Source organism: Manis javanica, chromosome 14 (genome assembly GCF_040802235.1).
Source record: "Manis javanica isolate MJ-LG chromosome 14, MJ_LKY, whole genome shotgun sequence".
In the NCBI taxonomy this organism is placed as follows: domain Eukaryota; kingdom Metazoa; phylum Chordata; class Mammalia; order Pholidota; family Manidae; genus Manis; species Manis javanica.
In genome coordinates, this window is record NC_133169.1 from 16,568,791 (window position 1) to 17,722,223 (window position 1,153,433).

The 1,153,433-nt window shown below is 38.1% G+C and overlaps 3 protein-coding genes, 1 long non-coding RNA gene and 1 other non-coding gene across 21 annotated transcripts in view; 3 read left to right on the forward strand and 2 right to left on the reverse strand.

The window, feature by feature from the left end:
• Window positions 1–49,773, forward strand: part of GPATCH2 (G-patch domain containing 2) — a 178,324-nt gene extending 128,551 nt beyond the window's left edge. For both annotated transcript variants that reach the window (XM_037014341.2, XM_037014342.2), the window contains 3 exons: window positions 2,807–2,877; window positions 35,904–35,992; window positions 49,282–49,773. In XM_037014341.2, coding sequence (XP_036870236.2) covers window positions 2,807–2,877; window positions 35,904–35,992; window positions 49,282–49,502 — 381 coding nt within the window. In that variant the 3' untranslated portion in view covers window positions 49,503–49,773. The remainder of the gene's footprint in view (window positions 1–2,806; window positions 2,878–35,903; window positions 35,993–49,281) is intronic.
• A 210,385-nt stretch (window positions 49,774–260,158) lies between these two features.
• LOC118971715 (U1 spliceosomal RNA) lies at window positions 260,159–260,329 on the reverse strand. The gene has a single exon (XR_005060305.1). It is a non-coding gene; the product is annotated as a U1 spliceosomal RNA (small nuclear RNA).
• A 23,993-nt stretch (window positions 260,330–284,322) lies between these two features.
• Window positions 284,323–865,358, forward strand: ESRRG (estrogen related receptor gamma). Of its 16 annotated transcripts, none has more exons than XM_073221279.1 (9): window positions 284,323–284,474; window positions 456,891–456,983; window positions 538,484–538,551; window positions 692,659–693,074; window positions 716,250–716,366; window positions 805,801–805,911; window positions 809,505–809,687; window positions 851,031–851,300; window positions 861,420–865,358. In XM_073221279.1, exons 4-9 carry the CDS (start codon window positions 692,672–692,674, stop codon window positions 861,662–861,664), a joined length of 1,329 nt encoding a protein of 442 aa, XP_073077380.1. In that variant the 5' UTR covers window positions 284,323–284,474; window positions 456,891–456,983; window positions 538,484–538,551; window positions 692,659–692,671; the 3' UTR covers window positions 861,665–865,358. The 16 variants fall into 16 exon arrangements, with proteins under 16 accessions (XP_073077380.1, XP_073077374.1, XP_073077378.1 ...); XM_073221277.1 differs by lacking the exon at window positions 284,323–284,474 and adding an exon at window positions 285,955–286,314; XM_073221280.1 differs by lacking the exon at window positions 284,323–284,474 and adding an exon at window positions 329,795–329,965.
• LOC140846143 (uncharacterized) lies at window positions 560,266–567,405 on the reverse strand. Its single transcript, XR_012125061.1, has 2 exons — window positions 567,335–567,405; window positions 560,266–561,794 (listed from the first exon to the last, which is right to left on the reverse strand). It is a non-coding gene; the product is annotated as an uncharacterized lncRNA (long non-coding RNA).
• Window positions 865,359–937,917: 72,559 nt separating the features above from the next.
• USH2A (usherin) overlaps window positions 937,918–1,153,433 on the forward strand; it is a 721,517-nt gene continuing 506,001 nt past the window's right edge. Inside the window, exons 1-20 of the mRNA XM_073222145.1 lie at window positions 937,918–938,167; window positions 938,790–939,477; window positions 942,941–943,106; window positions 991,886–992,018; window positions 1,007,641–1,007,704; window positions 1,009,658–1,009,952; window positions 1,010,834–1,011,018; window positions 1,011,493–1,011,714; window positions 1,012,791–1,012,884; window positions 1,048,238–1,048,433; window positions 1,051,158–1,051,288; window positions 1,078,437–1,078,632; window positions 1,082,119–1,082,760; window positions 1,095,093–1,095,276; window positions 1,109,766–1,109,929; window positions 1,126,669–1,126,827; window positions 1,131,509–1,132,003; window positions 1,133,013–1,133,282; window positions 1,134,850–1,135,019; window positions 1,140,358–1,140,502. Of these exons, the coding sequence (XP_073078246.1) occupies window positions 938,993–939,477; window positions 942,941–943,106; window positions 991,886–992,018; window positions 1,007,641–1,007,704; window positions 1,009,658–1,009,952; window positions 1,010,834–1,011,018; window positions 1,011,493–1,011,714; window positions 1,012,791–1,012,884; window positions 1,048,238–1,048,433; window positions 1,051,158–1,051,288; window positions 1,078,437–1,078,632; window positions 1,082,119–1,082,760; window positions 1,095,093–1,095,276; window positions 1,109,766–1,109,929; window positions 1,126,669–1,126,827; window positions 1,131,509–1,132,003; window positions 1,133,013–1,133,282; window positions 1,134,850–1,135,019; window positions 1,140,358–1,140,502 (4,396 nt within the window). The 5' untranslated portion in view covers window positions 937,918–938,167; window positions 938,790–938,992. The remainder of the gene's footprint in view (window positions 938,168–938,789; window positions 939,478–942,940; window positions 943,107–991,885; window positions 992,019–1,007,640; window positions 1,007,705–1,009,657; window positions 1,009,953–1,010,833; window positions 1,011,019–1,011,492; window positions 1,011,715–1,012,790; window positions 1,012,885–1,048,237; window positions 1,048,434–1,051,157; window positions 1,051,289–1,078,436; window positions 1,078,633–1,082,118; window positions 1,082,761–1,095,092; window positions 1,095,277–1,109,765; window positions 1,109,930–1,126,668; window positions 1,126,828–1,131,508; window positions 1,132,004–1,133,012; window positions 1,133,283–1,134,849; window positions 1,135,020–1,140,357; window positions 1,140,503–1,153,433) is intronic.

Below are 1,153,433 nucleotides of genomic sequence, written 5' to 3' on the forward strand. Positions count from 1 at the left end.
CACTTGTGACATTGATGGTAGTCCAATGAAACAGACAAGTTGTCAGGAAGAAGAATCAAAAAATTCCCAAAACCTGATGAGTGATGCTTGCTCATCAGAGCAGAGCTCAAGGATTTTTGTGTTGTTGATCGTGAATTCATGACCCGATTCCATCCCCACGTTACCCCCACATGCCACCTTTTTTTCGTTCTTTGGGGCATAGGAGAAACATATTGGGAATATTTCAAATATACATACATGTTCTCTATCTGAATAACATTCTAGATTATTTTGCCTTTGCCCTTTAACAGACCCAGGTTCCCATATTAACTTATTAGACTCATGACCCAGAGATCTAAGTGTGTATTTTTCATCTGTGCTTGATCTTAGATTTGCAAAGCTGTACCCAGATTTATAGTTTTACTGATAAAGTGACATAATCATAATGTTGTGATGACTTTTGAATATAGGAACATTTTATTTAATTCCAGTATTTGTCTCTCTTTGTATACAAAGCCCATCAAAACTATAAATTGAGGAAGAAAAGAAAATTCCCTTATGAATCTAACAGAAGGAGCTCAAACATAAGAGCAGAGAAAGTACTATCTCATTTAAATTTATCCAGGTGGTAGCCTTTCTGAGAACTGTCCTGGCTGGGTAGATCCAGCCTAATATTTATTTTCATCCCTGTAGTTGCATTTTTCAAAACTAAACAATAGAATCCTTTTCTTATTTCAGAACATTATGTTTGGGATTTTGAGTTCTTTATTTTAAACTGTTTTAACACAAACCTCAGGCACAGTGTTCACATCTGGCTTTTATCTTAAAATTAGAAAAGTTAGTTAACTACTACTATTATTTAAGGTGGAGGTAGAGATTTTATCATGTCACCTCTAGCTATCTGTGTCACAAATGTTGGTTAGTATACATATATTTTTTTAAAGGCACTACATTCAGAAATGCCAAAGTAATTAATTCTTTTTATTTTCAGAAACAATTTAGTTTTCATGGTACAAAGTGTTTCTAAATGGAAACACTTTCAGATTAATGGATTTAAGATAAATGGTTGCTGTTTTCTATAAGTAGTTATAATGAGATACCGCTTTAACTCCCTATCAGATGCTTGATCTTACTCCATATTTCTTTATCTCATTTATTCATTATTTCATTCATTCAACAAATATTTATTGGGCATTAAAAATGTTCCAGACACTGTGCTGGATCTAGGAGATGTAGGCAGACTGAATAACTGAAGAAAAAGGCCAAAGGTGAGCAAAAACCCACCCCAAACTAAAAACTTCAGTATGGCTGGGATATATAATTCATAAGGAAGTTAGGTTGGAGATAGAAAGAAGCATAATAAATTATGAGGCCAGAAATGCAATCCTATGATGAAGGGCCATGAAAGCCTGTACAGGATTCAGGGAGTTGTCTGAAGACAGTAATGTTACCAGATCTTAGTTTAGAATTACTGGCTGCAGTGTGGAGAATGGATTAGATGGGATGGAGGGACGGAGGTAGGAAGACCATTTGAGATGTTGTTGAAGGTGAGAGAAAATGATGGTCTGGCAGGATGGTGGCAGTGGGCATGGAAAGAAGTAGATATTTAGGAGAAATTTTAAGATATACTTAATTAGTTAAGACATTCCTGAAAGAATGAATGCTCTAACCACGTTCTTGGTGATCTAATTATGCTCTGTTCTTTCTCAAAGATGGCTCAGTGTTGCTAATAAATGATTCTAAATGCTGTTATTAAGTAGGGGAAAACAGTTACTTCATTACAAGTCATTGATACTAGTCAGACAATCCCCAGGGACAAGCAGGCTCAATCATTGTAATCACAGTTGTAGAATTTGAACGATTTTCTCTGCACTTCTTGTGTTCTAGTCATAGTGTCTACCCTTTTACATGGTATTTCTTATTTAATGCTCACAGCATCCCCAGTAGTAGATACTACGATTGTTACCTCCATTTTATAGATGGAGGGTAGAACTTAGAAGGGTTAAGTACTTTGCTCAAAGTTACACTGTTTGTAAATGCTACATGTGTAATTAAACTCTAGCTACTTGTTAAGTTACTGACAAAGCTGGAATTAGAACCCACATCTATCCTGTATTATTACTTATAAGATTTCTATACTTGTTAGGATTCATTTCTAATATGCTCTACAACTCCTTGCTATCCCATTCTTGCATATAATCATTTTCCTGCATAAATAAGATAAGCCATAGTTTGAGTGAACACATAGTACAGAGTATTGACTATTTTATAGCAAAGCAAGTGTGAAAGGAAGTGAATGGTGGGACATTTTGAGGAGACAAATATATATTGTTTCTAATTGTATGTTTCCAAGCCAATAATTTATTTGAAAAATAATTTTTTAAGTGTGTCTCTTTACCATATTAGGTCAGTAGGTACAGAGAAAATTATATATTTTATGTCAGCATCGGAGACAAAGCCTCACAGCTGAATGCAATAGTAGAGGCTGTTGGCAAAAGAGGTTACATTACTTTAACCAGGACCACACCAGAGCATCAGGATGAGAACTGAGTTCTAGGCCTCCAGCTCTAGGCTGTGCATGAGCTGTCAGGGCCCTACAGTGGTCAAGGAAGCACTGGATTGCCAAGTCTTACGTACAATTTTACAAAAATGGCATTGGCATCATCAGCAAAAATCATAGTCTTTGTTTTGAGACAAACTGGTAGAAAATAAGTAATGCAAGTGACCCAATAGTGTCCATTTGGATGCCAAGAATACTTTCCTACTTACAAAAGAATACGATGAAAATATTTTTGTTTCTACAACTTTGTCTTAACAATTTGTACAGCATCAGCTTCTGAGAGATAACCGGGCTGAAAGAGGACACAAGAAAAACTGTTCTGTGAAAACAGCCAGCAGGTAAGCAATTCAGAAGCACTTTTAATTCTGATCAGTAAGTCATGGGCCATTTTTTTTTCTCATTTTATATTAGTGAATCGATGTTTTGATTGTTTTCTTTTTCTTTAATAGAAAGAATTTTCAGGTTATTGTTTTGGACACTGTGTTTTCAAATTTTGCATGTGATATTTCTGAAGACCTAATTTTTATTTAGATGAAGATGGCTATCAGAATATCGATTGGAACTACTGACTGAAATTTACACTTAGTTTTTAACAAGGTACCTGACCTCAGCAGCTGCCACCTCATACCATGGCTTCCCCTTGCTAGGATGCTACCCACTGTGTTTGACATCCCCTAGCAAGCCACACAGCTTTAAGGTACTGAGTGTACAATAACCCCAACCGAGAACCAACTAGGTAGCTGAAAAACCTAACGTAAATCCTACCTAACCTGTCTAATTTCATCAACAATCAGAAATTGTCAAACATATAATAAGTTGGCCATCAGTGATGCTTAATAGAAAACCAATATATTTACCCCTAATAATATCAGATCCTGAAATTATAAAATACAGATTAGAGGTATAGTCTGTACGAAATTCATACTGATTATAAATAACTATGGAGGAGGTATCTACAGAAATAAAATGAGTGGGCAGCAGATCACTGTTAGAATAAATCAGGCAGAATTGCATAAAAAACTTACGATTGTAGAAATGAGCAATGTGATTGTTAAAGAGGTAACTAGAGAAACAGAGATACATCTGAAGAAATAGGCCAGAACATAGCATAAAAATGCAATGAGATGGAAAAATAGAAGCATGGTTAAGAGACACAGAAAAGGTCTAAGACATAATCAGTGTCTTGATGGAGGGTATAGTAGGGCTGGAAAAAAATATGGTATTAGAAGATATTGGCTAAGAATTACCCAAACTGATGAAAGATAAATCCATACATCCAGATGCGGAAAGCACAGTGAATACCAAGTAAAATAAATACAAAGAAACCCACACGTAGCAGTGTACAATAATATACCCAAAACAAAAAGAATCCAGAGATAAAGGTTAAATTGTTACAAAGGAATGATAACTATTTGTCAGATTTCTCAGTAATAACAATAAAACCACAAGACACTGGACTCATCTTTAGAGTAGTAAGTGAAAATGCATTGCCAGCCTCGAACTATGTACTAGAAAAACATCTTTCGTGTATGAAGATGCAGTGAAGACATTTTAAGGTTTTTCCAAAACTGAGTTTACTACCAAAGATTACAATTTTTAAACAGTGTTTAAAAAAAAAATCATCTCTCAAGGAAAGTCTGATATGCAAGAATAATGGGAACCAATAAACTGATAAAATTTAGGTAAATTCAGACAACCATTGTTTATATTAAGTGACAATAATAACTGTGTAATTTGTAGTATTTTGCAAAAGACAATCTAAAATAATGGGCAGCAATAGCCTGTGATGGTGATTATAGATAGAGTCCAGTCTATGGTTCTTCAATTGTTCAGGATTTTGACTTCACTGGTGGTTTAAAAACTTGGTACTTGATAAGATTATATTAAGTATTCATGGTAAAAAAACAAGAATAACTAATATATTAATAGAAATGGAGTATTTAACTTACAAACCATCTGGGAGGGAGAAGGAAATAGAATTTAAAATATTACCGAAAAAAGCAATTTTTTTAAAAGTCAAGGAAGAAAAAAAAGGAGCATAAGGAAAAAAGGGTCACATGGAAAACAGTTACATAATTAAATTAAATTCATTTATCAGTAGTCAAAATAAACACTTGTGGATTAAATTTGTCAGTTAAAAGTAAAACTAAGCAGATTTGGTTTTCCTTTTAAAATCCATCTATATGTTCTTAATAAGAAACATGCCTAAAATGCAATGACTAAAAAAGCTGGAAAACTGAAGGATGGGATAGGATATACCAGATATACTGTAAAAGAAGTTCTCACACCAGACGAATTTACTTAAGAACAAAAGCCTTAATAAGCTTTTGTTAGGAAGTCAATATTTAATGATAAAAGACTCAATTTACCCAAAAAAAAGTTTAATCATTGTAAACACTCAGTAAATTAGCCTCAAAATACATAAAGCAAATATCAACAGCAGTACATGGAGAAACTCACTAACCCACTATTACGGTGTTCCCACTTCAATGTAACTATCATATTATCGAAAGCTTAAGTCATCTGAAAATGTATAAACAGAAAATTTGTATCGCACAAAATTCAAATTAATTTACTGACATTATATAAACCCTTTCACCCAAACTAAGAAAACACATTCTTCTCAAAGACACATTTATAAAAACTAGCCACTTACCAGGCCATAAAGCTAGTATCATTAAATTTTAATAATTATATATCATAAAGATCATATTGCCTGACTTGAATATAGTTAGAAATCAGTGACAAAAAGATAATTTTTTTTAAGTTTGGAGTTGAGTTAAAAAAGTTCATTTCTAAATAACACGTGTCAAAAAATCATAATCATAGTATCTAAACTTGTGGGTTGCAATTAAATGGGACTTATTATTAGATGAAATGAGAGAAAAATTATTACTTTAAATATTTATGTTGGAAATTTGATCTAGTTCCAGTCAAGATTCTAATTTATAAGATAACTGATTTTGAATCTTAAGATTACTGCTTCTCTCTGCTAAGATCAACCCAGGAGGAATTCAGAAACAAAAAATATATACAGAAAACTACAAGAAGTCCCTGCTTTATTGGGGGAACGGAGAGAGGTATTTGAACTTGTGCTTGCGAGGCGGGGTGGCTTTGACCTAATGCAGGAGGGAATCCAGCCGGGGAAAGGCAGAATAAGATGTGAGGAGAACCTTCGGAGTTCTGTACCTGCTTATCCCTGGCCATTGCCTTAGGACAAATGATGTCTGCCCCATTTGAAAGACTCAGACTTGTGGTCCAGGTGTCTTTAGGAATCAACTCAGAGTAGCTTAAGCGCAGCTTGCAGTGCTGTACTTGTGAGGAGCTGGGAAAGCCTGGTGGGACTAGGTGACAGATTATCATGTCTTAACCCTTTCACCTACAAACCACAGAGCTGGAGAATCACAGTTCTAATTTTCTGATGGTGAGACAGGGAGAGAGTGTTTTCCTGACCAGACTCAATAATAAGAAATCAGCTCAGCAGAAAATTCCACTCCACATATTTTGTGGAGCGGAATCTGATGACTGTGGTTTTCTGGGGCCAGAGCCTCTGTCCTTTAAGTAATGTTCATTCAACTCCAATTGCTCAACTACTTGAGGCTGACACAGAAGACTTGCCTTTCCCCGTAGCATTACCGGTAGGATAAGATAAGACGTTTGAAGAGAACAGCCTTTTCAAAAGAAAGACAATATATTTGACTAGAGATTTTTACAACAAAAGCAGAAATGTTAGAATAAACAAGTCAAAAAAATTTAAATTACTGGAATAAATATTAACTAAATGAAGGATGGGAAGATAACAATATGAATCAAGCAATAGGGCACATAATTGATAACCAAATATTTAGGTCTTTTGCACTTTTTCTAAGCAGTTATCATTGTATAGGTCTGACACATATTTTATCAGGTTTATTCCTAAGCATATCATATTTATTGATATATGAACACATTTCTGAGAGAAATTAAAGATATAATATAACAGGAAAGATATACCTTGCTCCTGAGTCATGAGACTCAATATTTTTGAGATGTCAGTTCTCCCAGAATTCATGTATAGGTGAAATACAATCCAAAGAAAAATGCCAGCAGGTTATTTTGTACAAATTGACAAGCTAATACTAGAATTCAAATGGAAAAGCAAAGGACTTAAATAGACAAACTAAAAAAAACAATTGAAAAGCCTAACACTACCTGATTTCAAGACTTATTATAAAGCTATTGTAATCAAGAAAGTATAGTATTCATGTGAAGACAGAAAAATAGATCAATGGGCTAGACCACAGAGTCAAGAAATACACCCACACATACAAAGTCTGTATCTTGATTTTTGACAAAGTACAAGGGCAATTCAGTGGAGGAAAAAAACAGTGTTTTCAACAAATGATACTGGAACAACTGGATCATTTGCAAAAAAAAAATGAATTTAGATAAGTACCTTATACCATACAGCAAATTTAACTAAGTACAAAACCTGAAAGTATGAACTTAAAGAAAATACAGGATAAAATCCTGTGACCTTGGATTAGGCAAAGACTTAGGTAGAACCCAAAACACAATCCATGGAAGAACTAATTGATAAATTGGACTTAATCAGAATTGAAAACTTGAGCTCTTTAAGGCACAGTTAAGAGAATAAAAAGATGAGCCACAAACTGGAAGAAAATATTTGCAAATCACATGTCTCATAAAAGGCTCATGCCAAGAATATGTAAAGAACACTAAAAACTCAATAATAAGAAATCAGCTCAGCAGAAAATAAGCAAAATTTTGAACAGACATCTCACCAAAGAAGATATGTGGATGCAATTATGCATGTAAAAAGATCATTATTCACTAAATAAATGCAAAATAAAACCACAATAAGGTACCACTCACAACTATCAGAATGGCTAAAATAAAAAGAGCTGACCATAAAGAATGTAGGAAAAATGGAATTGTTATGGGGGAATGTAAAATAGAACAGACATTCTCATAAACAACTTGAAAGTTTCTTAAAATGTGAAACATAGGCCTACTATACAATCCATGTGAATACTTAAAAGACTTGCACACAACTATTCTTAGCTTATTCATAGTAATTAAAAAAAGAAAGAAACAAGTGAAATGTTCATGAATAAGTAAATAAACGATCTGTGGTATATTCATACAGTGGAATACAACTCAGAAATAAAATGGAATGAATAATCGATACACTTAACACATTTATATAAAATCCTGGGAAATGTAAACTAGCGCAGAGTGACGGGAAGCAGCTCACTTGTTGCATGGGCGGGAATGAGGGCCAGGGAGGTCTTGAGGGGAAGGGTTGCAAAGGGGCATAAAGAATCCATTGGGGTGATGGGTAGCTTTCCTATCTTGACAGTGGTGATAGTTTCACGTGTGGATACATACGTCAACACTTACCAAATTGTACACTTCAAACATGTGCATTTGCTCATGTCAACTGTACCTCCATAAAGGTCTATAAAAATATTTTTTAAATAAAATACTCAGCGGCTTTCTGTTTCATTCCAAGTAAAAGCCAAATCCTTGTCTTGGCCAACAAGGCTGTACATGATCTGGCCCTGCCCTTCTTTGCTTCCTCCCTGACTCCAGCTCCTCCCAATTCTACTCTTGTTCACCTGCTGCAGACCAAGTGGCCATTTCCTGCCCCTCCAGCACACCCATCCCACTCACATCGCAGGGCCCTTGCCCTTGCTTTCCCTCTAGAACTCTCTCTCTGCAACTGTCCACATGGTTCGCTCCCCATTTCCTTCAAGCCTCTGCTCAGTGTAAGAAAGTCCCGCTCTCCACCAATACCATCGGACTCTACGTTACATGTCTTCCTTATTGTCTGTTAGCCCACTCTTCAAGCTTCAGGAAGGCAAGATCTTTGCTTTACCCCACTAGTGTATCCCAGCACCAAAAACTATGCCTGATACATAGGCAATAAATATTTGTTGCATAAACTATTTGTAAAATGAATTTTAAATTCTCTGGCACTAGAGTGTACTAATTATGTCCTTATCTTGGCCTCTGTGTGGAGGCTGTTCAGGTAGAATACCTGACTTCTCATCCTCGTTTCTCCCCTTACTAGCTGAGTGACCCTGAAATACTTAACCTCTGTCCCCCAGTTTACTTCTCTGTGAAATAAAGAATATTGCCTACCTCATAGCATTGTTGTAAGGAATATATGAGTTCATATCTATAAGCATTTAAAACGTAAGAGCTCAAATGTAAGCTGTTACTTCAATTACGGTATTATTCCCATCTGTGGGTTTACTAAACACTTGTTTAATTTTATTTTTGTTGTATTTTTCTTGTGCATAATCTAGAATGTCAAGTCTTTCTGTATGACTCTTAACCAAGTACAGCAGGCCCAGCCCCATCCTTCCCCATTCCCTGGTTTCACCCTCCCAAGGAAACCACTTCCAACTCTTTCAGCTGTTTCTGCTAGTATTGCCCTAAATTATGTATTATTTCTGGAACTTTTCAGTCAAGGATTACCTGCTGACTTCCTGCTGTGTGACCTCCACACATGCCCACACCCTTATCCCATATCTGCATTTCTTTCCCTCTTTCTCCCTAATATTTATGTCCTAATGTTCAGACCAACTCAATATTCATTGATTTGCATTAATACAATTATGTATGTAGATATTATTCATAGATGTAGAACTTGCCTGGTTGTGGTGGAGATAAATGTCTTGTTTCTCATTTGCTTCGTTTTCTCTGTGTCTAGTCCCAGTTCATCACCCACCTCTACCAGAAGTGTTAACTCCTCTCAATTTTTTCTCTTGGTGGCATTCCCCTGGGAGCCCTGCATTTTCTGGACTGCTCGCTGTCTGGACCTACTATGTATCTGTCCCAGTCTCTTCTTCCCTGTCATTCTGGGGCTTTCCTTCATTTCTCTCCTCTGTGGGAATTCCTGTGCCCTGGATCCCATGCCATTTTCCCTGAGCTCTCAGAGAGTGAGAACCGGCATAAATTTGTGAGACTTTGCATGTCTGAAAATACCTGTATTCTAGTCTCACATTGACTGATTTAGCTGGAAATGAATGCAGGTTTGGCACTGACTTTGCCTCAGGATTTTGAAGGTGTTGCTCCAGTACCTTTGGTTTTCGGTGGTCTCCATGTTCACTGTCCTGTTATATGTCGGAGAGCCCTCAAAAGGATCCTCTAGTTTCTTTTTAATTTTTATATATTGTTGTCTTCGAAGATTTCTGGGCAATTCTATCAATATTATGTCCCAAATCTTGTAGTGATTAAAATAATTATTTTTATTTAAAAAAATGTCATACTTCTTATTTCCAAGAGCCCACTTTGTTTCTTCCGTATATCCTCACTGTCTTCTTTTGTGGATAGAATGTATTTTTTTGTCTCTCTGAGGGTATCAGTTGTGTTAGGCAAGGGGCAATTTGTAAAGATGCAGTAATAAACACAAGGAGAGAAAGATTTACTTAAGTTTAATTTTTGTTGCAAGGTTTATTAAATGCAAGATAAAAATTCTTCACTGTTCTTATGTGCATTCTTCTGCGCTCCTCCCTTGAAAGCCATTTTCTTTCTTGGTATTTTTTATATTGTCTTGACTTTTCTTACCCCTTTTGGATGAGTGCCTGCACTTCCCTTTCTCAACTTGTGGAAAAATATAAAGGTTAGAGAAGAGAACTACTATGCATTAAATCAATAAATTTTAGGATCATTTACTCCTGAAACATACCGGGCAGGTAAAAAAAGATAAATGCACAAGTGGTCTGCTGTTAATGACTCAAAGCTGAGCTTTCAAAGTGCATGACTACAGCATACTTTTCAGGTGGGCATTCCTCCCTGAATCAGAGGCTGCACGGTTAAGGCTTTAGCTTGTGAAGTGTAGCACATCTCATGCTCAGCAACGTGGTGGAATTTTCAGGATGTTCATAGAAGGCTTTTAGGGTCATATTTACCAATGCCACTAACTGTAATGTAATTTGATATTTTGGGTGTCCAGTTTGTAATATTTCTCCTTTTTTGCAACATCCACTTTAGTGTCCATCTAAGCTCTAAATTAGCTGATGGGTGCAGGGGTGTGTCTAACAGCACCAAAGAGGTGACAGCCTGTTAAGGGCTCCTTCAAACATAGAACCCACTTTAATCATTTGAATGGGTTCTCTCAAGAAATTCTACACTATCAGTAACACACTCTGCTTTTCAAGGTGCCCTATACTTCCTTCCCTAAAAGGACAGCGTCATAGCATCAATAGTGCTATCATAACATACCATCCCGTCACATCTGAATTATTAATGAAAAATGAATGCATTTTATTTACTGATATGTTGATTGGAAACAGGATAGACCGTCTCATTCTTCCCATATATGATACTTCATGAATCCTAAAGTCAAACTTTTGACTGATTCTTAATGTATGTATAATGTAAACTAATTGAAACACTAATTATTAACAGGTATAATTTAATCTAATGATTTAAGTAGTATTAGTCTTAACATCTTTTTTTTCATTTTTATTCCCTCATGGGGAGGTCTCACCATCGATTAGTTGCATCAGATATTGAGTGGTGTGAAAAATTTTCATCATGACATTTTTCTCATATTAATTTGATGTGCTCTCCCAATATTCTGCATCACAGTGCTTGAAGTTTCCTGTCTTACAATCTTCCATGTTGCTTCTGTCTTCTTGATTATTCCCATCTGATATTTCTGCCTGATTAGTCTATGGGATTTTATTTTCCCAGAGTTCTTCCATTTCTTCAATGTTCTCTGTTTTCCTTCTGTGGAGTTTCATTTTAGTTCTGCTATATATTATGTCTCATCTAATAGTGAATGAGTATCTCAGAGTTCATGTCGTTCTCTTAATTTTACCTACATTATGTAGGTTGAAAGCCTTTGAAAACATACATAACTCAGGAAAACACAGAGTTCTTTCAATAAAGAAATGTACAAAAACCTATTTAAGTGTTATTGTTATAAACCACTACCTATTACCTGTAACTGTTAATATTTAATAATTTACAAGCATGGTTTTTGAGTGATTACCGCATGTAATAGATTAACTGAAGCCACACACACACACACACACACACACACACACAGCTGAATGCTGGAGCAGTGCACCTAAGTGCTTAAAGAAATACTAGTGACATCCAGATTTATACAATCCTTCTCTCTCTTTTAAATTCCAGACTTGATATCCAAACCTTTCATTTTACATATCAGTAATCAAATATAATTTTATGCTTCTCAGAATTAAAGATCTTTCCCTCTGCTTTCACATTTTTAAAAATTACAGTTGAATTATTTCACATTGTTTCTCCCGTTATAACCTCAGATTAGCAGCAGAAAGTTCAATATAGCTTTCTCAACTTGAAAATCAGTAGAATATGCATCGGGCAACACCCAATACTAAGTGATGTACCATTCTTGAAAATATCTTGCTTTTTTTTAAACCCTTTTTTATGTTTATGGTTAGTCTTTATTGTTCCACAATTCAATAAAAAATTTGATAGTTTGCAGCATTTTTGTTGAGTTGTTTAGACCACATCAGGGCCTCTCCCTTTACATGTGTCATCTTTTGTTGGTTTCTTTGGGGGGAGGGAGGAATTTATCCTGTTTCTTTAGTAACATGATACTTGTCATTTACTCTTGTGAGGCACAAAAGCTAGAATCATCTAGCAGTCGGATATATCATTTGAAATTAAGTAAAATAGTTTTATTGCCAGTATTATCAAGTTCTGCTTAATATTTTTAAATGTCTTAGAAACACATCTTTTTTAATTCACTTTTACTTAATTCTTCGAAGCATTCCATTTTTCATCTACTTAGTGTTGAATTATTTGATAAACCTTGGATACTTTGTAATTTTTTAATGTTATCAATTAATAGTGAGGAGTAAAAAATAAAACAAATTTTTTGCTGTCATCTTGCCTGATTAGTAAAGAGTCTACTAAAATGAATAAATGATAATAGATTTAATCAGAGAATCAGAACAAATCCCATCTCATTCATGCACGCACACACACACACTCATATCAACTATCTTCCATCAAATTAGAAAGAACATTCCTATTTATGTTAATACAGAACACATTTTCATATGATGATAAACATCACTGTATTTTGTTGCAGATGTAACAAATAGAATTACAGCTGTTCTTTATTTGATCTTCTAAACATTCAAAGATGTTCAAGGATTCGGTTTCCTTAATCTTCCCCGTAGTGTCGTGTGTTATTTGGGAAGGAGACCTAATTTGCAACAGATACACAACTATTTGTCATTTTGTGGGTTTGCCAAAAAAAAATGAAACTATTAATTACTACATTTTTGAGCAGCTGTTAATAAATGGGAATAGGATAACTGTTCATTAGAGTACTGGTTAATGACATGGACTGTTCGTTTAGTGTTGCTCTTCACAGAAATGCATCAACAAAAGTAAGTGATGCTTTATTTTAATTACTTAAAATGAGAAGTCACCTATTCTATGTCAGTAAATTTAGGATTTTAAAACAAACCCTACTTTGTCATATTGAAACTAATGACTCAACCATATTTTAAAGCAAGGTGTATCACTCAACATTTTATATTTTATGTGCTTTTATAAGCCCAAATTATAGCTTTAAACTGCTTTTAAATTCTAATTTTAAAAAATAAAATTTCTAGAATTTAATCATTTTCTTTCAAACCTAAAATTAATATTAAATTCATTGTTCTAAAAAGAAGTTTACCCAGTCTTGCAAATACAGGGGTCTTTTGGGTTATTGTAATTCACTCATATGTATGCTAAAGTGAACACATAGAAAGTATTCACATATTCCCTATAATTAGAATATATACATTCTATGTATGTTTAATTGGAATACATTTGAGTACATGTGTTAAAATTTTTTCAAATGTGAAAGCTTTTATTTATAGAGATATTTAGAGTAGAATGATTGGAAACACAGCACACATACAGCATAAATTTAAGTAGTATGTTTTACTCTCTATGGCCAAATTCTTGTATTTTAAAACAAAGCAGTTTTCTCATGTTGCCAGTTCTCATGCCTCCTGTCCTTTTGGCATCCCGAAATTCTAACTTTCCTTGCCAAAATTTTAAACTAAAGATAATGGAAACTTATTTTAAATTGTGATTATACTAAATAAAATTAGAGATCTGCCAACTGGAATTTTAAGAGGTTTTGCTTTTCAGTTTATTATGAATGACCCACACAGACAAAAATAGAGATTTCCCATTTGGAAATGTGCAGTGTGTCTAATGTGTGGTTAATAAAAAAGCTATCAAGTACTCCCCGGTGAAATGTTCATTACTACGTCCCGTCTTCCTTGAAATCTGGTAGGTGAACTAGATATTTTCAATGACTAAAAGTATTTACAGCCTCTCACCTCTGGCACAGCAGTCGAATTTGGCCACGGTCACTAATAATGGAAAATAGCAGGTGAAAGCTGCTCTCCGTTACCTAGAGCTGAAATAAATTCGTCATCTGAAGTCGATTTCCTTAAGGACAGGTGTCCGTTTCACAGCTGGCACTCTCCAAATTGGTCCTATGATTGAATGGGCATGGACAAAGATCTAGCCTTTACCACCCAGAGATGGCGCCCCCAGGAACTGATGACGATTCACCTCCAGGGCCGTATCACAACAGCTTATACCACTACTGCTGCCTGGGTTATGACTTCATTACAGGTACATTTGAGGATCGGTTCAGCCAATAGGTATATATGCCAGAATACTTCCCCATACAACAAGCATTCCTAATTTATTAGTAGAAGAATTTCTGTAAAAATTAATATTTAAGTCCACTATACAATAAACAACACCTGCTACTTGATCATTTGGACCTTACAGTCCCCAGAATAAGCCTAATTCATCTGCCATTTTGAAAACACTTTAAATTTAAAAATACTACTTAATGTCAATAGAACAGAAATTACATGGACTCTTGAATTTTGAGGTACGTAACTCCTCATCACAACAAATCATTCTGCAATATAAAAATTTAATGTATGTATGCATAATTAGGATGTTTGAATGTTTTACTTAACAATTAATAAAAATATTCAAATAGTAAACATTTAACTATTACTTGTTTTATCTAATTTTAATTATCTTTCAATTATGAAACAATTTAGAAATAAATGTAGAAATCACAAAATAATGTCCCAGGGAGTTATAACTATGTTTATAAAATAACCCATTTCTTTATAGTCAGTATTTTTCTTTGCCCTTTCTCTTTAGAAATATTTTTTCATCACTCTGTAGTGACTTGTTTGTATACCAAGATACTGTTGGAAATTTACCTCTGTTTATTTCATATACTTCTTATCAATTGCAACTCATGCCCAATTATATTACACTAAATTTACATAATTCAACAGATGTTGATATTTAAATGTTTTCTGGCATTCAAATCTTGGACAGCTGTCTTCGAGCTTGGGGAAAAGGCAAACATTTAGAGTTAAATGCTGAACATATGCTTAAATTACTAATTAGAAAGATGGAATAAAAACTCTGCATTATCCTTTCTAAGGACAATAAACCTCAGATAGGGATTTCGGTAATCTTTTTACATCATGTTATAGTCCAGGGGTGTATACAGACTAAATGACAGACTTTATGGATAAGTTAATTTAATTTCAAATTTGATCACTTAAAAATTATGGAGAGTCTCACTAAGATTTGAAAAACCTATAGTGACCAACCACACTGGAAATCTTAGGGTTGAAAAGATGCCTTTTCACTTGGTATTGCAGGATGATTTAACAATATTTTATTGTGGAAAATTTCAGCATATGTAGAAATACAGAGAAAAATATAAAACTCAAGATAACTATCAACTGACAGATAATTATCAGTGTGCCGCCAACCTTTTTCATTTATATCCCTACCCTCTCCTTCCTCTGTCCCCCAAGCCATCTATCATTTATCCACTGACATACATCAGTTTGTTTTTCTAAAAAATATCCTCTTTTTAAAGAGTCACAGTACCTTCAGCTATTAAAAAATAGCTATTAGTAGCTATTAAGCAATAATTCCTTAATGTATGAGTATATGTGTGTGTGTGTGTGCACAGTTGATAGTCACATATCCCTGATTATTTTATGATTGTATCTTACACATTGTTTAAATTGGGATCCAGATGAGATCTATCTATTATTATGGGCTGATATATGTTGTCTTAAGTCCCCTTTGATTTGTAAATCTTCTCCCTAGCCCCACCCACCTTCACCAGCTTTGTTTTTTCCTTGAAATTTGAAATTGTTTGCTCAAAGAAGTCACATTGATAATTATATAAAGTTTCCCACATCTGAGGAATGTTGCTGATTTTATCCACTTGGGGCCATTTAACATATTTCTCTGTCCCCTGTGTTCCCTATTCCCTGTAATTTGTATTTAGATCTAGCAATTGATTAGGTCAGGTTCAGTTTTATTTGGTTTGTTTCACTTTGGCAAGACTGTTTCAGAGGTGATATTGTATATTCTCTTTGTTTCCATGTCCCTTTCTGTGATTTATTAGTGATAATGAACACTGCCCACATTCATTCATTAAGGGTTACAGAATGTTAATTCTGTCATTTCACTTCTGTTAGTTGAATTACTTCTGTTAAAAACTTCCCCTCTTCAACTGCTTAAGAATAGATCAGGGATTAAAGATGGTAGTGTGAGAGGAGAGACAGAGGCTTCCTCCAAAAACTGGATACAATTAGAAAATTTAATTGGCGCAACTAATCCTGAGAGAGCAACAGGAAAGAGGAGGGCATCAGACTGCACACACCTGGAGAAAACAGCAGACCTCAGCAAACGGGATAATGTACTGGAGCTGTGGCTCTACGGGACCTGAGCCCCTCCCCCACCCCAGCTCACCAGCGTGAGGAAGAGAAACGGAGCAGGGAGGGAGTGGAAGGCTTGGGACTGCTGAATACCTAGCTCCGGAGATCTGCTCTGGGAGCACAAACCTACATTTCATGGTGCTTTCATGAGACTCGCATGACTACCGGGTTGGAAAGTTAATACAGGCAGAGTTCCTGGGGAGACTGGGATTCCAGCCGCTTGTGGAAAACAGGGATTCATATCCGGCTGCTCTGGGACAAAAACTTATACCTGTGTGACTGGCCCACTGGCTCAGGCAGTAGAGACAGGCACAGCAGCCAGGAGGTGGGGAACAGCTCTTTCCTACCCCCAGGCACCAATACTGCTCCCCTGCAACCCCTGACATTGCTTCAGGGGCTGAGCAGCTCCAGAATAGAGCTTCTGGACACTAGAGGGCACCATATACAAACATGAAACGCCAAAGGAACCTTGTCCAGAGTAAAATTATTAATACAACTCACGAGAAAGATTTAAATGATATGGACCTCGTGACTCTTCCTGAAAGGGAGTTCAAAATAAAAATCATTAATATTCTAATGGAGGTACGGAAAGACATCCAAGAACACAGGAATGAATTCAGGTCGGAGATCCAATCGTTGAAGAGCACAATGGAGGGTATTAAAAGCAGGTTGGATACAGTGGAAGAGACAATAAATGAAATAGAAACTAGAGAACAGGAATACAAAGAAGCTGAGGCACAGAGAGAAAAAAGAATCTCTAAAAATGAAAGAATATTAAGAGAACTGTGTGACCAATCCAAGCGGAACAATATTCGCATTATAGGGATACCAGAAGAAGAGGAGAGAGAGAAAGGGATAGAAAGTGTCTTTGAGGAGGTAGTTGCTGAAAACTTCCCCAGTCTGGGGAAGGAGATAGTCTCTCAGGCCATGGAGATCCACAGATCTCCCAACACAAGGGATCCAAGGAAGACAACACCAAGACACATAGAAATTAAAATGGGAAAGATCAAGGATAAGGACAGACTGCTAAAAGCAGCCAGAGAGAGAAATAAGATCACATACAAAGGAAAGCCCATCAGGCTAACATCAGACTTCTCAGCAGAAACCTTACAGGGCAGAAGGGGGTGGCATGATGTATTTAATGCCATGAAGCAGAAGGGCCTGGAACCAAGATTACTTTATCTGGGAAGATTATCATTTAAATTTGAAGGAGGGATTAAACGATTTCCAGATAAGCAAAAGCTGAGAGAATTTACCTCCCACAAACCATCTCTACAGTCTGTTTTGGAGGGACTGCTATAGAAGGAAGTGTTCCTAAGGTTGAATAGCTGTCACCAGAGGTAATAAAACCACAGTGAAGAAAGTAGAAGAGCTAATTACGAAGCAAATGCACAATTAAATTAACTGTCCTCAAAGTCAATCAAGGGATAGACAAAAAGTACAGAAGTTGATACGTAATATATGAAAGGTGAAGGAGAAAGAAAAAGGAGGAGAAATAAAAAAGAACCTTTAGATTGTGTTGGTAACAGCATACTAAGTGAGTTAAGTTAGACTGTTAGATAGTAAGGAAAGTAACCTGGAACCTTTGATAACCACGAATCTAAAGCCTGAAATGGCAATAAGTACATACCTATCGAAAGTCACCCTAAATGTAAATGGACTGAATGCACCAATCAAAGGACATAGAGTCACTGAGTGGATAAAAAAACAAGACCCATCTATATGCTGCTTACAAGAGACTCACCTTAAACCCAAAGACATGCACAGATTAAAAGTCAAGGTATGGAAAAAGATATTTCATGCAAACAATAGGGAGAAAAAAGCAGGTGTTGCAATACTAGTATCAGACAAAACAGACCTCAAAATAAAGAAAGTAACAAGAGATAAAGAAGGACACTACATAATGATAAAGGGCTCAGTCCAATAAGAGGATATAATCATTATAAATATATATGCACCCAACACAGGAGCACCAGCATATGTGAAAAAAACACTAACAGAACTAAAGGAGGAAAAAGAATACAATGCATTCATTTTAGGAGACTTCAACACACCATTCACTCCAAAGGACAGATCCACGAGGCAGAAAATAAGTAAGGACACAGAGGCATTGAACAACACACTAGAACAGATGGACCTAATAGACATCTATAGAACTCTACACCCAAAAGCAACAGGATACACATTCTTCTCAAGTGCACATGGAACATTCTCCAGAATAGACCACATACTAGGCCACAAAAAGAGCCTCAGGAAATTCAAAAACATTGAAATTCTACCAACCAACTTTTCAGACCACAAAGGCATAAAACTAGAAATAAATTGTACAAAGAAAGCAAAAAGGCTCACAAACACATGAAGGCCTAACAACACACTCCTAAATAGTCAATGGATCAATGACCAAATTAAAATGGAGATCCAGCAATATATGGAAATAAATGACAACAACAACACAAAGCCCCAACTTCTGTGGGACGCAGCGAAAGCAGTCTTAAGAGGAAAGTATATAGCAATCCAGGAATATTTAAAGAAGGAAGAACAAACCCAAATAAATAGTCTAACATCACAATTATCAAAATTGGAAAAAGAACAAATGAGGCCTAAAGTCAGCAGAAGGAGGTACATAATAAAGATCAGAGAAGAAATAAACAAAATTGAGAAGAATAAAACAATAGAAAAAATCAATGAAACCAAGAGCTGGTTCTTTGAGAAAATAAACAAAATAGATAAGCCTCTATCCAGACTTATTAAGAGAAAAAGAGAGTCAACACACATCAACAGAATCAGAAACGAGAAAGGAAAAATCATGACGGACCCAACAGAAATACAAAGAATTATTAGAGACTACTATAAAAACCTATATGCTAAGAAGCTGGAAAACCTAGAAGAAATGGACAACTCCCTAGAAAAATACAACCTTCCAAGACTGACCAAGGAAGAAACACAAAATCTAAACAAACCAATTACAAGCAAAGAAATTGAAGCGGTAATCAAAAAACTACCCAAGAACAAAACCCCTGGGCTAGATGGATTTACCTTGGAATTTTATCAGACATACAGAGAAGATAAAATTCCCATTCTCCTTAAAGTTTTCCAAAAAATAGAGAGGAGGGAATACTCCCATAGCCGTTCTATGAAGCCAACATCACCCTAATACCAAAACCAGGCAAAGACCCCACCAAAAAAGAAAATTACAGACCAATATCCCTGATGAACGTAGATGCAAAAATACTCAACAAAATATTAGCAAACCGAATTCAAAAATACATCAAAAGGATCATACAGCATGACCAAGTGGGTTTCATCCCAGGGAATGCAAGGACGGTACAACATCCGAAAATCCATCAACATCATCCACCACATCAACAAAAAGAAGGACAAAAACCACATGATCATCTCCATAGCTGCTGAAAAAGCATTCAACAAGATTCAACATCCATTTATGATAAAAACTCTCAACAAAATGGGTATAGAGGGCAGGTACCTCAACATAATAAAGGCCATATATGATAAACCCACAGCCAACATCATGCTAAACAGTGAAAAACTGAAAGCTTTTTCTTTGAGATTGGGAACAAGACAGGGATGCCCACTCTCCCCACTGTTATTTAACATGGTACTGGAGGTCCTAGCCTCGGCAATTAGACAAAACAAAGAAATACAAGGAATCCAAACTGGTAAAGAAGAAGTCAAACTGTCACTATTTACAGATGACATGATATTGTACATAAAAAACCCGAAAGACTCCACTCCAAAACTACTAGAACTAATATTGGAATACAGCAAAGTTGCAGGATACAAAATTAACACACAGAAATATGTGGCTTTCCTATACACTAACAATGAGCTAATAGAGAAATCAGGAAAATAATTCCATTCACAATTGCATCAAAAAGAATAAAATACTTAGGAATAAACTTTACCAAGGAAGTGAAAGACCTATACGCTGAAAACTATAAGACACTCTTAAGAGAAATTAAAGAAGACAATAACAAATGGAAACTCATCCCATGCTCTTGGCTAGGAAGAATTAATATCATCAAAATGGCCATCCTGCCCAAGGCAATATACAGATTTGATGCAATCCCTATCAAATTACCAACAACATTCTTCAACAAACTAGAACAAATAGTTCAAAAATTCATATGGAAACACCAAAGACCCCAAATAGCCAAAGCTATCCTGAGAAGGAAGAATAAAATTGGGGGGATCTTGCTCCTCAACTTCAAGCTCTACTACAAAGCCACAGTAATCTAGACAGTTTGGTACTGGCACAAGAACAGAGCCACAGACCAGTGGAACAGAATAGAGATCCCAGATATTAACCCAAACATTTATGGTCAATTAATTAATATATGATAAAGGAGCCATGGACATCCAATGGGGAAATGGCAGTCTCTTCAATAGATGGTGCTGGCAAAACTGGACAGCTACATGTAAGAGAATGAAACTGGATCACTGTGTAACCCCATACACAAAAGTAAATTCAAAATGGATCAAAGACCTGAATGTAAGTCATGAAACCATAAAACTCTTAGAAAAAAAATCAGCAAAAATCTGCTGGTGGAAATGCAAATTAGTTCAACCATTGTGGAAATCAGTATGGAGGTTCCTCAAAATGCTCAAAATGAAATACCATTTGACCCAAGAATTCCACTTCTAGTAATTTACCCTAAGAATGCAGTACTCCAGTTTGAAAAAGACAGGTGCACCCCTATGTTTATTGCAGCACTATTTATAATAGCCAAGAAATGGAAGCAACCTATATGTCCATCAGTAGATGAATGGATAAAGAAGATGTGGTACATATACACAATGGAATATTACTCAGCCATAAGAAAAAAACAGATCCTACCATTTACAACAACACGGATGGAGCTAGAGGGTATTATGCTCAGTGAAATAAGCCAGGTGGAGAAAGACAAGTACCATATGATTTTACTCATCTGTGGAGTATAAGAACAAAGAAAAACTGAAGGAACAAAACAGCAGCAGAATCACAGAACCCAAGAAAGGACTAACAGTTACCAAAGGGAAAGGGACTGGGCAGGAGGGGTGGGAAGGGAGGGATAATGGCAGGGAAAAAGAAAGGGGGCATTACGATTAGCATGTATAGTGTGAGGGGGGGCACGGGGAGGGCTGTGCAACACAGAGAAGACAAGTCGTGATTCTACAGCATCTTACTAAGCTGATGGACAGTAATGGGGTTTGTGGGGGGGACTTGGTGAAGGAGGGAGTCTAGTAACTATAATGTTCTTCATGTAATTGTAGATTAATGATAATAAAATAAATTTTAAAAAAAGAAAAAATAGATCATATAGGAAAAACAAAAATACTTTACCCTTTCTTTTCATGATCAGTTTTCAAAATTAATTGGTTCCTTACATTTTCCAAAGATGACCAGTGAAATTTATTCCACTTTGCTTTTTAACTCATTTATTTAAACATATTTGATGTCTTTCAATCCATTCACTTTTATCCTAATCGATGTTAAAATTGGCCCATCCTTGGGCAGTGGAGATTATTTCAATTGGCTCCTTGGTCTCTGCTTCCTTCCTTGCCTTCTCGCTTCTTTACATTTTCAAGCTATATTGGACCTTTCTTAGCCCACACCAAGAATCTGCTGCTTCTTTAAAAAAACGCTAATTAATTTCCTGAGAAGTAGTTTTGGGCACTGCAATCTGTATGTTGGGGATGTCATTATTTCTAGGCCTTTACAGTGAAATGAGTTAGGACTTATAGGGTACCTTTTAGTTCTATTGATGGTATCCTTTGCTGTACAGAAGCTTTTTAGCTTGATATAGTCCCATTTGTTCATTTTTGCTTTTGTTTCCCTTACCCAGGGAGATATGTTCATGAAGCAGTTGCTCGTGTTTATGTCCAAGAGATTTTTGCCTATATTTTTTTCTAAGAGTTTTATGGTTTCATGACTTACATTCAGTTCTAGTTTCAGTTTTAGTTCAGTTCATTGTTTTAATTCTACAAATAAATGTATATGTAATGAGCCCCGTCAGATCTGAAGTTAATACTTCTCTGTTCTTTTTGTTTGAAGTTTATTCTGTACTTGATTCCTCAAGTAAGGACTGATGGGAACAATATACCCTGAATTCCTGCATATTATTAAAAGTTTGTCCATGGCCTGTACATTTAAAGATCGATTTGGCCAGATACACAATCTGTTTTCTTTCCTGAACTGTCTTAACTATGTTACTCTATTGTCAATGTAATAATCACTTTCAATGTCTGATATGGCCTGATTTTCTTTTATGTATAAGTGACTTGCTTTTGCTTAGATCCTTGTATATTATAAAAGACTTTTGGTCAAAGATCTTGATGGCAAAACTGATCCTGAATAAAAGCTGATGCACTCCAACTTTGCAAGTATTTCAACTGAATTGAGTTAGGAGAATCCTAAAGTATTCTGCCTCCTCATTATTGAACATTAGTGTTCATGTTGTCATCACAAGCCTCCTGATACCTTCCCTAGTAACTAAGCAACTAGTAAACTTTTTTACAAACTTGCTAACAAGTCTGTAAATTTATGTACATAATGTTCATTCATCTGCAAAAACTATCATAGGAAAGGAGGAACTGAGAGCTTTCTTTTCATAATAGTGAAATGCAAAATTATGTAGAAAGGAAAACATTTTGGTATCAGATTCCTACATATACTTAAAGGATGTCTTATGTGTAGAAGCTTGATTTTGCAGATATTTATATCCAAAAGCCCAAGATATGGACCAGTTGAGTCTTGTGGTTTTCTGTTTCCATGAGTAAGCATTTATTCATTATTGAAATTGGACCTCAAAAATAAATTACTATAAGAACTCTGGCATGCCTTATTAAATTTTATTCAATAACTATTTAATAAGTACCTGATATTGGCAAGGATTATAAGTGCTAAGGGGAATTTACTTAAAAAAAATATATTTCATGTGGGCTCCATGGCATTCAAGGAATATTCAGTCTAGCTGCAGTATTGTGTTATATACACACAGATGTATTTTAAGGTAGAAAACATTGTTTTCTCCAACAAGTAAAAGATTATTCTGGCAATGGCAATCAGAAAATGTTGCTAAAGGAGGTGGCATTTCAACTGGGTCATATATTCCCAAATGAATTCTACCAATAAACAATAATGTAAGCTAAATTTAAGTAAGTTTGTATTAAATATTAACATTGTCTGACATATTCCAGGTAGAAATAATTTCTTACATCTTTCAGAAATTTGAGATATTTAGCCTGGTATTAAAATCTCCAGGCTTTATTACCTCCTCAATATGGAGATAAAAGTGGCAGCCCCATTTCCCTTTTCTCTTTAGTAGTCAAACCTAACAAATGTACATTACAACATGTAGAACTATGACATTACCATTAAGTCCCCTCTCAACATGTAGTCATGGGACACATTGCAGAAAATGAAAGCTGAGCTCAGTCTTAAGCCTGCAGATTGCAAGTAAATTGTAGACTCTAGTGAATGAGCAAAACCTCTCAACGTCAAGAGCTACCTTGGAGATGGATCTCCATTTGATCCTGTCTCTTCATTAGAGCAGTAGCTTTCTGGCTACAGCTACGGTAAAATCCAAAACTGTGTACAAAGAACAGTGGACAGGCTTCTTTCCACTGAATTTAACTATCAGTTTCCACTGAATTACTAACATGATTAATTCAGCCAAACAAACATCTTCATTGTATTTTTTTCTGGAGAACTTAAAATGATTGTGAATGGAGACGTTCATTGAATTTATTAAAACACTGTGTGTGCAATATCTGTCATTTCCTCCCATTCCCCCATATACTGCAGCTCCTGTCATAATGAATTGTTTACAGAGCCCCAAACATGCATATCATGTGCACTTCAGATCATTTGTGCCTCATCAGATGTGTTCTCTCACTTAGGGGCCTAGAATGCCTTACATTCTGGTTTAGAATTCTCTCTGAATATTGAGTTGAAATCATTTTCCCACATGATCAGTAGACTTTAACCCCTAGAAAATGAAAGCCGTATCTTTTTTATTTCTCAATCCTGTTTTATGGCATAGGGCATGGCATGCATTACATTTTCAGTAGTTGTTTATTAAATGGAGTATAATAAACTAAGTTGAATGAAGTAGTAGGGTTTGGGGAAAATTGATTCTTTTGATGCAAGCATTCCTTGGTTCAAATAAGTTCATTTTCTGTTCGTGTGATCTTTGACAAGTAACAGTGTCTCTGGACCTCAGGATCCTCAGACCTATGATGGGTTTTCTGAGGATTAAACAAGATAAAATATGTGGAAACATTCAGTGTAGTGCCCCACATATAGTGTCACTCACTAAGTTTGGATGTTCCTGGTAATTCAGTCATAAATTCTAAGACTCAAGAAACCAAAATGTATTCAAACTAATAAGAATATACAAAATATATTCTCTACCATGCCCTTTTAACTCCATCATTCCCTAAAGCTGGTGAAAGAAAGAAACTCGGCACATCTCTTCCAAAAGGCTGCCTCAGAACTCCAACTTAAAGATTGGTTCAGATTTGAAAATACCATATAGGAGAATATAGTGAAAAGTCAGTTCAACAAACATACTCAAATATTATATACTGAACTAGATATGAAAATGAGTAATGCATGGACTTCACTCAATAAAGTTAATATTAGGAATACCCCATAATTTTATTAGTAGATATAAGTGACAACTGTACCAACCTAGCAAACATCTCATAATATCTTTATCAGAGAGAATGTGGGATTATATCTGAATATATAGTCTGATTTGACAGTTCTTTATTATGTAAGATGCAAGATGTTACAGGATCAGCATTCCTATTATTTAAGTATAGATACATACCTGCTTGCATTTAATGAGGATATCCAAAAGAATCACATTTACTTGGAGTAACTTTTAATCTCTCCTGGGCATTATCTTTCTTTAAAAGGAAATTAGAATAAACTTATTATTGAAACTTTATACTAAATATCAATGATAAACAGAGTCCAGAAGTGTATACAGCTAGGAATCAAGTAAATTAATTCAATATTGTTGGCAACTAAAGTGCCTACTATTTCCCAGGTACTGTGGTGTGAAGAATAAAAGAATACTCCAAGATGCCTCTAAGCATATTAATAATCTAATATTTTAGATTCTGCTGGGAGAGATAATACCCAAATCTGAAACCAGGGAAAATGAATTTTCTTCAATTCCCCAAAGAGATGCTCTACTATTATAGCCCTGTGGATTTATTACACTGTATAGTAATTTCTTGCTCATGTTCCCTGCATTAGGCTATGAGCCCCTTGATGATAGGAGCTGTCTTACTCTAACCTTGTATTTTGTCTAGTTATCTAGTAGAACAACTGACTCAAAGTCAAGTTTGGTTAATTGTTAAATGATGTTTTTGAATGAACGTAAGTAACAGTTCAAGAAAGAGAAGTATTATCATAAAAAAATGCATGATTGACAAATGAAATGTTGAGACAACAGCTGTTACATAGTTTGATTTACTTTGGCTTAGTAAACATTTATTGTGCTTCTTATATATGACAGAAACAAAGCTGGGTTCTGAGAATTAGACATGGTTCTTGGCCTCAAATTGCTCCCAATACAGATTTCACTGATAGTCCTCTAATCTGAAAGCAACTTGAGGCCATACTACATGATAAGTGTAAGGACAGAGATAAGCACAGGTTGATATGAAATATAGAGAAAAAGCACTTGGGAGAATAGTATGGTTTGGAAAGTTTAAAGGAGAGAAAAGTTCAATTGAATGTGCTGGGAGAACTTTGAAAAGAGACAGAGCAGGCATTTGAAGATAGGCAAAATTAGGAAACATGGAAAGGAAGTTCTTTCAGGTGAGTAGAATACATCACTCTAGTGTTAGCACATATACGTGGTTGGCGGCTAGCAGTTTCTTAAAATATTGTGAAGGAATTGGACAAATATGGGCAGCATGGTGTCAGCACCATGGAAGCTAAGATGTAACAGCTGTTCTCCCAAATACAATTTAGAAACCTTACTGAATAATTTGCTCTATGAAAGTTAATACTTCTCTCCAAATGTAAGACTGTCCTCTTCACATGCGCAGAATGTTCTGAGATCTACCTGAATTGCATAAAACAATCACCGCCACCTTTCAGATCCCATTTGTTTAGAATAATGAAAAGGTACAAAAAGAAACATTTAGATAAGCTGTTTATGGACATAGAAGTTGTGTTTTATTAACATGCACAAGGAATGATATCATTAGAATAGCAGACCCTCGGGGCTTTAGGTAAAGCATGGACACACCACATAGACATCTTTAAACTAGGAAGTACCCAGTGGTGGCAAAGAGAAAATTTGTGGCAGTGGCATGACATGAGAAAGTTAGTAGGTTTAAGACTTGGAAGATTCTCATGGGTTTTCATGGAACTTGTCAGATGAGTATGAGTGCTTTATTCTTACATGGCTATGCCACATTTAGAACAAGCAGAATCAAACACTAAAGAAAAGTTGAACTTTCTATTAACTATCAAAAAATATTTACTTGTTATTTAGAAATGACCCTAATTATATATATTTTTTATTTTGTATTAAGGTATGATTGATATACACTCTAATGAAGGTTTCACATGAAAAAACAATGTGGTTACTACATTTACCCACATTATCAAGTCCCCACTCACACCCCAATGCAGTCACTGTCCATCAGTGCAGCAAGATGCCACAGATCCACTATGTCCCTTCTTTGTGATACACTGTTCTCCCCGTGATCCCCCACACCATGTGTACTAAACATAATACCCCTCAAACCTTCTACCTCCCTCCCCACCTGCCCCCCCCACACACCTCTCCCCTTTGGTAACCACTAGTTCCTTCTTGGAGTCTCTGAGTCTGCTGCCATTTTGTTCCTTCAGTTTTGCCTCGCTGTTATACTCCACAAATGAGGGAAATCATTTGGCACTTGTCTTTCTCCGCCTGGCTTATTTTACTGAGCGTAATGTCCTCCAGCTCCATCCATGTTGTGGCAAATGGTAGGATTTGTTTCTTTCTTAAGGCTGAATAGTATTCCATTGTATATATGTACCACATCCTCTTTATCCATTCATTTACTAATGGACACTTAAGTTGCTTCCATGTCTTGGCTACTGTAAAAAGTGCTGCAATGAACATAGGGGTGCATATGTCTTTTTGAATCCGAGAAGTTGTATCCTTTGGGTATAAGGAGTGGGATTCCAGGGTCAAATGGTATTTCTATTTTTAGTTTTTTGAGGAACCTCCGTATTGCTTTCCACAATGGTTGAACTAGCTTACATTCCCACCAGCAGTGTAGGAGGGTTCCCCTTTCTCCGCATCCTCGCCAACATTTGTTGTTCTTAGTCTTTTCAATGTTGGCCATCCTTACTGGTGCGAGGTGATATCTCATTGTGGTTTTAATTTGCATTTCCCTGATGATTAACGATGTGGAGCATCTTTTCATGTGTCTGTTGACCATCTGAATTTCTTCTTTGGAGAACTGTCTCTTCATATCCTCTGCCCATTTGTTAATTGCGTTATTTGCCTTTTGGGTGTTGAGCCATGTCAGTTCTTTATATATTTTGAATGTTAACCCCTTGTTGGGTATGTCATTTACAAATATATTCTCCCATACTGTAGGATGCCTTTTTGTTTTGTTGATGATGTCCTTTGCCATACAAAAACTTTTTCGTTTGATATAGTCCCATGAGTTCATTTTTGCTTTTGTTTCCCTTTCCCAAGGAGATGGGTTCAGGAAGAAGTTGCTCATGTTTATATTTAAGAGGTGTTTGCCTATGTTGTCTTCTAAGAGTTTTATGGTTTCATGACTTACATTCAAGTCTTTAATCCATTTCGAGTTTACTTTTGTGTATCGGGTTAAACAATAATCCAGTTTCATTCTCTTGCATGTAGCTGTCCAACCCTAATTATATCTTAACAGTAGCATATTTATAGTGTTCAGATGTAACGAGTATATAGGGCATGTATTTATCTGGTATTAGTTTAGTGACCCTCTACAGGAGGCATTCTTCTAACTGGATTTCACAAAATGCATACCATCAGTTCCCCTTACCTTTGTGATCCTGGGTAAATTATTTAACATCTCTGTGCCCTGGACTTCTCATCCATAAAGTGGAGATGATATTAACAGTCAATTTAATAGCTACCAGTTACCATTGTTTATGGCATGCAGGCACTGTGCCAGATGTATACACAAATTATTTCTAAATAAAATCTTCAAAACACCGTTGAGTTAAGTACTAGTCTAATCACAGCTCTTGAAGGGAAAGCAATTGAGGCAAATGGAGTTTAAGTAACATACCAAAGATGGGCAGAAATCCTTCCGCACATTGACCGATACAGTGACAAGTAGGCTTTTTCAGAGAATTAGTTGGGAAAACAGAAAGCAGGGCATCAGAGGGAACAGGTTCTGACCCCCAGACTCACCCTCCATGCAGATTGGGCCACCAGAATCTATAGCTTGAACCACCACCACCACAGTGTGAAAAGTTTGACTACATGTTTGACAAAGAAATTCCCTAAAAGCCACTTACATTTATTAATTCCATCATTTGCTGTTTTCCATCTAGTTATAATTTGTATCTTTTTTTATTGCCTGCTCATAAAGATAAATCCAGTAATCATGAGAGGCATAAAGAAGAAAATCCCCACAAAATGCCATCACAGAGATAACCATCCTCATTATTTTGTTGCACAGCTTTCCATACCTTTCCGCAAACACCTGTGCATGTTCATTGCTTGAAAATATTAGAGTACCATTAAGAAAAATAAAGCAGGATAAGGAGACGGAGAATGAATGGGGTTGCTTCTTTTACGTAGAGCATATGACCATGTAGATATTTCAAAGAGACTGTTTTTAGTTTATATTATTAAATGCTATTGTTTGTGGTATAATTAGAAAAGGTGGCTTATGTGTATGGAATATTTTAAATAAAAAATTTAAGCAAGGTATTTTCTGATTTAGATGATGAATAGCTGGTATAAAGGTACTTTGTCTAGTGTTAAAGGCTCTTAATGATCCAGAATCAGATAAGAACTACAGACCCTCTTGCTAAAAAAGTATGCATGCACACAATTTTGCACATGATTTCATGAGGCTCCTGGACCTCCTGTAGGCTCCCGCCACCTTCTCATCTCTCCCTCTTGCTCACTACAGTTCAGCCATGCTGGCACTGCCCTGAGAAGCCAGGATGGTCCTTGATCAGCAGGACAGTGCGCCTGGTCCCTGAGCCCCCTCCAGAAGCCTCCTGACACGGCTGTCCCTGCCTCACGCAGTGAGCACCGGGCACTACAGGAGGGGCATGCTGATTAGCACACAGCCTGTCATGTAAGAAACAGAGTGAACATTAGCTCCAGCAGCAGCCGCCTGTTTCATCCACAGAATAAAGCAAATTGGGAAGTAGGAACTCTCTGATGGGGTGAAAGAGGCACTGACTGGACAGGTCCCCTGGTAGCCGTGGAGGACTGCACACCAGCAGGCAGATCGCTGTGTCCGGTGGTAGGGCCTCAGACAACAGGCAATCGAGATTAATGGACCCAGAAGGAAGAACGGTCCCGGCAGGTAGGCGGGGCACAGAGATGGGGACCAGGAGCCGCCGATGTTTGGACACGGTCGGCCAGCAGCGTTACAGCCTCCGTCACCAGCTTGCACTTCAAGGACAGATTTTAGCATTTGGGGAGGGCCGAGCAATGGCCTAAATCTAAAAAACTAAGCTACCAGGTTTATGGTAAGATAGGGTAAGTCCAGCATAAAGCCAGGGCCAGTTAACGGGACACACATACTGAGTTCAGTGAGCTGACTTAAAACTCAAACTCTTGTGGGTTGTGTTTGTTCTCCTTGGTCCTTGTCTCCACTGTAACAAAAAACTGAAAGGCAGAGACACAATAGCAAAACAGGACAAAAGTTTTATTTGAATACACTCCAAGGGAGGAGCAGGCCAGACTCAAGGTACACAAAGGCCCCTATCCATTAGGCAGGAGGCCTTTATATTACATTCTAGGGAGGAGGGTCTTTGATTGACAAAGTGGGGTCATCTGATGGACGGGCCCACCTGCATAGCCTCCCTCTCAGTGCGCATGCCCTGTCCCATGAGGAGGCGTGGTCTGGGCGGTTCTTAGCTTTGCTTGAGCCCATGCGGGATCTTGTTGGGACCACTGGCCTGATCTCCTTAGGCAAGAAATTTCTCTCCCTGCAAAGCCTTTGTTTTCTTCACATGGGACCCCCTACCTGGGCAGAGTTGGGGCAGTATTTCCCATGAACCTTATCTTCCCCATCCCCGAATGCTCATGTCTATCTTTCTACCTAACAAAACTGTCCTGTGCGGAAGTCAGGGTTGTTCCAAAAGAGGGGTGATGGGTTTAAGAATGTGAAGTCAAATGACTCAAACCCTAAAGAAGGTGCCAGAACCAAGAACTGGTCAGCGTGTGATCGACAATACCAAACGCAAGGGGTTCTTCACGCACAAGAAGAGCCTGTGAAAGAAAACACCATTAAAAGCACGGATTTAGTGCAATCCTGGTAGTTAAGAAAGATACATGGTTGATGGTACTTGATACTTGATGTGCATTTTGATACAAAAGGGAAAGAGCTAAATACTGATGTCTACTTGTTCAGTTTAATATGTTGAGACATATTGACACCCGAATAAAGGGAAGGGGAGGGTAATTTGGATCTAGAGAAGGAAATCCGCACAGGGCTGAATTTCACAGCCCCGTTGCTGTCCCTGCCACTGGATTGCTCCTCTAGTAACACCACAGACCTGCTTCATCTCTGTGCAGCTGATGCCCTGTCCAGGCTCATATTTTTCTATCTGACAGTGAGTGTTCTTGCCAAATGCCAGGGTCCATAGTCACATCTGTTTGTCTCTCCTCTGCAGCTTGTCGAGGCTACTTGGGAACACATTTTATCCAGGGGGAAGCTTTAACTAGGCCTAATGCTCTGAAAAAGCTCTGTTTGTAAACGCATACAATGAAGAGACAAGTTCCTGTTGTCTTCTCTTTCATGTGATTGTGTTTGACACTTGCCTGCCTCAGTCCTTGTCAGCTCATGTCAAAAGCCAAGGTTTTAAGCAAGGTGGTTCTCACCAGGATTTTTTTATGTTGTTTTTGTTTTCTTCTTGAGGATTTTTATTTTTACTTTCTGTTTTTAACTTTTTTCCCTCCAGATAAAATGCCCAGCTTCCTACAGTCACACCATTTAAAAGGATAATGAAATAAACCAAATGAAGTATGTTTCAAAATCAAAATAAAATGAAGACTTCTGCTTTTCCAATATTTAACAGGAAAATATTCAGAGTTAGTTCATGGGAAATATTTCAAATCATAACTAACTGACAATGCTTACTAATCCATAACAAAACAACATTTTTTTAATCTTTTCCACTTAAATATATATTATTGTTTACCCCTAATACTAAAAGTGGTTTCAGTAGTTATAAAGTTATCAGGATTAGATTTGTCTCTCCTTTTCTCCCCTGTAGGCAACTATTCTAACAGAAGCAAATAGACTGATGTAGTTGACTGGTAATTTCCTTACAGTGCTTTAAATAACTCTGGTTCCATTCATAGGACAATGTATTTCATTCTTCAAAATACCACTGCTAAATAAACAAAAAAAATGCCAACTATCACCTTGAATCCAAGTGTTCTGCTTTGCAGAGACAAATGATTCATTTAGACCTAAACATCAAGGCTGCCTTTGAGACACTCATTGATTTTAAATTAAAAAATAACTACTATGTTTTACATTAAGAGCAACAACTAAATAACAGAGTAGATGTTACTTAGTGTTATTTGTACCGATTCCACTGCACCTGTCTGAAGGAAAAGGGGGGAGGACCAGCTTAAATGGGATCATTTTACTGATCAATAATCCAGATCTCTCAATGTGCTCTAGCAGATAGTCAATTCTTGATAGAATTACTGAAATACAGCTAGCTGTTTTTCTTACAGCTCAGGCCTTCGGGTTCAATGTACTGACTTTATTAACTTTAACTTTATTCTCCTTGAATGTGTGTCTCTTTTCCTTTGTGCAGCTATGTTGGATGTGGGGGAAGGGAGTTGAATGAAAATGTTACAATACGTTTGTTCTGTAAAGATATCCAAAAGGGATTTTTTGGTCTAGCAGATGAGAAAAAGATTTAGAGAAGAGAGTTTGTTCTGGGGTTCATTTTTCACCATCTTGGTAAACAGGCCTTCCTGATAAATTTTGTTAGTGTAAAAAATAATAACAGTTTTAAAGACTGTATGGGAGAATGATTTTCAAACAGTCAGAATATTCCAATTACATATACCTAATGCAAGAGGATTAAGCAAAAACCAGCAATATTAATAGTCACAATGAGCAAATACTATGTCTCATACCCTCATGTATTTTCGTATTCATTTCAAAAAAGTGTGTTTCTTAACAAGGACGCTTCTGAATAGGTTGTTGTTTGTTTGTTTGTTTGTTTAGCTTAATTGGAGCTTTAAATGTGTCTGAAAGTAATAAAACCATGTTTAGTTTTCTAAATAATCTAGAAATAGGGCTTTGCATTGACTTCCTCCCTGCCCCTCCCCACCTCCTCCCTCAGATATGGGAGCACAAAGAAGTTTGGTTGTGCAGCAATTTTGTATTCTTCTTAATTATAACAGGGATGAATAACCTGGATGGAAATGTCTAGACTATGGCAACCTAGTTACTTTCCCTCTCCCCAGCCTCAACCCTGCCCAACCCCAGCTCGCTATCAGCATCCCATGAACTGGGCAACGTTCTCCTCCACTAAGTCACTTTTAGAGTATAAAAGTCATATCATATCATGTACTCACATTAGCAATAAATCCCAAATGCCTTCACGAGGCACATATGGCATATATGGTCTATGATCCAGCCCTAGCGTTCTTCTTCCGCCATATTCTATAGTCCCTTCCCTAAATACTGCCCTCCAGACATCCTGAACAAATCATAATTCTTCGAACAGAACAAACTCTTTATCATTTAGAAATTCTATCAGCAGCAGGTATAGAAAATGATCGGCAGTGGCTTAAACTAAGAGTATTTATTATGTTTGAACATGAGGATCAGAAGTGGATAGTCCACGGGTTGGTGTTCACAGCCATCTAACAGAAGGGCCAACCTCCAGAATTCAGATTCCTGCTTTATTCGCCTTTCAGAACGTTGTTGCCTTCCCTTCCCCCTCAGCTATTCCTGATCCTTCATCCTGTCTGGTATATGCTCTGCAGAAAAGAAACATCACTCCAGTCTTTTGCTAAGGGGACTTTTGAGAGAGATCAGAGATGTTAAATGATAATTCTGTACAAAAGGTAAAATCATGACTTTTTTACAGATATAAAATGAGTATGTATATGAGACTTTATTTGATTCATTTATTAATGAGGGAACCAGGCAGATGTTATAGGGGTTCAAAAGAGAAGTCAAAGAAGCACCAATTTATATGGAGTAAGGAACGTTGAAACGAATGTGCAAGTGAGTGCAAACTTGGTTTTTCCACAGGAGGGAGGCCTTCCTCCCTCGGGACAGAATTAATTTGCATTTCTATAGACAAGAATTATTTCCCACTGCTTTCAGTTGTCTATAATTTAAAAGTTATAAAATAGTTCATGTGGACTCAGAATCAGATTATTGAAGGGTCTGCTATGAAAGCATAGTTTTGCATTGAAGCACAAATTTTTCCTACAAAGGAAAAGAGGTATATTCAATACACATGTTTAGAATTGTTATAAAGCCTAAATAATACAATCCCTAGAAATAATTGATAAAGTTGGGTGTGCCTGCCACTACCACCCTTGTCCCCAATTATTTCATATACTTATGACTTAATCTCCTCACTTGGACTGTAAACTCCGCCAATAATAGGGACTGAACGGTTTATTCACTTTGCGTTATCCATCTCCTCTGCCTACTCCTGTTTCAACCCCGTGGGATCTTATGCAGCAGATAATAAATGCTTGCTGAATAAGTGAATTGATTAAATTTGTATAAAAAGAGGGTGTCTCTTCGGCTACTTTAATTTTTTTAAGTTTCTATATAGCTCCATAAGGTAGATATGATCAATTATGCATGTTAATAAACATTCTGTCATGTGTGTGTGCTGTGGGAAGACTCACCCACAGGCCTTCAGGAGGGACTGGGGAAGATCATTTCCTACTTCAACAGGGCCCTCGAGCCACCCTCTCTTCCCCCTCCCCCACTGGTACTTGCAGCTGTGCAGCACACACGCACCCCTGTGCATGTGCACACACACACACACACACACACACAGAGCTATTTCTGCATAATTTTTAAAAATTATTTTATTATAAATGTTTATAATAGAGAAACAGTGTGCACTCAACACAAAGGCAAGAGAAAACTAGACAAATATCTATTTTCTATTACCTATATTGATAGATGGTATATTTGTGCATACCCCTGGCATCAGCCAGATCATTAATTATACTTTGCTTTGCGCCCTACAGATAGACCCCGCATTTAAGGTAATTTGACTCCCAGTTCCAATTTTTCATTAGATTTAAATACATGAGTATATGTCTGTTTAAATCTAATAAGTATATGTCATGGTTTTTACCTGAATTAACTTTTTTCTTTTAAATATTGCCCTAATAATCCGTTTTAAGTTATTAGGGTCCTGTTAAACTTGGGGATAATACCAGTATCTCTCTGAGTTACTGAAGAACATGTGGTATAATAAACACCCTTCATTTACTTCTGCTTCATGATCCCCAGACACAACTCCTAAAATGCACATCAAAGAATATGATCCAGGAAATGAACAGAGTCCTTCAATAACTGGAAAAATTTGAATTTCTCAGTCCTTTCCATCTTTGTATTCATTTTTCTTAACTTCCAGTCACATCATTTGTACTTCCTTCAAAACTAATTTAGGAGTCCATGATTAGGCAAAATAATCTAAGTAGTTCTGAGTAGCTGAACTTCTCTGTTCTTTTACATCATGTCTTTACAAATAAGATCCAGTGTCTTGTTAACCTGTTTAATAGTAGACCAGCCTTACCACATTCAAACTGTTTCCTCACCTAACTAATCAACAATTAGCTAAAGAATTATAAGCGTGTGAGTTATAAGGGGAAACATAACTATTTCCTCCTATTTAAAATGTTTTAAAAGAATTCACTGCTGCATATATCCTAAAATAAATTAATCATACTTTTCCTGTAATAAATGTTGTTCTGACAGTAAAGCATTAGTAACCAATTGATAACCTAGCAACAATATTGTGATCTGTTTAGATAATTAATCTTAGCTATTTTCCTGTCAGAAGCAACAGTGCTTGATTTTACGCTGAGCCAGAAAGATTGCCAGTTTTGAAAATTAAAAAGCATTCCTTTTATATTATTCATTCCAGTAACAATTTATGATGGCGCATTTAGCTGCTGAATGCTTGTCAACAAATGTAATTATGTTTCGATATAAACAAGATTGGTGGTTTTACTATGCTGCTCCATCTTTGTTGAGAATGTTTTGATTTAGGTTCAGATTATACAAGCTGTGTATTTATGTGTCATTTTTTTCTTCCTTTGTTAATAGTTTTTTCTGATAATTACTTGTAGGCAAACAAGCATGCATTTAGGATCCTTGTGCACAGGAGATATCAAGCGGAGAAGAAAAGCTGCCCCTTTGCCTGGACCTACTACAACAGGTAAAACAAGAAGGGGTTGGGGCAGATATAAAGTTCATAAATCATCAAGAATAAAAAAAACAGATACTTCTTAATCATTTGCCCTGAAGAAGAGACACAGTTATAAGAAACTGTTATAACAAATCTTTTGCATTTGGTGTGAGGATGTATTACATGTTCCTTGCATAGGTTTTTCAGGCAGGCAATCGATAAAATATTTGCTACACACCTGATCAAGTGCAAGACTTTGTGTGAGGTATTAAAGGATACTGAAACTTCAAAGGGTGTGTCTTTAGCCTCAAAAAATTTACAGACTTGTTGAGATAACAAGGCATAAATAGACGCAAAGGCAAATAACTCCAAAGAGATTAGCAGTAAGAAATTCAAAAGTTTAGAAGCTGCCTCAAAACACAAGGCCCCCCCATTATAGTAGATGGAAACCTAGCCAAGGATGTGGCATGGCAGTTGGGTTTTTAGTCCCACATCTGCAACAATGCTAGATTTGTCTTTCCTTTTAGACAAATGTTAGCATGCGAATAAAAACAATCTCATCATTTCCACCTCAAAAATTTTGTCATTCTAGTGAACGTGGCATAGGCATAGGGGAAACCACACATGTTGAGAAGTCACTAGACCAGAGGGAACAGGAAGCCTTCCTGGGAGAGCAGAAGCTCAGCTTGTGAGTGAAGGATATTAATAAGTTTAGTATGTTTTGCAAGAGCAGTGGGAACAGAGGCCGAGATAAAAACCACTGAGAGGAGGAAGCCAACTGGGCATTTAACCCACATAGGAATAAACAACGATAAACCACAATAGATTTGTGAGGTGTGGGTAAAATTGCAACTTTTCCAAAATCTCTCTCCTGGCGTTAGTGCATCTCCATATCAGTAGGTAATTAGAAGCGGGAGCGAGGGCATATCTGGACCAGAGAAGCTGGGTGGGGCCCCTTTTTCTGCAGCCAGGGTGTGAGACACACAGGCGAGCAGAAGTGGATGACTGCTTGTAGGCAATAAATGGGTTTCTCCCACTTTATTTCTCCCTTTGACTGATTTCGGTTTCAAAGGTATTTTGACCCATGATTTTCCCCCAGAGTTACATGAGGCATCAAACTAACTATGAGAAAATGTTTTCAGTGTAGATACTTGATCAGTTATAAAGAATAATAGTCTTAGACAATTGCCTGGGATCCTTAGACATGCTGATTTATAAACTTCCTCTTAACTTCATTTTGGGAAACCTTTTAAAGGGAAAGTTATTTTTTTTGTATGATTAGTTATAGTATATGAAGATAAGATTCATGTCAACAGTAGAATAAGCACTGAAAAGACAATAAACATATATATGTATATTACATATGTATATATCTTGACATGGTGATTGCAAAGGAAATAAAAGATGTGAAGCTTAAATTATTTAAGGGACCTATCCCATTGTCCAGCACTAAGAAACTGAAGAATGACTTACAACTGGAGTACTCATAACACAGGTGTTCCAGCCACATAAAGGGCTATATTATAAAATTATGCAGGTAGTTATAATACCTGATCTTCATCGTCTACTGTATTAAATTTTCAAAATTTGGAAGTAGGGAATGTTTATCTACAGAATGTGTTTGTATTTATGTAGAAAAATATTTACCACTTATTAGGTATCTGTTATGTATCACAGACTTTTATTCTTTCTTTCTGTCTTTGCAACAGCTTTATGAGTTAAGTGTTGTTATCATCACTTTAAGCATAAAATTAAAATTCAGAGAACGATCAGGGTCGATGAAGAAGACATAATTATTGACTGGCCGAGGAAAATGTCAAGCCTACATCTGCATGACTCCTAAATCCATGTTCTTTCCATGACAATATACTTAGGACTTTTTTATAAGAGTATGTAGATAAAGGCTGTCTCATTGCATATGTTTACTTGAGCCCCCTATTACACATCTTAAGTTTCATAGATTTATGTAGATATTGCTAGGTAGAAAAACAGAAGATTCATTAGACTACTTCTAAGATAATCTCTTTATGCAAAAGCACATAGCCACTTTTAGATCAAATGCATGTCCTAAACTCTTCAGTTCAAATCTTTCATAAAGCAGGAGTAGGATTCTTTAATATCCCCATTCCAGTTGAATGGGCCTCTGAATTCTCTTATCTTTCAGTGATTGAAACATTAGTGGCAAAAATAGTACAAGAGCAATCTCAGGACTGTGACTAAAGCACCTTGTGCCAGCAATAAGGAAGAGAGAGTATCAGGGTCAGATCCTAACACTTGGAACATATGTGAAGTGAGAAGGAAAATGCATAATGGTTGAGGAGAGGATAATATAATTATTTCTACAAGGTGATTTTGATGTTACAACTCAGTAGCATCAGAGAAAATCAGTTATACGGACTATAGGTATAAACATTAAACTTTAGCCTAAAACCTTCATAAGCTTATACCAGCATAATCCAGATGTCATATTTCAAAACTGTTGTGATTCTCTTAAGATCCAGGATCTTGATCATATCACTAGATTTTTCTACTTAATAAAACTCATAGAAACTTGACACATTTTTTTAAATTACTCAAGAAGTAGTGGAGTAGGAAAATTATGTTACTCATTTTCAATGAATTTTTAAAACCCTCTCAGAGAGGAAGAGAAAAGGTTATTTGAAAGTCCTCAGTTTTAAAAAGAATATCTTCTAATACTAAAGAGTCAACTCTAAGGTGAAGATTGCTATCCAAATTCAAGAAAGAAATGCTTTTGCATAAATATACTTGGATAATGAAGTTATGAGTCCTACATTATCTTGTCTCTAAAAATTATGACTTTCAAATTTTGAAATACAGTCACTCACACAGTAAAGAGCCAGTTGTATATGTAAGCTTCCAAAGTTGCATTAGCATGTAGAACTATTTCAAAGACTATATTCTTGCCATTTTATAGGCCCTTGCAGACCTCCCATTAAAAACACACTGAATTGAGATATATTTTCACAGCTCTTTCTGCCTTTAGTCAACATTCAGTCTAAGCTGGAGAAATGCAGGTGAAGATAACTCTCTCATGTGAAATAGCGGGAATGAGTTAAAAGGCTGATAGCTTGATTATTGTTTAATGATCCCCTCTGACTTACATGTGAAACATTGTGCTGTCAAATAGCAGGTTTAGAGAAAATTTACCAAAAAATTGTCAGAAAACTATAAGCAGGCACTTTATAATCCCAAACTGTGTTCATATCACAATTTAAGACTGTAAAAATAAACAGCTATATATTGCATACATAATAAATACCTTTTTAAAAGATTTAAAGTCACCTCTGAAATTAATAACCCCAAAATGGATCATCTTTACATGCTAGTGTACTGAGAATTTTACTCACCCAGCTTTAACAATAGCATTGAAGCATAATTTCAGTGGCTTTATAAGGCTATAGACTAGCCAGCAGCGTTACTGGTCAAACATTTATTAATTGTGACAGTAACACCAAATTTATTTCAGTGCTTTTGCTTATTTACTGCTCTTTCACCTTTCTATTTTGTATTGACAAAGCAAAATGAATATTGATAAGGTTAGGTATTGATTTTTAAATGTATGGCTTGTTCTCTGCCTCATTCAAAGTCACATACCCAAAGATAGTGGATGTCTCGGTAGCAAAGGATGTAGATTTACTATTATAAAATTGAGAACTGTTGAAGCAAAAAGGTTTGCCAGCAGAATGCATTTTATAGTTTGAAAAATGTCATCTGTAAAGGTGAAGAAAAGCTGTTAACAAAATAGGAGGAATATTATTAACACATTTTAAAAAGGCAGTCAGCAATGTTGGTTATGGTCTGTGTTTTTGGTGGAAGTCATAGCTTATTGAGGATTTGATAGTAAAATGAGATATTGTGACTACCACATTAAAAAAAATGCTTTGTCCACTAAATCATATTTATTTATAATTTATAATTTAGATTACTTAGATCATTATACAGAGTTAGTATTTGCTGTTGCTATTTTGCTTTCCATTGAAATAACATCATAGGGAAGCTATTTATCAGAAGTCAACCTCTTCTCTACACACTTTAAATTATACAAATAAATGCCTATTAATAGTTAGTATTTTGGTATAGATATTGCCCCAGGGTAACTGCTGCAAGTTCTTGGCGAGGTTGTGTTACAGATTCTCATACGACTTTACACCTTTTTCCTCTGTATCCTTTTGTTTTAGTAGAGGCTTAAACAGCTCTCCATTACAATTTGCAAGAAACCCTTAAGGAGAAGGTAAACACACATATTCTATAGAAAATAATTGCTGTTCCTGACAATATGAAAGACTAAGTAATGAAAAAATACTGCAACTAGAGAATACTTGCACAGCTGAACAAAATGTAAAGCCATCTTTTTAGATGCACAGCTGGGACTGCAGAAGAAATGCAAAATGTTCAAGACCAGAAATGGTCCTTAGCAGCCCGCATGCCCACACCCATTTTGCCATCCTCAGCAACCTTGAAGCACATTGGTCAATGCCCTCATAGGAAGGGGGCAATGTAGGGAGCTGGTGTGAGACTTCTTATTAGAGCAGAACCTCTGAAAAGCTCAATCATCAGGAAAGGGCAGACAGGAAAAAAAAAAACTCGCCTGCAAGCACAGGACAGAAAGGATCTTGTTTTCACCTAGGCTCCAGGTAGAGAATTCTCTGAAGAACTGTAACCAAGAGCATATCCTCACATGAGTTTCTCGTTTAAAATTACTTGAAGGCAAACTGGTCTTTGGAGCAAATGCAGAACCACTCTAGAGGTACATGCCTTCAACCACGAGCCTCAAGAATCCCCATGGATGAAAGACTACTGGAGATGATTTCATAAACCAAAACTACAAAAGTAGGGGAGGACATACAAACAGATTCAAAATGAAAGGGAATAACTGTGGAAAGAAATAGTACAGATGTGGTCAAGAACCAAGTAGAAGTTTGAGAATATTTTATTTTTTATTAAAAGATCTTGAAAACTATAAACTCACTGGATGGGTTCAACAGTGAATTAGATACAGCTGAAAAAGCAGCAAATTTTAAAACAGTTTGAAGAAGCTTCCTGAAAGAGCACAGAGGGATAAAAATATGGAAAATATAAAAGAATAGCTGGGGGGACAGAGAGAGAATGGAATTCAACACACATCTGATAGAATTTACAGAAGGTGTGGAGAGAGTAGGAAGGACCAATATTGCAAGAGAATATTGACAGAATTCAATGATAATGACATCATTTTTACAACCGAAAAAATGTGAATCTTTGTATTCAAAAAGTACAAGTCTTTATCAGGAAATAGTAAATATAAATAAAATCATATCTAGACACTGCTGAAAGGTGAAATTTATGTCAAAATGTTTTAAAATGGAGCCAGAAGCTATTATGTCCTAATGCATGTCCTCACCAGGGGGATCCATGAACTTTTTTTTTTTGAAATACTTTAATAATGTTAATATACCATATATACCATAGCATATTGATTTCAGGTATATAACAGTAATTTGACAATTATATATATGCTGAAATGCTTATCATAGTAAGTGTAGTTACTGCCATTATACAAAGTTGTCACAATGTTATTGACTATATTCCCTATGCTGTACTTTTCATCCCCAGGACCTATTTATTTTATAATTGTAAGTTTGTACCTCTTTATCCCCTTCACCTATTTTTAACAGAGCTAAATCACAAAATTTCTAAGGATCTGTAAGAACACCTGCCACATGTTATAATGATGGACTTTTTCTTAGTAATAGCAACAAATTATATGTTGCAGAGATTACCTTTCTGCTACCAACACCAATTAAAATTCTTCGTAAACAACCTATACAGGCATTCCCTTTTTTCTTTAGAATCCCTGACTTGTACTCTCCAATGGGACACTATTTGAATTGCTGCCTAAATCTGTGTACCCCAAATTGTAATTCTTTGATCCCAAATAAATGCTTTTGCTCCATTTTGCCTCCTGACAATTTTAGGTTGACAACAGCTAGTAAAACTTAGAAATGCCACAGCAAAGAAAAGAACTTAAAATAGCCAAGGAGAAAAGATATAAACTACAGAGGAATGAAATTATACTGGTAGCAAACTTAAAAATAGTATGGACCAGAGGATAAGACATAATATTTTCAGATTGTGGAGATAAAAATTTGAATTGACCTAGAGTTTTAGATCCAGTTAAACTATTTCCCAGAAATGAGGAATAAGGACATTATGAGGTAAAGACCAATTATTACAAAATTTAATAACCTCATGTTGAAAAACAAGTGGAATCCTTAAAAAAAGGTAGAAAATCAGGAAGGAATTGTGAGCAAATTGTTAAACATGTGCATAAAGCTTAACGAATGTTGAATGTATAAAAAAAAGAACAATGATAGTGACAGTGACCATGACAGTAATTAATTTGAATATTTAAAAATAATATGGAACTAAAATTTTGAATAAGAATATGTAAAATGTAAGGGAATAATAAGTAAGGTATGCATGTTGGCATGCAGTCACTAAAAGAACTGCAGTAAATGATTTTCAAGCTAGTATAAGAAAACAATAGATGCCAGAAAGGAGGAAACAAAAATGTAGAGAAGTCCACAAACATGTACAGAAATGCAAGGTAAATAACATTAAGTAATTTAGTAAAAATAAATCCAACATATGAGTAATCACAATAAATATAAATGGAGTAAATGCAACAGTTAAATTCAGGGATTATCATAATGGATAAAAGAATGAAGCCCAGCATATACTCTTTATAAAAAATACAACTAAAGCCTAAATTGTGATTTAAATACTATTCAGAAAAAGCTAACCTAGCTAGATTTATAACAAACAAAATGAATCTTTAAGTATTTCAGAGGAGTTGAAATATTCTATCAAATATACGTGCTATGCTAGCTTAAACAAGTAATTTTTCCAGGAGTTTGAAATTCATGAATAGAAATAAACCCCAGTCACTTGGGAAAATGTGGCAGAAGAAATTACATAGTAGAAAATATTGGTGTTATAATATTTTAAGTTCAATGTTAAGACAGCAAAAGCGTAGCATTTGAACTCAAATGACCTAAGTTCAAGTTCTAACGGAACACTTTCTAATTAGTTGACTTTGAGAAAGTGTGTTACCTCTTTGAACGTAAATTTCATCTGTAAAATGGAGTCAATACCTACCTTACAGATTAATAAGGAAGATCAAAAGAAATAATGGATATAGGCACATTTGTCATCTATAACCTGCTGATATCTTTATATATTGTTACCCAAGTATGTCAGTGTATGTTGCATATTGTCCGTATGTGAAATGAGAAAATATAATATTGCAATTTATCTATAACCCAATTATTTTTAATTGTTTGAAACATCCTCTCCACTAAAATTATTTTTTTGCCGTTAATTCTTTTAGGGAGGCAGTGTAGGTAATGGAAAGTATGTAGGCTTTTAGAGTAAGCTTAACCAAAGTTTGAATCTTAGCTTCTTCACTGTGTGGGACTGGTCACATTATTTCATTTGTCTGAGGCCCATTAAAATCCCCCCTTGTATAGTTATGATGAATTGGAGATAATGAATGTCGTATGTGTAACAACTAAACTGCATGCCTGGTACATAGAAGGCAGACCATAAATGGTCCTGATCATATTTTATCAAGTGAACATCCCTGTGTGCCTTCAGAACCAAAACAGTTTTAAGACTTTTTTCAGTTTTTTTGAAAACACTATTCTTTGATAAATTCTGTAAGAAATGTATTTCTATAACCAAAATATGTTAATAAAAACACTCCCTTCCCCAAACACATCAATACAAATTATATCTTTGATTCTGCACAAAGTCTTCATCACCTAAGATAAAAAAATATCTTACATTAAAATTTCATCATTTAAAAAGTAGGTGCTTTGTAATTTTAAGCAGTTAACTATTTGAACAGATTTTATTTAACAAAACTGACATGAAACGCATTTGCAGTATTACAGACAAAATATAAAATCGTCTGAACTATTCAAGCTTTTCCATATAAAGAAATGAAATTGTTTGAGCATTTGACAAAGAGTTAGTAATACCTACCACTTTCTCACATCTCAAACTGCTTTAAGGCCCTTTCTTAACAGTACTCAAAAACCCATGCCCCTTAATTAGCTACTGAGCACAGAGCACAGTATTATAACTTGTGATTTTAGTGATGATAATTATCATTGCTAATAATAATAATAATAAGAGCCTTGCCCCCTCAGCTGGCGAGTAAACTAATGGGGAAAAGAGATTGAGAAGAAAGAGGAAGGATGAACCACTGAATGCCTTCTGAACGCAGGGCCGGGCCTGGAGCGGAGGGCACTGCCTGCTATGTGGAAGCAGCATGTGCCGCCTCCCCTTCCATTGGCTGTTTATCCAACATCAATACAACACTTTAGGAGCCAAATTACTAAACAAGCTGCCAATTAGGCTCGCAGTCAGCTGGATAGATTAGCAGCTAAGAGAGGCCGATACAAGATTTTCATCTCTTGAGCCAATTACGCAAGTGAATTACCATCCACAATACTCCTTGGAAGATCTGAGGGGAAAGGACCTAGTCAGCTATAATAGATATGAGCGCTCCCACAGAAAGGGCGCTAGGTAAGGGAGCACACGGAAGGGTTGGCAGGCGATGTATTGCTTAAATTGCCCAAGCAGGAGGGGAGCCTTCGAGGAAAGGACTTAAAGGATTTATCTCTGCCAGGAGCAAAAGAAAAGGAAATTATGGTTGTAGGATACTGTGCTGAGACTGAGTTGTTCCGTTAGTCTTAATCTCATAAAAAAAGGATGAGAGACAAACAGTAGATCTCACTCTAGAATCATTTTCCATGGAAAATGAAGTATCTGTTATCTTTTTTTTTAAGGTCCTGTAGAAATCTTTTTTTTTTCTCCCCAGGAATTTGTGTTTCTATGGAAAGACATGTGAGAAATTAAATGATCCTCCTTTCTTTTTCTTCTTCAAAGTAAATATAATGCCTTCTTTTGTTTTCATTAAAAAGAGAAAGGAAACCACCATTTTCAAAAAAGAGAGAGAATGGATTCCTTTACATCTATATATAAAAACACAAGTAGGGCGTTAGTAGGGTGGTGTCTTGCCAATGGGTTTCAGCCCTGGTCAAGCTCACTATGGATTCAGTGTACCAAAGAAAGGACAGTAGAATGTTTCTGGGGTGAAGGGGTTATGCCCAACTGTATTCCCCCAGTAGCAGGTCAGTCACTAGAATCCCATCCATTCAGAGCAAGTCTGTAGGCAGCAAGCCAGTCTCTGCCTCTGGGCCTCTCTGCCCACCTAGCCATCCTCTGGCCATTTGTCCTTGGCACTGCCACCACCCCAGCCTCTGCTCTGCTCTCCTGCAGCCTTACAGCCATGCCACCACGTCGCCCAGAGCACTGGGCAGATGATTTATATAGAGTTAATAGCAACGTATTGCCCACACGTGTACAGTGAGCCAGCCAACCAGGGCCAGGTGAGAACCCTGACCACAGGAACTTTCATTTTATCCACTCTCCACCCCTCCAGGATTCTTTCGTCTCAATCTATGTGTCCTCAGTCCTCTGCAATGGTCCCTGCGTGAGAATGCTGGAGCATTGTAACCAAATTCCATAATAACAACAGAGGCTCCGACAATATACAAATAAATAACAAAAATTACAACAAATTATAATAACCCTCAAACCTGAGGAGATCCATTGCCACCAAGTGGTCATCCTGGCTGTATTCAAACCAGTTCTACTCAAGTGAGTTAACCAAAAGGACCACGGGCGGACCTTACAGTACCCACCTTCTCCAGCCTCCAGCAAGAAGTCGCGCAGACACACAGGCCGATCCTATTGCTCTATTTCTGCCTCTGCTTCATCCTCAGCAGCCGGAACCGCTGCTCCAGTCTCAGTTGCCACAGCTCCAGTCCGATTTCTTTCTCTCTGCTCCAACCAGGTGGGGTCTCAATCGAGGAGGGCACCAACAGGGCCTCCACCCCCATCTGTTTATCAAACCTCCGCTCCTCCATTTCTGGGGCTGACGACTCCACCCCCTCCTTCACCTGCCCCAGGGCACCTGGCAGCCTGCGTGCTGCTGCTTCTCCTACTGCTCCTTCTCGGCCCCCCCTTCACCTGCCCCACAAGCACCCGGCAGCCTGCACTCCCGCACTGCTCCTTCCCCTGCTGCTTCCTCTCGGGCCACAGCACTTCATAGTGATGCCATTTCAATTAGCTGTCCCTTGGGGTGGACCCCAGTCCTCCACCCCTTCACAGTACATGTCCACAGGGGACACTCGAATGTCTCTCTGTCCATAGGTGCAGCTGCTGAAACACTCCTCCATGAGGGCGGCCTGTTCTTTTTCCTTGGTCACCAGTGAACCCTGCCAACTACAACGATGGCCAATGGGTTTCAGCCCCGGGCAAGTTAACTATGGATTCAGTGTGACCAAAGAAATGATAGCTTGGGGTGAAAGGGTTATACCCAACTTTATTTCCAGGTGGTTTGATCACTAAAATCTGGTTCACTCAGAGTGAGTCTGCATGCAGCAGGCCAGTCTCTGCCCCCGGGCCTCTCTGCCCACACAGCTGTCCTCTGGGCCTCTCTGCACAGTCATCCCGCACAACCATCCTCTGGGCCTCTGTCCTTGGCACTGCTACCACTCCAGCCTCTGCTCTGCTCCCCTGCAGCCTTGCAGCCCTGCCACCATCTCTCCCAGAGCACTGGGTGGAGCTCTTTATATAGAGTCAATAGCAGCATACTGCCCACACATGTGTAGTGAGTGAGCTAGCTGACCAGAGCCAGGTGAGAATCCTGGCCACAGGAACTTTGATTTTATCCACAGGTAGCCACTGCTGGACCACCAACCATCATACTTGAAATATCAACATTTTTGTATATAGGTGTGTGTATACACACATGTATTATATGTATTTATATATATATATATATACACATGTAGGTGTGTGTGTTTATATGTATGTATTATATGTATTTGTGTGTGTGTATGCACATATTTTGCCCTAATCAAGCAGTAAATAATGTTAATCAAGAATTTTTCTTTGACCTCAGTCATTGCCATTCAGGCTGAAGGTTTTTTCCTATGTTAGTGTATTTGTTTCAATGAGCTAAGACCCAATTCGACAAGTCCAAAACCAGCTCTTTATTGTGTCAACCTAATTCTTACTCCCTTTAATGAATTTAGCAAAAGGCAACAATGTATTCTATCCTCAGTCCCAAAGTGCCTTGAAGATTGAGACTATCACAATATTCCATAAAGGGTTTTGAGATCAAGTGCTGATTACTCTATAGTAAATAAGAATTTCAGTTACTAAAACCCATGTCTAACACTTTGCAGTTTCCTTCTTATGCAAGGCTGAATCCTGAGGAGCAACATACTTGCTGTTCCTCAGAATACCAGATACAGATTTCCAGACAAGCAGACTCTTGCTTCAGCCCTGACATTTCTTTAATGGTTAGTTTTTTTTTTTTGCTGTGAAATACATATACCAAATAATACATATATGTATGGGTACAATTTAAAGAACAATAATAAAATTGACCATTTGTTTAACCACCACCCAGACCAAGAAATAGAACACTATAACTCTGCGTTCCCACAGGTAGTATTTTTGTTAATGTTACTGGTACTTGAGGATCCTTCTGTGCCAGTTGTCTCACCATCCTAAACTTACAGAAGTAGAACAGAGAGTCCCACTTTTTTGGGGGTGGGGGTGGGTGGGAGTAGAGTAGCAGGTGCCAGGGAGGAAAAATTAATGATGAGTGGGTTGGGGCCGAAGAGACATTTGACTCACAAGCCTTTGAGAGCAGTGAGTGATCTTGTCACCACCTGCCCATTTCAACCCTCAAACGATCTAGGAAGACATAGTCCACATTTCAGAGCAGAAATATGCTGGACCCCCAGGACTGAGCTGGTATAACACCGATCTTGCAGATCTTTGAAAAGTACGACATCTTTATCCCTAGAGAACTTAAGAGGGAGTGGTGGGCCAACACACTACATCCCCCTAAGCTCGTGACCTCGGACTTCTACAACAGCCTTCTTAGAAAGTCCTGGTCTAAGAGATTGGGGTGAATACATGTTCTCACTAAAATCACAGGTTGTTTTAAGATGCCCTCATCCCTTTTCCTGCACAATCTTCAAAATTAGTTTGATAGTCACTTTCTTAGGGGGAGTAACCACAAGAAATGCTCTGGCAATTAAGAGTTTTGATCATTTCTGTCTAGTTATCTCCAGATTTGGTATATTCCCCTTTCATACACGAGCTGCTGCAGAGAATGAGTAGACCTGGATTGGTCAGCAGAGTGAGCCTGTGCCACACCCGGGGCCCCCCCGACAAGGCCATGCCTGCAGGTGAAGGGAGGAGTTCAGGTGCATGTGATTTCTTGACTTTTGCAACATTTGCTGATTTCTCGGTCCTTTAACTTTATATATTTTGCACTTCTGTTTCCCCCTAGAATCAAATGTGCAGCCTATATGCTCAACTTTTTCTAAAGGAGCCTACAAGAAAGTTTGAATTAAAAGTCAGTCTTTGAAAATACCATCAATGAGAAAATGCCTGAAATTTTCTCAGGTATCTTTTTGCTAAGACAACAGTAGAAACAACAGCTATTTCTAAATCTATGATAAGCACTAGCCAGGCTGTTTTTCCAAACTAAGGAATTAAGGTAGGTAGGAGGGCAGAGGGGGAAGAAAACAGGAAGGGCCTAATTTTATATAGTGCTATATATAACTTTAATATCCTACTCCTCCTTACCTGCTTTTCTAGTCTTTAAAACAGAAATGAGAGGAAAGGAATTAAAGAACCACATGTAACAACAGACTGAATAGTAAATAACAAGAAGAGGATTCTAACAATTCCTAGGAATGAAGGATGCCATCCATTGCACTTTTTGTTTGGTCTGGTCTTGGCCTGGGTCTCACTGAATGTCAGTGATCTTCAGCATTATTAACCATGAGGCTAACGTGGTAATGAAAATAAATCTCTTTGTACTTTAATATTTACTGGCAATTTTCTTTCCATTCGTGATCTCTCTGGTTTTCCCAACTTCCTAGCAGTAGGCAGTGGACACTGTGTTATGCCTGTTTTACAGATGAGAAAACAAAAGCCCAAAAGTGGTTGAATAACAATCAGCTTCTAAGTGATAGAGCTGAAACGCTAACCAAATCATTTTTTCGTTGATTCCTCTACTACAAGCTACTTAGCCCAAGTGAATAAGCAACCATTCCTGGATACCTTATTGTAAGAAAAACAGGAGAACCGGGTTTTCTGGCCTGAGAGGATCTTCACCTGTGTCTGTACTAAGGCTTTTTGTCATTTTATAATTTCAGGAATTGTGGGAGAAAACGCCCAGCCAATCCTAGAAAACAACATTGGAAACAGAATGCTCCAGAATATGGGCTGGACCCCTGGGTCAGGCCTTGGACGAGATGGCAAAGGGCTCGCTGAGCCAGTGCAAGCTGTGCAAAGGCCAAAAGGACTGGGGCTTGGATTCCCTCTACCAAAAAGCACTCTGGCAACCACTACCCCCAGTTCAGGAAAGTCGGCCTAAGAAGAAAAGCAAAGAGGAAATGTTTTACAGTGTTTATACGCTGTGTATAATCCCATTGTTCTAACATTACAACAGAGCTTCTGTTTTTGAAGAAGAAATCTACACTGCCTCACCCTGGTCACTCTAGCTTCCTACCTGCATACAGTCCTGCCACGTGAAAGAGTTGGGATTTTATCACAATTCACGGTGCTAAAGTCAAAGCCTTTACCTTGTTAATTTTGTCAGCAATTTTCAACCATTTCTTGGTATAAAGAACGGCTTGTTTCTCTTATTTATTTTGACCTCATGTCAGTGATTTCTAATGCTTTAGCTTGATTCTTCCGTGTGTATGTGTGCAGTGTCCAGACAAATGTGAACACACCCACAGGTTTCTAAATTGGAATAGGCTGGAAAGGGTCATGTTTCATGTTATCCCTCTCCACTGTGACTCAAAAGATCTATCATCACATCAGTGAAGTGCGCAAATCTCTGTGTGAAAGGCTCGCCAATTTCATATTCTTTGAATTTGGCTTTTTTCTGAGGATTCTCTTAACAGGGAGTACCAATTAACCTTCTATCCTTGGACAAGGCAGTATGAAGTTCACCGTTGACAAATAGCAATTAATGTTTCCCTTTGACATTTTCAGAAAAATAAACCTCATCCTTGTTACCACCACAGTGCCCTCAACATTATTCTAATGCAGATTTTACAAATTTTACCTCATGTAAAACAGAAAATAATTATGGAAAGAAAAATGTCTTCTTTAAATTAACCAGACTGAACTGTAAATTCTGTTAATCTAGACTGACTTCTACCTCTCTCGTCCCAAAAGTTGATAGTATTTAAGAGCAACTCAACTGTAGTGAACCCATTTTAAATTTTGACCATTGAAGTGTAAGTTATTAGAATATCAAATCAATTTATTTGATGATTTTAAATGGCTCGCCCAAGAATTCAGATTTCTGGCAATGATCCAATCAATTTACAAGATGAAGGAGCAAATGAATGGTAAAGATTTGCCCCATCTAACATCTGAGTAGTTACTCTAAAACCAAACAAAACAAGTCATTTTTATTATGTGCCTAGTATTGTTATTTCTGAATCATCTGCTTCAAAGTGTCAGATTCTAAACTGTTGTAAGTTTAGAAGATGTTGATTTGTTAACATCTTCATTATTAGAGACTAATAATAATATTCTATTTAAGATGGCCTTTTTTGGTTGAGTAAAGGTCAAGATAACACATGTGCAATCATGTTTCTAATGGGCTTTTTTTAAGGCTTTTTTTTTTAGACCAGTTTTAGGTTCATAGCAAAATTAAAGGAAGGGTACTGAGATTTCCCATATAACTCTTGCCCCCACACATGCACAGCCTCCCCCATTATCAAATTCCCAGGAGTCGTTCATCTGTTAGAATTGATAAACCTACACTGATACATTATAATCACTCAAAATCCACAGTTTACCATCCGTGGTGTATATTCCATGGGCTTGGACAAAGGTATATTTGTATCCACCATTATGGTCACATACAGAGTGTATTCACTGCCCTAAAATTCATATGTGCTCTACTGAAGTGGGTTTTTGAAAATTTATAAATTCCTAAGAGGTTTTTGCATGTCAAAGACCTTTCCACGGTGATCCCCTAAAGAAGATCCTGTTCATTAGGGAGAGGAAGTTCAGCCTACCATTTGAAAGCTTTGATGGCTTGTCAGATGTGCACGTGCCTTCAAGAATTGTCTTCCTGAGGGTGTTGTGGTAAGAGGACAGGATGGTTAGGGGATTACACCAGGTGAGTCTCTTTCATGCTTTCTTATTGGGCAAAGAAACCCTGTCATACGATTATTTTCTGCAAGTGTGCCACTTAGGAATTTGCCATTTATTAAAACTGCTTTTTTGTTCAATATTCATACTGTATGTATCTCTGTGAGGGGCAAAAGTGTCTAGATACCAGTTTAAAACTTCTTTAGGACAGTGTATAGTGCTCTAGGATCTATTCAAACAAATTTTTTATTCCATTGCCTGAAAATCTACAGTCACAGAATTTTGAACAAGGCAATTTGCATCCACTGATAACACCCAATAAGCCCGTTGTGAGACTGATCCCGCACTCCCGTGGACTGGGCTGCTCTTTTTCCCTTCGCCGTGGTCTGACTCTCGTGAGGAAGAGCAGAACATACATCAGCTGGCAGGCGGGGGCTCCTTCATTGAATACAGCAGTCTGTATGAATACTTTTACTGTTGCCCTGCTGGAAGTGTGCTGAACTTCTGAAGCACCTCCTTGAAGACGCTCATTTAACTTGGGTGGTGTTCTCCAACACCCTCCCCACAAAATAGTGTTTGTATTTTAAGCTGATAGAAGAAAGGTCTCCATCTGGCCATCTAGAGCCCTCTATGTGGCTCAAAGAGGACTTAAGTTCTTATTCTATGGAAGTATTTGTACTAAATACATAAATCCATATTCAAATAGATTAGTGGCTACATCCCAAACTTCCCCCACATTCCTTTTGCACACACATATAGCACAAGTGCGTGCCGCCTGTCTCTTTTCCATCCTTAAGAAAAACCTGTGCAGACCTGACGTTCTGTTTGTACCTGAACTTAATGAGAGAAATAAGCACACGATTTAAATAATGGATTTTTAATGTTAAGTATGAAGCCCTCTACTTTATGTTTGCAGTTAGTTTTAGTTTTTACGTTGTTATGACCATAGATCGATCCTGAAGCAGCCAAAGGAGTTCATGATGTAGAATGTATCACCCATATCTCCTTAAAAAGGTGGTAGGATTTTCTTTGCTCCTCTGTGAAGCCACTCATGTGTTCTAAGGTATATAAAGCCTCGTTACCAAATTAATTGGCTGTGCTAAAAATTTTAGAAAGTGCATAGGTCTCTTCCCTATTTTTTATCTGTTCCGCAGAAACAGCAAAGAGAAGCTGAGCATGACTACATTAGCAATTCAGCTTTTTTTCTTTACATGCTGTTTTATTGTTGATATCGACCAGACTGTGTGCTGGGGTCATTTCCTTCCTTCCCTCTTTCCTTTCTTCTCCCCAGGTAGAATTTTTAAGACTCAGTTCCCCTCTGATTTGGTTGCCTTCATTTTTAAATTATATGGTACCCTTTACAAGAAAATCTATTTCTAACTAAAATTTACCAATGACTTGGTCTCAGCATTTGAATACAAAGATTGTATAACTCATCCTGTGGCTATCAAATACAAGACAGTAGGTTAACAATATGCATAATGTATACATAAAGGTGTGTTTACAGGGCACATACGTGTGCAATAGAAATGATTACAAAATGTTGCATTTTATTAATATGTTTAGTTTAACATTGTGAATTGATGTTCTTGTAATTAATTGAACTGACAGTTGCTTCTCTTCAGTACTTCATTTTGAGCAGATCTTTCATGGAAGAAAATAATCACTGTTGACATGCCTTTTAAAATCATTTCCTGCTATATTTCATCTTTCTGAAAAAGATCTTACTGCGATTATAAAATGAAGTTGGTTAGCAAAGAATATTTTGAACTTTTTTTAGTTCTTTTTTTCTTTTGGTAGAAAGCTCTATTACTGATACAACAAAGAGTGAGAATAAAACAATGTTTAAAATGTTATTTATAAGCAGTCATTGTCTTTGTGCTTTAAATGTTTCCCTCTTAAAGTAATAAAAAATTAAGTTGAAAGTACTTTAAGAAAAAAATTTTTTTTTAATTACTACCCACTGAAAGTTAACATCTCACAGTGCAGTTCATTGTTAATCTTTAATTCCTGAAAGATTTCAATATTTTCCAAAAAAGTTAGAGAAAAAATCTGTTTGTTTTTTTACTCACACATTTATTTATTCCTAGCTGTTTTCCCACATTGTCCTGTGGTTTGTTTTCTCTGAAACTGGGCTAGACTAACAGATTTAAGGTCTCTTTCCACTCACAGATTCTATAATTCTAAAGGAGCAAGGTCAAGTTCTCTTTCTTACCACTTGAAATCAGAATCATAGGTGCTGTAATCACTCCACTTCCTTCTGGAACCGTACCTTTCATAAATGGGCTTGGGTTTTTAAGTATTTTGTAATTCTCATTAAGTGTTGAATTCTGCTTGCTGTAAGAATCATCTCACTGTGTTGCTAAAATGTTATCTTTTCTCCCAAAAACTAAGTATAGTTGTTAGAGTAAGTGGATTTCTTTTCTTTTTTTTCATCGAGTAGGTATTAAATACTCATTTATTTAACAGGCTTGCAGTAATATATCCTCACCTGACAGGTGGACCGTGAAGGCGCCTTCTGCTGGGTTCCTCCTAAGCAAAGACCCATTACTTTACACACCTGACATTTTAAGTAGATCCAGATTTGTCTCTAGCGAGTCAGTGCCATTAACTGCCAGGAGTATGATCTACTATTGCCACTTTTAGTTTTATCTGTACATTAGAGTTGTCTTCTGTCTTTGAATTGTCAGACAGTTTAAATCATTCTCAGATCCACGGACCTCACTCCTGTTGCATTATCAGAACGTCCTGTGTTTATTCCTTAATCTTTCAAGGATGAAGTGAGGTAACAGTTGAAGGCTATTTTTTGTGTCTTTCTCTTTTTTCTTTTTCTTACTTCGAATTTTCAAAAAAAATCACTAGTATTTTAAATGTGTGTATTTTAAATACAACTTGATTTTCCAGCTGTAAGATGATAGACTATTGTAATTGTTAGGCAGAAAGACAGAAAGGAATGGGATGAAAAGGAGAGAGGGCCTCCCCAAAATGAGTCAGAGAGTGGATCAGACAGAGCCAGAGAGCCAGAAATGACTCAGAGACTTAATCAGATAAAGCCACAGGGCCCAAGGGTGACTCAGGAAATGTCCAGGGTCCCCCCAGGTAAACATCAGAGAAGCACAAGCACAACACAGCCCCTGTCCTCATTTCACCAAACAGAACAAGCCTAGAGGGCTAAGAGCTGTCAATCTAGGACCTCTCTGCCCTGCCAAAACCACATAAAAGAAGCCTCAGAATGAGCATCCGGGCCTCTCTCACCTTAGGCAGGCCCGCTCTGATTCTCTGTGCACAGTGCATTAAAACTTACTCTGCGTTCTTGACTTTGGTTTCTCGTCTCACTGCATCTGACGTCCCTGTGACACTGAGCCGAGTTCCTTCCTTCCCAACATTAGTAGCCCAAGAAAAAACAAAAACACCCAAAACTGTTTTCATCTTCCTATTAAATTTCTGAGAAATGTTTATTTCTTCCTGAAGGCAGAATTCTTTATTAAAAACCAGATGAGGAATAATATATGAACTCAATATATATTTAAAATATGCTTACTAAAAGCAAACTAATTCTTACATCCCTTATTGGGGTGAATTTCTTCAAATGTCAGAACTTTATAGTTACAAGCAAATGAGTTGGGGGGAGGCGTGGATTAAGGTTCTGTTTGAGGGCTGTATGGCTAATCTGCAATTCTAAAACTCTTCATTGATGTCTATAGTTCATTATGGAAACTGTAGATAATCTACATACGTGTACCAAGTATAGAATTCACAAATAACTTTTTAAATGGATGTGAAGCACTTAGGAGCCCATGTTAAAGATGAGAAACTTAAAATGCAAAACCCCAGTATTTCTAATACAAAGGCTATAGTGTCGTTAGGTTCTCAACAGTGAAGTCCAGTGGTCCATAATTGTAAGGCTTGGTGCTTGATAATCCCACATTTTTATATGCTTCACCCTTTATCACTTCTAATTCCTTTCCACTAAAGGATTTTAGTCTACTTGACGTGGATTACTATCACAGGACAGCCTTCCGAAATGAGGAAACAGTCACCAAGCACCCAAGAAACCAGCGTGTTCTGACTCTCACACCATTGTATTTCTCCATTAGGTCCCTTAACAACTCAGCTAGAAACAGGCAGCAGATTTTTCTCCCCCATTCAGTGAGTAATTGTCTGAGCTGCAGTGACAGATGTGCAATATAGCAGCTTCTTCAGGAAAAAATTAACAGTTTGTCCAGCATGTCAGATCGCTCTTTTTAGTGCTTGGGAGGTCTTGGCCCCATTATGGATGATTTAGAAATTGGGGCAAGTGAAGACCAGCTGCCTGTGCTGAAAGCCTGTGTCCATGGCCCTCATCTGCATTCCAGGACTCACTCACACCCAGAAATTGGTGGAGCCCCTCTGGCCGCGAGATGAGCATGGCTGACAAAGCCTTGATTTGTTGAGAGAGAGAATAAATGGGTTTTTCAGAAGATGAGGAAATATCACCATTACTGGCCAATTTACAGCATTTTATCTGTTCTTCAAACATGTCACTTTTGTTATTGTTGCCTGGTAATTACATAGCAAAACGGAAAGGAAACAAATTCTGGTTACATATTCAGATGGATTGCAAAATCATATAATCCTGATAAATGCCCATTTATGATACACATGGATGAAAGGTTCATTTTAATTTTGAATGGCTAGCTCAACCAGAAATGGGATATAGGATTAAATTCCAAAGAATCTGATTACATAAACCGAATAGTCTTTCTCTCCAGTGTTTCAGATCAAGGAAACTCAGGGAGGTACAAGAAGGCATTTTCACAAATAGGACTATTCTGAAAAGAATAAACTTTCAGTGAAGCTAGAGAATTACCTTATTCTGAGGATCAGTCAATCCTAAAGGCTTCGCAAGAAGCAAGTTGGGCCTGTGCCAAAATATTTCTGGCTTGGAGGAACAGCCCTATATTCTTAAACTCAAGTTCCTGGTCACCTCTGCAATCTCACCAAAGGTTTGGATACCAGAAATCAAATGCTTTTTCTTATGTCCCTGTTGCTAAGATTATTTCTCCTCCCATCCACAGACTCCCAATACTGTAAAGGCATGTTGCCTCTGGAAATTTAGTTGAGCACAGAGATCATGAAGAGCTCAGAGGTGAACAGGAAAAAAAGGGACTGACACCAAGGATTGCTACTGAAAGTGCCAGGTCGGTAAAGAAGGCATCTTTGCTTAATAAGAACCCAACAGAAGGAGCCCTCATGGCCCACTTGTCAGATGAACATGTATTACTGTAAACCCTGTTAAATAAATAAGAATTTTATATCTCTTAGCACCCAGTTTGCTGTGACAGGGAAGAAAGAGGCACACCAACACTTAACGGCCTTGGTCCAGGGGTGACACGTGTCAGTGCTGTTTGGGAACATTGGCCAGAACTGGTCACATGGGCCCAGATGGATCATAGGGGAGCTGCAAAAAGGTAGGAGAGCACATGGATTTTGTGAGCACCGTTTCTTCCAGTGTCTTAATATGACATGTCCAGACTGCTAGGTACCAAAGCAGCATCTACCGTGTTGCAGTGAATCTAAGTAGCCATTCATTTTAAGATGTACCTTGATTTTATGTACCATTAAGAAAGAACAACATTAAGACAACAACAACAAAAAACACTGACAAACGGTGATCCACTGCCCCCAGCAAGAGGCATCCCAATTCTACAAATACTAAACTGTGAAAAAATGAGAAAGCATGCTCATAAGTACCGAACAAATGGCGCAGAGAAACATATTCTAAGGAACGTCAGGGAATGCTGCATGGATAGGTGGGAATGCAGCCACTCCTTGCAGAATGATAAGGTGTAAGCGGAAATGAAGGCTCATTTTTACCAATAGTTGCTACACATATGTTGACCTTATGTGAGGTGACACAGACATTGGGGTTCTTCCAAGCTGGATTCAATGACTTCATTGAATTCCTTAGGGTTCATTAGGCCCTGCCCTAACACCTTCTGTATTACTTGTGGCTAATCTCACGAGTTTTAGGCTCCTTTGCTGAAGTTAGGAATAATAGCTGCCTCCTTGAGTTATGAAGGTTATATGTAAGAATTGATACATACAAAACACCTTCACACAGTGTCTGGCACACAGTAGGTGCTTTAAAGTTGGTTTCTTTTCTTTTCCTGTTTCTAATGAAGTGATCATTTGTTTTTATTTGTTTACTTTCCTAGATGGGGAAAAAATGTTGGAGGAAAGTGTTAACCTATTCTTATTTTGATAACAGTTCCCAGTAATACTAAACAACCTTCCTAATTTCATAGCCACTAAAGGACATACCCTTAATAATAAACTGCTATGGCTCCAAGTGTTAGGTTTTTAAAAATCCATTCAACTAAAACCTATAAATAATAAAAATAGAGAATTCAACCACCTACACTCCATAATTTCCTACTAGCTGTCTGGAAATCATTCAGGAACCATTGGCCATGCCCATCAAGGCCTTGAGAACCTGCCTCAGCTCTCCGTTATATAGACCAAGGGGGCACAGAACCTACTGCAAATGTAGTTGGGCCAGGATTCTAAGAAAAGCTAATGCTCTGAAAAATTCCTCAGATGGGCTGCCTGCTTAAGATTCTAAGGTTGACATTCTGTATTCACAGAATGTTTTTGAGATTATATTCTAGAACTGTGCCTACCGAACTTCAGAATCAACAAGGGAGCATTTTTAAAACCTGAGATTCTTCAACACCACTCTCCAAGAGGCACCTGAGGATGAGTATGCAATTGAGAAAGACTGTCCTAGAGGAACTACTGTGGTTATCTCCAAACCTCTGCCCACATCCAGGACCAGCCTTCTAGAGTGGACCCTCCTGGGTCACCTGCCCCAGCTCTCTTTTTCTGGGAATTGTTCTTGTTGCCACCACCCTTCTACCCATTCTCAGGAAGTTAGACTCAGGAGTAAGAGATTTCACCTTGCTTTGGTGTGACTGGTATTGGGAATGTAGCAGCCACTGGGACAGAGAAGCAGAGGGGGTCAGTATGTACCTGAGGGGAAGGATGGAGCCAAGGAGTGGAGAATGGTGGAAAGGAAAATGTCTTCGTTTTCGATGGTCCTAGAGCCTGGTTTAAGATTGCTACATGTTCTCTTCAAAAAATACCAGAGGACCATTATTGGAAAGGTAGAAAAAGCATCCCTTTTGTTTCAGAGAGTATGACATCTCTTTCCATGGGACTGGCCTTTTACATTAGTAGGCAGAATACTTACCACATTAGCCTAAACATTTCATTAACAAACAGGTAAACCAGAGAGTGAATCATTCACTTTACATGAAGATTTTTCATGTTGTAAAAGAGCACAAGGTTCCTTTAGGTAGCATTTTCTCAAGTGCTTATTTACAGATCATTAAATACTTAACAGAGGGAAAAAGCAAAAGTTGAAGTGCCTAAGCCACTATTTATTAAAGATCCATCATGGATTCAGATAAAGCAAATCTAAAATAATAATGACAGTTAATTGTCCAGATTTTAGATTTTTGTGTTAACAGACAGGAAGCTAAAATAACAGTCTGTCTATCCAGCTAAATACAGGACTCATGAACACTCTGCCATGGTTATAATTCTTTTCTGAGGACCTTATCCCTAGTCCCATAAACCGCTCTTATCTTACAGAAAGTGTCCTTTTTTTATACACTTTACCTTAAGCTTTCTGTTATTTCCATATAGTACTAATTTTCTGCTAGATGTTGGCTAATTAAATTCATTATAAAACATTGAAAACTACTACCATAACTTGATCAACTGAGAATTTATAAAGAAGGTATTACACCTTATAATGCTTCGATACAGTTCCACCTTGTAGTAACGGAGTACTTTACATGACTTGGCCTCATTTTTCTTATTTCTTTTTAAACTGAGCCCAGCTCCATCAAATTCCAGTGATTCTTAGCCAGAGAGGATGCCTGTTACTTCGTAAGATTGAACAAGAATCCTTACTATTAGTTACTTTACTATTTTAGTATGTTAACGGATATATGACATATACTTGTCCTGAGCTGTTTTACAGTTTTTATGTGTCACAAAGTAGAGGAAAGCATGGCAAATCTGTAAAGTCTGATGAGAAGCCACTTCCTTCCGTCGGTTCCGTCTTGCAGCTGCTTGCTGATAGCGCTCTCAGGCTATTGAGTTCCGCGGTGGGTGGCCGAGGGGAGATGGCCCTCACTGCTAAGACGGTTTCCTTTGAAATCAACAGCTTCCGTGTTCATCCTTCCAGCCATGCCTCTAGCCTATCAGACACCTCTCTACCTCTATAGAGAGGAAGCAATTCAAAAAAAGAAAAAGGTAGAGAACACACAGAGCAACACTTTACTTCCTATAGCTTGCTTTTTCTTCCATCCCTGATTCCACAGGCAATGAACTGCAACAGGAGGAACACTGGACTGGAAGTTGGAAACCATGGATTCAAATTTGGGATATCCCTTATGGGTTCAGGACACTCCCCGAACTGCTCCGGTTCTGTATCCAGATTTATAAAATGAAGACACTGGACAGGAAAAGGAATTGGTATTTATGGGTGCCCACCCTGCACTGGGGGTCTTCATACATAATTTCCGTGTGAACTTCACAGAAATCCCTTACTAGCTCTTGTTGGTGGTTCTCAGTTATACAGATTATATGACTTCATTACATGTAATTAAGTAATTACATCACTTAACAGTAATGCAAATTGGGAAATAATTTTTTCCTAAACTAGCAAGAAGTCCAAATACTTAAAGACATGCAATGTTATTGTTTACAGGTGAATTACTTACAATTTAAATTAACATTGAATTAAAATGTATTTCAACGAATTAATATTCAAATTAGTTTGTATGCCAATAGCATTTGTATATTATCAAGAGTTTTGAAATGTTTATTTTCCCTAAGTATTTTTTCCCCCTGTAACTTGTTTCTGCTCTCTTTATACAAACATAGAAATCCAACCTAAGTCTCAATTACCACAAATTCAAAATGCGTGGAGTCCATATAACTAACACTTGACAGTAAGTCCTAGTATATATCTCATAACACGTCAGGCTACTGATCACAGATACAGGATAACACTAGCTTGACAATATGAGCTTGGCCCACAGACCATGCGTGATTTCCCAGAACATTGAAGAAGAAAGCGGTGGTTTTTCTTTCACAGAACTGGGGTCCAGGAGAGCGCCCTTAACTTCATATGCAGTTTGAAGAATTGGAACTGGTTCAGAAAAAAATCAACGCAAATGATTAAAGTCTGATGGGACTGACTTTAAGAAAAATAGAGGCAATGAATAATGTAGAGTCTGCGAAATAATGACCACAGAGTGGGTTTAATAATCCCAAGAATATTTTAAAGACTTAAACCCCAGGCAGAATAGAATTATTTCGAGAATTATCCTTTCGCTCTAGAACGGGAAAAGTATGGACTGGTTGGTTTAACATTTTTTAATAAAGGAAAATGGTGTTTGAGTAAAAGGAAACAGAATGGCAGCTATTTGAATGGAAAACATTAAACTAATCAAAGGAGGAACTCAGAAAATCTCAGTTTGATTTAATTGAAGCCCTTTGTCAATCTGTTGAAGGAAACAATTCAGCACAGCTCAGGGTGATGGGCAGAGATGTTCTAACGTACCTGAGAGTCTAAACTCCTCACTCCACTTCCAAATCACCATGGCAGTAGGTTGGCAGGAAAGATTTTGGTGCATCTTCATACCGGGCACAGGCATTCTGTCCATTCTTTTGTTGATGAGTAGCATAGGGTTTTGCTGAGACCCTTTCTGGGTCTATTCTTTAAGAAGCTGACTTTTGCAGCTGTGAAAATAACTGAACTACCTCACAGGTCATTAGGCTAGATAAACTGCTCATTACAGAGTGAAATGAGACCAATGATAGTCATATTCTGCCAATGCAGAATGTATCTACTTCCTACCATCTAATTAAATGACACTTGCTAAGTATTTATGGAGCATCTACCATATGCTTATGACTGAGCTGGTCACTGTGATGAGTCTGAAGCATTTCATGGGGTGCTCACTGCCCACCAGGGACTTAGAATGTTTTTGGAGACATCCAACAAATATTCAGGAAAATGATATGTAAGTATTTCATAAGAAGACTGGCATAGGCACTGGCAATGAGGGTAGATACCTGTCTTATCTGAATGGATGCTAGCTATAAATGATTGATGCAGTGTAATGCTACGTGTTGGTGAACACCAGCCCTGTTGGCATCTGTTGTTGTTTTTTTAAGGTTGGAGGAAAAAAGTATGTCTAAAATGTTACATCGAATATAATCAAATCCAGTATATATGATGAAACATAAGTAGTGTATACGCTGCCCTTTGCTGGCCATAGCAGACAGCATTGATCAATAACTGTGCTCTTTCATGATGAACCCAGGTGTAGTCCTTGGCAGTCAAAGATGATCTAAGTTAACTCTTGTGATGAAATCCATTTTCAAACCCCTACAGACATGGTAAATGTTGATTAGGGAAGGGTTATAATATCAAATCTCTCTAATGATACTTGATACTTTTCAAGAATCTCTTCTTATCCTTCAATCAAGTGACTCTCCCTTCTTTCAAATGTGCATGTATTGGTTTTTCCCATTTCCATTCCTTTGCCTATAGCTTTCCTCTTGTCGAGCTAAAACAATTCTCCAATAATCAGTGTCCAATTAGAATCAGGTTAGATCTCATCTCTTTCCAGTAATGTTTTCCTTGTAACTTTTTAAATACACAATTTCTGAGCATGTATTAACAAAGTAAAAACAATATTGAGGTAGGGATTTCTTTTCTGTAGTTCTCTCATCATTTACTTTGTAGCTGTCTTCTATCCTTATTTTTATTTTAAGCTTTTCAGCACAAAAAAACATATGTCTGCTTTTAGTTCTACCACCCAGAATGGTAACTGACCCATCCCTGAAATTACACTAAGTAAATGAATGAATGAAAAAAAAGAAGCTCTATAGGTCCACAGGCCATATGAAAAATTAAGGGTGCTTAAAATTGCTTCAAATGTTTGAGAATGCCCAAATCAGAATAGATGTTTGCCCAGTTTTATTTAAGGGAAAGTGATTTTTTTCAAGCAAATGCAGTAGAAAGGAGTGTAAATATTTCACACAGGGCTGCTGCCTCCGGCCGAATTTCTTAACTGAGAAGAAAAGTTCGGACAAATCTGTAAGCCAAGTATCTGCCAGAGGTGACAAGAAAGCATTAACTCACATTGCCTCCAGTGCGTGTAATTTCTTAGTGAGGCCAGCCGGCATTTTACAGAAGTTTACCTGGTGTCAAGCCTGCTGGTCACTGTGTTGTTCTGATTTGGAAATGAAGGATTGACACAGAGGTGTCTATAAAATCATTCTGCAAGATGATAAATCCCAACTTTAACACCAAAATAAGAGGTAAGCCATTAGCCCTGACTGCTGTTTGGACCTCGTGCTTAACTCAGCCATCAAGTTGTCAGTGTGGCTGGGCAAGCAGGTCACTGGGCAGGCTCAGCGATGGCTTAGCAAACACAGGGCGATACTCATTCTCTGCTTGCTGCCTGCGGAGGATGCCCCCATCTCGGGCCCAGTGTGAATGAACAGTCTGTAAGTCCACAAAGTGGTTTTTGAAATCTGAATAAGAGCTCAGCTATCATCTACAAAATTGTGGCTCGTGGAGTTGAAATTATGAAGAGATCCTGTTTTTCGCTTTGTTTTATTGGCAAGCATCCATAGTGAAACACTTTCCATAATAAGCTGTCATTGGATACAATTGTTTTGGAATATGGTCTCCAGTGTTTGATTGCAGGGTCTTGCAGGCTTCAGACAGTAGGAATGCAATGCTTAAGCTTCTTCACTTATTGCCTGCTGGTGTACAAATACAGGATTTGGTAATTTAGCCTAACGCCTTAGTCTCTGCTGCTACCTACACCCACTCTGGGAGGTACTGGAAAGGCGACTTTCCACAGGCTCTGAGACAAGAGGAGGCCCGTGAAGCTGAAATCAAAGCCAAGGTATGGCCTGCCTCCCGCATGATCGACCCACCAGATACAGTCTGATGGACCCCTTGCTACAGTTGAACTTTGGACTCCCCACCACCGAAATAAAAATAAATAAATAACAGCCAAATCCTCATAAATACTGAACAGAAGCAGCTGGTAGCCAAAAGACCACTTTAATAATAGGAATAAAAACAAAGCCAATGCTGAGTGCAGAAAGGCTTATATCTGGGGGGAAAAAGAATTAATATAAAAAAAGGAATTGAACCCACTTGGATTCAGGCATTCCTGTAGCAAAGGGAGGCAGGAGGAAGGAAGAGATTTCAAAGTCAGAAACCATTCTGACACTGCCCCCAAATAACAGCAAATGAGGTATTTTAAAAATCCCTATGTTAGTATACTCTGCCAAGATAGGCTTAGAGTTATTTCAATTTCCTCTGGCAGTAGAGGAATCTCCATATAACAATGTTGATGGAATAGCATTCTTTATATAGGCACATCCATGCTGACCCTGCTTGGCAGCTGAGTCTTCTCCTCATTGAATTTTGTTAACAAAAATGCTTTGCTATTAACCGCATTCCCAAGTCCTTTATAATGTAGCATTCCATCTATTTAGTGAGACCAGGCCACTTCTATTTTAATATTGACTACCCATGACAGGATCTGAGTACATGTATAATGTAAACAGTGATTGATAAAATTTGATATGTTTATCAAACTGTATTGGTAAAAATTGGAGGCTGTATATCAGCATTCAACCTGCCAGAGTCTGGAAATTTTGCGAGCAGTTAACTTTTCTTTCTTTCACATGATATGCAACCTAATAAGAAAAGATAAAAGTAGGGTTTTGAGATGCAACATGATATACTAGAAAAAGCATCGGTTCACAGGCAGCCCTGGCCTCAGCGCACACTGACTGTTTTCAAAGCCTCTTTTCTCCTGCAATTTTTGCTTTCCCAAAGGGTTGTAAGGAACAGCAAATGAAATAACCTCACATAAAAACATCTTGAAGATTGAGATGCTAGGTAACTGTACAGAAGAGTTTATAACAAGTACCCAGAAAATGTATATGAAGCTACAGATGTGCAAAAAATAAAGACACCTGCCTGCAGACTTGACTAAAGTAGATCAGTTTTTCCGCTGAACCTTAAAGAAAATTAAGCCTTCCATGCACAGAGATGGAGGCAAACATTGCAGGTGAGGGAACAGAGTATAAACCGAGGTGGGCAAATATATATATATGCCATTTTAGAAATCAAGGAAGTGGTCTCATATATCAAGAGCATGGGATATACAGTATTAAGAAAACTGTTAGTTTGGGTGTCTATATTTTAAATGGCAGAATTCCCCATTCTTTTATTTCATTATTAGTTACAGCAATACCAACAACTCCTATACCACACAGCACATCTAAGTGGGTAAATATTTACAGCTCAGTCTGTATTTTCGTGTGTTTACACAAGATTCCCCACTGTAGACCACATTAGCCTCAACCACCAAAAACACAAAATTTGCTTTGCTGTTCTTTGCTATAATGGGTGATTTTTTTATGGTAATGTTTCTATTGTTTTAATGTTCTTGGTTTTCTCGTTCATCTTCTAAGAGATTATTGTTCATGCCAACTCATTTCATTTATCATTTAGAGAAAGCACTTGTTCAAAAACTGAGCACTGAATGTTAAATGATGATTGCCTGCAATGAATTTCTTCTCAACATCTGGAAGGACAATTTTGCCTTTTCTTCATCCAGTTAACTCTAAATGAGAGATCTTAAATATACTTAGACAGGCTTCATATTGGCTCTAGAGCATCTTCTTAAAATCTAGGAAAATTATATATAAAGTTAAATACTAATTTACAGTAGTTAAAACCAGTACAAAGTTTCTAATGCTTACTTTTCTTGGTTAAACTATGTACATGTGTACCAGGTAACACTGAAGTATAACACATATTGTCTTTCCCTGAAATCTTAGTTAATACTACATAATTAAAATATTTATCTTCCTTTTTATAGTACTTTTATTTTCTATAAAGAGAAGGCTCTGTAATTTATCCATTGCTCTTAATTTCAGAGAATATTTATTTTTCCTGGACCATTGAATCATGTGTATACAAGCAGGAATCTATTTTTTTTTATTGCTTTTATTAAGGTATGATTGATATACACTCTAATGAAGGTTTCACATGAAAAAACAATGTGGTTACTACATTTACCTATATTATCAAGTCCCCATCCAAACCCCAAAGCAGTCACTGTCCATCAGTGCAGCAAGATGCCACAGATCCATTATGTGCCTTCTCTGGGATACACTGTCCTCCCCGTGATCGTCACACCATGTGTACTAAACATAATACCTCTCAGTCCCCTTCTCCCTCCCTCCCCACCCGCCTTCCCACAACCCTCCCCTTGGTAACCGCTAGTTCATTCTTGGAGTCTCTGAGTCTCAAGCAGGAAGCTACTTTAAAAGAAATTTCTGAGTTTGTTAAGCCCTCCTCCAAATTGCAATACTCAATAGAAGTGCCATGTGACAATTCCAAATGTATATTTAATGTGTATATTGCAGAATTAATTCCTTAACATTTGACTGGAGGCTTCCTAACATGAAGATTATAGCAAATAGGATAATCCTAAATTAAAATAGCATCTCAAAAGAAAAGGTGGTATCAACAAAAAATATTTTTTTATTTTGTCTTTAGAAGAGACAATATTATGACCAGCAGACAGTTCAAAATGGTATATTCGTTGTTGTTTGTCACCTTTGTGACAGGACACACTATTTTATTTGAGGCCAACACGACATTTATTTATCCAATCAGTAAACATTTCTCAACTATTACTAGGTGACAGCTACAATACCAGGAGCTGAGAAGAGGCAGAAATATAAAACTAAGTAAGTTACATTCCTTGCCTTGGGCAATCTTAAATAATAACAGAAAAACCAAGTACATAAACAAATAATTATAGTAGCATTTGATCCAAACTGTAATGCAGGTCCACACAAAGCGTTACATTAAGTAAATGGGACCAGCCCACTCTGTCTTCATATGAGAGAACATTTTAGATGGATCATAAAGAATGAGTGAGAACATGGCAAATAAAGAAGAAGATAAAGAATCCTTCAAGGAAAAAGTAACCACTCAGATGGAGCCGTGAGCATGGTCTATTTTTAAGGAAGGATAAATTGTTCAGTAGGAGTGGAATGAAGGGATTTAGAGGGTCATGGCATAAGATGGTGATGGGGCTGAAGTGAGACCAGAGAGAGAGAAGGACCATGACTTCCATCCTGAGAAAACTGGATTTCACCCCTAATTTAGATAACAGGGAGTGGGAGTCAACAGGACTCTCCGTTTCCCAAGCAGAGAGATGACAGGCTGATCGTGAGCGTGATCGTGACTCTCTGGGCAACTAACATTTACAAAGCACACACTCTATTCCAGGCATCATTCTACATGCTCACATGTTATAATTTGATTCATCCCTATGATGACTCCCCATAACAATCCTATAAGATTACTACTAAATATCTCTATTTTGCAGGTATGAAATTGGGGCAAAGAAAACTGAAATAAATGTCCAAAGGTCACTCTAAGTAGTAGAGCTGCAATTTAATTTCAAAGTTAGTGTCCACACTCCTAACCATTAGACAATAATGCATCATCACTCTCTTGTTTTAGAACAAACCTGGCAGTGGTCTGGATTATTCTAAAGGTGGACTAAGTGGGGGAAAGAATAAGCACATTTTGGGGAGTGAGAAAGAGCAGGTTTCAGCGACTCTGCCTTCACTGAATAAATATACAAGTGTCTAGTCTCTCAGTCTCTAATTTAGATGCTGGAGATAACAGCAGTAGGTCAAATAATGTTCCTCTTTCCCTGGAGCTATATTTTATAAAATAGACTAAAAATGATGAGTGTCTGAATGAAGTGATAATGTTAAGTCAAGAATAGGGAACCAAATCAAGAGGTATTTAAGACCATGAGTGGACAGGCCTTGGTGATATAGAAAAAATGAGCAGGGACCGAGAGGTGGAAATACATGAAGACTCCTAAATTTTTGGAATTGAACCCCTGCCTGGGTAGTAATCCCATTTAGGGCAAGATCAGTTTGGAAAGAAGACAGAGAACTTCATGTTAAAATGAATATACCTTTCAGACATCCAAACGGGAATGCAGATCCAGAGAGACTTTTCAAATATTTGAGGGTAAATATTTAAATTTCTTTTCATATTATTTTATACACTCCCTTGCCAATTAAAGAGTTCTAAAATAATAGGGCAAAAATTAGCTCTCCATTAATAACTCAACATAGGCTTTTGAAGTGTTTGGTAAGGTCAAGAACAGGGTCAGGCACTGAGGATGCAATAGTGAGCAGAAGAGACATGCATGCTCCCTGGCTTGCAGCTCTGCACTAAGGATCTGCCTCACGTCTTATTTAAGTGAATCAAAGAGATTTTTATAAAAGAAGAATGAAAATCAAAACAGTGCAAGAGAACAGGAAAGGCAGCCCTCCCTGAACCAAAACCTTTGAGGACTACCTATAATGTTGACAGTAAATGGGATCAGACGGACAGAAGAATTTCAGAAGAAACAGTAGCCCCGTCATCGGGAAGGAGCACGGTCTTGCCCAGACAGCACTAACGAAGCACTAAGACCTGAATCAACAGACATCAAGAGCAAGATAGAGTTATGGGAAACAGGCAGGGTAAGTTATTTTCAAACTGTGTTTCAGACTACCAGATTGCTTGCTCCCTACCACCTGAACGGCAGCAGGTTGCTGTGAACGAGAGAGAATGAAGCAGTTCACCCGAGGACTCCCTACCTCAGGGGCTTGGGACACTGAAGCCCTCCACCCAGGAGAGAAGCCGGAGAAGCCCCCTTACCTGGGCAGCCTCCACTCGCCTGCTCACTCCTGCCCATACAATGGAAAATGTCCTGTCTCAGTAACCACGGGCCCAGAGCTCCAATGCTGTACACACCTGTGAGCAGGCCCCTGCCAGCTGCTTACCTTAACCAACACGGTTCTTCACGTGTAAACAAGCAGCCAAGAAGCACTGACAAGAGAGAGAAGAGCAGAGCATGAAAGAAAAGCCAAGAGGGAATTAAGTATGGTTTGCTGGTAAACAGCATGAATTCTAGGAACAGAGTGCCCGGATTTAAACCCCAGCTTGGTCATTTGCTAGCTATGTGGCTTTAGATTAGGTAAATTACTTACACTCTCTATGTCTCAGTGTCCTCACATAAATTGGAAATATGATTGGGTCTACTTAGAGGGTTTTTATGAGAAATAAATGAGTTAATATTTATAACTTTTTTTAGAATGGCAGCTGACATATTATTAAGAACTATATAACTACTAGTTAAATAAAGCAAACAGTGCAGATGACCCCAAATGGTACAGAGATATTTCAGGGAACTAAAGAGAACTTTAAAATATTTTAATTGTATCTTCAGAGACATTTGTAAGGCAGTTGCTACTATAAAACATGAATAACTTGCCATGAAAAGGACCAAGGAAAGAATAAGAAATTAACCTCAGAAATGATAAAACAGCTGCCAAAATAAAAAATTATATAGTGAGGATGAATAATAAATTGCTCAGGGCTGAAAGGAGAGAGATTGGAAAATGTGAGAAAACTTAAGGATAGTAGAGAGTAGATTCATATTTGACATTAATTTACTGAGGGTTCCAGGAAGAGAGAATTGAAGCAATGAAAGGAAGAGAAAGTCCAAGAAATAAAAGATAATTTATCTGGCTGGAAACAAAACAAAACAATATAAATCTTCACATAGAAAGGACTCACTGAGTGCCAGTCAGGACAAATACAGAGAAAACACCCCTACAGAAAAGGGGTGAGGGAGGTGTATATGTGGAACACATTATCTACAAAGAAAATAAATCAAATGGACATGGGACATTTTATAACAACTAACGGATGTTAGAAGACACTGGTGTAGTGTTTTCAAAGTTATTAGAGAAAAAGTTTTGAACTTAGACTTCTTCTAGCCAATAAAACTATCAGAGAAAAATAAGGGCAAAATAAAGACATTTTTAAACATGTCAGAGTTCAGAAAAAGCATACTGCTTTTGAACTCAAAACGAATAAAACTCTTTGAAACCCTATAGGAAAAAGTATTACTCAAGTAAGTTGTCTAGCAGAACAAAAGGAGACATCATGACACAGAGAATTAGAGAAAGAAGGGGATGGGGTCAGAAAGACTGAAACCCAATCTTCTACACTGAAAGATTTGCCTTAGCAAAGTTTAAATGATGTATGACTGCATGATTCCATCTCTTCTGAATGACTCCATCTATGCTAATTGGTTCTGAAATGAAAACCATTTATATAACCATAATATTTTCAAAGCTATTTCTTGTTTTCAATTTTTAATCAACCTTTAGACAAAACTTGGAAGGTCTACTAATAGTTATTGAAGAAAAAATAAATGTTATAAATCTTGACAATGAAAATAGTAATAATAAGAAACATACTTGGGGAGGAGAAAAATGCCAATGCCCTCATTTTTCTAATGGCAAATTGGTAAATTTAGAAATAAGCAGTGAATATAAAACTAGTAAAAATAACAATAATAAAATACAGGCCATGGAGATGAGAGCCAATTGTAGGAGATTGGGTTAATTAATATAGATAAACACATAATAACTGTGGGTTATTTTTTTCCTACATTTTGGGAGGTTTTATGTGAATGAGGAGACTAATACAAATAAGGACAGCTCCACCTCTTACCCTATCAATGACTTCTTTCTCATTCTTCAGCTCAAATATCTTCCATAGAAGATCTTCTCAGATTATGCCATCTGAAGTGTCTTGCTATTCTACAAATGCCTCGTCTTAGATAAATTGATATATGATGCTTCTTATATAAATCAGACTTCCAGAGAAAATGTCATGATGACATAGTCACATAAGTTAAAGCAGGTGTTGATTGGTCCAATAATACTTCAACAGCAATGAATGGAGCTTAATTGTGATTCATTTTAGTCAACTGATTTTCACCTCCATGGTTAAAGAATTACTTCCATAATCTGAGAATATTTTCTAGGTGGTGAGTGTCTACTAAACTCCTCATAATTGTTACTTAGGGATTGTTATATACCCATGATAACTCAAGAAACACACATAGAAGCAGACATGTAAGATAATACTAATTCCTGTCTAAAGATTGCATATTAGAAATTAACTTTATGGAGACAGATCACATATTCTAACATATAAATGCATAGAGGAAGTACACCGTTTATGTGTCAGGTTGTAAGTTTATAGATCTATAATCATACTGGAAAGAAATACAAATTAATCAAAACAGAGTTTAAACACATTTGCCAATGACAATGCCAAAAACAATTACTAAAAAACCAGAATATAGTTTCAAGGATTCAGCTGAATGTAGACATCAGTCAGTATGTTTTTCAGAGAAAATGCTGAGGTCTGGTTAATTTAGAAACTTAATTTTGAGAGCTTTTACTATATATATTATTCTCTCTGTATAAACTATATATGTATTTTGTTTTCTATATATATAAAATCTACACATATACTGTATGCCTTACTGTATATAACCTATAAATTTATAATGACTTCAAAGAGGACAACTTTGCTCAATCTCTTGAAGCCCCCATGAGCAAACGGCCTGCAAACTAGACAGGCTCTATTTCTCTCTCAGTTTTAGCACAGGAGCCTATAAGAAAAATCAGAGGCAAAAAGATAACAATCTTCTTCAAGAATCGTTTTCATTGATGGGAACCATAGCCTCTCAAACCTTCTCTCTCACTTCTCTGATCAGGGAATTTACTTACCCGAAGCTGAAATATCTTGACGAAAGTGCCATGTACTTCATCTCTGTGTAGATAAAAACACTTGTGAGAGGGAATACAGCAGTACCTCTTCACTGACCATTGATGCCCTAAAATACAGTAGTTTGTCAGAGAAGTCATTCATGAATGGCAGAAGGATGACTTTGGAGGATTAAAACAAAAAACAGGTAAGCATGGTGTGCATACCTAAGAGGAATGATGCACATGTAAGGTTAGAACAATGTCCAAAAAGCAAGAATGTACGAGAATCTACAAGAAGGAAAAAATTTTAAGGGTGAGATTTGAGGGAAAAGAATGAAAGAGAATGGACAAAACCTGCTTTGAAACATTTTCTATTTGTGGACCTACCATGCAGGAAGATAAGTACAGTATTTACAAACAGGTGACGTAGTTTTAAGTTCCAACTCTGCCATTTTCTATTCCAAGGTCTTTAGGGAAATCCTTCACCTCTTTCAGCCTAATTTAGACTTCCTTTGACTACCAATATGGTGTAAACAATAAATAAAAAGTGTTGACATAAGAACAGGGTGTGCTGTTGTTTAGAAGACAGAAGCTTTTTAAATTAAATAGAGCTCTACGATCAAGATATCCTCACAGGCAGCCATGAAAATGCAAATCAAAACAAGAAGTACCATTATTCATCCATCAGATTAATTGGACTGGAAAGTACTCATAATGCCAAGTGCTGGCAGGTATAAGGGAAAACAGGTGTTCTCATACATTGCAGGTGAGTGGCTATAACAATTTTGGAAGGCATTTATGGGACTATCTTCTATAACTTAAAATGAGCATATCCATTGACTTACCAAATTCACATCTGGGATACAAAGGCAGTGGTACACATTAATATAAATACAAAGAATATATTACAAAATTGTTTGTAAAAGCATAGACTGGTAGGAACTTGAATGTCCATGGATTGAATAAATTATCATTAGGGTTTATCACTGAATACTAAGTATCTCTTAAAAGTAATATAATTCGAAGGTTGTGCATGATATATGGAGTGAATGAGGCACTTACACAGAATAATATTCCTATGAGAAGCTCATTTTAGTTTTGTGAAAGAAGACCTTATATCTCTCTATATATATTTGAACAAACATGGGGAAAAATGGGAAAGGTGGCTGGTAACCTCTGTTATCTTAGGTGGGCACAACCAGAGTGAGGGAGACGCACTGTTAATTTGTTCAACATTTCATAAAAGTTTTATTAACTTGAGTAATCTAAAACACATTTTAAAAAGAGAAATAAAAGAAAATCCATCATATTTTTAAAATTACAGTTAGTTTGATGGTTTAAATTAAAAAACCTGAATGATTGAAAGTGGATCAAAGAACCAGTCTTAACATAATTAGCAAAAATAGTCTTTAGTATATATATATATCTGGAGTCCTCATGAAAGTATTTATGTATTATACAGTAAAAAAACAAAAATAAAAGGCAACTTTAGGCTTTTCATTTGTGATGTTTCATACTATATTGTTTAATGGCATTACATTCTGCCTATCACAGATATCTAACAGCAAATGAAAAAGTGTAACAATTCACTAGCTGGGAAAATTCCATCCTTTAAATGTGCATCTCTACAATTGGCAGCTTTTTATTTCAGTAGCATGTTCCCCCTACTAGATCCACATCACCATAGAGAAGCATCTCAGAAATACAGAAAAGCACAAAGAAGAACACAAAAATTTCTGGCATCCTACTTCCTATATGTGTATTTTGAGTATAGGATTTTTGGTGCAGTATATATCCTTCCAGCCATCCAACATTCCTCTAACTATCTATTTCAATAATTGTACAAAATTTGTTTAAAACCATCAAAAGTTCACATATAGTTTTGTAAGCTGCTTTTTTGTTTCACCTGAGAATATGAGGACTGTTTCCCACAATACCACTTTTCAGGGTCCTTGAAGCATTCCTTTGCATAGTTAATTCTTTTGTATAATAACTAATTCCACTACTTATAGATGATGAGATGTTTGGGCTTATAAGTTTTAGCAGAAATGAAATATGTCCAGTACTTCTACCTGAACTGTTACAAATGCTAACATAGTTTTGTTACGACTTTTTCATTTTTTTTAGGTAAACATAAATATTCTTAGCCAAGTACAGATTGTATTTGATAAGGATGCGTCAGACTTAAAAGGACACTGGCATCTCCTGATGCTCCTTACACATATGTCAAAACAAATGGATACAGATGGCGTGTGGGGCCTAGGTCTCCAGGAATGATCAAGGGCAAAGTCCTTGGAACCCTACTAAGACCTACACCACCGCATTGCAACCTGGGGCAAGGACTCTAGAAGACCCCTGTGCCAGTGCATTTTGCAGTGCACTTGAATGAAATGATGATAATTATTGATCCAACAAACTATAATAGCTTTCCCTAAATCCTTAGGGACTGTTGTGCAAATGTGTACTTAGGGACTCTTAAATACTGCTTATTAATGGCTTGACAGGCTTAACAGCTCTGAAGGAGCCATTGAAGACCATAGTGTAAATCCTTCTGAGTTCTCACTTCTTAGACCCAACCTGTCAGAGACTGCCAGGTGTATGCTGAAATAGGGCTGCTCAGAGGAGTAAGTGATGGTCTAACTCCTCAACAGTAATATGCTCGGGAGCCAAAGCAGATTGGCAATTTTCTCTGAAATTCATTGTTTCTCCCACTTTTCTCCCTTTAACATAATGCATTCAGTCTGTTCTCTTAAACATTTAAAAATAGCATGTACAGTTACTCAGGCACATTATTTCTAATTTTTCTAATGCACTTCTGTAGATTTTGGAATTTGAGTAAAAAATGTGGAGACTTAGTAAAGTCTTTACAAGGACTAGCATAAAGTCTGAAAAATACATTCTATGACTCTTGCCGCAGTGCTCAATACTTCATTACTGTCAACCATGTTAATGTGTTTCAACTAATGAAAACAAAAACTCTTAAACCTCCTCATTTTAAGCCTCATAATTTTAGAGGCTCTTTGAGGCACGGTATAATTTCGCCGGCACATATTCAACCACCCCCAAAATAACACTGCCAGAGCGGACACTCGTACAAGCTTTGCACCCAGCCTCGCTCCCAGTGTCCGAGTCAAGCACATTTCTTTTTCTTTCATAACGAAGTTCCAGTGAGACACTTATGGAGACTAAATCACAATGTTTGCCCGCGACGATCTCATTTGGAGTTATCTTCTTTGTTTTACAAACCTAATCTGGAGGACAGAACTTCCAAGGCCTGTGATATGTTGCCCGAGGAGCACACAAAGGTTTAAATTGCATCTTTTCAATGTGTTCTGGCACTGCAGCCTGAAGCCAATACTTGCTTTTTAACTGGCAACCTGCCTCCCCACCTCCCCGAGTGGAGGAAGCAGATTGCCTCTTTGCTGGCTCCTTAGACAAGGCACTGATATAACAACAGTGGACAAGCAGCTGGGAGCTGGGCTGTCAGCCTGTCACCCGCTGACAAATCTGCTGTTCATATTCAGGCGGGACGTGTGTGTGCGCTGGCCATCAGTATTATCCAGCCAGCCAGGCAGCGCTGGGTGGCCCCTCCCCGGCGTGCCTGCGGACCAAACACTGTTATTACATCCATCTGAAGGATCTCGGCTAAACAATTCATTTGCCTTTTTATGATGGGGCCTGGCAAATGAGACAAGGGCCCGCCCAATTTTTGTTTCTTTTTCTGCCTTCAGCATAACGAGACAGCCTGTATTTTGCCATTTCATGTCACACACATAAAATCATAACTCCAAATGGCTCCAAACTGCTTTTCTGGAAATCCATAAGGCAGAAAGAAGGGCAAATGTGAGAAATACTGAAGTGTTGCTGTTTGGGGGAAAAATAAAATATCATTTGACCACGATGTAGGGTTTTGTTTTTGTTTTCGTGGGAGGTGTTGTTGTTTTGGGGATCTTTTATTTTTTGGCCAGTGCTGACTTTCAGGACGATCTCTAACAGATTTCCCCTTGAGCCACTGAGTTTGCAGCGCTCAGACTTGCTCCTTCTGCAGATTCATTTCAGGCTTGAACGTGGAGCCCACCTGAGACTGAATTTACAATTCCCCGGCCAAACCGTATCTATATTTATATGGGTCTTTGTAAATCAATGGAATATGTTCTCTTTTTTTAATGTAGGCGTTTGGGGAGAATTTAAAGGTGACTGAAGCTACATCCCAGAGTTTCTGATAGGAGGCCATTTACCGTCTGTTGGTTCTTACCTGGAAAATTTTAAAATAAAATTCTGCCTGTGGATTATTGATTTGTATCAGTTAAACAATGCATACATATTTATGTATCTCTTTGTCTCTTTCCTTCTCTAACTACAGCTCACTTTCCTACTCCGGGAGAACAGGGACTAAGCCCATCAGAAGTAGGATTGCAGTGCGGAGGACATAGTGGACTGTTTTGTGGTTTTGATTCACATTTATTGATTTTTCTTTTTCTTCTATTCCCACGGTCAGCCAAAGAGCTCTTTCTTCCAAGGAAATATTTTGTGCATTAATGCAGGGAACCTGATCTAGAAGATGTGCTAAAATGCGCACTAACTCGAGGAGGCACAACAGCGTGTTACGTTAAAGGCACAAGTGATACTGAAATGCCGTATGAACATTTTAGTTTTCCACATGTTCATAGAGCTAATGTGATCGGCAGCGCAACAGTGCGCTTTGTAATTGTAAAATACCTGTTTGGTTAGGGATAATTTTGTCAGTAAAAGTAGTTCGGATAATAATTACATTCAGCGTTTATTGAATTATCACTATTTACTAGACTTTTTTGTTTTTTGCTGTATTGGTATTTGTTGGGAGAAATCAATCTACTAATTCTGTAATCGGTAGAGTCGTAGAAAAAGGAAAACAGCTAACATGCAAATGAAAAGCCTCAAAGAATAGTTTTCTTATTTTGTTCAACTACTTAGAGTGCCTGTTACGTAATTACTCATTATAAACACAGAAATTAAGCAGTGATATTTACTACCAATTTTCCTAAAATTCTTCAAGTGACATGAACCTTCAAGGATTATAAAAGAATCAATATTATTGTAGTAGTATGTTATTTAAAAGGAGTAAGTAATTATACATACATATTGTGAGGAAAAAATATATATCAAGCAATGATTTGTCATTTAGGAAATGCAATTCATAAGTCTGTTTCCAGAAGAGCATAATGTGAACGTCGTCTTAACTGGGGAAATAGCTTTAGTTCCTAGAAATATTATCCCCTCGATTTACCTTGGTTTAAGGTATAACATAGCTTTAAGCAAGTATTTCACTCTGTTACAATATGTTTCCTATGTTTTTATGGGTCTGAATGAGAAGAAAAGTGAAAATTGTCTCTGTTTAAATCAGTAGTGCAGAAAAACATATGAAGGATTGATGCATACTTAGGAAATGAATATGTCCTGATAAGAGACAAACCAGAAATAGTCTGGAGGGCCAGATACCTCTTGTCATCTTTAATAATATCCACCTTAATTGTATTCTCAAACTTTAAGATTTTGCCTATTTTTAAGTACAATAATGATGCAAATTCTCCATTCTTACAAAATTTCTGGGTGCTTTTTATTCTGTCCTGTGACTCTCTAGTGATTTTTGATTGACAGAAAAATCACCTAATAAACCTTCACTACAAACTAATTAATCACTTTGAATACAACACTAAATTGGCAAGGATGAAAAAGCAAATGAGATGGGTGTTAAGACCATTTTCAAATGACCTTTGTTAAAAGCTCTGTACAGACTTAATTCTCCCTTTCCTGTGTTTTCCTCACATTCACCAGAGCTGGTTCAAGTGTACGCTTGCACCTCCCTCCCTCCACAACACCCCTAACAAACATTTAGTTTCTGTGAATGAAAAGCACCAAGAATCAACAAGTATTTGCTGAGCTCGAATGTCAAGTTTTCATGTCGTGCCCTGGACCTCCCACCTCCCTCAGCCTCGGCAGAGCTCTGTGCATATGACTGACTGCAAGAGCACAATGACTTTTCATGTCTGTACACTCCTTGCATAACATCTTTTCTTCATCCCTGTGTCCTCCATACCTGGCCTAAGATCTGGCACTCAGTACGTGTGTGATAAATGCATGCCATCCTCAGCAAAAGATGGTGGTTCTCAGTCATCTCTGCTACTTGAAATGATGATTTCTCGGCGATTTCATGCCAACCTGAAAAGTGCACTGTCTGTTTTGGCAAGAAAGACAATGTTCCTCAATAGAATTAAGATCCTTCGTCCATTGTTTTAAAAAAGAAAGAAGAAAGGAAGGAGAAGAAAGAAATGTCTTGGTCAGCCCTGACCAGTAGGCAACTGAGTGTTATACACATGACCCTGCAAGTGGACTGAAGTTTGAAATAGTTAATTACACCCGAGTCCTGTCAGTTTCATTTGTGTCTGCCGATTTGGTGACATAGGATCCTCTTGGGCTCTTCCTTCCCTGTATATGTGTCACCACTAACATCTTCCATCACTTTGGCCTCACCAGTCTCTGGGGTTAACAGCTCAGTTAAAGGGGAAAGGATTTTTCAGTATAAAGCAGGGATGTCTTAAATCCATTCAAGGCATATAGTTGGCAAGTCCCTGGTCCCCTTTTCCTTTGCTGTTTATCTCAAAAGGAACAGACAGTGTCCTCTAGAAATCTATCTGATTTGCCACCGTTCTCCACTTCCCACTCAGACACATAAAGAATGCCTCCCCCTCGTGTGCTGTGTGCGTCTTATGATCAAAGTACTAAAGGGGGTGGTATAGGCCTGCAGGAACAAGAAAACATTTTATGGATTCTTTCTCTCCCTCTTGCAACAAGTAGACGCTCCAGGTTTATCTGATACTCACTTTCTAATCTCAGGCCTAAAAATAAAGAAAAAAAAAGAAAAAAACAAACAAACACCGGACAATCTAAAGAAACACAGCACTAATAATTTCTTACTTTGGAAGGGCTCTACCGACCCCCAGATCGAGCCTGGGCGGCCCCTCTGCCTCCCCGTGTTGCCCATGGTAGCTTCTGTCTGTTCTCACTCACGGCTGGCAGCCTGGGATGGATGAGTCCCCAGGATCTGTCTGTTGAACTCCAAACACAGACAGCCTTCCAACCAGACAAGTCACAGCTTCCCGGGGTACTAATGAGCCCCCAGCTATTTACTGGGTCTCCCTTTCTCCGTTCCCCCCTCTCTCCTGCCTGCCTTCCTGCCCCCACCCTCAGCCCAGCCCTGCGCCTTCAGCTCCTTCACCTCCCTGCTTTCACCCAATCTGCTCAGAGACAGAGAGAGAGAGAGAGAGGAATTATTTATTGTGCGTCTGTTTAAAATGAAAGGCTTTTACATTTTAATGAGCACTAAATAGGTGCGAGGAAATATTGTTCATTAGCTGTAATCTGCGGAATTGCTTGAGTGAACTTCCTTCGCAGGCTGCTTTAAACGGTTCACTCAAGTAAAGCAGTTTGTATGGTAATTAAGGGAGCATTTTTCTGTCAACATCTGTGCTGCTATTTATAACAGGGAAGGTAGCTTCCAGCAACACCGGAAGAGCAGGCAGGGGTAGGTGCGCAAAACGCAGGTGGGGTGGGCTGACACTGGTTGGCGGTGGCACAACTATTTCTTCTTGGCATCTTTATAGCCACGACAAGCTTCCCTCTTTTGCCTTCCTTCCACTCAGCTTCTAATAATTCAAAAAAAAAAATCCTTTACCAGTCTTTCTGGCTAGAAAGAATTCTCTCTCTGACATCTCTTCATTAATCACATCCTTTCCCCTGGCAGCCCAGGCAGGGAGATTGGAGCTGCTTTGTAGAAGAAAGTGGTCTTCAGTTTTGTCAGATGGTTTTCTGTCTGTCATCCTTTTTTTTTGCTCCATCACCCTTCCACCCACATATGGAGATTCCTGGGAAACAGAGAACTAAATTGGATACTTCTAATTCCTGCTCTGCTAACGGAACACCGGGCATCTCTCTGTAACACATGACGTACAGTCTTAGCCACACCAGCAGCCAGAATGATCTGGTATTTACCTGGACTGATTTGTAGGACTATCTGCCTTCCACCCAACTGAAGGAAGGCCTGCACCTGCATAGCCTCAGACCAGAGAGACGAAGGACAGGTTGCTGATCTGGAAACTTCCAGAAACAGGAAATGAGTGCAAAAGAGGCTGATTAGGAAAGTGGCCTGACTACAATAAAGCCAGGATCAGGAAAAACAAGAGCAGACAAGTAACAGAGGCAAACAGCTTATAGGAGAGCTGACAGTGAGAGCTGGTGATCTTGTAGTCAAGGCTGGGGTTGGGCGATGCTCCCAACACTTGGAGGGACCACAGAAGGGCGAGTCAGAAACACCACCGTGGGCAAGGTGGGAATTAGCAATTAAAGCAGGAATTTTTGCATGGGGGGCTAAGACAAGGACCTGCTCCTGGATACTGTTAAGCTATAATGTGTGAGCAAAACAGGAGCCATTCCAAAGGAATATGTCACCCTTGAACACCTGGTTGTTCTCTTAAAATCTTCTCTTTCTAAAGAACTATTATCAAAATCTCAGAAACAGCAGTTATTTCCCCCTGTGAAGGTTACAGCAATACAGGGACAAGGAATCAAGCAGATCTTACCTATTATAGGAAGACTAAAGATTATTTACCAACTAGACTGGGATTTTTAAATGCAAGAAAAATACCCTATTCACATCTTTCTCTCTCTTTCTTTCTTGAGTAGGTACTCAAAAAAAAATCTTTTGATGAAATAATACATGATTGAGGATTCTGCCAATAAAAGGAATGACATAATAATGGAACAGTAAAAAAAAAAGAGAGAGAGTTATAATTGCCAACTTTGACTCACCTGGGGATCTCCTATTTAATCGCCAAATTATAAAAATCAACAGCTTTAAAATTAAATACTCTTGTTTATCTCATTCAAAAACATTGATTTGTAAAACACTGAGAAACTCACATCAAGAGGCTACTGAAAGCAGTTATATGATGCACCAGAGACTACATTTCTGACCAATTTTATGGTAACTCTGAACATCACAAATGAAGTCTCTTAGATATCATCTCCCCTATCAGCACTTATTATTTAGCACAGTCTTTTATCCCTGTGCTATTTTTGTCTTGACTATATTTATATTTGATTATTAATTGATGTTTGGATTCTGTATTTTGTCTGAGGCAATTTCATTTAATGGCTGATTTTAAAGAGGCAAAGACATAAACAAATGTGGTAAACTTCAAATGAGTAAAGATAATTCACACTTGGAGACAACATGAGCAACCAAAATCTGCAGGTGACCCCCCCCACACACAAATTACTATCACTTTAAAATAACTGCCTTTCCACACAGTCCGTGTAATTAAGCTGCAAAAACCCTCTCACCTGAACATTGTTCTCCTCCCCCCGGTATAGTTCCTTCTCTCTAAGGGAAGGATTGTAATAAAGTACTGAAGAGGAAGAAACAGAGGAAGAGAAAAGTGAAAGTAATTAGCCTTCCAAGTGTTTATTCAAGTGTTATTTATAAACCAATAACATAATATACTCTTGCAGAATATGCTACAAGATTTAAACTGCCGAACTAGTGGAATCACAGAGCCATCTCTAAGTATTTTGATTTAATTTTTCCTCAGTATACACCATGGACCTGTAGACAAACCTGATCCCAGGCCTTTAAGGGGCACTAAGTGTAGCCATGGAGACAGATTTTTAAATAAGTACAATGGAGCCTCTGAATGCCACCACAGGTGGTGGTACTGGATGGTGGGGAGCTTAAGGAGGTAATTGTCAATATTACCTAGAGGAAAGGGGTACCTGGAAAAGGTCATGAAGATGGGTTGGGGGTGGAGGTACAATGAGCTGTAAGGGTCAAGGCTAAAGGTCATATAAGCATCCTGAGGAATTTCACTTGTACTTTTTGGAGACAATGGAAAAATCACTGAAAAGTTTAAGTAGGAAACAAACACGATTTTATTTCACTCTTAGAATCCTAGGGCACCAGTGGAGAAGGGATTAGAAGAGTAGAAGGCTCTCCAGCTAAGAGAAGCCAATTGGAAGCCTATTTTGAATAAAATTATTTTAAGTTTCATAATACTACAAATTTGGAGAAAAGTGCATGGAGAAAAGTTATAGAGAAATACAGGGAGTGAGGACTGTATTTGGAAGGAAGGCAGCAGCGCTGATGATGAGCAGGGGGGAAAAGTCAGATTTTCTCCAAATGCAGCAGGCCTGGTGACTTACGTGAAGGGTGAAGAAAGGAGTAAGTTTAGCATGCATTGTAAGATTGATTTAGCAAAGAGTTACTAATTGTCCACTGCTATTGTTTGGACTCTCATTATTATCATTGTCATTAATTAGACAGAGAGCCAGACCCTGAGAATGTAATGAGCATCAGACTTGGTACTGGCCCCAAGAAGCCCGCTTGGGGAGTTAGTGGTGGCACTGCTCCTCATAAAAGGGAATTTTGACATAGAATCAGGTTGAGACATGCTATTTCCTGTTAACAGAGATTTATTTCACACGCCATAAAACCCACGTTAAACTGCGCAATTTGGTGGCGTTTAGGATATTCACCTATTTGTACAACCATCACCATTTATTCCAAAACATTTTTATCATCCCCCAAAAAGTTGTACCCATTAGCTGTCACTCCCCAACCTCCCTTCGTAGTGAACACAGCACCTGAAATTAAATTTGTTTTAGAAAATTAGAGGTATCGGTGGGGTATCCAAGTGGAGGCAGCTAAGAGGTGTTTGAATCTGGAGCTCAAGAAGATGCCATTGGCACACACAGGGAACTTGCCATCTAAAGAAAGTCATATGTCTATGATTATTATTTTTCCAGCTTTATCAGAGTGAATACATCCAGAGGGTAGTCATTATTCATGCTCTTTTGAGCATCATATCTCTGCAAATTATCTGCTATACTCACCTAAAGAAATTCTAAGAATATCAAATCTTTGCATTTTTCTTACTAATGAGATTCTAAATTCCTTAAGAAGGGATCGGGTCCCACAATTCTTTCTGTTCTCAATCAGACATTGTGCTAATCTATAGGGCATGCAAAATAAATATCTGTTGAAAGAAAAAAAGATTCTATGGGTACTTAGAGCTAATGAGACGATCTTCATTTTCATTCATCTAATCATTTATTCATTTAACAAATATTTACTGAGTTCTTATTATGTACTGCTGCAATATTATGGATACAGGTTAAAATGTGAAAAATGTCTTAGCTATTTTCTTATTTTTCATTTGTATTGTATAATCCCATTTTAATTCCATTTGTTACTAAAGTGAACTATTGAATTAGCTAAAGGAATAAAGATTTTAAAATACCTGTTGATTTTTAATGAAACCAGTCATTGTATCTTTTAAACTATTTCTCTTCATGCTTGGCTTCCAGTTGCTTCTTACATAGTTTTCACCCACTTAAGCAAGCTAGAGTCGAATATTTAAAAGTTCTCTCTTCAAAACTGAGAGCAGAAATTTCCCTTAGGCTCATTTTCAGTGTAGTTATTTAGCACTTCTTAGGGAGTCATTATATTGGATGCTACCAGATTATTTTAAGCTTGAGCCGATTTTTATTACTATATGTGAAAAAAGTATATTTTGATATGGAATGGGACATACACAAGCAACAAATTGCAAGGTTTTGCAAACTTCTAGGTCTAACCTTATTTCTGTGTCTTTGCAGATATCATCACATTGACATTCCGCATGAGGACCCAGTAGGGCATATTTTGGTGCTACATTTCACATTTGCCTTGGAATTAAAACTTGATGCATTCAACCACTTGCTGCATATATTGATGGGCCACTAAAACATGCCCCAGAGTGACATGTTTTAGTACACACACAGAACGGTTCTTTAATTTTCCACTTAATTTTAATTGTTCTTCCCCAAATATTTTCTAGAAAGTGCTTTACTCAGCCTAAAACACATTTTTAAAAAATTCACAACCGGAGTATAAAAGATAATTAAAATAAATTTATTAGGCTGTTTTTCTCTGTTGTTTATAAAGCATTTCAATAAAATTGTAGCTGGAGAAATTAAAAACCACCACGGGATAGAAACTGAGGAAGAAAATTTCGCCTAGACAAGTTAGAAGAGATGACTAACAAATGAATTTTCAAAGCTTCAGCCAAGACGTTGTCTGTGAAATGTGTAAAATTAGGGTAAATTACTTCGCATAAGTGGCAAATAAAATGATTAAAAAAACAGAGGTGAGAAGAAATGAGTGAAGGCCAATCATGGCGAGTTACCATGACTCAAGAGTCTATTCATAGTAGGGATTTGTCATATTCAAGTTCTAGTTCATTGTCCTGTTGCAATAGAAATCCCTCCCTACCGTTAAATTTGTGCGAAGCCCATGAATGCCTCATGTGACTGCAGTGTTGAATTGAGGATAATATTTTTAATTCCTCAAATTTCATATTGGAGTTGATGTGATCCAGGAGAGAGCCAGCCCCTGTGGGATAACTTTGTGCACCAAGCTGTGCCCGGAGCCAGTCTAAGAACAGAGCTTCCTGGGAGAGCTTTGGGTAGGAACCTCACAGGCCTCATAGATTCTAACTGGTCACCTTTCGGGAATCACTTACCTATTTTATTTATACCCTGTCTCGATTCACAAAAGATTTTAGCCAAGGTGAATGATTTAATCTCTGACAGCCTCAACGTCCTCATTGGTAAATGGCAATAATCACTCCCAGACCAAAGCACTGTTTCAAATTCCATTCCTCTTTTCATATTGAGCCTCCAAATAGATGGCTGGACGACAGCCCTCCCTCTCTGAATCCACCGATTTAGGTATATTACTCAGAAAAATTCTAATAATAGATTTTGCATTAGAATGGACTGTAAGGAATTATCAGGTTTTGGAGCCCCTTGGTTTTACTCTGTGGAGATAACTCAGTTATGCTTAACATCACCATTGCTAAAAAAAATTATCAGTGAACCTAATAATTGAGTAAAAATATCTGAACACACCTTACTCTACCAACACACTCCTCAAAATTGTCACAGCTCCCTGCTTTTGGGGCAAGTGAGCAAGCATCAGATGTAATTTTGTAGTTGTTTGGATTTTGCTATATAGAAAATGAAGTCAAGCATTTCTAATTCCTAACACTCAGTCTCAAAATGCATAAAAAAATCTAACATTGAGAAAAGAAGTTTTATAATATTCTGTGCACAGCAAAGCATTAGATTTTATGAGGGATGCAAGAGAAAAGCATACGGTTTCTGTTTACAAAGAACCTACAATATGCTTGAGAATAGGAATATCGATTGACTGATTCTTATTATATTTACACCCACAGAAACTATAGGGAAAAGATTATAGAGTGATCCATGTTCCCCTCTGTCTTTCCTCTCCACCAATTCGATTCCTGCTCATCCTTCAACACTGTTCCCAACACTGAAGTTTATAGAGACCATATCAGAATCCTCTCAATGATCTCCATATTCAGAATTCCTTGAAAAGAAAGTCCACACTATGCTACATTTTAGCTACTTAAATTACTTTAAAAATATTGCATACTTAAAAAATTCCGTTAAGTCTAATTTCATTTAATTGTACTAAAATGCAGAGCAAATTGCAAGTCCTAAGAGACCACCTAGGAATCCCCCTGGAGTGCTTTTCCACGTTGCTTTCTCTGGCTACCACATATCCTTCCTTCTGCTCTCACTTCCCCATGGCAAACAGGTGTTACTTCTCTGTGCAATACAATTTTCCTTCATTGTATTGTAATAGATTATTTGTCTTTTCTAGTAAGATTTATAGTCCTTAGGGATTGGGACTCTGGTTTATTTTCCGATTTATATCCAACAGTTACTAGAGTACTGAAGGCAAAGTTGGTGCTCCAGAAATTTTTGATAAATTAACAAATAGAACTTGAGTCAGCATTTTACTGGGGATTCAGTTGAGATGGCGGAAGTTGAAGGAATGGCTGCCAGCCATTTTCTGGAACACTTCAATTCCTTTCTTCTCACACACCATAACTGTTCTTTCAAAAATCTGGTTACCCCTGCATTTTATCAAGAATCTAGCCTTTGCTCAGCAACCCCACCTATAAATACTCTCTTCTGTTCAACAGATGCTGTAACTATTTCCCTAGTAAATACAGAAAAAGAGGTGGAAAATATGCATACAAGTCATCAAAAAACTGTGCCCTCAAAAATAAGCAACTCTTTTCTCTGAAGTCTGCTGAATATACGATGAAAATAGTCCTCAAGACCATGTGAGATGAGACTTCAGTTTTAATTTTGTTGTTTGGGATTACCTATCTTTCTATAGGTTATATTGTTTATTCCATGTCAACATTTGATGGCGTTCATTGTAGTACAACACCATGAAGTAATGCCTATGAAGTATTAAATATTAATAATATATTCTCTCCACCATGTTCATACAGGCAACTGAATTTTTTTTTTTCTGTACCTCCAAGGAAATTACAAAGAAGTTTAAAAAGTAGTCAGAAGTGTGCAGGGCTGGTGATGAAAATGAAAAAAGCCTGCAGTTCACAGGCTCACTGGTGATGTATATGCTTGTGCAAAGCTAATCCCTCTGGTGCAGGCTTTCAGCTCGTAGGTGCTTGTTCTGTGCTGTGTGCTCTTCCAAGGAAGGGTGTGGCCCTCTGCCATCTTTGTCAGAGCTCATTGAGTGGCAAGGAACGGAAATTCACTTACAGACGCTCAAGAGCAAGAAAGTGGAGGAGGTAATTTTGAAGGTGGAGAACCCCATGGAAGCATATACTACTGGGGGCAGGGACACTGCCTGACTTCATGGGACTGAAAAATTGCACCAGAGCTGCTAGAGCCATCTTTTCCTCTAGATTTACATGGTTTATTATCTCTGCTTCTTTCTGCTGATCTTTACCATTATTATCTTTACCAATATCTTTGCATTATTTTATCTTATCAGTATTTTCTCTACTCACTAACTTCTGCAAGGCTTTGGTTTCTGCTTAGTTAACAACTACTATGTCCTGGTTTGTCGTGACTCCAATTGTAACCTCAACTCTAAATGACATTTTAGTCCCAATTTCTCTGTATCTCAGTTGGAGAGAGGGATAGAGAAGCAAGTGAAAAAGGAAACAGACAGCAAAGTCCTATTGGGTCAGTCTAGGCTAGATACTAGTTCCCCTCAGGGTCATGCATCTGCCTCTAGTCCAATCAGCTGAAGCCAGAGAGGGGCATAAGCAGGGCTGTCTAAGCCGACCCGTCGGGGCTATAAGCGGTGAAGGAAGTAAGTCTAAAGAAGGAAGTAGCAGCTGAAGGTAATGATGATCATTTCTAGTACGTCTCTTTAAGTCACTCCATAGAGCGCCTTCTGTATGCATTGTGGATGACAAGTCTTGAGTAGGATGAAAGAGAAACAGAGAAATTTGTTTCTGTCTCTGTCTGTCTCTCTCACACCTCAACATAAAGGTTTTAAATTACCTTCTGCCTCCTTTTTCGAACTATTTTCCAAAGATTTCACCTTGCCTTAATAAGTATTATTCCATATGCTTCTAGTTTTATGGTAATGATAAGGAAAGGAAAGGAGAAAAAGGAGATATGAAGTCAGATTATTATTACAGTTGAATGTTGGAAAACCAGCTGGCAAGTTATAATTTACTGCTGTTCATTAATCAGGTACCGCTTAGATCTCAAATACAAGATTTCCTACATGCATATTCTTGTACAAGGTTAGGAAAAGAGTATAATAAAGGTAAACATTCAATGATAATATTACTTTTTGCATTGTCTAGTAAATTATTCTGTGAATATGTTTCAAAACTTAATTTTTTTTTGCTTTTGTTTCTCTCTGTGGAGAGCTATTATGGTAAATTTATGTGTATAAATTTACATAATGGGGTTTGTGGGGGGGACTTGGGGTAGGGGAGAGCCTAGTAAACATAATGTTCTTCCTGTAATTGTAGATTAATGATAACAAAAGTTTTAAAAAAGTAAAATAAATAAACCAAAAACAAAAAATTTACCACAAAAGGCAAACAAATACCATAAAAAAATAGTATTTTGATCTCATCAACCTTGGAAAGTTGATGCAGCAAAAGAGCTTTACATTTGGGGAGCCCAAAGTAAGAAATAGAAGGATAGAATAAAAGCTGGCAAGAGAGTGTTTTAGGCTCGGGGAGGGAAACCAACAATCAGAGCAGAATCAGGGATGTAGCATCCTGGCACAGTAGGACAGGTAGCCAGGCTGAGGGTCCGTACTGGTAAGCATGAGCTTGGCAGGCATTTGCTGCTTGAAGAGGGGACACCCTCCCAGATCACACATGAGTCATAGATCTGGACTATAGGCGCCTACAGAGCAGACACCGGAAATCTAGCCAAGGAGAAACTGAATAAAGAGAGACTAGGGGACCCAAGCAAAGAATCTGGTCAGCAAGTAGAAGGCACTAGTGCAAAGCAAAGGATTTCTGGAGGGTTTCTGAAGAATGGCTATTACTGCTCTTGGCATGAAGAATAAGAAACCCAGAGAGGAGGATTTCTGGGTGAGGGGAATGGGAGAAGAGATAAACCCAACACCATTTTATTAGGAAAGACTTACCTTGTTTACATCTTGGCATAGATCTTATAGAGACAGCTAAGAATATAATCTACCATCTGATCTCAACAGACAATTACACATGGCACAAATACAGAAATATTCAGGGTGCAACATATATATATATAGTTATAAATTTTCTATAGTTTGACTCTAATATATTTTATGACACCAACTTTGGGAAAATCTTGTTCATTTGAGGAAAGTTATGTAAATGCTTGTTGAAGTTAACAGAGCAAACATTGTGGAGCACAGCCTTTCTTCGTATATTCAGATGTTTGACTAACTTGTTAAAAATACTGCTGTCTACATTTTGGTACTGAGATGTATTTCTTGCCTTCAAAGAGATTAGAATTCAATGAACCCATCTGATTTTGCTCAACATTAAGTTATTAATATATATATTTTTATGTAGTGGTGAAATTCAATAAAAATTCAGTATTTTAGTTTTGGAAAGAACATTATCAGGAGAAAAGAAATATTTTATATTTACTAAGCCACTATAGCATGTACTAAATCAGATAAATGTCCACATTTTAAAATGTCTAAGCATCATGTTTTATAATACCAAATGTAATCATATTAATATAAAATATATTGATATACTAATTTTAAAGCAATGTCATTCAATGTGTATATTACTGGGTTTATAATAGAGATGGTTTTTTAGGGCAAAGGGATTTTTAGAAAAATGTTAACTACTTTATGATTATAGAATCAATGCATCTTCATTAACAAAAGCCATAAGCAACCTGTTTATTTTGCTTATATGTAGGACCATTTGGGTTTAAAACATGCAAAGCACCTTAATGGAGTGATAAAATACCTTCATTTTGCAGAACCTTGATTAATTTGCTATCTCAAACTGTTAAATACTTACAATCATATCTTGCAATGGAACTTCATTTCATTAAAAAGAACAAACACTAGGTAAAGTGAATTTAGGCTGTGGAATTAAAAAAAAAAAGAATGTAACGTGGTGTCTACCAAACAATATATATAAAATATGCTCTTTTTTCAAATGGCATGCTCCAAGCCAGTGAGATTGTGATACAAAACAGATATGAAAGAAATAAAACCTAAAGGAAGCACAATCATTGTGCCAGTTATAAAGCTCTTTTCAAACACGGTTGCGTCGAGTATTATACTGTTAGCATTAACTACTCTGCTAAATGTAATTTCAGAGCAGCTTGGCTATGCTGGGACCAATAATGTTTCAGCAGATGTTAACAGTGAGGGAATTTAAAGATTACAGAGTTTCATGGGTGTAGTAAAGCTGCAGTGGGAACAGAAATATTACCGTAGCTGTTATGTTCTGAGTGCATCGCATTTACTGACAAGTAATACATGAGTGATAGTGAGGACCAGGGGAATGGAACTTTATACTTACTGGTCAGCAGCATATAAATTCCATAAATTAAACAAAGTTTTATGTATTCTTCATTCCTTTTCCAACTGATCTTCCTCAGAGGGCTTTTGTTTCATGTTAATTCCATCATCAAAGCTTTGTTCAACCATACTGTTCTCTTTAGGAAAGGTTGATCCTCATTTCGGGGTGCGCTTCTGCATGTTCATCCCCACTGTGTTTAACTCTTAAAGTGATCTCCATGCAGAACTTCAGACAGCCTCAACGTTTTCATCACAGGCTCTATCAGTCTACCACTCTCTATGTAAATTCAATCCTTGTCCATTTAAAAGAGATAATATTCAGTGTATTTCTCCCCTTCGTGATCTAAAAGGAAAAATACTGTGATCTCTGGAAGTGTGAATGGAAGAAAACTTGGTCAAGGGCATTATCTTTACTTATACATGATCTGGGGGTGAGGGCAGTGGAGAAGGGGGGAGGATTCATTCTATTTACTTGGGGACAAATGGGAAATGGGTGCAATGGTTCATATATTCCATGGTGTGACCTCCAGGTTTTTTCTGATTGGGCCAGGTCATCACTCACTACACGATGCAACATTCTTGGTGTGCTGAAAAAACTGGATGCTCATAACCCCGTTGGCTCTCAGGACAAAGCCAAAGTTAGATTATGAGATTGTGCGAAGCAAGACTGAAGTTTTACTTTCATAATACAAGCAAGTCAGTAACGGTTATAAAAGGTTTAGATTGTATTAATGTTGGAAGTTCTAAGTCATACTGATCGTGCTTGGTGACTTGCAATAGCACAAAAGATAGCATGTAAAATCCACTTTTTATAATTAATTCTTTTCAGACCGATCTTCCTCACAGGGCCTTTGTTTACAGTTATTTACTGGACTTTACAAAAATCCAGTCATCTAGACAATAAAGAAATAACTACATATGTCTCGGACCTCATCCTACCACACTGACCAGACACTGGAGCAGAATTTTCAAGTTATGTTCCACATAGATATTCCCTTTTAAAATCCAGAGGCCAGCCTTGCTTGTATTGAGCCCTCACCTGGCATGTCTACCCTCTTTTTTGTCTTCCGCTCATTTAACTCACATGTGTTTGCCTCTTTCTTGTGACTAGACAGTCAGCTAAACTGACACCACCAACTGGTTTATTTCTTATTGTTCCTCCACCCACTAGCACGTCAACAGTGCCTTCAGTAAGTAAGCAGGCACAGAAATAACAGCCTTCAGTAAGTAAGCACAGAAATAACAGCAAAAGGAAGACATCATCAAAGAGCTTAGCCCTAGCTAGCCAAAACATCCATAAATTTCAAGAAGTTGGGCTAAAAGTATTCTTGAATTATATGTTACTGTGTAAAGATGCATTTCTAAATTGTTATATATAGCAGTCTGTTAATGTTTCTATTTACCAGAAATATTTCTTAATATTTCAGTGAACTTGTGAATTGAAAAGCTGTAGGGGACATTAATTGGTCACCTGATCATTTAGTTTATCTTGATTTTTGCCAGAAGGCTGAGGATTTTCCCCTAGAAATTCAAGACAAGAAGAGTTCCTTCAACAAGTCTCCCCACTAACCATCAGAGACAGCTTCACATTGGTTATGGCCAAAGGAAAATTGTGCTCTCTCTGATTGGAAATTTGGGGGAATAGTGAGTGCCATACTATAATTTAAGGTAGGTGCCAGTCTCCTTTTTACTTGAAAACTTAGACAAATAGCTTCTCTGGGTCCACATTTCTGGTGGCTTTTGCAACCTGAAGGGTCTGAGATTTAACCTGTTTGTAAGCTGGAAAGTTAGGCTGCTCATGGGTGCTAGCAGAAGCCGTGAGACTCTAGGACAGAGACAAAGGTGTATTACCTGTGGCAAAAGCTGCAGCCAGAACATCAGCACCTGCAAAGGTCCCCAGGACCCAATTCTCATAAAGCAATACAGAGAGGGCCAGGTGGCACCTATGCACATAGTGGGTCACGTTATGTGTAAAGAATTGAAATGGGAGCTTTAAATCTTCCCTCGGCCCCTGAAGGAGACCCTGTTTCCCTATCTCAAGGCTGCTCACTGTACAGTGTGATAAGTCTGGAGTGAAGACGGTGTGCCTCTGCTCACAGGATATGTAGACATGTACAAGACCCATGGAGAATGCCTCCTAACAGTGGTCATCTCCAAGTGTTGAGTTGTTGATCTTTCACCTAGAGAACAGTTTTACTGAAACGTTCTGAGCCTCGTGGGTAGGCCTGCTGTAGGACTGGGCTGTCCGTGAGGCAGGTGGTAGCAGGCTTCTCTGGTATTTAATGCCTCCTGCATAGGCTCTAAGATCTTCTTTCAAAGAAAGTCTTAGTCCATCGCAGGGTGTATAAAGGGTAGAAGTTATGCACTATTGAAATATAAGTGGTGAAAGCAGTTTTAATTTTCTTGCTGGAGCTATTATCTTTTAAGTCCTAATAATCTCTCTCATGCACAGGCCTTGAGCCTATAAATCTGTGCAAGTTCAATTAGCAGTGTGGTAGAACTTTTCCTCAGCAGTGTAAGGCACTGATAAAAGGAAACAATACAGTTCTAGCATGCTGCTTATTAAGAAGGGAGACACCCACACAGCCGACTACAGACTGAAAGCCTTTTTATTTTGATGGTACTATTTCACTGTCTATCATAAACTTAGCGGAGCAGGCTTTCTCTATCCTGCTCTCCTTTTATTGGATATAAATCACCCCTGACAGGAAGTTTTATGCCTAAATCCGTTTGCTGTCCTTGTTGGTAGTCTTTAAATTAATATTTATAAGCTGAAAGAGGCCTAAAAGGATGCAGCAGTAAAATAGCTAAATGCTTCAGTTGGGCTTGTACTGATTTCCACCTCCTTGACCATTGACATTTTTTAATTACTCCTGACCCAGGCATTCAGTGTCGATGCCATCCCTGTGCCTACAAATCACTGGCTTTGGTGAAATTGTGGTGCACAAAATAGAAGCTCAGAAGGGTTTAGCCTCTGTGCTACATGTGATGTTTGAAAAGCTTTAATAGGCAAGAATAGAGGCAGAGAAAAAAGGAAAAAATTACAAATGGGTTAAGCCGTGGCTGGAGAACAATGGCTTAAGAATTATTCAGATTGAAATTGTGTAATGATGTATCTTTTCAAATCCCATAGAAATGCACAGTATACCCAAAAACTACCTCCAAATCAAACATTAAGCAAAATTAATTGTTGTCTTTTCATGTACAGTGTTAGCCTCACACCACAGAGCAAGGTGGGTTCCATGACGTCATGCTACACCCCTGCCTTGGGTCAGCAGCTCCTATGGCGCTGGCCCCATTGGCTCACCCCTCTGTCAAGGGCCCACCCCGTTCTTCCTCTGCCTAGCCGTGTGCTGCAGGCAGGCTGGCCCCAGCCCTACGGGGCGACTTGAATGGTCTAAGTCAGTCACGGTATAGGCATGAGAATGTGACTCAATTCTAGCCAACGTGACCTGAGGAGACGTAGAGTAGGGGGCTTTGAGAAAGTACGTCCTCACTTGCAAGAGACAAAGTGAAGACTGGCCCTTTTTTACTCGTTGTCACATCTATTATGTGACTGTCTTCTTGCCTCTTTGCAGGGAGCCAGCTGGAGGTCAGACCAGCCCACAGAGGAGAACAGACCCAATAGGATCTCGGAGAAGCAGGGCTGAAGCCCTGACATACCCCTCCTGGCTTTTGCCCTAACTGTGGACTTGTCTTAACATCATAAAGTCCATTATTGTTTAAGCCCATTAGAGTCACTGTTTTCTGGTACTTGCTTCCAAAGTTATCCACTTTCTTTACCTCGCGACATGATATTACCTAGGACACTGAGACCTTACAAGAAGTTCAGCATTTGTATTTTAAACACGAAGCATTAAAACAAAGTAAGCATCTATAGATTCAGTTCTCTATGAGTCCTTACTTTTTTCTTCATAAAATAAATATATTTGGGATGTATTGCATCTCTCTAGAAAGGCTTATATCTTCAAATTCTACTTTTCCTGCTCTATACTTTCCCTGCCAACAATATTACATCTGTTCTTAAAATGTTGCATTTGCTTCCAAGGGTACCTGTTCAACCCTGTATCTTGCTACTCTGCAGTCCTCTTTTTCCAGCTGTTCAAACACCTTAGGCCTGACAGATACCAAAATATTATCTTTCTCCAAACAAATTCTGCTTCTTTGTTTTTTCCATCTCTGCTGATGGCAACAGACATCCACTTCCTACTTCCCGTAGGAGGTGTCCTTGCCCTGTCCCATCTAGTCAGTTACCTAGTCCTACCAATTCTTCCTTTTCTGGTGTCTCCTGATGTATCAGTCAGGGATTTGGGCTGCAAGAGAAAAGGAATCTAGTAATATCTTCCAAAATGGGGATCAGTTAAAAAGATATAGGGGACTCTAAGAACTGACAGATGGCTTACAAAACAAGTAAAGGGGGTTCTGGAAGCCCGGGTGTCTCACCTTCACTCCACTACCATGGCAATAATCTCAGCTTAAACTCACTGCACATTCTTTGATCACTACTGGTGGTTCAAAATTTCAAGAGAGAAATTTCCATTTGTCAAACTGAAATCCCATGATGCATCCTCTCCTCCCAATGCTACTATCCAGTGGAAAAGGGGGGAATCTGTACCCTTCAGATTCCACAGTGGAAGATGGGATAGACACTGACTCACAGAAACTGCAAACAGTAGGAGATTCCCTCAAAACAGAAATCAAAAACTCATAGAGAGGAGTGAGCGAGCATAAAGTATTGGTCGCTCAATAACCAAAACCAACTAATGTCTACTAACCATAAATGTTATCTTTCTCTCAATTTACACAGCACAACCTTACCCAGATTCCTGCCACCTTGTATCTTGTTGCTGAGTCAGCCACATCTGTGGTCTTTTTTTTGCTTAATAGAACTACTGTTCACTCTCCATGTCCTTTTTGACCATTTTCAGCTCCTAAACTTAGTAGCCTCAATTTTCAGATTTTCCTGCTCAATGAGCAGCTCATCACCACTTCTCAAGTCTTTCTTATTTTATCTTCAACATGACTGTCTTGCCTGAAGATTTCAGCCCTGGGAAAAGTGGCTATGGATTCAGTGAGACCAAAAAAATGACAACAGAACATTCTTGGGGTAAAAGGGTTTATACCTGGCTTTATTCTCCCAGAGGTAGGTTGAGCACTAGAATCATGTCTGCATCCAGCTGTCTGCAGCTCTATAAACCACCTCCTTCTCTGCCTCTGCCCAGAGAACTGGGAAGAGCTCTTTATGTAGTGACTAGTCACTCATAGCTCATTGCCCACAGGTGTGGGAGTGTTCGCCTAGCAGCAGGCCAGTTACATCAAGTAGTTTAGGGTCAGGTGAGGATCCTGGCCATAGGAACTTCCATTTTCTGTATAATCACCCCTCAATATTTTCTTTAATTTCCTTATTGCTTCCATATCTGCATTATGTCCTCTCAAACAGAAATGATGTCCTACCTCCTGTTAAGAGCTAAGCATATGGCAGAAACTGGCAGACCAAAAACAGTCAGTCAATGTTTGCTCTCCCATCTATCACCACTTTCAATGCCAGTCTCTCTGAGGCAATCACTTTTCAACACTTCTGAGTGTTTCTTCTTTTTCTTCCCTCTTTGTAAATAATATAGTTTTCTTGATTTTCCAGTTTTAGGTCTTTATGCCCTTTATGGAAAGAGTGAACTGGCCTTTCCTATACCCCATTTGCCCCTTAACCCTACCTCCCCTGACCCCAATACACCCATATACCAACTCTCTTTCTGACTTTCCAGAATAGTTATACTACTATTTTTGGCTAAGGCATTACTGAGTATTTGCCTTATTGGGTCTGTGGAAGTGGTATATACAATTTACTCACATAATATACTGTAGTTTTATTTCTTTTCTTCCACAGTCTTTTTTTTCCCTGGAGTTAATTACGTAGTTTTTGTCATTGCTGTAGGCTTTTATATACCACCATTAATTCATGCCCAATCTCCCCAACAAATTTCTACAAGTTATTTCAATATAGTCAACCATACAAGAAAATAACTAGTTTCATGTTCCCCTTGATAATTTCCCTCCTGGAGCTGTGCGACTTCTTCCTCTAGCCTTTACTGTTTGCTCTCCAGGCTACCACTCAGATGGTACTTCACAATGCCCTTTGAATCATCCTGGAATCCTTCTCATCTCTCTTCTACATTGGATCTCTTGTCTTCTAAATCCCATGCTTTCCTCTTTCTTCCTTTATTCTTTGTTTTTGTTTTTCTGTTGTTTGTTAGGTTTTAAGGTATTATTGTTATACAATCTTCAGAATGTTTCACATGAACAACATTGTGGTTGCTACATTTACCTATAGTATCAAGTCCCCCCCACCCACATATCCCATTGGAGTCACTGTCCATCAATGTAGTAAGACGTTATAGAGTCACTACTTGTCTTCTCTGTGCTATGCTGTCTTCCCCATGCCCCCACTACATGATGTGTATTAATAATACTACACCTTAAGCCCCTTCTCCCACCCTTCCCACCCACCCTCTCCAACCCCTTTTGCTTTAGTAACTGCTAATTCCTTTTTTGGAGTCTGTGAGTCTGCTGCTATTTTGTTCTTTCAGTTTTGCTTTGTTGTTATATTCCACAAATGAGTGAAATCATTTGATACTGGTCTTTCTCCACCTAGATTATTTCACTGAGCATGATACCCTCCAGCTCCATCCATGTTGTTGCAAATGGTAGAATTTGTTTTCTTCTTATGGCTGAATAATATTCCATTGTGTATATGTACCACCTCTTCTTTATCCATTCATCTATTGATGGACACTTAGGTTGCTTCCGTATCTTGGCTATTGTAAATAGTGCCACGAAAAACAGGGGTGCATATGTCTTTTTGAATCTGGGATCTTTTTTTCTTCTGGTAAATTCCTAGGAGTGGAATTCCTGGATCAAATGGTATTTCTAGTTTTAGTGTTTTGAGGAACCTCCGTACCACTTTCCACTATGGTTGAACTAATTTACATTCCCACCAGCAGTGTAGGAGGGTTCCCCTTTGTCTGCATCCTCACCAGAATTTGTTGTTTCTTGTCTTTTGGAAACTGACCATCCTAACTGGTGTGAGGTGACATCTCATTGTGGTTTAATTTGCATTTCCCTGATGATTAGCAATGTGGAACATCTTTTCATGGGCCTGTTGGCCATCTGAATTTCTTATTTGGAGAATTGTCTGTACAGATCCTCTGCCCATTTTTTAATTGGGTTATTTGCTTTTTGGGTGTTGAAGTGTGTGAGTTATTTATATATTTTGAATGTTAACCCCTTATCATATATGTCATTTATAAATATATTCTCCAATACTTTAGGATGCCTTTTTGTTCTACTGATGGTGCCCTTTGCTGTACAGAGCTTTTTAGTTTGATGTAGTCCCATTTGTTCATTTTGCCTGTGCTTCCCTTGCCTAAGGAGATGTGTTCAGGAAAAAGTTGCTAATGTTTATATTCAAGAGAGTTTTGTGTATTTTTTTTCTAAGAGTTTTATGGTTTCATGATTTACATTCAGGTCTTTGATCCATTTCAAGTTTACTTTTGTATATGGGGTTAGGCAATAATCCAGTCTCATTATCTTACATGTAACTATCCAGTTTAGCCAACACCAGTTCTTGAAGAGACTCTGATTTCCCCATTATATATCCATGGCTCCTTTATTGTATATTAATTGGCCAAATATGTGTGGGTTTAAATCTGGGCCCTCTATTCTATTCCATTGATCTATGGTTCTGTTCTTGTGCCAGTACCAAATTTTCTGATAACTGTGGCTTCATAGCACAGTTTGAAATTGGGGGCATAATCCCCCCAGTTTTATTTTTCTTTTTCAGGATTGCTTTGGCTATTTGGGGTCTTCTGTGGTTTCATATGAGTTTTAGAACTATTTGTTCTAGTTCCTTGAAGAATGTTGTTGGTAATTTGATAGGGATTGCATCAAATCTGTATATTGCTTTGGGCAGGATGGCCATTTTGATGATATTAATTCTTCCTATCCATGAACATGGGATGTATTTCCATTTATTGGCATCTTCTTTAATTTCTGTCAAGAGTGTCTTGTAGTTTTCAGTGTATAGGTCTTTCACCTCCTTGGTTAGGTTTATTTCTAGGTATTTTAATTCTTTTTGATGCAATTGTGAATGCAGCTGTTTTCTTGATTTCTCTTTCTGCTAGTTCATTGTTAATCTATAGGAAAGCAACAGATTTCTCTGTATTAATTTTGTATCTTGCAACTACTGAATTCAGTTATTAGTTATAGTAGTTTTGGAGTAGATTCTTTAGGGTTTTTATGTACAGTATCATGTCATCTGCAAATAGGGACAATTTAAATTCTTCCTTATCAATCTGGATGCCTTTTATTTCTTTGTGTAATTTGATTGCCACAGGTAGGACCTCCAGAACTGTGTTGAATAAAAATGGGGAGAGTCTTGTTCCTGATATTAGAGGAAAAGCTTTCAGCTTTTTGCTGTTAAGTATGATGTTGGCTGTGGGTTTGTCATATATGGCCTTTATTATGTTGAGGTTCTTGCCCTCTATATCCATTTTGTTGAAAGTTTTTATCATGAATGGTTGCTGAATTTTGTCGAATGCTTTTTCAGCATCTATGGAGATGATCATGTGGTTTTGTTCTTCTTTTTGTTGATGTGGTGGATGATGTTGATGGATTTTAGAATGTTGTACCATCCTTGCATCCCTGGAATAAATTTTATGTGATCATGATGGTTGATCCTTTTGATGTATGTTTGAATTTGATTTGCTAATATTTTGTTGAGTATTTTTGCATCTATGTTCATCAGGGATATTGGTCTGTAATTTTTTTGTGTGTGTGGTGTGTTTGCCTGGTTTTGGTATTAGAGTGATCCTGGCCTCATGGAATGAGTTTGGAAGTATTCCTTCCTTTTCTACTTTTCAGAAAACTTTAAGGAGGGTGGGTATTAAGTCTTCCCTAAATGTTTGATAAAATTCAGCAGTGAAGCCACCATCTGGTCCAGGGATTTTGTTCTTAGGTAGTTTTTTAATTACCAATTCAATTTCATTGTTGGTAATTGGTTTGTTCAGATTTTCTCTTTCTTCCTCGGTCAGTCTTGGAAGGTTGGATTTTTCTAGAAAGCTGTCTATTTCTTCTAGGTTATCCATTTTGTTAGCATATAATTTTTCATAGTATTCTCTAGTAATTCCTTGTATTTCTGTGGTGTCTGTAGTGATTTTTCCATTCTCACTTCATATTCTGTTTATGTATGTAGACTCTCTTTTTTTTTCTTAATAAGTCTGGCTAGGGGCTTATCTATTTTATCTACTTTCTCAAAGAACTAGCTCCTGCTTTCATTGATTGTTTCTATTGTTTTATTCTCTATTTTATTTATTTATGCTCTAATCTTTATTATGTCCCTCCTTCTTCTGGCTTTGGGCTTCATTTGTTCTTCTTTTTCCAATTTTGTTAATTTTGAGTTTAGACTGTTCATGTGGGATTGTTCTTCTTTCCTGAGGTAGGCCTGTATTGCAATATACTTCCCTCTTAGAATGGCCTTCGCTGCATCCCATAGATTCTGCAGTGTTGAATTATTGTTGCCTGTTGTCTCCATATGTTGCTTGATCTCTGTTTTTATTTGGTCATTGATCCATTGATTATTTAGGAGCATGTTGTAAAGCCTCCATGTGTTTGTGGGGTTTTTTTGTTGTTGTCTTTTCATAATGTATTTCTAGTTTCATACCTTTGTGTCCTAAGAAGCTGGTTGGTACAATTTCAATCTTTTTTAATTTGCTGAGGCTCTTTTTGTTGCCTAGTATATGATCTATTCTTGAAATGTTCCATGTGCACTTGAGAAGAATGTGTATCCTGCTACCTTTGGGTAGAGTGTTCTGTAGATGTCTATTAGGTCCATCTGTTCTAATGTGTTGTTCAAAGCCTCTGTCTCCTTACTTACTTTCTTTCTGGTTGATCTGTCCTTTGGAGTGAGTGGAGTGTTGAAGTCTCCTGAAATGAATGCATTGCATTCTATTTCTCCCTTTAATTCTGTTAGTATTTGTTTCACATATGTAGGTGCTCCTGTGTTGGGTGCATAGATATTTATAATGGTTATATCCTCTTGTTAGAGTGACCCCTTTATCAATATGTAATGTCCTTCTTTGTCTCTTGTGACTTTCTTTGTTTTAAAGTCTATTTTGTCTGATACAAGTACTGCAACTCCTGCTTTTTCCCCATATTATTTGCATGAAATATCTTTTTCTATGCCTTCACTTTTAGTCTGTTTATGTCTTTGGGTTTGAAGTGAGACTCTTATAGGCAGCATATATATGGGTCTTGCTTTTTTATCCATTTTGCAACTCTGTGTATTTTGGTTGGTCTGTTCAGTTCATTTACATTTAGTGTGATTATCAGTAGATATGTACTTAATGCCATTGCAGGCTTTACATTCATGGTTACCAATGGTTCAAGTGCAGCTTCTTTACTACCTAACAGTCTAACTTAACATGCTTATTACACTATTACACAATCTAATGGTTCTTTTCTTTTTCTCTTCTTTTTCTTCCTCTTCCACTCTTTATATGTTAGGTGTTATATGCTGTACTCTTTGTGTATCCCTTGACTGACTGTGGGTAGCTGATTTAATTTTCCATTTGCTTAGTAATTAATTGGTCTATTTCCTTTATTGTGGTTTTATTTTCTCTGGTAACAGCTATTTAGCCTGAGGAGCACTTCCATCTAGAGAAGTCCCTTTATATTATACTGTAAAGATGGCTTATGGGTATTAAATTCCATCAACTTTTACTTATCTGGAAATTGCTTAATTTCTGCTTCAAATTTTAATGATAATCTTGCTGGGTAGAGTATTCTTGGTTCGAGGCCCTTCTGTTTCATTGCATTAAATATTTCATGCCACTCCCTTCTGGTCTGTAAGGTTTCTTCTGAGAAGTCTGATGATAGCCTGATGGGTTATCCTTTGTATGTGATATTTTTTCTCTCTCTGGCTGCTTTTAGTACTCTGTCCTTGTCCTTGATCTTTGCCATTTTAATTATTATATGTCTTGTTGTTGTCTTCCTTGGGTCTCTTATATTGGGAGATCTGTGCACTTCCATGACCTGAGAGACTATTTCCTTCCCCAGGCTGGGGAAGTTTTCAGCAATTATTTCCTCAAAGAGACTTTCTATCCCTTTTTCTCTTCTTCTTGTATCCCTATAATGTGAATATTTTTCCATTTGGATTGGTCACAGAGTTGTCTTATTATTCTTTCATTCCTAGAGATCCTTTTTTCTCTCTCTGCCTCAGCTTCTTTGTATCCCTGTTATGTAATTTCCAGTCAACTTATATCCTCTACCTCTTCTAATCTGCTTTTAAATCCTTCCATTGTATGTTTCATTTCAGATAGTGCATTTTTCAAAGTTTTTATGTCTTATTTGAAGTCATCCCTGAGATCTTGAATATTTTTGTGTTGCTCTGTGAGCATGTTTATTATTTTTATTCTGAAATCTTTATGAAGAAGATTGATGATTTCAGTTTCACTGAGCCCTCTTTCTGGTGTTTAGGGATTTTGGTCTGAACAAGGTTCTTTGGCAACTTCATATTTCTAATGAATACATAATTGAGCTCCATTATTCCAGGAATAAATCTAAAAAAAAAAAACTTGTGTAGGTGGTACTGTATAGTTCCTTGGAGCTCTACTCCCTGGAGCTTCCCAGCCACTGGAGCGATAGTGGGGGGTCGCAGGTGAACAGTACATATACCTGCTGGGAGGAAAGAGCTCTTTTCTGCTTCCTGGCCACAGTGCCTACCCCCCTGCCAGGGCCAGTGGGCCAAATACACAGGGAGGAGCCTTTGCATTATGCCCCTGTAGCTGCAGTAGATGGGGCTGTCCTCCGGCTGGACTGGCACATTAGCGGTGTATGATCTAGTGCCAGCTGGGAGGAAGGAGTGGCAGGTTGCATATCACAGTGGGGGCCTTGGCATGCATTGACAGCCAGGGCAATGGATTGCCTGAAGCTCCTGAAAGTTCCCAACCTGCTGGGCTGAGTATGCCAGGACTATTTTGTCCACCTGTCCTTTCTCCTGAGCAGCAAACTCTGTGTAATCTTTGCCACTTGAGCAGCTCTCTCATTGTTGGTAAGTCTTTCAAACTGCCTATTTTTCTTTTGTCCCAGAGAGGTAGGTTGTGGGTATCTGTTCTCCACAAATGGCTGAAATCTCAGTCTCTCCTAGCATTCTGCCTGTCTGTGCTTTCCAAGCCCACTAATCTCCAGAGAACCATGAAATGTAGGTTAGTGCTCCCAGAGTAGATCTCCAGTGGTGGGTATTTAGCAGTCCTGGGCTTCCACTCCTTCCTAGCTCCATTTCTCTTCCTCCTGTCAGTGAGCTGGGGTGGAGGGAGGGCTTGGGTCCCATCAGATTGCACATTTGCTACTTTTCCCTTTTTTGTGAGGTCTTCTCTTTTCCCCAGACATAAGCCATCTCTTACAGTCTTCTTTATGGTCACTCTTTAAGGATTAGTTGTGTTTTCTGTATTTTCATATTATATTTGATTTTGGAAGATTTCTGCCTCACTTCTTCTGCCGCCATCTTTTTTTCCTCCTATTCTCTGTTTTTATAGAGCACATATTTCAATGCTTTTATTGAAAATGGGAGGTAAATTTTCTTTTCAGGCCCTGCATATCTAAAATGTCCTTCTTTATGCTCACACTTGAGTGACAGCTTAGCTAGAAGCAAAATTCCAGTCTGGAAATCATCACCTCTTAGAATTGTGAAGACATTTGTCCTCTGTTTTCTAGTTTCCAACTTTGTTGAGAAGACTTGTGACATTGTGACTCCCAGTCTTCTGCATTTCATTTGTTTTCTATTTTAGCTTTTTTATTTGTCTTTCTGGAAGGCCAAAAGATCTCTTTACCCAAAAGTACTGAAAATAAATGATGGCATGCCTTGGTGTGGATCTTTTAAAAAATCTGCTGTGCTATGCATCTGCAGGATCTCCAGAATTCAAATTGTTAAATTCAATGGTCAGTTCCTAATTTTCATTGGACTTGGATACCAGCTACATCTGACATAATGGTTCACTAACCTTTCTTCATTTGGCTTCCAGGATACTCTTTTGCCCTCTTACCTCACCAGTCACTTATTTGCAGAGTCCTTTACTAGTTCTTCATTTCATTTCCCAGGACTGTTAAAATTGGTATATTCCAGAACTTAGTCCTTGGATCCCTTTTCTATATCTACTAACTCTTTTGGTGATCCTCTCTGTGCCACCTATCTTTGATTGCCACCCATAACCCCCAGACTAACAGATTCAGCAGCTTCCTTGACATCTCTACTTGCATGAAAAAGAGACAACTTAAGTCTCAAGTACACTCCTGTCTTTGGGCACACTCCTGAAGTATGCTACCTGGAAGATTTGCTCAACTTTATCTTAAATTTTTCTATCAGATTTTTTAATTCTCTGATGTTTGCAGGAGTTTTCTTTTCCTTTGATAGCATCCTGCTTTTGTTTGTGTGTTTTTCCAATATTTTCACTAATCTTTATTAGAATATTAAATATAGGATCTTAAAAAGGTTTTATCCATTTTACAGTTTTATCAGTCCCCTGCATTGCTTCTCTCCTTTCCACTTTCCTTGTTATTTGTCTTCGCCTTTCCCTTGAGACTTTTCCTCATGTATCTAGTGATCCCTTAGCTGTCTGTTTATATTCTAGAATGAATCACTAGGAAGATCATTGGAAGCTTCATAGGTCTTACCATAGGGTGACCCAGTGGGGACCAGGCCATTTCACTGGGGGATCCTCAATTACAGAAATTTTTTTTTTTGTCTTTTCACTTGGATTGCTTTTATTCCTCAATCTCCTGCCTGGTGGGTCTGTCAGCATTTTGGTTATCAGACAGAAGGGAACTGGGGTGTCGGTGTTTAGCACTTTTTAAATTAATGGCCTAATTTTAGTAAGGTTTTCCATCCTTCCCTTGCAGGCTGGTGTTCCAAAATGCAGTTTCCTGGATTTTGGATTCCAGAAAACAGCCTTTATATCTTTCTCTGGGATTGGGAAAGGGTTGCTGCCTGGTGGGGGAAAGAGATCTAGGAGTCTAATTGCTCCTTAAGCATGTTTGCAACGAATCCTTTTTTTTATTACCCCCTCCTGGCGCTCATAACTCTGAGTAATTTGTGAGGAATGATTCTCGGGTAAAACCAGCCTTGCTCTTGGCTGTCCTCCCTATGGGCTCAGGTTTCAGCTTTCTTGGATCTGACAAGTCAGTAGCCACTTCCCCATCCATTTTCCATTTTCCATAATATTGATTCCTGTTTCTTCCCAAAACCTCTCTCTCTCACTTTCTCTGTCTTTGCAGATTTATGCCCTTTTTCTTTCTTCATTGTCACTTTAGTATAGTTTTAGAAGGAGGCTGAAATAAACAGGTGTGCTCATATAATAGATCTTCTTTTATTACATATTTGACTTGGAAAACATAGGAACTAAATCTGCTAAGTAATATACATCATCCTTCCGGGTAATCTATTTTTTGTCAAATGCAAACTGTGAGGTGAAATAATGAGATTGGCTTTCTGATGTGCCTCATAATCCACCTCCAAAGGCAATTTTAAAAAATCAGTATCAAAATGTTTTGAGCAATCGCTGCCTGCTTAGGATAAGTGTCTGACCTCCAAGGGGACTACTTTGTAAGGCACAACACTCCTTTAGATATTTTAATTCTGGTTTTATATAAAAGTTGATCTTTTACTTTGCTCAGGTAATGCTTCAGAATTGCTCTTCAGCAGTTTTTCTTGGGGGTATTTTGTCAGTGAAGTCATTAACTCCACTTGAACTCTGTGATTCTCCAAGAATGGTTGTTGAATCATCTTTGTCAAAACCACTTGAGAAGTTGGCGTAAATGCATTTTCCTGAGCCCCAAATCAGACCAATGGAACCTGAATAGTAGGAGGATTTTGGCCTGAAGTTGACAAGCATTCCAGGTGATTTGCATGCACAGTAAAGTCCAAAAGTCACTGCTTTAAATTTTTATATATTTTGTAGTACCTTCCCTGACATTTGTTGGGCCAGAAGCAAGGATACAAAGGCTCATATACCTTATGTCTAAATATTTTTAAATCAATCAATGAAGTTGTAAAACATCTACAAATTGTTAAAACTCATGCATTCCATTCTCGCTTACTTTCGAAAGTATCCTTTCATAACAATTTGGAAGTACAATTTCAAATGTAGCATTCCCAGGCTTCTTGAAGGTCTAGCCAGATTATGGAAATATGGAGAAAGATGGCCCTAGTGCCTGTCCCCAGCCTGTGGCCTTTCCCTCTTCTTGTTCCACTCCAGCTCAGATTCTCACTGTGAGTGACCTCAGGGGCATATGTAGGGACAGCCCTCCTTCCAAGCTCTATGCACAGCTCTTCCACAGACAGCCTCCCTTGGGCCCAGGGGTGGGTGTATCAGAGGTACACTTCACCCTCAGGAGGCTGGACCTTTGGAGAAAGCCTGTGCAGGTCCTGAAAGTTGCTCAGAAACATTTGGGTGCACAATTCAGGGGTCAGCACAGCAAGTATGATCTGGAGGGAACAGCATGGATGCAGGATGCCACCACAGACTCCAGGGTTGGGGTGTGGGCAGGGCAGGAGCTTTTACCTAAATCTAAGGATGTTACTACTCCTGCATGCCTGGTGTAATGTGTGATAGTAATAAGCACTTAATTGGGTGCAGTAAAAGTGAAATACAATCTGTGGTCATCTGTCTTAATCTCCTCCTCTGGCCATCATTCCCTACCTCAAATTTCCCATTATCTTAGCAAAGGCAATTTGAAATGTTTTTAATGGTAAGTGGTTTTGAGGAATGTATTCCATTTCTCTCTTGTACAAACCCATTTCTATTCCTGTTTGTCCATTATTTTAAATGACAAGGAACCTGTATTGTTCACAATGTTCTCTCTTTTGGTGCAAGTTTGGTCATTATATTTTATTGTCAGTTATATATTATACTTAGCAGGGCCAAAAATGCACAAAGACCAGTGCCAGACTTGTGACACCCATTAGCATTAATACTAACACTGGACAAATAAGAGAGTCAGTAAATGAATGTCAGTGAGCTATAAAACGATAGTGAAAAAGTTCTTTCTGCCACCTTTTCTAGACAGAAGGTGGCCATCAGAAGATGTATAGGCCTAATAAATCAATGGGAAGGAATTCCAAAATGGATAAATCTATATGGAAACAGAGAATCCTACAGGTGTATGACAATGACCCATTGGGACCTTTAAACCTCAACCACCAGGTTTAGCCAAAGTAGTCAATAATGATAGATGGGTTGAAGTGATAAATATCTCTGTGGAGGAAGTCTTGTAGTGTATGCATTTGTCTCCAAACCACACTTCATACAAAATGAACTGACGTTTTAAATCGTAGAGAACACTTTCCTAAGGGGTTCCAGTTGTAAATCTACACAACTGGGGTGGTTCTCCCAGGAATTAGGTCATTTGCATAAGCAATTTCAGGTGTGACCAGTTCTTACATAAATATGCACATTTTTGCAAACACACACACATGTAACATAATTAGGCTGTTACCATTTGTATTTTACAGATGTGCAGTTGTGCACTGGCTGTTGGTAAGAGAATATATTAATCCAACCTTTCTGGAATATAATGCAGCAATATCTGTAAAAATATTAATAGCCTTTCACTGGTTATTTTACCTCTAAGAATTTAAGAAAATAATGTTATGTTGATAAAGATGTTCATTTCATTGTTATTTATTATTTAAAAAATAAAAACATTTTCCTAAATGTCCATAGCTGGTGAAATTTGGAATGATACAGCCACAAAAAATATTTATTATTCATATAGAAACAAATACTATTCAGTAAATTTAAAATATGAGAATGCTTACAATGTGAAGTTAGATTTAAAAACAGGCTCCAAAACTATATATATACAATATGATGGTATTTATGTTTTAAAATGAAAAATTATTTTAAAACACACCAACTAAAATATTATCCTTGGCTTGTCTTTCCTCATATTTTTCTATATTTTTCCACATTTTTATGAGGATCTGAATTATTTTTAAAATCAGACAAAACCTTTTAGTTCTTTTCCAATGAACTCTTAATTCCACTTCAGAGAATTTATCTTAAAAAAATACTCCAAATTCTTCAATAAAAAAGATACTTAAGGCCAACCTTACATTCCTTTGAGGAGTCCTAAATGAGCCAACCTCAGGGCAATGTGGAAAGCCCACTATTTTTATACCTTGGGAGGCTATGTGTGATATAGTATTAGTCTCTTTCTTAAGGAAGAAATTAATAGGTCTACTTTATCAAGAGTAAATAGCTAAGAAGATTTTGAATTTCTGGGCTTTCTGGAAAGTTGGGTATGATCAGTTAACTATTGACTAAATAAAGGCAAAAAGTTACAGATTTACCAATAGGCTGGCTTAAAACTCCACTGTTACTAAAGGAAATTTAATTTTGCCAGTATTTTAACTGTTTTTTTAAATTTAAAAGTGTAATTACTGGAGTAACCCTAAATATATTCTCGCTGCAAAAAAAATGCAAATACTAACATCTCTCTTTGACCTAATTCAACTAAAACTCATTTGCAGAGGATACCATTGTTAGCAGTTAACTGTGTTTCATTCTAGATTGCCCTCTGCATTTTCAACAATATGTTTGTATCTGTCTGTACTTTATTACTTAATATATATGCACTTTTAAACTTCTCTTTATGTAACTATATACATTTTTACAAACACATGCACATGTAAATCTGGTGTTTATTTCTTTTAATATCAATAATGTTGACCTGGGTGCATTGTTACCAATATGCTTTTTACTTGTTGAGAATGTAGCATGGACATATTTCTGTCACATATATAGATTTCTCCCATTCTTTTTAACTGTGTATAGTATATGTTACATATTGTATGTTTATTATAGTGTGGATAATACTATAGTTTTTATTTGTAAGTGACTAGTGTCATTTGAAAAACTAGTACAGGCGACCCTTGAACAATGAAGAAGTTAGAAGCATCTACCCTCTATGTAGTCGGAAATCTGCAAACAGCTTTTGACTACCCAGAAACTCAAGTATTAACAGCCTACTGTTGACCAGAAGCATTACTGATAACATAGTCAAGTAACACAAATTTTATATGCTACATGTACTATATACTACACTCTTATAAAAAGTAAGCTAGAGAAAAGAAAATATTTTTCAAATTCTTGCAAATCTGCAAACAATTTTCCAATGTATTTATTTAAAAGAAATCCATGTAAAAGTGGACCCACACAGTTCAAACCTGTGTTGTGCAAGGTTCAACTATATATGATTATGACAAAAAAATTTCAAACAGCACAAAAATATATAATGGAAAGAAAATCTTCCTCTCACTGGAGACCCCTGCTTGCTTTATAGTCTTCCTATCATTCTTTGTGAAGACTTTCCAAGGCATCCTATGAATATATAACAAAAAGTACATATGAACACACACAAACACATATATGCCTATATGGATATGATATGCTTTATATATATATAGTGTAATATCTGTGGTATACTCCCTTTTGTATTAAAAATACTTGTGTATATATGTATGTATAGGTATATCATATATAACATCATATAGCTTTTTATATAATAATGATTATATAGTATCTTTTTGAGAACTGGAAGTATACACTATACCCTCTGAATTTTGCTTCTTTCATTAACAATGCATTTTGTAACTTGTTCTGTATTAGTGTACATGGATACAGCTCACTCTTTTGTACAACTGCATAATATTTTCACATGGATATATTAAGATCTATTATTCTACTATCTCCCAATGAATAGACATATATGTGTTTCTGGTATTCTTCTACAAGTTACATTTCAATGTATTGTTTCAAAATTACAATGTTGCATATGTTAATACAAATTCCTAAAGGGGCCGTAATTTATGTACCCATTCTTCTACTGACATTTAGTTAATTCCAATATCTTATTATTATAAAAGTGCTCCAACAGACATCCTTCCACATAGTTCTTAGTGTGTATGTATGACTATTGGTCTACGGAAAATAGAGTTGGAATTGTTATTAAGTATACATAATTTTAATGTATACTTTCAATTTGTCCTTCAAAAAACCCTCTATTGTTCACACTAACTGGAAATAAACTTTACCCATACACTTACTACCATGTAAAGTTTTTTTTTACAGTTTGATGAGTGAACAAAATGGTATTTAATGATTGTTTTCATTTTAATTTCCCTGACTCCTGGGTAGGTTTATATCTTCATGTGGTTGCAGTATTTGTAATGTTGTCTTCTATAACTTGCCTATTCCTATCTTTGACTTTTATTGAGTTTTTTTATTCTTTCATAGACATTCTTTACACATTTTGGAGATTATTACTTTTATTCTATATTCATTGTAAATTTATTTTCCCAGTCTTGGTTTTTTGCTATGATTTCTCTTCACACAGAGGTTTTAAATTTTGATTTAATCAAATCTATTCTTCCCTTTACTGCCTTTACATTTTAGGTCCTGTTTAAGATCATCTTCTATACATTCCCATCCTATATTTACTTGTAACTTCTTTTATTTTTAACCTTTAGCTCTTTGAGTCATTTGTGATTCATTTTTGTAAATCGTGTGAGGTAGTTATCTTATTTTTTAAATGGATGGCTAATCTTCCAACACCATTTGTTGATATACTCTTTCTGCAACAATCTAAAATTCTACCATTATTATATAAGAAATTCCATGCATACATGGGTTCATTTCTGAATTTGCCCTGCTGTTTCATTGTTCTATTCTTTTCCTCAACTAATGCCATTGTGTTTTAATTGCTAATTTTTATAAATATAAACATTTGGTAGGAGAAGCTGCTGATCTTATCCTCAAAGTATTTTGCTTTAAAAAAATCCTTGGTTTTTCTTTTACATTTTCTTTCTTTCAAATCAGATGTGTTATAGTTAATTTATTAAGTATCATTTTACAAACTCTGTTGTACATTAATTAGGGTTGCCTTGACTTTAAGGAATAATTTGGAGAGTACTGTCAGCATTTAAACAGAAAATCATTCCATGCAATCATAATATTTTAGAGTATGAATATAGAATGTCCATACTAGTTGAGGAAAATATATAACCAGGTTTGTCTTTGCATTATTCCTTTTTTTATGCCATCTTTCAGTAAACTTTTCAACTCAGTTCTACAGCTCTGCCCCGTAATATCCATTAAGTAGGAATCATTAGAACGGAATTTATTTTCAATTAGAAATGTTTTCAATGAGGAAAACAGGTATTTTTAACTAAAGGAGGGCCATTTCAGCTTCAAACCTGAAATACTTTTCCCTGTTGCCCAATGCCTAACAAAATATCTGTAATATCAGTTCACTGGGAGTTAACTTCACAGGCATGTTTTACCGCCCTGGTATAGGAAAAGTATATTAATCTAGGCTTCACTCATTTGGGGATTTTGTGATAATTCAAGTATAGCTGGATTGATAATTCATTTTTTCCCTACTTAAAAAGAAAGGTTTACTTAGCAAATGAATAGCGTAAACAGGCAGTGAGCCTGTTTAAGCCACTTTGAACACTATTTTTAAAGGCTTTAGCAAGTTAATTTTATGCAAATGGTGTTGCTAATGCTAGTCCTGCTAATCTATTCATTAAAGCCAGAGGGAGCAAACTTTATTTTGGCAATTAGTTGAAGTTACTCCATGTATTAAAAAGCACTTAACTGCATTTCTTTTAAAGTGTACCATAAATTCAGACTTTTCCCTAATTCAGACTTTTCCCCCTCACGTAGTATGTATGAAACGATGAGCATAGCCCTCTGCTCATGTTAGTTGTGGAGAGGTTACATGGCTGGGAGCCACTAACAGAAAGTATTACAAGTACTTCGACATCAGGGAAAATGTACTTGGCCAGCTCAAACCTGTACCCAAAAGACTCACCTGGCAGGGCAGGGGATTGCTGCCCCGCCCTCTGACCGAGAGCAGCAGGGATACTCTCGTTCAAAGAGAGAACTGTCGTTACTAATAGGACAATGATGTGTCCCGATCCATTATCCAATGTCAGGCTGCTGTTGCATTCGACTTCTCTCCCTGCTCCAGAAACGCCACGTTGTCTGATAGTGTTTGGAATGAGAGACATAGCAGGTGGCAACTATCGAAGTGACCTTTCAGGTTATCTACAGGACACCAAGTGCATTAAAGGGATAAAGTTGACATTTGTGGTTATGATCATTCATATTCTCATCATCTGTCCATTGATCTAAGGCACTGTTCACATCAATGTCTAGAAGCCAGTGACAAATGTGACATATGACTGATAGGCAAAAGCTCAAGTGAAATTTGCCATTTATTATTATAATTATTGTTGAGTCAATTTTCCTTTCCCCAGTTATGGGGACATAGGGTAGTGAGCTGTCAAAAGTAAAGATACGGCTGCCTAATATCATGGCAAGCTATTGGAAATATTTTGATGTGGGAAAAGGTTGCTGTTCGGCACCCACATATGTTTCTTTTCCTACTATTTCCCCCGTAAAATAATTTTTAAATGATTGAAACAATTGTTTTTTGAGGAGGGTCCCCATTGTACCAGATGCTTTATATACTTTATTTCTTTTTTCCTCATGTTATTCATTATCTATTTTTTATTGAGATAAATTGACATATGACATTATGTTAGTTTCAGGTATAGGACATAATGATTTGATATTCATAAATATTGCAAGATGATCACCACACTAGTTAACATGTCACTTTACCTAGTTACAAAAAAATTTTTTTCTTGTGATGAGAAACTTAAAGATCCACTCTATTAGCTACTTTCCAGCATGCAATAGAGTATCATTAACTATGGTCACCATGCTGTACAGTAGATTTCCATGACTTATTCATTGTGTAACTGGAAGTTAATACCTTTTCACCCCTTTTATCCACTTCCCTCACCTCCTAACCCCTGCCAGAGGCCCCCACTAATCTGTTCTCTCTATTGATGATTCATATTTGTTTGTCTGTTTCTTAGATTCCACATGTAAGTGAGATCACACAGTATTTACCTTTCTCTGCCTGATATTTTATTTAGCATGACGTGTTCAAGCCCATCCATGTTGTCTCAAATGACAAGATGGCATTTTTTATGGCTGAATAATATTCCATTGTGTGTATATACCACCTTTTCTTGATCCATTCATCCACTAATGGACATTTGGGTTGTCTCCATATCTTGAATATTGTTAGCAATACTGCAGTGAACACAGAGATGAAGATATCTTCTCAATTTAGTGCTTTCTTTTCTCCAGAAAAATACCCACAAGTGGAATTGTTGGATCATATAGTAGTTCTATTTTCATTTTTCTGAGGAAACTCCATATTGTTTTATTGTGGTTTTGATTTTCATTTCCCTGATGATTAGTGAGATTGAACATTTTTTCATGTGTCTGTTGTCCATCTGTATGTCTTTTTTGGAAAATGCCTGTTCAGATACTCGGCCCATTTTAAGTCTCTTATTTATTTTTTTATTTATTTGGTATTGAGCTGTGTGAGTTCTTTATATATTTTGGATATAAACCTCTTATCAGATAAATGATTTGCAAATATTTTCTTCTGTTTGGTAGATTACCTTTCATTTTATTGACAGTGTCCTTTGCTGTGCAGAAACATTTAGTTTGATGTCATCCCACTTATTTATTTTTGCTTTAGTTGCCTTTGCTTTTGGTGTTAGATCCAAAAAATGTCCTTATTTATTGCTGTGTGACAAATTATCCTTGATTTAGCAGATTTAACCAAATAGGTATTACTAACCAGTTTCTGTGGTCAGGAATTCTTATGTGGTTTGCTTGACACCTCTGCCTGAGATTTCTCAAAAGGTTGCAATCAAATTTCTGACCAGCGTCTCTCACAAGGCTTTACCCAAGGGGACACTTGGGGACAGATTTGCTTCCAAGCTCACTCACATGACTGTTGGAAAGTCTCAGATCCTTACTGACTGTTGGTGGAGAAATCAGGTTTTCTCCATCTGGGTCTCTTAGTAGGGCAGCTCACAACTCGACAGCTGGTTTGCCTTAGAATATGTGAGCTGGCGAGAGAATGAGAGTCAGTGCTTGAGAGAGAAGTCACAGCCTTTGTAACTTAATTTTAGGAATTACATCCCTAACTTTTGTTAGAAGTGAATCATTAGGTCCAGATCATACTGAGGAGGAGGGGATTATAGTAAAGTTGAATACCAGGAGGTAAGGATCATTGAAGGCCAGTTCAGAGGCTGTCTGCTACACTTGGGTAAATTGATAAAATAGGTGTCACCTTCCTTATGTATTTAACAGATAAAGCAACTAAGATGTACAGAGTCACTGTATAAGAACTTAGTTAATACTCTAGAACAGAGATTTGAATCAGATCATTTTGCTGTTCTCCATGTCTTTAATTCCTACATAATAATGCCTCTCTGAGGTAGGGAGTGTGCCAGAAAACATGTTCTGCTCTCTCAGGAAAATGAGTACATTCTGGCTTCTAAAATTTACTCCCAAGAAGAAAGCACTCAAGTTTTAAAATAAAACATTTTGGGGTGTGATGTAGCTGGCTATATTCAACTACTAGTTATTGCTGACTAGCTCTGTGATTTTATTCATGATTTCTGATCTTTTTTCTTATTTGTCAAATAGTAAAAAATCACCTATTTTATAGAAGTCTTTTAATACCAAAAAAGATATGTGTAAAGATACCTAACCTATATCTAGGCATAGGTATATACACCTAATGTATAATTGGTGCTCAACTAGTCTCTTTTCTTTGCATATCCCACCAACTGTGGAAATTTGGCAGACAGAATCATAAGTATTTTCATTAAAGGAAAGGAGCTTTCTTTCATCTCCAAAAGTCACTTAGATAACTTTCTTATGCTTACAGTCAAATCTTTGAATATATCCCATTCTTAATTGGTGAGAATTTTAAACTTCTTTACCCAGAGCCTCATTCTGTTATAGACATAAGCTCTGGTACCAGGCCAGGAGAGAGTTAAGAGTCTGTGCTCAGAACAGCTGGGTCATGTTTAAGAGTTGGTATCTGTAGAGGAGGAAGGTGTTTTGAAGGGAAATTAACCTGAATTTTAGTTTAGTTTTTGTCTCCCTCTCTCCCCCATGTATGTCTCTGCACTGAATACCAGAGGTTGAATACTACTGCAGTCAAGACAGAATCACATGTCCAATACTACCATTACTTTTCTCTGATCTATCCTTGACTACTCTTGCCCTGAATTAGATTCTTCTGATCCTTTTGGAACCCATTAATCCAGTTCTTCATGGTGTAATTTTGCTGTCCCCGGTGTCATAAATCATTCCAAAGGCCAGACTCACAAAATACCAAAAGGGGTGAAAATGAATCAGTATAAAGGGCAATTTCGTTTCCTCTCTGTATATGCTTTTTGCAGGACAAATGTACAGACATTTCTTGGAGATATTTTGTTTTCAGAAAAATCTCAACCAAACTTTTGATAAAATGAATTTCGTTCAGCATCTTATCTGAAAATAAGAATGGTGTTTGCTTGTGTTGGGTGGTTTCATGCACTGAAATGTTCAGAGATTACTTGTAATGTTTCCTTGGGGAGCTTGTGATCATTGATTTTCTTTTTAAGCTGGTTTGTCAAGAGGAATGGTGGTCAGTTCCTTTGCCCCCACAGACTTATGGACAAAAGAAACTGTACATTTTTAAATGGGACTTGAGTAGTAACTCCTATCTTCTTCAAAGTATCATGAATGCAAGACTAATTAAATTAGATTAATTTACATTTATAAATCAACTACTATGCGAAAAGCACTGGGCTATTTTCATCTCTATTATTTGATACTCATATCAACCCTAAGAATTATTGTTGTTATCATTTTTTAATTTCAGGGGCTAAGCTTAAGGATATTAAATGATTTTCCCAAGGTTATATTGATAGTAATTTACAGAGCCAAGATTAGAATTTGTTTCTTCTGAATCCAAGTAAAAATCTCTTTCAGTTCTAACTCAAATATGGATAGAAAGTGTGGTCATATTTTTAAATAAGTTTGCCATTGACAGAAAAAATATATTTCTGATGACATTGATCTTGAATTCCTATTCCACAGAAGTACTTTTAAGGGTCTTACTGTTTTAGAGGAAAGCAATAAGAACTTCTGTTTTAAATTTCAAATATTCTGCCAATTTTCTCGCCCTAATTGCCTGCCATTATAACCACAGGATTAGCATTCAAAGGTGAGGTGTTCTTTAGGATGGAAACCAGTCATGGCTGAGAAAAATAAAACATAGCCAACTCTTGACTAACTGAGATAATAGGGGACAGGAATAGTGTGCATAAATGAGATCTGTGGTGAATGATAATTTTTTATTTTATCAAGTCATTTCAAGCATTTCCTCAAAAAATCAATTTTAATTTTTGCTGAGTTCTAAAAAGAAGCAAAATTAATATTACATCAGCTAGAATTATGTTCAGTTATGGTAAAGGATACTTCCTAAATTGTGAGTTAAACAGTTAGATAAAACAATCTGAGATGGCCAGCCCAGGTCGTGGAATGGCAGCTTCAAGTCGTCAGGACCCAGCCTTCTTTAGAAGCTGTATGGTAGCATCCCTAGGGTATGGCCTTGTCCTCCTGCCCACGACTACCATACCAACAACCATTAGAGATACATTTCAAGCAGCAGGAGTTCTAGAATTTTACCCTCCTTCTAACGAGGCTTCCCAGAACCTCACATGACCTTGTCCCTTATTCCACAGTGAGCAAACAGTGTTAATCCCATGTGAAGCTGGGAGATGCAGTTTTAAACGAAGGCACCAATATGTCTGACTGAAAATAAAGGTTCTGTTCATTCGCGAGCGAAATTGAAGTTATTATGCTGTTGGTTGCAAGAAGGAATACCTACCTCAGACACGTACTACTTTTAATTTTTAGGGATATGCAAAAATAATAATGTCTGATGAAATGATCAAAAAGGTGGTGATCAGGAGATGTCTCTAAAACAATGCATGTATCTTTTCCTGGATAGCCAAAAGTAAGATGTAAGTTCTTTATATTTAATAGTTTCTCTTATTGGAAAATTGAGACAAAATTTTTCATGGAATGAGAACAGCAGAGTATGGCTGGGCCTGTGATCAGATAAACTCTGATTGTGGCAATAAAAGATGTTTGTAAAAGAGAGGGAGTATTTCTTTGATGAAAACCTGAGAAGGCTTTCCCTGAACACCTTAGCTTTCAATACTAATCTATGTGGCCTGGACAGACATTCATTCATGGAAGCTAGGTTTGAACCTACTCAATCTTCAATCTAACCATTGGTGTTATGGAAATTTATTACCCACTCCATAAATTAGTATCTGCTTTAGTTGTCCATAATATATTTCTGTCAAGTTTCGAGTGCCTCTCCTTCGAGCTACCTGGTGTTCAAGGCTGTGGTGAATAAGATTCGACTCATTCTAGTTTGTGATGGAAAAGTCGCCTAGTACCTCTGCCCCACCGTGATATTCCATCTATTCCTAGTGGATTCTGGCATTCCCTTTCCAAAAGGGAAACAGTAGAGGTGCCTATTGCTTAAAAAAAATGCCCTCCCACTATCCACCAATCCCTCTTGGCTTCTTTATCCATGCTTCCTTTCTGCCCTGACCATGTGCCCGGACTACCACAGAAACTACTGGTAATAGCAAAACTGATGGAATATAAACATTCAAGATTTAACGCTGATTTTTCTTGTCTTGGCTCAGTAGTTACTACGTGATGTTTTATATGCCTGGGCTTCAGTTAGCACAACTGTGAAATGAATGAGCGTGGGCTAGATGGTTCCTAAGATGCCTTGCAGCCCAGGAAAAGTCAATGAACCTGTGACTACTGGCATAGGATCTGATAAAAATGTTTCAGGGCCTCCCATTCTTCTAACCACACAGTGCTGAATGGGCATGCCTCTTCCTAAAAAACAAGGACACTACCTGACCTCTGCCAACCGCTAATGGCAACCCAGTTGTTGAGTCACCTTGCTGCTCTGAAGGAATTACATTCTGTACACCTCTCAAGAGTAAAGAGAAATTACTCCAGGATTTGACTTGCACATAGTCAATCCTCAGTTAGCTAAGTCAGGGAAGTATAATGGCATGGATAAATACAAACTACAATTAATTAAAAATGACTCACATTTAGTTTTGGCACCATTGCACACTTCGCGTAGTGCCAATTTCTGCATAATTATGTATTCATGTGTTGAAAAAATTACACATCTCTACATTCTGTTAATTCACATTGGACCCAGAAAAGAACTCACGATGCAGAAACTAGCCAAGAAATGGTGGTAGGTAATCTACATGCAGATAATCGGTAACAGAATTCTACCTACCATCTTTTATCAATAAGGACTTGAAACAGTTTGCAAAACTGCACACGACACCATGTAATTGAGAATTTAGTATACTCTGTTCAATCAAAACCACATACCAGGGCGACTTCCACATTCAGTTGCATGCATTTGTCTTTGGAAAGTTTGCAACTAGTCAAGACAGACTCTTAGAATGTGTAAAACTTTGACAAATAAGGATAACAGCTCCCCTGCTGTATCAATAAATCACCACAGTTCCTATGTGAGAGACTGACAGCAGCTGTCAGAATACAGTTTCTTTGAAATGCTTTATAAATACCATCAAAAGAGCCAGATTGTTCTTTAACAGCCTTGTTATCCTAATGAAATCACTCTGCTTCCTAATCTTTGCTCCAGACACCACCAAGGTTGGGCAAAGGAAACCCCATCTCCCCAAATGACTCTAAACACCAAGTTTGGATGACAGATTAATGATTGGATCTGCCTCCCTATTAATTTATTTGCAGGAGACACCTGTGCCAATAACCTCGTTAGGGTTTGGAGCTTGTCCCTAGAAAGGCATGCCTTCCCTCTCACTGAATCCGCTTCCCATAATTCTTAATTACTTTCTATTGCCTAGTGGGGGAAAAGGCACATGACATGGAAAATTTTATAGGGTTTAATCATTAACCAACTCTGTTCTTGAGTGAGAGTATCAGAGAAAATGGTCTGTCTCAATCCCCCTAGCTACTTTCAAAATCATTGGCCAAAGGAATTTTCCATGTGCATTTTCTGCTTGAGAGCCGTTCCCTCAAAGAGAGTGGCAAACACTTGCAGAACACTTGCTTGGTGGAAGGTACTGCTCTAACCCCTTTATGTAAAATTAATTTAGTTCCTCAGAGTTTTTGTTACTCTGGTTTGCAGAGGAGGAAACTGAGTCACAGAGAAGCATCCATTGTCCCAGTGGTGAAGTCAGGATTCACAGCCAGTTTGTCTGGCTCCAGAGGTCTTGCTCTCACAACCACTTTCTTTTTCCTCTAGGACAGGGACTTCATGAAAGAGAAAAACAACTTCTGAACCTGGCCTTCTCTGCTTTTGAACATTTATTCAAACTACCATAGAGAATAAGGGAGTTCTGAGATATCCCTTCAGTATCACAAAGCCAAATTGGTCAGCAGTACAGTAAATATTCTAAGTTCATTCTAGCAGCTGAAAGTCTATTTTGTGTATTTATCTCTCACCCTCTAGGCTTGTGATTCTTAACCTTGGCTGCACACTGCAGTCACCTGGGAGCTTTGAAGAATGCTGATGTCCAGCAATCTCTCTCTTTTATATCACATCATATTATATCATATCATATATCATCTATACTTATTTAACCTATCAATCATCTATCTGTATCTTTCTGTCATTTATTTCTATTATCTATTTATTTATATCTATCTACCTATATCTATATATCATATATCTATAACCTATCTCTACATATCATCTCTCTTTCTAAAAATTTCTATTTATTATGATAAATATTAGATAATAATAACACTGTGAAGAAAACTAAAGACAAGAACAAAAATAGAGGTTGCTGGAGGGGGCTATTATTTTACAGAGTGTCACTTCTGAGAGGCATTTGAGCAAAATTTTGATTGAAATAAGGGAGCAAGACTTGCTGACATCTGGAAGAGTGTATGCTACAAATGGAATTGTAAGTGCAAAGGTCCTGAGGTAGCAGGAAGCATGTTAGTTTGAAGAACAGCAAGGAGCTCAGGGAGGCCAGAGTGCAGATTACTGAAACAGGGACTGGTAGGGGATGAGGTAAAGAGGTGGCCAGGCACCAGGTGTGTGAGGCCTTGCAGATCATGGTGAGGAGGCTGAATTTTATTCTGAGTTTATAGAAAAGCCCTTGGAATTTATCGAGCAGGAGAGTGGTATGATGTCATTCACATTTTAGAAGGATCATTCTGGCCATGTGAAGAAAATGACTTGGGAAGAGCAAGTAGAGAAGATAGGGACTAGTTAGGAGGTACAGGCCATCATCCGCGAGACGGGTACTGTTGACTTAGGCTATCAGTTCAGGGGTGAACAGTGGAAGACGGAGAAGGGGCCTGGGACCATTGACAGATAGGGCATAGGGTAAGAGGATGAATGATGGGTCAAGGATGACTCCTACATTTTCTGCCTGAAAAACTGGGTAAAAGTATTTACAGAAGTTAGAAAAAAAAGAAGACAGCGGAAGAGTAGAGTGATTATGGAGAAAACTGGGAACAAGAGTCAAGAGTTCTGTTTGAGACGTAGTAAGTTTGATTTTCCTTTTAGATATCCAAGTGGGACTGTCAGGTAGAGAGCTTAATAATCAAGCCTGGAGCTCATGAAAGAAGTCAAGCAAGGAGAAATAAATCTGGAATTCATCAGCATACAAATAGGTGATTTCTAAATGCTTTATAAGCCTCCTAAGCCATATTTTAAAAAATATATTCACTGCTTAACTATTTTGCTAATGTATATTTCTAGGTGCTTTAATAAAACTTAAATTTGACCAAAACATTATGAATCACTTGCAGATACCTGGACTCTCCTTGTCCCATCCCAACATTGAAGTAAATATATTTATTTTTCATTCAACTTTCAGCTCTTTTTCTTAAATTCATTTCAACTTTAATTCTCTTCCTTATCTCCTCTTATCTTTACTAGATCATTCCCATTTCTTACAGGCCAAATAATTTCAGAAGGGGATTTTTCCTTTACAAAGACACTAAAATCCTTCAGTGTGAGCTGAGCTATGAATGCCTAGGGATTGGGGTGGTTCAGTGAACTAATAACTGCCTTCTCACCTCTGGGATCCATGTTCTAATATAGCCTTTGATTAAAGTGGTTCTAAATCATCCTGATTATCATTGCCCTTATTATAAAGTGGGCACCACTCTAATTTGTGTCAAGATACTTTAAGAAGTTTTTTATCATTCATGTAACTGCTTGCCCATGAAACTCTCATTAGATTTGCTCTCTTACATCTTCTACATTTGAGTGCATAAGTGTGAATAGACTGGTGAGAAATAGACGTTTGACAATCATTCATTTAATGTAAGGCCTGCAGGTAGAAATGCACCTGCTTCTCAAAATATTCAAGAACCATCTCTGCTTTACTACTTTATCCTCCTTCTCTTTGCATTAAGTATACTAGTCTTTGTTTTATTGCTAAAAAGAGAGCTCAAGAAGCATACTCTGACAACTCTCTATACCACCAATTCATTTCTAGACTATTTTCATATTTGACCCAAACATCGATATGAAGCAAATATGTTGATGATAGATAAATGATTAAAAGTAATTCTAACTGAAATTTAATTTATAGATATAAAGATAAAGTCTTACAATGTAATTCAGAGATTAATGCAGGAATGCAGCAAATGGGTGGGGTTTTGCCGTGATAACAATTCACTCAGAAAATATTTGATGAGGGAGATGAACTGGCCTGAAGTCTAAATGGGTTAATAGCATTGGAAAATGGACAGTGCCAAGAAACAAGCTCCATTAGCGTGAGCACAGTATCTAGATCGAGGGGAGTAAGTGTCCCTTTGGCCAAACCATTGGATTTTACATGCATATTGGCACCAAAAAATATCAACCAAATATAATCCATTTAATGAAAAATGGTGAGTTTAGTTAAAATGCAGAGAGTCACATCATATAAAGACTGTTTAAAGCAAGTGGATGCCTTCAGCTTGTGGACAAGGTAACAACAAGAGTGGAGGAGGTTTGGGGAAGCTGAGCATGAGGGTTGTCTAAATATTTGAAGGACTCTGAGTAAAAGATGGATTAGCCTCAATTTAATGTAATTAAAAAGGACAGAATAAAAACAACAATAAGAAGATATATGACAGCCATTCTGAACCCAGCTGATTTCTCCCCCAAATCTTCTGTAGAGATTTTAAGATTAAGATTCCTGGTTCTCATCCCTATTCATTCTGATTCAGTGGCTTTTAGGTGGGGCCTGGTAACCTGCAGTTCTGAAAATGTTTCATGGAGAATTGTGCCCACCTTGGTTTGAGAACAACTGTAAGGAGCAAACCTCACTTTAATAGAAGAACTAACCTCTATTGGTTTCTACTATGTCAAAGCAGAAACCGAAATCAGTCCGCCCTGCGAGGGAAGTAGGCCCCTGACTAGTAGAAATGTCCAAGCAGTGGCTAAATATTGAAAGGAAGATGTATCCTTTAAGAGCAGGTTGTGTTCAGTGACTCCAGAGGCCACCAGGTACCATAAGGACCTCTAAGGTCTCAGAGGGCAGGAAGGGTATCTGGCTGAATTTCTCTCAGTGTTAGGAACTTTGTAGGCACTCAAATATCTGCGAACTACTGGATGAGGGCAGGCAAGCACCTTTCATCCAGCAGGTAACAAGGACACTTGCTAAGACACTTTCAAACCCATCTCACACCCAAACACTACGCCCTCTCTGCAGCATGTTTTTCCTGTTCCCTTCACATTGGCACAAGAAAGAGTTCCAACATTCACATCCAATGATGCAGAATGTCAAAATCAGCCAAAACATAATATAAATGGTAACATATAACATCAAAGTGGCTTTCAAAGATAGAAAGTAAACACAAACACAGACAGTTGATGACATTTTATGTCTATTACATATGATGCCTATTACATCCTTGTACCCCACACCTCATGGCCATTCTCACCCTCCACACCCCCATCTGCTCTAAGCCAACCTCCTACTTTAGTTTCTCCATTTGCCTGCTCTTTGAGTCACCAGGATTCGCAGTATCTGTCCTCTTCAAAAGAATTACCATATAGGGTATTTAAATTTTTTAGCCTTAAGATTCTTTGATTCTAGCAAGAGGAAAGCATATCACTCTTTAGTATACTTTTCTCTCAGCTCAGAACCAGAAAGATTTCCTCACCATCCACTGTACCCAACATGTGATTTTCTACTTCTGTAATTTTGCAACTGTTCTGTCTCTGTTCCTCAAATTAAAATCCCATTCATCTTTTAAGATCCAATTCTGGCTACACTTCCCTTGTGGGATTTTTCTGTATAACTCCAGAATTTGCTAATCTCTCCTGTCTCAGACCTCCTATAATATGTTTATTCTAATTCAATCATTTGTGGCTTAACTAATTCCTCTCTTGAAATATTGCCTGACAGCATTTGTCTCTGAGAATGTGGGATATATTACATTTCTTGGCTTTTCCAGTGTTTTGGTCTGGATTGCATACAACATATTTTTTCAGAAGATGCATGCTTATTGATTACATGTAAGATTAAATGCATCTATCTGGTTGTGTTGGATAAACACCTGACATGGGAATTTCTTTGATAATTTCTACATGAAAAGAACCAAAAATCCAACTTTCTGAATTACACATAGCTTCAGAGAGCTCTGCATGAGTGTTATGTGTGGGTGGGTGGGTGCATGCGTGTTTATATAAATTCTGTGGTTATGCCCAGACTTCCCTGCCTTCCAGAAAGTTCTATGTCCAACTCTGACTCATCTCCATTCTCACCACAGGCTTCTCTCACCCAAGGCTGCAGAGGATGATGAAGTCCAACTTGTCAGGATCTGTTACTGATTAGCAAAATAGTCACACTTGACAGAGCTGTCAGATTTTGTCCCCAAACCAACTGAGCACAGAAACTGATTTTCCTCTCTCTAGACTGGAGGGCAGTGCCTTAAATCAACTCTTAGAAATAGTTCATATAAGTGGCTTTGGACCAGCAAAAGTCAAAAGAGGGTAACTCTTCATCCATAGTTCATCAGACTCCTAACAAAGGTATTGGCACATTGTTAAAAATAATTAAATGTCCTTCCCTAGAGAATCCAGTGGTAAAAGGAGGCTGGAAATCAGATCATGTGGAAGCTTAACACCTTAATAAGTTACAATCATCTCAGTTTTTACAAAGAATGAAAAGATCAGTAGATATGCTTAACAAGCATTCTCGGAAACTGAGAAACAGATCAACTCTGTTAAAGAATAAGAAAATAGCAGTAGTAATTAATGATTTATAAAGTGATTAGCTCAAAATATGACATTTTGAGTTGATAATGATAGATGGTAAAATGTACCCAAAGCTAAGAGATAAAGAGGTATAGGAAAATGAGCTCCAGTGTAGATACAGGCTCATATTAGGACTTTTAACTTTTAAAACACCATATAAAACATTAACTATAATGATGTTTATTACTAGTAGCTACAGAGGAAACAATCACAGGACAATCTCATGTGATTCAAGAAGGATTTTGTCTGGGTAATTCTGGGAATAGAGAGTATCTGTGATATGCTCACCCTCTCCAGCTACCTTCATGGGCTGCGTGTGTGTTCTGTAAGAGACACTGGGGCTGCCAAACAAGTAGGCTGAGTCCTAAACCCCAAAAGATGGGTAAGCACAAGCTTTTGAAGTTGAGAAGTCAGGAATCATTTCTCAACAAGGAGCAGGCCACTTTCCACCTGGTATATCACCGACTCAGAGGGCAGTACCAGCTGTTTCTCCAGCCTGTAAGGAGTTACTAATGCCTAAACTACTCCTGCAGCAAGAGCCGAGCCCCAAGGATGAACCCAGCTGTGACATGGCCAAGGCAACTGTATCTCATTTATGGAGTTCACTACCCAGAGACTGGAAAAATAAGCAGAATATCCACAACAAGAACTAGAATTTTGGAGGGGAGACAGATGGCAACTTGAATGGCAAAATAAAAACATAAAAAGACTAAATTATAGCATAAACACTTTCTGTAAAATTACTTAGCAAATTAAAAATATTCAGTAGCTCCAGGATTCCTAATATACAATTAACAGGAGTTCTAGAGGGTGAGAAAAGGTGTAGGTGGGCAAGAAGCAAAAATTAAGTGCATAATAGAAAGGAAAAAATCTTGGGTCTGCATATTGAAAGTGTTCATGAAATTCTCAGCAGGCTTGGTGATCAAGCACATGTTTAGTGTGCAGTAAAATTCCTGAAGCCTGAGAGAAACTTCTAAATATTCTAGAGTGAATAAAACAAGTTATTACAAATAAGGAGAAAGAGGAAGCGCAGGAAGAGGAGGAAAACCACAAAGGCGAAAGACCTCCAGCCACAACACTGGAAACTCGATTTTTGGAATAATAGCTATGGACTGCCGGATGTAATAAGTGTGGCCCAAGAAAGTTATCCCCAGATGGGAGACTATTTACCTATCAGTATAAAAGAAAGAAATTTGTAGATATGCAAGAGTTCAGAGAATTTTTTCTCCATGTATTCTTTCTGAAGACAGTACTCAGAAAAATGCTCTTGTCAAATAGCAAATGAATCAGAACAGAGATTTTAAGATAGGAGATGAAAAGAAAGCAAGTGATGAACAATAAATACTGCAATGGAGTTAAATTTACATGACTAATGACAGAGTAACAATCTGTGATATAAATGCTAAATAATGATTTCTAAATTATAAATGACCTTCTATAAAGGAAAATCCAATAATTATCTAAAACAAGAAGAATTAAACTATTGAAGCAAAACAGAAGTGGGAAATAAAGGCATCCCAAATGTAATGTGTATGGTGGAAGGTGGTATATGTTCTGTGGACTCAGTAATTAAAAGCCTACAAGTCTCATTTTATTGGGATGGGCAGGAGCAGTGGAAGAAAAAAATGAAGGGTGCATTGATAGGTATCTTGTTTCCATAAGAGTATATAAATGTGTGTTTGAATACAATAGTTAGGAAGGGAAAGGTGACCACTAGTGGAATTTAAAAAACTGAAAGTAAAAGAACTAACTTAAAATGGTGGAAAGAAGAATGAGCAGCAAGTTGATAAAATCAGAAAAAGAAAGATAGTGGAAAAAAAGAAATGAAGTAAATAAAGAAAAGAAATATAATGTAAGAATAATATCAAAGATATTAGTTGTCACACTAAAGATGAATGGGCTAAATTCTTCTAATGAAAGAGCACTGTGTTGTGTTAGAAAGCAAAACTCAGTCGTATCATTTACAAGAAATGCATGCTAAAAAAATGATTGAACTTTTAAAAAAATAACAGAATACAGAATGAAATGCCTGGTACGTGTAGAAGAAGGAGGCACAGGAGAGGAAGATAGAGAGGAGGGCAGGAGCACAAGGAGGAAGCAGAAATGATATACGTAGCAGAAAAGAAGGAAAATAAGATTCAAAGAACTAAGCTGCATAAAGAGGAACAGGATGTTTAAAAAAAAAGCAAATTGCACACATAATGTGATTAAGAAACCTGTGGGTATTAAACAAAAGAACAGCTAAATATATAAAGCAAAAATCTCTAAAGATATGCAACAGTTTGAGCTAAAATTTAACCACTGTGGGAAGTTTAAGTATACATCTTTTAGAATTAGATTACTATGGTAGACAAAAACATAAGGACATACATTAGCAATTGGAAATTACAATCAATCAACTATGTGCTATGAATAGAAAATATATATTGCTTTTATATTTCCATGAACTACACCAAAATCAGTCAATGTATTTGAACACAAAGAAAATCTTTAAAGTAGTGACTTTAGGGTCATTTCCTCTAATTATAATCCCATGAAATATAAATAAATAATAAAAGGTGATTTAGAAAACCTTCCCTTGAGGATTGGAAATTAAGAAACAGTCTCCTGACTGAAAGAAGAGTATTTAGAAAGTGAAAAGGCCTATTTCAAATAATACAATTGTATGACTAAGATAGCTTATAGCTTTAACAGCATTCAGTATTTAAATCCAAGGACTAGAAATTAATTTATTCACTATTACTTTGAGATATTTTTTTAAATCCCTTAAAATAAAAATAATGACAAATAGAAAGAAGAAAATAATAAAGATAAATTTGTAATAAATGAAACAAAATAATTAGTAGAGTTTCAAAAATAGAAGAAAAATTCCTGTTTCTTTAGGAAAATAAAAGAAGAGAACTGATAAAATAGATGAACATCCTGGAGCCTAATTCATGAAAAGGATAAAGAGCAAAAATAATTAAAATTAGAAAGAGAAAGAAGTCATAATCACAGAAACAGGAGACATTGGGAAAGAGATAACGCTAGATTTAAATCCATTGAGAGAAAAAATAAATGGTTTCCTATTTTTGAAATTATCAAAATTGTTTCAAGAGGAAGCAGAAAACTTGAAGTAGCTTACAAAATACTGAAAACATTATTAAGATCTACCATTAAAAAGGAAAAGAAAAAGACATGTCATGTTCTTGGACAGGGTAACTTACAATCATAAAAACAGTAATTATCCCAATATTTATCTACCTCAATAAAAATTAAATTATAAAAAAGCTATATTTTTGAGGACCTCAAAAACATATCTTAAATTTTAATCAATAATTTATTTTTAAAAATCTAGAAAATTTCAATTTAACAGAAGGAAAAACAAAGGTCTACTAAAAGTTAAGTAACTTCTGGAAAAATGAAAATGGAGGCTTAGCTTACAGGATACGAACATAGCTGAAAAACCATGTTAGTTCATTACAGTACAACTCAAAAATGGACAAATAGCCCAACAGACAGAATACAATTCTTAGAATCAAACCATTACGAGCTTAACTTTTGACAATAGTGTCTCACAAATTCATCATAAAAGAATTATTTAGAGGTGGTGTTGACTTACTTGACAGAGGAAAATAAAATATGGTTGCTATTTAACATCAGACAAACTGGTAGACTCTGACGAAAAGAACTATGTATGGAAGATCAAACTATAAAGGTAAAAGAAGATAATGTAGGAGAAAATCTTCATTACTTAGAGGTCAACCCATTTTCATAAAATCACGAACAAGATTGGGTGCTTGACATTGCCACTGTTAGTAACCATTCTTTTTTTGAGGTTTCAGTGTATACAAAAAAATAAGAAATGAAATAGTCACTATACATTTTTGAAAAAAGGAACTTACATTTTTTCTCTTTTGCCAATATGGTTCTTTGTATCTAGAAAATCTAAGAGTTTCAAGTAAGACCAAAAAAAAAACAAAAAAAAGCCTTCCAGATTTAACAAGAGATTTCTAGGTGAGACGGCCTGAGGCAAGAAAAGTATTTTAAAAATTCAACTTTTTCCTTATCCTAACAATAATTAAGTAGAAATAAAAATGAGGAAAGGATGTTTCATTTGTTAATTAAAAGATGACTATCAAATGCTTAAAAATTAATAAGAAAGGACCAGAACTTCTACTAGAAAAACAAATTTATTTGAAGGACATAAGATCTAAACAAATTGAAAGATACTCATTATATTTTGGATGGTGCTGTACACTGAATATTTGTAACCCCTCAAAAAATCATACGCTGAAACCTCATTTCTAATGTGATGATATTTGAAGATAGGGTTTTTGGGAGGTGCTTAGGTTATGAGGATGGAGCTCCTCTGTGTGGAATTAGTGCCCTTGTAGTAGAAACTCCAGTGAGCTCCAGTGTGAGGAGCTCTTCCACCACATGAGGACTCTGCAAAAAGATGGCTGTCTAGGAACCAGAAAGCAAGCTATCATTGGACACTGAATTTGTAATCACCTCAGTTTTGGACAGCCCCATCTCTGAAACTGTGAGAAATAAACTTGTGATGTTTATACACTACTCAGTTTGTTAGAGCAGCCCAGACTAAGGCATATAGGAAAATATAAGAGTAATGTATCAACTTAAAGAAACTTAACATATAAAATTAATGCAGATCTAATTAGAATTTCAACAGAAACTATGCTTTCTAAACTCATAATATTCCAAAGGTAAAATCAGAATAGGTTAGAAAATGAAGAATGAGAAGATTGACAATGGGTAATTTGCCTTAGAAGTTAAACTATGTTACAGATCTTTTGTAATCAAAACAGTGGTTTTGTAATCAAAACAATGGTTTGGCAGAGGAATAGACCAAAGGACCAGTGAAAAAAATAGAAGGTTCATAAATAGATCCTGGGAAATAATGAATTTAATATATGAAAAAGGTAACATTTCAACTCAGTAAGAAAAGACAGTGTTTCACAAAAAGTACCGGCACACTGACCATCCATCGAAAAGTAAAGAAATAAGACCCTTTCTTCACACCCTATAAAGATTTCAAAATTGTTTCATCATCATTTTTTTACAAATAAAACAGTAACAGATTTTCAAGCAACTGTAGGAAGCTATAAAAATAATCTGGGGTATGTGAACAGAAATAAAACTGAAAAGATATATACATTTGATTACATAAAATTTTATTTAATTTGGCAATAGCAAAACATACGAAAGAAGTAATACTAATATTATCTAACATTTTATTGAGTACTTTATATCCCTGTTGAAAAAGGCATTGTTAAATGTTTTTACAAATATTTTACAAATATCTGTTTTAGATATTACTTCCTTTTTATTGAGGAAGAAAATCAGGCAAAGAAAAATAACTTGTCAAGATCATATAGTTTGTATATATTTAGCTGAGAGTCAAATCTAAGGAATCAACTTTATTTTCTAGCCACACAAACACTGAGTTTTCATGCTTAATCTCATTATGAGACAAATGATAATTTCTGAAGAAATCTCTTCAATACTTCTAACAGATAAACAAATCTATTGCAAACAAAGATAATTTATGATTTGAGAATAAGAAATTCAAACAATATTGTAGAAGAATGGGCAAAGTTATGAATAGAAAATTTCTAGACATTCAAATCTGAATTGCCAATGAACATTTGAAAATGTATTCACATTCAGTTAGAGAAATATAAAAGAAAGTAACAAGGAAATGACAGTTCTCTGGCTGGAAAAGATTAAAGAACAGTAACACTTATTACTGGTGGGGTTGTAAGAAACTGCTCTCATACTGTATTAGTTAGGGCAACACAGCTGCTGTTGAGATAAACCTAACTTCAGAGGCTTCATATATAAAGCCTTAGTTGTCATTCATATAAGGTCCTAAAGGTGTGGGGGTGTTGCTGATGGGTAGGTGCATCTCTTATAGACAGTGATTTAGGAAACCTCTTACCTTTTCATTATTTTTATTCTGTTATCTTCAACATAAGACTCCCAAGACACTATACTCACCTGCATCAAATCCAAAGGGGAAGGAGCAGGAAGATGAATTAAAGGAAGATTTCTTACACCTAGAATTGGTACATGTCACTTCTCATACTTTATTGGCTGGAAATCTGAAACATGACTCCCTAACGGCACGGGAGTCTGGCCAGTGCAAGTTTATCAGGGTACCCAGGAAGAAAAGAAAGAGAAAAGGGTGTGGTTAGAAATAAATTAATTCTCTGCCACACATATATTGTCAGTCATGCATTTTCAGAAACTAAAATGAAAAGATCAAGGAAAAAAGTTTGGGTTAAAAAAAAGTGGCCCAGATGAATGATCTTATTTGTTTATATGTACACATGCACACACAAACACATTTATAATTATATGCACGAAAAGATGGTTCCTAATATTTTTAATGTTTTTAATTCTAAAAATGTACTTTATTTTCCAGCTTCATTGAGATATATTGGACATGTAACATAGTATAAATTTAAGGTGGACAACATTATGATTTGATACACTTACATATTGCAAAATGATTACCACAATAGGGTTAATTACCACCTCCATTACCTCACATATTATCATTGCTTTTTTGTGGTGAGAACATTTAAGAACACTCTCAACAATTTACAAGTATATAAAGCAGTGTGGTTAACTATAGCCACCATGCTGTTTATTAGATACCCAGAACTTACTCATCCTTGTAACTGAAAGTATGTACCCTTTGACCAACATCTCCTCATTTGCCCCTACCTCCAGCCCCTGGCAACCAATATTCTGCTCTTTATTTTTATGAGTTTGGCCTCTTTAGATTTCACATCTAAGTGATATCATTATTTGTCTTTCTCTGTCTGACATATTTAATTTAGCTTGATGCCCTCCAATGGCAGGGCTTCCTTCTTTCTCATGTCTGAATATATATATATCCATGCATCCATAGAGAGAGGTTGTTTCTCTATCTTGGTTATTGTGAATAATGCTGCAGTGAGCATGGGGATGCAGATACCTCTTGAGATCCTGACTTCACTTCCTTGGGACATATAACCAGAAGAGGGATTGCTGGATCAAATCATAGTTCTGTCTTCAATTGTTTGTGGAATCTCCATACTGCTTTCCACAGTGGCTGAATCAGTTTACATTCTCACTAACAGTGTACAAGTATTCTCTTTTCTCTACATCATCACCAGCAGATCAGGAACTTTTTACCTGTGTTTTCTTAAAGGAATTTTATGGTTTCAGGTCTTATGTCTAAGTTTTTAATCCATTTGGAGTTAACTTTTGTGTACAGTTTGAGAAAGAGATCCAATTTCATTCTTCTACATGTGATTATCCAGTTTTTCTGACACCATTTACTGAAGAGACTATTCTTTTTCCATTGAGTTTTCTTGGCTCTTTTGTCAAATATTAGTTGACTACATATGTGAGGATTTATTTCTGGGTTTTTTGTTTTGTTCCATTGGTCTATGTGTATATTTTTATGCCAGTACTATACTGTTCTGATCATTATAGCTTTGTAGTACAGTTTGAAATCAGGACGTGTGGTGTATCCAGCTGTGTTCTTTTTCTCAGGATTGCTTTGGCCATTGGGTCTTTTGTAGTCCATATGAATTTTAGGAATTTTTTAAATCTGTTTCTGTGAAAAATACCATTGGCATTTAGATAGGCATTGAACCTATACATGTCTTTGAGAGATATGATATTTTAGAAATATTAATTCATCTGATCAGTGAACACAGGCTATCTTGCCACTTATTTGTGTCTTTTTCAATTTCTTTTCATCAGTGTCTTTCAGTTTTCAATGTACAGACCTTTCGCCTCCTTCTTTAAATGTGTTCTTAAGTATCTGTTTTGATGTTATTGTGAATGGGACCATTCTCTTCCTTTCTTTTTCAGATATTTTACTGTTAGTCTATAGATACTCAATTGATTTCTGGATATTGAGCACTCCAGGAACTATGTGGGGGACTGAGATCTCAATGCCTATTTCCCAATGCACCTGAAGGTGAGATTACTCCTGAATCCCTTGGGTTTGTTACTGGACCCCACAATTCCCAAATGACACTTTTTTCCATGAATCAATGCCAAATGTTGTTATTGAAGAAAGAATCTGTGTGAGGAACATCTCGTTTGGCCATCTTGTTTACTTCACTGTGCTGGGTACTATATATTAATGATAATTATCATAGGATGGTAGAATTTCAGGTGATTTCTGTTTTCTTCTCTCTATGGATTGGTTCTTTTTTTATATAGTTTCATGAGCAGATGTTGTTTACATAATCAGAGAAAAATTAAACTAGTTTCATTATGGAGAAAAGTGTTTCTATGATAATGAAATGAAATTTCCTTGCTCCCATCCTTTGTTCTTGTTTTTTTCCTGAGAAAATAATAAGATACACAGTTTATGTCAAATTGTAAACCAACGACTGTATACCTGCCATGGATGGTTTGAATCTCAGTATCATAAACTTATTTCTGGGTTTTGCTCTGCATATATGTGTTAGGAGCTGGGAGCTAGGAGCTACTATCATTTATTGAACATTTATTGTATGTCAGATCTCTTAACATATCACAACTATTTCTCAGATAAGAATGCTTATATCCATTTTTAAGATGAGAAAATTAGCAGAAGATTAAGCAGCTAGTTACTAACAGAGTCAGAATCCAAATCTAGTCCTAATTTCAGAACTTGTACTGTTTACCGTTGTGCCTTATCAGTAAGTTTACAAAACTAAATAGGCCACACATCCTTGTTCTTACTATGCCTGCAGTTTGTCTATTTATCTGCAGAGGAAGCTCATAAGTAGGCATCAGCTCATTTAATCCTCATAGCATCCCCATGAGGTAGAAATGTCTATTTTTAGAGATAAGGCAATTCAAAGCCCAGAGAGAAGTTAAGCTCTTCCCAACACTTCACAGGATGTAGACAAGCGATAGGTCTTCTGCAGAAAGGGGCTCCTAAACTCAACTGCACTATTTTCTTCTATCTGAAACTTCTGTGCTTGAGGTTTCCCACTGATTTGTGCCCTGAAGCAACCTACGTGGGGGTCTAACACTCCAGAGAAGTTCTAGACTCATCCCACACTCAAAACGAACAATTAAGCTACAAAAGGATTGATGAATTCCTTCCAAATTATCAATGTCACAGATTTAATAAACCATCTTCTCTCCTGGGGCCACAGGAGTTGTTCTTGTCATTGAAATAAGTAGAAACATGTGTGGACAGAAAGAAGAGGTTTGTAAACGACTGAGCAGGCAGAAATAGTAACGTCCTTTGCTGTTCAAGTGTAATTCAAATTTCTCTATCTAGCTTCAAGCATGTGCTCAAATATAATCGACCAAACAGGAGATTCGCCTGTTGACAATCTTCACACCCCCGGTCACAGACGTCCTACCCATTTGCATGGTGTGTCCTAGTTTTATTTGTTCTCCTCTCGAGGAAGCAAACGTGCTGCATACTCATGGAAACGAAGTAAGGGATCGAAGCTGGCTATGATGTTTCTATTTCTAAGAAATGCTGCCCAGCCAGTGGGTTATTTGAGTACCATCCGCTTGTGTCCATGAGGGGTTTCTCCAGCCCAGCCTCCCCCATCTCCGGCCGATTTCTCTCCCGTGGTCCAAAGCCCACGCTCATCACCTGGAGTGAAAACTGACAAGAATGAGCACAGGCAGGAAGCAGTGCAACAGGCACGCACTGTCATGCATGACTGGCCAGCAGCCATCAACGGCAATTAAATATGGAGAGCTCGCGATCTTTTTGGACAGGTTCAAGTTCCCTGGCAGTGCTGTGATGAGATGTTTTGCACTGGTTCCCTGCAGTCAGGACGTGACATACTCCCTTTCTCTTGCTCTTTTCCCATCTCTTTTGTGCTGTCCTAGTGCTGCGTGTTCATCTAGCACAGACATTTAGATAACTTCATTACCAAAGAGTTTGGTCAAAGCAGAACCCAATCAGAAGTGGCCCTAATTCAAGGGAAATTAGTGTTTTAAAAAAAAGCTCTATTATTTTCCAGATGCATGAATTTTAGCTGAGTAGGTTATAACCTTCCAAGGAAGAATTCCTGCCTATTTCCTTTTCTTTATGGTAATTTACACCCTGAATTGGACTGCAATTTGCCTTGATTAGTACTCCGCTGTTTTTAAGGGAACTGAAAGAATGCTAAGTTGTGCTTTCTTTAGTGTTTTTGGTCACTTAATTCTCACAAAGTTGGAGATAGTCAGGTTGCCATGATTCTTTAAGTGGCTGGTAAATAAGTTAGCAGAATTTTATTTACGAAAATGGTTTTGTAGGGGAAAAAAAGTGGCCCATTTTAACAGGGTTAAGTACCTAGCTTGGGTCATGGGCAAAAAAACTTGAAGGAAAGGAGCACTATCTGTCTAAATATAAATGAAAATAGAGGGAGGAAATTGTCATTGATCTCCTGCCCCTAAGAGCTGTCTACAATCATGATTAACTGCCCTTTGTATGCTCATTCCCATGGTTCCTCCGTTAACTGAGTAATTTCCAAATATTTAGAGAATTCCTTCCTTGGGGAAAGTAGGGAAGTGCATAGAGTAGGGATACCAAAAGGTATAATTCAATGGCAGGTTACTTGCTAAGCCCCGTATATATCAGGAACTGTTCTAAGCGTTGAGAGACAATGACTAAGGTCAGGTGCCAGCTTCAAGGAGGGGATGCAAACATGTGTAAACACAACTGTCCTCATTTATATGAGGACCTGAAAAGTGAAGTCCAGGAAGTGAGAATCTGAAGTCATGTAATTATAAGGGCATTTGGATGTGGAGCAGATGGAAAATAAATACCTATTGGATACAAGAAAGTGGAATGATTTTATAAGCCTTCAACTGAGGGATGAGAGATATACTAAAATATAATTAGCACATAAAAGATGATTAATTAAATTAAAATGAAAGCACAGTGTCCATTTTTACCACTTTAAGAAGTGTGAGATGTCATTAATGGAGATGAGTGTGTTGTGGTTTGTTTTGTTATTGAGACCATAAACATATTTATAAAGTCTTAGGTCTCCTTTGGTGGTGTTTAGGAATTTAATTCAGAAGTTTAGGAAAGTACTATTTGCTCTATTTGGCTCTGAGTTAGGAAGACGTGTATCTAGTTCATGATTTAACTTAGGCCCTTTTGCCTCCTCAAAACTTGGTGTGGGTAAAATTGCAATATTTTCAGAATTTCTCGCCTGACCTTAGTGCATCTCCATATCAATAAGTGTTTCCAAGGGGTGAAAAGAAGTAGTTCATTTCCATATCAATAGGTGGTTACTAGGTGGGGCAAGAGAATATCTGGTCCAGGGAGGTTGGGTGGGGTCCCTTTTTGCAGACACGGTTGAGCAGAAGTAGACGACTGCTTATAAGCAATAAACGGCTTTCTCCTACTTTGTTTCTCCCTTTGACTGATTTTGGTTTCAAAGGTAATTTGCCCCAAGCTGGGAGACAGATTCTTCCCTGTACCACCCAACCAGAGTTACACTTGGGTTGAAAAGCAAATGCTACAGACAAATAGCAAGCTTCTCTAAGGGTATACCAAGGATAAAAGACTAAAGCTGCTTGAAAGTGAAATCACTTACATTTTGAAACATGACAAAGACTCAGCTTTCTTGCTGAGAAATAGTCCCAGAAGTTATCTTTGGCTGTGGGGTTCATGATCTGCATCTTTAATATGTGAGAAGAAACAGGAACTGCATTGCAGTCAATCCAAAGCAGAAAAGCCATAGATGAGGAGGTGCCTAGGTTAACCCCGGCTTGAATTTAAGTTCTCTACCTTATTAGTTGTGTGATTTGGGGCTAGTTTCTTAACTTCTCTAGAACTTAATTTCCTCTTCTATAAAGGGAAATTATACCTATTATTATTGTGGCATCAGAGTTAATGGGTGTTAAAAGTGCCTAAATCTTAGAAGATGATCAAGAAGTATTGTTGATAAATATTGATTATCATTGTACGGGTTCTAGTGACTGCAGCCTTAGTACATCCTAGATGTCTTGTGCACAGTGGGTAGCTGCTGGTTAGAAAATGAGAGGTAAGTAAACAAAATTGGAGTCTGGATTTATGAATCTTATAAATCCTACTGAAGCTCATGCTTATAGTTTTGGTGTCTAGATTTCAAGAAATGTCTGCACGTTGTCAACTACCTAATTCCTTTCTAAACATTTTTAGTGGTGTTGATTTTGTTCTCTTGAAAATTTTCTAAGGAGGACTTATCTGTCATGTATGGGATCTAGAGAATTGAGCATGTCAGGCATCAATGCTAGAAAAGCCTCTTGACATTGATTTTTCCTTCAGTGAAATGGGACAAAGTGGATCATTTGCTAGTGATGTGCATCTGAGAGGCTGAAAGTAAAGGTGACTATAAAGCAATGAAGGAACCACAGTGAGTGCATTAGTTAGCTTTGTTGTGTAACTAACTGCCCACAACTTCTTAGTGAATTAAAACAAACAGACATTTGTTAGCTCATAATTCCATGACCTGGCAGTTTGGGCTGGGTTTATTCAGGCAGTTCTTCTGATGTTCTTGCATGGGCTCACTCATATGTCTGTGGCCAGCCATCAGCTAGACGGAGGGATGGGTGGTCTAGGACTGCCCCAATCGCAGGCATCCAGCCAAAGCACCTAGGTTTTCTTTTATGTGGGCTCTCCAGAAGACTAGCTTTTCATATGATGGCTTCAGGATTCCACTTGCAACCCTAGAGAAGGTGAACCCTAACACCATAAACATCTTTTGAGCCTCTGTTTGCAACATGTTTGTTAGTGTTCCATTGCTTAAAGCAAGTCCTATGACTAAGCCCAGATTCAAGAAATAGAATCTGGAAGGGAAACAGACTCCACCTCTTCCTGGGAGACTGCAAAATATCATGGCTATTTTTTCTTAATTTACCACAGGGAAAAAATGAAAATGAAATAGTAGTCCCAGATCCACCATCTAGGCTGAAAGACAGGAGTAAAGAGCCAAGCAATTTGCATAGCACCTGATAAGAGTAGAGTTGATCATAGTTACTCAAGTAAAACTTCAAAAAGGTAAGATCTTTTGAGCAGGACTTCAGGGAGTAGGGGTGGATTGAAGGAGACTCTGCCTAGCACAGTAGAGATAGTTGGGATTTCCTATTGCTTTTGTTGGAAACAAGCTATGGGTGTTTGGTTGACTGGAGTATATAATTCAAGTAGGGCAATTATGGGGCAGTTGGACAACCAAGTTGATAAGTGCCAGTGGAAAGAGGACCGTCAATGACTACAGGCGTATCTCATTTTGTTGCACTTTGCTTTATAGCACCTCACAGATACTGCGTTCTTTACAACTTTAAGACGGGGGCAACCCTGCATCGAGCAAGTGTGTCAGCACCACTTCTCCAACAGCATTTGCTTACTTAGTGTCTCTGTGTCCCATATTGGTAATTCTCACAATATTCAAAACTTTTTCATTGTCATCATATTTGAATTGCTGCAATCTCATGATAAGAAAGCGGTCTCTTGAAACAAAACCTACTTTGGGTGAGGATGCTGTGAAGATTGTTGGAATGACAACTGAGGATTTAGCATATTCCTTGCACTTAGTTGATGAAGCAGTGGGAGAGTTTGAGAAGATGATTCCAATTTTGAAAGATCTGCTGTGAGTAAAATGCTATCAAATAGCATTGCAAGGTACAGAGAAATCGTTGGTGAATGGAAGTCAGTTGATGCAGAAAACTTCATTGCTGTCTTATTTCAAGTTGCCAAAGCCACCCCAACCTTCAGCACCCACCACCTGATCAGTCAGCAGCCATCAGCAGCAAGGCAAGACCTTCCACCAGCAAAAAATTGTGACTCACTAAAAGTGTAGATTGCATTTTTTTGAAATAATGTATTTTTTAATTAAGGTGGGTATATTTTTTAGACAAAATTCTGTTACATACTTAATAGGCTACATACAGTACAGTGTAAAGATAACTTTAGTATGCACTGGGGAACCAAAAAATTCATTTGACTCATTTTATTGAGATATTTGCTTTATTGGGGTGCTCTGGAACCAGACCTGCCATATATCCAAGGTAAGCCTGTACTTCTGTGGAAGTCAAAAAACAGATTCTATTCCCAGCTTTACTGCTCCCTAGAAAGTAAAATTGTACAAATCATTTCACTTCCTTGAACACCTACCTACAAAACAGAAATTATGCAATAAATAATCTCTTAATTCTCTTTGCACTCTAAAAAAAATAATTTTACTTTTAATACATGTTCACCCAGTAATAATTCTCCTTCTTCAACACCTTTATCGATTGTATGGTGCTCTGGCCCACAATGCATTTAGGCCCTCCCTGCTTATAGCTTACAGAATAATGTAGAAATAGGCCATTCATTCTTCCAGTGCAGAGTTATTGTGTTACAGAGCCTATGTTAGGAATTGGGAAACATCAGTGGACAAGATCCCAGTCCTAGATGGTGGGAGAGAGGGAAGAGGAGGATAACTCACAGGGAACAAGTTAGTCGGCCTCATAATTATCATTCAAGTTAAATGTCATGAGAGCAATAAATGGAGAGAGGAGATAGAGCAAATGTGGGTGTGGGTGTATATCAAGGGTTACTTAATTATCATAAACATGGAGGTCCTCTCTGAGAAGATGACATTTAGACTAAGACCTATAATTGGGAAGGAGCCTGACATGTAAAGAACAGGTATGAAAGAATGTTCCAGACAGAGGGAATAGAGAGTTTAAAAGCCCTAAGTCATACAGAAAATTCTTAAGGAAAACAGAATTGTGTGGAAAATATAGGGTGCTGCTATGCAATTTGGTAATGTCAAAGAGGAAAGCCACAAACATAAACAGGATTCTCCATGAGCCAAGCTCTTAAGTGCTATATAGTCTTAAGAACAAAGACTAAAAGAAATCCTAAAAGATGCTCAGGCAGTAGGGGGACACTAAGAATTCAATTCTCCCTTAATCACAAGCAGTGCCATCAACAAAAAAGTGTTGGGAGGTGAGTCCACAGAAACCAATGTAACTGCCTAGATAATAAACTCTCTGGTGAGCTCCAATATAAAACTGCAAATGACAAGACCAGGACAACTGCCGTCAGGGGTGGGCAAAGCCCACCAGACTGAACTCCGGGAGAGAACAGTGGAAGGCGGAGCTAATGCATTTGGAGACAGGAGGACAAAGGTGAAAGAGATACGTCTTTTGGGATGACTTGTATGAGATTTAGCAGATAGGTTACAGAAAGAAATCCAAGTTGCTCAACTCCTATTTGACCTCCATCTTATTCATCAAGTAGAATCCTACTCAAAGATAAAACACGCAAAACAACAATGTTGAAAAAGATGTTGAACTCCAAGATAGGCAACAGTGAGGGAGATCGTGTTGCAGAAGCAGCCGGCACAGGAAAAGAGTATGCTGAGGTGGTGGGATACGCACGTTCTGGTGGGAAGCTTTGCCATCTACGGGGCAGCTCTTGTCGGTAATACAACCTTATTTGTGTTACGAGCCTGTGTTATTGTGGTGTGGAGTTTGTCTAAAAATCAAGGGCAAATAAATATATTCTGTTTAACAGTGTGTTTAATGGCACTATGGAATTATTTCTATTATGATAAATGTGTACATTCTTGTGGAACTTTCTCAAAAAACTGTCTTTTCATTTCTACATTTAACACAAAGTTTAGTTGTTTTTCTTTCAAGGCAAAGGTAACTGCCTTGACCTAATAATAATATTAGTAATATATGATAATAATAATAATTCTCCTTCTTCGACCACACCTTTGCTGGCAGTGTAGTGCTCCAGCGCACTGTGTTGCACTGTATATGATGTTTACATCTACTCTGTGAGGCAGGCACAGCAGGTATGATTTTACCTCCATACACAGAGAGAAAGAGAGAACTCAGAAAGTTAACCACTTTTTGTTCATTAATTTAAGTGCACTTCCCTTCTCCCCACCCAAAATGTGGAATAATTCAGAATTTTTAACTTATGATTTGTCTAGGTGATTTCAATTCCAATGCAAACAAGCTAATTCCCTGATTTTTCTCATTCCCATGCTTTTAACATTTATACTGTTTCTCTGAAGAAAATTTATTTCTCAGTTCTGGTTTTGCCTCAAGGTTGAAAGGCTCAGTGAGGTCCAACACACTGGGTTAGTAGGGTCCGGTGGCCATGTTTTTTGCGATGTTGGGACCATCGCTTCAGTCAGTCCCTATGACCACAGTTTACAGGACCTTCTGAAGATAAAAATCTTAATAGAACAGACATGGAAGTCTCCATTATCAAGCCAAAAGAACCAGTTCCTGGCTACTCCTCAGTGTTTGGCCCATCCCACCAATTCCCTCTTAAAACACAAGACTGATCTCATATGGTGAGATAATCTGTAGGGGGACAACTCACAATTCAAGGAGGGAAATGGAGGAAAGTCTGCCATTTCTTGTTAATTTGATAGTTATTTCTTAAACAAACAACTCACAGGCATTTGAAATGAGTTATTTATTTTGCCTCTGATACCCCTGTCTCAGAACAAAAGCAAATGTACTATTAATTCTCATTTGCAACTCTAGTTTGATTTCGATTTCCATCTCGATTTACTTTCATGTTTTGTGGTGTGGGGGTGGGGTATGTGTTTAGGATCTAGAGATGTTGCATCTGGATTGTATTAAAACAAATGCTCATGAGGTTTATGTTTTGTTTCTTGATTTTACCTGCCTTTTGGTAAGTCCCTCCCTCCCACCAACCCCAATTTGCAATATCACTTAATTTGGTAACACCCATTCTTTTGAAAAGTGACCCCCTCTTTTTTTTTTTTTTTAACCTCTGAGTATTCCATTTACTGCAAGATTGGTTGCACGATGTCTTTGTAATGGCTTTTTGCCTCCTGGGAGATTTCACTCGATCTTATATCCTTAATTAATAAGTTCTTTACTACTTGCCAACGCAATAATAGAGTATTCTTCTAAGCTGAACAAATGTGTTGGTGCTTGTTAACTCATTCTAGGTTTCTATCCCAGAAAAGGTCTTGATACCACTGATGGGGTTTCTGTGCACGTAACTGTAGGTGTTCCAGTCCTAAGTGGCACAACTGATTCCCCAGCCTTCAAATGAACTTCAGCCGATAACCACTTGTGGATAGGAAAGTCCGTGTAGCAAATAACAGCAGTAGCTGCAGGAGACAATGGTTAAAATAATTTTTATTCTTAAGTGTTCTGGAGGAAAGAAAAAAACAAAAGCTAATGGTTTGTCCCCAGTTATAATGCATCTGACTAGAACTTCCCAGTGGCCAGTGAGATGGACTCCAAGGGATGTCTCCCCATCATCACCTCATTCACTCATTCACTCATTCATTCTTTCATTCATTCATCCTGCCTTCATATTTTTCAGCAGTTATTATATGCCAGGCTTGGATTGATGAAAGGGAATAAGACACAATTCTTACTCAGAAGATCTTAATTGGTCTATATCAGGTGTCCGTCTAGAACACAAAATGAATAGGAGATACATGGAAGAAGAAATTACCAGTTGAATATTCTTCAGATACAGTAGGGAAGACACTCCATCCTGTGCCCTAAGGATTTATGTGCTATCCTTTAATGAAATGTGAACTTGATTTTTGTCAAAGAACTAAAGGAATCCAGAGCAAGAAGCTGAAATGCCACCACCAACTGAGGTGTAGGAAAGGTGGGGGTGAGGAAGGGATATCTTGTTAATTCATTAAAATTTTGATAAGATTAGAGAATTTTAAAATACTAGAAATAAATGGGACTGAAGGAGTGGTCCAGATATCTCATTTTTATAGATGAGAAAACAGGCAGGGAGAGGTTAAGTACTCTGTCTAAGGTGAAATAGCCAGTTAGCGGTAACTGTGACTTGGCTTTTTCCATTCACTCCAGTGAAGTCCTACCGAACATTCTGAACTCAAGGATCAAATTCATCTCCTTCCTTCACATTCCTTGTGCCTACTTCAGTGCCTGCCAGCCAGACAGTACAAATGCCGTCTTCTTTATTTCCTTCTCTCAGTGTTCTTTTATTACATCCTTTACACAGTCCCTGCTCAGAATGTCTTCCTTACTAACAGATCTCTTTTCCAAAATCTTTAAGGGTTTCCATACCCTCTGAATAACGGCAAACTTAGCAGAGCATTCAAAAGCCTCCTGGACCTGTCTTTCTAGATTCTTTGTACATTTCCTCATGAATCTTATGCTTCAATGGTCCCAAACATGCCTTCTCCATACTAATTTGAAGTATTTGCTCATCTTTTCCCTTTGTTCCCATTCAACTAATACATACCAAGTATTATCCTAGGTGTTGGGGATAGAAAAAAGTTGACCAAGTTCTCTACTCTCTTGAGGATACTGTTCCAGCATAAGCTTTTGACTAGTGTCTTGAGGAAATATTTTCATTTTCTTCTGGGTTATGATAAAAACAAATTGGGAAACACTTTTCCAGTAAATTGCCTTTCACTTCTTTCACTGTCAAATCATATCTATTCTTCAAGATGCAGATCAAATACAAACTTCTCTATGAAGCGGTCCTCAATTGCCCCATTGGTAATTTCCTTCTATATGTTCATATTTAAGGTCTTCATACATTAATTCCATCAACAAATATTTATTGGCCACCCATTAGAAGTGTCAGGCATGGAACTTGGTGTTAGGAGTGTAACAAAGAAGCGCACATGACCCCTTCTTAGACTATAAGCATATTGAGGTCATAGACCATTGCTTCAATATCTTTGTATCCTCATCTTATTCAAAAGATTTTTTTAAGTATTTCATCATCTTCTAGATTAATTCCATGATATGTTTGCTTTATATAATATTTTATAATAATCGTAACCATAATAATGGCTTTCCATCTCATTTAATTGTTGCAACAATCTTATGAAGTAGTTATTCTTATCATCCTCAATTTACAAATGAGAAAACTGGAGCACAAAATTGTTAGCTAAATTCCTCAAGGTCAGAGAGATGGGAAGTGGCATGGGTATTTAATGAATGCTTCATGAGTTGCAGTGTGTCACATGATTGGTATCATCTTGAAGGCCAGGTGAAAATTTTAAATAAAATTAATGAGAGATCACATAGTTTTAGTGATTTTTTAAAATCCAAATAACCAAAAATGTCTGCAACCCCCTTATCCCAAAGCAAAATCTGGATCATAACTCTGGGGAACTGAGCAATAAACCATTTGCCAACCCAACAGGACAAACATTGAGTAGATTCACAACACCGGAGAAGTAGGGGCTTTGCTTGAATAAGTTGGCTAAGTTAAAAACACTTGGCAAAAGGGCGGTGAACTAACTCTAGAAGGCTGTGGAGGCTTCTTACCGAGAAGTCAATAAGTAACATCAGTAGCTGAGTCATGCACCACCTCACGGAGAGAGGGCAGGAGATTAAGGACTTGCCACAGTTTCTCATCTTCTAGGGTTTGTTCTGGTTAACGCTGCTCCACCACATTTATTTCTTCCTACAAGTCTTCTGTAGATTCACATTCACATTCACACAGTGTGAGTGAACCCACCCAACCTGCCCTCTCACTGCAAGGCAAAACCTCTTCAGAGAAAATGCAGTGTCAAGAGCAACATGCCACAAAAATTAAAAATTGCAAGAAAGCTACAAAAGGACTAAAACTGCAGGGGGTATTTGGGTAAGGGAGACTGTAATGAGCTCAGTTGGAGCTTGGCCAGCAAACAAGAATTAATGCATAAACAGGAAGGCTTCCACCCTGTGAGAAGTTCCAAGCAAGCTGTTGGGACCAGCGGGGCTCAGGGACTATTTTATGTGTCACTTGATTTCTGCTGTCCAGGGGATCATGGTGGCCCCTTGCTGAAACATTAGTTCCAAACTGACTTGAAGAACAGGATTGCTTACTAAAGCATCAGCATTATCAATTACTCTGGACAGTCTAGGAAGCAAAAGGGATTTAAGTGTTGGCAGGATTATGAAACACTGTCCAGTGTGTGCAGAGGGGAGAGGAAGGGGTAAGTGCTATTTCAGAAGCTGGGACAGGTTGTACTTAGAAACTCCCTTGCGGTTCTCAAATCTTGTCTCTCCCTTCCCTTCCCACGTCCACCAACAGTTCAAGGTTTTTGAGGTATTTTTGCCCAGAATTGTTGCAACAGGGACACAAAACTCTAGGGGGAGCTCAAGCTTCCCTGGAGGGATCTGTATTCTACGCTGAAAGGAGAAATTGATGCTGCTTTCAAGTGCAGTTAAATGAGCATTCTGGTGAGCACCAAAACGCTGAGGACTGCCCGCCATGGGGGTCCCTGGGTCAGGAGCTGTCATCCTTCTGGAATGTTCCATCCATTGCATGCTGTGGCAAAGCGGCCTTTCTTACATGAAAGGCTAAACAGTTCAATCAAATAAAACAAAGGCCAGGTAGGCAGGGGTGGGTGGATGGGGAGTTCAGTGGGTTCAGAGTTTCAGTTTGGGATGACAGAAAGCTCTCGAAGTGGGTAACGGTGATGGGAGCATAGAAATGTGAATTTACTTAATGGAACTAGTTGTAAGCTTAGAAATGGCTAATGGCAAATTTTATGTTATGCCTATTTTACCACAACTGAAAAAAATGGATTTTGATAGATTCAAAATTTAAATTTTCGTGTCTTTTAATGTTAGCACCTTTACATACACCATGATAGCACTCTTGGACACTAACAAATGGCTTTGGAGGAATACAGACCTGGATGAAACTCTCAGGTAACTCACCCCTCCGAGTTTACCCTCTTCATGGGCAATGTGCTCACAGGAAGCCAAGGCAGAAGTCCAGCCGCTGTTTGGCAGGGCAGGAAACCAGGACCTGGGGCAACCCATGGAAATCGCAGTCCACTGTCCCGTCCTCCTGAACTTCATCTCTGCACCGAGGATGCTGTTATCCATCCCCACACTTTGTTCATTCAGGCTGTTACCCAGGCCTTTACATCCTAGGGCAAGCTTATCCCCTCAAGACTCAACTCAGGTGACCCCTCTCCTGGTGGGATGGATTAGACACCTCTTCTCTGTGCTGCCCTGTGTTTATCGTCTTTCTCACTAAGTTAGCAAACTTCACAAGTGTCAGGATTATGTAAATCCTCAGTCCATAGTACACAGTAGGTGCCCACAGCATTTGCTGAACTCAGCTTCGTAATATGAATCCCCTTAACATACCCTATTTCCCAATTCCTGCAAAGATACCAGAAGGACTAAGTTGAGAAGGTGATTCTAAGTTCTGCAAAGAGAACTCAAATGCCCATAGAAGGCATAAAAGGAGAAATGTGCAGGTGAGAGAACAAGGGCCCAGAGCAAAACCAAACGCCCAGACCCTAAATAAGACTCCACACTGGGAACGTGCTTTCTAGTGATAATTCTCTACCACCGCACTGAGTTAACCTGGCTGTTTCATTCACTCCTACAACTCACTGCCCAGTACAAAGAACTGTGTGTCAAAGGCCTGTGGTCACAGAGCTCTCACACTAATAACTTTTGGAAAAACACAGCTAACTCAGATTTGGGAGGCGTCAGGTTTCCCTGATGACAGAGGGAGAGCTACCCGTGGGGTCCTGCCCGGACTCCCTCCTCCTGACTCCAAGAACGAGAAACCTCTCCTTGTTTCATTTCCAAGTGCTTTGTCCTGAAGACGACCCAGGAAGAGATCTAGTGCTTGCGGTGCTTGGCGCTGAGCCAGGAGCGAGAGGGCAGCTGCTGCTGCCTGCCTGAGATGGGACAGTGGGGTGGGGATTAAGGTCCAGGAGCTTTTATCTTTCTTTTCTCTATCGGGGCTTTTGTTTCTGCGGTGAATTGTTCAGCTTATGAGTTGACCAATTACATTTTTCCCCAAGATGTAAGTTTACTGTAGGCTAATTTGTAGTTCCTGAGAAGGCAAAAATAAATTAAGAAACTTAGCCTGGCCCATTACAAAGAGCAAAAGAGTCACACCATCCAAGCCCCCTTCCCGACCCAGGGACTCACTGGCTGGGTACCCCCGGAATGGGTCGCTTGAGCAGGGTGCCTTTTAAATGTGCTTTTTAAAGGTCACCTATGTGGATAGCATTAGGGTCATGATGAGAAAGATGTGACGATCTTTCTAGAGGTCTTTTGAGACAAATGCACAATAGAGAGCCTGGCTCATATTATTCTCTGTTCTGAACACCATCAGTAACTTACACCTTTGGGAATTCACAACCCTAAGTAGGTGAGAGCTGAAATCACGAATGCCTGTTCCTCCCTCCTCTTTGTTACACTGTAGCAGTCTCATCCAAGTGTGGTGTGACCGAGGACAAAACACTTAGCTTTTTTAAGCCTGGATTTAAACAATTGCTCACAGTGAAACCCAGCTCTCCCTGGTGAGCCCCTCATCGCCGAAGCCCCGTGGCCGGGACGAAGGGCTTCGGGGACAGCCGCCGGCTGCTGCGAGGCCCCCGGATCCTCTCACTGCTGCCTGCTTGCAGCCTGAGCAACACACACCTGTCGGTTCACGGTTCTCTCCAGGGTCACAGTCCAGATCAGAACTGACACCCTCGAGAATGGTGGTTTCATTCCTCTCCACCCCTGGCGTGAATGCTTTATTTTTCTTGGCTGTTCCTTCCTAATCAGTCAGTTCTCTTGAGACCTCAGATGGCTCTGAAGAGGGTCTAAGGAATTCGACCAGCAACGTGTGGTGACTCAGCAATGCCTCTCATTCCCATGGGTGCCTGAAACTGCCTGTGGCCCTAGGTGATACCCAGACAAATGTCAACCAGAATGTGCCCAATCAAAGAGACAACAGTTTTGTTAACCGCATACATAAATGATCACGATAGCCACAGACAAGTTCAAGCTACTTAGGAAAATGAAATGTTTTCCAAACACTTTTTCATTCAAAACACTTCCCATGGGTAATACATAGTTATGCATTTTGCTCCTTGGTTTCAAACTGTTTCCCACATAGCTGGTGACTTCCATGAGAGCAGGGGCCATGCACATCTTGTCCTTGTCATGACTGAACCCCAGAGCCAAGGATACTGTACAGCTCATGGTGGTACTCACCAGGACACAATTTGGTGAGAAACATCAAACCTTTCAGAAATCTTTATTTCATAGAACTTAAGGAGTTAGTGCTGACAAAAGTTCAGTGATTCTCTTCTTCAGCTTCTGTCTTTTACAGATCAAGAAACTGAGTCCAAAAAAGTGAAGTGACCTACCTAAGGTTACATTACTGCAGAAGAGTACACTTCTCAAAGTTCATTCGTGTCTGTTCTGCTGCGTTCTCTCTGGGTCCCCGGGCTCAAACAGTTTCTGATACTTAGTAGAAGTCAAGATATAGGTCCAGGGATTATAGTTTGAGATCCACTGGCCTAATAACACCAAACTCCTGTACTTAGCTGAGATATCATATACTCAACCAAAGCAACATCTGGGGCTCACCTTGTCTTCACCCCTCCACACCTTTCACATGGCCCTTTTTTCAAGGTCACCTACTGTACATGCGTCTATGACAGCACTTACTGTATTCAAATGAAGCTTGCTCTGCCTGCCAGTCTCCCCCACTGTAGACAAAGTGAAGGTTCCTGTGGCCAGGATTCTCACCTGGCCCTGGTCGGCTAGCTGACTACACAGGTGTGGGCAATACGTCATTATTGGCTCTATATAAAGAGCTCTGCCCAGTGCTCAGGGCGACATGGTGGCAGGGCTTCAGGAGAGCAAAGCAGAGGCTGGAGTGGTGGCAGCACTGAGGACAGAGACTGAGACAACTGTGGGGGTAGAGAGGACCAGAAGCAGAGACTGGCTTGCTGAATGCAAACTCACGGGATTCTAGAGATTGGCCTGCCACTATGGAAATAAAATTGGGTATAACCCTCTCACCCCAAGAATGTCCTACTGTCATTTCTTTGGTCACACTGAATCCATGGTGAACTTGCCCAGGGCTGAAACCCATTGTCAGAACACCCACACAACTGCAGGCTCCTTGAGGAAAGGCCCCATGCTCCTCCTCATCTCACTCTCAGCCGAGCCCTGAACCTGGCACAAGATGGGAGCTCCATCCATGTGTGTCACGGGGAGAACCGTGAAGACAGCTGTGAACAGTCACTGTACACGTTCTTTCAGACAGGTGCGCCAAAGCTGTAGTTTTATCACACATGGTCTTCCAACCTCCGCAGCCACCAGAGAGTAGTTGATTAAAATCATGGGGAACAGTTCCAAGTGCGGCTCTACCCTAGCCACATGATGCGTATTCAGTGATGGAAGGAGCAGGGAAAATGTTGAAGAAGCAAGGCCATGTCTGTTCGCAGAAGTAGGGATGAAGATAAATAAGGCTATTTCCTGGCATGGATCGCCTACTTTCTGAAGGTGGTGGTTTACTGTGACTACTGGATGCACCAGGTGCATTATCCAACTTTCAGAATGAATAATTGACAGTGGTGTTTCTGCCTGGGGTTTCAATGCCATAGCAGAATCTGGGCAAACAGGCTGAGGACTCATGCCCAGGCCTCTGAAGCTGGGTGGTGAGTGCAAAGCCACTGTGAAACCCCTGTACAAGTCTCCATGCAGGTTGTGACTGCGAATGTTCTAGATGTCAGGAGTCCTGGCAGGGGCGTGGATGTGGAAGTCTGAGCCCACTTACAGAATCATGCCTCTGCTACATTCGAACTATGTGACCGGAGCAAACTGCTTAAACTTTGAGTTTTAGTTCCTTCGTCAGTAAAATGGAGCTAAAATCTTGACCAGTCTTAGGATAAGGTGGGGTAGTGGATGGAAAGTGCCCAGCACAGGCCAAATCATGTGGTAGATGATGAGCAAACATAGCCATTATTATTCTACAAGCAAATCCATAATACTCTGTATAATCATGATTTTTTTCTACATATGCTAAATGGATTATCTTAATATTTTTAATAAAAAATGAGAAGAATGTTGATCAAATGATGACAACACAATTCTACTTTCACGTGGCAGGAACCACTACCCCAGGGCTCAAGGGGGCCTCTGGTGCATCTATTAGGATGTTGTCATGATTGTCCCAATATGGGAATAAAAATTGTCACTCAAAATAAGTGCCAAGTTGAAGTGGAAATTGAAAATGACAGGGTTCTTATTGTTATTAGCACCTCTCATTCATTGAGTGCTTAATAGGTGCCACAAACTCTGCTAAGAGTTAAATAGCTATGATTTCCATGTAATACTCCCAAGGGTTAGAGTTTACTCTTAAGATGAAATAGGTTCTTTGAAGTGGGCACTGTTTCCATTTTATGCAGTACGTCCTGTTCTCACCCGCATTTTAGAGACGAGGAAGCTGAGGCTTGGAGAGAGCAGCTCAGGGATGAGCCCAGAGATGAACACATTTGGCAAAAGTCACTCCCCAAGGTCACATGTCAAAGTACTTGGGCTCGGGTTCAAACCCAGGTCAGCCTGATTCAAAAGGTTATGGCCTGTTCCCCAGTGCTATATGGCTTCCCATATAATCTGGAAGAGTTCCATCATACCTAAAGTCAGGAGTCCTGGGTTCTCAAATCCCTAAGCACTGCCGGTTGTACTGACCACTTAAAGAAATATTTAGTGGGAATCGCACTATGTTCAGAGCTCTGTGCTGGCCACAGTGGGGACTTTAATAGTGGGCACATCCTGATTTTGTCTTCAGAGCAATTTAGGAATAATAAAAGGCATAAAAAGAAATCAAAATCGGGTACAAATTCAGGGGTGGGCAGGAGGCAGAAGGGCTGAGTAAGGATCCAGGCTGCCTCTAGCTTCCAAACTGGAACTTTTTGTTCTAGGCTAGGTCCCTCCTAACTTAATGTCTGACTGGCACAGTTCAAGACAGACTTTCACCAAGGTCTGGGCAGACAGGGCTGCTTTTAAATCCACAAACTCCCCTATGTCTAGCCCATCAGCCCAGGCTGTTTCTTCCCAAGATATCTCAGGCACAGCTATCTGGGCAATTAAGTTGTATATCTAAGTTAGAATCATAGGTTCAACTTTGCTGATATCTTCCCAGTAGGCTGGCTTCTCGCCCTTTCCCCTCTCTGTCTTTTAAAAATGTCAGCCTCTCATCTTAGCTGCTAACAGGTTATCTAAGGAAACTCTCTCCTCACACTTCTCGGCTCACTTCCTTAGTGAAGTGATTTTAGGGCATCCTAAAATGGATTTCTGATTTCAGGGCATCCTCGGCTAAGGCTGGCTTGTTAGAAGTGAGAGTGGATCAGACTAATTTGCAAAGTTGGATTAACTGGTGAGAATGGTTCCTTACAATGCCTTTAAAAAAAAGGAAAAAAAATTACTTCATTATATAAAACTATGTCAAAGGTATACAATAGTAAAGAAAACAAAGACATTTGCTTATATAACAGCATGCCATTATCATAGTATCAAAATCAACAGTAATTTCCTTGGCTTTATCTCAAACCCAGTTCATGTTTGTTTTTATCTCACTTGTCTCAAAAAAATGTCATAGAAAGTGGGTTTGCTTAAATCAGGATCCATCAAGGTCCAATTATTTCACTTGGTCACTAAGTCTTCTTGAATCTGAATCTATCTATACTGCATTTTCACATGCGTAGACTCTACAGTGCTTTTTCAACAGGCCTGTGGTGTATATGTGGAGAACTCACACCTTCGTGTTGTTGTTTTCTGAAAGTAGTGTGTGATGGACTTTTTTGTGTTTGACTTGCTTTTCATTCAAACACCGGTTTCTGTTAGAAATGAAGGCAAAAGCTTCACTTCAGTGAAATGAATTGAAGCCATTATATAAATATCATGAGCCCTGGGTGTAAGTAGGTACAGATTGTAACAGCACAGCCCTTGCCTGGGAGCAGTGGTCCATGAGCACAGAGCACTATGAAACGTAGGAAGCAAACCTATAAAGATAAGAAATATTCAAGGGAAGTTGCAGTGTTCTAAGGGGGACCTGGGACAAGAGCAAGAGAAAATGGTAATGAGGACTTTGAAGACAGTAGTTCAAGAACAATGGAGGTAAGAGGATATGCACTGACTCCTTTGTTTCTCACAATGACCTGATGAAGTACTGCTATGATTGCCATTAAAGATGGAGTAACTGAGGCACAAAGAGGTTAAGTAACTTGCTCAGAGGTACACAGCACAGAGAGGCTAAGTAACTTGCTCAGAGCTACATAGCTGTTGAGTGACAGAGCCAGAGTTTGAACCCAGACCAGAGCCTGACTTTTCACCATTGCGCCTTTCCTGCTGTTCCCAGTTCCACTGCTATCAAAATGGAAATCAGCTTGCCTATTCGAGTTGTGGGTGGGTGGCTAGGGAGCTCCAGGAGGCTTTTAGGAATTTTCCAGATGCTGACCGTGGTTCATTTACACGATGTTTATAGTTTTCCTGAGGGCCACAGCAATGCCAGCAGGTGAAGTTAACATGCCTAAAAAATGTTGTCCAGTGCCTCATGACTCCAGCTTTCCCACCACCCTTAGGAATCCCTGCCAACCTTGTGACAGTTGCTCACTGAAGGTGCCCCTAATTGAGAACTGAACTCCTTCCACTTTGAATAATTTCTAACCTGCCTTGATGAAGAGCCAGAGACACCTGCTCAGAGGCTTCTCTGCATAAACAGATTGCAGTTTGGAGTTGTAAGAGACCAATATCCCTAAGAACTTAGTATTACTCAATACTTTATGCTAAGGATTTTCAAGAGACATCATGTCACGTAATAACCACAACTACCAGAGACAAAAATCACTATCTCTGTTTCACCTGGGAACCTGAGGTTAACTGACTTGTCCAAAATAATAAATGATAGAGCTGGAACTTGGAACTCAGTCCTGTCTAAAACAAACCCCTTGCTCTTTGCAAGTTACAGTGTTTGATAGATAATTTTACTTGCTCACCCAGAACATTTCCATCCTGTGTCCTTGCTGACAGAATCCAGTTTTCTTCAGGGTAACACAGTCGCAGGTATTCATGTAACAATGGTTAATCATGACAGTCTTGACGCTGGATTTCCCAGCCTCTCTTGCAGCTAGAGGTGGTCATGTGCTGCAGCCAGAAGTCTAAAGGGAAAGATTTCTGGGAAAGTTTTGTTTCCTTCATAAAAAGAGACAGCTATGACTGGCATGGATCCCTCCACCTAGTTCCCTTCATCCTATCTTGGATGCTGACATCTGTCTGGGTCTAAAGAAGCCATCTTGGAACAATGAGGAAAAGCAAAGGAAATTGGAGAGAATCGAGCCTCAACATGGTTGAGATGCTGAACCAACACCAGAAACCATTTACTTCTTGACTTTCTTTCTCAATTATTTTTACTGAGATATCATTGGCATCACATTATGTAAATTTAAGGTATGTACCATAGATTTGATACATTTATATTTTGTCATAATAGCTAACACTTCTATCACCTCACTTAAGGATCATTTCCTTTTTATGGTGGGATCAATGAAGACCGTGACTCTTAACAACTTTGAAGTTTGCTCTGTTGAATACAGTGTTGCCCATAATAACTATGCTGTGCACTACGTCTCCAGGATTTATTTAGCTGTGAGCTGCAGGTTTGTATCCTTAAACAACATCTCCCCAGATCTCTCCTCCCCAGCTGCTGGTACCCACCATTCTAGTCTCTGTTTTCATGAGTTTGACTTTTTAGATTCTACATGTAGGTGACACCATACAGTATTTGTCTCTCACTTCTTATGTCAGAAAAATATACTACTATAAGACAACATTTCAATGCTTCTTTCCTTGCAAACAAATACACTCTCACTGAATAAGCTCCACTATGTCACTGAGATCTCTCTTCCTGGATCCCAAACATGCATCCTGCAAATTATGATGATCCCTTTAGACTCCCAACATAAAGGGGAATGATTGGTTCTGCATAATATTATGGCTCACACAATATAGAGGTAAATATCTTCCCATTTTGTTCCAAAATTTGGCTTCATAAAGAAATTGTTTATCTAAAGGAAGCTTGAGGTTTCTTTCTGCAAAAAATAAACACCATGCATCTGCTTTCTTATTACATTCTCCTTTTTTCCTTAATTCCAGGTAAAATGTGTGTCAGTGCAACCAGGAAATTCAACACTTAGGAAGCAGAAGAAACTGCATGATGTTTGGAGGCATGTGAGCATGCGGCTCCCCTCCTGAGATGCTCTGTGGAAGGAGCAACAGGGACGTCCATCCTGTTGTAACTTGACCTGTGCTCTGAGTTCCCAAACTCTACGAAGGCCAGGGAATCCAGCTATCCCAGTTCTCCCCAGTTCTCACACGAAAGGGGCTGTGCCTTCACGGAAGGAAAGAGTCCCCCTTTTCAATCCCTGGAATTCTTTTAAAAGGACTCTTGCTTTCTTAGAATTACAAAATGTGGATTTGGAAACAGTCTTGGGAGTCATTTGGTTCAATCTCTCATATCAAATAAATTAACACGAAAAGCAGACTACCTTTTTAAAAACATTTTTCGAGGAAACAGATATTATTGTCATATTTGGCAGAATTTGATCATATTGGTGTCAAGGATTTCTTCCTTTGGCTTAATTGAACCGCCTTTCTTCAATGAAAAATTTAAAAAGAAAGAAAAGAAAAAGAAAATAAACCAGAATACCAGAATATTACTTTCAAAATATTTTATTTATAGATTTGCAAATAGTTACTAATTTGCCTACTTTCCTTTTCCAAGAATGAGCAAGGCCAGATGAGAATCTTACTGGACTCTCTCCATTTCCATCTTTCAGAGTTACGTTCAAGTACTATGGCAAAACGGAGGCGTGTAGACGTCCCAGCCTTGCAGCCTCGTTCTGCTCACACCCCAACTCCTTTTCCGGGTCCTTCTCTTCTGCTCTGCAGCCCTCATCCCTCCTTCCTCCCCGGTACACAGACAGACCTCCCACAGTCTTCGGCATCCCCAGCTCCTTCTGCGTCTGGATGGAGAGGGAATCTGCTTCTCTGAGGCTCTCAGAATGTTCCCCAGCGGCCAACACACACCCTCCTTAGCCTTCAGCTATAGGTGTGGCTGTTTTCCTTGAATGCTTTCTTGGCTGTTCTGCTCATCATCTCCAGGATAGATATCCACATTATTTGTTTGTAATGTAGCGATTCAAACTGGCGACGTGGGGCTTTACCCTCAAAAAGATGTAAGCCTGTGTTTTCCTCCTTCATTTTATTGCTCTCCATGCCCTTTTCCTATGTGAGAAAATGCATTTTGTCTACTGCCCGAGACCACCAGCGCAAGTGGCCCCATCCATCAGGCTCGGTGTAGTCAACAAGGTAGTCAGGGCAGAAGAAAAGGAATCTAAAAGTAGGACTCATTTCAGAATTAAGTGCAGGGTGAGCCACTGTTATCGACAGAAACTCTCTCCCTCAAATTACTCTCAGATATACTCAGAGACTTGGAAGGCCTCAGGCCTTGAAGGGGAGCCACAGAGTAAACCTGTGTCGTGGCCTCATCATCCATCGCTTTCTGAGTGACGGGTGGCGCCACCATCCCCTCAGCCCTAATGTTTCTGTCATCCCTAGAGACAAAAGACAAAAGCTAAGAAAACCACCGGCTCAAAAGCAAATGGAGTCACTCTCAAGGTTCTCTAAGTGGATTCTTCCTCAGAACGTAGGCAATTTTCCTTTGCATCTCAGAGAAGGGTCCAGTGCATATTTGTCTCGAAAAGTATTATCTATTTCTAATTTTACACACTTTTCCAAACTGTCTATTACCTGTGGAAAAAAAAAACCGAACATTTTTCTTCTTTTTATTTACTTTCCCCCCAAATACAACATGCACAGTGCATTGCAGTGAAGTAGATTCCTGTTTTCTATTTTCTGTCTTTCTTCCTTTCCTGGTGCTACTTTATCACAGTATCCATGAGGATTTCCACAATCTTATTAATATTTAACATTTATTGTTAGTCTCTTGAGCCACCACAGAGACATATATTATCTCTTCGCAAGATTTAATGTCACCCGTAGTGATTCATATTCTCAATGGTATGCTCTCTACTTAGAATAAAAAAACCTTCTTCATCTCCAACTGAAAGCATTCTGTGCCCAGCTGAAGTTCCAAATCTCAGGCAGGAGTGCATCATAGACAACAAGATTATTTATACTTTGTCCACCAGGATCAGAAGTCAGAAGTTTTTCACAGAAACTTCTGGAATTATTCAGTTCACATCCTGTGTTTATATTTCCTTTGAAGTGCCTTAAAATACAGACTTTCATTAAATGAAAAACTCAGGCCAGACTTATTTAACTTTGTACTGTCTTATAAACCAAGTTTGCTCAGCAAGGAAATATTACAAACTCAATATTGTGAGATTGATCTATCTATCAATGGGAACACATTGTTTTTTAATGTGTTAGCAGTGCCTATCCACATGCCAGCTAATGTGCTGATTGAAAATGATTCTTATCTATTCAAAAAATGCAATCTGCCGATCTCACCTCAAAATGGTGTGTTGGTTTCCTTTGAGTGAACTCCCAAGACATAAGCCTGATTTATTTTTTTTTAATATTCTCCAGTGCTGATTCATCTATTCCAAAGAAGTCATTCACCTAACTAATATTTCGGCTCCAACACCACAATAAGAATTTGAATTTACTTTATAGTATATGTATTTTAAGCATCTAGGATTGGAGGGTGACAGAACTCATTCTAATACTGACTCCATGTTTCTCTTGCTGTGTGACCTATAGAGCAAGCATTTAATCTCTTTAAAATATTAATGAGCATAATAGCAGGAATAACAACTATACTTATAGAGCTGTAAGTATGGTTTAGTACTTTCAAAGGTGCATCTGCCAGTCATTTCTGATTGATGGGAAAGTTCATACATGAAATGAGTCAAGTGACCATGGCCCAATCCCAGAGCTCTATTTCCAGACACATCAGTATTGCAGCAGTTTCTCCCATCTCACGGAAACCAGGCACAAAGCTCGGCGAATTTAATAAAAGATCAATGTATCCATGATGGTGCAGGTAAGCATTTTCTTGCTTTTATAGGGATGTCATCACCTGTGCCTGCAGGTGAGCCTAACCAGGGAGGGTGTTTCACCTCTAAATATTCAGCTTATGATTCAGGAGTATCTCTAAAATGTCTTTTTAAAAATTTACTTACTACTCTGTTTTGATCTGGTTGAGTTGATTGCTGTATTTGCACCTCTTTTTAAAGACCTTTAAGATGAACTCTCTTATTAAGCTTGGGGTTGATTAATGATTGTGCATTGAGTCCCCTATACAGAATTTTATTGTTGTTAACAACCATATGACCAGTAAATATGAGAGATGCCCTCTCAAAAAAAAAAAAAAGATGAACTCTCCTAACCGCAAGAATGAAGCAGACAGGACAGATCTTGTCTGGAGTTTGAAACACAAGCTGGGAACAAAAGAAGCAATCAGCTTTCTTGGATATTCTCTTTGTTTTAATAACCAATGCTTTTAAGTACTAACTGATATTATAATTCCCAACTCCCCTGAGGTGGAGTGACTTGTCCCAGCCGGACAGCTCGTAAGCAAAGCAACAAGACGCACGCAGGGCACGTTGCCTCTTGAGCTTTGTGTTTGTAAACGGCAGCTTGACTTGCCTCCCTCTCTAAGCCAAAAAACTGACTTCGACCCTGTTGGTTCTATTTTCTCACTTGAGATTCTGTCTCTATTTCTTCAATGTGCCTCATATATGAACAAATTAATAGGTTCCTGCCAATCTGTCCCACCTCTTTGCAATAAGCATCTTGGTTAGTTTCAGCTCACTACAGGTTACTAATGAGTTTCCTGAGAACTCCACTTCTCCAAACATCTTCATAAAATTGTTTTATCAGGGTTTTTTGTTTGTTGGGAAGGGTTGTATAATGACACGAGTCCTTATTTTTCCAAGTTAATAACCAACTGTTGTATGCATACAGGAGGCAGACAGATACGGATTTTAATTGGATTGTGTCTTTTTTATTGTCGAATTTAAAGAGTGCTTGTAATTCTGGACACTACTCATTTAACAAATATTTTTTTACAGTGCTTTACAAATATCTTCTCCTAGTCTATGGTGTGTTTTCTCATTTTCTTAACAGTGTCTTTTGCAGGGCAGAAGATTTTAATTTTAAAGAAGTCCAATTCATCAATTTTTTTCTTTCATGGATCATGTTTTCGATGTTGTATCTCGGAAGTCATTGCTAAGCTCAAGGTCACTTAGATTTTCCCCTATGTTATCTTCTAGGAATTTTATACTTTCACATTTTAAATTTAGGTCTATGATCCATTTTGTGTTAATTTTTATGAAGGGTGGGTGTAAGATTTGGAACTAGATTCATGTGAATGTCCAGGTGTTCCAGCCTGTGGATGTTCCAGCACCATTTGTTGAAAAGACTATTTTTGTTCCATTGTATTGTTTTTGCTTCTTGTCTAAGATCGGTTGACTACATTTATGTAGATCTATTTCTGATCTCTCTGTTCTATTCTATTGACCTATTTGTCTATTCTTTGTCTAGTACGACAGTCTTGATTGCTGTAGTTTTATCCTAAGTCTTGAAGTCAGATAGTGTCAGTTCTCTGACTTTAGTCTTCTCCTTCAGTATTGTGTGGGCTATTGTGGGTCTTTCACCTTTCCATGTAAAATCAGTTTGTCAATATCCACAAAATTACTTGCTAAGCTTTTGATTGTGAATCTATAGATCAAGTTGAGAAGAATTGACATTTTGGCCATGTTGGGTCTTCTCAACCGCAGACATGGAATATCTCTCCATTTATTGGGATCTTCTTTCATTTCTTTTCTACCAGAATTTTCTACTTTGCTTCATATAGACCTTGTACATATTTTATTAGATATACACATAAGTATTTCTTTTTATTTATGGTGCTAATACGAATGGTGTTGTGTTTTTAATTTCAAATTCTGATTTTTCATTGTTAGCGTATAAGAAAGCAGTTACTTCTGCACATCAGATAATATTTTAAAGTTCAGATTTAGTTATTAAGTAAAGTTGGTTGAGGGTATGGAGTCAACTGTGGCTCTCTACTGGTTGTCCAGTGGATTAGACTCTTTTGCCTACCCACTCAGACACAGGTGAACAGACACAGTGCCCTGCTGTGCCCCACGGAATGACCGCAGAGAGGAGCGGAGACTGTGTGCTGAGGACAGGACCCTCCGCAAAGAGAGAGAGGAGGCAGAGGCAGCCTTACTATCAGATTGTCACTCTCTCAGGAAGAAGAACAAGGCCAGGGGCTGAGAGAATCAGGGCAGCATGAGAATGCAGAAGGGAAATATTCTCCAAAATTCCACACTAGACCCTCCTAATGGAAAAGTTTTGAAAAATCAAGCCAGAAAGCAAACCCTGAAAGTGATGTCAAAAAGTAATTTGCTGTGTGTTTGTGTTCATGTGTGTGTATTTGTACATCCCTTACATAATGCATATCAAACTTCCATGTAATCACTCATATTTAAAACATTGTCTCCTGAGATCTGGGTCTTTTACCTATATGGTTACCTCACCAGGAATTCTGCTTTCCTTTTTTTAAGGTAATGTTCCAATTAGTAATAAATTATTCATCATAAAATGTGGACCAGAAACCACACATCAGAATATAAAAGCCACTTGTTATGACACTACTCCAAGTTCAGTATTTTCCTCTATACAGCTATATATCTATATATATTCATATATATTTAAAGAGAGGACTGATTTTAACATAGATATATTTTTATAATCTGTTTTTTTAACTTCATATATCTTGAAAATTTCTACATCATTACATAGTCTTCTACAAGATGACTTTTAATGTTGGCGTAGGACTCCATTATATGACTATGTCTAGGTACCATAATTTATTGTCACCCCTGTATTGCTAGACTATCAGTGTGTTCATAGGTTTATCTCTATCTTGAACAATTCCATAATGAACATCCATGTTCATAAATCCACACCATTGTCTGATTATTTCCTAAAGTTAACAACTCTACAAATAAATTTCCTTCATTACTAGCTGTGTCCATTCTTTAGTCTTTTGAAACATTTTGTCCAACTCTGCTCTCACCTGCAACTCCTGATGAGTTGATTCTTCTAGTTTCTCAGTTATCACTGATAGCAGATTTTCCACTTCTGAAAAATTTTTTTACAGCCCTTTAGGTCATGCTTAGACCAGGACCTTGGGATTAATTGAAATCATTCTGGGAAAATAATCGAATTAACGTAGAGCCTAAAGTTAGGCAAGTAGCTGAGACAAACAGTTAATGTGCTGAAGACTCTACACATACACGGCTGTGCTTCTCTCCGACTTCCTAAACTTCCCAGAGAAATTGAGACTGCTTTTCTGAATAAAATGCTGTATGGAGAGAAACTTCTTAAGCTCTGAAACACCTTTTCACCTAGATCCTGATAGACAGCAAAATCTGTGGTGTGACAAATGGCATCTGACATCCAGGAAAGAACATACCCTGAAAAATAAATCCATATCTCTCATCCATCACTAATTTCAGAGGACAGGCTCTCGTGCAAGATCCATATCTGCCTCTGCCTTCCATGAACACCAAGTCTTACTTTCTTGGCCCTGTAACCGACTTGGCTGAAACACAGCTACAACCCAATCTTAGTTAAATGTTGTTCTCATAAAGAGCCCTGACATACTGCTGGTCTCAAACTGATTTCTAATGAGAAAAATGTAAGTAACTCATCATTTAAAAACACATATTTTACCTGGGTTTTAAAAAATCGGTGTAAAGAATCCATATTTTTGTGCATATATATATTTATTTATTTACCAGTGTGTTTGGGCTATTTGAAAAGGGTATTTTTAACAGGTACTTAGGACCTTATGGGTAATTCAAAGCATGGTACTCTTTAAAAATTCTTTTTGTAAACATTAATTGAGTTCCTACTATGTGCTAGTTTGTATCTGATATACAGATAGTAAAATAAATAGTATCTTGATTCCAAACTTGAGAATTTCCTAGTATAGGTGAAGAAATGCTCAGCATCATTTGTCACATTCAGGCACTCTTCATTAGTCAGGAAAATCAAATCAAAATCACCATCAAATGGCACTTCTTACTCACTGGGATGACCATAATGAAAAAGATGGAAAATAACAAGTGACACCAGGGATGTAGAGAAATGAGAACCTTCATGCAATTTCTGGTGGGATTGCAAAATGGCACAACTACTTTTGGCAACAGTTTAGCGCTTCCTTAAATTGTTAATCATGGAGTAACCATATGGTCCAAGAATTCCACTCCTAAGTATATACCCAAGGGAACTGAGAACATATTTCCAAAGTTTCTACATGAGCGTTCATGGAAGGATTATTCATAAAAGCCAAAGAGTGGAAATAATCCAAGCACCATCAACTGATAAGTGAATAAACAAAATGTGATATATTCATACAATTAAATATTTTTCTGCAATAAAAAGGCATGACATGCCATAATGTGGATGACCCTTAAAAACATTATGCTAAGTCAAAGAAATCAGGCATGAAAGGCCACATGTTGTGATTCCTTTATATGAAATGTACAGAATAAGCAAATCTAGACACAGAAAGTAGATTTGTGGTTGCCAGGAACTAGGTGAGGGGGGAACAAGGGTGAGTAATAATGGTATGAAATTTGTCTGGGGGTGATAAAAATGACCTGGAATTAGAAAGTGGTGATCATTGCACCACCTTATGAATATGTGAAATACCACCGACTTGTACTCTTTAGAATGAAATTTCTTATATGTGAATTGCTTCTCAATAAAGATATTTTTAAAAAAATAAAGGAACTCCCAGGATAATGGGATTCATTCCACCACTAAGTAGGTTAAAAAAAGGGTAAGGAAAGGCTCCTTGAAAGATTAATATCTGCCCTAAAAATATCAAGGATGAGTAGGAGTAAAATTGATGAAAGGTACAGAAAAAGACATCCAGATAACAGAAATGATACAAGCATATAGTAGATATTAAATAAATATTTTTGAATGAATTAATGATTTTGGAGAATTATGTGATTTGAACATGTCATAAGAACTCCCTCTCCAGGTGCTAAGACAATTGTTGGCTCAACAATACGACCAAACCAGGTCGGGAACCCCTGTAGCACAATGACAAATAATGACCTTACTGGTTTCCTCTGACAGAAAATACTTACAAATGTATCTATCTTTCTGACCACATTGATCTCTGATGAGCTCTTAGAAGATATTATTGCTGTTCCTTTCACGCTAGACTGTGTCTGCAAATACAGACATAAAGTCTGGTGAAATACTAAGGAAATGCTACTCATCTATCATATAAGTAGGCAAAGTTAGGTTGAATATTTTCTTTTCTAGCTTTCAACCAACTTTGTTGGAATAAAGGACTGTAGACTCATGTGTATAAATCCCATACATTTTCTGAGTTTATGAGTAATGTTTATGGAATCTGCAACTAATCTCTTCTCTTCCTAGATTTCAAGGACATTTAAACAAACTAGATGCTTAAATATTAAAATTCAAATTTAAACTACAATTTGAATATGAGTAATGATTCTGTTATGAAAAATTTAGTTAGACCAGTGAAGGTAGGAAATGGCAATTAAAGGGAGTTGGGTGCTGCATAATTTAACTTTAAGAATATATCATTCTATACAATTGATTATTTTTAAGAAGATTTTGGGATGGTATGATAATAAGAACCAGCCTGAGTAAAAAGCATTTTACTAGGAGAAACTGTCAGTGGTTGCAAATATAAAGAGAAGAGAAAAAATGTGTGAGAGGTAGGCTAGAGGGTAATAGGATTTTGCCCTACTATGGAAACTTCAGCTACAGATCAGAAAGCTTTTATGTGATATCGCCTTTTGAGTGACAGCTGCCAATAGGAGTTGGACAGTGGTGAGGTCAGTATGGATTTTTTTTCTAGGTCTCCCTGATGGCGACTGCCTGTCATGAGAGTTGTCATTTTCAAATTACTTACGTATATTCAGCTATTGTACTGCAGTCATATTAGCAAAACCACTGGGATAGTAACAAATATTTGTTTTAAAATTTCTTCATCTCAGTGCACACCAGGTTGAGAGATGGTCTGGACACTGTTTAAGGCTTCTTGCTTTAAAAATAGGTTAATAACCTGCAAGTAATTTTTTTCAAAGTTTCAGATAATTCAGTCTTCTGATGTATTTTATGTTACCTTTAATGAACAGAAAATTACTTTTGTTTAAAAGACTTATGTTTACTCTATGGTACATTTTTCATCTGATATAGAGAAAAATCAATTATTTTAAGAGTTAAGTTCTTTCTGGCAGTTCATTTAAGTAAATCCTACTAAGTTAAATGACTGTCAGTATTTTTTCCTTATTTATCAAACCTAAGAAAAGTGCTATAGTGTACAGAATGGAATATAATTTGCTGTTGAGGAAATGGAATTGATTTTCCTGTCAGCTAGCGACTGCTAGTTGGAATACAAGAATAATATGTTAACTTCTACTTGACCAAATTTACTTGATAATAATCATTCTAGATTTGGAAAAGGAGGTGGATATTCTCACATCCTGTATAACCAGCTTATGCCTGATGTAATAAATGCACAGGTGGGAATAGGGAAAGGGTGTTAAGTTTGGAATAATTATCACCAAAATGATAGCTTACAATGTATATGTGCATAATATTCTTAAATATATAAAACACTTTTACATACATTACAAAATTTAATTACTGACACATGAATTTTATGGTGTCAGGCAACTGGATGGCTAGAAGGAGAGACTTTCATACAGTAAATTACATAAAACATCTTTGGGCTTATCTGCATTTGATCAAAACACATAACGTCCTTATGTCTGTTTCATTTCATGAGGTACTAACATTTGCTACAGAACTGCCAAGATATATGAACTATTGAAATACAATAACTAGCAAAATACATAAACTTCTCAGAGGTAGAGTATATCTTTCTACTTGTTGATTTTTCTGCACAGGTCCAGATATTGAAGTGACTCAGTCAGTAACCATTTTGTGTGCTATTTTTCCCCAAAGGCATTAAATAGTGAGGACACGTTTGTTGGAAATTTAGGGGGCTCCCAAATAGCTCCCCTCACCTACTCCCAATTCAGGACCAACTGAGAGATAGGAAGGGGGTGAGGCCGGTGCTCTGGGAAAGCACGGTCAGCAGTGCAGCAGCTATGGGGCTGCTGACAGCCTCAGCCAGCCCTTAGTATCCAGAGGATGCACGTGTCCTTCACAGGGACAGAGTCTGCTGAGGTAAAAGCCATGGCACCCTGAGCAGAGATCAAAGAGAATGGGTGGCGGAATGAACTGAGCTCTCAAGCCCAGTTTCTCCTCCCAGACTCACTGATACTATACTTGGAAGGTGTTAATCAGGTAGGAGAGGGACTCAAACGGATGTCTGGCTGCATTAAAGTCCACCCACCTGAAAATAAGGGACATGAAGGTAGAAGGGTGCTTCTAACTACTATAAAAGAATAACTGAAATCAATATATAACACTTCTTTAATATTTTCCATGTCTTCAAAAATATTTGTTTAGACTGATTTTGGTGAATACTTGTAAAACAAATGATTATGCTTCTATGTTAAGAAAAAAGGGGGGATTCTATTAAGAATTCAGCATCTTAAATACCAAAACTACTTAAGAGAAACAATTCTTGGTTATTTCTTGCACTGTAAATTGTTTCAAGAGAGTTTGAAATAGTTTGAAAATGTGTGTCAAATGTTCATAGAACTGAAATCTACACTATTGCCAATAAATGTATAATGTAAGAGCTGTAAGCTTTAAAATATAAATCAGATGGTAGGTAATGAACTAATACCTATCAAAAGAATATTCCCAGTTTTATTGAGTATATACTATGTTCCAGGTATTGCATTAAGCATTCATTATGTATGCACAGTGTCATTAAAAGTTGACAACTATCTTATGAGGTATTATTATCATTTTCACTTAAGAAATGTGTACTTGACTTGAAAATTCCATTGACAACATTTGAATTGGACTTTCTGTACTAATTGTGTCTTCCTTTTAATTAATGGAAGATACAAACATAAGCCTGTCTTCCATAGCAGTAAACAGAATCCAACATCAGTGTTCTATGTGCTGGCTCTTAAAATTATTCTAGTCGAGGGCTTGAGAGTCATTATGCTATATGCCTACTGAGACATAGGCATTGAATAACATAAGTAATTAGTTCTGGGAAGCAACATGTGTTTTAGGATTTACTAGTAAGAAAATAATCAGAAAGACCTGGATTCAAGTCCCTAGAGTACTTTTTTGTAGCTGTGTATCTTAATCGCCTGAAGATTTGGTTTTATCATTGCAGAACTGGGAATAATAAGCGCTAATTACCTCACAGGGTTATTTGGAGAATCAAAAATATTAAATGAAAGAAGCAGTGTTATGTGAATTGAATCAAAGATGCAGCCTTTTCTCCCAGGTATTTGTCTGGACCGCCCTCTCCTACTCCTGTTCTTTGTGCCCTCTTGTACCCTGCTTCTCAAAGTTTGCTCCCTCCTTGGAAAGGGTGCGGGGCTTGGCTTTTGCCCAGCCCTGGGTCTGTTCCATTTCCACCATCTCTGTGGTCACATCATGCTGATCGTGGGTTTCTGTCTAGAGCTTGATGACAAAAAAACTTTATTTTGTTACAACAAACACACATACAAACAAAACAGTTGAAAGATACCTGTTCAATTTTGGGATCAGGCTTAGAAAAAAATACTTTTCTCTTGAAAAAGTTAAAAGCCTTGGAAGGGACTTCGTTTATCAAAATGAGATGAATTCCCTTAGAAAGATTTTGTTTTAAAACTCAAATATACATGTTAAGTAAAGGACATGACATTCAGATCCTTAAGACATGAGGGTTGAGATTTTGCTGTTAAAATGTCTTCCAGAGGTATGCCTTTGACCAAGCTTGCTTCAACCCAGTTCCTATCCCCTTCAGTAGATTTTGAATTTTACTTGGAAATGAAACCGAAAAAACCCACTTGGATAATTGGAGACTACCATCTGAGCACCAGACATGAGCTGGAATTAGCTTTTATCAAGCCACTGACACAGGTTTTGCCCTGCTGTCCTATCCTCTACCCTCCTTGAATCATAGTGTTGGGACTGAAGGAAAACTAGAAGTTAGGTAGCTCAGAGGTTCCCCTTGCCACTGGAATATTAGGATATCTTGAGCGATTTAAATGCACAGACATTACTTGGTCCTAGAACAGATAAACAGGTAGGAGAAGCAGATACTAATTTCTAGAAAGGAAGGACTGGAAGAGAGTTGGGGAACCAGTTACGTTATATAAAATGCAAATCCTGTACAGATTTTTTAGCCTGTCTCCCCCTGCTGGAGGGCTTGAAAAAAAATGTCACTGGGGTTGAAGGTTCTGGTTGTCCCCTTTCTTTCCAAGATGATGCATCGTCTCCTCTTTGACATCAATGTTCCCCAAACTCACTTCATTGTAGCAAGATGAACCTCAGTGCTCAAATGTATGGAAACAGTCAACTTTATGATTGAACTTAATCTCTCTTCCAAGCTTCCATTCTACCAGGGCTTGGGAACCCAATCTCAGGTGACTCAGAAATGCTTCAGGGGCCTTATGAAACATCAAGGTGTCAAGGTGAGGATGAACATAGAGGCGGCTGAGTTAATGTCATAGGCCCTGTTGGCATTCTTCATTGCTGCTGTCTTTTAGCACCCCTGACTTCCACCCACCACAGTACACAGTACAAGGTCACCAATGTTCTCCATATTGCTCAATTCAAAGACATTTTCCATTCCCATCTTAGTAAGATACTTATCAGCTTTTGACCTTGTTGACCATTTCTCCTTAAACTATTTCTTTCCCTCAGCTTCCATATACCACGCCCACCCAGTTTCCCTATGGTCTTTATTGCCAGTTATTTTTAAAGCTCGTCACCATATCTTTCAGAAATGCTTCTGGTTTGCAGATCTTCACTTCTCTGTTGTCATCTCTCCCTGGATTATGTCTTTTATTCCCATTGCTTCAAATGCAGTCTAATTCCAATGACTTAGAATACGTGTCTTCAGGCCAGAGAGTGTCTAAACTTTATACCTATTTATTTGATGACTAACATAGCATCTCTACTTATATGTCTCAAAGACACATCAAAGAACAAATCCAAAAGTAAATTCGGGGTCACTGTCTCCACCAAACACATTCCTCTTCTAGTTATTCTTCCCAGCACATAGTATATCCATACCCATTTCCTCTCCTTCCTTTAATCATCAAGTCCTATGACTTCTTCCCCCAAAACCCATCCACACCTCTCAGTCCCCAGTTCCGTGACCTGAGACCAGGCTACCATTGACTCCTCCCTGAACCACTGGCAATGGCCTCTGACCTGGGGACCCACACTCATTCTTGCCTTCCTCCAACTGTCACTACAAAATAACCAGAGTGATCTCTTAAAAATGACTCTAGTCACATTACAACCTACCAAAAATTCTTCAGAAAACTTATAATCACTCTTAGAATAATGTCTCTAGTCTTTAACAAAACCTGCAAGTCCTATCGGATGTCATCCCGACTGAAACTCCTGCATCATTTTGTGTCCCTGACCACTCTGCTCCTGACACTATTTCCCAGCTGAGCTCCTACGTATCTCAGTGTTGGTACTTTCTTTAGTTTTTAGCTTTTCTCTAGTGTAATGGTTACCATCATCTTCCCTGTTTACCTAGACAACCCTACACACCTGGACAGCCCTACCCCTTGGCCTTATTTGAGGCAAAGTCTTCCCCAAATCTTTAAACTATACCTCTAATTTTTAACTCTCGCAGCAGTACAAGTACTGCATTTAACATCTCTCTTCTTCATTTACTGTATACCCTAGATATTCATTCATATGGTCGTATTTTTTGTATATTCGTTCATATATTCATTACTGTGCGCCTAGCACAAAACCTGGCAAACAGTAGGAATTTAGTAACCAATCATTGGATACACAGATATACAGCCTGTATTAATTTTTTGTGAATGCTATAATAAATGACCAGAAGTTTGGTGGCTTAAAACAGTAGAAATTTATTCTCCTACAGTTCTGGAGGCTAGAAGTCCAAAATCAAGGTGTCTGCAAGAATACACTCCTTATGAAGGCTCTAGGGAAGTATCCCTCCATGCATCACCCAAGTTCTGCGGGTCCCAGACATTCCTTGGCTCGTGGCTGCAGAACTCCAGTCTCTGCCTCCATCTTCATGTGGTTATCCTATCCCTGGGTCTCTTGTAAGGTACTAATTATTGGATTTAAGGCCCACACTATATCCAGGATGATTTCATCTACAGATCCTCTATTTCCAAATAAGGTCATATTCAGAGGTTCCAGTAGGACATGAGTTTCAGAGTTGGTCACTATTCAACTCACTGCAAAGCCCATCCCCTAATACTTCCTGCTTTCCTTCCTCCTGCCCCGTCATCAGTTGGAGTTCATTAGAAAAGCTGGCTTCATCATTAACATTTATAGCAGGATCTTTCTCAGCTGCTCGATTAGAGCTTAATTCCTGAAATCAAAATACCACCTTAGGAGGGAAAGTCCCCTGTGATTATTCTTATTGGTATAACAGGGAATATCTTTAGAAAATATACTCTTCAGAAGGGAGAGAATTACTTAGCCTTCCTGAAGGTTGTGCGTAAAAATGTCACATGGTTGCCTTATTTTATATGCTTTGTTTCCAGACATATAAGACTTACAAAGTAAACTTAAACATAACATTGACTTCAATTATATGTGTGAATATGAAAAAAAGGAGTGTAGGATTGCTGAAATACATAGTCATGTAATCAGCTGTGAATAATGAAAGGGAGAAAAACTCTCACTTGGCTCAAAATAAGCATTAGCACAGCAAACTTCTCACTTTTCATTCTGCAAATGTGTTTTGGGGTGAACACTCTTTGACATGGATCTTCCCATTGATAAAAACTAGACAGAAACACTCAGGGCACCAAATTCATTAAGCAACCCCAACTCTGTCCACACCCTACTACCTGAAAAATATTAAGTAATGGTGTTCCCCTTTCTAGTATAGGTTATTGTTTCCAGTATATTCCATGGCCCCTATATCCCTAGTCCCTGCCTTGCCAGACTCCCTCCATTGGTGATTATGTGTAATTGTCACAAGAAACAAATGCCCAATCCTGGCAAGCACATGATAAGGCTCTTCCACTCTTACATTCTGTTTGCAGTATAAGTGAATGCAAAATTCTTTTCAAGTGATTTCAGGATATATATTTTTTAAATATAAAATTCTTCTTGGCTTCCACATCTAAGAGATTTACAAACATTAACTAAGCATGGACCAGTCTAGGTGCCAGGCAGGAGATGCGCAGAGGTTAACAAGGAATGATTCCAGACATCAAGGAGCTCAAGTTTCACAGGGGAGACAGACATGAAAATAAATAATTATGACACAGAGGGAAATGATAAATAATAGAACTCTGGTCTTGGTTCAGAAATAGTACCTCCCTGCACCGCCCCCCACCCCCACCAAAAAAAGCCACAAAACAACAACAAAAAAGGAATATATTGAATCTATTTGTGGACAGGAAAAGCTTCTAGGAGGAGGTATCTCAACAGAGTTTTAAACAGATTTTAAAACTTAATAGAGTTTCCGGGGGAGTCTTCCAGATAGGCATTCATGGGGAGTGTATAGGGAGGCAAGAAGCAGCAGTGTTGGGGAAGGGCTTCCACGTGTAGAAGCAGGAGACAGGATGACAAGGATGTCCTGGGAGCCATGATTGCTCTGATGATACTGGGACGTAAGGTGAGTTTGGTGGTCAGAGGATTGTCTCTACAGGCAGATAAGGCAGATAAGGCAGGTGTGAGAGTCTTGTGTATCATGCTGAGGACCATGGACTTAGACTAGTGAGGATTCATTGAGATTTAAGTGGCAAGTGAGCATGTGTGTGTGTGTGTGTGTGTGTGTGTAGTGGTGGTGGTGTGGGTAGTCAGGGACAGACATGGTCATATTTAACCAATTAATCTCATCCCTGTTCTATTGAAATAACCCTAAAGAGGTGAAAACACTTTCATTCATAATAATATAATGGCAGTCCAGGAACAAAAAGAGTATTATTTTCTTGCACATTAAATTAAGGAAAAAATTATGTCATATTTAAAGCATAATAAAAGACTTTGTTGCCACATTGTAAAAATTATATATTATTAAGCACACCTTAATATAAATAAAATGAGGTACAGTGCTTATAAACTGTGAAGTTATTGTTTTATCCAGTTCTTTGATTTTCTATTGAATTTTAGATGACCTGTAAATAATGTTATAGGGAGTATAAAATGTTTAATAAAAATTAAAATAGCTGATGTTTATGGATACCATTTGTTGACAGTGTATTTTTAAACACAAAATTTACTTTTTCGGAGAAAATTCTCAGTTGTTACTACATTCTCATCCAGTAAAATGTATTCAAATGTTGTCTCTTGCTGTTGGTGCCAATGAATGATCATTGTTCTCTAAGTAATTGACTGAACATATCTGTCCAGGAAAAATGAGCCAGTATAAATCACAATGTCCAGCTTCTTTCATTTGTAGACTTCTCTGGGATTTGTAAAGGACTTTAACATACATTATTAAAGCATGCGTCTGATGGACAGGTATTGTCACACGAGTGGATTGTTTATTAAACAAGTTTCGTTTTTGACTGGGAAATTACGAGTTTGTGGTGGTTATTGAAGAACAGAACTTAATTTGTCTGGGTTCAACCTTCAAAGCAGTCTGAGGTGTGGAAACTATTGGCTCTCCAGCCCTTCTCAGGATGAAGATGCAGTATCTGAACTCTCCATGCAAGGGCGATGACACGTTCTGCCCTCCTTTATGTCCTAAGACAGGAGACCCCAGTGCTCAGGCCAGCAGGAAGTCTCATGTTATGATGCGTTTGGTTTTTGAGCAATAATTCAAGTGAACCAATTACAGTAAGAAGCCTAGTAAGGTACTTTAAAATCCATAATTATTCTATTTGTACTTTCTAAGGGTTTAGTGGCTGCCTAGTAATGCCCAGCATTGTGGTTGAGGCTAGAAAGGAAACAAAAGATATGTAAAAAACTTTTACATTTACCAAAGATTATTGACTGCTACACTCACAATGGGTGAATTTCACTGTACTTAAATTATATTCAAATAAAGCTGTTGTAGGAGTGGAAAGTGAGGGAGAGAAGGGCATAAGGAGGGAAAAAGGCGAGTCAAATTACCCAACCATTGCAATGGGAGTTCCAAAAAAGGAGAAGGCAGGATGAAATAGAGTCACTTTTCCCAAATTTTATTCATTCGTTGGTAATTTTCCAATGTTTTCCTTATCATGTAATACCTACATTTCTATGTATTTAATAGCTCTCTATTTCTGGCTATTATTTTTGGAAAGTCTGATAGCTTTATCACTAATAGTTCTTTTTAAACCAACTTGTCTTTTTTTGAACCTAAATAAATTCATATAAACAGGAAAAAGATATAAGAGACACTCTTGCCCTCTAGGAACTGACAATGTAGTTAAGGGAGATGATACATGTAAATATGTAATATATGGAAATACAATTAGGAAAGTAAATAAGCAGAAACATTTTAAAAATTATACAAACTAAAAGAACAGTGAGGTTAGTGTAGGCTAAATTTGTGAGAAGAGTAAATCATAGAAATATTGGGATTTGAGATGGACATTCAGAATGGGTACGATTTGGAAGGATGATGGAAAAACTAATTTTATCCAAAACTATCAATTGTACCTCTATTACATGCTGGACATAGTATAAGCAATTAACACAGTAGCATATATTATCTTTTTAAATGTCATAGTAACTATGTAAAAGAGGACCTATTGCCTACATTTCACATATGAGGAAATTAGGGCTCAGAGAAGTGAATAGACACACTCAAGATCACACACTCTGTAAGTGGTATAGCCAGATGTCAAATGCACATGAGTTTGATGGCAATGGGAATATTTCTTCTGGAGAGAAGGACATCCTAGGTAGGTGGGAACAATAATATGAGGGGGGGGCATGAAATCATGTGTTTGATGTTTTGGGAACATGTTCTGCTGGAAATAGAAGGTTCTGGAAAAATAACTCATCATCTGTGTTCATGGAATTATAGTCTATTGTGATGGTATGTCTTTCTACAGAAAAAAAGGGATGTTTACTATCAGGAGAGGAAAGAGACCTGAATCCCAGAGAGTTCTATGCCCAGTTAATAGGATTATTTAAGGCTATGTGGTTCTTTTCAGTAGTAAGTTATATTCTTCAACACAACTGCATTTTTTTTCCTTTCCACTGTGCAGCTCTTCTTCAGTGTAATGATTATATGAGTCTAGTACAATCTTTTATTATTTCATGTCAACTGTGGCTAAATAAGGAAGATACAGTCAAGGAAGAGGTGAAAATTCCCCACCCTTTTCCCTTAAAACCATGCACTTTTAAACACAGCCATTTAAAAGCATGCAAAAAAGAACCAGAGCATCTTTTGTTTCTTCGCAGTGAAAACTTGCATAAATTATAGCATGAGAAAATAGAATCTGATTTTGCTTTAAGAGTCAACAATGTAATCCTGCCAACCTAGTTCTCATCATCCAGTCTTAGAGATAATATGTAGAAATGGAAATACATGGGCTTAACTTTTTAGATTTTTTTACAGGATTTTCAAATAATATTTTTCCATTTACCTCTGAGTTCAAAATCATACACAATTTATTATTCAACTTAAAAAAGAAAAGAAAGGCATGAAGAAAATAAAAATTGTCCCAAATGTTATTACTAATTCTATTCTATTCTAATAGATAACCAAAATTATCCAAAATTCTGTTGCTAATTCTAGTCTGTTCTATTCTAATAGATAACCACTATTAAGGTTAATCAAATAGTTGGATGTACTTGGAAGGTTTCTCCAAATATTCTATGATTTCTATTTGTACCTCTTCTTCCTATATTTTCTCAGTTTTTCCTTTCTTGGAATTTTTTATTTATTGGTATTTTGGGTTTATTTTTTTATCCATTATTTTCCTATATTAGGAAATTCTACACTTTACCTTTTAAAAAATGTTAATCCTACAAAACATATATGTATATTTTCTTGTTCCATACAAGAATCTTAGAACACTTAGGTCCAACCTCTCCCTCTGACTGATCATATTGCAGGACAGTATTTTAGTTCTGCTCTTAATTTATCTGTACAAATTAAATCTTATTGCTATTGTTTTTTGTACTGTTTGTATTTACATCTTTTGGTTGCTATTTTATATCACCATTTCTTTTTGTATGTCAGATGACCTTTTTGTAAGTCATTTTCCATCTTCCTGAAATTTTCTTAAAAGTTCTGTTGACATAGGCTTACTGACGGGAAATGTGTTCCTTATAATATTAAAAGATAAAATGCTTGTGTTATAAACTAAAATGTTTTTATTTTACCCTCATTCTTGAAAGATAATTTTTCTGGGTACACAGTTCCAAGTTGACATTTTCTGTCAACACCCTGAAAGTATTGCTGCCTTTTTGTCTTGCGTTGCTGTTGAGAAGTTTGCTGTAGGCTAATGGTCCTTCCTTTTGTAGGTGACCTCCCTTTTCTTTGCAGTTACTTTGTCAGCCTTTGTCTTGGGTATTCTGCAGAGTTCCTGTGCTGTGCCCAGGCATAGATTTCTTTTTATTTATTCTTCTTGAGAAATGTTAAACTTCCTGAATGTGGGTTTATGTTTTTCACAGAAAATTCTCAGTCATTATGACTTCAAATTACTTTTATCATCCATCTCTTTTGGGGATTCTGATTACCTGGGTATGAAACCTTGTATTATCTTCTATTTTTCTGAATTTCTATTTTATGTTTTAGCTTCTTCAAGTCTGTGCTGCATGCTCAACTTTTCAGATATGGCTTCTAGGGAACTATTTATCACCTCAATTGTACTTAATCTACTGTTTAACCCACTCACTGAGGTTTTTGTTCCACAGCTGTGTCTTCAAGTCCAGAGCTCCATTTTGTTCTTTTTCTGATCCGTGTGGTCAGTTTCGGAGATCTCTTGTAGCTTGCTTATATTCTTGGGATTCCATCTTGTTCTTCAATGGGCTCAGAATTCATGAGGGCAAGAGGAATGTTATTTATCATTTTCTTTTCTCGCCAGTAACTGAGTTGCTGAGCTATTTTTTTTTTGATTTCTTTCTCTTGTGGGATCAGAAACCAAAATGCCACTTGTAAAATTCCTTAAGAAATGTGTTACTAAGAAATGTGCTGCACTATGGCAACATCTGCAGAGCCCAACTGCCAGAGTTGACATTTGTGCAGGATAATAAACACTTCTTAGTTCGCCTCATCCCCTGTGCACTTATCCAGCATTATCCACATTGCTGCTTTAGCATGTCACACTTGATGCATTATATTGCTCTAGGACAGACTTAAAGTTTGTCTGCCAAATTCACTTCGCAGCAAGAGCTTTCCTTGGTGCCTCTCTAGCTGCAGCCATTGCCAGAGAGAATGTTTTGAGAGAGGCTGCAATTGTCATTTCTGCTGTCATAATTTGAGATAGTTTCCTGAATTTATTCTCTCTCAAGACAGGGTTTAGGGAAGAGCAGGGGGAAAAAAATTAAACTTTATAGTAATGAATGTAGGGAAAGATCTAGATAATCAGACCACAAGAACACTTCGTTCACTGCTTAGGGTAGTTTGTTCCATTTCACAGGCCGCAAAGAACTACTTGGCAGTCATAGAAATATATTTCCTGTGGCTACAAAGTTTGAATGTATTCTGAATGCCAATGCTGATGCTCCGCAAGTCAGGACTGGGAACCTATTTCCATGTATAGAGGTTGATATCACCTTTAGCTTTGTTTTGCTCTCCACTTCCTTCCCTGGATTGCTCGGACACAGTAACAGTGTTTCTGTTGATTACGGCAGAAAAACTTTCTTTGCTTTGTGAGTTGTCATCTGGGGGTTCTGATGGATGTTTTATACAGATATTGATTCAGCTAGTTGATTTTAAAAATCAAGTTCTGAATGGGATTACTGTACAACTGACCCTATTTTGCAGGGTCAAATGATTAAATAGCCACCATGTTGCCAGTGCTAAAACTGATTCACCCTGGCTACAGTTCAGTTCAACAGACATTACTGAGTGTTATTATGTGTCATTCACAGTGCCAGGCCAGAAACCAGGGCACATTCTCAATGACGTCAATCAAGTAAAATAGTGACTTTTAAATCAGTTTCATGGGTTGGCATCCTAAAAATAGTTTTGTTTCTTTAGGGTTTCCCTTTTCGATTCTGTGCAAATGATAGCTAATTGTCACGTTCCTTGTTGTTTATTTGAAGAATTTTTTCATTATGCACCAGGGAGAGATCAGTTCCTAAGGCTGCCTGGAGGCCCAGTGAGAAGGAACACCACGGGTGGGCAATCTGGGGATTCCATGTTTTAGTAAATGACAAAATTTTTGAACATTCACGTTTTCTTTATTTCAAACAAACTAGCCTGACTTAGAATACAGATGTCTTTGATTATGCTCTAATTCCTATTGGACTTCCAGGGTGTGAAGTGGTCCTACTTTAGAATCTAGCAAGTAGTGCATATATACATTCAGGTCTCAGTCAAAGACCTGGTCTAAGGCAGCTGGACAGTAACCATAAGAAACCAGGAAGGAAAGAAGCGAATTCAAACCCTCCTGCTTTTGTGCCACACACATACATGCACACAGCACAAAATCATTATGAAGAAAATAAATTATAAAAAAGGTAAGAAACTATTAATACAAGGACAAAGTCAATAAGTATTGCTTTTTAAAAGACCCTTTACAGCTCTAAATACCATATAAATTTCCCAAATGCCTGAATTTAAACACAATACAATTAACTGATAAGAAATTCAAACCATTCTACTCATCATGTAACAAAAGTTGTCACTTTTTTTAGCTCTTTTTACTGTTTTCAAAAAACCAGTCAGGAGAAAGTGATCATTGTGAACCTTCTTAATTCTAGCATTCCACAGAATCTTCTCAATGAGGAGATTGTTCCTCCTTAGTTCTGTGTCCTCCAAGAATCCCTAAAGTGGTGGATATTGTATAAATATCCTATTTGTGCTCCTCTCTATGGGATCTTTGGGGGGCTATGGCTCCCCAAATAATTTTGCACTCTTTTTATTTTATTTTACACTCATTTTTACTACTGAAATAGCTTGCATTTATTGAGCAATTATTATGGGTAAGCTTCTGTACATGCATTATCTTATTTAAGCTTCAGAGAAATCCTAAAGAGTAGGATTGTACACATGGGATGCCTGAGGCTTGAAGAAGTGGAGTAACTTTCCCAGGATTTTACTACTAATAAATGGCGGAACCAGTGTTTGAAACAAGGTCTGTGTTAGCCTACTGAGTAGCCTAATCTTTTCTTAACCTGTAGACTTATTGCCTCCCATTTTGCATAGAAGTTTCCATCAGCTTTTGTGCATTTCTAAGAAATGAATAGAAAAACCCAAATAAAAGGAATGAAGCACACAGGTTCTGTGGGTAATTTGTAAGTTAGAAGCTCCCTCAATTGTAGGGAACTGTAACAAAAATACAAGAAGGGAGTCCCAATTAGTATGCAGCTTTCTGGTGAAGGATGTTTTATTGAAATATACTTTCTGGCAATAAAACAAGAGTTGGACCTGTGGTTCCTCCCTATTCTGGGGACAACGTCTTTCCACTCTTGTTTGAGGAGTGCAGGGAGGGCAAAGGCTTAAAAAATCTTGGTTCAGAGTGAGAAGTCTGATGGGAAAATTCAGTTCTCTGAAACAGATTGTTTCTTATAATACCCAAGACAGTGTACAGGATGCACTCAGAGTTCTGCTTTAAGACCTGAAAATGAGTCTGGCTGGTGGGTCTATTTATAAAGTAAAGATTTGATAAAAATGCATCTGGTTTGATCTGGTTTGATTTAGCAAAGCCCATAGAAAGAGTGTGTTTGCCTTAGAAGCTTCGTCCCTAGGGGTCTGGGGATACTGAATTATCCATGAACATTATCTAGACATGAATAATACAAGGTTCTTGCCTTTATTAGCTACCTAAATCATAGTCATGAGCATTTATTTCTGATGTGTCATGTTACTTTTCTGATGAGTCATGTTACATTATGTACTCTTTGGCAGGGAAGAGGCATGTCATTTTGCTGAAATGAGTTACAGCCGGACACTGACACAGTGCATAAAATAAAGAACCTGGTCAGAAGTATCACCTGATCAATAGGCCTAAAATATCAAACTGCTACAATGAAAAGTACAGAATGCTCACACTGTAAGCAAGCGAACAGCCCTCATCCAGTATGCTTCTCATTCTGCTGTGTCTTCAAAGACAGGAAAGGAGCGCCAAGTTTTCCGTTTCTGACACTCTTTCAAAAGATCCTTCTATTTTGAAACAATATATCACTTGCTTCTCTCCAAATGCCAAATAACACGTTATACTGACAAGAACCCAGCTTGGAGTCAGAAAGAATTGGGTTTAAAATTCAGACGGGCTGTTTACTAGTTCTGACTTCAGCCAGGTTGGCTAAGTTCTCCCAGCTTTCTGTAGCCTTCCTTATATGTTAAACTTTACAGAGTTACTGTGTGTTTTGAAAAAGATAACAGATGTGAGCTGCCTGGCCCAATGCCTGTTGAGTCAATGCCTACGTGGGAGCTTCTTTGTGCTGGTTTATTGTTACCCTGCCTTTTATAGATAAATAAACAAGGATGCCTCTCTCCAGGCATTGTATTTATTCCATTCAATCAATGTTGTCTCTTTTTCAAGCATTAATCATGGAATTGTGTGAAAAAGTGGCACAGGATAAAAACTATGAGTTAGAACTACTAATCATGTATGTCCACGAATGAGTCATTTGATCTCTCTGGAATTCCATTTTCTCTCTAGTATGTGGGACTTGGAGATCATCCTGAAGTTCTTTCCAGCCCTGACTTACTGTAATTTTAAGACTCAAACCTTTAAGAGAGGTAAAACCATACCAAGGAAATGTTGGTCACTCCTTTAAACACTAATACAAGCTGGTTAATGTCCAGTCAGTGCAACAAACCTATTTGATGGGAGATTCCTGTAGTCACAGAGAAAAGCAGACAGAACACAAGCTGGACAGAACACAAAAAGGTACAGTGACTAGTGGTCAGAGAGAATGAAAATTGTTTCAGATCTGATTGTGACAGCTTGTCAGTAGGGAGAATCTTACGGACATGTTGAAAAGAAAAGACAACTTCCTTCGTTGACAAAAAGAAATTATCTATAGTGATGGCTCATTGGTGTGTATAACAAAGGCTTGCTATAAATGACATGGAATGCTAAAAATCAAAACTACTGTTAGTCTTAGTCTCTATTCCTTCTTCATTATAATAAACAGTAATCATAGTCATTTGATAAACATCAACAGTATTCAATACTGAGCATAGTTTATGACTGGCAGCCTCACCAAACAGCATGTTTATTCTTTAAGGCAAAGCATTTCACAAAGTGAACATTGATAGTCACTGGCTGAAGACTTTATCTTTAAGAGGCACCATATTTCTGAAACATTAGGTACACACAGGATTGGGAACCATGAGGGAAAATGCTGCACTATTTAAAAGCCATGTGGGTGGTGAACTCTGAAATTCTGGAAGACCTATTAAGGTTTCAGCATTCGGGAGATGTGATGACTTACTAATGGGTACTTACAGTCTTGGTAATAATCTACTTAGCACCAAACTGGGAGCCTACTTTTATCTGTAAAATGAGGGATAGTAAAAGTATCTCCTTTATAGGATTGCTATAAGGATTAAATAAGATACAGCTCTGCACCTAATAAGTACTCAATAAGTGTAGGCTATTATCAGTAGTAATAATAATATACTATCAAGGAGTACTTGGAAACTTCCTAGAAATCAAGGTTCACAAAGGATCTCATAGCCAGAAGCCTAAACAGGGTATTTGTAAATGTCAACCATACTAGGGTTTTTTGGTAAACATTAAAAGAAGGATATAGAGCAATTGCCTCCTGAGAAGATTGTATGTATACTCTAGAATAAAGAATATTCTTAATGAATATAAGTTCTGACAATTCTTTTTTGAGATCTCCTCAACTGGAAAGGAGAAGGGCAGACTGTGGTACTTGAAACTGCTGGAGAATTAAATAGCATGCCTAAATCTCTGAGGATCCACTGCAAGATTGCAATGCAGGGAAGAGCAGTCCTGGTGCTGACTAACCTCTTAAGTTTAGGCGAAGAGCTGAGTCAAATCATAACAAAGGACTTAACCTAAAGAAGGGAGATTCTTTGTCTTTTTATGTGATTCCACCAAGGAACCAACTCGGATTAAGAAATGGAAATCCATTCACGTTATCATTGATTATGGCGGGGATTGAAGTCATGGAACACTTTTTCTTTTTCTTATATAAGCTTTCTGAATGGTTAATTTACCCCATCGGCATAGCTTCTGGACAATTTACCCCATAGGGGTTGCTTCTGGACATTCAGGTAAAACTAAAAATCTGTTAGGAAATTTTCAAGCTGCAGAATAAAAAGTTGTTTTATATCTGTCTTGAGAAGGGGAAACACATGTTTATCAGGTGCTTGCTTCCTGAACACCTACTTAAGAAATTCCATGTCATTTGGTTATAATAGAGAGAAAACCATTACTTGCAGTCTGAATCAGAATCAAGCAGCAGAAAAAAGTTCCTGAAATCTCAGTAGTGTATACATGCCACAGTGATTGAGTAAAGAACACAATCTGAATCAACTCAGACTGAATTTGAAAATGAGAGTGGTTTCTTGAAGTTAGTTTTTTAAAACGCAAATTATATTAAAATCTGTTTTTTCTCATTTTTTTTCAGGGTCAAACTAAGCCTCTGACAAGAGATCAGAAAAGACACCCACAAACACTTCTTTATTTTGTTATACGTGGTTTTTCTGCTTCAATACAACATCCTCTCTCTCTCTTTGTCTCCTCTGGACATAATGAAGCTTCTCCTGCAGCCACAGAAGCACAGATTTTCTCACCACTGCCCTAGAAGAGAGAAGTAAATCTCTCTCCTCCAGATGCTCAGGACCGGGTCCCTTCAGGGGCCACCCAAATGTCGTCTCCGTGAAGTGCCTCATGGACAGACACACTCTTTTCCTCCTTTAAGTGTCAATAGACAAACGGATGCGTGCGGTCAGTTCCATGTTGGTCAGGGACACTACCTTGTATAAACTCTACATCCACCCTAAATATTCTATCTTTGTGGAGTACAAGCTGGTTTTTACTAGAAGAGTTTCTTCACAGTCATGAAATCACTGGGATTTTTATGGATAGTTTTTCCTTGTTTTGAAATGATTCAGTGGTTTCCCAGGGAGTCAGATATCCTAGACCAGAACCTGATGTTTTCCTGATAAGATCCTATAGTAGAAAAAGAATAATCTTAAAACACTGCTTGATGTCCTTTTAAATTTCTGGTAGCTCGTGGAGTTTCCTAGCCGGCCTGTAGAATTAATACCACTCATTTCCCTTAAACAGAAGTCGGAGCTAGGCTTTCACACAGAAACTAAGCTCTGAGTTTCAAAATGACTTTTTCAGGACCCATAAGAGAGATTATGGTCTGAAAGCTCCAGGGGCTTTTGCTTTGTAAGAATCAAGCTTCTGAGAAAGACATATTTTGGGGGGGTCTAAAAATATGGTTTGCCTGGGTGTATCTAAGAAACGATCTATAAAACTAAGGCTAGCAATCTTTGGTCGTTTCTGGGCTTAATGTTGAAGCCCAGTTCAGTAAATGGCTAAGGGAAGCAGGTGGATGGTGAGGAATGCGAATGTTTCCTTTAGCTCCAAGCAGTGGACCATGAATATGCATGAGCGTAGGGCTTTAGGAGAAAATGAAGCTAAATAAGGTGACAGGGGTCAGGTGATGAAGTGTCCCTCATGCCATCTTAAGGAATACATATTTGATTTCAAGAAAATATAGGGATCCATTGAACAACTTAATGCTGGAGAGTAATATAGCAGGTTTTCTTTTAGGAAGAGTTCTCTGGCAGTAGTGAGGATACTTTACTAAGAGAGATGTGTGTTACTTGAGTTATGGCATTAGAAAGTTAGGAAATGCAGTCATTTAGAGAAGACATAAAGAGGGCCTCAGTTAAGGCAATGGACCTGGGGGATGAAGATAGTACAGATTATTTAGGCATAAAATTTGTGGGACCCCTTGACTGAGGATATAGGAGAAAGACAGAAAGGGAGGTCCATGAAATGACTTCTAATGTTTCCATCTCAAATACTGGTTGTCCACTCATGGAACAATGGGACTGAGGGAAGGAAAGAAGTTGGCCTGGTGGGGCAAAGCTGAAGATGGTGTGCACTTTGGACATCCTAAGGTTGAGGTGGCTGTTGGAAGAAGGTAAATATTTAGATTTGAGACTGTAGATTTGGTGGCAGATGATGCCAAGCATCTAGGAGAGATTTTTACCCATATACTCTCTCCTACTTTGACTCAATATTGCTCTGTCTCTCTTTGAGATAAGAAATTACCTTAATCCGTCTAGTCCAGAAAAGCATACATTTGGTAAAGTACTTCTTTTTTAGGAGAGATTTCTTCAGGACACAGAAACCAGGTAAATATGCCCATTATTTTCCAAAACAGTTTCATTATATGTCTGTGATTCACTGGAAGCCCTCTTAAGTTAGGAAAAATAGATCTGTGTGCCTTCCAACATACAAACTACCTTTGCATGTCTAGCCTTTCAATTTCTTGATTGACTTCTTGGGGATGAGTTTTGAATTGGACCCCAAATCTAGTTTAAATCTCTTTAAAGGTGAGGAAATTGGGACCTAACCTCAGAGCCCCACTACAAGATCATCCTCCAGCTAGGATTTCATATTTTCTTTTCTTTACTTATCTACATCATAGCTATTTCCACCTCTAGTTCCTACACAATTATCTATCTTCTCTATCTTTTTATTTTCCTCTTCTTCTATACTTCTTTCAAGCATTCTGTAGAATAGTATCTCACCCAATGAAAAATGACAGTATGCATCAATAACATTTGATATCTTTACATTGAAAAGATGTGTACATTTGGGGTGATTATAAGTAAACACCATACCCAATATCCTTTAAAAATTACAAAAGCATTTTTTTTTTAATTTGTCATGTCATGGCTCCATATATGAGTTCTTGGATGCTGAAAGAGTCTGATAGGTGTTGTTTCTCCAACATGGTGTTGAAGTTGGTCCGGGTGATGTACTGTGGTACTGGTATATTTTTTTATGCTTCATGTAGTAAATTTTTAAAAAGTTACACCTGCAGATTTTTATCTGTGTTCCATCAGCATAAACACCCCGGATCAGCACTTTTCAGTTCTCCCAGTCTTGCAAGGGCTGGGGTCATATGATCTGTCTCAGTGCTGTCTTAAATGGTGCCAGAAGCCAGGGCATAAAGTGAGTGCTGTTTTGGCCACACTTTACTCAATTCCCTCTCCAGATGCTCTACATAATTCACAGCAGAATTAGCAACAGCAATCACGGTGGAAGATCATAAATGTCCCAACTCCTCTCTCAATCCCCAAACCGGTTCATGGCTGTGAGTAGTTGGAGATGATAGCAAACTTATTCCATCCACCTGACAATGCAAAAAAGGCCTTGTGCTTGAGGGCTATGGGGCTCCAAGAGGGATAGGAGGGCGGCTAGGGGAAGCATTGTGGGAATGCAAAAAGTTTGGCTTTGAAGTCCAGGGCTTTTCCTTGCTCGACATTCTGTATTTTTTATAGGGCCTAAGAGGATAGCCAATAACCCTCAACCACACTTCATACCCTGAGCCCCAAGCTGGACCTGTCATTTTCATTACAAACTCACATAATCCTCCTGCAGGCTTTTGCATCCAAATCCATTTTAGCAGGTAATTTGCATAGTCAAGCATTTCTTGAAAACTCTCTCTGGGGTGAGCTTACCTGGGAATCTCTATGGTGTCATCTGAAATAAAGTGACCAAGATTTTAGTTTTCATTTAAAACTGCAATCTAGCTCAGCAGTTCTGTCAAAGTGATGTTATTGCACAATAACATTCATAAGGGCCCAGGTCTTGTGGGAAGGTATATTTAGACATTTTTCTTTCTATGCAGCTATTTAAGGCCTGTGGATCAGTCTCCTTAGCATGGCATCCCCTCAAATATAGTAAATGACTCTCAGCAAATAAGTGCCAAAGTCAAACTGAATCTTCATTTTTATGCTACAAGATGGGAATGAAGCACACACCTGAACCTCACAATTCTGTAGTGGTCTTTATTATCGGTTATCTATATGGCCAGCATGACCTGGTGATAGTTTTCAGATACGCTTCTCAAATATTTATTTTCCTGATCCAACTCGATGAAAACACTGAGTGGAGCCCCTTCCTAACACCATGTCCATCAATAATTTTATACCTTCAGTACATGACTTGTTTCTCTAACATCTGCAATCTAAAGAATTAGAAATACCATAAGACTCATTTAGGTGAATGATACTAATTTTATGATATGTATTATTTTAATCCTGTGCCTCTTTAATTATTAGTGTCTTGGTGCTTAGACTTGTGGAATCAGACTATAACTTTAGGCCCAAAAATGTCAGATTATCTCATTATTCCAAGTAGTATCCACTAATTTCCACCAGTTTTTCAGTCATTTAATGACCATCAACTGTTAGACTATAACCCTGATGAAAAGTGTCACGTGGAAAAATAGTTTGTAGTTTAAACAAATTCATCTCACTGCATGCCTGATCCAGTTTAAACTGTTTAAGGTGCTGATAGAAATGAACTGATGGAGGAATAGCCACTTTTGTGGCTTCAAGTTGATTGGAATCACATTACATCTTATTTTGGCTTTTTTATTAAAAACTTCAACTCACAGCCTGTTTAATTATAGGAAAACATATTCTGCCACCCTTAAATCTGTAAAAAAAAGATCATAGATTCATTAGCCTGGAAGTTTATCTTGAGAAACTTACCAGACCATAAATTGCCTTCAAGTAGAAACATACCTTTATCAGTCTACATGTTTTTATTTTAAGCCTCAAGAAAGGACAATTTCACAGCAGCACCGAATGCCCATTCCATGTTCCCTTTTCTGCATTAAGAGTGTTATATCTTCTTTACTTTAAGCCTTTTGCTACCCATCTAGTACCTACAAATGTGTGTGTGTGTGTGTGTGCGTGCATACACACACACACACACACACACACTGCATGCATGACCCTCCACAGTTGAAGTCCATTTCCTGCAGTTTCATCCTTTACAGAAATCTCAGTACATAACACTGACTTTACAGCAGTTCAAAACACATCCTAGGTTTCTTATCCAGCTTTCTCCCTGGGCTGGGGTTGTGAGGATGTTAATGGTGAATGGTGAGAGTGCAGTGAGGCCCCTGTTACCATGCAAGCAATTGATAACTGTGGACCTCTGACTTTGTAATTTGTTCTTTATGGACTTGCCTGCAGCCAATAAGCAAAATCAATAGTCTTTTGCTGAAAAGTAAGCAAGTGCCAGTGTGTTATGTGACAGGTGAAGATACATGCGCTTACCACGGGTCAGGGGGCCACATCAAATTTCCCTCTGACTTCTTTTCAAAAAGCTCGATCCCATTTAGGGAGCATTCGTCATTGGAAAATGTTGCAGCAGGGAATAAGAAAGGCTGCTCTCTTCTTTTCTCATTTAACGATGTTTGTTTTCAACAGCCTGTTCAATAATGTCACTGAAAAGAAATTATGTGAGAAGAATAAAGTGCTTAGAGTCTATTTATTTATTCATTCATTCATTTCTGTAGAATAACACTAGCTGTTGCTTTCTCATGTATATTAATACGGCTGCAGTTGTCCAAACATTTGTTTGTTCTATTCCTTTCCAAGAAATAGGTAAGTCTCTTTCCATTGCCACGGAATTGATTACCGGTAGTTTAAGTCAGAGAGAAGATTATATGAGCTTGATGGGAGTCACACATATCTCTAAGCCAACATTATGGTAGGCTGTAAATCTACTCAATAATTCGGCTTCTGATAAGATGCCAAGAACCTTTTCTGCTTTTTCCTCGGAACCATCAGACATCAGGCAATTTTGGAGAAGGATGTAAAATGAAAGACAAATGAGTAAAAGTGGATTCAAAAGAACTAAAACAAAACGGGGTTTTAATCTTCAATATTTTATCACTGCCTTTCTCCACTGGGCTTCTCATACTCCAACTTGTTTCAATAATCAGCTCAGAAAACAGGGCTTGACTCTCAAGCAGGATTTCTTAGCCTGGTTTTAAATTGAAACAAGTAAGTGAACAGGGGATTTTCTTTTCCTTTTCTTATTTGGGGAATTTTTCAGAACTTGCAAAAGACCATGAATCCATACATCTGGTGGTAACCGGGTGGGGTTGTCAAAGTAAGAGACAGCTAAGCAATAACCCTGTGGCTGCCCACTGGGGGGATCTGAGAACATGGTTTCATGGGGCTTGCCTTCTGCTGCTTTGACTTGGAAACTCTGCTTAAGAAAAAATTAAATTTAGGACATGTTTATGTAGAATGTATCTTGACTTTAGTGGTTTCTGTGGTTTATGGTAGTAAACTTGATTTTGCTTAATTTTACAATCATAATCAGTCTTTAGTTTTGCAGTTGTGCACCTTTAAGGGCAAACATGCTTTGTTCAGAACTAATATAAAAACTAAGACGATCTCAAAAAAAAACAAAAAACAAACTGTGATGATAACCACTATGAACTGTTTTAGTTATGCCACGGGTTGCTTTGAAATCTTGGGATAATCAAAAATCTATGGCTTCAGACTTGATGCTTGGTAAGATTACAGGTCATCTGGTTACGCGAACTCATTACAGTGAGAAATCAAAAAGATATGTAAAGCCCAGCTAATATCTTGCTTACTTTATGTTATATTTAACATCACAGAATTTCAGTGTGCAAAAGGACTTGGCACAATATCTTAGAATTTATCTGGCCTCATGCATTTCTTCCTAAATATAGTGTAAATTCCTAGTGTATAAAGACTGTGTCTTACATTTCTTTGTATCCCCTACATTTCAGCTATCAATTCAATCTTATATGAGCAAAACCAAGTTTGAGACTTACATATATACACAAATTATCTGCTATGTCTATTTGTAAAATATATATATGAGATACATAAAGCTACATTGAAGTAAGAGCATTTGTTTTTTAATTTGATAAAACTATATATGCAAGTCTCATTTTCATTAGCACACTATCATATTTATTTTGTATTTATGTTTATAATAACTATGATAATGGGAAGGAATAGGTTTCCCCAAAGAAATTCAACACCCATTCCCGTAAGTTTCCCCATTACGCTGTTATGAATTATAGACAAACACTCTCCTAATTTAGAGACACATGAATTGCTGACAGAATGTAAAGATACACTGTCCATGTGGTACCTACAAGTGGCTGTTGAGCAAATGTGGCTAGTCAAAAGTGATACACAATTGAAGCATAAAATACACACTAGAGTTGGAAGACAGGATGCAAACCATGATGTGAGATACCTCATTCATTTTATTTTATTGAATAGATGTTGAAATGACAATATTTTAGGCATGCTGCTTTAAATAAAATGTGTTATGAAAATTCATCTGTTTTAACTTTTTTAAAATTAATATACCTTTTGAAAGGTGGCTACTAGAAAATTTAAAGTTTCATTTGGGGGGGGTCACATTATTATTTCTGCTGGTCAGAGCTGATAAAGAATGACTATCCAACTTGACACAGGTTGTCAGAACTAAATCATTAAACCAGATCCTCTTGACCCTTTATATAAACATTTCCTACTCATACAGGTTCTAATTATAAGACTGTCATATTTGTGTACATTTTTCCCTTCAAAGAAGACATCCAAATAAATGACTGCCTATGACGAAGTAGTTCATTTTCATCATGCTTTTTACAAAATGATTTTATAAACCAAACCAAAAGCTTTGTTTGACCTAGTGGTCTGCATTTTGAAGTATAAAAAAGTAGATACACACTAGCAATTTGCAGTCATATATCCATTGACAGATCGGCAGGTTTTTCCCCAGATTCATAGCATACATACACCTTGTTGCTACCTATCCTCTTCTCCTCTGGTCTTTTTTGCTCTTCTTTCATGGTTAAACCTCCACATCACTGCGCCCTTAGGTTCACTCCAAGTGCTCTAAAGCAGGCTTTTCATGTTTGCACATTTTCACAACTCTTAAAATCAGGCTGTAATTTATGATCAAAGATGTCTTTAAGTACTATGGCACAGTTTGATTAACAACTTTTTTTTTCTTTCTCAGAGATGGCAAAATAATTCTCCCATCTATAATTGACGGTAATGTGGTGAACCATGTAGAGAAGCTTTATGAAATACAGCTTGTAAAGCCCCATCCACACACAATGCGCCATAACAGTTGGGTCATGCAATTTGATAATCCGCTTCTGCTTAACACCCTCTTGGTGATTCTGAAGAAGTCTGAGGACCAGTAGCTCAAGCAACCACAAATATCAAGCATCATTTATCACAGTGCGGGCACCCTAACCAATGTTGTCAATGCGGTCCATCCCCAAAACAACCAGTTAGCCAAGAACAATTTTTATCTAGTACCAACAATTGCTAGGCACTGAGCAGGCCCCAAGAAATGGGCAAGATAGTACTTTTTACAAGGAATTTATCATTCACCTTTCACAGTACATCAGGATTTTTTCAGTTCTAACATTTTCCTGAGGACTCCATTTTTTATCTTTTCTGTCCATCTAGATAGTCAGAAGGGAAGCATTGTTCTCTGAGGAGTTGATTTCTTCCTTTGTGAAGAGCACACAGCACACTGGCCATTCTGGAGGCAAAGAGCCTTTCGGTTAGAAGCAGAGACTGCAGGCCCACAGCAACGGCAGTGATGTAATTTGAAAACTAGATCACAAGCTAGGCGGGAGGTAATGAGCTCCATTTTTGAGTTAATTAAGACTTTAATGGTTATAAGGACCATAGTCTGTCCTTAATGCCATACCAACTGAGGACAGCCATTTCAGTCACTTTTATAATGTTGACCCAAAGGTACAAAAAAGGGGAAAAAAAACCCTGACATTACAAAGGATCCCTTGTTATCCAGGTCACTTGGAGCCCTAGGCCAGGAGAACATTTCTACCCCATTGCTTAAGTGACCTCCTCCGTCTGACCTAGCTGCTTGATGTAGGCCCATCAACCTGCCGAGGCCCTTGAGGGGCCATCTGGAGGAACAGGAGAGTTCACATTCACAGAAGTGGAGCTGGCATTTGAATTCTGGGAATGCAGCAGCTATCTTAGATATCCTACTGAGAGAACAAGAGGGCCCCTTCCACAGCATCCATCAAAGACTGAGAAGCTTCACTCCCTTCCCAGGAGAAGATTTCTTTGTCTTTTGACAGATGATTGAAATTTTCCATTGGTGAATCCTTTGGATTATGTAGCCTGCAAATGTAAATATGCCATTAGCAAAAATTAGTAAATATGCATAGCAAACTGTCATTAATCACTATGCATACCTGGAAGTCAAATACCTAGTATTTCATTCAAGCATTGCTTATTGAGCCACATGTGTAAGTCACATACTGTCCTAGGCACCAGGAAGATACTATGAAGCAAAAGCAGATACAGCTCCTAATCTCATGGAGTCTATAGTCTAGTTGTAGAAACAGAGATTAATAGAAAAAAATTGCCACAATAAATGCATGAGTGTAAATGGAAGAAAATACTAGAGAAGAGCATCAGTTTAGGCACTAGTCACCAATAACCAGGAACAAAAAGACCCGAAACTGATCTAGGAGGCCAAGGAAGGAAAGCTTTGAGGAAATGACCCTGGAACTTTTTCTGAAGTAAGAATGAAGATGGTGTTTGAGCCTAACTAGAGTAGATTTCAGCACTTTACTTAAGGACTGATTTTGTTGGATAGGATTTCTTATTGACAAATTAGGGAGGATGGTATATCTGCTGGAACACGAAAATATCTTTGATTAAGAGATTATTTCTGATCATAATACCTCTCAGTCTCCCCCATGGTCTGTGTGGGGATGATGGGTAAGACAGTGTAGTGCAGAAAAGACACGTAGTGACTGCGGCATCTTAACACTGATGGGCAGTGACTGCAATGGGATGTGGGGGGATCTCGAGGATGTGGGTGAATGTAGCAACCACATTGTTTTTCATGTGAAACCTTCATAAGAGTGTATATAAATAATACCTTAATAAAAAATTGTAATAAAAAAGAGATTATTTCTGGTGTGCTGGTGAAATGAAACTGCAAATTTATAAAACTTAATGACTTAATTATAGGTAATGAATAGAATGTATTTAAGGGGATGGAGAGTAAAGACCATTAAAATCTACAGGTAATGCATATATTTATTTTAGAAAAACACTTCTGTTTCTTCTCTGAACCAGAATTTTTCTGGAGCATAAAAAAATGTGTGTGTGTGTTCTATTTCGAGTAGAGAAGCTGATAAAACAAGAGCTGGCTAACCATGACAAAGAAGGATAAAAGTCCAGAAGAGAAAGGACTTACGGGTTTAAATAATCCATTCTCAATGGTGGTAGAAGTCAAGGTTGAGAGGACAAGGAAACATGAGATTCCAAGGCACTAATGTTGGACAGTGTGAGACTTCCCAAATGATGGACATTGAAACCGTCGAGACGGTGCTGCTATACCTCTTCTCAAAGGGTAGCATGCAAAGAGACTTGTTTTTTTTCCAAAAGAGTTTATCTGAATTATGTATAACAAGGATGCTCAGCCTTACATGCCTAGCCCTATATATCAAAAGCACACACTGAAGAGTTGAGTTTAGGATACAGCAAACATTTTGGAGCTTAGCAGAAAAGAAGACCCTGGTGAGCAAAGCCTACCGTACGCAAAGGAGTCGTCATGTAATGACTTGCCTGTCACATTTGTGCTGCCTCTGCTCTCAATGGTGTCATTCACCTGCGTATATGTTTTTCTCTTTCCTTTGGCCAAGTAGAGCGATTGCGAGAGTCAATGAAAAGGAAACCATTTTTTAGACCTTTAAGAGTCGTTATTATTATAGATGCAATAGGAGCACATTAGTATTTTTTCTTTGAATGATTTTAGAGAAGAAATAAAATCAGCAAATAACAAAGACAATTTCCTTAACATAAAGTTAGAAGTTCTAAAGAAATTTGCATTTCTGGTGCTGGAAAGGGGCAGGTCTTTTTTGAAACCAAATCCCCTTATGTCACGCCAGAGCGAAAAGGGTAATGTTTATAACATCTGAATCTCTGAACCAGTGAATAAAAGATTATCAGTGTTACTTAGCTGAGACATGAATAAATATTCATAACAATGGCACATGCATAGCTAATTGAATGACTTTTGTTAATATTAAACTAGATATTCATGGACATGTGCCTTTTTCTATAATGAAAATACTGCCTTGGGCTAGTTTTGTTTTTCTTGTCTAGAACAATTTATGTGCTTTCACTGAAATGAATATAAACTCCGATTCTCATGACAAAAGAATTCACCATTCATTTGAGGAAAGAATTTCTTTATTCCCTTTGTGGAACACTTTATTGAAAGAGCAAACCCTAAACCTATGTTGAAATTTTTTGTTCATGCATGATGTTTAATTTCAACAATGCATTCAAGGTCTATGAATAGAGATTTCTAGGATTATTTGGACCAGACATTTTGTTATCAAGTCCTTAAGAGATTTTCTTTTGATTAATGTAAAAAGTAATAGAAACAAAGCAAGACAAAATAAAATTCCTATGTGGCTATTGGCATGAAGTTTGAACCTAATATTTTGTTTCCCTGACGTTTTTCTTTCTCCCCTCCTTTTCTCCTTATGTGTAGGGCAACGGGTATTCATTTATATTGGCTGCTTTAGCATTTATGCTCTCTTCTTTGTGGCATCCTGTATTCCTTTTGGAAAATGAGCTCTTCTTTATAGTGACTAGTCCTAGCTGTGCTTCCCACTAAGAAGTCTGGGGACCTGTACCCACCCTCTTCCTGGCACTGGCACCATCAAGGGGTCTGGCAATAACCTGAGTTTGGCTGGATATTCTTTCTGAGATCTTTGAATGTTAAACAAGGTAGACAAAGCCAAAATGAGCTCATTGGGGTCTTTCATCTGGCAGTTTTGGTGGCAGTGTCTTGACCAGCTTTTACCTGCTAATGAGATAGCTTTTTAGTTCCCTGCCTTCTTAGACCTCTGCACTCCCTTGGTTTTTGCTCATTGACTAGACCTTCTGTCTCCAGCCAGCTTGACGAGATCCCCAATATCCTTCCAAGAAATTCGCTTTAAAATAAGGTGGCCAATCTAAGAACTTAAGGAATGCTGATACATACTCATCTGTTTCTCACCTATTTACTCTGCTCTCTTTTATTAAGTGGTAGCATTCATAACTCAGCAACTGGGGTAATTCGGTTGCCCCCGGTTAGATCCCAGTTTGCCAACACATTGATTCATCCCCCAACATTTGCCTGGTATGATCTGATGGAAAATGTCTGTGACCCGACTAATACACTGAACATAAGCAGTGCATAAATTCCACAGCATAACCCAAGGATTTCTCCAACTCACAATCACTCTATAATAATGGCAATTTAATTGAACTTGAAGCTGTTGAACTAACCAGCCTTAGCAGAGACTCAATGTCACTCGTTTGTTGTTTCTAGGGCTTAGAAAACCAAGGGATGATCTATAAAGACCTGAAAATATATGAACATGGATTGTTTGCTATGTGATTTGCTGCTTGGAACTTGATCACAGGACTTATTCTAGGACAGTGATTTCCAAAGTTGGCTGGTAATCAAAATTACCTAGGATTTTCTGTACAAACTCAGGTGGACATCCTGACGTAATTCAGCATGTTCTGAGACACTAGGTCTGGGATGGAATCAGTATTAGCAAATATGTGTAATCTAAGGACTATATATGTAGTAGGTGATCCAAAATGAGATGATTTCAGCAATCCAGAGGAGAATTTTTGGAATTTTTAAAGTTCCAAATTAAGTCAATAATAATACAAATGAATAGGAAGCAATGGATTTAAAACACATTTAAGAGGCCAAATAAGTCAGCCATGCTTATGATTAATTCAATGGGGTTGAAATAAATCTGGTCAAGCATGAACTCTAGGTTTTAGCTTACAGAATTGGGTAGATAGTATCTCATTGTTAAGGTAGAAAATAAAATACTGGAGGAAGAGCAAATTTAGGAAGCAGTATGTTTAGATTTAATGCATTAAGGGTTTTCTGTAATATCTAGGAAAAGCATTCAGCATGGAAGCATGGTCTGGTGCTCAAGCTAAAGGAAATGTCTAGAGACACAAATTTAAGCACTAACTGCATACAAGTGGTGCTTCTATTTATGGAAGGATAAGGTCATTCAAGGAAGGTTTGGAAAAGGAAGACTGTTGAACCAGGATTACCTTTTCAGGAACATTCACATTTAAGGAGCATTAACAGAAGAAACCTGGGAAGAAGTCTGAGATGAAAAGTCCAGAAGAGGTGAGAGAAGAGGCGAGTGTACACAAAGGAGAAGAGGATACTATGAAAGAGGGAGCAGTCGCCAGTGTTTGCTCCAGTTAAAGGCTGAAAACCACAAGCTGAATCTGCAGAAGAGCTCAAAATATATTTTTTACCAAGACGGTCAGGTGAAATTTTGAGAATAAACTTGGGTAGAAGTGGGCAGAAGAATCAAAGACAAGTAGGCAACATATGTAGGTAATTCTTTCAAAAACCATTAGGTATTTTATTCGATTAGATCTTCCATCCCATGTAGGCTAATGCTGGGTTCACAAAATGCAAAGCATCTAAGTTCAGGGTAATTATAAGTGAGACACTGTCCCGCAATGTTCAAGTCTATAGCAGAGTTATTTAGCTATTCACCAAAAATTCATGCATCCCCTTCCATGGTGTAGGATTATTTCTGGGTGACAGCTGTGGACCTGTAGACACTTCCAGCAGCATTGTGCTTAAGTGGGGCTGTAGTATGAGATGTCATCCAATGTCATGAGAGTAGAAGTGATATTTGTCACTTCCTGTCTGAGGCTTTAAGAGGCAGGATTCCCTACCATTTCCTTCCTTTAGTGTCAGCTATATGCAGCGGAGTCCAAATCCCAATGCCATGGCAGAACACAGATGGAAAGTGCCTGTGCATCTCAATGATTCAAGAGGAAAACCACCAACCGACCCGCAACAACCTAGTGGGGCTATTACATATTATATTACTGAAGTGTTGGTGTTTATTTGTCTTAACAGTTTTAGTACAAATCCTCTCTGGCTGTAACATAGACCAAACTTGGAAATAATTGACTTATTTTTTCATTTTTTTACATATATGGATGTAATGGCATCACAGAAGTATGAATTATAACATTTACTTGCTGTGTATCTGAGACATTGTGGTCCATCTTCCAATTCATTGTTTACAAACTTTAAAGTTTAGTGATGCTATTCGAAGGTAACAAGTATTGTTAAGCACTAAATGAACTAATCAATTAATTCAATTCAGAAAGCAAATTAAGATCCTCTGGTAAATAAAATGCGACTCTTTCCACTAGATGATTAACCCTTCATGATCCACCAATTATCATTTGCCTGTGGGTTACACTGAAAATATCTGCCCTCCATTGTTTCTGCTCAGATAATTACCTGATAGTATGCATATGCACCGAAGAATGGAAATAAAGATGCAATATTCTTTTTTTTTAATGCCATATTAAAAAGTAATGCAGGTCTTTGCTCTGAAGCCAGGACAACCACATATTCTCTGTCCTCCATAAGGGTGTATGATTGAGGGGAAAAGTGGAGCTAAAATTCCTCTTTTGCTCCACTTAAAAACCATTGGCCCAGCAAAGACTGTGTCCATGCAGGAGAAGGGGGGTGTCTTTTTCTAATTGGCACAAAAGCGACATGGAAATGACCTTCCATAGGGACACTTTCTTTCCCCTTTAGTGTGGATCTCACTTTATACAAATATATAGAAAGCTACATTTTTATTTTTAATAGCTTCATATGATTGATAATGGACATATTGAATGACTTTCAAATATTTGCTCTTAGAGACAATACTGCATTGAATATCCTTGTGCATGTGTGAAGATTGCTCTAGGATATATTCACCAAACTGGGACTCCTGCATCAAAGAGCAGACGTACCATAATTTCAATAGGTCCCATCAAGTTACACCCCATAACTGTCAGGTTAACTTGCAGGTCCCTCTAGCAATGTATACATGTGACTGTTTACTCTCACCTCTTACTTTCGGTCAATATGTTATCCCACTTTTGATCTTTGCCAATTTGGTAAGTAAACAGTCCCCTCTAGAGCAGTTTTATTTTTAATTACTCTTGTTATGAGGGTAGAATCTTCTCACATGTTTGAAAACCAATTTATGTCCTTTTCAGTGAGCTATCTTTTTTATTTGTATGGTAGCATTTGTACATTTTTTCATATTCAACCTTTCTTTGTCAATGTGCTGTAAGTGTATGTTGATTGTATATGTCACAGGATTAGATTTTTACGTTTAAATATGAGAGCCTTAATCTTTTAATAGGAAAGCATATACCATTTATATTTATTTACATGAAATATAACTTTCAGTTATATGTTACTTTTTTGTTATTCTTATTTTTATTCTTTTGCCAACCTTCCATTGTATCGTATATGTATTCTTTGCTCTTTTTAAATAAAGTTCCTTTCTGCATTCTTGTATTCTATTTTTAATCTTCTAGTGATATAATTTACAGGTAGAATTTTTAAGTAAATCCTGTTTCTTTAGGCAGTATCTACTATCTCCCCACTCCAAGTAATGCAAAATTAGTACATTTGTATTTCTTCCTAATTCTCATCCTTTCCCACTGAATTTTAGTTAATCATCTTATTGCTTTTTCATTTTCTGGAACTTCCCTGTATTACTTTAAATATGTTTAAATATGTAGTACTTAATTTGCCAGATTAATATCTTTCGACACCCATCCTTGCCCTTTCTTCACCATAAAAAGTGAGAAAATTAAGCTATATACACAGACGTCCTCCTTCTCATTCCCTTTGCCCAACTCACCATTATTTATTGTATTACGAAGTTTTCAGGAGTAATTTCAGAGAGAAGAGAGAAAAGTCACGTTTACTCTGCTGTCTATAAGTGAAGCCCCAATTCATCTTTGTCTACCATGCAATACCAGGCACTATTCTGCAGATAGTAGTCACTTCAATATACCTAAAATTCTGGGCTTGACCTGTCTGTGGCTGAACTGGCCTGGGAGAGTGATTTAATCCATCTGAGCATATGCGCTCTGCAAAGGCAGCGCCCAGGAATGACAGGGCTTCCCTGGCAAAGGCAGAGCGTTTACCCTGTGCTTACCGTGTGGCAAGACCAGACCAGCACTCATGCCCCCTGCAGGCTCCCTGCAGGCTCCCAACAGGGGCCGATCCAGGCAATCCCGGTTCCTCCCCCCAAAGTCATCAGTCTCGTCATGGTGGGGAGGAACAGGGAGCGTGGAAGGGACACCAAGAGTTTTTGCTGGAGAATCTCTCTCTGTGTAAAAGGAAACGTCAGGAAACGAATGTTTCTCCCTCCCCCTCCATACCAACCACTACTCCATTCCAATCATCCCAGCTTCACAGAGTCCATGTAACACTTCCTAGGTAAACCAGGCAGTAACTAACAGTCAGTCACAATATGTAATTCTAGAAGGAAGGTAACTACATAAGGATGCTTTTATCCCATAATTAGTCATCTTTTGGCGTTTGAGACCATGGTAGGCAGAATAATAGCTCCCAAGATTTTTCCACACCATGCCTTCAATCTCCAGATTTTGTGAATATGTTACGGCAAGAGGTCGCACACAAGGACTGGAGAGGCGCCTGGGAGCTAAGGGCAGCCCGCAGCAGACAGACAGCAAGGACACAAAACTGTGGTTTTATGATTGCATGGAGATGAATTCTGCCAACAACCAGTGGGATCTTTGAGTTTCCAGAAAGGACTGCAACCCTGCCCACGCCTTCATTTCAGCCTGGTGATACTCTGTTACAGATCGTCAGCCCATCACTCCTGTACTTCCAACCTACTAAACTGTGAGAAAATAAATTTGTACTGTTTTAGACTGCTTAAGCTTGTGGTAATTTGTTATGGCAACAATAGAAAACTGTTACATGGATAATTCAAGAAAACACAAAATCCACGTTGGACTATGGTAGTCGAGAATGGTTGTCCTCAAGATCCATGTAGCCCAGCCTGCAATACGCAGACATTTGACAGACAGGTGACTACAGGGAAGAGTGCATAAGTATGAATAGATTTGAAGATCAGGCACATTGAAGTATCTCTGTGCTACTAGGAAACAACAGAAATAAAAGCGACTGATAATTACCTCCATTCACTTAATATATTCAAACATTCAGTCAGTTGCAGGCTTGGTTTTCCTAATTAGACTGTGTGCAAAGTTTAAATTCACGAAGTAACTTCCAACATTCCTTCCTTCCCCATTTACCACCACACCAACTGAGTCAGGAAGAGAGGCTCTGTGAGTCAAGAGGAAGTAAGGGCCAGGAGCTGACCCTACCTTGTGTCTTCACTTGATATCCTGCATTTCTACAACAGCGTGTTAACAGTGAAACTGGTTCTATCTATAGGGTGAACTGACTTGGCCTTAGAGAATAAACTAAACCAATAGATACCTTGTTCAGATAGCTAAACAGTAGTGACCCTCTGCAAGTAAATCAAAAGGAATACAAAAACCTTGCTTACCAGCTTAATCTCTCATGTTTGTATTATTATTAACTATATTACTGAATATCGAATTATCCAAATGCTTTTGTGTTAGACACTTATCTCACATTGTCCTCACAGTACTCCTGGATTTGATGATAGATAACCATGGAAGCACAGAGATGTTAAGTGAATTGACCAAAGTGCCAGAGCAAGTTCCTGGTCAAACAAGGGTTAGTACACAGGGTTTCTTATTCCCATTCATTGTTCTCTTCACTTTGATACTGCTTTTTTCCAAATGAGTACAACCTTCATTGTCCTTTAAAGGTCCAGCCAGATGGATGGCTCTAGAGTCCAACCACTGCCTTTTATTATAATCTAAAAATACAATTAAAAATAAAAGAAGTCAAGCAAAGAAAAAGCAAGCAAACAGACAAAAAGGGGAATACAGCTCTAGCACACAATGTCAGTGGAGTGCCCAGGGCCCCAGGATCCCTTTTCATCCTTTCCGTGCCTGCCCCCCACCACACCTGCTTCTCCGTGCTTGCTCTCTGAGGGGCAAGGTACCCACAGCTGTCCTGGAGGACTGCCCTTGGGCTACTGGAGCCATTCCTCCAAACTCTACAGAGAACTGGCAGCACCTGTGAGTTACATCCCAGCCGGGTGGCCCTCATCCAAAGACTGATGGGTACAGAGGTACCAAAGTTTGGCGCCCTTGCTTCAGATCGGGGTGGCTTAGAGGGATCGCTTAGACCCAGAGCTCTCCCCGGTGATCTGCCTTCCTAGGGGCTTTGGACAGAGATCCCTCCAGGGCTGGGCTTCCCTCCTGTCTTATCCTGCCTTCCGCACTCCTTTACCAGTCTTCCTGGGAGCCTTTTCTGCGTAGTTTCTCAAGTTATTTGCATACAAATCTTTATCTTGGGGATTGCTTTTATAGAACTCCCCTAAGGTAGGTGGTGCCAGCAGCCATCCCAGGAAGCAGACTTGGGGGCCAGATTCTGGAATTGGCTGTTTAGCGGCCACCTGAAAGCAAAGGCCCCTTTTATTGGTGCTATGTGGGATTGTGACTGTCCCTGTTATTAGCACCCAGTTCCTAAAACTTGCGCCTGTGTCAAAGGGGGCTGCCATACAGATGGAAAGGGTGCTCTGACTCATACAACATCACTTGCATTTAGAAGATAAGGCAAAAACCATAATTTCAAGAACTGTGAAACTGATTGGGTGTTACTGTTATCAATGTGTCAAGGAGAGAAAAACACAGGCGTAGGTCCGTCAGTTACCAACTTGAGGCACAATGTGAAAGCCAGCAAGCCTGACAGGATTTAAAGAGAACTTCATATTCTTTGGGCAGAGGAAAGACCCTTCTGAAGACCAAGCCCTGAACTTGATTGTGAGGATACCAAAACTTCAGAGAAGACTGAACTTAACCCTGACAAATGTCCTACATCAAAATCAGGGCCCAAGGAAAGGAGGGGAGACAGTGAGACTCAAGATATGTGTATCTGAGTGGATGGGCTATGCAACACTGGATCTCTAGTCTACTGAACCCTCTGGGCCTGAAAAATTGCCGACTCTGTTTTCTAGAGGACAGTAGCCTCCTTTATGCTTGGAGACTTTTCAGAAGTGTCAATGAAGGCAGGTACATTGAAGGATATTCCTTGCTCTTCTCATGATCTGTCCCTACCTTTCTTCTATCATTTCACTGGGGAAATTTTGGCATTATGAAAAGAGGAAGAACTTTTTGGCTGAAAGTTCTGTAGGACTTGGGTAACATGTATTCTCCTGTCCTGGGAGAGCATGCCTGGAAGTAGATACCAAGGATGCCGGACCAAGAGGGTGGGTAAGGGAGAGTTTATTAACATAGGGCCATTCTCCTGTGACTCAGTATTTGACACTCTGGCAGGGGCATCTGAGCTGGTCTGACCATGCCTTTAGAATAGCTCCTGGAAACTTGGAACAACTACTAACCTGGCAGAGTGTTGAGAAAAGGATCCAAAGATTTAGAGATAATAAGCATGACTATGTTCCTCCTGAAGGCCCAGAGGGAAGCTCTTTCAGCAGGCCAGTGAAGAATGTGCTAGGTGAGAGGGTGCAGCATCATTGTTTAACTCAATAATGATTGTGAGGAATAGAGAATGGGTGGTGGAAGAGAGAGATGATAAAATAATCATCAATTCAGAACCAAGACCGTAATCTGTTTGACTAAATCTGAAACATATGATTTTTCCCCAGAAATTCTGAACAACTATCACTGCAAGAATTTTGAAGAGAAGGGATTGAATTTAACATGAAATGTGAAAGAGTTTGAGTGGGGCAAGGGATGGATTACAGTGAAGGTATCAGTGCTTTGGCCATATCCTCTCAGCTTTCTTGTGATATTTACTGTGCACAACCTACCTACCCATACTACTGACTTCTGTGTGTTTCCAATGTCTGTAACTTGACCCTCTTCTTTGCAGGACTGCCCTAGACTACTGGAGCTGCTTTACTGCATACCTGGAGAGCAAAATGTGCATGCCTGGGGTTTACCTCTCCCCCGGCTGGTCCCTGACCAATGAGTATCAGCAACAGAACATAAAAGTCCACTCACTTACCTCTTCTTGGGGCAATTCTAAGGTTTACTGTATTTTCTAGAGTTCTCTGGAGGGACCAGGTTGAAACCTCAGCTCTGTTGCCCTTTGTATAAAAGCACACATTTGCCTGGCTTCCTTTCTTTCCACATCTTGTTTCCTACTTCCTGGAAGCACCTCCTAAATAAATCACTTACATAAGGATCTTCATACCACAGTTTGCCTCTGGAGAACTCAATCGAAGACCTCAACCTTTAATGTCCTATATTGTTGATGGAAGTCAATCTTAGTAGGTCTTTTTGCAGAGTCATTTGGCAACATTACCGAAGACAGTCAAAAGGCTTTAACAATCTGTCTAACTTTTGAACTATCCACCCCCTATAAATATTTATGCACAGTTAGGTTTAATGCAATGTAGTTTATAGCAGCAGTGAAACAGAATGAAAACAATCTAAATATACAGTAATAGGAGATTTTGGAAGCTAGGATACCTTCATATCATACAACATTAGTGATTGAAAATCAAATTATTTAAGAAACAAAAAACTGACAAAACACAAAAATCCTTCCCATTTGTTCAGGCTGGTTGTCACCAGTCAACTTGCCTCCTTGATACCTTGTATTATATCTAGTTTCTACTAGTTTATTTGTAAATCTTAACAGTGTTTTAGGAGGCACTTCTAAATCATCTGGTGGTTAAGTGGCAACTAAACTACACTCAGAATGCTAAACTCTTGATTCATATCCCAGTTATTCTATTTACGACCTACATGAAAGCCCTTTGAACAAGTCAGTTTACATTCACGGCTATGAGAAAAATGTGTCTACCATTATAAGGACAATAACCAGCTAGTGTTACTCAACAGTAGGATATGCTGGCCTCATGCTGTAGGAGTTAGTAGCCAAGATATAGAAAATATAAGCTCCAACTAAGTGGCAACATAATCCAATGGTTCAATCAGAACATCTAGGTTGAAACATAACAGCACAGGTGTAAACACTAAATATTTTATTCAAGAATGTCTGGGTCCATTTGAGGGTGTGGATGTAGGAGAGATTGACTGTTGTCCCTCATTGGGCATTCTGTCCTCCTTTGATAGTAATAGAATTTCTGATATGAACTAAAAAAATAAAGATTACATTTCTCAGCTTCCCTTGTGTGTAATTAATGGTTGCTATGCAAGTAAGTTCTTCCAAAAGGATGCAAGCAAATAGAATGTGCCATTTCTGGGTGGTGCCTGAAAGGGAAGGGATGTTCCCTCTTCTTTACTCATCTTGGCAATAAAATGTGGACATAGGGGAAGCCATCTTCAAGTGTGCAAGAGCAGGTAATTCTCTAAGAATATTTTTCTTTCTAATTATTTAGCAAATACTGACTGTTACTATGATGCACAGATTCTGGCACATAGGTATTCAATAAATATTAGTCAATTTTTGTATTAGTCTAGTTGGGTTGCCATAACACAATACCACAGGCTGGGTGCTAAAACAATAGAAATTTGCTTTCTTTCAGCCTTGGAGCCAAAAATCTGAAATCGAGGTGTCAGCCAATTTGGTTCCTAGTGAAGCTCCCTTCTTGGCTTTTGGACAGCCACCTCTTCCTGTGTCTTCATTCAACCTTTCCTCTGTGCTCACAGAGAGACACTGGTGTCCCTTCCACTTATAGAGAACCCAGTCCTACTGGATTAGGAGCCCACCCTTATAGCCTCTAATTACCTTTAATTAATTAACTTTAAGTACCTCCTTTAAGGTCCTCGCTCTAAATATAGTCCCATTAGGGTTAAGACTTCAGCATATGAATTTTGGAAGGACACAGTTCAGTCTATAACAATTTTGCTTATCCATCAGTACATGTCTTCATATATAATTACTGTCAAGAAGAGACATATTAGTAGACAGGGAGATTCCTGATACTAGAACACAGGAATTTCTTAAACGTTGGTATGTACTTGTTAAGATACATTTGTTGGATGTTCTAACAATCATATCCCGGTTATATAACTACATCTAAATGTTTGACATGAGTACATTGTGAGGGGTTTGATTTTAAAGATTCAGTTGATAATTTGTCCTCATAGGGGCGAACACTACATAGTTGCAATACTACTGTTTTTGTTTCTCTGCTAACATAAAAGTGCTCAAGTTGAGTAAAAATCACGTTTGAAAGTTTAGTCTTTTTCTCTTTTGAATGTATAGCTTTGGCTAGATTCCAATCTCTGCAAATGCTGGGATGATGTTTTTCTAGTTCATCACTGACACATAATAGGTGCTCAACAATATTTACGAATAAATGAGTCTTGAGTTTTCTTCTTTGCCTATAAACCCTCAGATTCTGTCTTGTTTCTTATTTTTTTGATACTGATCTTTTTCTCAATGTGCAGCACGCTGGCGTCTGTGACCTCCTCAATGTCTAGCATGGAGATGGTGCCTTTGCGAGGTAATTAGATTTAGATGAGGTCCTGAGTATGGGGCCTCCATGATGGGATTCCTGTTCTTGTAAGAAAAGGAGGAGACCAGGGCCCTCTCGTTCTGGGCCACGTGAAGTTACGGCAAGACGACTGTCGGCAAGCCGGAGAGAGAGCCCTCTCTCAGAACTGCATCTCTCTGCACCTCAATCCTGGACTTCACAGCCTCCAGAACTGTGATCCATAAACGTCTGTTCTTTAAGCTGCCCAGTCTGTGGTATTCTGTTGCAGCAGCCTGAGTTGACTAAAACTATTATTATTATTTCTATTTCCCAGCTACTAGCACTTAACTGGTGAAAAACGTGGCACTAGGGATGAGGAACTATAAAAATCTGAGACAGGCCCAGTCCCTGAACATCTCCTGTATGTCACATGAAAGTAATTATTCCAAATAATTAGGCTTTTCCCTGCCTTGTTGTCCTCTAGCACTCGTTAGGGTTGGCACCCAGCATGACTGTGGCTTTCTCTTCTTACGTACCTACAGCTCTTTGATTTGCCATGTGCTGGGAGCGCTTCTCTCTGTGCTGAGCGCTGCCTTAGACAGCCTAGTTTTCATGAGGCCCAGATGGGTTGTGGTCACGGCAAAGGGACTGAGTCTTACTGACTTTCCTCCATGTGGGCTGCCCCGGGTGACAACGCTCCTTCCATGCCCAGGTGAGAAGCTGTCATCAGTCTACTTTAGGCTGAACCTGGGCATTATTTCTATTGTGAATCTCTTTTCCAAGGATAGCTTAGCTGAACCGATTATGCACTTGCAGGTCTCTTACATGCAGGCTGCTCACCAGGCCAAACTGTCTGCTGGGGAATTTGAGAGCAATGTTAACTGGGGCTGAGTACGAGCTTGCCAAGTTCACAGTTCACCCTGAGATTTAGTGCACTTGGCCCGGTATCCCAGTCCCCCTGCTTTATTTAGTACAATAATTAATTCCTTCCTTGCAGGGCAGAGCTCATTGAACCCAAGTACATGCTCATGGCTCACATCTGGCCAAGGGACAGAGTTCCCCTGGAAATATGTCTAGAGCCTGGGTGGTCACTCTCATAGAGCCTGAGACCTTCTTGGTGTTCAGATCTCTTATTTGACTATTTGCCCTGTATGTGGATGCCGTCGACCCTCCTTTCAGAAAAATGCAGGGGCATTTTGGAGTTTGCCATTAATTGCCAGGCAGCCCTGGCCTCCCCTGGGGCTCAGAGCATATACCTCTGGTGAGAACAATTTAAATGCACCATTAATCCCCTGATGGTCACGAGTAGTTGTGCCCTCTGGGGCTTCAGTGGGAGTCCAACCAGCACTCACATTCTCATGACTTAGCAATGAGGCCAGCAAGCTTGGGCTCTGCATCTCACTTCTTCTCCCCAGTTTTCTCCCTGATTCACTTTACTTTTTTTTTTTCACAAGAACATTTTTTTTGCCTTCACCTACTTCGATGCCAATTCTTGGGCACAAGCAAAATGTTTTTGCCTTCATTAGAAGGTGAGTGCCTAAAAGTAAATGACAAGGTCTTACATTTTATAGTCCTAAGACCTAATGCGAGGAAAATTGTGGGTGCCCAATCCATATGTACAACTGAACAAAATTCTTCTAAGTCTTCTTGAATCAAGGCTCTGTATTTACCTACTGTATTATTTTGATCTCTTTAAAAGGGAGTTAGGTACCAATTTCCAACATCATGATAAGCATTTGCCCAGATACTGTGCTGGTCATTATGGAAAAAAATTTTTATAAATGTAGTTTTGCTGCTATGGAAATATAGTTCAAGGCACGTAGCATTGCCCTGAGTCTATGTTACCAGAAGCACAAGAAAACAGAAGCATTAAATAAAAATGTGAATAGTTTGAAGTGGAGACTCAGATCCCAAGTATATACATGGGACTCAAGAAGAGGATCAGCCAGGAGAGTGTTTTTTGTTTTTTGTGGGTTTTTTTGCCAACACAGACCATAGGGAAGGGAAGCACACTACCTGTCTCCAGGAGGCACTATTACTTTTGTGAACAGAGCATCCCCTGCACCCCCTTCCACACAGAGGGTCTGTCCTCTATCTAGAATCATTAAAGTTAAGACCTGGAACAAATAACAAAGAGCATCTAACCAGTCCCAAGGAAACAACACCCAGAGGTAAATGACCTGTCCAAGGTGACACAGCTGGCTGGTGGCAGAGCATTGCACAGGATACAGACTTCTGAAATTCTAAGTTAAGATGATATGTATAAAACACATAGAAGAAAACCTGACATATGGGAAATACAGTCAGCTTAATGGTGGCCCCCAAAGATGGGTCCATGTCCACATTTCTTGAGCCTGTAAATTTTACCTTTTGATCAAAGGCATGTTCAGGATCTTGAAATGAGATCATCCTAAGCTACCTGGGTGGGCCCTAAATCCAGGGAGAAGCATCCTTCTATGAGACAGAAGTGGAGAAGATATGGATAACAGAAGAGGAGGCTCTGTGTCCAGAGGCAGGAAACAGATTCTCTCCTAGATGCTCCAGAAAAGAGGGTGGTCCTGCCAACATCCTGATTTCAGACTTCTGGACTCCAGATCCCTGAGAGAATAAATTTCTATTTCTTTAAGCCTCCAGGTGTGTGGTAATTTGTTAGAGCAGCTACAGAAAATTAATACAGTGGGCATTAAAGAGGTAAATCTTATTCCTTAATTCTGTCACCTACTCCTTGCCTCCGCACCAGGATGTTTCCAGATCGCTTGTTTATTTTAAGCACATGGCAGTGAGCGCTGCCAGGACCCCACTCAGCACCCTGGCCTCCCTGGGATGCAGGGCGATGTGGCGAAGAGAGAAACCAGTTCGGCTCATTGCATCTTAGGGCACTTTATTGATCTCGTGATGCCTACTGACGTCTTGGGAGCAGACCATGAAATATTTCAAGTCCAGTTTCCAGGAAGAAATTTTCATAACGACTTACACAGTTCTGTCCCTGTTCATGTTATATAATTTCCCCCACCTCAGCCTACCCTCCAGTTACCCTATCAATCCTCGTCGCACAACATGCTACAGGTGATTTGTTAGGAGATCTGGAATGAACCTGGAATTAGGATCTTAACTTCCAATTCAGAGAAGATTGTGAACCGCAGTCTCATTCTTGGCTGCTACTTAGGAACACTGGGCATCACATGAAAAATGCACTAGCTCCTAAACACAGGAAAAGTCACCAGGTGGATCTGGGTAATCTCAACATCTTGACACAAAGATATATGTGCGTCCTCCCCAGTGCCCAGCCCCAGCAATAGATAAGACAAATACAAAAAAATACAAAACCAAATAAGGGAAAAAGAAAGGGCACTACTCCTATTGGAGAAGTTCTAAGACAAAAGGGAATGCCAGCTACTCCCAGATAGTCCTACAAGAAAATCCCATGTCAAATCTTAGAGAACAGTAAAAGCATTATCCAGAGAGATCTGAGTGCAGAATAATCCAAGGCAGGCTGTCTGTGTCTCCTTAGCCAAGACAGTTTGCAGCTTAACGTTTTGAAAGAGTACATTCCCTCCCTGGCTAATACCAACTGCTGGTGGAGGGCTTCTGAAGGGGAAAGCAGAGATGCTAATATCTGAGAGGTCACGAGGGCTGCCTGAACAGTGACACACGGCCCCTGACTGAGGCCTGCTCTGTGAGCCCTGTGGCTGCCATTATTGTGAAAATCAAGATATTCCAGCAAATACTAGTTGTTTTACATTTTCTTGGTTTAGCCTGGTGGAATGCAATTCTTTATAAAGGGCTCTGTGAGAGGACCATCTGATGAGCATGTTCAATACCCCAGGAATGAATAAATTAATTAATTACTCAATGAATCTAATATTTTTCCTTTTGTGATTATGCACAGGAGTTTCATTCCTTAGAGCTGGTATATCTTGAGGTGACCTTAAGATACAAAGACAGAAGTAAGTTGTCTGGGAGAAGAGCAAGGAACTAATGTATAGATGACTGTTGCCCCTTCCTTCAACATTGAAGGGATAATCTTGGCTAATAGATTCAATTTTGAGAGAATTCTTGAGTTGTTTGGTCAAGTATTCTAGGAACTTAAATTGCAGCCTAAATAAAAAGCTGCCTCATTAATTGGCGCCATTCATTTTCTGGCTTTCCCAAAAGCCTCTTTCATTGCCCAACGGGCTCGACAAAGTGGAGATGTTCATTAAATTAGGATTACTATTTGGTTCTGACAGATGAATGTGTTTCTTGGAGCAATGTTCCCTGTACATTTAGAGTGTTATATTACTTTGTTTTATAAGATATGGGACTGTTTTTTGGTGCATTACCAAGAAAGCAACATGAATCCTTATGGCCTCAAGTTAGGAATACTTTTTCTGTGAACATCGCAGTGGGCTTACATCATTTAGGGATATAGATCTGCACATCTTGTTGCCATAAATCTAGGTTTTCACAAATTTTTATACTTTAACCAGTGAGTAGCAAAATTCTCTAAGACTTAATGATTCATTCATTCATTCAGAAAATTTTTTATTCAACACTCAGCACATATTATCCTTCTGAGTACCTGATCTTTGTCCTTTAGTTTTAAATTCAAGTTCCTTGAACTCTTTAATGGTAAAAGCCTGAGTAGTTTTCTTTTATTCATAACTTCAGTTTACCATAATTTGCCTTCCTCATCTGACCTGGCTCTTTATTTCTCTTAGAACTACTCTTCCCATCATCAAACTTCTGAAAACTGCTTATGAAATACCATTAAAACATCCCCCTAAACCAAAAAGAGAAAACTCCATTTTCCTCTCAGATTTCCTAGAATAATTTCTAGGGTGGCCTTGGTAAGTATTCGTAGGAGCTGAATTTCTCTTCCTGTTCAGTAAGAGAAGAAAAGAAACACAAACCCCTTGAAGTCTGAGTTGATGTTGCTCTAATGTCCTATGCAGAGTCACTAACATATCAGATGCTTGCGGGCTAAGGAAAGAAAAGTTCTAGAAATAAATGACCTTTGTAGCTTCTTCTGCTCTAATGCCACTAAGAACAGCAGAGTTCCTTCTGGAGCTTCCTTTAACTACTGATCCCCCAAAGAGGAGAAAAGCTCCTGGTCTTACACGAATCAGTGAATCAGCTCAAGGGGAATAATGGGTTGTATGCAGGATATGATCTGTGAACTGAGTCCTGCTTCAACCCTCAGGAGCCTGGAGACAAAGTTTTGGGAGTAGGAAAGTAAGATTTATTTTCTTGAGTTATTAGTTTTCAAAACCAAGATAAATAAATAATCTTAAAGTGCATGAATTTCTTGGATTCAAAAAATTAAAGCTAAAGCAGGGAAAATTTATACCAGTGCTGAGAAGCTAAGACAGCACAAATAAGAGCTGAAACCAGGATAAAAGAGCACAATTGATGAGGTTGATTTAAATGGGCTTTTGTCAAATAGTCACAGTGAGAAAATACTCAAATAAATCAACTGGCTTCATTTTTTATCAAAGGCTGACACCAAATGAGGACATTGGACTGGACATCAGTCAGTCCCTGACAAACAGAATCCGTCTTGTTCTTCCCTTCCTAAAGTAGTATATAGATACAATTCAACTCCTGAATCAAGTGTTCCTTATTTCACTTAAACCAATCAATATTTATTCATCTCAATGTAACAGAGCTCAAAATATAACAGAGCTCTTTAAGTATTAATTCAACCTTTTCTCTTAGATGACTTTTTCTGTATGTACATGTGTCATGTAGACAAAATAGTAGGACAAATTGCTACTTGGAGGTTTTAATGGGTTGCTTCCTTGTACACCAATATTCAGCACTGGTCAAGTCAGGAGATGGGTAACCAAATCAATACTCTATCTGTTACCCCCTATATCAAACCAATGTTCATGGTTGCAATTAAATCCTACCTTTCCCAGAAATCTCTGCTCCAATGTACTGTGTTCTCTTTGATCTCTTAAAACACTTATCAAATATAATATATCACCAATTTGACATATATCACATACTAAAGTGTGGTGTATTTGTTTAGGTATTGTGTGTGCATGTGCTTTATCACTCAATGGAACTGCAAGCTGCTCGAAAGTTCTAAGTTGATCTTAAACTTCGTGGTCTTTCTACCTAGCAGAGAAATAGACACATGCAGGGTCTCCAATTGATCATTATTAAATTTAGAATTAAATTCCCATCACTTAATTATAAGGAATTAAATTAATCAACAGTTAATAATAATCAATTATTCATTTACTCTATAAATATTCATAAGGGATCTACCAAGTGCTTGGCACTATAATAAGCTCTGGAGACTCAAAATTGGTAATACCTGTCTTCAAGGAGTATGTAAGCTAGTTTAGAAGATGGGCAATAAACAATGAAACATGGAAATAAAATAATGCCAAGTTGTACTAAGAATTATAAAGAGAAATATATCTGGGTAAGTAAATAAAGAAAGCTGGAATATTCTAGGTGGGACAAGCTCAGACAATCTTGCTAAGGATGTGATATTTGAGCTGCACTGTATATAATTGAGGGGAAAAAATCTGTATGAACAACTGGGCATTGATTCTATGAGGCCCTTAAGGCGGAATGAAGTTGGTTTATTTAAGAAAGAACAAGAAGACCCCAGTGGCTAGAACAGAGTAAGTGTAAAAGAAAATGGTAGGTTAATATATATGGAATTAAATATATATGGAATTAAATATATAAATACATGTTTTAGAGAAACATTTAGAAAACTTTGCTTTCCAGGCAGTTTTTCATTCTTTCATTCTTTATTAAATATGCTTTTCACCCTTAACTATACCTGTGGTATATACTGGTTCTCACGCCCCAGGCCTTGTTTATTTTTAAATCCAGGCCAGCCATCTCAACTAGAGAAATACAGAAGCCCAGAATATAGAAGCCCCTTCATTTATCCAGAGCTGAGTAAGTCCTGCCAATCATTTTCTTCACTCTTGCTCCCAAGCTGGCCTATGGCAGCCAGAGAAAGTTTCCATAGCGTGTGCATGAATTCCATAACATCCTGTGTTTACAAATGCCTGAACTCCTTTCACTCACCTACATTTAATCCTGTCTCGGTTTGGGTTTCCTAGTAAACAGAGCCTGCAGCTGAGACTCGATGCTGATGGTTTATTTGGAAAGCGATACACAATGCAGTAAGAGTAGAGGAAAAGCAGAGAAAAGGTGGGTGGCCGTGCATGGTGATTCATTATAGTTACACTCACTGCTTCATGACGATCGTTGAAGAGACACAGCAAGTCATCCAGCAGCTATTCCCATTAGGCTCCCTGGTGTGCAGAGTAAACACTGAACAAGCAGCTCTCTGAGGAGGAAAAGCCCTGATTTCTAGTGTTTGCACTAGAATTTCTAGTGTTGCACAGTTTCTACAGTGTAAATACTCTTCCTTCCATGGATGAGCTCAAGCTACCAATGTGCCATCACTGCCTGCAGATTTGGGAAGAAATGCATTCTAGTGGCTCTTGAAAAATTTAACAGACAGCTCCGTTATACTGCTCACAAGGCTTCATAGGACCTATTCCCATAAGCTATCGAGAAACCACACTTAGAATAAACTCCGTTGAGAGAGGAGGAATCCGTGTACTTGGTTCCTTCTCAAGTCCTTTTTACACTGGTCACATTTCTCCTTTAAGTAGAAAACTCCCTTTCACTTCTGGGCATATAACTGGGGCCCTTTGGCAGTTACTTGATAATCCAGATTCCTCCTTCTGGGGAGTATTTCATCTGATCTGGAAATAAAAGGGAAAGTCAATAACTCTGGATGTGTGGTTGATAGAGCTCAGTTGACAGAACCACAGATTTTGGCCAAAGAGGTGGCTGAGAGTGTCTAGGAAGCAGGTAAACATGCTTAGCACAGTCACACCTGTACCAATTCATATCTAGTTTCGATACTGCAATATGTGGTCTCAAATGTGTGTGTGTGTGTGTGTGTGTGTGTGTGTGTGTGTGTGTGTGTGTGTGAATAAGTTGCCTTTATTTCTTTCTGAGAGGAAAATCACAAGCCCAGTGTCTTAGTCCCCTTCAAGGATATAACCCATTGCAAACTTCTAAAAGACCTAAAGCCTGATGGAGGGACCTGGACCTTTATCTCCAAAGAGTCTGAGACATTAGTTGCCCTTTTTTATTGGGATATAATTTCTGTAATTGTCCATTAGCAGTATTAGTGGGCCTAGAAATTTTAAAAAATGATTCCCCTGGGATCCAAACATGCTCCTCCCTGTCTAATAATGTATAGTAGCAAGCAAAACTCATGGTGCTCAGGGTCAATTGCTCTTCAGGATAATCAGCTACAATTATTCTAGCAACTCTGTCTGGTGTGCTGGCATGAGAAGTCTGAAGTGGCCAACTGCTAGTCAAAGCTCCCAGTGCAAAGGAATTCTTCCTGTTTTCTCCGGAGGAAGTCTTCCACCCCTGGCAACCAGGTATCTATCCTGGTAGAGCCTTCAGCTGCAGATATGTGAAGTACAAATTTTATAAGTGAGTCATTGGGTGTGATAATAAGAGGCTCCATTCAAAATTTCATTCTTTGGTTCCCAGACCCATGTATTCTAATTATTAGACAAAAGTCCATATTATCACCCTTTGGTTTAATGACTACAACACATGCTCTAGACCACATCCCAAATCAACAAGGTACCCCCAGCTATACCTTAGCTAATCCCTCAACAGCTGTCTGCCTTTTGATAATGGGATATAAGGTAAAACCAGTGAATTTCATAATCACATCTTTGTAACAAAAGCAGTCCTTGTAAAGGAGTGTAGGCTGCCAGGTTGATGGCTAAGGCATTCTGTAAGCCTTCAGATTCTACAGATACATTTACATGGTATATCAATTTGAGTAATGAAGTACAGAGCTATCCTGCCCTCCTACCAGGTGGCTGGGTAGCCAGAGAGACCATCCCAGGGGCTCAGCCTTGTCATCTGCTGTCAGCAGGTTGGGAGCTCAGCACTTTCAACAACTAGAGCAATCTTGGTGGAAGGGAACCAGAGCTCAGCTCAGGAATGTCTCCATCCTGGCCATCACTGCCACTCCATTCATAGGCCCATTGAGCTGAAGTGACCAAGAAGACAGGCTGGCCAACATCCCTAGGAAAGATCATTCTGTCTACTTGGCACAATGATGAGAACCTCCACAGCAGAAGAAATGTTCTTTCATGGGCATCAAACTGAGTCACAGAGATCTTCACGTTTGGGGCGCACTTCCATGCATCCAATCACACAGCTCTTTACTAGACCTCCTTGTCACTGATCTTCCAGTATTACTCTTCTCAGTCCCCTGACCAACCAGGTAAACCATCTGTTCTTGCCTAGGAATCAATACATACCTGCATTTTGGTCTTCAGACCACATCCTTCCCTTCATACAAAGTGTACAACTAAGTGGAGTAGGTCTCGAAGTTCTGCCCACTGGGAGCATTTCCCTTAACTGCTGTCCTCCGAGACTTCAAGCCTCCATGGGGCCGTGAGACAGCAGCAGTCTCTTTCTAGATACAGGCAACATTGTACCAACCCATCTATAAACTAGGCCTATGTCCTTTTCTCTTCTGCTGGTTGATCATTGGGAAACCACGCTCTATCCCTCAACACCCATGCATACTCACCTCCAGCGAGACCATGGTCTGGACTGAAGGAAGTGCCTCTGTAGAACTGTACAGGTGCATGATAAGGGAGTCTGGACTGTCTCTGGGTAGTTGTGTTTTCTAAATCTGTTTGAGCTTGGTCCTGAATGCATCGCTTCATCCATAATGAATAGCTGCTATGTCAGCCCAGATTTATAACTAGGTGAATTCAGTAATACTGAGTTCATGATGGGTAATTCAGGCTGAAGGGCTCCAAGGTCAGGTGCTCAGTGTCTACTATGGCCAAGCAGTAAATCAGGGGCTGTTTTACAAATGTAGAATGGTACTCTCCTCACACAGTGTGGTCTTATCCTGAACACCTTAAGGTTCTAAACTTTGACTCTTTTATAGGGGCTTCCCAGGGATGCCAAACTGCTGTCTTATCTATCACAGGATTTGCCGATACAGCCCAAGCATCAGAGAAGCTCTTACCACAGCCTGGGCCACATGGAACTCGCTCTTGCTCTGAGCTTTTTTCAAAACCAGAAAACTTCATAAATAAATTATTGCAGTATTCAAAAAGGCAGTAAAATACTACTCCTAGAATTCAAAGGATTCCACCAAATATTGAGCTTCATTCTTAGTGGTACAAAGAACAAGGCATAGCAATTTTATCTCAGAGGAGATATCCCAGCATGTCCAAGACTATTAAACTCAAAATCTTCACCAAGGCGGTAGGCCCATGAATCTTCATGGTTTTCTCTTACTCCGTGGTATGCAGATATCTTACCAGGACTATAGCATATATGCCATTTCCTGTTCCTCAAGGCCAGGTAACATAATATCCAGAGAGTGAACTTCTGTGATATTTTATGCAGTTTAAAGATTATTGAGGTCCCCATGGATTATGCATTGGCAGAAACAGGAGAGTTAACATAGGTCAGGAACAAGATAATGGTGTACTTCTGCCCCTGCCATGTACATGCAAACGGGTTTTGATCCTCCTTTCTGCAGCATTGAGAAGAGAAGAATTTGTCAAATCAGTACCTACATACTAAGTGTAAGAGGCTGTGTTCATCTTCTTCAGTGATGATCCCATATCCAGACAATAGTTGCAACTGCATTCTACCAACTATTTAAGTTTACAGAAATTTTCTATCATCTGCTAAGATCCATTGAGTTTTGCTGACCAAACAGGTGAATTAAATGGGTAGGTGAGCAATCACCATGCCTGTAGCCTTCTGGCTTTTAATTACATTACTGATCTTTGTCATTGCTTCAGGAACATGCTTTGCTTTTGATTTACTATCTTGACTTGGGTGAGGGGTTAAGGGAGCAGTTTTAGGGTCTTGGTCATTTTCTTATAATGATGACCCTTATTTCTATGTGAGAGAGCAAATGCAGTTACCCACTGTCCCACTGTATTGTATTGCTGGTACTACCGTAACAAAACACCGCAGACTGAGCGACTGAACAACGGATAGTTATTTCCTCACATTTCTGAAGGATAGAAATCTAAGATCAAAGGATCAGCAGGTTTGCTTTCTTCTGAGGCCTCTCTCCTTGGCCTGCAGATGGCCACCTTCTCGCTGTGTCCTACACAGCTTTTCTTCTGTGTGTGCATATATCTGTGTTCAAATCTCTTCTTCTTCTAAGGACACCAGTCATATTGAATTAGGTCCATCCTAACGACCTAACTTAACTTAATTATCTTCTTAAAGATTTATCTCCAAATATCATTACTTTCTGAATACTGGGGATTAGAGCTTCAACATATGAATTTGCATGGGGATACAATTTAGCCCAAACAATGTCTTGGTTATAGTCTCAAACCTCATTATTATGAAATAGTGTTAGAAAATTCCATTTAAGAGAAACTTTGGAGCTAGATCATTTATTTTGGGGTTAGGCATCTCCTGTTTCTCTCAAAATAAACCCATTTATAAATAGCCTAAAAGTAAATTCCTAATTGGGCTTATGGTATATATTTTTAAGACACCAGATGGTGAATGCTGCCTAGATCTTATTCATGCTCCACGGCATTCTCTGGGTGCACATTTGTTAAATGCTGTGAGCCTGGGTCAGTGTCTGCAAATGGTTTGTCTAACATCTGGGTGTTAGAAAATCATTACTGAGGGATTCCACAAATGATGGTCCCCAGGGGCTCCTGAAGAATTCATTCCCTGTGCAGTTTCCCAGGAGAGTTAAGCATTGCTGTTGATGTTCATACATGGTAAGCAAAGAGGTGAATTGTATCAATTACCTGAATAATTACAGCTTGAGTGAGCCCTTCTTTTCCTTACCTATCTCAGGAAAATTTGAAGACAGGGACTAAATATGATATACTGGGAAATCTGTTCTACCCTCCACTTTGCTTAGGGTATATACAAGCTCTTGATATCAACAGTTCTCAGTCAGAGGTGATTTCTCTCCATCACACCCTTACCCCCAGATGACATCTGGCAGTGTCTGGAGATATTTTTGATTGTCACAACTTGAGAGTGCTGCTGGAATCTAGCAGATAAGAGCAACGAATGCTGATAATCAGCCTACGCACTTTCACAGGATAGCCCCCACAACAAAACTGTGCCAGTCCAAAATGTCAGTAATACTGACATTGAGAACCAAAGCATGCTCTCTACGAATTATCTACATCTATGGTGTATTATACCCAAAGATTTGTGTGGAAGAGTTGAGGCAATTAATACAGTTAGTTTTTCTCTTTGATCATATTTCTTGAAGTTATAAACAAAAGTATTCATTCAAAAAAGAAAAAAAAGACAACTTTACCCAGGATGCTATACAACTCACTAATCTGGACTAGGACAGGAACCCAGAAAGCATGTAGGAAACTCACGTTAAAATTGCAATTATAATTTTCTTTAACAAATAAACCACATATTTGAAATCCTAGCACAGCATCACAGATAGGATCCACCTTTGGTTGAAGTTTGGTGGGATTTAAGTGTTTCTGCTTTAAACCTGGTTTTATGCTATGTATCTCAATACTGTATCTTCAAAATCTTAATCTTACAAAGCAACTATATATTTTAAAAATTACACATTGTGCAGAAGAGTAATTAGGGTCACTGCATCCTTTAAACCAAGTGGGTAAAGTCCAGAAGTTTTCCTAGGGACATTAATTTTTCTTTTATGAAATGGGAAAGTGGTCATTTTACACATCATTTGTCTTTCCTACTGTAAGAAATTTAGCTGTGTATTTATGAGAAACATATAGGCAGTCCTTAAATGGAGCATATGTCCTCGCAAATTCATAGAAATCTTAGTCACCAAGAAATGTGATTATGATTCCTGCCTTAATTCTCTCCTCTCACATCTTATAGTAGAAAGCATCCCCTGGCACAAAAGAAATAGTATGCTTGATTATTTTCCCCAGGTTTTCCAAATTTATCAGATGACAAACAACACCAGAGGTGCTTGTTTTAAACACATTTGCAGGTGGATGTATATATTTTAACACAAGATCTCCAGGGAGTTCCTATGATGTGGTAGTGTTGGGGAAACAGCATTCTAGGGTGTGTGTCCTCAAACTACAGCCCATGGGCCAAAACTCTTCTGCCACCTGTTTTTGTAAATAAGGTTCCATTGGAACACAGCCACATCAATTCATTTACTATTGCCTGTCACTGCCATCATATTATAAAACAAAGCTGAGTAGTTGCATATGACCCACATAAAAAGTGTTTACTCTCTGGCCCTTAACAGTAACAGTTTGCTGACCCCTGCTCTCAACAGAGATAAAGTGGAAAGTGATGGATATGGTCGAAACAGAATGCTCTTCATCTAACACTATAACACAGCACTTGCTCCAAAACAAACAGAGCCATTTATTTAATTTCTCTGGGAGTCAAAAAATTTGAAGGAACCCATTTGCTCCTTCAATAAATTAAGACCTACTGAGTCCAGAAGTGCATTCATAAGTATTTTGAAATATGAACCCCTGCCTTTTGGGAAGCTGGCCAAATATAACATATACAAGTCAATTAAAGCAAAATTATGTGCTCAATTCTATGGTACTAAGAAAATCACCAGAAGTGTAAGGACAGCAAGATGAGATAAGGAAGGTGCTGAAGTGAAATACGTCATTATGCTGAGCATGGAAGGAATGAGTAGTAAATACATGCTCACTTGTTTGATTGCTTGACTAATTTATTGGTTGATCCATGTCAGGAGAGTTTGCATCTTGATGAGCAATGAGAAGAAAGATCGAGTATTGAATTAGTTATCTATTGCTGCATAACCAATTATCACCAAACTTAGTGACTTGAAAGAACAAATGTTTATTATCTCAGATATTTTCTGAAGGTAATGAATCTGGGAAGAGTTCAGCTAAGTGGTTCTGGTTCACAGTTTCTCATAAGGTTGAGTACAGGATATGGGCTGAGGCTGCAGTCAAAGGAAAACTTGACTGGGACCAGAGTACCCATTTCCCCAATGGCTCCCTCACATGGCTGTAGGCTGGAAGCCGCAGTCCCATGCTGGCAGTAGGGGGAGCAGGGAATGGGGACTGGGTGGGGAGGTCCTTGGTTCCTGAACATGCGGACCTCTTCACAGGGCTGCTGAAGGGGCTTCGCCATATGGCCACTGCCTTCCAGCACAATGAATGGTCCAAAGGACAAAGAAAGATCAAGGAGGAAGCTCCAATGCCTTTAATGACCTACGACACAAATGCCATCACTTTGGTCATATTCTGTGTGTTCAAAGTGAGTCAGTAAGGCCAACGCATATGCAAGAGGACGGACATGAGGCTCCAACATTCAGAGGGAGAAGCGACAAACACTTTGTGGACATTGTAAAACCATCACAAATACGAACAGATGTGAGTCAAAGCAAGACTCTGGGACTAGAAAAAGCACTGATGCTGTTTCGCTAGGCTCAGGAAGACATGCAGTTTGTTTCCAAACCCCAAAACCATCAACAATCATTAATCAACTGAATTATCTCACTTGTGGATTTTTCAACTGGCCTTGTCATAAGTCAGCAGAAGAGAGTTTTCCCTTGATTTACACAAGATAAAGAGAGGCCAGGCCTGCAGGTTTTCTCTCTGCACACCCTAGCTCTTTTGCAAGAAAAAAACAAAGGGTGTGTAAAACCTAAGTTTTTTCCATCTCATGGCTCCAATCTGTAGATTGTTAAGTCATGCAGAAAAATCAGAAGTTTAATCATAAAATACTATAAAGAAAAAGGAAACTAAATCTCTGGAGTCATGTACAACAAGAAGTATAAAATTTTATTTTTCACAGGCATTAAACAATTTATTGGTAAGTAAAACAATCAGTTTTGTTTATGGTATTGGATTAGTTTTATATATACTGGTATCTTTATTCTTCCATCTTCTTAAAGTGTCATCATCCATTAACGTGTGTGCTTAATATATGGGCTACTGGTGATGAATTACGGGTACAGCTCAATTTATCATGACAATTTTAAAGATGATTCTAATAGTATCATTATTCAATTAATTTATTTGAACATTGCTCAAATCTGTTTTACCTGTCTCTCTCTGTGAGTTTGGTCAGATGGTACTCTCTCACCACTCTTTTGGTGAAATATTATCTTAGATTTCTTCTGAGACACCACCTCTGGCAAACATTTCAAGATTTCCCTGGGATTGATACTAAATTAATCAGTATATCCTATCCCTCTGGCCGCAGAGAGAGGAATAAGCATGTGACCCTATTCAGGTCCATGAGAGACAAGACCTGGGTTCTTTTTCAAACACTGTGTGATAAAAAGCTTAATTCCCTTTGTTGGAAACTATTTTGCTGTCAGGTGGGAGGGCCTTGTTTTGAAGTCAACACCACAGAAAGAAGAAAAGAGAAAATCAAAGAGCAAGCCTTAGCCACGCCACATGAACCCGTGGATCAAGACCTTACCCAAGCCAGAGGTGAGTTTTCTGTCACTTGAAATGCAAAACATCCTATATTTACTCATTTGATTTCATTGAGGTCTTTTTTGTTTGTCTGAATATTTGCTTTCAAAACTCTTTGTGTACAGACAGCACAAACTATATCACCAGGCATTCACCGGGCCATTTCTCAAGACTGGTTCAAGCAGATGTTATTAGAGTTGAGTTGCCTCATCGTTCTGTGGGCTTGGAATGGGAGGGTGTGATGATTGTTGAAAACGTTAAGTCTCCCTGTGGGGCACGTCATTTGAGGCTTGTGTTTGTCATGCGTGTAGTGCATTCAAAAACACTCACTAAATTCAATCTTTGAATTAAGCTGTAACCAAGCTTGTATATTCATTAGAGAAGAAAAATTCTTCTCGAAGAAGTTCAAATTGTTTATTGATTTTCATTTCTGTGTTGAAAGGAAGCCTGGGTAAGTCTGTCTCAGCTCAGTCCCCGTGGGATTAAAGAGCCAACAAGTGCATCACATTTAAACCCAACGGAGCAGCTACCAACCAAAATGGGAGGATTCTTCTAAAACTATATTAATAAATAGTAAGACGGTGAGATCTCCAGTTCAATACAGTTGATTCTTAACAAGGAATAACAAATTTGCCACCTCTGGTGATAAATGACAATGACGAGGAAAGCTTGATGCTAAAATGAAAACAAAGTAAGTGAAATGGAAAATGGGTAGCCACCTTTTTGCCTGTGGCTAGGGCTAGGAAGAGAAATTTTTTAAAAATCACTTCTTTGTTAACTTAATAACATAACTATCTCCGTGGTAACTCCATTACATAACCAATTGGGAGAGAGTCTGAAGTGGTTCATGAAGAACAGAATGTGGGTGTTTAGAATAGGGGTGCCCCATCTGCTAATGTTCACATGTTGCTACAGTAATACCCTCTTGGGCATCTCTGAAGGAGGGGGCTACCAGTTTATGAAAAAGAGTATAGGATCAAGGAATGGTAATATTTTGTAATATTTTGGTATGGTAATGGTGTACTTACACTTATCATGGCAAGCATCTAGTAATGTATATAATTATTGAGTCACTATATTATACATCTGAAACCCATGTAATATTGTACATCAAATGCAGCCCAATAAAAATATATTTAAGAAAGGAAAAGAGTATAAATATGAGGCATATTTTATATGTCTTGAAGAAAAATCCAAATATTAGCTTTAAAAATGAATGGGAGGAATTCTAATTTTTCATGACCCTTTGATAGATGTTTATTATCAAAAAAAGTCACCACACCCTTTTATAGAGGGGCTGTAAAATTTTCTTTAATTGCCTTCATTTTGAAATAAATATGAAATAAAATAAAACATGTTTCATTTCACTAAGTATAAAAATAAGCTTAGGAAGGTACAGCTTCTCTCCCAGATTCAAGATTATTGTGGAAGAGCTTTTTAAAAACATCTACATTTTAGTATTTTATTGGTCCTGAAAGACTCAACAAGATAATGGACAAAAATCAGTTTTAAAATCAACCAGATTTTATATTAGAAAATTATGTGGACTACATCTTTACCTTTGTTGTATAAAAGGGAAGCAGAAGTCCCTTGCCTATTCTATTCCTCAAAGACTTAGTTTTTAGCCTCAGTTCCACCAGCGCTGTTTGTAGGCTTGGAGAAAATTACTTCATCTCTCGTCCAACAGTTTCCTCATCTGAAAACAAGGAGAAAAGCATGGTTCTGCCTCAGAGGGATGTTGTGAGGATGAAATATGATAGTATTAGCAATAATATTTTGTACAAATACAAGCATGTAGAACTATGAAGTTTAGTAGCAGGAGGGACACTGACGTTCTATGAGGCCACATAAGGTAAAGCCACATGGCAGGAAGAGCAGCTGCTCAGAGCTGATAGAGGACTGTGCAATAAGCACTGTTAGATGACATGTTAAGGCCAATCAGTGCCTTCCACAAAAAGCAAGACTAGGAGGAGAAACCTATGAGGAGATAGTTGAGTCCCTTCCAATTACACCAGGAAGCAGAAGGAGTTCCAGGAAAGCTACCTGACATATCTAAGTCACAATGGTTCTCAGAAACTTCCCACACTATGGGAATAGATCAATTTGGAAAGACTGATAAATGAGAATATGTAATTACAGGATATCAAGGCATTTAAATAAACAAAAAATCAATTAGCCAACAAAGATCACCAGCCAATATTTGGAAACTTGCAGCAGATTGAACGTTTTGGCTGCTTTTATCCAAACTGAAGAAAGAATTTGTTCAGGACACAGACGTCAGTGCTACAACTGAGCAAGATATCCACCCAATAAAGGTATCAAAATAACCTTTATCAAATTTAAGGAAAGAAAATCAGGCTGCATCCAAAAAAAAACAAAAAAGAAACAATTTGGGATGAACTGGTTGCAGTAGGAGCAATGTTGAAGGCAATGACCGCTCTCGGCATTATGACGTCAGTATGAGAAGTCTGGGAAAACAGTAGACCGACATAGTTCTTACATTTGTTGGCAAGGCTTCTTTTAGTGGCGTAACTGTAACTCTAAGAAAATAATAGTCACCAGCACTTTTGTATTAAAAAGAATCATTTACTGAAAAACGTTGAACAAGAAATCTAATTTTTAAAAAATGTGTGAAGTGTACTGCAACAAAGTACACACAAAAACTCATCATTCTGGTCCTGGGTCAACCACTGGTTTACTGTGCAGGCTTAAGTAATTCATTCATGCTTCTAGTATCTGTGTGGACGTAGCAAACCATTAGATGAGACTGAAGAGCATAAAGTCCTTGACCCCAGCATCTGTGGCAGCTTCAGGAGTGCATTTTCTCCAGTGACTGGGAGGCGCCCAGCATGATTCCAGGGACATTGGGTGCCTCTGGGTCCTGAGCTCTGGACAAAAACTCTCCTAAGCAGTCCTTTGGTTTTAAGGCCCATAACATCTAGCTAAGCCAAATCTCCTTCCCTCATATAACTATAATCAACTGAGTTCCAGGTTATTATTTCATATTTGTTGACTAGTTTGAAATCCTGCTTACATGTTTCTTATTTATTCCGCTTTCTGACATCATTCCTAGTCATCACAGTATGGGCGGTCAGTCGCTGAGGTTTTGGATTTCCTCAGCTAAAACGACCCTTCCTTCCAGCGCCTTTAAGCCCTTTGCACTCGGGTTCACATTCTGCCCCTGCTCTGCACCTAGAGCAACTCCACACCAGACTTCAACTCAAATATCTCACCCTCAAACTGTTACTTGATTTCCCTGCAACTCCCTCATGATTCCTTCTTTTCTATCCCATAAAGAGACCAGTTCTTCGATCCTCTAGGAGTTTTCCAGTCTATCAGAGCCCTTCTGTCTTCATGGCCTTTGTTATCCAGCTCAGACCCCATAATGGGTCACCTGCTCTATTTTCTTAGCAGTGCCTGCCATCAATACTTTCCATGTTCTCTTTGCTCCTCCTCCAGCCCCCTCAGCAGGCACTGTCTGCCTCATCCTCTACACGGAAAGAGCATCAAGTCCCAGTTCTCTGCAAACATCACACAAGGCTATTTTATGGTCTTGCGGCCTTGCCGTGCTGCCTGAAGTTTTGGCTCAGGCATCCACTTAAATTCATTCCCTGACACTTTCTTTCCCCAACCCTTCCCCAGACTGAGCTAAGGACCTTTGCCCCGGTGCATGCCTCTCTCATGGACATCCTGACACAGACTACATGCTAGTGACAAGATCTGCTAACTTTTTGTGTCTTTCCTAGTAAACTGTAAGCTCTTCTGGAAGAGTCACTATTTATTTAGTCCTGTCCAACACCTGCCAGAGTAGCTGGGGTATTATAGGTAGGTGCTCAGTAAATACTTGTTGTGATGAAATGAACTGAACCCCCTGCTTTCTTCCACATTTGCTTCTCATTCTCTGGTCCACAGCAATGAAGTAACCTGCTTTCTTTATTCTTTCACCACAGTAACTCACACAACCATTTTCCCTCCAGAACACAAACTCTGTGAGAATTTGGCTGAATCACCAGTGCCTAGAACAACCAAGCATGTATTAGGTGTTTTAAATTATGGGATTTCAGTATTGCTTCTGAATTTATAGTTTTCCAATATTAGGTGAGCTTAAAATATACTGAATCGTCTTCTTGGAAGTTGAACAGGTTTTTTTCTTATTTTCATCAGGGGCTATTCCAAAATCCTTTCAGCCCCCTCAAGATTTCTAACATTTCTCCAGCCTACCCACAGCCTTCCCCTTCCTTGGATAGAATGAAACTACGAAGTGTGTACTTGTCCCTCACCATGATGTGCTAGCGGCTCTCTCTACACCAACCTAAGAAATGGTGAATTCATCTCATGGGAAAAACTCACTCTGCTAAATACCACTAGTGTCATCAATTTGATCATTGTTTAATATGAGGACTTGAACTGTATACTTTCATATAAACACAGGTTATATAACTAGGTCTAATGGAAAAATTATTTTGCATTATTGTTACTAATTATTTGTCTTATGAAATCATCTTATAATAACCAACAAGCCATATTTCACCACTGTTATCAAGAGATTAGTCATATAGTTTATACACAGGGATGTCTGATCATATGACCCACGATAGAAAAACTTGGGTGATCCCGAGGCTCAGTATCTGCTATCAAATGAGTCTCTTAACCTGTAAGAGCAGAGGTATAGAGATTTCTATCATTCAACACTCTTCTCACTGAAGATTGGGATCCTAGAAGCAGTGGTTGGTATGGTAGTTCAAGACAATTGCAGAGCTCACAAAACGTAATCCATCTAAAACATTTCCAGCAAGCCTATTTATTTACAAAACAAAATCCAAACAAAAACAAAAAGACTAAATATCTGGTTAATACTTTATCTATATTCCACATAAATCACAAGTCCAAGTATTTTATACTTTCTTGATTTTTGGTTTTAATTTATTATTTTCCATATACACACCATGCCTTTAACTCAAGATCCATTCTTACTATAGCTTTCAGAAAAACTACACAAAAAAATGCAAGAAAGCTAGTTTTTCAAAGTCTTAAAGGGATCAGTCAAACTTTCCTTGTATTTTGATTTTGTTGCAGCAAATATTATTTAGAACAGGGGAAAATAAGAGTTAAAAGTCTCTGACTCCAAAGAGAGTTTTCATTGCAATGAGATTTGTTGCAGTGTAATTTAACCTGGATATAAGCTCTAATCAAAAGGCAGAAAACAACTCATTTGCAAATTAAGAGAAATGACCTATCGAAGTACAGAAGCCTCATTTATTGCTTAAAAACACAGAAGATTTATTTATGACTTAAAAATTACGAAGTTAATTTTTTCAAAGTATTGAGTTCAGAAATAATGGGTTTAGAACCAATTAAATTAATATCATTGATTTGAAACTAAATAGCATTTTTATTATTGTCGTTATTTTTGAACTTACTCTGTCAACTCAGTGTTTGTTAAGTTAATTATTTTGACTAAAGAAAAATAGACTTTACATTAATGTCATCATTTATTTCAATCCTTGAATCAGATTTTTTTCCCATACTTGGAAAGCTTTCTGCTGATTTGTAAACTATTCTTCCAATTTCCAGGCAAGCTGATTTCATTATAAGGACCATTATATATACTCAAGGTCTTAAGGACTCTTAGAATGAATGGAAAGATCAAATGTGATTCATGCTGGCCAATGTATACTTTCTAGACTAGAGTATCCTTATTACCAGAAATGATTATTGAGTAGAATTTTTAAGACAACGAATATGAACTAGAATGTATTTCTAGAAGGAGAAAAATGTGTGTAAAGAAATATGGGCAGCTGCACAAAAGGGGATAAGAGAGTAGAAAATACGTTTGCCAGGAGGTAATACAACCTACTATAGTCTTTCACGAGAAGAACACATTTTTACTCCTAATAATCTATTGTTAAAACCCCCATATTTTACATCATAACCTTTTTAAAAATATCATTTCCTATGAGGAAAATCATCTCAGAAAACACGTATTCATTTAAGTTTCTGGAAGAAAAGGGTTTTTGCACATACTCAGAAAGTGTTTGGGTCCAGCCTGCTTGTGTAGTGATGCCCTGTTGATCCAAGTCATTGAGAATTGGCCAGGTTGGGTCTATGTCACTTGCTTATAATACAATAAATGAAACTTGGTTTTCCTATCTTGAGACGAAAGCACTACATTAAGGCATTTTACTCCTTACTTAAGGCAGCCATTTACTCACAGACAGTCAAAATCCAGCTATGTGGACAAAGAAAGGGAAAACCATTTTTGGAGGACAGCTATTGGTTTTTATCACACGGAAGGAGTGTGGGCTACCATGAACTGGAAATGTGAAGGTAGTTCCCGAAAGGAATTCAGAATCTGTTATGGAGACAGACACAATACCAGATAATTATAAAACAATATGGAGATGCCATGTTTAAGATGTGCTTTGATAACCCATATTGCACTGGGTGTTCCTTGCACTTTGGGGTAGAAAGCATTTATCTCTTTTTAACTGTGATACAAAGAAGTTGTCTGTAAAACAAACAGGCTTGACAATGTTATGAACATGGCCCAATTATCTTGGCCAAGATTGTTATGGCAATTTTAGTGTGTTGCTTTGTATCTGTGGAGCATGTTGGATCATGGACAATGCAACAGTTGATGCTTTAAAGCTGGCCTCATTTTTAGATGGCTAAGAAAATGACTTCATTTCAATTCAATATGCTGTGCTGTTCAGAAACTATCTGTGAGGAAGGTTGGAGAGATTTAAAAAAAAGCAGCAATGGAAAGAGTGAGCCCAACTAAAGAAGATGGTAGCAGGGAGGACTCTGGTAGCAAGTTCTCAGACACCAAACTGAAATTGAGGACAGGATGGAAATCAGAAAGAAACTGGTGCCCAATCTGATTAGGAGAATCAAGGGTCCGATCCAGACTTGGCAGCAAGATTGACGATGGTGAACCTCAGACACTGGGTTTCTTGACCTTTAAGCCAGCCTAACATATCCATCTGCCATGTGCCCTTAAAAATGAAACAATCGTCGAAGACCTCCTCAACTCTTCTCACCATTCAAGCTCCCCCAGTGCCTACTCCTGTATCTATACCTTATTACCCTGTGCATTTCAGCCCTGTGCATTTCTTCCTGTGCATTTCAGCCCTGTATTCGAGGCTAGAACTCCTTGACACTTGGCTCATTGGGTATTCTTGCCACGGTCAGCCCATCGTGAGCCAACCCCCAACTCCAGCCCAGCATCTGGAACCCTATCTGAGAATTCCCACTTTCAGAGGTGGGCCACTGAGACATTAGGTTTGCCCTGAAAACCTGAGACAGGATTGAATTTACAGGTGAAGGAATCAAGTAGCCCATGCTTTAGGAAAAGGATATCAACGGCTTGGCAACTACTAGACACACCTTTAAATACAAATGGCTTCTCAGACAACATGCAGTGCCTCTCACAGTCAAAATACAACATTTTGAACAGACTTCCAAACACGGATTTATTCTGTTTTTATCACATCATTAAAGTCATGACCTCCATATTTGCTTAATAGGGACAATCTTTCTCTTTTCAGCCCTGTGTGGATATTTTCCTCTCTGTGTGCTATCACCGTACTTGCTCTCAATTTTACACCTCTAAGCTTTCAGTTCGCTCATGCTGTTCCTGCCCATGATCGCTGAATTGACTACAATATGTAGATACACATCTTAACATTTCAGGGTTTTTCAGGACAAAGGCAACATGATCATACTGCAATCTAATTCAAACATTAAAACAGTCTGTTCCAAACCTGATTTCCTGTTATTTTTAACAATTACGACCTGCAATTTTGAACTTCGGTTACTTTTCCATAATATTCAAGAGCATGCTTCATTCTCCAAGTCAATGATGCAAACCTTCAAAAAGAAACAATGGTTGCAAGACTCACTTTTGAAGACCTCCTGTCTCTCACTCAACAGTCAGCTCACATTTGTATATTTCCATTAGTGAGAAACATCTCCATTGCCATGAAGGTTCTAATCTGAAAAGCTGGTTTTATAGTATGTCATTGGCAAGTTGGCTCGCTGAAGAGCATTCTAATCAGTAATGTTAAAAGCCTTCCATAAACTAGATGACTTGTCACCAATGGTCTTTTTTTTTTTTTGTCTTGGGTGGCAATAAAAAAGAACAAATAAAAAGAGAAAATTATAATTGGTCTGGTAATTGAGCCATGAAAATGGACTAAAACGAATGGAAACTGAAAGGAAAGCCATAGCAATGATGGCATTTCAAATAATTCAACTAGTGCTCCAAGTAAATCTCCAGTTCCTCCTGGCTGACATGCCTGAAAATGGCTGCCTTTTTTTTTTTTTAACTTTTTAACATCAAAAGAATGTCGGCTACACTTTGGAGAGTGACAGGATTCACTTCAGGATTTCCTCACTTCACTAGTGGAATGTGAAGACTTATCCAAAAAGCTGTCATTTTATTCAGAGCTCCATTAGTTTGACCCTTTGTCTGCCCATCAAGAGAATAAAGGAAAACTTTTATTATAGCTGGCTGAAATATGATAACCTCCAATGTCTCCTACCCTGCCCTGTCCCCAATTCTTTGTTAATCTACTTATCAAATATCAAAGAAAATTTATTAATGATTTACATTGTGGTATCATTCTGCAATGATGACATATGAAAAAGTGTGTCTCTGCTGTACACTGCAAAATAACCCACCAGACTGGATCATTGATCCAGTCTCTGTTGAGACAACTGGGCAGAAAAGAGGACCAAAGTAGCTTGCAAAAGCAGAAAATGTGGTTTAATTCCAAGGCCTAAATTGTCTTGGGGAAAGAGGTGTATCTCTGGGCCTAGTATGTCACTATGGCTAGTATACTGTCTTAATCCAGCAGATAAAGCAATGTGGATACACTTTTGAATTAAATAATGTGAGTATAAGCAAGATTGGGAACTCTGGTACACAGGTGGATAGGGATTATCACAGCTGAAAATAACATTCAAGTTAATAACCTTGTTTTACTACTACTACTTCCTCCCTACTACACACACACACACACACACACACACACACACACAGATGCACATACTGCACTATTACCGCTGGACAGCTAAGATATTGTAACAACAGTGGGTGGGGATGACTGGAACACAGAACCACTTATTTTAAAAAATCACACTGTCTGGTTGTGACGTCAGATTATCCAGTTATTCCCTCTACCTTTCTACAGGTATTTGGAAGTCAGGACTGGCTCTTTGTGTGAAGTTGTAGCTATAAAATAGTAGTGGTGATTATAATTATTCACAACATATCAGTCCACAAAATATGTCAAAACCTTTACTGAACACTACTCGGTTCCAAACACTAGAGGCTTGGATATGGCATTGAAGAAGATAGAGCTTCTGCCTTGAAGCAGCTTATATTCTAGGGGAAAGATATACCTCTCCCCCAAAAATACATATAAATAACCATATAATCCACCTGCATTTCAAAAATGATAAAATAGGGTAATATAAAGAGAATATGTGGGTATGGAGGCGATTGCTCTAGTTAAGTGTCAGGGGAATCCTCTCTGAGAAAGTAAGAGTTAATATTTGAGTTGTATGACATTGGAAAGGAGGCTGCCACGATGAGATCTGGAAGAAAATGTTTTAAGCAGGAGATCAGTTAAATGCAAAGCCCTGATATTGGAATAGAATTGAAATGTTAAATATGCAAGAATGAGGGCAGAGTGGCTGGAGCAGGCTAAGAGGAACGGTGGCAGGTGGCAAAAGATGAAGTCAGAGAGGAAGAGTGAGGTCAGGCCTTATAGGGCTTGATAGTCATGGTGGGGGTTGGACTTTATTCTAAGCATGTTGATGAGTATTTTTAGAAGGGAGTGCAGCAAGAATAGTGATGACAAGCAAGTCTGGATTTCTCTTCTGTGGCTGTTCTGTGGCATGGCATTACTGCGATCTAATAACCTACAGGAAAGCAGCTAGCCATTGGTGATGGGATGTTTTTTATCTAAGTTCATTGTGGATATTAAATTCTCACCTTAGAGGTGAGCTATTGGGACTCAGTTATGTGAGACATACTGTAGGATGGGATTATCCCAGCCTGAGTGACCAGGGAGAAGGATAGGAGATTCTTTGATGACAAGACTGTAGTGAAAGTCATATTTTTTAACATTTTACTGGTAAAGTTCAAATACAGTAAAGTAGGTACAGCACGCTAATCTTTAGTACACCATTCACTGACTTTTTACTTAGGTATATACTGTGTAATCACCATTCATATCAAGATATAAAATATTTGATATTTTATATCCAGAAGGATATTTCATGCCCTTTCCCAATCAATATCACTCTCTCTCTCCAATTATGGTGGTCTTTTTTTAATTACATTATTTAATTTTAATTTAACTATTAAAATAAATATGACTTTGGCTACAAGTTTTGTGCCAAAAGTATATACATAATTTTTAAATAAAACTTACCTCAAATTCTTCATCTACTGTATCATGACTATTTTTCATGTATATTAGACATCTTTTACGATTGATGGCTGAATAATATTCCATTGAGTGGATATAGTAGATTTTATATAACCAATTCTCAATAGCTCTGCATTAAGATTATGATCAATTTGGAGTTACTTTCTAACAAAACAGCCACGAAAATCCTTGAATTAATATTACAAGCATGTATTAGTTTGCCAGGGCTGCCATAATAAAATATCATAGAGTGAAGCTTAAACAACAGAAATTTATTTCTTAGAGTTCTAGAGTCTAGAAGTCTAAGATCTAGGTATTGGCATATTTGTTTTCTCCTGAGGCCTGTCTCATTGGTTTGCAGATAGCTGACTTCTTTCTATGTCTGCACATGCCTTTTGTCTGTACGTATGATTCACTGGCATATCTCCCTCTTCTTAAAGGGACACCAGACATGTAGGATTAGGATATACCATATAACCTTATTTAATTTAATTATCTCTTTAAAGTCCCTATCTCCAAATATAGTCATACTCTAAGGTACTACGGTATAGACTTCAACATAATAATTTGTGGGGGAGCGGAGGGGACTATAATATAACAAAGGCCATATTTAAGACTGAAGAATCAGTCATTGATTATATCTATTTAAATAAGTACTTTCTTTTTCTCATGGGTGAGGTCATAGAACCTAATACTGTAATCTTTGGCTATGTTCTCTAATAAGTAGACTGAACTTCTCAGTCTGTAGAGGGCTGGATATTAGGGAAAAAATGTTTCTACCTTAGTATATATTTATAGGTATTCTAAAATACCCAGAAAAAGTAATTCATTACATTACATCTATTTTAAAAATAGAACTGGACTCTGCTTCCAGTAATGACATAATAACTAGTTCTGTACCTTTTCTTCTGCCAAAAAATAACTATAAAATGGATAAAATTTATGAAGCAACTGTTTTCAGGCATTAAATAACAAGCAGAGCAAGTGATCCTTGGGAGAATGAAAGCACACAAGGTAAACCCCATGGAGGTCCAGAATTTTTGCTCATATCATTTTTCTGTCATATGATGAGAACACCCAAGAGTCTAGCGTCCAAGCTAGAGTTTGCATTCTAGCTAAGATGACGAGGCAGAGCTTAGGATTCCAGGATTCTAAAGTAGCTGGAATTTGAGGACAGGTTATCAGAGAGAATGGAGTTACACAGATTGTGGAACCCAGAGGGATAGGTAGAGAATCCATGCAGGTCATTTGCTGACTCTAGGACACACGTCAACAAGGAAATACTCCGGGAGCCCTAGCAGGGGCTGTTTTCTATGGAACTGGTGTTGAAGAATAATACTAGAGGTCACGCTATTCTGAGAAATCTTAAACTTCTGGGCAAGCCTAAGTGAAAAGACCTCACTGACCATGTTAGACATTCAGTTAAAATCCCAAAAGACCACGCTTTCGGAGTACAGGTCATGCCTGAGAATAAGAGCTTCATCAGGGTACTATGCCCAAAACAATTAAACCTGTTCTAACAAAGATTAAAGCCTGCTATGACAAGACCAAAAGGATCTCACACGACAGTATATAACCACATTAAAGAAAGATGACATGATCCACATTCTATACAATGTATCATTTACACTGTCCAGCACACAACAAAAATTATGAGGTAGGTGAAGAAGCAGGAAAATGTGACAACATTCAAGAAAAAAGAAAACACTGAAATTAAGCCGATATTAGAATTAAAAGACAAGACATATACAGAAAACATCATAAATATGATCTAGGACATAAAAGAAGAGATGGCTATAATGAATAGAAAATGAAGAATCCCAAAGAAATTGAGATTATGAGAAAGCAAGGGCAGGGAAAAAGAAAGGGGGCCTTACGATTAGCATGTATAGTGGGGGGGGGCGCATGGGGAGGGCTGTGCAACACAGAGAAGACAAGTAGTGATCCTACAGCATCTTACTACACTGATGAACAGTGACTGTAATGGGGTTTGTGGGGGAGATTTGGTGAAGGGGGGAGCCTAATAAACATAATGTTCTTCATGTAATTATAGATTAATGATGCCAAAATATAAAAAAAATTTTTTTAAAAGAAAGCTTGGACAAATCAAATGGACTTGATTTTTTCTACTTCTCATTACTATTCTAGAACTGAAAAAAATAATAATGTAAAAGAAAATTTTACTGTATGGACTGAAGAGAAGATTGAAAATTTAAAAACTAACATGTTAATGAAGTTGGAGATAGAACAATAAAAATGACCTAGACTGAAGAAAACAGAGAAATGAAATTGAGAATAAATTGTCAAAGGCTTAGAGACCTATGGAACCGTATCAGACAGGCTAGTGTTCAGATGTGGTATATATACATACAATGAAATACTATTCAATCTTACCAAGGAAGGAAATTTTGACATATGCTACAAAATTGATGAAACCTGAGAATATAATGCTAAGTGAAATAAGTCAGTCACAAAAAGATAAATACTGTATATGTCCACTTATTTTTTTACTAGTCATTCATTCATTTATCCCCGATTCATTCAAAGATATTTATTGAGCATACACTATTTGCCATGCCCTGATTTTTGATCCTTCAGGTATAGCAGTGAACAAAACATAAGTGGTTTCTGCCCTTCTGGAGCTCAGACTCTTCTGTGGGGAGACAGACATTAAACAAGGAGTCAAACTTAAAAGAGAGGTGATAGTACCAAGCACTGTGAAGGAAATAAAATACGGTTTTAGGCATCAAGAGTGACTGGGGAAGAGGGTGGTTGGGGGCTCTTTCTTATTAGGGGTCAGAGAGGGCTTCTCTGAGGAGGTGACATGGAGCTGAGACCTGAAGGAAGAGGACCCAGTCATGTGGAAGAATCGGACAGAAAGCATCAGGCAGAGGGAACAGCAAGTGCTAAGGTCCTGGGGCCTGTTGTGTTTAGCAGCACTGCTCATAATAGTAATTATTGGATCTGGAATGGAGAGAATGAAGAACAAGGTACTTGGCAGGGGTCAGATCACACCAGGTCTTGCTGGCCACTCTAAAGAGGCTGGTTTTAGGGTAAGTACAGCTACTCTGGTGAGGGCAGAGGAAGGAGGTATCATAGCATTTGGAGAAATTCAGAACCATGTCAGAGCCACACTCAATAGAAGAAGGAATTAGCCAAGAGGAAGGGAATAAGGTGTGGGGGGGGTGTGGCATGTAAGTGAGTTAATATCTCTATGCCTTGGTTTCCCTGTCTATAAAATGGGGATAGTAATAGAGCCTACTTGTTAGAAATATAGTGAGGTTAGATGACTTAATGTATGTCAGGCACTATGAACAGTGCCCTACACCTAGTAGATGTCACTTCATAAGTGTTTGCTGTTATTACTATGACTCCATACATTGAGTGGATGAACATTATTCCGTTATCCCACTTAATCCTCACAAACCCCAGGAAATGGGTATACACTGTCTCCAAGTTGCAGATAAGGAAACTGAGGCCTGTGCCTTTATGAGACTTGTGGAGTGCCATTTCCTGGCACTTTTTCCCAAGGTGACATCACTGTATCCCGAGCTGCTAGGAAGATGCCCATTTTAGAAATGCTGAACCTGAGGGTCAAAGAGGGTAGGTGACCGGCCCAAGGACACAGCAAAGAAACACCTGGACTGATTCCTGGCCTGTGGACACATCTCCTGGAACTCAGGAAGGACAGGGTGTATAAGTCCACTTATATAAGGTGTGTAGAGTAATCAAATTCATAGATAGAGATAGAACATAGAATAATGGTTGCCAGGGCTGAGGTGAGTGGAGAGTGGGGAGTTGTTATTTAATGGGTACAGAATTTCAGTTTTGCAAGAGTTCTGGAGTTTGATTGCACAGCAATGTGAATGTGCCTAATACTATTGAACTGTATACTCAAGAACGGTTAAGATGATAAATTTTGTGTTATGTGCATTTTACCAAAATTTTTAAAAATAAGAAAAAAATAAGATACAGTTAAAAAATTATGAAAAGGAACATTATAGCTTTAAATATTTTTCAAATAAAAGCAGAAAAGTTTATAATTAATAAACTAGGCTTCCACAGTACAAAGGTAGAAAACGAAGAACCATTTAAAGCCAAAGTAAGTAAAGGAAGTAAATAATACACATAATAGGGGAAAGAGGTAAAAGTACTAAACAACAAAAAAAATGTAAAAATTCATTCATTAAAAAGATAATTAAATTGATAAAACCCTAGCAACACTGATCAAGAATAAAAGAGAAAAACAAAAAGAAAGACAAAAACCACATGATCATCTCCATAGATGCTGAAAAAGCATTCAACAAAATTCAACATCCATTCATGATAAAAACTCTCAACAAAATGGGCATAGAGGGCAAGTACCTCAACATAATAAAGGCCATATATGATAAACCCACAGCCAACATCATAGTGAGCAGTGAGAAGCTGAAAGCTTTTCCTCTGCGATCGGGAACAAGACAAGGATGCCCACTCTCCCCACTGTTATTCAACATAGTACTGGAGGTCCTAGCCATGGCAATTAGACAAAACAAAGAAATACAAGGAATCCATATTGGTAAAGAAGAAGTTAAACTGTCACTATTTGCAGATGACATGATATTGTACATAAAAAACCCTAAATACTCCATTCCAAAACTACTAGAGCTAATATCGGAGTTCAGCAAAGTTGCAGGATACAAAATTAACACACAGAAATCTGTGGCTTACCTAAACACTAACAATAAACTAATAGAAAGAGAAATCAGGAAGACAATTCCATTCACAATGGCATCAAAAAGAATAAAATACCTAGGAATAAACCTAACCAAGGAAGTGAAAGACCTATACTCTGAAAACAATAAGACACTCTTAAGAGAAATTAAAGAGGTCACTAACAAATGGAAACTCATCCCATGCTCCTGGCTAGGAAGAATTAATATCATCAAAATGGCCATCCTGCCCAAAGCAATACAGATTCGATGCAATCCCTATCAAATTAACAACAGCATTCTTCAATGAACTGGAACAAATAGTTCAAGAATTCATATGGAAACACCAAAGACCCCGAATACCTAAAGCAATCCTGAGAAGGAAGAATAAAGTGGGGGGATCTCACTCCCCAACTTCAAGCTCTACTACAAAGCCACAGTAATCAAGACAATTTGGTACTGGCACAAGAACAGAGCTACAGACCAATGGAACAGAATAGAGACTCCAAACATTAACCCAAACATATGGTCAACTAATATTTGATAAAGGGGCCATGGACATACAATGGGGAAATCCCTTCAACAGATGGTGCTGGCAAAACTGGACAGCTACATGTAAGAGAATGAAACTGGATCACTGTCTAAGCCCATTCACAAAAGTATATTCGAAATGGATCAAAGACTTGAATGTAAGTCATGAAACCATAAAACTCTTAGAAAAAACAGGCAAAAATCTCTTAGACATAAACATGAGTGACCTCTTCTTGAACATATCTCCCCGGGCAAGGGAAACAAATGCAAAAATGAACAAATGGGACTATATCAAGCTGAAAAGCTTCTGTACAGCAAAGGACACCATCAATAGAACAAAAAGGTATCCTACAGTATGGGAGAATATATTCATAAATGACAGATCCGACAAAGGGTTGACATCCAAAATATATAAAGAGCTCACACAACTCAACAAATAAAAAGCAAATAATCCAATTAAAAAATGGGCAGAGGAACTGAATAGACAGTTCTCTAAAGAAGAAATTCAGATGGCCAACAGACACATGAAAAGATACTCCACATTGCTTGTCATCAGAGAAATGCAAATTAAAACCACAATGAGATATCATCGCACACCAGTAAGGATGGCTACTATCCAAAAGACAAACAACAACAAATGTTGGCGAGGTTGTGAAGAAAGAGGAACCCTCCTACACTGCTGGTGGGAATGTAATTTAGTTCAACCATTGTGGAAAGCAGTATGGAGGTTCCTCAAAATGCTCAAAATAGAAATACCATTTGACCCAGGAATTTTACTTCTAGGAATTTACCCTAAGAATGCAGCACTCCAGTTTGAAAAAGACAGATGCACCCCTATATTTATCACTGCACTATTTACAATAGCCAAGATATGGAAGCACCCTCAATGTCCATCAGTAGATGAATGGATAAAGATGTGGTACATACACACAATGGAATATCACTCAGCTATAAGAAAAAAACAGATCCTAGCATTTGCAACAACATGGATGGAGCCAGAGGGTATTATGCTCAGTGAAATAAGCCAGGAGGAGAAAGACAAGTACCAAATGATTTCACTCATATGTGGAGTATAAGAACAAAAGAAAACTGAAGGAACAAAACAGCAGCAGAAGCACAGAACCCAAGAATGGACTAACAGTTACCAAAGGGAAGGGGACTGGGGAGGATGGGTGGGAAGGGAGGGATAAGTGCAGGAAAAAAGAAAGGGGGCATTACGATTAACATGTATAGTGTGGGGGTGGGGCACGGGGAGGGCTGTGCAACACAGAGAAGACAAGTAGTGATTTTACAGCATCTTACTATGTTGATGGACAGTGATGGTGAATGGGTATGTGGGGGGGACTTGGTTAGGGGGGGAGCCTAGTGAACATAATGTACTTCATGTAATTGTAGATTAATGATACCAAAATAAAATTTAAAAAAAAAGAATAAAAGGGAAAACACAAATACCAATAACAAAAGCAAAATAAATGATATATATGTATGTGTATATGTATATAACATATATATGTATATAAGTGGGAAAATTCCTGGAAAAAAACATACCAAATTCTGAATACACCAATATCAATTAAAAAATTTTAATATGTCAAAAAGATCCTTTCCAAAAAGAAAACTCTAAACCCATGTTGTTTCTCTTGTGAATTGTATAAAACATTTAAGAAAGAAAGAATACATTCTTACATAAGTGTTTTGAGAAAATAGAAAAGAGAACACTTTCCAACATATTTTACCTGATCAGCATAACCCTGACATCCAATTTGACAAAGGTATTACAAGAAAAGATGATTATAGGCCAATATGTGTCATGAACATAAACATAAAAGTACTTAGAAAAACATGAGTAAATTGAATCCAGAATTACGTGAAAAGATTATATATAATATCCAGCTTGGATTTATTCCAGAATTACAAAATTAGTTTAACATTTGAAAATCAAAAAATATAATTTAGCTCATCAATTGAAAAAGTAGGATAATACATGATCTATATGATCATCTCACCAGATGCAGAAAAAAGCACTTGAAAAGGTTAAACACATAGTCATGATTTAAAACAAGCAAATAAATTCTGAGAAATCTAAAAATAGAAAGAAATTTTCTCAGGGTGATAAAGAGCAGTTGTGAAAACACTTTGGCTAACAATAAGTAATGATAAAATATTAAACACTGTCCCTATAAAGATACAGACTAAGAAAGAATGTCACTACTGCTTTTCATTACTGAATTGATGTTTGTAGCCCATGCAATAAAGCAAGAAAAAAATGAAGGTCACCCAGACTAAAAAGGGAGAAATAAAAGTCTTTATTTGCAGACAACATAACTAACCACATCTGCAGAAAGTTCTAAGATCCTTCCCAAAAAACTGTATTTTATTAAACTAATAATGAATTCAGCAAGGTTGTAGTATACAAAGTCAATATACACAATGGCATTTCTATACACTAACAGGCCACCACTGAAAAATGAAATTTTAAGTTTTTGTCTATAGCATTAGAAAATGTAAAATATTTAGAAATAATTTTTTTAAGATGTATATAGTTCCTCTCCAGTTGAAGCTACAAAATAAAACTGAGGGAAATTAAGGAAAGCCTTAATAAACAGAGAAACATATCATATCCATAACTTGAAAGAATCAGCATTATTGAAATTTCAACTCTTTGCAATTTGATCTATTGCTTTGAAGCAATACCAATCAAAATCCAATCATGCATTTTTTTAAAGTAAAAATTGAAAGTTGTTTCTAAAAGTTGTGTGAGAATGCAAAGAGCTTGGAATAGTCAAAATAATCTTGAAAAATAACAAATTTCAAACATAACACTCCCAGATGTTAAACTATGTTATAAAACTATAGTAATTAAAATAGTATGCTATTGACATAAAAGCAGACACACAGAGCAATGGAACAGAATAGAAAGCACACAAATAAACCTTTACATATATGGTCAATTTATTTACAAAAAGAAGCCTAGAATATACAGTAGGGAAAGGATGGTCTCTTCAATAAATGGTGCAGAGAAATCTGGACAGTCACATGCAAAAGAATGAAATGGAGAACTGTCTTAAACCATACATAAAAATTACTTTAAAATGGGTTAAAGAATTGAATCTAAGCCTGAAACCATAAAACTCCTAGAAGAAAACATAAGTGATAAACTCCTTCATGTAGGTCTTGGAAATGATTTTTTTAAATCTGATACCAAAAGCAAAAGCAACAAAAGCAAAAATAAACAAATGAGACTACATCAAACTGAAAAGCTTCTCCACAGCCAAGGAAACCATCAACAAAATGAAATGGTGACCTACTGAATATGAGAAAGTGATTGCAAATCACATATCTAATAAGAGATTAATATCCAAAAAACTCACACAACTCAATAACAAAACAAACAAACAAACAATCCAACTAAACAATAGGCAGAAGATGTGAACAGACATTTTTCCAGAGAACTACAGATGGCCAACAGGCAAATGACAAGATGCTCCACATCAATAACATAACCAGGGAAATGCAAATCAAAATGACAATGAGATATCAGCCCACACTGGTCAGAATGGCCACTATCCAAAAGACAATAAATATCAACCACTGGCAAGGATGTGGAGAAAAGGGGCCCCTACACTGTTGGTGGAAATATCAACTGGTACAGCCACTATGGAAAACAGTATGGAGTTTCATCAAAAAACTGACAATAGAAACACTGTATGACCTAGCAGTTCCATTTCTAGGTATTTACCCAAAGCAAACAAAATCTGTGATTTGAAAAGATATATGCACCCCTATGTTTATTGCCACATTATTTACAATAGCAAAGATATGGAAGCAATCAAAGTGTCAATCAGTAGATGAATGGATAAAGAAGAGATGGTCCATATATACAATAGAATATTATTCAGCTGTAAAAATAAAGAAATACTGCCATTTGCAACAACATAGATGAAACTGGAGGGTATCATGCTAAGTGAAATAAGCCAGGTTGACAAAGACAAATACCATATGATTTCACTTACATGTGTAATCTAAAAAGCAAAACAAAGTGAACAAAATATCAGTAGACTCAGAGACACTGAGAAGTGACCAGAGGTTACTGTGGGGGAAAGATTGGGGTAGGTGGGTGGGGTAGGTGAGGGGGATATAGAGGCATACTATCTCAGTCATAATATCAGTCGTTCACAGGGATGGAAGTGCAGCATGGAGAATAGAGTCAGTGGTCTTGTAACATCTTTCTATGTTGACAGATAGTAACTGCAGTAGTTGGGGTGATGATTTAATGTGTGTAACTGTTGAATCCCGTGTTGTATACTTGAAACCAATATAATATTATGTATCAATTATACTTCAATAAAAAAATTTTTAAACAATCTACACACTTCACATACAAAATATTACCTCAATTATTAAAAAATTAATTTTAAAAGAGAAACAAAATACAGCCATAATTAAACCTTCCACCCAAATAACTCTTATGGTGGCTGTTAGTCCTAGAAAATAAGAGAATACTCCAGATTGAGCCCAAGTGCAACATGTTTTCCAAATATATTAAAATAGAGAGGCTCTCTTTAGTGCTCAGAATCTGATCTCATGTCTTCAAATGCAACAGTGTAGGTACACATTAAAGGTAAGAGGATTAAAAATCAAACCTTCTAAATTTCCCTAGAAACAAATCTGCCCCTGAGGTGGCCACCACAGCAACAGCAGCTGCAGGAACAGCGAGCGCCCAGGGTGGATCTCTGTCTCTGCCTCCCCTCAGCCTTGCTTTGAGGACAGAAATGGGTCATTGGGTCCCCATGGCTTTCACAGAGTCTGCCAGTATGTGGTTTAGTCAGGTCACTGGCTCCCTGAAATATCCCCCCAAAAAGCACTCAGATTTCCTCTCCCTGAATGAACCTGATGGTATGCGATTGTCAACACGAGTATTCAAGGGGCAAGTGTACCCAAATTCACCCAATAAATCGTAACAGTGATGATGTATGTTTGTTCTTTGACCCCACTTGCCCAGGTCCCCAAACAGACTAATTGGGAATTGTGTGGTCTTAATATAGGATGCTGATTGCCTCACTCCTTAGGCTCGCAGTAGGTAGTAAGCGAACACTCTAGAAGAGGAGTAGGTTCCAGGCTTGCCAAAATGGAAGCAGGGACTGGCTACGATGGTCATAAGCTACAGCTTTCTCTATTCCCTCTATAAGCACACAATAGAAAACACATACTTAAATTATCCAGCTGTCACCCTAGATTACATAGAATCTAAATGATAGCCATGTGCACAAACAGGAGTCAATAGATGGGGAATTTTGTTTTAATTTTGAACCAAGAAACTGAGACAACAGACATATCAGGCCATTTTGGCAATATTGGCCTGTACCACAGAGATAACAGGTCTTGATGACTGTCAGAAAATTTGATTACTTTTCTATTGGCTGTGTCTACAATTTTAAAACCATTTTTAAATTAACTAATATCTGAGCATTTGTTGATCTGAATTCCACAACTGAAACCACTCCTAGCTATTTAGCCAAAGAATGACAGTTAAAATACCAGATTCTAGATATATTGCAGTGACACTCAAGGCTGTGGTTAATGAAGAGATCATTTACAATTGCTGATACAGAGAACACCCGATTTTTTATTTACGTTGTGAGTCTTGCTTATCACCTTTTTTTTTTTTTTTTAATTAGCCCATTTCTCACTCCAAAGTGAACTACCCAAACCTGGTGTCTGGCTTTTTAAAGAGGGCTTCATGGGGCTAGTTCAGTGGCAGGGCGCCCCCTTCACAAGCACACGTACGTATGCACAACCACCCAGCAAGACCCTTTATCATTTCTTCATGATCCTATAAAAGGGACAAAGGGGAAGACAAACATTTATGGAGAAGGAGATTTTCCTCATAATGGCCCCAATAAATATGTTTGTTGTAGAGAAATAAATGTGGAGGAAAGACATGCAAGCCTGGTGTTGAAGAAAGGCTTGTTCATGCTTAATACATTGGAGAAATTCTCAAGAGCTGTTCAACCATGTTAAAAAATATTACCCCTGTGATTCTGCCAAGGACAGGGAGACCTATAGTGGTCAGCTGAGTAAGTGCTGGCCGTTCAAGTTAAAGTGCCTGGGGGCGGACATAATTTACGTACCCAATTTTTCCAGCATGTCAACAACTGAAATTTCAGGGAGGAATACATGTATCATGAGCACATGGGCTCCTTGTTTGTATATACACACACACGTGCACACACACATATATACATGCCCAGGAGAGTCCCTGAAATTTATCTTTTTTTCAGACAGAAAAAAAATAGAGCAGAGAAAATGTGTTGTCTACTTCCATTGACAAGAACTCTCCCAAACCCCTCTCCCAGGGTTATCTGTGGGCTAGGAATACAATCTGGAAAATAATCTAAGGATACAGGATAATTTCAGAAAGTGGAACTAAAGTTGGTCACAAATAATAATAATAATAATAAAGCTGCATGTCTGTAAGCTACACCAAACTTTGTCCTCTAAAACAAATTACTCCAATCATTAAAGCCAGAAGCTAAAACAAATTACTCCAATCATTAAAGCCAGAAGACAGCTATGGTTCTTTCTTCAAAATGATACTGTTCACCAGTAATAATATAGTTAAAAATTCAGATTTCACAGTGGAATCGGGTTGGTACAAAATCCCTTTCTGCCTGTGGCAAAATTTATTGCAACTCTGAAAGCTCTCTGCCAATCACAATTATAATCATGAAACTGAACTAGTACTGCAGGTCATATAACCCAGTCTTCAAGGAGAGGATGACAAGATGGATAGGAATTTAATGGATTTATGGTATTAGACAATGAAGAAAAATACCTGTCTGAACTAATCATAAACTTTTCTTTAGCTTCAATTAACCTCATGTTGAAATACTATGTGGAGGCTATGTAACTGATAGCACTTAAGGAAAGCAATGAATGTGTAATTGTCTGGAGCTTTTTAGAAAAAAGAGCTCTTGAAAGTGAATGTTTTCACCAAATATTGTCACATTGTGCTTATATTTAGAATGTGCTCACAAGAAGATTTTAGAGCTGTGACTTACAGTGAGAAATACTCAGCACTAAAGACAGGACCCAAAATACGTCTGTTGCTCAAAAAATTTTTCTAAATAATTAAATGAACATGTAAATCATAAGAAGGGGATCATATCTATTCAACTAGCATAGTAACATTTGAAATGAATATAGTAGCAGAATGAAACCTCTAATTAAAGAATGAGGTTATACACTCCTTCACAGCAGCGATCTTACTTCTGCTGTCGCTACTGTAGGTTTTATTTTTTTCCTCCCCATTTTACATCCAACATTTAACACAAAGTCTGGAATATAATGGGCACTCAAATATTTGTTAAAAGTATGTTCAACAAATAAAATTATTTCCAGACACTGTCTTTGGTCCCTCATGCTATATTCAAACCATGTCATCTATCTTCACTTACCTCTCCTAGCAAGTGTTGAGTCTTATAACAATCAGGAATTGTCTTTTGCCAGAGTGGAAGGGAAATAATCAGTTAAACTTGGGCAAAATCATGTTTTAGCTATTAGATATTCTCGGTTTTACTTGATTTCTATGATACTTCTACATTCTTAGTCCCTGATTCTTTACCTGATATTTTACTTCAGTAGTTTGAGTGACCTTTCCATGCAGATAATTTTAAAGATATCACCTCTTACTTATCTGTGTACCATACTGAGAACCACAGTTTTCTTTGACCTAGAAATCCCCACGTCCTTTGACCTAGATAGGCACATGGACTTATTCATCAGTATGCTCTCCAACCATCTCACCCTCTCTCTTCCCCTCATACCCTCTACCTTTCTCTCTGAATCTTATTTTGATTCTTCTTTATATTTACAATCCCAGACCATGGAACAGAATTTCTGGTCTTGTACTGCATAATAGAATTGGAGAATGGGGCTCCATTAAAATATATTATTGATACATTCTTTGGTTCAGAATATATTACTTGATGATCATGATTTGGATCCACAGAAATACTTATTGGTAGGCTTGAAATTTTTTTATTTAAAACATTTACTGTTAACTATGAGAATTAAACCCACACAATACACAATGGAAGACAGCAAGCAAGGAGTGATTATTTAATCATTGTCAAATAATTTGAATTTTTGCAATGTAAACTAGATTTGCTTTTACTAATAAATACCAAAAAGTTTTTCTGTTTTTGAGGATGTGTGTACAAGTTCTGCTTTAATTAGGAAAGTGTTCTGCAAAACGTCATAGAGTGATCATATAACTTCTCATCCAAACTGAGACACTTTTGAAAGTGAAACGATGCACAATGAATAATCATACCAGAACAGCAGGCATAAACTGAGACTGTTCTGAGAAAACTGGGATGTATGGTCCCTTCCAGAGAAGTGACTGAGATTCATTTTAACAAAACTGACAGACACCTGAAGGTAACCTGCATGGGAACCTGCACCTGAGAAGCTCTGGTCAGCAGGTGCCTGCATCCAGCCAGATTGTGAGTAATCATTCTGAAAGAAATTGGGTTTTCAGTTTGGACTTAAGCAGTGTTTTATAATGTTTCCTAGAGATCTGCCAAGTTCTTGGTTGAACACATGGACTCTCAGAAATCATCCATTTTGAATGGTTTAGGAACAAAAATAGATTTCAGAAGTCTCAGGGACAACATTGCAAGATTTCTATGAAACAGAAATGAGGAATAGAAGAATACAAGTACAGGAACAGTAGGACAAGGGGGCCAATGGATGTTGTAAATTTGGAGGGAGAGGGAAACATTTTTAGAGGTAGTTAATGGCTCTATGTACGTAAATATGAAAATAGATTACATTGGGAAGTTAAACTCCAAAAGAAGTCTTTTATTACTCTTAAGATATGTAAGTTTTTGCTTATTTCCAAAATCAGTAGTTGACATGGGGTCTAATTTACCATGGGGTCCTTAAAAGTATTTGGTATCTGTTCTAATGCACCTAAAATCCCCTTTACATGTACCTTCCTGTCCTGGATACAGATAATTTCATATTCTCAATGTATAAGGAACTGAGGTAGGCAGAATTCTAAGAAGGCCCCATGACTCCCATTCTCAGGTCTACCTACCCTGTATAATCTCCTTCCCTTGAGTGTAGTTGGGATCTGTGAATATGATAGAATAGTCATTCCTATTGTTATAAGACAAAGTAATAACATTATATGACAAAGATAATGGGATCATTATTCTTGTGATTACTTGACTTGGAAATCTGATTTTCCATAAACTATAGTGTGAGGATCAGACAGGCTTGTTAGAATCCTCTAATTGAATGAAGCCTCTCATTCACAGGCAGTGGCTAGAAACCCACAGGCTTTGGCACTTCTACAATGGGGAGGAGCAGAAAAGGCACACTGTGTACATAACAAATCCCAGAGCACCAGGGGACTTAACTGGGCAAGGTCATAACTGCTCCCAAACTCACTGATCAGATAGCTCGCTCTTCCCACCCTCCTAGTGAGGGGGTAAGGGGGCAAGAGGCAGACAGATAACTCTGTAGGAACAGCCTCCATAGGAAACTATGAAGACAGACGGCAATAAGTTTTTCCTCTAACAGAGAACTAGGGATATGTAATCAGCTTCGTGTTACTTTTTCTTGGCTCTAAATGGCTTAAATATGCCCCTTCCCCATCAATTGACAGAATGATATAGGAATATAGAAAGAGCTTTCTCAACTCAGTAATAGAAAGACAAACAAGCTGGGACAAAGATCTGAACAAACACTTCACCAAAGATGACATATACCCAATAAGTCACTAAAATATGCCCAAATCATTAAACATGGGACTAATTTTCTTAGGACCAGGGAAACAAAAATCAAAATCAGTGAAATATTAATACCTACCCACTAGAATGGCTAAAATTTTAAAGTCTGATAATTCCAAGTGTTGCCCCAGATGTGGAGTAAGTAGAGCTCTCCTACATAAAACTAGTAGAAAACTAGGAATACTGAAGTTCTCAAATGGGCATTCTGCATTCACCTGTGCAGGTTTCACATGTAACTTGCATGACCATGTGCAGCAGCCCTGATCATCACTCTCCAGGATCCTGAGGTTACATAACCTTAGGACTGAAATTACAATCATTATGGAAAACAAAACCCACTCATTGTAAGTGTCAGTCTCATGAATTTCATGCATATATTCACATAACAGCCATGTAATTTCAGTCCTAGGGCTATTTAACCTCAGGTAAACTGCCTGTATCTCACCCAAATAAGGGCAGAGACCGTCCTAAACCTGAGTAGGTCATTAAATTTCCTTCTAAAGCTTTAGTTAGGAAATCTTAACCACTTAAGTATAAGAAACCTCAACTAAGCATAAGACTTTACTGCATTTAGTAGAATGGGGACTGAATACATACTAATGCACATAGTGGACACATCTTATTTGTCTACTAAGTAGCCTTTGACTTGGACACCATGCCCCCCCATGCTATAATTACCCAGTTGACTCAGCATAAATGATGTGAGGCTGATATTGCCCTTCCTTTGCCCCAGCTCCCAGGGTGGCTCATAACCCTGATTCAGCAAGAGCATTTCATCCCTTTAGCTACAGTAGTTGAGTCATAGAAGGTCATGTGACCCAGGTAGGACATCAGGAGCTATATTCCTAAGGACAGTAAGGTAAAAAGACCATGTAAAACTAAAGCTCTTGGTAGCTCTCTTTATGCCTCATAGAAAGAGCCTGCCTGGGAGTGTAGCCAAAAGCTAAAAACAAAACTGAGAGATGAAAACAAACAGAGCCTTGCCAGTACTTCCCGGGCATTTGAATCCTGCCAGGCATGGGTTTTGCAGGTACTAGAGCCTATACATCACCTATGTTTAAGGTCATGTGAGTTGAGTTTTTGTCACATGCAACCAAAAAAGTGCCAACTATTACAAAACATAGACTATGGGGTATTTTATATGACAGAACAAAAACTAAAACATAGAGAAGTTTCTTCTTTTCTCAAGAAATTATAAGCAGATGACAGATTGACTACTGGAGTCAAAACCCTCACCTTAAGCCTAAAATTACCAACCTACTTTGTAACATTGAATCAATATCTCAACTTTTCTAGAAGCATTTTTCTCATATCTAAAATGAGAACATCAAACTATCTACTTGGAGCTCTAAGTGTTGCAGGATCTCCATGGCTGGCATAATTAGAGTCCTACAAGTATTAGTGCAAACAATCTTCCTACAAGACTTCCTAGTATATGTTATTAGCTACTGATAAGCCTAGAGATCTTATTTCATAACTAGTAGAGAAGGTTTGAGTCTGGGTGGGATGACAAAGGGCATGGCAGTAGTATCACTGGGACTTCATGGGCGTTCACAGGCATTGTGAGAAGGCAGGAAGGGCAGCTAGGGAGTTTGCTGACTATAGGGCAGTAGGCCCTCTTTTCCTTAGGGAACTCCAAAAGTCAACCAAGCCATATTTAATGAGGACTGGGGAGGGGAGACATATATAGTCAGCAGACCAGTGGTACTTAAACTTTTCATATATGGTCATTAAAAATAACTGAAATATGAAAACATGCTCAACTCTATTCATAATAAAAATGAGAAGTAAAATCATGCCAATGTAATATTTTTAAGCTATTAATTTTTCCATTTAAAAATCAATCTAAAACTTAGTGGCTTAAAGTAACAATCGTTTACTACCACTCATGATTCTGTGGGTTGACTGGTTTTGGAAGGGTAGTTCATCTGGAGGTCTGACTGAGCTGTAATAGCCAAGAGGCTGATTCACATGGTCTGGCTCTTTGGTAGCTCATCTGGGGCTATTGACCAGAGGATCTTAGTTCTCCTCTGTATGGCTGGTGCTTCTATTGTCTGGATTCTACAAGGAGCATCTCAAGTTTGATAAAGCAGAAGCTGCAGATCTCTTAAGACCCAGCTTCAGAAGTTACACAGTGTTACTTTCACAGCATTCAAGAGGTCAAAAAACAATTCACAGGACCAGCCCACATTCAAAGGCAGGAGATACTGACTCTGTCTCTTGATGGTAAAAATGACAAATAATTTGCAGCCATCTTTAACCAAACAAAACTTATGTAGAAGAAAATTTGGTCATATCTATAAAAATACATAAATGCACATATACTTTGACTCAGTAGTTTATTCATTAAGTATTTTTTCTAAGAGTAAAATATTGGGTAAAAGCTACATGACCATCAATAGGGACCATCATTAAGCAAATTATGGTACATACAGTGAAGTAATATGCATCTATCACAACCACTGAGGTTGCATTTTATAATTATATATGAAAATATATCTAAGATGAATTATGTGTAAAACAGTGTATAGAAATATGAAAATATCTCTAAAATATATTATCTGATAAGCAACAAAAAGCAGTTTATTACAATTTCTGGGATTAAAGGGTTGAAAGGATTAAAAAGAATAGATCCAGGTCTGTAATCTTTTCTGCAATCCTTGAGCCTAGGACATTTTAGAATTTTGGATTTTAGAAATGCATTATTGGGCTTATGCCTGTAGTGCAGCCTGAGGCAGCACCCCTTAATCAAACATACTGATATTTTGGTGGTAAGATATTTGAAAATTCATGTCAAGTGAGATAATAGAGATATTTCAGAAAGATAGATAAGGAGTTACAGACTTTCCTATACACACATACCTTTGCTTACATAATATTTACATAAATGTAAATGCATTTATTTAATTATTTGCTTGAATATAGATAAAATATCTCTTAATGGGCATATGACAAAATGGTAACATTGGATGTTTCCTGGAAGGGAGCTATGTGACTAGATAATAGGCATTATAAGGTAAACACTCCTTTATAATGTCTGAATTTTATACCCTAGGATTGCATTCTTATTTGTTAAATAATTGGATAAAATTACTTTTTTCCAAGCCTAAACACTATATAACACAGCAATTCCACTTCTCAGTATCTATTCCCGGAGACATGTAGATGTATGTACACAAGGAGATATGTAGAGGGTGTTACACAACACTGGTTCTAACAGTGTAGAAATGGAAATAACCTAAATATTTATCATGAGAAGAATGGTTAATAAATTATAGTATAGCTATGGAATACTATGCAAAATTTAAACATTAAGACATATATATTGACATGGATAGCTCTCCAAGACATTGTTGAGTATTAAAAACTCAACCCTCAGAAGAGAATTATGAACTCAGTATAAAAACATTATTAAAAACATATGTACATACACATTCATATATACATGCTCAAATATACCATAGAGAAGGCCTAGTTAGCTGTAGTTCCTGTGCAGTGGCTTTCATACAATGAGAATGCTTTACTATGTGTGCGATTATATACTAATGAGATTAAATTAAATAAAAAATAAATGTCAACTTTGTCTCAAGGTGATGGGTTAGACACTTTCAAACAGTGGCTACTGTGTCTGCCTCCAAGGCTCACTTTCATCTTCTGTCGGACCACATCCCACTTGACTGAGGCAGAAGACACAAAGGGAAAAGGATGGCTAACGCACACAGGGGTGCTGAAATGAAGTAATAAGTAATAGGAAGGAAGATCAGAGCAGATGACAAAATAAAAACAAAATTATGCCATCACTTCTACTACCAAGATACTAGGTAATTTGCTAAAATGTGTCATAAAAATATTTATTTCACAGAATGCAGTGGATGTGATTCAAATCAGTGAAACAGGCTCATTCGCTTTCACATATTCTTGAAAAATAAAGTAAGCTCATTTTCCAACAAAAGTGAGATTGCTAATGTGCTATAAATTTTCATATAGAATACTCCCTGAGTTGAAATGGTGTGAAAAAATGATATCTTATTCTACATTTATAGGGGGCAGGAGAGTAGAGGTTTCCACTTCCTCATTAATTCTTTCAAAGGCAGGTCCTGAACCATCTGTATGAGATACACAGATCCTGAAGAAGTCAATAGAAAAGACATTCACTCAAATAATTACAGCAAGCAAGTGTTAAGGAATGTGGCTGATAGACTATTCCTTTGGACTTGAGGAAGGCATGGAAGGATGGTTAAAAACTACTGCCTGTAAAATTTTAACAACTAATACTTTGAGTCCTTCCTAAGTTCCAGGCACAGTGTTAGAAGCTTTACATACATTCACTCTTTAATTCTTTCAACATCCCTGTGATGTAGATATGATCATTACCCTACTTTCCTGGTGAAAACTCTGATGGTTAGAGATTTCAGTTACTCCTTCAAGGTCATACAGCCAGTTAGTAGTGGAGGCTAGATTCAAGCCCACATCTGCCTGACCCCCATGCCCTGAGAATCACTGGCCTCAGGGGATGAACCTTTAGCTCGTTTTTGATGGATCGGTAGGCTAGCACTGCGTCAGCCATGAGCAGGGATAGGAGAGGTGATATTTTTGAAGACTGACAAGTTGTATAACTTGTCTGGAATTCAGGGATTATGAAGGAAAGTGTTAGGACATGAAGCTAGATACATAGCCTTCAGATAAACTAGAAATGGGTTATATGCCAGTAAATGAATTTGGATTTTACAAGGGACACATTGAAATGTGAGGACAAGTCGGGATCATAATTCTTGCACAAAGTGCAAGGTATTCTCAAGGTATTACAGAAGTAAGGACATCAGTTAGGAAGACGTTTAAAGAGTCCAATCAAGACAATAAAGTGGATTGAACCAGTAAGAGTGGATAGAGGGTCAGTGTGAAAACGGTTTGACCCCTCAAATTTTTTTGTTGCCATCCTTCTGGGAGAAATGTAATAGAACTGGGCTAAATAAAACTTTCATATCAAAGCACCAAATGTACTGTTTTATTAACATGCACCTTCCAACACTATGGCTACAGCTATTTGTTGCAGTTTCCTACTGGATTTTAATTCTTGGACCATTGAACCCAGATCTCTAAGCAATTCCTTTATTAATATAGGGCTGAGAGAATGTTGACTTGAGTAGTTGGGTTTCATAGCTCAAAAGAAGGTTGAAAGGTATACTGCAGAGCTAACTTACTTGTTAGCAACTCATTCAATGCAATGTATGGTCTTTGCTAAATCTCATATTGCTTGCTAATATGCAAGGTCTTCGTGTTTCATATTTCCTAGCGTCGCAAGGGGAAATTCTCAATGGGTCTTGATATGGGAAAAAGATCAAATTCTAACAGGTTAATTTTGCTGCCTGGTTGCAGCTCTGGGAAAAGGTTTGGTACATGAAGAGATTAAAAATAGTTAAAGCAAGACTTGGAATTATTTGTTTTTCGCAATTATCCAATCACCATGGAAAAATCAAGAGTCAGTCACCCTGTCAATCTTCTTGTGAGTGGAAAGCATCTCATGTAAACAAGGGCTGTAAGTGGATTACTTTGGGCTACCTTTCCAAGTTGAAGGGTGTTGATATTTTAAATGTGTCCATTTTTAAATAGTATTCTGGCTACTAGTCACTATTTAGGCAAATAGTTAAGAATTTAAACAAATTTTAAGTATAAGGACAATCCCTTTCCTTAAGGAAAGCCCTCTATTATAATTCTTATGTTATCAGAGAAAAGAATTTAAATAATTTTAAAACTGAGTGCTAATAACAACAATACCAATACTATCTGAAAAGAATCACTTTAACTCTGCCACAGAGGAGGCAGGCTAGGGAGATCACGTAAGTGGGTTCCTGGGAGAGCCGGCTTCTTCCTCTGCACCCACCATCATTCTGGAACATCACCCCATATTCCAAGGTTTCCATGTCTCCAGCTACAAAGTGGAGGTAATAATGACTTTCTTTATCTTTCACTGGCTTCTGGAGAAGATAACTGTTGATGAGAACCACACCAACCACTTGGTGAGAAATGATTTCAGTTTACCAGCTTTTTTGATTTTTTGAGATCACTGTAGAAAAGAAAGTCCCTAATTGAATTTTTTTCCACTAAATTAACTGATTTTTAGTTCCACGGAATTGATAGAGTTGGTCAGCACTTCGGTCCAGACAGTGCCCTTCTTAGATTGATCCCACATTCAGCCAAGCCCATGCCCTGATAGTTACACCCTGCTAACATTTCTCATAACTGCCTCCTCTCAACACCCCTGTCATTTTCCTGGTTCAGAGACATACTATCTTTCAACAAATATTGCAGAAGCTTCTCAATCAATCTCCCTGTCTCCATTTTTGTCCTAGGGTCATTTCTCTAAAAATCTGACCTGTCTGTGGCTTCCCATTTCTGGTGGGATCAAGTTTATGCTCCTTAACCCTATTTGTAAAAATTTTCATGGACTGGATCCCCTTTATGTCTTCAAACATTTTTGCTCCGGGTACCACCGATCTTTTATTTTGTGCCCTAGTAATTGCAAACCTCGTGCAGGTTCTTGTATACACGGGGCTACTTCATCCCTCTAAGACTTCCCTCTTTCTAGGACATTGTTCCCACCTCTCTTCAAGCAGGTCACATTGCATTGCTCATTCCTAAAAGGCTTTGCTAGGCATCATCTCTCCCTGGAAACCTTCACTAAATAATTCATTTTAAAGAGCTTCCTGCTCTGTCTTCCTTGCCCCAGTGATTGCCACTCCCAGTGCTCTTATGCCTTATCCCAAATGGCGTTCTCCCAGAAGACTACAAGTTCCTTCATAGCAGGCCCTGTATTTCGATCATCTGTGTGTCCCAGGACAGTGGATGGCTCGCGGTAACCTTCAGTAAAGTCCCTTGCTCTGACTATCCTTCACTCTTCTATCCTCATTCTTTTCTAAGATGGAATTAAAGGCCATCTGGTCAAGTTCTTTTCTCTCCCACCCCATTTACAGAAGAGAAAAGTGAGATCAGAGTTATGTGTCCAAGATCATACACCCAAATAGTTGGCCGAGTCAGAAATAGGGCCTGGTTCTCCAGAGAACGAGAATCAAACTACATGAAATAAAAGTGATGGTGAAGTATGGTAAAGCAGAATGCCCCGCACAGGGCAGGCACTTAGCAAGAGATGGTCCGTTTCTGTCCTTAGCCGGGTTGTCTTTCCTCCATGCTCCACTGCCTTTCTGCAGCAGAAACTCTTCCAATTGCTTTCTCTCTGCTCTTCAGTCTCTTGGGTGGATACAGCTACAGAGATAATAGCTTTGAAAGTACTTGAGAAGAACAGTATTTTATAAATTCAAATTATAGATTGCTGATTACTGCAGGTATGCCATTAAAAATGTTAACTCACTAGGACTAGAAACACCCCAATGAGGGTGCAGGGTTTTCCTGCTACATTTAATTAAAATATCATTTTTATGACAACATCGTATTAGGGGTGATAAAATGATCGTAAATTGCTTCATGAGGTCACCAAGAAAGTTCCAATGCCCCATTAGTTTTCATTGTCCAGTCCCTAGATATCAACACTCACTTTTATAACAAAGTACATAAAACATATGACCTTTCTGGTTTCAGTATACAAATGTTCCCCAAAATCACATTGAGCTTCTTTCACATCTTAAACTTACTACTGCAAAGGGCAGATGTAAAATGTGACTAATATTTTACATGCTATAAAATGATGAAGTTCTGGAAAATTACGGATGCAAATGTGTTTCATTCTGTTAATATCACAACTCCATCCTCCTATTTTTGATTATAGAATTACAACCTAAGCATAGGATTGGAAACTGTATGTAAGCCAAAATACTGCTAAGCAGGGATAATAACTATTTTACCAAAGCATGTGAGTTCGATGTTAAGAATTGGATGGAAGATTATTTTAGTTTGGTTACTTATGGAAAATAAATATTATTTTGCGAAGATGTATTTTATCATAGTCATTAAGAAATGGTTTCATATAAAGTCAAAAAAGCTAAATTATTACCCACGATTTTATGAAGAACCCATCAATTTCTGCAGAAGTGACTGAATCTTCTGTGTCTTTGTTACTTTGGTTTGTACATCCCTGCTTAATTATTTGAAAAATCATAGTGCAAAAGAATTTCCAGAAGTCATGTTCTCCAAAGTGGCTTTACAAAGGACTAATATCTAAAGCCTTTATAAAATGATTTCATTAAGACCTTCACTGAAAACCTTGATTTTTTTATCACCTGGTTTGCCCCTCTTTCCAAAGGAAGTGACCAGCCAAAACTGTCTGTATGCAACAAAAAGATAAAAATTTCAATTAGGCTCAGTGCTGTCATAAGCAGACCACATGAGAAAGCTTGAGATAATCCACATTACATATTGATGTCTATCAACGCCGAGACCACAGCCGTGTTTCATTCCAGACCCCTTTTGTCGGTTTGGCAGCCACTGTACCCAATAAAGGCCTAATCATATTAATTTATGCCCCTATCAATTATACATTCAGATTCCCCAGATAGCTTGTCAGTTTTTATTCACTGTTTTCCAAAAAATGCGCCTATTACAGTTACTGTGCAAATAGTAGGACTGTCAGAAATGGAGATTTAAAGAATATTACTTAAAAGAGGTGGGCTTCCTTAATTTATAAATGTTGTATTATATGTCATACATGTGCTAGTTTTAAAATCAGGTGTAGCGTGAAGATGGATGTCACGTGAAGGACTTTCAGGAAAGGTTGGGGGAGTCTTTTCAATCCCTTTGTCATGTTCTAATAGCTCTTTAAACCAGCACTCTTTGGCTTCTCTCTGTTAAATATCTCAGGTATTTTTATTTAAAGCAATGATTTATTTTTTGTCTCTCAAACAAGAAACATTAATTAAGAAAACTTTAAAGGCTCTATCCTTATGCCCTCCTTTGCTCTGTGGTCAAAGGTCTTCTGAAGGTCATTCTCAGAGTACGTGTGTGTGTGTGTGTGTGTGTGTGTACTGTCTTTGGAGAGTCTATCTAAAACCTGTGTCTAGGCAGGTTCAGGGTGCCTCAGCTTGGTGGGAGAATTCCTGTCTATAAGCAAAGGATAAGAGAGTACCAGGATCCCAGGAACCAGGAACACGGGGGACAAGTCCACATCAAAGAGTAACTCAAATCATAAGATTCTGGGGGTGGGGCAGTGACTTAGCCAGAGCAGGTGGGGAGGAAGCAAATCAAGACTAGCTCTGTGGCCTTCTGTTCTTCCTTTTCGTCTCCATTTCCCTAGTCATCTGCCCACTCATGCCCATGCTTACATTTTGCTAGCTGACAACTAGTTTTTGGTAATATAATTCCAAGCTGGCTCAAAGCTGAGTAGAGGTGCAAAAAAGGGTCTCTATGTGGGCAACCTCAGAGGTCACCTCACCACCATACAGAAGGAGAGGGGGGTTAGATGTGTTTAGGACACACTGAGCAGGGAAAGGTCCTTCACTCATTGAACAAAAACATATAGATATCTATAAAAGATATGCAAGTGCTTCATGGAGCTTAGGTTCTACTGGGAGAGGATTAAACCAATATTTAAAAATATGATTATAAATTGTAGGAAGTACCAAAAGGACAAATGTAGGATTAATAGGTGAGAAAGCAAAACAGGGGAATTCTTCTTGATGGGAAGGTCCAGGAAGGCTTCTCAAAGGAAGTGACATTGAAGCTGAGGGTTGAGTAGGAGTCAGCAGGAAGAAGAGCAATTTGAAGACACCTATTATCTCCACATACTTCCTAACTCCACAGAAATGACAATAGTGAATTTAAAACTATAAATCAAAAGGACAAAAAGAATGACAGAAGCAATTCCAGGAGATGTGTTAACATGGTGTTAGAAGGTGGAAAATCTACTCTTACTTTTGGGTTCCCCCAAAAGCAGGGGGTAAGAAATGCCTTTTTAATGAGAGGGGAACCAAGACAGCAGAAATGAGGAGCTGGGCAATGTCAGACAGGAAAAGGGGGTTCATGATCTGGTTACTGCTGTGCACAAGTGGGTCTCAGATCCTTTGGGAGCTTTCTGAGAACCAGCTTAGCGCAGGTGAAAACATTTAGTCATGCCTCCCTCCCCAGGCCGTGAAGGGCTGCCTCCAGTAGTACTAAAACTTTTATAGTTCTGGGATGCTGAGGGGCAAGGTCTTCAAAGAGCCCCAGGGCAGCAAAGCCCAGAGAGGCTGAGGCCATGCTACATGTGGGACACAGACAATGCACATGGAATTGTGTACTGCTGCCCTGAAATTAACTGGGCCGAGGGTCTGTGGCTTCAGTGTCCCCCAAGTGGCTGCCACAGGACTCTGTAGAGGAAATAGGTTTCTGACTGCCTGCAGGAGGAACACCAGAAATGGAGCTTCTTCCCATCACAAAGCCTAATGCCTCTGAAGCCTAGGATGTGAGTTGGAGTTGACAGCAGGAGGAATGGCTTCAAAGTCTGTGAAAGGGTATTACTAACAAGAGCACCCCTTCCCCAGTCCTAGCGACCAGACAGCTTCTCCTCCCTCTGTAAGAAAGATGGAGGCTCTTCTCTAGGGAGCCCCATGGGGACTGCCTCTGAAAAGCAACCTTTAATAGTAATTGCTCCCTCTGCCTGGCTATCTGTGCTGTTTATCTTTTCTTTCAGTTCTCTGCAAAGCTGAAGTTATTTTCCCTACTTTTCTCCCTATTTCTTATTATGTGGTTCTGTTAGTTTTTAATAGGATCTTCCTCTATGTACTGTGAGTCTCAAATAAACATTGTGTGCTTGTGCGTGTGTGTGTGTGTGTGTGTGTGTGCACGCACGCACTACTGTGAATCATATGAATGCTTCCTAAATTCTGCTCTCCCCCATGGGAAGGAACGTCTGCTTGGTTGCCCTTCAGCCAGATACCTATGCCCATTGCTTTCATCTTGATGGATAATCTTCAGAGAATTCCATTTCTCAAGCTCCTTCTCACCCTTTCCCACAACCCCACTGCCCATTGCCACCTTGGCTCCAGGCCCCGAGGTGGTGTGGGTACCTCCACAAACATAACATTGAAGAGAACTAGGTATAGAGCCCACTTAGATGCAAAGGAGGCTGGGAATGAAGGCTTCCTGTGCCAGAAGGAGAGCAAAAATAACAAGTAAACACACTGCCATGTCTCTGCATAGTGGCCTGGGCCAATGGCCAATTCCGGTATTCCAGGATCCCAGGGATGTTGGTAGAATAGAACAGAGCCAAGAGTTGCTTTATTTAAGAAAAGTGAATGGTGCTGGAGCAGACAAATGAATCTGATTCAAGGATTAATCAGAATGTGCAAATGAAACAAGCTACAAACATCCCCTTGGAAAGTAGAGCCACTAGAACTGTTTGAGATAAACTCAATGAGATGGAGAAAATAAATTAGAAAAGAAGGAAAAGGAGAGGTTTTATTATCAGCTTGGGCTACCATAACAAAATACCACAGACTGGATGCCTACACTGCAGAAGTCTATTTCTCACAGTTCTGGAGGCTGGAAGTCCAAGGTCAGGGCCACTATGGTCCTGTTCTGGTACAAACCCTCTTTCTGGCATGCAGATGGCTGCCTTCTCTCTACGTCTTCACATGGCAGAGAAAGGAAACCCTGGCATCTCTTGCCCTTCTTACAGGGGCACTAATCTCATCATGGGGGCTCCACTCATGACCTCATATAAATCTGATTACCTTCCATAGGTCCCCACATCCTAATACCATTAGATTGAGGGTTAAGACTTCAATATACAAATTTGGAGCCATGGTGCTGGACAGGGTACAAACATTAAGTCCACAACAGGGAGTCTGTTGAGAAATAAAATTTTGGAATGAGTGGTTTTTTGGAAAACATATCAGAAAGCACAGGAAGTAAGCATTCAGGACTTTCTTATTTATTATAAGATATTTGATTACACAGAACACAGATGTTTAGCATAAGCTGCTGCCTGGATAGTAACCTAGTGATCTGGGTACCATTGTTGCATCTTAAATCACTGAGAAGGAAATCTTTTAAAAAGAAATTTGACATCAAATTCCTTAAAGATGGTAAATTTTACTTGAGTAAAATTTTGTCTCCTCTTTTAAAAAGGAATTGTTTTCTATTGCTTTATCAACTTTGGTTATACAGACAAATTTGTCTGCTCTTCTAAAAAGGAATAGCTTTCTATTGCTTTATCAACTGAAGTTATACAGATTTCATATAATATGTAGCTGAACTAGAGTCATTGTATTGTAGTCAGCTCTGAATTTTCCATGATAGGATAACACTCTTTACTTGGCATTTGAGAATTTTGTTTAACAGTTGCTGTTTATGTGTCCACTATATGCAAGATACTGTCCTGAGCATGAGCAAAGTCCCTGCTGTCACATGGCTTACGTGCTTTGGGAGAAGACATGTGCATGAGCAGGTAAATGAGCCATAAAGAAGACTGGATGGTAGTAAGTGGTATGAAGAGAATTCAACCAGAGAGGGAGTAAGATAGAGGGTGACTAAGAGGTGAGAGAAAGCCTCTCAGGAAACCACATTTAAGCTGAGGTCTCAATGAAAGGGAAGATCCCACTTGCCAAGATCAGGGGAAGAATATTCTGGACAGTGGGGGAAGCAGATTCTTTGAACCAAGAACAAGTTTGTTAAATGAAATTACAGAAGAGGAGCATTTTGGCTCAAGAGTTGGGTTAGAAAAGAAGGAGCAGATGGCAGAGGATGTTGATACTCAGGGAGGCTATGTATGTTTGGGGACAGAGGATACATGGAAAATCTCTGTACCTTCCGATCAATTTTGCTGTGAACCTATAACTGCTCTAAAATTGTCTATTAAAAAAAGAGCAAGAGAGAGAAGAATGAGATGATGTTGAAGATGTAGACAAGGGTCAGACCATTCAGAATTATGAAGGCCAGAGCACAGGTCTAGAATTGTCTTCTGAGTGTTATTATGGTTGTTCCCACCTGTTTTTTTGCACATCCCTGTTTTCAGTGGGCCTTTGCAGTGGCTCCCATAAAAGAAGGAGTCTTCTTCTGTGCTTCTAGAATCTTGGAAAACCCTGTGGCTTGTTTTGGCCAATGCAACATTAACAAACATGTCATAAATAAAGGTCATAAAAGGGCTGGTGCAATGGGGCTTGCTCTCCCTTGCTGCTCTTTGGAATCTGAGTTCACCTTGGGAAGAAGTCTGGGCTAGTCTGCTAGAGGGGAAGAGACCACATGGAGGACAGGAACTATCCCAGCTTACTCCTATTCCTTGACCAACTAGCCAACCCCAAGACCTAGGACTGTACAGCCCGAGCTGAGCCTTCTAGGCCAGAAGAACCATTCAGCAGATTCACAGAATCAAGAATAAATACAGGTTGCTTTAAGCCACTAAATTTTAGGGTGGTTTGAAGTACAACAGAAGCTAACTAATGCAGTGTGATAGGCATCTTCCGGAGGGCATCAGACAGAGAAGTGACCTGATCTGATGGTATGTACATTTTCTGAATCACTCCTATAGCAGTGCAGAGGATGGATAATAAAAGGGCACGGGGAAGAGGGAGATCGTCACATGGTTAATGCAGAAGTACAAGTAAGAGATGAAGGGGTCTTGGACAAGTCTGAAAACGGTTATAATAATTGCTGTGATCTCATCCAGTTTTATGGTTTTGAATGTCATGTATTTGCTGATGACTCCAAACTTACATGTGCAGCCTGGGCTTCATTCATGATTCCTGAGTCATCCTTCCAATTGTGCCTTCTGGACATCTCCATTTCGGTGTCCAATTGGCATTTCAGATCAGACAGAATCCATGATTCCTACTGATTCCACCTGCCAAAGGGACATCAGACCTGCCCTTCCCATAGTCTTCCAGTTCTCCGTAGTTGACCATCCTGACCATCACAAACTTCCAGTCGCTAAGACCAGACACCTTGTGTTTCCCTCATAGTCCACACCCACTCCACCAGCCAATCCTGTTGGCTTGACCATCACAATATGTAGCACTGATCCAGCATATACTGTGATTTAAGCCACCATCATGTCCCACACGGATTATTGCTGTTTACTCCCAACATGTCTTTATTGCTTCCTTCTACTATTGCCAACTGTATTAGTTTCCTATTGCTGCATAATGAATTACAAACATAGTAGCTTGACATAACACAAATTTATTATGTATGATATTTATTATTCATTATTAAAACAACAAAGTATTATCTCACAGTGGCTGGGTACAGATTAGCTGGGTCTTCTGCTCAGGGTTTCATCAGGCTGAATTCAGGGTGTCAGCAATCTCTTGTGAGGTTCTTTCAAGTGTATAGGATATTGACAGTATTCAGTTCCTTGTGGTTGCATGACTGAGGTCCTTGTTTCGCAGTTGGCCAGGGATCCCTCAGCTCCTGGATGCTGCCTGCGGCTCCTTATCATGTGGCCCCCAGATGTCTCACAGCTCGACTCTCTGTTTCCTCCTAGGCCAGCAGGAGTACACCGGCTTCTTGTCTTCTTAAGGGTCTACCTGATTAGGTCAGGCAGCACATTCTCTCTTGTGATCAGTTTATAGTCAATTGATTAGGAACTGAATCACAGGGATCATACCCCATTGTACACACAGTGTATTCACAGGTTCAACCCACATTCAAGGAATGGGAATTATATAGGATATGCACAAAATAGGGAGGGTCCTCAGGGACTATCTAGAATGCTGTCTGCCCTTAGCACTTTTAACATTGGTCTCCAAGCAGCAGATAGAATAATCCCACTTAAAAAAAAAAATGTCAGACCATCTGAATCTCCTGCTGAAAACACTCCAGTGACATCCCATCTCAGTGAAATGAAAAATCCAGTCTTTATCTGGGTTGGAAGGCCCTGTGTGATCTGGCTCTCCACTGCTTATCTGAGCTTTTCTCCTCTCACTCATTCATTTGCTTGAGTCATTTCAGATATCTTGGCTCCTAACAAATCCTTAAACACACCATGCATGCTGCCGTCTCAGGGTTTTTGCACTAGCTACTGCTTCTAGCTAGAACACACTCTCTCCAGATATTTGTACACCTCATTCACTCATGAATTAACAGATTCTACCCATCTAATTAGAAAGGCATTCAAAAATATTTGATATATTTCCGGGTCCCTTTCTATCTCCCTGACCTCATTTTATTTTTCCCACTAAGTCAGTGTGCATCCTCCAAAAAGCCAGTGCCAGGAGGTATTTAGATGTGCAAGAGACTGACTGGCAAAGATGCCTTAGAAGGGTAAGAGGAGAGGAAGAGTAGGAGAGTAGAGCCTTCAGAAAGCAACACAGGTCCAACGCCTCTGGAAGAAGAGAGGCAAGGGAGAAAGAGGCGTGGGGTAGGAAGGGCCAGCAGGGAGGGCCTCAGACTGCAGGGCAGCTCCGAGAAAGTCTTGGCCAGGCTAATGGGGAGCCCTTGAGTACAGATGGCCTGTTAGAGGAGTCCCACGTCAAGGAGACGTGACCCAGCTCTGGTCTTCCTGCTCAGCCACTGCTTCGGATCAGTCTGGGGGAAGAGAGAGACTCTAGTGAAATGAGGTCTGAAGGTATGACAGGTAGAGGCCACTAGCCACCTATGTTCCCCGTAGGTGGTTCTCTTAAAGGAAGAGCAGTATCACTGGCTTCTGTCACGACCACAGCTGTTTTGCGTATTTACTCATTTCTATCACCACTTCTTGGACCCCATTAAAATGTAGGCTCCCTAAGCCCAGATCTCCGCTCTGGTTACTGCTGTATCCCCAAGAACCACAATAGTGCCTATAGAATAATAGCCACTCCATAGCATTTGTGTACAAATGACTAACAACAGTTAATATTTTTCAGTGTTTACCATGGATTGTTAAAAGTGCACATGGTTTTTTTTTACTTTCTCAAAAATTGAAATACAGTTCACTTACTATATTATTTTCAGGAGTAGAACACGGTGGTTCAACAATTATATATAGTAAAAAATACTAACCACAATAAGTATAGTCACCAAAAGTGCTCATACTTTAACTTGAATTCTCTCACCCACTCCGTGGGGTAGGTGCTATTTTGTCCCCATTTTACAAACAGGGAGAACTAATGTTTCATATCTAGCAAGAAGCTCAGGGTTTGAACCCAGAAAGCAGGCTCTTAATCTCTGCTCCCAAGGAGAATAAATACATTCAAACTCAGATTGTAAGTGGAATCAACAGAAGTACTAATTAATTTAATTTTAAAAAGTAAAGGAAACAGAAAAATCAAAGAGGGCTGTTCAATATTTGTCTTCAGAAAGTTGGCAAATAGTGAACTGAAAAAACTTGCAGTTTCTCTAATCTTTTGTAGGTTTGAGGGAAAAATGTTTTAGCCAGGTTACTTCTGAGAAATGTATTAAACATACATGAAGTCATAAAGCAGTCATCTAAATGTCCAAGACTGGATTTCTAAGAACCCAGAAATACAGATGCAGAAGCCATCATCATTGATTTTTAGCCATTTAAAGCCATGGAACCAGAAGAAATCATCTAGAGAAGCCAGGGAGACGAACATGGGAAAGCAACTCAGGGCAGCACTGTGGATGGATCTTGAGGGAATTATGCGGAGTGGAAAGAAAAGCCAATCACAAAACATAGCCTATGTGTAATCCCATTTATGTAACATTCGTAGAGTGACAAAATTGTACAGAACAGATAAAAAGGTTACCAGAGGTTAGACATGGACAGGGTATGGAAGGGGAAGGGAGAGGAGATCCTGTGATCACATGAGGGAATTTCTTTGCAGTGATGGAACAGTTCTGTGTTCTGATTGTAATGAAGGTCACACAAAACTACACCTGGGATAAAATATCTTAGAACTGTAAACAAGCAAACAAAATGTTTGCAAAAACTGGTAAATCCCAATAAGGATAGTTCTGTAGTTGAGTTTATCAGTAGAGTACCAAAGTCAGTTTCCTGCCATGGACAAACACACTCTATGATGTCAGATGTTATCAGTGGGGGGAGCTGGACAAAGGGTATACAGGAACTCCCTGTGTAATTTTGGAAGGTTCTTGTGGTCTTAAACCCTTTCAAAATCAAAAATACTAACAATATAAATAATTCTTTCTGTAAATGTGATATATGAACATTTATTTAGATTTCCTGAAATGTTTATCAGTAACATTTTATATTTTACAGCCAAAAAAAAAGAAATGGGGGAGAATAGAGTCTAACTCAGTTCCTTTGTCCCTAGATTGAAGTATTTTAATGAAGGAGACTGAAGTGAAGAATGATTTAGAAACCTGGGGGCCATTTAATTCATTCTATTATTCAACTAAACCTGAGTACCCATGATGTGTTATGTAAGATGCTAGACAGAGGATGATGCACATGCAAATCAATGGTCCACAGTCCTGGCCTCAGGCAGATCCCATTCTAGTGTGGCACAGGCAACTACTCTAATGGTGCAATGTAATATTTTACAGATGATTTAAAGTTCTCATTGCATAGAATATTACTCAGCCATAAAACAAGAAGGGAATCTTGCCATTTGTGACATCGTGGATGGACCTAGAGAGTATCACACTAAGCAAAATAATTCAGATAGAGAAAGACAAATGCCATATGATTTCACTTACATGTGGAATCTAAAAAAAAAGAAAAAAGAAACAAAAAAAGGAAACAGACCCATAAATACTAGCAACAGACTATTGGTTACTATAAGGAGGGTGGGTTAGTGGGATGGGTGCAGTAGGTGAAGAGTATGAAGAAGGACAAACCTCAAAGTAAAAAATAAATTAGTCATAAGAATAGAAATGCAACATAAAGAATGTAACCCATAATCTTCTAATACCTTGATATGGTAACAGGAAGTAACTACACTTACTGTGGTGAGCATTTAATGTGTATGTAATTATCAAGTCACTGTGTTGTATGTTTGAAACTAATGTAATATTCTATATCATCTCTATTATAACAAAAACCTAAGAAAAATAAAAATTTAGAGAATAAAGTTCTCATTGTGATTATCTTATTATGAGACATATAGAAAGGAAAACAGTTACCAGTTTAAAACCCTAAAAATATACTTTTTTTTTTAAGGCAGAAACATTAACCTTGTATTAGTCTTCAAGGTCTGAGGATAAGATTATTTTGGTTTCCAATTTTACCAGACTTCAGCTCCTAATGCTATTAAATCGTTTCCTAAGCAAGAAAAATGACTTGGGTCAATAATAATTAGGCTACGCTTCTACCGCTCAGGCCTTTGAAGTAAATAAGCCAGCGCAAAGGCTGCCCAGTTTTGATGGACACTCAGTTACTAAGTAGGAACAGAAAGGAAGGGACCCCTGCTTCTGATGATGAAGAAGGAAGGAGACAGGGGGATTATAGAAGTCTGAGCCCTGATCCCAAGGAGGCGCTGCTGAGGCTGGTTTGTTACTTTTATTGAGATTCGAATCAGCCCCTTCAATTTTCTCTTAAGAAGCCTTACAGGAACCCAGCAGAGACAGGCTGTCATTCAACAGCGAGAACCCTAGGCGGTGAGGGTGATCTGCCTTGACACTAGTAGCAGGAGATTAGGAGTAACCGAAGGTTAGTGTCGCTTCCTTTTTTTGCCCACCATACCCAGTAAATTGTCCTCGTTACCTGTTTTAAAAATGGTTGGAATTGGATGAGGAACAGGTTATTTAGATAATCTCAGAGACTTCCACAAATTATTTGAGAATATAAAAGAGTAACTTTTAATAATGGAGACACCTGGTGTTGGCACCTTAGCCAATGACTGGCGTTAACATCACCACCATCCAGACAGACTGACATCACTCAGTGAGACATTGAGAAGGACACGACATTTCTGTGGTCTGCCTGCCGAAAATGAAGACACTGGACTGAATCATATGAAAACATCAGATAAAGCCATATTGCAGGACATTCTACAAAATTAGTGTCCCATACTCTTCAAAAATATAAAAATCAAGACACAGAAAGGCGGAGGAAGTGTTCAAATTAAAGGAAACTAAAGATATACAACGATTAACTGCAATGCATGATCCCTTATTGGATTCTGGACAGGGGGAGGGGAGAGGGGATAGTTATGAAGGACAAGTTTGGCACAACTGACAAAATTTAAAAATGGACTGTGGACTAGATCATAGTATTGTATCAATATTACATTTCCTGATTTTGATTATTGTGTTCCGAGTATGTAAGAGAATGCCTGTGTGCTTAGAAAATACACAGTGAAGTATTTAGGGGTAAAGGATATAATTGTTCCAACTTTCTAACAATAAAGAGAAATTCATATATATATATATATGTTTTTATAGAGAGAGATAGAAGAGAGAGAATGCAAATAGGCAAAAGGTTAATTGGTAAATCTGGGGAAAAAAACAAGGGAGTTCCTTATATTATTTTGGCACCTTTTCTCTATGTTTGAAGTTAAATGAAAATCAAAACTTTGGGAAATATGCGCTTGTCATTGAGTGCTCGATTTGATCAGCTGCCTTGTGTGCATTAGGGTGAATTAGGGTAGTGATTTCGTCAGCCCCAATGCCTCTGGCTTGCTCAGGGTCCAACCAACAACACGACAGGGCTGAGAATAAAGTAGGCACAGAGGCCGTGAGAGCACAGAGGAGAAGCTCCTAACTCAGGCTGTGGGTTGTAAATGGCTGCCCAGTGTCCATGATCCTTGGATTAATCATAAAGGATGGAGAGGAGTCAGCCAGGCAATGGAGGGCTCTCTGGGGCAGCAGTGTTGGCAAAGGGAGATTGTCGTATCTCTTTTTGCCTTAAGATCTATCCCCTACTCTTCCCTTCTCTGCGACGGCGAGGCTGACGTCTATGGACCACATCACTTGGACTCTCTAGTCCTCTGTCTTCCAGAAGTTTGACCAATGGTCAACACTAGTAGGAGATGCAAGGACAGGTGGAGAGAGAGGCCAGGGTATTTATTCTCACTTTAGTTTTGGCAGTGCCTGTGGAAAGCTACTGCTTCCGGCACCTGACCCCGTTCAGAGTCCCAGCATTCTCCAGGCTTCAGTATTTCCATTTTATTCCCCTTGCCGCTTCAGTCAGCAATGGCTTCCTGCTCTTGCTAGTTCCTGGATGCTTCATGAGCTTTGTTGTTCCCCCAGTGGCCTACTTTTTGAAAATAATTCCTCATTAAGTTATTTTTAGTTACATTCTTTTATCTGGGTCATGTGTTTCCTGCTAGGACCCTTCCTAAAACACGAGGTGTGGTTGAAACAGAGGGCACATGGAGGAAAGTTGGGTGATGAGACCTGTGTGGGGCAGGGGCTAGAGCAGACGAGGCCAGCTTTGGCGGTTTCCCTACTGTAGGAATGACCAGACTTTACCGAAGACAGTGCTGTGGGGTGAGACCTCCGCAGTTAGGTAGACCTCAACTGTTTGACCTTCCTAAGTGACTTCATCTGCCTGAGCAGTTTCCTCATTTATGAAAAGAGATTAACCTCACAGGGTCAATGCGAGGAACAGATGGGACAGAGCCAGTTTTCATCTTAAAGCTCAGTTCCAGGACTATCTCCTTCAGGAGGCCTCTCTGACCGTGTCAGTCCCTCGTGATTGCTCCCTTCTCTGATGTCTGTTTCTTGAATAGTAATAATGTAGAGTTTATAGCTATCACTATCATGTGTAATAATTTCATGTATGTACATGTATATTTGCTCTAATTCTCCAACTAGGTTTTAAACTGTTTTAATAAGAGGCCTTTTTTTTTTCCAAATGCAGTCCCCCACCTCCATAAATTATGCAGTTAAGTTTCCCACTTTTGGGGAAATCACAGGGGTAGCACATCCAGAGTGCAATGGATAAAGCCTCGCCCTGAGGGAAGCACCTTCATGATCATGGAATCTGCCCAGTTGGGTAAGTATAAAGGGCCATGTTTTAAAACCTGTCTCTGACTCTCCCTGTGTTGGACACAGTGGGGGCTTAATAACACTTGTTGGTTGATAAATAGAAATTATTTTGAGCATTGTAGCATTTAAAGGCACATTCTTAATCTTCCTCCATTATTTCTGACCTCTCTACCTCTACTGGAATATCATTCTAAAACCAAACAAATGAAAATTCTTCTCTTCCGTCCTTCTTTCCTTCCAGCATATGTGCAACACCTACTATATGTACATAGCCATAGACATTTTAGATCTGTTTCATTAACTATAATCATCTAGGAAAAGGGAATTTGGAATGGATCTACATTTCCAACAATAAGCTATATTCATGCTCTAAAAACAGGGCTGGGTGAAATGATAAAGAAATGGTACTTCAGAAGTGGGCATAATAGGGTCCACTGTGTGGCTGTGTAAATTTGCTATTCTCACTGCTAAAGTTATTTTGATAACATTATTTTTTCTGTTCCATCCTCTGTAGTACTAGGTCTTTCCATTTGACAGATTTTTCCTTAAAGAGAAATGAGAAGCTTCAAATAAGTACACCTGGGACTAACCTTACCACGACACTTCCTTGACAGTTTTTTCACATTGTCTCATTAATAATGCTCATGGCACCCATGAGGTCACCAAATATGATGATCATCATGTTTGGCCAAATCAAAATACTGAGGAACAGAGAGGTTAACTGAGTTCCCCACTCCCTGCACACAGAGTTATCGTTGGAGCTTGTAGATGGAATTCACTCTAAGATTCAGCCTGATTACCGTGGTTTCTTTGCCCCTCTAACTGCTTTATCTAGTAAAGAAAACAGGAAGAGATCCTAAACCAGAGAGAACCAGAGGTGGTTTCTCTACGTCTGGAGGATGTCTACCTCTTCCTCATGCTCAGGAATAAAATGAACACCGCCCTGGCCTGGCCATGCACCGCAATGGAACTCATCTAAAGCCTGAGCCTGGTGCCAGGCCAGTGTGGGCCCCACTTCCATACACCTTCAATTCCGAGACCTCTCAGAAAGTGGGGCTTCCCACTGGTCATGCAGCCCTGGCACCAGGAATGAAGCTTCTGAGCTTTCCTCATGTCTGTGCTGAGAATGGGGCAGCTGCTCATTGCCCCATATTTATCAGGGACAAACCTGTTGGGCCATGCCCATTACTGACCCAGTGTCTACAGAGACCTGGCAGGTTGTGTGCATGAAGAAGGGGACCAGAGTAGTATCCACACACCTGCATTCCTAAAACAAGTGGTCAGGGCGGGGCCAGCTGCAGAGTGCAGGACCAGTCTGAAGAGACAGCAGGCCCGGTGGCAGAAGTGGCCCCAGTGGAGTAAATGCAGCAACATTTTAAAACAAGCAAGAAATCTAAAATTTCACCACCCCTGCCCAAGCCTCCTTCCCCCCAAAATGTTTCTCTTCAACTCAGCCTCTTGTGAGCACCATTCCTTGCTTTCCTTAGACTTGCCCTTTTTGTGTATTCTTAAATATTTATTGGTGTTTCCTCAAGACACAGAAACTGAGACTGAGTCGCGAAGATACCAAACAACTCATCACTTGAGTGGGAAAAAATTTAGTCAAACTCTCTTAACTGAGTAATGTCTGCTTGACAGCACAACTTCTGCCACTTCATTTACCTCCTCCTCCAAGAAGGCACATCACTACCATCTATACCCATTAGGGGCGCTACAAGAATCAGAAACAGACTATTTCTATGCTACAGAAAGCTAGCTGGTTGCAGAGTGAAATTTTCCATCTGTGTGAAATTTTCAGTAAATTCCACATGACTGAATTTACTTTTTTAAAAAACTGAAACAATCATGTTTTGATCTGAATTTGCAGGCTTGATTGAATTACTGGTAGTGAAAGGACCATCTGATTATTTGTGGGGAGTGGGCAGTAGAGAAAGAATTGCTTTTATCTCAGAAATGTATAGATATTCATTATTCACATGCATTCTACACATGATGAGATTTTACATTGGTCTAGTGAAATAACGGAATTTCTTCAGTGTAGAGTATCTTCTCTAATCAGTATATCTTAAATGGTATTGCTACCAAGGGTCACTCCTACAGACATACACACAGAACACAACTTCATAAATAAACCCACTGATTGTAAGCAAAAAAATAAGTAAAATTGATAATATAGCACACATTTTCAGGACTTTATCACATCAAAATTTTATATTAGGACCAATTACCACTGCAATTTGTTGTTGTTTTTTTTTTTTTGAGAGGGCATCTCTCATATTTATTGATCATACAGTTGTTAACAACAATAAAATTCTGTATACGGGACTCAATGCACAATCATTAATCAACCCAAGCCTAATTCTCAACAGTCTCCAATCTTCTGAAGCATAACGAACAAGTTTTTACATGGTGAACAAGTTCTTACATAGTGAATAAGTTCTTACATGGTGAACTGGCCATGCACTGCAATGGAACTCAGTGCAAGGGCAGTCATCACAGAAACTTTCAGTTTTGATCACGCATCATGAACTATAAACAGTCAGGTCAATTATGATTATTCGTTTGATTTTTATCCTTGATTTATATGTGAATCCCACATTCCTCCCTTATTATTATTATTTTTTAATAAAATGCTGAAGTGGTAGGTAGATGCAAGATAAAGGTAGAAAACATAGTTTAGTGCTGTAAGAGGGCAAATGTAGATGATCAGGTGTGTGCCTATAAGCTAAGTATTAATCCAAGCTAGACAACGGCAACAAAACATCCACGGATGCAGAAGATTTCTCTCAAAACAGGGGGGATGAGGTTCTAAGCCTCACCTCTGTTGATACCCAATTTCTCACCTGATGGCCGCCCTGAGACTGCGCCTATCTTAGGTTGTTCCTTCCTTGAGGGATCTTACCCGTCTCTAGCTAACCAGTCATCTTCCGGGGCCATACAGGGAAATGTAAAGTTGGTAAGTGAGAGAGAAGCAATATTCTTTGAAAAGGTTAGCTTTTTACTTCTTTGCAGATTTATGCCCTGTGGCTTCTATGCCCAGCATTTGTCTTGAGGTATCTTTACAACTTGGAAGAATTATGATACTCGGTAATTTCGATATGAGGCACGAATTCTACTTAGGGGTTGTAATTATGAAGGAAGAAGAGAAGCTATAGAAGTAGCAAATGGAAGAAAACATGGGAAGATTGATTATTTCTTTGACATATCTTCTTGTAGTGTAACATAAGTGTGTATAGGTTTTAAATTACTAATTAAATTGCGTGCACACATTAACGTAATAGCAATACAGCTACATAACCAAAGCAGACGTACAATTACCAGACATATCCAGTGAAACCAAGAAAACCAGTTAGGCACCCTAGGCATTTGTGAAAACTTATCAATGATATGATGGATATTGTCTAACTGAATTTGAATATTTTGAGAAAAATCAGACAAATTAAAACAACACATTCCTGGGAAACCAATTTGTTTTTTATAATCAACCAAGGAATGGATCGTTGCCTGCTGATAGATATGCAGTTTCAGTCAGGTAAAATCAAACCAAACAGCAACTTTCACTGTGTAGAAAACAAAAGGAACACAGTTACACTCATTGTGGTCCCTGCCACAGTCACCTGGGGCCAGCTAGCAAGACGGAGCACTAAGATCAAGATCTCCCAGGTTGAATGATGTTTCTGTTGAAACCATTTGAAGCAGTGTTTCCCTCAAGTGTGCTCTGGGGAACATTTGTCAAGTGAGATGCTCCACAAGAACAGGATTCCGTGTCCAAGCAAGTTTGGGCAACACTGACCACTGTGTCTCCCTCTAGGATATTCCTAACGTACTTCAGCCTATTATAAGCACCGTAGAGCTCCAAAGTAAAACATCCTATTTAAAGTTGCTTAAAATAGTATTTCCTAAATATAGGTAGCATCAAATTTTTTTCTCCTAACATTTCTTTAGGGAATGTTGATCCATTCAATTTTAGTTTGGTCTTGGACTAGCAAACTGATCTAACTCTTCAGTGAGAGGAAAATATGCAGAGTACTTTTTGTTTCACAGTTAATTTATACAAGGGAATCCATACAGCTCTTCCAAAATTCCAAGCGAAAGCAATTATGACAAAGAGCCCATTCTATTCCTCAAAAAAATAAACACAATTAATGCCACTATACAAAATATCTAATACTGTCTTAGTTTGTCTCATGGCCATCAAGCTGGTTTTTCAGCTGATGCAAGCCCTGTGCTGCCCCAGCTAACCCGGTGGGATCACCACAGGTCATTTCATATGAATTTACCGATTTAAAAGAGAAGATCCACTCTATACACTCACTTGCCAAGATTCTGGACTGAAGAGAAATGCATATTGTACTTCATCTGAGTAATGACCCTTTGGAAGCTCTTACTTTGTGTTTTTTTGGGTTACGTTTACTGTCCATTCATCTTAGAGATGATGCTTTATCTCTGCAAATGGTGTGTGCATGTGTGTGTGTCTGTGTGTGTACACCTCTGATAGCAATACCATCTGAGAAATACAAGAAAAGCTAATGCACCAGACCAGTAGTTCTTTCCAAACCTACATTTTATGTGTGCTTTGCTGTACCAAGAATGACGGAATGAGTAAGTGTTTGCCCCGTCCTTTGCTTTCTTCTAGGCAGTATGTTTTCTTGGCTTTACTGTCATCTTGAGCCTTGTTTTGGAGGGCAGAAGAATGCTTAGGTCATGTTTAGTTTTTATAGCCTCATTTAGTGGAAATGGATCCTCTGGGCCCAGTCTATGCCCATTGCCTAAATTTAAAGTTCTTTTTCTTTCAGGGAGCTTAATTTATATTTGTTGATGGTGCAATGAATGCAAATAACTGCATGGGTGACCTTTAGGAGTCTGTAAAAAGCCACACCAGTTATGTGAATGACTTGAATTCAAGAAAAAAAAAAAGATTTTGATATATTTTCAGCATTTCAACAGTTTTTTCTTGAGGAAGGAAAAGGATTAATCACCCAGTAGGTATTTTGGAAACATATAGAGAGCTAATCTGTGGTAAATGATCGGGTGTTTCAGTAACACATCACTACATGAGTGATATGGTAAAAGGAAACCTAAGCAGAATTATAGAATCACTAGAATGGATTATCTGCTCAGTTCATTTTATCACATTCCTTTATATCCTGGTAGGTCTACACCTATACCTAAAATAAGATCATAATTAAGACTGAGTCATGACCTAATATGAAGTGATATGTGAGAAAAAAAATTATTTTCATGAGATGAAAGCTCTTGTTAGGGAAATTCTGTCCAAGAATCTGTCCAAAATGATGCAACATGAAATACCTGTTTTTTTACAACAGATCGGCTCTCTGTTTGTTTCCAAAATACCTGCTGAGTGATAAACAATTTCCTTTCTCAAGATAGAGTTCTTTGTAGAAATGCTAATTATGACAGAAACCCCGTGTTTAGAAGGAACACTGCAGGAGCTGCTCAATTCTAAAATGTTTTACTCTGTTTGATCAATAGAACTAATGCAATAAATCTACGTATTTGACACACATAAAAATTATTTCACATGTAAACATCTTTAACTTAAAAATTGATTTTGATATAAGAAGAGAAAAATGACACTGTACTACCAGGGGAAAAAGGAAGAAGTGAACATGCCTGGAACTTTCACTCATGTTTTGTGCTATCAAAATCTGGAAGTTTCATAACCAATTATTCCTGCTTGTCTTCAAAATAGAGGTCACTTCCCTCACCCACCACCACTAAGTCCTGCTTCAGTATTTGAGGGACAGTTGCCTAAGGCCTTGGAATCCATTATTACCCCTGGAGTGATTCTGAGTACTGGTGCTCCAATCCCAGAGATTCATGTTACAGCTTACTCTACTGTACCCAGGTCTCTGTCTCAGTAATCCACCTTTCCATCACCTTTCCATTATATGCACCTACCTTTACACTACCTTAATGAATGAGTGCTTTCGGCTTTTTCACAATTGGAGGCTAGAATTTGGTCTATAAAGTCCGCCCTGGTTGCTTAACTCTTAGACTCGCACATGGACTTTCTCTGTACTTCCTGTCTGCCACCTTGAGGCCCTGATGGTCTCCTGATGGTGGTTTCCCTATATTGTGCTTTGCTTGGGAGGGATTCAATTAATTTAACCATTCCAGCACTCTTCTGTGACATAGGTGTTTCATCTGTAAGAAAATGGAAGATAAAGTAATATCTTTATCTAGACTTCTTAGAAGATAAAGTAACATCTTCATTAGAGAATTGCCAAACTAATTGGAATTTTAGAATCCTTGTTGACTTATCAGGATCATCTGTGTTTATTGAAGGGATTTTAGCATGGCTTCAGTATTTAGGGGAAGTAGGACCATTTAAAAGGTTAAAGCTAAAAAAGAATGAACAGAGTTTTAGCTACTATCTTCTGGTGCCTCCCTGGTTGGAAGCCAAAAAAGAAAACCTCTATTAAAGGAGAAAAGGTAAAATCTCATATGATGGAACCTATAAGAAACAGTTTGGAAATCTATGAGAACCGACACCATACATCATACTGGGCCAAAAAAAAATGGACATTAAAACTTTGCTGAGGCTACTGGAAGTCCTTACCTATGCATTAAAACAAGAAAAAGAAATAAAAAACATATAGGTTAGAAATAAATACATAAAAATATTTGCAGGCAACAGAATTGTCTATATGTGAAATTGCAAGGAATCTAATTTTTAAAATCTAAAGCCAATAAGTGAACAGAGTAAACTTGCAGGATGCAAAGATAAAACACAAAATCAATCCTATTTCTATATACTACCAATCAAAACTGAAACTAGTAAGACGGAAAAAGCTCAAAAAAAAAGAAGAAATGGTCAAGCATAAATCTAATGAAACTTATATAGGATCATTATGCTAAAAACCACAAAAAGATGATGAAAGAATCAAAGAAAACTCAAACAAATATAAAGATGTGGTGTGTTCACAGATCTGAGGACTCAACATAGGAAAGATGTTAATAGGAAAGATGTTAATTCCCCTCAAATTGATCTGTAGGTTTAATGTAATACCTATAAAAGCACCAGGATTTTATAGAGATGACTTGTTTCTAAAATTATATGGAAAGGAAAGGTATAGACTAGCAAAAAGAATTTTGAAAAACAAGAATAAAGTTGGAAGAATCACACCTCTGATTTTTAGACTTATTATAGAGCTACAGTAACCAAGACAGTGGGGAATTGACTGAGAGATAGACACGTGGATTAATGGAAGAGAATAGAGAATTCAGAAAGGGACCCACACAAATTGGGCCAATTGTTTTGGATAAAGATGTAAAGCCAGTTCAACAGAGAAAACATAGTCCTTTCAAAAATGGCATTAGAGCAATTGGACATGCTAGGCCAAAAAAATGAAATTTAACCTAAATCTTAGGCAGTTTCTTATAAAGTTAGACATTCATTATTCACTCCAGTAATCCCACTCTGATGATTTACTCTAGAGAAACCATCATACAAAAAAATGCATGCAAATGTTTATAGCAACTCTATTCATAACTGCACAAAAATGGGAATCAACCCAAATGTTCTCTAACAAGTGAATGCCTAACAAACTGTAGTATTTCCAGACAGTGGAATACTAACTACTCAGCAGTAATAAGAAACTATTGATACAGGCAAAGACTTGGATGAATCTCAGCAGCATTATCCTGAGTGAAAGAGACCAGTCTCAAAAAAAAATACATACTTATGATTCCATTTTGGTAACATTCTTGAAAAATGAGGCTATAATGACAGAGATCAGATCAGTGACTATTTGATGGTACAGATGGGTGTGGTTGAAAAGGAATAGCACAGGGGAAGTTAAGAGGTTGAGGGAACTGTTCTGGAACAAGAAAATGAACTCATCCCCTCAAAAAATGAATTTCGAGTTATGGCATTTATATCCACACAGAAAGTACAAAAATGTTTGTATTAATATGTAAAGATGAGCTGCAGGTGAAGAGGCCTGTAGGATGCACAGATATGATTATTTTTAACTGTTTATTTTGAAATAATTATAGACCCCAAATAAATTGTAAAAACAGTAGAGTGGTCACGTCACCCAGCTTTTCCCTAGGTAACATCTGTTATAACTGTAGCACATTATCCAGTCAGGAAACTGACATTGTCATATTTGACCAGACTATAGAAAGAAACCCAAGGACACATATTTGCCGAACAGCAGGACATAGTCCTCTGGAGAAGTAAAGAGAAATTCTAGGGAATTAAAGGAAACTTTGCTGTCCTGTATCTTGATTGTATTGGTGGTTACACAAGTCTGCATTTGTGTCAATATCCATAGAACTTTACCAGAAAAGGGTTATTTTTACTGTATGTCAATTTAGTCAAAAAAACAAAAAGCCATAGCACCGAAATTTAACGTTAAAAGGAATATGCACATATTTGATATTGCATGTATTTTTATGATTCTCTCCTAATTGGAGGATAACTTTCTAAATCCTATTTACAGTGTGAAAGTGAGTAATTGATTTAGATCTGTGAATATAAGGTGTTAGCTTATAAAATGTATGCATTTTTTTGGAATATACACACACGGCATATATATATATACATATATATATATATATATGTCTTACATATGCAGAAGTTATTTTATTTATTATTGTAGGTACAAAGAAGTGAATTTAAAAACAAAACTAGAATAAATACATTTTTAATCTATTTAAATGCTTGAAGCTATTCAATTAAGTCTGTAAAAAGGAACAATTTCGAAAAGCTTCTTCTAAGTGACTGATCACATCTGCAGATTTAAAAATAACATGATATGGGTAAGCTGATCTTGAAAGCTCAAGGAAATAAACTGAAATTTTGACTTTGTAATTTTGTGTTATATTGGGTATCAGTTTTAAAACCCAAAATAAACTTTCTGGGAAAAAGAAAACATTATTGATTAGCAAGTTGTAGAATGGTCATAGAATCCAGGATTGCCCCCTCCTCCACCCACCCCACCCCACGGAAAAAGAACACAAAGCTAAAAAGGGACACTTTGGAAAGTTCAATAATTTAGTTTAAAAAAGAGAAACTGAAAAATATTCTACAGAGTCTCTTTCTAAATTAAGAAGAGTGACTACAAATTCTATTTAATAATTAAAATAAAATGTAAAACACTCTTAGTTTCTAAATTAAACCAAAGCAAAGGAAAATAACCAAAGCGGAGGGAAAGAGAGGCCGGACAAGCCGACCTGGAGAGCTGCACCACCAGAAAGTCGCCAAAGTGACAGGAAAAGGCGGAAAAGTTCACGAAGCACCATTCACAGTCTGTGCTTTTTCAGGATTTTTTTTACTATTTAAAATAGTTCTTTTTTCCCAAGTAAAGATCAAAGCAAAGTCAACAGCTTTGGTGGCCCTTGCTCCATAGTCAGATAAAAGTCAAGTCCAAACTGGATATTCTACTAATACATAGTGAACTAGGAACAGCACCCAAGAAGGAATTGGAAAATACGTTGTCTTAATTTCTCCTAAGAAAGTACACTCACCTCTGATCTGTGATCATATTCAAATGGGGATACTAATCACTGCTTTTTCTGTCATCAAATTTTTATGAAGATCAAAGAGATAATAAATGTGAATTTTGGAAAGTGTGAATCACTATATACATGAAGTATTATTATCATATTTAACTGATGCAAATGAAGCATTCCAAGAGATTATAGTTCTATTTGAATACATGTCATTGTGAAAAGGCAGGACTTTATTGTATGTGAATATTCAAGGTATTTGTGCTTTTGATGATCACCTTCCAGCCTATTTCCAAAGCAATCATTTTCTTATTCTTTTGTTTAAAGTCTGTTTTTCCTCCTATCCCCTCATGCTTTACCACCCTGCCCCCAAAAGCTCCTCTGTAGGAATAGTTAGAACTATAGACTAGGAGACAACTCCTTGGTACCCCTCCCCACAAAAAGAAAAATTGTTAGGTAGAGGATGCGACCCAGAGAATGCAGAAATATTTGTGCCAACATGTAAATATGAGCTGTAAGTGAGATTGGCTTCTAGCATGCATAGATGGGATTTTAAAAAATCTTTTCACTTAGAAATAATTATAGACTCAAAAGAAGTTGTGAAACAGTACAGAGAGGTCCCACATACTCAAAACCTAGCTTTCGCCCAATGGTAACACCTGACATAACCATACCACATCACTAAAACCAGGAAGTTGACATTGGCACTATTAACCAGAGAGCAGGAAGAAAGCTAAAGACACAAGTTTAAGGGGTGGCGGGGAATTAAAGGGAACTTTCAGACAAAGAAAGATACAAATCAGAAGTCAGGGGCTTTCGGAAGGTCCTGATCAAGTGGAAAGGGGAGGGATGTGGTTCTTTAGAGGAGAGAAAACAAGAGTGCACAGGCCAGATGTGTAAAGAAGGTATTTGAGGTGGAGTCCAAAGAAATGTTTGCTTGTTTCTCAGTGACTTAAGGTGTTATAAGAACCATCACTAAGTTTATACTGGAGGTTTTAGTGAAGAGGGAAGAAACAATGGTTAAAATGTATGCTGTGCATGAGTTTGTCAAATTGAACTGAATGGCATTGAGGTCTTCTGTCTGTAACTTGTCTAATTCCCATTCTCCTAGGGTCAGAACCCACAGTGGGAATAAATACCATGTTTGGGGAGGGTAATACTACAGAGTAGGGTGGCATATGGGAAGAGGTAGAGGAAAAATCATAAGATGAAAAGCCCAGCCTGAGGAAGAGAAGATCCCAATCCCTTTGGCAGGCAGTGAAGTAAAATCCATTTTCCCAAAGGAACATTTTCTCTGTGCCAGAGGCCATAATTCCTCGTAACTTCAATGAGAATTCCTAGCACAGCCTGGATCAAATTCTCTCACACCAAACCAGTCACAACCAAAATGTGTGAAAAGGAAAAACACTTTCAGTACTCCAGTACGATAAAATAATCTGAGTTTCATTTATATATATATTTTTCTCTTTAGGAAGAATCATTGATTCAACTGATGAGTAATTTCAAAATTCCTCTGCTCTCCTTAGAATCATTCTGCGCAAGAGTCATACAGAGTTGGAGAAATTGATGCCTGTGCTGCTCTTTATGTGAGTTGACCTTGTTTACATTTTTAGAAGCCAGGTGTAGAATTGTGGAGTTAGTCAATAATGTAATCCGATCATCAATAGGATACAAACTTCTTGTTTATTAATACATGATTAAAAATGTATATGAAAAAAAGATATCGACTGTAGCCAAGTGTGTGGATGACAAGAACAATTATTGCTCAGACTCCTAATGACTACGTGAGCTGTGCACACCAGCAAAAGTCAATAGCCTGTTTAAAAGTCACAATGCATCCTTTTCTTTTCTTCTTCTTTTTTTTTTTAATTCAAAGTCCAGCGATAAGATCTGTTATATTTTATTTTATGTATGGGCTTATTTTTGAAACTTTAATTCACTGAAGGAACATTTCTTGCACAACTACTTAACTCTGGCCCCACATCAGGGTCTAAGAATACAGAAAAAATAAATTCCTGCTCGCAAGGGGCCATGCTGACTAGACACCTACCTAAATCTTCAAACTAAAACAAAGCTCAGGAGACCAGATATATCAATGCTTTACCATCCCCATCTGAAGATCAGTCGTCAATAAGCTGATTGTTTTAGCAATGGTAGAGATAGTTTCTGCTCTCTCTGTTTTCTCCTCATATAAACCCATTTTCCAGAGGCTGGGGAGACTTGGGGGTCACTCTGTGACCAGGGAACTCCAGTGAAAAGGACTGGCCATGCCAGCTTTTACCCCAATAACCAGCTAAACTAGCCAGACCAGCAAAGTATCATAAGAAACACAGTTATGATTTTATAAGCATAGACAGGTATATGCATGTGTGTGCAGTTTCCTTCCCAGTTAGTCTGAAATAGTTACACAGTTTCCAGATGGATGCAGCCCAGAAGGACAGTTACTGTTTATATCGGATACAAGAAAGAAGCTATATTTCCTCAAGATGGAAAAAGAGAGGAGAACAACCTGGAAAACACTTTTCCCAGCAGATTATACACTATGCCTCCATTCGTCCAGCCTCTGCACCCCCAAAACATAGAACACAGGGAGGAGAGACAGAGAGAGAGAAGAGAGAATTGCAATGCTTCACAGACCAATTAATTATTCCTAGTAATAAATAGCTGGTGGCAGTCACTTTGCAGAGCCCACTGAAGGAAAGCAATCCTCTTAAATGCCAACTTTAAACAGATCTGGAAAGTAGCTATAGTTTAACCATGTGGTTGATAAAGCCCTTGTGGGAAGAGTGAACTTCAAAGACCTAACACTAAGTGGGCATTCTTTGCAATCGTTATCAAGAGCCCTTATACAAGAAAATCATTTCAATCCAGCATGACATGTCAGTTGGACACACAGGAAAAGAGGATGAAAGAAGAAGAATTTAAAGGCATTTCCTAAAGCCAACCATAGAGATGAATTTCAAAGTTTGTTTAAAAATTAGATAAGAAAGCGTGGATGCTAACATCCTCTTTATGTCACTTGTAATTGCTTATATTATCTCTTTGCTGATATTAAATCACCTTATCCATGACATAAATCCAGTCATTCTCAAATAATCCTTTGGTAGCCATTATGAAGTTCCTGCTTTGGTTTGAAAAAGTACATAGAAAGAGAATGGCATCTCCAGGGAAGGTCAGCCAGCTGCCTACTGAAGAGAACCTCCCCACATAGTGTTCATAGCTCCTAAGCACTCACCAGGTTCAGAATATGGTCCTTAAATTCAGAAACTTGATTTTGATGCCATGACAAAACAGTATCCACTTCTGAGGGCTAGACTCATGTCACCACAACAAAAGAAAGATTGATGTATAAAACCAGGATAGTGCTGAAGAGAGCAGGTTTGGAATGAAACAGACAAGTGCTTGAATCCTGGCTCTGCCATGTTGTTAGCTGTATGATCGAAACAAGCTTTTTTTTTTAACCTGCAAAGTAGAGAAAACAGCTTGCTTTAAAGAGGTGCTTTGCGTTTGTTTTTTAAGCTTATCTGGGAAATGTATGTAAACTGCCTGACATACAGTATGCACTTAATAAACGGCTACAAAAACTTGGATTTGCAATGATGTAGCTTCTGGGATCCAGGTCTCTGGGCATACATGTCCAATTTCTGAATCATTAGCCCTCTTACCTGGCTGTCCCCTTTTGTTCAGAAGGCATCTCCTAGGAAAGGATACAAAGTAATTGGTTAGGCTTGTACATAGGAAGTTAAAGATTACATTCCATTCTTGTCTTTCTGAGATTATACTTTTACCACCCTATTTGGAGTCTTGAGTGTTATTTCCCTAACTTGACACATTTACAGACAACTCCTTGGTAGACACTAACAGTGTTTAATCACATTGTCACATATTAGCTGCTCAGCAGTCAACAAATTTTTTAAGAGAACTTCACTCCTACCCCAAGTGCTGCTGACAGTTCCCAGCTAAGGACTTTTGCTACGTATACTTGCAGATATCTGGCCTAGATGGCCCCGCCTGATAGTGGTGATTATTTTTGTGATAGAATGGATAGACTGATACAAAGTGTATTTGATGACTATATATAAAGGCTTTCCCTAACCTAATATGCTCAGATACATTTTTAGAAAATAGGTATTATTTTCCCATGCACACGTGTACACAAAGATCTGTTAAAAAACAAACAAACCCTAATTGTACCCGCAGATTCTTACTGGTAACTGGGGTGTCCAGGAGTAGAGCATTTCTCTGTACCTCAGTTTCCTCACCAGTAAAACAGTACTATCAGAACCCATCTCATTGGGCTGTGTGAGAATTAACTGAGAGAACATAGAAAGCACCAGCAAAGCCTCTGGTACACAATGAGTAACTCAGTAAATGATAGCGATGATGGTGCTGGTGGAGACCATGAGAATAGAGAAAAATTAAGCAAATTGTCCCTCTTCCCAAGCAAGGCAATTTACGTTTCCTGGTTGTTTAGCATATTGTTGTTAATACTCAAATACTTCAAAATATGTTTGTTGTCTGACTTGGAAACATTTCTTGGAGTTGATTTTCTAGTACCAATTCGTGCTACTCACAAGGGTGTTTTAACATTTCGTGCTGTATGCCCATCTCTAGATTGTTAATGGATAGAAATAAAAAATATGTATGGAAAGAGTTTGCAAAGTATCAAGACCTAGAGCCTAAGAGTTGAAATGTGCTATGAATAATTTATTAGCATCATGGCAAATGGTTGATTTTTCGTTATTAATTTCTTTATTTTATAGAATAGTTTTAGGTTCGCAGCAAAATTGAGTGAGAAGTATGGAGATTTCCCATCTATCCCTTTCCTCACGTATGTACAGCCTCATCCACTATCAACAGCCTGCTCCAGAGTGATACATTTGTTACAACTGATAAACTTACATTAACATATCACCAAACGTCCACATTACATTAGGGCTGACTCTTGGTGTTGTGCATTCTATGAGTTTTGACTAGTGTATAATGACATATACCCATGATTGTAATATCACACAGAATAATTTCCCAACCTGAAAAATCCTCTAAGCTCTACCTAGTCATCCCACCCTTCCCCAAACCCCTGGCAAACACTGTCGCTATAGTTTGCCTTTACCAGCATGTTACAGTATGTAACCTTTTCAGGTGGCTTTTTTTACTTCCTAATGTGCAGTTAAGGTTCCTCCAGGCCTTTTCATAACTTGCTAACTCATTTCTTTTTTAGCCATGAATAATATTCCTTTGTCTGAATGAACCACGGTTTATTTCTCTATTAATCTAGGTTAATGTTGGATAACAGTCCTTCATCAGATGTGTCATTTATCTTCTCATTCTCTTGATGTTGTCTTTCACAGAATAGAAGTTTTAAAATTTAATGAGTTCCAGTTTATCAGTTATTTCTTTCATGGATTATGTCCTTGGTGTTATATGTAAAAAGTCATCTCCATTTCCAAAGTCATTTAAGTTTTCTCCTGTGTTATCTTATTGGGGCTTTTAGCTTTGTGTTTTACATTTAGTTCTATAATCCAATTTCAATCAATTTTTGTGAAGTGTGGAAGATCTGTGTCTATGGATGATTTTTCTTTCATGTGGATGTCCAGTTGTTCCAGCACCATTGGTTGAAAGATTATCTTTTCTCCACTGTATTGCTTTTACTTTTCTATCAGAGATCAGTTGACTATATTGATGTTGGTCTAATTCTGGATTCTCTATTCTGTTCCACTGATCTATTTACTCTTCACCAATACAACCCTGTCATGATTACCATAGCTTTACAATAAGTCTTAAATTCAGATAGTATTGATCTTCCAACTTTGTTCTCCTTCAATACTGAGTTGGTAACTTGTGAATCTTAGTCCTTTTCATATAAACTTTAGAACCAGTTTGTCAATATCCACAAAATAACCACTTGGGATTTTGACTGGAATTGCACTGAATCTATGGAAAAAGTTGGGAAGAACTGACATCTTCACAATAGTGAGTCTTTCTATCCATGAACATGGAGTTTCTCTCCATTTATTTAGTCTTTCTTTGCTTTCTACTTATCAGAGTTTTGAAATTTTCCTCATTTAGATCTTATATGTTTTTTGCTATATTTATACATAAGTATTCCATTTTTTGGTGTAATGTAAATGCTAATATGCTTTTAATTTTAAGTCCCTTTGTTCATTGCTGGTATATGGTAAAGCAATTGACTAAAAAACTGTGTATCCTGCAACCTTACTATAATTATTAGTTCCAGGAATTTTTTCATTGATTTGTATGGATTTGCTATATGAAGAGTCATGTTGTCTATGAACAAAGGCATTTTTATTTCTTTCTTTCCAATCATCATACCTCTTCTTTCCTTTTATTATCTTACAATAGTAAGACTTTCAGTATGATGTTGAAAAGCACTGGTGAGAGGGAACATTCTTAACTTGCACCTGATGTTAGTGGAAAAGGTTTTAGTTTCTCATTAAGTTAGCTATAGTTTTTTTTGGTAGATATTCTTTATCAAGCTGAGAAAATTCTCTATTCCTAGTTTGCTGAAGATTTGTATCTTGAGTTGGTGTTATATTTTTTCAAATGCTTTTTATGCATCAGTTGGTATGATTATGTGATTTTTCTTCTTTAGCCTGTTAATGTGATGGATTACATTAATTGATTTTTTGAGTGCTTAGCCGGTCTTGCATATCTGGGATAAATAGTCCCTTGCTCATTGTGTATAAATCTTTTTGTACTTTGTTGGATTAGACTTACTAATACTTTTTCTAGAGGACTTTTGCATTTCTGTTAATGACTGATTTATGTGTAGCTTTCTTTTTTTGTAATGTCTTTGGTTTTGATATGAGGGTAATGTTGGCCTCATAGAATAAGTAAGGAAGTATTTCCTCTGGTTCTATTTTGGAACAGATTATAGATAATTGCATAATTTCTTCCTTAAATAATTGACGGAATTCACCAGTGATTCTTCTGGCCTTGGTGCTTTCTGTTTTAGAAGGCTATTAATTATTGATTCAATTTATTTAATATATATATGCTTACTCAAATTGTTTATTTCTCCTTGTGTGAGTTTTGGCAGAATTTAGTCTTTTAAAGAATTTTTCCATTTCAACTAGTTCTCAAATTTGTGAGCATAGAGTTGTTTATAATATTTCTTTATTAACCTTTAAATGTCCATGGGATATGTAATGATACCCCTTTTATTTATTTCTGATATTAGTAATTTGTATGTCTTCAACCTCTATTTCTCTTTCCTTTTTTTTTTGTTAGTTTTGGCAAAGGCTTACCAATTTTATTCAATTAAAAAAATTTTTTTTCTGTTGATTTCCTGTTTTCAATTTCATTGATTCCTGCTTTAATCTCTATTATTTCTTTTTCTTCTGCTCACTCTGGACTTAATTTGTTCTTCTTTTTCTAGTTTCCTAAGGTGAAATCTTAGATTATTGACTTTAGGTCTTTCTTCTTTTTCTTATATAAGCACTCAATGTTATAAATTTCCCTTTAAGCTCTGCTTTTGCTGCAACCTACAAAAATTGATAAACTTTATTTTCATTTTTATTTAGTCCAAAATCTCTTTTAACTTCTCTTGAGATTTCTTCTTTGACTCCTGTTATTTAGAATTTGTGTTGTTTAAATCTCTAGGATTTGGGAATTCTCCAGTTACCTTTCTGTTACTGATTTCTAATTTGATCCATTGTGTTCTGAGAACAAACATTGTATCTTTTCTATTCTTTTAAATTTATCAAGGTGTGTTTTATGGCACAGAATGTGGAGTACCTTGATGAATTTTCCATGTGATCTTGAGAAGAGTATGTGAGCTGCTATTGCTGCATGAAATAATTTATTGATGTCAATCATATCTAGTTGATTGATGGTGCTGTTGAATTCAACTATATCCTAGCTGATTTTCTGCCTGCTGGATCTGTCCAATTTTTGACAGAAGAGTGTTAATGTCTCCAACTATAAAAGCTGGATTCGTGTATTTTTCCTTGCAGTTCTATCTTGTTTTGCTTCACATATTTTGATGCTCTGATAAATGCATACACATTAGGGATCATTATGTCTTCTTAACCCCTTTATCATTATGTAATGACCTTCTTTATCCCTGATAATTTTCCTTGTTCTGAAATATGCTTTGTCCCAGATTAATATAGCACATACCTATTCCCACTTTCTTTTGTTTAGTGTTAGCGTGGTATATTTTCTTCCATCCCTTTATTTTTAATATATGTGTGTCTTTATATTCATAGTGGGTTACTTGAAGACAACATATAGTTGGATCTTGTTTTTTCTGGTCTACTCTGACAAATTTCATCTTTTAATTGGTGTATTTAGACCATTGATGTTTAAAGAGATTATTGATATAGTTATTTATCGTTGTTTTCTATTAGTAGCGCTTGTTCTTCGTTCATATTTTAGTCTTGCATACTTTTGTGGTTTTAATTGAGCATTTTATATTATTTGATTTCTTCTCCCTTCTTAGAATATCAATTATATGTGTTGTATCCTAAAGTCTACTGACATTGTCAATACATCCAGAAATGTTTAACATCAAAATCCAATGTGAAAACAAATTCTTTATTTCCCTTAAAGATAAAGAGAGTACACGTTGAAGCACTAGCATCTGATTTGTGAAAGTTTTAAATAATATACCAATACCCAGGCAGGTATAATAGTGTTCTTCATCATGCCTAAGCTCTTTGTGGAGCTATTATTAGGTATTTTTCTCCCAGCCCTCACTGTCTGATAAACATGGCCAGAGAGATGTCATTTGGATTGCAGACGCATACACCATCTCCTTTGTGCTTAATGTTGCAAATAAGCTGTGCACTTTTAGAAATAAATCTTTTTCTTTGGTTTGTACAAATTGATCCACATTCTCCTTTTTTCCTCTTGTCACCTCTGGCACATAATTGCCCAGGGCCAGTTAGGGTTGGGGTATGTAATGTGTAGTTCTTGAGCACAGACACAATTAACCATAAAATCAATTCGGGGCCATCTTCTAAACTGAACAACTAAGTTAACCAGCCTTAATAAGTGGCTGTTCTATTTTTCACCAAAATAATTAATTGAGCAAAATAATGCAGCTAGTAAATTTTTTCACTCTATAATACCAAGCAGCTGTTTTTACTTTCATCCACATGATCCTGAATTACTGTTATAAAGTTGAAGAGTTCAACAAACAACTTTTTGCAATGGAGAGCAGCAGAAATTTGTTCTCTTATACCTAAAACTCCTAGAATTCAACTGAATGGCAGAGATCGTAGCTACCTTTTGGTTAGGTCAGCCCAATGCACTGGTATTATTTGCAAACATCTGGAAACAAGACATAAAAATAGATGATTTAGGCTTATGCATATTTATATGTCATTTTCAAGCCCATTTGTATAACAATGCATATTAGTTCCAAGTATTTTAGGGAAAAAATAGATGGCACCATTTTACTAATTATTGTCATCTTATTTTCTCCTCTAAATTTCTTCTCTGGTGACCGAAAATGCTATAAAAAAATGGAGAGAAGGCAATAAAAGCTCTACTAGGAGATCTTTGGTCATCACAAATACTGATGAGGATTATTATCATTCTGTTTGCTTTCTTGTGTGTGTGTCTAAGATTTTTGTTGCACCTTGTAATACACCTGTACTTTGAAAATCTGAGCATGATGATTGTCAAACAATTCCACACAACCCTAAGTGTAAGCAGAAATGAGATGTGATTTTTAAAAGTGTGCTTATGTTAGTCACTTAGTTTGGGGTCCATATGCTTCCTAGTTACCCTGCCTGGATGGCTACAATTTAAATGTACAGGATTTTAAAAGATATACAGCCTGAGTACTGAACAGAATCAGACCAAATAAGGACCCAGCTTCCTTCTGATTTCAGTTTGACATTGTGGTTTCTGCTGTTTACAGACCACCAGGATTCAGAATCAGATACGTGAAGTAAAGTTTAGGTAGGGTTAGATGGAGACAATCACTGTGGATATTAGACAATGGCCTTTGCACAACTTCTACATGTCTGAAGAGGCACACATCTAGAACTGCTCTTGCAGTCTCTGACACCATCATTACATGCCAGTGTGGCAAGGCATTAGTGATCTTGACTCAAAAGTATTACCTCTATCAAAAATCAAGAAATTAAGATTGATGACATAAAGGAGAATTTATCTAATGACAAGTTTCTATGTTACATCACTAAGCAAATTAGCAAAAAAATGTTGATGACACTTTTTTCCAGAATATAGAGTTCAATTGCCTTGGTCCCTTTATTTGGATAATTCTTATTATATTTTATACATAGTTAATCCATTATTATAATTAAAAAAATTTAACGAGGAAAGCTAGCTACTTCAAATATTCCAAAATCCTCAAAAGAAACAGGCTGTTACAGGCCAATTTGAAGGACACAGAAAAATTCATGTGTCTTTAAAGTCTATATGGTTCCCCTATAAGCCACTTACCTACTTCCTCTGGGAAAGACAGAAGGGGGAGAAAAGATAAATGCTCACAGGAACTGATATAACACCGTGCAGCTGCTAATGCATATGGATGTGTCATGCAAATGTCCCCAGCAGAAACACATTCTTTAGTTTAAACCTGAAGCCACATTCAGCGATAAAAGAGTTTCCAAATCAAACTGCTGACTCTGGTTTTTTTCTTATCAAAACACCCCAACATATATCTTACCAGGCAGAGTAAATCAAAAGAACCAGCTGGAGTTACCAACTCTTGTTTTCCCCTGGATATCAGGTGTGTGCTGCAATTTTGCAGATCAATTTGTGAGCTGAAATAAGTAGCTGTGGTCCACTAAAACTCAAAATAAAGCTATTTGGGCAATGCTGGTGCTAACTTTCCAAAAGGCCTTGGCTTTTCAAAGGCATTTTTGCCAGTAATTTACCAACTGATTGGTTTTTCCTGACCAAAGATGTGTGTTGATTATACCTTTATCTGAATATGAAAAGATCTGGAGGAACTCAGGGAAATACTGAGAAAAAGAACTTTGGTCGTCTTTATCTTTTCCATTCTTTCAGTTTCGGATTTTGCAGATTCTCTAATAAATTGATAGGGAAGAAGATTCAAGGGAAGAATAAAAAAAAGAAAAAGAAGACTAAGAATAAGAAAAAAAAGAGGCGAGAGGAATTTGGGGAGCAATCTTGTCACATTAAATTTTTCAAAGCATCCACGTAGGTAGAGCATATAGCCATGAATTTATTGCGACATATACTTCTCATGCTGGTACTGAATATTTATTGAAAAGTTCTGTGTTGCAGAATGAAAAATGTCAAACAAGAAACTTCAGCTGTTACCTGGAGGGGACGTTAAATCGTAACTTGGGAGTGATTCACTACAACTTTTTTATGGCTGGGAGAAGGAATACCACTCTGACATTTTTTTTTATAGGGATGCATGCTGAAGCTAAGCACTTAGAAGAGCGAGGTAGTTGGGATTAGATGAGAAAGAGAAAATGAGTACGTATCTGGGGATTAACCTGTATTTGTGCTCTACAGGGAAGCAGGCTAGGCACTCACTCTGAAGGCACCACTCCAGTGAAACGCCATCAATTCTGAATGAAATTACTTAGGGTGAAATTGCATATCTGCAGGTGGCACCGTCTGTGCTGCGCTCCGGGTTTCTGCCTCCCTCCAGCCGGGATTTGACTGGTCTACCTAGACCACCACTCCTGAATAGCCTAGATTCTTGCAAGGGCCTAGAGTGCTAAAAAGAGCGGCTAGTTTCCTCTGCCCTGGCTGACAGCTGCGCGTTCCAAGTATAGGAGGGGCGCCTATTCCTCTTTTTCACACCTGAGGCCTTGGAGTTTGTGACTTAGCCTCGGAGAGCCCGGAGCAAAGGGGAGGAGGCTGGGAGGAAGAAGGCCAAATCCGCAGAAGGCAGCCGGTGGCTGACTCTGTCCTTCCACCAGGATTCTTGGCCACCGCTTCCATTCATTAACAGGGAGCTCGGGCCATTCATTAATAGAGAGCTCCGTCCATTCAAAGAGCCAGGCTAGAGAAAGCTCAGGCCCAAGTCTGGCGGGTTAGAAATAGCTTTGGGGGTTTTCCCTCCCATCCCCTCAACTTCCTCTCCTAGGGTCAAGTTGCCTTAAGGAATGTAAGAAGTCTGCTCCAGCAGTAGGTCGTTTACTCTTTTTTTCTTTGTTGTTTTACTAGAGGTGAGCGAGAAAAACGTTCGCAGAAAGAGAGCGAGCGCTTGCAATTTGCACCCCCTCCAGCCCCTAGACTCTGGCAATTCCTCGCACGCACCTGGCAGCGGGGCCGAACGGCTTCCGCGCGGCTAATATACATATTTTGAGGGGGAGGCCGGCGGCTGCTTCTTCGCCGGGTCAATGTGTTAATTAAAAGTTGGTCCGAGTTGGTCAGCACGCAGTCCCAGATGTGCTTAACAGCATGCAATTAACACATAAGGCAAATCTTTTTGAAGATACCAGAATTGAAAACCCCCAAAGAAACTCCACCCCGCCCCCGCCCTCAACGTGAAATAGCAATGGCAAATATAGAAAAGTCATTAAAAGACGTAATTAAATGTGGGCTGCAGTTCTTGAAGGGGGTCTGGCTGGAAAAATTCTCTAAATCTATATATTCCAAAAATAAATAGCAAATTGATTTTTTTTTTTCTGCAGGACGTGCAGGCACGAGATCCGTTTCCCTCCGTTCCCACCCCATGTATATTAAACAGCCGGCGAGCGGCGGCCGCGCGGCGCGGTGACCTAGCCATCGCCGGGAGTCCCGGGCCTCCGCGCGGGTTCGCGCGCCGCCGCTGCCGCCGGCGATTACAGACCGGCCTCTGGCAGCCAGATTGGTTTCTGCACTCAGGGATAATTACCGCATGCTCACTTGCCTAGCGTCCTTTATATTTTCAAAAAGTGCAGGGGAAGTGTGTGTATGTGTGTGCGTCTATGTTGTGATAGAGTCATTCTAGGTAAAATATATTTATCTGAAAAGTAAAAAGTATTGGTGGATCACTTAATATTATCATCGCCCCCAGAGCAGCCGGTCCGGATTCCACTGGCCCCAGGCTGCTGCTGCCAGCAGGCGCCTGCTCGCAGCTTCCTACCTTATTTAGCCCCTTGCGCTAGGTTCTCAGGCCACCCACAAGTCAGTTAGTTTCTAGTTGTTTTTTAATTCGGGTTTACTCAGTGTTTGGCCTGCCACTTCTCCGAGCCAAACAAAGACCCCGATCTGTTAGCCCCCGCCCCCCCCCACACTTTCACACGGGTGCGCGCGTACACACACACACATGAACACACACACAAGCGCGCTGCAACGTCCCCACTTTCCGGGGACTTGCGGAAGCCAGAGGAGCACCTGGTGCCCATTTGGGCACCTTGACCCCGCACGGAGCCTCTAGTCAACGTCTTGGTTATGAGCCTCGACTTGTGTCTTAGGATGGTTCTAGGGATGACATGGGATCCCATTACCAACACCACCCAAAAGGGGGGTAGCCATACTAACCAATTAATTGTATGTGTGGTACCTATAGGGCGTGCCTTATTGATGACATCTAGTGAAGCAAATAATAGATTTGCAGTATCTTGGCTATTCATCAGATCCTTCTAGAAACGTGGGTGTTAAGAAGAGATGGATAGTGATGGACGGAAAGGGAGAAAGTGGGAAAGGAGGGGAGAGAGCTGGGAAGCAAGAGGTCGGCTCCGGATCCTTGGGAACGCATCAGATTTCCGTTTTGTTGAGCGTCAGCTTGAAGAAGGCAGTCTGAGCCATGATTTAAACACGGGCAGTATCATTATTAACTAGTGCCCAACGACTGCCCCCACCCCCACTCTGCCTTCCTGCCGCTCCCTTCTTTTCTCCCTGTTGTAGGATACAGAAGGTGAATAATGAAACCATTTTGCTAATAGTTTATGAGCCATGAGATTGGAAATGTATATGGATAGACCGGTGCACCAGACTAAAATCGTTTGAGAGAAGCGTGAGGCTTGGTAGAGAAAGAAACCCTCCGTGTCCTCTCTCCCCAGCCCGGAGCGGAGAGGGACGGATGAGGGGGCCTCCTGCCCCTCGCTCCGTCCGAGGGCAGCAGCTTGGCCCGTCCTCCCGCCGGCCCCTTGCCCTCCTCGTCTCCCCGAGGGGCTGGAGAGAGAGATGAATTGGGGCGATGGCGAGATAGAGCGAGCAGGAGATAATCTTTATCACCAGGATTTTTCTTCCAGTGATGGGCTCTAAAAAGATCTATCACTGGGCAGCTTTCCCCGAGGCAGAAAACAATAGACGTGAACTTCGCGCTGAAGACAGCCATGGGGACGTTGTCTGTGCGTCTGTCATTTCTGTCCCCATGGGGCCTGTTCCTATAGTATGAACACCCAGAACCTTCCAGAAACGCCGCAAGCACCCATCCGACCGCCACACTCGGCCCGCAAGGAGATTCCCACCCTCTTTCTTTGCCGATCAAAGTCCGAACTCTGGGGGCGGGATGAGCGGGAACCTGAGGGAATCGCGGGAGGTGTGGTGGGATGAAAGGTGAGCCCACAGAGGGGTCGAAAAGTGTGGGGAAGCGAGCCTGTAACAGTGGCCCAAGCCAAAGGCCCGCGAGAGACCGCCCCACCCCGGGCAGGGCGTCCGGGAAAGAGAGGGCGCGCGGGAGAGGGCGGGGACGGGCCCCGCGGGCGGCTGCTGGCTCCGGGCCGGGCTCCCCGCCCGGTCAGCACCTGGAGAGGCACGGCCGGGACAGGTATGTAGACGCCGCGGCTCCATCCAACTCCGTCGGCGAGCACCATTAGGCTCACTTCGGGCCGGGCTGAAGGGCCGCCCGGAGGGCTCAAGGCCTTCCGGGGGTAAGAGAGGGGTGGGGAACAGCAGCGCACCCATCCAGCCCCAGATCCTGGGCACCGGCTTCCCGCCGGCTTAAAGTGACTAGAGGGTTTGCGTACGTGGAGTCAGGGGGTGGGGGGCGTATCCCGCAGCGAGAGCGGCCGCTGTAACCCCCTTAGCACCTTGCCGTTTTCTTCTCCTTCCAAACTCGTCTGGATTCTGGGGAAAACAAAATAACTTCTCCGCTTACGGGGAGGTAACTGGCGTGATGCAAAGTTGGAAGAAGCGCGAATGCAGCAACGTCCCCATACTAATAGGGTATGGGATTCTTTTCGGTTCTTTCGGGTTTACGGGCAGAGGTTAGGCGTTTGACATTTCCGTTTAGACGGCGCGGGGTGGTGATGGGTAGGGGTAAGCAAGGGAAAGAAAAATCCTCGCCGTTCTGGGGCTCCTCCTCCCTCCTCCCAGCTAGAGGCCGCCCTAAGGCCCATAGGGCGGGCTTGGCACCCGCTCCGCCGGCCTTGCGTGGAGAATGGAGGCTGCAAAGGGGAGCAGTGCAACCTCCTGTCACCCACGGACCGTCACCTGCGGCGCCCTCAATTTTTTCAACCCCCGTACCCTATCGACTATCCTGTAGACTCCAGTTCCTGTGAGACATCCCGGATAAATTTAATGAACACCACCCAAACTGGGAAGTTGGGAGCGGACAGCGAGTGCCCGTCGTCCTGGGGGAGGGGAGTTATTTTTAAGGAATCACTTTGTAGGGAAATGAAAATCGAAGTACAATCACCATTCTCAATCCGTCCCTGGCCAAAGGAAAGGGGGAGGGCGGGCAGCGTGTGGGGTTCGGGACTTCCAGTCAAATAGATCTTTTGGTCATCAGGTGTGCACGGGCTCAGCGAAAAGGCGTCGGGCTCGGGGGGCTACCGCGGAAGCCCCCAGTACGCGCCCCGCAGGACGCGCTTCCCAGAGAGCTTGCGGGCCCCAGGCAAGCGTGGACGTAATCCCGAAGTGCGCCTTCGCTTTCCCGGCCGAAATCCGGCCGAGGGTTCAAGTAGAGATGATGCACTGTTGCCCCTGGGAAAGGAAACCCAAACTCTAGAAGCTCCTTTGTGTCCTGTGCATTCACCCCACATTCCCGTCCTGGTACTCGAAGACAGCCCTAAATCCTGGTAGTTTCTCGCTTTCCCTCGGTTGCCCCTGTAATCCCCGGCGAAAACTGACTCCCCTTCTTGCCTCCCCCGCCAGCCCCGCGCCCCCGGGCCTTTGCTCCCTCTACCAAGTGCCGGCAGTGCCGAGCTGGGGGGAGGGGAGCGGTGAAGGCAAGCGCACAGGGTCAAGGAGGCGGAGAGGTTCCCCTTGCAAAAATAACCAAACTACTTAAATTCTAATAAAATTAAATTCCACCTCCCTCCCCCGATGTCCCCTCCCAAATCCTGCCTGGAGAGTGGCGGGAGGGGCGGTCAGGTCGTCCCCGGAAAGGGGGGGATCCCGAGCTCGCTGCTCTCATTTGTTAGTTGATTCCGTCTAAAGTTCGCTATTTATAGGCTACACCCGGCGGCCCGAATCCTCGCGCCCGCTTCCCCGTGCGAAGTGAGAGAGGCCCCCGCGCCGCCGATCGGCCCCGTCTGGGCCGTGTCCCGTGATTTGTTTTGTTTTGTTTCTGTCCTCACACCGCAAGCAGCCGGGGAGAAGCCCGCCGGGAGCCCCGAAACCACCCACTCGCTGTCGTAGAGGGAGCGGCTCTGCAGCCCCAGCATGTGAGTCCGCGCCTGACCCTGCTCGGCGCACGCCGGCCGGCGGAGCCGGGGGGAGGCGCTGCCGCCGCGCCCGCGCCCCTCGGGGCCGTCCTCCGCCTCCGCCTCCGCCTCTGCCCCTTCGACCTGCAGTTCCTTTCTTTTCCCGCCCACCCCTTTGAGTTCTCCCTTCTTGTCCTTTATTTCCCCGCATCTGACTGTCCACTGCTCTCAACTTCCGGCTGAGTTTGCGTCTGGGCACCAAAAGAGACAAGACTGGCCTTTACGTGGGAGGCGGGGTGGGCTGCGCATCTGCGTTTCTTGAAGATGAAAACTGGGGGGCGCTGGGGGCGGGGGAGGCGCTTGGCGGAGCGGGCCTGGAGCGCGGGCCTGCGCGCTGGGGGAGGGGACGAGGCACGTTCCCGTCAAGACCTTGCCTTCCGCCGCCGCACGGCCCGCTGGAGAGGTAATAGGAGCGCAGTGTGCACGAAGCCTCGCCATTTCGGACCATGTCTTTGCTATGCAGGGACAGATAACTTAATCAAAATCTCCGAGCAGAAAGAGGGCAGGACGTTGGCAGCCGGGAAACAGGGTCAGGGACGGGTCCCTAAATTCCAGGTAGAAATGGGCTCTGCGACTCCTTTTGCTCCCAGCGCCGGCGGACAGCACTCGCTTGCGGAGACAGCAAAGGAGCAAACGGATGGCGAGGCCCGTGGGCCTTGACCTTGTCTTCTTTTCTCAAATGCTAGAGCCTCCGGCGACGCTCCTGTGTTTTAGAAGGGAGACGTCAAGGGGAGCGGGGAGCAGAACGGGCTTGGGACGTTCCCGGCGCCCCGGGCGCGCGTCGGCGGCGCGGGGAAAGGGGGCGCGCGCCGAGCTCCCGCCAAGCCGGCTGTCCCGCAGACGCGCGGCGGCGGCGGGCGTGAGGCCGGCGCACCGCTGGTCAAAGTACCCTTTTCCGCTAGAGCCGAAGTGGGACATTTGGGGGGCCGGGGCGGAAAAGGTTGTGACTGCAAATAACCCGGAGCTCAGGTCCGTTCCGCCAAAGAGAAGAGCCTCGGGGCGGAGGTGGGGGGCGGAGTCGGGAACAGTGAGAGGAGAACTGCGGCGTCGCCGTCCCCGCGCGCGGGACCCTGTGTCCTCGCCAGGTAACTTCTTAGCCGCCACCGGTTTCTCTTCAGGCAGTGGATGTCGCCGTTAGCATCGCCCTATGGTCGTTTCGCCAGCGCGCTCACACCGCCGCTGTGCATAGACTGGTGGGGAGCGAAGGCCCGGCCCCGGCCTGTCGCGGTGCCACAGAGAGGGGCCCTTACTTTTCGGGGTGTGCGCGCCCAGAGGTCCGGGCACCGCGGCGGGGGCGGGGGCGGCTTCCCCCTGCAGAGACAGTCTGGTTCCGACAGGTGGGGGCCGTGCGTACCCGGCCTGGAGCTGGCCCGCCCCGAGCAGCTTTCCAAAGCTCACCTGACCAGTGAAGGGCAGAAGCCAAGTTTCTGCCACTATCCCTGGGCCACATGCTAGGTTATGGGTAGATTATAAACTTGTGCAACTTGATAGCCAGAAATAAAGTTGGCAGGGACTCGTAAAATTAGGAATTCGGGGATTAGGGGGCGCGAAGTCGCAGCCTGTCTCCCCACCGCGTTCCCCGATAGTAAATGCCGCTCAGCTCTCCCGTCCAGGATTTGTATGAGCCCCTAAACCTTGTCCTAAATCCTAAGGGAAAGAAAAGGAAGAGAACGAGATCAAAGAGAGAAGAGATGCCCTAAAAAGAAAGGTGTGGTCAAAAAGAACGACCATAGCTAGGAAGTATGTAGTAGTATATGGTAGCTAGTGGTTTTCCCTCCTGGTTTCCGTGAACAGAGCGCGATGTTTGGAGAGCGGTGGAGGCTGCCTGAGAACACCAGCCTCCCACCTCGAGTTCTCTGGCAGGGCTGGCTATGTGGATGCGCGTTCGCTGGCGCATTGACTAACGCGCTTCTCAGCCTCCCCAGCTTCCACCCTCAGCCACATTCAAGTACCCAGTGCCCAGTGTTCCACCACACTTGTCGCTAAGGATGTGGTCAAAGACAGAGAGGGCAGAGTGAGCCCTCTCCTCAACCACAGCCATTTTACTTCGGCATTGAATCTGGGGCCTGAATGTGGGCGATGCGCCCCAGACTCCGGACTGCTGTGCGAACAATGCTTGCCCAAATCACTGTGCCTGTAGGGTGGGAACTGTGCTTGCTTAAATCATTCTGCTTTTAGTAATTTTGGGAACCAGTGTGGCTTTTTCCCGTTCCTGATAGGGTTTTAGGATTTGGGAGCTTCCTGGGGTCTGTGCAGTCAAATAAACTCTCCCTCAAGTCTGGTTTAGCTGTCTGTGTTGCCAGATCCTTCTAGGTCTCTCCTGGTTGCAGATTATTTTCTGACAGTGACTTTCTGTGCTCTGCCTCTACTGCATGACCCCCAGGCCCCTGGGGGTTTACCTGCAGGCCTGCTCTGGATAGAAAGGACCCCAAGTTCTCTTACTCTGTGAGTCAAAATGATATTTCATCATCCAGACAAAACTAGAGAATAAACATCGTGCGTATGGATGCAAGTGAGGGCAGAGAACGGGGAGGCTTATTTGTGCCCAAATGACCTAGTGAACAGAAGAAAGGCCTTGGCCTCCAAGGTAGCTCCTGTTATTAAGGAACCCTAGAATGTGGCGGAGAAGGGATTGCCCTCTTCCAAATTCTTAAGGCCTGTGACTTCTTAAGTCCTGAGTAGAGGGGCTGAAAGGGAAACAATGCAAGGGAGTCTAAGGGAGGCGGCCACCTGTGCCTGCCTATAAGCAGGCCTCGTCCTTCTAGGATAGCCTTAGGTCGTGGTTACAAAAAGTGATCATATTATGAATAATCAGAGCAAAAACACCTGACAGCCTCTAAATTGTGCTTTTCCTGGTGCTGTGACTTGCTGTGTCACAGTAGGGGGAGCGCTCAGCCTGATAGTCCCAGACCAAGAGAGGTTTACAAGCCCTAAAAATTTTGACTGCAATACACCAGCCTTCTTTAGTCTCACCTTCAATCCTTGGGTCTCCATTCTGTCCTCTCTGCAGCACCGCTGGGTCATCTGGGGGCTCAAATGTTGTTCGAAGAAGTCATCCTCTCTCCCTTTCCCCAGCTAGGCCCTTGACTGGGGAAAAAAAAATTACTCTGCTGGCTGTGTGTGGATGTGTGAGGACAGTGGCCCCTTTTCTGCAAGTTGGAGCAATTCCTTTTCCCTATTCCCAGGAACCACCTTTCCTGGGTCAGTGACTCCAGGTCTCCAGCGGTGGGGAAAGTCCTAAGCTTTGTGGTCTCCCTGATGGAGCCTTTTCTTACTAAGAAGTGAGAGCTTGGAGGAGCCCAGTACAGTCTCCTTCCAGGATTTCTTTTGATCCTTAAATTTGCACATACCTGGGAAAGGAGCTAAGCCTGAAAGGGAAATGGAGGAAGAGAATTAGGGAGAACCCAGAGAAGAACTGAGTGACTCTGACAAGGAATTTCCATTGTTCTTGTGTCTCACCAGTTTAACTTATTTTCCCCCCTTAAGGGTAGAAATAGAGTCCACAGCTTGACTGTTTTTGCCACATGCTCAGGCGTATATCCTGCCTGAGTGGTGTTAGACCATTGAATGCATATGCTCCCCCTGGAAAGTCTTCTGTGCATTCTGTTATCTTGATTTTGACATAAAAGGTGGGCATTTATTTTCATCAAGTTCTTGTTCACCTTCAACAGGTTGGTTTCAATTTCTGTATTTCTCAGATTTCCTTATAATAACAGTACATAAGCCAGATATGTTTAGCTTCAATGAGACAAGATTATTTTCATTGCAATTCTCCATGTAGTTCTGGCTAAAACTGTCTTTGCTGAATGGGACACATACTTTAGATGAAAGTGAGGGTCTTTTTGAAACCTGAATTATGCAAATACTTGGTCCTTTTTTTTCCTTCTGCCTGTTTGGAATAAACCTGGTCATATTAACTACAGACGTGTCGCAAAAGATAAACATGATTTTTTATGTAGAAATTTTCTTTGGGATTTTAAAAAATCACAGCTCAGGTGTGTAACATAATTTTAGTAAATTGTATCTTTGAAATTCAATGGCAAACTGATTTGTTTTGGGAACTTTCCATGTAACTTTATCATGCTTCATCCTCTTATCTGACTGAATCTGCTGTCAACTGCTTAGCAAATACATATTCAAATGAAATTATTTTTGTTCAATATTTCCCGTTATATAAACTAGGTGACAAGAAAGTTTGTAGATCAGCATAATTAAGTTTGGAGCATAAAGTATATTCTACAGATTCATTTGTATTATCTGTATTTCATTAACATTTAAATAGTAAAAAATACATTTCTTCTCGGGAGAAAATATGTGTCTTCTTTTAGGGAGTGGCTTATTGGGTAGTTTTTCTCCAATGTTCTTAGTTTTTTTCTATCAGATATATCATTGTTTTCTATTCATTTATAGCATGTAAATTAAGGAAAGATTTAGATTGCTGATTTATAATAAATCATATCCCTCTTACTGGAGTCATCAATATTCTACTATTTCAAATTAAATGTCTTAATGTAAGGTAGAAAAGAGAAGGCTCCCGCATATAGTCATTAATCAGTGTTGGCCATCGCGGCTAAACTATTGATAAGAAACAGTTGAAAGTGGCGATATGACATCTGAAAAGTTCAAGTGTCTACTGGCAAACTGACAAACCAAAAAATTCCATTCAAGAGCAAAAGGCTAGTGTAAATGGCACAGTGAAATACAGGGAATAAGGACAACTTGTCAGCCACTGGTCTAGGTGCAGTGATTTCACTCAAAATTTGCGGTTCTGATATATTGTGTAAAATTATTTTGTATGGGAAGAAGCAGTTTCTTGCTTTTCCTTCTGTATTTCAAGCCAGGATTTTTTTAGTGAGCTACAAATTAAGGTATGGTATGATTCAACATTCAAGTCATATTGAAACATATGGTGTAATGACTTTTCACTACATTCATGATGTGTTGCAACCATCCCCATTATTTAAAAGTCTAGAACATTCCATCATCTCCAAAGGAAAACTTGTACTGATTAAGTATGCACTGCCCATTCGTCTCTCCTCTCTACCTCTGGCAACCACTGGTCTGCATTCCGTTTCTATGGATTTATCTGCTCTGAACATTCTATAGCTGAAATCATTTAACATTTGGTATTTTGTATCTGGCTTCTTTTTTATAGTACAGCATAATCAAGGTTCATCCATGTTGTTTCATGTGTCAGTATTTCATTCCTCTTTACAACTGAATAATACTTAATTTGTGGATATACCACATTTTGTGTATACACTCCTCAGTTGATGGACAGCTGGTTTGTTTCTACTTTTTGAGTAATGTTGTTCTGATCACCTGTGTACCAGGTTTTGTTTGAGTATAGTTCTCAGATCTGTGGGGTCTATACCAAGGAGTCAGATTGCCAGGTCATATCAATATACTATGTTAAACTTTCTGAGGAATCACTTTGCTGCTTTCTATAGTGGCTGCACAGTATTACAGTCCTACCAAAAATGTCTGAGGGCTCCAATTTCTCCATATCTTTGCCGACATTTGTTTTATTTTCCATTAAAAAAAATTAATAGCCACATGAGTGGGTATAAATGGTACCTCACTGTGGTTTTGATTTGCATTGCCCTAATGCCTAGTGATGGCAGAGGATCTTTTCATGTACTTATTGGCCATTTGAATATCTTCTTTGAAAAAATGTCTGTTCACTGTTCTGGCTCATTTTTAAACTGGGTTGTCCTTTTTTGTTGAATTGTAGGAGTTCTTTATATAGTCTGAGTATTGGATTCATATCAGATATATGATTTGCAAATATATTTTCTCCCATTTTCTGGGTTGTTTTTTACTGTCTTGATAATGCTGTGCAATTCATAATTTAAAATTTTTTTTGATAAAGCCCAATTTAGCAGTAGTTTTATTTAATAACAGGTGCATTGTTCATCCATGAGAAGACTCCTCAGTTGACCCAACACAAAACAAACATTTAGAACTCCAAACCCTAAACGAAGAGAACCCTCCTCTGCAATGTCCTAGCAGTGACTCTATCAAATGCACATTGTCAGGGCATATGCAAAGTCATTGCTGCTGTTCAAGAAAAGGAAAAAGCTACAGCAATATTGACCTTTCTCTTCAAAGAAGTCCTGAGTTATTCATGTAAGGTGTCTACTTTGCTGAATGAGATCTTTTATCTCAAGATGACAGTAGGTGTTTTTAAAAATAATTATCATTATCAAATTCAAATTCAACTGCCAAGAAATTTCAAAGTGTGTCTTCTGTTTAAATAATATTAAAGATCTTCCTTAAACCACCAACAACCAGGAAACCAAAGAAAAGTTGGACAGGGTGTTTCTAACTTAGCAGTCTCTAATACACAGGCCTATGCAGTCGGGGTATACTGGTAACATTCTTGGAAGAAAGATCTTAGAATCAGAGAAGAACTAAATTCTTGCAAAACATTTTAGAAAAATAAAATAAAAGAGGAAAAATATAAATGGGCATTATTAAATATAAAAACTTTGCTTATTCTCCCAAATCAGCTGCTTTTGGGTGACTACTTTATGGATTAAAAATAATAAGTGATTTGAATCAGATCTTCATTTTATTTCATTATTTAGTTACTAAATAAGAAGGCTTATGGTGAACCCTGATTTAGACATCTCTGATTCTGTTCAGCAGAACTCTTAGACCAGATCCTTAACATCTGTCATTTATTAGATGGCACTGGGAGTCACCCAACTCTTTCTGGGTATCCTGTGGGGAGTGCCTGCACGAGCCACATGCATGGCTGCTGTCCTGTACAGCCCTGAAGGATCCTGACGGAAACTCAGTTTCCTCATCTGAAGAGTAACACCTTCTTCCCCAGTTATGGTGGGGGAAAAAATGGAATAATACATGTGAAAACTGTAAGGTATTTTAAAGTTTGTATGTTCATTTCTTTGTTTATGTGGCACTTGCAATGTACCAGGTATTGTCCTGTGATTTAATAAATGTTAAAAATTAAGTTCACCAACAACCCTGTGAGGGTAGGTGCTGTTATTTTTCCCCATTTTATGGATGAGAAAACTGAAGCACAGAGTTTTATGTAACTTGGCTAAGGTCATATAGCTACATTGCCGAGTTAGATTTTGAACCCAGGCAGCCTGGCTCCAGCATCTGTATTCTTACTACTATATTATGCTGCTTACATTTAAAATATAGAGATTTCAGATGAAAATTGGAATATTCATTGATTCAACAAGTACTTACCTATTATGTGCCAGACTTCTCTTGAAACATTGGAAGGTCTAGGAATGCTGGGACTGCATTACTACATTCTCTCATGGCAATACATGTGGAGCTGAGTGATTACTCTCATCATTTGAAAGGGTCCCCAAATCTGGCTTGATTCATTCACTTGTTTACCTGCACGAGCCTGATAATCAGTCATGTTTGTTACTGCTAATATGGGTCACAGGCAAGGAAAATAGATCATAACCAAAAGCAGAAAAGCACTAATAAACATGAAAAATAAATATTATTATGTGAATTTAGCTCTGCAAGATTCTCTTGCTGCTACTGTTAACCACACATCAATGAGCCAGTGAGATTTGTTGGGTACCCACTGAGCTGTGGGACAAGCACTTCAAATATACAAGTTGAAAATCAGAAGGAAAAGGAAAATCAACACAAAAATGACTATAAACTAATATATAGGTAATGTAATAAACATCTCACTGATTAGAAATCTTTAATAATTAGTTTTTCAGGCAGAGATCTTTCAGTCATAGAGTTCATTTTCTTGATTTATGCACAAAAGGTTAGTAACAAACAATATCAGATCTGTTTCAAAAGGCCAGCTTCAGATTATACTACAAAGTTGGGGAATGACCTGATCTTTGATTTTTTCAAAGTGTCCATGCAGTGCGCTTGAGCAGTGTTCAAAGCAATTACCGTGAGTGCTATGGGATCCCAAAGAATCTTCTGAATAAAGAGACAGTTAAATACACTGAGTACTATATTATTGTTACGTATATTATGTATATTACTAATGAACATACTTGATAAGCAAGAACCTTCCTTTTGAAAGTGTGTAGGTGCCAACCAAAGGATTAACTCTAGCTGTGTGCCACCTTCAGAGTGAAGAGTCCATTTCTTGAAGGTCTGGTACCAAGCAGAGAAAGTAGTTTACCATTCTCTGTTGTGGCCAATGTCATGTAGGTTCACCCTCACCATGATTTGGCCAGTACCGGGTCCATAAGCATGAGCCAAATCTGTGGCCAGTTTGCCAGGCTGACCGACATGGATGTGTACAGGACTATTGGTCCAGCCCTGTCTTTAAATAATCAGTAGAAATCCTTCCTTTGTTGAATACTTGCTGTGCTGTGGTTTGTTTTGTACTACTAAATGTTAAAATAACTGCGAACTTATTGATTCATTGAACAGTGTGTGTTGAATACCTGCTATGCTTCAGGGTAGAGTTGTATAAATGCTGCCTCCTTATATAAATGCTATGAGGTAGATAGACAGGGAGCTAGGTGAATGAAGAGACATGTTATAGGTCCTACAGGGAGGAAATGAAGCTTTGAGGTGGCTTCCTGGGACCATACAAGCGGAGAAGGAACCGGGCTGGGCCTCAAACCCAGGCTTCTGATACCAAGTCCGGGGCTCCTCTCACAGGAACAAGCTCAGTGTTTCTGAGAGTTCCACCTGAGCACCTATGTCAGAATGACCTGAAATATTTGTGGAAATGTAGAGTCCTTGCCCTGCTCTAGAAACTGAATCCCCACAACTCAGCATTCTTGAGTCTTCTCAGTAGGTTTTTATGCATAGTAAATTTTAAGCATTGCTGTTCTAGATACTAAAAATCTTGAAATACTCAGTTTGACACTAAGACAAGATAGTTTGAGAGGAAAGGATAAATTTTCTGACCACAAACAGTAAATGCCAGGGTACGCTTAAGAGCTGTCTCACAAATTGGGATTCAAGGAAGAGATTCAAAGTGATCTCCCTGTTGGGGAGGTTGTCCTTATTAGAGGTATTCCATAGAGGTGTGACTTTTTTATAATATAGTTTCTAAAGTATGTACTGTGGGCCCCTGTTTTCATGGGATTTTCATTCATTTATCAAACGTTTATTGAAGTTTCAAGTACTATGTTAAGCACTTGAAGAAAACAGCATGCACCCTGACTTCGTAGAGCACAGAGTCTCTTGAGTAAAGATGTTAATAGGTGTTTTGTCTCAAAAGCTTTCTTGTACACAAACACATTTGTGAAATAACTGGTTTCAGTAGGTTTCTTCCCTGCAGGATGTCTCAGAGCCTTCTGTGTACTTATATGTGCTGCAAATATCTGGGAGAGGACTATCCTGTGTATTGTTCTCCAGACTTATAGTATCCTTCACATAAAGAAGAGCTCCTAGGTCTGGTGCCCTGCAGAACACCTTTCGGATTACAGTCTGCTTACACATTTCAGTGAAGTCCTGTCTCCCCTGGAAGATCCAAATCTGTGGCACAGGAATGGATATGGAGTGCTTTATAAAAATGGAATGTCATCGCACCCCTGACCCTCCAGGGTAGTTTTGTTCTGTTATCCTCAAATAAGCGATCAGCAGACTTTTGTCAAAGAACTAATGTTCAAGGACATAGATCAACTTCAGGCTGTCTCCAGAGGTTGGATCAGGATGGATTTGAACATGGAGTGGATACCTGGATATGTCTCTGGTCTCTCTAGCTGGGCAGTGATTAAGACAGAAGAATCGTTTCAGGGTCCTCCAGGGATTGTGAGGCCATCTGGGAGCATTTGGTCAGGAAGCGTAGTGTTAATGAGGATCACAGGCCAGTCTGTCTGCATGGAAGCTGCAGCTTATTTGATGAACACCCAGCCTTTGGCTAGGTGCTTAAGATCAGATTATTTGCTGAAAAATACTTCCTGTCTATGCATTGCCTAATTTTATCAGTATAGGTGTTGGGAAAAGGAAAATACAGGCATTTCCAGTGGGCTCCCTAAATCCAATTACACCCAGTTTTTCTCTTTTTTCTTCTTTTCTTGAGGCAATGACTCAGATAGCTCAGTGGTGTGTTCACCTGATGGATGGATTTAAATAGCTTGGTTGTTGACTTTGATCAGATTACCCAGAGAACTGCCACATCACCACTGCAGCTTATGCACGTGGAGAGTTCTTCAAGAAGCCTCTTACAGAATTGTTTGTTTTTCTTACTTATCATAATATTTGAAGTTATGTTGCTTTATTGTTGACTAAGTACTATTTCAATAGCAGATCATATCACACATGCTTCCTCATGGATATACAAAATAAAGAAATGTAGCAGTATCCCAGTAATTCAGGTGGTCATCACTTGGGTATATAAATACCTGAAACAAACTTCTATTTTCCTCCTTCTCTAAAGTTATTGAATAATTGTTCACGTTTCATTTGGAAACCCCAGATCTCTAAGTATTGATCTCTTAAGTCCAACATCTAAGCTCAGTTTACTCTTAATTACCTTAAACAAGAGGAGTTATAAGCAATGGCTGTCTTCAGATTGCTTACATCTCAGACTTGGAGGCAGTCAGGAAGCATGAGTATAGGTATTGCTATAATACCAGATGGATATCTGGTGAATGCTAAATGATGAGGTTATAAGGATGGTGATGGTGGTTCAAAGGAGTTTAATCTGGCCATGAAGAATCAGAAAATACTTACTCTAGGAGGTTACTTTGAAACTGGTCTTTAGAAATGGTTGGAGGTGGAATTGGTGGAGCAGAAAAGAAATAGGCTTAGAGCTTTGTATATAAAAGCAAGAATGTGAATAAAGTCACAGAAATGGGGAAAATATGAGGCCTATTTGGCACACAGCTGGAGAGCATTTAGGGTGCAGGATGAAGAAATAACAGGGGAGAAGGTATTTCACACTCATGACAAGCAGGGCTGATTACTTTTGAGGCTGCTGTTCATTAAGATTTGTGTTCCATCTCCATTACATAGTGTTTCTGCTGGGAAGTGACTGTCAAGGGGGGCATTTTCCAGGCCCCTTTGCATCTAGTTCAGGCAAATGATTGTCCTCAATAGTGAAATGTGTGTGTAACTTACAGGCTAAAGTGGTAAGGAAGCGTGTGTGCCTTTCCACTATCTACCGTGGGAGGGAAAATGTTGTGAACAAAGGACTTCAAGATCGTAGGGGAGAAAGAGCTCTGGATAGAGGAGTCCAGGTCCTACTTAGTGTGTGGCTGGGTTTCACAGAAGTGAGAAATACATTTCTTTGTGTTAATCTCCTTAGATGTGGAGATTTATCCTTTCAGCAGCCAGTGGTACCTTAATTAATACAGATGTTTTTATGGATTTATAGAATACAAGGTCATAGGTATAACTTACTCAAAATCATGTAAACAATAATAAGTGAAGCCAGGATATGAATCTAGGTCTGTATCCAGAGTGCTTCTTTTTTTTTATTCTATCACCATGGTCTAACTACCATTTATATGTTAATAGGTATCAGTTCTCCATTGTTGGTCCAGATCCTCTGTTTTGGAGGTCCAGACTGTTGTATGCAGTTGCCTACTGGATTTTCCTATTGAACGTCAATATTATTTAGGGCATAAAATTAACTCTTTTAAATAAGACTTCAGTATACAATGGATTAAGTAAGTTAAGCTTTTTTTCTCTCCAGAATGAGTGGTCCCAGTGGAACACTTGGTTGGGCCTGTCTGCTTCATTGATCCTTTGGTTCTTTGCATAGTTTTCTCCTGCCATCCCCCCAAAATGTTGTCTGGTTTGCAGAAAGCTAACCCAAGAAATCCAGGACAAGAAATGTCTTTTAAACAAATGACACAGAGTTACACATTTCAGCTCCCAGTCCGTTGTGAAGAACTTAATCATACAGACAGCAGGGTAGGAGAGTGGTCACTAATAGGTGGCTATGTGCTCAGCTGAAACTGTTCAAAGAAAGACAGAAGAAAGACTTCAGAGGACACCATCATTCTGACACAAAGGCCCTCAGATAACAAACTTCAGTGGGATTAGAAACATACTCAGCCAGCTACCCAACCTGACGTCTTATTTTATACTCCCTGACTTGGTCAATGACCACACCACCCTCCGAAATGCCCAGAGGCCGGAATGATATACTTGGACATTTTCTAGTACTTTACTCTCCATTGCCAGTCATTTTCATCTCTCAAATATCTTTTGAAACAGGCTGCTCCACTTAACCCCCCAGTTCTTTCCTGGTGTGTGCCTTCATCACATAGATGATTGTAGGCTGGCCTCCTAACTGGTCACCCCGTCTCCAATATCAAACTATCAAGGACATCCTTCACACTACCATGAGAGTGATTTTTCTAAAATGCAAATCTGATGATCATTTTACTCCCTTTTTACAACCCTTCAGTGATTTCCCATGGCAAAAGTCCAAATTGCTTTGCAGAGCACAAAGGCCCTCTGTGGTTTAGTCCCTGAATCTCTTCAGCCTCATTTCTGACACTTGACTGTTCCCTTCCCCCAAACAGATCACACCCACAGCTTCAGTTATTCTGAGGTACATCAGGCTGTTGCATTTCTTTGTGTCTTTGCTCATGTGTTCCTTCTGCCTAATGAATGATGATATATATTTTCCAGACCCAACACAGCTGACACCCTCTTTTGACATTATCCCAGCTCCTTTCCAGGCAGGGCTCAGCAGTCTTTCCCTCCTTATATGTCTCGTTTGTTCCACAAAGCTTATTGCATATGTGTCCCTCATAAAGCATGGGATGTGATGGGCAGAAATAGTTGTGGTTCCTGCCCTTGTGGGGCTTATAGTCTAATACAGAGCTGACAACTGATCAGATAGTCCCACAGATGAAAAATTACAACTGTGGTAGATATGATGAAGAATTAAAAACTGGCACAATGTTTAGCCCATGGTAAGAGTATTTGACCTAGGAAGGGAGTTGAGGGGAGACTTTCTTTCCAAGGGGGAGAGCATGCTTAAGCTTAACTGTGAAAGGTGAAATTAACCAGGTAAGAAAAATGAATTACAGGCAGAGGTAACAGTGTGTATGAAAACCTTATGTTTGGAGGGAATTTGGGACTGTAGGGGAGGAAGAAGTTTCCCTTGACTCTCTTAGGGTCCCTGAATGGGTCTGCAAATTAAACGGACAAAGACGGATTAACAGAAAAAAACATACAAATGTATTTAGTGTAAGTTTTATGTGACATGAGAACCTTCATAAGGAAATGAAGACCCAAAGAAATGGTCAGACCTGAATGTTTTTATGGCGGGTTGGATGAGGAGCGGAAGGTCCTGCCCTGTGATAGAGCAGAGAGTATGAGCTAAGTGTAGTCAACTCGGGGGAACTTAGGGCCTGTCGGTTTGGGTTTCTTCTTGGCGTCCCTCCATCCTGAGACAAGAATGTGCCTTTTTTGGTGTCCTTCAGGTATAGAGAGGGCACTTGGCACATAAAGGTCTTAGGACGTGCTTCAGGGGAGATGGATAGGGGAAGGTCAGAGAGACTGGCTGACTTCTGCCATTTTCCTCAAACTCCTTCAGTTTAAAATGTTCAGTGTGCTAAGGTGCTATGTTCAGGGGTAGCATGTCCTGAACCCCATCAGGAAATGTGAAAAGACTGAATAAAGACTAGGTTAGTGGGAGCATGGGTCTGGAAATGAGGTACAGGATGAGGCAGGACAAGTAAGTAGGGACTAGATACTGAAGAACGTCAAAAGCCATGTTCAGGAAATTAGATTCCTCTTTCTTCCGATAGAAATAGAAAGCCATTTAAAGTGAGATAGAGAAGGCTTAATCAGGTTTTTGTTGTTTTTTTTGCTTTGTGTTAAGAATTAATTCTGGCTACTGTGTGAAGAACACATTTATTAGCATTATTGGGGTTATTATTAGGGTTATTAAGCTGAGTGGACAATGATACACTTGCTAGTTCAGGAAGAGATACTGATATTGAATTAGGGTTGTCATGGAGATGACTAATTCCTATTTAGGATTAAATACGGTAGATGAGGGGGAAGGAGGTGTCAAGGATGTTCCCTGTGCCACTGGATGGATGATAAGTGAGTCGGGATAAGGAACACTAGAAAAAAACTGTTTTGGAGAGATTTTGAATGTGGTCATTCCACTGTGTATAGGGCACACTTCTATTACTTCACATACACTGTATCATAATTACTTTTGTATATGCTTCTCTTTATTAGACAATAAGCTCTTTAAAATAATGGAGCAACATATACTCATTATTGTTTTTATTAACCTTATTCATTTTTGTATCCCAAGTATCTATTACTGTAATTTAGACATAAGATTTGCCCCATGAACAAAACCACACAGTTTCTCCCACACCAGTAATTAGAGCCATGAAAACACTGGAGACGCAAGTTGGGCCTCGGTTGTAGCGTGTTTTAAATCCCTGGCTAAGAAGTTACATTATGACACAAAATATAACTAAACCTTGAGTTTACATTTACTGCCCAATCCAACCTTTGTTTCAAGTAGTGCTTCTGTTATTTTTAAAACTATGTAATGTTTATTCAAGGGGCATTTCCTCCTAAGTATATCAAAGCCAGCCAAGCTAGGAGAAGAACACAGAGATCACAGTCTAAAAATGAAACCATGCGTTTATGTTGCAGGACTAAATGAAATTAGGATGAGCCTATAGGAAAAGGGGTGGCAGATACAAAAGGAAAGGAACCAAGCCTATTTATTTTTTCACTCTCTTTTCATCTTGTATTAGAGGCTAGGGTTCAGTCATTAGGTCAAATCTAGAGGAGGATTCTCATGGTCCATTGCTGGGTTATTTTCACAGAATGGATCTGAAGGGATTAATGTTCAAGGGCTACCGCTGTTCCCTGGAGTCAGGGTGAGAGAGCAATATTTTGAATCTGTTGAATTTAGTATAACCACCCAAACAGCCTCTATCTTTGGGGAAACAGAGCTAGTCTATAAATGCCCCAAGAAGGTTTTGGGATGGGATTGTGTAAGACCTCATTTGGACTCTGTTTGTTGCACAGTAATGAATGGCGCTGTTTCAGTTTCATTTAACCCAGACTGGAATGAGGATTTTTTCTACTCTAATCTTGAAATTAGATAAATTGTCCCTTATTGTTTCCTTAACAGTCCATATTTTTAAGGTTCCATACCTATCTTACCACCACATGAAATATGTAGATAATTGAGGCGAAAGTGTGTATTTTTCCCACTTAGTATGCATATTTGTGTGATCCCCTTTCTTCCTTTGTAAGACTGTATAATCCCTATCTGATGTGAGCAGAGGGGATAGTAGTTGGCTTAAATGAAACCAGAGTTTCTTGTTGTAGGTCTTAATGATGAGAATCAGAATTGAGTATCATGTGACTGATGGCCCAATCATATTGATTTTAATGACTGGCTGTCGCAAACGTGATTAAGTATAGGCTGGGTCTATTCAGTGCAAAGTGTAGATCTGGCAGTTTTCCAGTAACTTCAGGCCACGAAGATAGCCAAGCTGAATGTAGGGCTCAGAACTGTTGGTGTTTGATTTAAGAAGGTTCGTAGAGTGCTTAAGAGCCCAGAATCCCAAATCAGACTATCTGGGTTCATTTCTTCCCTTAGCCACTTACTAGTGGTAAAATCTTGGTCTGGTGGTATTCTGTGTTTCTCAGTTTCCCCACATTTTAGATGATGTTAGTAACGTCCTTAATGCACAGGGTTGTTAGGAGAATTAAAATCATCAATATTGGTAAATCTCTTTGAACAGGATCTGGTGCATTGTAAGTGCTGAATAATCTGGCTACTATTATTATGTTTGGAAGATGCTTAAAATGTGGGTTTTCTGGAGACACAGATTTGTGAAAGCAAGGTCAAGTATGACTTTTGGTGAAGTGTAAGGAATTTTGAACTTTGTGATGAAGCATAAATCTACATCATCTGCTTGATCTGAATGGAATCATTTTAGAGACGGCTTTCTGTAAATACTCTCTAAAAGTATTGTATCAAAAATTATTCCAGAGAAGTTGAAGAAACAGGTGTCGTTTAGTTAGGGTTAAAGACCTCAAAACAAGTTATTTTAGTGAAGAAAAAGGCAAAGACAGCTGATGAGGCTGGACTTGGAAATGGGTTTATTAATAATTGTAATAATACTATCTGTTTATTGAATGCTTATGATGTTGCAGGAACTTTACTGATATCATTTAATTGCTTAATTTCATTTAATGTTTTAATCATTTAACTTAATTTAACTCTCACAAAATCCCATGAATTATTGTTATGTCTCTTTCTCACATATAACTAAACTCAGGTTCAGAGGGGTGATGTGGCTTTTTGAGGTTCCAAAGCTGTTTAGTACAAGAATCAGGATTTGAACTCAGCTGTGACAAACTGCAAAGCCAGTATTTGTAAACTCTCTGATGTATTTCTCGATATATGGTGTTATTTACATTAATAGCTCTCATTAATATGGCATTTAAAGCATCTTAAAAGCCCTGTAAGTGAAGCATTTTTTAAGTCCCAATCCTATATAGATAAGAAAATTGAGGCCTGGTGGAGTTGATTCAGTTGCCCAGGATTATGCATTTACTGCCTATCCCATTTGTAAGGCACCAAATTTTCTAATTATCCACAGCCATCTAATAGTAGAGATTCTTGGCAAGTCCAAGTTTAGCACAACCCAGTGGGTTGTTGTAGGGAGCAGAAATACCAATGGGAAAGGGATGCAAAGAGGAGGGTCATCAGTAAAGATGTGGGGAGAAAGCAGAACCCTAACTCTCTTGTATTGTCCGCAAGCTCGAAAATATCTAACTTGGTTGTCATATTCTCAGTGAATGGTGACTGACTCCTTTATTTTCTGTTTTTCATTAGTGATGTCAAAATTATAACAGAAAATGTTTAAGTTAGATGTTGGGAAGAATATTCTGACAGTATGGGCATTAACATACTAAGGCGTTGTCGGAATTCCTTTCCCTATCAGTTTGTAAAACGTGGTATTCATTGTATTACCATATCATCATTCAAGTAAGCATCATTAGGGTCAAAACGTTCAGCGCTGTGATAAAATATTGTCAGTAAGTCCAGTAGAAGCTTCAGGAGCCAACTCACTTCTTTGAACACGTCAGACAAATCATGGGTTATTATTAGTTTGGTTTGAATTAGTAGCGAATCATTATACTCTTTTTGGGAACTTGCCAATGAGATGACAGCCAGAGTTAAGACCTGCCAGTGATCACTGTTACCTGTGCCGATGGTTTTATGCCTACATTCCTCTCAAGGTAATTAATATATTTATATCCATAACATGGAAAAGTGCCTATCTTAATCTATTTTATCTGTAACACCTACATAGAATGCAGACATTTTAACAGGGTGAGTATGAGATGGATCAGGGGGGAAAAAACATTAATAAATCTTCCTTTCGGTCTTTCCTTCCCTTCTGTATCCACTTATACCAAAAAATTACCATTAAGAGGTAGTTCATGGATTAGAAATGAGCCTGCTATAAACTAATTCTTTCATTCATTTATTCATTACCTTTATATCAAGCAGCTGTCAAATAATAGACACTGTCCCAGGTGCTAGGTAGTGAATGAAACACACAAAAGTCCCTGGGCTGCTGCTGGAGCTTACTAGTGGAGAGACAGTGGACAATGTGAGTAGGTAAATATATAGGATGTGAGATAGTGATAAATGCTATGAAGAAAAGAAAAAGGAAGGGAAGGGTATCGAAATGTTTGGGAGGATGAGATTCAGTTCAGGTGGCCAGAGAAGGCATCTATGAGAAAGTGAGTTTTGAGTGCAGACCTGTAGGAAAGGAGGAAGCCAACCTTGTGGATATGTTGGGGGAAGAGCATTTCAGGCAGAGGGAATAGCAAGTGTAGAGTATCTGTGGGAGGAACATGCCTGGCATGTCTGAGCAAGGACAGTGAAGCTGGGGCACAGTGAACAAGAGAGCGAGTGTGGGAGAAGCAGCAGAGAGAGGTTATGGGGCTGGGCAGTACAGATCCTGCGGGGCCTGCAGGTCCGCATTTGTAGACTTGACCTCCTCTGGGTGGGGGCAGGTGGGGAGGAGCTGCTCTGAAGCATGCGTGGGTGAGACTTCTTTGCTTCAGCTGACATTTATTGACGACCAGCCGCATGGCATTCGCTGTGCAATACTCTGGAGGCCCAAAGAAGAAAGGTAAATGTATTTCCCTCACGTTATTCAGTCTGATAGAGGAATAGAAAAGTAGACACTTAAATGCTGCACTCTACACTTCCTGCTCACACGTGGAGAGTTTTACACAGGTGTGAACAAATGCCCAGCTATATTTTCCTAAAAGCTGAAGGAGAGCTCACAATGACACTCAGAGATACGTCTTGCTCAGCAGCATAGAGTGACTGCCTACTTCCGCACTTCCTCACATTCAACACATTTCTCCGAGAAGAAACGTGGTTAAGACAAAACCTTTTACATTGCCACCCACAGGTAACAGTGTGCCCAATTTTCTGGAATAACATTGTTCTTGAAAAGTTAAAGATACATAGAATTTGGGTCCGGTGAGTTATATTCATAATTAATTCTAAGACATTAGTCATGTCAGTAAATCTATGACTCTTGTGAAATGAAAAAGCACCTCATGTTGTTTTTTCTTTAGTAAGGCCAAATTTTCTCACTGTGCTGAAATAAAATAATAGCTGTAATTAGACACCTCAATTGGGGAGGACTAATTTTTTTCAGCCTTGCTCAGATTGTTGCATAGCAAGAGTGTCAGATCTTTCTGGATGACAGACCAGTACTGCCTTCTGTATCCACATCAAGGGATTATTGGTTATTTTCTTCCTGGTTATTCTTGGTTATTTTCTTCTGCCTCACACTCACTTATACTTTATATACTTCAGATTTAACAATTTTTGTTTTTCATGGTGCAATGTAAGAAAAGGTCCTAATCTGTGTTGTGAGCTTTATTTTTAAATAATGTTAGAGGTCCCATTCATTCTCTCCTGGTCCAAATTCGTAAAGGAAGTAGCAGCAAAGAATTTGCAGGCATCTTTAATCAACCACAGTTTGCCCTCTGGCAACAAATTAATTACATTCTTTCCAAATGAAAGGCACTCTCTCTCTCTCTCTCCCCAAACCCCCAGAGTCACTTCCCATTATGTCATTGGTTTTAAAGGTCAGGATTTTGTCATATACATCAGGTCTACATGTGGATGGGCCTCCCAGGAAGGCAGTCCCTTGAAAATGGGTTCTCTTAATCTGAGGGCCCCTGGACCAAAAAGATAAGTTTCAGGCCCATCTGCACTCCTCACTCAATGTGTAGTGTCATACCACTGTCAACTGCTGTAAACACTCCTGTTCCAAAAGGAGGAGGCGGCACAGGAGGCACACAGCAGTGCCTGATTCCTAGCAATTCTGAAATTGATCCAGTCACATGTCACCAGTTCCTTAATTAAGGGCCCGTCTTGCTGCTTCAGAATGCTTCTCTGAGGCTCTCAGTCTCTACCCTTTGATATCTTAGTTCCAGCCTCATTAAAAAAAAAAAAAAGACCCATGTTTGCAACTGAGTAGTTTTCTCAGCCTGTTTCCTACTGGTTGAAAGTTGGGACTCTAAAGATCTCTTTTCATTTTGTACTGTTTCAGTTCAGTTTGGTCCCAGCCGGTAGCCCCTCTACCAATACAATTCTCTTAAAAACAAAGGGGTTTCCCATGACTTACTGGCATGTATGCTATTAGGCAACAGTCTCACCTATGTGTCACTTCAAGATACATTCTTCTCAGAACAGAACAGCAGCAGACTCACAGAACTCAAGAATGGCCTAACAGTTACCAAAGGGAAAGGGACTGGGGAGGATGGGTGGGAAGGGAGGGATAAGGGGAAAGAGAGGCAGTATGATTAGGGGCAGGGCATGGGGAAGGCAGTATAGCACAGAGAAGACAAGTAGTGATTCTATAGCATCTTACTACACTGATGGACAGTGACTGTAATGGGGTATGTGGTGGGGACTTGAAAATGGGGGGAATCTAGTAACCACAGTGTTGTTCATGTAAGTGTACATTAATGATACCAAAAAAAAAGACACATCCTTCTCTGTCTTGCATCCTGTGTGAGGTTGCCGTACAATAACACTTAAGATACTTAGAAACTCTGGTGCTAATGGAAAGGGTCTATGAAGTTTGCTCTTTGAACTGTAGATGCCCTTTGTTTGGCTGAGAGTTTCTGTGGGGAACCATTTCAGATTTTTCTGAGGTCTTAACAGAGACTCCAGATTTGATCTTTATTTTGAAGCAGTTAATCATTTCTTACTTTAAGAATCCTTTTTGAGACAGACTAGACACGAGAAACAGTTTGTTTTGAAACCCAGCAAATCCTAGATCTAAATTCTGCTAAAAAAAATTGAACAGTCTTTCCTTTAACCCCTTTCTCTCTTCTCCCGTTTTATTACGGACAGTTACTAGAAGGCAGATAGCATTTTCAACATTGTACCTGGAAATCTTAATCGTATCTTTAAGCTCATTAGGATCCCTGTCTTTTCTATTTTCCGCATTACTATAGGCAATAATTTGCTAACTGTTCTGCCCATATGTAATTCAGGGCTTCTTTTTCTGCAGCCTCCCATATCTTTTGCCCTCTGTCCTTCAAGTTCTTATCTCTCTGAGTCCCTTCCCACTTTCATTAACCATCTCCTCAAGGCCCTAACAGCTAGTGCCTGCCACTTGGTCCCGAAGCCAATGAATGCTACATATTTTAGTTTTTTTAGACAGAGTCCCATGTTTGGAAACAAATTCTATCAAGTTATATGTCTGTGTAAAAATTTACCCTAGAACTTGGTGGCTTAAAATAGCCACTTAATTTTGCTCGTGATTGTGTGGATCTGAAACTGGGAAGAAGATAGTTGGTGCTGGGGTCTCGCCTGCAGTTGTAGTTGTATGTTGGGCTGGGCAGTGTTTACCTGAAGTGGCTGGATGTCCAAATGGGTCATTCACATGGCCTGCAGGTGATAACTGGCTGTGGTCTGAGAGCTCAGGTGTGGCTGTCAACCTGTGTGTCTCTATGTAGCTTCTTCTTGTGGTGTGGGCTTCTCACAACATAGTGGCTAGATTCTAGGAGGGAACATCTTGATAGAGAACATTTCAAGAGACTTGGATAGAATCTGGAAAGTTTCTTATGTCTCAGCTTTGGAAATCCCACAATGTTTTTTTTGTTTTATTCTGTTATCTCTCGTTCATTGAGTAGTTACTGTTATCTCAACAAGAAGAACAAATAATTTGTGGTTACCTTTAATTTCCACATTGATTATCAGAGCCCTCCCAAATGATCCTGTTTTGGGGGGGATCTTAGTGACGTACATACTTCCTGAGAGCCAGCAGGTGCTTATTTGGGAGGTCGTTCAGGGGATTCTGTGGTCCAGGAGAAGTACATAAGGAATTCCAATCCAGAGAACTCTTTATGCTAGAAGCTTTCTGCCTTGAAAAATTTATGAAGTTTGTGAAATCTCACAAACCTTTAGCAGATGACTTTCTTCTTTCTTCTTTGGCTTGTTCATATTGTTTCCTTAGTTTTGAATGCCATGGAATAATCTGTACAAAAGTTTTGAAATTGTATGAATCTGTGTCAGAATGGTCTATTGTTAACTTCAGCTGCACAGTCCGCCCTATTTTATACTTCCTAGCATGACTCAGTGACCTTTTAACAGTAGCGTATCAAAATCTCAACCTTCTGTTTTGGAGAGCTGGGTGCTAAGAAGACTGGACTGGCAAAGCAGCGGGGTCATATCCATGTATGGCAGGTTCCTGAGAATATGCCAGCCGTGGAGGCTTAATGACTGTCAAGGTATGTGTTGGAGGGAATAGAAGGAGGGGAACCAGGGCCGTTTCGGTGAGCCCTTGTCTCTGTCAGTCCTTGTCCTACTCCTCAGATGCTTTCTAGTGTGGCTACAGACTTGGAGAATACAAACAAACAAAAGTCAGGACTCCTCTTGAACAACTCTGACCTTTGGCCTCTGACCCTGAGTGGCATTCATGAAAAGAGGGGAGTGAAAGGAGGACTGACTGAGGGGAGGAAATGAGAGACAGGGGTCACAGGTAAAATGCAAGATCAGATGCTTGCCATAGCTTGGAAACAGAAATCACAGCAAAAATCGACGTCAGTGATTCCCTGTGGTCACCAGTAAGCTAGGTTTGGAGGCTGAGATCCAGAAAGAGGCAAATGGGAAAGAAAAGATTGGCTATGGTTATAAGCACACTGAAGTTCTGTGAATCAGGAGGACAAAGTTGTGAAAAGTGATCACATTCTGGGAGCCCAAACAGACAAGGTGAGGTGATTTGAAAGGATTTATTTAACACAGGGATTGGTATAATGGTTTCAACTCACTCTGGTCAATTATAGTTGTTTTTCAGAGTGCTATGTTGGGAATAACTCTGAGGCCATATTTGAGATGTGCATGAAAGGGTGCCATGATTTCCTAGCAGTGTCCACTGTGGATGCCCAGGCTGGGTGGGGGTGGCAGCCTCTGTGCTGTGTGGTTCTCATCTGTGGCCAAGCTGATGAAGAGGAGGCTGGCACATAGATGCCAGGAAGTGGCTCTGAAAAGTGTTGTAGTGAGCCTCAGAGTAGGCTAGAGAAGTGACCTACTAGAAACTAATCGAACAGTGATAATTTACCCCCTAGAAAGGTCGGACTTCAGCTACTTCAATTTAAAGACACTTTAAAGATATGGTGTGTTCTGATAGCTAGAAATTAAAACCTCTCAAAGTTACTAACACCAGAGCTATTCATGAACTATAACCATTTTGCTACTAGTCTCTTTGATTTTATTTTTTGGCCTCTTTTCTACTCTTGTTTTTTGACTTTGCTAATAACTTCATTTGTGTCAGTCCCCCAGTTTTTTTTCTTGAACACTGGATGACTATAGACTTCCTTCCACGTAGAGTCCTTGGCTGCCATGGCTGTCAAGGCAGGTGGAGTAGATGAAGGCAGCTTCCCAAACCCCCAGGGCAGCAGTGTGTCTGGAGATATGGGCAAACACATAGTTTAGAAGAGCACTTTCGTAGATTTTCGTCTGGCATGTGGCAAGAGTTATCACCCTCCACACCAATAAAAATGGAGAATGAAAAAAAAAAAAGGATTTTTTCTATTTTCCAGGCTTCTCTGATGATCCATCCAGAACTTCTGGGTGCTTCGTTTGGTTGAGTTAAGAACATAAGCAAGCAGACACATCTGAGTGCAGCTGATTTAAGGAAAAGGAAAAGGGCCTTGGCCTCGTATTTCTTGCCTAGGCTTAGGAAGGCCTCTGGATCTGGACCTGAGGTGTGAAAAGGAGTATATGGAATAGAGTGTGGAGTTTGTAGCCAATTTCCTTTGTATTTTTGCCCAATGCCAGTGTTAGGCAGTCTTGAATAGCATCTAAATGGAAGGAAACAGTCGTTCCCAATCTCTGCCATGAAGTTCTCTTGGTATGTTCTCCTCCTTGATTTATACAGACTCATTCTTGAGCACCTTGGTGGGAAAACCAAGCTGGTGTTTGCTCTTGTGCATTTGGTTTTGTGCAAAATATGTCTGAAGGGTGAAGTCCTTGCCTTTTAGACTATCCCATTGCATTTTTAGGTAGGGGCTACCAGGTATCAAAATTTCACATACACAGCCATGAAATCTGTTATGAATATGTTATTGTAATGATTAAAAAATAAAAGACTTATTAGACTTAATTAAACAGAGTTGGCAAACACCGTCAAAGAGCTGTGATGAACTACGGAGGTCTAATTGGTGGAGAAATGATGTAGAATGACTACAAGGAAGTAACATTTGGGAAGATATTTGAGGAATGACTGAGATTTTGACTAATGGAAGTGGTAGAATTTGGGAGAAAATCAAAGGTTTGGACACAGTAGCAACTATACGTGGTTCTGTTTGAATAGGTTAAGAGTTTTTATGGCAAAAATGAGAAAAACAAGGACAGTTTTTTTTTTTAATTGTAGGGAGACTTAAGTGCTAGTTTGGGTTATTTGTTTTTACTTTGGTCAGTTATGGGGAAGTACTGAAATTTTTTAAGCATAACAGTAATATCAGAGTTGGAACAGCATGCTTTAAATAGACTTCATCTCATATGGGCCACTCTGTTTATGAAGATTTTTATATATAAGCACATAAATATGTACATATAAATTTCCACAGCCAAAGGAAAAGGTTATATTTTATGGCATAAAATTATATTTTTTGGCTCTGACTCAGCAGTCATAAAATCTATTTCTAAGCATAAGAAAGATGGAAAACACTCTTTATAACATCTTAAATAATTATATGGAGGCCAGTCCCCTGGCCCTTGTGCATAAGTAGCTCACACTGAATTTTAGGGGATTTTTTTTTCAGTACATTTCAGTATTAAATTTGAGCATAGAAACAGGCCATATATCTAATAGGTAATTTCTTTGGGAACTTTGAGTCCCACTATCTACAATGAAATGTTCATATATGCATTTAAATGCAACTATTAAGAAGAACTTGAACCTTTTCCTCTGTCTGCTGCCTCATAAAACAAACTTTCCAAACTAAGCCCAGAGGGAAAAAAGAAGCCCAGTATCTATGTATAAGTTTCAGCTTCAAGTAAAAGGCGATGTCTAGAAATCACACAGGATCCTCTGTCAAGGAAGCATTCGCATTTGGCTTAGTCATGAATAAGTTATGGTTGTAGTTTGAATGTTGGGTAATGCCATCACCAATAGAAATGAATGTGACCTAAGCTGTTAATCCCAGGCAGAAGAGTTGGAGTCATGGAATATGGTGAATATTATTAGCAAGAGGAATCTTAGGATGTTCTTAGGTGTTAGGATGAGGACACTTGAGGTACAGCAGTCACCCCTCAGCCACAGTTTTACTTCCCATGGTTTCAGTTACCCATGCCAATTGAGGTCTGCAAGTAGATGATGCTCCTCCAGACATACAGTCAGAAGGTTGATAGTGGCTTCACGCTGCGTCACAATGCCTACGTCATTCACCTCGCTCCATCTCATCATGTAGGCACTTGATATCTCACATCGTCATCATAAGGGTAAGTACAGTACCAAAAGAGATCTTGAGAGAGACCGCATTCACATAACTTTTACTACAGCATATTATCATTGTTCTATTTTATTATTATTTATTATTGTCCATCTTTCACTGTGCCTAGTTTATAATTAAGCCTTATCATAGGGATATAAGTATATAAAAAAACATAGTATATATACAGATTGGTACTATCTGCAGTTTCAGTCATTCACTGGGAAGTCTTGGAACATATCCCCTGCAGATAAGGGGGATACTGTACTGTTACTCATATAACATGACAGAGGGCAATTTTTTCTTTTCTTTTCTTTACTTTTTAAAAATCTGAGTTCTAAGATTAAGCCAGGCTATGAATATCAGCCTGAAGATATGGAGATTATCAATGTTTGGGTTCTGCTATAATATCTCTGCTTAGCTTGCAAAACAGATTGATCAGTTTCCATGTATTAGGCTAATCAATACATCCAGGTCTATTAAAGCTGTCTTAATTGGTCCAGGTTTTTAAATTTCTCAGTTCCAGATAGGTGGTAAACTGAGGTAGTGGGAAAGGAGGCCAATTTTTAAATCATGATAGGCATATAGAGCATAGTAAAAACACAAAATTAGGCTAAAGTCAGTTGTGTGCCAAAAAGAATTTTCAAGTATGTCCACTTTAGAATGATAGGAGTGAGTTTGGTACAATTTGAAGTCAGGCCAAGGAAGTTGTCAAGGTTAAGGCAGTAAGGCCGGAGATGGGATTATAGTCACAGATGAAAGGTGACAAAATTCAAACTCAAGTGTCTCGTGTCAGCAAAATTTAGGGCTTGGCCTACAACAAACAGCTTGTAACAGGATAGTTGATGTTACCAAGACGACTGCTGAGGAAATTTTTGTCTCCAAAAGCCCCCTCTCCTGATAAGTGAGGCTCTTTACCCCAAACAATTCAGGGCTTTTCCTCTTTCATTATATCCTGTACCTGAAGTAAAGCCATCAATGTCCTTTGTAATCCTGTCATTTCAGTTCACACTTAACTAAATACTTTTAGGAACTAGTCACAGAAGTACTTAAGAACAACCCCCAGAACCCCCAGGAAACCCACTGAGACCAGACGGTGTGCATGTGAGTGTGAGTGTGTACAGTGTTAGGTGAGGGTGATGGTAGCATGACCTCTGGTGACACAGAGGGGACATTAGCGAGGAGATCTGGCCTTCCTACTGCCATGCACTTCCATTTCAAAGAAGTTCCCCTTTGATCTTACATATTGACACATCAAATACATTAACTTTCAAAAAATAGTGGTTCCTTTGCTTGAAAATTGCTTGAAATCTATTGCTTAGAGACTATGGCACTTAAAGACTTTTCCCTGATCTTAGTTTTTTTTTTTTTTATCTTTGGAAGAAAACTTTTTTTTTTCATTCTTTAGCATTTAAGTCTACCACTGTGATTGCCCATCTGGAGATGTTGTGTACTATTTAATTTTCCATACAGACAAATGAACCCACCACGATCTGATTCAGTCACTGATTTAGTTTTAAGAGGATGATTATATGGTCTCAAGGATGATTTTCTTTATCCAGAAAGTGAAATAAGGTGATGGTGAGCAGTTTTACTAGCTTCTACTTCATAGAATCTCTAACTTTTCCCTTTAGGAGACTCCAAGGTCACAGAGCCCATCAACTTCACATGCCTGCAAATCACAGGCCAGAAACAGAGACTTGAGACTAGATGGGGCAGGTGCTGGGCTGATCATCCATGGGCAGGTTGGGGGAGGAAGCTGACACAGGAGAATAGTGTGCAGAATCTGTTAACATGGAGACAGGCAGGAACTCCTGTAGGAGTCAGCCTCAGGAACCCCAGTGAGTGCCAGGTGGTGGCCGTCCCAGCCAGCCAGGTTGTCCATGGGAGACCAGTCAGCAGAGAGACCCAGAGACTCTGGCTTTAGACAGAACCATGCACACAGCCAGCATTCAGAAGCCATGTTAGAATACCCAGACCATTCTGATTAAATTAAATCTTGGGAGATGAAGAGCTCGATTCAAACTCTGGCCCCACCACTTACTAACTCATGGACCTGAACAAGTTGTTAATCTCTCTAAACTCTTAACTTCCGTAAAGTCTGAGAAAATCAGATAGTGCCTACCTTGTAGGGTTATTGTGATGTTAAAAATAATAAAGCACTTAGCATATGCCTGAACCACATTAAGAGTACAACATATGGTAGTGTATTTTTTTTTAATTGGTTACTAGCGTTATGCCTAGAGCAAAGTGGGGATTTGATTATAGGAGCCGGGAGTTCGGTTCCTGGAGCAAGGATACCTGTCAGCAGAAGATCAGAAGGCAGAAGATTATAATATGATATTTAGTTTTCCTGGAGTTCCCCTGACTAGAGGGCAGGATGGGTATCATGCTAGAATGGGGAGGAATTGTGGGTCTGATTGTGTCTCTGTGGGAATAAAAGGGTCACAGGGACTAGGAACTAGATGGGATACTGCACCCACTTAGTTATACAGCTGAATTCACATAGAACCATGCTTAACCCTTGATCCTGCAAAAGCTCTTCCCTAGAGACCAACCCATCATGTGAACTTCCCCCCAGACTTTTTTACTCATTGTACAAGTCTCGTCTATAAGGAAGATGATGAATCTCAAGTCATAGCATTCATTAAATTATTTTTTATTGCAAAATTCAAGATATCAGATAGGAAATGTATTACGAATGGGCAAACTGCCTTTTCATCACATGATGACATCACTAATTTCTCCCAGTTCTTCTTGCCCTCAAACCCAGTGCCCTGTGCTATCCAACACCTGCTGCTCCAGACGCTTACCTCTGTCTCCACTTAAAGACACTCTAGTTCTTAGGCTTGAACACCTTGCTCGGGGACCAGTCAGCTGATAAGATAATGTCTTGCTCTCATATAGCCTCTCATCCTTTACAAAGTGCCTTGCCCCTCTGATCTCATTTATATCTCCCTCCTCAACTCGGAGAGGTAGGAATCATGTCCATTAAGCAGATGAGGTGATGGGACTCAGATAGTAGTTGAGTTGCTCAAGGCCACTCAGCTGGTAAATGATACAGCCGTGTCTAGAAGCCAGGTTTGCTGGAAACAAGCTCTGAGACTTTCTCCACTTGACCATGTTGCCTCAAAGCTGATGGTAGCTTACTCTTAGATGCCCTCCCATTTCATTTGTATTTTAAACAGTGGTTTCCAGACTTTCTTGAGCTGACTAAGCACTCAGTAGGTCCCAGCACCCTGCAGCTCGGCTCTCAGAAGACACCGTCCACACCAATGCTGTCCCCAGGGACTACCACGGACAAAAAAACCCTACCTTTGACTTTGTTTTCTTCTGAAGTCAAAGATAAGTATGTGATAGATGTAAGAATTTTCAAAGCTTAAGATGGAATAGGCACTGAAGGAAGACCAGTGTCTGAAAATGTTCGGGTGCAATGCCCTGTTCTAGGAACAATTGTCATGCAATATTATGTGATAGCACAAGGATCAGAGCAAGCAGTCAGTTTTTTCAAAATAGGTCAGATCAGGCTGCTCCTCTGCCCAGGAGCCTGGGTGGCTCCCACCTCTAATCCCTTCCCCCATCATTTTTCAGGGCCCCGCCCTGACCCACCTCTGATTCGGCTTTGGAGACCTCGGTCGGCTTGCTGTGTCTGGTGCAGAGCAAATACACAGGCACCTTACAGCCTTTCTTTACACTTGATGCTTCCTGGAATGCTGAAGAGATTACACTTCTTTCTTTGGGCATGAAGAAGCCACTTTAGGACTCTGAGGCAGGGAGTGACATTAGTCACCTGCATAATCCATTTTCTGACATGAATACAATCATGTCATTCATTCCCCTTTTAAAATCCTTTAACTGCCGCCTATCTCAGCATGACGTGCAGACTCCATAAACTGGCCGAGGGGCTCTCTACTTCCCTACCTCGCTTTCAGTGCTCATATTCTAGCCATACCAGTGGAAGGAGGTTGACTGAGGGAAGGCTCATTAGCCCAGCAGCTCCCTACCTCCTCCAGGTAAGTCCAAGTAAACATATAATAAACTTAAAAAATTGTTTGCTCATATATAAACCAAGGTCCAAGACAAACTCCAAAGCTTTCAGATTGAGTCCTTAAGCCTCTTCTGCACAGAATGGCGGGAGCTACGCTGACCAACACAGAATTGTTCGGAGTCTCCTACTCACAGCATATTTTCCCTTTAGCGAAAAAAGCCCTTTCTTCTTTTTAGTTTATTTTTCCCCCCAGCTTTATTGAGATGTAACTGACATAAAACACTGTATAAGTTTAAAGTATGCAACATAAAGATTTGTTGTATTGCAAAATGATTACCACAGTAAGGTTAGTTAAATATATCCATCACCTCACATAGTTACAATTTTTTTTTTTGATGGTGAGAACTTTAAAGATCTCTCTTGGCAACTTTCAAATGTACAATACTGTATTGTTAATTATAGTCACCCTGCTGTACATTACATCACCAGGATTTATTCACCCTATAAACTGGAATTCTGTACACTTTGACCACCTGTGCTGTTCCCCCCAACTCTTGGTAACCACCAATATGTTTGCTGTTTCTTTAAGTTCCCTGTTTTTAGATTTTACTGAAAGTGAGATAATGCAGTATATGTCTCTCTCAGTCTAACTTATTTCTCTTAATGTATTGCCCTCAAGTTTCATCTGTGTTGTTGCAAATGGCAAGATTTCCTCATTTTTTATGGATAAATAATAATATGTGTGTGTGTGTGTGTGTGTGTGTGTGTGTGTGTGGTACATGTTCTTTATCTATTCATCCACTGATGGACACTTAAGATTGTCTCCATGTCTTGGCTAGCGTAAATAATGCTGCAGTGAAAATGGGGATACAGATACCTCTTCAAGATGGAGATTTCACTTCTTTAGGATTTATACCCAAAAGTGGAATTACTGGATCATATTGTGGTTCTTCTTGAACCTCTATACTGTTTTCCGTAGTGGCTGCACCAACTTACATTCCTGTCAACAGTACACAGGCCTTCCTTTTCTCCTCATCCTCACCAGCATTTGTTATCTTGTCTTTTTGATAACAGGCATTCTCACACTTGTGAAGTGATCTCTCACTGTGGTTTCCATTTACGTTTCCCTTACGATTAGTGATGCTGAATACCTTTAGATATACCTGTTGACCATCTGAATTTCTTCTTTGGAAAAATGTCTATTCAGGTCCTTTGCCAATTTTTAACTTGGATTTTTTTTCTGTTGAAATTTGAATAAATTTCTTAAGTATTTTGGAATACTTGAGGTGTCATATTCACAGAATCATTGCCAAGATGGATGTCAAGGGAGCTTTTTCCCTATGTTTTCTTCTAGGAGTTTTATGGTCAGGTCTTACATTTAAGTCTTGAGTTAAATTTTGTGAGTGGTGTAAGGCAGGGATCCAACTTCATTCTTTATATGTGAATGTCCAATTTTCTCAGCACCATTTATTTATTTATTTATTTTTTGAGAGGGCATCTCATATTTATTGATCAAATGGTTGTTAACAGTTAACAACAATAAAATTCTGTACAGGGGACTCAATGCACAATCATTAATCCACCCCAAGTCTAATTCTCATCAGTTTCGTATCTTCTGAAGCACAATGAACAAGTTCTTACATGGTGTACAAATTCTTACATAGTGAATAAGTTCTTATATGGTGAACAGTACAAGGGCAGTCGTCACAGAAACTTTCGGTTTTGATCACGCATTATGAACTATAAACAATCAGGTCAAATATGAATATTCATTTGATTTTTATACTTGATTTATATGTGAATCCCACATTTCTCCCTTATTGTTATTATTATTATTGTTATTTTTAATAAAATGATGAAGTGGTAGGTAGATGCAAGATAAAGGTAGAAAACATAGTTTAGTGCTGTAAGAAAGCAAATGTAGATGATCAGGTGTGTGCCTATAAGCTAAGTATTAATCCAAGCTAGACAAGGGCAACAAAACATCCACGGATGCAGAAGATTTCTCTCAAAACAGGGGGTTGAGGTTCTAAGCCTCATCTCTGTTGATCCCCAATTTCTCACCTGATGGCCCCCCTGCGACTGTGCCTGTCTTAGGTTGTTCCTCCCTTGAGGCATCTTACCGGTCTCTGGCTAGCCAGTCATCTTCTGGGGCCATACAGGGAAATGTAAAATTGGTAAGTGAGAGAGAAGCCATATTGTTTGAAGAGGTTAGCTTTTTACTTCTTTGCAGATTTATGCCCTGTGGTTTTATGCCCAGCATTTCTCTTGAGGTATCTTTACCAATTGGAGGAATTATGATACTCGGTAAATTCGATATGAGGCACGAATTCTATTTAAGGGTTGTAATTAGGAAGGAAGAAAAAAAGCTATAGAAGTAGCAGATGGAAGAATACATGGGAAGATTGGTTATTTCTTTGACATATCTTCTTGTAGAGTAACTTAAGCATGTATAGGTTTTAAACTACTAATTAAATTGCGCACAACATTAACATAATAGGAATACAGTTACATAACCAAAGCTGACCTACAATTACCAGCCATCTCCAGTGAAACCAAGAAAACCAGTTAGGTACCCTAAGCATTTGTGAAAACATATCTATGATATGATGGATATTGTCTAACTGAATTTGAATAGTTTGAGAAAAATCAGACAATTTAAAAGAACATATTCCTGGGAACTGTTCACCTCCCATATATTCTTTTAACAGTAGATAGTCTGTAGTCTCAAGATTTTGGAGCGCTGCAACTTGCACTTCTCCTAATTCTTGGTTGAGTTCCAACAGTATAGATCCAGTCAAATTTGTTATTTTACTGTATGCACAGGCCAGCTTAGATAACTCCTTCTTCATTCCAATGGCATGAACCAGTGGGATGAATGCAGCTATGACTGCAACAGTGCCAGGATCTTTGTTGATGTTTTTTGATGATCATCTTCTGGAATGACTCTTCCAGAGTATGTTGATGTTGGAACTTCTTCTTCATATCGTATCTTAGTTCGTTTTCTGGGTAGCCAAGTTAGGCTTTGATCCTCCTTATAAACACAAACAGACCCTTTGCCCACACTTTGATATGCCCTTTACCATTGTGAAGAACTTATTAGAGATCACCACACAGGAACTGCTTTTTTTTTTAAGAGAAAGGAATATTACCAGAAAAATGTACTTCCATAGCTGATCATCTGACACCCTTTAAATGATCAAAATTAAGGATATTTAAAGCATGCATTAATCATTGATTTACACTTAGTTTTATCCTATCAGGGAGTAATCCCCCTTTCTTTTTTTTTTAATTAAAAAAATTTTTTTTTGCTTTTTTTTGTTATCATTAATCTACAATTACATGAAGAATATTATGTTTACTAGGCTCTCCCCTATACCAGGTCCCCCCTATAAGCCCCTTTACAGTCACTGTCCATCAGCATAGCAAAATGCTGTAGAATCACTACTTGTCTTCTCTGTGTTATACAGCCCTTCCCTTTCTCCCATCCCCCCTTTATGCATGCTAATCTTAATACCCCCCTTATCCCTCCTTACCCACCCATCCTCCTCAGTCCCTTTCCCTTTGGTACCTGTTAGTCCATTCTTGGGTTCTGTGATTCTGCTGCTGTTTTGTTCCTTCAGTTTTTCCTTTGTTCTTATACTCCACAGATGAGTGATATCATTTGGTATTTCTCTTTCTCTGCTTGGCTTATTTCACTGAGCATAATACCCTCTAGCTCCATCCATGTTGTTGCAAATTGTAGGATTTATTTTCTTCTTATGACTGAGTAATATTCCACTGTGTATATGTACCACATCTTCTTTATCCAATCATCTACTGATGGACACTTAGTTTGCTTCCATATCTTGGCTATTGTAAATAGTGCTGTGATAAACATAGGGGTACATCTGTCTTTTTCAAACTTGAGTGCTGCATTTTTAGGGTAAATTCCTAGGAGTGGAATTCCTGGGTCAAATGGTAAGTTTATTTTGAGAATTTTGATGAACCTCCATACTGCTTTCCACAATGGTTGAACTAATTTACATTCCCACCAGCAGTATAGGAGGGTTCCCCTTTCTCCACAGCCTCGCCAACATTTGTTGTTGTTTTTCTTTTGGATGGTAGCCATCCTTACTGGTGTGAGGTGATATCTCATTGTAGTTTTAATTTGCATTTCTCTGATAATTAGCGATGTGGAACATCTTTTCATGTGTCTGTTGGCCATCTGTATTTCTTTTTTGGAGAACTGTCTGTTCGGTTCCTCTGCCCATTTTTTAAGTGGATTGTTTGTTTTTTGTTTGTTGAGGTGGGTTCAGCACCATACCATACTCTTTTGATTACTATAGTTTTGTGATATAGTTTAACATTGGGAGCTGTAATGTCTCTAGCTTTGCTGTTCTTTCTCATCATTGCTTTGGCTTCTTGGAGACTTTTGTGGTTCCATATGAATTTAAGATTTTTTTTTTGATTTCTGTAAAAATTGCTGTTGGGATCTTGATAAGGATTGTGTTGAATCTGGAAAGCATGGACATTTTAACAATACTAATTCTTCCAATCACTTGATTAAGTGGTCAATAAGGGTTTGAGTCTAGGCACTTTTATTCTGGAGTTTATACTCTTTTTTCTTTTTTGGACTATCTCCAAGACAAAGATTGAAGTACAAGGTTGGCCAAGAGAGCATGGAGAGAAGGAGGGTGTGTCCCACAGGGATGTTGTGGACTTACCCATCTTGGAGCCTTCTCATTACCAACTAGTTAGTCTATGTAAAACAAAATAGTAAGGTTTTATTGGATGTTGGGTAAATGAATGAATAATTGGATGTTAGAGGTTTAGGCTTTGTGGTTGTAGAGTAGAGGAAGGTTAACTGGCTCAGGCTACATTCAGATGCCAAATCCTGTTTTAGCAGCGAGTCACTCAAACCCACAATTCACCAAGAAATTTGGGTGTACTAAAATCACCTGGGGTGTTGGCTCAAAATTAGACTCCCATTTCCCAGTCCTGACCTACTGCACAGCAAATCAGGGTCAGCTTGGTGCTCTGGGTCTTTAATAAGTGCCTGGAACATTCTGATGGGCAGCTAGTTTGTTACCTACTACACTAACTAACCAGGATCACTTGGGATTGAAATGTGGTATTAAAGTGCGGCCATAAAGGAATGATACTGGTTTTCTTGTGTGAGTCCTAAACCAGCTATGAAGGCGAACTGAAAAGAGGAATTGCCAAAATGTTTGGAGCAACCACAGGATTGCTGAGGTAATTACATAGCCTCCCCAAGTGACTATTTTGTAGGGAAATGCTCATTTGGATTTGTAGTTTCTGGTGTGTTTAATAAATACCAATTTCATTTCTAAAAGAGCCCCACTTCATAAAAGTGTTTTTTCTGGATAAAAAGGAAAACACAGAGCAGAGCATTCATCTGACGTTATTACCATGTATGCTCCACTTCATTGTTACTCTCTGTGTTTAGAGAGAATTCGGTCAGTTGGGTCGTTTTCTGTGCTCCACGGACCATCATCATCCCTTTTTATATTTGCATTGTTCATAGCACTTTGACCTTTAGAGAGAACAGTTCTACACTGGAGGCCAGGTATTGTTTTTATATTGTGAAGCACTTGTGAAATGGTGGAGGAGGATGCAACCAACACCTGAGATGCAGGCTGATTTCCATTAGAAGTCTGTAGTTTTGTGAGATAGTTTGACATTGGGAACTGTCAACCATCTGAATATCATCTTTGGAAAAATGTCTATTCAGGCCCTATGCCAATTTTGAATTTCTCACAACATGATTTAATCTATGGAGAATCGGAATCCAGGCAATGATTAACATTGTTATGTCAGAGGTCTTCTGAATTTTCATATCTCAGCTTGATTTGATTTTGGTAGATGGAAAATAGTTTCATGGCTTGATACCTTAGGCCTTGGTGCAATTAATTCATGGCTGAGTTTATATTAGGTTTCACAGATACTGTTAGAAACATCCACCATATATACTTTATCCCACAATAATTACACAGAAAATTAAAGAGAATCAATTCCAGTTTAGCAATCTTTTCGCTCAACCAATTTTTTGCTCTGCTTGCAGGTCTAATTGCTTTAATTCTCATTTTATTTTTCAATAAGGTGGGGATCATATTCACTTCATTAGAACATTATAAGGAATAGCTAGAATTAGAAAAGATATGCTTAAAGGGACCCTGACTGTGGAGAAGATACCTTCATTCGAATTTCTTCCATGACATGATTCTCTTTGCCCTCCATTCATTCCTTTAATCCATATTTACTGAACCCCTTCTTTGGGCCAGATATGTTTCTAGGTTCTGGAGATAACACTGTGAGAAAATAACATAGCTAGAAAATGCCCTGCCTTCATGGGGCATACAGACGGCGGGTGAGGCAGATCGCTATACAACAAAAGAAAGAAGTAAATCGTGAAGTATATTAGGAGGTGTCAGGGGCTATGGGAAAAATGAAGCAGGAAAGGAAGCAGAAGGAATGGGCTGGGGAGAAGTTGGTGTTTCAATTTCACATAAGGTGCTGGGGGCGGGGGTGGTTTCTCTGAGAGGTTAACACTTGAACAAAATCCTGAGAGAGGTGAGAAAAGCTATGGCAGCTTTTTCTGAAGGGCGTTCCGTGGGGACATTAGTGCTACGAACTGCTGAAGGTTTCATTGTTCAGTAAGTTTGGAAATAATAATTTTTAGATATTTACAATGCTTGTTAGCAAGTGAAATAATTTGAAAAGGCCTCCTGGAAAGAAACCTAATTAACTCAAACATATTTAAAAACATTTCCTCCCTCTCTGTCTCCCTCCTTCTTTCTCTCCCTTCTTTCCTAACATGCCAGAGCAGCCAGGCCATAGCTTTGAACCAGCCTTCAAATGTGGATATGAGCCTGCTGTTTATGATCAGCATGGCTTCTGAGGCAGCATGTCCAGGAAAAGTACATTCATTCTGGAACCCTGGACCTACGTGTGGGACCTCAATGTACCACTTTGTCCTTAAGTATGTCGAACTTTCCTTATTTTTGGTTTTATCATTTGCAAATTGGCATAATAATAACATGCAGGGTTATTGTGCGGATGAAATAAGGTGGTCAACCACTTTCTAAATTTTAAAGTACTACAAATATACGTGTCTCATGTACTTTTTTATTTGCTTTTTTGGTACCTGGGATGAGTCAGTCCACTCTTATTACCTGCCTAGGGATTATTTATGAAGAGGTCATCAAAGGAGGGTTGAAAGAGGAGGAATAAGCATTCTGGATCCATGAAAGGCAGAAGAGCCGCCCTCCTGGACCAGAATTAAAAACTTGGGCATTATTAGCATCAGGCGGCAACTGGCTAAGTTAACTGGCCACAGGCTGGTTTCTCTACATTAGCCAGCGGTTCCCCCACTTTAGTGGACACTGGAACCACTTTAGGGTGTAAAACATGCTATTGCCTGGCTCCAACCCCCAGACTTTCTGACTTAATTGCAGTGAGGTGTGATTTGAGCATCAGGATTTTTAAAAGCTTTTGAGTGATTCTAGTGGGTGGCAAAGTTTGGAGATCACCAACATAAGCCAATCCCTGTGATCCTCTTTGTTAGCATCCTGGCCTATAAGTTGACTGTGGTTACAAATCAATGAATTAGATCCTTTTTTCTTCGGGGAAGGTAAACAGTTAAGAAGGAAGGAAGGGACTGAGGGAGGAGAATCTGCTTTCATTGGCTGCCAGTTTGACAAGGCATTATGCCTCTGTGTGCATTATATCATTCAATCCTTCCAATAACTCTTGATACTTAAATATTATTACTCCATTTTAAAGATGGAATGACTGATCAGAGACAGTTGAAGAGCATACCTCGGGAATTTGAAACAGGATGTTCAGTTCTGTTTTCTGGGTCCTTTCCAGCACACTGACAGCCATCCAACCCTCCTTTGGGTTCACAGTGCCCTCTCATTTTCCTCTCTATAGCTTTCTGGCAAAACCTGGCATCCAGCATTTATATATCAGTGTCAAATGAAGTCAGTGTGAACATTTTTGTAGAGGGAGGGGCAGTTTTGCATTTTAAGTTTAAATTGGGGAAATTATATACTGCATCCCCTTATAATAACTATACTCATTAGGTAGCATAATAAGCAGTAAATGTAGGAGTTTTTCAAGACAGGTCCCTTCTGAGCAAAACCCTTACAGCATATAGCTTACAGCCTCTCAGTAAGGCTGGGCTTGCTTTTTCCATTTCCCAGATTAGCTAAAGAATGTCTATGGACTAGGAACAGATGCAGGCTAATGCTCTCCCCTGAAAATAGTTTATTCAGTGAACATTTATGGAGCACCTACTGTGTGCTGGGCACTAGGAGTAAAAAAATAAGTAAAACATCTGTTATACTAGAGGCATTTACCACTGAGCAGCAAAGACAGACCTATTAACAGAAATTAAAGAATGGTGAGTACAGCCACCGAAATGCATGACTGGAGGTAGAGAGGATGGAGTGGTGGACCACACTGGGCTGTCACAGAGTGGGAGGTGGTATTCCAGGGGGATTTATCAAGAAGTGACTTTGGAAGCATGTGGTTTGGCTCAATCATACTACCCCTTTGGTGATCGCCTAAACACCAGTGCTGGAAGGACCATCCCATGTGGACAGTAGGGCAGGTTTTAAAGAGGAAATCCAGGTTGTAAGACTTGCCCAGGGTCATGAAAGCAGCAAGAGATAGAAATTAGATTCACACTCAAGGGTTCTGACTCCAAGTTTAGTATTCTTTCCATGACACTGAGTTTCCTCTTCTGATTCAGCTACTGGCCAGGCCACAGAGCTGAGGACATAGTTGCTAACTTACGGCATCAGGTGACATCTTGATTATTTTTTCCAGTTGAACCTGGCTGCTAAGGAAAATTCTGTCTCTCTTCTGAACCCACGCAGTGAATGTGCTATTGCAAATGGACAAGAGAGACTTGAAATGAAAGAACTCTAGAAAACCTCAGGTGTAAAATAAAATCTAAGATGTATAGCTTTTTACTCAGAAATTTATGGTACAAATACAGGTATATATAAATACTTAAAATCACCAGTACTATTTTGCTCTGGGTGTTACATAATTTCATATTTTACAAATTAGATTTTATTCAAATAAATTTTATTTTATTTCAGATGCATTTACATTCATGATCCCCCATTTTTATTACCCCTGCCAATTTACTAATGATTCCAGTCACAGATCTCTTCTAAGAAATCTTTCCCAGGGCCAGTGGAATCTGGCAGTTCCACAGGCCTTGAAACTTATCATAGCTCAAACGAAATTCATCATTTTCCTAGCATAGCCTTTATTTGTACCTCTTTAATATCCTACCATTGATTCAGTTCCCCAAGCCAGACACTTCGGTCTGTTGATTCCACTGCCTTTCCAGATATCCCTCCAACCATTTCATCCCATCTCACTGCTGCAGTTGTGCTTCAGGCTCCCATTCTTTGCCACCTAACAGATGCCGTGGACCTTAACTACTGCCTTGAAACAATGAGTATTTTCCTACGTGAATTCATCTTTCTTAGCACACATGGAATTGTCCAGTCAGCCTAAAGAAAACCAAAAACCTCTTCTTACTTTAATTCAATATTCAAATATTCCTAAAAGGCTGGCACATTTTCCCATGTCAGTTAAGTAAAATACCTTGAAAAAAAATTTCTCTGATGATTGATGCTTTTACTGTGTCTCAAGGCCATCATTCTGAATGCTGGTGATTACTATACCCTATCCATGTTGCAGCCAGCATGATATTTAGCTTCAATGAATGTGTTATTCTCTTTAAGTTGAGTTTTAAAATAAACTAATCTTACATCAGTGATTCTTAACCTTTCTGAAGTCATGAACCCTAAGTGTGTGGCTTCTCTTGAGAGCCATGCACACATACATTTTTCCTTCAGCTTCAAGACTTTCCTAATTCATCCATGGGTCCCTAGAGCCATCAGGAAATCTGGGTTGGGGACTCCTGACTTACATGAATTGTTTTTATTCTTTCACATTAGAGGCATGGTATAAATTTCTATTTTAAAGTGTTCTAATGAACTTGATTCTAGTTGATGAATTAGCTGTAATCCTTTTCCACAGTCTGTACTATTTCTCTGAGTATGGGCTGGGACAAGGCAATTGATCTGCCTGGTCATCTTGATTCTGTCCCTAACCAGCTCTAGGACTTTGTGAAGTCTTATGACTAGCAAGATGTCATAGAAACCCACTTATAATCTCAGCCAGGGAACTTGAGTTCTTGTCCCCATAAACTCTGCTAACTTTGTGAAATGTTTTAGAAACACAGCTGTGGTGTAAAATGAGGCACACCTGCCATGATAATAATTTGGTTGTACCAGTGGAGTGTTTTCACTTCTGCAATCTCATGTTATCCGAGTTAAAAGCATTCAATGTGTAAGGATAACTAGGGAAAGGTATATGGACAGGGGCTTGCTCAAATTTAGTTACAATCAGGAAATATGAAAGAGGGCCCGTTCTGGTTCTAGATCCCCAGTCTCCTCACTGTAAACCTGTGCTCTTCAACTAATTTCATGATCTATTTAATTCAAGCTAAGCATGAGTCTAGGGCACCCAGGCAGATACGGTTGGATCCATTCAAATGAGGTCTGTACAACAGTTTGATGTTATTAAAAGAAAGTTGTTAGGCAAGCATGAGTGCTGACCATTTACATTTCGGAAGATACAGTGGGCTACCGATAAACACTGTTATTAATCATTATATCTCATAGAAAAGGGACCATCTTGGAAAATATGTTTGGACATATTTTTGTGTGTGGATTATTTCCTGAGCTACCCTTAACTGTACTCAGGAATTGGAAATATGATCTTTGCCAATGTTACCTGAGCCTCCCAAGGATAAATTTGTATTCTCTGAAAAACCAGTCTTACTAGGCTGAAGGCTCTCTCTCTCTCTCTCTCTCTCTCTGACACACACACACACACACACACACACACACACACACACACACACACACACACACACACACACCGTTTTAGGCTTGTATCCTCTGAAAAACCAGTCTTACTAGGCTGAAGGCTCTCTCTCTCTCTCTCTCTCTCTGACACACACACACACACACACACACACACACCTGTTTCAGGCTTGTAGAAGCTTAGAGTTGGAGGCACCTTGGAGATGGGTTAAATTTCTTCTTGTGGAAGAAGGGAACTGAGGCCCAAAAGGATTAAATCATTTGCCAGAGGTCACACACACAGCTGATCAGTAGCAGACTTAAGATGAGATCACAGGTCTCCTAACTCCTGGTCCTCATTTATTTTCCTATCTTTTTAAGCAGAACAATTAATTTCTTGACACGCAGAAAATTCAAAATATAGCAGAGAAAGGCTTGCAACAGTTGAAAAGTCATAATGATTAAGTTTACAAGGGCTTTCCAAATACATTATATATGTGTCCACCCCCCTCTCCCAGCACACACAATCGTTATTATTAATATTTAATCTCTAATCATATAATTTTACCTTTGGTTGTATTCTGGGGATTATCTGAAATATGGAGAAACAAGCTTGCAATTTCTTCAGCTGAAAGCGTAAAACTTTTGCTCTGTAGAACTTTAAATTTCTATCAAATTGAAACGTGGCATCCTAGGTCTCCAGAGGACAGTTTTGTGTCCATTAGTGCATCAGAAGCTGTTTAATGAGAGGCAGTGTTGTGTTTCGCACTACCCAGGCAAACCAGAAGAGGCAAGGAAAAAAAAAAACATTACCCTGTGAGAAAGGAATTCAGAGGTGAGGAAGAGATGACAAAATAAATCCTGGAAACAGAGAACAGTGATGTCATTTGTAGAGGTGAATGTTGTGGGACAGAGAGAATCATCAATACACCCAATAATAGCTTTGTGGGCAATGTAGGACTTGCACTTGGTCGTGACCAATGGATAGAATTGAAAAGCAAAGAGGCAGATGAGGGCATTGAATGCCTGGGCAACAACATGACATTGAAGTAGGAGTTAACAAAGGGTATAAGATGAGCAGTGGGTGACCATCATGAGCCATGGGTGTGGATGTGAGTAGACAAAGTGAAGTTGAATAGGTAGGTAGATAAGCAGGGAGCTTGATGAGAAGGCCTCAAGGCCCTGGAATTTGAAACCCAACTGTGTAACTTTGGGCAAATGACTTAACTTCTCTGTACCTAAATTCCTTGGGTAAAATGGGAATACCAGTAACTCACTATCTCATACTGCTGAGATTTAATTAGATTTACAGTTCTAAGAACAGATAAAGTTTAAAACAGAGCTGCCTATGCATTCCATTCACCTTAGTAAGCAGTTTAATTGGTTTAATTGGGAAGTTAAACTGAACATGCTACAACAATATTAACTATTACATTTAAGGTGGAGCCAGAAAATAAAGACTTGAAAGTGATGTGGGGGGTCTGAACTTGAATAAATAGCAGAGAGAGCCGTTCTTAGGCAGAGTTGGGTTTAGAGAATCTGGCCTGAAGGATCTATTTAAAGCCTCCAGAGAACTTGTGTTCTCTGCCCCTACCCTTTGCTGGTTACTCAAACATCTTACCACTTGGCTGTCTGCACTGGCATGTGGATTGTTGAGAAACAGTGTGGAAAGCATTTGCCTGGGGAAAAAAAATGGATTTCAAGGGATTAAAATTAGTTAAATTTTCATGGTTCTTTTCCTTTGTAGTGGATCTTTAAGGGTCTGGTTCTTTAAAAAATGCTGGATAACCAGGTGGGTAGATTAAATATTAATGAACCCCTCTTGGATAGTTACTGAAAAGTAACCAGTCATATTGACAGACAGTGCCTCCTCAGGTTCCGAACAGGCCCTTGCCTTTTTTAGAATCATCTTTGACATGGACAACCTCTAGGCACCAACCAGATCAGACTGCACCAATTTGGCATTCCAAGGAGACTGATATGCAGATCCAGAAAGTTCTGTCCAGTTCTTAAGGGTGGCAAACTACCATTCAGGTTTCGGGATCTTTTCACTAGTCAATAGTCCTCAGACCCTCTTATCTTCTCTCCAATTCCTATCGTTGGGTCTTTGCAGAATTACAACGCCTTCCCTATGGAATTTGCCAGTGATTCTCGGTCTATGACTCTAGAGGGAGAAGACCTGACAGATTACTTGTTATTTTCATTCAATTTAGGCAAACTCTCAAATAGGTAAACTATTTTTAAACTTAGCAGCTGCGGATTATTTTGGAGGAGTTCAAAAGTTCTCCTCCCAATTGGCTTTGCTTTTCAGATTTGACACTCTCCTGCAGGCTTGTTTTTTGGTGACCTTGGCTTCTGCTGTCATCTTTCAGGAATTTGGAGTCAGTAGGAACAGTGACTTGTACCAATACATGATGGTGACCAAGGTTAACAAAAATCCCTAAGCCCATTCTTCTACTACAAATGGGAAATCAGTTCTGAAGGGCAAAGGAGTTGCTGAATCTGTCACTTACTCACATTTCAGTAATGCATATGTGGTGACAAGTATTTACAGTATTATAAGTAATAGAAGCTACATAAGACATATCAGTGTACAAATAACACAAACTAAATATTATAAGAGGACATGCTCTCTGCTTGACCTGGCATGTGGCCACACTATGTAAAAGACATTCTCATGTTTGCAGAAATAAATATTAAGGGTTATCCTTGAGACCTTTCCTAGTGATCTTAGAGAACATAATCATAGAAATGACAAATCCAGTGAATAGCTGGCAATAATATCTTCGTATTACAAAAAGAAAGTTTTCCTGCTGTTGCACAAAAATTCAAATAAAAGCTAGTTATCCTTTCTTCCCTTTCAAACTCTCCTGGTGGGCCAGATGCTAAGACACTCCCCCCCCCCAAATTTCCTGATGTGCCCATAGAGCCCCTCTGTTTCTCAGTCTTTTTCTCCTGTCCCCTCCCCACTTGTAAAAGGCTTTAAAGAACATCTCCGGGAGACAAAAATAGCTCCAGTTGTGAGAGGCCTACACTCTGGGAATGCAACCGAGAGATGCAAGTCAGCCAAGGCGAGCCGCGAACATGGGTGTCTGGCCCTGTGTGGGTGCGCCTCTCTGTCTTGCTGCCCATTCTCTGCCTGGGCCCGGTGGGTAGAAGGGGAAATGGTTTTTCAGGGGCGGGAGGTGGGCCGTGTAGGTTTGGGGTTCGGTAGTCGAAGGCATCAAAACCCCAGCTTTCGGGCTGAGGGCTCTTTCTTCCCCTCCCCCTACGTTTTTAAAATTTATTTTGCCCAGGCGGGGACTGGCGACGGTTAAAAGGGAGCAGTTGGCACTGAATGTCACCCTGAAGGTAAAATGAAAGACAAAAGATGAACGCATGCCTGCCTTCCGTTTGCAGCGGCTGCGGCGGCAGCAGTAGCGGCAGGATTTAAAGGGGAAAAAAAACCCCATACGCACAGACACACAAATACACACACCCAGAGGCGTCAATTATGCAAACGCAATAATGCAATCAAATCATGATAGTGCCGGAAAATTTTTTTTTAAAAAAATAGATATTTATTTTTAAAAAGAGAGAGAGAGAAACGCATGCAAACAGAAACGTGCACATACCACGTAACCACCCGAGGAGAACCTGGCAGCGTCTCTCCTCTTCTGCCAAGTTATCATTGAGAAAACAGACAGGCATCATGACGTCCTGGGTCACAGGGAGTGCGGACCGACGCTACCAAGAGAAAAGGGAGGCGCCTGGGCGCTCAGGCTAGCCGCGGGCGCCCCTCTGCCCCTCGCAGCCCGGCTCGGTGAGTGCACAGCCGCTCGGGACGCGGACCCCGGGGGCCAGGCCGGCCCCGCGCCCGCGGGGGCAGAGCGGGTGGCGGCGCCCTTGCCACCGGCGGGCCGGCCAGCACCCCCTCGCCTGTCGAGGTCGCGGAAGCCCAGTGAAAGGAGGCGTGTGTAATATGTGCAATGTTCCTGCATGGGGGTTTTGTAGACTTTCATAGCCCAAGAAACCGGCTTCGGCTTCTTTAAAATCCCCGACGACTCACCTGATTAACCTGCTGCAGTTCTGACCCTGCCAAGGTAACTGGTCCAAATCCTTATCATCAACATCTGGAGACAGACATTTGCATCGGGGGCATTCTTGATTTGCAGTCCTGGTGGAAATCCCTATTGCTACCCCCTTCCCCCCTCACTTGTTTAGAGTCTCTTGAAAAAAAAAAAAAGCAGCCCCTCCGTCACTAACACAACCCTGAGTACTGTCCACCGCTTGTAGACTTGCCTTACCATGACTGCAAAACTGTCAGCGTGTGTGCTGGAGACACAGATAAATTCTGTTTCAGTGAGATTTGTTCTTTAAACACCTCTCCCATCCCCCCTTCTGGATAGAGACTTCAGTGCTTGGTAAAGTGGCGAAGAGTGAGGGAGAGTTAGGGCACCGGACTGGGAGGGGTCGGGGGCGTCCTCTGGGCTCCCGGGGCGAGGGGACGTGGGGAGGAGGCTGGGGAGAGGGTGGTATCCGGAGTCGAGGGCTGCTGTCAGGGGCCGGAAAATCCTTCTGGCCCTTGCAGCTGCTGTCTCCCTAGGTGTCTCCCTCCTGCCCTCTACGCCTCATTCCCTCCCGTCTCCCCAACCCGTTCACCTTCCCGAGGGACTCTCCAAAGTTGCACGGAGGTCACCCGACCACCGTGTAAGTATTCCCAACCTCCCACCCCCTGCTACCCCTCAAGTCGGTGAGAAGCATCAGCAGGATAGAAAGCCCCCTCCCCAGCCCCCTCCCCGCCACCTTGCTGGGTGACAGAGAGATTCTCAGAGAAAGACAGAGGGCAGAGCTCCCCTCCTCCCCTCTTCCTTTCCTGCAACCTTTTCCTAACTGCACCCCCTCCCCCTTTCAGAATCTTAATGAGCAATTCTGGAAGAGTCCGGAAGGGCCTGGAGAAACCCCCGCATGCCTCAGTACTGTGGAATGATTATGTATGTGTTTATTTATTGTGCTTGCTTCAGTTATGTTGTGAATTGCCACATGGGTCTGCTTAAGCTAGGGAAGCACGTTTGCTGTGTTTGTGTTGTAGTACCAGAAACAGTGGCTGTACAATAAGACACAGACACACACAGAAAGCAAATGATTTTGCTAATGTAAACCAGAAGGCAATGTTGAAAACAGCACCTTCTCTCTCTCTTTAAAAAAGAAAAGTGGGGGGAGGGGGGAGGAAAAAAGGGGGAAATTCTCAGCATGTGAGTTAAAGAGAAGCTGTTAGGTCCACATAGGACCTCCTACTACTTTCACAACACTCAGGCTTAATACTTTAAGTCAAGATCAAGAGAACTGGGGATGTTTTGAAGTGTTTTGGAGCAGTTGAGTGACTTGGTCTAGTTTTGAAGAGAAACTCGCCTTTGTTTCTCACGCTGCCCAAAGACCAAATAGGGGAGTGTGTTTGGAAAATGCCCAAATTCAGAAGCTGCAGACAAGAGAAGAGAGGAAGAAAGGGGAAGGCTGGGGGATGAGGTTGGGGCGTGGTGTCAGCATTCTTTTTGTTTCTTTTTTTTTCCTGTCCAGTAGAGTTGATATTATCAAAATGACTTAACCAACCTGAGAAACAGTTTTGTCACTGTGGGAAAGAGAGGGAAATTTAAACAGTTCTCAAACCTGAGCTGAGGAATAGCTGACAGGAAGAAGGTATGTGAAAACATTGATGGAGAGGAAGTGACATTGATAAGGCTTCTTTTTCTTCAAATATGAAAAGAGTAAAATATATCATGGAACAGGCCAAAACCATCTTTCAAACATGTATTTGTCTGTTATGCATGGCTTTGTTTTCTCTACTAAAACAGTTCCGGTAACTCTTCAGACTCACGTTATATAGAATTAATATATTGAGAATGGTATCCTAGCACATTAGACTTTCTACTGACTGGGGTGATGAGTGTAGGTATAAGGTCATTTATTTTCTTTAATAAATCAAAATGGCATTTAAATCTTTGTTTGTGGTATGCACTGAAACCTGCTGGTCTTCTTAACGGGAACTGCAAACGGAGCAGACCCTTCTGATGGGTGGTGCTCTAACCAAATAGAGCAGATCAATCGATTAGATTTCCATGTGTGTGCCGCTCAATTTATTCTATACAATTTTTCCAGAAATTAAAAGGTTACCAAGAGAGTACCATATTCCCATCTCCAACTGAGCACCACTTATTACTGCAATAGTATTTCAATATTAAGTGATCTTCAAGATATTTTATCTTTCATTTTGAGTTCTGAATTTGAATCAGCATGAGAATGTCAGTGCAGAGAGATAAGGTATAACTATGCAGATAGCTGAAGGGCTGGTAGGGGGTTGGGGAAGGTGTTGCTGAAAAGAATATCTGGGGCTGTTCTCAGTAACCTTGTTTACAGGGACATTTCTGTTGCAACTAGAATTTTAGCAAGAGCCTCCCAGAGGGCTTATGTTTGCAGGTGATCCGAACTGTCTATTTGGTCTCCTTTATGGGCATGCTAGGCACTTTAGCTGAATACTCAAGGCAGAACTTTCCTGGTGCCCCATGACATATTCTAATATAGACAAATCCCTGGATTAGTGTGTCACAGGAAAGGGGGTTATTTATGAGGATCTCCTTTTGTTTACAGATGTTGCGATACAAGTAGCTTCAGTCCTGTTTCAGTTATGTTTAAATGTCTTGCGTGCTTGACGGTGTTAAATGCAAAATAAATTGTATCTGAGGAAGTTAAAGTATGCCTTACGGATTGACTTATGCAATTGGTTTCAATTAGACATTGAAGATCTCATTATTCTGCTGAGGGGAATTTATGATATAATGTAGGAATTTTGTACTTGCTTCAAAAGTGTTGGAAAACTGCGGGAACAGAAGGATTTTGAGGGAAATGCCAAAAGCTACATTAATGAAGAAAAACACTGTTGAGATACTTTTGAATAATAGATAGGATATGTTATATGGTCAACCACAAGATAAAATTTTTACACAGTGTTTTTATGGCTTTAAATTGGCTGCATTGTAAACTAAGCTTACTACTCTATTAAGTCATTATACTTCTCAATTATTTAACATTTCTGGCCAACCTGTCTTCTGTGATCGTTTTCTGTACACACCAGAAATGATATGTACAGTAGTAATTGCTTGTTGTTAGTATGGGGACTTTGCAAAGGAGCAAGGTTTAATTTTAACTTCCTGGTATGAATATTACAAAGAATGCTCAGAGGAACAAGAATGTGATGGAAACAGAGTGAGCCCTCTGAAATGGAGATAGCTACAGAATCAAAATGTACCTAATACAATATGAGTTATTCTCACTAAGAAACCTTGACAGTATCTGCCTTCTAGGTATTGTGCATTTGGAAATACTATATCTCCATTTAAATGCAGATATTCTGTTTTCTCCAGGGAGCAGTTGGTGAATCTTTCAATTGAACTACTGGTATGAGAAAACCAACTGAAAATTTCTCCATGAACAATAGAACCTGTGGTTCTGAAGTAATGATTACCAGGTTTCTTCATACTATGATTAAAAAAAAAATCATTTAAAATATCTTTGTAAAGTCAAAATAGTGTACCGGGACTTCTCGTGCAAACAAAGAAATTTTCTCTTGTCACTTTGTTTTTAGTTTTCTAAAGCTGTGAAATAATTTGGCTCTGCAATCCAGCGTAGGTTAGCATTGCCATCCCAGTAGAGTAAGTGGGCCCCAGGAATCCGAGCAAGGAATTATGAGTAAGTTCTATAGGTACCTCACCCTCTCATGCTAGCAGATGGGGGTGGGGTGCTGTAGGAGACTTTAAGGGGATTTCTGTGGGCTTATTTTCTTTTAATTGTTTATAACCTAATTAATAGTGCTTTGTATTGGAACTAATGGTGGAGGTAGCCAAAAAAGGAGAGCCAGATCCTATGGGGCCTTCTTTTAAGAAATGATTGCAGAAAGTAAGAGGTTTTTGAAATAGAATGTAGACACACAGCCTATGGTTTTTGAATCTTCAGATTTAGATTACATGAAAAATCTTTGCAAACCTTTAAATTCCTGAGGACCTCATTGTGATAATATTAAGACTCTCAGTGTTTTATCAAATAGCTAGGAAAGATTTCTTTCTCTTGGAGATTAGATACCATTCATGTACTCCACCTTGATGATTTCCAGTGGTAAAAGACCACTATTCCCTAAGATTTACCTCTTCCATTGTGCTGGGTGTAAATCCCACCTCCCATAATTCCTCTGACTTTTGTACCGCATACAGATATTTACTAGTGTATTGATACCATTAAGCTCTATAATACCTGTAGTCGTGAGGAAGAATCACTGACAGTTTTAAATCAAGCTTCTGTTTATATGTCTATTATGAAGGGTACTTAGTTCATTTCAACCAGGAAATGATCATAGTTACCACAAGAGAGGGCTCAGTGTGTTTGGAATCCCTGTGATAAAATGCAAGACTCTGGAGAATCTAAGACATTTTATTTACTTATGGACATTTATGGCGGTTTCAGATGGCAATCTGCAAAAGTAAGTGACCTGGATAGGACTCTCCAAAGGATAAGAATTAATGAATAAGATTATTTCAGTTCTCCTTTACAAATGATTTTTTTTTTTCACATGGCAACCATGCATATTTGACGGTGATTTCGTGCTTGTTTGGGAGATTCAAAATCAGGATGCTAAATTAACATTATATGAAGCATAGCAAAAACTTTTGTTTTCCTGTTCTGATACTTATGCATAAGATAGTGTTTCCACATATCTGTGTTACCAGAGTGGCCCATTTAAATTCGATCTCACTCTAAGATATATTAGATTAATAAGACTGATTTTATGACCACTATAATTTATATTCACAAATACCTGTTTTTATTAGCATAATTATAGATTGTGAAGCAAATTTCCATATATGTTAAATACTAAGAACAAGAATAACTAACATTTGTATATTGTTACAGTTTATATCCGTACATTCGTAAGCGGTTCTTTGGAAGAATATTTATTGCACTTTCTTACTCAAGAAGGCAATCAGTTTCTACAATGTAGACATTATGTGGAAATAGATTCTTTTATCAGAGTTTCCTCCCTCCCTTCCTTCCTTTTTACCTCCTTCTCTTTCTTTTTTCTTCTTTTCTCTACCTAATGGGTGAAAAAAATCTAAAGACTTTTTTTTTGGTGGAGCATGTATAATTGCTTATCCCATATTTCTTTTAAAAAAGGAGCTGTAACAAGCAATCCAACGTGATTTTTGGAATACATCTTCTGCCTAACAGTGTTCTTGAGGAAAATGTAAGGTTGCAGAAATCATTTCATGCCCTGTATGTTTTCAAACATAAATCAGGAAAATTGTTAGCGAGTTATAGCTCTTCTTAGAGACTATGGCTATAGTGCTACAGTAAACACAGGCTATATATTTTTTCCAAGTTATTATGTGAAGAGAGAAATCCAAAGTTGGCTATTTAGATGAATAGTTTAATTCAGTTATTAGAAATTCATTTTCTATTTAGTATGAACATTTATTTTCCAAGGGCTGCAGAAATGGGACATAATACCTGATGATCCTTTGGATCAATCACCTTCAGAGTAGAAATTTGCTCTTTTTAGCTAACGTGTGTACGCCTGAACATCTATCTTCAGCTAAGGATGGGTTGAATGGTCCTAAGCAGAGTTTATAGCATGATCTGGTTGCCCTCTTCATCAGAGAACAGTGAACCTTCGTTTCTTCATTTCTAAAATAAAGGTGCTTGTCTTGGTGGTCTCCAACTTACTTTGCCCCTGTGGTTCTGCATTAAGTGATTGATTAATAATGAATCAACCAATTATAAGCCTGCTTATTTCAATTCTATAAACTAATTATTTACCTAAGCATGGCCTGATGCCTGACCAGAAATGTTAGTCTTCAGAGTAGTAAATGAGCTCAGATTCAGAGGTTTGAAATGAAAGCCTCATGAAATTTAGACTCTTAAGTTTACATTAATGTTTTTCATTTATAGATTTTATAGATCAATTACTAGATACTCAAACTGTACTTTTTTTCATAGAAAAACAGTCTTAAGTGTTGATGACTTTCCTGGGTTAGACCATTAAAGCCTATGTTACTTACTGGAGTGAAATACTGTATATATCAGAGATGAAAAGAATGTGAAAAACAGTTCTCGTATGACACAAGTGATAAACATAACATAAAGGCAATAAAACTGAATGATAGTTGATCATTTATCTAGACTTTAGAGGGTTGATGTTTAAGAGGATGCCCATTTAACTGGAAGTTGAAAAGATAGATATAAACGATTGTAGAATATCTGAAAGGGATATTAGAAACTTTTGATATTTTTAGAGTCTAGTGGCAAAGTATATGGCTTTTCTTTCCCTTGGAATAGTGTAACATTAGCACAAATTCTTAAGTTTCTCACCTGTGATAAGATTTGTTTTTTTGACACCCAACTGCATTGAAAAGTGGGGGAGCAAGGACAAATGGAGAGAAAAAATTATTCTCTGAAATAATTGGCCAAAATGAGAAAGAAAAGATGGTAGGAATTTGAAGGTAAAAGAGAGACGCATTTGAGTATGGGTGTGTGTGTGTGTGTGTGTGTGTGTGTGTGTTTGTGTGTGTGTGTTTGTGTGTGTGTGTGTGTGTGAAAGCCTTGTCTGCATTTAACTGGTCTGTGGGATGGGAAGCCAAAAAAGAAGAAAGGGAGAAACTAATGTGGGCACATTCTTCCGGAAGTAAAAGTACAGGTTGTTAGTTATGTGGAAGCCTAAGAAGTAGATGGAGTGAGAGCATCCATTTTGAAACTTTTGCTCTGCCCCTTATTGTTTATATGATCTCATGAAAGCATTAAAGTCTCTGCATTTGCCTTATCTGTGAAGATGTGAATAATAAAAGCACTGCTTCCAAGATGGTTGTTGAGAGTTGAGAGAGTTTAATGGGTATAAAAGTGCTTGGAAACTACACTGAGTTTCAGGTGGTGGGAAAGTCATTGGGTCAACCAGTTCTCTGTGCCCACGTGGTCTGACCAAGACCTAGGCTGATTTGTTTAGCTCCAGAGTGGTCCTTGGTAGGCATGCTTCCTGTCCACTGGGATCCAAGAACTGTGGAAGTGTTCTACATATTACTTTATTTAGGGAGGAAGCAGGAAATAGTATGCAGCTGGCCAGTTGAATGTAGCAAGCCTGATAATTTTAATGTTTGCAATACCAGTAGTGAGTAGCATATTTACTTTCCCTCACAGATGGCCACAGCTTGTTTAAAGAAACAAGTGAATGACTTTGGAAACAAAGTCTTTTTGTTTCCAAAAATGATGTATTTAATAATTGCTTTCTTGTCTTACACATTGCTTGTCATTTGCACTTTTGCCATGACATTGATAGTAATCTAAATTTCCTGGATTTTTGTTAAGTCTGAAGAAATCATTGTTTGGCAGTAAATACTTATAAATAATAATATAAATTCCATTTAAAAAAAAGATTTCCAGAATATAACATAACTAATTAATGTAATAGATCAGTTGAACTCCAAGTTCTAGATACCATACAGGCTCTCTTTCAAGAATATTTTTATTTTTATGTATGATTCACTGATAAATGTCTAGCCAGTTCTTTCATGAGAAATGGACTACATTTTAAAGCATAAAATAAAGCAGTAGATTCACAGTTACTCAAGAAATTTGGGCTGTTTGTAGGCAACATCTTTTAAAAATGCAGATCCATAAATCTGCTTGAATTCTACCTGAGACTGGCCCTGTGCTCTGCTCTGATTCCCAACATAATGATCAACGGAATTCTGCACTTTGTGATCTGTTAACCTAGAAACTGAAGAGTGGGCCTGGCAATCCAGAGATGTCTTGAGATCAAGTTCTGAATTCAAAGTAGATATTTAATCTCTCTTACCAAAATTCATTAGGCCCTCAGTGTACAGAATAGATGCTTAAAAAAATGAAGAAAACAATCTTAGGGTAGTTTAATTATGAGTCAATGTTAAAAGCTTTGACAGGTATGTCATTCTTTGGAAGTAGCTGAAGACATAGCGTGAGCATTGAAAGGGCACAGATAACCTCCAATCATTGTTTGCTGGGGAACTCAAGCTTCCTTTGAAGTGATTATAGTGGTAAAATTCACCCAACTTGAGTCTCTTTTAAATACAGGACAATTTATTAAATAATATGCTGAACATCATGCTAGCACCTTTTGAGAAGTATAATATATACACATGAAACTGGTAAGCGAATGGGACAATATAGAATGGCGCAAAAAATGAATGCTACTTGGTGAATTCTCATGTACATTCTAAAGAGTACTTGACAGAATCCGAGCTCGGGTTGGTATTCAGGCTGCCATTTACCAGCTGTGTGAGCCTTACCTTTTTACGCTGTAGTTTTCTCATTTGCAAACTGGGCATCTATCTCATAGGATTTTTATGATGATCAGATGAGACACAGTATTTGGAAATGTTTTTGTGCTTTACGATAGAGACTACACAAATCACAGGAGGGAAGGAGAAGACATGAGCTCATGGTACTGCACTTGAGAGAGGGGCCATAGCTGGTTGACTTTGTACCCCCAGAGTCTGGCACTGTGCCTGGCTCCAAGAGGAGGCTCAGTAAGTGTTTGTAAGTGTGTCCACGCCAGGCACTGTGGTAAGCCCTTGGCATATGTTATCCTTTAAATCCTAATGATAATCTTATATAGTAGATATATTATCTCCATTTCATAGATGAGGAAACAGACGTTCAGTGATTTTAAGCAACTCCCAGCCTCGTGCAGGTAGAAAGTAGTAGGGTCAGGATAGGAAGCTCTGTCTGTCTGGCACCAGCACCCAGACTCTTTTTCATTACAAATTATGTGGACTTTCAAATGTTCTGAACAGTAGTGAGGCCAAAATGAAAAGCAAACGCCTTGGGTAATTCACCAGTTGCCCAGGCAGCTCCTGGACCAGCTTTCAGATAAGTGGAACGCTTCCCTCTGCTGCCTGACACATTTAACATGGCCTTTTGTTAAACTGTCAGTTCTGATTTCTGCCCTTTGAAGCAAAATGAACAATAGTGAGAAAAATACCATATAATATACCATAACCTAGACTTGTCACAGGGACAGAAGGGAGTTGGAGGGGCAGTGAGGAACGCACTGATAGTGAAGTGGTTAACCAGTGATTTGGGTTAAGTTTGTTCCAGCAGCCAGCAGGCAGCCCCTCTCCTTTTTTCTGTCTTTCTGTCCCTCTTGCTGTCTCTGATGCCCTCTTACCTTTCCCTCTTAGACTCAGCAAGGTCTAGAATTTCCATCCTTTTCCATAGTAAGGGTGGTAAATAAGGTAATTCCAATACTGAGCAGCATATTCCATGTTCTACATTGCTTGCCTGCTCTTAATATGCCTACAGCCTCATTTTATCAGCAGGCTCTAGGCGACTGAAGTTTTGCAGTTGTGCCTGGTTTACAGTGAACAATAATAAAATAGCCCTCCACCCCTGTGCACAAACAGTAATTTAAAAACTCTAGCCTCTGAATTAGGAAGCAGAATGCAGATCAAAGCCCTGCACCACCCAGTCCTATCTTGTTTCCTGCATTCATTTATGAGGAGTATCAGAGGAGTCTTCATCAACACAGGCTTAGCAACACACTGTGGATCTGACGTCTTACCTAAGAAACAAAGGGAAATACATTTGAAAAATTGGGATTCACTTTCTAAAAATTGCGTGACACGTACAGCACATGGTAAGTCAGGACAGCAGATAGAGACAGCAGTTAAGGTAAGTCCAGGGAAAGCCTTCCGCCACTGTCAAGAGTCCAGTGCGTACCAGTGACTGGGTGCCCGGGAACTGCGCGAACATACCGAGATGAGAGCCAGTAGGGAGACTCTGCCCACGCTCCTCCCCGACCTGTGGGGAGTCTGCCGGCTTGAATTGTGTGAAGTGGTCAGAGGTTGCTTGGCTGTCCAGCCCTTGGCACCGGCTCTGCTGAAATGTGATACCACTGGTTTTCAGCGAAGGTTCCTTCCTGCAGGGCTGCAAATACAGATCAGCTGCTACTGTGTATACACAACCAGGGAGCAAACCACCCAGCGCAGTTAAAGCAGCCTTTTTAACCCTGAGACTTTTCAAGAGCTCCTCTGCACGCAGGACATTTCCTTCTCTGCTGTCAGATGGAACCCTGCGCTCGTGTCATCAGATCCGAGCTGGGCTCCCTGCTGCACAGTAGAGAGGCTTCCTTAAGACATGTGTCCTTGAAACTGCAGCAAACTCTTGGAAGAACCCAGAACGTGTAAGTATGTATGATTTAGGCAGCAATAAGACAGGGCAAAGCTGCAACCATTATACAATATCCGATTAGCAGTGCAGGAGGGATTTTTCCGACGTTATGTTACATTCCTTTTCAATTCGTTCTGAGGAAACAAATCAATTCTAGCTTCTGATACAGTGACTTTGCAGTAGATGGGGTTGAAATATGTTAGCTTTCACTATTTGCTGCTCTCATTTTGCATTTAGATGTGTGACGGTGGGACAATTATTGTGGGCATTAAACTAGACAACTTCTCAATTTTTATTAGGAATTATAATTGCTGGTCATGTCCATCTTGAGAAACAAGTTCGCTTTGGGGAACGTTTTTCAAGAATTAACCACATAAAGTCACAGACAATGGAATGAATTTGTATCGTTCTCATTCTCAATAAAACATACTAGTTTGCAGTTTTAATTTACTCGTAAAGAGCATTCCACTGAGGTTTTGTCTTAATTGAATCCTACCAGTGCTGTCTGTTTGGTGTTTTACTGTCTTGTATGTATCTGCTTAAGTTACTTTGCTGGGATTGCAGTCTGGTTAAACCTTTAGATCCAGAGAACATAATGTGAACACTTATGTAAAACAAATGCTCACAAAATGTTGAGGGGGGTGGTGGATTTGTTTTAAAGAGTGGTCCTACTACCTTTGAAAGCTTTTTAGATGCACAACATGAATGGCTGTCAGATGGAGACCACAGACTGGGTAGTCTGAGGCTCTAAGTCAAATCTCAGCTTGTCCACTTTTGCAACTCCAACCAATAACACCCGGGACCCCTTTCTATCAATTTTTAATATGCACCAATACTTAAGTTTATAGGATTAATTTCTCTCAGATTAGTCTGATTGATAGCTGGGTTGTGGTTTCTTAAGAGCTTGCTCTCTGAAGCCCACAACAGAGCTGCATTCCATTTAACTAGTGAACGTAAAAGCGGGTAACCATGGATTCAGCCACCACTAACTGCCAGGGCAATGACTTGTTGTAAACAATACAAATGAGCCAGGAGAGCAGAGGCAACCAGACATGAAATGATTTTAATAGAAATTACGGTAAAAGGTCATGTGATGTGGTATCAGCTTCTGTTCAGTTTTAAAGGGAAAGCCTTTCTTTTCTCCCCATCACCCCCCAACCCCCCACCACTGATTTCCAATCAACTCAAGTAAGTATCTCCACCAAGTTGGCAGGTCCCACTCACTGCTTCCGTGGAGAAGGGTGGCCTGTGTAATTCTCTGCAAAGTGTGGTGACTGATGGGTTTTCCCTGGTAAATACCTTCCTTGGAGAAACTGAAAGGAAATCTGTGTTTTCCTGGCCTCCCTTCGTGGAAGGTCATGCTAATTGTGTGCTAGGAGTCCTTAAACACTGACGTCATTGTGGGTTCCTTCGCTTTTACGTAACCCAATTGTCTTTTCTTTCCCTTCCTAAATCTCTGGCTTATTTTGTAACCTTCATCTTTCTGAAAACAGTTATTGGCTTTAAAAGCAACTTCTGCAGTATGGTAATGAGCGCATGCAGACCTGGAGAAGTGCCATGCCTAAACTTCAGGGTTTGCATCCACACACACCTCTCCTGAGTTCTAAAAGGATCAGGTTTTACAATACATTTTTAAGGCGTTGGAGTGCCTCACTCCACACTTAGACTAAAGAGTTCCTCAGAAGGTCATGGTCAGCTGGGGCCTCAGTTTATTTGCTATTCTAATACTAGCTTTGCTTGTCAAAGATAATTGAAAGAAGAGACTAGTAACTGGGGAGGGGCGGGAAGGAGCAATTTGAAGCAGGTGTGAGAACACCAAGACCAAAGAAGGTTTTGGGTAAACTATAATAAAAATACATTGTTTTTGCTTTTCCTTGCCTTGATTCTCCAAGTTGAAAGATAGGAATACAGTGTAGGCTATGGGATGGTTAGGACCATAATCTTTGGAGTCAGACACACGTTGGAGTCTTTCTCTGGACCTCCCTATGCTTAAGATTTGGGCCAAAGTGATTCCCCTCTCTGAGGTTCTACATCCTCATCCATAGATTGGGGATAACAATGCACACCAGTGGGCAGGTGGAAGGATTAAATGAGACGGTGCACAGAGAGTATTTCACACCATGTCTGGCACATAGTAAGTGCTCAGTAAACTGTTGCCAGCTTCATTATTATTTTTGATTGAGGAAACATATAGTTAAGTAGAATCCTGCGCTAACTATTGGGTCAGAAAAAGACAATATTCACATCGTCTTTCCTAGTGACATCTGTGCATTGCCGTACTTTGTCCTCACTTGAGAGATGGTGATACAGTTTGTACTATAGTGTAGTGCTTCATATAACATTTACTGAAAGCCAAAAGTAATAACTTACTACAATGTAGTTTTTCATTTTCATGAAAATTATTTAGGAAAATTAAGTAGGATTTTTTTTTAAGGAGGTTTTTTTTTGTATTTAAGATTTCAGATACTTTGGATATTGAGGCAACATGCACATGTTATCTGTGATCTTGTAGCTAGAGTTCAGAGCAGAAGGACTTTAGTAAGACATTCATAGCTACATCAATCCTGAAAGCTTAACAATAGTGGTTACTAGTTACTCTCCAAGATAATATGTACTAAAGAGCAGTAATAACTAACAGGCTGGTAAACATGGGGGTTATATGCTACCAAAGACATGTCTCTTGAGTGGATTCCTTTGATCTTTCTGGAATCTATGGTCCTGATTCTCTCTTTCCTACTTCCTCCCTTTTAGCTCTTATATATCCTCTCAGGTATATAGTATTTCCTTTTTCTCTGTGAACAAGAAAGATTCATGGAAGAGAAAAAACAGGGACAGGAGACCCACAGTCTTTTCTTGCTCACTCTGGCTGTATAAATGGGAACTTTAAGAGAAGTCAGAAAAATCTGTTTTTCTTTCTACTGCTATTGAAGTGGGGAGGCACATCTAAAGTGACCTGCAGACTCCAGGGAAGCCTTGCTCAGTAATTCTTTGTTGATTCATTGATTAAAAGGCATGGAGAGAAGGGACATCAAGCATGGAGATTCCCTTAGTAGTGAAAGCTTTGGACCCCCAAGCTGCAATGTGCAGTAGGATGGCTTCTCCGTGACCTTCCAACAACTAATCTCCTCTAAGAACTGAATCAAAGCAGTTAAGGGCTTTTGTCAGATGGACTTTGCCTACAGTTGGGTTTTTGGCAGTTGCATGTAGAAGGAAATAAATTCTTCACAAGGATATAAACTTTTTTTTCAGAAAGGAATGAAGACAAGATGCCAGCAGAGATCTCTAGAGAGGGACTCTTGTTTATCCACGGCACTGTTCAGGCAGGGACAGCTGCAAGGTGGGTGACTTTCTCACACTTCCCAGCCAACCTTCTCCTTTGTCACCCTGTCTGATGGTCTGATCAACAAGCACATTAATGCAGTGGGCCCCTCTCCATACTCTTCTCTTCCAAGGGCAGAGAAAAAGCCTGTGATTAGCGTTGGTACCATATGAGTGACAATGGGTATCTGCTATCTATTTCTCGGGAGATCATAGATTGTAGAAGTTAGAACTGGAAACTATTCATTTTAATGGATGAACAACTTGTTCAGAGTGACACAACTTGTGAGTTGTAAACTGGGACTAGAACTGGGGATTTCTGATTCCAAGCAAGTGCTTGTTTTGAGAGCTCCTACCTTTTAGTGTTTAGACTAGTGAAGAGAGAGCTTGCATCATAGCGAAAAAAATCCATCTTAGGAAATGGTAAGACTATCCTAAAGGGATTGCTCGAAAGAATCATATAGGTCTGGCTCTAATCCTGAAGCTACAATTTTAAACTCTGTGATTCTTGGGAAAGATAATCATTCTGAACTGTGGTTTCCTTCATTGTAAAACTGAAGTTGCAATAATTATTATGCTCGTATTTTAGGTGTGTTGTAAGGATTAAATAAGATTACACATGTAAAGCACCTTGTCCAAAGTGAGATAGTTATCAGGAAATATTATTGCTGTTCCTCTTCCCTCCTCAAGGTCAGTGCTGGAGTCATGCTTGGTAGAATCATGAGGAAAGGCTTTTTCTTAAGTATGCCTCTAGAATGATGTAGCCTGATAGTTTTCAACATTTTCGTCGGCTGTAACACAGACAGGAATTGTCTGGGAAGAAAATATATGCCATTTGCCTGGCATAGACTAATCAAAGAATAATAATCCAGTGGTGGTGATGGTAATAGTGATGGTGGAGATGATGGAGATGCTGATGGGCAGTGTGCACACACCTCGGGTAAGTCCAAGGTAAAAGCAATTCTCAAGGCTTTGACTTGGATCTCACTGCCTTCTTTTCTACTAGACAGGAAATCAGAATGCTGGTGTGCAAGGGCAGGTGCCATTCTAAGTGCAGCTACATTCATTTCAATTAAAAGGCAAATAACCAGCAGAGCTCAGGGCTTTATTGCTGGTGACAAATTACTGGCAACATACCACTTGGTCCAAAAGATGCCACCTTTCCTGGAGGAACATGATTTTGAAAGATGCTTTATGTTGCAGCTCTAGAACTAGGCTACATGCGTTTGAATTCTGGATCAGGAAATAACTGAACCTTTCTTATAAGTCTCTATTCCCTCATCTTTCATTGGAATACTAATGAAAGATGATTGTTCATATGATTGTGGTGAGGATTATGATGTGTTGACACATGTAAGGTACCAAGAAAAGTGTCTGGCACACAGTAAGTCTTCAGTGTTAGCAATTTTTAGAGGATTTTTGTCTCTGGGCTATTTTATGGGACAGTGTCCTAGCTTGAGATTCTCTTCCCAAACTCCCATTAATAATCCTAGCCATGGTGTCACTAATACATAAAATTGATGTTTAGTTTTAACATAATAAGAGCTCCTCCTCTTTATTGTGCACTTACCATTTAACCAGGCATTAGGCTATGTGTTTTATATGGTATCTTAATTGATTTAACTCTTCCATTATTCTTAGGAGATAGTGTTACCCCCATCTTAAAAATGAGAAAATTGAGCCTCTGAGAGGGGATAGAACTTCCCAGCTAGCAGGGACAGAGCCAAGCCTCAAATTTATAATCTTTACCCCGTATCTGCCCTGCACTGCCTCATTAAGTTGGGGACATTTAGCAGAGGCGGTAGGATAGGAATATTTTCTGGAATGAAAAAGAGACTCAAAAGTCATGAAATAAGTTTATTCTAGGGCATTCAGAAAACTCAAACCAGAAACATGGAAGACGATCACAGTGAAAGCAACTTAATTTAGGTACTCAGTAATCAGAACACCTGGAAATATAGCTTAATTCCATCTTCTGGTAGAAAAAAGTAACAGAGGTGGAAAAGGATAATGGAATAATGAAGAGGATGAGGGAGAGGCAGCCGATAAAGAAGGTGGGAGAGAGAGAGAGACATACATAGCATCTCTCTATTAAACTCAAGAAATTCCAGTGGTTGATGGTTCTGGGATCATCCTCCTTATTTTAGATATCATTTTGTCCAAGGCAACACAACTGGAAATAATGGATTTTGAATCTATGCTGTGGTATTTTACCTTTAAGTCCAGTGCACTTTTCTAGTACCTTATGCTACCTTTTGAGACCTAGAGATTCATACAAAGATACAGACACATGGAGAGAAAGAAGTACCGGTACATTGACCTGGGGAGAAATAATGTTTGAACCATCTTTTTCAAATATTAACACTGGAGATTTTCTAAAGTTCTCTAATGCTTTTGCAACTATAGGCATAAATTAAGAGTCATCTATATGTAGCAGACTATATGTTTAATGATTCCCCCTAACTTTACGGAAGAAGGAACTGAGTTATGCAGAGATTAAATTATCTCCCTAAAATTATAGCAATTTAGAGCAGATATTAAAGTCATTCTCTCTTTGGCTTTTGACCCTTCAGGAAAAGATTTTCTCTTTACTGTAATGATCTCTGCTAATTGGCATGGTTATCAATTGGGGGCCTATGGATAGAGGAGCATTACACCCATGTCCGTAATGAGGGCCTTGCTGGGAAATAAAAATAGAGGATGATCGTCTTATGCAGGTTTTCCTGTTGCCATCAGCTGATCTTTAAGGAATGATATAGGGCTTTCCTCCTAAAATTCAGGCTTGGCACTGGAGAGAATCTGGTGCCTTCTTGTGCTTTAACCTCCTGGGGTCCACCAGACGCAGTGACATCTTCCCCAGACAGTTGCTTGTGCCTCCCACGTTATGTCCCACTGGCACTGTTTGTAGAGCGAATGGAGTTCCCTTACTGGAGATGCCTCTTGCTCTGCATGCTTGCTTTGAAGATGTGAGTTTGGTAAGTACAGGAGACCAGGAAAGAGGGAGGTACCAAACTGTTGTGTGAGAAATGAGATGTAATCTAAGGAAAAAGGAAAATGGGAAATCCTTGTGATTTCCAAGGTGCATGCCACACCAGACCACCTTCTCTAGTCAGTTGAAGCAGAATCCCTGAAGTTAGGCCACTAGGAGAAGGCCCCAAATGTCCTCCCCGGGGATTGGGGGGAAGATAGCTGCCTAATATTACCCTTTTTAAGTGTTTAAATGATGGGAGTGGAGAGGAGGGATTGAAAGAGGAAACTGGTGGCTTTCCACTTTTTCCTTGAGAAGATCATGAAATCGTGTAAGTAGCTTTGAGCAAAGCTCTCTGAGAATAATTGTGCTTGTTGACAAATAATTGTTTTTTTACTGCTTCCGCTGAAATTACATCCAGAATGACTTCACTGTTTCTCTAAATTCAAGTACTTCTTCTAATAATGCATGATATTTGTGTAGTGAAAGTTTATAAAGTCACAAATGATCATCTCCCATTTACAGCTGAGTTAACTTGGCAAGATTAAGTGGCATGTTTAGAGTAACACAGCTTATTAGAAAGAGGGCAGAAGACTAGCAACTGGGTCTTCTGACGTCTGGGTTTGGATTGATTCTACCTCTTAGACACTGCAATCTTGGAAGAGGACTGGAACAGGGTAGAACTAAAGACTGAATGTGAAAAAAGGAAGGGGGAAACACAGCCCTGAGATTGTTAAAGAACTTGCAGTATCTTTTTGTGTGTTGGGTGTGCTATCTATGCCTCCAAGAGGAAGCAAAGATTCTGATTTTGTCCTTGACTGAAAAATGAAGGAGAGGGGACAGGGACAGAGGATATGCCCTTTGGAGGCTTGCAGGATGCAGAGATTACCTCTTTCCATCCTATCCTCATGCTTTCTTCTCTTTCTTAGGTCAGGTAGTAGAGTGGAAATATGCTCTCTGGTTCTCAGAAGATGGAATTGAGGCAGCTTTAAGCCAAAGAAAAATGACCTTGTTTGTGCAAACTTAGTTCCCATGTTTACATGTAGCTCCACCCACTTTACCATGTAGTAGGAGAGTAATTCCTGTTAATAACATCATCTTAACAGTGTGTGGGCAGAGGTGCAACATTCTTTCATCCATGCAATTAATACCCTTAGGATAAAACTATGTTGGCCTGATATTTAAAATACGGGTGCCATTTTTTTCCTTCAGAATGCAAGTTGCTAAGTCATATGGATATTAGAAGATAAAATTTGAATGTGTGCTTACTCTCATATGAGCTCTGTTTTATTAATATCAGGTAAATAAAATCCTAATACAGCTCTGTGTAGCAGGGTGAATTTCTTGACTTGGCTTAATTCTAAGACCATGACAGAGAAATTGTATAATTGTATATTTGATAATGGCTCTGATATCTTCAGGTTGATCTGGCATTAGTCAGCATTTGACCATAGATTCCGGTAGGTTGTCCATTCAAGCTATTGCTAATGCTTCAAAAGTTCTGTATGTGACTGGCAGAATGAACAAATTGGTGCCATGCAGATGTCAGTGTTTTGCCCTCAAACCGTCATTTACCAGTAGCTGCTACCAGCTAATATTTCAACATTACTTTCAGAATGTCAAATTATTGATCACCATATGGACAACAAGTATATCCAGTTAAAGAATGCATGCCTCAAAGCAAAATGGGTCTTTGATCTACTTCCATGTTGTTTTGTACGCTAGAGATTTGTTCTGTATTTTCCTCCATTGGATTATTTTAGGATCATTTTAATTTAGCAAAGTTTCACTTTAATACACCTAGAAATTAGAGGAAAATATTGCCTACAATCATTTGCTAAGTTAGCACAGACACAGTACACAGCAAAGGTAAAAAGATAAAAGATCAATTCTTATGGATCTCATAGTTCCAAGTTTTTGAGGCTGTATTATAGAAACTTTGTAATTATTGTGGGTAATCTTGCAGAAAATTGAATGTTGAGTTTGCATATGTGAAGAAGTTTGGACTATTTTGCTCACCATAGCTTGCTAGTGGGAAGTATCTCACTGTCCCTGTCAGGATCTGGGTTTCACTTCACTGCTAGTAAAATGCGATTTGTGGCATCAGTGAAATCCTCGGCAGACCGTCTTAGGTTTGAGGCATATTTTAGAGAACTTGTGTCTGGAATTTATTTGTCTGTTTCAAAATGACTCTAGATCAGTGGTTCTCAGTTAGGGGCGGTTTTGCCCCCCCAGAGGACATTTGGCAATTTTGGAGACACTTTTGATTATTCTGACTAGGAAGAGGGTGTTACTGGTATCTATTCAGTAGAGACCAGGACTGCTTCTGAGCACCACGCAATGCATAGGGCAGCCCCCCCACCACCCAAAACAAAGAATTACCCAGCCTAAGTGTCAGCAGTGTTGAGCTGGAAACACAAGCTCTAGACTCTTCCAAAGTTTAAAACATAAGGGAGAAAGGAGGTAGCTTAAATATTTTCAGATCTCTTAAATGGCTGATTTCACACTTAGAATTTTCCCTGTGGCATGTAGAATAAAGTTGAAAAGCACAAACAAGTGACACATTTAGCTTTAAAAATCTTTGGAATGTAGTATGTGTTGTGGCTTAAGTGAGCTACTTGTAACAACCGCTCTCCCAACAATATCAATAGCTGTGACTTATTTAGAGCTTATTATGTACCAGACACTGTCCGAGGTGTCTGTCTATATACCGGTTCAGTTAATCTTCAAAGCAGCTCTTTTGAAGAGGTGCCACGACTGTGCCCTTTGATACTCAGACACTTTAACTCTCAAGTCTGTAGAAAGAGGGTGAACACCTGGCAGGAAGTTTAGGGAACAGAGCAATGGCAGCATTGACAATAGTATATTTGGAAGGAGGAAGGCTTTATTTTTCTAAATGCCCCTGGTTGCTCAAGCTTTTTTATTCTATGGTGCTATTATTGCAAAAGCGCTTCTCTGGGAAACTAAGATTGACAGCATAAGGAAGGTGTATATTTGCTTCTAGGGGGAGAAAAAGAAAAAGCTTTTCTAACTCTCTCCTTGGCAGATCTGCACTTGGTGCCATGCCTGTCTGTCTATTGCTGTCCAGGAGCCAATTTCAACTATCCTGGTCTTCCAGTTGCATGTCAATGCAGAGAGTGGGCATCCACGGCAGCTCAGCCTTGCAAATACCGATGTGGTCTCTCCCACCTGGGGCTGCCACCGTCTAATCGGCTGTCCTCTGAGTCTCATTTCCAGAGTTTGCAAAAGGGGCATGAGGCTCTCCCTTTCAAATTTCATAGTCAGGATGGTTAGGTCCACTAAAACCTTATGTTTGAAAGAAAAATAGGTAAAATTTCTCTAAGCAAGCCTCCTGGGAGATTATCCAAGGACACATTTAACAGTGGAATTCTCCCTGGAGATACCATGTTGAAAGTCATATTCCTAGTGGGGATTTCTGTGGGAATTAGGAGTTAGCTAGATTTGCTGCCTTCACACCTACTGAGGGGTTTTGAGTTCAGGGAGTTAAGTGAGTCATAGCGCGACATCTTACCTTTGCCAAACGGGTTCTATTGTATTAAACCTCAATTGCCAACAAAAAACCAGGAGGGGAAGCATCACAGATCACTACAAATACATGAGCATTCCGAGCAATGTAATTTATGAGGTACTAATGGATATCCCAGGCTATTTATCTTGGTAGCAGCAGTTGAAACACCCCGCCTTTTCCATACTGTGAACGGCCTTTCCGTCAAGGAGCTATAGTCCCCCCGCCTGGCACTGGGCTGGGAAGAAGCGGCCCTCTGGTCCTGGTTTCCTTCAAGTTCTTGCTTTCTTTGCCTTTTTGCCTCTTCCTCTTCCTCACTGAAAATCCAAAATAGAACTCAGTAAGGATATTTTCACATTTGGGGGGTTCTGTACAGACACTGGCATGACTAGTGTATAGAGTGGGATAGAAAGAGGCCCAATTCATATGTTCTTTATCTCCTTCTGTTTCAAAGGATAGTCATCTCTCATTCATTCACAGCAGGCTTCTCTGTGCCTGATGGCTGATTCCTACATGCCGTTCATATAGGGCTATTTTGTTCATCAAATTTCAGTAAAATTGATAAGGAATGCCCGTGCTTTGGAAAACTTGTGATCTTTTTGCGTTTAGCCGTTTCTCGAGCTCCTGGCCTCACCCAGTCTGGTCTTCTGTGGAGGAGGGGCCTGACGTGCAGGTGGATTGTACCCACACCAGGAGCAAGTGTGGCTGCCTTCAGATGTCTCCCCATGGTAATCTGCTGTTCCATTTGGTCGGGGCAGATTTGAGTTGGGCGCTTGGCTTTGCCACTTAGTAGCTTGTGGCCTGGGATCAACGGACTTGAGATTGCTCAGCCTCCATGACTGTAAAATAAATCCTCTCAATTCATTTTAGTCCTTTTAAACGAAGAACTAAAGAACTTAGTCCTCTCTTGACCTTGGATTAAATATAAAAATGACCATGTAAAGCATATCAACCCTCTTTGCCCTGTCTGCTAAACACACACACACACACACACACACACACACAGTGAAGATTAACTGATGTAAAATATACAAAGTCCAAAATGTAATGGGTAGAGGATTTGGTGATTTCTGGAGTAATACTACTGTACATACCACTAGGGTCTTAAGAAACTTCTAAGAAACTTGAGAAGTTCATTGAGTCTTAAGAAATGTGATTCGGTACTTAACCTTTGTAAGAAATGTAGTCGGAAGGCTACAAGCTTAGAATCACCTCCGTACTCACTAAAGTGCAGATTCCATGCCTCTGACACGTGGGTTTGAATGAGACTGTGTAGAGGGCAGGATCCAGTCCCAGGTGCTGTTAGAAAGACCCGTGATTCTCTTGCACCCCAGAGTTGAAGGTGGGCGAGCCCATCTCCCTTCCCTCTCGGTGGCACTCCTTACCCTCCACAGCAGGGTGGCTGATGGTGGAGGGTTACAGCCCCTCCAGTTGGAGGTTCTGCCCACCCTGACAGAGTCCCTCTTGGAGCCTGGTAACTCTCCCAGGGTATAAGCAGCCCTCTTTGTGGTAGGCCCCACATGTTTGGGTGACCCTAACAATGTGGCAATGAAGGTGCAGCAAAGGTCACAAGATTGTGAACATGTGTGAAGAGATTGTAGGCTTAGCCTCTCAGGTGAGGGAAAGGTTAGTGCACCGACTGTATCCACACTTCAAAGCACAGCGCTAGTTTGCTGCACTGACTTAATTATCTGTGCTGTTGATATCTTTGACGAGGGTATCTGTACTCCGGGTACAGTTACTTCACAGGAGGTGGCTTGTTCAGTTGCCAACTTCCTAAAATGCTTTTGAGAGTCAGCTGGGTTGCTTAGTCCTCTCTTGCTCATGGATTAAATATAAAAATAACTGTGTAAAACATATCAACCTTCTTTTTTTCCCTGTCTGCTGAAACTGCAATGTCCTATGCTTTTTCGAGAACCCATTAAAGAGGGAGGAAAGGAGGGGAGACAGTGTGTAAAACCCCACGTCAGATATCCTCCTAGAGCGGATCCTGCTCCTAGATCTCAGCTGTGGGAGAAAAGGGGCACGAGGCTCTCTCCCTTTCAAATTTCACAGTCAGGATGGGGCAGGTCCACTAAAACCTCCTGTTTTAAAGAAAACATGCTCTGCCCACATAGGTACCGACTATTCCTTTTTGCTCAGTTAGGGGATAAAGTAGCGTGGACTTTGTCCTTATTCTCTTTGTGCTTCTCTCTAAAACCGTATTGGTTTAATTGACGTCTCTACCAGAAGCCAGGAAAGGGAATAAATACAACCCAAACCAGGTGATGTTTTCATTTCTAAGCCATCAAAGTGTTTGATGTTGAGAAACATCTGAAATCATAGACTGAAGGGCGGTATTTGTCTCCACCTCGTTTTTGCTGATCCAAACCAGCCTGTCCCTGTTACCACAAAAACAGTAGCCCTGGTTTCCAGAAGGTTTCCAAAGAGAAGGACTTCAGTCTCTGACATTCCCCTTTGACCGCGGCCCTTGAGAACAGATTTTCTCTGCCAGGTGGTGCTTTAAGTTTTTACCTCCTTACAAGGAGAATTTTGTGTTCCAGTACCTGAGTGGTGGGCATTATATTGAAGCATGTTGTCTTACCTGCAAGTGGTGTGATCTAAATGGAAAGAGACGGGATTACTCCAACCTCCCAGTGCCCCGAGATGGAACACAGTGCCCTGTTCTTTGACTCCAAACTGCGGCCTGCTGTTGAAAAGCTAGGATGTTTAATAGGCCGAGACCCGGGGAGAAATGTCCGGCTTTTCATCTTTTTTACTCTTGTGAAGTCCCTCACACAGCATGCCACAGCTTTCACAACGTGGCCATTTTAATGATAAAAATGCTGCGGAGAGGGTGCCAGAGCGTCACGCAAAACCAGCTGCGGCATTCTGCATGACATTCCAAATACTAATACAAATAGAATTAATTCACATGCCAGGGGGGTCTCGGGAATCCATTTTAAGTTGGCGCTTAACGTGGGCTTGAGATTTCCCCATGACTACTCATGTTAAAAAGTGTTTGCTAAACAAGGCAAGGCTGGGCTGCCCTCAATCTGTACATTCACTTGAACTAATTCATTAACTAATACTTGATTTTAACTAAAGGCAAACATAGGTTAAAAAATAGATGATTGTTTCATGTCCTTGATGAGCAGGAAGGTTGCTACAGATGTTCTACCTGGCATATCGCTCTTAATTTATTTGGGGGAAAGAAGAAAGAGGATACGTTTGTCTTCAGTGGATTATTTAGTGACATAATTTCTTTGTTCATTAAGGATTTACTCTAGGTTTCAAAATATATCTGGTCTGTAGATTCGTTCTGAAGAAGATGCTGATACCTTGTCTCTTGCATTTAATTCCGTTAGTGGCTAGACAAGTAAGACTTTCTGGGTCATTCTCGTTCTCCCAGGCCTTGTCTTTCTATTTCTCCACTGTGAATTTAATAAAGAAACTATCTTGGAGTAATAATTACGACAAGCCCTGGACATTCCTTTGGGGGAAGAGGACTGACCTCTTCCTGTTTTAATAAAACCTCTGTGAATTTGGGCAGTCTGTGGCGACTGTCTTTTTATTCCATATTTAAAGGTGGGATGAGCCCATTTCTTTCCTTTGAATTGGAAGCATGAAAGCGGTCCTGGGGTAGATGACTCTTGTGAGATTTGTTTTACTCATGCCTGTTAAATTTGGGACTTTATTTCCATGCAGTTAGCTATTTTGATTTATATTATCGCTTTTTTGTTTAGTTGTTAGATTTTTGTTCTTTATTTGTGATTTAATACTCTGCCTGTATCTAAGAGAACTGGGAAGTAGTGCTTTTATAATGTGGGGTTGAGTTATGCTCTGGTGATTGGCAGGCCATTGTATCCTAACTGTGACCCTGGCAATTTTTAAAAGCTTTATTTTTGTTTTTGTCTTGAACGAAGAGCATTTTACACATTATTAACTCCTGAAAATCCCACTGGATGGATGATTTGGAATGGAAGAACTGAAGACCTTTTGGGGACAAAAGAACAAATCTTTATGGTCACTAAAAATATTTAGCATGCTGAATAAAATAGCCTATCTATGGAAGTTTGAAATATTTTAAAATAGAATAATGGGTATAAAATAATCACTTCTAAGGGATGTTTTCTCTGGAGAGAGATATCTCAAGACACCTGTAAACTTGTTTTGATTGTTCAGACATATGCAGAGGCATTTATTCCCTTGTGTCTGTCAGTCTCTCTATCTGGCATTTAATGTTTTGATTTTATAACTCAAAAGTTGACTCTCTTCTCATGAGTCCTAGCATATTCCCTGAGAAACAGAGTAATTTAGATGCTTGAAGAGGCAAAAAGCTCTGGGTACATTTAATTTAGTATATGTGACACAATGAGCAGATTTCTATTAAATCTCAATAAACAGGGTTAGGGGGCTGTTCCCGTGACAATAACACTGGTCCGTCCCTTTCATTCATGTAAGACTGCAGTTTTATGGCCAGGGTTTATTTTGCATCATCTTTCTTTAGTCTTTTAGCTTAATTATACAAATATGAGAGTCAAGTCAATGATGGAGACATTAAGAAGCTCAGAGGAAAGGGGAAATCACTGGACTCATGAAAACCTTTAAGTGGACCTACATTATCTTCCAAATTAAATATAACTCTGTAAAGACTTTTGTTGACCTTCACAGATGACCTCAGCCCTCATTTTGCCTAGCATTCTTTTTCACTTCAGCCATGGGCTTTGCATTGCCTTCTCAGGAAGAGATTACAAGACAGAAACTCATAGTCCTCTAACAACAAAAAAAAAAAGTTCCTGTGAATAGAACACAAGTAGGAAAAACTACATGAATGAAATGCATATCCTGATGTATTGTGTATTTCTATATTGTACATATTGTATAAAATATTATTACATAGATGCATATGTTTATTGTATATGTATTATATACTAGCCCAGAGAAGAATACAATTCTGCCACCCCCAGACTCCTGCCCGTGCCTTACCCAATCCCAGCTCTTTGTGCCCTCCATAAGTAATCATTATTCTATTACAATAATCACCTCATTGTATTTTTAGAAATGCATTTATCATCTGGTGTGCATCCCCAAACGCTGTAGTTTAGTCTTGCCCACGTAAAGAAAAACTGACTTGCCTTTTATATCTCTAAATCTGTAAATTCCTCCTTAATCCTTTTCATTTTCTTATAATTTATCTGTTGAAGAACCTGGGGTATTTGACCTCTAGAATTTCCCTGAGCCTGAGTTTTACTGACTATATCCTGATAAGTGCAGTTGAGCACAGAGTTCTTCTGCTCTCTGCTATGTCTTCTGCAAATGGACAGTGGCATCCAGAGATTGGATTACACTCGGGTGTGATCTCTTTGATGGAACTATAAGTGGTAGTGCAAGGCTGCAGTCATTACTGAAGCTCAGATTGTCCCAGTTTAGCCAACAGGAACTTATATCTTCAGGTTGTTTATTGAGTCCTTTTTCTGTCATCTTAAAAGCTTTTGATGACTTTCCTGCTATCTGGGCATACAAGATGTTCTAGGTTTATCTTGTACATTTCCTGCACTAGATCTGGAATCAGCCAAGTATCTAAGAAGCCCTCATTTCTTTAATTGAGATATGTTATTTCAAGACTATGGTCTGGGTACTAGGGATTTTCATTGCTACTGGGTGGGACATTGTTTCCTAACCCTTAGGACAGGACAGGATTGGGGATCTGTAGGTCTCTTGATTTACCTATCTACGACCCGTCAATCAAATAAACTCATAAAAAATATAGATCAATAGGTAGATCTATATTTTTTATGGGTTTATTTTATTACATATTTTATGAACTTATGAGTTTGTATTGATACTGCAATTAAAATTTGAGGTTAGAGAATTTTATTTAACCTCTTCAGCATTACATTTATATACCCTTCATTCCCCAAGAATCTTGATTCTCATGGACACAGGGGACAATAGAATTAGAATATCCATGATTACTCATTTGTTTTATCCACACAATACTTTGGGAAATCAATACTAATGCTAATACCAATGCAGTTATTGGAAACATTAACACATTTTTTTTTGCATATGGTTCCCCCATCCTTTCCTCATTTCTAAATAGTTGTGTTTTATCTACTTTGTCAGAGCATATGGCCATTAGATATGCTGTTCTCTACTTCTAAGCCTCTTTTTAATCTTAATTCTATAGGTCATTATGTATTTTAATATTCACCAGTCCTTGTGTTGATGGTCTCTCTAATGGTTTTAATTGCCTGAAGCTCATTCTCTAGTATGTTTTTCAGAAAGGATTCAGGGGAACAATATTCTCTAAATTCTTGTCTATATCCATAATAGTTTGTTTGCAAGTCAGTTTTGCTGGATATAAAATTATTTTCTTTCCTCTAGTTTATCGAATAGGCAACACTGTTTTCTTCTGGCCTGACCACTGCTTTAGAAAGTCTGATGAAAATTTAATTTTCTTTACGCTACAGGTCATGTATGCTTTTTGCCTAGAAATCCAAAGTATTTTATTAGAACATATCCTGTTTTTTGGGGGTCAGTATTGTCCGGTACATGGTATACTTTTTCAATGTCATTTCAAGGTTTTTAAAAAATATTTCAGGAAAATTTTCTTGAATTATGGTTATTGGTGTTTATTATATTTCCCTGCCTTGGTTACTTCTTCAGAATCTCTTCCTATCCATATGTTTTGGTTTCCTTAGCTTACCTCTATTAATCTCTCTCTCTTCAACTCTTTTTATATTTTTCATTTATTTTTAATTTTTAATTTATCCTCCTTTTTAATTTTTATATTTATTATGGGATTATCTGTTGAGTTTGTTTCTGGTTTAGTTGGCATTTATGAAATGATTTTTTCCTTGTATTTCTAATTCTTTTCTGAATCTTGTCACCGTATTTATGGGTTCTGCTGGTCCAATTGTGTTCTTTAATATTTTGCATCATTTTTTAGTGTTTTTAAGCTTCTTTTGAAATGATAAGTTATAGTTTTGATCTGTTTTGTGAGAATGTCTTTCCAGAATGCTTTAGTTGTCTCTAGGCATATTTTTCTGCTCCCTATTCTTTTTTGTAATTACAGTATCTTTGCATGGGATTCGACCTCAGTACTTTTCCATTGTTCATTTTTATGTGAAATTGATTTTCTTGATCTTTCAGAATGAGGTAGGTTCAGGAATTCAGGACATCTCAACAACTTTGCAGAGTTTTCTCTTCTGTGTGTGTGTGTGTGTGTGTGTGTGTGAGAGAGAGAGCGAGAGAGAGAGAGAAAGAGAGAAAGAGAGAGAGAGAGAATGTAATATAGTATTGAAAAGTACAGTAGATTCTTTCTGGGCTTTCTGGCTGCTGTTCCCTCCACCACTTTGATTCAGACCTTCTCTTACTCTGTATTGCACAAGTCTGATGTCACTCCCAGCAGTTCCTCATATGTTGGGGCTTATTTTGCAAGGGAGCCCTGGAGGCCTGATGGTTTATGGGGACTAAAGTGCTCTATCTCTTTCAGTCCTACTCATAATAGCCCCTTGTACCTAGGTGTTAAAAAGGACAAATCCTCTCCCAGTTACAGTTATTGTTCAAAATTGGTCCACTGAACTTTCCAGTGAGTGCTGCTGACTATTTTAGGGTTCTCCTGTTCTTAGGTCCACTCAGTGCCACTCCCATTATTTCCTTCTTCTTCCTCCCATCCAGATGATGATTCCATATACGATTTGTGGCTATTGATGATTTGCCCCATAAACTTGTTTAGGATTCATGAGGAAATTCTCATGAATTTTATTTTAAGTTTTATTTTAAGTGTCTGTGAGTTTCAGGTTTTATTGCCCAGATGTTGTTTTTATTGTACCTAAAGAACTGAAAACCTGTGCTGCTATTTTTGCCAGTATCTTCTGGAATTCTCTCCCCTCATAGTCTTTTAAGCAGTGACCTATATGATTAGAGGCATGCATCTGAGAAACAACATCCCAGAAAAAGGGATGCAGCCTGGTTTTCCAGAAAGATTTTCTTTTTATACAAGCTAACTATTCTCAATTGAGTGGAATTCATGAATGCAATTCAGCTAACTCAGCTAGCCAGCCCAGAAATGGAAAAACAGTCTTGTGTGGTTTTGTTTTTGTTTTGGTATAAGTTCACCTTTCCTTCCCTTCAGTGAACATGAGTTTCCTTTATACCTAGGCTTCTGCCAAAAATACACACAATAAACATATAGTGACCTATAAAAATAACTATAATAACAAAGGATAAAATATAATTAATAATATCTGGTTGGGTGCATTAGTCAAAGTAGGTTAACTGCTGAAATAAGCACCTAAAACATCTTGGTGTCTTAAGGGTATTTCTCACTTAGGCTGTAGTCTAACTTGGACGGGAGGGTATGGAGAGCATGCTCTGCTCCATATAGTTATTCAGGGACCCAGGGCCATCCCCAGGGCCTCAGGGGCTGAAGCACTGCAAGGGAGAGGACATACAGTATTCCAAGGGAGGCTTTTAGGGACTAGTGTCATACATCACTTCTGCTCACATACCACTGGCCACAGGTTCAGTCATAGAGAACTCTCTGACAGCTGGGAAGACAGGAATGATAGTGTAATTGTGTACCCAAGAAGAAAAGAAGATGGGGTTTGGTGAGCCCAGTATCTGTCATGGCAAAGAAATGGAAAAAGAGATGAATAAGGAATAGTTCACTAGGATAGAAAGGATGTTTCAGCAAGAAAATAATTGTATGAAGACCTGGATATAGGTAAGAGTACATTGGCTTTAGAAAACTGAAAGAATTTCGGTACAGTTGGAGCATCAGCTGAAGTCCGAAAAGGAGGCTGTGGTGACCTCATAAGAAGAGGCTTGCATGTTGTCTAAGGATTGTAAACCATATCCTATCAGTGGTTTATAAGTAAGGGAATGCTATAATCCAAGCTGTGTTTTTGAGAGATAATTCTGGCCCCCAACTATAACCAGCAGTGTCTCTGAAACTGAAGAAGAAACCTATTCCAAACCTTTCTCAATCATGACCCTAGGTATATAAGCCCAGGAAAAACTGAATTCACCTCTGCCTGTGCCCACCTAAATCATTCTTACTTGGTAGGCTTCCATTAATGTGCTACAACCACCACCAGAGTCTGTAGTGAGTTCTATAAATTCAGACTGGAAATGTAATTTCAGATCTCACAGGGCCTGTGTTGTTTCAGTGATATTGTAATCAATGACTGTAGCTCCATTTGAAGCTCATAAAGTGACCTCTTTTGACATTGATTTCTCATCTGTTTTTTTCCCTGACCTTTCTTCACCTTCTATGTCTCTTTATTTGCTAAGGCATAGTATTTTATTGCCAGGCACCCTTATAATAACCACAGTAGCCATACATTTAGCTTTGTTCAGGTCATTACTACCTAAATAGATGCTGTGGTGGCAAGATCTAGTCCTAGGAACTGGGGTTGCAGTGCTTTCAGAGGGAGACTGTTGTTCTTCCATTGCAAGATGCCCAAGGGCGCTGTTGAATAATCTTCCTTGCTTAGGCTGGAGTCTAGGAAGATTGCCACACCTGTTTTGTCCTTTCTTTTGAGTAGAGCATTAGACTGAGACAACCTCAGAAAGTGATCACAACATGGTATCAAAACTCACACGGGAATTTCCAAGACAATTCCATGTTTGACTAAAAGCCCAGGGGAAGTTAAATAGGAAGGTAAATGCAGTGTGCATCCTCCTCAGAGAAGTGTGTGGTTTTCCTGGCATTTATGCTCCCCTCAGTGTGACCTTTAGAAAAGAATGAGATCGAGGGCCTGTTGGACTGTCTCTAGTCTGGCTGTCAAGGTCCAGGAGGGGGAAGTTGAGGGTTTTTGATGAAAGGTACCTGAGAGGACTAAATGCAAACTTAGAAAAATACTCATGTTTTTTCGGTGGTTTTGAGAAGGTTCCTAAGCACCCTGATGTATGATGGGCTTTTTCATTTTGGGCATCTGCTATCTTTGCCTAGCTCAACATTCCAGCGATTGCTTTTTTTTCAGAGTTTAAAACTGAACATGTCAGCAGTGAGCAGCCACCCAGCTCTGTAAAGAACGCCACGGCTGACAACTTCACAGATGCTGAGGGATCGGCTGAGCCTTCCTTGTAAAGCGGTGCCATGCACAAGGGCCTTTGTGCCACTGGGACCCACCGCGGAGTTGCCAAATGCCCTGAGCCCTGGAAAAATGCGCCAGCCCCTCCTGACCATGCCGCCCCCATGTCTGGTGATAGTAACCGTGTCGTTAAACAGCCCTTCAGCACCTCCTCAAAGAACACAGAGACCCTTCTGTACTATCAGGATGACAAAACAGAACAAAACGGCCACATTTCAGGGGCAAGACCATTCATTTATTTGTCACTCATATTATTTGAAGCGGAAGAAATACTTTTGGGAACACATACAGGTGTTTTATTTTAATATTTATTCTTGAGTAATTCCTTAAAGGTCTAATGACTAGGACAAGAATCATATAATTTTTCTACAGCATTTTGAGGTGTGTTTTTGCAGCCACTTGAAGACTTGTAATTTTGGTATTATTAATGAAGAATGAATGAAAGAAGATGAAAGAAAAGTGCCTCTTGATCTCCATGTTCTTCTCCAGGTGGCCTATTTATTTTCATCAGAAGTCCCATAATATGCAAAAGCCCTCTTAGTCATTAAGGGTGATTAGTCCACGGACCCTCGTTGGAAGGCATAAAGTTCCTGAATCAACTGCCCCCATTGCCTCTGAGAAACCATTTAAGCAATGCCCTGCTGTTGTTAGCTATCATCATCAACCTGCTTACAGGCCCCATTTTCCCCCAGGAAGAAGGTAGAAGCTATCTTCTCAAAGTGCTCATTTGTTCATTGACTAGAGGTTGCCCTTTAGTAAGTCTAGAAATGTTCAGTCATGTTGAGGTGGCCTAATGGTTTGTTTGGACTACTCTTAGAAAAAATCTCAGAAATATTATTAACCACTTGGTTCTGAGCACATAGATTTCGTTTAGATGATTTTAGAAAAATGGAGGGTAGAGGAGAGAAGGGAAGGGAGACAGAATAACATTGTAACACAAATGTAAGATTTGATTATTACTCTCAAATAGTAACAAGGAATTCATTTGGCATAATTTACAGATGGAGATGCCTTTGATGTTGATGCTTTCAGTTGCTATGAAACTTGCCCTGGCATCTGCTTCAGGGTTACCCAATGTGCCTTTGGATAATGTGCAGATTATTTTTTGTACCAAATCTTAAATTTGATCTGTTTCAAATCACCCCAGTTCACTCTGTGGCACTTCCTCAAAAATTGCATAAATACTTTTCTTCATGGTTTTAAAAATTCAATCTCAAAATCCAAGGTGTATTTCCATTTTACATTCTTAGTATATCTTTCTGTACTCCTTAAAGTGATGCTAATGGGGTACTTCATTCAAAATTATTTCTCTGCTCTTGCCAGTTTTATTTTCACAGAACTTTTGAGTATTTTATAAGCGGGATGTAGGACTCCTGATGGGTTAAGTTGCTTTTGCATAATACCACTCAGTTGTTTCAAAGCGTGGTCCCTGTGTGACCTGGCTGTCTTGTCCCTTAGGCCGGCTCCTATTCTGTATGACTCTTTACTCTCTCACCTGTTAATGCAGAAAATTTCATAGTGACTGTTTGAGAAACAAAAGTGAAGGATGGCCCATGCCAGTGAGCATGCGTGAACTCATAGTCATTGCCCTTTTAATCCGAGGCTTCAGCAGATGGAAAACTATTTGGATGTTGCAGTAACAGCAAAAATAATGTTGGCTTCCTCTCAACTTTTACCTGAAGAAGTCCAAGAAGCCTGTTTTTCATAATTAGAAGGTGCGTGTGAATTTGAACAGTAGCACGGAATCAGCCATTGCAGGCATGAACTGATTCACCTTTTAAAAGTGACAGGTGAAGAATCAGCCTGAGGTTGCCTGGAGCTTTCTTCAGGATAATACCCTAAGGGAAACCCTCATAGGTCCAAGCCAAGAGTTATCAAATGACCCAGTCTTACCCACTCCTCCCCCCACCCCCCACCCTTTATCCACTCCTTTCTGTCTTGTCTCAGAACCACTCGAGGACATGAACCTGCTGACTTCAGCTTCTTGGCCAGTGCTTAGGCCTTAGATCCTGGATGTGAAAGAAAGAGGAAAAGACTCTTTCACAAAATCTTTCTTCCATAATTTAATTTTTCCCTTTGTCAGCCTATATTCACACCTTAAAAAAATTTTCTCTTTCTACCCTGGGGTCTCTTCCATTCACTGACTCTTTCCCCTACCTGGCTACTTATAACACAATGGCTAATGTTCCTGGACTGCAGCAGTCATTTTAAAGGGCACTGTTTTTGTCATTTGGAGCCCCAGAAAGGCTTTCTAATAGTGAACCCAGACACTCCCATCCTAGTGACACAGTGAGTTAGGCCATGACTGTCTCTAGATTTCCTGATTATTTAACTATTTTTAAACTATTGTTAGTGCAGTGACTGATTTATTTTGGTGGGGGTCCCATCTGCTGTGAATTTTTGTAAATAAGCAGGTTGAGGAAAAGGCAGTGGCTACCAGGCCCGAGGAGGAGATGTGACTGATTAATCCACTTTCAGGTTTGGGCACTGGATAGCCTGGACCTCCTCCTTCTGCCCCAAAGATCCTGCCATTTCAGCCATCAGGCTATTGGAAGTTGCATTTCTCCAACTCATCAGTCATTACCTGACCCTCTGTGAGCTTCTTTTGACCTGGAGGAGAAGCTTGACTTCCCAACCAGCAACCTTCAGATGAGGACTCATTCACAGGCAGAATGTCTGTTATTCTAACTTGAATTGTCCCCAGATGACCTGTGACCTCAGCTGATAAAGTTGCACGGGTTATGTGGTCTGTCCCTTCTAATAGGAAATGATGTGGCTTTTCTGGGATAGGGCTGTATTTTATCCAGAACTTTCTCACGTGTCATCTAATTTTTGTTGCACTACATCTAGTTTTACCACTTCCAGAAAAGGCAACTTCCCTGGATCAAAGAATCCATCTATGAAGCTGTGTTGCCGCAGTTCTTTTTCACTCCCTTGGCTCAGATATCTTGCTACATTACTGTAGATGATCCTCGAGGTCCAGGTCAGAGGTCCACATAGGTAAGATTGCCTCCTAATAAGGTTCTGTGACATCTCAGTTATTAATCCTCTTGAGTGGGGTTCAAGCACATCTGACTTCCAGTGATATTTGCTCTGTGCAGATAATGCTATGTGTCTTCCTATGGGAAGTTTTCTCCTGTCTCTGCTGTTGTCTGTCTGCTCACGTATCCAGAACGATGCAGTCTCTTTCCCAGAGCATATAGTCTTCCCACATGGGAGCAGAGAACACCGGCTTTCCCTTGCCTCTCTTCCCCATTTTGGCTTGCTCTCTTTCCTTGTGGCCTCCTTCTTCTGGCTGCCAGAATAGCTGCTGTTGACTTCTCACAAGTGACACTGGCTGGTCTCCCTGGACTTCAGCCAAATCTAGTACAGCCTGTGGCAGGAGAAGAAGGTGCTCAGAACTTAGGTTGTAGCCATGGGCCTAGGAATTGGGTGGAGGGTGCTGGTCAGCAGGGTAACATGATGAATGCCCAACACAGGGCCAAATCCTTAATGCACCTACAGATCTGTTCTATTCAGCTCTGTCAGGGCCTAGGAATCCTCTTCACGGTTTTATTTGCACCTGAGCTCTCTCTGGCATTTATGCACCGGGATCACCTGAGTTCTGGCTCTATGAGCCATCTGGGTTCTAGTATAGAGTCTAGGTACTCCCCACCTCCCAGCTGCGGGCTCCTTGTAAACTCCCCAGCCAGCACCCTCAGTGACTGGCCATGTCCCTCCACGGAGCACACAGGACCTTCAGTGTCCTTCCCTACCACACTAAGCCAAGGGAGGAGCTAAGGAGCCAGGCTCAGGCTCTCTTTCTGCTTATCTGTATTTCCCTCTAGCTTTACTCTGCTTGCTTGTTCCAGGCTGGGAGTTGGGGAGTAGTGGCTCAGATGGTCCCAAGCAGGAAGTGGAGAAAACTCTTTACGTGCCCACCTGCTCCAACACTTCATTCTGGAGAAGTGAGTCAATACCTGTATTTCATGATCTGTTTCTGCTATTTCTGCTTATCTTCTTCCTCTCAACACCCTGGGCTGGAAAGCTGGGCTAGTTCTTTTCTCTAGTCCCATTTTATGTTCTCTCTCTTGGCCTGCTCCAAAATCTGGTATTAAAGCCAAAGATCTTACTATAAAATGGAGACTCCCCTTTATCTTTGCAAGGCTTGGTTTGTAAGGCTTGGCCTTTGGTGCTTCTGTCTAGCTACAGAGGTCATGCAAATTAGCTTTGAGACTCAAAGCTGAGCAATGGTCATTCCCACCAGCCTCCCCCCACCCCACTGGACAGTAAACCTCATGGCTTAGCTGTGAAAATGGATAGGTGCAAAGGATTATGATTTAAAATATCAATTTATTATTTCCGAAGTATTCTCCCTGTTAAACGTAGGCACAAGCTCTGCTAAGAGAGTTATCTGTAACTGGACTTGGTGATGACAATGGGGATAGAAATTAATGAATTAGAAAAATATCTAGATGGTAGGATTGGTAGTATTTGGTGCTTGATTAAATAAGGTCAACTGATCAAATGTGAGGATCTGAGGTTTCTGGTTTGCACAGATGCATGACAATACTGTTTATGAAGACAAAGAACATTAGCAAAGAATTTTGGGGGGAGACTAGCTTACTTTTGGATATGCTGAACCTGAAGTTCCTGAGAGGCAGAACAAGTAGACATACCTAATAATAAGTAGGATATATAGATTTATAACTCAAAATGGGTATTTCTATAGGAAATCACATTATAATTGTGAGGTTGGTTGTTGAGTATGAAATCAGGATAGAGGTAACTAGATTGATCAAATGGTAAGTAGTTTGATGGAACCATTTCACTGTAGGTAGAGGCTTACTAGTGAGACCGGATGATAAGTCTGTTGGCTAATACTTTCTTTCCCATGCCACGTCCATTGATTCATTGCTCTTCCTTCTTTTCTGAAGGACACAGTCTTCATTTGCATATATTAATATATTCAGTCAGTTTGCAGCAAATATTACCAACTAGGAAATAATTTTGTCTCCTCCCAGTGATATTACGTATCTTAATTGTGATCCCATTCTGTGTTGCACTTATGATTTTATTCCCAAAAGTCAATTTTACTTCTCTTATTACTGTATTCCCCAAACACTTGCAGAAATTTTGGTGAGTGATGAAGCTAGAAATGTAAGTAGGAGCTGAATAACTACAAGATGTTTGGACTCTGTCCTAAGGTAGGTATTGAAGAGCCATTGAAATGTTTTAAGCCAAGGAGTGAATAACAGAATTCGGATGTGCTCAGCTAAGCATGACTTCCTTGGCCCAATGCCAGCAAGTTGATTCATTCAGTTAATTCAACACCTATTTATTGATCATATCTTTTGTATAAGATACTCTGTTGAACATTATATGGATATGAAATTGAAAGTTAAAAAAATTTATCTCCAGTATTGTGCTAGTATCCTTTTAGGATATAGGTAGATGAAGTTAGCACTAATTTTAGGTTTAATCTGTAAAGGAATGCACAGCATAGGATGGCAATGGTTTCTGACATAATAATTCCTTTCCTTGAAGACATGTCTTAACCTTTCCAACCATGGCATCATTTTTAGCACTAGAAACACCAGGCTGCATGTTCTTACAAGTTCATCTTGTCATTTAGCAACATTATTGTTTTCTTCAGCTCCCTAATGGAAAGGCATCTCAAAGTATACTGACTGCGTGTTTTTAGTTTACTTCCGAATACAAAGATATTGAAGAAACAAAGACTTTTGTGTGAAAATGACATATTTCTGAAGACACGTAGCATAGGAGAATGTACTTCAGAGGGAAAGTGGCAAAGCCATTTTTTTCAGGGCTGGATTTTAACATCTCTGACCAGTTGGGTAAAAATTGTTTTGAAGATGTATTACATTCCCTGATCAAATGGAAAAAAATGACACCTGCCATCGTATCTAGGAAACACCCGGCTAACATGGCCAAGAGCCACGCACTCCTTCCCACATGGCCTGGCTGTGAAAGCCTTCCAATATCCCATCCTTGGCAACTGGGGCAACCTCGTGCCTCTGCATGGAGACCAGCCATCTGAGAAGATGAAGGAAAGCTCTTAGTTTCCCTTGGACGTTCCCAAGTGTAGTTAATGGGTGATCTTTCTTTCTAATATGTAACCTAATAGTTCCCCCTTTTCTGCCATGTTTATACCTGAGTCAGCTTTGTAGATACTTAATACTTTAAATATGCGAGTCAGGAGGTTTCCTTGGAACAGTGTTATGTTAAGAATTTCTGTGAGAAGCACTGTAAGGTTGTGTCAATAGTTTCCTAAGTTTTGAACTTCTGGTAACCTGGTCTTATGCATTTTTGTTTTTCCCGTCTTGCAGGGGTTAATTTTCTTTACTGCTCTTAGTGTTTGATGTGAATCCTCCTACATGAACGTGGTTTTTGAAATGAAAAATCCCTACATGCACAAAGAGTGCCTTGGATAGTTTTGCATTTGCAAATAAAGCCCTAACAAATGCTCATTTAAAAAAATATATTTTCCCAGCTGAGCACATTAAGGCTATATGCTGCATCTCTGTAGTCACTTCAATAAACCAGGTGTGCTTCTGGAGATTAGCTATTTTTTATAAAGAATGATTTTGAAATAAATGACAATGGGCTCATTTCTCTTTATGCTGAGGATAACATTAAAGGAAAACGACCATGATTAGTTTTAATATCTCAGATAGCTTAATGAGTACTTACTAAAAATGTGAGTGTGTGTGTGTGTGAGCACACAAGCACAGAAGGTAGATATATGTGTACACATGTGCCTGAATAATTTTCTAACATCTTAAGTAATACCTGTCAGGGATTTTAATAACCCAGTGCCAGTGAATTATTCTAGTGGCTGTTTTTGCTGAAGCTTTCGGCAGGAAGTCCATTTTCCTGTGGAGCAGTTTTTTTTTTTTTTTTAAAGTGCCAGTCAGGAGATAATGAAAATGGACTAGGATTTTATGTGTCAATTATACTCAATGACTGCGTGCCTCTTCATAAGTTATCCGGAGCTCTTTTGCACCTTATGTCTCATCTGTAACATGAGCCGGAGGTCAGCATAGGGATTTGAGGTGTATGGGTTAGGTTTGGACTAGTTAGTATGTGGATTACATTAGGAACCAATAAGAGGTGGGTAAAGATTTCCAGGAAGGGGCCACATGAATTTATATAGAATGATGTTGGAGGGGGATGGAACTGGGTTATTCCAAGGCTATTTCTGGTATAGTCCTGTAGTTAATGAACAGAGTGAGTGCATGCGGATGTAGCAGGGGTCCCATTGTTGAAGGAGGTGGGTAAGTGAGAGGGCCTGGGGGGTTAGTAGGGCTAATGTTCAAGTGGCTAGTCTGCGAGGCCAAGCTAGCCAGGGACTCCCCTGTAGCCCAAAGGGAGGGTGGTCAGCAGACAGCACGATTTCAGAGGCATCTGTTAGACATCCTGTGGAGGGAAAAGAGCTGCCTTGAGTTTCTGCATTTCAGGCTCTGGCTCTCAGTTCAGTAAGCTTGAGAGGTAATGATTGCTTTTTTAGAGAATTGACTGAATCTTGATTATTTAAAGACAGAATCTCCAGGGTAAAGTAGTCAAAGGTTCCATTGTTGTTGTTTTCCTTTTCTCTTGCCTTTGGCTACTTTAATGATAGTGGCATCTTTTCTAGAGATTAGAGAGAGAAAGGTACAATTAAAACTGGGTATTTTTTTTTTTTCTTTTCTTCAGAACTTTGGATACTGGTAGAAGTGAAGGTATGAGACTGAAGCTGTTGCTAATATGCAGGTGGGTGAATATATCCAGGAAAGCAGTTTTCCCTGTCTGCTGTAACCCCAGAGAACTGGTCATCGGTTCTGTTTGATTTCCTAGTTTTTGTTCTGTTTCTGTACAGCCACAGTCCATCCATATAAAGGGCATCAGCACTTTGTCTTTCGAAAAATGACTTCAACTGCTTGTCTGTATGTATTTTTAAGAGCCAGGATGTGGGTGCACATACACATTATCATTTTGCCTCTTATCCTGAGAATTTGGCTCAATGTGAAGTAAAGAAATTAAGGATAAACATAGCTAAACTTGAAACTCTGGGTTTTAAAAATACTGAAGAAAAGTATCCTCACAAGATTCTGTTTTGGCCCTTGTAAGACTGTAAAGGGTCAACAACGATGTATTTCATTTCAGGAAGTATGACTGAGAATTTTGGTTAATGGGAGAGAAGTTGTGCAATATTCATTTATTATTGATAGATTATTCTGAAAATGACAAACTTTCCAGGTTGAGTATGGTGATTTTATATTGTTTGTGTAAATGGGAGAGGGAGAGACTTCCTGTCTGTAACTGAACCCAGCTTCCGTCTTTCCATTTATGGAAAGCATCTTTGTAGCTCAATTTAGCTGCAGTGGGTGAGGCGGTTCACTTTGCTGTGTCTGGGATCGGGATGTGGTGTAATCGCCCTATAGACGATGTACAAAATTTGTCCTCTTTGCTGAGTTTCCTAATGGGTGTGGGGCTTGAACAGCTATACTTAAGTTACTGGGGAGCGTTTTTTGTTTGAGTGTGAATGCCGAGAAAGGCTTAATGGTAATAAAATTTGAACTGGAGCTAGGAACAAAAGGAGAAATAGGAATTTGTGAGAGTTTATTTTTGAGGGTCCAGGACGAAATAGCAGGCCATGAGTGATGGGGTTATTAACATACCGTTCCAAAGGAGGTGGTGGCCTATCACTAAACTGGATGAAAACCATGGCTTTCTTCTCTCCAAACAAGGAAGCATACCTCGTGGGACAGCAGAAGAGCTGACAAATAGCAGTTCCTTGGCCATGTCACCAGGGCCCATCACTCCTCGCCAAATCAAAGCTTACTAGCTGCTCTCATTTAAATAAAGCCTTTTGGAGAGCTTTTTTAGAAAAGTGAGCAGATCGGGTTTCTAATTTTGGCTGTGACAGCTTTTAATTAGAGACATCTCCAAACTTACTTGTTTACAAACACCTGCACCCATACTGTATGTTTACTGTTTCAGAAGGGGCCTTTGGTGGCACAGACAGTGGGGGTGGGGGAGTCCCCCGTTTGTGTATTCCTACTGTTGCTGGATGCCACAGCACATGTGCCTTTGGGCATGTGCATGTGTGTGAGTGTATGTGTGCGCGTGTGTGTATGAAATTTTTCTTAACTTCCATCCCAGGTGAATGACTTAAAACCACCCAGCAAATGCCTGGGCCCATGTCCTACTGCAGAACCCTCCTTTCTTGGGAATCAAAGCAATTGGTGGTCAGTTGTGATGTGGGACAAGGTTAGATTTTAAATGACACTGCAGAGAGAAATTTTAGCAACTCATTTTAGCAACTCAGGATCTGCATGGGATAAAATGCTTTCTCTATTTCCATAATTTCTATATTTACATGTCACTCAGCATACTGTATAGCTGAGTGATTCAAGCAAAACAAATAGAGAGAGCTATCCATAATATAAATAATTCTACATTTTATCAAAGCAGAAATACATATCTGTGGTTAGAATGAGCCCACCTTGTGAAGTGATGGTTTCTTTCAAACTGAAATGGAATGATATCAGGGCACATCAAAAGATGCCAGCAGTATGGTCGAATGAATGAAAAAGCTCTGTCCTGGTATCCAGTGATTCTAGATTATGAAATGTCAGTTGTGAACCTACTCAGTGCACTGTTGAATATATTCTTAATGATTTCTTAGGACAAGCCTAGTTATCCCTTTCCAAGAATGTAACAAAAGCTATTGACTACCAAAGCTAGATTCAAAATAAAAAGTGAAATTAGAACAGACACTCATAGACTGATATCTAATTTTCATTAAAGTAGAGATTTTGTAGGAGATGAAGCAGGTGTGGGTTTTAGCTGTGACATTTGAGTGTGCCAGCTGCTAGGGTGACAGTCAGATGGCCACTTATTCTTCAGTGTCCGAGACCACTTAATGTTCCAGGGAGGAAACAAAGTAGAAACAACAAACAAAAACTCTCCATACAGGGCTTGTTGTGGAAACTGATTTTTCCAGAGAAGCGATGGATGGAAATTTACTTCTTAAATCTGATCTGGATAAAGCTAGCTTCTCTACTGTCGTACATGAGATCAATTAGATTAAATATCTATTTTAAGTCTCTACTGAGCCTATGCCTTTTAAAATTATGCACTGTGTTATGTACTGATGGATGTGTGGGTATGTGTGAGTATGTATATAGACATTCTTTCAACTTTTAAAATGTACTACCTTTATACCAACTTGCAATGAATCTTTAAAAGATTTAATGCATTTTCTGTCTTGTATCAGAAGACTGATTGGGGGGGGATTAGATGAGGAAAAAGAGCTTTTGGCACAGCTTGCAGGCTGTTATTTTCACCAACTGTGGTGTCAGCTATGATCTTTTTTTGGTGTTTCTGACGACGGGGCCTCTTAGCTAGAGATTGCTGGGTTTCCGTGATTTCATTTTTTTTTTATAAAAAAGAGATGAGCATATTTTCATCCTTTTACTGAGTACCCACTGTTTTAAGTCAAGATTGAGGGGAAGGGCATGAACTATATGGGAGACTGTCCTCGCTGTGAGGGTATCCAGTGAAGAAGAGAGTAACTGAATCTACTATAGGGCAGTGGGGTGCATTGCCAGAAGCTACAAATAAAAAATTCAGTGCGCTCTCTGCTGAAGCAGTTGATCTGGTATGTCTTTCCTTCAAGCCTTAGCAAATGTCTGAGCCTCCCTTTGAGTTCAGTGGACTGGGGCCAACAGCATCTATTGAGGACCACTGTGTACGTAGCACAGGTACAGGGAATAGAGTTTGGAGTCAAATTTGGTTGGATTGGTTTGAATCTCTCCCCAAATGCCTGCTGGTAGTGTATTCCCTGGGGCAAATCACCTATGCTCCCTAATTCACAGTTTTCTCATAATCAAAACAAACCATGTCAGGATTTTTTTTTTGGAAGATCAAAGATGTGCTCACCTTGGAAGATATTTCATGGGAGAGGAAACAAATTAATGTTGATGGAAAAATCTTGATGTATTCCCAAACAAAAACCTCTCATCAGTAAAAAACAAAGTTTTGATGGCTGAGTCACTGCTGTAAAACTTTAACTACAGCAACAGCTTTACTTACTAAATCCAAAAGTAATGAGATGAATAATTTGTAAAGAATTATAAAATTCCACTCCGTGGGGAGGTGAATGTGGAAAGGAAGAAAAAGGGCGGTCGGTGGTGGTTTCCTTCCCTGTGCAGGACGAGTGTTCAGATGACGGAGGCATCCTTTCAGCTTCCTCCTTCATCAGGCTATAGACGGCGGAACACGGCAGTGACTTTAGGACTTGCTCAGCCCAGCCTGAACGGACAGAATTTGAACTCACCAGCTTAGTGACTTTTTTTTTCTTGCATGACCAGCCCAAAAGTCTATTCGACTGCCACTTAAAGAACTCATGTTGAGAGCACTAGTCTGACATTTTAAAAGACTAGCGTCACAGTTCTTACGCACCATAAGGCCCAGAAGATGAGTGAGGGCAGTTTGGTGGGGCGGGAGCTGCCACCGCGCTTTAAAATTAAACTCATTCTCAACACTGCTCGCCTCTCTCCTCCTGCCTCCTCTCCTGTGTGTGTTGTGGTGTGTGTGTACATGTGTATGTGTGTGTGTGGTGTTTATTTCCACATGTTCCTATGGTGCCCAGCCTACAAAGATAAAGACGCACTTGACGGGCTTGTGTTGATCACTGGTCACAGAATACTCCTTTTCAGCAGGCATTAAGACAAGGTTAGGAAAAAAGGCAGTCTTCAGATTGCAGGAGCCTACGTGAACGGTGGAGGAACAGAACATTTCATGGTGCAAACAATTCGAGAACATTGCAAACGCTTGTGAAAACAAGCACGCGTTGATGGGTGAAGCCTGTAAGTGCTTTGAAAGGGAAGTTGGAGTGGACTTTGTCAAATCAGTGAAAAATAGTCTTTCAAAAAAGGGGCAAGGGGGGATGTTAAATATCCACCCTATCTGTGGGAGAGGAGTCTCAGAGACCTGCGGTAAAAGGGAAAGCAGAATATGTGTCCCTAGGGGGCAGAGTCACACCCCTTGAGACATCCGTCAGTACCTTAGCCCGTTTCTGTAGAACAAGGTCAGCCTGCGGATAGGCAAGCAGCCCGAGAGTTGTTCCTCTCACCTGGGGGGAGAGAGGCTTCTCTGATGGTCTATGTTTCCCAGCTGGGATTCAAGGAAGAAATGCTGCTTAGTTCACAACTCCAGCACAACTGAGGAGAGCTAAAAAGGAACAAGGTAGGGACCCGCTTGGGAAAAAGTGTGTGCCGTCGATTGACATTTGTTTCTTACCATGTATGATGCCCTTACTAATGCAGCGTGGACTTTGGCCAGAGGCACAGATGGGACATTGGGCTCACAGGGGAATCTTAGGTCTTCTTTATACCCTGAGAAATACTTTAGTATCTCTTCGAAATAGCTCTGCTTCCAGCTCCTCAGATACATGTATATTTTTTTTTCACAGACTCACTAGAGCTTTAACTTCACTCCAGTTTTTTACTTTTGTATTAAATGTAAACATTCTTTTAAGTACTGCAGGACCTAGTGACTTTTTCCCCTATATAACTTACTTCTGTGGCCAGAGGCACTTGAAGGGGCTGGCCTTGTGGAGAACATTGTCTGTAATTTATTAAGAATACAGACCTGCTTCTAGATGGGTACACTGAGTACCCTTGGCCTCAGTCCTCAAATGTTTATTTCTTATACACCCACTAAGATTTGTAGTAACCACAATAGCTATTCATTATTTAAAGGGTGAATTGGGATTTGGGGAAAATACTTTAAAAAAATTGATATGCAATTGACATATAACATATCAATTTCAGGTGTACCAAATGCTTTTTATACATCATCCATTTGAACTCTCAAGGCAATCCTAATGAGCTAGAATATTATTAGTCCCACTTCAACAATGACGAAACCGAAGCCAAGGCACGTTCGGAAACCTGGCCAGAGTCACACAGCTGGGATTTGAACTCAGGTCTAGCCTGCTCCACCTTGTCCTCCATCAACGAGGAGGCTCTGACATTGAAGTAGAAAAGCTTTGAAAATACTTTGAACATGTTAGAAACAAAGTCATTTATAGATAGGTAGGGGTTATTTTCCATTTTTTTCCGTACAGTGCAGGAAATCCTAGTTCTTGACCTGCTAATTTATGGCATAATGTTCCATTTGGGATTGCTTGCCAACACCTTCTCCATGTTAGTAAAAGTACCATTAAGCACACAGTGTACTTTGTACGATGCGTCCTGCAGCCTGGTTCCTGCTGTGTCCACAGAACCTGAGCATGACACGAGGGAGGGTGCGTACGACCGAGGCTGACTCATCTGCTTCCATGCCTTTTGCTTGTCCCCTTCTTTGTTGATCTATACTAAAGGTTTTGTGGGAGAAACTTGGCTTTTGTCTCAGGAGAAGCTGCGATTGCCCCACTAGTTCAGATGTCAGTACTCTGGACCACAGAACAGTGTGTTTCATTGTTCTGTGGCCACTGTGAAGCTTACTACACAGGGCCAGATCCCCCAGTAGTTCATAGGACTAAGTCCAACCGGGGAGAAGAGTCCCTCCAGGCCTGTCTGAACTTCAGGGTCAGGAATGGCAGAGTTTGAGACAGACCAAAGAGAATAAAGACATTTCAAAAAGACATGTATGGAAACAATTAAAAAAAAAATTCGAAGTCTGACTTTGACATAAAAGGATTTCAGGTGTTGAAAGGGAAAATTTCAGTAATGTGGGAGAAACAGAAATGTCTTCAATATCCAGAGGCCACCTCCTCTGTAACCTAGCTGAGAGGACTCTGGGGCAGTTGAGATGAAGAACAGCGCCGGGAACTTGTGAGTTTAGCATGGGTGATGTTGGAGCAAAAGTGCCAGGTGGAGCTGGGCCCTGCAGAAAGGGGGCAGGGGCCTCTGTGGGGAGCAGGGCTGGGTCATAGCAGGCTGTGTTTCCTTCTACAGCCTCCTGTCTGGGCAGGAGATGCTGGCTTCCCCTCCCTTTGCAGGCTGCACTCTAGGCAGAGTCCTTTCTGGGGACTTGACACACAGCCATTGTTAATGAGGTTTCAGGGTGATTTCTAGTATAAATAAAGGATTATAGGTGCACCCCCTCTTCACCTACCCCTCCTGTTCATAAGCCTCAGTCATGGGTTGCTGCAGGCACGTGGCCACAGGGGACCATCTATGCCTACGGCTGTCAGTGGGGATAGCTATTTAAGAGGTTTTACTTTTACATCTGAGCAGCCCAATTGTGCATGTAGCAATGGGGACCAATTATTGCACAATAGAGCATCCCCTGTGAAATACAGAGCGTGTGTGTTTAATATGCAATGAATGACACCATCTTCTCCTAAACAATGAGAACATTTCCATGCTGTTTGGGAGAATGGGAATTCCATTCTAAAGTTTCGTTGTTTGTGAAAGTGATATGGACTATCATTTCGCCCATGATTTTCAAAACAGTCATCTCCAAATAAAGAACCAATGATTAATTTCAGTTTATGTATATGGCATGTGTGACATTTCTGAATTTGAAGTATCATTCATAAATTGAATCTTGTTGGGTTCTGTTTTATCTCCAGTCCAAGCAATTATAGTGTTGAACAGTTTGAAACATTTAAAAAATCTATCCTGTCAACAGTTGTTGACCAGTCATCCTTAATCAAACATAAATCCTGAATTGAGGATCTTCAGTTCCCTCAAAAGCCTACTGTTTTATCCTTAAAGAAACCACAGAGAATGCATTATCTACTCAGGATATTTTATAGAGGAAAAAGTGAGAGGCCCAGAGAGGTTAAGGGGTTTGATCCAAGATCATAGAATGAAGTGAGTGGTCAAAAAAGAACTTACTGAAAATTTAGTTTTTCAATAATTAGAAGGCAGTTAAAATAGAGGAGGCTAAAATTCAACATGCAATTTTGTTAAAGAAGGTATTTCCTTTAGAAAAAATGCCATTAACATTGCATACTTCATAGAATATATTAGCATTTTCACTGATCATATACTGAGAGACCAACTCATCCTGGACTTTTTGCCTGGAACTGTTTGATTTTTGCACTTTAGCTTGTGGAAAGTCCCCCAATTCCAGGAAACCCCTCAGTCCTGAGCAAATAGGGATGGTTGGTCACACTGAATTTGGCAAAAAAAAAAAAAAAATACTACAATATAAGGTGAAATTTGTCATATTTTCTCCCCAGGTTTTGTTTTTTCAGGGAACCTGAAATCTGCAAGGTAGCAATGTATGTGAGCTTCATTGCTGGTGTGGTGAGACCGGGTGAAAATTGGCATTGAGTCCAGACTATCCCTTTTTCTTGTTTCATTCTCCTCTTATCCTCTCCTCCACATTTGGGATAATGGCAGAAATATGGAGACCGGAGGGGGATTCTTTCCAAGCATGATTTTTCTGGCACTGTAGTCAAGACTGGAGTTTATAGAACGCCCAAACCCTGCGAGGAGAGGTATGAGGGGCTGCCCGCACGCTCTCTGTAGGAAGGGCAGGTCAGTAAACATTTCAGTCTTTGCTGGGCACACTTACTCTCTAAAACACAGTCTCTCCCTCTCTCTCTCTCTTTTTTTTAAACAACCCTTTGAAAATGTAAAAACTCTTTTTAGCTTCCAGGATATATAAAAATAGACTGTGGATCAGATTTGGCCTCCAAGCCAAACTCTCCATAGAGCATTGCTGCCCAACAGAAATACAATTGTGAGTCACATTTTTAACTCTTAAGTTTTCTTGTAGCAACATTAAAAAAGGTAAAAAGAAACAGATAAATGTAATTTTAATAATGCATTTTGTCTAACCTAATGTGCCCTAAATATTAAATATGTAACCAATGTAAAATTATTAAGGACATATCTTGCCTTTTTTTATACTAAAGCTTAGAAATACACACTAGCCACATTTCAAGTGCTTAATAGCCACATGTAGTGGCCACCCTACTGAGGAGCACAGCTCTAGAGCATCTTCAAAATGTATAATTTGATGAATGTTCAGATCTCTCCTTTAGTCCATTAACCTGTCAATGAGAACAGAAGAGAAAAAAAGATCTTAGAACTGGGAGGTGGCTTAGAGTTCATATAGTCTAATTATTCCTTTTGTAAATGAGGAATCTGAGGATCAGAAAGGCTAAGTAGTTTGCCCAAGGTCACACAGCAAGTTTAACAGCCGACTTGATACTAGAACTCAGGTTTCTGGACCTGCCAGGGCCTCCCCCCACATTGTGAGGTATCTCTGTTATGTAAAGTTGGCATTACCGACCTGATGCCTGGAGCTCATCAGGAAAGCGGTTGACTGGTGATTCCTTTATCCCCCATGTATCTCAATGTTAAGTCTTACTAATGAGTTGTGGCAGAGGTGTCAGGTCTGGTTGGGAAAGGGATGCTGTCTGAGGGATGCTGTCTGTGGCCACAGAGAAGAGTCAATGGAAGGCCTTGAAAGACTGCTTTCCTCACCCAGGTAATGGATGTGTGGATAAGAATGCATGCACGCATGCTCACTTGGGTGTCTCTTTGTGGGGCACTGCTTCTGGACCAGATTATTGCCTCTTTCCATCTAGGCAGCATCCTAGATGGGGCCTGGGGGCTGGAGGCTGGTATGGTGGCAAGGATACTGAGCATTACTTCTCGTTTCTTTGCCTGGAAAATGCCTGTCCTTTGTGCTAAAGGGAGGACTAAGCTGAGTAAATATTAGTTGTGTAATCAGAGCAAATGGAAGAAAGAGAAGTTCATTGCTTTATAAGTAGCCTACATGCATACCTTCCCTTGGACATTTCCTTCCTTTTTGGTCAGTGTGCATTTTTCTTTTTTGGACCTGATTTCTTTACTCCTCACTTAAGGCAGTTGGAGACCAGCTGACAACGTTTATGAATAGGAAAGCCCTGTAGTGCTTTTAGCTTGGGAAAATGTCCCTTAGAATAGATGGTTTCTGAGTCAAGTGTATAAATATTCTGGCTCAAGACTGTACCCTTTTTTCTTAATGAATTGGTCTGGCGGTAGTTAAAGCCAAGTGTGGTCTAGCAGAGTGCTCCAGAGAGAAAATTGAATGGACACAAAGCCCAGTGATAGTTTTCAATTTTATATAACGTGTTTCGCAATGTATTAGAAAATTAACTTCATGACAACTGGCAGGACCTGTTGGGTAAGCTGGTCTGTTTGGAAGTAGTTTGGTATCTTTTCTCTCTTACCTGACCTTCCCTACTTAGTGCCTTTGGAAGACACAAACAGCTGCCCTGGGGACGGCTCTGTTTCCTGGTAACTCATTCAAGTTTATCGTTCCTTTACAGTTCTTTCCAAGCAAGAGCATGTAAAAAAGGCATTTTTCATGGACCACTTTAAAAGAGGGCTGTTAATCAATTTTTCTTATTACTTTATGCCCTCTACTTTTTACACTCCCCCGACCAGCTGGTTAATCATGCAAAAGCTGAATACTTAATTAGCCAGTACATGTTCGCCCATGGGCATTTCTGTAGTAAATTAGTTCTTTCTATTTATACAGGTAAGTCATGGCCAAAAGTCTTGGAAGGTGCCAAAGGTAAGGGTTAGAATTAATTTCTTCTCCTTTTTTAAAAGTTTTGTAGAGAACTCGTTCCTACTCTGAGCTCCGGTGATGTGCAATTACTTCTGCATTAAAGAGGAAATGGAAGGGAGATATTTTTCTGGAGGGTCCAGTGTTATAGTACAGGGATGGCTAGTGTGGCTTTTGGTGCTACCCTTTTCAGAAATCAGGAGCATAGGGTGCCCATACTTCATATCTATGCGAGGCAAAGAAGGCCTAGAAAAATATTGGGATTTTCTTTCCATTTAAGCAGAAAGCAGGAAAGAGGAAAAACAGTTTTCCACAAATTCTCATGTAATTTCTTATGTGGCTTATGCATAAACTCATTAACTGCATCTTTTTTTTTTTTCCTGCTGATTTCCAGGAATTGGAAAATATTCTTCACTTTTATTTTGTTAGAAAAACCCCTTTATGTATTTGTGGGGAGATAATAATTGCTGACTCCTAGAATTTGCTGTTCATAGACCCAAAATTCAAACTAGAAGTTTCTCTCACCTGCCTCCTCATTTTCACAAAGGGTTCTATAATTTTGCAATTTTTTAGTTAAACAGGCGAAGCTTGGACCTCATCTGAACTTGGCATCAAGTCTTGGTCTTTTCTCAAAAGACGTGTTGGGTTTGTGTCTACCTTCCACAATTCTCTGCAAATATGAGTAAGGTTACTACCTCCAGTATGGGTACTTTTAGTCTATTTTCTGCAGAGCCTTCTCAGCAGAAGAGCCTTCTGGCAATGTCTACTGTAGTTGTTTCCTCTATGGATGTTTTAAGCCCTTCCAGGTGTCTCTGTGGAGTGGTCATGGTGATAGAGGCTGAATTCATTCCTTCCATAAAGCTGAAATAAGATGCTATTCCATAAGGGCTGTAACCCTTGGCAGATTACATTAAGAGCAGGTACATGCCCCTGATGGGGCTTTGCCTCACGGGTTCCATCTCCCTTCTGGTGTGGGTAGCTTCTTTTTGCACAGGGGGCTGAGGATTGCTGGGAGTGAGACTTTGTCTTTTCATATATAGCTTTGATTCCAGTTTCATGGTGTGGTTTGCGGCTCTCTGCTTGCAGGTTCAGTTCCTGTTTAAATACTGAAATCTATTGTTAGTCTCCATTTCTAGACAACATAATTGTGTTGCTAACTGTCAGGAGCAGTTAAGTAGACAGCATTATGAAAAAAATAAAGGTTCCAGGCCCTAAAGATTTAACTTGATTTCTAATTATACCAGATCCCCTCCCTAAGGGTGGCTTGTGAAGGCTGAAGGATGCATGTAACAAAGACCTAGAGTAAGGGAAGAGGGGAACAATCCAGTGGGGCTTTTGGTAAGCTGATCTCCCAGGGGGCATCTGTCATTGAGTGGAAGATTATACATTTTTTTCTGCTTATCATATAGGTTCAAGCTTTGTTCATCGTGGGGGTTACTGGATATGGTAACAACATTGTTCTTTGTGATTTTTCCAGAATTATTATAGTCAGGTAAGAAGCTGGGGATAGTAGGGACCGTATGATTTAGTAACAGGATGAACACGTGCCCTTTGTGTCACGAAATAATTTTTTGTTGGATTTCCGCAGGACATTTATAATTCTTACCTGATAAGCTATATCTTCCTCCCAAATTCTTGGGAACCTTGGCATCAAATGCTTTCATTTGAGTAACTCCAGTCATACCCTGGACTGGGCTTTTTTTTTTCTTGTGTCTCAACCAGAGTTGGAAGGGAGGGCATCCCTTTGGACAGAACACAAATTCCTAGCAGTGTAGCTCTGTGTGGAATGTTTTTTGTTAAGCAAGTCATCCGTAAGGCACCGTAGGCTGTTTGTAACAGCATGTTGCAGGCTGCAAAGTTAATACAGTTAATATTCAACTGAACTTCTGGGGGGTTGCTAATCCCTTAGGCGGATTCGCTGGAAACGTCCGCTCCACATCAGACACTCCCAAGTGGAAAGCCACATGTGTTGCCACACGTAAAACATTACAAACTTCAGCCAAAGTCAGGGCAGAGGTGCTATTTAATAATCCTTTTGTTGGAGCCCTGTCCTCCCCTGAATGCACAGCTCTTTGGGAAGCAGTGAATAACCCTCAATGACTACATTTTACATACTCTTTAATTAATGCAGTGATGTCTTTAAAGCTCTTGCCATTTGCAGGGTCTTCCAGTAAGTGTGATGGATTTGGGTCTGAATCTCTGCTGAGTTTAATTGAAATGAAGCCTTTCTGGCATCTCTTTCTTTGCCTGAAAGGGAAAGATGTTCTTTTGGGCTGGACTTGCAAGGGGATCTAGTCACAGGTAGAGTGGCGCTGTCTCACAAGCCACAGGTCAGGGCTCTTTTCCTGCCTCCAACTTAGGTAGGAATTAAATCACGCACTGCTGAAAGTTCCGTGGGGGCTCAGAGGCCAGATGAGAGGTCAGGACCTAAAGGCAAGGAGTTAAGTCACCATGCACGGCCGACCTCTGTGGAGAAGAGAGGGGCAAAGGTTATTCTCTGCTGGGGGTCATAGTCTTAGCTTTTTATCAGTAGAAGAATTTTCCTTTTTCATCTATTTCTCCTCTCATCTTAGACTCTGTATTATTCCAGATAGGAATAATATGTAAAAGGGAGAATAGAAAATGAGCATGAAAAATGACCTACCATGATTATGGTAATTTAATGGTACTGTAACCATACAACTTTATATTAGCAGTTTTCCAGGATGGGGATCACCTAAGATTTTGGTAGGGCCCTCCCTCTTAAAAATGATCTCTTGCGATAATGAACGTTCATCCAACACTTCAGGACATGATTTGGGTCATATTATTCTATTCCATCAAGTATTTTGATGCTGGGCTCCTATGTAATGGAAATACAGACTGCATTTGGACCTTTCTGCATAAGAAAATGGGCAAGGATAAGAGGTCAAGTTGTAGAGGTCACTGTGATACTGATGAACAGCCTTAGTAGGTGGTGGAAAAACATTAGTATTTGAAAATGACTAAAATGGGAATTTTCCATTATCTGTGGCCATTCTTGGCTTTCTCCCCACTGTCCTTGACCACACACAGTTGAGTTAATTTTCTTGTGCATATACTTTTCTGCCATACATATTGATTTACCCCAGACATTTTAGAACCAAAAGCCCTAGACTGGTGTTATTTAGGATTTTTAAAAAGAGATCTATTTTTGACCAAATAGATATCACCCTATGGAATTTTTATTTATAATGACTGAAACTGGCAAAATCGTTCTGCAGGAACACATGCTAAATAATTCTTACCTTACAAAAGGCACTCTGTGCATGCCTTTTCCCGATTTCTTAGGTTTCTGAAGACTTTTTGCCCCCAGTGACACCATAGTTTCTAGAACCCATCAGACATGGTTCCTTGCCTTCAGCATCCATCCTGGCCTCCGAGCCTTCTAGCCTTTGGGTCCCTAGCAGGAGGGTGAGGAAGGGGTGTGTGGTGGTGGTGGTGATTGGAGGGAGGGTGTTTAGAAACACAGAGTCCATAGTCACATGACATGGCTCAAAACCTGGTGCTGCTACTTATTTGTGACCTTGTGCAGGTTACTGAAACTCTTCATGCCTCAGGTTCCTCATATAAGTGAGAAGAATGCTATTAAATACCTCATACAGTGGTTTTAAGGAGTAACTGAAATAGTGTGCATCAAGTACTCAGCACAGTGACCGGCCCGTAGTAAGTTACAATAGCATTAAGTGGTTAAGGCAGTGAGTATAATGGTTAAAAGCAAGGTGTCTGGATCCAGCCTGCCTGTTTTAAAATATATCTTGACTGCTAATCGGCTGACTGATCTTGAGCAGGTTACCTACTCTCTCTATGCCTCAGTTTGCCCATCTATAATAAAATGGGGTTAGTAAGAGGACCTACTTTATAGGATCTGTGGAGAATAAATTAGGTGGTGAGCCTTAAAGCTCTCAGAATAGTTCCTAGCATGTGAAGTGCTGTGTGTCTCTTGGTGGTATTAGTATTGCTCTGAGATCTTCTAGGAAGGAGAATCTAAGGCACAGCCACAGAGAAGTTCAAGAAGATAAACACTGAAGTAGGTGAATAGAAAGAAAGAAAAGGAAAAATGGGGCAGAGAGAAACATACAGAGATTAAGAATGAAGAAAAATAATTGCATTTCAGGGTGAATGACTGAATGATGCTCATATCTCCAGACCTCATCCCTTTAGTGTGGAAGCTGGAGTGAGTGTACTGGGTGGGGGTGGAGTGGGTGATCGCAAAGGCCGCTCTTGGCTCTGACCTCTGGTAGTGCCATATGAAGCAGCGGTGACAAGGACAACCGACCTGTCTTAGCTTGAGTGTGCTGAGCTCTACCGTTTCCTTGAAACCCACGCAGTTATGTCCTCACCCTTAGTTATAAAACAGTTTTGTTTTCCAAAAGCAGTTTTGGGTTTATGCTATCTTTTGAGTTTCTTACCATGCCTTGACTGTATCTTCTAGCTACCATCTCTAAAAGCTGGCCCAACCACTCATCCTTTGCCACACTTAGTAACTTTTTGGGACAGTTGTGGACTAGCCCTTCCTGATGGGTGGTCCGGGAGAGCTGATGTGTGACCCAGATGGTCTTCACCAGTTACAGGTTCTCAGTTGCCGAGAGTGTATTTCCCTTCCCCACTCCAGCGTTTAGTTTGGGGGCTGGGGGGTGGGAAGGTGAGTGGGCAGGGGAGTAAATCGTATCACAGCAGAAGCGTGCCAAGTCTCCGCTACTGTGATTCTTCCAGAAAACCATCAGAAAGAAGACGATTTCCAGAATGGTTTCAAATGAGTAAACAATGACTTTTTTTTTCTTTTTTTTTAGTTTTTATTCATTTTAAAAGTCCGTGGGTTGTGCTTGGTCTTAGCCTCGGCCATCTTTAGGTCACAAGATTGGCTGACCTTTTAACATGGTCTGAGGGGTTTTTCATTAAGTAATACTGTGTGCATAATTGACAGGTAAGTAATTGGGGTATATTGTTGATATAACAAATAATTTTAATTCCAAAGTATTTCTCAGATGGTAGAATTTGGATAACTATTTATAAAATTCTTACTATATTTTTAGAACTAGAAAAGATACCTATCTATCTCACTATTTGTTTTTTATTTTTTATATTGGTATCATTAATATAAAATCACATGGGCAACATTATAGTTACTAGATCCCCCCACTATCAAGTCCCCACCACATACCCTATTACAGTCACTGTCCATCAGTGTAGTAAAATGCTATAGAGTCATTATTTGTCTTCTCTGTGCTGCTATACTGCCTTCCCCATGCCACCCCCTGTGTTATGTGTGCTAATCGTAATGCCCTTTATTCCCCTTCTCTCTCCCTTCCCACCCACCACACCATCTAGTCCCTTTCCCTTTGGTAACTGTTAGTCCATTCTTCAGTTCTGTGATTCTGCTGCTGTTTTGTTCCTTCAGTGTTTTCTTTGTTCTTATGCTTCACAGATGAGTGAAATCATTTGGTACTTGTCTTTCTCTGCCTGGCTTATTTCACTGAGCATAATACCCTCTAGCTCCTTCCATGTTGTTGCAAATGGTAGGATTTGTTTTCTTCTTATGGCTGAATAATATTGCATTGTGTATATGTACCACATCTTCTTTAGCCATTCATCTACTGATGGACACTTAGGTTGCTTCCATATCTTGGCTATTGTAAAAAGTGCTGAGATGAACATAGGGGTGCATATGTCTTTTTGAAACTGGGATCCCACATTCTTAGGGTAAATTGCTAGAAGTGGAATTCCTGGGTCAAATGGTATTTCTATTTTTAGTTTTTGAGGAACCTCCATACTGCCTTCCACAATGGTTGAACTAATTTACATTCCCACCAGCAGTGTAGGAGTTCATTTTTTATTTTGTTTCCCTTGCCTGAGGAGTTACATTTAGGAAAAAGTTGCTCATGTTTATATTCAAGAAATTTTTGCCTATGTTATCTTCTAAGAGTTTTATGGTTTCATGACTTACATTCAGGTCTTTGATCTGTTTTGAGTTTACTTTTGTGTATGGGGTTAGACAATAATCCAGTTTCATTCTCTCGCATGTAGCTGTCCAGTTTTCCCAACACAGGCTGTTGAAGAGGCTGCCATTTCTCCATTGTATATCCATGGCTCCTTTATTGTACATTAATTGACCATATATGGACAATGACTTTTAAAAATTCAGATCAGTGTTACATAAATTTAGATTTTAAGGATTTTTCCCGCTTTCCAAGTAGTTCTGAGAAGCGGTAAAGGGCACTGCAGTCTGATTAGAGATCTCAGCATCTCGGGACCCTGACTCTGCATCAAGGAGCCAGCTCGGGACAGACTGAACTTGTCCTGCCAGAAGCAGGAGTAACTTTAGGCCTTGGAAAACTCCCCTGGGTGGCCTGTGGGTGCAGGCACAAGAGTGACACCCAGAGCTTCTCTGGGCACCTTCCTGCTGCTTCCTGGGCTTCTGCTGTCCCTCCTTACCCTCCAGATTGACCTCATTGGTCTATAAGAAACTGATACACAAAATGCAGCTGATTCCATTTCTTAAAATACATTGAGAGGTAAAGTGCAGGATGATCTTAGGAGATCTTTCAGAGGGGCACTTTTTTTGTTTCAAGCATAGGGTACATTTTGACAGGATGATGCACTAAATCAAAGTGTTACATTTGCCTATTCTCTCTGTTGTGAAGGAATCTTGGCCAAAGCAGATGGATGGAATGGTTTCATAAAGCATAATTCATCTGGCCTTTTTCTGTGCTAGTACCCTAGGTGAGTTTTCAAAAATGTGTCCATCCTAGTACAGAAAAGCAGTATTTATTTAGAAGGTGTGACGATCCTAACACCCTAGTCCCACTGGGCTGTCAGCCTGCCCTCCTCCTTTCCTTCCACATGTTTGTTGAGTTCTTGCTAAGGGCAATACTGTTGCAGTTGCTGTGGGCCCACATTGAACAAACAGAGCTTACATTGCTTCCTAAAGACCTGAAAGGGCCATTTTACTCAGCTGTGAAATCCTACAGTCACTAGACATACCTGTCCAGGTGCCAGGCTAGCACGAGGTTGATGCCCCCATTAAGCCTTCCTAGAGAGCTGCTCTTGCTGCAGCCTCCCAGCTGTGAGGACCCTTGGGAAGAACTCATTTGCTATAAAGTACAATCAGCATTAAAAGAAATGAGCATCAGTAAATTTGGGAAGTCTTAGTTTTAATTTCCTCGCCTCACTGTGTGCAGATGAGTGGCCTGCCATTTGCATACGGGAATCCTGTCATAACAGCTTCAGGAAGTGATTTGTTAATAATCGAGTTCTCTGAATGGCCCTAAATCTGTAATTGATGTGGGCCTGGATAAAGCCACCCTTGCACCCGCCTATTTTGGGGACCATTTTTTGGCAGGGTTTGAGAAAGAATGAAAACTAGCCATCAGAACAAAATTTAGGACATCTGGGATGCTTTGCAGCGAAGACTTTTGGCTCCACAGTTCAAATAATCACAATAGCAGCTCAATTTAGCCTTTGGCTGAATGGCTTTGGCAGGGCACAATGAAAAATAATTATTTCATGGCCTGCTTATTTTTCCCTTAACCAATAAACTCGCAGACCTCTTCAGGCTTATGTAAATATTCTGCTACGGATGAGGCTGAGCACACCATAATATCCCTATTTAGGAAATGGTTGTATTTCACCCTTGTGGGGTGGAAAGCAAAACTCAACAACTTTTGAGATATCTATTTAGGATGGGGAAAAGAAAAAAGATGGGGAAAAATTTAATGGCTGGAAAGTGTGCCCATGGTCACAGCTGCAGAGACAAAAAAGGTTGAGTCCCAGGTCTTCCTTCACTCAGAAGACAGGACATCAAGATATATTCTTGTGTCTGATGTGGAAGAAACAGTGTCGCACAGAATATGCTGGACTCTGCTAGATGCAGTATAACAACAGCAAAGAATGAACAACTGTCTAATCCTTTGTAGACGTAGCTTTTTAGGCCCTATGTAATGGTTCTCCAAACTTTTGGTTAAGTGCCTGCCTGATTTGCCCTCATTACATTCAATGTGCTGTAACTCTGTTCCTGTTTCCTCTGTCCTTGATTTTGCCCTGGGTTATTTGAATGGAGTCATGGAGAGGTGGATGGGATAAATTAAGCATGGCGGCAGGCCTGACAGCCACCCTAGACCCGAAGCCCTTTAAGGTTTTTGCTCAGCTCCCATCAATCTCTCGTATTTTATATCTGCCTTTTCAGGTCAGTTCCTCTCAGCACAGGGCATCTGTGCCCCTTGATGACCAGGTCCTATTCGATGAGAGTCCGTGGCTTTGCAGCTCAGTTGGTCAAAGCAGAGTGTTAATGAGATTGGTCATGGGTTTGATCCCTACAGGAGCCAGTTAACTCCATTCTGTCCCATTAACCCCTGCCAACTGCCTTAGGTTGTGGGTGGAATGGGGTGAGGGAGTGTGAATGGCTCACCACAAACCATCCCCACTACTGGGCAACCAGCTAGTTCCTCGGACAGTGGGTCAGAAGTATTATCTCTGAATGGTAGCAGATGGGGCATTAGAAGCAGAGAAACTACCGTGAGCCTAATGCTACTTCCCCTCCCCTGCTGGGGGAGATGTATGGGTAGAGGCGCTTGTTTCTTCTGTAATGAAAGAGTGGGTTTTCCTTGTTTTGATAAGCCTGCACCAAATCGGACTCACACTATGATCCTCATGATCTGGGTTTAATGAGTGGCGTTTCTTCTCAAAGTATCTTTGAAAAAAAATCAGTAGTCATGTCATGCATCAGGATGAATTTCTAAATGTAAATGAGGTTCTCCCAGTAATTTATTTACATTTGTTTTCAGCACAACAAATGAGACATCACGTAGCTTCATGATTTTCCATGACCGAGTCACCAGCATGCAGTGTGTAATTTACCACGATTTAAGATGCTTATCTGTGGGTTTTTCAACAGAACCCTACAAGGCTTAAACAAGAGTAAGAGATACCTTGTGCCATTTCACTTCTTGCTCTCCTTGACATTGCTGCCCCCAAAACAAGTATTCCGGGTCCCCCTAAAAATCTGTATGCTTGCTTATATCTCTGAAGGATCTTATGTGGAAGGTGGAAGATATTGGTCTTTTTCTCCATTGCAGGCAGCACTGTTATTACTGAAAAAACTCTGATATAAAGAAGAGGAAGGCAATATTTCCCTTTGGATATTAGAATGTGAACTCGCATAAGTTGCTGTAAAGCCTCGGCTTCCTCACTGTAAAATGTTACAGCAGCTAATCTCCACATGCAGCATTTTAGGCCAAGGTGGAAGATGGACTGTGTTTAATACATAAATGAATACTTTCAAAACTCTATCCAGAAGTTTTGAAAATTTGTTAAATTTTCCTGCAGTCTTATACTTTTTATTTTTAAAATGTGGTACTGTGACAACACCTAGGTCCAAAATAAAGGGTAAAAGATCTTAAATTCACTAAGTGCCACTTAAATGCTATTTTCCCCAGGGACTTTTTTTTCCCATGCTTCTTTGTTGATTTGAGCAAAACAATGTGAGGGTATAGCAGGACCTTTGAGATTTAGGGCAGAGCAGGAAAAGCGAGATGCCGTGTAGTTATTCTGTGTTCTTGAGTGAGCCTCTAGCCGCAAGTCCATGAAGAGTAGTGTTAGGTGTACCAGAATTCTGGTCATTTTACCTGGGTAACTCATCATGAGTAATTCATAGCATGGCCTTGCTCTACTCTGAGCAACCAGTGAAATCACTCAATTAAAAAAACTTTCCAATTCGAGCTAAGATGTAAAGGAGATTTTTTAAAAAGTACGTCCTCTAAGTGACAGTTTCTAGTTTTGTTCAGTAAATCTCCGGGACAGCCACTGTACTGGATTAGACATCAAGGATGAATACGATGTAGGCGCCCCCACTAGTGCTTACTGTGGTCCTCTTAATATATCTATAAAGAAAAAAACCAACCAAAAACCTTATTTCTAGAAAGAAAAAAAATAAAGATGAATGAAAAAGAGGGACAAATATAACATGCTTAATGTGTCTTAATACACAAGGTATCTGCTTTAATTATTTGTCCCAAATTCACTTGGAATGCACTTGTTAGTAGATGCCCTGAGTAGTTTTTCAACACCTCGGACATGTGTTGTGATCTTGCTAGGATCTCCTTTTATTAGGATCCTTGCACACACTAAGCATTGTTCTGTGGAGAGCATTTTTCTTCTTAGCACAGATATGCTAATAAGGTATTGTCAGAGTTTTTCAGGCATTGGCATGTAAGCAAAAGTTATTAACATGTAAAAATAAACAAAACAACTCCTTTGGAAGTGGCGAGAAGTTGTGCATTTGTGGAAAATTCTGTGGACCTAAGTCCTCCCTCGGTATCTTTCTCTGCTGGAAACTTTAAAGCAACTTTAAAGCAAGATCTCATTAGCCAAATTCTAATCTTTATCTAGTGCTGCTGATACCTGTTTAAATGCTATGCGTTTCTAGTTTGGTTCATAAGGCAAGGTACACAGCAGGGACTTTTCTTCAATTGTTTAGATTCTTAAATTGTTCAATTCTTAAATTCTTCAATTCTTAAATTGTTTAGAGTTCTTTCATGAGAGCTACAGATAGGAAACACACTTAATATTTATCTTATAAATAAAAGACATCTGAACTTTCCTTCAGTACTAAAGTTAGTGTGTGGTGGCTTTTCATAGACTTCTAACTTCTACAGTTTTGGTGAAAAGTTACATCAAGCACTTTTCTTCATAAAGCAGATATTTCCTAAGCACACAGTTTGCAAAGTGCCTATGCTAGTTGCTGTACTGAGGATGCTGTGTGAAGAGTCAGGGTGGACAGGTAGATGCATAATTACAGCATGTCATTGTGCCATAACATGGCCCATGTGGCAATGTCATAAGTACATGATATCAATAGGTTTAAGATGTGGTGGGAGTTCAGTGGAGTTGTGAAGAGGACTTCCCAGATGAAATTGTGTTTGAGAGGCTGTGCAAAGCATGAATAGTCCCCTGGCCGATCTAACTGGGGAGGGTTAGTCATAGAAAAAGGGGGACTGTGAGCAAGCAGAGGTAAGAAATTGCTTTATGTTTAAAGAACTGCACATAATTTGGCTGGTCTGGAATATGGATTTTGTGGATTGGGAAGGAGGGAGCTAAGCAGGAAGATGAGGCCGGAAAGAGAGGCAGGAATCACAAAAGGCTTTGCATACTATATTAAAAAGTCTGATCTGTGTCGAGTAGAATTATGGAAGGGCATTGAAAGATTTTAGCAGAAAGATGACATGTCTAACTTTTCACTTTAATAAAATCACTCCCTGCTGCATGGAGGATGGATTGGATGGAAACCAGAAGACCAGTGTAGGAGGGTGCCGGGATAGAATACCCCTTTCCATTTTATTTTCAGGGCTTTGCCTTCCTGTTCTGCTAGAGAACCTGGCCTAATGATGTGGAGACTTCAGAGAGTTTTTGAAAGAAGAGCAATGGGACGATTGAGGAGTTGCGGTATCAGGTTAGGAAGGGAAGTGAAATGAGAGTAACTCAGTTAAGAGGCTGAAAGGCTAGGGTGAAATTTAATAACCATATTTCCATTCTAAAGTCGGGCTAATGTATATCAGTTCATTCATTCAAGTCCAAAATCTATTATCCACAATTCTGAAATCCCAAAGAAGTTGTTGGTTGTTATTTTTATTTAGTTTTATAAATTAGGCCATAAACTCACTTGGCAGCAGAATCTGATCTTAACTGATATTAAACTAATTATATTCTTTGATTTATTTCACTAAGTGTGATTATTTGTATTTGGTGCTGCAGAAATGTGAACATGTTTATGGCCCTGCTGAGGGGTCATGTGATCCATAGGATATATATATATATATATATATATTTATATATATATATATATATATTTATATATATATATATATACCCTTTGTTATAGATGCTGCTGTTACTTCTGCCACCATTAATTATTAACCTCAATTAATATTTATATAGCATAATACAGTTTTGGGACATTTAATATTTTTCAATTGACTTTTTCAAAAACTCTATGGGATACACACTATTATCCCCTCAAACCTAAGTACATGAAAACAGCTGAGGCACAGAAAAGTTAGTTGACATGACTAAAATACTTAGGAAGGAGTCAACCTGGAAATTAAACTCATATTTCTCCTTTTTCTGTAACTTTAAACAAAATAAGCAACAATGTCCTGACAGTGAGCACTGCACATGGTGGAATAGGTTCCCCCACCACTTTTTTTTTTTTTGAGTTCTGTAGACTCTCTTTTCTCCAGGGATCTTGTAACTAAAAAAATCAAGATAGATTCAGTGTTGTCTGAAGTGATTCAGATGTGATCCTGTCTGACAGCGGCATGAATAATAACACTTTCATTTATTCTCAATGTGAATGAGGCTGAGAAGAGCTATTTTTATTATATTATGTTCTCCTCCATTTGTGTATCGGTATTTTCCACTGTAATGTACTCCCCCCCCCCCAGCCCAGGGTAGAAACTGTAGTGAAAATGCTAGCATATTGGCCATAGATTACACACTACCCCGTAAGATAGTACAAGTGTAGTGCTGGTATTTGGATAAGATAACTGATGTCTTCAGTTCTAAAATAAGAAGCTTTTTACTTGTATATCATTGCAGAGTACTCTGTCCCAACTTCTGATCTATAGCATGCTTATTGCTGAAGTCAACATCCTAATGTTACCAAGGAGTAAAACCCTACATCACGTATTGATTTGCAGTCTGTTAAAAAGTGACAACAGGCTTTTTGGTTATGTCTCTCAGTAAAAGAGTTCACTTATTGGATTTTCACTTTTTCTGTATTGTATGAGGATAAGCTATATAGACATATGCCTGGATAGATAGGTATCAGATATCTGAGCTGGTAATTCTGCTTTGCAAATGAATTCTGTAAATACCCATATTTTATTCAGAGTATGAATTTCTTCATGACATTAGTCAAACTGGATCCATTATAGCAAAATTTAATAGATAACTGCCTTTGGAGACATGATCTTCGGAGTTGGAGAGGGGATATAGGGAAATATCTTTTGAGGGTTCTCTTTTTGCAGGGAACAGATGCTAAAGTAGGATTTCCAGCTTAAATATTTCTCCCAAATAATGATGATGACAGTGATGATGAGGATGATAATGGGGGGTAGAAGTTGGTGGAGGAGGAGAGGTGGGAGAGAATGGGGAAGAAAGGTGAAATAATAACTTCAGCTGAAGAGGAGTTTATGGTTTCATTAAATGCTTTCAGAGGTTAAAAGGTAGGCAAGACATCATTTTAGAAATGAGGTTTAGTCCCAACTAAATTATCACTTGCTTAAGTCACTTGTCCAATGACTTGAAAAGCCACATTCCAGCTCATCTGACCCAAAGGTCTCTAATTGTCCCATTATGTAATCTTACCAAAAAGAAAAAAAGGAATGGTTCCTATTTTTATAAAAATATATGAATAATGCTATTCTTATAATGAGCAAGTTGATAGCATCTCGGTCTTGATTATGATAGTGCGTATTTCTACTCTGTTTAGCATTTTGTTACATTGAACTTTACACTCAGACTGTCACTCTCACTTTCCTACTCTCCTCTTTCATTTTCCTGCTGTCTTTATCTGTGTTTTAAGATTTGTACTTCACTGGACCTATTTTGGAGTTTTTGCACTAAGATCAGCGGAATAGATTTCCCTTCCAGTTGACTCCCCGAATCAGGTGTTTCAGCCACAGGAAGAAGGAGTCAGATCAACCCACATCTTCTCCTCAGACTGTTTCTTCCCATTTTCACTCTCAATCTAGCCAAAACAATCTGAGGTCTCTGCAGTTCAAACCATGCTAAGAGCCTCACTAATATCTTGGATCTTTTATATATATGTTTTTTTCAATTAGTGAGAAAATATGATGGTGTATACAGTTTCATTAAGCAAATTTTCATACACCAAGATGGCCTAAAGGCTTAGAAATTGTATGTAGAGGAAAAAAAATCTTCTTATAAACCTCTTCCAATGAAACGATTAAAGAAATTGTATGATTTTGGGCCAGGTTTCAAGAAAATAAATCTATGTTTCTGTATATTTTACTTTTCCCAAACTATGGATTTAATTCATATTTAGGTAGTACAAATCTGAAGCATTACCAAGGGAATAAATTTTCTTTTCCAGCAGGGGTCTGGGTGATGGCCCTTAACAAATGCAAAATTTGACATTCATATAAAATGGAGCTAAGTAAGACCAATAAAGAGATGGTAGAAACTGACTGCCTCCAAATAAATACAAAGTAATGCAAACACTCAGCTCCTGCACTATTTCCAGAAATCTGGGAGCTGACCTCTAAAGGGTCCTGGGCTGGGTATGTGGAGTGATATAGAGAGGTACTGTTATGGAAAATAGATGATTGGATTCAGGTTTCTAGGAAGCTGAGTTTAGTGGAGGGTCACTCTTCATTATTTGCAGAGCATATTATTCCATGGGGTTTCTGCTTTTTTTTCTCTTTTTTTTCTAGTGATGCTTGGGAAATATTCTCAATTCAATTGCTTTTTGGGTTGTAATGGATGTCTGGTTAGTGGAGGTCCTGAGAAATTGGAGATTTGGGTCTGATTAGCATTTGGTATGGAAGTTCTGCATCTTCTTTAATCAGGTACCCCAGTGTCCAAGGGGTAGTGAAGGTGGAGAATAAGTAAATGAATAGAAATAAGAATAATTGAGCCCAACTTAAATTTGAGGTAACAAATATGTTCCTCTTTCAACATCATACATGTATTTTTTCATCTAAGACTGTTCAATACTTTTTGTTACTTAAATTTCCTACCTGTGTGATTTCACAGGATGCCAATATCATAGGGTAAATGTGAAAAACAGGTAACCAATAGGAGAAAACAATATTGGAAAGCACTTGTTTTATAACAAAAGTTATGAACACATAGGCAGAACAGAATTGTACAATTGCAATGCTATAAATGAAAACAACTGCAGGTTTTGATAGATCTGTTAGAAAAGACTCAACTGAACGATTTCCTATTAATTCTGGGGCACTTACACTATTTTTAAAATATCCCACAAACCTTTGCCTGACAAAGGAAGAGTACAAAATAAAGCCTTAGTCTCTGCAGTGACAGCTATTTCCATAGCAACCGGCCTGTCAATCAACACCCACTTCATCGAGCTTCAGAAAACACCCCCAGAAATAAATGTCAAAAGTCTTATGCGGGTTCCAAATTTAAATCAAACTTTAAAATAAATTAAAGTAAGAACCCAAACACCCACAGCAGTTACAAAAGTAAATTTTATTTTGGAAAAAGGGAAAAGAGGGGGGAAAAAAGCCAAAGGAATTCTCCAAGCAGATGCCAGAAGGCAAAGGGAGGTCAGGCACCCTTCAGCCCTTTCCTTGCATTGCTCTTGAGCATTAATCACCTAGAGGAGCATCATCTGTAATCTGGCGTCTTTTTCCTCCTGCTTTGATGACTGGCTTTAATTTTCATGATCATCACATTGTGCTCACCCTCTCCATTCTCTGGAGTGCTGCTGGTTCCGCCCCATATTTTGATTGTCTTGAGATGAGCCAGTCACGTGGAGAAGCATACTAGGTCCCCTCTTCCAGAGGGACCACGTCACGCTGACACGGGCTGGCCCTCCTTGCAATGGAAATGATCTCATGTGACATTTTAGGTCCTTATGTGGTGGAAGTATGCTCCACGAACTTAGCACTAAGCAATTCCCACCTCTTTTATCTAGAGATAAGATGCATTTAAAGCCTAATATGACAGGTCATCTTACTCCACTTCTCTCTTCCTTGAGGCTCAAGTTCCTCAGCAGAGGGCCATTTTAAGGAACTATTGTTTATCACAGACTATGGAAGACTCATCCTTCAAAAAATGGTAACATGTTGAGCTAACTTGTTAAAATATCTGTGGACATGGAAGCAAATTGACAAAGGCTATACAATTTCACCTTATTTGCCAAATTTAATATTATTGTTATTCAACCCATTATATCAATTCTCAAACCTCTATTTTTTGCTTTTCATGAAAGGCATTCTTCAGACACTTCCCTAGAATCCTTAAGTTATATGTGTTCAGGAAACTTAACTTGTATATGGTCATCTTAGCTGCACACCATTTTCTCAGTATATAATAAAGAAAACTTGTAATAGTTCTGTTATGAGTTGGACAGGACAGTCACAAGTGTCCCTTTACAAAAGTTTGTTGGAGTCCAAATCCCCAGCACCTTAGAATGTGACCCTATTTGGAGAAAGGGTCTTTGCAAAGGTGACCAGGTTAAAATGAGGTCATGAGTATGGACCCTAATCCACCATGACCCATGTCCTTATAAAAAGGGAAAATTTGGACACAGAGACAGACTTGCGTAGAGGGAAGAAAAGGTGAAGAGACTCGGGAAGAAGAGAGCCTTCTTTGCACAGAGGAGAGAGGCCGGACACCCATCCTTGCCCCACAGCCCTTGGAAGGACGCAAACCCAGCGACACTGTGATTGCAGACTTCCAGCCTTTAGGACAGAGACAGTACTCTTCTCTCTAAGCTGCCTAGTATGTAGTTCTTTTTATGGCAGCCCTCGTGAACTAACAGAAGTCCCAAGGGTCTAGTTCAGGAGTGTTTCAGGAACTCAGAGACGGGGGAGTAGTGAGCCGCACTCACCACTCAGTGTGTGGGAGAGGCTGGGGAACTCCCTGGCAGAGAATAGTTACTAAGGGCAAATGTGGGGCCCCACGGATGGGAGGTAGCTTGAAGAAACCCGTAGATGGAAGGAGAGAAATTCTCCCATACTCTCCAGTCCCTCAGCCTAACTTTAGCCTCTGAATTTGCCTTTTTTAAATTTGCCAAAGTCAAGGTCAACTTCTTGCTCCCAGTAACTCAAAACAAGGGTTTTCTAAAGCTATCAGCTTAGGAGCTGTTTCAAATGCTATCAGTTAGATGTGTGCCACTAACTCTTTCCCAGTAATAAATTGGGTCCATGAGCTTCTTTTTCCTTAAATTGTATGCATTGGGGCCCCTATGATCCCATCTTATCAACACTTTTGTTATTTACATGAGTGGATATTGATTGTATCCCTCTTGTGAGCATAAGCACTTGCAAGCTTTTATTAAATTCTCAAAATCTAAAGGGAAACAAAGTATTAAGTATTTAGATATAGATGGGCTTCTCAAAAGATTGGCCCAAATATGCTGGAATTACAGAGTTCTAGTCAGGGCTAGACTTACAGAGAAGCTGATGAAATTTCAGTACCAGACCATCTCACTTACTTGGGCCCCCTCCAAAGCTTTGTTTATAATTTTCTGTTTATATTTTGGTATTCTTTTAATTAAACAGAGACCCTCTGTGTTTGCCTAAGTCGCAGACACCCTCTAACCTGGATACTTCCCTGGCTCCAGTGATGGTGGGACTTTTAGGAGTCCGTGAATCCTGCAGAGGGGACAGCAAGCCAGAACAAGAAGTCAGAATAAGGCTGAATACAAAAGTCAAGGCCGAACATCTGAACAGTCCAAATGAGACAAAGGCTTGGAAACTAGTGATGAAGGCTGTGTTGGCTGAGTGTGAGGACCTTGGGAATCTGCCTTGGGACCAGAGGGGGAAGGCAATTACAGTCTGAAGCTGGGCAGTCAGGGACCACAGAGGAATTCTCTGCAGAATTTAGATTAAGCTCTAGATACAAGGTAACCACAAGGGAGGTACTTTTTTTTGGGAGGACAGCGGGGTGGTGCATGTATGCAGGAAATCTCTTATATCCTTTCCAGGACAAAGACTAGTCCCAAAGCAAGGAGAGGAGAGACTAAGCTCTCAGCATAACTAAAATGAAAGGTGAGAATTTTAGACACTTTTGGGAGAGTATCTTGCAAAGAGCTTTGCATGTAATGCTGATTAGCTAATGTATAGAAGAAACAAGGTAGCACACAAGCCTTTGCGCAGCTCAGAGCTGGTGCGAAGATTCAGCTGATTTCAATTTTCCAAGTCCCCACTCAATGTAGGCTCTGCAAAAGCCCACCTTACCTCCTGACATCGTAGTGCCTACCCATAAACCTGTTTACTGAGGGCCAGAGGACTTCTCTTCCAGTTGGTACTGCCTTTTATGTTCCAAATAAAACCTAAAAGCAGGAGAAACAGGTTTGGAGGCCAGCGTTTTACATCACTTTCACTTGGCTTCCTTTAGTGATAAGCAGTGTGTCATTTTCTCTGTAGAGTGTGTGTGCAGCTGGGAAATGAGTTATTTATAATAATAAGACTTTGCACGTATGTAGATATTTGCATAGTAAGTAGATCATATGGAGTTCCTGGCGTCTGGTGGGTAACCTTGAAATCATCAGTGTATCTAATTATTTAATGTGGCTTGTTGGAATTTACAGACTGTTGCCTATGAATATTTTAGCCTGTTGGTGCTGAAACCTATCTACCAGAGATCAAAGGCATTTTCTGATCTAATTTGTCTCAAGGGATAGGTAGAGAGGTAAGGGGCTGATATTGTAGAGAATCAGATTTTCCTGTCTTCTCTCTTCCACTTCCCAGTCTGTACTACGCACCTTGCTTAATCTTATGTCCCATGATATTCCATTCAAGGTCATTGTTTCCCTGGTCTTTGACTATTTTATTCAATCGCTCTTAGCCTCTTCAGACAGTCATTCAATGACTTCTTTTCACAGCCCAAAATTTGGTGGGGAGTAGTATCTCTACTTAGATTCCATACCTTTGAATGAAAAGATAACCTTTGCAAATGCTCGGTTCTTTCTGAAGATCATGGTTAGCAGCACATTGCCTGGCTGGGGGCATACATGCAGGAGAATTCATTTGAACAGATTTTCTATGGAAGGATAAATACACCCCCAAATCACAATGGTAATCAGAGCCAGCCGCCTCATTCCTGATGATTTTACAAACCAGTTGGGCTTCAGAGATGCGTCAACATGACACTGTCCCCACACTGAGTTGTTTTGGCTGCAGGGGTGGCTTCTTCTCCTCTTTTTTTTTTTTTTTTTTGCTTTCCAGCTGCATTTGTGAGTGTTTTCATCCTTTGCTAAAATACGTTCCTCAAAAATGTGATTAACAGTCATTTTCAGATACAGATATTGGCTCTCCTTTGCCAAACAGACACAGCATGCGAGAACAAGCAAAGAGTAAAATAATACAAAAGGGTGTGTTTATTCATCAGAAACTGTGTTAATGACCACATCTGCCCCTCTCATTCTGGGCTGGCTGGGATCATCTCTGCTCTTCTGATTTGCTGAAGTTTCCTCCTACGGTGAAATCTCTTCGTTTTATACCCCATAAATAAAAAATTCCCCATGGTGGGCTTGCTGTTCATGCTCCTAGTGTAAGTTAGAACAATTTAACATTTGAAAATTACACTCAGTGGGATGTGCTCATGAGATACATGGATGTAGACGACTGGCCCTCTGAGCCTTCCTTAAACAACTCTCAGCTCAAACGTATTCATGCCAAACACCATTAACAGTAGACCATGACATACTGGCAGAGCATCATAAAGCAATGGGAACTTTACGTTTGTTTTATAGCCTGCCATTTTTTTTTTGTTTATATTTCAAGGAAATTAAATAGTGGACTGATTTGAGTTGCCTAGGGCTGTGTCTTTGGACATTTTTTGTTTGAGAACTTTGAAAGCCCCAAAGCCAGGGGACTTGATCACCAACGGAGTTAGATCTACTCTAGGTGAGTTTCAGCAAAAGTGTGCATTATCTACCGTTGTATGTAATGAATTTTGAAGAGCAGTCCTTGAGGTCACACCTTAAAGGAATAAATCAACGAATACATAGTATCCCTTGTGAGCTCTGTGTGAAGCTAGGTGCTCTGAGAGAGGGGAAAGGGTATTTCCCCTTTCCTTTAGTTTTTAATATGCATAATTTGTATCAGATTGACTTGAGCAGGAAGCGTATTAGTAACAAGGAAGCGGGGCACAATTACAGAGATGGAAATAAATATGACACCATGAGACATAAAATATTTCTCTTACTAAGAGTGAAGGACATGTTAACTGCTTTCCCATAAAAGTTTAAACATATGCAAGATAATCTTCCCAAATATGTTCACATCAGGTGACATAGAAACTTGGCCACTAAGGTCCCTTTTAAAGTTTTAGAAAGATGGCTCTTGAGTTTCTAAGCCCTGCAATATATTCCTGGTGTCTGAGGGAAGATGCTCAGGTAGCCAGGATGAATTAGGGAACAATAGTCTCTTTCAAGAAGTCTCTTTACCACACAAGGAAGTGGGATTTGTTTTCACTCAGCTACAGTGCAAAACCGTGAGGTGTGGACTTCAGTGGTAAATCAGGGCCATTGCCCCTGAGTAATAAATAAAGCCTTTAACATTTCTGGAGGTAGAAATTGGGATGCTTGTCATAGACATTGGTGCTGCATTTGGGGTTTAATTCTTTATTAGAATGTATCTTCGCTACTCCCCACTCCAAAGTTCTGACAGTCACCAGCAGCACCAGTCTAGAGAGTATCAACATTAGGGAATACAGGGTGTTTCCCGCGCAGCTTCAAGGAAATCCTCTTTCCCTCCCAGCTACCCTCCAAGCACATTGTGTAGGTATTCTGGAACACTTGCTGGAGGGAAGGGTTTGAATTCAGCTGCTCTGTCCTTCCACTGAGGACATACTCTGACTATGGAGAAATAATGCAGTGTGCAGATAAGGATATGCATTTTGGAATCAGAAGTCTATTTTAAAGACCTTTGCTCTGCTATTTAGCTTTGCAACTTGCTGAATTCCTAGCTACTCATCTGTGAAATGGAGATAATAAGACTTTACCTTGCCCATATCCCACTCTGGCTGTCAAGTTCAAAGAAGTTAAAAACTATGAATGATTGGTAGTGGTGAAGATTTTAATGTCTGCTGTGTGGGGTTTGTGGTTTGGTGTGTAGCTGTTTTGTTTACGTGTCTAGTTCCTTTAGGATAGATTTGAGCACTGTGGGTAGAAGGTGAGACTGTGATGTGGAGAAAGACCCATGGGGCAGAAGGTCTAGGGTGTTTGACTGCCCTTGGTAGATCTTTCTTCTTGTTCATATCATGGCTCTTCTCTTGGACCCACTGTGGATCACTTAACACCCTTCTCATCCTCTCCATCTGCTTGTACCTCAATCCCATGATTGGGCTGGGACTTTTTTTTTTTTCTTATTTACTCCTGACTCCCAGTACCTAAAAGAGTGTTTGGCACAAAGTAAATGCTCAGTTAAAATATGTTGAATGAATACAGGAAGGAAGGAAGGAAGGAAGGGAGGGAGGGAGGGAGGGAGGGAGGGAGGGAGGAAATCCAAGATTTGATAGGTTTAGAAAGCTTGGTTTCATCAAAGAAAATTGCCTAAGAACAGAACAGGAAGGAGAAGTTTTATGGAGACTGCCTTGATAAAGATATTTATAAGACTGACTTTTTTTTTACTTCTTAATCCCCCGAAAGGAAGTCATAAATGGTTTTTGACAATAATCCTTACAAGTGCTGATACTTTCAGTCACTGAGCTGAAGATAAGGGTAATGTCCTTGAATTATCCCATAGCACAATAACAGTGTTCCAAAGCTCATTATGAAAATGCCATAGACTCAGTATTCCTGTCCTGTCCCCTCTTCCCTCTTTTGAGGGAAAGACTAAAGTTATCGAGTTGGCAATTACATGGTAGCATGGGAAAATTATCTTAAAAATTTTAGACTGAAAGCATGTGGTGAGGGCTTTTCCTCTCCCACCCCTACTTCTCTCTTTTCAACTTTTGCTTCATAATTTCCAGAGGAATTGAGAAGTCACATTCAAGTCAATGTTTTGGGGTGCTGGGACATTCTACTACATTAGAACACTATGTGTATGTATAAGGGACGATAAAATATCCCTTTTGCTCTTTTTGTGAGCCTTCTGTAATTTAATTTAATCTTTATCATCTCTGAACTCACTGCAGTTGTTCTAAAGATCTAAAGAAAAATCTTGATTCAAAGCATAAAATAACATAAAATTGCAATAGTTCCTAGAAGCCTTAAAGTGGTGATAAAATTTATCAAGTACTTGTGGGAAAGCTAGCTTTTATCAGTGAAGACAATAAATAAAATAGCGTTCCAGTTTAAAAAATTGCTCTGACAACAGTTTAGTTTACTAAGTAGTTAAAACTGTTGTTGTATTAAGCCAGTTCCAGAGTAAGTCTAGTGCAATATTGGCTCCACATATCCTGTGAGTCTTATTGAAGTTATAAATATATTGTAGTCTTAAAATGAATCAAGTAAGTTATCAATGATATTATTAATAGAATAAATTTAAGTTATATATATCGATCACTCAGATTAACTATGTCACCAGTAATACGAAAAAAAAACTGTGGGTCTTTACACTACCAAATTAATTGTTACATTATTTAGTTATATTTTCTTTTTAACATACTTTAAAAGGATGTATAAGTTTATTCTTAGCATGATAAATTATGTTGACTTTTGAGCATGTGTTTATTTTTCTATACTATATTATAGCATACAAAAAAAGTATGGTAATAAGCCAGAAGGACTTACTCAATTCTGTGGCTTCAAAGTCGAATTGGTCTCAGCTATCTGAGTTAAACAATAGCTTCTGGTTAAGAGTGAACCAGTTCTGTCCCTAACTAGTAGTTGTTCCTCTATTGAAAACAAGTTTGAACATCCTTGGTGGTAAAATATCCATCGGTAAAGACCACAGTGATTTACATAGTAATTAATTTACTGGCTCTAAAGTTGACAAGTTAAAAGTAATTCAGAGATTTAAAAAATGGTAAGAAAAAGAGTGCTTTTCTGGTAAACTTGCATATGATATTTGATTTAGAAATGCAAAGAAATAAAGAGAGAATTCTGCTGTAGAAAAGTTGTGGTTTTGGACCTTTCCTTAAAGATTTTTTTTTCTAATTGTTAGAAGAGCCATTTAAGAACCAACTCTAACATTACCACCATACAATGCATTAAATGAGAATTTAGGACATTCTAGATGTCAGATTGTCTTTTGAATTAAGTATAAGAAATAACAGAACTTTCTCTTTGGTTGACACTGATACTTTAAGAAGGAAAACAGAACTAAACAAACCCTTCTGTAAGTTGTCCCATCTCTCTAGCCTTGCTTAACTCCTAAGAGTTTCCAATTACTTTTGAGGGCTTACCTGTGAGTGCCAGAGCAAATATTGTGATAGGAATTTTTGATTTGACTGATTGAGCTGGTTGTCGTCCTGTGCAAACCCACAGTGATTTTAGCTTCGTGGGGCAAAGGCTCCGTTCTTGCCTTTAAAACTTCATTTCCAGCCCTGTTTATGCCACTCTTAAACTGTGTCCTTGGACGACTCATAGAACTTGGTGGTCTTGATTTTCTTTAAAAGAAGGCTATTGGATTTGAATAGTAGTTCCCACTTAAGGATCCTTGGAGGAAGTAGTGGGGGAATGACTCATTTTTAGGATTTTAAGATTTAGGATTTTAAGAAGTCTAGTGAAAATAAGATAACATCACATGTGCTCAAATAACTAAGATATCTCTTTGTTTTTTGCTTTTGGTGGGGAGTATATGACCTCCCCCCGCCTTTTTTTAAACAACATTGAATTATCTTATACAAATAATAAATTCTGACTGTGAACAATAAGCTTTTTGTTAGTAAAAGTAGAATCATTATTAATTAAATACAGGATTGTGAAACACAAAACAACAGGGCTCATGGAGGAAAACTCAATAAGGTGTCCTCAGCAGTAAAAAGTCTAGAGTCCCTTTCACAAATTTTAGTTCAGTAGTTTCCAACTGATGTACAATTTTCATGGCAACTAGATACCAAAATATTATTCTCATGTCACAGATGCTGTATCTTAATTGTCAGACAGCATCATTCAGAAAAAAGCAGAAATGTTTCTGGAATAAGTCAGTTGGTTGATATACAGATTAATTTCTTAACCAGCACAATCCATTTTTTTATGGAACGTTAGATCATATAACCATGGCTCACTGTATTTGAGGAAATCTTACATGGGGTACCATTTACCTCTTTTTAAAAATTTGGTTGGCAATCTGTTCTGCTGTATTTTTGAATCTTTAAAAGTTGTGCAGACAAGTAGGATAAATACACTGGGTAAAATATACCTCATTGTCCATCAATTCTACTTTGCAGAAATTACCAAAGAAAGAGCAATAGATACTAAGCTCTTTGGCAACAGGGACAGGTTCTACTGGAGTTTTTTGTACCTCTGGATCATAAATACATAGACCACATTTAATCTCACAGATGTTGGTAAATATCATGGATATCAGGGTCAAGTTTCTTATATTTTTTGTTCCTTTTAACCCTATAGGCAATACTGTATTCATTTGTGAAATTATGGTTAATACAATAATTATGAGTATTCATGTGAGTTAAGGCATATTTCCAAATTAGAGGTTACAATTCATTTAATTGTATTATTGGAATTAATGATGACTGTCAATTTTTAATTTTTTTGGTCCAACTGTGTAACTACTCATGTGACTTCCAGTAATTGAAGCTATATACTTTTCTGGTGAAAATCAGCAGGTTAAAAATGAGTGTCAAATCTGAGGAAATACAGTGGTTGATCTGATCCTGCAAAGTATTTATTTAGGTTATTTCCCTTTTCAAAATATAAATGGCATTGCAGTGGCCAATAACAATTGAATTACTGATTATACATACTCTGACTTTTGGATAACTTAATGTTGAGCTTGAAACAAACCTAATATTAGCCACGAGACAAGCAAATACAACCAACACACACACATAAATTTATTATTTTTAGAGTGTTTGCCTTTTCAACACGAACATGGCTGCAATTTATTTTAATAAAAGAGAAACTGATGTTTGTGGACAAAAATAGTCTGTACACATTATCTTAATTAATCTTCTCAACAATGTAGTTAAGCATTATTTTCCTTGTTTTGCAGATTGAGAAACTGAGGTTTGGTCAGTGTAAACAATCTGCTCAAGCTAGTAAGTGGCAGAGGATTACTCATACCTTTTTTTTCACCTGACTCTAATATCCATGAATCATCTAACATTCTATATTGCTCCAGATAAGTACTTTTTCATTTTGCTATTTCGGTCAAATGAGTTTTTGGTATCCATTTTTGTAACTTCCCAATAGAATTTTATCTAGTTGTTCTTTACTACTGATTCCGGGGTTGAGTTCAGAAATTCAAAAGCATGTTTGATAAAAAATCAATTGTTGTTATGATCACTAGAATATTCAGGTGTTTGAAAATTTAACAGTTTTCTCTTTTACTGAGTAATGAATAATCCCCGAAATTAATGGCTTCTAAAATAATAAGGACTGATTCTTTCCCATGGTTTCTGTGGATTGCAAATTCTCGTTCAGGGTCACTCATGAGGTTGTCTGTGACCAAGAAGTTCCAGTCGGATGCTGGCTAGAGATGTAGCCAAAGGAAGGCTTGAATGAGGCTGGGGGATCTGTGACTAAGGTGGCACTCGAACAGTTTCTGTCGGTGTGGGCCTCTCCTCATGGCATGGTGGCTGGCATCCCCTAGAGCAAGTGATTCGTGAGAACGAGTTGGAAGTCACAATGCCTTTTATGACCGAACCTTGGAAGTCACACACCATCACTTCTGCCATATTGAAGTGCTCCCCTTGGCCAGCTCTAATTCACTGTGAACTCACTACTCACGTGAGGACGTGAAGATCAGCAGACCAGGGTCCTCGCAGGCCATCCTTGAGGCTGGCTACCACAGAGACAATACTGTATATATGTGTTTATACATATTTTATGTCAATAATAACTCCTTAATTGTAAAGTGTAAAGGAAATAGAATACAAGTCTTATTCAATTTCATGTAACTTTACGGAAGAATCTGCCTTACTTAAAATGAATATTACACAATGTGTATAATCTCTGTCTCACTTAAATATATATATTTGATGAGCGGGTGGTTTATCTGAGGTAAATGAGATTTTAAAGCTTATGTTTGAATATTCACTCTGTTGTAAATGCCCTCCATAAAAGTCACAGTATTTAAAGTGTCCAAGAAGGCCTGGCCTCAGCTGACCCGTATTCTTCCCTCACCTGCTCTGTCTCTCCTTTCGCTTTCTGTCTCTGTTCCACGCACCCTGGGGTCCTCACTGTTCTTTGAGCTTAAGCGTGCTCCTGCCACAACGCCGTGGCACTGGCTGTTTCTTCTTGACATACTCTTACATAGCCTGTGATTAATTCCTTTCATAATTCAAGTCTTTCCTCCAATGTTACCTCTTCGATGAGGTCTACACTGAACATCCTGTTTAAAATTGCTGCCCTCTGCCTAGAGCAATGAACCTGAGACATAGCAGATTCTCACAATTTCTTTTCATTGAATGAAGGAATCATTAATGAACGTATAGGGAGGGGCTCCTTTTTACTGCCCCCTAGTTTGGTATCCTCTGCTTGGCTCATTTTCAGACACTGTTGCTTGGTCTTTGCAAAGAGCCTCTAAAGACAGTAATCAAGTGTGAATGTGCTTTATTTCTGTGGGAAATTTCCTGTCATTCAGAAGTCAGCACTGTTCCCATCCTCATATCTTTAGAGTTCCAACAATGAAAAAGAGCAGAAGTGAAGAAAAGCATTTCTACTAAGGCATATAATAGGGTCAGGTTGATTTTATTTAAGGGAGGAAATTAATCGAGCCATTCCTGTAGACATTAGGCAGATTGTGTCACTCAGAGTTAAAAAGCAGCTTGGGAGTGTTAAAGTATAGGGTGCCTGCATGCACTTTATGATGGTCTTAGCTTATGCCTTGTATTACTTTTATTTCCCTCTTAAATCAATATATATGTCACTGAAGCCACCATCCCACATGACACAACATGGTTCATTTTGTGCATGTGAACGGAATTGTGTCTGACTCAATTGTATGACTTTGACATGTGCATGGTGTGGATGGGCCCTAGGCTGGAGTTCCCATCAGCATGGTTCTCCATGGAATTGGAGAAGAGTGAATAGGCTCTTGCCATGTGGGTTGAGTGCTTTACTGAGCATCCTATTTCCTTAACCCCAGATCTGTGTCTTGCCTTGTCCTCTGTGGGTTTCCAGTGAAATGCCCCCTACATGGTCCTTCACTTGCAGTTAGTGCAGCAAGAGACAACGGAGCTTTTAAATGTTATGAAACATCTGAAGAAATAAAAACTTAATCACTGTTACTGGTTGAATTGTGTCCCCCCACAAGATGTTAATGGTATAACCCCCAGTACCTGGAAGGTGACCTTTACTGGAAATAGGGTCTTTGCAGATGATCAAGTTAAGATGAGATGAGGTCTTTAGGGTGGGTGTTAATCTAATATGACTGGTATCCTTGTAAAACAGGGGCATTTGGACACAAAGGGAGACCCTGGGAGAATGCCATGTGAAGATTAGTTTACACTGCCATAAGCCAAGGAAATTCACATACTGGTAGCAATCCCCAAGAAGCTAGGAGACACGCCTGGAACACATTCTCTTCCATAGCCCTCCAAAGGACCAACCCTGGTGACATCTCGATTTTGGACTTCTAGCCTTCAAAACTGTGAGACAGTAATTCGTGTTCCACCCAGTCTGTTGTACTCTGTCACAGTAACCCTAGCAGATTAATACAATAACTATTCACTTACATGTCATGAAGCAAACATTAAGCAGCATTCCATGACACCATCTCAATCCACTTAGCATGTTTTATGTGTGGAAAAACCTGGGGTCAAGCAAAGATAGGTTATACTTATGTAATGAAGTAATTGTTTAACCCACATTTCCATGGGATGCTGTTTGCTAATGAAAGCAACTTGATATGATAACTTGCCACAGAACAAGTCTAAGTATTATTTGGGTATTAGAACCAAGTGGGCATGAAGAGATATTATCCCCTTTGGAAGCAAACATGGAAATGATCTTATGTGGTCTCTTCATGTTATCGAAGCAGGAACTAGGGATGGGTAGTCGCCTCAGTAGGCCCACAGGAGGTAGAAAGAAGGCTTGATCCAAGATTCCCTACCACTCTTCTTTCTTTTTAAACCACATTTCCTCTTATAAAGTGTGAATCATAACAGAGTAGCAACTCAATCAATGGTTGCCGAGTGAATAAATGAACCCAAGGATTTTTAAGCCAGGCTTTAGAGTTTTGGTAAAATACCAAGTATTTTTCACTAGTCCAAGTAGATAAGAATTTTACCTCTTAGAATTGGAAGAAAAGCAGACTTGGTATTGAGTCCCACTGCACCCATACTTTTCTGGGTGAAGTTGGGTGAGTTAACTCCTGCAAAGTTCAGTCACATCATCTTCATAACACAGATGAGAATACCTTGCAAGGTTATTGTAAGTGTTAGATAATGTGTGTAAAGCGCACATTTTCTAGCATATAAGTGCTCCGTAGTGGCTCTTTTGATTTAATCATCTTTAAAGATAGTACACATGGTAACAGTATCTTTGCATACATCTAAACTGTCCTTTCTATATGGCAAGGGTATTGAAGCTGACTTTTTTAGTGATGACAAGTATGCAAGTTGCAGTCTTGACTTGACCCAGTCTTCTCTTTACCCAAGAGCTGGGCGTTTTTATGCAGTTCATGGGGACTGTGTGGTCCAGAGAACATTAACACTGAAGAGTTCACAGAAGGGTCCCATCTACAGCCCTCTCTTTTCTCTGGCATGTTATTGTACTCACCCACAGGAGAGTCACACATAATCACAGACAGCAGACCACGCCATGCGTGATTACTTAAGAGGCACAAAAGACAAGAGGAAGTGGCACACTAGCTCCAGCCCAGGGTTCATGGGTTGTATGAACCATGCAAATGTCAGTGTCTGATCATCTTCTGTAGAATCTGCCTCAAAGGCTGCTGGGTATCACCCAAACTCTTCTAATTGTCATTTGTGGTTTTGTCATAAATTATGTAACTTTGTCAAAAAGAATTCTAAAGCCATTTGTATTTTTTTTGCTTGTCCAATACCTTGGAGTTTATGAGATCTAGAAGTTTATTTCATGCTGTATGAAGGAATATTTCTACTTATTTCTACTTTTTATAAATAGAGTGATTAAAGGCATGTTCATATATGCACACTGCTGAGACTAAAATCAGTGCAAACTGATTCTTAATAGTGATAATATAAATAATACAATGTGAGCAAAATGCAAAATTATGTAGGGATAATGGAGTGATAAAAAATACTGTAAGTGGCTTTATATTGGCAAAAATGAAGTAATATCTAGATAAAATATGCCATTTTCCAAAGCTATTTTTAGGCTGATATCACTTAGTGAGATAAGGATAGTATTATTAAATAATAAGAATATAATTGTCGCACGTTAATAGGCAAACAACACTGGCAAAGATGTAGAGATAACATGTTGTTGATACTTGAAAGTTCATTTTTAGTTTCTTCCTTTTTTCTTGTCCTAACTTTTTCCTACAGCTTTAAGAAGTAGAGAGTCATAAACAATGTTAGTATCTGTTCTTCAGACAAATCAGCTCTTTTACATTTTAGGTATTTAGCTTTTCTTGCATTTTATTATGAGAAACAATTGCTTGAAAACAAGATCTTTGTTTCATAAGAGGTTAGCCACTTCCACTTGAAATGACAATCCTTTGTGATATTAAAATTTGCTCCTTAGCAGGAACTATGATGTCACCATGGTGTAGAAGCAGCCGCAATAAGCATCAAGTGGACCATCCTTAGGGAACAAAGATCCTGTTTTCATGCAAGTACCTTCAGTGATTAAAGAGGGAAAAAAATTGAGCATGGGTGAAAGAGTTATTGGTGCTACATTTTTAGAGATATTGCTGAAAGCTTTTTAGCTGTGCAAACTGATGACCTTTACAGTTCTCTCAAGGTTAATGGGGTCCAGGAAAATGGTAATGTAATAATTTGGGTTTCTTAGATGTCCCACCAACTTAAATTGTATGTCCCTCAAATTTGCTAGCATTTTGTACTGTGGAGGACAGTAGGGTTGACTATAAAATGTATTTGGAACCCCTCTGTTCTTATTCTCAGCTCCATTCTTTTTCAGAATTATCCAAAGTATATGAGGAAAGATGACCTCAGTGGGAAATTGTATTAATTCTCCTCTTTATTCAGATTAAATGAGAGGCTGCAGTTTGTAGCCCAGATATAAAATAGTAAAGGTGTTTGTTAGAGGAAATCTGTGATGAACTCTAAGACATTCATAACCAGAAAATTTCAAAAGATGGGGATTCTGTAGGAACATGTTGCTGAAATGTGCATCTAAAAAGTCTCCCCTTGGTCTCCTCACGAACAACAAAGGGCAGCTCTTTGCTTCTCTGATGAAGATCCGGAGAGGAAAAGCTAGACATGGGTCTGTGTTTCTGTCTGCAGGCTGCCAAGTGAAGTGGGTACAGCTCCTCTGCACGAATATCCTGCTGGTGGCAGGCTCTGCAGGGCCGCCTTGAAGAAGCTCTTGAGAGGCCAAGTGTTTTGGTGTATCAAGAGGGGCTCATTATGCCCAGGGAATCAATTTAGAATGACTTTAATGGGATTGCGAGTCAAACTGCAGTATAGCCCTATGACAAAGGGAATTTAAAGTGCCCTGTATTTATTATGCCTTTCTCTCTTTAATTATGTCTGTCTTTAATATTCTACAGTTAGCTCCTTTAATGTTTTTCTTCTCCACGTTTTTGGCATTTTTATGATGTGCCGTTCCATTCTAAATGGGCACATGTCATAAAGTCATCTAATTCTATTGAGAAAGACGCCCCTGTTTCCTGTGGCTTTTGGCCAAACCATACTGTTACTTTTGATTCTGATATATATTTTTTTCCATGGGTTATGTAGGCTGTGCAATGTAGAGTAGAAAATTCTTTCCAATTTGAAAAAGAGATTTAATGCTTTCTTTTGCAGTCTCTTTGGGGGCGTAGATGACGTGTCTTACAGTTGGATCCTTAACACCCAGTACAGTGTTCTGGCCACTGAGTGTTTTGTAATTTTTGATTGAATAAATGAATGATACCACCGTTTAAACTTAATCACATTATATTCTTCATATAAAGTAAGGTTTTTATCCTCCATTAACAGGGCTGGGGGAGGGTCCAGCACTTTGTGTGAGTGTAATGAATACATGGCATGGTAGACTGGAATATAAGTAAATATTTTAACCTTTTTGGACATTCCTTGATTTTTTTATCTTTCATTCATTTGTTTATTTATTCAACTGTCAAAATAAGGCCCCTAACATGTGCAGAATACCAGATTACATTTTCCCCTCTTTTTTTCCTGATGGTTGTTCTTCTCTGATTCATCTTCTATTTCTCCTCTGATTTATCCATGCATCCCTTTTGATTTTTTATTCTTGCCTTTGCCTTGGACCTTACCTGTCTCCCTCTCATCTCCTTTTCCTCTTCGTCTCTTTAATCTCCATGCTTCCCTCTTCCTTTCTGTGGTCTCCTTTAGTACTTACCATTTCTACCTCCAGTTCTCAGCATATATATTTCTTATACTTTCTTTTTCAAAATATATCCCATTGCCTCCTTATCTACCCATTCTTTCCTTTCCATCTCTGTAAAATCCAAAGGCGTGTAGTCACATAAGGAATCATTCCAGACTCTTCACCTTTATTGCAAAACCTTGCTCACACTTGTTTATAACAGCCACTGATCCAGTGGATTTCATTACCTTCAGTAAGATCACAGCTAAATGTACGTCAAATGCAGGATAAACTGTCCTTTAAAAAAATGTAAATAACAGCCTTCCTGAAAAGACTATTGTTTGATTTTCCTTATTAACCCACCTCTTGAATTCTGGCTTTGAGCAGAGATCCCATTTCCCTCTCCATTTCTGTTGTTCTCGCCTTTATATGCAGAGAGGTCCCATAGCAAGAAAAGAAAAAAAACAGAATGTGATCAGGATACAAGTTTGGTTTAAAATAGAACACAAAAGTTAAGACAAATGTAGTCATGAAAGAGAGAAAATGCTCTAAGCCTTTCTTAAAATTCCGACTTCATTTATTCACTAAAATTAACTCTAGATACCATTATTAGTGGCCAAGGATTTGACAGCGGACGAGATGCAACTCCTCCTAAAGGGGATGATATTCCACTATAGTGTGGCAAGCGGTATGACAGGGCTGTAAGATGGCACTCATCCCACACTCAGGAGAAATGACAGTTACACTGAGTACAGAGGGATAATTTAACAGTAACTAGGAAATTTGATGGAAAGCAGAGATCTCTGCCTGGCAGTTGGAAGCATTGTAGGAATGACATGGCTGGACCGTATGGGTCTATGATGTGAACATGGTAAAAGAGGTGATGGGGGTGACATAAATGTCTTACTGGCTATGCTAAGGAGTACCGACCCCATCCTGAAGCAGTGGGGAACCACTGAAGAATTTCAAGCAGTGGAGTGACGTTTCGGAGAGATGCTCTGAAAGTATCATGAGGAATGGATGGAGTAAAATCCCAGACAGGGTCAGCGAGGAGGTTGTGGTAATCAAGGGGAGAGGGTGGCCCTCTCAGGGGAGTTGACTTCCCTAAGGCGGTGATGGTGACAGTGGAAGTAAGTGATGAATTCGGGCACAGGTGGATGAACCATACTGACGTATTAGCTACAAAAGATTCAGGAGGAGCAGGGGGCTGAGAATGGCATTCTGTCTCTTGGGTTCTGAGGAAATGTATTATTTCTGAGAAGTCATCTCAGCTGTCTTTGATCTCTAAGTACAGGTTCGTGTTCCTAAAAGCTTCTAGACTGACATCCCTGAAGATGAATGCCATCTTCTGTTTCATCACAGTGAACAGCAAGGCTGGCTTGTAAAGGGGCTCCCATTGGTTTGCAGAAATCCTGCACAGCAGGAGAGGGCCACAGAGGGTTGTAGGCATAATCTTAAGTTATTTGGACAGTCTGGACTGAATTGAGTATTGTCAAATAAAAGGTTAAAATATACTTTGGACTGTCCCTTATGGATGAGTTTAGTCAAAATAGTTGTACCGGGATGCACGCACATGTGTATGTGTGTGTGTGTGTGTGTGTGTGTGTGTGTGTGTCTGCTTTTATGTGTGGACATATACACGTGTGTTTATGCATGTGTCCATTCCCAGTGTGCACGTGTGTGCGTGAATATAGACACATCTCTTCTGATTCTCCTGTCACTGGGAGAACCTTGTTTAATGCCTCTGAGATGATGGTGGTACTTGTGATGTGGAACCTAAGAACTTGATACTGGAGAGGAGCCACTAACCCATTTCCACAAAACTAAGCCAAACAATTGCCAGTTATAATGCCTTTTTTTCCCCACTGCCTAAAGTCTGCGCTAAATTTGAACGGGTGACTTTGAAGTGAGTGGACTCCATAGCCCATTACCAGTCCCCTGAGATATGTAATCCACTTTAAAGATATATTTTAAATAGCTTACTATGGGAAATGTAGTTAGCAAGCTCAGAGATACGCTTACATTTAGGAACTCAGAAATGCACTTAAAGATTTAAGAAAAAAAATCTTTGTAAGGAGTAAAATGCGCATGAAAGAGATGATTTATTTTATTAGAGCAATTAAAACATGGCTCCTGTTTTTTATCCATCACACTCATATACTGGAGGAAAAGCAATATTTACCTGGAGGTAAAATTTAAAATAGAAAGAAGATAAAAGTCTATTTTTTTTTCTGAAAGAAGTAACTGAAAATCTGCTGTAGGTTATAATTCAGGCAGAACCTCATCATTATGGACCAGGAGCTGAAGTGAGATCATTGTGGAACAGGAGCCAGAGTGAACGCAATCTCTACCCAATATTTTTTGAGCCACAAATGTAGCCAGGAGTGAGTCATTCAACAGGGCACCTCAGAGGTAGAGGGTCTTGGACATAAATGGGCAAGACTGCGGTTCGGGAGACTCCGTCGCCTTCACCTCGGATGTGCTGACATCGTCACACGCCAAGTTCACAGAAATCGACTTCTCTGATTCTGGTCTGTGCCTCAGGCCACGTCCCCACTGCAGTGGTGCTTCAAGTGGCTCAGAGAGGGCTTGCGAACCCCACTCTCTTTGCTTCCATACTCCAAGTGAAATAACCTTTCCTTCTTGGATTGCAAATAACTTCTATAAAAATAACATGGGCAATTGTTAATCTGTTGGGACTTTGCTCACTGCCTTCCTCTGAGATTGTGCCGGTGAGGAGAGGACTGGAGACCCTGGTCCTATCAAGGAAAGGTAGGTGAAGGAGGGGCAGGGTGAGGGAGGGAGGCTTTCCCTCACCTCATTTGCTTATTCCATGTGTCAGCATGGGGTACCAAGAGGAGCAGGGGACTTAGAGACCAACAGCTAGAGTTTCTTGGGGCTGCCTGTACTCCTCTGCAGAGTTGTTTTAAAGGTTGAATGAAATCATTCATACATTCATTCATTCATTCATTCATCAAGTTTTCTTTGAGTTTTTACTGATTGCTGAAGAACCATGAATGAACACTGTAAAATCCCTGCTCTCATGGAACTTACGTTTGAGTGGGTAGAGCTAGATCTAAGATATAATAGAACAAATAAATATATAAAACATCAGCAGGTGGCTGGTGAAGCAAAGGTAAGGAGTGAGAGGGACCAAATGGTGGTGCTATTTTGGACATGGTGATTAGAGGAAGGCTCTTTGATGTAGGAGGTACCACCATGCAACACTCTGCTAAATAAAGGGAAGAGGGAAGATTGTAGGGAAGCTTCCAGAACAGTGCTTGGCACATGGCTAGCCACTAAACCGGTGGTCACGTTGTTATAACTACTATATCATTAGCCTTGAAAATAATGGTGTATGTGAAGCTTGCATGCCCATTTGAAATTTGGGAGTCTGTACAATATTTGGGGAAGTTTGATTTAAGGCACACTTATAATGGAACTGTATATCTGGATGCATAAAGATTTTTTATTTTCAGTTACAATTTAACTTTGGAGATAGCTAATACCATCTAAAGGGACATTAACAAAAGCTGATCATTTTGTGTGGTAGTAATATACCTTGCATTTCTACCCCCCCTTCAGTACAATAAAACCTCTCTTGCCCACCAACTTTGTGTCAGGCATTGTGCTGGGCACTGAGAGACAGAAATGTAAACTTGAGTCTTTGCCCTCAGGAAGCTTATTTTATTTTTATTTTATTTTTTGCCTAATAATTCAGGACTCTTGGATTATCTGTTTGAATAGAACCTGCAGGAGGGATTTATAGGCTAGCAAAGCTCTTCAGAGTGTAGAAAAAAACAAGTTGCCTTTGAATGTTAACTTTGATATCTATTTAGTTTTATAAAATATGTAAGAGGCTTTCCCATTAGTGAATAAGACTTTCAAAAACCTTTCAGAATCTCACTTCACAAGTAGTTACAGATTGGTAACGGGGAGTCATGAAGACTGACAGCTTGGAAACCTAAGCACTGCATGTGGTTTAGGATGTGTGGCCGAATTGAAGCCCCGGTTCCCATCTTAATTGGGGTTATGCAGGTCCAACTGATCCATCCGGTATGAAAAGTCCAGACCACATGGGAATCCAGAATAGACTTGGCAACACTCTGTTGACCTTTGTGCTCTGCACGTTGCACCCTGTCTGGGAAATTTAGGGCTGAAAATCTCAGCCTGTGTGTATTTCAGTCCTGGAATGGTGGATCTTGAGAAAAGTGATTTACCCCTGAGAGACACTTATGGGGCACCTTAAGTGGCACAAATAAAGCACATGTGGAAATTGCTTTCCAGAGCAGAGTCTGAGGTTTCCTTTGGGACCAGACATGGCACCTGCTCAGAGAGGCCATCCTGACTCTAGCGTAGCCCTGGCCTCTCACCCTCTGCTTCCTTCTTTGCTTAGTGCTCTCAAGAGGAACATTCTGCTCTCCTCACTTCAGGTCTGTTCTGCTATCTTCTACACTGTATTTCCTATTAGGTTCACCATTACAGCTTCACTGGCCATCTCCCTCATTGGATGCATAAGGGTTGGGAGGGCAGGCGCTTTACCTTGTACATGTCCGTATGCCCAGCTTTAGGCTCCCAGTGAATATTGGCTGAATTACTGAGTTGTAGCAGTGATGGATGGTAGCAGCACTAACCACAAAACCTTTGGGATTCAGGAAAGCTTGGCTAAGGACAGTCCAAACTCGGGGAGATCAGAGCAAGATCCCTAATGTTTCTACAGATGGAAGGGCAGCTGTTGCTCTTTGTAGGACCACCTGAGATAGCACCACATCAAGTTAACTAATTTATTCTAGACCGTATCATGCAAAGTGGTACAATGTGCCAAGTGTTACCAGAACTGTATGGATGGGGCTAGTAAGTTGTTTGCATTGATTGTTCTTAAATATGTTAACTTTTAACCTTAATTGTTTTTTTTTTCAATTTAGATAAGGTGTGTTATTATTCAATGTTAACAGTGGGGCTCATTGATTTGGATTGCAGAGCATCTGCATTCTGCAGAGGGGGGTGCACATTGATTAACATCTGCTGCTCTGGAAATATCATCTTTGCCCTTCCTACTGTCCTTCAGGTTATGTCCTTCGCTGACACCACTGACAGACTTGGGGTGGTTTGACCCATGTGTGCACTTGTGTTGGAAAAAGTCTTTGATGACATTCCTTTGTGAGTTCAGATAATTTTAAGAGAACCACTAGATATACTGGAGTTTCTTAATGTTGCTGTTGATTATGTAGCTTGCTCATCATCCACATTTCAACTGAGAGACATTATAAAGGGTTCAGGATGACTCCCCTCCCTCTGAACCTCACCCACCCCACCCAGACCACCTTTCTCGGAAAGTAAATTTCAGGAGACTATTTAAACATTCTGACACTTAATGATACAGAAAAACTTTCTTTTCACCAACTCTCTCCAGTGGCAAAAGTCTTGTAAGCACACCCACTGTTGAGCAGAGGCGGAAGCCCACAGAAAGCAGGATGTGCTGCCTGGAAGCAGAAAGCTGCAGGAACATTCCTGTTCTCTGAATGTGAAGGAAAGCGAGAGCCATCTCTGAGTTGCTGGGCATCAGCGAATAATGAGTACATATCAGAATGGGAAATTATGTGAAGGAAATTTGGTGCTATATATGCTCTTGTATATGTGTTATCAAAGATTTGGGTTGAGGTTCTGACTGGTGGTATCTTAGAAACCATATTTTCACTTATACCCCCTGATTTTAACAGGAGAAAGGGTGCTACATTAGGTAGGTCTACTGATCTCTCTTTTTAAATAAAAAGCATACTCATGTCTGATGTTTAGTTTCATCTTATTGACAGGAATTACCCACTCCCCAATTTCCAGACAAGTAATTAAATACAAATAATTGGCACGTGGGCAGGCAAAAAAAAAGCCATCTGCCACATCTGCCTTCCATGTTTCTTGGCGGAACAATCTTGTGATTGTTGCCATTCCAGTTGAGGGGCTAGACTTGGGCTACGGTTAACTCTTAGCCTTCCCACTGGTGCAATAGAAAACTCAAAAAATGCACGTGAGGCCTTTTTTTCTTAATGCACGTTTATCTTCCCATTCAGCTTTGTCTGCGTAAAGGTTCATAACAGACATTCTTGTGCATGTGATAGATTACTGGGGAAAATGGGGAAGGCTGCCCAGAAGGGTCTCATCCTGCTTTCTGAAAGGCACAGGTCAGCTGGGAAGATACCAAGAGTAGCAGTTGTAGGGATCAGAATCTTAGCCAGGGAAAGGGACAAACGTGAGGTCGCCAAGTCCATAGTTACCCAGGAAGAGGTGCCAAGTATGAAGCCAGCAGTCAAGCTGTCAAATCAGAGTCCACTGTATCTGAGGGAATGGGGTTCTCAACCCAAGAGGCAGAAAGTGAGAATGAGGCCAGAGCCAAGTGCTGGACAGACAGGGCAGCTGAGGAAAGAGCCCCATACAGCAGGAGGTGGGCAGTGAGCTTGTCACCTAAGTCCTGTATCCACAAGCAGAGTCAGGAGCCAAGTGCTAGACAGACAGGGCAGCTGAGGAAGGAGCCCCATACAGCAGGAGGTGGGCAGTGAGCTTGTCACCTAAGTCCTGTATCCACAAGCAGAGTCATGAACGTTGCAAGTTACAGTGAGGAAAGCAAAGGACAGGTATGAGAGATGGTGGACGGAAGTCCGGGTGAGCTTTAAAAATAGTCTTTTGCAAATAGTCCAAAAAGTCTCCACAGTTACCTTTGGGATTTACCACCTAAATCCCAAAGGTAAATCATTTCCCCTTACTCAAGGTAACTATGAAGCAAAGATGCTGATGGGCACATAGAGCTTCTGGAGTCAATTATAATGTAATAGTAATTACGCAACTCTGGGTGTGTGTTTACTTTCTTCAAAGTGTGTTTTCTCTGCTGAGGCTTAAATACCTCAGAGCCTTAGTTTGAATACTCACAGAAACAGACTCCAAGACAAAGATTCAAGGGCAAGTAGTTTATTTGGGAGGCAATCTCAGTAGAAAAGTGAGGTGTAAGACAGAGAAGGGAATGCAGACAATAAAAGGTTTCATTATCAAGGAAGTAATAACTGGAGCTCAGTTCCTGCTGGGAAACTCTGTGAAAATCTCAGAGCCTCAGAGAGATCCCACCAAGCAGTGAAGGAGATGGAAATTAGTGAATCTTCTCTTCTCTCACACATTGGCTAGGGCTGCAGTACGAGATTGATTCCCTGGCACATGACCGCTGCCATGTAAACAAGGAAGCAAATTATCATGGTTGGCCAGAGAATACCTTCTGGGTGAAAAAAAAAAAGAAAAACAATGCCTGAGATGGCAGCTGGGCCACTGGTAAAGGAGAAGGTGTTTGGGAGGGCACTGGTGGCCCCCCACTCTGCGCATGGAGTGCCTTGGCTAACTTCTGGTCTTAAACTCATACCTCAAAGAATAGCAGACAGGAAGTGAGGATCCTCATTAGACTTTGACCTGGACTCTTCTACAAGATCTTGATGGAAAGCTTAGATATAACCTTCAAAATCCCTTCACATACCTTTTCCCCCAAAGTTAGATTTTCCCCCAAAGAGGTAGAAGAATTGTGATGGAATTATATTACTTATTAAAGCCTGCACACATGCTCAGATGTTCCAAAACTTCAGCACTGGAAAGATACTTTCAATCAGGAAGGGGAAGCTGGGCCAGGCAGTAGCTATGATTATTGTCCCGTGGGAGAATCGCTGTGCCATTAGCATTCTGCTTCTGCATGGGTTGATGGCTTTTCTTTACATTTTTGACCCAAACATGGCTACGTGCTCCTTCTCCTAAGTCGTAACTGTGTTAGAGAAAGGATATACAATTCAAATTGCATAATTAGCAACAAAACTATTTGTTCAGAATGAGAAAGGAAATTAAAACAAATACTAAATTTAACAAAGCTTACAAACACTACAACATTAAAAAGTTCAGAAAGATAACACAGTTTTAATTAGCTGTCTGACATTCCTTTATAAAACATTTTTTCCTACATTTTTTGGCTATATGCTCTTTGATTGCCTCTTCATATGACAACAGTGGTTTTATAATATCATTTTCCATAGAGAGAATAGAAAGATAATTTAGTCTTTCCTCTAGCATGTTGACTGAAGTTTATTTTTTATTATTGACGGTTTAGAAAAGCTTCTTTCAGTTACACTACTCATTATAGAAATGTTATGTAAATTTTTAGGATGTTTTCAGATTTTTGGAAAAACTCAAGCTTCTTTCGTATATGATCTGTAAGATTTAGAAGAAATTTCTTGACTAGCATCTTGCTTAATGCATCTCCAACCTTATTTCTCTTCCATGACTGCGTATGTCCAGGGCCAGGCCCCAAAAGGGCATGTTTACATCTCTGTATGATCATTGACTCTGCATTCTCAGACATGGTACCCAGGGTTGATGTAATGGTAGGAACACTCCTGCAAGATACGCTACATAGGAATGACTAGCAGTAATTTATGTGTGAAAATGACTGTGAGCCACAGAAGTATGAACTCTGAAACCCAAACTTCATGTATTGCTAACTCACCTGTCCCTTAGCTAAATGCCAGCAATGTCTGTGGCCACTCCTAGGCCAACTAAGTGTAGAGGAAAAGTCAGAGATCCATTGTGGTTATAGTATCTTAATTTAGGAAGTATCGCCAAAATGCAGTTGACCCTTGAACAATGCAGGGCTTAGGGACACCAACCCTCCCCTAACCCCACAGAGTCAAAAATCCATGTATAATTTCCAGCTTCCTCAAAACTTAACTTCTGATAGCCTACTGTTGACTTACTGATAAGTAGTTAACATATATTTTTGTATTATATGGGTTATATAAAAGAAAATGCTTTTTTCAAATTGTTGCATATCTCCAAAATTTTTTCCAGTATATTTATCGAAGAAAACTTAAATGTAAGTGGAGCCATGCAGTTCAACCCTGTGTTGTTCAAGGGTCACCTGTATACAGTGGTGTGTGTGCAGGGCCTTGGGAGGGGCCTCCGCAGTGAAGCGACTTCTTCAGCTTCACCGTCGATCCGCCTTTGAGCACTGACATGGTTTTCAGAAGCTGCCGTGGCCTTTCCTAGTTTTACAGCCTGTCTAGGAGATCTGTAGTCGAGCTCCCGTGGGACTGGTGTACATTTGTGTGGGTCTCGCCTAGCCCTGTGCCTCCCAATCCCTTGCCTGTTTCTGTGTGGCAGCCCCTCCTATCCAACATGACTCTTACTGATCAGACCTAAAGTAAAGGTTTTAATGCATTTACCCTCTCAAGGCATTGCCACCAGTTGTCCTTAGTTTTAGACAAATGGCGTTCAAGCCAGACTTGATCATCATTACCTTCCACAGTACAGAAAAGCTGAGTTTTATCCCATTTAACTATGGAAAAGTAGTTCATTAACTGGAAGTGAGAAGAATACCATTTATATGCAAAGTACAGAGGTGGGGAGGATTTTTCCATCAGAGGGAGATAGAAAGCTATTGACTGGAATTTAGCCATCAGGGGAGTAACTTCACCTTTTGAAATGGTTGGAGAAGCACACCACCCCTTCCTTCTCCAGCCTATTATTCTGAGTTTTATTGACCAGCCTCTTCTAGGGTGTGGAGGTTCTTTGGGGAGGCATATCTGTTAGTTAAAGAATCTCTTTATTAGGGATCCTTTCCTGTGGGATTGGACAAAACCAGAAAGTGATTTATAAAGCTGTTCTAATAAACTTCTTCCCCTCCCCAGCCAGCCTCAGACACTTATACATACATTTTGAGGCTCAGCGTTATCCACAGACTCTCTCCAAGGGCTCTTTTACAGATCTGGTTTTGTGCAAGTAGCTTTGGGATCTGGACCTGCCATAAAAGGGTTCCATGCTGGCAAACTCCGCCATGATTCTGAAATGGGTGCCTTGCTTTTGCCTGGGAGGAAGCCACTGTAATAATAAGGAATAATAGTTACATACACTGGTGATCTGTGTGAAATTATTCTTGAGTTTATTATTTAATAAAGAATATTGAGAAATAGGCAAGTAAAAAATGTCATTTATGTCACAGATGAAAAGGCTACATATATGTATTAATGGAATTCATTCACTGGTTTATGGACCCAAACTTCTCCTGGGACTCTGCAAATACATATGCATGCAGATCCCTTTGAATTTGACAGGAATGCAGATGAGTCACCAAATACTATCTGCGAATAGCCCAGGATTATGCAAATATTCTCCAATGGGCTTAGTAAGGGATTCTCTTCAGTACCATGTAGCCTAGAAAAAACATAAAGGGGAGACAGCCTGGAGATTTTCAGTGACGTTGGTTGGTTGGTAGAACTTTTGCTGAACAGACATTAGGACAGACACCTGGGCCATCCTCATTGCACAAGAATCTTTGGGAGTGTTTCCTCTAGTCAGCACTTTCCTCTTATAGGAATGGTTAAAATTATCAGGTGTCTGTCTCCAAAACAGCTGTTTGTTTCTGCCAAAACATTGTGAAAAGTATCCATCTTGAAGATGTTATGGAAATAAATATTCACAATGGAAATATGGACTCTGCTTGTTAAGACTCGGCCAAATAAAACTCTGAGGTTTAGGGAGCTATTTTACATAAAGCTAGTGTGAGCAGGTCATTCCCTAAGTGTAGTGTGAATGCAGCTTGGGGATTAGAAGGTGTTCAAGTGATCGCATGGGTTTATTTTCAGTGCTGAGTTCTTCAAAAGAAAAAATATACCTAAGTATATATTCCTGCCAGAGGTTCAGAGAAACCTGGACATAGTCTTTTTTCTTTTGTTTAATAAAACAAAGCATGAGATTTCTTTGAATTCTGCACAGGAGAAGCTCTAAATGTAGTCATGCTCTTTGGTTATTTATAGCATATGGCCTCCACCGACCCTCCTTCCTTATTATCTCTCAGCCCCCTCCCCCAGCACCATGACCCTATATTTAGATCTGAAGGACCATAGCAAATTTGGGCCTCTGAGCAGTGTGACAGGATATGGGGCTATTTTATCTCATGGAGGAGATATCCATTTGGGATATTTTCACCTTTTGTGGGGTAAGGTTTTGCTCTATGTAAGAAACCCAATTAATAGGCAGGATCTCTTGATACCATTTTATAGAAGATAGCATCAGTGTAATAATCAGATAGCCATTGCAGAAAGCACTGTGCTAGTGCATTACTAACTTTTTGGCATAGATTCTTAAATATATATTTTTATATCCACAAGAGGGAGGTCATTTTATTCATATTAGGGTAAAATAAAAATTCCATTTAAGAAGAGCAACACATTTTTTCATCAGGAAAGATCTATGATACCTGCTGTTGAAAAAGGAAATAGATATTTGAAGATCTATTGGGCAACTACCATAAAGGAAAAATAATCAATGCCATCGTGTTCAATATCAATTTTACTAATAGCTAAATATGGGCTAAGCACATTTCATGTATCATTTCATTTAATCTCTGTGTGACATATCGGGTGTGTCCTAGCATTCTCATTTTACAGAATGAGGCTTGGGGAGTTAAGTAGCCTATTTGAGGTCACTGAGCTTGTCAGCTTTCAAACTCAGGTGGTCTGACTCCTGGGCCAGATGTTTTAACCATTGTCCTAATGGCCCTTAGATCCAGTTCTCTGATGGCTCATGTCATCTCGAGTGTGTGAAGATAAAATTGATGGTGATCGTGACCTAGGCCTCTGCAGGTGGCTGGAAAGACCAGTGTATGTGATATTGTCCTTTATATGGGCAGAGGCCATATTGCTCGTTAGACTCCAGGTGTTCATTCAGAAATATGAGAAAAAAGCCTCTTTGTCCATTGCTTAGTGTGGACTGAAGTTCTCTTTTACTTATGGTTGAAAAGAATAAGTTCAGACTCCACAGAGTGGTTTTAAGTAAGGTGTTCTATCTAGTCTTCCATTCTATTAGGATGATTTCCTTTCTTTCCCCTTTATCCTGAACTGCTTCCTAAAACCACAATCTCAGCAGAAGTTGCCCTCGCCCTTCCTGCCATACATCCCTCTGTATGGGAGGAATGGGGAAGGATGCATTCCAGACATGGTGGGGCTTTGTTCGTGGAGAAAAAGGCAAGCTGTGGGAGATAAACTTTCAGGTCTGTCATTGAGACTAACATGCCATTGCCCATTGAGGAAAAACAACTTTTGCCTTGTTCTTTTTCAGATCTAATAAAAATACTTTTTTCCTATAACATACCCAACTTCTACCTGCGTATTTTCTATCCCGTGGAAGGCAATACTGTGACATTTGTATTAGACAACCTATGTTTCATTATTTTCATCTTCTTAAAGTGGCATTGGGTACAGCAAAGCTGTTGCAGCTTTTATGTCAGAGTTTCATGTTTAAAAAACACCCATTTTTCAAAAAGGGGGAAAACATCCTGGCATTTTTTTTTTTTTTTTTTTAGGGAAAGGGTTTCTTTTAAAGGGAGAGGAGAAAAATATGGAGAATAATGAATTCATCAAGCTGAAAATGCACGAGGCAGCGAAGCGCTCAGGCTTCAACACATGGCAAATGGAAAGCGAGCTCCCATTACTGCCGAGATGCGCAGACACAGCCCTGCTAATCGCTTGGTCATGCTTGGGAGACACTAAGTCATCACAGGCCATGACATGGTGAGAACAGGGTGCCAGGGGTTTGTTGTCAGAAAAAATTGTTGGTTTAACATCCATAACCAGCAGCACTCCCTTCCCCGACCCTCCTCCTCAGACAACAAGCCTTGGTTGGAAAAACGCTTGCATGTGTGTGTGTAACTCTTTTGGTTCGACACAACTGGAAATCATACGGGAGGTAGAAATTCTTGAGCAAGTGACTACTTGAACCAAGACATTAATTTTTATTCATTTCCATACTTTGTTGTCTCTTATATATGTACATGTGCCTTATTAAATATAAAATAATACAAGTTAACACTTATTAAAGACTTGCTCTCTGCCAGGTGCTCTTTTGAGATATTTATGCGTTACATCATTGACTCCTCCTAATAGCCTTATGAAATAAGGTACTATTATTGTCTCCATTTTATTAAAAGATAAGTTGCCCAAGTTCATACAGCTAATGAAGAGTGGTTCCAAATTTGGAAGTGAGATAGTTTGAGTCCAAAGCCGAGAGGACAAATTAGTTCAAGAGACAAAGTCTACTTTTTCATCCTTTAAATGTATGTTTTTTGAGTATTGTTCTTACGGTAGACTGGAAAAATAGACATGAACATAACTCCAACTTAACAGCATTCTTACTGCAATGGAAGGATGAACTAGAGCTAGAGGTGGCATGGAGGAAAAAAGCACCCCCATCTCCAGGGGTTGCTTCTGTGTGTACTGATATGTAGCCAGTGACTAGCATGGCATCTGGCTCTTCTAGTAGGTTCTGGACAAGCACTATAGTCAGGAAAGGATGCACATGGGTAACATTTGAGCTAAGGCTTTCTGGACAAATAGTAGCTTCCCTATGTACAAGATGGGAAAAGAAAGGGATAAGAAAAAAGTGTGTATAAAGATGGGAGACCACTGGGGATGTTTTGGAAACTACATTGGCCCTGTGTTGCTGGAGCATGAAATGGAAGATGGCTGAGTGGAGCCGAGACCATGGTTATTCAGCCGGCAGGCAGAGCTCTCATGGACATTATGTACCAGGCAATGGGCTGTGGGTTATTTGGAGGACTGAGGATGCCATAGACAGGACGTGAGACTGTGGTGGAGTGGTCCAGTGGACGTTAGGAAAATAGCACCTTGGATGATAGATTGAAGGGGGGGATGGGGAGGCATCAAGCCCAGAGGCTGTTGCCGTCATCCTGCATGAGATTATGTGATAGTGAACTGCAACAGTGCCAGTTGAATTGGAATGGTGGGATAGATTTATGCAATATTCAGTAGAATATATTAGGCTGGCCATTTGTTAAATATGAGGGAAGAGGAGATGGGAGAAACTGAGGTAGATTTCTGATTCAAAAAAATTAGTAAGCAAGGGTGCCATTAATTTGATGAGGACTATAAAACATAGAACAGTCTTGGGTTAAATATTATGAGTTTAATTTCAGCAATGTCAGATTTGCGGTTTCTTTGGTCCAGATCTGGGGATGTCTGTAAGATAGTGGGACATGACTCAGAAGGCAACAGTGTGTTTGAACAAGAGCCGTCAGCAGACATGAAGGTCGTAGCTAGTGAATTTTCCTCAGCAAGGTTTATTATTCCATGCATGGTGGTGTAATACAAGTTTTAATACTACACAAATGCACAAGTAGGAAAGACAGAGGAAGGGTTAGCAGCCCATACATGGGGTTATTAAAAGGACTTCATGAAAGAAAGGATTTTCTTCTGTAAAGTTAGGCTTTAGATTGGGTGGAAAGAAAAGAAGAGAAAACAATAGTTTTGTATGGAAAAGTCCTTGGGTTTAGCAACGTAATGTTTTTGAAGCTTCCCTTGGGAGATGTCTGGTTCAAATGCAGGACTGTTTGGTTCTGGAGGTTATGTAGCTTTAGGAATGACTTGAAAAAGAATTAGGAGCTCAGTGAATCATGCACATTTGTAGTAAATCACTATCCAGCCCGCTTACACAATTGGATAGCTGACTATATGCATGATGTGTTGGTAGCAATTTCCTCTAACATAAAATTTCAATTTTTGTCTTGTTTTTAAACACTTATAGTCTTTTTTATGGTGGCAGTTGTAGTTCTAAGTACTTTACATCTATTGACTCATTTCATTTTCACAGCACTCCTATGAACTAGGGACGCTTGTTCCCATTTTATAGACAAGGAAACAGAGGCACAAAGTTTGAGTGACTTGCCAATCAGCTAATAAGTGACTGATTCTGGATTTTGAATTCAGATGTCTGGTTGCACTCCTCCACACTATATCATCTCTGATAGCACAGCCAGAAGGACCCTGGCTGAGCCCAAGTTTTCCATCTCTTGAGAGCCCCAAGGGATTTTTATGACTGGCAAATTTCAGGTTCAGATGGAGGAGAGTTAGGAGTGAGTAATGCTGTATTGGAACTGTGTGTTTGGTGTCAAATCCCAAAGCAGAACTCTGGTAAGTTCAGGAGAGGGGCTTCTTGTCCCATGAGGCTGATCCTGAATCACAGACTAACACCCTCAAGGGGAGGCCCGTTCAGCAAGTTCCCACCATGGTCGGAATTGCTGGGGCTGGAGGAGACAGTGCCAGAGAAATGGGGAGGGCTAGAGGGGCTTTTCAGTTTTTAAAATCAAGCCAGTCTAAGGCACATTTCTGAGTATACTTGACTAGCTTTCAGGAGAAGAGGAAAGGGCATGGGGAGGGAAAGGGGGAGAGGGCATAGGAGCAAATGTCTATGAGGCAGGCTGATTGTTCAGATGGAAGGAGTGAAGGAGAAGAGACCCCAGCCCACATGCCCTGGGCTGCTGTGACCTTCAGCCCTGGAGTGTTCCCCCTCTAAGCATGTAGCCTGATCAGCCCCAGGAATGTTTTCCTCTGGGAAAAGAGAATGGAGAGAAAACAAGAAAGCAAAGAGACCTTGAACTCCATTTTCAAGAAGCCAAAATGGGCCACAGTTCTCATTTCATCACTGGATCCGCAGAAAAGATTTCTCAATCCAAGGTATCTGTGCATTAGGGGAACAGGTTGGGGTACATGCACTGAGATGGCTCTTTTTTCGGTCATTGAAGGTATTATTAGCATTCAGAAGCATTGCACTCAGTGTTGGGGAATGGAGGCACGGGGTTGGCCTTGGGGTTAGAAATGTGGTTAGAAATTGAAAGATAGATATTGGATGGGCCTTTGATGAGTTGTGGCCATGTCGTCCAGGAGGTCTTTCTGGATAGGATTAAGGTAGCACATTTGAATAGATGAAGCTTTATTCCCTGCGTGAAAGGAGTTCCAAGATCTGGGTTTTAATTCCAGTGTGACACTAACTAACTGCGTACCTTCGGCCAGGAGCTAGCAAATGTTTTCTATGAAACCAGATAGTAAATATTTTCTGTGTCTGTTCAACTCTGCCATGTAGTTCAAAAGTGGCCTTAGGCAATATGTAAATTAATGAGTTTGGCTGTATCCCAATAAAACTTTAAAAAGCAGGTTGGTTAAGAGGATGGAAGTCGGGGGAGGCAGGTTTGGCCCATAGGCAGTCATTTGCCAACCCGTTTTGTCAATGACTTGACTTCTTTATGTGTCAGTTTCCCCATTCATCAAGTTGGTTAATTGTTCTCAACCAGCAACGTAAAAGGTTCAACTATCTGGATAATAAATAGTTCACACAAGAAAGAAGTCTGGGTAGAGAGTCAGGAAACTTAGGCTCTTGGAGTCCCAGGTCCAGCCAGCTGTGGGACCTTGGCTTTGTCCTTAATCTCAATTCCCAAGGCCTTCTGAGCTCTCACATTCTATGTGGAAGGTTGTGAGAAAGTGCTCTCCAAACAGAAAGTAATATCAAGACTATAGGTACAACTAAAAATTTATTTAAAAAATTAGTCCACCTCATTTCTTAGGGTAAAAACTAAAGTTCAGGTCCTCCCTGGAAAATTAGTCTGTGTAGTCTCTAATTTGTAAGAATTTTTCCTCGCAATATCGTCAGGTTGCTTTAGAACTTGGCTCCTAAGGGCTTGACGGATAAGGTCCGATGCCTGAGCAGAGGAAATGTGCTGGTCTTGAGAATAGCAAAGGAAGCTTAGCAAGTATACAATTTCTTGCTCCAGTGCTATTCCCAGAATTTCTTCAAACAACATAAGAAAGATATAAAAGCAGAAAAGGTGGTATTCCTCTTTAACCCTTTTATGAATAAATGTAAAAAGCAATGAGCATAGTATAAGAAAGTGATTCCGTCTTTGCTCTAGATGTTCTGTAGTCTGGAGTCCACCATGATCACATTAACAGGTGTGTGTTGGGGGTGCCGTGGCAGGGGTTGGGGGGCACTCCAGGATCTCTTATTTCTCCTCTAGTGCACTTGATTTAAGGCCAGATACAGAATGGAATGTGCCCAAACACTCTCTTTCTCGCTCCTTCCTTATGAAAGTCATAAGAGTAATAAGGAGGAAAGACAGATTCATTTGAGTACAATCCATCGTTTAAGCACAAAACAAAACACAAACCTCATTATTGAAGAGTAATAAAAATGAGTCTAAGTGGCAGTTAAGTCCCTACAAATAAAAATTGCTACCAGTGCTGCTGTTCTCTGTCTTTGTGAAATGAAGAGATGAATGCTACCGTTGTTCAATGAGCCCATCATTAAGAGGTGTTTAACATTGAAGGCTATTGCTTTAAAAAGCTATTGCCGTGTGAATGTCAGACCAATGGAGACACTGGGTTATGAAGGTTACACCTGCTAAAGGTAAACGTAGTCATACTGCCAATGGCACTCACATGATTTAGAAATTCACCCCATAGCTTAAGACATTTGCGACCTCATGGAGTATTGTCCTAGTTGAATTCTTTCCAACTTCTTTTTATTTGAAGCTGAGAGTGCTGGATTGGATGGGGAAGAGAGTGATATGTGTGCTGTACACACACACACACACACACACACACACTTTTAGGAGCATTTTCTCCTTTGACATACTGGTTTATACTTATATAGCTTAAAGTGAGTATTGATTTAGAGTTAATAAAGTGATTTGTATTTTTCATACTTTTTGTATGAGCACTAGCAATTTTGTTGGCTATACCTTTCTAAGTAACTTGGATTGAATGTTTCTGTCAGTTGGTGTTACATAAATTGCAAAACATGCTCTAAGGTTAGACTTTAGTATTGGGAGAACTGAAGAGTGAATGACCTTCCAGAAGATGGTTGGATCTATCATGGAAAGCAGTCTTTTCTGTAGTCTTTGTCATAGGGTAATACAATCTGATGCTGAACTTTTCTGGGTAAGAGGCTAAGGTCCCAGGTAATCTACCCCTTGAAACTGACATGTGAAGAATCCTCTAGGGGACTATCATGCAGTAGGTGCTCAACACATGTGGTTCTTTGTCATTGTTGCAAGAGACACCCTGGTTATTCCATCAGTTGACTTTTTTTTTAATCTGTTTAATTAAGGATGGCTCCTTGCAATCAAAGATATTAGATCCCAGACCTCTGTGTCTCTAACACCTACCCTCAAGGCTTAAAAGCAGAGCAGCAAAATACATAAAGTTTGGAAATTGAAATGAATACATTCAGAATTCTGTGCATACCTTTTTAAATGAACTCCATGTATTTCCAAAGTGTTTGAAAATCATGTATTTTCTGACTAAATAAAGACCAGAATCAGAACAACAGAAAGACCCTCCAAGATCATTCACCAATTGGTGGGACAACTACATTGTGATAGAAGAATTTATGACTCCCATCTCCTGAGCTCAGTCCTTGCTACTGGCTTTCTGTACTTTTGGTTTGTTTTCCCTTGGATACTGGCTTTACCAAAAACTAAACAGAAGCTGCTTCTTTTTGTCTCCTCTCTTTCCATATTTGTCCGTGATCTTATCAGATTGTTGTATTAAAAAGGTGTTAAAAAACAGGATAATGAAAGAAGAATGTGGACTAGAATGATGGTTGTTCTTTGGTTGATGAAATAATCTGATTTCATTTGAGTCCCCAGTTGATGTTTGTTTTTATTAAAAATGTCTGTAAGGGGTAACTGTTCTGAGTATATTATCTAAGATAATGTCATTAACTAGCTTTGCTGCAAAATCAATAGGAGTAACAAAAATATACGCCTGCTGATGAAGAATGACACAGAGCAACTCTGTTAGCTAAAGCGGATAGCCCTGACAGCTTGAGCATACATCCTGTGATTTTTAAATCCTATCTGTGGTTCTTATTATTTTTGGAAAAAATATTGTAAATTACTTTTGAAAGTATGTTTATAGCCTGCTGAGAATCCTGGAAAAAAAGAAAAAAAGGAAGGGTAACCTAGAAACTGCCCTCCCTGTCCTCCGAGGGGAGAGAAAAAGAGAAAAAGGGTGGAGGGGTGTGGGGAGAGAGAGACCCGTGTACTTCAGGGAAAGTAATTGAAAATGTTAATTCTGTGCCCACAGACTAAAACTTTGAAGGACAGGTCCTTGTCATTGGACTTCTCAAGAAACAGCAGAGCAGAAATAAAAATAGATCATTGACCAAAAATATCCCTTTCCAACTGAGAAGTTTTAAAGTGCTGCTGCCCATTTTTCTGGTTAAAAAATTATAAACCAGGCTTTTTATTCTCTACGTTGAGAACTTTGGGCACTACAATATACGTGGTTTAGGAACAAAATACTGTGTCTCTCAGTTTAAGAAACGTTGAGATCTTCTTATTGCTATTTTTTTTTCCCTTTTGAAAATGAATTATTTGCAGGGGTCAAGTTTAGGTTATTGTCAAATCAGGAAATTCAGAGACTCAGGTCAGTCAGCAGTTTTTGGAAAGATGAGCACAGTTGGAGCACACCAATTTTGCTTCTTTAAGTAAATAGAACGTTAATGACAATGACTGCAGTCAAGATAATAAAACCTTTCCACTTGAGGCTCAAGAGTTACACCTGGGTTTGTGACTGATATGTTGTGTTGTAACCAGAAGGGTGGGGACAATTGTGCCAACACAGGTTTGGAAATTGCCTTGATCGTATAGTACCTTAAAAGCTAGGCATATGCTTACCCGCTCATGAGAATCAAGAATGGTGTTGGAATGCAGGCATTTCTCCCTCCCTCCCTCCCTCCCTCCCTTACTTCTTTCCTCCCTGCATTTATTGATCCAGCACTGCTCTGGGCACATAGCAGTAAACAAAGGAGAAAAAGCCTCTGCCTACACAAAGCTAACATGTCAGTAAGAAACAAAATAAAGGGTAATAGACAGTATGTCCATGATGGAAAAAAATCAGTGAGGGAGGGAAGGAGGGCTGGGGTGTACTGTTAAACAGGGTGATCACAGAAGACTCCACGGAGATGACATTTTGCAAGAAGATGTGAAGAAGCTGAGGGCGTGTTACGTGTGTGATGGGGAGGGCTGATCCCTGGTAGCGGGGCGAGCAGATACAAGCATTCTGAGGAAGGGAGGGGTCTCGTTCATTACCTGGACAGCGAGGGCAGCAAAGGCACTGGAGAGAAGTGTACCACGGAGAGAACACCGAAGAGATGTCAGGGAAGAAATGGGGACAGGGCCATGTGTGTAGGGTCATTTCAGTCATGGCCATGCCTCTGGCTTGTGCTCTGAATGGTGTGAGGTCCTTACAGGATTTTGAGGAGGAGACAGATGAGATCTTACTTATATTTGTAAAGGTTCTTAGGGAATGGGCTGAGGGTCGGCAGGGCAGGAGCAGAGAAGCTCACCAGGAGGCACCTGCAGTAATCCAGGGGAGAGGTGCCCACAGCTTGCACCCCAGTGGGGTACGTGGAGGTGGGGAGAAGTGGTTGGTGGCTCTGGGTGTACTTTGAAGACAGTGCCAACAGGATTTGGTGATGGTTTGGATGCGGGGCAAAAGAGAAAGAAAATCTTTGAATTTAATTCTCATTTCACAACCTTGAAACCCTAAGTCAATTTTTCTGTCGAATGTCAACTGTAATAAGCACTTACGTGTGTACTGTGCTGTACTCCAAAAATTAGAAAGCTTTAATTTAAATTATTTTAGTTGAACTTACATAGTATAGGTATTAATTCATCTCTGAGATTAGGTAAGAAAGGCCTGGCAATGTTAAGGAATGTGGCCAAAATTTATATAGTGAGTCAATGGCAGAGCAGACACTTAAACACAGATTTCTTGCAGAATTGGCATCATAAAGATAATCTTCCTTGTTAAGTACTGGGACCATAGCTTATGGGGTTCCAGCACTTCAGTTCTTCAAAGAGTCATTGGAGGAGCTGAGTCAATGCAAAACATCTCAAATGTGGTTGTTAGGCTTTATTGTAGTATGTGAACATGCATTATTTTTGTATATGGAGATACAGATGTTGAGCTACAGAGAAGTACCTTTTGACCAGGCCCTTGGTGTTCTTTTTATCTGGTAACTAGCAATCCATTTACCCAGCTCTGGCCACCACACTCTTTTGTAAGCCAGTGGCAGTCCATGCTGTCTAGGGATGCCTTCTGAATAACTGGACTAGAGCAAGTCTCAGTCACTTAACCACCAATTAAAGTATGGCTTGGATCCCACAGTTACATGCTAACCATCTGGCTAAGCCAAACAGTTACTGTTTCCTGTGGAGGTGAGCAACAACTGGCATTGTTTTAGTATATCCAGGGTTTTGGCGATGGAGGAAGTCAGCGGACCACGATTGTTGGTCTGATGGATGGGTTCGAGACTGAAAGGCAAGTGGGACCATCCATTAATGGGAAATAATATTAACAGAAAAAAGCCCTACTCATGTAATGCACCAGAGGCAATAATATCTCAACACCTTAACCTCAAAATCATCAGTCTTGAATGTCTCAATCATTATAGATTCTCTCAAAAATTATTATGCCACTCTGAATATGATTGTTTAATAATTCAGAAGTTACACGCCTTCAGGCCAGAAAAGGTGAGGGAAGCCAAAGGAAAAGAGGTAATCTCTACTTCAGGTAAGATTTCAATTTAAACAAGAGAACGTCTATGAAACACAGTTTCATGTCAGAGACAGTCTTTCGTGGGTGTGTGTTTTTACTGTCCCTTTCAGTGTAGTTCAGTTTCATTGTTCACTTTCAGCTCAGTGCTACTTAGCTGTTTTCCCGAAATATCATAAATAATTTATTCAAATGAACGATAGCAAATTTCGGTTTCACTTACTAGATTAAAAACAGTAATTTTAAGTATCTAATGACTATTGTCAAGTCATACAGCTTTCTTCTCTGTGGTATCATAGTGAAAGGGCATATGAATCTGATACGGTACTTTGGTAACTGTTTTGTGGTTTCTCTGTTTTGTATCACAGAAGATGATACTGTTTTGTAAATTTTGGCTTTGAAGTGGTCCTTGCCCAGCGTTGTCTGTTTGGATCACACAAATTCCCAATACTTGTAATTCTTTCTCACACATCACTTTCATGATCAATCTCTTTGTGAAAAAGACATTTTCAAGCCTGGTTTCATGGGAACCCTCCCCTAACCTGCAGTTACAGTATGTGGACACAGCAATTACTAATGATTCTCTTGGTGTCTTGTTTTGTTTCTCTTCACTCTCTCAAGAAGCTTCTGACCCAAGAATCTTTTTAAGCTGTCACGAGGAGAGACTATTTTTGGTTTGGTTTTGTTTCTGCAAAGCAAATGGCAGTTTTTGCAGCCACTGACTAGTGTGCCACCACTTCTGAGTTATTTTATAATGGAATAGATAAATATTGGAATGGGAGGTGCAAGGGTCACTGCCGTACACCCAGGAGAATGTCCTGTCACCAGAATGACTTGGTCCTTCCCCCACCCTGGGCCACACCCCCATGTAGGGCTGGGTGACCTTTCTATCTATTTGCATAATCTTTCTTCCTTGGATTTATTCTCCATGCCTGGGTCAAAAAATGGGGCTCATTAATAAACATTTATTGAGCACCAACAGGGTATTACGTTCCAAATATATTCCCTTCCCTGTAGGCTTGGAATCTACAATTTTGGCTCCCAGCAGTCACCTCTGCCCTGATTTTGAGAAGAGTAAGTTATCTAAGCAATTGAAAGGACATTCGAATATTTGTGAACTTCAAAGGGAGGTAGTCCTTCATCTAAAATGTCCTTTTAGATGGTCAAAATTTCTAAGTATTCTACATGTCTCATAAAGTCTAGTGAAATGTGAGTTGCGGGGATGCAGATAAGCCCAGAAAAGGTTAAAAATATTAACACTCATAGATAATAATTAGGTTATCAAGTTAAAAGCATCTGTTCATTTAGGTGTAAGGACTGTCAAGAGAGAAAAAAAGAACCTCATAAAAATTGAAGAACATTGTCAAGGTCACTGGCATATAATTTTTAAAGACATTTGGGCTAGGTGCCGTTGTGCTAAAAATTTGATCGGTAGGCGAAGTTGAAGAAGACATTGTATTGTTAGGATGTGTGAAGCTTTCTACTGAAGCATGATAAATAATTGAAAATGCCTTTAGCAAATTCCTGTTTTAATGGGAAAATACTTTGTCATGCAGTTTTTCAATTAGTATTCACTAATTCAAATTGGTTTATCATTGAGCCAACTGCTCATTAGATTTTTAGCGATGCATTTTCTCATCTTCCTTTTTATTTGTGGATTTTCCCAGTTGATAGTAAAACTTTTGGGGACTTCCATATTTTGACTTGGTTCTCAGCATTTTTCTGCTTCATGCAACAGCTGAAGGATTAAATTTTAAAAATCACCATCAATGGCTCAATTGAACCTGATTTTGGTGAAGAGCTATGGGACTGTAGCTGTTTGGATTAAGAATCTGGGGGAGGGAAAGGCTATATTTTAATTTGACATAAAGAAGGGGATGATTCTTTTATGTGTTCCTGTCCCTTCTCCTCAAATTCACAGGAATCCATACACCAGTTTTGAAAGCCATTCTCCATCTCATTTAATATTCTTATTTGCAAATTTCTATTGAAGGGCCTGTAGTCCAAAATGTGGCTTCGAAAACATCAGTCAGTCCATAGTTTAAGATTCCTTAAGCCCTGAAGGTCAACTCATCACTGAATTAATTCAGGGGCTGCAGTCAATAGAAACATTAAATAAATCCTCTAATTTTTTTTTTCAATTTGGTGGAAGAAAAGGCTAACCAGAAATAAAAGTTCCTTGGTCTCCATAAGGGACTTCAGCATTCATTCATTCATTTTTTAATGAGTATCTCCACCTGTGGGTTACTGCTATCAAAAATACTTTTTTTTAGGTTTATATTTGCTTATTACCTGCTTTTCCCATTAGAATATAAATTCTATGAGGGGAGAGAACTTCATGTTTCTTCCTTATCCCCAGAGTTTAGAATAAGAACTGGCACATAGCAGAAATTCACCTATATTTGTTAAATAAATGAATATGGGTGGTTGAATTAATGATTACAGGGGGTCTTAAGAAATATTTCTCCAACAAAGTGGCAGGTAGTCTGTGACCTGAAGGTTCAATAGGAGTTCACCTAAGAGGGAAGAGTAACATTACAAGGAGAAAATTTCCTGCAGAAGAAAAAACTGGACAGCTGTAAATCATTTACATTAGTGCCCTGAAAATGAAGATGTACTAAGGTATAAATCTAACAGACACAACATCTTATGAAGAAAACTACAAAACTCTGATAAAAAGAAATGGAAGAACTAAGTAAATGGTGAGACTTTCCCTGTTCCTTCTTGAGGCCTCAGAAAGGTGCTGGAATGAGGAAGGTTGAGCATGGTGAGAGGAATGGCGAGAGAGCAGGTGGCAAAGAATCCCCAGAGAGAGCTCTGTCTGAATTGCAGGGGAGCCTGTGCCCGCTGAAGGCCCCCCTCCTGCCCTCCCAGGCGGAAGGGCAAGTTTCCACTCTGCCCTGGAGCCCCTGGTTTCTGCTTACAAGGTCGCTACTGTGAATTAGAGGTGGGGCCTAAGGGCTTGGGAATGGGGCAGCCGGGAGAGGGTAAGTGGACTTGCGGAGGGAAAAGGAATCTTCAGTCATTCACAGTATCAGAATTAGAACCTGGACAGACTTAGCAACTATGCAGTGCATTATGTGAAGCAAAATTAACAGAAGCAATTAATCCTTTGCTGAGAGTTTGTACACCAGTCTAACTCTTCCCTTATGATGAGATTTCAAGGAACCTATGAGGGTCATGGATGAGAAATGCAGGATGTGCCTAACATTTACTGGGCTACAGCAAGAGTACTGATAGAGACCCATGTACCACAGTTGTTTGGAAGCCACAAATCAAGCTAACAAATCGTTCAATAAAGCATTTTGTTCTGCCTTGGCAATACACATCATGATCTTTTCTACCGAAAGTGTGATGGACTTAACGAGCAGCGTCAGCACCATTAGAGCTCATTAGAAAGACAGACTTTCAAGCCCTACTTCAGATCTATTGAGCCATTCCACATTTGTACCTCCGGATACTTTGTTAGTACATTAAACTTGGAGAAGCACTGTTACCAGGGACCTGTAAGGCCAAGTTCTCATGTGGCAACTCCAGACATTTTTAGAACGCTGCCCCAGAACACGGTAATAAGAACTGTCTCTCAACCCCCAGCTCCCATCCTGATCCCCTTGTCCTCCTACGCTCAGCTTCTTCCAGTATCTCAAAGCGCTTTGTGTACATGTGAATGGGTGCCCCAGTCTACACATTCATCCTCCTTTGAAATAGCTGCTCTTTGGTCTCCCCCTGGCCCAGGAACATACCGTTAGCAGGACAGCACCCCTCGGGAGGGCTGAAGAAAGCTTAGGACCATTGGGATAGGGAATTCTGGGGTCCCATGAAGTAGCAGGTCTAGGAGGGTGGCATGGGCTCTAGGTGGGCATGTCCCCTTGACCTAAAGAGCTCTCATGCCATGGGGAAGAGCACAGCCAGCAAAGGGTGTGCTGAAGTGGGGGCCCAGGTGGGAAGCCCTCTTGCTCTGGGGTAAGGGTAGTACTGGATAAATGTATCTCTTTCTCTGGATGTGACATTATTGTGGTGATGGCATTCAAGCTTGAATGTCTCCAACCAAATCAGGTAATGAACAGATGGCCGTTTGTCTTAAAAAATTCAGCTACGTCTTGAGAAAACATGGAGACCCTAAAAGACCTCCAGGATCACAGAACACCTTAGGGGTTTGCAACTCTAACTGAGGTCTGAGTTTTCTGCCATTTGGGATGGTTTGGAGGAAAGACGTGTCATGAGAGACTAAGGAGGTTGACCCCTGGCACAATGAATCTGAGGGGTGGGAAAAGAGAAAATATGTGCAATTTTTTAGTTGTACAGTATTTGATGTGCCTATGATAAATTTGACTTGCATTTTCATGGTTAGTCAAGAACTAGCTCCCTAAAAGCCATTCTGTACCCTCCATCAAAATCTGACTCTCCACCATCTTTTTTCATCTAAAAAATGTAATGAAATGTGATTAGTGCAAATGTCTGTGAAATTTATTGTACTATTAAAATCCTATTGGGTCTTTGTTTATGAAATGTATTTTTCTGTATTTGAGGTTTAGGGAGGGTTGATAATGAGGCCTTGAAGATTCATGGCCTCTTTTCTATGGCTTAATTTAGGCTCTATATCAAATATGTAAAACAACATTATATCTTTACACCACCTCTGTGGATCATACATTTTGTTATTATTTCCCTGCCAGAGTTTTTTCTTCTCTTCTCCTTTTATAAATACAGAATTACTGAATAGTAGCAGCATTTTAAATATAGAGAGCCATTGTCTAGAGTAGAAAGAAGGAGAAAGCTTGGATGACTATTTCTCCTCCCAGGTCTCCATCTAGGGTTACGTAGACACATCACTTCACATTTGGTGTCTGCTGCCACCCTTTCCTCTCCATACATTCATTCATTCCACTTTAGGAAATGCATATTCCACCAAATACTGCCAGCACCTAAACTCCCTATATCCTGTCATTCTCTGGGGGTTGCCCATCGGGTACAGAAATGACATGATCGGGCTGCGTGGTCCACGTCAGGGGGAAGGAAGGTTGCTGGTAGGCACACCTGTGGTTCAAAGAACCATCCAGTGATTTTTATCCTCCCTCCATTTCATCACAAAGCAGTTAGGGCCATTCCTTACTCCAAGCACAAGCAGTTCTTCCAGGTCTGTGATTTACTTCCCTTTAACCTACATTGTAGGAGCAACTTCACATTGCTCTAAGGATAAAGACCAAAATCCTAAATATATCCTGAAAGTTCTTGGCTGGTATGGCCTACTCTCCTCTCTCACCTCATCTCACCACATGATCCCTGCCCTGTGTACCTGAGCAGGTGCTTTCTTTTAGATCCTTGGACTCAGCATGCTGTCTTCTGCCACAGGACCTTTGCATCTGTTGTCTATGCTTAGCAATCTCCAAGACCTATCTTTCCTACTTCATTTCTACTTTTTCCTCAGATATCTGCTCCATCTTCTAATGGGGTAACCCTTACTTGGCTGCTTTGTGCTGGTCATATCCCTTTATTCTATGAAGGCACTCACTTTTAATGATGTGGCTTTGAATAATGTTTGACTCTCGCACTGGCCTGAAACCCCTTGAGGACAGAGATTGTGTATACTTTACCTTTCCCTCTGTCTTCCCAACACTTGCCCAAGAACCCTGCAGAGGGTGAGCTCTCAATACCCCTTGCAGGAAGGATCAGAGAGCAGTGCAACTTTCCTTTTCCATGGTTTCCATACGGACAGTTTGCTATTTAGCAAAACGCCACCAAAGTACTTTTATAAGGTGGTGGTTCATTCACATATACTTCATTTGGAGATAACAGAAGGGGCAGACAGGTCTTCATTCAACTTTCAGAAGCGGGAGCCAGCAAACGATTTAGAATTGCATAGTTTGATGTTGTTGGAGTCCTCTGGGCCCCAGGAACCATGGTATAAGGCTGTTTTTAAAAGACTGAACTGGTTAGGTAATTTTATTAACTCTGAGCCCAGTTTTTATCCTGGGTGGGACCAGCAAGTTTCACAATCTATCGCACTATCTCCAGGTAGGATTGTTTTCATTATCTCAAGTAATGTTGTCTTAATCCTCAGAAAGCAATTCTTTTCCCTCCCTTGTAATCAGTGTCATGGGATGTTTTTCCTACTGCCTAATATAAATTCCTTCTGCTGTAATTTAATAACCCCATTTCCTCTGTTCTTTCCTTGGGGAGAACATTTTGATAATTATTCTTTACATAGATGGATCACATTTATATAGTGCCTTACGGTTTACAAAATATTTTAAGTATGTCATCTCACCGAATCTTTGAGCAACTCGGGGAGTTGAGGATTATTTCCTTTCCTTTTACAAAACAGCTCAAGGAGTTACAGAACTTGTTCAGGATCAGGTGGCTTGTGGATGACACAGATGGACAGATGGTTCCCAAATCCAGGTGTTTGTGTTTCTAAACCCCAAGTTGTTTTCACAGTAGCAGAATCCACCACCTGTATGTGAGAAGAGCAATATTCCACCTCATCTTCCTTTGGCTTATCACCATCTTGTCATATTAATGTATATGTTTTCTCAGTCGCTGTTTTTTTCCACACCTGTGTTTATTTACTCTGCTCTTTTCTAAGCTCTATGCTTTCCAAGTACAGTAGTGGTTATATAGCCCTGAAATACAGTGCCTTTAAAAAAAAAAGTCTTCAAAATGATTAGATCTCAATGATTCTTTATATAGGACACTTCTATTCATAAATTCTGGTATTGTGTTGGCTTTATTACCAAGAGGATTTGCTAGCCTAATAGTGACTTTTATCATTTAGTGAAGAAGAAGAGGAAAAAGGTCCTTATGTATGGGAACCCAAGATTTAATGGGCAAGATGACAGATGGGGACTTTACAGATTAAATATCTAGTCTGAGATGTTCGGTCACACCCCTCTCTCTGTCATGCTTTCATTTGGGAACATGTTTTTAAACATTCACAGACAAGGGAATTTTAGACACTTAGCTCTACTAAGCCGTGTCTTCTTGGAATGAAAACAGAGAGGAAATGAGAACCGGTCAAAGACTTTCCTGGCCGTCCCTAGTCGGGAGGGAACAGGCAGGTCACCAGCAGTCAGTAGTGCTTGGACCACATCAGGGCCTCCCGTTGCAGTGGCCAACCTGTTGGCCATGTTGCCCAGCTATAGGAAGGCAGCTGCTCCCCCAGATGCTTGCAGACCACTCCCTTTCTCTACTTTTTATTCCTTTGTGTTTATTCCACAGTTTAGAACTAGAACAAAGCTTAAAAATTGGGCTTTATGTTTATGGTCAGAAAAAAAGGAAAGAAAATGCTGTCAATTTTTCTTTGAGTTGTATAAATTATGTCATGTTTAACTATCATTTTAGAATCGCTAAATAATTTATGAGGCAAAATAATTGCAATAGATGATCTTATGAAAGAAGCATACCGGGTAATTCTTCTAAGATGAATAATTTGTAGTAACAATTATGTCACAATTTATTTTTGTGCTCAGTATGTACATGTGTGTTTTTTTCTCTTTTAGTCAAATGGTTTTCAATAGCAATTACTGACATGTCAATGACCGTATGATTCAAATGAATTAAAAAATTTAAATGAAGTTTTACTAGTATCAGTCTTTGTTGTCATAGAAGTAATTGAGGACATGATATGTGTTATAGCAAAGCCGCCTATAGTTAGTAGCCTTTGTTTAAAGCAAGGTAAAATTTTACATGTGCTGCAACAGAAAACAGCCTAGAAGTCTGTTAATCAACTGTTTACAGAGCCCTTACTCTTCAAAGCACTAGGAAGATATAGACAAAGAAACAGTGGGAGTAAAGTACTCAAGTAGTGACTATTTTAAGGAAGATAGGACTCTATTTAAAAAGGAAAGCATGTGTTCTCAGTATCTTCTAAGAGTTTTGGCTTCTCCATTCGTTTTCTTTACGGTGTCCTTTGATGAAAAGACTTGATTCCTTTTAGTTAGATGTAATTTATCCATCATTTCCTTTATGATTAGCACTTCTTGGGTTGTCAAAAATAATTCTGTTTTTCCCAACTGAAGGTCATAAAGGTATTTTATATTGTTTTTCTAAAGTTTTAGAGGTTGGCTTTTCACAGTTTTTAACTTATCTGAAATTTGCCATTTTGTGTAGTGTGAGGTAGGATTCAAAGAAAATCAGTTATCTCAGCACCCTTCACTGAATATTGCATCCTTTCCCCCCAGATCTGCAGTTTACTTTTGTTAGATACTAAGTTACCATCTGGTGTGGTCCTGTTTTTAAGCTCCATATTTGGTTCTGTTGATCAGTTTGTCCTCGTACAGACATCATATTGTCTTACTGCAGCTTTACCATGTCTTGATGTCTGTAGAAGTCAGCAGAAGGATGGACAAATTCATCTGGTATGTTTGAAAAGTGGAATAGGATAGAGCGGTGAAGTCAATGGACCACAGCTGTGTATGAACATAGCTGAATCATAGAAGCATAACATTTAAGGAGAAAACAAAAAACAACCAGGAAGGACTATATACAACATGACACTATTTTGAAAGATCACACAGAAGTAAATCTAACAATGTATTTTTTAGGGACACATTCTTGTGGCAAGATTTCTAAGGAAAGCAAAAGAATGATATGCACACAATTCATGATGGCGTTTATTTCCAGTGAGGAGTGGAGCTGAGTGTGACTGAGGAAGGGTCCGTGGAGTGTTGGCAATGCTCATTACTTAGCTGGGTAGTAGGTTCATGAGAGTTCATTTATTATTATGTTTTATAATTTGATACACATATGATACATAAATTCTTTTTATGTTAACTACTACAAAAATAAAATTTAAACTATAAAAAATGTACATTATGATAATATAAAAGTACATGACTATTAAATTTTCAAAACCCCCAAGGGACTGAAATTATGTTTTGTTTTCTTTATATCTAGGTTTCTTTCTTAAATGTCTATCTCTAACTCAAATTTGTACATGCATTCACACATAACACTTAGGCAAGTTTCTCTAATACAATGTAGTTTAAGTCCTGGCTTTGGGACTGGCTAGCAGTATAAACTTAAAAGAGTTACTTAAACACGCAAGCCTCAATTTTCTAACTTGTAAAAAAAAAATCATTCCTCGTGGGGTTCTTGTGAGGATTAAAAGTTCTTAGCACATGGTAAACACTCAGTAAAGATGAATTTATTTATCTTTGTATTATAACAGAAACTCTACATGTACATAGATAGATAGATAGATAGATAGATACAGGTTTTCACTTTGTTCTATAAAGTCTATTCAGTTCATATGTTTACTCAGAGTCATTTAAAATAAAAAAAAACATGCCTTGGATCTTAGCTTTGTGTTTGGAGGCATGATTGCTTAATTTTTTTTGCCTTTAAATATGTTTGCAGCTTTTTAAAGGAAATATAGTTAGAGACTAAATTTTCATGTGTTTTAAGTGTGCAAACAGTCCAGATATACAGTCATCTCAATACTTGGGGAGGGTTAAAAATTTGTTCTAGGATCTCGGAATATGGTAATGAACAAAATATTTGTGGATGAATAGGCATATAGCAATAAAAAAAATGGAGGCCCTGTTCTCATAGAACTTACATTTTAGTAGAGGGAGGTAAACAGTAAAAAATATAAAGAAAAATAGAGACAGAGACAGAGAGACAGAGAGAAAAGGAAAGAAGGAAGGAAGGAGCAAAGTAAGTTCAGAATAATTTTGAAAATAATCAGATCTTAATGCTAAGTATTATGGAAAAAATAAAACTGGGTAAGGGGAATAGATAGAGAAGGCTCGAAATATGGTTGCTATTTCATGCAGAATATTCCAGAAGGTACTAAAAGATATGAGAAAACAGGCAGGTAGATGTCTAGGAGAAGAAAGTTCCCAGAGAGGGAACGATGAGGAAATACTGAGATGGCACAGTGCTTGGTTTCTGGAGGACACGGGAAGCCGAAGTGGCTAGAGCGATGGAACAGTGATTTAGCTGGGATTATGGCATTCCTTGGCAGCAGATAGTGGATGCTGTAAAGATTAGGGCTTCTACTAAGTGAGCTAACGTTAGATGGCTCTGAGCAGAGGGGTGACAAGAGATGACATATTTTTTAAAGATCACTCTCTAAAAATGGGCAAAAGACTTGAACAGACACTTCAGAAAATGAACAGAAGGGCAATGAGCACATGAAAATATGTTGAAAATCATTAGTTCTCAGAGAAAGGTGAACTAAACCCACAATGAGATGCCATTTCATATCTACTAGAGTAGCTAAAATTAAAACAGGCAACAAAAACCCCACTGTCAACAACCAAATGCCTGTAAGTATGTAAAGCAATCTGAACTTCCATCCATTGTTGGGGAGTGCATGAAATAGAACAATGGCTTTGGAACAGGCATTTTCTATGAAATTGACAATTTCTGCCTCATGACCCAGAAATTTTACATTCAGGTACTTAAGAACAATGAAAACATAGGTCCAGAAAAAGTCTTCTGCAGAGCATTCATAGCATCTTTATTCATAGTAGCTAAGAACTGGACATAATTCCAAAAGTTCATCAATAAAGAATGAATAAATTATGGGATATTTGTACAAATGGGATATTACTTATCAATAAAATGGTATGAACTACTTATACTTGATAATAGAAATCAGAACACTGTGGGAGTTAATTCGCTGAAAAGAAACATAAAGGGAATTTTCTGGGTGATAGAAATGCTCTATCACTTGAATGAGATGGTTTTAAGGATGCATGCATTTGTCAAAACTCATCAATTTGTATTCTTAATTTCTATACATTTAATTGTAGGTACTAGTTAATTCTTCAATTCGTAACTTTATTATTTAGTTTAAGACAAGAAAATAGTATCACCCTGGCTTCTCTGTAGAGAATAGATGGAAGAGGGCCGGGATGGAAATAGGGAGATGAACAGGAATGCCATTGCAGGGCTTCAGGGGAGATTTGGTGGTGGTGTGGACCAGGGTGGTGAGAAGGAGGTGATGAGAACCCTTCAGCCTCTGCATATATCTTGAGGGAAATGCACTGCGTGAGTGGTGTTAACAAAGGAAGAATCAAGGACATCTCTGGGTTCTGTTGGGAGTAACCAGAAAGTAGAAAACACTGCAGAAGGGTAGGTTTGCTTCGAGGGTACTGTTAGCTAGGAGCCATCTTGGAAATGTGAATTTTGAGGTGCATAATAGCCGTGTGAATGAATTGGACCACGGAGGAAGATGAATACATGAGTCTGGAGTTCAGAGGAGGCAACCTGGCTGTAGTTATAAATTTGGGATTTGTCAGCTTATCTATTATATTCAAAACTGTGGAGGCTAGCTGCGACCACATAGGGGGTGAGTGCACAAGCTAAAGAGGCCCAAGGACCTGGCTTCTTTAACAATTAAAGGGTGGGGAAATGAGAAATAGTCAACGGAACAGATTGGGAAGAAATAACCCATGAGGAAAAGAACAAAAAGTAAGCGGTATCCCCAAAGTTCAGCAAAGAAATGGAAGCATCTAACTGAGCCTTTTCCATTTCTAGGTTCTTTGGAATTGCTTTTACCGATTGCTCCATTCTTTTGGCATCACGCTGATATGGTACTTTTCATAATCTTTTTTGTAATCTTGAACTCTTTGTCACGTTTAGTAATGAAAGGATAATTTTAAGACCATTGCACATTACCAGGGTTTCATCTGTTTTTTTTGTTTGTTTTGTTTTGTTTTTCTTTCTTTTCCTGTTCAATCTTTGGTTTTGTTTATTCCTTGATCCAAAAGCTTTTGACAGATAAATGATGGGCACCTCAGTGACACGGGAGTTGTTCAGGCCAACTTCTGTTAGCTTTCACAATTTTGTGACTTCTTCCGAAAGACTTGGCCATTTTCATTGCCTGTAACTGCACTGTCAAGCATCTGACAGGCTAGTTCCTATGTAGAAAATGGCTTTACTTCCAGGGCACGCCACAGGGAAATATTTTTTGCAGGCCTTTTAGGGGATTCAAATTCAAGTTGAAACCGACTCCATGTGCTGTTGCCAGTGCAAATAGTGCCAATGAGGTGACACTCGGATGAAAAACGAAGTTCACACATGCTCAGGCTGGATCACTACTGGGATGTCATAACTTTCTTTTCTGCCTGTCAGCTGGCAGTACCTTAATTGAGGAAACACAGTGCATGTATTAACATGAACCATACCCACTTTTATATATATATTTATATGGTACCCTTGATACTCAGGCATACCTTATACATACATTTAGAACCTGATTAGATAATCAGAATATTATTCAACTGGTAGAACACTCAAGCCATGATCTTTGGCTCATGCCTTGATCAAGTAGCGAGGAACTTTTGAGTGCATTTGTTCTGAAAATCGCATAATACATTCTGTTCTTGTTTCCTTAGACTAGGCTAAGATTCATCGTGTTAAATTAAGCAGCAAGAATGAGGAATAGCAGTAGTATTTCCAGAGCATAAAATGCAGCAAAATGTGTTTGGTTTTGATGGCTCTGAAGAAGCGGTAGTGACTTCTTGTTGGGTGTCTCACAGAGCTTTCCTGAGCCTGCAGTGTGTGATTACTTCTTTAGTGGAGAGGGGCTGTGTTGAGATTTAAAAAAAAAAACTGTTATTATATTGAGTTATTAGTTACAGCATTTTTATCCATGTGGTCTTGCAATTAAAAAAATAGTAGTGGAACTCATATTAACAAGTCCAGTATCTCACGATTTTAGAAAAATGCTGAGAGATGAGATATTATGATACAACCTTAGTCATAAGCTAAAGAACCGAGATGACAACTAAGTGAGGCTTAGAGATAATTTCTCTTCCCTTTAGCAATTAAGAAATAGGATTGAGCATGGAATCTATATAGAAGCCAAAGTAATGGTAGTAATATACAGTGTCTGGGTCGTTTTTCATTTTGCATAGGCTTTTTAATGTTTTCCTTCTGATCAGTCTTTGAAGTTTTTTCCACTGCCCCCAAAAGTGATAAGTCATTGATGGACTATGTTGTTGTTTTGAATATTTATAACTTTATTTGTAAAAAGAGCATGGATTCATTCATTTGTTTGAGTCTTTTAAAATAAGACAGGAAAGAATACTTTGCTGCATTTTATGTTATTTCACAATACTTTTGGCATTCTTTCTACTTTGCAAGCGCAGCTTTGCTCATACAGCTCTTGATTTATTATGACATTGTGTCCTTTCTGAGACAATGTTATTATGTTACTGATCCTGAAGTGGTGAGGTCACATGTGAAGTCCTTATGGGCCTGGAAGACCGTGCTTCACCTCAAAGGAAAGAGAGCAGGGTCTAGGGTGAGGATGAAGGAGGGCAGAGGGAAAAAATAAGAACAAAGAGAGGAAAGTAAATCCTGAAATATGGTCATTGGCATGAGCAGAAATTTTACCATCAGCATTTTCATAGAAAACCTTGGAAAATGAAAAAAAAAATTAATGAAGGGGGGAAATAAAAAGCCAGCAAGCCTTTAAAACTTTGCTCTGTTGCATTACTAAGAAAGGCTTTGGAAAACAGAGGGGTGACATAAATGAGAGCAGGTGCGGTCGCACAGAGGTAACTATTCAGCATATGTAAGTGCAGTTGCAAAATCATTGTCTTGCAGAGAATACTTGAAATTGGTCCCTAATGGCCTTGGTTTTTGTCATATGGTCTTGATTATAAGGCTAAAATTGCATTGCCATGCCTTTAGTGTGAACGAGATGGATGGATAATTATTACGTGCACTGAATACTTTTCTGCAAGGAGGAACCCGGACATCCCTGGTCACTGTAGCTTCCATTCTGCCTGGCTGTCAGAAAAGCTCTAAGCAGCCAATTCATCACTGTGTTTATGTGGAGGAGGAATGGAAATGTGCCTGTGTGGTTGGGTGTGCATATTCCCACACACATACACGTATGCAGATTGTAGACAAGCCGCAGTGGCCCGATGTGATTGGGGGGCACTGTTCAGAGAAGCAGTAGCATTAGTGGAAATGAGGGGTACAGAAAGGAAACAGGGAGCTCTGCAGAAAACTGATGACTCCTGGTGGTCTCCATGTGCTAATAGCTGGCACCAGAGCAGTGCCAGGAAAGATAGGAGTCTTGGTTTGATATGTTTCAGAAAGTTTAAAATGACTGACAATAGGAGCCCTCGAGATGTTTGTGGAAGACCAATGTTTTTAGATAACACTAAAAGAAAAAAAAATCTTTGCTTCATTAATATGTATTTCTTAAACCAATATTGCTCTCAGCTCTCAGGATCCTCTCAGAAAGTACCTGTAATGACAGTAACTAAAATTCCAGCTGCTATTGCTGCTGAAAATCAGCTCATGGCCATTGAATAGTTGCTATCGCCACCTTTTCTGGTGAGGACCTCAGGGGAGGCTGCCGTGAAGAGTGAGAACAAACCGGTGCTTTGTCCTGAGTGGGTAAGATTCAGGACCGAGCTAAGACCGTCGGCCATGACTGCACCACTCATTCATCATGGGAATATTTATTGTGGATCCTGGCCTTGGAAAGCTGCATCTTCCCCTTTCCATGCAGCCCTTTGCAAAATATGGGCAATTAGCTCTGGGGACCACTAGCCCTTCCACACTGAGCCTTGAACTTTGGGGCCAGCACCGAGGAGAGGAACAAATCACAATTTTCTGAAGAGCTCACAAAAAGTCTAAGGGGAGAACAGACATATGTATGACAGTAAGGTTCTGAGTTCAAAAGCAGCATTTGGAAGTCTTCCAATTGTGGTGTATAATCTGCCATTCAAAGCGCAAACAGTGTGTGTGTGTGTGTGTGTGTCAGGGGGGTGACGCAACTTGGTCAATCAGATAACTGGCCAATCACCCCAGCTGTTCTGCCAGTGGTATTTTGTTCTGATGTGGGATGTGTACCGTAAGGTAAGGAGTAGCCAAAACATTAAGGATGGGTGTTTCTTTGTAAAGGAAAGAGTGGAAAAATTGAAGTGTAGAACCAGTATTATATACGCAGAATGGATACAAGATGACATGTACACACACACATATCATATACATTTAGATTCTTGTGCTAAAATATTTAATGCAAAATATTAGAAAACCTATCATAATTATTTTAGTATATTTAATACAAGCTTTTATTTTCAGGTATATCTAGTGATACTTGGTTTCATTATGCCCATTATTATGCTATGCCACATGGTAATTAAATCTCAGATTCTAGGGCAACAAATGATGAGAGTTACACTATTTTGGTGCTGGTTTGATCTTTCCTTTCTATTGAAAAAAAGCTAAATTAGTACATTTTATGATTCCTGATTTAGCTCTTTTAATACGAAGCAGAAGCTAAAAACAGCCCAACCAAGCAGTTGAAGTCTTATCACAAGCCGGTAAAATCAATAAGCTAAAAAAAGTATGAAAAGTTGTTGAGTGACAGCTTAAAAATGGAAAATTTAAATATATATCCCTGCCTTCTGCTCCATTGTGTAATGCATAAAGCCCATTTTGGAGGGTACGTTTTTCAGCAGTCAAGAAAGTGATTTATTAGTATCACTGGATTTGTGTTTATGTTCCATGCTGCGAACTATGCTTATAGCAATATATCTCTATTAAAGCATTAATACTAGGAGTGCTACCTAAGCTTAACATTACTAATATTGTTCAAAGTATAGTTTATTGGGCTATAAATAGTAACATCAGTATTGACACTTGCTTGCATCATCTAAGTGCCTGGATAACTATCTCTGGTGCTAAAATGGCCATGGTGCTGCTGATAGTATATAAAACTTAAATAGTGACTACGAGTGATATTTCATGGCTACCACTGACGTTTCTACTTTCTTTGGTCTGCAGAGGATGAGTTCCATGTGTGCAGAGACCTTGCGAGGCTTCCCAGTGTTATTAGAGGGATATAATTATAGGAAGTCCCGTCTTGATTTTAAACATTCTTATTCCACAGGACCATGAATTTTATACAAATAAGAAGAAATCATCACTGTCCACAGTCTTAGGATAGTTAGCAAGTCAGGAATTAAGTTTGATTTAACCTTCCATAACCACACTAGGTCTTTCTCTTGGGACGAAGCTGGATGTCATTTGGTCATTCATCGAACAAGTTTTAGATAAGGGTTGATACTATCTTCTCCATTCAGGCTGCCAGAACAAAAAAAACATCAACTAGGTGGCTTATAAATAACGGACGTTTCTTTCTCAGAGTTTTGGAGGCTGGGGGTTGTCGGATCACGGCACCAGCAGATTTGATTTCCGGTGTGGTGTGCTTCTGAAATGGCCATCTTTTTGCTGTAACCTCACATGGAGGAAAGGGTGAGGGTGCCAGTCCCATCGTGAGCACTGCCACCTCATGACCTAATCATCTCCCCAAGTCCCCTCCTCCGGAGGCCATCACATTGGGCCTCAGGATTCAACATACGAACTTGGGGGGGATGCAAACATTCAGTCTGTAACCACTGCACTATGGTGGGCCTGAGTTCTTCTGTTGAAAATCAAGACAGTATTTAAGGTCGGTTTGAATTCCTTCAGATACACTCTCCTTTGTTACAGGCGTATGCAGTGAAAATGCTCTTTCTCAGATGTTGCCTTCAGGAGACAAAACGGTCACATAAATCATGAATAAGCTAATTTATCTAGGTGTTGTAACTTTACTTTGTAAAGACCATTGACATATATTAAAGTAAGCTTTGAGTTCATTGGGTTTGGAAGAGAATGGCTATTCTAGTAGCGCATCCCTTCATTCAGCATTCTGTCATGGAGCCCCGGCTATGTGTCAGAAACCAGGTGGCTCTCTGGAGATTTAATGACAAATGGGGCACACCCCGTATCCTAAAATCAGAGTCAAATGATAGAACCTTTTGCTGACCTAATCCAAAAGAGCTATGAAAATGTTATTTTTCTCCCAATCTAGTAAGAAGAGAAATTAAATGCCTGAAATGATAAGGATCAAATATATTTTTGTTAGCTTGTCATTTCTTGCTAGTTTGGCACAGACTATGCAGAGGCAAGCTTACGGAAATGCTAAGACACTCATCTACTTCTGTCTTTTTCACCTCCAATGTCTTATTTCTTGAAACTGATTGGGTGGTGACAAGAAAGATACCAACTGAGGTAACCCATGAAGGATAGACAGTTTATGATGTAACATATTAACACTAGGTGTTGTAACTATGGTGAATATTATTAATCTTATTAAAAATGAAGACAGCCAAGCATTGACTGCCCTCCTTCAGTTGAAAGAAGGTCAGGGCCAGAGTAGACCGTGAGCTAGGGTACAGTCTATCTGCAACATGACAAGGGGTATCGGCCCCTTAGCTCTGGTCCTATGTTGCTGTGCGATTTGGTGTCAGTCCCTTTTAGAGCACACAGTGCACTCTTGCTGGGCTCTGCTGACTTCTTCAGAGGTTAAAGGCAGGCCCCACTGACTGGCTACAGCCCATATTGTCTTCTGCCCTGCATGCAAGAAACATTGATTTAACCCTTGTCCCATCATTGGCAGGCTTCCCTTCTAGCCAATGCACCTGGGCCAATGTTTCTGCTTCATCATTTCCTGGGAACTTTATCATCCAGAAAACAAGAAACACGTGCTTATCTATTTCAAAGCCATAAAAGCTTGTGCTTTAATGAAACCTAACGTATCATGTTACATTTAACGAAACATTACATTAAGGAACCTTTAATACTTTTTGACTTATTTTGTGGCCACTAAACCTGCATCCTTTGCATGTTTGCAGATAGTGGCTATGTGGCGAGCAGGAAACAAAGAGTTGGGGGGGTCACCAAGAAAGTTTTCTTTCTCTCCTTTCATCTACATCCAGAAGGAGGCAGCTGGAGATGGATGTGGCTGGTCAAAAAAGCTCCATCCAAGAAGCCAGTAAATTCTAGAGCTTCAGGATGGTGAGTGCATTGGCAAGGTGTATATTCTATCCTCTTTTTGCTGGTCCACTGACGGCATCCAGAACAGCACTGAGTCCATGGTAGACACCTTCCTCCCCCAAAGTCTGTTGGAGTCCCATAAAGAACTTAAAGCACATAAAGCATATGTTTTTGTTTCTTGGGCCCTAAATACATCCTTGTAAATGTGCACAAGATGACAGCAGAGTGAAGGCTAGCAGCCCAGGGACCTATGAAATGCAGTGTTTTTTCGCTAATTCCTCATTGCCTCCTTTGTTAGTTGAAATATTCAGCTTTGGTCTAAAAAGCTGCTAAAAACCTTATGCAAAACGCTTGTAAACAAACACCCACTTGAACCATCTGGTCTTGTAACACATACAAGTGATTAAGCTTCAGAGCTATGATTGTTAAATTTTTAAAAAAAACAACAATCCCAAACACCCCCAAATAGACTCCTTACACAAGTTTATAGGGAGAAAAACGTGATACTTTATATAGTAAATAATATGGAGCTATTAAAATTATTTTTTATTTTCCTACTTCCCTCTCTTCTTCCCTCCCATCCTTCTTTCTCCATTATGAGTATTATAGAGAGAGAAAGGCTTAAGACTCAAACATATGGACTAAAAATATGTTTATAGTACCACTATATTGAGTCTGTGTGGTTAGCAACTTAGAATAATTCCTTATCTTTATCTTCATTATTTTTGCCCTTGATAGAGAAATGTGTGCTTGAATGTATGTGTATGCCTGTGCACACAAGAGGTGTCTTAGTTCCTTCTAGAATATTATATTAAGCAGTCTGGGCTATTTGCAAATAATGAATTCATACTTTTTGTCTTTAATGACTGAAGAAAGTCAGGTCAGGGGGAAATTAAATATGTTAAGAGCTCTCATTTTAATTGTATAATATTGATACTGTCTTTATAGTTAATTTCCTTGACAAGTTGTAAGGCACATTGATTGGACTCTTCATATGTATTTCTAATGTGAAAATGATTCTAAATTGCAATATTTCATCTATGTGACATCACTAAAGTCTAAAAGAATATGCTGTACAATGGACGGTGAGCCTATGGAAAGACCACAGCTTTTTAGCTGATGACCTGAAATGAACAACACAGAGAACCAAAAACTCCCAAGTGCAATAAAAACTAAGTGAGAAATCAGTATCACAGTAGGTCACGTATTTCTGTCTTCTCCATCTTGACCGGTCCCAATCCCTAGAGTTATCTTATCAGCCGGAGGAGGAAAGACAGCAGCTGAAAGAAAGGAGGTGTGTTTAGCTATGGTAATGGTGACTGGTATGCCAAAAAAAACTCCAAATATAAAATGGTGCAAACATAACCACATGTCGTCCACAGTAGTATTGTTGACCTAGTGAACCTTTTGAGTGGTTATTTAAAGGCTGAGCTCCTTCTGTCCTGATGCTCTCTGACTTCAGTGGATGGTGTCCAGGGTTGCCCATATCATCTGCAAAAGCCTGGACCACATGTGGGGAGCCTTCTGTAACTGCTATTCTCTTTCCACAGAGGAAAACTCAATAGCATGGCCACCCCTAACTGGGAGTGTGGCTGGGGAATATGGTCTAGCCAAGTGCTAAGAAACAGGAGGAGATGAGTTTGAGTTTGGTGAACTGCTGGCTTATTTCCACCATAAGAGGAGGAGAGAGTCAAAAAATGGGTATTGCTGCAAGGACACTTTGTAGTACTTCTTATTTGTTAAGAAGGAAACAAAGCCTTTTTCAGTGATGTGTTGGTAAACTCTCAGGGGTGGGGAGTAAAAATACCCACCTGATCTGTAATGTCTGCTGATTTCTTTGGTGTAAATACTCCCACTGTGGCTGATTTCAGGTTACAAAAATGAAGTTACTCAACCTGGATTTGGGACGCAGAGACTCAGCTTTAGCAAACTTGTTGCTCTGATGCTGCATTTTACTAACAAATTCTGAGACACGCATCCAAGGCAGCCCGTTTATGAGGAGGTAGTGACTGTGTATTTCCACTTTTGCATTTGACACGAAGAAAGGTTCACTTCAGATTGGATTTCTTTATCCTCTGAAGAGCCATCCATGAAATTTATTCTTATCGAGAACAAATGGGTGTGTATACTTTTTGAGTCAGAGAAAAATAGGTCCAAAGACACAATGAGTCAAGGCCCATCTGTACTGAATTCTGGGTCACTCTCTGGCAGAATTTAAAGCTTCTAGAACAGCGTTCCAAGGAGCATACCAAACAGTCAGATGGCACTTCTGCAATTTCATATGGTTGTTCCCATAATTGTTTTCCTAAAAGAGGCAAAGATTGGGAGATGGAATGGATAATGTGATGGGAGAAAAGAGATGCCAAGGATAATCCCTTTGTTTCTGTCTATAAAACTTGACTTGGGTATTGGTATCATTTCCTGTGAGAGAGGCAAAGACATGATAAGATCTGACCCATGTTTTAAAACTCTGAAATTAGGATGGATTTTCAGATCTCAAATGGCTAATTAATTAAGGTTGTTATGAGCGCACCAATAGCAGTTTATCCTCCTAAGCTTCCCACTATTGCTTGTCTACTAACTTTGTCCAAAGAATCAGGTCAGTGTGATTTGCTCTTACCATCCTGCTTGATCTATGCAGACGCAACCCTCTTCAATCAAAGTCCAGTGGTCCAGATGGAGGATCAAGACATGTTATGTACTAATTTTTAGCTCAGTGGCTTTTGCAATGTGTGGGTTTGTTTTCAAGTGCTCAAGTGCTTCAGGTGTTAAGGATGGAGCACCTCTCAAACTGATGGTACAGTCTGTGTCTCAGGGTTAGTTATTAGGCACTTGTTGCATTATTTCATTGGAAGGGTTCCAGATACATTGCTAAGATTCCAGGCTCTGTAGTTTTTGTTTGGAACACAAGCTGAAGTGGATCAAAAACCTCAGAGTGAATCAAATCTGTGAGGTATTGGTTTGGGTCAGTTACTGGTTTATTTGAGGCCATCTGCTATTTTTGGAAAGTACTAAGGCTGGTAATGACGGGCTCAGATATCAAGGTTTCTCAAGTTAATCCATTCACTTAGTAAATAATGAGCCATTCCAGGCAGCAGCTCTCTCTCCTAATTTTTTAATGATGGGGAAAAGTATAAGCTCTGCTGAAACTAACTTTCCTCATTCCAACCCTGCCCCTTGCATTTTTTCTTAACTGTGGTCTGCCAGAAAGACAGAACTAGGGCTTGGCAACACCAGTTTTGATCAGACTAAACATCAGAATCATAATGTCCTAAATACAAAGCTCACTAATTGAATTTCATTTGCTGGACTGAAATATAGCAGCCAAGACAGAGAACACTGTCGGCTGGTTTTTATGACGTCCGGAGTCTAAAGTCATTTTTAAAATGTGAGTGATGCAATTTCTTGTATCTTTCATTTAAAATGCTACTTGGTAAACAGTGTTTCAGATTAGTGTGTTTGTCATTTAAATGAAGACAATACATTCAGCTGAATCTGCAAACGAAGAAGTTTAGAAAATGATTCATTCTTTCTGTGTGATCTACTGTAGAAGATCATAAATAAATAGGGAAGGAGAGGGAGAAAAGAGGGAGAAAAAAAAGAAGGTTTGTGTATTTTAGGAGACAAACATTGAACTATTTCTGAAAGAGAGTCAGTCCCAATAAGCTAAATCTTTGTTTTCTTCAAGCAGACTAATACATTCTGCTTAATTCATTTTTTATTTTCTCTCCGGGTCTGCTTGCAGATTTGCCTCAACGAAGGAAGCATCATGTAACATCTTTTAAATAATTGATGGCTCTCAGTCCAAGCCAGCTTGAAGGAAATTCTGAAAATAGGTTCTGATTGAGCAAAGGCCTCCTTTCTCTTCCCCACCCCCTGCTCAGCCCTTTCCTCTCACCTTTTCCCTCCCTGTTTGCTTCTTCGCCTCCTCCGGACTCATAGAGGATGATGATACCATTTGGACTTAGGCTTTACCTACAACTTGGTATCCTTCACTTATTTCATATCATTCTAATGGTTTTATCAAAGACAGGGGGAGCTGTTAATTACAAGCTGACTGACGTAATGAAGAGCTTTTAATTAATCATGAGAAATGTTATGTCATAATCACCACCAGAGATGGTTTGTTGGGTGGGACTATAGAAAACTGGGTGTGAGCTTGCCCCTATGAATTCTGAGTATCTCAGGGTCCAATTTCCCTAGCATCTTTCAGGGGAAAAAATAGCTTTCAAGCAGCTGTGGTAGGTAAATGTTTAGACTGGTCCACTGTGAGCCTGGCTTGTGGTCTTGACTTTGTACATCACATTGCCTTCCGGGGCCTCTGCTTTCTCATTGGTGAAATGAAGGCTTTGGAGTGGATTGTGTCCAAGATATCTGCCAGCAATGGTGTTCTTGCATCCTTCAGGGAAGGGGGTGATACACCAAAGGGTACTTACACTCCATTTGAATTTGAGGGCATTAGTGATATTCTGTGTTTGAATGAATGGACTCCGTGCTCCTTCATAATGAACCTTCTTCCTTCTTCCCATTAGTTTTATTTTCTCTTAGTCTTTCACTTATTACTTCTCTTCTGCCACGTAACCCCTTTCCTTTCCCCTCCTGACTTTCTATATTTCCAGAGTAAAAATGGAGAAGAAATGATTGGCAATGCGTAAGAATTAAGGATCTTGGCCACTTATTTTGAAAATTTTCTGTCCTCACAGGAAAGCTTTCTCTTTCAGAAATTGCATCAGAGGGTAGCCAATACTGTGGAATTTGGGAAGATTAACTATAGAGAGGCAACTGTTGGGAGATCTGAATCTGGAATGCTAAGTTAGGACTCAGTTTAACTGGGAAAAGCCTTACATTGTATCTGTTATTGAAAAAGCTGAATCTAAATTGATGGACTATTGTCTACTCTCAAAACTCTAACCTACCCTTACTTTCAGGGACATTTTTAGCTATCAGGCTGATTATTTGTTCCCTGTTTCTGTCTTATTATACAATATTGGTTGGGGGTGGGAGGGCTGAAGTCACCTTTGCCTGTAATCTTCTTAGAAACCAGTAGCTTGTCTGTATGCCCCATGACTGCCTCAGATAGTATTTTCTGGTTGCCTTTATTGAAATCCTAAAAAAAGTCTACGAATGATCACACCTATTTAGAACCACATGAGCAACATACGGCAGGGAGCATAGAAAACTGAGGAATTTCTTCTGTTTGTCTTCTACTGTCCGACTGTGCACTAAAGTTGTATCTGAAAGGATCAAATGTGTTTGTGTCTCACTTTTTACGTTTTGGAGAGTATATGATGCACCACAGGCTTTTGTTATCTTCAGGTAAGTATATTACAGGTAACTGCTCCCAGTAAGATATGCACCTAAGGCTTTGAAATTCAAAATGTGCTTTTCCCTAAGGATAGTTGCACTGCTGATAATCGGGTTCCACTGTCCTGCTACTGTGTTTCAGCAACAGTACGTGGTAAATGGCTTCTCTTTTTATTGGAATAGCTATTGTTGGTGGGGTTTGGGAACTGAAGAGCAGCTCTTTCTTCCTCTGAAGGTAGAGAGGCAATTCCCCACTTTCTAGGGAGGCGATGGCAACAGAACAGAGGCTACTGCTGGCGGGGGCAGGGGTGGTACAAGTCCTGCTGCCCGGGGTCCATGGCTTGGTGCGTGACACCACTCTAGGAATTTAATCCTCCACATTTGCTTTAAAAATATCCTCTGGGATAGAAAGGGGAATCCGGATGCTTCCCCCAAACCCAACACTGCATAATCATGGCGAGATGGAACCATTCACGTCATCATCTGCATGGAAAATGCCCCTTGAAGCCATGTGATGCAAAAATCCGTGCAAATGTAGTTGATAGTTTTTAATCCTGAAATGAATTTCTTTGTTGTCAGTTCATACATCCAGTCTCAGTAATGAACTGGGTAAAGGCAATTTCTCATTTACAAAACAGTAGTGTCCCAGGGTACACTGGAAAACTGATTGTCTGTAATTCAGAGTATTTGCAGACAGGAAAAAAAATGAGAGGAATTGTAGTGAGTTTCTAGAGTACCCATGAAAAATCTCAATCATACTGTAGGTGAACTTATAGAGGTTAACAGCAGTCTTGTTTTTTATTCTTCAGTAAATGATCTGCAATATTGAATAAGGAATCTTCTACCTGGATTGACTGCCACCATTTAAAACAGAATTAATTGGGGGAAATATATAGTGCATTGTGTCAAAAGAGGAGATCATTGAGGTGCTAAGAACAAAGTTCACATACTCTTCCAATGACCATCCATCTTCCCTCATCCACATTCCTGAATGGGACAGAGAATAAAATGCAGCATGAGATGTACATGGGCAAAATATGCAGGCACTGGGTTTGAGGAGTGCAGTCAGAGAGGTGGGTTCTAATTCACCCTTCACCCCACCTCCCTAGAACTCCCAAATAGCAAGATCCCAGTTGCCCATGGACAGCTCACTCACGTACCTTTGGGTACGAAGACTCCAAATTCTTTTGTAAGAAATTATAGGATGCAATAAGCATCCATCTTTTTTTCTCCTTACAGCATCTTCTAAAGGTCTTTATATGACTGAAAGTGACTAAGGTAGTAATTCTTTCTCCCCGAGACTGTGAGAGTGGGGTCCCACTGCCCACTGATCTGGGCAGTCCTCTGGACAGAAGAGCCCAAGCAGGATGCCTCTGAGAAATGCTTTTCCTTAGAAATAAGCTCTGTGTGTGGGAGGAAAAGAACTCATTCCAAACACTGATATTACAATGTTAATGTAATTTTGAATTTTCACTGATTTCAGACACAGACCTTGACAAGTTATATATTTTAAATGTTCACTTGAAATCGCAGCCGCACCTGTCATGACCATTGGCAGTATTACTGGACAGCAATTTACATCTGATTAAAACAGTACCTGAAGGAATTTTTGATCCTGCAAATCTTTCTTTTGTACTTTTTGAATCCAGTGCTTTAAAAAAAAAAAAGTAAAACCGTAAACTAGTTCCCCTCAGGCTTCTTGTTCTGTAGACGTGTCAGTGAGGTGGATTCTTTCCTAACATTTTTTTGTACTTACACAAATTATAGCTTTTTAGCCAGTCTCTTATGTTCACAATCCTCGAGAATAAATAGGGCTGGATTTGCACATTCAAGTCATCTTGCCTTCTTTCTCACTCACAAGAAATACACTGGAAATGCCCTCTCGTTTTCATTGGCACAGCACCTTCCTTTCTTGAATCTAGACCCTGTCAAGCTCCAGTCCACACTGGAAGCCTCCTCCGTCTCTCAGCTTAGTTGGTCTTTAGCACTCCCTCTATGCAAGAATTTATTTCGAAATCACTCCACGTTTTTTTTTTCTCTAGTACTCAACTAGCTTCTCTTCAGCAAGTAAGCAAATGATCAAAGTTTGATTCCAATTGCTTCTTGTATCCTTGGAGTGTTAAGGTGAAGTTGGAATTGAAACCTCAATCTTGTTTCACTGTCAAGCATTTTACTTTTCATTCTTTAAGGAACAGGGAAAAGCTGTGAGTTTGAAGGGTATCTTTAGTCAATATGGTTTTAGAGCCCCTCTGAGAATCTTCTGATCACCATACAGGCATCTCTTTTGAAGGGTTCACCCCCCAAAGGCTACAGTTACCACTATCACGTCTCAAGGGTGGGATGGGAAATGGCCTGGTGCCATGTGATTTAATGAGTTTTCCCGCATGTTGTACTTAACAAGCTGCACTACAGTGTACACCAAACACATGATTAGGGGCCTTTCCACTGCCCACCGGTTACAACCTTCTCTTCTTCTCCCAACTCTGGGCAGCATGTCTAGCACATGATTCCCCTGAATGGCCCAGGGATGACTTTGTTGGTCTGAACAGTTTTCTTTTATATGAGGGTAAAAATCTGAGATGTATTGAGTTAATCATATGGAGTTGCCATTTTTGTAGGTCGAGATTGGTAGAATATTGGCAGTTTCACAAAGCTTAACCTCTGATAATTTCCTCTGATAAAAATCTCACCTAAAGCAGCATTTTTGAAAGGCGTGTTTGGCTAAAATCCAGTGTGGGATTATTTAAAACAAAAGCTTCAAGCTTTTCCAACCAGGAAACTTGTGCTTCTCTACCTTTTATCTTTTCTGAGGATCAGAGAAAAAAGAAACAAAACCCTCATATTTAGAGAAATTCATGTAGTTTGAGACTAATGTGAAATAAGAAAGTCCCTGGGTCCCTGTGATAGAATTTTTTTTTCCTGAAAGTTATAAATGGGAGTTATAATGGAAAATGCTTTGAAAACTTAACCACAGCATTCACTATAAATAAGAGAGGAGCTGAAGATTAACACATCTGATAAAACTGAGAAGGAAGAAAACTTAAAATAAGAAATGAGGACTGTACCTTAGTTTGAGTGTTAATACAGCCCAGAGTATATATATGAGAAAATCAAAGACTTACTAAAGTCAGACTGAACGAACTCATAGCTATTAATAGAAGCTTAACTCTATTGCCTGGGAGATGTTATTAAATGCAGCAGCAAAGGAAATTGACCTCACTTTTTTTTTTCTTCCTTTTTTGGGTTGGATCCTTGCTCACGTCACATAAATGAATAGAGCTGACAATTTACTGGTTCATCAATGAAACAATATTAAATTATGAAGATGTAAGGAAAAAAATCCTACGCTAACATTGTTGCAGTTTGAAAGGTAAGCTGTTCCCTGTAAGATTAGGAGATACTAATGTTCACTTCAAACCTATAGAGCGTGATGCCACCTGCTACACATCAGAGGGTTGGTGGCCTCCTGACATCTTTGGTGATCACTGTGGTCCCGGAGAGTATTTTATTAGCAACATACATGAAGAGGCTCCCATGTCATCCTCGTTCTATTTTAAAATGTAGGAACATCATTTTCCTGCTTTTACAGTATTTTACTTTATGCAATATTCTGACAAATTGGACTCTACTGAGTGTTGTTGCAGTGATTGAGTGTTGAAAGATTTTGCCCTTGTTTCTGTTGATTCACTGTATTGACCATTAAGCGTGGTTGTCAAGGTCAGATGATGACTTAATTCCTGCCTTTTGGTGATACACAAGAAGCAAAATATTATTTTTCCTTTATCTTGTCCTGTGCTTAAGGTAGGATGCCTTCTCTTCTTAATGCTACCTTCTGTGAACTTACGAAATGTCCTTGCTGTGCGGTCAGTTATCCGTTGAATGCCTTATTCTTCCAGGTATACCTGGATGGTGAGTCTCCTTCACTTTATTTTTGAAGGAAAATCATGTAATACCTACTTTCTTGGCTACCATCAGTTGCTCAAGTGGTCTCCTAGAACCAGGTCTTTCCCTTGGATCCATGAACTCCATCACAGTGAGTGTCCTGGAAGGATCAGTGTGTGGAGGGGGGTCTTTACGTGGAGAAGGTCTGGGCTTTCCTCTGAGTCTCAAAGGGGTTCACAACTCAGGAAGGGTGACAGAGCACGGCTCTCAATGGTCAGCTCTTTCAAGGCAGTGTCAGTGATTCTGTGGTTACGGCCAGCACCTGCTGGAGTGACGGCACACAGTAGGTGTGTGGGGCACCTGTGCATACTCACCGCTGTCTATGCCTCTTAGTCCTGCTTGGTACCAAACCCTCTACAGTAAGTCAGATTTTCTGAACAGCATTCAGCAGATTCCTGCTTCAATATGGAAAATGGCACTTTAGAAGTTAAATTACCTTTTTCATGGCACCCAAGTTGCTTAATTTGCAAACTGAGAATAATTTAGGCAATGGGAGAATATGTTTCCATGTGTGAACTGGATTGAAATGAGTTTGGTGTTCTCTCTGCTCCTTCAGCTCAAACTATCATAAAATGGAGCTCTGGCCAAAAATCGTTCAGTTACATGACTTTGGGACATCATCTAGTGTTTTGGGTCACATCAGCTTAGTTTTAATTACTGTTGATTACTTAAAATCTGTCCTTCTTATAACTGCAGGAATGCCCTGCTTTAAGAACACTGGAATGTGCTTCAAACTTGTGCTTTTGCATGAAGGGGCTGTTATTTGCACTCTAAAAATAGCTTGGCTTTACAAAATAACTTATCATGAGATTCCTTTAAATAAGGTGACTCTCTTAGAGCATTTAAAATATGATTTGATTTGAAAAATCAATGTCCACTCAACTTTTCAAGAACACATCTGCTTTGTATTGTGAGGCAGGTGAAGGGGGAGAAAAATCAGCCACAAAGAATGAGGGTCTTAAGTGAGCTGAATAGGAATTTATTTTAATTTAGAGAAGAATGTGCTTTTCTAGAGTTTCTCAGGAAAAAACACCTTCACCTTTATCATCTCCCAAGTACATTAAAATAGAAGAAAAAAAAAGAGGCACGCCAATTTGAGTTTGGAAAAGATAAATCTATTTCTTCGGTGGGTCGCTTTCTGCATTATGCATGTGCGTACAAGTGAGGTTTGCTTTGATCCTGACTATTAAAAGTTTATTTTTAAACTCAGACTGGGCAGGAATCCAGCGATGCTCTTTCCCCCTGCAGTACATCCTGGTTTCAGGTCCCCAGCCTGGCAGAATGCAACTAAGCAGCAGGAAGTAGTTGGAAAGTGTGGAGACTTGATGGGTGCTGAGGGTTTTCTTTCCCCCTTCTTCCCCTCCATTTTTGAAATTCAAATTGAATGCAATTTTCAGCTCATTTGAGCCAGAATATACTGTTGCTGAGCTTCAGTGGCTCTTAAATTCAAACTCACAGGAGAAAACAGATATCATCTGTCACAGAGGGTGGGAGAGAGAACACTCCGCATTTTATTCAAGGGAGGCAGGGCTCTGGCGACTAATTCAAACCTTTCTGACCATTCGACTAATCATTCACCAGCAAACTTATCAACTCATCAGTGAAACCTTTAAGACAGTCCTTAAGTCTGGGAGCAGTTTTCCCCTCCTTTAAAAAAAAATTGTTGAAGTCTGTTTTCATATGGTTGTCTGTTTCATATGGTTTCAAAAGGTCATTTCATTTTAATACCTTTTCTGCAAACCGAGATGGAATATCATGGTGATTTTTTTTCTGCCCTTCCTGACTATTTTCATTGTTTCCATCTTTAATGCCTTTGTCAATGCTATTTATTTATGGCTGAGAATGAGCAGAAAGCTTCTTGTTGGGTATGAGGGGCCAACATTTTGAGTTTCTTTCTTTACTAAATAGATTGTCTAAACAATAGTCTTTCTAGGTCAAATATTAAGTATCAGTTACGAGAGGAAGATGCACACTTACAGTCCTTGAGTGTGCAAATGTGGCTTATCTTCAGGGTGGCTAGTTTCAGCCTGGCTTGAGAATGCCTCTTGGGAAACATCTGCCACTGGTATGTGTCCAGGGAATGAATGCAAATGAATTTGAACAAATGATCATCTGAAACCCCTACTCGAATTCAGAAAGGAGGTGACACGGCAATTCTGGTTCTGAGATGTAGGTTTTATGCTTCACCACTGGAGCTTACCTTTGACTGTTTTAGCATAAGCCAAAATTTCCGTGGGAACATGGAGGCCATCAGTTTTCACTTGCCTGATTTGTTTTTTGTCAAGGTCCATGAGAGACACGTTAATTATGATGTTATTTCAAAGTAAGTAGGAGAAAAATAATTTGATCCCTAAATATTATCATTTCTAATGAAGTTAGTTCATAGCTCTCACACTTGGAATTTAAAAATGTTTTGTGATACATGGATGATCAGGCCATTTATATCTGTGCTTAGGTGCGTGCGTGCGTGTGTGTGTGTTTACATGTCCCTAAGGTTTCTAAGGATGTGACAGCAAGAATTTCTAAACAGTCATTTTCACATTAATAAAGGCATCAACCACTTTATCTTCTTAATAGTAATGCGTTTGTACATTAGGTCATTGGTAGAAAAGAACCTAATTTATTTATTTCATTCCCCTTATAAGAAAGAATGCCCTGACTTGTTAGCCTGTTTTCTTAGTATGTCTTTGCCATAGCTAAAAAAAAAACCAAAATCCTACCCGGACAAGGAATCCACACATTAGCTAATTACTAAATTAGTTAATAGAATTCTAGTTTTTCTACCAAAACAGCTGATCTCCAATTTACAACTAATTGCTGAGTGCTTTAGTATGTGCCAGACATTCATTGTGCTAAGATTTGCAACATAAAATAATGGTTCTCTAACCTAAATGAAGTAGATGTGGGGAATGAAATCGCACCCATTGGCTGGAAGAGGGTGCAGCTTGAAAGGGCCTCCAGGCTCTGAAATGATTCTCAGACATGCAGTCCCCCTCCTTTTCCTCAGCTGATAATCACCAGTGTGAAACCCATATGATGTAATTTTGAGGTGGGAGCAAGGAGGATACACAAAATAATCAGGGAAAAAAGCATCATAGAATACTCATACTGAAGTGCTCAATGCGTAGCATTCCTTAAAAATGCCTACAGCATAGGGCAAGGGCAGGACACGTGAGGTGCTACCATCCTCTGTTGTCATATATGTAGGTCAGGCAGGGGTCAGTGTGCAGAAACCAGGAGGACCAGTTCAGAAGGAGGACAGAGCTGGAGTCAGAGGGAGGATGGAGGGACGAGGCTCAGTGGTGTGCAGGAGCCTGCCCCAGCCAGCGGAGCCAGGTGTTAAATTTCTAGGAATTGTGTGAGCCAGCTTTTATAAAACATTATTAAAAAGAAAATCATGTAAAATTATAATAAATCAATTGTAAATGAAGTTTTATAAACTTGCAATAAATTGATTATATTACAAACAAAATACTCAAAACTTATCCCTTTCTAATTATTGTCTCCCCATATTCAGCTATTATCTGTGCTCTTGAGGCATGTCTGTTGTATCTGTGTGGGGTGAAGGACAGAATTCCCAGAATCTTCCACCTAGCCTTGGTTCATTTGCATGTCAATAAGTGTTTACCACTGGAGAGCCTCTAGTTAATCTGGGGCAAGGGGTGGAGAGAAAACGGCCATTCTCTCCTCCCCTCTGTTCCTGGTATGTAATCCATCTGGAGTATGCCAGTCATCAAGGACCCACCCGTGGAGTTCCTCCCAGAAGGGGGCAGGTGGGAAGTAGCGAGCATGCCTTGGCTGCAGAGCGCAAGTCGCAGCCAGAGGAGAGAAGCAGGGCGCCAAGCCCAGCTAGTGCATTCAAGCAAGCTGTGAGCAAAAAAAGTGGTTTCTCCCAACCTACCCTTTCCCTTGACTTATTTCGGTTTCACCGGTTTCATAGGGGGATTCGCCTGGAGCAGGAAACACCCTTCCCCTCAGAGCTCATAATGGTGTACTGCTGGGCATCTTGCCATCTCCATGTTTCATGACATCATGTTGGTAGCCTGAAATCAGCCATGATGGGAATGTTTATACCACAGAAATTGCCTAATGCTAAAATTGGGCTTTTTTAAACTTAAGAGCCAGTTATTAAATATACTAGACAAACACTGGGGTTGGGCTAAAGAACTAGAAAGTGTAAATGGAAATATATCAGAAGGTGGGGTTATGGGAGAATGGTTCTTCCCAGTGAAAGCAGGGCATTATATAGGCAAATGGTTTACAATTTATTTAGATTGGGAGTTATTGACTATATTTTTTTATTGAAATGTAGTTGATATACAATATTATATTGGTTTCAAGTATACAACATAGTGTTTTGACAGTTGTCTGTATTATTAAATGCTTACCCAAATAAGTTGTTACTGTCAACATAGAAGAATGTTATAGAACTATTGACTGTATTCTCTATGCTGTATTTTCATCCCTGTGACTAATTTGTGCTATGATTAAGATTTTGTGCCTCTTTATCCCCATTACCTCTTGTACCCACACACCCCGGTCCCTCCCCCATGGTAACCACCAGTCACTTCTCAGTGTCTATGACTTTATGTCTTGTTCCTTTTTGTTTTATTTTGTTTTATTTTAGATTCTACATATAAGTGAAATATTTTATTTGTTTTTCTCCACCTGGCTTATTTCACTTAGCATAATACCCTCTGAGTCCATCCATGTTGTTACAAATGGCAAGATTACTTTCTTTTTTTATGGTGGACAATATTCTATTGCATATATGTGCTACATCTTCTTTACCTAGTCATCTATTGATTGACACTTTGGTTGCTTCCATATCTTGGCTATTGTAAATAATGTGGCAGTAAACATAGGGGTGCATGTATCTTTTTGAATCAGAAATTTTGTTTTCTCTGGGTAAATTGCCAGAAGTGGAATTGTTAACTTAAATGGTATTTCTATTTTTAGAAAATAGCTTTCCAGAGTGGCTGGACCAATTTACATTCCCATCAGCAGTGTAGGAGGGTTCCTTTTTTTCTGCATCCTTGACAATATTTGTCATTTCTTGAGCCATTGACTGTTTTTAATACCTTTTTTATTATTATAATATATATTCACTATAGAAAATTTGGAAAATAGAATAATAGCTTACACTTCAGTAATGCTTTGTATGTACTCCACACTGTGAAGTGCTTTAAATATAATACATCATTGAATCCTAAACAGCCCCATCACATAGTTGCTATTATCCCATTTTAAAGATGGGGGGATAAGGTATAGAGAAGCTAAGCAGCTCAGCCACATAAAGGAGCTGCAATCTGAATGCAGGCTGGTCCACGAAGGAGCGTGCTCAGCCCAGCTGATGCTCAATGGCGATCATGATGAGCAGCAATAACCCTGCCACTTGGAGCATCTCTGAGAAACTGGACTAGTAGGGACATCATTAAGGAGGGAAGAGGGGACTGTCAGTTGTAGATGATTAGGATTTGAGGTGTGGGAATCTCAGTGATGAGGCTCCCAGAGCAAATCAGCCTGGGAAGGAGTGTAAGCCTCAGCTGGAGACAGCCCGGCATGTTGTCCCAGGGAAAGATAGTCATCACAGGGATTAAGCGTGGAAAGAATAGCTTTAAGGAAAACTAAATTTTAGGAAGAAAAAGAAGAAAAAGAATAAGGAATGAGACAAGTAGGTGGAAAGGGAGGAGAGAAAGAGGCATGAAGGACAGTGTCAAGAAGATCAAGAAGGCAAGTTGGGGGAAGGAGTTGCTAATGAACAGTGTGCTTCAGTGAAATGTTGTAGTGTAACCATATAATATATAATTTATCATCCAAACTGAATCACTTTGGGAGTGAAAGGGGGGCGCTGTTTAGAATTAGGCCAGGAAACAGACATAACTCGTCAATCAGGGATGAGTAGTCACACTAGGTTTTCAGATGGATGAAACTGGCAGATGTCCAGGAGTTTATGATGGTCTGAAAAGGATTTCTCTTTCATCCGCATTTACTGAGCATCTACCATGAAGAATGCTGGGAATAAAGATACATAAGGCAAAGTTAAAACAATAGTTTGTGGGAGGGAAAAAACAGAAATTTGATGTCTTATGTGTAATCATATTTTGCCATGCAAACCCTCAGAAGCAGTTACTATTCAGTTTATTAATAGCTTTTTCTACATAGTTCAGTGTTTATAGAGGTATCTAACTAATTTCATTTTCAACTAAAACAATGCTGCCATGGCACATATAGGTCTAGAATTTACTTGTTATACATATATACATCTATTCAGATGAGTACATAATTAGTACCTCCTTAAATGGACCTATCATATTTGACCATTCCCTTATTGATACGCATTTAGCTCTTTTACTTTTTGGGTTTTTTTCTATTAACAATAATGATATGTAAATTTTAAAATTGTGATCTTATTTCTATAGGGTAATTATCTAGTAGGATCGCCAAGCTAAAATGTATCTAACATCTTCAATTTTATAAGAAATTCTCAGTGGATCATTAAAAAATTTGTAAAAATGCTTCCACCAGCCTTGTACAAATACCCATTTCCTACTGAGCCATATCAGACTTTCCAATTTTTGGCTAATTTATTATTGGGAAATGGTATCTTATAGTTACTTCAATTTGCATGTTTAAAATTATTGATGAAGCTGAGCATCTGAGTTTTTTTGGTCATTTGTTTCTTTTTGAGTGAATTTATATTTTCATATTGCTGATTTTTTCTCTTGAAATAGTCACCATTTTCCTTATTTGTTAAAATGTCTTACACCCAAAGAATATTAACTCCTTTTCTCTTAAATGTGTTACAGAAGCTTTTCTCTACATTTAGCTTTTCATTTTGGTTTTTATTATCTTTCATCAAGGAGAGGTAGTCAAATATGTTTATTTTGATTTTTTGTGGCTTCACATCTTTGTCTTATTAGATTGATCATCCTCGCCCCTAAGAAAGAAAAGCAATAATAATTTTATTCTTAATCTTTTTTGTACATTTTTTCAAGGTAATTCTTGGTCCCCAAAGCTCATAGACTACTTGGGGAGATGGCAGAGGAGACTGGGTCTTTCTGCTTGGCTCTGTTTAGTGCCCTGAGGGATGCCTCGAGGTCCGTGGGTGGAGGGGAGGAAGGGGTGCAGCAGGGGGCTCCCTGAAGGGCTGACATCTGAGCTGAACCTTCAAGTCTGAAGCAGCAGGAGTGGGGAGGGTTTCCAGCTGAGGAAAATGGCAAATCAAGAAGACTTGAAAACTTTATGTCAGTAGGTTTTGCAGATTAGGGAAAGAGAGGCCCTGTGATTTCTCAGGTGGGTCAAAGGAAAGCATTTCTAATATGAGGGGACGACAATTTTCCTGACATTTTCAAAATTTCCACAAGCAAAAAAAAAAAAAAAAGTTAGAGTTATTACTTGTTTGGAAAGAAAAAGGAATTTTAAGCTGAAGAAAATGAAAACTCTTTTCATGGGCTTAAAGAAGCTAAATGATAGATCGATGAGGGTCAGACACACCTCCGCCTGAAAGTATTAGGGGCTGGAGAGAGAGGGACAGGGATCCTTGTTAGAAGGTTGGGAGGAATGTGCGTGTGATCTGTAATATCCGTGTGCCTTCTTCCAGTTACTCTGGGACCACGTGGTGACAAGTGTCTGCAAACTGAACTTGGCCTTCAGCCTGTTACCTTTCTTGTTTAAAAAAATTTTTTTTGAAGTATAGTTGACATAATGTTATATTAGTTGTAAGTATGATGTATGTGATCAAACATTGTATATATATTATGAAATGTTCACCACAGTAAGTATAGCCACCATCTGTCTTCATACGTAGTTGTTGCAATATTAGTGACTACACTCCCTATGTTGTACTTTTTATCACTGTGATGTGTTTATTTTATACCTGGGAGTGGGTGCCTCTTGATCCCTTTCACCTAATTCACCTTTCCATCTCCCCACTCCGCTCTGGCAACAACCACCAGTGTGATTTCTGTGTTAAAGAGGCTGCCTCGGGATTTTTGTTTATTTGTTCATTTGTTTTTTTAGAGCCCATGTATAGGTGAAAGCATATGGTATTTGTCATTCTCTGACTTACTTCACTTAGCATAAATACCCTGTAGGTTCAGCCACATATCCGGAACTGAACCTCTCAACTTTCAAGCCTCACTGTGAGCCAGTCCAGAGTAACAACACATTGCCGATAATGAGGTCCTTTCTGACTAACCTGCAGGAAGCTCTCCATCCACAGCATTTATCCCAGCACATACTTCCAGTTCTGTCATACCACTGTGTTCATCTGCTCTTCACTTTGAGAAGCATAACCAGTGGGGGACCTTGTGTGTTTAACCTACGTGCTTCACACCTACCCTTCCTTCTGCTGGGGACCCCTCCGTAACTCTGTCAGGCCTGCTGGAACCCCACCTGTCCTGCGAGATCAGCTCCTGCTTGGCCTCCTTACTGTAGCCTTCCCTGAAATCTTTGGCTGGAAGAAATCTGTGTGTTGAAATGTGTGCTGATACCATTTAAGACTTAAACTATAATAGCAAAGTATTACAGTGAGATATATATGTGTATATATAGTTGTATAATATATGTATTTTTATATAATATAGTTATGTATGTTAATATGTATGAAAATATGTTACACATAATACACATAGGGCAGATATCTAGTAGAATTGCTGAGCGAGAATGTATCTACACTTTCAGTTTTCTAAGAAACTCTCAGTGGATCATTAAAAAATGGTAAAATAATGCTTTCACCAACCTTGTACAAATACCCATTTCCTAGTTAGCCATGGTTATGTCAGACTTTCTGATTTTTTTCCAACTTATTAGATGTATATATAACAAATATATACATATATGTGTAACACATATATAACAAACATACAGTATATACATGTATAGCATGTTTTATATATGCCAATTTATTACACACATGACAAATATATACCTATATAACACATATATAACAAATATGTGATATATGTATTATATATACATATGTAAAAAGTATTTGTTAAATATATGGTATCTATAATGAATATAGATAATGTATGTGCATGTAATGTGTAAATATAATGATATATTCATCCTAAAACAGTGAAGTGTATAATGATCGTGTTCCTAACTAGATTGTAATTTCTGAAAGGGCAGGAACCACATCTTATACTTCTCAGCAGTTCTCAGGCAGAGAAGTCCCATCCTCCCTGAAAAGGCTGGGAGATCAAGCCTACCTGTAGAAGGAGACCCATGGATAGCAAAGACAAGGACAGGTGCTCACAGAATAAACACTCAGAATGTAGTCATTTCCTGAAAATAAGGGGTTAGGAGCTTGAGGAGAGAATGGAATTCTAAATAAACCTCAGAAGGAAGTGAGCCTGGGAAAACTCAGGGGATGGGTAAATGGATTACCTGGTCTCCCTGGTGCGGGGCCAGGTTGAAGTTAGAACGCATTGGTAATGAGCCAAGTTCACGTGTTCCTTAGCATTTAGTGACTAATGACCAATGTGATACAGAAGAGACCTGAGAATATCTGCATCAAAAAGAGGTGAGAAGAGAGATTAAAGAGGCTGGGGAAAGGAGGATGCTTGTGAAAAAGGAGAAGTAAGTCAGAGCAAGGCTCTTGAGAGGGGATGTGAGTCAGAAAGCAAGATGCCGTCATCAGCTTGGCAGAATTTCCGTGAAGTGCAGACAGTGGTGAGGATGTCAGCCCTGGACTTGGAAAGCAGTGACAGTCAATGAAACCATGTGCTGCCTAATGGTCTGGAGGAGGTAAGAGTGACATGGCATGGGTGGAGGTATGTGGGGTAGTGGGGGTGAATCAGGCACAGTTTCTGTGAGGACACGGGGAAAATGAGAGAACAACAGTCAAGACAATTGTGCCTGGAAAGGGATCCGAGACTCAGTGTCCTCACAGCTGGACAGCACTGCCAGGCAGGGGAGACCTGGAGAATCCGTCCAATACTCTCATTTAGTGTTTGGAGGGAAAAAAGTCTAAAATGCTTAATGTCATCTCCCAGGCCCCCCACAGGCCTCCCTCTCAGGCCTCATCACTTGGCCTCTCTTGTCTCCCAACTCCAGCCAAATGAAAGTACTTCCCATCTCCTGAGCTTTACATTCTGTGTCACTTGTACCTACTGTTGGCTTTGTTTGAAATGAGCATCTATACACTCTTTGTTCTTTGTCTAACTCCTATATAAATTGCAGATCTTAGCTTAAAAACATCTCTTTAAAGCATCCTCCTTCCCCCTCACCCACACACAAGGTAAGGCCTTCCAAGCATTTGTTTTTTATTTCTTAATTTACATGGAATACACAGGTACTTCTTGACTCCCTTTTCTAGATCATGTGCTCTCCTCAGTCCCATCTTCTAGGACTCTACTGGTCACAAAGTAGTTGCCCAGTGAAATACCTTTTGAGTGAGAGAAGGAAGAAAGAAACATAAATTTAAGTGACCAATTTTCGACCAGTTGTTGACTGCCATGTTTCTTCTGAAGCCAGGGACAATCAGGCTTGACTTACGTGTGACTTTAACATTTATGTACAGATTTGGGAGCCCAGGTGGTGGTGATGTTTATCCTAGTATTTTAACCATTTCTAAGTATACATTTCAGTGGCATTGCATGATTCACATTGTTGTGCAGCCATTACCACCGTCCATCTCAACAGCATCTTCATCCACTCAGATAGAAACTCTCTACCAATCAAACAATAATTCTCAGTTGCCCCCTCCCTCAAGCCCATTCTAATTTCTGAATCTATGAATTTGACTCTTCTAGGTACCTCTTAAGTAGTTGTCTTTTTGAATTTAGCTTATTCCGTCAGCATGTGTTCAAAGTCCATGTTGTAGCACGTGTCAGAATCCTACTCCTTTTTAAGGGTGAATAATATTCCATTGTATGTATCTATCACATCTTATTTATCCATGTATTTGTTGGTAGACATTTGTGTGCTGGGCATTGTGCAGAAAAAGAATGAGACATCGTCTGGGAGGAGGCAGTGGGGAACGAGGTGGTGGATGGATGGGGCATGATGGGGGCTTAAGCCACAGTCTAGTAAGCATGGGGAAAGATGTAATGGCAGAGGGAGGGCAGTCAAGCCTTAATTCAGAGCCATTCTATGATCTTCAGGCTGGAAGAGCTCTCAACATTAAGACATTGATGAATATTGATTCTGTAGGTACGATATCTTGAAAAAAGAGATACCACAGCCACACATAGGCACTGGTCCCTCATAGTCAAGATTTTCTTTATTTCAACCAGACTAGTTGGGGCCTCTTTCTTCTTGATTTTTCAGTAACTGGAAAAGCTCGTTCCATAAAAATCTCTCATATGCCTGAATTCTTTCTTGCAGATCAGAACTGAATTAAACCCTTTTTCCTTAACAACTTCTTACTTAGTTTTCTAAGCCTTTAATGCCCTTTGAATTGTCTGCTCTAAATTCTCAGGTTAAAGTGCACCAGGGGGGAAGAGTCAGGTTTTGTCCTATCCCGGTGGAAACTAGGACATTCCCTTACGTGGTAGTTCTGTCTTGTGGCGCCGGGATCCCACGTGGCATGGCCTGGCTGTGGAATGAGGGAGTGCCTAGTGCTAAAAGCAGCCGGAGGAGGGGAGGCTCATTTTTGTGCCACACCCATCAAGCTCAACCTCACAGCCTGGAGGCAGAGGGGGTAACTTTCCAAGATATGCTGGTCCTTAGACTTCGTTAACCTTTTGGGAAATGTTATTTTTTTTTCCTTCCTACTCCAGAAGTCCAGCCCATTGGCCCATTTCAAGTTGCCTCTGATCTGTAACTGCTGCCCAGCAGCCCCTTGAATCCATCCTTGGGGATGTTCCCGGTGGTCACTTTGCAGAACTCCCTCAGGCCAAGAAAGCCTCCCTCACTTTGTTTCTGCTTACCCCTTGCCCTCCGTGGGGGTGAGGGGCCATCTCTGGGCCGCCTCCCTTGTAGTCTGTTATTAGTTGCAGGTGATTAGCAGGTGGCTTCTAAGCGGAAAAGGAACATTGCCCCAGGCTCCGCTCTCCCATAGGCTCTTGCCATTTTGCTACAAAAGAGAAAAATCGAGCCTTTGAAGAGTGTGTATACACTATTCATGTCCTTAGAAAGAGAGAAATGTCTATAAAATTTCAGGAACAGTATTAGATTTTATTCAGTTTTCAGAGGGCAGAACTGTTGGGTTATGGCTTGGATTGCTCGTGTAATGAAACAGAAGCAGTTGCCTTAATTTAAACATCTAGTCTTTTAGCAAAAGCTTATCTAGAGATGCTAATCCCACAACAAGTTGTATTCCAGTGAGACAGAGCGCCCATGAATACAGTCACTGGGCCCGTGCTGAGCCCTTCTGCTTGCAGGGGGAGCTAGCTTAGTGACAGCATGCTGCATTCAGCATTCAGAATTCCGCCTGCACTCCAGCTACTCATTTGCCCAGATGAAAGCTCCCTTCTCTACCTCAGTCCTCCAGGCTTCTTTTTACCACCTACGCTGCTACCTTCAGATCCCCCAGGGGAAATATTATATGCTTCTTTCAACATCTTGAACTACCACTGTTCCGAGCATTAAGCGAAACATTATACATTTTTTTTTTCCGGATATCTAAATGATTACTGCAAGTGCAATGTCCTGCTCAGACCAAAAAAAATCCTGTTCATGTTCCTGAGTTTTAAATTGTTAGTTTCTTTCCAATTATTTTTAGGTAAAACTACAAGTCTGGGAGAACTCTGTGTCTTCCCTTCCTCTGCCAAATACATACCACCAAACTATTTCCATAGTCGGGTTTGAGGTGGGCAAGAGCTGCATGAACATAAATGGGGTAATTTTTTTTCTAGGGGTGTCCTCTGTGTCCTTGGCAGGGAAGCTGCTTGTGTCCAAGTAGTTGGTTGTATAGCAGAATAGGCCAGGCAACACATCCTCTGCCCCTCAGTTTCTTTGACACTATTTTTAATCTTGGCTCTGTTACGAAGGTGCAGTGTGAGACTCAGAGCACCTGGCCAAGTTCCCCTTCTCTGGTGTTTTCCCAGTGTGCCCAGATCTGCTGAAGCCAAGTCTCCAGGGCAGGCGCCTGGCACTCTGTATTGTAACAAGTGCCTGAGGTGCCTCTCCGGGCTGGGCAGCGGTGGGCAACACTGGTCCATTCATTCATCCACCTTTTGCAAGCAGAGGTAGGCCAGATCTTGGGGTGGTCTGAGGGCCTCGGGGGTTGTTTGCATGGCCTCTTTCTCTTGCTTGGTTCTGACTGCCGGCCCCTTTTGTATGAACCAGGAAAAGAGGGAGCCTGTTCCAAAAAAGAAAGAACACAACTCAACCAAAACCCAAAACCGGGGTGGGGGTGGGGGTGTTCTCTTTTATTTGAGAATAATCTTAGGAGGTATTAAGTTGAACTACTCCTCAGGGTGACTGCTGCCGTCTTGCCTGTCTCAACATGTTTTGTATGACAACAGTAATACAGGCTGTTTCGCCATCCTGTGTAAGTCACAAAAGCAAGTGGGTTCCTTGTTTCCCTGCATGAGAACTGCGTATGGCTCCTAGTCCCTGATAAGGTGTCTCAGAAAAGTGACCTGTAGTGACGACCTGGAAATCTTGAGTATAATTCTCCAGATAGCGGTCGATGACATAGAAGACAGTCAGGGAGCTTTGGGCTGTGCTGGGGAGAGCTGCTGGGTGTAAATATACATAAGGAGGACAGTGCACTTTTATTAGCTATTGAATAAGGCAGGCTGGACACTGGGGGACAATTGAAAACACTACCTTGGGCACAAAATTGAGTTTTAGATTTTCTCCCCTCACCCGGTTACTGTCCTGTTTGCCCAAGTCGCATTTCCTCCCTGCCATCAGTAACCCCAAGCTGGGGCTGCAACCTATAGCCACAACAACAACAAAAAGCCATGACATTAGCCTTTCATATATTTGCAACACTCTTTGGATTGCCATGGCAACAATAGTTTTAATTATGGAGAGCCAAAGTGATCGCTTGTATATCAGATGTGGCTCACTTTTCCCCGTGGACAGAACTCTGATTTGAGAGAAGCTTTGCATGTGGATTTTTCCTTCTAGGCTGGATTTTATCATCTGCTCTAACAGACAGCTCTTCCACTTATGGAAGGAACGAGCGGAAGCTCAAGTCCTGGCTGACAGGGCTGCTGGACCGAGGCCCTTGTGGGGACGAACTGGGCCTTTTTGTCTCAGAGGCAGCCAGATGCACTCATCCTTCGTGAATTTAAGAACCTAGCAAGCCGGTGCTCTCAAGGGCTGCTTTTGGCGTTCCCCTTTTGACCAGTGGATATCCACACTGTTAGGATAGAGACTTGTATGAAGTACCATCCTGGTAATCAGCCTTGACAACACTCAGGATTACCCTGAGGGGGGGCGGGGTCAGGAAAGTAACACTTGCAGTAACGCTTATGGAAATATACAAATCGCAGCGGCTTTCCGGTCAGAGCTAAGCGGGGTCTGGGGGGGATACATGCAGGAGAGAACACATCGTCCTATGCGGGCCCCCCTGTCCTTTATTTCTGGGCCTCTTTGCCTGCTCCCTGACTTTCTCTTCAGGCTTGAAGAGGTACCACACCATATCTAAATATTTCTGGGATTCCTCATTCTGAAGGCTCTGGCGAAGCTAAATAATCTTCCCCTTAGGTAAACATAAATCATTGTCTACCTTCTCTGCTCCTTGAGTAGACCTTTTGATACGTTCATTAATTATAGCCGCTGCCTGGTGGTACAGTGATGGCTGAGTCACTGCCGTGAGCATCTTCCCTGGAACACCCCCATCTCTGACACGGAGCCCTAAAACCCGATTCAGTGTTAAAGAGGCCCTTCTTCCATGCGATGGACAGCTGGATGGTAGCAGGAAGAGGAACTGTGCCTGGAGAATGTAGTGTGAGGGCAGGAGTGAGGCAGCAGAGAGGGGACACGGGCATGGTGATGGAATGAGGCTGTCCTTTCACAGGCGGCAACTGTTTCTCCTCTCTGCAACCCCGGGATAAGCCCTGGACCCTCTGCTCAGTAGATAATGCTGGTTCCATCCACTGCCCAGTTAATCAGAACCCCAGCTTTTGACGTCCAGCATGCCCATGCAGAACTATTTAGAAATAGGCGCCATGGTTCTGATTTCTAATCCTTTCCCACATTATTTAAAAAAAAAAAAAAAAAGGCTCAGTTTTTGGTAAATCTTGCTTAACGAATGACACAGGCTCTCTGTTTGTTTTCCTTCCACATTCAGGAAGCTTGGCGGCTATGATTTTGATTTTGGAGTTGGGGCATGTTAATTAAGCCTTTGTTTGAAAGCAGAGGGGTTCTGTTTCTTGTTTGTTGTTTAATAAGATATTTTTGTGTTAAGAATGGCACTGAGAATCTGTCAGAATTAGCTTGGCTGCATATGTGTAGCTCGGTGCTTTGAGACCCTTGAAATGTCTGTTTTTAGGACATCAGCAGGGGGCTAATGAAAAGGCTTTGTTGATTTTAACGAATTGCAAGCCACTGTAGCCAAAATAAATATAATCTGCTTTTTGGATTAGTTGTCACAGATGATTTTACCTACTAACAATGATTAAAGAACCCAAGTGGACAGAAGCATAGCTGCTCTCCAGTGATTCTTGCTAAAATAGCAATAAACAGAAGTAAATAAAGACTTAGAGCATTAGTTATCTTTAATAAACAGTGACGCCAAATATACTGTGTGCAGGCGTGAAGACATGGAAGTGGGGGCCTAGGGAAGATCGGGATGTTGAATGCCTGCGTGGCAGGCACCCCATTGGTAAAAAATCTAGAGTGCTCTTTGGCAACGTCCATCTGTTGTAGTTGTACCCCGTCGGGAAGTGGTTAGAAACCCAGAGCCATCCCCTGGCTTTCCAGCCCCCTCTCCAAAGTCAATCCCGTTCCTCACCATTCTGTTCTCATTTTCCTGCAGATTCTGGGACAGAAGTTGAAATATTGCAATCATAGGATTAGAGTATGAAAATCAAGGAAGTGTTAATTACTTGTGCAATTATTAACCTTCTTGCTGCAGGAATTCTACCCAGTTAATGACCAGGAGACTAGCATTGTATCCTTCCCAGTGTTTTTTCTACCCTGATGAAAAGAATGGCTTGCCCTGTTTGGCAAAACGGATCCTCAGATTTCTCAAGAAAATCTGACTGTGTTGGCCTGCACTGATGCTTAAGCTTAACCAGAGGAAGGAAGGGTGCTGCTGAAACTGTCCTAGGTGGGGCATGTGGGTGCCAGCTGAAAGATGCCTTCAGTAGGCAGAAGAATCATCAGAGGTGAGAAGCTATGGTTTTGCCTACTTTTAATCTTATCAAATGTTGTAAATCATGTCATGGATACATAATCTCAGATGGCAAAGCAAGTGACGAACAGGGATTTCCTTAGCTTCTTTCTCCCCCGGAGGGTGGTTAGTATTGCGTTTGTTTACAGATGCAGATGCCAGTGTGCACAAGGCCCACAAATAAGTCATGGAAAGGCCAAGCAATAAAGCAGCAACCTTCCAGCACGCTGGGGTGGCCCAGATGTTCATTGCACTAACTGGCCAAAAGCAGCACTTGCAGCTCACAGCTCCAAAGTTTATCATCTTACTCATGGTTATAGACTCTCAGGAACTCAGAGCTGTCATTTATTTGGTTCTTACCAGGTGCGGGGCACCAGGCTAAGGGCTTTGTAGGTAACATACCATCTGATACCTTATAACAAATCTATTCATCCCATAATTATTTATTGAGTCCCTCCTGGTACCAGGTTCTGCAGGAGAAATACAGCAGGAAATAAAATCAATATAAATTCCTGCCCTCTTGCAGGTTTTATTCCAGTGAAAGGAGTCAAGACAACAAACACAGTGAATTAAAATAAATAGTTATTACAGTAGAATATGGTAAGTATTGTGGAGAGAAAACAAGGGAGCAAGAGAGACGTTCCGGTCCTAAATAAGGTCAGTAGGAAAGCTGGATAGAGCAGGCAGTGTTGTGAGTGAAGACTTGAAGGAAGTGAGGGACCAGTGCTGCGGGTGTCAGTGGGAGTGGGAGGGGAAGAAATGCAGTGAGGCCAGGAAAGGAGCTGGCCTGGAACGTTCCAGGAGTCCCAGCAGGCAGGTAAGGAAGGGAAAAATGAGGGAGGTCAGTGCAAGTAAGAGGTCGGGGCTGTAGGAGTTTGCAGCCCCTTGTAAGGACTTTGCCATTTGTGCAGCAGATGGGAAGTTCCTGGGGAGTTTCAGGCAGAGGAGTGGCATGGTCTGTGTTCCATTTTCAAACTTCAGGAGGTAGGTAGGATGTCCTCAGAGCGCAGAGTGAGTTCAGTTAGGTACTTGCCGAAGCGGAGACCACACTGTCTGACTCTAGCTGCTGTTCAGCGCAATGCCTCCTGAGGAAGGAAGCCTCTGGTAGCCACGGGATGCCTTTCTCACCACTGGATGAGAAACATCTTGTAAATGTTAGTGTTTAGATAATGCCTTCTGAGTATCTGAATTCAAAGTCTTGAGTAATTGGACCATTTGTATATCACTTGCTTCATTAAATTCACTTTCCAAACAACAGAATACAGTGAAATCTGTAAACAGAGTACAACTGCTGTAGGTCATGTAAGCCGGTAGTATTAGATCTGGGATTTGAATCTTGTCCTGCTGCCTGACTCTGAATCGCGTGCCCTGTTCACGGCAGCTTCCTGCCTCTACCTCGCTTATAACTTTAGGCACTAAGATCCATTCAACATACACAGGGAATGAGGTGTTGTACCAAGTTTGCACTGAGCAGATGCCCGTAACAGTGACATTTCTATGTGGCTCCTTCTTTTAACCTCTTCTTCCATAGTCCAGCACGTATCTTGGGTTAGGTGTGCAATTACCAGCTGGGTGGGCATTGAAACGCTACAGCTAGGGAAGGCAACAGTGCAGTAAGTGACATAACATTGAGTAGAAGTGGTCAACTGGGGACTGTCCCTAAATTTCATTTGCCTTTTTTCAGGAATTCATTTTCCATGTCCTACAAAACACCAACTAAGTGATATAGATCCCATTGCATATCAGCTAGAATCTATTCTTCCCTGGGGAATTTGAAAGCTAAATAGGCACCAGTAAATATTCTAAGCTAAAAGTTTCTAAACTATAAAGAATGTGAACAGCCATGCTCAGCCAGGCAAATGCAGGCACACAACTGTACACACACACTTATGCAAAATCAGAGTTCTCTGTTTTCTCGGTCATCTGTGCAACTATGGTGTTAGTTATCTCAATCAAATCTTTTTAAGATTTAAATACTTGTGCTCTGTATTGTGGGGAACCATGCCTTGCTGGGGTCCGGATGCAATTCTGAACATGCCTTTTTAAAAAAGACTTTATGTCTCAGATCTTTAGGATTTTTGATGGACTAAATAAATAAGAGTTTTGAGCACTGGCACAGCATTGTTCTTTTCTTTCTCTAAATAACCTTGAATTTTGACCTTGTGTTTTTGACCAAGAAAGCACTGCTACATAAATGAATGCAAAAAGTCTACTCCAAGTCTATCTCTGAAGTTTGCACATGCTGTTGTTCTACTTTCTTGCAGGGTGTATGTGGCATCTGCCACCATTTCCCTGAATAACATAACAAGATGCTGGTGATACTCAGCCTTAGACTTATTAGAATAAAATTTAATACAGGTGCTCTGTTCATTTTCCGTAGAAGTCTTACTTGGGTGTCTGGCATTTTGAAATAAAAGGAAGTCATTATCTTGTTATACTACTGTACACTGGCAGGTGGGGTGGACCTAAGCAAAGGCTTGATTCTGCTTAAAATTCAAATTAACACCCAGGTCAGCTCTGCGGTGGTGTAGAAACATGATATTCCTCCTCCAAACAAGATGAATTCAGGTGCACAATATGAGCAGCTTTTGTGTGATTTCTAGAGAAGGGGCCCAGCTATGGTGATAGGCTGCTTTTCCTTTGTACTCTTTAACAGGAAAACAGAAAGAACGTATTCTGTTTTAATAAGTTACTAAGGAAGCAAACTTTGTTCAGTTGAAAACATCATTAACCTAGCAATGGATTTATATGGTTGCTGTTCAAATTTTAAGTGCTCCTTTTTAGCCCCAGCTGAGGGTTCTAGCTGGGTAATTGGTCTCTTGGCCAAAGCCCTGAAAATAGGATGTTTCTCGGTTCAAAACCATAAAGGCTATTTCTGTAGTGATTAACATTTTGACAAATTGAATGTAAGAGTATCGGTGCCACACCGATGCCATTTTCCTTATGAAGGGACAAACTGCTATCCCTTACTCAGCAGGTGACTTGGAATTAGCAAAGCCTTGGGTCTAGGAGAAAAAGGCATGAATCTAAGCAAATAAGCATGCAAGGTCTCACATTGGTGATCTTCAAGTTTGTGGCAATCTAATTCCCCATAGTTTCTTTACAACTTTTACTGACCATTTCAGAATAAAAGTATTTAAAGTAAACATTAGAGAAGAAAATGAATTCACACCACTTTGTATTTGAAACTGGAAAAAAAATATGAACAGCCAGTACCAGATATTTAATTATTATCACTAATAATGTTTGTAGTTATGAAATGTTCCATTAGCCATTTGATATTCAAAAAAGTCTGTGCTGGGAGTAATGTCGGCTTCATGAACTTCATGTTACAAGTTAATTAATTAAACTTCAGAGTTTGATTTGTCTAAGGTCACACACTTTATTTTGGTTTTCAGATTTTGGGGTTTTTTCCCCTTTTAGGTGATTTATATAAGGGCTTTAAAACTATAAAACATCGACTTTTATAGATTAGTTTTCTTATTAGCTAATGCTCTGTTTTATGGTATGTATTTATTCCATTTTAATTCAAATTGCAGTTAGCTTCTCATAATGTAAAGGTTAAATAATAATAGAAAAAAACAAGAAGGAGGTTTGATGAAGTTTGAATGTTAGAAACAAGAGAAACAGAGTGAATCTGTGTAGAGAAAAACATGCATGATCTAGGACTGTAGAGAAGAAAATTTGCACTTTGTTTTAACCTTACAAACAGGTAACAGAGCAGTCTGATTTTTCTTTCCTACCCAGAATGAGATGATAGAGTATTCAAAGGGACACTGGGCCACATACTGGTTTTCCTAAACTCTCTAGGTGCACATAAGTGATGAGATTCATTACTACGTTTAAAATAAAGGATAAGACAATTGTGAGTATTTAAAATAAACTTAAAAGCCTTTATCTGAAAATAGAAATTTCCCCAGGAGTAAACAAAATTAATTCTCCCAAAAGCTGATGTTTGGAACATAGTTACAAAGCCTTTGTAGATTTTAAATTTGGCAAAACATGTTCTACCGTCATATAAAAATAACAACTTTAAAGGGCTCATAAATAAAGACATAAAAGGCATTTTGACATTTAATACAAAAACAGCATTTTGATGAACTGGGTAAAAATGAATCATAGACATATGGATTACATCTTTCTTTATAGTGTGCCTGAGTTTTAAAAATGAGGCAGTGGAAATCTGGCAAAATATTTTTGGGGAATTCGCTCTATATACTATATTTAAAAGGAGGTGAAGATGAACTCCAGACTGCTGTGATTGCTCATGACATTGAATTTGATAACTTTTCATTCGTGTATAAGAAATTCTTGTGAAATAGCTCAATCTGTCCATGTGTTGGAGAAGGGAATTTTGGAGGCAGCATGTACCAATTCAGTTGGTCACATAATCAGTCAACAAGCACTCATTACCAGGTGATTACCAAATGCCAGGCTCTGTACTGGATGCTAAAATGGAAAATATAAACTGTGGACTCAGCCCTCATGGGAGTGATAGACCATCATAGAAAGGGGTTAACAAATTTCTAGGTGATCCAGGTACTTTGGAATACATAAATATTTACTGTGCTAACCACTTTACAATCATTATCATGCTTAATTGTTAGATCACCATAAAAACAGGGGTATTATTATTCCTTTTTTACTGGATGGGGAATCTGAGGTTACATCAAAATATCAATGAGTAAGTGATTTGTTAGTGGTTGTGGAAATCTGCTCCTACGCCACTGTGGTGCTAGTATGGTGGCTGCAAATGACCGGTGCCTTCTGTATTCACACGCCGTGTTACTGCCCCTTGAATCTGAGCTGGCCGTGAGATTCACTTGAACCAACAGATTGTGCCAGAAATGGCATTGTTCCAGTTCCAGATTCATACCTTAAGCAGGTCTGGCAGCTTCTGCTTTGTGGTCTTGACAATCCTGAGGTACCTGGTAAAAAGTCTAGTTTTCCTGCTGGAGAGACCGTCTGTTGAGACCATGTAGAGAAAGTCATGGAGAGGGACAGGCCCTAAGACTACAGGGAGGGAGAAAGCAAAGTGCAGCTAGTCCAGCGTCCCAGCCGGCGCAGCTCCCTGACAACCTGCAGCTGAATGTGTCCCCAAGAGTGTCCGCCACTAGGGTGAGCGGAGGGGCAGTCCTGCCGAGTCCAGCCCAGATTATAGAATTGTGAGCAAATACACAGATTCTTGGTATCAGCCGTGGAGTTTTGAGTGGTTAATTACACACCAAAAGAAGACCAAAAAGGTGGCTGAGTAATATTTGAACCCAGGCCAGTCTGATTCTAGTGTATAGTTGAGGGTCCACGTATTGCAGATTTTTTTTCAATAAAAATTTTGGAAAATCCTTTGGAGATTTATGACTGTTTAAAGAAACATCTTTTCTCTTGCTTACTTTCTTGTAAGAATACAGCATATGATACATGTAACATACAAAATGTGTGCTCATCCACTGTTTATGTGATTGGCAAAGCTTCCAGTCAACAGGAAGCTATTACTAGGTAAGTGTTGGCGGAGTCAAAAGTTACACACAGGATTTTGACTTCAGCTGTATATTTTTTCTCACTGGGTTTGCTCATGAGTTGGCGGAGAAGGGGGAAGAATGGAATAATATTTGAACACCTCTCAAAGTGGTCTTCATCTCCCTTCAGTGAATGGTGAAAAAGGAAAAAGAAGACTTTTAACTTTTCGAGGAAAAGAGGAATATACCGGTACTGTAAGACCTACCCCTGTGGCCTTCTTGCTGTATATACCTTGTAGTGAACGTAACAGAAAGAGCATGAGCAGATGGCCAAAAATTCTCATTCCTCATTCTCTTCCTGGGCAAATGCCCTGTAAATGTTTACATTGACTTTATTTAGAATTATCAAACTCATAGCTGATGCTAATGAATTCCTGTCTTTCACTTGGGAGTTTATAAAGTGAACACCGACAGGAGCTTTAAAAAGTACATAAGTGCAACACCCACACGTACGCATGGGAGATGTTATGAATGGTGACATGAAACAAATGGTGATCAAAAGATATGAAACAGGGGCAGCATGCAGCGGTCAGGGAGAGTTGAGGGTCCCTGGCTGGTCACACAGGGGAGCACTTGAAAGGATAATTTTCTGGCAAGTCCATGTTTGAAGTGATGTTATCTTTTTTATTCTCTCAAGTCAATTGCTTCTCTGAAGCTCATTCTTTCCATTCTGATGAGGAGAAAAAATGTCACATCAAAGGTGAGTGCTTGAATTGAGGCTGAAAGGGAGAGGGAAGTGGGTGGGCGCATGTGCGTGTGCACACACATACACCTGTGCACACACACAGAGGTAGAGAAAAAGAATCACACATGACTCAAAGTTCTTAAAAGTATGATATGAAGGAGAATAGCCATCGTCTTGCCCTGATGAGTAGTTCACAAGCTCGCCTAGAGTTCAGATGTGAGCCATTGCAGTGCGCACCAATGAGGGTAATGTCCCCGGCTGTTTGCTTTGGAAGCTGGTGGTGGTAAAGTGTGTGAAGAAAAGCATCATAGTACCATGAGCCCTTCCGGTCCACACAGCAAGTTCCTGATTTGCCACAACCGCCATTACTGGATTCTTTTCTCAGCACTTCTGTGATATGACTTAGTGTTATCTATCCAATTCTCCTTTGCAGATGACCTTGGGTTGACCACCCCTGTGTTTTGGGTATGCAGGACGTTAACAGTAGTTCACATTTCTCTTGTAATCAAGAACATATTTCCAAGGTTTTTTAAAAAGGTATATTGAGTGTTCTGGGTTGGCTGGTAGATAGGTTTACTCCTGTATTAATGCAATCTGCATGTTGAAAGAGCACTTTTTCCCTTTCTGTTCTCCCGCATCTGCAACCTCCTGGAGGACAATAGAATATGTGATTGTTTTTCTCCGGTTTCTTCTACCTGCTGGCAATCTATTTGGCTGCTTTACACAGACCAAAGAATAAGGGGGTAGGAGCAGCCTGGCTGCTGGGCATTTCCTTCAGAAGCAGAGCAGAGGTGACCCTGCTGCTCCATCCTGCCTGTGTTCAAGCAGCTCCTTGAAGTCATGAGACAGAAGCATCCTGGGTACCTAGAAGCCCCCGCTGCCCACTGTAGATCTGGGATGAGTGGTGGCCGATTCCAGCAGCCAGACTGAAAGAAAATGAGCAGATGGGAGAGATTTTTGAGGAACCTCCCATGTTTACTGATGGAACTTGGAGGGAGAAATTTGAATATACATACATTTTTCTTCAACTTATACTTGGATCTTTGAGCAAAGGTCTGGGTAACAGTACTTGAAAATAAATCCCTCTTATCCTTTGAACATTTTCTCAAGCCTAGGATTTCTGGATGGGGTAAGGGAAGAGGTGAAGAGTATGTTCCCTCTTGCGTGCCAGGCAGCAGTTACGGAGGCCAGGGAGAGATGGGGGACCACTGGTATTGGGCTCCCTGCTGGTTTAGCTGAGGAAGTAGTTAAGTGTTAACGTGCACAAGGGCGAGCCATTAGCCCTGCTAGCTATGTGAGCCCTTTTGGAAATTGTACAATTCTGGTTTTTAGGGATTTCAGCTGACAATTAGATGTGTTTACATGGTCAAAGCCCTTTTCATACTGAGACATTTTATGTGAATGCTCCTTCTGAGAAAAGCTCAAAGTTTTAGAAAATTGCAGGGCCACTAATGGTTTGAAAAATGACCTCTTAGCCATGTGTTTGAATTACAGTGGGAAAAGAGTAAGCATTTCTATAAGTAACATTTTATTTCATTTGGGTAACGAAGCTTGTATCATAATCAATGTTAAATATGCAATGCCTTGCTGGGACCAGGTACACATAGGGATGTGCTGCTAATTCTAAAACAAAAAAAACAAAAAAACCCAGAATCTTCCTCTCCAGGAAACATTACAAATGTTTGTTTATTAATCCCCCATGTCAGCCTGAGATTAGAACCCAGGCTTTTGCCTGCCAGCTGATTCACTTTATCCTCTGATGAAAGCAGAACTCATGGAAATAGCAGTCTAGGAAGGTAGGATAAAGTTTTAGAAATATGGCAGGGAGAGTTGATGTGATTTTTAGAAACTCAAAATAGATTTTTCTTGACCAAGACCTACTGAAATAAACTTTTTTGGTGCTTCCCCCACTGTCATTTTCTGTGTGCAGATACGGCAATATAGCTTGCGATCATGAGTATCGGAGCACAGGACACTGTGTCTGATTTCACAGAATCAGTACTGTTCCTGGTTCTTCAGGATATAACTGGTCATTTCAAATTCATCAAAGGGAAAAAATCATACTGTTTTTAAGCTTCTTCAAGGTCTGTAATTACCACTAATAAAAATGCTTCCAGTATATAGAGTTTTATATGGATGCACTGTATTATTTGACATTCATAACTGTCCTTTAAGTACACAAGGCAGACATTTTATTCCCATGTTAGAAAAAACTAACAGACTTAGCACATTGAGGGATCCTCATGGGCCACGGAGTGAGTAAGCTTGAAAGAAATATGGAGTCAGGGCTTAAACCCAGGTCTCCTGACTCCAATGCTACTATCCATTGATCATGTGGAGCAATAATGGCACATACACACAGAAAAACTCTAAATAAATATTGAATATTACCTTCTATATACTTTCCTTTGGCATGTCTAGAAAAATATAAATATGAAGGATGTATATATATATATAATATATATTTTTTATTATATATATTTTTTTAAATATATTTTTTTAAATATATATATTTTTTATTTAAATATATATATTTAAAATATATATATATGTATATAATATATACATATATATATATACACAGAGAAAGAGGAAAATACTAAATTTTATATAGAGAGCTGGTATACTTTATATATGTACATATATATGTATAACTACTATGTTATATAGGCACACTTCATGATTCTTTAGTAGTCATTTTAATATCATCAGTAGTATAGAAATATAGAAATGAACATGTAGTAGGTGCTTATTTAACAGAATATTATATATTATTTACCAGTCTATCACTACATGTATATATATATATATATGACAGATGTAAAAGAGGTGAACCTGAATAAAGGTATGTGTGTATCCTCCAGGTATTTAAAAAATACAAAAAAGTGCAGAAAAGCATAGGTTTTGACAATGTAGGGCCTCGGTTTGGATCCTATTTCTGCCACATGTAAATAACTATAATACTTTGGATGTATTGTTATACTTTTTCTAAGCTTTTTTTTAATACTATAAAATGATGATTAAAATACCTACTAGATGATTAATATCAGTTAAGTGCTGAATAAATATAAATAAGTACTTTGTATAAAAACACTCAATAACTGGTTATTAATAAACAAAGCAACAGATGTATAGAGCTACCATTTATGTTAAAGCATTAGTTACCTATGACGGAGTATATGCTTCCTAATGTGGACATGTCTACAGTTTCACAGTTTTCTTAGTAGATATCTTTGTTAAGGAGCCCTTTTTTCAGGGCTCCTTATCAACGTGCATAGGTGAGTTTGTAATAAAGAAACAGTCCTATTAACGTGTGCTTCACCTCACATGGTTATTTTTCTCCAGGTCAAATCGAGGCTCCGTAGAGTCAGTGGTGTGTAATGCGCCTCACCATAACGAGGAAAGCATTGTCTGCCCAATTTCTTGACATCAAGAGTCTAATGGTGTTCTGTCAAACTTACTCACTGGTGTCCTATTTATTAGAAATGCCAAATTTTCATCTTTGGTCCAGTCCTGTGACTGGTGCTAAATTAATGTGAATTGCTTTTGTAAGGTCAAGGCCTTGGTGACAGTACAGTGAAAGTTTCAAGGAAGGTGGTGATGATGGATTTTTGTTTAATTCATTGGAGTGCTTGCAATAAAACTAATGAATGGAAAGGACTGAACATTTTCAATTAGCTGCATATAGTAAAATCCTAAAAATAATTAGTGGCTAAGATGGTATGTAGTTATTTTAAAATACTGTTTCTAGTTTGTAAAGATCTTGCTTTAGTTTGCTTTGGAATCAAGCCATTTGGGAGAGAGAAAAACCTACAAGGCGTGTGTGTGTGTGTGTGTGTGTGTGTGTGTGTGTCTGTGTGAGCTTTCTCCTTTCCATGCAATAGTATAATAATAATAATAATAATAATAATAATAATAGCTAATGTTCTTTAGTGCTGTGCAACTTAACAAATTTTTCTTTCATTCATATCAACTCATTCCTCACAACAACATTGTGGTTAGTGTTATTATTGTGTTTATTTTGATGAGAAAATAAGCTGTATATGATTGAGATTACTCTTTTAAGTTTACATAGCTAAAAAGAATCAGGGAGTTAAGCCCAGTCACGTGACTTAAAATCCAAAGCTCTTTGTGCGGTACCATATTCATGTTTCTGGGGTTTTTCTTTGTCTTGTTTATTGTTAATGGTGGTAGTTTGGTTTTGTTTTTGAAACAAGCCTGCAACACTTCAGTGCTTCAGGTTAAATCCCATGTGTCTGTCCCTCAAGCTCTCGGTTCAACAAAAAGTTGTCCTGCTAACACTTCGTGTCTACTACTGAGTGCTTAGTGTAGGCATCATGCTTGGTTCTAGAAGTCAGCACTGAATCGGCCAAGACCCCGATCCTCAGGGAGGGAACAGTATACCTTCGAGCTGTCAGGTCTCCCCCGTCTTGTTTTGTCTTGGGAATTGGGTGCCACCCATGGTTTGATGCCTCAAACCACCAGGAGACTTCATGCTCTTACTTTCTTGGACAGGGGAACATTGCAGAGTTATTGGTCAAAACTGGATTTCTGTGAATCTGGACCATGTGTGCTCTTGAGTGAGACATTCTCCCTATCAGTGCTTTATAGATTATGATATTCTTCACGTATACCATGTCATCGGACTCCCATGACAGCCAGTGAAAGTATCTATTTATTAGCATCATTTTAGAGATGAGGGCTGTACAAAGTCAATAGAATGGGTCTCACTTTCCTCATCTACAGTGTGATCTAGTTGGAAGCTCTGAAAATTTCCAGCCAAGTGCTCCAAAAGCAGAGGGCAAGGGACATGTATGCAGGATCTGTGAGCGAGCATCTTAGTCCATTTGGGCTGCTATGACAGCATGCCATAGCTGGGTGCTTAAACAACAAACATTTATTTCTCCAAAGTACTTATTTAAATTAATTAATTAAACATATATTTATTTCTGGAGGCTGAGGAGTCCAAGATGAAGGGGCTGGCAGATTTGGTGTCTAGTGAAGGCCTACTTCCTAGTTCACAGATGCCCTTTTCTCTCTGTGGCCTCACGTGGTGGAAGGGGTGAGGGAGCCCTCTGGGGTCTCTTTTGTAAGAACACTAATTTCAGTCATAAGGGCTCAACCCTCAGGACCTGAGCACCTCCCAGAAACCCCACCTCTGAATACCATTACACTGGGGGTTAGGATTTCAACGTATGAATTTGGGAAGGGAAACACAAGCATGCAGTCCATAGCTGCAGAGGCCTGGCCTGAAATAGTCAGTAGCAACCAAACCATTTGTCTTTTAAATCTCTGCCTATCTTCAGTGTCATGTAAAATTTACATTTTGTTCCATAACATATTTTTTAACACATTCATACATTTTAAAACATTGCTCCCCAAGCCTACATCAAAATGAAATCAATGCTACAGGGGATGCCCCTTGTTTTTTCCTGGGGATCAATTTCCTATGGCACACTACCTTGGATGGGTGGGGGGGGTCCCCAACAAGATAAGGTCAGCCCCAATTCCTTCCAACTTCAACGGCTTTGTGTTAGGCTTAGTGATCTTGTGTTTAGCCCAAGGTTTCACAGTTTGTTTTTCTTTCTGCTCTTTTTGTCCATCTAATTTGTTTTCTACTCTTTTATTCCCAAAATAATTTGAGGTTGTTCTCATAAGGACGTACCATAAAATACAAAAATGTCTGAAAATCAAGGTAAAAGAAACACAAGGCTGTAGTAGCAAGGTTCGTGAGGGATGTGTGCCGGGGGGGAGATACCTGTATTATGCTCCTGCAGACTTGCTAGAAATAGACAATTGATTTGGCTCTAAGCTTCCTCCCTTCCTAGATGCTCTCAGCCCTAAGTTTTGCCCTGTCTGTATTTATAATCAGCACTCGGGAGGAGCCCAGCTTCTCCAAGGCCTGAGGTCTGAAGGACATCTCTCCTTTGGGTCCACATGAGGTGGACACGCTCCATGATTGCCAGCCGTCCTGATTAACGTCCCCACAGTGCTGCCTAGTACAGGATCTCTGGGGAAAGCTGGAGGATATTACACCAAGATGCAGTGTGACTGTGGCCGGCCTCAACTCGGATTTTCTGCCTGCAAGTCCATTGTGGTTTCTGCTGAGGATGCATTACATTCTTGTTTCTCTTCCATCCAAATAGCATTCTGGATAGAATTAAGAGAAAATGTAGAACAATATTTGCAATGCAGTGTTTTTCTCATTAGGAGTGAAAATGAATAAGTTGGAATTTTAATGGTGAGTCTTTTTAATAGCAATCCTCATGATTTATTATTCTCCTTGGGATTTTATTCATCATCTTAAAATCTTAATAAAAAAAACATAAAATAAGGGTAGTTGGCTTCTCCCCGTGGAACAAGTTTCGACATGAGGGAAGCATGATAAATTTGCTCTGGAGACTGAGAAAGGGTAGTCTTGATTCTCTGTGCCTTCCTTCATTAGATGGATGCAAGTGAAAGACAACAGGACCAAGAAATACATCACCTGGCATTGTTCTGATGAAATACTGTTTGAAACTTGATTTGGGGAGGTCCTAGGTTATGCATTCTTTAAAAAAGATGCATTCCAGAGTTTATCTATTTATGTCTGATTTATTCTATCTCGCACACATAGTATTGAACCACATATGGCTCCAAGTCTGTGAGACGTCACAGCACAAAGGGGTTTTCTACTGGTGGCTAGAGTGTTACGAATAATGATTCCTTGGCCATTCAAGTTGACCAGCGGTGGTGATAAAAAAATTAGCCCAGACTGCACACACCATGCTTGTTCATTTTTAAATAGGCTCTCAAATTGCCACAAAGCCCCCTCACTGTTTCTTTACAGCCCTTTCCTGGTTCCACACGTTTGATCACAAATGCAGCATTGCCCTGCTAATGCTGTGCAGGTTGATAAAACAGTTGCTGAGCCGGAATCCCTCAAGAAATTATTAATTATCTGGTTAATGTGCATCAGGCTGTGGGAGTGGGAGATTAATCACCAGCAGTGGGATGAGTTGCTGAAGTGGATTTTGGTTTTTTGTCTCCTGTCATTCGGTAATGGCTTTTCCTTCCTCCACCATCAGGTGAACAGGTGCGGAGATGCTGTATTTTCATTTTCCCAGAGTCAGTAACAGCCGGTGGCCAGGCCTGCCTTTCCCTAAGTCCTGCTGCATGAGCAGTTTACAACATGGAGTATTACTGCCTTAGAATGTTCTGGCCCTTGGAGATTCTCCCATCATAACAGGTCCCAGTTAACTTGTTCAGAGTTCCAAATGTGTGTGCATGGGCACCCCGCTGCCCCTGACGGATACACATGCACACTGGTGAATGTACATGAAAAAGAGTTAGAGGTATTTCTGGATGCCATGAATGAACCCATCTCAACACTTTACCTTGTTTCTTTCTTCAGAAACATGTTCCTAACCCCCAAATGCAAAAGAAAGCAGGAGAAAGGAAAAAGTGACAGGTAGCCACTTCTTTGAAAGGGAGGTAGGTTCCATACCACTCACTTGGTGATGGGTGACACAGGGATGGCAAGATTTCTCTTGATTCTTAATTTGCTTTCTGTCCTCTAGGTGCTGGGCCTCTGCCCCTGTCAGTAATCTTCCTTCAGGTAGATTGCTTATGTGTGACACAGTCTCTTCGTTGTATTTTTTCAGAATGTGAATCCTTAGTTTTCAGGACATCATTGTGGCTTGGAGTTGGAAGCTGTTGAGGAAGGTTGGCTAGTGTTACGGGCAATAGAAGGCAGAGCCCTTCTTTGGAGCAAATTACAGGAGAGCTTTGCTGTTTGTTCCGTGAAAGCCCTATTTCCTCACGCTTTGTGCAGTGACAGAGGCCCAGGTAGACCATGGATATTGGAGGCTCCTGTGGGTTGGGTGAGTCCATGTCAAATCTAGGCTCTCTCTCTTTTCACCTTAGACTGTAGGTGGAGACTGACAGGCAAATATTCTGCCACTTCACCATGGTGCTGAGGATATAAAACTCTCAGCAGCACTACTGATTTTAGTTTATTATGTTTACATTTTGACATTTTTTTCTCTTTCAATTTGAGTAAATAAAATGGAATAGGGGGCATATTTAAGGGGGATATAGGTAGAGGTTGCAGTTGAAACTGGTAAAAAGTCTGAAATGTGAATTATATGAAGGTATGCTGTTTCATCATTCTCTAGTATATTCTGTGCTTCTCAAGTTGTTTCTAAGTAGTGGTCTTTCAGAATCTTTAGCTAATGTATTAAATATTTTATAGATAATTTTCCTTTAAAAGTAAGTATCTATAGGGAGCTCCAGATGCTAGGGGCTGAGGGTGTGACAAGACAGACAGAGTCCAAACATTCATAGGCCTTAAAGTCTGGGCAGGGGGGTTGTTCCATTATTAAAGAAGTATACAAAGAGAAGTATGTAGAATTCCATACGGCAGTTAAGTGTTAGGAAGGAAATAAAATGGAGGCATGCCGAAAAATGACTAGACAGTCAGACGAGGCTTGGACTTTAAGGGGTAACCTTTGAGTTGAGGGCTAAGTGATGAGAAGGAACTGAATCTGTGAAGATTTGAGGGTGGGATATTCCTGACAGATGAACAGCAAGTGTAAGGACCTTGAGTTGGGAATGAGCTGGGCTGGTTCACAGGACAGAAGAAGTATCGACATAATCGGAGCCTAGGGTTCATTCCAGTACCTAGCATTCCCTTAGTCCAGGAGTGTCTGGACTTGAAAGTCACCGGTAAGCTAAGGCCCAGTGACACCCAGCCTTGTAGCCCTTTTAATAGGGCTACATTCCTTGTTGTAGGAAGTACGCAATTCATTCTGAGTGCCACGGAGAGCCATGAGTGTATGTGCACATACCATGTGTTGAAAACCTGGCAGGTCATTTAAGTACACTCCCTGCACCATCCCTGGCATCTTTAATTTGCTTGGCAATCTTTTTTTATGCATAGGATGATGGAAAAGTCAGCGTGCATCAGATTTATGCAAGAATTCCAAAATGATTCCAGCTTCAATGAAATAAAATGCCATTTTGTGCTGGATGGCATTGAAATGGATGTCACAGGCAGTTATCTGCACTGTGCCCTTAATCTCATTTTGGGTGAAGAATTTTCCTTGAGCAGTTCAGAGGAGGGTAGCCTTCTGTTATGTACTTTGTCTCTGTATCTCTGCTCAGTGCTCAGATCCCAGAAGCTGCTTAGAGCCCCACAAAGTCTACTTTGTCATTAGCTTCCAAGCAACGGCTGGGGTTTGCAGCCACATAAAATGCAGATGACCCATTTGTGTTTCTGGAATCTAAGCCTGCCTAATAGTCATAAAGCTGCAGGGGGTTGTCAGTACTAAACTGTCTTCTGGGCTTCTTGCTGAGCACCCCATCTCTGGTGCTTGGGTCCCTCTTACTCGTAGGGCCTCCTGAGCTCACTCTAAGTAAAGCCTAGTTTACTTTGTTAAGCTCAGCAGTTCCCAGCAGCAAAGAGTTAAGACAGAAGAAAACGTGAAGTATCTTTAGGAAAGAAGCCATTGCCATTTATAACAGGCACTGAGTACACTTTATTAATGATTTTATTTCATTTTAGCAGTCTCATCCTACATTGACCAGAATACCCCATGCACTTTGCAGTTTCACATAGGGTGTGATGAAGCTACTGGTCCATCTGGCAGAGCCAAGTCATCTGCAGGTGGAATCTTCTGAGTTGTTTTGGGAACGCAAGTTGCGGTGTGTCGCTCATGAGGGGGGTTGTCGTGGCTTATCTTATTCAGAGAATTAAGAAATGAAATGTAACTCTCAATTGAGGGTGGTGATTATATTGCAGCAGACACTCTCATTTGTAGCCCTTGAGTTTCTGTTGTGTTGCTGCCTACTGAGACCTGCCTGCTTTGTGCTGGGGGCTCTACAGCAGCCCTGCAGGGTGGGCATAAATACGAGCCTTGTTTTGCAGGCAAGGAAACTGGACCATTAGGAGGTTCACTAGTGTGCCCCAAGTGCAGAGTTGCAGCCAGGCCCACTGTCTCCTTTCTCGTGCTCTGGACTGTGTGCCACCTTCTCTGAAGCAATGTCCAAGCGTCCAAAGAGGAATACAGTTGGACCCTGTGTGGAGTTAATGCCTGTGTTTTTAATAAAATAATGGCCAGTGCCTGGCAGCATGCTGTAGGAGCTGCAGGGGATGGCTGGTGTAGGTGGCACATAGGTGGCATTTAATTTAACTAGGACATTCACTGTCCTCCTCCTCAATTCCCCAAGGCACTTCTTACTTTCTCAGATGGATTTTTCTCTTCCATATTTCTGGCTTTTTCTCCAAATGAGGCTCCGTCCATCCCGAGTGTTAGACCAGCAGGGGCCAGTTGTGCGGAGTTTGGCTGCCTGCTGTTCCCTCTGTTAATCGCTTTCACATCCTCCGTTCCTTACAGCTATGGAATCAGATCCTAAGCATATCACTTCAAAATCTTATTTCCATTCTTTCCTTCATAGTCTCCCCTGTATATACACACACACACACACACACACACACACCACACACACACACACACACACACACACACACACACACACACACAACCACATGCATACCTCTTTGCCCAGATGCCTCTTAGCTTAAAAATAAAGGCTTACTCCGGTGCTAGATAAGTCATGGTCTTTCAAGAACACAAACCATAAAGAATCACATGCTAGGTAATGTGTCCTGTGGACATTTCTTGTGACAGGGATTTGCCACGGTGCAGTATTATGTAGTACTGGTAAGGTAGTTTGATGACACGGACCTTGGGCACACAATAAACCATGAGAATAAGAGTGATACATTCCAGGTATGTTTACAAAGCTCAGAGAAACATGTACATGTACACTTAAATATGCAAATGCACACATACATACAATTATACACTATTGAGTCCTTTAAAATTGGACTATGAAAGTGATCCCAGCCCTACACTCTTCACACAAAGGCTATTCATAAACGTTTGTTGAGACAATGGCAGCTTTGTGCTATGTGGATGAGTGGGAGCATGAAAACAAAGTTCGGTGGGACCTCAGACAAACTGTGTCAATAGCAGAGAACCATTGCTAAAAAGGCGGGCAGACCCAACATTACATGTATAGTCATGTGAGATGCCAGCATGTTGTTCCATGAGGCAGAATGCCTTCTGTACTGAGTATTGTTTTGGCACCATTACTATTATTTTCAGTAGGAAACCTCAAAACCATTTTCCAGCTGGTGGAAGTCTCCGAAGAGATGGGAATCTCCACGTACTCACTACTGAGTTCTAGAAGGTGTTAGAAATAGGTCCAGCATTGTGGTGTGTGGGGGCAGATGCACTGGAAGGTGGGCAGAGAGGACTGGGGTGTCTCCCCTGTCTTTTTACCTGGAGGCAGGAAAGATTTCCATTATTTTCCAGGGCAGAACCACCCAGACCACAATACAGGATTCATAGAGAGGATGAAGAGGTGATTCAGAAGTTAGAAGTTTAGGAAACAGCATTCGGGAGATAAGCCTTGTGGAGATGATGCTCATGGATTTCAGGCACTGAAAGATACACCAGTAGGTGCCTTGTCACTGGTTGGTTTGTAAGAATATAGCAACAGAGCTAAAAAGAATACATTTAAATTTTAGAAAGAAGAGGAAGGACTCAAGTTATATACTGAGGAGAATCTCTTGGAATCAGACATAGTATCTCTTATGTTGGGAAGTAGAGAAAGGAGATTCATAATTCTCTAGGTTTTTTACTGTGGATTTGCTTGGAGTACCACATAAACCCCCAAGGGCCTTTCTAGCTTCTGACTCTGACTTTGTGACACCCTTTGCACAAGAAGTTGGATGCATTAGTTGGCTATCCTAGCCCACCTCCACCTGCTCTGTTAATTCCCGTCATGTTTTCCTTAACCATGAACCTAGTCACAGGCTTAAGAAGCAAACCACAGCAGTGAATCTGGGATTGCTCCTCACAGCCTGTGCTTTTTATTGTCTGGCCTTAACCTTTCTGTGGCATGACAGTGAGTAGCAAGTGAGTAAGAAATTTGGGCTCCCTGTATGAATATTCCAGAAGCTTATTTCACTTGGCAATGTGACACCCTCATTGCACTTCTAACTTCTGCTATTTCTCTTCATAGTCATTACCTGAGATTGAGATTCAGGAGAACTGGATATGGTTACATGTCCTGCGTTCTCTCCAGTGTACACTTTGCAATTTAAAGATACAGATACAGAGAATGTATTACGATTACCTGTGAGCCATTAGTGTAACTAAAGGGGATCTAGCTGTCATGGTTTAAAATTTTATTACATAATCTACCCTTGGTCCACTCCTTAAACTGTCAAGGCCCTTTTGATTTGGGACCAAGATATAAAACATGGGGCCAGCTCTTCATATAAGGGTTTAAGATAATATGGTATATATATTAGGGTAAGGTTTATACATCAAGGTCAAAATTCTTTCTAAACCAGACTGAACTGTTTCAGACCATATACTATACACATACACACATACACACACACACCCCTTGCATCCACATCCCAGATATGATTTTGCTCAATTATCTAACTGCTTCTGGGAGCATTGTTACCATTACTGCTTTACCTTGAGAGCTTTTCAATGTCCACAGTCTGAACACCAACTTCAGTGGGCAGTATCTTCCCCTACCCTTCTGGAGAAACACTTAAAATGTTGTATTGAACCTTAAAAGTTAGAGGTTTTTGTTTGTCTTTGGCAAACCTCTAAGAATTCTAGATTTGTCAATTACCAATCTGGGAGCATGGGTACATTGTTAGAGGCAACTTTCTTTTCTATGAGTGTCCTCTACCGCTTCTGACCACGGAGGTCTGCATTAAGTACATTATATGCTTATTTATGGGGTATTCTATGCCTTATTATTTAAATATTTTATAAAGAGGTTATAGAAGCTCCTGATTCTGAACACTAACAAAAAACTAATTTGGATTTCTTAAGCGGCTTTATGATACCCTACAGAGAGGACACAATTGTTGAATTTATACTAGCAAGGAGATGAACGAGTGATTCTGATATACAAGCCTTAGAAAGAGAACATAACTCAGTGGATGAAGCAGGGGCTACGGTCTGCATTCAGAGACTTGGCAGGGAATCCACTGCCTCTGGGTCACTGTGGCTCCCAGCGCCTGCCAGGCCACCTTTTGGATGGGCCAACCAGCTTGTGCTACTTTTACCGCACATATTTTGTTTGGGTTTTAGCAAGACTTTTCCTGTCTTCCTCCATAAGCGTATCAATGTTAGCATCACCTGAGTATCTCTGACAGCTGCCGTACACACTGCTTGTGATCTGCAAGTGCACTGTGGCCAACGCAGATAGGGGGGAAGCACACTGAAAGGGACTTTAGGCAAAGCCCGTAGACCTTTTGTCGTGGCTGGCGACTTCCCTTTGGTGTTCACACACGGAAGTCAGCAAAGAATGTTAGAAGACATTATGTTCCAGGAGAAATTCCAAAATGATCTAGATAGCTTAGAATTGTGAAACATAAACAGGCATCTCTTTCCCTTCTCTTCACTGGCCCTGGGCAGACAACCCACTGCCTTTGAGCCTGCCTCAAAGCCTTTGTTTGCAGGACAAAATTAGTGGCTAAGGGATAGAAATAAAAGCATGAACTCATTGCTTTCAAATCCCTAATCAGCGGTATTGAAGAATATCAACACTGGGAAAATTGTCTACCAGATTTTAGCACTAATGAGAGTATTTATTTCAAAGAATAAATTCCAAGTGACCTGCTTTCTCTGAGGCCTTCAAAGTCCTTTCTAACCCTACCTGAGACCCAGAGAGGAGCACATGGTCTTCTACTCCTTAGACACATTGAGTTGAAGAAGCTGAGGCTGGGGTGGCCTTTCCCATAGGTGAGATTTCCTTTCCACCTTGGATGGCAGTAGAATAAATTGTGTCCTAGAGTTCCATAGACACATTTTCCCATAAAAACAATAAATAGTTCATTTACTTATAAGTTAAATAGTCTCTAATAGAGTGACCTAGAAACCTGAGCTCCATTTATGGCTTGGTTTCTATTAAAAAAATTCTAAATTCTAAATGATCATTACATTCAAACACACTTGCCGAGTATACAGGGTATGACTACCTCTTGGTCAACTGGGATGGCGAGGTACCAACTTCCTATATTTCTCTTGACTTAACTAGTAAGAGAATATGAAACGAGCCCTACCTCTCACCGCCAAATCTTAATGATCCCTTAAGGATTTAAAATGAAGGGTAATTCTTATAAATTGAGTCAGGAAATTAATACCCCAAACTAAGTCACTGAAATTTAAGTCCTGACACTTGGTTTGACTAACAGATTTTTTCAATTTCTTTTTGTATGCTCTTGTCATGTTCCAGGCCCTCTATATTAAGGGCACAGCTTTATTATCTCATTTCACCCTGAAAATTTATGAAGAGTTGGTTTTATATTAATTAAGCAGGAGTCTGCTTTTGCCTAGAATGTGTCTTCTTGTCCAGATGAGGGATGCATACCATGTGCCAGGAAATGAGCTGGCCCAGCCCAAAACTGCACCACTAGTAAGTGATGAGATGGCCTGGATGTAGACCCAGCTCTCCATCTGTCACTCTGCCCAGGTGGGTAAAACAACCCTGAGATAGTGCCTGCCTGCTCTAAATAGGTGATCTCTCTCTTTTTTTTTAAATGGCTGGGTTATTGAGAAATTGTGCTTGTCCCCAAAAGGAAATGATAACCAATTTTTCTAAAATTTAACAGAGGACTTGAACCCTGGGATAACAGAACAATATCATTGTATATTTTGGGTGAGGAGGTAATTTTGCATATTGGAGCCATCTGTTGACTTCTTTTAGTACCTTTGTGTCACCTGTGGGTTTCAGCCCCCAGCAAGTTCACTCTGGATGGCATGAGACCAAAAAATAACAAAGGAATGTGTGGGTAAAAAGGGGCTCAAACCAAGCTTTATTCTGACAGTGGCAGGTGAAATGCTAGAATCCCGTCTGCCTCCAGGGGCTGCAAGTAGCAAGTCCGTCTCCAGATCAGCCTCTGCCCCAGGCACTGCCTCCACTCCAGGCTTTGTCTCTTCTCTCAGCCTCTGCTGTCTTGCTTCCCAGCCTCTGCTCTATTTTAGCACTGGGCGGAGCTCTTTATATAACAACACCAACAAGAATGGCTTAAGGCCAACACACACATACCTGTGCTGTAGGCTAAGAATTACATCATTGCATGTATACAATGGGTAGATTATATTAGGATCAGGTGAGGACCCTGGCTGTGGAATTTTAACATTTTCCCTACAACCCTACTCCCCTTTGCTCTCTTGCAAATCATACTCCTGGAGGCATGATTATATGTCATATTCGTATGTTTTGCAGGGCAAGTCTGTATGAATGGGTTGAAAGTCTTTTTGAAATGCATCTTCCATTTTTTAAGTATGTGTGCTTTTCCCATTATGGAGCTGTTTTCTCAAAGTGTAGTCCACAACTCACTGTCAATACTAGTTGAAAATGCAGATTATAGTGCTCCTCCCTTGATCTAATTAATCCGGATTCTCAGGTTGGCCCAGAACTCTGCATTTTAAACACTACACGAGGGGATCCTTAGGTGTTCTGATTTTTTTGAAAACTACTTACTCAAAAAAAAAAAAGGTGATCCCAGTCAAAATGGTCAGGGGCATCTAAAGGGCTCCCTCTCCAAGGTAACCTGGTGGTTTTACTCATAAGTACTTTCCTTGTATAGCAAACCCAGAGGGTCCTTCTCATTTATACATTTCCTTCCCTCCCCATTCATTTCTTCCCAGAGTTACTTTTTTTCAAACTTCTCTGCTCTTCACAACCAACTGATCAGTGAACATACACATGAAAGCAAACTTAACCTCTTCTCATCTCTTTTCATCCCCTCCATAGCAAATGCCCTTTCATCTTCTCAGACATTCCAAAATGTGGCAAAAAAAAAAAAAAAAAAAGGTGGGTCTGCAACAGATGCAATTCTTTCTAGGTCTCTAGGTAACATTTTAACCTGTGTAATGTTCTCTGCACAGCATCTTAAGTAATATTCCCAGAAATACGCGGTTGCTTGTTAAAAAGGATAGGACCCCAGAGATGTCTTTAAATATGCCTGTAAAGTGAGAGGTGCCAAGAGAAAGATAATATGGCTGATTATAGTTATTTACCTTACATTTTCATTCGCTTTTAACTGGGTGTAATTTAGGGGCATGAAATCTCTTATTGGAAGTGTATTTGCATTAAACAGCTCTAAGCAACCATGAAAATGCAGAAACTGAAAAATTGACAGACTGGGTTCCGAGAATCCCAAAGTAGCATTTTTGCAATAGGCATACAAACAAATCGAATAAACATGTTTTGCTTCAGCGATTTAAAGAATATGGTCTTTGGAGTAATTTGTCTTTTTTAAACTATCATTTCTAACCTTTACATTGCCTATCTCTCCTTTGCAGTTCCCCCTAACAATCTGCAGCAATTTCCCAGCCAGCTGTTGGTGTTCTCCTGTTAGGTGCTTTGTTTCCATTTCCTTGAGCTATCAAATCAACCTATAAAGGGGATTACCTGAGTGCTGTTGTTTCCCAGGTTTGCATTTAGCAGTAGGTTTGTTTTTTTGTTTTTGTTTTCTCAAGATGCTTCATTGTATGGGAAGTACGCTCCAAATACTGCAGTGGCCCTGAATTCCAGCTCCCAGGCCGAGTATGGGGAGGTATCTCCAGGAACCTGAGCTCCTCTTTCTCCCCAATTACCGGCGACAAACCTAAGCATGGATCTGTTGAAATTTTAGCTTGTTTCTTTTTTTTCTTTTTTCAGGTATGAGTAAAGGTTTGATAGACTCTTTGGAAGAAAATGTTCATTAATCTTGGCATCCTTTAAAAAAAAATCGTTTGTATCCCTCTTACCCTTGGAGACAATGAGGGATAAACAAAGTCAGTGTTTATACTTGGACTTGGTGAAGATGAATGAGTAAAAGGAGAAGCTGCATTTTAGGATTTTGTATTTACCTAAATAGAAAGCAAGAAAGCCTGCATTGTTTGTGTTCTCCTTGAAGTTATGTTCTGATTTTCCCTTGGACACGCTTTGCAAACCCTAATTTTTTTGTATCATGGGGGGATACTGCCAGTTACCAAATTATTAAATATAAAGGAGAAAAGAGGGAGAAAAATGAGGCATGAGAAATGAGTCTTCTTGGCTCTTTTTTGCTTTGCCTTACTCCCCACCCTTCCCATTCCCATTACATTTTAATTTGAGTCTGCCTGGCTATGGTTAGTATACGAGCTTTTAATAACACCTCCATCATTAGGAGGAAAAATTGAGTCTAAGTTTGTTTCCAGAGTTGTGAATAAGATTTTCACATTTGAGAAGTCCCTTCAGTGTGTTTGGGACTTGCTAAGGTAGAAGAACATTTGTATCCTTCAGAAGTAAATGTTACTTCCAATTAGAGCTGAGGAAGAAATTCTCAATGAGAAACTTACTCTGCTGAAACTGACTACCCTGTTTCTTCACCATCCAGATAAAATGACAAAGATTTTTTTTCCCCCTAATTGGTCTCCTAGCTTTTGATCCCCATATGTGTCATGATGTGCCTTTTAATCAAAAAACCCCGTTGATCCATAGGTTTAGTGGTCTTGCTCTTAGACAGTCATTGTTTACAAAGTGAGAAATGAAATTTTGTTTGCAAAAGTATTTTCTAAAGTGATTTCCTCACACTTGAAAGAAATGAGAAAATAGTCTTATTTCCAGTTGGTAGCATTTTTTTTTCATAGTCCTCTTACAAAAAATTATAGCAGTTTTCTATCTCAAGGAAAAGTGTTATTTTATAAAGAAAACAAGTATGAATACCTAGGTAAAGAAGGTAATAAAAAGCATATTTCTGGTGCAGTGCAAGTGTTTACACCCACCTAATTTTTATGATTTTTGTCCTGTTAATTGAAAGAAATCAGTATAGAAAGTTATACTCTAAATACTTAAATCAGTGCTGTGCCCTGGCTTTGAAAAGAAGCATATTTTAGTGAGTTTTTTTTTTTATTAATTAATGGAGGGTTTTTTTTTTTTTTTGGCCAGGATAAAACAGACTAAAAATAAACAGCTGTATACTACTTCATTAAGCTGCTTCTTGGAGTGATTTTCCCATTGATTAGTTTCAGGGCTAATGCTGGTTCATTCCTCATTTCATTGCTAATTAACAGCAGCACTGCTTCTGACCACTTGCCCCTGTGCTCTGGTGGACATGTGCTGCTTCGGCAAGTAAGAGCTCTCTTCTCCCCCCTCCCCACACTGCCTCTTTCCCCAGTCCCAGTTCAGGTAATCTTTTCTTCCTCTTAAAAATAAGATTTCAAGCTAGGAGGAAAGGAGGATAGCCTTCAGGTTAGAGCCTGCTAGTTCCTCTGTGAAGACAGCATGCTTACTGAAGAGATTATATGCAAGCAAGAGAAATAAACATGGCTCCTCTATCCAAGCATTTGATTGAGAGGCTGTGTAAATATAGATGATTCGCCGAGGCTGCCGTGTGAACTAGCTGGCCTGGTTCATTTTGCATTTGTCTTGTGGATTCAGGCTTTTTCAGAATATTTACAGGACAAATTACCTGACTCAGAGAGTTATGACCAAAGACCTTTAAAAGAGAAATTGACCACTGGCTTCAAGGCATCTGTTTTTTTAAGACTGCATACCCATTAGTTTCTGGATCTGTGAAATGAAATTCATTGTCAGGTCATAGTTTCCTGATCTGACCCACAGTTATAGCTTTTAAAATGAACCACAGTCCCACAGAATGCAGGTTATAATCGGGGTGGAATACTCAGTTTGGCAGCCCAGGACTAGAGATGGGAAAAATCCACAGTATAAACATAATGAAAATCACTTGCTTCTGTTCCAGGTCAGAAGGTCAATATTTCCATAAACTCAAGCCAACACGCATTTTGGAAAAGCCTTTCTAGAGCCATTGAGTAATGTGTCATTTTGACTCAATTCCAGACCATAGTGTCTCTTTTTAATTGAGTCAAATCAAACATTACATTGCATTTAGAAAATAATTTCAAATTAGTCTGGATTCATTCAGTTTGCTGCTTTGATCCCTGAGTAATCACAAAGCAAGCTTCCTTCAAATCCTAGGCGCAACCATTAGAAGACAACCTTTACTTTCTCTGCTTTGCAGCTCTGTCTCTTTCCTTGCCTTCGGTGTTTTTCCAGTAGGCATTTCATTATGTGTATCTTGCCTATCTGTTTACGCCTTATCATTGCTGTAAGACTGTAAGCTCTTTGAGGGAAGGAACTATGTCCTATTTCACATTTAGTTATATAAAAATACATTGGTGGCTTTTGAGCCAAAACCTCGTGCTTCGAATATATGATACATTCAGCTGAATGAATGAAGGAGCTGATGATTTGTCTTCAAAGTTCATTTCTTTCATATCTTTAGAGTTCATATCTATGCCCATGTGCCCAGTAAGGGCCCTGAACTCTACTGGGTACTGGAGAGTTTTAGTCCAATCTGATATGCCTCCGGAAGACACTGGGGAATATTGCTGAACCTCAGAGGATGGTTTAGACTTGTAGTAGATTGTAAGCCTCCTGAACTCAGGAACTGTGTCTGCTTGTTGGTCAATATGTTTCTAATATCTGTGCTATTGCCTGTCAAATTGTTTGCTCTATAAATGCTGTTGATGGAAGAAAAATGGGTGAGAGGGAGCATTCTAGGCAACAAGAACTGTACGAACGAAAGCTAGGAAGGTGGATGTGGACTTATTTTTACAAGAAACAGAAAATAGTTTGTTGAGTGTGGTATATATCAAAAGAAATCTTAGAAAGTAAGTTTAGAAGGGTAGCTTGAGACCAGACTCTGAATGGTCTTAAATGTCCAGCTAAGGAATTTGGACTTTATTCTTAAAAGAAGACTGAATATGGTTAGTAACTGATTACTGTGGCCTTTTTTTTTTTAAGAAAAATTTCCTTAAAAGAAGGCAAGCTTGATCATCACATAATAAGACAAAGAGTTGGTTTTTATTCTGCTTCTAGGGATACCAAGCAGGGTAGATAGTAGAAGATGAATTAATAATTCAGATGTGCTGGCTGTAATTGCTGTAACAGTTGAACACTGGTGAAGTGTGTGAGGATAGAGCTCTCTTTGCTGCTATAGATCAGCTTGCTACTGCTTAGTTCTTTCACTGAATTCAGTTCTTATTTTCTTTACTTTTTATACCTCTGGTATAAATTGGTTCAAAGAGAATCCAACAGACTCAGTTTGCATAATCTGAGGCCTTCTTAACCCCCAATATCCAATTTTGCTTCCTTAAAGAGGATAGAAGGAACTGTAGTCCCTCGTAGCTTTAAATACCATAGCTAAGCTCCCCATAGTATTACTTCTGTTATATAGTAGCTAGTTTTCTTTCCCCTGTTGGAGGTAATGTACAAAGCCCATAGGGAACCTCCAAGATAGAAGGCTTACTTGAAATCTAGAGATCCTGGGGTTGAAAATCATGAAGTATGCCCATTCCCCTATGAAACTTTTATGCAAATTAAACATCTCCAGGGAGAGGTCTCCTTGGTGTGCACACATGATAGGCTATTTACTTTCTGAAGTTTTCTAAGGCCAAAGTTTCAATTTAGGTTCTAGCTAGCTGAATACTGAAAGAGGCACACTATAAGTTTGTCATTAAAGAATGTTTCCTTTTGTAAACTATATGATAACTTCACACTTAATTAGTTGCTCACAAAGAATCCATTGATGTAAGAGTAAGCATAGAATTAAGGATACATTTCCTCAAAAATCTCCTGTTTGCTATTGATAATCTCCATTCCCTCTGCTGCCCTGAAGGAAAAAGGTCTCTGTGCATAAAATCAAAGAGACTCAGATGGAAACTTTATTGAGAATTCATCTCTTAATCAACCCACATTTTGCTATGTCCATGGCATGTGAACCTTCAGAATTCAAATTGATGAGATATCCGCAAGTGTTGCCAAATTTGGGGTGGCTTCTCAAGACAGAGGCAGAGTCATAGTGTACCACCTATTGCATATGTGTGTGCGAGCGTGTGTGTGTGTGTGTGCCTGCACATGCATGCACGTGTGTGCTAGTGCACACATTTTCGTGTGAAGGAAAGGATTTTCTTATTGAGGTTTTGAAGAAAAATAAGTTTTGTTAGTTGAGCATCAAGGAGAGAGAGATCCAGCAACAGGATTGATTGAAATAAGCTTCACCATTTTGCTAAAACTCTATTACTTGTTGAGCTATTAAGTGATGAAAAGGATTACAAGAATTAAAAAATCTAATAAAGATGATAACCATGGAGCATTTTGTGAAATTTGCATGTGAATTTATAACATTAGAACCTATCAGCACACAGCATTATTATGCAGAAGGGAAAAACTGTACCATACATATAGGCATAAAAAATGCAACAACAGAGTTTCTGGCCAGGAAACCTTTTTTTTTCCATATGGATATCCATATGTTTTATCTTGAAATCCATATTTTTGGCCTTGATACCCATATGTTAGCTTTTTGCCCAAGTAAGATTGTGTAATCATTCTTTATTATTTCTTCCTTCCTAGAAGCTATTACTCTGAACTTTGGGTTGGGGGTGTAGGAAAGCAAATGGATTGCTTTATATACTGGGAATTATAAACATGGAAAAGAAGCCAGGCTCTGCGTGTGTGTGTGTGTGTGTGTGTGTGTGTGTGTGTGTGTGTGTTTGTGTTTGTGTGTGTGGGAATATATATTCATTTTTAAACACTGGGTTCATTGTAATTGGTCAAACCTAGAATCCCGTAGGTTGGGTTTTGTATCACAGGCCATCTGTCTCAAGTTGATGCATCCATATTTCCAACTGGGCTATGAAGAACACTTTCAGAGTCAGGGTAGAGAGGGATGTATTTGACTGAGTATACTCCTCTGTACACTAAATTATACAGTATGTGTTCACTTCTGACCCCTGGTTTTGTTATTTCCAGCCCAACAGGAGCAGTGGTAGAGACACATAATTCATTATATCATAAATATTCAATTATATATAAGACATCCCCTCTAGACCCTGAAATGGAGAATAAAGTTGGGGCTGTTTTACGCATTTCTGCATCCCCAGCTCATAGCTTATATTTGGACTTCAATAAAAGATTTTAGCCCTATTAATCTAGAAAAGTTCATTCACAAGGGAAAGGTGATATAAGCTTTTATAAAACCAAAACCCTAATCAACAAGTCCTCAAGCAAGTAACTCTCTTTATCACAAGAATTTAATATGGAGATAAAATCAATTTTATTCAGTCTGCATGCTAGACTATCTCCATATTAGATGCCATCTAATATTTTCAACTCTAGCCTAAAGTAAATAAAAAGAGGCCTTTCTGTGTTTTTCCTCTGCTTTCTATGCACAATAAAATAATTATTAGATTTAAATGACCTCACATAAATTCACCTAGAATTAACTCTAGATTTATTGAGAATGCATTTACCATGAAAGCAAAGCCAATAGATATGTAAGATGTCTTCCCCAATGAGAAATATTGTTGGGAAGCAAAACAAAAAGCCAAAAATCTCACTATAGATACCTGCTTCTAAAAGGAGAGCCATGAGTGCCCTTTCTCTTTCATGACAGCACCTCATTTGCCCTCTCAAGATTTAGGTGAAATCATGGGATGGTGCACAATGCATTTGCAAAGGAGGCCAGAGTGGAGAAATTTCTTTGAGCAACAATTTTATTTTGTTTCATTTCACTGAGGGGATGTCTGCTGTCAGCCACTTTCTAGCCTCCTTGTCCTGCAAGGTCAGAAGTGGATGTCCATGGTGTCAACCACAGGACCTTTGATTGACAGACTGCTGAATTGCTCTTAGCAAAGAGGTCTGCTGCAGTGTGCCTAGCTTGTGCGAAAACCCTGTACGTTGACCATTTCTCAGGCATTTTGGCTTGAAATTGGTGCTTCAGCAACCTTCCCAGAAATGTCCAGAGCATGTGTCAGGACTGCCTCTGCTGGACATCTCCCAGTGTGGAGAGTCAGCATTTGAGCCCCTCTCCCACCAAGATAGAAATATGTCAGCAATCTTTCACTCACTCTATTCCTAGGAAAACATGCTGAGAGAACTCTGTTATAACTACTCAGGGTGCAGAGGAAGTAAAGTTCGACTCCTCTCAACTCCAAGGGTTTTAAACTCTGAAATTCTGTCTTTTGTCTTTTCTCATTCTTCTGAGGATTGGGACACAGGTATGAGCTTATTTTAAGATTCCTCAGGGCAGCATTTCATTCTTTGACTTTTCTATTCTTTGCTACATTACCTCATTGCATTAGTACTTGTATCTCCCTCTGATGGCGTCCGGTTTCCCTTCCATTCGCACTGGCTGGGGATCATATCTCTGATCCACTTAGAAACACAGTGAGCTCTACCCCTGAGAAGGTAAATGCTTTCTCAGTCCCATCTATTGATCTTCTGGGTTCTGTTTCTGCATTTCCATTCATGCCACTCATTTGGCGTTTAAGATATCGGCTGTTCCTTTGAGGGACAAGTGTTGGGTGCAAGGAACTAGGTAAAGAATATTCTTTTGATTCTAAAGAAGCAAGTTTTTATGTAGGTATTGATGAGAGTCTGTATGAATCCCATGCTTCTGTCAGTAAAATGGAAAAACGTAAAATAGAATAAATTTATCTTGCTAAGCATGCTGTAGGAAAATAGCACTTAAAAATATTTCAGAAATGCAGTTATTTCACAGAAGCTTATTACTGTAGAGCTAAGTGTGAAAGAAGTGAAAAACTTGAAATGTGAGCATATAGTCCAAGAAATTTAGTGGATCACTCCTAGACTGAAATCCCTGTTTCTGAAGAACAATTTGGAGATACAGTTTGGAGATAACACATTTTATGGTGTTGCAGGCAACAGAAACTAAGGAAAGGGAAGCCCAGAATTGGGTTAAAAAAATCTTCAGCTGTAGTAATGAATTGTTGCCATGAGAAAAACACCTAAATTAGAGGAGAGTGACTGTCTATCTTAATAAGAGCCATAGTGAAAAGCCCTTCTTGAAACAGAAGTAAAATAAGGGAAAAATTGCATTGTTGCAGGGCTAATTTGATGAAAAGACCTCAGTAAATTGTGATTGCACAGTTAATAAACCCTAGAGCTTTTTTTGGAAGACAAAATTAGTTGTTCAGTGGTAAAAAAAAAAAAATCAATTACAAATTGTGTTGTCTTCTTTAACCAATCAGGCAGAGAAACTACCATAATAATGAATACTCAAAGAGAATAGAACCTCACTGCATGTAAGATTTAACTCTGTTTTTTAACAGGAGACTGAAAACTAACATTTCTCACTGGAGAAAATATCCCTTCTTATGTAAGTGAGTGTTCAATGAATGTTTCGTATTCTTTCCATATAAAAGGTGTGTTGAGAGATACGTACACATTTAGGTGTATCTTTTAATGCAATTCAATGAGGATCTTGTAGTATCTTCAGAGGAAAAATTATCCATTCAAAGAAAAGGGGTGGTGTTTCTTCACATGAGAGGAAATTGAAAAACACTTATGAATAGGTCAGTTATGTTAGTCGATAGAAAATGCAGGCTTCCATAAACAGAGTCATACTCTATGTATACTATATATATATATCCTTTTTAAACAAATATATTTATAATATCTATATAAATATATACTTAAAGAAAAGCATTATCACTTTTGTGAAATAATTCCAAGTGCATGCTGGGATGTATATGCAGTATCATCTTTTCATAAAAGTGACAGCCTCTTTAAGGACCAAGAGTAAATCTTTCCATTTCTCTTGACTTAAACCAGACATGTCTTAAGGATAGGAAGTCTTGAAATTAAAAGTGATTGTATTCTGATAGTTCTGATAATTCACGTTTAAAATCAGTTCCTTGAAACTCAGAAGGTATTTTTCCATAGTAAGAAAGTAATATATGGCAGTCAGACTAATTCAGGAAAGCTTACTTCACCGATCTGTAGCTGAAATACCATACATATGAAACATTGAGTTAGACTGGCCAGGGCGGGCCTGTGGGAAGACCTGGGCATTGGAGTCAGCGAGAACCAAGTTCAAATTTTTGCCAGCTCAGTGACTGGACAGCTTGCTACTTGGACCCTAGTTTTCTAATCAGAAAAATGGGGAAATGATAACCTCCTTAAGGGTTGTGGTAAATGCCCAAAGAATGAAAATCGCTATACTATTATAGATCCTGGCAATCTAGTAATTATGAAATAGAAAAACAAAGCACTGTTTTAAAAAGTGAATAACTGTTTTTAGCTATTAAATAGATACTTGAGGAATTAAGGGCTTATGGGAGGCTGAGGAAGCTTTTAAAGGCCTGTACATAGCACATTCATGGATTATGCTGGGTGTTGCCAAATATTTATTACATTTTTTTCATACCCAGATAAAGCCCAACTTTTATCTTACATATTTTGCTATTGTATGTGATTCATCTACAAATACATTTATACTCCATTTAAAATATTAGATTGTAACTATCAGTTTATGTGGATGTTTTCCCACTTTGACCACAAAACTTTTATGTTAACCAGCCAAACAGATTAGGAGACATGGAATTGTTTTAGCTCTGACCAGTGAGGTGTAAAGAGGAGCAATTTCCTGTTCCAGCTCCAGGTGACCCCTCGAGGCATGGGACAGTGTATTGTCTCCAGTGAAAATGCAAAATGGAGTGGATTAAAACCCAGGTTGTCTGGAATGGTGTAGGGAAAGGATCCTGCTTGTGTTCAGCCAGTTGTTCATACCTGAGGGACAGTCACACACAGAGATTATCCATACTAGGTTTAGCCTGGCAACTCAAAACTACAAGTCAATGAGAAAACATGGAAAATATCTTCAGAAACCAGATATTTAATTAATCAGATAAATTAAAAGACCGAATAGAAGAAAAGGAATTTAAAAAAGGACAAAGGTGGTTGTATGCTGGAGTTTCTGGGAAGGGATCTATAGAGGAGGGGGTCCAGTAATTTAATAATTACTTGAAGGATGAGTAGGAATTGGATGGGTGGAAAGAAATTAAATTGGGAATGAATGTAGCTTGTTTTATCCCAGAGGAAGACAGGAGAGGAGAACCGTGGGAAGATCTCACGTCTCCACGAAGGAAAGGTAGCCTGTTCCTTTGGGGAGCTGTGAATAATCAGGCTGGAAAGGAGGGAGGGAGTAGGGGGCTTTCCCAAGCAATTTCTAACTTGGAAACTGAGAATCCTAAGCAATGGAATAGATAAAATGGGAGCCCTTGAAGTCCCTGGTTTCGCACACTCTGCCTGCCCCTCAGGGACCCCCACCCTAGTTCTTCTCTCCCCAGACAGCCTCAGAAGCAAATCTGAGCAACTCTGGCTCTCCATTATGCCCACATACATATCTATAGGTCTAATACTTAACATATATACCATACATATACTGTGTATGTTTGAGTACATAGATGGTATATATCTCATATATTTTACATGTTAGATTAAATGAGTGTATATTAAATGAACACACACAAATTGTTTACTGATTTTTATATTTAAATGAATCAAGCTCTCTCTGTTACATGTATGCTGTTAGCCTCCTGCAATCTGCTCTGAGCCACAAGTCATCTAACTACTTACCTCTTTCCATTTGGAATAGTTGGGCTTCTGAATGTGGCGATTGATTTTCTCTTCATTTGAGGGACCCCGGTAAGGGCGGAGGGGAGGGATTACCTGAAGACAAAGCCATTTGACTTCACCCTGTTTCCTACCACTCAAAAGCAAAAACAGAGACAAAAAGATCAAGGTATAAAAACAGGTGCCACGTAGCCAGCCTTTTTATGTACTACTGTACCATGTGGCTGTCACCAAATTTTAGTTAATTCGTGAAGAAATCTTTATAAACCAGAATAAAGCAGCTGTGAACCTCAGTACAATGAAATCAGAGACCATGGTAGAAAGCAGCAAATGTGCCTTCAAGTATGTTCAAAGGGAGACATTTCTCTCTGCAAACCCGTAACAAGATTCCAGAGAGAGACCTGCTCTTCTAGACTAGGTAAAAACCGAAAGGAGAACTTCAGAGATGGAACACTCACTCTGCAAAGTGAAGGTTTTGGTAGCCAGTAGGGAGTCCTGTGCGCCTCTGTGAAGCCTTCCCTCTGTGGTGTGGCTGTTGTAGTGGAATCCAAGGGAAGCTGAGGAGGGTGCAGGCAAGCTCTGCACACACAGACCAGGGTAAATAAATTGATTTTACAGTGACGGTAGTTACCAGTAGCTGGCACACCTTGAGCATAGGAGGTTCCCAATAAATGTTTCATGGATTGAGGTGTGTTTTTTTCTGGAATTGCTGTATAACAAAAAGTAAACTTGATTTTGTTGGCTTTTGAACAGTGTATCTGCCCTGCTAGGTAAGGCCTCTTTGCAAATGTATCTGTGGCACAGCATGCTGGATTCTTACTATATATTCATGAAGCCACAGATTTCTATTGCAGTCTAAAACCAAATTGACAAACCTACTTTCCCACAGCAAAGCATTAAGGGACTTGCTGATGGGATTCTGGAATATTCCTTCCAAGCCAACATGTGAGCCAAAAAAAAGGTAAAACTTTAGGAGAGCATAGTCAACAGAGTAAGAAGTTGGGTAATGCTGATTTATAAAGACACTGTAACTTTTAAATGTGTACTTTCAATCTGAAGGACTGCTGTGGGGATTTAAAATACGACTATTTAATTTTTTTAAATTACATAAATTAAGTGAACAGCCCATTAGCAGGACGCCATCAGGATCACATGGCCAATTCAGATCAAGTTATATTATCTTGCCTGCCAGATTTGAATAAGAATTAAGAAATTACTATTCCAAAGGGGTATCAGACATTGATCCTCATCTGCAGTGATATTCTTCATGGTGACTACCTGGAACTGACTTCTCTGACAGGCTTGCCCCTGCGTCTCCGTGGTGCTTCCAGTGGAGGGTGTTTTGGTTGGAGAGAAGCGGCTAATTAATTGTTCGACCTGCCTTTAGGAAGCCTTATGCTGTGGAACTTCATGCTGAAACAGGACGACGTGCCTAATTCGAAGGAACTCAAAGATGACAGCCATCGAGCTTCACCTTTGCGTCCACTTTGCTGGATTAAGTTTAAGCTTTGTGACCACACTGAAGCAGTAAAATCTCTCTCTCTCTGTGTCTCTCATAACTACTGACTCCTTTCCGTAGCCTACATATCTGAACTGTTTATGTCAAGCAACAATGTCATGACAATCACACTGAGCAGTCATCTCAGAAACAAACCCTTCTTAAGGAGATTGAATATGCCTCTGGATCTCCAAATAGTCTTAGTATATGGTAGGTACTCTGCACAGAGTTTAAGTCAAGAAAAGGCAGATAGTCAATACAGACTTATGCTTTTTTGATAGCATTAATGTTATTTAGACAAGATTTCAAAATTGTGGCTCTCTGAAAAATAGTAAAAATATTAATAAATATTTTGCTGCTTGGACTGTTCAACAGCTGACAAAGTGTGAGGATAATTAAATTTCTTATCATATAATCTTATAAATTAAAATTAAAACACATTCTCAGTTTACTGATGTCATTTTTAATGCTACCTTCTAAAACTGTTGTTTTGCTTGTGCTATATTTGTGTCTATTTAAAGGCGATTTTCCATCCCTTCCCACTTTCTCTAAGTTAGTTATTTCCAGGAACAGCTGAAATCCTCTTTGTGAGTCATCCTTAACTGCTCTAGTACTTGGGCTTTTCAATGAACAATTTAGTTATAATAACTTAAGTTCTAATTACCTTACTCTTTCCATTTTGTTAGTCTTTTGGGGATAAGCATCTGTATTTTGTTGATTTATTCTAGCATCTAGCAATCTAGAAATTGCTTGGCGTTTCTTTCTTCATTAATCTATTCAACAGGCTTTCCATGTTCTCCCACCAGGAAAGGCACTGTGCCAGGCACTCGGAATCCTTAGTGCCTCCCCTCCATGGGCTTACACCTATTCCCAAGCAGTCTGGTAAAACCAGGAAAGGGTGGGTGCTCTGATAATCAACAAGGCTTCCACTCTGATTCAAAGCCTACAGGCAGTCAAGGATGTGAAGAAATCAAGGAATTTATAGTCCAGAATTTGGACTAAGCAGCCATTTCCTGGGTAACCTTGGAAAAAATCACTGAAATCCTCTGAGTCTGTGACCTGTCTGTCAGTGGCATTGTTCATGAAATGCCCACCTCCCCATAAGATGGTGGTGAGAACTGAAGGAGGGGGTGTGATATGAAGAGTGCTTACAATAACCTCTAAAACACCATACAGAATTTTATTTAGAGGTCAAGTCCAAGCCTTACTTTAGAGTTTTTTTTTTAAATCCAGTGCTGCAAACTCATTACATTCAGAAGACTCATCAGCACAGTTTTGGAATTCTGTACTTTGAAAACATGACAACAGATGCTAATGTATGGGGCTATATAAGTCACTTAGCAGATGGTTCACAACACATCTTTCCTATTAGATTTATGCAATAAATCTTCATTCCCCTTGAAACATTTGTTTGAATGTGTCCATAACTTTTTATCCTCCTTCCTATGTTTGTGTGCACATCTGGTTTCCTTAATATCAGATTATAATTAGGGTCAGATATTCCTTTCTTTGACCCATGTGGCCAAATCAATCCCTACTTTTTTTTTTTTGTAGAGAGGAGATGGCAGCAGAAGGGTCTACAGTAATGATGGGAACCTTGGATTAAATGGGGACATTTATTATATATTATTTTTTCTTATGCCTCCTTTGATATGGTTCCTCCTTCCCCTCCTCTCACCCCGGGATAACCCTGGCTTCACTCCCACTCCCGGAGGTCAGGTGGGGGGAGTGTGTGGCGATTCATCGGCAGGGACAATGTAGTTTACATCTGCTAATATCTTTGAAAAATTGCTTCCCAGTGCTAATAATACTTATTAATTGCATTTAATTTCTTCAGACAAGGATGCTACATTTGACAAGCTCCCAAGTTTTGCAATCGTTTTGAAGACAACCTGCATCTGCTTTCTGTAGTCTTTATATATCCAAAGAGTATTCTTCTTTAATGAGAAAATCAGGGAATGTGTTGCAAAATCAGTTTGTTCCAGAACTGGTTCACTCTAAATGATTTGTGCCAAGATTTTCTTTGGTAACATTTGTTCATACTTATCATAGGAAGCATTTAATGGATATAAAAGTAGAAGCATTTGAACTTTGCTCGTTTAATTTATGCTTTCTTTTTTCTTTTATGTTGTATTTACAAGATTTTTCCTGTGGCTTACTACAGAATGACCTCAAGTTCAATTAATCTTTATTTTTTTATCTGTAGGTTCAGTTGTTTTATGGTCGAAAGAAAGAATATTGAAAAACAATAGCTATCCTAGGGTGTGTTCTCTAGAAATGGGTCAGCAATGCTTTTTATCTTTGCAAAATAGCTTATCTTTATGTTGAATACTTTCTGTATAAATGAGACTATATGTGAGAATTCTAATTTTCCCTTGATTGTGGATTCATACCCCAGGTTCTTTGATAATCTACTTTCCCACCATAGGTTTTTTTTATAGTCATATGATTATAAATCAGTATGTTAACATATTTCCAAAACTAAATAAAAATGAAAGAGTAAATGATATTGGTGTTACAAATAATTAGAAGCATTTTGCCTGACTAAAGTCCAGTAAAACATTAATAAGGGTGTTGCAAAATTGTTTATGCAATTTTGGAACTACATTTGGATTAAGCCAATGGAAACTTGCTCAGTAAAACTTTTTAGATGGTTGTCTTAATGATTATGTCAAACCTCTTCCCTTTTCTGAGTTTTAGGTTCCTCATCTGTAAGATAAGTATTATGTAACTTTAAGATAACTGTTATGTATCTTTGTGGTTTCTCCTAGCACTCACTAATGTATCAACTTTCTAAGTAGTAATGGGTGCACCTGAATTATTTAAGGCATCAAAATATCCTTTTGAAAGTAGTTTAATATTATTTACAATAATTTGTAAATAAATGCATGCCCTGTTAATGTAAGGTAATTTCAGACAATCACTATCTATATAGGTAACAAATACAGAATTCACAAAATCCTAAGTAATGATGTTCTACTAGATTGCATTGGTGCCACTGAGATACTTTCCAGTTTAAATGTGCTGTAGGCATACCTCCCTTGGAAAAGGGCACTGGAAAATGGGGATGAATTTAGGAAGGGCCAGATTGCTGCTAAATTCTCCTACCTTGGAAGGAGAGCTGCGCTGGAACTGAGGTAATTATGGAAGGTGACCATTTTCCTGCGCAGAAAATTCCATGATATTGCTCCCATTAACTCTATAGTGATATTGTCATTAAAGGGGTGGGACAAAAAAAATAGCAAAGTAGACATCGTGTCTTCCCTCTTCTGTGTCTGCATCCATGTGGCATTGTAGCAGCTGCTGTGTTTTTTAAACAACCCTCCCCACAACTTTTATTCTTGGTGACTTTTTTTTTCCCCAATAGAGTAAACCAACCAGATTTTCTCTTTATAAAACTGGGACAGCCTATCAGGGGATGAGAGTGTCCATGAACGTCTCCTGGGGATAATAATATCAGTCATCAGAGACTGTAGTAGCAATTGCAGAGACAGGAATTGCCGTGGACAGGAAGGCAACACTGTTCTGTGTGTTTGTTCTTCCTGAGAAGGAGTTTAGTGATCTGTAACCATTTACCAAAAAGTTGAACTTGAGTGCAATCCCTTGTAAACTCTTGAACTCCAAGTTATTTAGAGACAAAGACAGATGGCAAAGCAGATTTGCTAAAGCACTGGACTTCATATAAATGGACCCGATTCCAGTGGCTGTATGTTCACCTATTTGACTTTAGACCTAAATCATTTGTGCTTAAAATGAAATTATTGGTTAAAATCCAGTTTCTCTCATCTCACATTTGGCCTCTGTCCTCTATGCTCACCTAGTACCTTTCCTGTATATCTATATAATTATAATTGAATAACTTTTTAAATTCAGAAACATATTCAAGGTCTACTTTGTCCAAGGCTTGTTGCTGTCTTACAGGAAATATAATCATAAATGAGATGAGCAAATCCAAAAATTACCTGAAGGAAGAGATTTCCAAGCACATTATTCATACTTTTGTAGAATTATAATTTTATAAAATGACAATTTGTTCAACTAACAACTGATTTTGGATAAGACAATAGACCAATAATACAGAATAAAAAGCACAGAGAAACTGAAATTGTGAAAACTTAATACCTAGAGGTGGCATCAAAAAATTAATGGGAAAAGGATAGATTGTATTTTATGTGGCTTTTTGAAAATGCTTACTACATGGAGAAATATAAAACTGGTTCCCTTCCTAAACCTTTTACAAAGATAATATGTAATCTCTAGATGTGTTATAGAGATAAATGTGGATGGTAAAACTATAAAAATGATAGAAGGAAACATAGTAGAATATCTTTGTGACCTAGAGAAATGGAAAAATATTGTTCAAAACCTCAAAAGGATAAATCAACTAGAAAGATACAGTAACTTCTTTACAATTTAAGAATTTGTGTTGAACAAAAAAAATAATTAAAATGAATACTCAGTTAACAGAACAAAAGAATCACTTATGATGTCTAATGTGATGAGGGATTAATATCTAGGTTGTAATAAGAACTCTTTTCAAATTAAGAAGAAAAAGGTAGGTGTCCCAGTTGAAAAGATAGGCAAGAGATATGATCAAGCAGTTTATAGAAGAGGAAACCCAAAGAGCTAACAAGCATAGTTAGAGGTGCTTAAGCTCATTAACACAAGGAGAAATGCACACCCCAAGTGCATGAATTAAATAGGCAAAAACTAGAAATTGCATTGCATGATGTCAAGTGTTGTCAAAAAAGTGAGGTTTGGTACTCCTCATGTGTGTTTGGTACATCTGTTTACTGTTGTAACCTATGTATGAATATGACGTGCTGTAAAACTGTACAGTAGTTTCTCTTCCTGGTATATCTCCCAAGGGAATGTTTCATACTGTCCTCATTGACATATATTGCAGTATTATTTGTGGTAGCAAGTGCCTGGAGTGTCTGTCACTGGAAGACTGGATAGCTCAGATGTGGTGGGGGTCCATCTTGGAGTGCTGCACAGCAGTTAGAAGTAATGGTCTAGGAATGCTCATAGCAATGGGGATGGATCCGTAAGAAGTAGTGCTGAATGAGAAAAATGAAACAGAATGGCTTATCTGACATAGTGCCATTGCATATATTAAAAACATATACACACAAAAAAGCAATGCATACTTTGCAAGAATACTTAACATATGTGAATGAGGATAAGAGCAGTTTTGCGGTAGGGGCATGAGAAATAGAGATACATAAAACATGAGACGGGTCTCACACAGCCCAGCAATGGTGATGGTAAGAATGGTGGGTGAGGGACAATCCCTCAGAGTATAGTGAAGGAGACAGACAAACAAATAATCATAATGAAATGTGGTAAATGCAATTTTAGGGATCTCTACAGAAGATTAGCCTGTATTACTTTTCTACTGGACTAAGGTTCCCATGAGGTCAAATACTGTTTTGTGTTGTTGTTTTTGTTTATTCTTGCCCTCCTCCATTTGTCATGTATTTTAAAGTTGGTATACATATTAGAAGAGAGGTCCTCAAATTAGTAGGAAAAGTTTGAAAAGTGCTTTTCTTCGTCATTGACACTATGTATTTGGTTTTGGTCCATGTAACTGTTAAAATATATAGAGGCGTTAGCCTAGGTGCATAGTATTTCATACTGAGCATGTAACTTGACTGTAGGTAGCTCGATGGGCTACAGTATTATGATGTGGTTAAATCTGCTCAGATCAGTTATTTAATGACTTAACAGACATGCCATGAATAATGGCCATGATCAACTATCTTACAGTTTCCAGTGTCTGGTTACTAAAAACATATGATGCAAGTGTGGAAATGCCTCAGCACTCATCAATCACCCCTGTAAAAAATGAGAGATGGTGTTGATGACACTATGGCTTAAAAAAATAAATGAAAATTAGATTTCCTCTATTAGTTGCTTCTCCCTCCCTGGAAATATATATTTCTGTATATAATGATGAACTTGTCTTTAATATAGATGGGTATAATTGTAAGTCTTTCTGCCATTATAATGGACTTACTGGGATTCTTGTTTTGGAAGGAAGGGCCCTTTGAAACTTTCAAAACATTCCTCAGGCAGCACTATGGATTTTCTACAGAACATGGGTCAATAATGAAAGATAGCTCATAACTTTATATGTATTTGGTTACTTATTGCATAAAACTTCCAAGTTATTAGTAGTACCTACATTTTAAGAACTATCAGGAACTCTTCAAACCATTTAATTACTGTTTGGAGCCCCTAGAGTAAAACAAAACAAAACAAAATCATATTAGAAAATAGTATTTTAATCTCTCTGTAGATTAATCCAAGGTTATGCTGTTCCAGGGAATGTATACTTTTATTTAATTTTCATATATTAAAGTTTCCCTTATTTCTTCTATTCTTTCAATTTTATCAGTTAAAAGGGTATCCTCCAGGGATTACACTAGTCATGCGATTGAAGGCCCACGTTTAAATCTAGGGATTTAATCAGGTTTACTTGCAGTTTTTCTTTTTTTTGCCTTATGTCCATTCCAGACGATGACATTTCTCTTTAACAATGGCTGTTTACCTATCAAAAATTCATTCTTTCTGCAAGTAGAGTGCTCATATTTGCAGATGGGAGTGGAGGTTGTTAAAACCTCTCTGGCAAACTGATGATACGTACTAATGCTGAACTAATCATAGCCTCTGGCCTCGCAATTCCATTTCCTGGAACATACCCAACAAAAATGAGTACATACATGCACCAAAAGACATGCACAAAGTATCTTCCTAACATCATTTATATCAACACAGAACTGGAAAGAATGTAAGTATCCATCAACATGAGAATGAAAAAATAAATTAGTACAAATAAATATAGTATTAATATAGTATTCATCTAAAGGATACTATATAGTAATGAAAAATGCTACTGCTGCTATATGCAGCGTAGGTAGATCTCATAAATGTAATATCAGGGAGAAGAAGCTAGACATAGAACTTTCATTTTGTGTCATTCTATCCAAACAATAAAAGTAATGAGAGGTATTAGATAATGGTAGCCTTTGTGGAAGAAGATAGAGATAATGATTTGGGGAGATCTGAGAGACTTCTGGGGTACAGGCAGTGTTTTTATGTAAGGATCAGGCGGTAGTGAAAAAGTGTGTTTAGTCAAGTTGTTTGCATATCTGTGTATTTTTCTTTATATACATTATACTTTATTTAAAAATTTATGAAAATGTAAAAAAATAAAAACTAAACAGTATGTTGTTCAGGGTTATTATACACTTAGTGATAAAACTACAAAGTGACGCAAGAAAATACTTGCCTCTAAGATCAAGTTACCGATTATCTCCATTGGAAGGAAGCAGTGTAAGCATGGGAAAGGCATACAATGTAATTCAAAGGGACTAGTTAGTGTCTTACAGTTTTTATCTTAGGTAGTATATTGGTATTATATTCTTTAAACTTTATATATATGTTACATGTTTTATATTCTTTGTGTCTGATACATTCATTTAACAGTTTAAAAGATTTTAAACTGAGTTCTGGTTTGGTTCTGGATAAAGTGGAGCACATAATCTATTCTGTGCTTTCCACCAAATTCAGCTGTAAAACCTGGACAGGATTCATGGAGCTACTATGGGGGGATACTGAAAAGTGCATAGTAGCAGGTAGACTTAGATTGGGGAAGAAGATCAGAATTGGAAGTACCCCTAAATCAGTGGTCATTTTACCATTGTTCCTCTTCCGGTATGTCCTGGCCTGATCTTACTGGAGTTGAAGTGCAAAGTGGGCATCAGAGCTTGAACAGAGAGCTCCAGGAGAAGTCCTCTAGTTCAGCTTGAGGAGTGATAAAGGCAGAGAGAAAGGGTTTTCCTTTCTTCCCTCCATTTGCTTGTATCCAGGCCCCAAGCAGTTCAAGGACGTTATCAACAATAATAGCAACAGGAGCCAAACATCTGACAGGGGAGCCTTCTGCTTCCATCAGTGGAGCTGTGGACACAAGAGGGGGGGGCGCATATATGTTGCTGTTTTTCTCTTTCTGTTCTGTACCACTGGGTGGCTGAGGAAGACAAAGCCCCAAACTTACACGAGGAGGGCCAAAAACAGAAACCCAAGGAAACAGAAAATACCAGAGATAACACAGTAGGTTAAGAGCTTGGGAAAGTGATCCCCTAAAAGATGTTTATGTACTCTGGGCTTACCTCTGAGCTGATACCCACAGATCTGATTTTAGTTTATTTTATAGAAACTGAAAATTAAACAGATAAACCACTACCTATGTCCTTACTGGCCACTGGGTGGCGCATACATAGGAAAAATCTGAATAGCACCACAGAGGCTTTGAAAACTGACCCAATATTGGAACCATAGGCCGCAGATGATGAACTGGAACTTGTGGGCTGAACCTCACTAGATTGATTGCCTGTTAAAACAAAAATACCACATTGTCCATATGTAATACATAGACTAGTAATACAAAGGTAGTACACAGAGTACGTAACCTTATAACATAACATTAAAAATGTCCAAGATACCATCCAAATTACCTGGCATATAAAGAACCAGGAAAGTCTCAATTTCCATTGAAAAGACAATCAATAGATGCCAATTATGAGAAGATACAGATGTTGGGATTATCTGACAGATACTTTTATAGAAGCTGTTAATACTCTAACAAGCAATCACAAACACTCTTGAAACATATGCTAAAATACAAAGTCTCAGCAAAGAAATAGGAAATTTAAAAAACTAGTAGAAATTTTAGAACTAAAAATACAAGAACCACAAGAGAAATCTTACTGACTCAGCTCAATAACAAAATGGAAATAAAAGGCAAAAGAGAAAGTATACCTGAAAGTAGACCAATAGAAATGATCCAACCTGATAAACAGAAAGGAAAAAGATTCAGATGAGGAAATAAAGACTGTGGGATAAAAAAAAATCTAACATTTATGTCACTAAAGTTCTAGAAGAAGAGAAATAACACAGTACTAAAAACTTTTGTTTCTGAAGAAATACTGGCCAATATCTTACTTCACTGGAGGAAAGAAAAATAATCTATCAATTCAAGAAGTTTGGTGAAAACCAAACAGGATAAACTCAAATAAATCCATATTCAGATACACTATAATCAAAATACTGTAAAAATATATGAGCAAAAAATCTTGAAACCAGTGATAAAATATGCATTTCTTTTAGGGGAACAATAATCTGAATGACTGTGGATTTCTCATCAAAAACCACAAAGAATGGAAAGAAGCAATAAAAAGTTTTAAAATTGCTGAAAAGAACTGCCGACCCAGAATTCTATGTCCAGAAAAAAATACTGCTCAGAAATGAAGGTGAAATGCATCCTCAGATGAAGGAGAACTAAGAATTTGCTTCCAGCAAACCATCTCTAAAATAATTTCTAAATTGTGTTCTTCAGACAGGAAGAAAATAATACCAGCAGGAAACATGGAAAGTCAAAAATGAAAGAAAAAATAAATAGTAAATATTTGGATACACATCAATACTCTTCTCAAGTTCTTAAACTATGTTTTACAGTGAAAAGCAAAATTTTAACAATGATCTGTGGAGTTTTTAATGTATATAAATGTACTATATAAGGCAACTATATAACATAGGAGAAGGATACAGGAAACTATGAGATGGCAGGGTTTCCACATTCCGCTTGAAGTGGTAAAATTGATTCTAAGTAAACTGTAAAGAGTGAAAGATATATATTATAATCCTTAGAGCAACCACTATAAAAATAAATAAGAGATACTAAAAACACAATAGATAAAATAGAATGTTAAAATATGTTCAATATACTCCAGTTTCACCTCAGAAACTGAGGATTGAATAATAAAGAGAACAAATGTTTATTAATATCAATTAATGAATAAATTGATAAATCCAAATCCAAATGTGTCAATAAACATATTAGATGTAAATAGTCTAAATGTAACAAATAAAAACAGAGTTTACCATAAACTAGTGAAAGCAAACATGACCCAACTCTATATTGTCCTTAAGAAACTCCCTTCGAATATATTATACATAGGTTCAAAATAAAAGGATTAGAAAAAGATGTTCTATTCAAACACTAATCAAAAGAAAGCTGGAATAGCTATTGTTGATGACACAAAATATACTTTGGAGTCAAAAAGCCCCAAAACACAAAAAGAATAATATCAGGAATAAAAGGTACATTATATAATGATGAAGTGGTCAGTTCTGCAGAAAGATGTAACACTGCAAATGTGTATGCACTTAAAAACTAAACTTCAAAATATGTGAAGAAAAACTAACAGAACTGAGAGGAATAACAGACAAATCCACAATTATAGTTGAGTACTTCAACACTCCTGTTGTTCTGTGTAAGAGAAAAAACTAATGGAAAACCAAGACTGTAAGACTAAAACACAACCATCAACCAACTGGATCTAATTGATGTAAATGACGTATTTTAAAACATGCCATCTAATAAGAGCAGAATACTTATTCTTTTCAAAGGAACATGGAACATCATCAAGATAGACCATATCCTGGCTCACAAAATCAATTTAAAAAATTTTTAAAGAATTGGAATATACGAAATATGGTCTCTGCCATAAAGAATTGGCATATTAATAATAGATAACAAGAAAATATTCATGCTTGATATTCATTTGTAAGCACAATTGTAAACTTGATTCATTTGTAAACAATCCATGGCTAAAGGGGCAGTCCAAGGAAAATGAGAAAATATTTTGAGCTGAATGAAAATGAAAATACACATATCAAAATGTGTGTGATACAACAAAACCAGTCCTTACAGGGAAATTTATAGCATTATATGCTTATATTAGAAAAGAAGAAAGATCTCCACTCAGTACTCCAAGTTTTCACCTTAATAAACAGAAAAAGAAGAGCAAAATTAATCAAAAAAATAGAATTAAACAAATGATAAAAGTGAGCAGAAATTACTGCAATTAAAAACTATAGAGAAATCAATAAAACAAAAGTTGTTTCTTTGAAAAGATTAATAAAGTTGATAAACTTTCAGCAAGACTGACAAAGAAAAAAATGCCAAACACACAGATTGTTAATATCAGAAATGAAATAGAGGTCATCACTACAGATCCTATCAGCATTGAAAGGATAATAAAACAATGCTATGGACAATTCAGTGCACTAGAAATTTCACAACTTAGGTGAATTCAACAAATGCTTTGAAAACTATGAACTATAAATATACACCCAAGGTGATTCAGGTTACTGGAACACTCCTGTACCTGTTAAAAAAAATCAAATTCCTTATTAAAATCCTTCTAAAAAAGAGATCTCCAGGCCCAAACAATTAAAGAAGAAATAATGACCGATTCTACAAAACCTCTTTCAGAAAATAGAAGATGGAACACTTCCCAGCTCATTTGATGAGGTCAGAAGAGTAACACAAGAAGCAAAGCCAGACAAATAGTTTAAAAAGAGAAAGAGAGAGCAAGAGAGCTACAAACAATATCCCTCATGACCGCAGACACAAAATTTCTCAATAAAATATTAGGAAATCAAATCTGCATCAAGATATAAAAAAACCCACATAATTACAAAGTAGAGTTTATTCTGGGATTGCAAGGTTGGTTTCATATTAGAAAAATCAATCAATGTAACCACCTTATTCATAGTATAAAGAAGAAAAAACACAGTTTCAGAGAAAAAATATTTGCCAAAAATTAATATCAATTCATAGTAAAAATTCTGTACAAAGTATGAATGGAAGAAAACATCCTCAACCTGATAGAGGTCACCTACAAAATACCTACAGCTAATACAGTAATAGTAAAAGACTGAATGCTTTTCTCGAAAGATGGGGAACAAGTCAAGGATGTCTACTTCTAAAACTTGTGTTTGGTATTGTACTAGAAGTCCTAGCCAGAGTAGTATGTCATGAAACAAAAATCAAGGCATATAGATTGGAAAGAAAGAAATAAAACAGTCTGTTTAAGCAGGCAACATGATTGTCTGTATAGAAAATCCCAAGAAAATTACACAAAAATCTCCTAAAGATAATAAGTGAAATTAGCAATTTTATAAGATACAGGATCAACATAATAAGTCATTACACTTCTACATACTAGCAAGGTACAACTAGAACCTGAACTCTAAAAATTAAAAAAAAAAGTTCCAAATATAAAATATATAGACATGAATCTAACAAAATTTGTAGAGGATCTGTATGCTGAAAACTATACATACCGATAAAGAAGAAATCAAAGAAGATCTAGATAAATTGAGAGACTCTCTAAGTTAATCAGTCAGAAGACTCAAGAGAAAAGATGTCAATTCTTCCCAATTTGCTCAATAGATTCAGTGAAGTTTCAATAAATTCCAAGTAGGATTTATTTGTGATATATAGGCAGGTTGATTCTCAAGATTTTATGGAAAGGTGAAGGAGTTAGCATATGTAAACGTTTCTTTAGAAGAAGAATAAACTTACGGGAGTCACACTTCTGATTTTAAGAGTTACTATGTAACTACATTGATCAAGGCAGTGTGGTACTGGCAAAAGAATAGACAGTTAACATGGATCACAACAGCAAATCTAGAAATAAGCCTACCCAAATGTGGCCAGTGGATTTTGATAGCAGCACAGAAGCAATTTCAGCAAATGGTGTTAGAACAATTGGATATCAATATGCAAAAAAAAAAAAAAATCCACTAACCCTCATACTTTACACAAAATATAACTCAAAACCAAACAAATACCTAAAAATAAAACAGAACACTGTGAGACTTTTAAAAGAGAACATAGGAGAAATCCTTTATGACTTAAGGTTAGGTAAAAAGTTCTTCGGCATGATACCAAAAGTATATAAACCACAAAAGAAAAAGTCAATAAATTGGCCTTCATCAACATTTGAAACTTTAGCTCTCTCGTGGTTAAGAACTTGAAAAGACAAATACCGAGAAAAAAATTTGCAAAGCTCATAACTCTGGCAAAACCCTTGTGCCAAGACTATAAAGAACTCCCCAAACTGAGTGGTATGGAAACAAAGTGATTTTAAAATGTGCAAAGGACTTGACCAGACATTTCACCTAAGAGAATATACAAAATGCATATGAACACATGAGAAGATGTCCAACATCACTTGTCATTAAGAAATGCATATTAAAACCTTGGTGAGTTCTGCTGCACGTGTACTAGAATGGTTAATTTTAGAAAGTTTGACAATACTAAGTTCTGATGAGCATCTGGGATAAAGGAAATTGCATACATTGCTAGTAGAAATGCAAAATGATACAGACACTCCGGAAAACAATTTGGCAGTTTTTTTTTATGGCGTTAAACATACACCTACCATATGAAGCAGACATCCCACTGCTGGGTATTTTTAACATAAGAGAAATGTAAATTTATGTTCACACAAAAAAACCCTGTATATGACTCTTTATGGCAACTCTATTCATAATTGTCCAAAACGGGAAATGATCCAAATGTCCTTCAAGGGTAAATGAATTAACAAACTGTAGTACATTCATACAATGGGACACTACTTGATGTAAAAAGAAAGAAACCAGAGATACATATAACAATTTAGATGAATCTTCATGCTGAGTGAAAGACCGGTCTCAAAATGTTATATACTGTCTGGTACCATTTGCATGACAGTTACAACAAGACAAAATTGTAGAGTTCAAGCAGTGATTGCCAGGAGTGAGGAGTGGGGCTCTTTGACTATAAGGAAAAAAAATTCCAGAGGGAATTTTGGGGAGTAATGGAATTGCTCTGTATCCCGATTCTTCTGGTAATTACATGAATCTTATTCATGTGTTAAAATTTGTAGGATAGTACACCCAAACAAATGTTCACTTTGCTGTATTATAATCTAGAAAATAAAATTAAAATGTGAAAAGAAAAAACATTCCTGCCATTATGGCAATTACAGTATAGTGGGGAAAAGGGGGAGATAGACAAGAGATAAAATTAGCCCAAATAAACAAAATTGGGATTGGTTTTAGAAAGTGTGCTAATAGAAGAACTTAGAGCCACTTAAAAAAAATAAACTTAAGAATGATTTGCTTATCCATTTTCTCATAGTGAAAGGGTTGCTTCTAAATTACCAGTGGCCGGTAAAGCTATTTTATCTTACGTAGTTAAACATCCCTTATGCAAATTTGCTTTGCTGTTAATTTATTTGCAGAAATTTTTCTTCACAGTTGTATGAAGGCAAAATTCTGCCCAAGCTATAAAAACTATTGTAAATTTGAATTTATGTTTCAACTTTGGCACAAAATTTGGCTGTGTGTAAAGATGAAAGGTTAGAAAGAATGTTACTAAAGCCAAAGGAGAGTTATCATGAAAACGCTTCAATTACATTATTCTGTCTTCCTCTCAGTTGGTCTGTGTATGCAGATAGAGTGTTAATGAGTTGTTGAATGAATTATTTCATTTTATGCCTCAGTTTCTCCATATGCATAATGTGAGGATAGTTATTCCGACAGCGGATGCGTTCTTCCTGAGACCCTATCGGCACACCTACAGCATTCATATTGAAGTAGAAGTCATTTAATTTCTTAAAACCAAATATGTATTTTCCTCATTTCATACTTTGAACACTGATGAGGAAAATAACAGAACTTATAACTAGGGAAATTTAAAATATTTCAAGTTGGGAAAATGTCTATGTGGCAGAAATAAAAGGAAGAGAAATTGCACTCTACTCTTTTTAAGTTTGAAAACCCATATCAAGGAATCAAAATAAATTTAATCACAGATGCCACAGTTTGCAGGCTGTAAGGAAAGCCATATGGATGAAGAAATATGGACATACCTAAGCCCCTTGAGAAGATAGAGTATTTTGAAATATATGTAGTTCTACTATATTGGAGAGCTAGTATATGTGATTTTAGTATGATTGTCCCAGGAAAGCTTAAAGCAGACCTTCAGTAAAAACTAATATGCATATTTGTTGCTTTCCTCTAAAAGATACATATTTTAATATTGATAAGGACATACATATTTAAATAACAAGCATTCCTTAACGTATGTCATTGTGTTGTTACAGTTGCACAATATAAAGGGAGTGTGCAGACATAACATATTGCATATGAACACTTAAACTATAGCCACTTAATAGTCTGTTCAATAAAATGTGCATATGTATGTATGTTTGTATGTATATATAGCTTATGTGGAGGCCCATTTAATAAATATGTTTATTACTTGAGAGCATGTTGCACCATATGACTGCTCCTAAACGTGGTGGAGGTGGCATTTGCTGCTGTTATGCAGCATGTTCACACTATTTGCATTTACTGAGTAAGAACTAATGGTAACAGAATTTCTGTGTTAACACAAATATCTGGGCAGCTGAATCCAGGCGTAGTTTATAATAATTGTGCTTTCTAAAGATACACTGGAGGCTCCTCAGAATGTCATGTCATCTTTTGAATGATCTTTCCTTAAACATTTTTGTTGGCATTACCGCAAGGTGTAAGAATCTGGAAATTCTACAGAATTTTTCAGCAAGGATGTTGTATTAGGTGAGGATACAGAAGCTGCTAATATTGTCTAATATAGGGACTCAGCATATAGAAAATGCAAAGAAGACTTTAGCGCTTCATCTGTCCACTTCCTTTGCTGTTGTGACATCTTCAAAAGGAAGGTCAATGTCAGTAACATTTCCGTGTCACAGAGGAATGTAAATCTTTCCTTTCTCTTTAACATTGTTAGTCAAGTAGTAAGAGTAAAATCTTAAAAATTAGGTGTTCCATTGGATTATATGTTTCATATGCACTGGAAGTTTGTATTGTTCCAAATGCTAAAGCAGTTGTGCCCTGTTTGCTTTTAAAATTTACTGGCTCATTTTCTTCCTTTTTAATGGTGATGTAAAGTTTTCAAAGACAGAAATGAACGAAAACTAGCCATCCTGTTGAGGGTAGGGAGCCCAGTAGGAAGCTGAGCCACTTCCCACTACAGCACACACTGTAAATGTGTTTCTGAAACACTTAAGGTAAGACTTAAAAAAAAAAATTGGACAGCTGTCAAGGATGGTTGATTTTTAAGGCTTAACTACCTGAGCAATGTTCATTTAAAATAACATATGAGTCTCAATCAAAATGATCTAAGCTGGGCAAACGGCTGCTTTGTCCTTCCCTTTCAAGGAAGTTCTGAGGTTGCTGTAAATGCTCTTTATTCCTTTTCCACAGTAGTTTGTTTTCTGCATCGCTTTAAAAAATTCAAGCTGTTGGAAACCTTCTGAAGAGAAACTTTTCCAGTCAGAGGCCAACTTGTTATTATTTCCTCATTCATTACAAAACATAGGTCCACCAGGAAGGGTGAGAGATAAAAGTATATTATATTGGGAATCAGATTTTTCTCTCAGAGAACTAAAAGGCCTTTCCAGGTCAGCTCCTATTATTCTGAGGCCTGGGGTCCATTATGCTTTTGGGGTGTGGCCCCCAAACTGTTGGCTTCTCTGGTGGTGGTAGAATCTGGAAGCAGGGAAACCATATCCCAGGCCAGTCAGTTATTCCACCCTGATTACCGCCCCCTAAAAGTGTGAGAAGCTCACAGTCATTCTTGAGAAGAAATACCTGGGTGTCCCCTACTTTGTGTTCTCAGCACATTCTTCCACTTGGTTGAAATGAAAATTTTCAGGAAAGATTTTTTTTCCTCTGTAATTTTTATTCTTTTATTTCCTTAAGCCTTTGTCTTGTGCTGTTGTAGCAGAAGTCTGAGCATGTACAATCAGGATCCTTACACGTAACCCAAATTCATGAGCAGACATTTTTAAATGGCTCTCATAAATGTTTTAAAAGTGTGCCCAAACAGCCGCTGACCTCCTCATAGGTAATTTTGTTAACAGGACTGGGTTTTGGTTGCTTTTTACTGACTTGCTGATTTAGGGACCAGCTGTCTCATAGGAAATTGTGATCAAAAGCTATAAAAGCAGACCATAAATATGTCAAATGCATGAGTAGGAATTGGGAAACTTGATTTGTCCTGTGATCCAATCTGGGTTAAAGACTGGTGCCACTTGAAATTACTATCCTTAGAGAAGTCGTTAACATCCCCCCAAATAGTTTGTATGTGTGTGTATGTAGTGTGTTTACAATTTTATCTCACCATCCTTCCTCTCCATTTTTATGCTTAGAGATTTTGTGACCCTGTCTCCCTTTTTTCTGTCCCTAAAACTCTCTGTCACTCAGAGAGGATCAGGAAAGCTGGAATGGCCCAAGTGTCATTCATTAATTCGTTAAATTAAAGATAAAAAGATTATTTCTTTAAGAAGTACAGAGAAATGGAATGAGGATGGTAAAAGTGATTCGAAAGGAAGTACTCAAGAATAACCTTTGGAAGTTGTAGATGGAGGCATGCAGTAAAGACCGTGGGGAGCAGAAGGGTTGCTTCCGCACAGAGGCGGGCAGAGGAGCCAGAGAAGGTTCTTCAGAGAGCTGATGTCTAAGCTCAGACCTGATGAGAATGAGCCCGTTGAAAGTGAGCAAGTAGAATAAAAGAGAGCTGTGCTCAAAGGGCATAACCCATGATCGAGACAGAGAGATATGTATTTTTATTTATTTTAAAACTATAATAGTAACTATTTCCCAAAAGAATGTAGCAGGAGAATAGCTGAAATATGACAAAGTGAGAATAAGAGATTTGGCTAGCTGGAGGAATACACCCTTGCCTGATTCTAACTTTACTAATAGGTTTGAGATTTAATTGATCTCTGAAAGGGTGATGATTGTTTCTGAGCCAATGCACCTTGTAGGAGACCTTCCTGAAAGGCATGGAACTTTTTGTAGGGATATGGCAGAACTCTGGAGAAAAAAATTCTTAGAGTAAAATAAAAGTTTTGTTTTATTTCATTGTGAACTTGAGGAAAAATAAAACCTCCTCAAAAATGCTGTAATTTCTTCCCTTCCTAAGTCTGCCCATTTTTCTATGTTGTCCTACTCTGTTGTACATATCGGTGGTTCTTAAAGTGTGGTCCCGAGACCAGCACCACCGGTGCTAATGAGAACTAGTTAAAAAAGGCAAATTATTAAGCCACATCCCAAACCTACTGAATCAGAAACTCTAGACGTTGAACCCAGCAACCCAGGTGAACACTCTCTCTTGTGACTCTGATCCACATGTAAGTTTGGCCCATACCATTCATGTTTTCTGTAAGAAACATTTAGCAATATCTTCTCATTTTTTGTGTTATGTTTCATTTCAGGAACTTACTTATGGGCAATGATCCTATCTTTATTTTTAATAACTCTATTGAGATAAAACCGGCATATAATAAACTGCACATTGAAAGTATACAATTTGACCAGTTTTGACACACGTACGCATTCATGAAAACCAATGCTATAATCAAGATAATGGTCTATCACCCCAAAAGTTTTCTTTCACCTCTGTGCAGCCCTTCCCTCTGATGCCTTTTTGACCCCTTCTCCCCATCCCAAAGCAACCACTTTCCTGCTTTCTGTCTCTGCAGTTAAGATTGCATTTTCTCGAGTTTTATACACATGGAATGATAGAGTGTGTCCTCTTTTTTGGCCCTTTTCTTTCACTTACTGTGTCATTTTTAGATTTATCCATGTTGTTGTATCAATAATTAGTTCCCTTTTATTAGTACTATTTGATTTGTGGAAAAACCATACTCTGTGTATCCAGTAACTGGTTGATGGACTTTTGTGTTGTTTTCAGTTTGGGCTATTTGGACAAGTAAAGTTGTTAAAATATTGTACGGACAAAGGTTTTCATTTCTCTTTGATAAAAGCCTAGGGATGCATCATGTATTAGGTATATATTTAGCTTTTTAAGAAATTGCTAAAAAGAAATTGAACGATTTTGCATTCTCAACAACAGTGTCTAAGAGTTTCACTTGCCCTAAATCCTCGATATATTCAGGCTTTTTGTTTGTATTAAATCGAATAGTTGTGTAGTAGTGTGTTATTGTGGCTTTAATTTGCATTTCCGTAAAGACTCATAACATTGAGCATATTTTCTTATGCCCATTTGTCATTTGTATATCTTCCTTGTTGAAGTGTCTACTCAAATCTGCCCATTTTCATATTAGATTTTTTGTTTTCTTGCTAATGAGTTTTGATGGTTCTTTAAAGATATTTTTATTTCAGTACTTTAAATATATTGACCCACTCTCTTCTTACATTGATTCTAAAGAGAAATCTGCTGTCATACTAGTACGGATGTGTCTCTGTACTAGTGTGTTTTATCTCTGGCTGCTTTTAAGAATTTATGTTTATCAGTGATTTTGAGTAGCTTGATTATGACATGCCTTTCTGTTATTTCTTTATGTTTCCTATGTTGAGATTTGTGGAACTGCATTGATCTGTAGGCTTGTAAGTCTCCCTTGCCCCAACTTTTGAGCATAGAAAATACAGTTACAATAACTGTGTTCATGTCCTTGCTGCTAATTCTAACATCCAGGTCAGTTTTGGGGTCTGTTTCAACTGATTGAGTTTTCTCCTTATTTGGGGTTTATGTTTCTGCTTTCTTTGAATGTCTGGTAATGTTTGATTAGATGCCAGTCAGTGAGAATTTTACTTTGATCTGTGCTGAATATTCTGTAAATCAGTTAATATTCTTGGGCCTTGTTCTGAGATGCAGTTAAGTTGTTTGGAAACTGATCTGTTAGCATCTTACTTTTTCAATTCGTTTAGGTGAACTGGAACAGCTCATTATTCCCCACCACTCTGTGCACTCCACCCAATGCCATGTGTGATCAGAAGGTTTTTCCAGCCAGGCAGAAGAGAACAGAAACTGCTCCTGGCCTGTGTCAGCACCAGACACTGTTACCTCTAATCTTTAGTATGACTCTTTAGCCAGCCTCACGTAGTTTCTTTACATGCATGTACTTATCAGTATTCAGCTGAGTACTTGAGGGGGACCATCTGCAGATTCTTCAGAGTTCTCTCTTCACGAAGAACTCTCTTCTCTGGTAACCCGCCCTACAAACTCCAGCTGCCTTGATCGCCCCAGACTCTCAGCTTTGCCCCCTTAACTGAGGGTGTCTCCTGGACTCTGCCTGACTTCCCCCCTTTGGCATATGGCCTGGAGCCTCTCCCAAGGCAATAAGCTGACATGACTGTAGATCGTACCCCATTTGTTTCTCATTTCTCAGAAACTGTTGTCTCTCCTTACCTCATTCCAGTATCTTACAAATTGTTTATTTTGAGTGATAGGGTGTGAATCTGGTTCCTTTACTCCATCTTGGCTAACTGTAGAAGTTACTGATCCTTTTAAGTTCTCACTTTATATAGTAGAGCTTATTATACAGTGCTGGAAGATAAGGGTAATACCATTTATTAACATTTTTCGAGTACTTGTGGTCAGCCAGGTATTTTCCTAAATACCTCACACCAAACCAGGGTATAAATGTTATCTGTATTTTACGGATGCAAAAACGGAGGGATGAATGACTGACCGAAGGTTCCAAAGCTAATAAAATGTTAGAGTCACTGTACCAGCACAGGTTTCCTGAACTTGGCTCTTAACCTTGCTTCACAGAACTGCTATTCCACCAAAGAAGTGCCCCATGGAAGGTGCCTTAGGATCGGGTCCCAGCTCTCAGCTCAGCCACTCAGGCAAATCACTAAATCTTTCAGGGCCAATTTCCTCATTTATTTTAATGGGAAATGATCATCCTCACCGCAGAGAGTTATTGTGAAAAATGAAATAAAATACCAAATATAAAGCCCCTTAGCACAGTGCCTGGCCCCTTTACTGAAAACTTGCTGACTAAAATACCAGGTGTGGTCATACACGGCATTTGACAGTCACTTCACTTACAAGGATTGAATAGTAAAGCTTTTAGGGCCACCCTGGTGAGGACGTACAGCTACTTTGTTGAATTATTTGTTTTTAATCACAGTATATAATGGTTTAGTTTTTAGAGAGTTTTCATATCTGCCTTCTCATTCCACCTTTACAATTATGCTTGAAGAAAGAGCTACATTTCCTTTCTTACTTTACAAAGAGAGTAACGGAGACTCTGAGAGGTTAGAAGATTTGGTCAAGACCCCAAGATTAGCAGGGGGCAAAGCTGTTTACCGTTGAGGATTTCTGACTTATAACCAGTTAGCCTTACACTGCAGACAAATGCGAATCAAAATTTGAAAAACGCTCTGAGAAAGTCAGTGAACTTTTAGGTGGGCATATTTCTGTTCTAATGTTATAATCAAAACCCAAGTAAGGGATATTTTTCCAGTAAATGGGCATGGGTTTCAGTAAATAAGCCTTAATGTCGCTAAGGATGGAGAAGTTTTTTGACTTTGGCTTTGCTGAAAATAAATGTCTGGATGAGACTTAGTTTCCTGAATACTATGTGACTCTAGTGCGGTCCCCAGGGAGGGTGAGATACACAGAGTTGCAGAATTAGATTTTTCTTTCTCCTTTTAGACCTTTATATTGTGCGCATTTTTGAAGAACCCCTTTAATGTTTATTTTTAAATATGATACGATGTGGGTGATATTGGTGCATTTCTTTTTATGTGTCCAGAATTTAAACCTTCAGGCAGTAGGAATGCTGTAGTGAAATTGGCCCTAGACAGTTAATAAATTCTAAGCAGAGATGCATAAATCAGCAAAGGGTATTTTTTAACTTTTTTTTTTTTCCCTAAAGGGTGGTTAAGGGAGAAGAGGAAAGGAGTGTCTTTAGACAATTGTTTTCTATCAGTTCAGAAAATAGAGGAAAGCACTGAGCAATGCCCAGTGCTGGTTAGCAGACTGTCATTTTTAGGTTTGATGTTCCAGGGTTTAATTGTCTTTCAAGTGAACAATAGCAGCCACTCTCTGGTGTGCTATGCTAGCATGATAAAAGGGGGTCGTTCTTGCATAGCATTGCCTTTTTTTATTATTAGCGTAAAAAATTAGCAAGCTGGAAGTCGTTAGAAGGAGTTCCACTGGCATTAATTGTAATGCAGGCTGAATTTGTTTGCAGGCCAGAGCAGCCAGACAATAGCAGGGAGGAAAAAAAAAAGAGCAATATTAATAGCCTTCTACTTATTGTATCATTTTAGTGGGCCTTAATAAGGTGTCTGCTGTCAACCGGAATTTATTTAAAAAAAAGACATAGTAATTGATGTATTGCAGTAAGTGTGGATGAGGGCTCAACTTGATTAATGTATGAGTTGGCTTTTTAAGGCATTTTAAAAAGGCTTCTTAACTGGGTCTTAAGAGACTGGCACAAGCCCACCGCAAACTACCTCTTTGCAGTTGGAAAATAGCCTGACAGCTGCTGATGTCTCTTGGGGGTTTTTCTCTTTTTTTTCTCTTCTTGATCAGAGAAAACTGAAGCAATATACTCCTTGTCAATAATTGCAGTGCTTAAAAATCTTATAAAGGGATTTTGACTCTTCTCTCCAGAGATAAGTTTCCAAAGGTTAAATTAGTTTTCCTCGTGTGTGCTGCAGATATCACCACTTTCAATAAGGCGAATGAGTTTGGTTTTTAAATAAGCTGCTATTTTGTGGTTTGCTTGAACCCAGACTTAATGTGACATAAACTGTTTTGATGTCGGAGATGAACTTAGTCCAAAAGTAGCTTTAGGCCAAGATCCGTTTCATGACTCATAATGGCTTGTGTTATTTCTAAAGTGTGTGTGTCGGGGGAGGTGGGGGGAGTAGATGAAGAGAAAAAAAAGAGATTGATTGAGTGACTGGTAATATCTACACGGAAAAAGTGAAGAGCAGGCTTCCCAGGAAATTTCTCTTTCCATCAGCTTGAGATCCATTCCTCCAGTTCACCTTTTGCCCAACACACGGTGTATCAACTCAACTCTATGTTTTCTTTTTCATAGAAAGTTTTTTTTTTTTATAGGGAATGAAGCAACTGAGTTATGATCCCAGGGGAGACAGGAAAAAAAAAAGAAGAAAAAAAATCGAAGTACTTTGCTTTCTTTGGTATCCATAGGTGTCAACACAGTGCCCCAGGTAGTAGGTCATCTCTTTTGAAAGGAATAAAAAGAAGATAGTTGAAGAATCCCAAGCTGACTGAAACTATCAGGCTATCACCGTGCTGGGCTGAACAGAAAGCACCTCATCGTTATTCAGCACCACTGCCTTAATGTGAATTGAGAGAAAGTCCATAAACATGAGAGAGAGAAATGAGAGTAGGAAGAGGGGAAGGGAACACGCGTGCTCTGCACGGTCGGGTGGTGGGCAGGCGCTCCTTTGCTCAACTGGATTTGCAAACTGACCCCTGTCAGGAGGTCTGATCTGCAGGGAAGTCAGCGAATGTCTTTGCACCTGGGCTCCTCTGGCTGGTTTGCAGGTGCGCGGCTTCTTTGTGAGTGGGTGGCAGGGACACCTGATTGGGTGGCGGAAGTTCAGGTGCATCACAGAGCTAGCCCTTCCCTCCACACGTCACGTATTCAGACTTGTTACCTCCATGGCATTATTGTCCTTACCCTGCGTTAAAGCAGCATTTTGTTTTCCACTTCAGCGGGCCACAGGTCCTAACTTTGCTTGTGATTTTGTAAAGTTGTTGTAATTGTTCAGAGTTGGACCTTTCTCATATGTACAGAGGAGAAACACTGATAGCCACAGAGAGTTTTCCAAGCATTAAATTAGGTGATTCACAGAAAGCAGTCCCTCCAGCGTCCGGCACCACACAGGCCCTCAGGTCACCCGTAGCACCTGCAGCCGCGGGAGTCTAAAGGCAGGGCCGCTGTGCTGTGTGTGGCTTCTGAGGAGCTGCTGCCGCGGACCTGGCTTTGTCCCTAAGCCCTGTTATTGTTTAAGCCAGCTTTAACAGGAGTGCTTTTGTTTGTTTGTTTCAGAATATTGAATCCAAGTATTGTATCAGTTGCCTACAGCTCCCAGAGATTTTGAAGAAAGCATGTTACCTGTCTTCCTCAGGATGAATATATATATGAAGGACATCTGCTCCCCAAATGGAGCCTAACGTTGACCCAGAGAGCTAACCAGCCAGGACTTTTCTGCTGGTTGATGGGTATTTTCAGAGGAAAGACATTTCTAGAACATTGGGCAATGTCACTTGCTATTTCTGGTACCCAGGGCTGAGACAATCAGACAGCTGTAAGTAGCAACCCCTGGCTCCTTACCATTTCTGTAACGTGTGCCTTTCTGTTTCTCCTGCCCTGAGAAATTAAGTGGGAAGATGGACAGTCGATTAAAGTGCATTGTTACAAAATTTATTGAGTACCTACTTCTGCTTCGACTTGTGTGTTCATCTGGGCACATAAAAGGTTTTGTAAGATGCTCTAAGATGTACAAAGATGGAGATTATAGTCTAATAGGAAAAACAAGATGCCTTTGTAGCAACTACAGAGGCGGGCAGCTGAGCCTAAGCCCCGGCTTCTTCATAGAGTAAGTGCTGGCCTTGTTCATCCTCTGTATCAGGAATATCACAGTGTTCCAGATTTAATAGAAGGCACCCATATTCTTGAAGGTACAGACTTTAAAAAAAAAATAAATGGTCTAAAAGTATATCTAATGAAGAGAGAGAGAAGCAGTTGAAACAGCTGAATCATTTCATCAAGGAATTCTCACGAAGTGGTTGAAAAGTAAGGAAGATGAAATTAAAAAGAAGACAAGGTAGACACCAGTGTAGAAAGAAAAAAGGTAGAGATAGACATCAAAGGAATGCGCTGTTAAGTTCACAGTAACAAATGTTTCATTGGGTAACGGGATACGGAATGGCATCTTGGAGGACCAGCCAACTCAGCTGGACTTTGAGAGGAAAGTAAAAAGGGTGGGTGAGCAACTGGTGGGGGATGGGTGTGGGTAGGAGAAGGTGAGTGAGTGTGTGTGTGAGCGGGGACGTTTAAGGTGCTGGGTCTTCATAAATAAAGGCAAGGAGGTGTGAGAAAAAGAGATATGGAGGAGCTAAAATGGAGGTGTGTGTAGACACCGAGTGGGATTGCTAAACAGAAAGCTAAGTTAAGGACAAAATAGGAAAGGTCTCAAATAGTCTACAGAATAACTTGGCTTTTATTATTTATTATCTGGGAACCTGTTCCATGGAACATTTTTGAGGTTGGATGTGCAAGGACCCACCCTGGATATCTGGAAGTTGACTGGCAGCTTGTGAAGGGAGTGTTGATAATGGGGTAGAGTCCATTCTGCAGATTAATTTTCCCATTTCCCTTTGGTACCAGTTAGCCAGTGGTCTCTAGACATGACTCCACAAAAGAAATAGGGATGTTTTTCACCTTTAACTTGATTCAGTGACTTAGCAGGATATATTCCTGCCAATGTAAACATTTTTGATATGCGTGTGTGTGCTTGGCTAAGATGTAGAGTGCTGCAGATTTTGGAAGCTGATTGTAAAGCGCAGGGGTTCTAATAGGCTTTGGTACTGTCTGGCACATACCATCTCCTGTGACTTAAAACAATGAATGGAGTCATGGTCAGACCTTAAATGTGCTTCCAGAGAATAGACCAAATAAATCTTGATCTGGCAGAGCTCTGGTGGGAAGTTAGAACACTTGGGTGAAAGAGTCCCACCTCTGGAGGTAAACTTCTGAACTTGGACTAGATTCTCAGCCACATGGGGCTTCAATTCCTTAATCTGAAAAATCAGATTATGCAAGTCAATTTTTTTTCTCAGCAATTCTCTGATTTTTTTCAAGAGGGCCGTAAACTCAATTTTATTCAATATTCTGTGTGATTATAACACATAAATGCTGCTTACCTATGCTGAGTTTTGTCTGATATTAAACAAGATAGCAACAGATATTTTCTTGCCTTCCAGGAGTTTACAGTCTCATTGTAGAAATAAGCTACAAGATACGTTAAACTGCTAAAATATGTGTAATAAACAACAATAAAATAAACATGCCTAGAAGATAAATGAGCTATTTTTCACAACTGTGTCGGAATGCTTTGATCTTACCTGTATCTTTAATTGCTAATCTGTGTACTATGGTTTCTACTCTAAGGAATTTCCGATGAAATTCCTTGCTCACCATTGTTGTGCTTACTATCTTGATTAACTAATATTGGTTCTTTATTTACATCCTCCTAAGAGAGAGAGCCGGGAACCCAGCACGTATTGGTAGAATCTATGAGGAAGCCAGTGTTTACCACTGAAGTCTTTAAAGCTGGTGGGTAATTAATTTCAAGGGTGAAGGACTGAGACTAAACATAAAGGAACGTTTCTTAGTCTCAGGTAAACCAAGCATAAGCAACCCTTCTGAGACGCTTGCTCTTTGTCATTGCTTTGAATCCTTATTGATTTATCTGGTAAACTTCTCAGCAGCTGTAGGTTCATCAAGTTCTTTCTTGATTACCGCTCTTTATTACTGCTCATTCTGAGATCCCTTTTTTAAGATGTTGGGTCCCCTCCTTTGGGTGAGCCATTCCATGATTCTTATACTTCTTTATTACAGGAAGTTGAAATTAGAGAGGACCAAACTTTCACCCTTCCTACATACCAATTTCCTTTATTTCTATAATATTCAGGAAATAATAAAAGAATCCTTAGCATAGGCAATGGGAGATGCTCACTTGTGCAAATGGATAGGCAATGGTAGTTCTCTGCTAGATTGCTCTATTTCATACTGATTTTCATGTCAGAACATAAAATGTATCTTGTTGGCCTATGTTGGTTGCACTGACTTAGAGTGAAGAGCTTTTGGTAATGAGTGAGCACTTTGAAAAGTATTTATTCCTTCTTTAGAAAAAAGTTACATATTTAATTACACCAACACCTTTAATCTTTCTTCCTAATGTTGCTAGGAATTCCAAGAAGAGTCTAAATATGATTGCATTACAATAGCTGATCAAGCATAAAATGTATTCAATAAAAGCAAAATATGTTAGTGAAGGAAGTGTTACCTATATCACATTAGTTAAGTAAACTACACATCTAAATTCACACACCTCTACCACCCTTTTTTACTGTTTAGACACAAATTTCTAGAAGGTCACAAGATAAAACATTCATCAGCACTTCGATTACAGTCTTGATAAAATACAGTGATGCTAACTAAACACTCAGATATTAAGCATTATAGATGTTAACTCCAGTGACATTTCTATAAATCTTTTTGACCTTTTATTTCTTAGTAAAGTCTTCATCAGTAGATTCAGTGAGAAGTATAAAAACTGGTAATCAATACCATCAATCTTTCTCATTTCTGTTTTGGAATATAGTAGGCTAGTTATTGCAGATTATAGGAAGAGTTTAACATAGGGAAAATTATATATAATATACTCTTCATATTAAACTCTGCTGCCTTTAATTTTGCACATACTGAAATGTCATCAAGAAATGCACCTTTGATTATTGGTATAAAGGAGATAAGAAACCAGTAAATTGTATAATTATCAGACTAAAGATACATATACATATGTCTTAATCACTGTGTTAGATTTTCAGCCTGTTTCCAGACATGGTACAATTTTCTAGATGAGATCTTTGTTTTGAAACTATTTCTGGTGAGTTGAGTAACTCCATATCTCCTAAGGATGCAAATGTTAATGAACTTAATGCCACTCTTACTGAAAGTTAGTATGTCTTAACATTATGAATCCCCATAATACCAATGAATTAATGTTTCTTTCTGGAAAAGAGGAAAGATAATAAGGTAGTGTTTATTGAAAAGTTTATTCAGGTTGACAATTGGGTGAAAAGTGAGAGCCAGATGCCATTTAGCTAACACTTTTATAATTGACTTCATTTGGAAGAAATAAAATTCAAAAAACATAATCCTAAAGAAAATTTTCATTTGAAAGATGCTGATTATTTGACTATCTATGTTTTAAAATTTGGTATATATTTCTATTTGAAATCTCAGTAAATATATCTAACTCATTATGGACATAATAAAATGTTCTGTAAAACAAGTCAGTCTTATAGAAGGATGCAAAATAAAGTTTGTTATTCTATACATTTTATAAAGTACAATTTAATTTGTAAAGTTCAGTAAAGTCCATCTCAGAGTCTCCATTTATTTAGAATGAAATTCGAAAGTATAATTAGAAGTAGTAGTAATAATTCATCCACTCAGAAAGAAACACTATAAACTTCTTGCTGCTAAAGAAGATACCTTCAGTATGTCTGGTTAAGAGTCACGTCCTGTTTTTAACCCAGGACATGATCTGGGAAAACCATAGTGTGCACGGCTCAAAATTGCTGTTGTTCGTGTGACCTACACTGAGGGAATCCAGGTAGCCTTCTAGTGGGGACAACACCGATAGTTCAACTAAAGCAGTGGCCATTTCTTAGTCTTTGAGGAACATGGGCCTTTTTAATTTTCTTGTTAATCTGTTTCCCACATAATCAGTATCAAAACAAGTTTTTAGAGCAGATTATTCCCAATAGCCACGGCTGAAATAAAGCAGGAAGAATCCTTTAGATCTCTGGAGAGTAAGCTCTGTCTGCAGATAATGCATGACAACGGCATGTCTGTTCATTTGCTCTCTGGTTTAACGTGAATGCATTTGAATGTGAGTTCAGAAAAAGAGAAATAAATAAATAAATGAAAGTCTCATATAGTTTTTTGAATGCATACCTTTAAATATTGAAAGAGAATGATTTGTAAAGCATTGTTATATAATGCATTTCTTGTCTTCTGTTGAGTTCATGTGACGAATTCCAGTTGATAAGCAACAGACTCCGGAGTCACTTGTCTGGCTAGTTATTAAGATTAAGATAAGTACCAAGAATGAAAGATACAGCGCTTTGTACTCTGCCTTCATGGGACTGGGCCTCCCAGGGTCCTGAGTGTAAACAATGAATCAGTTCACCCTAACTCTCTCTCAGACCTGAAGTGAACATTGTAAATGTTGGTGAAATGTGGTTGAAGCAGAGTATGAAGGTTATATTTTAATATAAAATATTTTTAAATTAACCTAAATCCTAAAGTGTGTATACATGTGGCAGCAAGTTTATAGAAAAGAGATTTACTGGCTGGTTTTTCTTGTTATATTAGTATTCAGATATAAAAAGATAATTAATGGGTCCCAGGTAGTTCATAACAGAAAGGTATTTTATCCTCATAAAATATGTCAAGAGGAAATAATACAAAATATTTAAGTGCATTTAGGTGACTTTAAGAGGAAAGATGTGTTAGTAAAAATATATTGCAAATGCATATTCAAAGCTGGTATTGCCTATTAAGTGCTTCTCACTAGTTTTTCAATGAGTAAAAAAAAAAGAGCTGTTCTCTAAAGCTGATGGAATGTTCCAAAGGTGCACGAAGCAGAGACAAATATTTTCTGAAGTTCAGTCAGTGATTCTCACTAAGTATAGTAAATATGAGCTTTGCCGCAAATTGGTAGGCAGCATTTCCACAACAGCAAAGTTTAACTGTCTCTGCGATCGCTAGAGGAGTGATAGAGAGGGGTAATTTAGCAAGCAGACGACAGCAACATGCTGTGCAATGGAGAGCACTGGGTAGCTATTAATTTTTGTTAATGAATTTAAAACTAGATGTATGGAAATGGTTATATGAAATGTATACACTGCTAAACAGTTAACTAGTCCTTAGGGCTTAAGTTTAATTATCTGTGTGTAAATCATTTTGAACAGGGCTATCTAATGAGTCCAAAAAAAAAAAAAAAAAAGAAAGAAAGGAAGGAAGGGAGAAAGAAAACGCCCCAGAAACTCCTACCTAGCTTGTATAGACTGCCGAACACACAGAAAGACAGCTACTCCGACCTGCAGGTAGAGAAACAGTTCACACGCCATTGGAACGCTCAGCCCTTGCCGGGCCTGTGCTGTTGGCGGCCTTTCTCAGCACCATATTTGGCAAAGGAGATGGCAGAGTGCAGACACTTTCCTGCCTGTCACTTGCCATCCTAGGTCCCTCTGATCCGTTATTTTTCAGATGGGATGATGTGGCCTCCCCGGGGCACTTGGCAGTGTTGTGGGGGGACATTTGTGGTTGTCACAACTGGGAGGCTGCAGCTGGTATCTAATGAGTAGAGGCCAGGGATGCTGCTAAACCCCCACCGTGCGCAGGACAGCCCTACAGTGAAGACTTACCCGGCCCCTGTAGGCTGAGGTGGAGAAATGCTATTTTATTCCAAGTTCATTTTGGAGCAGCATTTATTTATGACATTAAAAAAACTGTAACAATGAAAGGTAGCAAGAATGTGGTTGTCACCCTTCCACCCCCTAACATTTTTGGAGCTCCAGAGGGGGAAGTCACCGCCACAGTGTCTCCTGCTAACCAGATGCCCAGTGTCTGTATAGAGACCCCTCAGCCCGGCAGTTGTGATGTCTTAATAAAAGGCCAGGCATGAAGGCCAAGTTCACCCAGGGCTTAGTACTACTTTGTAACAGAAGAATCACAGACCTGGATGTGCCCAACTTAGAGACAATATGCTCAAGAATAATGAAAACTCTGCCCACACAGAAGCCTGGGCTGAAATGGCTCATGAGAGTCATTCCAGACCCTTCATCCCTGATTGGTTGTGGGGAAGGTGATGTATTCGCATAGTTAGGAAGAAAACATGACAGGATGCAAAAAAAAACTGCTCGTAGTCCCCGAAAGAAAGTCATTTTAGGCATTAAAATGTATCCCTTTTCTTTCTATTCCAGTTAAATCATGGTACCTTTTGGACTCCTTTGAGGCATTTATTGAGATTTCTTCTGTGCTGAGAATAAAGGTAAATAGCAAATAGGCTCTCCACCTCCATACAATTTATTAAGAAAAACTAAAATTGGAACATAATGCCATGTTAGAGTAGATTTATAGTGAAAATACTAAACGTTACTCGAAAACTGGAGATGGAAGACATTTATACCCTCATACATTTTCAGACTTTAATAACATAGCTTCCTGGGAACAGCAGTTATGCACAGAAGGCCTTGATGTACTATAACAGGTATTTTCAACTCAGTTTTGTGGCTTAAGCAGTAATCATAACATGTGATCATAACCCTCTTGTGTTGCTTATTTTAAAATAAAAAAGCCAGGGCCACCCCGTTTTGATGGCCACTGAATTACTTTCCTGGGAGGAATTTGGAGTGAAGCCCTCAGAATTCAAGCAACTGTGTCTTTTCTTGGTTTGTTGATTATACTGTTGTAGGGTCCCAGAAACCTGCTTTCTGCAACTGAATCAGTTATATGAGGTCTGTTATAACTGCATAGGTTGAGGAGAATTGCCAAGGTGGAGGGCTGAATGAAACTGAAGACCCAGCTCAGCCTTATCTGGGCCTTAGTTTTCCTCTCTTTTGAGGAATGTTAATTGGGCCAGGACTCCTCTAAATTTCTAAATAAATGATTTTGTTATTGTGAAAAATCAAGAAATGATATTCGAGATCACCAATGGGTATACAACTTCTGTTCCAAATGTTCAGACCCTTTAACTCAGTTATTCTGTTCCCAGGCATCCTGACACAGCACTCGGAGATCTAGACAGGGTCAGGATGCTAAACGACCGTCCTGGGGCCAAATGTTGTCCAATGCCTATTTTTGTAAATGAAGTTTTATCGGAACATAGTCACAGACATTTATCCACATATACTCTATGGCTGTGGCAGAATTGAGTAGAGACAGAAATGATATGGCTTTGAAAAACCTTAAATATTGACTATCTGGCCCTTTGCAAGGAAAGTTTGCCCATCTCTCTGCACAAAGATATATATATCTTCATTTCCTTGCTTGTAAGTTGAAATATAATTTCTGATAGAGCATTGTGATCTAAATGGCAATAAATCTCTCCAATGAAACATTCTGTCCTGCCCAAAATAATTATCAATAATTTTTAAAGACATGGAATTATTTTTGCAATATAGTAAGTGGGAAAAAGCAGACTTGGAAAATGTAGATATAAAGATATTAACTATATAAAGTTGGCCAAAGAGAATAATTAATTGGAATCAAACCACAGAATAGTTATTTAGAATGGCAGGTTATGGGTAGTTTATTTTACTTTTTAATTTCTTTCACTGTCAGGAATAAAAAAGATTAAGTGGTTATGGTGACATGAAAGTGGGAATCTTTCTTTAGATTGTTTCCTTGGAACAATGGAAAGCCGTTTCCCTTCTGGGGTGGAGCAGAGATACTCTAAACACAGGGTCCATCACCTTTCCAGGAGACTGGGGTCATGTTCACTACTAGCAAGAGCCGTTGCTTTTTTAGATTCAGAGGTTTATCTGATTACCTTAAGTCTAAGATTAGAGACTTGGGACACTGTGATGTCTGAACTGGGATATTTTGGAAGAAGGACAAGGATAAGTCAAAAAGTTTCAGAGTTGAAGTGTTTTAGGGGGAGTGAAAAATTGAGTCAGGTACCGAGAGGAGGCCACCGGGTGTTTTGGTGTAGAATAAGGGGAATAATACAGCGTGCCAGCAGGGAAAAGGCACAGGATAGGAGAGGTGGACAGGTAGCTCTGACAAGTGTTACCTGTTTGCCAATTCTGCCCAGAGCCAGCTTTGCTTTGAGTCAGACTTTTCTTCAGCCCTTCCCTGTCTCTCCAGCAAAGTGGATGATGACGGTCTTGGCCAGCTTTGTCTTTCTACAAGATATGGGGTAAATGACTTGGTAGGAATGTCATCCTCATATTATTTAGATTATTTCTTTGCTCTCTGGAAAAATTAGGTGGAGAAAATTTGTATCATCTCTAACCCTATTCTGATAAGGGCTCTTGCATGTTTGACTATGTTTGACTGAACTTAATTTGTTCACATATAGCAAAAATTTTATGGTACCCCTTCTACATGGCAAGTGCTATACTTTGCTCTAAAGACACCAGGGTGAACAAGACAGAAAACCATTTTTCTGCCCTCATGGAAACTAGTAGGGTGGGGAAAGAGACAGTAAGCATATATATATATGTACATACATCCATATAACATTTTAGATACAGATAAGTGATAAAATAAGATAAAAAGCTAGTGACTTTGGGGAGTCAATTGGGAAAATGCTACTTGAGAGAAGGGTCATCCAGGGATCCTCTATGGAGAAAACATTTGATGTGAGACTGAAATAGTGAAGCAGAATCAGCTGTGCAAAAATTAAGTTCCATTCAACCAAACAAATATTTGAATCACGTGAGGTACTATTTTGTTCACTTGGGTTGTGATAGTGAACAGAGTTCCTGCTTGTATGGAGTTGTCATGTGTGCATATGTGTGTGTGTGCTTGTGTGATGCATATATTACTACTTTGCACACAAGTACACACACACACACACACACACACACACACACACACACACACACACCCAGGAGTGCTATGAAGAGTGATAAAACAGGATGAGTGCGCATGACCTCAGTGGAGTGGGTGCCTGAGTGTTGGTTTATAGCCAAGTCATGGACCAGCCTGTCAGTTTGTATTGAGTAGAAACCCGAAAGGAGGCAGGGCCAGGTGTCTGTGCTGAGCGTCCAAGCAGAGGGCCTTATGCAGGGAGGGGTTTGTGTGTGTGGGTACCAGGGAGATGGCCTTTTAGACTAAGGTGCGGAGTTGAGGTTTTATTCACTTTACCATAAGCAGCCTTTGGAATGTTTGAATCCAGGGAGTGATGCCATGTGATTTTCCTGTAGTTGAGGGACTTAATAGAGATGAAGGTGTGAAAAAGGTATCAATACTTATTTGACCGTTTTCAGACAAGGCCCATCCGTTCTGTTCTCTGCTCATCAGAACTTTTACTTGAACTGACTCAGAAAGAATCAAAGATGTAGCGAGTAACGGCTCTTAATTCCTGAGCCCTGGGATAAACTTCAAGTGCTAACCTCTGTTCATAAATACGTTCATCTGGCTGGAAGGAAGGAGCAACAGAGGATTCTTCTTTTCCCTTTTCCCCCTCCCCTCATTCCCATAGTTTTATTAACAAAAGAACTGTATTTTCATCTCCTAAAATGCTGCATATTAAGATAACAAGCCAAAGGAGAAATGCACCCAAACAGTGCATGGGGTAAAATTAGGACAATACTTGGATTCCTGAGGGCTATAATTAAAGCTATCTGGATTAAAAAAGCATTATTTCAATTCAGGTTTATGTTCCAAGGGGGAAAAAAAAAAGCAAGAAAAGAAAGAATAGGAATGTGAATATGGCAAAAAGAACTCTTAATTCCAATGTATTCAACCTACCCATCAGAAGACATGGCATTAATTCAGGTACCCAATTACAGTAATGTGATTCAGAGCACCTCAAGAGGTGTTTCAGTCTCAAGCCAGGACTAACATTTGTAATCCTTTAAATGCACTTAAGAAATTGATGTTACAGCCCCACAATCTGTTAGGGGCCTTGCTTGCTGGATGATTGCAAAGTATCCCCACCATTAATTGGATCATCAGAATGTGATCTGCGTCCTGGTCCCTGGATTATGGAAGACTGACTCTGCTCTGACGTGTTGAACCAGAAGCTCCTTTTGCTAGAGATTTTGACCCTTAATGTAGATAAGTGGTATTTTTCATCAATCTTAGCTTGCATTAAAGAAGGGGAAATGTCAATTCAACATGGGGCATTTAACTTAATTCAACGTCTTTTAATTTAATACCTTGGAAAAGTTACTCTCTCCGACCTGCTTCACGCTTCTGCTGATGGAATATTTTGTAAAGCTCTGTTGAAAAAAGGTTATCTTCCTTTCATTAATGACATCACAAGTTTGAAATTCCTTGTTTTTCATAGTATGCTTGCATACTATGAAAAAAAAATCAGACTCACAAAACTCAGGCAAAGCAGAACCAAACAGAACTCAATTTCTTAATAGTTCAATTTGTTGGGACAGTGTTGAAAGAGATACATGGTCATGCAATTTAAAAAACAAGAACCTGTTTCATTTGTCTCCTCTTCATCTGTTTGAGCTGTGAAGCAACTAGGTGATCTGTCTGATTGCCTATTCAGCATGAATTTAGGACATGGTAGAAGGGGTAATTTTATTTCCTTTATGGCAGAAAGAAGAATTAACCCATACTAGCATGTATTCACAGTCACTAATTTTTGATGGTATATATTTCATAGGTCCAAAGTCTAGACCTCCAGTTTAGTTGGCTTTATGAAATTCAGCCAGCTCAGAGAACACCGTCCCTGCCTGCATTTGTGTCTGTCAGCTCACATCTGGTGCATGAGGCAATAAAGCAGTCTTCAGCAATCCTTTACTTCAAAGATTTGTGGTATAAAGACACTGTCAAAACCATAGCACTTTTGTTTCTTGGATTAGTATTGGTGCTTTACTGCCAATGGCTAGATAAAGATGCATGTCTTCCCGTGGAAACCATTTACAACTCAGTAAAATGGCAAAGTTAGTCTCTGGCTGAGTTATCTTGTAAGCATGTCACATACCACTTAATCGGACTCTTGGGTGACAGGTTCCTGCTGCATCTCCAGGCAGAAAGTACATCTGCCTGTTTCTTTAAGGATGTGCTGGGTTGGAGAGATGTAGAGTGTGTGACAGAGTACTCTGCTGGTTTCGATGCTCTGAAGACAAATAGAATTGCACCCATAGCTGCTGCAGCCAGCGCCCTGGTGTTATTTCTCAAAGAGCTTTTTCTTCAGACTTCACTGTGCCCTTCTTTCCTAGGGTCCCTTTAGTGAGGGCAGAGCAAGCGCAGGACGATGAGTAGGTATTGCACTTCCCTTGTAAGCAGTGTTTCAACTAAACTATGAGCCAGGTTCTCTTAAGCTGCACTGTGAGAATGTAAATGCAGCTCTGAGGCAGAAAAGGAGAGGAAGAACTTCACCTCGAACTAGGCACTCTGAGTGGGCATATAGCATAGATTCCCTAAATAGGGCTGTTCTGCATCAACCATGAGGTTTGATTGTTGAGCATTTTGTTGTAGACGCTCCTGCCAATATGAATCATGGCAGAAAATATCTTCTGGCCTTACTTTGTCCAATCTGGCAATGAGCTTCTAGACAAATTAATTGTATTTCCTTTAATGGCCAAAAACCTATTTTATTTTCAAAGGTTACTTAATTTAGGTTGGAAAAATGAAAATGACGTATGAAAAACAAAACCACATTTTGAAAAATATGTTTCTCTTTTTAAAAAATCTTCGGTGCCACTCTAAGCCTAGACATTATTTCTTGTTTTTCTTTTTTTTAAATGTAAAAATTAATAATGATAATGATACAGTGACGTTTGCTGTGTTTGCTGAACCTGAATGAACTAGGAGGTACATTTCCCAAAGGCTTTCTGTGAGACCCAGACACTTGCCTTTTTTGTTTTGTATTCCAAACTGGAAGCTCCATCTGCCCCTGCAGGGTCGAGAGGAGGTTAAGAGGCACGAGCATGATAAAGTGAACCTGCCATAAACTGCCTGTCTTACTGTTTTAGGATTTCCCCTGGCCCGGCACTGTCCTGCGGAGGCATTGTTTTTAACCACTCTCCGAAATGGGCAGGAAAATGTTCCTAGACCTTGTTCCTTCGTATTAGAGTTCCATGCGACATGAAGTTGGCAGCTGTTTCTGCCCAGTGTTCATATACCTCCACGGTTTCTCTCCTGATTGAATTCCCCTAGAATCCCCCGGACAAGGACAGTGTTCAAACCAAAGCTGACCGCATTGCTAGTCCCTGGAGTTAAAAGCATGATGTTTACCCTGAAAACACACCCTGTTTCTGTGTTCTAAGACTTTCTAGAAAGGGCAAAGGGCCGTTGGGAGGCCTTTGCTGGGAAGCTGCCCTGGTGCGTGAGGGCCCCTGTCTGTCTCTTCCTCCCTGCTTCTCCTTCTCTTATGCTGTCTTCAGAAGCTAGAAAAACAAATCCTATTGTAACTAAAGGACCTACATTACCCTTTAAGAAAGAGGCCACCAATTCTAGTTTGGGTTAGTTGGTGATAGCTGTAATTATTTAACAGTGATTTCAACCTGAAGGAAGTGCTCCGTATGGTAAAGGTGGTTGGTGAGAGCATGGTGAATTGAGGTCAAGGTCATGAATGTGAGCCTCTCTAAGCCCGTTATTTTAACTCTTTTTTAATAACATCATAGAATTCTTCTAAAATTTATCAATTGTCTAATAACATGTGCCTTTAGTCAACTTCATTATCAGATAAGGAAGTATCGGCATTTCCAAAATCATTACTGGGGGGAAAAATGACAAAGTGTATGTGTGCTAATTGTCGGTGGTATGTTATTCATAGACCAAAGACAATACTTGTATAGATTGAAAAACAAATTAACCCCATTTTTTCATACCATACCAAGACTTCTTTCATCCAGTACAAGAACCAGAGCTAATTTTCCCTTGATGATAATGAGGAAAAAGGAAATGATTTCATTCTTTCTCCTCAATATCTGACTTCAGGTGCTCAGCTAGGAGGGCGATCTAAGAAAGGTGTTTGTACCCATTGAGTGGGTACAGTGAGTAAACAGGAGCTAGCAGAAAGAGAGGCTTGGGCCTACATTTCCTGCCTTCTCAGGTATAGTTATGTAAGTGAAGAAACACTTTGGGGACAACAGACAAAAGAAAAGTTCACCTCCCAAACCTGGGTTGTAATAGGGCTTTTAACTGTACTCTGCCCGAAGTCTACTCCCCCTCTAAAGCTGGCTGACCTTGTAACCTACTTTATAAGAAGTCTGCACCCATAACTGTTAGACAAAATTAATTTCAGCACTTCTTAAATTGTTATTCTTACAAAGGACAGCTCCTGGGCTGATCCCACAGGTCATCTTATTGCATGTGGAAGCTGGTGCGCTGGAAGCTGTGGGCAAGGTTCATGGCTCAGGACCCCATCAGCCTGCTTTTAGCTCTCTGCTGTCTTTCAGAAAGAATTCCTCATCTTTCCCAGCCTATGGTATCAAATTTTCTCTCCTTTTTTTAAATTGAGGTATAACTGAGTTACAGTATTATATTAGTTTCTGGTGTATAGCATAGTGATTGGATGCTGTACACATTGAGAAATGATCACCACAGTGTGTCTAGTTACCAAAGTTAATACAATATCACTGTCTATATTCCCCATGCTGTAGCCTGTATCCCCATTACTTATTTTTATAACTGGAAGTTTGCACTTTCTGATCCCCTTCACCCATTTTGCAAACCCCCACGCATCCTTTCTCCCCTCTGGCACTACCACCAATCTGTTTTTATCTATAAGTCTGGAGTTTTTTTTGTTTCATTTGTTTGTATACTTTGTTTTTTTGATTCAACATGTTAAGTGCAATCATGTGATATTTGTCTTTTTCTGCCTTATTTCACTTAGCATAATACCCTCAAGGTCCATCCATGCCATGTCAAATGACAAGATTTTATTATTGTTTTTATGGCTGAAGCCTGTGTCTGTATGTACCATGTCTTCTTTATCTATTCATCCATTGATGGACACAGGTAGTTTCCAGATTTTGGCCACTGTAAATAATGCTGCAGTGAGCATAGGGGTGCATTTATCTTTTCAAATGAGTGATTTTTGTTTTCTTCATGTAGATGGCTGGTAGTGAATTGTTGGACCACACACACTGATTCCATTGTAACTGCACCAGTTTACATTACCAATTCATAAGGGTTTGCTTTTCTCCACATCCTTACCAGCACTTGTTATTTCTTGTCCTTTTGAAAATAGGCATTTTGACAGGTGTAAGGTTATATTTCATTGTGGTTTTGATTTCCACAATGATTAGTGATGTTGAGCATCTTTTCATATGTCTGTTGTCCATCTGTATGTCTTCTTTAGAAAAATGTCTATTCAGATCCTCTGCATTTTTTAATCGGACTATTTGTTCTTTTATTATTGAATTGTATGAGTTCTTTATATATTTTGGATATTAATCCCTTGTCAGATACATGATTTGAAAATATCTTCTCCCATTCAGTAGGTTGCCTTTTCATTTTGTTGATGATTTCCTTTGCTATGTAAAAGCTTTTTACTTTGATGTAGTCCCATTTGTTTATTTTTAGTTTTATATCCTTTGCCTTTAGAGTCAGATCAAAAAACAACCCTAAGACTGATGTCAAGGAGTTTACCACCTGTGTTTTCTTCTAGAAGTTTTATAATTTCAGGTCTTACATTCAAGTTTTAATCCATTTTGAATGAATTTTGTATAGAGTGTAAGATGGTTTTACTTTTTTGCTCATAACTGTCCAGTTTTCCCAACACCATTCATTGAAGAAACTATCCTTTCCCAATTGTACTTTGCCTCATTCGTCATAAGATATTTGACCATGTAGGTGTGGCTAATTTCTGGGCCTTCTGCTCCACTTATGTATGTTTCTATTTTTATGCCAATAGCATACTCTTAAGTGCTTTAGATTTATGGTATAGTTTGAAATCAGTGAGCATGATGCCTCTGCTTTTGTTCTTCTTTCTTGAGATCGTTTTGTCTATTTGGAGTATTTTGTGGTTCCATATAAATTTTGCAATAATTTGTTCTAGTTCTGTGAAAACTGCCATTGGTATTTTGATAGGGATTGCATTGAATGGGTAGATTGGTTTGAGTAGTATTGTCATTTTAAAAATATTAATTCTTCCAATCCATGAGCATGGAATACCTTCCCATTTCTTGTATCTTCTTCAATTCCTTCCCTCAGTGTCTTATACTTTTCAGCATACACATCTTTTATCAGCATGGTTAAATTTATTCCTAGATATTTTATTCTTTCAGATGCGATTGTAAATGGTATTGTTTTCTTGATTTCTCTTTCTGAAAATTCATTATTAGTGTGTAGAAAATGCAACAGACTTTTGCATATTAATTTTGTATCTTGCAACTATACTGAACTCATCAGTTCTAACAGCTTTTTTAGTGGAGCCTTTGTGGTTTTCTATCATGTCATCTACAAATAGAGTTTTACTTCTTACTTTCCAATTTAGATGCCATTTATTTCATTTATTGCCTAATTGCTGTTGCTGGAACTTTCAATGCTATGTTGGACTTCTTGTCATGTTCCTGATCTTAGAGGAAATGCTTTCACTTTTCCCAACTGACAAATATATTAGCTGTGAGTTGATCATATGTGGCCTTTATGGTTATGGTATATTTCCTCATGGCCCACTTTGTTGAGTGTTTGTATCATAGTTGGATGTCGAATTGTTTCAAATGCTTTTTTCTATATCTATTGAGACGATCATATGATTTTTATCTTTCATTTTGTTGAAAATTTTATCATGTTGATTGATTTGCAGATGTTGAGCCATCCTTATATTCCTGGAATAAATCTCACTTGATCATGGTGTATATTCCTCTTAATGGATTACAGAATTTGGCTTGCTAATATTTTGTTGGAGGTTTTTGTATCTCTGTTCCTTAGGGATATTGACCTGTAAATTTCTTTTGTTATGGTGTCCTTGTCTGGTTTGGTATCAGGGTGATCTTGACCTCATAAAATGAGTTTGGAAACATTCCCACATTTCTAGTTCTTTGGAAGAGTTTGGGAAGGATAGGTATTAAGTCTTCTTTGAATGTTTGCTGGAAATCACCATGAAGCTGTCTGGTGTTTTGTTTCTTGGGAGATTCTTGATTACTGATTCAGTCTCCTTATTAATAATCACTCCATTCAGATTTTCTATTCCTTTATAGTTCAGTCTTAGAAGAGTGTAAGTTTCTAGAAATTCATCCATTTCTTGAAGGTTGTTCAGTTTGTCGGCATATAATTGCTCATAGCAGCTTCTTATGGTATTTTGTATTTCTGTGGTGTCAGTTGTAATTTGTCTTTCATTTCTGATTTAACTTATTTGACTACTCTCTCTTTTTACTTGGTAAATCTAGCTAATGGTTTGTCAATTACATTTATCTCTTCAAAGAACCAGCTCTAGAGAATTAGAGCTATATCTATTTTTTTTTAGTCTCTCATTTATTTCCACTCTGATATTATTTTCTTCCTTCTACTGACTTTGGGCTTTGTTCTTCTTTTTGTAGCTCCTTGAGATGTAAAATTAAATTGTGTATTTGAGGTATCTCTTGTTTCTTGAGGTAGGCCTATATTGCTATGAACTTTCCTCTTAGAACAGCTTTTTCTATATCCCATAGATTTTGTTATGTTGTACTTCTGTTTCATTTGTCTCAGGGTATCTTTTGATTTCTCCTTGATTTCTTCTATGACCCTGTAGTTGTTCAGTACATGTTGTTTAAAGTCCACAAATTTGTAGTTTCTCCAGTTTTCTTCTTGTCATTGATTTCTAGTTTCACACCACTGTAGTCAAAAAAGATACTTGATGTGATTCCAATCTTTTTTAATTTATTGAGATTTGTTTTGTGTCCTACTGTGGGATCTATGCTGGAGAAAGTTCCATGTACACTTGAGGAGAATATGTATTCTTCTGATTTGAATAGAAATGGTCCATATATACCTGATTTGAGCAGAAATGTCCATCTGGTCTAATGCATTATTTAAGGCTGCTATTTTCTTACCTATCATCTGTCTGGATGATCTATCCATTGATGTGAGTGGGGTGTTAAGTTTCCTACTATTACTGTATTCTGTCAGTTTCTTCCTTTAGGTCTATTAATATCTGCTCAATATATTTTGGTGCTCCTGTGTTGGGTGCACATATATTAATAAATGTGTACCTTCTGCCTAGATTGACTCCTCTATCATATATATAGTGTCCCTTTTTATCTTTTATTATAATCTTTGTTTTAATGTCTGTCTTGTCTGATATGTCTCATATGAATGTAGCTGCAAAAGCTTTCTTTTCATTTCCATTTGCATAGGATATCTTTATTCCTTTCCTTCATGTTGAGTCTGAGTGTGTCATTACTTCTGAAGTGAGTCTCTATAGAGAGTATACAGATGTCTCTTGTTTTTTTTATACATTCAACCACTCTCTGTCTTTGGATTGGAGGGGTTTGTCCATTTATATGTAAAGTAATTACTGATAGGTATTTATTTCTTGTTCATTGTTTTGGGGCTGTTTTTGTTGTTTCTCTTTTTTCCTTTCTTCTCTTTCTTCTCTTATGGCTTGATCAGTTTCTTTAGTATTATGTTTAGATTCCTTTCTCCTTTTCTTTTGTGTATTTCCTATAAGTTGTTGCTTTGTGGGTACCCTGAGGTTCATATATATCATCTATGTATATAACCATCTGTTTTAAGTTGCTAGCAATTTAAATTTGAACAGATTCCAAAATGCTACATTTTTACTCAACCTCCCCTATGTTTTATGTTTCTGATGTCACACTTTACATCTTTTTATTTAATGTTTCTCTTAAGTAGTTATTGTAGTTTTAGTTAATTTTACATATGTATTTTAACCTTCATAGTAGCTTTATAAATGATTAATCCACTATCTTTACTATATGCTTATCTTTTCCAGTGAGATTTTCTTTCATGTTTTCTTCTTACAAATTACTGCCATTGTTTTCAGTTTAAAGAAGTCCCTCTAACATTTCTTGTAAGTCCAGTTAAGTCCTGATTAACTCCTTTAACTTTGAATTGTCTGTAAAACTCTTTATCTCTCCTTCAATTCTGAATGATAACCTTGTCAGGAAAACTATTCTTGGTTGGAAGGTTTTTCCCTTTCATGACTTTGAATATACCATGCTACTCCCTGCTGGCCTGCAGTTTCTGCTGAGAAATCTGCTTATAGTCTTATGGGGTTCCCCTTGTATGTTACTGTTTGTTTTCTTCTTGCTGATTTTAAAACTGTCTTTTTACCTTTTGATGTTTTAATTATAATGTGTCTTGGTATGGATCCTTTGGGTTCATCTTAATTTGAATTCTCTGGACTTCTTGAACTTTCATATCTGTTTCCTTTCCCAGATTAGGAAAACTTTTGTTCAGCCATTATTTCCTGAAATAAGTTTCTGTCCTTTTTGTCTCTTTCTTCTCCTTCTGGGACCCCTATAATGCAGATATTATGCTACTTGATGTTGTTTTACAGGTTCCTTAAGGTGTTTTAGCTTTTTAAAACTCTTTTTCCTTTTTGCTTCTCTGGCTGGGTGAGGTCCATCATTTTTTCTTCCAACTCACTGATTCATTCTTCTACTTCATCCAGTCTGCTGTTGAATCCCTCTAGTGTATTTTCTGGTGCAGTTATTGTAACCTTCAGTTCTGTGACTTCTGTTCCATGCTTTCTTATATTTTCTATCTATTTGTTGAATTCCCATTGTGTTTATCTGTTCTTTTCTCTAGTTCAGTGAGCATCTTTATGACCATTATTTTGTATTACTCATCAAGTAGGTTACTTGTCTCCGTATCATTAAGGTTTCCTTCTGAGGTTTGCCTTGTTCTTTTGTTTGGGACATATTTCTCTGTTTCCTTATTTTGCTCAACTCTGCATATGTTTCTATGTATTAGGTGAAACAGCCACATCTCTCAGTCTTGAAGGAGGGGCCTTGCACAGGTAATAACCTTTCTTGTTCATCCTTGCCCTAGCTTTTGGTTGTCTCTTGAACCTTTGTGAGTGTCCAAACCACCTGATTTGTTCTTGATATGTCCTGGTTGTTGAGGGAGTGTGATGACCTGTCAGTGTTCTATGGGAAGGAACTTCGTTTAGCACTGTGTTTCAAGCTGATTAGAATCCAGGCTGTCAGGGAAGCAGCTTTTAAAGTATGCAAATTATACTGTCCTCTCATAATCCCTGCTGGCCTCCAGACCAGAAGACCCGGAGGTGAACAACAGTTAGAAAAGATGGAGCTCCAGATGAGTGTATAAATCCCTTCCTGGGATGTGTCATCAAGCTGTAACTAGACTAAGAGGGTATGCAAAGATGGTACGTCCCTGCTTGCATTTCCTGGGAGTTCCTCCTTAGCTGTGAGATATGTGGAAAACCTGAGCCCTGTCCTTCAAGGCTGAAGCCCCAGGCTAAGTAAATAGGCCTTTTTCATAGGAAGAGTAGGGCTGTGTTTCAGTCTGCTTATCTGTCCATGTCCTGGGGTTGGTGGCCTGCCAAGAGCACCTATTCTATTTCTTACATGTGGAGCTCAGGAACATCAGGCTCCTTGCCTACCAGGGGCTGGCAGTCAAGGAACATCCATTGTGGACTGCATGCACCTGGTGGCATTAGCTAGGCAGTTGGAAAGTATTTCACCAGCTTCAGAAAGATAGCAGGAAAATATTTTGACTTTGTCCACCTGCAGGCTTCAGAAATTCAGCAGGAGAGTGCCTTGTATGTATGTGTGTACTGGCTTTAGGCTGGGAGTGGGAGAATGCCATGACCACTTGCGTTTGCCTGCCCTGGCCTGGAAATGGGAGATGCTGCAATCGCTGGTGCTCTCTGGCTTCAGCGAGGCAATGGGATAGTGCCATAACCGCTAGCCTCCACCTGTCATAGCAAGGTGGCAGGGGGTGCTGTATCTGGGCTCACCTGTGTGTTAGTAAAGTCTGTGGAGAATGCAGAAATGACATCTGCCAGCACCTCCACCTCTGGGCAGAGTTTCACTTGTCCCCTGCCTCTGCAGCAGATTCTTTTAAATTAGCAAATGGCTTCTTCACATATAGTCTAGGTGCTTTTCAAACTGTGGTTTGTTCAATTGGTCTCAGAGTAAGTCCACACAAGAGCCCTGTAAAAGGGAAATCTCAGCTTCCTAGAGCGCTCTGGGTCCCTTGCATGTTAGTCCCATTGGTTTTCCAAGCCAGACATTTTAGGGGCTCATCTGTGCAGTGCAGGTCCCAGGGGGTTGGGGGTAAGGGTGCACCAGACTGGTGAGACCCCTTCTTGTTTTGTGTCAAGGGGCGAGGGCCGAGGGTTTGGTGAGATCAGGTCTCTGCCTCTCCTGCCTGTCTTGATGTGGAGAAGCTATTCATCTAGTTTTCAGGTCTTTTTTTCAGAGGGAAATGATCCATAGGTAGCTGGAGGTTTGGTGTCTGTGGGAGGTGGTGACTGCACAGTCGTCCCCTGCCCCCATGTCACAGAAGCCCCCGTATAATTCTCTTGGTAACAAGATGACTTGAAGGAACCTTTGGGCTTTCAGCACAAGCCATCAGATTACCTGAGGGTTTGCTGGTCCTAAATCTATGATTCCCCACTTCTCCCTCTGGTACTAACAATTATACATCAGCACATGAATTCAAGCATGAAATAACAGGTTTTTTTTTTAGTATTCTAAAAATAGAAGACTTCTATCAAATGACTTTTATTTTTAGTATTCTAAAAATTGAAGATTTTTATGGAAAGGATTACTATTTTGTTTTTTTTTGAAGTTAAATATATCTTTACCTTTGAGTGGATCAATGCTTTATCATATGGCCATTTACTTGGCATTCCTTTTTATCATAAAGGGGTCTCATGGTTGATCTGCCCAGTACCAGAGCCAGGAGACATTTGCCCTGTCTTCTCTGAGTGCATGTGGGTGTCTCTGTGTGGGTATCCCTATATATCTACCGGCCTGTTTTATCTGAGATTATCATTCTCAGTTAATTCTTTTCTTTCCCCCTCTTTTGTCTCTGCCACTCAAACTGATTCCGGCCATCCACTAGCTCTCATTTGGGATAATAGCCTCGCTTTTTGCCATCGTCTTGTCATGTTTGATTCGGCTGCACAAGGATTTTAAATGAGCCAAAATGTTTGCATGCTGGGCTCACCCTGCTGCCACAACGTGTTGCAGAGCCACTGCGCCACTTGATTCTGGTATTGATGATTGCTGGGGAAAAAATAAGAAATGGTTGGTGGCTCTTGTAAAACTCATTCACGCCAAGCCCCCTTTAAACAACAGAGAGGGAAGAAGAGAGAGATCGCCTGTTCCTCCTGCTGCCTAGCTGGTCATCCCATTGTGTTAGTGCCAGGCTCCCACTGGCAGATTATGGTCTTGCTAGGCCTGTTATTGTAGAAATAAAAACAGTAAAAAAATAAAACAAAATAATAAGAGCTGAGGAGTTAAAATCAGTGATTTATGGCCTATGGGTTTTAAGTCACTGGTGAGAAAGGAACCTCATTTTCTTTTCATTTTATTCTCCCTGTCCTAAATTTACACAAGTGGGGACAAACTAACAGAACTGATTCTTACTGTGTGAAGTTTGCAGGTATAATCACAATAAAGGAAACTAGAGGGTGAGAAAGTGTTTGTTTCTAAATGACTTGCTGTTAATATGTCTGCACTGAGCTTTTTGTTATCTAAGACCTACCAGTTACTTAATGTTATTTTTGTTAGGTTTGAAAAGGAGTCTAGTGATGACAAAATATATTTCTACTTTACCATTTGAGGTTTTTGTTAAAATAGCAGCGTTGGCTGCTTCCCTCACTCTGCATAAGCAGGACCTAGAGCTCCCGAGGTATTGTGCTTGTTTGGGAGGCAAACACGTAATTCAGCATGTCCATTTTTTTTTTTTAATTCTTCTCTCTGAGACAATGAGATTCTCCTGAACTTGGCCCACATGATTCTTGAACAATGGAATAAAAAGTACAAAATTCAATGAATCAAGCCATTGTTTTGTTCGCAAGACATCGACAAAAATCACCTGAAGTTCCCTCAATAGATACTGTAATACAAATATTTCAGCTTCATACTTCTTTTGAGCTGTGCTTTGTTCATTCACATGACTCCTGTTACTGGTAGCTCGTGATTCTTTTAAAAGACTGGAAATTGTCACGCATGCCGTCTTACTGCTCTTTTCCGTTGTCAAGTTAAACGGAGCTGCAGGCATCGCCTCTCCTCTCCTACTTCTGGTGAAACGTGCTTCCTTGTTAAACCTGAACCCAAGCCTTCCTCTAAGGTTCTTCTCCAACAGTATGTGCCCCAAACATGCTGAATTCCTCTACTGTCCATGACCTCTTTCCTAGTCTAGGAAAAAAAATGAACCAAACAACAAAAAGAATCTTCCCATACACTTTGATAACTGCTCTTACAGAGCTGCTATGCTTATCGCATTTCCTTTACCATCAATTTTCTCATAAAAATGTTTCATGCACCTGATCACCAAGTCATCTCAGCCCGCCTGTGGCCTGGTGCCATCTGACCACTGTCCTTCAGTTGCTGCCTCTTGGGTCACCAGTGACCTTTCTGCCATGGAATGCACTGCTCTTTTCTCTGTCCTCGTGTTCTTGAACTCTCTGCTGTACTTACAGGCCCTTTCTTTGCTGACACTTTGTTATTCCTCAGCTTACATGACCCTATACATGCCTACAATTCTCCCTTAAGCAACATTTTGTTTCCATGGGTGCCCAACCACCAGCATCAAGCTGGCATCATCATCTTCCATGAGCAGAGCTTCAGAGCTAATGTCTATGCATGTAAAACCCGCTCGTACATTCCAGTCCCAAACTGAATTCTGATTTCCCATAACACTTCACAGTACTGGTCAGAGCTGCTTGGATGTCCTTCCTGAAGCTCCACACACCCGTTTTCCAGACAGTTTTTCTTCTTTCCCGTTCCAGGTTTTCATCTCCTATGCGATTTTGCTCAAGTCTCGCCTTCTATTCCAACATCCACACTAAAAACCTTTCTAAGCCATCTTTGACTCTGTGTCTTTCTCATTCAGTTGTCCACTTGCAAAATGTACTAACTGTACAATATTTTATTTTATCCTCATTGCAATGTTGTTAGGTGGACGATACTGTCCCCACATTCATTCTGCCATCGAGTAGCTAGAGATCCTTGGCCTCATTTCAGCTGTGACATTCCATGCTGCATAGAGGATAACTCCCTGGCAGGACAGTTGGGGACCCCCCACCCCCTAAGCCAGCCTCAACATCTGTGCTGCTCATGCTATTGTGCTGGTGCTTGCTCTCTCCTGCTGAGTGGATAGTACGATGCTAGTAAGTCCTCCCCAGCAAAGTCTCTGAAGAGCCCTTTTCAGATGAACAGCTACATACAGTAGCCTGAGGGCAGGTGTACTGAGAGAAAACACTAATTGGATTAACCCCCTTGCTTTAGATACACGATCTTTCTCTCTCCTTGAATTTAGCCTTAAACAGGGCCTACTGACTGTTCCTTTAAGAGACACATAAAAAAAGATTATCAATGACATCATGGTCCGAACTGACCAATTTTAGATGTCAAATTTCTCACAGAAACAGTGAGTACAGATTTTGAAGAATGACCCATCTACCTAGATGCAACATACCATAAAGCCTGCAGCTCTACAGATGCATTGTAATTGCAATTAGAACAAATAGCCTAGGAAATTGTAGCTAAGGCTAGTAATGGTACCTACAGCCTTGGAACTGGGTATCAGATGCTATGATCTTATCCTTGACTTCTTATGACTAAATGGATTTCCTCACCTGGCGTGTTATTTCTAAATTACACATTTTCAAAATATCTTGTGATCAAATAATATAATACTTTTTATAAAATTTGAAGTGTAACGTTTGTTGTTCCTGTGATTAAAGACCAGTTTTTCTCTGCAAAAGATCCATCCCCAGGCAATTTTTTGAGCACTTACTATATCTGCAAAGCATTGCATGAGATAAGTTAAGGGGTTTGGGCTCATCCATTCAGGAGCTTCAGAACAAAGTGGTGGAGACCGTGAATACCCACACCCTGAGTGTTAACACAACCATTGCCTTTCATCTGTTATGCTATTCTCCTAAATCATGGTGGATGACCTACAGGGGAGAAAATAAAAAGATAGTGGTGAAGAATTTTTAAAAAGAATATATGGCTGTGAGGCAGCCGTGTCTTCCCCTGGACTTTGGTGTGTCAGGGTTTGCTCTCAGGCTGACCAGTTCACTCATTAGATAATATGACCATTTTACCAAATGGTGTGACTTTCATTTCCAGAGTTATCAGCTGTAAGATGCTTCTCTGTCCTCGGCTGTCTATAGCAAGAATTATATATATATGACCCCGAAGCAGGATAGCATTTCAGTAGGTAATTTGTCTCTCTCTCTGGGATTAGGAGAATAATGCTGTGTTCTCCACCTATGGGAGGAACCTTGCCAAAACTAATAATTAAGAGGAATTTTCCAGTCAATTTAGGATCTTCAGTCAATGTTGAACAAGAGGGGATTCCCTAAAATGTATATAGTAATTATTCTTTTGTCCATATATTGTTTTCCTTTTTGCTAAAATAGAGGCTCTTCTTGAGCAGAGATGGTGGTGGCTTGAAAAAGAAAAAGAAAAGAAAAAAAAATGGCAATGATATTTAAGGCACAATAATATCCAGTGAGCAGGTTTGTAGGCCTTCCTTGTAGAGGTGAATGCGCTGTCTTGTTTTGTGCAGCATGAGAGAGTCCAGAGGGACCTGTGGCCACCTTGAAGTCTCTATGTAGCAAATAAAGCACAAAGAATCATTTGCAGATGCTGACAGCTCTTGGCTGTCTACCCACGTGAAAGGTAGAAGCAACTTGTGAAAAAAGAACAATGGATAATTGTCTTCTAGCTTAAACTTTATATATACTTGCTATATATATATATATTTATATATTTCAGTACTTAGTGTGTGTGTGTGTGTGTGTGTGTTGTGTGTGTGTGTATTTTTCAGTTAAGTGTTCAGTGAAAGGCAAGTATCTTTCTTCTTATTCTTGGGATTCGTTTCTACCCCATCTCTGACCAGGTGTTACATTTAAAGACCTAAGGAGGCTTTAGTAATAATAATGACTCCTCGTTTTTCCCAATTCATTGCCTGGAACTTTATTTGTAGATGATCAAAAATTAACAGTATCCAAATGTATATCACGTTGCACTGGCTGAGAATGACCTCAATTTGTTATTTAATAGCTTATCTTAGGTAATTCCAAATTTATTTACTATTTCTGTTAATATTTAGTATTAAAGTTTAAGACTTTCTGTCTGTGTGTGTGTGTGTGTGTGTGTGTCTGTCTGTCTCCCTATCTCTTGTGTCTGTCTGTCTGTTGGATAAGAGGCAGAAAAAACCCTTGTTTTCCCCTGAACTCTGTCTCCTCAGGCTTCATTTGGTAAAAGTGAGTTTAGATTAGATAATTTTAGTTCTTTGTGCAGAGCTATTTTTAAATGTAATTTTTACTAATAATGCAATTAGTTGGGTCTTTTGCATAATTTGCAACACGGTGTTGAAGTTTAAGAAGCTTCATTTTATTTTAATTAACAACTGATCAGTAATAATAATCAAGCCACTGCTAACATTACCAGCCTTAGCTCTTAAAAAAAAAAAGAAAAATAGAGGGCAGCAGACACATACTCCTCCTTCCCCTCCCCACTGTGAAATATTTAATAAGTATACCATGTATAAAATTACCCTGTTGGAGAGAACAGGAGTTGCATTCCAATATAGATCGCAGGGGAAAAATCACTCAGAATTGCAGGCTGCTGTCCCCACCTCGTCCCCTCGCTCTCCTCCCCTCTCCTCCTGTCCCTCACGCTCTTCTAATTGTCTCCAAGTTCAGTTGTGGGGGTGGGAGCGTGTGCGGGGGTATTGTGACATTTCAGTTTACAGTTCCTAACAATTCCTTTGCACATTCCATTAACACATTATTTATAGCTTCATAAAAGGGTCCTTTTTTCCCCCTTCTTCTTTTAACAATATCCTTGTATCTCTGATGATAATGCTATCTGAGGATGGAACTGTTCTTTTTAAACAATCTGTTCCATAAGTTGACTCCTCATTGGCTCCCTCTATTCAGCATCCTCCCATCACACTTAAACGTCTGCCCCCAAATCCTCTGAAGAGACGCGACTCAAATCTAGCAGCTGAAAAAAGTCCGAGAAGGGCTTGGAGCCGATAGCCTACATCTCACAACCTGCAGCTCTGAGGCTGCAGAGAGCCCTGAACTAAGGATGGTTGCATAAACAGGACTTCCTAGAAGTCATTATCTCCTAACGCCTCAGAAGCGCACACCTGACAAGCCTCCGCAGCAGAGAGGGCCGTGTTTTCCCTGATAAATTCCTTTTGGAACCCACTTGTTAGTCAAGCGTTGGCGCGCACTAACTACAAGAAGGATCCTGTGTCTGGGGCGTAAATGACGGTTCCGTGCCACTGCCTTCCAGCACCCCCCAGTTATGGATTACTCTGCTCTGGACTTGACAGGAACATAATTAGAGCTGTTGATGAAATCTGCCCAATTGTTCTTCCATGGCCTCAGTGGTCAGGAAATCGGGCTGAGTCTTACCTGTCACAGGGTCTGCAGGCTCCAAACACTTCATATTAACTATGTTATTAATGTGCCCATGACTGGGAACACTTGAAGGGGGCCAGGCCCTAATGGCACCTTGCAGTGCATATGTGGTGCTGCATTAAAAGTTGCAGTAGGGAGAAGATGTTCATACAATGCCTGGGTATATATGTGTATTTGCTGGCAGCACACTGATGCTTTCATTTCAAAACATGGTCTTTTTTAGGCCTTTACTGAGATGGCAGTTTTTGCAATATTGAGTTTGAGGCTATTTTAGCCACTACTTAATCCCATAGATTCTCTAAGAGGTGAGAAGGGCAGTGAAGTACGGTAGTTAAGAATGAAACTTGGGGGAGTCCTTGCTCATTAGTCACAGGCTTCTTAAATATGTTATCTCACCTTGTGTCTCATTTTCCTCGTCAGTAAAATGGGAAGAGTAGTTGTAAGGAATTACATGAAAACATCTCTGAAGGAAGTGAGCACAGTGTCCGGTTGGTCAGTGAATGTTCCTGCAGTGATGCTGGGGTGGTGGGGTACCAAAGTCTAACCTCTCGGGTCTCCTTGTGTATGCTGGCATGTTTACAGAAACACTCCATTTGGGCTGGAGCCCTGGTGCTTTTTGAGTAATAGTTACAGTATTGGAGAAAGAATAAACATTGCAGGTTAACAATACAAGGGGCTGTTAATTGTACATTGAATTCCACGGCCGTTCTGTTAATGCAATTCACATTTCCTGGACAGTGTCATCTTCTAAAATAAAGAGTGAAATGCCATTTAAGCATATTCATATATACCTGTATCCCATTGATCTTTGTATCTTTAGCAAGGATTTGAGCCCCTTCTCTGCGTGCATATAATGTAGGATGATCTTTAATGCTGTGTTTGTATCTCTAACCATGGGGCATTGGGACGCAAGCAAATTGACAAATGTCAACTGAGCTAGGTACCATAATCAGTTGTTATGAAGACAATGTAGACTAAGATGATGGGTTAATAAAAGAGAAAGGATCGGAGATGTGCTTCTGATAAGAGGACATCATTCTTTACAAAGAAGTTCCAACATCACTAAAAACACAGTAACAAAGTTACTGGTCACTGAAATACAGCCTTTGGTTTTATCTGTTAATTAGACGTGAAAAAATAATTAAATGACTTTTTTATAACCAGTTGTAATTTTGTATTACTACACTCTGCCTGGGTTTTATATTTGTAAAAAATGCCAATACATATAGAGGTGAGCAATCTCTAAAATATTAAGGAAGAGGGCTTGGTGTGTGTGTGTGTGTGTGTGTGTGTGTGTGTGTGTGTGTGTGTACATGCCACTCCCAGAAATAATTTATTTTGTTGAGAGGGTATATTCTGATACATGACTTTCATTTTCCTTTGTTTTAAATGTTTATAAAGCTTTTACTATAAACCTGTGATGTAGGGACTATTAGCGTCCCCACTTGGCAGACATGGAAACATAGGTTAGGTAGCTCGGTAACATGGTCTCTGTTTGCCTCTGCATATTTTCCTTCTGTGAAAGATGCATTTTGCAAAAAAAAAAAAAAAAAAAAAAACACCACCACCACAACCAAACAAGCAAGAAGCAGGTAAATAAGTCCATACATTAAGATCTCTTCAGCCAAAAAGCCAAACAAAAACACACCTTGCCTTCAGTCCTTAAATTTGCTGAATATATTTATAAATTTGGTTTTGTAACAGGACTACTGTCAAATGTCACACAAATCCATTTCATTCATAGCTAAGAGTGCTCTGAAGGTCCCATGCTCCAGAGAGGACCATCTGGAGGTCCCCTTCCTGGGGGAAATAGCCCCCACATCCAAGCTCTGGGTTTTGGGCATGGGAGATGTTCACTCATTGCTAATGTGTCTCCAATTTCTAGCCTATGAAATTGTGACCATCGTTCAAGGCCCTTCTGAAATGCCCCCTTATATATGAAGTCTTTCTTGCTTCTGGTTCTATTCAGAATTAATTTTACATTTCTCCAGTTTCCCTTTACGTTTAAATTGTGGTTACTTATATGGACCTATCAGGTCTTATTGACCATTCATATTCTCCAAACATCCAACCTGACACTGTATACAGGTGTGTGTCCTTTTACTCATTTAACCAGTTGGTGAAATAGGATAATATACAAGAAGTCAATTAAGAAAGTCTTAGTGTCAAATAACTTATATGAAATAGGTTCTATATTTATCAAGAAGGAAGAAAAGTACAGAGGACTAGAGAATTATAAGAAATTTCATTCCAGTGCAAGGAGATACATATTATTCTTTCTGTTTTCTAGGTGAGGATATGGATAGGTTAAATTACTCCTGCTCATGCAGTTAGTGAGGGCCAGAGCTCAGATTTTATCATAGCTTTTCCCACAGGTACCATCAGAAATCAAACAAATACAACACAACTACAGATCATAACTTAATAAGTGTTAAAAACCGGAACAGAACAGAATAAGCTGAGTGTCTTAGTATAGCAAGAGAGAACTTCTCAGAGATACTTTTTTAAATAAAATCACCAGATCACTTTATCACTGTATTATTTTTAACATAACTTTCTTTTCAAGAGCAAAATAGTGCATATCTACTGTAAAATATTTTAAGAATACAAACCTCAAGAAAATGAAAATCCCTGTAAGTCCATTATATTCAGAATTATACTGTTACCGTTTAATATAAATAATACCTCCAGGCCTTTTCTGTGGTCATAACCTGTAAATCTGAGCTGTACTTTTCTTTCAGTTTGGAAGCAGCCAATGCTCCAGTGTCAATGCCTGTGACAGACAGCTGGGATCACCCTTTTTCTGACATAGCTGGGAAGGACAGAGGAACTTAAGCATTCTCATAACAATCCTGTCCTAATTGTAGGTACTGAAGGTTACTAATCATCACTTGGTCAGCTGATCATTGTAGAGCTTTCCAAGCCCTCTAGAACAAAGTATGGAGAAGTATGGAGGTAGAATTTCAAGTTCCTTTCTGAACTGAGGACTGAAGTAGTAACAGTGTTATTCCCCTGAAGACTCTTGCGTCCAGTCTGAAGTTGGAATCATGTAGCATGGCCTAAAATAAAGAGCAAAACCTTTGGATTCAGAAATGTCTCTTACCCTCAGTTTCCTTATTTGTGAAATGGGATAATAATATCCACCTCAAAGGCTTACTAGTGTAAGGATGAAATTACATTGGGATGTATTTATAAAATAATTCTCACATGATATCCAGTAATACTGATATAATACAATAGCATGATTATCACTAACCTCTGCTTATCACCTATCTGGACTTCGGAGCCAGGTGGTAAACTGTGCTTGATATAGCTGGCGAGCCCAGATCACACAGCTAGTACTTAATCAAGGTCAGTAGATATGCCAGCACACGTTTATTCCACACTGTACATTTGGTTCTGATACTACATTTCAAGGTACTATTTCTTTACAGGTGCAGATAATTGTAGTGTATTAGAATTGTATCTTAAGCTAATGCATGCTGATTTATTGATTGTACACCATCTGTATGTTTGTTTGTGTGTGTGTGTGTGTGTGTGTGTGTGTGTGTGTGTTCCTTAAACATTTGCTTGAATCATGGTGACTTGAATGCTTTATCATTAGAACTTCGCTTAGATTTGAAGTAATGCTACCTGCCCTTCCTTAATGTGTCAGAAAATGAGACTATTTAGGAAAATCTTCCTGTTCCCCCAAGTTTCATTGGCAAGGGAAATAAAAGAAACTTGATTGGGCATTTATACTCCCAACAAGATGCTATAAGATTGATTTTGACACTTTAACTCAGACAATAGGGTTGACTTCAGTGGTTGGAAAGGTTTTGCTGTGGAAGATTTAATGGATTAAATCTGTTTAAAGCTGCGGCTTGGTAAACTATGGGAGACTCACCTGCTTACGACCATGTACCTTTCAATACTGGGCTGAGAATACAGTACCATTATATTTCCAGAGGGTCCTGGTTAGGAGGCTGATGCCAAGGAGTCATGTTACTTTAAGTCCTTCTCCATCTGAAAAGCTTCATGGAGTTTAAGCAGACTACCTGAGGTCACACTGCTCTTTCGTGGGGGAGACTGGATTCCAACCCAAGACTGCTTAGTTCTATCCACGACATACACTTCTAGCATTAACAGGAAACAAACTGACTTGTCTCATTCATTTCTTAACGTATTTGTCTTGCATTAAATGCAACTTAGAATCCACCATCTCAGATTTCAGGCTTTCCTTTCCTTCTTGCAGTCCCTGAAATGTTCTAACACCTTTCCTTATGATAACACATTGCATTTGCAAAGCTCCTTACAATATACCTTTTGCCTGAATTACCCTACTGGACACTTATAACAACCCAATGTGGGTATTATTGTCCACATTTTATTGTTTTTTTTTTGAGTCAAGCATCAAGCAATCTTCAGACATATAACAATAGTGGTGGAGTTCAGCCCCACATATTATTCTTCTAAGGCATAGGCCAAGGATTTCTCCATCCAAACTTTGCCTTAAGTGGTGAAAAGCATATACAAAAAAGGACTTGTTTCTAGGCCTGGAGCTTTCAGAACGGACAAGGAGAGGTAATGATGCCTGCATTTTCTGCATACCTTGTCATGAGACGGGGAAGAGAACTATTATACTGCCATGATTTTCATGGTGTGGGGCCAGAACCTTATGGCAAAGAAAGGCTCTCATAAGAGGCAGGCAGACAGATCAAGTTATCAAGGATAGTCCTCTGTGCCACTGAGACAAATTCTGTAAGCTACTGACCTCTTGATTCTAGTATATCTCTGTCTTCAAGCAGGACCACATGCAGACAGATATTGAATATATGTTTTTAAAAAATTATTCTTCATTTAGTAAGGTGAGTAAGGTAGACAGCAAACTCAATGTGGTTCATGGTTTGTTACTTGCCATCCTTTTACCCACAAAAATGTGCTACAAAAAAATCCGCCATAGTAAGACACTAGTTTGGTAAATTGCTGTGTACCTTTAGCATTCCTTATCTGAAGCATATGCTAGTGGATGCTCATGTTTGAAAGGATGACTCACAGTTAATCATTATAAGAAATAGGCTTACCACTTCATAAACTCTAGGAAAGACTGTTTTCTTTTCTAAACATTTAAATTACTCAGCCATTTTATGCATTAAAACCCAATTATAACTTAGCATGTTGGAGAATTTCAAAAGCTATTCCCTGCAGGATCTGTGCCTAAAACAACATTTTATCATTCAGTAGGTTCACACTCCCTCTAATACAGGCTTTTAAAAAAAGAGGAAGGAGAAGGAAACAGAAAAGAATGAAGCAGCTTCAAATGCAGAGAGGCACTAGACAAGACCCTGGGCATTACCCCCGCCTGTGGCAGTTCTCCAGGAATGTGGAGGAAAGAATGTCTTTTTCTACCTTCTCTGGACTTGGCTTGTTAGATGTGCATGTGGTTGTATCAGACAAGGGCTAAATAAAATAAATGTCTTACAGCTGAAAACCTATCCCCTTGGCCTTAGAGCTCCAGCCAGGTGCATTTTGTGAAAAGTGTATACAAAACTGACATCTTTCATTGCAATGGAGGGCAGTCGGTCAGGAGCAAAAACCGTGAATATACTTTAATGTTTTTTGCATTGTAGGTTATGAAAGCATAGGCCAGTAGCCAGTAGGTTTTTTTATTTCCCTGAGGAATCTCTTTTAATCTAATACCGCATCCTGTAAAGAAAGTTTCTAGTCCCACCAGAAACCTGGTAGTTCTAACACTCTAGATGAGAAGTTGGCTGAATTAAAAAAAAAACAGTTGGGAAGAGCTGGTATTTAACTTATTGGTTAGCCTAGAACTGAAAATGGAAACAAAGTCAAATGATTTAAATGTCTTAAAAAGAATGTGTTTTCTTGTATGTTTTTTGTCCTGGCCGAAAACAAAGCCTTATCGAAGCACTCACTAAAGTAAGGCTATGGAATGCCAAAGGGAAATGCAGGTTTCTCCTGCTATGTGAAAAATAGGCCTATGAAACCTATGAAATGATATAAAGTGAAGAAGCAATTACCACTTCATTAAAGCAAAAAATCCTCTTGGGGTTTTCTTTGGTTGGTGAAAACATGTACTAATGTTGGCCTTTTGTAAAGTGAAGTGGCATCAAATGGACTTCTGGGTAGTGAGGGAGTCCTCCCCAAAGAATGGCTCCCCAGCATCGCTAATGCCATCACGATATTAACATCTTTAAAATCACCAGGGAAACACACAGTTGGTTTCTTTCCAAACATAAAGGAAACAACACAAATAGTCCTTTCCTACTCTTTGGGAATATTTTATATAACCTTATATGCAGTAGTATTATGGCTCTCCTTCTCTAGCTCCCAACATAAATCAATTTTGTCATTGTAAATCCACTAAATAGTAGAATAATTGGCAGTATTAGTTGCCAGGGGTCTTTGCTTCATCCTTCTACTATCTTTACAGAACAGAAATAGGATTCTCAGAGAGGGTTCGTGGCTTAGCACAGTCAGTCTTTCAGATAATGGCAATTCTGGGAATGAAATCCAGGGGACCCTGATGTGAATCTAAGGTTCTCATCACAGGATTTCTCCCTGAAATATCTTTGTTTTAAGGAGTGAGTAGTAGGAGGGAATCAAAATGCTAGAAGGCTAACATACAATTCCAAGACCCTCTTCCCCTTTCCTCGTTGGGTAGACCCATTGTTATTCTCAGCAATTCAAGCCAACAGAACTACTAGGTGGCAACATTATTTTTTTGAGCTTTGTCTCAAATCAGAATGGTGTCTTCTGTGTGGAGCCTGAACTGAGATAAATGTCTGGATTGTGGGCCTTCTTTGTTAATCTGGAAGATTGTATTAAGGTTCCAGATGATACTGAGATTTGCTAGTTAAAGTCCTACTTGTCAATAGCTCATCTTGTTGGATATTTAAAGTTCAAGAGCTTTGTTTGCTTTAGTTAAGTGCTCTGAAGTGTTTCAACAGCCATTGGCCCATTTATATAAACAAATGAAGGAACTCACTGTTAATCCACGAAATCCCGGAAGCAGCCTGAGCTTTAGGAGTAACAGAAATCCTCAGAGACTTAAAAGATAAGCTTTCCACGCACCTGCCTACTTCACTTTGTCAAACAACAAGTGTGTGCCAGTGGGTCTGAATAGCTTAAGAGGGAAGGACTGGGAAAAAAAAAATTACTTCTTTATGTGCATGTTTCTTTAAATTAATTAATTTGTGAGCTTTTTGCTAAGAAGTAAAATTACAACCTTGATACTATTATTTGTTTTCAAGAGATAAATTTTCTTTTGTTGTTGATCACGTGGGACAGTTTTAATTGGGTCTGTGAAAAAACTGGTTTCCTCTGTGTGTTAGTTATTTTATATTATTTGTCATCCACTCAGATTTTCAGTCAGTATCATTATTTAAGGAAACTCCATTGTAGAAAAGTGACTTTTTAAGCTACTTGGGCACAGTACATACATATGCAAAGGTTGAAATTCACTGTCAAATAATGTCATCTTCAAACAACTCTAGAAAAATACATCTCTACCTTTTTAGAGAGAGTGAGATCTCCCAGTCTGACATCCAGTGATTTATTGTGCCATATTTTTCCAAACACTTGAAAGGTGGGTATGTTTGCTGCAAGTTCTGACTCCTATTCTGCATGGTCAAGTAGTGGAGAGTCCCTTAGGGATTTTAGAACACGGACGTCAACCACGTGAACTTTGAATCCACATCGACCCTATTTTAAAGCCCAGCTTTTGTCCATGAGTAGTCATATGACACTGCACAATAATAATAAAATGGAAATAATAGTATCTTCCACCAAATGTCATTGTGGGACTCAACTGAGACAATGTATTGGGTTGAATCATATGGAATATTCTGTATTCAAGCATTATTTACTCCACAACATGCCAACAATTTCAAATGTCCAGTTGAATGGGTAAAATGTTTAGAGAAAATTGAAACTCCTACTTCAATAGCAACTTCACAAAAGGGACTATGGGCTGGAAGGAGGGAAATCTGAATTTACTAGTGAAGGTAAAGCACACGTCTGTTCCAGGAGGATGGAGCAGACAAAGTAAGAGGATTGACAGCAGCAGTTGCCAATGGCTTTTCCCGACTGTCCATTATGATTGGCTTAACTCTGGTACTCCTAAAACCTTAGTTCAGGCTTTGCTAAAACTTTAGTTCAAATACCTATAACTGAATCCATAAAACCAAATCGGGATCTAAAAACTTTGTAATCTAGTTTATTCAGGTTTGAGAAATTTTTTCCAAAATACCTCTGATCAAATATTAGTAGCCCACAAAAACAGGTAAAACAAAGTTCATGAAACCATAAAGAGAGAGAACATTTAGACAAGGGAAGGAATATTTCTATGGGAAAGGAAGAAAAGCTTTCTTGAATGGAGTTGGCACTTGGTATAGAATATAAAATTAGCAAAGTCTTACCACTTTCTCTACCCTGTCATATGTGACCCCTTGACATCTTGTCACCAGTTTTAAATATCAGATAACTTATTAATCCTAACAAGTCTGCGTGGCTAATTGCCAACCAGTATATTGTCCGTAAGAGGCTTTAGCCAAAAACTGGAGGCACTCAGCAAAGCATTTCAGAGTAACTGTACCACCTGCTCTGAGTTGACACATCTTGGTTCACACAAGAACTTGAGAACACTCCTGAATTCTTGAATGATTGCCTAGAGCCCAAAGGCTTACTGGCATGGGAACCTGAGCTGGAAAAAAGATACCATGTCATAGATAGGATTATTGTGTCATAACTAGTATCTAAGGCAGTTTGTCCTGACGTAAGACAGACAGGGTGTAAGAAGACATTAGGTTTGATTTTGCCTACAATGCACATCAGCTTTTAAGTTTTCTCCTCTTTTCTTCTTGACATTCATGACTCCACATTTTGATTATTTTTTTCCCTTGGGTGTCTTAATGTTTTTACAGAGGAATGGAGGAATAAGCTTAAAAATTTCAAGAGGAGTTGGATTAAAATCGGATGGATTCACAGTTTATCTTGACTCTGGAATGCACTGTGAGGTTAAAGAGAAACAGTGACAAATTACTGCCAGCAAATGGAAAGAGAGCTTGGCAAAGGATTTTAAGAGCTGTAGTCTGGAATGTGAGAACTTCCTTAAGGCTTTCTTTCTCATTTAAAATTTTCTCAGGCTAAGCTTTTATATTTATTAAATTTTGGTATAGGAGCATCTCTTCCCTAATGAAACTCCTGTTTTTCTCTCCTAAGTGGAGGGAAGAACTCTATTCTTTTCCTTTCTGCTGTATACCCCCTTCATTTCCTATACATATTTCTATTGCTAGATGATAAAGGGTATTTTTATTTCTAAAATTCTACTGTTTGTTTCTACTCCATGTCCTGCCAATGTTTTCATTGTTCTGAAGAGCTGCCTACTCTCCTGTCCTGGTGGGTCAGCGTGTGAGGTGGTAGGGCAGGTGAGCCCCCCGTACGATTTATTTTCTACGAGGCATTGTATCTGTGTTTAGCATCATTTATAGCAACTAACCACATCCACAACTGGTAGAATTGTCTGGTTGGAGTAGTGAGCTGAAAACAGTGCTTAAAACAAATAAAAACGCTGAATAATATTGCTTTTAATCAGTTCAACAATGGCAACAAATGATTGAATACCCACGAGGTGGAAAGGCCTGTGATCAGTACTACAGAAAGAAAACAATGAAAAGGAGACCCAGCCTTTGCCCTAAAGTGATTTAATCCTATAAAAGCCATGCTTATAAGGCAAAGGACTATACCACAAGGCAGGACATGGTTGGGCCATAAAGATTTTGCTAGCAACATTAGCCTAAAGGAGGGACCTTTTACTTTGGGTGAATGGAAGAAAGCCTCCTAGAGAAGGAGACGTGTTTGAAGCTTTGAAGTATAGGTAGCAATTGCAATCATTTCTGTTTTGTTGGTTCTCGTTAGAAGACAGTAAGTGCTCATTAAAGAAAATAAATCAGAGTAGACAAAGACACCAGAAGATGATTTGAAAGCACCATAGCTGCTGGAAGACAATGGCTGTTAACACGGGGCAATGAGAACGGGGGCTGAGTCTGAAGGTGCAGCTGCTGGGCACCTTACAGTGGTACTGACCCCTGGGCATCTGATGTCTGGTGTGTCCTTACCTTTCCCAGACTCCCAAGTGCTCTCCCTAAAGTGCTCACACAGAGCTAAGGGATGGTGGCTTATTCCTCTGGAATTTTCTATTCCATGTTACAATATTTGCTTATGCCTGGTGGACACAATCTCATCTCTCTGCAAGGGAAGGTGAATGAAGCGCAGATGAAGTGCCAACCTTCAGCAGTTCTTGTCAGTATTCAAATGCAATATTGTATCAATCCACTAATCGGTCATTAAAGGAACAAAACATCACTTCATTTCTCCCAAGAAGGACACCAACTTTACTTCTTCCCAAAAAGCTGTTTAAAGAAGTTTTAGTGGGATGAATAAATTGTATTTTTTTAATGCTTTATGCTTTTGTTATTTAGAGATGCTATTGTTTCATTTGAGGTGTGAGGAAATGTGCTAACCTTGTCTTCACTGGTGCAGCCATGCAGAAATGATAACTGTATATATATATATATATTTTTTATAAAAATAGGAACAGGAAAGAGAGAGACAACTTATTTAAATCCTGAATACAGTCAGGCCTCATATGCATTGTTAAAAAAAAAAGCCCTAAAGAATTGCATATGGATTAGAGGGATGAATATTCTATTATTTCAGTCTGTTCTGCTGATCTTCTTATTGTGACTTTGTGCTTCAGAAATCTGCTAGGAATTTGGCTTTGCAGTAGTAGGCAGTAATTTTAAATGTGTATCAAGCACTTGATAGTGTATGATTTGCGTGCTGTTGCATTCCGATTCCCTAAATTTTCCACCAATTTATTACTTTTTTCATACTGTTTTAATATTTCAGGATGATGAATATATACAGCATCATTAAAGGTAAATAAAAAATGCATGAAATTAAAAAATGGAATATTAGATGTTTCTTTGCTATAATCCCTCAGCCCAATAGGAATGAAATGTCTCTGTTCTATCAAGTAATCCCTAAACATGATTAGGAACCTGGGGGGTGTCCACGCAGCCCACATAATATTTGTATCATCTAAGCCTATTTATGTAAGGTTTGAGTAAAAGTTGTTATTAGAGGACCTATAAACCCATTTTGCAATTCCGAAAGATGTATTTGCATCTTAATCTTTTCTGCCTTTATTATTTTTGCTGGAGTTGATGACAATGTGTTCTTGATTCATTTTGCAGAATGCTATTATAATACCTCTTCTTCGTACTTAGAGGGTACGTTGGCTATTTTAATGAAATATGTTTAAAGACCAAGGATTGAGTTCAGCAGTTCATTTGGATCTTGTAGCTGTTTTTTCAGTATTTGTAGGAAGAAAGAAGAGTTAGCTTCCTTGGGTCTTTCACAAGTTCAGACATTATTTGATGTGTGTTTAGGGCAATTTTCCCAAAGTATTTTAAGGAAATCTGCTCTATATTAACTCACCAAGTCCCTGCGTTTTTAATTCTTCAATTTTTTTCTTTTGTAACAGGAATTTACAGTATGTGATGCTTTGCTACAAAATTGTTTAAGTTTAGTTTTGATTTTTGAACCAACAGAAAGCAGGGCTTTGTGAAGAGAATATTTGAATATAAAAAGACCAAAATGTGTTTTCTCTAAAGCAGCCTTGATGTATGCCCCAAATTGCTTACATGACTTATTTGGAAAGATATTTTTTATTAAGCCAACCTTCAGTGCTTGTCCTCTTTGAAAGGCATCTTTATAGGGAGAAGTTTCTCCAAACGTCTTCAAAGTGATATGTATGGTTCCTTATTTCTCTTCCCTGCAATTATATTTTAGCGAATAGCAGGCTTCTCTGAACCCAGTTTAGTATTTTAAAGGTGCAAGTATTGATCTAGCAATCACATGTAAACACTCTTGAATTTCACCAAAGTTAGGTGTGTACTAGTTGCCACTCTATTCCAAACACACTAAAAAACTAAGGCGTTTTTGAATGTCGAATTCTTTGACTGTACATCCCTTACTGCTTATTTATTTTGGGCTTAAACATAAAAGGCATTGTTTTACTATTCCCTGCTTAACCAAAGTCCTGGAATGTGAAGACCAACAGCTCTTATAAAGTTCACAGTTACAGCATGTGTTAAACGACCACAGTTCCTAATGAACACTTACCGAAGTTGTGTATCTGAAAACCAAGGACGCAGTGTGGTGAGACCTGTAAACCTCCGCTCCTGTTCTGGCAAGTCAGCTGTGACACCTGAGATGAATCCTAGCAGTGAAAGAGGCGTTCTATGGGCGTCTGTGTAAGTCAAGTTCATGTTGGCTTTTTCTGCAAACAGCAGGCTTAAGTGGAGGAGGGCAGTGTTGTTTTCACACTTTGCAAGTCTGCCATTTAATATACGCACTGTCAGCAATTGTGACAATTCCCCTCTGGAAGCCATTTTCTGTGGGTTTGTTCCTCGTTTTGCAAAGAAAATAGTGACACCAAATGACATATGGCCAGTATCTCCCTAGCTGAACTTTACCCCCAGGAAGACATTTAAGAACTGGAAGAGGAGGGGGAGGAGGTTTAAATAGTCCACACATTTATGCTGGAAAAATGAGCCGGAAGCATGTGCTTTCCTAATGGTCGTGTGACATTGGCGCTCCACAGGGTTCAGTCCTCTGGAAATCTGAGCCTCCCACCACCAGCTGTGTTCACCCACATGTCTCGGGTTCAGCTGGCAGATAAAGCTGTACTGTGTGGCAGCTGCAGTGTGTGGGGGCTGCTACCAGGTGCAGCGTAGCCAGGGAGGCCTGAGTGCCGGTGGTCTTCCTCTTCAGGCAGGTGGCAGGAGTGGCCTAGTGTGTGTGGGCTTGAGGGAACAGCCGCAGAGCCTCAAGAGGAGACAGAAAATCTGGCCCCCTATTCTGCAGTTTTTCCAGATGGGTATGTGGGATATGCCATTCCTCCAAGCCCTTTCCAGATAATGCTATTGATGGTTAATGAGCAGTGTGGTCTGTGGGTCAGAGCTCATAATTTGCAGTTAGTTCTCGGCTGTGCGACCTTGGGCCATTTACTTAACATCTCTGTGCCTCAGTTACCTTATTTATAAAAATCAGGATACTAATATTAGCTACTTCAAAGGATTATATAAGATAATCCTTTTAAAGTGATGCGCAGCAATCACATAGCACTCAACAGAGTCGCCACTGTGAAGCTCTCACTTGTGGTATGTGCAGTGCTTCTATAAATGGAGAAACTGAGGCTGTAAATCATGAGCTCACCTGAGGCCACTTGGCCAAGAATAGAATTCGCATTTCCTGCCTTTCATGCTATTATGCTAACCACTAATCTATGCTCCTTCCCTGCATCAAGCCCTTAACATTCCTATTCTTGATTGAAGCGGGGGAGGATTTAAGAAAATAATGGTAAGAAATAACCTGGTAGAGATTAACTTAATCTGCTGCATCTCATCCTTGAAGCTGATCATATTTGAAATAAAAAAAAAAAAACAATGTGTTTCCAGTGAGTATCTCCCCACAGCTAAAATTATTGGATTTTTAAAATGTAAATTTTATGTTGTTGCTGAAATTGACAAGTCCTTAAATTATAATTATTTTTGGTAACTGTGGAGTCTTGTATGCTTGTGAAACTATCCACAGACATTTAAACAGGCACTGAGCCTGAGGCAGAATAAGGTAGAAAAATGTTTACTGTTCAGAGTTGTGAACGTGTGCTGGAGTATTTTGCCTTAAGCAATACAGAAACTCCTGGGATAAGCAAAAAGCACATTTTCAAAGTGAAAGAGACTGAAGAAAGTGGCAGAAATATTACATGGCCAGGCTGAAAACCATTTGTAAGTCTGGGTTAAAAAGCAAGGCAATGAGGAATCTTTGTGCTGCTTCTATTAACAACAAGGGGTGTCTACATTCACAAATTAGTTTTTGCAAATTAGTATTTGGAGTTGACTGAAGAACTTGTTTACTAATTTTTAAGAAGGTAAAAGCTGAATTCACCAATAATTTGAGTAATTTTGACATGCAATTCTCTAAACAAACGAAACAGTTTCTTTACATAGGCATAGTATAATTCAGCTCCTTCTGGGTTGTGAAGATCATTCTACAGATGGAATTCCCTTCCACCCCAAAAATAAATACTAAATAAGCACAGGTCTGCTGCTCATGTCCTCAAGCAGTCAGGCTGCTAATTTGGTTTGATTACTAGATATGGCTCAATGGTCTGGGGGTGTTTCTTCTCAAGAAATGACAACAGTATTGTGGGTAAAGCAAGAGCATTTTTAAAAAATTTTTTCATCACCAAGGAGCAAAGCCTTTCGGGCACATTAGCACTACTTTCAGCAAGTAATGCAAAATGGGAAATAATTGGGTTGAGGAGCTCCTGGGATATTAGTGGTGCTGCAGGCAGGAAAGCAGGCATTGGAAAATAAATGACAAATTAGTCTGCTTAATCTCTTTATTGTGAATCAGATGCCACAGCAGAGGTTCATAATACATTAATAAACACCAGTTAATGCAACTGAGACACTATGCCTCAAATTCACGAGTGGTGAAAATGCTTTCCCAAGGGAGTGAGCATGTTTAACTCAATGATTTTCCCCTACACACACAAGACTTCATAGTATAACCCAGGTAAATAATAATAATCATTATATGTGTAGAGTGCTTAAGCATTTGTGGACAGTTTCATACACAGGACGCTGCATGAGCATTGCTATGACACCCCTGGGAGGGACAGACTTTTCTATTTCCCCATTTTACAGACAGGCTACCCAAGAAGTTAGATGACTTATCAAAGGTTGCCCAATATTGGTCAAGTGAGGATTTGGACCTTGGTTTTCCGGCTCCAGAACTTGTGTTCTTGCTACCCTGAGCCCCATGTAGAATCAAAATCTATATGTGTTAGTATAACTCTCTATACTATAAATTCTGATATCCTCTGAGTTGAGTTACATTTCCTGACCCATTATAACAGAATTCCATAATAATACACATACGACTATGAAGATTGCCTTTACATATCCCCTGAGCACTGAGGGTGTAAAGGAGCCCATGAAGTTTTACATATGGAGAGTGGCACATGGTGGGGTACAGCTGACCAGTCAGTGTCCCTAAGTATCAGTAACCGGGCCTCTCCAGGTTACTTCTTTAGGTGCCCTGACTTTGAGCTGATCATGTCATGTGTTTAACAAACAGTAGCCTCCGAGTCCTGGGCTTTCCACTGGAGCATCTCCAGAACATGAGTCAGCCGTCACAGCTCACGGGATCTGTTAGTGACTGGGCGTCTTGACAGGAAAGCAATCCAGCTGAATTCTGCCTTCTCTCTTAGCTTATACTCCACAGTCCTCATACTGAACTGTTCAGCTGAACCTTTTTCTTTTGTCCTAGTTAACATGATGTCTTGTAATTGTTCTGCTACCTGTTTTGAGAGGAATATTTTTGTATACTGAGCCCTGACTGTCCTCATTTATGTCAACCCTGTCCTCACTGCTGTATCAGAGGAAACCTAAATTTATGCTAATTGGTCAGTTGACCAGAGGGGCTTTGGCTTGCCCCAAACCCTCTGTTCACAGAGGCACACCTATCCCGTGGTCAGTTAGGATATGATCACAGCAGCAATGGGAAGGAGAGGGTGTCTGGCCCTGGTCGTGGAGGAGTAGATAAAAAAAGATGGACGAGGGACACAAACTGTGGAAATGAGACGTGTATTTGAACCAGTGGTAAAATGTATTTCTAAAAGAGAAAGACTGTTGAGTCTTTCTCAATGAGAGGGACACAAACTATAGTACACAGTGGAGAATGGCCAATGCAAATGTAACTCTCATTGTCTTAAACCATCTGTAAATGCTATGTCTGTAAGTCAGAAATGGCAGCTCTCTTTTTTGCCTTGCTTTTTATGCAATATACTGTATTTACCAAGGGGTCTGCAGAAACTGAAGACCAGTGACTTCCCCAAAGTAAATTAAATAGGAGTATCCAGTCATTATGCAAACAAATTTCTTCCCCAGTTTGGTTTTTGCAAAGCACCTCAATGTATCCGCTTAGTGTTGTCAAGTAAAAGCTAAATGTTTCCCATTATTTTGAAAGAACGTTAAAGAAATGTATTAAAAGAGACAAAGTAAAACATCATGCATTGCATTTCTTTATATGATTACTGTCCTAAACATGTATTTGAGTCTTCAACATGATTGTTTCTTTCACTGTCTTCTCTTAAGAGCAGGACTTGGAGACTTCTAGGGTAATTATGTCTCCTACCTTCCTAAGGACAGGCTGTTACTGTTTTCTCTCAATAACCTCTGATAATGTAACGGATAAATGGTATTACCTCTGTTTTAACCACCCCCTTGATTTTACAGTGGCTGGCAGTGTGCCAGTCAGCTCCCTGGACTCTGTTTTGGTCCTACATTCCTCAGTACGATGACAAAAACTATTTACGTTTTGCTTGAATAGCTTAAACACCATTTTAGAAGACTTTAGATGGCTTTTGAACATATTTGAATGCATCTTTAGCCATCACTGGGCTTAAAATGGAAACCCTTTTTTCAGCTTATCTGTATTAAACACCTGTAAAAATCAATGGTATGTATTTTTTTTCTTATAATGCTCTGTTCCTTTAACTAATGCCAGAAATAATGCACAATTTATTCTAGCATGTTCTTTTCCCTTTGCCTGATGTTCTCTGGTAGTAAGTGACATAGTGTGTAAGAACTCACTTCTGCTGACTTAATAGTAAAATTTACAGGTTGACGATGAAATTCAACCAATTGGAGTCTAATCCTCAAGAAGAAATTTGCTGTCTCTCCTACTGATTATCATCTGTCTTCTTCATAATGAATATGCAGAAAGTTTACTTAATTATTTGCAAGTGCACATACTTACATAAATGACCAATAGGAGAGGTTAGAGTTAACCAGCAGTGTTTTTTTTGAGCATTGTTATTTTTCCCTAAAATCAGAAGTCATTACATTTATATTGAAAATATTGAGTGCTTTGTATGAGCTTCATGCCAAACTAAGATTAGTGTGCTGTAGCCCATTACAAATGTGGAAGATTGACCATTTTTTATGAGTTAGAATAAAAAATATGATAATAATGTCTTCTCATCATCATAAAGAAAGATGATAACGACTAACTGAAATATTTATATTATCTCATTTTATTTGATAGGTTCCATCTTCTCCCATAGCAAACACTTCCTCAAGAGCAACCGTAGCCTCCTGTTAAAAAGGAAAGCTTTGTAGAATTTAAGTTCTGCATATGTGTGCTAATAAGTGCAGTGATCCATTGTTTTACTCATTTTTACTCTCTTTAGTTCCTGAGATTTGTTTTGCTTTACAAACCAGGGCCCAGTGATCTAGTATGTTTCATCAGGGCCGGGCATAAAGGGGACTCATATTTTAGTTTCTATATGCGGTTTGTCTGTTCCTAAGTATTGCTTTTTGGAAACGAGGCTATATCTTTAAAAAAAAAATGAATGTGGGTGTTTGTGTGTGTGTGTGTGTACATGATCTACACATGTATATATCACATATATATGATATATGCCCTCTCTTGCTGACCCACATATTCCGTGTACCGTTCTGGTTCCGCGTGAACTGCATTTTGAGGCTCTCCCAGCCTGGGTCTCTAAGGTTGTGTCTTCTTCCTCAAGCACTGCCTTGCCTTTTTTCCAGCTGGACTTTTTCCAGACTTTTACAATTCCTTTGACACTTAACCTATAGATACATAGATGCCACTGTAAAGGCATGTAAGGACTGTTTTATAACACTCATGAACAACACCCTGAACACGAATGTGCACATTGTAACCAGGAGTAAAAAAGGAACAGAAACGACACAGAAAGAAGGTCAGGCGCCCCTGCCATTTGCTCAGGGGCGTCGATACATTGTTTTGGAGGGTCTGGGAAGGAGCTCAGGCCCTGAAGATCCAATGTGGCGAAGGGGGTGGGGCTTGGCCCCGCGGCTGCTCTGTCTGCACTGCCCCCTCGCTCCCCAAAGATCCTGCGCGTCCCCAGGAACAGTGCCGGGCCTGTAGCTGTGTCACAAAGCTTTCATGTGAGCTGGACTGTCCCTCTCCTTCCCTCCGCTTCTCTCTTCCTCATTCCCTGTGTTCATCTTATTGAAGTTGGAGAAAAGAAAAAAGATTGGAGGTTTGCCCAGTTTGTTCTGACATAAAGAGATGTGTGGCGCTGTGAAAGGTGGTGGAGGCAAGCCGAGCGCCTGACTGACATTTCAGCTGCGTGTCTGCGGGGACTGCTCGCTCCGTGGGGCCCCACTCTGTGCACCTCCTGCTCCCAGAGTGCTCTTGCCTCCCTTTGTCATAGTTTGGGTGACATCCCCTCCGGCTCTGATGCTCAGCGCCCTGTTAGACCTGCTGACAAAGACACTGTTTTCGGTTTAGCACTTGTTTTCTGCAGGAGGTATTTAGCTTTGCGTCAAGCTTGAAGAAAACATTTCTGAGGCATTTCAGCTTTTAAGGAGAAAAAAATGACCTGTTTTCTGAACACAATGATTTATGTTAAAATTTTCTTAAATTTCCAGAAAACATGTCAGGTTCAGCACAAAAACATTGCTATCACCCAGTTTTCTTTAAGCACTCATTTGCAAGACTTCAACTTATTGAACTGTAACTCACACTCCTTCCTAGCCGAGCTGGTTATTGTCTTCCATTCAGTTTGTTCTGTTTTTAGTGATGATGACGGGATGACTTTTTGTTTTCTTGTATGATATTGAAGCAGTCAGATCCTTATTCAGTTCTGATAGTACATTAGTATTTAAAACCGCACACACACAAAACACAAAATAGCCTTTAGTAGTAGAATGGAGTAGAATTTAGAGTCAGTTATTTCAGGGTCTTGGTTTAATTAATTGTCCTTTCTAAGCCTTATTGATTCATCATTAATATTTAGAAAAAGACATAGTTGGAAAAATAGTATCCACCTTCCAGGGTTGTTGTGAGAATTAATAAAGTAATATGTAAATTGAGTACAGCGCTTATATAGACCTGGCGATGTGCCAACTAGCACAGCACCTGGCAATCACTAACCGCTTAGGGTTTCTTCTCTCTCCCCTCTCCTTCCTCCCTTTCTACCTGATTTCCTTCTTTTCACCCCATTTGAGAAAAAACTAAATCTAAAAAATCCTTTGACAGAATTATATGAAAGAGGTTTGATGTTATGCCTAATGATGTTATGACTGAGAAATGGTTAGGTTGGGACTAGAGCTCGGAATAATAATTGAAGAAAACGATTGCACTTGATTATTACCACACCTGAAGTTTGCTCTCCTAATTGTTGATTTTAAATTCACTAATGGTCTTCACTCAAGACTCATCCAAGTTTCTAGTTCTAACAGGACTCATTTCAGCCAAGTCATTTCCACGGACTTCATATAGTCTTAAATGATGAGGGCCCAGATGTTCTGGGACCTCACATCACCCAGGATCCCTGCTTTAGCTGAAGAGTCATAATAGCAGCCAAACATCAGGGATTCTAAGTGACCTCATCAGCAAGGACCCCAAATTTCTGCAACGTTTGAATGTTTCTCTCAATTCCTCCAGACTCTTGCCCCTTGCAGGAGTCCCATTTCAATTGCTCAGGGCCAGTGTAGCAAGAATTACACTTTGGAGGGAGGTTGGTGAGTACATTTCTCAGATTTCATTTCAATTCTAGGGTTCTGTGACCTTCTGGTTCCAAAGTAGGCATGCGCCAAACATTCCAGAAATTCCATGTTCAGCTGTGAAATCAGTACATGTCTAGACTTCCCACAATAAGTCTGTGACTGGCTTGGGTTAGTACTGCTATATCACTATAATGACACACCTGTACCCCAAAAGAAAGAGCATTGTTTACCATCCATTTGATATTTTCCATACTACATTAAAGATGTTTTATTCAATTTATTTAAACTAAAAGTCAAAACAAAGCAGCTCACTCACCCCCTGCAACTACCAATCTATTTTCTGTTTGTATGAACTTGGTTTGTCTTTTTGCATTTTTAGATTCCACATATAAGAGAGATCCTACAGTATTTGTTTTTCTCTGACTTATTTCACTTAGCATAATACCCTCGAGGTCCATTCGTGTTGTGACACATTGCAAGATTTCATTCTTTTTTATGGCTGAATAGTATTCATCTGTGTGTGTGTGTGTGTGTGTGTGTGTGTGTGTGTGTAATTCATCCACTGATGGACACTCAGGTCGTTACCATATCTTGGCTACTGTTTATAATGCTGCAATGAATGTGGGGTTACCTATAGCTTTTTAAGTTAGTGTTTTAGTTTTCTTCAGATAAATACTCTGATGTGGAATTTTGCCTAATCTTATGTTAGCTCTGCCTTAATCTTTTGGGAAAACTCCATGCTGGAGAATTTTCCATAGTGGCTGAACCAATTTACATTCACACCAGCAGTTCACCAGGTTCCCTTTTCTTCACACCCTTGCCAGCACTTGTTATCTCTTGTCTTTTTGATATTAGACAAGGTGGTGTCTGGTGGTGTGAGGTGACATCTCTTTGTGTCTTTGATTTGCATTTTCCTGATGATTTATGATATCGAGCATCTTTTTATGTACCTCTTGGCTACCTGTAGTCTTTTTGGTAAAATGTCTGTACAGCTCTTCTGCCCATTCTTTAAGTGGATTGTTTGCTTTTTGCTATTGAGTTGTATGAGTTCTTTGTAATATTGGATATTAATCCCATATTAGAGATATGATTTGCAATTATTTTGTCCCCTTAACTAGGTTGCCTTTTCATTTTGTTGATTAGTAAATGTCTTTCTTTGTCTACCCGCCTTCCTTCACTGTGCAAAGCTCTTTACTTTGTAGACTCACTTATTTATTTTTGCATTTGTTGCTTTTGCTTTTGGTGTCAGATTCAAAAAAAAAAAAATTGCCAAGACTTTTGTCAAGGAGCTTACTGACTCTATTTCCTTCTAGTAGTTTCCAGTCTTACAGTCAAGTTTCATCCATTTTTGAGTGAATTTTTATGTATGGTATAAGATGGTGGACCAGTGTCATTCTCTTTTGCACATGGCTGTCCAATTTTCCCATGGCTCTTTTGTTATAAATCAGTTGACTGTATATGTGTGGGTTTATTTCTGGGCTGTTTATTCTGGTCTATATGTTTGTTTTTATGCCAGTACCATACTCTTAATTACCACAGCTTTGTGTTTACTTTGGAATCAGGGAATGTGATGCCTCCAGCTTTGTTCTTCTCTCTCAAGATTGCTCCAGCTACTCAGGGTCTTTTGTGGTTCCATACAGATTTTAAGATTGTTTGTTCTGTTTCTGTGAAAAATGCCATTGGGATTTTGAGAGGGATTGCACTGCATCTTTATATTGCTTTGAGTAGTAAAGGAAATCTTAATAATAATTATTATTCTAATCCATGAGCATGGGATAGCTTCCAATGCTTTTCATCTTCTTCAGTTTCTTTCATTTTTACAGTATATTTATTGATGTCAGAAACTGAAAGAAAACTATATTGAAAAATTAAAACAAATTAGAATGGAAAATCCAGTTTGCAAACTAAAGCTTCCTATTTCTATTAGCAGGGCATTGTGTTTTTCTGTAACTCCTAAGGACCACTCTAATGCAACCTACAATTCTTGAACCATATCCCAAGAAAACATGAAGAAAAGAGTTTTTGAATCCTCACAAAGTGGCAACACATTTCTCCTAGAAAACTGTGGGATGCCCAGGAGAGGCACCCCCTGCCTTTGCAGTTAAAACAATGCCATTAGACCATGGAGCCATAGCATTAGAATTTTGGGAACTTCTAACTTGTTCTGTAAACCAGAAGCTAGTTTATTAATATGCCTGTTAAACTGTGACTCAAGACTGCCATGAACTTGATTGTTAATTGTCAGTTACTGATTATAGCTGCCTCCAGAATGCCTTAAAGCTCAGGAAATACAGAATTGTTTCCTTAATCAAGAATGTGGAATTGTCAGGCTATCACGTACAAGAGGTAGCTACAGATGAGTTACTGAGTCCTGGACTCTCAGATAGGATTCCTTTACAAGCCCACAGGTGCCGTTATGCATTCTCTCACTACCATAGTGACGTAGAGGCAATAACATCATTTGATGATGGGTTTATTCTTTCCAAATTTCAAGATTGAAATAGAAAGATGACACCTGAATGTAATTCCCAGGGCAGCCAAGCACTGTCCATCCCTCACAAGATGCACAAAAGAAAGTGAAGCTCCAGAGAAGTCTATTAGGGGATTTTTTTCATTGAGCTCAGTATTTCTTCCATCCAAGTTTTACTTGATACTTAATTTAACTCCATGAGTAATATAATACACTGGGGCAGGACTAGAGCCGGGCGAATGGTATTTCAGTATGCACATTATCCCTGACCTTGCAGCTGAGTATTAATTTGAAGTAGTGGAATTAAAATTTTTTCTGCTTTTGCATTGTCATGCCTCGTGTTGATAAGCACAAAGAAATGTAAATAAAAAAGACCTATTTCAAAACCTTCCCGTACACCCTTTTTGTTTTATGACAAAAGACAGTTAATTAACATACTAGCAGTAAGCAGCCTTCCCCAAACTCATGCTAATTATGTATTCTGTTGACCGTGACTCTAGTCATAAGGTAATTGGCTTGCAGCAACATGACATTTCAAATCATCTCTTGAAATTACATCAAAAAGCCAGCCTGTTTTGTTTTGATAGGGGAACAATCAATTTGATAAGTGGTAACACAGCTCATTGTTTCACATTAATTAGACTAATTGCTGCATGTTAGCCTCTGAAATAGACAGAACTTGGAGAAGACAAAGGCTGCGGCCTTTAGCATGCAATGCGTGTGATGGTTCCACTTGCTTGCACAGACTGTAGGCAGAAAACGGAGCTGTTAGGAGGCAGCCTTGCGGGAGGCTGGGTGTTAACAGTAGTTTGATGTGTTATGCTTAATACACTGACTTTCAATTATAGCATCCGGGTTCCAAGTCCCAAAGAGGAAAGAAAGGACAACTGGAAAGAACTGTTACCCAGCTAACCAGGTCTGGGTTTGAGGGAGTTATAACAGCTTTGCAATCACTATCGGCTTCAAAACCCATACGCTTTTATGTTCTTGCTGGAGAGGCCCTACTTACATGCCTTTGTAGTACTCTAGGCATAAATGAAACAAAACAAACAACGCTCCCTAAAAAACAAAATACCAAAAGGAAAAAAAAATCCATTTTTTCAATTACAAAACAGAGGGTTTTAACCCACAGAGAATCAGCAAACTGTCATTTGTGGAAACCTAACACTTCAGCCGTGCAAATGCCTTTCCATTTGACAGACTGTACCTTTGTTTTAGTCTCGAGACCACCAATTTGGCCCCATTGGACAGTGTGATCTTTTTGACAAGAGCACGTGTCAATCTCAATTGGCAAGGAAGAGACTTTCACTGGTGACCCGCCCTGACTTCTGATGCTCACCCAGGTTGATGATATCGTGTTACCAGGCGTCTGATGCAATGGAACCCAGCTCCTTTCCAAGGAAAAGACATCCAGCACTTTAAAAACCAGACACACTGCCTCTGTCACTCAGACTCTGTCTAGTTATCCACACACAACTCTGAACTATTGCTAGCTGACTAAACAGGCCAGTCTGCGGCCGGCTGTGTGTGTATCTGTTCAGGTCTATACTGTTTTTATATGTGAAGTGGGGAAGGAGTCTATTTGATTCACCAAGTTCAGTGCGGTTAGATGGTAAATCATCCTGTTGGGCTGCATTTCACCTAAGAGACAAAGTCTCAACCAACAACAGACTCCTAACTGCTACTGCAGCGCGATTCAAAGAATAGTTTGCCCATGATCGTGGTGTGCAAAGGACTTTGGGTTTCTCACTAGTTTCTTCAGCTTTACCAAGAGTGGTGTTGTCTGTGGACAGGAAGGACAGCAAAATATAAACATAGCAGTTTTTTCATATGATACACAGCTGCATTACACATCCCAAAATTGTAAGTATGATGTTCCTCCATTTATAAATGCTTATGGGCTTTCATTGAAATTACAGAGAGAGTGAAATTTGGACCTGGCTTGAAAAGTGAATTTGAAATATTTAAATGAGAATGATTTGCTTCTGTGTATGAAGGCATCTCAAGCGGGGAGGTTGGCAGAGGACAGGGGTGGCAGGGTGAGGGGGAGGCATTTGTACCAAAGGAGAGCATTTCAGTTCTTTTTATCACTCCCTCAAAGGAATGATCTTTTTGCAAGAACTTCAAAGCACAAATTTGTGCAGCAGGTTTAATTTCATAATTTTAAAAAAAGAAAAAGTAGTGTGTCGTGTAGCAGAGGCAAGCAATTAAATGATGGCTTCTGTAAGTTAATAAATCTTCAACAGCCTTTTAAAAAGGTACAAGGATTTGTGATTTAAGTGTGCTAATGTGCTGTTCCCCCTGGAAAATCCCAGGGTTTATTCAGAAGGTAAATGATGAAAAAAAAAAGTACCAAGATTGAAGTCCCTTAACATTCAGTTTAAGTGGTGGTTCCACTTGCCTGAGCACAAGTTGGAAGCCACTGTGTTAGGATGCCAGCCGGCACCCAGGCTGTCACTACTGGTTCTTGTATAGTCAAGCCTCACCCTGTGCAGAGCAAATCTTCGCTCAGTTAAGCGAGCGTCAGTCACTGGTAAGCTTGGCTGCCGGCCCAGAGTTGCTGGGCTTTTCCATGCTACACCTGAGTGAGATATTGACGAGACATTGCTACCCAAACAGAGTTGAGAAACTGGATAAAAATAAATAAATAAATTAGATTGTTATGGGTCTGACAGAATAATTTTGAAAATGCAGCTTACACTTCCAGGGTAGCAGCAGACAAGGAAACTACTGCTTGCTGGGTGTGAGGTGGTCTGTCATTTGACTGAAGTTTTTTTCTTCCTTTCTGCTTCTCAATTGTGGACTGGGAAATGGGGTGGATTGGGTGGGGGAAGAGAGGTAGACAGATTATTAGCCTGCATAGAACCTATTGGCCAGTTACTTGCTTGATACCAACAGGCCTATTATCTACTTAACAAAAGCTCCCCTAAACAACATAGTGTGGAATAAAGTTACAAGGCTTTGCCGTGGGGCGAAAACTCTGACAGTAGGTAATTTCTGCTGAGGAGAAAAGTAAGGATCAGAGAAAATCAGGGATGGAGTGGAAAAAAGACATAAAGTAGGGGTAGATTATAAATAGGAATGGCTGGTGGGGCCATTAATCACAGCGGGGTTGTGTGACTCTGTCTGAGACCAAAGGACACAGGCTCAGTGGAAACCCTGAATCCACCACTAAACCTCCCCAGAAGTATAAGAGGGACGACGGGTTCAAATAGACAAAAAAGGTATATAAAAATCCTTAATATTTGGACCGTTTGGCTTCAGTTGTTGAATTAATGATCTGTTCTCATGGCAGTTCTGTTCTTGGTCTAATCAGAAAAAACGAACTTCATTGATGGCAGTAAATGATACGGGTTGTTCAGCAGCACTGGTAGGCTTGGGGAACATAGAGAACATTCGAGTTAGCCTTTGTCTCAAGAAACTACTAATTGGAGGTTTACTATGAGAAATTAGAAATGACTGTAGGTTCTAAAGATTTAATAACTTCTTTTAAACTAGATTCAGCATCCTTGTAGTATGCTGGTGCTATGTTAATGCACAGTTTCTCATGAAGATTGTGTGATTTCTCCTCATAGCTGTGTCTGGATTGAACGAGGACAGTTGTGGGAGACGTGGCATTTTGTTGCTTGAGTGATAGAGCTGGGATGGTAGACGGTGGCCCTTAGGACTTGAATCTTTTACTTGGAGCTCTCAGCACGCACCCTCTGGCCGACTTCACAGAATCTGGACTTTCATGGCTTAGCCAGAGATAAACCGACAGCAGAGAAATAAAAACCCCATTTACAAGTCACTATTGAATGCTCCCTGTAATTCAGTGTGACTCTAGGCACTGAGGGACTATCTTCAAGGCGTATAAGGTCACTTTTCCCTTTAGCAGATTATCTCTCATAATTTTGGTTTCATCATCTATAAATGGGGGTAGTAATATCTACCTCATAAGGGCTGCTGAGAAAATGAAGCCAAAGTAAAGCTCCCAGCCTGATGCTTAGCATGCATGAAGTGTTTCGTGGTAACCATTTTGAGAATATGGATTATTTATCTGTGGTGGAAATATTTGAAATTTTCTTCTACTATAAGCAGGGCAAGATTCATGGATGTGCAACCTGTATAGAAGGTCCCAGCTCTTGGTTTCATGTCCTGCTATTGCCACCTTGAAATCTTTCATCAGTCTGAACAAGGGGATCTGCATTTTCATTTTGCAATGGGCCCCACAAGTTACAGAGCTGGTCCTGAATGTAGTTAACTTGATTTTGCCCACAATTTCTATTTCTTTTCTAACTGTAACTTGTGTTGGATATCTTAAACTAGATCTGGACATTATCAGGTACAAAGTAGTCACTCAATTCTCCCGTTTTTGACTTTCTGGTTGCTCTGTTCTTCTATGAATGTCGGCGCGCTCCACCCACACAATTCTCACTGCCCGATTCTTGCGTACTGTAATGCCCCATGCGCTTGAGAAGGACATTGTTTTTCTTTGTGTCTCTGAGTGCCCTTTCTGCCCTTCCTGGATAAGCCTTACTTAACCTCCATATAGCTCAATTTCTGCACTTCCTGAAGCAGAACAGACCCTTTCATTGAGGTGTCCTCATGACCTCACAACACCTTTTTATACACCTAGTCTAACCCTCCTCTAGTCACTGCACTAGACAGAAGCTCTTTCACAAAGAGAGCCTTTCTCTTTTGCAAATGTGCCATCTCTCACCATTGTGGCACATAGTGGGTATTCATAGTTTGTTGACTGAATAAATAAACCAATTAGCAGAGCTACTAAGAGCACAACTGATGCATTTTTGTCTCACCTTTAGCAAAATTTTATCTGCTTTCCTTCTGCAAAGTATTTTTAAGAAATGAATGCCTCATATATATGCAATAGAAGGGACCAAACATCAAAACAAAAACCTCTGCGGTTGAGGTAGAGATCAATTCCTAAATATCAAGAATTGGTAGGAAATTAAATAGATATCACTATATACCACCCCATCAGTTAAACAGAATGCTTTTTGTTAATTCCTGTTCTATTTGGTAATACATTAAGACCGTAAGCTCTTGTTTCAAGGTCTTAAAGCATGTTTCTTTAGCATAGAGGTTTATAAGCCTTTAACACAAGGGCCTACAAGACAAAGGGAGAACCCTTATAGGGGTGGGTTTGATGGTGCACAGGGATACAAGTCAGTAAATTCTGTTGAAATGAAACTAAATTTTCTGAACATATGCAGTTTTCTGAGGAGAAAGCCCCTGGCTTCCATCAGATCCTCAAAGGAGCCTCTGGCCCAAAAGTAATTAAAGACCCTGCTTTGGTATTTCAATTTGAGAAAATGATGTTTCTTCTTTATTAAAATAGAATACTGTATATAATGACTTGGTATTATTGAAGAGAGACTTTCCTGGCTTTTAGAACCCTCACACATATACCTTCAGTTTATCGATGCTCATTTCGGAAAAAAAATGGATCGTAAATGGTTTCAAGTTGGCTGTGATATTTGTCCTGGCTTTTCAGTGATCTGCATCATTTTGCTCCTTTTCTCTCCAGCCTGTGTTCTTCCTGCTGCTGCAGATTCTTCAGTGTGCAGAGGTGCCTCATGAAAGGGCAGTTGAGAAAACACATGTGCCATCAGCAGTGTAGCGGTGTGTTCCTTTGTTTTTCTGGGTTGTTTTTAGAATTCATATCAGTGATGGGCTTGGGGCCCTGGTGACAAGATGTTAATGGTTTCTTGACTGGGCAGACAGCTGTGTTGAGAGGTGTTAAGTTTTCAGTGAAATCATCTATTTTATGAGTTCAAATTTACCTGCGATGTTAGCTCATGTACAACTGAATTTTGGGTCTGTCTTTTTTTTCACCATCAGCAACTTCTGTTTCCTTTCTTTGTTTTAGTGTGATTTCATGTGAAAGCTATTGAAATTTAATATATTTTCACTTACACACAAATGTGAAAGTCCTCATAGCTCTAGTCTGTGCAAGTGATGAGCCCAAGGTACTGACAAATGAAATGTTTGTAGTTATCATTACAGATGAATTCGCCCAGCTTAATAGAAGTTTCTGGCACGTTTCTGTTTTGTTCCTCCTAGTTTTTGTTTGTATTGAGGATGTAAGCTGTGCCAGGAGTGGATAGAGGCAAAATTTTGTGTATCTTGGTTAAGATTTTGCAAACTTTTATTAGTATAAAAACCTCATTGCTATACTATATTCCGAAGTTCTTGGCCCTTTTTGTCACACGTACCCCTTATTCCCTCCCTTCTGAATTCTTTTCCAATTGTGTACAGTCTGAATTGAGAAGTCATTAACAATTTGTGCAATCTTATATGCAGTCATGTTGGATTACCCTGGCTCCCTATGGAAGTGGTTAAGCCTGTGGAAGACAAGAGTCCGTCTTCTTGGTACTGCCCATAAATACTAGTATAATGTCAGACCCACTGTTAATGCTTTTAAATCCTCACTGATTGAATGATTAGAACATCCCCCTTCTATCCTGAGGAATCAGATCAGCCATTTAAGCTGTGGTTCTGCAGGTGTTTCTGCTGCCTTTGGCTTAAGCTTGCTGGGATAGATTCTCTCCTGAATGCTTTCTAAACATGGCAAAAATAACAAGAGATAGTCATTGTGTAGAAATGCTAGACCAAATTCTACTGGTCTTGAATATGATATGTTTGGGAATGGAAATCCGTTTTGTATTTCTCAGAATTGCTTAGGAGAACACTTTTTTGCCCATTGTTGGTATTTTGAAAAGGGTCTAATGGGTATTGCAATTGGTTGCACAAGGTAAGGTATTTATTGAGTGATATTTATTGAGCATTTATTGTTCTTGGAGAATAGCATACATAAGAAAATGCGGAAGTCCTCTTAGACTCACAAAGACTAATGGTTAAGACCATGAGCCATTTAGGCTGGAGAAGGTCTTAAAAATGATTCAGCCAAACCTCCTCATTTTATTGGTGATGGGGCTGATAACCCAGCTCATTTAAATACCAATTGAAGATCAAAGTAATGTTATTAATAGCAATTAATATGAGTCAGGCACTTGTTTAAGTGTTTGCATATATTAACTCATTACCTCACACCAGGTCCATGAGGTAAGTATATGTTTATCCCCCTTTTACAGATGAAGAAACTGAGATACAGAGAGTTTAAGTTAGTCAACAAAATCCCATATTGCTGTGCATCTCTCGAACCTGTCCATTTTTCTCCCTCTCCACTGTCCCTACTTCAGGCCGTCCCCTCTCTGGACTTCTTCAGAGGCCCCTAACTGTTCGTCCTGTACTGCCCAGATAGATTCTTTTCTTGGCAGATTCAACAATCTACTTAAACCTCCAATCTGTTCATGAAACTGCCCCACTGTCAGTGGCCACGCATTGCTTGTTGCTTATAGGAGTTGCATGAGGCAGCCCTTCCTGTCTTTCCAGGGGTCTCTTTCACCCTCTTGCTTATGATACTGCAACACTTCCCCCACATATCAAAGCCTTTGCACATGCTGTCCCTCTACTTACATTGCTCTCTCCTTTCTTGTGTCCCTGTTTCATGGACTTATTTCTACTCACTATTCAGATCCTTAACTCAGAAGTCACTGCCTCAGGGAAGCCTTTTCTGACTGCCTAGCTAAACTGGATGCCATTTTCACAAATCTTTGAGCTCTCAGACTTACCATTGTGTTTGACTTACCATTGTGTTTTACTATTTGATTTACCATTGTGTTTCTAGAACTAATACAGTAGTCCCCTCTTATCCTCAGGGAATATGTTCCATGAAACCGTGGCTAGTACCAAACCCTATATATTCTAGATCTTTCTATATATACGAACACATGGATAAAAATTCAATTCATGAATTAGGCAAAGTAAGAGATTGAAAATAACTAGTAATAAAATAGACCCATTATAACAATATATTGCAATGAAAGTGACGTGAATGTGGTCTCTCTCAAAGTATCACGCTGTACTCACACTTCTTGTGATGATGTGAGGCAGTAGAATGCCTGTGTCATGAGATGGAGTGAGGTGAATGACGTAGGCACTCTGATGTAGCCTTAGGCTACTGTTGACCTTCTCACCATATGCCAGAGGGTCATCTGCTTCCAGACGCTGGTTGGCCATAGGTAAGTAAACCAGAAAGTGAATCTATGGATAAAGGGAAGATGCTGTGTGGTGCCTACGGCATAGCAGACAATCCATATTTTGAAGGAGGGAAGGAAAGAAAGAAGAAAGCTCTAAGTGTCAGAAGTAATTCTCTCTCCCTCCCGTTTTAATCAAGAGAGTTGGGCTTGGAGTTACAGCCCTGATTTGGATTCCTGCTGTACTCAGCTTATGGGGGAAATGCATAAAAATGGAAATCAGGGCAAAAGAGGACTCAAAAGCGATGCTGGGAAGAATTCCAAGTCCTCTCTCTGGTTACTCTGCCCTGAAGGAGGAGGAACGCAGCTCCCCACTTCTTGAGTGTGGACTCTGCATAGTGACTTCTTTGCCAAGAGTAGGTTATGGAACGAGGGCGTGGGCAAGAGTGAATTCAGAGGGGAGAAAGTTGGCAAGCAAACCTGAGCCAGGTGATCAAGGTCAGTGTCAAGAGGGATAAATTGTGTTGATAGTGTACCTTGGATACGTCATGAAAACAGCACTTTACCTCCGCAGTCTTCTGCCTAAAGGTCTGTAACCTCTTGAATCATGAGAAAAACAGCAAACAAACCTCGTCTGAGTAATTCTACTAAATACCCGACCACTACTTCCCAAAACTGTCAAGATCATTAAAACAAGGAAACGCTGGCAACTGTTACAACCAGGAGGAACCCAGGAGACATGGGGTGTAGGTGTAATGTGGTGTCCTGGATGGGATTCTGAAACAGAAAAGGAACAATAGGTAAACATTAAGGAAATATGCATAAAGTATGAAGTTTAGTTAATAATAGTGTATCATTATTGATTCATTGGTTGTGACAAAGGTACCATGCTAATGTAAGATGCTAACAGTCAGGAAAACTGAGTGGTGAGACATATGGACGGGGGCTCTTGTACTGTCTTCGTAACTTCTCTGCAGATTAAAGGCTCTCCTAAATTAAAAAGTGTATTTTAAAAAAAGGTGTGATGCTGACGTTTTGAAGTTGGGTGACTGGGAAGTGTCAGCAGTGCCAAAACAGTGGGGAATCAACCGTGAAGACATCCGGAGCTGCGGAAAAGGAGGTTCCCTGGAGAATTAGACAGGGAAGAGGGGGAAGAGTGGACTGCAGTTAGGAGAGATCGCAGAGGCCAGTGAAAGACTTTTCAAGATTTCAAAAGATGTGTATTCACTCAGAACATAGGAAATTGCTCAGATGCTTGTCTTACTCTTATTTAAGAGTGAGGCACTGAAAAGGTGGTTGCCGTGTGCATGGCGAGGAATTGTGGGTAGGCTGGCTTTACTGTAGCGTAATTCTGCAAGCCAGTTTTTTTGGTTGATGAGAAAATCCCAAAATATTGGTGTCTGTAGTTCTCTTCTCTAGAACCTTCTATGTCTCCCAGAGTCCCCCAGTGTCCAGCCTTGGGGATGTATCATTGTTTGAGGGTGTTCTTGGGAGCCCAGTGGGGAAGGGGTTGGGAATATGCAGGCTTTTCTGTACTGCCCTCATTTTCAGCGAGGTGTTCTGAGGTGGCCCTGTGCTTCCCCCTTCTCCTGCAGCCCCTGGTATTCCAGTCACTGGAATTTGTCTAGCACAGTTTCCTCAGAGACAATGTTAGAAGGAAGGGTGTTTGCTGTGCTCTGTAGGGAGTAGGTGGAGTGCCTGGGGGAGACTTCTGGCCGACCTCACCTGATCTCAGCTCCATGCCTCACCCTTGCTATACCAGTACCTGATACCACTGCCCTTCATTCCCAGACTTTAGGGTGAAGAGTCCTGCTTCTTGTGGATGTCTCACTTTGCCTATGTTTACAGCTCACTTCCTGCCACTCTCTTCAACAGTTCCTTCTCTGCGCGCTGCTTTTCAGCATCATGTATGGTGATTCAGGGTTAGGTGTGTCTCCTATTTTCATCAAACATAGAAAATGTGCTTGTTTCTCCTTGTCAGCAAACTGGTAATTTCTGAGAAAAAGGGGGCAGAAAAGTCTTTGTGTTTAAAATCAAAATTCAGGAGTCAACATTGAAAATCATCATTGTTTTCTTACACATCTGTGCTTGCGTTTTAAATTCCATGTTAAAATTTACTGTATTACATAGACCGATTATGTCTTTGTTTATTTTAATGAAAAAGAAACAAGGATGTAATTAAGGAACAGAGCTGATGGTATATTTTTCCAGTACATCTGCTGATTTGGGGTTTAGTCCTTGGAGTGTGTTACCTGACACATTGGGGCCATCCTCACAATTTTGAGAAGTAAGTGGTGATTGTCAACTGATGTAAGAATCAAAGCTTGTTTTCTGGAGTGGAAATGAACTGGACCTGAGGCCTTTCCTTGTACCATCTCACTCCTTGTTGTTGTTGTTTTTTTTTCCGTTTTAATATTTTAGTGAATTTTTTGAAATGACAAAAAGGTGATTCTGGCCATTGGCTCTTTGAGCTGTATTTACTTGTCAGCCAGTTGAGGTTGAGGAGCAGGAAGATAGCTTTTCCTGAGTTTTTTCTTTCCTGGAAGAATGAGAGGCTCCAGATTACCCAGGTTCATGGCCCCTAACGGTACAGCACATGCGATTGAGGGAAGTGACGTATCAGTGAGATGCTGTTCCTTTCACTCATGTAACCTGAGCTTTCCTTTGGTGAAACTTCACCTGTGCTGAGCAAAATCTTTGCTTTTCTTTCTTCTCCGTAAGCCCTTTTTACTCTGCTCTGGAGTAATAACTCCAATAACTCTTTCCCAGAGGAGATTCCTGTCTAGAAAGGGACTTGGTCAGTGGAAAGAAAAAGAAGTGTTGCCCTGTTAGTAAAAGTCAGCTCCAACAAGCACATGTCTTAAGAGGTTCTGAAATGGATGCATCTTTGTTTCTTGACATAGTCATGGGATTATTTCACCCCTCTCTGTACCCTGGGTTTTCCCAATAGAAATGTAATGGAATATGGCGGTTAGTGGATCTAGAGGAACGAATACACCGTGAAGTATCTTTCAGAGCAGACTCTGCTACTGCAGAATGTAGTTCCCACCTGCAGATGCTGAGAAGGTGTTTGGTCTCTGAGTCTCCCCAGGCGGTCAGGCTCCTAAGGGACACTTACATGTAGGAATGTTTCCCCTAGGTCATACTGAGAGTAACTCTGCAGTTGCCTAAAGCCCAAGACCTGCAGGAGTTTCTTTCTTTTACACTTACGTCAGCCTTTAGTCTTTCCTATCATGCTGTCATGTCTTAGCTGATGAGGCCAAGTTTTAGTTTGTGATCATGAATGCTTATAAGGCAGGAGGCCATGGCTTCCTGAATTGCTCACTGAGCCTCATTGTAAATTTATATTGAATTCTTAATGGTGGAAGCATTAAAAAAATTGGAGCTTTTGAAAGGTGATCTCATTTCAGAATTTTTTTTCACTTCTATATTCTCTGGGTTAAAGCACATCACTACAGAAAAAAAAAAGTTCTTAGTTAAGCCAGAAATCTGGAAGTGTAATTGTCATTGAATTTACTTTAATGATAAAAACAGGAAGGAGATGATCATTCATTCAGAAAATGGTTATTGGATGTGCTGTGTCCTTAAGCGCTCTGCTGAACCTAAGGGGGGGTAAGATAGGACTCCTCTCCTCACGTCAAAGATGAGAAGAAAACCAAACCAAACCCAAACAAAAAACCCTAAAGTGCCTCTTAGTATGTATTATGCTACATAACAAATTACCTGAAACCTTTAATGGCTTAAGATAGCAAATATCTAATAACTCGCACAGTCAGGAACCTGAAGGCAGCTTAGCTGGCTGGTTGTGGCTCAGGGTCTCTCGTGTGGCTGCAGCAGGACTGAGGTCATCTGAAGGCATGGCAGGGCAACAGGATCTGCTTCCGGGCTCACTCGCATGGCTACCAGCCGGAGGGTCTGACTCCTTACCGCAAGGGGCCCCCCTATGTGGCTGCTCATGAGGTGGCAGCTGCCTTTCCCCAAAATGCAGGATCAGAGAAAAAGAGGCCCAAATGGAAGGTGTAGGGTGCTTTATAACCTCACCTCAGAAGTGACTTCCCGTCTCTTCTGCTGTATTCTATTGGTCCCAAGGACTGATCCTGGTACAATATGGGAGGAGTCTGTGCAAGGATGGGACTGTGGGAGACAGCACTCACGGCGGGCCGTTTGGAGGCTTCGCCACAGTCTTCCCATCCCACGGCCCTGCTCATTTTGCAAGATGAGCAAGGAAGAAGCCTAGTCAAAACTACCCAGATGTTGGCCAACACCCTGGGTAGAAAAGGACAGTAAAATTTAGAAGTGGGTGTTAGACGTGGAAGATCGATATGGACAGCCAGGAGGGTCTGCAGCAGGCTCAGTTCTCTGTCTAGGTCATTTTTTTAATAGAGATTCTGAATTCAGTCTGACATGATCTGGATTCTGCAAAGAAAGGTATTTAAGGTTACTGATCATATTCCAATCAACAGCAGACTGAGACGTTCTGTTTCACTGAGGGATCACAGTGTCTCATGAAAATCTAAAAGAAACCACATGAGAGACAGCATTTGAATGAGTCCTCTCTCTGACGCCTGTGACCTGGCATCAAAACCAGCTACAACTAAGTTTTAATTTTCGTACCACTCTATTTAATAAACTGCTACAGGGCTTGTTGTAAGATTATCTAAGAAAAATTTATGGCAGTGCATTTACAAAATTATTTCTGATTTGGACTGAAGTGTCATTTTGTACTGTGTAGTTCCTTTCTTAATGATAGAGTTATTTTACATAAAGAACTCTATGAAGTAGCATTTATTCAATTGGGGAAAATATACTAGAGCATGGTATACATTTGCTTTTGAGTTCCTACCTCATCTTTACTTCAAATATGTAAAAGATACCTAAGCAGATCTGATTTTTATCTCCCCTTCTCTCCTGCATATTTGATATTGAAGCAGTGATTGGGGCCTGTAAATATCTAAAGAGCTTCTGTCCCCTGGTCTCCCCCTGCTTTAATGGGGCAAAAACCTTGGGAGTGCATAGATAGTAATGGCTAGAGAGAGAGGAATCATGCAGGACATTGGTATTACTTTCTAGTGCTGTCCTTACACTCAGACTGACTTCTGATCCTCACTTCATTTAGGACGAGATCTAGGGAATTAGCCAGACAAAGGACATGATATGAACTGAGATATTTAGCAAATCATGCATGGTTGTCACAGAGATAAATGAATCATACTGACGCATGTTTTTTGTTCTGTGTATGTGCTTAGATAGGTTCTTTTGGTCTAAATGTTAATAAAATATGCCACTCTGATGTTGATCTTAAATACACATGCTGCTGGTACGGTGCACTAATTACAGGTAATGTCAGGAAACCATGACCTTCCCTCTTTGAGCTTTAAAATAAAATGTTCATATACTTCTTATGCTAGAAACAGAAAGAAAATCTAGTTGCCAGAAAGGGACTAATGGTGATGCTGTGTGAAAGAAAACTTTGCAAGGGTTCTAGATCATGATTTTTGGCAAGGCATGTGATATAGTACCTAGACCTGAATTTCCTCCTCTGTAAAGCTCTCAAGAAGATCTATATCAGGATTTTCCTAGCTCTAAAGTTTTACTGTAAAAATTTTACTGGCTGACTTTCTTTTGAATATATGAAATTTTTATTCACTAGTAGTATCATAAAAATGACATGCTTGTAAAATCAGTGCAAATTATCAATAACAAAAAAATTTCTTTCCTACAAAGTGAATTTCTAGATTGCTTTTATAAATATATCTTAGAATGTTTTGCGAGGGTCTATCAGTGTATTGATAATGAAGGACACATGTCAGAAATGAACATACTGCTTTTGCTAGTGATCTTTTCAGAGATGAAATCTTTCCTCAGATACGTCATTCTTTGTGATAATAATTTAACAGTTTAAAGTGCTTACTCTTTAGGAATGCCTTCAGTTGCAAGTGACAGAAATGCTGTTAATGTTGGTTAAAAAAATAAACATTTAATTATCCCATATTACAGTGAGTTTAGAAATAAGTATGTCTGGGTTTATTCAACTGCTCCCACACTGTTGAGATTCTGAGTTGGCGTCTCTCTGATTCTCTTGGCCTTTCCATTGAGATCTCAAGATGCCTGTTCCAGACCCAAGCATGGCGCCTCTATAGAAGAGTATCTCAAGTAAATACCTATCCTCAACCGAGCATGGGTCTTTAAAGAGGATGAAATTACCGCCAGTAACTAAGGTCAATCAGAACTCACCAATCTCCTGGTCAAGCCTTTCTTATGCCCTACAATTTGGCCCACAAATTTACCTTCCAATCTTATTCCCCATTACCCTTCCTCTGGATTCCTCTACGATAGCCAGACTGTCTTCGACTATTCTCTGAAAGATGCACTACCTATTTTTAATTTTTCACCAAGTTTTTTGTTTCTTTTTTTATTAAGGTATTATTGATATACATTCTTATGAAGGTCTCACGTGAAAGACAATGTGGTTACTACATTCACCCTTATTATCGAGCCCCTCACCCCACTGCAGTCACTGCCCATCAGTGTAGTAAGATTGCACCATACCTTTTCTCCGTGCTTGCACATCCTCTTTCAAGTTAAAATCCAATCCAAACATTACTAAGATTTATCTTAAGTTCTCTTTAATCTTTGACCACACCAGCTAGCAGGAATTGCTCTTTCCTTTGAATTCCTATATTAGTTTGTGTTTTGTTTGTATAATAGCATTTTATGGGATTATTTATGTTCATATCCCATCAGGTAAAAAAAAGGCAAATATGACTGTGTCCATTTTACAGATGGGGAATAGGCTCAACAGGGGCTGAGTGACTTTCCTGAGGCATCATATTACCTGGCGTCAGATTCAGAGCCCAAATCAGTCAGAGGGTAATAAGCTTCTTTAATAAGCATTCTCCGAAAGAGTGCAGAATTAAGAATGTAAATCTTTATTTCTCTCTCATGTGACAGACTAAAGTGAATGCTCAACGCTGACAGGCAGCTCAGCCCCTCCCGAGTATCTGGGAGGCCCAGGCTGCCGGTGTTTTTGCTGTCTTCAGCACGTGGTCCTGGGGTTACAGACTTTGATCGTTCCGGCCAAGGCAAGGGCAAAAGAGCCGAGTCCAGTCCGGATATTTTGTCATGAGTCGGTGAGGCGGGCGCTGCAGTCTTGCTCATAATGCACTGGTAAGAGCTTCGTCACGTGGCCCACCAGCTGCTAGACTGGGAAGTGCAGTCTCATTTTGGCTCCAGGAAGCAGGGATGAGCATATCTGGGTGAACAAGTAGTCTTGTCTGTCACAGACCAGGAATACAGACCTTAGGCCACCGAGTCTGGTTCTAGTCTGGGTTTTTATGATTGTCCTTTCCTCCTTTGTGACAAAGTTAAAAAGGAGGGAAGCCTGGTGCTGGACATCATCTTTGCAGTGCATGAATCCTTACTGAATTAAAATAATTAAGCCATGCAGGGGAAGGAACCCCCTTAATACTCCTGGACCATGCACATCCCTTTTTAAAACCTCCGAAGAGCAGTTTTCTGTTATAGATGCAAAGGAATAATAGCACACCAGACACTGTCCCCTTCCCCACCCCCCGTCTGGCTGTCAGGGAGCAGCAGATCAGACACATTCTGTCCCATTCCAGTCATTGTACACTTCCCAAACTGCACCCCCCTGAAATCCAGGCCTGCTATGTGCTGTCAGTGCTTCAAGCATATGCAGCAAAACATGCAAAATGTTATGATTTGTTGCCATGATGACAGTGTCAACTTAACTACGGCTGACAAACAGTTTTTAAATAGAACATGTCAGTTCATTACAGTATTTTCCATCTGTGTTTTTTTTTTTTTCCTTTCCCACACTTAACACCGAGCGTTTGAAGAATGTCCCCACAAAGGTTTCATTTACGCTCCTAGTCACTTACATTCATGACTTGCTAAAAATCTTATTTGGGAAATGAGCAAAACAATAAACAGTGTTTCAAAAAGAGGAGCCCCTTCTCTTGCTCAAGAAGGCAGTTCTCCCAACCGCCTTTGGTTGTTCGGTTTTTACCACCTAGCATGTTTCCACTGTTTGCGCTTTCTTTCATCCTGTCTTGAATTGCCACTGAAACTAGCATTGCCCTCCAGCTGTGAGCAAAATTCCAGTGATGTTCAGACGACCTGCTGCAGGAGACGTGGGCCGCCACACACAGCCCCAGCACCGCGATGCCTGGGATACTGGCCGTTAGAATGGCTCACCCCGCCAGCCCTTGACATTTTGCTGATAGTGGAAACTGCATTCTGATTCCTCAACTCTACCTTCTGGACATTTACCTGCACACACTTGCTTCTTCCCTTCCTCCTGCTTCATACCAAACAGAGAGACTGACATTGCCCATTAGTAACTTTTAATGTCCAAACCACATTTAGGGCCTTAATTCTGTTTTAAATGATGTCTAAGGTCTGTGTGTACTTACAATGAAAATACAGAGTGACAATATTTAAGTCTTAAAAGTCTATTCCTGTGATGGTTCAATTTTGCTAGCTATTGTGTCACTACAGATTTTTAAATTCTAAAGAAATTTGATTTTTCATCTTACAGTATTGTTAATACTCTACTTTCCATCCCAGGCACTGAGGGTTATTCCTTGCTCTTTTTCATAGTGTAGGCTTTGGCTGCAAATGTTTGGACATCAGCTCAGAACATCGTCTCCGAGGGAACAGTTTGGAAGTGTTATCTCCTTGTTCACAGGAATCCAAGGTGGACCTAGTGGAGAATTGTATAGTGATAGAAACTGAAATAGCAATAAAAAGAGGGATGGCCAAATTATGTAAAATCAGAGTGCATGAATAATTCAGTGCTTGCCTGAGTGCGATTTTTATTTTTACTGTTAAATAATACTAGCATTTCTATCAACTAATAACACACAGACTAACCAACTGGTAAGCTTTTTGTTGGGGGCTTAGGGTGACAGGGAGGAGGAAGGAAGCAAGGAAACTGGGGCCAAATAATCGTCTTTTGGAAATGGACCGTGTGTGTACAGGGAAACATTGATATAATCATCTGTTTTATAATTCCTTAACTACATCAAAGATAGGAAATGAAACTGCAGAGAAATGCATTAGTGCATCTTTGTTTTTAGACGATTTGGAATAATTGTCATGTTTTATGAACTCTGTTCTGTCTGAACCTCAGAATTTGAATCTAGTGCTATACATATATATATATATATATATATATATATTCTAGTGTTTTTATATATATAAATACATACACACATATACATATATATATGTATATATGTATAAAACATAAATTTAACATAAATTCTGGGATATATGTGTGTGTTCTTGTGTTCATAGAAATAAAATTTATAAGGGTTTCTTTTGTATGACTCCTGAGATGTGGCTTAGCTATAGAGCTACAGTAGGATATCATGAAGGCCTTTGGAGGGAACTTAATTTTGATTTCAAGCAAAAGTTATTCTTAGCGAAAAGAGAAAAGCCTTAACTACAATTAACTATGCCATCATGGATATTTTAAACAGGAAAGGAAAGGAAAATGAGCAAAGATGTTAAATTATTGAGAAAATTATAAACATTGGAGAGAGAGAAATATAAGATGTAAATTATGAAAAAGAAGCTCTCAGAGGATTCTGATTGGTGACAGGAACTTTTAGCTAGCATGATGAATGAATGAACACTGCTTTTAATGGCCTTACTTAATCTAATGAAATTGTAATTAGCTTGGGAAGAGCTATATTAACTAAGAGATCAAGAAACAAAAGCAAGAGGCCTGGTGTTAAACAAGCAAATGGCACCCCAAAATATGGTGTGATCACCCAGTATTGAAAACGAATGCAAGATAATGTATGATGTTGCATTTTGAAATCAGATATTCTTCTTTATTCTAATTCTTTGAGAGAAGATGCATGAGAATTTATAAACCAATAGTGGTAAATGTTTTAAAATGAATATAGACAAGGAAGCATCAGGAATATTCTATGGGAACACTGTCTTAGGGTGTCCCTTACCATTGTGGCTTTTCACTCTGGGTAGCACCACAATATTGTCAATATACTGGAAAGGGTCACAAGAGGATTCGAATCCTATTAGGAATCTGAGAGAAACTGAAGAGGGATTAGATGAACTGTGGTTAGGAAACTATGATGTCTAAAACTAGTCCTTTAGCACGAGGAGATCGATTTATACATGCACAGCAGAGACTAAAGGTAGGATCAGGAAATGTGATTTCCTAGGAGGTAAACTAATTTAAGTTATTTTATATTTTAGTTACAGATTAATGATGAAAGAGGTGGGCCTGTAAAAGATAATTTCTGTAAAAGCTAGATATTATAAACCAGACGATGCTATTGTTAACCATATTACTATTAGTAATTGTTCAGCTAATATAGTGTAGCTTTTACAAACATCCCTGTGTATGTGTACACACACACACACACACACACATTTAAAAAGGCTTGTTATAAAGTTAGCTCCATTCCTCAGACATAGTCGTTCTATAGAGGGTCTCACCTAGTAAATGTTTTGTTCTAAGGCAATAGAGATTGGAGCTAATCATAATGTAATAGAGACACATGATCAGGCAAAGTAAGGCAATAAATTCTAAGTTCTCAACCAGAATCACTCGGAAAGCATTTTCAAGCTACACAACCCCAACCCCACAACTCTCTCAGGCCCAGCCCCCCCAAGAAATTCTAATATGCCCTCTGACTATTCTTAGAAGAACTGTAAGATTGGAGCTATTTAATTCCTTTTTTAGTCCATCTTTCTCATATCTGTACATGAGATTATTTATAAGGAAGAAGGAACATTCGAGTAGATTTTTTTTTAAGGAGGAGAAACAAAGTAGAAAAATATTTCCCCAAATTTCTCATTGGTTCAAAAGACTGAATATCTGTTAAAACTGACAAGGGGTATTTTTTATTTTCAACTACATGTTTCCTGTCACTTTCTTTAGAGTACTTGTTTTATTTGTTTGTAAGGTAGAAAATGATTACAGTAAAGCTATTTTAGTCTGGGATCTCATACTACAATAAAAGGAATAAGATGGTGATTTTAAACTCGCATGGAGCTTTCATTAATGATGATCATTAACCCTGTTCTGAACTATTGACAAAATGTTCCAGCATTCTTGAGAGCAGAACTTGTATTCTTTTAAATAAAGAACTAGTTAATTAGAAGCTCTTTCTAATGAAAATGACCTAATTCTGCTAAGTGCTAACTTTAATAAAAAAAAAAGTAAAAGATAGTTTGTAAAAATGAATATTGATTCACATAAATCAATAAGTTAGAACATGATTGAGGCTTGAATTCCTCTAGAGTTTCTAAAATGTCCTCTCTCTTCCCCATGCAATAGCAGAAAATGTTTGCCTGCATTTTGATAATCAACATGAAAATTATATATTAATATATACGGGGAAAGACAGAGACAGAGAGAAAATACGTAACACCCCAAGTAGGAAGAAATCGTGCCATCGCTCACAAGTGGCAATGCCATGAGTGACTGACTCAGTCATCCCATAATGAGTACAAATCTGTCTCTTGGACCAAAAAGAAAAGGGATTTAAAAGGCATCTACCAGCCCTATTATATTTAAGTGCTCTTGTGTTTTGCTGGAAAACTGTGGCCTTTACAATCAATCTGTAAAGAGATTTACTCACACAAGTTTGCAAATAACAGAAAGAAATGTGAAATCAGTTTCTTTTTTTTTAAGCTGGAAGAAATGGTGTGTCATAATTATTTTGGAAATGGAGGCCTAGCTGTTTAAGACTTATTATGGTTTGTTTTCTAAAAATTTCCTTTGTCAGCTGAGGTGACAGCAAGGCCAGGTGACCCCAAATGAGACTTATCGACCTCTAGACTTTTCAATCAGAGGCTTGTCACCTTGAAATTGCCAGCATTTGCACACGGCATGTCTGTATACCACTGTGCAGGACATAAATATGAATCTGGCCAATCTGGCTCCTACTTTGCACATTAACGATTCCCAGGAATTGTTTGACCATGAGCTAGAGGGTTAGGCTTCCACTCCCCTCTGATCTCTGTCTTACCTGGTTGCAAGCCTGGTGCTATGAGGCCACCACACAAGGAAATAAAAGTGAAGAAGGGGATATTTGCACAGGTGTAGGTGGTCTCTGCTGCACTAGGACACCAGGAGTGGTATGTATGTTGGCTGACTCCTTTCTGTTTGCTTTGAATAGTCCACTAAACTATATGCTCTTTTGAACTGACAATATGTTCGCTTTAGTATTTGGAAAACAGAAGCCATTAAATAAGTGTTGACTGACAGGTTGATGGACCTCTTTTGCATATGTTCACACGGTTAAATTTATTGTGGCATATTGAGAAATAAGAAAACTTTGAAGGCTATTTAAAGAAGCTGGTAAATATAGTATCTATTATCTGCTGTTTCCACCAATGCTCTTTTACAAAAAGGAGCTAAATAAATTTACTTTGATTTCTCTGTGGTCTTCCTGTCCAACACAGATGGAGGCAAGAGATTGTTTGAATGTTTGTTGTTCAGGGATGTTTTCCTGGTGCTAAGCCCAGTGTCTGTCACGTAGTAGGTGCTCAAAAATATTTGCTGAATGCAATAATAACTGTGTTATGCAAATAGTAGAGAAGCTAAAATAGCAATATACTATCCTCTTCTATGGACTCATTCCCCACAAGGTATATATTTTATTTACTTTGGATAGGACAGTGATAATTGCTTATTATTTTTAATTTGCTTAAAAAAGAAGTGCATAGTTTGCAGGTTTAGATGGCTTCACAAAACCATTTATTTTGAAACTTAGTGTGAACTTAGTGTGAACAAGTACAAAAGGGACAATACCCATATATGTTGTTGATAGACCAATGAGTCACAATACTGAATGTATAAAGCTTTGTTTTGCTGAATACATTCTAATCTCTTGTGCTAGAGTCACAATCCATAAAGGATGTAAGGATCCTGAGAAAGAGCGTGGGTCTGGGAACTGAATTTCAGTCGCTGCCCCACGGAGCCTTGAAATCCCTTGTCCTCTATGGACCTGTTTTCTCCTCTGTAAACCCCTCTGCCACTACAAGGTCTGTTTTATAGAGAGAACATAGCTGAGAGAACGATTTGGAATGAATTGCACAGAGCCCCCAGATCTCCCTCCATCCTAGTTTTCCCTTTGGTAAAATGAAGATGACAGTCACAGACCTGAAGGGTTTCTGTGACAATTAAAGAGGTAACATGTACAGCTTCTGACTCAGTAAGTGTTCAGTAAAATTCAGCAATTACCAGCTCTTTTTCTCTATCTAAATATATATGATTCCATGAGTCATTGTTCCAACCTATCTATAACTCAACTTAAAAAAAAGTCCAGGCATTTCCAGGGTCCATCCTGATGACTTTTGTCAGCTAAAGAGAAGAATTGCTGGGTTTTCCATTTCAAATCTTACACACAGAGCATTTTCCATTTTGAACATGTCAGCGCTTTGACAGTACTCCTTTAAAAGCAGCTTTGTTGTTTTTAAATTACATTTGTTAAGCTTGAAATCCATAATATGAATGATAGGCCCTGGTGGTATTTGTATAAAAATTAAAACTGTCAAAGTGTATTAAGGTTTAATCATTGGCTATGGCACGTGAGCCACAATTTTTTTGTACTTGTCCACCTGATACACTTTTTTTTTTTTTTGCTATAGATCTGAGCTACGGAAACATCATGCACCTTTTTTTTAAGACTTGAAAAAAATTAGAAAATTCCTCAGCAAGGTTATGTAGAAGATGATGATGCAGAAGAAACTAAGATTAGTCTATGCTAGGTACATATAATATTTTGAGTCCTAGTGACTTTGCATATTGCATTTTATTTGATCTTTAACCAATGGTGCATTATTTTCTGCTTTGCACAGGGGCAGCAACTGGGTATCAGAGAGCTAAGCCAACCGACCCACATCATTTTGAAAGTAGACTGGATAATAAGCATGTTGCACTGGCAGTCATATATAATTCAGAAGTTTAAGGCTCCTCATGATAATGGAGATACAAATATCATTTGAATAACACTGAAAAAGGAATTTCTTTGCAGCCCAGGTTTGCGTGCTGGCATCGTTTTGGTGGTGTGTCACAGTGGAGTGAAAGGACCTGGAGGACAAGGCCCGTGGATTCACAAATGAACGTTGCCACTTCCCAGTTCCCCGTCCTCCTCTCTGAGGACCTATAGGCGCAGACAGGTTTCTGTTCCAAAGCGTAGCTGGTCTCCCACTTCCAGTGTGTTGCTCAGGTTGTAGAAATGAGTCTCTGTTAGTGCTGTTTCCTCTTCTCAGAACAATCGAGTTAGGTTTTCCTCTTTTTGGTTTAAGACCAACTGGATTCCAGGCCCTCAAAGCCAAGGAAAATTTATTATTTTTAATCCAAGTGGTGAAATTTTGCAATAGACGATTCTGCCAAAGGCAAGTGTCTGCTGCACGTCCACAGTGTGTAGGACCTGGGGAGCATCCTCTGGTCAGGGACTGCTGAGGACCCCTGGGAGGCCAGCCTCTGACCTCGGGGATGGCTCGGGTCCCTGGAGACTGCTCTGCTGCTGCCAGGTGACCGGGAATTGGTGGGCCTGACAAAGCTGGACCAGCAGCAGTATAGGGGCCACCATAGTGTGCTGCCCAGATCCCCTTCCAGGACTGAGAAATTCATTCCCACAGCCGCCGCCGCAAGTGACGCTTCGTGGTTGAGTCTTTCCCTGAAGGTGTCCCCCTCCCAATGAAGCCGCCTGTCCCAGAGCTCCATGACGGGTCTGTGCAGAGTCACAAAGGCCGGCGCCAGTGCCCCAACCAGAGACAGCTAGTAAGGGCCCTTTGAGCTCTGGATCCCCTAGTGGGACCCAGGGTCCCACACGTGCCCTCTTCCCCCTGCCCATTCCGTTCCATGAGAGAAGGCTTCCTAATAGACCTCTAGCACACAAATCCCAGAGCCTGTTTCTCAGGGAGTCAGCCTAGGACAATCTCTAGCAAGTTTCTGTTTGGTCAGTTTTATTCTTTCTACAGATCTGAGACTGGAAACCCAAAACAGCTCCTGGATACTTACTCATTAATACTAGTCTCAGCATGTCGCTCTTCTGATAGTTTGTAGTGGCAGGTCCTACACAGGGAAGGTAGCTGTTGTTCTAATTTAAGCAGCAGGCAGCTCTATGGTTGACTGTTGATAGTCTTGGTTGTCTTCATAAGTCAACATGGGAGGGACAGTGGAGCAGAGAGTACCAGCATTCCACAGCTAGACATCTCTGGGAAATATTCCTATCAGGGCATTCAGAATCGTAAATGCCCAACTGTATGAGTGTGAGAGAGAGGGAAGAGGGTGTGAATCATTTGCAATAGGACTCTAGAGACAAATTAGACGAGATCCCCATTTTAAAGATGACGAAACTGAGTCTCCGTGATTATCCAATAGTAATGTGATTATTTGGCCATGAAATCAGAATTCAGACTTGGATTTGACTCTGGTACGTTTGTCCTTGACGCAACACCTCAATGATGTGTACCAGTTGTTTTCAGTGGTCTGTAACATATTAAAAAGCAAAGCCTCTGTGACAAACGAGTAGAATGAAAAGTAAAATAACGCTGGAGGTTTTGATTTGAGGTCATAAAAATGTGTGGAAACTCCTCATTAGCTCTTGTTGAGAAGGTCTTCAACTGCTGGGAGACTAGTAGTAAGGTGATAGGGTAAGCTGCCAGGGAGAATGTTAGCTTTCCATCAGAATGCTGTCTTTCACACACTTAAATCTGGATCCTCTCTGCTAGAGGAGTATGTATGTGGTGCTTTATATTCTATTACCCCATAATATACAATGCTTTTTATTTATGTTAGTCATCTTTTATACAGAACTGTCACAAAATACGTCACTGCTGATTACAGCCTGCATGGGCAAGCTACACTGGTGAATTATGCCCCTCGTCATAGATCATGCCAGCAGCACCGGGCTGCAGAGAGGGGAGGATAAATCCAAAACAATGATAGATGTACTTCAAGAGGTTAAGAGATGCCTGGGTGTGGAGACAAACCTATAGTTAAATGCCTAGAGGTTTACTCTTTTGTCTTCTGATCCCTTAGCTCTGCCTTCGTCTCCCTGGAACATGTGCTGCCCGACTATTGTGAACATTGTTGTTTCCTCATTGCCCACCTGGACACAGTCCTAAGAGTGCCTCCTGCCCTTCAGTAGCTGCCATGACTGTCACCACTTTCTTATTTAGCTTTAGCAGGATTTGGAAGATCTTGGAAGATCATTTTGGAAGTCATGGCAAGTCCCTTTGTCTCTTGAAGCCAAAGAATCCCTGACTATTGATGTATTTGAAGGGGTTTCTGTATTATATATATATAGCATATGTAGTGTAAATGTATCTAAATATCTATGCTAACACGTTGGATATTTGAATAGACCTTGACTTTTTGTCAAATTTGCCATTCACCATTTATTTATACTATATTTTATATATTATATACTATATACTATACATGATTTATACTATGTATAGTGTGTGTGTATGTATGTGTGTGTGTATATATATACATGTACACATTGATACACATTGATGAATAAGACAACAATCCCACCCTTCAGAGTGGTTGGAATCAGGGAGGGAATAGAGACCCATGAAGAGGCAGTTTATTATAATAGAGTGTAGTAATCCGGGTCCTTGGGATCAGCCAGGGCATCCAAGTCGGCTTCAGAAGGCTGGAGAAGTCCTGAAAACCCACACTGGGATCTGTCAGGGGAAAGCTGTGTGAGGAGTGGAGTGGGGAGCGGTGCCATCTCTCGCACAGGGCAGGACGGTGGAGAACCGTAAGCCACTGATTGTAGCTATTGTGGTTTGTTGTGGTTATTAGTAAGGTTGGTAGGGAAAGGAGAGGTGATGTCAGTGAGAAAGGAGTCTCAGGACAGGGTAAAAAGGGCCCTGTAAAACATAGGAAGCAGCTTGACCTTGATCCTAAGCTATTCAGGGATTTCCACAGGGGAGTGGCAGGAAGGGCTCCTGCCTTAAATGATTGCTCTGTTTTTGCTGGAGAGAATTAGGTGAGCTGGGGCCTTTGGCAGTGTTGTTGGTGAGACAAGCCTTAATTATGACACTGGCAGTGGGAAAAGAGATGAGTAATAAATTGGGGGGTGATATTTTTTAAAAGATGTGACATTTCATTTATGTAGGATAGACTCCACAGTGTCCAGGTTGGGCAGCTGGGTGGAGAGTAGAGGGCTCACGGCAGGAGGAACACAAGGAAAGGAACAGGTATGGTGGGGTGACTTCTGAAACTGAGGTGCCTTATGGGAGGGTGGAGTCCTGTGGTCCATCAGCCCCCGGTCACATGGCCGCAGAGCTGGAGAGTGAGCTACAAAGACCATTACTTGATTACAAAATGATACAGGGGATGGGGTGGATGAAGTCACACGGGGGGATGGGAAAACTAGGAGGTGACTGATCTTGGAACCCAGAAAATACTCGTTACTCAATTAATAGATGAACAACAGATGACCGAAGGCAAACTAATAATAGGGCAGTATTTCCATGTTCACATTTTTACTATAGTACGAATAACATTTTCAACCACAATTAATATAAAGAAGGGAGTGGTCTATCAAATACATTTTTTTGTGAAAGCATTTTCACTTCATAGTTGACCACATTTAACAATTTCATCAAAAGTGGGGCGATCCCTAAGGGGTTCTATACTCTTCCATTGCATCAGGAGTGCAGAAATAAATTCCTGAAGTAAGAATCCCCACTAGCTTAATTGTTTCCATAGTCCTTCTTCTATCCTGTTCATGTGTACTCCCAGTTTTTACACACTTTTAATCAGTGTGGATTTCATGCTGCATTCTAGCTTTTCTCAGTAATATATTATTGGCATTTTTGTGTTACTTCAGAGACTTCATTTATGAACAATGGCTTTGAAACAGGACAGTGCCTTTAGGGAAGTGTACAGGTTGCTATTTGAAGGAGGAAAAAAAAAGATTCGGAGGGTTAAGCAACAAAGATTTTCATTCATAAAGTGAGAGCGTAATATGATGATGGCATAGCATGACTGATGCACAAAGACTTAAGTTTAGAATTTCATGTTGCTTTTGCAGTTCATAACCTCTGACCACACTGTGTACTGGAACATCACGTGCTTTTACATCCGTGACATGAGCAACACTCTAACGCACACTCCACTGTGGCCCCTGCTGCAGACTTGTCACATGGGGTAAATCATCATCTCGAAAGGAACTTAAATGTTTTTTTGTGCTTCCCTATAATTGGCTTCCAACGTGCAAAGGGATGGAAGCCAGGGAGAGCTACAAAAGTCCCATTCTGTTGTCTCTGAGAGCAAAGTGTGGCTAAGCTCTTTAAAGAAATGTGTCCAGTGCCCCTTATGCCAGAAAGTCTGTGGCCGGGTTCCAGTTGTGGCTCCACCACTCACAAGCTATGGGGTCCTTATGACTGAACGCATTCATCTTCAAATTGTGGCTAAATGTCCTTTTGTTATGAAGACTAAATAAAATGATATACAAATGACATGTCATACTTGAATAGTAGTTACTGTTTCATTGTTTTTATTATTATAGTTACCAATACTTACATTTGCATAAAATCACTTAAGTACTTGCCGTACTGTGACTGGAACAGCACCTGTGCTGAGGAGCCTATCGTGGTCTTGTCTGCATGGTTTATAAAGCCTTTGCATTTTCTAAAGGTGCACTAGCCTATTCATATTATTTACTCCCCTTTGCTCATCTTAAATCTTTTTGTCCCCATACAAGCTGATCTGTAGCTATTCCCTCAAAAAGATCCAAGTCTGACTATTTTCCCTTAGATGGAGCTCTCTTTTTTTCTCTACGAAAGAACTTAGAGGCTCCCTGTTGGTGATTTATGAATGGTTTTCTCTCTTTTGGATATTTATTGAAGTCCTGATATCTTCTTTTTTTCTTTTTTTCCTTCTGAGTAGGCCTATCAAATACCATTTTTACGAGAGCATTTTCATAGTTGACCACATTTAATAATTTCATCAAGACTGGGGAGATCCCTAAGGTATTCAGTACTCCTCAGTGGGATCGGGAGGGTAAAAACAAATTCCTTAAGATACCATGTCGACATCAAGGAAGTCCATGGTGTAAATAAAATTGTTTGTTGCTTACATTAGATCACTACATTTCTGGCAGAAGTTTTAAACCAAAAACAAGCTATGTTTGTGTGGAAAATGCATGAATTCCGTGGTGAATCTTTTATCTGCTTGACAAACCATCTAATTCTCTAGTTCCTATCTCTTTAAAAAAAGAGAAGTTTGCACTCTTTTTTTATGAGTATCACAGAAAACCATATATAGTTTAAGTCCAAATTTTTAACATCTCAGTTTCCTTGATTGAGATTGTTTTCATACTGTCATTTTCTTGTTTGAGTTCTCCGTCTACCCAAATGGTCAGATCAAGAGCAGGTGGAGGTCTTGAGAAAGAATAAGCAATAAGAAGGATGCCCACCTCTTCACTGCCTCACTAAAGGTAATTGCAAGAAAAACAACATCAAACTGAAAAATAGTGTAAGAACTCAAAAAAGTTCTGATTTTTTTTCACCAAAGGGTAAATACTTAAATTTTTTTTTTGAAACATCAAATATCAGCTTCTTTCAAAAAAAAAAGAAATGTTATAGTGTTCCTTCTTTGCTGCTGCCCAAGCACATTTCTTAGCCTCCCTTTGGGTAATCTGACACTGGGTCATAGCCACTAAGCTATTTGCAAATCTAGTTCCAAAACCAGAAGATGTTGGTAAGCAAAAAAATAACTCAGTATGTTGTTCCATTCTATAAAACTAACTTTCTCTGAGGTCATGGGCAAAGAACACGTATCTTTCAAGCTGAAGATTTTGCCTTTGAATGTTGCAGAATGACAAAGAATATGTTTTGACAGTTTAAAGATTATATTGGAGAGAGAAAGCTTAAGTACCTATCTTCCTGTTGGAATTACTGCTGTTGGCACACTGTGTTCTACCTGTTAGGTGAAGGCAGAGCTGTATAAATCCAGAAGTGTTTGAAATGCTGTGGAGTTGAAGAATCTTCTGGAACTCGTCAAGTGCAGCTTCTGCCCCAGCTTCTGAGTTCCTCTAGGATGTTAGAATAGAGGGAGAGAGGGCTTGAAAAGGGGAGAGTTGTTTGGGGAGCGTAACATCATAGGTCCACCACTGTAGACTTGGTATTTACTTTTGCCATCATCCAAGGAAGATTTTGCTAACTGGCTGTATGTGGGCTGCAAAGAGGCTTTGTTTGATTCTTTGTTGGTCTGAACAGCATTATTAGAATTCAAATGCATTTAGATGGGGCCTCCATTCTCTAGTTCACTGTGGACCCCACTGCCCCATATTGCTTAAACCTGCCTGGCCTTGTGGGCATTTGAATTTATGGAACTGCCACCATTATAGAACTGCCATCCATTTATGCCGATGTCATTCCCTTTATAGAAAGGGATGGTCTCTGAGGCTGAGAGAGGTGACGTACCCCTTTGACGTACCCCTTGGGTCCTGCAGAGCTTAGACCGGAACTCACGCCCCCTGACTGCTGGAGCAACGTCCTTTGCACCATCTGAGGTCTGAAATTTAAATTTACCCCATTAGCTCTATCTTTCAAAAAAAAAAAAACACAAAACACAGCTTTAAAAATAAATACTAGAAATAAATTTACCACCTGCATGTCTAATGCTATCACAGGAGAAAAAACTCAATACAGTAAATAGACTCAGCAGGGCTGTCCCACAATGTTTTCTCAAAATACTTCTAAGTAGAGGCCTATTAATTATTTTTCTGGCAGCACATAAGGAAGCTTTTAAATACAGTATATGAGCACCAATGAATAAAGACATATTTTTCCTATGGCACGAATATTTTAGACACATATTCAAACATAGTTATCAACATCTCCCAGTTACAAAATTTTGACAAATTCTGACTTCAGATGTGTATTTCACACACCATTAGAATACATTAGAATATATTATAAATTCCCTTAGGGCAGGGCTCCTCTTCCTTGTTCTACATATTTTACTTATTAGATAACTGTATGCACATGCTATGGCAAAGATAATAAGGCATTAAATTAGAAATGTGCCTAATTTAAATTTTCCAATTGAATTTTTTTGTACTGCTATAAGCCTATGTGCATTTATGCTAAAGAACTTTGGAGCATTTGTATTAGATGAGTAAAATTAATATAATAGTCAAGTATTTTCTTCTCTTATTTATCTGGACTTTTAAAAATTACCATTAATTAAAATATGGTGCTTAGTGTATTTGTCAAAGACGTATACCTTTGAAATCATTTGTAACAAAGTGGAATGATAAATCAAGGCCAGTGTTTCACCTTATCCAGTACCTGGCACTGAGCAGGTATATTTGGTGAACGAGTGAGGAAATGAGAAGATGGGTGCATTAGTGTATGGATCAGTGGGGTGGTTTGTATAGGTCTTTGTAGCAAGGCCTTGACAGTGGATCTATTACCAGCTTTTTAAGAAAGGGCAAGAATGGTTGAATAGTTACATACAAACTGTAATCCAAAAAGGCAATAAGTATTGGTTGTTCAAAATCAGTTTTTAGAGATTAAATGAGGTAAGTCATGTAAAGTATTATGGTGCTTAACATTTTACCTATTAGCATTTATTGTAAGGATTATTATTGGTCCTTTTTCCTGTTTTTTTAAAGTGCTTTATATATATATTTATACTAGGTATTTTTATATATATTTATACTTTGTGTGTATGTTTTTTATTCCATTTATAACTATATACTATATATATGCAACTCTGTAAGTATACATTCTTCACACACACACACACACACACACACACACACACATATATATATATATGCACAGAAATGTGATCAATGAAAGAAAAACATTGGTCTTCCACTATGATTTGAGATTTTATGGTAAGCAAAAAGCTATGGCAGATTTGTCTCCAGTGCTACAGAATCTTGGCACATGTTTGAATCATGTACTGGTTAAAAGATGCAAACATTTGAGTCAGTGCTAATTCATGCAGAGGAATCCAGAACAATGTAATGAGCGTTCGGGCTGTTTTCTCCTACATGCTGAAGTCTCCTATGTGCTTAATAAAAAAACTAGACCTGTGTAGACCCACCTGTGTTAATGAGCCAGTCTCTCTCTCCTTTTTCAGATGGCTAGATTTCTTCAAAGCCATGTGCTTTTTTGGCCTCCAGTCTCCAGTCTACTGAAGGACTCACCCATGTTTTCCTATTGCCAAATTGGGGGATCCTTGATTTCTCATTTGTTATTCCTCACCCACTCTGTGACCATACCGTCCTCAATGCGCCCAGTTTCATGTTATCCCTCATCTTCTCAATGTCTATGGCATTTATATCATGAACACCATTTCACTTTCTTGACCAGCTTCCCTTTGCTCTTTCTGCCCTACGCTAATTCACTTCTCACTTGTCCTGGTAGATAGCTCTGTTTTTTTTTTCTTTCTGCTCCTGAAAAATGGGATCATCCCTAGTTGATATTCCTATTATTTCTCTATTCTCTTTTCTTAACAATATTATCTATCCATTATCTCTATGCAGAAGAAATCCAAAATCATAATTTCTCATATTGTCAATTTCCATATTTTTAAATGCCTACCAGAAATCTTGATTTACGTGTCCCTTCAGCATTTCAATATTTAGCATTTCTAAATTCATACCTCCCTTACTAATCATTTGAAAGTTCCTGGCAATTTATCTTGCCCTTGCTTCCTGATTTTGTTATTTCTTTCTATCTCTACTGCTAGTCTGCATAGCTACAGAGGGCTGTAATTAGCATGAATACTTGCTTTACTGCAATAGACTCATTATTGATTTCTTGACTAATATTTAAGCACTTAAGGTCAGTTTACACATGGCTACTTGGTGTACACACTAGATTGTCCCTTTCCCATACTATAATAGCTTTTATAGCTCCCCCAAACCTACATTGAAGCCCATATTTTTTAGTCTATGGTTGAGACTTTTGATGGCTGTTAGTGATTTTTCCAATGTCATCTCACACAATTTCTTACATATACATCATAATGAAGCTAATTGGCCTCACTCAGTCTTTCTCTCTTACCCGTGGTGACTTAGGCCATTCCATCTACCTGGAATGTCTCGTCAAAATCCATTCTTCAGGCCACTTCATAGGACACCCTTGGGAAACAAGTATTTTCCAGGGTGTTTCCCTGATCACTATGTTTGGAAATGGTCTTTCCTCTGAAATGGAATTGTACTCTGTTCATTGTAATATTGGAACATTTGTCAAGCACTGCTTTTCCTAATGGTTTTATCACTTTCTCCAATTCTCCTACTGAATTCTGTGCTTTCTGAGATCAGAAGGCAATGTTTTCATCATTTTTTGTCTCCATGTTCCCAGGCACCCATTTCATGTCACCCGTGTCAATGACATGTATTGGGCATTTATTGAAGTATTTCATGATGAAAATATGGCTTAAGTTGGTTCTATTTTGATGCTAGATTTTGGGGTTTAAAGGCACATTAGTTACAGCATAGACTCTAAACCAGACATGGCAGGATTTAAATCCTTGCTTCTGTTCTTTGTATAAGGTGACCTGGACAAGATGGTACCTTTACAGAGTCTGAGAGTTTTGTGTGTTGGACTTATTTACATAATATTTACCTCACAGGATAATTATCAGCAGTCAGTAAGAGTGGCTCATCCTTTCTCATAAAAAATAAAAGTATCTTTAAAGAAGGATAGTATTAGGACATTGCAGAATATTACTAGGATATTGCAGCATAGCTTGTTCAGCTACAGTTATTTCAAACCAGCCCTTTCTCAATGCAGTAAGGCTATTTTATAGACTATAACTGGGCAGCATAGTTTAAGGACATAGCTTGGACTTTGGAGCAAGAGTTTCCTGAATTTGAGTTAGATTCTGTAGTTGTTAGCTACGTGGCTTTGCTCTCACCTTAGAGCAGTTCTGAGCTTCTAAGCTTTGATTTCCTCAGCTGGGAAGTGGGCTTATAATACTTTTCTTACAGGATTTTTGCAATAATTAGAGATAATATATGTAAATGCCAAGCACATTATAGGCCACCTTCAATAATAAAGCATACCAATAATTTGACTAGGTGCAAAGGCTTTGCTGACTTTTTACCTTGACTTTCAAAATTTTATTTTCTCCAATAGTCGCAAGTGTAGCTCCCTAATGGCTTACAGTCTTCTCATGAAAACGTTGATTTGCCAACAAAGTCAAGTGGCATTTTAGTAAGTTCTTTTTTAAATAGACCACAGTTCCTTGCCTACCTTGTCCTCAGATCTTGTCCCAAGACCGAAATGCAGGCTTAGTTTTTGAAGCCCAGAATAAATATAAGCTATCATCATGAGAAAATGTGTCTGAAGAAGAAAAACATGCCACAGACCCTCCCATGTCATTCAGACATTCACACAGCCATAGGCATGTGACTGCTTCTAGTTACTCAGCTATCTGCTCAGGGTTGTATAAGTTATGTATCTATTTAAGTAAACTGTACTAGTAGCAATCAAAGGCTTAAAGATTGCTTATATTTTTCCACCATGAGATATACTGAAAATTACAGACATCATGGAGCTATTAACTGACAAAAACTCAGTATCTTGTTATTCAAATACTTTAAACTCATTGTTACCATAACCCATAATAAACATTGCAGGTGATTAGATTATGATTAACCTATCTGAATGGCATTGGGGCATTAAGCTGAAAAATGTCCCCCTTTTTTCTTCATGCCCTTAATTTTCAGAAATAGTGTCTTTGAAAGTGTGGCCAGTATGCATTCCTTTGTGTTTTTTCTTTCTGTTTTTAGAAGCCAGTGTGACTTTTAAAATATACGAACAAGGAAAAAGAGGAAAACATTGTTAACTCAGGCTGGTTTGCTGAGTCAGTGTGATGAGAATCAAACACAACAATCTGAGTCAAGTTTGCTACTTCATGCCCTTGGACAAGTGTCTTTCCCTTTGCTGTTTCTCAGTTATCTGGTAGAATGAGGGGTTGGATTACATGATGTGACCATCCCTTTCTTAGTCCTGAATTCCATGATTGTAAATGATTTGAGCTTCCTCAAGTTTTATTCGTAGAGGAAGAGAAATTGGTTTAGATCAGAAAAGAGATTATATAATAAACACAATCAAATATATAATAACTACACTAATTGAATAACAGAGAACACTGTATCTACAGCCAGAGGCATGTGGTCTGAGGCATGTCTGACCAAGAGAACAGAATCACTGAGCTCAACGTGGATAGAGAGAGAGGCTTTGAAGGGCACTCTGACTCTCTTTCCACATGAATTCTGACTATAGGTCAGTGTCTATGATGTAACTTAGGATATAAATTATGAATTTAATCAAGTACTCATTCCATCAAGTATCAACTGCTCTTCCTACTATGTCAGGTAAAGATTTTCAAAGCGACAAGATGTTTTAGCACTGGAGGCCATGGAGTGTGCTGCTGTCCCAGAGCAGTTCATAGGGTGTTGGAAATGTTCCAGTAATGAATGAACAGCTTTCTGATTTCTTTTTTTAGTTTTAGTAACTCTCAAATTTGAAGTGGGGTTGTGAGAATGAGAGGGAAAGATGTGAAGGAGTAGGAGCATCAGTAAAAACCAGTAGCTAAGAAGGAAAAGTCAGAATTTGGTTTGGGTCTGCTCTCTTGTACCATTCTCCACCCTTCTCCTCCCCCACGTAATTCCCTCCATACACACATCTTTGCATGTCGTAGCTCCTGAGCTCCTGAACAGGAGCAGCTATAAACTCAGATATCCTGGGGAGGGGTTGTTGTCTTCATCCTTGTGGTGGGCTGAGAATTGATGGAGCAAAAGAGAGAGCAAGAGAGACAGACACAATACTAATGGAATAAAAAGGACCGGGTTCTTTTGTCCCAGTTTTACATGTGAGTGAAGACAAATGCTGAATGAAGAGATCAAAACCCGACAGGTTGGCTTTACAAGATTTGTCACAAAGATTGCTTTGCTTTACTATTACATTCTATTTTTGCCTCCACTGCCTTGAGATATTTTGAGTTTGTGTTTCTATTGCGACTGATATAAAACGTCTGTCAGCAGCAAGAAATGAAAGGGGAAAAAGACCCAGGGATCCATAATACTCCATTTGTGAGCAACAGTAAAGCCATCTTCCCCCTCAGCTTGTTGAGTTCAGCTAAAGCCCAGGGATTAGTTCAGTGCCCGGGTCCCAGGAACAGCGTGATCAAAGGCTTTGGGAGGCAGAGCTCTCCACGACCAGTGTGTAAAAAAAGCAGCCCCAAGGTGTGATGTTCAGGGCTTTCTCCTCTTGTTCCAGATCCCTCAGGGTCTGTCCCCCACCTTCCTGTTTTCCTTACATGCCGAGCCCTTTATCTTTCCTATCATCTCTTCTTCCCTTAGCTTGGATCCCGCGTTCTAGGAGAGGGCACCTTTCCCGACAGTAGAAGGGTAGAGCTGTCAGCGCCGTCCCAGGGGGCTGCTCGCCCAGGTTAACTGGCCTTTCTGTTCACTAGCTGCACCCTCAGGCAGGTAAGCTAACCTTCCATGCCTTGGGTTTCCCGCGTGAGAGGGATGATGACAGCCCTTCTCACGGGACTGTGGCCAGGATTAAACTGAATCCATGTAAAAAGCCTTAGAACAGTAACACATGTTAACGACTCAGTTAATACAGCTATGCTTGTCATTATTAGTAGTTATTCTCCGCTGTAAGCACTAGCTCGTTGGTGCAGTCTTCCCATGGTGGCTGCCAGCCCTCCCATTCTTTTCCAGGCCTGTTCCCTTCCATCTGCCCTGCCCCATCTATCTGCCCCTGATCCCAGTGCCTCCCGCATCAGTAGGGCCTGCTGGGTTCTGTGGTTCCCGGTTCGCTTCAGCTAATGCAGGGGCTGGAGAGAGGAGGCTGGAGACTAGACTGCAGAGAGGACAGAAAGTGAGAACAGAGTTTTAATTCTCCAAATGGCCGCCCCTCCGGGCTTGCTGTGGCTGTCCTGCTCAGTGGAAGGTCGCTGCTTCTCTAGAGGAAGGCTCCTCCGCACAGCTCTCCCTCGTCCTGGCTCTGTGTCTGTCCTCTGAGCCTTGGCGTGGTAAGAACTACACTGTTCCTCACTCTGGGTGCTCTACCTCCTGTGTACCCTCTACAAGGAAGCCCTCCTGGAATTATCCCCGGTTGAGTGTGCCATCTGTTCAATGCAAGACCCTTTCATATACTTCTTCTTTCTTCATACAGTTTATCAAACTTCAGTGACCATACAAGTCAATTACTGAGTTTGTTGAAAGTGCAAATTAGATTCCTGAATCCAAACCCCAATTGACTCTGTTTTGTAGGTCTGACATGGAACCCAGGAACCTCCATGACTAACAAGAGCCCCTGGGGACTCTGATAGCTTTAGAAAAAGTATCATGACTTATAAGACACTGCTTTTTAACTGTCCTAGCATTTATTTTAATCTGCTTTGGATTTTATTTAATTCTTTACCGATGTGTTTTCTCTACAAGATTATCCCACACATCAAATGCCTACTATGTGCTAGTTTTTACACTTATTAACAATTAATAATCACAAACCCACATGAGGCATTATTAGTCTTACTAAATAGATGACAAAATCCAGGATACCTGGAGTGGTATACTCAGAGCTACTAACTGAGGTCAACCCACCTCTATGGCTACTGGGATCCAAAGTGTTACCTCTTCCGGTCGTGTGCCACCACCCAGGTATAATGAAAGCTTAAGGTTGGAGCAAATTTAAGCCCTACTGCAAATCAAAAAATAAAATTGAACTTAACCTTACCATGCCAGGAGAAGGGGTAATTGATGTTAAACTAGCCCAAAAATGTGAGGCATGGGTTAATTTTGTAACCAGTTTTCTCTTTGATGATTTATTTTCAGGGTTCTGTCTCATTCTCCTGCTTTTCTTGTCCTCACTCTCCTTTCCTACTTCTCCACTACACCTTAGTAGTCAAAAATGTGAACTAAAACGGTGATTTGTAAAAACAATGTGTTCAAGATTGACGTAACCATTGCCACTGAGGGCAAAAAACTCATTTTCAACTAATAAAGATTCTGTTTATCTTCGTGATTTATTAAAAATTTTTGTACTTCTTAAAGAGGCCTCATGACCCATGTGAACATGTTATGGCCTGAAAATATTCATACTCTAACCCTTTTTTTTATGAAGACGTATATGAACATGTATTCTATACATTTAGAAAGGAAACCAAAATGAAGATGTAAGGAAAATGAGCCCAACTGAGTTTCTTACCCAAATGCCATATCCCAGTTTAAATGATCCCTGATATAATTGCCCCCCTTGTTGCCTGTACTCATTCATTTTTTAAATTGCTTTTGTTAGCCTATAAATGATGAGGATGGATCAGAAAATAATTCTATAGGAATTAGTGTTATTAGATAGCTTGCACGTTTAATCCAAAAGCATTTATTCAATGCCTCCTGCATATGCTGTCAGAAATTTGCAGTCTGTGTTGTTACTCAGTATCTACCTTTTGGAAAGCGACTCTGTCAAGTTTGTAGGACTAAGAATTATAGAAAAGGCGCCCCCTGACTGATTAGTTCCTACAATGCACTCGTTCTTAGTAGGTGATGAGATTTGGGTCTTCATTTTCCTTATCTATAGGGCAAAGGGACATCAAATAATAATATAAAATCCATCCTAGAGTTTTGTTTATTGTGAGAAATAATAGAACAATGGATCTAAAGCAGTCATCAGAGTTGCTGGTATTATTATTATTGTTAACATCTACTACAATACTTGAGAGTCAGAAAGCTGGAGAATTAGAGAATATACCTTCAACTGTGAACCAGAAACTGATCTGAAAACTGGCCAATGCGTTGATGAGCTGAACAGCTCCAAGTTATAAGCCTCAAGTCAGGAACAGGTTTGCGTACCAGTTCCAAAGAAGAAAGGTTTTTGTAAATAAGCTCAGTTGCTTTTTCGTTTTCCTTGACTAGTATTAAGGTATTTCAAATTGTGCTGGTGTTTAAGCCGACTACTGAAAGTGGAATTTTTTCAGGGATTGAAAATACTGGTAAAAAAATAATAATAATTTTGGTTCTTTCCAAAGTATTTCCTTGGTACTATTATTGTTGTTTTTAAGTATTGTTTTCTTTAGATAGTAGGCAGTGGCAATGGCAGGGAGAAGACAATCCAAGTCAGCCAACTTGGTTATTTGTAGCCACTCAGCTTTGAAGATTTGCTGCAGTAGACATTTGCTGTGAATATGAAATTATGGGTCATTTATTCCCTCAACAAACATGTGCTTTAAGTCAGGAAATAAGATTCTTTGAAAGATTTTAATTTTGTTACCAATTTCCATTAGTGATTTTGCCACTTTAAAATCTTGTTTGATCCTGAAGACCAATGTACTCTTTCATTAACTGTATAAGTTAATAATCATTTCATCATGTTGACCCTGAAAGATCTAGAGTTTGCAAAAGAGAAATGCCAAATATAGATATAATGGAGTGCATGAAGTGGTGGAAATTACTCTCTAAATCTTTTATTTTCCTTTTTTGGACCTTAAAGTTTCTTTCCAGTAGGAGGTTGAGGTAGACTTTGGAATGGGACACAGTAGGCTGGAGCTGCTAGATTGAACCCATGTGAAAAAAGGAGACAGACAAATGAGATATGAATAGCCCTTCAAAGGAAATTCCATGTGCCTTTACCGGCTTTGCCTGACCCTCTATTCCTCTGCTCATACATTCTTAGAATTACAATGTCTTAACCATCTTTGACCACCTTAGAATGTCCAGTCAGCTGAGCCCGATGATAATTCATCAAACTGAATTGGCACATCCTGATAAAATAGCAATCTCCTCATGAAGATCAAAAAACATGAGAAGTACACATATCCCCTGTCTTCAAGTCCCTCTACCCTTCTACTGGCGTCTGCTCTTACCTAATCTGGGAACTTTTAAATTCCATTGAGATGTTCTTTATTTACTCTTAATTCTAATTTTAAAACAATGAAATATGAGGCCATGGAAGATAATTTACAACAAAGACCCTTCTATTCATCCATCCTTCCATCCACCCATGCAGCAGTATTTACTGACACAGCCCCTGTACCAGGCATTGTCCTTTACATTGCAGAGCCAGCACTGAATGCGATGGCCCAGTTCCTGTCTCATGGTGCTTTCAGTCCAGTGGGAATGTGCACATGCTGTAAGTGCCATGGCGTGGGAAAGCCACAGATGCTGGGAAGGCCCAGGGGAGAGACATTTACCCCATTCAGGGATGCAAGGAATGGAGACATATCCCTGAAGTGACATCTGAGCAGGAGTTAGCCAAGGGAGGAGACGGATGATAAAGAACCAGGTTGAGGGGACTTTAGATGTAAAAATGCTTGGTGGCAAACATGCCTATGCCCTCGGAGGAGCTGAAGGTAATTCCAAAGAACCAGAGAGTGGAAACGATGATAGAAGTTTGCCGTATTAGCATAGTAGGTGTATCAAGAAGCAAATATTTGTATACCTGGTGCCTAATCCAATGCTTGGAATATAAAACGTATGGAATAAACGTTTTCTGGCTAATTGGCTGACTGAATGATTATTTGATACTGTGTGATAAGCTTTATATTTTGATTTCTGCCTTTTAATATCTTTTCATTTTATTATGGGACTGGTGAAAATTTAAAAAACAACAAAAAAGGGTTTTTTAAACTTGAACAAGAAGTCAGTAAAAGAGTGGGCAGGTTTTACAGGCACATAAGTGGGTGAATGGCCATGTGCTGTGTGAAGGAGATACCACGGGGGCTTGGGGGATATGCACAGGGCTGTACTAGTACCTGAAGGTCTCGACCCATGGGGCCTAAGTCATCTTGGATAGAACCCCTTTGTTAGACTATGGTGAGGAATGGGGTCATTTTTTGTTATGACTTGCAAGTGCCGTTCTCTGTGTGACACTGACACAACAACAGGCAGCCTCGGGCTCCTGGAAACTCGAGTCTAGAACTGTGGTAATACTTTCCACCAAAAATCTGGGGCATATTATTTGGCAGAGGTACAAAAATTTCTAAGAGCCTTCCCAGAAACTCCAGAATATGTGATCATTACAGACATGAATTTTCAAACTGGTGTGATGACCAGTTTAATAGGCATTTTGGCTGGAAACTTATTCTTTAAAGCCAGTTAGACCTTGTTTTAAATGATGGATCTGCCTGGTACCAGCAGTGTAACCTTTGCAAATTTCTTCACCTCTCAAGGCCTTGGTTACTTTGTCTGAAAATGGGGATGATTATAATACCTCAGTAAGGGTATTTGGACAGTGAACTGTGACTTAGGATCATGCCTATGACAAAATATGTACTAAATATTATTGTTATTCAAGATACTACTACTACTAATAACCTAATGTATAGAGATAATTGGACCCTTCCAGGAGTATGTAACCCCTTAAAATCTTTGACTTTCCAAGTACCCATCATTCCCAGGTCTGTAAACGTGTAAATGTGTTTTTATTCTCAGTTTAGCTTTTATCAGGATTCCCAAACTCACTGATTAGGCTGGCTCTTAGGCGCCGACCTAAAAAAGAATTTGACTTTGTCAGTATCGGGAAAATGTTTTTAAAATACTATGGTCAATAAATAAATATACTGTAGACTTTGAATTGCTTGGGGAAAAAAAATGCCCAGTGCGGGACTGGGGAATTCTGGACGCACAATGTTAACTGGGTTTGGTTTAGTATTTGGACAAAGAAATCCCTGAACTGAGCAGAGAGATAAGCGCCTTGACTTGTAATAGATTAAGAGACCTGCATTGGTGAGAACAAACCCCGTCTGAGGCGCTCCCTGAGTGCCGCCACATTTAGATTTAAGATTAACTGCTGCCGAATGGTGGAGCGGCTGTTTGTTTTATGAAACAATCGCTAATGACATTAAACAGACGGAGCCCCTTCCAACATGATTGTTCATTTGCGATAAACTGAGAGAAGCCCACGAGAGATTGAAAAAGAAAACTCCTAAGTGCTTCATTTTGAGGCCCTTATGATTTTCTGTTGGAGGGGATTGTGAATGGAAGTGAACGGGGATCGAATTCAGAACACATTTGATTGGGGCACCAGAGAATCATGTGGGTTTTCTTGCTTTTATATTTATATTAAGGAATCAAACGATCGTGATTTCATAAGTTTTCCAAAGAGGGTTTCCTCCCTTCCCTCCTTCCTTCTTTTCTTCCTTCCTTCCTTTCTTTTTTCGCTTCTTTTTAATGCTACCTCTGAGTTCAATTAGACATTAGACATTTACTTTTCAGTATAGTTGAAGCTGATTTAATGTAGGTTTTCGTCATTTAAAGAGAGCAGAACTGTGTAGAGATATCTGCAGCTCCGAAGTCTTAATTGTAAATTCACACAAGGATTAGACAAGTCTGTGTCTCTCTAGACCAAAAGTATTTGCTAATACCTGAGATGCAAAGGTGGTTAGAGTGTCTGTTTACTAATTCAGTCTTCTGTCTACAGATTTTTATTGAACTTTCAATATTTTGGTTGAAAACAACACAGTTTGCCCCAGCAGGAAGAGAATGGATGTGGGTAACAGCTCAAAAACCCTCACTTGCATTTTCATTATTTTGGTCCAGCTAAAAATTGAAATAGTGTTGTTGTTTTTTTTTAAATTGTCAAAGGCCATGTTGCAGCATTAAGCTTTTGTTTTATACACAGAGAAATATATTAATGAAAAGTGTTTTAAGTGCTTATTATAGAGATGGTTTGTTTTGAAACACGGGCTTTTTCACAGCAGTTTTACACTTCATTGTGTACTATGAAAGACATTCTAAGTAGAGGTTGTCAGTCTCCCATCAGAAGTAGAGTACTGCTGGGGAATGGAGCCATTTAGGATGTCACTCAAGCAGGACTAATCTAGAGTAGATATCTTATAAATAACCAGTAAGGAAAAAACAAATCATTCCTCTCCCCACCAGAGCAGAGAGAATTACTGCTTAGGAGAAGGAAATCTTTATAATACAGATTTACAGTTTGAATTAGTGAATTGTTTGGAGCCAAGCATTGCACAAAGTTGCAATGACAACCTTTAGATGGGGGTTCAGGAAGCTGTGAAAATGCCTTTTTGGGGACGGGAGGGTACTTGTATCTCTCTCCCTTGTCTCTGTGGGCCATGGGGGTAGACACCCTAGAAATCTATCTGTTACTAGATACAGGTTTATGGTGATGTTTTTCATCCCCTACTGTAATGCACACTCTTCTTCTGTAGCCCAAAGATACTTTCAAAATCAACAATGGTGACCATTTTTGTACAAAAAAAAATTGTTGTAAACCTTTAAAGTGATGGTAGAATATAATGAGTATTCTTTTTGAATTTTCTGTTATTTCAGTTGTTATTATTTTACTCTTTAATTTCTTGAAATTAATATTGCCTTCTTTAGATATTTGCAGCTTCCCCAGCTTTGGAAATCCAACCCACTTTTCCCTTCTCTTGCCTTGTCCTCTTTTAAAGTACCTAAAAGGAGCTCTCTGTCAATTCCCTGGGAGAAAAAAAAAAGCTTTATCAAGGCCCATTCTCAGAGCTGTACCTGTCAGGGGGGAAGAGCCTGATTTTCTTGATTCTGATAAGTATAAATCACTCTTCTTAAAGCTCCTGTTGTGTCCAAGTTGTGGTAATGTGCAGAGAAATGACTAGGAATGATGTCCTGGTTAAAATAATCTCCTCAGTTCCTCCTTCCAATCATTCTCTTATTCCAGGACCAAGACAGGGCCTGTTTTCTAGGCTCTTTGAACCTGTCTACCATAATATACTATATTCTGATAACCTACAATATAGAGGAAAAGAAGAGAAAAATAAACTATTTATATATCACTTTTTTTTTTTTAGTAGTTTGATTTTTATGGGACTGCGGTGGGAGGGTATATTTTATTGAGTGCCACAGCTTTCCCTTTTATTGCATCCAGCCCCTCACATGCCTGTAAGTTAGATGGAGCAGGTGCTATCGACATTTTTCACGTGTGAAAATTTAAGTACATAGGTTTCCTTAAGATCTGGGAGCAAGAAGCTGGATTTATCTGCGGTGTATCAGAGCTGGGAATGCACTTTACTCAGACGTCCCAACCACTTTGGGTTTCTGAGGCCGGTTAGTCTTCTAGCTTTCCTGTGACCTCAAAGATACTCAAAGATAGTGGGGCCAGGGGCAGACAGCATCTCCAATTGTTACTGACAGGGGTCCATCATCCCTGGGGAAATATACCTTGTTTAACTAGAATCCTTGAAGTTAGCAGATGCACATAGCCCCTGGAATATTAGAAGTTGAAAAGATTTTTAACATGTGTCACAAAGTAAATCCTTAGCATAAAATTCATACTGCTTCTTGCCGTCTCAGACAGTTGATCCTTTACACTATAGAAAGAGGACCCAGTCCTGTAAACATCTAATGAGTGTCTGCTCCTCGACAGCCATCTGCAAATCCACTGTATTTGGAAACTGGGTGTGAAGCTGGGTAGCATGGGCTGAGTTAAAGGTCATTCTTCCCTGACATATGGGGACCATGTGAGGTAAATATAAGTAAATATGATTAAATTTAATTTCATTTCACCAGTAACAGTATAATGTGCTTTTCTGTATAATAAGTAAAACTACTCAATAACTCAGGATAAGAAATTTTGTATGAAAGATGCATGATGCAGATACTCTAACAATTCACTTAGTCATTTATTTAACCAAACACCCCCTTTTCATAATACAATATGCAGTGGTTAAGTTGTAGGGGCTCTAAGACCTAGGATTCTAGTCTATATAGAATGAAGACAAGCAATGACTTGAAATTCCCAAATTAATTTCTGCTTTGAAGACAAGTCATGTAATTTGCTATCACTCTGAGTGAAATTTAATATAAAACCATAATTTAGGAAATCACAAAACATCAAAAATTGGCTAATTTATTGCTTTGAGAAAAGTCAGTTTTTATTAAGAATATCTTAACTCTTGGAAAAAAATAGAAGAGGTGAAGACATGAATTGCTCTGAAGCCCATAACATTCCCTTTATGCAGCCCCCTTCTCTGTATTGTTCTTTGTAAATGTGTACATGGAATACCTGAAATACATAAACAAAAAAAAAGATATACTATCGTTCTGTATTGTGTCACAATCTGCCTCTCTTAAGGAGGCCTTGTTACATGTTAGCAAATTTGATGTCCCTGTCATCATCTTGAAATATTTGTAGAATGAATGGATGGATGCATTCCCCATCTGTGTAGTCGGTTCTCAATTATCCATTATAATGGAGTTGAAATAGGAAAGGAACATTTGAGAGTGAAATCCACAAATCATTGAGAAAGTTCATATGAGCCATTACTTTGGAAGTTTCCCACCAAATCTTTTACCTAACTTGATTAAAATGAGTCAAAAATGGCTACATGCGAGTTCACTCTCTTTCTCCTGGCTCTACTGACTTACATACTAAGGAATAAAATTCTAAGCTAGGGACTGAAACAAATATCCAGATGAGTGCATAGGTTGAATGACTATCCCTGAATAATCACAGCAATAGGTTGTGCCTAATTCATTGTCCCTAAAGAGTTTAGAGGAGGATTTTTTTAAAGAGTTGTTGGTAAACTTGAACTAAGGGAGCATGAGGAAAGATGCCCCCAAAAGCATATTGAACGAGGAAAGCTGACGGCCACCTTAGCAAGTGCATAGAGAGCAGAAAAAACCATTTAAATGTTCTGGGGAGAGCTCTCAAATGCTGGACTCTGTGAGTAAAAGTGTGAGATATTTCTCTCCTTTTGTAAAAGTGAATCCCCAGCTAGGACTGTCGGGTGTGAGTGTGTGCGTGTTTCCGTCTGAGCATATGCACTCCGGAGGGAAGGCTAGGGATTCCCTAGGGCCTAGACCCTTTGGAGAAATGAATCAGCTGTGTGTCAAGGTCACATTCATTCTTGGGCTTGTGTGTCAGAGTATTTGGAAGGAAGGATTTTTTTTTCCTTCTCCTTTCAAATGTCTAGCTGCTTCCCATTAAGTTACTTTTGAAAGCTCTTATGGTTGGGGAAGAAAAAAGTGGCAGTAAAAGCAGCATGGTTTCTGACTAAAGGCCTGCGAGCAACAATGGTAGGATAACCAAATGCCATGCAGAGTTGATAACACCGAGTGGAGTCATGGCTGAGCAGCACAAGCCCGGGAAGCCCAGCTTTATGTTGCGTGCAAGATCATTGGTGACTGATTTTATTCCTGCTCTAAAAAAATGTAGACAATACATGCACACTCAGTCCTCTTTCTCACCACTGCTCACCTACCCCCTCCTGTGATACTTGAAACTGGGGCTTCTTACACATGGATGTGAAGTCGTGATACATGATCTTTAATGTCTCCAAATCGCCTTTGTTTTTCAGCTAGGAAATTTATCTTGATACTTTAGGTTTATTTAAACTATACCTATAGACTTTGTTAAAGGAAAACAATATATGAACGTAATAATATACTCACTTTAATGTATTTGTGCAACTGTTATAAAATATGCAGCAAACTCAAATGTACCTTTGAGATTAAATGTTTATGTGGAACCTAGACTTTCGATAAAAAGAAACCTGTAAGCAGTAGTAGTATTAGTCTGTTGGACTCCTTTACTGATATTTTTTGGAAGGAGGGTGGCAGTAATAGTTAATCTGGAGTTTTAAAACAGCCTTTGATGGTTTTCCTTTTCCATGTCTCATATATACCAACCTTCTTAGATCAGGAGAAAAGTCTAATATTACAGACAAGCAGAGGACTCTGAGTACGAATAGCACCAAATCATACTGACATATCTTTGCAAAGAAGTATACCCATTACTGGGCAGTCTTAACCTCTTAATACAAGAAACATATTTATGTATGCTTGGGGACTTCTGATGATACTATGGTGGGTGTGTGGATGTCTGATCCTCTGCCTTCAGTGATCATTTGCCCCTGCAATTGGCAATGCCTTTGGTTATGAAGACAGCATAGTCAAACATGGTATTTCCATCAATGAAAGGGAGACATCATCCAGATATAAACTTACCTCTAATTCCTCATCTTGCGTTTCTTTCATTGTCAATCTTTAGATGAAAATACAATTGACTGAGAAGACAACAAAGGAGTCTCATTGGAGCACTTTAGTTGTAAGCACTGTCACAGTTTCATTCTCTTAGTTCTCCCAGCAGTCCAGTGAAGCTGGAAGATCACGAGTAGTAAGGGTTAGAAACCCATTTCACAGGGGAAGAAACTGAAGCACAGAAACGTTAAATAACTTGCCCAGGACCAGATGGCTAATAAAAGGGGTAGATGGGATCCAGATACTTGCTCCAGAATCCATGCTCTCGATCCCTGTGCTATACTGCTTGTAAAATACTGTAACGTAGGAAAGATAGATATAAAGGGAGAAATACGAAAGGCTAAAGTAATTTCGTAATTGCCATCAAACTGAATTCATGCTGGACTAAACAATTTTCTGATGTGGCTACTTTTAGTTTTAAAGTCCAGTAGTTCTTTCTGAAGATAACTGGTCCTCTGGCAGTGTATTGTGGACTGCTTGCCAGAGGTAAAGAGAGGTGTGCTTCTCCTGTTTGCTTCAGGAAAGAAACATACATAAAAGTAAAGAATTAGTTCCTGGCTGGCATTTTATCAACTTCACGAAAAAACTTTTATTTTTTTTCCCCAGAGGCAGCTGGGATGAATTGTTGCACAGTGCCTACCTGTTCAGTAAGAAATCTGTTCTCTCCTGTCACATGCACCTGTAACTTCCACTGATAGAATCTCTCAGAAAATGGAAATGAAATGTATATGAAATTTCTTATACACAGAGCAGAAGAAAAGACCACTGTTCCCTCTCCTGCCATTGAAACAAAGAGCAAATCCCACTTTACTTTTTCTACTTGATGTTTGAAAGCTCTTTGCAAATAAAACTGACTCATGTCTCAGTTTCCCCATCTGTTCAATGGGAATAAGAATCTTTTCCACTGCCTGGATCTTCTAGGGTTAAAAGGCCAAGTGAGTTTGGAACGGAAATCTCTCCCTTTTCTTTTGCCTTGGCTGAGGGCTCCTTGAGGTAACCAAGCCACAGAGCAAAGATGATGGCCTTCATCATGGAGAGAGTGGACAGCCAGATGGCAGAGCCCATTCTCCATAATGACTCTCACTCTGGTGGTTTGTAATTTATGACGTAGCCTTCTCATCAAAGGCGCTGTCGGCTGCCGGAGTGCTCTGCCACAGCATGGAAAACAGCTTCTTCCAAAGAGAGAAAAAAAAAATCATCCACCTAATATTCTTCTACCTAATAAGATAAACAGTCTAAAACACAGAACTAACCAAAAGACAATTCCGATTTTTATTTCATAAAACTTGAGAAAAGGAGATAGTGGATACCCATCATCTCAGGAGCCCTCTTGCCTATGCAAAGAAAAAGACAGCAGCTATTTTAGCCAAACTTGCAACTTGTATTTAGGGGCCACTTGTGTCTCCCAGGCCCTGAGGCCTAGGCAGGGAAGGACAAAGGGCAGAGGATAAAGGGTGAATGAAAGGAACAGGAGAGAAACAATGAAAAGGCTTTGCACAACTGGGCTGAGGCCAAATACCCCCACCAAGTGTCCGTAGCTGCCTTTTGCACCATAAATCATAGACATCAGAAAGACACTAGGGAAATTTCTATAATTTCAGAAGCAAAGCTTTAAAGAAAAAAAATCAGCCATGCAATGAACAGAGTGCTAATTCTGCAACCTCTTCTCAGAATCTCTGAGATTTTGCCCCTTCATTTGTTCTACTGGGGCTACAATTCTTATCATTTGTGATCCCAATTATTTTTCTAATATGCCAATGGCCTTGCTAATCTAGCTGTAGCTGAAGTCATAGTTTCCAAAGAACTTTGCTTGATTTAGAGGCATACACTGCCCCATTTTCTCTTAAGTGTGTAAGGAGACTAAGAATAACTCCTCCACTATTTGGTGTTGGGTACATCTTCAATCTGGCATGCCAAATTCCCAACTCCAGGGTGAGAAATAAATCTGTTTCTTTGAATAGCAATGAGAAAGATGGGTAAGCATTTTAAAAGGGTAGATGATGAGAGCGGGCAGTGGTGCTAAATGGAATTTTATGTTCTTATGAACCATTCAGTGTAAAATGATAGAGTGTTTTCTGATTAGGTGATTTCAGCTTTTATGGTAAGAAAATGGTTAAACACAGAGCACTCGCTTAAGGTATTACATATGAATGCTTTTCTTCTTTACTGAAAGCCCATCAGGGAAATGGATGATGCATCTCATTTGATTCAAGTGAAACAGTTTAAATTGTTATGGCTTTGAATTGAAAAAAAAAGAGCAAATAGCTCTTTAGTAAAGAACTGTATCTACAGTATATTCTGCAGGTGGTGGCCTGACGCCTATCAATTTATCAATTTGTGACGTTTGTTAGCCATTCTGTCACTGGACAGTAGGCTGTTGGAACATACATTAAAGGTTCATAACCTATGGAGCTTTCATTTTTTTAAGCCAGGATGCTAGCAGTTGCATAAGCTCTGAATGAATTGCATTTAAATGGGGTTAGGAAATAAGAGCAATAAGGTAAGAAGAAATGCTTTGAGAACAGCTATTCATAATCAGAAAAGCCAAGAGATATTTAAAAAAGATCACAAGCTATTACCGAATAACAGCTTTTTAAAGCCGTGCTTTGAAAACTAGAGGTAGCACGTAGACTAATCAAGAAAGCAGAAAGGCAGCTTTCTTGGGAGAGAGAGACTGTCTACAGCAAATGGAACGTGGTACCGAGACGTAGGCGAGCTGGAAGGCAAGCAGCGAGTTAGAGAGGAGAGGTTTCCTCTCCGAGGCGGTGCGTCTGCCAGATTAGAAGCATCAGTGCCCTCTATTGTTCGAGAGAGAACTGCAGAACTGCCTGAGATGCGGCTAAGCGTGTTTGCCTTGTAAACAGACTTCTCTGTAATCGGTGACTGATGACAATCAGGAGAGTTTAGGAAAAAAGAAAGGAAGGGAGAAAGGAAGGAAAGAAGGAGGGAAGAAACAGATCTGTGGTCACCTTTGTATTAGTTGAGCACAAAGTATAGTTCAAATCTTTAAAACTGAAAGGTATTAAATGTGTTTATTTCTGGCCTAGCTATTTGAGTTTATTAACATGGTAAGCGCCTCTCAGAAGAAAGGTGCAATTTAAATTTAGTAACTCTGACGGCCGGGTTAATAATGGAAACGTTCTTCTATTCATTATACTTTCGTTTTTGTTTTGGTAAACCTGTATTTACGCATCAGCATTTAACCAACTTTGGTGGAAAATTACTGATGGTCATCTCTAGTGTTCTTTGCACAGCTTATATTTCTTAGTAATGATTTTTGTCTGTTGTTCATATGGAAAATACAGGCATTGGGCACTTCTTTAGACTAAAATAACATTAAAACTAACATTGCTCAGCTATGTGGTTTACTAAATTCAAGATAACTGCAGGAATGACAACTTCATTCAAGCGGATCATTTGGAATTACATTAAACAGCTGCTGTTAAACAGCTGAGGACAGCAGAGACCATTCTCATCTCCACAGCATGGGGATCTAGCAGAGCGCTCCCTGCCTGGAGTTAGAAGAACACATTGTGTTCCTTTGGACTCACACACGGCGCACCCCCATGGAGCTTGTTGCCAAACACGGGGCTTTCTAATCACTTTGTATTCAGTCACAGATCCAGGAAGCCCAAATCCAGCCAGCCAAATGCAGAACAGCTTAGCAGAAGCAGCTTTAACAGGTGCCATCAGTATGGTCTTAGGAACCTGAGAGACAGGACAAACAACGGGGACCGCTGGTCAGCAGCGTCGGTTTGCCCCAGTGCACGGGATGGCCCCAGTCATTGAGCAGCAGTTTGTCGCAGAGGCCAGTTAATTGATCCTTAAGTGATGGCATAACAGTGCAAAAATATTTAGACACCTTAACCGTGCGAGTGCTCTGCAAACAGACTGCTGTTGGACATCTCCTGTCTGTCCCCCCCGCTCCTGCTCCGTATGGTGCCAGAAACGATGAACTGGAATATAAAGAGCTTGTACCTGTTCAGAATTAAAAGGGGTGGATGAAAGATTTGATTTAAGCAGATGGCTTCCTATTTTGAACATAAGCAACTGAAGAATGCCACCACATAAGCATAGACATAATTGGATGGGTCACTGTCCTGGTCCGTCCTTGTCTGCAAGGGTATGCGGTAAGCTCCAGCAGAGCGCATGCGTACACCATGTCTCCTGATGCCTTCTACTTTGCAAGGCTCACTTTGTTCAGTCGCACATTTGCTCTTCTTGCCAGGCTCTGAATGTTGACTCACTCAATCATAACCCTTGATAAAAGTGAGTTTGAAAAAGTTGACTGACCCTACAAAATCCTTCCAAATCCTATCACTTTATAAATACAGGGACGACTTAAATTCCCCATAAGGAACAGGAAACTGTCAGTTGGCAGAAAGTTCATGAACTTACATGTGTACTTGAGCAAGCGTGGGAGAAAGACTTAGGGGATTCTGTGTTTAGATGGAGCAAATTGTGGAAGAAATTTGAAAACTATTCATTAAGGTAGAAAACAGCCTATATAAATAGTTCTATTAATATTTAGACTCTTGGCTTGGTACTGATAGAAAAATGAAATAGAAAAGCAAGGCCACATTTTAGGTTCTTTGAAATTACTGGGAAACTGTTTACTTCTGCAGTTGGGAAGACATTTGACTGTTTTGTATGTTTTCTTTATTCTAGTTCTGTGTAAAAAATGAGGTTGCCGTCAAATTGGTGTAGTTCAGCATTCTGCTGTCTCAAAATGTCCATTTTTTTCCTGGTCCAGGTAATATGGATTAAAAAATGTGATACTTGTAACCTGTTCTGAGCAGGCCTTGATGAAAATTGTATATTTACAGGTGAATTGAGAATCGTTCCTTTATGGTAGATAACCAACTTTACCCTCTGCTTCAAAAAACCCTTTCTTTCCTAAACTGTGTTTGTAAATTGGTAATTATAGTCCCAATAAAGTCCTATTGGAATGCACACATTTAATTTTTTTAAGTTGAAAAATAAGGACTTGATTTCAGCAGTATTCATTATCTGAATTGCATATTACCAACATCATAGAGTTAATTTTTATCAAATCTCCTTTCTAATTCAGTTCAGGAAACAAATAAAAAGGAATTGATGGAATAAGCAACATCGTATACAAAATAAGGGTGAAACTGTGTTGGTGTGTACTCATCAATCCTTTCTTTTTTGTCTCCTGAACACTTGATGTTCCTTGAATTACACCAAATACCGTTTTCATAGATTAATAATATTTTCACCTTTGAATAGACTTTTTGCATACATTGGTGCATTTTTCTCACTGTAAAATCAGTAAACTGAGGCTTAAAGAAATTGAATGATATGCCCAAAGCCACACACATTGTCCATTGTAGAACCAGGATTGAAGAGAGGTCACACATAGATATTTTGGTATTAAGTGTTTATAAATTGTTTGACAAAATCATATCTAGTTTAGAAGGAAATGCAATCGTTGCACCCATACATCCAGTTCTTCTGCATTCCTGTATCAGGGATATCTGGAGAAATCACAGAGAAACTGGGTGGGGGGAGCAGGGGGGAGGGGAAAGGGACTCAGCCCTTCCATGCATGATACCATCGTGGTGATACAAGGGAGCTCTGCTGAAGAACAGAGTTACATGACTGATCTCGTGAGAACCCCTCAGTGGGACAGAAAGGTGTACTAACAATGCCGTTAATTTTATCATATGGTCTGTCCATAGCGTGAGATGGAAGGATACAAAGGGTGTGAAAAAAGAGAGGTAGCACAAAGCACTGGGGCCATTACCTTAGGATCTGTCTCTGCCCCTTATGAGTTGATATGTTCCCAGGAAATTTAAATAACCACTCATAATGTTTGTTTCAAAGTCTATAAAACCGGGAAACTAGCATTATTTATCTCACAAATAGGTAGAAGGACTGAAGTGAGGTTCTGTGCGTACAAAGATTCTGGAAGCTTTAAAGTGATATGTTGATGCCTGAAATGAATAAAATAAAGTAGTCCTCTACAACGTATCAATTCCATGGAGTTTGTTCCATAGGTTCTTAGATGAGGTTTCCTTTCCTCTCCTAAGTCATACTGATAATTACTGCTAATAAAATCAAAGGCCTTCTCAATATGTTGAAGAAAAAAATTTAGGTTAAATGAGGCTATTTCAAGGAAAATGGTCAGAATGTTAGGCAAACATGTATGACACAAAACAAAACAGAATGGGGTATGTGTGTGTGAATGGAAATGAGTGCGCATACGTGGTTCATTTATTTGATAAGCAGACAGTTTTTGGAATTAGAAACCAATTTTTATTTATGGAGTATTTGACAGCTCTCTAAGATCTCCAAGTTAAGGGTGGGGAATCAGTGGGTATTTTTATTCTTTAATCAGCAGTTTACCACAAGCCTGTCTGTCTATAAAGCCCAGTTGTCAGCTATAGAATATAAATAAATAGTATAATACTCTAGCTGACACCATTAAAGATTAATAAATCTGTGTATATTTTCTGATTCGATGCAGTTTTTGTTCAGTTATCAGGCAAGACGAAACACTGAAAATTAAAGAACTTTAGGCACAAAATTCTTTTAAAAGTTGGCTTTGATATTTCTGCAATTTACAGTTATAGGGATACCAAACTAGAGTGTAAAACTGTACACATGAAATTAATTTTTTTCCTATTACAGTATTTTGCTATTAGTATTAGTGTTTTCTCAGTTTGGTATTATTTTTCTTCTAGTCAGCCTGGTGTGGTCCTACCTGACATTCCTCCCATTCAGGAAAAGCACATGTCCTCTGGCGACAGAGTCCTGTGGTCAACATCCTGGTTCTGTCACTTACTGGCTGGGTTTTTGTGGATAAGTTAACGTCTGAGCTTCATTTCTTTCTTTCCATTACTCCATGAAATGGAATCATCATCATATCTGCTTATAAATGTGTATATCTTTACAGTAGATAATTGCATGATAAAAGAAGGCCGTTGTTACTTTTCCCTCATTGAACTTTTTTGAGATTAAATGAAACAGCATGTTAAAGCATGCCACACAGTGCTTGAGACACAGGAGGGGCTCAATAAGTGTGTTCCATTTTTCTTGGACACCAACTACCTGAAAATCTATATTAAACTCTATATTAAATCATATATTTATATTTGTATACTTCTTTACAACTTACAGAATGAGTTTGATATGCAGGTAATTGCCCTATGAAGACTAAAATGTAAATAGGAACCACCATGATACAATTAAAAAATAATAGCCACCCTTTATTGAGTATGCCCTTTAGAGATGAGGAAACTAATCTGCCGAGGACAAACCCTTTATAAGTGACAGAGCTGACCTGGAAACTTAGGCAACTGCCCAACCATCAGGCCAACCCACCTGCAAATCTCTAATTACCGAGACACTTGGCAAGGAAAAGTCGAGGGGATACTTCAGCCTTCAACTCAAGAGAATAAAGATTCCTATGCCTAGTACAGTGACTGGGACAGAGCAGATCCTGGACAAATATTTATTAAATGAATAAAAGAAGGAAAAGCCAAAATCAAAAGAGGATAGGGAAATTCCGGGAGTAGTATCTTTAATGACATTCCTCTAAACAACATCTGGTCATAAAAGGGAAACCGAGGCCCTAGGCTGAGTCCTCTGATGGATCAGCCACAATTTCTTGAAGAAATTTAAACTTCTTTTTGACCCTAGCAAAGTAGGCTGCAAGCTACTTTGGTAAATAGAGCAGAAATAGACAATTGCTAATATGGAACCAAAATTAAATCCTGTTCAGAGAACTTCAGAAAAATATACTTGCCTGATCTCACCTGGAGAGCAAAACAAATGGGTATGAGAGAAAATCTAGTCAAATGACATCATGAAGGCTGTTGTAGCTCCAGTGGCAATAGGCCAGCAATTTTGCTAGAAGAACAGATGGAAGATGGGACACATTTGTAGCCAAAAAGAGACTCCTCGTAGGTAACACAGCGTGCATTGCCAGGAATAAAGATGGGAGATGTGGAAATAACCTCTATAAGTCCTATGTGTGTGCATTTCTTTAACTCAGTTTTTTATTGTTGAGTGTATTTTGAAAGTCTTCAGCTAAAATCTGTGTATTCCTAGCATTGTTGAACCTGAGCTTTCAAGAAGTGTGTTCAGAGGGGTGTGTGTGTGCATGTGCATACCCCAGTGTGCAGGACTAGATTCAGATGAGATAAAAGATTTGATTAAAACATCAGATGAGTTACTCTATGAATATTGTACGGTTGGTGTTGACTGTCTAAGGAAAGGATGCGGGCTTGCATTTCTCTTGTGTGTAAATATTTTGTTTAGCACCTAGTGCAGTGCTAACAACAATGTGATAAATGCTTGCCAAATATAGTATAAATAAATAAATTGACTTGATGCCTTGAAGTTTGGTGCTCTTCATTTTATTGCCACTTATTCAGACACAGTGAAAGAGACTAGCAGACAATGCATTTCTTACTCCCTCATGGTTCCTTGTCCACGAGATTGATCCCTTAGCTTTGTTCTCTCAAAGCACTTAACCCTTTCAAACCTTCATATCAGCACCATAGGTAAAAAGAGGATTGCAACAACTAAATGAACAGAATCACACTCCATGTGGCACCCTTTTTGAAGCAGTTGCAAAGAAGGGATGGTCTAGTACTTGCAGAAGTAAATAGGATGCTTAAGAGCATAGGCTAAGTTTACCAAAGTGGGATTAGAATTGTTTCTGCCAGTCACCCACGATGGAAGTTGTAGTTATTAAATCTTGGATTCCTAATCAGTAAAATCGGAATATTTTTAAGAATATTGTGAGATTCAGATGAGCAAAGTTTTGGAAAATGCTGGGCACAGTCATTGCACATCATAACGCTCAATACTTAGCAACGCTGATCATGCCGCCAGTGGTGATGATGGTGACAATGGTGATGATGGTTAGAGTGGTGGCAGTGGTGACGGTGGTGATGGTGGTGCTAATGGTGGTGATGGTAGTGACAGTGGTAATGGTGGTAGTGATGGTGGTGATAGTGGTGGTGGTGACTGGTGATGATGGTGGTGATGGTGGTGACAGTGGTGGTGATGGTGCTGATGGTGGTGACAGTGGTTATGGTGGTAGTGACAGTGGTGACGGTGGTGATGATGGTGGTGATGGTGGTGACAGTGGTGATGGTGGTGGCGGTGGTGATAATGGTGGTGACAGTGGTGATGGTGGTGGCGGTGGTGGCAGTGGTGATGGTGGTGACAGTGGTGACAATGGTGGTGACAGTGGTGATAGTGGTGACAGTGGTGGTGGTGGTGACAATGCTAGTGAGTGTGATGATGATGACAGCCGTGAAGATCATGGCGATGGTGGGAGCATTTAGTGGCTAATTGCTTGCTAGGCAAATGCTTGGGAATAATGCCAAGATCCTGTTCCTAGTTTCTGTCTCTGGGTCTAAGACTTCCTTCAAATATGTTCTTTCTTTGCTTTAGGAAAACTTGACCCAGCTCTCTAAATTAAAACACTGTGAAGACCAAAAACTTTATATTTTTAATATGAGGAATGTATTGAATTCTATGTCATAATCTGAAAAATGGTTTTATTACTGAGGTCTTTCTTTCAGGGTTCCCTTTTATGATCCTGAGCGTCATTCTGAGGATGGTGTATTGCTTTATTTCAGCCACCCTGGCATACTCTCCTACCCCTAATAGCAAAGAGTAGATTGTGCCTGGGTTGTAACTTTTATTTTCTGCTCAACAACTTTTCTCATACTTAACAAATTCAGCAAAGGGACAAACTTTCATTGTATTTAAAGCCTACCTTTTCTACAGAGACCTGTCGTATAGCTGGCAGCCTCATCTCATTGGTCTCTGATTCTCATGGTAAGGCTGCCACTTTGACAAAATGAGGAATTTATTCCATTAAGCAAATATACCGGAGGCCCCATACCTTGCTGGACTTAAGAAGTCAGTCCTTAACAACTGAAGTAAAGTTGAAAGACACTGTATATCTTACTCAATGCTGCATTTTGCTTTTATCAGAAGAGGTAGGGCCCTCCTTGTTTTGAGGTAAAATCTCCCAAACCTGTAAGTTTTGAGGGGTTTTTGTTGTCTGGGAGAGTCCAACACCAGAGGGCGACATGAACACAATATTTTAATTAGTTTTAAAATACAGTTTATTTTTGTTGTGTAACCAAAATAAGCATATTTTGTGTTGCTAGCCATTCATTTTTCTCCTTGAGAATTTTTTCTAGTAACTTAAATTTTATTCACTCTGTTCCTCTCCCCACTTTTGCATTTTTCAAAGAACTGATAGATTGAGAAATAATTCATTTAACTGGTATTTATCGAGTATCTACTATATGCAAGATACCCTCTTAAAGGTTTGGAGGGATTTAGTGCAAGAATGGATAAAGACTCGCTGAAGAAATATTTACTGGTCAACTGCTGCTTATGAGGCACTCTGATAGGTACTGTTAAGATGGAAGGAAGCTGCTGTTCTCAGGGAACATACAGTCCATTGCCAAATGTAATTCAGTGTTTCTCTTCGGTCATTAATGACTGTTCATAGCCTGAATTCTTCCTCCCTTGATCATCTTTCAAGATTAGACTCAGAAAACCTACCTCCTTTCTCCCCCTCCCAAGTAGAATTGGCCACGTATTTTCAGAAGGCTCCAACCTATGAAGAGCATTGCACAAGGGTGGTGGGGACAGCTAGAGCAAAAATCCTGGAGATAGGAATGCATCCGGTATGTTCAGGTTAAGTGAAGATTGTTATACTTAGGCTTCTTGAAGCAAAATAGTGAGAAATATGCTGGAAAAAAGGATTTAGGTCAGACTATGAACAGACTTTAATTCCAGGATCCAAAAATCTTGGTTTTCTGGGGCAATGGAAAACATGGGGTGAAGTGTTTGAGAATAGCACAAGTTGGTAAGAAAGAAGCAGAAAAATGGAGGGAGAGAGATAAATGGAACCACTAGTTAGGAGAATTAGGCTATTGAAATTTAGCTGAGAATATAGAGATGATTTAAGATTAAAACAAATAGGCCTTAGAAAATTACAAATCTATTCAAAGTACTCATATGCAAAAGTGTGGTATAGTGTGGTGACTAAAAGGGTTGTATAAATTCCTCTTTCTTATACAAGTAACAATTCAAATCTCAGAAGATATGTGTCTTGCTATGCTTGCAATTGTTCATATATTCAATAACCAACTACTGAACATTTTCTGTCTGTCAGGTCCTGAGCTGTATTCCAAGTATTTGGAAATGAATGAGACAAGGTTCTTGCCTTCAAGGAGCTCACAGTTTAATGGGAAAAATAAAAATATACACAAACAGATGTGAGAACATAAAAGAATGGCAGGATAGTCAGTGCCTCCAGGGAGAAGGTGATCTTTCTGAGTTTCCAGGTGAAAAAGAATATGTGGGTGTGTTTAAGGTGTGTTGAAATAGTGTGGTGGGGATCTGGGTGTGTAGTGATGTTGGTTTGTAGACAGGTATAAAGAAATAATTATAGATTATACCTATTGCAAAGAATGTTCATTTCTCTAGTAACAGCTCCTCTATTTAGACAAGGCTCTGTTTTTAGAGATAATGCCATTCTATTATGTTGGACAGGCTTCCTATTTGGGGACAGGGTTTGGAAAGAAGACAGAAGACACAGGTTAGGGTCTGTGATAGTTCAGTCCCAGTTATAGTTGACCATCAATGTCTTATGTGATTGAAAAATCTTTCGACTGAATATTACCACTTTAAATTCTGCCCAGTGAAATAGTTCCCACTCAGAAGGTGGGAAAACTAAAGAATGTCAATATTTATAAAATCCCATATTGATAAATGTGACGTGCTAAGTTCAAAGCCATTGCAATAAATGCCGAGTTTAATACAAAATACTCGGCCTGCCAATCATCTCTAGGCATGAGGAAAAATAGTTACAGATGAAAAGTTAAACAGTTTAAGCTCTTGATAAATTTTCACTTCCTCTGTTGTTATATAGAAAGGTGTGTAGAAAGCATTTTTCACAAGCATCTAAGGAAGGGTTACTATTTATTTTTTCTAATTTTTTTTATGTTAAGCACATTCTTTCTCAGGGCTCAGAAATCTCTCTGGTCCAAAATTGAACATAAAGGCCTCCCCTTGTGCTTTTTTTGTCAGGCTGATGAAGTTATATAGAAATGTGAATATAAAATAAGGAATGGCTTGTGGGGATCTAGCGTTACTCTCTTTTAATCCCCTCTGCCCTGTAAGAGAATTCTCGGATTTTGTTGCGTGTGTACCTGTATCTTGTGTAAGGTCATTTAATTAGCTACAAGTAACAACAAAGACTTTTGAAAGGAAAACGTATCTGTGGCCCAGATGCCTTTATTTTCGCTGGGCGAACAGCTACGCTTTTAACTCGCTTATCGAGAGCTGCACGAGCGGCCCAGACTAAATGGGGAACATCTCCACACTGTTTGACAAATAGATTTTTTGTAAACTGATTTAGCCTCTTCATTGTTTGCATTTCATTATATAACAGACTTCATGTCACAAAATCGGTATTCATTCAAAATAGAGAATTTAGAGATAGGACTGTAGCCAGATAAAAAATATTGCACAGGTCAGGCCTATTAAGCATAGAATAATAGTGAGTCAGTGATCCAAGGGGCTGTCCTTCCGGAGGGAAGCGCTTGGCATTCACGAGGTCAGGAGTCGGACTCAGGACTTAACCGGGGCTGTAGCCACATTTACAAGACAATCTGCAGGAAAAACAGCCCGGAATGAGGGCGGCTGGCTGGATAGAGAGAGAAAAGAGGCAGGCCTGTCTTTTGCATCTAAAACCTCATTCTCCCGAGGGTCAGAGGCGGGAATGTGAATGTAGCTGTGTCTTACTTAGCCTGTCCTAAAACACTGGAGGCCTCCAGAAGAGCCATTCTAGGGAAGTCAAAGTTGAAAAGAGGATTTCCCCTGAGACTGCTTTTCCATTTTTCTTCTAAATGCTTGAGTTTGGACCAGTGGGTCTCAAACTTGAGCGCGCATCAAAGCCACCCAGATGATTTGACAAAACACCAATTGCTCAGCCCCACCCCAAGGTTTCTCCAGGTGGGGCCTGAGAGTTTACAAGAACAGTTTCTGGGTAATAGGATGCCTCGCTTTGAGAACTGCTGGTGTAGACTTTATATGTCCCTAGAGAATCCCAAACATTATCATTTCAAAGCACCTAGCATTTTAACCCATTGGACAAGGGTCCTTAGCAGCTCTGTCACTTAACCTCAAGTAAAAAGTCAGGAAGATCACTGAATACAGCTGATGTATAGGAATCTCCTTTGCTAAGTGTTATTTAAAGAAAAGAAAAGCTCTAACTGTATAACATCGGATTCTTGCCTCTTTTCCTATTCTTGGGAATTCCTGCCTATTTCCCACAAGCCAGACAGCTTTTTAGTTCAGTTTAATGAGTCTTTGGAGATCACCTTTTGTGAACTTGTCCGAAGAGCTGGGATTCCTTATGAAGATGAGTGGGATGCAGTTTTATTCTCAAGAAGCTTATAGTCATGGGAGAATCAGACAAATCGGAGGAAAACTTCAGTAGCATTTGGTTAGTGGAGATGATAGAAGGATGCCAGGGTCTCTGTCATACAAGCAGTCTCTCGTGACCCCCTCAGGGTGAAGTAAGTATTTAGGATAAGTAGGATTTTGCTAAGCAGAAGGAACAGAGAAAAGCAGAGAGAAGTGAAATACGTGTGTGTGTCTTCAGGAATCTGTCAGGGGCTTGGAAGTTCTAGAATTTTTTAGTTATAAGAGAGCTAGTTTTTACCTCTCTCAAGTCTCACATCTGGTATCTCTGTTTAGTACTTTCCCCTCCACACTAAATTCTCTTATTGGACTCTTATTATCTGTTAGAAACGTATTCCACATTCATTGTAAAACCATTCAAACAATGCATAAGAATATAAGAAAGAAGTGAAAAGCAACTAAATTGTATTGGTTATGATACCACACTACTATTTGGTTTAACCACTTCACATCTTTTATTCCAAAGCACAGTTAGAAAGTAATTTTCAATTATACTCAGCATCTCAGTGATGAACACTTTGTGGTCCACTTTTTTCTCCTAGATGCTTGGCAATACTGCAGTTACTTTAGTTAAATTTCATGAACTGAGGTATTCATGAAAATTTGACTCTTCAGCATTAACATCAGACAAATGCTGAAGTTCACAAATGCTTTTCAACTTACCGTAAACCAGTTCCCCAGCACTTTACTTCACCTCTTTTTCCGCCTCTCTTTTTCACCATTTGCTGCATTTTGGAATCACCAGTGGCACTTTTCCCAAAAATACCTCTAGAGTTCTGACTCAGCGAGTTTGGGTGAGATCCAGGCTTCTGTAGTTTCCCAAAATTCCCAGGTGTTTCCAATATGGAACCAGTTAATCTCATCCTATGATGCCTGTTGGGCTGTGGGATATTAGCATGGCCTCAACAAAATAAGTGATGCCTCATCAGCAGGACTAGCAAAGGTCCTGACGTTGCCTGCATTTGGTGACATGATATGTAACATGGGCCTCTGACATCTCTGCAGTTTAGAAATAGTTTTCATGGGTTATGTGTAAGAATACACTTTCCTCACATTTGCACAGTTTACAATAAGCTAAGGTTTACAGGCTCTCATTTGTTTTTACAACAACGTTACGAAGGAAGCAGGACAAATAATTTTTTATCCTCTCTCCCCTCTTGTTAACTGTTGTTCTTAACAGATGATAACACCAAGACAAAACAATTCAGGTACTTGCCCAGGATCACACAGGCCAACAAGCAGAAAAGCCAGGGTTGAAACTAGGTTATCCAATGGCCAAGTTTTTGCCTGTATTTACACTTCCTTTATATGGTTCAATAATGGTAAAATGCTGATTCCAGTTCTGTGCTAAGCAATTTAACAGTGGTTTCCAAATCTCCACATTGGCAGCCTAAGAATCCACCTGAGGAGACTGAAAAACTCCTGATGCCAGAGATGATAAATGAATTGGCTGATATGTGGCCTGGAGATCAGAATTTTTCAGAAGTTGAAAACAGTGATATGTAGACCATTTCATTGATTCCTCTTAACAACAATATGAAGTTTGAGCCATTACCAATTTAAAATTGAGGCAACTGAGACATAAAACTTACTCCACCAGCCCACCAGCCCACCAGCTAAAGAATGACAAGCCAGACTGGAAACAGAATGAGTCATGTTGTGCAGCATGTCTAGTCCCTGTATCTGTCTCTCATAGTTTTACGATTTTCTGCATCAGATCTTGAAACAGGAAGAGCTGAGTGAAACAAGTGAGCATACAATCACTGAAAAAAGCGCCGGATTTGGAGTTCCAGAGCCACTTTCCTATCTGTGAATTCACCATGGTGGTCAGCAGCAGTTATTTATTAATTTTTGCCTTGGTTGTTAAATGACTTGATTCATAAGGTCCAATCCATTGAAACAGGGTTTCAAAAACCTCAGGGGTCGGTAAGTGAGTACAAAGTGCATTGAGTTATCAGTTATAAGAGGAGCTCTGTGTGTTTTCCGTAATGACACTGTAGAATTTTAGAATAAGAACAGTTCTCACACTTTGGCTTATATCAAAATAACCTAGAGGGTTTGCTGGCTCCAAACTCCCAAAGTTTTGGATTCAGTACATCTGGGGTGGGGCCTGAGAATTTGCATTTCTAACGAGCTTTCCAGTTCATGTAGACTCTGCTAGTCTGGGATCCACACTTTGAGAACCACTGCACTAGTCCAATTCCAGCCTTCATGGACTCCGAGCCCAAGGTCACACAGGTGACTGGGAGGAGCCGCTGCCCCTCGAGTGTGCTTCCTACCACAGATCCCTTCTCGGGGCAAGGCGGGGGGATTTCAGAGATTTCTCTTTTGACTCTTAGCTTAAATTGCATCTTGAGTTCAACTTCAGGGAATAAATATTGACTTTAAAATACTCTTTAATTCTTGAGAAGCATCAGATTTTGGATGAATTATACAGTCTAGAAAGGTTACTCATTAATAGGCTAGGAACTGCCACTTGGGAATTTTCCTCCTTCTCTTTCTCAAGAAGAGGTGGGCATAATGAGCCAGAAAATCCAGCTTCTAAGGAAATCATTCAGTTCACTGAAACCAGCCTCGGTCCCTTAAGAATGTAGATTTATTTATGAATATGATTTTAGGAGTAAACAATTGTTCTAGAGGTTCCCTCATGTACAGCAGGCGGTGGCAACCTTGTCTTAAGAAAAATATGGTAACTGAAAAATGTCGCCAACACTTTCTTCTTCTCCACTTGGAGGGGGGATGGAATGCAACAGTCAGATCACTGTTCTTCTCTTAACTCAAACTACTGTTTCAATTAGGAAGTAGTTAATTTTGAAAGAGTATCTATCCTAGTCCCATTAAAATACTGACAGGATTTCTTCAGAGAAAAACTGAAACTCATTTACAAAAAGATCAAGCAGCCTGACTGAGAATTTTTGCCCAAATCAGCAATTTCTTGGGCAAATATTTATTGAGATTCTAAGTTGTCCAGATTACAGTGTTAGCATGGCACCAATGATAAATGGCCATTGAAAAGCACACTAAAGGGAAAGTACAGAGACAGAGTACCTTGATATAAACTAGTTGGAGTAGTTAGTGCAAAGCATTATGGGACAGAGAGGAATGAGCCATTGATTCAGCCTGGAGACCTCTGGAGATGGCTTACAGAGGAGGAGACTTCCAGCAAGGCTGGAGGGACTGGAAGGGTGTTCCGTCTGTCCTGTGGATTATATTACTAAACATTGTAGTTGATGAAATGAGAGCCAGCATTACAAGGAAGACTTTCTTTGCAAAACTACATAGTTTATGTGTAAGTATGTAATTTTCTCCCCCAATAAGAGCACATGAATTAAGTCTGGTAGAAATAAGCAAAATGTTTACATTTACATTCTGTGCATCTCAAAATATTGACTAGGATTGAATAATTGAATAGGACTAATTGCTCAGTCGATGGAAATGAGGCCAACGGTGAAGCCCAACTGGAAAGCTCTAACCACAGAAAGAGCCCATTAAAGCTAATATTGTCTCATTTAATCATCTTTGCGAACAGAGAACACAAAATGTGGCTCATTTCCTTCCAAGCTCTTAGCAATAGTAAACCCAGGCTGAAGAGCACCTGGCAGCCTGTAATGCAATCATTCTGGAACCATCAGAGAGACAACATCAAATAATTCTGAAGATGTTTATAAAGCTGTCAAATTATGAGAGTTGATCATAGTTCCTTTGTTATTAATGAGGAAATCTGGAAAAATTCTAGGCAAATATGTTGATTTTTAAATTTTTTTAAAGTGTTGTTTGTTTTAATGAAGAATGGTTTTGCTCCTCTTTACTTAGGTCTTTTTGTTCCTTGGTGTAGATATTTTAGAATTGGATTCTGGTGGCATTACTGTGACACTAGAAGAAGAGGAACTACTCAATGGGGAGCTCTTCCCAAACTTTTTCAGGGAAATGCAGGCCTCAGCTCTCCTTTGTGTATTTTAATCCTGTCTAGTAATGTATGTGTTTATCCTAGGAAATTTACACGGGGCCTGGCATAGATCAGGCATTCAAAAAGCAGTGTTTCCTCAATAAGAAAGAAAGAATTGGTAGGAGCAGATTTATTCCACTTTCCAAAAACAAAACTGTTGGTGAGCAAAAAAGTGCACAGGTGAATGCTTTTCTGCACTTCTTGTGTGTCTTTTCAAGAGGCTCTAACAAGATTTATGGGAAATGACTTGAGATTAGGAGTGTAAGAGAGGTAGAATTTAACAAAGAAACTCAATATAACTTTGGAACATAACCAAATGTCTTCAGGCAATCAGATGAACTCTTTGGACCTCAGTTTTGTCATCTCTAAAATGGGAATTATAATAATACAGTTCTACCTGCCCCACAGAGTTGGGAGGAACAAAAGTTACATGTGAGAAACTACTTTGTTCATGTTAAGTGATAGCAAAACTTGAGTCTACTTATCAACTGTAATTAATTGTAAACTGTAGTTTACAATTTTTCTCAACTACTCGGCTATTCTGCATGGTTATATTTTAAAAATACGAAGTTTGAAAAATCTCCTTCCTTTGTTAAATTTTACTTCTGTGTTTAGATTTCCAATTTATTGAAGGGAGGATTAATCTCTTGCTTTTCTCTGCTCACTAATGAAAATTGTCTTTATTTAGTTTTCTAATTCAAGTGGTAACTGGATTCTAGAAAACTGTGGGGTCTTTATGTTATTTGCTGTCACACCAGGTTTGATTGGATAAAGCTCATGATACAAATAGCTTTGCCCTTACTGACAAACTAAGGGTGAGATAAGAGCCTGCAGGGTTTGGGTGTATCTGTGTCCTCATGTTCCCCTCCCCCATCACCATTCCTGGTCTTTTAATCTACCAGGGAAATGGGAAAGGAATTCTTTGTGTCATTCTCTTTTGCCTCCAGAATGTTGGTTTTCTAGAAAAACATTTTGTCTCTCCCTGAGGCAGTGTGTTCTCATGGGTGTCTTGCTCTTGGAATGAAACCACCAAACAAAACATAGAAGATCTGGTTAAAGAATTACAGGGGTAACGGGAGGCAAGGTGGAGGGAGCCTAAAGACAAGACCGTTGTGTTTTTTCTGCTGATTAATTAATTCCCTCCTTCTCCCATAAGAAGAAAATCTACCTCCTTTCTGAAAGTGTTCAGTGTTCAGCGCTGCTCTAGAAAAATGCTTCAGAGTAAGAGAAGATAGGTGGCCATTCTTCATGGGATCCTTATAAACACGGAGCCAAGAAAGCCCTAGAATCCTCAACTTAGAAATTGTTAGGTTGCATACAAGAGCCAGTTTTGCATGCTTTTATACGAATGTGCTTGTTTTCATCATTTATCTGGGATCTTGTAATTTTTAAAAGCATTGCTATCAGGTTAGATGGGAAACTGTTTCCATGTTAAACTGGCGAGGGTCATAGTTTTCAGTTCTGATGCGGCAGCTTTGTTTGCTTGCTTGCTTTTGTTTTAATAAAAAAGTATTTCTTTTCATTATCTAATACTTAATCTTACGAATATTTGGAAAACTGAAAAACAGGAGGAAGAAAGTGACTTTTCCACATTGCCCCCTCTTAAAGCTCAGCAGACTGGTGGGGAAGCCCTGGAGCACCTCGGTATGGCAAGCCTTCTCTTCTCATTCTTTATTCACTTTGGCCATTTTCTACCAACCTCCTTCCTGTCCACTCACTTTTCTTTTTTCATTTTCTTCAAATCACCTTATCTTTTAAAATTGCCCTCTATTACTCTAATAACCCAACTGAATAATAATCTTTAAATTTGGCAGCTTCCCTTAAACTGAATAATACTAAACTGAGTAATAACATCGCTCAGTACTTCATTCATGCATCCAAGACATATTCATTCTGTTCCTGTAACAATGACAGGAGTATTTACTGAGCTCCATTGTCAGCCTTGGAGACACTCAGATCTGTATGGCTCCAGGTTATAGCTGGGCAGAGATTAGGGTTGGCAAAAAGGAGTAGCTCTTTTATAAACACTGGATTCTCCTAAAAGGTAGGATAATCAAAATATGAAAGGACAACTAATTAGCTGGAGAGGAGAGAGAATTTATCTCTACTAATATCCCCACTTGTTTTGAAATGTGATGCTTTTTATCTTTTTTAAGCTTTTGAAGAAAATAGAGGGCAATTTGGTTATGCACTTGTTTATCTCTTGGCATCAGATGTCCATTGGTTCTTTGGGAGCTTTGTCCTCAGAGAACTCAGGTCTCAGCTGGAGTTATGTGCACTCTTCTATCCTCAACAGTTGTGAGATTAACATTAGCAGCTTCTTACCAAGTAAGCACTGGAGAGGGTAGAAATGTTATCTTTTCTAATAGGAGCTTTTCTACTACTGGGGTGCATAACCGAGTGAAGGCTCTCAACCATTCTGAGCCTGATTTTCCCAACCCGTCAGGTAGCCACACTGGACTCAGTCCCTATGGTCTCTCTCTGTCTGTAATTCCCAGTCCCCAGGTTTTCTGTTCTGCCATAGACGAGCGACTATTCAGTGTAACAAGAGTAAAGCCTTGCAAAGAAATTGAGTTTTGGGGGGGCATCTGATCCAAGGAGCTCTGGGGTGAATGTGCTGTGCTTGGGATAGTAATAGAATCAACTGCATTATTGACTAAACTGCTAAGATGCAGGGATATGGAAGAAGTGCCTTGAAGGGAGAGAGAAAGCAGTATGAGCATTTCTCTCCCCACTCCTTGCTGGTAAGCGGTGTCCAAGTGCAGGCTCCGCGGAGTCAGCGGAATCAGTTAACTCTCCCGTCTGTCCTTCCCGGGCTCATTCACAAAACATGGTGGTGGCTTCAAGAGGGACGTTGTTTGTTTTTCCCTCTTTGTACATCGAACCGATATATATGTGATAGTATTCTAGAGAGCAGTGCATGTCATCTTCTGGTAAAAGGTAATGGTATTTGTACTGCATTTTTTTTTCTCTGTTACGGACATTGAACTCCTAGTCAAAGATGAAGCCGCCTGAGTTGACAGTACCATCCTCTTACACCTCTTCTTTCACATAGTGAGATTTTAGAATAATAGGGCCTACATTTATGGGAGGCTCACTACGTGTAGGATGACAGTAAAGTTTACTGTCCAGAAAAAGGGCTTTTGAGAGTATAATGAGAGATTACTGTAATTATTAGACTGGGACATAGGCACAAGCTAGAATGTTCTTGGCTCACTGGGTCATGGGGTCCCTACAACCAGGGCCAGACACTGCGCTAAATTATTTAACTCAGTTAATCCCTATAGCAACTTTACAAGATTGCTATTATTGTTATTCCCATTTAATAGAAGAGGAGGAAACTGAGGCTGATGTGTGACATGACTTTAGTCCAAAGACTGCTCCCTTATAATTGGAAGCTGAGCCCAAGGCGTGACTCCTAAACAGGCCAGTGTCCCCAAGATGTACTACCTTCTACAGTCCCCTGACTTCCAGTAGGCGTGACAGACACACACACCACTAATGATTTGCCCTGTCTGGGGGGGGATGCAGATTTTTATCAAATGTGTTCATGTATAAAAAGGACACTTAGATGTGTGTCAGAGAGTTCTAACACCAAAAAAAAGTGTAATAACCTCTTAAAGCCTGTTTATATGGACACCAGATGCTAAGTATCTAATTTTTTTTTTTTGTTTAAACTGGTCCTTTGAAAATTTGGACAAAAAGGTTGAAGGAAGCAATAGGAAAAGAGAACTTTCAAATGGCATTGAACACTCATATACTGCAGGAAAAATACTTCATGCTTTTCTGATGTTTCATAGATGTGTATATGGTTAGCTTCAAGTCTAGTATATGTTGAATGGGGTGGTAGAGACGGATAATTTCATCACTTTACTGGTATCAAGCAAATGTTACTTATTCTGAAATCTGTCACATTTGGTCCGCTCGCGCCTCCTTCTCTGTCGCTACTACTCCCCCGCCTTCTTCTTAGAGTTAAGCTACCCTTTATTTTGGACACACTATCACACACATGATTGAGTCAACAATTTATGGCTTTTAAAAATAGGGATTTTGTCCTCTCTTAGGCTTATTGTTTATCATGATCATCTTTCAAGTGAAAAGGCTAATTTACTCTTTCTATAGGAATATTTTAAGCTTGATTATCATAATATTACATCTGCCTGGAAAGGTCTAAAACGGAACATTGACCTTGAATGTTTTCTGCATTTAGCTCGTGGTGCTTAACACTCAGGAAAGAATATAACTGCAAGTCACTTGTTAATGTATAATCTCAAAATGTTAACTATTGCTCTGTAAATACATGCCATACAGATTATAGAAAGCTTGTAGGATGCTATAAAATGCATTCAGTATTTTACCTAGGTAGGCATGTCAGAAAAACAACATAACTAAAGTTAGGTTTCCATATGAATGACTGTAGTTCATTTTGATTTTTACTGACATTTTACCATGTATATTATTAGCTTGACAAAATGAAAGTGAAATAATCCTGAATTAATTAAACAGAAACTAGATTGCCTCTATTAGTTTCTCTATCTTTGATTTTTTTCCCCCCACTTTCACAAATACACTGGGAAAATAGTTTGGTGTGTTATGGAGGTGAAGTAATTGCTCCCCAGAGAATGGGCTTTTTTTTTTTTTTTACCTGGTGTCAGTAATTTGGATACGGGATGGATTTACAGGACAAGAAGTTTGTCAAAAGGAAAGACTTTTATCAGTGCTTCTGTGGAAGCGATCACTTGCAATAGAAATGATTGCTTCTTGTCAATGGAGACAATAATTTAAATATCAAAGCCTGTGCCCTAGAAATGAAAGGCGACAGGAATTGGCGTATGATGGTTTACTAGAGGTTTGGTGGTAATATAAAGTAGTGCTACTGACTTCGAAAGAGGTCTTCATGTTCCCAGTGGGAAAGCTGTGATCTTAAGCAGGTTTACAGCATAAAAGAAATCCCAGTGCACCGATGAGGAAGCTAGGGACGGGTAAGTGAGGTGACCTGCCCACGCCACATGGCTCCTGAGGGGGGCAGAAGGGAGCCTGGTGCCTGAGTCTCCCGTTGCCCATCAAGGTTCTTTTCCCAGGGAAGTCCATTGTGGGTTTTCTTTTAGAGTCAGAGATGGTCGTTTGTAATAGTTTTTGGTTTGCTTTTTTGTAGTATGATACATTCTACTGCTACCCCAGTGCATTAAAGACAGCAGCGGAGATGGTTCAGAAAGTTAAACAGCTTTTCAAAGGTTCTGTCATCTTTAGGAAAGATCCGTAAAAGTAGATGACAGTGTGATTTGAACATCTAAATGTGTTACGCCTTGTTTAGTTTGGAATATTTAACAAATGGCAAATGTGCAGCATAAAACCAAAATTTGCTTAAAAAATGGTGGGACAACTATAAGCATTTTATACAAAGTTCTCTATATTTCTGAAAAGGCAAGGGGGAATTAAAAATAGCGATTACTACGCAATAATGGCAAGACTAAACATTTCTCATTACCTTTTCACAAGAAAAAATTTTGGTGTTAGGAGATGTTTTAGGAAATGATTCTGACTAAAATACAGTAAAATTCCCGGTATAGACAACCGGAATCTACCTTTTATTTCCACTTGAGTTTTGTGGGGTTTTTTTTTTGCTGTTTTTCTTCAAATGGAAATGAAGTATATTTTCTGGTGGGTGTCTGGACATTAGCTGGGGCCTGAGAATAAAGTGATTTGGAAATTGTGACTGTATTGTTTAAGGAAGAAGAGATTGAAAATATGCATGGGCCCAGGGCCTAATGCGCTGTGCAATAGACAGATACTAATTTATTAATATTCATTGTGAAATAGTTTTAAGAGTCCCTTTTGTTGGGTTCCATTTGTCCTCCTGCTAGACTCCTTGTGGTATGACTGTAAAGTGTACAGACTGGTGATCAATATGTGTTTATTCTAGGCTGTTGATCTATTTGTTTGTTCTGCTTTTTGCCCCATACCTTTTAGTAGTTGAGAGTCTTAATAGTTTATGCTCAGTATTGCCCAAAGTGTGTTTATTTCCTGTGATTATCCACTATTGCTTCCTTCCAAATGAGAAAACTCAGTGACCAGGGAGGATTCTTGAGATGACTAAGCTGTGTGCCTAGAAAATACTCTCGAAGCTGTCATGCAAGTTTAGCGCAGTAGATGGTATTTTCAATTTTCAATTGGCAAAACTGGGTTCCAGACAGTAGGTATGATCTTAGATGCTTGATTTGTAAAGGTGACATTGATCCCAAGGGGAAAACATAACAGCTGTACAAACCTAGTATACTTCTGGCCATTCAGGAAGCGGCTAGCTCGGTGGCCCCTGTACCTTGCATAGAAGAAATATGGTTAGTGAAAGACCAGTGGGGACTATACCCTGTATGTTTGCACATGTATCTCTGTAAGCATAGAGAAAAGGACTTAACACATGAATATGAGTCTAAATGTGTTTAAAAATATATACCAACAAAATCATATGGTTCATAATGTGACAAATAAGTACCCAAAGGAAAATAAGAAAATTCTGGGAAATAAAAGATAACTCTATAAAACATGGTAACTTAAGGTCTATTGTTATATACTTGATTACAAATCTTGTCTTTAAAAAGCCATTTCAAAGGAGTAATAGATTCTGTCACAGCATGATAATGCAAAGAAACTGAATACAGTACAGGATTCTGCACAGGTGCAAAATCTGAATGTGTTGAGTTAAGATGTATTGAGTATATTAAATAATTTTTATTATTTAAAAAAGTCTCTGGACAAAGGAAGAAGGAAATTCTATTTTTGGTATATCTTTTAAAAATGTGTGCAATTGGATCTACTAATCACTGAGAATTTTAGTTTATTCAGAAATCAAGATAGTAATCCTTCAACCAAAGATTTTCTGTCTTTCCAATGCAGTGTTAGCTCCCATATTTCTTTTAGTATATTTTAGAAAAATCATGTTTCTTTTTCAAATACCTTTGTATTTTTATTTTGTTAAGTATAAAATGATTACACATCTCATTTTAGATTGAATAGACAAATCTTTCTTTTTTCCGGGTGTCTGCAGAAGGCTTGAATTTTCTTCTACATCTCAAAGCTCTTTTAATTCACTGCTCACAACCAAATTTACATCTTAATTGCAGAGTTCACATTTAACAATATAGACAGCATAATGCTACTGGTAATTAAGCTTTTACTACCTGCTTTTATACAGTATTCTCAGGCACAGTTTTTGCTATGTGAGTTCTTATCTAGAAACTTGTATGCATTTAGACCACAAATCAAATGGAATCAGACCCCTGTCTTAGATATGGCTAATACATGGCAGGGAAATTGGTTTCTTCTATGGGGGGACCAAATCATGTCTGTCATTATTACATTCAGAATTTTAATGTGGCTGTTCTATTTTAGTGTTTTGTTTTTTTAAAGACCTAGAACATTTGAGAGGGTTAACAGAGAGAGCTGACTTCTGATTCAGTGAATTGAACACACACTGAATATCAAAACTAATTTATTTTGATCTCAAACATTATACTATTTATATCACATAAAACTGAGGTGCAAAAGGTTAATAAGCAATGGGGCTGAATTTGATCAAAATTGTGGGTCTTCTACTCTCCACAAGGTAGCAGTTATCATTTTGCCATAAATAGGTGGAATCTATTCCAATACATTTGCTAGAATTAAAAAACATAACAAAACAAAACCTGTAGTTTAAAATAGGACCTAAGAAAACTCTTTGTTATATAGATGCTAAAAACATACTATACACTGTTGTAGGAAAAATACTGTTTGATGGAATAGTCTTAGTTTTGTAAATTATCTTTTTGAAACTGATTCTTATAACCAGACTCTTCTATTTACAAAAATGTTTTAAAGCATTCATAGTGTGTTACGTATAGAAACAAATATGTACCCTGTGTTTTATTTGAAAACTGATATTTGAAGTAAAACTATATATATTTGTATATGCCTCCTAGTTTGGAAGCTTATATTGAGGTAAGTACAAGATTCAGAACACTTTTAGTGCCCTGTTCAGTAATTCTCTCCTTACAAAAAATGCAGTCTTTATTTTGTCACAATGTACTGCCATGGATGTAATGTATGTACTATTTACCCTCCAGCCATCAAGTCTCCCACCCCTGTAACTGGAGAAGCCAATCTGTCCTGCAGTTGTTTACCTTTGCTTTGAAAAGCTATGCATTGTTTATCTATAGGTGGTGAGACAGCAGTACACAAATAAATGTTTACACATATAATTTACATAGGCATCCTCCCCAAATTGTATTGCAGCACTATTATCCTCTTCTGTAGTAGTTGTGTAAAACTGCATTCCACCTCAGAGATGACAAGCCCAGTTCACGCGCTAGGACAATTTAAGAGCCTGTTTCGCTTTTGCAAACGCCCAGTATATGTCAGGAAAGCAGGAACAGACACGATTACGAATACATGAGCAAGTACAGCACTAAAGAAGCAGCAACCCCCAGGGGAATAACACACACAGAGCGCGGCAGGACAAACTTAATTCTCTACCTTCCGCAGAATCCTTTGCCAAATTAACTGAATCTGCGTGAGTTCTTCTTTTCAAGGCAAAATAGATCTTAGGTTAGAAACCAGACAGATCCCTCCAGTGCTTACAGAGTTAAGTTAGTTATATTTCTTTTGTAGCTTCCCAGGGGGGAAAAATAAAGTAAGAAAGAAAAGAAGAGAAAAAAAGAAAGAAAGAAAGAAAGAAAAAAAAACCCTCACAGTCTCTACTGCGAGCGCTTCGATCTCTCCAGTCCTAGCCCTTTCTCTCCACTCCCGGTTTCCAGCCCCCGCCGGTTCTCTGCACCCTTCCTACCTGCCTGGCTCCGCTCGCTGCGTGGAGCCTCCCGTCGCCTCCCTCCTGATTGGGCAGCGGCCCCCCAATCGGCTGCGCGGCTGGGCCGGTGGGACTGCATATGTAAAGCCCTACTTCATATTAATGAGCTCCAATCGGGGCTTTAAGTCCTTGATTAGGAGAGTGTGAGAGCTTTGGTCCCAACTGGCTGCGCCTATAGGCTTGTCACTAGGAGAACATTTGTGTTAATTGCGCTGTGCTCTGTCAAGGAAACTTTGATTTATAGCTGGGGTGCACAAATAATGGTTGCCGGTCGCACATGGATTCGGTAGAACTTTGCCTTCCTGAGTCGTTTACCCTGCACTACGAGGAAGAGTAGGTACCTTTTTCTTTCCTTTTTAAACTCGTCGTGGGGGTGCGTGTGTGGGGGTGGACAGCATGTATCTCTGCACACTGATTAAGGTAATGCCCTGGGTATTTCGTGAGCACGAGTGCTTGTTTGTGTCTGTCTTGTGCCTTTTGTGTTGAGGGTGATCTCCTAATTCAGTAAGTCGAGAATTGTTCTCTGACTACAATGTTACCTTTGAGGCAAAGCTCAACGACTGTCAGTAAAACAGCTGTGTGACAGTCACTTCTTATTCAGGTGCTAAGAATAGGCACTTGGCACAAATGCCTAGTGAACTGTTAAAATGCATCTTTTACTAGGACCCATTTTCCCAAGGAAAGATGTTTTAAAATACAATATTCAAAATGATTTATACTATTGAGTGCCTCTTATGTATTTGCAGTTTGACAGATATTTTCGGCTCCCTGTCATTTCTTATGGTTCAGAGTTAGAGGCAAAATTGCACATTTACTAATTCTCCTTCAGAGAACAATTTAAAAACTAGCCCTGAATTGCACAGGGCTAGAATAATGTTATTTGCATGGTTAGCGTTAAGTCAGCACTTAACTGACAAATCAGTCCATTAAGTAACATGAGATTTTCACACATTATAAATATTTAAGGGGAGAAAAAAACGGAAGAAGACATACTAGTGACTTTTAAAATTTTCCCTTGAATAGACAATGTTGAGAGTATGCATTTGTTTCATGTATCGTGTCCAGAAAATAAGAAAAGTACTTTTGTTCTTATATGCAGCTTTAATTTGTATTTACGAATATCTTTATGCACATGGATATATATATATATATTTGGATCATTAGTCATAGGAGAGAAATGAGAGAGAAGGTAGAAGTAAATTAGGCATTCTTGTGTAAATGAGTAGGTCATAAACTTAATTTCGACCCACTGTTAAGATAAAATATTAGTACATCACGGGAGCTGTCACTGGTCCATCTTTCTGTTGAGTCAGTTATATTGCTTTGCTTTCACATTACAGGAATACCAACTGTTATCATTCTGAAAAAGAGTGCTCTTAGCAAACATTTCTCTCTATAGATTGTGAAGAAAATGTAAAACTCCAGCAGATGAGGTAGTGCATTATAGGTAGATGTCCACTAGCTGTCCTTAGTGACTGCATATTGCATTGCTGTGTAATTAAAGAGAGGAAAAGTAGCTTGTAGTCTCAGAGGCTGCTCGTGTGTGTATGAGTGTGAGTGTGTGTGTATATATATGAATGCATGCTCACACACACGTACACACTTACATACACACTCACACAAGGGATATTAGCCAAGAGACGGACTTAGGAGGTACTGAAGGATTGGAAGGCTGCACTTGCATCCGTTTGAAACACTCCATGGAAGAAACAATCTTAAATTGTTTGAAAATAAAAATGAAAAATAAACAAAGGTAGGACTGCCCACTCGAGTGTAGTTTGAAGGTTAGTGCACCTGGGGCTGTGGAATTGGAGGGTCTAAAATGCCTTCGTGTGAGGAACAACACATTATCCAAGCTCACCCAGATTCTGAACTTTCTCTTATAAATAAATAAACAAGAAAAACTTTAAAAATCCCCCAGAGGCTTCTTTTTAAAGTAGTTCCCTTGCATTTAACCTCTTATAGCTAATTTGAATAATTAGTTTGGATAAGCCTCTTAAAGCAGATGCATTTAAATGAAATCAGGGCACATGTCCTTTTGGCTTTGGCGCAAGATTCAAACTAGCTTACTCTTTGGCTCAATTAAAAGTCATCTTTAAAAAATACAGATTTATTGTCTGGATGCAGTTGTGTTGGTTACGTGGTTCACTGGACAGACAGAAAGATCTAATGCTAAGCAACGCATCTGCCTCTCTGTCTCAATTAATAAACCACAGAATTTATACATGCTATTAATATTCATAGTAATTGTACTGGGTTAAACCCCATCATGTGTGTGTATACACAGAAATGAAACCAGAGTTATGCAGTTTCAGAGGAAGATATTTGACTGTTTCTGCTTCGGAGGCTGTTTAAAAGATTCAGACAATTCATGGACCACTGTTAGGCAAGCCTAAAATGCTAACCTATAAACTGTCTATTTTTTTTTTATTTTAGGAAATGTGCCAGCACATTAAAGAACATAATACTTGAAAGCTTGTTTCACATTTAATAGCAGTAAGAACTGATAGCCTAAATAGATGAAAATAATATATCTGCTCATTTTGACATATGTCTCAGTCTAATCATTCTAAATGAGTGTGAGCATCACGTGAATCCCGTTCAACCTCTGATTAAAATGTAACATTGACTACAGGATTATAGAGCGGACTTAATTTTACTGACTGTTTTAACAGTTGTCACAGCTGTTGGAAGAAGGAAAGGCAATTGAAACACTCCAAAACAGGCAAGACAAGGAAGGAACAGTTCAGTAAATTTTAGACCGATCGTTTGAAATTCAGACACTAAAAACTGAACAGATAATGTGTTTTAAGATCTCCTGTTTGGAGCTTACTAAGTTTTATTTTGTGTGGTCCACTCTTTTCTGTTTCAGGGTTAAAAATTTTTTTTTTCATTGCCTCGTCTGTCCTTATTAAGAGCTAGACAAAACTGAACTACAACTCTCCAAAAGTAATACTGTAATGTCAAAATATGTAGGATAAAAAAAGGCAGGAAAGAGAAATTGTAGAAGCAACAAAAATCTAAAGCAGGGCATATATTTTTAAAAAATGACAAGAGCTTGCTTGTCACTTTAGATATGATATTATTTCAGAACTATGAACCGACACCTTAAGTTTATTTTTCTAAGAAGGAATACTTAAACCCCAGACTTGGACCTCATACTACTTTTTTCTTCCTGTTCCTTCTCTGTAAATCTGTTGAAAACACCTGCTCCCTTAAAGGTAGGTGGTGTAGGTGGGGTTTTCAGATGATTTCTTTGTAAATTGCTAGAAGTGACAACCAGCCGCACTTAGGGGTGAGTGTTCTTGAGCTGTGAGAGTGGAGAGTCTTGTAACTCTGCCCATCACATCACTAAAGTGAACAAATTAATTCTATGTTTTATAAAATCTAAATAACCACTGTACCTATCTCAAAATGTATATAGTCGAAATAGCCAGACAGCGTATATTATGTAACATATGCATTTTCTCCGGGGAGTAAAAGCAAAAAAAAGTGTTCCTCTTGAGTTAATGGAATAGATGTTGAATGGGAGTGGTGAGTAAATGATGGGCACCCCCTGTTTCACCGGCCCTTTGTGTCAGTATATTTATGTATTACCCTATACACATTTGGTGGTAAGTTTAGAAATCCTCCTTTTACAGAAAGGGCTGGAAAAGAGCTTTCCTTTTCCTGGGAAGAGGCAAGTGTGATAGCGTTGGCTGGTTCTTACAGTGATGGTTTCTCATCTTAATGTGTTTATAGCACTGCTGCTTTATTTACTGAGCCTAGTGTGTTGCAGCGGTAATTAACCCATGTTATTAGCAAAGCCCTTGTGGATATCCATTAATTCTCTTGCATGGATGATCATTTTTCCAGTGTTTTGCCCCAAGAAGGTATCATTGTTCTTTATGTTTTTCATTCTAAATTGACGGTCTTTGATATATTTCTTTGATTTAGTCTGACCTGTAATATACATTGGCCGTCTTATAAAGAATGGTATTGTAATTCAGCTTTTCAAAATGCTAATAGAAGCCAAAGAAAATATTTTTTGTTGTTCTTTTCAAATTAAAAAAGAAAAGAAATTAAGGTTTACAAAGAAAATATTGCAAGACATCAGTTTTAACTCCAGATTTCCCATCTTTTAGAATTTATGATAATTTGTATATTTGAGGTCTTGTAATCAGATTTTTACTTAGTTAATAACACTGTAGGCATTTTTGTGAAATATTGAGCCAGCAGAGAAAAATACTTGTGCTTCCTGTGCTCAGAAAAGATAAGGACCATCTCATTAGCCGGGCCATACTTTTGCAATTAATTTTAGATACATGGTGCTATTCATCAAAGAGGGCAGGTAAGTTCTCTATGAGTCTATTTAACAATACTTTCACAATACGTCACTCTTGCAAGAACTACAGACAAAGAAGAGGTCTCTCTTATGGAATGTAGGCATAATGCCCACTATCAAGTCTGTATCACTTGAGAAAAATTCCTCAACATTTATTTTAGCCTAGTGACTAAACAAAATATTTTTTTGTTTTACTTCTAAAGTGCTGCTCAGTGCTGAAGGTTTTGCTTATATTATGTCATAAAGTAAATTAAAATTGGTACTTACGATTGATACTTAATCATACAAGTAGTAATGAATAGCAGTTATTTCTGTTAAACTAATTGATACCAAATAAACTTTTTTGAATCATTTATCCAACATTGAGAAATAAGCAAAGAGCATTTGAGGCATCTCAGTAGAACTTTGCAGTCATCGCAGCAGATAAGCCTTGCTCTGAATTTGCTTCATAGCAAACTCATGGAAGAGAGAAACAATACAATGCTGATCTGTTCTAAGTGCATATGAGCTCTGGCCCCAGCCAGCTCTCTGGAGAAAATCTTTGATTATACTGGCACAGTTTGTTCAGTTTTTATCTCTTTTACATCCACTGGCCTTGTATTAAATTGTCATTGTCCTAAAGCACATGAGATAGAAATGAATTGCAGTTCTCTACGTTGTCTGACAGTGAAATATTTAGGCTCTCTTTTTCCAATCATACTTATGTGTATATTTGAGAGTGCAGCTTGGCATTCTTATTGCATTTTGTATGTTTAGTTGTTGTTTATTATTTTCATAGCTATGTGTATATGGATATACATGATCTATACCATTATAAGTAAAAAATACACATAAAGTACTTTAAAATCCAAACAGTGTGTTGAACACACACACACGTGTGTATTTGTGTGCATGTGTAGTATGCATGTGAAATACATCTCTATGTGGTATGAGGTATATATGTGGAATATGGGTGTGTTGCTAAGATTATTCATGTACATTTATATAATAAAGTGGATCTAAGTATTTTTCTAATCAGTTAGTTGCCACTTAAATTTGTGAGGTATGGTGTTAAACTGGAATTAGTATTTCAGGTATTTACCAGGTCTGATTTTAAACTAATTGGCTTAGGTAGTATATAAAAGATAGGTAACAGGTACTCTAGTAAGTAAATTTGTTTCTTATTTTATAAATGTTTAATTATTATATTCCCAAAATTCAATATCTAGTAATCATAAATAATAGGTAAAATAGGAAATAAGCTACTAATATTAAATGCATAATTTAATAGTTTGGGCCCATATCCAAGACACCGTTTTGAATTAGCTCTTGGCTACATTATTTTTCTTATACCATTAGGTATGACAAATATATCTGAATGTAAACATGATAGCTTTTCAAAGAAATGCAAAATGTGAATTTCATTTATCAGCACTACCTAAATAAGTCATTGGGTTTTTTTTAGCTAAAAGGAAATAAAGAGAATTACTATTATATTTCTACAAAGTGCATCATAGGTTTCAAAATTTTTGAATTTTAGTCCAAGAATTTAAGTTTAAAGGTCTGTGATTTTGCTTAATAAATCTGAGTGTTGAGAGAAAACACTTTATCCACATGCTCTGTCTATTGTACTTCTTGTTCTAATTCATATTCTTGTTTAAATTCCTAGATTCATTTCCTACCTTTGTTTGTGTAACATTTTAACAAATTTAATGTTTCTATGTTTAGAAAACCCCCTGCTGTTTCTTTATGCAAGTCCATCAGATAAAACTTAGCCCCTTTATTATCTGAAGGTGATAAGTGACTGCCTTTTGCCTTTTGCCTTTTGAAGGATTTACCTGGCATCTCATGCTTGTTTCAAGTTCATTTTAGGCTTATACTTTCTAAGGTCTAGGAAACCCCAGCTACTAAAAATAATTCCCATTCAGAGTTTTAGCAAACACATCTTTCCACTTTTTCTTTACAGAAGCTCCAGATGTTTTTTTCTTCTTGATTTGGATTTTATTTCTGTGTTTTCCAAATGTATTTTCTAATCATTTATACAAGACCATCAAATTGAGACGATAGAGAGATTCTGTGTTTTCTGTATGTATGTACACACATACAACCCTGTTGTAATTTTAAAAAACTATTGAAATGTTTGAATGATGCTTTTTATACTTGATGTCTTCAAATGTTATGCCATTTTGATATATGGAAATACATGTGTATTTGGAAGATAGCTCATTAAGGCAAAGCATACAAGAAAAGATATAGTTTTAAATAAACTAATTTCTCACTGGTCAGTTAAAGACCATTTTGATATACTGGCATAGATTTATTGTGCATTTGAATATAGATATATAACATGCAACACTAGCCATTAGAGATGCAACCTATGGCTGGCTATATGGAATTCTTTCACACAATATTGCAAAGGAAAACACCGGCTTTGGGCATTTAAAATCTATTAAATACTTAAAGTGTTAGACTCATGGAGAACCTACCTACAATCAGATTGCATTGTAAAGGAAAACACCTTAAAAGAAAATTTATATTTTAATTATTAAAAAAAATTATATTCTAATTATAAAAGGCAGTTTTTGCCAGATACATTTTTCTTTACCCTCTCATACTGCTTTTAGTGAAACAAAATTTCATATGCACTTTTCATGATTTTGATTGGAAGTACACATTATGTGTGATATGCTTTGACAGCATTTACCTAGCCAAAGAAAACAAATTAATACTGGGCATACTGAGGGCTGTCAGGCATATCACAGATGTGTCCATTCAACTTTGCTCTATCATACACCTTCTCCGCAAACAATTGGTTAAGATGGTACTAAATAAAAGGGAAGCTACCAATAAATTCTTGTATTATATCAGAGATTGATGGCTAGTAGAAGTGTAGTGAAAACCAGCTGGCTTGCTTACTTCTCTTTAGAACTCTCTGAGAATACAGATCACATGGATACTAATGAGTTTTACGCACACAAAAAGTATAACAAACTTGTTCAAATCTTTCTACTATCTTGCAAGTCACAGTAGGTTTTAATTTTTTTTAAAGTCTCTGAAGTGGTGAACCTCATTCCTTTTCTATGTGAAGCAAATAAAGACTTCAGTGGGAGATCAGGATGAAGATGGGCGATCCACGTTTAACAAGGGACGTCTCTCATTTGTTTTACTTTGCATATATTTTCTGGGAAAGAAACAAACCCTGTGCTTTCTTTTTGTATCACATATTCAATATGCAAAAAGTGAAATTTAAAAATAAGTGAAGAACTTATGCACAGAAAAGAGAGCATACTAAATTCTTTTTTTCTCCTCCAGGACCAGATTGGTATCTTTGTATGTGATAAATCTTTTCTCATGTACTTAAGGAAGATTTTACTAATTTCTAATGACTTTTAAGAATTCAGACAAAGGATTCATTAAATAAATATATGTACTTTCCTTTTAATACTCACAATGTGAGTTAAAATGTTTTAAAAGGTACACTTTTCAAGGCAGTTAATACAGTTACATTTTATATTTTTGAGATTTTATTTTGCTTTGAAAAAGATGTCTAAAGTTCTATCCAGAGTTAGCAAAAATAATGGGTAATATGAACAATTACAAAGGCTGAAGTACTTTTTTAAGAGAAGAGATTCACATATGAGGTTCTTCAATGGACTGCCTTTGGTCCCCTTTACCTCCAAATTCTCGTAGCACTTTAATTTCTCCAAAAATGCAAGATGGACATGTTAAATCGTATCCATTTTTCCATAAATGAAAGAATACTCTGGCAATGCTTTCTTTGTAGCCGTTAATCTATTAAAACCGATCAGATATTTTGAGGAGGAATGTTATACCCAAAACCAACTGTTATGACCAAAGGAAGGGAAAGATACATAGGGTGGATGAGAATCATGTCTTTTTCCTATGACAATGTGACTGTATACAGTTGGTGCTGGGTCCTGTGAAAAGACAGAAGCATGCCTTTTATCCATAGACTTAAATGAGATCTGCCTCATCAGTCATGGGATCATAGTGTCACAGATGGAAAAGCAACCATCAGCTGAATTGTACTGAACTACACACTTGGCTCATTCATCTTATTGCTCTACCCATTGAAGGAAAGGCTCATTGTGCTCTCCATGTAGACAGGATCAGGTGTTGGGCCCAGGTGGAAGCATGTGGCCGCCGTTTTCTGCTCCCTCCTAGCCACGCAGCAAAGGGAGGTGAGGAGCAAATGGACAGTTTATGCACAGAAGCCCAAGGAGAGATTCTTCCCTAGGGTCAGGAATTTGTTATTCAGTTGTTCAAGTATATTTCAGATTTCCCTTATGATCTAGAAATGTCCCTAGTGTCTTTCATGCTCCAAAAGCTACCCATCCGTGATTAGGTATGTCTCTCAATTCGTATGAACCAGGAACTGGCTTAAGCATTTTTTAATAGGTTAGCTTGGCTGTGGTTCTTCATTCATACCTTTATATGGAACTGATCTGTTGGTTAAGTCTGAAGAATGAGAATAAGAAGAGGTTAAACACTCCAGTTTTTTTTATTTCCTTGTAGTGAACAAAACTTTAATGTCTAGAGCATTTATGAGGGTTTTAATGACTGGAAAATCTATCCTGAGTATGTGGTCACCATATGTGACAGGCTTGCTTTCTATTTTGGCTTCAGTTTATGGGGTAAGTTCTGTGATGCGGTCTATTGTCCTACTCTGCTTACATTTTGGAACCTCTCTGCCTCCACAGGGAGATAACCTGGAATGTAAGGGAAGTGCCTGCTCAGTGCTAAGAAAACTTCCCTGAGCCCCCTGAATCCCAGCAGTATTTTCTTTAAAAATGTCTGTTTTTATTCATCTGTTTTGCTCAAGGATCATTCACTTTGGTAAGAGGTAAGAGCGTGGCATTCATCCCTGTTTGCATACACAGTTCATTTTATGCCTCTCCAACCCCCGCCCACTGAATTCCAAAGAAACTGCCTTCAACTTTTCATATTTGTTTTTCTTTTGTTTCTGTTTGTTGTACATTCTAGTTGAGTGCTTTTATAGTGTTTTCTTGATTGTTGTCAGTTTGGGGTACTCGCTGCTGACATTTTTGTGAAGTTAATGTCACAGCAGAAAAACCAATGGCAAACTGGAATCTGGCTACAGTGCATGGAAGATACAACTTATGTTTGATTGTGTGTAAATACAGTTAGTTAGTTGGGGGTTTATCAGATAGCTTGGCAGAAAGAGAGAGGAGCAGTACAAACTGTTTTCAGTAACTGTGCTGTTCATACACCTGATAAGATGGAGAGAGCTTTTCGAAATGCTGATAGGCTGTGAATAAGAAAAGAATAATCACTTCTCCTGGCACCGGCTTATCGGGAATGAAGTAAAATGCCAACACTTTTACATTAGCAAAAGTAAATGTTTTAGACACTCGGTGCCTTTCTTCATTCAAGTTAAACAGTAGGGGTGTTTTTGAGTGTGCTGTAATGAATGGAAGGATTTATTACCTTGACTAAATTACAGGTGAATACGTTGATAAAGGGACCTTCAGCATCAACAGCATCTTCTTTGATAAGCAGGTGCATCTATGCAGTACATTCTCTGGAGAAATTAAGTATTCCTTTTTCTACTCCAATTCTATTAAACATCATTTCTGATGTTAGGAGATGCAGTTACGTCCTATGTCAACTGAGTCTCCTTGTTTTCCAGCAGATGGGTGACAGGCATTTGCAACTTAGCTTATCAGACTTGTAAAACGCTAGCGCGCCCATGTTAAATAAGTTAGGGCTTGTGCTGAACCAATAAACTCCTATACCAGAAGTCTTATTTTTTCTCTCAGGAATTGAAGGAGATTAATTATAAATTTAGGATACTTTAATGAGAAGATAAATGTATTTGCCAAGTAATGGGCCATTTTAAAGCATCTCCCCTTCAAAAAAGAGATATTGGTTTTGCTCTGCAATCTAAACCATTAACTTTCCCAGCTCTACCACTTTCTCTTCTTTGTAATTTGATGCCTACAAATAATTTGGCGTATTCAGATTTGATAAATGATAGTGCAAGGGCAGATTGATTGATTTTGGATTACTATTGATTACTCTCAATGAGATCACTGTGACACACTCGAATCAATAGTATTCGATTAAGCCAGGCACCACCGTTCTATACATTCAGCAGCAGTGGGGAATTCAAGAACAGAATGTTCACAAGCTGATAAATTGACAAAGCGTTCAGCTTTAAATAGCCCTTTGTTCAGCACTAGTTCCTTAAAATATATTTCATTGGAAAGTTCGTTTGTGCAACTCTGGCCCTTTCTGTGGAAGAAAGGTCATCAGTTTAAGGATTATTAAATTTTAACTAAAAACAACTGGGCTCCATTTAGGTGTAAAATAATTTAAGCACTTACTGCAGGCAACCTTCATGCTTTTGGAGCTGTTGCTCAAAGGTTTCATTCTTTTATGAAGATGTCAATTGTAAACATAAAAATGCATCACTGGAAATGTAATGGTTTAAGATTCAAACTGAAATAAAAATTCCTGCCCGAGGAAAGCACTACAATCAAAATAAGGGGGTCTTTCACTTTCTTCAGAAGCGGGCATGCTTTGCAGCAGGGCTGGAAGGCAGCTGCAGGTCGAGCACCTTGATCAAGCACACAGCTGTTCTGTTTCCTTCTGATCTGAGGATATCCATCACATCGCTGATACTACATGCAAAATACCAAATGTCATTGCATCTGAAAGCCTTGACTATTGCTGATGACGCTGAAGTCCTCTGTCCTGAGCAAACTTACAGAGTTGCAGGGGGTGGGGGGAAATTCCATGTTCCGAGTACTTTCGTGAAGGACCTCAAGGATAAGATTTTCATATTCCATTTTAACACCCTGTTGGCACTTGGAATGAAGCGTTTGCTCTTACATTATCTGGGGTGGCCAGGGTGCTTCTCCCAAAGGTGAGTGTGACAGTAAACACTCCATTGAATACATGAACGATTTTACATACAAAACACGATTTCCAGTGAGATTTTGACTACTAAGGGCCTGCGAACCCCAAATCTTAGCAGGCTCAAGTCTTGAACTATCCTGAGATGAATTCTGTCATTTTGAAAGTAAGGAATACGCAAAACAAAACAAGGAGTGGCTTCCTAAGGGGGAATTGGTAGGCAAGTCAGGCTTGGAATTATGAAATTCCCTGAGAAAACTTCAGGCTTGTTTTACATAAAAGTGAGATAATTGGTTTCTAAATATATTAGGTCGAGCCACCTGAAACTGCCATTTTTGTACGTCAAACAATTGTCAAATAATAGCAGTTTCATGCAATTCAACATAATAATTGAATTTATCCCTATACTGTTCATATTCCATAAACAAATTGAAGGCGACAACTGTTTTTTTTCGTTCTGTGATGGGCTGTATTGGGTTGTGGGAGATACATGAATTCCATCTACAATTAAGGCAAGAATATTATAGTATCACTTTTTTTAACAACTTCTTTTCTCTTGAACACCGTTAGAGTTCCCAAGCATGTAGTATAATACACATTGAAAAAAAGCATGCATTTATTTGGCTTCTCACGTATTGTAGCTAAGTTGCTTCTGAGAATCTGCGTGAATTCTCCATCTGCTGAGGAAGAGCATAGCATAAACAAGGGAGTAGCTCAAATTCTGACCCTCCGCAGGTAAGCCCAATGCTAAGGGTAAATAGTTGGAAAGCAAACAGGGAGAAAGATGCCAGCACCTCAAATATTTCGCCCTTGCATTCATTCGTTAACAGCACCTTAATGTGCTTTCTCTGCTTCTCCTCAGAGGAGTATTAAAACTGAGCTGATTATATCTGTGCAACATTGTGGGTTAGACTAATGTGGAACTCCCCAGGTTCACTGTGGAGCCCATGAGGTTTTATTGGCTATTGCAGGTAGACAAGGTGCTTTGGGAGATGTAATAAAATGATCCCAGAGCCCTCGGTGGATCCCCCAGATGGGCAGCTTCTTTTGGACCCATGCTATGCCGGCCAGTGGGAGCTTTTGGTGCCCATCTCTGGGCAGAAACTAGCTCCAAGATGGGAAGGGAAGTGGCTCTGTCAATACGTAGGTGGGAGGGGATCCAGTAGCACTGCTGGAAATGTCAGCACACTTTGCATTTTGACTTAGGGTCACATCAGGGCTGGGTAGGTTTTGCTCACTCTCGGTAAGTAGATGACAGCTTACATCTTGTTTCAGAGAAGAAGGGTGGGCATCGTTTACTGGAACTTGATTGAGTGAGTGCCTCCAACTTGTCCCACTGTCAGTCTTGGAGGTTTCCCTTCGTAGTGCATTTCCCCCCCTGTCTGTGGCACTGAATTTGATTTATCGCTGGTACTAAGATCAAAAAAGAAGTCATTCCTTTTGATGTTTGCTATTAGGCACATGCAGTGCCGGGCAGGGGGGGCAGAGGGAGAGAGGGCTTAGCATACAAGTCACTGTCCTGGTCACACGGTGGCTACTGATGGCAGAACATGTATTTTGTATCTCTGTTCATTTTGAATGTAAAATTCTATGAGAGGTTAGCTAGCTACAGGGTACTTTAAGTGAATAATTTGATTTGTTTCAGGTACAGATTCTGTTAGGGACACAACAAAGAGCGGCTGGTATGCACACCTGATTTAGAATGACAGTTTATGTCTTTGTTTCTGTTTTTACTCTGTTAGCATTAATGTTACCAAAACACATAAAATCTGAGGAATATATCAGTAAACCAGTGGGGTTCAGTCTTTCTTTCAAAAATGAGCAATTAGGTGCCTCTTTATGGGTGGTGGCAAACTTGGGATCTTTGAGCCCTATTTGCAAATGAGAGGAAAGGTTTTGTAGGGTCTGCTTCTCCTGTACCCTGGACCCTGATCAGGCTTTGTTCCCAGGTCTGTACAGTAGCTTTTGTCCAGCTTCTCAGTGAGTGGGATTTCTCTGAGCGGCATGAGCCCCAGCCCAGCAGCAGGCTGCTAGTCAGCAGCAGGTGTGAACAACATAAAACAGGATTAACACTGAACCAAAGTGTGTACTAAAAACAGAACCCTGCGTTGCTTTTAAAAGGACAGCAGGCCTGGAAGATAGAAGCCACTCTGGTCCTGTACACTACTTGTTTACTAAACAGTGTTCAGTGGACTATGCAAATGGCTCTGTTTAGGTGCCGAGAAAGCATCCTTCTCTCTCTCTTTTAAACTATAAACTCAAAACTGACGTAGAAAATCTTCTCAGTCATTCGGATGGGAAAAACAAAGCAGACCAAAAGCAGTCTGGGTAGGTCTTAAACCCGGAACTACACGTTACCATCACAAAGATACTGCCCTTACTGACCAATTAAAGTTGAAAGTCATTCAGTGTGCTGTATTCCCCATCCCTGAAAAATATTACTGGTTGGCTTATTCTAAGATTTTTGTTTGTTTAGTTGTGTGACCTAATTTCTATTTTCACCTGTGTAGGTAAATCACAAAGAAGTAACATAAATAATTTCATTAGAGATTATACTCCCTCTCCCCAAATTCTTTTTTTTTCAGTCAGCGCTACCTGCATATGAATAAGAAAGCCAGAACCAAAAAATGTATAGTGTCGGGGATGCATGAGTTTAACAAATTGGGCATTACATTGATTTATGGCATTTGAGTCACATGGTCAATATTTTGTTTAGGACAGAGAAAGGTGGCATTTAAAAGTGTGTTTCTCTTGGAAGTTATGTTAATTTTGGTGTACACTATATATTCGTTTAAAATGTGGGAATCTCTGTTTTCTGAATTAGATTTGGACTAACTTGTACTGTGAAACTGCAAGACTTGGTCACATCCAAGAAGGGGTCTGAAATGAGGAAGTGGCAATTTAATTAGTTAGAGAAATTGTATTGGGTGTATATATTTGTGCACACACAGACACATACATTAACTGACCCTTCTTTCAACACATGCGGAGCAAATGGAAGGGTTTTTTTTTAATGTTTGCATGTGTATATAATGTCATTACACTGATTTCTGATACACCAAAAATATGTTCAAATGTAAACATTTATATAAGATGGACCCGTTTGAGAATGTATATGATTATACACTTGGCTAAAACAGTTTTGAAATGTTTAAAATCACAATTGTAATTATCATTTACTTTTAGTAGCATCTTATAACGTATATAACCTTTATTATCTTTTATATCCAGGGCTTAAATTGCAGTCCCCTTCTTCTTCCTTCACCCTTTGCTTATACTTACTGCTTTTACTTTTTAAATGGCAATTTTTTTTCACTGAGACTTTGCTAGTACTTACATCTTAGAAGTAATATTTTCTGCTAGTTTAATTGTGACCGTCTAAATACACTAAGCATACCAAATCCTCATGAAATATATGTTTTAAAAAGTACATTTTAATTCTGCAATTAACTGTCTTTAAATTTTCATTTATTATCATTTGCTTTCTAAAATGTTTCTCTCTAGGAAGTGTCCATTCTCTTCTGTTTACTAATATTAAATATCCTCAGTTATTTACATTAATTAGATTGTGGGTGAATAGCTTAACCATAGTTAAATCAAGTTTAGAAGATATCAGTTTAAAATTGATTTTTAAGTGTACTTTTCATAGCCAACTCTCTGGTGTCAAATTGATTACTTATAGCAACTTCTCATGTTACATCAAAGAAGATTACATCCATTCCTTTGCAATTTTTTAAATAATTAATCAATTTAGTGTATTAAACTGCATTTTCTTGATCATTCATTCAAAAATATTTAACTGTGTGTAAGCACTGTCTTAGGCACTAAGATCCTGAGAAGATGATAAAATATAAAATGACCTTGAGTGCGAAAAAGAACAAACAAAAAAGACACAAATGTGACTTTTTATATCTAAGTCTCCAATTTAAATTGGGTCAGTCTTAAGAAAATGATTTCAGGAATTTAGGAATTTAGCTTCCATCCTAATTTTCTGGTTTTGGCTTTTTAGAACTGATACGCAGTCAGAAATTGTTCCCTGGGATCCTGAATATTCCAAGAGTGTGACTGGGGGCTTGGAGCAGTCAAGACAGGTCTGGTCTGGCCTCCCTCGGTTTACAAGCCAACCTGACAGTACCTCCTTGTGAAGCCTTTGATGACTGGATCACCAAAGTTGCCTTTACATCTTAAAATGCTCTAAATTATTTGTATATGGTTTGTTTTTTAGACTGAAAATGAAAGAGGACTAAATGCTCTAAAAAGATCTCATAAGAAAAAAGATTTCCTAGATTGTAGGGAAAACAAGGGGGAATTTATTTGCACTCTAGGTTTGTGTGGTTTGACTTTGAGGGAAAGATTTGAATTAGTAAACTTATTCTAATCAAAGCAAGTGACAATTGAAAGGGAGTTTCTATGAGGAAACCTTGCCCTTCATCTTGAGATTATTTCACAGATACTGTCTTTGCCCAGCATTCCTGCAGAACTGCCCCGTAGAGTTCCCAAAAGCCTGGAATTTCAATTTGCCCAAGGACTTGAAGATGGAATTCAGAGCAGTTCTGTCTCTGCAGCATCTCTTCAGGTGGATGCCTTTTATTCAAGTGTTTTATTTGCTTATTTATTTATTTTTTGAAGATACAGATTGGTTTGCTTCAGGTCATTAAAATGATTGTCTTGCATTTTTAGATGTTTATAATTAGATGATTAGTGAAGTTAGGTAATAAGATTTATATTGGCATCAGTGCAGTTTATAGAAGGATTAAAACCCTGGTATCATGGCACCATTGCCAATCGGAATATGCCAGAAATATCTCGGGAGAGTTTTTGTCAAGTGTTTATGCTCAATTAAGATTTATGCTACATGTTGCTGAGTGACTGTCTCAGGGTAACTTGGCATCATAATGTTGCAAGCTTCCGATTGCTGGTGCTATACGATGCAGTTTTTTGTGTTATAGTACTTCGTAGTATTACAGACTCTGAAGGGAAATGCCACACTTTTGGAAGTGACATTAGAAATACAAGGCAAGGGACTGACTCAGTTGAGGCACAGCTAATATTTTCTGCAACACCAAAAAGCCATAACAAGATGGTTTTTATTTCCTGCACTGAGCATATGCAGAGGGCAGCTTACCTTTACGCAAGAGCACTTCAGACATGAGCTGAGTCATCTCACCTCAGTTTTCACCTCATTTGTGAAAACACATTTTTTACCCCCTATAGTCTTCTTGACTTTTCTGGTTAACACTCCCCTGAATCCTCTTCCCGTCACTTTTTTGCAAGACATGGATGCATCCTTCTTTATTCATAGTGCCAAAATGCATGGTGAAACCTTCCCTGTTTAAAAAAAACCCACTAACAAAGCAATGGCAGAAAACATGGGGGGTTGCTGGGGGTGGGGGGGCAGGGAGCAAGAGGGCAGCTGGTAATTTATGATTCTTCTAGTATTGCATGTAAAGGATTTGCCAGTGCCCCACTTCCACCCCACCCCCAAACTACACAGCACTCAGATGATGCTAATGTACCTGGAAGGAAAAGGCAGGCCGCGCCGAAGCAGGCAGCATCAGACGGGGGGCGTCTTGCCATCTGCCCCACCTGCTGCATTCATGAGTCCATCTGGTGACTGCAATAGCTCATTGTAGGCCTCTTCTGAGGAACATTCGGGCTGAAAAGCAGGCAGTGTGAATTATTTGGGTAGCTAGTATAAATAAATAGAGGGAAAGGAGAACAGGAGAAGGAGCCGAAAGAACCCCTCCTGCTTTCTGAGCCCCGGGCGCTGTGGAATGCTCCGATGCCCGAAAGCATTTGATTTGCATATAGATCTAGACGTATAGATCATTGTGCAGATTAAAACCAATGAGTTTTATCTAGATTGAGATAAAGCTCAGTCTGTTGTGCACTTACAATACAGCCAGCCTCAGGTGGGGAATCCTTGGGGACTTGAAGCCTAAGTGAAGGTGATGAAATGTAAAATTTTTTAGGCATTGATTTAGCAGAAATAAAACAACTCTGTGTCCTGCCTGAAACAGAGGAGTCTTTGCATGCGTGTTGACGGGGGTGGGTGGAACCACAACGTTTGACTTTTTAGATAATTGTGGTTTATCTGTGTTGTATCCTTTTTTTTTCTTCCTACTAGATAGAAAAATATCTCTTTTAATTTTATTTGTCTGTGTGGCCAGTCAACAATATTTTAGTTAGCCACGGTGTACAAAACAAATACTGAATTCAGCATACACATTCATATACACTAAATATGCAATGAAAACCTTTAATCATAGAAATCTGCAGGACTTTGTGTGTTTTGGGTCTAGATAAACCACATGGATAGCACAAAAGCCCTAAGAATTACCTGATTAAGGCAAAAATACAATACTTAAAATTGTAAACTGGAGTCAAATAGGTCATTTGTACTGAAATACATTCTCTATTGAAATAAGGTAAGTTTAAACAAAATGGTTTTAAAATAGTTACTGTGTATCGTTTTGTATCTAACAAGGTAAGATTATAAGACTATGCTTCTCATCCAAGTCTAGGAAGATCTTGTTTCTATAAAAAATGCTAAATTGTAAATGAAGGTATAGAACTATGAATGGGGTTGGTAGTGTCCAGACTTGAAACATAGTGTTCCTGTTGTCTTTCCCGAGAATCATTTAGAAGATAATATAATTTGGGGGTGGGGATGAGGGCTTCACTTAAATGACTTTGATTCTTTATCCTCTTTTCATTTTTACTTTATAGATTAATACAGATTCATGGATAATGTTATATATTACATCTAGCCTGCTTAGTTTTTAAATGGCAGGCCTAAAGAGAGACTTGATAGAGCCATGAGAGAGAATGCGCTTTTGAGTGTTTCCTCTGGTTCTCGGTGTACAGAGAGGTGTGTGGCTTTTTGCCTTCAAGAATAGACTAGATTCTTTATTTATTCCACCTCTCTTGACTCAATTCAGTTGCAAAGTAAATTCCGTGGATCTGCTTTTTTGAGTCAGTAAACTCCAGCTTTCCCTTAAATAAGCAAAGTCTATCTGGAGCAAAATATGCATGAAAATGAATCATACCGATAATTCAAAATATAACCAGTAACCCACTTCATGCTTGTTCAAATTAAAATGCTTTTTAGATTTCAAGGAAATTTTATTTATAACCAGTCTCTTTCCCACAAATATTTGAGATGATTCCTTTTTATCTGCATTTGAAACCATTTTCCAGTGCCAAGGAAAATGAGGTATTTGCCTTAAGCGGAGCAACTACATATTTAAGGGCGTTAAATACAATTCAGGAGTGTTAGGTGACACCTTGTCCATCCCGTCACCTCTTCTTTCCTTTTTGGCCCCACATTTCTCCTTTGACATTCTAGCTCCCTCTCTCTGCACATTAAACAATATAACCCTCCATCCCCAGCTTTGAAAACATGTCATTATAAAAATAAAGCAAAAAAAAAAAAAAAGATTATAATTTCCCAGAATTAGTAACAAGGACCTTTACTTACTCATCTTAAATTATCTTTTCCTGGAACACAGTCTATTCCTCCTAGAGTCATTTGGGTATTATTTGCTGCTCAATGAATGCCTACTCTTGACAGGCAAAGGAGGACAAAGTTGATAGAGACGTGAATTAATCAGAATTAATTAGAGTAGCATGTATATGTTAGTGGTAGTGGTTAATAATAAAAGCAGGAGTTGATCCTGTTCAGCTGGCAACTTCAGAGAACACCTTTAGATATTTTGAGGCTCCATCTATGTAAAAGTAATGAAATGTTTCAGAAAAAATTCAAATTTATCTATATAAGAACTTGAGCTTTTTCTGTATTACCTTAATTTCTTTTATTCACTATGACTTGCTGTGCTCATTTAAAAAATCTTGTTTTTATTTAAGACTTACAGGCAAGAGTCCTCCTGAGTATTGTTTTATCTTCTTTTGTGTTCTGATGTTAAGGTGTTAGAATGTCTTATATCTAATCTAGACAGGGCCACCTTTATTTTATCTTTGAATAATTCACATGCCTGTGATTTCACAGATCATGTGGTTTCACAAGTGCTGTATCAAGCTTGCCTGGAATATATAATAACTTACTTTATCCTAAGATCATGAGGAAAAGTGTATTTGTCATGAAAGGAGGAGTTTAAGACTACATTTATTTCCCTAAAGTGGAAATGGAAACTTAGTAAGTGAGCATGTATCCACACTTGATACTTGCTACACACATCTCTTAGCATTTTACTGATTTTTTTTCCTTCATGCTCTTTCATAAGACCAGAAAATTCATAATCTGGATGTGAATTTTATTTTTATTTGATCAATGTTTTCATTGAAGATGTTATTTAAAGGCCAGAGCATCAACTTTTAAAGAAAGCTATGTGCCCACTATATGTCAGGGATTTTAAAAGAGAAATTTCATAGCTTGTCAAATGCCCAAAAGGAAATTCATTAGTTTGGTTTTTAAAAATGCTGACTTTATGTAGTCAACTGGTAAGTCTAATGATTTCATTAGAACCAAAAAATAAATACAGTAAATGTTAATAAAAGCTTTTGGGTAACACATTCTATGTTTCAAAAGCGCATCTTTTAATGGTGGTTCTTAAAATCTGGCATTGATGGTTTAGTCAAATCTGCTATATTAATGGAAGGCTAGCTGCTTTAAATACTGTTCTCTAATAGCAGTGGCGGTGTTATTAATTATATGGGATAAGTAGCAAATAGTAGTATCCATGTTGCTTCTTGATAGCCTCCCATAAAGAACGTCATTACCCCAGTCACAGGAAAGAAGAGGGATGTAATAATACATCAAAGGTATTTTTATGGGCTGATAAGTGGGGAGGTAAGGTGGCAATTTTGGGTTTTCCCAGAGCATTCAAATGGTGTTTACTTAAGCACTGAAGAAAGCATGGCCTGGCCATCTTTGGTTTTGGGGTGTTACAACTGGTGCAGGCAAAACAGTGTATTTCTTTATTTTCTTAAAGTATATAGATTAAAATTTAGTTGTATTTGATAGGAGAGAACCTTTGGCAACAGAAGAGACAGATCAATTAAGGGGTGCAAACAGAAGGAGCAGCATCTGTGCATATGGAGAGATGAAGCAGTTAAGAGAAATCTACCATAGCCTGTCAAGATCCTGAAGAATGTCCTGCTGTTAATTTCAGGGTCATAGTTTGAGGGTCATATTGAATACAGGTTTTTAAAAATAATACAGTTTATTTTGGAACATAAGACTGCAATAAGACTATAAGTTCAGAAGCCAGAGAAATTTATACTGTTAACTTAAAATACGTTTAATGATCTAATGAAATAACAGGCACAAAGTGCTTGGCGAGAGTGGGCACTCAATAAATATATCATGCCCTTTTCTGCTTTGCTCTTAATAATGGGTTTGTTAGTAGCACTAGAAGGAAAGTACAAAACTGAGCTTTCACTTCTCAAAGCCAAATTAGCTTCTTACCTCAACCGACAAATTCTGAAGTCGGAGTGAGTCATAATAAGGATTAGTCAGGGAAGCTTGAATTGAACCTATTTCTCATGCATGTGTGACTCCTTATCAGTCTCCTACTACTTATAATTGCTGGATTCACTTTCTGAAATTAGCAAAGGGGAAAGCAAAGTAAAGACAGAAACCTAGCCACTTGCAGTTTTCTTTGCTGCCTGGAATGTTAGGGTAGGAATAGGACTATAAAAATACAATATTTAATTATTATCATTACAGGAAATGGAGATATACAACTATAAAAGGGAAAGTCTAGATTCTAGCAGATTACTGTGAGATTAAAGGTATTTGCACAGGTTCTCTTGTATTCATAGCATAGGTATATTTCTCTTTTCTACTAATCCAGGAAACACCGCACTCTGGCTTCTGGAGTTAGAAGTCCCTATAAGCCTTGTGCCCAGCTCATATGTTTAAGAGTGTGAGTGTGTGTTTGTGTGTGGGGGGTGGGGGAAGGGGGAAGGGGTCAGTGGTGGTGGTCCTCAATCTATTTCAGGAGCGTTTCCTAAAGGAAGGGTTACATCAAACTGGTTGGGTTGATTTTACTCTCCTGTGGTGATATTTTATTTATATGATAAAATGCTTGGAAAGTGATTAATTTGTCAGGGGAACATCTTGTTACTGTAAATTTGCTGAATATGTGATAGAATTGCCCTAATGTAGATGGGAAAATGAGGATTTTTAACAACTGAAAGAGCTAAAGGGTCATCTCTATTTTCACTTGTTTATTTTCACTCAGATATTTCTCCTTTTAAAAGCAACAACTTCGAAAGCCTTCTCGCTTGTGGTTAAGGCATCTGAGCTCGTGAGGTAAAAAATCAGAAAGCGAGTATAACGGAAGAAGCAGAGATGGTGTGTGGTAGATGCTGATGCCTCGTTCTCTCTCCCTGGACCAACAATGACAGATACATCCATTAAATTTCAGCCCAGGCTGATTGACTGAGTGGATTTATATAAATTAAAAAATACAGGTCATATACCTTTTCTGATAGACTGTAAATGGGAAATAGGAATTCCTTTAAACCTCAAAGGAGGAAATCCATAGGCGAGGCTTTCTAGTCAATAAAGCACTACGGCATCAACTCTTTGCTGTGTTTGTACAGTAAGTTTTAGCTAATAGACAAATATTATATCATCCTATCCCTGACTTTTTCCAGCAAGAAGTAATTTGTAAATAAATTCTCTGGGTGTTGAAGATTTTCCAGCTTTTGTTGCCGGTTGAACTTGTGCTTTCCAGACATGAAGGAGGCAGAAATCAACTCCCTTCCCCATTTTTTAGTGTAACAAGTGAAAATGGCATTAGTTAAGGAACAATGGCTTTTATTCACACCCATTCTCTCAGCTCCATGTCTATTTGTCCATTGGAATGAGTCACTTATCATACTTCCTGAATTTTACTCTTTCAACATCAAGAGTTATGAAAGGAAAATTCCATTTTTTCCTGGCCCTCCATGACAGGCAGACTGAAGATTGTGGTCATTTGGATTAAAAACATATCCATCACCAGCAGCCAGCAGGTTATTATGATGTCTCCTTTGAATATATGAATTTCATACCCTGCACATTGGAAGTCTAAGAATGCCTACTTTTTAGATAAATAATTATCCGTTTGGTGATGTACTGCATACTGTTGCCATATTTTCTCACTTTTACAGCATTCTTGCCCTTATCACTCATAACATAAATCTTTTGCTTTCATATTTAATAAAACTACTAGGGTAACAACCCTCTGTACCCAGTATAGTCCACCAATCACATGCCATCATTTGACTATCAATTATTTGTTTTCTTGTGACTGATATTTTAGTGGATCGCCTAGTTTAAATTTGACAGCCTAGTTGACAGGCCAATGCAGGTAAATGAGTGGATGACCTTATTTATGTGCTGGCTGTGACCTTAGCATGCAGGTCTCAGCTTCGTGAGGTTCCACAGATAGAAAGATAGATGAGTGAATAAAGTTCCCGGCATCAGTCAGTATTATTATCTGAGCCTGCTCATCTGTCAGCTGAACTTTGGAGAGTGGGGAGAAATATGTGCAAGTGGGGAAAGGCTGGGAGAGGAGTGACCACTTCTCAAGAGATTCATGTTTGCTGAGCCCCAATTTCCCCAAGTCACAGGATCTGTGGTCTCTCAGGCATGGAGGACAGGCATGACCTCATCTCTCATGTAGAGATTTCTGAAGTGATGAACTGAACTCCTTTTCCCATTTCTTTCTCTGATCTTTGCCTTTCCCACCTCCCTAATCCTCCACCCGTCCACCCCTCCCACCCCCTGCCCAAGTTTACTGCTCACTCATGGCCTTAGTTTCTTTCCTTATCTGTAAAGTTCATGCCTGTATACTGACCATCACTTACTGTGACCTTTGTGGTTTTCCAGTAAACAAATGGGCTTAGATATGAATATGGAGCTTGCATGAGGTCATCTATGCTCCAGAAGGAGACTTGAAATCAGGTGTTTTCATGAGATGGGCTTCCCTAAAATTTTGCTCTTCTGCTGTTTTTGCCCAGTATTCCCTCCTGGACTTTAGATATGAGCAAGAAATATACCTGCCCTATTTGCCTTCAGGAAAATGGACATATTTGTTGTCATAGAAGAGCCTTGCCTTAGGGACAAACAGAGGACACAGGGACTTGTCTGAGAGTGTGACCCAGTGGCTGCTGAGGCTGAGAACCAAGACTGAGCATTGTTGAAGTAACTCCCCAGAGCTTTTCTGTGGTTCTTGCATGAAGACTATGCCTCTGTCAGAGGAGTCACTTGTTTTACAAAAGTAGTAATACGTGGGCATATCTGTACTTTCTTGTCTTGTTCTCCATGCGGTTAGTAGCCAGAATGGTCGAATGTAGTAAAGCAGTTTCAGAAGTTATTTCTACCATTTTTTCCCAGACCTGTGTTAAATTAATTATTATCTACACAAACTCTGATGGAGAGCTATAACCACATTCGTTTCTTGCATAACTTACACACAACTTTAATTCATAGCCAGAAGTATTTTGATCTTCTCTGATACTCCCCACATTTTCCTTTGGAAAAAGACCTCTTTGTTTTCCACAACCAGCTCCATTCCTTCCTTGCATATAGTAGATAATCACTAAAGATTTGTGAGTTGATTGGTTTCAAGTACCAAAAACAGCTAACATAACCTCTTAATCTCAGACACTGAGAAGTTAAGGAGATCATTTTGTGTGATATTGTGAGCTAATGCTAGTGAAAAGTTAGTAAAGGTCAGAATGTATTTGTCAAAATGTTTCAAATATCAATTACAAGAAATCTCAAAGTTGAATAATTTTTGTAAGAACCCCAGACAGGTGTGGATTAATGTTCCAAACAAGGTACAGATTTACTTCCATATTTGATTTTTCCAAAGATTCAAGGTGGTATTTTGTCCTACAAATTTATAATAGCACTAGATTTGCATAATTAAGTTTTTCAAAGCTTTTCATATCTGTTTTCTTTTTGCATTTCAAATTCCCTCTGCATTACATAGTATAGGCATTAACTAGTACTCCCATTTTAATTATTGGATAACTGAGACATAATGAGTTAATTAATGTGTATTCATTATGCATATCGATACAGTTCATTAATGATAGGAAGTTTTACCTGATTTCTACCTCTAATTTTCCATGCTGTGAAGTAAGTCAGTTTGTCCTTATTGGAAGGCTCTAATACTATACAATTAAATAATAATCCTACTTTAGCCTTCTCCTTTCTATAATATAAATAACCTAATATTTTTCTAAATTGCTTAGTAATTTTTACTTTTCAAAAGCTATTATTCTTTGCTCTTGGTCATTTAAAGATGCTACGTTTTTTGTCTATTTCCTTTCTTTTAGTCACATTTTTGTTACCATGGGTTTAAATAGTCATCACAGATATATCATAGCACTTAATGAGTATACAGTTGTTTAAGAAAATGGATGTATTGAAAATTAAAATCTTTAGAAGGTTAAAGTTTTAGTATTTATAGGTACCACTACAGTTGACATATTTAGTTGGCTGTTATAAAGTATTATTAAATTTTGTAGTTCAGAGGATAGAACCTAGAGAGAACATTCAAGTTCAAGTTCAGGCTCTATCACAGTCTTTTTCCTCATCTGTAAAATGGAGACAAAACTTCTCACAATGTTGTTTTGAGAACCAGAATGTGACTGTAATTTCTTTTCCCATCACTTAAAAAAAAAAGAAAAAAATTTCCAGGTATCTACTTGAGCCTTATGAAATCACATCACTGTTTCTTAACATGATCTTGAGAAGCCACCATATCCTTGGAGGAGTGGCAAAGTAGAGGACCATCCATGCTGTCGTCTTCAGGACCTTGACTGTTGGTATTTAGAGTTAGAAAATTCATTCAACAAACATCTATTAAGTGACATTTATTAAGAAGCTAATAGGAGTTCACAGTACAAAGTGCTGAGCCTACCATGTCAAATAGGAGGCAGCCCCTTCAAGAAAAATGTTTGAGATAATTTGAGAAAAACTTTTTGAGAATAATTGTAGATTTACATGCAGTTGTATGAAATAGCACAGAGAAATCCCCTTACCTTTACTCAGGTTCTTTCACTGGTGGCATCTTGCACAATTATGGCACAATATCTCAACCAGGAAATGGACATTGATACAACCCACAAACTTATTCAGATCTCACCAGTTTTCTGTGCATGATTTTGTGTGTGTTTGTGTGTGTGTGTTTAGTTCTATGTAATTTTATTATATATGTAGATTTCACCACCACAGTCAAGATTAAGAACTGTTCCAACACATGGAGGTAATTTGTTTTTGTATTAAACTTTATAAAATAAATTATACTTGTTAAAGAAGTTTTAGCTTGACTTATTCTTACATATTGTTTATGAATCACTAGGGTTGCAAAAACCTCTTCTGATGAGGCTTATAATAGTTATCTCCTTTTTTTCATTCTCTTTCTCACCGTTATCATTCAGGTCTTCGTCCCTGTTTACCTGGATGGGTACAATAGCTTCCTAGTTGGCTTTGAACTGAGTTCAGAGACCTGATGTATTTATTTTATCAGGTTATAGCCTAAAATGTAAGAGGGCTGAGTGGATGAATACATGGACAGTGCAGTAGTTAAAACTGTGTTTACTAAAAATGTGAATTGTTTTATCCTTAGTGATCGCCGCTCGCTTCCCATTGCTTACAAAAGGATGCTCTTCTGTGTCATATAGCATTTCGAACCTTCCACAATCTGGCCTCACCAACCATTGCTGAATCCAGGCCCCCTACAGTACTCCTGCCTTCCCTCACTGAGCTTATCCCACCCTCTCCCACTCCTGGGTCACCCTCTTTCATCCTAAAATGGTCTTTTACCTTCTTGCCCACTGATAACCCTAAATTCCAAGCTGCCTCTGCTAATAATTTTTAGTTACCCTTCCCACAACCATGATGTATACTTCCCATTACCAGATTCAGCAACTGAGGTTTGCAGGTAACCTGTCAGAATCCACATTAGTCAATAATACGGCTGGTGAACTCAGAGCCGAGTCTTCTAATTAAAAGTCTTATAATCATTGACTCCTTGGCCCTACAGGGCTTTTTGGTTTTGTTTCGTTTTAAATGTTTTAAATAAAAATCTCTTAACAGATTTACCTTAACCTAACAAGATAGAAAAATAGCTTTTCTATGCTTCATGCTTTATCTCACAGACTCTTGAGATTCTATGAACAACACTTGAATTTAGGACATTTCTGCTCCAACATTTAAAATCGACTGCTTTTGGTGTGCATGTAAATCCACGGTTTGTCCACTCATTCAACAACCTGCACACTGGGTTACATTTTTCGGAACAGAAAACAATTAATACATAGTCCTTCTCAAGTGGAGGGACAAAACATAAGTATATGCACCAAAAACAGTAGGTTAAGTGCGGTTGTTAAAACAGGCTCATGGAATTTGGGGAAATGAAGGGGAAAGGGAAAATATGGAAGATTTGGGAAATAAGGGGAAAGGCGTATAAGAGACTTGTAGGGACACAATAAACTCAAGAGTTTTTCTTAATCAACTGGAGCCAGCCAGGTGATGTGCTAAAGGCAAAGGGAGATGCTTTCCAGAGAGAAGGGCAAGCTGGTTGGCGTGGCACAGATTATTCAGCATTGCCTGCCTGTGAGGTACCGGGTGGGGAGAAGGGGGTCTGCGAGGGAAGAGGAAGGTTGGGTCCTTGGCTGGGGCGCTTGCTGTTTAGCTTGTAGAGTGTGTGGAGCCATTGAAAGGGATAGATCACAAACTTGGCCGGATTTGTCTATAAGAATATACATAATTTTATTATTCTACAGAATCCTCCTTTCAGGAAAACAAGAATTTAGCTGTATAATCATGTTGTTTTTCTCCTAAGCTAGTAGCTTCGTGTGTATAAAAAATTCCAGAAGGGAAGAAATGTGCTCTGTGAGTTCCTTTCCTGATCAGAGATTCCTATTTGAGAAGCATCTGATAAAATGGAGATGAAATGATTTTTAAATTTGCTTAAGTTGCAATGCAAATGTTCTTTCCTGGAAGCGTCTTAGAAATTTTATATTTCTTTTGAAAGGTATCATTTTACCTATTCAGATTTTATTATGTATTGCACCTTCCCCCCTAACACTTTTTACTTTATGTTTATATCTAAACCATATTTTTAAAACTCAGATTAATTCCCTTTTTTGCACTTATTTCCACTTCTTAAATCCTAAATTTTTCTTTATTCTACCTTCTAGACCACCGACTTCATTGTTGCAAACACAAAACCAAACCAAACAAAAAAATTTGAAAGCCTACGATGAATTCCTTACAGTGACTCACATACCACATGCCACTCACACACTGCATATTTGCTAATGCCATGTTATCCTTGGCCTTGTTTTGGGTGAAGACAATGCGGGATGAAGTGAGGTTTGCTTCCTTTACTACCAAAATATGCACATGAATTCATTGAATTATTTTGTATTTACAATAGCAAGCATTTTACAAATTTTTACAACAGAAACCCCTTCCTAGGTGTTAATCATTCAGATCAGCAGACTATTATTCACTATGGTCTAATTTTGATTTCATCTTTTGTCTCATTAGTAAGTTAGAAAAAGATTGGCCCAAGAGATAGAAACGTGGAATTTAGACTTAGGTTCTACTTCTAATTCTGGGTGTCTTGGAATAACTCATCTGTATCACTTCCCTGATCCACTTTCCTTGTGTGTAAATGAGAAGTAGAAGTGGGTGCTGATGAAGAATTTTCTAGAGCTGCTTGTTTAAGACCAAGTACAGGGCATAGGAATCAATGGAAACTTCTTGTAATACAGTTGTTACGTTTAACCTATGGTTCAGATTTTCTTTTTTGATCAATTTTACGAGATTGAATTTACATACAACAAAGCACATGTTTCTAGGCATAATTAGATGTGTTTTGACAACTGTGATCTGTGTAACACGTACAACCACCAGTTTCCCTTTGCCCCCTTTAGGCATGCTCACTGCTTGCTCCAGACTACCACCCTTGGTTCCTCTTCCTACAGATTAGTTTCCCCTCTTCTAGAACGTCACATAAACAGTCTTACAGTATGTATTTGTTTTTGTATGTACCTTATTTTTGCTTAGCAGGATGTCTATGATATTCAGCCGTGTTGCTGCATTTCTCACAGTTTATTTCTTTTTCATTGATGGCTTGGATTCTGTTGCTTATGTGTATCACAATTTGTTAACCTATTCAATGATGGACATTTGATTTGTTTCTGGCTTGGGGCTATTATAAATAAAGCTGTGATATAGCTGTACACATTTCTTTTTGTGGATATAAAATATCATTCTTTGTGAATATCTAGAAGTGAATTGTTCGATATCATAAGCATCCGTTTAACTTTATAAGAAACTTTGAAACTTTCCTTTACCATTTCCATACCATTTTATACCTTGCCAGCAATATATGTGAGTTTCAGTTGCTCCACATCCTTACCAGTGTCTGGTGGTATCACTCTTGGTGACTTCAGCCATTCTTATGAGTGTGAAGAAAATAAAAAATTCTCTTTCATTTACAATTGTAGTAGAAACTCTAAAAATTATATAATATACATTGCTATATGTAACTTAGGGGTATTGGAATGTGTACATTCCTTCATGAATACTGAAAGCTTTAGCAATGCTGTCTTGTATTTTATCATCCTTACAATCATCACTGATATTTATGATGACTATACATATATATATGTATATTTGTTCACATGTGTGTAAGCATATTTATTCTTGTCTCAAGTTTTTTTGTCCATCAATGTTCTGAACAGTTTATTTTATTTAATAATCTCCCATATCTCTTAAAAATCAGGCTTATATTTTTGCTAGTCAACTATTAGCAAAAAATAGATTTTTTTGTAGTTCACCTGGTTCATCAACAGATTCCATCAGTAAAATGAGAGATTATTTCCTGAAGGTATGCATCATTATATAACAGATTAAGGAATTTTTTTTAATTGGGTAGTAAGATAGTACTAGCTCAGTATGTATTTACGTGTATTTGTGGGTGATCATTTATCCTATCATGAAAATAAATATTTTAATCACGGTCTCTCCAATTTTAAGTGAAACTAAGGGATTGATGTCAAAGTAACCCAGCTAGTGTCCTGCACTACTGGGCTAAAGAACCGAAGTATAATCTTTCCAAAGTTCATAGAAGAATTGGGTAGTGAGCCAGTTGACTAAAACGTGTAATCAAAACTTCTAACCCTAGTATTTAAACAATATATTTTCTCATTTTGTAATGTATGCGTGAAGATTTTTATGTACTATTTCGTTTAGAGATAACAAATTTTCACAGAGTTAGGAAGCAATAAAATACATTTAACACTAAATCTTTACTGAGCATAGTTTAATCTTTCTCTGATGCAGAAAGCACTTTATAATTTTATTGCTCCATGACCTTATTATTGTGAATGCCAGTTATGATATTGGCTGAGAGTAGAAATGATGGTGCATCAAAAGTATGTGCTAGCAGAATCTTAGATTGAGAGAGCTAAATGTATGTTTACCCAGATACAGCTCTTTATTTTAAATTACGTATGATTTTTTTCCCCATATCCATTTCTCCTAGGTTTTCCTCCTACCCTGCTCTACTCTTTCTGAATATATACATCACTCTCTTGAGTTTCCTTAACAACAATACAATTTCAGGCTTTCTCTATATGAAAACCATGGCAAAGTGATTTTATAGCCAGCTCTGAAAGTGACTAAACTTGACAACAATTGTATTTTATGACAACCTTTGCTTCCATGTCCCCAGCCTACTTTTATATCAGCACTTTTTTCCCCCCAAATATGAGCAATTTCATATCTCTGCATTGGCTGAAAACAAATCCCTTTCCCAGGAATACATTTTAATGGAGAAGAGCATGCTTCGCTTAAATCACTGGAGCCTTAACACCTTAACTCTATAATATTCAATTTCTCACTCACCAAGAACCAAAGCTTTCTTTTTGGTGGTTTGTGTTCATAGGGGTTGAAGAAGAATTAGTATTATGGAACTAAACCAGATTAAGGGGGAATGTGAATTAGATTTGGTAACAGATGGTGCTGTGGAAATTAAAGGTTCTTTGCGAATGGAAGCGACAGCAGCTTGCCTCTGTTCTCTCTGTCTCTCCTGTTCGTGAACTTGATAGACGGGTATAAATCACAACAATCCTGTCTTGACAGCCAATTTCGAGAATTTGATCTGGTTAAAGACATGGCTTTCCTGCTCCACTCACCAAAACCTGCTTCTATTTTATTTTTTACATAGCACCTTGTCATATTTAGAAAAGCAGATTCACCTGCCTCCATAATGAAATTTTTCTTAATGACAGTTTAGCTCTTTAGTGTTAATTACTTTCCCATTCATCTTGAATTTTTGTAATATCTCTGAGGGATTTTCTTTTTTTTTTTTTTGTCCTACCCTTTTTTCTCATGCATGTGCTTTTGTTGTTTCTAAAGATGCTTTTCATTGTCAGAAGTTGTTGTCAGAGGCACTATCTGAGAATCCTAAACACTCAAATCCTTATTTTTAAGGAGAAAGAACTGTTACGTACTGTAGTAAAGTTACCAAGTCAGAAAAATATTAAAAGGGTCAGAAGCAGTCACCAAAAACAGGAATTATTCGAACAAAACGGCATGAGAAGATGAGTGACAACACTTCCAGGTAATAAGGGCTGTAGGACTATCTGCCCCATCAGCTATAATAAACCCCACCAAGTAACAGAATGTGACTGCAGTGTGGCAGAGCCAGTTTGAGTCTGTCTTGACCTTGTGACCATCTAGGAAATCAGAATTAAAATGCAGAAACTCTAAATGAGAGAGTAGAAATTATTGAACAAATTGCAAGGACCCGGTAAGTCCTGACCAGTAGGTCTGACAAGCTCTGGAAGCAGGAGGAAGGTTTCCTTTTACAAATCCACGTGGCATTTGGGATTATGACCTATGGAGGAAAAGGAAAGAAAAGAGAGGGGCGCGGGGGTGGGGTGGGGGTGGGGGAGTGAATCACTCCAGAAATGAAGAGAAGATTCTTTGAGCGAGTAAGTAACAGTTGGTAGAAATGAAGCTTCCTACTGGCAGTCAAATCAAATGTAGTAACAACGCAGAGGCCCCCCGCTGCTTGCTGACAGCGTGGTGTCACACACTGGGACAAACATCCACTTAAACACTGATTGCAGGGAATTGCCCTTTCCGCCAAAGCCTCCCACCAAAAATGTAATGAGCAGAAAGAGAACTATTTCTAGGAAAAACCAGGGTCCTGCACCCCAGCTCATCCAAAATTATCACTGTTCCGTTTGTCTTTCTGTAGCCCACTAGGAAGGATGCCGCTGTTGAACGGTGCTGCTGCGGTTTCGCTGTGACGTGGCAAGTTGTTTCTGTAATTATTCGTTCTGCTGCAACACACACACGCGCGCGCACAGGCATGCACGTGCGCACACACACATGCACTGCCATGTCCCTGAATGGTGGCTGAGTGCCTTAAGCAGCCAAAGTAATGAAGTTTGGGGGAGGGATGCACTTTAGTGCAATAGCCATTGTTTTCAGGTCTCATCTAAGTCACAGGCCAGCTGTTTTTTATTTGAGGAAAATACAGTTTTTAAAAAGTGGCAGAAGGTACTTTAGAAAGCATGTGAGTGAATCCTGTCATTTTCAAATGAGGACACTAGTGGTCCAAGTGGTGCAGTGACCTGACTGGAACCCCCATCTCCTACTCCATCAAGTGCTGTAAGAAGGCAGGGCTTCCTAGGAAAGGAGAAGACAACCAAGTCTGGGAATTCTGATATAGTATTTGTTATGTTTTTTGTTTATCAGTTTTCCAGAATTGCAGAGGAGATTTAGAAATTTTTCTCCACGTGTTTGCTTTTGGACCTTTGAGAGATGTGCAAGCAAGTCCTTCCCATCTAACCTCCCCGCTTGTCGATGGCTTCCATTGGCTGCACTGGATGCTGGCCACTGCTGGATAATACCTTCTTACAAAACCTTTCCTGTTACAGAACAAATCCATCATCATTTCCATGGCTTGAATTAAATATATGTGGGTGTATATGTTATTTTCCCTTGCCTGCCAATAGTGCCTTTTGTGTTTTAGCTTCACCTTTTCTTCAAGAAGGTGGTTCACTGAAGTGTTTAAAAAAGAGGACAGAGGAAGAAGTCGTAAGACTAATAAGTAGCTGATGCCCCTCCTCCACCAGCGCCCCCACCCCCACACTCTCCTGCTTCAGCTGATCAACACCTGATACCAACAGAATATAATCCTAACCTCTGCTATCTATCATGCATCACCCAAGACCAGCTCATTTGCATCCAGATGTTAGCTACTGTGGGCTAAGTATGCTATTAAGTCAAAAGTATAAATATAGTTTAACCACTGTTGAGCAGGGAAAGATTGTCATCTTTGGTTGTACTGTGAATTTCCATCTACTATAAAAATATTCATATGTGCTTGAAGCAACCTTTATTCCAACAACAATCTTCTCAGCATTTAGATATTCTCACCACTGCAATCAATTCACCAGTGTCAGGGTGTATTTTAGAGCTCCCCTCCAAGTGAACTGGCCAGTCTGTATCAGCTGCTTTTGTTGGTCATTGTAATTGCTTTTGCAAAACATTATCTTAATGGGTAAAGCATGACATCAGTAGTATGATGTCAATATTCTTACGTCAACTGCCGAGAGCATTCTTACTTCCTGTTTCAGTGTAGTGAAGAGAATAGGAAAGGGAAATTCAGCCAGCCTGAGCTTTCATTGACCCGGATTTGATTTGTGAACTCCATCACTGGAGTGTGTGTGTCAAGCATCTATATTCCATTGTAATTTGTAAAGATCAGTGCATAGACTTTCTATGAGTTGAATGTCTGATTATTTCTTCTCTGGTGGGATGCCCTGAGAAGGTCTTCATTTAGCTGTCAGTCCCCTCCTGTTGTGTCATCTTTTTCTCTTCGGTATGCTCCTTGACTGCATGAAGACAGAATTGTCTGAACACAAGCAACCTTTATTGATCCATATTTCTGTTTGAAAGGCCAGAGATATGCAGAAGTAGGAGATGATTTCTTTTCTCTAGAAAGCTTACTGCAGAGGAGGTCTGCTCATGGGGTCGTAGATCTGCAAGACCAAATGAATGTTACATTCAGAATATATTGTAGGCTTAATTTTGATGATTTATCTTATGTAGTTGTGTTTTGTTTTTTGTTTTTGTTTTTAACCCCATACTCATCTTCCTTTCCTGCCCAGGGCAGTTTCACTCTACCCTGGGAATAGTGACCTGGTCAACACTTGGGCATTTATTCCCAAATGGGTGGATTTCTGTGCCTTCAGGCTTTTGCTCCCAGGAGTATAACTTAGGTGAGGCAAGAAACATTCTTAGGGATCAGAGATAAAATGCTTGTTTTGCATCTGAGTTTCTGATTAGGTGTTTCTTGAGATTCTCTTTGAACATCCCTAGTTGGGTAGTTGTGAGGATATAGTTAATTAAGCTGTATTAGGACAAATATACACACACTTGTTAAAACATTTAATTTGCCTCAATAATATTGATTACATGGCAGAAGTTTGTTTAAACTGAATGGTATTTTTCCCCTCTAGTGTTACACTTCTTGAATGCAATCTGTATAATAGATAATAGCCATCATCAGTTAAATATCATGTTAGTTATAAAGTAATGTCATAAGAATTGATTTGGTCTTGGCAGTGGAGGAGAGCTCTCCTTTCATAGCCGATATAGATGATTAGTCAGTGTTTTAAGCAGAATCATGATTCGTATAAAGTGTGTATATTTTATAGACTTATAGTTACTCTGTGTTACATGAGTGCCCATTATATTAAAGAAAAGCTCAGACAGTTAATTATGCAAAACATCATGTATGCAATTACCCAGCATTATTATGCATTTAACAGTTTTATTGATTTGCCAGTAGCTCACTTACTGTATTCAGAGCTATAAACAAGGGATGCTCACCCCCAGATTGAAACAGGTCCAAGAAAACAAGCTAAGGATAAATTACACCACTAAGCGCCTCTGCATCAGATCGAATCTTTAAATACAGAAACTGTCAACAATCATAATGTGCAACACATTGTGATATCACAGGACCATTTCTTTTCCCATTAATAAAGTTTATCAGCCAGGAAGCATCAGAAATCACCTGGCAATACAAATTGAAGCAACTGCAATTTCCTCCATCTAAAATAGTCTGGATAACTTAACAAGGTGATCAGCGGTGGCCTCTGGCTTGCGTGGCGTAGTAAAATGGGACCCTGGTGTATTTATAGACACTTTCTAACACATGCTTTCTTGTGACACCCCTGCCTGATCTTGTTAGATTGCACTCTGTTATTAGTGCATTTCTCTTGCCAGCTTTCTGGGCCTTCACTGCTGAAGATGCATATTCTCTGTTGTTCTTCCTTTGTTTAATGTGTAATGTCAAACGTGGAGAGCTAGGGTTCTATGGGTCTCTCTATATATCGGATTAGATGGCCAACCCTCCTGGTTTGCCTGGGACTGAGGGGTTTCAGTGGGACATGGGATTTCATTGCTTAGCCCAGGATAGTCGATCAACCTACTGTCGGAACAATATTGAATAAGAAAGGACCACTGGACTCTAGAACCCCTAAAATCAGATATGGTTTCAGCTAGGTCTTTCCCAGTCGTGCTTTATTCAGTAGGTATCAAGTTTTTTTCGTGGGGCACTTTTCTTTCAATTACTGACCAGAAATGGGTTGAAGGTCTTAAATTTATTGTCCTAGATTTTCTTTTTTGGTACAGTGCACAGCCTTTCACAGAACTGGCAGAACTTTCAGCTTAAACAAAGGCTCTGATTTGTTATTTTAGGAAGCTGGGCCCTTGTCCCCAACACTATTTAGCTACGTCTTTTGTCAGTGACTCTAGCACCAACTTTGCAGGGAGCTGTTTGCCCAGTCTTCTTAATGGAGAAGTTGGAGAGAGTCTTTCAGTCTAAATGCACAAGATATTTGTTCAAGGAATCAGGAAGTAGCATTACTTAAATGACTGGGGTCCTGCTATGCAGGAATCTGTCCTCAACATTTGCTAATGAAGACCTAAATTTATAAATGAGTGTGCATGTATGTATGTGCATGTGTGTTACAATCTTTCTGAGCATGTGGGTCAGGGCTTACAATTCCTTACAATTAATGATCTCTTTCCATTAGGTTAACCAGGCAGACCTTAAGATATTTCTTATTAAAAGAAAAAATCCTTTCTCTTCCTTCCCCAACTAAGCCAGTGTACCTTAATGCAATGATGATATGTTAGAGCCAGCAGTTGTCAAAGCATCGTATTACCGTGATGCCGTAATGACACCCTGTCTCTGTGAAGTAGTCATGTTTTCTCAAATCACACGTTGCACCGTTGATTTCTGACATGACACTTCATTCGGTTGCTTTCCCTTTCTTCAGCATCATCGTCCTCTGACAATAGCAGCTGGTGCCCATTTTGTCACTAAGCGATTCACATTTTGCCACTTTATGAGAGTGCAATTAGTTGAAGCAGGCAAGAAAGAAGCTGATTGTAAAGTAACGTGCTTGCAGTTGTAACTCAGGCTGCAGAGGGAGCCGCTGGGGTCACAGGCTCTGAAGTGTGGGCCTCGGGGAACTGCCGCGTTAGTCTTAGAGATGTTCTTCCCATTAGTCTTGCAGGATTTTCTTCCAGCAGTATGGAAATGAAAAAGTGAAACAAAACAAAAACTATGATTAAAAAAAAAAAAAAGCCCCACTAACCTTCCCTTCCAACTCTTGAAATTCTGAGTACTCTGTCTGCCTATTTCTCTCTCGTATTTGTAAACTTCCAGGTGCACCAGCTTCTGTGTCCCTATATAAATATTTTGGATATAAATAAAGTGCTTGGAATTTATAATGATGATGGGTACTTTTTCGGGCTCTTAAGGATGACAGGGAAGAAAAGAGCAGCTTCTTTAGTTGACATTTATGTAGTCTATTAAGATGTCTGTCACTGGTATGGGTATAATAAAAATTTCCAAAAAATCCTGCCTTCTTATAACAGTTGGAAATTCAAAGAAGACTTATGCACACATATTCCTTCCTAGAAAATGTATGCATTGTTTTTTTCAGTAGAGAAATAATGTTGCGAGTAACTTTGAGTTCTGTATTAAGTTCAAAGGATGAAATGTAGCTGTTTGTAAAGATTTTATATTTTGATGGAGGGATTGACAATCCATAAGCCTATGGAACAGTATTTTTGTACACCAGAGTTTAACAAATAAAAGTATTGGCTAAACTTACGTCCCTTCTGCAAAACATAGATCACGTTGGGAATTTTTTACACATGCCTGTGGAAATTCTAAGTCATGGCAACTTACTGAAGATCACACGTTTACCTGAATTAGGTAGAATCTCTGAAAACAATTAAGCTTGATGATTATAATATAAATTGAATATTAACTTACAGATTATCTTGTTTCCCCTACAGCAGCAACTTTAATTGGTTCTTTTTCTTTCTTTCACGTTCTCTATAGGCACACATAGAACACGATTAATTAACTTCCAAAAATTACATTTTTAACTCTAGTGCAGTAACTTAGAAGTTTTTTTTTTTTTCTTTGCCTATCGTTAGTATCTAAATCCAAAGATCAATTTGACTCCTGGGCAAGGCAAGGCAACAAGTCCCCATGTTGAAGCAGGATCATCAGAATTAATTAAGACTGTATCTCAACCTGTGTTAAAAACGCTTTCTGAAAGCCCTGAAATTTTGCTGGCCTCCGGAAGGCTGTAAAAATCCTTCAAATTCAGTTTCTTCTACAGAAAGGAAATGCTATTCTGGACAAAGTTGTTTCTCCCTCCAGTTTATTCTCAGTGTGTTTATTCACTCAGAGGTTTTTACCAAGTTGCTTGTCTTATTCCCTGTGCTTCTCAACATTTTTTTCTAGAGTAATAAAATAACAGCAGCTGTACTAAGGCTTTAAAATAAATATTTCCTACATTTTCCAACACATGTTATTTCTCTTCATAATTCTTGACTCAATTTAGATTTTTATTAATCCGGTGTGACCTAAAATTTCTGCATTAACAGCACAATGTGGAATTGGGCTTATTCTCTTTGGCTACAGATAAAGTCATCATCTTGAAAATGGCTCTTTCTGACAAAAAGGTGTTCTTTTGAAATAAAGTCTTATTCACTACATTCCTCTTAGAGTTAATGTGAATTTTAGTGCCTCTAATTTTAGATTGAAGTGAAGTCTAGAATAAAACCCACCAGCTGACAATTGAATTTATAGATAGTTGTGAATATTTCAGGCTTGAATAATAGAGCTGTAGAATTTCAGAGACACAGAGGGAGAGAATTAAGACCCGCTGTAGTTTTAGGGTATAATGTAATGGTGTCTGGGAAGTATTCCGTGTAATGAGCTAAGTAGTAATTAGGAGACAACTGTGCTCTTTCAGAGGTTCCGTTTAGGCAGCCCTCCAGTCCTGCAGAGGTTGACAAGGCAGACCTGTGGCCGGTGGGTGTGGGGGCCCCTTCAGCCTCCTGCCATGCGTAGGTGAGCTGTGGTGTAACAGACCTCTGGGTGTGTCACCTCTACCTCTGTTCACTTTGGGCTGTTTTTTTTTAAAAAGCAGTGACCACCTTTACACTCAACAGTGAGTCTGTTGGCCTCAGTTCATTTCTGCCCTGGACTTTGGAGTCAGACCTGAGCTCAAATCCTGGCTCTTCCACTTCCTAGCTGTATGACTTCCAGGAAATCGTGTGCTCTTTCCTAGAGAGTAATACCTCAATTGTGGTTGTCTTGGGGATTAAATTAGGTAATACTTATGAAGTGTTCAGGTCAGTGCCTGGCACGTAACAAGCACTTGACAAATGGCTGCTCTGACTATTGTTACATCCACTGGACAAAAGGTAGAAACCTGTTCAGCCTGCAACACAAATCAGTTGGCTTACTTTCATTTACAGGTATAGTGAGCAAACCTTATGTAGGAGAAGGTGTTAACACTGTCTAAAGACTTCCCTGACAATTTGAACTTCATGAATTTCTTTGATTCCAGGTTACTGCAAAGCTAGGAACTGAGATTTTGGAAGAGACAGCTGACTGGAAATTCCCTATTTTTCTGGGACTTTATCAACATGCATTTGACCCATAAACATTTGGTGACCTAGCAAATAACTGATCACACACGGGAGGGTAATTTCTGGCCTTGTTCCTTAATCAGGAGTTTTGCACCTTTTGCAAGTTGATGGGAAAAAGCCCGAGGGAGAGAAAATTGGGATGAAATTGACCATAGATGATACAAAAAGAGAGAGAGAAAAAGGAGGTTCTGGAGATAACATGGTATGGTTTGTGATCCAGCTGCTGGTAGCATCTCTCCTCTGGAAAAAGAAAAAGAAAAAAACGAATGATGTCTTGAGGGCAGATGGTGAAAGAGTTAATTGTCATAGCTGTGAGAAATTCAGTGCCAGCGAGAGGAAAGGGGAACAACCGTGTTTTAGTACCCTAATAACTTCTAACTCTAGTCTAGGATCATAATGTATGTGCGAGCAGTCCAGTAATTATACGGTAATAAGTGAAGTGGTGGGGTAAGTGCTCTAAATTAAAAGGAATTCGCAGGGCTGCTGTAAGTCAGCGCCGACCCGCTTTCTTTCAAACGTTGACTTGAGGAAAAGTGCTTAGCCCAGAGTGCAAGCAGGGAGACAAGGAGAGCGTCAATTAATTACAATGCTCATTAACAGTGACGGGTACAAGGCAGCAGATGCAGAAGGGAGAGGACGCCGCGGTTCAAGGCTGGTGAGGGGGATATTTTTTCTTCCGCTAGCTCTTCAGGAAAGGACAACGCAAGTGGGTGGGTGAATGCAAGAAGGTATATTTGTGGATTTCTCCTTTCTATTCACTTTCTTCACTTCATAACACTGCTTTACCTTTCTTCACGTCATAACACTGCTTTACTTTAGCAAGCAGAACAAAATTCCCAGCCTGCAATGTATATTAAGAGACACATTCTAGCTCTAAATACTTTGCTCTTGAGACTGCCGTTTGGCACTAGTTAAGTGAACATTCTGTTATAGGAAATTCCATATTGTCCTCCATTGTAAAGTAACAGAACAGTGGAGGAAGGTGGACCTCCTTAGAGTTGAGCACAAAATTTGGGCAATGTTAAAATATCACTAGATTTATAGTGAAAGAGATAATTGCATCCCTTTAGTTATGCCATGACTACTTCCCCAAATTCTAGTGAATGACCATCACCCTGTGGGATTCCCATAAATCGACTTTCCACTGGGAAGCAATTATCCAAGTTCCTTTCTCAAATGTCACCTCTTCTTTCCGTGGTTGGCTCTGAGAAGATTCTCGGAGAGTTTGTTAAAAGGGATTTTGCTCAATGGCTATGCAGAAAGAAAATAGGACCAATTGTATCTTTTCATCTGATTATACCTTTTCAGAAATTAATCACTTATGGGTCCAACGGAGAAAATGGGGCAGTATGTTTCTTCCAGATAAGAGAGAGAGTTTGTCAGATTAGATGCTTCACGATATTTGCTTTTAGGAGATAATGATGTTGAAAAACCAAAAGAAGGGGGATACAAACACACACACATACAAACACATGTACATATTTATTAATCAATGCTGGTGATCATTTCACTCAGTTTTGTGGTCTAGGAAATCATCCTTACATATTGGCTAGAATTTTATACATGATGTCTTTGTATATTGCTAAATGGCTATGAAACAGAGCAATTTAAATAAAGAAGCAAAGTGATTGAGGATATATTCCCTATGTGTCTTCCTCGTATCAATAAAAGACACAGTTATGCTTATGGAAGCATGCTGACAAATGGTAACTACGGAGCTGAAGAATCATCTGCTCATCCTGAAAATAAAAGTTTGTTTCTCCTCATAATAAAATGATTGTAGCATCAGAACAGGGAGGGGAAATGTGGAGTGAGGGCAAATAACAATTTTTGAAGTGATATGGGTTTTACAAATCACTCCTTTTCCATGGGTAAACTCAGGATCTAGAGAGTTGGCTTAGCTATGGGCGGTGGTTCTCCAAGACAAAGGTAAAATAAAAGGAATTGGACCGTTAGTGCTTTTGTTTAGGGCCTGTCTAGGCACTTTGATGTAACCCTGTCATGCCCTTATGCTGATTACCTTCTTGTAGAACAAGAGATATTGACTAGAGAGTGAATGATGTGTAGCTCCTGGCTCTTAGGCAGCACTCTAAAAAAGCAATGTCTTTTACATATGAATTCTCCTGTTTTTTCTCCTCTCCTTCCTGGTCCGTCCCTCTTTTTTCACATCCTCTTTGCCTCTACCTCTTTTCGTCTCTGGGTTTGACACACTTTCCTTTTTTTCTCTCTCTGTTTCTGCCTCCCTAATTCTCAGGCTTCTCTGCAGAATGTCAAACAAAGATCGGCACATTGATTCCAGCTGTTCGTCCTTCATCAAGACGGAACCCTCCAGCCCGGCCTCCCTGACGGACAGCATCAACCACCACAGCCCGGGTGGCTCTTCAGACGCCAGCGGGAGCTACAGTTCAACCATGAATGGCCATCAGAATGGACTTGACTCGCCACCTCTCTACCCTTCTGCTCCTATCCTTGGAGGGAGTGGGCCTGTCCGGAAACTGTATGACGACTGCTCCAGCACCATTGTGGAAGATCCTCAGACCAAGTGTGAATACATGCTCAACTCAATGCCCAAGAGACTGTGTTTGGTGTGCGGTGACATCGCCTCTGGGTACCACTATGGGGTAGCGTCATGTGAAGCCTGCAAGGCATTCTTCAAGAGAACGATTCAAGGTTAGTGTGGGACCTGGGAGTACCCTACCCTCTCCCAGCCTCACGGGATGGAAACGAAAAGGATGTCTTCGTTCTTATCCTAGGTAGTCAGGTTTCCCAGTCTTAATTCTATCTTGACTATAAAATACATCTAGACTAAAATTGTCTAGATCTAGACCAAGAATTGTCTAGACTAATTATAGGCTCAACTCCACCTCACTGTGCCCCTTTGTCAATTCTGCTTTCCCTGTTAAGCCCTAATGATGGAACGATAAGCTTTGGGCAGAGTTTAAAAGAACACAGCTGTTATAAGAGCCTTGTGGGTCTGTTTAGCTACTGAGCAAGTGCACACTGGATTAACAGTGCCTTTATTTCATCGGTTCTTACAGATGCATAGAAATAACCAACACTTTAGGCCAGTGGTTTTCATGCAGAAAAAACACCTGGAGGGCTTGTTAAAATGCAGGTCACTGGGCCCCAGCCCTGGAGCTTCTGATTCATTGGATCTGGGATAGAAGCCTGCGAGTTCATGTTTCTACCAAATTCCCAGGTGGTGTTGACGCTGCTGGTCAGGGACTGCACTTTGAGAACCACTGCTCTAGACAAATTTAATTACCTACTATCTTCCTTCCTTCCCTATGGCTGGATATACTTTCCCTACCTTTCTAAGGAATTTGAATAAAAAGTCTTCCAAATTATTCCCAATTATAAAATATACTGACAGCTCACATAAGAATACTCAAACCTTTGTAGATCTCCAGATTTATAAATAACAACTATTCCCCATATAAAATGTAAAAAAATATTACTGAAATTTGTATGTGCCCCTTTCAACTAGTAATCCACAAATATAGAACTCAGTTCTTTTTCAAAGCTGGCAATATGTTCTTATAATTATATTTCACTTCATTAGGTCCTTTATCAAAGATCACACTTTTTTGTTGTTGACATGTGCACTGTAATAATTTCAGGTGTATAGCATAGTGATTGGACATTTTGTATACATTACAAAATGTTCACCATGATAACTATAATTACCTTTCTGTCTCCATACTAAGTTATTACAATATTACTAACTATATTCCCTGTACTGTATGAGAGGATCACACATTTAAAGAAAATAGGGGAAGGAAAGAATCATTGTTTACTGAGGGACTTTGGCACATCATTGATTTGATTCTGTTCACTAGTTTACAAACATCAGGGGTTCTCAACCTTGCTACCTTGCTGGAATCACCTGCAGACTTTAAAAATACTGATGTCAGGGCTCACACCCCCAGATTCTAAATTAATTGGCCGTGCGTGTAGCCAAGACAAGGGTACTTTTGAAAGCTTCCTTGTTAATGCTTAATGTTTTAAGGTTTAGAACCACTGCACTCCTGCACTGTGTTCTGTAAACAAAGTGTTCCTAAAATTGTGTTCACTGGGCTAGTAATATTAGTATCACCAGGAATTTGCTAGAAATGCAGATTTCCAGCCCTCCTCACAGATTGCCTGAATCAGAATCGCGGCAGGTGGGCCCAGCCATCTCTGTGTGCCTTCCAAGTGATTCTGGTGTTCCCCCAAGCTTGAGAATCTCTGCTGTCTACCCGATTTCTTCTGATTTACCACTGATGACTAACCGTTGTCATCTAAGGGTCCCTTGTCGGACATAAATGAAATGAATTTAATAACTTTGTGATGTACTGGTTTTTAAAGTGCAAACGAAATTATGTTCCTTAAACTCCAATCCTTCTAAATATTTTAACAAAAGGTGATTCTGGAACCCTTTATGTGCACATAGAGTAATCTCCCACCCTTTCCTTTTAAGAACACGTGGGAGGGCTAGTCTTCTCAATCAGATGCAACGGGGAATTTAGTGACTGCCCTTCATGGGAGAGGTTGTACCATCATCCACTTGCTTTTGTGTTGCCTATTCCACAGCTTTCCTGAGTTGTGGCTGATGAATGTGCAGTTAGAGAGTTTCCTTAAAGTGCACAGTTTTTCAATATATCAGCATTCTTAAATAATAGAGAAGATATTTAAGCCTAACCTTCTCAGTTCTTCATAGTTTTAATTTAAGAACACGAGTCAAGTTAGTGTGGAGTACGTGTTAATTACCTATTTTAATAGTTGTATCTCCATGTTTTATGGCTCATTGTTGCTATATTTTTTTAGCACTTTTCTTACAAAAACTCCTCATCTATTGGACCTTTATTTTCTTTCTACTCATCTAAAAATTGAAGGCATTAATACCTACCTCGTAGAATGCTTAAAGGTAAAATGAAATGTAAAACCGTACAGAAAGTGAGTAAGTAAAAGCAATGGTGGGCAATATGCAAAGCTGTCTTTGACTTTTGGGCATTTGAAAAATCCCTTCAGCCTATTTAGTACCATGACACAACTTGAGAAAGAAAACACTTCAAATCTTTGGATTCATACCAGTCACTGTCCAACAGTATTAGAATATTTTTATAGAATATCTAAGATTTAAACTGTTAGTAATTTGATTTTGTTAACTCAGTTTACACAGTTCTGGGTCTATCTACACAAAGATAAGCAAATATTTTGGGATAATTAACAAATACTGCTTATGCTGATATAAGCAACAAATTCTCACTATGTAAACCACTCCCTTACTCAACAAATATTTACTAAGAACCTACTGTGAGCCAGGCAGCATGCTGGGTGGAGTTTCATCTTATCAACATTTTATTACAGCTTTGTTCCCAAAGGTTTGTGGATAGGATGAATTCCTGGTATAAATGTCTCCTGCCTTGAGGGAATACCAAATTTTTAGGGTGGGGGAGGGATTCCACAACTTGGCCCTTGGCCCTCAGTATGTTTTCCAAAGACAGAACAACTCTGTGAAAAAATTTCCTGACATTTGTTTAAAAAAAATCATACAGGTGAGATATTAACAGCTATGCAATAGTTATTTACTGAGAAATAACTGGAATAGAACAATCGGGATTCTATGCCTGATTATTCCTTAGGATGCTGAAATGCTACCAGAAGCCTAACAGTGCAAAGCACAGGGTGATTCCTGGCATTGATGTATTCACTCGGTTTTACTCCATATTGGAGAGAGCAACTTTCAAGGATTTTGAGCAGGAGACAGAGATGTCACTGCCCAGATCACACTCTGGACTCGTCCACCTGGCTGTGCTTGTAGCTGGCAGCTGGGCGGCACTCAGTAAGGCTCCCCTGCTAGCCACATCAGCAGGTGTCACACCGTGGTGCTTACTTAGCCCCAAAAAGGCAGTGAGGCAAAAAAAGGGATTAAATTGTGAAAGTATAATGTAATAATTAGGGCAGTAATTGCAAGGAAGATTGAAACAGCCCCTCCTTTCTACAGCCCAGTCGTGATAGTGCTCCAACTCAAAGATGTTGAAAGCGGCCCGAATCTATTGTATCATCACAGATTCTTATTCCGATGCTGAAGGAACACGGAGAATCCAGTCTTGTGCCCTGAGGCAGCATTGCCACCAAACGAATCTGGACAGATAGTGGCCCCACCCCCACCCCGCTTCAAGCTGTCCAGGGAATGAGAAGGGATTATGCACCTCGCCTTAAGAACAAGTCTTTCTACTGGGTCACAACCCTATGGCCAGGACAGTATAGGACAGTATATAAATTTGACTTCTGTCTCATTGGGCCTGGTTGTGCCCTCATTGACTTGGCTAAGGGACATGCACGCCCAAAGACATATTCACAGAGAATATTGCCTCTTTAGAATCATTATTTCTTGTTATAATAATGTACTTTTTGATTGGTCATACAATATATAATACATGTCAATTTTAGAATTTGGGTGAAATACTTCTTACATTTAGAACCAAAAGAACATATATCCAGAGCACATCTTGAGAAAAGTAATGAGAATTCTTCTTTTCAAAGCAAACTATGGTATTCTAGTTGTGAAAGGCAAAATTCATCATTGATTTCAGGGAAAGTCCATCAAAAAGGTGTATTTTATTTACTGACCCTTCCAAGTTATCTTTGGAATGCTATTGAATTAGGTCAGCACTTAAGTAAAATTCAAGACATTTTTTTGTTGTTGTTGTTATTCTGATGGCTGACCAAAAAAAATTTTTAGAGGACTTAGACAGTTTTACCCTAGAATCCGACAGGGTTACAATTACTGCAATGATTTCATTGCCATTTTCTAGGTTTGTGGATTTTTGTGAGTGTGATATTATTCCGAGTTTTGTCTAATTCCAGTTTGGGTCTCCATTCATAAACGAGTGGAGTTTTGTTTGTTTGGTACCTTGTTAAGTTTTCCCAAGCCTCTTGTTAAAGAGTCAAGAGAAGGAAAATATTTTTATGCCCCCAAAAAGTCAATCCATCTTTCATCATTGACTACACAAAGCACTAACCCCCTGAAGTTTTTCTTTCTATATAACCCCATAGAAAAGTTACCTGCATATTTTTATATAATTAGTGTGATGAATATAGCCATTTCAACTATTCATTCTTATGCTAGGGGTAAGGGATTCTTCCCCCTCTACAATTTTAAAAAGAGGAAATTATGTATTTTTAAAGTAGGGGATTTTTGTTTAGATATTCATGATAGCAAGAGTTTTAATTCATACAAAACCAGGTCCAAGCCTCAGCCACTTACTAGCTGAGAGACCTTAACTTCTCTGTACCTGTTTCCCAGGTAGTAAGGGACAAATGAGAGCATGTCTATCAAAGTGCCTAGCTCATAGTAAGTCTCAATGAAGTATTAGCTTTCATTGATATTGGCAATTCAACTGGGATACTCAAGCACTGGGAGGTTCAAGTATTTGAGCACAAAGATGTGTTCTTGATGTTAAAGTAGGAGACGTGATCTTCCTCAGTTCACAGCCCTCTACCTTTTTGCTGTAATAAGCCCTCTCTCCTTACAGCCATTCCTCACAACAGAGCCCTTTTATACTAGGATGCATTTAGGTGGGCTAAATGCTTGCAGTTCATTTGGTTTTATATAGTTTTATGGTGCTCAGTTAACTTTTGTTTTCCTGTGACCATGAATGGGAAAATGGATAAGTTAGAAAGGGAGGCTGAATGTCGGGACTTATGTAACATACCAGATTCCCAGTTAGACTTTGCACGTGGGGCTTAGGAAATGAAGATGCAGAAAGTCATTGCGGCATAAGGTGTAGGATTGAACATTATGAGAGTTAAGTCCATTCTGGGTGTCTGTGGGAGCTGGGACAGGAGCACAGTGGAGACCCACATACTGTAAAAGGTAAATACTTAAAACTTAATAAATCAAGATAACAAAGTGCTAAGTAAAAGATGTCCTATTCTCTGATTTGGCAAATATAGCTTCATAATGTCCTGGGAGGCCAGCTTTGCATTTTTAATTCTTAGACCCATAGGAGTTTTGTGTGTGAAAGAGGCAGGAGAAGGAAGCAGAGCGAGTCCTTAGCCTGCAGCCCTGCCCATTTCTCTTTGTCCTCCTCTGCCTCCCATTGTATCTTGTACATAGTGTGGACACCCCTACCCACATGTCCAAGGCCCACTAACCCCTTCCAAACAGCTGGCCCTTGAGCATGCGCAGGACTTGTAATGTGCCTGCCAGCAGAGCAGGTCTCCTTCTAGAGGGTGGCCCCTGGAAACAAGCCCACACAGGCCCTGCAATGGAGCTTGGGGTGATTTAGCAAAAGAATTTAAGGGTCCCAAGTACTGGGAATCACAAGTCTTTTCCCTTAGCCTGTTGAAGGGCTTTTTGCACTGTGGATGCCTTTGGAAGCCTTTGGGTGGTGGCTCTTCTTTTCTGGGTCTACAGGTGGCACTGATAAAAGCCTGAATACCACGTCACACTTGGGGCACTACAGAGTAAGCATTTGCTCGCCAGCCAGATGCTAAAGCTATGTGACCTGATGCTGCTGAGTTCTTCCCCACACTGAATCGCTGACTCCTTCCCAAAGCAGGCAGTGTAGTCCTAGAGGATCTTTCCTGAAAGTCACATTTTCTCTGCCACCAGGTGCTACTTTAGTCTTAGAATAGGATATGTACAACACTGGAGGAAATAAGAGCTTACAGAGTGGCTGAACATTATATGAATCTTACAAAGGGAAATTTTTAAAAATCTATCTAATATAATTAGTGTTTAGAGAAAATAATTATCCCAGTGTATCAATGGTAGCTTTACAACTCTAATGTGCTCTAAAATTAAAATCTAAAGTAGAATGGAAATGTTTAAATTGCCTTGAAAAATCTCAATGATTATCAGTTTGGATGCAGTATTAACTTAAATCCTGAGGTAGTATTTTCAAAAGAAATATATTGTCTAAAATACATTTTGCTCCAATTCAAAACTTGCTTTTGTTATAAGTTTAATTGACTTTTCTACTTTTTCTTGCATTTGGTGTCAATTTTGTATGATTTTTGGAAATGCATTAATGTTGCCAAATTATAAATGAGAGATATTATTCTCCTACTATTTTCATTGTTAACTTCAGTGCTTATTTTGATAGTATTTTACTTGTGGAAAGTATGCATGATGTGAATGGATAGTTTAGAAATTGGCGTGATTTACAGTTTCATTTCTCTCCATTTTAAGTTTGTGAACCCTCTTCTCAGGATAAATAAGTCATGATTTTCTTTTCTATGGCTTGTTCTGACATTTAGTAATTGACCTAAATTGTCATCACTTCTGAGGCTGTCTAAAGGTACCAGAGAGCATTTTTTTTCAGTAAAGGATCAGATAGTAAATATCTTAGAATCTGTAGAGTACATGCCTTCTCATCACATAATTGCTTTGTTTTATTTTTTAAGCTATTTAAGACTATAAAAACCATTCTGATGGCGGGGCCGTGTAAAATCGTACTTAGGGCTTGTTTTGACTGCTGGCCCTTGTTTGGGGAACTGCTTGACCAAAACATGCTCCCTTTATCTTCCTTGGAGGCAACACTGACTACCAAGATTTTCATCCCAGAGGACTTCTAGGCAAATTTGCTTATAGATCATCTATTTAAACTGAAGGCAAACTCTCAATCATGGTGATTTTGTTTTAGTCTTTTATTTTAATTTTCAGAATACTTTTACTATTTCTGATCAGAATTTTCTGGTCTCTTTTCACTGCTCACTATGCTATATACATGTGTATGTATCAGCTAGCTAATCAGAAAACACAATCAATGTAAGTTGAGATAGAGTAACATTTAGGGTGGACAGAAAGTTGGATCTTGGGTTGTAGAGCATAAGAGTGGTTATTTCCAGAGATTAAGTTGCAAGGTTGATCTTCGATCAAGGAAAAGAAAATAGAAGAAAATGTAATGTTCCTCACTATATTTTTGTCCTTCAAGTGTTAGGAACTCAAATTTGTGGTACCAGAATCTCTGGAATAAGTTATATGTATTTAAGCACGTTATATTTTATTGTTGTGTTTTGGAAGTCATTTAAAATTGACACATTATTTTAACTTTTAATTCACTGGGTAAATTCTTCAGTTGGTGATACTGGATAAGAATCTGTCCCATGTAAGGGGTATATGGCAGTAACATTCAGGGAGGAAATGAATTTGCAGTGAAATGCTTTATGCTATGGTAAAATGCCTAACTATAGTTCACTATCAAATTAATGAGAGTTAGTAATTAGTGAAAGAAGGCAGACAAAATAAACTTTCCTGGCAATAAACTTGCAAAATGAGGGATGTTCTCTCCTACCATACAGTTAGGAAGAATTTACAGTATGTGATTTATGTTCTGTGGTAAATTATATTCCATTTATTTCTATTTTATAGAAAAAGACATTTTTTAGTAACTATCACAAGTTCTTAGATGTTCAGTAGTTACAATTACTAAAAGGACAAGCTTCTTAGTAATTTTTTAAACTTAGTCCTATCTTCCTACCTTACCTGAACTTCTAATGTATCTGTAACGTTAGTATATTCTCCATTGATCTTACTCTGATAAGGCCCACATTACAGAATCAGAAAAAATAAGGCTGTCACTCTGAATTATCTTTGCATATGCATCCTTAGAATCTATGCTCTTTTATTTATTTTTGTAAACTTCTTTTTTCTTTAATAAAACCCTCTGCACTCAGAAAAATAAAATAAATCTCCCATGATACACCTGAGTCAGTGTCCTCAGAAGCCTGGAAGGGAAGATGCTCGCAGGTGCTGACCGTGGGTGGAGATGGAGGGACACCCGGTGCCCTGTCTGGTTCCAGGGGCGGGTAACATCCCATGTCCTGACCCGCACAGGCCCCTCAAATGTACCCGCTCCTGATTCAGTCACTCTCTTAGGGAGAGGAAGCACGTCCATTTCCATTTCTTCTAAGGATTTCGTTGGTGAGTGATTTTCTTTTCTTAGCCTGGCCCAGCCTACAAGTTGTCAAATCAACAGCCCTCCACATGGATTCTCCTCTCAGCAAGTAACTATTGAGCGGGAAGCTTGCCTAGTTTATGTGCTCAAGTCTATGGGACTTCAAGGGTCAGTTCCAATTAATTATTTAAAAATGTCACTTGCTTTCCCTTCTTTTAGCAAGGTGGATTTTTACATTTGTGGGGGACTTCTCAGGATGTGGGTGTGTTTGATACTTTGCCCACCCACCACTGGCCTTTCCTCTGAGGAGGGGCCGCCTTAGCCTCCTATTATCTGATGACTGTTGATGAAGGGCTGGAGGCCTTCTCTGATTACAAGATAAACTCCTAAGTTAAGGTATCAGCACCTCTCTCCACATTCTAATAGCTTTCATTCTTTCTTCCTTGATCTCCCTTAACCCAGAACCAAACCTTGACAAATAAGGCTGTTTCTTCAGAGACACAAATAATAAATGAGCTCATTACAATAGCCCGTCTACAGAGCACCATGTTAAATGTTTGAGTACAATTAGTAGGAATGACGCCTTGTGCTTTATATTTTTCAAAATGCATGTTTTTATACCTATGTTAAAGTAATTACACGGTAAGACCCTTCCTTCAGGGAACTCAAAATTGGTTGTGGCTCAATCTAGTCCAAGTAGATTTAAATGTTCACTCTAAAGGTAGGAAAGGAAACAAAACATGAATCATGAGATCTTTGTCTGAAGTTCAATGTGAGTGTGAGTCTCTTTATTTTGAAAATTTGTTGTAGGAGTGTATGTCTCAGTATGATTTGCTGAGTCCTGTGGAAAAGAAATAGCAGCGCTTGTTAAAATTCAAGTTTTGGAAGCTAAGGAATGGTAGGGTGGGGGTCAGTGGCATGAATCAGAATTTTTGTCTTTTCTTTATTGATAAAGCCCAGGGCAGTGATTCACTTTTCTGATAGACTATTTGATAAACTAGGCAATATCACGGAAACGATAAAGTATACACACTGCATTAATTCACTTTCTTTTGAAGTTGTTGACAATGGGATGGTGTGGAGGCCTAGTCACTAGAGTTCTCTTACACAATTTAAAAAATTTCACATAAAAACAGAATTAGGTAAAGGATGCTGGTAAAGTACTCTAGTTTATATTAAAAATAAATGTATATTTATATTTGAAAGAAATGAGTAAACATTATTTAAAATTTATTTTTTATTGTGGTAAAAGTCACATAAAATATAGATAGCAAAAATGTATATAATGTAAAATTTATGTAATGTAAATTTCCATCAACTGTTCTTAAGTATACAGTACACTTGTGCTAACTCTATGCACATTATTACACAACAGATCTTTTAAACATGTTCATCTTGCAAAATGGAAACTCTACCAATTAAACAACTCCCCATGGCTCACCATTCTATTTTGTTTTTATCAGTTGGACTGCCTTAGTTACCTTCTATAAGTTGAATCATGTAATGTCTTTTTGTGACTGGCTTATTTCACTTAGTGTAATGTCCTCAGGTTATCCATGTTGTAGTATATGACAGGATTTTCTCTTTTAAGGGCTGAATAATATTCTGTCACATACATGTACCACACTTTCTTTTTCCATCCATTCATCATTGGACATTAGGTTGTTTCTGCCTCTTGGCTATTATGAATTAATGCTGTAATGAATGTGGGTGTACAAATACCTCTTTGAGATCTTGTTTTCAGTTTTCTGGCTGTATGCCCAGATGTGGGATCACTGAATCATATGGGAATTCTATTTTTAATTTGTTGAGGAATCTCCATACTGATTGCCATAATAGCTGTAACATTTGACATTCCTACCCACAGTGCGTGAAGTTTCCAATTTCTCTGTCTCCTCTCTAGCACTTGTTCTTTGCTGTTTCCTAATGGTATTTCCACATTCCTAATGAGTGTGAATATTTAAGCATGTTTGAGGGGTTTCATATATTCCCCAAATTTGAAGTTCTAATCTCTTATTTGTAATAACATATGTGGACAGTATAAATAGCTGTTTTCAGCCCCTTGCATTTAATACAGTGTCTTTACCAATACTAGATGAAGAATTTGTTGAACTGTCATAATAATAATAATGAATATATTAGTTTTTACAATGTGCCTCACATTGTTCGTAGTGACTTTACATTAATTATCTTATTTAATTCTTCCATCATCCCAGTGAAGTAGATACTACTGTTATAATGTTATTATATTATCTTATTTACATATGCAGAATTTGAGGCACAGAGAATTGCCCAAACACGGTTGTGTCTCAGTCTTAACCCAGAGCCTGTGCTCTTTACCCCCACATTATTCTGCCTTATTTATTTTAAAAGCTTTTAAAGTACCAAATTATTTTATTTACATATTTTATTTTGGGGAGTCTTCATTATTGAAATATAATTGACATTCAATATTATATTAGTTTCAGGTGTACAGAATGTTTTTATACTTCTATATGTTACAAAATGATCACTGTGATAAGTCTAGTTACCATCCGTCACCATACATAGCTTTTACACTATTATTGGTTATATTCCCTATTCCGTATATTACATCCCCATGTCTTTTTTTTAATATAACTGGAATATTGTACGTCTTAACCCTCTTCACCTATTTTGTCCATCTCCCCACCCCTTCCCCTCTGGCAATCATCAGTCTGTTCTCTGTATCACTGGGTCTGTTTCTGTTCTATCTTGTTCATTTTTCATTTGTTTTGCTTTTTAGATTCCATATATAAGTGAAATCATATAGTCTTTGCTTTTCTCTGTCTGACTCACTTCACTTAGCATAATACTCTCTAGGTCTATCTGGCACTGAGAAATTTTACACTGAGGTTTTCTTGAGCGATTTTAGTCCATGGGCAAAATTTTCCATTAAATTGTTAAAATAAAAAATGGAAATTAAGAATATGGATGTTAAAGGTTTTTAAAAAGAAGACACTTAGAAGTAAGTCTTACAAATATCTAATTTTTATAATTCGTTTTCAGAAATCCCGTAAGTGTGAAGTTTGAGAGTTCAACTCTCAGTATCACCATATCAGTTTTCATTCTCAGTTCCCTGGATTTTTCTGCTGACACACATTTCACCACTTGATTTGTAGGTGTTAGTCTTAGATTGATTGCAAACACGTACCTCCATACCCACCACTGATAACACATCCGTCTTTAATTCTTGATGTTAGAGGGAAGAAGCTAATGTCTCCTCCTGTTTTGATGTGAGAATGGTTTTTCACTTGCATAAACTTTGTGACCACAGTAAAGGAAGCTCAGAATCAATTTCCTTTTTTTCTTATGAATACTAGTCAGAAGAAGGGAAAAAGTGTAGTTATATGATTAGGTCTGTATTTTTAAATAACTTATATTCTTTGAGATTAAATCTTATTTTATGTTGGCTTGAACAAGTTTTAAAAATCCCATATTTTTATATATGGTTGACCCTTGAACAGGTGGGGGTTGGGGCAATGACCCCCTGTACAGGCAAAAATCCATCTATAACTTTTGACTCCCTGAAAACTTAATTATTAATAGCCTACTGTTGACCAGAAACCTTACCAATAACATAGTTAACAAATATTTTGTATATGTACAATATACTATATTCTTACAGTAAAGTACGCTAGAGAAAAGACAATGATTTTTTAATTGTTGCGAATCTCCAAAAAATCTCTCTGTATATTTATTGAAAAAATATCTGCATATAATTGGACCCAAGCAGTTCAAATCCACATTGTTCAAGGTAGCTGTACTTTTTGATAAGGGCACCACTGAGTAATAGAAAGAAAAGAGAGTTTAGTGTAAGGAAATTTTTTATTAATTTAGAACTTAGAGCTCAAAATCTGAATGTACCTTTAAAGTAAATCTGAACGTGTACCCCAGATCTGCTTTCTGGTATCCATTTGTCAGTGCATAATACTACCGGTTTTCATTTGAGGAAGATCAGAGTCAAGGACAAGAATCTTCAAAGGAAGAAGCTAACCCAAGATTCTGTCCTTGGTTGAAGTCTTTTTGTCCCTTTACCTGTACAGCATCTTTAGACCCACCCCCGACCCCCCACCCCCAGAACTCCTTGCATCCGGAACACCCTGACTCTTCACAGAGTGTTCAGACTATTTTTTGTATGGACAACAACTTCCAATTTTAAAGATATTGAAAGCGAAGGCCCTCCAATTCATTCTTTCATTTGTTCTGCCCAGACGTTACCACTTGACTAAGATTTCTTTCGTAGTGTCTATACCTGATGTGAGCAAGAAAGGAAATAGTGGATAACAGATGATGAACTATTTCTTATCATTTCAGCCTTTTGTCCATATGGTTTACATGAGAGATCAGTAAACTGGGGTGTAGGAGCTAAATCCATTTGGCTGAACAAAGTTTTATTGGAACGCAGCCACGCCTGTTCTTGTCTTGTCCGTGGCTGTTTCTGTGCTTCCACAAGAGAGCTGAGAAGTCACAAGAGAGACTGGTGAGCTGGACAGCTGGAATACTTACTATCTGGGCCTTAAAGAAAAACTTGCCTCCCCCTGTTGGCATATGAAAGAGTGAGAGTTAAACAGGATCCCAAGGAGGAGGATCCCTAATCTACCTCCCCGGGACCTCATCAACAAGAAGCCCCCATCTCCCCTGCCAGGTTTTCCTCTATATTCTTACCACCCCCATGAGGAAATACCAGGCACTTTTCTTCAATTCCTTTCATAGCAGACAGTTAAATGCCCAGGTTTTATTTCAGAGAGGAAAATCTTAAGGCATAAACACTCTTTGTTGGGAGCGCTCATGTTTCTGCTGTGGTAGGGTTTCCCTGTTTTACTGTATATCCATATAGCAGCCCTGTGAGTTCCTGACCTCTGGTGTAATTATTAATTGCTCTTTTTGAGTGTGTGTTTGCTTGTGCATTTCATAACATGCCTGTTGATTTGGGCATCTGGTCTGTGCCTTTTGGCCTCCTGCATCAGTCCAGAAGAAATCCTCTGCCTGGGATTTCCCTATTTCTCTGCTGAGAACCAGCACCTGGCACTCTGCTCAGTACCTTCATCCCATTTGATTTTCATAGCAAACCCATAAAGTATCAATTGTCTATCACCATGTCATTCCTGAAGAAAGTAACTTCAAAGCTTTCCCCAGCTCATACAGAAAGTGGTAGAAGCAGGACTTGAACCCATTTTGACTCCATCATCTTAGCTTGAGTTGCTGCTGTACTGCCCACTACAGCTTAAATGCAGATGGGTTACCATTCCTTGTGTCAAGCAGGATTTCCACCAAAGCTATACCAGCTTTCGAGGATGCAGATAGATACTAGTTAAATACATGAACTTGATCTCGAAGGCTGACTCTAATACCAATGTCTCCTTTCTGACAAAGTTCTAGGCACACTGACATCATTCAAGAATAGAAGCACCAAGGGGCAGTTTTAGGAAAGGATGTGCTTGCTTTTACTTGTTTAAGGTACAAGGGAAATCTCAAGATTGGTATGAAGGCCCATTCTCATTTAAGAGTCAGTTGCTTTTGTCACATAGAGTCTTATCCAAGCGCCTCCACATTTGTCACAGGGACTGACTGTACCATTTGGTAACTGCCTGCAAGATACTCGTATTGAGACATTTTTCTATCCAAAGACAGGGGATGCATTAGACTTCATTAGCACTTCTTTCTTTCACCATAAGTATCTTGTTAACAAATGATTTTTTAATCATAGGTTTTCAAAGACAGACAGGCAAACCTGTCAAGGTTGTTCAAAATTTGTATGTAGAGAAAGAACACAAAAGTTCTTTCATGTTGGATATTGAGCGCAGCAAATTTGGGAGTTACGGTTAGCTCAGATAGAATGCCCTTTTTTGTGCCAGTGGTCATCTCTGAGCTTCTCTATGAAGACTTCTTTGACCCTATCCCTAGACTATAGGGGCTTAAGAACTAAGGTGGGCTGCTTGTGCACATCGCGTAGGGCACGTGCTCTATGCTGCAGAAGAGCAGTTGCCTTCTCCAGGATACCACATCCAAGCTAAAAACATGGAATGTCTACATACCTTGGATGAGAAATGTTTATATTCTTCATCATTCTCAATGGTGAGTATTTGTTATACACTTATTATTCCCTTTTAAATGCATTTCAGAACACACCTTCCTTCCTTTTTTTCCCCATGATGGACAATAGCACTATTTGGGGATCTTTAAAATACCTTCTTTACAACCTAAGCCCTGTTACAACTGTTGCTTTGGTGACACAGTCTGTTTGGTTTCTGTGGAATTAAACTGGTCACCAACTACGGCGGTACAGAGACAAGTTGAGGGATTTCTTTCCGAGGTGTTGAGAGATTCCATTCTCCAAAAGCAACCCTATCCTCTCCCCCAGCTGCCCTTGTACCGTAAGTCTGACGGCAGCCAAAGACAATGCCAAGAGCCGCCCTTCTTTTACCAGGCCGAGGCATCAGACTTTCCTTTCCAACCACCAACCATAGCAACAGGAGTGACACAAAGCACCTTCTCAGAAGACAGGAATTCCATTTTCTGTTTCTATTATGGACAACACTCAACTCATTACTTTTGAAAGATTAGCGTCAGGCAGTGCTGCGTTGCAGTTCTGGAACCAGAATGCCTGGGTTCAAATCCTGACTCTGGCACTTGTTAGCTATATAGAGGTGTCTTACATTCTGCATATGTCACGTCTTCTTTCTGTGTCATAATTCTTTCCTCTGTGAAACGGGGGTCCATATATAGGAGACCTCCTGACACTCTTAGTGTTTATTAACAGTATTGATATGTAAATTTTAATGTGTACATTTAAGGAGGCTTGGACTTGATGTCAAGATATTTGACTTTTAGTCTTTTTTTTTTCTGCGATTGACTAGCCCATGTCTCTACAAAGAGGGTCAAGTGACTATAGGTAAGTCAGTATGTATTTGTCTCTCTGTGGTCTACACAAAACAAGTGGGCTAACCCAACTGGAACCTAGGATCCCTTTGAAGTCTGATATTTTATTAATCTGTGTCACTTCATGCCAGATGATATATTATTGGTGGCTTATTATCAGTTTTATTCTGTCTAGTTGACTATATTTAGTTTTTTCTTAATGAATAATTTGGAGCTAAACATTAAGAGAAGGGATTAAAGAATAGGATCACCAAAAATCAAGCTGATGAGTAAGGAGTGCTTTCCGTGGGTCATTAAGTCGACTAGACATTCTGTTGGAGAGAAGGGACTCCGAGGGGAATAAATCCCTGCCCTCAAGGAATATACAGTTGGGATAAGAGGTGGGCAATTCAGTAGACACATATAATAAATTATGTAAAGTTCTAAGAAAAGGACTCATCTGAAGATAAATGTGAGGTGAGTCAGTTACACCCATAGGACCCTTCACTCAGTCTGTGGTCCTGGAAGAGGCTTAACGAAGAAAGGATAAAAGAGCACGTAAGGAGGACCAGCAAGAAAGCCAGTGCTATTCTCTGGGAACTTGGAGTGATTCAGTGTGGATGTCGGACAAGGGGGTGGGCTTGGGGCAGGGGTCGAAACTGACCTGGGACTACGGCAAACACCAAGGCTGGGGTGAGATTTTGAAGAGCTTCGCAAGTGATTTAACCCTAAATTATAATGTGATTCCACCCAGTGATAGGCAGTTTATGAGCTCCAGTGTAGAGACAGGAAATGTTCGTGAGATGTTGGTTGGTATCTCACAGATTCACTTAGACAATTTGGTGCATTAAAAAATGATTTGAGTTTTCTATTCTTCCATTCCTCCTAGTATCTGCAACACATAGCTGTACATGCTGGAGTTGTTGGCAAGACAAAATCCTCTTCCAACTTGTCTGGGTGAATGGCGTATTTATTTCCACACTCTTGAATAACTTGGAGTAAGGCTGTATTTATAATATGCCCAAATTCCAGATTTAGGCCTTAGAATCAAAGTAGTTAATAATTGATGGAAGCTTGCACCTTTCTCCTAGAAGGGTGAACAAAACTATATATGATTTTAATACCTATATTTCATGTAATTCTTACAGTGTTATAAAGCTGATATGATTATTCCAGTTTTGTACTTGAGCAAACAGAGTAAGAAAAGGCAAACTAAACAGTTCAAGTTCACACGCTAATACCTGGCAGAGCTGTAATTTGAACCTACGTCTGCTACTTCCTTTCCCCCTTCCGGCTTCCTCTCTCACCCATTCATCCTCAGATGTTTTCCTGAGCCATATGCAAGGCAGGATGGCTAACAATGGATGTACAGTGGGCATACAGGAACCTTTTCCATCTTTCCTTTTAGATGAGCATACACAGGGCCTAGTAGTTAATTAGTAGTTGTGGAATTAAAGCAGGAAAGATTGGCCATGTTTGCAGATTTGGGGGAAACAGAGGCAGTATATATCTTGTTTAAACTCGTAAAAAAAAAAGTCAAGGCTAAATAATTTCCCTCCATTTTACAGCACTATTTTCCTGCTAAACCATTTTTCCTTCAGTACAATGGGGAAGTAAAGTCGTGTGGCCAGATATATGTACCGTGAGACAGTTAATGCTTATACCTGTTCTATAGCAGAGAATGAAACCAGAGCAGGGGGTCTCGATCTCCAGTCCCTAGACATTGATCGGGGTTATAAGCGTGTCTGCTTGTGGGTATCTCTCCCATCTTTTACCCTTAAAGGCAAAGTATCATCTGTTCCCATTTAGGCCTGAGCTCCACTGCGAAAACGCAGCCATTTGTGACCACACGGTACTGTGGGTCAACCGTTAGGGATTACCAACATTTAATCCTATAGAACCTTAAAGAACCAAATATCAAAATACCTTTTCTCTATCCACTTGTCTCCTAGCTCATTTTTTAGGGCCTAACAGAGCAGCAAAAAGGGAAAGAACATGAGACTGGGCATAACATTGTGTATGAAATTGCTTTGATGAGAGCTGGACATGACTGCTGACTTGATGTGACAAGCCACTTCTGCCACCTCAGCACGGCACAGCCTGTACGGGGTCTGGGGTCCCTTCCATAGTCCCGCACTGCCATTACTTATAATAGTTTTGGGCCTCTTCTTTTAGTGTTTGACATAGATTCTTGAAATAAGTTCAAATCTTTGAAATTTGAAGGTAGATTTAAATGTAATAATAGACAAAAATCATTTGGCATCATGTCCTGTGATGAAGAGGGCAGTCAAATGTTTGGGTGAACATGAAGGAAGTGTAATTTGACTTCTCCCCCGACCCCCACCTTTTATAGTTTGCAAAGTGACTCTAGTGGCAGTTCTAAAGGAAGCTTCAAAAAGTGTTCAGGCAATCCCTTGAATGGGCGCAGTGTTCTTAGGTGCATTATTTTTAAAGTTTGACTTCAGCTGTATTCTTTGGAAAAAAACAGCACTCTTAACTTGTATGTGCTTTAATGGAATTTTTGCTACAGATGCGTAATAAATTATTTCATATTATACATTCCCAGCTAGACATAATATTATTTTCTATTTCAGGTGGAGTAAGCAGAGGGTAGCTAGAAACAAAGGAAGCATTAAAAACAAGAAAGAAAAGAAAAAGAAAGAAAGGGAAGTTGTATCTCTGTAAAGAAAACTTTTATTGCTATCCAATAAAGAGTTTTTCCTGCCTTTTTTATGTTTTAAGGTATTTAAAACAAAAATACTACAGATTATTGCCTGCATGTCTTTAATGCTCTGTAATTTTGCAGTGAGGTAAAGCCCATTATTTTAAAATCACTTAATATTAGAAAACAATTGGATAAACCCCACTTGGAGCGCCCTCTGGGTCATCTCAAGCCATTTGGTTCTGTTAATAAAATTAAAACAATTGGGAGAAATATACAGATGCTTTCAAATTGGCTTTGCAATTATGAAGTGTGTGTGTGAAAAAGAGGGCAACTCTCAGGACTACGGAAAGCCAAGTGCACCATTTCTGTGTACCAGTTATGTGAGTTGGGAGCAGTAAAGATTTGACATGTATTTTTATTTTGAGGTGCTAATTTACATCATTCAGCCCTTTCACTGCCAAACTGTAAAAGTCCATTAAGTGGCTGAAAGGAATATACAAATTATCCACCGGTACTCCAGGCTGGGGTTTTACATACACCCTGTTATTCTGTCCGCCAGCGAGCTGCAAGATTCTATTAAGCAGTAAGCGAGAAAATTATATTGCCTGCAAACTAATTGTACAAAAGACTCTGAAATAAGTAATCAGAGCCCAGGACTTTCTGAAAAGCTGCCAGGAGATATTATAAATTGCTCCATCATTCTTGTCAGCCTGGTTAAAAACCCAGAGCTTCTATGTTCATTTGGTTCCCTCTGCAGCAGAACTCACTTCCCCAGTGATTGAGAAAACTGGGAGCATTCCAGTTGTGTCATCAGTAGCTGCCCGGTTGAGTCCCTGGTGCCATCTAACAAATGTGTCCCAGAAAATAGCAAGCTGTCATCCCAGAAAAACTCTGTGTCTGAAATGAGAATCCTAGCCTGTGAACAATAACTTCTGCATCCTCCTGAATGACTGGCCAGTGTTAACATTCCAGGTCCCTACAGCTGTTATTGGAAATACTTTTGTCTCGTTTCCACTTTTCGTGAATTGAAGGAGAACAAGTGCCCCACAGAGATCATATGGTCTACTGGGAGTTATGTCTTTGAGCCATTACTGAAATAGATGGAACATTATTACCCAGGTGTTCTGGGCAGCACAGTCTCAGGATAAAATGCTTTCTTTATTGAATAGAAAAAGCACCAGGGAAGGTTTTTTTTTCAAGGGCAGAATCTCTATAGACTCAAACATGGATCAAAGACTTCGTTGGGTGGGTGATCATAGCCAACAATGAACTAAGTAACTCAATGGGAGGGCTGGGAAATTAGAGAGGTTTTCCTCCAGCAAGTAAGTTCTTTAGAATGATGTTGATTTGTTTTTCAAGATGCAAACCAGTGTTACTTAGTGAAATCAAGGTTATCATCCATATATGCCAAGACAAATTTATTAAAATAGAACATTTGGCTGAAGGATGCATGATTCCTCATAAACAATTTTTATATGTACAAGCTGAAAATATATCTTTGTGAAAACACTGAAGACCACTATATTTTCTGTGAATTCGCAGAGAAATTTTTACAAAAACATTTTTGTTTCCTACAGCTTTAGAAAGATTCCTTTACTCCAATGTAGTCATTTATTATTTTTTTCACAGCACAGTCAAATCATTTGCTCTTTCCTGAAGAATTCATTGACTTCCCTGGGCATAATCTCTGAATTTGTGGGCATGCATGTGTGTGCACGCTATTACTGAATCCAGAACCATTGTGCCATGCACTAAATTGTATTGCTCTTTGTTTACTATCTCACGGCCTCTGTAAGACTGTGGACCTCTCAAAAGGAGGAACTACCTTTTCCTATCCCAGCTCAGCATGATACAAAAATCACAGGCTCCTTGATGAGCACTGAAGATTCAGCAATGAATAAGAGAGTTCCTCCCTCAAGAATTCATTCTAAGGCACTAGTAGAAATTTCTCTGCCTTTTACCTTTCTCTTTGTCATTGAAAAATTATGGAAAGTAATGGTTAGAAAGGAAATTAGAGCACTTCTTTATATGTGATCTAAAACTCTCAAGTGGTAATTTTATGATTTCCCTTTGTTGTTTTGAAGCAATTTTAAATCTTTGCACAATCATTCTTAGAGGTCCTTCATGGCTGTAGCTACTATGGTTGAATCACTCCTAAATATTTTCTCCAATGTAGCTCCAATTCTGTAAATAATAACAAGTGGTATAACGGATATAAATGAACTCTTAGCGCCTGTCTGTATCTTCACATTTTATTTTCCTTTTATTCTTGTCCTATGCATATGAAGATGTGCTGTGATTTCCTTTAAAGCCTCTCACAGTTTGGTTTTTTTCTGTTTACACTTTGCTCCCCAGAAGCCTTTGTATTATTTTTTGGTTTCCTTTTGCATGATCTCTCTCTGTTTTGCTTAGCAGTTCCATTTTTGTCAAAGCTAGTTTTCAAGGTTTTGAAAAATCAACTGGATTTCCTTCTACTTTTTTTGATCTGTGGAATGAATTTCCTAGTGCTCCTTCTATTGGAATATCCAACTCACTTGACCTTGTGGACGTTATTACATCGCAGTGCCATTATGGATGTTCATGAAAATGACCTTGAGATATCAAGAAAATATTATGTTATTCTAAGTGTATTATTTTACTTACCTACTACTTTTCGGTGGAAGACTTCTGTGCTGCCTGGGAAATGGGCATTGCCTCCAGGATCTTACCACCCGAATGGGTACTCTGTATGCAAAAAGAAATAACAACATATGACATGTTTGTGTAGGATAAGAGTACCCGAAAAGATATGAGAACCAAGAAATCATTTTCTGCTAGGCTGGTCTGAGAAGTTTTTGTGAAAGATTTAAATGGAATTTGAGTTGAACAGTGTGCCTTGGAAGTAATTTTAAGAAGAAAAGAGGGGCAAATATAGATCAGTCTCAGAGGGAAATCTGAAGGACACTGAAAAAAACTGAATACATTGAGTTGGCTCATCAGAAAGTTCTTATAGGTAATAATTGTAATATTTCTGGAAAAGTAGATGAGAGATTGGGGTGGGGATTTTGTGGGCTAGTCTTGATATTTCATATTTTATTCAACAGGTCATAGGAATCTAGTGATTTTTTTTTTAAAACATCAGGGTAGCAACATATGACCAAAGCAGTCACAGGAAGAGGAATATGATGGTGGCAGGAGGCATGGATTAGAGAGGAACAGGTGGAGGCGGCGCCCGGTGAGGAGGTGACTGCCGCAGGTCAGGTGTGAGCTCGCGCCAGCCTGCCTTAGGTTCTGTCCGAAGTGTGTCGCCGGGGAGAATGACGAGGTGCGATTTGCAAAGGGGAAGAGGAACTGGTTTGAAAGGAGAGATGATTATTTGGGGTGGGCATCGGGTCATCCTCACAGAAGTTTCCAGCACTGGGTTAAAAGAAAATATGGGACAAGTGCTGATGTTTTGATTCTAGAAACTGAACAAACTTGTGACTTCAAACTGACTTTTCAGGCACAAAAAAGGGGAAGAAACTCTAGAAACTATTTTTTTTTCTTTCTAGCTAGTCATTGTTCAGCTTTTCCTAAGAAAGCCAAGGCTGGTTTCTTCTTTAAAATGCCTGGGGAGAAACATGTAGCATGGATCTGGTAGTAGAATACTAATTAACCCCCAGGAAATTACTCGTCACACTCTCCTGATGCAAAATAAATTTTCAGTGATGGTTAAAGAAACTTTGCAGTGAAAAATGGTTCATGTAAAGTTCAGACTCTAAATCCTTTTATTCTCAGACATGACCCAGCCAAGTCTGATTCCTTTGACTTATCCTTGGTTTTCTGTAAGTATAGCATCAATAATATCTCTGAAGAAGATGATGGTGTCTGCTTGCATCGGTGCAGTTAATGTTACTCTTATCATTTAACCTCTTATGTTAAAAAGTAGTTGCTTTTATTATTATAAGTGCTCTGATTTAGGATGCTAATGTAGTCTAACAAGTTTGATAGGCTTATCTCAAGTTATAATGAACCACCATTTTTTTTTTAGAGTATACATACTTACCCAATTTTCAGTTGTTGTAAGTGGTTAGGTATCACTTCCTGTTGAATTAGCAGTTGCTGAGTAGTTGAGCCTTTGTACAATCCTGCAATCCACTAATGTGATATTTAATGAGGAGACATCAGTCTGGAGAAAGGTAGTCAATATAAATCAGTGTTTACAAAGTGTGATTAACTCTGAAATATTTCATCAATGCTGTGGTCCCAGGCAGGCTCTATGCTAATTACTAGAATCTGTGCATGTTTCAGGGGACTTGGGGGGACCCTGAGTATTGCAAACATGGAGCAGCAAAATTGCAATTATGCTCGGACCGTCTCCGATGACAATTTATGCATTTGGTGTGATGACCTCCCCCTTCCCAGGAGGGCAATAAACAAAATGCATTTTCATTAAGATACTAATGCACTTAATCACAGGGGGAAAGGGTTAGGAAGTAACGAAAAACCTTCAAGCACTATGTGAAAGAGCTGAGGAGAGAGAGGCTTTATTTTGAAGGCAGCATTTTTACAAAGCTGTAGGCAGCCCCAGAGCACATCCCACACACTGTCATTGGCACTAATTGAAAAAAATTTCAAGTTGCAGTTTGAATCTCCTTCTGGCTGCTTATCACTGCAAATATGTAGGTACCACTATAAATAATGTAAACTCTAATGTTAAAAATGTAATTTCCTAGCAGTTTATTCTTATTTACAACACTTCTGTGGAGCTTGAGTGCTTGGAATTCATTATGCAAGGAATGCAACAAACGTGATGATGGTGACGATGTTGACGGCGGTCACCATCGTCATGGACAGCATTAGCATCCTCAATAAGCACTCACCGAGCACGGAACTGCGTTGTAAGGTTCTGTAAGTGTTGTAGCAAGAGCCGCATCATTTCAGTCCCTGCCCTCTAGGAGCTTCCTGCGAGGTCTCAAATTAGCCTGCTGATCAGTTTTCCCAGTGAGGTTTGTGCTGTTCAGTGCCAGAAAGACAATGAACCTGATGCCTCAGACATTAATAACCAAAGGAAGTCCAGGACTGATGGTGTAAGAATACAATAGTGATGTTTGTGTTTTTATGGAAGTCATCTGCTTTGAAATTTCTTTTGGATCCTAAGATCCTGGAAGACTGTTATTTTGCATGGATGGACTAAGAATCGCGTTTTAAAGGCTAATTTTAAACTTAATCTTTTCAAGAGCTTCACCATGTATCTTCCCATCATTCAATGCATCGTCAGTGGCCGTAAGCAGGGAATCCAGTTCTCTGACATTTGTGACATCCTCATGAATCCCGTGGGATGATTTTTGAGGGAGAGAAGCAGGAGTAACAGTTGGCATTGCTTGTGGAATGCTTGTATTTCCTAGGTCTTGCAAATCTGACAGCTTCTTTTCTCCAAACCCTGTGTTTTAGGTAACATAGAATACAGCTGCCCTGCCACGAACGAGTGTGAAATCACGAAGCGCAGACGTAAATCCTGCCAGGCTTGCCGCTTCATGAAGTGTTTAAAAGTGGGCATGCTGAAAGAAGGTAAGACACATGGGTGACGGGTCCTATGCTTTAGGTCGGCAATGGGGGTGGGGGGCCTGTAGGGCACTTCAAAATGTCACAGAAACCAGGAAAAGATGGGGTCACAGTATGTCCCTTGAATCTGACGGCAGAATACTTCTTTACACCTGGACTTTTCTAATCCTTCGTGGCTGACTGCTTGGCAGCAACAGGAAGGGACAAGGTAGGACACGTTTGATGTGCAGCCAAGCCCACCAGGTATGCTGGGAAGCTCTGGTACGTTTCATCTTCACAATGTACAGAAGGCAGAGGATGAAGGACAAACAAGAGGCTGATGTCGCTGCCTTTTCACATTTTTCTTATGACTAGGCTCACTGAGAGATTTTTCTCCTCCATCATTATTGAAGTGTAATTGACAAATAAAAATTATACACATTTAAGGTGTATGACTTGATGTTTTCTCTATGTATTGTAAAATAATCTCCACAGTCAAGCTAATTAACATATCCATCACGTTATATAGTCACTATTTTTCTTTTTTAATTAATCTTAGGTTCAAAGGACTCTTTATGCTTTTCTGACCTTATCTTTTAGATTTATGTTCTGTTGTAAAGAGCTTGTAATAATGATATTAAAATCGTTGCTCTCAGTTGGGGATAACAGCAGTAAACACAGAATAGTAGTGGTAAACATGTATTCTGTGTTAAATAAACTGTCTAAACTCACATAGCTAAGTGGTAGAGCCAGGAAATGAACCCAAATATAATTCCAGAAGATTCTAGTTTCTAAAATTCACTCAACTCTTCCACCCATATCAAAGGTCCTAAAATACTGGTATATTTTACTGTTTAGTGAAACTCACATTTTAGCTTAGAGATAGAGATTATTCTATTCTTTGGGAGGTCTAGATTTGTTTTTTTTAATTCATCTATGTATTTGTGTATATGCTTTTGTAGATGGGCAATTTATGTACCGCATTTAGATTGTACTATTTTCTTTCTCTTCAGAAAATTTGCCAAAGTTTAAAATAACCATGATAGTTTTATGAAGTAACAAAATGAAAATGTGGTAATTGAACTTTGAAAGAATATCGGGTAAATTAAATATTTCAATGTTTATTTCAACTTCTGTTGAATCAGAGCATATGCTTTCTTCATGGCGTTGGCCCTAGGAGTTTGTATATTTTGTTGTTACTAGAGATCCCTTATCTTTTAACTTCTAAGTCCAAACAGATCCAAGTATTTTAATCCCTAAGAATGAACCAGAGCTCCAGGAGGTATGGCATTACTACATCTCATGCTTTTTCCTGGTTTTGTCATTGTACAAGAGTTTTACTATAAACAGTGACATAGGAGGATGATTGGGTTTATGGAATTCATGTTGTATTTCTCTGCCTCGTGTATTTACTTGACCACTAAGAACTCACTCCTCACTTAACGAAGAACAAGGAAGACTATCAAATTCTTCTCATCTCCAACTTTCCTCTTCACTTGAAAAAAGCTACAAACAAGCAAGTGAATAATTTTATAATGAAGGCCTTATGAAAAGATGGCCAAGATATATTGCCACATTAAGGAAAAAAAAAACATAAGTTGCCTAGTAGTATGATGCAATATGTATAGATTTTATATAACAATATATATTTATATTAAAGTTTTTATTAAAATTTATATTTTATAACTCAAATTTAAACTACAGAGAGAAAGGAGAAAGAACAGTAGGAAGTAAAGATACCCTATGATGCAATAGGCATGGAGAAGTAGGAAGAAGGAAAAATAAAGATTTGGTGTCAGTGTTAAACTGGTGAATAAAAATGAGGAAAATAAAATAAAGGGGGATACTTTCCCTTTTCACAATATAGGCTTTGGCACAGTTAGGGTTTTTCCCAGTTCATATGTTTTACATTTATAACCCATTTACTAAGTATTTATTAAGTTCCTCCAGGGTGTGGGGCAATATTCTAGGCTCTAGCAATGCAACAGTGATAAAGGTGGATGTGGTTGGTATTGTTGGAGAAGCTTACATGAAAATGACATTAGGACAGTTTGACAAAGGAAAACAAATAAAAACCTAACTGTAATGACCCAACCCATATGGCAAAGAGTTTTACGTCTAGTTAGGAAGATGGTGATTGTTTACTTTTCTGAGGTGCGAAGCTTTATCTTAGTAACTGCCTTAAACCCTATAGCAGAGTAACAAAACTTAGTTCTGAATAAAATTTAAGTGATTGACAGTCAATTTTTGGTCTTTATATCAGCGGTTAGTTGAGCTGAGAAACTATGCTTATTCAAAAAGGCTTAATTAAGAGTTGGGAGTTGAGGAATAATTATTTTCAAAAGCATAACTTTTCTTATGTTATAGAAGTAATATATCAGTTAACACTTTAACATGTCCTAGATTTGGATTTTATTTTAAAATACTAAAGTATATGGTGATATGCCTCCATTTCCAGATAGGTAAAATTGTTTGATGACTTTGATTTTACTTCTATAATTTACTCAGCTATTTGCCCTTCCAGGTTTAAGGAGGAAGTTAAAAAAAAAACTGTTTTCCCCATTGTGGATTTTAAGCAGGAGCAATCTTGAAGGGTGGTTAGAGTGACAGAAGAGGTGTGAACTGTGTTTAATTAAACATTGTTGGTGAAAGTAAATGGGACAGTGCTTATCTGTAATTCACACCTCTCCCATTGCTGTTATCAAGCCTTTAGAGGGCCTGTTTTCAAGGGAATTGCTGTGGTTGCTGATATACTCAAATAATTTATTTTCCTTTACTTCCTTATGCCTACTGTGATCAGAAAATATCAATTCTCTAAGCTCCTCCCACCCCCAAATAGGAAAGATTGGATGGTTATGAGTAAATAGGAACTATTCTTTTTCTTTTGTACTTAAAAACTGCAGTGAAATATTGCATCACACCCTGCATATAAATGCACAATTATGTTTGGCCACCTCCTTGGTTCACGACTCGCCTTCTCAGCCTGGAGAGAATGATACAGCCTTAAATGTATCTTTATGGATGGAGAGGGATTTCAGTCCCATGCAGTATGTCAGAGATCATGATGTAGTAAATCTATTCAAATGTAAACCTGTTCAATTCAATTACCAGTCCATAATAAAATTTGCTGCTACAACCCCCGTGTTGACCACAGCAGTCCATACAGGCTGATGGCACAGCAGGTCTGGAAATTGACAGACAAAATCTATTTAAACAAAAAACAACATTAGTTCTAGAATCTGAAATGAAATCAGATTTCAACAGCTTTGATGGGAACCTTCTCTGCTTTAATAGGTATTTTTATTCAACTAGTCAAATGCATCTCAGATAAAGTGCAGCCTGGGGGAAATGAAGAAGTTTTCATTAAAAAGATGGCTTATAGAAAAATGAGACTTTTACTCTTTTAAAAATAGCAGCCCTTGGTTTTACTGACTGACGTTTCTCCTCGTGATGTGAGATGTGAAAGGGAAGTGATGGCTTAGTGGGTAAACGATTTCATTGCATCACATTGTATATAATTAAATTCTTATAAGATATGCCTTCTCGTTAGCCACCACCAGAATTATATCTAAATGAATTACATTTGATTTTAACGTCAGAATTTTTGAATCCAAAAATTGTTACTAATGGAAGCACAGAAATAGTTGGGTGAAGGAAACAGCGAAATACTGAGACATAACAAAACTTCAAGAAGTATAGTTAAAAAGTGATAGTTTGTTTAAACCTAAGTGGTTGCACCATCCTGAAAAATCCCCTTTTCCTTTTTCTGGGCTTTACTTTGCGGTAAGCCTCACGAATGATGGGCCAGCATTATTTTTTCAGCATTATACCATACTGTATGTCGGAGAAAACCCATCTATTATAAGATATCTGGTCTCAACATTCCCTTTTCATTTTTTTCAGGTATTGCTTATTTGAAGGGAAAAACAAGAACTAATCAAGGTGCACCTATAAATCTGGTTGAGATTTATTTTTATTTTGATCTCTCTCCTTGGTTATTTAAAGGCCTACTGCAGAACATACTGGCTCGGTTTTCTCTCTGTCGGTGGCAAACAGAGACATTTTATGAAAGCAATAATTATTTTATTCGGGTATAGAATTCACTGATCAAAGGATTGAAGGGATGTTGCTGTTTATTGGTATAAAGGGTTTCACCTTGGCAACTCAAGTATTTTTCTTTTGACTCTTGCAAACGAGAACAAGACACCCACATTTATGTACAACATTATATTTCCCTTCCAGGCCAGCCTGTGTGCCAAAGTGTAGATGAATCATGGCAGCATGGAAGGCCAGTTTAGTTCTTCCATGCCAAAATGTGTGCTTTTTACTTCACCTTTTTAAAAAAATGGTTAATTAACCTACCTTATCTTTATTGTCACCGTCTGTAGAATGATGGCAGCAAGAAAAGTATTTGCAAATGAAGTGTTGTGAATATCCAATAAGATGCTGCAGGTTAAGCACCCGGCATACCATGTGGCCAAGTATAAGGACCAGATCACATCAGCTGTTGTGCTGGAGACACGGAGGGTCAGGCTTCAGAGTCAGGTGAGCTTAGGTTTAAGCTCTGGCTCTGTCACCTCCAAGACCTGGGGCAAGTTATGTCATCTCTAAGACTCGCTTGCTTTAGCCTTTTTATTTGAAGTATGGGACTGAAGATAGAACCTTGAGAGGTTTCTGTGAAAACCAAGAGTTAACACAAACCTAGAGTCTGGTCACTGGGACACAGTGAGCTCGAATCTGGGTATCATGTATCATGTTGACCTGCCAGACTAACACAAATTCATGTGAAATGTGTTATCCTTTGGCAAGACCAATGACCTTTTCAAACTTTTTATGGAAGCACATCAATAGATGAAAATTTGCTCAGAAATTTCATTAGGAAATTTAGTCTTTAACATCTCATCTTAGGTCAAGCAAAGAGTAACAAAAGAAAGATAAAAAGAGACTTTAACCCAAGCAGAAGTTTTTGCCACCAGCACTGTGGGTAAAGAAAGCCTTTAATTACTGTTTAGATTTAGAAAGGAGAGCTCATTCCTTTGTGTACTGTAAAAAAATGGACAGATCACACACATCTAAAAATGTATAAGGAGAAATATATGAATTCTACTAGCCTAATAGGTACATTAAATACTACAGAGGAAAATTAGATATCAGAGCATAGAGAAAAAGAATCAGAGGATGGAAATAATTTCCTATTAATAATTCTGTTATATTATTAATGTAATTTAATTATAAAATTAAAATAAATATTAATAAATAGTAACCAAGTTTCTCCCATGTGTCTGGCAAAATACTGAGCTTCAGCTTTTAATTTTGATCTTTCCACTACCTACATTGTGATTTGGGGCAAGTCTATTCAATCTGTCTCTATTTTCATATGTGCAAGTGGATAGTTAGACTACATTTTTATCCCTTCTATTCTAATATGCTTTATTAAAAAATGTTATAATGTCTACAGAAACATTAGACTTATTAATATAGGGCATGAAGATACTTACAGTGATGATGATGTAGACATTTTCTCTGAGGTTGGAAATAAAACAGGAGCCCTGGTGTGAAAGACATGGCTAGTGAATTATGCCATTTTATAAATTTGTCTTGACTTGATAATTGTTGGGGTGCTTTTCATCTTTTTAGAAATGCAGGAAATATGTCATTTTTGTCAAAGTTAGTAGAAATGAGAGTTGAAAGAACAGTAGAGAAATGAACAGGTATTTAAAGACCTAGAAATTGAAGTTTTGATTATGCATTTTTGCCTGTGTTTGAAAACTTTTCCTTTAAGTTGCCTCACAATCCCTACCATCTCTTGTCAATATATTGAAGTGCACTCCGTAGAGTTTTATTTCAGTGAGTATCTGAAATCACATCATAGATTGCTGTAATGAGATCGGTCGGATTTATTGAAGTTTTGTTATATTTTTAAGTAAAAACATTGATGCAAGTAGGAGAGGAGAAGAGCAAGTATATATCATTTTAAATGCCTTCCAAATCTTCCTCTGGGGAAAAAAAGGAGCCAGCAAAACAAACAAAACAAATAACATAGTTTTGTGTTACTGATAATCACACTTGCTTTCCTATTTGATTTGACATCTTTAAAGTAAATTTCTCTTACACAGGTGCTCAGTATTGTTCCCCACTTATGAAAGTCTAAAAATTGCAAGCCTGAAGACTCCTGGTAGAAAATTTTGAAAAATGGTAGAATTGTGAGTCCTCACAGTTCAGGATAAAGTCAAAGGAGAGGTTGGGCATCAGCATTTGAAATAAGTCTCCATTCAGTATGGTTAGGGCAGAAGATAGTAAGGTTTCATTATCACCTTAAAACCTCACCCAGTAAAGACAAGTGGGACCCTAGGGGTCAGGGTCTCATTAATCAGAGGAGGAATCCCAGCTTCAGAGAGTCCCAGTGCCTTACCCAATGACCCATTGAAGATAAAGTGGGAATGGAATTACGAGTCAAATTCCCAGTCCTGTCCTATATCTCTGTCAAGCTGTGTTGCGGCCTTGGCCAAATAAGGGATCCTTCCTGCTCCAGGCAGAGGTGATGACCCACAGTTCTCAGTACAGCAGGCCAGGAGTAGCCCAAAATATTCTTTTGGACATCGAGGAAATGGAAATAAATCTTGGTGCTCTTGGGAAGCAGCAGAGTTTATGGGCTGAACGAGCAGTTTCTGCTGTTCGTGTAAATGTAAGAGGGGACTTTTCCTTAGAATTCTGATCTCGGGAAACCAAGCTTCTCACCTGGGGTTCGATGATACAGGTAGTCATGGGGGGTCAGTCCAGGAAAGATCTTTGCAGAATAACTGAACAGGCTAGAATATTAAGCTCTTTGTGAATTGGAGAAGGCATTGCATGTCAGGAGATCAGAACAGCAATGTTTAAGACATTACGTTAAAAGATAATTAGGCCCTTTCATTTTGGGTTAGTGAGTTAAGAAGCTGAGTTAGTGTCTGTCTCTAGATAGGCTCTTAGGAGAGAAATCAGCCTTAAAGAAATATATGATGATCTGGAATGATCTTTTATTTTTCATTCCCTGGTAGATCTCCAGTATCTTAAAGGGTCATGTCATCTAAGTCCCGCTTAAATCCTTCGGCTTGACAACCGATCTTAAATCCATCATGAATTCCCAGTCTCTCTCAAATGGGAGGCCCTCATCTTTTGCTCTTACTCATGGATTTATAGGGCTGACCTAATATGGAACAAATGATAGGAGTATGGAGGTGATAGTAACTTCTCTTTTTCCACATTAGAGGATTCTTTGTCCAGAGGCCCCGGTTCATTCGGAGCAGTTTCATCACAGTCCCCAGGCTGTGCCTTCTGTTATGACTTTTTAGTTTAGAGAAGGCACTGCATGTGTGTGCACATGTGTGTGTGTATGTGTGTGTGTGTTTGTGTTTATACATATGTTCATATTTTTGAGGCAGAGTGTAGATTATACATTTATTCATTTGGCTGCCATTACATCTCTCCAACCAGTTATCTTGAGCCCCCAGGATATGAAGAAAAATTATCTCAGAACTGTTTTTCTCCAACTACAGCTTGTGTCTTGATTTATAGATGGCAGTGGGAACTCTTGAGAGTCGTCTGGCTTTACCCTATGAGCAGGAGTAGCAAAGAGCAACTCACCCGTCTAATTACCCTTCTGTTGCATATCTTCCATTTTAATAAAATGTTCATTTAAAGGGTGTAACATTGTCCAGGTAGGTTTTCTTTAAAATAATATAAAGCGACTCAGGTCATTTAGTAACAGCTGATTCGTTTTTGCTTACTTAAAGAACCTGCTTAGTGCAGTTTATCCTAACAAAATATCTTTTGTAAAAATCTCCAAAGAAGACATTGCCAAGGTGATTCTTTTTTTTCTTCAAGTCTAATATTATTATGCTGCCAAGTCGAAAACAGAAATTATTAGTAGGGAAATTTGGGTTCCTACTGCCTTCAAAAAGCAGAACAAAGAAAAGGAGGAAGCTTTAATGGTATTCAAGGAAAATATTTCTGCGTTGGATGACAGATAATAGAACTGCATTGACCTCACTGGTATTTCTTGCACTCTCTGCTGTAATATTATCCTAAGAAGCTCCCTCATTAATGCAGAGTATTGAACAAAACTCCCAAGTTATAATATAAGCAATAGCAAAGAGCACCTTCTTTGGGAGCTTCATCTTGACACTAAACCATTTGGGAGTATGTTAAAGGTGCCACAAGAAGTTATTTCATCTACTTTCAGATACTGCATTACCAGGTGGGGCTTTTTTTTTTATTATGCTTGTTGATATGAAACCTGGATAGTCTGTATTGAAATGAATAGCAAAGATTTTGCAGCTAAGAGTAAGAACACTTATTCCTGAGAGCTTAATATGCATTAGGCTATGTGCTGTGTGTTTCAGTTGAATTTTTATTTTTTTGCTAAGCCTTACAATGACTCCCCAGAGCTGGGTGTTTCCCCATTTCAGAGAGGAAGGAAGCCTAGGGAGATTATACCTGATGGGGTCTGGCTTTTGTAGCAGGCATTCTGTCTCTACAGCCGGGGCTCTGTATTTGTTTAATATAGTTTTACTTTGTGAACTGTAGGAATATTCAAGTATATTTTTAGCTTGGGATTCTTCAGAGGCTATGGATATGATGAGATACTGAGCTCTTAAAAGATTACTTAAGTGAGCCCTGTTGTTTTTGTTTGTTTATTTATTTTTAACCAGAGCTACTTTGTTTCTTTGAGTTCTACACTTTATGTCCAGAAATAGAATAAACTGTGTTAGAAGGCAGTAAGCTTCCCATCACTGTGACAGACGTAGAGAACAAGTTCAAATATCATGTGGGGATTAGACTAGTATATCTTTTATGGTGACTTCCCACTCTGACATTCTTGGGATCCCAAACACAAACTTTGGAATAACTTGCCAGTTATAAACTGTGTGAATAAACATCAGCAACACTCAAGCTGCTCAATTCCTGGAAGCCCTATTTTAAGGGTCTGTGTTTCTGTCAACAGTGTCTGACATCTTATTTAAATCCAGATTGGAGCATAGAGGAACATTTTACTTTGTGGCATAGTTTGACTTTCTGGTTCCAATTTTTAGAAAGTAAAAACTTCAGAACCAAATTCCATGTTAAGTTTTACCTTTGTAGAAAAGGGGAGGGAATTTGAATCACTGACTTTGATCATCATCTGCGTCAATTGTCTTGAGGCTACAGATGTAGTACCCCTGAGGTATTACAATCATGTCCATTGTATAAATGGGAAAAATTGAAGTACTAATGTTTTAAAGATGTGTCTGTGATTCTATATATAACTCACATGGGTCTGAGACTATCACAGGCTCCCTGTGCACATATGGTTCCCTGAAACAATTTTATATCCATTTAGTTTTTCAAAAATAACAATTACATTAGAAATGAAGTAGGTACATACCTCATGTGAACTTTCCATATGTAGCACCAAGAGTTAGTTGAACTGAATCAATCTACCGTCGCTGCATTTGTGTTAGAGAGGAAGGAAAGATGGAAATGATAAGAAACCATTCTTTTAGCTCCCTTCCTTCTACTTTAATTGGAATACTATTAAAAGTTAATCATTTATTTGATTGTCCCCATTTGTCATTTCCACTTGTGAACTTGAAATGAAAAGCCAGCATTTAATGCATAGGCTACCAATTTTTATTTCTTTTGGATTATAAAAAATCCCCAATGGATTTTTCCCCAAGGGTGAAAAAAACCTGCCTCAACATTTGCTCATGTTACCGCAAGTCTGGCGACAGCATGACAAGTGGCAAGGGAAAAAGAGGCAGGCCCTGCTGTATGGGCCTCTGTTTGCTGGGGAAGTTCTTTCCCACTAGCCCCAGACACCAGATTTCTGTTCCTTTTCACCTGCACACTTGCGTCAACATGGCACTGATGTGTATAGCACTGTGCTTAAATTGAACGCAAAGGAATTCTACGGTGTATTTGAATAAGGCCCATTTAATGGTGCATTTCACGGTTTTATTTCACTTGGGCTCCATTTCTAACTTAACAGTTAGCTGTCTTGAGAAGGCTATGAGGAGTCGCACTCCATTTACATCACGTCAGGTATCACGTGCGATCACGCTCATTCCCAAGCCTCCCTCGGATGAAAGTGGGCACATGTCTCTTGAGGGACAGCTCTGCAGCTTTGCCTCACTCTTGCTTGCTAGGTCGTGGAGCCGCCGACCAGCTTCCCTAAGGCAAGCTGTCTGCAAAGGAACAAGCCAGCTGGCTTGGCCAAGGTTGATCAATGATGAGAGGCAGGCTGGGTTCCAGGTTCACAAAAGCCACTCAGGGAGAGTAGGTCAGCGGCTTCCCCAAAGCCAATTAGCTGGCAGAAGTCTGCGGTGCCTGGTGCTGGCCAAATTCCCCGAGCCCGATGGTACTGGTGGGGAGTCCATCCTTGGGCTTCCTGGCCAACCAGACCTAAATGAGTGGCAGGTTGTGCTGTTTGAGAGGCAGTGTGGCTTTCTAGCGACTTGAATGAGTATCAGGGTCGCGTCCCTCCTGCTGGCTTTCCCCCGAGAGCCTGTCCAGCCCAAGCACAGCGCTGTTCCGCAGGGGCGCTGAGTTTCGGCTGATTTTCTACATCGTGCATTTGTGTTTACCTGACTTCAAATTACACGCTTATTCAGTTGACATGAATATGAATCATGCCATAGAAAGAGTATTACATGGAAATGGTTTTGGGAACAGGAGCATTATAGAGACCTTTGACAGGCATTAGAATCGCGCTATTTTAAAGCCCCCCTTGTGACTGTCTCTTCTTTTTTTTATTGAATTATCATTGATATACAATCTTATGATGGATTCAAATGTACAACACAGAGGTTCAACAGTTCCCCATATTCTTAAATCCTCACCCCCTCTCCTGCGGTTATGTCTATCAGTGTAGAAAGATGTTACAGAATCATTGACTATATTCTCCATGCTGTACTACCGTCTCTGTGACCAACTTATATCGTGATTGCAAAATATTTAGCCCCCTTTATCCACCTCCCCCCACCTGCCTATATCTTTCCTGTATGGCAACCACTAGTTACTTCTGAGTGTCTATGAGTCTACTGCTGTTTTGTTCCTTCTGTTTTGCTTTGTCTCTGTAGTCCACAAAAAAGTGAAATCATATGGTATTTGTCTTTGCCTGGCTTATTTCACTGAACATAATACCCTCTAAATCCATCCACATTGTTCAAATGGAAGGATTCTTTTTGCTTTTATGGCTGAATAATATTCCACTGTGTATCTGTACCACATCTTCTTTATCCATTCGTCTGCTGATGAACACTTAGGTTGCTTCCATATCTTGGCTATCGCAGGTCGTGTGAGGGCCCCTTCTTTTCTAGATAACTGTTGTGATATAACAGAACCTATAACAAGACCCAGAGGGACGGTTTCTTAGCAACTTCTCTTTGGTTAACCTATCTCTCCAAAGATGGTATTTATCTAGGATCATAATCCCTTCCCTGTTTTTCTCGTCTATTACATTGTCAACTATTAAGTCTTTCCATGGGCCATAGAATCCTAATTTTTAAGATGCCTGGAGTATTTTATTAGGATTTTTAGGTACATGGGGTTTGTGAGGAATTTATGGAGTAGAGTATATTAAAGAATGAGGCAATTTATATTACGTAGTTTAAATTAGCGTATGTTTCTACTTCCATCTATACCAATTTCCAGTTCTGTTTCTCAGTTCCAGCCAGCATGTTAAGAAATCAAGTCCATTTTGCCTGGCCTTCCTCTTACTTCTCAGCTAATACATGATTCCCTTGAGGCCTCCTGTGCCCTTATTTAGTGGCTTCTCCCCAGACTGTCCAATTAATTTCCTCCAACTAAACTTCTCCCTCACATGTAACTTTCCTGGGCACACACTTCCTCTTTCTCTCCCCCACTTTATTTTTTTAAAAACTTACTTGGTTCCAAAATTTCTTCTAAAAGCAAAGTATTTTCACAGCTTCACTGAGTTGTCATTTGGTTGATTCCCAAACTTATAATCTGCATAATGATCTGCTCTCCACCTCCGCCTCCCATGGATTCACCTCTCTGCTCTCTTAGACATTATTTCCAAGCCTATTAAATCTCTTCAGTATCAACAGTATCACAGTCATTAGTATATTTGAAACCAATTAAATGGCAATTACTCTGACCTTAGCCAGTCTCAGGTTATTATCAATTCATGCATAATTTGGAAATATTTGGGAAAGAAAGTAGATTCTTGGCTTATGGTCTAATTGTGCAAATATTTCTATTTGCTCTCTGAGAAATATAACGTTCTTTATACCATCTACAGGCAGGCTCAGGTTATTTTTCCAGGATCTTTTTTTTAGCTACTTACATATCCAAATGATACGTATTTGTCAAGCCCATCCTCAAACGTTTATTCATCCATCGTTTATCCACCCATTCAATGAATAGTTTCTGAGGAATGGCTCCATACCACTCACTTTAGTAAACTCCAGGGATTAAAAGTGGCCATGATAGACAAGGTCTGGCCCTCCTGGAGTTTATGATCCATCATAAGCCTAAGTGCTTACAATTACATAGGTTTTCCTCCTTTTTGAATTTCATTAGCTTATATATTCTCTTTCATACGACCCAGCATTTTAACTTCATGTTTTCCACAGAGGGAAGTAGAATATAAAGAGGTTGGTCTCTCAGATCAGCTGGAGTCTGTGACCAATGGTTGAGCCCTCAAAATGTGTCTAATGCAACTGAGGAACTGAATTTTTTATTTTAGTTAAATTAAATAGCTCTGTCTGGCTTGTGACTCCCAGTTTGGACAGTGCAGAAACAGAATATGGGTCTGATCTAAAGTTTACTACTTACTAACTGTGTTATCTCAAGCAATTTACTCTTCCCTTTTTAAGCCTTTTCTGTAAAATAGGGGTTGTAATTTTAACTGCAGCAGAGGGCTGTTTCTGGGCTTAAATGAGATAATAGATTCAATGTTCTTGACACAGTGCCTTGTAAACAATAAGCACTCAGAAAACATTATGTTAGTATTAATTTTCAGTATTCTTTTAGTCATTTGTATGTCTCATAGAGAAAAGCATAAACAACTTGAGGACAGACACTGTGTCTGTATATATTTTAGTCCTCTTCAACACCTAGCATAATAATATCACATAGTAGGTGCTCAATAAAATGTAACCCATTAATTTTTTCTTTCTTTTTTTTAGCCTACTTTCAAAGGTTTTCTGTGACATTTCTAAAACTTGAATGCAGGAATAATTTTTTCAGAATAGTGATTTTAGGAGCCATTCATGGGCTATGATTATATATAAATTACTTTTACATTTGACCATGGTAGAATTGTATTTCAGAAGTCATACCCTAGTGATATAGTAATTGGCATATCCTGAGTCCATATGAGAAATGACATTGTGATTTATCTGTCTTCTCCATAGACATTTGATAAATTAGTGAATATAAATGAGAAAACTAAGACTCATTTTAAATAATTTGTGTAAAAAACTTGTCTAAGATCAGACAACTAGTTAATGGTAAAGCCAGGATTCCATCTGGATTTCTCAGACTCTGAAGCCCATTATGCCAGACTGATATTCATAATGAAGTCTTTTGGTTTCTCTCTTAATTAGTTAATCTTACCAGAGTGTCAAGAGGTGAAATAGTATTTCCTTCACATGAAAGCCACTGGTCTCTGCTATTACATCCTTTTGTGAGTAAGGAGACCTTTATTTCAGGGAATGGTTTTGTGCCAGAGCTGTTAGAATTCCAGAAACATTCTTTGTTTTAGATACTCTAAAACAAGAGGGCTATGTAGTGACGGGAATGTTTTCTGGTTTCTGCAAATATTGTTCTCTGCAGGACCACAATATTATTTCTTAAAGTTTCTATGTAGGCTGTTTCTGTCTTTCCGTAGCAATGGTTTGGATAATAGTGGAGCTCCTTATATTTCTGAAGAGCACCTCTTCGCTGTAGACTCCTCAGAGGCTATTGTTTAGCAGAAGCGACTGCCGGTGCCCAGCATCCCTCCCTGCAAGGCAGTCCAGGTCATTGTCTGATGATTTCGTTTTCCCTTGGTAGCATCCCTTTCATACTCTGCAGTCAACAGGTCCAAATTTGTGACCTGTGAACAAATGCATTTCTCAGTGATTCCATGTATGTGTGTATGTCTCTCCAGGAGTCATTAATTAGGATTTGGGGGGATAATATAGAAATATAAAGCTTCACTAATGGTGACAAAGCCAAAGGAACAGAAATACAATGCAAGCTCTGTGCGCCTAAGAAATGTTAGTCTCCTGGTTAGCTCACAAATTTTTAACTACTTGGTAATGTGCTTCAGCAGAAGAAATCTATCAAAGTTTTGTTAGGGTAGAAAAGAACAAAATCCCCCAGCCTTTACAAGTAGTTCTACTTCTATTTTAATGACTTGGGCAGTGGCCTTTTTAAAAGTTCCCAAGCTTACAAAGCTAGGATTTCCCTTCTTCACCTTTCTTATTTAACTTGCAGTTACAGAATCTAACTAGCCGCCTCAGTTAATGCATTGATTTTAACTGGAAACCCAGAAGGAGACATGCTGTAGTCAGCTGAACTCTTAAACAGCCCTGGGAGACCAGAGTCATTTGCACATCGGAAAACAGCTAATGGGCCAGGGAAACAGAGGTTAGTTGCAGGGCCTTTATTACAGTCTCCTGTCCATCACACTGAGAGAGGTCACTGATAGAAAGTCTTCTAATGTGAAGTATTCAGGCACCTCCTATACTTGATTCTTTCTCTTTAATTTTCCTTTCATTTTTTTCTTCATGGCTAGATATTTTAAAAGAAATTCACAGCTGAGAGGGGTGGGGGAAAATTATGAATCGTTAGTTTCTTCTCACATTGCAAATTTCCAGCAGATCGTGGGATGTTTTACAAAGTCATGGCTTCAATATATATGCAAAATAAAGAGAACCCATTTGGAATTGTGGTATAAACAATAGCGTATTATTAAGATCATGGGATTTACTGATAGACAGCCCTGAGTTGCTGCTACTAGCAAGTTGCCAATTACTAGCAAGTTTCTTCATGTATCTGGCCTCAGTTTCTTCATCTATAAAATAGTGGTGATAATTGTAATGTTTTTCCAACAGAGTTTGCTGTGAGGATTAGATAAGATAATGTATTTAAAATACTTAGCACAGTGCCTGGCCAAAAGAATTTCTCTGTAAATGTTAGCTGTCACTATTCTCACCATCATCACTATTATTTTGCTGTCCAAGTGTTCAGGACCCTGCCTAGCTAATGCCAAAAAGAGATCGGTTCTGCTTTGTCTCAAATGTCATATTTCTGGAATTTTTCTCCCTCCAAAGCAACCGGGTGCTGTGCTCCCAGTAGGCCTGGGTTGTCTTCATACTGCGGCTCTCCTTGACTCGCTGAGGTCAGAGGTCTCTGATAATGCTCTGTGTGACTCCAGCCCAAGACCCTTCCCTGTGTGCATGAGATCGGAAGGTGACAGGCAGGGTCAGCAGAACCTGCCAGAATTAGAGACGCCTCCGTGGATTGTCGGGGGGACAGCAGGAAAGTCTGTCATGGACCAGAAACAAATGACCTTGAATCCATGGAAGTACTTTCCACCCAGATCACTGCTAATTTTTTCAAAGTGTTATTTATGGCATCTACAGTTGGCGTTAGTACATGGTAATGTGTTCATTCAGTGCTAGCTTTACAGGACAAACAATGTAGGAGTCAGGAGTGAAGAAATGGCTTTCCCCTCCACCCAGGATTTTTAACAACTCTGCTATCTCTTAACCACTGGTCTGTTTTAGGTTGGTTGTTTTTGTGGTTTTAGATCTCTAAACAGCTTGGGTTTAAAGTTGCAGGCCATTTGGAACCTCTACCTATCCTCTCAAATTCTGCCTCAAAGCCATTACTGTTATTCCAGCCAGGGAAGCAGGGGGTATAAAGGACTTCTACATGGGAATGTTTCTCCCCTCCTTCCCTTTTCCCCCACCTCCCTTCCAGCCTAGGATCGACTTTAGAGCACCAAATAAATGGCAGCCTCTCCGGTTTCCGTACGGCACCTGTGAGCTGTAGTGCTGGTTTTGTGTCCTTACTACAGTTCTCAGGACGATGGTTTCAGTCCCAAAGTACGGGGGTTGAAAGGTTTGGCATAGCAACATAGAGAAGCCAAAGACAGGAGGGAGGAGAGAGAAAAGAGGGTAACAGGCAAAGTAGGCTTACCTAGTACAGATTACCTAGTTTTCTGCTCCTCTTAAAACCTGCTTTCTTTAACACCTTTTCTATTCTTTCTCTGCGTATCAGTGGTAAACTGGCAGAAAAATGATGAGGTCAGACAGAAGTGTGGATCTCTCTTAGTCACCTCCCCATCCACACCCCCAGTTTCCTGCTGGGGAAGAAGGAAAGGTATCATCAGCTCTACGGTTTGTCCCTCTTCTAAGTTACATCACTGACTAAGAGACGCTCCCCGGGGAAGTCTGGTTATTTGGGAGACACACTGCCTGTTGAGTTATTCCTGCACTGGCTCACCTCTAATTAAAATACTTGCTATGAATGATTTTTAAGCACTGGAGCTTAATGAAGTTAGAAAAAGGATTTGGATGTGGTTTGTGAAGACTTGAAATGTTTCAGTATTTTCTCTAGGGAGAACTCTAAAAATCTGAAGGCATTTTTGAATTACAACGTATTCCATTTTGTTCTTTTACAATTTGCTCTTTCAGCAGGTGCGCAGCCAAGGGAAGCCCACTGCCCACCACCCCGCCCCCGGGAGAACACTGTAACTCTTGATTTGCAAAATGGCTTCTTGGGAAGTCTTTGAATACTGTTATCTAATTAAAAGGATCCCTGTATCTTTAATTCTCACTGTCGGTTCTACTCTGACTGTGTAATATCTAGAAGTTGAACTCGCATTCATCCAAGATAACCTGAAGCTTGTACATGTGGATTCCTACCCTTTCCTTGGTGCCTGGAGCTCTGTGCCTCAGAGATGCTGGGCTGAGCAGGAAGACAGTGATCTGTGTGGTCCTATGTGGATCTATGGAGTGAATTTCTCTGTCCATATTGGTGGTTTACTGCTGACTAGTCAAATACTGGCTAAGACCTTCTGTTAGAGATTGGAGTAGCAGTAAATTGTTGTCAATAGCCGTAATTAGGTTTATCTACCCTTTTAACCAATACCATAATCTTTACCTGGTTGTTACTGTTTGGGGCTATTGAGGGAAATTCTGAAAAACTATTTTTAAAGATTGATTTCAAAGCAGTTCAATCCTTCAGGGACCTTTCCTTTTATCCATCCTTTATTCATTTTCCTCTCAAATATTCAAATGCCTTTTCAAAATAAAATGTCATGGAAACATGTCCTGTATCTGAAAAATAATTAATATAATTGACAGGAATGTCAGTTTTCTGCTGAGGTGTGTTTCTCCTAATCCCACTGTGCAATCTTTAATATTGATCCAATTGTTAGGAAATCTTGTCAGTCTCCGCTTACCATACCTGGGCTAAATATTTCCAGGACTGAAGATCCTTGGACTACGTAATATTTACATCTGTATTATAATACTCATTTGACAAAAATGGGTTTCCTTTGAGTTACGTGCTGGGGGATGTGTACATAGCATCTATGTGTGCAAGGGTTATATGCACCTTGTATATACAGGACTTGTCTAGAGTGGAGAGTTTATTCACTGTGTACATTGCATATAATATTGCAAATGGCACATCAGAGTGTTGGAATCTAGGCGATAGGAGTTCAGCACTTAAAGTGTCCAGGTTGCACCTGAACTAGCTGGAGCCTGCCAGCCCCTACAAGCCCGCTGAGAGCATCTGTCTCGCCACCGCCTCGTTCATGCTGTCTCCACTGCAGGCCCTCCGATTCTTCTGACTATGAGCATAAATCATCCACCTGTCAGGAGCTCTTGCTGCCGGGATTATGCAATGTGCCTGCCTTCATTTGGAGGTGGTGTGAGCAGGAGATTGCTGCAAATGGTTTGCATTCATTTTAATGCCATCCTAGCATTTCTTTAGCTTTAATGAGAGGATTAGGGTGGTGACAATGACTTTCAGAGACAATGAAAGTCTTCAAGATTCTGGAATTTGCTCTGTATGTTGGGGATAGCTGAGTACAAGATTTCATTTTTTTTTTAATCCCAAATAAATCAGTGGTTTAAACATTTAGGTAAAGGAGCAGGGCATTACACAAAGCCAGCTGTCTACAGCTCTATTTATTGGCTTTATAATAGTTCCCCACAGCTGACGAACTTAAAATCAGTCAAATTTATTGCTGATCCTTAATTGGTTACTTTTATCTTCTTTCAGAGGTTGCATTTACCCATGTAGGGGAGGCCCCACTTTTTCCACCCCCACCTGCTTTTCCTCTTTGCTTCCTTTTCTTTTTCTGGAATTAAAAGACTAGAAATTGTTCAGTCATTTCAACTTCACTATTGGCTAGTAAAGGTGATCATGGTCTTTAAAAAAATTCTCTTTTGTGCTTTTGTTTTTAATTTTAATCCTCCCTGTACATTTAAAATAATCTCAATTGCAAAGATTGTGATTCCCCTCACCCCACCACCAAAATGTATTTGTTTTTAATTCAGAAAACTCTCTGCTTGTGTTAGCTTACAAAACATACAAAAATGGGAAATTAACATTTTCTTTAATTAATAAGCCCTTTTGGCATGTTCAGACCTCAGTGAAAATGAGAACAACGAGGACAGTATTTACTTGAAACTGAGAGAATAAAAATTCCAGAGGGTTCCCCTGCTTTTGAATAGTGAGAGTATTTCTCAATAGCTATCTTCACATAGATACATAAATTGTCAAGATCAGAGAATTAAAGGAAATACTGTTTTAAAAATGGGACTTACATCAGTGATCTGTCAGCTAAAATCAGAGCATGGAAACACAAGACGATATATATGCTGTAATCTATTTGTAAATGTTTGGGTGTATTTTAATATAGGAATATTAATGAATCAAATCATATGGTAGTATACTGGACAGAGTGTGTGTGCTTTCTGAGATATACTATTCTTTTATTGTCACAGAGCCTGAGATAAAATAAGAATTGGATTTAAATTTCTACTTAGGTTTTCTTTCTTAGAAGCCTTTGGGATCCCCTTCATGTGTTTATTGCTGTAGGTGGTGTTCAGGGCACCTCAGGACGGAGACAATGATAGTTCTCTGCAGGCTCCCCATCCCCCTGACTCGTCATCCCAGTCCCCTATTCACCTCTTCCCCTGCAAAGCCAAAGTGCTTCCCAGTTTTCCCTGGATCCACACATGCATGAATTTTATTAAAATCTGAGATATTAATATTCACAAAGAGTAATGCTTTGACATTCTTCCCACTGAGTGTGCATGTGTACTGTATAAGTATATATGTATTATATGTATTCAGTACATACACATATAAATATGTGTGTTTCATATACACACATAGTACATATGCTGTCACATGTGTTTTATGTATACCTATAATACACATACATAATATGTATATGTATTTCATGTGCACATCCATGTACATATACACATTTATATACATGTACATATACCCCCCCTTGAGAAAATACCTAAATTAGGTTTTTGTATTAATACTGAACACACTGAAATTCTGTCTGTTTTGGGGGTATGGAGATGCAGAGCTAAACAATGCTCTAGAGCATGTGGACTTTTGACGAAACTTCATAACTGGAGAAAAACTAATCTTTTCTCTCAAGAGTGGTACTTTTTAACATCTTGTTACACACAAAATTCTTTAATGTGCTGAAAGGTGATGAAAGAACACCTTCTCCGTATTTAGCCGACCAACACAATTTGCCGCGGTAATAAATCCTCAACTCCTGATAGAGGAGCTTTCTTTGTGTTAACAAGTCCCAGATTCTCTTGTGCACTGAGGAAGTGCTGGTCTGGAGACACAGTTTGAACACAACAACTTCCTGTGGGTATTTCGGGGGAAGCAATTGGCCTCAGAGAAGGAAGCAGACGGCATTTGAGTTTCACATGTGGAAGTTCATTAGATAACTAGTAACAAGCTAGCCTCTCACTCTTCTTGCCAGTTGTTAATTGTGATCCAGAAAGCATCAGTTTTGTTTTGTCTTGTTTCCTTCCCTTTTCCCCTTTTCCCTCTGTGGTAACCTGATGGAGTCAGCTTCCTAGAACAGAAAATGAGTTTCAGCATCCTTTTCTCCCCCCATCACTGACAAATCTAAATTTATGTATATTTTTGAAAAAAAGAAAACAGGAGCATTTGAAGAGATAAGTGCAACACAACACTGACAAAATCTGTTGAAAAATCTCACTCTTTTATCTATGGAGAAATTAGGTTTATCATCAGGAAAGCATTCTCTTTCATTTCTGAAAGGTGCTTTTTGACAGACCCTTTGCAGTGGACGTCACACTCACAAAACTTGCTGTCACAGGGCTATTTGAATATGGTGACAGGCTCATTATCATGTTGAAGTCTCCTGACAACACTGCGGAGGGGAAATGGACAGGGCTGCCAATCAGCTGTTGAAAAGACTCTGGTTGAAATAGGGTTTTTTGTTCCGAGAACAGTAGTACAAATTGACTGCATTAATTCTTTTTATTATAGCCGTGCACACTGTAGTTAAGGGCTGGGAGGGTTTCCATTATCAACCCCTATTTTCAGCAGGTTTATTAACTGGCCATAAAAATTTGTTCCCAGCTGAAATTTGGCAAAGTTAGAAGCCTTTTCCTTTAAGATATAATTGTGTGTGTGTGTGTGTGTGCATGCATGTGTGCATGTATGCACATGTTCCCGTGCATGTTATGTTAGTTTTACCAACAGTTTAAAAAATTGCCAAAATCAAGTGTGATGAGCAGGTAGACAGGGATTCCAAAGTCTTGCTGTAATTCAACAGTCATTCTGTGTTGGGAGAGAGAAATAATTTAAGCTGATCATCTATGGCTGTGATTTAGGGCATCCACAGCTCTCTGATCACAGAAAATGAAAGAACCTGATGATCCACAGAACAAAATTCAGAAAAGTGGCTGTCATGAAGCAAATAGTTTTTCATGGCAATCCTCTTACTTGTTTGTTATCAATTCTGACCCCCTGCTAACGAGCAATACGTACTTGAAAAGTCAAGTTATTTCTCCAGTGTTCCCAGTGAGTTCACCACTTTACCAGGATTTTCTTATAATAGTGGTGCCAGGGTTTTCAAATTTTGGGGGTTTGTGTGGCCTTTATTTTTTATTTTTGAACAGTAGAAGAATTAACTCACTAGAATATCGAAGATAACATTCTTCAAGTCATGTTTGAAGCTGACAATGGACAGCCACAGGAAGTGTAAACTGGCTTTTTTTCTGACTTTAAGCCCTGTGATTGTGGATAAGAAGTGGTATTTTACCTAAGTCTCCACTCCAAGGGCACTTAAAAAAAAGATCATCAGATTCTAACCTTCACATGAAGCAAGGGTATTTCTCTTCATAAGTTTTGCATAACTGTTTCTAATGATCTCTGTTCTGTTCAGTGCATAAGTTACTTCCCGGTGGTAAGACACTTCAGAAACCCACAGGAGGAACATTAATTCTCCTCTGCCATTTGGTGTATTGCAGCATTTACACACTTGATTAGACTCTGCTCTGGTGAAAAAAAAAGTTAGCATTCTTATAAAAGAGCCAAATTCTCCCCAGAGAGTGACTTAGATATTGGAGCTAATAAGTCCAATAGGGAAATTTTACTTATTTCCAGAGTTATTCCATTCTGACTTAACTCACTAACTATGCCTTACATTTGCACCTCACACTGCGGTCTGCCGTCCATATACCTAATACATCTTTTACCCAAAGAGCAAAATTATTTGACATCCAAACATTATGTGTGGGGAAAAAATGTCATTCCTTCCTATTTTTCTGTTTAATAAAAGTGAACCCTGAAATGTCCCCTGTCAGCTCATTGGCTTATGTGCCAACGTTTCCCTGGCATCTTAGTTTCAGCCCTTCATTTATTCATTGACTTGAATTCTAGAAGTAAGACCATAAGGGAGCCTGCTCCAAATTGGCTTCTGGCTCAAATCTTTAAGATTTGAACCTGTTAGGCTCAACAGAATTATTTGTATTCACAAACAGAGTGTTCACTATGGATGTAGAAAAGGTACAAAATTGGCATTTGTGACACCCTTAAGATCCTTTCAAACTCTGAAAACCCATAATTCTAATCATAAGGATATCATACACAGATTAATCAGAGTATTTCTGAAAAAATTACACCATCCATCAGGTTATAGGTTTGTTGTACAGTTCATTTTCCATGAACATTGTAGAATAACTGTCCTCTTAGAGGAAGATATAAAATGTTTTTTGGAGACTTGTATCTATGCTTTTGGGATGAAGTACATTTCACGTGATTCCAATCTCACCTTGTATTCTGTAATAAAAAACAAACCATAAGAGTAATTTTGCTTTCCTAACCTTTTAAATGTTATTACCCCCAGTATACAAAAAAAATTTTTAGATCATATTTCATAATTATTGAATAATAATTTATGCTTAGCAGTACCATGCTAATCACGCTTCCATAATAGAGAAAATAATCATTTGCCTGTCTTGTTTTTTGATGTACTAGCCCTCATACAGCATATTCTTACACTGTTATTGGATTGAACATGTTTCCACTTTCTTCAAATAAGCATGCTGTCAGAATTCTAGGTTTCTGTCTTGAGAATTTGGGAACCTGGACTTCAGTTATCTAACCAAAGTAAAAATTTGTATGACTTTATACAGGTAGAATTCCCTATGTTTCTTAACCCTTCACAGCAAAATAGAGTGTTACTTTTTAAAGCTGGCACCACGCTGTAAAGAAAGCACTCCACTAGATGGAGCAGAGTGGAAAAAGAACTAAGCAGAAGTGGGATATGCTGACAAGCTGAGTTGGCATCTGAGAAAATAAGAATGAGATACAATGTGAGCAAAAAGAAAAGGAAGGGAATTCAGGGGTGGGATGCAAAGGAAGCTAGAGGTAAAGGGAAGTGGTGAGAGAGAGGAAGGACTATGGATGGCCAGGAAATTTATTAATAAAAAAGAAAAGCACCTGGGAATAAAAGAATTTCCAAGTTTACAGATGATGTTTTAAAACGCATTGCTGCTAACTAGTTATTTTTGTATGGATTAGAGACATTTTCGTTATTATTTGCATTCACAAGGAGCAAGACTTTCTATATCAAATCATAGCATCATATCCATATGTAATGCTTATTCCAGTTCTGGAAACTAGTGCCTTAAAAAAGGATTAAAAAATCTGCTCTAGGTGATTTCTTTGCTCTTCAATATACATTAGTGGCTACAGATCCCAGAGCTACTGCTTTTCTTATGCTTTAAGTCTTTTAGGCTGTGGCACAGCCACTAGCACAAAGACCTAAGAAAAGAGACCTTGGCTGTATGAAATAAACTTGTGATACAGCATCGCTACTTTTAATTCCAGCCTATCTGTCCATCCTCACCCTGACTCTATCTCAATACAGATAATTCTTTTACTACCTCTCTTGAACATCAGCTTATATCCCTGTTTTTGCCTTGTAGAGCAACACAGATGTTTGTACTTTTGTGCATGTGAAAATGCTTTAAAAATCAGAAACTGCTTACTCTTACTTCCTTCATGCTTTTCCAGGCTAAGTATCTTTAATTCTTCCTAAAAATGACTTTCAGGCCCCTTATTATTTGGTTTGTCTTTCCTTCATTATATTTTGCTTAATATTGTTCTCTGACCTGCACCAAAAAGTGCTGATGTTTTATGACTAAAAACTGCGCAACGGGTATGTTGTCTCCCTTTGATAATAGGGCAGCTCTTCCTAAACTGTTGGTACTATTGGCCTTCTCATCAGCTCCAATCATCAGGGTTTTGTTGTTTTTTTTTTTATGAATCATTATCTAGTTTTAACTCTTTTTACTTACTTCTTTACTTACCTAATTAATTTTTTGACCAAATCATAAATTTTACATTTAGCCATATTAGTTCCTTTTTCAGTCTTCTAGAATTGGATCTGGTAGAATCACTTTGTCATCCCGTATAAGTAATACATTTCTTCATATACTTACTCTCTGGCTCACCTGTAAGTATCATACTAAATAATTTGAAATCTTTGTCCTCCAGTCATGGTAATTAATGTTGAGTACGATTTACCATAAAAATTCCCCTTTCACCTCTGGAGTTCTCCTTCCTTGCAAATTGACAGCAGTTCCTCAGTATGCATGATTTGAGTGTGATAGTCCATTTAGCTCTGAGTTCACTAATGTCATTCATCTGCAAATTTTTCTTAAATTACTATCATCCACTCCATGGTTTTCTTTTTGTCCACAGGATTTAATGGAGATTTTAAGAACCTTGTTGAAAGCACTATCAAGACATCTGTGGTGTTCCATCCTTTACATTTGTTTCCTGCCATTTAAAAAAGAGTAGCTGTTTATTATAGGAGATGAATGTAGAAAAATAAGAGTAAGAAGAGGAAGAAAAATTCACCACCAAAAAGCAACTACAGTTTATATTGTGTACTTAAGTGAGCACGTGCTTGCTTGTAAGTCACAGAACCTAAATCATTCCAAAATTTGTTAAGGAATATACATCAGGAATATACATGGTTTATAAAAACCTACTTTTTTTCTGGAGGGTCTAGACATGTTCATATCTACAGGTGGAATTCTTCTATCCCCATGGTTTCTCAGAGATTAAAGGTGCATCTTTAGTTTTCTAAGTACTTTATTTTAGTAGTCTGGATGTGATTTCCTTGGGCCTCGAAGTTTGACTTTTATTCAAGTATATAGATGCTCTTTTACCATTTTATTTGTGTGGTATACTCAGTTTCACCTTGCTCTAGCTAGAGGACCATTCCTTTTGATGGAGGAAATGGCAGGAGGCAGGGGGAAAGCCGCCAAATAGTTTACCATTACCGGATCAATTGTTCCTGTTGAGACAGGGATGGTGGGCTTAGACAGAGTAGGGTGAGGGCCTCTGGAAAAAACAAAGCAAGATAATCCATTGTGGGATTTGCTTTGGCCTGCTGGGGGGCTGCAGCTTGTTTTTCTGACTTAACCCAGGTGCTGCTTTTCTTCCTCCAGCCCTAAACAAATGATGCAACCTGGGCAATGTAGCAAGCAAGCCCAAAACAATGTAGTAAAAACAGGAAGGATTCCATCTTGAAATAAGATTGCATTTTAAAACCCAATTAGTTAAAAAGTAAGTTTCTTAACATACTCTTTAACAAAAAGACTAACTCAGCCCACCTTGGGAGCAAAGCAGGCAGTCTTGAGTGATATGCTCCCAAACCAGGAAGCTGCTATCCTGGGAGGAAATCAGAGCAGTAAATTTCTTGTAAATAACTAGGAAGACTAATAAGGAACTTAATGTCTCTCTTCAAAGATAAACATTTTGGGACCACTTAGCAGGTGTACATCCCCAGCCCTTTGTCTCTTAACCACCTATAAAACCCCTAAACAACACACCTGCCTGGGGCTCTCTTGGCCCCTCCTGGCCTGAACCAGGAGCTGTCCTTCTGCTTTCTCTCTAAATAAAAGCCTTTACCTTGCTCTTCTACCTTGAGTGTTTGCGAAGTTCATTCTTCAACTCTGTGAACAAGAACCCTGGCATCACTATTACACTATTTTACCAGCCAGAGTCTTGGTTACAATCAACAGGAATCAACTTTAGTTAACCTAAGCAGAAAAGGAATAAACATGTGCAGGAAAATGGGTAGCTCAGCAATCAGTAGGAATACTGGCTCAGGACACAGGCAGGGGCCGCAGGAAGCTGAGTGACCGGACCGCAGCTTATGCCCAGGGACATCCTCTAAAGATCATGGCTGTGGCCCCCACAGGAGTTGCTCCCACTGGGCACGGGATGCTGTGCGGTTGGCCTTCAAGTGAGTTTGGGTTAGTAAGTGTCTTGAGTGTTAGTTGTCTGGAGGTGGGAGGTGGGACTCCCCTCTCCCCTCAGATTCATACACTAGTGGATACTCAAAAGGTAGGAGGCCAGAGCCAGCTATTGATAAATAAGCACCTGCTTACTATAACCATTTTTTCTAAGTAAAATGGACTAAAAATTATTTGGGGTTTTGATATCTTTATAAACCTTGACTATTTTTGGAATATTATTTCTTATTCATAATTTCTTTCCTTCTGAGAATTTTTCCATTTTTCCTCCCTTTTGTTTCTAATTTGAATATGTGAAAGAATGACTTACAGCAGGGTGTGTTAGGAAGGTTCTGGACCCAAACCAAAGTGCACCTGGGGTTAACTTCTGACTGAACCATTTAGCAGCATTGAGCATCGAACAAGCCACCTAGCCTCTCTGAGACTCAAAGTCCTCGTGTAGCAAGTGTAAAAAAATGGTACCTACTTTGTAAAATAATTGTAAGAACCAAAGAGAAAATGATTCAAAGGACCTTGTTTGTCTGTCTGTAATGGATGTTCAGTAAAAGATAGCTTTGTATTACCATTAGCACACTGAGTTCATTCAAGATACTGCATTCTTTTCTTCCCTTTTGAAACTGTTAGCAATTTAATAATTAGATTTTTAAAACCAATTAGATATCCAAAGGTGGACTTCCCCAGGAGGCATGCTCTGTTTTTACTTTTATAATTTTTCCATTTTGAAAATGAATTTATAGCAAATTTAATTTTTATGAACCCCTTATTCACAACATTTATTTCATAGTTATAGGGTATACATTTTCTTACACATACTTTTGTATTTTTCTTACATGTTATGTCTTTAAAAATAATTCACCTAATTATTTGCTTTATGGGGATCATTTGTCACTTCTGTTTTTTTCCCATTATAAATAAGACCATCCTGCATATCTTTAAAACATTTTTGTTCTTTAGAATCATTTCTTCTGCACCACTTCATAAAAGAGGGAAATTGGATTATGTCGTAGGGGTAGTTTCATAGTTCTTGATATGACAAACACATCACTATGAATTTTTTTACATCTATGTCGATGTATACATATGTACATATCTTTGAGACTAATGTACATGGTTGCATTTTGCCAGGATCACTTTTTTCAGTTTTGTAAACTGCAAGATGACATGGTCTCTTACTCTTGATATTTCTTTTACTTCCATACCCACTAGTATTGTTACCAGCTGTGCTTCCATATTGTAGAGAATGGCATTATTAATTTCCCTTGATAGCATCTTTCTCCTGAGACATATTATCAAGAAAGGTAGTCATGAATATAAATATTTTTAGACCAAAAATATTATGACATTGCCCATTATGTATTGAGAACTGCATCTAGGTTCATTCATACAGTCATTCAGCAAACGCATATTGATCAGCTACTATGTGCCAGTTACTCTGTAATGTGTGTTCTGGGGATAGGATGTTGAATAAGGCATGAATCCTGTCCATAAAGAGTTCAGTCTATAAGAGGGACAGAAAGTAACTATAAGATAACAAGAATGGTGGTACCATAGTATGCAGAAGGTGCAGATGAGATGCAGGAAGGATGACCCCATTCAATCCTGGGAAATCAGGGAGGGCTTATTGCGGAGGTGACATCCAAGCCCAAAGGACATGTAAGAATTTGGGAAGCAGAGAAGCGTCACGTGAGAGAATTCCAAATGAAGTAGAACCTACGAAGGAGAATGGTACCTTTAGGGAATTGTAGGTCGTTTGGTTTAGAGTCTGGGAACGTGAATGAGAGATGAAGCTGGCATGATAGGCAGGATCCTGATGAAAACTGCCCCTGAAGGGTTTGTATTTTATCCGGATGGTAGTAGGAGACACAGTGAAAGGTTTAACCTGGGGGCTGAGATAATCGGATCCCCATTTTTAGAAAGATAAGCCTCTAGTATGGCCAAGGGTAAGGCAGCTGGCAAGGCCTGTTGCCAAGATAACAGTTAGGAACCTGCTTTAGTAGTCCAAGGTAGAAACAATGACAGACTGAAATCAGGTATTAGCCCTGGACTTCAGGAAGAAAACAGAGTCAGGAGGCAGTAAGATAGTGGACTGGACTGAGCGTGGCCAGTAGGGTGTGGGGCCGAGACATACACAGGAGTCTCTGAAGTAACCACTGGGTCAGTGGTGCTGCATCCCACCGCTCTTAGGGAGCCCAAGATGAGGAGCAGGATTTGGGGTGAAGGGAGGACAGGGGATGCGTATAGCTTTGGAGTGCTGTTCTGAGGTGGTGCAGATGAGCAGAGATAGCCATAGGCAGACTGGGGTGCTGGAAGAGATGTGGGCTGGAGATGAAGCTGTGCGAGCTGTCAGTGTGTGCATGGTAATGGAAGCCCTGGGGAGGTTCACTCAAAGCATAAGAAGACTGAGTTTGTAGGTTGCTGATCTAAGTCAAGGGTATGGGAAGAAGAATCTGTAGGAAATTAAGAAGAGGAGAGAGGTCGAGGAAAATCCAAGAGAATGGGTTCACAAAGGCCAAACAAAGAATTGGAGTATTGAGAGAATGGTTTCAAAAGAAGCCCTAGAATGGTCAATTAAAAGAACTGAAAAGTACCTTTGGGCATGGCAACAAAGAGGTCAAAGCTGATTTTGACAAGAGTGGTTTTATTACAACGGTGTGGGCAGAAATCAGTGGCACTTTGAGGATTGTACCGGATGGATGAAGTAGAAATAATGAGGATGGACAAATGCTCCCCCAGTTTTGACAGTGAAGTAAGAGGGAGAGGAACAGTAGGTGGTCAGAGGAAGAGGTGAATGAGAATGGTAGCTAGAAGAAATATAATAACTGAAAATAATTGAGTTATTAGCCACGCCATGTACTCCTTAAGCATGTGTGTGTGTGTGTGAGTGCATGTGCATGGGTGTGTATGCTCATTTGATTCTTATGATAGCCTTATGAAGCAGATGTTATTATTTTCATTGCAGTTATAAGACTGCTGAAACACAGAAGTTAAAAGGCTTGCCTAAAGTCACATAACTTTCAAGTCCTAGAAGCTGGAATTTGAAGTTGAGCAGTCTACTCCAGGGTTTGGAGAATAATCACTACAGTATATGACCTCTTACATTACCATTTCTAGAAACCTGAAATTTCATCTGTGTATAGGGAAGCATGATATTCTCAGCTGAAAAAATGAGAAGCAAGGAAGTATTGTAAGGATCAATCTCATATAGAGAACAAATGTGAATATAGTTTTTTTTTCCCCCATGAAATGACAGTGAGGAGTTTGTCTAAGTGTTAGGACAAAAACAAGCAAAGAGTGCTATGGGGCACTCCCTATGTGGTAAGGATGAATAAGGAGGGTGGCCTCAGTTTAGAGACACATTAAAAGACAGCTGTGGTAGTTCAGAGTTAATGTAACAAACAGCTGGGAGCTGGTATGGAAAAGACCAAAGCTATTATTTTGATGAATCCTAATCCTGTAGAAGTAGTCAGATTAGATGAAAGGGGAGACAGCTGGTAATTGTTCTAAGCTGCAGGCCAGTTTCATTGGCTCAGGTACAAGGTGATCAGCATCTGATTGAGGCTTGTGGCAGCCAAAGAGGTAATCCTGACAGAGTTTATGGAGAAAGAATTGAGGAATTTGATAAGTGTTTGAATGAGGGATATGCAGGAAGTACCTAGTAAGACTGAATAATTTCAAAGAAGCAAAGAAAGAAACCAGTGGCTGGGAAGCAGAACTGGGGATTGTGAGAGTACAAATTGGTCTGAAAAGAACACCTACTTGTTGAATGGTTTCTCCGTCCTATCAACCGAGCCCTCAGGTAACTACGGACCCAGGGTTCTTCATGAGTTTAGTTCAGATGTGCTGGGTTTCAGGAAGTATTGAGTATCCAAATCAGAATGACTCACAGCATTTACAACTCAGAGGCTGGAATCTGGGTAGGAATTTCAGGAATGGAGATATGAATTTGAAAGCAGGAGCACCGAGAGGAGAATTAGGTCATGAATCTATCCAAGGGTAGCCTAAACTGAAAGAGAATGTCTTTTTTCCTTGTGTCTCTGTGTGAATTTCCATGTGGTATTGAAGGAGGGTATGCTGAATATTCATTTTAGAGTATATTATCTGGTCCACATAGGGCATAAAAATGATGTCTTGATCACCTGTCATCAAATATCTCATGGCACTATTTTAGAGTCAGCACTTCGACCCCAGGGTCATGACCGCAGCCGACTGTAGGTCATTGTTTCTTACCTCTGGGAAATTTTGACAGGTTTCTTAGTGGTCTGGGATTATTCTCTTCTAAAATGTCTCCTATTACTAGATACTGTTAAGTATCTGAATGCTTTTTCATCTTTCCAATGAAAAGTGAACACAGTAACAGAAACTCACAGTATGACTAGAGATAAGCAAAGGTGAGTTTCTATTCTTGGATCTAAGAATTTATTCCTCCTCAGATTTTTAGCACTCTACACCCTACTGCCTATGATTTATGGGAGAAAAAGGTGAAGGCTGATATTTGCTCATTTGCCTCTCATGGGGTTATTGAATATATTTTTTAATATTAATATTTGCCACTCATGGTTTTTTTTTGCCTCTCTGGGCCTTTTTCTAGGTCTTAGTGGAAACTATACTGGCCTTGCATATTTTGGGGAAAAGAAGAGGGTTTCAAATCTTTTCCAAATAATACTCGTTTGAGAATATGGACCTGGCAACTAGAGTGTGTTACATAAATGATGATCCTGGTAGAACAGTACATTTGAGCCACATGGATATACACCCTTGAGCACCATAAATACTTACTCTCTGTGTAGGCATACCTTTGTTATATATTGTGTTTCTATGCATTTTGCTGTACATGAACACACAAGCTATTTATCCCAGCTCGAATGCAACACTAGCAAATCCTCAATGTATTTCTCATATTTAGTTAGTTAACTTTGACACCATTTAACTCATATTTAGTTAGTTAACTTTGACACCAAGTCTCCTGGAAAAATCATTAATTTAATATGACATGGGTAAATTTTAGTGCTACATGGTGTAGCTGTCTTTGTCAGGATTTGTACTCATCGGACTAACTTTAAGATAACTTTCTTCCTTCCCTGTACCCTCAAAAGTTGAATAAGTAACTCTTCAACGTCCTTAGTCACTCAGTAGGAGAGCTTCCCTGGTGGTCCCTTTCCTGCGTTGCTAGAAGAGCGGGGCCAGGGAACATTTTACATTGTATTTTCAGGTTTCCACGTGTGCATGTTTGTTTGTAGGACACAGGAATTTAGCCAGATAATAACGCTATTATGTATGTGGGCAATGCTAATCTATATAATGCTGCAAACATGACCTTTCTTATTCCCTGTTCTTAAAAGGTAGAGTTTAATGATTCTGACTAATGCCAAGTTTAGTCGTAGTTACATTGAACTGTGACTAAAGAAGTAAATGTTTTGAACTCCTAGAAAGAAAAAGAGAATATTGTTAAAATGATATCTTCTATAGGAAGCACTTTGATTAGTTCACATGACTATATCTCCCTTCTGTCTTTATTTCCATATCTTTAAAAGTGCCAATCGCATCTAGATATGCAGAAATTCCTTTCAAATCACTCATAATTTATTCCTTTTGAGACTTCAAAAGGCTCAAATCAATGTAGACTATTTTGAAAAAAGAAATGTGCAACTGGAGTGATTCACACCTATCTAAATTTCTTCTTTGGGAAAATTCTGACCTTATAACTGGAGATTACAAGGCACAAAACACCGATAAAGTGGGGCCTACTAATGAAATAGTTAGGTGTACTACCCTATGGGGAAAATATATGTGACTATTTTATTTATATATATTTTATAACTAAATATAAATATATAAATAAAATACATGTAATATTATATAACTATACGTAATTTTTCTTTGTTTTCCATTGGAGCTATTTAATAAAAGGGTGAAACACACATTTCCCTTAATATCATACTGAACAAAGATTCCATTATGGGTTGGCCACCCTAACATGTACAGGGAATTTCAAGTGTGGAGTCTGTGCCCTTAAAGAACTGATGACCTAGTTGAGAAAGATCAAAGAATACTTAAAGAAAATCAACAATTCATGAGAGCACAGAAGAGGCCTCATATAAATATGGCAGACACGAGCTGTTGGAGTTAAGTTCCTGAATTGATTACAGATGACCAGAGTGTTTTGAGTCCTTTAGAAGTGGACTTTCTGCTGTTCTTAAGGAAATGTCAGTTCTTAGAACCGCAGCCGTCAAGAGGAAGGACTTTCTTTATAGGGGTAATTGTGGTAGCAAAGCCGCACGGGTATAGCTTAAGTCGCAGATACAACTTAAGTGGTGTTTTCAGTGAACAGTAAGTGTAATTCTGGCTAGAATTGAATTTTTTGTGAAGGGCAGAATTTGGAGATAAGGATGGAGCAATTGATCAGGCCTAGAAGGTGTTGTCTGAATTCCAGTCCAAATATGCGTCCCTATCCTATAGACGGAAGACATCCAATTAAGACTTTTGTGCCTTCAGGGAAGTCCTCGGTGCCCATGTGTTCATGATGGAGGAATGTAGAGAGGATAGGCATGAAGTCTAGGGAGCCAATCACTGCACATATTTCAATGGTCAAACAGTGAGTGTCCACACGAGATTGGTGGCAGGGGGACTAAAAAGAAACAGATGGACTTGAGACACCTTTCAAAGACAGTATTAAGCTGACCTAGTGCCTGAATGGATTTGGGGATATAGGAAGCAGTAACCCCTTCATCAGAGTGATCAGTGGAGCCATCCATTGCAATACATTAATCTCTGCATGCCTTCACCCTGTAGTTCTGGACAATAAAACCAAGCTGACTTGAAAAAGTGGAATTTGGTGCTCTGTGGCTACTGACCTGTCCCCAAATGGCTTGATTAATCATGGGACATTCTGCTTCTTTAAGTAGGCAGGGTGGGGATGGTATGGTTGAAAATGTCAGATGTTGACTACAGATAAGAAATATGTGAGGAAATCCTTTCTTCTCGGGCACAACTTTCTCATCACACACCCTGAACGCGTGGTTTAAGATCTTTGTTCATCTCCTTTCCCCTCACCTAAAAACAAAACCCAACGCTGCCAGCAATGGCTATCTTTTGATTGGATGTATGGAATTGACAAAAAAAATAATTACTGTGTGTGATCCTTGATGTTGTACCTCTTTGCCCAAAGTTTTTTAAGCACACCTCACCTGGCTGTTACTTCTAGTAGTACCATGAGGTAGACAGGCATAAATTTCCAGTAAATATTGGATAATAAATTGGATTTTTGCCCATGTGGATAGGGTAGGTCAAGGTTAGTGCCTTGAGTGCTTTAGCCTAGAATCAGAAAGCAAAATTTTATACATAAATATCACTTATATGCCACTTACACTAAGTTTCTGCTATAGATACATATCAAAGGCTGCTTTCAGAGTCTTATCTATATTCATTGGCTGTAAAAGCAGACTAGGTTGGGAAACTCATTGGAAAACTTGCTGCACCTTGACATCTGGTGTCCAAACTCAATGTCAATTTTGATACTATCTTAAGGGACAGCAGATTTCAGACTGGTGAGCCAAACTTGTTTAGAGATAATCCCCTTTTCTACATCATTCAAAATACTGTTATTCCTTGAAATATTTTCTGAAAATGGAGGCTATTTAAGTAGGTAGGTGCTCCAAATGGCCATTAGAGACACAGATCAAAGGACCATTGATGAAGGGAGATTACCACCTACAAGAATGGACACTGTTGTAAATATATATATTTTTTCTTGAGATCAAATAAAATACATCTTAAGTTTTTTCGTTGATCACATATAAGTGATTAAACCCCTCTTTCATTTTGTGCCCACAGTGTAATGTAAATGAATTTGAATTAATGAAGGGAGGATTGGTTTATATAATTCAAGTAACTACTCCAGCCCACCAAAGTGCAAGCTTATTGTCAAGAGTAGGCTCTGTTAATTGTTTTTATTGGTTTCCCATTCCTTCATTGGTGTGTCCATCTCCAAACCTTTTTTGACAACATGAATAATTGAATGAATGGGTGAATAAAAGACTGAATAGTGAACAGGTAAATAGGGTCCTCTGTGGAAGCGCAGCATTTAAACTAGCAGGTTGGGCCTGTGCTGGACTGATCTAAAATGTATTGTATAACAATGATTGTTTACAATTAGAGCTTTTTTATGCATTAAATTGGTTCATCCTCAAAACAACACTCTGGACTAGGTGCAATTTTTAACCCATTTTGTAGATGACAAAATTGGAGAACAGAGGTATTAAAAAACTTGTTCAGAATCACACAGCTGAGAAGATACAGAGCTGGGATTCAAACCCAGAAATTTCTGAGCCCAGAATTTTTAAAAATCATGCTAGTCTACCCACTATTAGAGAATGGAAGGCTCATAAATTAGATGAAAACAAATCTTTTCTACATTCATTGAGGTCTTTTTAATATCAAAAGGGATTACCTTTTAATTTTTGAAACATTGAGAAGGCGTAGGAGATGGAGAAGTTGTATGTGCTAGATCTTCTGGGGTCAGTTCTACATGTTCAGGACTCATCCAGTTCACATTTACTGAACATTTCAATTTAAAAACATTTTAAGGTACTTTGCTGATTAGGTATTCCTAGTTACATTTGACTCCCTGCTAGCCACACATCCTGGGTGTACTCTGTGGATTATTCAGATATCAAATCAGTTTCCTGGGTATCTGTTAACTCTTCAACTAAACAGTCCACTGTATGTCATAAAACACGTGATCAGATTTTAACATTAACCTCAAAAAACGTGATTGATAAGGTAAAGATGCTAAAGGAAAGGAGCCCGTAAACATCGCAAATTAGTGTTTGTGGTCTTTCAGCTTCCACCACCACTGCATTTATTTCAGGATGCAGTAGCACTTCCGGCTTACCGTGAGCTACAGTTTTGCAGAAGAAAAAGTTAAATGTCCTAACTATACAACTCATATATCCAAAATCAGGACTATATGATATATGCCATGTAAATTGTTGTTCAACCTTATTTGGCAGCTGATGAAAGTGAGAGACCTTAACTCCTATTTCTTTGAGGAAGGGAAACAGGAACATTGATGGTACGGGCTTCTTGAAGAATTTATTTTCCACAACAGAACGAAGATGGCCCCAAATATTTCTGATGGCATCTTTTTTTTATGTAGATAATCCTTCTGAAAACATCCTTTAGCAGTTCAATATTTTCTACGAATTTCTGGTTACAGGAATCACTCTAATTATCTTGCATACATGTGAGCATGTGTACATAACCCCCACCCCCACCCACCTCAGGAAGTCTTTCACTTCTCTGATTTTATTACAACAGTTAGATATTTTGTAAATGGACTAAACAAGGAAAATAGCAAAGGACTCACATATGGATGTGGCTTATTTATTCCTCACTGGATTCTGTGGGGCTTCATGCCTTGCCAAATGAATTTGCCACCCATGAGCCTCAAATCTGGCCTAGAGTTCTCATAGCTGTGTCTGCCTGTAAATCACTTCTCCCAAGGAAACCAAAGGGACTTGTGTCAATGGCAAGACTGTTCTCAGAAGGCTTGGTTGTTGACCCTAGGTCACCCATCTTCTCTGAGTAGTCACTATGTCTCAGAATTTCTAGTGACCTGTCGTTTACTGAAGTTCACTGAATTTGCAGTGATCACTCTTAACCTTAAATATATAAGGCAAAGAAAACAAATCCCACGTTTTTTTTTTTTTAGTTGATGTTCTATGCTGGATCTGTGTGCAAATGGTGAGGGTCACAATTTTGAGAATTATTTTCTTTAGCATTCTAAAATTATGTGCAAAATAAACTAAACTCTAATGCCGAAGGACTAGAATTTACATAAATATTCTAAAATGTTTTAAAGAAGGCCTAATAGGTATCCATATGCGTATGTGGGAATAGTTACATAAATATTGCTTATTTACATACATGCAAAACTAGGTGGTGTGCATGTGTTCAGCATTTAGCTGAACAAAATAGGACATGAAATGAGGCTAAGACTCAATTCCTATCCAACCTGTTTAGTTAATTCTGTTCTTAATGCATAGATTGAACTCCTGCCCTTTGACCGTATCTTGTATAATATTGCAGCTGATCCAAAAAGGTGAAGTGAATGAACTCACCCCACTGTTGAGAAAACAAACAAATGTATCAGGGCAGATCCATAATGTATCTATCTGTTCTTTTGAAGGCAGGTTTAATTTTACTCTCAAATTCAATGTGATTTTGATATTACTATGTAAGTCTTGTTAAAATATGTAAATAGAACATTTGCTAAACTGTCTTTATTTAGTGTTCTTTTAAGTGATCATAAAATTTTAATGACTATTATTACTGATACTCTAATAAGTACTTCAATGAATTTTTTGATGGTTAAATGTAATTTGTAAGTTACTCCAGAATCTCAATATGGGGATTTTAATATTGAAACATTATTGTAAAATATTCATGCTGTCAGCTTTCCATATTGTTATACCATAGGATAAATGCATGTTGATTTGAACTTAAATCTTTCTGACATTCAATGGTTGAGGTATCACAAAATCTTGTAATGTGTTAGACATTCAGCCCAGGGAAAGTGACTTGCATTTTTAGAGTTTCTATAAATTGATGTTAAATCCATTTTTTTCTAGCCAAGAAGGCTCTTGCTTTGCAGTCAAGTTTTGGACATATATGTGGGTTACTTAAATGAAGAACTAATGTTAATCTTTCATTAGCAACAAGTGCTGGGTGGGGTTAAGGCCAAGAATTTCACATTCCTGTTATCAAAATGCTTTTATCAGGCTGGAGGACTGCAATATAGAATCACTGCTGAATGTTCAAATCATTTGGACTCCTTTGAACTCTGCTATGGGAAACTGTGTTTCCTCACATTATAAGTCCCTCCCAACCCCCACCCCCACCCTTTTTCTTTTAGGCAGATCAGCCATTAGTAGGACAGGTTTCATGTCCTGTATCTGTGATTAGCTTGAGGCCCCACAAAGCAGCTCATGATACTGGGTTCATGTTGCTATTTATGTAGACATTAGGCATAGGAACAGGCTTTTGACAATATGACTACCCGGGCTTTATGTTACACATCATGAAACATTGTGTTGCTGCTTTATAAATAGTGTCACCTATTTATAACCTTCAGCCCCTGTCCTATTAGTGATATTCTCAAGTGGCCTTTGGCCATCAGCCTCTCACATGCACTCCTCTCGCTTGAAAAGTTAAGTGGGAATATGTGAGTTTTTGCCAGGCAAGCTAATGACACTCTGGGAAATTGTGGGAGCTGGGGAAGTTACGATATAATTGACATCCTGTAACAACTATTGAAAATGTTGAAAAGAAACCAACGGGATGAGTTTTATATTATGAAAATGTCATTTGACAGATGCAGAACAGTAGTTTTATTTGAAAAGATCTCTACATACACTGAGAATCTTACATTCCATGAAAAGAAGAAAAAGAAGAAAAAAAACCTGAGGTGATAGGAGATTCCTGTGGGGGAAGAGCTGTCTGTGCATCTATCAGGGAATCATTGGGGGACATTTATTCTCATCTTGGAGGTAGAGAGAAGATTTTAAAGTTAATAATCCTTCTGCTACTTTACTCTTTCCTCCCCTTGTGCTTATAGGCAAAGGTGAAAACCTGCCCTACATCCTTTGTGTCTAATAGGGAATCAACATCAAAAGCAGGAAAGCTCAAGGAAAGCGGGGAAAGTGAGGAAAAGAGATGAGCTTAGGGTTTTGAGGCAGCCTTTTACAAACTCGGCAAAGGCCTTCACAGAAACAGGATCCGGGCAGAACTCACACAGAATACAAGTGATCTGTAACGGAGCAGGCCAGTTGGTCACCCTGCAGGATCACACTGGGGACAGATCAACAAACATTCCCACGTGTCTGCATTTACAAACAGCGTGGGGAAATAGCAAAAGATGAAAGGAAGGGGGAAAAAATCAACATTCTAAAATGTTTCATGTGGCCCTTTTTGACTTGGGAAAGATTACTGGGAAGAGAGCATGGCCACACCGGCATTTTCTGTTACATACCCATTTGCCAAATGGTTCAGAAAAGAACATACACTTTTCATTCATTCTAAGCCCCTGATAGGCTTACTGGGATAACAAAAGCCACTCACACCCAGAAGGGTAGGGCAGCTCTATGCAGGTTACATCCTAGGAATCTCTGGGCACACAGCAGTGCAGCCCAAACCCAGCTGACATTCTCTGTGATCACCCCCTGCAACATCCCTCTTAGCAGCTACTGACAAAGGAGAATTGCAGGCCATAGGCCCTGGATCCCTCTTAGGGGCACAATGCCTTTTCCTGGCTATAGACAGCAAACACTTGGCTCTTATAATGTGTTCAGACTGAGGTGGAGACCCTGCCTTCAACAGGCAAGGCTTGTAGGTCTTATGGATCATATTCTCCCTTCCCACATATGAGCAACCATAGTCTGATGCCAGGCTTATTAATAAGCCTGGAGAGGATATGAAAGTCCACCATCCTAAGGGGAGATCAGTATATCACAAGCTGTGTGCCAAAAACAGAGGTGACTTGCCTGTTCCAACTGATGACTGTGAAAAACCATAAACTGGGCTCTGCTCTGTAGACAGCTGGATTTCTACAGCAAAGTCATTAGCAGGGATCATACATCAAGTGGGCAGACAAACCCAAAGTTACGGAAATAAACCGGAATGAGCAGAATACCTTGAGCATGCCCACTTAGGTAGTGATCACAGAAGGAGCCACACAGGAGGGAAATGTTTTATGCCCAAGAGTCTTCAAGTGTGACCCTAAAAAAAAAAACTTCTGGAAAAGAGCCTAGATATACTTTTAGTCTTTGTAAACAAAGTCTTTTCAGAGCGATTTCCCCGAAGGTTACCATTACCTTGCCTAAAGGGTTGTGGTCCACGAGAGTCTTTTGGGAACAATCTGGAGCCACTTTCATGGGGAAAGGCAATGCCTGTTCTGCAATGTGACAGGCTCATAAACCCCAAACAGGTCTGAATGGACAGGAGGCAGCAGAGCATCAATTCTCTCTGCCATTCTAGTTATTAAATATTAGAAACTATCCTCCATCGGTCTCTTGAATCTGTATTTTCATCCTGTAAACTTAAACCACCTATAATAATCCAGCAGATTATACAATTAAAGCCCACCGAGAGGTCTGCTAATTTATCTGGGCCACGAGTTCTCTCAAGAATTCCTCAATTATTCCCCATAGTCAGAGTTTTTTTAAAACCTGGCAACACTGTCAAATTCAGTAAGTTAAGATGCTACACTCCCTTTGCTGTTTATGCTCTGGTGCCTTATTAAATGCACCAGCTAAACAGAAAATGCAGTATAAATATGTTTCATGAGTCATTTAAGGATTCAGCCAAGAGACATTGCAATTGACTTTTGAGTCCATTTTTAGAACAAACTCTTTCAAGACTCTTCTCCATAGGAACACTTCCCGCTGCACTAGAACTGACAAGACTGTATGCATGACTTTATTTTGATACTGACATTTAAACAATAAAATAAAGCCATTTAAAACAAATAGTAGTGCTTTAAGTGTCTGGGCTGTCAAGATATCAAATTATATAACTTGGAAAAAATCAGAATTCATTGTTAATGGTATGCACTTAACACAAAGGGTCGCTGGAGTACTCACCAGATATATATTCAGCTACCATGTTGGAGCTCACAGGCTGTATTCCTTTAGATAGAATTGACTATATTCACTTAAATGGACTTGACTCTAGCACAATCACTGTATTCAAATGTCAAAAAAAAAAGAGAGAGAGAAAGAGGATGTCACAGAGGGTCACAAATTATGTTGGATTTTGACAGATTGTAGCCTTGCTTTACAAGAGCGGTAACATCTCATTTGTCACCGTTTGATCTGTAAGTGCGGGAATGGGAGCGGAAGGCCCTCCATCTCCGCTACAATTTAATCGCTCTGAGGCCGACGGTGGTGGTGGGAGCCACCTGCCCAGGCACGGCACTGCTGATCTGTTTTAATTTAATCATCCATCAGCAGGATGAACGCACAAATCGTCCCACTTTGATCTGCAAATGGTGTATTTTTGTAAAGCAGGGTGTGGAATCTGGGAGAAGGGATTTCAAATGTAGTCCTGCCTGGACCACATGGCATTATGAAGATACTAAAGGTGAGGTTTTACTTTGCAGATAGACTAGCAAACCAAGAAATGACTCTCATGCAACTTAGGAGAAAGCAGTGATAATAGCCGAAGGAAACCTATTTGTGTTAAAAGGTTAACAATGAAATAAAAGCTTATGAGCATAATATGATAATTGTTCTTGGAAAACTAAAAACAGTATCCCCGTTCTCATCCAGCAATGTTTAAATACATTTTGTTGTGGTTAGTGTTTGAACTTTGGCTGTAAGAGAAAACAGCAGTGGAGAATGTTGAAGGAGGTGTTATGTTGCCACTGTGAATGGTCAGCATTCTTAATGCACCCTGAAGTTTTCTTAGGATGACGTGAACAGCAAAAGATGATTTTGTTCAAGTTGGGATGTGTAGAGAGGCACACACTTTAAATAAAATAAATGATATGATCACTGAACACAAGAAGGGTTACATCAGAATAGTTATTCTGAGCCTTTTAAGGTGCTTTCCACATCTTTTCATAGTCTGTTTCCCAGAATCACAAATAATATATTTTTATAAATAAAATGGAAACACTTTTATAGCACTTCTGCCAAAAATAAATTGGGTAATGCCGAATTGTCAAATACATATTCTGTGCTTTGTAGTTTTAAAAATAATGACTTCTCTCACTGCAGGAAGAGATTAAAGCAACAGTATAGGGTTTCATAAAATTAGTAGAAACACTTCCACTGTTATAAAATGTAACCATTATGACAGTGTTTTTATGAATCCTGTAAATAGAAACAAGGGGGTGTGCCCCGAATTTTCAGACAAAAATTTTTCCAGTATATTTTTTACGTTAATAACCAAAGTATTTCTAAAGAAGAGTCCATTTCAGAAAAATCCCCCAAAGTAACCCAGAATTTCCAAAAGACTTCCCCCAGTCCACAGGGAATCATAAACCAAAGAAAAATTCCCCCTGAAATTCCTTTAGGATACCATGGAAAGCAGAAACAATTTACAGTTCCACTCGAAAAGCTCAAAGTTTCTTCACTGGTAATGGTTCTAATAAAATTGCCAGCAGAAGAGAAGGCCCCTGAAGACTAGTTGAGTCATCCTGCTTATTCTAGCCCGTGTATTTAGTGGGCTTTTGCCTTTCATAATTCCCATTAATGGCTTTTCCAAGCAGTATTTGCATAGGAAACATAAAGGTGTCTCCGCCACTTCCATTTATTAAGTTATTCCATTGCACTGCTGCAGGCTCAGAGGTAAACATCGCTGAGCTTGTAGGTTAAATAAGTCCCACAAAGCTGTTTTGGAAGAACCTGAATTTTTATAATGGGATTCTGAGGAGTGCAAAGTAAATTGTGGTTGTGACACTAATGTCCGTGTGAGGGAAATGGGGGAACGGGTTATATGGATTCTTCCCCCCTTGCAGGACTAGGCTCTGCTGATGTGTTGGGACAGACCGCGAGGAAGAGGCAGGGGAAACAGAAAAGGCAAGGGAGGAAGTATAAGAGAAATGAGAGGATTGGAGAAAGGAGCATAAAGTGTGCTATATTATATGTATATTTTGTGAAGTGGTGAAGGGCCCCCAGCAATCTCCTTTAGATGCTTTTCACTCTAGCACAAGACATCTGCTCTTCTGCTTCCATTTCGTGGAAGCATTTTCCCTGTTTTGCCTTTTTCTCAAAGCAAGTCCTTCCTCCCTTCATTCCTTTCTTCCCTCCCTCTCTCCCTCCCTCGCCTCCCTCTCCTCTTCCTTCTTTCTCCTTGTCTTTCTCTTTGAGCAAAAGTTAATCTTACGAGTGTCAAGTATATAGACTGCTATCATTAGGCACATTCTGGAATTCATCCTTTTTGCCCTACATCTCTTCAGTTATGAAGCTTAGTAGATTCTACCTACAGAGGATCCTTGGAGCCCATTTCTTTCTGTTCATCCCCTTTGCCACAACTTTAGTAACGATCACTTTCCTTTATTGCCTGGGCCACTGAAATAATCTCCGCTTGTCTATACGTCTTCAGCACCTTCTGTTCCCCCCATCTTGTACTGCATATCATAAAGTCCAAACTCCCCAGCAGTTACATGAACACCTAATTTATCTCCCTAGCCTTCTTCATGTACCATATGTTTTAGCCATCTTTCTCTTCTCACATTTGTCTGAACATGGCAGAATTGTCATGCCTCCAAATCTCTCCTGGATTATTCTCTCAGTTGGAAGGTCCTGCTCACCCTCATCATTGTCTGGAGAAATTCAACACATCTAGAAGAAATCACTTCTGTTTTGTGAAGACTTCCTGAGTCCCCAGGCAGAATTAATTGTTTCTTCCTCTGCATTCCCATGGGTTTTTTTTTTATATACCTCTAGCATAGAACAACATATGATTACAGTGCATGATTCAGGAGTCCCCCCCAGTGGATTCTGGGCCCTTGAAGGCAGACGATAAGTTCTATTCCTGTCTTACCAAATCCCCACCTGCTCCTAATCGCAGCATAGTGTTTGTGACCTCAGTGCACGTTCCATCCGTAGTGATGATAAACTAATTGGCTGTGGATATTCCAGGAACATTCTTTGGAGGCCCACTTGGATGGTGTGTGTGTGTGTGTGTGTGTGTGTGTGTGTGTATGTAAATACGTATGTGTGTGTTTATATGTGTGTTGTATTTGTTTAGGTGTAATTTTCATCTATGCCTTTGTAAGGTTTTGTGCCTAGTCACAATGCTAGTATCTGCTATGCTAATTAATTAGCTCTGCAGGCTACAATAAGAGAATTCGACTATTGAAAAGGGAACACAAGGAGTGGAAGACAGAGATGAACCTGCCGTTTGCACTCAGTACCTGCTGCGTGCTAAATCCCATCCTCAGTGCTTTTTATAATCCGGGCTATTCCTCTCAGAGGCAGTATAATCGCTAGCTCCCAGTTCTGCCACTTTTGGTTGAGCAAACTTGGGCAGTTACTTAGCCACACAACATGCTTCTGTTTGCTTTGCTTTCTTCCTCATAGATTGTTTTAAGGAATAAATGAGTTAACACCTGTAAGACACTTGAGACATTGTTTTGCACATGATAAGTGTTCAGTATTGTCAACGAATAAAGCACATAGATGCATGTATATAACTGTCAGTAACGCAATCCTCATATTCTTACAGGTAAACAAGTTGGGGCTTAGGGAATGTTGGGTATCCTTTTCAGAGTCATGTAGATTGCAAATGGCAGAGCTTGGGTGGTGGGCAGAGGGATCAAACTCAGTGCTTTTGGCTCTTATGTTTTCTCCCACAGCAACATGCCTTCCTCTCCAGCATTCACACTTAGAGCCTGTTCCTGTCATTGGTTAAAAGATTCAGAGGAAAGAAATTAAGATGGTCTTCTCACACTGAAGTTAAGTCAAACAGAAAAAAAAATACTCCTCTAAATATTCTTTCAATGCCTTTAAGCCCTCTTAACTGCATTGACTTAACCTGTTACAGAGATGGGGAAATTAGGTAAGGATGAAGTTGGTTGATGGGGATATTGTAAGTCTATACTTTTCTAAGTTCAATGTTAAATCCTGCCAACAACACGAATTCCGGTTTGGGTAATGGCAGCATCTTTAGGATCATTTTGGAACCTGTAGCAAAAGAAAATACATACATTGAATTTGGTATAATTATCTAGACTTTACTCTGAGGGCACTTTTTGCTTTTAAGGTTTACAAGTCTATTTTAATGACTTATGTTTCTATTGCTAAACATGTGACCTCCAACTCAAAGGCACACCTCCTATTGTATAGGCTGCTCTGTACCAAATTCTCTAAAGGGAAATAAGTGAGGGCTAAGCCCTTCTGTGATGGTGAACTTCACTTTCGTGGAGAGTGGTCTCTCTTGAAAGGTGGTAAGTGCCAGTGGAAAGGTACAGAAAGCCATCATATATTAAAAACGTAAAAGTACTTCTACATAATACTGAAATCTTCAAAATGCAAGCTGACAGCTACCACTAGATAGAAATATAGACCAAGATTTTGTTTGACAGAATTAACAACTAACGAAGATTGTGACTGGAAATGTCACATACCCAACATAGATGTTAGCTAATGTATCAACAATAATGCTCTACGTCTATTGTCTTTTGTCTTTTTCATGGCAGATTATTTTAAGAAAAAAGTACACATGTTAATTCTAAAGTTTTTTTTAGCTAAGAGTATTTAGTGAATCCCAGAGTATTCCATTTTACTGACTCTGATTAAAATAGGGGACCTACTGTGCATTTTTTCATAAGACAGATATTTTGGAAACATAAATCTTAATTATTGTTTCCTTATTTCTGGATAGAAGTAGGGAGGTGGGAGTGTCAGAGACTGTGCCCACCTGGAATTCAGAGCTTTGTTGCAGACTGTGGCAAGGAGGAAGTGAGCTCTCCGGCTAGATCCAGGTGTGACTCCATCAAAGGCTTTGAGACAGTATGGGATAAGTTTTGGCTTCTTTGAGAAAAGATCTGTGTCCTCTTCATATAATGTTCATGTGCCAGACATTGTGCTAGGCTTTGAATATGCAATTGAAGACAAAAGCCAGTATGACCCATGTTCTAGAAAAGTTTATAATGTCATGGGTGAATGCAGCCATGAAAGCGCTGTGTAACAGAGGTAGGTGATGTCATGAAGTACCTGTAATAGATTAACAAGCACATCTCATGTGAACATCTAATGTTCGACACACTATAAACACCCACTTGTAATATATTGTTACAGTAAGGTAGCTTTCATTGAAGTCTGTGCAATGCATAAGATAAGGTGAAAGAAAATGCAAAACCGATAATTTGGAAAGTTGTTTGTGTGCCAGGGACTCCTCTGAGCAATGCAGAAGATAACTGTGTCATTTATTGGTGTATCTTTCACAAGATAGAAGCTCACCTCTTTTTCTCCCCCTATATTCTAGATATCCTAATTTTGGAGGTATTTTGTAGACAAGAGGGAATTGGTAAAGGTGTTTTTATAACCAGATGCAATCTGGTTGCCTCATTAGATTTTAATAATATACTTGGTGAATATTTTAAATGAGCCCAGATGCCCAAGACCCATCAGACTGGGGAACTGGGGAACTGTGCCTGTGTTTGGGGAGATGGGTTAAGCTCAACAGTTGTAGAGCCAAAAATAGAACACTGGCTTCTGATTCAGTGTTTGGGCACTAGAATATCCTGCACATTCCACGTACAAGGGCCCGGTAATGTTGTCCAGCCCCATCGTTTCTGTGAATTAGACACCAGGAGCTCTGGGAGGATTAGGTTATGATTTGGTGAATCTGTGATTCCCTAAGAAGGTCTTAGGGTGTCTAAAAATATCTTTCTCTTCTCTCTTGACACTTAGAGGATAACTACTTCATGATCCTCTCAGAAAGAGAAATGAAATGAACTTATAACTTGAATGCCTATATTAAATATTTACCCTAAAAAGCAATGAGACCAGGGCAACTATGCATATATGAAATATGCATTGTTTCAGGAGAACATTTTCAGAATCTGCAGTCATGACAAAAGTAATAAAGGAGGATAATATTTAAGTTGATAAAAGATGCAAACATGGCTTTATTGGGTTTCTAAATTCAAATTAAAAGAATAAATATTTCATCAGTGATACTAATTAAAGATTGGTCAAAGATTTGTCTGTGTCTCATATAGCAAATACCCATCAGAACTGATTAAGAGAAGTAACATTTATTGGACTGCTCAGGTTTAGAAAGAAATGATTACTGTGAAGTCCATTTTATGGAGTAATGGTTATTTGATTATAACTTGATTTTCAAATGGCATTAGTATACCTTGATATCATACCACTCTGTTCTTTCCTTGGAGTAAAATTTTAATCTGGTGGTGGGGAAGATAATGCTTTGGGATGGTTAATTATATAAACTTTGTTAATGGTTTTATGTGTTATGTATGCTTTTAGTGTTTCTCTTTGGTGCCATCCTTACTCTTTTGGTTTGCTTTTTTTGGTATCACTAATATACAATTACATGAGCACCATGTGGGATCCTTATTTTTTAAAAAAGCTAATTTAAAAAGTAAGACACTTTTTTATTCAGGCAGTTATCCTTTGCTCAACATAGTTCCATGTTCCTTTTCTGTTTTAAGTATTTGTATGCCTTGTTAAATGCCAAATTCTCATAAAATAGTTTGTTTATTCAGTAAAAACATCAATTGAGGAAATAGAAAATGCAAGGGACTATTCTCAGTGGTAATGGTAATATTAAGACTAAGGTTTCTGGCCTTGGACCCCTGTGTATCAGATAGGGCTGTTCTGTGAGAGGGTCCGGGGGCTGGTATTTCAGAAGCAGGCATGATTATGTACCCACAGGGTCTATATTGCAACATATTTTTGTCCAGTTTTATTCTTTAGATTTTGAAGCTTGTGAATTGCTGTGCAAGTGCCCCACCCTGTGTACCTTTCTGGGCCGTTGTTTGCTCTGCATTTCCTAACTTTCAGTTTGTAAGTTAAGATGATGCAAAAGTATTTTTGCTTGTCTGCATAATAAGTGTAAATGAGTGAATCAGAGGTGAACATGGTGTAGTCTGTATTAATGTCAGCCTTAGTTACCAAGGGTTTAGTAGCATCTAATTCTTCCTGCTTTTCTCAAGGCCATGACCGTGGGGGTGTGGGGGTGTGGGGGTGTGGTCAGTCTTCAGATGGAACCATCTTTAACCCTCTCAGGAGTCTGAATGTGATCAGAATGGTCTAGAGATTTCTTTAATATTTTCTAGGTAACATGCTTTCATGAATGTAGAAATTCTTTCCTATTTCCTAAGGAAAACAAAACGATTATGGACTCAGTTGCTATTATATGAGAGTTCCTTGTGAGCAGCCTCTTTCAAAGATCTGCACATCTATCTGTGGATTTATCTAATGCTAAATTACCTTTCTCAGTTAACCAGAGGAAAAGTACCAAAGCGTTGTGGCATGTCTTCCATCCCCTCTCAAGAGTTGTTCTGTGCATTTATGTAGACATGTGTCTACCTGTAGCTGATTTTGTGAGCAAATATATGAAAAGGTGAACAGTTAAAATAATTTTCATACTGACCTATGCACGCTCCTTCCACACTGACTCTCTCACTGTATGTATGTTATATACCAAGTGTATTAAAAAATCACATTTAAATTTTAAATGAGTAAAATATACCACATTGCTTTCAAATAAGTGACTGAGTTCTGTTCCTCTCATGTTACATTAATATTAATATTATGGAATCCTCTCGCCTTGCATTCCTTGCTGACTATCTGAGAATTGGGTTGTGTGGGGGAAATGCTGAGGGTCATCTTGTTTAGCTTATCTCTGCAAGAGAAAGAGTGGCCAATAATAAGGGAAAAGCAGCAATAAAATGGTAACAAAAAAATTGAAAAGAAGATTTAATCTCTGGCCAATTTGAAACATATCCCAGAGAATCCATAGAGAAAAAGATAAAGTGTGACTATGAGTAAGTTAACTAAACACATTACACTGTGTGAGAGCAAATGGAGTTAGTCCATTGTACATGTTTAATTTCCTATTAGTCTCTGGCGTTTACTACCACGTCTGAGTTGGGGCATCTGTGAATTCAGTTAAATACAGTGCATTGTCTAAACATATCACAGCTCCAATCAGTCACCCCAGCTGCTGATAAGAAGCCTCTTGTATTATTGAATCTACAATGGGGAGGCTCTGCGGGCACCAAGATAACAGCTAGGTATTTCACTTTTAAGTGTGGAAAGAGAAAAAGGAACGTAGCTGCTGCCTATGCCTTTTTTTACAGCTCTGACATTTATTACAGCTCAGATTCGCTTTATACTAGCGATGCGATTTTGTTTTTGGATGTGTATGTCTTCCTTTGGTTTAACTTAAAATTCGTAAATCAAAGAGAAAAGAGAGCAGGGGCCGTGAAATATTGCAAACAAGAAAAATATCAGCTTTCCTGTTAACATGAAGGTGGATAGGAACGGCGCCTTTTGGTGTTTTTCTGTTTTGTTGTAGTTTGTTAAATTTAAGGTTTCTTTATTGACTTTTGCTTTTCTTTTAGGCTGAGCACCTAAGGATGAAACCCAGTCTTTTGTTTACTTTTCACCTTTATAGTTTCGTTGAAATTATTATTAACAGATCCTCTAATGATTGATCTCAGCAAATCGCTTTGAATGCACTAAACTATATAGGGCAGGTCTATGTATAATATAACACATCTGTTTCAAAGTGCCCATACAGTTTTTCTTTCCTATTATTATTATTTTTTATTTAGGGCTGTATAATTATATTACACCAATTATTCTTCTTTTGGTGACAATACAGACACATACAGTTATTTTTCAATATACTGCTATGTTTTATTTTAAAAACTCCTTTTGCAAGGGAGGTGTTAAAAGCTACTTGCATTCTTGAGAGATATTCACATTCCATTTCTAAAGTCCTATTCAGGTAACTAGCTATTACATTGTATGAAGATCCCGTTACCTGTTTCATACTTTGTTTTCTAATAGTATGATTGATCATCTTTTGTGCACTGTTCCACATGCCTCACATTCACATATTTGTGAACGTACAGATCGTGTTGCCTTCATTTGATTTTATGAGTTTATACTTCCTCTTTCCCAAACAGATGTTGTACTCCAGCTGCTATTTGTTTAGTAAATTGTTTCATAGGCCATAGTTCTGTTTTCATATAACATTAAGGAGCTGACCAAAAATATTAATGAAAAGAAAGAAAGAAAGAACACATAATTCCTTTATCAGGTTCTGGTTTGGGCTGTTTTGTTTCTTGGTTACATTTTTTTTTTTTTTGGCCTAGTTTTGGGCTGTGCTTCTCTTTTATAATCACAGTCTCACTGTATACACATACTCATCTGCCCCTCACATACAGGCATCTCCTCTCCCCCTTCCATCCACCTGTCCACCTGGTAAGAAGCCAAAGCGGCCCTAAGGCCACAAGGCTAGGGTTTCAATATATTCCAAAAATGTATTCATCCTGCAAAAACATACCGCCATATATATGGTGACAGGCAATGATATGATTTCTCTTTTTAATGTTGAAAGGTCATGAATAAGCATTTAGATCAAGGAGCAACAGATAAATACTTTACGTGATACAGGCCATCAAAAAGAATCTCCACGTGGGAGTTAGGGGGTGAACACTAGGTATTAGAAACAGATTATTGGCTCATCAAAGTGACCTGTCTAATGCCATGGGGTGCACTTTTATAGAAGGGTTACTGTTTCTTAGAGATGAGGGTGTTGATCCAGTTATGAAAGCCCTCTTAAGCCTACATGCCCTTTATCAAGCTATTGTTTCTCAGCTGTAAACCATGTGTGTGTGTGTGTGTGTGTGTGTGTGTGTGTGTGTGTGTGTGTGTGTGTGTGTGTGTGTGTGTGATGCAGGGGCTGGGACTCACCAAGGCAGGAGGAGAAATTTGATTTTTATGTTTGCCTCCTGTTGACTTGTTTCTGACAGTGCCACCCCATCAAAGACCCCCTGCCCTGGCATTCACAGTTGGCACAGTGTCTAGCTCTTTCTGGCATCCCAGATCAAACCCCAGGGTGTATCTTGGAAGATCCAGCATGAGCCACTGGATTTCAGTCCAAGTCTCAGCCCCACAGGGCCTCTTAGCAGGGCTCCACGTTCTGATAGCCCAGATCTCTTCCTTTTGTTCCACAATGTCAAGAAGAAGTAGCTGCTTCGCAGGTATTGTCTTCATTCCGTTTTTGCTCCTGCAGCTCTCCAACACCCTTTGAACCAGTTTCTCATATCAAATTCTCCCTGTTGAAATGCATAGTGGCATTTCCTGTCTGGACTCTCAACAAAGGTGGAATAACACTTCCCTTATGTTACATATATTATTACTTCATTTCCTCACCCGGACGATCGAATGTGTGGCTACGATTTTTTTTTGCCATAAATGGAACATCTCTTCTGCTTTCTTTACTGGAAATCTCAGAGTTTTATAGAATCATTTGAAAATTACTGAGATCAGTGAATCCCAGTATTTGTTTCTATTTTTTGTAAGTTTGTAACTTAAGCTGATTTTCAGTGAATGATCTTCTGTGGAATATTCTGTCTCCTTAGTATTCAATAGTGTCTTTTTATGGTGAAGATTAAATAGAAATCTATCTTCATTCAGCTAGTAGTCAAACCAGATAAAGCAGATAGATAAATAAAGTTATGGCAAATATTTGCATCCTACTTAAGGGAGAATTAAGGTCGATCCATGGATGATGGCAGTCTTTCAGAGAATGGCTGAATAAAATGAATTTTGAAAAACTTTGCATAGAATGTGGGTTTTGATTTTATTTTAAAGTAAGCAAAGGAGTTTAGCATTAAAAATGAACAAGAGGAAGGATTCATGAAAATTAAGTAAGATATTTGAAAACTATGTAGATTATTTTCCTTTAAAAATGTCATTCAGCACATTTAATGATTAAGATAGGATTTTAAGTAATATCAAATATAAAAGCAAGAATATTAATGTGGTTATTCTGACCACTATAGATAGCAGCTAAATTCAGTTGCAAGTTAAAAAAAAATGCTTTGAAATCTTTATTATCAGACGTTGCTGTCTGTTGCAATCAAATTTAACTGTATTTTCACCTGTTGTTTTCCTTCTTGCTGCATATAGTTTAACATGAAGTTCCGATACAGCTGAAAAATGATTTTGTCTTAATTTTCTTCATTTAGGAAGTCAAACAATGTCAGACTATTGATCAGGTATTAACTTAAAGACTAATTTTCAGGGAGTTAACATTTATTTTCTGAAACTTGTGCATTTAGAAAATCATTTCAGGGTTCTGTTAAGCTGAGCTGTTACTTGGCTAGGTAATTCACTGAATCATAATTTTGCAAACTTAATTCATCTAGATGTTGCAGTTTTAGAATAATCCCTGTAGACTTCTCTCCATTTCACTGAGTGGAGAATGCAGTTGGGAACATTTAGCTGGCATAGATCATTCAGGGAGGCCTGGCATTAAAGTGGCCAAAGTGTTCCCAGGTCATAAGGATTACACCAACACAATGGTTCATGGGAAAATTTTATTAGCACCTGTTATTGTTGGACCTAGTTGTGATTTTCTTATCCCAGCCTTATGGTTTGAAAAGTGCAAAGAAATAGATTATTTTTGATATTGAACAATATTTGCTTTCACAAATAAAATTTTACTTTTGGTAATGTTTTATATCAACAGCTTGTGGTACCTGTAAGAGTCACAGAATCTTCGGTTCATGAAAGGTGAGGGACTTTATCCTCCTCAGAGAAATGTAACGGAAGAGGAATCATGTGCACAGAATAGCCAGGTTCTCCTCATTCTCCCCTCTAATCACTACAAAATCCCTGCAAATGTCAGAGGCTCATTCAGGCCAACCCTCTCTGTGCTAATGTGGACAGTAGATTTAACTGTGTGTTAAACAATTAACTCTATTTGAAAACCCCAGGAAGGTGAGCAATACATGGGAAGATCAGAATTTACTCAAATGTTTTTATCTATTTTTATCTTATGCCTATTCACTAGCTGTGTGACCGTAGACAAGTCATTTTATCATTTTGAGCCCTCGTTTATGTGCTTGTTAAATGGAGGCATTTTAATGACTCTCCAAAGGCCCATGCCAGTGGTAAGGACTTTGAATGGACTTCTGTTTTTAAAGTTGTGTAGGGTACTTTTAAGAAATTCTCACATTCTGTCACGTACAGCTAGACTGGCAAATTAATGATAGCTCAGGGGACATATAATATGATACATTTTTGTGTGTGTCTTGATGCAAGTCACTTCTTTCTGTGTCTTTATTTCCCCCTTGTAAGTTGTAGGTAATAATATCTGCCTCCTGTTGTGGTGGTTAATGAAATAATCTCCCAACCTGTGGGCACAACCGCCACGACAAAGGCTGTGGGAAACAAGCCCCTGAAGAGAAGGCAGCTGAGGAATACTAACTTCTCCTAAACAGACATCCCCGGCCCACCTCTGAAAAAAGGGACATCCTTGCTTATTCACTGTGAAATCGTGTGTCTCTGTCAGAACCCAAACAACTCATGAGAGTTAGTACTGTTTAGTAAATGTTTTAAAGAATATACCCACTTGTTTTCCCATAACACACAAGATGTGTTCCTTGTGCTTTTGGTCTCTAGCTTTCTGGGAGATTCCCTCCTTGACTCTGGCATATGCACTGCATTTCTGTTGGCCCCTGACCTTGGCTTCTGCCATCAGGGTGGCTGTGAGGCAGGCCCTGGAGGTCTGCAGAAGGGGGGCCCCCACGGAGGCCCCAGGGTACCTGGCTGCCAGCCAGGTTTCTGCACAGAGTGTCTCCTCCACCCAGCTCCGCACTGTGTGAGCAGAACCCCTGGCCTGGCGCCCATCTGTGGCTGGTATACAGCGGCGGGTGCAGGTTGGTGGAGGGGTGAAACTGGTGTTTTATCTGGCAGCTGCCGCCAGGCCTCAGAAGCCTCTGCAAAGCCCTTAACAACCCACATGAGGCAAATCCCAGTAGGGAATTTGGGAGGAATGCAAAAGCAGCTTTTTCTCCCTCATAATTTGAGCTACTATTTTATCTTTAACAATCTGCTGAGAAGGAAAAGCTAGGGGTCAATACATCTGCAACAGAAACCAGATCCAGCCTGTGAACACCCAGAATGCCTCCATTATATTTTCTGAGACCTGCTTTAAGACCAGTCATTCTGCCCTGGTTACTCCTGATGTACATACATTTAGAAAATTCAGTTAAATAAGGAAATCTAGCTGCCAACAACATGATCCTTCATTCTGAAGTTCTTTCATGGGACTTGGGATACATGCAGTGATCCTGCAGACCCCAAAAGTAGATCTGGTGTTTTGAGTTTTCTTTTTTAAATTGGTTTTATCTTTTAAAGCAATTTTAGCATTCATCACAAAGTTGAGTGGCAGGACAGTTACCCTATACCCTCCCCTCCACGCACACGCCATCCAGCAGTGTGGACGTCCATCCAGCAGCTAGGTGCACAGCAGTGCACTTGTTATAGTCGGACCTACACTGACATATCATCATTACCCACAGCTCCTAGTTTACGCTAGGATTCAGTCTGGAAGTTCCGTGGGATTTGATAAAGGTATGACACGTATCCACCATCAACGTATGAAAATCCTCTCTGCTTCACCCATTCACCCCTCCCTCCCCACCAACCCCTGTGGCTTTAAAAGTCCAAAAGTGGATTTTTAAAAATAGTATACAGAAAAGACGTTTGTCCCTAATTAGTTGCTTGTTTTCCTTATGAACTGCTTCCGCTCCTAGAGAAGACCTCATAGCATGAAGCAGTCTTTCTTGGGTTATGTTTTGTTAACAGGGGTTATTAGTGTGAGTGTGGGACTTCTAATCCCTCTTCTGCTGAGGGGCATTCCTACCCAACCAGTTTTAATTAACAGAGAAGTGCTTATATTATTTTGGTACACTGATTGCAGGCAAAGCCTAAGTAGAAGTCAGTTTGGTATCCCAAGGGATTTCAGTGTTAAAAAATGCCTAGGGTACCTTTTTCTTTTCTTTCTTTCCTTTTTTTTTCCCCCTTTAATTCCGCTCCATGAACTCCCGATAAGCAGCAGGCCTGAGCCAGATTTCATTACTATCACGCACTCCTCATGGTCATCTTTTAATATTTGAAAGGATCGTTTGTTAACTGGAAATGGTCAATTTTTTTTTCTTTGGCTTTTGAAATATAATTTTCAATTTTTAATTTGATTCATTTAGATGAAATCATTAATCAGGGTTGAAACTGAGTTAATTTTCTGGAAAATAAATGAGGTTGTTAGAGTGAACATTATTAAGTGGGCTCTTTGTAAGAAAAGGATAATAGCTGAAAATATGGAATACTTGGAGAACCGTAGCATGTGTGTAAAAATGTAAAAATCAAAAGGTTTTTTTTTCTTCTTGTTAAGTGGAATAATTCATTTTAAAAATTAGATCGGAGGATTTTTAGCATTAAGCATTATAAACAGTCCATTAATTATATTAGAAATTATAAATAACAAAGCTTTAAGAAATTATAAGGAAAGTACACAGTGTAGAGTTCTCTTTCTTGTTGTGAGATATTAGGATATATAATTTCTAATGTGTTTTTATTCTTTTTTTAAAAAATGACTTAGAACCAGTATAGCTTTAATGTGCTTTATCTGTTATTAATTTTTTCAGATATTTAAAAATCTTTGTGGTTTTATTATAAAATAAATCATAAAGAATTCATTGGAACACATTATAAATATCCAAACTTATGTTTCCCAACAATTCCTTCACCACGTGATTTATAACTGTTAACCTTGAAAACAAAGTAGACAGTTATTTGTCAGCAAAGTTAGTTTATTTGCAAAGACAGAGGAATTATAATTCAGGACATGCAAACTATGGCAAGTCATGGGCAAGTGTAGAGAACAAAGGAGAGGAGCAAGTTCTTTTATGGAGAAAAAGGAGGAGTTGGGAGGGATTCTTTAGAATGAAAATACATGGAGGAGAATGAGATTTCAGAGTGGTAACAGCTTCTCATTGGCTGAGGCTGGCAGTTTCTCATTGGCTGGGTTGTTGCTAGGCAAGGAGAAAACCTTCCTTCTTTCTACTGGGTTATGTAAGGTGAGCTGCTTTTTGTTGGATTATATGAGTTACTTCCTCCTGCCGGAATCTGTGAACAGAAGCAAGCCGTAATGGGTGAATGCTCCCTTCAGGGCTTCCCCACACCATTTTTAAGTGATGTTACTTTTAATCATTTTCATATTCTCCCCTTTTTGATTAAAATCTTCCCTCAGAAGCATCACTAATCAAGAACCAGGCTTTGCGGTTTCTGTCCCTGGATGTCAGAAAGGACCTTTCCTGATTTTCCTGTCCCACATCGGAGGGAAAGTGCACAGATTGGAAACCATCAAGGCCACATTTGATAGTAACAAAGGGTAGGAGGGAGAACTCTCAGGCATTTTTCATCTAAAGTCTGTATCTTATCGAGGTTATAAACATTGGAGATCATCTAGAAGCACTGAGGTAGCATCACCCTACTGGGTATTTCACCTCTACAAAGGTTTTAAGCAAAGCAGAATCAGAAGTAATATGACAAATCCGGTTTGTATGTTGGTTCTAAACTAGCTAGGATCCCAAACCTGAAGGTAACCAGCAAAATAGGTTAAAAAACCAGGGGTCTGTTGTAACCAATGGGATGTTTCCTGGTCATGTGTACCTGAATTTCTACCTATCGAGGCACATTTATCTATGTGCAGCAGATGGGATTTGCTATTGCACAAATGCCTTTGTTCAGCAAATAGGTAATTAAGAAGTATGTGGTCATCCAAAACTACTTTAGCCAATGAGGCAAGTGGTATTTGTTGTTGTTGTTGCTACTGCCTTGGCTATGGAGTCAGCTAGCCCTCCTTGTGGAGGCAAACATGGAGTCCTGTACACCTGGAAGTTCCTGTTTAAGGCAGCTGTGGAGATTTAAATGGTAGGACTAAGGGGAGGTCTCTGCTTTATTATGTTGACACGGACAGTTAAACCTCCCAATAAGCACTGACTTCCAATTTGACAGGTATCTAAACATTCATATGCCCACGGGAAATGCTGTCCACCACAGACAACAATGGAATCGGGTGGAGTGAAGATGACTCCAGCCAGGGTCTGATTATTGATAGATTCATTAACCAGAATTTCCTGATTAACCTTTTCAAGCCCAAAATCAGAGGAATTAAGATGATATTCTGTGAGGTGCCATCCCATTATAAAGAAGTGTTTTCTAAAAGTCTTGCAAAGAAGAGTTAGCTCTTAGGTGTCAAGGAACAGATCATACTTAGGTAGGGAGAAGAATGTGACTGGGGGACATCATATAACTGGCAAAGATGAAAGTGTTCAACTGAACCAGTATGTTATGACTGGAGAACAGTACAGATATGGGAATGCCTGGCTGTAATAGCCTAACCAGATAGGTTAACACCCATAGCCTTGCAGGTATAATCAACAGTGGCATTTGGGACTAAAGAGAAATTGGTTACAGGTAAGACCAGGGGATCTCCAGCATTTATGAACAGATCAGAGTTTCAGTGATGGATCCAACAGTCAGAAACATTTCTCTCTTTTGTAGTGGATTGAGAAATGTGAATTAGAGCTTGTCTTTCTAAGAAAAAGAGGGAGAAAATAATGTAAGAAGTAACAGTGAGAAACAGGTTTACAAGCCTGGTTCAGACAAACTAGGAAAGCTGTTTCCTTCAGATGTCATGTGCTTCAATTCCTGGAAACCTTTACTTTCAGGTCACTAGTTGGTGTGCAGGTCAACTGTGGGTTTGGAGCTTTTCTTAGATGTGACACATGAATCCAAGAGTCTATTCCCTGGAGTTTGACAGCATAAGGGTTGGTTAATAGGACCTGATGGCGCCTTTCCAAAGGAGTTGAATGGAGTCTCTCTGGACATGTCTTTGCCAGTAGATGAAATTTCCAGGCTGCAGATTATGATGTCTGATGCTCTCACTTCCCATGAGTGTACTGTGGAAAGAATGTTCTACCAAAGTAGGATTATTCTCTGTGGATTTGATTAGGCTTTTGCAAAATTGAAATATATATATATATATAATTGAAATATATACATATATATTATTTTATAAGCTGTGGGTCAAAGGAAGCAGAAGCCAGGTGCATTGGGCATCCTGCTACAAGGAGAATAGGTTCTTATTGAACTTATGCAAATGTATATATTGTCATGAAAAATAAGAATATTTGATAAGAGTTTCAGAATTCTGTAGAGGTCAGGTAGGGAGAAAAGGAGAAATGCTTCAACTTTATTGTAAAGATACACTTAATCAAAATTTTGCTGTATGTTGTAGATAGCTTAAAGGAAAGGAGAAAGAGAGGTCTTTTAAATCTGGAAAACAAAACATTACAGCAATTGATTTTCCATTAGAGTTTTAGGAATTCTTACCCAGGTCGGTGTTACAGTCTTAAATTTATTAAAACCTGTATTCTAGAGTACTTATGAAAGTCTTTTTCATGAATCTCTTTGAAGATGAGGCCCTTACAACAATAAATGTCTGTAAATGACTAAAGACTTAAAAACAGCATTGTTTAGAAATCTGGTAAGATGTCATGATGATGTAATTGACAAGAAATTTGGTTATTTTTGTAACATTTTAAAATAATGACTGATAACATTATCCCTGGACATATCAGAATTTTAGGAATTTCATATATTTGGAACACATAATAATGCACACCTATGCAAATTCAACATAAAGAGCATTTAATGTTAGGTTTAATATTATTTACTTGACAATGCATCCCATGTAATTTAACATATGTAAGCCTAATTGGTGTAGTATTTCTCTTTTTATAAGAAGAGAGAACAAATCTTTTGAGATGTTCTATTGGCCATTTTGAAATTTTCAAAGTTAGCTTGAAGTAACAAAGACTTCATTTAGAATTTGATTTGTGAAGTTTGTCAAAGATATCAAAGGTTTGGACACTTGGCTATATAGAATCACAGAAAATTATAAAACAATTATTTGTCTACGTCACCAAAGTGACAAAAAAATTTCAAGGACAAATACAGAAGATGATACACCCGTAAAAGCCTTAACTCTTTTTGAATAAATAAAACTCAGTTTTTCTAAGTAATCAAAGATCTTTCTGACAAAGACAAAAACAGAATTGTTTTCCAGGCAGATTACATTAAAGATAAAGAAACTTTGTTTACAATGGCCTATTAAGAACTGATCAATAATCAAAAAAAATGTCCTTTTAACAGAGAAAACAACCAAATTCTAATTTTGCACCAATGTACTTTTGATGATTAAAACTCATTTTTAAATAAATTTATTTTAATTTTAGCTTGATTACACATAAAATTCCTTTCCCTAGATGTCTTTTTCCACACTACAACTTTGTCTTGCCTGAGGGTTTCAGCCCCGGGCATGTTCACTCTAGCCCCACACCTGTGTAGTGAGCTAGCCAACCAGGGCCAGGTGAGAATCCTGGGCATAGGAACTTCCATTTTCTCTACAAACTTGCTATGGCCATTTTAGTTGTCTCGTTTTCTTTCCCTTTCTAAATAACCAGCTTTCCTTTAGGACAAAATCACTTTCAGTTCCCTCACCAAAATACATTTTAGTTCCTCATACCTTCTTTTACCAAAAACACACATCCTACTTCCCTGCATCACTTTCATATATATCTGTTTTCTTTCATCCTTACAGTTTTTAATAGTTTTATTTTTACATATATTAATTACAATTTTTAACCCTTAGAATCTTTAATTCCCAGTGAAAACTAAGAAGTAAACATGCATAATTAAAAATGTATTCATAAATACATTTCATAATTTCTGGAAAAATGTGTTTTCTCATAGAAAATTTTCCCAGCATACCATAAAACATGTTGACTAATTGACCTAAATTCTTCTGGTTCCCCTATAAGAAGCCCAAAATGGATAAACCTATGTTTGGTAATTAATGTTTTAGATATTTTATCTTGTTTTCTCACCACTGGGTTTCAGTCCCTGACAAGTTCATTCTGAAGTCAGTGAGACCGAAAAAATAACAGAATGTTGTGGGTAAAAGGGCTTATATTCAGGTTTATTTTCATGGTGACTGGTCAAGCACTAGAATCCCATTCATCTCAGGGCAAGTCTGCAGGCAGCAAGCAGGTCTCTGCCTCTGGGCCTCTCTGCCACCTCATAGCCCCAGAGTAATGGGTGGAGCTCTTTACATAGAGTCAACAAAAACTCATACCCTACACGTGTGCAAGCCTACACCTGTGATGTGTTCAGTGGGCAAGCAGACAAGGGTCAGACAAACGTCCTGGCCAAGGGACTTCCATTTTCTCTGCACTTGTTTAGAAAATGATCAAGGTACTCAGTGGAATTCTATCATTTAATCTAATTTAGAGAAACTCTAAAGTTTGAGTTGCTAAAAAGATTTGGGGAAACTATTTTATTTAAGCATACATAACATAAAACATAATTAGTGCACCTAAAAACTCTTATCCCATTTTCATTCATCTATCTAAATCATTTGGTTTTCAAAAAATAAGTTTATATTATACATAAAAACTTCATGAGACATTAGACAAACTTAACCACCTTATCAAGTAAATTTTCTTGCCCACAAATTTTGCAGCAGAGATAAACTTTTCTGATTAACAGACCCAGGTAGAATAAAAGTTGTATGTTTCATTATATTCAGTGTTGATAACTCTAAGACTTGCCTGTCTTCAATAAACGAACAAATGTAAACTAGCTTTTAATTATCAAAAATTATCCCAAATCATGTGAACTTGAAAAACATTTGGGCTGTTCTACTTAACTTATATAAGCAGTTATTATTCTTTAAGCCCAGTAAGGAGAGCTCTTTACAAATTAATTTTGGCAATATCATCTGGAGATAGAAAAATATTATAGACACACATAAACATAGAAACACAGATAATTTATAGCTTTTGTTTTAAGTAGTCTTAGTCATGTCTCAGGTACAAAACCCAGAAGAATATTTGGATCCAAACTATGTTTCTGGCAGATGAACTAAGTTAAGGTTACCTGCTCCAATAGCCAAAGTCTTCTACTAAAGGTTTTTATTTACAAGCTCTAAGGATTTTTTTTTAGAATGTGTTCCATTGTTTCAGAAGCTCAGGATCTTCTCTTTTAAGGGTGCCAACTAATTTATTGATTTACTGATTTCAGAGATTCCCCAGAGAGACCATTACAACTCCAAATTATCCAGTAGTTTACCCATTTTTCCAGCAAGGCACAAGATCCTGGCCTAAGAACCAGGTGGAACCTATCTTGCCTTTGGATTCCTTAAAACATCTTAACTATGAGAGGCCCTGCTTTCCAAAAGCTGATCTAAGTCAAGCCTGGGAGCATCACACATTTTACCCCTTTTGAACAGGATGGGTGACTTACTGAGAAGCTTTATAAAAACAGAAACGGGTGACTCATGAAAACACAGATTACATAGGACTCAAGTGGTGCTGCACACAGTTCTTGGGGTTAGTTCCATGCCAACTGTCTCCTTTGCATTCCGCTTTTGGTATCGTGTAATGTTATTCTGAAAAATAAGATAGCCAGTTATTTTTTTTTTCAGCAAAATGAGTTTATTTGGAAATAGCAGATGAATTGCAATTTGGGAATGCAAACTGGAAAACCACAGGTAGTCCAGAGAATAAAGGAGAAGAGTGTTCTTTTATAGAGAAACAGAGGGAGTTGGGAGGGGCTGTTTAGAGTGAAAGTTCGTGAGATAATAAGAGGTCAGGGTCATGACAGCTTCTCATTGGCTGTGTGTGGTGGTTTCTCCATTGGCTGGGCTGTTGCTGTGTGAGGAGAACAATCTTCCTCCTGCTAATATAGGCAAGGTAAGCTTTGTCTTGTTTGGGAATAGGAGGTATTCCTCTTGCTGGAATTTGTGAACAGCAGTGAGTTGGTTAGTGCGCAAGTACTCCCCCTTCAGGGCTTCCCAACTCCATGCTAAGTGAGGTTTCCTTTACTCATTTTCGTTCTCCTTTAGGTTGAACCGATTTTCTTCAGGTAGTCTTCTTTCTTAACCCCCTATCACTATATTCATCACTTTATCCTAAATTCTCAAATCCCTGTATCACTCAAGGATTTGGTTCATTACATATAATTTTAAATATTGACTATTTGCTCCTTTTTAATTATCACATCATTTCCTATATGTATATTTTGTCTCTTTTAACTAGATTATAAAAATGCTCAGTGTTAGAATTGTGAATTTCTTTCTATGCAGGAGCTCCTCTGCACACAGCAGGTACCCAATTAGTTCTTTTTGACTGATCCACTCAGTGAGTTGCAAGAAAGCAGGAGTGGCTTATAAGTCTAGCCTGGAAGGAGCTCCAGGCCCCAGACCATATCCATTTTTTTCTTTTTCCATTGTAAACTAGATCAAATTTTGGCCATTAAAAAAGAAAGCATACTTCACTAGCTTACTGTGAGGCATAGTATGGCCTTAGTGATTAGGATGGTAAGCAAAATACCCAAGAAAAAGCTAAGATTTGGCCAGACATCCATCTACCTCAATTCACCATGTAAGCGAGATGCAGGTCGCTGGAGAATTTCCTGCTTGTAATTGCTTCCATTCCTTTGAAGTTTTACACTATGGGTTTTCCATACGAACAATTTCCTTCAGGGCTTTAAGTTGAATACTCTATGTAGTAAAGTTCCTAGTAATGCAACTCAAGACATTTTTACTGGCTCTTCCATGAATGTTGTATTACCTGTTTGTGGATGGATGCCACAGACATCATCAGCTCAGTCCCCAAGATCCAAGACAACCTGCTTAAGGCTCAAGTTTTATTGGCAGGATGAATTGCACCGTTGATTTAGCTTGTTCACATGTTTTTCTATAGTTATTTCTATTCACAGCTCTTTATTTCTAGTCCCATCAAACAATATAAATGGAGGATTAAATAGAAATGTTGGCATATATGTATATATATATATATATATATATATAAATAAAATCATGTTTCTGTAGGGTATCCTTTCAACTCTTGATCTTCATGGGTTAATACACATGAAATATTTAAGTTTTTAAGGCAGTGCCTGGTCAAGCATTCAAAAAATGTCAGCCATCGTTATTATTATTATTGTTGTCACTCACCGAAAAGTAAAAGAGGGAAAAAAAATCCCCATATGGTTGTTATACATGTCTGTGGAATATTTGCGTGTGAGTGTGCATGTATGTATGTATGTGTGACACCCTCTATATTGTAGCTTGAACGAAATCCTTTCTAAAATACAAGTCTGAACAAGCCATCCATTTCCTCCTCATTTACCCACATTTCTTATTCCACCACTTAAACTCATCAATGGGTCTTAAGTATCATAAGCTAAAGGCACCATTTTTTTTTTAGTGCTTTCTCAGGATCTACAGGACCAGGTCTCTTACTATGTTTCTAACTTCATAGTTTGTTACTCCTCAAAAGTTCACTTTCCTGAGTCATCACTGTCCAGTAGAACTTTCTAAAATGATGGACATGTTCTCTAACTACACTGTCCATTATGGTAGCCACTAGCCACATGCAACCATGGGGCATTTGAAATATAGCTAGTGTAACTGAAAAACTGAATTTGAGATTTTATTTCAGTTAGTTTATTTTGAAATTTAAATAGCCACCTGTTGGCATTTTACAGATCCAGATCTTATTTTTATTTGCTTCTCTGCCACAGCTATTCTCTGTGACTAGAATGTCCTTCTCTCTTCCTTTCTACACATGTACTCCCATATCTCAATTCACTGATGCCCAATACTTTCTTGGCCTCCAGAGAAGTTAAATTTTCTTCCTTACGTCCTTCTAGGACCTAGCGCATGCTTTTATTAGAAAGCAAGCATTATGTGGCTGTAATTATTTACCTGTATGCCTGCCTCTCCATCAGGCTAGTCCACTGTGAGCCTGAAAACAATACACTGGTATTGCCCCCTGCCTGCCACAGTGCCTGGCATATAATAAGCATGTCATACCTGTTTGAATAAATTGAATTGGGTAAAAATAATAAGACTGACAGATAAAACTAATTCCTTTTGTATGCAATAGAAAATGAAACGTGTGGTCCACTTATTATTGCTACTGGTATCATCATCATTACCATCAGATGAGGCAAGCTTAAACATGTTAGAAATAAAGCAGAGAAGATCCTCTAGCTGGTCAGCCACTCTTACTTTGATTACAAACATGGTACATATCCAAGGGACCAAAAAAGCAGTGTATATTCTTAACTAGTTAACCTGTCCCCCACTGGTATTTGCAATGTATTTACCACTAAGAATTGCAGAGCCTGAGTGCTCAGGATGCTGTGACCAGATCAGATTTGGCCCCAGTCATGTTGCAGACAGATGTAAACATATGCCATTGATTGCAAAAAAATTTAATTTAGGTACTGTTTGGACGAGGAAGCCTAAGCTGCGATTCACTTATTTCTGAAATGACTGCGCTGTGAGGGTTTAGCCATCTGTCCCACATGCGAAACATTCAGCGCACATATACTTGTGGCATTGATACTGGCTAGCGGTGTTGGCCAAAATGAATGCAAATATTCAATGCTTACAAGCAGAAATTGGTTTAGAGGTAGTGCCCTGTTCTCTCTCTCTTGCTTCCTCCACTCTTGAGTTTTCAGGCTTTGTAAAATCAAAGTGGGCGACTGGAGGAGTACACTGGCTCAGCTTTAACTTCTTTATTCCAGGGGAGGCCCCCTAGGTCAGTTTCAGTCCCTTTCAAGCATTTGAAGGCAGCGCGCTACCCCCAACATCCCTGAAGCTGGGCAGTGGCCCTTTTTGTTTTCATACACTGAAAATAAAGCGTTCCCATGAGCTCGTTTATGGAGAGTGGAATTGGCAGTCTTATCAGGAGACGAGAAAGGAGCTCTGAAGATGAAAAGCTCTCACAGTGACAGAAGTCTTTATTACTTTGGGCACTAACGGAATGCAGTGTACACAGGGTAAAGTGATGGCCACCTAGGCCATTTAGGGAAAACTAGAGCAGTAATCGTGTCTTCTGTTGTCCCTCATCTCGCTTCCTCAGTGCGCCAGTTGACCTCAGGGATGGGGCGTGTGCACGCTGGACGCAATGTAAGAATGCTCATTCTTCAGAGAAAACGGAGTTGGGGGTAATCCCTGATTGCTTTTTGAATTGGCTCTGGGTCAGCATGTGTCAAAACAATGCAAATAAAACATGGCAATCAATCCTTGCCTGTTCTCCTGGGGGACTAAAACACCCAGCTTGTTGAAGTATTCTACCATTTTTCTGCCAAAATGATGTGGAGAAGAAATGCTGTGCAGGCTCGGTGTCAGTGTCTTCATAATCTAGTGGTGGAGAAAATAAAATTGGCACTTGATCATAAGGGCTTGAAGGCAGTTTAACCAGAAATTCAGCATTTTAAGAAATCAGGAGTTGGAGAAAAACAGTGAGGAAATGCCCTTAGCTTTTTACATTGAGTTGTACTTGGATGAGACAGCTAATTAGGCTCTCTCAAAATGTATTTGTCTCCAGAAATGGAGGAAAGGTGCTAAAAGCGTAATAGAAATGAAATCTGTGGTGTACCCTTCCTAGGAAATTGACATTTTATGCATTTGACATTTGACATTTCAAACTACTGGTTTATTTTTTAACTATTTGAAATTTAATTCTCTGAATTAATTTAAACAGGTTCTTATTGTACATGCTTCTCAGTGAATTTGCAGAATATATTTTATCAAATGGAAAAATAAATAAATCCAGTTAAGATCAATTAGGCTAGACCCTAGCAGCAGTACCACATAAGTTTCCTGTTTCTGTTGGTATCACAGCTCTGTCACTTTTGAGCTAACCTGTGTTCTTTAAGTGATGAGAGCCGAGTGCCATGAGGACTAGAGGATTTTAGATATCAATTAAATCTTCCTAAGTAATGATATCAACCCTGAAAAAAAAAGCCATGTTTTCCACCATTAAACATGGTATAATATATTACAACATAATGTTTTGTTTGAATCATACTACATTTTCTTTTCAAACAGGTATTTCAAGTATTTACCTAGAAAACAATATCCCCCTTATCTTGCTTAGAAGGAGGTGAGATAGATTTCCCTTTCTCACACAAGTGTTTGCAGAATTTTTCCTAGAGAAGTTTATGGAAACGTCACTTCTAGCCATAGGTTGCTCTCTGCAAGATGGGTGAAGTGGTTACCTACTGTGATGTCGCAGGTCCTAGAAATACCATGGGTCTCAAGGTACCTTCTCTACCAAGATACTACATGATCCTGGAATTCCACCTGTCAAGACCGACTCGTTTGCATTGCAGCTACTTCCTTGACATGTTCCTCCTTCCTGGGAAGGGGTAAAATGAAAGCCATAAAGAATTAATATTTACTGAGTGTCTGCTATGTGCCAGGTACTATGCAGGGACTTTCAGAAATGTTGTTTTTCTGATTCCTCTCTCTAATGCTGCTGGAGAGGAGGAAGACGATACTCAGAGTTGTTAATGAACTGTACAAAGTTTACACAGCAAGAAAGTGGTAGGGCCAAGATTCAAACTAAAACCAATCATTTTTTCCACTTTACTATGAACTGAGGGATCGGTTTCATTACCTGCTTCCAGAATGCTGAGGGGTCAGCTGGCAGGATGGAGGTAGAGGATGAACTTAGAAAGGTGGGAGCGATAGAAGACAGTTTCCCAAATGTCTTGCCTCTAGACTGGATGGCCAACCACACCAAAGGGCTGATGGAACCACTCAGCAAATAAATATTTGCGGACATATTGCTATCTTCAAGCTTAAATTAGTATTCAAAGAAGAATAAATAATCATCCCTAAAGTGCGTTAATTTCCAGATAGGAATTTGAAAAACTAAAACACAGTCTAAAGGATAACAAAGTATATTTGTAATCCAGGTGTTAATACGAATAATGGCCAAGATTTTTTGTAGCAGAGATAGATCATCTCATTGAGTCATCACGTGTCTGGGGGACACATGCTGTTATCACCCCCACTTACAAGGGAGCAAGCTAGAGCCCAAAAAAAGGAAGATGGTGCATCTGGGAAGTGATGGAGGAGGGACTGTCTCATAAATTACTGCCACCAGTAAGTGCTTCCTTACACCAGTTAGAGGAAGTTTTCCTGTGTTTCTTTGATTAAGAATATTAAGATTCAGTGTATGTGAATGGAATAAATCCTAGAATTTTTACCTGGGAATTTATTCAAATTACATACAGTTGCTTTTGATTTCAAATCTGTGAACTCTATCAAATTACTTGAAACTAGATAACTATCCAAACTACAAAAGTGTGAAAGTGGTAGCATTGTAATTAGTTGGATTTTTAAAGGAATAATTAGACCTTAGATAGTTATTTACAATTGGCTATTATCAGAATCCAGTCTTCTAGGCAGCATTTGGCCTGCTTGTCATAGATGTTTGGGTTGAAAAAGAGGAGGTTAGGGTTGGGGGGAGGGCCAGTGTTGGGATTGGAATTGTCTTTTTAATGTCCTTAAAACAATAGGTCTATATTTTCATTTAATTAAAACAGTAAACTTGTGTCTCAAATACATGGAGTTCGCCAACAACTATAATTGATTTTGTTCATTTTCTTTTTTTTCTTTTCTTTAAAAAAATCACAATTAACAGTAAAGAACTGTTCATTTTAGTTAAAAAGCTAAGCAACAAAGGAAAAGAAGATAGATTACTGCTCCCTTCCATGTGTTAATTGAGATGGCATAGTGACTGTTAGGCATTCACATTGAATAACCTGAACAATACCAATTTATTTCAGTGGCCATTCTTTGTCTAAACGATTTCCTCTTTTTTTATAATGCTGAGATGCAGACAGTCCCTTGTATATTAGGAAGGCAGCCATGTGGTACTGAGAGTGCTCACAAAGCGCGAGCCCCTTCAAGCTGGTTTCTTGTAAATTACTCACATCCCTTTCACTCTGGGCTCACTTTCATGATTTTCTAACACAAAAAGTCAGTCCAGGTTCATATTTTACTTTCTGTCCGACATCAACCATTTCTCCAAGAAGTTTTAGTCCTTTGGGGTGTAGAATGGTATTAAAAAACCAAAATCTAAACACTATTGCCATTGGGTTTTGTCATTCTGGGGTGTTTTCCAATACGAGCAACCAATTCTCTGATTCTCCAAATACCAACTGGGTGTCCAACAATTCAGTTCAACAATTCAGTTCAGTTCTGACCCTGTCTACTTGGAGTTAGCATCAGAACCCACAACTTAAAGGCACAGTCCCACAAGACCGCCGCCACTTCAAATGCCACTCACAAGTCCCAGTCCAACCATACTTTTGACCAACTGACTATAAATGGAAGGTTCGCATAGCCCCTCCTTAGGTTTGATAATTGGCTAGACTAACTCACAGACCTGAGGAAGGCACTTTGCTTATTATTACTGGTTATTATAAAGAACACACTGAAGAACATCCAAATGGAAGACAGACAGGGGTCAAGGTCCTGGAGCTTCCATGCCCTCTCCAGGGTACCATCCTCCCAGCATCTCCATGTGTTCACCGACTTGGGAGTTCTCCAGACCCTGCCCATCACTTAAGGTATTTTTGTGATGGTTTCCATGAAATAATCATGATTGATTATTGATTAGACATTGGTGATTAGCTCAATCTCCAGCCCCTCTCTCCTCCCTGGAGGTTGCGGGTGGAGCTAAAAGTTCCAAACTTCTAATCAAGGCTTGCTTCTGATGAGAAGCCCCCATCCTGAAACCATCCTGGGACTTGCCAAGAGTGGCTTCAATAGAGCCAAAGAATCTTCTGTCACCTGTGTTTAGCACTCAAACAGCTCCAAGGGTTTCAGCAGCTGTGTGTCAGGACAAAGACTAAGTATCTTTTTGTGATACCACAGTTGTTGTTTGATTGTTTGTATAAAGAGGACATCACCTTACCATAGAGTAGCAGTCATGTGTCAATAAAGCTTATGCTTGCGAAGGTCATGTGTCAATAAAGCAAAAGGTTTAGGAGACAGAAGAAGGAACATAATGTTATCATCCCATCTTTTTTGTTAATGAATATGAGTCTGATTGAGACACTGTTTTGTGGCTTATACTCTTGTGTAAAATGAAGCTAGATTTGTAGTTCTCAGTGTTAAACTTCCATACTCCCTAAAGAAGTGTCTGACAAAACTGTGTATATTTAAAGGATTGAAACTATGGAATACTATTTAGTCTTTTGGGTTTTCATGATTAGAACCAATTCTACTGCCCTCTGCTTTCATTTTTCTCCAAAAATCTTTAACTAAATCTATAGCTCAGAAAATACATTTATGATCTTTGTAAGTGAAACATTATATTACAGGGTGTTAGATTTCAGGAGTTTCTTACTTCCTAAACTCCAGAGAGAGAGAGAGGAAAGAAACGAGTTTAAACTCCTTTTTTATGTGTGCATTCAAACTCATTCGCCCATTCTTAACATATGTAACATCCTTACATAAATCAGTGGTGGTTGTACAGTTCTTTACATTCATAACCATCAGAATCTTCAAAGTATTCTACAGTGATATCCCATATGAGATTTGTTCTTCTTAGAATTCAACAAAAAATAGCAAATACTAAAATTCATCTAGTCCCAGGCCAAGGATCTTAGAACTGTTGGTAGCATGAAGCTTTGTGGTTTTTCTAGAAGGTACAAAATTTCTAAAGCTCCTGCAATTTGTGTACAGATATCCACTCCTTTGACTTTGATGTACTTATTTTTACAGTCTTTAAAGAAAATATAAGGGTATATTACAAACAAAACATTAAATATTACCTTTAAATGTTCACATACACACATATACACATACATAGAACAGTAAGATATGATTTAATAGTTTCCCTTTTGATACAATACATTGTAATATCATTATATATTAGCCATGCTATTAATGATTGCCTTTATAAGGATTTTGGTTTTCTTATACATAGTTGTGATACTGACTGTATTTTCATCAGGGTTGACTGAAAGAAGTATTTTGAAGAATATACATTCATGTTATTTCTTAAATATTCAATTTTATCATAGCTTATAGCAATATTGCTATTATATGTGTTCCTTAAATTGCTACTATATTATTTCTTCAATTTTACTATCTCTATTCTTTTTGCTAAATTCATATGAATCTCATTTTTTAATAGTTTCTCCTCCCTGGGTTTACATAGTACAACAGTTACCTATTTTCCCCCTCCTACATTTAAAATCACCTGTTTGTAGTTTCTTTCTCTGGTTTCACCTATTGTTTCCCCTGTATATTTCTGAGCAGTTCCCAAGACTGGTGCTAGTACTTATATTCGACTTTCTGAAAACACACTTATATATATATATATATATATATTTTTTATTTTGGTGTCAATCTATAATTACATGAGAAACATTATGTTTACTAGACTCCCCCCGTCACCAAGTTCCCCCCACAAACCTCATTACAATCACTGTCCATCAGTGTAGTAAGATGTTGTAGAATCACTACTTGTCTTCTCTGTGTTGCACAGCCCTCCCTGTGCCCCCCCACATTATACATGCTAATCGTAATGCCCCCTTTCTTCCCTGTCCCCATCCCTCCCTGCTGGCCCATCCTCCCCAGTCCCTTTCCCTTTGGTAACTGTTAGTCCCTTCTTGGGTTCTGTGATTCTGCTGCTGTTTTGTTCCTTCAGTTTTTCCTTTGTTCTTATACTCCACAGATGAGTGAAATCATTTGGTATTTCTCTTTCTCCGCCTGGCTTATTTCACTGAGCATAATACCCTCTAGCTCCATCCATGTTGTTGCAAATGGTAGGATTTGTCTTCTTCTTATGGCTGAATAATATTCCATTGTGTATATGTACCACATCTTCTTTATCCATTCATCTACTGATGGACACTTAGGTTGCTTCCATTTCTTGGCTATTGTGTATAGTACTGCGATAAACATAGGGATGCATGTATCTTTTTCAAACTGGGCTACTGCTTTCTTAGGGTAAATTCCTAGGAGTGGAATTCCTGGGTCAAATGTATTTCTATTTTTAGTTTTTTTGAGGAACCTCCATACTGCTTTCCACACTGATTGGACTAGTTTACATTCCCACCAGCAGTGTAGGAGGGTTCCCCTTTCTCTAGATCCTCTCCAACATTTGTTGTTGTTTGTCTTTTGGATGGTGGTGATCCTTACCTGGTGTGAGGTGATATCTCATTGTGGTTTTAATATGCATTTCTCTGATGACTAGTGGTGTGGAGCATCTTTTCATGTGTCTATTGGCCATCTGAATTTCTTCTTTGGAGAACTGTCTGTTCAGCTCCTCTGCCCATTTTTTGATTGGATTATTTGCTTTTTATTCATTGAGGTGCATGAGCTCTTTATATATTTTGGATGTCAATCCTTTATCAGATCTGTCATTTATGAATATATTCTCCCATATACTGTAGGATGCCTTTTTGTTCTGTTGGTGGTGTCCTTTGCTGTACAGAAGCTTTTCAGTTTGATGTAGTCCCACTTGTTCATTTTTGCTTTTGTTTCCCTTGCCCAGGGAGATATGTTCATGAAGAAATGACTCATGTTTATATCCAAGATATTTTTGCCTATGTTTTTTTCCAAGAGTTTTATGGTTTCATGACTTACATTCAGGTCTTTGATCCATTTCGAATTTACTTTTGTGTATGGGGTTAGACAGTGATCCAGTTTCATTATCTTACATGTAGCTGTCCAGTTTTGCCAACACCAGCTGTTGAAGAGGCTGTCATTTCCCCATTGTATGTCCATGGCTCCTTTATCATATATTAATTGACCATATATGTTTGGGTTAATCCCTGGACTCTCTATTCTATTCCACTGGTCTGAGGTCTGTTCTTGTGCCAGTACCAAATTGTCTTGATTACTATGGCTTTGTAGTAGAGCTTGAAGTTGGGGAGCGAGATATCCCCACTTAATTGTTCTTTCTTAGGATTGCTCTCACTATTTAGGTCTTTTGTGGTTCCATATGAATTTTAAAACTATTTGTTCCAGTTCGTTAAAGAATGCTGTTGGTATTATGATAGGCATTGCATTGAATCTGTAGATTGCTTTAAAACACACTTATATTTTAAAATATCTGTGTTGTTGCTCAATTTTATACCATCAGTCTTGTGTTTTTACTTGAACTTCAGGTTTGAGTTCTCAGTGATACATCCTGACTTCCCTAACTCATCTCAGACTCGAAAAGCATAAAACCTTATTTCTTATCATTGTTTAGAAACTGGTTCCCTCTTCCAGTTTCCCCATTTTGACCAAGAGCACTGTTTTACTTTCCTTTGGGATCTAAACTTTGTTACTTACTGTGACTTCATCTTCTTTTCCTCTCCCATGTATTTAGCAGTAAGTCTTATTAATAACATACTTCATGACTCATAGATTCTGCCTTTTAGTTAATTCCCATGGACTCCAAGTATTCAGAGAAGGACCCGACCAGCAAAACTCAAAGTGCTTATTTAGGGGGAAAGGGACTGAGCAAGTCAGTGTGTGATTTCTTTTCTTTTCTTCTGTTTGTTTCTTTTTCTATTTTTTTCTACTTAAAAAAAATTTTTTTTGAGGGGGGAGAAAATGGGGATATATGAGTAATTCTATAAAAAGCACTTGAAATTAAAAAAACAAGTCTGAGATCTTGAGCACAACTTGATTAACTCCTCAGCCTACAAGCTGGAGATAGCACTGAGTTATAGGAATTAAATGAGATGATCTACATGGAAGTGCTTTGTAAACATTGATAATTCACTTGGGTGTTTTTACTTACTGTATAGTCTCTGAAATAGAAGTGATCAATATATTTGAAATGTTTAGAACAGAAAGGCATTGAAATAGTAGTTATTTATTTATGTTTTATCAAAGACATGCCAGGGTTTATTCATGAGAATAGGTATATTAATAGAAAGGGTCCCAATTGCCTTGTGTTTTTTTTTGCCATTGTTGTTATTGTCATTGTTGTTTACTATAGTAGCTCCTCACTCTCAGGTCTTCACATATTAAAGTTACAGAAGAAACAGTAACCCAAGGAGACAAGAGAGAAAACAACAGTATAATTTGTAAGCTTGACAATCTCAAATATTACTGATTTCAAATGCTAAAATATCTAAGAATCAATGGACACCAATCAAACTAACCCATTAGATTGAAAATAAAGGTGAAATCACAAGTATAATCCACTTATTTATTGATGTTGGTTCAAATTAATTGATAATTGAGCATTAGCCAGGGAACACATGTTAAAATACCATATCCATAAAGATGGGGAGGAATTTGCACAAGTATGTGTGACATATTTATGCTGTTGCTGTTAAAATGGAATTTTACTCTTTTCATATCTCATAAAGTATCAAAAGATGTTTAATGTAAAATTGGCATTAATGGTTCAATGTAACTTTTCTAAATAGACTCAGGCTTAAGAAATGGACATACCTTACCAGTAACATACTGCTTGCATGAACACTAATTATCATGTATTATGTTCACAGCAAGCCTGCAGGTATTAGTTCACAGCTAAGCAAGCAAACCTTAAAAAGTAGATGTTTTTGAACAGGTACTTTGATAATAAAATTTAAAAAGGTTTATTACTAAAGGGGAAACACTATACTTGTTTCTTGCTTAATAACGGTTTCCTTAAGATTCCTTTTCTTTGTCTCTTTTCAAGTAGTTTTATTTAAAAATATGATTTTTTTAAAACTAAATATGAATGCTTTTGTAAGAGCAGGAAGGGAGGCAAGCTTCCCTTGTGACAATTATTGTCCTTATTTTTTTATTTATTCATTTTTGGGTTAATTTAGTCTGGCTAAAATTACATACATATTCATGTTTCTTAATAAAAACAAAGCTTTACTCTTGGTTATTTTCCATAAATTTGTCCTCATAAGCAATTTGATAGACATGTACTTTAACTATTAGTATGAAAGTTCATAGTGAATTCATGAAACTTGGGTTCAGATCTATAATTCATCAACTCTGTCCCCAAAGGTTCAAATGTTTATCAGAATACAGTAAAATTGCTACTGCTTTCTTATTAAATTTCAAGTGGGCACATAGTATAATCAAGGTGTAGATTGTCTAACTGTTGCTAAGTATATTAGTTTCTGAATGCAGTTTCATTTTGGACCAAAACATTGGTTTGAAGAAAAATTATGGGTTGCGAGCTGAGTAATAACTTTTCGAAAATAATTTTCTTGCTCAGAATTCCATGGAATATATGTCTAAATTTTTTATATTAAATACACTGTTATTTTCCATTGCCAGTTTATTATATATATATATGAGATTAAAAATACTTAATTCATAGTAAAATATTAGTAATATGATACTATTTATTAAACCTTCAGTCATCATATGGGTATTGGTTGGACAACAGATATAGAAGTTGTAAGCAGGATTAAAATATCCTAAGTATTATGATTGTGGTAATAAAGGAAGGGTTTAGAAATCCAAAAGGTATTTAATCCATAGGCTTCTTTGGACAAGTAGAAATTGGCATAGAGTTCTCTGTGATTTCACTTAACAGTTGTATGATTACTGAATATTATATTTTTAAAAACATTTTCACATCCCTTTAATGGCCAAAGTTAATGGACCTTTTAACTTGGCCATTCATTTGCTTCAAGAGAAAACATGAATGCTTCGTTTTCAAAATGACATTGTTTCATTGGGGCAAAAATATTTTTAGAAGTCCATATTTTGAAAGTAATTTGTATTCCAGAGTCCTGGGATGATTGTGACTACGGTTTGTTTGGTGAGGAAGCTGAAACCGAGGGAGCTTCAGAAACTAGACTCATGCTATACAGGAAAGTAGAAAAGTTGCAAAGATTTGCATTTTTCATTTAAGGAGTCAGTGCTCTGGTTGTGAATTATCATTTGTGTATATTCACATTTTATTATGTGAAATGTGGAATACTTTTACTTGCTGGGATCTCTTTAAAAAATAAAAGAACTTTTTAAATATAGAAGAGCTTTATTTTTATGTATCTTCATTGGATTCAATCATGGGGATTGATAAAGTGTATATATTGGCCCTATGTTTACCTCTATGTTGTGTTACTCAATAGCAGCATGTTATGGTGATATTTTTAAACTCATGCACACCTGTTCAAAAACATCTACTTGGATATTGTTTGAAATAATTATCATCCTACTTTCAAAAGTATTTTTTTCTCAAGGATCAAGTTTCCTCCCCCATTTCTTTATTCGGTGAACATTTTAGGATTTATTTAATCCCTTATCCTGTACTTAACTCCTTGATTTCAAGAGAAATTTAACAATTATGCATTCTAAATTAAGATTTGTCTACCTTGTTCTCTGAAATAGGACACATCTGATTCAGATTTGGAAATATCACCATATTTGGTGTGATCCCATACTTAAGACATTACATGAAAATTCAGAACATGTAAGCAGTTTACTAAATGTGGCAATGTACTTATCAAATCCATACTATATTCTTTATTTTCCCATTTTCTTGAACTGTATCTCAATCTTGAAAAAGAAAATCCTTAATAAGCACCATGTAAACAGGAAAAACACCAAGCAGTATTTTCTGTAGATCATTTTTTTAAATCTCTGTGGGCCCCCGATCTTATTTAACTTTTTAAATTTTTCTCAATTTGGACTGAATATATGTTGATAGATGAACTCTCATTTTATTACCAATAATTAAAATGATTCTGGCTATTTGTATTTTCATCCTTGTTAAAAATGAACTGTTACTAAATTTTTATAGTACCATGAAATGTGAAACTTTCCAACATTTTTCCAATATTTTTTAAACTTACATTATTCAGCATCCAGCTGGTGTTAAAACTACTCCATTACATTTTAATATTCTTGAATCATACCCTCAGCAATAAAAAGGAAATCGTATTATGAAGCTGAGCTCTGTTTCCCCATCCGAATACCAGGTTAAGTATATTTTTCTTATTTTCCTTAATTTTATAAATAGCAAGGAAAATACATGTAGAAGTGATGTGATAATTTTAGAAGGATATGTACCTTTTATCATGTCTGGGAAATTATTTAAAATCTATGAAATAATTTGAATAGTGGCTGTGCAAGGAATGCTCACAAGAGTTGACATGATGCATTTATGTTTTTCCCATTTGTAACTATGTTTTTAAGAATGATGTACAATGATTTCAAAAATATATAATATATTTTAGAAAGATCTGATCAGTCTTTTATATATATATGTGCATATATGTGTTTATGTGTATGTGAACATACATAAAATTAAATTGGTTGGCCAGATGAAAGAAGTAAAGGAGAATGGGAGAAACATGGCTTTTCTGTTTCCCCACCCAAATACATAAATTCTTGACTCTCTCCCTTAGAATGTGGTTAAGTGCATGCATAGACCAAGATAAATGAGTATCCAAAACTCTCTTCTGAAATCTAAGTGTTGCACTTTTTTCCAGCCACCACCCTGTGATGGAAATGTTCCTGTGATATTAAGGTGTGCTCCACGCTGCTTGGGTGGGCTACTTGTTGTGCTTTCTTGACCTGGTTGTGGGGACTTGGGTTTAATTTCCTGCTCTTACATTTCCTTGGCCAGCAGAGACTCTGGGAGCTGAGAGGGTAGCCAGGCAGGCTCTGTAGTTTCGGGGGAGATGCCTCATGCTGCCCAACAGCAACCGTGACTGATTAGGACACTATGCTGTCAAGTACCAGGGGATTCCTGGATTCTCTTCATGGCAGCACAGATGAGAGGCTTTGAAAAGTGAGTTTCTAAAATACATGCAGTTAGCAGAAGTCATTACCTTTCTATTGGAGGTCCACTTGCTGGAGTGGTTTGACATTAATAGGAATTATGGAATAACCACTTAGTGAATTCAACAGATGTATATATGTGGCTTGCTTCTGTTATGAGTAAGTTTGTATTTTTTACTGATCTTGGCTGTGATGATATACTGGGCCAGGACCTTCTGCTGGCTGTTTAGTATGTTTCCTGGCCTTTTTAAAGACTCACTTTTTCAACCCATGTAATATGTTATTTGGCATATAGAAAGTTCTTTGTAATGTGCTTGCATGTTCTTGAATAATTAATAGAAAAGTGATTTTGATCACCTTCTTTCAAACTTATAGGTTTTATTTTTTAAACATTCATAGATCTTTTTAAATTAAATCTCTTTGCTTTTCTTTCATGATACCTTTGATAGTCACACTATCTTAGTCATCTCCCACCCACAGCCACCCACTCTGGTTTTCAATTCTAGCAGCATCTTCTGGTCCTTTGTACTCTATGATCTACTGACTCAGAGAAAACATTGTTGAAACCCAATTCCCAGGACTGTTCCAAAAAGCATTCAGCATCATCTTATTCTTTTGCTACTTCAAAGACCTTCTCTCCATATAATACCAGAACTTGGAGGAGAAAGGGTGTAGGCCAACAGAAAAGTGATTCGTTGTCAGCTAATTCCCAGCAATGATTAATCGGGTGTAATCTTAGGGACAATGGAGATTGCACTTTATTACAAGATTTGTGTTACAGGAATTGACTGCAGGTTCCAACAGACTTCACCAGGCAGAAAGTTGTTCCTTCAAAAAGTGAAAACCTTTAGTAAACATAATGAATGGATTTAAGAAGGCCATTCCTGCCATTTACTATAAATAGCGATGGAGATGTGTGCTAGCAAGAGATCCTTTAAGAGGCCTTCTGTAGACCAAAGCATGTCAGCATTCTTAACTGGCAGGTACTGCTTGTGGTCATAGGAGATGAAATTTTTTTCTCCCATTTGAAATGAGTTCTAATTAAAATCCTTAATATAGTCTTCATTATTATTTTATATCTGAAACCCTACTAAACAGCATTTCAAAACTAGAATTTCAAGAATTCAAATTTCAAGAAGTAGCCTGTAGAACAACTTCAGCAATTAGGGAACTAAATTTATGCTCGTATAACGAGGGCCTAAATAAAATAAAGCGATTATTTCTAAAGTAGCTACCAATTTGTAATATGATCAGTTTAACCAGCCGATTTCAGACTTGGCTTCTGGTAGGGAATAGTTGGCCTGTGTGTAAAAGAATGTAAACTAAGGACTATAAGCCGGCAGCATGGGGGCCACAGATGAGCTAAAAAAATTGTGTCAACACCTAAATCCTGGGTGATTTCGTCTAAAGATCCAGAAGCTGACTTCTTTTGGCAGTAAGAATTCTGATAACACGACCCCTGATCAAGTGTGGCCCCTCACTTGGCAATATCATTTTCGTGCTGTGAGAGGCTGTGTGCATTTGCAGGGCAGATGCTCTCCAGTTCACAAAGTGCCTACCACTCTTTTAAAAAAAAATACATAGTCCACTTCATTCATTCACTTTACATTGGGAGGCCCTGTAGTTGTGTGTGTGTGTGTGTGTGTGTGTGTGTGTGTATAAACTATACATAATTCCTCAAAAACCAATGACTGTAGATGTTGAAATGAAACATTATCCATTGTGGTATGTTTACTGAAAACAGGTCTTATTTATCTAAATGCTGTTTTGTTTTAAAACTCCAGGTAAAATTCAGTTAAATAACAGACTAGCCATTACCCACTCATTGGTATCTTTCAAAATTTCCATTATTCGATCATATTCTCTTCTTCTTAGTGTAATCTAGTCCATATGCTGTAAAATGACCACAAATCTGAAGCTGTTTATGATTTTTCATACTTCAGTGTCCACAGCGATGTGCAACAGGCATGATCTTTTCCTAGTGCAGCAATAAGCCAGGAGCATTTTTCAAACATGGGCACTGTATTTGCTTTATTATCATCAAGAACAAAAGGAAATGCATTTGGCCAAGGTCAGTGTGAGGGGAATGCGAAGACCTGTGCCCGAAAGCCGCCGGCTCTTCTGGTGCATCAATGCTACCCGCTTGGCTGTTCTTCCCTCATTTAAGATATGAAGTATGTCGATGTTTCCAACTGCCAAACCAGTTGTCCTCCTTTGAATCTGCAGGTCAATTCCATCTTTTTAAGTACACCGTTTCATTCATAGAATTCTAGAACTGGAAGAGAGCTTGACACGTGATCAAGCTCATTCATCTGCTTCCAGGCAGGAGAGCAATAAAAATGTCTCCGAAAGAGAAGGCTTTTCTTCATTTGTCAAATTTCCCAAGTTACAGGGTCCTCTGGCCTTACTTGTTCTATATTGAGTGTCTAAATATAATTCTCATTAGTAAGTTTTTCTTAATATCTATTGGAGGTTTTCCCAGAATATCAAATGATACTGTTTCATCTCATATTGTCACAGATGAATATTGAAAAATTAAATTCTGATGCCCCATGTTACAACAGTTCTCTTCTTTTCTCTTCATGGCATTTTGTTGTCTTGAAGTTTTCTGTACCTTTCTAACGTCATGCTATACTAATGCATTAAGAAAAACATGACAAATGAGAATTACTGAGAGACTAGACAAGAGATTCATATCTTTTTGTGGGTACATTCCAGGTTTAAACGTATTGTAAGAAAAACAAAGCAAGTGAAAAAAAAACAAACCCTGATTAGCACGTGACTATAAAGCATGTTGTAGATTTATTTATTCGCTTACTCCTTATTTTTGAATGCCTACTATGTGGCAAGCATGTGATATATCCTTTATGTGCAATGATGAGCAATGTACATTAAAACATTCACCAAAATCCTTTGGTTATATTCTGATCATTTGAAGCTGTTTCAATGAAAGTATCATTTCTCACCATGCCCTCAATCTTAAATATTTTTGTGGAATAAAGCTGAATATGTATTAAATAAAATATCTTGAAGTCTGAGTCTAGCTCAGGCTGTATTTCAAAAATACATAAAGCCAGTTGACAGGAAAGACTAAAGAAAGTATGGTTTAGAAACCTGCATGGAGTTTTCATGGGGAATTCTCCTCCTCCTATTTGAGATAGTGACACTTGAGTCATCATGCCCAGAATTTAGTGCTAAGCTTCCTTGCGACTGGACAAATATGTTTGTCCTTTCCTGGCACACTTTGGGTTTTAAAGATTCCTCCGAACATTGTGGACCATTTTGAGTATGTGGCAGTGCCCTCCTAACTAACCCTGCCAGTAACAGCTACCTTAGGAAGTCTACAGGAAATTCCGAACCTGGCTCAAGGATGGGCTTTTCCCATTCAATACCCAGTATACTTGGTGTCTGGAAATATGATTAGTGTTTTATGTATCTTTCACACACTTCATACATGCCAATTTAAGGCTAAAAGTACCCACTATGAACTACACCCTACCAAATGCATAGTTTTCTTATTGGCCATCAGAGTATGCACTTCCCCAGTTGTTCTTTTCCTCAACAGATAATTTTGATACGTTTATATTTACTTATGTATAACTCTCCTCCAAGTTTTTAACGTTTTTATGTCAATTAAGCATGTACCTGAAGTAGTTCCTTATTAAAAACCTAGATGCTTAGAGTAGTAAATAAAAATGCTATTGAACATCTGGCTTGAAAACCAGATGTAAAAAAAATTGTGTTGTTTCATATGCATATTGTCTATAACAAATCAGACTCATCTTATTGCCGAACAGGGTGTCTTGCAGAACAGGTAAAGGGAGATTCTGAAAATATTCAAGAGATCAAAAGATGATAAATGGAAATTAATTATACAGAAAACATTACTTAGTGTGTCTGTTATTGAATGCCTTTTAATTTTAGCAAATATGCCATTTAGGTTTGAGTGCTTTCTTATTACCACTGAAACTCATGATTCTCCAACCCAGTTTTTCTCATGAGGTCTTAAAGTCCTCAACAGTCTAATATGTCTAATAGTCTAATATAGGAAAAATTGTATTTTAATTAGCTTAAAAATGTGCTTACACTAGCTGTGTGCTCGTATGAACATCAGGGCTCAAGGCATTTTCTCTACTTCTCCATTTCTAGAAGGTTTATATTATTCTCTCATATACCCTTTTGTATTTCTCTTCTTTTTGTCCATTAACTTTCCTTACAAATATTTAATAGTACAACTGACAGGTGAGTGAGGGTTAGTGATGGAGTATAGAGTTGGTTGAGAGGGGCTGGAACTCATTGTATTTTCTTTATTTCCTATCAGACCCTGAGTCAACCTTTATAGAGTATCTTTCTAATTCCTTTATTATGTTCCTTCACTTCTTCTTAAGTCTTGTCAGGTTGCTATAATGGAATACCATAGTCTTGGTGGCTTATAAACAACAGAACCTGATTTCTTACAGTTCTAGAGGCCAAGAAGTCCAAGATTAAGGCACTGGCAGATTCACTGTTTGGTGAGAACTTGCTCCTTGGTTCACTGACGCCCCTCCTGGGAGCTCTGTGCAGTCACTTTTATAAGAGCTCTAATCCCGTTAGGAGAGCTGCACTTGCATGATTTAGTCACCTCCTAAAGGCTCCACGTCTAAACACTATCACACTGGGGATTCAGTTTCAACATATGAATTTAGGGGTAATACAAACATTCAGTCCTGGTACTTTTTATTTACTCAACTACAGACTTATAACAGGTTCGCTAGAACTCACTATATTCCTCTTCACTGAATGAAACAAAGTGACTGTGGCTCTCATCCCAGCCACTTGAAAAACCAGCTTAATTTCATATTTAATTATTTTTACAGGGTATTGAATTTTGCATAAATAGGACTTGTGCTTCTGTTTACACAGAGCATCCCTAGGGAGTGTTCTGCATTTTGTCATTACTATTGCTGTTGTATTAAACTTATTGCTGCCAGCGTCCAAGAAATAAGAAATAAGTGTCACAGTGTCACAAGAAATTTCCCACTGATAGGAGCTTAGGACATGTATGCATTAATAATAACATTTAATCTCCATTGAACAGATATTTTTTCCCACATATTTTATGTGTTAGGTATAATTCTCTTTTCACATAACCCGGTTATGTATGTTATGTTCTTTGTACTAGATTTACATTATTTTGACTCTCAACTTGACCAAATCATAATCACCCAAAAACCGTTATCAAACGTCATGTAATCACCTTGGTGTCTTATAATCGGGTCTCAGAATTTCTGCTTGAGTGTGGCAATGCATCTTTATTATGTTTGGTCAGTTATTAACAAATTGGCAGGGCTTAAAGTTTTCTGTTACTAAAATCACATAAGCTTCTCTTTTGAGCTTCACAAGCTGTTCGTTGGTTGCCCATGTGATCTAGAGTCACACACCCTGATACCAAGTGACCTCCAGATTCACCACCACCTTTCTCTGTCACCTATTTCCTTTTCTTTCCATTTTCACAAACCTGTATTCTCTCTGAAATCCACATCTGTTCTTTCGGACGTTAAACACCCCTGTATTCCTCTCCATTGAATGAAACCAAGCGCCTATGGCTCTCAATCCAGGAATTTGTAAACCAGCTTGGTTGATTTCATATTTAATTCATTTTTACAGGGCATTGAATTTTGCATATATAATATTTGTGCTTCTGTTTACACAGAGCATCCCCATGGGGTGCTATGCACTGTTATTACTGTTATTATTGTGTTAAACTTATTGCTGCCAGTGTCAGATTTAATTGTGAATTAGTAGAATCCCTTTTCCTGCTGTCGATGTGCAACCACATTTCATGGCTTTACCCACTAATTCATGACTTTACTCTCAAAATGAGAAGGCAGTTTTGACAAGGATAAAGGGAAGAGTCACTGGTATTAAATAGTAACAAGACAAAATCAAGTCTGGATAGGCGTAAGTCACAGCAATATCTCTTTCAGTAGTTTATGAAATCTTTAGCAGGCAAAGAGCAGGAAGGGAAGATGGTCTTTTCTTCTTTAAAGGCAGTCTCTATGTTTAGCAAATGCAGGCCAAGCATGCTCTCTCTCTCTCTCTTTCCCTCTGACATCAAGCAATGCAAGAAATAGTGCCTTTTGAACAGGAGATTTCCTTTAATTACATTGGGGAAGTGATAATGGTAGGTATTGCATGTTTAATGTAATGTTCTGGGTGCTCCTTTTTCTTTTTTTTCTTTTCCCCCTTCACAGCCACCTCATCTTGAGCAGAAATAAAAGGTTCAAGGCTTGTCAGCATCAGTTTATAGATAGCTGTTTAAAAATAATGAGATATTGGGTATTGTAAGGCTCAGGGCTGTCTTGCCAGACTCATTTATTTCCATTCACCTTTTGTCAGAATTGCAGACAGAAGACATTCAATTAAAACTTGTCACCTGTTGCAGATGACCTAATTTGGACTTGTATGTGTCATAGATTAGGGCTGCCTGCTGCAGATGAGGCATTGTTACCTCTGGTGGAACATTTCCTCTGCAAAATATTTTGTCTGCGGTTATTTCAAATTTCTATCATTTTGAATTTGGCTCCAGTCCTCGTTGTGAATCTAACACATATGCCTCTGGACACAGCAAGAGCAGCGAATCACATCAGGAAAAAAAGGAGGAACATCTTCGGGGTTATGTCCTCTGCACAGAAATCTACAAATGTATTTTGAATGCAACTCGAATCTGCAATGGAGGGAAGCCTTTGTAATTTCCTGTGCAAGCTTCACATGTTTAATAGTCCAGATAGCTATCAGGAGACCACAACGAAAGACTTCCCTTTGCTAATTGTTAATTCATCTGTACAGCAAGGAAGCTTTAATGTGAGTCATGGCTTTTATCTCTTTTAGTGACTGAGGACTCAACTTAAAAAAGAAAAAGAAAAAAAAAAAGCAGCCCACCTAATAGATATGCATTTTCTCTCCCCGTGTGAGGTTTTGTTTTTTTTTTTCCCTTTTATTTCAGAAAAACTTACCAGGCAATGTTCAAAGTTCCTGAATTGTCATGATATTCCAGCAGGAGTAAATGTAGCCAATGGCCAGGAGTGTCTGGTGGAAAAGCCGCCATCTAGGCCTCCCTCCCTTTCGAGCTAAAAACTCAGCCAGAATGCTGCTCTGTCTCTGTGGCTCTGGTGAAACAGGCCTTGTCTAATGTGCGGTAACATTTTAAGGTGCAACAAGGAACAAGGGAATTAATATCTCTGGGCTTCTGCCTCAGTGGAAAATTAGTGCGACTGTTTCTTATCACTTCTGGTTTGTCCTCTTAGCTATAAACTTTTTAGAGTCAAGTCGTCTTACAGAGTGACAGATGCAAAGATACCAGCCCTTCAATTGAGTAAAAGTATGCACATTCCCCCCGCTAGGTCATTGTTCATGCACCCTGTGTCATGATGTGAGTATCGTCCACCACAATAATCAGTTTTATCTGCCTGTGTTTCTGCCTTCAGAGTATATACCAAATGCTGTTTTCCAAAAATATAATTTGATGGCAGTGAAGCAATATAAACACACTATTTAAGAATGTGGGTTCTGCAGCCATTCTCCCCAACTCCCAACCCTGGCTCTGCCCCTTAACTAGTTACAGCGTTCTCATTTGTAAAGCAGAATAATAGCAGCACCAGTCTCATAGAAGTGTTTTAAGGATTAAATGGATTTATTAATATGTGTAAAAGACATCGCATTGCCTAGAATATAGTAAGTCCTCAATAACCGATGACTACTAGTAAGAACTGATATTTTGGTTTATTCCAAGACACTTCATGCAGAGATTCATCCATTCAATTAATAATGAAGGCCTGATCTGGTAGGGAGATGGAGGTAGGAGAAGTCAAAGATTCCTGAACAGAAGAAAGGGACTAAATCCTGAAGCCATGTTGAACAATATCTGTTTGGAGAGGGGCAACACACATGTTTCATTGTCTCCTGTGATCCTCAAGAATTTCAAATGGTTAGATTCTCTATGGAGCATATGTGTGAATATACAAATAATTTTCACTCATCCCTTTGCTGAGAAGCCTCTAATATGCTCAAGTAGCTCAAGCTTAAACTGGTGCCCTCCGTTCAGGACACTGCACAGAAGGGGAACCTCATCAGAGGCTGCCACTAAAATCCCCCACCGCTGTGTCTGATCCTGTCAATCAGCCTTGGCTTCTTTCCCTACAGCTCCTCAAAGGGATCTTCTCTCTCCTCTGTAGGATGGTTCCTCACAGAAATCTCAGGAGAATTCATGGTGCTGCTAGGTACTTCTCTTCCTAAAGGGAAGGAGGAAGGTTTACTTCCACAGCAAAGGGAAATGTACTATCAGGAGAGTTTACAGTGGAGGAGAAAGTTCCCACCCTCTGCTCCTTATTGTTTGAGAAGTCTTTCTGTTCCAGTCTGTTCCCAATACTCAATTATAAGCCATGCTTGATAACATTTATTTAATCCAACTATTTATTTAGTATTCATTAAATTCACTAATCTTTAAAAAAATTAATCTGCGATCTTTTAAAAAATTATTATTCCATTAGTGTGACCATGTGCATCTTTCTTCAATATTCCGGTGGCTTATGTAATTAATGTTATTAGCAAACCTTTGTTTGGGGAACAGCATTATAAAAGGCTTGGCTTTAATTTAGGAAAGTACACTAGGGTATCCTATAATCCTCTGAAGAGGAGATCTTTTATTATCCTGTGAAATGCCTCTGACTTTGTGCTATTAAAAATGCGAAAAATACTTTTGACCCTGGACTATGTAATACTATAAAAATTTGCGTTCAGGCATAAAATGTAGACAAAATTAGCTGACCTAAGAAGGCCTTTTGCTGAACTCTTTTACTTCTTTTGGTGTTTATTTGCCTCACAGGGTATTTTGTCCCTCCTTGCCCTATTCCTGCTTTCTCAATTTTGTAAATTCTGACAATGTATAAGATTTGTAATTCCCTTGTGGCCATGGAGGCACATGCAGTATTTGAAAGAAACAGCAATGTGAGACAATCTCCTTGGTAGGTAATGCCAACTATTAAAATCTTTTATCTAAAAAAGGAAAGGTAATGGCAGTCTCCATATGAATAGCAAGTCCAATTGCCTTAATGAACCTCAAATCCTGTCAAACATTGAACACTGTGGGTGTCTTATTTCCCAGGACAGTTTTGTTTCAGACTTTTTCAAAACTGCTTTACAAGGGAGGTCCAAATACAAATAGTTTATATTTAAGATGGTAGAGATGTAAAGGGATAGGCCTTCTTACCTTCAGTGGAAATACTGGAATTAGATTGATGTTTGTTTATGGCAAATTTAGATTCCCAGGTCCTGATGGTAATATTGTTGTTCTTCTTTATTTGTTTCTGCTAAAATAGTTAGAAACTTTTAAATGTGTTAGTTTAATGGGATAATTATCAGTTCTCCATGTCACTTTCTGTTGTGTGCTTATACAGCTAACCTCAGGGAGAGCATCCTTCTTTTTGATAGCATTTGGATTATTTTCTGTATCTCTTCTAAAATAATCACATATCTTAATGATATTATGAGTGACAGGGATAAGTAATAAATAGAATGGGGTACCAAATACTTCTATAAATTTCTTAGACATTGAATGAGTATCATTTATTTGGCTTGTATCCCTGGAGTTATCATACCCATCCATCACCATACCTCCAATCTGTTTACCTGTAGCACTGAGGCAGGATAGACTGTCAAACACCATAGGGACAGATTTTCAATAAATGATCATGGTGCAAAATATACTTCAATAAAGAAATATGGCTGTAGTTCATCTGAATTATGAGATAATGACAACTTCCTTATTTTCCTCGACATTTTCAGGTTTATGAAATATTTTAATAATGGATTTGTATAATATCCAGATATACTAATAAATTATATTAACATAATATTGGAACATTACAATCAAAATATATTGTCTTCATATCCATCTTGTATCTGGAAAATCAAAGAAGCTGCAGAACTCATCCAAGTTTACAGAGCTAGTTTATGAAAGGGCCAGAAAAAACTCACCATTTCAGACTTGCAAACTATGCTTTTGTCTTTTAAAAAAGATGTTCTTATAATATTTAGGAGTAAATTACTATGTTATTATATAAATAAATATTATTCATTATAAAATAATTTATTATTCATTATGTTATTAAACATAATGTTATATATTATATTAATATATACTATTACTTATTATTAAATTATTGTGTTGTTATTTTATAGCTGGAAACATTAAAAGGGGAATCTTTCATCTTTTCACAAATCATTATTGCAGACAATGGACCAAGTTAACAGGAATTTTTAGATTGTTAATTATATATCCATCATTTTGATATATTTAAGGCTAAAAGTTTAAGACCAAATAATCCAATAAATTTTCTATAAATTAGCGGTAATTACAAAAATAGCATAAAAATCATATTGTGTGGTTATTTTTGTTATCTTTCCTATTTTCTCTGAACCTCTCCATGTTTTTATGGATACATATTTATTTTTAATCAACATATCATTTGCATGTATTCCTCCTAATGAGAAATTGTGGTTTAAATCTATGTTTAGCAAAGGCAATAGTGATAGAATCTTCATTCATTGTGTTCTATTTCCAGTATTTTAATTTAAACTTCAGTAGCTACTTTTTGATTAAATATTCTGTTCCTTGCAATCTACCTTTTGTCCCTATGAAATTATCATCTTAAAAGGAAGAGGTATAGTCTGCCAGTTATGCAGTTTGTTTTCCGTCTACGTCTCTGAAAATCGTGAGAGGTGCTTGTCATAATCCAATGTTTGGTTTCCTCTAATCCTGCCCTTATTTATGACTTGGTGTTTGAATGTAATTTGTTAAACATATTTTTCTAGAAAAACTTTAAAAATAAAATACACTGAAAATACACAGACAGCCTGATGCTATCTGTGTAGTATTGTTATATTAGACCATTTGAAATAACATTAAAATTTAAGTGCATATCTTATCATGATCATGAATAAACCTGTCTGTTTTCAAAGTACACAACAGGCTGTGTCCACATGTTTGAAGACATTTCGGACTGATTTAACTTTTAGAGCAAGGTCACGGGTGTGGAGGTGTGTTATGATGGTCCTGGAAAAATACAAACAACTGGTTTTACCGAGTGGTATTTTTTTTCCCCAGTAGAACTGAATAAATGAATGAATGATTTTAGTGTGGTGTTGAGCAGTTGCATGTTTGTTAGCAGGATTTGAGTTCAAACATTTCACAGAGTATGAAGTCAGCTAAATTAGATCATCATTAGTAGCAGTATCTCACTAAAAGATGTAAAAAACGCATGTTTCCCATGTTTTGAAGAGATTAAAAGAAGCAGGAATATTTTTTTTTTACTTGAAGCACTTGAAATTGTCGATATTTGCCTACTTTTGACCACCTTAAATGGGAATGAAAACATATATAAGTTTTTGTATTATTTTAAAGTATATGGACTCTAGGAATTTTTAACATTAATTGTTCTCTAACTTGGCAGCACCACTTTTCTGAATACTGACTCTTTGTCAAAGAATATTGATGGTTTTAATTATGTATAATTATTTAATATGGGGATTTTTTTAGGGGTATCTACTTTTTTTTCCTCTAGTAATCTACTAAATATCATAAATTTCAAATCATAAAAGAATTCTTTGTCCAACTGATCCTTGTTTTAGGATATAAAGTGGAAATCATGGCTTATATAAAAGTTCTTGAATATTTAGAAGGTAGACAGATATATGGATTGGATAGGTGTATATTTGTATGGATTGTGGGAAGGATGAACTAGACGTATAGATAGTATTTTGTCTACTTATACACAGCAGGTAGAAGGGATGGAGGAACGAGAGACAGGTAATAGGAGAGAGGTGGTGGGTACAGTGAACATAAAAGAACACCCCCGTAGATTTGGGGGGATCGTGTAAAAAGTAATATGAATATTTCTGCAAGTCAGTGCTCAAAATTGAAAGGAAATGCAGAGTGATGAAATTCATTGACAATACTTGAAGAATCTATCTCTACAAATATAAAAGTAATCCATAAAACAATAAAAATTCTGCCAATCAAGGTTGTGTGTTTGTTTCTTTGTGATGTGGTAACTAGTGTTCTGTGTAGCACTCTTCCCGTAGCTTGGCCCAGCTGGCTGAGCTGACTGGTGGCTCGAATGTGAAATGACTGTCAGCATTGCTTCCAGCCTGGGCCTCCATTCAAGTCCTTCAGCCACAGTCCTCTTCCATAGGCCTTCATGATGGACAAAATCCATTGTCGGAGACTACCAGCCTTGACATCTGTGTTGCAAAGTGTGTAGGGTATTGTTCAGTATTTGGGGATCTGAGGATATATTGCTAAGGGTGAATGTATTCCCTGACAAACACCAAAAGCAAATTTAGGAGTCCACAAATTTAATCAAGATTTATTCTATAACCCGTCCTGCTTCTGACACTTTCCGAGATATCCAAAAATGTTCCCTCCTTCTGTAGCCTTCACCTGTCATTGTCTTCCTCTAGGTGTGTGTCTCCCAGGCTTCTCTTCACACCTCTAATCACATCAGATTAATGTTCTCATTGGGTTGGAGTTCGGTGACAAACATGTTAGGATATTTCCAGTGTCACGTGTTTTTAATTGCCTCATATGATTTTTAATTTTAAAAACTCTTGTAATGAAACAAGTTTGAATGTGTTTTACTTATATGGCCAGATAAAATGTGACCATTTTACATAAACTGGAAAAGTATCTTGGAGAAACTTCTGAAGAGGAAGAAATGATAAGAACAAAACATGAAAAAAGGGGAAAGGAGAAGGTATTCAACTTTAGTAAATATACACACAATAAAAATAGAGCATTAGAAATTAACTGAACAAAGCAATCCCCAAATGCTCTTGAAATTGTCTCCTCATTTTATTTAAACTCTGCCCTGATGGTTCAGTATGACCTTTCAGGCTTTATCTGGAACCAAGTGCATGTATCTGTGTGTTTCACTAAAAGTTAGTCAACTCTTAAAGTGGTATGATTAAGGTAATATGAAAAATTGTGTTTTTCTTTATCTTGCGGATCAGTAATAATCCTTAACATTTGAGTATATGTATTCACCTTCTGGATTCGCATAGAGATCTATCAGACTTCCCCAATTTGTTTCATATAATTCAACCCACAGCTCACACATTCTACATGATATTAGTAAATATTCCAAAAGCAGGACCCTTGGTTAAATTGCTTTGCAAAACATTGCACAGGTTGTATCTCCCTCGGAGAGTTTTACAGAGGCCATTAACATGTTAAAGCCTCTGAGAGGCCGGCCCTTCAGTAAAAATAATAACACTGATAATGTGGGTAAACTAAATTTATTTTCTAAACAGTTAGATAACTGCCAAAATATGTATAATGAGTTACTCAGTTGAATTTATTAATGGACAATGTCATACTGTTTTATAATTACAGTCTAACCCAATACCACAAAAAGAATCTCTCACTTCCCTGTTAATACCAAGTCATCTTTTCTTTACTTGATAAAGATTTATGTGGTTCTGTCCTAAACTTTGCAATTATAGGCTGAAAACCAGGTTATTAACAATCCCCTCCTACCACTCCCCATATAAATCAACTATTTCTTTATTTTTTAATCCCTTTCTTTCTCTTCCTTTAATCTTTTAAATCCACTTCCAGCAAAAGCTCCCTGAATCTTGACCCAACCCATCACTCTCTGGGAAAATGTTTTAAATGCCAGGCTCCTGGGCCTACTTTCTAGCTTCACCCTTCAGCTCTGTCCTGCTTGCATACCCTTTTAGTCTTCTGAAATTTTTCAGTAAGCTCCTCTTCCTATCCTGTGTTCAGTCCAAACATGCTCTAAGCTTTCTCTCATTTGAAAGAAAATACAAATGTCTGCCAAACATAAATAGCATTCTACTTCTGACACACGTTGGCATTATCATATGCAACTATCCTTGCGTCTCATCTTGTGTTGCATTATCCTCTCCGTCCACAGCCTGTAGGTGCTTTCAGTTCAGTTCAGCTCCACAGGTTCGTACTGAGTCCTCTGATAGACCAGGGAAGGTTGGATGGCTCCTGGTCGGCTGGTCTGCTGGATCCCCCACACTGAGCTCTCAAGGGTGACTGATAAAGAGGACACAGATTGCCATTGACTTTAATTTGAAAAATGACACTAGTCCCACATAACAGTTTCTTTGTATCAATTCACGTGGAAATGTGACTTTGATGACCTTGCATAAAACGTCTGTTTCAGGTTTGGTGGCCTGTTCCCGGTTTGATTTCCAATCCCTTGCAATCTTGGCTTAGACACTACCTTTTTATATTCCTCTCAATACCCCAGGACCATTCTGTCCCACTGTCTGTCTCCATAGCCTCCACGGGTGTATTCTCTATGTATTTGATTGCTCTCAAAGATAGCTAACCTCAACAGTAAGCCAGTGCCTGTCTTTGCCCACAGGGGTGCGTCTTGACAGAGTACGCGGAGGTCGGCAGAAGTACAAGCGCAGAATAGATGCGGAGAACAGCCCGTACCTGAACCCTCAGCTGGTTCAGCCAGCCAAAAAGCCATGTAAGTACAGCAGACATGTCTGGCTTTCCAGCACGCGACACCCTCCCAGCTGGCTCTGTGTCTACCAGCTTTGGCATTTCCTGTCCCTGCTGACTCCAAGGAGCCTTGTCTTTGTTGGGGGGCTGTGGCTCCTTTCCCAAGGATTGCCTTTGAGGAGTAACTCAGCTAATTATCTCTTTTTCTATGGTTTTTCTCCCCCCGCCTTTCTTCACCTAGTAATTTTGTGGAAGCATAAGCATATTAAGGCATAGCTTATATAGTGCAAATTTTACATTTACTGGTTATCTTTATTTTCAGAGGTACATGAAATGGATCATACTGCAATCATTAGCTCATTGGAGCTGTTAGTTTCAGGTTTCACAAGAAAGTGATTTTAGTAGTTTTCTCTAACTAAATGAGTTTGACTGCTCAACCTCCCAATGAAAATACATTAGGAGCCTCATTAATTTGGAACTATAGAAGGTTAACACACTAGCTAGCAATAGATTAAAACATGAATGGGCCCTCCTAATAACAAGCATAGGTTGGTGATTCCATCTCAGATACCCTTATAGGCATTATGAATTGTTTTTAAAGAGTCTGTGGGTTTATAATGCCAGGTTGCAATTTGGAAGGGTGGCAGGTATGTTGCTAAAATTCAAGCCCCATTCTCTTTGTCATTGACTAAAAGGAGCTGGAATATAGATTGAGGCAATACTGCATCCCATTTTCTGGGAAATGAGTTCATAGCTATAGTGCCACAGAACTAGAATTTTAGTCTGTTTATGCGTAGCACTCACGCTAGGCACTGAGAAGTGCTTTGGTGGAAATAGTTCTCATGTTTAGTGGTCTTTGTCTCAGAAGACACAGCCAGCACTCACCAGAGAAAGCTGCATCCATAGCAGTTCTAGAAAACACATGGCTAATTGTTGATCTGCTTTGTAGAGAAAAGGTGTCCACTTCTAATTCAGATCCTCCAGGAGGCCAGGAGGGGTCACTGCTGTGCATCGCGCATGTGAGCATATGGGGATCTGTTAAATAAATAAAACAGACCCTGAACTGTAAATGAAAGGACATTTCAGCTATGTCAAAGGAAAAACAACGTTTTACATAAAATTAAAGCTTAAGTGAACATATGGCATAGTTTCCTTTTGCCTTTCCAAAAAACATTATGTTGATTATACCTTCAATTGTCCAATCTGGCATCTTCTCCTCCTCCTGCCTAAGCTGCTTGGCATTCTGCAAATACAGTCTAGGCCTGCATTAAGCAGATTTTGCACATTATAATAAGAAACTTTCTGTTAATACAATAAAATGCAATAAACCCTAATGCTTAATTTCATTAGAGGTTTAGTTTTCCTGGATTCAAAAATACACAGGCTTCCCACTTCTCGTTCATTCTATACACACATTGACTGAAACCATTGATAATTTCCTCTACTGAGAGAAAAAATGAGCACCAGCCCATTTGTAAGTCCACATGATAGAGTCCACATCTTTGGTTTTCTGTGTAAACCTGAGAAATTGGAAAGTGGCTTGTCAAGCACCTTTAAGAAGATTACAGCAATTTCAGTGAGCTTTATTTGTCTGAGATAAAGAGGACTCCTAATAAATCGTTACTCATTCTCTCAAGGCCTCTGTGTTAATTTTCCTCAGTCCATCCAATTAGTGTGTTTTTGTAACAAACATTTATAAAACTTAATTTTCAGATACTGTCAGATAAGTGTCCAGAGACGGTGCTCAGGCTTTGCTGAGAAAGTGGCTGGGGGAGATTTCTGGGCCTTGACTGACTGTGTACTACAAAAGCCCAAGAATGAAAATTGGGTTTTATTGATTCTAATTAGGGAAACATTAAATAAGATTTACCTAGAAATAGTGCTGCCAGCTATGCCATTTTCTGAATGATAGGAATTTGTAATCTACAACCAAATTCCTCAGACCCCTCCAGTCAAGTATCCACTGACTTGGGTAAAACAGGTAGCATTTTCCCTGTACTAAAAGAACTAGAAGCAAGATTTCCTGAGGTTACATTTTTGTGCCCTTTATTGTATTTTCTTCTGATCTTAAGAATCTAGCAGTTGCTGACAGGTTTTGTTGCATCGTGAGAGCAATCAAAGTTGAAACTTTTCCAAGCATAACAAAAAATACAGGGTGCTATTGTAATAGCACATACAAGACCCAAATGTCATTCTTTGGAGATCCTGCAAATTATAAAAAGAATCTTGATTTAATTTTAATTTTTTTTTTCTCTAGAAGATAGGGTATTGGGGAATATTTCCTCCCAAATCAGCATTTTCAATTTGCTGAAAATTGAGTATTACGGCCATTGAATGGTTATCTGTTGGTTATTTGCAATAAATTTAATTCAGATGGCAACCAGAATCATAAAACTTTAAAATATGTCACAAAAATTTCTAATCATAGCTTGGAGATGTCTCCTTGTTATTCTGTTGGGGGAAACAAAAGATGCTATGTGTACGCTCTAAGGTAGAGAAATCTTTTTCATTTTCAGTTAAAAAGTTAAAAATTCAGAAGGAAAGGAAAATGATCTAGCAAACACAGAGGAAACTTGGTCTTTGCTCACAAAAATCCCTGTAAAGCCCCAGTGTTTAGAGGAATGGTACATAGAACATTGAACTATTTGGATTTATTCTTACTCAGTGGTACCTCCTCACTTAAGAAGAAAATATAAAATCTAAAGCTACACATGGAAATTGAAAATAGGGCCAACAAGAAAAATTATTCTGTTAGCAAGGCTTTACAACCCCTTCCATAAACTCACATGCCCCTGAGCAATAAAACACATTTGACGTGATGCTTTCCATTTATCTCTAGTGTTTATTTTATGAAGGATTTTAAAGACATATATCACAAATTTCAGACAGATAAATTTGATCCAGAGAATGAACTAAAGACAACAGATGAAAATAGAGGATTAAAGAACTGGACACTACGAAGAGAAAATGCTGTAACATTTAAGTAGGAGTATTTTTCTGCAAACTGATATTGGCTATATTTGGAAGACTGGCTGGGTGTGTGGGGAGAGGGAGAAAGGAGAGAAGTTCCTATTTAATGCGTCCCACAGAGATAGAGTTATCTAGTCAGTAATTCACCCAGGCAGAACGGCTCTGACCTTTGATCTTCTTTAAAGGAATTAAGACAATTAATGACTATCACGCCCACTGTGAAGATGGGCATTAGTAGTTCTTGGCCTCCCACATCATAGTCTATATTTCAGTGGTTTACTGTGAATTTTTAGTTTAAAGCTGCTGTATACTATATAATCGGCTCCCTCATATCCCATTAAAGAATCAAAGAGCAAACCCAGAAAGCATCTAACTTCTCTTATCTGTTTGCTGTAAAAAATTTCATTACAGGACAGATGCTTAATTCCAGCAAAGGCAGGTAGAGCAAAGACGGAGAAGGGAATACATTCTATTACCACTGTAGTGACTTATTTCTTGATATGAGTTTTCCCAAACACCGTTTAACGTACATATATTGAAACATAAATAGAAAATTTGGGGTTTATTGTAGGTGATTTGAATTTTTTTCAAAACACAACATACTTTAGGGTTTGTACAGGAGGGATAATGCTGCTAGTGATCTTGTAGTGCTCTGGTCTGATCCTGCAGATAACAAGATTGTCTCACATTTGTTGGTGGCTGAACCGGAGAAGATCTATGCCATGCCTGACCCTACTGTCCCCGACAGTGACATCAAAGCCCTTACTACACTGTGTGACTTGGCCGACCGAGAGTTGGTGGTTATCATTGGATGGGCGAAGCATATTCCAGGTACATTTTCTGAAAAGAACAAAAAAAAAAAATCAACAAAATGCGAAAGGGTGCTATTAATTCCCTAGGTTGTATATGTAGTTGTAGGCAAATTCAAAATGTTCTCATTAGGATTTTTTTCTAACCTTTACATTTATTTTTGTTATAGGTGATTTAGAGCTTTGATGATCCTTACAGAATCATAATCTCTGTACCTGGTTCCATGTTGAACTATTGTCAGTTATCTTTTCATATAGGAAGGTACTATTGGCATCGCAAGATAAAGAGAATGTAACTTTAAAAATATTTCTCTAACCATTTTAAAATTCTGAGCTTTCACCTCAGGAAGTACTTCTACTTTTCCTTTTCACTTAAAAAAACTGTTTTTGTTAGCAATTGTCTAATTTGCCTCTTTGCCTTTGAAGAATCACTCATTTTGTCAATCATGGTATCTCTTCGTACTGAATTGGTATTCATTTTCACAAGCTTTGCTCCAGTTTACAGTTAGATATTTACAATGATTTTGTAGCTCAATTATGAAAGTAAATGTTAAACTGAGTTTACACATTTTCTCATGTGGTAACTTTAAAGTAGTATTTAAAAATATCCTATTAGTTTTCCTTCGTGATCCATCCTCTCATACCAGGGAACATGTACCTGACCACAGTTTGGAGAATTTTAGTAGTCTCCTAGAATTATTTCTTATTTTCTGTTTGTTTGGACTTTGATCTTCAAGTTGTTTATAAACAAGTTTTTCAATGATGAGCAATGTTTTTCTGGCACAGTTAACTTATTTCTGTCTTCTTAAACTAGTTTGTCTTTATGCTTTGAATGCTGCAGTAATTTCTTTAATCAAATTGATGGAAGTCCCTTTCCCAGCCCACACTGAAACCAATTTCTTGGTCATGATACGCCAGCTATGTTGCTAACAGTCGTAACGAACTGTCAGGCGATATCGCAGTGAAGCTAATTTGAAGTCATTAGGTGTGCAGCGTTCGGGCGACAATTTGTTACAGTGGTTAGGAACACAGCTGACATTTCTGAATGGCTTTGTTCCGTGCAGTTCTAGATGAGGCCAAGCAAATTGTAAACTAATTTAAACATCACTCTGTATTATACCAGCTACTTTGTCTTACACTGTTTGCTAATAAAGCACCCCAAATTAAGTCAAAACTAGTTAACTAGGTGAGCTTGAGTGTGTTCTTTAGAAGAAACCTACACAAGAGTTACTGCATATAAAAAAGGATGATGAGAATTTGATCATGCGGATAGTTGACACTGTATTTGAATTGTAATCACACCTAGATGACTTTTAGATAAAAGCAAAAAAGAAGGTTAAAAAATGTTAAGGCAGTTGGGAATTTGGCTTAAACAGTACATGAAAACTTATCTGGAAGGTAAGTGTTATGAAGGGTGTTAGAACGGAAAGAAAAAAAAATGTTTATTGAAGTGTCTGCAACACTTTGAGGTAATCAATATATATGGTATCATTCGTATTTATGTATTTTATCACCATGTGCACACACACACACATATTTAAAATATTATTCAAATCCAGAGTTTCTCAGCCTTGACACTATTGATATTTGGAACCAGACTCTCCTTTGTTGTGGGGGGCTGCCCCGTTCATAGCAGGAGGTCCAGCTGCATCCATGGCTTCTGGACACTAGCACCCTTGAGTTGTGACAAATGAAAATGTCTTCAGACATTGTCAAGTGTCCCCTAAGAGCAAAATCATGCTTCCCCCGCCCCAGCTGAGAGCTACTGTATTTACCCAGGCATCAAGTATTAGTATCTTTAGTTCAACATAGGGAAATTTGAGGCAGAAACAGGTAAACAAATGGAGCCTTCAAAACATATAGTCAGCGCTGCTTCCTGGAGTACAGTCAAGCTATTTTAGTCTCCCAGTTGACTGCATTTGAAAGAACTATTTCAAAATAATAATGAGGGTAGTGTTATTATTATTAATAACAACAGCATGAAAGGCTAGGTCACTATGACGCAAAACCACTCATTATTTCAAATTATGCCACCCAGATTTCCCCTGGATCAAGGGATTTATTAAGCCCATATTTTGATATGGTTCAGACATGCCCAAACAAAGACCACTGAAAGTTAACACCTCCTTCCTGACACTCCCTGGGAAGAAAAAGTCACTGATAAATTTGTGGGTCCAGTTGTGCATCTAAGTAGAAATGCCAACTCACAAAGGAACTTGTCACAGTAAAGGGGCTCTAGTGTCTTTTGTGAAGACAGTAACTTTAAATAACTATGAGTAACAGCATTTCCAGTGGTGGAAACAATTACTGTACGATTATGGGTCCTGTCTTAAGCCAAGGCTTAGAATTGGTGGGGACTGACGTGATTCTCACTCCACAGCAGAAGTCAGAGGAGGTCACTGTGGAATGATGATTCACAGCTCTGGTGTCTGTGATACCCTGAGGGTGCTTTCAGTGATGGCAAGGAGTATCTTGTCTTTTCAGAAAGGAATTAGCACAACAGAATGAATTGAAAGTCTTGTACATTTTTTAACAATACATGTTTGAGGTGCTTTGCGGTGGAAGGAGAGGATGCCCTGACATCAGACAGCTGGGTTCCAGGAGATGGGGCACCACAGCCATGTGGGGTGCAGGATAGCAGGGGACAAAAACAATATAAAGAATTCAAGTCCCATTTCTGCCTTGATAAAGAGTAAAATCATGTTCTTTATTCCATGACCCAATCCTGATAACCAGCGACAGAGCCGTAATTAAAGCCAAATCAGGACTGAAATTTCACCTGTCTTAACTTCAGAATTGTTTTTATAAATCTTGTGTTAATGGAAGTGAAATATTTTTAAAATATACTGAAATTCAAGTCTTTGCTCTCTTTACACTCCCCTCAGTTTGTGTAATCACACACACACACACACACAAACGCACACACACACTTACACACACATTTTTTTAAAATTACGGTTAGCGTCTAAGATATAATCACTAGTTTCTGCACTGCTGGGAATGTACTTTTGTATCCTTGCTTTTGCTACATAAAATAAATGAAGAATTCAACAAAAGAAAACATTGGAGAAAAATACATATGGAATGTTTTTTTTTATCAGTAAATAGAATTAGCTGACTTACTTTTATAAATCATATAAATGGAGAAGTGTGTGCTTAGGAAACATGACCATACTTTATCTATAGAAGAAAAAGATCACAAGGGCTTTAGAAAATGCTTGACTTTAGTTGGAGGAGCATAAGGGCAGAAGAACAGATGATGGTGCCCTAATAGCCCTTTTTAAGAATGACAGGGCCCCGCCATTAGCATCCTTTTATATCCTTGGAAATTGCTCATGCCTCGCTTTTCTGGTTCCTATCTGCCTGACTCTTTTTTATTTCTCTTTCAATTTCGTCCGCGCTCGGATAAGCGCATGCTAACACAATATGATTGAGCTGTAAAATGGAACGCTGTCGCCTCTAATCTCTTTTATGTAGATACGGAGTTACTGCACACTCCACTTCATTCTCTCTCCACTGCTGGCCTTTTTTAGAATGGGCTGGCAAGTAATGGAGGCTCCATCAAATATTAGAGCTAGGTTTCACGGGGTGAGATAAGATGATTATCAGCCCAGCAGTCAGATCTATTATGGTTCTTTGTGGTTGATTAAAATATTATTATGTGCTGTTACTTCGTTAGTAAAATGCAAAATGTGCTAGTCAGATGGTGCTCAAAAAAGCATAACCCACATTAGCTGACCTGTATACGTGGCTTAAGTGTATTTATAGATCTCTCCAGATAGTTCACTTTTAAAAGAGTAGAGATGTATTTGAACAATTAAGTGAATTAATATATTTTAGAAAATGTTTTCCTTTATTAAATAGGGTAAAATAGGCTTGTTTATTTTTAATATGACAAATCAAACAATTATCTACTGAAGAAGGAGGACTCTGTTCAAGTTTGGGACCTCTTGGTCACTTTTTAAAAAAATGATATCTATTGTAATGACTTCAAATAGAAAAAAAATAATAACCTACACTTTTTCTTCCTACCAAGGGAAGCCAGGAAGTATTAAGCTCTAAAATCAAACTACACTAGGATAATAATATGATAAAACAATCTTTTTTTTTCTGTAAAAACATTCAGTTAGAAGAAGGTACTAAAAATTGCTCATTGAGTTAGATTTTTATATTTTTCTTAACTGAAGTATTTATACTTTTGTAGTAATGACAGGAATCTCCAAAGAACGTAGATAAACTATTTCTACATTGGGACATAAATTTTGTGGGAAAATACTCAAAGACGTTTTGAACATTTATTGCTAATGATGCTGTTTAAAGATACATTTATTGTTCTAATGCATGTTATATAGAGATCAATTTTCAAGTTTATATCATCCCCCAAACCAAAGTTGTGGAGATTTTGTTTTTTAAATACCCATTACTTATTTTAAGCCGGTAGCAGCCAAGTGATCATATGTGAAAGGCATACACACCCACACAAAACGTGGTGGAAATAACTACCATAAGACTGTTTCCATTTGTAATACAAACTATGTCTCCATGTGTTTATGTACATGATTATGGCTTGAAGCACAGGAAACAGGGCATGGTTGGCTAACAGAGAATTATATGAAAACAGTACCTCATACTCATCCTGGGATCCATATCGGTGGCACTTGATACCTGGTTTATTGATTAGTGAATTAAAATATGTGAAACACAAAAATTAATTGGCTCTGGGCTCCACCCACCACCCCATCCCATGACTGAATTTACCTGTAGTTGTAATTTCTGTTTTGCTATGAATGACTTAAAGCAATTACAGTCTCTTTTATCAGGATTAATTTTTCTTTTGTATGTTACTTAACATTTCAGAGCTATGAAGTAGTTGGCTCTGTTAGTTAAGTGGAGAAAATGAAAATTTAAGATCCAAAGCCCTGGAACTTATAATACTATTTATATTATAAGTATATTCACTTATCAAGTATTTGGAAGCTCTATTTCATGCACCTGGTAGGTGTATACCTGTGTGCCTGTAGTTGCGGTTAGTAAGGGTGCAATGATTCTGAAAGTGAAATCCGTAAACCTGAGTTATAGTTGAGTAATTTTTTGTAAGTTACTAATTTCTCTAGCCATTAGTTATACCATGAAAATAAAAGAGGAAAATATACACATGCAAATTAAAAATGTATGTATAATTTTCAAATTATAAAGCATGACCTACATGTAAATTATTGTGTTCATTTTAGTTTTTAAGATACTGCACATAGATTGCCACTTTATTGCAGTTAAAAGTCAGTATTCATAAAAGCCATTTCAAAAAATATTCAAAATAAACTTTGGCTGTAATACAGAAGTGTGGGAGAGTGTAGTTTATTTAACCAAAAGGATCATTGTATGGATATTGCCATCATTCTGTCCCGGGGGGCCAGGATCATAAGCGTTTAAACAGTCCAGTCCTTCCTCCTTGGCCAAAGCTAAAATAACTGAAGGTTTATCAGCTTTTGAAGTCACAACTGTGATATGGAAATAGGGACTAGTAAATTGAGAAATATGTTGTGAAGAAAATAATCTAAAAGTCACCTGTGGACTCCATCATTTTCCGTAGCTACCCTTCCTAGAAATGAAGAAGTATAGATCAACAAAGAAGTTTTGAGGTTTCCTAGACAGAGGCTGACTCAAGACACCCCAAATATTGTTAAAGATGCTCACAAAGACTTACGTCCACCGCTCAGTGCTGTGACTGACCTAATGCACGGTTCCGTCACCAGGCTGAATTACCTGAGCTCATGGGGTCCCTATTCCAGCATTACTTAGGCACAATTACTAGGTGTCCCCAAAATATTTGCCATCCATGCATAGCCATGCCACTGGATGCCTCCAATCAAAGAGGAATCATAATTTCATAGTAGTGGCTGAATGCCATTTAAGTATTTGAGTATCTGCTATGTCCCTACCCTATGCTCAGTACTGTGGGAAATATAAAAGATATATGTGATACATGTGTATGTATATATACATATACATATGAGATCATCTCCTTTTTCATGGGATTAAGCTTAAAATTAAAAAATCTAACATCTGTAGAATTTCTGTTTCTGAAGCACTTTCATAAACTTTTATTTGATGTCTTTGATTCTGTAATTTTTTTGTAGGTGGGATTTTATTTTTATTATCCCCATTTTATAGATGAGAAAATGTGAGTGTTGGGAAGTTTGACTCACAGTATTCATGTTCCTCAGACCCATAGATATTTAATTTAAATGCCTTTCCCCACTAGCTTCACTGTCTTTCTACCCAGTTTTCGTCTGCTTCCACTACGTTCTTTGTCACCTGTTCCAGGTCCTACTACCTGCCTTTCATAACACATTTAGGCAAATGTAACATATTTACCCTATCTTTGACGTTTTGCCTATACATTTGTAAAATGCAAGGTTAGAGGAAAGTAGTATGAATAAAACTGGAAATGTATGACATATCCTCAAATCAGTAAAAATCAAGGTGTTTGGTTTTGCATCTTAGACGAATACCCCTGATTACAAATGATCATGAAACAAGGCCATCCCTGTTGAGGTACTCATCTGAATAGTAGAAAAAGTCTTTACATGATTCGTTGCCAAAATTGGACATTCCCCTTCCCTGATGCTGTTCAGATTTACTGACCATTGAATTTTATTGAGAGCTAAAGGTAAACTGGAGCTTAATGACTCTAGTATCTTCCAACCATATGAAATAGGAGAAGTGTTAGCTCCCTCATTTAACGTGGAGTCATTCCCTTCCTCTCTGCTTCCCTTCTTTCCTCCCTCCCTCCCTCCCTTACTTTCATAAGCGTTTAGTGAGCTCTGTGTGGGGCACTGTGCACAAAGGATACACACATGACTACAGCCTGGGTTTTGCTTTTAAGACCCTCACCCGTTAAGTGTAATGGGTGATTCAAAAAGATGAATTTGACAACTATAAGCCAGTGATGAGGGCTGTGATAACACTGCCACGCAGAGTCACGTGGATGCATGGAAGGATCCCCTTGGTGAGAAAGTATGGTCCGAGCCTGCAAACACAGGCAGGGGCGCCATACTGAAAGAGCTTGAATTTCATGCTTACGGAGATAACATTTGGTACTGAAAGCAATAGGAAAATCATTAAAATTTTTAACTGAGTGACATGATTGGAACTTTTGAAAATAACATTACATTCCTGAGTCTTAAAGATTCTATATATACGGTGTCCTAAAATATGATATCATTGTCACCTAAGTTTCTGGTAATTGTTAAGCTCTTTTGAATGTTCAGGTGACAGTCATTCAGTATTCTATGTCATCATCTTTCAGAAGCCTGAATGAAACAGCTTGAAATCTTCCTGTGGATTATCAAAATATTGACGATCTTAAAGACATGGACCAACTCCTGTCTTTCGGTTCTGTAATTCTATGTGTTAATGGAGCTGTTACTTCTGACTTTTAAGTTCTTCACAAGGCTACTTGATGAGTTAAAGAGAGAAAGACTTCTGTGTCCTCTGAGAAAACTGTTGTATGAAAGCTGGTGTAATTAGAATAATCCATATATGCTTAAATGCGTAATTAAAATATCTTCCACCTCTAACAGAAGAATCCGAAGGAGACGAGCAGGACATGATGCCAGCAGGTTTTGTTTCCCCCTTCGCTCCTTTTCGAACCTTTCTCCAACCCTCATCCCACCTCCCTTCTGTGGGCGGGTTGCGCCTTTTCCCCTGCGTCCCCCTTTATCTGCCTCAGCCAATCTCCAAATGAGGGCATGTCTATCCTGGCCTTCGCGTTGACACTCTGGATATATTGATTAATAGTTGCCCTAAGCTCCTTTTAGCAAATCAAATTTTCACTTTTAGCAAGGATTTCGCCTCTGATTTATTCAGCAAAGTGAAATGCACTAAATTGACTTTGACATTCAGGGAAAATGGCTAAAAACAAAGAGCAGAGGAAAGAGATATAAATTGTGTGGTAGCTGAAGACTTCAGGCATCAAACAGTTTTCTCTATAATACAGAGTAAATTAAAAGCACTTTTTAAACACAGAAGTGATGCCTTAAAAATGTATATGTATACATAACTGCTTAGTTTTCTTTTTGAAAGAGTGTGTATTACTCAGCTGAACTCAGTTTCTGGTATAACACATTTTTCACAGATAAAAAACTAATATGGATTGTGCATATCAAAAATTGGTTTACGAAAGCTAAGAAATTAACCTAATTACTTTGGAAAAGAAACATTCAAGTCATGCTACACAAAATAGATTAGTTAGCTTGAAAGTACTAGTGCTGTGTGTGTGTGTGTGTGTGTGTGTGATAAAGAATGAGCTTTTTCATCACCATAAGGAGTATCTGAAATAATTTTGAGTCACAGTTCAGTAGGGAAAAGCCGCGTAACTTCGCTCTTCTGGATGCCTTTTTCCCAAGAATGTCAGCTTTGGCTGTGTCCTTTTTTGTGGCTAAGTCTCAGGGTTCAGGGAATAAGTAACCATCAGGTTCAAGATCCAAAGTGTGGTTTTGATGTGTAAAAAGAAATGGTGCCGGTGTGGCTGAAGAGAAGAGGAAAGGATGTTGAACTCGTTACGGGCACGTGGTGGGGGGATTAAACTGTGTGAGGAGTATCAGAGCGTATTTTTTTGGTATTAAGATCTGAACGACTGTTGCATCGCTTCTGCTGGATTATCGGAGTAGTGAAAGAAGGGAAGGTAAAAATCCCCAGGAGGAACCTGCTGCTTGTTCATTTACCTCTTTCCTGTTCAGTCTGAATTTTCCTTATTAAACCAAGTCGGGGCCCATATGGTCAAGACCTGCTCTCCCTTTAACTATATATTCTTATCATTCTTTTTCCTTTAATTTGCAACAAATCTGTGTCCAGAGTGACTCAAGTTAACTGTGTCAGTGGCATTTTACGAATCAGGTATTATAGCACTATAGCAGACAGGTCCATAGACACGTGATTTCCCTAACTCAGGCTGCTTCCTCACTGATTCAAGCCACTTTTCAACCACCATAAATAGCTCTTAATTAAAATAATACCATTAGAAGAACTTATTTAACCTGCCAAAACCACTTTTATTGACCAAACTTTCTAGGAAGTTTATGCTATATGGTAAAGATATGACACTGCCATTTGCTCATAAATATCTTGATATTAAGAAGAAAACTCTCTTTTTTTTTTTCCCCAGAGGAAAAAATAAAATAAAATAAAACTCTGATTTTTTTTCCTCCGGCACAAGTCAGGAATGATGTGCAAAGTATATAAACTCCAAGTAAAGGGGATATCCAGCTTTTGTTTTATAACTGAATCTCCTATGATGCAGTTCACTATTTTTATCATATGAATTAAAAAGTCATAATTTAGTTAAATCATAATTTAGTTAAATAGAAAAATATAATGGATAAACACCAGCTCATGGAAATTCTGGGGGCTCTATAGTCAATTTGACTTTAATACTGAAATTTTTATCTGTCTCCCTTACATACATAACTTTGCTTCCAATAAGGAAAATTATATTTCTGTTGCCAAAATCAGGATTAAGTCCTAACTGCAAATTGTTAATATTAGAAAATCAACAAGGGGGAAGGACCAATTTCTTCCACTGGATGCACATTGAGCAAGTCGATAACTGGATGTCCGGGTCAGCGGCATTTTCTGCCCAGTTTTAGAGTCATCGGAGCCCAATTAAATACCGTAATTCCAGGGGTGTCTCTGCAGAGCAGCTCCCCCCTCTCTTTAAGAAGGAGGCTTCACACCTGCTTAACCTACATTAGGAAAGGATTAATTACCTGACGTGCTGGGCCCCCTCCGCCAGTCAGCACGTTTGTGGCAGGGCACATGGCGGCCTGGGCTGAGGAGGGAGAGAGGCAGAAGGAGCAGCTGGGGAAATGCAGAAAGACTGACGCCTCCTGATGTTGTCAGCACTTCAGGGAAAAAAAGTCCCGCTATCCTTATGCGTGTGATTTTCTTTGCCATGGTAGAGCCCGGTAACAGTGTCTTCAGCATAGATTTGTGTTCCTGAAAAAGGAATACACTCTTCAAGGTTGTTTCAACTGTGCGTGTTACTCAGATTAACCTTTCAGGGGAAAACATGGAATAGCTACTTAAAGCATCACGGATTTATGTCTGTGAGTTGCTGTTCTGAAGTAAAGTGCTGTATGACAGAGTTTCCCAAAGCTTTAAAATATGCTTGTTTAGTCCAAAAAATTCTTAAAGGAAACTTTGCAACACCTTTTTTAAAACAAACAGAACTTTGAAGGGATCTCTTTCCTCAACAACTAGTCTTGGGGTCATAGAACCAGATTGAGCCTTGTAGATCTTTACTAGAATTTTGCATTTTAAGAAGAGGTGTACTCTAGTGTAGTGGCCACTGGGCCATCTTTGGAGTTAGAGAGCTTGGTTCAAATTCTAATATTGCTAAGTGCTATGAACTTAGTTTGCTTATGTATAAGATGGGAATAGTAACACCAACTTAATAGGCTGCTAGGACAATTCACTGAGTTAATGTATGTGAAGTGTACAACCCAATCTTTGGCTTGTAATTCTAAGTGTTCACTAAATGTTAAGTGCCTTTACTTGTACATTCACTTACAGATAAAGACACGTAAGGCCAGGAAAATTGAATGACCTGCTCAAAGTCACAGACTAGTCAGCAATAGAGTTCAGACTAAAACTCGGTCTTTGACCTCAACATTGAACACTGTTGATATTTATCATTGTCGTGATGAGATTTTTAGAAGAGTATATACATCTTTAAGCAGAGTATTGCTAGGAAGTTTTCATCTTAACTTTATTTCTGTTGTATATTATATATTATATGACATTATATGTAAACATACACGTTGGTTATATGGACAATATATTTCCTGCATATAAACTTGCAGTGAAAATGTTATAGAAGAGTTATTATGATATATTGTTAAAAACATACACCACAGATTAGTAGCAATAATCCAGTCTTTTCTATTGGTATTCTTTGATCTAGCCTGGGTATGCTATCTGGATAGATCAGACCAAACCCCTTCTTGGAGGATTCTTAATCTGTAGACCTGGCTCGGAATCCTTCTATTTTCCTCAGGGAGATATAACAGAGAGAAATCCCTGACTGAGGCTTGAGGCTGAGAAACAGCCAACAGCCCAAAGTGGCCAAGAGTCGGCTTGATGGAGGATCTTGATGTAGAACTAAGTGTCTAGGTAACTTATGGACAAAATAACATGAATATATGATGTGTTCCTTATTTATAAAGCATCTCTGAATATACTTGCTGTGTAAACACTGATGCTATCTTTGGAAACAATATCTGTGGCAGATCAGTATATAACATTTGATGCAAATTAGCCTGTGAATAATCCATGGATTTTAATTAACCTCTTCAGTTATATGACTCATTACACACAGTGAGGGTTTTAGGTTGTAGCATCTCTCTATTTGCTGTGAAAGTTTAACTCAAACTTCCAAGGCAATTGTATATAGTTAGAATAGAATTATTTATTAGTTAATTTGAATCTGACCATACTATATTTGTATGGTAGAATAAATTTGTAAGGGCTGAGAGTGGGTGATGGGGTTTTATCTTCCTAACATCAACTATAACATTCAATCTGAATATGGTAATAAGCTCTATAAATTCCCTTTGATATTTTCCTAAACAATTTATATTTTTACAGTGTATACCAAAGTTTTGTAGATGCTAATACCTATTAATTCATGTAGAGAACAAAAATATACATTGAAACCCTACTGTATGATAGACCTTACACTAAAGTTGCTGTTCTTGGGAGATCAACTATGTTTCATGGTTGATCTATTATCAAAGTACTTTTTGAATTTGTATTTCAAGAGTGTTGTTTTGATTCTCATTCAGGATCATGGTTGTCATTTTTCTGTCACATGTACTCGGGAGTCTGGGCAAAGTGTTCTAAGAATGATCTAAGTCAGATGTCAGCCATGGCTCCTGGTCCAGTATTTCAGCATTTACTGTCCTACAGCCTTCCATCCCTGGGTTCTGTGTATCAGTGATTATCTGTGGAGTAAATTGAGGGCCAGCAGCTGCCTGAAAGAGTTTTTTAGTGCCGTTTTCAAACCATATATATGTGGTTGTTCTGAACCCATTTGGATCTTAAATGGTTAAACCACCTCAGAAATGGAGTGTTTTTGTAAACAGAGGCCTGCTTACTGCATTAGGGAGAATGGCTGTACTTTTATTTTGGGAAAAGGTTCTTCACTCACCTCGTCTACATACGGGAATATCTAGCTGATTACAGCTGTACCTTTTCTCAAGATTGTCGAGATCGTGTTGCCGTCTCCTACCGTTAACTTTTGTTCAGAGATGTGGGCTCCATGTTGCTTCCATACTTGGCTTGTTATCCTCTTATCAAGCTCTTAGCATCCCTTTGTTTATTTGAGGCGACAGGAAGACTGCGTAAAGGCTGCTTAGTCAGGGATATCAGCCTTGTTGGCAGGGGAGTGATTGCCAGTTGAAAAACAAGGCATTATTGCTCATTTTTTCCCTCTTATTAGTTTGATTACATTTGCAAATCAAATCAATCCATCAGACATGATCAGGCCTCGTCCGCATTTTAAGGAATAGTAATCTCCGTCTAATAAGATGCAAATGTGTCACATCGGTAAGTAACCAATAAATCATCGTCTTGTCTTTGGCAATCATTAAATATCAGAACCAACAGTCAATTTTTAGTATTTTCAATTTGCGATATGCCGCTGGAATATAAAGATAGATGGACGTAATTACACAAACCAAACACTATTTCAGTTCATTCCAGACAGCAAATTTAGTGGAAGGTATAACTGGCTTGTCATCACACTACATTATTCCTAGCAGTTCATGCAAAGTTCACAGACGAGCTTCAAATGGACATTGCTTTTTTTCAACTTCTAACAATGTCCCTTCAATGGTAAGCAAACTTTGATGTAGGGACTCAAACTGGCTTCCACGTGGCTCTTGCAGTCAGATGCCAGCATGACAGGAATCATATGCTCTCATGTGCAGTGCCAGCTCCAGCCTTCTGTTTCTTTCTGTTAAAAAGAAAATGAGCTCAGAATATAAAAATGAAGTCAAATGCAACCAAGAATTCTTCAGATGATTTATACCACCCGCCTCTATTTTGACAGAGAAGTTTCCCTCGGGTGCAAAAAGGGACCAGAAACTTTTTGTTTTTCTAAGTTTCACGTTTTTAGAGCATCTTTGCTGGGCAATGTGCGATTGGACATGTATGCAGCCCAGCCAGCCAGGGAAGAAAGAGTGTGTTAATTTTTGGCACAGGAGTGAAATGTTGATAGATATAAAATGTTACAACACAAAGGAAAAGAAATTGTTTGGATGGCATATCTGATCATTTATGAATGACTTTTCCCTAGCGATGCTTGCTTGGCCACTCGCTATCTTCTCATGAACAGTGACAATTGCCTATTCATGCATTCATCTCTTCCTTTTTAGAAATTGTCTTCTCTCTGATGGAGGATCCTCCCCAATCTCTCCTGGTTCTGTTTTTCTCCATGCTATCAATATTCACACTTTTCCACTATTTCCCAATATCTTTCTCTTGTCTATCTATTTCTCTTCCTCTGCATTCTAATATAAAAAAAGCTCTTTTAAATCATCAATCTGATGATATTTAAACTTTGCAACATTTCTCTTTGATTTTTGCTTTTCCCCTTAGATTCCCTTTCTTCTCTGCAGAAATCATTTGCCTTCTCCACTTTAAGTTGCTAAATAGGATGTGGAGAACATATTTACATAACTCTGGTGCACCTGCTTACGTGGTGGCACTTCCAGTCATCATTGTCTGATTCCAGTTTGTCTTTTTGCATATTTTTTGTAGTGAAAATATAGAGCTTAAGATTCAACAGTGCCAATCCTCCAGCCTACTGGATTCCCTCATTTCCAGTGAGGACACGAAACTCTTTAGAATCATCATCTAACAAAATTTCTTATTTACAGTTGACAAAATTATGTGACTTACCTTCTTATTTTAAATGGGTTGGTACTTTTATGCTAATGACTCTAGACAGTGGGATACAAAGTAAACAGTGTAGATACAGTCACAAGGTCTTAAAGTTTACAGTTTTCTGGGAATGCCAACAAGCAGAGAAGCATTTGTAACAGTATTCTAAGGGCATTGAGGGGTACTCTGTGGTGGGGACTCTAACTTTGGACATCAAGGAAGGCTTCTTGATGTTTTGAAGGCTTCTTAAATGGAAATCCAGTGAAGGTAAACTAATAGGAGGTATCTGGAAGTTTTAATCATTAGCTTCCTTCTTTTAATGGAACCAATGGTATAAGTGAAACAGGCCCATTTTCAGTGTCTCTGCCCCATTTGTTAGCAGGACTGAAGAACTTCTTTTACTGAAGAATGAAGAACATTCCAATTTTAAGAAATTACAGAAGAGAAGATAGATTAGACTCTGGTTAAAGACCAGCTAGGAGGTTTCCAATTTAGACAGAGAAAACCTGCAATAGCTTGAGCTAGTGGCCAAGACAACTTTGTGAATCAGCACAATCAACTTCTGAAATGGCTTCTGTGTATGTCTGTTGGATGCAGTCTCCATGCTATACATCTGAGCAGGCAAAATGCACTGTCGCCTTATGAAAACAATGCTGCCTCAACACCTCTTTGCATTTCCATATCCTCGCAAAGTGAGTAGATTCCCGCATCTTTTCCTCTCTGCAAAAGTCTTGCAAATTTTTTAAATACAGCTCTGGTCTTCCCAGGTGATTGTTTTGCCAGCCAGCCCATGTAGCTCAAGGAGCCCCATACATAGCAGCAATTGCCAGGAACCCCCATGAGTTACAGCTGATGAAAGCCATGCAGCTCATGCCTTTGAAGCTTTGTACCAGAACCTTATGCTCTCTGTAACCGATTTACATACCACCATGGTATGTTTAATTTGCTTTTTCATCAAATCAATAATGGGTCTAATTGAAAAAATTGGCAGTGCTACGTGCAGCCTAACTACTGATCTCAATGTTTGCCGGCTAGAGGGAATGTTGCACAGCTCTGTGTCAGACACCTGTGTTATTGGTGTGCTCCTGCTATTAATGTGTACAAAAACAAACATTAATACAGGTGGAGCATCTGTACCAATTGATCACTATGTTATGAGAATTAATCACCTGGCTTTCAGCTTGTAGAATAAAATTTACATCTTTAATGTATGAAATGGATTAAGACACACACGCACCATCGACTTAGGGTGATGTCAGCAGTCAAGTACATGCAGCCCCATTCAGATGTGTTCCTCTGGACATTTGGACCTGTGTGTAAATTCAGGGCCAGGTTTTAAGCACTTGATAGTATTTTGAAAATTTAGGTTTGAGACATTTTTCTTAGTATCAATTGGAGAATATTGGGCCAATGGGATTCAACGTAAGGGACTAAAACTGTGAACTCTGGAAATCTGCCCTCAACATCTGTGTGATGAAACCTGAGGTTGGGTTTTATGTTCTCATTCCAATCCAGAATGGATTCAGGCAACATTATCGTCATGAAGCTATATATTCATAGAAGCATTTACTAGGGTCTGAGCCTAGTGTTGACTCTTTCATATATATTATCTCAATTATTCTTCAAAACAACCTTAAATTGAAGACTACCTCTGACACAACTTTATAATTAAGAAAGTTGAGGCTTATTCTACTGGCAAACATAGATTTCACTGGTACATCCCAATAATGTTGATTGATAGTTTTCGGAGGACTGGCTCCATAATTGATGGAGTCCAGTGCAAAATAAAAATGCAGAACCCACTGTTAAAAAAATTATTAAGAATTTCCAGGTGGCAACAGCAGAGCATTAAACCAAGTGTGTGGCTCCCTGCGCAGGTCTCACACCCATGAAGCTGGCCTGGTATTCCTGTGAGAGAGGAAAATTCTGCTCGAAGACAGGTTTAGCCAATAGAGGAGTCCCTCTTATTCAAGTCTATGTCTGGTTAGGTCTGGGAAAATGCTACTTGTAACAAGGAAAGCTATTTTTGATACTATCATTCTCAATAACTAGTAATTCACTTAGGAAGGAAAATACGTTTTTCATCATCTCTACGCAGTGGTTCCACCCAGAGGCGGTTGTGCCTTGCAGGGAATGTTTGGCAATAGCTAAGGACATTTTGAATGTCACCATCAGGGTAGCAGGAAGGGAGGAAGGAGCATCAACTGGGTAGAGGCCAGGGATGCTGCTATATATTCTACAATTCACAAGGTAGCCCCCACCCCTGATCCCCAAAAAAGAACTATTCAGCCTAAAATGTCAGCAGTGTGGAGGTTGATAAACCTGTAGCAAACCATCATGCTGGTAAGGTTTTTAAGCTTAGTATTCCATTTTGCAAACCTTCTAAATTCATACATAAATAAGTATGGTAGCTTTATTGCTGAAGAGAAGGCCTCGCTTTGCTAGAAGCCACCTTCATCAACAATATCAATAAATATTTATTGGGCAGCCCAGGTGCACTGGCACCAGCACTTTGTGGCCAAGCTGTAAGTTTTATCTTTGGTATTTAAAAATAAAACAGAAAGGTTAGTGAACTCAGAAAAGTGACCGTGACACATTTGAATTAAGAGCTTTCTTGTAAATTTCATAGGAGATATTTATTATGTGGCTAATTACATATTCACATCTAATGGAGTGGAAGGAATCTTTGTAGCACCCTGAGTAAGCAATATGCATTTTAACAAATATATAAATATGTATTTATTCATCAAACAGAAACATTTTCTTAGTTATTTGGATGCAAATAATGTTTATAAAAATTTATAAACATTAAGTGATAAATGTTTTAAGCACTCAGGTAAAAGCTATGTATATTTAAAGAATTTGGAGTTTCGACAGAGAAATCATTTATATGAGCTTGGACAAATCACATCAGAATAACTTGAAAGATGTGAATATTAATCCAGACATTCTTGGAATTGGTGAGTTGGGATAGTTATGTCATAAGCTTGTCAATGGGTTGTATAAAGTTTATGGAAAGCCATTATATGCAAATATATTGCTGTATTGAATAAATACCTGGGCAATTACTCATAACTCGTAAACATGTATGAGTCTATATAATTCAATGCTTACTGGCATTTCCTAATTCTGAAACTGTTTTTCTAATCATTTAAGAGGAAAAACAATAAACCATCATGACCATATTTTTACATTGAAATTATCATTTAAGTAAATTTTATATCACTATCTTTCAACTCGGTTTCTCTTCCTCTAGGGATAATATATCAAATTTTGAATAGTCCAACTCTCTATAGCATAATCGAAAAAGAACAGGAAAAAACTTCTCTGGGTAACCAGAGGTACTATAACTGTGAAGTCCTGCAGCCCCTCACTCCTAGGCTGTTTAAATGCTTCCTATGAACTCCTCCAACTAGCTTAACTCTTCTAGTATACGGCAAACTTGAGAAGAGATTGATGCCAAAGGGAATCCCGTGGATAGCAATATAAACAGTCTGCAGGCACAAATGTAAAATGCAGATCAAGTCCTATGAAGCAGAGCCCTGGAGGTGATAGAATGCGGGTTTGGGCAGCCCCCCATTCCTCAGTCACCTTCCAGGCAGCTCAGTGCAGCTTGCGTCTCTTGATGGTTCCTGGAGTACTGATTCTGAGTTCTCAGGAAAGTTAAAAATAATAGACTTAATTTAAGAAGACTGAGAAATATGTAAACATTATAAAGGAATCTACCCAAGATGGCTAAAATCTTTTCAAATGTTTTGCAGTTTTATATAAAGAAATTCACCCAGGTGAGATGCCTCCTTCCTTTACCAGTATGAATTATGACTACTATTAATGAAACAATAATAATGACAATTCTTATTTGCACAGTGATGCTCAGACTATAAAATCCTTCCAAATAAATGTGATGTTCACTTGAATTTGATACCTCCGGCATCCCTATGAGGTTGTTATACCTACCCTCTAATTTTATTCAGATAAGGAAAACAAGACCCAAAGTTTAGGTGATTTTCTCCAAATTCACACAGTTGACTCTGTATGCACCTTCATCTCCTGAAGAGTATTACTCAAGTAATTGCTATTCACATTTTACAAGCTGTGTGAATTCAAGTTATCAAAACTTTCTGTTATTTTGATATTTGAAATAATTTCCTAAGATTACTTTTTCATTTTTAACCATATTGAGCATAAACACAAAAACAATAAGCCTCTGTAATCTTTTCTTTCTGTATTTAAAAATACAGAAAGTGTCTTTAAAAGACAGCTCAGTGACTTTTCTTGTCACTATGATGTTAAGTATAGATGGTATACTACAAAATTCAGAACAGTTCTAAAACACTACTCAGCTGGTGGTGAGCACTGTATTTTTGTTCAAGAGATTGAGAATACACTGCAAATTTAATCCTAGTTTTGATAGTCAATGGAAATAGATGAAATAATGATAACAATACATACTGAAATGTAATGTATTTCTAATCCCAATTTTAATAGTAAGTCTCCAAGAGGCAACGATTAAACATTAATATTGTGATCATAAAACAAAATCAGCTCACTGGAATCCTAATGTGATATAAATCTGTATTACCAAAATGTTCTTCCGGGCTTGGGGTTCAAGGAGGGTCATTCTTTAAGGGTTAGTAGAGGTATAGAAGAAATTCCCTGGGTGTTTATGGCTAAAGAAGGAAAGGAATTTTAATCCCTGAACTTTTATTTAAATGGTGATAGAGCACTTCAAAAAATTCCAGATAAAAGAATGTATGATGATATTCTTGGAGGCAGATTTTGAAACAGTACTACAACCTGAAAAATTGTGTACTTCTGTGGATTTGGGGTGGAAGGATATCACTGTGCTGTAGAACATTTCAGAACATAATTTCTTGTCAATGGTTTGTTGATGGGCCTTTGTGCATTGTTGCATGTGACCACTGCGTAGTCAATTTCTGGCTTTATTTGTCCTGTCGTGCATTTAGCTCAGTGTTTTTCAATGCGATTCTATTGTCATTCTGAGTCGGAAATTATTTTGCAGAACTTTTAGCGTGCTTTGGTTCTTCCACTAAAAGTCTCTGTTCAAAAATGCCATGTTTCCAAATGTAATTTGTTGGGGAAGGGAGGCAGAGTGGGCAGTATAGTCAGCTGAGTAATTTGAGGGGAAATAAACACTGATTCAGACCAGTGCAAATCAAAATGGGCTTCTTCATGCATAGCACGTGCAAGACTATATGCAGTATGGAAAAGTGTGACCTAGAGCTGCATTAGTTAAAAAAATAGATAAATAAGTAGATGATAGAAAAAAAATAGACCCTATACGGTATCATTGAGTTTTTGTTTCTGTGTTTTGGTATGGAAGGCAGTGTTTTAAAATGTTATCCCAGGCATTAAAGTCTGTTTGGAAAAACTGTATAGAAATTTATAAGTTGGTGGAAACAAAGATTTTCAGGACAATTCAGAATACATGTGGAATAAATGCTATAATGTGTCCTTCAGGAAGACAGTAGTTTTTTTCATATTATTGAAGTGTAAGCTTCCAAATTGCATTCCATCTCTTCACTGGCCCATGACATTGGCTGCCTACAGAGGACTTTAAGGATCTGTGTGATGCATCAGCCATCCTTGCCTGGACGTGGCCTCTCTGTTGCATAACCACGTGTTAATGTCTCATTTCTATGTGTATAAAATGACTATAACTAATTTTCACGGATTACTTCATAAGGCATCAAAAAAATTACTTCATAATGCATCCTTTTATTTCTCCAGGAGAGCAAAAAGCCTGAATTCTGCTGAAGTGATTAAATAAGAAGTCCCACCTCTGGGAGATAGAAAGTAGTTCAAGAAAGAGAATAAAAAAGGGGGTTTGAGCACCAGCAGGGATTTCCTTTGCAAGTAAAATTAGAAAGGATAGGAACTGAGCAACCAGGATTAGTAGTAGAATCAGAAAAGTCCCTGCGCCCGCCCCCCAAAAACACAAAATACAACCGAGAATGTAGTGTGTCCAGTTCTTGAAGACTCACCAAATAACACGTTTTACATCAGTTTATTATGAGGAAATTAGCCTGGGTTAGACTGCCAAAGCTGTGGACAAAAAGAAAAAAAAACAAACCCTTGGTAGCTGGAGTTGCCAGAACCCGGGGACCACACTCAGGGATCACAAGAAAGTTTGGCATGAGGGTGTTTAGGATCAATGTAAATGGATTTTTTGAGAGAAACTAAAGATTTGGCTGAGAGAAATTCTGGCAGGTTTTGGTCTAAAAATGATGACAGATATAGAATAGAGTAAAAGTTTAAAAACTCATTTGGACTCCATATCCTACTTTGTTTAAGATGCAGCAATTCTGGCTCCTTCCTTTTACTCCCTCATCTCATGCCCATGGCCAAGGCATATAGAGCAGCTGATCACAAAACGAACCAACAGCCTGAGAACTCTCGGAACAAGCCTCCTTTACCTAAATATCATTATTTCCTAAAGATAGGATTAACCGGAGGTTCACACTCCATAATGTGTAACAGCATGCGGAAGACGATAATGCCATTGGTTAAGAGATAACATTTAGCTCTCCATTCTTCTTTGATCTTATTGAATTTGCCTGTTAAATTCTTGGTGTAATTAAAGCAGATAGGAGCATTCATACATTTTGTTGCAAATTGATATGATCTTCTTTGTGTCTGATCTAAGTGAGATTGCCCTGTAGGTTTTAATTTAGCAGGTTAAGAAGCACAATTAAAATATCATGAAAAAGATCATAATCAGAAGCCATTTTTTGGGTTGTTCCTGCCAAGTTGATAAAGGGATCAGTGTATTTAATAATTACCTCCTTTGCTGTACATTTGTTCTATTTGTGGGCTGAAGTGTTAATAAATACCTTGCACTGTTCCAGTGGGAAAGTAGGCTTACCACCTAATTAATAAAACTTGGAGGAATACGTAGGACATTGAACCATATCTTTCTTATTAGTGCTGCCTGACTCCAAAGAGAAAACCTCTCTCCTAAACCTCTCTCCTCACCATGTTAGTTAAATGTCATCTTGCTAGTTTATAAGGAAACCTCTTGAAAAACTGCTGGTCTTCAATAAGAATGAAAAAGCAAATTCTTTGATGGTTTCTTCTTTTTTTTTTAGAAAGAATTCAACCGTTGAATTTTAAGTAGGGAAAATCCTAATCAAGCACAACAGGAATTATTCTGTCTAAAGAACATAACTTAGTAAGAGCACCAGAATAAAGAAGGGTTCGTGTGGGGATATAATTGGCTTTGAATTAGTCTTTATTTCTAGCTATCGTTTCTCTTTTAGTTCAATTGCTTAAGTACTTTCTAGGCCTTGATCCTAAGAAACTGAAACAGCGTATATAGCATGGAGCACTATTATAGCTATACCTTCACTGTTAATTGTTAAATGCCAAGATACTTTGTGGATACTTTATTTATATTAAAATTGAATTTAGGAATGAAAAGTTTGAAAACATCATTATTTTAAACATGATACTGACAGAGACAACTTGCTCTTATAAGTTTATGTATTTAATGAATATTCAAGCACTTGCTTTGTGATGTAAAAGACCAGTCAACAAATTAAGTAAGGTCCTTTGTGACCATGAACCCTCCAGTTAGAGGCTTAAATTATGAGTCTGATGTTATGCTTTTTTGTTCTAATTAAAAATATGTAATAAATGAAAAATATGTGTAACAAATCATCTATAAAATTTTTCTTTGCATAGAATATGGAAGTTTACACCCATTTCATTATATATGAATTGTGGCCATTGGCTTTGCTGAGATTCTTCAGAACATGAAAATAGCAGTATTTGAACCCTGTGGATAGTGTTAATAAGGGAGAAAGATTACAAGGCTATTTCTCTCTTGGATATGTGATAAGGTGGAAATATTAAAGTACATAAATTCTACATGTACTGTGGCCAGGAGAGTATCTCCTGGATTGATTAGGGAAAGGTAAATAGGGTCATTATTCAAATATCTTTGTTAAATTATTTTTCTTCTTTCTTGTTTCTAACTTTAAGTTTCTTCTAATTGAATTAAAATTTAAAATAACATTTTTAGACACTCTTTAGAGGACAGATTGAAGAAATATTTTAAAAGTAAAAATGTTTATATGTTTTTTGTTAAATCTCAAGTTAATTTGTCTTCTTGGCACTGAAGGTGGGATAAGGAACTACTATATTTTGAACACCTTCCATTAAAAACCTACTAAACTTTTCACAATATGATGCTATTGCTGAACATACGATCATTCAGCTCTTCATTCATTGATTCAAATATTTTATAAAGTGCATAGTCTGTGTAAGGCTCTGCTAAATATTGGTGATGTAGCAATGATCAAAAGTGACAAAAAAATCCCCAACCTTGTGAAGTTTTAAACTGTAGTGGGAGAGACAGAACATGGTATGGGAAAGACTGCATATACAAAGTTCCTGAGGCAGGAGTGTGCATGGCTATTCTGAGAGTAGTAAGGAGCTCCAAATGGCTGGACTAGAAGGAGCTGGGGATGGGGGTGGGTGGTAGGAAATGTTGGGGGATAGAGGATCCCCGATAATTAACCAAATTAAAATTTTTTCCTTTCAAGTGATGCTAGGGACATGCTGTCCTTGTTAAAGACTTTTATACTATATGTGAAAATTCATTAAGTCATTCAATAAAGAAATTGTCAGCAAACACATGTTAGCCATTTTTTAACATGTGGCTTGGCCAAAAATACCCACGTTGATTTGATCCTTTCTTATATTGGAGGAGCAATCCCTTCAAAGGTGTGCATTTAGACTTCATTTTATTTGTGTGATTAGAATGATTATCCTCACTTCCTCGACTGTTTGGAATATTGGACTTATATTTTGGGAAATGAGCATACATATCAACATCCATTTTGAGCATATATAACAGCAAATGTTGAAGTCCCACTTTTGTTTATTAGGGTAATTGCTAACCAACATGATGTGTCTGCTAAAATCAGGGAATTTTTTTTTTCCTAAGGGCTCTCAGCTTTCTCATCTTTTAAATGAGAATTTTGAATAAGATCATTTTTAAAACTACTTTCAGGGTTTGTGTCCTATGCTCTTATGGACGTCCTTCAATAAACAGCTGATAGCATCATCATGCTGTGGTTGGTATTTAGCTTCTCAAAGTCACAGTGTTGTTGTGAATTGGGTACCTGGCATGAATTAAATCCAAGAATGTAGAGCAGTAGCTTGGCGTTAAGCCAGGGAATGGATGATGGTTCAGGTCCTTTTACAGGGTTTTAGCGTGTTCTTTTGGGTGCATTTGCTGTTTGTGTGCCCTCGAGGTCTTCCAGCTTTTCAGACTTATCCTGTGCTCCCCTTGAGAAATTACTCTTCTGCCCAGGTCACCTACAGCTAGCTGGTCAGGAGAAGTGGTAAGTCTTCCCTGTGTCCTGATTTCCAGGCTTTAGAGAAGAAAGCAGGGCCAGTAATGGGGGCATAGATGCCAGGAAGCTCTTTACCTGTTTTGCTCTTAGATCTTCTCACAGATTCACTGCTTTCACACTTAGGAAAGCTCTGACTGTTTTCCCTTCCAATCATTTATTGTTTTATTTCCCAAATATGGATTAAGACTATTTAGGTCCTTGATATCATGCAAGCTGTGGGCATACACATGAAAAAATATTAAGAAAAAACAAAACCTGCTCTATTCTAAGAACTGAGGATACAAAGATAAGTAAGTTAGAGATTAAAAAAAGATAATGACTTCAATAGTGTCAAGACAATGTGTTTGTGGAAATAGGGCAGAATCGTGGAGGAGAAAGCCATAGGGAATGGAGCACCACACTCCCTAATGCCATTAAGAAAACGTCATAGAAAAATATTTCAGGTACACAGGATGGTTTTAGAAGCATTTGATCTGTGGAGAGGAAGGGAAAAGACTTCCACTGAAGGGAAAGAAAGATGAAAAGCACAGAAGTACAAAACAGTGTGGCGTCTTTGGGAAAAGGTAGATGATGGTTAGAACCGTGGAAGAGAATCATACTGCCTGGTGGTTAAATTACAGACACTGAACCCAAATGGCATGGGTGCAAACCTGAACTAACATTTGGGCCAGATGGTCCTGCCTCTGTTTGTCCTTCAGCTTTCTCATGTATAAAGTGGGAAAGAGACTAGTGCATGCTCCCTAAGGCTTCCGTGAGAGGTAAATGCTTGTCCTTTCCTTGCTCCTCTCCCCCTCCCAGTCGTCTTTTTAAGATGCAAGTCAGATCCTGTCTCCACTTGGCTCAAAGCCCTCAGTGGCTTCTCATCTCACTCCACGTAAAAGCTGCAAACAGCTGCAAGGCCTCTGTGATAGGTCCATTCCCATTATCCCACCAACCCCATCTCTCACTCTTTCTTTCCAGCCACTTTGGCCTCTTTGTAATTCTCCAAAGAGCAAAAAAGAAGGCTCCTTCTTCAGATTGGCTGTGCTTGCCTTTCCCTCTGCTAGGATTGCTCTCGCCATGACAGACACAAAGCTGGCTCTTTCAGGTCCCATAGAAGGAAGGCTCGCCTTGATGGCCCTGCCTGAAATCACAGCTGCTCCTTCCCCTGGCCCCTGCCCTGCTGCCTGCCTTCTCTCCCTTCTGCAGATGCTTTCTCCACTGCATTACTGCCCTACAGCCTGCTGTATTTGCATGGCTTATTTTCTCCCCACTCCCTGCTGAATGCAAACCTCCAAAGGGCCAGTACTTTGTCATTTGTTGTATCCCTAAAGCCTGGCTCATGATGGGCACTGGATAAATGGAAGTGCTTAGCATGGTGTCTAGCCCCTAACAAGCCCTGAATGAATTTTGTAAATTTTTATCATCAATGTCTCTGTTAACAAGACCTAAAGCAGGTGAATTGAACCCTGGCTGTGAGGGATTCAGGGGGCCTTCGGAGAGGAGCCGTATCATCAAGGAAGAGAATATCCATGCTTAATGTAGCTCTGAAAGGGGTGAGATTCGAGTCAGGGAGACCATGAGTCAGATTCAGGTAGAAGGTAATAGAGGCGTCAATTACGCAGTGGGACTGGAAAAAAAAGAGATGGACCTAAGACATATTTCATAGGAAAAATTGAACATTGGAGAAGAGTCAAAGATGACTCAGAAATTTCAATCTGCCTTGGTGAGTATTTGGTGATACTATAGGGACTGCATTGGAATAAGTTTTGCAGTCCAGGGAATGAGTTCAGTTTTAGACATTTCGAGTTGAGTTGCCTGTGATACATTTCAATGGGAATGGACTGTGGAGAGACGGAAATAGAAGAGTCTAGGTCTTTGGGAGAGGTGTGTGCTTGGAATCCAGGTTTGTCAGACCCATAGACATGGGGAGAGCAGGGAGAGGCAGGAGAGAAGCCCAGGGAGAATTACTAAGAGCATCACATGGAAAGGACTGGCAGGAAAGAAGACCTGGGAGAAAGATGTGGTGTGAGTGCCAAGGGGGGTGGGGGGATAGGGTCTCAGGAAGGAAGAGGGGGTAGAATGGGCTCAGTATCTCAGAGAGATCAAATTGGATCTGAAGGAGGATAGGACATGGGATCACAATATGCTAGTGGAGCTGAGACACAATCCAGACTTCAGTGGACTGTAGAAGAATGGCAGCAAACAAGCGTGAGGCCGCCATTCTGTCAGGGACTGTGGTGTGAGGTGGGGGGAGTAGAGCGGGAGATACAGACAGACAGAGACAGAGCAGCTATTGAGGAGGAGCTGGTGTGGAGGAAGATTTTTGGGGATGGAGTGCTGAAGGAATAAGTACCTGAAGAGAGGAGAGATTAATAGACACCACAAAGGGAGAAGGGCTGAGCAGAAAATCGATGAAATAAAATCTTTAGGGTGGCCAGAGTGGGGACCTTCCTTGGGAAGAAGGAGAAATCCCTTTCCTTTAGAAACAAGGACAAAGGATTTAGGAATTTGTTCTGGTACAGATGAGAAGGGGAAATAGGTCAAGGGGCATATCTATTCAATATTCTGCATTCTTCCAAAAAACAAGAGGTGAGATCACATTGACAGATAAAATGCAAGCCTAGAAAGGGATTCAGGCAGAGAGACTGTCTGCTCATGTAGGGAAAGTATGTTTCGGACCCACGCTTTCTGCTGTCCAAAACAAAGACTATCAAAGACGGTGAAATGTTCGATCTGGCGTGTACTGTAGATGAGTGTATCCCGTGGAGCAACCTTGTTGCTGAGGAAATTGAGCGATTCAGAGAGTAACTCAAGGTACACAGTTAGTTAGTAGCTCGGACTGTACTGAAACAAGTTCTCTTTTTCTTAATCCACACTTTCAGTGAACAGTTTCAAGCTGTAATTCCCAGACACTTAAAGCCACTTACATCCTTCCTTCTATGCACCCCTACCTCTGTGCACACACACACACCCTACCTCCCTAACACTTTTCAATCTTAGAATTAGCCTACATGCATCCTGTTACTTTTCTTTCTTGCTCTGCATGGTCCACCATTTCAGCTTGCAGCCTAAATTGGATTGACCCTCAGATGGGCTTTTTCTCCTGGATAAGCCATGTACCAGACTGGCTGGCTGGTCATATTCATGAAATGAGCCAGCAAGAGGCTGATGCCATCATAAAGACTAAGGGCATTAGCTCTGTGAAGTTGCTGCCATATCCCAAAGGCAGAGTTGAACTAGATGCTCCCTGGTGTGTAGCACTTACGGTTGTCAAATAAACCTTCTAGATAGCCCTTTTACATTTAACTAGATATTTAAAAGGATCAACATAAATGCTTGACTCACGAAAACAGATGTGTTGGAAACATGTTAAGCAAGCTGTAGTTTTATCAGTTCTTATGCCATATGAATTCTTATATTCCAAAATGAATGTACTTTTGAGCTACAAACATTATTTAGGAATATGATTTTATTTTCCCTGTCTACATTTCAACATGGGTCATTGTTGTTTGTCAATTTTTTAAAAGTGTTAATACCTATAAAAAGATATCCCTGAGCTATAACCTAATTTGTTTCAGGGTACTTACTTTGGGTTGCTGTATTAGTGCTACATGCAGGGGAAAAAAATCCCAGATATCTAGCCTTTTTTTTTCACCACTGAAATAGATATTCAGATATCTGAGTAGTTTCTGCCCTTTACATTAATACACTGAATACAATGCTCATGGACACACTCACACCCCTTCCTTCTCTCATTTGATTTCAAGATACAGAGAATAAATGAAACGTTCACTTAGGTTTTGCTGTCTTTTATGAAATCCAACCCATTCTGGAATGAATGAGCAAGAGACTCCAGAGGCCGCCTTCCTGGGAGCGACTGTCTTCCCCAAGTGTCTCATCCTCTTTCCGTCATCCCCAGGCGATGTGCCTGCATTTGTGTGTGTAGATTTATAGTTTATCTTTATCTATGGCTTCATCTGTAGGTAGCTATTATAGCTGCCTCGCCTGGATATTGTTTGGGCCTGATAGATCTGTCTGTAGTTCATCAAAGGGGAGCCGAGTGCCTAAAAGCCATCAGGTCCAGCTGAGGATGAAATACGAGCCATCAGCCTTGGTAATGGCTGTAAAATTTCATAATTACACGGCCTTTATTACATTGCATAATGATCCTGAAGCAGTATGGAACAATTAATTAAGATTTTCAACCGTGGCTCTTTCAGAAATTAAAAGGTGCTCGTAGCTGAGAAATGGGGATCTGTCTTGTCCTAAAAGCATTAGGGATGCTTAAGAAATACCTTCTTGGGCACTTTCACTTTTTGTGAAGAGGAGCATCTCCTAGTTAGAGAATAAGCATTAGGACTCCATGCCTATTATCCTGTTTTATTCCAACTTCAAAACTGATATTTTAAAAGGAATGGGAGTAAAAGAGTGCTAAGGGTCTATGTAACTCGCAACTTTCTTTTTCTCTTCTTTGAAAAATTCTCTTCAGCCTGCTGCTGTAGCCATTTATCACATTTATGGTTGTTCGTCTCTACACATTAAATAAATGCAGGTTCTGAGATAGGGGGTCAGTTAACTGCCTGCTCTAGTGTACTGACCAAGGAGTTTCCCGTACACACTCTCTCATATCTTGAGGCATTAAAATTCTCTCAAGATCTCTACAGTTGTGACAGTGATCCCCAAAGGAAGGCTTTACTGTTTTCATTTATTATCCTGCAGATGCAGCCTATATATACCTTTTATTTTTTTCCCCATAATCTCATCTTCACACCCCATAAAGAGTAATTAAATTTGGTGAAAGCCTGGAAGAGCTGCTAGGAATTTGCTATTTTTAAATACTAACAGAAGCTGAAGAAAATACATATGTACATACAAACATATCTTTGTTCATAGATACAGATGATGACCCATTCCTGACTCTGTTTACCATGTCAAAGAAATTATGATTGAGATCCTTGCAGACAATAAAATACTAATAGAAGATAGTGAACACAAGCTGAGGATTTTTATTATGGTGATTGTAAGCCACAGCCCAAGCTTTCATCTGTGCATTCAATAGTAATAGATACGTTTCAAGGAAACATGATCAAATGCTACAGTCAATGTAAATGAAAGGGTTTTTCAGAAGAAACCCCTAACATCATTGTGAGTTACACATAACTCCTGGATATTTGTTCATGTCAAGTATTATTGTTTTTAAATTGACAATCATCATATAACGTTTTACATATCTAAATATTTCATGGGAGACTAAAACTTCCCTTGGGCGTCCCCAATAATAAACTTTCAGCAGAAAATTTGGGAAGGATTATGTGCTTCAAGGAGGAGCTGCAGCTCAGAGTAAATTCTCTTGTTGAGGCATTTAGTCCCTTAATAGGAATTTTCTGATCTGCTGTCATTCTTGTTCACACACCAAGTGTCACTACCTCTAAAACACTTGTCATTCTTTAATGGAAACAAAATAGTCATTGCAGCCAGAGCCACAATGTCATTCCACTACCCCTTGCTGTGTCGGCAATAGTGAAAATGACAGAGCGGCTCTCAGTAGGGGTAATTAAAATGTAAATATTGATATTTTATTATTTGAAATTACTTTCCAGTGCGGCATTTAATATCTCTCCATCTGTGCGGCTCTGTTTAGCGGTCACTTTAGTGCAGCTCTGGGATACCAAGCAGCGGCTTGATCCCCGTTATGTCAAAATGCTTGTTGCTGCTTAATTTTGATATCTAATTAAGTGGAAAAGTACAGTCCACACTGTAATCCATGGCATCTTAACCAGCTGCTTGGGTATATTTAGAATTAATCTCCACTATGGAATCATCCTAATGTATGCAATTAAGAGTCTGCCGATGGCTAATTAGGTATATTAGAATCAGGCAGCTTTTTTTTTCTCTCTCCCTTTTTCCCCCCCTTTCATTTTGGACTGTGGCAGACGAAAGAGTCTCTGCCTGCAGAGAGCGTCTTAATGCTACTCAAATCGAGTTAGGAAACTGTGAAACTTCTGAATAGATTCATCCAAGGACGCTAGCACTTCTATTTTCCTTTGCTTATTTCCTAGAATCAAACTAACGTAGGGATTTCTAGGATTTCCTGGATCTATTTGCAGGATCTCAGGGACATGAAAGGGACCTGCCAGAGCATAGAGGAGAGGTGGAATACGAAGATAAATATGCTCTCCAACCGATCAAAGCAGGGAGACTGAGAGGCAGGGAGACTGTGGGGGCTCTTGTTCATTTAGGGAGGAGAGGATTTACAGTGTGAGAGCTTTTTACTGCAGCTACATTTCCCTCCTCCATTCTACTTTTGAATGGGAGTGTCTCAGAAAGAATTACTGTAAGAGGCACAGGTTTGGCTTGTGTATCATGTACCCACGGTAAATAGGACGGGCAGCCTTTTACTACTGATAACGATTCTGCATTCATGTGGTTGAGGAATTCCAGGAGCTGTGTTGGTTCATGTTTTTGTTTTTATTTTGTTTAAACCTGGCCAGTTATCCTAACTGGGGGCAGTGTAGAGAGGAGGAAGGGAAGGCAGAGAGGAATTGAAGGGGTAGCCTCTATTGTCAATGAAACGATAGCTGGTAACCTCCCCTGTGGAATGTACGCCAAGCCGTAATGACTTAGCTCTGCTTGAGCCAGCAAACACCAGCCGTGAATTTGGGAGTAAATATTCGTAAACAGATCTTCATTAGCCACAAAGAAAAATAGTGTGGGAGCCTGACTTTAAACCGAACTCTCGGGGTTAGAAATTCAGAGAAGCTGTTTTTCCATGCTGCCCAATGCACAAATTATGCCCAGGTCTTTAAGCATAGAGAGTGAGGATTTCTAGTATTATTTGAATGTTGAGTTTCAGGGTCAGCATGCTATAATTTCATATCTGTGACATCCATCTCATGGAGAACATATTTCTTTATGTTCTTTCATGAATACATATGACACTTTGTTTTTAATGGCCTATGCTATAAATCCTTTAACTTGTATTTATGCAGAAGACTTCCTGATTTTTTTTTCTGCCTCTCTCTTCCTTCTAGGGCATATGTTGGAGGCACTGAGTTACAGTGTCTTTCTGTGTTGGGAAAATCAAGAAAAGCACACCTGAAGGATTTCTCTTTCTTTTCTGCTTTAGTTGTAACTAGTAAAAATGAGAGGAGATAATTAATGTTAATTCCACAAGCACCAAGTCTCTAATAATTATTACTCTTGTTGGAATCTGCATTTCTATATCAAGGGACAAATGAGGTAAATTTGAAAAGATTTGAGAGGCATGTTATTTAAAATTGATATAGAAATTAGAAGTGATTTCCTGCTAGAGAGCCCAGATAGAATTGATCCTTGGTCACATCAGTGGAAACTCACAAGATGACCACAACTCTCCATTTGTTGGTAATTGGCAACTGAATTAACATGTTCAAATTTTTAGGTGACCTCATGAAATTACGTGGGTTTTTGCAATGGCAAAATCACTTGGTGCCTTAACATGGGTGTAGTATGGCCTTCACAAATGGGAAAATGATAATAACCAGAAGACTCCTTAGACAAGAATGAATACCCTGGGCTTTAAAGCCAGCAACTCTGCCTTCATTAATAGCAGGTGCATTGGGGGAAACTAAATTGTTACCTTCCTTGCATAGGCAGTACCTAATCCAAAATCAGTCTTGGGTAGATCAAGTATTTCTCTTTTCCTTCTCATTTTCTCTTTTGTGCTCTCTCAGTCAATATGATTTACATATAAATTAAATGTGTAAGTGAATTACAACATATATATAGATATATGTATATGTATGTTTATAAAATCTGCTATAGCTTATTCCCAGTTTATCCAATGGGTGGAATGAGCTTTTAGATTCTTCAATATCAGAATATTGTATTGAGTCACATATAACATAAATAAAACAGCCATGGCTAACTTGCCATTTGTAAATTTCTGTTAATGGTTGAATGTTCCTAAGAGAAGCAGTTTGTCTTTTGTCTTTTTTTAAAAAAGTTATTAATCTTCAAAAAGGTGGGCAAAAGAAAAATTCACAAAAACCCCTTTTCAATTTAAAATGTATTGTTGGGTGAGAAACAGGGTAAAAATCAAATATGAGGACTTACAGAGCAAAGCAAAAAATACCATGAGTTTGTGTTGTTTTTTAAAAAATTAACCAAAAATTACAGCTAGGATTTTTTTTTTCTCCAACCGTTTAAAAGAGAATGAGAGTCACATCTACCCCTTGATGAGTCTGACAAATGACATGGTTTATTAATAACTTCTTGATTCATTGTTTTTTTTTAACTGGATGGTGAAAAACATATATTTGATCCTAAAGTTTACATTAGCAAAATTCATCTTCTTCTGTTTCTCCCCACCTCTCTCATTTAAATGAAAAATTGTGGTTTCCCACAGGCACAAGTTGATTGCGCCTAGGTTCAAGTGCTCAAGAAGTATGTACAAGAAATGGAAACAAAGTTCATACAAAAGTGATACAAACCTACTATCTGACTTACTAAAACTATCTTTGGTCCCTTCTTGATTTCTTCAAGGTCCGACCTGACTTCTTTTAGACTTAAACGGATCCTCTTGACTTGCCCAAAATATTTGCACAGGACTCTGCTTGTTCTGACAGCAGACGGAAGTGGTTCCCCTTCAAAATTATTATATAAGAATGGATAGACAAACCAGTTTGATAAACCTGAAGCATGTCTAAATGGCACTTAAATTACATTGACACTTACTTGTACAGACACAGTGAACGGTCATGACCGACAAGTACCGTCTTCTCTGTAAATGTCTAATTTGCTGCTTTAAAATGTGAAGGCGCCTGGCTCCCTTGGAGCTGCTCAATGGCTGTCATGTTGCAAATACTTCTGACAAGTGAGTATTTACTTAGTGAGAATCCTTTGTTCCAAGAGGGACTGAGAGGGAGATGCCATTTGAATGCATTTATTACATCGCCTTCTCTTTGCTGCTTCTGAGGCAGGGAGAGGAAACCCACAATAATAAAAACCTTGGATTGCTCAATCTGCTGACCATTTTTGTAAAAGCATGGGAAGTGTCTTTATCAGTTGGCTGAGTTTTACAGAAAGTAGGTTTGGGATCTCCTAAGAATTTATGTAAAAAAAAAAAGTAGACATACAAATTTTTATTCCTCTAAGTAGAAAGAAGCAATGAGCCTGTGTTTTCACTCCTGACCTGAGTAGGTTAGCATTTCAGAGGTTTAAAATTCTAACTTCAGAAAATAAATGTGCACATTGTCAAAATAATTCTACAACTAGGGTGAGTTAGAGAAATTAATCACAGATACCTGTAAATAATAAAAATGTCATTGTGATGTTATCATGGAATCTGTTGTGAGTAGTCATTTGTGAATGTAAGAGAAAGTAGTAAGACCACATGATTAAATGTTCATTTTAATTACAGATTAAAAAGGAAATGGCTGAGGTTGAGAAATTGAGGCAGGACTTTATCAGGGTTTAAGTAACTCCAGAGAAAATCCTGTGTGCCTGTATACAGGCACTTACAAGCAAAGAGCTTTATATATAGCCGATGCCTTAATAAACACTTGTTGAATTATGAAAAGAACAACAGGCACCTCTTTTGTTGTGTATTCAGTTATTTTTTCATGGGAGAAGGAGCCAATATCACTTTTTGCTCTCCTCTGGCCTCCTATACTTTTTGAAGGCCAGTCAATGAGTTGTTAAGGACTTAGCCATTCATTCATTCGGCACATACTTACTGCGCACCTGCTATGTGACAGGCACTGTAGGAGGTGCTGGGGATGCTGCAGGAAACAGCAAAGAGAAAGTCTCCACTACTAGGAGCTCAGAGAACATGACGACCCACTGAGAAGGATAAAGATTTATCTGTTAGGTGGCCCTTCATCACAGCCACTCTTGTCCTTTCTTATATCTTTACCTTGAGCTCCACATTTTTTATTTTACAATTTATAACTATAATTGCCCCTGGATGGACCACAGGAACAAGAATGTCAGTAGGTAGTAGAAAGGAGTGCATACCCTTGACTTCAGAATAGAAAAAGTGGTGATCGAGCCACACAAGGGGAGGAGCTGGGTGAGTGAGGAGGCCATTAATCAGAAAGTCATGGGGCTGTGGGGTTTGATGTTGGGGTTGGGGAATCAACTCACTCTTCAGCATGTGAGCCCATCTGCAGAGGAGTTGCCAGGGAAGGATTTTTTCAGGAAATATGGCGGGAAATGGTGAAAAGGGACCAAGAGTGAAAAATATTCTGTATTTTGCCAGAGAGTTTCAGTTTTGTCCTTTAGAGACGTGGAAGCCAAGAAAGCATTTTGATCAGTGGGTAGCATACATAGATTTCATATTTAAAAGAACATTGGAATAGCCATCAGTAGGGTGGAAGAAGAAAATAGCAGATGTGGAATTTTGAGGTCCCTTTATTCCAAAAGAAATGGAGGCCTGAGACAAATCTATGGAGGGGAAAAAAGAGACACAGTGATGGGTTTATTTAGGGGAATGTATGTGACCAGATCACAACCTTTCCTCCTCTGCTCTGCATATACACACACTTGGATCATTTTGTATGGTATCTACCTTCTTTCCTTAGAGTGGTCTAATTCACACTTTCTGTACTATGAGATCTTGGTGGGTAGGGCATACATTCTCATGGCTCGGAACGCAGTGCCTCACCACAGATACGCTGAATGGCGATTGATTTGAGTCTCATTACAGTAGAACCATTAGAAACTTAGAAATGTCGGGCTGACCCAGACCTTTGGGACCATTTCCCCACCTTCTCATTTTACAGAGGAGACAGCAGGAGCAATGACACTGAAGCATTCCTCAGAGTCACAGCGCCTTGGCGGCAGAGGGGGCCCCCTGCTAGATCGGCTTACTCCCAGTCCGGGGATCTTTGAGTGCTCTAGTAACATTACCTGTGCAGCCCCGGGCCTCACGCAAGCAGTTCTCAGCATGTTACCCTGCACCCAGCACAGTCGAGCTGGAGGACCCTTCCGAGTTGTCCAGTCTACATTTCACGTTTCAGAGATGAGGAGTCAACTGCAGATCTGTATTACTTTTCTGGTGTAACGAAGTATCGCAAACTCGATGGTTTAAACAACAGAAATTTATTGTCTCAAAGTTTTGGAGACTGGATGTCTGATATCAAGGTGTCAGGAGAGCTGGTTCCTTTCTGAAGGCTGTGAGGGAGAATCAATTCCATGCTTCCCCCTAGTTTCTGGTGGCCTCAATTATCCCTTGGCTTGTAGATGGCATTCTCTCTGTGTCTTCACGTCATCTCCCCTTTGTGTCTGTCTGTGTCTAAATTTCCTCCTTTATATGAAGTTGCAATCCTATTAGATTATGACCCATGCTAATGACCTTTTCTTAAGTTGATCATCAGCAAAGATACTCTTTCCCAGTAAGGTCATATTCACAGGTACTGGGAGTTAGGATTGCAGCATCTGTTAGAGGGACACAATTCAAATCACAATGGGGGCCAAGTTAACATCATTGGTTGTAATGAAGGTAGAACTAGAACCCAGATCTGCAGACCTCAGGCCACCGCTCCCCACTCAAGCCTCTTCTCCCACATACCACTCAATGGCAGTAAACCCTTAGCTTTTGGATTTTACATTAATTGTTTCCCACAGAATCTTTAAAAGTCTATAGATATTCTGTCAGCCTTATAGATCTCCAAAGTTCAAGATAAAGGAGGTATACATGTTTTTTGGAGCCTCAATTTTAAAATCAAGTATTAGACCAAATTTGATGCATGTTTCCTTAGGAGTTTCCTGAAGAGAATAATGCCCACACATCTCATGGTCAGGCTGGACCGATTTTCCTTGGACTGCTGGTCAGGGCCCTGTAACGATCTATAATATTTCTTGATCAGTCCTACTAGCAGTGATTGAGTAGGGCAAGTCAGATTCAAGCTCAAGTTGTTTTTCTTTCAAATTAGAAATGTGGCTTCAAAAACAATGCTTTTCCCCACTCAGTATCCATCTAATCCCAAAGTGAGACTGAAATGCTCTTTTATAAGTTTTTTTTTTTTAAAGCCCTGTATTATATGGTACTACCTTCCTTTTTTCTTGATGGTCAAACAAATTTTAGTCACATCAAAAAGGAGAGCTTCCCAGAGAGAACGTTTTTGTTTCCAACCAGTACCAAATAAAGACTGTAGGAAAAGACGCCATCCGGGTGCCCTCCTTTACAGCAGCGCAGCCCATGCTCGCCTGCATGCCCTCCCACAAGCTTGCTTTCTTCTTGGCTTAGATGCAAGGATGGAAGGAGTAAACTGAGGCAAGGAAGAGCAAGTTTGGGAAAAGCTAAAGGAATTATTTCAAATCCTCTGTTGATATTAAGATGTGGTAGGTAAGTGGGATTTGCAAAGAGGAACTGAGCGCACTTCATCTAGATCAATGGTACTCTTATTTTCGCATTTCTCTACCTTATATCTAGTTCTTTTTTCAAAGCAGGTTGGCACTTGTTAAAAACCTCCCACTCACAGACACAAAAAAACTCATCATTTTGAGCTGTTCTTTGTTGCCACTTAGGAACATCTTTCCTTAGCTGCTGTTATACTTTTAATTTTCCTAGCAAGCTGCACTTAGACACAGGGAACAATTGCTAAAGAAAGTGTTTCACCAGTGCCCTGGGGGCATGATTTCAGTTACTGTGCCCGGAATGGGCTAGCTGTAAACTCATTTGCTGCTGTCCTGTTCAGCGTGAGTGGTCAGTGGCCAGTGTCACCTATGAATTCACAGTGGTAGCTGTGTCTTGGACTGATAGATATTACCCTGGCAATTCTATTCTCGCCTCCTTTACTTTGTCCCCACTACCCAGATCATTTGCTCAGTGTTATTGATGTTGGTCAATTCGGCCACATAGATGTAAAGTAATGTTTGAATCTGAGTTCTGGTTTCACGTTTGTCCTGGGAAACCACTGTTTTTTTTAAAAAAAAATGGTTCAATAAAATCACTGTGAATACTAGTCAAAGTATAACAACAGAACTAAGGAAACAAATTTATAGTGGAATCAACAAATGTTCAAACAAATGATCAAATTATCAAGAGAGGGAGCTAGCCCATTTTTGTCAGTTACTCTTATATTTCACCCAAATCAATTGTGATTGAATCTAAACTATTGAAATCTGGTTTATGGTCGGCCTAAATGAATAGAGATTCAAAGGGTAACATTGTACACATTACATCTAATGTTTAAGTACTAATATAATGGAGAAATAAGAATCATCATCCCTTATAAAGGGAAGTTTTAAATGAGATGCTTCTGATAGCACCAGATAGATAATCTAGCTTTCATGTTGGCAATTGACCATCTGTAGCTGCTTAACTCTAGACCCTACCAAATTCCAGTTCATAAAGTCCATCTCTATATAAAAAAATGACAGAGAAAATATATACTATGTATTTATAATATATATATATAATTATTATATAGACACTGCATCCCCAGAGCTATATGTTTTGTGAATCATAGAACCAGCAATATGTCTGCTGGCTTATATGTGAAAAGAACAACTGGCTTACAACACACAGTAAGCTTACCTCTAACACGGGTTATGCATCTGTGCATCTGTTGGTAACTAAGAACAAATCTAGTGTCATAGTCACTCTTTTCTCCCTCTAAACATTAAGTTTATTTGCATTGCAGGGGACGAATCTACCTTATAGCCACATTGCTCAGTCAGCTTCTCTTAATGAACTTTGTTTGCAATCTCAGTGAGTCTTTATGGCAAAATTACAATTTTGGTATGACGTGCAATTTGTTGAAAGGTGTCAATTTTTTGTGGAACAGAGAAACTCCCATTCAAAAACTGTGCTCAGGCAAATCAGTGCCATGCTGAACTGATGTTAAGAGGCACCCAGAAGATTTATGGTGTTTGCTCTCTGTTTCCAGGAAGCAGGTGAGAAGAAAATGCCTAGCAGGGGTTAAATCCAAATGCATGCACTGCAGCCTATTTCTGTCATCACTCCATTCAGGAAATAAACATTTATGCTTTCTGAAATGAAAGTGCATTTTTGAAGACTAGCCGTCAGATATTTTTTGCCCTTCACACCTTCAAATGCTTAGCCTTTTTTTAAGTTGACTGCAAAGTACATCAGTTGGCCAGGCTGAAAAAAAAAAGGAAAAGTACTTGACAAGTGCCTATGGCACCACTGTCACCCTCCGAAGTTTCCAGGACAAGAAGGCAAGAGGGTTGGCACCAAACATACTTTATGCAAGCCTATTACTTCAGGGCTACCTGTCTCTTGAGAAGCTTTTCAATCCTTTCAAATGATGTTATTCCCAACTGTCATCTGGTTTATTTGGAGCACACTGTATTGCAGATAGACATACTATTTAACTGTGGGTCAAGGTAGAGAGTCATTCTGCTAGCAAAATGCCTGAGATACATTAAATGGCACTGACTCCAGGATGGAGATGGAGGGAGATCAGAGTTGTCAGCGATATGTATGGAATGGGCCGTAGCTGGGGCAGAAAAAAAAAGGTACCATGATATCAGTGTGTTTTTAAAAGCTGTGATACAGCTGAACATTGAAAACTATAACCTGTCACATACCAAAGATTAAGATCCCGGGTGTACAAAACATGAAGTTCAAACGACACAACTGCAAAACATATTTTATTTCACTTTGGGGGAGAGGTGTCTTGCCAAAGATAGCTAAATGTTATTGATGAGGAGGACCTCTAATTTGTAACCAGATCGCTATAAAGACTACTAAATGCTGCGTAACACAAACAAGTGATTGTCATTTGAATACAAACGTGTGTGCCAATAGAGAAGTACTGGTTTTAGAAAAGTCCTGAGACTCAGTTTATTGAAACACACATTTTCATTCAGATCTTAGGAATTCAGCATTTCATACTTTGCTCAGGCCTGCTGATAAAAACATTGTTTTCTCCATGTGTCTTTTGCTCTGTGTAGAATGTTGCTAGCATTCCTAAAGGGCAGGTAAAAGAATTTTGTGCAGTGAGGATATAATCTGCGTTATGTATGTAGTCTCTTTAGTGACCAGGTGAGTGCATCCATCTCATACTTAAGCTGTTTAACTGCTACCCAGTTTTGGGGTGGGAGCTCTTTTGTGTCAGCTTCCAGATTGCAAAGGGGTGGTAGGAAAGTGTTAAAGTGTTCAGATTCACCTATTTAAAGACCTAGAAGGGATAGAAGTCTAGATTTTTATTTATATTGTGTAAAGCATGGATTGTCTTTTTTCCTATCATTTTGCAAAAGTATACCTGCTTTAATCAGCTTAAAACTTGAGGATATCAAGCAAGCAGACTTGTCAAACCTTTTGTGCTGTATTCATCTTCCCATCCTCTCCAGCCAAAAGAAGAAAAAAAGAGAACCTTTTATTTACCTCTTTCCTTCTTTTTATTTCACAAAGAAGTGAAAGGTAAAAGTTAGGTTTATAGGAAGGATACACAGCCAGAGCCAGAAACATGGAAGGAACAAATCACAGGATCAACCTAAGAAAAAAATGAAATTTTATTGCTTTTTGCTTACTTAAACCCCAAAGAAATATGTGAAACATTGTTATGGCTGAAAAATTGTTAATTTGTAAATCACAGGGACAAAGGGGCCCCTGTGCAACTTTAAAGTTTCCGTGCACGTAAATGTCGATAGCGTGCCTTCTCCATCATCAGCACTAAATTCACATTGATGCCTCTTTTCTTCTCTGTATTGATCCTTCCATGAGAACGTAGATTTGTATCTGTTAATTAATGCGTCCTGAAACAGCGTTTGTATTAATCAGGCAGATAAGAAAAATTGGATGCCTGCGTCCTCCTGACAACCGTAAAAGTGCTGGCCCTGATAAAATCGTGGATGGACCTCAATAAAAAAGTTCCTCCTTCCACTCAATAAACTAATCATCCTGCTTTTAATTATTCGGCAGAAAGATGTGTGGAGATTGGAGAATGTGTAAATCTATTTACTAACCGCAGTGTCTGGGAGGGAGAATAGGGCTGTCACAGGAAGGTGCTGCGGGCTTCGGGCTCCGTCCATCTGCCCCTGCAGAAAAGCTGCTGCTCTGGGAGCATGAAAAGGTGCAAGAAGACTGAGGCCAATTGAAAATGCCCATCCTTCTTTGCTCGTAACTTTCTAGAGGATAATTTATTTTTTCATCTATTTCATGGACAAAAAAAAAAATTCCTACTTATTCCTTTTCTTGAGTTAGACATTGGGATTTTCCTTGCATCTTTGTTCTTGGGAGGGGGAAGGGAGAAAAGGGCAATATTGCTGTTTATTTGTTTGTTATGAGCATAACATTCTTAAAATCAAAAGCAAGTGGAGCCACATCTTCCCAGACTAGATCACTATTTTTCTTCTTTGATACCCTGTTTAAAAGGTTATCGGTTGGTGTATCTTTAATTCTAAGAGGATATTTATTAACCCCACATGGCAATGACAAAAAAAGAGAGAGAGAAAGAGAATGGAATAAAAGAAGAAATGATTCACACAGCCTGTCCAAATGATTTGTCAAATAATATGCAAGTAGCTTGATGAGCAACGGGAAAAAAAAAATGCTTTTTACACATCTTAAGAACCCCCTTATGGAAAGGTTGGCTAATCCCTTGTGATTTTATTAAGCACTTCTACTTAATGGTGTCAAATAGCAAACCAAGAGGCCAGGAATTCATTTCTTTCCTCCTTGTGCCGTACTTTGTAATATCACATGAGATATGAACAATTTCGTGTGAATAAAAATGATGACAGCAACAATGACCATAAGGAAGTCTGGGCAGCAGTTGCCAGTGATGACTTCAGTAGTAGGACCCAAAATCATTAATACCATTGCCCTCAAAAGCCATAGGGGTGCTTGGTCACCCTTGCAGATGCTGGGTGTAACCTTCCAGATGAAAGGGAAGTTTCAAGAAACATTTATTTTTTAGAACTTTTGGGGAAAATGTGTGGCTGATCATCAGGAATCTTTGCTAAGACTTCCTTTTAAAAACTAGATCTGGTCCTGCTGAGATATAAATATATATCTTTTCTTCCATGTAGGTTTAACTGTATTACTTCATGTTTCCCTCCTGAACCACAATTTCTAAAAATAATTTTTTCGCATCTGTTTTCTCAGGCTCAGAAGGGGCTTGAAGAATGCATTTATAAGTGCATATCAGATTGTAAATAAAGAATGGAATCAGTTGTCCAGATATTTCAGATAATAATATATAATATTGCTACATTTATTGAATGCATATTACAAATTGATGTTTTGTTGTGTTTTTTTTTTATTTCCCATAAATAAAAATTAAGGTATAAGTAAAGTGTGTTGCTCAAGGGAAAAGAACCAGTAGCTCAGCAGAGCTAATATTTAAATTTAGGATCTGTCATTGCTTATTCCTATCCACCAAACACTACTCCTTCCATATTTAACTTTTTAAATAACTGGATTTTAATGCCAAGAATAAACTGTGGCTTTTCTATTTGGTGAGGAGGCCAGGCTGCTAAGGATTCCACTCTCTTTTATACCAAAAATCAACATTTTAACGGGAATTATAAATATCAGTCAGGGCACAATATCCAATTAAGGAAGATTCTTTTGGGTGTAAAAATACTCATCACTTGCTGTGCTTCTATTATAGAGAAATGTTTCCAAATTGCATGCTACACTGTGGTGTAAACATTTGTCTTCCTTTGTCTTCTTGGCTTTTTGGCTGTTTTTGTTCCTGTTTTTGTTTTTTAGCTTTATGTTGTTTATCAGTAGCAATGTTAGAGATGATGAGATGGTTAAAAATCTGACTTCCTGTAAGGTCTTCATAGACTTCAGCCAACAATTGGGTATATTTAAAGATTACATGGTATCTTCACAAATGACAGAAACAGAGCTGTTTCTCCATTATATTCCCCTCACCTGTGTCTGTAAAACTCAGAGACAACACCAACAAGTGGAAGCTGGCTTGTGACTTTTGCTTTGCTGTTCGCAAAACGATCAGGGGAAAATTGAAGAGCGTCGAATGAAAGCTCAGCATAATTTTGAGCACCGATGCAGAAGCTGACTCCCTTATGAAACTAATGTTGCATTAGGAAATTATGGCCTCCAAGTAACTTGATCTGCTCGTCTCCCCATGCAGGCTTCTCCACGCTGTCCCTGGCGGACCAGATGAGCCTTCTGCAGAGTGCTTGGATGGAAATTTTGATCCTTGGTGTCGTATACCGATCCCTTTCATTTGAGGATGAACTTGTCTATGCAGACGATTATATAATGGATGAAGACCAGTCCAAATTAGCAGGTCTTCTTGACCTAAATAATGCTATCCTGCAGCTGGTAAAGAAATACAAGAGTATGAAGCTGGAGAAAGAAGAATTTGTCACCCTCAAAGCGATAGCTCTTGCTAATTCAGGTTGGCATATTGACATGGTCAATGTTACCTATTTTTTTTATTGACATATAGTTGGTATACAACAATTTCCATTGGTTTCGAGTATACAGCTGAGTGGCTCAACAGTTGCCCACATTATTAAATCCTCACGCCAACTCTATATTTTGTTGTATGTCAGTTTTACCTCTTCACTTAACTTCTTCAGAGATTTGCTAGACACAGGTGGACATTCTGTATGAGTCAGCAAAATCATATTCAGTATAGCTTTCTAGTGAAATGTTACAAATAAGAAAAGCCAACTTAAAGGGCATTAGTTCTCTTGTACTTATTGAGAGCTGTGAAAACTTTACCACCTAATTCATTTACTAACTCATAGTATAAATGAACACTCTCAGGACAAAATTACCTGCATTGTGTTGTATGCACACATGAAAATAAGTGTAAACGACAGGTACATTCCATTTTCGCTCTAAAACATGCAGATTTTGCAATTGGAAAACAGAGTGTTGTTTTTAATTTTGAAGATCAAAGAATATTCTCCTTATATTCTGGAGTTTTCTAGAAGTCAAATTCTGCTGAAGGAGTATTTCTCTCAAAGGTACTATCTATGCAGTAAGTGTTAAGAATTATGGGAATAAATGGTCTTAACATTTGAACTGAAATGTACTAAATAGGGAACAATCTCTGATAAGTAAAAATCGTTGGTGCTTTGTTGTTTTTCCCTTTGTGCCTCTCTGAATGCTTTATTGTAGTCTTAAGTCTCTTTTAACATTTGCATAAGTTCAAGATAGATCCCTCCTTAATGACGTGCCGATCATTAGATACCTGGGTGTCAATAACATGCTCTGATGCTATGTACCATTGACAGTCACACCGTGCCCCTCCATCTGCTTTTGTTTTGACCCTATCTTTGAACTTTATCTTGGTTGCTGGCCAGTAGTTTTCCCTTTAATTACAAGAAGGAAACTGTCAATAAAATCTGTTAAATGGGATGCAATGAGTGGCTTGAATGGGCGGACGGCTATTTGTTCAAATTCTGCAGCACTCAAGGTATTGACAGTTTGTTTTCTGGGGCCATATGTGACGATCAATCTCAGGCTGGGCTCAGCCGCGCTGAAAAATGAAAAACCAGATTGCTTTTGCTTACTTGTGGATGACGACTTTGTGATTTGGCGCGGTCCTAGTGAGATGAGTCCTTCTGCCCAAATTGCCCCCATGAGAGCCAAGGATGCGTGACTGCTTTTAGAAATAATTTTTAATTGATTTTGTAATTAACAGTTCATCTACAATATTGATGCATGAATCCTTGGACTGATAGGAGGGAAATTGTTTTCAACAATGAAGTTGTACTTTCCTATTTGTCTTCATAACGGAGTTTACCCTTTTATACTTTTACTTGCGAAGGTAGCCCTCTTTTTACCACACCACTCACCTCTTTTCCTACCCCCCGGGAAACTGCAAACTGTGACACTTAGGACAAATGGCGTTGTTGTTACAAACCCTCCAGACTAAAGTAGGAGATAGGATAGAAATCTTCTGAGAATTTTTTTAGTTTGCATGGACTTTACATTATAGCATCTCTCATGAATAGATGGGAGATTCTGGACCAGTGGCTTTGGGAAGAATTGTTAGTTGGTAATCTTACAGTGACTCTAATTTAAAATGTATACTTGATTTATTTTAAAAACAAAGCAAGCCTTTTTTATATATTTTAGGTTTCAAATTGTTTTTTAAAATTATTCAGTAATGAACACTGAGCAATGCTGAAGCTTTATCATTAAAATTGCTAAAATTGTGTTTAGATGTTAGATGTATACTTTATGACTTAGATTATAATTTAGAGTATCCAAATTAATTGGTAGTAGAATTTCTGTCTTTGTTGTTTAGAAGTACAATCATTAATATTTTGGTATATAAATATTCAAATCCCACATGCGATGTTGCTCGGAGGAAGTGACCTACTTAACAGCAATGATTGGTGTTTAGAAAGTCTTTAAAGAACTAGTTTATTTTCCTTGTTGAAAGCCAGAAATAGTTAACAAGCCCCTTCTTTTTTCTCTTATAATGGTAACGAGTAGCCCTACTCTCTCAGGAAATCTTTCTGTGTCACAAAATTTTCCTGCAAGTGACTCTAAGATTTTTATAGTTTCTCAATACCAAGACAAATTAAATGAATCAGAGTCCATAACAAAGGAGAAATGATTAGGTCCTATAAGGACTCCTAATGTGTAAACTGTGCCACCTCTCTGTACTCTATAAATAGCCTTTCACCCAACCAGTTCATAAGCCCCACAAGCTTAGCTTGGGGTAAACTAGCCACAAAGTTATTGTTTTGGATACTTCAATATGATGCTATTTTATTCCATTTTTCAACCATTATGTGGAGGACAGCAGGAAAGTTGTAGATTCAGTCTTGCTAGATCCAGTGATTCAAATACATCAATATTAAAATGTTTTGAGTACTTTTCACACACATGCTCAACAGGTCATAGATTTTCTTTTAATATTTAGAAATTTCTGACTACCATAAGTGACTTTCTGTGCAAAAAAAAAAAAATTATACTAGTGTTATTTATACAGGTATCAGCATTCCCTGTATGGCTGTAGGTATTAACAACCACTGACTCATTAATCTAAATTTCAGCCTATTTTAAACATCTGTCCTTATCCAATAATTATAAATGCTGGGCTTATGCTTGGGAAACAGGGAATTGGCTTCTTGATAATGGCTGTCATTTTTTGTAGCTGTGTTTCTGTCACATGTGAATTCAGAAATACTTACACCGTAATGCCATTGGAAGCATAGTCCCTATTTTCAGGAAGATGGCCAGAAGAAAACAATATATCATGAACTAATATTTTAATACTCACATTCAAATATTTGAAAACCCTGAATAATTGTTCTAATTCTTTTGGAAGGTAAGAAACTCACAGGTTCATTTAAACTACATATAGCTGACCCTGAACAACAGTGGCCTGGGCACACTGGCCCCTGCACAGTTAGAAATCCATGTACAACTTCTGACTCCCCAAGAACTTGACTACTAGTATTCTACTCTTGACTGGAAGCCTTACTGATTACAAAGTTGACTAATATATATTTTGTATTTTATGTGTGTTTGTTACTGTATACTTACAATAAAGAAAGCAACAGAATTTTTTTCAAATTGTTGACAATCTCCAAAAAATTTTTTTCTAGTATATTTATTGAAAAAAATCCTTGTACAAGTGGATGCACACAATTCAAACCCATGTTGTTCAAGGGTTGACTATAATCTTTCATTTTTTGAGTGCCAGCAACCTTCTGACCAAATTATTGCATCTCTGATACATCTCTGTGGGATCAAATTTAAAAAGGAGAATTTAGGTCACAATTTTAACATTGTAATTGTTAGGCTCCAGTTTCCTCATGTGGCCACCAAGAGGTGAGGCTGACCTCCAGAATTCTTTCCATTTGAGGAATTTAATCTCATTCTATAACGAATACATGTCTTTATTGGAAAACAGTGAAATATTACTGTAACATTTTGGGTAAGACTATCATGAGATTCTGTTCTCTCAGTTGGTTCCATTGATTCTTATGTCTGAGAATTTGAAAGCATTAGCACCAGCCTCAAGGTGATATAGTCGTTTTATAATAAGATTAAGAACTACCTTTAATCTGACCATTCTCTTCCCTTGAGCCATAGGCCCTCCAGCTCCATAGCTGCCACTCACATCCCAACTGCTGTCACCTCAGCCTCCCCGTTAGGCTAACCCATTCAAGAATAAACAGAACCTACCTGCTTAGAATGGTTTTCTTTTTTATTTCTATACAGTGCTTATAGAATAATAGCACCTATTATTATAATGCTGTGGGTAACATATTGGTCATCAATTTCAAGTCCTAATCACATCATGACTTGTTCATGAGGACAAATGATGTATGTACAGAATTATGGTGTAATTTCAAAGGGCAAAAAAATTTCTGATTGCTGTCTGTAGAAGATAGGAATGGTGGCCATGTTTAATCAGAATATTTAGACCTTCATATAAGTTTGACCTAGTTGTTCTCAATCTTTTTTTCATTATCACTCCCTCTAAAGGGTAACCTCTTTAAATATGTTTTCCCAATACTCCCCAATGAAATAATAATATAAAAATATACTTTTTTTTTCTATTTTCCAATTCCAAATTTTACCTCCTTTAAAAAAAGCATGGTCTAGCCACATAACTGTTTTGTTTTCTGTGAATTAGGCAGGGGAATTAAATAATATCTCATATCTGCTAACTGCCCTAAAATTCTATATCAGTTCTTTTTAAGTGAGGGTGGTGAATTTGGTCATATATTTTGTGTGTGATATGTGTGTGTTTGTGCCGAATTCATGATGTTGAAATATCAACATCTTCCATGGATCTGTACAGCACGTGTAAAAGTGAAAAACATCTTCAGTTCTTTATATCTACTGGGCCCTCAACCATTTCATTGAAATTCTGACAAAATTTGCTTATTTGATATTCTAAAGATACTTAGGTACTGGTCAAGAGATTTCCTTTTTTAGAAGCTTTCTGTAGGCATTATTTTTAGCCTCTCCTGGGAAAATCTCATTTGATTTCCATAACATGTGTGTGGAGAAGACCTGTCTAATACCATTTTACAGGTAACTGAAGTGACCTGATGAGACATGTGGCTACTATAAGGCAAAGTGTTGGACCACTGTCCCTTGCTATCAATAAACTACTTCTATTCCACAAATAAGTATAAACCATGTTTTTAAAAGTATCAGTGCAGAAGACTTTAGTCATTGCAATTTCATATAATTCAACCTAAATTAATATTTTTAATTCAGTTTAGAATTCTGTGCTCACTTCCTTTATCTTGTTGTTTTCGTAAATTTTATAAAACCACCCACAAAAGTGACAAAAATAATTAGAAACAAGATGTTTATCAGATTATAGCATTTTACAAGAAATGTTTATAGATAGGTATTTTATGGCAGGTAGATATTTATTCTTAACTTTTACCGAGACCAAACCATTATTAACACTATCAAGGAAATAAGAAATGAAAATTACAACTTCCCATCTCTTAGTCTACTTTTCTTTAGTTTTTGTTAAAGTCAGCCATCATTGCTTAGATTATTAATTTTATTTATGATGATATATGTGCTTTTTTAAATTTAATGCAACCCTTCAATTTAATACTTATTTCAGATTTTTATATAAAAAATAAAGACTTTTTTTAAGTGCATTTTTTATTGAAGTATAGTTGATATATAATATTATATTGGTTTCAAGTATACAACACAGTAATTCAGTAGTTGTCCACATTATTAAACCCTCACCCCAACTAGTGCAGTTACTCTCTGTTAACACAGCAAGATGTTACAGAACCATTGAGATTTTTGTGCAAATTAGCAGCTGAATACAGAGACTTAAACTTGGGTTCAATCCCGTTGGCACCCGTATGTGGTGCATGCACTGTTCATTGGTAGATGCATAATGTCTGATTGTCTCTTTTTTTGTGATGATAGTACCTGTTGGTGCTCATTACCTAAATCCATTAATCACTGGGGATTGCAAAATGGTGATTTTTAATTTTATCATTTTTTTTCACTCAGTAGTTGGAATACTTACATAAAGTGATGCTTTCTCTCATCTTTTATTTGGTTGCCAATGATACAGTTTGTATAGGAAAGGTAGGATACATGCATGATGCTTTCTCTTTATTAACCAGTTTTCAAGATAAAGAATTGGTGTCCTGTCCTTTTTTACTATAACACATGTATTTAAACATATTCAATCAGTTGCAATTATAATTATTTTTGAAGTTCACATTATCCTGTTATGGGTCAGTGGGAATCTCTTTAGGTTGGCTACTGGTATCTTTTTCCATATTTACCGTAAATATTCCCTGACTGGAATCTGGAATCCAACTATAATCTGGGTGCTACATTGTTCATTAGTCATGACTGCACTCCTGGGTTGGCCATTCTTTCTAAGCCCATTTCATGAACAGAGCTAGGAACACAATAATCTTGATTCTGTGTGTGTGCACACGTGTGCATCTTGGGATATCATAACATTTAGTGTTGTTCTTCAAGTGTCATCTATGGGCTTTTAGTTTTGCCATCTAGTTGCTCTTTTACTTCATGTGCAGATTTGGATAGATTTAAAAGATGTTGCTGCCACCACTGACATCGTCCTAGAATCAAGTCTATTGTTTTAATCAAAACTTTATGATTGACACTTTCTTTTTAAAATTTAGGGTCAGCTCTCTGTGTTAATCAAGAGCCGTGGTCATCAAGGGCCAGTTTGCCACGGCAGTCAGCTGTGTTCCTCAACATTCCAGCTGATCACAACCAGGAGAATCACTCTATTAGACTCCTTGTCTATCGCATATAGAAACTTTGAGATACAAATGATCATTTAGAAAATAGACTTTTGCTCACTTCCGTCTTTTCCATCATATCGTTTTCATTCCTTGAATGACTGGGAAAAATCACATCTCTACCCTTACTACCCTCTTCATGTAGCAGTTTGCAAACACGTGAGCAAACGCATACCTGTGTTCCACCAAAAAGATTACTTTGAGTGTTGATTTATTTTACATGTTAGACTTACTCTGAATATACTTTGTCTATTTCTCTTATTCAATTCCACCTCAAAATAAGATTTGACACCATTGAAAAAACACTGCCAAGAATGAGGTCCAAGTCCTGAAGACAGTTTCCAAGTGGACATTCTGGACTAGCTGTGCCTATGCCCACAATAATTCATATTCTTACCTTAGAGAAGGGCAGTGTTTTATTTCAGATAAGATATACAAATAAAATCTTTTGCAATTACCCCAGGTCTCACTGAATTTTGCAGCCGTAGATGTAAGGATGCTCAGCTGTCTTCCCAAAGTAAGTTAGTTGGACTATGTATGTTCCTTTAGAATCCCACTTCACAGAGTCGAATATTGGAATTGGAACCTCTAAAGGTATTATTAGTGCTTAAACTTCATATATGGGTGACAATATATATATCATTTGAACTCTGGTTCTTTACAGGTCTTGATAATTTTAAAATAGCATTTGTTTGTCTTATTGCCTAGTTTAGTAATTCTCAACCCTGGCTTGGCTGTAAAATGAAAAATCTGATGTCCTGGATTCTGCCCCAATTTTGTGACTTAATAGTTCTGGGCTTGGGCCCAGGCATCTCATTTTTTAAGAACTCACCCAACATTTTTAATGTACAACCTCACCCTGTCTAGTTAGTTCATAAACCTGTGATATTCATTATTAAGTTTATCTGGTCCCATTAGCACAAATACCGGGACTATCTCCTTTAAAACATAAAGTTAAAAAGAAGCTCTCATGAACAACCAAAGCTAAATAATTACATAAATTAATGCCAGTTCTATTGAGCCTGGCTTAAATATCTACATTTAGTGCAAAAAACAAAACAGAGATTAAAGCCACAGAGCCAGAACTTGAACTAGGATCCCTAATGGAGATTAATATTTTCTTCAGCAGTCTGCCAGCGGAATCACAGTCTAATTAAATAGTTCAGATTTAGTGAGTTTGCATTTAAAGTATTAGCAGATCTGAGAATGGGTAAAGCTAAAATGAGTTAGAATCTTTTCTGTAAATGGGAAGTTAAATTACCATAGTAATTTGATTAAATCATTTTTAAATCTCTCAAGCTAAATCACAGCCTTTAAAGAATAGTTTGAAGTCTTAATTGCTGTTTGTGAGCATATCTCTCTGCTATTTGTTCTCGCCTCATTTCCTGTGACATCCTATAATATATCTCCTGCTGGGCAAGAGTAGTGGGGACGGGAAGCCTTGGGGAGAGGGACTGAGGTGATTGGGCAGTGGACTTCGAGTGGTTAAAGATCTGCTGTGGGGAAGGAAACTTATCCTGTATTGTTCCTGTAGTTAGAACAAAGGAGGGACCAAAGGAGAAGTTGGAGACGGGTTTGGAAAAATACAAAGAAGACATTTCTAATAATTAATTCTGTCCCTTGTGAAGTAGAATGCTCTGCATACAACTGGAAATGTCTTCATTAGAAATGTTGTAGAGAACATTCTCGATGAAGATGGAAGGTTGAATGAGATGAACTCAAAGGAGAATTTCAGTCCTTTAAAAAAAGGAAATGCCATGTCTAGTGTTATAAATTCAAAAACAGCATGATTTGATTCCAAGAAACCTGAGTTTAAGCTAACTCTGACACTTACAACTTGTGCCACCTGGCTTATAGGGCTGGTGGGAGATGAAACGAGGCAATATTTATAAAGTGCTTATCAGAGGCCTCCCCCAAAATAGGTACTTAATAAATGCTGTAGTTATAATTCTGCTTTTTTTTTGATCTGCTTGGAAAGGAGTTATTCTTTATTTTGTCTGAAAAGAATGCAATTCCTATTATCCCCATCCATTTATTCCCCTTCATTTTTACTTATAGTTGTAAATTTTAGTCCCAGACTAGGTTCGGTAAGTCTACTTAGTCTCTGTTCTCTGAAGTACAAGGTCAATCTTTTGTGTACCTACACACGCACGAGCACTGTGTGTCCATGAACATTCTCCCTTCAAACAGCATTTAAGTGCAAAACTAGAAAGAAAAAAATATCAGTGCATGTTGTCATCACTTCTATTTTTCAGTCACTAACCTTACCAACCCTCAGACAACTTCGGAAATCGTGTGTGCTTATTGCTATGAGAAGACACATAGGAAGTGGATGCTACTGTCACACAGAAAGGAACCCATTTTGAGAGAAGCCAGCAATCCATAGGGAAGAGCCAGGTTGCATGCTGGGGAATGTCTTGAATTCAGGACACCGCTATCAGCATTTCCAGCCTAGAAGAATTCCTTCTTTCGGCTGCACTGAGCAGGAATTGAGTCTTGGGCAGAAGCACTGATAAGCAACTGTATTCCAGATTATTCAAAACTCTTTTAAAGAAATGTATCATTAACCTCTTAATGTGAATAGTCGTCAGTTCACCAATGATGTGGTTAAATGATTCAAAATGACAATATGAAAGAGAAAACAATAAAATACAAGGAAGTCTTAAAAACATCTCAGGTTGTAGCCATCAATCTTTTAATTACTGTGCCGAGATACTTTTTTTTATCATATATTTAGCCACTTGATTTTAAATTACGTTTCCCCTTTTTGCACAAGTGATCAGATACTTGAATTCTATTAAAGATTAAGCTAACTACATATATCTTCGAGCTCTGCATTCTCAGAGAACTAGAATTATTAAACATGAAGAATCCCCCAAGGACTCCATTATGTGTAATTAACAGATAAACTGTCATCAGAATCAATAAAACGTGCTAAATGATTCAAACTTGTGTATAATTAAGTGTCTGTTTTAGAGCTAGAGCTGTAACTTTTATTTTTTCCCCCACATCTCACATTTCTCACACGAATAATTGTGGCAACCCGATTAACCCTTTCCTTGTTTGACTGAATTACATTTTTAAATTAGTCACGTAAGGGCAAAGTTCACATTGCCAATGGGAAAAATATTGCAGACCGAGTACTCTAAAGACTTCATTTTTTTTTCATTAGAGGAGTAGACTCTGTACAGATGCTTCCATAAACTGTTAATATTGTACTTAAAAATCCTAAAAAGATAAGCACTGTATAGTCTGCAACTGAGCATCATGTTAGGTTCAGTGTATTTTTGTGGAGATAATAAATTTTAGTCATCAACTTTTTTCTTCCTTTTGGGAAATACGGGCTTTTTGAGGGCAAGATGAGAATTTTAGGCAACTTTACCTCCACGGCACTTAGAATCATAATTTTAGTAGATGGTCTTCAATAATTGCTGAATGAAAAATAAATACGTGGTTGAAATCATGAATCAAGTAGCCGAGGTTTTTATCTGTTATGAGAAAGTCTGCTCTTGCAATCTTAGGAGGGATAAGGCACACATTTTAAATAATGGATCTTTTGTAATAATTCCTATGTTCTAAATCAGTATTGGAAATGATCTACTATAGCGAAATTCAGGGGCAAAAAGTAGAGATGTTGGAAATGTGCAACTGAATAAATCAAAGCTCAGAGCTTAGAGAAGTTCAAGAGTCGTATGTAACTTTGGTAACTCTCATATACATAGATTTGCATTACTATTAATATCATTTATATTTTTTGTTTTGCTGTACAGACTCCATGCACATAGAAGATGTTGAAGCTGTTCAGAAGCTTCAGGATGTCTTACATGAGGCCCTGCAGGATTATGAAGCTGGCCAGCACATGGAGGATCCTCGCAGGGCCGGCAAGATGCTTATGACGCTGCCGCTGCTGAGGCAGACCTCCACCAAGGCTGTGCAGCACTTCTACAACATCAAACTAGAAGGCAAAGTCCCCATGCACAAACTTTTTTTGGAAATGCTGGAGGCCAAGGTCTGACTAACAGCTTCCCGAGCCTTGCTATCCTGCACGCTGAAAAAAGGGAAAATAAACCCCAGAGTGATGTCGAAGAAACTTAGAGTTTAGTTAACAACATCAAAAATCAACAGACTGCACTGAAAATTTAGCAGCAAGACTATGAATATGAAGCGGCTTTCAGATCCCCCCCAAATCCTCCTGATGAGTCTCTCTGTACCTTATCTCATCATCTGCTCTCCATTTCTTTCTCATTTCTTCTCCTCTTCATGTTTTTCTCTCTCCTTTATTCCTCTTTAACTCCATTTCTTGGCTTCCTTCATCACCGGTTCCCTCTCAGCCTCATTTCCTCCCTCCTTCCTTCCCGCCCGCCCTCTCTCCCTCCCTCCTTCTTTCCTTCCTTCCTTCCTTCTATCCGGGTCCTACTCTCCTTCTTCTTTTCTTATCCTCCCCCTTTCTTCTCCCCCTATTCTTCTCTGGCTAAAAATAGCTCAGCCATAAGAAAAATTTCCCTTCTTTCCCTTTCCTTTTTCTTCCTTCCTTCCTTCCTTCTGCTGCTGAACTTTTAAAAGAGGTCTCTAATTGAAGAGAGGTGGAAGCCAGCCCTGCCAAAGGATAGAGATCCATAATATGGATACCAGTGAACTTATCATGAACCATAACGTCCCCACTGACTAAGGAATCAAAGAGAGAACCGACGTACCTAAAAGTACAGTGCAACACAAACGAATTGACTGAGTGCAGTATTAGATTTCATGGGAGCAGCCTCTAATTAGACAACTTGAGCAACATTGCATCGGCTGCTTCTCATCATTGCTTTTCCATCTAGATCAGTTACAGCCATTTGATTCCTTAATTGTTTTTTCAAGTCTTCCAGGTATTTGTTAGTTTAGCTACTATGTAACTTTTTCAGGGAATAGTTTAAGCTTTATTCATTCATGCAATACTAAAGAGAAATAATAATACTGCAATTTTGTGCTGGCTTTGAACACTTAACGAACAATAATGAAGGACAGATGAATCCTGAAGGAAGATTTTTAAAAATGTTTTGTTTCTTCTTACAAATGGAGATTTTTTTGTACCAGCTTTACCACTTTTCAGCCATTTATTAATATGGGAATTTAACTTACTCAAGCAATAGTTGAAGGGAAGGTGCATATTATCACGGATGCAATCTATGTTGTGTGCCAGTCTGGTCCCAAACATCAATTTCTTAACACGAGCTCCAGTTTACCTAAATGTTCACTGACACAAAGGATTAGATTACACCTGCAGTGACTCCGAGTAGTCACGTGTATAAGCACTGCACGTGGAATACAGATCCGTAGAATTATCAGGAGTGCACTCTCTACCTGGAGGTACAGTTGCCATATGATTTCTAGCTGCCACGGTGGTTAGGAAGGAGATCTTGCCTGTTTGCAATGTTACAGACCTTATCTCAGAAGGAGCTGTGAGCCAGTATTCCTTTAAGAGGCAATAAGGCAAACGCCAGAATTTGAGGGGAAAAACAAAAACAAAAAATCATCACAGACAGCAGACCAAATTCTAAAACCTAGTCAATATGAGTTGATTCACTTAGGAATGTTTTGAATCTGCAGTTTTTACCAAGAGCTAAGCCAGTCTATTGTGCTTTTCAACCAGTACTGCCACCGCGAGAAAGTTAGTCAGGTTCCAGACCTGTTTAGAGGTGTAATCTAATGAAGAAATCAATTAGATGCCCCCAAAATCTACAGTCGCTGAATAACCAATAAACAGTAACCTTCATCCAATGCTATACCAATGGACCAGTGTTAGTAGCTGCTCCCTGTACTATGTGAACAGTCTTATTCTATGTACACAGATGTAATTAAAATTGTAATCCTAACAAACAAAAGAGATGTAGTTCAGCTTTTCAATGTTTCACGTTTGCTGTGCTTCTTTGAATTTTATGTTGCATTCAAAGACTGTTGTCTTGTTCTTCTCGTGGTGTTTGGATTCTTGTGGTGTGTGCTTTTAGACACAGGGTAGAATTAGAGACAATATTGGATGTACAATTCCTCAGGAGACTACAGTAGTATATTCTATTCCTTACCAGTAATAAGGTTCTTCCTAATAATAATTAAGAGATTGAAACTCCAAACAAGTACTCATTATGAACAGATACACATCAGAATCATAATAATATTTTCAAAACAAGGAATAATTTCTCTAATGGTTTATTATAGAATACCAATGTATAGCTTAGAAATAAAACTTTGAATATTTCAAGAATATAGATAAGTCTAATTTTTAAATGCTGTATATATGGCTTTCACTCAGTCATCTCTCAGATGTTGTTACTAACTAGCTCTGTGTTGTTGCAAAACTTTTTGGTGCGAACACGTTTCCAAAACTATTACTACTCTGTGTGCTTTAAACAAAATACCTTGGGTTGAGGTTTCATCAACCTAGTGCTAGGAATACTGTGTATCTATCATTAGCTATATGGGACTATATCGTAGATTGTGGTTTCTCAGTAGAGAAGTGACTGTAGTGTGATTCTAGATAAATCATCATTAGCAATTCATTCAGATGGTCAATAACTTGAAATTTATAGCTGTGATAGGAGTTCAGAAATTGGCACATCCCTTTAAAAATAACAACAGAAAATACAACTCCTGGGAGAAAAAAAAAGGTGCTGATTCTATATGATTATTTATATATGTAAGTATTTAAAAAGATTATTTTCCAGAAAGTTTGTGCAGGGTTTTAAGTTGCTACTATTCAACCACACTATATATAAATAAAATATATACAATATATACATTGTTTTCGCTATCACATTCAAGTACTTGGGCCTCAGAAGTAAGAGCCAACCAACTGAAAACATGAGACGGAGCTACGTGCAAAAAACGGAGTACAAATTCTAGTTTTCAGTTTAAGTGACTCTTGGCATTAAGAAGAACAAGTATCTCACAAATAGGAAACGCCACTAAAATGTAGATCTCAAAGAACTGCACGGGCTTTAGGGTAAATGCTCATCTTAAACCTCACTTGACGTAAGGTTTTTCAAGTTTCAAGTAAGACCACTTACTTAATGTGAAGTTTGGGGAAGTTACAAAGGTGTACGTTTTTGCCATATGATTTAAAATTTTAGTTTGCTTCTTTTAGGTTTGTTCTTATTTAAAAGCAATATGATTGTGTGACTACCTGTAGTTACACTTGTGTTTCGATCAGATCAGATGGTTGTATTTATTCCACTATTTTGCATTTAAATGATAACATAAAAGATATAAAAAATTTAAAACTGCTATTTTTCTTATAGAAGAGAAAATGGGTGTTGGTGATTGTATTTTAATTATTTAAGCGTCTCTGTTTACCTGCCTAGGAAAACATTTTATGGCAGTCTTATGTGCAAAGATCGTAAAAGGACAAAAATTTAAACTGCTTATAATAATCCAGGAGTTGCATTATAGCCAGTAGTAAAAAGAATAATAATAATAATAAAACCATGTCTATAGCTGTAGATGGGCTTCACATCTGTAAAGCAATCAATTGTATATTTTTGTGATGTGTATGTACCATACTCTGTGCTCCAGCAAATGTCCATTTGTGTAAATGTATTTATTTTATATTGTATATATTGTTAAATGCAAAAAGGAGATATGATTCTGTAACTCCAATCAGTTCAGATGTGTAACTCAAATTATTATGCCTTTCAGGATGATGGTAGAGCAATATTAAACAAGCTTCCACTTTTCATTGCTCTTTGGTATCGTGTTTCTTTTTCTTCTTCCTCTACTAAAGAACCAAATCAATAAACACTGGCCTTTGCTGCTTCCATTCAAAGAGTAACTCTGAGTACCTTTTCCCTAAAAATAAAGTAGGAGTTTAAATAAGAGCTATATAAAGGCTTGTCAGAATGAATCCTAGGGTGCCAGGAGACATTTTGCATATTTAAGAGTATGCAAAGCGTCTCATGGCACATTAGAATTCGCTCTGACAAGCCTTTATATAGCTCTTACTTAATCTTAAAGCATCTCCACATCATCTTGCATTACTCAAAATCATCGCCTCTCTGTCAATGTCATAACAGAAAACTTTCCCCCTATTTTAAGATCATATTAAACCTGCTAGAGATACCTATTATTTCCCTCCATCCATGGTCTAATGCTGTGCGTGCACAGAGCTCAGTGAGATGCAGTCTTTGTGGAGCAGCGGTGGGGCTGCTGAGCCGCTTTCCCGAATGGGAAGTCAACGGCAGAACTATAGATCCGCGTGCAGGAGGAGGGGGAGCCGTCTTGGAATTCAAGAGAGTTAAACAGCAAGGCTGACAGCAAAAGGCCTCCCCTTGTCTCTTCACTTGGAGAGGTTACAGCCCTTGCTGCTCAGGGTCAAGCTGCACTTCCACTGGACCCTCCGGAGCCATCACAGAAGGGCTAATACGTGCTTTCTCGGCTTCTCTTTATGTCCAAGAGGGTCTTGTCACTGTGTTTGCCCGCCGCATTTCCCACTTCTCAGAGGTGGCTGGTGACGTGAAGACCACTAATCTGAATCAGATTTAGGGGCACAAGATGCCCTAAATCACCAAGATGTACTAGCCTGCAAAGTAACTCAGAGTCGGTTGCTTTTTCCTGTTTTAATTTCCTTTTGAGTGGCAACAGCTGAACATAGAATCTGACCATGTTTTGCTTTTGAAACTTTCAAAGTACTTGGGCAGAACTGAGACAAGGCAAGAGACAAACCTGAAGAGAAAATCATGTCTGTAATCCTCCCATGCGGCCCTCATGTAAAATGTATGTGTTACACACATACTTTAAAGAACTTAAATGTCAGAATTCTCTTGCTGACTTCTATAATTTAGAATTATTACAGAGCAACTTTTCTGGTACAGGTGTATTTTTCACGGCTACATCAAGGATAAAAGAAAAAAAATAACTAAGATTTTAACACTTTAGCGTGTTGTATTCTTGATAAGATAAGAAGAATCTCTGACAAATGAGTTGTGTATTTGCATCACGGGATCACTTGTATTTTTACCTGTTGTTTATAAGTGAATTTTTATTTTCATTTTTAATATTTTGCTTCAAATGAGTGGTTCTGAACTTGAGTGCATATTGAAATCACTGGAAGACTGTCAAAAATTCCTGATTTTTCTCTCTCCCATGGAAGACTGGGGTTTAAGTGGTCTGAGGTGGGGTCTGGGCTTTGGGAGAGTTAAAAAGGGATCTGCAGGTGATTCTAATGGGCAGACAAGCCGAGGAAACCACTGCTTCAAATTTTTTATTTCTCAAATGAGGCAGGGTTGTGCTAAAAAATAACCTTTTTATACGTTAGTTCTGAATTTGTGTGAGGGCTTTATAGACTTTGCCCCCCCCCCAATATCAAGACAAAAGTACAACTTTGTTTTACTCACAAAGCCAATGAAATACCTTGAATTGTTTTGACCTCCACTTTACCGTCCCTATCTTCCCCCTGGGCGCATTGAGAACACATTTTATTTGATGAGTCCCAAGCCACATTTTCTGGTTGCGCGCCATATAAAAATGGAGATCACCTGCTCGGAAAACTTGTGTAAAATAACTCACAGCCCTTTCCCCCCGCTCTTTAATCATGTTCATTTGGCCCTTCTTTGCATGTGCTTTAAAATGAATTTGGGTGTGGTTCAACATACCTGTTTTTCCCTACTAAAAAATCAAATGAGCAGCACAATGAGAACAAAATTGACTTCTTTTAGATATATTTTCCAAGTTGCTGATTTAAGTTTAAGGTAGAAATGAGAAAGAACTGACAGAGAATACTTCATTCTTGCAGGTATGCAAAACTTCAGGTACACTTTGCTAATTGTCATTTAATTTGTGATTAAACCATACAAGAAGAGAGGCATGCTTAAAGTGTTTCTATTTCATCTGCAATGGTTGACATACTGAATGGATAGTTCCATAGTCCGATAGATTAAGATGTATTTAAATAAATGTTTTGGGCCCTTTCAAACCTCTAAATCTAGCTTCTTGTGCCCCTTGGTAGTGTGGAAAAGCAGCGAAATAAAACAAGTATCAGTAGATTGATTGCGTACTGCATCTTATTACGAAACAAGATAGAGAAAAAAGGAATTTCAAAATATAATCCCCCTTTCCCAGGAGTATTTGTCTTGTTCTCCATGAAGTTAAAGGTCTGAAATAATGTGCCCATCAGGGGCTCAATGTTGCATGTCCATGCCAGTTGGTCCAAGGGCTTGTTATGATGGTAATGACCTACTGAAACGTGAGCTTGGATTGCAACAATACAATTGCTACCAGCTCACCCGCTGGGAGAAATATTTTATTATTGTCAAATGTTCTCCATAGACATTTGTTTTGCCTGTTCCCGTTTAAATTAAATTCAAAGCAGAACTGCATTACTATTTCTCTGGAGTATATTTGAGATAAACAACTAGTCTCAAAATTTAGGATTCCTGGCTAGTTCAAATTTGTTTATTAGCAGAAAAATTACAGTAGGTGACACCGTAACTGCAGGAATATTATGATTGCAGCCACATAAGGGATTTACATACTGAGTCCATGGCCTTAAAGCAAGAGAACTCCCTTTTTCATTACAGAGGCCAGCCAGATTAATAATTAACTATTCTATCAACTGTACAGCCTTAAAAGAGAAAGGATGTCCCAATATACTAATGCACAGCTATAACATGCCACAGAATTTCAGCTGTGAGAAAACTTGCTCCAAGTAAGAAGTCTTTAAATTTAGGATTATAAACCAGATATGTGTATGTGTGTGTGGATAAATATTTTTAAACAGCAGCATAGTAGACACAGCACAGACCCCCAAAGCATGAATGAAAATGCTCTTTAAGCATAATATAATTTTTCAATATTATTTCCTAAAGAAATGGAAAAGAATATCCTAGAGCATATGGAATTATCTGGATCATCTTACCAGAGACCCTATAATGTAGCTTTGACACAAAGGATTCTGAAACTGAAGTTTTAGTCAATACAAATTTTGTTACATGATGTCAAATTAGGACTGGACCTTATCTTGTAAAAAGTGCTTGTTACTTTTGGAAAAATCATAGTATTTCATAATGGACCAAACTCTACAGAGCTGGTTTTAGGAAATGCAAATGAAGTGTTAGGAGGGGTCGCTAAAAGGGCCAAACAGGAAAACATTTCAGACTAGCAGGAGCATTAAACCACACTATTCACATTCCAATTAAATCTGCCATGCTCAGTTGAATTTCACAGTTTTGTTGAGAAGAGAGGAACTGCCTGCTATTTTTTAAAAACAGCACAGAAAACTAACATTAGAAGAAAAATTTCCAAAATGAGGTCCTCAGCCATGCAAGGGTTGGCTTTTTTCCCTTTAAATATGTGATTTCATATTGTTACAAATGAAAAATACTAAACAGCAAGGTAAAAAAAATTCTGCACATACTTTCGTATTAACGTCTCTGAGATTCTTTATCTCCAGATACAGACTAGACTTTTATTTTGCCTTGGTCTTCTTTAGTGAACAAAATGAATGACCACCCCAAAAGTATCAACTCCATGTTTATAAATCAAGATACATAGATCATATTTTTAAGTATATGTATTGAAAAGAAAAACCTTCCCCCACAGAAAAAATATAGAGTTGAGAGTAATTTCTGAGATGGATAATAAGTAAAATGATGTTTAGATATGATTGATGTTTTCACACACAGGGAATTCTATGTATGTGACCCCCTTTTTGTTCTTGTTTAATAAGATTTGGTGATGCTGAAATAGACTGGGGGGAAATGATAAAGAGAAACAACACACATACTAGTTTCATGTGTGGTTACTAAAATCTATTCAACTTTGATAAATCAAAGGGTTATCATTAGAATTAAATTAGATTATTTAAGGAAACACCTTATCCCTAATAGAAAGTTCAATGTAGTAAAAACTAATTTTTTTGTTTTGTTTTTTCTTCTTTATCCTCTTGCCAAGAGAGGCTAGAGAAGCCTGCAGGATAATCTAATTGAGACTGTGAAAAAATGTTGTTAGGACCGGGAAAAAAAAAATAGGTATTAAATCCAGATGTACTGTAGCTTTTTGAGGAGCGTCTCTTGAGTGAACAACACTAAAACAGTATAGAGTTAGGGCGGATGGAGCTGGAAACCAGTCATGAACCTAACTATTCTGGTCCTTTCAGTGCATTACCAAATTTAATACTCCCAACAGCTTTATGAGGTAAGTACTGTTAATATCTCCATTTCATAGATAGAAGTTTCAAGAAGTTAAAACAACTTGCCCAAGGGCCATACAGTTACTATGATACTTAAAACATTAACACTGAACTACACAGTTTTTCAAAATTGAATGGATCGTACATCTTTTCCTTCTTTGGTCATATGGGACACAGGGCTGAATTAATTCTAAGTTGCTTAGATCAAGAAATATTGTCCTCATGCCCTGATACCACTTCAATTTCCTCACTTCACCGTAAGTCTCCTTGTGAATCCTTGGAAAATATATGTTAGACTTGTGTGTGTGTAGAAATTTTAATATACAAAAATAGTGCTATATTGACTACTGTATTCTCTTATTTTTTTACTCTTCACTAGAGTTTTAAGACTTATCCATGTTTTAGGAGGCAATCGGCTGCATAGTAAACCATTGAAGGAACATACCACATTTATCTGTTTCCCTGTGGTGAAGGGTAAGTTTGCTTGCAATTCCTTAATACAGTCAATAATGCAATGAACATCTTTGGGTGTTTTTCCTTATGGACTAATGTAATTATTTTTCTATGTTACATGCCCAGGAAGGAGTTACTGAGTTACTGGTCATTTGTATGTTTATTTTCACCCCAGAAATTATTCTACAGACTTAGATCAGTCTGAACTTCCACTAGCAGTGTGCTTCAGTTTCGTTTTCCCTCAGCAGCATATAATTTTATTTTGCTCTTAAATTTTTACTAATTTGTCTATTTTTAAAGTGGTATATTACTGTTTTGACTTACACTTCTTTGAAAGTCTTTTCTTCTTCTTGTACCAGCTCAGGCTTTTTCTGAACTTTCTGCCTCTTTATAACTTTTGCTCTTTTTTCCTTTAGATCACCTATCATTTTCTTATTCATTTGCAGGAGTTCTTTGCATAGTCTAGATATTGATACTTTTCAGCTTCAGGCTGTGCAAATATCTTCTACTTGTCTATCATGCAGCAAATTTTACCTTTGTCTTTGTTCACTAGAAATTGTTAATTATGATAGAGTCAAATTCATTAATTTCACTCATGCTTTCAGAGTTAAAAGTATTTTTTTCTTATTTTTTGCAATTACTTTTCTAGTCTAAATTTGATGTTTTGCTCTTGTTTAAATCCAGTTGGAATTTTTTAATGTGATATAAGATTCAACTTTACATTTCTTAGTCTCTTTTGTCTCTGCCAATGTATGATGTCACATCTATATTATACCAAAGTACTATGTATAAAGAAGCTTATTTCATGATTTATTTTTATTCTGCTCTTTTGTTTTAACATAACAATCTATATGGTACTGCCACAATGCCATATTATTTTATTACTATATTTTATAATTTGTCTTAATAGCTGGTAGACCATATATTCTACTTACCCCCATGTACTTTGTCGTATTTTTCAATTTCTTGGTTTTTGAAGAATTTTATTCCTTACAATAAATTTCAAAATTTTCTTTCAAGTTCTAAAAATGATCCCTCTATAAATATTACAATTTTTAATGCATAAATTAACTTGGAGAAAATTAATATTTTTACAGATCCAATTTAATAAGCATGTTATATCTTTGCTAACTTCCTCTATTTTTTTAATAGAGATATTTTGTAGTTACCTTCACAAAGTCTCATGTTTCTTTGAGTCAATTCCCAGAAACTATGTAGATTTGTAACTATTGCAAATAACAAACTTGTTTTCTATTATATTAGTGAATTGTTCTTTGTTCTGTTTTATTTTTGAATAAAAGAATGCAATTTCATTTTACATATTGATCTTATACTTGGGAATTTGCTGAACTTTATTCATTTTAATCACTTGTGTACACTCCTGGATTCCATGCACAGTATCTGCATTTCCTCTAATTCAGATTGCAAACTGATCAGCTTACTTCTGAGTTCATCTCTTCCTCCTCTTTACAGGCGGTTAAGAGCAATCAATTTTTAGCATTTAGCTTTTAGCTTTCCAGCTATAAACCATCTTTCCCAAATTCATAAATTTGTTAGATTCATTTCCTTTCTTCCAAGTTACTGATGGCAAAACTTTTACAAATGAGCTGTCAGTATGTAATATGCATTAGCATTTGTCCAACCTGCAATAACATTTTTCAGTTTTCTATAAAAATTTTCCACTGTCTTTGTCCCAAAACCGCTTCCACATATTTTAGGTTCTCATTACGGCAGCAATCCATTTCTAGGTACTGATTTTTCTATCAGTCAGTTTTTGCTGCATAAGAACCACAAAATCTTAATGAGAAATAAAATAACACAGTTCTTGGAGTTGGTTGGGGTAGTTAGACAAAGCTTGGCTGAATGGCTTTATTTCAGCATTTGGTTCTAGCCGGGGCAGGTCCGCATCTGTACCTCCCTCTGCGGTGCAGGCTGAAGGAGCAGCAGCTACTCAGAAAACAAACTCATCATGACGATCTCAAAAGGCACAGGAAATCAAATCCCAGGGCGGAGGCATATTTCAAGCTCGTTTGTCCCATGTCTATTCACCTCCCATTGGTCAAAGCAAGACACGCAGCCAAGTCCAAAGTCAGAGTACAGCGAAATAACACTCTGCAGTTTTGTAGGAGAAACTTCAAATTTACATGGAGAAGGGTGTGCAGAGAGGAAAAGACACAACACTTAAATCTACCACAAAATGTTTAATAATATCTACTCAACTTTTAAGTTCTTAATGAATGATTTCAGATCCACAGATTTCCCTCTAAATACTGCTTTAACAGTATTCTGCAAAATTTAACATGCAGTGTGCTTTGACTGGCATTCCACCAAGTATTCCATAATTTTTCTTATGGTTTGTCTTTAATCAAGAGCTTTTTACCAGCATGGTGTGTATGTGTATATAGTTGACGGTGTGTTTTTAATACTTTTTTAGATGTTTGCTGTTATTAATTTCTAATTATATTTCATTATTGTCTGAGAACATAGTCTGTATATGAAGTTGACACATGGAATTTAATATCCCTTGTGGCTAAGTTTAGAATCGAATTTTTGAGAAAGTTCCATTCGTGCTCTAAAAGAACGTAAATACTTTGGTGGGAGATATTCCCATTTTAGCACATCATTAATGTTGTTTGGTAACTGCTTAGTTTTGTCGGCTTTATAGCAGAGTTTCTTAAAACAATGCTTTAGAGTCCCTAGTTACTGGTATTGATTCATCTGTATTTTTTTTTTTAAGTTAGAATTTGTAAGTGGTTTTTTTTTCTTTCTTTTTTTTTAAATTCATTTTATTATCATTAATCTACAATTACATGAAGAACATTATGGTTACTAGACTCCCCCTTCACCAAGTCCCTCCCCACAAACCCCATTTCAGTCACTGTCCATCAGCATAGTAAGATGCTGTAGACACACTACTTGTCTTCTCTGCATTGCACATCCCTCCCTATGCCCCCCACTACATTATGCATGCTAATCGTAGGGCCCCCTTTCTTTATCCCTGCCCTTATCCCTCCCTTCCCACCCCTCCTGCCCAGTCCGTTTATCTTTGGTAACCATTAGTCCATTCTTGGGTTCTGTGAGTCTGCTGCTGTTTTGTTCCTTCAGTTTTTCTTTGTTCTTATATTCCACCTGTGAGTGAAATCATTTTCTATTTGTCTTTCTCCACCTGGCTTATTTCACTGATCATAATACTCTCTAGCTCCATCCATGTTGTTGCAAATGGTAGGATTTCTTTTCTTCTTATGGCTGAATAATATTCCATTGTGTATATGTACCACATTTTCTTTATCCATTCATCTATTGATAGACACTTAGGTTTCTTCCATTTCTTGGCTATTGTAAATAGTGCTGCAATAAACATAGGGGTGCATATGTCTTTTTCAAACTGGGCTGCTGCATTCTTAGGGTAAATTCCTAGAAGTGAAATTCCTGGGTCAAATGGTATTTCTATTTTGAGCTTTTTGAGAAACCTCCATACTGCTTTCCACAATGGTTGAACTAATTTGCATTCCCACCAGCAGTGAAGGAGGGTTCCCCTTTCTTCGCAACCTCGCCAACATTTGTTGTTGCTTGTCTTTTGGATGGTGGCAATCCTCACTAGTGTGAGGTGATATCTCATTGTGGTTTTAATTTACATTTCTCTGATGATAAGCGATGTTGAGCATCTTTTCATGTGTCTGTTTGCCATCTGAATTTCTTCTTTGGAGAACTATCTGTTCAGCTCCTCTGACCATTTTTTAATTGGATTGTTCACTTTTTGTTTGTTGAGGTGCATGAGCTCTTTATATATTTTGGATGTCAACCCTTTATCAGATCTGTCATTTATGAATATATTCTCCCATACTGTAGAGTACCTTTTTGTTCTATTGATGGTGTCCTTTGCTGTACAGAAGCTTTTCAGCTTGATATAGTCCCACTTGTTCATTTTTGCTTTTGTTTCCCTTTCCCGGGGAGATATGTTCATGAAGAAGGCGCTCATGTTTATGTCCAAGAGATTTTTGCGTATGTTTTTTTATAAGAGTTGTATGGTTTCATGACTTACATTCAGGTCTTTGATCCATTTCGAATTTAATTTTGTGTATGTGGTTAGACAGTGATCCAGTTTCATTCTCTTACATGTAGCTTTCCAGTTTTGCCAGCACCATCTGTTGAAGAGACTTTCATTTCCCCATTGTATGTCCATGTCTCCTTTATCATCTATTAATTGACCATATATGTTTGGGTTAATATCTGGGGTCTCTATTCTGTTCCACTGGTCTGTGGCTCTGTTCTTTTGCCAGTACCAAACTGCCTTGATTCCTGTGGCTTTGTAGTAGAGCTTCAAGTTGGGGAGTGAGATCCGCCCCCCTCACTTTATTCTTCCTTCTCAGGATTGCTTTGGCTATTCAGGGTCTTTAGTGTTTCCATATGAATTTTTGAACTATTTGTTCGAGTTTGTTGAAGAATGTTGTTGGTAATTTGATAGGGATTGCATCCAATATGTATATTGCTTTGGGCAGGATGGCCATTTTGACGATATTAATTCTTCCTAGCCAAGAGCAGGGGATGAGTTTCCATTTGTTAGTGACCTCTTTAATTTCTCTTAACAGTGTCTTATAGTTTTCAGGGTATAGGTCTTTCACTTCCTTGGTAAGGTTTATTCCCAAGTATTTTATTCTTTTTGATGCAATTGTGAATGGAATTGTCTTCCTGATTTCTCTTTCTATTAGTTTATTGTTAGTGTATAGGAAAGCCCCAGATTTCTGTGTGTTAATTTTGTATCCTGCAACTTTGCTGTATTCTGATATCAGTTCTAGTAGTTTTGGAATGGAGTCTTTAGGGTTTTTTATGTACAATATCATGTCATCTGCAAATAGTGACAGTTTAACTTCTTCTTTACCAATCTGGATTCCTTGTATTTCTTTGTTTTGTCTGATTGCCATGGCTAGGACCTCCAGTACTATGTTGAATAACAGTGGGGAGAGTGGGCATCCCTGTCTTGTTCCCGATCTCAGAGGAAAAGCTTTCAGCCTCTCACTGTTCAGTATGATGTTAGCTGTGGGTTTGTCATATATGGCCTTTATTATGTTGAGGTACTTGCCCTCTATGGCTATTTTGTTGAGAGTTTTTATCATGAATGGATGTTGAATTTTGTCGAATGCTTTTTCAGCATCTATGGAGATGATCATGTGGTTTTTGTCTTTCTTTTTGTTGATGTGGTGGATGATGTTGATGGATTTTCTAATGCTGTACCATCCTTGCATCCCTGGGATGAATCCCACTTGGTAATGGTGTATGATCCTTTTGATGTGTTTTTGAATTCAGTTTGCCAATATTTTGTTGAGTATTTTTGTAGCTACATTCATCAGGGATATTGGTCTGTAATTTTCTTTTTTGGTGGGGTCTTCACCTGGTTTTGGTATTAGGGTGATGTTGGCTTCATAGAATGAGTTTGGGAGTATTTCCTCCTCTTCTATTTTTTGGAAAACTATAAGGAGAATGGGTATTATATCTTCTCTGTATGTCTGATAAAATTCCGAGGTAAATCCATCTGGCCCGGGGTTTTTTTTCTTGGGTAGTTTTTTGATTACTGCTTCAATTTCTTTGCTGGTAGTTGGTTTGTTTAGATTTTGTGTTTCTTCCTTGGTCAGTCTTGGAAGGTTGTATTTTTCTAGGAAGTTGTCCATTTCTTCTAGGTTTTCCAGCTTCTTAGCATATAGGTTTTCATAGTAGTCTCTAATAATTCTTTGTATTTCTGTGGGGTCCGTCGTGATGTTTCCTTTCTCGTTTTTGATTCTGTTGATGTGTGTTGATTCTCTTTTTCTTTTAATAAGTCTAGCTAGAGGATTATCAATTTTGTTTATTTTCTCAAAGAAGCAGCTCTTGGTTCCTTTGATTTTTTCTATTATTTTATTCTTCCCAATTTTGTTTATTTCTTCTCTGATATTTATTATGTCCCTCCTTCTGCTGACTTTAGTCCTCATTTGTTCTTCTTTTTCCAGTTTTGATAATTGTGACATTAGACTATTCGTTTTTGTTCTTCCTTCTTTAAATATGCCTGGATTGCTATATACTTTCCTCTTAAGACTGCTTTCGCTGCGTCCCACAGAAGTTGGGGCTTTGTGTTGTTGTTGTCATTTATTTCCATATATTGCTGGATCTCCGTTTTAATTTGGTTGTTGATCCATTGACTCTTTAGAAGCGTGTTGTTAAGCCTTCATGTGTTTGTGAGCCTTTTTGCTCTCTTTGTACAATTTATTTCTAGTTTTATACCTTTGTGGTCTGAAAAGTTGGTTGGTAGGATTTCAATCTTTTGGAATTTACTGAGGCTCTTTTTGTGGCCCAGTATGTGGTCTATTCTGGAGAATGTTCCATGTGCACTTGAGAAGAATGTGTATCCTGTTGCTTTTGGGTGTAGAGTTCTATAGATGTCTATTAGGTCCATCTGTTCTAGCCTGTTGTTCAGTTCCTCTGTGTCCTTACTTATTTTCTGTCTGGCGGATCTGTCCTTTGGAGTGAATGGTGTGTTGAAGTCTCCTAAAATGAATGCATTGCATTCTATTTCCTCCTTTAGTTCTGTTAGTATTTGTTTCACATATGCTTGTGCTCCTGTGTTGGGTGCATATATATTTATAATGGTTATATCCTCTTGTTGGACTGAGCCCTTTATCATTATGTAATGTCCTTCTTTATCTCTTTTTACTTTCTTTGTTTTGAAGTCTATTTTGTCTGATAATAGTACTGCAACACCTGCTTTTTTCTCCCTTTTGTTTGCATGAAATATCTTTTTCCATCCCTTGACTTTTAGTCTGTGCATGTCTTTGGGTTTGAGGTCTCTTGTAAGCAGCCTATAGATGGGTCTTGTTTTTTTATACATTCAGTGATTCTATATCTTTTGATTGGTGCATTCAGTTCATTTACATTAAGGGTGATTATCGATAGGTATGTACTTATTGCCATTTCAGGCTTTAAATTTGTTACCAAAGGTTCCACGTTATCTTCCTTACTATCTAAGAGTTTAACTTAACTCACTTAGTATGCTGTTATAAACACAATGTAAATGTTCTTTTCTGTTTCTCCCCCTTTTTCTTCTTCCTTCATTCTTTATATGTTAGGTATCAAATTCTGTACTTTTTGTCTATCCCTTGATTGACTTTGGGGATAGTCAATTTAATTTTGCATTTGCCTTGCAATCAGCTGCTCCACCCTCCCTGCCATGGTTTTACTACCTCTGGTGACAGCTATCCAACCCTAGGAACACTTCCATCTATAGCAGTCCCTCCAAAATAGACTGCAGAGATGGTTTGTGGGAGGTAAACTCTCTCAGGTTTTGCTTATCTGGAAATTGTTTAATCCCTCCTTCAAATTTAAATGATAATCTTGCCAGATAAAGTAATCTTGGTTCCAGGCCCTTCTGCTTCATGGCATTAAATACATCATGCCACTCCCTTCTGGCCTTTAAGGTTTCTGCTAAGAAGTCTGTTGTTAGCCTGATGAGCTTTCCTTTGTATGCTTATTTCTGTCTCTGGCTGCTTTTAACAGTCTGTCCTTATCCTTGATCTTTCCTATTTTAATTACTATGTGTCTTGGCGTTGTCTTCCTTGGGTCCCTTGTGTTGGGAGATCTGTGGATCTCCACGGCCTGAGAGACTATGTCTTTCCCCATATTGGGGAAGTTTTCAACTACCTACTCAAAGATACTTTCTATTCCTTTCTCTCTTCTTCTTCTTCTTCTGGTATCCCTATAATGCAAATATTTTTCCGCTTGGATTGGTCACACAGTTCTCTCAATATTTCATTTTTAGAGATCCTTTTTTCTCTCTGTGCCTCAACTTCTTTGTATTCCTGTTCTCTAGTTTCTATTTCATTTATTGTCTCCCCCACCATATCCAACCTGCTTTTAATACCCTCCATCGTGCTCTTCAATGATTGGATCTCTGACCTGAATTCATTCTTGTGTTCTTGGATGTCTTTCCGTATCTCCATTAGAATGTTGATGATATTTATTTTGAACTCCCTTTTAGGAAGAGTCACGAAGTCCATATCATTTAAATCTTTCTCAGGAGTTGTATTAATAATTTTACTCTGGACAAGGTTCCTTTGGCGTTTCATGTTTGTATATGGTGCCCTCTAGTGTCCAGAAGCTCTATTCTGGAGCTGCTCGGCCCCTGAAGCAATGTCGGGGGATGCAGGGGAGCGGTACTGGTACCTGGGTGGAGGAAAGAGCTGTTCCACGCATCCTGGCTGCTGTGCCTGTCTCCACTGCCTGAGCCAGTGGGCCGGGCACACAGGTATGTTTTGTCCCAGAGCAGCTGGATATGGATCCCTGCTTTCCACAAGCGGCCGGAATCCCAGTCTCCCCAGGAACTCTGCCTGTATTAACTTTCCAAGCCGGTAGTCATATGAGTCTCATGAAAGCACCATGAAATGTAGGTTTGTGCTCCCAGAGCAGATCTCCAGAGCTAGGTATTCAGCAGTCTCAGGCCTTCCACTCCCTCCCTGCTCCGTTTCTCTTCCTCCCGCCTGCAAGCTGGGGTGGGGGAGGGGCTTGGGTCCTGCAGAGCCACAGCTCTCGTACGTTACCCCGTTCAGTGAGGTCTACTCTTTTCTCCAGATGTGTGCAGTCTGGTACCGTCCTCTTTCCTGTTGCTCTCTCAGGATTAGTTGCGCCAATTAAATTTTCTAATTGTATCCATTTTTAGGAGGAAACCTCTGTCTCTCCTCTCATGCTGCCATCTTTAATCCCATCATTCTGATTCATCTGATATTTGTCAGTTTAATGGTTTACATATTTTGGGTCTATATCATCAATAACATATATGTTTATTATCTTCATGACATTTTAATCAATCATTCTCTTTAACAGTAAATAATGTCCCTTTTAAAACACTCTTCTGCCTAGAAAAGTGCATAAAACATAGATACTCCTTAATGAGTTCTCATAAAGTTAACACCGATGAAAGCATCAACCAAGTCAAGAATTAATACTTCATGAGTTTCACAGTCACACTTACACCCCTTCCTCAAATAAAGGTCATCCTTGTCCACTTTTTTTGCTAATTACACATCTCTAAACAACATAGTAGAAGTTTGTCTGCTTTTGACATTTATATACATTGAATCATACAGTACGTAATATGTTGTGACTGGCTGCTTTCAACCAATATTAGTTTTTGATACATTCATTTTTGTTTATCTTCAGTACTATATACTACTAATTATTTTTCCAAATGATGGATATTTGGGTAGTATAAAGGTTTTGTTAGCACAGGTAATGCTTCTGGAAACTTACTTGTTTGCTGCACCACTGCCTAGTTTATCCATGCTTCTATTATGTTATTCCCCAAAGTAGCATTGCTGTATCATAGGGTCTGTATATGTTTAATGTTAATAGATAATCCAAAACTATTTTCTAAAGTGGTTGTACTAATATTATATACTTTCCTCCTTACAGCTTGGGTGAAAGTTCTAAAACTGAATATTATTGCATACTTTCAAATTTTAGTTATTCTGATGACTATGTAGTATTTTATAATGGTTTCATTTTCATTTCCCTAATGACTAATAATATTGTGCACTTTTTAGCACTTTCATTAGCCATTTGAATCATCTTAATGAAATTCCTGTTCCAGTCAATTGCCCCAGTCACATTTCTGGTGATGTGTATTTATTGGTTTGTAGGTGTTTTCAATATATTGTGGGTATGAAGCCTTTGTGGGTTATATGTCTAGCAAATATCTTCTTTAACCCTGTGGCTTGCATTTTCACTCTCTGAATGCTTTCTTTTGATGAAGAAATACTCAATTTTCATGATCTAAATTATCAATCTGTTTTCTGCAGTTTGTGCTTTCAGTGCCCTATTTTTAAAAATCTTTCCCTTCTTTGAAATTATGAAAATACTTCCAAATATCATCTTCCAGAAGTTTTATTGCTGTACCTTCCTGATTTAGGTTTTCTAGAAGTTTACTGGAATTGATTTTTGTGTGTGACATAAAGTGGAAGTCAAGTTTCTATCTTTTCGTTTTTCAGTATGGATGGTCCATTGTTTAAACACTCTTTATTGAAACAACTGACTCTTCTCTATTACTTTATAGTGTCACCTTTGATATACGTAGGTTTGTTTCTCAGTCGCCTCTTCTGTTCTAGACATTCGTCAGTCTTTGTGCCAACCCTACACAATTTTAATTACTTTCTAAAGCACTCATAATAAGGTTTGGTAGCTGACAGAGGAATCCCTCTTCTCTGTTGTCTTTTTCTTAAGTATCTTGGCTTGTATTATTTCTATAAAATTTGGAATCATCTGGTTAATTTGCACACACATTATTTTAATTGGTATAGCATTGATGCTATAGATCTCACAGATTGGTTGATCTTACAGATCAATTTGTAGAAAATTCATATCTTTGTTACATTGAGACTTCCAATTCATGAGTTATAACCCTCAATTTTATTTTCCTTGACCTCTCTTATGCTCTTATAAAATACCATCCTTAAAAGAAATCTTGTATTCTTATAGCATAAATATTATAAATATTTGAAATATTTTGCTGCTATTGTAAAGGATGTAGGCCTATAGTTTTTCAAAATCTCATGTTTTATTTTTTGAGGATATATAAAACTAAAATTGATTTTGTGTATTTATTCTCCATCCACCAACCTGGATAAACTTAACTATTAATGCTAATTTATCTGTGGGTTCTTTTGAATTTTTTTACATACACCAACATATCTTTCAAACATAATTACTGTTCTGTTTCTCATCTTTCAGCCCTTATATCTTTTACTTTTTTTCTTCAACTTATTGCACTAGCAAATGCCTCCATTTCATGTTGAATAAAACTGGTAGAAGTAAGAACCCTTGCTTTATTCCCTATCTCAAAGGAAAAGGTTTCAGCTGCACCATTAATTTTGCTATAGGTTCTTTGTAGATATCCTTTAACAGAATAAGGATGTTTTTATCTTTTCTATTGATTGCTAACACTTTTTATAATACATGGGCTTTGAATTTTATCAAATACATTTTGTGCATCTGCTGAGATACTCTAATTTTTCTCCTTTATTCTAGTAATGTGGCAACTTATATTTTTTGCAATTTTAATGGAAAACTAATTTTGCACTCCTGAAATGAATCTAATTTGATCATGATATCAACTTAATCTCTTCATATATTGCTGAATTTGGTTTGCTTGTACATTAAGAAATTTTTTCATCTCTGTTTATGAAATCCTGTCATTTTGTGTTATAAAAAAATAACATAATTGTCAGGTGATGATATAAAGGTTATCATAAAACATGTTGGAAGAATGGTACCTTATCTGTAATTTTCTGGGAGAATTTGTATGAGAACCAATCTTATTTATTGTCTTAATCTCATTTATTATATAATTCCTTTGGTAAATGCATGGTAGAATTCTCTGGGAAAAACATACGGGTCTGGTATTTTCTCTAGGTAAAGTTATTTACTTAAGATTTTTTTGTAACAATTATTGCCCCATTGAAATCTGTGTGTCTTGTATTGTTTGTATTTTTGTAGGATGTGTGCATTTCATCTGTATTTTCAAATTTATTAGCATAACATTATCCAGTTTTCTCTTATTCATTTTTTAGTGACTTCAAAGTCTGTAGTGGAATGGTTGAATTAATGTCCTGCGGCTGGTGTAACAAATTGCCACAAACTTGCTGGCTTAACAATAGTCATTTATTCTCAGGCCACAAGTCTGGAATAAGTTTCACTCCTTTTATTTCTTAATCAATATTTCCAAGGTTTATGAATTTTAAAAGTTTTGTCAAAAAATAAACTTGCGTTCTTTTATATAACTGTATATACGGTTGTATAATTTCAATTCTTATTCTATCTTTTAATATTCACTCCTTAGATTAATTTGCCTTTTATTTAAACTTCTTGAGATAGATGCTTATTCAGTAGTTTTCAACTTCCTTCTTTCCTAATATATGTTATGAAATTTCCTCCTTAACAGCTTTTGTTCAACCACATATTTTAACATTTAGTGTTTTGTTCATTGAATTAAAAATAATTGCTAATATCCCAAGCTATTACTTCTTTGATCATAGTTTGTTTAGAAGTATATTTCTTCATTTCTTTTGATTATTCATAACTGCACCATGGTCAGACAACATACTGTGTATAATCCAGTCCTTTGAAATTTGTTGAGACGTAGTTTATTGCTCATATTTGTGGCCCATATTTGTAGACATTCATACACACAGTCTTCACTTGCTAGGTCCAAAGTTATATGTATTTCCATTAGGTCAACTTGTTGATCAGATCTTCTGCAATTTTATAATATTCTTAAGCTCTACTGATATTTTACTTGTTTGTTCTACCGGGTACTAAGAGAGGTATATTTAACTATTCCAATATGACTATGGATTTGTCTATTTCTCATTACAGATTTGTCAATATTTGTTTCATATTCTTTGTGACTATAGAAATTTAGACTTGTTATGTGATTATGGCAAATGACAGCTTTACCATTCTGAAGTTTCCTTTAGCTGTAGGGTCCATTTTTGCCTTGAAGTTCCATTTTTTCCTCATTATATAGCTCTGCTAGTGTTATTTGTTTTTTCATAATACATGTTTATCTATCTTTTCTTTTTGGCCCTGCTGCCTTCCTGCCCGACACTGACAGACTAGATGGGGAGGGGAGGTGAAGATGAGATACTGCTGATACTGTTGGATGAGAAGGGCCCATTCCTTCCCTAGCCTCTCTCCTCCTGTGCTCTCCATTCCTCCTCGCCTTCTGGGCGGGGGGCAGTTTTCTTCCCATTCAGTACCCAAAGGATTTCTCCCAGTTTTTTTTTTAACACTTCGAAGCTCATTTCATTTTGTGGCACCTTCAGTGTTGCGTGTAAGGGCATCAGATGTAGCTCATGCTAGTTAATAATCTTGATGGTTTTAAGAGGGAAAAAATAAGTCATAGATTTCCAAGTTTACTAAATTGCTTGTTTATAATAATGTTACTTAAATGATTAGAAATGCAGAATTAGGTGCACTCCTTATGCAATTATACAACAAAATAATTATACTAAGTAAAACACAACAAATGAATAAACAAATTAAGTGACAGATGATGCTATTTTCTTAAAACTAGACAATTTGGCACAATGTCAATATCGTCACCAATCATTAAAACACAGGTCCTGTGGCATTGGGCAGTTATGCGCTATTGTAAATACAGGTGACGGAGGGCTGTGGTTGGGCATGCAACCCAGGACCATGGGTATCTGAGAGACTCATCTTGTCTAGCCTGTATCTCCATGCACAAGAGACTGAGACATTAAATAACTGATAAAAACACCATGATAGGTCAAGAGAGAGTCTATGAGAGAACTAGAAATGCTTTTTTCCCTGTTTTTTGAACAAGGGGCCCTGTATTTTCATATTGCACTGCGTCCTGCAAGTTATGTAGTTTATGTAGTTGGCCTTGATTGTGAATTTGCTTCTACCACTTTTCTCTGTATAAACAACTCTGAAACCGCTGTTCTAAAGCATACTGTGTTATTATTCAGCTTGCATTTGGTGCCCAGACAGCATTGTATATTAAATATACCTGTACACTTTTCTCATGTTCCTGCAACAGTTTGATGCCAAAGTAATTGTGGACACATACACAGATAGGCACAGAAATTATGGCAGCACTTGGTGGGCAACCAGATTTATTAAAGCAGGCCTAGTGGTAAATGTGTTTGAGTTTTTATTGAAGTAAAAATACAAAATTAATTTTAAAGTATTTTAGGATGAGTCCTTTTACCCTACAATGTAGAAAGAGCTGAAACAGAATGAAACTATTGATTTAGCATAAGAATACAAAATAACAATCTATGAAGGGTCAAACTGAGTTAAACGTGGCTCAGAAAATTGAATCTCAATAAACTATTACTTTACTTGCCTGTATAGAATTTTTTTGCCTGAGATGTCCTCATACTGCAGAAAGTTGAACAGTTACCTGACTCAAGTCCTGTTAAGTTTCACCAAACTTTGAAGTTTCACTAAAGTCAATGTAGCTGTGAGAAAGGAAAATGGAATTTCTGACTCCAAGGGATGCTCTTGCCAGTGTATTGCTGATTTTTAAGTGATTTATAGTTGTTCCAATTAGTATTTGTCTCATTTGTGGCTTCATATATGGTAATCCCCGGACCTGTAGATTTGCCATCAGTGGTAATCCTCTGTTTTGACTACTTTCTCATAATGGCAATAGAATAAAATAAATTACAGGCATACCTAGCCTTATTGGATTTTGCAGATATTGTGTTTTTCACAGTCTGAAGGTTTGTGGCAATCCTACATTGAGCAAGTTTATTGGTAACTTTTTTCCAATAGCATTTGCTTGTTTTTTGTCCCTGCATCACATTTTGTTAATTCTTACAGTATCTCAAACTTTGTCATTTTTATTATATTTTTTATGGTGATCTTTGATATCATTATTATAATTGTTTTGGGGTATCACAGATTACACACATATATGACAGTGAACTTGATAAATGTGTGTGTTCTGACTATTCCATTGACCAGCCATTTCCCCATCTCTCTCCTCCTTAAGCCTCCCTATTCCCTGAGACACAACAATATTGAAATCAGGCCAATAAATAATCCTACCATGGCCTGTATGTTTTCAAGTGGAAGGAAGAGTTGCATTTCTGTCACTTTAAATCAAAAGCTTGAAATGATTTAGCTTAGTGAGGAAAGCATGGCGAAAGATGAGACAGGCCAAAAGTAGGCCTCTTGCAGCAGTTAGCCAGGTAGTAAATGCAAAGGAAAAGTTCCTGAAGGAAATTAAAAGTACTAACCCAGTGAACTAACTCATGAATGATAAGAAAGTGAAACAGCCTTATTTTTTATATGGAGAAAGTTTTAGTGGTCAAGGTAGAAGATCAAATTAGCCACAACATTCCCTGAAGCCAAAACCTAATCTAAGGTGAGGCCTCAACTCACTTCTATTGCATGAAGGCTGAGAGAGGTGAGGATGAAACAGAAAAGCTTGAAGCCAGCAGAGGTTGGTTCATGAGGCTAAAGGGAAGAAGCCGTATCTAACAAAAAAGGGCAGGTGAAACAGAAGCGCTTGTTCAGAAGTTGTAGCAAATTATTCAGATCTAGTGGAGATCATTGATGAAGGGGCTACACTAAACGACAGATTTTCAATGTAGACAAAACAACTTTGTATTGGATGAAGATGCCATCTAGGACTTTCATAGCTAGAGAGGAGAAGTCAATACCTGGCTTCAAACGTTGAAAGCAAAGGCCAGCTCTCTTGTTAGAGGCTAATGCAGCTGGGGACTCTAGATTAAAGCCAAGGCTCATTTACCATCCTGGAAATCTTAGGGCCTTTAACAGCCATGCTAAATCTACTCTGCCTCTGCTCTATAAATGGATCAGCAAAGCCTGATGATGTGGTTTCCTGAATATTTTAAGCTCGCTATTGAGAACTACTGCTCAGAAAAAAAAAAAAAGATTCCTTTCAAAATATTAATGCTCACTGACAATGTACCTGGTCCCCCAAGAGCACTGAGAGAGAAGTAAAATGAGGCTAAGGTTATTTTCATGCCTGCTAACACAACATCCATTCTGCAGCTCACAGGTCAAGTAATAATTCTGACTTTTAAGTCTTATTATTTAAGAAGCATTTTGTAAGTTTAGAATGGCCATAGTGATTCCTCTGATGGATCTGGGCAAAGTAAATTGAAATCCTTCGGGAAAGGATTTGCCATTCTAGATGCCATTAAGAACATTTGTGTTTCATGGGAAAAGGTCAAAATATCAACACTAACAAGAGTTTGGAAGAAGCTGATTCCAACCTTCATGGATGACTTTATGGGGTTCAAAACTTTAGTGGGGGAAGTACCTGAAGATATGGTGGAAATAAAAAAGGGCTAGAATTAGAAGTGGAGCCTGAAGATCTGAGTGAATTGGGAGCAATTTCACAATAAAACTTTACAAATGTAGAAACTGTTTCTAATGGATGAGCAAGGAAAGTCATTGCTTGAGATGGAAAGTACTCCTGGTGGAGATGCAGGGGGAGTGTTGAAGTGACAACAAAGCATTTGGAATATTACATAAACTTGGTTGGCAAGAGAGCAGAAGGCTTTGTGAGGATTGACTCCAAATTTGAAAGAAGTTCTACTCTGGGTAAAATGCTGTCAAACAGCAGCACATGTGACTGAGGAATCATTTGTGAAAGGAAGAGTTGATCTATTTGGCAAACTTCATTGTTGTCTTATCTTAAGAAATTGCCACAGTCACCCCAGCTTTCAGCAACCATCTCCCTGCTCAGTGGGCAGTCACCAGCATCGAGGCAAGACCCTCCACCAGGAAAGATACTACCACTTGATGAGAGCAGAGATGATGGTCAACATTTCTTAGTTATAAAACCATTTTAAATTAACTTATGTACATTGTTTCTTTTGACACAAGGCTACTGCACACTTAGTAGACTACAGATTAGTATAAACATAACTTTGACATGTACTGGGAAACCAAAAAATTCATTTGACTTTATTTGTGATTTTCACCTTATTGTCATGGTCTGGAACTAAACCTACCAGACCTTAAGGGGGTGCTTGTATTTCTGAAAGCCTGTAGTGTTTCACACATACATTTTTGTATTTTCAAAGTGACTTGATTATGAATTTTAAAGAATCTCGGAGACTTTTTAAGTGACATTTCCAATGACTACTTCAGCATACTGCCCCAGGTATACCCATGATAGCTGACAGTAGGACCATGGAAGAGGCAATATTGTAGCCCAGTTGACTAGGACACAGACGTCATTCTTTATGCTATCCTTTTGCTGTTTAAACAAAGAGCATATCAGAGCTGGAAGTTTCTACATGGACTATCTGGGGCTATTTATTTATCTAAAAGCTGACTGAGAGGCTTGCCCAAAGTCCTGCAGTGAGTTATGTTCTTGTTCTTCATTCCACCTCTGTCCTATCTTGTGCCATGTCCTCCCCGTCCATGCTTCAAATGACACTTCTGTGCCCTCATTGACTTCCTTTCCTTCCCTCTTACTTTTCCATCTATCTTGGGTCTCAAGTCTGTCATCATAAAATCTGATGGTTAATGCAGCCGTCCCACCAAGCATGTAGTTGCTTTTTGTTGGCATTAAGCACTCTCTATATCTAACCCAGCCTTTTCAAGCCAGCTTTATCTTCAAATGCCCCAGCAATCCAAGCCTTCCCTGCATCCTCTACGCCATGAAGTTGTCACGTTCCTTTTTTCCTTCCACCCTTGCTCACGTTGGGCTTTTCCCACTCTTCTCCAGGAACTCGGCCCCAGCCCTTGTCTGCCCCTGCTTCCCTTGACTTTGTGTGGTTCTGCACCGCACGACCCAGTTTTTCTTTTCTGTTATGTGTTTTGAACAAGAAACCAAATAAACCAAAACCAGAGCTACTTTCTCAGACATTTATGTGTCTCTCTAGCCTAGCCTAGTGCTTCTGGGAACGTGGGACGGAGCCACGCCAGTGACTGAGCCCCCACGCCAGCAACTGTGGTCTTCGCTTTCCCTTCTTCTCACTCACTAGTTCATTCAACAAACAAGCACCTCTTTGACGGGAATCCCCGCTCCCTCACCTCCGTCAGATCTTTATTCAAATGTTCTATGAGGTTTTCCCTAATCGATTTATTCAAAACTGGGCACCTCCTCCCCAGCCTCATCACTCCCTTTCCTTGCTCTGTTTTTCTCCAGAGCGTTATCACCCTCAACCTGTAGAGTGCCTTGCTTATTTATTTCCTCATTGCTTGTCTCGGCTCATAGACGGTAAGCTCCACAAAGTGGGCTTTATGTCAGTTTTGCTCGTCACTGTAGGACATGTGCCTTCAACGACGTCTGCTACACAGACTAAAGAAATATCAATTGAGAGTCTGTCACGGGCTGGCTTCTGTAGCACCTGGAGGAGAATGTGAAACAAATAGGCGTATTCCCTGCAGTCACACAGTTTGGGATGAGAGGGAGGACGGATGTTGAGTAAATGATTCAAACTGTGGGGGCCTCTACAAAAAGGAAGTCCTGGCTTCTAAGGCGTGTGAAATAAGAGCCGTAATCCAGCCTCTCTAGGCTGAAGAAGGCCTCCCTGGATAAGAAGTATTTGAACTCAGAATAACTCGCTGTTAACTTCCCTGAGGAAAGATTAGGAGGCACAGGGAAGAAATCTGTACAGGGCATCTGAAACAGAGCTGGGCACCAAATGCATGCTGGATGATGACAGAGGCCGGTCGCTGACCTCCCGACTGTCCCTTAGTATTTGGTATTTGATAGCATGCAAACCAATTGGGTGCCAGGGAATCTCGCCTTCCTGATTGGTTCTTTCAACCGCCAGCAACACCGACGCGTTCCCAATGGAATTGCTCAGCGTAACGTGCCGTATATCTTCTAATACATTTTAAAGAAAGCATAGGCATAAAGTAATAAATAACAGGTCTTATAATGCAATTGTTATTAGAATATTGGCTAAAGTTTCATTCTTTTCCTATCTGCAGCAACAAAAATTTCCATTTAAAATTTTTTAAGATGGTTGTTTGTGCTTCCTCACACAAAATCTATATTGCATTTCTGTCCGCAGAGCATTCCCTGGCCTGTGTCAGAGCTGGGTACCATCTGGACCTGCTACTGTTTTCCTTGTGCCAGATGCTTTTTATGGATGGGGAATTTGCTCTCATCCATGTGCCCACTCCCCTCCCTTCAGTTTAGGGTTTATATGCATTTAATTCAGGTTTAAAAGTAGAGGTATTTTTCTAGAAAGTAATTATGTCATCATCCAGCCTGCAAACCCACCAGGGGGATTAAGGAGGGATTAAATCACAACTTCAGACTAGTTTTAATAAAGTTATGTAGGAAGTAGTCATCCAAATTTCATGTCTGTTTTCCAAATGACATCATGGATGTATAAAACTTTTCATTACAAGCCTCTACTTTTTTATCTTTTATTGGAAGGAAGTAGAATAAGTTTAATCACAAGTAAAGGGGGCTCAGGCCTATAAAAGAGAAAAATTTTTAAAGGGAAAAAAGATGTAATAATTATTTCAATTAGTCTTCTCAGGCCCCTGTGGGATCTGTGTTAACCTCCATGTTTTTTAGGTTAGGAAACAGAGAAAAGAGAAAAAGCACACAGGGGACCAAGGAGAATGAGAGGTGTATCCAGACCTATAAATCGCTAAAATCTGTATTTTATCCATCATGCCAAGTGGGCTCCAAGAACAAATGAATTTGTTTCTTTCTTTCTCATAAAGCTTCCATTCAACTACAGGTAATTAAGTAATTTGCTGGATGTAATGTGATTCTTTCCTTGATTTTGGAACCATTACTTGGTTTCTGAGTATCACATTGCCACATTGGAAGTTTCTAAAATTTGCTTTTTAAAAAGTCAAATTAGGATGCCAATATAATCTTTTTTCAACCAAATGGTATACATCTATGGGATGTGGAGACACTTCTGCTGAGAAAAGTTAGCAGTGACAAATAAGAATAACAGTCTGATATGTTCATTTATAGCCAGTTTAGGTGAAATGGGAGGGACAACTGAAGTTGTCTGTTCCTCTGCCTTTTGCTTTGCTTTCCATTAGTCAGAGGCAGCTCCTGGGGTGCCTTATCCAGCTCTGGGGGTTGCTTTTCTACAAAGAAAGAAAGAGAAGCCTTTTCTGTGACTTTTCTATGGAGATCTGTTGCATGATAGGTGACCATGCAGCTCTCTGCAGGGAGCTGGCATCCTTCTGTCCAGGGACTCCGAATCCAGGAAGGAGGATCAAGTACCCATCTATTTGGAGCTGAGAGAAGTCATATGACACAACCTTTCCTAGGGCTGCTTAGGAAAAGAGTCAGAGAGGGTCCTTCACATTGGCACAGCAGTACAGGCCATCAAGTATCAGGGAATATTCCTTTGATAACTCTCGTCTGTGGATAGACACCAATGGGATAATACATCCACTGTGGAGTCTTCAAATTGTGGAAAGGGTCAGAGAATCTAGAAAGGACTAAGCAAGTATCATAAAGCAGATACAAGGGCAGATAAGGAACAGTTGGAAGAACTCATGGCAGTGGATGAGAGCTGGAGATGATGAGAGTGAGCTTCAAATTCAATGAGTTTTACCTGAATGGAGCAATGATGGACACCCAGAAATTCCAGAATCTTCTGATGGTCTTTGTAAGCCATGAGATTATAACTCTAGGTATGTGAACGATATGTTTATGGGATAGATCCTAAGGAATCATAATAGCATTGAAAGAAAACAGTCAGCAAAAGCAATGAGTTTAAAAAGAATGGGTAAGAAAATATGCAATTAGGAATATTGCACAACAGGGAAATCTTTTAATTTCCTTAAATTATAGAGAGGACCCGTAGATAGCCAACCATTTGCTAAGGACAATTTTGGCATAATAGCGAAATGCATTTGGTGCTTCCATTGGGTCAAAGTGCTATATTTAACACTTTACATATTTTAATTCATTTAATACTCAAGTCCTATGAGGTAGGTGCTATTATTGTCCCCACTTTGGTAATGAGGAAACTGAAGCTGGCAGAGATGAAATAATTTTTCTTCCCTGACAGGCAGAGCTGGGATTGGACCTCAGCCTGTCCTACTGCAAAGCACTTGCTCTTAACCTTGACAACCTCCTGTAGACCAAGAATGGACCAGATCAATCTGTGAGATTCTCTTTTTTTAATTTTGTGATCATGGAACAGCTGATAAACTTTTGAGTACAACCTCTTTTCTGTTTTTTTTTTCAGATGTTACCTATCAAAGAACAAATATCTAGTGTTTACAGAAATAAAAGTTCTATTACATTTCTTCATGTCAGAGTATACAGAGGGTTTATGTGCTTCTCTGGGAAGAAAAGGAAATACAGCTGTTTTGCAGGTAATAACAGTTTATTTTATGTCCTATTTTCTTTAACAGTGATTGCTCTTACTTGGAAACTCTCCTGGCATTTTGTAGGCAATAAAAACGTGAAAAAGAATGCTCTTTGCAGAGAGTTTCACAAGCCTGGCCCCCAGTTCATAATCTGTGGCAGAAGGCATCGGCAAGCTAATTCCAGAGCAGTTTATCAATACAGCCAGCAGAATCATAGGAAGCAGGGCTATGCCTCCGACGTGCCTCCGGCCAGTCCTTCCCTCGCTGGAGCCCCCAATGCTGTAGTGAGAAAAAAAACAACCATGGCAATTTGAGAAAACACTGAGGAAATTGTTCCTTGTGAGAAGGAAACCAAAATGAAAGCTTGACTATTGTCAAGTAAAATTTATAATTCGATGTTAATATCACTTCACCCCTTTCTGATTAAATATTCTTGTCCAGGATCAGGGCTAGGCCAGAGCAGAACTATAAGAGAAACTGTGTGATGCCTCAGAAAATTCCTTTTCAAGGCATCCCCATTGCTCACCCCACTGAAAACTCCTGCACCCGTGGTCTCGCAAGGTTGCCTTCCAAGTGCCCCCCAACCCCCCACCAGGGACAGGGTTTGTTCTCTGAACCTTCTCTGCTCTCCATTTGGGTCTCTTTGGGCCTTACTTGCTGCTAGTGAATTAATCTGGATAAACAGGCACAGGTACCATGGAATTATTCTCCTTTTTAATTTTAATTTTTGGAAAATAAAATACTTCTTTAAAAATCACTGCTCTGAACTAAGCGTTGAATTAGGTGCTTTATGTAAATGAGCTGAGTTTTCTAACACCCTGTGGGATGGATATCATGGAAGACAGGGGACTGCAGAAGTGAAGGGCTTTGCCCAAGGCCACGGGAGATTAAGTGTGGGAGTCAAAGGTAGGAACACCCTTTCCTCCCTGTGCTGCTCTCTGTGACTTTTCAATCAGGACAGTTGGAGACGATGCTAAATGGTAGGCTTCTTAGGCTTCAGGTAAGACCCATGAGTCAGAGTGAGAAAGGAGGAGGATGCTTAGCAGGTCCATCTCTTTTCAACTGAACCAACTCTGGAACCGCCTTGTTCATTCTCACCCAGCCACCAGACATCTACTAGCATAATAGTAACACCCTATCGTATCCGTCTTACAGTTGTGTAGTACTTCATTTTGTTGTTTCAACTGTATCAAGTATGAACTCTTGTTCCCAACAGTGTTTTTCCTGGTGCTCCTTGGAAATGTGACGTAGTAACAGTATTTCCAAGAGATTTTGAGTCTGTAGGCTTTGACTGAGAGGCACACTGGAAATTTAGGATTTTATAATTGTTATTATTTTATCCCATCGCTAGGGGCTTGGAGGAAACTTCTTTGGAAGGGTGAGTGGTTGACATTGTCAATGGCTGTTCAGGCAGAAAAGGATTAAGAAAATCTCATGACTTTGTACAATTTATTGATATGGAGGTCAGCGTGTCCATAGAGAAACAGTTGAATAAAGTATTTCACAATGTAGAATGACACTCTATGTTAAATTGACGACTCAAAGGATAGGGATGCCTTAAGGTTCTGTGAGCGGAATCTCCTGGGTGACCCAAGGATGCACATGTCAGCATTTTAAAGGTCAGTTGGCCAATCAGACCACCAAGAGCAACACTCTGGAACACTGTTGGTCTACGAGCATCAGCGGTGGGTGTACAGTGTAGTATCTGTCCACCACTCAGCATGGGGTTGCAGAAAGCGCCCTTAGGGAAAGGGTGCGGGGGTCCCCAGCCACTCCTCAGTGGTTGCAATCAGGCATCTGTGAGCAAGCTCAGCAAGGCCTTCAGAAGCATTTGCCTCAATGCAAGCTGTTGGGAGAAAAAACTGGAAATCTGGCATTTCACATAAGAATTTCAGAACAGGCTTCACTATTAGAAACCATATGGATTTCTTACTCTTTGAACTCGGAATGGTAACAGTGTTTACCCCCAGGGAAGGATGATTCCCTCTCTTACTCAGAGATTTTGTTCTAAAGAACTTTTTGCACCTTCCCCACATAGAAGGGTCCTTGTATGATTGGCCCTTAAGAAGTTAAATAATCAATCCTTAGCAAAGGGTCTCTGAAACATCAGCAATATTACAAGGTCAGTGGTTTCTGTTTTTATTTTCAACTTTTGAAGTTTCTGAGATTATCCTGCAAATATGGCTCTTACCACATTATCTTAATATTCCTAGTAAATAGGAGGCTATCTCTTGCTGGCCAGATGGCTTTTCATGACACTTTCAGCCTCTAAGTCACACATTTTACCAGTATTACTTGCAAAATAATTGGCATACATTTATAATAATATATAAGCTAAACATGACTGTTGAAAGACCTAAGAAAAAGCCTATTTAGTATATATGAAGATACTAACTATCTGTAGAATGTTTTTTGTGAATAATAATCATTTAATATTTGAAACTATTTCACACATTCCCTGGGACATAGTATGGCTTAATTATTGTAGCAATAAACTGATATACATAAAATTGATGACACTCTGACATATTTAAAGAAAAACTAGATATTAAAAATTACTTTTAGTAAGTAAGTTTGATTGTTCTGGCAGCTTCAACACAATACTGAGAACCTACCTATTCAAAGGTAGGTTTACCCAATAACTACTAAAAAGTGTACTTTGACCAATGTGTGTGTGTGTGCCAAGTACTACACTTAGAGCTGAAAACTGTAGATAAAAAGGCATAGACCTATTTTCAAATGGTTTGGTGGGCACTCAGATACACATGTAGAATTTGTGTATCACAGAGTTATAGTGCAATGGACTATATATAGTTTTACTTGTATGTGTAAGCTTGCATGTGGTCTCTATCTATTGATCATCCAGAAACATCAGAGAATGGGATGGGAAATTGCAACCACCATCTACTGAGCATGTTATGTAAAGAGTCAAGATCCATACACAGGACATTTACTCACCACAGTTCTGATGACCTGCCCTCAAATCCCCTTGTACACAGCTACTGAGTTTGAGAAGAGAAGAACAATCTGCCTAAGGTCATGTACAAGTAGAACCAGGTAGTGAACAAACATGTGTGGCTCCAAAACTATTATTCCCCACTTCCATCACATCTCCTCTTCCCTCCTGCCTCCCTTGCATCATACTGCATCAACCACTGTACACACTTGCTACTTATTGTTTTGTTTTGCCTGGATAATGCATTTCAAAAATTCTTTCTTGGCCCAAAATACTTGCTTGTGTTGAGTATGTAGGGGAAAATGAAGATGAGAGTTAGTCCAGGAGTTTAGAGTCTGATTGCACAAGGCTGACTGACTACTAAAAAACAGATAATTCATAAAATAAGTCTGAAATCTACCCAAAATATAAAATGCAGAAACTGGCAAGGACCTTGGAGACTCCCTTCATTTTGCAAATGAAGAAATGGAACCTCACAGTGGCACACTTAGTTACAATCCGTTAGTCAATCGCTTAGGGGCAGCAGAGTTTTTTCTGGGCATTGCTGAAGCCATGATTTGCAGGAAAAGACCTATTATTTATCACTTGGATTCTTGGCACTATTTTTTAAATCATGTTTGCTGAAATAGATACACACCCTCACAACAAATGGATTACTGGTATGTTTTTCTTGCCCAGGATTCTGAGTTTCCTCAGGGTTGGATGGAATCAAACTACAAGAAAAAAACTAGGGGCAACTGATCTTTGCAGATTAATTTGGCTCTCCCACCCCAGTTTATGAGGCAGCAATCTTGCCATGCTTATTGATTATCAGACAAGACTACTAATCCCCTTAAGGTCATTAAGTGTACTTAATTAAAGAGCAGTTAGCAAGTGTCTCTTTACTAAAGTAATGTGGCTGTTAAAAGTGATTTGTACTTTACCAATACGGTAGCTATTAATCTGAAGGTCAATTTGTCATTTATATTTTCCCAAACAAATATATTTGGTAGGTCAAGTGAGCAGTGATATCTATCACACGCCCTCTTGAGGCCCTGCATCTGTAATTGTCAATTAAGAAAGAAAGCTTCCAACTGCCCTTTTTCTGTATGAGAGAACAGCCATGCCTATCTTTCTGAGTGTCCCACCCAACTATTGTTTGATACCTTCCCCTTTTTACCAAGGGTGTTGTAGGGAATAATGATGATCAGAAAAATGAAAAAAAAAAAATTTGTAACCTGCCATGTTATAGAAAGTCTGAGCAAGAATGAAGGAAACAAATTCACAGTGCAGAGTTGTTCAAGAGCCAGATTAAAAAGTAAAAACTAAGTTCACAACATGCACAAATTCCCGGTTGGCAGTCCTAGGTGGCTGCATTTATTGTATATCACTTCATGGTGTAGTTGCACGCTCCTTTGGTCCAATGCTCTTTGTTTCAGGACTGCGCCTGCTATTTAATAAGTGCTTGCTGACATTGTGCCTGCTAACAAACGCTTGCGTGGGTGGTGAGGCATCAAGGAATTCCTAAGGAAAAGGAAGAGAAACCACTTTGAGCAGTGCTGGCTCTAATAAATGCCACGGGGCGCTTCTGCTGCATGTGGCTGACAGTTCAGTTGGAGTTTTCACTAGGAAGACTGGAGAAGATGCCGGCACTCAGAGAACTGATGGCAAACCTGCCGGTTAGCATCCGGATTACATTTTAGACTACCTTGCTTTCTCTTTGTTCTAGGTTTCATTTCTACTTTCCAGTTGGAAAATGGGATAAATAAGGGCAGCTACCTCACGTGGGAACACATAAGAAAGCATTCAGCTTCTTGGAGAAAACAAAACAAGGTTTTATTAATAGAGCTTATTTTGGGTCTGTTTTTCCAGATTACAGTTCAAGAGGTTAGACCTTGCTAAGGGGAAAGAAAACTCTGCTGAGTTTTGGGAGGAAAATGGTAAGGGGAAATGTATGAAAGTGTCATTGACTAACAGGTGTGGAGGCTCTTGACCCTTTCTAACTCCAGATCCCTTTGTGAGTCCAGCATTTCCCAGCAGTACCTACCTTCAGAGCCAGACCAGATCTCAAAGCCCAGCAATACAGTGGCTGGTACAGCTGGTAGAGTCTCCCCCTGCCCCCACCGACTCCCAGCAGTCAGACTGCCCTCCTACTCTGGCTTATCAGTGCTACAGCACCGCCATTGTCTCATTGAGACAGGGACTGTAGGCTTAGAGTAGGGTGAGGGCCTCTGGAAAAAAACAAAGCAAGATAATTCATGGTGAGATTTGCTTTGGCCTGCTGGGGGGCCCATCTTATTTTTCTAACTTTACCCAAGTGCTGCTTTTCTTCCTCTAGCCCTAAACAAATGATTTGTTGCAACTTAGGCAATGTAGCAAGCAAGCCCCAAACTACTGCAAGCCCAAAACAAGGATTCCATCTTAAAACCCAATTAGTTAAAACAAGTTTTTTGACAAACAGACAATAACTCAGCCCACCTTGGGAGCAAAGCAGGCAGCCTTGAGTGATATCCTCCCAGATCAGGAAGCTGCTATCCTGGGAGGAAATCAGAGCAGTAAAATTCTTGTAAATAACAAGGGAGACTAATAAAGAAACTTAGTGTTTCTTCAAAAGTATTTGGGACCACTTAGCAGGTGTGCATCCCCAGCCCTTTGTGTCTCAACCGCCTATAAAACCCCTAGACAAAGCACCACCCCGGGGCTCTCTTGTCCCCTTCTGGCCTGAGCCGGGAGCTCTGTCCTCTCGCTTTCTCTCTAAATAAAAGCCTCTGCCTTGCTCTCCTACCTTGACTGTTTGCGAAGTTCATTCTCAGCTCCGTGAACAAGAGCCCTGGCATCATCGTGATTCTAATTTTGCCTTCGGGATGGAGACAGGTTGTGGGGTAATTACCTAGCTCTTTGGGACTATCTCTGTCACATTGTCTTTTGCATTTCCAACCACAGTTAGTCAGTCTAACGTACATATTTCAGATGCACTACTGAAGTACGAGGAGAGCAATTTGATGACCCATGGCCCAAATCAGGCGGTTCCCAGACGGCAATCAGTAACAGGTCGAATGCTGGGGGGGTGGAGCCAGTCAGTAAGACTTAGGCACCAGAGGTGTGAGGAGCATAACAGCAAGGAACGTTCACGGAGCTTGCTGGTTCCACCAGGCACACGGCTACCTCTCTTACCTCCACCCACCCATGAGGTCCTAGTATGAGCTCCAGTTTACACACTGGAAGAGGGAGGCCTAATAAGAGCCTGCACCTAGTAATCTGACTTCTGGGTGAAATGCTTCCTCATACTAACGTTTTCAGAAGGGAGCAGGGTACTTTAGGAGAGGTAACCAACATCATCTCCAGCCATGCCCAGCAACACTCAAATATTAAAGGACCAACATGATCATCAGTGGTCATGCCTCTCATGGTCAAGCTGAGTGGTGGGCAAGAGGGGTGGTAGCTTCAGGGGACAGTGTGTTGCGGAAGGTTTCTTAAGCTGTTTTCAGTACAGATGGAAGAGATGATGCCTTACATAAACTCATCGAATTCTAGTGAAAAGCATTTGACCATGTTTGTAGGATTAGGATGCTGTAATTATGCATTAAAAGCATACTTATTTATTACTCAGCATTTTTATTCGTCTGAGGATTGATACATCTGAAGCAGCAGAAGCCAAGACTCAACTAAACTAACTAAATTCTTAACTTTCACACTGTGATTTGTTTTCTCAGCTGTAATTAAGTGCTTTTCTTGAACTTCCTTTATATGTGTTCATGTCTGCCAGTGTCATACCATATCCAGGACATCTCTTTGATATTACTTCAGTGACTATTAAATTTGATTTAAAATACATTCATTTGGATATTTTCAAGCTGCTTTCCAGTTAGCAGTATTTTTAATGTCCTATATATCTAATACAGTGGCTTGTGCTGTTTTCATAATCAGATAAGGATCATTAAACCATTTTTGAGATTAAATAGCACCAAACCATTTTATTCTGTTTATGTGCCCCGTTAATATTGGAGCTTATGCTTACTATGGCTTAATGTTTCAATTTTTAAGTATCATTTATGTTAATAGGGAAAGGCTCTATTATCTAATTGTGGGGATTATTTCCATTACCTCTTAGCATAATCTCTGCAAATATTGTTCTCCATATTTCTTTGAACTGACACATTTTTAACCTTGGGTCTTTCTCAGGCCATTATTTAAAATACCGTTATTTACCCTTATTTTTTTACGACAATTTTTTAAGGGTAGTTTCAGGTTTGCAATAAAACTGAAAGGGAAGTATGGTGATTTTTTTCCCACATGCATATCCTCCTTCATCAACGACACTTACTAAAGTGGTGTGCTTTCCTACCAAGGATCAGACTGACACATCGTAATCAACCAAAGTCCCTGAGTCTACATTACGATTCACTCTTGGTGTTGTACGTCCAATGGGAATAGACAAATGCATAATGACATACGCCCATTGTTATTATAGCACACACGATAATTTCATCACCCTAAAAAGCCTCTCTGCTCTTATTCATGTCTCCTCTCCTAAAATCCTGGATAGCACTGACCTTTTTATTGTTTCCATAGTTGTCTCTTCTAGAATGTCATTCAGTTGGAATGATACAGCAGTTGGCCTTTTCAGACAGACTTCTTTCACTTAGTAAAGTGTGTGAGGTTCCTTGATGCCTTTCCACAGCTTGATAGCTCATATGCTTTTAGTGCTGGATAACATTCCATTGTCAGGATGTTCCACAGTTTATTTATCCATTCACCTACCGAAGGACATCTTGTTACTTCCAAGATTGACAGTTGTGAGTAAACCTGCTAAAAACATCCGTGTGTAGGTTTTTGTGTGGATGAAAGTTTTCAACTCATTTGGTGATACCTAGGAGCTCAATAGCAGAATCACATGGCAAGAGTATTTTAGTTTTTTTTTTTAAGAAATCACCTAACTTTCTTCCAAGGTGTCTGAATCATTTTGCATCAGCAATGTATGAGAATTCCGGTTGTTCTACATCCTTGCTAACATTTGGTATTGTCAGTGTTCTGGATTTGGCCATTCTAATAGGTGTGCAGTGATATCTAATTGTTGTTTTACCTTGGCATTTACCTGATGATACATGATGTGGAGTACTTTTTCATATGTTTACTTACCATCTGTACATCTTCTTTGGGAAGATGTCTGTTCAGGTCCTATTAATATTTGAAACATAAGGTCACTGCAAATTTTATCCAACATACAATGATTGAGGAGATCTTTCCATACCAAGTCTACCAAAGTATCTCTTTGTTCAGGCTTTTCAATCTGTAGAAGTGGACTTGCTTTGTAAACAATGAACTTCCTGCAGAGGTGAAGCCTTCTTAGATGGCTCTATTGGCTTGGATGGAGCTCAGTGCCCCAAGCTGTCCTCTTCCCTAAGTGACCCAGTGACCATTACTTCTTCCTGTGCACCCTGCCCTTTTCCAATTCTGACACCAGTGTCATCACTGATTCAGACTCTCAACATATTAGACATCTCTGGATTAAGTAATATTAGTTTTCCACACTTTTGTGTTTTCCTAAAAGTAGAATAATTCATGCCAAGCACAGCTAAAGAATGCAAATATTGTGGCAAGAGTGCTGGATTTGGATCGGGAGCCCAGAGTTCAAATCCGTGTTCTCTTCTTTACTAGACAGGTCATTTAATCTCTCCAAACCTCAGTATTCTTTCTTAACAAAGGAAACCAATGCCACTTACTTCTCAAGGGCTATTTTACCTTATGAAGGTAAAATAGAGATGTGAATATAGGTATGGGTTTTAAATTGTAAAAAATAGCATGTAAAGTTTACATGTCACCAAACTTACTACCAGAAGTAATATATGTAAATACAAACACCTTAATAGCATCTACGATGTACCAGCTCTGTTTCAGGTACTTTATTGGATCATATACCTCTCAGTCCTCCTGACATCCCTGAGAGGCGAATGCAGTGAAGGTCTCCATTTTACAGATGCATAAACTGAGACATGAAGCAAATCACTGCAGAGTCACATAGCTGGTAGACAAATAAGCTAGAGTATGGCTCCGGAGTCCATGTTCATAGCCACTATACTTATGCTACTTTTTGAATAATGATACAAATGATGAATATAATGAAAATAATAATCACACAAAATCATGTATATGTTTCCTTTATGGATTTGTAAGTTTGTCTTTTCATATCATCCTATACTTTTTAGTCCTTGACCCAACTCCTGAACAAATATTTTCAGTAAAGTAAAGGAATGACTCAGTGTGCAGAAATTTAAAATAAATGTCCTAATACACTGGGGGTCAACATCTCATTTTCCCTCCTGGTGATGGTGTTGTTAGGAACAGCTACATTTAAATAGTAATATAATATTTTCATTTGATATAAAATATTCATAATGATTCTAAACTATATTTTCAAGGAAATTATTGGTCACATCTGTGTCCACAATGTATTCTGCCATCTCCTTTATTTTAGCTGCCTTTAATTTAGATAAAATGCATTAAACTTCTATTTATCTTTTCTCAGGTATTCATGACACTTTAAAGATTGTTTAGTTACACTTCGGTTTGTCATCCTCAACCTGTAGTTTGCCAAATGGAGTTACGATATATGCTAACAGATGTGAATGCTTCCTAACTGTACTGTGAAACTTTGTTCATCGTGCTACAAATCTCTTTATTGAGTTCCCGTTCCACCTGATGGCCCAGCATGGTTTAGTCAGTTCTGGATTTTCTGTCTTTATTAGATTTTAACTCAGTTAGTTCAAAATTTTCTCTTCTTTATTCTACCCTTATGAGTAGCATTTAATTCCAGGGACTCACAAGGTTAGTATCATAACATCATGGAGAAGTGTCTGGCTGTGATGCCATCCGCTGGGATGACCACAGTTCTGCCTGGTGTCCAGTCTTCAATCATGTACTCAGTAGTTTCTTCGCCTTGAATTCAAGGCCACCTTCCATTGACCAAATTTCAACATTTACACAGTGTTTTTGTGGGCAAGGAAATTTGGAGAAATTATGCTCTCTGGGTTTCTGAAGATTTGTAGGGGTGGACATGGGACTTTGAAGAAATATTGTCTCCTGTCCTCTCTACCTGCACCTTCCCTTGTTTAATACGGTTAACTTATACTGCTTTTTGCATTTGCACTCATTCCCTGAGATCTGTCTCCTTCATTGAGCTCTACCTAAGTGACCGCAAGACCTTCCCACCCTTATAATTAAACGTGACTAGCGATTATTTTACCTCCTTCAAATCTGCTCCATCTTCCCTCCTAGGAGGAACACCATGTTTGTTTGTTTTTTTCTTTTTTCCAGCTTTGTGGTTTGTAGAAGGGAGGAGTACAGTGCAAAACTGGTTCTGCATGATTGCACATTTGTACAAATCTTTCCTTTTAAGAAATGCGGTTACACTTGGACTAAGCACTGTGGAGTGAAAAGCAGGATGATGATGGCTTTGTCCAGTGGCACCAGTGTTCATGTTTCCTTATCTTTGGGTGCCTCTGAGGTGAAAGAGGGTCAATGAAGACAGAGTATGGGACTGGACAGGAGGTGTGTGTCCTGTTACTATCATCTCACCACATATATTTAATTGTACTTCCCCAGTTAAAGTCAATGCAGCTGACGATGGAGCACTTGTCCACTTGCTCTCCCTGTTTTCTTTACCTTTTAAAGATGAGTGTGAGAGACGTGTGGTGCGGTTTGTGTTGCTGGAGAAGAAATGGTTGCAGTTTTACTTCGGTGCCCCACTGAGGCTGCATTGTTCGACTGCAGGTTGTGGGGCACTTGATGTCTCTCGTTTTTCCTCTGTAAATTCTAGGCTATATTCTGCCCTTCTATGTACATTTTTGTTCAATTATTTATCTTTGTTTTGTTGTCAATTTAATGTTTGATTCCAAAATTTACTTAACTATTAAAATTTTAACAAATAAGAATATATAAATGAGGGCTCAAATATTAAAACCATCTGCTTAATCGTTTCTTTTCAACTTATTTTTCAATGATGTATTGGTGTTCCTGTGCAATGCTTTGTGCCATCCTTGTTCTAGACAGTGTTGACATAGTAATGAACAAAGCCAATAATAATATCCACTTTTATGGAGTTTGTAGACTCTTTTGGAAGACAATTACTAGGTACTAGTGATAAGAGATGATGAGTGCCATGGAGGTGGAATTAAAGAGGATGATTATATTAAGGCTATAGTTTTCCAAATTTTTCATGTTATAAAAATAGAAGCAAAGAGAGCCATCTTATATACCTGGAATCAAACTAAAGTTGAATCATTCCATGACCATTCTTTCTGCATCAGAATTAGGTATGAGTGGGAATTTAAGGCGGATTCACCATTACTTATAGAGTCTTACAACTGAGTATGTGTAAATGTGATGCTTCCCAGAATGTTAAAAAGAAAAATCGCTGACTAAAGAAAGGCAGATGATGAAAATACAGTTTCTTTTATTTTACTAAAAGCATAAAATGTATATAAATATACTCTATTATTTTATTTCACTATTAAACATGATAGGTATATAGTAGACACTGATGAGCTTGACAAAAATACTGTAGAATGCCATTCAGCATATTCTTCTAGAAAAATAACCCTGACTGCATTGGAATTCATTGTTAAAAATAAGCCAGCATGCAAATATGACTCGCTCATAATCAACTAACAGGTTTTTGTTAGGAAAACTGTACCAGTGCTGTGAACAGAAACATTTAGGAATAGAGGACTTGTATGGTACCTTATGGTGGAATTTGTACTGACATTTTTAAAATAATCATGAGAGATTTGGTTGGCTTTGTCCTAGGCAACCAGAAACAAGATCCACATCTCTGGAGTCCTAGTCCCAAATTGTATTTGCTTTTATAGTACTTGTTTCTTTTCACCTCCAGTACTTTTTTTTAAAACATAGATTTCCTTTCCCCAGAATTGTGTGTATAATGTGCAGGCCTATCTCTGTGAACAGTGCCTGCCCTGTGTCTAGCCAGATGAATGTGCAATTTGCATGTTACTGATTAGAATGAAAGTCTGTATGTGTATATGAATGTCTGGTCACATTTTAAAAAGAAATCTCAAAAGCTGACAAAATACCTTCTTCTTTTCTATACAATCCAATAGCTTAAGATCCTGCATAACTGCTAAGCTTTATGTTGTATCTTTTTGACAAAGAATGAACCCACGTGTGTAAAGCAGGCAGCAAGACTTTGGCTTCATGGATCTGCAAGAAACAAATGCCCCAGGAGACCTTCTTCTTGTTCTTCCACTCCCCTGTTTCAGAATCCCTGGCTGCTGGCATTTGAGTGATGTAGCAATGAGTGCTCATGGGATTTCCACCCGGCAGAGAGAAGAAGCCCAGTTTTAGATCATAATAGACCAGCCACTGGTGAAGAACACCGAATGTTATCAGTCAGCTTTTACACTGGTGCCTTGGAAAGGGATTGGAGGTGGGCGTGGGGAGCAAAGGAGAAATTGGGCAGGAGAAGATGCTGTACTTTGTCAGTTTCCTGAGTTATCCTGGGGCATTACAGAGACATTTATTCTAAACTGTGTGACTAGTAGCCATTGGTAAAAATTAATGTTCTTTCAAGAAGTGGCAGGTTGAGAATAAGACAGCTACTGCTGATATGGTCAAAAGAGGTCATTTTGCATACTTACATCTTAAAGTGTAATTAGAGAGGTGCTTAACGAAGTCTTAACTTCTGGGAGTAAATTAAGTGGAGGCTCATTATTCTCTTAGAACATCTCAAAGCTTCATATGTGGGAAAAACACCCTGTCATCTAGTTTGAAACTGCTCAATACAGTCATCTATATCAGGGTTTTATTTAAGTAATTTATTTACTTTTTTTTAACTGAGTCATAAAAATAACCACAAAACTGAAATAATCAAAATGCAAAATTTCTTCCTCTCATCCAGAAAAGGTGAGAGTAGGGTTTAATTTAGATTCATTTGTCTTGCCTTCACCATTAGAATTATTTTAACGATTATGAAGTGAAACTAGAAAATGTACCCAGCATACATTTAATGTTTGAAGAGCCATTATATGAATGCTGGGGGGATAAAAAGCAGAACAAACAGAAAAAAACAGTCAATCATCCAGCACTTAGCTGCTGGCTATTTTGCAGATGCTTAATAAAGGTTATTTAATTGAAGGATGTCTATACTAGGAATAAAACCCACTTGATAGCTCCAAAGGAATGGTCTGCCCTCTCTGCGACAGCACTGGAGATGTTTCTCAGAAGAGGTGATACTTGACTTTAAGTATGACTAGGAACTCACAAAGAGAAAAAGAAAGCAATTCATCTTAAAATAGAGAACCAAAATGTCCATCAATAGATGAATGGATAAAGATGTGGTACATACGCACAATGGTATATTATGGCTGAATAGTCATAAAAAAAAAGAAAGAAATACTGCCATTTGTGACAACATGGATGGACTAGGTCAGACTACTCTGCTAAGTAAAATAAGCCAGGCAGGGAAAGACAAATACCATATGATTTCACTTATTTGTGGAATCTAAAAACAAAACAATACAAAAAAAGAGAACAAAATAGCAGTAGATTTATAGACACTGAGACATGACTGGTGGTTACCATGGGGGAGGTTTAGGGTGGGTGATGGGGATAAAGAGGCACAAAAACGTCAACCATAGTATAAATTGAAGTGCAGAATAGAGTATATAGTCAATGGTTCTGTAACATCTTCCTATGTTGACGGATAGTAACTGCACTAATTGGGGTAAGGATTTAATAATGCGTGTAACTGTTGAAGCACCATGTTGTATACTTGAAACCAATATAATATTATATATCAACTATACTTCAATAAAAATAAAACAAAACAAAAACAGAGAACCTAGGATGTGTGAAAGATGTGAATGTACAAAATACAGAGTATATTAAGGAAACTCTGAGAAATTTGGGGTGAATAGAGTATAACATGCAGAGGGAGAGAAGATGGACATGAAACTAGATTTTGGAATAAAGGCCAGGGTTCAAAGAATAAGACAGCTACTGCTGATATAGTCAAAAGAGGTCATTTTGCATACTTACATCTTAAAGTGTAATTAGAGAGGTGCTTAATGAAGTCTTAACTTCTGGGAATAAATTAAGTGGAGGCTCATTATTTTCTTAGAACATCTCAAAGCTTCATATGTGGGAAAAACACCTTGTGTTTTACTCCCTGTTACATATTCAGTAAAAACAGTGCCTTTTTTTTAGGAGGCATTGAATGAATATATGTTGAGTAAATGAATAGACGTATGAATAGATGGATGGATGGAATGACTATTGTGATAGAACCTTTAATCATCTCTTATAGACAGAGAGAGGTCATTGAAAACACTTAAACAGAATGGTGACATCAGATGGTTATCTATGTGGAAAGTCTGTGGGCTGGATGAAGAAGAGACTAGGTTAGGGAGATCATGGAAGTAACAGTGCAGCTGTCTGCTAAAAATGTTCTATTGGGAATTTTGTCTAAGGTAAAATCGTGCTGAGAGAAAGAGCTAAATACAAAGAAGAATTCAGATACTGTTGACCCATTGAAAAGCAGCTGCAGCCCCTTCTAGAAAATCAGGGGGAGTGTGGAGCAAAAGGGACATCAATTAATTTTACAAATGATAACAAATACTAATAAGGCAAATGAGATCACAGGAACAAATTAAGATACAATTCAGCACAGTTTGTTAGTCTGGGCTGAGGTGGGGAATTGAGGGTGACTGAGCAATTGATTCAGATAAGCAGCCCTTGAGGAAGTTGCATAAGTTTTAGATAGTGACGTCCTATAGGTTATTGGACACACAGGTATGAAAGTCACATGTGAAAGGTAGGGGTTGGGAGAGGAAGTCATGGATTCTAGATGATATTTGAGAAGAAAAATAAATGTGAGGGGTGAATTTTGAGCATCACTAAATATAAAGAAAAGGCTAAAGAGGAGCTAAAAATATACACTGAGGAATCTCAAAAAACAACCAGGTAAAAGGACCAGGAAGGTGATTGGAACAATGTCATGTATTGGAGTTACTGAAAGTAATTTTTCTAGTTAGTTTGGAATTTTCATTTATCCTAATGCCCAAACACTTTCTATTGGTAGCTTAATGGTATTAATGTGACTTAATGTGATTGTGCCATTTAACTTGCCTTAATGAATATTTAGGATACAGTGGGGCTTTGTGATTTTTTTCCAGAAAGCTGCTTCATTATTCTCTTCGGTTAGATTATCTTTATCTTTCCTTATTATTATCAGGCACATACTTTGCCCAGTAGACTACCTTTCAAAGTAACAGTGACACAGGTATTCTGTTAAAATTGGTCACACACCTGGAAAACGAATGAACAAATTCAGGTTAGACCATGAGATTATTTTCCAAGAAGAAAAAGGAGGAGGAGAGGAGGCAGGGGGCATCCACACCAATCCTGAAAGATTAGGAAATTTCAAGCCCCCTTTTCTCTTTTTGAAATCTGTTTTCACTATTGGAAATGAACTGCTACTCAGAGAAGCCAGGTGAGTCAAATTTAGTCCCTAGTAGGCTTTTGTCCAGATCCCTAAATTCGATACAATTTAGCACAATTTGTCAGTCTGTGCTGAGAATAGCAGGGTCTGCCTCTCCTCAGTCCTCGAGTTCATTTGACAGAGCTTTGAGGGGAAATCACGGCATTTACTGGCACTAAGTCATCACTCAGCATTTCCGTCCCCTCTGGCCCACTGTGTCTTTCAGCACTGAGAAAGCAGCCGCAGTCCCTTCTAGAAAATCAGGGGGAGTGTGGAGCAAAAGGAAAATCAATTAATTTTACAAATAATAACAAATACTAATAAGGCAAATGAGATCACAGGAACAAATTAAGAAATGCATTGCATTTTTTTCCTTTACTACATAAATTGGTTTTTATAAATTAGGACATTAATGTATATATAAATCTGGTTGCTGCTTACACCATTAATTTATTATCCCTTCCCGAGACAAATGATAGCTATTTGGATTCTATTAAAAGCCTTAGTTAAATTTTGAGCTTGTTTATGAAATGAGGATGAAATGCCCGGGTTTCTGCAGTATAACTGCTCCCTATTTTTATTCCTTATTTCTTCTGAGACTGATTTAAAAGCTGATTTTACTGCCATCTTTGAAATCAGAATATATATAACCCTATTCATAAACTTAAAGTTAATATATTGAACTATGGAGGGAAAGATCATTGTATGGTCAGGTTATAGAGTTAGAATCCTGACTTCATTTACAATGGGACCCTGAGAAAGTCTGGTTTTACTGAACCTTGAAAATAAGACAATATGCATTCATAATTTTTAGATAAAAGCTCATGAGATTTTTCTCTTATTTTTCTAAAATTCAAGGAGTTTCCTTACTGGTCAAGGCGAAATAATACATAATACAATGAGAAATAATATATTTTTTCATTTAACAATCATTGAGTCCTTTATTTGAGCAACTGCGATAGGAATAATGAATACGGTAGTGAGTAAGACATGTCCCTTGAAGACAACACAAAGTAACTGTGATATAATTAACCATGATTATTTACATATACCAGATAGTATTTTTTGAACTCTACTTATTTACTCATACTCATTTATTCCATAGAAAATTTTATGTAATACACACACCTACACACATGCACAAGCACACACACTTTTACGAAAGCAAAAGTAGAGAGCTAAGAGGGTAGAAGAGAAAGAAAAATAAGGACAGTACAATAATAAATAAACAGGTATAGAATTGTACATAGGCAGGATACCATTTGGTCTACAAAGATGCGGTTACTAGAGATGGTCAGAAAAATCATTCCACAAGCTTCTCAGAGGCCAAAGCATCAATAGAAACAGAATGATTTACAAGATTAAATGCCCCAAAGATGAAGACCTTATTTCAATGATGTGATCTGTTGTCACCATTTATTGGGCACTCATGTTTACCATTTGATTCTTCCAACAACTCCCAAGACAGAAAAGATAACTGACTTGCTTAAAGATCCACATTCAGGAAGTGGAAGACCAGTGGTCAGAAACCAAGGTGGGTGGGCCTCAGAGCCTGATCTCTGTGTGGCCTGGCTTGCTGCCCTTTGTTCTGATGCTCACCGTCTCCCAAGACCCACGGGAGTAAACTGTGCCGGAGTCACAGTAAGGTGATATCTTAGAGACATTTCTGAAATGCCATGGAAACAAAGAGAAGGAAATATTTCTGCTTGTATATATGAGAGTAGGCACTAAATTTATAAAAACATCATTGATATCTATTTCCTTTAAAATAATTTGTAATATGTTTAGAAAACAGTTGCCTTGCCAATGGGTTTCAGCCCTGGGATAAGTTTACTATATGGATTCAGTGACACCAAAGAAATGACAGTGGAACATTCTTGGGGTAAAAGGGTTATACCCAACTTTGTTCCCACGGTGGCAGGTCAGTCACTAGAATCCCATCCACTCAGAGTGAGTCTGCAGGCAGCAAGTTGGTCTCTGCCTCTGGGCCTTTCTATCTCCACAGCCATCTTAGTCTCTGTCCTCAGAGACTTCACATTATTCAGGGTTCAGTAAAACCCCAGGCTCTGCTCTGCTTTCCTGCAGCCTTGCGGCTATGCCACCTTGTCACCCAGAGCACTGGGCAGAGCTCTTAATATAGAGTCATAACAGTGTATTACCCACACGTGTGCAGTGAGCTAGCCGACAAGGGCCAGGTGAAATCCTGGTCATAGGAATATTCAACAGTTTTTACAATTGCCCAAATCCTTATTTTCTTCTAGACATGCAATCACAACACCATTCATGTCATCTTTTGTTTTTCCCTATATCTTTTAACAATTGTAGAAGATATTGTGTTGGCTCTTGAGATTGGCTCACATATCTCATATTAAAATGTAATCCAAATGTTCACAAAACACTTAAAAGCATGCCAAAATTTCCTTACAACATGCCTATTTTTTAAATCAATAGGGCAAAAATAAATGTGCTATTTCAGAGTTGTGTTTGAATACTGATGATCAGTAAAACACTATTTTTTATGAGTTACATAAATGTTTTGTGGTGTTAGTGGAATATCTTAATTGCTTTTATGAATGTATTTAATGAGTTCCATTTAAAATGTGATGTTATTTACCTTATGGGATTAAATGACGCACTGTATCCAGACGCTGTGCAAACCCAAAGGAACATTGCTTTCCGCCTGCGGTGCAGGGTGAACCAGAAAGCTCTAAATCCAACTGTTCATTGCTCTGCTCAGCCTGTATGAGCTGCGTGCGGTGCCCACAGGAGATCTGGGCTGGGGACTCTCAGTCCGGGAGCCTCTGGTCTGGTATCCAGGCTTAATTGAATAACAGCAGGGGCTTCAGCTAGAAGAGATGAGATGGCCAGTCAAGATGGCTACAAGGTCAAGAAACAGCCTCGGAGGAAGCAATGTTTATGTCACAGAGTTTGCAGAAGATGGGTTTCCAGCAGTTAGTGAGATCCTGAGAAGTGTTTTTCTTTCTTGTTTTTTTTTTTTGTAGAATGAAGGTGAGGGAAACACCTACTATGCTGGAACCCTGTTAATTATGTAGCTCAAAGCTCTTATTTCTCTTTTAAGTTATCTTTATTTCCCTTTCTTTTCCCCATGATTTTATGATTCATTCATTATACTTCAGTTTAAGAAACAATAGTAGTTAATTCTAGTAAGTACCTACAATGTGCCAGGCACAGCACTAAACTCACACGTTTATGTGCATTACTTCATTGAGCCTTCTTAGCAACTCTATGAGGTAAATATTAAATATTGCTATTATTATTCCATTTTTACATATGAGGAAACAAGGATGTGGTGACTTTGTTCAAAGTTGTGCAGGTTTTGATGCAACTGGTAGAATATTTTTTTGTGTGTAGAGAAAAAGGAATTTTTCTTTGGGATTATTAAAAAAAAATTGCCATTATAAATGAAGCAGCCAAAGGGTTTGTGTTGAATAGGATGGTTGTATTTTAAGAAGGCAAAGGGAAAAGATTACTTTTTGGTATTGAGGAAATCCATTCAGAGTTTAATACTCTGCTTCGATATAATGAGAAATGGAAAGATTTCCCTCTCCCATCCCAGATTGGGATAACCTATTCCTTTTCCATGAATTAGCAGCAGATGGTTCTCATTCTCATTCTCATTTCCATAGTAAAGTGGAAAAATTTGTTGTATCCAAAAAATTTCTTGGAATAATGGGACAAAAAATGATATTTTGAAGGAAAAAAAGATAATTACTTTATTACTCAAGCAAATGTATTCTGATCAGTATTGACATGGAGTTGAGGGGATCCAATGGAAGGAATGTTAACCACTTGTATTTGTGCGGAGATGAAGAATGTGTTACGTTATCAGAACGCTAGAATTCCTGTTGATAAGCAGCTTGGAGGGAAGAAAACATGGATGAAAATGCTCAGAACAGAGGAAGCAAAGAGGGAAATCAGCCAGGGAGGTAAGACAGGGAATTCCTAGGGGAAGTGGCTACTAAAAATTCAACTATGGTGAACTAAGAGTGTAAAGAATTTAAGAATTTAAGAACATTTTTAAGAATGGAATTCTCTAATGTTAATTGAAGCTATCTGTTAAATTCCTTGCATGCTTTAAAAGCTCTTCACTGTCTCCCCATCCTAATGTGTGTATGTGTTTGTGTGTCTTGTGTTAGGTGGGATTGAAAGTCTATCACCTCTATGAATGTTTTGTATGGAAGAGCTTTTGGTTGAAATCACTGAATGGAGTTTCTCGTCTTAGTTTTCCAAGTGAGAATAAAGGAAGCAAGGACCCAGAGGATGTAATTAGCACTCATTCCTTCTTTTAATCAGGAAATATTAATTGAATACCACTGTGTGAATACCCTGTGTTCTCAGCAAGGAGGATGGAACAGTGGACAAGATCACATATTCTCTTTCCTCATGGGACTTAGATTCTAGTAGGCAAGGATAACAATAAAACAGCATACAATAAAACAATAAAACAAAATACAAAAATGCCCGGTAATATTAAGAAGGAGAGAATCTCTTGATAGTGACTAGAGAAAAAAACTGATATTACATACCATGAAACAATGACAAGTATCTCCACTGACTCCTCATCTGAAAAAGAAGGGGTCATAAGACAATAGCACAGCATCTCCAAAGTGCTAAAAGAAAACAATTGTCATTCAAAATTGCTTTTCACAATTAGGGTGATTGATGTGAGAAGGGTTCATCCTGTATGATTCCGACTATATAACAATGTGGGAAAGGCAAAACTGCAGAGACAATAAGGAGATTGGTGGCTGCCAGAGTTTGGAGTGAGGGGAAGAAATGAGCAGGCACACCACAGAGGATTTTTAGAGCAGTGAAAATACTCAATACACTATATAATGATGGATAGATGTCACTAGAAATTTTTCAAATTTATAGAATGTACAACACCAAGAGTGAAACTTAATCTAAACTGTGGGATTTGGTTGATCATGATGTGTCATTCCTTGTGTTGATCCTTCGTAAAAAAAAAAAAGAAATGTGACCGTGCTGGTGAGTGATGTGGGTAATGAGGGAGGCTGTGCATGTGGGTAGGCAGAGTATCTGGGAACTCTGGACCTCCTTGTCAATTTTGATGTAAACCTAAAACTGCTCTTAAAAATAGTTTTAAAAAAGTAAAGGAAAAGTAGAAATAGTTTTAAAAAATCAGATTCCTTGTCTTAGTTATTAAAAGAATTCTTTATATATTCTGGATATATTCCTTTCATTCATCTGTCATGCATTCATTCTGCCTACCTCCTACAATATAATCAATAAGCATTTATTCACTTTCCTTATTAGACATTTTAGTATGTTTAGTAGTTTCCTCCAATATGTATGTCCACTTAGAACCTCAGAATGGGACATTATTGCAGATATAAATCATTAAGGGTCTCAAGATGAAATTATCCTTGATATAGGGTGGGCCAATGACTAGTGTCCTTAAAAGGAAAGAGGAGACAGAAAGAAACATAGAATAGAAAAGAATACCACGTGAAGGCAAAGGCAGGTATTGAAGTTTGGAAGTTATGCTGCCACAGCCATCACATCAGGAGCTATGAGAAGGTGTAATAGGACAGGCGGGGTTTTCCCCAGGACCTTCAGTGGCCCTGCTGACATCTTCATTTTGAACGTTTGGCTTCCAAAACTGTAAGAGAATAAATATCTGTTGTTTTATGCTACCGAATCTGTGTTCATTTGTTATAGTGGCTCTAAGAGGATGAATATAGACACCACTCCAGGAAATTGGGGCAACTACAGTGAATAAATAGCATATAGCACTTGTCTTTAAGAAGTTGAAAGAGTGATGATACAAAATAAATTGGCAGCTATTTACTGAAAGCATCTGCAATTTTTAAAAATACAATTAGCGATAATGAACTTATTTTTAAAAGGTTGCTTAGGCATCGCCTAGTCAGATGTAGGGAGGGAGGAGGGATCCATTGAGGTAAGACAGAAGCTGTAGCAGAGTAGTGGGGCCATGAGAGGACTTGGTGGGGAAGGAGAATGTGTGGATCTCTCTGTGGCCAGAGCAGAGAAAAAGCAGGGTAGGAAATAAGGTTGGAGAGGTTGGGAGGTAGAAGTAATCTGGACAGCCTTGTATGCTGGGCTACTGATGGGTCTTTGTTTTATTCTGCAGGCAATGAAGACAAGCCAAGATCTGAAAGAGGGAAAACGATATAATCAGATGTCAGTGTAGCGGAGTGATTAAGACACATATGCCTGGACGGAATTCTGACTCTGTTGCTTATTAAGTATGTAAACTTAGGCAAGTTTCTTATCATCTGACTTTCATCTCTGAAGTGGAGATAATCGAGTTCTCAAGGCAAAGTGCTCCTATAAGGAGTAAAGAATTAAAAGGCCTACTTCGTATAACAGTGTCTGGTGTATACTAAGTCACTTAACTGAATGTCAGTCATTATTATCTGATATGAATTTTATTAATAGAAAATTGTTTCTTGCAGCGGTGTGGTAGTATGGAGGCAGAGAAAACACGTACACAGTAAGTAGCATTCATTTAAACAAAAGCCTGAACAATGTCGTGAAGAAGTTTTTTGGAGATTATTTTAATATAGAATCAAAGGGTTGTACTGGCCAATATGATGTGAAAAACTAGGAAGGTAGGCAAGACGTTGTCTCAAAGATTTCTGTCAGGAGGCAGAGTAAATATGGATGCCATTAGCAGAGAGCAGGAACATGACGATAAGCAGTGAGATTCAGGGGAGGTGTGCCAGGGTGCAGAGAAATGCATTTTTCATTTTAGACATGGTAAGTTTAAGGTAACTGTGCCACCTAGGTAGAGAAACTTAGAAGGCAGATCAGAAGGCATTACAAGTAAGGGGATGCATGAAAATTTGTCAAGTAATGTTTCCCAAAGGGGGTACCTGTGTGGGGAAGTTGGGGTTCCTATGGCCAGGATCCTCACTGAACTTAAACCACCTGATGATGTAACTGGCCTGTTGCTAGGCCACCACTTCCACACCTGTGGGCAATAAGCTATTTTTGTGCTATATAGAGAGCTCGGCCCAGTGCTCTGGGCAGAGGTAGAGATGCTAGTGCTCAACCTATCGCAGGGAGAACAAGCCGGGTAATAAACCCTTTCACCCCAAAGTACGTTTTGCTGTCAATTTCTTTGGTCACATTGAATCCATAGTGAACTTGCCTGGGGCTAAAACTCATTGGCAAGACAGCCTGGAAAAACACTTTATGAGAATCATCTGGTACTTTACCAAAAATGCAAATCCATAGATCACCCTCAAATTCTGAATCAAAATATCTGACAAGAAGGCTTGAGGAGTTACATTAAGGACTCTTCCTAAGTGTTGCTTATGCGTATAAGAAACACTGGCTTCGGAAAAACCTGTAAGCCTCCAATCCTGGCTATTCGTTAAAATCATCTTGGGAACTTTTAAAAGTACTGATGCCTGGGCTCCACCTCCAAGAAGTTCTGATTTAATTGGCCTGGGATGGGGCCACAGCTTCAGCCTGTTAGAAAAGCACCCCAAGTTATTCTAATTTGTGGTCAGGCACTCCTTAGAAAGGGGGAAAATAGTAATTGAGAAGGCAGGAGAAAATGAAGATCAGCAATGGATTCAAATCAGATAAAATTGAATTTTCCTGAAAGTAAAGTGAGAAAAGATTTTTTGAAAGTAGGAATAGGTAATATTACTACATTTGAAAGATACTGAGAGAAGAGAAACAGACCTGAAAAATAGGCTACTGGATTTGACCAATAGAAGAATAGTGATGATTTAGGGAGGGTGTTTTCAGTGGAGAGGAATGGTTCAGAAACAAGTGAAAGGCTTGTGGACATGGAGTCAAAGACTACAGACCATGCTTTCGAAAAGTTTGGAGAAAGATGGAACATGGCTTGCAGCAAGGTCAAGGTTAACTCTCTTATATACATATATATAAATGTATATGAGTGTGGATAAAGTGAAGGTTCCTATGTCCGGGATCCTCACCGGAACCTAAACTACTTGATGACGTAATGCGCCTGCTGCTAGGCCAATGCTTCCACACCCATAGGCAATAAGCTATTAATGACTGAGTCACTATATAAAGAGCTCTGCACAGAGGCAGAGACTAAGGAGGATTACAGGTCCGCAGACTGTTGGATGCAGATGTAATTCTAGTGCTCAACCTATTGCAGGGGAACAAGCAAGGTAATAAACCCTATAACCCCGAGAACATTCCACTGTCATTTCTCCGTCTCACTGAATCCATGGGGAACTTGCCTGGGGCTGAAACCCATTGGCAAGACATACAGAAACAGGAGAAAGGCTTGTAGACATGGAGGTAAAGGATACAGACTATGCTTTCACCAAGTTTGGAGAAAGATGGAACATGGCTAACAGCAAGGGCAAGGTAACTTTCATGTATATATATATATATATATATATATATATATATATATATATATATATATATATATATATAAATGTATATATATATATAAATGTATATGAGTGAAAGAAAATACTTAGAATTTGTAGCTGAGAACAAACTACAGAAGATGTTGTATATACCATCAGCACTGAAGTCTCAATATAAGAGAAGATATTCAGAGTTTCAGATGTAGAAGAAAGACACAGTTCTCTCCCTGAGAATATGAGGTGGGGAAAATGGAAGTTCCTGTGGCCTGGATCCCCACCTGACTCTAAACTATTTGATGATGTAATTGGCCTACTGCTAGGCTACTGCTTCCACACCTGCAGGCAATGAGTCATTACTGACTCAGTCGCATTATAGAGAGCTCTGCCCAGTGCTCTGGGTGGAGGCAGAGACAGAGGCAGATTATGGACCTGCAGTCCACTGGATGCAGATGTGATCCTACTGCTTGACCTACTATTGTGAGAATAAAGCCAGGTATAAACCCTTTTACAACAAGAATGTTCCGTTGTCATTTCTCAGTCTCACCAAATCCGTAGTGAACTTGCCTGGGGCTGAAACCCTCAGGCAAGACAGGATAAAATAAGGGGTAATCTGTCGAGATGGGAACATATTTAACACCATCATCTGCTGTGAAAGAAGGGATTGGGGGACTCTGGGGAACTTGAGAGAGTGTGAATTATTTGTGTTGGGAATGCAAAAGAAAACTGACTAGTGACCATTATAAACATGGCTGGACAATATTCAAGAGTCCTATTGGAATGTGAAGTCAAAGATTTACAGTGTCAACAACCCATGTCACCAGTGATTTTCTTAGCAACACTTAGCAGTTCACACATGGGAAATAGAAGGCTGTGTTTGGATTAGGACTGGCAGGGGTAGAATGAAAGAATGAAGTGAGGACATTGTCAGAGCACGACTAAAATGACTGACATAATGAGTGTATAATGTGGGCAGGGGCGTGAGTATCTTTTTAATCTGTTTTTAATTACTAAAACAAGTGGATTAAAGTCCTTTGTTTCTTATTGTGGATTTGTCTTTTTCTCCTTTAATTATGTCAAGTATATGTATTTGCAACTACAAACATATAAACTTATCATTTCTTATGTTCTTATATAGTGACACTTCAGTATTATATAATGTACTTCATTATCTCTAAAAATGCTTCTTAAGGTCTACTTTCTCTGAAAATTTTATTATAACTCCCCCAGATTATTTTGGTTAGTTTTTGTTTGGTATATTTTTGTCCATCATTTCACTTTCAGTCTTTCTAAATATGCATCTTATAAACAACCCAGAAACTTAAAAAAGATTTTTTAAACTGAAATATATAATCTATTAACACATAATATAATGATGGATACTCCTTAAAATTGATTTTATATTTTCCGTCCTGTTTTATGTTCCCACTTTTCTATCTTCTCGCTTTCTTTGGGTTCATTGTTTTAAAATTTTCCATGATTTCATTTTTCCACTAGATCATAGTTACACTTTTCCATCATTCTTTTGTCATCACATGAGGATGCCAATATACATCCTTGATTGCTTTGCAGTTAAATAGAAACCAGTACTTTTTCAGTTAGACAGTAGTAAGCTCTTACTTCAAGTCTCACATTTAAGTATTTTGAGTTGAATTTTTATACTGTGTAAAGTAAGAAACCAACTTCATTCTTTTCGATGTGGACATCCAGTTTTCCCAGCATCATTTGTGGAAGAGACTATCCTTTCCTCATTATCTTTTTCTCACACCTTTGTCAAATGTCGGTTGAATGTATATACACTGGTATATTTCTGGCTTTTGTCTTCTGTTTCATTGATCTATGTGTCTGTGTTTATGCCAACACCATACTATTTTGATAACTTTGTAAATTTATTTTAAAATCAGGAAGTGTAATGCCGCCAGCTATTATTTTTTCTAAATTGCTTTGACTCTTCATAGTGTTTTGTGATTCCATATGAATTTTAGTATTGGTTTATTTTTTCTATTTCTGAAAAAAATGTTATTGGGATTTTGTTAGGAATTGCATTGAATATATTAGGATTCATAGATTCAATTGGGCAGTATGGATATGTTAATGGTATTTTCTTCCCATCCATGAAAATGGATGTCTTACAGTTTGTATCCAATTTATTTCATCAAGTATTTTATAGTTTTTCATATAGAAATCTTCCACTGCCTTAGTTAAGTTTATTCCTAATTATTTTATTCTTTTGGTGCTGTTGTAAATGGGATTGCTTTCCCAATTTCCTTGTCAGATAGCTTGTTGTTTGCTGGTTGATGGAAATGCAACTGATTTTTGAATGCTGATTTTGTAACCTATAATTTTATAGAATTCATTTGTTAGTTCTTACAGTTTTGTGTGTGTGTCTGGTTGTTAGAATTTTCTATATATAAGAGCATGTGGTCTGCAAACAGTGATTATTTTACTTCCTTTTTAATCTAGATGCCTTCTTTTTTCTTGCCTAATTGCTCTGGTTAGACCGTCTAACACTATGTTGAATGGAAGTGAAAAGAGTGGATATTCTTTCTTTTCCTGTTGCTGATCTCAGAGGAAAAGCTTCACACCTTTCACTACTGAATATGATGTTCATTCTGGGCTTGCCACATCTGAATGAGGTATTTTTTTCCTATTTCTAGTTGTTGAGGGAGTTATCACTAAAGAATGTTGGAATTCTGTCAAATGTTTTTCTGCATCTATTGAGATAATATGTGCTTTTTATCCTTTATTCTCTTACTGTGATATATTACATTGGTAGATGTGTGGATGTTGAACAATCTCTGTATTCCAGGGACAAATCCTTCTTAATCATGGTATGTGATCCTTTGATGTGAGGTTGGATTTGCTTTGCTAATATTCCTAATATTCTGCATCCATATGCATCATGGATATTGGCCTGTAGTTTTCTTGTGATGTCACTGTCTGCCTTTGGTATCAGATTAATGCTGGCTTCATAAAATGAGTTTGGGTATGTTCCCTCCTCTTGAATGTTTTGGAAGCATTTCAGAAGGATTGGCATTAATTCTTTAAATACTTGGTAGTATTCCTCAGTGAAGTCATCTTCTGGGTTTTTCTTTGTTGGGAGGTATTTGATTACTGATTAAGTCTCTAAACTGTTATAGATCTGTTCAGACTTCCTATTTCTTTATGATTTGGTCTCGGTAGGTAGTGTGTTTCTAGAAATCTATCAATTTCTTCTAACTTGTCTAGTTTGTTGGGGCATAAGTGTTCAGAGTAGCCTCTTATAAGATTATTTTCATTTCCATAGCATCAGTTGTAATGTCTCCTTTCAATTATGATTTTATTTATTTGACTATTTTTTTCTTCATGTATCTAAAGGTTTGTCAATTTTATAATTTCCAAAAAAAAAACAAACCCAACATTTAGTTTCATGATATTTTCTTTTCTCTGTTTTATTTTTTTGCCCTCATCTTTGTTGTATCTATCTTTCTGTGAACTTTGGGCTTAGTTTGCACTTTCTTTCTAGCTCCTTAAGGCATAAAGTTAGGTTGTTTATTTGCAATATATCGTCTTTAAAATAGGCTTATATCAAAGAAAACTTCCCACTCAGCACTGTTTTGCTGCATCCCATAAATTTTAGTATATTGTATTTTCATTTTCAGTTTTCTTAAAGTAATTCTAATTTAATTTTTGACTTCTTCTTTGACCCAATTGTTGTTTAAAAATGTGTTATTTCATTTTCACGAATTTGTCAATTTCCTTCCTTTCTTTCTTTTGATTTGTAGTTTCATCCCATTGTGTTCAGAGAAGGTAATTGGTATGATTTTAATCCTAAACTTTTTAAGAATTGACTTCACACATAACATGTGATCCATCCTGGAGGAAGTTTTTGTGTAAGAAGAATGTGTATTCTGCTGCTAATCAGAGTGGAATGTTATGTATATATCTGTCAGCCTCATTTGGCCTATAGTGTTCAAGTTATGTGTTTCCTTAATTTCTTCTGTATGGATGTTCTATATATTAATGAAAGTAAGATATTGAAATGCCCTACTATTAACATATTGCTGTGTATTTCTCCCTTCAGTTCTGTCAATGTTTGCTTAACATATTTAGATCTAGTGGAAATTAACTCCCTCAGCTTTTGTTTATCTGAGGGGGGGTCTTTATTTTTTCCTGTGTTTTTGAAGGAGAGCTTTGTCTAGTATAGTATTCTTGGTTGGCAGATTTCTTCTTTCAGCATTTTGAATATATCATCCTACTCCTTCTGATATGCCAGGATTTGTTGAAAAATCTGTTGATAATCTTATGGGAGTCCTTTTTTATGTGATGTCACTTTTCTCTTGCTTCTTTAAAAATTCTTGTCTTTAGCTTTTAATATTTTGATTATGATTGCCTCAGTGTGTAATTCTTTGGATTCGTTTTTTTAGGTATTTTGAGCTTCTTGAATCTTGGTGCCCATTTCCTTTACCATACTTGGGGAGCTTGCAGTCATTATTTCTTTGAATAATCTTTCTCGTCCTTTCTCTCTTTCATCCTTCTGAGACCCCTATAATATGTATATCAGTCCCTTTTTAATGTCCCATTAGTCTCTTGAGCTTTCTTCATTCTTTTTGTTCCTTTTTTAAAATTATTTCAATGACCTATATTTGAGTTCACTCCTTTCTTCTGGTTACCTAGAAATACTTTAGTGAATTTTTCAATTCACTTACTTTTTCCTTTAGCACTGTGATTCTTGTTTGGTACTTTTTAATATTTTTCTCTTTGTTTAAAGAGAGACTTTGTTTTAAGAGAAACTTTGTTCATACTTTGGTCTCTTGACCTGAGTAAGTATCTTTATAACCATTATTTTAAATTCTCTGTCAGTTAAATAAAATAATTCCATTTCATTATCACTTTCTAAAAGATTTATCTTGTTCCTTTATTTGGAACATCTTTTTCTGATTCCTCATTTTCTTTGACTCTGTTCTGGTATATTTTCATTAGACAAAGTGGCTTACTCCTAACAGGCTGGTCTTGTACAGGAGAAGTCATCTTCTCCTGGGCTTTTCTTTGTTGGGAGGTATTTGATTAGATTACTGATTAAGTCTCCATACTGTTATAGATCACCCTAGTCAGAAATTCTGGGGAGCCTCTCAAGTCCATTTGAGAGTCTAACTCACTTACTTTGTTCTTTGCAGCCCACACTCATGTAGTATCCCATTGATGTCCTGGGACAAGCAGGACTGATTCCTGTTCCTTTGGCAGCTCCTAGAACAGTCAGATCAATACATACTGTGTTCAACTCTTTCCCTCTCTAAGGAGAAACTCTGAGATGAGGTTATTCATCCACTCACTCTGTGCTCAACAGGGAGGTGGGACAATGATGACTGCCAGCCCAAATCTATCTTTGTTCTCACTTGCCGCCTGAAGATGGCTAAGATGTTCATGACTCATCAAAACTATAAGATTGACTAGAGAGTTGCCAGTTCTCTCGGAAGCCCTGGAGAAATTGGAGTATTGGACATATAGATGAACTTTCCTACCTCAGGGGGAAGCTGAGATCTGGTATCTTATTTTCTTTTTGTCTTCTTGCTCTGTGCTGGCTAGTGTGGGGAAGGAGGAGCTATGGTTTCTCCCAGTCAAGCAACCATCACCATTTTCCCCTGTGCTGATAGACTATTATAGACTCCTCAGATCTCCATGACCAGCAAGACTGAAACCAGTCATTGGGGAGCTCTCTTGGAAAAGTTGAAATGCTAGACATATGAACCAACTCTTTCCCTCCCCTGAGAAAATCCATGAATGGAGACATCTGTTTATGATCATATGGTACAATGCCAGGAGTAGGGTTTCAAGTGAAAAGGAGTCTCAGAACTCTTTATTGGCTTTGATGATTCTGGTTTTTGTTCATCTAGGGTGCAAGAGCTTTTCAGTTTCTCTATTTCTCACAGAAGAACCTTGGCCATCAATTGTTGCCATATCAGTGAATTCATTGGGATTGGGAGCATCCTGGGCTTCATACTCTGCCTTCTCACTGACATAACCCCCCCTGGGAAAATGTAAATTTTTCCAATAATTACACTCCCTTCTCAAACAGAAGCACCAGGGCCAGCTGTTTGTTTTTTAATCCTTCTACATTTTCCAAGAACATCTGATTCCCATGTTATGAACATTTTTTTTAAGAACATAGTCAATGAAGGAAAACTTGATAAATGATTTCAGTAAAATAAAAAAACCACAAAATAATCTTCAAAAATTATTATCTAATACTATTAATATTAATGTAAAATTCATAGATAAAATCTTACAGCATCTAATTAACTTATATAGCAAAAGACTAAGTTCCTACAACCAAATAGGGTTTTCTTTCCTTCTGTAAATGTAGAGGTATATAACATTGAATAACCTATCAATTAATTGATACATTGTTATATCAAAATAGAGAAAATAAATATTTTCAAAATATGAAATAAGAATTATAGAAGCAGTATGAATAGAACCCTAGAAATGCAAAAATACTGTGATATTTTAAAAGAATAATTGATTTTTTTCAGTTTGGCTTTATAGTTTCCCAACAGTGTGAGAAGTATTTGTTACATTAAGGAATTATATAATGATGCCTATGGTCATCCTCACTACTAAATTTTGCTTTCAATGCTTCAATAAATTTGATATTGTATAAAATAAAAATAAGAGCTAGCTTTTAGAAAAGAAAAAGTAATATTATCAATTTTGTAACCGATATCATGCACTTAAGTTAATCAACTGAAAAATTGGAGTATAATAGTATATTTCAATAAGATGGCCTTATATATACACATGTACAAAAATAGGCAGATTTTTAAATATGGCAATAATCATTTCAACACTATAATAAAAATAAATTATGCCTTACATTATATTTTGTAAAAATATAAATTACTTTTTTTTCTTATGTAAGTGGGACCTTTATGAACAATTGTAATTAAAAAAAAAATTCCTGGGAATTTAAAAGAAGTCTTAAATAAACACAAAGATATACCATGTTCCTGAAAGGAAAAAGTCAATTTTTAAACTATGTTAATTCTTTATATATTACATCTCAAGTATGTATGAGATTTCTTTATTCAATTTTCAATAATGCAATTCTAAATATTCTAAAAAATATTTATGTAGGAGGCACTGATAACATTTTCAAAGAATAGGGATATAAGGGTATTATTTCACTTGTTATTAAAACATAATTATTTAATATTTAATGAAGTCAAGGTGTAAGATCCAACAGTACCTTATAACAGGTAAGAGAGTTCAGAAACAAATATGATCAAAGTTCTATGTCACATTTGTAGTAAAATGCAGGTATCCGTAAGAAATGGTACTCTATTAACTTTAAAAACAATACTTGAGTTAAAAATGATTTAAAAAAGTAGAATATATAGATGAGTTTCTTGCAGATCATGGAAGAGTTTATACTGTTTTAAGCATAAAACAATAAAGTTATCACAAAAGAAGAAAGAAAAATTTGGATAAATCTATATGTTAAGGTATAAAAATCACTTATATTAGATCAATGGAACAGGATAGAGAGCCCAGATATAAATCCACACATATATATAGTCAATTAATATAAGATGTAGGAGCCGTGAATATACAATGGGGAAAAGAGAGCCTCTTCAACAACTGGTGTTGGCAAAACTGGACAGGTACATGTAACAGAGTGAAACTGGATTATTGTCTAACTCCATACACAAAAGTAAAAAATAGATCAAAGAGCTGAATGTAAGTGATGAAACCATTAAACTCTTAGAAGAAAACATAGACAAAATATCTTGACTATAAGGATGAGCAATTTTTTTCTGGACATATCTCCTTGAGCAAGGAAAATAAAATAAAAAATGAACAAGTGAGACTACATCCAACTAAAAAGCTTCTGTACAGCAAAAGACACCATCAGCAGAACAAAAAGGCATCCTACAGTATGGGAGAATATATTTGTGAAAAATTCATCTGATAAGGGGTTAACACCCAAAATATATAAATAACTCATACACCTCAACACCCAAAAGACAACCCGATCAAAAAATGGGCAGAGGACCTGAATAGACACTCCTCCAAAGAAGAAATACAAATGGCCAACAGACACATGAAAAGATGCTCCACATTGTTAATTATCAGGAAAATTCAAATTAAATCCACAGTGAGATACTACCTCACACCAGTTAGAATGGCCACCATTCAAAAGACAAGAAATAACAAGTGCTGGTGAGGATGAGGAGAAGGGAGAACCCCTCAACACTGTTGGTGGGACTGAAAATTGGTGCAACTGCTGTAGAAAGCAGTATGGAGCTTCCTCAGAAAAACTGAAAATAGAAATACTATTTGACCCAGGAATTCCACTTCTAGGAATTTACCTGGAGAAAACAAAATCCCTGATTTGGAAAGATATATGCACCCCTATGTTTTTTGCTGCACTTTGCAACAGCCAAGATATGGAAGCAACCTAAGTGTCCATTAGCAGATGAATGGATAAAGATATGGTACATATGCATAATGGAATATTATTCAGTCATTAAAAAAACAGAAGTCCTGCCATTTGCAACAAAATGATTGGAATCTAGAGGGTGTTATGCTTAGTGAACTAAGCCAGGTGGAGAAAGACAAATACATATGACTTCACTTATTTGTGGTTATAAACAAAGCAAAACAGAAGTAACAAAACATCATTAGATTCATAGACACTGAGAAGTGACTAGTAGTTACCAACAGGGAGGAGAGTGGGTGGGGGAGGGGGAGGGGAACTGTTGAACCACTATGATATACATTAGATAAAAAAAAAATTACTTATGTTAAAACACATACACAGCCAGTAGTTACATGAATATGTTCAACACCACTAATCATTAGGGAAATGTAAATCAAAACCACAATGAGATACCCCTTCATCACTATTAAGATGGCTATTATCAAACAAAAAAAGAAAAAAAAACAAAGTAATATGCATTGGTGAGGGTGTGGATGAATTACAACAGTTGTGAATTAATTGCAGAATGAGAAATGGTGCTGTTATTGTGAATTATGGTGTTGTGTTAAAACATTCAATATAGAATTATCATGTGATCCAACAATTCCAACTCTGGGCATATGCCCAAAATAATTGAAAACAGGGACTGGAACATATTTGTACATTAATGCTCATTGTATCATTATACACAATAGCCAAAATGTGGAAGCAACCCAAGTGTCCATCAACAAATTAATGGATAAATAAAATGTGAAATGTACATAAAATGGAATATTATACAGCCTTAAAATAAAGGAAATGCTGACATATGCTACAACACAGCCAAACCTTGATAATACTATGCTAAGTGAAATAAATCAGACATAGAGGACCAATATTATATAATTCCACTTTTATAACTAGAATTCATAGAGACAGAAAGTAGAATGGTGATTGCTGGGTCTGAAGGAATAGAGAGTTATTGTTTAATGGGTATAGGGCTTCATTTCAGTTCAGGATGATGAAAAATTCTGGATATAGATGGTTACAGATGGTAATGTGAATGTACTTAATGCCACTGAATTAAATATTCAGAACAGCTAAAGAGATATGTTGTAGGTTATATTTACTTTACCACAATAAATAGAACCACATATACATAATTCCCCTGAAATAATGAAATACACACAATAACTAATGAAAATATTTTCTGTAGGCATGACAACTTATTGACATCCAAAATATAATCTATCATCTACTTAAAAAAATCTAATCCTCAACAGAATCACAAAGAAAGGATATGAATTGATGATACAGCAATGTCAAATAATCTTATGAAATGTTCAGCTTCACTGGGAAATAAATGAAAATTTTAGAATAAGAAATGAAATTTTATCCAACTGTCCCCACATCAAGTTAATGAAATTAAACTTTGCAATATTTGGGGTTGATAGTGGTGCCGTGACTTGAACACTTTTGTATCCTGGATAAGAATGGCAATCTGTTACAACTTTCCCAGAAGGCAATTGGACAATATATTTTCATGCTTTAAAATGTTGCTAGTCTTTGATCAAGTCATATTTCTATAGGAATTTAAAAAAATATTTTTTATTGAAGTATAGTTGATATATAATCTCACATTTTTTTCAAGCAGACATGGAGACAAAAATGTTCTTTATGATACTACAATAATAGTTAAGAACATGGTTAAATGAAAAAATACTAAAAATCATTAACCCAACTTTATTAAAAATATAGAGGCAAAAAGATTGGAATAAATTGTAACAGTGTGCTAAATTGTGGTAATCTTGGTGGTAGACTTATGGGTGATCTTTCTTGAAAGTTTTCTGTTTAAGAATGTTCTATACTGATCATGCATTAGTTTCATAATTTTAAAAACGTGATATATAAATAACATATTCCTTTATTTGATTTCATGTCTCCTTCTGGCTTGTTAAATCATGTTGGAGAAACTGTTCATAATTTAAGTGGATAGGTAGGAGAATTAAGAAACAGAAGCCACCAAGTGGCTTCAGACAAGAGGGTCACTAGCCTGCAGAAGTGACGAAGGCCAGGGCCCAGGGCAGTTGATCTTACATATCATTTCTCTACTCTTGTTGGTAAGCTCAGTAGGTTTTAAGTTTCAAGATTTTTGTCCTGACATGAAAACCTGAGCTCACATGTTAACGAGATGCAGGAGGGTGTTGACTTTTTTAAAAGTCCATTTGAATTTGTTTCAGATGCTTTTAAATTTGCCCTTTTTTTTTTTTCTGGTTTCTTTTCCTCCCTGCCCATCATTCTTCCACATCTCTCTTCAGCTTATGTTGGCACTTTAGGAGCTCTCAAAGTTACTGAGTCTTGTTGCAGTTCTGGGTTTTATACCTCCCCCTGCAGCACAAACTGGAGCGTAGAGGATGGCTGTCGAGCATGTGAGTTGATGCCCAACCATGCTCTGCATTTAGATTTGGGTAACTGGTTCAATCGTTTATTCCTTTAACAAACCATCATTACTAGGTATGTGTTGATATTCAACTGAATAGGAGGCAAACATGATAGTGGCCCTCTTTTTCTCTGAGAGTTGATGGTGATATAATAAGTCCCATAATCAATCTTCAAGTAGCTGTTTCCTGTGTTCCACTCTCTTACCTATTACATGTCTGATTGAGAATTTGCTCGTACTAGTCATTTTTCTTGAACTCTACCTTACTTGTGATGGGTCATTTGCAAACCGTATTCTAGTTCCGTTTCAATTCTAGTGGCCAGTCCTGCAACTGCCTAACAAAGAGCTGCTTTACTGTGGTCAGAGTGTCTTGTGAGATTAGGTTACTCTTTATTAAATTCTCAGTTCAAGGTACAACTCAAATAGAGAGTATTTATCCAAGTAGAAAGAATTTTACAATCCCTATAGCGGCACTTTAGGTTAAAATTATAGTTGATTCAATTGCCCCTACATAAAGTGATTCCCTTACTGCCAATAACTTCAGTTTTATCAAGTACTCATTCAAAACTCTGCTTTACCCTCATTTTCTCCATCTTCGTGGCTTTTTCTCAGAAAATCCTTCTGAATGTGCTCTTTGAATGTTGTTCCAGAACAGGATTGAAGGCATCTGAACACCCTATAGCCCAAAGGAGCTGCTCCTGTGGATCACAATTAAACTAAGGACTTTCTGTTTCCTCCTAAAATAAGATCATCTATTTTTTTTAAAAGCAGAAGGCCAATCCTTAATTTCAAGAGTTTTCTTGGGATTAGCATCCATTTATCATTTAGCACAGCACAGTGCCTAGTAGATGGTAGAGGCTTATGATCACCTGAATTATTTTAAGCAATACATTTAGAATATAAGAAAGTGTCTAATACTAGAATGTTCTTTGAGATTGTTGCTTTTAAGGACAATCTGGCATTGTGGTGAAGAGCTGAGAGTCGGAGCTAGATTTGAATACTGTTTTTCTTCCTCAGTATTAATTATCAGACTTTAATAAATTATTTAATATCCAGGGCTCAGCATCCTGATATCTAAAATAGTGGTAGTATTAATTACTGCTTATCGTTTTTGTATAGGTTAGATGAGGTAGTATTTCCAACAAGCCTGATGCACCCTGGGTACCCAGTTAACATTATCATCAGTATCATTACTGTTTCAAAGGATTGCTCACGTGCTCTTGTTCCCTAATTCCTTTCTTCATAAGCATTTTCACTCTCCACAGTAATTAACTATGCTCATGGGTATGGAATGAGGTAGAAATCATGCTGGCATCAGGAGACCTGGGTTTTGGCTCAAGTGCTAACAATAATTAGTCTCATCAGAATTAAGTGGCGTATTACTTCTCCAATTTGTAATTTCCAAATAAAATCTCTTATTTCCCAAACTCTGTTTCCGTTAACGCTGATAATAGTAGTGTTTGTATATGTTTTAGAAATTATTCTACAGAGGTATTTTGCTTAAATTTATTATCCTAATCAGTTTTCTAATTGTCACTCTTAAAGTTTTTGGCTTCGAAACCTAAAAATCATATTAATAAATCACCGAAGTAAATTACATGGAGAGTAACAGAGAGCCTTTTAAAGAGTTTGCTGATAGTGCATATTCTGTGTTATTTCCCCTCAATTAAAGAAAACATCTCAAACACTTATTTGCTTTTCCTCCTAAGCAAAATTGTTTGGCCCACTATCATACCTCTCGTGCCCTCCATTTTACTCTAAATGTAGCACATTTTTGATTCACTGTATAGGACCATTTCAGGTGTTATTGGGATTGAATTCTAAGACCAAGTATGCCACCCTCCCTGCTTGGCTCCCTGTCCCCTGAATCCCGCTCTGTATTCAAAGGCACTATCTTAAAACATTTTGAAACCCCATGCCCATGGGTCTGAGTGTGTCCAGGGGTTTCCCACTTTGTCAAAGGTGGGCCACGTCATTCTGAGGAGCATAGCTCCTTGTAGAAACGTGACCCTTAATCATTACTGATTGCCTGCTTGGCTTGAGCTCAGTGCTGTGCTCGGCTTGCCTGCTGTCCTTCCGCACATTGTGTCATTTTCATTTTCAGACCCACACCCACCTGTTTGTCATGCTCACCAGCCATTAACTCGCCTGCCGCTGCCTGTCCTCTCCTGCTTCGCAGCTGTTGTCTCACTGCCGGGCTCAGATCTAGAAAGCCACTCTTGAATTCACCTGCCAGGCTGGAGAAAGAAAGGACAGGAATTAGATGGCCTGCCACATGCTATCAATGGTTTCAGGTTCTCCTCCTGTCCCAGTGTAACCTGAAATATCAATGTGCGGCTTTTATGCCTCAAATATTCTTGGATTATCTGAGAGTGTGCATAGTATAAGAAAATATGAACATCTGTTCAACAATTTTGAACAAGGAAATAGAATGAGAGTGGCCAGGACCTAGATACTGAATAAAAACTCAGCAATTATTCTGGTGTAGCCATATGAAGAAATGCAGCTGGCCCTGTGGATCACATAGGGTGATCCCTACAGTTATGATGTACAATCTTAATAGTGGCTTAAAATCGCATGGGCCTATTTCTCATGCATGCTGTATGGCTCTGTGCTATCGGCTCATTGCAGGTAATCTGGGTATTCTAGGTGTTGTAGTCATTCAGAAACCTGGATAATGGATGTTCCACCTCAATATGATCAGCAAATCAGGGGAGAGGGCCACCCCAGCACTGGCTCATGACACATCTCTCTTACTTGCTTCTTAGACTTATTCTTAGGTACCTTGTAGTATTGGCAGCCTTAATAAGAATTCAGAAACCAAATTGTGTATGAATTATTGCTGTTCACCGGGAAAAAAGTGATTTAGTTTATTTTTGAATATTAAGCATTGCAGAAAATTGCATAAGAAAATGGAAGAGAACTTTCAAAAATAGGAAGCATTTTGCTGAACTTTCTCAGAATGTTGAATTTGTTTTGTGTAGAATGTGCATACTTCATGTTTGCAGAGGCAAATGAATAGATGATGCCAGGATGTGGATAAAGTCTTTAATTTTATCTCTTCATATTGCTTAAAAACTCTTTTTTTACAGTGCTCATATATTACTTGTATAATTTTAAAAGAGAAAGAAAATGTATGCAGTGGAGGAGGGAAGAAACGCAGTTTTTCCTCCCCTTAGTAAGTGTGCCTTAAATACACGCCAGAGCATGTCAGTCTGGATGGATACTCCTTAGCCGAGGTCTCCCTACTTCCAGACTAGGTGCTGTCTCTACTTCTGCCTCTGTTTCCGGAGCCGTCTGCTCATTCTAGTAGTCATAGTCCTCTCTGTCCTGTTTACTGCACCAACTCAGCAGTTGGCCATCAGGTCCTCTCTCCAGGGTCTCTCCATCTCTCTGATGCATACCTTCCTTACTGGCTATTCATGTCCTGAATTTTAAATTTGCCAACCACACCCTAGCCTGGGCACCATCCCTATTTTATTTGTAATCCTGGACCAGGTCTTCAGACTGATAGGACTGCAGCCCAGGCTACAGTCTGAGTGGTACTTCCATATCCTGGTCACATTTGGAGCTGATGCTGCCTTTGTGCTTGAAGGTGGACACATGAGTCCAAGCCATTGTTTGAGCACCTACCGTGAGTTAGATGTTGTACTAATTTCTTGGGATGCAAAGATGAAGAGAATGAAGCCCTTCCAAACTTCAATGTCCACACTTACGAAATGGGGTCATGACACTTACCTCCTAGAGTTATAATGAAGATACGATGGCTAAATGTACATACAAACATATACCCACACACCCATGCATTAACCATGTATATAGTGCCTGCTACCTATGAAACATTCAACATGTGGCATCTGTCATGATACTTGGTATGACTCTGTCTTTATCCAAGTTATCCAAGAACTCACCAAATGTGGATTTCCATATGTGAGAGTGAGAAAGAGTGTAATTGGAAAACAAAAACAAAAACAAAAACATTACTACATTTTGGGAGTTCTCAGCTACAGTGAGTTACTGAACAGATAGAAATGAAAATAACACAACCAGTGTATCACACCCGATGCGCTGTGATTGCCTGTTTTTACCTGTGAGGGAAGAAATGTGCTATGATTGGTGGGATAATTTCCTGAAGACTCAACTTGTATCACAGAAAACCACAAAGCCCAGGAGAAAAAAAAGGCAGGAAAAATAAGAAAAATAATGAGAAAGCAATCAACAAATAGCAGAATTTGTTGCGATGGGAGGATGTCAACAATTTATTGATAGGTATTTGTAATAGACATTAAGTGGTTTCCAGTTCTCTGGCATTACTAAGAACAGCTACTGTGAATGGTCAGAAGACACCTCTTGGTGTTACATGCTGAGGTTTTCTGATGAATGCATATAACTGTGAACTTGCTGTTTCTTAGGATATATGAGGCTTCCGTTTTTCTAAATATGACAAATTGTTCTTTAAAGCATTTTTATATCAGTATGAAATATTTAGGTTTTCTGTTACTACATACCCTCTGTAACAGCTGGCATTGTCCTAATTTAAAATTTGTGCAATCTAAATATGTAAAATAAAATCTCATGGCTTTAATTTGCCTTTCCCTGATTATTGATAAAGTTGGACACTTTCTGCAAATTTATTGGCTCCTTGTGTTTACCCATCTGTAAAGTGCTTGTTCATACCTTGTGTCTCTGAAAAAAAAATTGGAATGCCTATTTTTTGATATATAGGAATTATGTAAGCATTGTGTTTATTAGTCCTTTCGCCATTACACGTGTCACATTTCTACCACATGGCTTATGTTTTCATTTTATGGAGACATTTAATGTACAGACGTTCTTCATTGTAATGTAGTAACATATATCTATCTCTTACGTTTGTGTTCCTTGTATCTACTCAAAGAAATATGTCTCAGTATCATGGTCATTAAGATGTCTTCTTTAATTTCAAAAAGATTTTAAAGTTTTGACTCTTACATTTAAGTCTTAATCCATCTGGAATTAATTTTTTTTATATGGTGAGAGGTCAGGATCCAGTTTTTATTATATTTTCCAGTAAGGGTAGTTACTTTTTCTTGTAACATTTTTTGACTAGCCCATCCTTTTCATGATGATACGCAGGGACAAATATGAGTCTATGTATGTGTGTGAGTCTTTTTTAAATAGTTTTTCATGTTTCTATTGGACTCTTTTAATATCTCTGACTAATGTAACTCTCTCCTAATTTATGTGGCTTTGATATGTCTTCCATATCTGTTAGCAAGGTGTCTCACCTTGTTCTCTCACTTCAGCAATGTCTTCTATATTGGTGACGGTGATACGCTCGTCTTCATATGTTCTATAATAAGTTTGTCAGGTTCCATGAATAACTCAGTTCTGATTTTTTTTTATAGGAATTGCATTAGATTAACAGATAACTTTATGAAAACTTAATCCTTATGATAGTCATCTAGTTTTAGGTCTCTTAAAAGTTTTTCAATAAAGCTTACCTTTTTTTCATAGTTGTAATACCTTTTTTAGATTCTTCCAGGAACCTTCTAATAGAAATAAGATTTTTAGGTTACTTACATTTTCTAATTTTTAAATTTCATTCTCAAACTGGCATTGGGAAGTGCAACTGATTTTCATCTGTTGATCTTGTATCACTCAGTTTCGGCTAAATTATTCTGCAGTAATAAAGAACACTAGCATTTCAAAAAAGTTCTGTTAAACAAAGTAAGTTTATTTCTCCATATGCTATGTGTTCAATGGTGTTGGCATGAGGGGGGGTCTCTGATCCACATTGTCCCAGTCAGGGAAGGAGGCTAACAGAGTAGCCACCATCTGGACAGAGTGACAGAGTGAGTGAGTGAGCACAATAAATTGCACACTGGTACTTGTAGCTTTACCCAGGTAGTAGCACATGTCACTGTTCATATTTCATTAGCTAAAACAAGTCACATAGCCAACTCGAATGTGACAAGGGGTCAAAGAATATGTTCCTGAAAAAATAAAGAGCTTCCAAAATTAATGAACAACATTAATCATATGTGCCTCTTCTTTCTAAAACCTAGGTCAAATATTTGTCTTAGCTAGAGACATGTATCACATTTGACAGTCATTTCCAATACTTGTCCTTAGTATTTATTTTCCTTATTTTAATGCACTCACTAGTAAAACATTGAATAGAAGCAGCGGTAATGTGTAGCAAAAGTGCTAATTATTAGGAAGATTATTATTATTATTTATGGCACTGGTGGGTTTTATAAATGGACTGTGTTAAGTGATAGAAGTTTTCTTCTGTTTTTAGTTATTTTAAAAACTTTGGTCCTAATAATAGTTTGGTTCTAAATAAATCATTCTTTATTAAAGATTTTGGTCCTAAATTAATCATTAACATTTTTTTCTTTTTCTTTATTTTAATGATGACTCAGATTAATATATTTTTTAAATTCAAACTAATTTTGAACTTCTAGAATACACCCAACTGTGTCACAAGATTTAATCTTTTTATACATTTCTGGATTTAGTTTGCTTATATTCAGAAGTTTGTGTGTTTATGTACATTAGTGTGATTGGTCTGTAGTTTTTCTTTCTCTTATTCTCCTGTTTGTTTTTGAAAAAAATATATATATATCAAGGTTATACTAGCCTCATAAAAATAAATTGGGAGATATACTCTCTTATTCATTTTCCAGAGCTAGTAAAAATTGGAATTACAGTTTTTCCAGGTGTGTGGCATGACTGATTGACACAACTAACTGGGCTGTTTCCTTGTGGGAAGAAGTTAACTGTAGATTATCTAATAAATAGAATTATTTTATTTAATATTTCCTCTTTTCAATGATAAATATTACTTTTCTTTTTTAAATTTAGGAGTAATTTGCATAAAAGGCATACATCTTATGTGTACAGTTGAATGATTTTTTTCAAATACATTCATCTGTATAACCACCCATATAGGGCAGAAATTTCCAGCATTACTGCAGGCTTACTGGGACCTATTCCTATTTGATCCTCTGTTTTTGAGACTACTGTTATGACTCTATCATCATAAACATCATATATTAGTTTGCCTATGTTTGAACTTCATATGCATGAAATGATACAGTTATGTTCTTGGTGTATCTGGTGTCTTTCACTCACTGTTGTATCTGTGAGATTTATCCATGTTACTGCTTTGTTATTTAATTCCATTGTATGAATATACTACAGTTTATCTTATATTCTATAGTTGATGGACATTTGAGATGTTTTCAGGTCTCTCTCTTCTTCAATCAGCTTAGATTGGAAATCTTTTTAGGAATTTGTCCAATTCATCTAAGAATTCAAGTTTAATTCTCATAGAACTATGATATTTTTTCTTTTTTCTTAAACTGTATTTAATGTACAATATTATATTAGTTTCGGGTGTATAACAGAGTGATTCAACATTTACATATATTACACAGTATTCACCACAATGACTCTTCCTGCCATTTGTCTCCGCACAAAATTGTTACATATTAACTACACACACACACACACACACACACACACACACACACATACACACACACACACACACACAATCTTATTTATTTATTTTACAATTGAATTTTGTACCTTTGAAACACCTTCCCCTATTTCAGCCATCCCCCAAACCCCTTCCCTCTAGCAGCCATCGGATTTTTCCCTTTATCTATGGTTTTGTTTTCTTTTTCAGATTCTATGCATAAGTGAAATTACATATTATTTGGCTTTCTGTCTGACTTACTTCACTTAGCATAATACCCTCTAAGTTCATCCATGTTGTTGCGAATGGCAAAATTTCATTTTTTATAATAAATATAATAGTATTTATTATATAATATAGTACATTGTACATTTATACAATATTTTCTTTATTCATCTATTGATGAACACATTGCTTCCACATCTTGGTTATTATAAATAACACTGCAATGAACATAGGGGTGCCTATATCTTTTTGAATTGGTGTTTTTGTTTTCTTTGGATACATACCTGGAAGCGGAATTACAAGATTGCATGGTAACACTATTTTTAAATTTTGAGGAATCTCCATACTGTTTTCCATAGTGGATGTACCAATTTACATATCCAGTAACAGTTCATAAGGGTTTGCTTTTCTCTACATCCTTGCTAACACTTATTATTTATTGTCTTTTTGGTAATAGTCATTCTGCCATGTCTGAGGTAATATCTCATTATGGTTTTGATTGCCTTTCCATGGTGATTAGTGATGAGTATCTTTTCATGTGTCTGTTGGTCATCTGTATGTGTTTGGAAAAGTGTCTATTCGGTCCTCTGCTCATTTTTCAATTGCATTATTTGTTTTGATATTGAGTTGTACGTGTTCTTTGTATAGTTTGGATACTAACCCCTATTGCTTATATTATTTGCAAATATCTTCACCCATTCAGTTGGTTGCCCTTTTGTTTTATTAATGGTTCCCTTTCCTGTGCAAAATATTTTAATTTGATATAATCTCATTTGTTTATTTTTGCTTTTGTTGCCCTTCCTTGGGGATACAGATCAAAGAAAGATTGTTCATATTGGTGTCCAGTAGCTTACTGCCTATGTTTTATTCTAGGAGTTTTATGGTTTCTAGCCTTACATTTGAGTCCTTACTCCATTTTGAGTTTATTTTTGTATATGGTGTAAGAAAGTGGTCAAGGTTTGCTCTTTTGCATGTAGTTATCCAGTTCTCACAGCACCATTTACTGAAGAACTGTCTTTTCCCTATTGTATGTTGTTGCCTTTTTGTAAAAGATTAATTGGCCTTATAAGTGTGGGTTTATTTCTGGATTCTCTATTTTGTTCCATTAATTTATGTGTCTGTTTTTGTGCCAGTAACATACCATTTTGACTATAATAGTTTTTAATAATATATTTTTAGTATAATAGTGAAATTAGGGAGCATGATACCTCTGACTCTGTTCTTTCTTAAGATTCCTTTGGCTGTTTGGGGTCTTCTGCAGTTTCATACAAATATTACATTATTTGTTCTAGTTCTGCAACAAATGCTTATTTTGGTAGGGATTGCATTGAATCTGTATATTGCTTTAGGTAGTATGGCCATTTTAACAATATTAATTCTTCCAATCCATGAATGTTGTACATCTTTCCATTTATTTATGTCTTCTTCAATTTCTTTCTTTGAAGTATATAATTTTGGTGTATAGATCTTTCATCTCTTTGGTTAAATTTATTACTAAATATCTATTATATTATATATATGGTATATATATATGTATTTATTGCTAAGTACATTTGGAAAGGCTAGAGTGGGGAGACAATGCTAGCACAGGAGAAAGTATCAGAAATTGTGCCCACCAGCACTAGGCCAGCTAGGTAGAAGGGAAGTGAAAAGGAAATCATGCCCACCATTGCTTCCATCCCTGGAAAATGTTCCAGCAGACCCCTGCCTCTCTCCCACATGCCATGGTAGTAATCAGTGGATCTCTTTCATATGTAACCGTGGCACTTCTCAAACTGCGGCTCTGCACTGGGAGTCAGAGTAAGTGAGATGGTGCATAAGTCCTTGAAGAGTGGAGTCTTGGTTTCCTTCTGTCCTCCAGCTCTCCTGGACATAGCCCTGCTAGTTTTCGAAGCCAGAAGTAACAGTAATGGATGCCTGTCTTCCCAGGGCAGGATGCCAGTGTGGGGCTCCAGCACCTTGTTCCTTAGCAAGGGCCTCTCTGATTGTGATATCCCTCCTGCTTGTAGGTAACCATGCTGGAGGTGGGGGTCCTGGCAAACTGCATCTCCTCTCCTCCTGTCTGTCTTGATGTGGCTTTTTCTTCATGTTTAGTTGTGTAAGATCTGTTCTGTCAGGCTTCAGCTCATTTTCAGAGATAGTTATTCTGTATGTAGCTGTAGATGTTGATGTGTCAGTGGAAGGAGATAAGCTGAGGATCTTTCTACTCTACCATCTGAATCCCTTCCAATATTTTCCTGTATTTGTAATCACACTATACTTGTATGTCATACCTCTATTTTCATATCTAATGTAATTTATTATATGCCCACTGGTTTTTTTATTGATCAGTTAAGTCAGAGAGTAGAAACCCCAAAATAGAGGATACCTAGATTTTGTCCATCAACAGAAGCTAACACTCAAGTGCTTGAAAAACTAAGGTTCTAGTAAGCTTTCCAGAATGAGTATGAACTTTCTTATAATTGTCTAATACAACTTTTTCTTGACTTTTTCAAAACAAGGAAATACTGATTCAGTGTGACATGACATCTTTTACAACTATTCCAATAAATTCCTAAGAACTCTCTGGTAGATTGCAAAATGCTCACAGATTCTTTTCATTCACATGTGTGTCCCCTTTGCAATGTGACTTTGCCGTTGCTTTCTTTTTTTTTTGAAAACTGGAGTCTGTTTCATGGCCTTTGAATTTGGGCTTCTTCATGTGACTTGCTCTGGCCAACAGAATATCAGCAAATGAGATGCAGGTACAGGCCTGAAAAATACTTGCACACTGGAGCCTTCCATCTTGTGCTGCTGGGAATTTTTCTGCTAATAAGCAGAAAATGAGCCTAGTATGAACTCTCATGATTGTCAAGCCAAATGCTAGATGAGGGAGTGAGGCCAGATCAGACCATCTAACCTCACCCAAACTGGTCCGCACCAGGAGAACTGAATTCACAGAAATCTATGACAAAAATAACAGCACACAGCTACTTATGTTTAGCTAAACTTTCCTCCAGCATGCTTTTACTTTTTTTTTCCTGTACTTATTTCTCAGGCACTTATGGGGTGGTGGAACTGTTGGTGCCCAGTTCATTTACCAGATGTGTCCTGCGGATTAATAGTGCTGAATTGCAAAAGTTGAAGGGTATGTCAATCGTCAATCCATTGTCTGCCTTTACAAATTACAGGCAGACTTTCTGAATGTGGAGCAGAGTAGCTAATCTTAGATGGTCTATTTTGAGTCATGACTTCCTACTACAAAGCAGGAGTTGTTACGTGGTAGAAGAATTCTTATCCTCAGAATGGTGACCCAAAAGATACACTGGAGCACCACAATTTAAAATAATATTAGTCCTTGGTTTCACAAGGCATAAGGATAAGCCAGCCATTAAATAATTTGTTTAAAGGCTGCATGTTTTATAGCAGGTCTGAATAATCCATTTGTCAATTCATTGTATCTTATATATCTATTTGGAAGCATATTTTCCTAAATTCTCAGAAGCCCTTATATACTAGCTGGTATGACATAAAATTTTGTTTTTAATAAAATTTTCCCTGACAGGATTTAATAATCAACAGGTAGAAAATAGGATATTTTGACAAAAGGTGAGGGTTTCCTCTGGAAACACCTAGTTCTATTGATAAAGTTGATGTGTAAAAGGGTTGTGGTTTCAACATCTAATGAGAGAGAAATTAAAGGAACTCTGAGAGACAACAATTGGGGTTTATCTTTGGCTGCCTTACTTACAAGAAACAGCATAAAACATTTATTTCATTTCTAAACATTTCTCTAAATATGATAACTTTAAGAAAACCACAATTAACTAGTTGCTTTCCTAGTGAGTTGTCCATTCTTAAGATAAAAATGGAGAAACAGAAGCATCATTGGCTTTAGAATGTTTTCTCATCTAGGATGAGATATCCCAGATGGAAGAAAAGAGAGTTTTGGATGTAATAGAAGCTATGTGGAATTGACATCAGACATGCATTCAGAAATGCAGACATTCATATCCAATTAGGCAGCTAAAAAGTCAGCAGTTCTGCTGCTTTTGTGGCTTAATTAAAATCCCTGCTCTTCCAAATGCAACAGTTAGAGATGACATCAAATGCTTCTCCTAATCGAGAGAAGCATGTATATTTAGGAGAGGGTATCCCAGGGTGAATGAAGAATGTGGTAACAATTGAAGAGTCAACAGAAACTTCCATCTGTGGACCAAGATTTTAGGGCAACAGTCCAGTAAAGGTTTAGAATCCCATTTTAAACCCCAGAAAAGAAAATGGAAATTACTCATTACCCTACTGTCTAATAGTGGCAGATCATTTTGATTACATGATAAAATGGACCGAGGTGCATAAAAGCAGGGAAGAGGTGGGGCAAAAGGGATTACAGGATAAAGTGTACTGCTGCTTTAAAATTATGCCTGCCTGGCCCCATCCAGGCCCCTCCCACCGCATGAGGCACCTGCTGAAAGCTTGGGGAGCTCAGTTCCAGGCGGGCCACCGCGCAGACTGCTCTGAGTTTCAGGTAACTGAGCGTTTGCTGTGCAGAATACCTTTAGGCGGGCACCCAAGTCTTTCTTGCAGCATTCCTGCTGCTTCGGCCTGTCTGCTAAAAGTAACCGGGGCTACTACAGTGTTGCCAGGCAACGAGGGACAGCGGTCCTGTGAAGAGCCATTTGTCACACTGAGGGGACTGGTTGAAATGCAATAAAGAAATGGTAACTCAGCTTATTTATCAATACAATTACTTACCCAGTATTAGGGGTCCATATTTAACCTACAAATACGTAGTCATATGAAGAAACACTAACAAGCGTTTGCTAAATATTAGGGCATAGGCAGACAGATGGTGTTGGGTTTCTAATCAGCTTTACGGTGAGCTTAAAGTTGCTGCACATGCTGGGATAAGGGGGGGAAAGGCCCAAAGTGCTTTCCCAGCTTTATTTTGGACATCTTCAAGTTAGCTCTGTGCTACAACAACCGTGCATGTGTAAAGAAAATCTATACAATTCTTTACCTTGTTAAATAGGTAGTGCTAATTCCCTGGGGTAGAGTAACACTCTGATATTACTGTGGAGTGAGATACACGAATAAAACCTACTGATATGTGTATGTGAAAAACTGGCTGTCCCGTGGATTTCTAAAGAGCTTGGTTTGCCCAGTAAAATGAAGATATTTACCAACAGAATGAGTATCTCACTTTAGACAGTGCACTTTCAAATGTGTTTTGAGAAGTTTGATAATGATTGTCAGGAGCTCCAAGTCCTCATGCTTAGGATGAACTCATTAAGTTTTAACAATGTAGCAGCTTTTCCCTGACACTCTGTTTTTGATTCCCAGACACCAGCTGCTACTCATGTCTTCGCCATTGCTAAGAACGTCTTTGGTATTACCGCGGTGTGAAAACATGTCTGCAGTTTCCCGAAAATGGAGCATCTCAACGTTACTTAAAGCACCCTGCTTTAAGTGTTGCTGGCGAGCGGCGTTGGCCTTATGATTTATTTAGGAACGCTTTATCAGGAGGAGAATGCTCTTTTGTAAACATGAATTGCCTGGCTTTTTCTCTAGGCTTCCGCCTCTGTTTTCACTTCATTGAAACATTGATCTTCGCCTATTTTGCTTCCGTATGGTTGGCCGACTCACAGGGTCTTTTCCCAAGGCTGGAGAATGTGGGGGCTTTCAAGAATGTTTCTGTCGTGCCAACCCAAGCGACGTGTGGACTCCCAGCCCGAACCACTTTTTGTCACAGCTCTGCGGCTGCTGCAAGGGTTCAGTTTTGCACCCAGCGGCTCTGCATCCAGGATTGCCCATACAGATCTTCACCTCCTGCCTACACTGCACTTTTTTCTGAAGGCCTCAGGAACTGCATCACAGTAGACAAGCGTGATCTGCGTCCCAACTCCCGTAGCAATTCCACAAGTTTAATTTTCGGAAATAGCAAGAATTGCTCTTCTTCTCCTCCCTCTCAGAGGCTGTCGGCATCATTTACTTTAGCTGTGTGGTTGAAACCTGAGCAGGAAGGTGTAATGTAAGTAGGAGAGTGAGTGTAAGCTTTCCTGGGGTCCTAAAAAATCAGTAGTAGCTAAACTTATTGCAACTTGCATTCCAAACTAGAAATAAAGGCTGACGCTTTGGCATTCGTGGGGTTGAAGACCAACTCCTATGTTAGTCTTTTCAAGTTTACATTCCGTATGTTTTTTTCTTAAAATAATTACCTTTTCTCCTTTCCATGAAGTGAGCTCTCAAGAAAAATAAAATGTTATAATAGTTTCATTGCAGGAAGACACGTTTACACCTGTCTCATTTATTTCCTAGCAGTTTAGACACCGTTAGTCTCAGCCTTCAGAGGCTAAACTAGGCTCAACTGTGAGTTTTAAGGCATGGGGACTGGTAATACAAAAAAATTGGTATTTTAAAGTCTTCCTCTAGGTTTGTATAAACAATGTGCCTCTACTAGAGCATAAAATTTTCCTCGGGCAAATAGCCCTCTGTGGGTTTAGGACTACGTTTTATTTGTCCTGTTTCCCCAGGAAGAGAGGTTTGTTTAACTCATGGAGGACGCCTGATAATATGAGTTGAATAATTGTGTAATATCCTATCTCTGAAAAGTTATGCCACTGATCCCAATAGAAATGCCTTCAGTGAGTTTTGATTAGGTTCATTTAACACCATTTTTTTGTTAGTTTATATAATCACCTGTTTTTCTTTCTGTAATAGTTTCTAATGCTGACATCTGACATGTTTTCCCTGAGTGCTTGGAGCCAATCTGGAAATCTGACTAAGGAAGGCAGTTTTGGCTTATTTTTGTCTTCCTGTAGGGCTTTTGGCCCTTCCCCTTGTGACGTTTTCTTTGCATGGAGCATCAGCGCAAACATCTAACTACTTGTAAAACAAAGCAGAAGAGTCTTCTATCTCATAAGCAAATATGACTTACGTGCAGTTGGTGTTTAGCTTTAATTTGCCAAGTGAAAGTTGGCATATTTTCACTTTGTTTTATTTGGAATGAAAATAATCCCAAGCAATTATCTCTATCTCTGTATCTCCCTGAAGAAAAAAAACCCCTGTTTTCTTACTGTTTGAAATGTCAGTAAATGTAATCCACTCAGTTTATGTTACTAATGTCCCAAGAGTCTTAAAAATGGTCTCTTGGCAAATATGGCTGGGGCAAAATATTTTTTCCAAGCTTTCTGCAAGGGATATGTTTCTACCAAATTCTTCTATGGGTATGATTTTGTATAAATAAGACAGCGGGCTATTTAGAGAGGCGGCAGCAGATAGTTTAGTTTAAGGAGTTCATGTATCAAGGGCATTTCCAGTCTCAAAACTGAAAGAACTATGGGAATTGGGGGAATTTCGGGGTGTTTGCACTAGATAAGTAAAACAAACAAGACGTGGATTATCCAATTATTGTTTATCCAGGAGCGGAATAAATCCAGTTCCTAAATATTTTGCTACCTGCCTTCCTCACATTCATTATCTACCAAAGCTGGTATGTTTACAAGCAAACAAAATAGCAAGGAAGATAATCAATAACATATTAAGAAATGCATTTTCCATAAGCTTGGGGAAATAAGCCTGCATTTGGTAAATACATTATCAAGTAATGGTTAAATTCTCACTTGGAGATTTAAACTCAAGAAAAATGAATAGAGGCAAATGCTTCTTAGATTTTTAAGACATAGAGGTAAGGAATAAAGGAAAACTTTCATTCCAGTGACTTAAGAATATCCATCTACCAAAGGGTTAAAAAAAATCACAGTAGAATTTCTATAAAACCATACTTCTACTTTATATAAAACCTTTATGGCAACTAAACCTATTTGCCTAAACCAACAATATGCTTTTCAAAACTTTATCCCCAAATATGGGTACAATATAGGCTAAAATAGTGACTATTAAATATTCTGCAAAAAATAAAGGCAAGTGAAAATAAATAATTTGTGAAAAATACCTTCTAAGGAACACTTTAAAACCTCTTTAGCAGTAAGTCTTGGTTGACCCAATCTTACCTTTGCCTCTCAGATGCTTCCTCAATTTGATCTCTAACATCAGTTTTTGAGGAGCTTCTGCACACCAGGCTATGCTTCTATCCTCAGAAAACTTACGACCTAATGGGAAAACATACATTGGTGTTACTGCCAAGATAGCACTGTGTGTTAGTGAGCACAAAGAAAGGATCTTAACCTTGAGCAACAAATAAAAGATCTTAAATCTTGAGCAGGAAGGGGGTTCTGGGATTGGGTGCAGAGATGCCTGAGCTGAGTAGGAGGCAGCAAGATGAAGAAAGGACCCAGATTTCTCCAGTACCTGGCGAAATCCTCCTCCTAGGGATGCACCACCTTCTTGAGTTCTTGTCTACGAGATGCACGTTGATGAGCATCTTTAGTAGTTAATTGGGAGGATGTCAATGGCTAATGGCAGTGATAGTTCTTAAGTAGCAGATGTTTGGGAATAATCCATTCAGGGGGCTACTAGCAAACCATAATATTCTGTACTGTAAAAAGTTGACTTGCTAGGTTGAAGTGTGATAGAAATGAGGCTTAAACTTATGTCTCTCTGCTTAGTGGGTACAGACCGGCCAGAAATATGCAATGATAATATAATTAATATAAAACAATTTATATTAAACATAAATTAATATAGAAAATGAAAAACATTTAAAAAATGCTACATGTCTATTTAAAAGGATGAGAAAAGAGTGGCTTCTAGGAAAAGGCTAGAAATGACTTTTAAAAAGAATTTTATAACCAGCTTGATATAAAACCTAGAAATTCTCTGAACATTCCTCTATTTTATCAAAATATTATTTGACTGTGTTCTTAGAAGATGGGGTGACTTTTCATCCAAGATCATTAACATCCCTATGCCTCAGTTGGGCTCTGAGGCCATGGAGAGCTGGCGGGTCATCTGACAGATGCTGGCTTTGGCCTCTGGCCTATTGGTGATGAAGTAAGTGAAGACTACCATTGTCCATTCAGCATGGGAATTGAATAGAGCAATTCTGACTTCAGGACTAGCAGTTTAGAGCCTTCTGTGGACACTAAACTCTCTTTATATTAAAAAAAGAAAGAGAGAGAAAAAGAAAGACTTGCGCTGGTGACTCAAGACCCAAGCAGGATGTGGTGTGTTTTGCTGATTCCTGTAAAAGAAATAGCAGCAGAACTAATGAGCCAATAGGCTAAATGTTAGTTTTGCAGATTGATTCAAGCACTTCAGTTATTCAGTTGGTTCAGTCTCATCATGCATCTCTATTAAAGTGTGTGGAGGCTCTGAAGACTATATTGTAAATAACAGTTCTATTTTTTTTTTAAATAAATGGGCTTTCTAATTGGAATAAAGCTTGCTCTGAATATAATGACATTCAGGCGCTATTCACAGTGTCCACCTTTGAGTGGTCTTTGGAGCTGTTTTAACACCGCATTAGTGCACAACGCCTTAGCATGTCTTTGGGTTGGGTGCTAACATTTTCTCTTTTTTGGTTGCTTCCTAAGGTGCCTTATAGAAAAGACAGTGGATGGGCAGATTGTGTTCAAACTCACAATATCTGAGAAAGAGACCATGTTTTATTATCGCACAGTAAATGGTTTGCAGCCTCCAATAAAAGTAATGACACTGGGGAGAATTCTTGTGAAGAAATGGATTCATCTTAGTGTGCAGGTGAGTAAAATAAAAGATATTTAACATTTGGTTAAACATGAGGATCTTTCTTTCCTTTGAATGGCATCCTCCTCTAAGATCTGAAGCAATATCTTTAAAGTTCAAATATTTGTAAAGGAAAAGCAATATTTAAATGACCTACTGATGTACCCCTTGATACACCAGCATTTTCCAGCTCAAAATTGCTGTGAAATCTCCCAGAAGCCTAGGGCAATGCTCTTTAGAGGAAAAATAACCTGGGGAAATTTTATTTGGTTAGTATATTTTGTTAAAAAAATGTGTAAGGGTTCTTTGGTGTCTACTACTAACTTTACTAGTCATGGCAGTATTAAAACCCCTGCCTGGTTTTTATAGCTGTCTTTTGCAGGTAGCATATGATGATGTGAATAAAATTTGGCTGTTGCGTGAAAATGCTGACCTTAGAACTAATGAACTTTATATTCCAGGCTCCCCAAAAGTGTTATATTATTACTTTAGTTGTCAACCACCGTTTGTATTAACCTTGGAAGCTGCTGAGGCTGAGCTAACTGTGAGGTGTCTGGATTTTACAGTTCCCAGGAGTAGAGGCAGTTTATCCTTTTATTTCTTCAGGGCACATGAATGGCCCAGTGCAGCCAAAAGCACCCTGGCCTTTCATACCAGAGGTACTGTCCCCAGGATATGCTTTCATAGGAGGGTCCAAAGGAACCCCATTTATACTAGATGGCATTTGCACCCTCATTCATTTTATGAAAATAATCTTTGATATCTCACTTTTTTTCTCCAACCTGGAACAGATAGTAAGTAGATTTCCTTAGAGGGTCTTGAGAATTGGTAGTTGGATTTTAAAGTCTATGCCATATTGATATCATTCTGGAGGATTTAATATACTTTGTACATATCTTGGTTTTGCCTGATGCTAACTGTGAAATTCTGCCATGTATTTGCATATTAGCACATTAAAAACCTTAGCAAGAAAATTTAAAATATAAGCAGAGAGGTAACAGTGATTGATTTCCATAGGATGGTACTGACAAAGGAATATCCAATCAGCATGTTAGGCCTTGTCGGCTCAGCTTTTAGTTAGGCTATGAGTTTAGCAAACAGTTGAGAGGGAGCAACATTTCTACATCATTGTTGGAAGGACCTATAGAAGGGTGGGTCATGTCTGATATGAGGCTCTGTCTAGAACACATGCTGGCTTCAATTTGTCAGTTCTTGGTCTACATAAAAGCAGTGGCAGGTAAGGGAAGGATTTGTTCTATATCTTGAAGTTGTGCATTTCACCACTGGCCAGTGCAACAGAATTGGTTATAATGTTAAAAATGTGGAAATAGAAACTGCTGAAGAAAGGGAATACAGAGTTTCAAATAGGTATGTTTGTTGCGTATCTTCCTATCAACAGCGGTTTAAACTGTTCTTCCTACCTGCTTTTAATTTGCCTTATCAGTGCAACTGTGCCATGTTTTGTCAGGCAGTAGTACATTAAATGCTTTGCAAAGAAAGTTGAAAATCCAAATGTGAACAGGTAACCATGACTGAATTACTCTCCTGGGAGTAAAAAGGCTCTTAGTGTGCCTATTGAAATCAGCATTATCATTTCAGTACATGTCAAATACGAAACATTTCCTAGTTTAGGCAAAATATCTTTATGAATCTTTAAATCTTACCCTTATTTCAAGGAAAGGTTAAAGTACTTATGATTTAGGGAGACTGCTTTACTTCATAACTGTTTGACTATCAGGGGAAAACTTGTCCTTTCCAATTTGTGCAATCCTTTTATTTATTTATTTTCACATAAGTATTTTCCCCCATGCTACATTTTACATTAAAACTGCAGAACTAAACATTTTATAAACATTAAACAAACCATGCAAGTCGGCCATTTTTATTCATCTGGCATTTATTGATAGATTTCAGGGTACCCAGAATTATGAGATTCTGGATTCATCCAAATGAAAACTAAAGAGTAATTATTTACTTTACATTAGAGATCTGCATAGGGTTCTTTTAAATTGGACACCAGTCTGAATGCATATAAGATAGTCTATATGTATTATAATTGTGAAATTTATTATAACTCATATTACAAATATTTAATAAGGAATGTGCTCCTTCCTTAAAAGTTGCTTTATAAAGTAGTGGCAAGAATAAGAGATTAGAATAGGGAAATCAGATTCTGGTAATGCTACTCTGTAGTGTTAACAAATTGATTTGTCTCAGTTACCTTACTTATGTAGTAGGAGGATTGGACCTGAAGAACAAAATGAGGCTTCCTTGAATTCTACCTTAAAAAAGTTTAAGTGGAGTGTGGATTAATATATACACTCTATATTAATGTATGGAAAGCTGTTGAATTGCATATAGGGTTGTCTAGACAGTAGGAGACAGAGATAGCTGCATCAGCTGACAGTCAGACTTATGATTTTTTCTATCCTTCCATGGTTTCTGGTATTTACACAGAAACAGGTTTTTTTTTTGGTAGATTTTATGGCCAAGATATGGACAAGTGCAGTTTGTAATTCTTTCACCGTATAACTGGAAAGAATATATTTTAATATAAAATGTAACATATTCACTGTTGCATTATTATGTAGTGCATCCATATTCTATTTGATTTTGGGATCAGGGACTTCCCTTATGCTGGGTATAGGATTGAACATATATAACTGATAATCTGGGTTAGCCAAGTTTCAAATCGCAAGTTTGTAATTAGCATGTATGTATATTTTTACTTATCCTCCAATAGAGTCACAAATCCATGAATTTATATGGAATGTGTGTGTGTGTGTGTGTGTGTGCATGCATAAAAATAAAACACACCTTTACTCATTGAATTGGCTCTGAAGCCAGACTTTAAAGTTCTAGTGACATAAAATTAATCAACAGATTTGACCTTATACCTTACCTCAGACAGGTCACTTAGTGTCAGCTTTCCATCAGTAAAATCAGAACTGTAATTTCCCAAATTCAGAAAAAAGAAATGAGTTTTAAGTAATGAAATCCCTGGGCAAAAAATATGCTGGAAGAGGCAGGCATAATGAACATTAGAGGTCTAGTTTCTTAAACAAAAAATGCCTCATGTTATAGTAATGGATCTAACAGCTTTTATTCAAGAACTAGCATTTTGAAGCCTCAACCTGTTGGAAAATGATTAGTTTTAAATTAATATTCATTCAGGGACTTGAATCTGACATGATTGCCAATTTAAATTTCACTTTGGGGTTTAATATATTGGCTATTTCAAATTATATCAAGCTGAAATTCGTTATGTCATATTTTTTGTACTAAAAGTGGAAAAAATCAATTCAGACTTTTTATTATCAAATGGGGAACACTGATAATATTAGCAGATTTTTAAGGCTTAGTTTTCATATTGAATCAGCACATGCTATAGTTACTGTAAGAGTTCTCTTCTGATTTTCTTTTAGAAAAACTTTTGAAATACGTAAAAAGATTTTTGCTTCAGCAGTTTGTTATGGATTGGTAGGCAAAATTACTGGGAAGTATATTCACATTTAGTTGCCTATCATTTAAAAATAAAACCTCAGTGAGAGGTTTCTATGAAAATACTGTTTTTCTTTAAGCAGTACCACACATTTTGTGGACAAATAACATCCAAGAATCATTAGTATAGTGACCATTTGGTAATTATGCCACAGTGCAGTAAAACAATTACTATAGTTTAAAATTGTGAAATACTGCAACCATAGAAGCAAGAAATGGTTTGCAATGAGATTATACACATTTTTCTATGCTGTTTTGAAGGGACCTAGATACACTGACAATTTGAGTCACAGATGGGTCTAGCTACAATAATGCGAAAAAGAGTAGTTCTAACCTGACACAATGAAGGAAAAATGCATGGTAAATAATGTTTTAGGAATCGATAGATAAAGAATAGGAGTTTCATAATCATAGTTTGTTCATGAAATATGTTGTTTTGATTTATGTATTCAATCTGAAAAAGGAAAACTATTGATAGTCCAGGAGAAAAAGAAAATGCAATTTAACCAACGTTTGTTAGAAGAGATAAACCAAGTCTTCTCAATTAATCTCTGGAGTGTATGCCCATGTGCACACTTTATAAAGGTATTTCCATGTGTCTATTGATTGAGGGAATGTAAGACTTCTATGCAGCCTTATGACAGCTTCCTGTTTCAATTCAGTAAGCTTATCTTGGAGTTCTCATGAGAATACCACCTTAACCCTCACCTCAAGAGAAACTCAATCCATGTCTTGCCTTTAATAATTTTCATTGCTTTTAAATGATTACTATGTATATATTGTGCATGCATATGTTAAATACTGTTTGTGCAAAGACTTCTGTTTGAATCCAGCCAGCTGAAATCGCCCAAATTATTTGAATCATTTTAGTTATTCAGAACTAAGTAAAGATCAAAAGAACTTGATGAAGCTTTTCAGAATAATTGGTTAAAATAGAAGATAGTAATAATTGCCATGATAGAGCGCTCATTGTGTATACTGTACGAAGTGTTGTGCTTGCTTAAATTTCAGATGACATTTGACTTATATTATCTTCATTATAGTGATAAAAAAAATGAGCCTTAGGTTAAATTATCTGCCTGCATCTACAGTCTCAAGTTTCTCTGACCGTTAGCTAAAACAACAGTAAATTGTCACGAAGCCAGGTCATTGTGAAGATATAAGGAGTAATTAATTTCAAAGTTTTCTGAATCTTCCCATCCAAAATAGCAAAAACTTTTGTAGAGTAAATATAAATTAACTTTTATACATGTTTGGACATATCTGTGATGTTTCATATATTTACCTGATTTGTATAAGTAATTAAAATCAATGTTTTGTAGCTTTATTCCTTATTAATACAAGTGATTTAAATGTACAACAGAATGAAATTTTATATAAAAAGTTCTGCTTCCTATCTCTATGGCTTATGGCAATCAGAAAGACTACAGGGGATTAAAGAAAGAACGTCTCACTTTACTCCATTCTTGTCACCTGGTCCATGCCAAGCAGATCCAAGCCTTCTTAGGATACAATAGAAAAAAGGTGGGGAGAGGGATTCTTTCCACTTGATTATGGAGAGAGGTCAAACCATCCAAGAAAAAATGAATTATTCGTTGTGTGTTTCTGCATGTGACTTTAAAATGCAATACTTGGTCAGAAGTCAAGGCTTTAACTCTTGACCATTTACTTAAAATTGTGTAGCCCTAGGAAAATTATGTAATTCCTCAAAATGTTAGATTCTTGTTACAAAGATTAACCCAGATTAGTTAGTTTATGTCATAAGTGTGACATGTAAAGAACATAATGTCTGTTAAAGCACTTTATAATCACTGTGATGGAGCTTAAAGTCTATTAGGAGGAAAAGACAAATAATCACACCAGTGAGAACAAAATTATAACTGTGGTATGTTCTATGGGATTGTGTCGAAGGCCAATTTGATCAAACACTGAAGTCAGGGAAGTCTCACTTGAAGAAATTATATTACATATGTGTATTCATTTTGTATGTCTGCCCTAAAAAAATCACAAACTTGGTAGAGCTTAAAACAACAGAAATTTATTCTCAAATAGTTCTGGAAGCCAGAAGTTCAAAACAAAGGTGTCCTCAAGGCACTGCTCTTTTTGAAACCTGTAGGGGAGTATCCTGTGCTTTCTCTAGGGGCTGGTATTTCTAATCTCTGCCTCCAGTATCACATGGCCATCTTCTCCCCTCGTGTCAGTGTCTTCTTTTCTCATAAAGACACAGTTCTGCTGATTAGGACCCACCCTAGTTCAGTATGACTTCATCTTAATTACATCTGTGAAGACTTTATTTCCAAATAGGGTCACATTCACAGGCACTGGGGATTAGGACTTCTATCTTCTTGGGGGCACAATTTAAATGGTAACAATGTGTATGCAATAGAATGCATAGGATTCAACTGGCAGAGAGTAGAGAAGAACATTCTATGCATGCAGAGCAAATAGTGCAAATGCTGTTTTGTTAAGGAGTATGTGAAACTGAAAGGTGAGTGTGGATAGAGTGCAGTAGACAATGTGGAACAGAGTGTGAAAGGAAGCCAGAGCAGTTCAAAGGGGCTATGCTTTCAAAACTGTTGGCCATACTACAGTTTTTCAATGGGACTTTACTCCAGTGTTTTATATCGGGAATTGGAGACAGGAGAGGTAGGGGACGGGAGAAAATGTATGTCCTGAGCAGGATCTAGTCACAAAGACCACTTTGGTTGCATGAGGGAAAGAGTAAAGGACTGTTAGGCTACTTTCAAGGCCCAAGTGAGATATCAGTACACCTTGAACAATAATGGAACGAGGAGATATGCAGAGAAGTGGTCAGTTTGAGATGTTTTGGAATTAAAAGCAAAGGACTTGAGTGAAATAAATCAGAGGAAGAGGAATCTCATGTGGTTTCTCTTATATGTGGAATCTGAAAAATAAAAAACAAAGCAGAAATGCACTGGTTACCATGGGAGGTGGAGGGAAGGGTGAAATTGGTGAGGTACAATCTTTAAATTGTGCAACAGTGTAGTCATGGGGATGGAGGAATAGCGTAGGGAATCTAACTTTATGGTAACTGCACCTGTCATGTGAGCATTTAGTAATGTGTGTAGTTGATAAATCACAAAGTTGTTCCTCTGAAACCAATGTAATATTGTACATAAACTATATTGTAATGAAAAGGAAAGTTCAAGTTTGTATTGGGAAAAATATATATATGAATCAGAAATAAATTGTGAACATGTATATGGGTCACGAATAAATGTTAACATAAAACGAAACAAAGGACTTGATGGAAGAAGTGTGGAGGTTAAAGGACAAGGAATTGTGGATCCATCCAGACTTTTGGCTTGGATAATTGCAAGGATAATAGTTTTATTTTCCTAAATTGAAACGCTGAAAGAGAAACAGATTTTTTTATACCCAGTACACTTGAGCAAGACTTCAGCTGAGGGCAATAATTCTCCACTATAGAAACCATTAGCATCATTGGGAAACTTAAACAAAAATATTGTGATGCCCACAGCCCATTATGTCTTCACTGGTCCAGGGTGGAACCCCAAGCATTATTTCTTCCTTTCTTCCTTGATGGATTAAAAGGTGTGCAAAAAATAAAATCAGAATTCAAGACAGGAAATGATCATCTCCAGTTCAAGTCTGTAGGGAAAGATGCATAGAGAGAAAGGTAGCATGTGAGTTACTCTTGAAGGATAGGTAAGTTTTTAATAGGTGAAGAAATTCTATGTACCAGCAGCAGTGGAACAGTGCCTGGGAGATGCAGATAGCAAAAGATGTTAGTAAGAGTGGGGAGCCTGAGTTTCTTAGAAAGAAATGTATTATGTGTTAACTGAAAAGGGCTGAAAAAGTAGCTTAGAGGTTTATGTAGAGCTGTGAAGTTTTTCTGTTGTTTTCTTCCCCCCGCTCTCCTGGCAGACAACCCATGTTTTTTTCACCTGCTTTTAGTCCAGTTTATTTGGTTACTGTTATAAGCCTTTTCTCTATATACAGTGTATATATACACATTAAAAAATTTATTTGAATGAGGTGTGCAAAGAGATCATCACACATCACATTACTGTGTTTACCTTTCACAATCTGTTATCAGTCTAATATTTCACAGTAAAAACTTAAGTTCAGTAAGATCTTTCCTATGAAAACACCTTCAATCGAGATCTAAAGCAAGCCATGATCAAACGAACATATAAATTTAGAAGCGATTTGAATAATTCAGCAGTATTTCCTGCTAGAAAATGGCTGAATCTCAGCCAATAGCTATAAAATGTACAAAATATACCAAAGGAAAATATATACAAATATTATAGTGCACATTTTATTATACATATTTATTGTACATACACTACTAAATGTTATATATACACACTATTAAAATTGAAAATTGCTATAAAAAAGAGTATTTTCCAACATCTACTTGTTTTAACAGTCTCTGGTCTTGAAAATGGCACTATGGTAATGCTGTCAAATTGGTAATGATTAAAATTTGATTATAGTGCCTTTTAAAAACCTGTATTATCCAATGGAATTGTCATTTATGTCATATCACTTTCATCTAAAAGCCAAATATAATAAGATAATTTTTGCTTTCTTGAGGATAGGCATTTTTGTGCCCACAGGGCTAACTGATGCCTTCAGTTATACATGACCAATTCCTTCTAAAGTCAGAAAGAAGAGTGTGCATATAACCCAGGGCAAAAATTAGCCTGTGGTATGTATCACTTGGTAGTGGAATGGAGAATATGACTTTATTTAAACATGAACTTGAGTGGTTTTATTTTTCCATGCTGTTTCCCTTGGTATTTGTCTCTCTAAAATTCAACAAACAAGTTCTGGATGCATAATAAGGGCATATGTTCAAAACACTAGTTTCAACATTTTTTTATTAAGGTTCATTGGTATACACTCTTATGAAAGTTTCACAAGAAAAACAATGTGGTTACTACATTGACCCATATTATAAAGTACCCCCCCCATACCTCAAAGGGAGTCACTGTCCATCAGTGTAATACAATGTCACAGAGTCACTACTTGTCTTCTCTGTGCTACACTGTCTTCCTCGTGACCTCCCCCACATCATGTGTTCTAATCATAAAACCCCTAAATCCCCTTCTCCGTCCCCCATCCCTTCTCTTTGGTAACCTCTAGTCCCTTCTTGGAGTCTGTGAGTCTGCTGCTGTTTTGTTCCTTCAGTTTTGCTTCATTGTTACACTCTACAAATGAGGGAAATCATTTGGTACTTGTCTTTCTCTGCCTGACTTATTTCACTGAGCATAGTACCCTCTAGCTCCATCCATGTTGTTGCAAATGGTATGATTTGTTTCTTCCTTATGGCTGAATAGTATTCCATTGTATATATGTAGCACATCTTTTTTATCCATTCATCTACTGATGGACACTTAGGTGGCTTCCATATCTTGGCTATTGTAAATAGTGGTGCAATAAACATAGGGGTGCATTTGTCTTTTTGAATCTGAGAACTTGTTTTCTTTGGGTAAATGCCTAAGAGTGGAATTGCTAGGTCAAATGATATTTCTATCTTCAGTTTCTTGAGGAACCTCCATTAGTTTCAACATTTTTAAGCCAAAGAAACAATAGTCTAAAAAAAATGTTAGGAGAACTTTTCCAAGAATGGGAAGACTTTAATAGGTTTGCTAATCTTCCAGTTATCTAACTACTATTGTGAAAAAATGATATTTGCAAATATATAGCTATAACACATGTATGTATATGTAAGTGTTTGTCAGAATATGCAATTTCATTCTTTCTAAATATTACATGAAATAATTCCTGAAAAAATTGAATTGCATATTCCAAAAGTAGCAAAAAATTGGATAATTTTTGTTTATACTTAGTTTCCATGGTTCTTAACCTGGGGTGGGAGGGAAGAAAAAAAATGGTGCGGGAAGGAATAGTCCTTTGAATTGGGGAAAAGGAGGTGGGGGAAGATAGAGCCCAGGGGCCTGGGGAGGACACTCAGCTCATGCCTGTTTCACTGTGGTGGGGCTGACCAAGAAAGTTTGAGTTGTGAATATATAGTACATAATTTTAAGTTGTTTGTTTTCTGGTATGCCAATCCATTGTGTAATTCTAATTAATTTGGCCAAAATCTACTGCATTGTAGCCATTTGGGAGATATTGGTACTTTAGGAAATTTATAGAAAGGAATTGGGTTTAATGTTCGGGTTGAAGAGGTAGAGAGAAAAAAAACAAAAGGGTGAGCTGCAAATGAAATAAATTCTGTGGGAATACACATGGCGACAAATGGTGACCATTATAATCCCTTAAAATACCTTCAATAGCCTCAGGCAGAGCATCTTAAAATACATGGGAAGAGGCTTTTGTAAATAGTAAAGAGAAATGTGACCCCAGAAATTTTGAAAACTGGGAAGCACTAAGCTTGGAGAGGTGCGGTTCCAACAGTGTTTGTTTAATTTTTTTTAAAGGTAATCATAGATTCAATAGGCACTTGTGAGAAATGATACTGAGAGAGCCAATGTAGCCTTTAGCCATTTCCCCCAGAGGTGGTGTCTTGCAAAACTGCAGTGTATACCACAACCATGATATTGACATTGATGGAACCCACCCATTTTATTTAAATTCCCCATTTTTCTTTTAGTACTGTGTGTGTGTGTGTGTGTGTGTGTGTGTGTGTGTGTGTGTGTGTGTGTGTACTTCTGTATGTTTATCACATGTAGTTTTGGGTGTCTGATATAGTCAAGATACAGAGCAATCCCATCACTATGGCTATGCTTTTATAACCACACCCACCTTGTTTCTATTGCAGCCCCAGGTCCCTAACTTCTGGCAACCACTAATCTGTTCTCCATTTCTAAAATTTTATCTTTAAAAAATGTTGTCTATATACATGGAATTGCACAATATGTTACCTTTTGAAACTGACTTTTTTTACTCAACATAATTCTGTGGAGAGTCATCTAAGCTGCTGAATATATCAGTAGTACATTTTCAATGGTGAGTAGTAGTTGGTGGTATGGATATACCATAATTTGGTTAACCAAAAGATACCTGGGTATTCCAATTTTTGGCTGTTAGAAATTAAGCTAATATCAACATTTATGTATGGGTTTTGTTGACATGAGCTTTTATTTCTCTGGGGTAAATGCCCAAGAGTACAATTGTTGGGTTGTACGGTGGTTACATGTTTAGTGTTTTAAGAAACTGACAAACTGTTTTCCAGAGTGACTATACCATTTTAAATTCTGACCATCAATGTATAAATGATTGACTTTCTCTATATCCTTATAAATATTAATATTGTCACTACTTTTATTTAACTGTTCTTAAAGGTATGTAGTGATATTTCATTGTGGTTTTAATTTGCATTTCCCTAGTAACTAATGATGTTAAGCATCATTTCATGTGCTTATTTGCTATCTGTATATCTTTATGATATGACTCCTCCTGTCTTTTGCCCATTTTCTAATTGGATTGCTTGTTTGTAGCTTCTTTTTAAAATCTTTTAAATAGGGTCTTTCACAGAACAAAAGTCTTATTTTTAATGAAGTTCTTTCACCATTAATTAGTATGTTAGCTGCTGATTTTTTATAGATGCTCTTTATCAAGTTGAGGAAATTTCCCTCCATTCTTGATTTACTGAGAGTTTTCTGGCATAAATTATGTCAAATTGGTGTTAAATTCTTTCTTAAATGTTTGTTAAAATTTTCCAGGTATCTAGTGAAGCTTTTGGGACTTGGAAATCTCATTTTTTTGCTTCTAAATTAGATTAGAGTCTTTAATAATTATAGTCATAACTGGATTGTCCATTTCATCTTGGATGGCTTTAGGTAGTTTGTGGTTTTTAGGTAATTGTGCCATTTTTTTCTGTTGTTGAATTTGTGACTGTGATATTGTTCATATTATCCTTTATTATTTCTTATTATCAGTTTACTGACTATAGTATCTAAAGTGGTATCTCCTGCTTCATTACTGATATTAGTGATTTGTGTCTTCTCTCTTATATTTGTTAGTCTTGCTAGGTGTTTATCAGTTTTACTGACATTTTTGAGGACCCAAAATGTTTTCTTTCTTGATTTTCCCCCATTTCCCTATTTTCAGTTTCATTTATTTGTGCTTTTATATTTATTACTTCCTATTTATTATGGCTTGCTTTGAACTTATTTTGTTCTTTTTCTAATTTATTGAGGTAGAAACTTAATATCTCAAAACATTTCCTCTCTTCTCATGTAAGCATTAGCTTTAGTTTAGTGCAGTAATATAATGTGTATTTAATTTAGTATTTAATGTAGTGCTAGAAATTTCCCTCTTCACACTATTTTGGATGCCTCCCACATATTTGAATATGTTACATTTTAATTTCACTCAGTTCTATGTATTTTTTATTTCCTTTGGGACTTCTTTGTCTTACAGATTAATTAGAAGTGTGTAATTTATAATTTTAAAATGATATTCTGCTACTGATTTCAAATTTGAATCCACTGTGGTCAGAGTATGCTCTGTATGACTTTGGTGTTCTGAAGTTTGTGGAGGCTTTTTATTAATGACCCAAGATGTAGCCTATCTTGGTATATGTTCCATGGGCATTTGAAATTAATGTGTATTTCTGCTGTTTTTGTGTAGCATGTTGTATATGTATATTTTGCATGTTTTATGTTTACATATATAGCATGTTTTTTATGTGTATATGAATATATACATATAAATATATATAATTCTGTATATATATTTATGTGCAGCATATATATAGCTCTATATATCTTGCATATATATCAATTATCTTTCTATCTATTCATCTAATTTTAATCCTGTCTTCCAATTTCTGTCTTTTATGTGATATATTTAGACCATTTTCATCCAAGCTTCTTCTTAGGCTTATATCTGTAATTTTATTTCTGTTTCTTCCTTCTGTTTTTGGAGTTTCTCTTTCTCTTTTCTTACCTTGCTATATAGTTACTTTGAACACATTTTAGAATTCTGTCTTTGTTTACTTACAGCACTTTTGTGAATGTATTTTTATAGTGCTTTTAGGGTCTCTAGCTATTGCAGTATATCTAATCAATCACCACAGCCTACTGACATTGACATTGAGTTGCTTCATGGAAGTGTCAAAGGCCTTCTTCCATTTAGGTATTAGTATTTAATGTAGTGCTATAAATTTCCCTCTTCGCACTATTTTGGCTGTCTCCCACATATTTTGCCCCCTTTTTAAGTATAATTGTCTTGGGTCTTTCCTTTCCATACACTGAGCACCACAGCAATGGTGTTCTAATTTTTTGCTTCAACTATCAAATATTATTTAATAAACTCATCATAAGGGTTGCTTACATATCTCACCTTAATATTTCTCATTCTGATGTTTTTATTTTCTTTCTAAAGATTGAAACCTTCTGTTAACATTTTATTTCTGTGTAAAGAACTTCCTTTGATCATTCTTTAAGGATAGATTTGATGAAAACAAATCCTTAGTTTTCATTCATCTGAGAATGTCTTGATTGTCCCTTCATTCTTAAAGGATATTTTTAATGGACATAAAATTTGTGATTGAAAGTTAATTTATTTCTTTAACTGAAACGTGTGCCTTCTGGCCTCCATTGTGTCAGATGAGAAATCTGGTTATTGGAATCAATATTCTCTTGGAAGTTTTTCATCATTGTCCTCTGGCTAATTTAAAGGTTTTCTCTCTCACTCTCTCTCTCTCTCTCTCTCTCTCTCTCTCTCTCTCTCTCTCTCTCTCTCTTTTCACAGAAATTTAATATTGAATGGCTTGGCATTAATTTCTTTTCTTCCTAACATCTGGACTTTGCTCAGCATCTTGAATCTGTACATTTAATGTCTTTGCCATATTTGTAATATTTTCAGGCATTATTTTTAAAAGACATTTTTGGCGTCCCTCTCTCTCAGAATCTGATTTTACAAATACTAGCTCTTTTGTTACTTTCCCATAGATCTTTAAGGCTGTTTTATTTCTTTTAATCTTTTATCTCTATGTTTAGGCAAATTCTATTAATCTGCCTTCAAGTTCATGGATACTATTTTGTTGTCTTCATTTTACTCTTCAGCCCATTATAGCAAATTTTTATTATTTCAGTGGTTGTTTTTCTAATCCCTTTGTTTCCATTTAGGTTAAAAAAAATCTATTTTTTTGCTGGGATTTTTTTTCTTTTTCATTTGTTTCAAGAGAATTCACAATTGTTTGTATAAGTAGTTGTATTATATCTGCTTTAAAATCCTTGTCAGATAATTCTAGCATCTAATCCATCTCAGAGTTGTTATATGTAGATTTTCTTTTCTTACTCAAGTCATGGTTTTTCTAGTCTTAGAATGATGATGTGATTATCATGTTATCTTGGACATTCTGGTTTTTATGTTATGAGACTTTGGATCCAATTTAATCTTCTTTTTATTAGCAGACTGTCCCCATGTTGAGGTAGCATAATGGCCAGGTGTGTGTGTGTGTGTGCAGCTTCCCATTTGTCCCTGCAACACCATCCGAGCAAAAGTGCAGCACCGATCATACTGCCTTGCTGCAGGTGTGCGGGGCAGAAGTTTCACCTCCTCTTCATACCTTCCCAGTGAATGTGGGCCACCTGCTGGCACCACCTGCCTCCAAATGGTCACGGGTTCTTAACTTGCCATTGAGTCCGGCTGCCACCAGAGAAGGCAAAGCACATTATTAACTCATAGCACTTTGCTGTTGTGGGTGGTTGTGGAAACTTAGCTTCCTGCCCGTCCCTAGCGACACCAAGGGATGGGAGAGGGGACTGTCTAGTAACATCTCTTCTGTCATGTTAGTCTGCCTCATTGAGGCCAGGTGTGAATAGAGGTTCAGCTTCCCACTTGGGCTAAGTTCACAAGGAAGTGAGGTAGGCAGTGGAGTGCTGATAAACTCTATCTCATGACACACCCTTTACTCTTACTAAGAACAATGAGGATGGGGCTCAGCTCCCCTCTAGGCCCTGCTCACTTAATGGAGGTGCGGTGGGAACCAGACTACAGACTAGCCCTGATGCATAACATTTCATGCAGTCTCATTGCTGTGAGGTGGGGATGGATGTTCCACTGCCAACTGGATGCCTCTGACACCGAGTCTAGCCCTGAATCCTACACTTCCTTGTTCAGTCTTGTTCATGCTGGGTGAGTGTGTAGGCTCAGCTCCTGACAGGTCCCAGTGAGAATGGGTGAAAAGCAGAGTGCTTACTAGCCCTGCCTTGTACCTCCTCATTATGTCTTACTATCGCCAGGTAGGGGGAGAGGTTCAGCATCTCCGTGGGGGGTTGAGATGATATTAACCTGATGAAGAATTGGAGTACATCCTACCTCAGCCAAATAGGGAATGGCAGGTCGGCCATCTGTTCACCCTGCCAACACTGCTTTGGAAGGGGCGTCAGAGTGTCACCTCCTTCCATTGAGCAGGAAGAGTTGCTTGCTTCCACCAGGTGGGGAATGGAAGATCAGCTCCTTGTTTGGTTTGTCAGCACCACCCTGCAAGGGAATTGTAACACTGCTTGCTTTTGCCAGGAGACATGCAAGATTAGCTCTCTGCATGGCCTTATTAATACCACTGTGCAGAGGAATCTGAGCACTGGAACTTTACTTCTGATGGGTGGGAAGGTGGAGTGAAGGCTTAGTCCCCTGATGGACTTGCTGAAATCATGAGAAACAGAGACCGAAGGAAAGAGGGAGAGAGGGAGGGAGAGAGAGGGAGGGAGGGAGAGAGAGAGAGAGAGAGATGGGAAAGGAAAGAATGAATGTGTACATGCATGTTTTGTCCATTGGTGTTTGGCTAAAGTCGGGCAGATATTTCTGTTTTAGGCCACTATTTTCCTGGTCCTTTGGAAAGTAGACCTTTCTTGGAAGTTACTTTATCTGTGCCTGTTGGCAGTTCTAAGATTATTCTAGAAAGCTCTGTCTAGGATATTTGGGCAGTAATAAGAAAACCTAGGTGATTTACTTTCCTGTTGTTCCTCAAATCCTGAGCCCTAATATTTTGCTTTTTTCTCATCTTGAAGAGTTGTCCTACACTTGTTTTTCTTAGTAGGTTTTTTAGTTATAGAGAGAGGACCTGAGAAGAACAGATCTACTCCATCTTTCTCAAAACCAGAGTCAGTCTTAAAATTGTTCATTATGTGTAAAACACATTGGCTAAAATGGTGGGAAGCAAGAAATGAATTGGATATAGAAAAGAAAAAGGAGAAGATATGCTGGTCACATATTGCAAAGTCAAATCTGACAAAGCTAGACAGGGTCTTATTTACAAATAAAAACTTGGCATGAATTGCAACAGTGTTTAGATGTACCAGCTAATTGTAAAGTGCTTATGAGAAAAATGCATGAGCATTTACAGATTCTCTTAATACTTTTCAGCAATGATTTTTTCAAAATTGAAGTTAAAAATAGTCTTAAATTATTTCTGAAGCAAATATCATGGTGGATATAGGTAAAATAACTCCATAGGCCAATAAGGTGTGCCCTTCATTGCTTGTGGTAATTGAAACCACAACTGCTGACAGAGAGCCATTCTTTCATGGGGGCAAATAGAAGATTAATTCTCAATTAGAAAGAAAGGCTTGATGCAAAGGCAACATTTAACTTGACATCAATGTTGTCAACATTTCAGATAATTTACGTGACCATGAACCTTTCAGGGGAAAGAGAAGTTATTTATGTTTCACAGGAAACTGAGAATGGAGCTAGGGAGATAATGCAATTTTTCCTTTAAAAAATTTTTCCATTTTCAATTAATTCTGGCAGGTATGTCTTTTGGAAGCACCCTAGGTGTTGAAATGCTATTTGTGAACCCTCTTTTCATGTTACAATTACCATCACCTTGGTTTATATGTGATTTGTGAATGAGTGAAAGTAGAGTCAGTATGATGCAAAAGCAATTATCATTACTTGCAGATCTCTTGGCTAGGAGCTTCTCGTGTTAATATATGTAGTTTGGAGTTCATTTGTACCATGTGTAACTGGTTCATGTAACGATTAAAATAATAAGCAATGCTTGATCATGGTTCAAATAAATCCAAGGATAAATTCTTCTCTTCATTAGTGAGAGCTTATCCAAATTAGACTCTTTAATTATGAGCTGTTGTTAATTTTTGTGGCAACCTATTAGATATACTGTCCCAAATCATTAGCACTTATGTAATTGAGGACTAATGATTGGTAACTTACTTTTTAAATATACAGTGGAAACTCTTGTGGAAACTGCATACTAATAAATACCCATTTTAGGTACTACTTCAAGCAGAATCATAGAAAATCCATGTGGAATTTTAGATTTAGCATAAACAAAAACATATTAGGTTTGCTTATTGAGCCAGATTTAAAACCAGAGCTGTACCCCTAAGCAAAAAGTCTGATTCAAGATTTACCTTGTACTCTAATTTGGTAGAGCTTTCTGTTTCCCTAAGTCACATTACATTTCATTCTATTACATACTTTTGATACAGTTCTTAAACTAATCTAACCTTATGCCTTTGTATAATAAGTGATAGAGAAAGATATTGAAACATATACAAGTGTATGTATGTATAGTTGTGGGATGTTCCATATGTACATTCCTGTGGGGGAAACAGAACAAGTGAGATGCTTAGAAATTACCTCAAATTTTTATTTTGTTTGTGTTCACAGTTTTCATTAGTATTTGTCACATTCTTGAATAGATGCATTGCTTTGGGGAGGATTCCCCAGTCTGAGCACTATTGACATTTTTCACAGTGTAATTCTCTGTAGGGCTGTGATGTACATTTGTAGGGTGTTTAGCATCATCCCTGGCCACTACCTACCTAGTAGAAGCCAACCACCCCTCCACCTGTCTCCATCCAGGTGGCAATAAAAAGCATCTTCAGATGTTGCCAAATGTCTTGTGAAGGGCAAAACTACCTTTATTTGTGGGAAAAAAAAACTGCTTTCAAGTTTCATCTTTATCTATTTCATTTCCTTATAATTTGCACAGAATATTTTTAGAGGTGTAAGTTGTGATGTTATGTCCATACAGAAAAGGCTTGCATTTAAGGTTAACGGTATTTAACTGGGAGAAATTTATCAAAGCATGAAACAAGAGAAATAGGGACAAAAAGGAAATTCTTGAATGGCTTACACAGTCTCTAAGGATTGTTAAAATGAATTCTGAATTGGTGTCATATTACATTTTGCCTTAAAAGAGATACAAGTAACAGAAACTAAAGTTGACTGTTACAAATATCTACTCAAAGAAAGAGCATAGAATTGTTAGCATCAGAAATGTACTTAGGAGAGAAAGAGTATCAATAATATGAAAATAATAGGATTTTAGTAGTTAACTTGAAAAGAAGACCATTCCTGCAGAAGTTTTAAAAGAGTTTAGAGAGTGCTACAAAGCCACAGTTACTCAAGACAGTTTGCTACTGGCACAAGAACAGACCCACAGACCAGTGGAACAGAATAAAGAGTCCAGATAATAACCCAAGCATATATGGTTGATTAATATACGATAAAGGAGCCATACATATACAATGAGGAAATGGCAGTCTTTTCAACAGTTGCTCTTGGCAAAACTGGACAGCTGCATGTACGAGAATGAAACTAGATCACTGTCTAACGCCATACACAAAAGTAAACTCCAAATGGATCAAAGACCTGAATGCAAGTCATGAAACCATGAAACTCTTAGAAGAAAATATAGGCAAAACTCTTTTGAATATAGACATGAGCAACTTCTTCATGAGCATATCCCCATGAGCAAGGGAAACAAAAGCAAAAATGAACAAGTGGGACTATATCAAACTTAAAAGCTTTTGTACAGCAAAGGACACCATCAGTAGAACAAAAAGGCAACCTACAGTATGGGAGAATATATTCATAAATAACAGATCTGATAAGGGGTTGACATCCAAAATATACAAAGAGCTCATGCCCCTCAACACACAAAAAGCAAATAACCCAATTAAAAAATAGGCAGAGGATCAGAACAGGCACTTCTCCAAAGAAGAAATTCAGATGGCCAACAGACACATGAAAAGATGCTCCACATTGCTAATCATCAGAGAAATGCAAATTAAAACCACAATGAGATATCACCTCACACCAGTTAGGATGGCCAACATCCAAAAGACAAACAACAACACATGTTGGCAAGGATGTGGAGAAAGGGGAACCCTCCTACACTGCTGGTGGGAATGTAAATTTGTTCAACCTTTGTGGAAAGCAGTATGGAGGTTCCTCAAAAAACTAAAAATAGAAGTACTATTTTGACCCAGGAATTCCACTCCTAGGAATTTACCCTAAGAATGCAGCAGCCCAGTTTGAAAAAGACAGAAGCACCCCTATGTTTATCACAGCACTATTTACAATAGCCAAGATATGGAAGCAACCTAAATGTCCATCAGTAGATGAATGGATAAAGATGTGGTACATATACACAATGGAATATTATTCAGCCATAAGAAGAAAAGAAATCCTACCATTTGCAACAACATGGATGGAGTTAGAGGGTATTATGCTCAGTGAAATAAGCCAAGCAGAGAAAGATAAGTATCAAATGATTTCACTCATCTGTGGAGTATAAGAACAAAGAAAAAACTGAAGGAACTAAACAGCAGCAGACTCACAGAACCCAAGTATGGACTAATGGTTACCAAAGGGAAAGGGACTGGGGAGGACGGGTGGGAAGGGAGGGATAAGAAGAAAAAGGGGCATTACGATTAGCACACATAATGTAGGCGGTGGTCACAGGAAAGGCAGTACAGCACAGAGAAGACAAGTAGTGATTCTTTAGCATCTTACTACACTGATGGACAGTGACTGAAATGGGGTATGTGGTGGGGACTTGAAAATGGGGGGAAATCTAGTAACCACAGTGTTGTTCATGTAAATGTATATTAATGATACCAAACAAATAAATAAAAAATAAATTTAAAAAAAGTGTTTAGAGAGTAACATAGTGTTTAGTATGACATCAGATAGAGTTAAAATATCTGGACCAGTTATTAAGGCTTTAAGTTGATGATCTGTCTAAGCCATTTGTCCAGTTGACAATTGAGAGACATTTGTAGGTGATAGTTGACATTTCCTTGAAAGGTCTGTTAGTTATCCTTTCTGGTAAAGATTTTGAAAGGGCAGAATAAAAGCATTATCACATATTTATATGATACATTCTGCTTTTGTCATTTTTTATTCATTTAAAAAACAAAGCGAAATTACTCCCTTTTTTGGTATACAGTTCTATTAGTTTTGGCAAATACATACTGTTGTGTAACCACCATCCAATCAGTATGTAGAAGAGTTCTATTACCTCCAAATATTCCTTTGTGTCACCCTTTTATGCTCAATGCACTTTTCTCACCTCTACTCCATATCAACTTCTGATCTGTTTCCTGAATAAATATCTAGGAGTAGGATTGCTGGCTCATATGGTAGATGTATGTTTACATTTCAGAAATCGACAAACTTTTCTCCAAAGTAGCTATATTATTTTGCATTCCCAACCAGCAAAATGTGAGATTACAGTTGCTTACATCCTTGCCAGCACTTTCTTGAGACGGTCTGCCTGTCTATCCATCTGTTATTGGCTGAGTTCAGTCTCTTTCATTCTTGTTCCCTCTGCAACAAAGAATTGAAAGGCAGAGACACAATAGCAAAGCAGAGTGAAAGTTTTATTTGAAGGGATGAGCAGGCCAGAGTCAAGGTACACAGAGACCTTGATCTGTTAGGCAGATGAGGTGCCTCTTTGATTGACAAGGTGGGGTTATCTGATTGACGGGTCCATCTATATAGCCATCCCTCTCAGTGTGCATGTCCTTTCCTGTGATCGTGTTTCGGGCAGTTCTTAGTTTTGTTCGGTTGTGCCCACACTGGGATCAGGCTGGGACCTGTTTGGCCTGGTCGCAATAGGCAGAGAGGTTCTGTCCCTGCAAAGCCTTTATTGTCCTCCCCTGGGACCCCTACCTGGGCAGAGTTTGGGCCATTTTTCCCTTGAACTTTGTCTTCCTCTTCCCCAGCTCTTCATGTCTATCTTTGCCACCTAACACATCCGTCCACCTTCCCATCTATTTATTTTAACCATTCTTCTCTTTTGGTATCTTACTGTGGTATCCATTTGCATTTGATGATCAATGACATTGAGGATCTTCTGCATTTCTTTGTCCCTTCAGTATCTTTTTGAAGTGTGTGTTCAGATCTTCCCATTAAAAAAAATTTGTGTTCTCTGTTTCCTTATTATAGAGCTTTTAAGCATTTTGCACTCAAGGCCTTTGTCAGTGATTTGTTTGGCAAATATTCTCCCGCCTGTAGCTTGTCGTCCCCTTCTTACACTATTGTTTACAGATCAGAAGTTTTCTAGTCCCCAGGGTTGTCTCCCCTTCACAGTCTGTTTGCTCTGGTTCATTTACAGAATTCTCAAGTAGCTGCTTTTTGTCCCCAGTTTTTAGTTGTAATTGGCAGGCAGAGAGGCTGCAGTGGGCTTACTGCATCTTGGTCAGAAATGGAAGACCCATATCACACTTTTTTATTTTTCAATATCTTATAAACATTATTTTTGGCCCAGTAATAATATTTCTCACTGTCATTTTTCCATATGAGAAAATGGAAACATCAAAAGCCGTAAGGTTTTTCTTTTTTACTTCAGAAATAAATAAAAAGCTATGTTGGAAAATACCTGGGATCTAAAACATCTTAAACAATGAAATCTTATGATGTTAAATCCTGCTTTGTGTGTTCTGACTGACAGCCCCTAGACTACAAGTTGTTTTACTTATATACCTTATTGAGTTCTTATTAAATTCTCATATATTCCTTTTGGTATTTTGAGAACTTATTTGATTAAATTTTAAATTTAAGTACCTGCTGGAAAATAATACATTTTTTTAACTATGTAGATAAGGTTTCCAAGGAACTTTATTTTTTACTGTATGCAGGAGGGTCTTTTTGTTCAGTATTCTTTGCTTACACAGTAGTGGCTGACTTCACAATGTGCTTAATGAAAGGTCATGTATTAAAGTCAGGACAGACAAATGTATCTTCTATCACTACATGTAATAAATTGAAAAGAACTTCTATGGCCATTTTCCTAATAAATAGTCAGATCCCCTTGCTTAAAGCATTTTACCTTTATGAATGTAAAAGACCATAGATATCTACTATGCACACACCACTTTTTAAGAGTTCTTGAGGTTGCTGAAGATAGTTCATCCATGGCCTCTATCCTCAAGAAGCTTGATAGAAGAGATAAGAACAAATCATTATGAGATTGGGTAGAGAGTTTTGGAGAAAAATTTTTCGATAAAGTAAGCTTTTAAGAAATCATTAAAATTATAGACTCAACATTTTAAAGTATTCAGAAAAAATATAAAAACAGGAGAGACCCAACCATCCCCCTCCAAAAATTTTGTTATAATATTGCTGTAATTCCTTCCAGTCTCTTATATGCATATCTTACATAGTTCTACCATAATACATCCTTAGTAAATATATGATTGTTTCTACCCTTTTCCTTTATAAAAAGTTCACATTGCATTAGACTTTATTTCTATGTTGTGTCATAGTTCAGGGTAGATCTTGAGAGAAGTAACAGAGATTCCCTGGGGAGGATATGATGATGTTACTAAGGAAGAATCTAGCATGAGAGTTTAGGAAACTACTACATTCTGGATTGATGTGTGTGTGTGTGTGTGTATAAAATATGGAAAGTCATGTACCTGTCCTTATATCCTATAAGGGTGTATCTTTAACAACGTAATTTCTCTCAGACTGTAAGTTCTTAGGGTGACAGGACTGTATTTTCATAACACTTAAAAAATTAAATTATCAATCTACCTTCTTATGTCTATTGGTGTCCTGCTGAGTCAAGAGTTTTAAGTTATTTTATAAACTATGCTGTGAAGAAGGTACAGATGAGACTACTGAGGCACAGGGTCAATTGAGGACTTTTAACAGAGGTGAGCAGAATGTCACAAGCAATTTGAAACTCAACACATTTTTCTTGGTTGAAAATATGCACAGACAGAAATAGAATAGATAGAAAGTTTGTCCAATCTAGGATTAAGACCTGGAACAAAAGCATATGGGCACTGGCAGAATCTGCTTGAGAGGTCACAATACCCAAGGGGAGACAACTCTAAGCCGAGTCATTTAACCTCACCTTAGTTCTCTTGTTGGTACAATGCAGTGCTTATGCAAACTCAATACATGTCAAAAAATATCTGCAAGGCATTGTCTACACTTGACCCTCTGGATTTCTTCATGCATGCCTGGTTATTATTTATTAAGATGTTTTGGGGGCAAGTCTCAAATGGAAAAAAGATAAAAGGCAAGCAGATCTATGGCGTGAACAAGTGGAGGTAAGCACAATGCAATAGTATCTCTTATATTAATCCAGGAGGACCATACCTGTCAATCAAATCTATATTCTTTTTTTTTTTTAAGATTAACAATGGTTTGTTAACTGACATTAGAGCAATGAGAGGAGATCTTGGGTCATCTGTTACCAGTTGATGACTGACTGACCAATTTCAAAAGATGCTATGAAGGATCATAAGTTTAGTTCCATGTGTATTGTGGTGATAGTTGCATCTATATTTAAAGCTTTCTGTCACTGGAAGCACTCTTGGTGTTGTCAGACTGTCTATTGGACTAGATGAGCTGCAACTTCTAGCAATTGAATGTCAATAAGACCAAAGCAATTTTGGTTGATTCATAGCACCAGCTTAAGCATATTCACTTGCACAGATTACATTTGACAGATAGTTACCTTCAGCTGAACTCTGTGGTTAGAAGCTTGGGCGTACTCTTGACAGTGAGCTTAGAGTTGATGCCTAATGTTTATTTCATATCCTGTTTTTACCTTCCATAATGCTGCATGTGTAAATCTATATTTAAATATATTCACAGCTGATGTTTTCGGCAGTCCACTTGTTATCTCTGGACAGAATGCTGACACGATTCAATTTCATTATTTTAATAAAAAAAGTTGCACTCATTCAGTTTTAATTTCATTAAATCAGATTGTAATGATTAATTTTAAAGAGTCTTCTTGATGAGCAATTGCATACTATCTCAGGAAATACCCAAATGGTGGGAGAATTCTTTCAACTCTAATGAACTTAAAATCTTCAGATTTGGTGTGTGATTATGAACTCCAAGAAAATATATCCATACTTATTTTCCATATCACTATTTTCTTATTTTCTGTTAGTTTAGGGCAAGGAATTACTTTTGAAGCTTGAATGTAAAAGTATGCATTTCAAGAATATTCAGCCCATTATAATAAAAATAATTTAAATAACATATTCTAAAATGTTTTCATTAAATTATAAAATGTGTATATCACAATATGCTATAAAAAAGAAGAGTTTGCTGCCATTTCTGAATATTTAGATTGAGAAAAATCAAACTTTAGGATTTTTTATTTAGGAAGAGATATAATTGTGGTGTAAATTCATTCTCACTTATGTTATTATATTCTCAAATTTTCAGTTATGTTAGATTCATTAAGATTCTGGTTGGGAAATTTAAGGGACATGTAGACCTGGTAATCTGAGCCTAAGTCTCCTGTACTATACAAATAAAACTGCAAAGCTCTGGAAATCCCTTTATTTGATGAAGTGAATGACAGTTGTATTTGCATCAACCTTAACCTAGCTTGGAAATGGTGAATTCAAAGAAAACATGTTTTAGTCATGCATTTCCATCTTTTCTAGAATCTGTGATTTTAGACATCAAACAATTCAAATTGTGTAGTCGTGCATTTTATGCAGGAGAAAAACTCATTAAACTATTTTTCAAAATTATTTTCTCCACATTTACTGATATACTTTCTCTTTCTTACTTTTTTTTAAACTGACAATCATTTTTTAAAAAAAATTCCTCATTTACTGACAGCTAGTAAATGTACTGACAGTTGAGAACCAAGATCTAAATGTAAGTCCACTATTATTTTGTCCACCAGATACCTAAGCATTAGCAGAAATGCTTGGCTATATTTTAAAATAAAAACTAAATCATTCCCAATGTTTCAGAAGAGCAGATGTATAGAAAAACTGTTCTCTGTAAATAAAAATGTGTTTGAGGTAAGACTATAGTGAATTTAGAAATATCAGACTTTTCTCATTAGGGATGTGACTAGTATTTGTATTGAAGAAAATAGGCCCATTACTTAAGGTGTGCATTTACTTCCTGTTGCATTAGATGTAAATCTTTGCAGTGTGTAAATCTCTTTTAGAAATTAATGGAAAGCATGTAAGTAGAAAAAATAAAGCGTGTGAAGAGTTAATATCAGGTAAATAATTTTCTCCTGCTTAAATCTAAGATTCAAGGTTAAATTTATAAAATTAGAAAGTAGAAAATTCCTGTTTAGTGAATTTATCCTTTGAAGAAATGTTATGTAAGTGGGTGGATGTGAAGACTTACAATCTATTGATACAAGTATGTTCAGCCAATCCAGACCAAGACTTGAATCCTTTAAAAAGTGATTTGTCATTTCTTTACATTGTAAAAAACAGCTGTTTCAAAACACAAGGAGACAAATAAATGGTAATATTCCTTTATTAACAATTTAGACGGTGTTTACAGGATTTTATTTCATTATTATTATTATTTTGGTCCCTAAATTATTCTTCTGTGTGTGAGAATTGGTCGGGTGGGATTTTGTTTTTTTATATTAAAACCTGCAATTATAAATTGATGTACTTCATTCAAGAACCTTTTCTTCTTTTCACTTACACTACATACTCAAGAAAGGGACCCTTAACTCATCTTAACTGTTTTATTCTGCCTCTGTCACTACTTTTTGTACTCTTATCCTTGTACTCTAATTATATATTAGCTTTTTGAAAATATGTCATATAAAATTAACATTGATTTGCCTTTAAATATGCTAGTTTCAGTATCCCTTTGATTGTTTGAAGAATACCTATTGGGAGGCAAGGAAAGACTCCTATAATAACTTACAAAAGGCAGGAATTTCCTCAGAGAAAAAGCAGCAGGAGTTTCCTTGGCAGGAGCTACTACTGCAAGTGGTGTCAGCAGCTTAGAAGTTGCCCGTTGGACTGTCGGAGTGTTATGCAGATAAATTGTAGCTCTGGCTTGTCCTCGGATGTCATTCTTTGATTTCTCTCTCTGTTAACATGGCATTTGCATTCGGGTCTGACTGAGAACAAGGCCCTGTGCAAATGCCTTATGACATGTGTAGAAAGCTGCCTTTATGTTAAAAGTGATATGTTTTCTTGTTCACTAGGTTCACAACAAAATTTCATCATCGGAGTGTCAATTCCTTTGTGTATTTGCAATTTCCATTTTAAGTCAAAATATTAAAATCCAAACAGTGAAAAGGAATTGAAAAAAAAAAACAACAAAACTACAAAAAACAACAGCGTTAGTTGGTTACTGGAAGCAATCTATATACCCAAAAGCAGCATAACCAGAACACACAAAATTAGTGAATTTCTGACAGATAAACTGCTTAAAGAGGAGATCCTTAAATATTGCTTTAGAGTAACCACCCAAGAAGGGAAAACATTAAAATAATCCCATTTATTGCAGAAGTATTATTCCTTGCCAATCACTTTTTTCACTGACTTCTCATACTGGAGACCCCTTTGGGCCACCCTTGTTTTACATGAAAGTTAAGGGTTTTTATTCTTTTTGTTTTTTGAGCAAATAGTGTTTATAATTCAACTTAGTGAATTAAATGAATGGAAATGTGTTGCTTTTCACTTTAAATACCCGGGTCACTGGATTGTGGCAGAATGTAGTCAGGCCTGGATGAGGATATTTTTTCCCCCTTCCCAATAATGCTATTCATGGGGAAGCTTGCTACTGGATGACACATGCTTGATTCTCAGGAGGTTCAGACAAAAAAGAAGGTTAGAGGGTCAGGACATCCTGATGCTATTCAGTGAGATGTTTGAGTTGAATTCCCACACCAGAATTTTGCCTCATACCTAATTCAGACAGCGTAATAATGGGGGAAGGAGGAAAAGAAGGAGGGTGGGTGGAGAGGTCCTTTCAGGTGAAATGTTAAAATAAGGTCCTTTTTTTTTGTCTGGTGTTGCAAGGGCATTAAAGACCCTGTGACACATTTGGGATGTGTTGCTTTAGAATTTTAACGTTTGAGGATCTATAATGGGTGTTACTGAAAACTTAATAGATTCTGTGTTTGCCTACTGAAGTCACTACGGCGATATCTACCTTTTTTAGTTCGTAAGCAACTTTTTTACCCAGTTTTCTCGTCTAGTAATTATAAACATTCAACATCTGAAAAAAATAGTCTAAATCGCACAATATTGGTCTTAGATAGTTTAACTTGCTTGGGATATTCCATGTGGAAAAGTTTGATCTATCTTGAAATATTTTTTCAATATACAGTTCACACGAAACTGTAAAATGGAAACGGAAGTTAAATTGTTAAAAATGGATCTCATACTTTAATTGCCAAAACGTTGTTGTCATTGCAGTCTATTACTCTAATATGTCAGGAAAACCAAATTTATATATTGTAAGTGATAAATCTTTAAGCATTTTCCTCATAATCAATTTCTTGTTCAAGTTGCATAATAGTTTCATAAGTGCTTCTGATATTCAGCTGATTTTATAATTTTGTCTTTCCCAAATTATACCTTATTACATTCATAGAAGCATAATATTTATATAGGCTGGATCTTTCATACTGTTAGGTAGAAATATAGACATGAGCAGCCCGGAAAGAGGGAGATAAGGTTCAAGGAAAAAACTGTCCAGTTAGAGGATCTCACTTGCAGACAGCAAAGGCTTTGTCGGGAGAGAACTTCCTTGCCTACAAAGACCAGGTCAGACTGCTCTCAACCAGGTCCCAATGCAGGAGCAATGAAACAAAATTAAGAACTGCCCAAACCACACCTCAACATAATGTCATTAAACTATGATTGTGTTTTTTGCTTTCCACCCTACCCTGGACTTTTCCGTGTGCATTCTGGGAAAAGACATGCACACCAAGAGGAATGGGTGTGTAACTTGAGCTGTCAATCAAGTGACAGATGACAGACCTCACCCTATCAGAGAGGTGTGTCCTGGCTAGGACATGATAAATAGACCCTCCCCTACGAGACTGGGGCCTTTATCTACCTCGACTCTGGCCCGCTCCTCCCTTGGCCAACCCTGCTTCGCTATCGTGTCTCTGCCTTTCAATTCTTTGTTTCGGTGGGGACAAGAGTAGAGGAGAACAAACACGACCTGTAACAATACCTTGTAGTCTTTTCTCCTTTGTACAAAATAATTTAGCCATATTCTTAAAAGCAATTCCTCTTAACTTACTTCAAAAACTCTTCGTGACCCATCAGGATTTTCAAGTTGTTCTCAGAGTCTGAGAAGCTATGGTGGTGCTGTGTTAGAGCTCTCCTACAAAGCTGAAATAGCATAGGGTCAGTAGTTACTATTCTTTTTGATGACTTCCCTTATGTCATTGTTTCTTTGTAATTGCTGTATAATTTATTCTTCAAATTGAACTTTAAGTATATGCAAGACACTGTGTAGATCCTTGGGGAGTGATCAAAGTAGCTACATAGAATCTTTCTCCAGAGGAACAAGAATTAAAACATGAACACTGGTGACTATAACATAGAATAAAAATATGAGTGGTTACATTTTCTGAGGGCCAAGTTGTGATTTCCTCTAACTGTGGCAAAATTTTATGGATTAAAAAAAATTTAACCAGGACATCTGGGAAGTTTTCAAGAGGCAGAAATGGAGAGAGAATTCCAAGTTGGAAAGCAGGGATGTGAAAAGGCACTGAGGTTGGAATAGGCATATAATGCTTGGGAGAGTGGCTGGTCAAGTTGGCCGTGAGTAAGTTGCTGTAAGGACATCATGAGATGAGAACCTGAAGAAGTTCAGTGTCAGGTGGTAGGAACATGAATGAAGTTGAGCATAACACTCAGTAATCAGAAGGAAACAAATGAAGGTCTTGAGCAAACAAGGGATCTGATTAAAACTGCCCTGTATTTATGTATTTTTAAAACTAGAGGTGGTTTGGCTCTCTCCATGCCAGCACAGAGCCACCTTCAGCCCAGAATTCTAGCCAAGTTGGGAACAGTTCATCCCATAGGCTCCCACAGCCCTGCCACCTTTGTTGTCATCCCTGCCCCTTCAGTTATGTGTCTTACCTATCCTCACACCATTATTTCACTGTCTTTTCCTTCTTTCCTTCCATCTTCCATATTTGGGCAACATTTAATTCTACAGTGGCTAGTCAACAAGCTCCTTTCCCTTACTTTCAGTCTCTTTGTTAGTTCTTCAAAACCCCAGCCTTACAAGAAAGCCAGTTCTCTCCCTAATGACACCCTTAACTGTCTCTTCAAGGGGAGGGTGTGCATTAATTTGAGGTTCATGCACTTAGTGCTAGAAATGGGGGTGATGACATTTTTCTTTTGTTAACCTTGCATTGGAAAGAAACGTTACATGAAAGCTCATGTTGACCAGCAAGTTGTTATAACTTGCTTCAGTATCTGCCTCATTTTTTGCAACTACTGGAAGTTGAGTACTGCCCCCTCTCCCCATGACAATACAATAAGAAAAGTCACCCTTGGGGAGGGCCTAGTAAACATAATGTTCCTCATGTAATTGTAGATTAATGATACCAAAAAAAAAAAAAAAAAAGTCACCCTTGACTTAGTATTTCTCAATGCCAGCATCATCTTTGTCCAGTGACCATATAAGCCTCACTTTCTGTCCTCTTTACCACTCAGTCACACTAAAAGTCCCCGTTCTGTTGACATGAAGTTAAGCCTTCATTTGTCTTTGACTCTATTGGGTCTCTTCTGGGTTTCATCCCTCACTTCTAGCCTAGGCCACAAGAAACATAACTTCAGTGGACCTTTAACTCTTTCTTTTATTTCATTTTGCCCTTGTCCTTACCTTGCCTCTAAGCACCCATTCTAAATTCATTCACCTGCTTTGTCGATGACTATGTATAGACTGCAGAATCCTTAAAAAAAACAAATGGGTGTGTGGACTGAGGCCATTAGAAATCAATGCTTTCCACCTGGAGTTGGTCCCTTGGTGCAGCATTAGGGTAAATTCCAGAGATGCAGTTTTTGATTCAAAGGGTGTGTGTAATTTTACTTTTCGTACATATTGACAAATTGCCTTCAGAAAATGTTTGACTAATTCAGACTTACACTAAAAAGAGTGCCTGTTCCTCAAATTCTTGACCATATAGGGAATTATCTTTCTCATTTTCTACAATCTGATAGGCAAAACAATATTACTATATGTATTTCATTTTGTATTTCTTACTGTAACTTATGCATGTCTTACCTTATCTAGGCTAATCAGCCATCTAGATGTATTTTTTTCTTCTGAGTAATACCTGTACATTGCTCTCTTTTTTTTAATTAAGGGGTTTGTATTTTTATTGATTACTAAGAAATCTTAATATATTATAACAGTTTCCCTCTTGTAATTTGGAAGAGCTCAAATTTGGTTTCATTTGTGCTAGTGAGTATTTTAAAAAATCTATATGTAAAAACAAATTTAAGCCTGTGTGTTTCTCAAGTCATAAATTTCAGTCAAGAAACTACATGTTAACTTCACTGGAAAGAAAGGGAGTTATAACACTTTTGCTTTTACAAGTCTTTTTTTCTCCCACATTCTAGTTTTTGTTAGGAGAAGTAAGGATTCTTATCCCAATATTTTATAACAAAATCATTATATTAAAATGGTGATACCTTTTTTCAAGCAGTATTATAACATTTCACAACTGTTAGTTAAAAGTGATATGTTTAAATGGATCCAGTGCTCATTGGGCACCCTTTTGTAACATATCTGATTTCTTAATTTGAATGGAGCCTTATATTTTGGTGAGAGCATTTCAGTTTTCCAAAAGGGAGCATGACTCACAACATGCCTTCTGAATCCTTGAATAGGTGGAAAACATCTTTCTAAAGCCCATACTCATGAAAATGACTTAGAAGAGGATGAAATGCTTCTCATGTTTTTCACCATGGGTGTCTCATTTGCGTGTGTGTATAGTATCCTTAGAATCCCAGGACCACTAGCATATATCACGACGTTAATTATCTTTATTTGTTTTCCTGGGAATATGGCAGGTTTTTCTTAGCTGAATGTTCAGATCATCTTTTTAATCACTGATTGTTGGTTTCTACTATGTCTTTGAGTTTATATAGATTTTTTTCCTTCAGTTTTCCATTCCGTAAGATCAGTTTCTTCCATTTTTAACCCTGCATAAAAAACTGCGTATACTCTAATGTCCATTCATTCATTCATCAGCCTGCCCCAGTCACTTCAAACCTTTTTTTCAAGAGCGTCCCTTCTTCTGCTCTGGCTCTTTATTTGGTGCTCTCATGGCTGCCTGAGTCACGGATTGCACTTTTCATTTCATGCACTCTCCCAGGGAGGCCTCCTGCACAACCATGACTCCTAGCACTATTTTTATGGTCATGCTAACAAAATCTCTAATTCCTAAATTTATGTTGTCACAGGACTGTCAATGATCTTTCAAAATGCAAGTGTTATTATTTTTTGAAGTTTTAAGATTCCTTAGCTTGGAACAAAGACCCTTAATGATGCGGCTCTGGCAGTTGCCCAGCCTCATGTCCTGTGTGCCTCCCCATGGTCACCTCATTCCAGTAAGTCTGAGTTATGTATTCCTCCCAGGTATTTGCATAACTGCGCCTAGTCTTTATGTCTTTACATTGACAGGAGTCCTCTCTGCCTTCTATTCATTCAACTTAATCCTGCTTCTCCTTTATCTCATTTGGCATCAGATTCTTCACTGATCAGAATCAAGATAAGGTTTCTTATCTTGAAATCTGAATGGGATATTCTCAGTGCTTTTGTGAATTCATTGTAATTAGCCCAGTGTTCCTTGTTTGCATCCCTTACTAGACTATGAGATTTTAGGTCAGGACTTTATATTTACCGTTGTTTCCTTTAGGTCTTAGCATCATGTCTGAGTATGGTCGATTCTTAATGTTTTTGGAATGAATGAATGAGTGAGTGAATGATATCATCCAGTGTTGGAATAGAGAGATTGGAAAAATAGGACAGTCAGTTCGGGAGATCCTACAATCATACAGATGAGAGGAATTAATAGACTGAATATGTAGCAGGAGAAAAATGAAAGGAAAAAAAAAGAAAGTTTATGAGGCAGATTAATGGAAAACAGAGAATTTCATTACTGCTTTGGAGATCAGAGGGCCAGGAAGGATGACCCTTAAGTTTTGCATAAAGTTTTTTACAATATGGCTCGCAAGTAGGAGCTAGAAAGAGGAGCCTTCGTTAACTTTACTTTCTATACTGCATCCATTTCTAATCGTTCCCTTTCCAATTCTCCCAACCCCAGTATTTTCAGTTACTTCTGTCTCCAAAAAAACCTCCCTAGTGAAAACTATTTTCTTTCTAAAATACAAATGTGATTAAATACCTCCTCTGTTTACATTTAGCTATGTGGTCCCCATTGCTTACACTCTATAGAATAAATTCTCCTTTTCTTAGCAAAAATCTCAAGACCCTTCAAAATTTATTAGACTAGACTTTGGTAGCCTTATCATCCTTCTGTGTACCATGATCTTTAATTACACTGTTTCCGGGTCTCCAAAACTGTATACTTTGTGGTCTCCATCCCAGCTCTTCTTGGTTGCCTCCATTCACAGTTCCTTCTGCTCTGTTCCTTCTTCCTCTCCTTCTAAGCTCCCCGTTCTTTCATTCACATGTTTCAGTGACCAGAACAGAAGCAATTCCTTTGTAAAAAACACTTTAAGTCCTCCTTGCCTCTTCTATCTGCTCCACAGCACTTTTTTTTTCATATTGCTTATATATTTTTATATAGGTGGACTTTATTAGTTATTTATAGGTAGATAACATTAGATAGACATTTAATTTATTGAAGGCAAATACTTTTTTCACTTCTGTGTGTCAAGAACATAGCAAAATACCTGTTGTGTGGTGGATGTTTAATATAAATATATAATTAAATGGGATTGAGTGAGTCTATAAAGAATGATGACATTGAGAAACAGGATGGAATGAAAAGCTCTAGGTATTTTTGAAATTATGCATGAATATTTACAACATTGCTAAATTCTGTATACATCCTCTCTCTCTTTCATCCTTAACAAAAACCCTCTTTCCCATGACTGGCGATCACTTTGTAGTCTCTTTCAATGGGATAGTTGTATAGCTCAGTGATCCATTTGCCTCCAATCAATTAAATAAGAACTGTTACTACACTAGAGACTTTTTTTTTATATTTTGTCTCATGCTGATTTCAATGATATTTTTTCTCTCCATGGATGTACTGACATTCAGCTTTTCCTAACTCTGTTACAGCCTAGAGAATAACTGGAATTTCCTTCAAAATAATATACATTTTATTAACTTTTCATATCCAGGAAAAAACACCCAGCACTGGCTTCCTCTCACATTCCCTAGAACTTCTCCGTTTGTCATTTCTGATCGATAATTTTTCATGATTGAGGTTCTGTATTCTGCCTGGTGTCTGGAACAGTCCTGCTCCCCAGTAAATACAAGCTTCTGATGGTAACATTCATATACATTCTGAGCTACTTGGAAAGAAATGTTACTTACTATGTGTGCTCTGAATGCCCTTCCATTTAAATACGGTGAATCTCAGACTCAGTTCCCATCCAGTATCTTGCAGTAGCCTCTTGCATTTTGTTATATGTTGTTTCTTGGTGACTTGTGCGATACTTACGAATTTAGTGTCATTGGCGGATTTCATTAATAGACTCACTCCTCCTAGTAGCTCATTCAAGAACATCTGACATCAAACTGGAATTCCTTATCAATTTTCTCCTGAAGTTCATAAATATCTAGTTTTAAATGACAGTGTTTGGATTTAAGTTCATATAAGTTATTATTTCAATAAGATTGAATGTCTATGCATATGTGGCTCCTTTGTTCAATTATATTTCAGTTTTATTCATTTGGTTTTCTGTTCCTTTACAGGATCCTGTGCTAGGCTTGTCCATTAATATATATATTCCTTCTAAAGTCTGGTTAGAGCCCAAGCAGTGTAGCCCTCAAGGGAGGTAAATGTAATTTGTTTGATTGGATACTCAAGCTTTCCAATTGTTTTATTTTCCTTAGAGAAATAGAAGCTTTCTAGCGTTCAGGTCAAGTGGTGTAATGGTTGGATTCAGATGGAATGGTGCTCTCTCCCCCTTGTAAGTCTCTAGGTCCTCAGAGAAATCCTTGAGAAATCTGTTGACAACTTGCTGTCATCTGGCTGGTCTAATGGTATAAATGACTTAGACACTGATTCTGCGTGGTGTGAAAGCCCAATGGTAAGGTGAAATCGTGAGATCTCAAGTGCATTATGAATAAAGGGACTTAGGCAGTGCCTATATTCATTTCTTAGAGTTAATCAGGTCTTTCCCATTTTTTCCTAGGAAAAGGGATTTACAATTTTAACTTCTTGTTCAGACACGGCAGCAGCTGATCAAAAAATGCTTCTACTTTGAGGTATAGAAAAGAACACAATTATTATGACATCTGTTTTAGGAATCTATGAATTTAGAAAGCAGATGAGATCGGATTGGCAAAAGAAACCACAGCCGGAAATACACACAAGGGAGAGAAGTCGTGGCAGGGGAGGGCACTTGAGTCCTGGGTGCTGTTAGCTGCGTGGAGCTGACAGACTCCGGGGGTGGGGGCACACGTGGGCGCCACTGCCAGGGACGTGGTTCTTTGGCCGGCACTCGGAGTCACGGTCTGGCTCAGCTTCTGATACTCTCCCCACCACGAGGCGCCAAGCAGTGGAGGCATCTGGCCACATTTTGGAGCACAGAGTGCGGGTTCTAGTCCATAAGAAGTCAGGGCCAGGAAAATGACTTGTGCTGCAAAGCTACTCTTGCCCCTCAGTTATTGGAGCCCATTTAGAGTGGGTAGAAACACGGCCACAGACAGAACCAACAAGCCCTTACTAGAAATTTTAGAGGTGAGAACTGAGGGATTGGAGGGGGAAAATTGGAGGGACAGTAAAAAAAAGTTGTATTAGAGTTGCAAAAAGAAGCGTCTTTGGAAGAAAAAAGACTTTGTGTTAGGTACTAAGACTAATTCAGTGGACTGATGAAAGCTGATGCTATTATATGTGTGTGTGCATGTGCTTGTGCGTGTACACAAACGTAAATGTTGAAGGATGGATGGGGGAGGAAAATAATTTAACAATAAATATATTAGGAAGAAAGTAATATCCAAAAATTAACAATAGGATAATATGATAGAAGGAGATAAGGTCTGCTTGGAGATTAAGGGGCTCTCTGAGGTGGCAATATCTAAACTGAAATCTGAGTAACAATAAAGACTCAGATGATTCTATGTCCCCTCATCCCTGTGACCCAAGTTAGGAAAAAGTCTCATAAGTTGAGCTTTAACATCCTAATTCAAAGGTGAATTTGTAGAAGGTAGAGGTAAACTGCTACCTAATTATTTTTATCCAGATGGGAAGTTATAGTAATTTTCAAATATCCACAGTTACAAGCATTAGGAGATACAAAGCCCCAGGGAAATATCCTGGGGCAGCAAGTATTATGTAAGAGGCTGTGGATATTAGGATGTTTTTTTAACTTTAGTTGTGAGGAGCCTGGTAGCTCTCTTTTAACTGTTTCATACTTTAATATCCATCTTCATCCTTGATTTGCCCTTTCTAAAGATATATTGAAAACAATTATAAACTCATTGATTTTCTTCTTAATTTGTTACATCAACATGCAATGTTTTTCCCACCCAGTATTTTATCCTGGATGTCATACTTCTGAGGCCTGTCAAACTTTGGGAAAGGCTAATGCAGGCTTTGCAAAAAGTGATGAACTATGCTAAACACACAGTCCCACCAAATTTAGAGGTTTTTTTTTTTGACAGCTTCTGCTTACCTAGGGGAAAATGACTGGGAAAAAACTATGTGAGAATTGGACTGAATAAATATGAATTATGAAAGGACAAAGTGAATACTATTTTCAAGAGCACCACTTGCATCTGGTAATCCAATTGCTAGTATGAGTTTCTTTCAATGGTAATAAAACTATACATTTATTTTGCACAAATTGAGGACACAACCTCAGTATTTTTGTTGTGAGAGGGTTAAAGAAAAAAAGAAAGAAAACGGCTGAATGTTCTGCATTTGACCCATAAACAGCTACTTTTATTTCTAGGGCTGATACAATCCTTACCTTTTCAAAGAATGCCTATTTGCTAGTGTCATTTTTTTTTTTGTCTAAACCAATTAAATGTGTGTTCCTCTCCATTACTGATCAGAAAAAAACTGCTTAGACAATTACTATCTCGACAGCTTTAGGGCAGAGAGTACCACCTTTAAACAAGGGTCACCGTGAAGACCTTATTCTCAATTCTAGAATGTCTTTAAAGATAAAGCAATTCACATGAGATTTCATGATATAGCTCTCTAAAGGAGGTTAAAGAGATTCACATTTTTCCTTTGGCCTAAAGTGGTTCTTCTTCATTTAGTTTATGAGACACATTCTTAATAAATTTTGCTCAGTACTATTGGAACTGAACAGAAAAAACCTGAGTGTACTGAATGGCTGGAAGATAGGTACTTATGGAAAAGCATGTATTTCTTTGAAGAATCTAAGATCAATAAGTAATCCATTAATTATTTTATGGACTCTTCCAGCCCTGTTGAGGATTTTAGTAGGAGTAATTCATACATAGTGTAAGTGGGCATTTTTCCTGTTTTGTTCACGTGGCAGGTTTTCATTTCAACTTACAAATTACTGCTCAGGATCTTTAAGATGTCAGGTACTAGCGTGAAGTTCAGTCTTGGACTGTGCACAGAAATGATTTCCTATATATCTATCTACAGGTTGCAGGCATGATTAATAACCCTTCTGACTTTGGGTCAGGAGGGAGTTCCCACCTGTTGGCAGAGTTTTCGCTTACTCCCTGGAAGTATAAACAGGATTCTCATGTCTGCCATTTTCATTATCTGCCTCCACGCGTAATCTGATTTAGTGATAGGCAACTTTACCATTACAATTTCAGGAGATTTAAAAAACTGGAAAAGATTTGAAGAAATGTGAGAAGGATTATTTTCAATTAAATGCACTAAAAGGGAGAAGAATGGGGATCAATCATCATCAGTGGAAGGCTTGGGGTAACTTTTAAGCATCTTCCCATTTTCTTGTTTGTGTGTATCTCTTTTCCCACAACTCATTTCCTATTCTCTTATACTTTGCTAATTCCTGTCAGTCCTTCAAGAATTTAGATGAAGCTTTATTCATTCAATGAAGATTTAATGGGTACCTAATAGTTGCTAGTTGCTGTTCTTTGGTATGAAGGAAAAGCCATGATCAAAATAGCAAAATTAAACAAGCAAGCAAAAAAAGACAAACCTCCTTTCATGCAGTTTATATTCTAGGTATGGAAAGGATACAACTAATAAAATAGAAAGGTAAATAAAATATGCAATAAATTAGATATGGATAAAGAGAATAATTAGATGGGAAAGGGGGTTGGCAAGGATTGGGGGCTTTAGTTTCATAGAGAGTAGCTAGGAGAGCTTTTGTTAAAGTAATATTTGTGAGGAAATATCTGAAGGAGATGAGGGTGTAAGTTAGCAGGTGTTTGTAGGAATAATTTCAAGGAGAAGGAATAAAAAATGCAAAGACTTTGAAGGAAAAAAGTGCCTGGCATTTTTGAGGAAGGTAGTGTAGCTAGAATAGAGAGTACAGGGATGATAGATAAGCCAGAGATAACAAGGGGCCAGTTTGGGTAGAGCTTTGTAGAACTTTAACTTTTACTCAAGGAAAGAACTCCAGCCACTCAAGCTCTAACACTGCTCTTTGCAGGTCTTTTTGCAAAGGAATGATATGATCTGCTTTTGTTTTAGCATGAATCCTTGAGCTGCTGTTGTGAGAATACACTGAAGGAGAACATATACCAAATCAAGGAGTCCACTACGAAAATCTAGGGAGAGGTGGTGATGACTTGTGCATGGTTATAGGAGGAAGGGTAATGAGCACTGAGTGGATTCTGGATATATTTTGCAAGTAGAACCTCTGAATTTCCTGGAATGGATGAAAGGCATGAGGAAAAGATAACAATCAAGAAGATTCCAGGATTTGGGCTGAGCCACTGGAAGAACAGAGGTGCAGTATTCCAAGGTGGGGAGGGCTGTGGAAGATGCAGATTTGGGCATAAGAGCAGGGCTCTGTTTCAGAACACTTATGTTTGAAATGCCTAGTTGACTTCCAGTAAGAGATGTTGAATAGAAAGATGGATGTAAGGTGTAGATTAGAATGTGAATTATAGATAATCATTTGAGAGTAGTCAACCTAATGACTGTATTTGAAGCACTGAGATATTATCAGGGGAGTACTTTATTTATATGCAGGAAGGAGAAGAGGTGCAAGGCCTGATCCTGGCACTTCACTATGTAGGTCCAGGAGAAGAAGAAGATCTAACAATGGAAACTGCAAAGAGCAGCCTGAGGGGGAAGAGGGGAATGAAGGGAGTTTGATGGACAGAAGCCACATGACAAATGCGTTTCAAGGAGGAATGACCAGCTCTATCAAATATGCTGATGGTTCCAATGAGATGAAAGTGGGGTGTTAACTATTGCTTTTAGCCTCCTGGCTCTCATTGGTGGCCATAATAAGGGAGTTGTGACGATGTGGCAGGCATGAAAACGTTTGGGTATTAGAGCTTGAGTGGCTGGAAGAACATTTTAATGGAGGGAGCAGTCTGGCATTGAGGTCAGGGCCTGAGTGTGACCAAGAGATGTTTGTGGGGGCAAGGGTGCCATGACAACTGGATACTGGTTATGTATAGGAGGATGAATGGTATCAGTGCAGCTAGAATAGAGAGAGCACAGGGATGACAGGAGATAAGCCAGAGGCAACATGGGGCGAATTTGGATAGGGTTTGTAGGACTTTAACTTATACTCAGGAAAAGAACTCCAGCCACTCAAGCTCTAGAGTAATCATAATCATAACATATATTGAGGAAGAGGGGAGCCAGATTTCTCCCTTTCAGAGAAGGGAGTTACAAATATGGAAAGAGAGAAAACTATGAAGAACCCCAGGGTGTTGGATAAGAACTGAATTTCTGAGTGTAATCTAATTTTACCCGTGTGTGTGCATCAATCTATTTATACACGTAGATATAGAAGTAAATGTGTATGTGGCATGTCTATCTAATCTCTTGTATGTGTCTCCTCCACTGGTATTGGGCCTCCACTGTCTAAACATGGAACAATTTGCAATACAGCCTGAGAGTATTGTATTATATTCCAGTGAAGAGCATAGGAGTCATTACAGATACAAATAAATAAATGCAAACAACAGAAGTTTAATCTGCTCACAAAATGCTTATCAATTGCAAAGGGAAACTTTATGTTTTTACAGTAGAGAAGCCTGGTAGATACCACCTTAATCCAAATGATTGAAGTTAACATAATGAGTAATGGAACAAATAGAAATTATGTAACACATGGTAAAATGTAATAAGATGATCACTGAATTCCCTGCATGTAATCAGGAGGACACATCAGACAAACCCGAACTGAGAAGCAATCTATAAAATGACTATAAAATGTCTGCAACAATGTCAAGATCATGAAAGTCAGAGAAAGGTTGAAGAACTGTCCCTGATTACAGGAGACCTAAGAGTCCTCACAACTAAATGCAGTTTGTGCTTCTGGATGGAATTGATATCTATAAAAGAAACTTTGGGGACAATTGGCAAAACATGAATGGTGTCTGGAGATAATTAATGTTCATTTCCTGATTTGGATGGTTGTATCAAAGTTATGTAGGAGAATGTCTTTCCTTAATAGCAAATACACTGTAGTATTTGGGGATAATAAGGTACTATGTCCGAAACTTAAATGCTTAAGGAAAAATTCCTTGTATTGTTGCAATTTTCCTGTAATTTTGAGATAGTTTTTTTATGTATAAAAAGCAGAGACTACTAATAGAGCTGCATTACAGAGAGAACAGGCAAAGAGAAATTGGGCAAAGTAAGTGCAGACAACTCGTTTCAGGAACACCACTGATGTGGGGAGGAGAGAGAAATGGGGAAGTATTTGGAGGAACAGAATACTATGATTATTTCTGTTTCTCATCTTTGTCTCTAAACATGTTATTAATATTTATTTTATTCCACTTACTACATTGCATTGAAAGTATTTTTAAATGCCCATTTCTATTACAGATTGTCATTTCCTTGAAGAAAATGTCTGTGTTTTATATGTCCCTTATGTTTAGTGTAACACTTAGCATATCATAACATGCTTATTAAATATTCAAACCATGGAACCATTTTCAAAAAAAGCTATGGTTTTTAATAAAGGGTGCAGGGAGCAGTTTTCTTCCAAAACATGGAAGACAAAATAAGAAATTGACTTACTTTCAAGGAGAGGAAATTGTTATAATGATAAACAACTTCTAGTTTTGGGTTATTAAATACTAAAAGGCTTACCAAGGTGTTTTACAGCTAGTTCTAACAATCTTTTAGAAATCATCTGTTCTGTGTAGATACAATAGGAAAGGGAACCAATGATATATTGAGACAATTAACAGGGTAGAATATTGTGATCATCTGTGCACCAAAAGCATTCTTAAATGTGGAATTGTGCATGAATGTTCCCAGGCAGTGACTACAGGAAATGGGCTGGCTCTATCCCCCTTCCCCAGGAAATCAGCAGTGAATCAGACCACTGCAGGTTTTCTATCATATATATGTATAAATGAATAGCTTTTACTGAAGTAAGGAGAGAGGGAGAAATTTAATAGCTTGTGAGGAAGTGGCCATCAGGGCTTCACATCCAGTGAAGACAAGATCAAGAAAACTACTTACATTCCTATGTTAAATTTTTAAAGATTGATTCAGCCGGAGGCGTGCCTGTGGGAGGCTGCAGCACATGGAGAGATTTCCTAGATATCAGGGGAGAACACATCCAAACCATAGTACCTAGGGCGTGATACTTAGGCACAGGTCACTGTGGGGGCGTGGCTCGTCCGAGCTACTTAGGGCGGAGAAAATGAAACGTGTATGTGTGTGTGTGTCTGTGTGCAGGGGATGAGGGTGGTGTAGGGGAGAGAGGGGTGGGACAAGGGGCTGGGGAGAGGAATAAGGTTGAAGTGAAATGTATGAGCACTGGAAAATGGAAAAGAGACACAAACAAGAAAAATCTTTTAGGAATTGTATCTGCATATAAAGTCATTTGCTTGTAGCATCTTTAATATAGTCAAAGATAATGAAGATATAAGCAATTATTTAGGGACTCAAGCTAGTAGGGGAAACATATGCACATTTCAAATATTTTTGGCCAACTCATGTGATTTGTTTCTGCAAAAGCAACCTTCCCCGAATATTTGCCTCAACTTCTTTTGTTTGTAGAAATATAGCTTAACAAAGAATATTTAATAGACTGGAGTATTTATTTATTATTATGTAATTATAAAACAACTTGTTTAGTAAGCAAGGTCACTGTGAAAAGGTTGAGAATCCTTGAATGACACATTTTATCTGTTAGAAAATGGTGCCCTTTTTATTGCTTAGCTTTGTAACATCGTGTAGATTGTGTTGGTGGTTGTATTTTTAGAGTATCAATTAGTCAATCAATCAATTAATATTTATTGAGCTTCTGCCCAGCAGGTAGGACATGCTCATCAAATTTGTAAATGACACAAATCTTGGAGGATGGTAAGTACACTGGTGACAGATATAGCATCCAAAAAGATTTTGACAGCCTGGGGCAATGGGCTGAATCTAACAAGATGAAATGTAATGTGGATAAATATAAATCCCTGTCCTTGGGTCCATAAAACTACCTCCATATGTACAGGATGGGGTGTGGGTGTGCTTTAACAGTGATGTAAGTAAAAAAAAAAAGTATTTTAGTGAATAGTCAGCTCAGTTATCACTTTTAGCAGCATTATGTCATTGCCAAAAATCTAGCAAGCAATTATGGATTATATTAAAGTGATAATCCTATTTCAATTTGTCAAGTTAGACCACACAAAAAGACTGCAATATTCCCAGAGCTGTATTTTTAAAGATGAGAGAGACCCCAAACCATGTCATGTTTAGAACCACAGAAACTAAACATGTTTATCCTGAAGAAATTTAGGAGAAAAATGGCATCTTTCTTTACATCTGTGTGTGAGCTCTTACAGGGAGGAGGTATTGGATTTAGTTGGTATGGTCTCAATACTTAGAGCTCGGGCTTATGAATCGATGCCATAAGGGGAAATCTTTTAGTTCACTCACTGTAATAGTAAAGGCTGTTCAAAGAAGGAAGAATTCCCACAGTCTGCAGAAGCAGCCTACTAAAGCGGTGAATCCTCAGTGTCCTCGTTTGGGGGATAAGAACCGTCTAGAGGCACCTGGAGAACTCACTGAGGTAACACATTGAGCACAGGGCCAGGCGCACGTCAAGTGATGATATGTATTTGTCAGGGTTGTTACCCTGCTTACTGTGGGCGGTGTTGACACACAGCCTGAATCATCCCTTGTGTAGTTACAGCAGAATGACTCAGACGGGTCTGGTAGGACATGGTAGTTACTTCTGAGTGCTACATGGCATAACTGACTAATTAAAAATGGTTAAAACAGGCTCTGGAACCAATGGACTTTCTCTGTGATCTTGAATAATGTAACCTTTCTGTTTTCACTTCTCTGTGATTCAGTTTCATTATCTTTAAAATGGAAATAACACATCTGCCTTGGGTTGTAAGGATAAGCAGAATGAATATCATAAAAATTTTAAACAATACCTGGCAGGCTAATTTTTCAGTAAAGGTGAAAACTTTTATAATACTGAAGTAGTTGACAAAGGATTATTGGAGGATACTGGAGTTGAGAGATACATTTTGAAAAATACTTTTTTTTATTGAAGTGTAGTTGATATATGATATTATATTGGTTTCAAGTATACAACATAGTGAGTGATTCAGCAGTTATGTACAGTATAAATCCTCATCCCAACTAGTGTACTTACTATCAACATAGAAAGATGTTACAGAACTATTGACTATATTCTCTATGCTGTACTTTCATCCCCCTGGTTAATTTACATTATGGTTGAGATTTTGTGCCTCTTTACCTCCTTCACCTATTTCACCCACCCACCCCAAACTGTCTCTCCATGGTAACTACCAGTCACTATTTAGTGTCTATGGTCTATTGCTATTTAGTTCACTATGTTTTGTTTTAGGATTCCACATATAAGTGAAATCTGGTATTTATCTTTTCCTGGATTATTTCACTTAGCACGATACCCTCTAGGTCCATCCATTTTGCCGCAAATGGCAGGATATTTTTCTTTTTTATGGTTAAATAATAATCTATTGTTTATATGTACCACATCTCCTTTACCCTTTCATCTATTGATGGACATTTTGGTTGTTTCCATATCTTGTTGATCAGAAATAAACATAAGGGTACATATATTTTTTCAAATGAGAGATTTTGTTTTCCTTGGGTAAATTCCCAGAAGTGGAGGAATTTCTTGTGTGGTATGTCTATTTTTAGTGTTTTGAGAACCTCCATACTACTTTTTATAGTGTCTGTACCAATTTACATTCCCATAAAAAATGTAGGAGGGTTCTCTTCTCTCCAGATCTTCACCAACAGTTGTTCTTTCTTGTCTTTTGGACATTAGACATTCTAACTGGTGTGAAGTGATATCATATTATGGTTTTGATTTGTATTTCCCGGATGATTAGTGATGTCTAGCATATTTTCATGTGCCTCTTGGCTATCTGTCTTTCTTCTTTGGAAAAATGTCTATTGCAGTCCTCTGCCCATTTTTTGATTGGGTTATTTGATTTTTTGGTGTTGAGTCATATGAGTTCTTTATATTTTGAATGTTAACTGAAAAGTACTAAAATTTAGGAAAATAAAACGAGGTAGCAAGGTTATTCCCATAGGAGTTAGCTTAAATAAACTATAGAGATGGAATTAAGCATTGTGAGATCATCAGCTAGGAAGGAGACCTCACCGATTTATTGTGGTTGCTTGTTGGTGACTAAGTTAGAAATAAAATTTGGTTTAGGATGGTGAGCAAGAGAAGTTATATTTCATGTTATATTCTACATGTTCTCATGCAGGGGAATCAAACATATATGTGATATTTTAAAATGACTTTATGGAGTTTTCAGAATATATTATCTTCCTTATGCTTAAAATTATAGATGGAATAGTAGAACCTTTTATGTAAATTGTTCTTTAATCCTGGAATAGAAATTCTTTTCAGGACAATATCTATTTCAGAAAAATCCAAGACATTTTTCCTCCATAAAGTTTTCCCCTTAGATTCGAATCACAGTGTTTTGTTTTTAATTGAAGTTCTATTGATATACAACCTTATCTCGGTTTCAAGTGTACAGCACAGTGGTTCAACAGTTACCCATATTATTAAATCCTCACCCCCCTCAGTGCAGGTTACTATCTACTGACATAGAAAGATGTTACAGAATCATTGACTATATTCTCCATGCTGTACTACTGTCCCTATGTACTACCCATCATAGTGGTTTTTTTGTTTGAATTCCTTGATATTCAAAATGTTCTTTATGTTTATATCATTTTCATCATCCTTTGGAGATGAATTAGAATTCAAGATGTTACCAAGCCACTTTGTGGTAAATCTATAGAAAAGGTGTCACACAAAATGCTTATAATGGTTTTGCTTTAAAAGTGAGACCTATCAATTAATGAAACTGGTGTTCTTGGGAAGCTTGTAACTTGGTTCTGAAAAGGTGTGACCCAAAAAGATACAAAATAATATTATACACCATACATTAATAGATTAGGGTGTAGCTTCTTAAAGCAACTCCTTGAAAAAGATGACACTTCATTAACTGCGTTAAATTAGTACTTAAAACCAACTGTCATCATTTACAGTGATTGTCTTGCCAATGGGTTTCAGTCCTGGGCAAGTTCCCTATGGGTTCAGTGAGACTGAGGAATGACAATGGAACATTGTTGGGGTAAAAGGCTTTATTACCTGGCTTGTTCTCCTGGTGATAGGTCGAGCACTAGAATTATGTCTGCATCCAATGGTCTGCAGGTCCGTAATCCTCCTTCGTCTCTGCCTCTGCCCAGAGCACTGGGCAGAGCTCTTTATATGGTGACTCAGTCAGTAATAGGTCATTGCCTATGGCTGTGGAAGCAGTAGCCCAGCAGCAGGTCCCTTACATCATCAAGTAGTTTGGGCTCAGATGAGGATCCCGGCTATAGGAACTTCAATTTTCCCAAAGCAATTCAAATATTTTCTAAGATATTAAAATTATTCTATTTCATATAAGCTTCTTGAGAAAAAGGATCATGATTTTCATTTCTTATTTTCCCTGGTGTAACTCAGGGCTACTCTTGAGTACTGGGTTAATACTTTACTGAATTAAATCTAAGTTAGAAGGGTATAGACAGCAAGAAAACTTTTTATTTGGTGTTTCCAGCCAGAATGCTGCTTTTTCCTGGGATTGTGCCTCAGAGGTGATGAAGAATGGAGCCAGCAGACAGGAGTAACCAGCAGAGCTCTTTGAATGAGTGAAAGAGAAAGCAAGAACTCAGGCCAGGGGAAACCACGAGGGCCGTAGTGTCTGGGTTTTATATGGACTCCTGAGCGGAGAAAGTCCTACCCCCCTAATGACATCACAGCTCACTCCTGATTGGCTGAAAGTACAATGCTTCATTTGCCTAGGGCATAAGCAGTCAGAGCAGTTTAGGTCTATCTAAGTGGCTGAGCTGGACTGGGGTTTTTTGTTTTTTTTTTTTTGAGACTTAGAAGAGCCCTGTCCCACTATCACCTGCCTTTGGGTGTCTGGGGCTTGCCTTTGAGGTTTTGGGGAAATACAAAGAGCAAAGAAGGCAGCAGGAGTCATCATGGAGGGTGCTGAAAGAGGCCACTTTATTCTACATCAAGCTGTACTTCTCAAACTGCTATACTGCTAATTCATGGTTACATAGGTGTTTAAGATGCACATGCCTGTGGCCTTCATGGCCAGGCATCTGGCCTTATCTCGCTCCTTTCCCATGGGAACAACATGCTGTTTTTTCAGGTTTCTGAAGCAGCAGGCAGCTGTCCTCATAGAACAGTAGGGGAAGTGGGGCGGGGGCAGGAAGGCAGGGTTCCCTACACTGCCTCATGAGGAAGTCACCCCAGGTGCTCTGCCTGTGTATTTTCCAACTTGTCAGCAGTTTCTTTTGGTAGTTGGTGGCCAGCTGGATTAGAATAGCAACAGAGATTTGCCATTTCAGTGGAACAAGTGATTGTGGACAGTCATTATAATTAAGGTGGACTCAATTGTGTTCCTTTTCTCTTGGTGGCTTCTCAGCTATTGTATGACTTTCTGGCATTTTGAATTCTATTCTTTAATTAGCCATGAGAATGGTTAGGAATTCTATATTTCTTTTTGATCTAATATACTTTTATATGCAAAGGAATAAGTACAGCCTATTACAACAATACAAATTTGACCCCCGCAAAAATGGTTAAAATATAACATGAAATTCTGAGAGAATGAAGGCTAGATAATGACCTCCTCCCCTCTCTCTTTGTTCCAAAGTGCTTTTTGGATCTTTTATGAGGAATGTAAGGCTTTCCACTTAAATCCAGTTGCTGCTGGTTTTGTCAATCATTCCTTTAAGCCACACCAATAAGCATGTAGAAACTCCTCTAATCCTCTGTGGGGTGGAGAGTGAGATATGTGGGAAGGTTACTTTAGCAGAAGGCTCTCTTCTCACAAATCAGAAATTCCATCGTATATATTCCTATTCCCCTAAATAACTGGCAAGGGGATCATCAGGATGAGCTACTGCAAAGAGCCACCTTCGTCTTCACAGTTGCAGTGTGATGGGTTCCCAGACCAGAATTGCAAAGTAGGTGAAAGAATCTTTGAATATAAAACATGGTAAAGAAAACCAAAGAAGATTTAATCTCACTTATAGAAAGGTGGTTGGTAGGGGAGGGGACAACAGACGAGAGTGGCTCGGATCGTCATTAATCATTTTGTAAGAACCAACAAAGTGAAAACATCCTTCTGGAATTCACTGCAAGTGACACTGAATCCCTCTACTAAGCAAATACGTGATGAGTTGATAAAAAAAAAAAAAAGGAGAAGGTCCTGAACTCTTGACTACAGATACAACACAGTGAATACAGAAAATCAAAAACCTGCTTTCTATCTGGCTCAAAATAAAGGTGCACTTAAACTTGTAAAAGACAACATTTTTATTTGAATGATATGACAGAACTGTCACAGGAGTGTTACCTGCTATAAAGAAAGTCTAAGAATTATTACCTTTATTAGACCAGTGACACTGAGCTTTAGCCATACATTTCTAACTTCTGTCCCTCTACAGAGACAATTTTCTTTTCTTAAATAAACTGTCATGCTAGTGTTAATATATTGTTGGCTCTCTCATGCTCCGAGAATACTGCTGATATAAAACATGTATATGTTAGATTGGTAATAGTATCTTTAGTGTAGCTGACTAGAACAAATGTGTTTCCCTCATGGCTGTGCTAATGTGATAAAGGAAAATTGGCTGTTCATCAGCTTTTGGCTGGGTAAAGACAGTAGAGATGGAACCACATTCTTTTTTATGCATTAATACCATCGAGAACTTTTCACTGGTTATATTTCATGTGCCTGCATGTTGCGCAAAGATGTTGTAAAACATGAGATAATGCTACAAATAACAAAGTAGAAAAGCCTGTATCTTTTATAATGATAACAGTCAAACACCAAATGACAGTAACAGGCTGTAAAAAATGGGATGCAAAAGAAAAAAAATGCAGCCGTACTACCCAGCAGAGAGGTGTATATCGAGGCCCATGAGGATTTGGTATGTGAATTAGGTCTTTATATTAAAGCTTTGTTGTATGATCAAGTAAAGTGAAATACTGGTCCAGTGAATTTAAGATAGAACAATGTTTAAATAAAAGCAGATTGGATAGAATGGAGAAAAGCTATACTGGAAAAGTTTTTAAAGAATTAATATTACCAGGTAATTATGATTTGAAACACCTTTGTGAAAGGGGCTTCTTAAGGCAATCATTCAAAAACTATTTAAACGCGTCAAAGAATGGTTGTTTATTTCATCAATTATTTATTTACGAGGTTGTTTTAATAGACTAGCATTTTGAATGATACAGGTTCATCATTTTCTATTAAAATGTTAGCATGTAACTTTTCAACTGTAAGGCAGTCAATTTCTCTTTCTCTCTCCCCTCCCCTGCCAGCTGCACCCCACCCCGACCCACCCCAGAATTTCATTTGCTATTTTATCACATTTACCCATTAGAGTCCCAGTGTTTCCTTTTACATTTAAATTAGAAGTACTTGAACAGGACTATTTGGAGAGACTAAAGTTAATGCCAAATAGCTGATCAGTTTATTCAGCAACACATGCAATCATTGAAGATTTGTATAGATACCATCTATAAAGTAGTCTGAATAAAAGTTTGATTGAATTGCTGTTCAGGGGTCACTGCACACAAACAAAACTTTTCATAACTTTTTATGGTATGATCCAGGGGTCATCAAACTACAACCCAATGAACAAATCTGGCTGACCAGTTGTTTTTATGTTTTACTTGGCATCCATGTTTGTTCTCATTTGTTTTGTCTATGGCTGATCTTGCTTTTCAACAGCAGTGTTGAGTGCAAACTGGACTGTTTGTACCACAACATCAAATCACTTGGCTCGCCAACAAGTATTTATTCTCTGTTGTTTACAGAAAAAGTTTTTTGACCCCTGGCATTGAGAATTGTTAGGTTGCCTGATTAATTAGCCCAAAATATGATTGGCTATTTTTTTACGCTATGTGAATGGAAAGTCCAGCTGAAAATTGCCAACTGGATACCAACACCTAAGGAAGTAAGTGTTTGCAGGAAATATTATGTACTTTCAAGTTAAATTGAACTATATCTAAATGTAATACATTTTTGGGATATCTGGTTTTGAGTACTTCTCCCTTTTGTCTTCATTTCAGTTTATTTCTAAATGTGGCTATAATAAAGTTAACTCTGTCTAAAGAAACAACATGTCCTCAAAAAACTTATGAAGACATGACTTATTTAATGGTCAGAACTATTAGATATATGGGACAAACAGTTATGGGTGCCTGTGAATATCCTGGTACATATCATCACATCACAAAGCTATAATATGTAGGTTTATATTTAGATATATGAACAAACAAATATATCACTGAGCCATTAAAATAAATTGTTCTCAGTCTTTCCACCTGAAGAAAGTGGCGAAGTAGGAAATTAACTTGATAAAGACGGCTGTAATGTAGTTATTATAAAATAAAAGCTTACACAATTAAAATAATAATGGTGATAATTTCTTGCAGGTACATCAGACAAAAATCAGCTTCTTCATCAATGGTTTGGAGGAAGATCATACAGCTTTTGATGCAAGAACTCTAAGTGGTTCAATTACAGATTTTGACTCTGGAACTATGCAAATAGGACAGAGTTTAAATGGTAAGATTTCAACTTCAGAAAATTATTGATTATATCCAGTCCTATTGTTCCTAAATAATGTGTGAAAACATAATATTTTATATCACCTCGGCATATTTGTTTCCCACGGCCGCTGTAACAAATAAGCACCATCTGGGTGACAGCTGAATACAACACAAATTTATCCTTCCAGTTCTGGAATCTGGAAGTCTGAAATTGAGGACTCACAATGTTGGTTTCTTCTGGATTCTCTGAGAGAGAATCTGTTCCATGCCACTCTGATGGCTTCTGACAATTGGTAGGTTTCTTTGACTTAAAGCTGCAAACTCTTTGTCTACATTTTCCTTTGGCCTTTCCTGTGTCTTCTCCTTTCCTGTAAGGACATTTGTGGTTAGCTTTAGGGCCACCCTAATCCAGTATGCTCTCATCTCCAGATTCTTAATTCCATCTGCAAAGACCCATTTTCGAAATAAAATCACAGTTCCAGGTTCCAGGACGTATCATTTGGAGGCCACTATTCAACCTACTTACCAGGGAACCTTTAAATTAGAGTGTCTATATTATGAACAGTTTTTAAAGGGAGAACAATATATAATAAATTACATATTCTTTTTTTTTCTGGCTTGGATTTTACTGTAGGGCTATTGATCAAGTAGGACTTACAGTATTAGATAGAAACTTAGAAATAATATTCAACTTGTAATAAGATGGATTTATGATGTTCATATATTCCCACCCTAAGAGTGGGCCATATAAGTTTAAGAAGAAAATATACACTCTATCCTGGAAAGAACGGAAGTTGAATCTAGAATTATCTTGAAAGATCTAGCACAATGGTCTATAAATTGCCTACACTTTAAAATGCAAATGATGTATTATCCAATAATAAATACTCATTGTGAGAAAACTCAAACAATACAAGACTCTGTGAAATAGTATTTTCCATTTTTCTGCCTTCACAGATAGATATTTAACTTTGTTATATGACTCCAGAATTTGGGTACATATAGCTAGAGATAAGGTTATAGATAATTTTCTAAGAATGAAATTATACTATATGTAACTTTCTCTGAGCTTTCTAAAAATAATTACTCTCCCTCCAAATGTTATGGCAACATTTTGTGTTAATATGCCTTCTCATTTAAAATGGCTGCATTGTGCACAATTGTATAGTTGTAAGTGTAACTTTTAAAACAGCTTCTATTAATGGACATTTAAGTTATTTCTAGTATTTCAGTATTATTGGCAATTGTTTGATAAAAAATACTGTGTATATCTACATTTCTATATCCTTATCTATATCTTTATAGTATGCACATACACATATACACATACATACATATATATGCATTTAAACAACTGTCTCATGCAATTCCTTTAAGAATTTATACTTTGTTGCCAGTCTGAGTTCAAATCTCATCTCCCCACTTATTAGTCATATGACCTATAAAAACTTCTTAAGGTCTCTGAACTGTAGTTACCCCAAATTTAAGATGATGAAGATGATGATGACATTATAGTTTCATTGTGAGGATCAAATGAAGTTATGTCATGAAAAGAATTACTGTTTTTCTAGCATCTGGTACATACTAGTTGCTCAATTTAATAACTGCCTTGTATATACTAAACCATATTGATATGTAATACTATTATTAATATTGCTGTAATTTTTTCTCTAACACAAACCTGTAAAAGTTGAATAACTAGGTTAAAGTGTGTCATCATTTTGTATTTTAATACATATTAGAAATATTACCCTAGTGCATAACAACTCTCTCCAGAAAAGTTATGAAAATTTAGTCTTATTTAAAAATATAGGCAAATACTTGCTTCCTTAAACACTAGCTGAACAAATTATCCTTTTTTTACTTAGTCATTCCTCTCATTGAAAAATATTATTACATGCTGCCTGAGAATTATTTGTTCATTAGTGAGTTTGAGTAGCTTTCTAAATATGTCTTAATCATTTGCATTTTACCTGTGAATTCCTTGTTCATGTGGTATATTTATATTTATATTCTGGACTTTCTTATTTATTTGTAAAAGCTCTTTAACGTTAAGAATATTAGTTGCACATGTTTTCTCCAGTTTTTAGGTACCCTTATAAGGGCCTTATAGAAATTTTAGAATATTATTTTAAATTTTAATAAAAGCAAAACATGCACATAACATAATGGAACAATATTAAAGGTACATCGTGATGAGTTTTTAATTTCCATATATACCTGTGTAACTGTCATCCTGAAAAAGCTATAGAACATTTCCTGTACCTCAGTGCCTCTCAGTGAACACCAGTTCTACTGATAAATGCAGAGTCCTGTGAGTGTAGACTTCACTCTCCAGAGATTAGCGTTGCCTGTTCTTGAACTCTCACGCAAATTAAATCACTCAGCAGGTACTCTTTTGTGTTTGATGCCTTTTGCTCAGCACTATGCCCCTGAGGTTTACCTGTATTATGTGTTGCTCTTTCCTGTAGCTTTAGGAAATATTTCTTTAGCTTTGGGAAATACTTCTTTACTTTCCCTAAAGTGTGTGTTCCAGCGAGCAATGTTTAAGAATTTCATTTATTCCATATCCTTACCAACACTTAGTATTATGCGTTTTGTTGTGTGCCATTTTGGTGGGCGTGTGGTGCATTCCCTAAAGATTGATGATATTGAGAACCTTTTCCTGTGCTTATTGGTCAGATGGATACGCTCTTCAGTGAAGAACCTATTTAAGTTTTTGTCAGTTTTTGAAATGGATAGATTGTCTTTACTGATTTATAGGAGCTCTTCAATATTTTGAATATGAAGGATTTCACAGATATATGGATTGCAAATATCATCCAGGTTATGGCTTGTACTGCCATTCTCTTAATGGTGTTGGATTAACAGAAATTTTTAATTGTAATGAAGTGCCATTTACTACTCATTTTTCTTCCATATTTAATACTTCTAATGTCCTGTTTTGTCTATCTTTGCAAACCCTGATTCCATGAAATATTCTTGTACAGTGTTTTCTAGATGTGTTATTATTTTTACCTCTTAAATTTAGGTCTATGTTATATCTGAAATTGATTTTTGGATATGGTACAATGTAGAGGGAAAGATTCATTTTTTTCCCACTTGAATATCTAATTGCCCTATTTTTTAAAAAACTATTAATCATCTCTACTATTTTCCTGTGGTAACTTGGTCACAAATCATATATCCACAAATGTGAAGATGGATTTATTCCTGAGCTATCTGTTTTGTTCCAATAATCTGCCCATACTTGAGTCCAAACACTGAGCTTTCATTATTGTAACTTATAAAAATCTTAATATCTGGAAGTCTTTAATTTCTCCGAGTTTGTTCACATTTTCATGGTAGTCTTGGCTATTATATAAGTTTTAGTAGCTGTTTTCAATTTTCACAAACATTCTTGTGGCATTTAAATCATTAAATCAATTTCGGAAAATTGGACATCTCTGTAATACAAAGTTTTTCAATTCTTGATCATGATGTGTCCTTAATTTCTACCAACAATGTTTTTAGTTTCTATATAGAGTTCATTCATATTTGTAAGAACCAACTATGTATTTGTTGGTTCTTTTTTTGTGCAATTATACTTAGTGTTGCTGGGCAGCTGCAACTGGGGAGGTCTCTCTCCCTGTGCACCAGGTGAAACCTCAACCAGGGCAGGGAAGTGTTCTTCACTCTGAATGAGAAAGAATTCTCGTGTGGGTCTGATGAGTGTAGGTAAGGAAGGAATTCATTAAAGCAAGAGCAGCAGGGAATGGCCGCTGCCTGCAGAGACCAAGAAGGTGCAGGGGGAAAGAGGGAAAGTTCTTGGCCAAGGGCAGATTCCCTTGCCAACTCTTAAAACCTGGTCCATCTGGTGTCCTGAGTTCTCTTGGATCTGCACAGCATGGGGACTAGCCTTTACCACCCCAAATTTTGGGGGAATCATGGAGCATAGGATGGAGTGGGATTATGTTCTGAGAACTTCCCAAAGGAAGGAGATTTTCAAGCAGGCTCCTGCATTTGCAGTTCCATCCGCGTCACCCAGGAGACAGGAACTTGCAGGCCCAAATCTGAGCTCTCAGGAGCCCCTCCCTGCTTATCACAGGTAAAATGGAGACTGAGTGAGAACTTGGGAGTAGAATGAAATAGCAAAGAGACAAAATGCAATAATCTGAGTAGGGAGAAAGCTTTATTTAAAAGTATGCACTTAAAGAAAGGAAAGTGCGGGTGTCCTTAGAAAGAAGGCACACCCAAGGGCTTAAGATTCTTTCTTTTAAGGTTTTCCAGGAATGGGGCAAAGGGCAGAGGGGGTGGTTGTTGGACATTGGCTTTACCTGTGGTCTCAGGGTGTTTATCTCTGGTGAGAGACACCTTGTCTCCTCTCCTCTATTATCAGCCCTCCAGCTAATTCTGCCAAATAAACTTAACACAAAGAATTTATTGATGCTGTTCTTCTCCAAGATAGTGGTTACCCTCAAGTAGTGGGGACAGATCATTTAGGCCTTCTTGCCTTGTCCTTAAGGTAGGCTGTTGGCTGATTACTAGAGAATATGTTAGGAATCTTTGCTTTTAGAATTGAAACTTGGCCTTAAGGTGGAGTCCCTCTTATTTTTACTATGTTATTTATGTCTCAGCATTTTTAGGAAAATTAATCATGATGCTTGTCTCCTGTCTCTGCCCTCTATCATTAGTATTTTTTGTGAACTTCATTTTCTAATTTTGTTTCTATTATACAAAAATATGATGACCTTGCTAAATTTTAATTCTGTTAGTTATACAATCCTGGCATTTATACACTGTACATTCAAATCTTTCAATGTTTGCATTTAATGCATAAATGGTCATGGCTTTGGAGTTGTCACATAGATATTTGCAGGTGTTATTATTATTTGAAATAATGCAGAATTTCAGTTTGTTTCCCTTATGACCTAAATTTCTAGCTTGAAGAAAGAAGGCATATATTTTTAATATTCAAAATACATTCTAATGTACTGTGGTTAAATTTCCAAGCTCTGGTGTTAAACAAACCTAGGGTTGAATCCAACCCAGTTGTATGCACATTTGATCAAAATATGTATCCTTTTAAAGTCTCAGAAGTCTAATCTATTAAATGATGTTTTGATAAATAATTCATAAGAATATTATAAGTTATAAGATATAATGTATGTGTAGAATACATTGCTTGTCCTATAGTAAATGTTCCATAAGTGGCAGATATTATTAACTTCTTTGAACATCAATTATTGTGAAATGGGAATAACAATATATTCTATAGAATTGTTGAGAGATCAAATGAAAAAATGTCTATAAATGACTATTATTTTAATTTGTGTATGCTTTTGAATCCAGCTAAACTTACATGAGGAATATTTTAAGGAGCCTATATATTTAGAAACTTGGTTTGAGTAATTAGTATATTGAAGAATTTTATAAAGTACTCTGCATGTAGAATTTCTTAACACATTAAATCTTGTGAGCTTTATTTCAATATTTAATTCCCATTAGTACTTCTGAAAGTGTTTTATTGTACCAAATGTTGCTCAAAGTATTTGATAGTACCATAAATTTGTCCACTATGCACTGTGGGGTTGAAATGACTTGCTTCTATTGTACTTCATATACTAAATGTTAAATTAATGCTTCAACAGGGTAGTGTGGACTGAATATAATATTCTTTTTTAAGCAATGTAAAAATAAGTTGAACTTCTAATTAGAAAACATATCACTGGAAAAAGGTTTATTTCTATTGTTATTTAGTTTTCATTACAATTTTATCCTTAAGTTCTGGGCATTGGAAAGCTACAGGAAGAAAGGATATTTTAAGACAACTTTTATTCTTATCTATTAATTTATAGGTACAGTTGTACCTATTGTATCTTTTCTCTAATTAGAGATGGCATGTAGACTGGCTCATTACTTCTGCCTAATGAGCCAGGCTCCGTGCCACCTCTCTAATCAGAAAAGAGATAGGTACAGAATGTTCTCATGGACTTACTATAAATCATTTTCTTTCTCTTGCTTGCCCCGTTTTTTAATAAAAAAATTAAGTCACTGTCCTCCATACTTTTGTCCATATCCAAGATGGTTTCATTCAGGGGTGGTAATTGTGCAAGAGATGGCTATGAGCTGAATTAAATGGGCTCTCACGCAGCAGTGCCAGGCCGGCTATCTCTGCTTTGGAACAGGCACTGCTTCACACACAGACATTATCCGATGAAGACCTATGGGAAGGAGATTAAGATTTGTTTCCTCTCTTTCTCTGGTGAGGCTTGACTTGTTTCCTGTTTCTGCACCCAGTAAGCAACAACTTTTCACATGAGTATTGGCTGCCACGGAGCTTTATCTTTGGGTCTCATCTCTAACCAGCATGACTTTCCAGAAAAATATGTCGCCAGTGGCACTTCCTGTTGCTGCAGACCTTGCCTTCACCTCTCCTAAGAAATTAGTCAGTAGCGGAGATAACTGCTTTTTATACGTGAGCCCTGCATACATATGAATGTGTTATGTATACATATATACATGTTAATAGAATAATCTGATTTGGTTTGACCAATTTTTAAATATACAAATAGAAACACCTTAGACCATTCGTATCAACCAGTGTTTTAGTTCCTTTTTAGGGCATTTTCTTCCAGTTGTAGGTTTATTTTAATACCTTTAGTTGGGCATAAAACCTAAAAGAGTTGTGGTAGCAGACATGTTGTAACAAGTCTCTCATGTAATGAGCTACAACAGTCCTCCAAATGTTGGCTTCAAATATACAAAGTCACATGAATTAAAACTTCTCAATGCTATTTCTAAAGTCATTTACCAACAGAGTTCTAATGTCTCTTTAACTGAGAGAATCTCTACATTCTACGTTACATTTCTTAATACATAATTGGTCATTAAAAAATCAAGTCTATTTATGGAAGCAAATACACAGAGAACAGTAAAGATAATCATTTGATGCTCACTTCAACTTTCCTTCCATGTTTTCCACTGTGTGTTGTGTCTTAATCTATCACTTTGGGTTTTATTCTGTAGTTGGAATACCATTAATTTCTATTAGTGTTCCATGGGTTAACCCTTCTAGCCTCAGCTAGGTATAGAAAGTCCGTTTTCATTTTCATTTTAGTTCAGCTGAGATCATGCTAAATTTTTTCTGAGAGAATTTTCTTCTGGAATTAGAGAAAAAGGAAATAAATAGAAAAGTATAGAAATTAGTGTATTAAGATAAGTAAAAAGGAATAAGTGAAGAGTATAGGAACGAGGTTTTTATAGGTACAGAGAGGTTTACTTAAAGATGAGGTTGGTGTTTCAGATCATTACAGAAGAGGAATCGAGCAATGCTACCATGACAATTGGCCAGTGATGTTACAAAAATAAAAAGTTAAATGTATGGTGTATAACCATACTAAATAAAAACTACAGATGAATTAAAATTTAAATGTAAAATACATAATCATGAGGTGGTCAAGGAAAATGAAGGTGAATGTTCTATAACCCTGGTGTATCAAACTCGTATTAGTATAATACTATGCCCACTAAAGGAAAATATTGAAACATCTGACTAATAAACTGAGAATTTAAAATGCAAATAATGCTTATCATTTTGTACTTACTTTGGCAAGGAATAAAAAAGAGTTGCTGTTAGTGTTGGAAAGGGTTTGGGATAACCTGGCAAACTAAAAAGTAAAAATGTGAAAGCTATTTAACTTCTAGGACATTATCTCAAGAATCTAATTAGACAAGGCCTTAAATATATACTCAAAAGTGTTCATGGTAGAATTAAAGTAACAAATAATTGGAAGCAGTTAAAAACTTCTAAAAAGAATTAAGTATAGTTCATACCTACAGTGGAAAATTATGCACCATAAAAAGAAATGAAATTTGCCCATTTGTAGAGACATGGTAACAGGTTCATAATATGTTATTACATGAAAAAAGCAAGAGTGTGTAGTACAAAAAATTATACATTTGACATTGGTTGAGGAAATACAAATCTGCACTGGACATGTAACTCATTGAATGTATTATAATTGAACATACCTATGTCTATATCTGTATCTATCTATCTATCTATAGATAAACATATATAGCAATAAATTATAATTGCTAGAATAACCAGTGCCCAAGAAAGAAGGCATGAGATTTAGAATCAGACAGATTTGGGTATGAATCCTAGGTCTGCTTTTTAAAAGCTAAATGATTTTGGCAAAGAATTTAACTTCTCATTCCAATTTCCTAATTTGCTTCCTCATTATAAAATATGTGTTAAAATATATGGCTTTCAAGTTACTTGTAAAACATAAATAATACATATTTGGTTCATTTTAGATACTTAAGAAAATTTTGCTATTATAAATATAAATATTAATACTGTTAATTTAAATATTAAGATTTGACTTTAGGCTGTTTTAAAACAGTGGTCATAGCCTATATTTTTTGGGCACAAAATAAAATCTTTCCTAGGTTAAGGAGGATAAAAATGTTCAATTTTGAGCAACAATGTAGTTTAAAACTGCTGTACTTTGTGAAGATTTTTCCTGTACAGTAATTTCTTACTGTCTTTAAAAATTAACCCTTTCTGGGATACTTCACTGTTTCTGCAAATGCTGCCTTTCACCTGGTATTATTTCTCCTGAGCCTGAAGAGAAGTTTCTTTTCCATTGCTTATAGTTCAGTTAGTGTGAAACAATCTCTCTCTGCTTTTGTGAAAATGTCTTTAATTTATCTCTGCTTTTGAAGGATATTTTCACTGGATATAGAATTCTACATTGATAATTTTGATTTTTTTCAGCACTTCTTTCAACCATCATTCATATCAATGCTCCTTTGTATGCTATATGTCGTTTTTTTCTTGCAACTTTTAAGATTTTCTCTTTGCTAGTAACACTTTAGCCATGTTGTCCCTATGCATAGTTTTCCCTGTATTTATCCTGATTGAGGTTTGATCAGACTCTTGAATGTGTAAATTGATGGTTTCATTACTTTTGAAAGTTCTTGATAATTACTTTTGAAAAATTTCTTTCTTTCCATTTCTTCTCTCTTTTTTTCTAGCACTTCAGTTACATTTATTTAGAGCATTGGATGTTATCCCAGATCTTAGGCATTCTTTTGTTTATTTGTTTCTGTTTTACCTACTCATTTTTTCATTTTTTGGTCTTGGTATTTCTCTTTGGATACTTTTTATTGACTTGTATTGAAATTCACTGATCATTTTCCCCTTTGTTCTTAAGCTGCTGTTAAACCTATCTGGAAAATTCTTCATTTTTAATATCATATTTTTCATATCCAAAATTTCTATTAGGCTTCTTTTTTGTAGATTCTATCTCTCTGCTCATGTTTCCCCATCTTTCTACATGTATTGTCACCATTTTCACTAGTTTTTTTTAGTATTTTTATCTTAAATACTTTCAAATCCATGTTTGATAATTCCCATGTCTGGGCCATGTCTGCATTGCGTCCTGTTGACTGTTTCCTCTCCTTATACTTGGCACATTTTCTTGCTTCTTTATGTGTCTTAAAATATTTTTGTTGTGTGCCAGACACTCTGTATAAAAACAGGAACAATGAAAGTAAATCATATTTTCCTTCAGAGAAAAGAACACTGTTGGTTTTATCAGGTCTCTAGAATTGGCATGTGCCTGTGTGTATGTGTTGGGTGGAGGCGACAGCAAGCAGAACAGCATCAAATTAATTTGAGGTTGGCCTGGCTGTGGACCTTATTACAGTTTTAATATTTTTTTGTTCACCACTGGTTTCAGATATTTGAAAAAAGACTGAGGATGGGTGCCGCCTCACCATGTGGGTGGGCTCCTTGGAATTTGAATCTGTCATTCCCACCCACACATGGCTTCTTTCTTCTTATTCCCTAAGGACTGGTTCTTCCACCTTTCCCCTCTCTGTTAGGACGGCGAGCGGCCCTGGCTCTCATCTGCCTATGGAAGGTTTGTTACTTTCTAGAATTTAATTCATTTTTATTTCTTTGTGTCCTCTCTTTTCTAATGGGTTGAAAAAAAATGATTTTATAGGTTATCTGGCTTACTTTGTTTCTTAGGTTGATTACAAAGCAATGGTTCTTGCAGCTTTATACATCTCAGTCAGAAGTGGAAGTACAACTATTATTGTAACATCTAAAATGTAGCTCCTTTCTTTCTTTTGCCCACTTTACACTTTAATTCTGCTGCTATTTAGCTGCCCTCAGCTGTGGGTAAGTTCTGACTCTTTGGACAAAAGAAGGTACCTGTTGCTTGGCCCCAAACATTATTATGGTGGAATTCAAGTATTGATTTTGTAGTTACCACTTTTAATTCTTCCTAGAGATGTTTGGCTTCTGTGCACCCTAAATTTATTTCTGGATTTTTTACTTTTACATGTGTTTTCTTTGATTTTCCTGAAATCTATTCACTTCCAATATTTAAAACGGAAACATTTTGAGGATTCTTCACTTTTTTTCTTTGCAAATCTAGCAGCCCCATCTCATATCACTATTGATCACATGACATACTGAGCAACATCTTTGCTTTTCATTTCAGGGCCTCCTAGCAGCAATCTTTCTCCAGACCAGTCTTTTAATCACTTTTTATAGCATATATATATTTCTCGCCTTCCCTTTTTCTGTCAGATAGATGCTTGTATTTAACACCTTGCATTCTTTGGTAGCCTGAATCAAATAATCCTTCAATCCCTCTGGAATCTTTAATCGATTGATCTAAATAAGTTTCCACTGTCCCTCTTTCCCTTGATGTGTTCCATCCCTTCTTAATCAGCTGAAGTTTCATGGCCAAATTATTATAAACATTTCCTAGCACACATCTTGACTCCCCTGGTTTTGTTCTCAATTGCTAGAGGAAAGATAGAGGGGAGAGAGTAAATTAGGGAGAGTGAGTGTTAATTCTTTATTTGAGGCAGTAAAGGAATATGCAAATAGAAGTGGTAAAATGTCATTTAAGAAAGAAGACTGGATTTGAGGATTGATTTAAGGGCTGATGATATGAAGATAAAATATTTCTCATAGAGATTATATTTGAAACTCTAGAAGCAGATAAAGATTCTTAAAGGAGAGAAATGTAGGAAAAACAGTTACAGCTACAGAAAGAAACATAGATGGAGGCCCAAAGGATCAGGGTATTAGGAGACAAGTAAAGACATTTTCAAGACGTTCTTCAATAACATCAAGCAGCAGAATGTCAAGATCGAGAAGTTAAAAACTTGAAAATGACACATGAGGTGGCCATCAAGAGGGCACTTTCAGTGATGGTGGTAGAAAAGGGACTTTAGATAGTTTAAAATGAGACTAACTGTGAGAGAAATAAGGCTGTGAGTGCAGGCACTGGAGAAGGCCAGCTCTGAAGAGAAGGAAAGAAATTGGATGAAGTTAGCATAATAGAAGGTTCTGTTCTCTGGTGATGGTAACTTTTGAATATTTTGTGGCCATGTGTTAATTCTTCAAGACAACAGCTTGCTTTTTACTGATTTTAAACACTGATTCTGGAGGCAAATTTGAAGACTTCCCTCAATTCAAGGAATTTAGTAATAGTGTATGTGTTGTGTAATTGTATGATAATACATTATTGTTTATGACTGTATATTGAATGCATTGTATATGACTGAATTATTGAAGGGCTGTATCAAAGGTGATATTTTTGTTACTCTTATCTGCAGTGATAACTTCATCTTGACCTTTATTTCCTTCTTATGGTTCTGTGACAGCTAGAGTATATTCTTACCCTTTGCTACTTATTGCCTAAAAACAATACTAACAGTAACAACAAACATAGAAAAGACATTCTAATATTGTTGACACAAAGCCCTCAGCATTGTGAGGATGAAAACAATAAACGAACAAGCTATTTTGACTCTCTATTCTAGAGCTTTCCTACTTAAGTTCTAATTTTTATGATCTGTTTTTATAATTGTAGAATAAAATATTTTCTTCAGTGTCACACTGAAGTAAATAGAGATCAGATAATTAACAAGGTCACATCATGCATAACCTAATTTTCATTTCCATTCTTAATAAGAATGATGAAAGGCTTTTACCTCAGCTTTGTTGAAGTACACAGATTTATTTTTTATTCTACCACATTGAGAATTTGTTTCTTAAATGGTGTTCCTATTAATGGTATTGTCAAAGTGCTCAGACTTTAAACTGTTATTTTCAAAAATTAAGATTCTTCATTTGATATCATACTATACATGTTTTCTAAAAATTTACCTAGTAATCTTTAATTTCTTTAACCTCTGGATGCCTATCTTTATTTAAACTCATTTATGCTATTCATTATACTTACAGTTCTAATTCTAAAGCTTTTTCATTTCACAAGGACAGTTCTACTTCCAATAACTTCAACTTGTTATTTCCCTTTACCTGACTTCAGCATTTATAGTAACACCTAACTTTGTAAAATAATCTAGAAATGTCCCATTTTTATCAGTGATTTTTTTCAGGTAACATTTGTCACTGTGAAATTTATAAAATGTATTTAGACAGTTTTTAACGATTCTTAAAGATTCCCCTCTTCTATTCTATTTATATTTATCATTCTCATAGGTGTTTTTTATGCTTTTATTATAAAGATTGAGCCATATAAAATTGCTATTTTTATATATTAAAAAATGCCCAAGTATTAGCTATTTCAAATAGTTCAGCCTACTATATATCATTAAATAACATAATTATGCTCTTATCTTCATGTTGTTAAATTTTACATGTTGTTAAATAAATTTGAGAATTAATTATTTTGAGGTCTGGTTCATTCACTTTAGTTGCTCTATTAATATTCCATTTTATTAATAAAAGCACTAGGTTTATTTCTTCCCAAGCTGAGAGGTTGTTTTCTCTTTTTATAATTTATGCAATTCTCTAGTTAGCATATTAGAAGTATCTTCTTGTACACTTTTATTTTATTTCTTCCTTTCCAGTCTGGAAACCTCTTTTTTCTCTTGGTTTTCAGCAGCTTGGTATTGGTATATCTAGGTATGGATTTCATTGAATTTATCCCTCACGGAGTTCATTGAGCTGCTTGGGTGTGTACATTAAAGGTGTTCATAAAATTTGGGGAGGTTTAAGTGATTGCTTTTAAAAATTGCTTGTTTCTCTGTCTCTTCTGGGATTTCCTTTATGTTTATATTGGTACAATTGATGGTGTGCCACAGGTCTCTGAGAATCTGTTCATTTTTCTGCATTCCCTTTCTTTCTATTCCTCAGACTAGATAATTTCAGTTGACATATCTTCAAGTACACCGATTCTTTCTTCTGCCTGTTTATCTGTGTTATTGAGCTCCTCTAATCCATTTTTCATTTTTATAATTTCTGTCCCTTTAGTTATATTCTCTATTTGCTGAGGCATCATTCTCATTCTCTGCTTTAGTTCTTTAGGTATGGTTTCCTTTAGTTCTTTGAACATATGTAAAATAATTGATTTAGGATGTTCATCTAAGAAGTTTAATGTAAGAGTATATATTTGGTCCAGTTTCTATGGCTGCTCCCCCTGTACTCCCAGGTGTATCCACCATACTTTCTTGTTTCACAGTGTATCACAATTTTTGGTTGAAAACTGGACATTTAAAATAATTTAGTGTAGCAAATCTGGAAATCAATTTTCTCACATAACTAATTTTGCTGTGGATGTACTTATTGTGAAGTGAATGTACTGATTCTTTCCAGTCATTACCTCTTTTCTGAATAGACAGCTATGAGGTCTTTCAGGTATGAGTCATGTCTATTTCTGTGGTTAATTCATATAAATTAGACCTATCTTTGCCATATGAAATTTTTTCAAACAATAATCTCTTTATGAAACATTTATCCCAATTAATATCTGTTGCTAAAAAATTGGCAACTAGCAAAGGTATGAATAAAATCCATTCTTATCACTGTGTCCTTGAAATATTTTATGATCCTCTTCCCAAAATCAAAATCGGAGTTCTCTTCTTGGGAATGGATGGTTCACATTAACTCTAGGTCTTTAGAGAAATTTTTCTAAAATTTTTTGGGGAAACTCCCTCAAATATAAATTCTGTAATAGAGGATATGATTATTCTATGTTCAGACTCCAAAATTTAGAACTAAAGTTGTTTTTAAAGGTTACAATATCCAGCCCTTTTAGTTTATAAATGATAAAGTAGATTTCATTACCCCTTTGTTACAGTGCTTTCCTTTAACTTTTATTAGAATATAGGAAGTGAATTCTATTTTATCAGCATTGAAAGATAGCCCTCCACTTCTACACCCTGGTCTGACTACCCTCATCTTTCACTTGAATGGTTATAATAGCCTAACTGGTCTCACAGCTTCTACCCTTGTTCTCTTTCATTTTATTCTTAACACGTTTGAATATACCTGAGATCATATCATTCTTCTACTCTAAACCCTCCAGTAACTTCCTATTTCACTCAGAATAAAAACCAAAGTTCTTATAATAGGCTACAAGGCTTTTAACAATTTGAACCTTATGCCCCCCACCCACCAGCCAGTTACTTGTCAGATCTGATATTCCAGTAGCCTCCCCTCCTTTACGCTGCTCAGGTTGCTGGCTCCTTGCAGTTCCTCTAACAAGACAAGCATATTGCCTCAGGGTCCTTGCACCCACTGACTCCTGTCAGAAATATTTTGCCCCTACAAATATACATAGTTCATTCCCTTTTCCCTGTCAATACCACATTTGCAATAAGGCCTCTGTTGACACACCATCCAAATTAAAATTTGGCCATGTTCTCCAAACTGCTCTAATTTTTCCATTTTGCATAGCATTTATCATATTCTAATATAGTGTATAAATTGTACATTTATTATGTCCATCTAGTTGCTGGGATGCAAGCCCCATAAAAACAAATGTTTGTTTGCCTGGGGTTTTTTGTGTGCCTGTTTTGTTGACTAATGTATCCCTGGAACCTGTAAAAGTGCCTAACACATGATAGGCTGCCAATAAATACTGTTAAATGAATGAATGTATAGACCAATACACCCACCTTGACAATTAAAAGCTATGATTCAGGCTTTCACAAAAATCACAGCATCATTTTTGCTCTTTTGCTGTTATGTTAGATCTTTAAGAATCCGAAGTGATTATTCTTTATTTTTTAGAACTTTTCTTTTCTGGGTCCTTTGAAGTAAAGCATCGGGGAATTGTAGATTCAGTGTGTAGAGCTGGAGCATCAGGGATGAAGGGTGCAAGGAGGAGGGCTGGGTGTGGGTGGGGTTAGGTGAAAGTGAAGGAATAAACAGGAGACAGGTCCAGGCCCATTCCTTGTAGGCAAACAACACTACCTTTTAACTCAGAAAGAAAATTCATACCTTCCCTGTTTGTCCTCCCAACTCCCTAAACAAAAGCACATAATGACTTAACTAGAGGGAAGTTTGATGAACTAAGAGAAAATAAGAAAAACACTTGATTTGGGGAGGTGACTTCTGGAGAGATACCACAGATTGGGTCAATAAATAAACTGATTAAAGGATTCACTTTGACTTCAGTCCTGCCATGTCTGTGGAGATAACCATGATTATGATTGTTACAAAGTGGAATTCCCAAAATATATACTAGTCTGTAAGAATTTGAGAGAACTATAATATAAACATGATGAAAAGTGTGATAACTTTAAAGGAATTTCATTTGAATATATGCTTGGTAAACCGAGATTTGCATTATAAATGTACATGTATTTTTCAGGTTTAGAGCAATTTGTTGGGAGAATGCAAGATTTTAGATTATACCAAGTGGCACTTACAAACAGGTAAGCAGATGTGGTACTGTAAAGCTCAAGAAGGGTACAGATAAATGCTGAATTCACTTACATAAGAGGAGCATAAAGATTATAGCATTTTTCATTTTTACAGCATTTAGCAAACATCACCTGATTAATGTTTATGGTGTTTGCCTTGGCTTAGCCTGTGGCTGGATTGGGTAAGTCCTTTTAATGTGAAATTGATCAAACTCTTTACAAAGGATTTCCTGTAAATAAACTAGATTTTTGAACAAATTGTATTGCAGAATTTGGGATATATTTGTTTAAATGTTCTATGTGAAGTATTTCCCAATACTTAAGAAACTGCAAATCTGCCTTTTCAAATTGATTTGTTGACTTTATATATCCTAGAAAATGAGGAACAATGAAACTGATTAATTATTTTGCTATATGGGAAAAACTCTCAAGAGACTGAGCTATTAGACTTGAACATAAGAAGAATGAGTCACTTGAAGTATTGTTATAAATTGGTCTATTTCTAGTGAACGAATAATAATATAGACTTAGACTAGCTTGAATGAAGTGTTTCTTATCTTGAGAATAAGTGGAGAAATATTTCTTAGGGGTTCTTAAAGGCATATAGATTTCCCTTCTGTTCAAGAAAGGTCAAAGTGAAATTTTGCCTAAGATAGTCTTTGAAGTATCCTTACCAAGTTATGATTTGACGATGTAATAGTATATTGTTATATGGATGAACTGATCTTACTTCTATGAAAAATCAAAATGAAGGATTTGTATTCTTATTTTTTTCCAGGGAGATGTAGATTAGTGTGGTAAGTTTCCAAATTTGAGAATTGTGGTAAATTTGAGAAGCTCTGCTCTTGAGGTTCTACTATGGTCAATGCTGTGTCCATTAGCAATATAATAAACATTCTCTATTAGGCTATATAATCAAGAGATGCCTGAATAAAGGGCGCTATAGCAATGGAACACATTACTGCGGACATTTACTACCCACCGGCCTCACTATCTTTTAAATCACTTTCATCTAAAATTCTAAAGAGCAGTATTGCAGTAACTTTTGGGGAATAAAATTTTTTCTGGTGGTGGTGGGGGCAAAGCTTTCACTAGACAGTCACTTTAGGTCCCATTCAAAACCTGATATCAATCACAAAATATTCATGAGGTTTTAAGAAGATGGTGTGATTTCATGTGATTTAGTGAATGGAAAGGCAGCCCTGCTCTTCCGTTGCCCCACTGAGGTCTGAGAGAAGCCTGGTCTCTCTGCTTAGACCTGGGTTACTGGTGTTGGCTACCAGGAATGCTGGAACGATGTTATGTGAAAGAATGCCTATAAATAGACTGACTAATTTTGATCTAGAAAAGGTATATTGCCCTTAATGGAAAAATTAAATATTTCTGCCTGAAATTGGCATTCTTTGTCTGTTGGCAGCTGCCACATGAATCTGAAGCCATTGAATCTGTACTGATGAGTCACAGGGCACCATTGACAAATGGTCTTGGCTTCAGTCCCTTAACCTAAAACAACAGCAGATAAAATGATACTTGTTTTCGTATTTCTTTCCCATGGATGTACTGGAGACCCCATCTATAACTCCCATTATTTTCAATTATGTTCACTCTCAGTTGCAAATCAGTTTAGCAACATAAGTGAATGTCACCTTTCTTTGTATTACAAATAAGCATGGTAAAACACTATGATGTTTAAATAAGCATCTCAGTAATTGGACAAGGGTTTGCACATGCTCCTCAATGTAAAAAGTGAACACTTAAGCATTTACTGTTTTTGATATCCAATTTATTAAAATAAATAGTTTATTTAGGATTGAGTTTGATTTTATGTTATATTTAGGAAATTATTACAACTATACATAGATAGCAATCAAGGCATTAAAATAATAATATTTATTTTTATAGACTCTTGGAAGTTCTATTGCTGTTGAGCTGTTTGTCCTTACAATCTGCCTCTGACTCCCACAGAGAGATTCTGGAAGTTTTTTCTGGTGATCTGCTCAGATTGCATATCCAGGCACATTGCCGCTGTCCCGGAAGCCACCCTCGGGTCCACCCCTTGGCACAGCGGTTCTGCATTCCTAATGATGCAGAAGACACAACCAATAATAGGGTGTTACGGCTGAATCCTGACGCCCATCCTCTTTCCTTTATCAATGATAATGATGTTGGTACTTCGTGGATCTCACATGTGTTTACAAATGTTACCCAGCTTAATCAAGGAGTGACTATTTCCATAGATCTGGAAAATGGACAATATCAGGTAATTTGAAATAATGAGGGGTGTATTAGTTTCCTGTGGCTGCCACAACAATATGCCACAAACTTAATGGTAACAAAACAAATTAATTTTCTCAGAATGAAATGAAGGTGTAGGCAAGGCTACTGGCCCTGCACAGGCTCTAGGGGAGATAGCTCCCTGCCTGTTCCAAGTTCTGCCGGCTCCTGGGGTCACTTGGTTTACAGCAGCGTAGCTCCCATCTCTGCCTTCTCATATGGCCCTCTTCCTTGTTTCCCTCTGTGGCAATCCTTCCTCCTCTTTCTCTCATGAGGACCACCGTACATCCAGAATGACCTTAGCTAAAGATCTCTAATTTAATTATATCTGCAAAGACCCTATTTCCAAATAAGGTCATATTCACAGGTACTAGGATTTTTTGCTTGAACATTATCTATGTGGGGACACAATCCTTCACTAAAGTAACGTATTATAATGTATGAAATAAAAATATCTTGAAGATAACATGGACCATTTTTTAGATATTTGTATGAAAATCATATAAAGTATTGAAACTATTTTATTAAGTAGCACAAATTAATAAAAACAGGTACTTATTCTAAGTAACTAGTTAAGAAGAACATATATTCGAATTATTTCATGGAAGTAATATATTTTTCCATGTCTTTATATCAAATTTATTATCAATTTTCACTTTATAAAATCCTTAACAAGGGATCGATATGCAATTACAGAATGTGTTATTTTTATTATACGGCTATAAGTTGTTGGGTATCCAATAAATATTTGATAATTATTATTATGGCAAAGTAAGGTAGTCATTGGAATCTAACAATTCTGTGGTGTGATTTACACTGTGTCAAACTTAAAACTTCAATGACAATGACTAACTTATCCATTTTCAGATATTTTATATTATCATTCAGTTCTTTAGTCCACAACCAACAGCAATAAGGATTCAAAGGAAGAAGGAGGGCCGCTTAGATTGGGAGGACTGGCAATATTTTGCTAGAAATTGCAGTACTTTTGGAATGAAAAACAATGGCCACTTGGAAAATCCTGATTCTGTCAACTGTCTTCAGCTTTCCAAGTATGAATATTTTAAATATCTTTGAAGGCATTTAGGGGTTAATTTTAATAGGTTAATGAGCTAATGATAACCAACAGGTAAGCTAACTCACTTCCTCCACCACCAACTTTCTTGAAGCAAACTCTTCTAAGAGTCTTCCCTAAATTAAGCTTTAAACTACTTTTAAAGTTACCATAAAAGACTTTAGAGTATCTCTAGTTTACAGCCTCTTTTGTACCTTGTAATCTGATTATCAGATTATTTAGCAAGTTGCTTTATTAATAGAATCTCATTATGTCATCAGGAAATGTTTTACTACATTTTTCTGTGATCCTGTATTATTTGCATATGAAATATATGGTATATGTTTGTTTTCCCAGAATGAAGAATTTGAGCTGTTACTAATACTTTGTAGGAACATCTTAAGGTTGTGATTTTTTTTGTCAAAAACAGGATGAACAGCTTTTCATGATTTCAAATTTCTCTCATCAACAGTTTCACTCCATATTCCCGTGGTAATGTCACATTTAGCATCCTAAAACCAGGTCCAAATCATCGTCCTAGATACAATGACTTCTATAATACCCCATCTCTTCAAGAATTTGTAAAAGCCACGCAAGTAAGACTTCATTTCCACAGACAGTACTATACAACTGAGACTCCTGTCAGCTCCGGGCACAGATACTATGCAGTTGGTGAAATCACCGTCAGTGGAAGGTAGTTGTTCATTTACCAAGATCTCAACTGCTGTGTTTTCAACCAGATTTTTGTCATACTTATAAAAAAAAATTAAGAATTTGCAGCAATCCTGATTCCAGGCTTTATGTATTGAAGTATTTTCCTATCCTAAGATTTTTAGGGGAGATATATAGGCAAATCTTTTCTGTATATAATATCACATTGTTGTGGAATCAATTTACAAAAACTACTGAGTTTAGAAGTTATGATGTCTGACTTAGAAATAATTTACCAAATGTTTTGCTTGGCTTGGTCTGGAATATAATTTTCAAGTAATCTTGAAATCAAAGAGAAGGAACTAGATTTGGAGTCACAACTATAGAACTAGATTCATCATTTTATGGGGAGTATTTGGTTTCTCTTAGAGGAAAAGCTAATATGCCTTAAGTAATTTATAAATATCTGACCCTAATTGAGAACAAGGTTCACGATATTTAAAAATATGGATAGCTGAAGAACTTCCAGGGAGCATACCCTCTAATATGGAAGCGGTACATATATAGACGTGATGTAGCGTCAGGTTGTGCTAGGAGGATGATATATCCTGTAAAGAGGTACATCATTAAAAACAGACCAGAATGTCCATCTAAAAGTGTTATTTGTTAAGTAAAAGCCTCATGAAAAAAATATACTCTTAAATATTCACCATCTAATTTGGGAAAAATAAACAAAAATACTTGAAATGTGTTAATTTCATTCTGTAGTTTATTCTCAACTTTATAATCTTAACCGTGTTTTGAATAGTTGTAGTAAATGCCTTCTCTTGGCAACTTTGCCTCATGGCTGATATAAAAAATAAAACCTGTCCCTTTTCCTGCTAGGCTTGAAAATTACTTCACAGCACAATTGTGGTTTGGATATTGATGGTAATGATACCCTTCCAATATTTCAAGATTAACTAAAAATGTAAATACCCACTTGATAAAAGAGAAATGCCTTTTTGGGTTAACATACTCATCTTCCTTATTGGATCCACACGGTAGATATAGTCAGAGGCCCTTAAATATATGCACAGTTGGGTTGACTTAGGAGCTGTCCAATGCTCACGTCCACAGATGTCAGTGCTACGGCCATGCGCTTAGCTGTGACTCAGCAAGTCAGCCTTACCGATGCCTCTGCTCCCAGGAAAGCTTCACTGACGGCCTTCATGTGAGTTTGCTCTCTGTTTGACTCATGGAAATCTCTCGAAAAGCTGGGGGGTGGGGGGAGTGGGAGGGGGCTGGGTAGTGAATATAAATTCTTTGAAGTTAATTCTGTCTCTAAAAATAAATCGATGTGAACCGAAAATGTCAGTTATTTCAAAAAAAAAATTCACAGGACAAAAAAAGCCAAGAATAATGTTGAAAATTCTTATTTTTTTTATTTTGTTATAATTAATCTACAATTACATGAAGAACATTATGTTTGCTAGGCTCTCCCCTACCCCAAGTCACCCCCACAAACCCCATTAGAGTCACTGTCCATCAGCGTAGTAAGATGTTGTAGAATCAATACTTGTCTTCTCTGTGTTGCACAGCCCTCCCCTCTCCCCCCGCCCCCACATTATACATGCTAATCATAATACCCCCTTTCTTTCCCCCCCCATCCCTCCCTACCCTCCCATTCTCCCCAGTCTATTTCCCTTTGGTAACTGTTAGTCCATTCTTGGGTTCTGTGATTCTGCTGCTGTTTTGTTCCTTCAGTTTTTCCTTTGTTCTTATACTCCACAGATGAGTGAAATCATTTGGTACTTGTCTTTCTCTGCCTGGCTTATTTCACTGAGCATAATACCCTCTAGCTCCATCCATGTTGTTGCAAATTGTAGGATTTGCTTTCTTCTTATGGCTGAAAATATTTCATTGTGTATATGTACCACATCTCCTTTATCCATTCATTTACTAATGGACACTTAGGTTGCTTCCATTTCTTGGCTATTGTAAATAGTGCTGTGATAAACATAGGGGTGCATCTGCCTTTTTCAAACTGCAAGAGTGATGCATTCTTAGGGTAAATTCCCAGAAGCTGAATTCCTGTGTCAAATGCTAAGTCTTTTTTGGGCATTTTGAGGAACCTCCATACTGCTTTTCATAATGGTTGAACTAATTTACATTCCCACCAGCAGTGTAGGAGGGTTCCCCTTTCTCCACAACCTTGCCAACATTTGTTGTTGTTTGTCTTTTGGATGTTAGCCATCCTTACTGGTGTGAGGTGGTATCGCATTGTGGTTTTAATTTGCATTTCTCTGATAACTAGTGATGTGGAGCATCTTTTCATGTGTCTGTTGGCCATCTGAATTTCTTCTTTGGAGAGCTGTCTGTTCAGCTCCTCTGCCCATTTTTTAAGTGGATTATTTGCTTTTTGTTTGTTGAGGTGCATGAGCTCTTTATATATTTTGGATGTTAAGCCTTTATCGGATCTGTCATTTACGAATCTATTCTCCCATATTGTAGGGTACCTTTTTGTTCTATTGATGGTGTCCTTTGCTGTATAGAAGCTTTTCAGCTTGATATAGTCCCACTTGTTCATTTTTGCTTTTGTTTCCCTTGCCTAGGGAGATATGTTCATGAAGAAGTCGCTAATGTTTATGTCCAAGAGATTTTTGCCTATGTTTTTTCTAAGAGTTTTATTATAGTTTCATGACTTACATTCAGGTCTTTGATCCATTTTGAATTTACTTTTGTGTATGGGATTAGACAGTGAACCAGTTTCATTCTCTTACATGTAGCTGTCCAGTTTTGCCAGCACCATCTGTTGAAGAGACTGTCATTTCCCCATTGTGTGTCCATGGCTCCTTTATCAAATATTAATTGACCATATATGTTTGGGTTAATGTTTGGAGTCTCTATTCTGTTCCATTGGTCTGTGGCTCTGTTCTTGTGCCAGTACCAAATTGTCTTGATTACTATGGCTTTGTAGTAGAACTTGAAGTTGGGGAGTGAGATCCCCCCTACTTTATTCTTCTTTCTCAGGATTCCTTTGGCTATTCGGGGTCTTTGGTGTTTCCATATGAATTTTTGAACTATTTGTTCCAGTTCCTTGAAGAATGTTGTTGGTAATTTGATAGGGATTGCATCAAATCTGTATATTGCTTTGGGCAGGATGGCCATTTTGATGATATTGATTCTTCCTAGCCAAGAACATGGGATGGCTTTCCATTTGTTAGTGTCCTCTTTAACTTCTCTTAACAGTGTCTTATAGTTTTCAGGGTATAGGTCTTTCACTTCTTTGGTTAGGTTTATTCCTAGGTATTTTATTCTTTTTGATGTAATTGTAAATGGAATTATTTTCCTGATTTCTCTTTCTATTGATTCATTGTTAGTGTATAGGAAAGCTACAGATTTCTGTGTGTTAATTTTGTATCCTGCAACGTTGCTGTATTCTGATATCAGTTCTAGTAGTTTTGGAGTGGAGTCTTTAGGGTTTTTTATGTACAATATCATATCATCTACAAATAGTGACAGTTTAACTTCTTCTTTACCAATCTGGATTCCTTGTATTTCTTTTTTTTGTCTAATTGCCGTGGCTAGGACCTCCAGTACTATGTTGAATAACAGTGGGGAGAGTGGGCATCCCTGTCTTGTTCCCGATCTCAGAGGAAAAGCTTTCAACTTCTCGCTGTTCAGTATAATGTTGGCTGTGGGTTTATCATATATGTCCTTTATTATGTTGAGGTACTTGCCCTCTATACCCATTTTGCTGAGAGTTTTTATCATGAATGGATGTTGAATTTTGTCAAATGCTTTTTCAGCATCTATGGAGATGATCATGTGGTTTTTGTCTTTCTTTTTCTTTATGTGGTGGATGATGTTGATGGATTTTCAAGTGTTGTACCATCCTTGCATCCCTGGGATGAATCCCACTTGGTCGTCGTGTATGATCCTCTTGATATATTTTTGAATTTGGTTTGCTATTATTTTATTGAGTATTTTTGCATCTACATTCATCAGGGATATGGGTTGCAATTTTCTTTTTTGGTAGGGTCTTTGCCTGGTTTTGGTATTAGGGTTATGTTGGCTTCATAGAATGAGTTTGGGAGTATTCCCTCCTCTTCTATTTTTTGGAAAACTTTAAGGAGAATGGGTATTATATCTTCTCTACATGTCTAATAAAATTCTGAGGTAAATTCATCTGGCCCGAGGGTTTTGTTCTTGGGTAGTTTTTTGATTACTGATTCAATTTCTTTGCTGGTAATTGGTTTGTTTAGATTTTGTCTTTCTTCCTTGGTCAGTCTTAGAAGGTTGTATTTTTCTAGGAAGTTGTCCATTTCTTCTAGGTTTTCCAGCTTCTTAGCATATAGATTTTCATAGTAGTTTCTAATAATTCTTTGTATTTCTTTTGGGTCCTTCGTGATGTTTCCTTTCTCATTTCTGATTCTGTTGATATGTGTTGATTCTCTTTTTTTCTTAATAAGTCTGGCTAGAGTCTTATCTATTTTGTTTATTTTCTCAAAGAATCACCTCTTGGTTTTATTGATTTTTCTATTGTTTTATTCTTCTCAATTTTATTTATTTCTTCTCTGGTCTTTATTATGTCTCTCCTTCTGCTGACTTTAGGCCTCATTTGTTCTTCTTTTTCTAATTTTGATAATTGTGATGTTAGACTATTCATTTGGGTTTGTTCTTCCTTCTTTAATTATGCCTGGATTACTATATAGTTTCCTCTTAAGACTGCTTTCACTGCGTCCCATGGAAGTTGGGGCTTTGTGTTTTTGTTGTCATTTATTTCCATATATTGCTGGATCTCCAGTTTAATTTGGTCTTTGATCCATTGACTATTTATAAGCGTGTTGTTAAGCCTCCATGTGTTTGTGAGCCTTTTTGCTTTCTTTGTACAATTTATTTCTAATTTTATACCTTTGTGGTCTGAAAAGTTGGTTGGTAGAATTTCAATCTTTTTTAATTTACTTAGGCTCTTTTTGTGGCTTAGTATGTGGTCTATTCTGGAGAATGTTCCATGTGCACTTCAGAAGAATGTGTATCCTGTTGCTTTTGGGTGTAGAGTTCTATAGATGTTTATTACGTCTGTCTGTTCTAGTGTGTTGTTCAGTGCCTCTGTGTCCTTACTTATTTTCTGTCTGGTGGATCTGTCCTTTGAAGTGAATGGTGTGTTGAAGTTTCCTAAAATGAATGCACTGCATTCTATTTCCTCCTTTAGTTCTGTTAGTATTTGTTTCATATATGTTGGTGCTCCTGTGTTGGGTGCATATATATTTATAATGGTTATATCCTCTTGTTGGACTGAGCCCTTTATCATTATGTAATGTCCTTCTTTATTTCTTGTTACTTTCTTTGTTTTGAAGTCTATTTTGTCTGATACTAGTACTGCAACACCTGCTTTTCTCTCCCTGTTGTTTGCATGAAATATATTTTTCTATCCCTTGACTTTTAATCTGTGCATGTCTTTGGGTTTGAGGTGAGTCTCTTCTAAGCAGCATATAGATGGGTCTTGTTTTTTAACCATTCAGTGACTCTATGTCCTTTGATTGGTGCATTCAGTCCATTTACATTAAGGGTGATTATCGATAGGTATGTACTTATTGCTATTTCAGGCTTTAGATTCGTGGTTACCAAAGGTTTCAGGTTACTTTCCTTACTATCTAAGAGTCTAACTTAACTCTCTTACTATGCTGTTACAATCACAATCTAAAGGTTCTTTTCTATTTCTCCTCCTTTTTCTTCCTCCTTCATTTTTTATATATTAGGTATCAAATTCTGTACTTTTGTCTATCCCTTGATTGACTTTGGGGATAGTCAATTTAATTTTGCATTTGCCTTTCAATCAGCTGCTCCACCCTCCCTACTGTGATTTTACTACCTCTGGTGACAGCTATCCAACCCTAAGAACACTTCCATCTATAGCAGTCCCTCCAAAATAGACTGCAGAGATGGTTTGTGGGAGGTAAACTCTCTCAGCTTTTGCCTATCTGGAAATTATTTAATCCTTCCTTCAAATTTAAATGATAATCTTGCCGGATAATATAATCTTGGTTCCAGGCTCTTCTGCTTCGTGGCATTAAATACATCATGCCACTCCCTTCTGGCCTGTAAGGTTTCTGCTGAGAAGTCTGATGTTAGTCTGATGGGCTTTCCTTTGTATGTGATCTTATTTCTGCCTCTGGCTGCTTTTAACAGTCTGTCCTTATCCTTAATCTTTCCCATTTTAATTACTATGTGTCTTGGTGTTGTCTTCCTTGGGTCTCTTGTGTTGGGAGATCTGTGGATCTCCATGGCCTGAGAGACTATGTCCTTACCTAGATTGGGGAAGTTTTCAGCAACTACCTCCTCAAAGACACTTTCTATCTCTTTCTCTCTCTCTTCTTCTTCTGGTATCCCTATAATGCGAATATTGTTCTGCTTGGATTGGTCACACAGTTCTCTCAATATTCTTTCATTTTTAGAGATCCTTTTTTCTCTCTGTGCCTCAGCCTCTTTGTATTCCTGTTCTCTAGTTTCTATTTCATTTATTGTCTCCTCCACCATATCCAACCTGCTTTTAATACCCTCCATTGTGCTCTTCAATGATTGGATTTCCGACCTGAATTCATTCCTGACTTCTTGGATTTCTCTCTGTACCTCCATTAGAATGTTGATGTTTTTTATTTTGAATTCCCTTTCAGGAAGAGTCATGAGGTCCATATCATTTATATCTTTCTCGGGAGTTGTATTAATAATTTTACTCTGGACAAGGTTCCTTTGTTGTTTCATGTTTGTATATGGCGCCCTCTTGTGTCCAGAAGCTCTATTCTGGATCTGCTCAGCCCCTGAAGCAATGTTGGGAGTCTCAGGGAGTGGTTCTGGTACCTGGTGGTAGGAAAGAGCTGTTCCCCACGTCCTGGCTGCTGTGCCTGCCTCCACTGCCTGAGCCGGTGGGCCGAGCACGCAGGTATACGTTTTTGTTCCAGAGCAGCCGGATATGGATCCCTGCTTTCCACAAGTGGGGGGAATCCCTGTCTCCCCAGGAAATCTGCCTGTATTAACTTTCCAACCCAGTAGTCATGCGAGTCTCATGAAAGCACCATGAAATGTAGGTTTGTGCTCCCAGTGCAGATCTCTAGACCTAGGTATTCAGCAGTCCCAACACTTCCACTCCCTCCCTGCTCCATTTGTCTTCCTCCTGCCCGGGTGAGCTGTGGCGGGGGAAGGGGCTCGGGTCCCGCGGAGCCACAACTCTGGTACGTTACCCCGTTCACTGAGGTCTGCTCTTTCCTCCAGGTATGTGCAGTCTGACTCGTCCTCTTTCCTGTTGCTCTCTCAGGATTAGTTGCACCAATTCAATTTTCTAATTGTATCCAGTTTTAGGAGGAAGCCTCTGTCTCTCCTCTCATGCCACCATCTTCAAAAATTCTTATTTTTTAAAGTAAACTTTTATCAGAAAAATAACAACTAAAACTAAACCCTGTTTTATTGTACTTTACTTGGTTTATCACATGGGATCATCAATAATTCTGGTTAGTGTCAGAATTGAATTATCAGGGTTATCATATTCTTAAAACGATTTTAAGGCATCTGGATAGAATGGCATTAAAAAAAAAAGATGGCCTGATTCCTACAACTAAAGGGTATTTATGAAAAGGTGTCTCTGCAAAGAAACAGTCTTTTGATTCAGAGAGATCTTTACTTGTATCAGTTAAGTTTAATTAATTGCTGATATCAGTAACTGTAATTAATTTGAACATCTGTAGTAAAGTGGCTTAGAAGTTCTGTTACTTTAGTGTGTGTATGAAGGCTTGAGAAGTTTCACACTTGAAGTAGGGATTTAGCTATAGCTTAAGGAATAAATGCTAAATGAAAAATAAATTAACGGGCATTTGTTGATAACAAATATCTTGTATCAACATCAGATATGAACAGCTGATATAGAAAGAGCACAGCAACAGCAACAGTCATCCCAAGATGGAACCTTCAGTAAGTTACTTTTGAGGCAATTGATGTCAGTTTGAATGAAAGTAAAGTTAGAGCCCTGCCTCATGGCAAGTACAGAAATTAGGTGACTTAAACATTTAAATGTAAAAATCATTTAAGTCTATTAAAATAAAGATGAAATAATATTTCTAAATCTAAAGCTGGGGGCCTTCATGAGCAAAACAAATGGAATATAAGCAAAAATGAAAGTATCATGAGCCATGAAAAATTATTGACAGACTCTGTCATATACATATTTAAAATTCTCTATGGTGTAAGGGCAAACATAACCACAGTGTAATTATAAGTGATGGCCTGATAGAAAATATCGACATCATATTAACAAGTGATGAGTTAAGATCCCTTTATAAAGGACAAACACACTTTTTCTTTGCTACTACTTTTCCCAACACTTTTGACCTCAGATGTGTGGATTTTTCCAGACCAAGCAATTTTCTAATTCTCTGTGCATAACACCTGGATGTCCTGAATTTAATTCAGTTCTGACACTAACCAGGGTTATTGAGGATCCATGGATTAAGAGTTTAGTCCCACAAGACTGCCCACATTTCAGATGCCAGTGACAAGGAGGGGGTCCCCAGGTTACCCACAACTACTGCCTGAGTTGTGTACAAACTGGGAATTCCCATGACCCCTTCTTCGGATGCAGTAATTTACTAGAATGGTTCACAGAGCTCAAGAAAACAGTTTGCTTACTAGTGCAACATTTATTTTAAAAGCATTCAACTGTATATCAGCCGTGTGGAAGGGAATCATAGGGAAAGGTATGGAGGAAGGTGCATAGAGCATGCCACCTACTGAGAATCTTGATATGCTCAACAGTCTGTAAGCTCTCTGAACAATTTTGGCTCAATTTTTTTATGGAAGCTTCATTACATAAACATGATTGGCTAAATCATTGACCACTGGTAACTGAACTCAAATCTCCAGCCCTTTTCCCCTCCCTGGAGTTCCAGGAGTGGGGCTGAAAATCCAACCCTCTAATGATATGATTTGTTCCCCTGACAACTAGCCTCCCTATCCTTTGGGGCTTCCAAAAAATCACCTCAAGGAAGATGTGTGCCAGAGACCAAATATATACTTATTATGTCACAATTCCTAATGCACAGTGCACACTCAGAAATAATAAGAAAAATACAATAACTTAATAAAAAGGAGCATACAAAAATATAATAACTTAATAAAAATACATGAACATGCAATTTACAAATGATGAAATAATAATACTGAGTAAATACATGAAAAGTTATCCAACCTCAGCTATAATCAGGAAAATGCAAATTATAATAAAATATTGTGTTTAATCTATCAAGTCAGCAAAAAATTTAAAGGTTGATAACGTTTAGGATTTATGAGGATGTGAACCTCTACACATCATTGATAGGACTGTCAATTGGTGCAACAGTTTCCTAGGATAATTTGACCATGTCTATTAAAATTAAAGTTGCAAATACAGTGAACTTACATTACATAATTGTCATTCTGAAGAAACAATCCTACAATGATGAGAGTATAGAACGGTTATATTTCTATGATTTGTTACATAAATATGGGATTCTATGTTAGTGGATCTTAGCTTTTATGAGACAGTAAGGCAGCATCTCTTAGACTCGTGCAGACATTGTGAATTTTCCTGCCCCCAAGGCCTTGCCCTGTATTGGTGTTTAGTCATTTTGATTCTCTGTATAGTTTGTTTTAGGACATCAAGGGACACATTTCTTTTTAAAAACCCTCTGTCAAGGTTTTGGCAAACTCCATTTCTGTCTCCGGAAATTCTTGATCTAAACTGATCTAGCAATTTGATCTACAATGTTAGTGCATACAGTTCAATGGCAAGAATATTACCTAAAATGCAGACTTCCTCTATCACATTTAGGATGTAGTCCTGCTCCTCAGTTTCAACTCAGAGTCTCTTGATTTAGTTACAGCACCCTTTCTTTGCTTCTGTGGGCTCAAACCAAACCTACCATGTTTGAATCAGATGTTCCATTGAACTTATTCTCCTGATCATTGCCTTATATTGCTGATCTTTTTATTTATACATTTAGTCTTAACTACTAGTTGGCAATTGCTTTCATATTTTTTTGGATTCCTAACATTTGGAGTGTTTGAATTTGTTTTAATGTACATCATGAGAAAAAGTTCTTTTTAAAAAGCATTGATTTTCATATGTTTGATTGTATGGCTTATCATACTGTCACAGAAAGGAAATGTTAATTGGATTAACTTGATTGATTCACTCTTTTCTTTCAGCAATAATTGTGTCTAAATTTTTGCCAGTTTGATTTGTTCTTGATTTTAAAGTTGAAGTGACATTTGTTCTATTTTCCTAATGTCTTGTGCTTTTGATCATTTAAGATGTACAGTTTTTCCCTTTCCTTACAATCAGTGATTTCTTTCACTAACCTCACCCCTCCTCCCAAATCCACTAATAATGCAACTAAAAAATGCTCTGGAATGAATGTAGTAGAGCACCTTGAGAGATAAATCTGAATTGAGTGTGTGTGTGTGTGTGTGTGTGTGTGTGTGTGTGTATATATATATATAACATATTATATATATATATGTACAATCTGTGGACTCCTTTCATGATGTATTCTTTTCTGAGCTTCGTATGCTTGATTTTTACTAGTTAGTTCCCACCTCCCCCAATCCTTACCCTCAGCTTTCTCTTCCTCTTTATGTCCCATCCCATTTCCCCCCATTTCTCTCTGTTTAATTGCTCACAGTTAAGTGACTGATATTTTATGATCCTTGGATGATTGCATGCTCCCCTTAAAAATAGAGCCATTAAATGAATCAAGGCTCGTGATTGGTTTCAGAAATCAAGCTGGGATTTTTAGACCTGGTTTCAGGTGGTGACTGTTGGATTATGAACTAGTGAAATAATTGACTATAGTTTTGGTTGAGAGTACATTTTAATGCTTCTTCTTTAGACATTAAGTGCCCTTTGGAAACAAAAGTTAAAAAGCTGACTATTCTGTTATTTTCTTCCTTGACATATTTTGATAATTCATGAATTTAGCCATAAATAAAGAAAACAATAAATATTGTTCACTTAGCAAAGTTTGGAAAATTCAGCTGAAGGGAAAAAGTCAATAAACTGTTAAGTTGAACAATTTCTCAGTCCTATGATATTTTCCATAATGTGTTGAAAATGAAAAATGATTTTATGAACCATTCATGACGTTCTCTTTTATCAGAGTGATTCTAATACATGTAGCAATAGATATCTGAAAAAGTTGTTTTACAGTAATTTGAAAATAAACTTATTTTATTTTATGTGCTGTTCATACTTTTCCACTTTTTAAAATAATAAGTTTTATTAGAGCAGCTCATTTCCTATTGGAACCAATGTTCTTTTTAAATATCTGGCCATCATCCAAAAGGGATGTCTTCAATTTCACAGTATTATGCTGACCATTAATAATATTGCTCAATAAACAGGGCTTTTTTGAATTATATTATGGCCATTTGGCAAGCAGATGAAAACATAAGCCTTGAGAATATGCCAGTTCTTGGCTATTGTCAATCCTATGAGAAAATGCTTTTTGCGGAAGTGAAAGTGAATGAAGTTGGGAGAAAGGAATAGAATGGTGAATTCAGAAACAAGTCCATACACATAGACATTCTAGGGAATTTTCTGAATGAAGCACTTTTTAGCTGTCTATAAAGTGGAGGTCATAAACTGGTGGTCCACAAGATGGGGACAATGTTTAAATAGTTTTTTATTTTAGTTACAAGAAGTGTTTTCATTTCTTTCCCTTCTCTTTTAAATCTCTGGCTTCTCTTTATCAGAAAAGAGTTCAACCTTAAGTCAGTGTTTCCCCATGACAATAACCGGCTAAGTGATGGTAACACCCTCCTGAGAGCATTACCACTCCTCAGTCTGCTACCATATTCACTGCTATCCATAGCCTTGAATCTGGGTAACTTTACTTATGTTAACTGCCTGGCTTTACTAATAGTTTGAGGCACTAGTAGCTAGAATGCATGATTCATTATTCTGGGAATAGCAACACCACCTACCTATTTCATAAAATTACAAAACTAACAAATAACCCTCCCCCCAAAAAAAGAACCTTCAGATAACATCTTTCCAGAGACCCCACTGATCCTTAGGTAAACTTCAAGCCACACTTTTCTTAACTATTCTATTACATTTTATGATATTTGAAATGCCTACCTGCGGGAAGTCCAGTGATTCTCCTCAGTGCTATTGGATAGGAACTCTGACACATTTTGGTATTATATTGGTAATTGGTCATTTTAAGGTTTTGATTTTGACTTTAATGTGTGATTCATACCATAAATAATAATGGCATATTTCATTAATAGAGAATAATTTTAGAGTGCTTCTGGCACTGCTTCCCCAGAAATGACTGAGGCAATGGGTAATTAATTTACTGGTTCCAATTTAGGATTAATCTAGGACAACTTCCAAAAGACTAGATACTATTCAATAACTTTCAAGCAGAATTGAATCTTTCAAAGTAGAATTCAGGATTAAATGACATTGAACTTGCATGAATCATTTCATAAGAAACACATATAGTCTTTTTTAAAAAACATTTTTTAAATGATTAAATTAGGAATAACAGATAATCACTGTTACTTCTACATATATTTTAAAAATTAAGTAGATTTTTTATTTTGGAATAATTGTAAATTTATATACAATTATACAAAATAATCCAAAGAGGTTTTTTTCTACCCTTTACCTGATTTGACCCATGGTAACATCTTACAAATATAGTTTTCTTTTCTTTTGTTTTTAAATCAACTTTCCTGAAATATGATTTGCATCCAATAAAATGTATCCATTTAAAAATGTATAGTTTGATGAGTATGGGTAAATGTGTACCTTCTGAAATCACCACCCTAATCAAGATATAAAATGTTTCCCTCTCCCCAGACATTCTCCTATGCTCCTTTGCAGTCAGCACTTCCCCTCAGCCCTCAATTCCAGAAAACCACAATCTCCTTTCTACCACTATAGATTAGTTTGTCTGTTATAAGATTTTATATCATGGAGTTACTGAGTATGTATTGTGTTTTTCTGGTGTGTAAACTTGTAACCACAACCCCACCTCTGCCAAGATTCATGTTGCTTTTTTTTTAGATCATTTTCTAACTACTTGTGCTAAGAGCTTTATTGAGATAAAGTCCCTCTGTTCCACCTGCTCAGGAAGTCCATTAAAACTGTCAAAAAGTACCAGTTTAAGTTCATAGATGCAGAATGGAACCTAGTTATTGCAAGCTTGAGTGTGTATGTATCAACTAATGTGGTTGCTTAACCTTAATGCACTTATTACTTCTCTTTTCTTATAGTACTTTCTTTCCCTGTTTTAAGAATTCAAGAGTTGATAGAATATAGCTTTAAGAAATGTGTTACCAATTGAAAGTTGCATCCTTTTTCATTTTCTTTTAATAGCTACATTCACCTCTTCAGGGCTCTAGGCTAGGAGTGATGCAATGATCAGTGCCTCTGCCAAGTGCTGGCACTTTGTTGGCTACTTAGCTATTCTTTCATCATTTTGTGACATCATTACCTGCAAGGGTGGCCAAGCGTTCACAGAGCAATTTATTAGTATCTGTGAATACTTCTCTTATTCTTTGGCTCTGATTTGTGACCCTTTTATAACATTAATCATGGCTTTTATGAATTAACTACAATCAAACTATCAGTATGCATTTTTGTAAGTATTACAAATGGCAAAGCCAGCTTGAATCATTTTATGTAATAAGCCTTCCTATGATTCAATAATTTGAATGGTGCCAACATCACACTCTATAATGTTTATTATATAAATGAATATTTCCTGTTATTTTAGAGTGTGTTCCTTTTTATCACTAAAAGTATGAGTCATCATGACTAACTTGTGTCATGTTTTTATTATTCATCAAGCTTTGCTACTAACATTTTCTATGTGCTAACAGAAAGATTTTACTCTAAATGTATTTCATTATATATTTTTAAAAATATGAATGAATAAGTGAATTTTTATGTAACTACAACTCAGGAAGTTCATATTAGAGGATCTATATTACATGCACATTTAGTGAATCAAGGTCAAAAATTTTATTTCCTCTCTGACACATGGCGATATTATTAATCTTTCAAAAACACTTGCATGAGTTAGTTCTCTGAGATAGGTGTGTGCATAAATGCATTTAAAATGTGAGTTAGAAACCTGAAAAACAGGTTAAGAGCATGGGGATAAATTGAGACTGTCTTATTGAAGAATGAAAGGGATAATAAAAATATAAAAATAATAAAAGATGATAATTGAAGGGATAAGGATAAGGAGTTTGTCCAAAGTTGATGAAGGACATGATTCTTCTAAATCTCAAATAGGCTAAGAAAAGTACATAAATAAGTAAAATATAATCTGCTGATTACCAAAGACCGAGAGTAGATCATGTAAGAAGCCAGTGAGAAAAAGGCAAATGATAGAAATACATTTATAAGAAATTATGATATATTTCTTAAGACACAATGAAAGACAAAAAACAGTGGAACAGTATTTTTGAAGTACAGAGAGAAAGCTACTATCAGATCTAGAATTGTATTTGTAATATCAATTAAAAACAAGGGTGAAAAAGACACATTTGCTGTCTGACAAAAATGTATCAACTTTACCACCAGCAGCCTCTCACTAAAAGAATTTTTAAATGATGTATATCAGGAAGAAATATAGTGATCCCGGGAAAAAGCCTGATATGCAAGGCAGAATTGTGAGCAATTAGACCAGCAAATACAGGAGTAAATATGCACATCCTATGTTAAATCATATTGTTGTTTAATAATAAATGTAAACTGTATTAATAACTCATATGGCAGGTGAATAAAAATAGCAAGATGTCACTGAAGTGGACATTAAATGTAGAATTAAGGGGAAGGAAAATACCTAACTCCAAACCCTGTTAGACATTCTGTTGCACCTAAGATGTGTGGGGAAGGGCCTCGCACACAGTCATTAAAAACTGAAACCTAACTATAGGATTATAAAACATTTGCCCTCTCCTTATATCTTACCACCACACCACTAAAGACCTATTTTTCTGGAGTTTCTTTTTCATAAAGAATGGAGCAAAAAGAACGGAGTTAACTACTTTAAGTGTTGAAAAAGAGAAAAAAAACTAAAATTAAATGCCCTGCAAATTATTCTTCGAAAGTGTATAAATAAAGACTTTCTCAAACAAAATTGAGGCAATTTGTTGCCAGTAGAATTGCTTACAAGAAATGTTAATGAAGATCTTCAGAAAGAAGGAAAATGATATAGTCCAGAAACTTGGATCTATATAAAGAAGGGAGTTCTTTAGAGAAGAAATAAGTAAAGATAAATAAAAATATATTTTTTTATTATTGAATGACTGAACAATTTGTTCAAAATAATAGCAATAATGTATCTGATGATTATAGTTTATGTCTTAGTGAATTGAATGACAATAATGATACAGTGACAGGAGGAAGGAATTAGGAATATTTTATTAGTATAAGATACTTGCACTACACATGAAGTGGTATAGTATCATTGGGAAGTAAACTTGGATTAGCTGTAGTTATTGTAAATTAGTTCTATATTACAAACTCTAGGTCATCCACTCTGAAAATGTTTAAAAATGTATAATTGATATGATAAGAAAGAGAAAATGGAATCACATAAAATGTTCACTTAAAACAACAAAAAGCATAAAATAGTGGAACACAAAAATAGAATCGAAGAATAAGGGCAATGGATAGAAAATAGTAATGTTTATTGTAGATATTATTCCAACTACATCAATAATCACTGAAATATCAGTCATGTAAACATCAATTAAAAGACAGATTGTTCAAGTAGATAAAAAACAAAACTATGTTGTCTATAAGAAACCTACTTTAAAGATACATATAGTTTAAAAGTAAAGGAATGGAAAAACTTATACCATATTATACCATACTAATCAAAAGAACACTGGAGTGAACACTGAACTACTAATTTCAGACAGAGCAGACTTAAGAGCAATGAAAATTATTAGGCACCTACATAATGATAATGAAATCAATTCTCCAAGGAGATATAACAATTCTTAATATGTAAGTGCCTAACAACAGAGCATCAAAAATACATGAAGCAGTAACTGATAGAACAGAAAGGAGAAATAGATGAATCCACTAGCTCTGTAGAAGACTTTAACATCCATCTATCAGAAATGGATAGAACCAGCAAGCAGGCAGAAAATATATATGGGCATAGTTGAATTCAACAATATCATCCATCAACTGGATATAATTGAACAAGATTACCTTATCCAACAGTAGTAGAATACACATTCATCTCAAGTTCACATGGAATATTCACTAAGTAAACCACATTTTGGACCATACAGCACACCTTCACAAATGTAAAAGGATAGAAATCAGATGTGTGTTCTCAGACCACAGAGGAATTAAACTAGAAAATCCCAAAATATATGAAGATTAAACACTTTTAAATAACACATTTGTCAAGGAGAAAAGGAAAATTTGAAAATATTTTTAAGTAAAGGAAAATGACAATCTACCAAAACTTCTAGGATGCAGTGAATGCAATACTTAGAGGAAAATTCATAACACTGAATTAATATATTTAAAAAGAAAGATCTAAAATCAATAATCTAAACTTCTACTTTAGGAAACTAGAAAAAGAACAAATTATATTCAACATAAGCTGAAGAAAAATAATAATAAGAGAAGATATCAATGAAATTGAAAATAGGAAATAAGTAGAGAAAATCAACAAAACCCAAATCTGATTCCTTGAAAACATCAATAAAATCAATTAGCCCATTGCCAGGTTAACTAAGAAAATAAGAGACAAGTCACAAATTATTGGTATTAGAAAATAAATTGAGGTATCACTACAAATTCTATGGATATTAAATGGATAATGGGAGAATATTATGAACAACTCCATGCCCACAAATTTGATAATCTGGGGGAAACGAACCAATTCTTTAAAAGACACAATCTGCCAAATTTACACAAGAAGTTATAGAAAATCTGAATAGCCCTATATCTATTAAAAAATTAAATGAATAACTAATTAGCTCTAAAACAGAAAGCACCAGCTCATGATAGATTCACTGGTAAATTCTACCAAATATTTAAGGAAAAAAAATCAATTCTCTACAATCTCTTCCAGAGGATAGAAGCAGAAGGAATACTTCTAACTCAGATTCTAAGAGGCCAGCATTACCCTACTACCAAAACCAGATGAAGACATTACAGGAAAAGAGAACTGCACACTATTGTCTTTCATGAACACAGATGCAGGAATCCTCAGTGAAATATTAGCAAATCAAATATGGCAATGTATAAAAAGAATAATACACCATGACCAAGTGGGATTTATCCCATGACTGCAGATTTACATTAAAAATTAATTTATATAATCCATTAAATCAACAGACTAAAGAAGAAAAGTCACATGATCACATCATTAGATGCAGAAAAAGCATTTGATAATATATAACACCCATTCATGGTACAAATAAGAACAGAGGAGAACATCCTCAACTTGGTAAAGAATACCTGTAAAAACCCTCTAGCTAAATATACTTAACTGTATCAAATTTGATTTACTACTAAGATATTAGTATCAACACAAGGATGTCTCCTTTTATCACTACTTTCTGACATTGTGCTAGAAGTTATAACTACTGCCAAAAGACAAGAAATGGAAATAAAATGGAGACAGTTTGAGAAGGAGGAAATGAAAATTCTCTTGTTTATAGATGTTGAGTGTCTATGTGGGAAATCTGGGAGACTTGTCAAAAACTCCTAAACTAATAAGCAAATATAGCAAGGTTGCAGGATACAAGGTTAATATACAAAAGCCAATCACCTTTCTGTAACAATTGAGTGCAAAAACCTTGTGGAATAATACATACACCACACCATTTATGTAAAATTTTAAAACATGCAGAAACAATACTATTTCTTTATAATACATAAATATAAAGTATCAACATATAAATATCAAGAAATGCTGGTGAATGAATATTCCTAAATTTAGATGTTACTGATGCAGTGGAATATGTATTGCAGTGTTTTGTTTCTTATGTCAGGTAGTGAATAAAGGAGCACAACTTCCACTTCTATTATTTATGCATTTTGTAGTCTTAAATATTTCAGTAGAATTTTCCTAAAATATAGTAATATGACTTACTAATCTTTCAAGAACATATCATCTATGCTAAGTATTCATGCTACTGATAAAAATAGAGTGGAGGTGATTCTCCAGCAAGGAATAACTATTAAAAAATTCATGATTATTGTATACTTTCATAGTTCTAGTGTGATTGGCTATTTGTTAGCTCCATTCAATAAATATTTGTGAATTGCCTTCTATGTGTAAAGCATTATATTAGGTTATACCCATATCTCTATTACAAATGCAAGTATTTGAAAATATTGAAGGACTTCTATTTGTGAAATTCAAAGAAGATTCCCTGGCAGACACTAATTACTATAATAAATGGAGATGACTTGAGGGCAAACAAGCTATTCAAGTTGACAATCTGCAAGTAACAACTAATAAAAATATCACTGATGGCATAAATCTTTATAAAGTTTAAATACAACTATACCAATGATAGGATTTTTTAAATTTATTAATCTAGTACTCAAGTGTAACACTAGATAAAATTTCCAATATAAAAAGACTTTATATCCAAACAGATGCATTTTTATATCCATTCATTAGGTTTAGAGAAACCCTAAAAACTAAAAGGCATAATGGATTTCGCTTCTTAATATATAAATCTATATTTGTATTATACGTGTAACTTTGAAGAGTTGCATGTAAAGAACATTTTTATATAATGAGTCCACTTCTTTCTTCATTAACTTCCTTACAAAATTCTGCTGGTTATCTATCCTGTTATCTATTCCAGGCTGTATTTTTTGGCATACAAGTAGGCTTAAATTATGGTTGCTGTAGCATAGACTTGCTTTGGCTTTGACACTACCCACAAACTTGTACAAACCATAAAGTCTTCCTTCAGGATTCTTGGCAGAATGTGACATATGTCACTTGTACCCTTTCTACTTAGTGCCCTGAACAGGTCCCACAATTAAAGGGAAAAGGAATAAAGAAGGGCACGTAGGCCAAAGGAGAAATCAAATATCAAATAATATATAGTTTTCAAAATTAATGAATAAGACTCCAAGGGCCCATTACTCAAATGGCTGTTTCATTCAACAGCTAGACATCCATAAGCCATACAGTCAGGAGCTCTGTACTTAGAAGTACATAGACTATATGTCATATTTATATGTAAATGATGTATAGAACTGTAACAGCTGTCCAAATAATTCTACCATCTATTTTTATAAATGTAGATTTTGTTCCATGTTATTCAAATTCATTTTATTGGATGATTTTCCAGTCCTCCTTTGCACTTTGGCTGTAGAGGTACAGAGCATTGCATGAACTGAAAAGTTTCTAAAAGCAGGCACTACATATAATAATGCAAATGTCAGACAGGCTATGTATGCTAAGTGTTCATAATCACTGTATTGTCACCAGTGTCTGATCAGTAGTGTCTAATAGCGTTAATAGTTATTTTATTTATGCTATTAACTTCAGCACCTAGAGAGCAGATAAGTACATATTTTCTGTGGACACTTTAATTATATGAGAATTTCTAACTATGGAAATGATAATTACTAAGAAAGGAATATGTCGTTGAAAGATAAACACACGAGCATTTCTGTGTTCTCAGTGGTGAAGCATGGTAATTGTTTTGAATTTGTTAATTGGGGTTACATAGTAATCCATAGGTAAAAATTTGCAGGAAAATATTGTATTTCCCTTTAAACCTTTAACACTACTGAATGAAATACAAGACACAGTAAGGTACCATCCTGTAACATGCCATGCACACCAACACTCTGTTAAGTCATTCGTTCATATGTTCATCAAACATTGACCACCTACCATGTGCAAAGCATTGAGCCATTTTCTCACTAGATTGTCACTGCAGTTGAAAGTTTAACTCTGTTTGCACCCCGCCCCATACACAATGTATCACTGATAATAAATTAGCAAGTTTGTCTAACAATTCCTTTGTGATTAGAACATTAGAGCTACATAGGGAAACTTCAATTGGAAAAAGTAGTTGCATGTGATGTTCTTAATGTTTATAAAAATGATTTCTTTACCTAGTAGACAAAATAAATTATACTGAAACTGCATCTTTTGAATTACAATTGAACTTCTACATCCAAAGGGAAGAGGAAGCTGTGAATAGAGCCTAAGGACAAACAGAGATTGAGGCTCTTAAAATTTCCAACACACAGGTCTGGCTTTTCCTAGTGAGAAAGGAGGAATTTTCAGACTTTCAGATCTCTAATTCATTTAGGCCATTTGGTAACAGCTTAACAAATGACCTCTTTCAGTTCAGTTAAGTAGCACTATGCTGAAGTCTAAAAAGTGAGCATTTTTCAACCTCTCACTTTGAAACAGATTGCTTTCCTCCCCTTCCTGCAGAGGCAGGGTCTGCCTACACACCACTGCAGTTTCCAGCCAAGGGTGGAGTGACTCCAGCCTTGGATTTCCAGGGCTCTGCCGTCCGGTTAGACTCTGAGCAGGAGGTCTGTATGGACATCTCATGACAGTGGATCCACTCAATACCTCCATCCCTGAGAGATGATATTCTATCTCTAGAGTCAGAATGACGTGGTAATTCAAAGGGAGGGCTCTGAAGGAGAATGACAGAGAATATGTGTCTGTCTGTCTGTCTGTCTGTCTGTCTGTCTGTCTGTCTATCTATCTATCTATCTATCTATCTATCTATCTATCTATCTATCTATCTATCTCTATCTATCTATCATCTATCTATCTATCATCTATATCTATCATCTATCTATCTATCTATCTATCTATCTATCTATCTATCTATCTATCTATCTATCTATCAATCATCTGTCTATTTATCTAAGTTGAGTACCTATTATGTGTTAGGGTTTCTTCTAGGCAATGAGAATATGGTAATGAGTAAAAAAACTAAACATTGCTGTCCTTAGAAATTTTTACATTCTAGTTCATGTTGATTGACATTCTAGTGGCTAACTTTAGAAAATTATTAAATTTCTTTCCTATTTCTCGGCTTTCTCATCTGAGAAATGGAGGTTATAGCAACTCCTACGTCATAGGTTATTGGAAAGATTTAGTCAGCTAATAAAAATGAAGCACTTAGTCCTGAATCCATAAGGCATACTCTTATGGCATGGAAAGAATTACTTAGAAAAATCTGTGAGCATTTTACTGTTGGTAGAAAGGGAAATAATTTTCTTTCACTGTTGCTTTTATTTTTTTACTACAACCAGGAATGAAGGAAATGAATTCGCTGAAAGAAATGAGCTGTTGTTGCTCACTGATTTATTCACTCATTCACGCGTTCATTTGTTCATTCCCTCATTTGAACATTGTTTGAGCAGTTACTGTGTTTTAGGTATTGTGCTAAAATTCATTAAATAAATAAAATCTAGTTCCTGCTTGAAGAAAGTCAGAGTCTAACAGGGACAATAGGCATGTGGACTATTATAATATAATGTGATATTTGTGATTTAAAAAGTACAGACAAAATGCATATTTTCTCTATAAATGCTTAGTAAGGCAGCAGCCATAGCTATTCTTTTGCCCCTAAAATGTTAGCCTGTATGAAATATACTAAAGTTAAGGAAAAATAAGGGATATTTAATGATTCACCATTTTGGGGGAGGTTAATTACTTCTTCTGTATTTTCCAGATATGACTTTTTGAAATGAACATTAAAAATAGTTTAATCTGTTTTTTGAAGTAATTGGAAACAGACTTTTTCACTTTTCTGCTCCATCTGTGAAGCTGAAGACAAGGTGTTTTTGATGATTCATGATCATTATGAACTTGAGCTTTCACAGGGCGTTGAGTCTGTTGAATTTTGTAAGTAACTTGCAAGAAGGTCCCATACTCGCCTCTCCTAACTTCCCCATTGTCTTCCTGTATCTTTGGCTAAGAGGACGTTTTCTTCTTCCTTCTTCCTTCAAAGATATGTAATGGGCATTTAAGACTGTTGCATAAGTAATTGAGTAAATGAAGTGCTGCTATAGTTAAATTTTTAAAAAAATTCCTGTAAATTCATAATTTCTGTGTAAATTTGAAGGCATTAAGAAATAATGGATCAAAATTGAGACTGATGGGAGTAGAGTTGATAAAAGTGCTTTTGGACCTGTGGCTTGTCCTTGAAAGGTTGTCTTTATTTATCTCTAATAGTCACAAAAGAACAGTGTATCCCAGTTTAATAATCCAGAAGAAAGAAATTTCATTGTGTATTATTAGAATATAATGCACTAAAATAAATTACATCAGTGTCTTCTAGATTTAATTATTATTTTATGATTTTCCTACATGAATGTGTTAAGTATTGGCTAAACTTAGTGGAGTTGTTTAGTAGCCTTTAAGAAGCTATCAAAATGAAGGCAGTTAAATAAATCAGTGATAAAGGTCCTCACTCCTGAGATAGTCTTTGTCTAATCTTATAATTTGAGCATCCAGGGATATATTGGGGAACCCAGTTGTTACAGAAGAAATTGAAATATAACTGAATGTGACAAATGATCAACTGGAGATTGGCAAAACAAGTAGAAAACCATCTGGTTTAGAAAATACATTAAATATAAGATATACAAATACATCTAGATTTTAAATGAAACTTTTAAAGTCAAGAGAAAAGATAGAAAAAATTGTGAGAAGTAAAAAATTAACTCACTGCTCATAATTTTCTCAAAATTTACTCATATTTCTTCTATTTTATCATGCTTCTCCTTGCATTATCTAAAAGGAGTTGTAAAAAAACACAGAAGATAGAATTTAACAGTTTCCTGAAGTTTTGCAGAGGTAGACTACACAGTATTTCTTCTCTTTTATCTGTCTTTGTAAAGCATTTTGTCTTTATACAAAATGATAATGATACAGCATTGTCCTTAAGATCAAGGGCCAAAATTTGTGTCAATGTGTTTAGTTCTGTATGCTTTAAATCAAATTTTACAATGGAAATGCAGGCTGTCATCTCTCAAAATCCTTGCTTGTATGTGTTAATCTCAATGTTTTGAAAAATTTAGATCTTAAAAAAACAGACTGTTTACTGGTAATTCATAAACTCAGTCTACATTGTGCTCAAAAAGAGGATCATTTTCTATGTAGAACCTTACTGATCTGTGTACAATTTAAAACTAGAACATTTTAACTTCCTTAGCTTTTCTTGGTGAAATGTTACATGCAAATGATGCAAATGATGTTATAATTTTCTCATAACTATTTATGCAGTTGCAATTCATTTGCCCTCAACTTTTTAATACATTGGTAACAAATGCACACTGTGCAAAAAAAAAAAATTATAAAAAATAAAAGTTATCTGCAACTCTGTCACCCATAGATAACTTCAGCAAAGTGCTCTTAGTTTATATCCTTCCAGGTTTTTTATTATTCTTGTTATTAAAAATAAGTTCTATACTTTCCTTCTCTTTTAAGTTGTAGCTCCACATTCATATGTCCAGATAAATCTTATAATTTGAGCATCCAGGGACATATCCTGGATATAAACCCAGTTGTTACAGAAGAAATTGAAATGTAACTGAATTAAAATCTTCTCAAATATTTCTAAAAATGTACTTTTGTGAATTCCAGTGGAACTTTTAGGTCCAGTAGAATATACACATGTCTTGTCCTGGTTAGTAGGGATGGATAATTTGCCCTCCTAAGACTTGTGTCTGCACTGGCCATTTCTACAAACTCTTGCAACCTAGTATTAAAATGATATTTTTAAATTTCAATTTGATAATTTACAATAATAGCTATGCTTGTTTTCTTTAAGAAGGGATAAAATGTTACCAATATTTATGCAGATTTTTTTTATTGGCCCACAAAAGGAAGGTCATTTACAGTAACAGTTACTTGGTAGTTCCCAAAGCACTCCATTAGACCAGTGGCAAATTCCTCTTTGATTTTTAAACATTAAAGAAGCCAGGGTTGTGTATTTGGAGCATTGATATGGTATTTACTCCAGTATTATTTAGAAGTCTTTTGGTAATGGCTTTCGGTTACAATAAAAGAAAATCTTAAATGAGTTTTTTTTTTTAGATCACAATCAAAAAGTAAAAATGTCTTCATAAAAATACCAAAGGAAGATTTCTGCTGGATTTGCTCCACTAACTCACGTAGCCAACATTCTAAACTAAAATAGCCAGCCGTTGCTCTGTAGAAGACAAACTGTAACAGTCATCAGTGTGGCAAGACCTCAACTACCCTCTCATCACTTCCACCAACTTTTATTCAAGAAAACATCACTTGAATAATAAAAACACAAAAACACCATCATCGTGCAAAGTCATCAATAAGACTATTTTAAAACGAAGTAAAAACTAGGCTTTGGGCATTGTCTTGTAGGAAAAATTTGCATTTGGCCAAAGTTTTGCTATGCGATAGAGATTTTTAAAAATTGGGAATGAGTTTAATTGCATGGCTAATGACTTGGGGAAGAGAACATAATGAGCTCATTTCTCTCCTCCAAAGCCAGGAAGTCAGAAAGTGGGTTTTCATCTATTCTTCCATTTATACAATTAGAAAATATCTCCCCCACACTTAGAATAAGTGATAGTGATAGCCTAATGATATCTGATTGCTTCTAGGAAATAAGTGTAGATAAGGCCTTTCTTATAGTTATAGCTACAGATGATAAAATTAACCAGAAATGAATTTGGATCATAAATTTTCCCCTGCTCTACTATATAGAATACATCCTCTGCATCAGATCATGGACCAGTACACTTGTGACCACAGAACTCGCTATTACTGGTTATAGTTATCTGTTGCATAGGACTGGTCTTATATTACTGCTGCTGTCACTTGAACTTGAGATCAACATCTCTTTTGGATCTTTAAGCATCTTCCTCTCTCTTGACACTCCCCCATCTTTTAACTTCATGATTATGAATGCATTTCATGTGCCAGGTTTTGTGTCAGGCATTATTTAAATATCTCTTATCCTTGTATTATTTTGAATCAATTATAATTAAGATATTGAGTTAAGTTGTCTTCCTTTTAGAGTTGAACTGAGATTCACAGAAATCAAGTAGACTTAGAACTTACTCTTTGATAATATTGTTCATATTACTTAACCTCTTTAACCCCCAATTGATAATTTAATAATAAAATCGTAGACAATGTTTACTGAGGGCTTATGATGTGGCAGACACTCTGCTTAGTACCTGGACTTTACAACAACTTCATGAGACAGGTATTATTATCCCATTATAGAGAAAAATAAGGCTTAAAGAGATGGAATTCGTTATACAAGAGCATAGGACTAGCAAATCAAGGAAGAGAAATAAGATGTAGGATATTGTATGACCCAACATCTGGAATATAAAGTGCCCAGCACATAGAAAGTGTGTATTTCATGTTAATTTCAGTTTGTGGCAACACAATATTGAACTAAGATGTCTTTTGGAAGTCACAAAAAGTATTTCATTGAAAAAAAAAACAATCAGGATTTCCAGTGTATATGTATTTGAAATCTTACGTTGAACCACATTTATATTTAATATAATTTGACAATAATACATTTTAGTGTGTACAAAATGAGCATTTTCTGGTTATTCAGATATTAAAATTAACTTGATTAAACTCAAATACCTATAGATGTCCTGTTAAAATTTAAAGGTTTTATTTATTTTAATGTCTTTATAAAAATATAAAGCAATATAACTTGTGACTATGCATGCAGATATCTTAAGTATTTTAAACCATTATTTATCATGAATATTTACCATTAATAATATTGAATTCAGTCTAAGAATCCAAGCATAGATTCCATTTAACTCATTAACTTATAATCTATAAGTCAAGAACAATTAAATCAGAACATTAATAAAACTGACAATGTATTATTTTTTATGTAAAAGAATGTTTATTTTGGAATAGAGATTTTAAAATTTCTTTTAAATTTAATCCTACTTTTTATGGTATGAAGTTGCTATACAATATTATATTGGTTTCAGATGTACAACATTGTGACTCTATATTATATACATTCCTAGATACTTGCCACGGTAAGTGTAGTTTTCTCTGTTATCACACCAAGATATTACAATATTATTGGTTATAGTCTATCTGTTGTACTGCCTTCCATTTCAATGACTAACTTATTCTGCATTTTGCAGTTTGTTCCTTTTTATCTACTTTACCTACTTTACCCATCCTCCACCCTCCTCCTACAGTAACTAACAATCTGTTGTCCATATTTATGAGTCTATTTCTTTTTTGTTTGTTTTGTTTTTTTAGATTCCACACACAGTGAAATCATACAGTAGTTGTCTTTCTCTGCCTGCTTATTTTCATGTAGCATGTTACCCTCTAGGTACACCAATGTTGTCACAAATGGCAAGATTTCCTTCCTTTTTTTAATGACTGAGTTATATTCCATTACATATATGTACCATGTATTCTTTATCCATTTATTTATCAATGGGCATTTGGATTGCTTCCATATCTTGGCTATTATAAATAACACTGCAGTCATCATAAGCACACGTATGTTTTCAAATTAGGGATTTCTATGGATAAATTCCCAGAAGTGGAATTGGTATTTATATTTTGTGATATTTATATTTTGAGTTTTTTGAGGAAATTCCATACTGTTTTCCACAGTGGCTAGACCAATTTACATTCCCACTAACCATGTAGGAGGGGTCCTTTTTCTCCACAACCTCACCAAAGCTTGTCCTTCCTTGTTTTTGGATATTAGACATTCTGACTGGCGTGAGGTAATATCTCACTGCAGCTTTGATTTCCATCTTCCTAATGATCAGTGACATACGTATTTGCTTGTGTCTGTTGGCCATCCGTAGGTCGTCTTTGGGAAGATGACTATTCAGGTCCTCTACCCATTTTTAATTAGATTGTCTTATTTTCATGTTGAGTTATATGAGTTCTTTATATATTTTAGGCATTAGCACCTTGTGAGATATATAATTTGCAGATATATTCCCCATGCTGTTGGTTACCTTTTTGTTTTGTTTGAAAGGATTTCTTTCACTATGCAGAAGCTTATTGGTTTGATGTAGTCTCACTCATTTATTTTTTCTTTTATTTCCCTTGCCCTTGGAAACATATCTAGAAAGAAAAATTTCTTATGCTGATGCTCATAAGATTCTTGACTAAGTTTTCTTCTAAGAGTTTATGGCTTCCTGTCTTACATTTAAATCTTTAATCCATTTAGTTTACTTTTATGTATGCTGTAACACAGTGATCTAGTTCCATTGACTTACATGTAGTTATCCAGTTTTCCCAACACCTCTTACTGAAGAGACTGCCCTTTCTCCATTGTATATTCATGGCTCCTTTATCATATATTCATTGACCGTATATATGTGGGCGTATTCCTGGGCTTTTTGTTTTAGTGCCCTGGTCTGTGGGTATGTTTTTGTGCCTGTACCATACTGTTTTAATCACTACAGCTTTGTAGTATAGCTTGAAATCAGAGAGCATAATACTCCCAGACTTGTTCTTCTTTCTCAAGATTACTTTGGCTATTTGGGGTCTTTTGTGGTTCCATATATATTTTAAGATTATTTACTCTCATTCATTGAAAAATGTCATTGGTGTTTTGATAGGAATTGCATTGAATTACTAAATTGCTCTGGAAAGGATGGCCATTTTGACAGTGTTAATTCTTTCTATCCATGAGCATAGAATAGTTTGTGTCTTCTTCAGTTTCTTTCATCAGTGTCTTAGTTTTCAGAGTACAGGCCTTTTACCTCTGGTTAGGTTTCTTCCTAAGTATTTATTCATTTTGATGCAATTATAAATAGAATTGTTCCTTGATTTCTTTTTATGTTAGTTCATCATTAGCATATAGAAATGCAACAGATTTATTTATATTGATTCTGTATCCTATAACTTTACTAAATTCATTTATTAGTTCTAATAGTTTTTTGGTGGGGTCTTTAGGATTTTCTATAAATAACATGATGTCATCTGCAAACAGTGACAGTTTTATTTCTTCCTTACCAGTTTGGATGCATTTTGTTCCTTTTGTTCTTTGATTGCTATGGTTAGGACTTCCAGAACCATGTTGAATAAAAGTGGTGAGAGTAGGCATCCTTGTCTTGTTCCTGATCTTAGAGGAGAAGCTTTCAGCATATCACCATTGAGTATGATACTAGCTGTGAGTTTGTCATATATGGCCCTGATTATGTTGAGGTATGTTGCCTCTATACCCTCTTTGTTGAGGGTTTTTAGCATGAATGAATGTTAAATTTTTTCAAATGCTTTTTCAGTATCTATTGAGATGATCCTAAGATTTTTGCCCTTTTGTTAATGTGGTGTATCACATTGATGGATATGCAGATATTGCACCATCCTTACATCTGTGGAATGAATCCTAGTTGGTTGTGATGAATGACCCTTTTGATGTGTTTTTTTAATTCAGTTACTAATCTTTGGTTGAGGATTTTTGCATGTATGTTCATCATGAATATTGGTCTGTAGTTTTCTTTTTTTGTAGTGTCTTTGGTTTTGGTTTTAGATACTGGCCTTTTAGAATAATTTTGGAAGTATTCCCTCTTTTTCTACTTTAAGAAGAATAGGTTTTACCTCATCTTTAAATGTTTGGTAGAATTCACTAGTGTAGCCATCTAGTCCTGGACTTTTGCTTGTTGGGAGTTTTTGATTACCAGTTCAATTTCATTACTAGTAATAAATCTGTCCAGATGTGTTTATTCCTGGGTCAGTCTTAGAAGATTGTATGTTTCTAGGAATTTGTCCTTTTTCTAGATTGTCAAACTCTTTGGCATATAATTTTTTCATAGAATTCTCGTATAATTCCTTGAATTTCTGTGTCAGTTGTAATTTCTTTTTTTTAATTTCTGATTTTGTATCTTCTCTTTTTGTATTGATAAGTCTGGCTATTTACCTTTTCAAAGAACCATCTCTTGGTTTCATCGATATTTTCTCTATTGACTTTTTAGTCTCTATTTTATTTATTTCCACACTAATCTTTGTTATGTCCCTCATTCTACTAACTTTGGGCTTTATTTTTTCTTCTTTTTCTAGTTCCCTTATTTGTAAGGTTAGACTTGTTCTTGTTTTTTGAGGTAGACCTGTATTGCTATGTACTTCCTTCTTAGACCTGCTTTTGCTGCATCCCGCATATTTTGAACCATTGTGTTTCTGTTTAATTTGTCTCCATGTATTGTTTGATTTCCTCTTTGGTCTATTCCTTAATCTATTGATTATTTAGAAGCATGTTGTTTAACCTCCACATGTTTGTGTTATTTCCATTTTTTTCTTGTAATTAATTTCTAGGTTCATACCATTGTAGTCTGAGAAGATGCTTGATATAATTTCATTCTTCTTAAATTTGTTGAGTGTTTTTTGTGTCCTAATATGTGACCTATTTTGGAGAATGTTTCATGTGCAATTGAGAAAAAGGTGTATTATGTTTCCTTTGGGTAGAATGTTCTGTACACATCTGTTAAGTTCATGTGGTCAAAAGTGTCATTCAACACCTCTGTTTCATTTTTTATTTTCTGTCTGGATGATCTACCCATTGATATAAGTGTGTGTCAAAATCCTCTATTACTGTTGTGTTGCTATCAACTTCTCCCTTTAGGTTTTTTAGTATTTGGTTTATATATTTAGGTGCTCCTATGTTGGGTGCATAGATATTTATGTTGTTTTATCTTCTTGTTGGACTGATCCCTTAATCATTATGTTATGTCCTCTTTTGTCTCTTGCTTCTTTTTTTGTTTTGATGTCTATTTTGTCAGATATGTTTTGCATCTCCAGTTTTCTTCATCTGTATTTTAACGGTATATCTTTTTCCATTCCTTCAGCTTTAGTCTTTTATCTTTAGGTCTGAGATGAGTCCCTTGTAGGCAGCAAATGGATGGATATTTTTTTTAATCCATTCAGTCATCCTATGCCTTGTGATTGCAGCATTTAGTCCATTTACATAAAGTAATTATTGATTTGTAATTATTTACTGCCATTTTGTTGAAAGTTTCCTGGTTGTTTTTGTTGTTCTTCTCTGATCCTTCCTTGCTTACTCTCTTCTCTTGTGTTTTATGACTCTCCTTAGAATTATGGTTGGAGTTGTTGTGTATCTATTATACATTTTGGCTTGTGATTATCATGGGGGTTTTTATATGGCATGCTATGAATATAACAGTCTATGATAAACTGATAGTCACTTATGATAAATGTATTCTAACAGTACTATATTTCTTACTTTCCTTACTCCCTGTTTGCTGTACATAATATCTTCTTATATACCTATTTATTAAGTGATTCCCTTAACTAAATTTTAGATGTAATTGCTTTTGTTATTTTTGTCTTTTTTACCTTCATACTAATTTTCAAGTAATTGTTTTACTACCTCTGCTATATGTTTGCTTTTCCAGTATAAATATTTCCCTTTCTAAAGATTCTGCTTCTATTTAGGTCTTCTTTTCCCCTTAAATAAATCTTGTTAATATTTCTTGTAACATTGGTTTAGTAGTGAACTCTTTTAACATGTTTGTCTGTGAAGCTCTTTATCTTTCCTTCAATTCTGAATAATAACCTTGCTGGGCAGAGTATTCTTGGTTAGAGATTTTTTTTTTTTCTCCATTCAGCACTTTGAATATATTATGCCATTCCCTTCTTACCTATAGAGTTTCTGCAGAAAAATCAGCTGATAACCATATGGGATTTCCCTTATATGTAATTCATTGCCTTTCTTTTGCTACTTTTAAGATTCTCTTTTTGTCTTTGATCTTTGACATTTTAATTCTGATGTGTCTTGGTGTGGACCTTCTGGAGTTCATTTTGTTTGGAGCTCTCTGTGCTTCTGGACCTGATAACTGTTTCCTTTCCCATGTGAGGGAACTTTTCAGCTATTATCCCTTCAAATAAGTTTCCTACTTCTTTCTCTCTCTCTTCTTCTGGAACTCCTATAATGTGGATATTAGGACAACTGATGTTGTTCCAGAGCTTTCTTACCCTATTTTTTTCTTTTACCTCTTTCTTCCTTCTGTTTTTCAGCCTGAGTGCTTTCCATTACTCTGTCTTCCATATCACTAATCCATTTTTCTGCATCCTCTAGTCAGCTGTTCATTCCATCCAGTGTACTTTTTATTTCATCTGTTGAACTCTTCATCTCTGATTCTTTTTTAGACTTTCTATCTCTTTGTTGAGGTTTGCCTTGAGTTCTGTTATTTTTTCAAGTCCAGTGAATATCTTTATAACTATTGCTTAAAACTCTGTATCAGGTAGATAAGTTAACTCTATTTTATTTACTTTTTTTTTTTCTTTTTCTTTTTCCTTGTTCAGTGGTTTGGAGTGTATTCCTCTATTTCCTCATTTTATATAACTTTTTGTGCTTGTTTCTATGAATTAGTTAAACGGGGTCTCCAAGTCTTGCAGGATTGGCCTTTTGTAGGAGAGTCCCCCTGTGTAGACTGCCTGTACCTCATGGTTTTAGCAAACTGGAGGCCAAGTAAGTGTGAGAAGGGCTTTTCCTGGTGCTGGGATCCCTGGGCATGGTCCTGGTAATTCAGTCTTAGGGGCGTGTTTCAGGGGATCCTGGGTTAACACCTGTGGCTTCTGCACTGGTCGGGGGAAGGTGGTGGGCCAGTGGCAGATTGGTGGACACTCCAGGTAATCAAATTGGTGCCATATGAGTCCCCTACGCCTCTTCACCCATATGCTTGTGGACTCTGGGTTCACTCAGGACCACTCTGAGGAATTCCCACATTGGCACCTGCCAATCCCACTGAGGGCCAGGATCAGACACTCTATGAGGGCATTTCCCTTCAGTCCCTGTGTGCTTTGGGCTGCTCCAGGAAATTCACATATTGGCACCTGCTGGTCTCACTGATGGCTGGGATCAAATCATGCACACACGTATTTCCCCATAGCCCCTGTGCTTTGGGCTGCTCTGGGGAAGTCCCAGGATGGTGCCTGCCAGATTCAGGTGGTAGCCAGGGGTAAGCCCCACACACATGTTGTTCTGTAGTACTCTGGGGTATTGACTTGGCAGCATCAGCCCACAGAATAATGTACCCTCCCTGTGAATGTGTGGAAGGAATGCAAACAATGGTGCTGGTTGGCTCTTCTGATACTGGATTGCCTCCAACATTTTCCTTGCCAAATGGTGGGTATTTAATTTTGAAATTTAGGTTGTTACACTATGGTCCAGTTGCACTTTAAACTGCAAGGCATTTTTTCTGCACCTCGTGGCAGGGAGTCCATGCCTAGCTCTCTCAGGGATAATTCTCCTCCTCCCTTCTCCTGGTTAATGTGCTGGAAGTAGGGTCCTCAGAGTTACCATGGCTGCCTCTCCTGCCATTTTGGGTGGTTTTCTTTTGATAGTTATTATATAAGTTTTCACTCCAGTCTCTACTCTTCAGGTTGAAATGATCTGTGTGTGGATATAGATTCAGTATGGAGAAAGTGTGGTCCAGCTCTATTCTACCCTAACATCTTCCCAGAATCCTCTTGCGATTTCTTTTTTTAATGATAAGGATTATCTACCTGAAATCAATAGTCAACATCATTATAAAAATTGTAATATTAAAGGTATTTCCATTAAATTCAGAAATAATACCGATATGCCTATCATCATGACTATGCCATATATGTTAACTATTGTGCTAAAGTTTTTGGCCAGTAAAATAGGAGAGGGAAGTGAAATATTGGTGTATATTGAAAATTATGAACTAATCCTCACTATTGGATAGGCAAAAGAAAAATGTACTTAATATATGTTAAGGAATTTTAAAACAATATGAAAAAATGAATTTGTAAAACAAAATGAAAATTTTTCTGAGAAGAGATTTGACCAAGAACCAGATAGAAAATATTTAGTTTTTAATAGTTACCAAAGATATACATACTAAAACAGTGATTTGATTAATTTTTAAAAATCAAAACAGTGAAGAGATAATCATAGCTTTGAGCTGAGAAGAACATAAGAAAATGCAGATTCTCAGGTATTGCTGGTGGTACTGAAAATAAGCTTAGTTTTTCTTGAAGGAATTGGCCATATCTAACAAAATCTTTAAAAATATTTATACACTTTCATTATATAATTCTAGTACATAATTTTCTTAAGGAAATACTCAAACACAACAAAAAATTTGGATAAGCAAAATGTTTCTGTGGTAGCTGCAGAATGGCTAAGTATGTTATTTTATGAATAATATGAGAAATAATACAATAAAATTATAATAATGTTTAATGATATAGGACTGTGTAATAATATGGGATATATATGTATTTGCCTATTCCCAATTTTGAGAAAAAGGAAAATATACACATACACCATTGTGGAACAAATTGTCTCATTTAAACATTTTGCCATTATTTAACAGTTGAGTTATCAGTGATTTCCAGTTTCTACTTCATTCATTTCATAAAGAGGAGAGTGTTATTTTTATTAAATATACAGCTATGCTAATATTTTACCTCAGTTCAGTTGAGTAGTTATTTAGTCTGTGGAATAAAATTTACTTTGTTCATAAATTTTATTTATATCAAAAAGTTAAACTCATTAATTAAAAAAATATTTCCAGCTTTAATTTATTTGTCCCAGTATGGAACAGGTTTTTCTGTGTGAGTTGAAACATTTTTTTTCTTTAGTTTTACAGGCAGTACACTCTTCACAGAGTCCTAATATGCATAAATTTCTGTTACTATAGTCAAGTAACACCACTCCTCCAACCACATGATTCAAATATTAGTTACCATGCGCTATCAACTCTAAGTAACTGAATAAAATACAAATTTTGCTGCTGGCTCTTTAGTACACAAATTACTACATAAATAACAGATACACATCCTGATCAGTGACCAACTATGTCTCTTCTTTCAAAGTCTGTGGTGATTGGTCAGGGTACATCCATTCAGTTCATTCACAATGGTTCTTATTGTTGTGTTGCCTTATTGTCTGTCAGTGATAAATCCCTGTGACATTTTACAAACATAGATATATATAGACAGGAAAATTTCCCAACATTGATAGTGCTTCAGAAAGAGAAAGTACTGGAAGTGAAATCCCATTGAATATTTCTTCTTTTGGAAGACATAGTTAATCAGTCACCATTTGAAACACTTTATGTATGTAGCCAGAGCAATTTAATGAAGGTGAACTTAACAAAAATGAGAACAGTAGTTGTGAAGACATCCTAGAGCAAGTGATATCAACAAAAACTACATTAAAGTGATTCTCAGAGATATTTCACAACACAAAAAGGACAAATATTTAAATATGGAAGCTGATCCATACTTAGAAAGAAGTATGACAATTCACCAAGCATGGAAAAGATGCTTGTTTAGTATGAAAAGTTATAGGATTAAAAAGCAAGCACTGTTCAAATCATTCAATTAGATTTTTACAAAAAAATAAAACAAGTCTAAAAAATTCTGATGTTAATTTACAGTGAAAAAAAGTTTTCCTAATTTTTAAAAATTTCCTTCACTTTAATAATGGAAAATAATGACGTTTTTTAAAGTTTACCTTCACTTACTCCTTCTTTGATGTTCTCCCTTTATTTATGAATATCAGAGTTTCTGATCTGTATTATTTTTCTTCTCCCTAAAGAACTTAATTTAACATGTCTTGCTAATCATGACAACAAAGTCTACTGGCAACAAATTTCCTCAATTTTTGTTTGCCTGAGAAACTATTTCTCCTTCACATTTATATGATAATTTCACAGGGTACAGAATTCTAGGTTGGTGTTTTTTTCTCTCAATACATTAGGTATTTCTTGCTTGCATGGGTGAAGACAAGTTAGATCTAATTCTTATTTTTGTTCTTCTGTAGGTTCCTTTTTTTTTCTATTTTCTTTTTTACCTCTGGCTTCTTTTAGGATTTCTTGTCTTTGATTTTCTGTAGTTTGAAAATGATATGCCTAGGTGTCGTTTCTGGACACTTATCCTGCTTGGTGTTTTCTGAGATTCCTGGATCTGTGGTTTGGTGTCTAACACTAAACTGGAGAAATTGGTCATTACTGTTACAGATATTTCTTCTTTCTTTCTTTCTTTCTTTCTTCTTCTGGTATTTTTCAGTATGTACCAGTCTTATACCTTTTGTAGTTGTCCCACAGTCTTTGAGTTTTCTGTTTTGTTTTTTCAGTCTTTGTTCTGTTTGCTTTGCAGTTTCTGAGGGTTCTATTGATTCATAATTCTTTCCTCAGTTGTGTCCAGTCTGCTTTTAAGTCCATCAAAGGCATTTTCCATTTCTGTTACACTGTTTTTGATCTCTAGCATTTATTTTTGGTTCTTTCTCAGGATTTCCATTTCTCTGTTTACATTGCCTGTCTGTCCTTGTATGCATTAGAGCCCTTAGTATATTAATCATATTTATTTTAAATTTCTGGTCTCATAATTCCAATATTCCTGCCACATCTTGTTCTGATGCTTGCTCTTTCTTTTCAAATTTGCTTTTTGTCCTTTGGTACGTCTTATAATTTTATCTTGAATGGCCAGATATAACGTGCCAGGTGAAAGGAGATGTTGTAAACAAGCCTTTAGTGATACAGTGGTGAGGAGTGGGGATGGAGGGTTATGTGTTCTATAGTCTGTGATTAGGTCCCAGGCTTTTAGTTAGCCTATGCCTCTGGACTATGAGGTTCACAAGCATCTCTCAATGAACCCCATCCTCTTAGGTGGGACAGGGTGGGCTGGAATTGGAGTTGGGTATTTCCCTTCCCCAGTCCATTAGGTTATGATAATAACCCATCAGGTTATGCTCTGGTTAATGAATTTCTCCTGAGGGCAGGCCTTAAGAAAAATAAAGTGCTCTGATTTATTTCAAAATGGCTTCTTTTCCCTCCCTGTTCCAGAAGCACCAAGAGATTTTGCCCTGGTATTTTCTGTGAGAACCTGTTCAAGGTCCTGGAAGCAAATCTCACAAAATGGTGGGGGCCACCTTATAATTAGGTTCCCCTGGAGTTTTCAACTCTTCCATGTGTTCGTATTGAACTTCTAGTTCAGGTTTCGCTGTTTTTTGTTTCCCACCCTGGCATTGATTCCCATGGAGGCTTCTGCTGGTGAGTCTTTGCTCCTATAACTGAAACTCCCAGTATTTGCCAGTCTCTCTCTCCACTCTTAAGGACAGCTGTTTCCCTGTTTCTTCACCTAAGGAACCCAGGAAGAGTTGTTGATTTTTCAGTCTGTCCATCTTTTTACCTGTTGTTAAGATGGAGGGGTGACTCCAAGCTCTCTACTTATGGAAGCAGAAACCATAAGTTAAGTGTTTAATGTTTCAACAACAACAAAAAAAATGAAACATCATGGAAAAATTATGATTCTTGCCATTGGTTATTAAAGTCAGCTTGCATGGTCACTTTCACAATTCTGCATTACCATGCCTATAAGATGCTCATTTCTGATTTATAAAATATTTGTTCAAAATACAATGAAAATAAATTGCTGGATTTTAAGTCTTTGATATTAACTTTGCATCTATTGAGTGTGCTTGATATATAAGTAAAAAAGGAAAAATCACAGCTTTATTGTTCTTACATTACTTTATTGTTCTAGTGTGATCGCTGCTTGCCTCTTTATAATGACAAGCCTTTCCGCCAAGGTGATCAAGTTCATGCTTTCAATTGTAAACCTTGTCGATGCAACAGCCATTCCAGAAGCTGCCACTACAACATCTCAGTGGACCCATTTCCATTTGAGCACCACAGAGGGGGTGGAGGAGTTTGTGACGACTGTGACCATAACACTACAGGTAACTAGCGAGTAACACAAATAATGTAAGTAACATGAGTTGACTTGGCATTTGAGGCCCAATGCATATTACATTTTAAATTATGTTATTGGTATCTTATGTAAGAAAGTACTTTCATACTGTTAAGTTTGAAAACCAGAGCTGGTTTATTAAATGTTCATAATTCCATTAATTAAGTAGTTCTCAGAAATAGCCACTCTAGTTTTAGATTTTAGACTGTATCTTTTCAGGAAAAGTTATATTTAAGTTCGCATCACTTGATTAAACTATGAATGTATTTTGGATAACTCAGGAATTATTAGTTTGAGTGTGTGTGTGTATGTGTGTGTGTGTGTGTGTGTGTGTGTGTATATATATGTCTTTAGAATAACTTTCCTTATATGACTTAATCTTCCATTGTGTCTAGATTCTCATGGAAAGATGTTTCGATTCATTCATGTTTGGTATGGACCCTTTTAATTTGGGAATATTCTTTTTAAAAATGCTAAATAAATGCAGAAGATGATTATCAAAGTCTTGTTCTAAAATGAAAGTCACCATTTTCAGAAGGGCTGGTATATTAAAAGCAGAAATAGGCAATATCTAAATTTATAAAATATAATGGCTCAAGGTCTGATAGGTTTGAAAGTATGCCACCGTGAGGCACGAATGGATTTCTTTGATAATTATTGATGACCTAAAATGTCAGAAGAACTTGGGTAGGTGCTGGGAATATAATGGTGAACAAGGTAATGAATTGTTGTGTCTTTCTATGGATTATTATATATGGGGAAAGGTACATTATTAAAGGAACAATTACAAACTTTTGTCTAACAAATGCTTAGATGTACAGTAGGAGTAATCAGTTGAAAGGATGAGAGGGAGGGGAAATCGGGGTTGGACAAAGGTTTGCAGTAAGAGAAACAGTTGTGCAATGGCCTGGAGGACAGAGAAACATGGCACCCTTGAAGAATGATAGAAGGGCAAATGGCTGATTGTATGGAAACGTTCTAGGAAGGAAGGCAGAGGCCACATCATAGAGGACTCTGTAAACCATGACAGAGTTTGGATTCTCCCCTACAATTAATGAAATGCCATTTATGGATTTTATGCAGGAAAGGCACATCATACATTTTGTATTTTTAAAAGCCCCCAATGGTTATAAAGGGGAGAACGGATTGAAGACGGTCAAAAGTGGTTTAGGAAAACCAGTTAGTAGGATACCGCAATAATCCAGGGGAGAAATAGTGCTGGAGTACATTTAAGGTGGCAGAATAGAAGAGAATCCAAGAGATATTGAGTGTGGAAAGTAATAGCAGTTTCGGAGCAAGGTAGAGCTATAGGGGAAGGGAGAAGACTCAAGACTCATGCCGAACACTCCAGTTCGAACAACAGGGTCAGTTGCTGGTGCCGGCCTCTGAGATAGGAAACACAAGGGGACCAGGCTTAGGGAGGACATGGCAAGTTCTGTTCTGGACATGCTCACTGTGTGCTTCCCAGAGACAGGAGAAAACTCCTGTGTGCAGCTGGAAATACGGTTCTGAAATGCCTTTCCTAAGGAAAGCCTTTTGTGATGCCTCAGAAAAGATCAGTATTATCTACATACTTGAGTGGCACCTTATGCTTACCAAAGGATGTAAGTGAATATTGACTTCTATAATTATTTAAGTAGAATTCATCTTACCCACTAGATAGTGAGAAAGCTCTGAGAAGGGGGTGATGTGTATTTTGCTCACTACTATGACTCTAAGTAAGCTCTGTGAAAGGAGTGAAATGTGTATTTTGCTCACTACTGTATTCCTCAGCGCTTAGCACAGAGTTGGAACATGGAAATCACTCAATAAATATTCATTGAATGATAAATAAAGGGAGATTTCTACATGGAACATATAAATTTGGAAGTCATCAGCATACGTAAATGGAAATATTCTAGAAATATTATAAATCCATTTAATTTTTAATTAACCCATAACCAATGTACATCAGAATATGAGTTTTTCACTTGGTAATTTCCATTGTCTTCTAATATTGGTCCAACTTTAGCAATATTTGAGCAAAGTGCATAATATTTGAAGGAAGAATTGGTAGCTTTGATTTTTATTTTGGCTCCTTTCAAATGTGTAAGCATATTATAATATTTAATATGAAGTTTATTGGATATATCTAAATATAATTTCAATTTTGAGATTTGAAGTGAAAAATAATGGCTGTAAACACTAACAGAACAATTTGCTTTTAAAAATGTCAGCAGTAGAATAATAAATTATGTTAAAAGCAGTCTCCTATTTCACAAGACTTAATTCTTGAAAACTATTTCTGATATTATATAACTACTTGCTTCCAACTGTATAAGTATATCTTCCAACTGTATAACTGTATCTGACACACATTTAGACATTTTTCATATTTGATTTAGGTGAAGTGCCTGGTCCTAGAAATAAAGAAAAGTTGTAAGTTTAGAAACAAACTCTGACAAAATGTATGGGCCCCTATAAAGCACAGCTTTTTAGAAGTGAGATATTATATAGCAGATGGGAGTTTAATGAAGTAAAGCCCAGTTTGTAACAGGTTCATTGTTTCATATGCTCTGGATCACTAAATTGGCAGGTAGAGATGAAAGGTGCATTAAAATGGACGTCCCGAAAATTATAGAATTCCCTCAAAGGAATACAGTCTTTAATTTTGAATTATGCGGCTCATTTTAATGAATTGGAAGTCATAATGCATAACCTTTCCCTGATGCAGGAAGGAACTGTGAGCTGTGTAAGGATTACTTTTTCCGACAAGTTGGTGCAGATCCTTCAGCCAAAGATGTTTGCAAACCCTGTGATTGTGATAAAGTCGGCACTAGAAACAGTGGCCTCCTTTGTGATGAGGTGAGTTCTCATTATTGAAGGTAAAGAGTTGCTTTCTTTCAGAAACTAATTTGCGAAATGTTCTACCAGTGACATTGAGGACTGTATTTATCAGAAAGCCCTCTGTCCGTGCTTGTATATCAAAGAAATGGCGGCTTTAGTAGTGTTCCTGTGCAACTTTTATTATCAACATAAAACATAAGGCTGTCTGGGTGGTCCTTTTCATATAAGAAAGGCTCATTTTACTTTTAATTTTACAATTGTCAAAAAAAAAAGGGAAGCAAGGGGCTCCAAGTACACTAGGAAGTAAATTAAGTATATGTCTTGAAGTTTTTTGGTGAGTTAATATTAATAAATGATATTAATTAAACAAGAACAGTTTTCATCCCAAATTCCATAGAAGATAGTATAGCAAAGGTCACTTAAACATATATATGAATGGAAATTATAAAAGCTCTAATTCAAAATTTCTTATTCCAGCCATCTATCTTAGCAATACTATGGATTTTTATGATTTTATATATTTTTATTATCAATATCACAAATATTGGTGTCTGACCTCCATGAACATGGATTCTAAGTAACTTGAGTCTATATATATCCTACTTTAAGTCAGAAAAACCAGCTCCATAGATAAGTATGATGTCTTCAACTGGAGTTTTTATCGGTTCTGATAATACTAACACATGAAAATAGATAAAGAGCAAATTTGCTTTGAATAATCAATTCAATGATTATGTTAATTTTTAATAATTACATATTCTCTAGTGAATGAGAATGCAGTGGCTAGGATCATAAGCCGCAGTCCAGTTAAAGAAAAAAAATTAAAGTTACAGGAGGAAGATAAGTTCAAATCAAAATATATTTATCACATAACTTTCAGCATGTATTAAAATTTGCTTTAACAAATAAAAGCCAAATATAAAGTATGCCTAAATAAGGATTTAAAGACCATCAGAATAACCATAATGTGTTAATAAAAGAGCTTTATGTGCTTTATTGGAAAGGTGGAGATTAGAAAAATAATTAACAAAGGCAAATTTCTATTGTTTCTAATTTTTGATAAAGGAACTATTTTCTAAAAAAGTCGTATTACAATTTTGCACATTTTGATTAGTAGAATGTGTCTTTATACATCTCATATTTACACATCTACCCTGAATTTGATGTCTTTTGCTTGATATTCAAGTTTCAACTTAAAGATTTGATATGTCTTTTGAGATAAGTTCACTGAGCACCCAATTATAAAACGTTCTCAAATCATTGTCCCCATATTATATATTACATATTCTGTATTACCCCATATTGTTTTCATTATGGTTTTTATGAAACTAATTACTGTGTTTATTTTTTGTGTTCTCTGTGTCCAACATAAACAGAATAGTTTCAATTATATAAAAAACACTCAATAAATATTTATTCAACAAACGAGTGATTGAAAAGGGATTCTGTTTGAATACTAATTTCATAATCAGATGGTCATTTGAATGGCTATTATAATAATATGACCATTATGTAAAAGTTTTTCTCCCTGAACTTCTAAGGTCAAATAAACTTTGGTACATAGTATTGAAAAACTGAACTAAAAGTGCTAGCTCCCAAAGTCTCACTTATATGTCATAACCCATATGAATTAAAGTACAGCAGATTTGTCCCTGATTTCTACCAAAAACAAAAAATAAAAAACAACTTCTATAACTATTGAATTCAACAAAGTTGCATGATATAAGATCAACATACAAAGTTAATTGTAGCTCTCTCTATATGCTAGAAATGGACATGTAGGACCAAAAATAATGCAATATTGTAAAGTACAATACAGTAAGTCAGACAGAGAAAGACAAAGGCTATAGGATTTCACCTATATGTGAAATCTAGGAAACAAACGAACAAACCAAAACCAGAAACAAATCTATAAACACAGAGAACAAACTGGTGTCTGCTAGAGTGGTGGGCTGGGTGAAATAGGTGAAGGAGACTGAAAAGCGCAAACTTCCACTACACAAGAAAGAAGTCATGAGGATGAAATTTTTTGTCTAACAAAAAAAATGACGATCCTATTTACAATTGCTCAAAATGTGCAGGATTTATATGTTAAAAGCCACAAAATGCTGAGAGAAGAAAGCAAAGAATATCCGAGTAAATGGAATGCTGTTTTGCATTCATGGTTTGGAAGATTCAACACATAAAGATGTTAATTCTCCCCTAAAAGTATTATTGAAGCTATTATAGAAAATGTGTATCGTTATCCCAGAAATGTTTTTTGTAGCTATAGACATGATGATATAAAACTTATATGGAAATCTTATATTTCAAAAGATTAAAAAATAGTATTTCATAAATATCGGAAAATATAATGTTAATATTTTAAATATTTAAGTATTTGTATATTTTAAAACTACTAAATTTTGAATAAAATAACAATATAGAATTTTTATATATATTTTAGAATAGCTAAAATTTTGAATAACTAAAATAATTTCTATACACCAGAATAAAGGAGGTATCACTCAACCTGATTTCAAGGCTTACTATACAGCTATACTAAATACAATTTTGTAGTACTGAGAAAGAATATACAAATAGATCAATATAAGAGAATAAAGAAATCACATATAGCCCATACAAGTATGAATAACCAATTTTTGGCGAAGTGATAAAAGCAATTTATTGGAAGAAAGCTATTCTGTTCAACAAATGACCATCTAGGACTTGCTAATCCATATAAATTAATGAAAAATGAACTATATGTTTAGTTATAAAATGTAAACAAAACTTTAAAAATTTAACAAATGAAAAAATCTTCTGCACATAAGGCTTTTTAAAGAGTTCTTAGACATAATACCAAACACATAATCCATAAAAGAAAAATATTGATTAATTACTTTATCAACATTAAAAGCTTTGTTCTATACAGAACCTCTTTTAAGAGAATGAAAAGACAAGTGACAGATTAGAGAAAGTATTTACAAACCACATATATATAAAAAAACCAAGAATATATGATGAAGTCAACATTCAGAAAATAACAAAGAAAAAGTATTATCTAAGTAGAAAATGGCCAAACATACAAAGAAACATACCACTTAACAGGATACACAGATGGCAAAATAAGTCCACGAAAAGATATTCAGCATCTGCCATGAAGGACATGTAAATTAAGAGTACTATTCCAAATCACAATATAGCTATTAGAACAACTAAAAAAAATAGAGACAATACCAAATGTTGGTGAGAATAAAGAGAAACTGGATCACATGTTGTCAATAGGAACAAAGCATGTCAAAGCCACTCTGAAAAATAGTTTGGGAATTTTTAGCAAACAAAATATAGATTTATCAGACAATCTAGCAATTGTACTCTGGGCATTTAATCCAGAGAAATGAAAATTTATGTCTGTAAAACCTGTACATAAATTAATGGCTGCTTTATTTATAATAACCCCAAATAGGAAATAGCTAAGCTGTTTCTCAATGGGTGGAAAGTTAAAAAAACGGTGATACACCGGTACCACAGAATATTCTTCAGAAGTACAAAGAAAAGGTCCATGGACACACACAACTTAGACAGACCTCAAGGATGTTGTTGTGAGTGGAAAAAAAAGTCAGCCTGTAAAAGCCGTATCCTGTATAATTGTCAAAACAACAAAATGAGAGGGATAGAGATCAGATTAGTGGTTGCCAGAAGTCAAGGGTGGTGAAGGAAAGGAGGTGGTCGTGAGTTTAAGTGAATATCACAGGGCAGATCTTTGTGGCGATGGAGCAATTCTGTATCTTGATTGTGATGGTGGTTACACAAATGTACATATGTGAGAAAACAGTACAGAACCAGACAAATGCATCATACAAATGTTTAATTAATTGCTTTGATAGTGTACTGTAATTATGTAAAGTAATCATTGGTAAAAACTGAGTGAAGAGTACAAGAGATTCCCCTGTACTATTTTTATAACATCTTATACATTTGTATTAAAAAAAAAAACATTATACATATGTATACATATATGTGCCTGTATATATATATATATATGTATTTATATATATATTTATTAGAAAGAGATAGATGAAATGAGATAAGAATCATATTGATATCATCCAGAACTAATGTTGCTTAAAGTCAATGGAGAATTACCTTAAAAATTTCAAGGGTAGATATTTTGAACAAAACTTTGATACCCGCTTTTAATGAAACTATCACTCCAATATGAGGTTAAGACTTCTTTTTGCATGGATAGATGGTCAGAATATTACCACTCATCAACTCCATAGTAAAATATTTAATATAGAAAATGAAGAAGCAATATAAGACAGAGGGCAACATTAAACACAAGAAATGACAGATAATTATGATCCAAAGAATTAAATATAAGTAAAATATATTTTAAAAGAATCCATTGGTCTTCGTGGTCTTGAAGGATATTTTCCTTAGGTAGGCGTTTGACAATTGCATTTTATTCTTTTAAGATCAAGACATGATTTTTTTTGTTTTAAAATATTATTTATGACCTTAATGCTGCCAATTTTGTTTATATTTGTTATAAAGTTTAACTCAAACACAAAGAATAAAAGACAGAATACAATAAAATAAAAATACTATAAATTGAGTTTCTATAGATGAATGGATAGATATAAACTTGGAGGTGATGAATAAAAAGAATAATAGCAGAAAGTTAAAATGCATTATTGCCTCTGTCTTTCAAGTAGAAAGCCAATAGATATTACTAAATTTGTTATTTAGAGTTATAAAAACAACCAGTCGACAGTGAAAAATAATAACTGAAAATTTCAGTGAGAAACTGGATGCTTTTCCCTATGGTCAGGAACAAGACAACAATTACCCCATTACCACTTCTATTCAACATTGTACTGTAGGTTTTAACCAGGGAAATGAAATAAATGTCATCCAGATTGAAAAGGAAGAAGTGAAACTATCTTGATTCGTCTATGACAAGATCTTTGGATAAAAACAATCCAAGGAATACATGAAAAACTACCAGAACTAACAAAGGAGCTCAACAAGGCAGCAGAATACAAGATCAATATATAAAAATCAGTGGTATCTGAATATATTTGTGATGAACAATCTCAAAAACTAAGAAAACAACTTCTTTTAAACAGCATCAAAAGAACAAAATATTTAGGAATATATTTTAAAAAATAAGCACAAAATTTATATTTTGAAAACTATAAAATATTATGGAAAGAAATTAAAAATGATCTAAGTAAATGGAAAGACATTTCATATTCATGTGTCAGAGACTTATTGATAAGGTGTCAATGCTCTCTAAATTGATCTCCAAATTGATTTCTACAGATTCAAGACAGTCCTATTAAAAACCCAACTGACTTCTTTGCAAGCATTTATAAAATTCATATAATCCTAAAATTCATATGGAAATTCCAAGTCATTTGATGGCCAGAAAATCTTGAAAAAAGAACAAATAGGGAAAACTCATGCTTCGCATTTCAAAGTGAAGTGTAATTTGCAGTAATAAAGATAGTGTGATGTGGTTTAAGGAGAAATACATAGATTACTCGAGTAGAACTGAGAGTCTAGAAATAAATCCTCACTTCTATAGTCAGTTGATTTTTGACAATAGTGCCAAGACCATTCAGTGAAAAAAAGAGGTCTTTTCAACAAAGGATGCTGCGTATCCACATGCAAAATAGTGAAGTTGAACCCGTACCTCACACCATCACAACACAGTCTGGTGTTTCTCAAAATATTAAATAAAGACTTACCAAAGACCCAGCACTATGATTCCTATATATATACTCAAGCAAAATGAAAATAGATATCCTCACACAATTTTATTCATGAGTTCATTGCTGAATTGTTTATAATAGTCAAAATTTAGAAATAATTGAAATGTCCATCAACTGATGAATGGATACATTCAGTATATCTACTCAATAGAATATTATTCAGTGGAAAGAAGAAATAAAGTACTGAGAGTTATAGTAGGGGAAGGAGAGGGACCAGAAGAAGAAAAACTTTTTTTTAGATGCTTCTGTATGTCAGTATTTTTTCATGGGCGAAAATCTAGTTTTACACACAAAAAAAGACATACCTTAACATGTTAACATTTTTTCTTTGTTTTTAAAACATTTTTCCTTTTTACTACTCTCCCTAAGTTGCCTTATTGGTCATTTTTATAGTCAGAAAATATAATAAATTTTCATTAAATCTGATATGTAGCCTGAGAGGGCTACATATAGAAGTCTACATGTAGATACATGATAGTGCTGTTTCATGAATTTAAAACCTTCACAGTATCTCTAAATCACATTCATATTTTACTTTGCTTCTTATAATTTTCTCATGCTCCATGTACAGACACAAAATAGTTTATTACATCTGGAAATAGAGTGTCAAGTACACCTTGCATAAATAATGTTATAAAAGATTTCTAAAATTTTTCAGTGGGATAACCAAATACACACTGAAAAAGTTGCCAGCAGTATCAGAATTATAAACTGTAAAATTGCATTCAAGGGCATTTTTTAAATTCATGCAATTGCAATCCTGAATAACCTTAGTGAGCATACAAGTAAATTAGGCAGTAGTTCAAGTGTCACTTTGTTATAATAACTTAGGACTCAAGCCAGCCCCAAATGCCCTGAGTGACTGTGTCATTTGCTCTGTGTTCTGGAAGGAAACTTTCCCTTTGATAGTTGTCATTTGAAACTCAATCCAGTCTCATAAGACTCATAAGATATGGCATATTTTACCTTAATCTTTCATAAGAAATGCTATCATTCTTCCTTATGGGAATGCCAAGATGAGAATGGCATGAGGTAAGGCTCTGAGTCACTAAATCCTAAAAATACTGATGACAAAGTCAAGACACAGGGAACATCTAAAGCACAATAACACGATTAGTAATAATCAGAGAGTGGAAAATGGAGAAGACTCATGACTATTATTGAGTTCTTGGAGCCAGAGGACCACAGTGGATGTTTTAGGGTGTCCATAGATACCTTTAAAATAAATGTAGGAGCAGGTCTGTGTGTTTTTTGTTTGTTTGTTTATCTTTGAGGGAAAAGCTGTTAGTACTTTCATCTGACCCAAAAACTAAGCATAAGCCAAGCATGATGAAAATTTAATGGGGAAAATAAGTCCATTTATCTTAAAAACATCCTTAGCTCTTAGTATAGACAGATATATGGTGAATTTCCCAGGAAGCCACTATAGTTTCCTTTGAACTCAGTGCATGAGTTTTTGGACATCTGTCCTTAAAGTGTGACTTTAAGTCCAGAAGAACAAGACAGAGCCCCAGGCCTAGATGATGCTTTACAAAAAATATTCTCCAGTTAAAGGTCTATGAACTCACACTTAAAGTACATGAATACAGAGATCCCAGTCTTCTCCTGACCCAAGGCGGGAGTAAACTGTCTGGCTCCAGCCTCTGCCTCCACTGCCCCTGCCGGTCACATGTTTGCTGGTGTTCCTAGAGTACCCGCTATGGCCACCTATGCAAGGTGTTGCTAATGAGGCAAGGAGACTTCAGAGAAAGTCCCTGACATAGGGCCTGACACAGGTAGAAAGCACTCAATAAATGTTTTCTGAGTGCTTTTCTGCTTGGGGTTTTCTCCATCCCTCCTTACCTTTTCTCTCAGATCGCTGTATTCTTGCATCTGGCTGAGGAAACCATGAGAGTTAAATCACAACAGTAAAGATTAGGACATCAGCTACAGCAATGCTTTTCAAACTAAATATGCATGTACATATCTCAGATGCCTTTTGAAAGGCAGATTCTGATCAGGAAGTCTGCAGTGGGGACTGAGACTCTGTATTTGTAAAAGTTCCCAGATAATGCCACTGCTGCTGTCCATGGGACATTCCTTAAAAACTAAGTTGCTAGAACAGTATCAAAGATGCATAGATAAAAGAAGCTGGGTGTGGATGTGTGTAGGAGAAAGGGGGTAAATGTGAGTGTGTCCTTATGCACACATGTATCCACACTTGGCTCAGGAGCGGGCTCACTCTGTTCTCCCCTCTGAATCCCATCTTAAATGGTTTTCTAAGTTTTCCACACCACTAGCCTTTGTTAAATTATAGTCAAATAGTACCCTAACCTGTATCCTCAAAATTAAGGGATCTAACCTAAGCCATTTCTCTTAAAAAATGGAACGAAAAAACTGTAAATAAGGGAATCTGAAAGTTGGCTGAAAACTGAAGATACAGTTGTTTGAGTATATAAACAGGAAGAAAAATGGTTGATTGTAATGCTCAATAAGGCATTGCTGCACTAGAGCTAGGACAGAGGGAAATGATTAAGAGACATTAAAAAATAGATTAATAAGGCAGGAGACTAGGGGTTGAAATGAATTAGATGAAATGGAAAGGCACCAATGGACAGAATATTTCCAGGTATGACCCATGAAAGATGGAACTATAAGGAATAAAGGCCCTGCTCATGAAAATTGATTGTTCTGCCAGAGTGATAATTTTCGGGGAAATACATTAAAAAATGGAGCAGAATATACTTTTTCTGTATAATGTACCATTTCCTGCAGTTCATCAGTGCTGCTTCTTCTGCTTAGAACTACATATTAATCATTAATTACAACATGTCCAAAAGTCATTGTGTGAATTTTCCAGAAATATATTACCTTATATATTTTGTTACCCAAATATTAAAGTGTACAAATAGAAGTAATGCACAAGTTTCTTCAGTCAATGAGAAGCTTGACCCTGAATAGTATGACGTATGATCTATAAGCAGTAAGACGGCGAAGGATGTGAAAGCGGGGGAGTTTCCCTAGGGCTTAAACAAAGACGTGACCCGGGTGTAAGTCATGTGGTCTCTCATTCAGAGACTTATAGGGAGAGATGCATAGGAACATTTCTCTTGCAGTTGGGAAGCTGACTAATAACTGATTAACCTGAGGATGTGGAAGGCCAGATACACAAAGGATAAGAGCAAAGGCACTGGGGTGTAAATGGGAAAAGAAGGGAAAAATGGATCAGAGCGTAATAGAAAGGCTGATATTGAAGGAGTTATCCAAGAGCCAACGTGTGACAAACTGCCTGGGGGATGAAGCTGTAAGTGAGGTGAAGTTCCCAGCCTCAGCCTGAGTTGAGTTTCACATGTTTGGACATGCCTGGCACCTCCCTAAGAAGGAGCTCATCCCAGGGGCCGGGGCATACAAACTTGGCCAAATAATAGTTCTTCAGGTATTTAAGACGAGATTCAATAGTACTAGTCTGGAGGGCTGGAAAAGTGTAGTTCGTGGTTGAGTAGCCATGGTGAGAAAATTGGTGAGAACATTACGTCTTACCTGGATATTGATTTAACCAGCAAGCGTGTTTAATATGAAACAAGGCCCACTACATTGCCCCCCAGGGATAGTCAGTATGAGCTAAGCAGATGTATCACATAGACTCCAAAATGTCTAGTGGTCCAAACAATACAGGAGTTTATTTCTTGTTCATAAAACCCCTTCAAGATCGCTGTTTTTGGCTGTTTGGTGGGTCTCCTCCAAGTGACAATTTGGGGACATAGCCTACTTGTGTTATTGGCTTTGCCTTCCCCTAGGGCAGTAACAGAAAAAGTGTGGAAACAACGTCTGCCTTTTCAAAGTCCAAAAGAGGCGCACATCTCTTCACGGGTTATTCTATTGGTGAGAGCTGGTCACATGGCTACACTATTTACATGGAGGGCAGGAAAAGTGTAGTCTGTGGCTAAGTAGCCATTTCCTAGCTACAGTTGTACACTGTGGAAGAAGAGAATGGAGATTAATAGGGAGCTTGCCCTCTCTGCTCAGTGCCTGTGCAAGCTAGTGCAAGAGTGAGAAGAATGTTCTCGTGTACATGTAGAACAGAGTGGCTCTGTTTAATGAGAACCCCTGAGAATATAGTATCTCATCAGCACCTTATCAGATCATTAATACTGGAGGCAGTGCCTGCTGGGGATGGACCCTGTGTAATGGCAGAGGTACCAGTGGAAGGTGATCTGCTAAAATGAACTCAATATTTGTCAACCAAAGAGGACTGGATGTGTGTGTATGGAGACTGAGCTAGTATGCAAGGTAAAAAGACTTTTTTACATATGAGAGAGAAGCCCTGGGAACAAGCAAATGAGAAAATGCAGGCATACCCTGTTATGTTGCACTTTTATTGAGCTTATTGCATTTTTTACAGTTTGACGGTTTGCAGTGAACCTTGTCAAACAAGTCTGTTGGTGTCATTTCTCTAATAGCATTTGCTCACTTTATGTCTCTAGCACATTTTGGTAATTCTTGCAATATTTCAAACTTTTTCATTATTATTATATTTGTTATGGTGATCTGTGGTCAGTGACTACAACTCACTGAAAGCTCAGATGATGGTTAGTGTATTTTAGTAATGAATTATTTTTAAATTAAGGTATATATACATTGCTTTTATAGTTATAATGCTATTGTACACTTAATAAACTACAGTATACATAACTTTTATATGCCAGACCAAACCATTCATTTGACTTGCTTTATTGCAATATTCACTTTACTGCAGTGGTCTGGAAGTAAATCTGCAATATCTCCAAGGTATGCCAGTAATCCCTGCCTCCCGAGGTCCTCTCAGATGAGGGGGCAAGTATAAAGAGAAACATTGCACTGAAAATGATTAGGGATCATAGATTTTCAAGGCAATTTCAAAGTATATTTTAAGTCTTTTAGAATGAGCAGCCACCATAGGATGTGTGTGTGTGTGTGTGTGTGTGTGTATTAGGGATATGATTAAAAGGTGAAAACTTTATTTACTTAGATATGGATATTCATATATATCCATTTTTTTAAAATAGTCAATACATCACAATGACACTTGGTATATGACTTTGATGGTCCTGAATCATTGACCAGTCTCCTTCCCCCTCGGCCTGCCAAACCAATGTGTTGATCATTTCCATAGGCAGGACTCTCCCAGTATCCAGGGCAAAACAGTGCAAGGGTTCTGGGCTCCCGAGTGTTCTGCAAGACTGGGGAATGGTTCAGCTCCTGGTGGACTGAAGGACTGGTCGCTACCTTGATCTACCCACATGTGGTTTTGATGCCACGTGTGGGAGTGTCACAGGCCGAAATGTGCAAGACAGATTGGCAGGCGAATGAATGACATATTGCTTAAGATGCTTGAAGACAAAAACTAGTCTGTAAGATCTCAGAGGTTCCATTTGTTTTCATCTGCCATATGTAAAGGGTTATGCCAAGCCCTTTTAGGTAATGAGTTCAGTCCTTACCAAAGTTCATGAGGTAGCTATTAATTTATCCATTATATAGTTAAGGACACTGAGCCTCAGAGAAATTAGGTAACTCCTCCAAGATCACAAAGGTAATAATGGGGTTGGGCAGAAATTCGAACTTGGCATAGTTTGTTTCCAAAACTGAACTTGACTCTAGAGATGGTGGGTCTAGTTTAAACACGTTCCCAGCACTGACACATAGGAGGAACTTACTGCAGTGAGCTAAACGGGATATTTCTGTGCACCGTCCAAAAGTAGAAAGGAAGCATATTCATTTGGTTCAGTATCATTGCACCAAATCCTATTAATTTAATCCTGTTGAAAGAAAATTCCTAAATATTTAGAAAATAGCAATGTCTATATTGTTGAGTGGCAAATTAATTTATTGAAATCAATACAATTCTCAAATGGAGATTTGTGTGACGTTTTAAGAGATGGTATTGCTCCTTAGCACTGATGTATATCAAGGATTCACCCTATTATTTTTACACATAAACTAATGTGAATATTTTGCAAGGCACTTTTTTCAAGCCTGATTTATTTAGTTTCTTTATCATCTTAAATGGATGCCTTCCTTTCTTAATATATTTGAAATCTACATTTTCACTCAATCAACTAACACTGTAGTAAGCAAGCATTCTGCTGCATAAATTCAAGGCAACTTTGATCAGTTTTGCCAAAGTAAAACAAAAATGGCAGTTAAACCAAACTAGTGGACTTTCCTAAAAAGGTATTTCTATACAACATTAACCATGGACACATAAAATTCATTTATTCATGTTGGAAATATATTTTTAATGCTACTGTGAAATCTCTCTCTTTGATAAAGTCAAAACACCATTTTGTTAATAACCACTATATTAATTTTGCATCAAATTACAACAAGACTATACTGTAGAGTCATGCCATTCAGATGACATTTCTAAAATGTTCTAATTTAACATGATGACATATATTGCATGCATCTTTTACAAGTTATAGCTTATAATCTCTTGGAAAAATAGATCTTAACTAGCAAAAAAAAAAAAGATGATGCAATATGAAATTATACCCCTTTGTGAACTAGAAGGACTGTAATTATAATACTTCCTCTTAAAACCATTCAAGTATGTAACCATTGCTGGGAACAACAGTGTGTGGGGAACTTCTTTACACTCTTTCCTCTTGAATGCTCCAAAGATTGGAGAAAAAAATGTCTTCTGTTCCTACTATCACTTCGAGCTTGCTTCAGAATTTTACCTTTTTGTACTACTCCTTAGAGATTATGGTGGGGAAGTTTGGAAAGCAGTTTCTCAGAAATACCTTTTGGAGGGGAAGGAGAGCTATAAAAATATAGCAGCCTGACAAATGACAGGCATTGTGGAATGGAAAAGAAAAGACATCTTTTGGGTTTACACCAAGATAGAAGCCTTTCTTCTCAAATGAATATTTTGGACAGCTGAGCAAAATGATAAACAGCAGTATCATAAAACACTTAAATGGAAACAAGTATTATGATGTACATTATTCACCTGGCATTCTCTAATTCATGACATTTGTATGTGGCACAAACCACTGCAGATTCATTTATTTATTTTTGAAGTGGAATGAGTACCTTACAAAGACAGCCTGTTATGTTAATGTGGACATTTCTTCTCTTGAGAGGGAGAAGCTTAAGAAAAGAAGTCATATGTATACTAGAAATATGTAATCATTCTCAGGGTCCATATCTTCAGGCTGAGCAAGTCCTAGAAGGACTTTATACTGTATAAAGACAGGCAGGTAGATAGGTAGGTAGGTAGGTAGGTAGGTAGATGGATGTATTTTTCCACAGCAGTGCTGTAAATGATTAACTATTTCATAAATGTTCTTTAAAAAATTGCTAAAACCAGTCTATTTCTGGAATTTACATTCAGGTGAGTAGTGGTATAAACCCTCCATTACTGACTCAGTTCAGGAAGACTGTGTCTTTGATGCTCAGTGATGGACCTCCAGAAATAAAAAAAAGAACATTGCAGCATATATTACCAACACATAAAAAATAATAAGACAATGTCGTGTATTACTCTCTCTTAATAAATCTCACATCCTATCACTGATGAGATGTAAGATTAAGAAGAAAAAAATAGTAAGACTGAGTCCCTAAGAAGCAGATAGTATAGTGACAGGATAGATCGGAAGTATTTAAAGCACTAGTTCTTAAATCTGAGTGTTCATAAGAATTACAAACAGCACTTTTTAAAAATGAGGATTCCTGGGCTTAATTTTCAGGGAGTTTTAATTCTATAGGTCTGAGTTATTTGGTTGTGGATAATCGAAGGACTCAATTTTGGAGTACAGTCAACATATGTACATGGAAAAAAATGTAATCCCAAGCTTTTGTCTGCCTTCCTATGTGATGGCTTCCATTTCTCCTTTTTTCTCAACCTACTTCAATCATTAATGCTTGTCCTTCCCTCCCCTTTCACCTGCTCACCACAATAATTGCATGAATTCAGCTGTACCTGTATCAACCCCAAACCCAGTTCTTTTCTGGTAGTTGAAGTCTCTTATGAAACTGGGAACAGAGGCACTGAAGACAAGTGGGGATGAATAGCTGAACGGTTGTACCATCAAGTAGCAGCCGGGCGCTAGAGTGAAGCTATGATTTTCAGAGCTGGAAGACTGATGATGGGGAAGGAAAATGGTGCAACTAAACATGAAGTAGATGAAAGGGGAATAAAAAGACTGATAATCAGCCAAATAGAGATGGACAAACAGTAGTGAAATGAACAAACTCAGTAGTTGGTTCTTTGAAAAGATGATGGAACTGACAACTGACCAACAAAAAGATAAAATGCAAATTGCCAGCATCAGAAACTTAAAAAGGACATTGCAGCATATATTACCAACACCTGAAGAATTATAAGACAATATCATGAATTATTCTCTTAATAAATTTCACATTGTAAATGAAAGAGACAAATTAATATAAATTAACACAAGAAGAAATAGAGCATTACTAGAAATCTAACATAGGAAGAAATAGAAAATCTAAGTAGCTCCATATAAATTAAAGACATTGACTTTGTAACCAAAATTCAAATTTCCTTTCAACAGGAAAACATAAGGCTCCATGACTACATTGGTAAATTCTCCAGTAACATAGGAATAAATTATATTAGTCCTACATAAACTCTTTTAGAAAACTGAGGTGTATATACTTCCTAACTCATTTTGTGGGCTACCTAAATCTAATCCCATAACCTGACAAAACATTTAAAAGCAAGCCCATTTAAATATTTCATATGAGCATAGATGTGAAATATCTTAACAATATATCTGCCAATTGAATCCAGTGATATATAATAACTGCAATGCATCATGACTGATTGGCATATATTCCAAGAATGCAAGGCTGGTTTAACATCCGAAAATCAATTAACACACTGAGTTACTTAAATCCTATATAAAAACCTAAATGGGTGTTAAGAGAATTTCAAAAAAGTCAAGCACTTGCACAAATGTTTGTTCTTACAACTCCCATTCAAAATCATAACAGAGGTCTGATGTAGGGAAAAATGAAAAAAAAGCATAAATGTCAAGAAAGAAGGAGCAAACTATTTTTATTTGCATAAAATATGACACAATATAGGCAGCAGAAACAATTGCTTGACAGACATCAAGTCCCTCACCCCCATATTATCACACTCCTTTGTTCACGATGGTCCTCCACAAAGACATTCAAAATTATTTCATAATCTAAATAAGAATAGTGCATAGCTTGCTATGCAAATGTAGTTACAAAACAATTCCCTGTGTAACATTTCCAGCCGGATTGCTACCACCCAGCTCAGTCCGCAGAAATTCTGGAGCCATCCCAAGGTAGGATAATAATGTTACATGAGACGAGAGAGGCATGTTGAGGCCACATCATGGAATTTGGACTTTCTCAGGTAGTAGGGAGCTATTGAATATCTATGAGCACAGAAGTGACATGGTGATATGCTAAGTGAGGAGGGGGAGGCACTGGGAGCAGTTCATCCCAGTGGGGAGGAATAATGTTTCACAAGCATTGTTTAGAATTGCTAGTATTTGGTGCCAATGGAGATCAAACAACTTTTACTTGATTTTATTTCATTTTTTTTTACAGAAAATGCATCCTCTTTTATTTTCTACACCCAGAGTGTTCCACTCTCTCCACTTCACCTACAAAATGCCACAGGAGTATCATTATCAGAATTGGAGTGGATGGAATTTTATTTGATTGTTCATTAAATGGATTAGGGGAGAGGAACAGACTCAAAAATCATTCTGTATGCAATTTCTGGGTGTTGATGGCAATTCTGAGGGAAGCAGTAGTAGGAACTGAGCAGAGTTGCTCATGCAATATGACCTTATACAACTCACAGCATGCATACAGTGTGGTTGTATGTGATCACACATTTGTTGAGTGATGACATGAATGAATGAGTTTTTCAACAGGGAAGAATAGGAGTTAAAGAATTTCTGTAAAAAGAAAAGTCAATAATTATCTTTCTAAAACAAACGACTATTCTGAAGAAGTTGTTTATTGGTGAAAATACTTCTTTTTTGTGTCATTTATATTTCTATTCTGTTCAAACAAAACCGTCCAAATTCAATCTACTTACTGGGGTAGACTTTGTTTTCTCAAATTTTTGAGTTTTTTTTTTTAAATCCTGACTTTGGGGTCATTAACCTTACCTCACTGACTCTTAGTGAGTCCTGTGAGAAGATGTAATCCATAGAACATTAGATTTTTCTCTACCACCAGCCAAATGAGATTTTAGGAAGACATGTATTTCTGCTGCTTTAAAAGTGTTGCTTTGAATTACTTAAAATATAGTGTCTATTACACAGAGAACCTCTGATACATACTGACTGTGCTCACCTAATTTATTAATCTTTAAATCATACTTTTTAATCTCCTTTAAACATCAGAGTACTATTTTCACACATATAAAAGAGATCACGTATGGATTACCCCATGCCTTGTATTCACCCTGATAGAATTCCTTCTCTTAAAGTAGAGAATAGGTGAGAAAGGTGACTAGGATATTTATTGCAGAATCTTACTCTTTTCTGTTGTCACTAAACGTCCCTGCCAAATTCATTGTTTCTGTTGCTCCACAACTGACTGTGTGTATCTACCATTGCTACATAGCTTGGGACAGCAGCCTTTTGCAGTAAAGTCCAAAATAGATGCATCTTGAGTGTGGTCATAAGTAACTACTAGCAAACATAAGTGCTATTCAGAGAAACTCACACACAAAAAATTGAATGCTTGCCTGATTATTCCGTTGTGCATCCATCCACTCTCAGGTATAGGCCTTTGCTTTGACCTTTTTTGGTTCTGGCACCATGTTCATTGCTGTTTATATTTGTAGAAGCTTATCACAAGTAGAGTGAATTAAGCATAGTGGTTGTGAGCCTGGATTTGGGAGATAGGCCACTGCCAGTTGTTTCACCTCCAGTAAGTGACTTGATCTTTCTAAGGTTCAGTTTCTTCTGAAATGAAGACTTATGCACTTCACAAATGGTATAATGACTAAATCTCCCCATAACTGTGGAGCTTTCATGGTATAGTAATGGGGTTGGGAGAGTAGTGGAGAAAGACAAAAATCAACAAATGTAAAAAGAAGCAAATCTATTTACTGAAGTGCTGTGGAAGATACTGGATGAGGTAAAAGACTGCAGGAGCGCCATTTTAAGGAAGGGGGTTGCCATTTCAGATGTGCAGTCGAGGCAGGGCTCATTAAGAAGGTGACATTTGGTTTGAGACCTGAAGGAGGTGAGGGAGTTAGCTGTGTGCAAATCTGTAGGAAGTTACCTAGGCAGAGGGGAAAGCCTACACCTTAACGTAGTAACATCCCTAATGTATTCAAGGAATGGGAAAGAGGCCATGTAGCTGGAGTAGAATGAGCAAAAGAGAGAAGAGAACATCTCCAGCCTTTCGGGTATTTGCACAGGATGCAGATGTCTTTGCGAGTGCCTGCCACACATCTAGTAAGTACTTTAGAAGCATTGAGAAGGTTTGATTATCAATCACTTGATCACTTTACTGCCTGTTTGTTCAATGCCAGTGTGAAATATATGTAGTAATGGTTATACCTAATCTTTACCAAGCACTTCCTATAATGCAGAGATGATACTAAATACTTTAATGTTAATAACCTCAGTTAATCCTGAAAACAGATTTATGAGATAGGTATTAGTATGCTTATTTTATAGATAAATAAACTAAGATTTAGGTAGTTCAGAGTGTAGTGTATACTGTAGCTAGAAATTATGGTACACAATCCAAATTGTTAAGGAATTTACAACACTTGGAAGAGACACAGAATGTGAGTGTCAAATTCTACAGCAGGATAACATAGTGCCAACACGAAAGATTGTAGGTATATAGCAACTGGTTTCCATTTGGGCTGGGCTTTAGGAAGTTCAGTTAATTTTTCTTTAGGAATTATAGGACTTTTTATTAATGAGAAAAAAATATAAAACATTGTGGCACTCTGCTGACAATTTCCTGTGTTGAGAAGGCTCATTTATTGAAAATGAGCTTGTGGAGCATCTGCTACATGTCAAGCATCCTGTTGGATCCATGGATGGTGAAAAGGTGCAGAAGTTTATGGCCTTGGGTTGCTTACAGCCCACAGGGGATGGGTATTTTCAGATGGGAATGTAGCATCTGTAAGTTGGACACTGAGGGACTGCAAGATGGCATCAAAATAAAATGCTACAGGACGACAGAAAAGGGGAAAGCGCTTTAATCTGAGAGGAGTTCATAGAAAAGGGTAGAGATCGACCTCCTGAAGGAGGGGCCGTGGTACCTGGTGAGACAGGCGCTGGGCTTGACCTCTCACCTCCCGTACGTATCAGTGTGTGTGTCCTATGTTTTCTCCTTCCTTCCAGTGAATGGGCATGCTGTTATTTCTTCAATTTTAAACCCTCTTGATTCCAATTCCTTTCCCAGCTATTGTCCTTTCTCTCCTTTTTAGCCAAACTACTTGGAAGACGTGTCTATGCTGACGCCTCCAAGCCCTATTCTCCTATGATCTCTTGAAATCATGTCTGCCAGGCCTTTGCTTTCATCATCGCCCTGCAATATTTCTTCTCAAGGTCACCAAGAACCTCTGTCTGTTTAAACCCAAGGTCAAATCTCAGTTTTCATTTTTCTTGACCTAACAATGTTTAAAACAATTTTGCATTCTCTTTCTATTTGGCTTCCAGGACTCCACTCTCTCCTGGCTTTCTTGCCAAGCCCCTGGCTATTCCTTCGGTTCCTTTCCTCGTGCCCCTCTCCCCCTACCTACTACTGCTGGAGGGCACTAGGGCTCTCTGGATGGGTCTTTCCTCTGTCCACACTCACTCCCTTGGTGATACTGACTTCAAATTCTGTCTCTAAGTGTTCAAATGAATTCCACACCCATATTTCTATTACTCAACATCCAGTAGATAATTTCAAATTAAGTGTGTCACAAACCGATCTCCTGATCTTTCCAAATCCACTTCGCCCATAGCTTTTTGTATCTTAGTCACGACAACTCTCTCCTTCCAGGCAATCATGCCCAAAGCCATGATATTGTCCTTGAATTCTTTCTCCTAACAGCCATATTTGACCCACCAGCAAATCGTGTTAATTCTATCTTCAAACTTCAAAAATATCTATAACCTTTTATTTTACTTATATTTAATGATTTAATAGTTTAAATATTTCATAATGTAGTAATTTAAAGATAGGGTAATTCCTTCTCTTTAATTTGTTTAGTTGTTTATGTATCTATCACTAACTTTTCCCTAAAATTCTGGAATCTCTGCCACATGTATAAGGTTTTTTTATTTTTTAATATGTCCTGGTGTAGGTATTCTATCTCTCTAGCCCTACGTTATTCTCAAAATATTCCATTCTTTGGTTCTAGTTTGGACCAATGACTCTCTGGGCTTCCTGCTCAGCTGTTATTCCAGGACTTTCCACATACTTCTGGTCCCCATTCCCTGGGTCCCAGGCCTTGCATTCCCGTTTTTCTTGTTTGTTTACATTCTCATCTGCTGAGACATATCCCTAAAAACTTCCTGAGAGAGGGAGTTAAATTCTTTAAATCCTTGAATATCTGGACAATGTCATTATTCTTCCCTCACACGAACCTCATAATTGACCTCAAATAGAATTCTAGATTGGGAAAATAATTTTGTTTATAATCTTTAAGGTATGAATCATGCTCTAGGTTATAATAATATTGCAGAACATTTTGGTGATATTCTATATTTTTATACATGGATTATTTTATCAGTCTTTGGAAATTTTTGTGTCTCCTTTTTGTGATTTCTTAATTTCTGATATGCAAACGCATCATGAAATTATACCCTGATGTCAGTTATTTCCCTCCATTAATTTTTACTAGCACGTGGAGAGATTTTTAAACTGGTTTCATGTCTAGAAAATGTTTATTTTGTACTAATTCTTTGATAATTTCATCCCTCCTATTTTTTCCTACTCTTTGTCCTTCTGGAAATTCTCTCATTTTTATCTCATTTTTCATCACCATTATTATTATTATTAAGAATTTACGAAGAACTTCCCCAACTTTCTCTTCGTATCTTTTTATGTAGATTTTTATTTTGCCTATTGTATTTTTAATATTGAATGATTCTTTCCTCCACAGATTCTTTTGTTTCTTAAGGTTTTTTTGTTTTCTATATTTTTAAATGAATAAAACTTTTATCTTTCTGGAAATAATCATTATAGGTATGTATTTTTTAACCACTATTGATTGCTGATTTCTTCTATTTCTGTTCCCTGCATTGCTTTCTTTCCCTCCTGGATTATTATTTCTCATCCTTCTCCACTTCCCCCTCCTCGTCTTCCTATTTCTCTTCTAACTTTTCTTTTTTTTAATCCCTGTTTTTTCATGTTGGACATTGTACACAAATGTCTGATGAGTCCTTGATATGTGTTCCACTCTGCAGTAAAATGATAAAACACTTTGAAACTAGATTTTACCCTTATGGGTGGGAGCAATAAGAGAGCTTTCCTTTGCAGGGGTCAGAGTCCCAGGTGGCAGTTGTAGAGATCTTATTTCTGTAGCTTTCCTCTGCCAGTTTCCTCTTTATGGAAAATAAGTCTGGCTTCTGGTTTTTCTAGAAGCAGTGTAGGAAAAAGAACAATGTGGCAGGGGATGGGCTGTCCCTGTGTTAGTGGGCAGACTTTCACTTACTCCCCAGTTTCTGCCCCATCCCTCACCCACTCACCATTGTTCACGATGTAATATGATGAGTTGGTTAATTTCTTTTCTTTGACAATAAGACTGTTGTCATGGGGGAGCAGGAATAGTTTGCCTGGCTGTGTATGATTGAACACGAGACCTCGAAATCTAAATACCTGCTCTGTGGCATTTATCTAATTTGCAATTTTCAACCATGCCACTGTGGGTATTTGGGACTGGATAATCCTTCACTGTGGGGGGCTTTTCTGCATATGGTAGGGTGTTCAGCAGCATTCCTGGCCTCTACACACAAGATGCTGATACAAGCCCTCTCCCAACTGGGATAACCACAAAAGCCTCTAGCCACTGCTAAGTGTCCTATGCATGGCAAAATTACCCCCAGGTGAAAGTTTATGTTCTAATTTCAGGCCTATGTCCTATTTCTTCGAGTTTTTTGTTGCCTGTGATCTTAAGGCTTTCAGAGGTTCTGTAGGAAAAATAAGTTATCTTGTTTTACTAATCTAGCTCAGCTAGCACCCATATTGTGACTCCCCTGACGAGTTGCAAGTATTATCAATATTCATTTATATCTCTTCCATTTTCTGTCCTTGAAATTTTTTTGTGAAATTTATTTTTTCCCTATTGTTTTCTCTATTGGTCTCATTAAACTTGTGGATTAAACTTTTTTTTTTTTATTCTTATTATTTTAGTGAGCTCTCAGGAAAAAAGAGAAAATAGGCACATGCTTAATCTTCTGTATTTTGCCATGAGAAATTCCCAGGCCAAGGAGCAAGAGGGAGACGCAGGTGGAGCCCAGGGGGTTCTCTGAGTTGAAGAGAGAGAGCTGAGAGTTCAGGGAGTCCAGAGTGGCTAAGGTTTAGGGAGACAGCAGCATAGAGAGATAAATCCGGAGATCTGCAGAGTATCTTCCTTAAGCATTAAGCTGACCAGCAATCATTGCATGTGTGGGAGGCTGGGGAAAGAACATCTTGAAAGGCTTATAGATTATAGATGCCAGTGCTTAGTCCTCCTGCAAGGCTGGGACTAGTGCCCATTTCTGCTATCCAAAACAGAAAAACCTCATGATGCACAGAACTTCAGCAAGAGTACACACAAGGGCCTTGCCTAGTAATGGAGAATACCCTGGACTAATCACTGCTCCAGTATCACCTAATAAATCTTAAGAGCAAAACAAGGAACTGTTTCCAAGTAACTTAACTGTATCCCAGAGCAAAGTTCAGGAGTATCTATAGGAATGTTATAATATCTAGCACCCAACAAATAAAAAAATTCATGATGTGTGGCACCCAGAAAATTTACCAGGCATGCAAAGAAGCAAGAAAATACAATAATGAGGACAAAAATACAACCGAAATTGACCCAGAACTGAAACAGATGTTAGAATTATCAGGAAAGTACATTAAAACAGGTATTATAATTATGTTACAGATATTCATAAGATTATATCAAGACATGGGAGGTATGAAAAAGGATACAAATAAAAAAATCTAAAGAGGAAAGCTGAAATGTGTGAAATGAAAATACATCGGATGGGATTAATGGTAATACTTGCATATTGCAAAAAAGATTAGTAAGGTTGAAGTCATAGCAAACATAACCTATCCAAAATTAAACATAGATGATATAATATATATATTAAATAAAAAGCATTGGTGACCTGTGTGATTAATTCAACAGTCATGATATATTTGTAATTGGAGTGCCCAAAGGAGAGGTATGATTAAGAAGGAATGGGAAAAAGAAAAACTGAGGAAACAATGACTTAAAAATTCCAAGTATTGTATAATGAAAAAACCATAAAACCACCAATGCAAGAATCTCAAGAAAACCCAAGAAAAAAACATAAAATTACAAAAGGCATATCATAATTGAATTTCTCAAAACTACTGGTAATTTTCTCATTAATGATAAAGATAAAATATTAAAGCAGCCAAGGGAAAAGATCCATTTCCATAGAGGAAGAACCAAAGGTAGGAAAACAAGTTTCCTGTCAGAAAAGATGCAAAGAAGAAGACAATGGAGCAACATCCTTAAGATACAGGAAGAAAAAAAATAGTGCACTTAGAATTCTATACTTATCAAAAGTGTCTTTCTGAGATGGTGAAATAAAAATTCCTTACAATACATGAAATGAAAGAATTCCTCACAAGCAGACCTGAATTACAAGAAATGTTAAGAAGAACCACGTCTACCTGAAGTATAATGATAGCATAAAGGAATATGGATCTACACAAAGAAATGGGGAGGTCCAGAAATGGTAACATATATAAGATATTTTTCTGGTTATTTAATTATCTTTTAAAATATTTGACAGTTTAAACAAAAATAATAACACTATAGTAAAGGGTTAATATACATTGCAAGTAAAGTGTGTGATAATATAGCACAATGGTTAGAAGGGAACAGAGGAAGTCCTGTTCTCATAAGCTCCCTGTGCTGTATGTGAACTAGTTTATCACTTCAAGGTAGGCTATATAAACTTGTATATCATAGACCTCAAAGAAACCACTAAAATAATAAAACAATATGTTATGTCAAATAAAACAAAAGGGAGATACAATCGAATCATGAAAATATAAAGTAATGCAAAATGAAGTAGACATGAGGAGCACAATCAGGTGAAACAAGTAAAAAGAAAATAATCATACTAAATGTAAATATCCTTAATACTCCAGTTAAAGTTAGACATTAGAAGAATGGATTAAAAAAAAGGATGGTGAAAGATATATATGTGAGCATGAATCATAAGAAAGCTAGAATGACTTTATTCATAACAGAAAATGTAGATTTTAGAGAAAATATATTAGCTAGGATAAAGAAGTTCAGATTGCAAAAGAGGTCAATTCATCACAAGGACTTAATAATTCTTAACATTCATGCATCCACAACAAGAGTTTAAAAATACCCAAATCAAAAACTGAACTGAAAGGAGAAATAGGGAAATCCACAGTTATTGGCAAACATTTCAATACCACTTTCTCAATAATTAGTACAAACTGACAGAAAAACCAGTAAGTATAAAGACTGGAACAAATTCTGAACCAACTTGACCCAACTGGCATGTAAGAGGAGCTCAACAGCACCAGGTTACATGAACTTTCCTAATCAACACAAAACATCTACCAAAATCGATCCAATTCTGGGCCAAAAATAAGCCTCAATACATTTAAAATAATTCATTCATATAAAGTAAGCTATCTGACCATGATAAGTAAGTTCAGTTAGGAATCAATAACAGAATAATTTCTGGGATATCTCTAAATATTTGGAAACTAAACCATGCATGTCTAAATAACCTAAAGGTCAAAGAGGAAATCAAAAGGGAAATAAGGCCATATTTTGAATTGAAGGAGAGTAAAAACACAATAAATCAAAACTCTGGGATGTAAATATAGCAGCGCTTAGTAGGGTGACATAAGCACTAATTGTCTACATTTGAAAAGAAGACAGATTTCAGAGAAAAATCTTCCTTGAGAAATTAGATAAGATACATAACCCAAGCCAGGCCAGTCAGTTATTTCCAAGTTTCTAACTAGAGCTCAGGGGGAGGATCCTTTTTTATTTTTGCTCATGTGACTGACAGCATGTAAGGCCAAACTTTATAAAACCAAGGGTTTTGAAGAGCAGAATAATTTCTGTGGCTCCGAGTATGAGCATATATTTGTTATCAGAAGGAGTACTTATGCCCCATAATCTGTTCTCCCTTCCACATTACTAACAGAAATCTTAATATGAATTGTCCATCCATGTGATCATAGAAAGTAAACTATGTTTCTTAGCCTCTTGTGCAGCTAGGTGTAGAAATTTATGTTCAGGTCAACAATATTGTGTCTCTTTTAAGGTTTGCTGCTCAGTTTAAGTCAGATGTAAAACAAAGAAGACCATTTACTTAGTTTAGAACTCCATGGTTTGGCTGGGCCATTCTTGTTTGCTGACATCCAAAGAAAATCAACAGGCCAATCTAGGGTTAGTGTAGAAGTATGCTACCAAAGAGCATGGCCACAGAAGAGAGATTTAGATCACTTTTTGAAAGTGTATTTTTAAAGAGGTGGGGGCACACTCTTCTCTCTTTCTACTTGGTGGACAGGAATTGGTCTTAGCATACAAATAGATTTATATACCATCACTATAAACAAACAGAATCTACACCTGAGTTGAACAGAAGTAAACTTCTTTCAGGTGCATTTTGAGAAAATGATTATAATGAACTCATTTGATAAAACTGCAAAGCCTTTTATTACTTTTAAACCACATAGAGAGGTAATATAGAGAAAGTGTAGTTTATGTATTGTGCAAACTTTTAGGTTCATGAAATGGTAGTGGAATTGTTTTATCTTGTTTGTGGCAGAGTTTCTCTTGAGGAAAGATTCTGTTTTGTTGAAAGAGTTACCTGGACAAGACTGGGGTTTGCATGAATCAAGGCAATAATGGGTGTTTTTAAGCTGTTCTGTGTAAATGGTGAGAATCAGGTGTAAAATGGTAAAGTAGACATGCATGAGGGATGAGGGAAGAAGAAAAGGGAGAGAGAAGACAGAAATGGTAGTTTGTTGGAGTGCAGACGTCTCTGAAAACCTCTAGGTGTAGGGAAACTAAAAAGATATTATAAATTGCAAAGTAAAGCCCTTGTTTTTCTTTCATCCCAAATCTTTAGTAAAGTTTAGTGCATTTTCTTTCTTATGAGAGCTCCTTTTAAAATTGAATCGTTGGCTGAGTTTCCTCTCTAGGGGGATGCAGGGCAGAGCCCTCAGGTGGCGAGAAGACTGGAAAGTAGAGGAAGAATTTTTGAGTCAGGGCGACCATGAGAATATCTGTGCACATAAAATTCTTGTAAACATAAGGAGCACTTTTTGTCCTTCAAAAGGAATGGAATGAGGGCTGCAGGCCGTCTTATCTAGATTTCAAGAGGCAGCAGAGCTGCAGGTGCTATATGCCTTGCATTTAAACAAGAATGTAACAAAATACATTGGAGACTAAGTTTTGGCACAGAATACACTTTTGTTTCTTTTCATCTTTTCATTCTTCCTTGCTCTTGATCTTGGAAATAGTACTCTTTACATGGAGAGTTATAACATGTCCAGTGTTTTTCTTTGACAGCAATATAATGTATGTCCAGCGTGTGAAGCTGCTTGCCATGTCTTTGGAGAACAAACTAATACACATGAAACAACAGCAAAAAATAAGGGCTCTACTATAGGATGATGGGCTTGCAGTGTCCTAAGTGTGTAATCAAATGCCTTTTGGGTTTTCATGTTCACTATAACATGTGCCCACCAATAAATGACATTTGTTTTTGCAGGCCAAATCAAATCCCTACCTTGAGTAATGATCTGGTTTCCATGGGGCTGGAGGAGAGTGGGAGTGGGGCACACAGATAGCTACAAAGAGGCAATTCACGGTCCTTGCATAACTTTCTAGACCTATGTGTCTTTGACTTTGAAGTTTATATAAAAAAAATGTAATTTACTTTACTATCTACAACTACACCTGGTACATGTATAAACCTTTATTTTTCAGAACATTAGACATTTTAATATCAATTGTTTTATCCTCAAGTAATGATTCCAGTGAGTCCCTTGTTCTCAGATGAGGAAAAATGAGGCAGTGATCGATATCTAAAAATTCTTCAGCTTAAAAACCCTTCTCTACATCTTTGTAATTGCATTCCAGTCTCATGTGGTCTTTCTGGATATCTCTGAGATTAAGAGTAAATCACACTATATCTTCCCACGTGTAGATTACTACCCTGTGTGATAACCCTGACTTTGTATGTGTCGAACTGGATTCAGTACAAGTGACAGGAAATTAGGGATAGAAGTGCCAGTGACTTTTTAATATATTTAATTTGATGTCTATATCCACATCTCTAGTTCACGTCCTAAGTTATTATTAAATGTCTCATATTACTTTCACATTTTATATGCACGTGTTCCCCTATGAAAAGTGTTAGCTCTTAATTATCTTTCTTTAACCAACATAGTGTTATCTATATACATAGATAATACATAGATGACCATACCATACTTTGTGTATTTTCATTTGCAAATAACATCTCCAAGAGGAAGCGTACTCCTTTTATCATCTGTTATTTTGCTTGACAATGCTTTAAAACAAGTGTTTTTTTTTTTGCATTTTTATCAACAACAAATCAACACAATAAATACACTTGATGTGGGTAAGTCTACAATGAATCATCAATATGCCAAAATATTCCTAAAAGCAGAATTGCATAAAAAAAAGTTACTGGGGTCTATACCGGTAGACAAAGAATTTTATTTTAAACATTGTTAAAACCTTGATAGGATGATATTATTATAGAAAGATTCTTCCTGAATGTAAGTACCTGCATGTATCAAACAAGTTTAGATCTCTGGGACAGTGTGTGAGAGGAATAAAACAGAGAGGTGGAGTTGTAAAGAATAAATTAATTGCTGGCTCTGTTCTATTTTCAGTCTCTACATGACTATATTTTGATTTCTTTATATGGTGCTTAATGCTTAAATCCACATTTTCCCTTTAGTCATATACTACTGACTTCTGTGGGGGTTATTTTCATTCAGTTCTCTATATTCACCCTGCTGAAACTTCCCCATGTTTTGTGTCAGGAGGAAAGATACCTTATTACCTTCTTGTCTGTTTAACATTTAGAATTTTTTTCTCTTTCCCTCTCTGTCTTGTACCTAATGAGCAAGTTACCTAAAAATAGATACGTTCATCATTCGACAAAATGTTCTATCTTTCCTAGATTGGAGGCCAGTGTAATTGTAAGAGACATGTGTCTGGCAGACAGTGCAATCAGTGCCAGAATGGATTCTACAATCTACAAGAGCTGGATCCTGATGGCTGCAGTCCTTGCAACTGCAATACCTCTGGGACAGTGAATGGAGATATTACCTGTCACCCAGATTCAGGCCAGTGCAAGTGCAAAGCTAACGTTATTGGTATGTGTAATGCAAAAGTTTACAGTCACATCTCTATTACCATTGGAATAAAATTCTCCATTTGATTTCTTACCTGAAGAGTACAGCAAATTTCCTGGCTCAAGGCAGGCTGGAAAAAAATAATTTGGATAAAATTAACTGTCTAAAAATAATTCAATTAATAATTCTATTACACTACAGCTTGAAGCTTAGTTTAATCAACCTTTAGAAGTTTCTTTAGTTTGTCGATGTGTTAGTTCACATGGTCCCATACTAATAAGTCATAGAAAAAAATATAATTTACTTACTGCATAGATATTTCTTTTAGAAAATTAGTACTTTTTCAAAATGTTTTACACTAAATGAGTTCTAAGCCAACCATTTCCATGCTGTTTTCCTTAATAGACCAAAATAAATGGACTTTTTTCTAAATATTCTGTGCTACAGGGTCCTTTGTGATAAATCTTTCCATTTTTTTCTATTATATTTCTTTGAACTGTTCCTATGAAATGCAAAATAAGTCAGCGTAATTCCACAGATCATGTGTATTGCTAGGGTTAGTTATAAAGGGCCACATAATTTTAATTTTGTAATTCAGTGCCAAGCTGATTATAATAAATAGCTACCTTCAGTGTTATTTATCATTTTTTTATACAAGGCGTGCTTTCTTGTTTGTTACTCCCACAGGTATTTTTCAGAAATTAGATTTGATTATAGCAATTTATTACACCCAGCATTTTTGAGGGGGAACCATAGCCATGTAAGGACAGAATTTATCAAGTACCCGAAATGTACTGTGTACATAATGCACTTTGAAATTTTGATATATGAGAATATTATGAGAGGAACGTTTCCTGATGAAGTGGGTCTTGTATTGTGACTGAACATGTCTTGGTTCATATACGAAGTTTAAAAAGGAGCTGTACCTTTCTGTTGTCATTCAAGACACCAAGTCTTCCATGGTTTTGCTAACACTCACCTGCACCTTATAATAATAAAAACGTGCCTCGCAGTGACACACACACACAAATGCATACATGTATATATATATATATATATATATATATATATATATATATATATATATATATACGGATGGACATATCATTCTGAATAGCATTTTTATTTCAGTGATGTGACTCTAAGGCTAATTCTCTATTATATAGGTAGATATACATACATCATTTTATACAACTCAGCCAGAACAGCATTTCATTTTAATTTAATAAAAAAGAAAATGTATGTGCTTCATGACGTCACACAAGATTTCTCTGGTTTAAAGAAAGATTACATCAAAATCTTTATTATAACTTGCCCTTATGCATTCCAAGCATGCAAAAACTAACTTTTCAGAAAACAAAGTATGTAGCTTATAAAGAGAAGCACATCTTTTTATACGTGTTATCTGTGAAACTGAATGAATTCTAAGACCTTTGAATTCCATTTATATGGCATCCTTTGTTCTTTATTGTTAGATCTATTTTAAATTCAAGATACAGAAACAAAACCTAAAGAAAGGGCTTTAAAGAAAACGAAATGGTTACTTTTCTATAACAATGGGATCCTTCCTGTGATGCTTAGATTCCATAGGGAATCATGAAGAGAAGGAAAACAAAAATCAAAATTGACCTATTTACTTATAACGTGTTTTGACGTCCCTTCCATTTATATATTTTATTGGTTGATGCAGGTAGTTTTTTTCAGGAAAATAAATATTTTTTGAAAATGAAGTCAACTTGATATTATTTCTAGAGTAATTTCTGCATATGCTATGTTTTTAATAAAAATATACACTTGAAATGTATATATATTTCTTTTCCTAAAGGGATTAGCAAGTCACCTTATTCAATTTTGCCATATGAATATGAAAAGGAACCAGAAAATACAAGTGTATATTGTATATGCTTCAGAAAGCAAACTGTTCGAGTTAACAAAACTGTTAAATCTTACTAATGATTCTATCACCGGTAAAATACATTAGCACCAATAATTTTATTAAAGTAGGTCATTCATCTAGAATAAAAAGGGAGAAGAATGTGAATTAAATGCCAAGTGTGCTAACTCGCCTGTACTTGTTAACACTGAATGTGATGCCCTGTAGGCCTTCCTGAGTATCGTTAGGAATAGATTACCTGTCAGGAATATGTATGGCATATTCAAATAAGCACTGCACATATTTTAAAAACTGATATGATATGAATCCATGTAGACCAATTTTAATAGTTCAAAATGAGTCATAATTCTTGTTAACAATACAGTTATTTTTAAAATTTGCAGCAATAGTGGTCCTTTTTTATTTTCCTTATTGAAATTAAATGATATGCCTTAGGTGAGTCATTCATCACTGTTAAAGAACTTGCCTTCCATTGGAGTTCTTGAATTTTTATCCATACATATACATATATATTATGCATTTCATTCCAGTTTAGGAAATGCTTTTGTGCATATGAGTTCCTGAGTGTGTTTTTGACTTATTTTAGAACAAATTTTTTTATTGCTATTATAACTTGAAATAAATGTTTCAATTGATTCACCACCACATAGTTATTTAAATTCATGGATATGTGAAGATTATATAAAGGAAATATTTTGCATCTCAGTATTTACTGTTCAAACATTTTTTTTATTCCTTTGCCTTTAAATACTCTTTGAAACTAATGTAAATTCTGAGAGATTTAAGTTTGGGTGATAAAACATTTCTCTGTGAAATGTATATTTCTACTCCTTTAAATAGAAGAAATATAAACAGCAGAATTTACTTAGTGTTGAAAGAGGTATGTTCTGAATCATACAATATGACAAGCCATGTGATTGCTTTATGAGACAAGGAGAGCATAATTTATATTAATTGAAAATGATAAAATATAAAAGCATATAAAAGCAGAGAAATAAAATTGCCTCAGGTAAGTTTTATTTATATTAATTATATAAATGTGTGATATTCAAATGTATATATTCCACTATCACAATAATAGTTATCAGCTTAACACTTTATTAAATATTTTTAAGGGTCTCTGATTTCTAGGAAACAACCAATGTGGCTATTTGTAATTCTTCTGTATGGCTTTGAAAATGAATTTCACTCTCTACTATATACTTTTAAGTGAGCGTATTTTTTTAATATGAAAAAACTAAAATAATAACTTCAGTATAGTTAAGTAGTTTTAAAATAACAGTTTTAATATTTGTTGAGGAGGAAAAGAGCTCCAGTATGTGTAACGGAAGCAACATTTCCATTAAGCATTTTTCTTTACATTGAGTAACAAATAAATAAAATTTTATAAAGCACATTACAACAATAAAGATGCCTATGAGTGCCAGAGTAAGTGTTACCATTATATTTTGACTATATGATTAGCCTTCTATGACACTGCTTGTGAGAAAACTGAACATTTTGTGACTGCATTAAATATGCTGGTGGTAGCATTGTTTGTGCTTCAGCTATCTTGAAAGCTTGAACAAAAACCTTGTCACATTTTCACCTTTTTAAACAAATTTTGTCTTTAGGGCTTAGATGCAATCATTGCAGTTTTGGATTTAAATTTCTCCGAAGTTTTAATGTTAACGGATGTGAGCCCTGCTTGTGTAACCTCCACGGCTCAGTGAACAAACTCTGCAATCCTCTCTCTGGGCAGTGTGAGTGCAAAAAAGAAGCCAAAGGACTTCATTGTGACACCTGCAGAGAACACTTTTACGGGCTGGACATCACTGGTTGCAAGGCCTGCGACTGCAGCACAGCTGGGTCCCTCTCTGGGACCGTCTGCGATGCCTGGACAGGGCAGTGTGTCTGTAAACCCCGTGTTGGAGGGAGACAGTGCAACGAATGTTTGGAGGGGTACTTCTACCTCCGGCAAAATAAATCTTTTCTCTGTCTGCCTTGTAACTGTGATAAGACTGGGACAGTAAATGGCTCTCTGCTGTGTGACCAATCAACAGGACAATGTCCTTGCAAATTAGGAGTAACAGGTCTTCACTGTAATCAGTGTGAGCCTCACAGGTACAATTTGACCACTGGCAATTTTCAAGGCTGCCAGATGTGTGAGTGTGACTCCTTGGGGACATTCCCTGGGACCATTTGTGACCCAATCAGTGGCCAGTGCCTATGTTTGCCTAATCGTCAAGGGAGAAGGTGTCATCAGTGTCAACCAGGTAAGAAAGAAATGTGTGACATTTCAGGGCACAACAGCTTTTCTTTCCTTATCTCCTATTGGGTGATTCCTCTTTGTTTCTGGGATGGAACTTCTAAAAAAATTTATTTCCAGCATCGTTGCATTGATACCAGTATTATCCAATACAGATATAAGTGTTTAGTTTGTCTAAGATATGTGGCATATTTTTGCTGCTCTATTTGGGCTGGCCCTTTCAATGAATGCCAGCCAATCAGACATTTTATAATTGAAACCTACTTGTAATTTCCCAACTTGAAGTAAGATGATCCCCTTTTAACAACTGAAAAAAAACCTCTGAACTAAGAAAAGCAAGTATAAATTTTATTTTCTAGAAAAAAGGAAAACTTGAGTTAATTTTCTATACAGTGCCAAATATTCAGATAATGAACTAATTTTCTCAAAAAATGTTTATTAAATGGCCTATATGTTCTGCCAGCATCAAAGACATATAGAAATCTTTTTTAAATGCCATCAAGTTACTGTTCATTACCACTGCTCCCATCTTTCCATCTGTTACCCAACTGGAAGAGAGATGGACCTTATGTATGGCTTTCTCCTTGCCTTTATATGACTTGATTGAAAAATATGCCTTCTTCATAATAAGTTCATCATGATGTCATGATAAATACAAATATTTGTCAGTTGTTTAAGAGCTGTACTTCTTGTTGTCTTATCTACCAAAATCTGCTGAGTTATCTGAGTTAGTAAAAATAAGCATAATGCAAATCAAAAACGGTAATGTGCCTGCCAGGAAAGGGTAAGACCTAAAGTCCTCTTTTACATGACAAGGAATCCAGCTTAGGACAATTGAGCCATACTTCTCCTTTGACATTGATCACTATGACAAATCCAAAGAGATGGGAAAGAATTGATGAATCGTTAATCCTTTTGGAGATATTAGTATCAGAAAACAATTTGAACTAGCTCTGAACTGGACTTTATTATCCCTGGATGTCCCACAAAATCTGATAGGGAGCAGTGCAGTTGGGATTCAGGAACAAGAAAGCTCCCATTGATGTATATTCATTCAACCAGTCATTCACTCATTCCCATCCCCTTTCTCATTCACTTTGCTGAAGGTAACAAGAGCTTCTGTCTCCCTCTCTGCAGGGTTTTATGGCCACCCCTTCCACTTGAGTTCGCTTACAGTTCTAGTACCAGCAATACAGCAAGATTAATCAGCTCTTTCTTGGTTGTAATTCCATGAGGGAAATTCTAATTCATTCAGTTTTGTTAGGATGTTTATGTCTGAGCCAATTCACTATGTCCAGGAGTGTCAGGATCAGATTAAATAAGCAAGGCTTCTAGGGACCACACCTTCAGGTAGGAGCAATATTGTAAGTATCACAAAAACAGGAAGATTATTGATAGCTGGGCAGATGGCCTACATGGCAGCTACAGCACACTGTGCTTTCTCAACTGCAGATTCATCCTTAAAATTTGCAGGTACCTTTTTAAATATCTTAAGATGATATTTTCTCTTTTGCTATTTATCAATATCTCTAATTTTAGAAATAAGGTACGTAGTCTCCTGTACAAATAACCATGATTTATATATCTGTTTTGTAAATAAACTAGCCAAAGCTAATAGATCAAATGTTTTATCCTTTTGAATAATTACCTATTGTTAAAGTTGATTGTTTCATTCTGTCCTAGGATATAGCTGTCCATCAGAACTAGAGATCAACTGGCTCAGGTCTTCCTGTGGGTTGATATATTTCATAGGAGAAGAAAAGAAACTGATATATTTTTTGGATCAATTTCTACTGGACAGTTTTGATTTCTAGAAATGTCTAAGAGATTCCTAGAAAGCGAATTCAAGGCAAATTTTTCAATAAAGGAAATGCAATCAAATCACATTGATGAAATAGATTGTCAGTCACAGGATCATCTCTTAACAGTATTTAACGAAATAAGGGGATTAAGGAGGAGTGGTTATGGAGTTAAATACTCATCTTCTACAGTAGGAAAACAATAGTCTAAATTTTCAAAGTTGACATAGAACAACATATGTATGTTATTCATAAACATAGAAATAAAAGCCAAAAACCTCTAAAGAAGTGGAAAGTGGCTGCTCTGGGCTGGAAGATTCGTGGGAGGATGGAGCACTGGACTGTTATTTTGCATTGTGAGCTTTTAAATTGTATTTGATTTAAAAAATGATCTGCATATAAATTTTGATAGAAGTACTAATTAAACTAAAAATTAGAATACTGGAAAATTATACTGAATCTTTTTCTTCCCTGCATGATCTCCTCTATCTCCTTTCTCTTTGGTATTTCTCATAGTGTTTTTTTCAGAGCATACTTTCCGAGTGGCTATTTGCCTATGCACAGCTGTCAGAAAAGTCCTCTCCAAATTGTTCTCTCTTTAAGGGAGGCTATATAATGGAAATTATCACTATTACTGAAAACAGTTATCATAAAGTATTTTTTAACCTGTATAGTTATCTTATTTCACTTGTTAAAGTTGCAATATATTAAGAACAAGTATTATCATATTCAACTTGCATAGCCACCCTACTAATAATATACTTTCTTGTACATTGCATGTATTCATTAAATGGTTTGTTTAATTGAAAATATTAAGAAATAATCAGGAGTTTTAACAAGGGCATCTGTGTTAGGGTGCTCCAGAGAAACCCTCCTAAGAAGAGATGTGTATGTGTGTGTGTGTGTGTGTGTGTGTGTGTGTGTGTGTGTGTGTGTGTTGCCACTAAATATATCAAGTCCATGGGGGCATCTGATTTGAGCTGGTTGATCTCTAGCTCAGTTGCATGATTATGTCCTAAATATTGAAGCTGTACTAAGGATTTTTTTTTCACATGTCTGCTCTGTGCTGGATCCTGTTTCCTAAATCTTACGTGCCACTTTTTCTTGGTTTATTTGTATATGCTCCAGCAACTTGTGAAACAGAATATGGGGAGGGAATTCAAAAAGAATTTTGAATGTCCAGAATTATCTGGATACTACAGTCATAGCTATTTGGAAATTTTACTACTGTATAGAATCATTTTAACTCAAAAAACTTAGCTTATTTCACCATTATTTTCAATGCCAATTAGATTTTTGTTTTTCTTTCCCTTTTACATTCTAGACATTTCTACCATTTATTCCTCATTTCATAAAATTTCAGCATGATGTGCTTTTTGTTAAATAATTTTTACGGGCTCTCACTGGGTCCTTTTGTCTGTAGATTAGTGTTTTTGTATACTATGATAATCTATAAAACACTTTTACAGCAATATGTAGACTAGTGTTGAAACAAACAACAAGATACTAAGCCTAGCCAAGTTGACAAAAATTAGCAATCAAGGCAGCCTGGCATATAATCCAGGTGTTCACTATAGCACTTCGTCCCTGTACCTCTTAAGTCCAAACCCTCTGGTTTAACTTCTAAAGAGAAAACGTGTCTTCTCTCCAAATATGAGAGGGAAACCCTTCTGGTTGCAGAGGGAATTAACTAGACCTCTTGCCTGACCTCAGAAATCTTAATTCCAAGTCTTTCTTTCCGAAGTTATGCAACCTAAATCAATCAGGCTGACCTTGCCATTCCACGTGCTCAGCTTTTACTTGCAGACAGCTGTCACTGACTTCCATTTTTTTCTCCTGCTTTTTTTTTTTCCTTTTGTTTCATTTTGGGGATTTCAGAAGGGGAAAACTGTGCAATGTACTATGTTTAACTGAAAATGTTACCTAGTATTTTCTGGGTTGTAATCTTTTCAGGCCGGCTTCTTGCAATTATTCTTTGATTCTTTTTTTCTTCCCACAATCCTTGTCTCTTCCATCAAAATCAACCTCACTGGTGTCAGACTTCAAATATATCCAGAATTTGGCCACTTGTTAACACCCTCACTTACCCACGCCAGTCCAGGCTATTTTCATCTTTCTCCTGGACTATTCAAATACCCACTTAAACTCCCTGTTTCTCCTCTCTACCCTTCTTCAGGCACTTTTCAACATGCGGCCAAAGTGAGGCTGTCCAAACTTTGGTCAGATCCTATCATTCCACGCCCCATTGGTTTCCCATCATCATAAGTAAAAAAAAAAAAAAGCTCCTGGACTTGAATGGCTCATGGGGTGCATGACCCCCATCACCTCTTTGACCCCATTTCCATGAGTCTTCAGCCCATTTGTTCCTCTCCAACCCACAAGTCTGATTCCCATTCCTCAGATCGTCTGGTGCTCCTTCCCAGACCCACGGAGCGGCATCTCCATGGTGGGTGCTGTGCAGCTGGCTCCTGAATCGGTGAATCATTACATTTAAAGATACTACAGTGACATTCTCCTTTTAGGCGAGGCGTATTGCAAGGCTGTGAATGCTCTACCCATAGGCAAGATGTAGTATTTCGCCCTGCAAGGGAGGAGAGAAAACGGGGGTGCGAGGACCTCATGTCCTTTCTCTAATAACACAGGATATTCTGTATTCATATGTATGAGCATATGAAAAGGTAAAAAGAGGTTTGTGAACCTCTTTCTAAAATTGTTTTGTCCTCTATTCTTGAAGCTTTAGAAGAAGTTTTGAAATTTTTTTTCTGGCTTTACTGTCTCTTATCATGAAATTTACATGGAAAAGGACAAAACCTTATCCTGAAGTGTCTTTATCATAACCACATGTTTCCCAGGAGCCAGCTCGGCGGTATGCATATTAAAATGCACCCCTGCAATTTGAAGTTTTCATTCTACTCCTTTACACACGTCTGAGGAACCTAGATCATCCAGTGCAGGGGGAAGCTCCAAGCTAATGCGTGTGAGCAGTGGGGCCGGAGGAGGAAGTACGAGGTAGGAGGGGCGAACTAGCAGCCTGAGGACTTGTGCCTGCGTTTTTCTCCTGTCACTGTAAAGATTACTGGCCCGTACGAGAATACGGCACCTAGATTCTTGTCCCACTTTCTTAAAAAACATTATTAAGGAAGGTGCATATAATGAAACCTCATGTATTATTAACCTAACGTTACTCTGAATGTACAAGGAATAGGCTTAATTCAACTAAAATTTATAGGCAATTTGTTAAAGCAGCAGTGCACATTAGAAGGCACATTAGAGCCACATTGGTTTTAATATGCCATTCAATAACTTGAACAGAGGTTAAAAATGCTGCTTAACCTCCATTAAGTATTTTAAAAATGCCTTAATTTAAAATTATTTGAACTGTGTGTACATATATGAATGTACACGTACCCACACTAATAAATACAGCACTAAATATGTTTTCCCCATTCATTTTTTCAGTGCTGGATGACCTCGTAACGCTCAGCGGCAGGCACTTAATCAGAGGCCAGGCCAAGAAAGGCAGGGAAGGACGTCAAGGCATTCTGAGCCAGTGACCCACCCTCGTCCTTGAGAACGAGAGACAGAGAGCGTGTATTGAGGACTCTGCTGTTTTGGAATAAAAACACCGGCTAATTTATAATGAAAAAAGACTCATATGACATATTTTGTGCTAATAGGACAATTCCTAATGCTTCCCTCTGGTATTTACTTTTGGTTTTGCTTTATAATTCATGTAATTTGAAAGAAAAACAAAGTATCTTGTTTCATTAAGAAGCACATCATACTTGTTAAGTAATAAGCTCATAAACCAGATTTGCTTGCAAGACCCTGCCAATGGAATTGGAATTGGCTGGTTGATATTCCATTAAAAGTCAGTGCATCAGAGTTGAGATCCGATTAGGCCACATGTCCTAGTGTTCGGTGAAACAGTTTTCCAGACTAACATGTGTTTCACAGAGACACCTGAGTCTCAGAATAAGAGCTGCTTCTTTGATAAACCACCAGGAAAGAATTTTGTCATAGGCGATTGGACCATAATCATAGGCAAATTTAGGGGGGAGGCAGGGAGACGTTGACAAGTCATCATTTAAACTTTAGGAAAATCTGACTTTCATAGAAAACAACCTAATAAAAATTGCAGTGAGGATAATGGGTAATATGTACTGTGCGTCAGTTTGCCCCACCGTGAAATAAGGTTTTATCTGAAAAGTCCCTTTAAATATGTGCTGTATTTCTATGACAGAAGGACCAGTGTTATTCCCATTTTAGAGTAAAGGAAATGGATTCTAATTAAGTAGAAAAAGCCATTTATAAATCCAGATCCAAAGGACTTCAGAATCTGCACTCTAAAAGAAAAAACCTTTTTTTGAATAGCTCGATATGTGTCATAAACACTAACTCAATAAATATCTGAGGGTGGGTTAAAACAGAAGCTCTTCCCCCACCCTCAGTCATCTCGACTGACCCATGACTCTGGCTTACTGCTCGGGTCCAGGAATATCTCATTTTGTTGTGCAGAATCTGGGTAATAGCTATAAAATGAAATTGAAGAGCCTGGGAAGCTACAGTGATCAGAGAAGGAAGAGCTGAACTGAAGGGTGTAAAGAAGGGAGGAGCTCTTTTTTGGGACTGAAAGAAACTTTTGAAATGGTGCAGTGGCAGGAAAGAGACTTTAGAGCATACAGTCGAGAACTAGTGAGATTGAGAAAAATGGAAACAAAGAATATAAAAGTGCTCCTGTGGATTATTAATACACATGTATATCTACACATTATAATCTCCAAAATATAATCAGAGATGTCATTACTTGTACTCATTGTTACTGGATTTGATTCTTAAGGAGTGTGCTTACGGAGGCCTTTCCTCCATTGGTCTTTCCGTCATAGAAATATTGCACATATTAATGGGGGCTTTTTCTGACAGTACATATTATCCATTATCATCATTGCAACTTTAATTAGGCTGTTTTCTATGAAAGTCGTATTTTCCTAAATTACAGTTTAAAGTAAGTTTAAATATGGAGGGTTTTAACATAATGAGGAAAACTAGGCTTTTTATAGAACAGAAAAGTTCAATAGTGTATTTTCCCTTATATAAGCATGTTATAGATCCTTTGTTCGAAGAACAGGAGACCTAGTTTTGGTATGATAATGTCTTTCTGACGCTCTGGTCCATTTGTTCATGTAGCAAGGATTACATTTTAAATGTATTGTGCCTGATTCAAATACATTCCGTGGTATTGTCCCTGATAGACCATGCCTCTCTGACCAACCTCTGTTAGGACTCACAGATTCATGTTTCTCTTCTGTTTTCAGTGTTGAAGAGATCATCTCATATTTTAAGCGGCGACAGATATCCATCCACTCATCCATCCATTTTATTCATATATCCATTTTTTTCAATAAACATTTATGGAATAAATTACTATATATCATGGACATGCTAGAAAGGAACCCTTTTATATTCCTTGTTTCCATTTTTTTCAGTCTCACTAGCTATCAACTAACTGTATGCTCAAAAATCTCTCTCCTTCCCCTGAACCATTTCAATCATCAATATATTAAAGCATTATGGTTTAGGAGGGGAAACTGACTTATATGTAAATATAGCACAGTGTGATAAGTGCAATATCAGAAATGTACAATATAGAGAAGTACTAAAGTGAAGGGACTGATTAATTTTTGAAGGATGGGGGATATAGAGGACTTAATTGAAGGTGATTACCAAGCTGAGCCTTAAAAGTAAATAGAAATTGGTAAAGTATTCAAGGAGAGTATAGTAGTCCAGGAAGAAGGAATGGGAGCAGGCAATTTAAAGCCTATCTACAATAATAGAAAAGAGTTTTAAAAAATTAAGTTATATCTTGGATGAATAATATTAATATATATTTATGCATTGGTTGACATTTGGTAAACCCTATGAATAATGATTTTAGCATTATTTGATATAAAACCACCAAACAGAGGAACATCATTACAGTTTTAATTTGAAAGTTAGCGTCATCTACTACGCTTCATTCTGAAAATATTGATTAGTGAAAGCATCACTAAAATGGTTTTTTGTTGCCTGGTATAGGCAAGACAGAAATTTCTCCCTAGACTCTTCCCTTAATATTATGTCCATTCTCTGGTTTTAGGTGAAAGGCATTCCTTCTAAATGGCTCAAAATCAGTGATTAGCCTCAGCTCTGCCCTCCTTTTCTGAATCAGGCCTAGAGGTTAAACTTGTTTTCTTTCTCCCATTTCAAGACCTTGGCAAAGCCTAGTTGTTCATAGTCCTCAGGAGGGACATTGCTAGGAAATGGGCTGTTTTTTTATGCCCAGGACAGGTACTGTGCTGTGCAAATAGCCACTACAGGAGATAATACCAGCAGCTTGCTAATAACTTTGAACTCCAAGGATTCTGTAAGCCTTCTCCTAGACAAAGCAGCGCTATTTTATGATACAGGTGCCTTTTTGCTTTTGTTGAAATAACACATTGTTTTCCACATGAGACTTGTCTTGTTCGGGCCCAGGGTTTAGCTGAAATAAAAACGGGGAAAATAATAAACTTTAGTAGGCTGTTTTGTGCTATGTATGTGTGAACCCTCAGCACTACATAAAGTAAGGTAATAGCATTGCCTTAATGACTGTGCTTCAGAGTGTGGTACGTAACCACTCATGGAAAGGAATCTCAAAAAGATCAGTTAAAATGATACAAGCACAAAGATGTGGAGCATGAATTGGAGCTAATGGAGGGAGATCAGAAAAGGATCGAGTTAAAGAAAAGAAATTAAGGTCAGTTATCTTTAAGCTGCATTTAGGAGCTGAAGTTTAAGTAGGAGGGAAGGGAAAATGTTTTTCTATAGTTGGGAGTCATAAAAGGAGAGGTAATGGTCTAGAATTAGGCACATTCAGGTAAGGCAAGAATTAATAGTTGAGCAGGAAGTTACCTGAGTCATCCTAATTAGGACTGTTTAAAAATAGGACAACTAAAATACGGGTGGGATTAACCTTTATAATCATGCCCCTGAAAGGAGGAGGGGAATTAACCCCAAGACATATTCCAGTGCAGTCTCTTCCTTGTTTGCAGCCTCCCTAGGTGCTCTAACACCTTCTTTGTTCTCTGCTTCTATCTCTGATATTTGTAGGCATTCTGTATTTTCCCCAATCTGGGCAACCCAGTCGTTTACACCAAAATGTACCATCCCTTGTCTTTACAGATTTATCTAATAAATCATTTCTTGTAAAAATCATCCCAAATTTTTCTAGAATTCTCTGTGGCTCAAAGCTATTGCAATAAATCCGAATTAATTCTACTTCTAAGTATCTGTGCTAATGGGTAATTTATCCAAATTGGAGAGCTGTTAGTACATCCATGAATTTAAGGACCTAGGTACCTTCACAGGAAGAAAAAGACATAGACTCAGCCCTAGCAGTCTTGAATCAAAAACAGAAGCCTTCAAATTTGTGACTTTGATCATATATATAATGACTCAGGGACAAGAATATACATTAATTGACATGGCTATACCTATTTCTGGAAATACTTACAATAAAGTAAATTAGAGTCAGTGGATGTATAGAAGCAAATGACTTAATCTAGTTGTAAATTATTATTAAAAGATGACAGTATTACTTCTTTCCAACTGAATGGCACAGATTTTGAGTTTCTTCCTTTCTTCTCATTAAGCACAATGTTTTCTATTCTATTCCTGAAGCTTTCTAAGAGAAAATATGCAGAGCCTAGAAGAAAAACCAAACTAATTGCTGATGGTTATAAAAAAATGGCTTGTTTTCAACTTGAGCCTTAAATAAGTTTTACAGTGTTTCAATTACTTTTTGTTTTTCCCTGTAGAATAGATAATACAGAGGGGTTCACTTTGTGCTCTTTCTCTCTTTCAGTATCACTGATATTTTATATTTCTAAATTAGTTATCATGACGGTTGTGCAATTCATTTTTACTTTTCAGAACTTATTAGAATCCTTCAATCCCTCTTATGGATTGTTTCAATAACATTTCTTGTAACATGCATGTGCATGTGTGTATATATACACAAAACAAGCATCATTTCTCCCTCATATGTTGGCTACATCATTCAAATGTCCGATCTAATTTTATAACTTCCACCTTCTGGGTCCAAGAAATGTTAAGTAACTTGAAAATATTTTTGAATTATATTTTTGTTTTTTTCCTTTTGTTGTTAGAAATTACATTTATTTACTTTTTTTAATTAAAGCATAATTGACATACAATCTTACATTAGTTTCAAGTATACAATGCAGTGGTTCACCAGTTACCCACATTATTAAATCCTCACCCCCACTAATGCAGTTATTAATATGTCAACATAGAAAGATGCTACAGAATCATTGGATATGTTATCCATGCTCTACTACCATCCCTGTGACCAACTTACATTAATATTGAGAATTTTTGTGCCCTTTTATCTCTCTCACCCTTCTCATCCACCCACCCTAACCCCTCCCCCGTGGTAACCATGAGTAACTTCTCAGCGTCTATGAGTCAACTGCTATTTTGTTCATTTTATTTTGTTTTGTTTTTAGATTCCACAAATAAGTGAAATCCTGCGGTATTTGTCTTTTCCTGCCTGGCTTATTTCACTGAGCATGTTATCCTCTGGGTCCATCCCTGTTGTCACAAATGCAGGATTTCTGTCTTTTTTATGGATGAATAATACTCCATTATGTACATGTACCACATCTTCTTTATCCATTCATATCTTGATGGACACTTTGGTTGTTTCCGTGTCTTAGCTATTCTAAATAATGTGGCAATAAGTATAAGGGTACATATATCTTTTTGAATAAGGGATTTTGTTTTCTTTGGGTAATTTCCTAGAAGTGGAGTTGCTGGATCATATGATATTTCTCTTTTTAGTTTTTTGAGAAACCTCCATCCTGCTGTCCACACTGGCTGCACCAATTTACATTCCCACCAACAGTGTAGGAGGTTCCCTTCTCTCCACATCCTCACCAACAGTTCCTATTTCTTGTCTTTTGGTTACTAGCATTCTAACTGGTGTGAGGTGATATCTCATTGTAGTTTTGACTTGCATTTCTCTGATGATTAGTGATCCAGAGTGTCTTTTCATGCACCTGTTGGCCATCCGCATTTCTTCTTTGGAAAATTGCCTGTTCAGGTCCTCTGCCCATATTTTAATCAGGTTGTTTTTGTAGTGTTGAGTCATATGAGTTCTTTATATGTTTTGGATGTTAACCTTTTATCAGATACATAATTTACCATTTGGTAGAAATCAGATTAATTATAACTTTAATGACTGTAAAAGAAATAGGGTGCTACAAAACTGAAATAAGCATGCCTAAGCCAGCCCAGGGTAGGTTACTCAAGAAAGTCCTAAGACCTGATGTGGGCAGGAGGGAGCTAAGCAGAAGAGGTGGGTCAAAATCATTCCAGCAAACAGAACTGACCACGGAAGGGCCTTTAGGTGTCAGGAACAGAAGTATGGCAGGAGCAGGCTGAGCTGGGGATGAGCAGCTACAGGAAGCGAGGGAGCTAGGTGGGACCTGATGGGACAGTTGGAGGCTGTTAGGGATTTGGAATTCATTCCTAATGGGAGGAAATAGTCATCTAATAATTTAAAATAGAAGAATGAGACATTCAAAGCACACTCTGAAAAGGCAGTTCCAAGTACACTGTGAAGAACAGATCGGATGGGAGCTGACAGAGACGCCAGGGGATGAGGCAGCCCCTGTAGCTGAGATGCCTGGGTTTGGATCTGGCTTCTATTTGTTAACTCTGTCATTTTAGCAAAGTTTGTCAACTGCCCTAAATTTCTGTTTCTTATTTATATAATGGACATAATAATAATAATAATAATAATAATACCTGAATTGTTAGCATTGCTGTGAGAACTGAATGAGGTATAGCCTCTGGTGCATAGTGTTAATTCTAAAAAACTTGGTGGTGACTTGAACTAGGCAGGTGGCAGTGGGGATGGAGAGTAGAAGGTTTAAAATTCTTAGAAGACTACCTACAGGACTTGGTGGTTAGCTAGATGTAGGGACAGAGGGAAAGAACTCAAGTGTTGGCAGTTTTAGCAAAACATAGGATGCTCACTTAAATTTGAATTTCAGATGACAGTTTTTTAATATGCTAATATGACATGGGACATACTTTTACTAAAAATTGTTTATCAGAGATTCAAATTTAACTGGCCAAACTGTATTTTAGCTCCCACCTTCCCAAAGACGTTTCAGGGCTCTAGGCTGAACAAATGAATAGATGGTGGTTACGATTAGAGGAAGTCCGGTTTTTAGTGGAAAGATCACAAAATAGGTCTGACATGCATTGAATTTGAGATGCCTGGGAAAACCAGATACAACGTAAATTATCTACTCAGCCTCTCTTTGGTCATAATCGACCCACTACTTAAGAATAACAAAAACCACATCTGTATTGGGAGTTAGATAGTCTCTCAATACAGTGTTTTGTTTTTTGATATAATAAGAATATTATCTTTTTAAGAAGAGTCTGGATAAAAGGTATATAGAAAAACTTTTCATCTTTCTTTTTCCAGGTTTTTATACTTCCCCAGGCAATGCCACTGGCTGCCTGCCATGTTCGTGTCATGCAACTGGGGCAGTGAATCACATCTGTAATAGCCTCACTGGTCAGTGTGTTTGCCAAGATGCCTCCATCACTGGTCAAAGTTGTGATCATTGTGAAGACCTGTACTTTGGATTTGATCCTCAGACTGGAAGGTATACATTTGTGAAAATTAATAATTAAACATTTTATTCAATTTTATTTTCATGTACTTTAATTTTTTTAGCTAATTGTGTTATTTTGGCAGTATCTTTTGTAAAAAGTATTATTTGTTTGTTCTCCTTGGTTTGCTGATCTATTTTTGACTCTTTGATATCTGTTAAATGGAATGGTAATCTTTTAATATTTTCTAGAATTCCAACATTCAGTTTGCTATAGATCGATAGATGAACCTGGTATTAGGATTTGGGAATTCTTAACTAGATGACATTATTTTCCCTCAAAGAACTTATAATACAGATGTAGGGAAAGACAGGTAAAGAGATTGTCTATAAAGGAAAATATACATACACACACAAAATAAGGGTTAGGATAAGGAGCATATGTGTGTTTATACTTTGTTCTACATGGCCTCCATATTCATTATTTATTTATTTATTTATTATTGCATCCATTTATGTTGTCCATGCCTTTCTAATTTCGGTTTAAAGACTGGCAGATGAGAAATATATCTTTGTATTCAGTGACATGATTTTTTTCCTTGGTGTGTAAAGTGCATTCTGAAATTAAACACTTTTCCGCTTACACTGTCCTTAATGCTCTACTTCTCCTTTCCTGTATATCTGGAGGCATTTGCTCTCACACATTTGTGTTCATGGCTGTCCTTTTGAATGTGTGGCTAAAATGCCAATTCCATGTATGCCTTTTTGTTTAATCTGATTATAAATTTGTCGAGGATTGGGACTATATGGGTGAATTATTTGGCATTCCTATCCCTGGGCAACTAGTATTGTGTTCCGCGAATGAGCACTAGTAAAATCTGGTTTTCAATATGTGTGTGTATGTTTACAGAATTGCTAATTATTAAAGGATTTCAGATTATCTGGACTCTTTTCAATGCATTGCCTCCCTTTTCGACTCTTCTTCTCATCGATGCCTGTCTTTTGGCCATTAAACTTTTTATTAGCTTCTCAGTTAGAATGTAGACAGGGTGGCAGGTTGAATTATTTAAAAAGAACTCAAGCTAGTTCATTTGGCTTTCTACTAAAATTGAATTTGATTAAAAATCTTTAGTGTGATATTTAAAATAGTTATTAAAACAATTTTTGTTCTTATTACATACCTCTTATTTTAAACCATGCTGCTCCCCTTCTGTTACTATCAGAATATTGTGTTGGGAATCTGAGGACAATGCTATTCTTTTCTACAAATGCTAACTCACTCCAAATGAATATAGAAAATACATGGTGCAGTAAACATTAAATAAGTAAGTAAATTAAACATTAACTGGATTTGATAGTAAGCCCAGAAGCCAGATATTGCACATATGACCTCCTCTATGTATTTTTTATTGAAAGACCATCTCACAAATTCCCTAGATGGAACACAGGGGTTGGTTTGTGTCACTCCTGGCTACTTCTGTAATTAGATTTTCTATCTTTTCCATGGTCTTTCTGATAATATTTAATTTGCAAAAGAAAAATATCTTCCCCAATCAGCTTTCCTCCTTGGAATATGCATACCCATTTATGGCACGGTGTGCGGGTCTCACCCATTTTTGCGTCTATTGTTCCCATTCCTCTTCCTAGCGTTGTCACCATCCCAATTGAATCCAGGATCAAGAACTGCTTCCAGAAGTGCATTCTGTCACCTGCCATTCTGCAGGAGGACTGGCTAACGCTGGAGTCAGACTCCCTGAGTTAAAAGCTGGGTTGAAGTGTTTACCTAAATTGATGAGGAATAGAAAGAGCCAAAAAAAAGGTGTAAAACTACATTATTAGAAGGTGCTGATGCTAAAATCAAGAAAGCAGAACTCAGTAAAATAAAAGGAATGAATGCAGGTTGGAATCTAGAAGATAGAAAACCAAAATGTGGAAAGCTGGATAGATTCTAAAGACTAAAAGATCCAGTGTCAGTGTGGGCTCAAAGTAAAAAGAGGTATGACAAGTTTTATATAATACAATTGTATATCTTTATGCATATTAGCTGACTCATGATTATATTGAGTCAGGTATAAGGAATTACCTTTTTAAAATTATGAATTGTCCTTTGGAATGTTACTTTTCTTCCACCATCACTGGATGTCCTTTAGATTCTCAAGTTTTCACTCACTGAGAACCTGAACGGGAGGATGGCTTTTGTCCCCCGATTCTCATTCATTTATTTACCATTCCAGCAATGCATTTTCATGGCCACACCAGGATTTCTTGATCATTCAGAACTTCTCTACTTCTTGAATCTTCCTAATCCCAGAAATGCTACTCTGTGAGCACATCACATCTTTCCAATCTTTAGCTCCAAACTATCACCTTATCTGCTCTTAACTTCTCTCAAAATCTCTAGTCCATTATGCTTACCTTATCTTCTTTATTGCAGCCCCAATGCTAATGTTCTCACTATTCCTAGTCTGGGTTGAAACAACTTTAATCTGACTCTCAAGTAACATGGCTGCTGTGAGGTCCCTCCCTTCTGTGGTACCTTGGGTCAGCTCTGGGGGTGATTGCCCTGCTCCTGCCCTGAGCCTGGGAGGACTTGAAGGAAGTCCAGGTTCCTGTGCCCATGGAACTCCCGTTTCGGGTGTACTTATTCCCTTCCTTTCTCTCCCCCTTTAAACTAGTGCCGGTCTCTTCCATTACCTGCTCTTGCTTCAAATCTAGCTCTCTGATTCACAAAGTAGAGAGAACTGGACATAAATATCTTCAGATTATCTTCTTTCCACCTACAATCTGCCCACATTGTCACACATCCTAAATTTTTAATCTAGTCATCAAAGAAAAAATATTTTTTCCCCTAAAAATGGCCCACTGCCTGTTTTTGATGTGTTCCCTCCTGTATTTTACTTACTTGTCCCTTTCTCACTCTGAATTTTGATCCATCAGATCCTTCCTTTATTGTAACTTAGATCTCTCTCCACTGGCTATATCATAACTGTCTATGAATATGCTCCTCATCGCTGTCTGAAAGCCCCTTTCTATGACTCTGTCCTGCTCTATGGGTTCTGAAAGCTGCTCTGTAATCTCTTACTGTTTATTCACCTACTAATATTTAAAAAGAGTTGGGTTTCTTTTCTACTTCTTCATTTTCCTTACTCCCCATTCATTCCTCAGTCACCATATTTGGGGCGTACATTAGCAGAACTTGTGAAATGCGGACAGCCAAGAACTAGTTAGATGATCTTAAAATCCTCAGGCAAATCAAAGAAAGGTATATAACTAGATAAAATAGATAAAAATAGATTAAGAGAAAGGTAAACTGAAGAGGGTTTCACTGGAGGGAGAAAGGAGGGGTCAGGGGTGCCTTCCAGTGAATTGGTCTTACTAGATTCCTTGCAAAGAGATATGCGTGTCCTGCAGTTGAAGTCATGGATATCTCTCTTAGACCTAGCAAGTCTGAATAAGGAGAGAGAGTCTGCATGGGTTTGGATAGGTAAGCTGAAAGACAGTGCTTTCTATATTTTATGCTCTCAGAATTTGGCAGGGCTAGGAAGAGAGTATATTTCTCTTCTCAAAATGAAATGAGATCACAAGAGAGACAGCAGCACCTATCTATGCAAAGGGTCACTGGAAGGCTAAAAAGGCCTAAGAAGAGAAAAAGGTGAGATTCCTGTAGGCTACAAATTAGTTACCAGCCAACTGGCATATGGAAGCGTCTGACTGCACTAAAACCATAGGTGAGAGACACTATGGGAGGGAGAGAGATCAGTGAAGTCACACAAGTACCGCCCGCCGTAAAAAGTAAGTGTCGTTCCTACGTGAGACTTGAGAAAAGCAGCCTGCTTTGTGTTGTGCTGGTCCGGGGTTCCTAACCTCCCTCCAGCCTGTGCGCAAGAGAAGAGGCCCCCCAAACTACCATCTCTGGTTCTGGACATGCTGCCCTCATCACATTCTAGCCAGAAAAAACAGAAGTTTGTTCTTTAAAATGTCTATCCTTTGAATAAAGATTAGTGGGTTGACTAATGCACTAGACTAGACAGTCTATTTTCTGAATTGAGCCTAGGTTTATATTCCTTTTCAGCTTAACTGAGGTATAATGACAAAAAGTGTATATATTTAAGGTGAACAACTTGATGTTTGATATACATATATATTGTTAAATGATCACTACCATCAATCTTATTAACATATCTATCACCTCATGGAATTACCATATTCTTTTCTTCTTTCTGTTCTCTTTTTTCTTTTCTTTACTCCTCTCTTTTCTTTTCTCTTCTCTTCTTGTGTGTGGTAAGAATGAGTCCCCTGCCCATAACTGCTGTCTATTTTTCTACTCTCTGTTTCTATGAATTTGACTTTTTTTTCTCTTTAGATTCTACGTATAGGTGATACCATGCAGTATTTGTCTTTCTCTGTTTGGCCTATTTCACTTAGTATATTGTCCCCTATGTTCATCTATGTTGTTGCAAATGCCAGGATTTCCTTCCTTCTTGTGGCTGAATAATATTCCATGTGTGTGTGTGTGCGTGTGTATGTATACATATTTATACACAGCATATTGTCTTTATTCATCCATTGATAGACAGATTGTTTTCCTATCTTGGCCATTGTGAATAATACTGCAGTGAACACGGGGTCACAGCTATATATCTCAACCTTGTAATTTCATTTCTTTTGGATATATATCCAGAAGTAGGTTGCTGGATATATGGTAGTCCTCTTTTGAATTTGTTGAAGAACTTCTATATACTTTTTCATAATGGTCACACTAATTTACATGTCCATTAGTGGTGTGCAAGGGTTACAGTTTCTCCATATCCTCACCAACACCTATTATCTTTTGTCTTTTTGATAAAAGCTATTCTAACAGTTATGAGGTGATAGCTCATTTTAGTTTTGATTTGCATTTCCCTGATGGCTAATGATGTTGCACATTTTTTCACGAACCTGTTTGTATGTCTTCTTTGAAGAAATGTCTATTCAGGTCCTTTTCTCATTTTTTTTAAATCAGATTATTTGTTTTTCTGCTATTGAATTTTGTGTATTCTTATATATTTTGGTCATTAATTCCTTAACAAATATGTGGTTTACAAATATTTCTCCTATTTTATAGGCTGCCTTTTTGGTCTATTGGTTGTTTCTTTTGCTTGCAGAAGATTTTAAGTTTTATGAACTTGCCTTTGTCTATTTTTGCACTGGCTGTCTGTGCTTTTAATGTCATACCCAAAAAGTCTCTCCCACACTACTGTCAAGAAACTTTTTCCTATAATATTTGCTTCTAGTAGTTTTATAGTTTCCAGTCATCTTTAATCAATTTTGAGTTGATTATTGTATATAGTATGATATAAGGGTCCAATTTCATTTCTCCCACATATGTATATCCAGTTTTACCAATATCGTTTATTGAAGAGGCTACCCTTACCCCACTGTGTGTATTTGGTACCCTTGTTGAAGATCAACTGATCATATATGTATAGATTTATTTCTGGGCATTCTGTTCAGTTCCCTTGGTTCATATACCTGTTTCTACCCTGGAACCATCGTGTTTTCATTACCATAGCTTTGTAATATATTTTGAAATCAAGAAGCATGATTCCTCCATGAAATCCTGCTTCCTCCAGTGGAACTTGTGTTTTACAACTTAAAGTAACTGTAGAAATTTCTATTGCCCAAGCCCATAAAAGCTGTATAACTGACTGACTTTATAGCCAAGTAGAAGGCAGGAGAAATAGACCCATACAATATATTTAAAATATCTGTGAAAGATGAAAGTGAAATTGATTTATGATTGCTTCTTACGATTCATGATTTTTCAGGGTGCCAATTTTATCACCCTATTTCTTGAAATCTTTACTTTGGCCTTCAAGATAATACTTTTCTAATTTGTTTTCTATCTTTTTTGCTGGTTATTCTTTCTTAATCCACCCCTTCAAGTTACATGCCTATGTCTGTAATTCCAACCACTAAATAATGTTAATGACTCTCAGGTATAGTATCTTCTATTCAGATCTAGGCCTGTGGTTAGCTATCTCTCTGAGTTTTAAATGTGCATGTTCGTCATGTGTCCCATTCTTAATATACCCAACATGGAACTAATTGTCCTTCACATTATTTTCCTTACCTCCTCCCACCAAAAATAAAATAAAAGTCTCATACCATCATCATCTAGGTGAAAGGGATATAAACCTTAAAGTAATTATTTACGCCCATATCACCCACATGTGACTGGGCTCAGGAACCTCTCAGATTGGACAGGATTGACTCTGATACCAAGCATAGGCTGATGCTGGATAGAGCTACTGAAAGCAAAAGCCACTATGTATAATGCAGCCTCTCTGAAATGAATAGAAAGAATAAAGCCTCCCAGGACCATTGGTGGCCCAATGAAATCAGCAGGATTTGTCCTTTGCTATCAGTCATATGGAATGCCTGTGCTTTGAGTTGACCCTTCTATTTCACTGATGAGTTCTACTGTCTCTTTTCACTTTAACATTGATAATCATTAGAGAAGAAATCCTCTAGCACAGAAGGTCATAGAGGAAGATATTTCAAAATGTGGCAATGAGAATTGCTTGAGTTTATACTTCTGCTCATCATTGAGAAGAGATAAAAATGGATTTTATTCTTTTTATGTTTTCTATTATTTTCCTGAATGATATTAAAATCTCTTTGTTGACTTCTGGTTGTTACCATGTCTATATACTAAACACTGACTATTTTGAAATTGTGTACAAAGCTGGCTAAAATATATCAGATTCCATCTAGTATAAGGGATTTTTGTTTCTTGAAGGACAGTTTCACTTACAGTCTAAATGTATACAGATGCACATCTTAGGAAAAGAACTATTTATGCCCCAATGAAAATGTATTTTAAAAAATTAGCTAAAATCAATTGAATCTACTTTGAAGCAGGAACTTGGTAAATGCTTACAAATACATATTTGTTTCATTGATTTCCAAAATTCTACAGTAGATCACAAATATTTTAAAGAAGGAAGAGATGAAAGTATCATTGTATCTCTTTATTGATTTGGAAAATGAGTTCACATCATCATCGTTTTTCCCATTTACATATTCAGGAGGTTTTCTTTAACCCCTCTGTGAAGTTCACACATACTTCCTACCCTTCTCCATGGGCCCTTACTGTGCACAGCTGTTTGCTATCTATTTCTCTTGATGTATTTCCCACACGTTTCATACTCCCAAGGGCAAAATAAATAAAATGAAATAGGCCCTGACCCTAAACTATAGTAATAACAACAAAAATCCAGCAAACACAACAAAAGCAGGCCAGAAAATCATTTGCCTGTCTGCATCCAAGGGCTTCATTCCCCAAAAGTTACCTACTGTAAACAGGGGGAATGTATTTTAAAAAGCTGATACAAATGTAAAAATCACTTGTATTTACCTGTGAGTCAAAGCAAACATGGTTTAATTAGTATCAAAAACAGTGAAGCAGAAAAAGTCTACCCACAGAAAAATCAATGAAGCACAAAAAAAAAAAAAGTATATGGTATTGTCTAACCCAAAAGCAGTAAGACAAAAACGGGCCATGTTCAATTCGTCTCAGCGGGTGGTTGAGACCCATATTGGACACTGTACTCCCTGGTGCTGTCCTCAACTTGACCTGGAACTACACACAATTCCTCTTCTCCACAGCTTCTAGACTGCTCCAGTTCACCTGGTGCACCGCTGTTCTTCTTTATGTAACATCCACACACCACAGTCTCCCAAAGGTTCCTTCCCTAATGACCTCTCTATATTCATTAGTTGTATTATGTCCTTTTTTTAAGCCTGAAGGGGCTACAAGTATCACTACCTGTCTCTTAGCAGCTGAAACACACTGAAAGGTAGTTTTCCTTAGATAGTAGGGAACTAACACCTAGGATGGCCAGGGAATCTAAAGGCTCACACTTCTAAAACATAAAATAAACTTCTGTGCCCAGATAATTTTTGGTTTCATTGCAAACATTCTCCTTTTGAAAACTGCTATATAGAGATTTGGTCTGTTCATCTTCTTACATGCATATTTCCAATTGATCTAAACTGGTCTTTTCTCAGAACCAGATCAGTGACTTCCAATGAAAGCAGATAACTTGTCAATTTATATCATTTCGTAGTGTGATAATGTGAACATTGCGGAATGTGCCTCACAGATTTCATGCTTGTAGAGAGAATGAAAGTTCTTATGGCCAGGATTCACATCTGACCCTGGACGGCTTGCTCACTGCACACATGTGGGCAGTACATGGTTATTGACTCTATATAAAGAGTTCTGCCCAGTGCTCTGGGCGACACGGCTGCAGGACAGCAGAAGCTGGAGTGGAGGACAGAGACTGAGACGGCTGCAGGGGCAGAGAGGCCCAAAGGCAGAGACCGGCTTGCTGCATGCAGACTCGCTCTGAGTGGATGGGCTTTTAGCGCTTGACCTGCCACCATGGGAATAAAGTTGGGTATAAAACCTTTCACCCCAAGAATATTCCATTGTCATTTTTTGGTCTCATGGAATCAAGATTGAACTTGCCTGGGACTGAAACCCATTGGCCAGATAGTGCTTCTCAGGCACTCTTTATTGAACAGCTGACTGTTATCTTGGGTGATGGGAGTAAAAGGGCCACAAGTCTAGTAGTCTAGCCAGAAAGAAAGCAGAAACATTGGAGGATGCTTGACACCCATGCTTGAAGCTGCCACACTGTTATTTTTGCTTTATTCTACTGGCCAAAGCCCGTCACAGCCCATATGAGTGAGACAGTAGACTTCACTTTTTGTTGCGAGGAATTGTGCAGTTAGTTACAAATAGCCTGTATAAAACAAGGGGTGACGAATTGTAGTCATTTTTACAATCTACCAAGACCACTAAAAACTATATTATCCTTTAATATGGATCGCATATGATTCTCTAGGAGATGTCATTTTTTCATAAATTAGTAGCATTTATTCAGTGTGACATAATAGGCATAACTCAATGTAAGGCGTCAGGATACCTAGAGGTTCCAGTTTGGGCTTTTCCACTACACCAGGAAGATTAGTTTCCTACTACTGCTATAATAAATCACTACAAATTCAGTCGTTTGAAACAACATGAATTTATTAGCTTGCAGTTCTGGAGGACAGAAGTCCTAAATTAGCTTCCCTGGACTAAAATCAAGGTGTCAGCAGACCTGTGTTGCTTTTGGACACTCTAGGAGAGAATCTATTTCCTTGCTTTTCCCAGTTTGGGAAGCTACCTGCATTCCTTAGCTCATGACTCCTTCCTTCATAACAGCCGATGGAGTACTGTATTCTCTATTCTCTGACCTCTGCTTATGTTCTTACATTTTTTCTCTCGGATTCTTATCTTCCTCCCTTCCTACTATAAAGACCTTTGTGATTATATTGGGCACTTTTGGATAATCTAACATAGTCGAGTCTCAATCCCAAAGTCCTTAATTTAATCACATATGAAAAGTTCCTTTCACTAAGTAGGGTGTAAGATATTCACAACCTCCATAAGTTAGGACTTTGGCATTGTTGAGGGCCCATAATTCCACCTACTATACCAGAGTTCCGCAGACTATGACCTGCAGACTATATATGGCCTGCCACCTGCTTGTGGAAATAAGGTTTTATTAGAACAGAGCAATATTCATTCTTCACATATTGTCTATAGCTGTTTTCATACTACTACAGCAGAGCTGAGTTGCAACAGAGATCATATGGCCCACAAAGCCTAAAATATTCAGTTTCTGATCCTCTGTAGATAAAGATTGCAGACTCTATTACCAGATTCACTGTCACTTTGGGCAAATCACTTAATCCCACTAAGCATCATAGATTTGTAGCTTTTCAGACTTGGAAAGAACCTTAAAAGTAATTCTGGTTAAACTCCACCCTAACTTTTCTCTGCATAAATCACCTTTGCAGAATAGCTGGTCACTTACCTTCTGCTCAGAAACTTGGAACTACAAAGAGCTCACTGTCTCGTGAAGCTGCTCATGTTTATTTCAGACAAGTCTAATTCTAAGAAAGATAGAAATATAGTCATCATATTGAGTAAAATTTTCATTGCTATGATTCTTGCCTAGTCTAATTTCTGCCTTCTGGGGCCACAGAGATGAAGTGTCATCTCTCCCCTACCTCGGATCACTTTAAGAACTTGAACCTGCCGTCATATATCGAAGTTATTATGTTACTTTAATGAGGAGGTTAAGGAAAGTGACACTAAGGTTTCTTCTAGGTGTAAGCATATGTGATACTGTGAATACAGAAAATCTTCTGGAATTTCTATTTCTTTTAGATATTTAGTTTTGCAGTCTAACACATGGGACACAGTCTCTCCTCTGTGTGATTACATGGAATGTCAACACAAGAGAAAGTGGCAGGGGTCTCAGATGCAAGCTCTTCTCTAGATGATGGGAATGTCACCTGCTTGGACTCAGATGTCACTATTACCTGGATGGCAGGGAGACATTGCCCAGGTTCAGTCCTTACGAACTCCTTTGTGCCTGGGAAAGCTTCCCTGGAAAGTTTGGGTGGGACACTGTTAACTCCTCTCTTCTGGATGAGATAGTATTACTCTCCCTTCCTCCCCAATAAGCCCTGCGAGTCTGGCTTTCAGCTCACACAAAAGATATCCAAGCCCCAAATCCATTCCCTATAATTCTGATTCCAGTTCCAAGGGAATCCAGTAGATCACGACCAAAGGAAAACTGAAAACCTTAGTGGGATTGCTCTTCTCCTGAGGAGACGAAATCTTGACCAGGGAAATCAAACTCCTCCAGAGGGCGATCTGGCACTCCTGGGAGCCTGGAAAACAGGGCTGAACTGAGAACTCCTCTGGCCTTAGAGCAGAAGGCCCGTCTTCTCCAAGGGAAGCGGTCCTTTTCTTCCAGGAGAGGTTAGCTGGGGGGACAGCTGTGCCACCCAAAAAGGGCTCAAAAGAGCTCAGTTGTCATTAGAACTACATGTCTCGTTTGGATTTATCAGCTCTGTCCTGTTCTAAGTATAAAGCTTTCCTCGTGTGTTATTCATTCATTTACTCAGTGGTACTTGAACACTTGTCGTGCGCTCATCTTTGTGCTGCATGCAGATTGATGGAAGAAAAGTCTGTCCAGCTTCTGCAATTCGCCTTGAAGCCTCATCTCTTCCATTCACTAAAAATCACTAACAATCCTTGTCTAAAGTCTCAGCAATTTGAGGTCTCTTCCCCCTTTGTTCTTTATGTTGAATGGTGTCCCCATCTTTCACCTGCCGGCAAATTAGAAAATTGGCAGTAACTCCATGCCCTTCTTTGCTTCTCTGTTTGATCGGTTTACCCCACTCTACTGATTTTACTTACTTAAATTGATCCCCTCATTTCTATTGTTCCTTCCCACTGTCACCATTGCACCTAATTTAGCAACGTTGTAACTCTGCTCACCTTTCCAGTTTTATCTGTCGCCACTCCCAATTCTGAATTTATACCCCAAATTTTGGAATTGCTGTAATTTCACACCTCCTCCTTCTGTTTCTTTTTACTTTCTCCCTCCCTTATTTGCCTGGCATATTGCTACACATCTTCTAGTATTTAGCCCAAACATCGCCAGCATTCCCTCTTAATGCCCCTTTCCCTTGCCCCATTTCCTGCCCCTTTTCTGTTCCCAAATGGTCTGCATACATCTTTATGAATGGTATTTCTATTTCAAATTTCTCACCAGACTGTGAGCTTCTCAAGGACAAGGATGATTCTATCTTACTCATATTCATGTCCTCAGTGCTTATTCCAGTCCTAATTTACCCTCAATGAGTGTAAATAACATCCATGTCAATCAATATATTTAAATCAATTTGATGGTACCGGTGCTTTGACACCCCAATCAGAGGAGAGCTGTCCAAAGAGAAATGTCAGCAAAGCGATCTCCACCCTGGGGGCATATCCCTGGGCCTCCTCCAGTAGCTCTGCCTTCGATGATGAAGTTTCTAACCGTGAAGTGCGTTATTGAAACACACTTCCTGCATTAATACTGATGCTTTTGCAGTAGCAGTTTGCACTACTGCAAGAAACTTCCTGGAGAGGAAAATAAATGAGATTTGTGACTTAAGAGTCAGAGGCCAATTAACTCCTTTCCCATTGTCTCTAGTAAACACTGAGTTGCATAAGGGACCAAACAGAAGAACCGCAACAGCAGAGCGTGGGCAGAGATTAGCAGCGCTTGACTCCCGCTTTGTTTACCATGATGAACTGGTCAATAAAGATCACGAATTGTTTATCTATATAAATCCTGACAGATTACTCTTTATGAAATCCATTTAGCAAGTGAGGTTTTCCCATAAGGATGAAAAATGAAGATTTTAAACAGATTGCGAGAGAAGCTCTGGCCGTACTGGGAGAGTCAGTGTAATAAAGGTTTCTTTATATTAATATCACAAAAGCCATTTATCCTGACAAAATCAGTATCACAATTCATCTTAGTTTGTTGTTTCTCTTAGCTTAAAATGTCTTTTCCTTTATTATGTATAATTTTGTTTTAATAAATGTGAATATATTTCATTTAGGAGGTGCTCTTGAGAAGGAATAATGACATCAGACTTGTAGCTTATTTGCTAAAGAGTCTTGGAGATGTTTAAAATTATATTTGAGTAGCTGAGAAACTTGCACGAATCATTTTACTTAAATGTTAATTACAAAATTATTCCCAGCATTCTTTGAGCTAGAAACGAACTATAATACTGAGAAAAATCTCCATGAACTTCATTCAGGTAAAATTCCCTCTTACTAAAGTCAAACAATTCTAATAAGCCAGATAAGTTGGATGTAACAATAGCTGGGATCAGAGACCGTAAAATCAGTAATAGTCACATTTAATTACTCAAAACATGGCATGCTTTGCTAAGAAGTGATTTATATACTCCATCTGGAATCATAACTTAATATCCCATGAATATTGACAGAGCTGACTTGGAGTTAAGTGTGTAGCAGTTAGCTGCAAGAAAATAGAGCTGCATCAAGGAAAGGAATTATGTCATATACTGGGAACTGTTACTCTAAATGTACTACATGTAAAATAAGTGTGATTGTCTCATGAATGAAGGGTAATAAAAACTGAAATACTTAAGAGACACTTATTCATAAGCTGTGTGGTGCCATATATATATGCACTGGGACAAGCTTGCCTCATCGTTTCTGCTTACCGATATTACATCAGAAGCCCACAAGCAATATATTCTAATAGCATATAATGAAATTAAGAGAAAATCAAATATTTTGTTGCTGCTATAATTCCATTTGAATGTCACTGCATAATTTTCTTCAGTTCGAACACTTAAGTAGCCTAAACTAAACGTCCGTTTAAATGGAGTTCTGATACAATATCTATAAAGGCCCTAATACATTTCTTTGTTGAGAGAAAATGTCCTTTTATCATGATTTAAAAAGGGCAAACTACAGCATAGTGGTCTTCAGGAGAAACTGTACTTTATTTATTCCCAAAGTGATATTAGTCCATAAAACAAATTTGCAGTTTATTTAGCAGCACTTAGCTTTTATCAGCCTTTTTTGTTTAAGGGTGTTGGATGATTACCCAAGAGATCACACCATAGAAGCAGGGGGATAAAGTAACTCTATCCATCCAGCATCTTTATTAGATATAAAGGAGAATCTGTTTAATGTTGCTTTAGATGTACCGCATGGAAAGTCCCTGCGAGAGCTGAGCGGTCTTCTTACGTGTGCTGTTTTTGCTGCTCTGATATTTCATGGTGCAAAATTGCTTATACTAATGAATGACATTGGCATAGGCTAAGACTGAATAATTCTCTAGGGGGAAACAGGTTTTGGTCTCTATCGTGTCAAAATGCTAGGACAATGATTTTTACAAGTTACTTTAGGTCCAAGAAATTGAAGATGAAATGAAGTTACAGCATTTTATTTATATCACTGACATCTTCTTGCATATAAGAATAGTGCTGTATTCCCCAACTAGTCCCCAAACCCATAAAATGAGTGTAGTGCATAAAATAGAAAATAACATATAACCTTTATTAAGGCATTGATAGTATTAGACCATGTCTTCCTCAAATTCTTTTCTCAGTGAAATTTAGTCCTTATGAAACAATGTAGAATTTCAAGATTTTGGGGGGAATCATTGTTATCACAGCCAGTTTTCTACTTCATAGCTTGATAGATACTTGAAAAGATGACTTATGGGGACTTATCTAAATTTTTAGCTGTTAGGTAAACTGCTTTTGTGAGAAAGCAAAATTCCAGGTTTCTTGACTGAACAACTAATATTCAAAATAATCCATAAGATTTATTGTGGAGTATAAAAAAGCAGTGTAACACATTTTTTTGTCATTACTTAATTTACAAAGAAAAGGCTTCCTAGAAGTTTTATCATGAGCAGCATTTTGATAAAGATGTTTTTTTATTTTGTGTTTATTTAGCTCAAGATTTCTTTTCAATATATTGGCTGATACAGACCATCTTACTCCATGATGTTATCAGTAGATGTAACTTTTATATATTTTATACATTTTTTTTTATAAATTATAAATCAACAACGTTGTTCTCTTTGATGGTTTATTTGTCTTGTTTTCAGATGTCAGCCTTGCAATTGTCATGTCTCAGGAGCCCTGAATGAAACCTGCCACTTGGTCACAGGCCAGTGTTTCTGCAAACGATTTGTCACTGGCTCCAAGTGTGACGTTTGCGTTCCCGGTGGAAGCCATTTGGATGTCAACAATCTCTTGGGCTGCAGCAAAAGTAAGTGAATTCTGGCTCCGTACTAATGTGTGTATACATTGTTCAGGCAAGAGTGTCTTGTTATTTGCTTTCTCCTTTGGGAACCCATCAGAAAGGCTTAGGCACAGGGTGGACACTTGAAGTGAGAAGTGGGAAACAAAGCAACACTAAATGAAATTTTTTCCGATTTCCTGGATTAGATCACTGAAAATGGCGTTATGATTATGTTAGCAGTGGGACATTTGCAATGATTTATTAGAATGTACTCACTTAGTGAGGTAACCAAAGTCCTGGTTTTCCCCAGACGTGAGGGACCTGGGACTGCCAGTGCAAATCTCAGGACAGGTCTGGTTAAGCCAAAATGATTGGTCACACCACCCCATGAGAACATTTCCAAGCAATTTCTTATAACAAATGGCAGATTTTTTCTCACTGATGATGAATTTTGTACCTTTCCATCCCCCAAATTATATGGGCACACTCTGCTTCTGCTAGTTGATTGATATTGTAGCAATTATTATCATTGTTTATCACCACATATTACTCCTTTATTTGATATTCTTTTCTTTGTACTTTAAGTTGCGTTAGTTGGTTAAACACCTCTTACGTTTATATTTTTAACTCCCGGCAACCAAATATTATATCTTGGTATCTTTTGACTTCTTTGAAGTCTTTGACTTCAAAGACAAACACCAGGTCTTTGAATTGGCATCTCCATGTCACTTACCTACAGTTCTAGAATTTCATAGCATACTGATGATTTATTTATGATTAATTCAAGATTATTACCCTCAGCTTTTACGGACTTCCTAAGAAATGCCTGCTGAGAACATGTGATAAGGAACCCTCTACAGTATGTAGTACTGTGCATATCCTCCAGGGGGTGTCCTGAGACTATCATGAGTCAGAGCTGGAAATGCCACAAGTTGGGAAAATTCACCATAGAAAGGATGCCTGGAATTGTGTTATCTATACTGAAGGGAGAGAGAGATGAGTAATGGAATATTGGGCTCCATAGCAACTGTACTAGATTTTAAGGTAGTAGAAAGCAGGGTGTAACTAATGGGTAAGAAGGGGTATTCAGATTTTGTATCTGTACAGTTTATCTTCAGCATCCTGTGTTTCATCAATCCCTCTGGATTTTAGTATAAGTAAAACTGTAGGTATTTATGCTTCTTTTGGGAAAGGACTATCATGATTTACTTTCTGTATAAATACAATCTACACACAAACCTGGATTTCATCAAACATTTAATTAGTATTTGTTATTCATTGATTAGCTGTAGAATTGATTGATTTGTTTGCAACAGAAATCCAGTATATCCTTTTGTATTCCACTTATAGATCATCATTTAAATAGAACTGTAAAAACCTTATACACAATATACTGAATCTTAGAGATTTTTGGTTTCTTCTGCCAATCTAATTTTGTGTGAAAATACTGGCATCTAGTTCCACTTTTTTGCTATCTATTCTTGCACTTGAGACACAGTCTAAATATATCTCAGGCAAAATTGGAAATTCTGGTCATTAGAAACCTAGCCTACATTTCTTTTTCCTTTTTTTTCTTGGCACTCACTAATTCATGTTTTTAATTAAAGTATAGTTGATATGTAATCTCATATTGGTTTCAAGTATACAGCAGAGAGGTTCAACAGTTTCCCATATTATCATCCTCACCCCAACTAGTGCAGCTATTATCTGTCAACATAGAAAGACGTTGCAGTCATTGGCTATATTCTCCATGCTGTACTACCATCCCCATGAACAACTTACATTATTATTGCGAATTTTTGTGCCTCTCTATCTCCCTACCCCTCCCCATCCACCCCAACCCTTCCCCCATTGTTATCCACCAATCACTTCTCAGTGTCTGAGTCTACTGCCATTTTGTTCATTTTGTTTTGTTTTGTTTTTAGATTCCAAAAATAAGTGAAATCATGCAGTATTTGTCTTTCCCTGCCTGGCATATTTCACTTAGCATAATAACCTCTAGGTTCATCCATATTGTTGAGAACAGCAGGACCTCTTTCTTTTTTATGACTGAATAGTATTTCATGGTCTTTAAGTACCATTTCGTCTTTATCCATTCATCTTTTGATGGACACTTAGAGTGCTTCTGTAACTTGGCTATTGTAAATAATGCAGTGATAAACATAGGTATGGCTTTATCTTTTCGAATCTGGGATTTTGTTTTCTTCGGGTAAATTCCTAGAAGTGGAATTACGGGGTGGTATGGTATTTCTCTTATTAGATTTTTGAGGAAACCCCATAGTGCTTTCTACAGTTATCCTACATTTCTTAGGAATGGTAGGCATTTACTTCTGTGCTAAGTCTTTCCTTCTCTGGGCTAACCATTCCCGGTCTTTCCAAATGCTTCCAATTTTTAGTAATTTAAAAAACTTTCATATTCCCATTTATTCTTTCCTGATATATTCCCTTTGATTTTCTATCTCTTTACAATTGTGATCCTTAATGCTGAACACATTCCTTCAGGTACTTGTGGTGGAGACTACTGCTGGGTCAGGCGTGAGCTTCACAAAATTTACAGAACAATGTGCAAAGTTAGAAGCTCATCATCAGCAGAGATAATTCATTAAAGAACATTAAACAGGATTCCTGCCTTTAGAGAAGCTTGAAATATAGTCAGCAAAAATAGTGGAGACTCTGATTATAGAAGGGAGTGAATGAGCAGCACAGGAAAGCGCTAACTGCAGGCTAGTGCCAGGGGAGCCTGCTGCTTACTCTAGTGTTCCACCTTGGTTTCAACATGGTACTTGTTTTATTTTTAATTCATTTGCTATCACTAATCTACAATTACATGAAGAACATTATGTTTACCAGACTCCCTCCTTCACCAAGTCCCCCCCACAAACCCCATAACAATCACTGACCATCAGTGTAGTAAGATGCAGTAGAATCACGAGTTGTCTTCTCTGTGTTGCACATCCCTCCATATGCCACCCCCCAACATTATACATGCTAATTGTAAGGCCCTCTTTCTTTCTCCCCGCCCTTATCCCTCCCTTCCCACCCATCCTCCCCAGTCCCTTTCCCTTTGGTAACTGTTAGTCCACTCTTGGGTTCTGTGATTCTGCTGCTGTTTTATTCCTTCAGTTTTTCTTTGTTCTTGTACTCCACATATGATTGGCACTTGTCTTTCTCTGCTTGGCTTATTTCACTGAGCATAAAACCCTCTAGCTCCATCCATGTTGTTGCAAATGGTAGGATTTGTTTTCTTCTTATGGCTGAATAATATTCCATTGTATATATGCACCGCTTCTTCTTTATCCATTCATCTACTGATGGACACTTAGGTTGCTTCCATTTCTTGGCTATTGCAAATAGTGCTGCGATAAACATAGGGGTGCATCTGTCTTTTTCAAACTGGGCTGCTGCATTCTTAGGGTAAATTCCTAAGAGTGGAATTCCTGAATCAAATGGTATTTCTACTTTGACCTTTTTGAGGAACCTCCATACTGCTTTCCACAATGGATGAACTAATTTACATTCCCACCAGCAGTGTAGGAGGGTTCCTCTTTCTCCACAACCTTGCCAACATTTGTTGTTGTTTTCTTTCGGATGGTGGCAGTCCTTACCGGTATGAGGTGATATCTCATTGTGGTTTTAATTTGCATTTCTCTGATGACTAGTGATTTGGCGCATCTTTTCATGTGTCTGTTGGCCATCTGAATTTCTTTGGAGAAGTGTCTTTTCAGCTCCTATGCCCATTTTTTAATTGGATTATTTGCTTTTTGTTTGTTGAGGTGCGTGAACTCTTTATATATTTTGGATGTCAACTCTTTAACGGATCTGTCATTTATGAATATATTCTCCCATACTGTAGGATACCTTTCTGTTCTATTGATGGTGTCCTTTGCTCTACAGAAGCTTTTCAGTTTGATATAGTCCCACTTGTTCACTTTTGCTTTTGTATCCCTTGCCCAGGGAGATATGTTCATGAAGAAGTTGCTCATGTTTATGTCCAAGAAATTTTTGCCTATGTTTTTTTCTAAGATTTTTATGGTTTCATGACTTACATTCAGGTCTTTGATCCATTTCAAATTTACTTTTGTATATGGGGTTAGACAGTGATCCAGTTTGATTCTCTTACATGTAACTGTCCAGTTTTGCCAGCACCATCTGTTGAAGAGACTTTCATTTCCCCATTGTATGTCCATGGCTCCTTTATCATATATTAATTGACCATATGTGTTTGGGTTAATGTCTGGAGTCTCTATTCTGTTCCACTGGTCTGTGGTTCTGTTCTTGTGCCAGTACCAAATTGTCTTGATTACTGTGGCTTTGCAGTAGAGTTTGAAGTTGTGGAGCAAGATTGCCCCCACTTTATTCTTCCTTCTCAGGATTGCTTTGGCTATTCGGGGTCTTTGGTGTTTCCATATGAATTTTTGAAATATTTGTTCCAGTTCATTGAAGAATGCTGTTGGTAATTTGATAGGGATTGCATCAAATCTGTATATTGCTTTGGGCAGGGTGGTCATTTTGACGATATTAATTCTTCCTAGCCAAGAGCATGGGATGAGTTTCCATTTGTTAGTGTCCTCTTTAATTTCTCTTTAGAGTGTTTTATAGTTTTCAGGGTATAGGTCTTTCACTTCCTTGGTTAGGTTTATTCCTAAGTATTTTATTTTTTTGATGCAATTGTGAATGGAATTGTTTTCCTGATTTCTCTTTCTATGAGTTCATTGTTAGTGTATAGGAAAGCCACAGATTTCTTTGTGTTAATTTTGTATCCTGCAACTTTGCTGTATTCTGATATCAGTTCTAGTAATTTTGGAGTGGAGTCTTTAGGGTTTTTTATGTACAATATCATGTCATCTGCAAATAGTGACAGTTTAACTTCTTCTTTACCAATCTGGATTCCTTGTATTTCTTTTTTTTCTCTAATTGCCATGGCTAGGACCTCCAATACTATGTTGAATAACAGTGGGGAGAGTGGGCATCCCTGTCTTGTTCCCGATCTCAGAGGAAAAGCTTTCAACTTCTCACTGTTCAGTAGGATGTTGGCTGTCGGTTTATCATATATGGCCTTTATTATGTTGAGGTACTTTCCCTCTGTACCCATTTTGCTGAGAGTTTTTATTATGAATGGATGTTGAATTTTGTCGAATGCTTTTTCAGCATCTATGGAGATGATCATGTGGTTTTTGTCCTTTTTGTTCATGTGGTGGATTATGTTGATGGATTTTCGAATGTCGTACCATCCTTGCATCCCTGGGATGAATCCAACTTGGTCATGGTGTATGATCCTTTTGATGTATTTTTGAATTCGGTTTGCTAATATTTTGTTGAATATTTTTGCATGTACATTCATCAAGGATATTGGTCTGTAATTTTCTTTTTTGGTGGGGTCTTTGCCTGGTTTTGGTATTAGGGTGATGTTGGCATCATAGAATGAGTTTGGGAGTATTCCCTCCTCTTCTATTTTTTTGAAAACTTTAAGGACAATGGGTATTATATCTTCTCTGTGTGTCTGATAAAATTCTGAGGTAAATTCATCTGGCCCAGGGGTTTTTTTCTTGGGTAGTTTTTGGATTACTGCTTCAATTTCATTGCTGGTAATTGGTTTGTTAAGATTTTTCATTTCTTCCTTGGTAAGTCTTGGAGGGTTGTATTTTTCTAGGAAGTTGTCCATTTCTTCTAGGTTTTCCAGCTTGTTAACATATAGGTTCTCACAGTAGTCTCTAATAATTCTTTGTATTTCTGTTGGATCCATCGTGATGTTTCCTTTCTCATTTCTCATTCTGTTGATGTGTGTTGATTCTCTTTTTATCTTAGTAAGTCCGGCTAGAGGCTTATCTATTTTGTTTATTTTCTGAACGAACCAGCTCTTGGTTTCATTGATTTTTTTCTATTGTTTTATTCTTCTCAATTTTATTTATTTATTCTCTGATCTTTATTATGTTCCTCCTTCTGCTGACTTTAGGCCTCATTTGTTCTTCTTTTTCCAATTTCGATAATTGTAACATTAGATTATTCATTTGAGATTGTTCTTCCTTCTTTAAATATGCCTGGATTGCTATATACTTTCCTCTTAAGACTGCTTTCGCTGCATCCCACAGAAGTTGGGGCTTTCTGTTGTTGTTGTCATTTGTTTCCATATATTGCTGGATCTCCATATTTGGTCATTGATCCATTGATTATTTAGCAGCATGTTGTTAAGCCTCCATTTGTTTGTGGGCCTTTTTGCTTTCTTTGTACAATTTATTTCTAGTTTTATACCTTTGTGGTCTGAAAAGTTGGTTGGTAGAATTTCAATCTTTTTGAATTTACTGAGATTCTTTTTGTGGCCTAGTATGTGATCTATTCTGGAGAATGTTCCATGTGCACTTGAGAAGAATGTATATCCTGTTGTTTTTGGATGTAGAGTTCTATAGATGTCTATTAGGTCCATCTGTTCTAGTGTGTTGTTCAGGGCCTCTGTGTCCTTACTTATTTTCTGTCTGGTGGATATGTCCTTTGGAGTGAATGGTGTGTTGAAGTCTCCTAAAGTGAGTGCATTGCATTCTATTTCCTCCTTTAGTTCTGTTAGTATTTGTTTCACATATGCTGGTGCTCCTGCATGGGGTGCATGTATATTTATAATCGTTATATCCTCTTGTTGAAATGACCCATTTATCATTATGTAATGTCCTTCTTTATCTCTTGTTATTTTCTTTGTTTTGAAGTCTATTTTGTCTGATACTAGTACTGCAACAGCTGCTTTTTTCTCCCTGTTGTTTGCATGAAATATCTTTTTCCATCCCTTGACTTTTAGTCTGTGCATGTCTTTGGGTTTAAAGTGAGTCTCTTGTAAGCAGCATATAGATGGGTCTTGCCTTTTTATCCATTGGTTACTCTGTGTCTTTTTATTGGTGCATTTAGTCCATTTACATTTAGGGTGATTATTGAAAGATCTGTACTTACTGCCATTGCAGGCTTTAGATTCATGGTTACCAAAGGTTAAAAGTTAGCTTCTTTACTACCTTACTGTCTGACCTCACTCATTTATTGAGCTGTTATAAACACAGTCTGATGATTCTTTATTTCTCTCCCTTCTTTTTCCTCCTCCTCCATTCTTCATATGTTGGGTGTTTTGTTCTGTGCTCTTTTTAGGAGTGCTCGCATCTAGAGCAGTCCCTCTAAGATACCCTGTAGAGGTGGTTTGTGGAAGGTAAATTCCCTCAGCTTTTGCTTGTCTGGAATTGTTTAATCCCTCCTTCATATTTAAATGATAATCATGGTGGATACAGTATCCTCGGTTCAAGGCCCTTCTGTTTCATTGCATTAAATATATCATGCCATTCTCTTCTGGCCTGTAAGGTTTCTGTTGAGAAGTCTGATGATAGCCTGATGGGTTTTTCTTTGTAGGTGACCTTTTTACTCTCTCTGGCTGCCTTTAGTACTCTGTCCCTGTCCTTGATCTTTGCCATTTTAATTATTATGTTTCTTGGTGTTGACCTCTTTGGATCCTGTCTCTTGGGAATTCTGTGTGTCTCCGTAGTCTGAGCAACTATTTTCTCCCCCAGTTTGGGGAAGTTCTCAGCAATTATTTCTTCAAAGACACTTTCTATCCCTTTTTCTCTCTTCTTCTTCTTCTGGTACCCCTATAATGCGGATATTGTTCTGTTTTGATTGGTCACACAGTTCTCTTAATATTGTTTCATTCCTGGAGATCCTTTTATCTCTCTCTGCATCAGCTTCTATCCTTTCCTGTTCTCTGGTTTCTATTCCATCAATGGCCTCTTGCATCTTATCCATTCTGCTTATAAATCCTTCCAGAGTTTGTATCACTTCTGTAATCTCCCTCCGGACATCTGTGATCTCCTTCCGGACATCTGTAATCTCCCTCCGGACTTCATCCCTTAGCTCTTGCATATTTCTCTGCAGCTCTGTCATCATGTTTATGATTTTTATTTTGAATTCTTTTTCAGGGAGACTGGTTAGTTATGCCTCTGCGGATCCTTTCTCAGGTGTAACTATCTTGGTCTGGACCAGATTTTTTTGCCTTTTCATGGTGATTGCAGTGGCTGTGGGCAGGTTGCAGGTGTGTCAGCTGAGACAAGAAAGTCCTTTCCTGCTTGCTGGATGCCTTGCCCTTCTCCGCTGCCTGTGATGGCTACCTGCACTCCTGGAGCAGCCACGGGGTTAATCTCCTAAGCTGCTGTGGGAAGGGTGTCCGTCAGAGCAGTGCAGAGCCCTGCAGGGAGTGGCAGGCATGCCGGGTTCACTCCTCCATGCTAGCGGTGACCCTGCCGGGAAGCTGTGTGACAGCAGCGGCCTTTGGTTCTGGCCCAGGTGGCTGTGCGTTGGGCTGAGATTCCGGTCGGCTCCTGGGAACGCGCCTGCTCCCTCTGGCACCGCTGCCAGTGAGTGCGGGGCTTTTCCAGGCAGGCTTCTACCAGGCTCTGGCTTCACTGCTGCTGGTGCACGTGAGCCACGCCTGGGCTGTTCGGTCACGCTGCTGTGGGCTAGTCCTGCAGCGCAAGGATCTGCTCTCGGTTCCTTCTAGCGCTTCCGCCCCAAGTGCGAGCTCCCACTCTCCTGCTACTGGGCCCTTTTGTCGGGGTCTGTGCTAGTTGGAGGAACGACTGGCAGGCTGCCTAGTCTGTGAGGGGCTTCAGAGCTGCACTGCCTCCATTTAGGGTGCTTAAGTTTCCCCGGTATTCCCAGCTGCCGGGACAACTTCATCCAGCTATGGGGTCCCTGTCTCTTTAAGCATTGCAGAAAGCTCTTGCTTTTCTTTTGTCTCAGGGGTGCTGGTTACAGGGACCTGCCCACAGGTTTTGCCTTTCTGTTTCTCTAATATCCAGCACCCTGTGCACCTTGTATCTGCATTCTGGGTGCGGATTTCAAGAGATGGTTGTTTAGCTGTCCTGGGCTTTCACTCCCTCCCCGTTCTGACTCCTTTCTTCCCACCGGGTTTTGGAGTGGGGGAGTGTTCAGGTCCTGCCTGGCCGTGGCTTGTATCTTACCCCCTTCGTGTGATGCTGAGTTCTTGCAGATGTAGATGTATCCTGGCTGTTGTACTGCATCCACTGGTGTCTCTTTTAGGAATAGTTGTATTTATTCTATTTTCATAAATATATATGTTTTGGGGAGGAGATTTCCTCTGAACTACTCACGCCGCCACCTTCCCGTCAGCCATTCCTGTGTTTTCTTTAGCAGACTGTCTTTCAAATGTTTTCCCCATGTTTTAATTGAGTTGTTTGTCTTCTTATTGCAATAAATAATTTTTTATGTACTTGTAATATAACTTGCAAACATTTCCTCCCATTGTGTGGGTTACTTTTTTCATTTTTTTAGTAGTATGCTTTAAAAATCAAAAGTTCGAATTTTGATGAAGTTTAATTTCTGCAAGTTTTCTTTTATGGATCATGTCTTGAGTCTTATCTAAGAAATCATTGCCTCATTCAATGTAAAAAACATAATTTTCTTCTATGTCACCATCTGAATATATTGTATTTTTAGCTTTTAAATTTAGGCCTATGAAATGTTTGAATTAATTTTGTGTATCATGTAAGGCAAACTTCTAAGTTATTTTACTTATATTTTTTTGGCATATGGATATTCAAATATTACTGTAACATTTGTTGAAATGACTATCCTTTTCCTAATGAATTTCCCAGACATCTATGCAAAATGTCGATTTACCACATAATCAACATTATACTCAATGATGAAATACTAAAAAAAAAAAATTACTAAAAAGCTTTTCCCTTTAGATTAGATATGAGACAAGGATGCGAAATTTTGTGACTGCTGGTCAACATTGTACTGAATGTTCTAGCCAGAGCTATTAGACAAGAAAAGGAAATAAAGGAATATAAATCAGAAAGAAGCAAAACTATCTCTCTTTGCAGATAACATGATCCTATATGTAGAAAATACCAAAGAATCCACAAGAAAGCTACTAGAGCTCATAAAAAAGTTAAGGAAAGTTGCATGTTATAAGATCAACATGCAAAATCAGTTGTGTTTCTATACACCAGCAAACAACAATATGCAAAAGAAATTAAGAAATTTAAACTAAGGAGATGAAGGACTTGAACACTGAAAACTATTAAAAGAACACCTGAAGTAAGTTAAATAAGACATAAATTAATGGAAAGATATAACATATTTATGGGTTGGGAGTCTCAGTATTGTTAAAATGTCAATACAATCTTCTATTCTTTGTGAGATTCAATAGAATCCCTACCAAAACCTTAGAGGCAATTTTTTTGCAACAACAGAAAAACCTATTTTGATGGCATTTCAGGGGACCCCCAAATAGCCAAAATAATTTTAGAAAAGGAGATAGTTGAAGGACTTAGAATTCCTGACTTCAAACATAACTGTAAATCTATATTCAAAGTATGTGGTACTGGCATAAAGACAAACATATAGATCAGTGAAATAGGGTAGAGTCCATAAATAAAACCTTACATATATGGTCAATTGATTTCTACAAGGGAACCAATACCATTTAAAACAGAAAGTACAGAGTTTTGAACAAATGATGCCAGGAAAACTGGATACCATATGCAAAAGAATGGAATGGACTTCTACAACATGTATAAAAATTATAATATGGTTAAAAACTAAAGCCATAAAACTATTAGAAAAAAACAGAAAGGAAAAGCTTAATAACACTGGATTTGGCAAATATTCCTTGGGTATCACATCATAGGGAGCAACACAAACAAAAAGCTACCTTGGACTTCATCAAAATTAAAAATGTTGTGCAGCAATGTGTACTATTAAGAGAGTGAAAAGAACAACTCAAAGAATGGGAGAAAATGCAAACCAATCAATATCTAATAAAGGATTAATATCTAAAATATATAAAGAACCCTTATAACTCAACAACGACAAAAACAAACATTTCAACTAAAGAAATAGGAAAGGGCTTGAATAGACATTCCTCCAGAGAAGTTATATATGTGACCAATAAGCACATGAAAACATTCTCAACATCATTAGTTATTAGGAAAATGCAAATCAAAACTGCAATGAGATACCACTTCATGCCCATTTAGATGGATCTTATAAAAAATTGTAAAATAACAAGGGTTGAAGGATGTGGAGATATTGTTGGTGGTCACTAGGAAAAAGCTTGGCAGTTCCTCAAAAAGTTAAACACAGAATAACCTACCATGTGATCTAACAATTACACTCCTTAAGCAAATAACCCAACGAATTGTAAGCAGTGACTCAGACATTTGTGCACCAGTGTTCATGTAGCATTATTCATAATAGCCAAAGGATAGTACAAACCCAAGTGTCCATCAAAAAGTGAATGGGTAAATGTATATATACACAACTGAGTATTATGCCTTCATACAAATGAATTAGGTTCACATACATGCTACAATATGGAAGACCTTTGAAATCATTATGCTAAGCAAAATAAATCAGGCATAAAGAAAAATATTATTCCACTTATATGTGTACCAAGGATAGGCAATTTTATAGACACAGAAAGTAAAACAGTCATTGTCAAGGGCTGGAGGGAGGGAAATGGGGATTTATTTTTTAATGAATGAGAGTTTCTATTTCAGATGATGACAAAGTTTTGGAAATGGATAGTGACAATGAGTGTACAACATTGTAAGTGGTCTTAATGCCACTCAAATGTACACTTAGAAATGGTTAAAATGGTAAATTTTCTGTTTTATGTTTTTTACCACATAGAAAGATCAATTGATCATCAAAGTGTGGGTTTTCTCTTCTATTCCAGTGATCCTTAGGTTTATTTTTATGCCACAACTGCACTGTCTTGATTACTGTAGCTTTACAGTGTTTAAACCAAGTATTGTACATCACCCAACTTTCATCTCTCTTTCTCCTCAAAATTATTTTGACCATTCTAAATCTTCTGAATTTTCACATGCATCCTTCGCACCGCCTCATCAATTTGTACAGACAAACCTGCTGGAATCTGGATTGAGGTTGTGTTTAACCTAAATATTCATTTAGGCAGAATTGACAGCTTAACAGTATTGAGTCTTATAACACATGAAAATTCTGTGTCTCCCCATTTATTTAGATCTTTAATCTCTCTTGTCAATGTTGTGTATAATGCAGTGAGCGAGAATTATACTTCTTTTATTAAGTGCATTCTTAAGTCTTTCATTTGCTTTGATGCTGTTGTGAGTTAAACTATTTCTTAAGGTCATTTTCAAATTAATTGCTAGCATATTGAAGTGCAAATAATTTTTTAAAAGATTGTTTTTTACAGCAGGTCTAGGTTAACTGCAAAACTGAGAGGAAGATAGAGAGATATCCTGTATAATATATTCTCTGCCCCCACATATGCATAGCATCCCCCATTATCAAAAGTGGTACATTTGTTATAATTGATGATTTACTTTAACAAATAATTATTACCCAATGTCCATAGTTTGCAAAGCTCTAGTTTATCAAAGTACATAATTCATTCTTGGTGTTGTACATTCTTTGGGTTTTGACAAATATATATAATGACACGTACCCACCATTTCAGTATGGTACAGAGTATCTTCCCTGCCCTACAAATAGTCCTTGCTCTGCCCATTCATTCCCTTTCCTTCCCCCTAATCCTTGGCACACACTTTTTTTCACTGTCTCCATAGTTTTGCCTTTTCCATAATATCAAATGGTTGGACTCATACAGTACATAGCCTTCTTAGCCTGGCTACTTTCACTTAGTAATATGCATTTAAAATTCCTCTATGTCTTTTCATGGCTTGATTGCTCATTTGTTTTTAGAGCTGAATAATATTTCATTGTCTAGATGTACTACAGTACTTGTACATTTACCTATTGAAGAATATGCTGGTTGCTTCCAAGTTTTGGCAATTATGAATAAATCTATAAATATTTGAGTGCAGGTTTTGTTGGACATAAGCTTTCAACTCCTTTGAGTAAATACCAAAGAGCATAATTATTGGATTATTTGGTTTTATATAACTAAACTCTTCCCGTTGCCGTAAACTAGAAGCACTCCAGTCTCCTTTTTCTTTTTAAATATCTCTTACAATTTTCTAGATACTCTTATTTTTTATCTCATCTGTGGAAGACACTTTTAAGTTGTTCTCAATAGCCATCATCTACTTGCTTCATATTAATAGAAGCTGGGTTCATGGCCACATCTTCCACTGTGGTTAGGTACTCCTGTGTCACCAAACTTCTGGCTGAAACGATGTGGGCGCAAGTGGCATGTGGCAGTCCTGCACTGTACTCTCACAGGCACAGAACACCCCCCCCCCCATTTCTCCTTTTCCCTTTCCTGACGAATCGGATGTGGACTTCATGGCCATCTATCTGGGACCATATACACAAGGAAAACCCCTAGAGATGACAAAGCAAAGAGATGAAGGGAGTCTTCATAGGCACAGTAGCCCCAGCCTTTCGTGAGTGAGAGGGAGATGCAGATGCGGGCGTGCGCACTCACACGCCGCACACACACACACACACACACACACACACACACACACACTCATTTTATACTCAAAATATCCCTAAGAGGTAGGCATTATCATGCTTACTATAAACGAAGAAAGGTCCAGAGAGTCCACCCAACATTTGCCTATAGTCACATAATTACCAAAGTATCCAAGCTGAGATTAAAGCTCACGGCCTCTAAATAGATGGATATCATCACAATGTTATACTTTCCTTTCTTAAATGAGTGTCTTGCATATGCAAAGACCATTCTTGGCAATTTTGATGAATGCATATGTGTCCATTTTCTCAGAGTTCTACTTTCAACACATCAAGGGCAGAGTCAAGTTTTCCCATGCACAGGATTTCATAATATTTATTTTCAGAGTGGTATTGAATCACCTAAACCTTCAGGTCTTTGAAAATTCTCATTAAAATGTCAGACAGTCACTATTCACAGGTACTGTGAGTTTGGGCAAGATTGTGGCTAGGTATGGTCATAACAAGTAATCAACTTTAAACATTTGAATGAACCTATGTGTGTATTTATTTATGTTCATTTGTTGCCAAGTAAGCTTTCATGTAATGTGAATCATTTTATCATTCAGACAATGGACTGAAACATCTGTCTCCCCTATAGTCATCCCAGAAGTATTTTGCTGTCTTAAAAAATAGTCTGAAGGTCAGCCTTGATTGCTTTAACTCTGAAATCTATTGTGTTCCTGATAGCATGCAGAGTTTGGGATGTAGTCACTAATATTTGCTAAACAAGTATTAAATTGCATGGACTGCAAGGCTCTTTGAGAGTGCTCTAAATGAGACAGTTCACGAGTCTTTGTGGTTCAACCAAGAACAACAGGATGCAGAGCCCTAAATTAAAATTCACAGGAAGATCAAATGCACTGCCTGTGTTCAACCCATCAAAGGGATCATTTCAAATATGGCACAACTCTGAGTTCAAAAATACAAGGTGCTATTGGGAAATACTTCTCTTTTCATGTGTCATTTTGAGATTTACTACTGTTGTCCTGTATCAATACAGGCATATAGACAGTTAGAATTTTTATATAACAATGAAAGTTCCAAAGGAGATAAAAATGCTAAAAGACGAAAGTGACAGTGCATCTAATTTGAGTATTTTTCCATAAAATATGACAACATTATCTCCCATAGGATTAGAGGCATTGTCTTTGGAAAACCTATTCATTATATATAGAATTTCATGTATTTCAAATTCAGTGCTCTTGAAATATTTTCTTAAAATGTTTTTATTGTGTTATATTGTGTCATGGATTGTATCACTCATGAATACTGTTACATTAGTAACAGCTCTTAGTTGAAAGTCTTTGCCTGGTGTGAAGGCTTACTTCATTTTATTGCACGGTACTTCCCCACCCTTCTCTGTTCCCTAGGACGCTGCACGATCTGCATCAAGCAGGCTCTTTTGCCTTCTGGCTTGCCATTGGTTTCAGCTGGTGGCAGGAACCTGTCGGTCATCTGGAGGGCTGGCGGGCAGCAGAAGTCAGAGTGCTTCATCCCTAGCTTCTTGTCTCAGTGAGGGAATGGCCTTGAGCTGACTATCCCTCTATGAATGGTCACATCTCCTGTCAAGTGATGCTTTCCATACTGTCCCTCCTGTCCCTGAATGTTCTGCTCCTTCAAGCTATAGAACGTGTGCAGGAAAAAGGTTAACATGGCAGGCGTGATTGCTTATCTTTGGACAGACCTGGTTACAAAGTTGGCCTTTGGCTGGCATCTGGGAACTTAGATATTGTGATGGCTGCCATCATACCCAGAAATAGTAAGAGTGGCTCACTGCCTCTTAAATTTTGTCCAATCAAATGGTTTCCTTCTGGAAGTACGGAATCTTGGGAACTGTTCGTGCAGGACCAAACCCTTGACACTGAATTGCTAATGAACTTCCCTGGTTGGAAATAGTTAGCATGTATTTCCACAACACATCGCTGTGTGACTGGAAGCCTGTAGCTAGTTGTCCCTGGACTTTACCCCAGTGCCTTTTCCCTTTGCTGACTGTACTCTGTATCTTTCGCTGTAATAAATCTTAGCCATGAGTAGGACTGTATGATGAATCCTGTGAGTCTGCCTAGGACTGAACCTGGGAGTGGCCTTGAGGAGCCATGACATAAATAGCAAAAGATCTCTTCTATTATCATATCCCAGGATACTGTTCTGTTTCTTTTGCTCTCCTTACACTCTGCCCACCCTTTGGAAAATAATTTATTTATTAAGCTCTTTATTAAATTACTTCATTTGAGTATGGTCTTTTTTCTCTCCTAAAACACTGAATGTCACCTAGTGACTGCAGCTACTTCCTATAAAAATATAGATAATTATTTGACCGATAGTGGTTTCTATTTCATATAAAAATATAGATAATTATTTGACTGATAGTGGTTTAAAAATAAGGTAACACAGGAAACTGTACCTTTGACATCTTACTTAATGAGAAAGACTGATGGTTATGCTTCGCTAGATCGATGGAAAATTATGTACCATTTAAAACCTGAAAGGGGTAAATAGACTGGTGGTTGATTACCCTTCAAAATTGTTAGATATTGTTTTTCTCCTTTACCTTTATGTAGGGGAGATAATGAAGGCTTACACTAAAAAATAAGGAGACTAAGAAAAATATACAGTGATAATGTTTTCATGGTATATATTTGTATTACACAAAATATCCCTAAAATAGTGAGACAAATGCTTTTATGTGCCTGGTGAAAACCATCATATTGCCTCTAACCCTCATAGCACCTCTAAGAGGTTTTGGTGTGTTCATATAATACATTCAAATAGTTTCTTGCTAATATTTAGACTATTTAACATCCCTAACATCATAGCTGTTTGTATCACCAACTATTATTCTTTTTTTTACACTGTGCTCTGTGAAGCAAGATGAGGCCTTGTGCTCAATGGGGTGGAAAACTTCCTTTTAAAAGTTCAAAACTTATGCTACCTAAATTTCAAGTTTTAATGGAACTTACTTATGCTGACTTTTAAATTAATTAAGTAGAAAATAAGTATTGAGCATATGTGGATAGTTTTTTAAGATGAAGAAAGTAGTGCTTAATGTAAATTTTTGTGTGTTTTTTCCCCAACTACATTTATATCAGCTGCATTGACCTACAAATTCGTTTTATGCTTATAGATAAAAGGCTCTGTTTTAGAGAACCATGATGTGTGCCCTTTTTTTATTAATGTCTTGATAAACCACATGTCTTCTTGATAAAGTAATCCTGAATCAGAAAGACCTCTTTGCTGGATGTCTTACTTCACTTTACTTGTGTTCTTATTGATTGCGTTTGTTAATAAATGCTCTTTCCATTGTAATTTAGCACCATCCCAGCAACCTCCACCCAGAGGACAAGTTCAAAGTTGTTCTGCTATCAATCTCTCCTGGAGTCCACCTGATTCTCCAAATGCCCACTGGCTGACTTACAGTTTGTTCAGGGATGGTTTTGAAATCTACACAACTGAAGATCAATACCCATACAGTGAGTTTCAAGGTTTGGTGATGGAAAGATAAAATATTCTGAGAATTGATACATTAGTTAAGTTCTTTGACATCGAGGATAAATATTGTGGTTTCCTCTGTGTAACACAGAGTGTTTCAGGCAGAGAAAGAATTACAGGTCTCACCAGTGATTAAAGACATGCAACATAAATGATATATTCTTATTTGATAAGCCCTTAATATTTATCACATTCTCAAAGATTAAAAAAAATAACCCTATCCACCACTGATAGGGATCTATGGCAGCTGGAACTTAGATAAAGTGCTGGGATATCTGTGTGGATTTTTTGGTACAACTTTTCATGCAGGATAAATTTTTTAAATGTTTAAAAACTCTTCCTTACCCTTTTGCATACTATTTGACTCAGCAAATGGACTTTAGTAAATTTATCTTAAATGAGTAGTCAGAATGGACACAAAATCACAAAATATGTCCAAGCCTACCCTATTGGTAATAGCAAAATATTGGAAAAATTCAGATATTAAAAATCTTTCAAAAAATTATGTTACATGTCATAACATAATCTTGGTACACTGTTAAGTGAATTTTATGATGTAATTGCCTATAAACTGATATGTTAGTTTACATACTAATGAGTGGAATATGTTCAAGACATGTTATTTAAAGGAAAGAAGAGGAATTAAATTGTTTAATTAAAATATACTAAAATACTGGAAGACAAACTGGGTATAAGAATTAGAGAAAGTTTATCAAGTATTCCTATTATATGGGTTCTATTTTTAAAATTCTCAGGTTAAAAATGGACTTTTGATAAATGCAATTACTAACATCCAAGCACGTAATGTAATTTTATGAATACAGTGGTATTTCCTCAGAGATAGAATACAACGTGGACTTAAACTGAAAGAGAAAGGGTCTGAGCAAACCGTGAAGTCTATCTTTGCATCTGTAACTTCCATGAAGATTTTAATGGAGCCTATATAAATCAAACTATTGAGGTCCATTGCCTTTAAAAAATATTTACCCAGATGTTTAGTTTCTCTAAGGACAAAATGCAAAAATAGAAATTTTTACATTCTTCCTGCTCTGTCTTCTCTGCAACTGCTTTCTAGTCATGTTTAGCAATAGGCCAGTTTCAGGAACATTGGAACAGTGATTCCAGTTGAAGCTTCTATTTTGTTCCCTTTGTTTAATACCAAATTTTCCAAATTATAGGTTAGTATGGTTTTAATTAGTTAGAAAAGTGTATAAAGCTATGTAGAAATACTGAAGTTCCATAATCTTCCTTAAAATGGTTAGGTGGATGCTTGTTTTAACATATTGATTGGTTTGAAAAACTTCTGAATAAAATAGAGTTTTATTTTGTATATATCATATTTAGTTATATTTTGCACCTAATTCTGTATGACATAAGCTTACGTTATGATGTCCAGAACTTTCTGTAAACTCTGTCTCTTCAGTACTCCAAGTGTTCTTCGGAGTTAATGGGAACTCTTAACTTCATGATGCAGATTGCAAAGGGAAATGAACATCTGTCTACATCTGCCATGTTGGCAAAGTATCCTGAAAACCTGCTACTAGAATGTTTATTTTCTTCCAAATATCAGCATGATCCAGGTGTCCTGAAACTTAAACTTTTATGATAGGGGAAAAAAGAGTTACAAAAATATTGAAAGTGATTTTGAAAATGACAGTACTACAGGTTGCATCATTTCTGAAATTGGAATTAGGCTTACTTACCCTGTTCTTCATATAGCTCAATTCAGTAATAAAACTAAGCTTAAATTATACCCTTCAATCCAGAGATGTATTTTCCATAGTAACATATTGGGATCTGTCTTATAGACCATTACATATAAATACAATTCTCTGGCTCTTTCTCATGATTGCACTGATAAAGAATCCAAATAACAGTTTCTTGCATAACAAATATCTACTCGTTCACTACTCAGACATTTATGTAATCCTATTAAAGAAGGTATTATTTTCTAAAACGTATTTTTCATTAAAAAATGCCACTTCTGGCATTTCTTGGCAATCACTATAATTAATGATGTGAAAATTATCTGCATGATGGCATTTGAACAGTAAGAGCAATTGGTTAACACTGTCAGAACTTTGTATCATTCTAATAATACCCTTATATTTATTACTCTGTTTCCAGTGTGTGGATAGCATGTGTAATATGAAAAGGAAACAGTACTTATATTCAGTTGGATGAACACAAATCTTTGGGTTAAATAAAGGCATTTGGAATTATAGGTGGAGAATCACTGAACTTTTCAAAGAAAAATAATAGTGTTGTCTTCCAAGCAAGTTTGATCATTTGGTTGAGACCATTTTAGAATTTCTTGTTAGAATAAAAACTTCCTAACTTGCCTGATGCACAATGGGATTCTCTAGGACAGCAGTTTACAACATGAGATCATGACACACTGGTGTGTTATGATCTTTAAAGGTTGCAAGTATTAGTAATAGCACACTAATAATGGTGGAATAACTTTTAAGTTTTTGAAGCTTTTTAAAAATAAGCAAAATTTGCATCTTCACAGGCTTACATATAATCAGCTCTCAATAACAGAAAAGTGTAGAGCTAGAGTTACCACACTGGGAGTTACACATAATCAGCAGATAGTATTGTCTCTCCTGCAATCTGAGTCTGATTTGCCCAAAGGTGTTTTCTGTCATAGTTGTGAAGAGAACAGCTATTGGAGGAAGTAGCATTCATTTGATAGTGTTGCAGTTTTAGGGAGTGGTCAATAAATCCTATTATTTTTTCCTACCTGAGTTTGGAACTAAAGGAAAGCTAGATATAAGAGGCAGGAAGATGGAAATTAAAAACAAAAATCAGATAAAAATAATGATAAAAGGCAGATTGGGGAGTATACCCTCTCTCCTGCAGGAAGACAGATGAGAATAGAGAAAATTCAATGGGTGATCTGAGCTCCTAACCCCTTCTAGCCCCAAATTCACAATCAGTGAAATCATTTCTCATTTGGGATGCCATGAGTGGGGGAAATAGTCCTTAAGTGTTACTCTAAGAAAATCCTTCCACAGGAAAACTAGAAGATGAATATTTGTGCATGTGACCATTACATCACCTAGAGACATTAATATAGTTTGTGTTTAGAGTGCTAGACAATGCTGTGTCTTAGTGAACCCTGGGATTTCATTTCTACCTTTAATATCATTATCATTTGTCATTTCATACTACGTCAAGTGATCAATGTAACAAATAGTCAGATGATTCAATTACCCCTGAGAGAAACAAACAGTAAAATGAAAGCAGTGGATGAGAAAGAAAAAAAGAAGAGATACAAGCAACCATTTCTATAAGGCTCTACATATTCTTTCCTAGAAAAATAGATTGGACGTATATGGAAAATTATCCATTCATTTATTCAATAAAATCTGCTGTTTACTCCAGACCAGGAGCTGTATCAGCCACTAGGAATACCAAGAATGAAGAGTTCTCATTATTGAGAGGGGAGACAAATAAATAAACCACAATTATAGTAGAATGTATTAAGTGTTGCATTAGAGTAAACTCAGAGTATTAAGAAAGTCCTGGGAGTGGGAAGAGGCAGTCATGCCTATGGTGGCAAGAGAGAGTGACTGAGGTCCACTGAGAGTTTCACAGGAAGAAGGTGACACACTAACTGAAATGGCCACATACTGTAGTAGTAGAAGAGTGAGTCTCATGGAAGCAATTGTATTTGAAAAGCCATCATGGTGCATGAGAAAAGAAGGCACATTCATGAAACTCGAGCAGTTGAGTAGCTTTTGTGGGTAGTGTGCTAGGCGGAATGCCACAGACCAGGGTGGGCATCATCCAAAATCAGGCAGTAGTGCTGAAACACGGAAAGTGAAAAAAAATGCAAAAGTTTGTGGTAGGAGAACAATTTTCCAAACTCAGAGTTAAAGAGGAAGATGCTTCTCTTCACACCTGCTTGAGATACTTTCTCTTTTAACCGGAGTACCATTTGTTGTTTTTGTTATAAGAGCATAAGGAGAATCCTACTTATACCCTTTTGATTGCTTTTACTTCTTTCATACTTATGTTGTTCATACAATATTCCTACTCAAAATATATTCGCCATCCTGATTCTATAATTACTCTAATTGTCAAATAAATCCAGCAAAACTTGGAGTCTTATGATTTTCTCTGACTGTCACATTGCTGCTAAAAATGTCTTCAAAATTTAGCAGCTTAAAATCCACATTTGTAATTTCAGTTTCCATGGGTCAGAAATTCAGGAAAGGTTCATATACAAGAAGTTGGCCAGGTGACATGTGTGACCCGTGGCAGTAGTGTGCCAGCCTTTGCTCTAGCGTATTAGTGCTGGACAAGCAAACAGGTTATGCAGAAGACAGTGATTTCTGTCTCGGACAGCTACAAGAACTTTCTCTTCTACATTTTATTAAAAAAATACTATATTGTATAAAGAACAACACAAAAGCTTAACCAAACTTCTAAATAGTCCTCATTACAAAAGGCACTTTTCTTACATTATACTGAACAATAAAAGGAACGAGTGTTTGCTTTATTTTACCTTTATATAAAAATATGAACCACACTCTTCATTCGAAAGAGTGTATTCTATAGTTTATGTATTTATTTAATAAGAAAACAATCAGAAATGACTCCTTACCAGTTTGTGGAATGTAACTATTTTCTTCTTTTTTTTTTCTGTTTCAGATATTCAGTACTTCTCAGACATGGCCCTGTCACCATATACCTCAAATTCCTATTATATCGAGAGTACTAATGTGCATGGTTCAACAAGGAGTGTGGCTGTCATTTACAGGACTAAACCAGGGGTCCCAGAGGGAAACTTGAACTTAAGTTATATCATTCCTATTAGCCCAGACTTTGTGAGACTTACTTGGAGTGCACCTTCAAATCGTTCTGGTCCTATAGAGAAATATATTTTGTCCTGTGCCCCTTTACATGGCATCCAGCCGTGTGCAACCTACGAAGGCCATGAAACCTCAGCTACCATCTGGAATCTGGTTCCATTCACTGAGTACCATTTTTCTGTACAGGCATGTACTAGTGGGGGCTGCTTACACAGCTCGCCCCTTACAGTGACCACAGCCCAGGCCCCACCACGAAGTCTGGGCCCACCCAAGGTGCGGAAGATCAGTTCCACAGAGCTCCATGTAGAATGGTCTCCACCAATGGAACCCAATGGTAGGGATTCAAGGCCTAGATTTCCCTTTCTTGGGCAAAACATAAATGAGAATATAACCATTTGGAGCTGTGCAATAAGAGTCTGGCAATTGTATTCATTTTAATAACTGCAGGATATAATAATTGAGAAACAATTTCTAAAGATAGAAGATACTATTTGTCCTGGTTACTAGAACAAGTGTATTTCTTTAATTTAATAACAAATTCCATTCATTTAAATTGCCCCTTAAAAGGCTAATATTATCTTTGCTCTTAATGACATCTGTTACGATGCAAATGATGTTTTTAACTTGAAACTCATTTATGAAATGCATTATATTTGACTGTGTCACAAGTTAGGGCAATCATAGCAGTGCATTTTCTCTTTTATGCAATAAAAATATACAAAATAATTTTTAAAAATACATATATAGGCTAGCTGACTCCATTAAGTTAATTTTTGTGTTTATACAAATGAACCTTTGATTATATAGGCCAGATACACATTCACAGGTTTTTAGTAATGAATATCATGTGCGTATTATGGCAAAATGTTTTTTCTTAGACTTAAGTTACTTGATAAAACTAGGTAGAAGAACTTTAATATTCTAATATTTATGCAGATCTTATGTTAAACAGTCAAATTAAAACCCCTAAATTTGAAAATATATAAATTGGAGGTATACAGTGATCAAATTCCCCAAAAGAAATAGCCATTCCTAGTAGAAATTATGACCATTCACCCTGAAAAAGACTGTTTGCCTATATCGTTATTTTTTGTTAGTACACTTCCCCCTTTGTTTTCCCCATAAATATGCTTTTTATAAGTCTTTCATATATTTGTCTATCAGTTTGTTGTATTTCTTAAGTACCTCTCATCTAGACTGCTAAAGAAGTGAACAGATAAATCAAAAGAATAATGAAAAGCCAGCACTCTTTAACTGACATAACCCTGCCCTACCCCCCACAATAGTCTGTGAGTCATCTTTTGTCTGATGGGCCATCTTTGTACACCGTTTCACTTCTCTAGGAATTATTATAAGATATGAACTATATATGAGGCAACTGAAATATAACGGAGAAACCGTGTCAGGAGAAAGTCAAGTTTTTCAGAGCGGTGGCTGGCTCAGTCCTCACGCATTTGCAGAATTGGCCAATGAAAATGCGTTTAAACCTCCTCAAACCACCACAACCATCACTGGCCTGGAGCCTTATACCAAGTATGAGTTTAGAGTCTTAGCTGTGAATGTGGCTGGCAGTGTGTCTTCTGCCTGGACTTCAGAAAGAACGGGAGAATCAGGTGAAGATCAATGTTTCAACTCTACTTGTAAAATTCCAGAATGAAGATACTGTCACAAATTAAAGTCAACAGTACTGAAGTACATTTTGAAAAGCAAGAATTATAAGTTTACATAGGCCAAGGAAAAATGTAACATATTGGCTGGTTATATAAATAGCTCAAGGTCATAAAGCACTCACAGTAACTTCAGGGGAAAAAGATAAATGCATTAGCTATTACATCAAGGGGGAAAAATGACTTAGCTACAGTTTTAATCTTCTGGGAATGTTTGCCAAAAATAGCAACTGGTTTCTAGTCCTGAAGTGGATTGACCGTAGGTCCTACCTTTCTTCAAATTCGGCTCAATTTATGTTCAATTAAAGAGATAACCGTCACCAATTTCACAAATTCTCTTTCCAAAACAAATGTTTTAGGTACTTGATTTTACCTAATGATAGAACCCTAGATATCAAAATCTCTGATTCACAATTGTGCCCATAAGCATTTGGCAATATGTTAAAGGAAGACGGTAACATTTTAAATTTTCTGAAGGTAGCTTCACTATGGCAAATGAGATATTTTTAATCCTCCTTGTCTTACTCTTTACATTAAAAACTTAAAATGCCATGAGCTTTTAAAATAAAATACACTTTTTTATGCTTTGAATCTATGCATATGCAAAGAAACCTAAGTGCTGATTTAAACTGGATCTGTTAGGTTGGTTGCAGGATGAGGGTAGTTTTAGGTTGATGTTCAAGGGAATCATTTCATGAATAAAATGTGCATTGTGCTTGAGCATCTCTTAATGACTACTAGACATCTTGGACAAATAATAGTGCCATGATAGCACAAGTGATGAGCCATAGCATTCTGGAAGGGGACAATCAAGGTCAGAAATGAAAAGTAATGGGTGAAACAGCAATACTGGACCCTCATCATCTTACGGGTCACTGGCTAATGAAAGTGCAATGAGGTCCTTTGATAATATACCTTTGGTTAGCACATTTAAAATCCGTATTAAGATCTCAAGGATGGCAGAGGGAGAATGTATGTGTGTATGTACCCTGAACACTTCAATCAAGATTTATTGGAAAGTTTAATGATTTCTTGAGGGTTACTTAGATCAACTCTTTCTGAAGAGTAATATTCTCCCAGTTGTACCTGTTTAGCTCAGTTAAAAAAGTTCTCTGCCTAAAGAATCCAGTATATTACTATGCATTGTTCTGAATTTTGTGGATGGAGACACGCTCAGTTTTTGTGACTTCTCCTTTCAAACTTTCATAAGACCTATGGTTTTCTACCCAGTATCTGCTAGTTATCTTTATGAATGTAAGCACATTTCTATATGACCTTCATTTTGTAAATGGGAAAAATCTTTGCTGTTAACATGAAGAGTTAGAACATCCTTGCAGATAACATAAGAAAGTGAGTATTTTTGATATACATCAATATATCCTTTGAGTTTAAAAATTAGGATATTTTGTAAAGAACAGACTCTTTCAGATGCTAGAATAAATGTGTGAATTCATTTTGAAAACATGCAGATACAGCATTGACTTGCTTCTGTTTTTACTGTTGCCATTGACAGCACCTGTATTCATGGTCCCTCCTTCAGTCTTTGCCCTCTCACCCTACGCTCTCAATGTTTCCTGGGAGAAGCCAGCAGACAATGTTACACGAGGAAATGTTGTGTGCTATAACATCAACATGATTTCTGAACAATCGCCTCAACAATCTATTCCAGTGGTGTTTTCACAGGTATTATTATTTTCAACTAAGGTACTTTTAGAATTGAACTGTCCTCATGTTGACATTTTCTGAGTTTGCAGAATTCTGTGACAGAATTCTCCCTTACATGGTTCTTAAATGGGACACTTGTTTCTTAATATTATATGTACAAGGTTGTATATATTTATATCACTTATTTTTTCAAATACATTGAAACAAAGTTGGTATAATTTTGTTTAATAAAATCTGCTTTTTCCACTTTACCTACACCTTTAAATATCTTTTGAGAGATGACTTTCAGTAGTTATACACTATCATATTATTTGAATATGCAAGAACGTGTTTAACCAATCCACAATCACTTGATACTTGTATCCCTTCTTTTGGAAATACAAATACTGTTGATAAGAACATCTTATATGTACATTTAGCATATTTTTTATTTCCTGAGAAAAATTCTGAGGAAAGGAATTTATCACAGCTTGCAGCGAAGGTTATTAACATGTTTAAGTTTGGAACAGAGAGTGACATATTGCCTTCTAATAATTCATTCTCCCGCTGCAGTAATGAGACAGATAATCACAGATAATAGTTACAGAGTCTTTACCCTATACTTGGAGTAGTTCATTTGAGACACATATAAATAAAACAATCCCAGAGGACGAAAGGCTCTTGTTGCCTTCCAGTTTACGGCGCAGCCAGGGTTCTCCATTTCACCAGCATGAAGGTAGCCAGTAACAGAGAGTGGCAAATGTCAACTGGGTAAGTCGTTCTGTGTACTTGGCTGTTTAGTTCTTGAGGAAGATGCTCCTCAGTGGGCATGAACATGACATAAAAAGATCTTCGCACTCGAGGCCCTCCTCCATGGGCCTATCTGTATTTTTCTTCCCCAGACTTTCTGGTTCCAGATCTTTCAGTTGTTTTTCTTTCATCCCATGACCGATACAACCAGCCCACTGCCAGATAGTCCAGCTGTATGCCACCTTGGAGCCCCTCCCTTTCTATACAAAACGGACTCTCTGAACTTCTGCCCATTAAGAGGACTTACTGCTGGTTTTAGGGCCATCCTTGAACGGGGTCTATAGGGGCTATAAAACCGCCATCACCCATTTTTGACTTGCCACCACATGCTAAGATAACCCATCTGTGAGACAAAATGCATTTTATTCTACGTTCTCAGCTCTTGAGGGACCTCCAAGGGGTGGTAGGTATGAGCTGAGATTGAGCCTCAAGAATGGTAGGTGACGTGGGAGTCTGGACTACCTGCTTCCACAGCATATTTTGCCTCTGGCTCTGCTTACGCCCATTCTCAGACATCCGCTTCTATTTGATGATGAATTTCTGTTGGACCCACTTGACCTGAAGATTTAGCCGATCTGTCAGAACCCAGCTCATGAGGAGTAGCTCTGGCTGCATGGCCATTTGATGTTCCATAGCCAGATGCTCTTTATCAAGCCCCAGGAATATCCAAGGAGCTGCCTAACACATGGTATTTAATTTCCATTGTGTGACACGCCCTTACTCCAGATCCTCTCTCTTACAGCGGGCTTGCCATGAGGGTCTCACCACACTGCGTTTCCGTTATAGTCAGCTGTAGTACATAGGATCTGATATGCTTCATGTCCCAAGTTGTTGGTCTGCTTGCAACACAGCCTTGACTTGAAGAATTCTTTCCTGCCTTCGGGGCATCCTCAAAGCTGGCAGCATTCCATGTTACTCAGTAACTTGGTCGGAGAGTATTCCCAAATGTGGAATATACTCTCTTCAGAACTTAAGATGTTCTCCTAATGTTCTGTTTCCTACTTTGTGCTGATAAATGCAAGATGCAAAAACTTGCCCTTTACTTTGGATGGGATGTCTGAGCCTGTCTCAGGCTACTGTACCCCTAAAAACTTCACTAATGTGGCAGATCCCTTAATCTTCGAAAAGCTGATCTCCCAATCTTCAGAGCATGTAGCTCTTACCAAGACCTCTACATGCCTGCTATTTCTTGCTTATTGATAATAGAATAAAATGTTATTAGTATAGAGAACCAATACTGCCAACACAGTTTTCTCAGTTTGCCTTAAATTTCAGTTTGCCTTAAACTTATGACCTCCTGATCTTTGTTTTTCTTCAGCGCATCAGTCGTACCCAGCAAGAGCCATCTGTTTCCACAGTCCTTCTAATTACTACTTTCCCCAAAGTAGTCTGCATAATTACCAGTTCCGTCAAACCAATGAGCTTTCTTCTACTGGTAATTCACCCCAGTTCACTACTAATGAAAGTTTAGAAATTGCACCTAGCATGCTGGAGGCTATCAGTATCCATTCACTACCTATGATGAGATTTTCATGGCCAACCAGCTGGTTGGTGAGCCAGTTCCCAAAGAGTTCAGAGCCTCCTTCCTAGAGCCACTCCTGCTGTTGCTATCTCAGGTCAGGTTCTCCAAAAAGCAGATTCTGTAAAAGGGGACTGAGTGTAGGTTTACTGGGGAGTGCCCTCAGAAGCAATACGTATACAGTAGTAGAGACGCAAGATTGAGCCACATAGGAAGCCGAATTGTGATGCAATAAAGAAAGGGTCTAAGCTCATCCTGTGCATAGTTTTGGAACTAAAATAATCCTCCTTTAAGGTTGTCTCAGAATAAGTCAAGACCCCAGACCTTTGTACCCTGTGGTATTGGTTTCCTGGGATTGTGGTAACAAATTACCACAAACCGAGGGACTTAAAACAATAGAAATGTATCCTCTTCTAGTTCTGGAGGCCAGAAGTCTGAAAGCAAAATGTTGGCTGGGCCATTTTTCCTCCAAAGGCTCTGGAAGAGAATCTTTCCTTGCCTCTTCCAGCGTCTGTGTCTATTGGTGTTCCTCGGTTTGTGTCAGCCTCCCTTCAGTCTGCTTGTAGACGTTCACATGGCCACCTTCTCTGTATATCTATCTCCCAGGAGCCTACATGTCCCTCTCATTTCCTCTATAAAGATATCACATGGACTTTAAGGCCCACCTTAAATCCATGATGATTTAACTAATTACATCTGCAAAGTCCTTATTTCCAAATAAGATCACTTTCTGAGGTTCTGGATGGACAACCATGTTTGGGAGAAACTGTTCAACCATTACTAATAGATTTACTAATATTTCTGAGCCTTTTTGATGGACAGAACATAGATGCAACACAAAACTAGAAGAAAAAGAGTGATAAATATTTTATGGTTCCTTGTTATGTCTTTCCATTAGTCTGGAAATAAGTGCTAACTAATTTGCAACTATCTCAGGTGATAAAAACACAGCTAGCATAATACGTACCTTTTAACTTCAATGATTTAATCAACCAACCCTGTATATTATAGGATTTAAGGTGCACTTACAGTTGTACCTGCTGTGTTTGATCCTGAATTTTATAACATATTTATCCTTGATGTTTTGTTTTGTTATTGCTCTGATATTACTTTGTTTAGTAAACTATTCTTTCCTTGTAAAACAGTTTCAAAACAACTATTACTTGTATTACAGTATTCTATTCCAAAAAACAAAAATAAGGGGAAAAAATGATTATAAAATTACAGCTTTAGAAACAGACTTGTTTGTGTCCTACTTCTATCACTCATTAGCCATATCACACTTCTCTGTATTTCAAATTTCACTCATCTGTAAAATGGGGGAAAAAATTGTGCCTGCCTGTATGGTTTGCATGCAGTTTACAGAGCTTGACAAATACTACATATTATAATTAGTGATTATTATTAATGGAATAGAACTACACTATACTTTACAAAACAACTATCATTCAATGACACAAGAAATTAATCTTTTCTTGATTGACAAAATAGAATTGTACATGTAAATCCTTTTTTTTGTTTAAAAGTCCTTTCCTCATGGCTGCATTGGAATATGGATATAGATGTGTCACTTTATTCTCTTTCTTGAACTTTCTCTCCCCCTACAAATTTCTATCTACCTAATCATATACTCAAGAAAGTGAAATTAAGAGTGACAAAGTCAAAGGTTCACCTTCTCAATAATTCAGCTTGTGTCCAGACTGTGTCTTGTTATTATCTTGGTAAATAAATCAATCACATTAGACAGAAGAGAAGGTTTATATTCTCAATACTTCAGTAACCATTTTAGAATTAGAGAAATGGTTAGTAATTTTGTGTTTGATGTTTTTCTGATTTCTAAATGTAATTTTGAAGAAATGGTACCAAAGTTTTACGTTATTCCTAGATTTTTAGAATCTTTTAAATCATTTTTATTTTTGAAAAATGTTATGTAAGCAATATACTTTACATTCTAATCACACCACTTTCTAGAAACTACTCACTTAGATTATGAAATGTTAAAGTCAATACCCAGCAAACATTCCAAATAAATTTTATTGTACTCTGAAAGGGAAAGTGTCTAGAAAGTTATTCCAAATGCCACTAACTTTTATAATTATCTGTATTTATATTTATGGAACATTATTTGATATGAATGTATACTTGATATGAATGATATGAATATCCCTTAGAAAAAACTTTTGTGCTCATGCTTAGTGTCATACTCTTTGTTTTAATAACTTTTTGTTTTTCTGAATGTAATTTCCAGTGGTCTTTGTATCAACAGACTCAGGAAATTTACATGGTTGCTTTTGATCAATTCTAGTTTTAATGAAGGGGACAACTCTCAGTGCTGGTTGTTTAATTAACTTGTTTATGGACTATGGAGTGGCTCTCAGTCTTCATTGCTCAAATCTGCTATTTCATTTGAAATAGTATGATAAAGACAACATTTCAAAAAAAATGTAACTGTTTGATCTAATCTGTATATGCTTATTTGTATAAGAAAGATAATTGCAAATTGACCACATGTGGCTGCTCAGTAATATGTTTGTTTATTTTTTTCCTTTTTCTTCTGTAGCTTTTTTTCTTTTAAAGAAAATGATGGGATTGATTTAACATAGTGACATCTTTCTGTACCAGCTCCATCTAATAGCATGTGGTCATTACTGCACTGGGTTAGTTTTCGCCAAGCCCCATGGTTTTATTTGGACTTTGTCATGATAACAATAGCAATGCCACCATCCTTTATTTCTACCATTGGTGACAATAACCATACCACCATGCTGCTTTATGAGGCAATAACTTGGTTTCCTCATTTATCCACTCAGGAACTGGATTATTACCTCATAAAACAGTGTGATTGTACAATTATCAATTAAATCTTAGCTTGTTGAGGCTCTTCAAAAAAAACCCTTTTTCCTAACAGCAGTTGGCAATATTTCCTCCTGTCTGGATTCATGTAACATGATTGGATTCATGGATTCTTGACTGCCAAGGTTATATTTCTCACACTGATTACCTGTTATCTGACTTTTTTTTTTTTTTTTTTTTGCTTTTCCTCTGAAGGTGTTATACACTGCTAAATCCCAAGAATTGTCTTATATTGTAAAAGGACTAAAACCTTATAGGATATACAACTTTACTATTTCCCTCTGCAATTCAGTTGGTTGTGTAACCAGTGCTTCAGGAGCAGGACAGACGTTAGCAGCCGGTAAGCAAGTTTTAATGGACATGAAAAATATATTGCGTATTTGTAAACAAACCCCTGCAAAGCTCAACACCTTTTCCAGTTCATACTTAATATTTGTCTTTTCTGCTTTCTCTTGTTCCCTTTCTAACCCTGATTGCTACCTACCTTGACATTTTTAAACAAAATGAACAAACTGAAGTTTAGGAAGTATTTAGGAGTCCTAAGTTACAGCTGTGTCGTAATAAGAAATATAATTAGATGCACAGTAACTCCAGAGCTCAGCCACTACTATCAGTCATAAAGGTGTCATGACAATTATTAGAAGTGTTCAGGAGTCTTCTTATGAGGGCTTAGTATACTTATTCCTTCTGTGTTTACCTTTTCCAGTGGGGTTGAATCTACCCATTCCTGATTTATAGGACTAAAGGCAAACATCCAGGACTTAATGGCTTTGGCATTTTATTTTGCCTTCATTGGACAGGCAGCAGCATAATTATTAATTGATGTATCATTAATAAGATGCTCCTCATTTATAACATTTAAATAAAAGATTTATTATCAAGTATGATCTTATTCAGAAATGATTTGTGTAAATTTTTGTTTGCTTCAATTAGAATGTGATTTGTACAAACTTGGTAACATGTATTACTTACTAAGACCTGTATAATTCAATTACTTGCATTTAGTATATTTTCAAATTACTTTTTCTGGTTTAATGTCCTGGTGCTCTTTAAGGAAATGTCCATATGCGAGGAGGTTAAGAGACTCCTAGGCAAATGACAGATACTGTGCAAAATAATTAGCTATAAAAATATTCCCTACAGTTTCTTCCAAACTGCTTCAGGTCCAGTTCTGTTATTTGTTTTGTCTTGTTCCATTTGGCTGAAATGATCACACCCAGGTAATTTTGTTTTTTCAAGTTTTCCGTCAATGACAGTAACTCCTAAATTCTAAAAATGATGTTTTATTAGCTTTATAACTGAACTCCTTATATTCTTACATATCTAGTCTATACGATTTCACATGTATGCATAGACTTGGAGTTCTTAGATTGTACAGATATTCTCCTATAAGACTATATATTCGTTTTTTATCATTATGTGCTACTATATTGTTAGAGGGTTACTGAATGTGGAAAACAGAGGAAGGTTCCCTGTTCCCTTTTGAAAAAAAATGACATAATTTGGGACAAGAGAAAAAAAATTAGGAGAGGAATCAGTCTTGCAGGCTGGAGAAAATGAAAACAGAAACAGCACAAGCTGAATGTTGGCCTGAGGAATAACGAAGCATAGAGTGATCCTAACCATGTGATATAGCAGAACTGAAATCATGGCTTTTCAGGGTTGTAAAACATTTGAAAGTCTTCTAGTGTGACCATTTAGCTAAAGATAATACATTCTTTGTAACATTCCTCCCAAGTGTTTGTCCAACCTATGTCTTTAGTGGTAGGCATACCTCTCAGGCAAATCCATTCATGCCATGTGTAGAGACCTCTTTTGAAAAGTGATTTCTTGTATTGATCCAAAATATCTCCCTGTGGTTTCTATTCATTCTCATTTTACTCCCTTGGGAGCTGTCCTCAGTTTACTTCATCTGCCTCATGACATCACTTCCAATAACACTTGCAATAATTATACCACCACCCAACTCTACTGCCCTTCAGGGTGTATAATTCAGGATCTCCCATCTGCATCTCACATGCCATAGTTTGCAGCACCATTAGTACCAGGACTCTCCTCTAGATGAGATCCAGTGTGTATTTTCAAAGGTGCAAACAAACTAAAAGAACTGAAGGGACACAGGCTTGTTCCCAGAGACCAGATAGATCTTGGAGATGAAAAGAGAAACTCAGGAAAAATGTCCATGAAATAGAATAATGCCCAATGCACCAATGATAATATCTTTGCTAATATCACCCACCTTGGTTGCACCAAAGAGTCTCTGTGGCCCGGAAGACAATACACCCAGTGCTGTGTGCCACTCTTGCTTTAGTTCCTGAGGCGGGGCCGGGCCTTTCCCACCCACTGGAAGATTAGTGAAGGGAAACTAATGTAGGCAGTATGAGTCCTCTCTGACTCTTTATCCTGAAAAAATGGAACTCAGAAACATATTCTTTGAAAGCCATGAGCTGTGTAAGTTTATTGACTTTTAAATATAAGAGCTTATTTGTATATTTAGGGGAAAAAATGATAAGCCAAAATGCCAGGACTTAACTCTGGGCTATTGCCATCTTCTAGATGTGTAACCTTAAGTAAATTATGTTACATCTGTACCTTAATCTTCCAATTTAAAAATAAGGATAATCTATTTTAGTTAATACATGTTAAGTGTTGAAAACAGTGCCCAGCACAGAGAAAACACTCAGTAAAAACTGTTATTTTTATCGTGATCATTGTGATAATTATTACATAATACTTTTATCAATCACAAAGCAAATGTTATAAAATGTCGTGTTATCAAAATCAGTAAATTTATTTTACAACTTTGGTTCCATAACATTGCTACAACATAAACATAACTAGGCAAAGTCCTAAAACTAAGGATTTTGATTTTTTTATTGAAGGATACTTGATATACAATATTATATTGGTTTCAGGTACACAACACAGTGATTCATCAGTTACATACATATTAAATGCTCACCCCAACTAGTGTAGTTACTATCTGTCAACATAGAAAGATGTTACAGAAATATTTCATCCCTGTGACTAATTTATACTGTGATTCAGATTTTGTGCCCCTTTATCCCCTTCACCTATTTCACTCACCCACCCCTCGCCCTCCCAGCACCAATCACTCAGTATCTATGAGTCTATTGCCGTTTTGTTTATTTTGTTTATTTTTAGATTCCACCTATAAGAAATAATATATATTTCTCCTCATGGTTTATTTCATTTAGCATAGCTTATGTAAATCCATCCATGTCATCACAAATGGTAGTATTTCTTTTTTATGGCTGAATAATATTCCATTGTGTATATGTAATGCATCTTTATCCATTCACCTATTGATGAACACTTTGATTATAGAATCTGATGAAGTTTTTATTGTCACAGCTAGAAGTAATGGACTGAAGTCCATTATAAGATAATACTTAATTGTCCATCCTGAATATGTCCATAGATTGAGATTTTTGTATTTCGAAGAGTAATTTTCAAAAAAATGGTCTATTGACATTCCTCCAGGAAAACACACTTACATTATAAGTGTTCCTGCTGTGGCAGTGTCTGTTTATTTCTGAGTAAATATTTTCTTGATGCTTTTACATAAAGTAATATATCTGTGGTTATTAATGTTATGTGTCAACTTTGCTAGGCTTTGGTATCCAGTTCAAACTTCTTTCAAACACTAGTCTTGGGAGCATGATACCTCCCGCTTTGTTGTTCTTCCTCAAGATTGCTTTGTTATTCGGAGTCTTTGTGATTTCTTATAAATTTTGGGCTTACTTGTTCTAGTTCATTGAAAAATGCCTCTCATATTTTGATAGGAAGTCCATTGAATCTATGAATTGCCTTGGGCAGGATAGCCATTTTGACAATATTAATTTTTCCTATCTATGAACATGGGATAGATTTCCATTTATTTGTGTCTTCTTCAATTTCTTTCATCGGTGTCTTACAGTTTTCAGAGTACAGGTCTTTCACCTACTTGGTTAGGTTTATTGCTAGGTATTTTATTCTTTTAGATGCAATTATAAATAGAATTATTTTCCTGATTTCTCTTTCTGTTAGTTCATTGTTAGTGTAAAGGAATGCAACAGATTTCTGTATATTTATTTTGTTATCTTCAACTTGGCTGAATCCAGCTATTAGTTCTAATAATTTTTTTGTGGAATCTTTAGGGTTGTCTGTATATAGTATCATGTCATATGCAAATAGTAACAGTTTTGCGTCCTCCAACACCAGTTTTGATGCTTTTTATCTCTTTTTCTTATTTAATTGCTGTGGCAAGGACTTCCAGTACAATGCTGAATAAAAGTGGTGAGAGTGGGCATCCCTATCTTGTTCCTGATCTTGAAAGAAATCTTTCAGCTTTTTACCATTTTGATGTTAGCTGTGGGCTTGTGGTATATGGCCTTTGTTGCACTGAAATATATACTCTTAATACCCATTTGGTTGAGAGGTTTTATCATGAATGGATGTTGAATTTTGTCAAATGCTTTTTCAGCATCTATTGAGATGATCATATGTTATTTATCTTTCCTTTTGTTAGTGTGGTTTATCACATTAATTGATTTACAAATATTGTACCATGCTTGCATTCCTGGCATAAATCTCACTTAGTCACAATAGATGATCCTTTTGAAGTATTTTTGAATTCGGTTTGCTAACATTTTATTGAGGATTTCTGCATCTATGTTCATCAGGGATATTGGTCTGTAGTTTTCCTTTTATGTAGTGTCTTTTTCTGATTTTGTCATTAGAGTGATGCTGGCCTCATAGAATGAGTTTGGAAAAATTCTCTTCTATATATTTTTTGGAATACTTGAGGAAGGATGGGTATTAGCTCTTCTTTAAATGTTTGGTAGAATTCAGCTGTGAAGCCATCAGTTCCTGGAGTTTTTTTTTGGAGTTTTTGATTACCAATTCAGTTTTGTAATTGGTCTGTTCAGATTTTCTGTTTATTCCTTGGTCAGTCTTGGGTGATTGCATTTTTATAGTAATTTGTCCATTTCTTCTAGGTTGTCCAACTTATTGGCATATAATTTTTTTGTAGAATTCTCTCAATTCTTTGAATTTTTGTGTTGTCAGTTGTAACTTCTCCTTTTTCATTTCTGATTTTGTTTATTTGTGTCCACTTTCTATTTTCTTGATAAATCTGGATAGAGGTTTTTCTATTTTGTTGATCTTCTCCAAGAAGCATCTCTAGGTTTCATTGATTTTTTTCTATTGTTTTATTGTTCTCTATTTTGTTTATTTCTGCTTGTTCTTTATTGTGTCCCTCCTCTACTAACTTTGGGTTTCATTTGTTCTTCTTTTACTTGTTCTTTTAGTTGTGAGGATAGACTGTTTGCTTGGAGTTGCTTTTGTTTCTTGAAGTAGACCTGTATTTCTATGTACTTCCCTCTTAGAACCACTTTTGTTTCATCCCAGATATTTTGAACTGTTTTTTGTGTTTTCATTTGTCTCCATGTATTGTTTGATTTCTCTTTGATTTGTTCATTGATTCACTGGTTATGTAGAAGCATGTTGTTTAGTCTCGAAGTTTTTGCCTTTTTGTTATTTCATATAATTGATCTCTAGTTTCATACCATTTTGATCTGAAAAGCTGCTTGAACTACTTCAACCTTTTTGAATTTATTGAGGCTCTTTGTGTGTACCAATATGTGATCTATTTTGGAGAATGATCCATATGCACTCAAGAAAAATGTGTATCCCACTGCTTTTGGGTGGAACATTCTGTATATATATGTTAAGTCCATCTGGTGTAATGTGTCATTTAAGGCCTCTGTTTCCTTATTTTCTGTCTGGATAATCTGTCCATTGATATAAGTGGGGGGTTAAAGTCTATATGATGTGTTGCTGTCTATTTTCCCCTTTAGATCTGTTAGTATTTGTTTTATATATATATAGGTGCTTCTATGTTGTATGCATACATATTTACAATTGTTATATCCTCTTGTTGGATTGCTTCCTCTATCATTATGCAATATCCTTCTTTGTCTATTGTTAATTTCTTTCTTTTGAAGTCCATTTTGTCTAATACAAGTCCTGCTATGCTTGCTTTTTCCCTTTTTTATTTGCATGAAACATCTTCTTCCATCCCTTTACTTTCAGTCTGTAATGTCTGAATTTAGGTCAGAAAGAAGTCTCTTGTAGGCAGTATATTGATGGGTCTTGTTTCTTTATCCATTCTGCCACCCTAATGTTCTTTTGACTGATGCATTTAATCCATCTACATTTAAAGTGATTACTGATAGATATGTACTTATTGCCATTTTATTAATTGTTTCTGTTTGTTTTTGTAGTTTCTCTCTTTCTCTCTTATAGTCTTGTGGTTTGATGGTTTTCTTTAGTGGTATGCTTGGATTTCTTTTCTTTTAATTTTTTGTATATCTATTATAGGATTGAAGGATTGTGGTTACCATAAATTACATAGTTTTCTAAATATATAACAATCTGTATCAGGTTGATGGTCACTGGATTTCAAACACATTCTAAAAGTACTAACTTTTTTATTATTCTTCCTCCATACTTTGTCTATAAGGTGTCATAATCTACATCTTTTGTGAAGTTTTGGTGGAGAAAATCTGCTGATAGTCTTAGGGGGTTGTACTTGTAAGTAACTGTTTGCCTCTCTAGCTGCTTCCAATACTGTCCCTTTATCTTTAATCTTTGTCATTTTAATTATTATATGTCTTGGTATTGTCTTCCTAGGGTTCCTTTTGTTAGGGGCTCTCTGAACTCCCAGACCTGTCTATTTCCGTCCCCAGACTGGGGAAGTTTTTCAGCAATCATTTGTTCAAAGAGACTTTCTACTCCTTTGTCTCTCTCTTCTCCTTCTGGTACCCCTAGAGCTGTCACACAGCTCCCTTAGCATCTTCTCATTTTTAGAAATTCCTTTTCCTTTGTTCCTCAGCTTGGTTGTTTTCCTGTTCTCTATTTTCCATCTCATTGATTACCACGTCTAATTCCAGCACTCTACTATGCATTTCCTCCATTGTATTTTTCATTTCAGTTATTGTATTCTTCAGCTCCGGGTGTCTCTTTTCAAATCTTCTGTCTCTTTGCTGAAGTTCTTATTGAGATCATCAATTCTTTTCCACAAGTCAGTGAGCATCTTTATGATAGTTACTTTGAAATCTTTGTCAAGAAGATTGGTAATCTCTGATTTATTTAACCCTTTTTCTGGTGTCTTATTTTGTTCTTTTGTTTGGAACATATTCCTCTTCCTCTTCATTTTGTCTGGGTTTCTGTGTTTCTCTTTTTGCATTAGATAGATCAGCTATGCCTCCTGGTTTAGAAAGTAATGTCTATGAAGTGGGTGTCCTGTGGGGCCCAGAAGCTCAGGACTCTTTGCACACCAGTGCCTGTTTCTCCTTTGTGCTGGAGCTACAGTTGCTACTGTTGGGTGGGGCCCTCCTTTCTGCCTGTCTGCTGGTAGTGGCTGATCCTCACAGCTCACCTCTGTGTAACCTTTGTGTGATGTGGGGGGCTTCTGGGATTTATTATGGGCAGCACAAAGTGTGCCTCCTTGTTAGGAATGGCAAACTGCTACAGTGCTTAGTACACATTGGAGTGCTGGGGTTGAGCCAAAGGGCAGGTGGAAAGTTTAGAACTGGGTCTGGCAAGCATCTGTCCAGTTGAGCTGAGGGAGGACTGGTAGAGCCAGGAAAGAATAGTCTGACCTCTGCTTGCCACTCAGCAAAATGGACTGCTGCTGGGCTGAGTGTGCCAGGTGAGGAAGGTATACAGGGGAGCTCCTCTGCAGGGTTGAGCCACCAGGAGAGAGTTGGAGAGTTTGAAGCTAGCTCCCACAAGCCCCTGATCAACTTGGCTGAGGGAGGGCCAGGAAAGCCATCCATCCTCTGCCTTCCAGTGAGCAAATTTGGACTGCTGCTCAGCCAAGTGAGCCAGGTGGGCAGGTAAACAGGGAAGTGCCTCTGTGGGGTTAAGCCACCAATGCAGAAGATGGAGCATTTGGAGCTGGTTTCCTGAAACACCCGAGCAGTTGGTCCAAGGGAGAGCTGGGAGTGTTGTTTGCCTACACTGTCTCCTCCAGAGAGAGCTATAAGGGTTTGTCATTCAGAATTATGATACTCATCTCAAAATATTACTCAAAAACTCCAGGTTTCACCCTCAATCTTCTGGCATGCTTCCTGCTGCTAGTAAATCTTTCAGACTGCCTCCTCTGTGTTGGGTCTCAGTGGGACTGATAGAGCATGCCTGTCCTCCACAAGTGACAGGAGTTCCAGCCTCTCAGAATGTTCCAACTCTCCCTGGTGTCCAGCCCTGTTAATCACTAAAGCCCAGTGCAATGTGAACTGTGTTCTCAGAGAACATCTCCAGGGCCACGTGTGCTGGGTTTCTGAGTACTTATCCCCTCCCCACTCTGTTCCTCTCCCACTCATGGACTGGGATGGGGAAGAGGTTGAGTTCTGACCAGTCACAGCTCTACCGCTTTACCCTTCTTAATATGATCCTCTCTTCTTCACCAGATGTAGACGGTCTGTTCTGCAGACCTCAGGTAGTTTCCAGGGTTAGTTGTATTTACTGTAGTTGTTTCCTTGCTGCATATGTGGGAAGAAGTTTTTGCCTTGCTCTCCTACTCTGCCATCTAATACTAAGGAGTATATTTCAAAAATAAACTTTTGGGAGCTAGTGTCTAAAATCTATATTTTTCAGTTCTGTAAGGGTCTATCATTCAGAATTATGATACTCATCTCAAAATAGTGCTCAAAAACTACAAATTTCAAATTTTATGTTTATAAGTTAGAGTTAACAAGGTACATGACCATATTCTTACTGTATTTTATTGTGAATGCCTAATTCAGTAAACATCTATTAAGGGCTTACTATTTAATGTACTGTGGGGTATTCAAAGATAATCCATTTAAAGATACCTTAATAATGTCTGCATTAAGGCATTGACATATAACAGATAGGATTAACACCATGGGGGCACGTGAGAAAAGTTCAAAGAATGCTACAGGAACATAGAATCTGAAATAGATAACTTTGATTTGGGAGATTGGGAAGTTATGTCAGATTAAATGGCATTTGAGATGGACTATAAAGGATTGGTAAAGACTTTTTTCAGGTATTTACTGAAAGTACGTATACCATGCTAGTCACTGTTTTAGAGATGGGCATTGTTCCACATATAAATATGATTAAAACTAAGGTTTACAAAGATTCTGGCAGTAGAGTGTAGAACAGATTAGAAAAGAGTGTAAATAGAGTGTTGTAGACTTTTCTAAGAGGCAATGAAGGAATAAATCAGATAAACAGAAGTAAAGATTGAAAGCAGGATCAATGGAGTGGCGTCAAGAAAGAGAAATCCATAGATTACAAAGAGGGAAGAATTGAAGATGACAGTAAATATTGTAGACAATGGTGACACCATTAAATAAAACAGGAAAGGTGAAGAAAGAACATATGGGAGAAATAAACCCATGAGTTTAAGTTTGACCATTGATAGAAACACATCTATGACAATTATAACATGCCGGGAGCAGAAAATGCAAATCTGGAGCTTAAGAATGAGGCAGATTTGTAATCATCTACCTGGGAGCTAAACCTATGAATGCTAATGAATTAGTGAAGTCAGAGAAAATACAAAATAAAAGTTCACACCTCAGTAAATTCTTACATTTCAGGAGGAAGAGGAATGAAGAGAAGAGAGAAATGGTCAGTTAGACAAAGAACCTAGAGAGAGGGATCAGAAAAGTCAAGGGAAGAAAGAATTCTAAAAGGTTGTCTGTAGCATCATAGACTGTAGGAAAAGCAGGAGAAGTATGAACTAGAAGGAAGTTGGGGGTCGTCGATGACCCCCTAGGGAGCACTTTAATTATCATGGTTGGGGGAGAAGCTGGAATGTAAATGACTGAGCAGTTGCTAAAGAAGAGGTAATGGTAAATTTAAAGTGTGTGGTTCTTTGTTCTTTGCCAAAATTTTCCTTCTCTCTGATTTCCATTTAAAAAATTACATTAACTGTTTCCATGTGAAATTCTTTCTTTTCTGAAGGAAAAGCTTTTTTAGTAGTTGTCTAAGAAAATCTTTACTTCTTAATTGCTTATGATGTTTTTCCGAACTCTGTGATTCTTCATCTGCCACACACAGAATAAAATCACTTGGATGAAAAAAGTATGAAAAAATAATTTTTTACTTGCTAGTTAATTTATTTTAAAATACGCCATTTTCAGGGGTGCTCAAGTCAGTGAGAATGAATGAACATATTTGTTTTTATTGGAATCCAAGGCAAAGCCCAGCAATTACAGATCTAATATCCTTCTTGCTGCCTTTATTTTCAGTAGATGAACACGTTTCTTTTCTAACATTTTCCTAAGATTAAACATCTGGATATAACTAATAAATAATAAGATATACAAATAGACAATGAGAAGGCAAGTCCTTTTGAATGGTCAACAGATTTGGTATAGGAAGGAGTAAATGTTGACTTGCAGTTTACGATTCTTCCTACTCTGTTTTTTCCAGTCATAAGATTGCAATTTGGTGGATAGGTATTAATCCAATGAAGTTTAAAGGATTTTTGGGAAATTTAACTCTTAAGTCTAAATGTAGTTCATATGAGTTCATTATCAGAGATCAAAAAAGCCAGCAACCATTCAAAAACTGAAAAAGAGCACCAAAAATTAGCAGTTGTATTTAGCCTTTCCAAAGCATTGAATCATGAATGTGTGTTTTTGCCTTAAATCCCAATTACAGAAATCAAAAAGATACATGTAAAGATTTATGTTTTGTTAAGAAGCTTGGGAGTTATTCTTTGGTCTTTTTTGTTGTGAATATTTTTGTCAACTAGAGACATATTTAGAATTGGTGTATTTCAACCATAATATTGCATGGATAGTCCTTTAGTTCTGGTGCCCAGGACAAAGCCTGAGAATGGGTTGGAGGGAGGTACTATCCCACGAACTTCTCTCTCCATTGCAGAAACTCAAGTCAGGTCATCGGTGGCTTTGGAGTTACTTCTGGGTGTAGGAGAGTAATGAGCGGATGGCTGGCCTAATTGAAGATTACCCTTTTAATCTAAGGAATTTGGGTGCTTCCAAATTAAGTACAATTTAAACCTTTCTTAAGAGAAATTCCTTTTGGATACCCATTGCTGGAGGACCAATGTGATGTTTCCTTGGCCAGTCACAAATTTTTAACCTCCACACTGCAAGCCTAGAAATGCCCACTCCCATTAAGCAAGTAATTAGTGGTGCATTAAGTTTTTTTTCCCAATCCAAAGTAAAATATACAGGCTGTTTACAGCTCAGTTGAAAACACACATTGTTTTGCATGCAGGTACCTAAGTCTTTTCATTGTGAATAGGACCCAGAGTGATCAAACAAGCACTCTTAATATGTTAATTTATAATTTTAATTACAACAATCTTGTATATATAGTCATTAGTGAATACTAATATAAATATTTTTCTATCTTTTTATTCATAATGCATAAACCAATCATCCAGTTCCTTCTCTGAGGTTGCCTGTTTTTGTCTCATAATACAATCTTTGTTCTTAGTTATGAATGCATTTTGTTCATTCCTGTCTTGAATAATCCCTCATTAAGCCAGTCACTTTCTGCTCCATGCTAAAAAGGAAAAATTATCATGCAAATGTGGCATGCCATATTAAAAAGCACATTACCAAACACTTTTGTTGCTGTCCTTCAATTAGTTTCCCTTCTTTGAATTTAATTCCATTTGTTGTTAAACTACTGACTTGATGTATGGACTCATGAATCTGAGGCTGGTGCCAAGAAAGAGAGAGAAAAAATCAAAGTGTCTTCGAGGAGCCGCAGAGGCGAACTGAAATGAATTTGCTTCACCTTTGACAAGAACACTTGAAGCGCACTGGAATCCTCCGGTGATTCAACTTGGCTAATTATCCAATTATTTATTTCAAGAATAAAGGCACTGTTTTACAATTAGGGAAGTGTAAAGCAATCTGAGAAATTTGGTAATGACAGATGACTTAAGTAACTTCTAAGATAAACAGTTATCTGTGCAAACTTGTCTCCCTAAGTGTTTCCAGGCTGCAGCTCTTGTATCTAAGCATCCGTGGAACCCTGGGTACAGGGAAGGGTTTTTTGTTGGTTTGCTTTGCTCTGTCAACAACAGAAATCATTTTACCCTTTTAACCAATATGTCAAATTTCCCTGGCTCTTAAGCAATATTTAAGTTGTATTTCTCTTGATTAAAATCTTTTGGTTCAGAGCAATACTTTTTAATTGCCTAATGATATAAGTCAGTTCTTAGGAAAGAACCGCACATTTAGGAGTTCATTTGCAATATAACTGAAAAATTCATTGCATGGCAGTAAAACAATTTACTGTTAATTACAAGGAGAAGAATTTGCTGTAGCATGCTCACAGATTGCCATGAATCATGCAGCACTCCTAGAGATTTATAACAGATGTGTAAGTGGGATGAATTAGCAGGGTTTAATAACAGAGACACAAATCATGCAGACTTCAAGGAGCTTTAATTGATATACTAGAATGTGACGGGCATGAATCACTCAGCCATTCAACAGCACTGTAACATATGGTCAGCTCAATATGCTGCATCTTAAATCGGTTGGTGAGTCGTTGGTTGTCCCATATGGTGGAAGCAATATATTTTTCATGATTAAAAAAAATACATCCATTTTTTAAAGAAATATGATTGTAAAGCATGTTTGTTATTGAACAGTCACCTGAATGCCAAACCGGTTTTTTTTTTAATGATTTTTTTTTAACATGGCAGCTTCCCAAAATAAATAGCAGCTACTACTTGTAATACCAGATCGCTGGAGGCATTATGCGAACCAAATCAGGGCTTGTTGATACAAAGATTCACAGCAAAGCCTATAGAACACAGCTGACGGGTAGTGTGACTGTCAGGGAAATCCTTCCGGACTCCTGGTAAAGCAAACACATGAAAGGAATGATGTCATTTTCAGAGAAGGTCAGGCATGCCCGGGTTGCAAACAGAATAAAATGAGTTGAATTGGAGACCCTTAGCAGGAGAGAGAAGTGGCTGCGATAATATCGTGACACCTAATAGGAACGACTGACTGTAATATTTTATACTAACTTCTTAATGAAATGTTCAATCCTCTAGGAGAATTCTAAAGGAAATCCTGACAGATAACGAACAGAGGGTAGTACCAATTCTATATCATTCTCGAAATACTGTTTTGGTGTGTGAAACAGGTATCCTGGTGCAGAGCTCATAAGGGGTCACATGCAAAAATCTTTTTATTGAAACCGGGACCTGGTAGCTTTCAAACAAAGCCTTT

Bases quoted from the DNA above. Each gene is read 5' to 3' on its own strand.
- ESRRG (XM_073221269.1), top strand. From the start codon at position 652,445: ATGGATTCGGTAGAACTTTGCCTTCCTGAGTCGTTTACCCTGCACTAC. The intron at 652,501-692,658 runs GTAGGTACCTTT...CCTAATTCTCAG, and splicing joins ACCCTGCACTACGAGGAAGA to GCTTCTCTGCAGAATGTCAA. The intron at 851,301-861,419 runs GTTGGCATATTG...TTTGCTGTACAG, and splicing joins GATAGCTCTTGCTAATTCAG to ACTCCATGCACATAGAAGAT.